Source organism: Manis javanica, chromosome 3 (assembly GCF_040802235.1).
Source record: "Manis javanica isolate MJ-LG chromosome 3, MJ_LKY, whole genome shotgun sequence".
Lineage (NCBI taxonomy): Eukaryota > Metazoa > Chordata > Mammalia > Pholidota > Manidae > Manis > Manis javanica.
Window position 1 is genome coordinate 135,849,408 of NC_133158.1, and position 1,153,433 is coordinate 137,002,840.

At 37.2% G+C, this 1,153,433-nt stretch overlaps 3 protein-coding genes across 18 annotated transcripts in view; 2 read left to right on the forward strand and 1 right to left on the reverse strand.

The window, feature by feature from the left end:
- MECOM (MDS1 and EVI1 complex locus) overlaps nt 1–265,520 on the forward strand; it is a 537,754-nt gene extending 272,234 nt beyond the window's left edge. For 2 of the 12 annotated variants that reach the window (XM_073232116.1, XM_073232120.1), the window contains exons 3-17: nt 208,579–208,713; nt 220,632–220,734; nt 223,786–224,002; nt 229,003–229,150; nt 230,433–230,589; nt 234,976–236,332; nt 238,923–239,010; nt 243,518–243,544; nt 248,905–249,071; nt 250,138–250,215; nt 253,698–253,867; nt 255,797–255,941; nt 259,146–259,379; nt 260,185–260,365; nt 263,944–265,520. In XM_073232116.1, the coding sequence (XP_073088217.1) occupies nt 208,579–208,713; nt 220,632–220,734; nt 223,786–224,002; nt 229,003–229,150; nt 230,433–230,589; nt 234,976–236,332; nt 238,923–239,010; nt 243,518–243,544; nt 248,905–249,071; nt 250,138–250,215; nt 253,698–253,867; nt 255,797–255,941; nt 259,146–259,379; nt 260,185–260,365; nt 263,944–264,078 (3,342 nt within the window). In that variant the 3' untranslated portion in view covers nt 264,079–265,520. Of the gene's footprint in view, nt 1–173,645; nt 173,665–204,666; nt 205,693–205,750; nt 205,944–205,968; nt 207,378–208,578; nt 208,714–220,631; nt 220,735–223,785; nt 224,003–229,002; nt 229,151–230,432; nt 230,590–234,975; nt 236,333–238,922; nt 239,011–243,517; nt 243,545–248,904; nt 249,072–250,137; nt 250,216–253,697; nt 253,868–255,796; nt 255,942–259,145; nt 259,380–260,184; nt 260,366–263,943 lie in introns of those variants that run through there. The other 10 variants (XM_073232125.1, XM_073232123.1, XM_073232124.1 and 7 more) reach the window with 10 other exon arrangements.
- Nucleotides 265,521–464,395: 198,875 nt separating this feature from the next.
- On the reverse strand, nt 464,396–953,246 carry LOC108404713 (EGF-like and EMI domain-containing protein 1). The gene is given in 18 exon segments (XM_073230479.1): nt 464,396–465,979; nt 469,510–469,644; nt 473,226–473,354; nt 480,398–480,520; nt 482,868–482,990; nt 486,377–486,414; nt 486,790–486,853; nt 486,856–486,936; nt 491,039–491,161; nt 492,846–492,965; nt 542,327–542,449; nt 595,046–595,168; nt 889,046–889,109; nt 889,111–889,151; nt 890,526–890,635; nt 892,922–893,051; nt 952,822–953,107; nt 953,142–953,246. Coding segments are annotated over 18 exon segments (2,049 nt in total). The 3' UTR covers nt 464,396–465,848.
- Nucleotides 953,247–1,072,173: 118,927 nt separating this feature from the next.
- On the forward strand, nt 1,072,174–1,141,729 carry GOLIM4 (golgi integral membrane protein 4). 5 transcript variants are annotated; one of them, XM_017661041.3, is made up of 16 exons: nt 1,072,174–1,072,502; nt 1,109,248–1,109,322; nt 1,110,587–1,110,636; nt 1,112,166–1,112,219; nt 1,113,494–1,113,644; nt 1,117,317–1,117,399; nt 1,117,909–1,117,992; nt 1,121,087–1,121,245; nt 1,123,308–1,123,640; nt 1,125,122–1,125,366; nt 1,125,826–1,125,908; nt 1,127,211–1,127,320; nt 1,129,959–1,130,126; nt 1,130,449–1,130,517; nt 1,139,584–1,139,664; nt 1,139,979–1,141,729. In XM_017661041.3, exons 1-16 carry the CDS (start codon nt 1,072,316–1,072,318, stop codon nt 1,140,120–1,140,122), a joined length of 2,076 nt encoding a protein of 691 aa, XP_017516530.3. In that variant the 5' UTR covers nt 1,072,174–1,072,315; the 3' UTR covers nt 1,140,123–1,141,729. The 5 variants fall into 5 exon arrangements, with proteins under 5 accessions (XP_017516530.3, XP_017516531.3, XP_017516533.3 ...); XM_017661042.3 differs by having other exon boundaries at nt 1,125,826–1,125,905; XM_017661044.3 differs by lacking the exon at nt 1,139,584–1,139,664.
- Nucleotides 1,141,730–1,153,433: the final 11,704 nt, after the last annotated feature.

The following is a 1,153,433-nucleotide window of genomic DNA, read 5'->3' on the forward strand; positions in this document are numbered from 1 at the left end:
TCAAGTACTCAGTTGAGAGAAATTATATCAATCTGACAAATATAGCCTTCACAGGAGATAAAGTCTCTAATGACCTTAAATGCATAGATTTATCATTTAATTCAACAAGCCAATTAATTCCCTTAGGCTTTTGACCAATGCCATTTCCCCTAAAGTTTAGAAATTTTTTACTAGCCCAGAGAATAATGGCCATTTGTCAGAGGGTTCCAAAGCTAAGAGCAGTTGGAGGCAAAGAACAGGAGAGGGGAAAAAAATGGCTAATAGAGTCTTTGCACCTCAGAGATTATGAATATGAAGTTTTATTGATGCAATAGCTGTAGTATTTCATGGCTGAACAGTAGGTGGCAGACATTGTAGTGAAGAAATGGGGAAATTTTAATCCAAGCAATTTTTATCTGATTTCATTAACTTCCAAATATGTCATCAGTATGCACAACACATTAATTTGCAAAAAAATAGGAACACTAAACAGTTATGGAATGTGCTAGTTGAATGGGGGAAAACCAAAAGGGACCTACAGAACTAGAAGCAAGAGATCTAACGTTTCATCAGGTGAAGTGTGTGTGAAATAGGAAAGCCCAAAGAATAAAGGGACCCTTGTATGTGGTGGGCTTTTCCTCACTGCTATTCTAGGTCTCAGGTTGATGAAGTGTATTCGTGATCTGCACGAAGCACTGTGCCTCCTGCATCTCCTTTGTGAGGTTGTCCCTGCCTTTGTTCGTGCTGTCAGTCAGGTGTTCCTTCTGTAGGGCAGCCGCACTGGTAACCGCAGAATCTACTTGCAAATGATTTCTGTTAAACCATATTATCCTTCAGCCCTTCGCTCCTTCTGCCCTCCCCCATCCCTCAACAGTCTGGTCATTCACGGGCCAGGGCTCCCGTGCCTGCCTCTTTGTCATAGGTCTGTGGTTTGTACTGCGGGGAGGCCGAGCGAGACAGTCGAAGGAACAGCGACCAGCCTGGGTGCCAGGAACCGTGAGTTCTTGCCCCACCTCTGACGTGGACCTTGGAAAAGCTACCCGGCTATTCTTCTGAATTCCCACTAAGACCTATTGTAGCTATGTCTTTGGGTCTTTGAATTCTGTCTTGTACACCTGCTCTTTACTTCTTTTTATCCTCACAGATGTGCTCTATGTTATCATGATTTTAGAGATTTCATTTATATCTGGGGCCCCATTTGGCCTTGTACCCTGGGAAGGCCACAAACTACCTTTCAATTAAGTATGAAATAGATGCTTGTTTAACAATTTCTCTTGTATTAAACTAGTATAATTGTGTAATATCAACCTGAAATCAAAGCACCTTTGATATGTGCATCTCTTTTTGGACTTTTATATTTTAGCAGAGAAGGCAGCTTTAGACCAGTCTTGTTCTGGTAGTAGGTTGGTTAGAGAGGATTGTATTCCTAGCCATCTTTGAAAAGATTCAGGTATAAGTTACATTCTGTCCTTGGGGTAGGACTTAGTTCAGCCCCAGATGTATGCTAAGACAATGTTCGGAGATATCATTGGCCCTCCCCAGTACAACACAGGCGCCGTGGGCATATCTCTTAAAAAAAGGGGGTGGGGGCAGTATAGCCTCGGACTTGGGGCACTGGGTCTAGAGACAAAGGACCTCGGTCCAAATGCCCTTCCACTTACTAGCTTTGTGACCTTGAATAAGGATTTAACCATGTTTAGCCTCAGTTTCCTCATCTGTAAAATAGTCATAATAGGATTTGCCTTGCAGGATTTTTGTGAAGATTATATTGCAAAATACTGTAAAGGGCTTAGAGCAGGGCTTGATACACTGTAGTAAGCACTTCAGAGCAAACTGATTTTAATAATTTTTATCATCATCATCATTCCAAAGTTGGGGCTGCTCCTTGCATCCTTTTTGTGAGGGAAGGATTGGGGAGTTCCGTCTCTGGAGCTGAAATTCTTCAGGTTGGCAGACTACCACATCACAGAATTGAATACTGTCCCCTTTCTGAATATCACAAGCAAACGGTCCCTCTAGACCCAACATACTTGGTTTTTCTGGGAAGACACTGGGGATTCATAGATTAGACTCACAGAAGACTCAGTATGACTTCTCACACATAAAATTTCTCTGTTCACCATTCCTTTTGAGTATTTTGAATACAAGAAGTATCAAAAGTTGTGTTTCTTTCTCATAAAGAAACACCAAATATGTGCTATAGAAACCTGAGGTCAAGTTCTTTGACTCACAGGATATTAGAGCAGGAGATTCTGGAGTTATTTGGTTGAGGATCTATGGCTGCAAGCAACAGTAGCCTGAAGTTGAGTTTGCCTGAGTGTGGGTAGAAGGAAGGAAGGAAGACTTCCCTGGAGGATGACTTGAAGGGTGGGATCCCTGATAGGGGCCTCTGCTTCCTTGAGGACAGTTTTCTTCCCCTTTCAGTTCTTCTGACCATTTAATTTGATGTTAATGTCTTCTACCCTGAGCAGTATGGACAAAATTGTCACTGAACTGCCACATGCCAATGATTCTTTACCTACACAAACTTAGGTGTGTCCTAAGGTCTCTCTTTGTGTGTGGGCTTCTGGCTTCTGTTGAAACACTCTGGATTAGGGCTTTGTTTCATTTGGAAAAGACAGTAATCTCAAGAAGACCAGATGTGAATATGATTTTAACAAGAGAATTTTCACTTTCTTTGTACCTTCAAAAGCGTGGAAGTTCTCTTTTGAGGATGGTAATTCTATAAGGGTATTGTCAGCAGTATAAAAGTTGAGGAAGAGGTGAGTTTGTCTGTAGGTGAGCCAGGCTGAAAAATATGGAAATTGCCTGATGAAATCATGTAATCGTTCTGATTTAATTATAGCACTCCATGTGGACCCCTGAACATTGATTTGTCAGGAACATTACAAAGGGTATCATGGTGAGGAGGTATATGATGTCACATGGCGAGCTTGACTCAAAAAGTATTCATTTGAAGTTTGACTCTTTACTCAGCCACCATAACTGATTGATAAACATGGATCTCCAGCTGACTTTAGTTTCTGCTCTTTAAATCTTCCGTGAACCTCACTGAGAGTCTAATGCAGTTGTAAAGAATGGGTTTGAAAAGTTTGGGTTTCTATGTGTGGTCTAGTGAACCTCAGCTCCCTAATCCCCAGTTGCAATCATCCAAGAAGTGTTGAGAAGGGAAATGAAAAAGTCCTTTTGCCTTCAGTTTCTATGGGTAGGATGAAAGGTGCTGTAACCAGCTAAGGTAACACTTAAAATATTAAGACTTGTAAGTCAAGAAAGTCAGAATTGTGATGTGACAAGTGATGTGGACATAGATAAACAGTACCTTTCTAATCTGAATTCTGGTAGACTAGATTTACTGTGGATGGGATGGGGCTGTAGGACTAGATAATTCTACTTGAGCAAAAAAGATTAAAAAGAAGCACTGTCTTCCATAATAGGATGTTAGAATTCATTACCCAAGGTAGGAAAGGTTGAAAATATAGCATAAATCAGACAGTATTTCCATCAGCCACCCATCACTAAGACTATAACAGCTGTGAATTCATCTGTCATTATTTGACAATCACTTTTTGTTCAGCCTTGTTATACCTTTATAAGTTTAGTCTAATCTTGTGGAAAACTTTATCTATATTTACTCTCTCATTAAATAATACCTGTTCATTTTAGTCTACACCCCCAAATATTTCCTCTAAGAGACCCCTAAACTTAGGAGTTTACTGCCTTTGAACTGTCATCTTTTTGTCTACTTGTCCTAAAGCTCCGAACTCTTCCTCCATCTTGGTCTTCTATAAAAAGAAAAGGTGATTTTCTGTGGCTCTAGGCAAAACACGCACTCCATGAAGTAATAAGTGGATCTCAGTACGGTGTATAAAACAAGGCCACTCACAGGCAGATCACAAACATTTCAGAAGAAGATGACGCAGCTATGAAAACTGGTCTGTTTTAAAAAATGAGTGAACCTGTATTTTCAGGAAGAATGGAAACCTCTATTTAATATAAGTCATTTGGTCATTGAAATGTGTCAGAAACCTTGCCCTTTATGCTGAAGTGCCATTTTTTTAGCACTGAAATGTAAAAATAATAAACAGCTGACATTATAGGCACGGACTAAACATCAAGCAAATGACATTGCATCGGAGCTCTTGAGGGAGTTACAAAAGGACCATGGGCCAAAGGAAGAACACTGAGATGTGGTGGCGGAATCCTCTATTTGCAGTGGAGAGACTGTCAGTGTAAAGTGCCGTTGACCCAATTCTCACTTAGGGAGTTTTACTTGGATGGAAAATTGTTTTTCAGTTTGAATTTATATACAGCACTGAGAAGGATAGAAACTAACACGTGGTTCCACAATTCATTCTTATTTTTGCTCATTACTACTTAATCGCCATTTTATCTCCACAAGTACATAATGCATGTGCACCTTGTGTCCCCATGACACGCAGCAGTGTAATGCAGCAATGACTACGCCAGCTTCCTTTTCCTCCTCACTTCCCTGCCCTTTCCTTTCTTCCTCCTTCCATTCTTATTCTCTCTTGTTTTCTTTTTCTTTTATATTTTCTTACTCTCAGCCAAATGCCAATCCAACTCTCTTTACCTAATAAATTAATTGGGCATCCATCTAATAGATGTCACCTTCCTTTAGAACAAATATTCACAGCATTTCACCATCTGGGGGACAGTTAGTCATTTTGAGGATGCAGGTGGAAAACGCACCTGTACTTAGTCACTTACAGAGGCATTTGCTACACTGAAATTATTTGCAGGTGTTAAGCATGTGCTTATGAAAAGGGAAATAGGTATTTGGGATCCAGAGAAAGTTTACCTCTTAATTTAATATTATTTTCTCTCATCTCTATCTCTTGGTTATTTGGAGAACAAATGCACATAGTTTTAACTTGATGTCCTGAGTGACTGCAAAGAGGAGATAGAAATGCAGCTTCAGCTGTTTCATGTGGATCATGAAAGTATTCTTTCTGGCTCCAAGGGCCCATTGCTATCTAGGCTTTACAGAAACAATGCTGTAAAGTTTTCTAGTTTTGAGGACCAAATTGCTCATTCAAATCTGTGATACACAGCATTTTAATGAATTCAGCCCCATTTCTAAAGGCAGCTTTTATGTAACTGTTAGCTTTCCCAGGGATCCTAATAACGAACAAAATTATCTGAACTATTTGGTAATTACCACTGAGTACTGGTTAAGTTTTTACAAACTTTCATAAAGGTATATTAGCCGTATGTCATGAGCCATGGCATAAAAAATAGAAACTGTGAGGAATTCAGCGACCAGGATCCCCATGCTCTGTTGACATCAAATTGGGCAGAATTTGAAAATTCTGTGATCATTTTTCTCCTCTTGTGACACTGCTCTTGTTCATTCTTCAGAAACATTTGCCTTCGCATGGGGACTTATAGATAATTTGATGCAACAGGTTTAAGTTACCATTTTCATAGTGAAAAGAATAGCTTAGCATGATCCCAATTTTCCTTGGTTTCCTCCCATTCTCAAAAGAAGCAGAGGTATTCACATTTCTTTGTCTAACAGTTTTATAATGTCTTAAGAGATTAACAGTGAGCATGAATGAGGGCCTACGGATTAGACAACAAAAAGCCTGGGACGTCCACTACCTTACTTGCAAATTTTACATTTTCCAGCATTGCTGAGGCGAGTATAGAAACTAAGAAAAGATAATAAGTACCAGAGTCTCCAAAGTGTTTAGTGATTCAAAAAATTCAGATGACATGTCAGAACTGACAGACGGATGGAACCGTCTGTGGCAGGGCCCACTTTTTTGTCTTCAGTTAAGCCCTCGGACTGAGTGAACGCAGATGTTATCACGGGACCCCAGACAGACAGTCAGTGAAATGTGACAAGCTGTCAGCAAAGTTACACTACGTTGATTTTGTTAAAATATCCACAAGCTTTATAGTTTCTCTTTATATGAAAACCTCTCAGCTCATTTAGTCAAGAGCCTGGGAGCTAGTGGGGAGATCACTTGTGTTTCCATCATCCCTAGAATACTGTGGCTTTTTTTCTCTGGGGGAATTTCACTTAGCAAATTAAGTAGTAATACTCCCTTCAATACTGAATCCCAAAGTAAGTTTTTCTGATCTCAGAGTAAGTTTTTCCCTTTTGACCCGTTCTATCATTTTTTTTTTTTTTTGCTCAGTTTGTGTTGCACCGCCACACTTTGGCAAAGGATGTTTCAAGATCAGAAAGTGAATTTTTTCATTTAAATTAGGAGCCAAGACGAGAGGTTAAAAGTCTGAAGAGCTACTTTACACAAAAAACCTTTCTTAAAAGAAGTGTAGGCAGGGAAAATGAAAACGTGAGCTTAATCAAAAACTAAGATCTTTGATCCCACTCTTTTTATACATACTTAAAACACTGGAAATTAACACTGGCAAGAGAAAAAAGTCTCCATTGAAAACAAACATTCGAGCAGTTCATGAAAATCAATTGTTTGCCATGTAGGGTTTATGCATTTAGTTTTTTTCTCATCAATTGGGAAAATTTAAAAAAACAGGAATTCTAGACTCTTCAGTGCTATAACCTACCTATATCTAAAGATAAGCCTTGCTTATCAAGTGAGTTTTTTGACATCAATTTCAAATTCAATATAACTCAGGAATTTTGAAGTCAGAACAAGCAATCAATAGATAATTAGCAAAATTAAATAAAGACGATGCGTTTGGAAACTGCAGCCTTAACTATATTGCTTTTAATGATATCAATGTTATCTTTTAAACCAAAGAAGACATCAGTTTTGGCATTTGAGTTGAACATTAGCAGAGTTTATTTGTAGCCTCTGGCTGCATTAATTGGTTGCTTTTTACTCCATGTTGCAGGGCTCCAGTTGCATATAATTTATTTAGCTTCAAATTGCAAATTGTTTGGTAGAAGATTACTTTGCAATCCTAGTTTCCACACATTAACCTCTGTTTATACATGCACTTTTGGAAACTAAAGGTGAAAGGAAAACATGAGCCACACTTGTTTTGTTCAATTTAAGTTGTCACGGAGTATATTAACATACAATAAGAAAGTGTTCTGTGATACTGAGAAATGAAAAAGTCAAGGCATTTTGAAGATAGCATCTAGCCCAATGTTTTTGTAAAACACAGAACTAAATAATCAAACGAAATTATGCATATGGAGGAAATGATTTAGAATATGTTTCGCTGCTAATCGCACTTATGCTGAAGTTTTAAATTTCATCTGTCTGCTCAGATCTATTGTGAGCCATTAAGTGGCTTCCTTTTTTCCCGACAAATTGAATGCTGCAACTGCAAGGAGCTCTTTTGTTCTTTTAATTCAGTCAGCATGGAAATGATTTTCTCATTTCAGGCCCTTTTCTGTCCTCTCTTCATTGTGTCAATAAAATAGAGTTGTGCAGAGCTGCTCTAATCAGCTTAGAGTGCTAATTCATTGCTCCGGGATGCTATCTGTGTTTGGCTACAGGTGGGCACTCTAAGGGGTCAGTCTCCAGGGGAGTGTAATTGTGTGTCTCCTGGGGCTTGTTTGCAGAATGACCTAAAGCTGAAGCCCCAGCTCAGGAAGGGGGAGAAAAACTGAACAAACATATGTCCAGGCAAACGTATACAGCTGTATTTTCATGGCGACCGTTCACTTGGTCTGACATTCTGAGATTCTAGCAACATTCCTTGCATTCTACCTATTCTCAGTCTTCTGTGATTTAGCCATAAAGCATGAATTCTTTTTCATTTTGTGCATAGATCCTAAGGGCACAAGCTATATAATATTTCCCAGATACAAGTTAAAGGCTAGGCTAGGATTTAACATAGGGATAGTACGACCAAACTAAACTAAGAAAGAGAAAGAGAAACCACCAGTTTTAGAAAATATATTCTTTTGTGTCCTGTGAAAGTAGCTTAATTCATAAATAAGGGAATATTATGAACTAGTAAATTAAGCTTTATGGGCAGTGAGGAATTTCTGCCAACTTTGGAGGAGAAATAATGATCAGTTGTTTGGAATAAGGGAAAAATTGCTAGGCATGAGGTTTTTGAGAATTAACATGTCCTTGGGCAGTCTGGGGTGACAGCAAATCTCTGGAATGATTATCATTGTGAGTATCAAAAGCATATTATGAATATGATATTATTTACTGGGTTTGACATTTCTGATGTTGGGATTAAAAATGCCGTGACATCTTCTTTTTATTTTTTCCTAACATTTTTACTTTTTTTTTAAAACTCTCAGTACATTGGAATTAATTCCACTCTCAATGGAAAATCTGCAGGACTTCATTACTCAGGTTATTATATAATAACTCTAAGTAGGTTTACAAAGAAGAAAGGAGAGAAGCGATAAAAGGTTTCAGCTCTGTGAATCTCTCAGCTATAGAAGGATCGAGCAAATATTCATCATTCACTACAGAAACTTAACATTCCGTCTAGTATATTAGAAAAAAAAAGTATCCTGCTTAGAACAGAAGAATTAGGGAGAAATTCTATCTCCTGAATAATTTGAGAAGAAATTTTGTAGTCTTTTGTAGTAAATTCTAACTAGTCTTAACAATGTGTCAGTTTACAGAATTTCTATTGTTACATACTAATTTGCAGTGGAACAATTATTGGTTTGTAGACATACAAATTCTTAAAATATACGCAAAAAGGAAATAGCTTATCTTCCACAAGTTTAAAAGATATCGTTGGTTTTAAATCATTTTCTTTCTTTCTCCAACTAATGTTTCAGCTACATAACATAGCTGGTTTGGTTGATCTTATAACAACATTCCTGCTTCCTGGAAAAGGTTCTGCATTTCACTTTGCTATTTACATTCATTTATTTAGGATTAATTTGGAGTAGCATCAGGAGAGGGAGAGAAAGTATGGCAACTCATAAAACTTATCTCTTCCTCCATTTTTCTTTTCCATTTGGAAATGATCTTATGTAGAGCTCCAAATATTCAGAATTCAAATTCCTTAATCTTAGCTAGAGTGAATTCTCTGTTTTAATGATTATAACTATAAATGATTTTTCTGATTTAAGCAATTATATTTTCAGGCCAAAATAGTTTCAATATTTTTTTCTGAAAGTGATGAGATAGTTTATTTACTTAATTGTTGTGTTTTAAAAGTGCTTTCGTTTTTATTTCCTATTTCATTTTCCTAGAAATGTTCTTTTTTTCCCTGATACCTGAATTTGAGGTCATTTTAGCATTAGCCATCTCTTATAGATAGCCAAATCCTTTGGACATGCTATAAGCTTATGTGGTATGAATCCTTCAATGAGGAGGAAAAAAGCAATGTTTCAACAACTTATTTTGGTAATTTTTATCTTGATAAGAATAAATTCTGACTTCTTGAAATAAATTAAAATCAACACTATAACTTCCCTTTTGTGGGGTGAATCTAAATCATGTTAGCATAGTTTTGGTCCAGACAGCAAAGCTCTAAGCCTCAGTCAGTTCAAAAGGCCCACCAGAGAAAGCAGAGAGCAATGAGACTATATACTTGAAAGGAACTCTACTTTTTTAGAGAAATTACTTTCTCTCCTCAAGTCATCTATTTCACTAATTCTTGTCTGCACTGAGTAGATTTGTCATAAGATAAATGTTGGTGAAATGGTTTGTCCCCATGCCCTCTGATAGGACATAATGGGTTTGGGCTCAAATAAATGCCTGTTGGAAAAAATGAAGTTGGCTTGTCTTTGCTATTTATTTTGATCATCAGTTCCAAGATTTATAATGATGTTGATGATCTTTTCATTTCTTATTTGAATAGGAATTGAAGTTAGACAGTAAAAGTTTGATCTGAGAAGTGGAATAAAAGTGTTGGATTAGTTTTTCTTCTATTGCCAAATTTCAAGGCCATAGAATGCTTTGGGGGGGGGGAAATGCAATGAATATTTTCATGTGTATGTGTTGAGATTAAGTACAGTTAAATGTTCACCATTAGAGTCAAGGAGATAATTTCATAGTTGAGTTAGCTAATTACCCAGATAGTTACTTTAATATGTGACTCCCACTTGGTTGTAGATATCTAGCACATGGAGTATAATAATTCTTTGTATAATTTTGTTAAAAATAACCAGCTTCACAAAATTATTAACCTGAGATATATCTCTTCAATCCATCCTGGTAATCTTCTAGCAGAACTCAATTATTTGCCACCGTATAGGAAAATCTTCTTGTTTTAAATATAAGTAACTATGACTATGTAAAATAAAATACAGAATAAATGTAAAATTTACCAGTTTCAAATGATTCTCCTCTTCCTATTTTAGTTAAAAATGAACAAAAACAACACTTACTTTTGCATAGTTTTGTGGTTGAAAAAAATACACTTTTTGGAAAAAGCTGTCTTCCACAAAGCAGATTTTAGAATAAATGCTTAGCATTTCTAAATAAGGGTCATCAGTGCAATTTTCTGTGATTCAGAGATGAATGGGATCCATCCATTATCAATTCCTCAATCAGGAAAAAAAGGAAATTAAGTTCCTAATTAGGTGAATTTGGACTAAAGAGGTGGGGCATTGAAGGGATGAGGAAAATTGAGAGGTAGTTGATGCCATTTCAGACTAATGATAGGAGAGGAAATGAAGAAAGGGGTGGGCCGGAGTTGAGCCTGAAAGGTCAGTGACCTTATTAGGACAAGAGTAGCAGTAGATCTTCAAAAGCTTTACCTGCCATAGGTTGACAAGGTGTCAGGTTCTGGTGGTGGCCAAACATGCAAATACTTGAGAAAAAGGAAGGTAAAACTAAATTGCATATTTCTATAAGGAAAACATTTGAATCTTGGAGAGAGAATGACATTTATCAGCATTGTAACTATTTTTCTATATGCTGTAAAATTTTCCTTTCAGATAATAGCTAGATTTTAGTGCAGCATAGACACTACTTCTTTTAAGGGTTAGACTTCACTGTTAATATAATGACATTTATCCTTTGTCTATACCTACTAGAAAGATACATAACTTTATAAATGCACTATGGCCTAGATTTATCCTTTAAAACATAAAATGATAGTTATTTACTGAAATATCGGCCATAAAGATGCACATACATTTTTATGTAGAAGAAACTTTGGTTTTTCTATAATAATTTAAATTATTTAGGTATTACCATTGACAAAAAAAATGGTAAAAATTTGATCTTTGGCCAGAGTGCTTCAGAAGTTCTCAAGTAAAGGGATTCTCAAAATAAAGAGGATACATGTATCCAGAGAAACAAAAGATAATTTATAATCAGTTAGTTATAGTCTTTTCACCAATGTTTTTATAATTTTTTATTAATCTTGTAAAGGAAAAATGAACAATAATTCAGATGTTGGGAATGTAAATCAGAGTAGTTAGATGAGAAAATTGTTATGAGTTTGGGGCAATTTTGGCTATTTAGGGTGTATGTCGATTACTGGCACGGAAATCCTCTGAAGCCTAGCTTTTAACATTCAGTGCTCTTTACTAACATGGGTGCTTTAAGTATGGCTTTGACCTGTACATTTGTATCCAGAACACAAGTGATTGTTCCTTCATTATTACAAACACTCAATAAATTAAATATTTCAGATTCTTTTCACTTCAATCCTATCTCGGCGGTAAACACCCATAGATCTCTTATTATGTTATTGTCCAATGGAGCTACAAGAGGAACCTTATATGTAATTAAAAAATTTCTAGTAGTTGCATTTATAGAAAGTACAAATGAAACAGCTGTAATGAATTTTAATAATACAGATTATTTAGCCAAGATATCCAAAATATTATCATTTCAAAATGTAAAAAATTATTAGTGAAGTATTTTACTTTTTTGACACTAAAGTGTTTGAAATCTGTGTGTATACTTACAACAAACACATCTCAATTTGGACTAGCCACATTTCAAGTGCTTAGTAGTCACATGTGGCTAGCAGCTCCTATAATCAACATAGAGAGACGAGCTTGAGGACTCAGACTTTCACAGTGAGATTCAGGTCGGTGTTATCACAAGGCGCTAGCACTGAGAGCCACCGTGAAGGCCATCTGGCCCAGACCACTCGTCTTACAAATGAGGAGACCCGAGGGTCAGGGAGGGTCAGCAACTTGGCCAAGACCATCTAAGCACTTTGTGGAAGAGAGCTTAGACCAGATTCTGAGTCTCCTCCTGAATCTTAGTTTCTTCTGGACTCTCTGAAAATATGTGGCTTTTGCTGTTGATGCAAAGATGCCAAAATATAGTGAAGTGCAAGGGAACAATTAAGCAAAACTAGCCAGCCAGCCAAAACTGGCAGTTGTTAAGAAGGGAGTTTTGAAACTTTGATCTTTGAAGGACTACTTCTTGGGTAAAGGATTATTTGTTGAGATTTCTTGCATTAACTACATGTTACTTAATTAGTTACCCGTCATATTTTTATAAGTAAACATTTATACTATAAGTAAATGCTTTAATTTTTAGCCATTATGGACCATTTATTTTGATATTTCAGTCCTAAAGAGCAAATAAAGGAAGATCTTTCATTTTACACTGAGTTACTACGTTTTTTGCGTTGTTGTGATTAAGGCCATGATGGGAAAATGACTGAGTCCCGACATCATATTCATCAGCCCACAGGCACAAAAAAGAGAACTTGATTCTTCAGATTTCTGTGCTTTTCTTTTCTTAGACAATATCGGAAATTAAGCTCCACCTGACAGGGTCAATAAAATACTACTGATTACAATTTATCTGGAAAGCCTAAACGGGAAAGATACAGGTCTTCTTTTACAGAATTGGCAGCTGATGCTTATTGAACCTGAGCTAACATTCCCGAATGAAATGAAGTGGGGCAGCGTGAGTCATATCGTAACAATGTTGTCATCCTGGGGAACAGTCTCGGTATGAATCTGCGCAGTGCGTAAGTCAAACACCAGAGCACAGAGCGGATGTCAGGGAACCTCCCTCAGTTACAGGCGCGCATACCTGTATCCATAGGGGGGCTCCCCACTAAAGCCGAAGTGGCCAGTAGTTCCCACAGAAAGAGGAGGGTTGCAGTCACTGACTAGATGGAGTTTGTAATAGTATCGTCCTGTTTTCACTCTCCGCAGTAGAAGAAAATTTCTACTAGGCTAACAAGCAGAGGGTAATGAGAAACATGCCAAGTTTAAAAAAAAAAGAGCAAGAGTGAGGAGTCTAACCTAAGAACAGGAAACAAATGTGATCAATTACTCCAAGTGTGGAGCTCACAGATACCTTATCTTAGGGCTCCTTAAAATAAAAGCCTGATTGTTACCAAATGCGTCTAAGAAGTGAGGGAGAAAAACACATTCATGGGGGAGAGCAAGGAGGGGGCTGAGAGGCAGGGCTGGGGGTGGGGGGAACATGACTTTAAATTGAGCTAAAAAACATGCCATTTCTACTGTTTCTCAAGTCTCCTAAAGTATTTGGAGACATGTTTAACAACCAATCACAGCTTTAACCAAGCAGGCAGTAAAACAGTTCAAAGTTTGAAAAGTAAAAATACTCTGAATATGACATGAACCTAAATAGTAAATGTGAGACCTAATAGTACACCTAAATAAGTAGTAGCATATAGTGCTGCTAATGGCTCAGTCAGTTTGAAAAGTTTATTCTGTTCTACATAATTATTTGACTAAGATATTTTAAAGAAGAGATGTTAATTTTGAAATGATCACAAAGAAAAGATCTTAGCTGTAAATATACAGAAAGTATTAATCTTTGATTCAGAATTGAAATATTCACTTTTTCAGTCCAATGTCTGCAAGGGAGTCTACATCTAAAATGTTTCCTCATACGAAATACATAATCATAGCCATTGCAGTGTTAATTACTTTCATCTTCAAAGGACTGATTTGTTCTATTAGTCCTCAGTGGAGAGCAAGGCAGAATCTAATGAAAACGTGTGAATATATTCTACTCATCCTCAAATAAGGAAGGAAATATCAAAGTTAAGGAGTCTATGAGAGAGAACCTGAGGGGTGGATCTTGGCTACGTATTCCCCAAATTTCCCATAAGTGCAATAGAATTAACACTATCCCTTTCTTGGAGATCTTGGGTCAGTAGGTGTTACAGGATTATGTTATGAGGTGTGACTATAAAGTAGTGACTGTTTTTCACACTCCACACCCAGAAACTGCCTCTTTTTACTTCAGTGAATAAAACATCATGATTTTTCTAAAAGCAAACCATTTAAGCACCTCATCTGGTCGCTATGCACATGTTGTGCACAAAGACAGAATCTGCAATATTCCCATCTATCTTCACTTTCACATAAACTCTCACTGCTTTCTCAGAGAACTGTGGTAAAGCATATGGATTTCTGTTTAGTAGAAATGATTTTTTTAAGCTCAAGGTTTTGTGGCGAAGATGCCCCCGTAGATAAGCAGAGAAAAATAATCACCCATTTTTAGAGGGCTTTGTTAGAATGGTCTCACCATCCTGTCCTTCCCATATTTTTCTAATTAAGTTCTAGCCTGTTGGAATCAAATGTCTTCATGGGATGCCAGACTGCTCAAGTAGGCTATTTTGCACATATTCTGTAGCTTGCTCAGCAATTGGGCCTGTCAGTCAGTCAACACGTATTTATTGGGCGTTTATGTGGCGAACCAGACAAATCCATTCCCTGAGCTTTTGCTCTTATGTTTTCAGGGGCCTGTCATCTACACAGAATTTCTAATTGAAACTTTTTTTTTCAGAGCAGAATTACAAGAAGGAAGATGGCACTGCAGGAGTGATAGAATCCATTGATTATGGGCCACTTCAATCCGTTTAAGGCTAGAAAACTTGTGGATGTCTTTCAGTTAATTCTACCCCTTTCCTATTTTTGTCTTTTTTGTATGGTTAACATAGTAAATTCAAGCAGTGCAAAAGTACATCTCCTTTCTCCTGGTAGATACTCTATCTTTTATTAGTTTCAACAATTTCATGCACATCATTCTGAAAATTTACATGAAAATGTATGTGTACATGCACACACACAAAATACACAGTATGTATGTAGACAGAAATCTTTTTTGTGCAAAGTGTACCTACATATTCACTTATTTGCTCTTATTTTTGTAGTAATGTGTTGGAGAACTTTCTATATATATCTGTATTTATATAACCACTTAGATCTCTAAGAGTATTTATCTAATTAACTAAGCACACCTCTCTCCTATCACCTCACCTTGCTCCTAGAGACTAACCAATTTTTGTCTGTATCTTTATAGATGTATAATATGCATGTAAAAGCAAATGCATTTATTTTTGTTTTTCTCTTTCATATACGTGTTATGCACTAGACACACAGTTCTGCAGTTTGCTTGTCTCTCATTCAACTATTTGTCTTGCAGATCACACTGTATAAATATACAAAGAAACTCCACATTCTTTTTTATTTGTTGTAAAGTATTCCACCGAATGTGTGGGCCATAATTTATTATTATTATTGTTTTCTATTTCAATCAATGACAAATGAATGATTTTGTATGTGGAGTATTTTGGAGCTATGTGAGAATATCTGGAGGATAAATTCCTTGAATTGAGCTGATGGCTCAAAGAGTATGTGAATTTATAATTATTTCAGATTTCACCAATTTTCCATAGCTGTACTAACCAAACTCCCCAACAGCAGCATATGAAAGTTCCTATTTGCCCACTCTTATGCACCAACAGGATGTACTATAACTAAATTATGTGACTTTTGCAAGGCATAGGTAAAAAGTGATATTTCAGTATATTTTTAATTTACATTTCTTTTATTCTGAGAACTACACTTTTTTTCATGTAGTTAAGAGTCATTTGTATTTGTTTTGTTCCTTGAACTGTCATTTAAGTGAATTTTCTTTTTTCTGAGCTTGTTGAGATAAAATGTCTTATCAATGGTCACATATCTAGTTAGTGACGGAGAGTTCAGATCCTTTGGTTGAGGTAAAATTTAGTAATTTAATTAATCTAATATCTATCCTGCTATAGTACACAGGATAATATTTCTTATCACCTCAATCCTACCAAACTCGAGTTATTGTGAGGATCATATGGAATAAGTTAGAATGTGAAAGCATTTTCAAAACAAAAGAGAGGTCTCCAAAATGCAAGATAATGGTTCATTTAATTTTACAAAGGCATCACAATGTCTATCACTTCTGAAAATATGCAGTTCCTAATAAACACAGAAGAGGAGTCGTTTGACCCAGCAGCAGTCTGAAAGTGGTAAGGCGATTAGGTTGTTATGAGACCTTCTGGACAAGCAGAGTCCTGATTTTACTAGCTTTGCGCTGACATGTATGCCTGCTTTTTTAGCCCCTCCCCTAAAGAATGGAAAACACTGTACCTTCACAGAGTGATGGCAGTCTTGCTTCGCATAAAACTTCGTCACCCTCCACATGAGCAATGCTCTTTGCGTTTTAGAATGGGGGGTGGAGGCAGATGATATTTGAAATTTCTTAGCTATTTAGGTTGACTACCATTTTTTCATCTATGTGTTATGGTTTATTGGAGAAACATTCAGAACTTTGGGTAATTGGTTTTCATTGTTTTTACCCAAGTTGGCTGCAGATAGCATAGGGTAACACATGTGTGCATATGTTTCCTTAGGCACTGTATTGTTCAATGTCATCGTGTAAAATCCCTTCAGAACATTTACTTTTATTTATATTTCATATTGGCTGGGCACACTGTTTATTAATTTTGCATGTGTGTAGCTTAAAGACATTAGCCAGTACACAGTAAAGGCTGGCCTGACATCCATGTGCAAAAGTGGAATTCAGGAGATTAACTTGAGTTTGACCTACTTCAGCTCTCCTGGTAATGAGGGGTGCAGGGGCACAGAATTAATCTCTCTCAATTTGTGACTCTCAGGGGTGCTGCTAAGTTTAGAGTGCTTGAATTTTAAGTCTCCTGTTGTACTGAGGAGTTTTTGTTACCCAGTAGAACTCTGTTCACTGTTGCATTGGAAGTGCTGGCTTTATCTATTGTAGCATTTGTGACAAATATTATGAAAATATGGAAAGTGAATTAATTGCATGGTTTGGCTCAAGAAGTAAAATGGGGAAAACTTGAGTCAAACCTATTGAGCCATGATGCTTTCTTTTCTCCTATCCCTTAAACTCCTAGTTTAGCCAAAAATGCAGAAAGCTTTCAAACTACTTTACAAATACATCAGACCCTGTCTTTTATCGTCTATTTGTTACTCCATACTGAAGTGCCGTTGCTGGGAAGGTATAAGTCAAGTTGATATAATTTGGATTGATTTGCTTTTAAAAGCTTTGAAATGACAGTGCAATTATTGCTATGATGCAGGTGACTTACAACTAGACTAAAGCATTTAATGAACAATTTGACCACATAATTTATTTCTGTGGAGTTAACATTAACTGTTAAGTGCATTTATTCCCTAACAGCCATATTAATACTGTGGTAATGTGCAGCAGAGGTAAACTGCAGAGGAACCTCTCTCAAATTCAAATTCTCACTTCAGTCCCACAAAGTTTTACATGGAGCAGATTAGCAACATGGTCTGTGATGTGAGATTTAGCTCCCTTGCTTTTCTATCCATCCCTTAACACAGATGAAGGGGCTGGAAGTTGGTGGAAAGAATGTCAAATAGAAATCGAAGAATCGAGTGCCCTCAAATCTGCATAATTGCTCCTCAAATTTCAGACAGTGGCTTTGGCCGTTCACATATGCAATGGTTTTTGTTTTTGAAACCTCATTCTGCCTAAATTCGTTGATTATGCTGAGTGGAACAGACCCCGAGTTAATAGTTTCAAATGATAATGATCATAATGGTCGTATAACTTTAGGTCTCTTGAAATGGTCCTTTGAGAGACCATCCTGATTAACCCTTCATTTTACTGATGAGGAAAGTGGGGCCCATAGAGGCTCAAGGTCATTTGCTAATTGATGGCAAAACAAAATCTAGGATCCAGGCTAATTCACTCTCAGGGCTTTCCCTGGAACTCCTGGCTGCAGAACACTGAAGATTGCCCCGTGGACACCTCCCATTTTTGTCTCACTTGAGCACTTCATACTCTTTTGTCAGAATGTGAGAAACCCTCAGTGGTTAGTGTAGCTTTCTTCAAAATATAGAGAAGGTTTACATTTAGCTCTATCTGGGAAACATTCTGAAAAATTAAATGCCTGGAAATATTCCTTGCTGTATTACAACTTTCAGGACAGTAAGTCTAAAGTGATACTTTTCTACAAAAAACACATACATGTCATTAACATGCGATAGACACACACACAGTATATCTTAAATTATGCACCTTTAAGAATAAATAGTTGCAAGTTTACTAAAACTCAAAATTCTGCTTTTTTGCCATAGAAAGATCTGTGCTTTCATTTCTCTTTTTCTTGCCAAGGGAGGAATATGAATATTTATAACATTTACTGAGGTGTAATGAGACTTTATATTAGTTTTAAAGTTCCCACTTTAAATCACCAATTTGGTGTTTTCAAGTTAGAAGAATTAGGTTATTTTAAACTAGAAAAGCAACTTCGAGGCTTTCGTTTGGTAAGTTTTAAGCCAACGTTTCAGGCAGTAAATCTGGACATTAATAATATTTAATAATTTCCAGGATGGTACTGCAAAGGGCTTGACTAATTAAAGTATGTTCAGACCAAGAGCTCTATCTCTTTCACATACGTCAAGTTTGTCCCTTAAAAAGATTTATTGAACTTAATATGTTCTATGGAGTTGAATGCCAAGCAGCATATATTTTTACATATAGAAAAGTAAACCTGAAATTTTGCAGTACATAAAAGAGTTTGAAAATGGTTAGGGAGATTTATTTAGACACTGATTTAAATTAAAATTAATGGCAATACTAAGATTTAATTTTCTATTTGTTCAGCTATTACAGAAGTGATTTTAACAAAATGTTTTGTGGAATCCAACTATTGGACCTTTTTCTTTTTTAAATACAACATTCCCTTTTACCTCTGGTGAGTCAGGAGGAGCTCCCAGTGCTGAGGCCCCAGCCCAAGCACAGCGTCAATGTGCAGCGGCCCTCCTCCCTGGACCCAAGATGCTGGGGCTGCTCGCTGCCCTTTTCAAGCAGCTGCCAGCATTGTCGGCACTGATCTGTCAGGAAGGATTTCTCCTGGCAAAACTCTGAAGCTACTTTCTGACATCTTCAACAAACTAATTGTTGTCTCCTGCCTCTGCGAGCCCTCTGAAGTCCCAACGAGTTAGTGTCTTCTCAAGAGATGGGAAAAAGGACTCACAAAATCAATTTATCAGGCTATTACGCATTGTCATCAGCCAAAACAAAAACCTGCTAAAGACAGGAGAAAAAGTATAAGAAATGGGTCTCTGAGAAAAGGTTACAGAACATCCATCTTCTCTCCTCTTCTGATTGTTTCCTTTCTTTGCCCATTTTCATACCCGTTTCCCTCCACTAAAAGACACTTTATGACAAGCATTGTAATCTCCTTAGAACGGAGGGGAACCTCTTCTTTAGGACACAATCTTTGCAAGTTGTGAGTGACAGTGGGAAAGGGTCCAATTGCCACTGAGGACACCAGGCAATAAATCATCCTCCCCTGGCATCAGCTGGCTGGACGAACCCCCACTTCCTGAGCAAGTACCAGGGCCTAAATGTGACAAAACAGCTATTGTCAGCTCCTAGTGGCCACAGTCCCGCTTTCTCTCTCCTGAGATTTTCAGTTTACTTGAGACTTTCAGCAGTGCAAAGCATATTGGGAAGAAATACTTAAATATCATTAGAAAGGGAAACATCCTAGCGTTAAATACTTAGCACAATATTCGTATATGGCAATAGATATTGGGGGCAACCCTGTGTTTTCATTTCATATACCAAGAAGTTGCTTTATCTCCATGAAAAATGCATGTCTTTCCATTTTTTAAATGTTTCAATATGTAGAGTAGTCCTCAAAATGACTTTTTAAGAGCGATGTACTCTTATGGTCAGGTGAAATAATATGGAAAGACAGATTGCTACAGTAATAATTTCATAATTTGGTAGAGTAAGGGCATTTTCATATAGGTGGTTACTTTTCTTGCAATGATTAAGCTCAGATATACTCTTGCTATCACTATGTAAAATGTTGTGACTGATTTCTAGTTGTTTTTCATAGATTAGAACCATTCAAAATGTCAAATACAGCACTTATTTTATGTATAATTAAAAATCATACAAAATAACCCTCAAATTGGTAGGAAGGAACATTTTACCCTAACAGATGTTTAAATGTTATACATATTTCATTAGAAGCTTGGTTAACGGATGAATTATAAGACATGACAGGATAAATATTGAAATCTGAGATTTTTAAAATTGTCTCATAATGATTGGATTTATTTTTTAAATTATTTTTAAAAAACATAAAGAATTTAGGTATAGAAAATTAAATTAACCACATACTATTTTGCTTGGTGAAAACTTTTCCTCTTGTTTTTTGAGAACTTATATTTTTAGCCCAATTTTCTCAATGAGGCAGAATGACTTAGAGAAAATTTGAACAATGAATTGTCAGATCCTAATATAAGTGGGACTTTAGAAGAAATCTCCTTTATTTACATAGTGAAAAAAATGAAATGTGAACAATGTAATCTATCACCCTGATTTAGTTCATAAACATTTTTGATAACTTAGTATGTCTATCTGATGCTCAAAATGATTCAAGTGTTATTAGATTGACACAATATCTGGATAATTGGCAGGGTATTTTTGTTTCACCTGTTTCATGTAGACACAGCTCATATAAATTTCTCTCTGCAAAAACGTATTCCTACTCAGGTTACCTGTCAGTTTCTTTTATGATTATGAAGAATACCTTGGCCAAGAAGTGATGGATTTCCTTTTACCTCCTAAATCATCCCTAGCTGTCACACTCAAGTTGAAAGACTTTCATTATCATAAAACACACACAATGCAGATGATGGGCCTCTTCACAATTTAGTAACAAACGGCGAAGTGTATTTTTAAAACATTTTAATTGTGTAGAAAACTGCATCCAGTGCATTTTTTTTCACATTGTAACAACCAGTAATTAACTGCTATCTTTTAATGTTTTTTGGTTGACAATGATAATACTGGAAGCATTCCGGCACTGTGAATTCAGAGTCAAATGGTGACACTAACCAGACGAGAGGATGGTGTTCTTGCTCAGTGACAGTTCTATCTCATTTCATCATCTTAACTAAAAAATAATCCTATCTAACATGAAATCCACAGCAGCTATAAGTAGAAAATAAATCCAGCCCAGAGCTCAGACTTGTAACCTAACAGCTATCATAAATAATCAGAACCTATTTGAAGGTGGAAGATGGGACATTAGAAGCTATTTACACTACGAGAGTGATGCCATCGATCAGTAGCGGCAACCCGCAGATAAAGCTCCTATGATGTCATGGTTATTTATGATGGGCATTGACAGGAAAGCTACTACAGAATTTTCTCCTCAGACAGCTTCATTCATTTTTGTTTGTGATGCATTTTGTTGTTAAAGAAGCAATCAATAGCAAAATCGTGGTGATAAAAGTATTACTTGTTAAATATGTGAAAAATGTGCATGTATGTAGGAATGGGGACAAAAGATGAAGAATTTAAAAATTCACTTGCAGTGTTTACGTGTTCCAGCTACAAATACACAGTAGATTCATATTACTTGACTTGGGCTTTAAAACATGGCCCACTTCTCACGGTCATCATACTCCCTTGTTGGAAAGCACAGTTAAAATGCGGTGCAGTCCCCCCACTCCCACGCCAAATACCTACTATGCTGTGTGATGTAAAATTTTAATTAGAGAAATTGCATGGGATGAAACAAACACTCATTACTTTCTATACAACCCCTTCATCTGAGAGGTTGGAGATTTTAGTTTAATTTTTTTAAATATGATTTTTACTTGTTTTGTTCTTTTTTCTCCTATAGCTCATCATCTACTACTCAAAATACTCACTAGACCAACACTTGTCATACTTTAATGTGCATATGACTCACCTGGAGATCCTGTTAAAATGCAGATTCTGATTTAGAAGGGGCCTGAAAGCCAGCATTTCTAATAAAGTCCCAGGGGATGTGATGATGTTGGTCCAGGGATCACAAGAAATTGGGTCAAGTGGTTATTTTTAGACCTTTCAGGCTTGCCCCCAGATTATTTGCCTCTGTTTTAAATGGGTGTTTCTCCATTAGTATAGTGCAGAGGTTCTCAAACATAAGCCAAGTAAGAGTCTCAGTGAGAACCTGTTTAAACACAGATGTTGTGCCTCACCTTGCAAGTTTCTGACTCAATAGGTCTGGGTGGGCCCAAGAATTTGCATTATTGAAAAGTTCCCAGGTGACCACATTTTGAAAACTCTTGGTGTGGCACCCTAATTTGGTACTGAATTCACTTGACACTTGGAGCCCCTGTGTAATTCTGCCAAGGTGGCTGACTCTAAGACAAGTAATGAAATTGGGGAGGGGAGTGAACATTTGTGGAGGGCCTGCTATGCTTTGGGTGTTCTATGCAGTTCATGACCTACATTATCTCATTTCTCTCACCTAATTACCCTAATTTACCCAATATTTATCATGGAGCTACTCTATTTATACAATATTTTTTGGAAATCATGTTAAACAAATGGCCTAGATTACTGTGACTGTCATAAAAGCAGAGCTCTCCTCCAGATTTCTTCCTATGTGATTCTAAATGTCTAATCTGAGAATGTGATGTACAGCTCTTCTTCCCTCAGCCCTGTTTCCTATTGTGTCTACCCTGACTTGATACACCACTATGGACAATGGTCGAAGAAAAGCATAATTCCTGCCTTCTAAGTTTTTACAATCTAGTGAGGGAGAGGAAGGGACTTTATAAAGGGAGTTGATGTTGTAACCACAGAATGAAATGCTGGGGGAGGGAACTCAGCCCTGGGAAGGGGACTGAGATCCATTTTCTACTCACTCTCCCTTTTCTTTCCTTTCCCTGTAGTTTCCATGCTTCCCAGCACACACAGAGACACACACACACATATGCACACAAAACCCTGAACACAGATACACTTCTCATATAGCCATAATGATTCAGAAAAAAGTGTTATCTCTAAAGGTGTTTTTTGGGGCAGAAGTTACTTTGCCTGTCTCATGGCCCAATTTACATTTCAATTCAGTACTTTTCTATGAGGTGTCTACCTTCCCAGACACTTAGGCACAGTGGGGATCAAGCCATAGCCCATCGCTCCGTAGTTGACAGTCTAGGGCGAGGAGACCTACAAGCAAACAGGCAGTTATGATACAGGGTGATAGTCACTACTGTGCAAGGAGAAGAGGCCTTGCTTTGTTTATTAGGACTCTAGGGAAACTTCCTGGAGGAAATGACATCTCAGCTGGTGCCTGAAGCATGAGTAGAAGTTGAAAGGAGGGATGTAGGAAGTGGGAAGAGCCAGCTTCCCGGCAGTTGGGACAGCTTGTTTAAGAGCCTGGGATCCTGAGAGAAAATGTCAGGCACATTGAAAATGTTCAGGTTGTTCAGTGTGGCTGACTACAAACACCCTCTGATAACATCCCTACTAAACAAGTGCTATGTTTTTAAACCATGCATTTTGTGAAGATGCAGCATCTGTGAATTCTGTTGCATTCTTAACAAGGAGAATGGGTTCCCGAAGACCTGTTTTCCTTCAGTAAACAGTATTGAAAACAGTCACAAAGGACAGATAGGCTGTCATGCAGGGTTGCTTGCCGATAGCATCTTTACTTTCCTGTAATGGCTGAGTATAGGTTATATTAAGCATTAGTCACCATGTGAAAAATACACTTGGACACGCAGCTACACCTTTTCACATCTATTGTGTAGAAAGCTGGAGGTCAAGCAAGGGGTACTGTCCTGTTTTAACAATGCTCTTTTATAAGGATTCCATTCCAGGAGCACATCTGAGGTAACTTCTGAGTACATAGTGTTTGACTAGAGCTCCAGAGTGTGACAGGGACTTTGTCCACAGTGAGTGTGCACTCCTAGTTCTGAGGCAAGGCTTTTATACATAGAACAACAGGAAATCATTCCAGGCAACAATGACCCCCAGGGGGAAGGGGAGTTGTGTCAGAGTCATCTTTTCTTCTTATGATAGTGACATTTTTTTTAAATTATTTTTTATTGAAGGGTAGTTGACACACAGTATTACATTAGTTTCATGTGTACAACACAGTGATTCAACATTTATATACATGATAATTCTAGCTACCAGCTATTACCATACAAAGTTGTTACAATATTTTGACTATATTCCTTATGCTATACATTACATCCCGGTTACTTATTTATTTTACAATTGGAAGTGTGTACTTTTTTTTTTTTTTTTGTGAGGGCATCTCTCATATTTATTGATCAAATGGTTGTTAACCACAATAAAATTCTGTATAGGGGGGTCAATGCTCAGTGCACAATCATAAATCCACCCCAAGCCTAATTTTCGTCAGTCTCCAATCTTCTAAAGCATAGCGAACAAGTTCTTACATGGAGAACAAATTCTTACATAGTGAATAAGCTACATGGTGAACAGTACAAGGGCACATCACAGAAACTTTCGGTTTTGATCACGCATTATGAACTATAAACAATCAGGTCAAATATGAATATTGGCTTGATTTTTATACTTGATTTATATGTTGATCCCACATTTCTCCCTTTATTATCATTATTATTTTTATTTTTAATAAAATGCTGAAGTGGTAGGTAGATGCAAGATAAAGGTAGAAAACATAGTTTAGTGCTGTAAGAGGGCAAATGTAGATGATCAGATGTGTGCCTATGGACTAAGTATTAATCCAGGCTAGACAAGGGCAGCAAAACATCCACGGATGCAGATTTCTCTCAAAGCAGGGGGGGTGAGGTTCTGAGCCTCACCTCTGTTGATCCCCAATTTCTCACCTGATGGCCCCCCTGCGACTGTGCCTGTCTTAGGTTGTTCCTCCCTTGAGGAATCTTACCCGTCTCTGGCTAACCAGTCATCTTCCAGGGCCATACAGGGAAATGTAAAGTTGGTAAGTGAGAGAGAAGCAATATTGTTTGAAAAGGTTAGCTTTTTACTTCTTTGCAGATTTATGCCCTCTGACTTCTATGCCCAGCACTTGTCTTGAGGTATCTTTACCACCTGGAGGAATTATGATACTCGGTAAATTCGATATGAGGCACGAATTCTATTTAAGGGTTGTAATTAGGAAGGAAGAAGAAAAGCTATAGAGGTAGCATATGGAAGAAAACATGGGAGGATTGATTATTTCTTTGACATATCTTCTTGTAGAGTACCTTAAGTATGTATAGGTTTTAAACTACTAACTAATTTGCACACACATATTAACATAATAGGAATACGGTGACATAAACAAAGCAAATCTATAATTACCATCCATCTCCAGTGAAGCCAAGAAAACCATTTAGGCACCCTAGGCATTTGTGAAAATTTGTCTATGATATGATGGATATTGTCCAACTGTACTTGAACAGTCTGAGAGAAATCAGACAAATTAAAGCAGCCCATTTCTGGGATCTGTTCACATCCCATATGTTCTTTTAACCGTAGATAGTCTATAGTCATAAGATTTTGGAGTGCTACACCTTGCACCCCTCCCAACTCCTGGTTGAGTTCCAACAGTACAGATCTGGTCAAATTCGTTGTCTCACTGTATGCACATGCCAGCCTAGACATCTCCCTCCTCATTCCTATGGCAAGTCCAGGAAATGGTGGGGTGGATGCAGCCACAACCGCAGCATCGCCCAGATCCCTGTGGAGGCTTTTTGATGATCATCCCCCGGCACAAGTCCTCCAGAGAGTGCTGATGCCGGAAGCTCCTCCTCATATCATATCTTAGTTCATTTTCTGGGTATCCAAGCTAGGCCTTGATCTTCTGCATAGAAACAAACAGACCCTTTGCCCACACTTTGACATGCCCTCTATACCACTGTGCAGAACTCATTGGAGGTCAGCACACAGGGACTGCTTTTTTTTTTTTTTTTTTTTTATTAAGAGAAAGGAATATCAGAAAAGAGTACCTCCATAACTGATCATCTGACACCCTTTAAGTGATCAACATTAAGGATATTTAAAGCATGCGTTGATCTTTGATTTACCAATAGTTTTATCCTATCAAGGAGTAATCCCCCTTTTCTTTCTTTCTTTTTTTTTTTAATCTTTAATCTACACTTACATGAAGAATACTATGTTTACTATGCTCTCCCCTATAACAGGTCCCCCCTAACAACCACATTACGGTTACTGTCCATCAGCTTAGCAAAATGTTGTAGAATCACTACTTGTCCTGTGTTGTGCAGCCCACCCTTCCCTTTCTCCCTCCCCCCCCATGCATGCTAATCTTAGTACCCCCCTTCTTCTTCCCCCCCTTATCCCTCCCTGCCCACCCATCCTCCCCAGTTCCTTTCCCTTTGGTACCTGTTAGTCCATTTTTGGGTTCTGTAATTCCACTGCTGTTTTGTTCCTTCAGTTTTTCCTTTGTTCTTATACTCCTCAGATGAGTGAAATCATTTGGTATTTCTCTTTCTCCACTTGGCTTATTTCACTGAGCATAATACTCTCCAGCTCCATCCATGTTGCTGCAAATGGTTGGATTTTTCTACTTCTTATGGCTGAGTAGTATTCCATTGTGTATATGTACCACATCTTCTTTATCCATTCATCTACTGATAGACATTTAGGTTGCTTCCAATTCTTGGCGATTGTAAATAGTGCTGCGATAAACATAGGGGTGCATCTGTCTTTCTCAAACTTGATTGCTACGTTCTTAGGGTAAATTCCTAGGAGTGGAATTCCTGGGTCAAATGGTAGGTCTGTTTTGAGCATTTTGATGAACCTCCATACTGCTTTCCACAATGGTTGAACTAATTTACATTCCCACCAGCAGTGTAGGAGGGTTCCCCTTTCTCCACAGCCTCGCCAACATTTCTTGTTGTTTGTCTTTTGGATGGCAGCTATCCTTACTGGTGTGAGGTGATACCTCATTGTAGTTTTAATTTGCATTTCTCTGATAATTAGCGATGTGGAGCATCTTTTCATGTGTCTCTTGGCCATCTGTATTTCTTTTTTAGAGAGCTGTCTGTTCAGTTCCTCTGCCCATTTTTTAATTGGGTTGTTTGTTTTTTGTTTGTTGAGGCGTGTGAGCTCTTTATATATTCTGGACGTCAAGCCTTTATCGGATCTGTCATTTTCAAATATATTCTCCCATACTGTAGGGTTCCTTTTTGTTCTATTGATGGTGTCTTTCACTGTACAGAAGCTTTTCAGCTTAATGTAGTCCCACTTGCTCATTTTTGCTGTTGTTTTCCTTGCCCGGGGAGATATGTTCAAGAAGAGGTCACTCATGTTTATGTCTAAGAGGTTTTTGCCTATGTTTTTTTCCAAGAGTTTAATGGTTTCATGACTTATATTGAGGTCTTTGATCCATTTTGAGTTTACCTTTGTATATGGGGTTAGACAATGGTCCAGTTTCATTCTCCTACATGTAGCTGTCCAGTTTTGCCAGTACCATCTGGTGAAGAGACTGTCATTTTGCCATTGTATGTCCATGGCTCCTTTATCAAATATTAATTGACCATATATGTTTGGGTTAATTTCTGGAGTCTCTGATCTCTTCCACTGGTCTGTGGCTCTGTTCTTGTGCCAGTACCAAATTGTCTTGATTACTATGGCTTTGTAGTAGAGCTTGAAGTTGGGGAGTGAGATCCCCCCTACTTTATTCTTCTTTTTCAGGATTGCTTTGGCTATTCGGGGTCTTTGGTGTTTCCATATGAATTTTTGAATTATTTGTTCCAATTCATTGAAGAATGTTGCTGGTAATTTGATAGGGATTGCATCAAATCTGTATATTGCTTTGGGCAGGATGGCCATTTTGACAATACTAATTCTTCCTAGCCATGAGCATGGGATGAGTTTCCATTTATTAGTGCCCCCTTTAATTTCTCTTAAGAGTAACTTGTAGTTTTCAGAGTATAAGTCTTTCACTTCTTTGGTTAGGTTTATTCCTAGGTATTTTATTCTTTTTGATGCAATGGTGAATGGAATTGTTTTCCTGATTTCTCTTTCTATTGATTCATTGTTAGTGTATAGGAAAGCTACAGATTTCTGTGTGCTAATTTTGTATCCTGCAACTTTGCTGTATTCCGATATCAGTTCTAGTAGTTTTGGAGTGGAGTCTTTAGTGTTTTTTATGTACAGTATCATATCATCTGCAAATAGTGACAGTTTAACTTCTTCTTTACCAATCTGGATTCCTTGTATTTCTTTGTTTTGTCTGATTGCCGTGGCTAGGACCTCCAGTACTATGTTAAATGACAGTGGGGAGAGTGGGCATCCCTGTCTGGTTCCCGATCTCAGAGGAAATGCTTTCAGCTTCTCGCTGTTCAGTATAATGCTGGCTGTGGGTTATCATATATGGCCTTTATTATGTTGAGGTACTTGCCCTCTATTCCCATTTTGCTGAGAGTTTTTATCATGAATGGATGTTGAATTTTGTCAAATGCTTTTTCAGCATCTATGGAGATGATCATGTGGTTTTTGTCTTTCTTTTTGTTGATGTGGTGGATGATGTTGATGGATTTTCGAATGTTGTACCATCCTTGCACCCCTGGGGTGAATCCCACTTGGTAATGGTGTATGATCCTTTTGATATACTGTTGAATTCTGTTTGCTAATATTTTATTGAGTATTTTTGCATCTACATTCATCAGGAATATTTGTCTGTAATTTTCTTTTTTGGTGGGGTCTTTGCCTGGTTTTGGTATTAGGGTGATGTTGGCTTCATAGAATGAGTTTGGGAGTATTCCCTCTTCTTCTATTTTTTGGAACACTTTAAGGAGAATGGGTATTATGTCTTCTCTGTGTGTCTGATAAAATTCCGAGGTAAATCCGTCTGGCCCCGGGGTTTTGTTCTTGGGTAGTTTTTTGATTACCGTTTCAATTTCTTTGCTCATAATTGGTTTGTTTAACTTTTGTGTTTCTTCCTTGGTCAGTCTTGGGAGGTTGTATTTTTCTAGGAAGTTGTCCATTTCTTCTAGGTTTTCCAGCTTGTTGGCATATAGGTTTTCATAGTAGTCTTTAATAATTCTTTGTATTTCTGTGGAGTCTGTCATGATTTTTCCATTCTCATTTCTGATTATGTTGATTTGTGTTGATTCTCTTTTTCTCTTAATAAGTTTGGCTAGTGGCTTATCTATTTTGTTTATTTTCTCAAAGAACCAGCTCTTGGTTTCATTGATTTTTGCTACTGTTTTATTCTTCTCAATTTTGTTCATTTCTTCTCTGATCTATATTATGTACCTCCTTCTGCTGACTTTAGGCCTCATTTGTTCTTCTTTTTCCAGTTTCGATAATTGTGATGTTAGACTATTCATTTGGGATTGTTCTTCCTTCTTCAAGTGTGCCTGGATCACTATATACTTTCCTCTTAAGACTGCTTTCGCTGCATCCCACAGAAGTTGGGGTTTATTGTTGTTGTTGTCATTTGTTTCTATATATTCCTTGATCTCTATTTTGATTTGTTCATTGATCCATTGATTATTTAGTAGCATGTTGTTAAGCCTCCATGTGTTAGTTAGCCTTTTTTTTTCTTTGTAGAATTTATTTCTACTTTTATACCTTTGTGGTCTGAAAAATTGGTTGGTAGAATTTCAATATTTTGGAATTTACTGAGGCTCTTTTTGTGAGCTAGTATGTGGTCTATTCTGGAGAATGTTCCATGTGCACTTGAGAAGAATGTATATCCTGTTGCTTTTGGATGTAGAGTTCTATGGATGTCTATTAGGTCCATCTGTTCTAGTGTGTTGTTCAGTGCCTGTGTGTCCTTACTTATTTTCTGCCCGGTGGATCTATCCTTTGCGGTGAGTGGTGTGTTGAAGTCTCCTAAAATGAATGCATTGCAGTCTATTTCCCTCTTTAGTTCTGTTAGTATTTGCTTCACATATGCTGGTGCTCCTGTATTGGGTGCATATATATTTAGAATGGTTATATCCTCTTGTTGGACTGAGCCCTTTATCATTATGTAGTATCCTTCTTTATCTCTTGCTACTTTCTTTGTTTTGAAGTCTATTTTGTCTGATATTAGTACTGCAACTCCTGCTTTCTTCTCACTGTTGTTTGCCTGAAATATGTTTTTCCATCCCTTGACTTTTAGTCTATGCTTGTCTTTGGGTTTAAGGTGAGTTTCTTGTAAGCAGCATATAGATGGGTCTTGCTTTTTTATCCATTCTATTACTCTGTGTCTTTTGATTGGTGCATTAAGTCCATTTACATTTAGGGTGACTATTGAGAGATATGTACTTATTGCCATTGCAGGCTTTAGATTCGTGGTTACCAAAGGTTCAAGGTTAGCTTCTTTAGTATCTTACTACCTAACTTAGCTCGCTTATTGAGCTGTTATATACACTGTCTGGAGATTCTTTTCTTCTCTCCCTTCTTATTCCTCCTCCTCCATTCTTCATATGTTGTGTGTTTTGTTCTGTGCTCTTTTTAGGAGTGCTCCCATCTAGAGCAGTCCCTGTAGGATGCCCTGTAGAGGTGGTTTGTGGGAAGCAAATTCCCTCAGCTTTTGCTTGTCTGGGAATTGTTTAATCCCACCATCATATTTAAATGATAGTCGTGCTGGATACAGTATCCTTGGTTCAAGGCCCTTCTGTTTCATTGCATTAAGTATATCATGCCATTCTCTTCTGGCCTGTAGGGTTTCTGTCGAGAAGTCTGATGTTAGCCTGATGGGTTTTCCTTTATAGGTGACCTTTTTCTCTCTATCTGCCTTTAAAACTCTTTCCTTGTCCTTGATCCTTGCCATTTTAATTACTATGTGTCTTGGTGTTGTCCTCCTTGGATCCTTTCTGTTGGGGGTTCTGTGTAATTCCATGATCTGTTCGATTATTTCCTCCCCCAGTTTGGGGATGTTTTCAGCAATTATTTCTTCAAAGAGACTTTCTATCCCTTTTCCTCTTTCTTCTTCTTCTGGTACCCCTATAATACGAATATTATTCTTTGTGGATTGGTCACATAGTTCTCTTAGTGTTGTTTCATTCCTGGAGATCCTTTTATCTCTCTCTATGTCAGCTTCTATACGTTCCTGTTCTCTGGCTTCTATTCCTTCAATGGCTTCTTGCATCTTATCCATTCTGCTTATAAATCCTTCCAGGGATTGTTTCACTTCTGTGATCTCTTTCGTGACATCTGTGATCTCCCTCCGGACTTCATCCCACTGCTCTTGCATTTTTCTCTGCATCTCTGTCAGCATGTTCATGATTTTTATTTTGAATTCTTTTTCAGGAGGACTGGTTAGGTCTGTCTCCTTCTCAGGTGTTGTCTCTGTGATCTTTGCCTGTAGTTTTGCCTTTTCATGGTGATAGAGATAGTTTGCAGAGCTGGTACGAGTGACTGCTGGAAGAGCTTCCCTTCTTGTTGGTTTGTGGCCTTCCTCTCCTGGGAGAATAGCGACCTCTAGTGGCTTATGCTTGTCAGCTGTGTGCAGACAGGGCTTCTGCTACCTGCCCATTTGCTATGGAGTTTATCTCCGCTGTTGCTGTGGGCGTGGCCTGGCTGGGGCTGCTCCTCCAAAGTGGTGGAGCCCTGTTGGAGGGGGAGAGGCCAGGAGGCTATTTATCTCTGTAAGGGGCCTCTGTGCTCCCTGTTGCCCAGGGGGTTAGAGTGCCCAGAGATCCCCAGATTCCCTGCCTCTGGTCTAAATGTCCTGTCCTGCCCCTTTAAGACTTCCAAAAAGCACTCTCCAAACCAAAACAACAACAGCAACAATGAGAGAGGGAACAGAAAAAAAAAAAGGAAAAAACGCGATTTTTTTTTTGTCCTCAGGCGCTGGTCCTAGGCACCTGCTCACTGGTCCTGCTGCCCTGCCTCCCTAGCACCGGGGGCCCTGTCCCTTCAAGGCTTCCAAAAAGCACCCACCCACCGGTCCCGCCGGGAAAATCGCGCAATATTCTTTGTCCTCAGGCGCCGTCCCAGGCACCCGCTCACCGGTCCTGCTGCTCTGCCTCCCTAGCACCGGGGTCCCTGTACCTTTAAGGCTTCCAAAAAGCACTCGCCAAAAAGAGGGAAAAAAAAGGGAAAAACGTGCGATTTCCTCCGTCCTCAGGCGCCGGTCTCAGGCACCCGCCCACCAGTCCTGTAGGGAAAATGCGCGATATTCTTTCTCCTCAGGCGCCAGTCCCAGGCATCCGCTCACCGGTCCCGCCGCCCAGCCTCCCTAGCAACGGGGTCCGTGTCACTTTAAGGCTTCCAAAAAGCACTCGCCAAAAAAAAAAAAAAAAACTGATCCGGTTTCTTTCCACCTGCCAGGAGCTGGGGGGAGGGGCGCTCTGGTCCCGCCGGGCCAGGGCTTGTATCTTACCCCCTTTGCAAGGCCCTGGGTTCTTGCAGGTGTGGATGTGGTCTGGATGTTGTCCTGTGTCCTCTGGTCTCTATTTTAGGAAGAGTTTTCTTTGTTATATTTTCGTAGCTCTATGTGTTTTTGGGAGGAGATTTCTACTGCTCTACTCACGCCGTCATCCTGGCTCCACCCCGATAGTGACATTTTGAGCTAAAACAAGATGGAGGTTAATCTCGGCAAATATGTTCTTGAGACTAGCCAAGGGATGTGCGTGTGGAATTGATAAATTGAAATCCCCTACAAGCTTATGCTTTAGGACCGTAGGTCTGAGAAGTCTCATTCTAGTGTGAATCACAGAGTCATTGCAGGCACCAGTGAAGAAATGTCCTTCATTAGCAAGGGAATGAAAGTTATTTTCCTTACTGAATTTTCTTCTTGTCTAAAAACAATTATATATATATATACACACACACACAAAGATTGAACATTAATAGTGGTGGTGTTTTGTTTCCCAGTCTTACCCTTATGCATGTAACTTAATTTATAGACTGACAAAAATAATTACTAAATTAAACAATGTCTATATACAGGTAGTTTTTTCCCCCTTTGATAATAAATCTTGTCCATGGAAGCAATCTTATGTGAAGACAGAATCACTTCCTACTTCACTACAATTTACACAGACTCAACTACTTTGTTCTCTTCAGGTTAATCATTCTAGTCATTTTGAGAGTATCTTGCATTGAATGTCTCTAGGGAAAATTACCTAAAGTTACTGAGATCTTCTCTTTAAATCAAATTTTACTCTGGTGTGCTGTACACTGAACCTTTTATGGGTTCCTGATTTCAAAATAATGGTGATACCTCTTAACTAGAATGTTGTGCTGCTTTTTAGTCCTTTTTGTTAAATTTGTTTATCCTAGAGGTCGTGCTTAATCATTTTCAAGAGCATTGTCAAGCTTGTAACAATAAATATTGGAGTTAATTTAAATGAGTCAAAGTTCATTCTCATTTAGCAGCCATCTATTTAAGTAAATCACCTGCCCAGACGTTCTCTTCTGTGTGGAAATAAATGAAAATGGCTAGAAACCTATCACAAAACTTGTGAGGAAGAAATACAGTACTTTAATGGATACTCTTTTTTAAAGCATAAGATAAGTGGTCAGCAACTAATGCATATTAAACATGTATTTTATTTTAAACACTGATAAGTGAGTTTCTCCAGACCTAACCTTACTCTCAGTATAAAAATAGTGTAATTTTATGGTTTCAGTGAATAGCTTTAAAATATTAAGAATTTTCTCTCTAGATTGTGAGGTAGTCCTTTGTGGTGAACTTTTACTTGATGAGAGAGAAACATTGTATTTATTAATATTTCTCACTTTTTATGGACAGCTATACTTCTATGACTTCATACAGTCCCCCTGAAAGCTCCCTAGATTGTACTCAGGAAATGTTATTACACGACTTTCTGTCATATTTTTTGAAAAAATGGCTTCCTGTGACTTATATAGAGCAGTATGTGATTTCACTGGAATTTTAACATCTTTGTGAAAAGGGTAAAGAGGTCAGGTGGGTTACAATTACTATTTTATATAAAATGACCATTAGAAACAGTAACGACCAAGCCATCTTGGGCTCAGAAAACCATTTGGGAACACCAAATAAGCATTACTTCAGTAAAGCCATTTTGAAATCTAACAAAACCAAATGCTAAAAAGTAGTAAATTCCCTAAAACTTGTGTTGCATAAATTCTGCTAGTGCCTTATTTCTCTAAAAATTATTAAGTAATAAATAATATATAAGAACACCAAAATTCAATTTTTTTTCTGGTTATAAATGGATTGAAGTCATGTGAAATCATAGTTTAATAAAAATGGATTTATTTTGTAAAATAAATCCATTATATGAACATATATAATATACAATATTATAGTAATGGATCCAATGCCAGCATGAACTATCAATAAAACTGACTATTAAATGCCTCTTCTTCAAATAATTTCACATGATTTTGGATTAAAACAAATACAAGAAACATAAATAATGAAAACATATCCTAATACATCATAACAAAAATGAAAGTACTTCAAAAATTCCCAGTTATGTTAGCTGGGGGTTTCCAAATTGATCTTCTTGTAAGGCATGAATCCCAATTTTGCATTCAAGTACTTATATCAAAGGTTGTACTTACAGAATATTCAAATGTCTCCTTTACTTTTGCTGGAACAAATTCTTTCCACTTTATGAACTTTCCTGCCTGCGCTCCAAGCCCATGCTGTGCTCACCTCAGTTGTTAGCATGCTGAGGGGGCAGTGGGGGCTGACAAGCGGCGACCGAGTTATAGTTGTTTCAGAAAAAGGGCTGGGGAATATCATCACGAGAAAAAGTAGCCCAGGGAATACAGAGAGTGTCATCTTCCCCAGTTCAAAGTGAAGTTCGTCTACCTCATTCGCAATGTGGAGCTCTCAGCAGACTGCGCTGAACCTCTGACTAGCACACTTTTTCTGGGGCCTGTTTTCCCTTTTTTTCCCCATGTAGATTGTCTGATGGGTATGGTAGTTGTATCTCGTGCCTTATTTCGGCCTTGTTGTTCAGTCGAGCAGTGGGCAGAATTCAATGTTTATAGTAAAGAACAGAATGATCACCATCTCAGTATAGGGACACCGGAAATTTTGGCATGACCCTGAAAAAATGACTGTGTTGTATAAAACTGTGGAGCCCGTTCCTTTCTTATTTGCCACAGGTCGGCATAACTGGAGCCCTCCTAGAATTGAAATACTATTTTCCTTTTTAAACTTTCTGTTACCTCTCTTAATGGAGTATAGATTGAGAAGGTAAGTCTTAGTTTAAAATTTGGTTAGTTATGTAATTAAACTCCAAAGATAGATCCTGATCATGGCTTTATCTGCCTTAGCTGGAAAGCTGCATGTGATTTGTTAGATGGCTCATTTTGTCCTGAGACTCCACCTTCAGAGGGTCATTGGCTCCAAGGAGATTCTTAACCATTATTTATTTTCCTGCCATTTCTTTCCATTTCCCCATCTGCCTGATTAAGTTAGCAAACCAGTTTTGAAAATCACAGGTGAGTTGGAATGTTTAAATGTCTTCCCAGGCAGGGTACTTGTACAGGATCAGCATCTTTCCTGGGCTCAACCCTTTCTTTCTTGTCTTGAATGGCTTCCTCCCTCTCATCAACCAGTCTTCACTATCTGTGATTCTTGGCTGTACATTAGAATAACCTGGGGGATTTAAAGAACTTCTGATTCCCAAGGCCCACCCTGATCAATCAAATCAGAATTTTGGCAGGGTAGGGTCCAGGTAGCAGTACTTTTTAAAGGTTCCCAGATGATTTCAAATTTGAGAACTACTTTTATAGATGAAATGACCTCATAGCATCAGTTGTCTTACTTTATTTTGCATGTCTGTTTTAACCCATTTGTTCATCAACAAAGGTGGAATTCTTAATGGTATTGTCGCATTTTGTATAATTTCCCTTTGAGCAGAAGAATGGAGTCCAGAGCAATGATATTGGAGGAAAATATAAAGTAACTAAATATGAGTAACTAAGAATAATTAAGCCTATTGATTAGATAAATTAGGATTAAATAAAACCAATAGGCTAGTTCTTTATAGATTTAATCCTATAAAAAGGCAGGAAAGAGCCAGTAAAAATCTGCACATTCCTTTCAAGAAATTTTTTTTTAACATGTCGGATAAAAAAAAGAAAATACTCAGGAGTGAAGTCCAGAGAGACGCCTCAAAGAAAATGAGATGCAACTGACTGAGTTTGCTCTTAGGTTTTAAAAACAAAACAGAAAGCAAGGAGAGAAGGAAGGAGGGAAGGAGGGAAGAGAAAAGACAAGGAAAGTAGTGAAAAGAAAAGCAGTGGAAAACCACGATCATTGTGTAGAACTTTCCTGATCAGCACAAGCAAAAACGGTTTGTGTGCTTGTTTGTTTTACTTTGACTTTGGTTTTACTTTACCTGCAACAGTTATGTCTAAAATTTTATATTATCATAATATGAAACAAGATAAAAAAAATGAAAATTTTCTATCTGTAGAAAAGAAAAATAGCATTCCTGAAACTTTCATTTATTCAGCAAATTGTTTTCACTGCTTGGGGTAATGGGAGTGGTGCTAGATCTATTTATTTTGGGGATCTAGACTTTAAATTAACAAGAGAACAAATTAGGGGAGGGTTTCAGCCAAGCAACTGATCAAATGAAAATTCTCCTTTCTCCCTAATGTCTATTGTGGGTAATTACTATGTCACCATCCTGTTATTTATCCTATACTTTATTAAACTCCTAAAATATCAGGGCTGCTTTTCTCGTTGGCTTGGCATATCCCAGCTGTTTGCAGCTTTGACACGGTGCAGTTGATGGAGTTGATGGATTACCTCTTTGTGTCTCTTGTCCCTCCTTCCCCTCCCCATTTTACCTAACTTTCTCTAAGCTTTCTTTTTTTCTGCATCAACTGAGCTTGATGAACAGCTGACATTAGATTTGTGCTTCATAAACATGTATAATTTGTGAACAAGCCCTTATGTTCTTCTGAATATTTTCAATGGTCAGGCATAAAGAAAGAGAATGTTGATTTAAATTTCATAAATTAGAATGCTATGCATTTGTTAGAACATTATATTTTTCCAGAATACTTTTTCTTTTGTTAAAAAAGTTTTCTTTTCCAAATGATGCCAAACTTTTTTTCCTTCCCTAGTTGTTTGAATTTTAATGGCATATCTTACTAAATTTGTCCTCTGGGATTGCATGCATGGGTTACCATAGATTTGGTTAACTGGCTTTGCCAGTGAAATTAACTCACCACTAGGTACTGAATCTGAATTACTTAAAACAAGATTAAGTAATAAAATGAAGGAAATCAATTAATATGGTAATTAATAAGCAGGGTTTATTGTTTGTGTCATTTTACAAATATATGGGTGTTTATTCAAAAATTTTTTTAGCAGTTTTTCACTTGAAATGACAAATGTGGATGAAAATTTATATGAAATGTGCCATATGGTACAGATAGTCTATAGGAAATGTGTATCTGTGTATATATGAGAATGTAGTAAAGTTGATCATGTTTTGTCCTGATATTGTGTAAGCCGTGTACATACCAAGACAACCTTATACTTGTTATATCCCTTTCTCTTACGTGTCCATTAATCACTGAGCACTAATAACACATTTTTTGTCATGGTACAACAAAAATTCTGGCTCTGACTCTTGTTCTGGCTCATTTACATTGGCCTGCCTGTCAGTTCAAAGCTTCAGGGAATTAATATTTTGAGATTAAGAAGTGAAGTCCCTCTGACATACCATCTTATAAACTTTTGTTTAGTTTTTTCAGGGAGAACAAAAATTAAGCCTTTTAAGGGCAAGGGGCATAAAAGTTTCCTAAGATTTTCTTTTCCCTTCTTCCCTCCCTTTTCCTGAATAATAGATGCCCCAAACTTTCCACCACAATGTCGTAGGTCCTAGTAAAAAGTACTTTCTACAGAGTTGCTCTGTGGGATGAGGCAAGCTGTGATGAGCTCTCTGACTTTTTGGGTGCCATTTCCCTTTAGTTCACCTTTGATTTGCACTTTTTATCCATTTGAGGATGAGAGTCCTTCAGAACACCTCAATAATCCTTTTTTTGTGTGTGTGAAAAGGAAACATTTTCGCAACCATCTGGTTTCTATGTAAATGTCCGCAGTGACTCTGGAGCCATCCAAATCCCAGTACGCATCACACTTCCTCACTGACTCTGGTGAATCAGAAGAAGAATCAAAAGCCTCTTTGAGGATTACAGAAAAGGAATTCCACATGTGTTAGCGTGTGCATGTATAGGCAATTTATTTTAAAGAAAAGCTTCACTAAAATCAAATGAATATAAGCTAAACATGCTTTTAAAAGATTAAAATGAAAAAAGATGAATCTGGCAAGCCCTTTGAATTTTTATAGTAGGGTCAATTTATGTGGTCCATCCTATGTAATTTCAGGTCAATCTTAAGTAGAACTTAATGTAAATGATGGTTTTCTCTATCCTCTTCCAGTATGTTGCAACACTCGTAAAACTATAAGAAACACCTACAGTGAATGCTTCTGCCTCTATTATCATTTATATACATTATTTTTCTAGCTGTATTCTGTCTTCAAGTTGTGATTACATAAATCCTTTTATCACCTTTCCAAGGGGATGATAATTAATACTTTCATAGATGTGTATATTTTATAAGTATTTTTATATACAATATTAGATTCCATATTCAAAGTCACTGTCATAGGTAGGTAGGATGTCTATTCCCAGTTTTTTGATGAGGAAACCAAAGTTCAGAGAGGTCCAAATGCATGCACTCAGTGAGTGATTGCAAGTATATTTAAATGGGCTTCCCTCTTTATTAGCTGTGTGGCCAATGACAATCTGCTTATCCTTTGTAAGCCTCATTTATCTTATTTGCAAAATGGGATTAATATCTTTATCTTGGTGGTAGTGGTATAAGGATTACATGTAATATATATGTAAGCTATTTGTATAATGCCTGGAACATAGCACACATGAAAAGTGTAAGTAGGGTAGCTGTTATTTTCATTAATAGTACCCTTAGTGGTAGAAGTCGCAATATTTGTGATGCCAATATAATCAACATCATGATTTAAAATGTATTGATACTTTTTCTCACAGCCAATTAGGTGCTTGCCATACTCTCCACATGGTTTTGAAGGTAGATATATACCAGGTAGATAATTCACATCATTATCTCAAATGTATAGGTAATTGAGCACCACGATTGCCATCTATGGCTCTATTACTTATATATTTAGACATAAGCATATGTGTTAATATAAATTTAGGGTCTGTGTGTATAAGTAAAATTATGAAATGAAGAGTGTTATTATCCATGCTTAGTAAAACATTATTTACAATGGAAGGTATTACATAAATGAAAATGTCACTTATTTTGGTAATATGAGATTTCTTTTTCATGGATTATATTTATTATTTTGAAAAAATAAAAATCAAGCATAAATATATTTTTGGAAACTTTATAGAGATCAGAGAGAAAATTAATTTTACTCTACCATTGTAGATGTCAATGCGTATTTTCACAAATCAGTCATAGATATCAATTACCGTGTTTTTAAGATCGCTGTTTACTCTTGTCTAGTCTTTTAGATACATAATTATGAAAATACTTAAAAATGTATTTTTTCTAGGAGTTCTTCTGTGGAATTGCTCACCTTTTTTTTCTTTCACTTCATCACAGACTTTAGTAGGTGCCATTATGCTGCTTTCAAATAATAGTAAGTGACCTCCAAGCCAATTCCTCTTTCAGTGCCTTTCACCCTTTCTTCAGCTGATTTCTAATCACCTTTAAAATTTTCACCTACCTCCATCCCCTTTTTAAGAATTCTTGACTTCTGAAACAGATTTAGATATTCCTTTTGCTGATGCACATAAAGCTTTGTCAATATTTTCTAATCCTGGCATTTATGCTGTGTGGTAATTTTTGCTTCCTTGTCTACCTGTCTGATTCTTGTGAGTAGACACACTCTCTTACTCAGCTTTAAATCCTCATTGTCTGACATACAGAAGATAGAAAAAATGCTTATGGAATATGTGAGTAGTAGCGCTCACAGTTTCTCCTGCATCCAGAATATTACACAATTTTCACTTAAAATTTCCAATTCAATTTTCTCTTTAAAATATTGCAACAGAACTCTTCTTAGTCATCCATTTATTTATATAAGAATATTGGGGCAGGGTAAGCTACAAAATCCACCTTCACTCTGGACAAGAACTGGCTTGTGAGACCAAATATAACTGGAGAAAGAGAAGTTAGATGGCTTAACTCCATGGAATTCCAGGAGCTCTCCAGAATTTAAGTATCTTCTTAGTGGCCTGGAAAAGGTTGCATAAGTGATTCATGCCTGTCCATAGCCAAATAGGTGCTTTCTCATACACTCCACGTAGTTTTGAGGGAAAAAATATTCCAGATATTTTTAAATATCACCATGGGTTAATCAACATAGTATAAGTTTAGAATTGCATTTGGAACACTTTCGGAGGTTTTTTTCCCCACATACATAATGTGAAGTCTACAGGGTGGGTAGAAAGTAAGTACTGTCATATTTACATATTGAACTCACGAATACACCTTCTAGAACATCTCAAAGGAGCAGATTTTTTGTTTTGTTTCATTTTATTTAGTAAAACTGCAGGTGGAATTTACCTAAGACAAACCTCCACAGATGCATGTGCAAAATTGATGGATGTGCTATGTTGAAACCTCATTCACTGCAAATTTATACAGTGCATTGATCTATGCATTGCTAATTGAAATATCATAATGAAATAGAGCGTATCATGTATCAGAACATTTATAATCCACTCTCTAGTCATATTTGCCTGTTTCACAGTCTTTTTGGCAACCTTATGGAAGTAGGTGGTCCTTGGCTGGTGCAGTGATCCCATGAAGCCATCAATGACTCAAGCTCTTTCAATCTTTCTGCCTCATCATCCTTAATTGGTGGCTTTCATCACAAAGTTTTCTTGGAGTCACAAAATGACCACTAGAGCGCCAGCTACCACATCTAGATTACAGATAGAAAAAGAAGTAGGAAAGGGCAAAAGGGTCACACAACCTTTTTTAGAAGTTCCACACAGCCATTTCTGCTTATGTTTCATTAGCCAGACTTTAATTTCACATGGCCATCATAGTCTCAGAAACATTATTTTTTAGTTGGGTACATTGATGCTTTCCTTAAGACAAGAGGTGAAGGAAAGGATTAGTTAGGAAACTAGCAGTCTATATGATAAGACTTTGAGGAAGATTAAAATGAGTTCACTGATATCCTGTTTTCTCATATCATGTTAAGTTCAAATCTCTACCAGAACTCTAACTAAGAGGATGAATACAGGCAAGTGACAATTTTTTCTATCTCTCTGGTTATGAAAGTATAATGAATATATAGTATAGGTAGGCATGGAGGAAAGTAAGAAAAGGAGGATTTCCTTTGTATCCTGGAGTTCTGAAGACAAGAAATCACTACTAAATGCTTGAATTATAAGCAAGTTCATCCATTTGACTATAAATTGCATGAAGATCAGCTCTGAGTCTTTCTTCCTTATTACTCTGTCTTCAGTTTCCATCAAAGAACATGGCACTAGGCATACTGTTGGTGCTAGTTGATATTTTGTGTTGAGGGCAAAGATGGAAATCTTGGTCTAAGGTGCTTCTGAATTTAGCAGCTTAAGCAATTCTTTTTTTCTATAGGTAGTTCCTTCTCATGGTTATTTTCTGAAGGGCAGCATTCATCATTTATAACCAGGTCGTACCTGAAGTCCATATAATGCCCCACTGAAACATCTATCAAAGAAGCCATAGAAATGTTTGTTTTGTATCAATAGCACTGAATTCATGGACAGCATTGAGTAACTGGGACATCTCACGTAAGAAATCTGGATGGTGGCTGGCCTTGAAGCATTCAAAGATGCTGGCCACATTGGGCACACATTGTGGCCATGCAAGAATCAGGGCCTCGCATTTTATCACAGTCCCCACAAAGCCAGAGTCCATCATCTCCCTAACCTGCCTGGACCCTCAGGACATCTGTTTTTTGGCCCCTACTCTAGATCCCAGATACTACCCATTTGTGGAGCAGATGTTCTGTTCACTAGTTAGGGTTTAACTTGTATGCCTAGTATTTATTCCATATGATTCTCCTTTTTATCAGGCCTGGACCTGTTAGCTTCATGTAACAGACCAAAACAACTTACAAAAGAGAAGTATCATAGACAAATTATAATCCCATTCTAACTCAGCAACTGAATGTAACATATGGCATCATTTCTGGACTGGATGATTGACTTAAAGTACTTTTGAAATCATTAGAAGGTAATGTCTTTTTTCACAAAATTACTCCTAAGAAGGGACTCTCCAATTTAAAAAAAAGTTTAGGTTTCTCAAACCTAAAATACATTTCTGTGTGTTTTTAAAAAGAGAAAATCATGTATATATTCATCAAAATGTTTCCATACTGATTTCAAATAACTTTTTCCCACCTGGGAATGGGTAGAGTCACCAAAAGGGGATTCTGTGTATAAACCTTGGGATGTTAGTTGAGGAATTAACCATGTCCAAAGTAGCTTTAGTTCAGTGTTTTAAACGGTAAGGGGCCTTGTTCTAAAGTCAGACACTTAGATATAAATGACCTTAAGTCCAGTATTTTATATTATCAGGGTTAAACAAAGTGTCCCATGAAGTATTTTAAAGATACAGATGATCCTGACTTCAGACATGAGGTGTGACAGTCGTCTATCCTATGGGCCTAGAACAGGAAATTGACCCTGTTTTCTACAACATTGAATTTGGGAACTGGGCCTCTCAGCCCTAGATTTTCATTTAGCAAGTGGATACCTCCTTACAGCTGCCACATCTACTTTCTCTACCATATTGAATTCATGTTGCATTTGGCGTTCTAATAATTTTCATTCCAACACACTGTTTTCATAGACATTGGTTAAATGCCTATCAAATTTAAGTATATTTTAACAAATTAATAACTTCCTTTTCTATAATAGAATGTTTTAAAACACTTATATGGTGCTGAATAATTTAGTTCAGTTATATGATGACAAGACTAAACAAACTTTCTCTAGAGTTCTGGGTTTTTCATTTTGTTACTTTGCTCTAAGCAAGCAAATAGAGATGAACTATGAAATTTGAGGACTTTGACTTGAAACATGATCTAGTTGACTTATAAAATTTGAGATGTTGACAAAGTGTGCAGTCAATAATCAAATAAATGCAGTTACTTCATTTAATGTCAACAGAGAAGGTGAAAAGTGCAACTTAACTGGCTTGGTAAGACTGGAAGGAGGGGCTGGGAACATACAAGAGACAACAAAGAGATAGTTGGTAAGATTTAGTGGCTTGCTTCAGCAGGGGTGGCGAGAAGGCAGTGTGACAAAGTTTAGTCGGGTCAGACAAAGTGCAGAAACTTCCTCACAGATACCCAAAGGAGGGTTGTAGCATGGACATAAAATGTTCCAATGTTGTAATTCAGAGACAGCTCATATGATAGTTGATGTGCTGTTTCTGTCTAATCCTGCTGTTCCTTTTGATCCAGGAAGCAGAGAAATCACCTTATCTCTCATGTACCAGGATGATATAATTAAAATAGGACATGTTTTTGAAGTGTGGTACTTAAGGGCTTCAAAGAAGGTGTAGAGTGTTACAGAATCAGCACATGTCTACTTCTCAAAAGTAGTTATGAGGACACATTTGTTTAGCAAAGACATCCTTTTGAAAGAAGAACTGTCTCAATAATGATAAAGTGTATATGTAATGTCTATTGGACTATATATATTACCTAAGATATATGCAGTTTACTTGCTTACCTAGATCTTGGCAAAAATATGGGTCAATCTTTTTACTCTATTTTTTTTTTTACTTCTATGAGAAGATAATCGTTCAGTTGGCAAAACAATTTTCATGATGTCTCCAAATCAAGCTATACCAGCACATTGTCACAAACACCTAAATGATTTTTCTTTGCAAAAAGGTAGGGCATTTGTTTCAGACGAGCCTCTGCCTATGATTTTGCATATGTGGCTCCTTGGCACCCCTTTTGTTTCTGACCCTATAGTTGACCTTGGAAGTGGCTTGCTTTAACCATGATGGATGTACCGAAAGATTTATTTTTGTCATCTAAGAGTTGAGTCTTGGGCTATTGGAAGCATAAAAACTGCTTATTGAGAGTAAGCTTGGCAAATCTTGGCTTTCAAATACTCCTCCAGAAGCTCATCTAATTTGCTAATTAGCAGGAGATAAAATATACCCACATTGTCCTTTACAATGACTTGAACCTTCTGCCCTTCCTTGATGATAATAGTATTAAATACATGTGTACTTATTGCATTGAATATTAATTAGCATGAACTGAAAAGAAAGGATTTTGTTACACACCAATGACACTTGCATGAAATTAATGTTTCATTTCACATAAGGACTTTAATACCCCTTCTGAACTGGCAGAAATAACCAAGGTAACATGATTTTAATTTGCTGATCTACAAAAAAAAGTGTTTAAATAAACTCTGATTATTAAAGCCTGATTTTAATAAATAATTCAAGAACGAAAGAGCAGTCATTTGAGTGGGAAACAAAGGGAGACCGTTCAACTAGTAGTGACCTTGTCACTGAAAATTAAGCTCTCTCACTGAATCTAAAAATCAAAGCTTAAAAGGCCACTCTCTCCATAATATTTCATTAACTTTTGAAATGAAATACCTATTGATTAGATTTTCTTTCAGATAATAAATTCTACATGTCTACTCTGTCACTTCAATTACAGTATTTACTTGTACACAAGGAAAATGTTTTTACATCTGAAATGGATATACTTTTTCAAAACAGTTGATGTAAAGATTCAGGTGGTATATAGATTTTTTTCTTTCTCTGAATAGAATATTGCCCCATATGCTTGAGACATCTGTTCTTTCTTTTCTAATGTTTTGCCTGTTCCGTTTTCTTCCTTGAGTGCCCTTTCTCTCCTCCCTCTGTATATCCTCAACAAAGTCTTATTTATCCTTCAAAGCCTAGTTCAAGTGTGACCTCACTGTGAGCCTCGTCAAGTTCTTTCATCCAAAGAGAAATAATCCTTCCTCTTCCTCTGGGATCCTGTCACTGTAGGCACATATTATTGGTATGGTCCTTATTGTGCCAGGTTGCGTCTGCCATTTGCTGGCTTCTCGGCCCTTTATGACTCACCTTCTTCATATTTTTAGCTCTTATGTCTAGTCCGGTGGCAGACACATAGGGTTGTTGAACTGAATTTAGCGTCACACGTTTTGGAAGCGACAGTGTTGGTTTTGACCCTTTGGTTTCCATTTCTGCTTTGTAGAAATCATTGCAACTATGGGGATCTTTATCTTTTCCTAGCTTACATGAAGTATCTCACATCTGGCAACTATCACCCCCAGGCCCAGTCAAAAATAACATTCAAAGTAGCTGTTTTACTTCCTTTACTAAGGGGAAGCTAAAAGGGCCAGCAGACTTTGTCCCCCAACTTCTAGAAAGAAAATACAGACTACCCAGTGTCAGAAAATCGTATATGTTAGTTGATACAGTGTGTTCAGTGTTCTTGAAGGATCAAAAACCAAGTCAGTTTTGAACTGGGTTTTCCGTCTTCTTCTCCAGCAGTTCATATTGGAAATTTGTTGGTGTTAGTGTGCTACAAAGTAGAACATCTTGGGACTTTACATGCCCACCTGATACATTTATCCAAAATAATCCAATGGTGCTAAATTTACCATTTTAAAGGGATAAACTGAATTATCAAATGCACCTTGAATAGAGGTGGTGAAGGGTAGATTTTATTTTTCAGTCATTACATAGTCCTTATTCAGTATTTGTAAATTCTTTTGTGGACAACTCAGTTTGTAAACATTCACTTGGGATTTGGCTAGCAAAACAATAACCTGCTGGTTTAAAGACCATCCTGCCAGATTCTAGTGGCCATTGGAAAGCCAGTGTAAGACTGACTTCTCCATGTGAAACAGGACCCTATGTCATGGTCCTGCTGTGTGAATGGCCGGCTGCCAGACTGTCACCTTGGGTGCCTCTGTTCACCCCAGAAGCTCAGTGAAGACTTTGATTCAAACAGGAGTTCTCACAGCTATGCTGGATTAGACTCTATGCTATGGTATCAGTCATTCAGGACTGAGTGCTCTGCTGCCTGGCAAGTACAAGCTGTGTGTCGTGTGAAGTGCTTTTACTGGGGCGGCCACAGTCTGCAAGGTCCTATCGATGTGGACCAAGTGTGGCTTGATTTTACTGGGATGAGGGAGTTGGCAAAGAGAGAAGAGTGACAGAGGAGGGGCTATGGAAATACCCTCAAGAAAAAGTCCCCACACTTGAATCTTCCAGTTGTCCAACAAGTTCTTGCTGGCAGACTGCAGGAATGGAGCAAGCCCCAGCCCATTGTCATGACCCCCTTCCTGCACCAGGAGCAGGAAAGGTTTTTTTTTCTATGATGCTCAATAATAAGAGAATCAGAGTGAAGTGGAAGACTTTGCACCAGGGAATCAGAAGATCTGTGTTGAGTCCCTTTTCTTCTACTCAGTAGCTGTGACTTTGGCACTTTGCCTAAACTCTCAGGTCAGTTTTCTCATTTGTCAAATAATAATTAGTCTACCTCCTACTGAGAGGGTTTCTTAAATGAAGGTTTGAGAGATGTTGTCTATAAGAATACTTCAGAAACTATAAAATATTTTTTTGACAAAACAAATATTAAATGTATATAGCACAGCATGTGCTTGAAATTCTCTAGCCACAGAAATGATTTTCTTAAGAAATGTGTATTCGCTCTTTCTCATACTTTGACTATCCCTATGCTTCTAATAACCTCTGGGGAAGATTGCTTTGTTACCACTCCTAAGTGTGTATGGCTTCCTTGTCTTTAAGTTGGGAAAAATAATACCAGCCTCGCAGGGTCATAGTGAGGAGGAAACGAAACAATTTGGTAAGCACGGAACACCAAGGGAGCTCACTGAACACAAGTTTCCACACCCCTTCCCTCTCCACCTCCAGGTCACTACTCGAGTGAAATAAAATCCTCCTTGTATAACTCAGGAAGTCCCAGGAACACATTCCTGCAAGCCATAGAAGAAATACTTCCCTGTGTCTTTCGTAGAGAGGAGAGCTTCAGTTGGACTGATGTCATAGTTGTTCTCCTGGCTGCCTTTTGGTCCAAAGAAATTATAGTGTTCTGAAAATTAGCCAAGGCAGCCTTTTTCCTATGCATGGGAAAGAAGACTTTTTTTTGTCCATCCTCCAAGTCCTCTGTACAGATTACTGTCAAAACCAAGCACTTGTTTATGAAAATGCCAACATACTCTTATTATCTGGCGAATAACCATGCTGCTGTCAGTGGAGAAACAGCACATAGGATATAAAAACAATCTCCATTTTTATCATGCCTGTCACAGCTGGGAGGCCAGGGAACAAGGATGCATTGTTTGAAGAAAGGGCTGCAGAGGCAACATGTCTTTCAGTGGCCTCCTGGGCGGAGGGAGTATGGTCATATTGGGTAAATAGTTACATGTTGTTTTGCTAACAGACACAGGTCTCATCATAAATTAGTTTCTGAGATTCAGCATTGAGATCTTGACATACCATTGCTTTTAGGCAAGCATCCCTTGGTCTGTCTGTCTCTCCTCTCATTCTTAGGCCCTCCGAATGTCTGTGTGCCTCCATCACACAGACAGACAGACAGAGCCCATGGCTGTGTGACAGAAGGCAGTTCAACGTTCACTGGTGAATTTTTAATGATGTCATATGTTGCTACCAAATGGAACTCTGAGATAAAGTCTCTGCAAGGGAAATAATACTACGGGAAGAAGGGAGAGAGAGGTGATGACCCTTTACTGAACATGGGTTTCTGAACTCCTCGAGTCAGTTATTTCTGAGGGCAGGATGGGTGCTAGGACAGTACTCTTCCTGTCTTGGCTGTGAACGCCAAACAATGAATGCATTTGATGACTCTGCATCCTGGGCTTGATGGGTTGGGCCCAGAATATTATATTTTCCCTGGGGAACCTTTTTTTTTTGCCCTATGTCTTGTGATAACAAAGCAAAAACAAAAACTAAAGAAAACCATTTCCTTCAGTGTTCAAAATCTCAACACTGTTTCATTCAAAATCTCAACGCTCTATCATTGTATGATTTTCTGGATGAATGAATCCAGTATCATCTACCTTTAGGAGCCATTCATCGGCATTTGCTATTTTTAAGAATTTTTTTTTCTGGGATGGTGAAATACTCTACTAGAGAGAATTAGCTGTATGGTATTTCACTTGTCAGAGAGGGAACTTTTACTAAGTTGTTCAGTTGATTTTACTCTGATCAGCTGTTGTCAGGCTTGGGAGAAAGAGATTTCAAGTGTTTTTTAATGAAGAGGCTTCTTGTCTGAAAGTCTTGTTGAGAGATGGTGCTGTGAGCTTCCAGGGAACACATAGATGTGGGAAATAAAGCAACATGCAAAAGACAAAGCCCTAGGGCCTCCTTGTGAATATAAGGTAAGATGGGGTGTTAACCTTTGCATCTAATCTCTGTCCTGTCAGATAGGTGCTATCTTTATACCTCTATTGGCAAGTTTCATCACTTCTCAGTAGAGAGCAGAGAAGGAAAATATCTGGGTCCAGATAACATAGTAGGATTAGAAATACTCTCAGCACCACCTAAGAGGAAGCACACAATCGACCCAGCTAATCCTCTTGCAAAATCAAAGCATCATATCACATTGCCAGAAAGTCAAGTGTCTTCTTATAGCTCGGAAATAAATGACCATGCCAACAGAGGGTGCCGTATGTGGGGAGATCAGTATTATTTTGTAAGATTATGTAAACAAAGTTGAAGTTATTTGGAGAAACTGTCTGGCCCTCAACAATCCCAGTTCTGAAAAGACAGTCTTGAAAGTTGGAAATAATCTTTAGTGACTCCTTAGTTTTTCTGGGAAAAAAAAAAAGAGCCACTTCACTAGTTTGGTATTGAATTATGATAGCAACGGTTAAGAGTGTATTCCCTCTTTCCTAACAAATATGTCTATTCTGTGACTCCTCCTTTACCCCCACACTGCATGGTCTAATAGCTCTCAAATTCTCATAGTACCTTGACTAAAGGGTTCCCCAGGCCATCCCTTGACCATTCCCCAAACTTCCCTCCACCAAACATATATGGACTCATTTCATATCTCCCTGAGGAATCCTTGCCCCATTCTGAGATTTGCTTAGCTGCATTCTTTTCTTGTGACAGATTTTCTGATCAGATTGAGCCAGTTAAACCAGATTTAAACTCTTCTTTTGTATTCTAACAGTACTCTCTCTACCACATTTAGCATTTCATGATTTAATTTCACAGTTGATGATTTTTTTTTTTACTTCTTTAAGCTTTACTTCTTAAATGTAGAACCCACATATCCCCCCAAGGGATGAGCAGTCATCCCTGCTCAGCAAATGTTTATAAATGACAGCAGTGTCTGCAGATTTCTTATCAAATTACTTGCCAAGTTGTTCATAAAATTAGTAAAAATATTTAAATATATGTTTGTATTCTACATTCTTGGTCTATAAATTTACATATGAGATTATAACCTATAGGTTATATATATGCTATGTACAGATTACACATGTACAGTTTCTGATTTCATATTATCAAATTATTTGTCAGGTTTTTAATAAAATTCATAAAACTAAAATTTGTAAAATTATAAAGTTCATAAAGATATTTAAGTATATATACTTACATGTAGTATACATAAAGAGAAATATATATATGCATGTGTGAGAGAGAAATATGTGGCTTAAAGGGGCCAAATAACTTACCAGAAAAGGATCCCTGTTTGCAAGTGTCATTGTGTGTATCAAAGCTGGTAGGCTTCCTATTATAGCCAGTGCGGCCATGAAAAGGTAGGAAGACAGTCTCTCTAAACTTGCTGAGTCCCTTTGTATCTGAGCCATGATGGGGGTGTGCAATCCAAAGGTTCTATTCAATATATATAGACATAAAATCTAGCACAGAATCTGGAAAGTAATACATGCTCACTAAAGGGTAGCTATTTCTCTGTATGCAGTCAGAATTTCTGAACCATTTTTACCCTATGTCTTGTGATAACAAAGCAAAAACAAAAACGAAAGAAAACCATTTCCTTCAGTGTTCAAAATCTCAAAATAAATACATGGTGAATAAAAAAAAGAAAGAAAATACACTGACTTATTATACTGACTTTACTTTTTTGTCAATTATAATATTGACAAAAAGCTTCCCCCTCCTAGAGAAGCTCTAGGACACTTTATTAAGAGCAAACATCACAGGTTCTCCTAGTGGGCAATGCATTTCCTTCCCCCCCCTCCTCACACACCATGAATATCAGTGTGCTGAGCTGTAAGCTCTCCAACCAGAGAGGTGCAGCTGGCTTTTGATCTGCCTCTGCCTCATGGTGAAGGGCCAACCTTTGCATTGCGTTTACCTCCAACTATGTCTCTACTCACATATCCCCCTCTCTCCTCCCTCATCAGGGAATTTGATCCATCAGTTTCTTTCCCTCTGTGTATCTTCAGCATCTCTCTTTATTTTTAGGGTCACCAGACTCTGGTTGGCCTGGGACAGTTCCAGTTTACTTCTATTGTCTAAGCATAATTATTAATAGTATCCACTTTCACTCTCAAAAATGTCTGGGTTCAGTGATAAATTATATGGTCCTCCTATTTATATCTGACCTTGACTTTCAGCCATGCAAATGCTCAAACTTTCCCATCCTGAAGATACACAACAGGCACATTCCAAAACCCACTCCCCTATTTCTTTGTCCTTCCATTCATGGCCACACTTCTTGAAAGTACTGTCCAGATCCGTTTTTGCAGTTTCCTTCCCTGCCACTGTTCCTTTAGACAATCATCATCTCTACCACTCTTCTGAGACTGCTCTGGCAAAGTGACCTCTGACTTGCTAAACCCTTTGGGCATGTGAAGCATTCTGCAAAGGTGACTTATGAGCTCCTTCTCCTGTCCTAATACAGTTATGTTATGCTTTTGAACTATTTCCTGACTCTCATCTTGTTAACCACACCAGTTAATGTGTTGAGGTTTATCATCAATGTGCCACAGTCATGTTATACTGTTAAATGTTACCTTTTTCAATCCACACAACAGCCCTGTGAGGTAGGGATCATTTCCCTACTCTACACACAGGGCAGGAGGAGAGATTGAATAACTTTCCTATTTTTGCACAGCTAGTGAACGGTGGAACTGAGATTCTTATTTCCAATATGGATCCTGTTATTTTTCCACTACACTATTTTATCTCCCTTCTTCCTGACCAAATGTTGATATCTGTCTCCACATCACCAATTCATTGTAAGTACTAAAGAGTGGTGAACTGATACTTAAAAAAATATGCTGGTTCTGAAAATCAGACCCACTAAGGGTTAGCTTTGTCTGTGGAATATACTTAGGAATGGTGACAGTTCTGATATTTAAACCAGGGATAGGGGAAGTGGCTATTGCTACATAAGCGGTGAGTTTCTGGATCTCAGTAAAATAAACCAGGATTTTGTTTCTTGAAGTAATTATACTCTGGAGAGAGGAAAGAAAGATGGAGACAATTATGAATGACCTTGCATCTCTGAGCTGTTGAGAACTTCTGGATCAGTGGCTGCTGTTTTCGTAGCCTTTCCAAGTGAAACCTTTCAGTGAAGTCTCGGGCTACAGACCACCAGTTGACAAAGGTATTCTTTTTCCAGGACATTAACCTTAATTTGAGTGTCATATAATGATTGTGATATTAACAAGGGAAAAACCATCTCCAACTACATTTTTCTGATGCTGTTCAACCTTTCTGAAAACTTTGCTCTGAAATTTTTTGGTACCATCCAGTTTTTTTAGGTACTACCTTTTGAGTGTTATCATTCCAGTGACTTGTTTAACTTTCATGCAAGAATTGGCAGGGAGTTTGCATAAAGCAAATAAGACTTCTCTAACAACTCAAGTCAGTAATATTGTTGATCTCATTGAAACCCTCACCTTTGGGCCTTGTTGCTCTGAGGGCCATAGAAACGAAGAGAACTGTTTAATAAACCCTGTGTAAGGTCCTACCACCAGGAAAAAGTTGAGTCCATTTCTGTATCTCTAGGATCATGCTCTTTGGGATCTAACTTATTAAATATTGTAACTGCCAATGTCATGAGAGTTCTAACGTAAATGTAAGTGAGAAAGAAGGGGCATGCTTTTTTTTTGACTACTGAAGCATAAAGTAATGAAGGCTTGATTTAAATTATATTTCTTCTAAGTGGAAAATGTTCAGTATATGTGAGTGCACCTGAAACCTCCTGCCTGTGTGACATTTGTGCCCCAGGCCTCATTTTCCAGAGCCATAAGCATAAAAGAAAATCATCAAACTTTGTTCATGTGGTGTGTCAGCAACAAATCCATTTCCCTCTCAGAATCAAAAGATCTTTAGTTCATTGAGGCATCCTTAGAAACTTATTTTTGTTATTATTTATAATGAGACTGTTAAGTATCTGTGTGTTTTTGGCAGGCAGTTTGTACATATTGTCTTCCCATGTAGGGCTGTTACCTTTTTGCAAGATGTGAGGGTGGTTCAGCTATTCTCAGTTGTTGTTGTTTTTTTCTTTATTAAAAGTATATTTTTAGTAAAGCCAATAGTTATTTTACTTATAGGAGCTTTAAAAGATACAAAATGTAGAGTTCCAGTTTGGAAGCATTGTAACTATTCACACAATTCTCAGTTGTTTTTGAGCTGTAAATTCACTTAGCAAATTTATTCCCTGAGTAGTTGTTGAAAGAACAGAAGTTTGTAAATTATACAACACTGAACAGTGGATGCCATCCGTGGCTTTTTGCCCAGACCCTGTCAAATAATTTTCTGTTTCCTGGTCAGGCCTTAAATATAATTGTGAATTACAGAAGCATTAACATTTCTCAGTTTAAATGTATTATTTCTTAATTAGTTCCTGAAACTCTATATTTGAAAGCAAATGCTCTTGCTTAGAATGCTGGGAAGATAATTACTGACCAAAGAACAAAGGACTTTAGTCTTAAAACATTTGGGTTCCTGTGTGGCCTCACCTGTGTTCAGCAATTTATGATGTTCTAGGGCTACGTCTGGTGATGATATATATCTGTGCCAGGAGTTACAAACTGATTTCAGTCCTGGGGTTGTTATCCTCTATTGTTAATGGCTGCATGGAGCACTGTGATGTGAAGGATTTTGAGACTCTGTTCTGGCTCAGTGAGAGTGTGTAGAGATCAGGTAATCACAATGCTATTGATGCTGGAGTGACATGTGGTAGAATATGGTACTTGAAAGTACACACCCAGAAAATCCTGTCCAAAGATTTAATATGCAAAGACACACAAGGCTCTTAGCTTTTTGATAACTTTTCTTCCAGCCATCAGGAAGACGACTGAATACTTCTCTTTCCCATCCTCTCTCCGAAGGAGGTAGAGCATCTCTAGAAAGGGTTTCTGTCTCTGTACTTTGTAAGCACAGCTTTATTTTAAAAGAATAAACAAATATATCCAAATGAAGTGTCAAAGAGGCAGAGCAGGACAGTGTGAGTCTTGGATGAGTGTTTGGGTCCCATCTGCTTCACATTCAGGTCCTTGGGGTCAGGGAGCACAGGGCAGATTCTGGCGGCTCCTCAGGCCTCTCTGCTCAGCTTTCCTCTGGACTTGGCCTGGGAAGAGTGGGAGATGTGAGAAGGCCTTGTCAGATGCCTCAGAATCCACCCTGGGCTGCATATCCTGACTGCAGAGACAGCATGAGCAAAGAGGAGAGGAGCCATCATGGGTAAGAGCATGTGGGGCCTGAACTGAGTCTCAGCAATCTCACTCATTGGCTTTTGGGAAGTTACTCAGTGCCTCAGTGTCCCCTTTTGTACAACAAGGATAATAGTAGTGAAGAATTGTAGGCATGACAAGTGTAGAGGGCTCTGCACAGTGTTGTCCACAGAGCAAGTGCTCAGTAAATATGGTCTGCTATCACTATTGATAAAGATTAATCAATGTTTGGAGGAATAAAAGATTACTCCAGCTTCTTCCTAGAATTTCAGAACTCGCCTAAGTGTTTTGTTGGATTTCTTTGATAACACCGTCCTCATGATTTTCTCTTTGCCTTGTTCTCTCTATCTCCCTCTGTTTTTACCATTAATACTTTTCTCCCCCCACCCCCATTTCCTCTTCCCTATTCACCTTTTTTCTCCATTTCCTTTCTCTTTCCTATTCTTCTCTCCTCCCCTGTTTTCTTCTTGGATATCTTTTACTGTTCTCTCTCCATTCTCTTCTCATTTCTTCTTCTTGTACTTTCCTTTCAAAACATAGTTACAAGACTTAAGAGACTGACAAAGGAATGTAAAAAGAAATTGGAAAGCACCAAATTTAACTTATTAAACAGTATTTTTAATTAACGGATTATATTGATAGTGTCATATTAGTGTAGAGCAGGGATGGAGGCATAACCTATGAGCTATGCCTGTTATATGAATTTCCTTTTCTCTAACACAGTCCACCTCTGGAGATAAATGATTATGGATGAACTCGTGGGAGAGTTCATTCATTCTCTCATCTACAAACAAGTGCCAAGTATGTGCCAATCACTATGCAGATGTTTGTAGGGGAAATATTTACTGTGCAATGTGGTCAGTTTACACTTGGCCCTCTTTAGGAGATGATCAATAAAATAATTGTGAAATGAATGGTGAAAGAAGAGAAGACCCAGTGGGACTGACTTGGTGAGGAGGACAAGAAGGAGGAAACTCTGGATCTTCTAAGAAACTATAGCTAACAGTGTATAGAAGATCACAAGGAATAAAGAGTTAGAAATATGATAGGACTGGGCTGTAAAGAACCTTATATTCTGAACTAGTTAGGTTAGGTTAGGATGTAGTGGCCGACAGACACCAAAAGTCTGTGGCTTAATAAAACAAAAGCTTATGTTTTGACCAGTGACTGTGCTGGCTGATGGTTCTGGCTCAGTAGTCCTCACTGGTTTGGCTCTGCATTTATGAACACTCTCTTGCATACACCCTCAACTCCCCTACTGCTCAACAGGCCAGTCCAAAACCATAGTCAACTCCAATTCTCTACCTACTCTGCCTCTATACTCTTCATAGAGGACTGCAGTAGAGTCCACTCAGGGAGCTGTTAACAAAATAGCATAAGTGGCTTAAAAATAAGAGATTTTTTTTTTCACAGTTCTGGAGGCTTGTAAGTCAAAGATCATGGCCCTGGAAGACTTGATGTCTGGCAAAGTTCTGCTTCCTGGCTCATAGATGCCACCTTTTCCTTGTGTTCTTACATAGAGGAAGGGTAGAAGAAGATCTTGGGGCCTCGTTCATAAGAGCATTAAATCCATTCATGAGAACTCTGTCCTCATTACCTAATCAGCCCCAAAGGCCCACCTCCAAATACCATCACATTAGGATTATGTTTCAATATATGAATTCAGTCAGGGGGACACAACTGTTTTATGCCTTCTGTTCCCGTTAACACCCACACCTTTCTTTTTCACATCAACCAATAACCATACTTGTTGTTTCACTGAGAGATTAGGCTACAGCAAGAATGTCGCACACTACATCAGCACATCGAGGCAGCCTCCTGTGTCTGTCCCCTCTCATCTACCTTCTTTCCTGTCACCCTGCTCTTAATGTCCTTGCTCCAATCACAGGTGCACTCCTTCCCTTGTACACTGGATCCACCCGCTCTCACCTGCCTCCTGACACACTCCAGCAGGTCTCCAGCCTTTCTGCCTCATCACGAAATTCTCTCTCCAGCTTGGTCATTTCCATCAATGTATAAATACAGTGTAGACCTTCTATCTTTAAAAACAAACTTTCCTTGGCCCCACTCACTACTCCAGCTATTGCATTATTTATCTGCTGTTCCTTACGGCAAAGCACTGTAATTCATAGTTTCTCTTTCTCTCTCATTCTTGTCTTGTCACCAAAGAGATTCTCTATCAGCGAGCTCCATGTTGTCAAATCCAGTGGTTAATCCTGAAGCCTCATTTTACTCAATTTACTTTTAGAATTTAACGCTGTTAATCATTTCCTCCTTTTTGAAAAACTCTAGTCACTTGCATTCCTGCAAACCGTTCAATCCTGCTTCTCTTCTTACTTCACTGGTTGATCCTAAATCTCTTTTGCTGTTTCCTTGTCCTCTTTTTACCCTGTAAGTGTTGGAACACCCAGAGGCTGAGTATTCAGATCTGTTCTCATTTCTGTCCATACTTCTCTCAGACATGATCTTTTCCATTTTCACAGCTTCAAATACCAGCTCAACACCAACAACTCCTGAATTTTTACCTCCATCCTAGACCTCTTTCTTTAACACCAGCTTTGGAGATACAACTTCCAAATGACATTTCCATATGGATGTCTAATCGGCATCTGACTATTAACATGTCAAAAACTGAATTATTATTTCTTCCCTCCCCAGATCTGCTTCTTCTACATCCTTTCCCCTTCTATCAGGTGCTCAGGTAAAATGCAGAGTACCTCCCACACGCGCAAGTTCTAGCAGGGCCCACGTGGTGTGGCCCAGCTCCCCTCTGAGCTCACCCTTCCCACCTCCTCTTCCTAACCAGCCGCAGTGGACCCCTTGGTTTTTAACACTCTAAGGACTTCCTACCTCTTGGCCTTTGAGTTTACTTACTTTTTAAGTGAAAATCTAATTTTCAACCTGTTTTCCTAAATCACAGGATAGTTTTTCTTTTTTCTTTTTTCTTTTTGGCCACCTGTAGAACTCATGAAAAAGGTCACAAGTTTGTCTTTTAGTAAAGCATTTCTTAGAGGACATTGCTCTCCATATCTGTCCAGTTCCCATGTTCAATTTAGGGAAATGTAATTTGTGAAAAACAAAAGTACAAAAAAAGTAGTAAAAGAAATGCTTTTTCCTTTAAGGCTTTTGACTTGATCAAAAAGACCAGGAACCAGATGAAGCCATTTCCTGTATTATGTAAACTGTGTTTCAAGAAGAAATATGTTTGCACTGTACAGGAAAGCATGGCATTGTGTCTAGTGCCATTCAACATTTCTTACACTATGAAGCAATTGATATGTGCACTACATGCTAATCATTTGGGGAAGTGTTTTTGATTTTGCTTAGATAGGTATAGTACTCAAATTTTAAGACAGTTATTCAAAATTGGGATGTTTTCAACTATGTGTTTATTTTGAGAGAAAGCTCCATTTAAAGAAAGTCTTACTGTGGTTGGATATTTTGAACTGTCCATGTTCTTTGCATAAACTTACCAACTTTTCCCTTATTGTATCCTAATGCAAACCTTATTATTCACTTTCCTGACAAATATTTTTCTTTCCTAAGGCAAAGCTGAAAATTTCCTTGTATTAACTGACACCACTAGAAGTACACAAAGCTCTTTTACCACAATGTGCAGGGCATACCTCCTATACTGTGATGCTGTGAGTTCTCTTTCTCAGAGTCATTGGAACAAGAAAAATTTTAGAACATGGTATGACTACCACTGCTACAGCATGTGACAGGCACTGGGGGGCATGGTTGGCAAGAAATATAATGTGTTTCCCCGTGGCTTTCATGTTTGGATATTACTATACTTTTCAATCAGGTGTCTTCCTTTATAATTTATCATTCAGTTGGTAATTTTGTTGTGCCTACTGAATGTAGGACCTGGGACACAGGCTGTGGGTCATATAAAAAAGGGAAGCTCCAATCCTACTCTCGGGGAGTATAAAATCCTTTTAAGGAAATAAGCATGTAGTTTTGTTTGTTAGAAGAAAATGAAGAGTACTTTAAAATTAGGTAAGGGAACAAGACATCTTGTGTGTGTGTGTGTGTGTGTGTGTGTGCATGTGCTCACATGTGCATCATGAGTAGCTAATGCCAAGGAGGTTGTAGACCTATCTAATTAACTGGTTATGGAAAAGGCATTGAAACAAATGCTCAAGAACTGAATAATTATTAATGCATGTTTCTAAACAACAATGACAACAACAGACTCATGCCCTAAAAAAAAAATAAACAACAAAAATTCCTATTTAGAAATTCTCTAGGAGATCACTAAATGACTGCATAATACTTTCTAGAATTAATGGGACTTTCCAAAATGTGAATGATAATTTTAAGGATTAATCTGTTTGATGACACAATATGCTATAAAACTGTTAGGCTCAAATACACAAAATGGCAATTTTGTGGGTTATAAAGGGTTGAGTACCAACACTTTCATATGATCAGCCTAATATAAGTTACTTGAGGATAGGAACTGGGTGTTTTTATTTTGTATACATAGTGCCTAGCACATGTCTCCACACACGGTGGGTGCTCGGCCAGTGTTTACAGAATGAATGTTGAATGCATGTTAATATATGATGTGCAAAAAATTATGGACATTTTCCTAATAGGGACAAAAATGTCTCTCTTTAATCTCAGAAAGATTTGATGTTATTGAGAAATTAAGTTGTAAAATCGCCCAAGTGAACCTTATGAGTGTTTGATTATTTTTAGTAGCTACAGAAAGTTACAGAGTACTAGAGGTATTATTAATTTTTCAACCTATGTAAAAAAGGAAAAAGGTCGCTACCGGCTGCCCCTTGTTGTGTGAGTGGCCTCTTCTCCTGACACTGATATGTAGTGTCCTGGGCTGGATGACTTTGCCTTCTGTTGATAGTAATGGCTGCTTCTAGGGCTTTTCATAGCATCACGAAACATGAGGGGGATGCACACATCATCAAGCTCACATCCACACCTTGCAGGGCAGGAAGTTGAGGCCCAAGGTGGCTCACTGTGTGGGCCTTACTGCAAGTCATGTGCTGACACAGTGGGAAGCAGGACTCAAGCTCTGCACTCAGGTCGGGCGCCTTATCCTTTACATTATGATGCTCTGACACAAACTCAAGGCGGCTACCCCAGGTTATGGTATTCATGGTTACTTATGTCTAGGACAAGATTTTAGGCAGATATCAAAACAAGATCAATCCTAGTATTTGTGATAAAAAGCTCTAAGAATGCTAATAATAAAGATATATTTCTTAGTCTATATCCTACAGCTTTCTGTTCCCCTATATGTACTTGCCATTGATTTCCAGATGAAGTTAATTCTTGGAAAATGGAGTTAGAAAAGAAAGGAGAGTATGATGCTGTCAATTGTTCATGCCTCATTGTTAATATTATTGAATATATTTTGAATGTTTTATCAAACTCTCTGTTATTTTTGAGATGGTTAAAATACATATGCATACATATTTTATATTGATTTTAAGATTGCTTTAAGATGTTTGCGATTGTAACTTGCATATGTCATCCAAGCCATTTCATGTTTCATCAACAGAGTTGTGCCGCTGTCTTGTTAAAGATACTGTTAGGCAGAATTCCTTCTGTATTATTACTGTTTTTTTAGGCCTTGCATTTCTGTGGAGAAATTTCAGGGGAATTCCTCTGGTAGTCTTCATGGAGCGTCAGCAAAAAATATTTTTCTTGGCTTCTGTCCTGATTAACCCAGACGTTTTAATGTGTGTTATGATGGCTTGTTTGATGGATAGTCACCTGTACCCTATGATCAACTAAAACTTGGCCACTTGAGTTAAACCTTAGTGGCTGAATGTCATGATTTCCCATCTTTTGTTTGATTAATACTTCCTTTTGAAATCTGAAAGGGAAATGTCTGGAGTGTCCTTCGATGTACAGCCACACTCAGGATGAGAAGAAAGACGTGTCTTTTATGGGGAGAGAATTCACAAAGTTGATCATAACAAGCTCATTCAGGACAAAGCATTAGACACCTCCCTTTTTAAAAAGGAAAGAAGAAATAAACACTTCACTTATGCTTAAACGTGTTTTTTCCTAAAATTTTATTGACTCAACGTCTTTATTTAGATTAAAGAAGTAATAGCATGTATAAGAGTAGAAGAGAAAATTCTTAAGCAACAAATGACCAAGGACTTCAGTTACAGTACATGAGGTTATATGCAATTGCTTTAAATTTATAAATATACTTTAGATGTCATGTGAGAATGTGTAATTCCTATTTTCCCTTTATTTTTGAAGAGTTGATAGAATATTTCTTGTGCCTACAGCAGCCTTTGTGTAAAAAACCATGATATTTTTTAACAGAAATTTTTTTTTAAGAACACTTCTGCCTCACTTTTTTGGAGGGGCAAAGTGTTCCTTTTATATCTCTGTTAGTATAATGTGTCTCACTGCATCTGTAAAGATAAGTATTCTGGAAATAGCTAATTAAAGTTTCAATGTTTACACAGATAGAGAATATTAGGTAATTCGTTTTACTTAATATTCATTGCACCTCTAGGACTGAGCCCTCTTCTAAGTGACTTGGATCTGCTGCAGAAGGGGAAAATAAATAGACTCAGTGCTTGCTCTGCTGGAGTTTATCATCTAGTGAAAAAGAGAGTCAGGAATGAGTAAATAAATTGACATGTAATTACAACTTGTGATCAGTTTGCTGAATGTGCAGCAGAGCAGAATCTACCTAGCTAGGTGATGACATTTAAGGAGAGACCAGGAGAATACAGAAGAGAAGGGAGGAGTGGTCTAGCTAAGGTGAGTAGTGTGTGTAAATACCCAAGAATGGAAACACTCTGATAAACTCATGAAACCAAGGAAGGTCAGGAGGAAGAGAGTAGTAAGGGAGGAGGAGCTTGGCGAGAGATGCGAGTGGAGAAATAACAGGTCTGCTCCAGCTGGGCTCGGTAGTTGGGGCAAGATGTTGGCATCGTTTTTGAAGCTGCAGTGGGGCATGAGAACCTAGGATCAGTGGTTATCTATTGGAGGGGATGGCATGGGAAAGAAGGCTATTTGAGTTTTTATACTGTTTATCTTTCCATACTCAAAACATTTGAGATGTTCTAATGGGAAGACTTTGATGGTTTTAAGTAAGGATATATCAACATAATTCTGCTTTTAAAAGACTAGCATCTCTGTGTAGAATAGATTGGATGGGACAAGATGAGGAGTGAAATACTGTGGCATATTCTAGAGAAGCTCTGATGAGGCTGGAACTAGAGCAAAGACAGTGAGTGGAGAGGGGAAGTGGGATTTAGGGTTTATTTATGAGGGACAAAGTAAAACTAAGAATTATGGATAAGATGTTAAAGGCAGAGGAGGCAGGAAAACTTAAGTTATTGCTTGACAGATGAAGCCAGGTCCCATGATAGAAAAACCAGTTTGGAGAGTATAAGTCAGTCATTTCATTTTAAAGTTGGTAAGCTGGGTATGCACCTAAAGAGGTGCAATCAAGCAGACAGTTGGATAAATGAGTCTGTACCTAAGGAAGAGGTCTGGGTTGTAGACATGAGTTTGGGAGTCATCAATTTATATATGACATTTAAAGCTTCCAAAGTATCTGGGACCTGAGGAGGAGAAGATGGCAAAGGACTGAGTCCTAGATCTTGCCAACTTAAAAAAGAAGGAGGGATCCTTAAGGAAGACCTTCCTTGGTTTCACGAGGTTAGCCAGAGCAGCAGGGGAAAAACCAGGATGCTGAGGTGTCCCAGGAGCTGAGAGTGTTTCAAGAAGGGCAAGAATCCAGAAGACTCTAGTTCTAGTCTGGGTTCTGCCACAGCTTATTTCTATTTTGGATAAATCATCTATTCTCTTGGAATTTTAATTTTTATCTGTGAAATATTTCTTATCTGTCCCATTACACTTGAGATTGTCACTTTTGAGAAGATCAGTTGAATTAATATGTCTTATACATTAATCTATATATCTGGTCCATAATAACCTATAAAAAATCTGTTCTAGTTATCGCATAGTATTTTACTGTAAGTATATGAAGGCAGATGATAGCATGAATCTCTTAATAACCTGATAATCCTTCACTTAATATACCTGAGCACTTGTACCATAAAATAAATATAAATGAGAATTAACTTACCAAGGAATACTGAATTAATATATGTACTTGAAAGGAATAATGGAGAACTACAATTTAACTAACTATATTTGTAAAGGAAAAATCTTTGACCAAGCTAGAGCACATGGCTTGAAATCAAAATATATTTTTCTATACTATCTTTGTTAACAACCACTTTGTGTTTAGGCAGAGACACATCCCCAGTGACTGTGGTTGTTACAGAGTTAAAATGCTGGGTTAAAGTAAGTCACTGGGAAGAAAAAAAGAAAAAAAAAACCAAACAACCTTGACACACTTTGTTAAAACAAGAACAAAGAGCCCATGGAAAGCACCAGGTGTGACATGGAAAAGATAAGGAACAAACTCCTCTGTGTACATATCACCCTAAGATTATTTAATGACTCAGAAGATGACCTCCACTGAAAGGTGTGGTAATGAAAGTGAACATGAAACAGAACACTAATCATATATTTCAGCAACTCTGATTTCCAGGGGGCTGGGCCTTGGCGCTGACAGTCAACCTGTCCATTGTGAGACAGCTTTGTTTCTTGCAAAAGTTTACCCTTCTTTTGGAAGCCCTGGTTACTGGCAAGCCACCTTCTGCCGGCTGCCTTCCATGATTTTTCTTTCCTGCTCCTCTTGGCCTCCACTCCACTGTGGAACTCAGATATCTGGTCTCAAACTTCTGAAGTGCTTTGGGTTTTCTTGTCCTGTGAGCTCTTTCCAGCCCCTACAATCAGGTAATCATTTATTAGTCCTTGCCTTGTAATGGAGATGCAAGTTGTAATTCCCCTTGGCTTTCGACACCACTTGTTGCACCTACTTTTCCACCTCCTTATATCATGAGATTAAAGCATTAAGGGAGCTCAAGTAATGTAATAAAATCTGGAATTAATTAGCTGTACTGAAGATGATTATATTATGGATTAAGTAGTTCCCTCCTGGAACCCACTCTAACTACCACAATAAATAAACGTATAAAAATGCAGTTTTCAGGGGGCTTAATTTTCAAAATAGCCTTCACTAATTCTATTAATATTTATTGAGTCCTAAAGGTACCTATTATATCTAACCTCATTCATTCTGATTAGAAATGTCTTTCCTTTCACAGTAAAGTAAATTTACTGGTAACAGAATAAAGAAATCTTAAGGCTCCTGGCCATAGGATCACATAATAAATGCTTATTGAGTATCAGCTATGTACCATGAACCCTAGCATAATGCCTGGCACATAGGAGAACTTGGTATAAGCTTCAGGAGAGAATTTGGCTGGGAAGAAAGATAACTATTTATAAAAATCAACTCTAAGATAGCATTTTAAGAGCCAAAGTAGAGGACAGTACAAAGAGATATAAAAGCAGGAAAAAATGGACACCAAAGTTAAGCTTGTAATTAGCCAGATAAATAAGGACTTTCTTAATTATTTTGTACTTTACATCATGGTAATACATGTTTTCAGGGTTACCTGAGGTTTTAGGGGACTGAGCGGGCTGATGAGAAGTATTCTATGCAATGGCTGCTTCAAGCATGCTGCCACTTCATCCTCAGTGTGGCTCGGTGATACTTATGTTTAGAAGGTAAGGAACAGTATTTGACTTCTGAGTAGCTCAGCAGCTTTCATCACCATTAATTCACATTAGATCATTTATATTCAATTTTCATTTTCATACTTTAACTACTTATCAGTTGGCTCCATCCAGAAGCGTAAGATTGGAAGAACAGGGGCTGAGGATACTTATTTTCTTTTAAATGTGTTTGAGTGGCAGTCTTAGGGCAAACTAAATCAATGCACAAATTAATTTTTTTGTATTAAGATCCCAATTGAACAGGTGATGTGTAGAGAATTATGGAGATCACTTAACATAGAAACTTATTTTAAAACATCAATGCTGTCACTAAATGCACAACTGGATTGACCATTGCAAATATTTGCTGAGCCAAATATTACACTGATGATTTGATTCAATTGATTCATTGCAGTGAGAGGACTGGGAAATTCCTCCAAAACTTATCTCTTGTGCATGGAGAGTGATGAAATTGCTTCCATTGAGCAAACATGAAAGTAATTTCATTGCTTTGTAGTCCTTTAGGCTTAACATTCATATTTTTTGAGAGCAGCTACATTTCTTGTACCCTCTCTAGACAGTCAGCCGCATCTGATCTCATTGTTTAGAAGTCATCCTTTTCTTCCAGAGAAACGGTTGTTCATTTGGCATCCAGTTGGTGTAGGCAAGAGGAGAGAGAACAGCCCAAACCCAGACCTAACCAATAACTGAATCATGGTAAACAGGGGACAGTGAAGTACAATCGTGACGAGAGAGGAACATAAAGCTTCCAAATCGCTGGGTTTAGGATATTGGAAATAGGATATGACTCTGGTTATTTGAAAAAAATAAAGGGTTAGACAAAATCAAGATTGCAGACCCTTAGCCGGTGGGCTGCTTCTGGCAGGTACAGTGTTCAGAAGAGAAAAAAAGAAATTGTGAATATCTGAAGAGGGCCATGTGTTTTTATACAGACCTCATCACATCCCTGTTATTTCACATCTGACTCTTCACATTTTTATCCTACCTGCCCTGCCACTCGGGTCCCAGAGATGGCAATACCTGGTGTGAATGACCTCTAATGGGTCTTCCACCTTGCGTGTTTTATGACTCTCTAACCCAGAAACAGAGTTAGTGTGTCACAAACATATATTGAACAAAAGAGTGAATAGTAGTGGGAGAAAGAAATATACATATCTGTTTTAAGTTGGTTTAGCTACATAGTGTATGAGTGCAGTTTTCTGAAAATGCTGTCAGTGTGTGTCATTGTGTGAAGAGGAAGGAGTGGCCAAGAAATTTTTTGTCCTGTGGGAAAGTAGGGGTGGGGAGTAATTAGACTTTTGATGACACTGCAGCTTATCGGCTTGGAATTTGTTGAGTGTCTGGAAAAAAAGTTTGTTGTTATTTTCCCTATTTTTTTGACTGAAAATCCAAAGACTTGTCTTACCAATACTTGTAAGTATCTTTTTAGGCTTGTGTTCAATTCAATGTTCTATTCCACCTTCTCTACCCCATCACCCTCATCCCCATCAGAATAAGTTGTTTATCAGGCTGATGGGTGACATGAGAACAATGTTGTTTTTCATGTGACTTTTTTAGGTGATCATTGTTTAGGAAAGAATAAGGTATATAATATTTGAGTTGGTGCCACTTGTCCTCAAATAAGTAGTATTCAAAATGTGAAAATAATTGGAAAGAGGCTTCCCTTCCCCTCAAATTGTGTTCAGGCTTTCATTCGGCTTAAAAAGCAAAATTTTAAAAAGGGCTTTTAGTAGAATCTTGTTTGATTCTAAAATAGGACATTTAAAATTTTTGTTCCTTCACAGCTTTCTATTTGCTCAAAAATACTTGTTTATTCATTTTTCAATAAATATTTAGCAAGTATCCATAATATGCTAATGACATGAATTCAACAGTTTTCTTTTTCCTCCCTTTTAACAACATGATGATAGAAAACCTCCCTCCAAATAGGTTAGTGTGCATGAAAAAACTCCACAATTTTCACAGCAGTAGGTAGAGCCACCAGGGCATTTCTGGTTCCTATGCTTTGCCTTGAGCATGACCTTGGAATACTGATTCTCTTCGATTCCCTAACCAATGCTACATTCCAAACAAGGCTCAGGGGCTTGGGTGTTTTTCTTCTTTTTCTCTTGCCTATCTTGATGTCACATATAGATATTCTACATGTTCAAGTTTAGCAAGTTTTACTGGGGTGCCTAGTACCTGCCCAGCCCTAATCATGTTTAAAAAGGCAAAGTAGTGTAACTCCCTCCATATTTCACATCCTAGGGAGATCATTTTATAGCCTTCCCTGACTGTTAGACAGGCATGTATGCACTGAAAAACCCTTGTCTAACACAGAATGACCACATTCTTCTAAACACCATCGGGGTATTTAAACAAGCTGCACTGATGTCTCTCCTTTGTGTTGTTCCCATCATATGATTTATTGTTGAAGGAAAACAGCACAGAAGGATTCTGTGTTTGGGGTTTATAAATTTCACAGATTAGTTTGGCTATAAATGAAGGATTAGTTCATAAGTTTCACCTTGGCATTATTATTCTTAATGATATAGATCTTGTATACAGACTCTATTTGATTAACATGAATGAAAACTGTCATCAAAATTAGCGTATCTTTTAAATATCAGAAGCATCTTACCTCTTGCTGATTATGGTATAGTGATTTTCCTAGTGTAATGGGGAAGACTTTAATTTTGTTTAAAATATGAATAATGTTCACACCTGCAAGCCATTATTCTGCCTCCTTAAATTTCAGGGTCGCATTCACATCATCGTACATTTCATTGCTTTGTTTGGAGATGGTGCTGAAAAAGTAAAACCATAGGACGTGCCACTATTGTTGATTCTAAGTGAAAAGCCATAGGCTATCAACACTGCTAGTGCTTATTTTCCATATTATGATAGAAAAAATAAAAGACACATTTTCTCCCAACTTTCCCCAGGGTGGATTGGGTGGCAACTTGCTTCACGTAACCTGGATCATACATTTTCCTTCTATTCAGGCCTCTGTATTCCTGAATCACTTTGTCAACTTTAAAAGGGAGAGGAAAGTGTTTTGCATGGGGGAAAAACATTCTGTTTGGGGCGGATACAATCTAGTCACTCACTTGCTTTGGGCAGCTGGGTCAGTTTCTGAGAATAATTGCAGAAGGATGATGAGATGCATTATTATCTGATGGAATCACACTGATGTTTAATTAATCCCATATTAACAACATGACAGCATGCAACACAACAAGAGCTATGGTTAAGGGTTTGAGCCCAAAGAGCAGCTCAAGAAATTGAGTTTAGAAAGATTGCTTCAGGTTAATTCATTAACTTGTGACAGCACAAGAAGCCCAAGTAAAAGTTCATCTATTCATTTAGGCCACTTATTGAACGAGGCCTTGTCAAATCATAATAGAATCCAACAAGGTGTTGGAGTGGCTATAAAAGCTAATAGAACCCCAGGCTCCAGTATAGAACTACAGTGACCTGATTTAATGGGGGTAACGGTGAGCTCTGATATACTCTCCTTTGGTTACAGCCTGTTTGGATTATTGTCCTCATTTTTGGGTACTGTGATTTAAGAGAGATATTCATGGAATGGAGAGCTTCCAAAGAAAGGGCATAAAGATAGCAAGAGGTGAGGTCATATCAATGCACTGAAGGACATAGGGATATTTTGAAAGAGAAGGCTTAGAAAGAACACGAGCACTAGCTTTAAATATTTAAAGGACTGTCATGTAGTAGCATGGTTTGATTTAGTCATTACTGTACAAGTGGGTATAAGATAAACGAAAACTGTGAATCCAAAATTTTAAGGAGGCACAGAACATTTTAACAGCTAGAGCTATTTTAACTGAACTGGGCTAACTTAAAAAGTTGTAAGATAGTATAATCATAGATACTGTTTTTTTAAGGCAGATGGTATGAGACCATTTGTTTTACAAATAATTTTTCTATTGAATGATTAACAAGAGAGGATATCATCCAAGAGCTGCTCATCCTGAAACTCTAAGGATTCCTCTAACTTACCTTGTAAATTTTGAATATTTGATATAAATTATAGTCCATTTTCTTACTGAGAGCAGAAACTCTGCATTTAGTGGTCATAACCTTTATTAACAGAGTCAAATCTATAATTACAACAGGGGACTGGACTCCTTTTGAACTAAGGTTATGATTTCATTCCACTAGACCAAAGGCCAAGAGATAATGGTCTTATGGAGACATAAATGTGAACCACTTCATGAAAATGTTGAAAAATACTGTCAGAGTGTATTCAGTTGGGGTTCCCTTCTTAAGCAGAGCACAAACAATGGGTCCCTTAATCTTTGCAAGGCTTCTGAAATGAGGGACTCACAGCTCTGTTGCACATGTGGGGACATGGAATGGAAAGGAAGGTGACATGACGTAGAAGAAATCAAGAATCAATAGGTTTGTGACATTTGAAATACATATCCATATCCACATTGAAAACTTTTTCTAGCCCATGTTTTAAGAAAAAATTATGGGATTTATTTTTACATATGATTCTCTGGGGAGTAAGGAGTGGGAAACCAAATATATCTGTGTCAGGACTCAAGGTACAGAAAATATATATAGCTATACTAATGAATATGCAAGTTGAACGAAAATACGGGTGTTAAAGTCCACATAGTAGCTAAGGAGTATGCTGGTGTATTTGGAATGGGGGTGCTGATTCAGCAAGTCATGCAGAGGAAAGCCTCTGTGAATCAGAGTCCTGTCTCCTGAGGACTTTGAGATGAGCTCTGGTCTGACCTGGTTGAACTTTACTTTGAAAGAACTTAATTGATTTGCCCAAGGTCATGCTGCTAGTAAATAGCACAGTGGTCATTTAAACTCAAATGAGATCTCATCTCATATTCCATGCCTACATCTTCACTTAACTTTATCTCAAGAGCATTTCGGTGGAATCAGATGAGGAAGGGAAAGCAACCACAGCCTGGGTGGGGAGAGAAATTATGAGAAGCCCCAAGGTGGGTGTGTGCTGGGTGGGGAGCAGTGGCCCCACCTCTCTGCCTCAGTCTGATGCAGGTTTATAGTCTCTCTTCATACTGGGAGAGCTGTTTTTGAACCATTACCCATCTGTCTGCAATAAACAGGCCTCCCAAGTGTGGTGTCTTGAGTCCTAATCTTTGAATAATGATTATAGGTGGAAAGTGTCTCTGAGTTCATTCCTACTGAGAACTAGGAGTCCTACAAAGGATCTACTTACTAAAAATCAGCCAACAGCCATTTTCCCTTCACCCGTCTTCTTTGAGGCTTTGCTTCTTAAATATTCATGAAACCTGCAGTAATTTCAGATTAAAGATCTCACAAGATGAGTAGTTCCCTGAATCGCACATCTATGGTGGTATTTGGGTTCATTTCTAAATTTCTCTTGTAATAGTGTAAAATCCCTATGCAAAGCTTATATTGCTTTCACTAACTGAAAACAAACAATGCTGAGGCAGGGCCCAAAGGACATTGAGACCCCATTATAGTTCACTTCCTGAAACCATGGATTTGGTTATCCTACAGGTAAAATCACTTCCCTGTGTGTACAGGGAAGTGTAGAGTTTCCTTCTCAGCACAGCTGCAGTGTCTCTAACATAGTGTCTTTACTGTTTGTTGAATGAATGAATAAATTTAAAAAATGCCATGACCCCAGTCTTCTTGCTTTGGTTGAGTTTGGCTCTTAGAAGAGAGACAGAATCTATGTGAAATATTCTGTACTAGGTATCTTTAAATCATTACAGTACCTTAAGGCCAAATTCAATTTTTGATTTTAAATACTAGCATAATTAAATACTAAAATGTTAAAAGACGTAAGGAGAGAAATATTTTATATTGGTTTTTATATTGATAACATTTAAAAAGATGTATGTTCATAAAGTATTTTGGTATTGGTTTCCATACCAGTGTACCCTTTGTTCAATGATGGTGCATAAATACAGATACAATGAAGTTAATCCACTCCTTAAATAAAAGACGTTTTTATAACACAGATTTCTCCAACAAGGAAACTGGTTCTCCCCCACCCTCTAAATTGCTCTTTATTAAAAAAGGAAAGTGTTTGTTCAGTTTTATTTCTTCAAATGCTGCATGATAATATGACTGTGGATGATGTATAATCAGTTTTTATGGGTGATGTTCCCACCAAAGGAGTGGTTTAGAAGTGAATGAGTTACCCTGTGATACTCAAAGTTCTCTCTTGGTCATAGACACTCTGTTTCTGTTTGTGGTTTCAAATTATAAGGAACTTAGGTAAAATTTGTTGCAAGCATCTGAGATGATAATAAGCCTTTCAAAGTTTTAGCTGAAATTCTTCTGAGGGTTTGTGCATTTGCCATGAGGAAGAATTCCTAAGACCACACAGCAGCCTGTAGCTATCTGACTTTGTTTTTCTAAGGTACTCCTTCCTCTTCAGCTAGTCAGTCAAGCTTGCCACGAAGCTTAGCATTGACATGTCAAAAGCTGATTTTAAAAAAAAGGGGTCAGGAGCAACAGCAATTGAGTCACACAAGAGACACCTCAGGTAAGTTTCCAACCCATCTTAGTGCTGTTGCTTCTGTTAACAAAATCAGTTGTGACAAACCAAGGCCAAAACAACTGTAGATAGTCAATAGGGCTTTTAATTGCAAAGATTTCCTCTGACGTGTTAGTGAATGTCAAAGCAGTAACAAAGAAGACATTACTAGGTTAATGATTGATAGAATAAGAAAAACACAAGATCTTTTGTCAGATTAGTGACTACTGTTTGGTGTTCCTTTACCTTAGGAGTATCAAAAGTGATCTCAAGATAGGCAACAATGGCCCGGCAGCTGATATCAGAGTGTATTCATTTGCTCACTTTCTCGCTTGGCAAGTTTGACATTACTTCGGCATTTTTGAATCGTTTGGATTCTTTGTTGAAACTTTCTGTTTCTAAAGACTTTAAATAAATATATAAAATTTCATGCAACTGGTTCTGTACATCTGTAGGGTGAGAATACAACTAAAGACAATTTAAATCTTGCTCCAGATTGTTAGAAGAGCATAGCTGACACTGTGTGGTATAACACAGATCTGAAAGATGACATGACACTAGTAACACCCAGCAACTACAAAGTAATGGTCATCGATGAGTTTGGTTTTCAGCAGTGGTTTAGACCCTTGGGGTGAATGCTGTTAGCATGCTGAAAGAATTAGCGGTGACACATATCTAAATGATTAAAATCAATTTTGCTCCATGTGTTGTATGAGAAGCACTTAGGTCAGCTCTCATGTTCATGTCAGGAAAAACACCCTTAAGTTTCAAAAGCACTAAATTGATTCTTGCTATTTCCTTTTCTTCACTCTTTTATTACTCTCATTTCATTTCTTGTGTGTGAATCAGGTCATTTTTACTCCTTGTAATTGACTCTGGGAAAACCTGGTAAACAATGCTAGAATGAGTTTTAGGAGGAGTAGGCATGGATTTCAATTGCAAATTGCCAATTTGGCTAATTGCTCAGAATGTCATGTGCCCACTGATAGTCTACAAAGAATTTGTATAATGCAATCTTGCTGACAAATTCATGTGTGATACAAGTAACCCTGTCTTCTTAAAGAGCAAGTTTATGGCAGCTGTTGAAGGACCATAAACCTTCCTTCTGTGTCCTCCAGCCTGTTGCCGAAAATATTTCTTTGGCATTCTCACTCCCAATCCTGCTCACTCTGTTCTCCACAGATCTGGGAGTGTTGCAGGACACACTGCTTGTCTGTCCTGTTGATTCTCTTATGTCCTGCTGCCAACCTAACCTACGAGCATTGCTATGAGCAAGTGGAGGATGTCTGAGTCACACAGCCAGGGGACAGGGAAGGGGCACGGCTGCTGCTGAGGAAGGGTCAGTGTGGGACTGGACAGAGGAGCGACCGCAGGCTCAGGTTTCACTTCCTCCTTCACTCTCCAGGACCTTAACTCCCTGGGACCCATCTCTGAATGCTAAGCGTATTTCAACCGAGAGTACTGTGAGACCATGTGAGAGGAAGCTTGGTGTGGTTGGGGTGGACAAAACCAATATAATGTATTACTGTTATGTGAGAGTTGAAAGGTCTGAACAGGACAAACCCTACTTTCTTCCTCCACTCTTCCATGGAGGCCCTTGAGGTTGGGGTAGTACTTGCTTCCTGTTCCCTTTGCACAGTCACTTACTGAACGTGTGTGGCATGGTGTTTGTGCTTTCTTGCTCTGCTTTGCTTTGGTGGAGGTAGGGACTAGTACAGGGAATGTCCCAGGCAGAATGTATCCAGGAACCAGGCATTTGTATTGACTCGAAGAAGAAATGAAACTTTTCTCCAGGTATTTGAAGATAAGTAACACTGATGTTCAAACATTAAAACAGAGAATCCTGCTAGCTTATTCTTCCTGACTGCAATGTTGGTTTTAAGGCATAATGAAAATATTTTCTGTAAGCAATATGAGATCCAGACAACATGGCAATTCTTTTATGGACTCTTAACTTTCAAATACTATCCCATTGCATTTTGAAAGTGATAGTGTGCTTCCTAATGTGTTATTTTTGTAATTACACTTAATCCTCTGAGACATTTCTGATACCCCCTTGTAACTTTAGGATAGCAGATTCAACATAATCCCTCTGCTAATAATTTAAGTGGGTTGAAATTTGGGTATGCTGCCACCAGGTGGTGGTAAATCCTTTGTGTCACGTGTTATTGTAATTTAAAAGCTTTTTAAAAACTCTTTTAAATAAAAGCTGTAATAATCTTTCTTTATACAATATCTTACTTAGAAGCCCATCATATAAAATAGATAAGTCTAGCTAAATTACTATGGTGAAAATGGGGTAGGAGTTTCAAAACCCAATGTTTGTGCCCATCTCTTTTCTCTGATGCTCTCTGAGGAATCACAGGAACCAGTTTGAAAATTACCAGTCTGAATTATAACGTGCACATTTTATCTGGCATTGAGATATGAAAAAAATTTTAAGTAAAAAAACTAAAGTTATTGAAATGATAATCTTCTAGATCAGTAAGGAGAGACTGGGAAAGCATATTTCAGAGCCAGGTGGAGAGGAAAAGTATATTTGTGGATCAGGATCCAATATATCAGACATAGACAAGAATGTGAACAGAAGCCCAGACGGCTGCGAACCCGGTCTGAACACCAGGCTCTATTTGGGAAGAGTCAGGACACACAGGAGATCCTGAAAGAGGGAGTGAGGAGAGAGAGAGGGTGTGATTCTTCTGAGAGTTAGTTATTGACTGAAAGTCTTCAGATTCTTAGATTCCTTATTGTCCAGTTAATTCCCCAGAATAGGAAATAGGTTCCAGAGTGAGAGATCACCATCTTCCAAGCCTGGGTGGTCTTTTTGCTGTTCTTCTAGTGCCTTCTGTCCCAGGTGGCTGGAGAAGACAGCCCCAGAACAAACTGCCTTCCTGCCTGCTTATTCACTGCACAAGATGGGTCCCCCAGGCCACTGCTGCTGCTACTCTCGGGCCATATCTTGACTAACATTTTTTCTTTGCCAAAGACTTTACACCACCTCCCTCGCAAATAATCAATACATTAGTTAAAAGCCATGTTTTTTTCTGTCTTTTTCTATCTTTGCCCAGGAAACATCTGCCTGTAGAAACTACAAACTTGCCCCAAAATAGAAACTCTTTTCCTAAAAGCATTCTTTTCTCTTAAAATATCTTTAAATATAGCACCAAATATAACCTTTGAACAGAGAAGTAGATGAAGTAAGTATAGTAATGTAACTACTCTATAGTACAGGGAACCAAGATTACGGAGGGTTAAATGGGAGAAAAACTTCAAGAAATAGTTAACGACAAAGCAATAAAACAACTAGGGTATCATAAATAAGTAATGGCTCTAAATATATATATATATAATATACACACACATATAATCTCTGTAGATTATATGTGTGTGTATATATAAATTTATGTATAATAATAATATGAAGTCAATATAAACATTTGATAAGGAGAACTGCTATAAAGAGAAGTGAAGATGGCTAAGGAGACAGAGGAAAGGGGGAAGGGTTGAGTGCAGGAGGATGATACTCAAGAGAGGGGGCAGGTTTTGCTCCTCTGAGAGGCGACAGTTGAACAGACACCCCTACGCTGGGCCGGAGTGAGCCACCAGTAGCTGTCAGAAAAATCTTCCAGGCTAAGGGAAGAGCAACACGGCCAGTGTAGGAACAGCTTGTTGGTTAAAGACCCAGTGACCAGGAGCTCTGGCTGGGTCAGTAAATGAAGGGAAAGCCATGGGGTGGGAGAGGTAGGGCCTAGAAGGCCATGGTGCAGGGTTCAGGTTAAGTGCATGTGAGACCAGGCGAGGACCCTGCCTGCTGTGTGGAGAAAAGACTGCGGAGTAAGCGTGGAGCCTAAGAACCTGTCAGGAGCCTACTCCGGAGTCCCAGGGGTGTGTTGGTGGCGTCTTGGACTGCTCGTGCCTGGCAGCTCTTCCTTCTGAATCTTTGTACACTCCGTTGGTTCATTCCATCTAACTTCTCCTGGGATAGGTGTTTGATCATTAGTCACCTGTTCAGTAGTCATAGAGGTACCTACTGTTGGTTGTCAGGTAGCCTCGTGCTGAGGTCTTACCCAAGTCGTTTCACCTTCTGGGATAGGTGGCCTATGGAGGGTTTTTCTCAAGTCTGACAGTCCTCTGAATCTTAATTTTTGTGATTGAACCATAATGAGCTCTACCACCCAAGATGACCACAGGGGTAATGGAAATCATTAGAATGTCCCCACTGCCTCTGAATTGAATATAATTTGATCCAGATCTTTTTTCCTCACTCCCTCAGAGCCTGGAAACATTCTGCAATCTTTAGTCTCCTATCAGACTGATTTGGGCAACACTGGTGACAAGAATGGTCACTGGGCAAAGGACGCCCCACCAGAAACCTCCACCTGTCCTAAACTACTCTCACATAGCCTGTGACTCTTATGAGCTTCTTTAGGGCCTTCCTTAATGTTCACTGGTGCCTGACAGATACAGTGGGACTTGTCTACATCTCTGCCTGGACAGAGTTCACAGAGTAGGATTTGGTATCTTTTTTTAGAAAACAAAAAATAAGGGGATATCAACAAACTCTAATCCTGAGTTTCAGGAAGGGAGACTGAAGCAGCATCTCATCTTACCAGAATAAATAGATGCTACTGCTCTATCAGTCCAATCTCTTTAAAGTGCAAAACACCAGGTCAGTTGTCTAAGCATTTGTGATCTAGTATAAAGGACATGTTTCATGCCTCATTCACAAAAATTAGGCATAAATACAAAAACATGAAATAAATATGAGCTCTTGAGTTTTTGCCTGATGTATGTGGCTTCCTTTGGCATTGGTCACATGATCAAAATCTGCATATTTGGATATCTGGTCTTCAAGGTGACACTGATTTGGACACAGGATCTAATGCCTGATGTAAAACATGCACAATAACCATCTTCTCCCAAAACAAAGCAAAGCAAACTTTTATTAGGTCAGCGTGTACACATTGCTTGAAAAAGTATTTCAGAAAGTTTTCTACATTTGAGGTTTGAAATAGAACCCACTTTCAATAATGGATGCCTTGATGATGACTATATCAAATAGGTTAATTGCCTTTTAGTTTCAGAAATCTTGGCTTAGGTTACGAGAGAACAGATTTCTCTGGTTTTAATGTGTTCCATACCAGACATTTGCCCACTTCTCCTAAATATAAACTGATCTCCCTGTCACTGATGCACAGGGCTGAGCATTTCTGAAGCAGGCTGAGGTATTTCAGGAGAAATATGAGAATTTCCTGAGGAACTTTGAGGAAAGCATAAGCCAAGTTTTATGGCAATTGTATTTACTATTTAAAATTAATAATCCTTATAGTTTTGTGTAATATGTAATATTATAATTAGAATTAGGCATAATATATGACTAATCCTCCCCAAACTCAGTTATGCCCTGATAGTAAGTTGGATTTTGAGAATTATGGAGAAACCCTGGGGAGCTGGGCTTATCCAAGTAGGTGAAAGGAGGGATAAAGAATGATTTATTAACTATTTTTGAATAATGGATATTTTTTCTGATAAAGAGGATGATGTTGGACTACTGTTCACAGAAATTTGAATAATATGAAATGAGCTTCAACTGAAGGAGGCAGGATTTCGGTAAAGTATACAGAAGGATTTCCTTTGAATAAGTGGAATTCAGCAAAGGTGGATTCTTAGACCCCATACGGAGGTGGGAGTGCTAGTGGGAAGATGGCTGGTAACTGTTGAAAATGGGAGAAAAACACCAAAGGTAAATGAAAGTATGGACTGTAAGTCATGATTTTGCTTGTTCTGATACATTCTACAAATTGAACATTTTTCATAAGGATGGAACATGAAAACCACCATCATGTCCGAGTATAGTCCATTCCCCAGTGAAGGGGATTCCAAATGTAGAGTGATAACCGATGTGTCCCAACTCGAAACTCAGAAAATGATTTTTGACCATTATCAAGGGATATTTATAGTATTTATGAATCTAAAAAATATTGCTTTATTCCATGTTCATGGCATAATTCTACTAAAAAATAAAGTCTCCAGTGTTAGCATTGCTGAACTTTGTTGAGTAACCCTACAGTTTTCAAGAGCATCTTTCCTCATTTGCATTCACAGTATCTGAGACACATCACTTTTTAAATTCGTATGTATGGCTGTTACTAGGCTGTTCATCTTGGGTGCCAGGACCCAATCATGTAAAGTCCAGAGCTATTGTTTGTGTGTGTGTGTGTGTCTGTAGGTACTTTTCCCTACATGATTTTAAAGGTTATTTTTAAGTGCAATCCATCAAACATTTGCAATTTTGAGAGCCTATCCAAAGGGATGGCTAATAATTCTGGGTTAAATTTTGTTAACTCTTCTTACAAATGATTCTCCTATGTGATATCTCTATAAATATCCAAATAAACTTTTGATTTCACTGGTTTTTTTCCCACTAATACGCTTTCCAAAAGTACCTTAGGTTGTTCCCTGTAATATAAAGGGATTTTCTTAATATCTGAATATAGCATGCTTTCTACTTTCTAAGAGAATGTTTCTGTGAGAAGTCTTGTTTTTTACTAGGCCATATGAAGTCATTTGTGCTATCCTCAATACTGTTTTCTAGGGTGGTATCAGAGTTATATACTTAAGGTTAGTGATGTTGGCTTCTCAAGATGTGGTCTAAGCACAGAACCTTTTATTAAAGGCAAGGCTACAGAAATCTGAAATAGTTAACAGAGCTCTGGGAGTCCTCACTGGAGGGGAATTGCATCCCAGAGGCTGGCTCATGAAGTTACTTTTAAACTGTATTTCCATCTGATGATGCCAACAGATTTTAACCTCACTTAGTGGCAGGGTTTATTTTTGGGTTTCCATATATAAGACATGAAGAAATAACTAGCTATACAAAAGTTGCCTCCCAACCTTGGATGAATAATTAGCATTCCTGCTTCCATTTCCTAAGCTAGGTCTTCCCTGGCCCCTATCCTAGCACTACAAAACTCACTGGGAATTTTTTTCTTCTTCCATGTGATGATCATGTGATTTTAGTCAAACTTTCAACTAGCAGTATAAACGCCCAGAGAGAGAGGAGGGTTGCACAGCCTGTCAGGAGTAGCTCAAAGAGTTGTTTGTTCAAAGTACTTGCTGAAGCAGAAACAACCCTTTTTGTTTTGAAAGCCTGTTAATGTGATAATGAAATGCACAAAGCAGAGAGGTTCATCCATATAAATGGGTCATTTAAATAATGAGCAAGGAGGAAGGATGTGGTTTGGTGTCAGTACTGATTAATTAGGACATAAAAATAAATAACCATCCCAACATTGGCTGCCTCCCTTGAAACTTACTCTATTAGTGGGCAATGAAGTTAATGCAATTGACAATATAATTACAGGTTAGTTAACAGAACAATCCATGAAGAGGCTCTTGCTTCTTTTACAGCTTTAATTAGCTAGATAGAGTCTCTGTTAGTTTTCTCATCTGTCTTGCTTATCTTATGGTCCTTATGGAGAAATCCAGTTTGCAACTAATCTCTTAGATTGTATTGATACTAGATATAGATTATCCTACGTATTCAATTTAAACATTTATTAAATGTTACCAGGTGACATTCACTGTGCACAAACGTGTTAATGAGTATATAGATCTGCACTTCCAGAAAAATGCAGCAGTGTTTCCCAGTGACTTTCTTCTACTAGAACGTTTTTCTCTGGAATCATTGTACCATTCATGGGCAAAGCTCACATTTTCTAAGGTTTGATATTAATGGATTGTATTAAAGTTGATGGCATATTATCAGATTTATCCCCTCACTGAAGAAGTAAACCTTGAAGCAACTTTATTCAGTCCATATTTTTGTTGGGTTGTCAAATAATCCTTTGTTGAAAAATGCTCCTTTGTAGTACTTAACTAGCAGCACATTTCACTGCACCACTGGTTGATACAATGCCATGAAGATGATGGCCATCAACACTGCAGCGCAGAGACCGGGCAGTCCCCAGGATCTCTTCCATGGTTCCAGAGAGTTCTCTAGCTAAAGACAGCTGCTGCTTCTGTGGGACAGTGTTTACAATCTCATCAAAAGTGGTATTTCCACTGTCCTTAATATTTTTTGGCTACTTTCTGTGTCTCAGTGGTTCCTTGAGGGCTCTGATGGTCAGGCAGAGGCAGAAGGCACCACCGTGGTGTGGGCCTGTCTGCTGCGAACGGTCGCCTCCACTGTGATCCTCAGACCTCCCAACCACTGCTTGCCTTGGAGATGTCATCACCAACCTTTTTAGGAGTCAGCTCCAGGGGGGCTGATCATGGGGTCTTCTCAGAGGTGCACCTCTGAGAAGTTGGTGCATGGCTGCCCTGGCCCCGTGATCACACTGGGGGCGAACTTAGGCAGCATGGGAGAGGTGGCTGGCGTCTGTCTGTTAGGCCTGGATTTGGGATGACAGAAGAAAGTTGCACCTTGGCCTCCTCTGAGCCAAATGCTAAACACCAGTCTATTTTACACAATCATGATTGGGGATAATGTAAGGTAGTTGAAGGTTAATAATAAGCTCAGCTTCAGACACTCAAGAAACACATGACTTGAGCTCTATTAGCATCACTAGAGGTCACTGAGATCACTAGAAGGGCACTTGGAAAACATACCCACACTCACACCAGATTATGCAAAACAATAACCAAAACCCCCACAAAACTACTTCAGATACCTCCTCCCCGCCATGGTGCACCAGTAAGTGTGAATGTGATTTGGTTCATATTTTCTTGTAAGGGTTAAATGGTGAATCTGAGGCTGGTTTTGACTTAGGACAAGTCAGCTATAAGTTGGTGGGGGTTTTCTGAGAACTGATTTCATTCTGATAGAAGCTTTTCGATTTTATTTTCAAAAGTCTATTTTACCTTTCCAGTGTAGACATAACTTTCTTAATATTGTGAAATGAAAGAAGAAATCAAATCGAATTGTGTTTTGGAGAATAAACAAGAAAAATGCTCTTCGTGTTGCAGCAGTGATTGATGTCTTCAGATCCCTTCTCTAAGATTTGTGTTTTATGTATGTATGTATGTGTTTATTTTTCCTATGTGTTCCCCAGGTTTTCAGTTCAAAGTAAATTACCACGGTTTTTTGTTGTTGTTTTTTTTTTTACCAAAACTGGCCCCTTTCCTCTTTTTCTCTCCTTCCCTCTCTTTCTTACTCTCTCCGTCTTTCAGTGTAAAACATGGAGAAAGCCGGACTTTCTTTTTTCACAATGGTTCATTTGTATTCTCTGAACCCAAAATGAAGGCAAGTTCTAACGTCTTACTGTTTTATGTCACCACTGAGGTAGCAGTGACATGCTGGCTGCTGATGAATAAATATATTTATCTGGCTTCTAAACCTGCATACACTGTTGAATAATGAGCAGATGTTAACAATTACTCTAAATGTCCTGGATATTTTGTAAAACTTTTATCAAACTTAGGGTGGTTTATTGATTTAGTCAGAATCATGCCTTAGGCACAAAACATACTGTCATTTGGGACTCAACATGGGAAAAATGCATGTCCATTAACATTTTAAACTCAGGCATGAGGGCCTTGCTTCTGGAACCTTCTGAACAATATGTCTCTTTAATATGTCCTTACTCTTCCTGTATAAAACAAAGCATATCCATTGCAAATTTTTCATAGCCTCATCTTTTAGGATATGGTACCAAAAAATTTACGATTCGGAAATAATGAATATGAAATTTGAATACCAGCTCTGTGCATTTCAAGTAAACATTGCCACTGAGCACAGTGAAAACTACCCGTTTGGTTTTAAAATAAATGAACAAAAATCTGTATTATCATTTCTCTGGAGTTATGTTCTGTTTTTGTTTTTTTTTTGTAACATCAAGCCATGGTAGTTGAATGATACAGAAAGTCACTTTGAATTCAAATATAGAGTAAGGCCATCCATCATGTTAACAATTTAATTACCTGAGTATATATTTTGCCAGCAAAAAAACCCATTATTTGTTGTGTATCTTATTACTGAGCCATTGCCTCGGGACAACTTGTCTGTCATGGAGCAGGCCTTGTGGTAAGAATGGCGAGATAGGGAGCAGATAAACTGTGTGGTCCTCTGCCTGCTCTCCAGGCCGGCTCCATTCCTGTGTTTGCCTGAGGCCTCACCTGTTGGAGTCCCTGTAAGCTTTGTTGCAACAGTGAAATGGTGACTTGTAAAGGCAGCGAAGCATGACAGAGAGAGTGAAAGGGTCGAATGAAATAGAAATGTGATATTTTCTATCTTCCGAGGGCCCAGGAAATAGGACTCCTGCTGCTGAACTAGGGTTTGGCAATCACTATCACACTGCGTACAAGAAAAGTTGTGAGATTTATTGTGTAGGACTCACGCAAGAAACAAAGTAAACAATGCCCTAGGTTTCTTAGTTGTGTAAGCATCTGCCTTCCAAGTGACTGTGGATTAAGGAATAATTTCATCATTGAGGAAATGAGATTAGAAAAAGGGAGGCACAGAGAAAAAGAGCAGCTTTCGGGCCTTCTCAGGTCACTGGGATTTCAGGAACCCCACCCTCACCCCGAGGTAGACAAATGTCTGTGATATCAGCCTGTTGTTGTTTGCTTGCTTGCTTTTGAATTGTATGACCTACTAAAAGTATCTGTAATAACATAAGCTAATAAATTGAAGTGTAGCCATCATCCTATCTGCTTTGGTGGGTTTGGTGGACATAAAGTGGCAAGGAAATTTTTCCTGCTTTTATGGTTTTCCATGACATGGTGGTTGGCAGTTCTATTTTGGCTTGCATCTACCAGCAAGCATTGTCTACTGAGGAAGACAGAACACAAAGACCAGACTTCAACCAGCCATGTGAGCATGCTGCCTGTTTCCTGGCTGGATAATGTTACAAGAAAGGAAGGTGTTTTATGCTTATTAAGACTCTGAATGGAGGATAATTCTTGTATTTCAGAGCAGAGGCCTGATAAATGATAGTGACCACAGGGTTGGTCAACAACTTTGGGTCTGCATCTCCCAAGTGGCAGGGGCAAGATGCTTCTAGAAAACCTCTGCTTCTGAGCCTTGTCCAGGTGGCCCTCCCATTTCTTTCTCTCTCTCTCCTTTTTTTAACTTCAGGACACATAATTCAAGAAATGTGTTCATTCTGGTTTTTGCCTGAAAAATTGCTGCTGATCATTTTATGGTTAAACAAATGCATGGAAGTTTCTTCAAAGCCGATTTTATTGGAGATAATTCAGCAGTTGCTGACGATGACAAGGAGAGGGTCATTTTTATTCCGAGTTCCTTGATAACTTTACAAATGCATTTGATTTTCACAGTGAATGCATGTTTTCATAAATGGAAACAAATAAAACAGTAGGCAAGGGCTTTCTCAAAAGGCTTGCCAAGTACATTAAACACACAAAAGTACATTCACAGTGAAAGTTGGTTGGGAACAGCTGTTTTAAAGGATTTTTGGTGAATGCAGTTAACAGCATCATCATTATAAGGCCTGAAGCAAACGTGTTACTGATTACACCCCATTAAGAAATTGGAATGCATTCCCCCAAGGAAACACTACAGCATACGCTATTTGAAAATAACAACCAACTCCAAAACCTTCAGCTCAGAGTTTCTGATAGATCATGCAGCTTATCTATAAAGATTAAACTCTCGGGAAAATGAGAGTTTACCTTACCTTAACTAACCAGATTATTTGTAACCGTATTGTTTGAGTGGAGGTCTCCAGTCTCCATAATGTCTTTCACCCTTTACCAGACCCGCTCTGTAGGCTCCAGTCATATGCTATGCTGAAGATGTCCGAGACATCAGATATGAAGGAAGTTGGGAGCTCTGATTTGTTACAGCATTCAAGTCCAACTGTCCTGTTTGCTTGAATGTAAAACACTATGCCGTTTGAGGTCAGCTCCTTACAGAATGTGTTTGCCCTGGGAGCAGAGAATGCTCGTCAAGGTGGGATGGGAGGCTATGGTGGAGTTTGTGGGATACAGAAAATGTAATAAGGACCATGGGATTACTGCTCCGAGAAATAATGTTCATGTGTTGAAAAGGCACTGTCAGAATGCCACGGAAGCAGGGCCTGCTGCATGTCTGCACCTTGGCTGTTATTGTTCGACTGTGTCTGCATGGCCTGTCTGCTGTGGCACTGAAGGGGCTCAACAAACACTTTTCATAATGGCCCAGAAGCCTCCCAAGGGCCCTTGGGGGTTAGTTGGGAAGGAATTTAAGTCCCATACTTGGTAAGAAAAAAAAGGCTTTTTCACCTTTTCTACACATCTGAAAGAAGGGTCAGGTTTCTCCTTGTGATGAAAGAGTCACCGCTGGGGACTAACCTCCTCTCACATGGTAGGGGCCACACTGTGGGTCATGTTGGGAAGGGCAGCCTCTCCTCTCTGACTTCCTGAAAGGGAGAGTCACTGCCTGTGATGGTGGGAAGTGCCTCGGCATCCATGGAAGTAGGGGTGTCATGTATACACATGAAACTCAGCAATAATTATAGCAATGTTAATATAAAAATATGATTACATAATAGGAATTTTGTTATTATTTCACTTGTGTGGGGCACAGTGAGACTTTTGATATGCTCTATAAGCTCTGTGAGCCCATGTCCTTACTTTTTAAAAGAAAATAATAAGACCTACCATAATTAATTTTGGTGAGCAGTACATGCTAGATATACAAAGAGAGATAGATCTGGATATATGCATATGTGTATATATTTGCATGCATGTGTATATATGTATATACATATGCTTATAAATGTGTGTGTTTTATGTGCATATGTACTTTATAGAAATGGATGCCAGCATTTTTGCTGCAAGGGTCCCTTAGGGATTTAGGGACCATTTGAGATTTCAGACCATTTGAGAGAAGCCTAGTTGTTCGGGGAGAATGGCTCCTGGGAAAATCCTTCACCCTTTCAGAAATTTGGAGACCCTTAGGGTTAAGCTTAGGCAAAAATTGACTTTTTAGGCTGCAGCACATCCCTGCCCAGAGTTAGCAGTGATCCTAATCTAAATACTCAGGATTCCCAAGCCTTTAGAGGAGGCTGCTAGAATATGACTTCGGGATTCTTGAAAGCCTGCTGCATACCAGATTGCAATGTCTGTGAGCACTAGGGTATCTTAATGCAGTGCCTTCCCTGGTAACCTAGAATTCATCTTCCTTTATTGCCTAGTTTTCTGAGTGTGGAAGGCTTGATAGGAGAGTCTGAACTCAGCAGAGAAATCTGGTTGCAGAACCTGGCACTGGTCTATGCACCTGAAGGAACTGCTTGTAATGGGGACACACTTCACAAAGCACCTTTTGTCCAAGCCAACAGTGAGTGTGGGGGAAACTAGTGGAAATGATGATAAGTTTATTACACCAAAACTTTGATGTAACAGATAAATATATTATTGATAACACTACAACCCTGACTCCTAGGAAATGTTTTTGATAACGTGACACAAATATTAGCATTACCAATTATCAGTAGAAGTCATTTGACATAAAGAAAATACAGTTGATTCTGAACAAAGGAAATGGTTATAGGTGACAGCTATGAGGCCATGTAACTATGCAACTATGTCTATCACCATTTCCTTTTTCAATGCATTATGGACAAAATAAATAGTTTTAAGGAACCTACATGTAAATGCATTTCAAACATTATTTGATTATTTATAGCAGAATTAATTTGTTGTGTATTAATAAAGAGGATAAACCAGTAAAATTGTACCCAGAAATTCTAGAGATGAGACCTCTGGCTAGATATTTTAACCTGCCAAATGGGAGTGAGCTGGAGATAGATTCTTTCACATATGACTTATATTCTGTTTTATTATTATTACTATAATTATTATTTTAGTAATCACAATAACTCATTATTTTTTCCTAGCAAGCAGTCTACTTTTCTTTTACTGTACACAGAATTCCTTTTTATAATACACATTCTCTCTCCTTGTCCCTCATTCTTCCTTTTGCCTCTCAATTCTATAATCACTAACTAAACAACTGCTATGTTCTAGGTGAAATTAAAATTATTACAGATACAAAAAAGAGAGTAGATTGAGTCTCTGGTTTTGAGCAACTCATATAATTTCTGTTGTTCAAATTCTGGTAGTGATTAAAGTAATCATATACTCCGGATAACATTGTCCCCATGGAAAAAATTCTCTTATAGTCATTTCTCTGTAAGACAGATCTCCCACGTGGGGGGCCACATTCCAGAGACTATGGAAGATGATCGATTGGGGTATAAACATATTAAAACTTGTTTCTATTATTTTACTATCTTATTTATATTTGGATTTTTAAATGTACATATAAACATTATCATGTCATGTTATATACATACATATATATGTTAGTACCATAGCAGAGTGAATAATTTATAAATAAATGTATACATATATTGGAGATGCATGTTCAATAAGTATTTTTGACAGGATATGTGATGATGAATACTTGAGGACTGCTGCTCTAGATTACATTCTCCATGAAGGCAGAGGGCCTGTCCTTGTTTCTGGCCCTTTACTGTGAGGAACAGTGTCTTTCCCATTTGGGCACTTTGTCAATGAATGTTCAGCAGCAGAATGAATAAATGAGTAAACTAACAAAAGGTTTCTGCCCCTTTCCTTCAGAGCTGCTAAATAAAAACCACCTACTCCAGCGAGCTCATTGACATGTATGATATGCTAGACAGCATTTATTTTTTCAGGATTCTTATATGGAAATACTATTTTTTCCCTAGATTTGAATCTAACTGTGGGTCAGTGCAGCACTATACTTAAGGGGAGCTTCCTCTGGAGGGAATAGATACTGTGACCCCCTCAAATTATACCTTATGGGCTACTGTGCATGCTGGTTGGTCTTGACATAGCATATCATGGAGCCAGTGCTTGAAGAAATCCAGTGATGGCTGTCAGGTCAATCATCACTTCTTTTCCACCATGAAATGGATGGAGATGTTTGTCCTTTACATTGAATGATCATCATATTCTACCCAGCCTTCCCCAGGAACCTATTTAAGTGCTAGAATTTGGGTGTACTTTTATGGATAATGGTTATTTGACCAGGAAAAAATATGGTAAGGATAAGCTTATTAGTTTTGTTGAATGAGCAGGGCCGAACAGTCATTCTTTCTCTGCTTTTTGTTTCAGTAGAGAGGATATATGTTTTATGAATTAATGGAGCTCTTGGAAGTATAGCAATATAGTCCAAAGGAAACAAGATGCAAGAAAAACCACACCAAAAACCAAACAACTCTGGTGACTAAAATTCTGATGTTTTCTCTGCAAATTTGTTCCCTTTCATCATCTACATGTAGGGCTCAAAGAAGTTTTTTCACAAACAAAACATATGATTTTGTTATGACATAAGATGATCATAATGATGAAATGACCTTGCATCTATTGGGTCTTGTGTTTCAGAGTTGATGAAGTATTTTTACTCTGGTTATCCCATGTAACTCTTACAGCCAGTTGGTACGTTTCCTAACTTTATGGAGAAAACAAGGGAAATTCCAAGAAGTAAGTGACAAAACCAGGGTTCTGCTCTTTCTAAACCCAGAAGTACTTCCTTGCCATCAGTACTTCCCTGACAGCAATGCGAATGTGATTTCCCTGGGGACCTTGTTGCAGTTAGACACTGTGTCAGCAGTTCTGGAGTAGGGACTGAGATTCTGCATTTCTAATAGGTTCCCGGTTGATACTGATGCTTTTATCCATAGACCATACTTTGCAAGCAAGATTCTACATCATAACCTGTTCCTTTGTGGTGTGATTAAAGGCAGGCTTGCTGAGTAGCTTCGAGTAGTATGTCTCCGATATTCAGATTTTGAAAATGGTTATCACTGCTTTTTAGCTGGGCCATTGCAACAACTCTAGAGTTTGGTTGGTATCTCTTCCCTGCCCTCAGCCTCCTGCACTGCCGTCAGTTCTTTTTGTTTAGAACACAATCTCATCATGCCATTCCCAGCTTAAGTGCACAGTGGGGTCCATTTTCAATACAATGAACTGAAACTTCTGAACACAGCATATTAAGGGCTTCACTCTGCCCTTCATCCTCTCCCTCAGCTCCTGCTAAAGCCTGCACTGTGGTCACACCCCTCCCCATCCCCATTTGCTATACCCTATCTACCCCAAATATCTCACACTTTCCAAACATAGCATGCTTGCTCTTTCACTTCCAGGGAATTTCATTTCTAAATCTGTTCCAGTTTCTCATACAATTATTTGTTTATGAACTTCTATCATTAGGTTGACAAAGATTATTGTTTACAAACCCCCTCTTACAAGGGAGTGGTGGGGTCTTAAAGTGTGTGTGTGTGTGTGTGTGTAGGTGTGTGATACCTGGCACTTTTCCTCACGTGATAACACACCATAAATACTTGTTGGATGGATACATTAGAAGCCTCATACAACCACAATCATGTTGGATTTGTAGGTGAGATTGGTAGACAGTTATGAAACGTGGAAGAAAGAAAGTTAATTAAGCTCAGATATTTGCCTGGATTCACAACAAATTGTGCAAGGTAATCATTTTATGGTAAAAGAAATGCATGAAAATTGCACACATTACAAGCAGTCTATTTGGCTGGTCTTGACCAATGACTGGCATCTTTGGAGTAGTTGAGAAAGATGGCTGTAGAGCTAGATTGAGCCTCACCCTGGGGCGTGTTCCAGAGATTCTGTTTTTGCTCCTTCCTTCCAACTTTATTTCATCCAGAAGAGTTGTAGTTTGGGTGAATTGGGTAACATATGGCCAATAATAATAGCTGGACTATTTGTCTCTCTCCCCTCTGCCTCTGTTCTATAATTTCTATCTGTGGGACTTAACTGTTCATTTCGTTGACATATCTGTGGAAGAACTTGAAAGGGTGGTGCTTTTAAAAATCTTGACCCTTTTATAACAACAATGAAATACTAGAATTTGGTTTTGCAAGCAAACTAGCAAAGCTTTTGCCCTTTGGGAAACAACAGTGTTGACCAAGGAGTAAGCTTGTTCTGTTAGAACTTCAGTTTTGGATTTTAGGTAAGAAGTGAAACAAAACAGTAAGTCACCAGGCAACCTTATTGCTAATTAAAATGTATATTGAATATTGAGTAGGATGTATAAGATGTACTTGAATAAGTAGATATTAACTGGCATTATCTCTGATTATGTTATCATGAAACAAAACTGTATGTGTGTACAAGTATATATTCACACCCACAAACACATATCCATGTACAGACACAAATATTTAAATATGTTTAATTTCACAGAATGGAATTCTCTAGCCTTTCTATTACTGGAAATATGGAAGGCTCCCCTTCTCTTTTTTATCTCTCATTTCTGGTCCCCAAATTTCCCTTTTTGTGCTTTTTCCTCTACCACCCACTTACCCACTTCCTCTCCCCTCCTTGTCTCATCATTTGTACCACATATTTCCCACTCACAGCTGTTTCACAGGTAACTTTCCCCATACTTCTTCTATGCAAAAGAGGAGGGAGAGAAAAGTGGTAATGAAGAAATTTACCCAGCAAATTCCAGTGTTCCAGCCGGGGAACTAGCCCTTGATTGTAAATACAAGGCAAAGATGTGACTCAAGTAAGAAGATGGGTTTGTGGCAGAGCCTGAGCCCAGCTCTAGGTTGCTGAGGTCCTGGTTACTGTGGTTGTTGGGGAGGTCTTGGAAGCAGAGCTCCCGACCAATTTGGAGGAAATGCTTAGAAATTCAAAGTAGAGCTCAAGCTGGAAACACACTTAGGTGAACTAAGCCAACCCTGAACTGATCACCTGATTTAATTTAATTTAAAGTTCTATCAAATAGTGGGAGGTGAAGACTCTTTTTCTGCCTTTCCTTTCAGAGCAAACTCAGGTAAATACACCTGAGCCTGCCCAGGGCTGGGCATCGGTGGCCCTCCACTGAGAGGAGTTGGGAGTGGCCAGCAGTGGAACAAAATTCATGGCTGGAATGTCTGTGTTTTCAAAGTACTGAAGGTTTTTTAAGTGTCTTAACACCTCTGGAAAGAATCAGACATTAGTAATATTTGACTTGTCTTTCAAGGTCAAATACACACTGAAGCAGTGGCTAAGGAAAGGGGATGGCCAGGAGAGCTGGCTGGTCACGTGTCCAGAGCCCTCAGTGCGCCCTCCACACGGTGCTGGCCGGGCTGCTCTAAAGCTGCTCCATTTGACCACTCAGCTTTGCCTCTTTCTTATTTTGTTGCCTGTCATTCTAATATATTGGTTATCAAATACAGTATTAGAGAATTAGCATGAATAATTTTATAGTTGTATGGATGAACCTAATAAAATTTGCTATCCAACATTTGGAAACAACCCTTAGAGAGTACTGTTTCTTAGATAATACAGAAAATTTTGTATATGTTAATTTTTTTATGTTAACAATTTTCAAAATAAATTTGGAAGTCAAGCACTCTGATGGAGATGTACAATGAGATTTATGTTGTTTTCATGCCTATTAACACAATATCCATTCTGCAGCTCCTGGATCAAGGAGTCATTTCAAGTCTTATTATTGAAAAATGCGTTTTAAAAGGCTATAGCCATAGATAATGATTCCTCTGATGGATCTGGTCAAAGTAAACTGAAAAACCTTCTGGAAAGGATTCACCATTCTAGATGCCATTAAGAATATTTGTGATCCATGGGAGGAAATCAAAATATCAACACTAATAGGGTTTTGGAAAAAGTTGATTCCAACCCTCATGGGTGACTTTGAGGGGTTCCAGATTTCAAAGGAGGAAGTAACTCCTTTGATGTGGTGGAAACAGCAAGAGAACTGGAATTAGAAGTGGGGTCTGATGGTGTAACTCAACGGCTGCATTTCATGACAAAACTTTAACAGATGATGATTCACTTCTTAATGGATGAGCAAAGAAAGTGGTTTGTTGAGATGGAATCTTCCCTTGATAAAGATTCTGGGAAGATTGTTGAAATGACAGCAAAGGATTTAGAATATTCCATAAACTTAGTTGATAAAGCAGCAACAGGGTTTGAGAGGATTGACTCCAATTTTTGAAGTTCTACTGTGAGTAAAATGCTATGAAAGAATACTTCATGCTATAGAGAAATCATTTGTGAAAGGGAAAGTCAGTCAATGCGACAAACTTCACTGTTGTTTCATTTTAAGAAATGGCCGCAGTCACCCCAACCTTCAACAACCACTACTCTGATTAGTCAGCAGCCATAGACATCGAGGCAAGAGCCCCCACCAGCAAAAAGATTGTGACTTACTGAAAGCTGAGGTGCTAGTCAGCATTTTTTTTAGCAATAAAGTGTTTTTAAATTAAGGGCGTACATTGTTTTTTAGACAGTGCTATCACACATTCAATATACTACAGTGTGGTGTAATCATAACTTTTATATGCATTGGGAAACCAAAAAATTCATATGACTCTTTATTGTGATACTTGCTTTATTGTGGTGGTCTCAAATGAACCCACAATATCTCCGAGGTATGCCTGTACATTACATTTCTAAAAGGTGTGCATCATTCATTCAACAGATGTATTTTGAGAGTTTACGTTTTGTAAACTCTCAGAGTTTACCAGGAAATGTGGCGGGGCTGTGTTTGTAAGTAAAACATCTGTGGTGCTTCCCCACTAAAAGAAACTTGAGTTGGCCCACTAAGAAACATTTCGAACCAGGAGGACTGTTAAGATTTCTTCAGGGTTAGGAAAGGAAACTCTGAGACTGACAAGATTAATGGAATGGATTTGAGTTTTGTGGGAGTAGACGGGACAGGGGCATCTCTTTGGGAGAAACACTGGTTCGAAGTCAAGAAGAATGTTTTGCGGTGTGAATTCCCTTGCTACAGTCTTATTTAGTAGCCGGAGCAGAGTTCACGTCTGGGATTCCTCTGAGAATTAGCCATTGTGGAAGAGAGTGAACCAAGAGGAAACAGAAGTAATATATATTGAAAGGCTTAATCTGATCTCTTGCCTGTCTTCAAAGGAAGTTTCATTTGTATAGGACATGCATGATTGTGGAGAAAGGCCCCTGATTAGGCAGTGCAGAAATAACAAGACTCTGCATCCAAAGTCACTGGGGCAGGGAGGTTAAGGGGCTTGCTCGGCGCCCACTGGGAGGCTCTGATGGAGTGGGGCTGAAATCCATCTCTTGGACCCTCAGCTCAGCAGTGCTCAGTTCCTCTCTTTTGCTATTTATTAAGATTCATCTGACAAGCAGCTTCCACGAGGAAACAGAAGTGTTAGAACCTGGCAAAACAGGTTTCATACTCCTTCAGTATTGTTGGCTTCTTCTCTTTTATCCACTTCTTTGTTTTGGCACAGGGGTTATGTTTGACTTCTCCATGTACTTATAGTCAAGGACAAAATTAACTAACCCAAGAGCTAAGGGTGAGAAACCCCACTGAAGAAGATAAAAAACACGTATCTGTTTCCTCTCTTACATTACAGTGTTTGAAAAGTATCCTCCTGACCTAAAAGAGGGAAGGAAACCTCATAGATTGGAGGGAATCCTGGAACTCCTAGAAAATACGTGGTATCAGCATGTGTGCATGCACATATGTGTGTGTGTGTTTGACAAATATTGGCTCATAGTGTATGTATCTTTATTCAGTTGTGTCTTTCACTCAGTATATTGATCATATATATTGGTAATACCAAATTCTTTATATGGAGTGCTCACTCTGTGTCATATACCTTCAAAGCACTTTAGATACTACAAATGATTTAATATAGACTTACCACATTATTTTAAATCGCAGTTGTTTATTTTGGTTATTCCCTAATTGTTGGGTATTTAGGGTGCCTCAAATTTTTTTTGGTTTTGTTGGTATGAACAATGTTGCACCAAATCTCCTTATGCATGTCTTCTTGGATATGTGTGTGGTGGCAAATGAATAAAAAACATCTAGTACACATCAACTGAAAAGAGTGGTTGCTCTGATAAGGGGAAAAGGATATGAATTGAGTTATGGTAAGAGGGCTTGAGCTTTATATATAATGCTATATAAGATTTTCCAAGAAAAGTGAATTTAGGTATTACTAATGTAATTAGAATTAATTTTTAATGAATACTGGGCTACCAGTCCTTGGACACCTAATCTAACCAATTTGATTTTTTTCCTTGCACTTTTAAAATACCACCTGCCATAAAATCTTGGATGTATGGCAATGCAGACAAATGCAATGTTAAATGTTACAGTGCTTTGTAAAATGCTACATTAAGTGATGGTTATTCTAATATACCTGGATTTCAGTTATTAGCAAAAGTACCAGAAAGTCCACAAGAAGTAAATATACCAATGAGTGTTCCCTAGCTTTGACAAAAATGTTACTACATTGGAAAAGAAAAAAGGATTCAAGTTGCATTAGTAAAATATCAGTTCAATATGATAATTAACATATAGTTAATTTTTTAATCATAAGTGTATAAGTGTAAATACCAGCTCTCTTGTGTTCTCACAACTGTACTAATTAGAATTAAGTATACTTTTAAATATTTGTGTTGTGCCCAGCATGGCAAATCAGTTTAATCTGTAACTCACACTGAATGTATAGTTCTGTACAGCTGTTATGACCATGTGACCACCCTGCTTATATGAGCATGTGGACACACACGTCACCAAATGGGAGTAGTAAAAAAAGAAAAAAGAGGAAGAGGATGCAATCAAATAGTGTATTTTAAATTGGTATTTGTGTATCATTGGAAAACTAAGATATCAATGTTCCAGCCTTGAGAATGACCTTGGGACCTTGCTCACAAGATACAGCAGACTTTAAATACTCTAGGCAGGAAACCTTCCAACCACAGACCCAGTGCCACCTGGGTAACCATTTCAATCCTGAGAAAATTTCAGTGATAAAAATTTCTTTGAACATCTAACCCTGTGAAGACAGAAAATGTCTAGTTGCTCTTGTTTGAATGACCCCTCCTACAGCAGTCTGTTTTAAGTCAGATCAAATGGTGTCAGTTAGTTTTGATTTCCTGCTTTGTCAAGTCCTTACCTTAACATCCACACCATTTTGGTAGGGCGTAGGATGAACATTTCTCTGTATATGATCATGCTTTGAATACCCCAGAGGGAGTATTTGTGCACACACAAACACATATACACATACATAACACTTATTATTGTGCCTTTCCACATGGAAGGAAGGACTTCAGTGTGAACTCTCCCTGAAAGTCAGCTACTTAGCCTCAGTTTTGCCCTACCTGTCTTCTGAAAGTATTTTTCCCCCTAAATAAAGATTGAGCCAAAGCAAGAAAAAAGTTTCTTTTTTTAATGTTTTGAATATGCCACTCCCAATCGTGCATTTTTTTGGAGCCATGGCCTTTTATTTTAGTTGCTATAGTATATCTATATACTATAACTCACTTTGAAGTCCATTATGAACTTGGGAATCTGAGTTGCCCAAAGAACTTTATAATCCAATGTGGTAGTCACTAAGTCCTATGTGGCTATTGAGCACTTGAATGTGACTAGTGCAAATGAGGAATTGAATTTTTAATTGCATTTGTTGGAATAATTTTTAATTTAAATAGTCATATGTGTCTAGTGGGTACTGCATCTGACTGTGCAGACAGATCATTTTATCACATTTACACAGATCTAAGGAAAGTTCAACATTTATATGGTAACCTTTTCATGTGAAAAACTACTCCTTTGGCTCTGTTGAGTATTATTTAATTTGTCTCTTGAATTTGAATTCTAATCCAGGGTTTATTTGGCCTCCAGGATTTATTTTGCCCCAACCTTGATTTTTCCTGTTCAGCCAATCCTTATGTTACCTTCAGCTAGCAGGTATTCTTGAAAACTAACATTTGGAAAATGATGTAATGCTGTGAAATAAGAAAATATGCTTAGTTCATGAAACATACTATGAAAGTTTACAGAATGGTTTCCTAGATTTCTAGTTCTCAGGATCAAATTTATGTTTATCAAATATATATCTCTCCATTCTTGAAAATCAGATTTCCAAATTAGCACTAATCTTCACTCATCTTTAAGGAACTTTGGGGAGGTCTGACACATTCCTTCCTGCTGTGACTTGGATATGGGCTGGCTCAGTGGCCTCTGCACAGCCATGGTTTAGCACGACTTGACAAAGCCTGTCTTCCTCCTAGGGATTCCAAGAATAAGCTGCCTGTAAGTAGAAACTTCCTGCTGCCCTTGTAGGGCTTTTGAATGTGATTAGGATGAGCAATGATTCTCCAGAAGTGGGTAGAATGTTGAGGCAGTAAACATGCAAATTGCAGGCTGTATCACCCTGTTCTTCACATGCACCGCCTGAGATAATAGTTGTATAGAGAAACCGCAGCATTCCCAGGCCCTGCTCACAGGCTCCTTCTCTTTACTTAGAGGCCAACCAGGATGCACAGAAAACATAACTGATACCGCCTAGATAATTATTGACTAGTTTTTGTATTAATGGTGGGATTGTTTTCATTTTCTCTTCCTGGATATGTTTCACTGATGTAGTTTGCTAATTTCTATGTAGAAGCCTGATGATTTTCACTCTGTGATCAGAACTTCAGCGACGGTGACAAAGGTAATTTGGTTGAGCACCCCTACAACATATATGATTTTAATAGTGTGAAATATTTCCTTATAAATTTATCTTTGTGATTTTGAATGTGCCAGTGAGGCAGATGTACAAAATTGTATAGTATATTTTGTGTGCATTTCCTTTTCGATGGATTTTCTGAATTGTAAAGATGCTTTATTTGTGGCAAATGGATGCTGTGGAAGATGTGTTCTTATAAATATATAAATGTTCACGTAAAACTGCATGTGGGCAGCTGAAACACAACTAATTCAACCTTTTTCTTTGGAGCGATTTTCTCTTCTGTAGCTGACCTCTCTTTTTCATATGCCTGTGTCTCCGGAAAGTAGATGTTTCAACTGGAAGTTCACAGGGTAAGATGTCTGTCTTTACCCAGCTTGCTTTCCTCTGTCACTGGCTCATGTTCGTCCCCTGTCCTCCCCACCTGCCCACCTTCCTGCCCCCACCAGGTGTTAGGAAGGTCAAGTTGACCTCCTGCCCCAGGTGCCCACCCTCTGACCCTTTTCTCCCTATTGAAAAAGTGTGAGGGATGGAGTGTGGGAATTACATTGTCAGACAAAAGCTGTTCAAAAGTATATGTTGAAGTTAATGTGCAGCCACTGACTCTCAAAGGTCCTGGGGCGCCGGCCAGGTGTGTGAATGGATGGCTTTCACACCCTTCCTGTGAAGAGGCTGTCTGCCTCAGGCTTCTGAGATGGTCTCCTCAGTACTGAAAAATTATACCAGGGCCTTATCAGAATATGTTTTAGGGATATTGTGATACCTAACATTTTGTCCTCATTTACTGTTGATTCCTTATTAACATACAATGATATTTTCTTTCTCTATAGCCAAGTTCCTTCTGCTCCCACTTCTCTTTCACCTTGAAATACCCTGAGACAGTGGGGAAAAAAGCTAAATTGAGTTCCTGTCGCTAACTAGTTGTGTGGTGCATTGAAAAGGCTCTGCTAGGTAATCACCAGGGTTTTCTTTAGCTCCGGGAGCCTGTGATTCTGTCCATTCCAGAGCCTGTGTCCTGCCCCTGGTTAGTACCTCGGCCTCTTCTCCTTGCCTCTCATGAATCATGCCAAACTCCCAGCTGTCTCTGGGTCCTACTTTGTGAACTGATGTACTTTCACAAGCCTCCAGAGAGCCTCCCTTTGTGTTTAGCCATGTGAATTCCTACTGCCAAAGGGTTAATCTTCCAAGACTAAGTGCAGATTGTGTAAAATAAGAGAAGATCAATGGTTGTACCTTGCCATGAGTGGGGTGTTCAATCATGCAGGTTTCCAGCCAGATTTTTAGAAATCTGCATCCCAGAAGTCACCTGGGCGTCACACCCCGAGGACCTCTGGGTTAATGTGTGGTGAACAGAAATATCAAGTTTATGCCTATAGGGGAGTTTTCATTGGCATGAGCTCCAGCACAGAAGAAATGGCCTTGGTAGTGTCAATTTTTTTATGGGCAGTTGCCCGATAGCTGGTCTTGGAATGTTAGCAGCACTGTAGCAGAACTAAAAATGTTACCCTGAGACATTTTAAAAGAGCAATAAATATCTGGTTTTAAAACACAGACATTAAAAAATTAAGAACTTGGAAAGTCTTTTGGTTGTTGTTTTAACTTGGGAGTGTTAAGGCTGCCTTTTCCTTCCCTGAATTGTTTAATAAGCGATTGTTTGTTTTGCTATATTGGTGATTATTTCATTATTTTGACATTGGCATGTTTATGCTTTAACAAAAAGATGCCTGGTGATGAGATGATGTCCTCTTATCAGGAAAATTCGGCTTCACAGAGTGAAGATGTGGCTGTCTGCAGGGCTGGGGTTGCCCCCCCCTCTGTGTGCTGGCCAGGACAGGCTCTTCCCGTGTGGGGCGCGGCTCTCAAGGAGAGCGGGAGTCATTTCCAGACTTGTATTGTGTGAGTTGGATGTGTGCTCAGGAAGCCACCTGCTACCCAAGGCACTTGGGGATAGCTGTCCTGTAGGAATGACCCCCTGTTGGATGGACAAGACTGGTTCCAACTGCTGCCTAGATGGAGGGGGTGCTTAGGCCAGGGAGAGTCGTACCTCATACTTAAATGTGGCCAAGAAGGACTCAGCTTTCTGTCATCACTTTCTAAGCTTAAAAACAGTATTATAAAAATTGAAGAGGTTGAAAACAATTTCATTCTCTTAAGTTTTGCTTGGCTCTGCCTAATTAACTTTCTTATAGTTTCAACTTTCTCTCGATTGTATTTTACCATAAACATGGGCCTATGTTTTTGCATTTACTTCATGATTACTATTATAATTATTAATATTACATGTAATATTCATGTACAAAAATTTACTTTTCCCTCTATTATTATTTATGCTGTGAAGTGTAATTCCACAATCAATAAACTAACAAATATAACCTTTACCTATTGTTGATATGTCTGTAAGGAAAATTTCCAGCAATAGAGGTATGAAGACAAAGAGTACAAACACCTTAATATTTCTGCACATACTAGAAAATTTCTTTTCTTGCTTTCTAAAAGGTTCTAATAATTTTCAAATCCCCTAGAATATAAGTTTACTTACTTTCACTGTTTAATATTTAAAAATATATTTTATATATAAGTTGGAAAAGTATAATTAGTTATACAAATCATATAAATTGTATATATAACATGGAAACTTGACTTTTTTTGTGATGAACTTCAATTGTCTGTGAAGGTGAGTAGTTTGTTCACATACTTAGGATTGGTTTGTCCCTTATTTGAATTCCTATTCCTATCCTCTCTCTCTGGTAGTTTTTATAAATTTGACATAGCAAGTTAGCTAGATGTCAACCCTTTGGTTTGGCCCATCTTTTAAAACTTTATCATTAATTACCCAGATTCTGATATCAGACACTAGGCTAGAACATTGTTCCTTTCTGATTGGAAGTCAGTGAGTTTGTAACTACTTACTGTCCATTTTTATCCGGTGTGCTTGAATGTGCACAGTGAAATCATTCCTTTCCTTTTCAAATGACTGTTAGGAAAATGTACACAACACCTATACTTTGGGCCAAGTGAGTATGAATTTAAAGAAAATATATAATGAATCATATGAGATACACACACACACATAATGAAGGTAAGATGTAGACTGAAGTATTTCTAAATCCACCTAGTAGCATACTGTGCCCTAAAGAAAACCTATTCTCTTTTTGAAGTTCAGCTAAAGTTGAAGAAACCAAAGGTTTCACAGAACTGAAAAGAGCACCAAAGAATTAGAATAATTAGCTTTAGGTGTATGAGTAATCTTAATCAATTTGAGAATCTACTAAGATATACTTGGATACCGGGGGCAAAGGGTACCTTCATTTTCCTGGCATTAGTGAGGTTAGATTACGAATTCTGTTACAGGGATCATGACTAGGATTTTTATTGAGCAGGATGCCAAAAAATAAGGAAATATTCTAATTTGGCAAGAAATTAACTGGAATCCAGTTGTGTTTTCTGCTGTCACAGCAAACCTGTGAAAAAACGTGGTGATGGTTTTTATTTTCCAGCCGCATTGAGTGTGTTTTGAATTCATTGTAACTAAGTTCAGTGCATTCTAAATAGAGCATTTTGTCTACATAGTATTCAGAATTTCTTAGGAAGGAGATTTTTTAACAGGTGGCTTCAATCACAATGAATTAATTGGCTGATATTTTTCTTTGTAAAGCTGGATACGAAGATACAGGTTAGAGAAATGAGCAGTCTTTTTCAAAAAGTTAGAAACTTGGCCCGGTGATTTCAGCCCTCATTTAATCATTAACTTCACATGCTACCTTGGGCAGATAGAGCATTCAACAAACTCTCCATGCCTGAGTGTATTAATCTAGAAAAGGATGGCAGCAGGATAATGGCAGCTTGACCACCAAGGAATAGCATTAGAACACGAAAGTAAACACAGGAAAAACAGGCTCTGTGGGCACTGAGAGTAACTCCACTCACAGATGCAAGGTATTAATTCAAAAACTGGATATGATAAGATACTAATTCCCTTTATTCCTTAAATAACTCTTTGACAGTTCAGCTCCTTGGTCTAATTATTCCAGACCTGACTTGCTGCTGTTCCCTAATTAAATCCACTTAGTAATTAGAAAGAGCTTGCGGGTCTCCCTCCACCCCTACCCTCGTCCTCCTCCTTGCCTGTAATTCTTAGCAAGCACTGGGTGTGTGGTAAATGGTGCGTTTTAATAAATGTTTTGTAAAGGTCAATTATTCAGTCAATATTGAATCGTGTGCTAGAAAATACGGCTGCTTAGCTACAGGGAAGATGTCTACATACTATTGGCTTCTGTTCGGTAGGTAATGTTCTTAAACGGCCTGGCCTCCCTCCAAACTTTGATTATTCATAAATCTGTTGAGTGTGGTAAGTTGCACTATTAGCGTTTAATCTTTTATTGAAGCAAACTCAGGAGACTGAAACCTATTTGCTTTAGCAAGCTTGTTCACTGATAAATGCATGATTTAAAATTTTCCTTTTGTGAATTCCTCAATGCAAGAAAAACACAGCTGGGCATAGCACGGATCATATTTATCTTTTCATTAACTAAAGCACAAGAAGATAGTATCATTGGAGGCTTATAAGGAAAGATTGCTAAAGAACAGTCCTCCTCTTGTTTGCACAGCCACTTGAGAAAAGCTTTCCAAACAAGTATTTGAGATACTTGTGAGAAAAGCTAGTTGGATCGTCAAAAGAAGACCAAGTGAATGTATTATGAAGTGGTTGGATTTCAGATAACATTTCCCCCCTGAATGTTCAGATTGGTTAAATATTAGAGAAAGGGAGATAATGACAATGTTTGTTGCCATAAACTTAGACATACATTTTTTTTCACAAGACTGGTATGAAAGGCATATCGAAGGTTTTCCTTTCCAGATAATATAATTGCAACATGGTGAAGGGCATTATAAGTAAAGAAAGAGTATGTAAAGTGGATGTAAACTGCCAGACAGGAAAATTGGAAACTTTGCATAGACTTTATAACAGATATAAATTTTTGTGTGTTTCTGGTGAATAACATAGTAAATTAATTAATTGGCTATAATTGTGGGATTTTAATACATATAGTAAGTTTTTCTGCATTATTCTCTCTGCTAGAGGGCAGATGACAGATTCTGTGAGATTTGGTGGATACTTATTTGCAATGTGCTTTAAACCAGGCCATTAGGGGAAATCTTCCAAAATGAAGTAAGTGGCTTCTGGCTTCTATGTGTTAATAATACATTGTTTAGTTGGGAGTGTAAGAAGAAATTGTAGGAATCTTTTCCCTGTTTCCCTTGGTCACGAGGATTGAGATCGTTCATGTTTCTATAGTTTCTCCAACCCCCAGCAAAATAGCAGGTACACAGTAGTTGACTAATAACTACAGATTGATTTGTGGACCCCTGCAGAGCACTTGGGTTCTGCAGAATAGACACTTTGCTGTTGATACATCCTTCTGTTACATTTTCTGCTACACCCGGGAAGTACTTAAGAAGGCATGGGGGCTAGAGAAAAGGGGCTCCTTTCCAGCCAAGTACAGCAGAGCTCCAGCGGGGTCTCAACTCTGACCCAGGGCTGCCCCAAATAGGTTAATGTTCCTTCATGTGAGAGAAAGACACAGCCTGGGCTGGGGCATCTCTTCCCTACTGTGCACCCTCCAAGCCCCTAGGTCCCTTTTTTCAGTGGAGCTAAAGGAGGGCAAGAGCACAGCTTTCCTGCCTTGATTTTCCTGGCCTCGTCAAGCTCTCTGAGAATTAGGCAGAAGCATTTTCTGATAATGGTGGCATTTATTAAAATATTTGTTTACTTTAAAACTGGTTTAAACTGTCATCTGCTGTTTTGTGAATTCTAGGTTTGGAACTACTTGTCATTATTCATAGTCTCCTTTTATCTTAAAATTCACCAACCCAATATCAAGTCTTTTCTTTTTCACCTGAGCATTTAAGAATGATTTTGGAAAAGTAGAGAGGGGCAGTTATAAATCACAACTAGTAAGATGAAAGATGGCTCCTTAAGATCATCCAGCCCAAGTCAGCTTATAGAGAGGAGAATTGAGTTCATGAGCTGTAAAGAGAGCTTTTCAAAGACTCTTCCATATAGTTCTAGTCCATGGAAGAGCAAGGACTAGAAACCAGGCCTTATACCAATACTTTTTCAACTTACCTCTTTTATCTTTGTGAGTAACAGAGACCCCCAAAACAGTGGCTTAAAGTGTAAAAGTGTGAAGGCAAACAACCAACCACTGGTATGTCAGCTCTATGATGTCATCAGGAACCCTGGATCCTTCCGGCTTCCTGCTATACTGTCATCAGATGCAACCTCTATGCTCATGTTTTCATGATGGCTGCAAAGTGCCAGCCATCCTGTGCATGTTGTAAAAGGAGAAAGGTCAAGAACAGCAAGAATGAATGGCACATGCCAGGGAGGTGCTTACCTCCTTTTGAAGGACTTTTCTGGAAGCTCTCTTCCTCTACCCTGCAACAACTGCTTATATCTAATTGATCAGAACCAACCAAGCTTCAAGGCAAGCTGGGAAATGTAGCCCTGCTTTCTGTCTATCTCTTCCTCTGTCTCTTTCTCTCTCTCCTCCTCTCTGTTTCCCTTCCTTCCTGTGCTCTTATTCTCCCTATCACCTGAATAATTTTGGATCTATTATCTGTAAGATCAAAATAAAGAATCAGTATTTAGAAGCATGACTAAGAATGACAAAATCTCCCAGGTCCTCCTGACGGGAGCAAAGCATACCACACATATCCTTACTAGCTCTGTGGGCAATGAGGAGGATTTATTTGCCAATATCTCATTGGTCATGAGATTTATGGTGCTGTCTGGTGATGAATTTTTCTCTAAGACTTGGTTTCCTTTGTTGAGTTATTTCTTTTTATTTATGTTGACTTAAATGTAAAACAATTATTTAGAGTAAGAAAGTACCAAGGTGAAAAGCCCCTCCCAAATGTCAGACTGGCAGCCCTGTTACTTCATTAAGTAACACACTCTATACGTAGTGTTTGATCTTGGCAGGATATGGATTAGAGACCTCTGAAGATGTGGAGATTTCAAGAAACAGTAATGCTGGGAGACTCCCACATTTGAAAATCCATTAATATCACTGTGTCCCCTAAGTGAAGAATGGCTTTACAGCCCAGTGCTACTGATTCCTTGGCCACTGATGACCACACCACCATAGGTCTTAGTGAGGAAAAGAATTGTGGAGAATTAGGATCTGATATGTCACCTAATAGTCATGGAAAATGTAGTCAATAATAGGGGTGGAGCTCATCTTCTCTCATTAAACCTTTCCTAAAGTATTTGACTTGCTATGCATTAACTTAACAATTTTATTCTCCTACTTGTGTTGCACCGCACTTAGGGCTGGCCAAGGGCCTGGGGTTCCCAGCTCTCTGATCACACACCCTTCCCTCCAACTCTCTAATGTGGGAAGAACCTAAAGACAAAGCTTGTTGACTGAATCTTACAATGATTACAGCTGCCTCAAATTCCAAACTCTCTCTCACCATTGGCTCTTCAGAGCTACAAGTTAGAGCCATTAATATTAGAACCTATAAGATAATTAGAGCTTCTTAAATGTACTTTACTAGATAATTGTTGCACATTCTTGCTGATAAGCTTAAAGTGTAAAGCAAGAATTCTGTGAATATATTGATCTTTGAATAACAGAGTTTCTGTGGAGGCCTTCTCTGCACACACTACGTGCATGGATGTCTGCCTGGATTCCACCAGGCCTGCCTGCTACGTCTTATCAGAGCAAAGCCCTATAAAGAGGATCCTATATATTAGCCATGACATGACCTTTGTGGCCAGGCTCAGCCCCAGCAATTATCCCACTGGTGGTGCAGTGATTTAGAATGACCAGCCAAAGGTACCATTACTTACCATGTATCATAGCCCAGGATAGGGTTAACAAAATCTGTCCCCGAACAGTGGTTGATTGTTTATCAAGAATATTGGCAACTGAACTTTCTCTAATTTCTTTCTGTTTTATTGCTGCTTAAGCAGATTTGAGTTGGTAGAGATGGTGACAGGGCTACATCCTGACTAAAGTCACTACTCAAAGCAACAATTAGCCCTATGCACAGTCCCCAGCCAGGCTTGCAGCAGGAGCCCATGGGGGTAATCTCCTTGCCTTGGCAGCCACTTGGGCAAGCAGTCTGTGGGAAGGGCTTCTGGAGGTTGGTGGGATGCGAGTGAGTCTGTTGAACATTAAGCTTACAAACTCATTCTTTATGTAGAAGGCTTCAAAACTTATGTAAAATAAGCAAATTAAGCCAACATAGTATGTGGTGATTTGGATATCTTATTTGAAGCAGAGATACATCGCATAGTGAAAAAGAATGAGAGGATATAGGAGAAATGGCCCCTAATTATCTGTGTATCTTAGTTAAGTTACTTGACTTCTGTGGGACTGCTTCCTTATCTACTTAACAAGGGTTTTCTATTAGATGGCTTCTAAGACCCTCCCCTTCTAACATTCAATGGTTCTTTATGAACTAGTCTCAGAAATATGATCATATTTGTGTCTGATACTATTTTTCAATTATTGGTTTTTTTACTTACAGCACTCTTTCCACAAAGCACTTGAATGAGGTAACTTGAAACAAAAATACAGATACATACACACAAAAAAAAGCCAAAGGCAATTAGAATAAGATAAATATTGAGAAGTAACAAACAAGGGAGAAAGCAGTATATTTAATAACCGATTCTGAAAAGAGCTATAAAAGAAAGTGCAGACTCAGTCTCTGAGCTTCCCAGCAGCTAGGGCAAAAAAGCAATATTACCAATTTATGGCAGAGAAAATGGCGTGTAGTGTTTATTTTCCCATGTTACATGTTAGATTGAAAATTTTCCCAGGGATTTGTAAGTATATCATATCATAACATTTGGCATAGTCTACTTTGATTTCAGATTTTAATTCCAAGGCTGTGAATCCTGGACCAAGAATACCTAACATCTGAGTGAGCCTCGTGCGGAAGTGGATTGATATTCCTATCAATCTGTTAGTTGACACCACAGTTTATTTTCCTATTTTTATATTTATTTTAACTATTGTCCTGGGACATGTTTTTTTCCTACATGGAATAAAAAATTATTTTCATTTGTTACCTTCCACCAACATACTGTGAAATACGACATATTAAAAAGAAGCAAAAATAATTTTACTTAATAACAAAGCTTACATTGAAAGTGAAGGATTTGTATTCATATTCTCCCATTTCCCCAATTCCTCATACGAAACCAGGGGAAAGACATTGTGTATTATGCGGGCAAATGGGTCCTTGTTTTAGCTACTATAAACAATCTTTTTTAACCTTTGATGGTATAACTTCTATTTACTTTGACATAAACATCTTCTATATTAAGGGAAAGGTAACAAATAGCTAATGTAAATCCAGCTCATTGTTTAAGGGCCACTTATGAATTTTCTTATTTTGGATCAGGAGAAAGTACTAGGGAAAGATAGAGCTGAGCTGTAAAGGCGCAATTGTCCCCAGTTCTGCTGCCAGCCCTTGCAGATGCGGTAGCAGCCTGATGCATCTGAAGTGTCACTCCTTGTCTCCTATATAAAAGACGTGCCTCTTTGGCACAAAAACAAAACATTCATTTTATCTGTCACTATGTTAGTCACAATAATTAACATCAATAGTCTCCACAGACAAATCCCCAGATCTCATAGCTTAACACAACAATAGTATATGTCTTGCTCAATCCATGTTCAGTGCTGATTTGTGGGGGGTTTCTCCAGAAGTGGGCTTGAGGACCCCAGTTTCCTTGTGATGCTACCATTGCAACACAAAGCTTCTAAATTCACCTGGGAGAGAAGGAGAATGATAGAGAAGAATCTCGGACTCTAAAGTTCCTCTATTGAAGTGACCTTACCTCAGTTCACATCATTGGTCAAACTCAGTCACATGGCTTAGCACACTTGGAAAATGAGAGGATTAAGTACAGGAATTGATATGGTATAGGAAAATTAGAGACATTGTTTTCCTTGAGAGCTGGAAAACATCTTACATACCATAACATTTTTTTCATGGTAAATCAGAGAGGGCTTCCTGGAGGAAACATTTGAGCTGAACTAACTTTTCCATTTGAGTAGGAATTTGGTCAAGAAGGGCACTTTAGGCACAAAGGACTGTTCTCGGGTTTTGAGAACCAAATACCAAAACATGTGCCAGTGTGCTATGACATAAAGACCCATTGTCAGTGGGCCTTTGGCCAGAAGTGGCAAAGGCTTATGCTTTTTAAAATTTAGGATGTTGCCATTAGAAGTTAGAATGGAAGCTCCTAGCGAGCAGCATGAGTTTCCTTTGATCTGTCCACCAACCTATCCCAAGCCTCTAGATCAGGGCCTGGCATTCCATTAATATTTGATGAGCAAGTAACAGAAATTGCAAAGGACTCTGCTTAGTATGTCTGTTTCCTTTTTCCTGCAAAAACCAGAGGTAATCAATTCTATTAATTGTGTCTCTTCATGGATAAACAGGGAGTGTTGAGCTAGTATTTTGAAAATAAATGTGTCTTTCTGTACTGCTTTTGTGTATGTGTGTGTGTGTGTGTGTGTGTGAGTAAAATGAGGAATGTGGGCATTGCCCAGCAAGTGGTTAGAATTACAGAAATTGCATCCTCCTTTTAAAATGTCTTAATCTATAACATGCATTTAGGAGAAAGTTGACTGTGACTGATCTACACACAACTGTGAATATTTTGTATCAACAATTTGACCCAGTGCACAGTCAATAAAAATGGTGCTCCATGCATATAAAATCTATTACTGAATAAGAGCCAAATAATTTAGATTACATGTCTCCTGGAATATCTCTTTGTTTTTTACAATAATGTAAAATTATATTTATTTAACTTTTATTTAGCATCTAATTCAGACAAAGGCTATTTGTGTTTATACTATTGTAATGAAACTACTTGAGTGGAAAATTTATTATATAAAATAAAATGTATTATTATTTATTATGCAACTAGGATCCCAAAGGGAATGAACAAACTACTTAGGGAAGAAGCAGTCTATGATTATGGAATGTTTTTCATTGTTCCTTTCTCATATCTTTGGAATTATTAGAACTAATCTCTAATCTATACATTGAATTCTTACACACAATAAGTGCCATCTTTCCATTAATGATTTGTTGAATATCTGTTCTAAGTATGACTAAGTAGTATAAAATACTCAGTAACAATATTCATTAACAAGTGGCAACTGAACTTGTTTCTCCTTCCTGCAAGGACATCTAAGAATAAATGTTTATCCTACCTTATTTCTCTCAGAAGCCCTTGTATTGACCAAAAAGTAGAAAAAGAAATCTAGATTTTGTTTCAACATATATTATTGTTCTTGACAAGTGCAGGAACTGAAGAGGGGAGAAAACAAAGCTCAGTGTACAGCTATTTTAGCAAACTTTGATCATGTTGGAATATGGGCAGTGAAGAGAGACTGATAAACTCACAGAGTTCTTTGCCATGAAGGCTACTTTAGCGTGAAGCCAAAAAATGAGAGGGGTAGGTTTACTTTTCGCAGATTTAACCAAGAACAATGACACCATTTGGTCACAGTGCAGAGCCAAAAAAAATCATTGCCAGCATGCCAGTGTACACTCCCTAGAGAATAACTGGGAAATGGGAAACGCCTGTCAGAGATTAAGCTCTATTTCTAATGGAAGTACAGAGCAGACTGATGTCTTTTTAATGAAAATGAACATATCACAACAGATGAGTTTTATTTGTTGGTTTCTTTAGAACTCTGCTCACTAGGTATACTCTTTTTTAAAAGGCAAATTTCAGAATGTGGTAAGAAAAATTTAACCAGTTTTGGAACCAATAGAAACGAAACAGTCAGTGGGCTTAATGGTCAGGGAATTCAAAATTATCTAAAGAGAAAGGAACACAAATCTATTAAGGCCAACTAATAAAAATGTAAAATTAGGGATTAATGAACAATTTCCTCATTTCATACCTGCTTTCAGTTGTAATAGGTAACATTTAAATAGTTAGCTTATGTCAGTCATTATTCTAAGCACTTTATATCATTAACTTATTAAATATTCATAAGAACCCATTTTATAGGAGAAGACATTGAGGCACAAAGACTAAATAACTTGGCCACATCACACAACTAGTGATGTGTGCAGCTGAGCCAGTCAGGCTCCAGAGGCTGTGCACTTACCCAACACATTATTCTGCTTTTTGTGAACATATTCTTCACTGAATGCTTTTTTAGTCAAGTTGGTCCCTCATTGAAAAGTAGGAGGTAGTTTGAGAGGAAAAAAAGCATAAACACAATAGAACAAAAAAAACCTAACACAGTATTAAACAGCCCTCTCAGAATTGATCTTTAAGGTGGTCCTATTGGGTAAAATCAAATTGGAGTCACTACCTTAAAACAAGTGGGAAAAAGTGATTAAACATAGAGAGTTGAAAAGTGGTAGCTATTAGAACTGGCCAAATTGCTTCTCCATGAGAAAGTAGCCAGCAGTTAAGAAAACAAAACAGAAAGTGTGGGACACTTTTCCCCCATCTTGGCTTCTGCTTGGCTCCCTCAGCCACACAGAGTGATGCTTTTGAATATGACACAACTCGTTGGGCAGACCTTGATAGAGGATCCTGTCGGCCACAGCAGCGCAGTATTTCGACTTAGAGAGCTTTGTATTCCCATGGTAGAGTAGAGAGACCCTGAAATTTGGGATCCCAAACCTTAGACACCACACTGTCGATGTTCATTCCTATCTGTAAAAAAGGAATGCTAAACCAGCCATTTGATTGGTGTTATTTGAAGTGCTAGATGAGATCAGACATGTGAATACAGTACAAAGCACTTTTAACTGAATATAGATAATACTTGATATAATTAACCTTAAAATCCCTCCAGTGACTTGATAGGTTTTAGAATTGTTTAGAGCAGTGGAAGTGCTTAAATTCTTTGTGACAGAATTTCAATTTAGTAGCTTTGAAAGACATAAGCACATGATCACACCCCAGTCATAGAAAATTGGTATTGGTGTACTCAGAGTTGTTAGACATAGTCCCTGAGGTAAGTATCATCCAACAGGTGAGCTAGGACAAACAAACAAAAACAAAAACACATAAACAATCCAAAGCAATTCCCAACAACAGCCTTTGAAGCACAAAGGTCAGAGAAGGGAGCCAAGAAGGATTTGGTGAAGGGTTTGGCATAGGAGAGATTATCCATGGTTCAATATGACAATTCAGCTGAATTTAGAAAGAGAACAGCAGTGGAGACACCGGCAGATTTACCTGTGTTAATGAGCAATGGGAAATTACCTGTGACTTAGGCAAATTTCTTCACTTCTGTGGACTTCAACTTCAAAACTGTGAGAAAGGAGGATTATAGGTAAATAAAGTCCCTTCTAGCTCCACACTCTGGTTTTTAAGATCTTTCTATGATTCTAATCCAATGTATTTGTCATGAGTTTTCTGAAATATGTTCTTTCTTTTAATACATTACCTCTGTTTGCACATGATAGTTGCCTTGCTGTGAAATAAGATATCAAGATAGGTGTGTGTCAAAATACTATATATATATATATATATATATATATATATATATATATATATATGGCACATTGCTAAAGAAAGTAGAAGTGATTGGGAAAAGGCCAAAATATTGTGTGATGAAATTAAAAAGGAAAGAGAGAAGGGCATAAACTTAATTATCTGTGGTCTTTCTCTGGGGAAGTAATCATTTTCACTATCCTTGGCTGAGTTGCCATGTCCCCCAAATCAGAAGAATTAGAACCTAAAAATTGCACACAAATTGCTCTATACAAAGTTCAGGGATTTTCTTCAATAAGTCCTTGAATAAAAACCTGAGGATTAAATAGCTGACTAGCTCCAGTCTAATTCTGCATAGAATAAACTATTACACCAACATAAATATAGAGTGGTAACAGGAGATTGATCAACTTTGGTAGAGGATTTCAGCTTGGATGCCAGAAATTTGAAATTATCCTGGCAAAGGAGAAGGATACACTTAATGTTTTCTGGAAGAAACATGCAAATTACCTCATTCTTAAACATTCCCAAGAGGCCATTATTATTTTTTTTATCCCATTCCCAAGTATTACTCACGAAGTGGAAGGGGATGACCAATTTCTTAAAATGCTCTTGACACTCTTTGGTGTTTATAATGTATATTGTAGCCTTAACTGAAGGCCAGGTACATTTTACACCAGGCTATTTATATTTCACTGGCTTTGCTTGCTTTCTTTTTTTTTCTTTCTTTTCTTTTCTTTTCTTTTCTTTTCTTTTTTCTTGTCTTGTCTTGTCTTTTCTTTTCTTTCCTTCCCTTTCCTTTCTCTTTCATCCTTTCTTCTTTTTCTTTCATCATGGATGTTGCTTTAATTCAATTTTTTTAACCAACTTAAAGATTCTTAAAAAGCAAGTGAATTCTCATTTTTAGAGCACTTATCAGTCATTCTTCATTGTCACTGTGCTGGTTGTCTCCCTGGAAGCCTGTCATGAAGCTTTCTCTGCTCAACTCCAGCCCTTTCTGCCTTAGGACGTTTCAGGAGAATCAGCATCTTAGCATGTTGGAAGTTAGGAAGATGGCTCTACGCCTGCTGTGTGAGGACTGGGACCTTGGGAAATCACAGCTCTTGGCCTTAGTTTCCACATCCATAAAATCATGGAAGTGAGTGTATGAGAAGGTAAGAGTGGGGAGGGGGTGGGGGTGGTTAGATGCTTTTGTTCCATCTTCCTTATCCTCTAGTTTACAGCTTTCCTTTCTGAAACTCCTTTAGCTGATGACTGAGCTTATCTGCTGTATCCAGCTTAAGCAATTCGATATCAACATCCCACATCTCCCTGAGTGAAAACGTGTCATCACTTAGGCTTGCCCCATCTTCTGCCAACTTGAAATCTGTACTATTGAATATGTTTATTTTTTCCTTAATGGCCTTCATAACACTTAATTCCTTGAAATGACTGTTAAACATAATTGATCAAAGAGTAAAATCATATCTTGGTGCTGGAATGTGTATGCCACAGAATTATTTTTATTTCAGGATAACACACATAACCTTGAATTTTAAGTTCAATAGAACAGGAGATGTATTTGTTTTGAGGGCAGGGCCATTAAAGTCAACTATTTTTTTTCTTGTTTGAATTGGATAAAATTGTAATATATCCTTTACGTCACAGTAGCACCCTGGTGGTTATCATATTGCATTAGTTACATGAGTTTTCAGGGAACATTATACAGTATATACTGCCTCCAGTAAATACACCAGTCATGCATATGGTTACATAGTCAGCGCCAGGAAATTTAGGATGACATTCCCTGCAGGTTAGTAATTCTACCCATTATTTATATTGGTTTGATTTGAAACTAGATGAGGCTAAGTATTTTTGAAGTTTTCTGATGGAATTCTAGAAAAACTAGAGAATGAATATTTAAAATGGATTAAATATCTCTAGGTCTTTTTTTTTCTTAGGTCACCTAAATTTTGTCATAAAGTCGTATCACTGAGAAAGTCAGGAGAGGGCTTATTCTGAAAGTATGGTGTAAACATGTCTCATCTGTAAATTGAAAGAACTCATACATAAAATCTATCTTGGGTATACAATTATGGCTTGCTACAGGAAAACAGAATTACAGCATTTTTTAAAAAGTGGAGAAAAAATTAGTAATGAGGCTGTGACCGTGTTACTGAAGTAGATGTGGAAATTGTGGAACATCATCTTGGCACTTGAAGTAGCCTCACCAGCTGGATATCTTCTGAAAGTGGGAACACATCATGTTTAAGCTACAATACAGAAGTCAGTAATTAAAAATGGTTGTCATAACAGTGTAATATTTTGATGCAAATACTGGATGACTGAAATGAAGTAGACCAGTGAAATCTGTGCTGCTGTAATGGATTAAGGTCATATTACTTTGAGCTTCTAAAATAGAAGCTTACTTCCAAGGAGATCAAAGCATTGTATGTCTTCTAGCTTATTTGCCTCAGGAGGAAACAGAAAAATTTAGAGGCTGATCATTGAGACATCCCCTGAGCAACACTATTTTGTTTTGTTCAGTAATCTACTTTTATCTGTGTCCCCCACCATGAGAGGGTCCCTGTACCCAGTGTCCAGGAAAGGCAGTACAGCACAGAGAAAAACCAAAGCACACATTTGTTTATTTGTTTTCACCAGTTTAGGCATGGTACCTGACCAGGAAAAATTGTACAGACTTCTAATTTATAGAAGGGATACTATTCAGTTCACAAGATTGGTGGGTTAGATAAGTGAGATATTATATTGGTTTCATGTTCTGGGCACTTGGTAGGTATCAGCTTTCCTTACTCTTCCTGCTCAAGCTGTTTGCTTCTCTGTCGATTATGAAAACCATTGCAAGCAATGTGAAGAGAGAGTAGCTGTATAACTGTGGGCAAGTTGTCTAAACCTGGAGGAGCTCAATTATCAGGGAAGTCAAACAGACTTCAACTCTCATGCATCCTCTCCTTTGGTAGGTCTCTGATTCTTTGGAATATTTCGGAAGATGTGGTCTGCCTCCAAAGTCTATTAGCATCAATGCCAGCCAGTGCAATGTGAGGAGAGAAAGACACTCATGGATCCTGTTTGTTCCATTGGTGGACAAGATTACCTCCAAGGCCACATCTAGATCTATCATTCTTCCCTCCTATTTGCACCATTGATCAGTTCTTCTCTGTCCACTTCCAGTTTTTTTCATTACCCTAAAACATCAGAAGTCTTCTGGAATGCTTTCCAAAAAAACGTTTCTTTCATTTTCCTTTGATACCCAATAGATATCTCTTCTCTTTTTCACATTTTATGTGAGGCATTATATGAAAGCAATATCATGTTTGTCAAGAACAGAATTTTTGAAAACAATGTCAGTTATTGAACATAAAAGCTCAGGGAAGTATCATTCAATATACTTTTCTAACATTAAAAAATTGCACACAAAATATTTTGTTCCTGAGAGAATGGGCTGTTAAAAGCTGATGAGATCAAAAGAATGTAAACTTCAAAGAGGGCAAGAGCTTTTGTCATGAGGAGTCCATGGAACAAAGCAGGAGCTCACTAACAATTGTTGAGTAAATGAATTCGGGTCTGCTGGATTAAGTGGGAGAGATTCTTGGAACATCTCTTGAGAATCTTAGATAATGCAGCTAGAGCAAAAGCTAAAAGTCAGTTCCTAGGTTTAGAGACCCAGTTCATTGATGATGCGTTTGTGGGATTGCTTTCCTGGAAAGGTTTTTTGGGATATGCCACTTGACTCTGTATACCCTAGATCTCGGCTTCTGTGTTCTTTCCCAGTGATATCTATGGTTGATTACAGATGTTTATTCCAAGATTTTTCACCTCCCTCTCCCCAACACAAATAGTTTAGTGCTATAACAGAGTTGTACTTTAATGGACGTGGCAACTCAGAAGAGAGAATTTCAGTTGACAAAAAAATGGCATCACATTATAGTTATAACTTATATGAATGGTTTTGACAAGAGATTATTAAAGGTCCTGTAGGAATTGCAGTGTCATTATTCTTTGGATCATCACAATATGACTCATCACTTATACCATTGGATTCAATTAAACTTAATCCAATTAGAATATCATGAGCACCTAATGGGAGCCTAGCTGAATTTAATATGGTTGGGGTACAAAAAAGTATAAAATGTGATTAGGGTGGATTTGTTTACTCCTTTGTTATGGGTCCTTTTTAAAAACGTATTTGTGTTCACTTTGCATGTTGACATTAAGTCCTGTTAAGTCATTATAAGAATTATCACTGCTTTTCTTCTTTTTCTGGGGAAAAAATGCTCTGTAAATACATAAATTAAGAAAATAATATTAAGTATATATTGATATATTCAGTGAGTGAGAATTAAGTTTTATGAATAAATATCTAATATATAAATAAATGTCTTCCTAGCATGAAAATATGTAAATTCAAAGTCCTGATAATTGACATATTTTCTATCGGTGTGTGTTCCAAACAATTCTTGGAAAATGAAATATGATAGCTTAAAAAAAAAGAAAGAGCTGTTGCTTAATTAATAAATGAACTGCTGAGAACTTTTGTGACATGCTGAAGAGATGTTTCTTGCCACTCATTGACCAGCTTTAGTAAGTTTATTATTTTAAATTTAAATTATGTCAGTCACTGTCTAAGTGCAACCAGATTTACAGGCACATTTTTTTTTTCACTGTGGATACTTTCGAGAAGTTGCAGTTTCCAACCAAATTCAAACTTTTGGCATTGGATTAGCATACTGTGTTCATGTTCACATGAACTTGAACTTCCTGTTTTGAGGGGGGAAAATGCTTAAAAAGGTAAAACTTCTGGTTTTAAACAAGACTCACAGAGCTTTTGACTGTCAAATGGCTCTTACAAAAAATATTTGATGAGTTAAGTGTAAAAAAATAAACATATGGATTACATTTCACTGAAAATGCACATGGGGAGAAAATTTAAGGGAGAAAGTACTTGGCAGAATATGGTTTTGGTTTTGCCAAATCCAAAGTTTGAGAATAGATTAAGACATAGAACAAACCAAAACCATACCTGACTTTAGCCATCTGCCAGCCTGCTGTCTCCGAAAGCCTTGTACGAGGCCTGGCCTTCCTAAAACTATGAACGACACCTGATTTTGCCATGTGCTGTCTTCTGGTGCTTCTGTAGGCCAGCTACCTAGACTGCAAAGTTAACAGTCCCAGACTTGGTTAACAAAGTTATTCTCATGATACTTCTAAGTGTAGACTTTAAATAAGGAAGGAATTAGTCTGAGACATGACTGTATTATTAATTTCAATGGATGTTTTATTTAAATATATGAAATAAGTGTTTATGAAACTATATATTATAATTGTAAATGTCATTCTTGTTTTACATACAATTTAAATATTCGAATATATTTAAACTCACCTTAAACTAAAATTTCATTTTGTATTCTTCTGTGTCAAAGTTACCTAGGCTATTATATCTAAATAAATAAATTTAGATGAAATTTGTTGCTTATTTCGATAAATATTTTATGAAATATTTTAATAGATAAACTTTTAAAATAAACTATCATACTATCTTGTCCAAAGCCAACTCTTCTATATTTCCTATAACTTTAAAAATAGGATAAATTTATATTTGATTAAAACTTTCCTATACCTACTTCTCATCAAGAACAGGTTTACATAAATTTCCAACATCAATAAAACAAATGTGCAACAAAGACTATACCACAGGTTTACAATAAGCGATATGCACAGTTTTGGTGATGGTACAGCATGGAAAGTATAGTCGGTGATTCTGTGAGATCTTTCTGTGTTGATAGATGGTGTCTGTGCTGGGGGCTGAGAATTTGATGGTGTGGCTGGCTGGTGGGCCACTGTGTTATACATCTGAAACCAGCGTAAGGTTGTATAGCAACGATACTTCAATTAAAAAAAAGCCAAAAAGTAAAGTGATATACAGTTTGGATTGTCTTTTCCCCATTTCTTCAAAGACAATGCAGCAGTAAGTTAATATTTTGAGTAATTAGAACTCCCCTGAAACACATGCTTTCACCATCAACAAGATTTTTAGTAAATGAGCACCACTTCACTTTGCAAGCAGTAGTGTGATGTGCCTACATTTTAATTATACACATATTCAAAAGTTCCAAGTCTCTCTGTAGTGCTGTCCACATTTCATGCTGGAGACACTTGGCCAAGACTCGATTCATATGTCCTCCAGGGTTACATATGATGTGGCTCCTCTCCCACTGGGTTACACAGGATATGAGCTGGATCCTGGCGGCTTCTGAACAAGAATTAGAGAAGCTCTTGTGGAGTGAATTTAAGGAGAGAGAAAAAACTCTCTAACATTGAAGTTATTGGAAGTTTGGCATGTCTAACAGGGAGTAGACATTGGCTCACAGAACTGAGAGATAGCTAAACAAAGATTTGTTCAATTTGATAAACTCCCTGGCTAAGACCTCCTTGCCAACTTTCTTTCTAAAGCAGCTTTTCACAGCTGAATTATAAAACCTTGAAAATCAAGGGTTTGTAATAGAAATGCTGACAGATGCAACTAACATGAAGTTGTACCAGTCAGGCATTGCTATCATATTTTATAACTGTCTGAGAGGCTTAGAGAAAGGAATGGTACATTTACTTCATGGAATCCATTTCCTTTGCTAAAAACTACCTATTGCCCTCATGGTAGACTCCACACTTAGAACTGTCTTGATATATTTTTTTCTTTTTTGAAGAGAAATATTGAAACTACCAACTTCCTGTGAGGCTTGAAAGCAACTATAGCCTCATCCTATGTTCTAGTTTCAGATTTGATAAAGAAAACCCAGATCCAGCCACTGGTGCCTCAGTATTAATTACTTATTTATTCTTGGAGAACTCTTATACTGTTTTATCAATCATATGGAAAAAGATATTTATAGAGGTGAAATTTCTTTGCAACTTTTCAGCAAGCAGAAAAATTTTCTCTAATATCAAACTGTCCATTGTGGACCTGTAAGTGAGAGAAAATTTCAACACAAAGTGTTACTGTGAACTTAAAGGTGTTATAATCTTCATATAGATAGATAAGTACTAAGTATTATTTATATATCTTTTGAATTCTTATTGCTTTTTATTTAGTTGACTGTATTTCATGCATACTCATATTAGATTTCATAAAAAGTATTGGCTAAAGACCAATAATTGCTTACAGAAATAATACACTGCAATGTTATTTCTCTCTCTACAATAGTTGAGAGTCGACACTTGGATTTCTGAGAAAATCAACAAGGTTTAAACATTGTTCAAATTCTAGAAAAATCCAATGGCTGTAATTTACTCTATTATTCATGATTGAGAAATGATTGCTCTGGAGGCAAAAGAAGGGCTGGATGGTCAACCATTTGTCTTTTGTTCTTTCATTTTGCATGAAGGCCTTCACTTGGCTTGTGGGTTCTTTCGTAGAAAGGAGAAGTTACAGTTAACAAATTAAAGAAAACCAAGTGATGCCTTTGAAGAATTCTTAAGTGAACCTTAACCAATGCCTTGGGCTACATGTTCAATGTGAACAAAAAAATTAAGGTGAACTGGCCACTGCTACTAAGAGTCAATTGACAGAATGCATGGGTCATTAATTTTGTGTCCTTTGTTTTGTCAGTGTGTTTTCGTGAGGCTGGTAAAGAAAGTAAAACCAGTGAAGCTGAAAATTGTCTGCTCTGTAGCTCATTTCCCCTCCCAGCATGCACTGACCCAAGGGAGTGGGCTTCAGGTCACCCACCCCCATTTCCCTTCGAAACACTCCTGGCTCCTGCAAGTTTGATGACAGATCCATTGGGTTGGTGGAATGGTTAATTCTTTGCAAGTTTGTGCTTAATCATATACAGAACATAAGCACCAATAAAAATAAGATGTCTGCTCACACCGTTTTATTGTATTTTAAATATAAATTCTGCAACAGGATCTGTAACCTTAGTTCCATTCCATTATAGAAAGGAAGAGAGTGGAACTTAAATTGGTTGGTGCACTTTAATTGCCTGTTGTTTCATTACCAATGATCCCTGAGGGCCACCTTCTGGCTTTTTGTGCCATGAGTGTGTGATATAAGATGCCAGTGATCCTGGGGTGGCATCTGAGGACTGTTTGGCTTTGAGCTATATTTGAAGTCACTGTGTCCAGAATGTTATTCTTACCAACAATTCCATAATTCTTAATCAATGCAACCCAGACTCTCACATTTTATTACCACATAACTTTATTTGAAAACAGATTTTTAAGGATCAAAGATTTAAAAAGCTGGTTGCCATATCAGGCCAAATTCTGAAATCTCAGCAACACTTTTACAGTCCTTTTAAGTAGAAAGGTTATAGATCGGCCTGAGTAGAGTTATCCTACCTCTACCTTGGGCAGGGAGCCAGGGACGATTTGCAAATCTTAAGCAAGGAATTGATGGGTTTTGTCTATTGAATTGTTCGTGGTAGTGTAGAGATAATGGAATTGTGCATGGTTCTGTTCCTTTCTTTGGATATTTATGTCTGTGTTCTTCTCTCATCAGTAGTATTAGTTGGTGGCACTACCTGCCAGGGTCAGGGATGAATTTGATGTAGTCAGAAATGCTTCCATTACGGTAGTTTCTCTTCCACTTTTTATAAGGACCTGTTATTCATTCATTTGATTGAGTAGCCATTTAGGTGTTCATTCATTCATTCACTCACTCACTCACTTCTTCACTCTGCAGTTACACCAGGTACATGGTAGGTGTTAAATAGACAAGGGTAAATTAGATAGTAGCCTAAGAAATCTCATTTGTCGGCCTTTAGACATGTAAGTAAATATGATGCACTGTAGAATATGTTGGGAAGTAGGGCACTTGGAGAGAGGGGAAGTCTGGACCTCACCTATGGATGGCTCAGGGAGATGAATGTATGTGTATTAGTTTGCTAGGGTTACCATCACAACATTCTACAGACTGGGTGGCTTCAACAGAAATTTATTTTCTCATAGTCTGAAGGCTCCAAATCTAATATCAAGGCATTGGCAGGTTTGGTTCTGCTGAGACCTCTCTCCTTGGCTTGTTGACGGCCACCTTCCCTTGTGTTTCCGTGGTCTTTTCTCTGTGCACGTGTGCCCTTGCTTTCTCTCTGGGTCAAATGATCTCTTCTTCTGAGGACATCAGTCAGATTTGATTAGGGCCCATCCCTAATGACCTCTTTTTAGCTTAATCACTTTTAAAGGCCTTATCTCCAAATACAGTCACATTTTGAGGTACTGGGGGTTAGAGCTTCAACATATGACTTTTGAGAGGATGCAATTCAGCCCATAACAGTGCTAAAAAAAGATGAATGGAGAGATGTTAACTAGATATGAGACAAAAGGGTATTTCCAGGACAATGCCTAGCAATGCGCCCTTGAAAGTGTTCTACAATATGTAGAAACTTAACAGGATTTGTACAGTGCAAGCCGAGAGGTAGATGAGAAATTTTCTATTTTATTTGATAACTGCACATCTACTATCTGCAAATTGTTGACTTGTTGACGGCCACCTTCCCTTGTGTTTCCGTGGTCTTTTCTCTGTGCACGTGTGCCCTTGCTTTCTCTCTGGGTCAAATGATCTCTTCTTCTGAGGACATCAGTCAGATTTGATTAGGGCCCATCCCTAATGACCTCTTTTTAGCTTAATCACTTTTAAAGGCCTTATCTCCAAATACAGTCACATTTTGAGGTACTGGGGGTTAGAGCTTCAACATATGACTTTTGAGAGGATGCAATTCAGCCCATAACAGTGCTAAAAAAAGATGAATGGAGAGATGTTAACTAGATATGAGACAAAAGGGTATTTCCAGGACAATGCCTAGCAATGCGCCCTTGAAAGTGTTCTACAATATGTAGAAACTTAACAGGATTTGTACAGTGCAAGCCGAGAGGTAGATGAGAAATTTTCTATTTTATTTGATAACTGCACATCTACTATCTGCAAATTGTTGAGCTAAGCATTGTTGCAGAAGGACACAGTGAAAGAGCCAAAACAAATCTCTTAGGGGCCACCAGTTTGCTGAATTACCACATCTGCCTTAAAGTTCTCAATTCTGTTGTACATTGTTAATTATCCTGTAGATTCACATGAAGAGATTTGGGGTAACTTTCACAGATAGTTTTAATTTGATTCCAATGATATTATATATTTTAAAACTTGTTTAAAATTCTGAATGCATACAAGATAACAATATTAATTAGTTAATATATTATGTTATGCCAGGTACTATCCTAAACTCTAATATGTATTATTTAATCTTCACAATGATTTTATGATATAGATTCATGATAATAATTCTCATTTTAGAGAAGGGGAAATTGAGCAGCTAGGCAAAGCAACTGGCAAAAGGCACTAGCTGGTATCATATTGACCTATGTTCTAGTTTAATTGAATTCTACCACATTTTAAACAAAATAATTTATTGGAGAAAAGTACATTTTGTATAGTCATAGTCTGAATGTCCAAAGATGTAGTTTAAATATGTGTCAGTTAGGTTTTATTTTATTATTTTTTAATTTTTTTAATGTCAAAAACTATAGACTATCCACCAAATTCTAGTCCACATTTTGGGGGTTGTGGATTAAGCACACAACAGGTGTTTAATGAATGTTTATTATCTAGATTGCTATGATTTTTATAAATTGTTTTAAGAATAAATTTTAAAATGTTACATCATTACATTAAAGTACCTTGTTCATCCCTGAATACAGGAATTAGGTAGATAGATTTTTCCCATAGAAGGAATTTTTTTAAGTAGTAGGCTTTTGCCAGAGAAATGGGTGTGTGTTTCCTCATATTATTCATTAAAGCCTAGAGCTAGCTCCCTAATACAAATCTCGGCCCTGTGTCTTTCATAGAATGAAATAGCTTAATACAGAGAACAACAGAAACAACACATTGGAGAGAGATAAACATATGAAAAGCATATATTGCTGTTTCAGTTAATAGATGGGATTATCTACTTAACTTTGATAGGGATATGATAGCATTTAAGGTATTTCAAAGAGTGATGGGCTTGTGTGCTGCATTTTAGCAAAGAAATCCTGTAACAGCCATGGTTTAGGGATATACCTGTGGATCAAGGCTCTGCCCTTCCACATCAGGCATCATCTGCCTGATAAAGGGCTTGGGAAGGAAATGCAGACATAGTCTTCCTGCCTGAGCCTGCCAGCCTCTTTATTGCCCAATTTTGTATTTATATAGCTTACAATGTGTTTTTCTAGAGTTGAAATAACTTGGTCAGTTACCTTCCTGAGTTATCAAAGCAAAAATTGTTGTGTTTATCCAATAATGATTTTAGATAAATGGTACTTCTAATTTTTTTGTTGTTGTTATTGGTCTCAAAACCTTCCCCTTGTGATATGGATTGCTTTTGGAAAACATCGTATTTAATTGTATGGTTGCTTATTATCTATAAATCAGGCTCAGGGTCGTTGTCTAAAGATGTCCCATTAACTCCAAAGAGAAATGTTCACTTCTATTTGGGGAAAAAATAGTCTAGGCAGACAACAGGGAACTACCAGATGGAGAAGGCTGTGCCACATGGGTTATAAGCTTTCCGCTCTCTTCTTATTGATGTCTTAAGTTGAACATGTTCCATCTGTCCACTCCCAATAATGAATAGTGACTTTTTTATTGTAAAGGTAACAAATTCCATATAGGATAAATTAATTCAAGCATATAATGAAATGTGCAAGACTCAATGCTTTGTACTGTGTAGATTTTGAGGATTATGTGGGGAAGTGTGGAAATCCAATACAATTTCTAGAGCAAAGCATATTTCTACTTGAAGAAGGCATTTAAAAAAAATTCCCTTCCAGAACCTCAATTTTTTTCTCTCCTGGGGATTAAGAATCTGAGTGATGGGTTGTAGGGATTGTTTGAATCTGATTTATCTTTTAAAATATTAGTTCTGTGAAAATGATTATTTAAAATTAATGAATTTCGTATCACCCATGGTAAGGTATTTTTTTATACTAGTAAATAATTGAAAAGCACTGCATCACCTTTCTTACACGTTGACTACTGTCTAAATACAGCCTGTCCAATGTAATATGTAGATAATGTTTTAAAATTTCTTTATCTGTAGTTTTGGTCTTTTTGAGGCTCACTCCTCTGGTTGAAGTTTTACTTTTGTTTGCCACAAGGATGGTGATTTTTCTACTTTCAGACTCTAGTATGGCTGTTCTGTTGCTTTTTACATATTTCATTATTGATGCCCTAACTATTAATAATACCTACACCTTAGAATAATGACAAAAGATATTATTTAAGTTAAATTTTGCATATTTTAAATTATTTCCACAGGACTAAATCTTTATTCTGTCTCCTGTTCAGTGGGTGCCCCAAACACTTCCAATGGAAAACCAATAAAGGAGTTGTATGATTTTTTTTTATTGTTTAAGCAGGATTAAAATTTATGCAGCTGTGTGGCCTGGTTACTATATATATTTTTTAAGCCTTTTTTTTTGGAGGGGGAGGGTGTTGTATATATCAATTATTTGTGACAATATGCTTTGAAATGCTAACTTCTTAAATAGTTCAAGACCCTTGGCTTTCATTGTTGATGTGATAATCTTTTCTTTCTGTGAATTTTTTCTTTGGGGTGGCAGGGGGGGGTCTCTCTTAAATTTGGAATTGGAAGTTACTCTTTTCTGTTCACATATAATTGAAACCGACCAAACCTGTTAGAGTCCAAACCAACAACTCCAGGCTTTTGTACACACTCCTGCGTTTGGTCACAGACCCCAGCAGATCCTGTAAATGGCACAGTTTATGCAGTGGCATGTCAGAAACTTAATGCTGTGATTTTTCCTCTTCCTAATGGAGAATTAAGAATCTAAAGGACCTGAGCCTTCACATGGACTGAATACCCCTGGCTTGGGTGCAGAGGTCTTGCAAAAATTTAGTAAGTGAGAAAGAGAACAAAGATTCTTAGTTGGAGGGGAAAAAAATTGGATCGCCTGTGGCTGAGAAGCTGAGGGGGACAGGTAGGCACAGTGGGGTGCAGCATAATGAGGCACATGGCAAATGTGATGCACAGATGTGAAGCCAACTGTAGCTTCGGCTCCCAAAGTTGTGCATGCCACAGCACCATGCCTTGGGGCTATGTCTACACCAGAACATTTGGAGCAGTAAACGATGGCAACATTAGGTTCAAATTAATCTATTACTCCAGAGCTGTGAAATGTTGGTTGCTTGTTTCAGAATTACATTGCCTGTGGGTGAAATGTTTTAGGTAGATTTTAATGCAAGCTCATGGCTTGCTGAGGAGATTAAGAGGAGAAAGGGAAATTAGAACAGTTAGGAGAGTTGTGGAGGGCACATTTCTGGTTAAAGTATATGAAAAAGTATTACATATTTCACGGGCAGGTCTGGTCTCCTGTTGGCCACCTGCTGGGACTGAAATATCCCACATCATAATGAAGGCAGGTTTGCAGAAGCCTTGTAAATACTTGAGCCCTGCAATTGAAGAAGGCAGACAAAGGCGGCTTTGGGGTCTCCTGGAGACTCCGGAGGGTTAGACCTGTCAGGGGGGTGCTCCAAATGAATTTGGTAATTTATTCCGCCTTGTGAGGGGCAACATGCAAAATTTTGCATTTCAGTTTTTACCCTTATGAGTGTAAGTAAACTCCCCAGTAACAGGTAGCCTTGTGGCTTCTCAGAGTCTGTTACAAAGTAATCTTGTCCCTTTCCCTCTGCCCTTCCTCCTTCACTGATATTGGCAGGTCAGTGTTTTAAACCTGTGTGGGACTCAGATCCTCTATTTTTCCAAAGTGGAAAAACTAAACCTTGAATTAACCTGGATATTTTTTTTTGTCAATTAAATAGAGTTTATTCAATCAGAGTGGGGAAGCTGTTTGGAAGTATCTATAAAGAATTTTTTTTTACAGTATTGTAGTTTTTCTTATAAAAACACTTAATTGAAATGCCTAAGAGCTGCCCAGCACAAAAGTCAATAAAAATCCTAGAATAGAGTTTATAGGGTTGTCTATGTACATAATTAAATCCTTCAGGCACTTTAAAACTCTGCAAAATAAATGGTTATGCAAGAATAGCCTGCTGAGAGAAGAAATGCTTGTATCAGCTTTAACCAGCTGCCCTGTGTTCTATGTTTCTGGGTTGGAATGAGAAAGCTATTAGAACACTGGAAGACTGCAAGCCACATACAAATCATCTTTGTTACTGACACTTGGGGGAGTACTTTATAGAGGCTGTCAAGACCAATACAAAACACGGTTTGTGCCTGAAAAAGTCAAGTGCCATTATTTAAGAAGAAGATGTTAGTGATCCAAGTAAATGAACAACATCCAGGATCTTCATTGAGTTTAGCTGCTATAGAAGCAGATTTATTATTAGGTCTGACTTAAGTAAATTACCATGTAGGTTTGCATTCTACATTTGATGGAATAACAGAGGTTAATTCCTTGCAATGATCTGTGCTGGAATAGGAGTAAAGGGGGAGAACTGTATTTAGATGTAATTTCACCGTTCTTTAGGGAATACTGTTGAGGGGATGGGATTATGGTGGGGGGCAAAAAAGGAGTGCTAAAAAAAAAAAAAAGAAAACAGTTTAATGAATGCAACCAATAGAAAAATTGTAGGTTTGTTTCTCTCCCTGGCCCTCAAAGTTATGATAAATGATAGCACAAGGGAAAGATAACCTACCATGAGAGTAGGATCACCAAGGCCAAATACTGAAACTCCCAGCTGACCGGCCCATACACTGCAGCCTCTGTTCGTGTTTATTTTTTCTGCTCACTCTTGGTTTCGTCAATCAGTATGATAGACGATAAGTCCTGACTAGAGCAGCCCGCGTCCTGCTCTCTCACGGTGGGTAGCATGTTGTGGTTGGCGCCGAGCAGTCGGAGGATCGCCCGCATCAGGAGCACCGAGGGGATGAGGTTCCGAGCCGTCTTCCAGCAGCCGGCTCCTTGGAGAATAGCAGGCAGCAGTGTTATCAGCCGAGAGAGGGGTTGCCAAGAAGCTGACCGCACATTAGTAGCTTTGTTTGGGTAGAGTCTAAGGGGGCTGTAGCTCACCGACTTGAGACACTTTCTGTTAAATCATCCCTGGCTTTAAGTGTTAAAAGAAAGCTTGTTCAAAAAGAAACCACTGCTGATTGCCGCAGGCAGTGCTGTGACAAGGATCCTGAGTTAGGGAGTTGTAGTTACTGCACGGCGCTACAAATGGACATCATTCAAAACGGAGGGAAAAAAAGGAAGAAGACTCCTTTCTTGGGTCTGCCATTTACTTCTAAATAAACTATCTCCTAAAATGTACAAAATGATATTTAAAATGCCTTTAGAAGAACTCTGTATACACAATGGGGAGCTTTAGTCAGTTGGTGACACATGAAACACACTGCTCAGTTAGCCAGCAGCTCATCAGATAAATGGAATTTCCTGAATGCTATTCACAGATCACTGATGTTGTTTATCTACTCTCTCAGCACTAATACTTTTTTACATTTCATTCTAGAAGAAGATGTTGACGTTATTTCACTCACTGGAAACTTTTAGAAAGATTTTAGTGTCACTAACTTTTAAAAGACTCATTTTGTAGAAGCTCAGAGACTTTAAAACATCAAGAATGCCCTGACTTGATTCACTGAAGTAGCCAGAGTGAAATTCTTTTGATATCTTGAGATGCAACATTGGTCAAACATTTCCTGTTCAACTTTTTTTTCCTAGGTATTTGTGGTTCTTTTCCCAAGAACAAATGCCTCAGAAATCTGGGGCTCTCTATTTGTGTAAGAAATCTCAAATTCGTGATCAGGACACCTTCCCCCAAAGTAACGCTTCTTGATAGAAAGAGTAGTAAATTTGACAGTTCTCTTTGTGTGAATAACTATTTTCCATTTTAGAAATTACACTAATGTGCCAAGGAATGTTTCCTCTCACCTAAAAGTACATCCCATAAACAAAAGGAATATTTTCTGATTATAAGTCTTTATACCTGGTGTTATTGCTTATAACTGCTGATGTATGTTAAGGTGAAACTTAACACTGAAATATTAGTTTTATTTCAGTTAATTATGTTACTAAGAGCTCATGAACCCAAAGATTTAGGGTTGGTCTGTTTCTAGTTATCCTGCCAAGTTTTCTACTTGATGGAGGGGGTCTGTTTCATTCTACTTGGCCTCTCCACCTTTGTAACCCCTGGCTTCCTCTTTTCCTGAATCACAAGTTTACGTTCTCCCCTTCTGTGAGAAGATTGAACACTTATTCAACTCCAAAATGACTATGGTCACAAAATATCAACAGTGATTTTTAATAGATCTTTGCCTATCAAAATATTGTTGCTGAATAATAGGGTAAAGGCAGTTGTGGCTGCTGATAGGAAGGAATCTGACTATTAATAAAAAGCAGACAAGGGTCTTGAAACAGTACTTCCACTGTTACAATTTAGACACTTTATATTACTTTATTTAGTGCAACACCTGCAGCTACTCACATTGCTGGTGGCTGAAATAATCCAGGTCCACACTGAGAGAGTATTACAATTTCATTGTGCTATTTGTGCTTACTGTTTAAGCCTTTCTCACAGGAGAAAGCATTAGCTAAGTGTACAGTAGATAATAAAAAGGGGGATTTGAGCTCATCTGTTCCCCTTAAATCTGTCTAATAAAATCTCCCTTTGTAATTAGTATTTAACTCCTTTTCTACCACTGGCTGGCACCTGGAGGTGGGTAGTGGCACGAACTAGCATTTATTTAAGTTTTTCCATATGTCTTCATGTTTCTTGGTTTTCTGGATTATGCCCTATTCTGAGCCTTGGAAAACTGTACTCTTCCTAAGATCCACTTCTGCAGATGCTATTAATAGATTTTGGATGTAAGATGTCTGAGATCTCAACAGGAGAAAGAGGGTGCCTCGTGTTAAGGCAATAATAACAAAGATGAAGAAAGCCATTCTTTGTCTTTAATTGAATTTAAATTTCAGATGGGTCCCTTTTAGTGATAACACTAGTTTAATTTTGACCAAAAATCCTGATAATCATGAATCCAAAGGCATAGTCTATACAGAGTTCAAGTTAAACAAAGTTCTGCTTTAGGCATAAAGATGTGGGGTGAAGGGGGGGAGCTGTAGGCTGAAACCAAGCCAGAAGTCACTTCTTCCTCATCTTTGTCAGAACAGCTCGAGTTCAGGGGGATTCATACCCTTTTGCCTTTAATTGCTCTGGGCCCACTGAGGCAAAGCTATGGTGCTATTTGTTTGGGGGTCAAAGAGGCAATCACAAAGGCCTTCAGAATATTTTCAAACATTTGGGGGAGATAAACAGTTTTCAGATATTTTATGATCATAAAACTAGTTTCTAGATAGTTGTCTGATTTCCTAAACCATGCTTGCTCAAGTTTATTTGGTTATTGAAACATTAAGCTTAACCAGTCATGTTCTTTCTACTTTATGAAAATGTAGACAGGAAATTATCAGCAAATTGCTCGTTTAGAATTAAAGACAGGAAATGAACTTCAGCAGTTGAATTCTTGTAGTAAAAAGCTTCTACCTAAAGCGTAAGTTAAGCCAGCAAACCTTGCTTTTATTTTTAAGTCTGGGCTTTGTTATATCAACACAATAGATTTAGATACTCTGTCTTTTTTCTCCTCAGTATTTCCATATTGCTTTTTACAACATCCACAACTGTTTCTGTTACTAATTTCCTTGTAATTTTTAAATTGTAACTGGTGTTTCTATTCTTTACATATTTGGAAAAATACCATTTCTTGGATTACATTAATAGATTAATGTAGGACATGACTCAGAAATAGTAACTTTGCTAATTTATTAGGGCATCAAAAAATTTAAACATCTTCTTAAGTTCTTATATTAGTTTTTATCTGAAATTCCAGAACTTCTTATCAAAATCTTGATTATAATATCTATTCCTAAATAGTTAATAGTTTTCCTTTAAGGTGAACTTTTGAAGCTATTCCTCTTGATAGTTATTACTTAGATTTTATTCTCTCTATATTATATTGTTAGTATGACCAATAATATATCAGTGTTATCTACAAAGTAATTCTTGTACTTAATTTTCTTTTATATTTTTGTTTTGCCATTTTTATTTCTCTATATATTTCAAATACTCTAATATTTTTTAAAGTTCCCCTTATTGGTATTACATTATTTAAATAAACCACAGACATAATTCTCCTCCAATAAAATGATTTGTACCACGTCTGACTATTTTGATTACCTTTAAGGGAAAACGAACTGCTGTGCATTAAACAAGAAGGGACCTCAAACTTTAGCCAAACTTTGAACCATTTACTCAACTTAATTTGAGGAAGTTAGAAAATTCTGGTTTTGCGATTAGTCTAAATTTTACTTTTACAGCAATTCACATTTCTTAACACTTCTTTTAGTATTTTGGAACCCACAAAAGGCAGGAGTTACTCTTTGTTCCAAAAAATATATTATTTGTCTATTATTATAGATTCTTATTACATATATGTTATTATGAACATGTAATATATTCAAATAAGATTTAAATAAGTGTGAGACATTCCTAGTATTTATTTGGTGTTAAAATTTTATAGGTTCAATCATATTAAGTTGTAGCATACATCAGCTTATAATGTTTTGTTAAATGATTAGATAATGGTTGTAAATATTCATAGATGTTCTGCCATCATTTTGAAAGTAAAAATGTACTTTTCCTTTCTTAATATTCAAACTGAAATTTCCTTAAAAGGATTCTATAGAATATTTAAGAGAAAGTTGACTTTCCAATTGGATTTGTTATTTGGGGTGGCTTTATGTCTTAAGCAAATTTTTATAACAAAATCCATGGGATATTCCAGATAAGCCTATGAATGAAATTGCCTCCAAATTTTCTTAGTAACTCATTTTCCAGTGGTACATTTGTGGGTTTTCTGTTTGTTTGTTAGTTTGTGGTTTTTGTTTACATTTTCTCTATGGTCATCTCAAGTACATCCTACGTTTTATCTTGACTATACTTAAGTATAAAAATTTTTGTGGTCATTTCAGTTAGCAAAACATTAAAATTGATGTTCTCCAAAGTTTCATAACTTTTTTCGTATTACTGTGAATCTAGTTTCTTGATGTGTGGATCCAGACATCCAATGAAAGAAAGATGACTATATTCTAATTAGCAAGAGGTTTGATTTATTGTACTAGAGACATCATATTTCTGGATAATTATCAACATTCATTCATTTGAGAGATTTCTGAGAAGGTATTTATTTTTGTAGGAGAAAAATATCTTAATGTTAAAGAGTAATAAAAATGAAATTGGATGCCAGTATTTGAAAACCCCAGCATAAATTTCACAGAGTATTTGACTTAAAAAAAAATGGGTGAACTGTAATGTTAAAATTTTATTAGTAAAGCTAGTAAGACATTAGATTTTTGTTCTGGCGTGAAATTATGCGATTTTTGGAGAGGACACTTGCACTTACGGTAGACATACTTTTGTTTATTCAACAAATATTCATTCAACAAATAGAAAGTACCAAGTGCTTTTTTTTTGGTGATGGGAACTCAACAGTTACCAAGGCAGACACCTTTCTTGCCCTCATGAAGCTTAAATTGTAGTGGGAGAAACAGATAGTATATCAATAAGGATTATTACAGAAGGTGATAAATGCTATGAAGATAATAAAACAATGTTATGAACAATGAGGGAATAAGGTAGCACTTAAAATATATCCTTTTTTGTATTGAATACTGTAGTGAGTCATACAATCTTGATCTGGATAAAATCTTTGGGTGCCTACTGAAGCAGTAGCTCTGACTCCCATGGTTGAGTAATAAGATGATAAAATTCAATATTACTTACATTAAAAATGTTTCATTTATAACTTGAATGATTTAGTTTTTTTCTTTTTTAATGTGATTAGATCAGTTTCTCATAGAAGCTGAGTCTTTCCCTTGTAGTTTAACAGTTATGAACTATGTTATGATAATTTAACATATCATAGTCATTTCTAAAAAAGTTATTTTCTCCTATTCACATGTCATCCTAATGGATATTACATTACATACTTAAATCTTGAAGTGTTTGATTCTGTCTTCCATCCACTCAGACTTACTTCAGGAGGAGCTTCACCCAGATGTTTTGTTTATTTGTTCCCCAATTACATGTATGAGATTTCAGAATTTATGAGATCACAGTTCAATTGAAAGGTCACAGTTGAGAGGTCAAGTGAGAAGCTAAAATTTGCAAAACCAAAGAAATGACAGGATAGTGCCAAATGAAAGGTCAAAAGTCAAGTGACAGACTCAGTGTAGATGAAAGCAAATGGTGTTTGTTGAACATCTGAGCACACTGAACTGTCTCGGCATTCATATGAACAAAATCTAAGGTTCATAACCTTTAAATTCACAATTAATAATCATGTGCCACTTGTTATTATAGAAGTATATCTATTCACAGAGAAAAGCACCATTACATAAAGTAAAAAAAAAATTCATTCATTGATTATTATCAGTCAGGGATACCCTTCACCTACTCCAGCTCCTTGAAGTATGTATAGGGTTGCCCAGTTTGAAAATTCTAAATAGAATTTTTCCTTTTTGTCAGATGTAGGAAATATACACATGGCTGATCATGTGAGATGTGAAAGAGCTTACTTAAAATCCATCTGGGAATGGATTTCTTCTTTTCTAGATTTCAGATTGATACTGTCATGTGGTTTTATTTCTCCACTTATATTTTCATTTCTCCATTCACTGATTTGTTTAACAAATGTTAATTGAAAGCCAAGTCATCTTTGGTTACTTCTATTGTAACACTCCGAGAGAAAATTTACTTATGAGAAAAGTTTCTGCTTGAAATAGCATGGCTGGGGCAGCATTTTCAAGGCTTATGTACCCAAAGTTTCCGGATGGTACTTATTTTTTTAATCAGAGTGATTTGATACTAAGACTATGAATGAGAAGTCATAATTTTTTGTAATTTGGGAAAACTAAGAATGAAGATATATGAAGATGTAAATAATTTGTTTTACATGACTATGCCATATTATTACTATGTTAATTCATGTGTTTTTTCTATAAATAAAATTTTCTTTTGCTCTAATAACAGAAACATTGCAGTTTGTAGTTCTAATTTATATATGTTGTAATTTATCCATAGCACCTATCCCTTTATTTTTGAGGAATGGTAAACATTACTAATATACTTAGGAATTGAATGTGTGTGTGTGTGTGTGTGTGTGTATGTGTGTGTATGTATGTATGTATGTGTATTTGTCATTAGCAATAAATGGTTCTTTGAGGTTTAGGGGCATTTTGTCGGTGACTTGTTTTATGGGTCATACAAAGTGACCATTCTTCAAAAGCTAAGTATTTAAAGGAAGTCTCTTTCCATATTCTAGAAATCAACAGCAACGTTTTATGACAAACTCAAAAAGTAAATTAGTATGTTGGGGATTTCTAGCTCTAAAAGAAAAATTCACCAAAAGAGAGGTTGCTATGCTTTCTGCTGATAAAGTGCATTAGACTGCTTATTTACAGGTAAAATCTCATTGATGATAGCAGAAGTTAGTAGAAAGTGAATAAGAGTTTAGTTTCTACCATACTATAAAATTACACTTTAAATCATAGAATGAGTACTATCATTGTCCAAAAGAAGTGTTTATTTCTCCTAAGTTTTGCCTTTCATATCACTCTCATAAATTTTTTTTAATATATACTTTGAAAAGTTAAGGGCAAGCCCTGAAGGGTGAAATATTGCAAACCAATTAAAAACAACTGAAGTGAGATTCTAAAATATAGGAGTTTTCCAACTCATGAACAATATTTAGAGAGCTGGTTAATTTTAATTCCTCTGGGAACCATAAGTCTGGGCATTAATAGGTTTAGAGTGATAAAAACAGCCATATACTATGCACATATAGATGGTATTGTCAAAAAAGAAGCAATTAGTGGCAAAGAAAGCCCAAGTATGTACACATATGGTGAGCAGGTTGAAATGTGAAATACAGCCAGGAATAAGAGCCAATGACAAAAAAGGAGTGGAAGCTGGGCTACTGTTTTAACTTACACAATGGCAAATAAATGATTTGCACACAAACACATCAACTTAGTGACTGCAAATAATGAAAGGATTTTTAATAGGCTTCTTAAATTTTTTGACCAACCAAGAATCTATAGTGCATGGCTTTCCTTCATTGGCTTCTCTTCTCTTTCCTTTCCTTTTCTTTTCTTTTTTTTTTTTTAGCCCTTCTTTCTTTCTTTTCCCTTTTCTTCTTTTTTTCCCCTAATTTGCTTTTATATCCCTTATCTCCAGTCTTCCTTCTTTTGCTTCCTGTCATTTCCTCAGTGACATAATTGACTAAATTGATAGTTTAATTCAATTTGCTTAATTTGAAAGTATTGAAGAAACTTGATGGAATCTAAAACACCAATTTTCCCAACCAAAAGAAGGCAACCTAGGAAGGGGCCAAAGGACTCTTGGCCAAATGACTATCTTTCTCAATGGTTATTTTCTGGTGGAATAGAGGACCTCTTTGGGGAATGATAAATGTATACCTTCACAGGCCCCTATTGTTAGGGCCTGTGTGTCCACCCCAAAAATCAGTCTCATCTTTGAAGGAAATGACACCAGAGACAGGTTTCTATAGGAAGTTGACTTTGGAGGACACATTTACATTTCAGTTTTTAAAAGTTATACAGCTGTCATTATAAAATACCTTATCTACTGTGTTACGGATTTTGTGTCACTTTTGAGAGAACTAAGTAGATGTGAAAGGGAAATACATTTTAAAATCTGATAACCAGGAACACATATTTTACTCCTCCAAAGTCAGGAAATTGGGGAACATGCACAGGTTAATTTCCAGCATGAAAATCATATTACTGTGACTAATTTAGGTGCAGAACACACTTTACAATGGAAGGCACTGTAGTATGGAATAAATATGAATAATTTTTAGTATTATTCTCCATCTTAACCCTGTTTATTTTGGCTAAGAGTTTTTCTTGGGATGTCATGTCATCTTTTCCCAAACCCAATTGCTAAAAGCTGGTTTCACTGGCAGAGAAATAAAAAAGACAGTCGAATGAGATTTAGAGAGAGCACTGCAATTAGTACTGTGTGTACGGAACTGCTTATCTGCCCACAACTGGGTCTGAGGAAACTCTGTTTAGTATTTATTAGGAGTTAAATGTATATGAGAAAAAAACAGATGCTCAATTTTGCTGCCTTTCCTTTTAAAGTTTAATGTGCTGTAAAATACCAGGATCTGTACAATTAAGAAGAAGGTGCTTTCCCATTTAACATGTGCCAAATGCTCCCCTCTCCTCCCTTTTTTGCACATGCCCTCCTGTTTCTACAAAGCCCCCATTAATAAGTCCATCCCCAGTTGAGATTCCTGCTTCTGTTGACCCACATTGCCATAATTTAGGTGAAGTGACCTGAGGAGTTATCAGATGTGATAGCTGGAATCATTTTCTGTATTCCCTGGTGTTGGTCCAGGACTGACCACTGTGTTGAGGATCCAGGTAGTATAAAGAGAATCCTTCTTCAAAGGCAGCTCCAGGGTGCCCCACAATAATTGAAAAGTAGGGAAACCAGTATCAGACGTCAGTATCTTTCATTTGGATTTGAAAACAGGAAATGACTTGGCATTTCTAATCTTGACTGGGAGACAGGCCCTGACTCCACAATTACAGAGCGTAATTACTCCAAGCTCAGTCTACGAAGAACCCCCAACTGCTTGCTGAGGACCTGCCAGGAAACTGACCTGGGTGAATGGTCTGGAAGAGAACATGAGGTGACAAGAGGCTGAGATGCCATTTTCTAGTAAATCTACATGAAAGGGCTGCTTAGAAAGGTAGAGGTTGTTAAAATCAGCTTGGCACAAGGACACGCCAGAGTTTAAGCTGAGAAAAACTGGCAACATGCAGTGTTCAGGGTCTGAAACAAATATTCATTGAAGCTTTGAATTGTGTGGTTAAAAAAAAAACAAATCTTTTCAGGAATTTTGTTTGAAAAATTCTCATTTCCAAACCTACCACAAACAAAGCTGAGAACAAGGTATATACATATATGTTTTTCAAAAGTGTTACTGGAATTCCATGTAAAGTGGGGCCAGGGTCCCTTATACTCCCTCTGCGACTCAATTCCTCCTGTAAACATATTGCTCTGTATTGATGTGTCTGATGTTACTTTCTCCAAATTCACAGCTCACCGTGATGCTTATGCCAGTTGCAGTACATGAGTTCTTTGAAGCTTCCCTCCCTCTTTTAAAAAGATCAACCTTTTCAGCTATTAACTTGGCTCCTAACAAAAGCTTTTGTTGTGGTTTACTTATATCATGCTTGGAAGGACAGCAAATAATAGGTTACAGTAGTGGAGCTGGAAAATTTCAAAAGACATGATTCTTGTGTCCAACTCGTTTTTCACTTTTGTTGTAGAAATGGCCTTAGAATAGCAATTTTGGTATGGTCTTTTAGAAAGCCCACCAGAGTTTGGAAACTCAAAAAGGTGAATTCAAGAGAAAAAGGAGAAATTCTCAGGACCCTGGAACTGAATACCTTCTCACATAACCAGAGAAGAGGAAAAGCTCTGAAGTCTTAAATGGGCACTAGCTACAGGGGCCAGTCATTGTGACCCATATGCATTGAGTTGGGGGCAATGCCATCTACATCCTAAAGGGTATCATGCATGGTAGGGCTTGGGCCACTCAGAACTTGTGCAAGAATGGTTTTAAAGTGACATCAGCCTGTGTCAAATATTGAATGCTGAAAAGACATGGGACTAACAGCTTAGAAGGGAAAAGACTGCTATAGCTGAACTTTGGAACACTGTCCAAACTGGACCAAGTATACAGGACAAATACACACATTTGTGTATCATGTCATTAAGTAACCAATACAAAATATTGGTAACTTGTTCTAAGGAATAATATCCAAATTCCCTCCCCAATCATGGAGCTGTGCATAATTTGTCTTTTACCTGTTGATCTCCCCTTCACTCACTTTATGTACCTCAGGCACACTGGCTTCCTTCTGCTCCTCAAAGATTTTTCTTCCTGGGGTGCTTCTGGCTTTTTGTGTGAAGGCTCATTCTCATTCTTCAGGTTTTGGCTCAAATATCACTTTCTCAGTAGAGACTACTCTGACCACAGCTGTCTAAAATTTCCTACTTCTGTTTCTCTTAATCTCATCATCCTGTTTGTTTTATTCCCTTCATGACACTCACCATGGGCCATAGTATCCTGTTAGTTTATTTACGTATTTCCTTGTTATGGTGTACTCCTCCCCTCCTGCCTGGCAAGAATGTAAGCTCCTGAAAGGCAAGAATTTGAGTGTCTTGTTTGCTTCCTGATCCCCAGTACTTAGCCTGGTGTCTGGTGCAAGTAGGTGCTCAAGAAATGTTTTATGAGTGAATGAATGAATGAAAAAGTGAATAAACTACAGGATGAACGCCACACATACATTACTGAATATATTATTTTTCTTTTGATAAGATTTCAATCTGATTCAGCAGATGCAACAAAATGAAAAAATGGAAGAATACAGTTGTCAGAAATTTGAGAGATCAAGACTACAGAAGCAATAACATCTGGGATTATAGCAGATATCATTTTAGCCTAGAAAATTTTGGGAATCGTGGTAGAGGAAATATTTCTTATGATAGAATGAAAGATAAGGGATGAAAACATATTTAAAAAATATCTATGAATGGTGAGTGAGTAAAGGTGAAAGGTACAAAGTCAAGTTAAAATAAGTCATTTATGTCATTATTTGAATACTGAGAACAAATTCATGCTTGTGTTGTGAGAAGTCACTGAAGATCCTATGGTGAAACAATTCTGGATGTGGCAGCCCCTGTCCTTGTTCATTGTGAAAGTGAGCCAATGGTTGGCTATCACAAAGACCAAGTAAGAAATAAAATCAAACTGTCCTAGGGTAAAAGTTAGACAATGGACTCTCAAAGGTATAAGCCCTATTTTCTCTTTTCTGCAAAAACCTTTAGGCCAAACCTTATTGCTGTGGGTTCTTTGAAAGCAGGATCCAACCATTCTAGAAAAGAGCTAAATGTGTAGTTAGGGTCTGAAGTGAAACCTTGATTTAGAGCCTGTTACTTAATAGATGTTCATTAAACAACTTTTAAATGATTTGATAAAAAAATGAGAAATTAAGTAGTAATGAATTGGTATCATGAAAATACATACAAATTTTCTTTAGGAAGACTGGTCTATTTATAACATCCCCCATGAAAACCACCTTTGACCTGGTTTCTCAAAGGAAAGCTAATGGTCTTCTGTGCAAAGTGCGATCGCTGCATCATCATGTTATCAAGGAGACAAAATGCTTCCTATCTTATGTGTGTTAAGAAAGGAAAAACTGGCATATTTGATAAAGGGAGCCTGCAGGATGGAATTATTTTTCCTTTTGGCACTGAAAGAGAGCATTCAGAGAAAGGCCAAGATGGCAAATTTAAGTCACAAAGGTATTGTGGCCTAGAGGGCAGTGAGGTGAGGATATGAGTGAGTTAGTGGCTTCTGAGAAGAGGTAAGCTGCCTGAAGACACCAGAGAAATTTCCGTAAAATGAGAGGTAAATTCAAAGAGAACGTTTGTATAACCTATAAAGAACTCCCTGAAGTCATTCTTCCTTGACAGAAAATGCTTTGGATTGGGGAAGACAACTCAAAAATGTAATTAAGTTGAGCTCTTTGGCAGTTTTTAATCTTATTTTATTTGGACTTTGTTTAGTTTTATTGTATTTAATCAACTCCATGTTTCACAAATATTTTTGACTTGCATTTGATTGTGACATAAAAAGCATTTGTAGCTGAAGGAATTGAGAATACATATGGTAGATTAGAAAATAGTCCCATATTAATATGATGTAAAGGACAACAGTACCTAGTTGTACAGGCTTTTGAGGAACAGAGAATGTCATACTTATGTTGCTGTTTCCTGGGCATAATTAAAATAGCTGCCTTAGCCAAGCCACTGAGAGATCCAGCTTTTACTAATGGCCTGCAGAAGGGGCCAGAAGCTATGGAGAGTCAGAAATAGTACCATATCCAGAGCCCAGACCTTGGTCAGCTCAGTGGACCGCATTCACCTCTAAGGACCCTTGTGTAACTCCTATTTGGTGACCACCGCTGGCCTGGGCTAGTATCTTCAGTTTCTCTGTGGATCCAGGATTAAGCCTCTCCAGTCACTGGGAAACTGATCAGAAGGCCAAGCAAGAGGTACGATGGCCAATCAGAGAACATAGCTTCTAGGCCATAGGTTGCAGGTTTCTGTTAGGATACTATTGAGGCTTCTTCAGTGTCTGCTGACTGCCTCTCCACTTGCTTTTTTGGGGGCCACTAACCATTTCACAGAAGTGGATGGCACTTTCTAGCTAAACTTGTCATAATCCTAAGTGGCCTAAGGAAGCTCTTTAGTTCCAGTATAAAGGATTGGTAAGGTTGGCCGTTTCTTTTACAAGCAGAGCAGATTTTTACAGAACCCCTCCAGAAGATTTTATTATACGTAAACGGATCATTGACCAGAAAGCCAGAACCAGTGTTTCCAAGCCAGTGCAGTTAACACTCACATATATGTGAGTATGAAAAGCTTAGACCATATAATCAGCATGTACTTTTTCGAGTGACTTTGAGTTTTATTTAAAAAATACTGAATAGTATCTTCACTGTGTCCAATGTGATCACACCCAGTAAGCCAAAATATTAGTGCATAGTGTGAGCTCCAGGAGTGGCCTAGTTTGGGCTTTAAAAGGTGTGTTTGAGTCAAGAACATAAAAAAATCTAAAAGTTTTAAAACTGCAGACTATTGTATCCTTCTAACTCCAGAACAGCTCTGTCTAATGCTGTCCAACTTGGCAATAAAAACAAAAAAAAGAAAGCTGAAACACTTAGGCTCACACCAAGTATGCAGTATTTCAGTCTGACAGGATTATTCCTTGGCTGGAGTGACTTACGTTGGAAAGGGAAGTTTGCATGGAAATGCCTTTGAGGTTAATTGTACTGTCATTAGTGTGATGCTATAATCACATCTCTGAATTTCCTTCATAAATTTCTTTTCTATTTTTATCCTGCTTTTATTTTTAATATATTACTTTCTTGAAAAAGTCTACTGTAATTTTTGAAAATACACCCCTCTTTTTTTTGTAAGCCTCTTGAGAAACTGGTCTCTGTATATAGTTTATAAAAGCATGATAATCTGTCCTCTCCTACTTTTCAGGTCCTTTTTATTACTGGATCATAACATCCCCCTACACAGTGAGTGACTTTAATGATCAAGTGGCAGCAGGTATTGCACTGAAGTTAGGAAATGCAGGTCATGTGCTATTTCCATAATGATTTCCCCACTCTAGTATCACCCAAAATATGGCTAAACCACCATAGATAATTCTTTTGAAGAAAGTCATCTACTTAGCCAAATCTGTGGTAGATTTGCGGCATTGACTACAGCAGAGGAGGAACTCAGTTGAAACCACAGAAATTGCTCAGGAAAGCTGTGAGATGGTTCTGATCAGATTGCCTCAGACCGCTTCGCTGTTGTCAGTTCTCTCCTTGGTGACGGAAGCACAGGGCTCACCGCTGGTTCTCTGGTGTTCCCAGCATTGTCTGTTTCCGTGACCTTTGAGTGCATTGTCTCAATTGTTCTTGAGCTCTGGGAGAAAGAATCTCAAATGAGAAAACAATTGTTCCCATTGGGGACACTGCTCCAAGCCTACCCTTTGTTTGGGGATCACTTTCACAGCAACAAAAAGCCAAAGTTGGCAGCCCTCCTGCCTTCTGCATGCTGATTCCCTCCTCTGGAAACATATCTTGTATGGGCCTCATCATGAAATATTGTCATGTTTCTAATCTTGTTTTCTATTCAAAACAAGCTGTTTTAGTCCAGGACTTGCACAGTTCTGCATCTGTATCAATAACTCTTTTCAAAGATATCCCCCCTCCCCACACACTTCCTAGGCAAAAAGCTACTTTCAGCCTGCTAGTCAGGAATGGAAAAATTTTAGCTCAGGTTGTTAAGAGAGTGGATCTTAAAACTTCTCATCTGTCAAGTGGGCTGCTTAACCCTCCCGGTTGGAGTCAGAACCTGTTCATGGCACCCATGTCCCCATGGCCAAAAGCCAATCACACTGATATGTATCAGCTCTGACAGTCTGATACAGGGAAATGAAAACCTGTACAGAATTTCTCAGTTAGAAACATTTACCCAATAAGGTATTTGGCAAATACATTCCTGGTAGAGGAAAAATAAGATATTGTATCAAAATCACAAACAGATACAGGACAGAATTTTAAAAAATAAGAATTATGAGGTTCAGGTTTCATTTATATGTGTTCTCTCTCCCTTTCTCTCGGTGTATATCTTATAATCAAAACATTACAAAGAGAATCTTTATTTTGCTTTTTTCAGGTCATAAGCATTTTTTTAAAATTGTGTTGTTCAGGAAAAATGTTCTTGTCCTTTTTCCCATTAGTGAGCTATTGCTAAGATTAAGTACCAAGAGCAGGCTTAACCTACTGCTTCCTTCCCCCAGCGGTCCATCTCCGTGGGCTCTTTTATAAGATAAAATAGTGAGTTTGATTAAGTGGTTCAAATATTCTTTTCCAAGGAAGGAATGTACAGTGTCCAGGCAGTGACTTGCCTTCACACAGTGAAGAGTCTAGACTGATGCAGTTAGACCCTCTTACACGGAAGGCAAGGATTCTCTTTCATAGTCTACGGACATCTTCTCTCAATTCAAATGACTTCAAAGACTCTCCTGCTCAGTGCCATGTACACAGCAAAGCAAAATTTTCTTCAGTTAAATGGGGGAAATAGAACTGCTTTTAGTGCAGTTCTTAGTTTTAGCATAGGTGAGTTCAATTCCTTGCAACCAATAAGAACTTTATGTAGGAGCTCTGTTTGTGAACCTGGGAGAACTATCCTGATTCCTCTTTCCATTTCTGATCTTTGTGTAATCTCTTGAATAAAAAGAACATATCCACATTGTATGTAGATGTCTGAAGAGGAAAAAGCATAGTTTCAATCCTATGTTACAGTGTTAGTTTTATGACCTTGGGCAAGTTATTTAAATTCTCTATTACTTGATTTCCTCATGTAAAGCAGGGAGAATAACTGTGTTTCCTTGGCCCATAGTAGATGTTTGATAAATATTAGCTCCAGGAAGAGAACCAGTATGGGGAAAGTACAGAAAGGTTTAAGAAATACAGTCTGTAACTCATGAAGTTTAAATAGATAAAACACTTAATGTGTACCTCTCACAAATTGCTGTATTGATCTTTATAATAGATCTACAAAAAGAACTACTCTGAGGGAGTATAGGCCCTGTGGAAAATCACACTATACTTGTCTCCTATTCTTTTTTATTCAGGTGGAATTAGGATAATGATTCCCTTAATGGGTTCATGATTACCAGTAACGTTCATTTCACCCTCCTCACACTTGGGTTAGAAAAGAAGTGTGGAACAAGGGCCGGGCGAACATCCTTGAAGAAAACAAGGAGATAATTGGCCATATAGGGGTGGTTCATGGTGGAATATGTGCTCAAAAATTATTTGTTAACTTTATGAATGGATGGAAAGAGGCACTGGAAACTTACAGGCTGAAATCAGGAATCCTTTGCCAATTTCCCTACTTCTATCTCACAGATAGTTTTTGGAACCATTCCCATTGAATGCTGCTTATTTCCCTTACCCATACCTTCAGGCAAGGGTCTCAGGATAAGCTACCTAATATTTCATATCCATCTGCAAGGCAAGACTGTGAGTGGAATAGAGTATGCTTGGGCATTGGGTCTTTCTGTGAGTTTTGTATTGCACATCTGGGAGAAGATAAAGCTAAGATCACTAGCCCTGGATAAGGCAGAACTTTTTCTATCCTACGTGCTTCAAAAACACAAGCAACCCTCCTTATTTTTGCTGACATACTGACTTTAAATTCAATTTAGTTAATCCACGTTAGTTTGGAGATGGTGAAGTCCAGAAATGTGCTTCTAAGCAGCTGGGGCAGCAGAATCCTTACTTGACTAACATTAGTTCTTAACATACAGATTATGGGATGTTGAAAGTAAAATCCAGGTATTTTTAGGATACGTTTTGAAATTTTCCCACAGTTTATATATTCTTAATATTATATAGTTGTGTGGATTTCATGCTAAAATTCCCATTTTGGTACTGAATGATGGCATTTCTCTATAAAACTCATTTTAGAGCCCTCCAAATCAATAAATTCTTTAGGATTGTCAATATGATCTCTATCTTAATTTACCTGTATACTGTGTTCATTTAAGTTAAGCAAATATTTAAGCATGAGAAAATCTGACCAATGTATTTCAGAGGCTATGTGAACATTTTTTTTGATAAAACTTGGTTTTGGAAAATGCACACATACATGTTGCCAAGAACTTGCCCCTTAATGTTTAATCTTGTGGCTTTCCCGGGAAATCTAATTTGTATCCTTCGTTTATGCTCAACTCAACAGATGGTTGCACTGTTAGCCAAGTGCTGGATGACCTTAAGGCCTGGATGATGGCGCTTTTCAGGTCTCTCGATTCTCTGTGGGCCCCAGTGCCTTGCTTCTCAGTCCCTGGTGGATCACAAATACCTTACATTTTAAACTCAGTCCAGCTATTTTAAAATTAAGTCACTCTGTAAACAATGGACAAGCTCACTATTTGCAAGGGTTGGGGCATTATTTCTCTCCCTTCTTATCACCAGTGGCTCTGGGAGGTTTGTTTGGGTAGATCTGAGTATGATGACGGAGGCATAGGGCTTTCCCCTGCAGTGACAGACTCAGGAGAGACTGTGCTTTTTTGTCCGTGGGTAACAGCGTCCCATTGGATGTGCTGGGGTGGGGTTTTCAGAGCGCTACAGCTCCACGGCTTCTCCCTCAAGCCATTCAAATACTACAGCAACTCACTTGGGTTTACATTGTTGGAAGACCACTGAAGCCCCACCTGATTTCTCGCTATTGCTTTGAATGTCCATGCACTTACCTCTTATCCACATGCTCCCTCACTGCTGTGCCTTTGTTTTCCACGGACTCTCCTTCGCCTGTCTAGAACATAAGTTTAGGGGGCAGTGTTGTTGGTGATGAGGGGCAGAGGGGAACGGAGACCTGCAATGAGCCTGCAGGCACTGACGTTCTCCACCTCCTATTAGGTTATCCTCCCCCTTAACCTCTAGGCTGCTTTCCCTCGCACTCTTAGTGCAGCTAACCCACCACATCTTACATGAAAGGCCCAGAGTCTGTTTGTGTAGTGTTGGTTTTTTCTCTCAAATATAGCCTTTCTATGACTTGGGCCTAGACTAGGTATTCCTGGCCCCTAAGTGGCCTTTGTCTTTTTCTACAAGATATATATGTGTAGAAAAAAAGAATTACTGGGAAGATCTCTATGACGTAGGAATCAAATAGAGCATTCCAGGGTCACAGAAGGGAATTCTAGAGTCAGTGTCTTCCCTGCCTTTGAGTAGAGCTTCTGGGTTTCATCCTTGGTAGGGAGTTCCAGGTCTCCCTCAGTGTTTGTCTCCTATACTCAGACCCTCCCTTACCTCCCCCACCCCACACATCCCATTTCGTCTGCTGTGCTTTTCGTGGCTGGGTCTCTACCCTGCTGGAGGTGCTCCTGACGTGCTAGGAGTCACTACAAGGGTTTTGCACCTTATCTGAGGGAAGACAGAGGGACTGCAGAGTCTTAAACACAGGGATGCAGTTTCTGACACCTAGAGTAAAGCATGAATATTTTTTCCTATGTACGTATTGTTGAATTGGATACTATGATATTGTTTCTATCAGTAATGGAGTACTTGTTCTATTGCCGGACTACCGTATTTCATTGTAACATCAAATACAACCGTGAGGTACTGTGTGTCACATTATTTCTAAGGGAAAATGAGTTCTGAGTTCCAAGTGATAAATAGACAGTTGAATTTATACAACCTACCACATGTTTTAATTGGGAGATAATTTATCTCTAAATGTCGTATCAGAAATACAGGGCTTTGGACTTGAAATGTGCCAGTATAGAATCACACACAATCAGTGATTCCCACATCCAGTTCCACCATTTTATAGATGGAGAAATTGAGTCCCCGAATGGTGAAGTCATGTATTCTCGGATTCCTTAGTATTCTTTGCATTTTCTTTACAAAAAATGTAAAAAAAAAAAAAAAGAATCTAATTGTTCCGTGGAAGAAGGCACCATTCATTCTTAATGGAATTTCTTTTTATTCAATTTTGCGGTCTCCACGATGAGATTATAAAAACAATAATTTGATTTAGAAATCTCTCCAGCTTCAGCAAGGTTACTTTGTGGAGTTGTAGATAAATGACCAGAAGAAAACTTCACAAAATTAGCGTTTACACTTAATCTGGCAATGAGCTATAATTTGATTGGTAAAAAATTCATTTGGTGTACCTCTGGCCCTTTGCTGCTGGATAATGAAAATTTATATCTGCGTTTCAGACATCTGGGGAGGACCTGACAGCTTTGGGGCCGAATGAAAGATGATGTCACACTGACCCCTGTCAGCATTTCCTCACAGACTGGTTACCCAAAACCCAACAGCAGTCACACTTTTTTTTTTCCCCCTGCCAGAGCAGACTCTCATTTTATTTTGGAAGGTTAATGACACTGTAAATCTAATAGGCCATTTTAGTGCCATCATGTGGATATTAAAAAATCATGTGACCAGTCAGGGCACCATATGTGGGGTTTGCTGTTGTCTAATGGCAGGAATAAGAGGCTGTAACAAGGCAGTGAGGGCAGCCCATGTTTGGAACTGATTTCGAAACCATAGGTACCTTTAATCTAATTTGGAATCTCTGCTAAAGATTATTGCTTGCCATTTCAATTAAGTTTGCTTTAATAAGATAGCTAATATTGGGTAATGGTGGACCCCAGAATATTCTGCGTGACTTATAAGTTGATCATTAACTCGTATTCTATGAAGCAGCACTGGCCAATAGAACTTTCTGAGATGATGGAAATAATCTCTATCTGTGCTGTTCATTACAGTGGTCTCTAGGCACATGTGGCTATTGAGCACTTGAAATAGAGTTAGTGGTCTGAGGAGATGAATTTTTAAATTAAATTGATGTAAATTTAAATAGCATCATGTGACTAGAGCATACCATCTTGGATAGCACATCTATAAAGCAACTGTGAAATAAGACTAGGATTATCAGAAAACAGCAACAATGAAAAAAGCATTTCATTCAGGCCTCTAGTCTGCCTCTCACTGGTGTCAAGCTACTTGGTGACAGATAAAGTCTGATTTATCCTTATATACCCCATAATGCCTTTGTACATGTAGTTTAGGGTCAGGTGAGTATACTGACCATAGGAATGTCCATTTTCCCCACCTTGGCTTTAACCCTTACCAGCTCATATTCTTTTAGGCTGTATAATTCAAAATAGACTGTTGCAAAAGGATTCTTTTGGCAATGTATTTGGTGTCAAAATATGCAGAATAAAGCAATGGATAAATGAATGAATGAATGCGGTGAACACATGGATAATGAATAAATGAAAGCAGTACATTTAAGTGGTTATTCTTATTTTGCCGTTTCTTACCTTTTTCTGAAGGACAAGTTGGCAAAAAATCATAAAATTTGGAAGTCAGATGAAACCCTTAATGATAGCTTAGCCCAACCCATTGAAAACCAGAGGAAGAGACTTACAGGAGCTGCCTACTGACCCTCCTTGAAACATTTCTTTCTGTTCCAGAAAAGCCTCTGGGCCCAGGTTGCTCAAAGGCAATGAATGGACAGTTTCTAGGCACATCATTCAGATCCTTGCACAGAAAAAAGGTGGGGAGGGAAGAAGCAATTCTCTTTGGCTAGTAGGATCATCAATTATGTAGCCAGACAGAAGTATTCAAAGAGAAATGGAAATAATTTGTGAATTTACTCCAAAATGCCATTTATTGAAGTATTTAAAAATAACCATTCATGACTGTTATCTAATGCTAAGCTCACAAAATTGTGATAAGTGTGTGGCTGTGGTGATGATGATGATAACATTTTAACATTTTATTTATTACATATTTTTCAGAAGTGGTAATGCAAGGATTATTTTATTTATTCCTCACTTACTAATGAGAAAAAGGAAATGGTGTAAATAGCTTGTTCAAGTTGATGCAATCAATAAAAGGATGAAGTGGATTTTGAATCCAAACAACCTAAAACTAGAATCTATGCCATTAAGCACCATTCTATACTGTCTTTCCTTAATCTCCCAGTTTGGCTCCTTTGATTCAGCAATGAATCATTCACTGGGCAAATATTTTTTGAGCCCCAACTATAGACCAGGCATTAATGTAGTCTTAGGAAACATACTAGCCAACAAAACCGACAAATATTCCTGCCCTCTTGGACTTTCCCTTCTGCTAGGAAGGACAGACAATAAACAAGTAAAAACATATGTAGCTTAGTATATAGAAATAAATGCTAATAAGAAAAAATAAAATCAAGAAGAGGAATATAAAGTGTTAGCAGTTGTGGGGCAGGTAGAAACTCCAGGTGGGTCTTACCGAAAAGATGATGTTTGAGGAAAGAAGCAAGTGAGTTTTATTTCCTAATTATACATTAAGCCTCCTAATTTTTGGCTTCAAGTTAGCTGTAAGTTCACCTTGAAGCCTTGGAATCATTTTAAGATTTTTTTAAAAGACCTTATATAGGGTGATACTCAGGTGGAGACAGAGCAATAGAAAACTCAGTACGTCTGCCCATAAAATTATTTTCAAGCGACTCCTTTGATTCTGTGACAATTCAGTGTTTGCTTTTATAGCAAGTGAGGATAATGGGCTGAATTTTATAGTGACTACAGAAAAGGCCACAGCAGACACTGGGAGGTACAGTGTGCTGCAGACCTGACAGGTACAGCACACACATGAGCCTGACATAGTTCAGGATACTGGAGAAAAGTGCACACACATGCGGCGACTTGCGTGGGGCTGGGTGGTGTGGAAGGAGTAAGGAGAGAGTGTTCACTGCTTATTTGCATGTCCATCCCAATCCATTGTAATAAATTTAGTACAGTGTGACATTCTCTATCAAAATAAAGTGTAAAAATAATTAGAGAGAAAATTTAAATTCCCAGAATGAATTTGGGAACAAGCAGCAGACTTTTTACATACCTGTTACAGAGTGATTAAGAAATAAAAGTTAACAGTGATACAGACTTCACTCTGTGTATTTGAACACAAAACAGGACCTTTTCTTAATCTGACGTGGTATTCTATAGGTTTTGAAATCCGTGTCTGAGACGACAGGTTTTATCTGAGAGACACTCTGCCTCCCCCTGCCTTGCCCTGCGTGCATAGCACCCCTTGGGCCATGAAAATACTCATTCCAATCAGACGGGAAGTGTCCTTTTGTGATTCCTGGCATCACTTCCTGTTTTTCCTTATAAACTTCCCACCCAAGTTGTGGCATTCTTGGGATCATTGTCTAAAGTAAGTCTCCATTACGCTGGCAAGTCACTTAGGCTTTTAGTGTGTGCATACCCCTGAGTTTGCTGTCCTCCATTAAGATTTAAAAGATTCCCTGCACAGGAAATAGCAGCCTGCTCTTACCATCTCTCTGTTGAAAGTTTAATCGCCTTATATTAAAATATTTTTTCAGAATGTCACAAACTGCCACATAGCTTTAATTAAATAGATCATTTTCCTATAGCTTTTCTAAATTTATAGATTTTTTAAAAACTTTAAAGGCACACAGACTCTTTTCTTCAACATGAAAATGTAATTTCTCTTCTAGATACTCAACTTGCAAACTACATCATGAAAGTTTTAGTCTGATATGATTTATAGTAGTCAACTTATTGCTATCATAAACATTAACTTCACTATACATAGTTAATAAAAGGAAAAATATTTATTCAGAAACCCTGAGAATTTGGAATGTATAATGCAATTGTTATTAGTGTCTGGTCTGGGCTGTAAATACCTATTATATTTGTAGGTGAGTGAGATAAAACTACCCTGTGTTGGTATTTTTATAACTTTTACATTGTGAACACTGTATTTATTTTAACTATTTCATGTACATAGTGGTGAGTTTACCTTAATGGTGGACTATTTACAAAAATGATGAAGATTTTGCTACTTTTTTAAAAGTACAATGTTCTAACTTATTACAAATCCAGAATGTAATTCTTTATCTGAGTCTTTCCCCTTTTTGTTTAATACTTTCTTGCATCCACAAATGTTTTATCAAAAAGTGAAGGAAGACCCTAAGAAAATAAATCCAAATGTAGCTATGTTTCACTAGTGATGCAGGAGGTGAGAGATCTGATCTCTGGAGGTCAGTGGGAGTACAGAGCTTTGTGGTCAGTCTTCCTCTGGCACCTTATTCCGTACTGTTTTGTCACAATTTCATCCTCTATGTCTGCAGTGCCCACTATCCACATTTTGGATATCCACCCTTCTGTTTTCTAGCTCTGCAAGGAAGGCAAGGTCACATAGGGTTGTGATGTTCTCTTTATTGTTCTATATGGTGCCATTCCTGTTTATTTGTGTGGCTATTAGTCACTAAATTAAGCTACGGTGGGTTTTTAGGACTTTTAAGTTATGGGACAATATACTTAATCTGTTCTAAGTTGTCCATGTAAATAGTGAATATGGAGATGACTCAGTGTGCCCTTTTTTTTTTTTTTAAGACAGAAGGTTTTCTTATATAAATAGTGTGTTTATTTCCCTCCCATTTATTACAAAAAAAAGAAATGAATGCAGGAAGCTTGGGGAAAACCACACCACCTCATGACCTGGTGTCCAGTGATCAGATATCGTTTCAGAGATTGGGGGACGTTTCAACTATTGCTTTAAAGTTATACCTCTACCTAAGCACTGCTAAAAACAATATAACACATTTCTATTTAGGTTTGGTAGGATACCAAGAGATGGTTTTTACTTTCCAAAGAAACCAATTTAACTAAGTTTTCCATAGCCATACACTCTGATTAAATCAAAGAGGATTGCTCTGAATTTGGTTAAAATAGTAAATTCTTTGGGGAAAAGAGTTTCAGTGGTGGTCATTTTGACATCAAACAATGGCAACCAAATGTTATTTTTGTCTTCCTACCATTGGAAAGGAAAGATTTGGAGTTTAGAAATCAATGATAGTAACCAGCAAACTTTTTTATTGTGCAACAAACAAGAGGTGGAAACACTGCTGAGTTGACTCCACTCAGAGGTCCAGAAAAATTAAGGTTGACACTAAAATAACTTTGGCTTACATACCACTCACAGCAAATGCAAATAATGAAAAAATATGTCTTTTGGGTCTAAAATTTTCTGGGTTGTGAGAAAATACGGAGCATAAATCATATCAAACTATTCCTGGCACTCAGCCTTCAGGATGCATTTGTTGGAAATCAAGGGCCAAATTGCCTGGAAGAGCAAAAACTGCTAGATGCCAGCGGAGGCAGAATGCCAGCCTTGGAACTGACACATCATTTCTGGAGAGATCCATATGCACGACCCTAGTTTGCCTTCAAAGTGGTTCCCTTGAATTGATTTTGTAAATTAACAATATTTGGCCTTCTGTAGGATACAAAGTGCATTAGTCACACTGCTCTTACTTTACCCAGCAAGGAAATCTATTGTTCTTTTGTAATAAAGTGGTCCTGGGGAGGCGCAAGGGTGAATTTTGCCTCATCAGGTAAAAGGAATCACATTCAGTTTTCAGACAGTTTTAATGAGGAATTTTAATAATGAGAGTAAAAATCAATGAGCATAAGTTCACTAAACAGCTCTTAAGAGAAAACTGACCTGGCTCCTGTTTTTACAAGTATATGTGTCCATTGTTGAATAGGTGCCAAGCATCAATTGTTCTGAATGAGTAAAGACATAGGATATAGCAAAAACTCACAGCAATTTATTACCAGAATGTTTTAAAAGAAATGGAGAATTTCAGAAAAGGAGAATTTCCATGGATTCGTGTCTAAATTCACCATAAGTGATTAATCTTTGTGTTCCATTTTTTGTCCAAGGTCAGTTTTACACACCATGTAAAATTACTTCTTTTAGAAGAAAGTCTGCTTTTTTCAAAAAAGAAAAGGGGTGGGGGAGGCAATGGGTCTCCCAGAAAATACTTCATAAGGCTTTTTTGACATTAGTTTTGTTTCTTTATTTATGGAAGTGTTTAATCCAAAAAAATATTGTGTAAGGAATTATTAAATGGCATGGGGTATAATATGAACTTAACCAAACATGACTATGTTCAGTAAATGATATTGGCTTTCTAAAAAATGCCCTTCTGATTTCAAGTTTCTGTAAGAGAAGCCTGGGTATTTGGTTTGCTGAATCTTCACATGCTCTGGTTTTGGCAGAGGCAATTCCACCTTGATTTTAAAAATATATAACATGTATTTTACATGTTAGAGAATATTTTTCCCTTATAAACTTCCAGGCTTGTTTATTTTAATGTAGAATATATAAAATAACAGTTATTATTTTGGCACCTCTAACTATGAAAATATATTTATCATTAAGTCCAGGTAGAGATGAGTATTTTCAGGATCATCCATTACATTTCTTAAATTTCATTTTGAATCACCTACCTCGTAACATTTATTAGTATCAGTGACTTAAAGGCTAAAGAGAGAGCTAAAAGAAAAACAAAAAACCTCTCCCCTCTTTGAAATGTAACCAAGAGCTTCTGAAACCTCTATCTGAGAAAAGATTTGAGTTTGTTTTTAATCAAACGGAGCTTCCTAACAGTAGTTTTTTTATGTAAATTTTTAATTTAAGAATAAATGTGCTCCTGGGCTCCACTCTTCCTGTTGAAAACATCAGTGTGTCCCTTCAAATATGTCTTTTTCATTATTTAATAGTGAAGACCTGATTATATAATTAAATTAAATTCAACAAGTATATATGGGGCGTCCCTCATGCGTAAGTTTAGTTTCTCGCCTGCTAGAACTGCAAGCTGAGGGAGGCCTGCTTAATCCCACTAACACCCATTCGTGTTACTTTTTTTTTTAAATGTTGGCTTTTACAAAGCCACAAAGGGGAACAAATATAGCTGTATTGCCTGCCTTCAACCAAAATGCTTTAGCAATTGAAAGATGGGGGCAGTGTAGACACTCAAAAATGCTTTGAGATCTTTAGATGAATGGTATATACAGATGTGTATTATTGCTAATTCTTTTTTCTCAATCACTTGTTTTCAAGGACACTAAAATCCATGTAGCCCCTAAAAAAGATAAATAAGGGCAAGTCACTTTTCTTCCTCCAGTCACAGACCAAAGAAATTATTTCAGATAATATATAGCCCTTCAGCCATGAGAGCAGGAAGTGTTTACTGCTGAAGTCGGGGTCCCAGTAGGTAAAATAAACGGAAACTTCTGGTTCAGTTTTAGGACCCTCTTTCAAATAAAAACTTCATTTTCTCCAGGCGGATAAATTGATTTAATCTTGCATTATTGGCAAAAATATTCATTAAGTTGGGACAGTCTTTAAAGAGTACAAAAACACAACTATGCCTGTTTTTTTTTTTTGCTGTACCAGCAAGTTTTATTTAAAAAGAACCTAAAACTACAAAAAAAAAGCCTATAGCATTTTTTTCTCTGATTATCTTTAAAAGGCTCATCAATTTGGAGTTATTCAGGTGTGTCCCTATTTGAAAATGGACCCATGTCACTCTCTCAATGGGGTGAAGGTTGAGAATGTAGAGTCGAAATGGATCAAAAAGATGATTATTTCATGTGAGACAAATATTTTTTTTAAAGTGAAAGTAAAGGAATCTTTTGAAAAGCCAAAACATGGTAACATTAACTAAACTCTCATATATATATATATATATATATATATTATATATATATATATATATTTTGCTTCCTTTTTGTTCTTTGATCTTTTAAAATACTTGAGTTTGAAACTAAATCTAACTCTGCTTTCCACAGGTATATTTCTCACTTTTTCATTACCATAAAGACCCATTAGGTCAACAGATTTATATTGCGATTTACTGCATGCCTAAAGGCTATAGGTCTAGTAAGGCAGACAAACCTACTGTCAATACTCTTTGCCCTCATAAAGCTTCCATTTCTGTGGTGAAAACTGATATTCTGTCAGTACACTAAATAAGCAAACTCTGAATAGTAAAATATACAAAGAAAGAGACAAAGTAAGATGGAGTGACAGTGCGTGGGGGTAAACACTGTGATAAGCAGGCTACTTTAAAGGAGGAGGTGGGGGAAGGTTCCCTGATAATGGGTTATTCCAGTGAGGTCCAAAATAGAGAAGTTGCTGGTGATATGAAAACTAGGTAGAAGAATGTTCCACGAGAGGCAGCAGCAGCAAGTGCAAAGGCCCTACGGCTGGAAGGAGCTTGCTGTATTTGGGTAACATCAGAAAGGCCAGGAGCATAGTAAGCAGGGGAGGAGCAGGACAATTGAGGTCAATGGGCTAAGTGGGGGCTAGAACTGGTAGTGTAGGGGTCGGGTCACAGGGTGGAGGCAGCTGATGTACTTGATTGCCTGAGTTGTTAGGTCTTCAGATTTAGTGGTCACTTGTTAAATCTGGTTCCCTTCTGTAACTCCAGGGGGAAAATCCTAGGGCAAAATACCTCTAAAACCGAAATCAGTCAAAGGGAGAAATAAAATCAAGAAACCTTTTGTTTCTTACAAGCAGTGGACCCCTCTCTCTCTTGACCAGGCTGCAGCAGAAGAGACTTCCACTCAACCTCTCTAGTCCAGATAAACCCTCACCCACCCTTGTGATCACCTGTTGATATGTAGAGGGACTAATTCTCTCCACCCCTTGGAAACACCTATTGAAATGCAGAGGCACTAAATAAAGCCAGGTGAGAGATTTTGGAAATATTGCAATTTTAACCACACCTTCCAAGCAGCTAAAAACATGTTTTTTTACCCTATCCCTTTTATTCATTGACATAACCTCTGTCCTCTAGGCATGGGAATATAGCAGGGCTGTATAGGTCATGATATAGTGAGTCTGGATTTTATTTTAAATGCTACAGGAAGCCATCAGAGCATTTGAAAGTGGCATGATATTATTTATGTTGCCTAAAGATCACTCTGGTTGCTGTGAGCACCAGTTGTAGGGGATGTTAGTGGAAGTTTACTGTATTAAACGGTGGTAGCTTTGAGGGGCATGGTAGAAGTATAGAGAGAGAATTGTAGAGAGTTTCTAAATATCGTTTAACGAAAGAAGTTCCCAAAAGCTTTTCTGATGGATTGGATATAGACAGAAAAAAGAAGTTAGGTATCACTCTGATGTGTTTGGCTTGAGAAAATGGATGACAGGTGGGGCCATTCTGGGGACAGGGATGGCTGAGAGAGAGGAGTGGGTGGGGAGGGAGGCACTTCAAGAGCTCCACATTGGAGGAAACTAAATTTGAGATACCTATTAAACATCCAGATGGAGATGTCAGGGAGGCAACCAGATACAAAGGTAAGAAACTCAAAAGTGAGATCAAGATGGAAGGTATACATTTGGAAATTATGAACATTGATGGTCTTTAAAGTCCTGGAACTAGATGAAATATCTTAGGAAGAGAGTACAGAGAAGGGAAGAAGAAAGAGGGCTCAAATCTGAACTCCCAGATACTGCAATGCATCCTGAATTGTATGTATTGGAAGGAATCATTAAAGGAGATGGAAATCCAAGGAAGGAATCATTAAAGGAGACAGAGTAGAAGCTCTCTGTGAAATAGGAGAAAAATCTGTGAAAAATAGGATATACTTCTTATCCATTGAATGGCATATATGGGTAGCTCATTCCTATATTGCTGAGTAGTATTCCACTGTAGAAAACACAAAGTTTGTCATGGACTTGCATGACACAACACTCCTGATTATTCAATTATTAATGGATATTTGGGTAGTTTCCAGTTTCTTGATGTTACGAGTAACTGTACAGTGAATATGTGTGAGCATGTCTTTGTGTGGACCCTATGTTTTCATTTTTCCTGGGTAAGTACCTTAGAGTGGAATGCTGCATTATACAGGAAGAAATTTCAAAACCATTTCTCAAAGTGGGAGAACAATTTTATACTCCTACCAGGATTGTATAAGATCTCTCTTTTGAGATGTATTTGTCTACTTTCATGGGCCTAAATATTGCCCCTCTGGGCTTGGGACATGAGCTCAGTGGTTACACAGATAAGCAAAAAAAAAAGACAAGAAATAAACAAATATTGACCCAAAACACCCTGTTACATATCAACTATTCCAGTTATTTGAGTAGTGTATCTGCATGTTTTCTACTTGTATCTGCTTGCCTCTGCCTGACAGGGCAAGTAAGGGTCTCCTCCATGCCTCCATGTCCTTACCAAATTAACCAATCAGTGGTTACTTCTCTGACTCCATCTCCCTCAGCAACACCACTGGCCTCTATTTCTTCCTTAAAATATGTTCTTCCATGGACTTGCATGACACAACACTCCTGATTTTTCTCCTATTTCACAGAGAGCTTCTACTCTGCCTCCTTTAATGATTCCTACCTTAGATGTAGTATCTGGGAATTTAGATTTAAGCCCTCTTTCTTCTTCCCTTCTCTGTACTCTCTTCCTAAGATATTCTGTCTAGTTCTAGGACTTTAAAGACCATCTATGTTCATGATTCCCAAATGTATACCTTCAACCTTGACCTCACTTTTTAGTTTCTTACCTTTATATCTAGTTGCCTACCTGACATCGCCATCTGGATGTTTAACAGGTATCTTAAATTTAGTTTCCTCCAGGTGGAACTCTTGAAGTTTCTCCCTCCCCACCCACCCCTCATTAACAGTTTATTTTCTTCGTCATCCTTGTCCCTAAAATGGCCCCACCTGTCATCCATTTTCTCAAGCCAAATACATAGGAGTTATATTCAATTTCTCTTTTTCTCTCTATCTCTATGGACTTTGTGCTGAGTGAAGGAACTGGATACTAAAGAGTACATGTTGCCTAATTATATTTATATGAAATTCTAGAACAAGAAAACTATACTGATTAATATAGAAAAAAATAATCTACACTGATCAATGATTGCCTGGGGTGGGTTGTAGAGTAGGGGAAATTGATTGAAAAGAGACATGAAGGAGCTCTCTCGGGAGGTGAAACTGCACTGTCTTGATTGGGGTGCTGGTTACATGGCTATATACACTTGTCAAGAGTTACTGACAATACTCACTTAAAATGAATGAATTATATCACAATAAAATTGATTGATTGAGAGACAGAGCATCTGAGATTACTGTTTCTACTGATTAGTTTTCCCTAAGTCATTTTCCTATCACATTTTTAAGATATTCTCTTTCTGAATTACTTTGAGAACTCTTTTTTCTTTTTAGTGTCTGTCAATATGTCACTCAATTACTGAGGAGTGTTGTATATTGTGTGGATTCCTTCCCCATAGACTCCTTAACAGTAATGCTTCTATGCCTTTAGAAATAAATATGCTTCTTCACCTTTACATGGCTGTTTTGGTCTTTACTTTAACATAGAAAGTAATTTAAATAAAATATACCTAAATATGTTCTAAATGCTGACATCATTCTTTAGAATATCTATAGCAATGCTACTGACTTGATATCTTTTATGATGCAAATGCCACTCTAACTTTCCTTTTCTAACAACCAACTTCTTGAATTGAAAATAGAGGCTATTATGAACCTTTGTTTTATAGATAGATAACTGGAAGGAGGGCTCTTTAGACAAGCTGTATCACACATTTCAACAAATGTACCCTTCTTTTGCTTAAAATATTTATACATATATATATTCATACACATATATATTTAGAAGAGTATATTATAACAGAAAGATCAAGGGTTTTGGAGTAGAATTGGACTTGAATCTCAGAATTGCAATCAGTCATATGATTTTGGGAAAATTTCTTCTCACTGAATTTTAATTTCCTTGTCTATAAAGAGGTAAAGTAAAATTACCTTTCTATCTTGTTATAAGGTTTATAGATAGCATATGTAAACATTCTAGCACAGTGTCTGGATTGTTAGAGGGGCTCAAATATGAGATTTGAATTCTTCAGGTTGCTACTTCTGTTATCATGTACAGTGTCAGCATGGTAGTAGATGGTAGGGGAACAAGGAAGAGCTGTTTCTCCATTTCTAAAGGACTGCAGATATTGGTTAAAGTACCTCTGCATTCTAAATTATAACCTTTTAATGACAAAGCAATATTTGATGGATTGTAACAAAGGCATAAGCAATTAGGCATTACCTAAATCTTTTGTGAAGTTCATGATTTTTGAGCTTTTGAAATAGAATATCAGGAAAAATCATCAATATCATCTACACATAGTAGCATTTTCTCATTTAGAAACTGACATAGATCTTCACCTACATATATAATATACAAACATAAACCTGCCCCCACAGGGACACACACTTAAGTAGATATGTAAGGTTTTTTGTTTTTGTTTTATTTTGCTTAAGAAAATTAGATCTTTAGATCTTGTACAACCAGAATTCTGAAAGCTAATAAAAGGCCCTGTTACCCTGTATAGGGTATAGCTTTTGTGTAGTCTTTCTTTTTACATTTTTTATATATTTATAAAATTTTAAAAAGTTTCATAAATTGCTGTTCTTCTGATTTACCAGCTATTAATTATAGTTCATTTTCTGCTTAAGCTCAACTCATACTGTAAATGTGACTTCCGGCCTCTGTGTATCCAGATGGGACATTCTGAGATAGTTGTGTCTTCCTCAGGATGTGGGATGCCTTTCCAGGAAACACTGAGAACTATTCTTAACCTGGAGCGCCTATACATCTGTGTCATCCTTCAGAGACGCTGCACCTTTCCCTGCTGCCTTATGGGTCATTTATAGGCTCACTGTTTATTTCCCAGCTATTTTAGGAAACCCTTCTTCCTCTATGAGGAAAGCACATCACCACGAAGTGAGTAGCTGTGGATAATCTTATAACTCCTTGTTTGTTTAGGAAAGAGGTCACTATGTTTCTTAATCTTGTTGCTCTTTACCTTCTGTCGTCATCATATTGTTTACCTAGAAAGAGTGTCAAACTGTTATCACATCATTTTCACATTCAAAATATGTTTAATATATCCATTAGAATATAATAAAAATGATCAATTACCTCCTGGACCAGTATTTGTGAGCCTTGCCATTCATTCGCTAGAATCATCTACCGAATTGTTTTTCAAGTATTAGACCTGGGTCTCACAGTTAGAAATACTGATTTAATCAATTTGCTGTGAGTCTTAACAATTTGAAGCACTCTACAGGTGATTCTGAAGTGAAGTCAAAGTTTGAGAACCAGTGTTCTAGATGCAGAAAGTTTTAAGTGCAAACTTAAAATATCACACCCTTTGGAATAGTAGAAGTTTTACCTGTGGAGAGTCACTGAAATCTAGAACTAATAAGCACTAAGTCAGATAACAAGGAGGTAAATACAACTACAGTTGCTGATGACCCTGATTTTTAAAGTTTTCTATTTATTTTTCACTGGGGTCATTTTTCTCTCCACAGGGAATTAACTAAGGGAGGCAAGTATGTCAGAGGATAATGTGCTGATAATGCAGAGTGGGAAATGCATAAGATTTGACCCTGCTTTCCTACCCTCCTTACCACAACCAAGCTTAGGTTCTTGAGCAAGATCATTTCCTGACAGGACTCGCAAACATAAATGCATCAGGGGCCAGGAAGGTAACATAAATATGTGAAACAGGAAGAGGGGACACTGGCATAGAAAAAGGACTCACTCCCATTCTAAGGGGGACTGCCAATACTCAGCTCCCACCAATTGTTTCTATGGGAGAATGCAAGTTAAATGTTGCCAAATCTTTCCATTTTTAAAGAGAAGTAGAAATTTTCCTCTTGGGGTGAAATTTTCTAATACTTATTATTAGCATTATTAGATTCCAACATTTTTTTGTATGTGTCGTAGGTTGTAGGGCTTAATTTGGCCCTCAAGCTACCAGTTTGCAATATCCAGGTTAGGTGATTTTTAAAATTCTTTCAATTCTAACATTCTGAGATTCTATGAGAATTTAATTTGGACAAAACCTGAAAATATGTAAGATAGGAAGCTCCTATTGGAGTATGTGCTTATATTAATTTTCCTCTTCCTGATCCTTACTCCACTGGTCCTGGCAGCTTACCCTTCCTATTCCAACCTACCTTAGAGCTGACATTTTAAAAATTTACACAACTATTGCTAATATTCTGTATTTACAATATATAGAGGATCCTGGTGTTATATCAGAGGAAAACCTTGTCTTAACTTTTCAGAAGGGAATGGAATGTACAGTACAGTGTGGCCTATAAATCATTTTCAAATTAGTATTCTGTACATTTGGAGAAGAGTACATTTCTACTCATGCATAAATTGCCTATGAACACATTTCAAAAACCTACGCTTAATCTTAGCAATGAACATTTCAAAAAGTAAATTAATATCTTCAAGGGGAAGAAATACAGTATATTAAACAGGAACCCACTAGAAACTCGATAGTTAAGAGTCTGTCAGCATTTCCATTATAAACCCTGTTTTTGAGGGGTTTATAACTCACTTATAAAAATTCATCATAGGCTGGGACATGGCGTGTAAGGTCTCAGCCCGGCAGCTTGACGTGATATTAGGTCTGAAGGACCTCAGATTCTTGTCAACGGGATACTATTTTAAGGCTCCAAGATGAGGTCTAAATAAAGAGAGAGAGTGATTTAAACCAACAGAATCCAGGAACTGCAGAGTAAAACTAAAATAACCACTCAAGATCAGCAGGTTGTGGCTTGATTTTGCAAAGTCCCACACCACTGTCCACTCTAAACCATACATCTTACACTGTGTGGGGTGGAGTGAGCTTCATTTTCTTGTCTGCATCACTCTCAATGTAACTTTAATTCACCTCTTAATAGCTTAATATATTGTCTGCTGAGGTTACAGGTTTAGATGAAAGTTTATAAATGAAGCTAATTAACATTGAACTTGTAACTCTTTTTTTCATTCCATTTGAAAAAGGTATTCTTAGGAAGTAGGGAGAGAATATAAAAATATCTTAGGCCATTGTAAATTTCTTGTGTAGATAGCTCTGTGACATGTTGCATGTTTAAATTAGCACAATGTGCATTCATTTTAAATATTGATCTTTAGGAAGCAATGTAATAAATCTGAATACTTTTGTATTACTGTTTACATTAGGTCTACTATAGATTAAGAGAGACAGTTGCCTTGTAAATTTGCTTGCAGAGTAAGCAGAGACATGTAAATAATTCTGTTTCCAATTACACAAAACAATGATGATAAACTATTAGGAGTGGGGACGACTGTGCTGAGCTTGGCTGAGTAACAGACTCAGACCAGGCCTGTGAGAAACCGATGTGCAGCTGGCCACTGGGGCCATTGTTCAGATCAGGAAATGAATGAAAAAGTGGCACAGAACAAAATTCTATAAATGTAGCTTCATCAAGCTGTAGTTCCTTCCCAGCTGTAAAGTTTCTAAAGAGTAACCAAAACTATTTAAAAACATAAAAACACAATTGTTTGGCTTGGTAACGGGAGCAATTTGTCTGTAACAATGCTGAGTATGTTGTGGTGACCTTCATGGGGGAAAGCCCTATGGATGGACTTGGCTGTGGTCTGGGATTTCCACCTTCTCTCAGTAGTGGTTCCTGGGCTGTGGCACGAGCTGGCCTTTGAACAACTTGATAGTTCAACCAAATTTCAGCTAGGAATGTTAAAAAATAATGGCTGAAGATTAAGAATAAATTTACACCTAGGCCATATAATTCCAAGGCCAAGATCAACCCATTCTCCTTAACATTCCCATCATCTAGTCAGGAGTGCAAATATTCACATGGAAGTGAGGTTGGTTGAAATGTTTAGCTTATATTGGAAAACATATCTGCTAAGCAGCTGAGAAATGTATTCATTTCAGGCTTTTCCATTTGACAAGACTCATTCTCCCAAGTAAAATACTAAGAATGCAATGACAGCAACTGAAGCCATTCCATTTCCTTTCCTGACTTTAATCTGTTCCTAGGAAAAATATTTCTTGAAATGCTGCAATGTGTGTGTACTGACACTCTTACTTAGATTTTTAAATAGGCTTGACCTTCTATTTATTCTCTATGTCCGGAAATGTTCTTTTAATGGTTATTTAAAAGGGTGTTTATTATTTTCATGATTAATAGTGATTATTATAATCACGCTGTGCTTCTCAGTTTATAAATTGTGTTCATGTGTATTATTATATCATTATATCATAACCATCATTATAAGAACTTCAAGAAATGAGTTGGATCAATATTTTTTCCTATCTCAATTTTTTAAATGATGAAAAGAAGTTCAGTGAGGTTAAGTGCTTTCTCCATGTTTATACAGCTAGTAAGTGTCAAACTTACACTCCAGTCCAGCTATTTGAACTCTAAATGGTATGTTCTTTCCACTGTGGTTTTAAAATGACCTGTTTTTTAAAAGGGCTGCATTTAACATGGGAAGCCCCATGGAAGACATGTGTAGAGCTTTTGGCATAATGCACGTAAAGGGTTCTTGCTATTCATCTCTGAGCTGCTTTCTGTCCAGGTAAAGTGGGTAGTGTAAACCATAGACAGTTCTGAAACTTGGTTTTGATCAATGGCTCTAATAAAGTTCATGGGTCACCTATGCAGCTCTTCAATACAACATGAAAATGCCTAGCAAGATAGTCAAAAGTTGGGAAACAAGGAAATTGCTGAAAAATGGCAGAATGACCACTGTGTTTATTGTGGGCATTTTTGGTTTGTTATTCTAGAATTTTATTTGATCTTTGCAATCCCTTATGTGTTACATTTAAAGAATATATGCCTAATATATCCACCTGCTTGTCTGGCAGAACTAATTTTGATTCTTAGATGAACCTAATTGTTAACTCTAAATTTTTACTAGTGGCAAGATATCTCACCAAATGCTCTTGGTGCTGAGTGAGCTTTGGGGAGCAAGGATTAAGGGGGATTTCTTGAGATGTGTGGAAACAGAAGCAGTCCATTGTATACTATCACCCAGAACATTAATACATTACTACCCATGCCTGGTTAGGGAAAACTGTACCAGAGAAATGATAATCCTATATATTAAAAGTGTAAAGGCTTCTCTATTCATATCTCAGGGAATCCAGGGTATTAAGTAATTGCATTGGACTAAAACTTTGATTTGTGGAATCAATAAAAAAAGCTTCAAACTTTAATAAATAATATGAAATATAGTCTATTTTGTTTTAAGCCTTTGGTTTAGTAAAATTTTTCTGGCCAATTCTAGGAAGGAAAACATTCTATAGTAAAATAAAATACAATGACTCAAGAATACTATGTGACACCTAATTTGATGATTACCACCCAAAATTATTTTCACCAGTTATAAATGAATTACAAGGCATAGTTATAATTACATTAATAACAGTGGTTTGCTTTTTCAAATCCAGATATTATATGATGAGGAAATGTTCTGACTCTAAATAGTTTTAATTAAAAACTCAACCTCTTAAGGTGGTAAGGAAGTATATTTTTTTGTCTATACTTTTTGTTTTTGGTGCACATGGTTTCAAAGAAAAAGGAAACTAATGATTATAGTAAATTACAGTAGTCAGGCAGTGGGGGTAATTAACAGGTAATTATCAATAAACAATTTAACCACAAAAGCTTGGATCCCACCTACCACTTGTCAACAATAAAGGCTTAGTAGCTCCACATGCCATTGGAAACAGAGCCTACAGGGAGTCCCAGAAAAGACTGCTAATATAAATAAATAATTCTTTCTTGGGAGAATACACAAAGGCCAGGCTGTGAGTGACCACATAGAAGAAGGAAAGAAAAATCTAGTAGACAGGAAAAATATTAGGAAACCAAACATTTGGTTTCAGATTTAGGAGAAAAAATATAAATGTGCTTGGTACTGAAGCCAGAAAAATTATCTATGAATGTCTTTCTCATCCCATACATAAATTTTGTGTTTCTTTAAGCTTGGTTAGAAATGTAAGATTATTTAGCCAAGCTGGCATTTTGACACAAGAAAAAAGTGGACCTTATCCAGTTTTAAATATAGTCAGCATGTTTTATATATTGAATGACTGGTGAATAATCTACCATAAAATATATTATGGAAATCTACAACCAGGTTTTGAAAGCACCTCTCAGCTTTATACAAACCTTGATTTGAAAACTCTTCCTTTTTAAAATGGTCCAGGTCTCTATTACTATAGCATAAGGGGTGAAGAGTTTCTAATTAGTTAGTGAAAAAGGAACCATTTAATTCAGACAAAAAAAGACCTGACCCTGCAGAAAATGAATAATAGAATCCCCTATTTCTATTCAACTTTGGCTCTGTTAGGGTGGTATTGGGACACACTTTGAAAATAGCTAAAGCAGGGATTGAATTGCATTCTAGAAGAGATTCTGTCTTTCTGAATTTTATTTTGTCTACACACACACACACACAAGTCCTGTGTATCTAAAATGACAGTTGAATATGTCATAATCAAATGAACTTATTGAATATTATCAACACCTGCTGACATGCTAGGCATAATGCAAAGTACATTAATTCTGTCATCTAAGGTGTGAGAGATAAAACTGTTAGAACACTTTTGAAAGATATACATGCAACTGAATAAACATTGAGCAGATGTACATATTCAATAAAGATTTCATTATCTACAGGCCAAAGGGTAAATGTACATTGTGGAGTGATGAGAGTAAAACAGCCTGTGGGACTTGCAAGGTTAGATAAGGGAGTCTTGAGGAGAAATCACCATCTGACTGTTGATTAGTCAGTAAAATCTGGGGAAGAAGGAAGATTCCAGGTACCATTTGCATGATGATCTGCAAAAATGTCTGGTGCACCAAAGGTAAGGAGACCACTTCTGGAGAGAGGGCAAAGCTAGGATGAAACGATGGTCTCAGCCAGAGGCACAGGCCTGGGCACATGGTGCTAAACGATTTGGGGAAGATCTTACTCTGAAGCAATTATTTCAATTTTTAGTGTGCTATTTTAAGTCCTTCAAGACCTAATTGCCAAAATTCTGACTGCACTGTGCTCTAAATTTGCCTGAACTTCACCTAAGATAGTTTTCATTTTCTCTCTTGCTTGGCATTATGTCTACCTAAATTTTTTCCTTCAGATTGCCCACATCCAATTGCATTCATTAGAACTTCACTAAATGTCAAGTTTCCCATGGTTTTCTTAATTCCCTTTTGAATTATTTTTTAGACAAACCTAGATCTTGTTAAAAAACCCTCCCACTGTGTCTTCTGTTACTAAAAAGTAATTAAATAAAAAGTGAGGTTTATATACATCTATCATTTAATTTGAAATTACATATGAATATAGAGAGGAAAAGTGACTTTGAAAGATCAATTCTCAAATTTTGATATAGGAACTGTGTTATTAGCTGAAATAATATGAACTGAAGTCCACTCTTTTGACCTTTGCAGAGTTTAACCCAGTCAATTATTGCAGCAGAGCAGGGAACCAAAGAATGGCTTTGAATCAGTCAGACCCGAACTAATTTAAGTTTGCATGTGGTTAAATAGACATTAGTTAAAAATAATTAATGCTGTCTTTAGCCTTTGAAATGAGGAAGGACATGCATAGTCCTCCCCCTGACTCCAACTCCATACAAGTGAATCTACCTAAGTCATTTCATTACTTAAAATAGAGAACATTTTTGTATGCTTTAACATTAAATATCTAGAATAACAAGCAAAGTTGTATTCTCCCTAAATGGATGCTGTCAACAACTTTCCCTGGGATATTTGGAGCATACATTTTTTACAGTTCACCAGCCAACTTTTGAAAACATGTACATCTAAAGATGTTTTATGAAATAACCACCAATCAAATCCTTTTGGCATGGTTGGGCAAGATCCCCTTGGGATTGTTATGAGAAGACCATTCATCTTCCAAGTTTTAGTAAGACCCAGATATGAATGCAAGTTATGTCGTGTTGTATGTTAGATAGTATTTTAGAGCAGAATTTATAAATTGCATTACAATGCATTGCTACCAGAAAGAATGAAGTGTCCTCTCTTCCTTTTTCCTTTCATCATTTTTCCTTCTCCCCCAATTACCACAGCAATGTGAGAGAGGAAGACCCCCATTCACCAGGAATCCACTGGGCTATTGCTTGGGTGGAAACAGAAGGGGAAGAGTAGAATGATTACTAAAGCAGTCACTAAATAAACAGTAACTTATAATGTAGTCTTCATTTTGTTCTTCATAGTTTCCAAAATAACTTCTAGTTCAGGGATATTTTGGGGGATTTAAAAAGTATGCCCCACTGTAGCTCCGGGCTGAAGGGGGTTTCAACTCAGGGCAAAATCACTCCAGATTCTGTGAGACCTAAAAACGACAGCAGAACACTGGGGGTAGAAAGGGTCTTATGCCAAGCTTTATTATCATGGCAGTAGGTTGAGCGCACTAGAATCCAGTTCATCTCTGTCTTTGCCTCTGGCTCAGTTCTACCCCAGGCTCTGTCTGCTCCAGGTTCTGCCCTTGCCTCCAGCCGCTGCTATCCTCTGCCCTTAGCACCAGGGTGAAGCTTTTTTATAGCAACACAGGCAATAATGGCTTATCACCAAGGGGTATGCAAGTATGTGCCTGCACAGTAAGCTAAGTGTTACATTATTGCACTGTGAAGTGGGCGAGTAGATTAGGATCAGGTGAGGATCCTGGCCATGGAACTTCCTCATACCCATGTTTTCCCAAATAACACAGTTTAAAATCAACAAGTGGAAGACCACTACAGGTGACATAGGAGACACATAGGAGACAATCCATTAATATTTAGTGAACGAATGAAAAAATGAACTCCAGCTAGGTTCATATCACCCCTCAGTCCCTCTTCTTTGTCTAGAAAACTCTAAATTGTCCATTGGGTTCCTATTTAATTGTTACTCACAATTGACTTTCCTGACTGCTCTTTGTAGACTAAATTATGTTCCAATTATTTGTTACCAAAACATGCTAAATTTCTATCATATCTTTTATCACATTTTATTAAGATTCAGTGTTCAATGAAGGCCTATCTTCTCCACATCCCAGGCCTGTTATGTGTGGTGTTCTGTTCCCACTGCCCATATGATAATTTGCAAATGGAAACTAAAATCTGAAAAATTCTGAAGGAAGAGTGGTAAGAAGTAGATTTCAACTAGAAAGAGCAAAAAAGAAATGAACCGTGAGTAAAGTCTGAAAAGGAAAGGAGTCCATGGCAAGGGTCAAAATTAGATAAAGGAAGAGATGCTTTTGATGAAATGAGGGGAAATCAAGACTTTGCAACCATACTTTTGTGTCTAAGCTATGAAGGAAGCTATGGCACACATAAAATGAGCATGCACACCCTCATCACTCTCCAAGTCCATTTCCCTTTCTGTAGATAATTCTCAGAAGCCTCTAAAAGGTGAGAGAATTTTATAATGTAAATTTCAGTTTCTTGTGACTCTAATATGGTTCAGCTTACATTATTGTTGAAATAGCCTTTTATTCAAATAAATGTGTTAAGATCTGAAGCTGCAAACCTGCAAAGCTGTTTGGAAACCTATGAAACCTATTGGAGGAGCAGATACCACCTGAACTAAACTGGGACATACTGACATTGCACTCTATTTTTACTTGAAGTGTGAATGGTTCACATTTTTGTTTTGGCCCCTTGTTACTACTGATTTATGGTCCTACCATAACTTCTCAATAAGTAGTTCCAAAATTTAAAAAATAAGGTTAGTACTTGTACTAAGCAAAGACCAAAAAAGACCATGTCTTATATTAAAGCTTTATGAAATTGTGAGGCATTCTAATTTGTGTGTGTGTGTGTGTGTGTGTGTGTGTGTGGAGGTTGTGTTTATATATTTATCACAACCCATTTTGCAACTCTACCAACTATATTTTTCAAAGGCTTTATTATTGTTGTTGTTTTTAAATTTTTCTTTCCTCTTACTTGGAAAATGGTATCTCAGGATGTATGATACCTGAGAATTGGGAAGGAAACATTTGACCTTATGAGCATCAAGTGAGATACAGATATAAAATGCCATCTCATGCAGGTCAGTCATATTTCAAATTATGTTTCCTTTAGCAAAGAATGTACCCACCGATAAGCTATCTCATATAATCAATGGGTGTGACTTCCTGCAAACTCTACTCCTGCTGAATCCCTGTAGTTAGTTAGCAGCAATAGGAGAGAAGGAACTTGAAATACTTTTCTACTATTTGTGAACTATAGAATCCTGGCTAAGTAGGAGGTTTAGCCAGACAGCATATTGGTTTCAGCAGACTATGGTAAAGTTAATTAAGGATGATTAATGGAGCATTTTCCCTCCAATGATATCTGTGACAGAACAAAGCTGTCTGAGGCTTGTCAAGCAGAATTTGAGTTGAATGAGTATTTATGTGATCAAATCTGAAGGCTGCCTCTTGACAGAGCGAGGATTCATCAATCAATTGCTCTGGCTCGCAGTGGTGGGAAATTGGTCTATCCGAGTAGGTTCTGCTCCCATCCCCCCTTTTTTTTCATTCAATCATCCCTCAGGCTACAATGCATCTTTAGCTTTTACCTCTGACCACCTTAAGGGCTATCAGAGAAAAGTAAAGGCAAGAGCAAAAACATCTATTATGATGGTTATTTCTCAGCTGAACTCAAACAATTGATTTCTTTAAAGCAGAGGGTTATAAAGTGACACAGGCCTGTGCAAGGAATTAATTGGCATTAATAAAAGTTATTTTACAGCCTGATGAGAACTGATTGTGGGTTTAGTCAAAAACTATCTATCACATAGCTGTACCCTTTTTGTGCTTGTACCTTTTTTCCTTGTAAGACTGTAAGCCATTTCTTCAGCTCCTGTAAAGTCAGTTAATTGTAAGAATAAAGAAGAACAAACACAACTTTTGCTTTCAGCTATATTTTACAATCTGCAGTGGTCAGATTTGGATTCTACATGCAATGGTCATTGGCCCTTCAAGGAAAGGCACTGCTGGCCAGATCGCCTGGGACGGCAAGTTAATTTTCACTCAGGATTTGCAGTCTTGTTTAATTGCCACGGAACAGTGTCACTGCAGAGGTACGATCAGGAATTAGCTAAAATAGCGATATTCATTTATTCTCATGCATTACCTGATTTGATACTCACAAAAGCTTCATGCAAACAGGGGAGCTGTAAGGATTCCTATTTAAATAGCTGTGGAAATTGAGGTTGAATGAGGTTTCATAACTCCCTAGAATGATATGACTGTACTTGGCTGAGATGGGTTATGGGTCTAATTCCAGGCACTCCTACTACACCCTTCCACCTCTTTTTGGACTGCAGTCTTTCTGGGTTATGGCTAACTATTTATTTGCTCTTTCAAATGAAGGAACAATATTTGCACCCAGAATTTAAGTGTAATCATGTGAGGTTTTAATGGTCAGTGCCACTTGAGCAAGTTCAGTCTGATAGTACATTGGCTGATGCCATATTTGATTCTGAGGTTGAATAAGTGCAACTGGGAGTGGAGTATTTCTGGCACAGGTAGGCACTAGGCCTCTTCATGATTTCAGAAGTAGCACTCAGCTGCACAGTCTCTTCAGAGTGTTAGCATGAGAAATACCCAGACAAATGCAGCTTCCCAGAAGAATAGCCCCAATGATTCCTGGGACATGTTGTTCAGAAGAAAAGAATACATGCATACACTCACATATTATTATTGTTGTTATTTATTACGATGTTCATACAGAAGCATTTTTGAAGATTTGTTTTTTTATAGCACAGAAGAATACCTTTTTGATTAATTATCAGAAAATTTCACTGTTTCCTAAGTCATGTTTACTCACCTTGAAACGTTTGGTAATGGTTTTATAATCTACATTCATATCATCTTTAGGAAGCATTTATGAATAATTATACACTAAAATACACAGTGTTATGTAAAAGTGTTGTAATCACTTGCCAACACAGTAGTAGTATTTTGGGGGGAAAGTTTTATTTCCTTTGTTATGTGTTTTCAGAGTGCAAAGTGAGATACATAAAGGAAAATGATATAATAAAAGGATTGCCAATAGATTAGATCAGTTTCAGCTAATACTGATTTCTCTTTATACAAAAACAAATTCTAATTAGTTTTTTGTGTCTCAACTATCACAGTGAGTTTAGATTTCTAAAATCTTTTTGAAATTGGTGATTAACATTCCAAAATTTCCAGATAAGCCTTAGGTTTTCTGCCCCTTTATACTTGAAACTTAGATTAAATATTTTATGATTCCCTTTTTCTTTCTTCAGATGTTTTTCTGTGAAAATATTGAAGGGCCTCATTTGTATTTTTCATATATTAATAATATTGAAGACCTCTTCTATTTTTAAACATTTGTACACTAATAATTCTTTATTCTGTAAAATGTTTTAGGATACAAAAATTTATTAGTTTGGCTTTAGAGGAAAATTGCAAAGAGCAGAAAGGGATGATCCGAAGACGGCAACACAAAGAACTGAACTCTTCAGTCTGTAGTTAATCTACTCTGCCCACTCGCCCGTGTCGTCAGTGCCAGAGATGTCCAGCAAACACTGAGTAGAGAACTATTTTCTTCCTTGTTATACACACTAAATTTCTAAGAATACTCCTGGACTGCTGTACCTATAGGCAGTGCTATCACAGGATGAGCTTTAGCGCTTGCAGTTCACCAAAATCCCTATGTCTGTGTCATTTGAACTATTACTAAGTCAGGTGTTTCTCTATGCAATATTTAGGCGGATAATTTCTTAGACATAGGTACAGGATATGCATGTCTAGTAGATTGAAAAAATTAATTTAGATATACAGCTTTGACCAGGAAGATAATCTAATACCTAGGTTCTGTTGTTTGATGGTCTTTTTACTTTTATTCCAGGCCTACTTTCTTCCTCAGGCTATGTCACTGATAATCACCCCTCTCCCATTTACCCAAATAACTGATAAAATGTCTGAATGGAGTAAGGCGATATCTAGGTTGCTGTTGGACTCTTGAGGGTCCCGGTTTGCTCATCATTGAGCTCAAATATCCAACAGACTCCACTGATTAAAATGAATAGCAAGGTATCACTTACCTATATTAGGTGAATACAGGAGGTCATCTCACAAATTAGACTTAACAGTGTAGTTAGTGGTAACTCAGGGTGGATTTTTTAGTCAGGTTTGGTAAATTGCACTGTAATTGCAAAATTGATATTCATATTATCTGTGAAAATATGAGAACACTCCCAGGTGGAGTACACAGTTTGGTCAGCCAGTGGACATTATTCATTTTGGTGAGCTGGACTAGTTTAACCAAATTCTTTTTATTAATCCTACATGATCCAAAGTGAACATGGCAAGATACTGTTTTGGCAGTTGGCAATTTAAAAATGAAAAGGAATATCCATACATATTTTTTACATATTCTTTTATAACAATGTACACCTTCTTTTATAATGTTTTCAACTGGGTTAATTACAAGGTAATCAAACAGATCATATTTTATTCACATGGAAGGGCGTAGGAGTAGAGGTAAAAAATGATTAAAATTTATCTGAGGTTTTGTAAAATGCTAAGAAAATTTCCTCAGCTAGTAGAAGATATATAAAATTTTAACATTATTAACTCTATCAAAATATTAGTAGCTCTATCTGGATGGTGTTATGTCTGATCTTTTCTGCATCACTGCCTTGAATTATTATGCAATTTTTATAAGATTATAACTAAAAGGTCTGGGTTTTGTTGTTCCAACTTAATATTTCAAGAAAAACTTTCAACCAGAAATATATAAACAAAAAACACTTGAATATGGATTCTCAGTGAAAAAATTTGGATTTCATTCCAGCGCTACAGCGAACCTTTGGCTACAATCTCAAAATTACGCCCAGAGTTTTTAGGTTCCTGAACAATTCAGTAAGTAAAATGCTTATTCTAAGGCCAGACAAAATCATGAGAGGTTAAATGATTTGATGCCATTGAAATGGCACTTACAGAGTATTCTGTCCACCCTAGTCTTTAATCCCAGCACACGTGAAGTTTTTTCTAATTGTTCTGAGGAATTGTTTGCAGTGTACAAACTCCCATCAAACCAGATTTTGATGCTTTTACTAATGTCTCTCCTTTGCTCACAGATCAACAAGGAATTTTCTCTCTTTTCTCTCCATCTCTCTCTCTCTTCTCCCAGTCATTCTCTCCTTATACCTCTCCTCATCCCACCAAAAAAAGCCAAACCAAAACAAAACTACCCCAACATATTATTCTCCATCTCACCTCCAGTCTTTAACACAGGGCACTGTCCTCTATTTTATCTGATTGATTCCTTCTTCCCTTTAGATTCCAGCTTAGATCTGCCTTCATTTGGAAAGTCTTACATATGCCCTCCCAGCCCTTTGCCTTCATCCCCAGCCCTGGTTCAGGGAGGTGCTCTCATGTCCTCCCATTGCCCTGACAGTGCTCGCTCATATATCTGTGTTCACCAGCAGACTGTAAATTGAAGTCTAGGCATATGGCTGCCTACTTATGGTCACATAGCCTGCACATAGTAGGAGCTCAATAAATAATAAATAATGAAAGAAAGCACTGAATGAGAAAAAGGCCCGGATGGACAATGCCATTTTGTAGAAAAGAATTTTAAGAACTTTCTCAAGTGCATCTTCAGATGGAGCATGGCTGTGTACCATAAATCTGCAGTAGAGAAGGGAACAGGCACTACTATTAGTGGGTGAAATAGTGTACCTAATCACAGCCTTCTTATTTATAAGACCAGCCACTTCCATACCTACTTAAGTTTCAGAGTAGATGTGGACCCTAGTAAGAAAATTTGTATTGATATACAGCATCATTGGCTCCAGGACCCCCTTCCCAACTACCAGGCTGAGCCTTTGTACTGGTTTTGACTTATCACTGGCCATCTTCAAACTCTGTGCTGAGGACCTAACCTATTATATGCACCATAAAAGTCTACTCCAAATTTCCCTGAGTTAAAATCTTTACCTTCTTTATAAACTGTGTCAGGTACCATGATTAAGAGAATTGGCACCTGTTTGCAAGCCAAAAAGTCTGTTCAAATCTTGGTTCTAACACACGTAAACCTCAGACAAGGTTGTGATGTGACCTTGGACAAGTCACTTTTCTGAACTTTACTTTCCTCTTCTGTATCCTCATACTTATCCTCCTCAAGTCAGGATACTCACTGGTCCATGTATAAGTTTTTGAGATGATCAAACTCATATTGCAAACTCTAAGTACTATGAGGTTACAAATTGACACAAATTGACAACACAGTCTTGGATATGGAGCTGTCCATCAAAAGTGATGTTAGTTTCCTTTATCATGGAAAGAGATCGTAATACAGGAGCTTTATTTAATTCTGGAATTATGAAATGGGATTCAGAAAGGTGGGGGGTGTCTCTAAATGGAGATATTCCTAAGTGCCCTCTTTTGTTTTGAGTACCTCTGGAAAAGGCTTCAGACTTTATTGTTTGCTACTAAAAATTTAGCCAGATTTTTAAAATACCTTGAGTTCTGAATGTTTAGATTTAGATTATATTTACATTATGGTTGAGTACCGTTCTTTCCTTGCATAGATATGTGAATACTATTTTTGTGTGCAAGTAAGCTTAAAAATTGACTGTCTAAATATTTAACTAGAGTTATTTTAAAAGAATTTCATTATTTATCTTCTTTATGATTTATATTATCACATTCTGTGTCTGTAGTTATGGTTTATCATAAGCAGCCCATCTGCTACAACAGCCAAATTGGAACATTCATATAAGATGAGTTCAGATATCATAAACATGACAAGAGATGGATTACATTTAGTCTTTCTCCATGTTTAACCAGTTTAATTTGTTTCCTATGCAGAAGAGGCTCTAAATTTACTTAATATATGTTAGCACTTAGAAACATAGTTAGAAACAAGGCTAAGGTCTTAACCTATTCATAAATAAATGAGAAGATTCCTGTCGGAGTGAAAGAGAGAGAGAGAATTTATGTCAAACAATCAGGAATTTAATACATAGTGGTCTTTTAGGATGTCCAGTTTGTATACATACTCTTAAGTCATGATTACGAATAACTTCACATCCTATAAACAATGTGACTGGAGAAATTACTCACAGATACAACAAAAAGGGGAAGAAAGGTAAGACGTTTTAACTAAAGCCAATAAGTGAATTACTTTCCCTGAAAAGGTTAAAAATGGCAGATTTATTTTTCGTTGCCATAATATTTGTCTTCGTTGGCCAGCTATTTGAGGTGTTCTCCAGATGATGCAGGGCTCACTGAGACGTCACCACATGACCCCAGGTTCAAAGTTATAGCGGAGTCCCACAGGAGTTTTCCCCTCTGTAGTTTGGGGACTCAAGGAGCCTTAACTGGAGGCTAAGTCTGCTGACTGAATGGAAGTATTGATACCTCTGGGAGGAAAGCTTTCGGTGATTACACTTGATTTCCCTCTGCCCCTGGTAAAGGTCAAGTAGAGGACTTTTTAGTGCAAGCAAAAGAGTCATTCACTTTTCATTCTTTAAGTAAAGGACTTATGTCATATTATTAGTGAAAATGTGATTAACTGTTAAAGCAACATAGGTCTTAATGATCTATAAAGCCATTTCTCTCGAAGTTATGGATTCATTGCTCTGCAGTACTGAATATATGTTGTTCTAGGATCATGTAAGTCATGAATACTAAAAATAAAAATAAATATATTTCTTTGATGATGATTTACTGCCAAACAATTTGGAACTAATATATTCACATTATAGGATGCAAATACAAATGTGACATAACAGAGTGAGTCTTTAAGATGAAGTGTCATTACTTTTGGAAATATGGGCAGTGCCTCAACTTCATCACAGCCGTTGCAACATAATGTTTTGAGAGCCTGTGACTGATGTTTCAACTTGCAGCAGTTTGGTTCTTAAATTCCACACTTAGCAAGAGAATGGTTTCATTCAGCCTCACTGATGACCTAAAAACCTATACGTGGGGATATTTTATGCCATTGTGAATTAGTATGTGAAGTCAGGAAAATGAGATTGGGTGCCTCCTTTCCAGTAGGACACTGAGTTCACAATGAGCACAAAGGCAGAGCCATGGCAGTGGCAGACCCAGCAAAAAAAATGGTCCCACAAGCCTAAGGCCCTAAGGGTATGCACCCACGGCTCCTTGATGGGCTCTGCAGACATCCTCGGCAGTACATCTTGGCTGTATATCAGGGTCGTTTTTCTGTATCAGGACAAAGCCCTCTAGTTACCCAAAACTACTCAGCAAACTAAAAAGCTATACTGAAGCTGAGTGTGTATATGCAAAGTTGACCTTGTTTTCTTCTTCAAGTCTCCGCCTCTTCTCTTTCAATTTTTAAGTTATCTCTTCATTTCTCTAATTCTTTCTTATATTTCATTTCTCTACTCCCCTTCTTTTCCTTTCTATTATTTTTCTTTCCCCTCTCCTTTTCCCTTCTCATCCTGTTTCTTGCTTTCTGAATCAGGATGGAAGATAAGCTTACATTAAGTATGTGAATAGTTCTGATCCTGGCACTGCAAGAACTTACTTATAGGAAAAAGGGTTTTTGGTATCAAGAGAGAACTACATCCTTGTAACAATTATTATGTGATTCTCTTACTATTCTTATATTGGTATTACTAATTTTATTACTGGAATCTAAGTAGATCCATTATTTTCTCAGCAATTTTTTCTATCGGCACAATATGAATAATAAGACAGTTAAGTAGGTTTTTGTGAAAGGCCTTTCAAAAAGAACTTAACAACTAGGAAGGAGGACAAAAGGAAGCAAATAATGGAGCAAAGCACACATTATCTGAGCACTGCAGGCTACTCTACAAGTGAGACTGCCTCAGCATGCATCTAATTTATGTAGCTGATAACCCAAGTTAACAGAGACCCTGGCACTATTATGGAGGTAATATTTTCTCAAGGATGTACAGTCTTAAACAACTTCTTCCTGTATTAGATTCATACATGCTTTTCTTTAACATAAAGCAGGTATGTCTGTTCTCTTGTTCCATTTCATTTTCTTGGAAAAAAGTAGATTTATTACAGGCCAGCTGAATGGAAATTCTGCTTACTGTTTATGACTGGAGTTGCTCTCCCCCTCTCCTGTATTACCTAGGGAATTAGTTCAATATAGAGTCTTATTCCACATCCATTTCTTTATTTTTCCCCACTCCATCCTTCTTTTCAGGATTCTGTTTCAAAACCTGCATTGCCACAGAGCAGCTGGTAGCATTTAGCTACCACCTGCACCAGTAGTTCTGTTTCCAATGGGAGAAAATTTAGCTTACATAAGGCAAAAAGCTGTAAGGTGTTGGCTTTTCCATTTGTATTTGTATTTGTGTACATTTTCTTACTCATTGATGAATGTTCTGCTAAGTGAAACTTAACTCCTTGGTAAAGAATGAGAAACAGTATGGTGTAGCAGTCATTTGTTTCAGTAAGGTTTGGTTACATTGAAACTCTGTCAGCAAGGCGAGAGAGAGGTTGATCATAGCCAGGAAGAGACTCTTAAAAATCTGTAACTTCTTTGAAGGGTGAGAAGGCACCCTCTCCCATGATTTTCCAGGTAACAGTCCATGTTGAAGATTATGACAAGCATCACAATGTGTTCTGGGCTCCCATGAAAGGCACTGTATAGTCATAATTTTAATACCTAACAGTAAATGAATCACCTTCCTATTGCTTGGGAATAAGTTTAAATATCTAAGTTTTTATTAAATAAATTGTTCACAGAACTATACACTGAATATTGACTGTAACTGCACTAGAATTGACTAATGTGTAGTGACTCAAGTCAATGTAGCTTTTCAGTAAATGAAACTGGCTTAAAAGCTGGTCATTTACAAATAATATCTGATGACTAACTGAATGTAAAGTAAACTGAATGTCCTAAGTCATTCTTTCTTACCTCTCTCATTTAATCCTCAATTGCTTTTTTTTTTTTTGTAGGTAGAGGAACTGAATCAGAGGAAGGCTATGTGACTTGGTCAAAGTATTTATTTAGTAGGTGTGAACTCATCCAGATGCCTGGCATAGTCATTTTTAAGGAGAAAAGTTCAGCATTTAGTATTCTTTTACTTAGGCTTAAAAGTTATTAAGAGTCACAGAATATGGTTATACAGTTATTCTATCCAGGAATCTGAACCATGTAAACAAGTGATAGTTTCCTTTTTGAATCCCATAGTAAGATGGAAAGGATCTTAGGAGAAATTTAGCATGATATCATGGCTTTATAGATTAACAAACCAAAATGTACAGCCAAGGTCACCCACTGTTTAATGGCAATGCTAAGACTAGGACCAAATTGAATCCCTCCCTTTCCTCCCTCTTTGCCTTCCTTCCTTCCTTCCTCTCTTCCTATTCCTTTATTCGTTCCTCTTTCTTTTCTTTTCCCCCTTCTTTCTCAAATACTTGAGCCTGTACTTTAAGCCAGTTATCACGCATCTAAGCTAGTTCCTGGAGCTAAGCCATGACTCAGACTCCCTCCCTGCCCTCAGGCGGTCTGAGGGATATGTAAGGGACTGTTGCAGTGCTGTCAGGACAGAGGTGTGGGAGCTCAGGTACTGTGGCGGTTGGGAGGATGCACAACCAGGTCTGGAGGGAGTCAGAGAAAGTTTCCTTGAAGGAATACATCTAAGCTAACACCTAAAGGATGAAGGGGGAGCTACACAGGACCAGAAAAGAATGTTCAGGTTATCAGCCCCGCAGCAAGAGAAGGCACCATGGAGTCTATGAACTGACTTGAGTTCTGTGTGAGTTCGGGAGGACAGGGAGAGTGCTGAGAAGAGACTGAGGTGAATTCCCCCGAAAGATAAATTGATTCAACAGGCATTAACTGCTTGTAAGGAACCATTAGGAACCATGGAGATGACAAGATAATACTTTTTAATTGTAATAGAATAAGCTAGGGTAGTGAATGATAGAAGGATAAATCCCCAAACAAAGGGTACAGATTGTGAGCTTCTCTTGGAGTTCAGAGGAGAAAGAGGTCACTGTGGACTGTAGTAAGCAAAGAATATTTCAAGGATGATTTTGAAAGATGGGCAGCATATCTACAGACCACCATCTTCTTGCATTCCTTTCCTCTATTAGCCAATAGTCTACCATCTGTCTCTATCTTAATGTCCATTCAGTCTTCATCTTACTGCACCCTTCATTTTGTCCACAATGCTTGAAGAGGTCAGTAATGATCTCCAACTGTCAAATCCAGTGTGTTTTTCAGATCTTGATCTGCTATAATGTTCTGAAGACTATTTTCTCCTTATTATACCCTATTCCTCCTCTAGCTTCTGGACCATCATTCACTTCCGCATCCCCCACTAATTCTGTCCCTTTTTCTGTGTTCTCCTCAGTTTCCCCTTCACAGACCTTGAATATTGGTGTTTCCAAGGGTCCAGACCCTAGCCCCTTCCTCCTGGTAACCCTTTGATTTCCCTGTGTGATAATCCATTTGAAGAGACCATCTATTTATCCATTAAGGATTCTCAAATCATTAGTCTCCATGTATACAATTCCACCCTCATGCTGAACAACTATACCTGAGTATCTTACCCACTTTGAATGATGTGAAATCCATCTTCTCCCCTTAGTCCCATTGCAATTAAGCTTTCATCATCTACTTTGTTTCTCAAGCTAGAACTTGAAGGTCTACCTTGACTTCTTGCATTCCTTTTCTTTTCACCCATGTCCATTGATTTGACAAATTTAACATTCTGCACCACCGAGATATTTCTTGATTCTGTCTGATGCCCTCAAATCACACTGCTTTTCCCTTAATTCAGAGCCTCACTACTTACTGCCAAGACTGCATATATGATGCTCTAAATGGTCTCGCTTCTACTCAGGCCCATCCTTTCTAAACGTCAGACATCAAATCTGAGATGATCTTCTGTTTGCATAAGACACTGCTCTGGCTCCCTAGTTTCCACAGCAGTAGTTTTTAACTGTGTTCTGTTGAGTCCCAGGCCCCTTAAAAATGCCTTAAGGGTAGCACTGAGGAAGGGGAAGCCAAGGGGTCTGTCTCCTATCTCCCCCACCCCCTCGTCCTCAAGCAGTGCAGCACTACTTTTTACCTGGGTGATATTTGCATTTGTGCCTAAGATTTTGCTTGGAAAAAAAAAGTGCTCTGCTGGTAAAATATTCTGAAAATTAGAAAGCAAACTCTGTAGCGTGCTATGCATGGGCCTTGATGATTTAGCTCCAAACCCTCTCTTAGCTTCATCCCTTCCCTCTGTCGGGCCCTCACTCTATCACCGGTCACTCGGGGACCTCCTGGATGTGCTGTGCCCTGTCCCTGCTTATGCTGGTTTTCCCACTCGGAAGTCCCCCATGTTTGCTCTCCATCTTCTCCACCCCCTCTCTCTGGCAAATTCCTGATGATGCAACTCAAATCTTGCCCTCACGGCTGTCCCTGAGACAGGAGCCTGCAGAAAGACATTCTTCACGAATCTCATCTGCAGTCCTTCGCACATCAGTCGCCTGCACCTCCAGATTGCTGTCTCCATGGCCTCCCTGATGGCAGGGAGTAAGTCTTACTTTTATCTGTTTGCCAGCTGGTGGGCCAGCATCGCCGATGCAGGAAGGGCTGCTCAGTCCATGTGAGCTGTGCCTGCTCCCCCTCCTGCTGCTGCTACATTGGCAAAGCCAGTGGCCATTTTTGAGTAAAAGAGCAAAATATCAAGAATGGTATTTTAGGTATTTAAGGTGGTTGATCTTAAAGTCAAGTGCAGAATGGATAGAAATGGAGTGAGGGACATAGGGGTCTCATGGAAATGCTCAGAATAGTAAGGTATGAGATTAAAATCTACTACAGGGTCATTGATAAACTGATAGGATAAAAGGATAGATCTTAGAGAAAGAAGGAAGACAAAAGTATGTTCATTTTCTTCAGAAATCCTAACTATGGCAATGAGGGCTTTCGTCATTCCCTTGCTTTGTGTATTTAGTCCATGGAGAACAGATAAGCTGTTTGGTTCTATCAGTCCAGGCCACACCCACCACATAGCCGGAGTGGCAGGAGCCGCAGGAGTAACACGTGCCAAACACTGTGCTATACACCCTGCTCGACTTGCTTTGTGAGAGACAGTGAAGTAAGTACTATTATTTACCTTACAGATGAGGATAGTGAGGCTCAGAGAGGCTAATTAACTTCCACACAGCCTCATGGCTGCGAAGTTGTGACCCAAGGTAGGAACTCAAATCTGTCTGACCTCAGAACTTGACCTCTGTTCCTTATTGCTCAGTTTCAGCAAGCTCTGTTTAGCCAACTATCTCTTGGTCTAATATCTGAATACTCACCTGTGTTTCAGTAATACCTCCTTTGTTAATGAAAATCAGGAAAGTCAGAGCTCCAGAAAGCAAATTCCCTAGATATCTAAAACTCACCTCTTTGAGATTTGTGGCTTGATAATGTTTAAAGGGATGAAAACTTTTCTAAAATCATTAGTCCAGGAAACCAGAAAGCCAGTATTATTGTATTCTTGTCCTAAATCAAGGTAAATTGGCACTGAATAACTCTTGTTTAGGAAAAGTGTATAAGATTTGGCACATTGGCGTAACCTTTGTGCCATTCAAATTGAGGGCAATTTACCTAGACTTGTGAGTTCTCCACCAGGGGTCATGTAACTGAAGTTGTTAGTTAGCTTCCTTGCATTTTGTGCACTTTCAACTTGTTTCACAGTGCAGACTTTACACTTTAAACAAGTTGGATTTCTAATATATGTTAAGTGTGGTAGACTACATGCATCAAAAATTGAGATACTGTTTTAAAATGCAGATTTCTGGACAACCTCAGATCTCTCTCTTTAGTACATTGGGGATGAGGTCTGAGAGCCTTCTTATTTTTATGAAACAGAGCGGAGAGGAGTATAGTGATTGTCCTTTGAGTGAAGTGGAATGAAAAGTGCTAAGTATGGTCGTTAAAGTCTGCAAACATTTAGTAATAGCTGTGAGCCTTGGCAGCTTTATTTTATAGGGTGCTCTCCCAAAAACCTTTCAGCTAGTGACCTTCTGTGGTAATGGATCTCAAGCACACCAGCTCTGTAAATGTTTAGACTCAGTTTTCAAGCAGCTCTGGCACCTGCACTAGTGATCCCTCTCCCTGTCCTTCTTCATTTTGTTGTCTAGTTTGATTTGCATTTCACAATTCCACATATATATAAGTAGTTTTCTAAGGGCCTCCTCTGAGCAGGAGCTCTATATGTGTCTCATTCAATTCTCATAAGACTGCAAAGGAGACATTTTAGTCCCATTGCATAGATGAGAAAGCTGAGACTTCAATAGTCAATTAATGTGTCCAGGGCTGCAGAAATAGGGAGTAGGAACTGAAGTTTGAAGCCAGGTCACATAACTCTATAATCCTGCCTTTTCCTAATAAGCCAGGTTGCTTCATTGCCATGGGCTTCTTTCCTGATAGGTACGGCTACAACGACAGTTAAAGGATGCTATGCAAAGCCTCTGAGCAATGTCACCAAAGCCATTTCTGTGACATGCATGTCCATGGTACATTTTGAGTACTCACCTTACAAAGTTACAACCTAGGGAAGAACAAACAGGTAAATGGCGTCACTTAAGCTTTGAGGCATAATTGAAATCTGGAATTATTTTTAGTGGAAGTTTTGTTGTTTTTACCATTCTCACTAACCTAATTATGAGTCAGTGTTTGGAGTCAAGGGATGACCTTTACTCCAGGCACCACTGCTGATTTTTTAATTAGCAATGATCAGGAGGCCTCTCTGCAGCGAGACATGTTCAGAATCTGCACCATTCTGTACAGTTGGCACTGGCCACCTGTGGTTGTAGAACGAGACAGCTAGCATGACCAGGGGACTGAATTTGCCATTTGAATTAATGTATGTTTAAACTGAAACAGGCACCTGTGGCAAGTGGTCACTGGGTTGAGCGGCACAGGCCTAGGGAAGTATGTCCACAGGAAGACAGTGAAATCCAGTGGGGAAGAGCAATGTGGAGCCAAAGTGACTGGCTCATCAGCCTGTGGGGCTTTATGTAAGTTACTTGACATCTCGGTTTTTCATTATTTTTATATTAAATGGCAATAATAGTGGTATGTACCTCACATGTCAGTTGTGAGGGCTACATGAACAGGTTTAGGTAAAGATTCTCAGAACAATGACTAGTACACAGTATATCCATGTTAGCTGCTGTTATTTTAACTATTATTAGCTCAACTTGCTTGTCTTTTTGGTAAGTTGAAGCACCAATAATAACATGCTAGCTGCTTGGTAAGCATGTATTGAATTACATTTTTGAAATCTCTCATATTTAAGCCTTTTGATACACAGCCTGACGTGTATACGTACAGAGGATTCCTGGAGAGAGTCTCAGAAAACGCCTTTCCTTTCTCAGATATGCAATAAGAAAATTCAAGTCTGTTGGTTAAAATGAATGAGAAGGAAAGGAAGTGAAAAGGCTCAAATACTTACAAAGAAAAATATAAAATCCTTTTATTTCTTGTCCCAGGTCACTCAAATACCCATTATTTTAAGACACCCATTTCAAGTTTAAAATGTATGAGGATGTGATCAAGTGAAGCGGCATTTTAATAGGACACATGATAAGTAGTAGGAAATTGCTCTCGTCAGGCATATCATAAATCGATCTTGGTGATTTTTATTAGCCAGTCAATATATAAGAACCTTGTACCTTGAAATAACCACACACACCTAAAGACATTTGCAAATCACATATGGTGTATGGGTATGTCTGTGTGTGTGTGTGTGTGTGTGTGTGTGTGTGTGTGTGTACCTATATTAACATTGACATAAAAATTAGGAAAACCTTTTCATTTAGTGCCAACTAAGTCTAGCCACAATAGATTGAAAATTTGAACTACCTTGGCATGCCATAGCTTCATAAAGCCTTGCAAATGGCTACATAAATATTTTTCTAAGTGGAAATCATATTAGACCTGAGGCTTAAAGGGCTGTAGATAGGAAAGAGAGGTAAATAATTTCCTTTTCACTTTCTGATGGTATTATAAATGCCAGACAATGGAAAAAACTAGCAAAATTAAAAAGGAATTCCTAAAGTAAAATACCATAGTGGATCACAAATTGTCTTTATTCTTCATCCGCATTGCAGATTTCTGTTGACTACACTACCAACAGCAGAGTTTATTAGAGAATGACTCATGCTTAGTTTAGGCTGGGCTGCAAGTCTAGACCAGAGATGGTGTCAGGGGTGGGACTCAAGCGACGCCATGCTATCAGTGATTGCTTATGGCTGCTTGGTTGACAGTTCAGCTCAACTGAAAGAAATCTAATTTGTCCTTTTACTGAGTTGTAATTTGAAGTTTTTGAGGAAAAGGAAACTGAGGTCCTTCTGAAGAGCTTTGTTGATCACAGTTGCCAGACTACACCTTGATTAGTTGGTAAAAGGTGCCAAATATATATATTTGTCAGTTTACTATGAAGTAATTCTCTCCTTTTAAAACCTTTCAGTGGCATGCTACTGAGATGGCTCTATTGTTACAGCCTTGTTTAATTGTTGACTTTGTGTTGATTTTATTATTCAGTGGGCCCCACCTATTGTTTCAGAGGTCAACAAGCTTTTTCATTGCATATCATCTGAACTGTAGCCCTGGTCAGCCACGCTCTTTATTCTTAGGCAAACATTCTGCAGCAGCTGGGTTGGAAACCATCATTCCACACATCACAGCAAATCTCAGACAACTTGAGTTTAATTATTCCCTGTTGACTAGCTTTGCCATTACTAAAATCTCTTTTAACACACTGACATCGAGAGTGGAAGTGTAGGGTTTCTGAGCTCTCAGCACAATAGCTTTTGCATTAATACCTCACCGTTTATTTCATAGAGTAAAAGCCTGCTTGTGGTATCTTAAATTTATTTAAACATAAATTGCAAAGAAAGACATGGGTGACAAAATATAGCTATATATAGTGGAAAGAAAGTCTGTGAATAGGCTTAGATATTTTTTCTAAAGTGCCTTCCTCTTATAATTTTTTTTGCCTTTCAAGTACCTGTCAAAATGATTTTAATCACCCTTTTGTTTTTGTTAATTTTTAGAACACATTTATGTTTTATTACTCAGCTAAATAAATAAAGTGGGTATAGTATCCCAAACGGAACTTTTCATGATGTTTAACAAACTGTAATTTCATGATTAATAGTGCCTAATCTGAATGTCCCATGAAACTGTGCAGTGAGAGGTGTCCAGTGTTACTAAGGTTAGCACCCTCACAAAAGGGACAGTTAGTGATTGTTTCCAAGGAGCTTTATGGTCTGACAAGTTATGAGAAAAACAATAAAACTTTGGCATTTGAATCCAGCATAACATACCCTAGGATTTATCACTACCTAGAAGTTAAGTAATGCCAAGGGAAAGAACTGAGCAATTTGTTTAAAATTTTTTAAGATCTCAAACATAGAAGAACCTAGCATGTGGTCACTATTGCTTTAAAGTTACATGTGTTTAGCAAGCTATCTTAGCTGGCAAACACACTTTGATTCCAGCAAATACACTACCAGAAACTTCTGCTTCTTTGCTGGCAATACACTGTTTTCCCCATCCAAGCTCCAAGCTTCCAGATTATGCCTGTAGAACCTACTGAAAGAGGTGGGATTAATTCTGAGGGGCCAATGTCCTCCATGATGGTGATATCTTGACTCTGTTCTACTTGAGGATTGAAGCACATCCCTCATTTTACAAGTAATATTTTAAAATCCCAAATCTGATTATGTCTCTCCTGTGTCAAAATTCCCCCAATAGTTCCCCATTGCATTCAAGATACAGTATAGAATTCATAGCATTACTGTGCAGCCCTCCATCCATCATCTGGCTCCTGCAAACTGCTCAACCAATTCCTTTTTTCCATTCTTCAGTCAGACAGGTCCATTCTCAGTTCCTAAGCTTGCCTACAGGCTTTCATACACTTAATTAATTAATTCATTCATTCATTCATTCATTCATTCATTCTTCCATTCAATGTTCATTGAACACTAACTGTGCCAGGCACCATGTTGGTTGCTGAGGGCTCAGAGGTAAAAAAGATGTGGTCTGCATCCTCCTGAAGTTTATAAACTCATCGGCAAGCCAGAAAGGGAACAAATAACAACAAAAGCTCTTCTCTTAAGACTGTTTCTCTTACACATGGCTATCTAATTCTTTATTTCATGTCTCATATTAACCATCCTTTGATGAGGGACACTTTTCTGATCCTTGCTCTAGGTTAGAGCATCTTGATACACAGTAAAGAAATAAAATAGAACTAAATTAATAGAAATTATACTCAAGGACTTTATAAAAGCCCAACTTGACTCTGTGGCTTCTGGATTTTTATTGAGTTTTCACTGGTGATCTTTACTCACTTGGTGATGTTTTAGTCCCTGTGGTTTAAGGTCATGACTTGTTTGGGCAAGGGGCTGGCATACAAGATAAAGAAGATCTCTGAAAGAGTTAGAGGGAATCATTTGTTGAGTATCTATCCATAAATATTTTATTACTATTAAAGTGTTTTATCTTTATACAAACATTGTGAAATGAGTATAGAGACATAGAAGAACGTATAACTACAGCCCAGAACTCTAGGGACAGACCATTCAGATCTGCCAGAGTCCTCCCTGTTTCCTCAACTGTCAACTGGAAATAATAATATCTCTTTCTTAGGATCATTGAGCGAATTAATGAGATAATATACACAAAGCCATCAGAACATGCCTAGCATATTGTAAGTGCTGGCTCTTACTGTTTCTCCCATGTTTTAGAAGAGGAAAAGAGTTTGGAAGGGTTAGGGACCATTTGAATATCATAAAGCTAGAAATAGAAAACAGCAGAACCAGGACTGAGATATAAATCGGCCTGATTCCAGACTCTAGCATCTATTCTCTATTCCAAAGCAAGTAAATATCCACTCCTTGAATAAAGGTGACAAAAAAGGCAATTAATGGTTAGCAGAAAAGAAAGAGTCTGCTTTTTAAAGCCTGAATTTTAAGACATTGTCTTCATGCCTGGTTTCTGTGACTTAAGTTGTGCTTGATTTCTTACATAATGGGCAGCAGTGGTCATCTGAGTAATATGCCAGATGGCTGCATAAATCCCTGGGAAGTAGCATATTCTTCTGTTTAATTTTAAAATACTATGTGTCAGGGTTGGGGAAGGAAGATAAGAGAGGAATGACCTTGTCTTGTGCTGATAAATTGCTTTCTCTAAATATACCTTCAGTTGAACACCATTCTACACAGTCTCAGATCTGGTGCCTTTCCTTAGAGGGTACAAGGAAAGCCGTGGTTTAGGAACAAAATACCTGTATTAACCTGATAATGGATGAAATATCTCTTAAAAATTTTAAATAATTGAAGTATTGTTGATGTGGCTGATAATTTAGGTGTGAAATTATTGAGTCTAGACTTTTCCTTACATAAAGATGTTTCCACTCAAGCTTTTTTTCTTGCATTTTGTCCTTTACAATTATTACTTTGTCTACCTGTGTTTTGAAGAAGTCCAGATTATTAAACAGGAAACCTCTTTAATTTGATGTCATGCATGCATTCCTGACACTAGTAATATATGGCACTAGTAATATATAACAGTACTAGAAGGAAATGTTTACTGGTATGACTGTTACCAGTTTGTTCAAAAAATTTAGTTCCACCTTAATTGAACATCTAATATGAACCAGGGAAAAAGATATATAAGATTGTTTTCTAGTGTTAGAAATCTTAGAATTTACTGGTAGATATATATAAAGAAATATTTTTAAGGAAATGGACATAGATTTATGTCTGTGGTATTGTAGAAGCACAGCAAATTGCCTAACATTGCAGGTTTGGGAATTTGCTACACATTTCTAGAGATGAAGTCTTTAAAATGATGTGTATGAGTCAACCTAGTAAAATTAAGGGTAGAAAGTGTGAACTGAGGAAGAGGGGCCTTCCAAAGCAAAGACTCAGAAACTGAACCACAAGGATGACTGTGAAGACTTGCAATCTGGTCTGTACTTACAGACTGCAAAGTATGAAATACGCAGTAAGAGGAAACAAGTCTGACAAAGCTGGTGGAGGCCACAGGTAGTGTTCTGTGTGTCATGTTCCTTGGCCTTCAGGCTGTCAGTAATGGACAGTTACTGAAGGACTTTAAGTGGAAAATTAACATGGTTTGATTTGTATGCAAGTTAAGTCACTGGTTGCATTTGGTAGAATGGGTCTGATGTCGAAATTCAGGATGCAAGGGGTTAAGCATGATAAGTAAAGGAGAAGGCAAGCAATAGTGAGAAGCAACTGATAGAAATATTTAGGAAATACAATTATAGAGTTTCTGGATTGGATTTGGAACATGAAAGAGGCAGAGAGTTTAAGATAGTGCAAGTAAGAGAAAGTGAATGAACATAAAATATTTTCAGAGTTGGCCACACTGAATTTAAGATGCCCCCAACTGGCTATACCAGTCTGGAGTTCAGAGGGGAGCTTGTGGTTAGAAATATTGTCAGAGAGTTAACAGCACAGGGAGGGAGAAAAGACTCAAGTTTTGAGAATGGTTGGAAGAGACCTTCCTTAGCAGACATGTTAAAGGGAAAATGGTCTAAAGACAAAACCCTGGGAGAAACCCAGCATTTACTCATCAAGGGGAGGAAATAATCCCAGTGGAAGATCCTGAGAAAGAATCCACAGGAGTAGAAGGCAAACCAGGAGAGGAGTCATGAATACCAAAGAAGTAGACCATTTCAAGGAGGAAGTGGTTATTTATTAGCGTCAAATGTAATTTTCACCTACATTTTATGGTGTTGCTATGCTTACTTTTTATTGCATTTGTTAATGATGGAAATAAGTATGTAAAAACAGGGACAAAATGAAAAGGTGTGTCCCCTCCTTAGGGTAAATTATGGAAAGAACATTTTCATGTTAATACAATAATTATTGCATCTTTTAACTGATAATTTTAATTATATAGTACTTAGAGTTTATACAGTGGCCTGGTAGCCAGTATCACTTTATTTTTGCAGGGATCCAGTAAGACAAGTATTAAGACCTTAGATTTACGTCCTTTTTCCAATCGTAGAAAATGATGCACACTGCGGCTAAGTGACTTGCTGAGGCTAGCTGCTGGTAGGCTGTAGTGCTTAGACAATACAGTGTTATGCCCTTAGCTTCCTGACCCATTGGGCCTTCATGATACTATGTTAGAATCCAAACGTGATGAAGAATAGTGTGTATTCCTGTAAATGATGGACACAAAATCTTCATATCCATTCTTCAGGTTTATAACTTTCCTTCTAGTTGTTAGCATTCTAAATCTTCAATATCATAATATTTCAGTCATTAAGATGTCAATTGCCCTTTTTATATAATCTCATTTCTGTTCCACTTTCCATACTCATAGAAAGGAATTTGCAGTAACAGTTTGTTTCTTCTGACATTGTTTATTTGGGTGATAATTTCTAGATACTTAGGCCTTTAATTACGTCTACAAGGATATCTGCAGAAGCAAATAAAGTGAAAACCTATATACAATGGAAAGGAAGAAAAGAAATGTACATTTGTTGGGATTTTATAGGATACTGGGAAACATCTTCAAAAAATAAATAACAATCTGTTCAAGACAACTCAAAAAATTAAATCCTTATCTTTGGAGGGGACATGATTATATTACTTGATACAAGGTATCTGCCATCCCAGTTCTTGAACAGAAATAGCATTTTTGTGTTGGGTCAAACCCTGAGCAGACTTTACAAAAATTTTGCATATATTTTTCTTAGTGAAAATTTATAGCTCCCTGCTATTCTACATTTCCATCATTTCCTTCCTCTGCTTCAAAGTAACATACATGCAAAGTTAGTACCAAATTATTTATTCCAGTAATTATTTGTTTCATTTACAATTATTTACATTTTTGAGGGGATCAATTTCTAAATACATTTTTAACATCATTTTTATTCTTCTCTGTTTAAAGGATTACAATGGCCATGATATAAAATGTCAAAGAGCTTAATAACTGTTATAAAACAGAATTTCAAATTTGTAGTTCATCAAACATGTATTGGTACTTACTATGTATAAACCACTGGGCTAGGCATTAAAAGAGATATACAAATGACAAGGGCCCTGTGTCCAAGAAGAATCAAGTCTAGTAGAGAATTCAGGATGAAGGAAAATCAAACAATCTACCTTTTATTAGTATTGGTTAACAGTAGATTTCTTCATGAGAACCAAAGCAATTTAATTCGTTCTTATAATCTCAGCAAACATTTCTAACCAGTAGAAAAATACAATAGCATTTTACTTCCAACCTCTGCTTCCTCCAAATCTTCACTATTGCTTCTTCTTTGCTTAAATAGCAAAAAGAAAAGGTGTTTTCTGGTAGACAATTTACGTTTAAAGTTAAATTATGCATGTATATACTTAGAGAAGAGAAATATTCTTAATGCAAGGAATTTATAAGCATATAGTGATATAAAAACAAAAACAAATCACAGGACAACATTAGACTATCTATTTTGGGGTTTTATCATATGCATATGGAAGAATGTTCTATAATTTGCAAATGAAACAATGCCCATTGGTTTAGAACTTGTAGTCTTAGAATGGAGAATCAAAAAGTCTATAGTGTTGGGCATGCCCTGGTGGAGAAGAATCTCAAAAGCATAAGTAAGTTTATTAAAAATGGGTTAATATTGTTAGTTCCATTTTCTTATTCAGCTGCTGAGTTCAACATTGAGCGCTTTTCAATAATATGAAAGAGAAAAGATCCCCAGCTGCTACTTTTATTTGAAGGGACACTGAGTTCTCCTGATCCTAGGTAAATTACTGGGTGAGTCCCTGTGAAGCTTTGTGGAATGTTTCCAGAATTAAAGAAGTTGGCTCATAATGCAGAGCAGAGAAACCACCATAGCTTTAGACACTTTGTGCTGAAAAGAAAAAAAAAATTGGCCAAGTTCACATTTTTGGCACCCACAGATGTGTGTATACCTTTGAATTATGCTTTCATCTTACTTGGTGTAATTAAGTACCGTAGGAGACAATATAATTTGAGGGTTACCTCTGAGAGAACAGAGAGGCTTGGTGTTGACTTTTAAGGCCTGAATTGAAACAATTTTAATGATTAAAATAGATATCTAAATCAAGAAAAGTATAAATGGAATAAATGGAATGATTGGATCAGAAGAGGGTTTGCAGCATTAGGCATGCATATGAAATAGCTATAGCTTTTGTGATAGTCTGGGGATTTCATTTCCAGGATGAACTACATAAATGGCTAAATATAATTTTCCTAAAATATTACTTCATTGGGCCAGTAGTAAGATATCATCTTGGCCTTTGTATTTGGCTGCTGACATTTTCTTCTTTCCCATGAAAAAAGTGTAGAACTGCCCTCATATAGAATTGAGCAGGACAGAGTATCATGCTGCCCCTCTCTGTTTATTAAGATAAACTTCTGATAAGATGGTTAAGCAGGAAGTTGGGATAGTTCAGGGAAACTTAAGGCTACTTCTTGCTCTCACTGTCTGGGACATATTATTTTACATTTGCGACATCTATTTTGAAGGTTTCTTTTTGTAAAGTACAAGATGTCCTGAGTTTTGAAGATACTTTAGTTTTTCTTTTTGAAGTGGGTATTGTATAATTAAAGTATTTCATTATTTTCATTTGTATTAACACTGAGATCAGGACAAACATTTAGTAATATGAGAAAAAGTATGCCACTTAGCTTCTGGAATGTTTGCAAAGAACATAGCAGAACACACTTGGAAGTATAATTGACATCAATTCTATTTATAAATAATTTTTAAGGCATATTAATTTTTCAGTCCAAATTAAATTGAGATTAATTTAGCCTCTTTTGGTAATTCCAGACATTGATTTTCTTAAGATAGTTCAAGTTTTTCTTCTACTTAAGATGTCTGAATCAGGGAAAGATTTCGCTGTGACCTAGGATAAGATACTAAGTATTGTATTTCTGCTAAAGATTGTGTGTGACTTTTTCCTACATGAACTAATACAGCAGAAAACAAATCCTTGATGGCTATTTTTCTCAGCTAAAGCACACTGTTACATTAATTTATTCTATGCTTATAGAGTGAACTTGTGCTAGATGAGGGAGAAATATTGCCTATAACTTTTTAAAGTGTAGAAAACAAAGTCTGAGCAAATATAATTTGTTTATTCTTACCCACATTGTACCTTTTCTATTAATAATGTGTCTAAATTTAATGTTGATGAATTTTATCTATAATCTATTCTAATTATAATTAGAATTATAAAAAAAGTATAAATATTTTTACTGTATACTTTGAATTTTTATGTATGTGAAGGAAATTACCTCTGCATGGAAATTTAATTTTTTTCCTAGTATTCCAACTTTTCTGTGTGGCTTTCCAGTTGTCAGGTCTCAGTCAGAAGAACTCCCTCATTGAAAACCAGTGTAGTATTTGGTTATCTACAGTCTAGACTGGCTGTCAGTTTTAAGCACCAAGAATCTAACAAAATGAACTAATGAGGTCTCCAAGACAGTTTTGATGTGGGAAAAAAAGATTGTACAGTCAGCATAGAACCTTTAAGTCGATAGAGTAAATGAGTTTAGAACCTTTTTGGTTTGCCCATAACCAATTATAATGCAATTGATGTTAACCTATCTGACCTTAGCAGGATCTTAATCTAGAAAGTGGTGACATTTACCAATTTCACAGTTCTAATTCTTTAACTTAATATCTCTCCACCAAAGCGAAATAAAACAATACTGTAATTTAATAAAGAATGAAATAGATTAAAGCAGCATAAAAAAACAGATAATACTGTAAGGTAGAAAATTATCAGTAGTAGCTGTGGAATTTAAGGCATTTCCAACAAGAACTCAATACAAAATGTTTAAAACTGGTTTAAAAATTTCTCCTAAAAGTCATCAAATTATTGAACAGTAGAACTGAAATTTTTACCCCCTCCTTATGTTATCACATGACAGGCTGCTATTCTCTTTTATTTCTCAGATATTTTCTTTTTGTTTATTTTACTTATTTTATTTCATGAAGAATATTTTAAATATATATTCTTAGACTATCAATGTCAGTAGCTGGATGGATAATAACACTGTTAATGGAAGCATGGAAATGGAAAGACAAGTACTTAAGAGCCATTTAAACATTCTGGTGTTTTGATTTTATTAACAATTTGAAGCCATGCGTGTGTGTGTGTGTGTGTGTGTGTGTGTGTGTGTGTGTGTGTGTGTGATATGCACAGAGTCGATTTTCCTTTTTTAGGGTTGCTTATCTATTCATAGAAGTATAGCTCATATATGTATAAAGTAAAATTTCAATTTTCCAAGAACAATATAACTTTTTCTTCTTGGAGGAAGAGTTGGAAGGTAGAAATTAACCATGGTGAAAAGCAATCATAGTGGATTTGTGAAAACAGTTTAAATTTCTGTTAATCATCTGAATCATCTACATATGAGGAATTGTTTATAATTTAGAGCTGCATAGTAGATAGATAATAAATACCACAGCATTTCCTTTACCGTAGATGACCTTGAGTTCCCTGGCCAATCAGATGTGTTATATGTGGAGAAATTCCCTCTGCCTCTGCTCTCTGCCCACCTTAGCACTTAGGAATGGCTGGCCCATAGAAAAGCCTAGAAGGCTCCAAGGCTTGCAGGAAAACTTCAACATAGATGAAGAGGGAAAAGCCCAGGAAGTGAATATGCAGCTGGGGATACATTTCCACCCAATTCATCCCCTAGATTAGAGGCAAATAGATGAAGAAAAGAGTAACTCTTACTAGGAAACAGTAAATAAGATTTTATAAAAATAGACAATGACATTTTGGCTATTTCTTGCCAAGCAGTTTAAATAATTTATGTACATTTATAAACATAGTTTATTTATGCATATTTAGTGAATGCAAACTTTTGAGCTCTTGTTTTTACTCTTTTGGATTTAAAACACTAAACCTATAGTTAAATGTTAAATGCACTTTAACTCAGTCATTTGTATTCAACAAATGTGCCATCCACACCTCTTCACTACCTTACTTAGTATAGTCACATACATAAGTACTGATGTATAGATACACTTACATACAACTCCACTCCTGGAAAGGGGCTTGAAAATAATTATGAAATATTGAGTTGTTCTGCAAAAACTCCTTTTTAATTTATGTTTGGAGTGACGTTGAAAGAGTATAAAAATTTAGATAATTCAGATAACGTGTATTGGAATGTTCTGTAGCACCTTTGAGGCAGCTACGAAAGGTCCTAAAAATAAGAATGCAATCTCCTGTTCTTTCTCAAACTATTACTATTGTTATTATTCCAGTGTACATTAACCTGTTGTTTTCTACAACCCATATAATAAATAGGAACCATTAGCATCTTTTAAGAAAAATTTTGCCTTGTTCAAGGATAAGTTGTTTCGGTAACCACTGCTGTAATTACCTATGAGAAAGCTGTGACCATAATAGAAAGCTATTGAGATGAACAAGCAGCAAGAGCAGGAAGAAAAAAAGGGGGTCTCCGGGCGGTGAAGGAGACGGGACCCTTCAATGGGAGTGGAATTCATGATACACAGAGTATGGCCCAGCTGTTTTGGAACATTAAAAATCCCTTCACTTAAGTTGTTGAAAGCTACAAAAAAAGACCAAATGTTTTCCATCTCAAAACACATTTTACTTAGCTGTGTTTTGAAAGCTGTTATCTAAACATTAAAAAAAAAAACCCAGCATATTTTAACATGATTTCTTCCTTGGGTGCAAATCAGCAGTTATAATTTAATTTAGGACAGAGAGTGAAAAAGGTAGAAGGAAAAAGCACTTTTTACTCTCCTACCTACTTGTTTATCTTTCCTTAAAGTACTTGAAGGACATAAAACAGGGAAATAAAAAAGTCACCAGCATACAGTTTTGTTAACTTATCTTGTGAACATTAAACATTATGCCTCAAATTTCGTATGGTACATAAAGTGTTTCGCCTTGCAAGATCATGTGTACAGCACTTCAAAAAAGGCAGTAGGACAGCTCACTAAATGTAATGGATGTGTAACAGCAGATCTTTAGATCTCTTGTATTTAGCATGACAACTTTGGGTTCTTTAGGTGCTTTAAACATGATATCTAAAACCACATATTTTTTTCCCTAGTGATGAAAAACATAGACTGATTACAAACTTCTCTTCTGCTGTGGATGACTTGACCATCAGATTCAGTTGCACCATTTTGATTATACTCTATCTCCTTTTGTTACTGAAATTAATCAGTTTTACAACTCTACTTTCTTAGTATATTTTCATGTTTTTCCTCACGCAAATGAATTCTTACTGAGCATAAACACAGTTTGGAAATGTGTTGTATAAGGATGCAATAAACAAATTTTATTTCTATTACCTAATGGTTTTAAGGGGTGAAATCTTAGATGTTTTTTCATTACATGCATCCATATGTGTCTTCACCAAAATCTCCAAGAGTTCTTATTAAGCTGTGTCAAAAGATACCTTGAAACTGAGGAACTGACTCCCACTTTAAGACTTATAAACCAATTTATTTCCAGTCTAAACTTATGTTGATCATTATGTAGACTAAACTTTTTCTCAGGAAACTACTAGGAACATGGCTTACACAAAGAGAAGGCATGGGATCAGTACCTTGCACCCGGGATGCAGACCACAAGGGGTTTTTGAAGATAAAAGCATAAGGAAGTTTCAAACAGTGTAAATAGTCAGATAAGGAAGCAGATAGCAAGGGCAGACATGCTAGATTTAGGAGGAAACCACCACTAATAACCCCAAATGACTTTCCTTGGGCTGTGAGACATAATTATGGTTTAATGACATAATGGTAAAAATAAAATTTCATTTTTGTATACACATCCCTATTATGACATTCATAATTATGGACAGAAAAGTAACAAATTGTATTATCTTCTCATATTTGTATCTTCTTATTTTTACACAAATCTAAGTGAAGAATACAAGATGAAGACAGGTGATGTATTTTCTAGGGTCACTTTTGAGAACCTTAGTAGATTAGAATTTTACCTCTAAGATTTGCCTCCTCTCAGTCTGGAATACTGAATTTCCTTTTCATGTGCTGTTTCCTAACAGACTGCAATTAAAATACATTAATTAATAAGAGTAATTGAAAATGGTATAATGCCACAGACCAAGATTTGGTACAAATTTGTTCTCACTCTGATTATGACTGAGCCTTGGGGAAAATCATGTTTTCACATTTGCAAAATGACTGTATTAATAACTAACCTGCAGTATAGATTTCAGGATGGCTCAGGAATCTATATTGGTCTTGAAAATACTCCTATGGGGGCTTCTTCCTTTATTTATCTAGTATTTATATTAAATTAAGGTTAGCATTTCTTGTGTTCCCTGTCAATCAGTAGTTGGCCCAAAGTGACCTGAATGCCAACTCCCAAAATCAGACAGATGACATTTTGGCGAATTCAGAGATCAGTCTTTGAGGTCTTTATGTCTGAGGTAGTATAGCATTGGGAGAAGATTATGGCAATATATACAGTCAGATTGATCAAGGTTTGACTCTCATATGATTCTAGACAACTTATTTACTTAGTCTTATTGAGTTCAGTTTTGTCATCTATAAACAAGGATAATAATCACTTATAGCCTGTTATAATTATTAAATGAAATGATGCCTAAGAAGCACTTGACACAAAGTAGGCACTTAATAAATGATGGTATTATGATCATTATATTTTATCATCTTGCCACCATCTCTTGCTTCTATTACTTTAATGGCTTTCTAATTGGTCATACAGTGTCCACTTGCTCAATCCTAGTACATATGTCACTTTAGGGTTTTTGAAGATGAGAATTTGGCAAGAACCATGCCTGATTTCTTCTCAGAATGAATTAATAAATGAGTGAAGTTAACAAGACTAATGTTAGAAATAAAATATTTAAATACACTTGCTTTTTTAAAAAAAGGTAATGGATATCTTTTGCCTACATTTCCAATCAAAACCAAATAATTTGCAAAAAAGTTAAATCCATGGGTTGACATTAAGTGACTACAATACAGAAAACAGCAATGGGGCACATGTATTTAGGCATTTTGCTTGTGATTTAAAATTATTTTGCGATTTTTGTTATTATTACTACTATTGCAAATGAGCTGCCCAAAACATAAACTATGTTTTTCTTTGTTTTACAAAATAGAAAGATCCATTATCAGAAAAAAAATGTTTTTAGTTTACCTGCAAAGCATTATGCCTAGATATGTACCTTCACTTATTATCAGTTATTCTTAAAATATAACTTCTTAAAAAATAATTACTCCAGAAATTTTATGAGGTTACTTACTGCTTTTAGATTTTACCAGGATAATTATTTTTCAGTGTTCCTTTACTGTATGCTGACAGATTTGCTCAGCATAGAGTATAAACCCATCTGGCATATTAGAATCCATCAGGAAAATTAATCTCTTTGTTTAGAACACACATGAACATACACATATCTAAGCCACTACAATCTACATTTTTAAAACATATGGGCATGATTTTATACACCTAAGAAATAAAAGGATGCTGGGTTTTATCAAAACAAACAAACATTGAAAATACATTTAACCTAAGTCCTGCAAAAGTTAAGCTAGGAATGTTCTTTTCCACTTTTGCCTAGCCCTTGATTGAGTGCAAGTGTCACCTCTTCCATAAAGCTTCTCCTACATGCCAGCTTTTACATGTCTCCCTCCTGTCTGAATCTCTGAAGCACTTATCATTTGAGCCACATAATTTAGTACTTAATGACTTACAGTCTTACACTATTTGCTGTTCTTTCAAGTAGCTTAGTCTTGTCTTTCTAAATAGATTGCATGGGCCTTAACAGCAGGGACAATAGTTTACATTGATGTTTTATTCCCTCTGGCTTCTAAACCTTATCCTATAGCATATTTAGTCTGATCATTTTCAACCTCTGAATCAAGAGCCAAGAACTTGGAAAGAGTGGTGTGGAGTTGGGGAGATACCCCAGAGTTATTCCAAAACCAAGGAGTCCATGTGAAATTGTGTACTTACATGTGCATGTGCATGTGGGTATATGTAGGCATGAAGACATCTGAAGAACTTCAGATTAGATACAGACTTGCTAACTTCCAGCATGTCTGTGATATATGGCCACATTCGCAAAAAGGATGTAGAATAATATATATCATATAATTCTATTTTGGTAAAAACAAAACATATATATATATATATTTTTTTTTCTCATTTTTGGTGAGGAAAGAATTCTCTAAGAAAAAAACACACAGGACTCAATATCAATGACCTCAGAATGGTGAAACACCTTTGTGTTCTGTTAATTGTTGAAATAAGCATGTGTTGCTTTTGTAATTTGAAAGATTTGAAAGAAAATGTTTAAAAATGAAAACTGCAAAGGAGATATCAAAGCGAAGTGGAGCAATAAATAATATAACTAGGTTCTTTAAAAGGAAAATAATTAAATTCAAATCCAACCTCTTTGCATAGATTGGTGGAGAACCACTGGGGATGTGGAAAAAGCATTAGCTAAGAATAAAAAATTCTGTTTTCCAGCTGCAGGTTCACCACTTACTAGCACTGGGACCTTGGGTGAGTTCTCCAATGTCTGCATTTCTCTTCCATTTTTTTATTGTGGTGATAATTTGGCTTGTCATACCCTCTCATGGTTTTGCATCATTAGTGACTTAATTAACTAATTTAAGTGAAAGCCCCTTGAAAAGGATGTTACCCCTACGATTCTCTCTGTCACATCTGTTATGGTTTGGTCTGTACTTACGCAAACCTGGCAGTCTCTCTGGGGGCCCAGGGATATGGTTGCCAACAGCCACTTTATCAGAAGGGGCTGCAGCCCCCAGAAGAGGTCCTGCAGGCAGGGGCGAGGTCCTGGCCCATGGCAGATTTGAGAGGGGAGAGAAAAAGACTGCTAATACTATTTTCAATTGATGCATCTGGCACTGATATGGCTGTACTGCCTTTCTTCTAGATGTGGGGTGAAGTTGGGGGCATTCCTGGTAAATAGTTGAGCAGGGTACTTCTATGTTCAATGATCAACATCTTAGCCATTTTATAAACAATAACAAAAAAAACCAGTCTGAATTTGCAAAAGAACTTAACCATAATTTGGTATATGTCCCCAAACCAACTGAGATTCATGATCTACTATATGAGGGTTCTTAGAAATAGGAAACAAAGTTTTCGGAAATCTTGTCATAATGTCGCCACTCGGAAACTTCTAATCACTGCCTTTCTGTTTTCAGTCCAACATAGCCTAACTTCCAACAGGCTTTGGGAAACTCTTCATAATTTGGCCTTATCATGTTGTATTCACTAATGCCTCTCAACTTCATGGCCCGTGGGGTGTCCGTATGCTGAGCAACAGTTCAAGCAACTATTTGTTAGATGAGAGTGAAACTGCCCCTTTTGAGTTACAGCAGGGAAAGGGCAGGTGGAGGCTAAACTTAGGAAAGGGGGCTGCCCCCTCATGGGCCTGAATCCCCTGATAATCAGAGGAGTCCAAATGACTGAATCCTCCATGTCCACCAAAGAGCTTTGGCTGCAGTATTTGGTATCTATTGCTGTATAACAAATTACCCCAAGCCTTAGTGGCTGATAACAGCCATAACATTTAATGTCCTCAGTCTTTATGGTTTAGGAATTCAGAAACCGCTTGGCTAGTGGGGTGGCTCTGGCCCAGGGTCTCACCGGGTTGCAGTTAAGATGGGGACTGTACTCATCTAAAGATTTAACTGGCACTGGCAGGTCTACTTCCAGTGGCCACCCACCCACATTTCTGGCCCCAACCAACAGAACAGATTACATACCCAAAGTGAGCTACCTCTGTTGTGACCTGTGTTCATACCAACTTCTTACTCTGTGTCCTCTTGCCTTTTCCTTGAATTTTTCATCTCCCATTTTCCCTCCACATTCTAAAAAATTGTGTCTTTCAATAGCTTGCTTCAAATATTGACTAAAGTGTACTTCAAACTTAATTTTTGTTCAAGGTTTATTCTAAAAACATGTATCACTTCCAGTAGCATTATGAAGATTCCTATTTCTCTTCATGAGTTTCCTTTTACCTATCTTCAAAAAGTTTCTTTCTTAGGAAATATTTCTTCCCACTAGGATTGGAATTCCTAGCTTAGTTGTTAGATGAATTTTCATGTATTATGGAATCTAATAATATTCCTATTATAACCTATTTCAGTTATTCTCTGGCTCTCTATTTCTATTTCTGTTTCTCAGAAACAGCTGCTGCCTGAGTTAAATAAATTAGGTGAAAAAAAAAATGTTTCTCTTCTGATATAAGGATGTCTATGAAGAAACAAACCAAAGCTGGCATTTCTATAGAAGGTAACAACTATTCTATAGTTAGCACTCCATTAATAATAGTTAATGTTTATTAGGTGCTTATGTGCCAGGCACTGAGCTAAATGCTATGCATGGATTATCTCATTTAATCCTCTCACTAGCCCTATGAGATAGTATCATTATCCTCATTTGAAATGAGGAAGCCAAGGTGATAAGTAACTTAGCACATGACACTTGCCTAGCACATAGCAAAGTTGAGATTGAAATACAGTCTGTCCTACTCTAGAGTCTCTGCTTCTAGTAATATTATTTTCCACCTTATGAGACTCTACTATGTACCACCATTGTACAGAGTGGTTTATGCACATTATCTCTGTTGTTTATCCTAATAATGTCCTATAATATATGTGTCATTACCACTATTTTAAAGATATTGAAAGAGAGGTTCAAGTAGTTTAAGGAAGTCACTCAGTATCACACAACTAGCGGCAAACTCCATAGAGGGCTCCAACATTGGAGGATAGTGACTTAGCAGGAAACTGGGATGGACTGATGGCTCATGAGCGCAAGTGATTTCATATTTGCAGAGTGGAAGCCTGTGGTCTGCTGAGCCCTGGGAAGATCTTACTTCATTATGACAGCTTACCACATTCAGTCCATCACCCTCCCTGCTGAAGGCCAGGAAAGGTAGATCACTTGTGAAAGCAGACTACTGCCACCACATCCTAGGTGTGAGTGATTTGACAGTAGGGTCATGTAAGTCATCAGCCACTGGGATTATCTAGCCCACATTAAACAAAATTATTGGGGACAGGAATGAATTAGAAAATAAATGTTGGTTTGCCCTCCAGAAATACTGTAGGTACAGGATACATTAATTTATTTGTCTTAATTATTTATCTTGTCAGTACTATGGAATTGTTTTTTGAAACCTAAACTGAATTCAGTGATTTTAAATTTTACTAAGGGCTTAGATTCTGCAGTGAGGCAAATAACTGAAAATTAAGTGAGTCAAAATTTTCCTTGCTCAGCTTTAAACTATCCAGTGTTGTTATGGATCACCTTGGCTTTGGAAGTGGTGTATTTGCACTCAGGTGCTGCATGGTGTGAAAAATACATATTTCTAAACCTTACAGTCACACTCAATGCAAATGCAAAATGCAAATGCAGAAAAAAGGAAAAGGTACTCATAATACAAAAGGCATTTGAACACTGATTCCTACAGAGGGAAGATGACTCATGTCACCATCTCATGCTCTTTTCTGGGTCAAGGATCATTCTCTCTCTTTCTCTCTGTCACACCCACTCCTTCTGCTCCTGTCTTTCTCTTCCTCTCCCTCTACTTCTTTCTTTCTGTTCACAGTAGTTAAACATTGGTAACTTAAATGTGTATCTGTTACAACACCTCTGTGTTTTCTAAAATAAAAATTTAGCAAAATACATTTTATAAAGACTTTTAATGACTTTCTTGAAGTACTCCAGCATTGTTTACCATGGAGATACGTATAGAAAACAATAAACATTCATTATGATAATTTCTGCAGAGACAACAAAAAACACAAAATTAATAGAAACACATTACATAGCTAAATTGCTTAGTGAATCATATAAATTTGATTTGTCCAGCCATTTTTATTTTGAGGACTTACGAACTTTGCTAGCTCTTGTTAGAGTGGAAGTGGGGCAGAAGAATATAAAACTGTGTAAGATACAATGTAATATTATGAAAAAGCATGATTTGAAAGTTTAAAATATGTAGTCATTTCAATCTTACCTTCCTAGGCTTGTAATTTCTATTTTCTCCATCTCATGACTGGATTGTGTGGTTTATTGTGAATTGATAATCCAGATCATATGGGGAGAGAAATTATATGTGAATCAGGGTGAGTATTTTTTTTTTCCCTCTTAAGTATTTCCATTCATGTCCCTTATGGCATTCTCCATTTTAGTTGTAGGGCACTGCATTAGTAAGCCTGGATTTGTTTTCCAGCCAAGAACTACATACCAAAACACAAATACCATTGAGAATCTGCATCTTGGAAATTGACCAGTACTTAATTCTAAAGTTTATAGACAGGCTTTCTTAGGATTTTATTTGAAGTTGAAGAATTGACTCAACAAAATTTTCAGAAAGATATTTTTAAAGCCACAGGTGAAATCAATGTCCATATTTTCACAATGATTCTGAGATTTTAACTACGATTGCACTATTTTGACATTTTACCAGTTGATATGAATCAAAAGATGTGACACCCATTAAGAGGATTATAAACCTACATACTTTTCTGGCTCTCTAGGGTTTTTATTTTTTATTTGTAAAGAGTCTGGCTATGGTCATTGACATAATAAAATGGAATTTTAGAATTTCCAACACAGCAAAAAGATAAACATTTCACAAAATCATTGATAAGAGCTTAATATATTGATGGTTTCTTAATAATTCTGTAACAGAGAACATCATAACTGCACCCGTGTCAGAGCTTTGGAGTGGAGCAATAATTCTGCATCCGTAACTGCCTCCCCATTCCTTCCCCTTTGTTTAGTGCATGCCTGTTTAGTTAGAAGTAAGCCCTTTCAATAGATCACAAATTAATCACAGCCATTAGTGCTTTTTACAGAGAAGATCATGTGGTTGCTCCTGTGAAATGTTCTGTTCCTCAGGGTGATGAGTTAATTCATCTGGAACAATGTTAGTTCCTCAAGGTCTGTGGTTTATCTGAAGATCAAATTCCTGTAATTTTGTATGCCATCTGATTTAATGTCCACTTAGCTTGGCAGTTAGGCAGACGTGGGCAGGCACAATTTGATATGAATCCAATATCAAAAACTGGAGAACCGGCAAATTCCTAGTTTGATTCAGGCCTCCTTAGCCTGAGATAGACTTGTTGCTTTTCTTTCCCCTGCGGAAATACATATCCAGATAATGCCAAATCTATTAAGAAAAGCTTAGATGGTATAAAATATTTTGTGTAAATATGCCTCTGGTAAATCTATGCTTTAAGAGGGCTTGTAGGGGAGAGGATAGGAAGTAGGAGTTGATTTTGAAATGAGGTTTTACACATTCTTTTGGAAGGTTCTCATCCAGTATTACTCAAGTACAATCACAACAGTTCACAGAGAAGGGATCCATTCGCTAGAATTTACAGACAACCTATTTTCCTTCTGAGTTTGATAGGCCTTCCAAATGCTTTCAAGTTGAATGAAAAGTTGAGGATTGATTTTGCCTCTATTTATGACTATTTTGTAGTAACATTTTTGACCAAGAGATGAAAACAGTTCAGTTAACTGATAGAAAACTCTTTAGGGGAATATTTATATGCTCTGTTGAAAGAGATGCAAAAGTAGTATAAAGCTTTATTCCAGAACTGTTTGCTTTAGGTGTTTTAGTGGAAGGGGAAAGGGGCTTGCATACATGTTTTAATATTTTTGTTGATGCCCCATTAAACAAGCCAAATAGGTTTCTTTACTGAGGACTTTCAGAGTTGGAGCATTTACCATGTTGATATTCTCTGTGAAGTTCCAAAAGGGAGCTATCTTTATCTCACTGGCTCACAGAACACATTTTCAGAGAATACCAGTTAACAAGTCACTGATAGAAAATGCTGGTGTGAAGGATGTTTCTTGCCATCAAACAGTTGATAGGTAGATTGATAGGTAGATCGACAAATAACAGAAATATTCCAAATGACCCTAAATATGATTCCTGACTAGTGAGTGATTTTAACAATGGGGACTGTAAGGAAGGGAAGGGAGACTGGAGGCCTATATATGAGCTTGATGAATAGAAATATCATTTTACTTCCTTGATCTATTATTTCATCTCCTTAACACTGTGAATATCAAAGATAAAACAAAAAAGTGAAGGGCCTCTATGACACAGCTGAAGAGCCAAGAGCTTCCACTCATATCCCTAGTTGTACACTAGAGCTAAAAATTTGTGTAGGGAGAAGATTCAGGAAATGGAAAGATATATTTGACATCAGATTATAGAGGAGATTGTATTTTGGATTAGGGAATTTATTTTCTAGCATATTAGGATCCATTGGGTTTTTATCAATGTGGCTTTTCTTTGTTTTTTTTTTAATCTTTTGCTTTTAGGTAAAGCAAAACATTGTTATAACCTTGGTATTCCAGGAAGACTAGTTCCAAGGGTAAAGATGCCACAAAATTCAGGCGCAAAATGACAAGGGCCTCCTGTTAAGCCAGTGCCAAAGAAAGTGAAAGCCCTTAGAAACAGTGAACAGATTGACCAAACCAATGGTTGTTCACTGGGGGCAATGGAAAGGGAGGAGTCCAGGATGATGTCACGGACAGCATCCAGGCAAAGGGCAGATAGTTGGTACAGAAACAGAAATATAGTGGTGGGGGGAGCAATAAAGTGCTATTCTTGAGAAGCAGCAGTAACATGAGTTAATCTCTCCAACTCCTAAAAAAAGTGCCTCAGTTGATTCCTAAGGGAAACAGTGTTAAATAGTCCAGTTGACTTAGATCCTAAATGTACCAATCCCTTACACATTTAACCATAGTCAGTTCACTCCTGTAAGAGAAGTTGGAAAGCACTTTAGCCTGTTATGAAGAGATGCTACTGAAGATGTCATTCTGAATAAAATTTGATTCTATCCTTGAGAATTTTCCAGGGACCCTTAAAGAGGACCATTGATGATCTTAATAATGAGTACTGAAGAGCATGTCAGATGCAACTGTAAGGTATGACAGAACTGGCTATAAACCAGGAGAGAAGACAGATGATTTTGGGTAAGGGAAGAAAAATTCAAAATCTGGTTGGAAAGAATCAGTAGGCATAAAAACGAGGACAACTTTGAAGGGTAGATAAGATTTCATCCAAGATAAGCAAGGCAAAATGATTTACAGGCTGAGTAACAATAATGATTATAATTACAGTTGTTTTAGTAATACCAATAGTAATAATAGCTGTTTTTTTATTGACTACATGCTGTTTACCATGCCTGATTCTGAGTGATTTACATGCATTGTCTCATTTAATTTTTGAAAATAGGATGAGTTTATACTAGATTGTTATGCAACTGGAACCCACTAAAGTATTTTGAGCAGGGGCATGATTAACAGCTGATGCTTGGGAAGATTAACAGTGTTGAGCATAAACAGGTGGGAGTAGGAATGGTTGTCAGAAGATCTGTTAGGAGGTCATTGCAATAATTCAGACTAGAGGTAATAAGCATCAAGTGAGGCATCCAAACTAGGTGGGGATGAAAATCAAGTAAGTGCCTGATACTTTTTTTTTCAAGAGACATCTGCTGAATACCTAGTATATGCCTGGTGTTACATTTGGCTCTGGGCAATATGGGCAAATAAGATAGACCCAGTTCTGCCACTGTGGCACTTAAAATCCACCAGAAGACATTGCAGAGAATAGATTTCCCAGCCTTGGTGATAAATATAGACTTAAAAAACTAATCTGGATATGTACATGTATATGCGTGTGTGGCCTGTTGTTTATGGCTCTTGGATCTCAATGGTATTTTACCTCTGTCTCAGAACTCTCCCTCTTACTGACTGGCAGGGAACACAGTGGGTGGAATAGAACAAACTCAACTGCAAGCCAGACAGAAGAGGACATCTTCAGGGGAGGCACAGCTTGAGAGAAAAAAAAACATTTTTCTTAAAATTCTTCTCTTCCATAGGTCAGGGTAAGGATTAGGGCAGCTGACATTGGGATGGAAGAAAGAGAATAGAAAAATGCTTATACTTCGCTTTCCCTGGAGTATAAACCAGCCTCTCTTCCTCACTGGGTGTGTATCTAAGTCTATAAGAACCCATTACACAAACACAGATACCGTGAAAATTATAGTATTTTTGACCTGTTCCCATGAACTCAGAGCAGTTCACACTCATATTACCCAATTTATTTTCCTGACATTCTTATGAGGCTGATAGTCTGAAAACGAATTACAAGGTTAAGTGACTTACCCAAAGGCACACAGGTAAAAGTGGAATCAGGAATGGAAAAAGGTCTTCCAACTCACTTTCGCCACAAGATTTTGAATCTAAAAGCATTCTGAAATGTTTCCTTCTCAAAACTTCATGGAAGGAGCTGACCCTGGAGTTATATGCTGTCTTGAATGATCAAATTAACTATAATTAATAAAAATGAAACCTTAATTCCTGGTAGAGTTGAGATTAAATCCAAAAGCATTTAGTTCTTAATTATTTTATCTAAAGTTAGGAAGAATGAAGGATTTGGCTTTTTGAGACTACTTATAATCAGGATCCAAGTTATCTGATATAAAATAAAAAGATAAAGTAATTTTTGTTCAGTAATCTAAAAATGCCTATTGTCTGAACAAATTGATGCTTACGTGGGTTTTTTTGGTAAAAATTGTATCTTAGCTTTTGTGAATACTTATATGCTCGTTTTTTTGTTGACATCTTTTAATGTAAATACATCAAAGGATTAAACATCTCTAAGGAGATAAAGAAGAGAAAAATAATGGTATTTTTGTTTCCATTTCTCGACCATAATTTCACTGCATTTTATTTTTTATTTTATCACAGTATTTTAATTTAAACTTGGTATAAATTTTTTGTTGTGCTTTAGCCACAAAATAACCACTCAGTGTAATAGCTTAGGACTGAAATACATCAAAATAGCCCAACAAAAAGTATTTTAAATATGGCAGCCTTAATTGGAGTTTAGGAAATAAATCTCTAAGTATAATAATTTATTCACTAGAGCTGTTGTCTCAGCAAAGTATTTCATCTTAGTTTCCAAAGAGCTGCTAGTCATTACTAAATATACTTAAGTAGAAGCAAAAAAACCACTTTCATTCTGGCCCAATATACTATAAAATACACTACTGTTAAGAAAGTGGTCTGCATATTTTTAAAAAAGATCAGATAGGTGATTACGCTTGTGCAGTTAATTAATAAAAAGGGAAGTAGGTAATGATTCACTGGGGAAACTTTTATATCATACTATCTGTTAAGAGGGATACTATGCTGTAGGGACAATAACGGGGTGCTCATTCTGAACGCACACAGTGCTGTCCTACAAAGACATCAAGATTTGTAGGAAATCAACCCTCCAGCAGTCCTGGCAAGCCAGACTGACCCCAGCAAATGAAAATAATCAAAAGTAATTAGAAGCGTGCTGGACTACTCCTCGGAGAGCCGAGCGGGAGAGTAAACATGCCTGAATCCTCGAGCCACTGCAAAGGCCCATGTCTGAGCTGTTAGGTGCCCTGACCTTGTCCACATAAAGATGTGATTTATGAAGTGCAGGGCACAGCAGCAGGGCTTCTGTCTTCTCCTGGAGAACCAAATTACTGAGGTGGAGATTAACATGCTTTCAGTCGGGCCTGTTTCCAGACCAAGGGAAATTTTTTATTTACATTTTTTTTTTACCTTTAATTTCCTCTTTTTTTTAAACAGCTTCCCCCCATCCCCCACCCAGTAGATTAAAAAAAAAGAAAAAGAAAAAGTCCACCAGGAAAGACCAGAAATACCTCGCCTGAGCAGTGATGATGTGTGTTGGGGAGCCCTTTCTGTTCATCCCTTTCTGTTCATAGACTCTTATCGTGCTGGACCGTTATGTGGGTCTACCTACGCAGAACCACAGATTTCACCTTCGAGTTTAGGGAGTCAAACTTGTGAAATACTCTCCTGATTAAAACATTTAAATTCAAATTAAGCAAAATATTACTTTTGATTCCACTTCTTTCTGATGTAGTTTCTCTTGCCTAAATGTTATGCTTCATTACAAGGCTTACACTTACGTAAAAAGATTTGTGTGAAGAAAATGTAGGTGGCCAAGAATTTGAAGGGAAGAAAGAAAAGAGCCAACCTAGAGTTTCAGCTCTGGGAGAAATACTTATCTGGGAAACAGGGAAGTCTCTTGAGTCCCAAAGACATATATTTTTCTTATCTTTGTCTCAGGTTAGGTAAGATCTTACAAAACCCTATTCTGACATGGAAAAGGAAGCATTGATTTTCTTTTTAAACACACATCAATATCTATACATGAAGCTAATTTAATTAGCAAGCAGTTATTGTTCAGCCAAATGTCAATTTCTCAGATTATTTCATGCTTCCTGACATGAACTCTATGAAACAGGATTTAACAGGATCTCCATGAATGAAACTGCATTTCTGCACTTAAGAAATGTAAAAATGCACTTGTATGTTCTTGAAAAGCTACAACAGAAAAAAGCGTTAAAACAAAAATTCAGGCTGGGAGTTCAGTGTATATTTAGCCACCTCAAGAAAGCCAAAGCTGCAGAATTAAGGGAACTCTACTTAGGCTGAGGTTATAAAGTGCCTTCCTCTATAAACTAAAAACATAATGTCAGGGTGAATGGGAACATACTTTATTAACTTTATGGTATTGAAAACTGCCAGCAAGTTGTCTTGTTTTTAAATATTGTCCTCTGCAGAGTGTTACAGGGCTGTTTGTCCACAGGAAGCCTATTAAAAGTGGACAGTGCAGTCATTTCATCTGGCTTTGGCTGGACTGCTTTTCTTTCCTTTAATGATGTGCTGGAATGTACCATGCCCATAGGGTCTCCATTAGCAGAACTTTTACTTCTGGGACAACCATGAAGTTTAAGGCTTAAAAGAGGCATCAGCTTACAGTCTTGTGGGAATCACTTGAATACTGGGGCACTAACTTCTTACTGCTTTAACTAATATATTGACTTATTTTAAATAAACAGTTACACAATGAAGGCAGAGCCAGTGGCCTTATTGGAAATCTTTGAGTCTTTTAAAGATTCTGCAATCCACGCAGATGGGGGAGGAAGGAAGGGGCCTGAAGAGGGTTTATGCCCTTTTCAAACTAGGAAGAAAACACATTAACCTCTCCCACCCCAGCCCTGCCATCAACCAAAGGGGGATCTTTACAGCAACCAGAAAATCTATCAACTCACACTCAAACCTCATATTTTTCAATGCCTTCTTCCTAGTAAACAACAATTAACAGAAAGGGACAGAAAAAAACCCAGTAATTCCATCTGGAAAAATGTTTTAAAAATATGATTCTCTTTTTAAACATTGCTGATAAATCACTCTATTTTCTGCTTTCTCCAAAGCTACACATTTGTTGTAGTATGTTCTCCCACTCCATCCCCTTAAATATTTAGATTATCTGTCATGATACATGTTTGCAAATTAAAGCTGGTTTGAGATTATAGTAAAACCATTATTTTTAATAGCCCATTTCAAGGGCAGCGCTAAACACTGCAGAACACGCATGTTACTGATTACTGCTGAGCAGACAGTGGCTTTTGCAGATTAATTTGTAACTGGGAACTACTGTAAACAGATTTCACCAGAAATCCCAAGGAATAAAGGGAATTGGTGGTGGTATTTGGCTCCTTGTATTTATTTATTGTTTTAGAAATCTCCTGATGGAGAAAGCAAGTTAACCAGGGAGAAAAACAAGCTCCCTGCAAAAACGTTTTCCTCCAGCCCAGTCTCCCCTTATGTTTCACTTCTGATGGGAGGAGGTGGGTTAGGATCTTTTCCCAAAGTGTTATTATCTAAATAGCGAGTCTCCTTTCATGAGAAACATCTAGCTACTCCGGGTTTTCTGGTTTCTGTTGTTAAATTTCAAGTTGTGTTGTCAAGAGAAAGTGGGGTGACTCTGTCTTTACATGAAGTTACATAATCAAAGGAGAGAGGGGGTGAAGTTGGTGAGAACAAGAGAGATTGATACTTTTGTAGTGTTTGCCCGGGTCCTTTCGGGTGATTTCCTTTAATATTTCTCCCAGTTTATTCAGTGAAGAACAAGACTGATGGTGGTATTAGTAAAATAATAATGATAAGGCTAAATAATCTCCCATCTCTCTAGATAAAAATCTTCCAAGGTTTCAGAGATAAAGTGTTCATTCTTTTTGGCTTTATTTGGGGAAGAGAATTTCATGTGTAGAAATTGCCGAAGCTCAGACCTGTGTCTGCGGACCTGAACTGCAAGTTGCCCACGTTCCCGGGCAGAAGCTCGGAAAGGCGCGGGACGGCTCGTAACGCTGAGGGCGAAGCCCGGCCGCTGGCGTCCAGGGCCGGCGGCAGAGGGTTCACCTGGGTGGCTGGGGCCGCCGGCGCCGCGCCTTAATTCGGGGCGCAACGCCATCTACCGGCCTCCTGCCGCACCTGCAAGTACCCAGATCTTGAAAGTCGCCCCGCCTCCCGCACCCGAACCCAATATAAGGGAAAAAACTCTGAGGCCCTTTTCACGAAATCCTAATTTAGCCAGGACTTACCACTGATTCCACACGACCTTTTTGTTTATCCACCAACATTTCCTCCTTTTCAGAGCCGTTTTGTAAAGGGCAAGGAGGTGGGGGCCGCGGGGCTGGGGAGACGGATTGGGGCGCTGAGCTCTCAGACCCGCCGCTCAGGCCGCACTGTCTGAAGCAATCGGTTCCCCAGATTACTTGTATTTAATACACAATGCATCATAAAACAAATCCCTCATCCTGACAGGAAGAAAATAGAACAGCTCATAGCTCGAGCCGGTCCAATTTATGGCTAAATTAAAAAAAAAAAAAAAAGAGCTCCGACAATGGGCAAGTTGAGGAAGGGCAGGAAATCAATGGCAGCAAACCGGGGGCTCTTAAAGGTTCTCAAGCGCCGAACTCTATGGGAATATCTGACTGGGTTTTAGGTTATTTACAAAGGATTTTTCCTGTCCTACCTACCACTGCTGTGCGATTTTCCTTCAAACAATGGCCATTATCTGAAATAACAGTTCAATGTCACAGATAACAGGCCACCAAAACGAATTAGTCACCATCTCTTGTCATTCTCTCTCCCCCACATCCCTCCCTTTCGTTACTATTTTTGTTTTTAATTCAGCATTTTGGGGAAATATAGATCTGCTAGATTTACACGTCTATCTGCACTTGGAGGAAACAAAAAGGGGACTTGTGCTGTCCCCGCTTACAGTTCAACTGAAGCGCCCTTCCCATCGCGTCTCCCTCCCCTCCCCCCTGCCGGGGTCCTTTGACTGGCTCACTTTGCTTAACTTTTCATTGTTGAGTTGAGAAGTTGGATTTGTCCGTTTGTTTTTATGAATGGAGTTTTGTGATAAAAAGCATTTATTTCCATTTAACCGGTGGGTTTTACTAAATTTTCCAAGGTTGGCTATAAGCAAATCCGTAGCCCCTTTATTTTGGCCACATTCTTTCTTCCAATGTTGTTCATGAAATGTTTTAATAAAAATTGACCATATATATTAGAAAGTTACTAATTAAGGTACAGTATTGACCCCAAAGCAGCATTTATGTTAAAAGTTCAAAAATAATCCAGTTGTCAAATAGCTTAATTCCACTTTTGTGAGTCCATGGCGTTTTAATTAATGTATCAAAGTGTAAGGCAAAAACTCAGAAGACAATCCTCAATCTCTTTAAGGCCATAATACCCTATTTGGGCAGGTTATATGCAAATAGTGCTTCAGATTTTTAAATTCCTTCAAAAACATATAATTTGAAAAAGTGGCATGCTTTTCTGCTGATCCAACTGGAATAATGGAGAGATTAAGTTAGAATACGAATTTCAATAGTAGTAGTAGTAGTAATAATAATAATAATGATAATAATAATAATAATATAATAAACAATACTTGGCAGAAAAGTGGACCACTTTTCACTCTTAGGCTGCTGTTTTGTGAGAATTCTGAACTAATTATGTTTAGCATGAGCCAGCGAAACCCTAAACCTCATTCTCGCTCCCCTCCAGCGCCCCACCCCCAGTCTCGATGTACACACCCTCACACCCCCGAAAGCACTTCTCCACCCCATCACTCCCATCCTCCACCCCAACACACACACACACACACACACACACACACACGCACGCACATACACACACACTTACACTTGTGCTTTCAGGACAACGAAACAGAGGATATTTCCCTGGGGAAAGAAATCTTGCCCGGCGAGATCTCCCCATTGGTTGTTTACCCGGAGAAATCTACATGTTTAAGGGGGATGGTGCATCCATAATCAGTCTGTCCCTATAGGATTTGGGTCTTGGCGACCTTTTTGTGACCTCTCCCGCCAGAGGAGGCTGCTGTCACTTTAAAAATTTACTGAAAGAGGAGCCGTCTGGCTTCCGATCACTCTAGGCGGCGGGAGATAGCTCCCTTTCTCCCTCGCCCCGGGTTCTTTCTGGATGGCCGAGCAGATCCTCTTTAAAGAGACAGTTCATGAAATAGAAACCCGGCGGCTGAGCCTGGAGTTGCGAAAGGGGACGATCCCGTGAGGTCTAAGAACCGGGAAGGCGCGGCGGAGGATCTGAAAGGGGGCTAGAGCTCCCCTTGCCTCCCCGGGCCCCCCACCTTTTCAAACTCTCCTCCTCCTGCCTGTCCCCCCCAACCCCCGCCCTTGGAACTGGGAGAGAGAAGTAGAAGAAGTTTTAGTGGGTTTCAGATAACTTTCATTACACATCGGTCTGATAAGAGCAAGAGAAAGTGAGAAAAGAGGGAGGTGATGTGAACCAGAAGGAATAGCTCGGAGCTCATTTAGGAAGGGGGAAAAAAGCCAAAATACACCAAACCCGGGTCACCCAGACGAAAGGAGACTTCATTTCTGTTCTTAAAAATACACTGTTGGCGGACAATAAATCTGAAACGCGTGGTCCTGGCGAGCCGATCCCAGAGACGGACAAAGTTACCAGAGACCCATTCGGAAATCGAGACGCGAGGTGTTTTTTTTGTTTTTGTTTTTGTTTTTTAATACATCTCCAAATGTGGCTCAGGACCGTTTGAAAGGATTGTTCGTGCAGGAAAGCTGGGGGCTGCTGATCATTTTATTTTGTTTTAATTCTTCTGTGATTGCCTTTAATCGCTGAGTTGAGGCCATAGAAATCTTAAGGTAAGAGAACTCACTTTCAAAAAAAAAAAAGTCTAGGCGATGTGCACAGTGTGTAATGTGTAACTTGGGACGGTTTCCTGCCCGGGCGTCCCTTCTCCGGCGCCCCCCGCCCCCAGCCGGCCTCCCCAACCTGCCCGCGGTCCCGTGGAGCCGGGCTGCTTATCTACGTCGCCGGGACTGCCGATTTCCTTGTTCCTCCTGCGGAACGGTGCGGTCCGGACGCGGCTCCGGGGTGGGTCGTCCGGCCTTCGGTGGGTCTCGCTGCGGGCTGTCGGCCGCTGTTCCTCGAGCTCTTCTCCTACTTCCCCTCCCTCCGTGTGTCTGTCCGTCGGTATCAGGGACGCAGACGGTGGGGTTGCCAAAATCTGAATTCCTGGCACCGGCCACGCGTTTTTGGAGCGGCTTTCGGCCGAGTTCCACCTTGCCAAGTAACAGCTTTGCTGTCCAACATCGTGTGCTGCTTTGCGAGAAAGTCACATTCGGACCCTTTGGCTAGGCTGTGGGGATTTTTTTTTTTCCTTTTGCTATTGGGATTTTGAAAAGGCTTTTCTCTAAAGTCCACCTAAAGGGAAATCTTTTTTTTTTTTTTCTTAAGCTATCTTTGGAACTTGACAGCTTCTAAAAACACAGGAGTGTGTTGGATGAAATGATGGGATATGTGTTACTTTATTTTATTCGAGATTTCCTAGACGATTAAGACATTTGGGAGACAAATGCAGTTCTGGTAGCGAATCAAAAGTGAATAATTCACCCAGGGGGGAAATGTTTCTGCAGAGAGTTAAGCTTTTGTCTTGGAACAAGAATATTGAGAGTAAGAAAGTTAATATGTTGGTGAAATATTTGAATGATCATGTAACATATATGTGAAAAGACTTCTTTGGAAATGAACCTGTTTTTAAATTAATTTCACTGTTGACAGTGGCAGTGGCAATAATGTTAACAGGGAATAAAATTACGCCTAGAATTTTTATGTGCAGTATATGCAATACTTAACTCCTTGCCCCCGCAAAAGGGAATGCTCACAAGCTGAGGGGATAGATGATTCCTGACTTTAAAATTAGCAAGTTTTCCACGTTTTCTTGCAAATATGAAATGGAACTGGTGTTGTATTTCACTGACTTCACCCTATTTCCTTCATTAAATATTTCTCTAGTGTGTCAGTAGAACTGCCTTTTTTTTTTCCTGGTCATGAAAACAAACAACAAAAGATCAACCAGAAACCAACAAAACAAACCAAATAAAACAAAACAAGACAAAAAATTCCAACTTTTTACTTTTTTCAAGGGTGTATTGCTATTGTTATTTATGCTTCTTCTAGACATCTAAGGAGGGGGGAAATCTCAAGTTGCCATTTGAGTTACTCAGCATTGAGGGTTGAAGAAAACAACTTAAAGTTTATAATTTAATAAATAAGAAACTGTTCAAGTCTGTCCTTGCTAGAGAGGATATTTAATGTAGATTCTTTGTTGCTGTTAGTGTGAAGAGGTGTCCTTGAAAAAGACTTGATTTGTGTGTGTGTGTGTGTGTGTGTGTGCAGTAATTATTGTCCCTATCTTCTGTTTCGATTTTTCTTTTTTAAATTGTGGGTCTACTTATTGCCCTTTAATTGCCTCATGGCCAAAGGCTTATTCATTATGCTCTTGACTAGAGCCCCAGAGCACTGGGCTTCTGACTTGAAGTTTGTGGTGAGTTAATGACTTGAATCTGCATCTGGGTGATTACCTGAATTCTATGCTAAATTGCTTTTGGTATACATACCCAAGAGTTTAGTTTTGAATTTTATGTAGGTATAGATACAGTAGAGTTCTGTGGGGGTTATTTAATTCATTAATATTTGTTCTAGACTATATTGTTTAGTCTTTGATGGGAAACTTTCTCGAGTCTGCATTAAGTGATTGCCATTAACATTACCAGCCTCTCTAGTTATTCACCATCAAGCCAGCAACTTTGTAGCTTTTAATACTGACGTTTAAAATGTTGCTGCTAATGAATCAGATGCTTCATAAGTACGCAAAACCTTAAAAATGGATGGTTCCCATTTCAATTCTTGTTTAATAGGTGTCCTAAGTAATGGTTAATATTTAGCATAGGCCAAATGTAAAATCTCATGAAAAATACCAATATGCCACCATCTATAATAATGGCAATTTATTAAAATACTCATATATTTTTGACTTACTAACAAACCAGTTTTGGTATTCTGCTTACTAATTGTACAACTGAGACATGCTCTGGCATGTGCGAAATAAAATGTCAGGTTGCCATATTTGCATGAGGGTTTACCAATCGTTTATTTTCACTTGTTTCTCTTTAGTTTGGTCTGAAGCATCTATTAAACCAATCTTATTATCTTCTTCAGTTAGGTGTGTGATTTAATTGTCTAAAGGTAGTGAAATGCAAACTGAAAAGGAATTTCATAATATTTAGCTTGAAGTTTTTTAACTGAGTTAATTTAAAATGCAAAAATGTGAAAGTATGCACTTACATGGGAAGACTATCTGAACCTGAAATGTTGGCTATTTAGTTTATAAGTATTATGTTAATATATGCTGTTCAGTATTATTTTTCATTAAAAAGACACTGCATAAAATTAAGTCAGTAACATTCATTTATACGCAACAAGGACGCAAGCATCTTTTGAAACCAATCAGTGAGTTTTTGTAAAAATTTACAGTTGCTCCTTTAAAAATGGAGAATATTGCCCCACTTCTAAGATAGCTTACTATTATTGCTCCTTTATTAATATGCCTGCTTTCTGACTTGTTTTCTTTTAAGGATTCCTTTTTTGTATAAAAGGAATATACATTTGAAAAAAACGTTTTCAAGCAATTAACCATTGTCATGAATTAACTGATATGGAAATTGTTCTCATCTTCTTCTTTCTAGATCTTAGATGAGTTTTGCAATGTGAAGTTCTGCATAGATGCTAGTCAACCAGATGTAGGAAGCTGGCTCAAGTACATCAGATTCGCTGGCTGTTATGATCAGCACAACCTCGTTGCATGCCAGATAAATGATCAGGTATGTTGTTAAAATTTTCTTGTCTTTCTTTGAGAGCACTAAAGTATCAGTGAAGCCTGAAGAATAAAAATAACAGTGAGCTGCAGGAGACCCTAGTGGCCTGTTTGTTGATATGGTGAAGGGTAATGCACATATAAGTAAGATGCAGAATAAAGTCATTTTCAGTACTACTTTCTTTCAGTACTACTTTTTTGGGTAGTATACTCACTTTGTACTAGTAAACTTCATAAATACTCTAGTTTTCTGAGTGTGATCGAGTGGTTTAAAAACTGAGTGCTATTTTTTGCTGGCTGCTCTTTACCTTTTTTTCTTTACCATCATAATAGGGAGACATACAAAGTATTGAGCTAATAAAGAACACTGAATTTATGCAGAAATTAGAAGTGATACACTTGAAATATTACATAGATTTTATTTGAAATAGTAAGTTGATATATGTGTATGACCTATGTGTGGGCTTACCTGATTATGCATTTTATATTGACTTGCCTAATTGTAAATGAGAAACACTTTTAGATTAATCAAAGTATTTTCTTTTTTTTGTATATGTGAATTTAAAAAATATCACTGCTGGAAGTTGCTTTATAGAAGCCTATGTAGTGAGTTTAACTTTAATAACTAGGAAATAAGATCATGAAAATATCATGAAACATATTTTGCACTCGATAAAGTTAGGCTATGAATCTAGTAACTTAGTATGACAATACCTAAAACAATAAGAAGTTCAGCCAGTTCATTTTTGTTTTATAAACATCATTGTGTTAGAATTTAATTATGTTATCATCATTTATTTCTTTTAACCCAATAGTTACCTAAATCAAATATGTTTCAAAGACCATATTAAAATGGTTGCTTGACAAATCTACTATGAAAATCATCACCAAGAAAAAGAAAAGTTTAAATTAGATGTTTCCAATTGGAAACTATTAAGTAATGCTAGCGTCATATGGTCTAAGACTCTATTTCAATCATTGTTATGAGATAATTCCTTGGCATTTTACCAGCTACCAGATAATTTTTACTGACTAAACTGTATGAGAAGTAGTAAATTGTTCAATTAAGCTTAAATAAGAATCATTTAAAAACCTTCAGCATATATCAAAAACAACAAACCAATCATTGTTTTTTCCTTCTGCTGTAAGAAAACAAGAGACATTATTGACAAAGGAAAACATTATTAAATTAGCTATTGATTGTGAGCAGAAAATATCCTAACTCCGTCATGTGTGTTCTTGTCACATCAACAGCGAACAGTTTTTGAATACCTATTATTTGTAGATGTGGGATATACATAGGTGTTATAAATGAGTTCATGTTATATTATCTAAGAAAGGAACTAGAGGACCTCAAAAGGCAGCTATGAGATGAAATGATACAATTATATTGTAATAATTATTTGTTGTCCATATTTACTGAAATAGGAGCTATTTCCTTAGATTAAACTGTTGTAGAATTAGTGATAAGATGGTCTAAGAATGGGACTTTTGGCTAATACATTTTTTCCTTTAATATTTATGTTTCTAATATTTTATAATAAATATATTCTTGTCATTGGGAATCTTGATTGCATTAAAAAAAGGGAACTGTTTTGCTGTCCCTAACTATGAATTTGATTGCTAGGCACTTTATGATTTTAACATAGAAACTTCTGTGGCACACATTGTAAAATGCATTGCTTTCAAAAGAAAATACGCTTGTGTCATGCCATAATGAATAACATGTTTACTTCTTCTAACTGAAGAACCAGGAAAAATAGTTAATCAGGAAAAACATAAAAGGCCAATATTAGATACACACCTAGTAAGTACTTGTTTTAAACTTATGTATTATGTTGGCAGAAATCTAAGATGGTAACAGAGCACATATCAAATAACACAATTGTGAAATTGACATTACATGGTCAAGTAAGTTCACCCATAAACAACGAGAGAGGAAAGTCAGAGGTAAAAGTCAGATTTGTGTGATAGGCATATATACATACAGTCTCACTTAGCCCAGTTGACAAGACAAAAGAGACCAGACACCCAAATAGTGTATGCATATATTATAAACATACTAGTCTATAAGCTTGTATGCATATTTCTAAAAGCCAATTAAGACTAGCAATTCCAGACAGCTTTGAGATGTGAATGTTGGACTAGGTACAATAATAAAAAAGCTGACTAAAGAGATTCACTCTCTAGCTCTATTTTTTAGCTCTTTTTTTGCATGAGGAATAGGAGCTGCCAAATGGTGAATAAGCACAACTCATCACATAATGAACATTCTTATTGTGTGAAATATTTTTTAATGTACAGACTAAAAGGGAGACCTGGATCAGGAGTAATTATTAAACATTAACATCAACTTGCCTGCACAACACAAAAGCCAATGAAGCACTCTCAAGAAACTGTAAAAAGTGTTTCTCTTTGCTCTGATTCTCAGAGCTCAAGCTTATCAAAATGAAATTGAATAGCAAGACAGGTATACATCCTGGACTATAAAAAGGAATAATTTCAAATGAATCTCTCAACTGTGAACTAGTCATTGTAGCAGTTATAGCATCTATAAAAGAAAGGAAAAGATGACACAGAACAAAAGAGTGTGTAAATTACAGTTTACTTTTGTTGAGGTAGATACTTGAAAAAAATTCTAATGTAAAGATTAAGCTTAATCAATTTGGAGCAGTTTTACCAAGAGGTGAAGGAGTTCTGTAAAAGAGAATAAATGTACTCGATAACATGATAAAACAGGTTGATAATGGTGGGACAGTCAAAACATGTATACTGGGTAAAACCCCTATTTGATTTGTTTGGGGGAAAAGAGCACTTAGAATGGATTTTGGTTTTCAAGTGAAGTTGGTAAAAGATGTTACCTGTTTTGTATCATAAAAACAAAGGCCATTCAATTTCCCTAATACCTCTGTACAAGTATTGTATTTGAGTGGATTTTCCTGAATTTAAATTTTCCAAAACTTTGTTATTTTATTTCATTTTTTCTTTCAGGCCAGAATGAGCTTTATGGCAAGCTTGCTTTCTTGACAGTGCTGCTTAGAAAGCTCAGGTTTATTGTTTTTAGATATCTTTTTCATTTCATGTATTTGAAATTATTGCATTGTTGTTTTTGGAGATAGAAATTCTGAGAACACTGGCATAACTGCTAAACCATAATTTCTAAGTAGGTGCTACTTCTGACTGATATCCGTATTCCCCCCAAAAATATTGTATTAACTATAGTAATTTATCTTTGTAAAAGAAGGCCACACCAAAGACACGAGTAAGTTGAGACTACAATCATACTGAAATCATAAAATAGTAGATCCATTAAAAATACCCAAGGTTCTTGATCCTTGAAATGCTCATTATTTTTTCCCATATTCTTATAGTTTCTATACAGTGGTACATAGCTATACCTCTGTGGCACAGCGTTTCATTGGAAATCTTTACTGAAACAACAGTGCTCCAATGTTTTTACATTTTAATGATCTGAAATTGTCCTGGGTTGCTTTCAGGAGTAAGAACTGGCAGCAAGAGGTAGAGCAGGGCAAGAGCAGAAGCACATTCAGATGACGAGAGCTCTTTCCAGAACAGGTCCTCAAGAGGAGCGAATATGCAGAGCAAGCATGAGAATGGTTCAGTCATTCAAGATTTCTTATTCCTACTCATGTATCTGGAATCACCCATGGGTTTAATGTCAAGTAGCCTAAACATCTAGATGATTTGTTGAATTTCTTTTTTATTCTTCATATTTTGATGTCCTAGTCTTTGACATCTTGTAGATGTCTTATTTTTACAAACGATTTCGCTCGGTGGATGGAGCATGTTGCTTTAGATTGGTCTCACCCTGCTCCTTTTCCTCCATCCTTGGAAAGTTTCCTCCTGCCTCCGCATTTCTGCACCCTTCACCTATACTGACGGCAAGACAACCCAGAGGCTCCTGTCCATCTCCCATAATGCTAGCTCTCATCTATGATATGTTCACAAACTTTGCATACTTATGGAACAGCTCTCTGGACCAAAGTTTTCTTCCAACATTTCTTCATGGTGCAATCATATGGGTTGTAATCAGACAGGTCACTAAGGCACATTTCATGTAAGTTGACTTTTTAGATTTAAATAAGACCCTCCTTTCCACTCACTACCTGGGTGTGTGCTTTGGGGTAACATTTTATAAATATGTATGTATTCTGCCTCATAGGAAGGAGCACAATTTCATTCAACCTCCTGGCCTATCCTAACATGGTCTGCAAGTAGAATAAAGTTCTCAGAAACAAGACATTATTAATCTTGTCATTTACACAAGGTGATAAGTCCTTTCACTTTTAAACAGGCCCTTGACAACTGGTATTTAGTAAGTAGAATAAGAGAAGTCTGCTGTTCATTCTGAATAAAAAGAAATGTGTCGATAAGAGATTATCTAATGCCTGATGTACATTTTGAAGAAATAAGATATAGAAGAACTAGGGCCCCTCAGAGAATACAAGGTCAGAATTCACTTAGGGGATTCTGCCAGCTCTCTTGTGGTTAATGAACAGCAGCAAGATTCTACAGCATTTTCGGTTGGAACAGGCATTGTTCTCGTTTGTGCTTTACCTTATAAAGTTTTAACTGCTTCCAGGACAATCATGGCTGAATTGGCACACCCTCTTTCCCTCTCCCTAGGTCCACGTCAGTGGTTCTGTTGGACTGCTGTGTCACTAGAACAGTATTATTATTGCAAGCTTATTATGGGCTCAATTATTAAGTTATTTTCTTTGGCTTTTTACTTAAGAAAAAAACTGTGTTTTTCCTGTATCATTCAATTAATGCAGTTGGTGCAAAAAGCAGGGAAGATCAGCTCTGTAAAAAGCAAACTGTAATTTGTTAGCCTCTTTCCACTTTTTAAAAATGTTTGCGTCGACTGTCAGGTAATTTGTTAATTTGCTCTTCCTTTACAAGGATTTCTGTCCACATTTCCTATGACCTCTTTTGATGTTAAAATTATTATTGGCTTTGGGCATTTTCTTTGCTTTGCTTTTAAGTCAAGTTCCACTTTTATACCAAAGTTATGTTCTGCTGTTTTAAGATGAATGCCAGCTGGCAAAACCCAGAGACTGGCTTTGCGAACAGTGCCTAAGCTGATTTTGGGGGGATGTTGCCTGGCTCATAAGCTACTTCCTTCACCCAAAGATGAAACTGTGTCAGACATAGTTTGCCATTTGATATTTACATGATAAAACAAACGGCATCTCGCTGCCCTACCCCACCACCCCAAAAAAGTTTTGTCTCAAAGCAATGCCCAGGACATAATGCAACCATAACAGTACACAGACTAGAAATTTTATTAAGATTCATAGACTACAGAAATTAAAAAAGAAGGTGACCTGAAGTATAATGTGCACATTTTAAGTAAGTAATGTTTCCATGTATACACCTTTCATTCAGAAAGATCTCAAAGTCTCACACCCCATACTAGACTCAGATATTTCTGGAATGGTGCCACAAAGTAGTTGTCAGAACACATTATAAACCATCAAGGAGAAAAAAATGGGTTGGTCAAGAAAAGCCTTAAGCCTAGTAAAAAACCCAAAGGTGATCTTTAGCCTCCTCATCATGTAATGATGGAACTCTTCCCAAACATTCTGAGACCCTTCAGAATGATCAGTTTTCACAGAATCAGATGAAATGGCCACATCAAAGACAGGTGGCTAATGGATATTTCTTGTGGGGTGTGTAGAGATTACCTTAGAGGTTATTTAAAAGGACAACTTGAGAGATTTCCAGGCTCAGTATACTGTAGGCTCCAGGTATAAATGAATCTTTATCACTTACCCTATTTATGCAAACTAGAACCAACAGTCAATTCTCTTTTGTTTCATCCAGTAAATTATACTTGGCTTTCTCTTCATGTTATTAACAAAATTTGTTATTATAAAACCAATATAAAAATGTGGGGGAAAACTTACCTTCCAGTAATATTTTTGTCCTGGAAATGGATATATGTTTTCATTTTGGAAGTGGATATAGCAAGAACAGTACCTGATATTTCTCAATTAATATTTTCTAGTTTTCAGGTTGTCACCCTGAAGACAAATTCAGGATACCATCTTTTTGGAGAATCTAAGGATGGTTTGCTCTGGCAAAGCTTGGCCGTGATAAAGCTTCCATTCTGTTGGATGAATATCTTTACATTCTGTCATCAATCCTTCTGTCCACTGAGGGCACTTCTTGTTATCTCTTACTAATTATGCTCAGAATGTATAATAGGGTTTTTCTTCTAGAGGCTAAAGCTTCACATCACTCCTGCTCTACTGAATTGGGGTTTTCCACATTGCTATAGTTAGGTCAGGGGTCCAGACCATGTTTCCTAAAGCCCGCACAAATGCACACATTGTCTTTGTGGACTTGATGTTACCTTCTACAGCACCAAGACTGACAGATGTGTTCATATCTAATGTTGACTTTGTTTAGTTATGCAAACTGTCACCTACCTGCCCTCCCATTCACCATCAAAACATTAAATTTCCATTCAGCTTTTCCTAGTCTCCTGACTGGTAAGTTGAATGCAGCTATAGAAAATAAAGCATTCAGAATGAATTTTGGGACCTGGAAGAGAAAGAAATCAAGTGTCAGCTTCAAAGTGGAAAAATAGCAATGGTCTGAAAAAGTCTCTTAGTACATATTTTGCAGGGGGTATATTTCTCTATTATTTCAATTATTACAACTTCTGGAATAGGTTGAAGGTCATTCATAATTCACACTTCTGTCGTTTTTAGACATGCCAAATGCAGTCTGTTAAGCATAAATAAAACTTCAGAGCTTGACCAGAAAAAATAAATGGGGATTCATAACAGTGAGGACTTCATCTTTTTTAGAGTAAATGATGTGTTTTCTTCTTGTTTTTCCCCTTATGCACTGAATTTTTCTTCTGTCTCAATAGTACAAACATAATACTTGAAATTGATTCAAACATAGCAAACTAGTCAGCAAAGCTGGTCTGACAGATTCTAGATTTTTTTTATTTTATAAGATAATAAACAAGAACCCACGTTACTACCATTTATAGATACAAATGGTAGCATCATTGGTTCGATGGAGGATTAGATTGAACACAGGCCTGGACAGTATAAAACAGCATTAGTTTGAAAGTCTTTTATAGCCAATTAACTTTCCTACCAGAATGCTTATAAGAGTTACTCTTTAGTGGCTCTTTAGTGGCTGATATCTTGGACTTATCTCACAGAAGACAATGAATTCTTAGTAAAATGTGATTAATTCTAATTACAACTACATGTAACATATATTACATGCAATATTATGATATATATAATAATTACATATAACAGATGGTATATAATTAGAATTAATCATAAGTCATTAAACATTCATTTCTATTAATATATAAAATAAGTGATTGCTAATATTTTATGCAAGTTTCAAAACTTCCCCAAAATGTATGGTGTGCCACATTTATATGTCACATAAAAAATATAGAACATATCCAAGCACATACACTTATGCATAACATTGTGTGAAAATATACCTTTTGGAAGTCTAAAATTTGCTGCATTAAATACATGTTCTTACTGCATTTTATTCCGAGTTTAGCCTTGTGAATATTAACTGAATGGCTGTTCTTTTGGCATTTGGAAATGGTTTCAAGATTTGATTAAAATAAATTAAGTATACTAATTATGTTTAGAGTAATTGCTATGTACATTTTTACAATATTATATTTATGCCTTAAGATGTGAATTTCACCAGTAGTAATAATAAATAATTTGGAGAATTTCTAGTTTTATTTTCAAAGATGTGGATGATTTAGAATTAAAAAAAAATATTCAGAGGTTTTACCAGTGTGCTATTTTAGCAAATTTTAAAAAATAAAATTATACAAAAAGAGCTATTAAAACATTTGCTATAAATATTTATTCTTATAAATTGAAGAATCCAGAGATTCAGTTATAATATCCATACTTGCAAAGGTAGAAATGCTGCCTTTTGGAAAAATAAAGAGTCCAACAAGATTTTGGGAAAATTATTTTTTCTAAATGATAAAATGAAAAGATCACTTCAACTTTCAAAAGTTTCAAATATATGGAGAGTTAGGCCATGTTTATAGCATGTTGTGTTTCTGGAATTTTGTATTCGCTACCAAATAGAAAACTCTAGGGGAGTTAACATAATTTTAAAATATTTATCGTGGCTTTTTAAAAAATGGAGTTCCCATATCATCCTATTTCCTTATATTATAGGGCCCTTTTCCTCTTTTCTTTCACCTATATTGGGGTGAATTGTGCTTTTTCCTTTGAATATAGCATTCGGAGAGATACAGAAGAAGTAAATACATCAACATCCCTTTTGTATTAACTCAAACTTTTTCTAAGTGTTTGAAACTGTTGAGCCCCTCTTTATATAGTTTGTCACAGAATCCCATTGTTATTTTGGATCCAGATAACTTTTTCCATAAAACCTTCTGATAAGAGAGGAGACCTTTTCTAGTATGGAATTTAATAGAGTAATTGATTCCTTCTATTTTTCTCCAACACAAAAACTAGGGAAGATATATAGTAGTGTCTCTGCTTCTGTTACATAACTCAGATGACATATATGTCACAGGACTACAATATAGCTGCTGTTCTCAGAATACACTGATTTTCAAAACATTACAAATATTTTTTTACAAGCATGGTCAAGCACACATATACAAACCCACAGGCAAAGCTTCATAAGTCACTTGTTATTTATTACATTTTTATTTGCTAAAAGTCCTGTTTTATAACATAAAGGCATAGATGTGATATCCTATTTTCTGAAAGGTTTGATACGCCCAAGATTTCATTCCATCCTTTCCCCACGTAATTGTTTTGGGCAACAAATTGTCATGACGCTTTCATTTAAACTATTCCTCTCACTTCTCAAATGCCTGTTGGTATATTTTATAAACTAGTTTTGTAGATACATCTCGGAATTCACATATTCAAATTATACTTTGGGGCCATTCTAATTATAGGAAGAAAACGTAACGTTGCCTAAGTCTCTCTAAGATTCTAAGAGATGAGATAGAATGAAAATTCCAAGTGGTGCACCTTAAAAAAATACCAGCTCCGTAAGGGTGTGGTAGATGGGACTTTGAGGCACATTCTTACTGCTATATGAGGAAGCATGCCCAGAATTTGCCCTTATTATGTCTGGGGCCCGCCAGTTCTTTTCAAATCTCAGTTTCATGAGCGCTATAAAAATTCACTTAAAATCGAAAAGAACACCCTGAAGTTAAAACCCACTCTGCTTTGCCTTGCCTTTCATGGCCTGGAATGTCACCTTTTACCTCCAGTATATAAAGCCAACATCAACACTCTTCCGTGTCTTTTATTTTTTATGCCCTCAATATTCTTCCATGACAAGCTGGACACTTAAAGGGAAATTACAGTAGTGATCTGTGTTCCGGCAAAAAGAATTGTCTTCATAATATACAGTTACGATGTATCCATCATTTTCTTTTGTTTCTTGGACGGTTCACATTGGATTGGATTGAGTAAATCTAAAATGGAATTAAAAGAGACATGATTAATAGAGAACTACAAAGAAATAATGATATCATAATACTTTCTTAAAATGATCTGGCATGTGTGTCTAAGCAGCATTCCCCAACAGAGACAATCGCACCGTTTTACAGTCTTGCAGGGTATTGTCTCTTTAACCTCACTGTTTCCGAGAAGCCACCGAAAAGTTCTAATATGTCACAATTCAAATGTCAACATGTTGTTGGAAAGGAAACTAATAAGTCAAACCTTTGAGAGTTGCCAAAAAAAGAGGTGATTCAAACTGTTGAGAGAAGTCCATTGTTTTCTAAGGGGAAATAGAACTCCAGAATGAAACAAGGTACTTATAATCATTTAACTGGAAGGTTTAGGGAAAAAAGCAAATAATGCACACTATTTAAAAAAAAATCTGTTAACTTTTTGAGCATATCTGTTCCTCTCAGCATACTTCCAAAGAAGGGAAAATGTGAAGGTTTGGGTTAATAAGATACAAACTGCAAATTCAACTGGTCTTTGTAGAAACAGCACATAACAAGGAGTTAATTTTCCTTAAATAGTATGAATTTTATCTTTGAATTGATATAAAGACTCAGGTTATATTATAACATACAGTAACAGTTTATTATTAGCATTATTGTCTATAAACCAGCTTCCCATAGTTAGATGACTATTGCATGAAGAAAAGATTTTATTTTGATAAGAAAGATACTCAGAAGAAAATTCTCCCTATTGAGTTATTTTTTGATTTTTAGCACAATTTTGTGCTCTGGTGTGTTTAATAGAAAAATAAACAACTGGACTTCAGAGCCACCTACTGGAATAAAGAGGCACATACTTAAGTTTAATGTTCTCTGCTTTTCAAAAAATAAACAGATAAATACAATAAAAACTATGTACCTTTCTGTTGAGCTTATAAGACGTAAATTTGCTCTGCTTTCCTCAGTTTAAAATATCAAAAGGTCCTGGAAGAAACAATAGTTACAGCACTGTCTTCTAAAAATATATTCCTCCCATTTCTTAGTAGGGTCCACTAATTTTAATTTGTTTTATGTAAATTTTCCTCCCATTGGCTTGAGACTGAGCCAAAATGAATCCCTAGTCTTGTTGTCTTTGTTTGTTTTTGTGGTATTGCTGTGTGTGTGTGTGTATGTTTGTGTGTGTGCTTATGAATATAATCAGTCTCATTTTCACCAGTTAATTGTATAACTTTGTTCTTTCTTCCATAACCTCTATCTAGTTATGGAATTGTTGTTTAATAATAAATAATCTTAGAATAGAATTAAAAACTGATAATTTTTTGGTAAAATGAATAAGCACCTTAAGTATTTTCATGATAAAATGCTTCCTTTCTTTGGATTTAATTGACATATGTTAGTTTCAGGTACACAGCATAATGATTCTACATATATATATATATATATATATACATGTGTATATGTGTGTGTGTGTGTATATATATATATATACACACACACATATGCATAGTGAATTAAATGCTTTCATAAATGAAAAAAATCCTCAAGTCTGGAGAAAGGAAACTGGACAACGACTTACCTGAGGTCACAGAGCTGGTTGGGGAAACGTAGGCAGGTCTTGGAAATTATAGGTCAGGGTCCTTTCCACACTTGCTCCACTGCTTTTTATTCAGTCATTAACAGATTTATTAAATCCTTCCTCTTAGCATTTTGTGAGAAAGCAAGAGGAATAAGCACCACTCCTACCACTGAGGTAAATGAATCAGTTAAAGGTGTTCAACTTGCTTCCAAAGAGAGGGTGTCAAGAGCTGGACCCTGAGGGCAGGTTCTAGATCTGGGAGAACCACTTGTGATTGGTAAGCGAGGGACTAAGATTTTAAAAAACAAAATACTCTCCTTTGACTATAGTCTCTACAGATCATGCTGTCATGATTCTTAGGTCAAGTGCTTCCAACCGATTACCTTAGAAACACCTCGTTGAGAAGGTGCTATTACTGAGAACATGCTCAAGGTGAGGGTAACTGTGCCTCTGCCACCGTTAGACTAACACTGGATAACGCAAGACACATTCACTCTGTGAGTATGTGCAGGCTTCACTAGAGTGCTGAATTCAGAGAAAGGAAAGTTCTTCGTTAAACATTACATAGGGTGTATGTGACACAGCAAAGCCTTGCACAAGGAAAATTTGGTTTGTAAAGTAGAATTTGGAAAAGATTTGTGGAGTGTCATGAGAGTCACAGGTTTCCATTTGTCATCAGAAGGCTAATTTTCAGTATATAAAACAGGAAGTCACACTTCTTTGGATAAAAATGAAAAGGAATATTTTTGTTAAGATCTGAGAAAATAAGCAGATACTTAGTATCTCCCTTAATATATATCTCTTAGTATCTTTCTTATTATTTATTTTCTCTCTTCCCACCCCACCCTTTTCTTGTTTTTTGAAGATATTTTATAGAGTAGTTGCAGACATTGCACCAGGAGAGGAGCTCCTGCTGTTCATGAAGAGTGAAGACTATCCCCATGACACTATGGCGCCGGATATCCATGGTTAGTAGCCCTACACCATTGCCCTCCTCACCCTCATTTGGAAACTGTGAGGAAGCATCTGAAAGGGTCCATCACACTTGGTGGTTGTTAATTTTCTTGGTTAGTCAATGTCAGTTCTAACAAATTCCTTCTCTTGGAGTGGTTGTTTTCTTGGTTTGACATCTGGCTAATACTACTTTGAAGCTAAAGTAAGCAGAGGTCAAAGACATTTTGAGTATTTGGATTGAGATGTTGCATAGTTAAACCTTTGGTCAATTTCTTAGACTATGGTGAGAATCCTTTCACTGTACAAAAGCCATTCCAGGGGACTCAGTTTGGGGCTTTCATAAATCAGGTGGATGTTTCTTCCCGTCTGATGTTCTACTACTGGGAAAAGTGTTTCTCCTTGAACAAAATCCCAACTGGCATGACCATATGGGAGGGAGGTTGTTGGGATGGGAATCTGGAAGAATGTACAGAGGAGGAAACTTTAGAGCTGGAAGAAATCTTATTTGCTGGAGACCTATTCTAAATCAGAGGAAGGGGAAATCAAAAGGAATTATGATGGCTAGCTCAGGAAAGAATAAGAGAAAATTCTGCTTTTCCTGAGTTGTGTGATTTGGATGAGAATTGAATACTTTCTTTTTTTTCTTTCCTATGTCTATCTTCTAATATAATATGATTTGGTTCAACATAAGCTAGTGGTATCTTGAGAGCGTTTTGAAGCTGGAAGGACACTGGGAAGGGTCACACAACCCAAGGTAGCTGAGAGGTGGGCATTTCATCCCCTGCCGTTGCTCTGGCATTCAGAATGGCAGAAGCTTAGCCACTTCTCTCACTCCTGTCAAGGAAGCTACCACTCTTGGCTGGCTCTTTACTTGAATATTTTCCTTTGGCTGAGCTGTATTCTGCCTCTTTATGGGTTATACCAGCTGTAATTTGGGGAGCCTTTGGGAAATTGTTTCCTCTTAGAAACCCTGACAAGCAAATGCCTTTAGAAACCAAGGGGTCACAGCTAGCCTGTTAGAATTTGAACTGGATTGGGACATCTGACCCCATGGGAAAGGGCTCTGTGATTGCTGTGAGTGCTTAGATGAGAAAAACGGTGATCTGGGCTTTCTCTGGGGCAAGGCATCTTTCATTAGTGTTAGATCCAAAGTGGTGCTCAATTATTTTTGGAAATAGAAATGATTTGTTTATTATTCTAAAACGTCTAAGTAGAAATGACTATTCTTTTAGGGCTACCATTCATAAATTACTTGTCTTTATAACACTCTTGAGCTCATCAGCTGCATTTGGTTTTCATGTAATATGTGGCCTGGAGGTTCTGTTTGTGTTCAGGCTGGTGGCTGGGATCCTAAACGTAGACCTTAAATATGTGAATAGTGTTAACAAACAGTAAGAAACATTTCCATACCTAGTGAATACCAGTAAGAAACTGATCTGTAGAGCCAGGGGATTTATTTTAGAATACCTCCCTCTTCCCTAAGCCTCTATATCCGAAGTTAACAGAGCCTTCTGAATCTACATACTAATTTCTTTACCTTTCTGGCCCTCCATTATTGATTTAGTTTAAACGAGCCCAGTATCGTTGTGTGGATTACAGATGACATCCCACCTGACCTCTCCGGTGGCTTCCCGTGCTACAGTAGGGCTTTCCAGCTTAGTGGGCCCTCAGTTCCCTCCTCAGCATGGATCTAAAAAGCCTCCAGAGACCTGCTACCCTCTCTAACTTCATTTCCTGGTCCTCTCCTCCATGTACCCTATAAAGCTGTCATACTTTACTATGACTTTGCCTTTCATGAGCCTGCTCTGCTCTTTCTTGCCTTCATCGTGTGTCCATTCTATTCCTGCTGCCAGAACTGTCCTCCTCATTCCACCTTACCTGGCTGATTCTTACTCATTTCAAAGCCTTTTCTGAACCTCTTCGCATGAGATAAGATGGTTTAGGCATGTTTCTCTGGACTCCTTTAGGCCCTATGCATGCATCTTCATAAAATATGTCACACTCTGTCCACACATGTATCCCCTTTAGTGTTTTATATATTTGTTTCCTAGCAAAATGTCTAGCAATGGGCAGGTGACTAAAGTATTCACTCATTCAACAACTGGCTACCAGTCCTGGTAGGTTTATAAAACAGGAATTATGTATCATATTGCCCTGGGTGTTTTTCAAGATTGGTAGCTGTTTTCAAGCCTTCTATGATTATGTCTTTGTTGATCTGGGCATAGTATGACCTCACAAGTGGGATAGAAGCTATTCAGATGAGAAGAATAGAAACAATATCATCACTGCCTGACACTTTATGATCTTGTTATCTCTAGTCCTCACTATTATCATTTATTTATCTTACTGATTTAAAGTACATTCATGATATGTTTGCCATTTAACATGGCAATGCCAATTAGTACTGACCCCAGGGTAGCATAAATTAGCCTCGAAGGATACTAAAAACATCCTGTGTCCCAGTATCAGTAAGGGTGAATATAATGAAGCATCTAAGTTTACTGATATTAACCAGCCTTAAGCATAGCTCAGATAAGGACTCTTTGTCCTATGAATCCTTCAGATTACATGGCACAATGAGAAAGCATATGAGACAGAGATGGATTCAAACCCTGGCATAACCACTTAACTCTATAATCCCCGACTGGTTACTGAACTCTGAACTTCAGTATCCTCATCTGGGATAAAAATCTGACATACAACTTTCCATAATCAGGTTAAGGAATATCAATAATCCATGTACAGAGTTGAGGAAATAGATGATGCGAAGTAAGTGGTCATTAGTACTTTCAATATCCTGTGAATATTAAACCCTGGAAGGGTTTAGTCATAAAGTTTTATCTGATAAGAAGGTTATACTGTAGCCACAGTAATCACTTACGTTACCGTGTGAGGCTCCGTCCTGGCTTCTCTACGTGCATTATTTCTAATCTGTATTAAAATTGAAGTGGTGGAAATGGCAACCCCATGATTTCTAATGTCTTCCGTAATTCATTAAGCCTTGCTGGTCTGCGGAGGCACTTCCTGATCGCCCAGTCCCAGTAACATCTGCACTGTTTTCATAGAAGAACGGCAGTATCGCTGTGAAGACTGTGACCAGCTCTTTGAGTCCAAGGCAGAACTAGCAGATCACCAAAAGTTCCCGTGCAGTACCCCTCACTCAGCATTCTCAATGGTGGAAGAGGACTTTCAACAAAAACTTGAAAGTGAAAATGATCTCCGAGAGATACATGCAATCCAGGAGTGCAAGGAATGTGACCAAGTTTTTCCTGACTTGCAAAGGTTAGAAATGACATGTTGCACTACAAAATGTGTTTATTTGCTCTGAAATAAAATGTTATGCTGAATTATCAGAATTTATGCAGATGGAAAATTTGGAATGGAAATGAGTCTGAGAAGTGTGTTAGTGACATGTTCAGAAATTATTTTTCCCTGGAAATTCTCATCTGTAAAATATTTACAATGAAGTTAGAATTAGTTATTTTGATGCCAGATAGAAAATAATATGTTTAGTTTTATTTAAGTAGGGTTATCAGCAACTGAAAGCTTAATATCACAGTAAAATATGACTTAGAGGAAAAACAACAGTTCTGAAGCAATAGTGATGCTAATTAATCACAGGCCGAACAGTCAAACTTCCTCTAGAAACATTCAGATGATTAAAAAACCCCAATTGGTTGTGGTGCTTGTTTAATGAAAGGTAGATACTTTTTGATAGATCAGTGTAACAGATACATTTAATTTCAACTATTTATCTAAACTGCACATATGTAAAAGAAAAAAAAATTATGTTCAGTGAAGAAAACATTACATTTCCCAAAAGGGAAAAAATATACATGATCTAAATGAAATAATTCTTTAGTGCTTATTTTAACAAAATGAAAATCATATTTCAGCACTATATTTTTTATAGCCATTTGAATTTAATTCAAGAACTTTTTTTTTATTTCTATTTAAGAAAACAGCAAGCCTGATTATGCTACAAATGGTCTTTCAAATCAGAGACATATATAACCAGCTAATAGTTTTTCTGTTTGTTTCTACCAAATGGTTTTTGCCTTGGTCCACAAATGATCTCAATAATTGCATTCATTCCTTTGCTTTTAAATTTGGAAATGTTCCTTGGAACCTGTAAGCAAAAGAGTGGGAATAAGTAAGAGTTTGTCTTGGACACGCCACCTATTTCAGTTTACCAATTTTTGTTCCTTTCTTTCCATAGTGCCTCCCCTACTTCTTCCCCTTCTCACCTTTATTGATTGTCCTGAATCTGCTTCTCTGGTTAGCCTCTTTTTGGAAGAATCTCTTTTGGTAGACATTCATTTTAATGCATAAGTGACTAAGGTATCAAATATAACCCATTCCTTGAAGAGAACTGAGTCAAAACAATGAATCTCTAGGCTTGAAAATTCAGACCTAACTCAGCTATTAAAAAAACATTTTGAAGAATAAGAAGGCTTTTTCAGCACCCTTTAAACTCATCTTAACTACTTAATGTGAGTTCACATATAGAATAAAGGTTATATGTGTTTAGCAAAATATGGATTTGTAATAAAAAGCACATCTCCTAAATATAATTGTTTCCAAATGAAGAAACAAAATGAAATTAATAAATACAAATAAAAGTATTTATACAGTAAAGCAGTATCTCTGATGCCAGAGTTTAAGTCAATTTCATTCAATTTTTGTTATTGAAAATAATGGACATTGGCATTATAAAACAAAACTTGACAGACTAAACACGAAAATGTAATTCATTCTTCCTACTAGAGGTATACAGCAACATTTCTTAGGGAGATAAAACTTCTTACATGAAGATTAATCCTGAGTCAACTCTACTGAATGCCAAAACTAACTCTCAGTTTTAGTTCCTTTGGTCAAACATTCAGTGGAAAACAATAAGGAAACCTAATTATCTGACATTGGATGAAGCTTCAAAACTCAGTGTTTGGTAGCTCAGCCAGATGGGTACAGCATGTGACCACGCTACCTGACATCAATCATCCAAGTGATATTTTTGATTATATAATTTAGCCTCATGTAGAAGCTACATTCTCTGAATATTTTTACTTTATTGAATACTATATTGTTGCTTTATACTTTAACCAAATGAAAAATCCTTTCTTGCATGACCTATTATTCTGTTCTGCAATTTTTATGTAAAATGTTGGGCAGAGAATACCCTATCCCCCCAAAGAAGGACAGGGAACAAAGGCTGAAATGCAAAAGATCAAAAGAACCCAGCAGCCTAAGCAAGGCTCTAGAAATTGGGATAAAATTCTATGAAAAGTGGAGAAGTGTCACTAATGACTGACTGGGTTGCTTCTGTGTTCATGAGAGGAATGCACACTTGTTTTTGTGAGAACCACTTGCCTTTTTATTCTTTCTACAACTGATTAGTTAATAGCTGGTAAATCCATGGAACAACATGGATTTTATGCTAGATTAGAAGAGGCAAAAATAGGAAAATTCCTCTTGCTTTGCCTTTTCCCCCACTACAGGCCATGTACTATACTCTTAAAACTGTGTCATACCCTTGGAGTTAGGGTACAGGAATGACTCAATGCACGGGCCAATCCTTACCACTAGATTTCAGAGTTTATGGTTTGACATGCATAATAGAATGTATGTCTTAAAACGGCATGCCTTTATGGGTTGTGAAGGTCATGAAGGCTGTGAGAATAGCAATCTGTACAGTGATTTTGGAAGATGTCCCTGACTCAGTTCAATGTTAACTGAAGTTGTTGATCTCTCTCTCTTAACTATCTCAGTAACATTTCAACTTGTGTAGCAAATAGAGGGTTGCATACTGTAGATAAAGATAGGGCTGTTCTTGTGACTCCACACACCTGTACTCTCCTGGTACCTTTTGTTCACAGAGATATCACCATTTGTACTCAAACAGAGTAGCATTACCAACTCACTGACTCATAAGACAGGAAAAATAAGTTTATGTGCCAATATGAATAGACTTGCAGGGAGGAAGCCAAGGAAGAGAAAAAATATGGGAAAGGTACTTCTAATTTATAAAGACATGAGAAAGGCACTTCGTTTATTCACATACACTGCCACATGCACAGTCTATACCATTACCAGAAAGTATGTTGTAGGTGCACAGAGGTCTTAGTTGATACCCAAATTTAGACTGTTCATCTCACAGAAAAATAAAATACGGGAAAGAAAGAGTGCTTGCATGTGTGGTAGTTTTTTAAAATACGTTTTTATTATAGAAAGTATTAAATATACACAAAACTAGATAGGATGGTGTAATAAATCCCCATATACTCAACTTGAATAATTTTCACACAGGGCCAATCTTGTCTCAGTTTTACTCTTTTTGGATAATTTGAAAGAAATCCTGAATATTCTTTCATTTTATTCATAAATAGTTCGTTCTGTATCTGTAGAGAGTAGGGACTCTTTTAAACATAGTTCAACACCACCCTTCAAAAATAAAGATTCCTTGGTATTACCAAATATTCCATCAGTATTAAAATTCCCTCTTACCTAATTATTTTAGAGTTTTTTCTTTGAATTAAGATCAAAATAAGGTCCAGCATTGCAATTGGATGACATACCTCTTATATTGCCTTTAATTTATAGGTTCCCCCAGTTAGTAAGTCTCTCTTTCTCCCTCCCCCTCTTCTTCTTCCTCCTTCTCTTTCTCTCATATTACATTTATTTATAGAAGAAACTTAGTAGCTTTTCCTGTAGCATTTCCTCCAGTGTGGATTCTACTGATTGTATCCCCTTGGTATTGTTTAACATCTTTCTGCATCCTCTTACCTCCTGTAAACTCAGTTACATCCCAAGCCTTGATCAGATTTAGGTTCAATGTTTTAGGAAGAATATCTCACTGATGGTAATATTTACCTCCATCAGGAGGCACATGATGGATTGGCTAGATTCATTAATTTTTTATGGGATGTAAAATTCTACTTCTACCATTTTTTCACTATTTATTTTCCGGATTATTTCTGTGCAGAGAAACTCCCCTTCACTGTTTATTTGCTTACCCTAAAGTACAGTTCATATACGAAAGGCAGAACACGTGGGTGAGAGTTTTCCTTTACTAGTTTCCATAGTAATGATTTGGCTTCCCAGTATCTCCCAAGGATGACCAGTGAGGTTCTGTTTGTGTGTTTTTGAATATTATTATTGTTGAAAGATGAGATTGTTGTTTGTTTTGAAGCTAACATTTCCCCATCTTTGGTCAGTAGGCGTCTTTTCAGACTGGTACCCCAATTCTTTCCACATCACCTATAACTTTCTTGCTTTTGCCATAATGTCTTGTGTGTTCCTGCTTCGCATTTGAAACAGGCTATTTTCCAAGGAATTCTGGTTGCTTTGTTTGTGGAAAGAATCCCAGTGTGTGATGTGTGTTTAGTATATATTTAATTAGCAAAAATGTTGCAAACATCTGAACATCACTGTAATCCATTATCTACAATATTTGCTTTTCATTATATTCATTCGGATTTCATATACACATTTTTGAAAAGAGAGGACAACATTTGAGAAAGAAAAATATTCTAAGCTTTAGAACAGAGAAACTATGCTCATAGGAGACTTCCCACTGTATTTTTTGAGGGGCTTTATTGGTACATCCACTTATAATATTATACACTTTTCTCCCTAATTCATAGGATATATGAATTACATATTTCTATATAATATTTCTGTCTATATCTGTATCTACTTCCATATCTGTATACACACATATCCATTCATTGGTACATCCACCTACCATACATTCATCCATCCCAGGATTATATTGGGAAGCTGCTTGTTAAATTGTTAGCTAACAGCTCACTTTCCCATGGGGTGATGTGGATAGAAACAAAAATACTTCTTTAAATCTAAGAGGTTATATGCATTAGATAGAATACTGCCTGCATGTTCTTAAACATTTTCTTAACATTTTCTGTTTTGAGTGTTTGCACTTGAATTAAGTGGGTATTAGAATTATGAGTTGTTAGAATTGTAGAGTGAATCCAGAACTGTACAAATAGCTAGTTGTTTATCACACCCTATATTGGCAACTAATCCTTGATAGCTATCAGATTCATTTTCTAACAACAGGGGTACTTATCTGTACTAGTGAGACACAGTCTAGGCCACACAAAATGTACCAAACAAGCCTGTTTCTTCTCTTTCCTCCTTCTCACCTCAACTTTTCCTTCTTAGTTCTTTAATTGCCAGTTGGATTAGTAATAAGATGACATTCTATTTATGAATGTGTTCTTTGTCACCATTTCTTATTGAATCAATTATTCTCTTAACAGCCTGGAGAAACATATGTTGTCACACACTGAAGAGAGGGAATACAAGTGTGACCAGTGTCCCAAGGCATTTAACTGGAAGTCCAATTTAATTCGCCACCAGATGTCACATGACAGTGGAAAGCACTATGAATGTGAAAACTGTGCCAAGGTACAGTGAATTTGTAGGCTATTTGGCCTCTCTCTGCTATCCTCTGTCTCTTAATCCATCACTTGCTATGAAATATAAAAACAAGCCTTGAGAGGGGAAACTATAAATATCTTGAGAAAAGTAGACTGAGTGTTATATGCTAAAAGGCATTACTACAGTGTATAAAAAGTTAGTAGGTATCCTTTTATTTTTGTAAGGGAGGAAGTGAGGCTTAATGGTGAGTTCCAGCACTAGGTGTCAGACATCCTTGGTAAATTCCAGGGTCTGCTACTGGCTTGCTAGTGTAGGGTTGTTTTACAGCCTTATGGAGAATGAAAATTTTATCCAATGCACAGTACTGATTTCTTTTAATAGCAATTTGTGAGGAAGTCACATAAAGTTTCTGAATGCTTATTCAGAAAGAATGGAAGACTACTACATTTGCAGATTTTTCCCCCCACATCTCCACCATAAATCATGACTTGGTTCTAAATTAAAGGTGTAGCACCTTAGTGGCTAGTGCTGACCAGGATATGGGTAAAATGTAAACTCTGCACCTTGAACATTACTCTGAGCTATGGAATAGTGGTTCACATCATTTAATTTTCATGTTTCTCAATTAACTAAAAAATATTCTAGTGTTATGAATGTTGACTTCTATTTCTAAAAACTTATTGGCACTTGAATATCTTTCCTCATGCCAATGGAAACTGTGACATTTGAAATAATCTTCAGAGATATTTTGTTCCCAGATATGTAGGTGCTTTTTTCATTTCTTTTTTTAGTATAGTGTCCAAAGGAATGATTTTAACTGAATGGTAACTGACTGAAACACAGTGTTAGCATTAACTAACACTAGGGGAGATCCTTGAATAGATTTGAGATATGTTAGTCAAAATGCCCCCTATTTTGTACATAGTGTGTCTTTGTTTAAAGCATGGAAATAGCACACCAGTTTTAATTATGTCACAGCTGGTATTTTATTATTCAATACTAAATATTCTAAATGAAATAAAAAAAGCTTTGAATATGGTCCAGTAATGCCATTAATTATTTTGTTCAACTTATTCCAATGGACACTATGAGCTAAGGATATAGAGCTGAGTAACTTATAGTCCCTACCTAGTGGAGCTCATGCATTGGAAATATGACAAATATCAAATAAAACAAAACCAATAAAAACCAATAAACATAAACAAAAACTCAAATAAACAATAAACAGAATTCCTTCTTGAGTCATTCCTGGTCTTCTTTATTGTGTCCTTGACTTAAGTTTCTTGATTAATCAGTACTCATTTCCTAGCAGGTTTTCACGGACCCTAGCAACCTTCAGCGGCACATTCGCTCTCAGCACGTTGGTGCCCGGGCTCATGCTTGCCCGGAGTGTGGCAAGACGTTTGCCACTTCGTCGGGCCTCAAACAACACAAGCACATCCACAGCAGTGTGAAGCCCTTTATCTGTAAGTTTTTACCACTCAGCCCTCCTTCCTGCATCTGTCTCTTGTCCAAAAGGCACTATGATCAGGAGAGTGGCCACATGTGGCCATTAGAGGGGTCTCTGCATTACCTATTTATGGTCTTATCCAGTAGGGCTATTTTCTATTACAAGAAAATAGTTTATAACCAGATCCATGGTATTTTGTCTATGATCCCTGGGGTGTTTTCTTTTAGATGAAATCAATAACAGGCAGAGAAAAGAGTAGTCGTTAAAAAATGAAAGGGAAGCCTCCCCAAGATGTAGGATTTAATAGAGACAACCAGATTTGTCTTAAAACTGAAAATGTTCAAGGCTTTGTAAAACAGCAAATAACAGATACCACTAAACAAGATGAAGTGATAAAAGCCTGTTCTGGATCAGAAAGAGCTGGAAGAATCCCACCTGGCAAGTAGGCTCATGACTCTGCATGTATGTGTGTGAGTGTGTGAGTGGGGAGAGGGAAAGAGGAATAAAATGTCCTTTGATCTACCGGTTGTTGCCAATCACAGGCTGCAGATCAGTAGTTCTCAGTTGCTTAGAAAGCAGAACATTTTCACTTTGATTCCGGACATGTTCCTTCTATAACCTACCGCACTAAAGCACATTTACAGGCCGTGTGTTTTTAGGGGACATCCAATCTGACCACCTATATAGAACGTTCCTGTACAGAGCACTTCAGTCACAGTTCAAGTAAAGCAAAACTGAGCCCTCGTTTGCTTCTTGTGTCCACCCACTCCTGTTCTCTGTTTTGTGCTAAAATATTTCACAAGGAAAATCAGTTGTTCTCAGTTCATCTGGGCAGTGACTCTGGACTGCTTTTGATCCATTCTCGGCTGGGCGTATAAACACAGTGACTCACTGAGTTGTGTTACAAATCTCAAGGCTGATTTTGGATCCAGATAGGCAGAGAACTGGTTGAAACATACTCAGTAGTTGGCAAGATCTCTGACTTGGGAACCCTTGCATAAGAGTTCTTGGACAAATACTTAATGGTTTGTAGTAGGCATATGAGACACTACTACAGGACCTGATGGGAAAAAAAACGATTTTCAGGGCCAACATGGAGATGCCAGAGACTAACCCTTCTCCTTTTTGCCTTGACACAGCCCTCTTTTGTGCTTCCAAGCATCAAGAGAGTCTCTTTTCTCTTTCCAGATTACGTTAGAGTCCTATTTTGCTCCCAGGTCCCTGGGTGGAATGAAGAGGAGTAGCAGATAAACAAAAGGGTGCTCTATTCTAGTCTCCCTTGGCAAAGCTCTGTTGAAAGTCATGGGAAATAAATTATACAGTAGAAATTTTAGACTTCTTGTGTCAAAAAGGCATTCCTGACTCTAGGTCATAATGCCCTAAAAATGTACTTGCAGGTGTTTACAGGCATAAAAAAACTCATTCATTTCTAATTTTTCAGAAATAAAATTTGATTAATTTATTATGTTTTGGTGAGGAAAAATAAAGCAGAACAGGTCACAACAAGTTATGATCGCCCACTTAATGTTTTCTCTGTTATTTAAAATGAAAATCAGAAAATTTAGATTCCTATTTAAGATTCTGCGATCTGGAATTTTAATTGAGCCAAAGTCAAGTGTTTCACTTTAAAGCTCTATAGGGTGTCCCTTTCCAATCAGATGGCACAAACTGTTTCCCATGAATGTATTTTCCGTAGTTATTGGTAAATTTAAATAGCAGATGGCATTCTTCAAATATAAAATCTGACAGAGAACCATGAGGGTAATTATGAATAATAGCTGTGTAATTTCAGAACAAAAGAGGAGTTGGTGTGGAGACTCTGGGGTGGAGGAGGTTCACCTAGAGTTGATATCTGTTTCTCACCAGAGGGCCACACACCATGATTTACCCCCACTGGTGTGTTTATGGCAACTGTCTCTTATTACAGTGTACCGCCAAGCTAGGGCCCACAGTCACCAGTGCTAAGGTAATTACTCACTGCCTTTACAGAAACCTCCAGCCTTCCCAAATAGAAACCACATGCTCTAATAGGCTGAACATATTCAAAATACCTCTTAATTTGTTTAATAAGTAGAAAAATGCAATGTTAACTGCTGGCTAATTCCTTATTACTGAGAAAATTACAGCAGAGTATAGACTTGAACATCAATTGAACCATTTACCTGGAGGCCTGATGGTTTGCGGTGGGCCAAGCCAGGCCTTCAAGTGAGAAAAACAAAGCCTCTGCCTAAGGAAACATTCCAGAGTCTATATTCTTGAGACCCAACGTGGACACTGCTCATCTGTGTAACACTGGATACAACCAGGAAAGTCAAATACACCTTCTGTTACTCCAATATAGAGAAGCTCTTGATTTTCTTAAATCCATGCAGCTATAAGAAAGAAGTGTAGAGAGCAACATTTCTTTGCCAAAAAATTGCAAACCTTTCAAAAACTTACACTGTGGTTGAATACCCATCAAGACATTTTCTCAGTGCCTTTTAATGCCCAGAGGAGAGGTGTTGCTTTCTTAATGAGTGGACTTTTATAATTTCAAAGTCATTCGATTTACTATTTCTCATTATTACTCATAGCTGAAGTAGTATAACTAGGGAAAGTCTCATGTTTCTACCCTTTATATATATGTTTTCATTAGCATATCAAAGAATTTAAATAGTATATGTATTTGTTATATATATAGTTAACTAGTATGTACTTTTAAAACAGACTCTGATCAATATATTCCAGTAGAATAATTTGAATTATAGAAGAAATCACTCACAATTTTTTTCTTTGCATTAAAACTCACGTTACAGCTTACAGATTCATGTTATGAATCACCCCACAGTTGAAAGTCGTTTCACTATTACTAAGCACACTGATATATGTACTAATGCGTTTTAATCATTAGTAGTAAAAGAAATAGATATGGAATCACTTGGTACTTCCTGGTTAGTGGTATGTAGGGTAATCTAAGCTCTGGGTGAGTTTTGCATGACTAAAGATCTTTAAAATCTCCTTGAATGATATTTTTCTTTAAATCATCATTGTTTTGACTTAGGGGCTCTTTCTTATTCTGCTTAAAGCAGTCATCACATGAAAGCAATAAATGTTGTACTTCATCTTCAGTTTCATTTCTTATATAAATTTTTTCAACAATTACCAACAAGGCCTATCATGTTTCTGCATGTATTAAGAGTACAACAGAAGCATTAAAGTAAGCTCACACATAAAGTCGACTCAGCTCTACTAAAGTAAAATAAAAAGCATGATGCTTAGGGAGCAGATAGTATAATCTTGCTGGACTGTGAAAGTGGGCGGGACTGTTCCCTGGCAAAGGGGTTCTTAAGGGTTATGGAGTTGGGTCTGAAAATACACTCAGATCTGTTTACGTGTATGTGTGGAGGAAGATGTTCTACTTTTCTGGCAAGTTCACGGTGAAGAGGGTTCTTTCCCAGCTGCACCCACTGCTGCGCTCTTTCTGGAACAGAGCCCTCCAAGCACTCTTCCCTGCCGACTGTGGTTGGCTGAGCCACCTAGAAGTCAAGCCTCAAGATAGCCGGCCAAGATATGACAACAAGTGGACATATTTCCCAAGGACGGGAGTTTCATAAATGCAGGAAGGTTAGCACAACCACTGGTGTGAGGGGAAGTTAGAGGACGTGCTCATAGTTCATGGGAACCAGCAATGCAGGATGGGCCACATTCAATTTAGTTTCCTTTGCAGGCTTAAAATAGAGCCATTGTAAATTATGTCAGTCTTTCTCAAATCATGAAAATGATTGTTAAAAATGTCTCAGAATACACAATGTGCATTGTTGTGTGGCTTTGATGTGTGAATGATGAGAGTGTATGATATAATGCAAATTAAATAATGGTAGAGCAGTCACAGGCTTTTTCCCCCAGGGGAGAGGGAATAAAGGAGAAGTTTCTGGTCGAGGGAAAGGCTGCTTAATTTTATTTTGGTGCCCACGATATGGAATTTTTTAAATGGTATAAAATTTTAAAGGGGTTCCTATTAAGGTTTCATACTTAGTACATCTAAAGACTTTAATTTTCAAGATTCTGTTAGTGTAATAATGGAGTGGGAAATCAATGCATGCTGGACTTGGACTTTTCTATATTAAATATTTAAATACACAGCTATGCAAAATATTATGCAATGGGGATGACAAGATATTATATATATATATATATTTAAATATGAAATATTTGTGCTGCCTCAAGACATTTGTCAGGTTGGATGCCTTGCTTTGGAATCTAGTGAAATGGGGTTTTCTGTGTTTGGTGCACCCCGACTGGTGCCTCCAACAACTTTTCCTGGCTTCCTAATTGAAATTTTGGGTGAACCAGTTGTGATACTTGCTAAATTCAGAAGCAATTGCCATAAAGCCTGAGATTGTTTTTTGTTGTTTGCACACAGGTGAGGTCTGCCATAAATCCTATACTCAGTTTTCAAACCTTTGTCGTCATAAGCGCATGCATGCTGATTGCAGAACCCAAATCAAGTGCAAAGACTGTGGACAAATGTTCAGCACTACGTCTTCCTTAAATAAACACAGGAGGTTTTGTGAGGGCAAGAACCATTTTGCGGCAGGTGGATTTTTTGGCCAAGGCATTTCACTTCCTGGAACCCCAGCTATGGATAAAACGTCCATGGTTAATATGAGTCATGCCAACCCGGGCCTTGCTGACTATTTTGGCGCCAATAGGCATCCTGCTGGTCTTACCTTTCCAACAGCTCCTGGATTTTCTTTTAGCTTCCCCGGTCTGTTTCCTTCCGGCTTGTACCACAGGCCTCCTTTGATACCTGCTAGTTCTCCTGTTAAAGGACTATCAAGTACTGAACAGACAAACAAAAGTCAAAGTCCCCTCATGACACATCCTCAGATACTGCCAGCCACACAGGATATTTTGAAGGCACTATCTAAACACCCACCTGTAGGGGACAATAAGCCAGTGGAGCTCCAGCCCGAGAGGTCCTCTGAAGAGAGGCCCCTTGAGAAAATCAGTGACCAGTCAGAGAGTAGTGACCTTGATGATGTCAGTACTCCAAGTGGCAGTGACCTGGAAACAACCTCGGGCTCTGATCTGGAAAGTGACATTGAAAGTGATAAAGAGAAATTTAAAGAAAATGGTAAAATGTTCAAAGACAAAGTAAGCCCTCTTCAGAATCTGGCTTCAATACATAATAAGAAAGAATACAGCAATCATTCCATTTTCTCACCATCTTTAGAGGAGCAAACTGCCGTGTCAGGAGCTGTGAATGATTCTATAAAGGCTATTGCTTCTATTGCTGAAAAATACTTTGGTTCAACAGGACTGGTGGGGCTGCAAGACAAAAAAGTTGGAGCTTTACCTTACCCTTCCATGTTTCCCCTCCCATTTTTTCCAGCATTCTCTCAGTCAATGTACCCATTTCCTGATAGAGACTTGAGATCGTTACCTTTGAAAATGGAACCCCAATCACCAAGTGAAGTAAAGAAACTGCCGAAGGGAAGCTCTGAGTCTCCCTTTGATCTCACCACTAAGCGAAAGGACGAGAAGCCCTTGACTCCTGTACCCTCCAAACCTCCAGCAACATCTGCCACAAGCCAGGACCAGCCCCTGGATCTAAGTATGGGCAGTAGGAGTAGAGCCAGTGGGACAAAGCTGACGGAGCCTCGGAAAAACCACGTGTTTGGGGAAAAGAAAGGAAGCAGTGTTGAAACCAGACCGTCCTCAGATGGTTCCTTGCAACACGCGAGACCCACTCCTTTCTTTATGGACCCTATTTACAGGTAAGGGAGGATGGGAGATGGTTCAGTGTGGACATATATGCGAAAGGTCATGTTTATGCTGTGGACTTAGAAATCTTAACAAACCATTTTTATTATGATTCTTTCAAAGCAGAAAGTAAAGTTGTTTTATCTAGTGAATTCATTTTTTTATTCAGAAAGTCGACTCATTAGTCTTGGACTTATTTTTGGATGTCTCTGAATTTGGGGTTTTGGAATAGGCCCACAGAGTTCTTTCCCTTGATAATAAATTTATTTTTAAACACAATTTTTTTTAACGTGGAAAATATGGGAAAGCCATATTTAAAGCAAGTTGTCAAGTGGCAGAAGAATGAGGCTCCTGAAGGATTAATGCAAATATGTGTGGGTACTTAAATAGGTCAGGTTATTTGGAATGAGATGGGACATAGAACAGCAAGAGCTTACTCTCTGTTAACCTACCAACACATCCTTAATAAGCACTGGTCATACGCTATCCCTAAATAAATTGCCTGAGAGCCCCAGTAAATGAAACAAAAGTGTTTAGTATGTAATGTGAGTGATCAGCTTAAAAACATGTTTTTAATGCCTCTCTGTTTAATGCCTTCATTGTCCAGTTTTCTTTGATGCATCCAAAAATCCCTGGGGGGCAACATATATGCTTAACAAAAAGCCTCTTAGGCAGTATTCTGTCACACTCATCTGTCCATTCAGAGTGATTTAGTTTTTAACTATTAGCTTTCTTTAAAAAGTATGAATAACAATAATTATGCTTGTTATGTATTTTAAATGTTTCCAAGCATTTTCACATTTACTTTCCCACTCAAATCTTGAACATCATCAAGAGTCATTGGAAGCTGTGGATAATTTTTTATTGGACTTATTTAAGATGGGAGTACTTGCATATTTTTGCCTGATTCAATTATATGAAGAGACAATTTTGTGCTATTCTTTTATTCAACAATATTTACTTAGCTCCTATTACTTAATAGGTACTAAGGTTGCAAGCTCTTTTCACTTAAAACTCTTTTTTCTGTTCACCATGTAAAAACTTGTTCGTTATGCTTCAGAAGATTGGAGACTGTTGAGAATTAGGCTTGGGGTTGATTAATGATTGTGCATTGAGTCCCCTATGCAGAATTTTACTGTTGTTAACAACCATATGATCAATAAATATGAGAGATGCCCTTTCAAAAAAAAACAAAAACAAAACAAAACTCTTTTTCTACCTAAACTATCAGTGATACATTAACCAAGAATACTGCCAGTGCATTAAGGGCTACTACTACTTGAGCATGGAAAGGGGAATAAGACAGGACAATACAAAAATATCTCAGAGCCATGAGTACCATGCTTGGGCACTTCAAAAAAAATTTTTATCTTAATTGCTGTGGCAGTCCTATTAGTAGAGAAAGAAAAAGAAAGGAAAACAGGTTTTTCATTTTTTTATGTGTATCTTGCATGTTAGACATTGCCAGTAAGGTGGTATTTCCAACTCAGTGACATATCTTAGTCCTTTGTGAAGATAATTTCTCAGACTGCCTTTCTTAGACCCTCCCAAGGGGCTTCCAGTTCTTCAACACACCCATTATACTCTTCTCCCTCACCTCCTAACCTTACTGTTGCTTAATCTAATTTAAATCTTCTCAGGTATTTCAGTCACAGTTAAGGCTCAAGGTCTGTCATTTTACCAAACTAATGGGAGACTTAAACCCCAGTTTTAGTACAAAACATGGGTTGAAATCTCAGATTCCCTTATCTTAAACTTTGTTTTCATTCATAAAGTGGGTATAAGAATACCCATTTCAATGAGTGAAATAGTGTATGCAAAACATAGCATATATAAAATTTCAAGAAATAATAGCTGTTTTATTCATTTTGATTCTATCTTAAGTGAACTTATTCAACATCATTTAAAAGAAAGTTACCAACAGTTGGTGAAAGAAATTCATTCAATCCATGATGTCATTTCCTATATGCTTAATAGAAAAGAGAATGACAAACACTTCTAAAAAAAAAGAAGAGATGTACAGATAAGTTTATATGTCTCTCCTATTCTTCAAAAAGTTCCTTTTTCTCTTCCCACACCATCGACTTTACCTGCCTATTTATCAGAGGTGGCACCTAGAACATGCCTATCACTTAAAGGGTGTCTAGCAGGGTGTAAAGTATGCTTAGAAATTCTCCTGCTGTCATTGGCAAATATGGAAGAAATATAATGACTATTTGGGATGTTAGAAAATGACTTTAATTTTCAAAATGAACCCTCTCCTTATGATTTCAAAATCACCAAGCATCTTACCTACATTTGAAATGGGAAGGTACAAATTTGTGACCAATGCCTCTGAGCTGGTGACTCCTTTTTTTACATTTTCTTGTTTTATTATTACTAGTCATTCAGTAGGATTTTCCCATTAAAAATAGGACCCTGTTTCTCTGATTGCCCAGAAGTGCCAAGAGTGTTCTTCAAGAACTGAAAGACTTAATGTTTTTATTGCTGTGCTTCCCAGAAACCTACCATTTGCTTTATTGTCAGCTGCTTTAAATGTCAGTGATTATTTGTGATGGATATATGAGACTGATTCATCTCCAAAACCTGATTTTAACCTTTCAGAGTAGAGAAAAGAAAACTAACTGACCCTCTTGAGGCTTTAAAAGAGAAATACTTGAGACCTTCTCCAGGATTCTTATTTCACCCACAAGTAAGTATTTTGAATTTGAGACTTCAAGCTTGTAAACTAACTTGTTGATCCTGAAAAGCAGGTGCAATGAAATGAAAGAAATCTTGAGAACATTAGGATTTCCTATGACGCTGGTGTGGAAGAACACAGGAAATTCTAGCAGAATGAAAAACCAAACTCTTTAAGGAAAAAGTAATTAATATATGCATCAAAATAACATAGTTTTGGTATTAACTTATTGTCTACTATTAACTACTTACTGAGCCAGAGTGTGTTTTGAAGTATTTTCAGTGAAGAAAATAGATACTGAAGTTGTCTTTTGGGTTTAAAAATTACAGATACTTAGAAAAGGATCATAGTGTGACTTGTCCCAAACCCATGAAGGTTATTCACGTTCTTCTGGTGCTTAGATAAAAACAGGAAATGAGTCTACCTGACAAGTTATTACCATAGAGGGTGAAGGAATTTATCTAGAGATTGCTGGGCATTCCAGCAAAGTTCTGTAATTGTACAAGAATTCACCACAGTACACAGAGCTATTTGCTGAATGGAGTTGTGTCCACTTATCAAAATATGTACAGTTTCTCATTGCAAAGAGAATGCGAAGCAGAATTATCTAATTGTTTCACCCTTATGTCCTATATATGTGGTTGTTCTAAAATACTGGCTTACATGTCAGTCAGAATTGGGTTGAAAGCAGAAATGTCTTATAGAAAGTTATGAGGTAATTAGATTAAATAATCTTGGGATATGACTCCCCCTGCCCCCATTCTCACTTCTTTACCTTTTCTAGTACCTTTCCACAGTCGTGAACAACAGTGTATGAGAGCTGAAATACCATCTTCTGGGGATAGCTGGAGAAATCTATCATTGTTCAAAAATCCTATTTCAACTGAAAGAATATATGATTTAGTATTAAAAGGTGTACAAATATTCTAGTTGATATTCATTTTATATAAGAAGGCTAAGGAATGGTATCATTTCCATAATTACCTTAAACAAGTTCTAAAGTAGTTAAGTGTTTATCAGGTACTTATATTTTACATTTAGGCTGATCTAAATTGCACTTGTAGGCCTCATTGGCTAATAAACCTGAATATAATATGCATTTTGTGTCACTTATTGCACAAAAAGTATATCTTGATAACTTCCTTCTAAGTTACAGTTGGTGTTATAGTTATATACATTTAATTACAATAATCATATTGTTTTCATATTCTAATAATCTTTAGAATCTAGTAATTAATCCCTTCAAAATTTAGTGCTATGGGTACATGCTATAATGGAGAAAAAAAGACTGGGGATCATGGTCTTTGAGCAACTAGGTCGATCTGGCTCTCAGTTTCCATATCTGTAAGAGAAGGGAGTTGGGTGTAAGGTCTCTATTTCTGAAATTCGAATTTTAGCTAGCCAAGGTAAATTTACTGGTTCATGAGATGGGCAGTTTTTTTGGCCCGCCAATAATTCCACATGTGTATGCAGCTGTTATAAACATAGTATGTGCATATTTTTAATCTAATTATATCAGAAAATCTGCCTTATTTTAATATTCTCACAGTTAAGGAGGGATCACAAAAGATGAGGCACATGTACAGTGCTTGGAGAAGAGCTATCATTCCCCCCAGTCTCCCTCCCCCCACCTTTGTGAGCATGTCTGTGGAAGCACAGAGGCAGAGGATTTCCTTGCCGCATGCCAGGTGTTGGTGTAAGGGACTGCCTATTCCTGCATGTTACTATTTGAAAGGAACCCCAGAGTGATAATCAAAATATTTAACACCTTGTAGATCATGCATACTGACCAATCAGAATAGACCCTGTCATTCTGGAGCAGGGTCCTGAAAGCCTTTGCTGCACCAACTGTTAATGCTTTAGCTGTGGGCTGGCAGGGTGCTCAAAGGGTCTTTCAGGAGGAGTCCAGGGCAGCAGGGGAACCATTGGGTGCTTGGGAAAGAAGCTGTATACAGAACCAACTACTACAGAAATATTTCATTCTTTTTCTAGCCATCATGGCTGTTTTCATGTGTACTGGCTATACATATCACTAGTGGCATAAAGACTGTCACCTGGGAGAAGCTTGGCTCACCCCATTTTCACCAAGCCCCCACACTGGTCCTTCTGTTTTCAGAAAATCTGCCTCACATGTTCTGAAGTTTCAGCAGAATTTTTTTGTTCATTCTAGCATACTCTATCAATTCCAACCTTGCCTCTAAGATCCACTTTCCCACAAACAAAAACAAATGCACAAAAAAAGACTGCCCGGGATTTGGGGCCTGAAATAACTGCTTTACAACTGGGTTTACTATGTATTACCAAAAATGCTTAGATTTTGGGCAGTGAAGCACCTCTCTGAGCCCTCTGTCAGTGTAATGGGATACCCCCTCCAGCCTTACCAGGGCAGCTGCAGGGGTCAGCCTAACGTTTGGCATAGTGCTTGGTATGTAGAAGAGCCTAAAGGAGGAAAAGCTCTTAGTGTTAATGGATGCAGAAGTCTTTTCTCTTGAATACACAGGAATGTCAGTAAAATCCCCTCCTGCCATCTCCCCGAGACTAATTTCTTGGTGAGGCTGTAGTCTGTACCCAGAAGTACTTGGAAAGATGCTCACTGTGTTCTTGGCGCTGCATCTTATTTGACAGCAGTAAGAGTGACACAGAGCAAGAAGCTAAAATGAAAGGGCTTGCCTTTACTCCCAGGACTTGCCATGATATTATAAGTTAAACAAATGGGTAAACAGAACCATTCACCACTTCATTTCCCATTTGAGTATTTGAGCAGAGCACACAGTCCCTCTGGGGCTTCTGGATTTTTGTCTTCAGAATGGGAGTGATACCTGCCCTGTCTATTTCTCAGGGCTATCTTAATATCAAAGAGGAGATCATATATTCTCAGTGCTTTTGGGGAAACAAATAGATATGTAAATCCTATAAATAGATATATAAAGTGATATTCTCCGGGCAAGCCTGATTTTACAATTTTTGCATGTCTTCCCATTCTACCCGGCATGTCCCTCCCCAGGGCATAATTCCTAATCAATGAAAGGTGAACACTGCAATAGGTACTTATTGAATTTTATTAAAAATTATTAGGCCATCTTATTGCCTTTTGGAATAGTAATAATATATATTTAAAAAATCATTGTCAAAAATAGTTTGAAGATATAGAAACACATACATCAAAATTAAAAGATATATATATATATTTTAATCATTCTCCTGGTCTAAATTCCTCTCTTAGTTCAATTCTTAAAGAAGTATGTTTGCTCTGTCAGGTCACTAGAGTACTATTTAACCTTCTGTTTTTCTCTTGTAAACAAGTTAGTTCAATATAACTCATAAGGGGAAATAAGCTCTGTAGAGGTTCTCCCTGGATACAAGGTTGAAATTGTTTGTGGATTCTTAGTTTAGATTATAATTTTGAAAAGGAGATGTCAGCCACCAGTAGGTGAGCTGGAGAGAGTGGTATCACATGTTCTTTTCATTGGGTCGTTTGCATTTGGGGAACTTTGAATTCACATCAATAGCTCCTTTGAACTGCCATAGGAATCATTTGGTAATTGCACTGTTGTAAGATTGGCACTTATTCTTTGATTTGCTTTTCTTATACTTAAAATTTAACTTTTGGTTATTTATGCATTTAATTTTATAGATGTTTGGCTTTGTGTCCATATACAACAAAGACTCATTTTTACTTCCATTTCTGTCCTGTATGCATTCATTTTTATTTTCTTCCTTTTAAAGTGTCTAACCATCCTGTTACAGCATCCCAGGAAACTGGGAAATTTTTCATTCCCCAAGTTTTGATTTATATATTGATGTGAAAAAACTCTTCACTCTTTTGCCCTTCCTCTTCTGGTTTACTTTCAACAAGTGTTTGTACTGTTAGATTTTTCTGCACTATAACTTCTATCCTTAAAAACTATGTATCTTTACTATTTAAAGATGCCATAACTTACAAAAGCAATTACTGAAGCTTTTCCCAGTTATTTTTTCATAAATAACTAGACATTTGTAGTTCTTTTCATTAGTATCCTAGGTGTTCTGATGACTGATGGTCTGACATGCTAATCAAAGTGAAGCAGTGCCTTATAATACTTTAACCTTTTGTTACTCATTGATTCTCATTTGAGTATCTTATTTTCTTTTTTGTTAACATTTTGAAAATGCAAGGGATTAGATTTTTTTGCCAGAAATTGCTTCATTTTTTACTTATTAAAGTATAGGACTCTTGTGAATGAAAAGGAAGTCTTTGCCTTGCTATATTTAAGATTTGGTAGTAGGTAGCCTGTAGCTTCCTTGAAAAAAAGCACATTCTGACTTATAACCTTGATTCTAAAATTTAATTTAGGTAAATAGAGGAAACTCAGCATTGTTATGAAAATAGTTAATTTTCACTTCCAGAGCTTTTACTTGAGGTACAGTTACATGATAAGCAAAAATTACTTAGTAAAAATGTTAATTTTTCAAAGGATACATTGTAATAAAGATACTGATCCAGAAGTAATTTTTGTTTTTGTTTCAATTTTGCTCCCAGTTCCAACTGCCTGATCAGAGAACTTGGGTAAGTTTCCTACTTATATTTTTGAGTAAAATAATGTAGCATTAAAAGCAAAACAACTTAAATTATAAATTACTGTACAGACATAGGGAATTCTGAGCTCCTTTCCATTATATGATAGGCTTCAGCAGTTCATTTCTCAGCTTGGTCAAGATGCAAAAAACATATATATACACACACACACACTTAAACACTTTCAATTATACTTGGGCATTTAGTGAGCTATACTTGGTTTATGGAAGGGAGTTTATTCTATAAATCTGACTCATTCCATGTGACTATACCTTGATGTAGAACTCTTCCTGGGCGCTTGGGGGCATGTTGCTAAAAGAGGCTTCAAGATGGGTCATTAAGTGGAAATAACCATTATTTGGGGGAGCCTGTGTCAGCATATTAAAGATTTTTTTTGATAAAACCTTCAGAAGGATAATGCCCGATCTGACATGGGAATTACACTTCCATATATCCCAGAGCAGAACTTGGTTCTGGATATTTGGAGTAATAAGACTGAATACGTGTTTATCAGTCTCTGTCTAACTAGTGAATGGATCTTTTAGCACTGGAGCTCACTTCCCCAACCTTCAGTTACCATTTCCAGATACAGTCAGTTTTCTGGTAATGATACTATCAGACAGCTTTATTTTTTATTCAAGATACAAAGAATACCGCTTACTTAGTTTTCACTCCCAAGTAGAGCTTGGGTCAATGGAAACATGTAAATGCATATACTACAAAATTTCCCCCAAGTATATGTGCTTTTGTTTCTACCTTCTCTTCCTCACTCAAAATTATATGGTTCTGAGCTTTGGGTAAAATTTGGAATATAGTTCAATTTTCCTTTCATCACCATATAATTATACATAAACTATTTTAGCATTTACCATTTCTTCTATCTGGTATTAGTTTTCCTTTACCAGAAATTCCTCCTATTTTATTTCTTCTGTGGGATATGTGATGAACTGTAATTGTTCTCATCCTGATAGACTTTTAAGGGTTAAGTTCATTTATTTCAAAAGCATAAGAGGAGAGAGAGAAAGAGAGAGACTTCCTTAGGCCAAGTTGTGCAGCAGCTGGGGTTGTTCATTGGTTATCTAGGCCTGTATTTCCAGTGTCCTTGCCTGCTTTTCCTGGCAGAGGTCTTCCCTGTATCCCTCCTCATGGTCCTCATCTATCTAAGGTAGAGAGCTACTTGGCAGTAGCTATGTTGTTAGCTGCTTCAAGCGTAACTTTCTGTCCTCTACATGAGTGGCCAGTGGTTCTACCAATTTACAAAGCTAGTGCAGATTTGAAGTTAGACCTTGTTTCCTGATAATGCCACATCAGTGCTTTTGAAACATTCCCATTCTTTGAATGATAGGTTTCAAAGAGTTAGGACTTATACTTGTATTATAAAACATACTAGAGGGAAATATTAAAATATTAAGGTTTATAATACTGAGTGGTAAAAAACTCTAAGTGATTTCATAATCATGACTGCTAAATGTGTATATGGAATGAGATAACCATAAAATATGAATATTTACTTCTTTCTTAAATGGCCATGATTTTGAGATTTCTCAAGATTATCAAGAAAATAAACATAGAAAACTATCAAACCTACAAACTTTCCCAGCATAAGTTATTTATGAAAAGCCAGTTATTTTATGATAAAGGCATGTGTAATCTAATTTGTGAAACATTAGGTCACATAATTCATGGTGCCATTGGACATATCATTGTGTATAATCAGGTTGTCACTTTAATAGTTTTAATGAGAAACTTCTTTATGTCATCAATTATTGGCTGCCAGATAATAAATGTTAAGTTAAGTGCTTAGGACCCAGTTGATGATATCTTGCCTGCTGAAATGTTTTTAAAAATACTAGCTTTATTTGACTGGAGAGATAGCTACATTTTTTGGTAGGAGCTAGGGAATTGTGTCTACACATTAGTTTGCGTCAGTACGAAGTTAATAGCCTCTTGGGGACTGGAAGGGGGTGAAATGACTTCCTTTTCCAGACATCTGGCTGCAGATACCATCAACAACTATTATATATGTAAATAAAACTTACTGTTCCACAGGAAAAAAAGACTGTCATTTACTGATCAGAGATTAGCCTAGGACATTAATAGGACACAGGGCAATACATTCTAAAGTATATGATCTAACTTTTCCTCTTTATTTGCCCTATCCTCAGCAAATTTCTCATTCATAGTAGTGCACATTGCCATTCTCATTGGAGTTTTTCATAACAAAAAAGATGTATAGCTAGATTCTGTTCCATTTGTCCTAATTCATTTTGATTTTTAATGTACAAAGTGAGACTTTAAAATGAATGTCAAAACTTCCTTCTCCTGTAAAATGCATGTTATCTCCTGAGTCAGCACAGAGAGCGAGATAAAGTTGGGGTTCTGACCCATATACTAGATAAAGCTCTTCTTAATCTAATGCCTAAACCCAAGGTGCAGACTGGGGCTGATGCTGGTCACAGAAATCGCTAAACTACCCAACTGGAAGATGTCTAACTCACTTCCATCTCTCCTAGTAGGGAAACTTACTCTTTTCAGTTGAGGTCAAGTGCTTTGAGAGCAAATCTTAGGAAGATGAAAGGAAGGATTCAGTGATGGCTTTCATGTTGCTTCAGTGATTGCCTGCTCGACAGAAAGTTGTGTGTGTGTGTGTGTGTTTGGTGTTTATAACCACCCTCAGCTCATTTCCTACCTTCCTTCTCTCCTCTCCACCTCTTTTCATTTGACACCAGAAACCAAAGGTGGGAGTGTCTTATAAGAGAGGCGTTTGGGTAACCCCCATTCTATTTCCTATTATCTTGAAGAATGTCTCATCAAACCCGTAATATATTTTCTTGTGTCTTGATGATTTTCCCAAATCGAAACAGTTTGAGGTAAGGTAATCACAGTGATCTTTCTTCAAAAGGAGCTATTAGCAGCTACCAAAGCTCAACAGCCAATAGCTCTTAAGTAACTTGAAGGGCTTGTAGTTTATGTGTGCTAGAGATGAAAGTGGAGGATAATAATAGTTATGAGTAAGCTATTTTCTGTAAAAAAGGAAAAGTGTTTTCTATAAGATGTATTGCTGCAGGAATCTAAGTGTGTCAGCAGGGTGGGCACTCAAATGATTTAAAACCACTGGATAATGAAACTTTACTCAAATATTAAATGTACATAAATAAAACATTTATAATCATCACCCAAGCACTTAACTGTTATTCTTCCCAATAAATATATACGATCATGACCCTTACCCTTGCTTGTTACTGCTTATCAGCTTGAAGGCCAGAGGTCATTTTTCACTCAAGCAATCTATTCTGCAGAGGGTGGAATATCAAAATGATTTTCTGCAAGGAACAATTAGAAGGAATAAATGCAAATAAAATAGTATCATAAAATATTTCTGGATTGATTTTTAATAAATTAAATCCAAAGTAGAATGAAAATGCTAATGCTCTGGCGAGAAGGGGATAATGGCCATATTCTGCGGGGACAGAGCTTCTGTCAACCACTCCAAACAGCAGCATCTTTCCATATCTCTGCCCTGTGATCAGTATGTGTCAAAATCCTTCATAGTGACAAATGTGCTGTCCACTTGCATCTGTGGAGAATGTTTTAGCAGCTGAGCGATTATGAATCAAACCCCTGAGCTTCTAGCCCCTACTGCTTCCCAAGGCATTCACATTTGTCGTCTGACAAGTAAATGTATCTTGACTTTCCTCTGAGAATTTTTTTGCACCGTGTTTGATGAAAGACATTTGGCAAATTGGCAGTGGTACCCTGTACGTTGCAATTTGTAGCCAGCATTAGGAGTCTGGGCATGAGATGAGAGAGCAGGCTCCAGGATAAAGGGAAAAGAAAGAGAGCTAACTACAACATAAAGAGTCATTTGAAGAATCAAGCATACAATATTCCCTTTGTAAGAGGAGGACCATGTTCAGGCCATATTGTTAAGATTTTGCTCTAGTTTAAGAAGTCAGCAGTATTCTGTCCAGCTGTGTGTCCACGGAATATTGTATTTTGTTCATTTTCCTTTTGAGTAGTAGAAAGTGTTGCCTTTTACTCTTAGCCTGAGTTCATAAATTAGGCCTACGACTCTATCCTGCCATCTCATCATCAAAAGAATCATCCTCTTGGGTTGAATAGTTGCTTGAATGTACAATTGTTGCCATTTTTAATCCTTGCGTGGAGACTTCTGGTCTACCACCCTGCTCTTTGGGAAACACACAGAGTGCATAAAGAGTGCAGACACCTTTTAAACAGCTTTCTGAGCTCTCCAGTGGCATACTGCCCTGAGACCCAAATAAATAATGAGTAAGTTGATTTAACAAGATGGCCTGAGAGTTTGCTTTTCTACTTAAAAATCCAGCAGTAAGCAGCTTCCAAATAAAATAAGCACACTGTGGAAACAACATTTTGGGAGGGCTGAAGTAAGGTGGAGAATCCCTCTAACTGTGGATAGTAAGGATCAACTGCTTTTAAAAGTAAATGTCACCCTCTGATTGTGACTGTGAAATACAAATGCAGGTGGACAAAACTTGAAGATTATAATTAGGTAAATTATAAAAACTTGAAGATTATAATTGAAGCAAAATAAATTAGGTTATTTGAGAGAAAGAATTAGGCAGCACAGTTTTTCTTCAAGAATATTTCTCTAATAGTGAGTTATACTACAGCTCCCTAAGTTCTATGAAATTATGATAATGTATCATGAACTGTCATTGCAACTTAGTCTTTATTGGAAAAAATTAATATTTCCTCAAAATTCTTTGTACATGATCCCACTTAAAAATCTAGTATACACACAAATATTAATTTAGCATAGCTTAGGCAAACCACCTCTTACACATTTAATTTTTTTCCTTCTGCATTATACACATTTGGCTGAAGCAGTAATTTTGGAACACGATGTTTTTCATGCTGTGCATTCTTTTCATCAAATTCCATGATTCCTGTGGTTTTTATTACCTAAGTAAGGCATGCAAAACCTTTCCCTATATTTTCCAGGTTACTGTTGATGTCCATAACATAATGCTAATGCTACCTCTTAATTTAATAAAAGCCTAATTTAACTTTATTATTGCTCATGTATTTCATTGCTCAATTGTATATCAAATAATTATAAAACAGTCTAACCAAGGTCTTAAGAAAAAATTCACCTAGCATTTTATAAACCTGGTTCCACCTCTGTTATTCCCAAAATCAAACAGTTTTGTTTATTTAATATTGGGACCCTACAACCTCTTTCTACAGCCCATTACATGAAGCAGATTTAATGCTTCCCTTTTATTCATGATTTCTTCATTTGCTAGAGATTATTATAGAAGAAAATATGGCAGACTGGTCCTTCATGTTCTTGTGCTTTTGCCTTTCAGATGTCAGCTATTGAAAACATGGCAGAGAAGCTAGAGAGCTTCAGTGCCCTGAAACCAGAGGCCAGTGAACTTCTGCAGTCAGTGCCCTCCATGTTTAACTTCAGAGCGCCTCCCAACGCCCTGCCAGAGAACCTCCTTCGGAAAGGGAAAGAGCGTTATACTTGCAGGTAACTGCAAAGCTAATTACCACCCGCTTCCCAAAAGTCTCCCTTCTGATTTCAAAGGCCCTACTGTTTGTTTTGGAAATTATTCCTGATTGGATGATTAATAGCACCCATGATAGATATCAAGCACTTCAAAGTACTCTTTATTTAGTGAGATATAAAAATAGTGGTTTTAAAAAATTATTATTAAATGAGAATTTTAACACAGGCCATTTGGTTGTGATAAATGAGGTTGGAAACAGTCCAGATACTATCTACTTGTTTCACTTTGATATTTATGAATTTTCTTTCACAGTTAATTATTTTCATCCAAAGGTATAATGCTACTGTCCTCAAGCACTATATTAATTGTCATGGCATTGAAGCATAAGGTCATTAATGAAGGACAAATAAGGTTGATAAATGAAGAAAGCTAGTTAATAAGTTTCTTGTTACTCATCAGTAGTACAGTAAAGCTTTTTTTTTTCTGTCTTCTTTTTTTAGTAAATCATGCTTGTAATTTCTAAATTGTCTTCAGAAATGTTTGGCATCTCAGGCATATCAGTTTATCTGCTCTTTGGAAAATGTGTCACTTCCTTTCCAGAACAGCTTTTATAGGAACATATCTTGATGGATGAGGTCTTAGAATCTTGTCTGATCTGATACCACTCAATGTAGAGAGTTGTCATCATGGCTGACATGTAAAATGAGTTGAAACATTTGAAATCTGTTTACATCAACCCAGAATCACAGACTCTTGTCATTTTTTTATCCCCTTGTCTGGTTCAAATTTGTGAATATAAAAATACATAGTTAATAAAGGAGGTGTATGGGGGTCATCAAAACTAAAGTCTATTTTCATAAACGTCTTGTTTATGCATGAACAAATTCAACCGGATCTGAACACAGCTTTTATTTGTAGAGTTATTTAGATCTGTAGAATGGCTGTGTTGTGAACTTTAAATACCTAAGACATGTGAGTTCCATATAAGATTAATTAAATCAGGAATAAGCATCTGGCTTCTATGTGGCTTGAGTGAAATAAAGTCAATTGTACTGGCTTCCTCTTATAAACATCTTTTCTTAACAGATACTGTGGCAAGATTTTTCCCAGGTCTGCAAACCTGACACGGCACTTGAGAACCCACACAGGGGAGCAGCCTTACAGGTTTGACAATGATTTTTACTGAATATCTTGATAAATATTATAATAACTAAAGTGGACTCATTGCCACAATTTTAAAGGAGGCTATTTTTCTACATGTTTGAATTGTATGTCTTTTCAATTTTGAGTCAAAGAAGAATTAACTAACGGTTAGGATAAAAAATTAGAAGAGTTCTAATTTCATTAATGAAGGCCTCTTGTATCTTGGTTTAAAAGGCCTAGCAGTGTCTAGTATGGAATAAGCGTTAAAGAAATGTTAGCCATTTAAAAATTCTTTAAAAAATTATTTGAGTACTTTCTTGTCTCAATAATTAGTGCCATTTTGGTGGACAATAATAACATTGCAGACTTCTTTTTTCCAAGCTGTAAGTCTCCAAGCTGTAAGCTTTTTTCCAAGCTGTTAGGTGTTAACAATCACATGTAACTTTGTTTTCCCAGTACAGCTAAGTTAGTGTCCACAGGTCCTAAAAGGAAGTTTAAGGAATAAACCTTAAACTTAAAAAGGAGGAAGAAAATGTGGAACTAGGGGTAGAACAGGTAAAGTAGAATATATTATAAGAGGGACACTTCCACCAACAATTTCTAAATAGCTTATTCTGTTCAAAGTCACAGTCAGCCATATGATACATGAGGCACGTGTCTGATTTTAATATTATTATTTACTAAAGAGTGAAGATAATTAACATTCTGCCTTCCAGTTTTAAAATGTAACGCACCATTTAATGTGTGATGCACTGCACACAGTATTAGGTGCTCATAAATATTTCTTCAAAGAATGGATGTTATTTATGTTAATATCATAATTTCATGCTGCTTTGAAATTCTTATGCATTGCATATGTGTAAAATTATTTTTCTCTGAATGTTCACTTCTTCCATTAAAATAAATTATTTATCAGGTTTCAGAGATTTTTTTGCATACAAGAATAAGACAATTCTCATTTGAAGATAATTGAAATTTTAGGAAAAAACTAGAGAGACTTAAACTCAGAAAATAATAATCGAGTATTTTCTTAGATTTGTTTTTTTTGCTTTCCTAAATGTTTTATAAATCACTAGTCATATTTCTACTTTATGTGATAAAATGCACTTGATATGCTAGGTTTTGGAGAGTTATAAAAATGGGAAGTGTTAGGTGATTTCCCCTTTCAAGAAAATTTCAGATTCCAGGAAATCTGGATAAGTGGATTACATTTTGTTTTAGCCAAGGGTCTGGTATGCAGCTATGATATGCTTATTTTGCTCTTTTTTGTATCTGAATTCTGTGATTTTGTTCTACCCCATAAGTGGTGCTGTTTTTGTACAAGTATTTCTCAAAACACAAACCAGAATTTGCCATGGCTGGAGACCTTAAGCAATTATTTGTCCAGTTCCTCTGTTATACAAGTGAAAAAAAGCTCAGATCCACAGATGCTAATTGCCTTCTGTAAGGCCTGGTACTAATAGATCCTGGATTAAAGCCCAGCCCTAGGGTTCTCATGTCACGGTTTTAATCTCACACCGTGATCTCAGATCTCTAAGACTCTTATAACCCCTGTGTTTACATTCAAATTCTTAATAGTATATGTTTTTATATGATATTCATGATTTTGCTATGTGTTTATTTAAAGTATTTCTTAATCTTAGGCTTTTAACCACCTTAGGCTTTCAGTGTATTAGAGTAGAATGAAATGCTTTATTACCTAGGAACACTCAACCTTTTCACCAAGGCATTAGCAGAGGAAGGATACAAAGTAACAGACAATTATTCTTTAGAATGTCCTTATTGGCCAATTTTATTCATATTAGAATGGATGATGCTTATTAGATTTGGGAAAGCTCCTTTGCATATAAGCACTAAGTTGGAAGCATGTTGGAGACAAAATCTCTCTTCTCTGTGATTTGTGTAGAAAATATTTTCAGTGAAAATTTTTCTTAAGTGTTTGAATGGGAGTTTAAGTTTTCTCTATCAGTTTCCTAGGTTGCTCTGCTTAGTACAACACTACTGTGCTAATTGTACAATTTTTCTAAATGTAGTGGGCCTTGGAAGTCAATGAAGTTACTGTAGAGTAGGCCATGACTCATATATATATATAAATATATACATTTTTTCAAAAGTAGAGACTAAGATATTATAACTACTGTCAATGTGGGGTTTTACACATTTTTAAATTAATATAAGAAGAAAGTTGAGGATGATACCAGAACAGATTTTTAAGGAGGAAAAATTAAATGAATCCTTGAGTTGGTTTATTGATACAATGACAAAATAAGTAGTTTAACAGATTTATTTTTCCCACTGAACTAACCAGACTTTTGACATCATGTAGAGACAGCGGTAAAGCCCAAACACTTGGAGTGGAATGCGGTTATTTCTGATGTAGAGCCCTTGAACCACTGAGGCTGCCTTCAGAAGTGGGAGAAGGGCCCTTCACACATGGAAGAATGAGTTAAGGATTTTCTGGCTGCTAAGTTAGAATTTCCACTTAAAAGTCATCTGGAGAAAGTTAACTTTTCTTTTAAGCAACACATATACAAAAAAAAATCACATAAACAAATAAAGCAATCCTTAATACTCCAGAGGAGAATACTCTGTAAATTATCACGTTTCTTCCTCACTGATAAGAGCTGGGGTCAGAGGGGGATTACATTTTAATCTTATGACTAAAGGAGAAGTTGAAAGTAATTTATGATTTTTTTATCACACGGAAGGCAGAAACAATTAGCCACCCAACAAGAAATGCTTTCCTGAAAAACTGACCTGGTTCAGAACTGCCACAATCTCTTTAAGAAAATAGAAAAGGAGAGTTGGGGACACTTGGGAGAAGGGGAGTTAATAAAGACCTTTGTTTTTATTCCAAAAGGAGAATTCAGTGACATGCTTACCTTCTTCTATAGCAGTTTAAACCTTAATAGAGGAAAGACTTGGGGGCTACTAATTACTACAGATGATGAAATAATTGGTATCAGAAGAAACTCTTCACATTGCCTCAGTGTTAAAAATTTGGAATGTTTCATGCTGTTTTGGTGAAGATAACAGAATTTCCTTTAGGTGTCGCATTGAGAAAATGAATTTACAAAGAAATTAATCAGACGTTGCCGTTTTGAATTAAAAAATGATCTTTTTTACTTTATTTGAAGAATACATAAATTTGTTCCATGTTTTGTTTACAAAGAATTTAAGCAGAAGATAGAACAGTACTACTACTTCTTAATGTCCTTAATTTTGTGAAGTTTATTTAAAATATTGGAACCAATTACCCTAATACATTTGAGACCAGTGAAATTACCAATATTTCATTATGGTTTTTCGTAAAGTCATGAAAATCTTTAAAGCAATCCCAGTCCATTGGGATTGAAATCCTGACTATATGAATAAGACTCTTGCCTCTGCGTTTTCTCTAATATGTTGTTTTATGGATAGTAATTTTGGATATCAGGTTTACTAGCTTCGAGAAGTATCTTTTGATTTTGCTTGGAAATATTTTTTCTGTTTTTATTTTTCAGATGCAAATACTGTGACAGATCATTCAGCATATCTTCTAACTTACAGCGGCATGTTCGCAACATCCACAATAAGGAGAAACCCTTTAAGTGTCACTTATGCGATAGGTGTTTCGGTCAACAAACCAATTTAGACAGACACCTAAAGAAACATGAGAATGGGAACATGTCTGGTAGGTGACCCATTGTATTGTGAGATAATGGTATCTTTTTCTTATTTTAAAAGATAATCGTGATCTTTCTTCTCTCTTTCCACTTTGACACCAGAATCAGATCCTAAAAATTGCAGCACATGGCCCTTGAGATTTTAGAATGATGTGAATAGTGTAATTTTTTAATAATATACAATTTAGGACCTTAACTGGAGTGTTTTTTAATTCTCTGGGATTCTTCTCAATGGGTAATCTCAAAGAAAGAGAACCATGGCGCAAACTCATGGGACGCTTGTGAATCAAGGTTTCCTGAATTGCAGGGAACAATGTTTCTACCTGTTGGTACAGAATGTGGCCTCAAGGCATGCAGGATTTCCAGACTGGCAGCCCCAAAACACCACGCTCTGAATGATAAACCTGGAAACTGTGGCTGCTTTGCAGAGGGCCTGGGGTTCAGAGAACATCTCTAGGGTAACTTTTTAGAGATCAACAACAGAAGATTGTCAAAATGACCAAGCTAACCCATAGGGGGTATGGTTTGGGCCACAAATCCTGGGGTAGAATTAAGTTGAAAGTGGCAAACAAACCCAAACAACAACTAGCGTTCCCTGAATTCTGACCTGCCAGCATACAATTAGCAGAAGAGATGGTGGGTTCTCTTGTGTTGTCTCCTAATAAGCTGTTAGCTAACATCTGCCAGCGGGGCTACGTGTGCAGAGCTATTCTGTGCAGCCACAATTTATTTCTAGAGAATAAAGGAAATAATGGGGCCAAGGGAAGAGGCTGAGCACATAGTCCAGAAAAAGAGATTTTTAAGAACAGAGAAAAGTTGAATTTATAAAAAGTGATATTTTCTTAAGGGAATTATTTATTATTAATCCATCTTCCACTGTACAAACATATTGCTGTGATCCTGGGTGGTTATAACTTAGAACTTATATACTGTTTACTTCCCTCTAAGCCAAAAGTCAAATGGTCATAGTTTAAAAATACCAGATTGTAGAGAAGCCTAATCCGGTACACAAAAGTGGTCACACTTTTGGTGTGTATCCTTACAGCATGCTACTATAATTTTTCTAGTCAAAATTATTTCAGAAAATAATTGAATAAATTAAAACCCTGACACATCCACATTCAGTACATATTTGTTGAGCCAGATTATATTTCATTAAGCTGAGGAATGCTCTAAACTCTTATTTTTGTCATCTATTGTGATAAATTTATTAAATTATAGATATTTTGTGGTCAAGATAAACAGCACAAAGCAAATGTTGGTATAAAGTTAAACCACATGTAAAGTTTATAGTTGTGTAAGTTTATAGACACCTTACAAAATTTCATGATAAGGTATTATGATTCTAATTTTATAGGTAAGGAAGCTGAAGATCATCTAGTAATCAGCAGATCCAGTATTGTCTTCTTAATGCCATAGTGTACCACCCTCTGGGCTGGTGTGTTGAGTCTACCCAAGGCTTAGCCTACCATTATCAGAACGCAGAATGTTCAGTATGTATTCAGTCTTTATTTGGAAGTGCAGTTCAGCACAGGAGCAATAAATTGCCATTGCCTGCAACCAGGATTGAGCACACAGCTTCTTCCGGCACAATCTCTTTAGAGATTTATAATTTGCCTCACCTTATCACCTCATTATTTGAGTAAAAATGTTCCCAGGTCTCAGTGGGAATAGGAGGAGGCTAGTGGGAAAAATACCATCTTTGGGAGATTGTACCTCATGATTTCAGTGGTTTGAAATATTCTCCAAGAGATTTTCATGGGCATGTGTACTGTGGTAAATTGGGAGATTTTGACCTCCTAAAAAAATTCCATTATTAATATTCAAAAGAGCCTGTTTTAGAAAACAAGCCTGATCAAGTGAGAAAGAAATAAGGTTCAAAACCAAGTGACCAGTAAGTAATAGCCTGTTTCACAAAAGGCTTTCTCTCCCCGCAGGTACGGCAACATCGTCGCCTCATTCTGAACTAGAAAACACTGGTGCTATTCTTGATGACAAAGAAGATGCTTACTTCACAGAAATTCGAAACTTCATTGGGAATAGCAATCACAGCAGCCAGTCTCCCAGAAACACGGAGGAGAGGTAAGACTGGTGTTCTCCTTTTTAAACTGATTTCTGAAATGAATATGTTTTCAAATACATTTGCTATTCCCACTTTTGTGATGCTAACACCTACCACCAATGGCTGGTATTTATTTAATGCAGATTAAACACCAAATGCTCATCTAAGCCCTTTACATGCATTAATTAAATTGAGTATCCTAATGACCTTATGAGATAGTGACTGTTATTATGTAATTTTTTCAGTGAAGGAATGGAGCTACAAAAGATTAAATAATTTGCCAGAGGTCATATAAGTAATTAATAAACAGGATTCAACCTAGGCTGTTGGATTCTAGAGCCCACGCTTTTATCATCATTCTGTTCTTTCTCTCTTCATAGCTAATTAGAATATTTTATCAAAACTTTCCAAGTAGAGGACAAAGCCAACACAAAGGTTCAGTTGATTCAATAGTGGCTACTATTAGATGTCATATTTTGTGACTATATGGCTATAATGTATATGTGTGTTTGTATATGTATATGTATATGTATATGTATGTGTATATATATATATATATGTACATATTTATATAAATATCTTTCTATAAAAACCATCTGAGACTTTGTAATAAGATTCCATCACTACTTTATATGCTCTCAGATGGCTGCTCCTTTATGTTTGGCCTGTTTGTTTCAGTGGGTGTGGCCATCCTTGTTTGCAGCCAGGGATGCCCTGGCTCCCTCTGTCATCATCATTAAGCCCACATGGCTTTATTCATAAAGCAAAACTTTTAATGCTGCTGCTAATAATAATTAACAGTTATCTAGTATTTTACATTTTATGTGATGTTAATGAAACATTATTTTACCAAAACCAATGGATTTAATTTTTCTTATCTACCAGTTATAATTAGATATCTGATACTGAGAAGTAGATTTTTTTTCTGAACATAACTATCCAATTGCCTATTAAATTAGGATGCTGCATTGTAAATTTGAATGACAGTTCCATTCCTTTTCATCCTACAAGTGTTATTGTTAGTGTCCTCTATTTTTGATGCTATTAAAAGTCAAAATTAATAATTTTAGGTAGTTTTTCCCTTAAGGCAAGCTTCATATAAATATTATTTCCCAAAATAACAAAAATGTATGGCCACTTCTGTTTTTCAACTTGTATAGAAGTCCGATAAGAGCCACAACTCTGTGTAGTTGGGCGTGTCTTTCCTTTTGCTTACCCACACGTGTGTGTGTGTGTGTGTGTGTGTGTGAGAGAAAGAGAGAAGAGGAGACAGAGAGAGATAGAAAGGAGATGAGGCAGATGGTCCAAAGTACAACATAGTAAGAACAAGTAAGAAAGTCACAGTCTTAAATTTTGATAATGATATTTACATGATACAAGTAAGAAATATTGAAAAAACCGCATCAATTTGGACTCTGAGATTCTATCAGTTTCTCTAGCCCTTAATTGGAGATCTCTGAGCCGGCATATAGCTGCAACATCTGGTATCAACATGTCTAAACAGCACAGAAGTAGAAGACTGAGTCAGCTAATTTTTCCCCCCTCAACTCCTATCAGGGCTACTTTCGATGAATAATTTGTGCCCCATAAACTGCCGTGTTTGAAAGTATAATTAGCAAATAGGTTTTCTTCATCTTGTTGGCTTTGTTACTTTTGGTTTTCATCCATGCACTCTTTTGTTCTTTTACTTTTTCTTTCTCTTTTTTTTTTTAAATAACAATTTCAATCCATTCAAGCTAGCAAGTTGGCAGTGTATCTGGAAACTAATAACTTATGCCTGTGCAAAACATGTTTTCATCATTCTTCGATAAAAGAGGTTAAGAGATCGGCTGTATGAAAAGCTTAGTAATTGTGATATTACTTTTTCTAGGATTTTTACTTTGTGCATCTGGCACACCCAAGATTGTTTTATTTATTTTTACCTTGGGAAATCAGAATATTACTTTATACTCATTTTTTTTTACATGGGAAAGTGATGCAGTGAATTGCTGATACCTGATCTTCCATAATCTGTGAAATAGTTACATTAAATGTGAAAATCATACATGTATGTAACAATAACTTAACAATTTTGACAAATTTCCTGACTTAGTAAAGAGGTAAAGGATCGAGATAAAAATGGAAAGGTTATGACTGGCTCAGGAATCAGGACAACTGGATGCCTGTGATGGTTCCATTCCAACAAGCTTTCTGAACTTGGAGAAGTGAACTAACTTCCCTGGTCATGTATCTTTAAAAAGCTGGAGGTTCAGAGGAGATATTCTCTAGTTCAAAACTTTTATAATCATTGTGTAACTTAATTTCAACTTTTAAGTCTTACAATGAAACTTAAATTCAATTTATATACATACTTTAATGTTTATGTTAAAGCATAAAATGTGTATCATAGTTTCATAAATGCTGTCAAATGTATTAAATTGGTCTTTGATGTAATGAAACTCTTTTTTAGCATTAAACTTTTGAATCTTGTAGTAAAATCCTTGCAGCTACATATTAAGTATTACATTACAAACTAAAATATTACAAATGACTTTGAAAGTACTATATTCTTGTTTTGTATCATATTAGACATGCTTGACTACTGTTTTGAAAGATAGTTACATTTTTAGATCATTTCCCACCTCAGTGTTCTGGGAAACAAAGAACTGTTTTACATCAGGACAATCAAGAATAGAAAATAGTACAAACAAGTGAGGTTTCAATAACTTCCAAGTTTGAGTAGAGTGTCTAAGTAGCATAACCACAAATGTCACCTGGTCCTTGGCAGCTACCTTAATGTTTTCTTTGAACTTTTAGATTCACTTTAGGCATGTGTGTTATGTTGCTCAGGGATATGAATTTTCTAGAAACCTATTATTTTAAATGGTGGGTAGTCATATGGTAATTAGTTAACATGTAGAGAAAAACATTTGTGTGCTTCTTATATTATATATAATGATATCATTTATCAGGCAAAGGTCTGATAAGGAGAAGACTGAGATTGTTTTTCCACTTCTGCCAGAAGCTCCATTTATTATCTGAATAATCACCCAATTATTATTTTTGCTTCATTTTCTCATATGTGAGGTTCCATTATTTTCCCATGGCTGCCATAATGCATGAACAATAAAAATTTACTATAGAAGTGTTGAAAGTCTAAACTATTGTTAGGAAGACATGATAATAAAGCTAACTGCTCGTTTAAAATGAAACCAATAGCTGGGTCTTTTTCTTTCCAATGAAAGAATGAATGGCAGTCATTTTAAGGATGAAAAAGCTTTGGTGACTAGTCAAAATTCAGATTTACTGGATGATGAAGAAGTAGAAGATGAGGTGTTGTTAGATGAGGAGGATGAAGACAACGATATTACTGGAAAAACAGGAAAAGAACCAGTGACCAGTAATATACATGAAGGAAACCCTGAGGAGGACTATGAAGATAGCGCCCTGGAGATGAGTTGCAAGACGTCCCCAGTGAGGTGAGTGCTGCAGGTGACATTAGTGAATAAGCCATTGTAAATACACATGCAGTTGCAATTCCTTCTGCTCTGTTTTTCCACTAGAGCAATATTTCAGGTGGCAAGCAATTTATGAGTAATAAATCGTAAAAAGTAAATTTAAATGAGCAACACATACTCAGTGGATTAATTTTAAACAGATGAAAACAAGGTGGCCTTTGCATAATTTGTAAGAACATAAGTACATACATGAAAGTTATATAAGTGCACAATCATTTATTTTGACTCTACCTATAAAATGCAAAGAAAAAGAGAGATTTCAACATTATCTAATTCATTAAAAATTTTGGTATATACTAAGTCAAGTAGTATTGAGATAAATTTCACTTAATTTGAAATATATGTAACCTATATAAATAGATTTTTCTAATGGAAAAACTTTAACCAAAAAATTAAATTTATGGCAATAGTGTATTTTCCTGTGAATAGTGGCTCCTGACTAAATATTATCATAGCTGGCTTTTCCCTCCATAATTTTAAATGGAAATTAAAAGTGTATGAATTCTGACATGCTGATGTCACATGTCAATGACTTTAACTTTTTATCTCAAATATACTCTTGCTTTAGTTATGAAAAATCTTAAAAGAAATATACTTTACAGAGATAGTATTTGTAACAATTTTAAAGAACCTAATAATTGATGCATGCTACTTTATACTGCAAATATAAAGTTTGAAAGCTGTATAGATTCAAATGAAAAGTGATTTGGTTAGATAACAAACTGAAAAAGAAAACCCTCTGTGCTTTCCCATTGGTTCATTTTAGGTATAAAGAGGAAGAATATAAAACTGGACTTTCTGCTCTAGATCACATAAGGCACTTCACAGATAGCCTCAAAATGAGGAAAATGGAAGATAATCAATATCCTGAAGCTGAGCTGTCTTTTAGTACTTCCCATGTGCCGGAGGAACTTAAACAGCCGTTACACAGAAAGTCCAAATCACAGGTACATATTTTCCTGCAGTAGAGTATCATGGTGACATTGTACCTTTGATGCCTAAAGGCAGATATTCTATATTTACAGTATTCTAGAATCTGAACGTGTACACTTTATGCAAAACATTCATATCTTTACTGTCTGTGACTAAATCCCAAATAGTTAATCAATACAGCAATTAATATGGCTGCATTCTACACATAAACTTCTGTGACAAACTCTATCCTACAATAATCTTTCCTTTACTTTGCAGTTCTTGTACTTCTGCATAGAGAGCCCATGTTTGCTTGCACCTATTTATATATTACTTCAGAATTATTTTCCAATTGCTTTGCATCTATGATTTTTGTCAACCTAATTATATTTTAAGATTTTTGGAAAGTAAATTCTGCACTATATTTTTTGTCCTTTATCATGTATAGTTAGTTAGCATTAGCAAATTACAGAATTTAGGAGTAAATTGAGGATCGGGGATGAAATGATTTGGCAAGAGTCAGCAGCAACTTAATGGAAGATCTAGAAATAAAACCTATCAATTTTTATTGAATGAATAAACGAATGGTACCTAAGTTCATTGGGCTTTACAGCATTCTTTCAGCACCACTAGGATAAATAAAATAAATCCATTTAAAGATCCATAAATACCAATTAAAAACTGTAGTTCTTCTATCACAAAAATAAAGGAAGTCATTATTCTGCTTGACATCTACATCAACCATATTATTCATCTTATTCAGGTCAATTAAATAAGGTCAATAACTTCCTCTTATTATCATATTATTGGTCACTTTGGTCTCAATGTTTGATCCATGTGTCTATTTTGGGGTGGCCTAACATATGAAACCATGTGACCGTATTGGCTTGTACATTTGGAAATGATTACCTTTTTTGGCTGAGGTGTTTTGGGCTGGTCATAACCACAAATGTGGTCAAATCTCAACTAAAATGGAAACAATGTATGCCAATGGGATAATACACAATTTTAAATATCAGTCAATTCAGTAAAGAGTCAAAGATATCATGAGTGGTAACAGGAAAAATAAATGTTCTTTCTGAATTGAAATAAAAGCAGCCAGCATAAATATTCCATTGCCTAGCTCCATGAACTTAACAACATGACATCATGACTATGAGCATCATTTCCTCATTGTAAAGTAGGGGAGAGGGTGAAGAGATCTAGTATCTTTTCCTGCTGCATGAGTCAGTGGGGATAAAAATGAAATTTTCCATTTCTAGCATTAAAAGTAAACTAGCCAGAGTAAACATCTCCTTTTTCCCTAGAGGCAATCATAAGAGGTAGCTAGTATTTCTTAAAACCCTTTATATCTCATCTTCTTCCCTAGGTGATCAGAGATACTGGAGATCCATGCTTTCTTTCTTTCTTTTCTAAAATTCATTTTAATTGTTCCACCAAAAATAATTTTCGTTATGAGACACAAAACCTAAAAATTCCTGAAACTGACAGAAGTGACAGAAAGCAGAAGGGCCTGAGTACCTAGAGAGAGTGGATATGATATATTTCAGTATCAGCATTTTGACATAAAGTCCCTGCCCAACTGGGTTAACAAGAAATACTAGCATTTTGCAATCCTAGCTCATATTTTTCTTGTTACTTGATCATGTCATATGTTTGAAAATGGTCAGGCCTTTTTGCAAACTGGGTTTATTTAATTTTATGAGATTCTTTATTCATTCAGTCAGTCGTTAATAATTGTTGGTTATGTGCTAGGCACTGGTCCTTGTGCATGAAAGTGTTCATATCCTTTGATTACCAAAAGGCAGACATTCTGTGTTTGCCATTTTCTATAGTTTGGATAGAGTCGGTTGATTTACTCAAAACACTCATGTATTTGCTCTGTGATTATTTAGTGATTGAATCCAAGATAGTTGATCAATACAACAGTGGTTACATTCCTCATGGACTGTTCTCCCAAAAAACCCTCTCCTACAAAATTAACTTCATGGTAATAGGTGTAATTTATGTCAGGTACACTGAGCTAAACACTCTGTTAGTTACTGCTTGTGATTCCTCCACAACCCTTGGAAACAAGTGTTGTTATCATCTCCATTTTCTGTGAGGAACATGACCTTGAAAGGTTAGGCAACTTGTCCAAGGTCACACAGCTAGTTTAGTAGAGGCAGGTTAGATGCCAGGATTAAAACTCAGGATTCCAATATCTTCTCGATACTCCCAAACATTGTCTTTCCAAATATTGAAATAGGTTTTGTTAAGACCATTTTATAATGTTCTTTATCTTAATCCTAAAAGTGGGTACATAATTAGACGGTTTAAGTTTAATGCTCACTTCTTCCATACTTTAAACTCTACAAAGAACAAGGACTCTATTATTTTTCCTTTCTTCCCTAGGATCTAGCACAGTGCCTGGCATAGAGTACATGCTTAAGAAATATTTTTTATATGTCTACTGAGATTTTGTAGAGGTCCAGAAGGCAAATTGCATATATAAAAGTCACATGTGTACATTTAGTGCAATGACCCAGCAAATCAGAATCAGCCTACAAGGGCAGATTTGCTAACTGCCATGATTATGGAAGAAACCGCAGAATGGCCACATGTCTCAGCATGACTCCCAGGATGAAATTCTGCTTAACAACAGAGGCATTTTGTCTTTGTTTACAGACAGTGGAATGTCGTTGGCAGGACTTTAATGATTCCACTTCAGCAGCATTCTGACAAGCAAGTTTAGCAATGGATGAGACCAATAATAGCAAATCAACAGTGAAAAGTTCACTCACAAGTCAAGACCAAACATTTCATTTGAATATTTTACTTGGCAGCAAATGGGGGATTCTCTGAACAGTTATGTAGAATTTGACATGATAATAGGGAAAAAAGAGCACTTCCTCACAGTACCTCTGTGTACCTTCTGCGCAACAGAAACTGGCACTCAAGTTGGCTAGAACGTTGGGTCTTGTGTTTTATTGGTTTTTGATAGAACTCACTTGATCTACCTCAACTTTTGAGGTCTTTCGATGTCAGCATTGATTATTTCAAGGGCAGTGGGGAACTGGAGAAAGGACACTGGACTAAAAGTGGGGCAAAAACAAGTTTTGCTTGTGTCTCTCTACTATCTAGTTGATAGGCTTGGGCCATGTTCCTTCACCTTTAGGCTCTGCATTGTGGAGTGCGGTGGGAGGTAGGGCTGCTCCTTTCCTAGACCACAGTGCTGTCAAGGCAGTTCTATGTTCTAGTTGTTTGCAGTTTCAGTCATAAGCACACAGTAATACTTCTGGTGAGTTGAACATGTGCATGAACAGTGGATGAGTGATTCTATCTATGGCTAGCAGGGGGATGATGTGATTTTTGGTGGAGGCACTATTGGTATTGTAGGTAGGATAAGTAATTTGTTGTTCTGTAGAATGTGTCACTTTGTTGGGCCTTCGGCCCTGAAGGCCAGCAGTAACCCCACATTATTTAAGAACAACAAAAAGTGCCCCATGCTTTTCCAAACCCACCATGAGGGCTGTTGTTACTCAGCACCGCTAACATTCACCAACAGTATGCTTCAGACTGAGAGTGAAGTTTTTCAAACGCCGTTTACCGAGTCTCTTCTTTTTTACCCCAGGCATATGCTATGATGCTGTCATTGTCTGACAAGGAGTCCCTCCATTCTACATCCCACAGTTCTTCTAATGTGTGGCACAGTATGGCAAGGGCTGCGGCGGAATCCAGCGCCATCCAGTCCATAAGCCATGTATGACATTACCAAGGTGGACCACGTGGGACCAAGTCCAACAGTAGCATGGCTCTTTCATATAGGACTGTTTAAAAGACTGCTGAGCAGAATGCCTTAGAAACATGAAGGGTCACTCGTGTAAAGTCTGGTGACCTTAAACTGAATGATTAAAAAAAGAAAGAAAAAAAGAAAGAAAGAAAGAAAGAAAGAAAGAAAAAAGGAACTATTTATTCTCGATATTTTGTTTTGCACAGCAATGGCAGCTGCTGACTTCTGGAGGATCAATGCGACTTAAAGTGATTCAGTGAAAGCGACAGACTTGCTGGGCGGAAGGCGTCTCCCAGGTCACCCTGCTCGAGGGTGTGGGTGGGTGAGAGGGGCTGTGGGGGCGGCACTGACATGGACCAACACTCCATAGAAACGGAATTCTTTTTTGTACAAGATCACCTAACACATGATTGGGAACAGTTGCTTTTAATTACAGATTTAATTTTTTTCTTCGTTAAAGTTTTATGTAATTTAACCCTTTGAAGACGGGAAGTAGTTGGATGAAATGCACACTTGATTATTAGAGAAACTGATAACAGGGCGTACTTGTTCCCCATTAACTTTTGCCTTCTGAAGTACATTGTTTAAAACTAGGGAAGAAGGGTATGTGTATATTGTAAACTATGGATGTTCAATGCTCAAGAGAGGTTAAGTCAGTGGAGTGACCTGTTTATCACCAGTACCGCTGGACCACTATACTAATAAAATGTTTGCCAAATCCTTGTAATAACATCTTAATTTTAGACAATCATGTCACTGTTTTTTAATGTTTAATTTTTTGTGTGTGTTGCGTGTATCATGTATTTATTTGTTGGCAAACCATTGTTTGTTGATTAAAATAGCACTGTTCCGGTCAGCCACTACTCTCTGACGTCTGAGGCACACCCCTTTCTGAATTGCAAGGACCAAGGTGACTCGACCTGTGTGTGGGAGTGCCAGATGTGTTTGGCTTTTCTTAACATTCCTTTTTTTGTTGGTGTTGTTTTGTTTTCCTTCTTAATGAGCTAAATACGAATAGATGCGACTTAGTTTTTGTAATACTGAAATCGATTCAATTGTATAAACGATTATAATTTCTTTCACGAAAGCATGATTCTTCTGATTAAAGACTGTACCCCATATTTTATGCTGGTCGTCTGCAAGCTTGTGCGATGTTATGTTCATGTTAATCCTATTTGTAAAATGAAGTGTTCCAGACCTTATGTTAAAAGAGAGAAGTAAATAACAGACTGTATTCAGTTATTTTGCCCTTTCTTGAAGAACCAGATTTGTTTTCTTTTTGTTTGTAATCTCCTTTTGAAATAATCGGCAAGTTGAGGTACTTTCTTCAAATGCTTTGTACAATATAAACTGTTACGCCTTTCAGTGCATTACTATGGGAGGAGCAACTAAAAAATAAAGACTTACAAAAATGGTTATTTTTTTCCCTGTGTCGTATTTTTCCCTTCTCATGCAAATTTTAGTTTCCCTTCGGGATCCAATGATGTAAAGATATGATGTCTGGGGTCTTGATGCCATAACAGAGACATGCAACACTGAACATATTTGTGTTGTTTTGAGATGACATAGGGATAGCCCTTGGCCGATAGGGAGTTGGGGTATGTCTCGCTCACTGTTCTGAACTTTCTCTGTGTGGTGTAAAGTCAGAGTTCATGTGCAACCCTACACAGTCCTGCTATCACTCCATGTCTCATTTTAGTTAGGACAGAGAGCAACCTACAGATTTTCTATTCAGTTTTTCATAGCACATGCCAAAATATGTTCTGTTTTTAATGTTTGTTTTTAATTACATAAGTACTGTTAACTGACTTACAGGAGGGAAAAAACAAACCTTTAACTTTTCTGTGTTCCTTTGGTCTTTGTCCACGTGCAAAATATCATTTTTTTAATAGTTATAACTAGAATATAGACATGATTTGGGGCTTGCTTTACTTGTGGCAAATAAATAAATAAAAGTAGATGTATATTGCTATAAATTCTTCCAAAGAATCATTTAATGGTGTCCCATATTTCATCAGGTTTGATCTACTATAATTTCAGTTATTTATTTTGTTAAAATTTTAAGTTTTCTGCTCTTCACTAGTGTAAGTGATGGTATTTTAATTTTCATATGTGTGATTGTTTCTGTGTGTCCATTTATGTACATACAGGATTGGCCTGTGAGGAGTGGTATTTCCATATGATCAATTCTTTGGTGGGGGAGCAATTATGAATATTTGCTCCTTAAATATAATGCCAGTTGTTTTAAATATACGGCCATTCCAATTTTGGCTGACTCTAGAGGTTTTAACAAGGTTTGAAAAATAGATATGATACATGGAAATAGATCCAGACTAATTTCTTCATTAATTCATTCATTCTTAGCTACAATGCTGGCTATACAGAGAGTCTCCTCACATCCTTTCTGAATGCCAGTATTATAGGAATTAAATATACAGAGTATAAATATTGATTTTCTATAGTAGAAAGTGTGCATAAGAAGTATTCAGGAAATATACTGAAGCTATAAATCTGGCTTATAAAGAAGAAGAAATATCTAGTTTTTGGAATATAAGAACACATTTGAGAACTTGAAATCTAGAATGTGCTGTGTATTTTTCTTTGTTTTAAGAATATACCTATATATTCTGTAGTAATGAAAATCTTCCCAACATTACTGAATTCTTGTTAGACTCTGAGCATGATATTTCATATGTTTGCTAACACTTGGTCTCTCCAATTTAAAAAAAGGCTTTCAAGCCTTACATTTCTGATTTTTTTTTTCCATTCGTATCACCAGCAATCCTACACCACACAGCCCTGTGGGGAGGGGAGGGACAGGAGAGACAATATTGTCTTTGGAAATGAAGGCCTGAGTTTGAGCTCTGGCTCTCCTGCTCTATGGCTTTGAGGTCACGGGCAAGCCACATACCTTTCAAAATCTCATCTGTGAAACCAGGGTAATCATATTTGATTTCGCTGTTACTGCGTTGTGTTTCTGTGAATATTGAAAAACAAAATATGTTTCTGGATATTTGGTAAAATGTCTGTACATTTTATAATGTTCATCATAAAAATTAAGGAAATACAAATGTATATACACGTACACATATATTCACAAACACTATGCTAAGAAGAAGATTTTTAGAGTATAGTAGAAATCTATTCTAGACTACAAAAGTGGATATGGACATTTTCTGGAAAAAATCTTAAGGATGTTTCTTGAACAAATATGTAGCTTTGAGAAATAAAGCTCAGTCCTTTGAAAATATGAGACACCCAGTATAACTGTTGAGAGCTCTCAAAAAATTCAGGGACAGTTAAGAAAACACATTCAAAGAGTAGGAACATTCATAACTTTTATTTTCAGATATTGGCTCTCAACCAATCTTATTTCTGTACAGAATAAATAAAATGAGCTGTCCATTTTTAAACTTCTGTTATATCAGTGTCATGCTGGGAATGTGTACAGCCTTTACCTCAGTTAGTTCATCACAATAGGCCTGCAAGCAGCATTATTCTTGTTTCACAGGTGAGGAAACTGGAGCTCAGAGAGCTTAAGAACCTGCCTCACAGTTAACCAGAGAGGAGCTGCTTAACTGAGAATCCAAGGGAGTCTGGTCCTTGGCCCACACTTAGCCAAGAGTTTCAGACCTCCTGATTCAAGCACAGTTAATGAAAGTCCAAAAAGGAATGTTCCAAACCAAGGAAATGTGCCCACTGAGAGTAAGGCTGTCAGAGATGCAAATGTGCCCAGGAGACATTTAGGCATCTGAGTCTTGGCTATGAAGAGTTTGAAAGCTCAAGTCAGAACTAGCAACACTAATACATTTGACAAATCCACTTCCTTAAGAAGAGATGAGCCTTACTCGTGTTTGCAAATTCCTAGCAGGTGGCCTGAGTTTCCTCCTTACCCATTTTGAGAGAAATGGTTTACTCCAAACCTACATTTTGAAATTATTAACATGGCATGAGTTAAGCCTTTTCTAAAATATGGTTAGCAGACTCAGAGAAAGCAAACGTGAAGTCAAGTTAGGAAATGTACTTACTTCATTCTCTTCAGGTTTAAAGAGTTGTTAATGGAAGGAACATGGGGAGAAGTGGGAAGAGCAGAAGGAAAAATCAAACGCATTGGGTCTAGGAGCCCTGAAGAGAATTTAGAGACCCAGCCAGCAGCCAAAAGACAGAGGTTGCTATTTAATTGCTAATTACATTCTGCACAACCTGTTTCAGAATACAAGAGACTGTCCTTGCTGCAAAATACATTGAGGAAAAGGATACAGAATGGCTACTATCAAGAAAGAAAGAAATCCAGAAAACAACAAATACTGGTTGATAGTATGAAGACACTGGAACCCTTGTGCTCTGTTTGTAGGAATGTACAATGGTGCAGCCACTGTGGAAAACAGTATAGCAATTCCTCAAAAAATTAAAAATAGCATTACCATATGATCCAGGAATTCCACTTCTGCGCATACACCCAGAGGAATTAAAGCACGGGTGCAAAGAGATATTTGTACTCTTACGTTGATGGCAGCATTATTCATGACAGCCAAAAAGTGAAAGCAGCCCAAATGTCCATCAGTGAGTGAAATGTAAACAAAATGTGGTACATACATACAATGGACTATTATTCAGTCTTAAAAAGGAAGGAAATTCTGATACATCCTATGACATGGATAAACCTTAAGGACAGTATCCTAAGTGAAATAAGCTAGTTAAAAAAAGACAAATACTACATAATTCCACTCATGTGAGGCACCTAGTCACATTCATAGAGATATAAAGTAGAATGGTGGCTGCCAGAGGCTAGGGGCAAGGAGGAACGGGGACTGTTTAATGGGTATAGAGTTTCAGTTTTGCAAGATGAAAAGAGTGCTAGAGATTGGTTGCACAACAGTGTGGATGTTTAAGATAATGAATTTTATGTTTTATATTTTAACACAATTACAAGAAAAGAAAAACAATACAATCCCTCTATCTACATGGTTCTTTAAGCTGAAGAATCTAATTCTAAACAGGGCAGCAAATTGCCAGGTGGATATGGGAGGGCTCCGAAGAACTGAAGGGAAAGCTGGGGAGCCAGGCCAAGAAGACCCAGAACTAGTGGGTAGACAATAGAAAAAACCAATGGGCAGCTTAGGTTGTTATCATCAAGACAAATCATTTACCATTATGTTCAGTCCTTCTTGTCACTCTGGATCTATAAAATTTTAGGGATAGTGCATGAAACTGGTTCTGCTTGAAACCATATCTGATCAAAAGCACCATTAAACTTTCCTAAAGGATGGGGCAGGAAAGGCTATTTCCCATATGGCCAAATTGAGAAGCTCCTCCCAAATAACTGGGAATAAATTATGGATACCAAAAACAACACACCACTTGTATGATAGGAAAATTAAGATATATAAGGGATAATATTTACAGGGCAGGACACAGGATTTGGTAATGTCAAGGGTCATCAGAGGGGCAACATGATAGCACACCCAAAATTAGAACTGTTCCAAAAAACAAAAGACCTACAATCCTCACAGGAATAATTGTTCCAGAGAATTCTTGAAGTAAGGATTTTTTTTAATGCTTCAGTCATGACTCCTACTGACAACTCTACCAAGATCGGCAATCAAATTGTAGCCAAGTTGCCATTTGTTACCCCAAATTAAAGCAGATTTATTCATAAAAGGATTTGCAGACTTCTTTGGGCTGCAAGTAATAATCATGGTCAGAAACTCAAGTGTTTGTCTGAATTGAAAGCACTCAGTCATCCAGTGTCTAGAAAGGAAACCAGAAACCACTCTAAATATTTTAAACAGAGAGGGATTTAATGCAGATAGTTGCATGTAAAAGCATTGGGGATGCTGGAAGAGCAAAAGAAAGAAAAGGATATAAAATAGAGGCTAGCAGTAGCTTGCCATTCACCTTGGAGTCATGGGAGCATGGCTGCTGCTGCTGGGGCGGCTCACAAGTTGCCATTATGGATGTTGCTGGAGCCCTTGGTTGTCCAGCTCACCTGTTAACACTACAGAGGGAGTCACTCTTCCTACTGTCTTCTCATCTCCCACCACTGCCTTCCATTGCACCTCACTGGCAACCAACTGGGAAAAGAGATTTTCCAGCAACTAGGCTCCTGTAATACAGAGGAACGGTGGAAATGGTGCTGGATACTAACAGCCCCTCTCTGGCATAGAATCAACTAAACTGGAAGACATATTCAACTAATGGGGAAATCCTCCAACAGTTTCCCATTATTTTTAGAATGGATATCAACACATCACTGTGGCCTCCAGGGTCCTGCATGACCTGGTTTTCGCCTACCACTCTAGCCTGTCTGGATGTGCCTATTGGTCTCAGATGTGCTGGATTACTTTCAGCCACCGAGTTCAGCTCTGCTTTCAAGGACTTTGTGTGCTGCACTCTGTGAACTTGGAACATTCCCTCTTACCTCCCTCTCAGTCCAGAACCACCCACCACGTTCTCAGTTGGCTGATTTAACTTACTCTTCAGGTTTTAACTTGCCTGTTTCTTCTTCAGAGAGAATTTCCTGATACCTTCTCACTCTCCTCCACCTATCAATGTAAAGTAAGTGGTCTTGTGTAGTCTGTCATCCAACCATTCATTGTATATTCAGTGCACCTATTAAAATCTGTAATTGTACCTATAGTCATGGATAATTTAAGCCCTCTGTTCCTAAAATCTTAAGCTCCATAAATGCACTATGTCTATTTTCATCAATATCACATCCCCAGTGATTTAAACAGAGGATGGTGTACTCTGACTAATCTATAAATTTAAGTCAATGAGTAAATAAGTGAATTTCTTGAAAGGATGTACATCAAATTAATTTCAGTGGTTACCTCTAGGACTGGAGTGGAGAAAATAACTTTTTATAATATGTACTTTCAATGCTTTCAAAAAAAAAGAATTACTCCTGTGATTTAAAAACACATATTTCTTTTTATGAGCATACCTTATCATCAAGAAACTCTTAATTCTGAGAATTCATCCTAAGAAACTAGTTAGATTACACATTAATATTTGCATACATGGGTGTTCATTAAGACAATAATAACAAAAAATTATTATCGACATGAAAGTCAAAAGGGTATTGGTGAAGTAAACTGTGCTATGTCTGCATGTCCATGGGGAGGTACATGGATAGATAATTTCAACATATTATTAACTGAACAATCAGGTTGCAAATGGCTGGAAGCTATATACTGTAATATTTTAGTGGTTAACAGGATTATGGGTGAATTTCATTTGCTTTCTTCTTGCTTAGCTCCATTTTTATATTATCTAAAAATTGAAGGTGTTACTTTTGAAATAAGAAAAAACATTATTATTAAAACCAAAAAAGTTTCTTCCAAATTAGATAGTACAAAAAGAACAAGAAAGAGGTCTTGTCTTAGAAAGTGACATAGGTGCTTCTAAGTCATCAACTTTGAGAGTTGGTGGAGGCTAACCTGCTCACGATACAAGTGACAACAGTGAGATCTAGAAAGGGTAATGCTGGGTTTGTCCTTGGGTCAAGGTCACACACTGATTTGAAGTCCAAACCCTGAATTTCTGCTTTCTGGGAAACTACACCATGAACCATTTTCACGGTAAGGAGTAGGGTACGACAGAGTGAGGTGAATTTCTGGCGTGCAATAAGGGAGCTAGGGTCAGGTGTTTTTATAACGAGTTTAGGGGTTAAATATTCTTAAAATGTGCCCAAATCATCACCATCCCACTGGTGCTGGACCCTATTTGAACTTACTTTTATATGTTAACAAAAAGAAAACATGTATTTGATGCAACAAACTTACTCTCCATCTTAAAACACAGAGTCACAGTACCTATTCTCCACATGTTGATTCATGTTGATTTCATTTCAGTTGAGTTTCTACCTACTCATCTGAAATGGGGCTCCTTTAACTAACTGATTGCTATTGAGCTCATGTAGGCAAGAAAAGAAGTGGTCAAAAGCATCTTGTATAAAAATCCTGCCCCAATTTTACACTGCAGAAGGCAAAGCAAACTTTTTACATTTTTTTGATCTTATTATCCAGTAGGCAAAAATTTTGGCTTCTTCCAATCATCTCTGAAAGGCGGCAGCATCTCTAAGAATAAATAAATTGGGGAGAACCAAGAATCAGAGATAGCCCAAGGGAGCAAAGTTAACAAGGCTAGCAGGAAGCCAGCTAGTGTTGTGACATTGCCAAAAAATACCTCCTCACCACCACCACTCAAGTCATCTCCACTGCCAGCAGTCACATTCTCTTCACTTAAAATAATGAATTATTCCAGCAGGGGTGACAGAGTAATAATTGATTTCAGTCAACGGTATTGTGAATCAGTGAATCTGAGCCTTTCCTCTGTGGTTGTGAGGGGAGGGAATATTTTTTGACGGAATGTAAAGGGAGAGATTTGAGGCACTCTCTGAATGGGCGAGACTGGGACAGATGAAGTAGGAAATGGTGGCGCCATCTGGGTGTTCTGTTTACCTTGGACGGGAGAAGGTGCTGTAAGGGGAAGAGAAGAGGCCAGATTTTTTTGTTTTGTTTTGTTTTGCTTTGTTTTTGTCAAGGACCAAGGCTTTCCTCAAAATTCACATGCTAAAAGACAAAAGCAAGGACTAAGATCTTCAATTTGACAGATTAAAAAGAAAATAATGGAAGAATAAATTGGAAATCTCAATAAAGAATTTCTGAAAAGCACATCTTAAGACAGTGGAAATAGGAGGATTCATTTAGCTCTGTGACTTTGTGAACCTCTTTTTGAACAAAAAATACTGACTAAAAGATAAATATTTGAATTGTTTAGCTGTGAATTTCTTCAACATGATCTTTACAGAAAAGCATACCCTGTTATTAATACTTAGTGTCCACTATTATTTAAACAGGCAAATGGTGGCATTTTCTGTACTGTCTCTTATGTACTCAAAATCAATACTTGCCTCTCTAAATTCTTCCAATAAGTCCAATCAATTTTGTAGACTTAACTAAAAGTAATTGCCAGCTTATTTGCTAGGTCATTTAATTTTTTTTCCTAAAATGCCATCCAAAGACATAAAAAATTAAAGAATAACAAGAGAAAGTGGGGTTTTTCTCTTTAATAGTTTCATTCAGAAGAAATTTAAGATTACTATATAGGCTTGATTGGCTACCATAGTTCTTGAAAAGGCAAGAGCAATATGCAGAGGTCACAGAGGCCAAGTCATAGAGACCTAGAATCTTATCATTTTTGCCACACGCTACCTTGTGATCTTATGTAAGAATGACTCACAAATGTGAACAATTTATATATCACCACAATTTTTGCTGTATTTGTGCACCATGTATATGTTGCTATTGTTTACTTAACATGCCTTCATCTTGATTCCTTTTTATTCTTTGATAATTTTAAAAGAACATATAAATAAAAAGCCACCTTCCATAAATATCACTTAGTTATAAAAACCACAGTGAAAAACTACAGTATTGATAGACTGTAGCAAGATAACTTGTGGCTGATATCACTACTCTTGGGCCTATGGAAAGGGCACACTCCTGTTTGAGTTATCCATATGACCGGTTATGTCTACTGGACTATGAAAGGAGGTGACACATAGCACTTCCGGTCCAAATAATATAATTGACAGTGCACAGTTCTCTCTACTTTCTCCCCCTGATGTGGCAATGAAGAAAACTTCAATTCTACATGATGCAGCATTAAGATGGAAAGGCCTCAGCCTTGGTCCCTGGGTGATGGTGGCATAGACCTGCTTCCATTCTGAACACCAACTCATTAGGATATGTACTTTGAGTAAGAAATATACTTTTGTGTTTAGTTTAGACACTGAGACATTGAGTGTGTTTTTATCTATAACAAATTCTAAACTATTCTGATGAATGAATTAATGCGGTATTGTTTAGGTATGAAATTCTTCAACTGTGACCTTTGTCTACTTGCTCTTTATTGAAAAAAAGAGACATTAGAAGTGTTAGAGAGATGTTAAAAGAATATTAGCTCTAGTGTGAGACCTTCTTCTTGAGTATGATGAAAAATTTAAGGATAATTAAAATGAGAACAATTTTCTTTCATGTACTTCAAAGGTATCCCCATGACTTGAAATACACTGGGAAAAATATGTAAACTCTTTGATCCTTAGCTTCCTTATCAAGAAAGTGATAGAAAATAATTGACTCTATTATTAAGAGAGAAAAATGTGAAGATGGCAGTTAGCACACAATAAAAAAATTCGATGGGTTTTAGTTTAAAGTTACATAACAGTGCATTGGTGTTCTAGGTATTGTACATGATATTCTGGGCTCTGGGGAATATACAAAACAAAACAAAACATTTTGGTTGGGGCAAGCCTCTCTGAGCTGGGGACATTCGTGCTGAGACCTGAATGTTGGAAAGACGTCCTCCATGAATGCACTGGGTGAATCATGCAGCTGTTAGAAAGAGCAGTGTGTTAAAACTCCACAGATATCCTGATATGTGTGGTGAAAAAATGGAAGTGGGGAGACCAGGTAAACCAGGAACAAGCTGCAGAAGAGACAGAGGACTGTCTCATCTGGATTGTATTTTAAAGGCAGAACCAATGACTCTTACTGATGATTTGGCCTGTAGGATGTTCAAATAGTACCTAAAAAATGATTATCATTTATTGAATTCTTCATAGTATCAAGCACTGAGGAAAATGCTTTTTATTTCTTTTAACTGTCACAATCCTGCCCAAGAGATAGACAGTATTATGATGCCCACTTTATCATCTGGGAATCTGAAGCTAAAGAGGTTAAGAAACATACTCAGATTTACACAGCAAGTTAATAAAAGAGCTGGGAAACCCCCCAGGTGTGTCTGACTCCAAAGGCTATCATGACTCTTCCATTGTGGTGACAGGAGATGTTTTACTTTTCCACTGATTAACCAGTGATTACATGTTTCTGTATCATCTGTATCCTGCTCCTTGTGTTTTCAATATTTGGAATTTAATCATGAAGACAGCCTAAGATACGTCCATGTGCTTAGCATTTTGCCTGTATAAACAGAACACTTTGTAGAGGAATGCAAGGGTTGAGGAGTGCATGAACAGTCCAGCTATGCAGAGTAAGATGGATGCCACTTAACTTTGACCAATTGCTCACATATGTCTTGAGCATGAAAACTATTTGTTGGTTTCCTACAATTATTCATGGAACAGTGCAAGGTTCCGGGTCACTTCATGGTAGGTGGTTGCTTTCCAAACAAAGTTATTTTTGTATGTACATGGGTTTGTGTGAGTATGAAGGATGGAGAGTAGATGCAGAGGGGTAAGTGGATAAAGAGATGGATTAGAAGTTGGCTAGTGGCATGTGGTATCATCAAAGTTGACTTTAAAGATAATTTCAGTAAGTGTTGTTGTGGCAAGAGGAAGTGCAATGCAAAATGTGCGGTCTGAGTTAGGCATACCCGGATAAGGAGTACAGCTCTGTTACTAACTAAGCATGACCATGGGAGATAGTAAGAGCTACCACATAGTAGGGGAGAAGACTGCAAACATTTGATGCATATGATTTTAATTTTATTGCTATTTCATTAATCATTTTGCACAGGTAATATCTGTTCATGATAAAAATTATAAAAAGGAGCAGAGCAAAGATACATTTTATTTCTTCCTTTATATTTCAGTAACTTAGTTCCCCTTCACAAACAAATCCTGTTATAAGACTCTTGGCTATCTCTAGAAGACATGCGTATTAGTACTTTTATTTCTCCCACAAATGATAGCATAGTATATATACTCCTAATTTTTAAAATTTAATTTATCTTGGAGACACTGCTATAAGTTCAAATGAAGTTCTCTTATTCTTATTTTTCTCCTTCTTTCTTTCCCTCTTCTCCTCTTCTCCTTTTTCAGGTACAGAGTACTCCATTGTAACATTACTTCTTTGACCAGTCCCCAACTCATGGACATTTAGGGGTGTTTCCAATATTTTTCTGTTGGGAACAATATTTCAATGGATATCCTGGTAAAGAGTCACAAAATTGCAAGGTCAAAAAATACGGATATTTAATTCATCTCTAAAGAGTTGTCATCAAGTTATATTCTCATTCTTATTGTATGAGAGTGTTTTTTCCCCAGGTAACCCAATATTTTGATCTTCGTCAATCTATGATGATAAAACAGTGCATTTCTTTTCTTATGAGTGAGGTCATGTGAATCTTTTTGTATGTTTAAAGACCATTAGTTTTTCTTTTTGTGTAAAGTATCTGTTTAGTACCTGTTCTATTCTTGCTTGCATTTCTATTGAGTTATTGCTTTGTTTTCCAAAGAGCTATTAATCAACAGCCTTTTATTTGTGATATTAATAATAACTTTTAACTTATCTTGTACAATTTTTCTGTTTTACCTTACAGAGATAGTTTTTGGAGTGGAAGTCATTAATCTTTTCTTTTTTTGTTTTACTTATATACAGACAGAAGTTTCATGTTTTAATTATTTTAAAACTTCATTTTGTTTATTTATAAAAATGAACTTTTATTTTTAAAAGTGGGTTTTGTTGTAAGATATACCACAGGGGTTCTATTTACTTTTCCCAATATCATTTCATAATAATTGATTTTTGCAACTGATTTAAAATGACACCTTTTCATATGCTAGGTTCTGTATGAATTTTGAGTTATGTGGGGGTGGTTTTCACTGTTCTAATTAATCAGCCTACCTATTGAAAAGCCAATTACATGCTATTTTAATTGATGCAGCTTTTTAGTAGGTTTTATGGAGGGTCAAAGCTATGCTGTACAATCTGCACAAAGCTGTTCTGTATGATAGGTCAAACGTAATAGCTCATTTTCAGGACCATTTTTTACATAAACTATAGGGTTAATGATGCTCCCTTCCCACACACCGCCAGGAATTGTTTAGTGTACACCCCACGCAACGAATCAGCCAATCCCATGCAATTGTTTAATGTTTTCAGAATTTCCTGGCCATTACTGATTGTTTGTTTTTTTAAAGGAATCTTACAATCAGCTGAAATGGTTTTGAAAGGTCGTACTGACTTGCTTTTTTCAACTGGAATTTATTCAATTCACTAATTCAGGGAACAATGACACTGGCCTCATACCACAATAAAAAATAAAATAAATTTCAGGTGAATTGTGTATCTAAAATTGAAATATGAACAACAAAAATTTGACACAAATATGGTTTAGGTATCTTCATGACTTTAATATAAAGAAATTTTCTTAAATGAATTGCAGAAGTTCTAACCAAAAGGATAATTGGTTAGAACATTTTGCATTCAGAATACATAATGAATTCCTGCTAATCAATATATAGTGATTCACTAATCAATGAGGTAGATAATCTCAATAAAAAATATGACATTTAAATAGACACTTCACAAAAGATGATATCTGAATATCCAACTTCATCAAAAATCAAGGAATGCCAACTGAAGCCTTAAGGAGAGCCCCCTTCACACATTAAACTTCATGCAGACTTACTAAAATTAAAAAGACTAACAACACCAAGTATTGATAGGATGTGGAGGAATGCAAGTCTCAAACATTGCTGATGGGAGCATAAATTGATACAATCATTTTGGAAAATTTTTTACACATTATCTGTGAAAATTGAATCCCACTTTTCAAAAGTTCTTTGCATTATACCACTCTGCTTTTATGAAAGATGTACATTAGTACCTGCTTTAATTAACCAAAAGGAACCCAAAGAGGATTTTTGCTGTCACAAGAGAAGGCAAGAAGTCACACTGGCATTCCATGTTGGTGTGGCAGTGAGGCTGTAGAGTCGGGGCACACCCAAGCAGTGGCTCCTTCCCCCGGAACACACTCACCCTCTCTGAATCAAGCTGCCATAGCTTTCTTTGAACTGTGTCTGTGAGCATCTGCACTTTATCTCAAGTTATTTTATGCATCTGTTAACAAGCTGTGTCCTAGGGTATCAGAAAAGCCTAAGAGAGGTTATTTTTCAGGTCTGGGTATGCTCAAAACTTTTTCCATTTAAATTAATAGTAATTACCTCTTCACTTTATGCCATTTCTGCTTATGAAAGTTTTCCTAAGAACACTACTTTCATACAGTGGGGGAAACCTGTATGCTATGCCTTATGATCTAGTTACTCAACAGAAATATATACATATATGCACCATAATTTATGTACATAGGTGTTCACAGCAGCATTATTCATAGTAGCCCTGAACTATAAAAGATCCAATTACCCTTCAGCTGTAGAATTAATATGCTAATGATTGTGGTATTCGTATACAAGATAATACTATATGGTCTCAAAAATGAATGGCTGCAGCAACATGAAAATCCATGGATGAATTTCACAAAACACAATTTAAAAAAAGTAGAAGAAGCAAGATGCAAAAAACACATACCATGTTATTTAATTTATATAAACTTAAAAAAACAGACAGTGCTACAATAATAGGAGATAGGATAGTGGTCACTTTTATATGGGAGGGAAAGGTTAATGATGTGGAGAATATTAAAAGGACCTTCTGGGTACTGATAGGTTCTATTTCTTAACCTGGGTGATGGTTACAAGGAGGTGTTCCCCTTACAATAATTCTTTGAGGTGGTATGTATGATTTGTGCCCTTTTCTAATCATGTGTTAAAAAATATATATATGAATATATATATATATATTTATATACACACATGTGGATATAAGCCTTTACCTTAAACTGCTTATTATTTGTTATCAAGTTTTAAAAGTCAAATTATTTTACATATCTTATAATAAATATTTTAAAAAATCCAATGGCCTCCTGTCTGACTCCCTTTTCCTGCTTCACATGCACATAATTTCAAACATTTTAGGTGTTTAAATGTGCATTTTAAAATAATATTCTTATATTGCTATTTATTAATTGGTTTCAGTTTTAGCTACTATCCTCAGATTCCTGCTATGGAAAATAAGAATTTAGCTGTCCTATATAATCTCTATACTCCTTCCTCCTATCTTTCCAACTCTGGTATTCCAACACAATTACTATATAGCTCAAAATTAGGTGTTCAAAATTATAATAATGTATATACTTTATATATGATTATATAAATTTTATTCATAGCTGACCCTTGAATTATATTTTATTATTTATTAATTCTTATTTTCTGGTAGGTAATACTTGACCTAATATCTCTCAATTATATCTACTCCTTTAAAATGTCCTGACAGTTCTTACCACTGAAATTTCTTCTAATTTAATATGTACATTTTATACATTTCTTCTAACTCGTTTTTCATATTTATCAAACTGAATCATTTAACTACTGTCTGTATGTTGAAGATTCCCCAAATGCTTATATTGCATGCAAACTCAACTTATTATTTCCCATAAAATTTCCCCCATGATACTGCCTGTGTATTTTGATTCACCAACATCCTCCAATAAAGACTCTGCCTCCACCCGATCGGCCCCATGAGATCTTTTACCAAAGCCTGTCACTTCCTCCTCACCAACTTCCCTCCTATATCTGTACCACTGCCTTCATACTCTTTTTTGCCTCACTGGCTCCACATTATTCTAGTCCTCTTCATCTCTTGTTTCATGCCTGGCTAATCAAGTAGACTTTGGTCTGATTTCCCTGGTTCCAGACCATACACACAGCCCTTCATACCACCAGCATATTTATTTTTCAAATTACATATCTGATCATTTATTTTTTAATGCTATGAGAAGACAACAATGAAATCAATGGAAAAAATCCTTATAATACTGTTATGATACTATATCTTGTTTTGCTAAAAACAGAATCGTATATAAGTTATAATTAAAATTTTGTAAGAATTAGCATATTCATGGGAAGGAAATACATCGAAGTGTAAATTGTGTATTATTTGTGTATGGGGGTTGCATGGAGGGTTTTATGGGTCCCCTGCCCTGCACTGAGGAAAAAGTGTGGAGCTTTGCTGACTATTATGAAACTGTCCAAGGTTATCCATACACAGTTGTACCTAAGGAGGTCTCAGGATGCCTCATGTGTACCGATAACATGAAACCTACATGGTGTGTAGTAAAAATGAGAAAGGAGAAGGTAGAATGAAGGGAAGTAAGACCAAGGACAGAACTCTGGGAAATACTACCATTTAGACTAGGTATGCATGAAAGACAAATAAGAAAGAGCTGAGAGGAAGGAAGAAAGAGGGAAGCTGAATGAGAGTCTGGAGGAGGGATTGGAATAAAGACCAATGGGAAGAAGTGGAAAAGGGATACTGATGGCTTTAACAGTAAGTGTTGCAAAAGAATGATAAATATATGAAGCCAGCTGATGGTCACCTGAGGGGGGCCACCCTTAATAGTAGCAGGACCTGGGCAAGAATATCAGTGGTGGCAAACATACCGAATGTCTAAAATATAAAATCTGTGAATCAACAGAACAAACAGTTAAATATGTCCTAACCTTCTAACTTGATAAACACACCTATATAACCATAGGGAAGGCTAGGCTTAACTCTTGGACTCCTCAGCGTCTTAGAATGTGGTAGCTTGGAGACGTCAGCCCTGGCCACCTACAACCTACAGGAATCCCCCCTCTTTTCCTTCTTCCCTGTAACGTCCATCCTGTGAGGATCCCTCCATATGTGTGGCCACCCAGCTTGTAGGTCCAAATTCTATCAATACGTCTTTTCCTGCCCATATCCACCCTGTGATCATCCCTTGGCCCTAGGGGTGTGCCCACCCGTGTTGTGGTCTGGCCTCTAGAGGGCTGAGAGGAGAAGCATCCTCCCAAAACGTGGGTGAGCAAAGGCATATTTATGTGCTTGGGGGAGGAAACTAACCTTGGTGAGAATAGTTGAGAACTTGAAAAGTATGTGAGTGAAGGGATCATAAAGTCTCTGTAGGAGGTAATAGGGGTCCTCACTCAGCACACAGCAGGGACAGGAAGAGGGCCTGGGCCTCCACAGGAAAGAGGGAAATGATGGATACAGATTAATTTGCGAGTGGAGGGGGAGTTTGGTAGTACTCATACTTCATGCTTTCATTTTCTCTGTGAACTAGGAAACAATCTCTGTTGTGAGAAAGTGGTTGGGGTGGAGGGGTGATGAGGAGAGAAACCCCCACGAATTCATTGCAGTGGCAGGGAGTGGTGCTCAGAGCTGAGTGAAAGACCACCCTGTGGCCACCAGGACCAAGCTGAGTTTGGGGAAAAAAAAAAATTCCGAGTTGCTATAAACTGCATGACTGTGGGATTTTTCTTGGCTGTGAAAGAACAGGAGATATATGTTCACTGAGAGGTAAATGCAGGATCTAGCTCAAACGCGGTTTGGTGAACATTTAATAATGGATAATTACATGATTGTTTTTTAGATTTTTCCTTAACATCAGTTCACAAGAAAATGGAAACAGAAAAGATCTCCTTCCTCTCTCCCAAGCAAAACGGCTTGTTATAAGGGGCTCAAGAATGCATGCCTCATTTCCAAAGTGCAGGGTAAGGAAGAGATCGCCACTTCCCTTAGTAATTATTTCATAGCCTAACAGTTATTGTAGCCAGGAAGCTTATTTTTTTCTGTTCCTGATATTTAGTCCAAATTATATTCTTCTTGATTTCAACCTATTATTGTTAGTCATTTCCTCATGGTTAACTTAGGAATCTCTATCCTTTCCTGGTATTTGCACCTTCCAAATACTATGTCAACTTATCACCTGACCTGGTGATAACTGTTTAAAAATACACTTTTTGGTTGATATATAGGAGGATGGTTTTACATCCTATAAACACACTATACATGGATGTCTGGGGACTTGAGAAAATACCCTTTTGTGTGAGTGAAAATATGTAGGCCATATATACCTGATACATGTAATCACGGTCTTCATAATCATTCATTTTAGATGTGCCAACTTGCACATGTGGAAATGTTCAATTTGTAATGTGATTATAACACAATAACAAAGCATGTTTGATACCTGTGGCTTGGTCGTTTCATGGTAAGTGCAGAAAATTTGAAAAACCATGTTACATTTCATATTCTGGGCCAATTCAAACTCTGAAAGTAGCTCTATAATTCTTGGGGAATCTCTTTAAGCAGACTTGTGTCAAGGCCAGTTAGAATCCAAACAGCCTTTTTCTAATTGGAGTGAGGTATGCAGCTGAATAATTCTGTCATTAAGCAAACCCCTTATAAAGGTTACAGCTCCAAGGCAAACCTCAGCCCCAGGGCTGAATAAACACAGAAGGGTAAGCGTGCAGCATTTCAGGACTGGCACCTTCCCTCCGTAAGCGTTGAAGAGCGGGTTTTGGATTTCTTTCTATGCTATTGCCATACATTTCTACCTCCACCACTACCTTTTCTCATACCTGGCAAAGGTACAGCAGAGTTAAGGGGGCAAATACAAATCTTCCATTAGTTTTCACCTGGTCAAAAAGCCATATTGGTTTTTTTGCCCTTTTGAGATAGGAGCATTTTGAGGATTCTACAAAACTGGCTTGGTTTTTGGGTAAATCCATGTCCACAGTGGCATTCTTGGCTTATCCCAATTTGAACTCTTTTTTTTCTTATCTCTCCCAACCTTTCCTCATGTACCCTGCCCTGGCTCTACTACAATTTACTACTACATTTCATTAAATATTCTGTGCAAGTCATCTATCTTTCATTTATTATCATCTATCTAGTCTTTATTGCCTCTAACAGCAATATTCAGTCATTCACAGAACTTTGCACAGGTTTACGAAGTGCTGACCTGGTTCAAATCCTGACTACACCAGTTATAGGCCGTGTCATATTGGGTAAGGTTTTTAGCTTATCTGAGACTCACTTTCCTCAACTGTAATGGGTTTACATTAATATTAACCTTACAAGTTCTTTTGTGAGGGTAGGGGGTAAAATTAAATTAATATACACTAAATGCTTAATAATAATAATAATAATAATAATACCTACTTCTGTGGTATAGGTTGGGATCTCTGAGAAATAGACTTTGAAATGGAAATTTGTATGCAGAAGTTTATTGAGGAGTGTTCTTGGAATCAACACCTTTGGGAGTGAAAGAGGTAGGACTGGGTAGAGAGAAAAGTTGAATTATGATGCAGTTGTTAACAGAGATCTCAGCCCATTTTGCGGAGAACTTTGGAGTTGAGATGGTCTTTATTGTTTTCCTACATTGTGACAAAGGGGCTAGTCCTTTATATCCAGCATCAAAGGCTGATCCTGGGAAGGGAGCATAGTCTTGGGTAAGGTGTCTCCTTTCATCTGAAGGCAATTTCAAGTAGTGGAGGGACTAAGTGAGAAGTACTGAAGTGGGGAAATATGCATAGCATGTCACAGCATCCACAGAAACCACCCTTGGCTTTGCTCAGATCTGCTTTTGGAAGTAGCTACTTCATGATTTTGATGGACATATTTTCCTGGAGAAACCTAAAAGAAGAATGTTAGCAAGATAATTTACAGCTGCTACTGCTGAAGCTGGTATGAAGACTACCACTGATATTCATCTCCGCCCATCTTTATCACTATTTTATATTCCCTTAGCTAGAACACATTGCTGGCCTAGGTGACTTGCCTTGTGACTTGCCTAGACTCTCATCTCTTAAGAAGTGTGATTTCATAGTCTCCTGTCTCTCTCAGTCTGTGCTACTTCACCTATTTACCACTGCAATTGGCGAGAAAGATTCAAAAGACACCCAGGTGGGTCACATGAGTCCCAGACATATCCCTAACCACCCCCCACCTTTGCCTGTTATCTTTGTGTGATATCAACTCCCTCTCCTACTGATGATCAGGGGTAATTTCCCCTGCTGGCATATTCATCTCTCTCCTTGCTTCAGGTCTCCTGGCATGACAAGCCCAAAGCAACTAGGCAGCAGCTATAGTTTAAAGTGTAATATAATGTTTCTGTTGAAATCACTTTCCTCTGGAAGTCAGGGCCTCTAAATCCGCAGGTATGGAAAGCACAAATTCCCCAAGTCAGTGGGATTCTTAATAGTGAGATCACTCTTATTTCTATTTCCTAAATCTTGAACTCAAGCATCCTGTGTAATGAAGACAGAATACCATATAGTAATTATTGATTTAGGTTATATTGCATCATGGCAGATGGTGCCCCATCTCATAGTGTATCATCTCCTAACTGGCCCCTTAACTACACTTGTCCATCATTCTATCAGCCCAGCTAGGTGATGCAATATGTGATATGACCGATGGATTTCTTGATTATGTGCCCAGTGCCGTACTTCCTTTCCCGTAGAGTGTCCTTTAGTCCAATGTAATGTTGTACAGAATTTTGTATTGGTGATGAGACTGTAAATCCTCAGCTAAAAAGGCAAATCCATACTTAGAATATATAGTGATTCTGCTCAAGATGAATTGCTGCCCCATTCAAGGTTGAAGAGGTCTGATGTTATCAATTTTCCACCAAAAATTGTACTCTTTGAAATATGGTACCATACAGAAGATTCAACATTGGCCTCCCCTGATGGCAGCTGGGACGTTTGCCAGTGGTAGTAGCCAGATAGCTTAGGGAGGGAGAGCTTCTGCTTTTGGTCCCATGCAGAATCTTCATTCCTTCCATCAGCCTGTTCCATTCATGCATCTATTGTGTAAGAACTGGGCTGTCAATGACAGGAAGGGTGATAGCAACTGACTAAGTCATTCTTTCTCTTTCAATGTTTAGGACCTCTTCTCTGTCAGTTATTGTATTGTGAGTGACATTATGTGATACAAAGATCTTTGTACTTTATGGCCACCCACATTAATCTACCCATATGCCGTTTTCCTAAAACTCCCTGTCCCCAACTTGCCAATCTTTTTCCATCAGGTTCCAGAATAACCAATCAAATCAGATACAAGGTGGCATACCTTCTGACCTGGACTGGACTACTTATACTTTCATGCAAAGTGGGTGACCCGTGACCAGGATGACCAGGTTCACTGCCCAATGCTCTACTTGTTAGGAGGGTTTCCTATCACCCCTCTTCTTCAGTACTGTATAAAAGTGAGGCAGTAGTACAGCTACAATTCATTTTTGGCCTGCTCAGTTTGAGCCAATATATCCATGAACCTACCTTGGTGTTTACCCTCCTCCTTCTTTGGGTCATAAGGGACCACCCTCCTTTCACCCTTAACCAGAGGTGTGAGCTGAGGAACAGGTGCTTGTAGAGCAGTGATGGATGCCATGGGGGGTGGGGGAGGGTCTGAGCCACCTGCTTATGTATTTTTCTTGTTCTCTCCGGCTCTGTCATTACAATCCTGCAGGTTTGATTTCCAGCTTATAATGGGTTTGCTGCTGGACCCAACCAAACTTATGACTTGTTAAGTTTAGAAAAGTCTAGTTTGTAATGGGCAGTTCTAGATACATGTTTGCTTAATATGCCATGACCAGTTACCCATTATGGCCTAGTAGCAAGTTAGGAATCTGGCATCCAAGAAGTATGTAATTCTAATTTGCAAATGGCCTGGCTTTGGTTCAGACTCAAAGGATCAATGCTGTGATATTCTCAACGGTGCTGGTCATAAAGTTCATAGGGCATCTCTGTCCTCCACAGGTATACCTCTCATACATATACTGACATGTTGTCAAAAGAGCAGGGCCACTTACATCATAACTTGTACTTTCCATGCAACCATTTGCTGCTCCAGATATACTCAAAGCTGTCAAACTTTTTGTGTATCCTGGTATTTGAATTAGAGCAGTATTCACAAATGTAGAATATGCTACTTCCATAACCCAAAGAGGCCTACTACGTATTTTGCTTCCTTTTCAGTGGTGAGAGGTATGAGATGTGATAATTTGTCCTTTACATTGGATGGGAAGTTCTGATATGTCCCAGATTACTGCATCTCAAAGATCTTCACTGATATGGCAGACCTCTGAATCTTCATTGGGTTTATCTCCAACCTGGAATGCATGATTTTACCAAGATCTCCAAGACACCTGTTACTTCTTGATCATTCTATCTAACTACCATGGTATCATCAATATAATGGACTAATGTGATTTCCCACAGAATATCTATATGGTCCAGGTCCTTCGGTTGATCCTCTGATAGGTAGAGGGAGGTAACATGGCCCCGAAAACAAGAATGTACATATGTACTGTTATCTGTCTCAAGCGAATGTGAACTGTTTCTGGTCTTCCTTTCTAATAAGATTAGAAAAGAATACATTTACCAGGTCAATAGCCATATTCAGTGTACCTGAGGCTTTATAATCTGTTCTAGCAAAGATGCTACATCTGTCGTAGAAGCTACTACTTGGGGCTGTTTCTTGGTTGAGTTTTTAAAAGTCCATTGTCATCCTCCAGGATCCATGCTTTGCACAATTTCCAGAACTGAACCCATATCATTCACTTGGAAAAGGTAAAAAATAAACATTTCAGTAACTATTAGATGCTTCATCAACCTTGGTTCATTGTAATGATTGTTCCCACCTTGCTTCTGTTATGATTTTGGCTCCTCCCATCCCTGTTGTTCTCAGGGAGCACAGCCCTACTGACGTAGCTCCTGTCATCGCATGACCTTCTAGAGGACAGCCACTACGGAGTTTCTCAGCAATGCTGATTCCCCTCTGACCTGGGCATTCCTTATCATCTTGGGAAACAGTGTCCTCTGGCCTTGCCACAGAATAGCTCTCTGGTGGGCTTTCTAGCTCTATGAACTGTATGCACTGTAACATGCCCATTTCTCTTAACCTTTTTTATTCTTTCTTCCTTATCTGCCATAATAGCCTCACTTATCATGGGCCATCACTTAACAACAAACTTCCAATAGCCAACTTAGCAGCATATTAGTTTCATTTCCCACAGTCTTTTGCTAGGGAGTTAAATCCTGTGTAATGGCAGAGTGTTCCCATAATAATAAACTCTGCCTTACCCCACTTTGTATTTCACCCTCCTTAATCCAGCATCCTTAGGAGCTAGTCTTATACTTATTCTCCTTCTACCTAAAAATAGGTCCTGCCATGCCTTAGAAATACAGACACTTGTCTCCCATAGCTGACTCCAGCCCTTGCGTGTTTGAAGTATGTTGAGGCCCAACTCCAGTTGTTGGCTTAGAAGACAAAATGGGAGGGAGATCCTAAGGGGGATGGGATGTACTAAAAGGAAGAAAACTTCACATCATTTTTAGACCAGGGAGAAGTATTAGCCTTGAACAGGGAGGGCAGGGGTTCAGGAGAATGGGGATGCCAGAGGTTTTAATGCATCAAGGACCCTGACCTTGGCACTGCAAACTTGCCATGTTTGGACACTGAATCTCTTTTGGAGCTCTGTTACTCTTATAATTAAGTTCTAGTCCTCATCCTCACCTTTTCTGCCTTCTGGCCGCAGGAACTGAGACTCTCTTTATATGTTGCCAAGGAGACCTATTGATTTCCACACTTAGTCTTTAAATGGTGAATCATCCTGCAAACCTTTTATTTATTTTCTCCAATGCATCTACTGCCCATATCAATTGCCATATAATTTGATAGTTCTTATAATTACTATTTTCTCAGTACTTCTCTAGTATCTAATATATTGCACCTTTTAATATATGATCTTCCACCAGTATATGTATTAGATATCTACTACTGCATAACAAAGTACTCCACACATTTAGTGGCTTAAAACAGCAATAAACTCTTATTATCTCCCACAATTTCTTTGGATCTCAAATTTGGGAATGGCTTGGCTGGGTCCTGTCTGGCTCATGGCTTGTCACTGAGTTCAGTCACATGTCAGCAGTCAGCTAGGTTTGCACTCATGTAAAGATTGGACTAGAACTGCAATATTCACTTCATGGCTGGCAAATTATTGCTAACCTTTGATGTTAGGGTGCAGGTCCTCTCTAAAGAACTACTTGAGAATCGTCATGACATGACAGCTGGCTTTCCCCAGAGAGAGTGACCTGAGATACCAAGTGAAAGCTTCCATGCATTAATAACCTAGCCTCAGAGGTCAGACACTATCACATTAGCAGTGTTCTATTAAGCACATGGATCACCCTGATTTGAAGTGAGAGGGAATTGCAGAAAGGCATTAATGTCAGGAGCTGGGCTTCACATCTTAGAGGCTGCCTACCATAGTACCCCACCCAAGTTCCCTACCAGTGAACATTTCAACAATTGTACCACTAGAGTAAGTCGTGGATTATAGAGGCTTTCCTTAACATCTTTGATGGAGTTTTCAATGCTAATTAGTCAGCAGTGATCTAATACCAAAATTCTATTTTTGAGCCTGATGGACAGATAAATGGAAAAAAATAGATGTATAGATAGATATAGGTAATGTCTGTCTATTATCTCTTTGTCTCTCTCCAGAATTCAACTACTTCCACCACCTCTTTTACTCTTGTCCAAGCTACCACAATCCCCTGTCATGGTGCTGAGTGCCCCAGTGATCTGAATCCCCGCTGCTTTTCCACACTCCTCTCTGACCATGCTTCTTTCTTCTGGCTCACTCCTCTCTAGCACAAATGTCACCTTAACAAACAAGCCATATACCTATATATGTTGAAGAACAGGTATATGTAACCTCTTTATATATCATATACCTGTCCATCTTAACCTCCTAGTCTTTCCTTACTTTAAAAGGAAATATATTTTCTCTGTGTTTTCTTTCATAGCGTGCATCCTCAACTGACACTGTAGTAGACATATATGTATTCATTTGCTGTATGTTTATTTTCTACACTAGATAGTCTGTGTAAGGTCAGGGTTTGTTTTATTCCATTTTTTATGCTCAGTGCCTAAAACTGTGCATGGTATACAGTGGGCACCCAATACATATTTTCAAGAAAATGAATGAATGAATTGTTGACAACTTCTCAGTGTGGATCAGATATTACATCAATGACCTTTGTTAGACATTTGTGGGACTGGATTGAACCAATGTAAGAAGCCACAGCATTCTATTATGTGCAGAATTGTCTTCTCTGAGTTAAATTTGGCTTAAATTTTTAGATAAAAGGCAACAGTCTGTGTTCTAAGTGGCCCGATTTCCTTTTGCATTAACGTCCATTTTGGAGCACCCATTGTGCTGTGAACTTTGCTCTTACAGAGCCTATTGTTTGGCACCAACATAGAATCCCTTGGAATTAAAACAAAAGAGATTAAAAGAATATCATATCACCCCATTTTCCAATGTTTCTTTTCAAGTCTTGGCATGTAGAATCTCACGTACTCCAGTGGCCATCTGACCTGGGGACTGTCTGGCACCTTGCTCTCTCTCTGAGCTCTCTGCCTCCCCAGCTTTGCCATTGTCTCTTCGTTTAAACCCTGGTTGTTGGAGGAAATGAAGAGAGGCAAGGTCACTAAAATTAACTTATTCCTTATAAACCTCTTTGGTAGAATTTCTTAGTGTGTGATACTTGAGAATCTTAGCCTTTCTGTTGTTTTGAAATGTTTAAATTATCTAAGTGCAAATGATATTTGCCTAATTTGGACATAAATCTCTGTAATGGCAAATAAACAAAGAGGTTACATCTACCTCTTTCTTCAGTGTTTACACAAAGCCTTATCCTTGTGTCTTATTCAATGTCTAGGAGATTCTTTGGAGGTTAATGGATAAGACAGAAAACACTCCTATTTTATAGGTCTTCAGAAATATTTAGGTTTTACAAAATTTAGCTAAGTCTAGGTGAATGCTTTAGTGCTTCATTTTGTGTTCTATTCTCGTGTATTTATTAAACATGCTATATTATTAGAATATAAACTCCATGAGGGTAAGGATTGTTTTCTATTTTTTCAGCCTATATCTAAAACAACTAGTGTATTTCCTAGCACAGATTATGTACTTGATTTGTGAATTTCTTGAAAGAAATATATATTTTTATGCTTGCATGAGATGTCTTTATACTAATGTTAAGTTTACCAAACATAACCCACATAAAATTTTTATTGCTTTTCTTTTCAGTGGATAAATAATCTAACACTTCAAAAAATATGCTCTTGATTTTAGAAGTTTTCACAAAGTGTCTTGCTTTCCCTAATCATGTTTATAGGTTTTAAGAAGTGTGAAGTTTTCATCATCTCTGAAAGTGTAAGAAAATTAAAATTTCACATCTGCAGAATGTCTAGTATTAGATCTAAGCTTACCATTAATTCATTCTCTCCACAAATATTTACTGAGTTATATTTTATGTCAAGCCTGGTCTTTGCCTTGAAGGTATTAGCAGGTGTCCTCATTGATCTTATACTTCGCTGGGGAAGACAGACATTGAGCTACTAAATGCAACTGAGTTGAATGTCGCAAAAGAGCAATAACAGTGTGCCATGAGAGCAAAAATCCAACAGGAGTGACTTCCCTCAGGATATACCATTTCATTTGAAATGTGAAAACTGAATTTGAACTTTCCCAGCCTCAGGGTGGTAGGACAAAGTGCTCCTTGAACAAGGAATAGTCTTGAGGGGACAGAAAACTTGGTAAATATTCATTTTTGAAAGTAAACTGTGTGGCTGGAACTCTGAAAACAAGGAGCAAAGTGGTCTGTGATGAGACCAACAGAGGGGCAAGACCCAGGCTGTGTGCATTCTTCAAAGGTGTTTTGATTTTGAATGTAGAGCATAATCAGTCTTGTTTTAAACCAGAGAAAACATAATTAGAATTGTTTAGAAAAGTCTCTCTAGCTGCAGTACGGAGTTAAAATGACCTTAGGATACATTTGAAATATCTCAGACAAGAGAAAATGGTGACTTGAACTAGAGTTGCATTAGTAGCCTAATGGAAAAGTCTATGGAACAATGGGTTATTTAGGAGATAGAGTTACCAGGATCTGTTGGTTGTATGGATTTGGGATGAAAGAAAGAGAGGCATTAAGAATGACTGAATGGCTAAATGATGAGCACATATACTAAGATGGGACACACCAGGCTGGATAAATGGTAGTGTGGTCAATCACCTGGGGTGTGATCTGAGAACTTGCCCAAACTCCCCTCCCCACAAATCTGCTTCTTATGTAGAAGTTTACAAGATCAAAATCTAACAGTAGGAGGAATTATAGATAATCTCCCTAATGTACATATTCTTATAAAAATGCCGTGGATGATTTTACTGTCTTTCCTCCACTCTTAGCAGGAAGGAGCTCAGTATCATGCTCTGGTTATACAAGTGAATGTCTCCTTTATACTCCCTCTGAAAGAATCCACTCCCTACCCGAGCACTTGGCCAAAGGCCTTGACTATATTGGTAACTCATGGAACCAACTCACTCATCACAACAAATTGGGTCAGTATGGCAAATTGGATTTAAGAGGAACCAACAAAATCCTTTTGGAAGAATTTGAACTGTAAGACTCAGAAATGGCAGAGAGATCTTGTTGGGTCATAGAATGCTAAGGGAATATAAAGATGTTAATAGAGTTGTTGCTATGGAAAGTCAAAGCTACATGCAAGTTGAAATCATGGAGACACAGAAACCAGAAAGTCCCCAAGGGCAACCCATTCTGCAGAGAGAAGAATGCAGCAGACTTAAAGAAAGAAAAAGAGAGAGAAGAGGTTATGTGGTTCCGGAAAGAAAGAAGCAGGAAGAGGAAATACCTGACACTCTTTCAGTTTCCAGGAAGTCTGACTGCATTGCTTGTAGTTGAGTTCTGTGTTTCTTATTCTTTTTTTTCAATTATCTACTTTTTAAAATTTTGTTATCATTAATCTACAATTACATGAAGAACATTATGTGAAATTATCTACTTTTTAACAAATATGCTATGGTGAGGTTTTATTCATTGCAACCATTTGATACCTATCTCAGATACTCTTATGAAAAAGAAGATTCTCACTTTTAACACATCTGTAGATACATTTTTCTTCCACACATTGAGATACATCTTTCTTCCTGTACCTTATGTGGTCCTTGGAAACCAGGTTGAACAAGTGTAATTCCTTTACCATAATCACTGTCCACTGAGGATCATGTGGGTGTCCCCTCTCCAAGTTTTCTCTTCTCCACACAAACATCCATGTTTTGTGGATGTTTCTAATTGTTCTTAACATGATTTGTTTTTCAGACCTCCCCCCTTTTCTGTCATACTATCTGAATACCTTATGATTTGCCTGTCCTTTAGGAAAAAGGAACCCAGAACTGAAGGAATCACTTCACATAAGGTTTGTCAAGCTCAGGGTAGTAGAAGGCCATCCCTATCCATTGTGATTTTGCAGGTAAACAAATCTTGTTTCAGAAAATTTCTGGACTTGAGCTCTTCTTTCCTTCTTTTTTTAGCATAAACAAGTTTGTAGAAAATAATTCTTTTGGATGAAGACAGTCATTTGGTAAAATGAAAGTACCCTTGTATGGTAGGTAATAATATTAAATTGCTACCAGCTATTCAAATCTTAGCTTAAAATCTCTACAGTGGGTAAGCAGATATCTCCTTATCAAAACAACATGTGAAACATTCATTTTGTGAGAAGAAAGAGGATTCCTGAGCTAGAGCCCACGCACTAACTCAGGAAAGCTAGGTGGGGATGAAGCTTCTAAATCAATGCAAACATTGTGTGGGGTTGGAAGAGGGACCAATGTAAGTAAGGACAGCAAATGAGAGGTGGAAAGATACAGAAAAGGACTCAGTTACAGGTAGCAGTCCAGTGCTGACAAGGCACTCTCCAGGGCTCATTTGAGATAACTACCTTCTCAAGACTAGTCCAGGGAGTAGAAAGTAGAGGGCATGTAATTTCTGTACTTCTGGTCATGGGTGGGTATCCGAGACCAGTGAGGATAACAAAAATGGGGAAGAAATCTTCAAAATGCCAGTGATTGGATGTAGATCTATTGTTCTATTAATCTCCTGTTGTAACCAGGCCTCACGAATTGCTATATCACCTTCAATATTTCAGATTAGGTGGTAACTTTAATATCTGATCCCTACAGCTCTTTATAAAGGAGAATCAATGATTGATTGTTAAATTTCATTTTCATTTTGTGTGTGTGGGAAACTGAGAAGCAAAGGTGAGAAGGTTTTTTCCACAGTTACAGACAACGCCAGAGTCAGAGCCAGAAACAGACACCCTTTTTCACTCATAGTTCCATTTCCAGCCATGCTGAGCCTTGCCAATTGCAAACTGATCCAGTTGTGTGCCGGCAATCTGGCTGTACGCAGTACACCACACTTTCTGCAGAGAGGCCTTAACATCAGCATCTGGCAAAGGCTGATTTTGCCCAGAGACTGGCTGCCCGACAGTGATGGAAGCTAAAGGAGAGACAGGTCTTTCTCTGTCTTTCTGGGTCAGATTTGCGCAGGGGGACTTTGTCAACATAAGATATGAAAATAAGCCTTCTTATACCTCCTCAGGTCTGTCTGGGAAGCACCCTGCAGCTGCAGGTTTCATTTAGCTTTCATATGGTTACAATGCTTAATCTCAGTAGGGTTATCAGTTCTGTCGTGTATTATAAACCCTCCAATCAAGGCAGTGGGAAACAGTGTTTCTATTTAATACCCGGAGAAATGGTGGAAGTCAGCGATTGATACCAACACAATGATGGGAAAAAGTGTCCAGAGGTGCTACTCACATAATCTCATTTTACAACATCTTAAAAATTCAATAGAAAGGACTCCACTAACAATACCATTATACACTACTGATTATTGTTCTCAAATGTTCCTAAAGCTCTAAAAGCATAACTTAACAATAAAAATGCTCTATAAATACATCCCAACAATGTACGCAACTGTATTTTTTTCCTTTAAAAACAAAAGCACACAGTGTTAGTCATAAGTCATTTAATTTACTTAAGTCATTTCTTGGCTAAAAGTGCATTATCATTTTTTAAAACATTATATGCATATAAGTAAATGAACTATTCCTTGACATTGGAAAGTGCTTCTGAATCATTTAGAAAAGGTGGAGAATATTGCACCTTGGGTTAACTGCCTATTTAACATGTGATCTTTATTGGGAGATATGTTTTAGTATGAGCTCTATGTTATTTACAAAGGCATTTGGAGAAGTAAAGCAAAAACTCTTGCAAAAAGCATTCATGGTTTTCAAATTTCCTGATATGAATGAGTTGATGATTTTTGGTTTTATCTTTTGTCATTAAGACTTTAGGAATAACTGTATTTTATAAATAAGTTAAAATTGTAGGAAGTTACTACTATATCCTGTCCAAAAAACAAACAAATAAATAGCTGAGAGCCATACATACCAAGTATGTTCCAGCTCTTGAAAAAAGGTTTCAAAGTAGTTTAGAAAAATATATTTTGTGCTTCCTGTTTGTGCTCACACCATGGAAGAGGGGGCGAGTACAGACTGATCTATGTTAATGAGAAAAACCACAAAGGTTATTTCTCAAACGATATTATATTATTTTATTCTGTAATGGAAAGAACTGACAAGTATATATTGTTTTTTACAAATAAATAATTTTTTTACTTAACACTAAAATATCTGACAGTTTAATTTTTTACTTTAAAAAGTGTCAATTGAAATTATTTTAATACTATTGACAACACCAAATATAGTCAAGAATGCAATTAAAACAATTTTTAAAACCATTTGGGAAGTCAGCATCCTTTTAAAAAATTCATATTTATATTAAAACTTATTTTCAAAGTGTCATATGGAATTCCTTAAATTTTGTTAACTTGAAATTGTGATTCACATTAAAATTTAATGTATTTAAGGTCAGTTTTAAAATAAAAGGTACATTTTATTTTCAATAATGTTCTAAAATAGTTTTTATTATTATATGTTATTAATTTCTGTCTTTGAAGAACTTGTGCTATTTAAATGTATCTAGAATACCTTTTTTATAGCTGGACTGTGAGGACAAATTTCCAAAACCTGTTTTCTACTAAGAATCTGTAATACTACTGTCTTGCATCTTATTTATATGCTTTTGAAAATGATTATTTTAACTTATATTCTTAGACAGTAATTTTATGTGTTTAGTCAGATTTGTTGATACTTTTTCTAAACAACATTTATTAGAGAATGCAAGAAGCACCAGAAAAGAAAGTTTTAACTCCCTCAACACAGTAAAATGATCAAATGTTTGGAACAGAAGCAAATTGTAAAAATGTGTCCTGAGATGCTTTGCCCTAAGAAACTGAACTTTGTGTTTGATGATTGTTCCATAAACCTGAGTTCATTTTTAAAAATTGATCCTTTTAATGTAAGAAAGTTGATGGAGAATCCCACTTACTAGTTTTTCACCTGACACTATAAAACTGCATCAGAGTACCATGCATTTTTAGTATCTGCTGTGAAGCCCACAGTTGAACGTTGCCAGATCTTATTTTGAAAAACAGGGTTGTGTCTATGGGATGCAAATCATCTGGATGAAGATTCAAGTCAAATAGAAAGCCTACTTGGTCCTAGAAGCTCCATTTCAGTTGAGCAGCTAGATGGTCAAAACTTCAGTGGGACATAAAACAATTTACAGGAATAAACAGGCAAGAACAGAGAGGGTAAAGGGAAAAAGATTCCACTCCATGCTTCTTAGTGCTGTTCCATCCCAATGGTGTTGCCTTTTCCCCCAAAACAGTGATAGCTGTTCTGTAATGGAGATTCTCTGTGATTACCCATGGTAGAGATACTTGGCAGTTGAGTTTTACACTTTCCTTTGGATAGCTAGTGATGTTTTAGTGCCATTTTCTTTGCTGAATAAATTGAGACTTCCCCATATAACAAAGAATATTTTTCTAAAGTAGGTGTTTGGATACATAAAAAAGATACTAGAATAAAACTTTAATTCACTTGAAAAATTTGGGTGGGGAACTTTTTAGAGAACTGGCTCATTCTTGAGACTGTTAATTAGATAAGACCTGGAAACTTTTCTTTTTCCAGATACAATTCTTACAATGCAAAATTATTCTTTACTGTTTTCCATTATATTTAAAGCTTTCCTACCTATGTAAACTCTCATTTTTACCCTGGCTTATATTAAAACTCTTATGAACTATGTACTCAATTTACTGAACAACTAAGTTGATCTGGAAAGTAAAAGCATTTATGGAGAACTCGTATTTACATAAATAGGGGGTTTTGTGGAATTCTGTCCTGTGTGTGCTTAATGTTTCTAAGGACAATGGTTCAAAACCGGTGTTACAATCAGCAGGAGAAGAAGAGAGTAACAAACTAAGGAATTCTAAATAATTAATGGATATGCATGGAAATAATGTTTCAAAACTAGAGTCAGAAGCAGCTACTGGGGGAAAGATTAAAAAAAAGAATTACAGTCAACAACAGTCATGTCATATTATTTCAGGTTAGCTCACACCATTGTGTACATTTACAATGCAACATTTGTATGCTTCCATTGGTTTGGGAAGCAAAATTTAGAAGACTTAAAACACACAAACAGCAAATATAAAGAATCCTTTCTCGTTCTTGCAGACAGCATAATTCAGGAGTGAGAAACACCGTTCTGCTCACAGAATCTACTCTAAAACATGATTCTGTATTTAAAAAAGTAAATCCAAACCTTGAGTCTTAGGCCAGAATGTTTCCCATCCAAAATATCAGTACAAAAATAAGATAAGTTATTGCTTCCTGTTTTTTTCTCTTTATTTATTTCACAAATTCCCTGTATTCTGACACAGTTTTAGGATAAGGGTCATTAGAAGTGCCAAATAATAAATGAAAACCACATATTATCTCGATAGGTCATTCATAATTCTAAAACTGAACAATGATGTAGAAGCAAATTATTAATTTTTCATAATCTCTAAGGTAGGAGTGTGAATGTAGTAATGGAAAAAGGAAAGTAAGCAAAACTGTTTGAGGATAAATACTTAGGTAAAACAGGATACTCATCAAGATCTCATTTGGAAGATGAACAACTGATAATTATGTAAGTGAAACTATTCATCTTCAATTTACTTAAATTAGTTTTACTCCAACCCCCTTTTTATGGCAGGAACTATTGTTTCGACTTCCTGGAGTAACATAAAGATAATGGTTATAAATACACTTACTAGCTCTGGGTACTAGATGAATCTAAGTTACCCTAACATCTTAAATAAAATAGTGAATCATAGTGAGCTTGACACTTTATGGAAAAACTCAGTAATATCATAGATTAAACAATAATTCTTTAAAATAAAATATTTAATACTTAATATTTTAAGGTTATTAATACTAAATATTTTCCTTGAGTGGTGGTGATGTTGACCCTGTAATTTATCTGGAAAAAAATACATTGTTCATCCTTAGCATTCAGGAAAGAGCTAGCTTCTTATCTCATATAACTTAGTGAAAATTTCCAAACTTGCAAGTCAATTTTTCTTCTACCAAAGTATATGTTTGACCCTATTTAAGCCATGAGGCTATTAACAGTACATTTTGAGGTTTTTTAAAAAAAGATATCAAACAGACTAGAATAATTTATATGGTTAAAAATCTAAAACAAACTGTGGAATTTTAAGTAGTAATTATTTCTAATCAAGGTTTAGATAGACTTCTTAACCCTCTTTGGCTGGTAATGCTCGAATACTGGCCTTGGCTTATCCTGGATTTATTTTCACTCAGTATTTGAGTTCTTTTTTTCTAAATACTCTTTAAATGCACACATGAAATTGCAATAGTATTATTATTATTACTACTACTAATAATATTATCTTCTTTCTTTTCCTTTTTTCCCCTTTTAACTATCAAAGGTATTGTTTCCAGCTTTTACTTGTTAGTAGTTCTGATACCCAAAAAGAATTTTTGTGCAGTTTATTCAAAGTAAAACCAAATATGTCATCCAGTCTTCAACTTCCACTGATCAGCTCTCCCATAAAATAGCAATTTAAACCAATACCAGCCCCCTGTAAATTGTAGTTCAGACAAAAACTATACTATACCATGTGACTTGACAGTAGAAAAAAGTGAACTGGGGGATGTGGACTTGATCCTGACTGTACTGAGCACTTCACATCTCCAGTTTGACCACTTGTTACTGACATACCCTGCATTGATTATCCAATTTAGATAATATATGCATGATGCAAATGAGCCACCTTTATTTCTCTTTTCTTCTTGTTACAATGACAAGGTTCTCTGACCTTCCTTCCATATTTTTTCAGTCCTGAAAGTTTTTCTCTGCCCTCTCTTTGGCAGTGTATTGAGAGTGTGACATGAGTGAGGTCCAGAGAAGCTGGTCTGTCCATTTAGTGTCACATAAAAGACTTGCTCTCATTTGCACATAAGTCAGGAGGAGAAAGGAGGCTTCATCTCCTTAACTAGCTTTCATTTTTCTTTAGCAGCTGCCTGGTGAACTCTGGTTAGGTCTCCCACAGGTTCCATGAGAAAGCATACTCTGATCAAACTGGAGATATCGACTCTTGGACACAAAAGTAAAAGATGTCAGTCCAGGTGCAAAGATCAGCCAATGACCAGCTGCTATACTTTGCCAAAGAGCAGAAAATGATGGCGAGTTATTTATTTGCTAATTTTAACTTATTTCTATCTTAATCTGAGAAAAATAAACATATCGATTATACATAAAAATATATAATAAAAAAAACAAATGTTGATTTTTCTATTAGCAATTTAAAAAAAATTGGCTGACAGTGGTGGTAACTTTAGGCTGGACTCACCTATCGGCAGGGAGCAGTGCCCTGAGGTTACAGGTTTCTATATATGGAAACATAGGGCATACTGAAAAATGGGTACTCAAACATTTGGCTTCAGAAAGACCTATTTATTGGTCTAAAATGTTAAAGCATTTCAAAGAAACATCTACAATCTGAAAACTAGTTATGCTTGAGCACTTTATTCAACGAGATTGAAAACTTTTACAATTTTAATTTTCTTTCTGGTGAGGGTTCCAGTGGGAAGAACTACAGTCATCTTAGACTCTGAAGGAGACTTTCCTACTTTTTTCCCTAAGGTAAGACCCAAGAAATCATTCAAATATTCTGATTACATTTAATGGTTCGAAAGATTTTCCACTCTGGGTTTGATTGGTCTTAAACTGTCATATTTCTTTTTACTTGGAGGCATAACTAATGAATAGTCATTATAGCTATTTTTTTTAAGTTTCTGTTTTCTAATTGTGTTCCTGAAGCAGAGAAGAGAAAGGTACCCTTTTTTTCCCAACAAAGAAGACTAAAGTTTTGAAGTAGGCTTTTTCTAAATTCCCTCATATGTATGCAGTCACTATTCCTCATCAATAGCATATGTACAGATACAACAGCTCACAAATGTGTCTGATTATTGGGCCATCAATGTCACTCTTAGCAAATAAAGTCGTTTGACTTTATTATTTACATGATTCTTAAAATATGCAGGCCACTGACCACACAAATAAACATGTGCTTTTGGATCAGTAGAAAGCCTGGTGTTTATGAACAGGCTTCTTTGTATTTTTAACAATATCTGGCACATTTAAGCAAAACTCTCTACTGAAACATGGAACCTGGATAATTGTGTACTTCATGATCTGTGCCCGGCAGGGGGCCCAACCTCTGCTCTTTAGGCAGACTGGAGTATGAAAATCTGTTATTGCAGTTTGACATTTTCTTTGCGTGATTAGGTCAGTTGGTAAATCTCCATTTTGCAGTTCTTAGAAGCCCAGATTTCCTGTTACAAAGCAATGTGGTTCTGATTACAGCCTTACTGAAGTCCAGACATAGTACCGGTGCTCTGCGAGCAGTTCTCCCTCTCATTTTCCATGTGAACATGAGCAGCTTATTGACCCTACCTTCTCCTTCTTTGCCTGCAGTGCTTGGGGAGGTGGAGAATCCAAGGGGTTGTAGTGAGAGGAGAGAAGGCCGAGTAAGTATTATCCATATTCTAAGTTCTGGTACAATGCTCTTAAGCTAGAGAAGAGAATCATATTGAATTGAATTAAAAATGAACGTTTCTCCTAGTGCAGATCCGGGCTTGTCTGTTTTGTGCTTTACTTCTGACTGTCACCACCAAGTTCAGTTGCCGAGACACTACGATCTTCCTTCAAAGGAACACCGCCCCAGCCTGCTAAGTGTAAGAAGCCCCAGTCCTCCTCAACCTCCCTTGATGAATCTGATCCATGGCACTATCTTTGCTCACCTGACTGACACAACTTTTACATAGACTGAAAGAAGCTTCTTACCTAAGTTTATGCAGGCTGAGAAGCTGACCTTTAACAACTTCTGAACACATCTCCAGTCTTACATTCTTGTTCCCCTCCAATTCTTTCCTTACAAAATAGCCTGAATCTTCTTTTATAAAAGAATGTAAATGAGATTATTTCTCTTTCCCATTAGATTCCTCCAGTGATTTCTCACTGCACTTTGATCAACATCCAAACTTTTTTCTCTGTCGTCAAAAGCCTGACATTCCACAAAGGGAACCATAAAGTACAACAGGTGGATTCTACTGTTTCCCTGACCTCAGTTCCTTCCACTCTCCTCTTTGAGTGCTGCAGTCCTCCAGCAATGAATGGCTTTCCTCCTGGTTCTGCCTAGAAGCCTTTGTATTGGCTCCTCCCCCCTCTTGGAAGACCGCCCCCCTGACTCTTCACATCACTGCCTTCTCATTTATCTTTTGGGTCTCCGCAGACCCATCATCTCCCCACCTCAGACAACTCTTCCCAGGCCACCTGCTCTAAAGAGCCCTCTGGGGGACTGTCCTTCAGCTACCTTATTTTATTTTATTCACAATAGTCACTTCTCTCTAATATTGTCTAGCTGCTTCATGGCCTTGTGTATTCTGTGCTTTCCTATATGGGAATGTGTGCTCCCTGAGTAAAGGGACTTGACCTTATTCTCAGAGGGCCATTGTCTGGCCTGGCATCACCTCTAAATACATGTTTAGTTGGCTGGATTGATGAAAGACCAAATCATTGAGTTTATCAGCACCCATCAGCCAGAAAAAGCTCAGGACTGGCCTGAGGGTCTTAATCCACTACCACTAACTCAGGGCTCATTAATTTTCATTCCCTTGCTTCCACAGCCATCTTAATTCTTGCCAGAGCCCTACGTTTATTTAGTTTCTATTGGTGCCTAGAGAAAGAACCCAACACATGGTAGACACCTCACGAACGTTAGAAGAATTGGAATCTGACATTTTGTTCAAGTTGAGCAACTTCATACTTGCCATAAAACTTTTATCACTACTTAAAAAAGCCAAGTTTATAAACATAAAAAAATCAGTGATAACAATGCCCCATTTTAATGTCAGTGAGGTATATCTCCAAGATTTATGAAAGTAAGGCTAAGCAACCTGAGAGATAAACATGATACTTGGAGTTTTTATAGAAACATCTTTCAAAGAGGTATCTGATCCCATAGAATTTCTTTATGGAATTGTTCTTACATTCCCTTTTACAAATGGGATTGATGTTAGTTGACTCACCCAGAGCTCCAGGGAGCTGGTGGTAAAAGAAGTACCTGTGTTTCTAATCTCCAGCCCCTCTTCCTTGTCTCCTACATTGCTACCTTCCTGCCCATTTTCTGTGTGACTGTCTTTGCTCTGTTTAGTTCCCTTTAAATTTTTTTAAAGTTCAAACTTATTTTCTTGTTTTCAACATATTGTTTTTAAAGCACACGCACACAGAATACCAGTGAACAGAAAGAGAGAGCAGTGTTCAGGGAATAGGAAAGACAGTGGATGGGGACAGACTGTGGTAAGAATCAGGAGACCTCAGAGGTTCGAGAAACCTGTTTACCGAAGAGGGCAAAGGCCCAGGCACGGTGAAGTAATTCCTTTTCAAAGCAGCCTGAAGGGAGGCTGGAAATGACTAGTGCATTTCCTCATAGGTACAGCAATGCTCTCTCTATTGTGCAACCAGAACTGCCAAAGTCCTGCTTCTACGCCATCCCATGAGCCACACCTTTGAGAATATTTAAAAGCTCTGTCTATCAAACATGATTTGATTGACTACTAAACACTTATTTTCAGATGCGGTGGATAAAACAGAGGTATTTACTTCCTTTTCCGCTTTCTTATCTCCATGACACATTTTTTTATTTTTCTAGGAAGGATAAAACACATTTTTAAGCTGGTAGAGTTTTAAGTGACCAACGACGGTGGCAATGCCACCTGTTCCCATTTCACAAAGGGAACCATAAAGTACAACAGGTGGGCAGTTACCTCAGAGTGACGTGGGCCACTGGCGGTAAGCAGGTGAGAGGGCTCTGAACAGGCCCATGGGGCACTTAGCCCCGCACTCAGCACCAAAGCCAATTCACCTCTCCCACAAGTATAGGCGGGGAGAAAATGATAAATACTGAATATTGCTCTTCAAAGGCATCGTGGAGATTTTCTTTTGAATCTGTAACAGTTCAGTGATAGAAAGAAAATGGGCCTCAAATGGCTGAAAAAATGCTATGAAGAAAAAAGGAGTAATTGGGGAAAAGGGCCTCTTCCATGTCAAGAAAATAAAAAAATGATGGATGGCTATGCAGCCTACAGAGTTCAGGAGATTCCCTCCTAGTTAGTTCCACGACGCCATTCTCGGACAATGCACTGAGCCTCTCTGAGACTGTTTGCCATCTGAAATTGAGGCTAATATTTATCTTGTAGTTTATTTTGAGGTCTACTACGAGGTTCACAGGAGATATTCAGTAGTAGATAATCTTAGAAGTCATGGAGGCAGTTTGAACAGGGTCAAAAATAAAGAACTGCACACACAGTATTCCTTTCCAGTTCTGCAGTAATTAGAAAGTTATTAGATAGAAGATCTTCAGTCACACAGAACCCACATTCAGTACAAACCTTTTCTAAAGATTTTCATTATTAATTGCAGGTCAAATAGGGCCTGAAACTCAACAAGAATATGATCACTTAGAACATCTAGAAACAAATGAAACGGGTTAGGTGTCAGGTCACTGGATTGTTCATGGGTAAAAGGGATGAGGAGGGCTTTGTTTTTTTTGCTCCTAAAAAGCAAAGCTACTCAGGCTATGAAGTAAATCCACCATTTGAATATTTTTTCTTTTAATTTTCACCTATAATAGCAGCACACAGACAGAACCTGCATATATCCCAGTAGCTTGTAGTTATATATTTTTCTTTCATATTATTAAAAAAATGTAAACAACCATAGATCATATTTTATTAACCCACGTTTTCATTGCAACTTGCTATATGGAGATTAAACTGCAATTTTCTTACAAATTCACCAGACCAACTTTTAAAGTTTTCTAATAAACCTTTTCCAAAATAGAAGTAGCTTTTTGTGTTTTTACTGATTTTGTAAGTAATATGTGCTAATTGATTAAAAACAAACCAACACAAATGCAGACTCTACAGGAAGTTTTGTAGAAGAAAGAAAAAGTCATCTGTGAGAGAAAATTGTTATTCGGAGTATATCACCCAGACGTTTCTCTGTAGTCGTTTGCAATTTCTTCCTAAGTGAAATGATACTATAATGTTTTAAATCTTATTTTAACTTAAAATAGTCTATGGGCTTTCTATTTATGCCAATAAATATGTATGTGTAATAATACTTTTAATGAATTACATAGTGGTCCCTTCATATGGTTCTATCCTACTTCATTTAAACAATTCCCCTTTTTAGAAATTTTTTTTCCCAATTGTTTTTTACTATTACAATCTATACTTGTGTTTGTCCGATTGTTTTCATAGGATTAATTCCTAGTAGTGAAATTGCTGGGTCAAAGGAAATTTACATTTTGAAAGTTTTTGATATATATTTCGAAACTGCCCTCATGAAACATGTTGCAACATATGCCCTTATGTTTGAGTGGCTTTTCTCTCTTGTTGACCCTGGACATTACAATTCTTTTTAATTTGTCCTTATCTCAGAATATAAATATACACCATTTTAATTTGTATTTCTTTGTTTACTTTTAACTGAACAATTTTTTCATATGTTTATTGACTAAGATTCTAATTTTATAACTTGCCTATACATGTCCTTTGTCTATTTTTCTACTGATTGTAAATTTTTTTTCAGAATGATTCTTTATTGTCTTGTACATTGGGGATATTGCTGGGCATTTTGCATATTCATGATTTTTAAATTTTTAAAGAATTTATGGCATCCAGAATTCCAAATAAAAAGTGGTATGGAAAAGAAGGGCAGGGACACATCAAATATAGGATGAACCTTAGGGAAGGATCCTGGGTGTCCCTAGATATTATTAAAATAATAGCTAAATTACAACAGGAGAGACTAGGGTTACACATAAAAATATATTTCCTAACAATTTTCAAGTGTTGGCCATGTTCTAGAACAGGATGCCAGGATCTCCTGAGGGATTTTGTAAATGGATTATGTACCTTTCTGTCTGGCTGGCACAATGAGAGGGAGCAGGCCAGATGACTGCTCGACATGTCCCTTAGCCCAGAGTCATTATTTTCTTGTTTTCACACATGAACTTGAACTTTGAAAAAGCTCTAATTCAAGGTTCTTTTCAGTTGAAGAAATTCTAAACTACATTTCTAAGCTTAAAAGCAAATAGAGAGAGGAAAAAAAAACAAAAAAAAGGAAATAGAGGTAGGTCTGTCTTTCAATTCTTTCTAATAGCAAAAGACGCAGCATGTGTTGAGTGTGCCTGAGTCATCTTCCTAAGCTTTAATTTCTTACTGCTCTCTTGTGGCCATTCAAATGAACTGTCAAGATGCCCCCCCCCCCCACTTTTTTTTTTTTAACAGATCCTGTAATATGAATAAGAACAAATGTTTTAAAGAGAATCATCAAATTCTGTTTGTATAGCAAATTTAGAATCCCTGACATTTAGACATGGCACAAAATAATTATTATTAAGTACTTCCTGGGATGGAGTTGCAGAATAGGAAAGGTCTGTAAGTTTCTTCTTGTATTTTTAGTAAAACCAACCACATTATTATTCATCTATGAAGTCATCAAAAGGCTGAAGCTTGAAATAGTTTGGGCTATTATGAAGATAAATCATGCAATTCCCAGTTTGTTCCCTTAGTCTGGTTTTGGGAATATCAGTAGGATCTGTTTAGTCCTTATAATATCAAACAATCTCTTTTTAGGGAAAATGTAATTCAGAGGCTGACTATACGTTAGAGCCCGAATAAGCTATCGCTAAGAAATAAAATTATTCTATTACACTTTGGCCATACTGTACTGCTCATGAGTAGCAGGACCCAGGAATTACAGTCTCAGCAATCTTAAGAAGGCAGGATGAGTTGAAATGCCTTATTCTTTCAGGCTTGAGTGTCAGTCTTGCAAATTTGGATGTTGTTTAACAAGCCTCTAATTCAGTTGACTTCAATTCCTATGACCGCATCTGTTCAAACATGGCAGGTTTTAAGCACAATTAGTAGCTACTCTGCTGTAATTAGCATGTATATTCATGTGGCTCATTCTTCTATTAAACAAGGCCCAGGCTTTTCTAGGCATGCTATAGAAAAAGAGCTGAACTTGGAGTGTTCAGGGTTAAGTTACTTCACCCAATAGATATCGGAGCAGCATCTCTGTACCAGGTCCTGGAAACAGAGCAGTAACTAACTTCCTCCAAAGACAGAGCTTCATGGAGTTTACGGTCTATTGTATGAGACATCAATAATCCACAAAGGAATGTAAAACTACATTCATGATAAATGCTATGAAGCGAAGAAGTATGAAGGGCTCATTAGGTCAGGAAGGTTAGATGAACCTTTCTGAGGATGTGATGATACCAACATGTCAGGATGAATAAGAACCCAGGAGACAACAAGGAGAGAAACGCAGAAGGACCAGTTTGTGCAAAGGCCCTGCATCAAGGGGGAGCAAGGAACTTCTAATGAAATGAAACAATGGCCAATGTCTCGGTAGTAAGAAAGCAGGAGGAAGTGTGAGATGATTTAAAGCTGTTGAGATAGAGTTTTGTGGGCTCAGTCAAGGAGTTAGTCTCTTTTATAAAAGTATGAGAAGACACAAAGATGCTCTAAACAGATAATAATAGGATCTCCTTGTATTTGAAAAAATCATTCTGCTTCACATGTGGAAAATGGAGAGCCAGGGGCCAGAGAGAATAAAGAGCTCTTTAAAAGGTAGTGCAATAGTCAAGGTGAAAGATTGTAGCATTGATGGGCTATGAGGAATATCTGAATGAGAGGATACGGGACATACAATCTTCAGCATGTAGTGATGGATTGGATATTAGAAGTGAGGGTGTCAGAAGTGTTCTTGAGGAGTCCATGGTTTCTAGCTTTAATAACATATTACCTGCTGGTTATATTTATTAAGAAGGAATACCAGAAGGTGACCAATTTGGGGGAAACAATTGAGTTCAAGTTGTATGTGACATATACAAATAGAGATGCCAAGAAGATTCAGGGGAGGAGTCTGTCATGAACATACATATTTGAGAGAACTTGGTATTCTAATGTGTGCATTTTGATAAGACTGTCAAGGGATAGAAAACTGATAAAAAGAATGGCCATTGTAAGTAGAACTAGAAGAACTTAAACATTTATTTGTCAAGGAAAAAAAAGAGAGAGTCTGCAAAGGAGAATGAGAAAAATTATGGGACAGGATAAAGTAAAATCTTGAAAACATGGTGCCACAGAGATGAATGGAAGATAAGGATTAAAGAAGAAAGAAAATGGTTAACATGTCAAGCAGTTAGGCAATAGTAACTAATACTCACTAACACCTGCAGCATTTAATATGTGTCAAATGTTTTCTCAGGGTTTTGCATATATTAACTCCTAGAATCCTTCCACCTGTACTATGACACAGATACTCTTACCATCCCATTTATGGATGAAGAAGGTGGAGCACAGAGAGGTTTAGTACCTTGCTTGAGATCACACAGATAGTAAATACGGAAGTTAGGATTCACACCATGGCAGCCTGATGTCAGGTTTCCATGCTTTGTCCTTATGCTGTTCTGCCTCTTGATAAGTCAAAGATAGAGAAAAATTGTCTTTGACTTGAGCAACACAAAGGTCAGTCATGCCCTTACCACAGACTGTTTGAGGGGAATAATAGAGCCAGGCCAACAGCCACACTGAAGCAAACTGTAGAGTTGGTAGGTGGTTATATTTATTAAGAAATTGTCACTATATTCAGACACAGCTAGAGAAGCAGTTGTCCAGACACACAGTTCTGAGAAATGTAGTTTGAGCCAGTCCCAAGATAGAATCACACAAGCAGGACTCTTTGTGAGGCCAGAAACTATGGAAGACTTCAAAGATTAGTGTCATCTCTGGTTGGGTATGAGGAAGGAGTTCTGAAATGCATCAGGCCCTGTGTTCTAAGAATAAGACAAAAATCACTGTGTTACTTGTGGTACTAAGTTTCTTAGGAGGTTAAAAATGATTGCATCAACCTTAATATCACTTCTATTTTCATACTGAAGCACTTACCAAAGTACTGTATATGTAACAGAGAGAAATGGGGTTCTAGGGAAAGTCGCCTTGAGTTGGAGGACTTGAGTGCTTACCATTCTCTCTACTGGTTGTGACTTTAGACAAATCCGAATCTTATGGTTCTTCAGCCATAAAAGAGAAAAATACAGCCTCCTCTAAGTATTGTTGGCAAGGTTAACTACACAGTTCTACACAAATGTTAGTGCCAATATAATAAATTGTTTTTGAAAGAGGGAAGGATAGAGAGAAGGAAGGAGTAACCCTGGTTTGAGAGTTTCATCAGACTAGAAGAAATATAATCCTACTAAAAATGTGGACACACAATAGATGATCAACAACCATTTGTTGGTGAATGAATTGATTTTTCTATTTGGGAAGGGCTAGAACCAAGAGCATGCAAGCACTGGAGTCAGACAACCATCACCCGGACCTCAGCCTGAACACCATTCACACGACACATTGGCCAACAGAGGGGGAGTTTCATGCAAGCTGTATTGATAGAACAGGCATTTAACATAAATATTTGCTGATTGATTGATTGAACTGGGCACATCATCAACACTGTAGTACAAAGTGTTTCAACAAGTGACTTTGTGAGATTTTAGAGAAAAAGTATGCCAGCCTTACAGCAGGCAGACATTTCCTGAATAGTCACGCTGCAGTACCCCTGATGAATTGCCCACCAGTGCCAATTAACTGTAGTTGTAGTTAAACCTTCAGGGTGGTAGAAAATGATTTTAGGACAGCTTGGGATCCACTGGGGAGTAGCCAGTTCTACAATGTTGTAGTTTCACACATAATTTGAGCAAGAGGTGCAGGAAGATGAAAGACAGCTGATCGAAGTCTGCCTGGACTGGAAATTCTTCATTCAGAGCAAGCCTGAGAATGTTTAAATTTTTAGAAACAATGAGACTCATGGCTCTTTTAGACATTATAGTGTCCACTGATATTTTGCTTTGATTGTATATAACTTGTTTACATAGTTTTTTAAATACTGAATTTTCAAATGAACAAAACAAACAAGAGCAACAAGAACAATAACAAACAGAGCAAATGAACCAAAGGGAAGAATAATGTAACTGAAAAAAGAGTTTGTGTATTTATGTTTGGTTCTGCAAGACATGACTGTGTTAATGCATAACTATTGAGAATTTTCTCCATCAGATCTGTAAAGGAGCCATCAATCCACACACTCTTGCACACTAGGACATAACCGGATTTCCATGACTGTGTTCCAGATGTGCAAAACCACAGGGATGCCTGGTAGGACCAGGCACTAGAATAGGTCAAGGTAGAACATGAGGCTCCTCTGCAGTTGCTGATAGAGGTAGCCTAAAGGAGGGCTGTCTCTCTTTTTCTTTTTCTCTTAGATACACATATGCTGTGTTGGCAGGGGTTGCTTTTTGGAGCTTAGTTTCTCACTTGATGCAAATTCCACTTTGCAAAGAGGCTTTCTCTTTTTGGATATAAATTGTCCACAAAATTAATTTGAGACTGGAGTCCGGAAGTTAAAAGCTGGATGCTGTGACATGGCACCAGTTGAATGGAGGACTAAATGTTATGTTCAAAATATGACAGTTTGATTATTTTTAGCACTAAAAATTGAACAGACTAGTATGGTACTGATGTGTGAGAAGTTAAACTCTTAAAGACTCTTGTGAGGAAGCCTGTGACTACACCCAGTTAGTCCTGTGAAGCTTCCATATTCCTCCTGGTGGGTTACAGACACTTACCTGGGACTGATATCTGCTGGAGCCCACAGGTGGATTTGCTGACTTCTCCCTACCTGGGGGGGTTAAATACAGCTCCTTGGGACCCATAGGCTTTCAGAAGGACAACTCCATCCTTCTCTTCTAGCAACCACCCTGCTTTGCTCAGTCCTGAGACTTTCTCTTAGGCTACAGTCTCCCTTTTGCCCCACCTGGCTTGGCCATGTGAAATGTAGCTTGCTCTTGTTTAACTCATACCTGATGACTCTGTATTCTCTGTATGAATGTATGCCTATTTATAGGAAAGAGAAAAACCGCACTTCATTTTTAAACCAGAGTGCCCAAGAGAAGTCTGACTCAGAATGAAGAGTCAGACCGGCTGAGGGTTTAATGTCTCCAATCTCACCACATCTTCATAACTCTCATCTTGGAAGCCTCCAGGAACCAGACTGCAAGGCTAACACATGAGACTGTACGAGAAGACTCCGGCATGGGAGGGAGACCCGAAGTCAGACAGACTGACATTTCCATGTCCCTCCTGACATTATTCACTTTAGCTCATTCCTCTCAAATTGTTATGGGGCTATTTTTGTAAATAAAAATATCTCTAGTAAATAACGGTAATCTATTCATCCTAATTGTAATTGTGTCAAGAACTCTTAATTACCTCTAAATACTTTTAGTCTCATTCTACACTATTCATATATTTAAATATTAAGTGAATATTTAATAAACATTTATTGAGCAATCACTACATTCTAAACTATACCCACATTCTACAGATGCAACAATGACTAGAATAGTCTCTGTCATCACAGAGCTTACATTCTTAATGAGGAAACATAATAAAAAGCAACTTCATAAGTTTAACAGAGGGTAAATACCAGGTGCTAAAGGAGCAAGTAGTAAAAGATACCTAATCCCATCTGCAGGTGAGGGTCCCATGACTACCTGGAAGACATGATAACTGAGTGGCCATTGAGGGATGACTAGGAATGAATCGGGTAAAGGGTCAGAGGTTAAGGAAGGGCATTTAAGTCAATTGGAATGCCATGTACAAAAGTCTCAAGATAAGAGAAAGATGATGCATGCAAAGAACCCGAGATGATGATCTATGTCTGGAGTCAAAAGTTGGGTGTTGAGAAGGGGCAAGATTAAGTAGAAATCAGAGAATATTAGCCTTTTAAGCCATGCTGAGAATGTGGACTTTATTCTACATGCAATGAGAAACAATTGAAAAATCTGATAAGCTTGATAACTAAAATATGGTAAGATCAGATTTGTATTTCAGAAAGATGGCTTGGACCTCCCCGTGGAGACTCCAGGAATCTCTCACTATCTACATTATCATTATAGTGCATCTCATTGTGCCTCAACCTAGGAGACAGGAGACTAATACATCCCCACTCCAAACTTTTGCTAGTCACTATACCAAATAGATTTAGATAAATTAATGCCCTTTGCTATATGAACTCTTGCTGTCCAAACTGAGAAATCAAATATATTCAGAAAAGAAAGAATATTTGTAAATTTAAGTGGGGTAACAATGGAAGCTGGAGATATAATCAAGATAGTAAAATGGCAGTGACCTGAAGATTTGAGACATGTTTAGAGCATCAATAGGTCATTATGTTAGATTTAATATGGGGGGAAGTCAAGAGTAATAGGGGCAGAAGAGACAAAGATGATGAATAATGACCATTTTGGGGGGAAATCCGTGGTATTTCTACAGTTGTGATGTAAAACAAGGGAAGAGAAGTGGTTTTTGGTAAAATGGGGATCACAGAATGTAAAAAATTATAAATTCTATTTGGAACATACTGAATTTAAGGTGCAAAAGGGAGATTAAGTTGGAATGGTCCAGTGAACAGATGTTTGAGTCTGAAGCTGAGGAAAGGCATCTGAAGTGATGACACAGAATTTCTAGCTAATGGCTTATAGATGGTGTGGCAGGGACTGCTAGCTATTCACTAAAATCCATCTTCCTCTTTCCTCTAAGGATATGGCAAACTCTCTGTGGAGCCATGTGGTCACTGACCACACTCTCACCAGTGGATCAGAAGTAGATGTGATTGTATGCAACTGCCATGCTATCTGTTTAAAGAGTAGACCCTGCCCTACCTCCGAAATACCTCATTGACTTTTCCCTTTCTCAGGATCCTGAACTTAACAGAAACCCCGCTTCAAACCTCAGACAATAATGGTGCAGATGGTCCAGAGATGCAGAGCAGCAGGGTGTAAGGCTCTGGGTGTCTGTGTGGTTTTGCTGCCATCCTGGACCGTGTGTGCCTTGACTTTTAGATCAGAGAGAGGCAAACCTCGTTCTTTAGGCCCCTCCTTTTCTTACAGCAGCCTAACTGTCATTCTAAGAAGTAGAGACAGCAATCCAGTGGAACTATATTAGATACACCAGGGAAAAGTATGAAGAGTGAAAAAAAGAAAGACCCTATGAAGAAACTTACAGGTATTACCAAATACCAACATTGAAAGAGTGGGAAGACAGGAATCCTGATAAAGGGGGTAAAAAAGTATAATCTGAAATATATGAGGAAATCAAGGGGTGTGTCTCTCCACAGATGCTTGGGAAAGAGTGTTTCAGGAAGAAGAGAGAGGTCACTAGTGTCAAGTGAAAACAAGTAAGAACCAGAGGGAAAGTCAAGGGAATTTAGTGCCCAGGAGGCCACTGTTGGCCTCAGTGAGTACAAGTTCAGAGGAATGGGGGTGTGAGGAGATGGCAGAGAGCTGAGGAAATGGAGGTTACAGACACTGGCAGCATTTTAAAGCAATTTGGTGTGGCAGGAAGGAGAGAGATGGAGTCAGAATAATGGATGGAAATGGAATCAGCGACTAATAGCTAACATTTTCTGAGTGCTTATGAAGGGCCAAGTAATGTTCTAATCACTTTGCACATATTTTCCCATTCAATCCTCATAATAACCCTATTAAGTTGGTTCTACTACATATCTTTTACAGAAAAGCAAGGCACAAAGATGTTAAATAATTGCCCAAGGTCCCACTAAGGTTTGGAGCGCCCTCAATCACCTTGTGCTACAGCTGCTGGCCAGGTAGCCCAGGAAGGTTATATTTGTTTGCTCTTTCTAACTATTGCAGAATATAAGCTGAGTTTTAAAGTTGGCAACAGACTATTTAACTCCAAGTCAAAACGAATCTGTTGCTCTACCTCAACCAAGGTACAGAAGCTTTTCTTTCTGCCTGAGTCTCTGAGCCTCATTAGTTAAAGAAGGATGCTTCCAGATGTTCTGCATTCACAACAGTCACTATCATCTGTTAGCCACACATGAACTATAGAGTTGATGTGTGGGTCCATTGGGATCTGCTTGCCCTAGATACCAATAATATTAAGTTTGCTTGTTTGCTTGAAATAAGTACCAAGGGATGTAGAAAAAGAGCTAGGAAAACATAGAAAGAAGGATTTCTGGAAAGCAGTGAGGATCCTGTTGCTGTTGTGTAACTGTTATCTGCATGTGATTTCCTCCAAATTATATTCAGCCATTGAAATGAACATGCTGAGAATGGGAGGTGATGGAGTCCTCTAGGCTGGACTTCTGCCAGTAGATGATGGAAGAATAATGAACAAAGAAGTTAGGATTTTAAGAACAGAATGGTTGAGATAATGGATCATGGGATGCAAGCTGTGGAGGAAAGGAAAATACGGGAGAGTTGATACAGAGAGTGAGGCAGGGTCAAGGGTTTTGAATGTAACTCCACGAGAGTAGGCATCTTTGGCTTCCTGCTTTACACCAGGAATTTCAGAGTCTAGGACAATATAAGGTACCCAGAGGACTCTCAATACCATTTGTTAAGCGGTTAAATAATGAGACCAACAACTAAAGTATTGAAAATAATTGAGCAAAAGTCAGAAAATAAGAGTTATGGGTCAACTAATTACAGAGTCAGAACCCACGATTTAAGAGAGAGGGCAGTTTCACATAAAGATTAAGGTCCCAGATTTACAACTTGGTGGTGGATTCCTGGGGACAGTGCACAGGAAAGGGAAAGTCACTGGAGATGAGGCCAACATGCTGAGAGCTAAGGGGTTGTTTGGGTTCAATACTCATCTTTCCAGGCACTCAGAATTTGAGGGCCTGTGGAAAAGAGGAGAATGTAAGCCCAGGTGCAGAGGCAATCAGTCAGTGAGAGAGAATGGTTAGGTCTGAAGACAGCACACTGTGAAGGATAGAGGATGGTATACAAGTCAGAGATAAAAATCCAGCTAGCTTCATTCAATAATGATTATGGTTAATGTGTTCCATTCATCTGGCTAAAGTGGCTAACAATGGATATTTGATAGACGGATTTACCTGTTTTTATGGTCTAAACTGAAATATTGATTGCCAGTCTAGAATATTATTTCATTCTGTGCCATATGACATGAATCTTGCTTCTTTTCTTCTTTAATGCCCAAACTGGATGAATCTGTAAAGGCAAATTTATTTGACAGTACTGACCAATCAATTAAAAAAATCAAGCCAGTTTATGAAAATGGACTTTGTCTAGGTGTTGTGTTTTTGATGTTTGTCTAACAATATGTCCAAAAATTCTTATTCACTGTGCTTTCTAGATAAGAAATTTCTATTTATTCTTTATTTTCTTTTCAATGGATGCATGATTTTGAGCTGTATATGTCAAATGTATTTAGTTAGCCAAGGTCTTTTATTTTTACTGTTGTATATTGCTATTTATTGATGTAGTCTGAAATTAAATTCAAATTTGACAATACATGTTTTTCTTAAGTGATCAGTTCTTATTTTGATATTATATAAAATGCTAAATATTCTGTTGCTTGTCTTGCAACTATAATTTATCTCAGTGTTTTTATAATGCTTAAAAACTTATAAAGGTCATAGGTTTCTTTGCATATCTGGAAGAGAAAATGGAAAATGGAGGCAATCACACTGATTGTTTAAGTATATAAATGATATAGCTACTTCATTCAAAAGTGTATCTTCATTTGAGTTACCTGTATATTTGTTTAACTGTCCCTACCACTCTGTTTCCATATAGAGACTATTTCTGATAGAAACTAAAGAAAGTTTTAATGTTTGGTTAAAGAATGGGTAGAAATGTTTAATGTTTGTGCTGTGAATGTATAGAATTCCTCATTGCCAAAAAATATTAACAAAGAATCCTTCATCTTGATTCTCATTAGTAAAATTTAGAAACAGAATCCAAGTGAGTAGACCATTTCGGAGAGTGTGTTCATGCTGAACTCTTGATTCCCACCCTTGTCTTTGTAAAACTGAAAGTCACCAGGCACTGTTTGATAGTTCCTTCCACTGTTCTCTGGTATTCCTTTCTTTTCACTATTTCAACTGTACTAGGCAAATGAGGTTCCATGGCCCTGTCCTCAAAAGTTGTGCAGGGCATGATGGCTTGTTTTGCTTGGCAGAATTCTCTAGAACGTGATTCATTGTCGGCAGGTGATTCATGGTTAGGAAATTAATTCTGAACTCTGCCAGTGATTGTGGTTGATTAAAGTCTAGAAGCCCCTGCCATTTATTCACTAGCACTCTTTGTCAACTGGAATATTTCTAATATAAAAAGAGCCAAAAGTAGATGTGCTTGATGCATGGAATTTACATGTGCGTTTGCATCTTTTGAAAGAGCTACTCAAGCCTACACATTTTAGCACTTGGCATGAAAACCATTCTAAAAGTATCTGACTGAATGAATCACATTTTGCAAATAAATATCTGTCAAATGGTGCAATTACTTCAGATCCAGTCATTAAGCAATAAAATAAAGCAGTAAATAGGATACATCTGCTGCAAAGTGCTATAGAAATGCGAGTTTCCTTCTCAAGTTACTTGTCTTTTAATATTTTAGCCTAATTGGTGGAATGATTCACTAGAAACATCAACCATTCAGTCTAATCATGGCATCAAAATAGGAGGGGAGAAAGGTTTCTTAAACCAATCAATAGGACAAGGAGAAAAACACCCACTTACATGAGAAAAGAAAGCAAAAAATGGGGATGGGGCATAAAGCTTTTCTTTTATGGCCACTATAAGGAATGCTGGGGAATGAAGGACCACAACCTCTGAAAAGCAGTAATAGCCTCTCAAGGTGTTACCTAGTTTCCTTCCATATTGAAACACCTAATTTTGTACATGCAAACAGAAGTACACTTGAGATTGTTATCTTTGTAAACAAACTGAAATTCTTTAAATTTGATATTTCTTAAATGAAGAAAGTAAATAAATAAGCAGGGAAGATATTAGCTCCATAATTGTTTACCACCTTAAGTTTATCAGTGGTACAGAGTTTATATTCAAAGGGAGACCAAGCAGTACCTTAGGTGAGTATGATCTGTTGACATATGGAGAGAGATCATATTAGGTCTCCTTTCTCCAGTTGATCTCCCTTCTATATGCATAATTGTTAAAAAGGACATAAGAAATAGGCAGCCTGTGAAAGTTCAGTTTGGTGAAATATTTAAAATAGTTTCTGTTGGGATTTGTTTATAAAAAGTACATTTTGTTGCTGACACTAACAGAAAAAAATTAAACATCACACATAATGTTATCATTAAGATAACTTATGTTGGTACTTCAGCATCTCATGGTTTTCCTGGTTTTCACTATATATTCTTGAGCCTGGACCTAAAGTGATTCCTTTATGTCTGTTCTCTCCCTTATTCCTCTATTACCAGCATAAAAAGAACATGCTCAGGCTAGCCTACTGTTCTAAGGAGGATGAGAAACATGTGGAGCAGGGCTGTTCCAGTCAATCCACATACCTGCTGCACAAATGCGTGCATGATAATAAATGGTTGTTGTTTTGGGTGATTTTTTTCATGAAGCAATAGGTAACAGGTGTAATGTACATACATGTAATATGTGTGTAACAGAGTATTCATATATACATATATAAGTGTGTGTATATGCACATACATATTTAACAAACTCAAAAGCATAATGTCCTTTAACTTGTTTTTTCAGCTAATACATGACTACTTTATCTCAGGTGTAAATAGATTACTATTTCCATTTTTGTCTTACTGTTAGAAGGTGAGATTCATGAAAGGAGATACCACTGCATGGCAGTGACTAGCCAGGGTCCAGCTCACAGTAGGAAGTGAAAAGTATGTAGAGACTAAATTAAAATGTTGAATAACACCATTTTAATGGTTGCATTTTATTCCATTGTATATATGCATATATTATGACATTTTTAACTAGTTCCTATTTTTATTTCTGTTGAAATTCTTCTGCACTTAGAGTTAAGTCTCTGAGTACATGTATGATTATTTTCTTAGGGAAAATTCTTAGAAGAAAAATTTGGGGCCAAAGTATATAGAAAGGGAAGCTATTTAAATATTTATTTAAAAACACTGTTTTGTTTTAAATCAGCATTTAGCAATCATAATTTGGCAAAAGTTTTTTACTTATTTGATTCACACTGTGGCCTTTCTAGATTAAGGTGAGGAAAAAATGTGGTCTCTGACTGTGCTTAATTCAAGGGCAGTTTAAAAGTGGGGCATCTTTCCCCCTTAAAAAAAAAAAGGTATAATCATCTCCTATTCTATCATTTCTCTTTGCTGCTTGTTAGGCTTCCTTTCCCGTCCAGGCAATAAAGGTGTATTGAGGTGCTACTCTGTGTGGGTGCTTCTCCCATCAATCTCTTCTTTAAAGGCTGTGCCCCTCCCCTGGCATTTCACATGCATGCAGATACACGGAGTAGCAGGATTTCAAAAAAGGATTTATCAAAGTCAGGAGAGCCAGTCTTACCTGCTTTTGAACTCACTCCTGTTATCTAGCTAGAGGGACTTTCAATGACTTTTAATGACAGGTTTTAGAGCAAAGAGCAGCAAGTTGACTAGAAGGGCAGAGAACTTAACTAGACAACCGTAAGAGAGGGTGGTCACGCTACTGCAGAGAAACTTACACCCACACTATTATAGTGAGCATAGCTTTTCAAACAGGGCCTAATTGCGTCTGAACTTCTTCCTTCCTCATCTCTAGTGATCATTCTACATTGCAGGCTTCACAGTGAACAAAGACACTTGCTTCCCCACTTTCTATGTCGTACCTCTTCAAAGTATAATAGGCTTGTCAATCTATAGTAATGTTATTCCCACATTCTGCTAAGCACTCTATTTATTATAAAACATAAATGATGGTAGGCTGACAGATTTTCTTAGTACAGACACTAGATTTTAACTATGCCCAATCTATTTTAATTGTTGTGTATTTCTATAGTTAAAAAATCTTTTGTTGGTTGTTTTCTAAAAGTGACTAATTTCTACTTTAGTGCTGATATTATGTTCAGTTCAGGGGTGTAGCTAAGGAAATACAACCAGAAGAATTTAGTTCTACCTTGAAATAGATACACAGTTTGTAAAGACCAGCATAAAGAAGAGGGTGTGGGTTTCTTTCAGTTTCATATTACTATAATTTTGGCCCACTTCTTATCTCAGAACTGTCTTGGACTAATTTGAATACAACCTCTTTGAACAGGGTTGAAACATTTTCTCCAAGATTTAATTCTGTACTTAACAGCTGAAAGGATTTCCTCCTATGCTCCACATGCAACACACACCCAGAAAGGAGGCCATAGCTTCTTACTCTGGTATGAAGTTGTGCTTGTAAGCAGCCTAATTCAAACCAAAATTGCACTTGGAAGTACCATATTTCAGTAAAGATTTTCCTATTTGTCCACAAACTTCAATTTAATAATAATAAAAAAAAAACCCAATGCATTTTGAAACAAATTAGAAGGGAAAAATGAAAAATAATACTCTATTGATGTTGGAAAGATTGGAGACATGATTCAGAGCTCACCCTCACACCCTCCCCCACGAAAAAGACTAGATTTATACATATATTCAAAACGATATGAATAATTGGACAATTATTCAGATATTTGGCCTGAAATATTCAGACATACTACATAAAAGTGTTTTGGTACTTTTGGATTTGAATTATTGAGGTAATTGGACCAATTCACTATTTCACTTTGCCTCTGTAAGTATAGCAGCACCTTAATTACCGTCTAATTTACAGGGTTTCTTTTCCACCCCAGACACTTTAAGAATACTGTATTTCAAATCAGGAGACCTGAGTTTGATTTTCTTTCACCCTTATTAGCCATGTGACCTTGGAAAAGCCACTTACCTTTACTGAGCTTTTTTCTTGATCTAGAACAAGCCTATAATGTGCACCTTATACATTTCGTGAAGTTGAGAAAAGGTGCAATAGCGTAACAGGAAGAACTATCAGTTTGCTCATAAACAATTTCATTTAATTTTCACATTGATCATAATTGTGTAGAAGAATTGATGTTTTCAGAAATTAAGAATATCATCAAAGTCACACAGCTGACTCAAACCCCAGACCTGGATTCTAGTGGACATGTTATATGTTCTCTTAAATGAAATAAACTCCACATACATAAAGGATTATTCTTCATATGATTCCAGTAAGTTCAGTGAACCAGACAAACTACAATGAGTTGAGCAAACTTCCATACTGGTTGGTATTTAAAATTTATGGATTTTTCACCTTTTTTTCAGCAATGATTCTAAGGACACTTGAGGAAATGGCTCTCAACAGTGTCACTGCTGGGGCTGTAGCCATATGCTCATGAAGGACATGTGAAACCTGTTAGCTTTGGCACCATCATCAATAATAACTGCCATTTTCCTCAGCTTGGGAATCAATCCCTGGGGTTGGGTTTGCTAACACCAGCATGAGGTCCCTTATCTAATCAGAGCTAGACCTAGCCATATTTCAGTACATTTGACAAGGAATGATGTAATGGTCTTAGTTGAAAATGAGATATTCATTTGACATTTGAATGTCACACAGTAATATGATTGTCAACTGAATTGCCAATGATAGGTTTAATAGAAGCATAGTTTAAAATTGGGTAATGGCTTTATTTGAGAGCTTTTTCCCCTGATCATCATGATACTTACCCATGCACACGTATGTATGTGTTGACACACTTATATATTCACTTATCTGTAAAATAATAATGATATGCTTGTGAAAACAACCAGGTTGTGTCTGCTTTAAATATGGAGAAGTCACTATTTTTCCACACTCAAGATTTTCCCACATACTGATGAAAAAAAAAAAAGAAATCTTCCTGTTTGGATTTCAGCAGTGAGAAATTCCCCATATGTTCAACATCTCTTTACCCTTTAGATATTTTGAAGGTAACAAAATAGTACATTCCATTCTCTGTAAATTTCCACCAAACTTATCAGAGATATGGATTTTAGGTTAATTAACCAGAATCCTACACAAAATGTATGCGGAAGAGGCTAACTACCATTTGCATAGCTTAAAAAGAAGAAATATTTGCAATGAATAAAGGGGATATTTGACCTTTCTAGAAATAACAGATAAGGTATAATACATAGCACAGCTCCATGAAATATAGAAATGCTACATATAGGTTAATTTTACATTAAACTATTGCTAGAACTGCAAAGGGAGGTCAAACTTTGGCAGATCTAAAAATACAACCATGTGGATCAGATTTTCCAGTCACAGCTTCATCTCTGTAGATTTTCTTTCATTTGTAAAAATCTTGCTGTTTCTGCAGAGGACCTGATTAGACTGTCCACTTTAGTGCTGAGCAATGTATTTCTGAAAATGAGCTTCAGCCTACAGCAATGTAGTGCATTTTCTGTGTATTTTTTAATCTGTCCAAGACCAGCTTTTAGGTCTTACATTTCAGATTTGACAATTTGCCTCTGGCATAAACTGCAGTGGCAGCTCCTTGAATTTTCACATAAACAGTATTCCAGTTGAGAACTGTCTCTGTAGAGCCCTGTCATTGGCACATACATTTTAAAGCATCTTTAATGATTAACAAACATTTCCATTTATTGCTCTCACAAAGTTTGTGGCTTCTGCCTCTAAAAGAGAAAATATCTCCCACTTTCACCTTAACACATAAACTAATGTTTTAGAACAATTGAGCCAGGAGATAAAACAGTTCTTGGAATATTTTACAAACTATTTTAGAAAACTGGTTTTATCGAAGACTGGGATTTTCCCTGGACCTTAATCACACATGAAAAGAGCTTTGTTGTACTGAACTTGGCTACTTCATCACTTTAAGGCTCTAGTAATGCTAAGACACTTATTGGAAAAAGGCTTTGAGTAAAATAAATGTTTTGTCTCATATCATAATAAACAATTCAAATGTCCCAAACAAGTACATTTTGTGTATAACTGAAGTTTATTCCATTAAATGCCAAACTTTCTATTTTTAAAATGTATTCATATTTTGGTAGGATTTTTCTGAAAACTTCCTAACTCAACTGGAGAGGAAATATAATAGACGTTAATTGTCCTGTTTCTCTGGCCTATAATTTTCTTGCTGGGATTCTATGTGAACTCTTTCTCATGGACACAACTGATTGGCTCACTGTTTAACCTGACTAAGTAATAGGAGTCCTCAGCCATGATTTTCAAATGTGACTAAAACCAGGTGTAGTCCCTGGAATTTAGAGTAATGGGAGCTAGAGGAAATAATGCTAAGGTACTGACAGCCATCCTGTCTGCAGTGTAGAGGAAGTCCGTCTACAGTTGAAGAAGACACTGAGAAAGGCCAAAGTGAACAGAAAAAAGATGGAAAGAGGGGCTCCTAGGAAAGACCAATTGCTTTATGCATTTATCTGTGAGGCTTAGTTCTACCTCGGATTTTCCTGAGGTTAGAAAACTAGCCTTCTGCTAAGTTTTCTTTATTGTCTAAGTTGGTTCCACTTGAATTTCTGTCACTTGAAACAAATGGTCCTGATAACATTGTCACATATGTATATAGTCTACAGCTGATTAGGGCAAACTTCTGAACTCCATCACAGAACAGATTGGAGGATTTTTATGTGAGCCTCAGTCAATGTAATTTTCTGAAGCAATGGAACAGTTTACAGGAAACTTTTCCTTAAAAATAGCAATGACGTTGATCTTTTTAGAAGCAGCATACTGAACACAACCTCGTATTTTCTTGATGATACGGAATTTGTATACTTAAATGAATTTTGATTATTGCACTCTATAATTCAGTGACTATTTAAGAGCTTTTTGAAATGGGAGAGGCTGTACCCACACTAAATGGCCCTAGACAGCTGAGCTTTGTAAGATATTGGATCTGATTCATAGGACATCTCTGCTCTTTTTTATTGGCCTACAATTGGCTCTCATCTCCTGCTGCTTGAAAGAAATGGCTTGAGAATCAAAAGGCCATTAGAAGTAGTGAGATGTGGCTTGGTCAGAATGTGTGCTCCTGCTTACTAGCTTTTTGAGATTGGGTTATGTCTGTTTTACAAAACTGGTTTAATAGTAAACTTTTCCTAAAGAATAAATTAGGTTTACATATATATATATATATATATGTAACATGAACATGGTTCAGTGTTATATATATATCCATGGTTTACATATATGTATATATATTACATATTAGGGATTCTATAAATTTTAAGTCATTTCTGGCAACCACTTCCCCCTATTTCTAATTTACTGCTCCTAAATTATCCTGGGCTAAGAAAACAAACCTGAAACATGAAATATGAAGGTATGATGGTGATTAAAGGTGGCTTGATTTTTCAAAAAATCACTTTAAAGATTACTTAAAGTTTATTTAACTTATAATCACTGAACCATGTTCATGTATAAGACACTATCATATACTTAGACAAATGTATCCCTACCCCAAAGGATGCTTACTGCTTCACTCTACCCTTGGGCAGCTATGATTATTAGAAAGTTCTACTTATACTCAGCTCATTGCACAGTGGAATTGGCTACCTTATCATTGTCATATAGTATAGGTATGTGTGTGTTTCTATTTAATGATTAGTTAAATATTTGAAGGATACTGTCTTCCCCTAAACCTTCTTTCCTCTAGGTTAAACATATCTACTCATTTTACTTTATCATCTTTAATTACCTTCTCAATATTATCCAACTTATCATATTTAACATGTAAAGGTGTTATTTGAGTCATTTGGAATAGAATCAGATTTCTCTCAGAGCAGCCCCAGATTTTATTTATGATAACTAAGCAGATAGCTCTCAAACAGAGAGATGTTTGCTTTCCGAATGCAATTATCATTAGTGATAATAAACCTAAGCTACAGCCTAATGTCCCTCCCATGAATCAGTTAGGAAATTTTCTCCACTATCAATTGAAGATAAATCTAGTCTCTTTTGATTTGTCCATAAATATATATCTATGCACCAATTATACAATCCTTCATCTTACCCATTTTTCAAAATAGGTATTTGCATTTTTCTGTGACTTTCCAAGATTACCACATGGTTCTGTTATCTCAGTTAAAAGTGCTTTCAGTACATTGAGCAGGACTTATTTAGAACATGTACGATACTAGGTGTTCTTATAATCATTTTGATCTCACTCTAATCAGTTCAATTCTTGTTCTGTATATTATAATCTGGAAACATTTCCACTTTCAGAGAATTGCTTTATGTCATTTACAAAAATTGCTCCAAGTAGAGATCCCATATTTTCTTGATTGCTTTTTTTTTCAATATCACTGAAAACTAAAATCTCTACTCATTATCTTTTCAGTGTGTGTAGTGTGTGCGTGTGTGTGTGTGGGGGGTGTGTGTGTGTGTGTGTGTGTATTAAGGATCAGGCCATTTAGGAATTTAACCCAAATGGTCATATTAAGAGTTTAAGCCAACTTCCAAAAGTTTAAAGGAAATGGTCCCCACAAGAGAAAACCCTCAAATTTGATAATTTGGCAGAAGGATCTCTGAACTCACTAAAACTGATTATACTCATGGTTATGGTTTATTATGGGGGAAGAGATAGAGATTTAAAGTCAACCAAGGGAAGAAAGATATAGGGAAATGTGCTTGGTCCAGGAAAAATACCAAACCTAGAACTTCCCTTGTCTTCTTCCTGTGGAGTCACATATGTATTACTTTCCTGGCCTTGCATTTGACAATACACATGACTTGATAATATGTGGAGTATTGGCAGCCAGGGAAACTCACTAAGCACTAGAGCCACTTATACCTTAATCTTGGACTTTCCAGACTCTAAAACTGTGAGAAATAAATGCTTATTGTTTGAGACACCCAGTCAATGGCATTCTGTTATAACAGCCCAAGCTGACTAATACATTTCTCATTTTGCCCCATATAATATGATACATAATAGGTACTCAATATTCTAACTAAATTAATAGATGCACAAAACTTTCTGTTTTTACTAGGCTCTTACTACTTTCTTGCATTTAATTTTCCTTATGTGCCCTTACCATTTTTAGTGTGTCCTTGGAAACTCTGAGCTCATTTTACATGAAACCAGATTTCTATCTTCTCTTGTGAATCAGAAACTCAGGCAGAGTTCTAGATGGCAACAATTATTGGAGCTGGTGAGTGGCCTTCCCCTTCAGACTGGACAACATCCCCCACTTCATCCCATTGTCCTTTCCGCAGCCCTTCATGCTGTTCTGGTCGTCTCTTCCCAACCAGAATGGGTTATGACCTCTTGTGTGACAAGAGATTCTGACCTTGTTGAGTTTTCAGACAGCTTCAATGGGGCAATAGCCAATAATATTCCATTTAGAATAATAAAATGGGAAAAGAAAGTACATTTTTTAAAAAACATAAAATTGTAAGAATAAACTCAATGATATAGTGAGAGGATCTGCATGAATTTAATGTTTTATTGAGAAATAGGAAGCTATGTTTAATTATGTATTGATATATGTCATGTTCCTGGATGTGAATTTTATACAGGTCAGTCTCCTCAAATAAATATAAACATTTAAAGCAATTCCAATAAAGTAGATTCTAAAGCTTCTATGGAAGAATAAATAAGTGAAAATGAGTTAAAAAAAGAGTTATGAAAGAATAAATAATGAAGGAAGGAAGCTTTCAATATTAGTTGTCCTATTATTAAAGTTATAAAAATGATCCTGGTATGGTACTAGCATAAGGACAGATGAATTAATGGAAGGGAATAGAAAACTGAGAAAGTGACCCAAGACACTTACATCACTGAGCTCAACTCAACTGTTTCTAGTCAGAGAGTAACATATCATGCAAACGGGAAATTCATTCCATATTTCAATGAACACAAATGTATTGCTTTGCATATACAAGTCAAGAAAAAGGGGTGAATAAGTAGTCTAGGATGACCAGAGAGTACATGTATTTAGTGATATGATAAAGAACCCATTTTAGTTAGTGGGAAGAAAGGTCCAATCAGTGGGAAGAGGGATGCCGTAATTGGTTAATTAACTGGAAAATATGAAGCTTTATGCCTATCTCTCCATATTTATTTCAAAATTGAAGACAGATTAAATTATTAAAAGGGACATAATATTAAAGTCATAAAGTAAGAAAGTATGGTGGGAAACATATCTGATTTTTTAGTAGAAACAAAGTAAACAATCAAAAATAGAAATGTTAGAAAATTCAAATACATAAAAATGAAAAACTATTTTCACAAAATAGCATAATAAAATAACAATGATAAACTAGTAAAACTAATTGAAAAATAAAATTAAAAAAGCAACTAAGATACCAATAAATGGAAACACATCCTGTGCTCATGGTTAGGCAGAATTAATATATTCAAAATGGCCACCCTACCTAAAGCAATCCACAGACTCAATGCGATCGTTATCAAAATACCAACAGCATTCTTCAACAAACTAGAGAAAATCATTCTAAAATTCATATGGAACCCCAAAAGACCCTGAGTAGCCAAAGCAATCCTGAGAAGGAAGAATAAAGTGGAGGGGATTATAATCCCCACTTCAAGCTCTACTACAAAGCCACAGTAATCAAGACAATTTAGTACTGGCATAAGAACAGACCCATAGACCAATGGAACAGACTAGAGAGCCCAGATATAAACCCAAGCATATATGGTCAATTAATATACGATAAAGGAGCCATGGATATACAATGGGGAAATGACAGCCTCTTCAAAACTGGTGTTGGCAAAACTGGACAGCTACATGCAAGAGAATGAAACCGGATTATTGTCTAACCCCATATAAAAAAGTAAACTCAAAATGGATCAAAGACCTGAACATAAGTTATAAAACCATAATACTCTTAGAAGAAAACATAGGCAAAAATCTCTTGAATATAAACATAATCAGCTTTTCCTGAACGCATCTCCTTAGGCAAGGGAAACAAAATAAAAAATGAACAAATGGGACTACATCATGCTAAAAACCTTCTGTACAGCAAAGGACACCATCAGCAGAACAAGAAGGCATCCTACAGTATAGGAGAATATATTTGTAAATGACATATCTGACAAGGGGTTAACATACAAAATATATAAAGAACTCACATGCCTCAACACCCAAAAAGCAAATAACCCAATTAACAAATGGGCAGAGGATATGAACAGACACTTCTCCAAAGCAGAAATACAGATGGCCAACAGGCACATGAAAAGATGCTCCACATTGCTAATAATCAGGGAAATGCAAATTAACACCACAATGAGCTATCACCTCACACCAGTTAGGATAGCCAACATCGAAAAGACTAGGAACAACAAATGCTGGTGAGGATGTGGAGAAACGGGAACCCTCCTACATTGCTGGTGGGAATGTAAACTCATTCAACCATTGTGGAAAGCAGTATGGAGTTTCCTCAAAAACTAAAAATAGGAATACCATTTGACCCAGCAATTCCAGTTATTGGAATTTGCCCTAAGAATGTAGGATCCCAGTTTCAAAAAGACATATGCACCCCTGTTTATCGCAGCAGTATTTACAATAGCCAAGAAATGGAAGCAACCTAAGTGTCCATCAGAGGATGAAGGGATAAAGAAGATGTGGTACATATACACAATGGAATATTATCCAGCTGTAAGAAAACAAATCCTACTATTTGCAACAACATGAATGGAGCTAGAGGGTATTATGCTCAGTGAAATAAGCCAGGCAGAGAAAGACAAGTACCCAATGATTTCACTCATCTGTGGAGCATAAGAACAAAGCAAAAACTGAAGGAACAGAACAGTAGCAGACTCACAGAACCCAAGAATGAACTAACAGTTAACAAAGGGAAAGTGACTGGGGAGGGTGGGTAGGAAGGGAAGGAGCAGGGGAATAAGGGGCATTACGATTAGCACACATAACATGAGAGCGGGCCCGGGAAAGGCAGTATAGCACAGAGAAGACAAGTACTGACTCTATAGCATCTTATTACACTGATGGACAGTGAATATAATGGGGTATGTGGTGGGGACTTGATAATGGGGGAATCTAGTAACCACAGTGTTGCTCATGTGATTTTATATTAATGATACCAAATTAAAAAAGAAAGAAAGAAATAAAGGAATAAAAAAATAAAAGAGTAACTGTTCTTATTTATGAAAGGTTTTATAAATTAATAAGACTCATTAATAAGAGGAAAATTGATAAAAGAAATTAACAGGCAATTCACTGTACAAGTTATGAATAATATAAGAAAATATCTACATCACAACGAATCAAAGAAATGCATATTAAAATATTAATACAGATGATTTTTCATATGAAACATTGGCAAAGATAAAAAATGGTAATATTCAGTATTGGCAAGGGTGGTGGGAAATGAGGACAGTCATAAATTGTTTAGATATGTAAGATAACACAGCTTTTTAGAAGGCAATATGGATATGATGTAACAAAACCCTTAAAAATATTCTCACATTTGAGCCAGCAAGTTCACTTGTAGGAATGTACTCTAAAAAACAATTTGAGATATTGAAAAAGATTTATGCTCATTTTTGCTCTTTGTAACATTGTTTATGCTGTCATAAAAATATGCAGCAATAGATATACAGTTAAATAAATTATGGTCAGTGAATGAATTCACTATAAGCATGAGAGAATGAGTTAAACAAGTAGAGTATAACTAAAGTTTTATAAGTATATATATATGTGTATATATATATATATATGTTTGTATAGATAATTACACACTTACAAAAATAAAAAAGTTACTGGAAGGAAATACATAGCATAGTAATATATAGAATTAATTTTTTCTACCTTACCATAGCTTTCATATTTTTTAATTTCCTTATTTTTTAATTATAACAAATGATACACAGGTAAATGCATTCTTATGCAAAAAATGAAACAATGAGGTGAAATTACCTTACAGCTTCACTTAATCCCATTCATTTCTTCAGAAGTGACTATGTAATGGTGTATGTATCTCTATAGACTTTTTAATATTAAATAGGTATATTATTGCAGTCAGAGATAAAAGCTATTTTAATGAGTATTCATACAGAAGAGAGTAATTTTTTCCCCACATTCATAGATCTAAATATTATAGACAGTAACTACAACAAAACATACAATGGTATAGGAAAATCAGAGCTATAAAGATAATTTGCATTATACTAAGGTAAATCACTAACCTTGACTATCCCCATCTTACCACTCCTTAAAATAGACCTTCTTAGTTATGACTAAACATTCCCAGAATTCAATAAAATGTTCTACCAGAAGTAGAAAGTACATAACATTTCCAAAAATGATCATACACTTATCAGGGAGAAGGCATATTCTCAAACTTTGGGGTTTTGCCTTGAACACAATAAACTTCTTACATAAATTACTATTCATTTTTAATCAGAAGAAACATACTGCATATAAACTGAGACCTCACTCTTACCTTGTAAGGAGGAACAAGCAAATGGCCAGAGAGTGGTACAAATAAATGAAGGATTATTCTGAGTTTGTCAGATGAAACTGGTACAGGTACTTATTAACACCACATGTCCAAAAGTTCTTTGCAAGTTATAGAATGAAAGAGAAATGGGGAGAAATGGGGGAATTACTCTAATGAAAGGATAACCAATGATTTGTTTAAACTGGCCCTTAAAAAATGACTGACCTGCCACAAGGAGTATTTGAACCATGTGCTCAAAAGCTAAGCATGTGGTTCAGCATTTAATTTTAAGAATTAATATGATTAACCTGACTGCTTTTGATAGGGGAGAGTAGAATCATGCACCTGTTTAACCCTTATTGAATGTTTTCTATGTAAAATGCATTGTGTTAAGTTCTGGAGGTTTGGGAGGAAGATGGAAAGGTTTTGTCCTCGTGGAGTTTGTGGTCTAGAGGGGAACATAGATTTCAAGATTTCCCAAAATTTCACTGTGGTAAATGCTATGACATGGGTTCTGGGTGCCATGGACATGCAAGTACAGTCAATGGTGCCCAGAAGAAGTGACGTCTAAGGTAACCACTGTAGGATAGGTAAGAAAAAGGTGAATTAGTAAAGTTAGGAGAGAGTTACACCTCCCGACCCATAGCCCCTGACTACTATTGATCTGCTTTGTGTCAATATATTTTTTACCTTTTATAGAATTTTATATAAAGCATACCATATATATGTATTAGGCTTATTGCAATTCGCTTTTTGAGATTTTCCAAATTGTTATGTGCATCACAAGTTTATTCCTTTTCATTCCAGTGTAGTATTTCATTATTTGGCTATACCACAATTTGTTTACCCATTCACCAGGTCATGAATATTTGGATAGTTTCCAGCTTTTTACTATTGTGCATCAGGTCACTAATAATTTTAGAGAACAAGCTTTTATGTGAGTTTATATTTTCATTTCTTTTGGGTAAATATGTAGGAATAGGATTATTGGGTTTTTTGGTAAATGTACGAGTGGTAAGAAAATGCCAAACTGTTTTCCATTGTGAATGTGTATTTTGCATTCTTACCAGCAATATATGAATGTTTGGTGTTCTACATCCTTCTGGATACATGCCTTTAAATTTTAGCCATTTTAGTGTGTGATATTTCACTGCCATTTTGATTTGCAATTTCCTAATGACTAGTAATTCTAAGCAACTTTTTGTATGCCTTTTTGCCATTTTTTAGATCTTTTTTGATAAAGTTGCTATTCAAACATTTTACTCATCTTTTTTTGTCCTATTGTTGAGTTGTAAGAATCCTTTATACATTTTGAATCTAGAACCTTTTTAAGAAAAATTCTGCAAATTTTTTCTCCCAATCTGTGGCATGACTTTTTATTTTCTTAAGTGTCTTCTAAAGCACATTTTTTATTTTGATCAAATCAATTTATTATTTTTTAAATTGTTCACTCATGCTTGTGTTCCATCTAAGAAATATTTGCCTGACTCAGTGTCACAGATGTTTTTCTCTCTTGCTTTTTTGTTAATTTTTATAGCTTAATCTCTTAACGTCTAAGTATATTATCCATTTCAAGCAAATTTTTCTGCATAGTGTGAAGGTCTAAGTTTACTTTTTCCCCATGTACAGATCCAATTTTTATAGCACAATTTGTTTAAAATACTATTATTTCCCAGTTGAGTTCCCTTAGTATCTTTGTGAAAAATCATTTGGCCACATATACATGCATCCATTTCTGGACTCCATGTGTCTGTCCTTGCGCCAATACCTGATTAATATAGCTTCTTACTAAACTCCAATATCAGATAATGTAAGTCCTCAGACTTCACAATTGTTTTGGTTGGTCTACATCCTTATATTTTCCATACATACTTTAAAATCAGCTTACAAATTTCTAGCAAAAAAAGTGCTGTTGGAAACAATTGGGATTCTATTGTATCTGTGATTTAATTTGGTGATAATTGATATCTTAAAAATGTTCAGTTTTCTGATCCACAAGCATGGTACATATCTCCTTTTCTTTAGCTCTTCCTTAATATCTCTCAGGAATGTTTTGTAGATTTCAATGTTCAGATTTGCACTATTTTGATCAATTTATCCCTCAATTTTCATATTATTTGATTTTATAAATGGCATTTTTAACTTAATTTCTAAGTGTTCATTAATAGTATATAAAAATGTAATGTGTTTTGTATATTGGCCTTCATTCCTGCAAACTTGCTAAACTTGCCTAGTAGTTTTCATGGTATTTTTGTATGTATGTATATGTCCTATTTCTTCTGTTTCTCAGGTGAATCCTGATTAATACAATATTTAAAGTGAGTTTCTTTCAGACAACATACAATTAGGTTGTACTTTTAAATTCAGTTTGAACTTCACAGTCTTTATTTTTGACAATGAATTTTTTGTTTTATTGTTTGAAAAAAATGTTTTAACTACTAAAAAGTTGACAGTTTCCTTCCTTCCTTCTTTCCTGACTTTAAAGATCTTACTTTGTCTTCTGGGTTGCATAGTTTCTGGAAAAAAGTTGCTGAAATTCTACATTTGCTCCTTAATCTGTAATGTGTCTTTTCTAGCCACTTTTAAGACTTTATAACTGTTTTTCAGAAATTTGATTCGATGTGATTTGGCATGCTCTTAGTCAAGTTTATTTTGCTTGGTATTTCTTATGCTTCTTGGATTGGTGGGGAAACTATTTGGATCAAATTTCAAAAAATATAATTTTTTCTTCAATTATTTTTTATTCCTCTATCTCACTTCCCTTGGAACTCAGTTGCACATATATTAGACTGCTTGATGTTGTCTCATAAGTCTCTGATGCATTGTTCATATTTTTCAGTCCTTTTTTCTGTGTTCCATTTTGCATAGTTTAATTGATATGTCTTAATAGTTTCTACTACTTCAGTAGCTTTTAAATAGTCTACTGCTACATTTATTTCTGCAGCAATTAATATGCTGCCAATTTTATCCAAATTGTTTTTCATTTGCTCATTATTCCTCTTTAGAAGTGCTCTTTTTTACATATTTAATTTTTCTTTTCACCATGCTCAGGTTTTTGTCTATCTCCATGAACATATGGAGCATACTTATAATAATTTCAATATGCTTTCCTGGTAATTTCCTTATCTCTGTCATCTCTAAGACTTTCTATTGATTGATTCTCTCCTGGTTAGAAGTGGTATCTTCCTCCTTATTTGCATGTCTGGTGATTTTTTAATGGATGCTAGATATTGTGAATTTTCACTTGTTGGTAGCTGGATCATACTGTACTCCTTAAAAATAGTGCTGGATTTTCTTTTGATGTACATTTATGTTACTTGGATTCAATTATATTATTTTGAGACTTGTTTTAGGCTTTCTTAGAATGGAAGCAAAGGAGCCTTCGGTCTGGGTTAATTCAGTCCCACCACCAATGCACGACCCTTCTGAGGATTCTGTCCTATCACCGTAATATAATGTCTTCTGCTCTGGCTGGTGGGAACACAAACTACTCTCAGGTTGGTGTGAGCATCAAGAGTTGTTCTGCCTTCTCCTTTCTAGTGGCCTTTTCTCTGAACTCGGCTCATTTTTTCCTAGCCTTCACTGATTGGTACTCAGCCAAAAACAGGTTTCCACTACAAATCTTTGGAGTGCTCCCTCTGTGCAGATCCCTCAAGCTTCCTCTTTCCTGGTGCTCTAACCTTAAATCCCAGTTGCCTGGGCTCCCAGACTGCTCTCTCTGTTTCTCTAGCTCAGAGAGACTATATGACACTCTTGGACTTGTCCTTTCTGATCTGCAGCCTGGAAACTGCCTCTAGGCCTGAGACTGGTATGACCATATGGTTTACCTGTTTGTTTCCCTTTTCTCAGAGGCTGCAGTCCTGTCTTTGTGCTGCCAGTTTTTAAATGTCTTATAATCGTTGATCATATATAATATATATTATCCCCCCAGCCAGTTTTCTAGATGTTTAGGATGGGACAGTAAATCCGAATCTCTTGCTTAGTTACAGGTATAAGTCAATATACATTTATTTTTGTGATGAAAAATAAAGTTTTTGAAAAACAGATAGTCATCTATGAAATGAACTAACCAAGAGCTATTTAAATGATTGAAGTCTTAATTTCCTTGTACATATACTATTAATAATAATGCTTCCTCCTTGACTATTGGATTATAGTTAGCACCCAATATGACAGAGGAAGATCTTTGTAAATCATGAAGCTCAATGCAATGACAATGTGTAGGGCTGTGGAAGGGACGGGGTGAGGAAAATGTTGACGATTGTTTCACCTTCATAACTATTCAAACACTAAAACTGTTTTAGAAAGATTTACTTACAAAAAAATCCCATGAGTAATACTAATAACCCATACTCTGGATCTAACATGTGAGCAAACAGTATGCTATGCAACTGGTTTTCAGCAAAGAGAGAATGCATTGGCTCATTGACTGGGAAGACCAGGTGGTGGACCGAGCCCAGCTAACTCCAGCACTCCAGTGTTCCTTTCCTCACTTGATGTCTCTAGTTCTCTCATCTCTGCTCTGCTTTCTTCTCAGACTTTCTCCAGCTGGCAGCAAGAGGCTTGTTGGCAACTCCACCTCATATTCCAACAGCTTGGCAAATGAGTATACAGAATGAGTCTTTCCACAATTGTTCTGGCAGAAATTTTCTGAGACTTGTTTGGGTGATTTTCCCTTTTCTGGACCAATCACTGTGACCAGGAGAAAGGGACAGCCAACTGGCCAGGTCTCTGGAATCAGGGACCTTCTGTTAGGTACTAGGGTTTCAGAGCTCAATAGGATATGATCTTTGATCCTTCAGAGTTAGTGAAGTATTTATAAAGTATACATAGAGTCACAAAGAAAGGTATGGTCAATTGTACTCAGTGATCAGGGAGAAGGCCACAATGTATTTTCTGTGTTTCAGTACTTTAGCATCCTTGCTCGCTACTATAATACACTGTTCTACATTGTTATGTGCATTAATAGGAAAGCAGGCAAGCAAGCAAGAACCTGTGACAGAAGAATCTTCATAGCAACAGAAAAATACACTGAATCACTACACTACATAAATTACATGAATATAAGGAAAAAGCATTATCAGCATCGGTCCACCTCTGTTCCCTCCTCAGCTACTTAAGTGATGTTTTTGAAACCTGACATTGTTCTTTTAGCTTGTGCCTATCTCATTAGAGAGTTAACTACTTGAAGGCAGAAAAGGACTGTGCCTTTTTATCTTTGTGTTCTCCTAAGTCTCAGGATAGTACCCTACCCATATTAGGATCTCAATGAATTATTTGTTGAATGAATGAATGAGTGAATAGCTAATTTATGGTGTGTGAAGTATCTTTCTAAGTGCTTTACATACATTTACTCATGGTGTCCTCCCAGCAATCGTATGAGGCACATTTTACTTATTCTTCATTTTCCACATGAGGAAATTAATGCATAGAGAGATTGTTATTCACCCAAGAACTTGTAACTAAAAACTAGGTTTTAAACGCAGGCAACCTGGTTCCAGACTGCTCTAGTTGCTGTCTTTCTTTTTTTTAAAACAAATTATTGGAACACTTTATTAAATAGTAAACAAAAAAAGGAAAATGAATGCTATATACTTTAACAGTCAACAGCAATTGTCCATCTATTAAGGAAACAACAAAATTATATTTAGTTTAGAAATTCGCAAAGTACAAGGGTGTTACCCATTAACTGGATTAGTCAAATGATGATACAATGAAAATTTTCAATGGCAAGCTAGGGCAATCACCAGACTAGCTTTTAGTATTGTATGAGCGCTGAGAAATGATTCTCTCTTTGTTCTCAGGTAGCCATGTAGAAATAAACAAAACTAAGTGACAGGCTGCTTCAATTCTTGGTGATGCAAAGAAACTACATTTTGGGTTCATTAGACAGCAGATTATTTGACTAACACAATAAAGCTTAACAAACCTCAGCTATTGTAGAGGAAACTCAAGGCTTAAACAATACAACAGCAGCAAGAGCAGCCATAGCAGGTAAGCAGGGCCACCAACAGAGCAAACTAGGACTCTGGCTTGCAGCTGCATTTGGAGTTATTTTTATTGTCTTTTTGATCTGTGATTATTGCTTGTATTTTAACTCCTATGTTTGAGTAACTTGGTTCAAATACAGTCAATAATCATGAGTGACTCCAAGAAAATTGTAATTTGAGTCGTTTCTGTGTGTTATTTCTTTAATCTTTGAGTATTGTCTTAGAATACTCTTGTATCTAAGTAACTAAAACCCAAAATTAAACTAGCTTAAACAATAGCAAAACTATTTTACTCATGCTAGAGGAAGTTTAGGGTTAGGATAGTCTTCGGACTTGCCAATTAGCTCACAATGTTATCACATGTTATTGCTCTGATAGCCACAGTGTTAGTTAGCTTCTTAGGTTGATTCTCCTCTTGGTCATAGAAGAGCTGCCAGTAGCAACTGCCATTTTCATTCATGCAGAATGGGTATAAGATTGGATACCTATGACAACATCTTGAGAAACAGAAAGAACATATTATGTGGAAATAAATTACCACAGATGACAAAGTCCTTGATTCAATAATGAATACAATTAGTTAAATTCATGAGCCAGAAATTGCAAAGCTACCTAATTAAAATTTTTTTTTGTGAAGAAGCTGTTGTCCTTTGATTTTAAAAAATACAAAACATTGGATTAGGCACTAGTCATTCCTAGAGAGGGAATGTTAGGAAGAATGGTTATACCTATAGTTAATCTGTTTATAGTCATCATAAGAGAGTTTGTTAATTTTGAGTGAAAAAGCAGAGTTTTCCTGGGACATTCAAATTTCATTTCAATGGTTATCTTCCAACTAGTTACTTGAATTATTGAGACATTAGTTAAAATGTGGTTTAGTTTGTTGTAGAGAATTGTGTTTGTTCCTTCAGTATTGTTATTTGTGGTTAATTTTACTCACCAACCTTGTGGCACATAGATGATGACCAAATTGTCCTTAATGACACATCCATAGATAAGAGTTGAATGTTGTCTTACTGAGTCAGGAATATATTTTGAAAGTATTTCTCTTCATATAATGGAAAGCACATTAACAATTAAAATAAGTGACTCTAACGGATTCATTTAAAAACACTGCAAAATCTTATTTTTCTGTACCTAGAAGACTTCACCATGTCTCTTCTCATGTATCATCAGTTATACACAGAGATGCACACACACCACACATAATTTTACCAATCTGCTATATTCTCTAGTTTATGAAATCTTGGACTAAATGAGATTGGTCTCACCTCTCAGAGTTGTGTTAAATGTTATTGATTATATAACATGCTTTGGTTGCTACATTCAGAGAACTTACCATCTATTTCAAAAAACAATATCCATCCATGAGCAACAGATAAAAATACAAAATTATGAATAGTCAAACCCAAATTCTGTGCTGGAGATTTCAAGTGCTTCAAGCATTCCAACAAGTCAGTAATGGTCAATGCAATTTTGTGTATCATTGTCTCAGAAACACGTTCCAGTCCAGGAGTTCCAATAAAGGCCCTAAATGGAAATAACTAATCCTGTGTATTTGGTGTTAATACTTAGATTCAGAAATAAACAAAGGGACTTTTAAAATTGTATGTTTAACCAGAGTTAATGTAAAACAGCAGTGATTAGATTGAAATCTAAAAGTGGGGGGAAAGATTTTTATCAACTCATTCTAAAGACACTCATTGTGCAATAGTGAGTATTGTGAATCTTATAAAATAAATATTATGAAATACATAAACTCTAAATATAAAATAAATAAAAATATTTGACGCTCCAGATTCTTTATAATTTTGATTCTATATAAGCTTAAGTCTGTAATGTTATTTTGTTTTTAAGGAAAAAAAGGAGAAGTTCATACTTACAGGAGGATAAAATTCTTTAGCTAGGAGAGTAAAATTCTTCAGATGGTCAATCAAAGGTTTTAACAGCTATGGATGATCCAAAGAAATAGAACACACAGTCCTTGCTCTCAAAAGTTTATAATCCAATGAAGGAGAACATAATGAGGTATTTGAACTCACAGAAAAGCAATAAAAAGGTAAATCATGTCTTTTTGTAAAGATGTTTACCAATTGCAACATAATGTTTTAAAATCTAAAGTAGCTCTGCCATGATTTGCTTTACTTGCCTAACTATAGAAATGGGGCTACACTGGAACATCCTTGAGGCTGTGGAGTATTTGATTTAATAATTACTTTCTAATATTTATTTCCTTCCTTGAATCTAAGAATTAATCCCACACTTAAGAGTTAAAGCAAACATACAAGGCTTTTTCTATTGAGACTTCAGAGGAAATTCTCGAGAATATTTTATACACACTTGGCTCTGCAGATCCTCTTCACTTAACTCTTGCTTCTATTCTGAGCAAAGATTAAGTGTAACTATTTTGAACTTTTCATTGGGTTTTGTCTTGTTCTTGGCATTTTCTTTTACATGTTGCAGTGAAGTGGTCTTACAAGATGCAAAGAAGTATCCATCTTACACTCTGCCACAGTTCCCCCAAAAGGTTGAGTTGGCTTATAAATCAAAGGAAGGGAGAGAAGGGGGCGGGAGGAAGAGAAGTAAGCAAGTGTGAATAGGGTAAGTGGTTTGAAAAGGGTGAAAGATTCCATGTTTTTATCTTTGTTTTGTTTTGTTTTTCAGATGAGGGGATGAGGAAAGCCATTTGCTCCTCTGCTTGGATCGCACTGAGTCAGGAGCCTCGGGTGGTCGTGGAAACAAAGCTCTCCTCGTTCTGCCTCTGGGCTCTCACCGCCTCGCGGCATTTCCTGCTGGGTTTTCAGAAGTACATTTAATCAATCCTAAACTTGTCTGATATATAAAACGAACTTAATAAATTTCAGAGCCAAATGAAAATAAAATATGATTTATCAGTCAAAGAATTTCCTGACCAAGGATGCACCGCATTACCTTCAGAACATACCCCAAACCGCATCACTTCTCTAATGCTGCCTTTAAAAATTCCTGACCTCCCACCACTTCTGCTCACACAGATTTTTCTTGTTTTAGCAGTACTCTCTTATCCCATCAAGCAGCTTTCAGTGGCATAATTTATTTGGATAAAAATAACAGGAGTGGAGAGATGAGGGATTCATTAATTTCAACTTAGGAAAATGACTGAAATTATCTGGTTCTGGAGTTACTTTCTTTTTCACTTCATAAAACATCCCAAACATTCATCACACATCAACTTTCTGATTGCATTTCAACGTGACCACTGTGTGTGACAGTTCAAATAAGTTTCACGGCCCGTCTGTTTGCTTGAAGCTGCTGGTGGTTCCGTGGGATTGCCCCTTGGTTTTCTAGCATTAGCATGAGAAGCAGGGCTTCACCACATGCTTCCAGCCCTCTGTCTCTGGCTGCCATTTCCAGGTTCTGAGTCAGAGCCCTGGGAGAAGGATCGCTCTGAAGACGGGGCCATCTTTATGGTAGGGAGATAGGGCAGGGATATGGGACAAGCATTAATTATTAATCTTTCCTGCCTATGATGAAAAATGCCAAGATACAAATAGTATAGTAAGAACAGGAGGGGCTTCATCTTAAGGCTAAGATTCCATTTTATAAACCAGGGAGTTAGGAGGTAAGAGATTCCTAACATATTTTATGGTAATCAGCCAATAACCTATCCTATCTTAAGGCAGAGCCAGTAGTTCTAAATGATATGTTCCAAGTGCTTGAGGGCAACCACTGTCTTGAGAAGAAAGGATCAAGAAATTCCTTGTGTTTTGTTTATCTTCCAGAACATCCAGAGGACTGGCTGTGGATGGTGACATATGTCTCTCACCAGGGAGAGACATCATGAGACCACAGGTCAAGCCTATGTGCCTGTCTGGCCCTTTGCCCTATTCCTGAAAGACAGAATCCTAAGCCTTTAAGCCCGCCTCCTTTCTGAGGTTGCCCACACTCCCCTTTCTTCAAGTGTATACTTTGCCTTAAATAAATCTTTTCACTGCTCCACTTATTTTGTCCAAGAATGTGTTTCGTCTCTGCATTCTTCCAGTGGTGCCTTTGTTACTTCACTATTTCATTCAATTTCTAAGATTTAAGCACATGTCTTCTCTCTGTTTTACTTCAGACAAGTAGGAAGGACTCCTGAGGTCTCTGATTTGAGCTTGCAAGTTCTCGTTGCCAGGGTGACCTAGATAGTACTACAGCTGTATGATCTTGCTCTTTAGTAGCTTGCCTGCAAATTTCCTTTCTTTGCTTTGGGAAGTTGTCAGAACATGATCTCATTCCATACAGTGGTCTTCAGTTCCCCCAAATCCTGGGGTGGTAAGGGGCTTAGTTCCCACACCATGCAGATTCAAGCACACACTGGACCCCAAATGACTCTGGCTTCAGGAGCTGGCAAGGGATCTGCTATGCTGAGCAGGAGTTCAATGAACTTTCCTTTCCTCCCTCTGCTCTTCCTTGCTCTTTACTGCCTGCACTTCATTGCCATTCACTGCTGCTCTCACTTAAATGAATTCCTTCCTTACCTTCATTCATTTGAACCGTTTGAGAATAATTTCTCAAGCAGAGTCAAGAACCCTCCCCTGCCAGGGTTGAGGTTTCACCTAGTGCACAGGGAGAGACCTCCCTAGATGCAACTGCCTGACAACAGTAGGTTTGGGGCAAGCTGGAAATGTACTTCCAGACTGTCCTGAGCACCTTATGTGGAGAATCTGAACTAGACAACTGGACACAGTGGAACAAGCAGTGGTCTGAAAGTGACCTCAGTGATCCAAGCAACTACTTAGCATCTCTGACTCTCAACCCTCTTCCCTTCTTAAAAATAACATCACCACCCTATTTACCTCACTGATACATTATGATGATCAAATTTCATCATGGATACCAAAATCTTTTAAAACTCTTAAATACTTCATAAATGATCAGCTTTCACTAATTAACATAGATCCCCTGAACACTGAAGTAGTTTGCCCAAGGACTGTGGCTGTGGAGTTAGCTTCTGAGTCCCATGGTCCACTCCCTCCCTGCTACCAAACTACATCAACTACCTGCAAAGGTGGCACATGAAACATGAATAACTATGATAAGAAAGAACTGCTCCACACCATAGTTCCTAATTAAAACAAAAACACAGTTATTAACATTTCCCTCTTCATTCTATAAACTGTGGAGGCTTTTGTGATAGTTTGGATTATGGTGGTGTAAAAAGTCATCCCAAGGTGTTTCCCTTGCAGAAAAAAAATCAAGACATCTGTGGATGACGCACTAAGGTAGTCACTGGCAACTTCTCTTCCATTTCCGGGTTGGCTCATTGTTTACCTAATTGCCAGTAATAATATTTCATTGTGTGAAGAATGTTGGCACCAAGGGCTCGGGTTCCAGTTTATTGATGGCTCAGAGCTTATGAATTGATGCCCTCAGCAGGTTCCTGCTCTGATGAATGGCAATTACTGTGGCTCCCACAGAGGCAATTGTAGCCAGAGCATTTACTCCTTTCAAATAATTGCCCCTGAGAAGCTGAACAGGTAATTGTAACATCTGAAAACCATGCTTTTGGCTCAGAATCAAAGAGTATTAATCTCCATAACAGAGGTGTTTTGGAATGACCCAGAGGAGTTGTTAAAGAGTGGTCTCTAGAGTGTTTAATTTAAGATGAAGTGGAAAAACCTTAGCAAGACCCCCTCCCTAATGAAAATTAAAATGTTGTAAAGACACCCAAGTAACAGGGGTTCCCATCTTTTTGAAGTTGTAATACCTTATGGTGACTGCTTGATTTTAGACTTTATACTTACCATTACTCCTCCTTAAAATGCATAAAGCACCCTGCTCCAGGCAGGCTAATCTGCCTGTTAACTCCTGAAATATTGTCTCCATTTTGCCCTAGGATATTTGTTCATACCATTGTTTAATGCCACTCAATAAATGTATTCAATGAAAAAAATGACAAAAAGAGTAAAATTATTTGAAATACAATTTAACTTTGCACTATGATTTAGGTGAATTTATTTAATTAGTAAAGGCCCTTCAATACAGATAGTGGTAAAATCTTGGAGCTATGCATGCATCTTCTACAGAATCAAAAGATTACCAAAGTTGGACCTCCTACTATATCAATTTGGTGCCATGGGAGAAACGGGAAATAGCTACATAGTATAGCTTCTTTGCTTAAACTTTAACTTTGAGGAAAATACTGCACAAAATGGGAAAGTAACATAAAGAAACTAAGCCATGAAGGTTTTTGGAAAGGGAAGAGTACCAAAAAAGAATGAAAGAGTGGAATCACACTTACACCTTCGAGGTCTTTCGTGTTGACTCATGGTCAGAAATCTTTGAGGGATGACATTAGAGGAAAGGAAGAGAATTTTAAAAAAGAAAAAACTTTCAAAATATATAAGGATGTAGAAAGATCATAATCTAGTTTTAAATACTAGAGTAACTTGATGTTTAAATATTTATTCTTCTCAAATTGTTAGAAATAAATCCAGTGTGCTGCAAAGAGAACTTCCAGGTATGCTCTCCTTAGAGGCAGCTGAGCATCATTGCTCAGAGTGCTTTAAAGTGTTTGAGCGTCACTGTAGTTCAGACTGACTGGTAACGCTAAGATGAATGATGAGAAGACTTCAGACTGAACGGTGAGTCAGTTCAGAAACACTCAAAGATTAGAACAAAAACTATAAAAAAGTGATTATGAAAGTAAATATGGGATAAAATGGTGAACATGGGCAAAATTAAGCATGAAGTGGTTCTATAAACACACGCACACATTCATGCCCAGGTAGAAGGATCTAAAGGATACCAAGATACAATTATCCATGCAACCATAGACATAAATTACCTTAATTTTGATTTACCTTAGGCCTCAATACTCAAGAGTCTCCATTTTACATAATTATGATCTTGTTCAGCTAATTAGATTATTGGAAGTGAGAGTTTTAGAGGCTTGTAGATCTTGAGGTGAATGTTACTGAACATGTGTTCCAGATGCCTGCCTGAAGGGAGATAACTATCTGAACTGAGGATGACAAATAAGTTTTAACTTAGAGGCTAATTTCAATCCATTTGTAGTTGACTGGGGAGAGCAATGAGGTGGATTCTGAGGCTGAGTCCAGGTGCGATAGGAAGGAGTACTGAGTCTGACTGGTAATATAACGTCTGAATTGCTCAGCCCAGGAAGAAGAGCCCAGACTCACAGCGATGTGAAAGCTGGCTTGAATGCGATGCATTTTTTCTCAGTTTCAACTATTTGGGTACAAGGAGGGTAGCACATAGTACCATTACGCAATCAATAGGTATTCTGGGGCATAATTACACACTACAAATATATATAACTTGTGATTTCTTTTTACCAAAATTTTATTTGACTTATTAGTGGGATTTTTAAAATTAGCTTTTATATTCTGAGGAAATCTAAAATATTTCATCACATAAGCTCCTTGCCCTTTATTTCTTTAGGTTTGGGAGTTCTAAAAAATGGGGGTGGGGTGAAGCAAGCAAGAGATACGTTCTTTAAGTGAATGGTGTGTCATGCAATGGCTACTCTTTGCCCATGCTCTTGGCATTCAGGTGGCTATAACAGCCTAAGGTCTCTATCTGGTTCATCATTTTTTCCATAGCTAACTCTCCATAATGCTTGGTTAAGCCATGTAACTATATACGGTAATGGCAGCCATTTATCTTAACTGCATATTATTTATACCTAATGATCACACAGTATAATAAGAATTGTTCATATTAAAGATTTGGCCAATTCACTTTGCAGTGTGCTGTATAGAATCACAGTGAACTCTGTCGGTTCCATCTTCTTTTTGAGGTTCACCTCTTCGGTTTGGTCTTCTGCCACAATTTAAAGCAATCAATCAGAGGACTTTGAAATTCTCCATTGAGTCCCTGATCCTGAACCCTTCTCACTCTCTTCCACTGGTTCACTCCTTCTCTGTGTCTATTTGTGGCTCTTTTTTCCTGCTCTCACCCTACCACCCTAATGTATTCATTTGTTCATAAATTCATAAAACATTCAGTGATATTTACTTGTAACCCATTGACTATATGCGTCAGACATGGCAGTTGGTACTTTTTTATACTTTCTCCTGTTCCTCCACAGCAGTCAAAAGAGCTCAACATTGCTATCCACATTTATGGTTGAAGAAATTTAAGGATCGGAGATGTCAACTTGTTGTATGTCACACAACTGGGGAATACCCAGGTTGAGTTTGGAGTTTAGCATCCTCTGTCCAATGATCCTCTTTCACTTCCAAATCATTGCTTAATATTGTGGCACCTACATGACACATAAGACATTATTTAAACTTCTATGGAATTTGAAAATTAGAAACATCCCTAATTCATTATCTACTTATTTCATGTCCTATATCTGCCCAGTTATATGGTTCCATCCTGTCCCCCATCACCTCTGCCAGTAACCTGGTCTGGTCCTCATCACCTCATCGTTGGGACTGAAAGCTTCTTCACTAATATGCTAGACTGTATATATCCTTTCTTATAGATAATCTGCATGCAGAATTTTTTGCTGCTTAGAGACCTGGCATACTACTTCAAGTGGTTGGTTGGGAATCATTTAAGTGTGTGTAAAGGCAAATGTGTAATTTACAGTTTATTCCACATATCACTGATTGGTTTATATCATATTTGTTCATTCAATAAGTAATCCTTGAGTGTGCAGCCTTTATTAGGCTTTATCAAAGACGTAAGGAAAAATCACTTTTGGTCAAGATCATTTTGGAGAAGAGTGAGACCCTAAGGCCTGGACACTAAGCACTATGCTGCAAAGTACAATAAAGTCCTGCAATAAGAAAGGCACAGAATACGAGTTCATGAAAGAAAACAGCTGAATCAATCAGGAGTCATGAAGAAACAGGCAGCATCTGAGGTAGACTTCGATGGGCTATGTTTCAGCCTTGTGGAAATGAGAGAAGAGGCCAAGAACACATTGTGAAGGCATGGCCAGTGATGCTTGGTCCTGTGTCGGGGAACACCATGCAGGCCAGCATGCCCTGAGCTGCTCTGGTATCTGTGTGCCTTTGCTCTGAGACACGCTGGGTGGAAGCCAGTACTGCGCTTCGGCTGTGTAACACTCTTCACCTACTTGCTCAGTCTGCCGTTGCCTCAAAGTAAAATTTCTCTCTCATTTTTTTACCACACCTTTTCCATACTCTGAAAAGTTTGATTCTATTTGGTCTAGTCAATGTTGCTATCATGTCCTTGTGCTGATTGTCTTCTCAGTTGGGTCATAGTCCCCTCAAGGCCAAGGGTGCATTCTTTCTAATCTCCCATAAAACACAGCAGGCTTTCAATAATCACTAGGTAATTTATTGGGTCTTTCGTTATGAATAAAGGAAACTGTCCACAGAAAGTGGGGTCGAAAAATGGTAAATGGATATTTCAGATTTATCCCAAATCATTAGCTATGGAAAAAATCTAAACATCACTCTAAGAAAGGACAAAACCAAAAAATTTTTGATATACCCTATTTTTGCTAAAGATATTTCTCCAATCAAAAACACTCATGTTGGATGAGTATTGTGGTTTGTATCTAGCTTTGAAGATCTATTCTAGGAAAACAAGGGAAAAAAAGAATGCCAGTTATTTCAGTTTTAAAGCAACATTCTTAAGCTTAATGTTGAAATGATTCATACCTCATTACCTACTTAGACTGGGTCATATGCTTTTGACCAGAATTATTTTCACAAGTATAAAGAAGTTTATTTCATTTTTCCCCACTGAAATTCAACTTCACTTATTAATGCAGAATTACCACCAGACTAAGATTCAGAATCTAAAACTGCTGGGTAATTTATACAAATTCTGTTATTGAAATCTGTTGATGGGGTTACCTTGGCAGAATTAAACTTAACTTATGTTAGAACTATCAGAAAAGATAAGAACTCAGATTATGTACATGCAGCGTGAACATACAGTGTCTGAGATGACATGGCAACTGGTAAGTGCTATCATCTAAGAAAGTTAAACAAAGAACACTTCATTCCTTCTCTGACTTATACTTGGTCCAATATTGATTGTTGCTGCCTCCTGACCAAGAATGTGTAACTCCCCCAGAAAATGATTACCTCTTGCTTCTCATCTGCAAATCTTTCCTCATGTGAAAGTTTTAAAACAATTGTTTCATTATCAGTTTTTCCTATCATTACTTACAGTTTTATGCAAACTTTCTGTTTTCCCAATTCAGCTGCGACTTCTCTTATGGCAAAAGCTGGCATTTCTCTTTTCATTTTCCTCTGTCAAAGTGTTTTGAACAAGATTTATTAGTTTTTGAAGAAAACAGTGGATGATGAGGTACAGCAATTGAACCCATCTTTTAAGATGTATTTCTGATGGAAGTGACAATTGCTGTTTTATTTTGTTCTGTTTTTAACTAGCAATAATCAAATATCTCAAACCATGTCTATGTAGAAATGTGGCCCAGGACAAGATTAAACTATAGTGTAATGGCACAAATTTTAGATCATACTAGGGGTGCCTGTTATAGAAAATACACTGTTTGGTTGCTGAAAATATACATCCAACTGTAGGATGTGTGCCTGGATCAACAATGCTCAGTAAGCCAGGATTTTGTTGCTGAAGAATATGGCCTTTAGTTGAGTAAGTCGGGTTTCATCTCCTGAAAACTCAACTACATGCTCTACATTTTTGGTAGAGAGCTGTTCCCGTGGAGTAACTATGTGGATCAAATTTGAGTCTGGTGTCCACTCAGGGTGTACCTTAAAGCACAGTTACGGTGAGCCAGCGCAGTCCTGCTGAACCATTGAGGCTCCTGGCACCATTGTTCTGTTACACCTTCCCTTTGACTTTGTTATTTTGTGGCAACTGCCTTTGCCCTCAAACCCTTTATTATAGAAGACACAGATTAGTAGGAATGTATTTTTTTCTCATACAATCTGGTTGCCATACTCGGTCAAAATTAGTTAAATATGTGAAAATTGCAGGGAGTCAAAAGTACATTAAAATATGCTTCAAGATGATACTAAATATATGCACATGCAATTCACCTTTCACATCACAAACTTAATGCCAAATAAATCACGTCTTTGTGAGAAATACTTTTTAGACATTCTAGTAAAAGAGTATATTTTACACAGATTTATGAATTTGGTGGCAGGGTTTACTAAGGAAATGACACGAGCTGAATATTAAAGAATAGGCAGGATTTTTTTCCAGGGAAGAGGAGAGATTTAAGTACAGGGATGTGAGCAGAATGAGCAAAAGTTCAGAGTGGAAGTTCAAAGTCAAAAAGATTCCATTAATTACATTATTTAAACTATGGACTAGGAGTTCAGGGAAAACGGTGAAAAAGGAGTCCCTGCCATTATAGTCTAGTAGAAAAAGCAGTTTAAATACTCATAAAAAATAATATAAATAGAATGAGTGAGCAGGACATTTCTGGGAGACAAAAGAATGAGGGAGTTAAAGCACCCAGAGAAATGTTCAGGGGCTGGTCAGATGCCCTTAAAACAGGAAAGAGGGCTCTTTGGTTGCAAGGTGGAGAAGGAGGCAGTAATGACAGGGCAGGCAGGAATGGGAGCTTGGAGTTGAATGGAGAATTATTTGAATGCTGAATCAAGAAACTTTGACATGTGGGATAAGAAAAGTATCATGATTTGATCTGTGTCTTGAATCAGTAGAGAAGCCAGGCTTAGAGAGATTTTAGGGTGTTGTCCATAAAGAACAGTTAACTGTCGACCTTGGCAGGACACAGCAAAATGACTGTGTTTAATGTGACGTTGAGTGGCTGAAGACAGAGCTTGGGAACATCTTTCATACAAAGAGAGCGAAGAAGTGGGGAAATCAGAGAAGATTAAGAAAGGGAGATGGGGAGAAATATCTGTGCACAAAGTGTTCCCTCCTTTCTTCGAAAACATCCTTCGACACATCTCCAGGGAATTTGTACCACCTTGGCCTGTTGACTGCAGGAAAACCAGGCATATCTGCTAAGGAACTCTGTGGTGTATTGGGATGATGTAGAACCCTCAGCACCCATCTTTTTTATTTTCTCTCTCACCATGTCATCCAACCCAAAGTTCATTTATTCTATGAATCTGCATTGTCACCCTCTAAAACCTAAAACCATAATGGATCATTCTGCACTACATCTGTTAAAGAAGTTCCCAGTAGCCTGTACTTGTCAATAGGAAGGTCAGGAAACGACTGGAATGGTATTCTGAGGAGTCCAAAAAGAGATTTTTTAAAAAAACACACAAAGTATTGACCTAAAATCTACTCTTTAGGGTACTTTAATATCAAGCTAGTAGTTTAGAACACTATTATGTGAAGTCTTTTCTAGACATTTGCCCATTTATTAGCATAAAATATTCTTTTATTTTTCTTATTAGTAATTAAGATTTACCATTTTCACTCCTGGTATCAATAATTAATACCTTCTGTCTGTTTCTCTCTCTCTCGTTGATCAGTGTTGCTTTATCTTATTAATTCTATTAGTATTTTTTAAAATAATTTTTATTTTGTTGGATATTTCTTTACCTTTGTTTTCTATTTTATTAATTCTTGCTATCATATTATTTCTTCTACTTTCTTGAGTTTCATCTCTTGCTTTTTCAAAAAATATTTTTGAGATGATATTTAGGCAGTTAATTTTTCAACCTTTTTTCTTCCTAATATATGCATTTGGAGATATATATGGCCCTCTAAGCATAGCTTTAGTAAGTTTTCATAGTTATAGTTTTATTACCATTCAGATAAGTTTTTTAAATATCCATTGTGATTTCTTTGACCAACAGGTTTTGTAGAAACGTATCACTAATTTTCAAACATTTGGGGGCTTAAACATATTTTTTATTACTGGTTTGTAGCTGTATGCCACTATGGTTAGATAACACTTTTTAATGGTTTCAATCTTTCATATCCGTTAAAATTTGCTTTGTGAATCAGCATAAGCTCAATTTTGATCAATATTTCAAGGACACTTACAAAGAATATATATTCAGCAGGTGTTGTGTTATTTTATGGATGTCACTTAATTCAAATTTATTAATTGTGTCAATTCTACGTGCTCTTTGATTTTTGTCTGTTTGCTTTTATCAGTTTCTGAGTGAAGTATATTAAAATAATTGTAGATTTTTTATATTTCCTTCTAGTCCTATCAATTCTTCTTTTATTAAGGAGAAAAAACTTTAGAATATGAACATTAATAAATTGTTAATTTTAGATCTGGTAGTGATTCCGTCATTAAAATCTAATTGGTCTGATATTAGTATAGTGATACCAGATTTCTTTAGTTCATGGTTTGCCAGATATAACTTTTCCATCCTCTAACTTTAAACATTTTATATTTAGAATGTGCCTCTTATAAACGGCATGTAATTTTTTTGTCACTTTTCTTAAGAATACAGTTCAATAATATTTGTATTTTATTGTAGCATTAACTCAACTTTAATATTATTTCTTACATGTCTGGTTTTAAATCTAGTATCTAACTATTATTTTTTATTTGTTCCAACATTTTTTAATTCCTCCTCACTTTTTATATTGCCTTGATTTATCCTTTATTAGCTTATTAACTAAGCACTTTTATTGGTTACCCTAGATATTTTTAAAAATTCATTCCTGCTTTTTTAGTCTACTGCCAATTAGTATTTTTTTCCCCACATTTCTCACATTTCTCAAACAGTGCAAGTACATTAGAACACTTTAACTCTATCACTCTCATGCCTTTTATTTGGTTATTGTTGCAATATATTTTAATTCTACATGTTTTAAATTTAAAAGACATTATCTTTATTGTCTTAATCCATCGCCATTTCTTTGGATTTATTCTCCTATTTGCCCTTTCCACGGCTTGGTATTCCTTCCCACATTTCCATGCTCTCCTCTGGGATCATTTTCCCTCTGCCCGAGGAACCCTCTCTAGCATTTCCATTACTAGCAATTTCCATTTTTATCATCTGTAGAAGACACATTATTTCAGGTTTTGCTTGTCATAAAATGCCATTATTTTGCACTTTTTAAATAACATTTTTATAAGATACAAAATTATTTGTTGGCAGTTATTTTCTTTCAGCACCTTGAAAATGTCATTCCTTTGGCTTCTGGCCTTCATCATTGGCTATCAGTGTTATTGCCATTAAATTCTAGGGAATATGTATATTTTCTTTGGATTATTTTAAGAGTTTCTAGTTCTAGTTTGGCATTTCAATGTGATGGGCCTAAGTATTGCTTTCTCTATATTCATTCTATTTGAAGTCTGCAGTACTTATGACTCTGCTTAATGATATATTTCATTAGGATTTAGAAAATTCTCTTTCTTTCTAGGACTCCAATTACAGCCATGATAATTTTGCTGCCCTTTTACCCCATACCTTAAATGTCTTTTATGTTATTTTCTGGTTTTGTTTTTGTTAATTATTGTTGCTGCTGTTGATTTTAAATACTTTTCTCTCTCCACGCTCCAGTCTGGTTATAATTTTCTTTCTCTGATCCATCTTCCAGTTCAATAATCTCCTCCTCAGCTGTGTCTAAGTTGACAGTAACCTCATCTACTGTATTTCTAATTTCAATTGTTACACTTTTCATTTCTAGAATTTATTATTTATTGACTTTCAATTCTATGCTGAAATCCTCTTATTGGTTAATTTCTTGAGTATTTGATAACTACTGTATCCAGGATTTTTTTTTTTGAAGTTTGCTCCTCTTATCTGCTTCCACTCCCCTGCTCCCCAGTTCCCTGCTTGGCTTTGGGCCCTATAATCCTGCAGGCAGTTAAAGGAGGGACAGTCACTTTCAATACAATCAAATGAGATTTAGTCACGTTGAAGCCAATCTAATTCCAATTTACCCTTACACTTAAAGTATGGCCATTTGGGGTATCCCAATTGCCAGCCTTGGATCTTTCTATGACTCCTTGTTGATAAGCCCTAAACTTCCATTTTGCTACCTAGTCTGTTTAGCAGATCTATTCTCTTTCTTACCTCTTAGCTTTTGCTTGTGAAAAAATACATGGGGAAAGAAAGTGGCCTAAGACACTGGGCTCACATTTTTATATCTTTGTACTTCTTCTTTCTTGGAAATTTTTACTTTTATTATCCTCACTACCTGAAAAGCTCCCCAATTAGAAAGCACAAAAGTTATTTATCTCTCTATCTACCTATCTAAATAGAGAGGGAAAGAGAGATAGGAACATATACATATATATATATGTCCGTGTAGTGTCCAGTTTTTCTTACTGTGCTGGGAGGATTCATCCACAAAAAGCTAGTTCACCATTACCAGAAGATGAAAAGCACCTGATATAAACTCTAAACATTCACTGTTGGTCTAATTTTAAAAATTGTCTAAAAATAGTTTGCAAGAGATCTTGACATGCAACCCTAAATGTGAAATTGTGTCACAGAATTGGTTTCTAAAAACAAAAATCATGAAAGAAAGTGATGAAGAAAGAAGGCAGAGAGTTCTGCCAAAGGAACTGGAGACAAAGAAAAAGGAAGAAAAAGGGGAGATACCAAGTCAGAGTTGAGACAACAGATATTATAGACCGTTTCTGTTTTTCTCATTTTTTAGATTATGTATCTTTCTTGTGTCTGTCATTTCCCATCACTTAAATTAACCCATCTGGTAAGTTCATGGCCAATTCTGTCACTGGATGCAACCCTCTGTCCTTCATTTAGACTCTGTTGGACTGCAGATCTGAGGCATAGACTGCCGACATTTCTTGTATGCACTCCAGCTGGGGATGGGAATGAACTCTCTCCATTTCGCCTCCTCCACCTCTGACCCCCTTCCAGGCCTTTCTCGTGTTCCTGGCCATCAGCCTGACATCCAGAGTTGCCTGCATTCTGACAAGACAGAGTGGCTCACCTAGCTTCAGCACAACATTAGAGGTGCCAACATAAAGTAGACCAGATGCACCACCCAAAATACCCCTCGGAGCTTATTCCAAACCCAGGCTGAGCCAGGAGTTGTTCCAAAAATACATCACTATGTTTTGGCCTGAGTGGCACTTTCCTACTTGGCAAGCGAGGGCTAGGGAAATTGGAACAGAGATTTCCTTTCAGCCTGTCTTATATTCTTTCCCTTCAGATATATATCTTTTACTTGTCCCATCTCTACTAGGACAAAGTTGCCCCAGTTTTTACAGTGATTTATAGCATATCAGAAAGGAATGAAAGCTCTATATTTGTCTGCTACCCTCTCCAAAAGAATTTTAGCCAAACTTTTCTATTCATATTAAACAAATGTTTTTTGAGTGAATAAATGATCAAGTGAGGGAATATTAGTTGTATATTTGTACTGTTAAAATGTGGTTCACAGAACTCCTTAACTATAGACATTTTCTCTTTTTCTTGGCCTGGTACAATTGTACCTGTCCTTTGGGGCCTTCTCAAATCATCAAGCCTCTGCTCACTGTCTCAGTCTACTTGATATTTTTTGAAAATTAACTATTAAAATACTTTTTAACTGCTCATTTGTGATTAAACAAAAGCTTCCTTTAATTAATGCCCAAACTGTCTTACATAAAGTTGTCTTGCCTCCAGAAATGGCTTGGAAGCTCCTTTGGAGCAGGAAAAAGCCCTCTCTTCATATTACGTATGTTGGCCTTGTGTTTATAGTCCACAAAGGATAACAACTATTTAATTTTTGTCTACCTTAATCTTCAAAGACCAGAGTAGGGCAGGCTAGTGGCCTTATTTAATTTTCAATATGATGAAACTGACATACAGGGAGAATAAGTGATTTTTATCAAGGTCATATCCTTGGTAAGTGAGAAAGCCAGGATTGCAACGAACCTTCTCACTCCAGAGTCTGTGACCCTCCTACTGTAGCATATACTCTTGTCCACTTTTCACAGCCCCCTGCAGCTTCGAACAAGGCTTTTATGAGCATAAGGGTTCAACAAAGAATGAATGGATAACAAATAGATGTGTGCTGTTTTCAACTCACCATATATCTATTTGGAAATATATTTAGTGTATTTGCTTTAGAGTAAAAGAAGAATCCCTCTGAGAGAGTAGAATGTATGCAATATCAATATGTAAGCATTAACTGATATAGGAAATGACCAGCAACAACTAAAAGTCTCAGCGCAAAAAGATGGAGTTTATGGTGTTATGGCAGTGTTTCTAAATTTTGAATTAAGCTGTTCTGGGACTTGGGTAAATGGGCTCATTAACAGACCACCTTCTGAATTTGGGCCTTAACTTACTCCTATCTTCTTTAGCTACATAAATAGACCCTGCCTTGTGCTTGGGGATACTTCTAGACATCCAGAAGTTAGATGGATAGCATGATCATCTTCCTTGGTCCAACTCTTTCGGAGATGTTATGAGGCATTTTGAGTAAGTTCCATTGAAGGGAGAAAAAAAGTTGTTTTTGCAGGCTGACACCAGATCTTCCAGGAACTGGAGAAGCCAGTTCCTGGAAAGTTTTGAAAATGTTAAACTCTCTGTATATTGCCTTTCTGTATATTGTCAGTAGAGATTGAAAAGTATTATCACTGCCACTAATTTACTTTTCTAACCAAGAAAACATGTATTTAAAAAAAAATGAGAAAAGAGAGAGAAATCTTAAATGATAGGTTCTTGAACGTTATCAACTTTACTATAAATTAGCCTTTGTGCTCAAGCTGCCTGTTTGGTGCCAGGAACAATTCAAAAGCTTTGCAACACAAAACGGTGAGGTTTTTAACACAATGTAGTCTAGACAGAAATTATGTGACAATGTAGTCAAATCATTATTGTAGAGTTAAAAAACAAAACAAAGTAAAGGATGCAAAATTACTTCTAATTACCAGAATTGGTGCCAGATCCTGCCTCCCCTAAACTAAGCTATTTTTTCCTATTACTTCTGTCCCAGAGTATTTCAAGTGACTGCTCTGGTCACAGGCAGTGATTTACAACACTAGGATTATGGCTGCAGCTTTATGTGCCCCAATTCAGACTGGCCACCCATTCTTCAGCTCAGCTCTGCCATGGCCAGCTCTTCAATATACCTGTGTTGGGGAATTTAGGCTTACAACCCTGACAAGACCAGGGCCAATTGTTTCCTAAGTTGGCAGGCCGGAGAGCAGCTGCCAGGCAGGACAGTGTCCTAGCAACCAAGTGACTCACCTCCTAAATTATCCTATTATTCTCTTACCCTAAATTGGGAGAAAGCTCATAATTTCCTTCCAATATGTTTTTCTGCCACAATTCAGTTTCTCTTTTAATCATATGCAGAAAAAGAGTTTTTCATTGCGGTTGTGCCTTTCTTTTCCTTACCATTGAGAGTCTTCTAAATGAGACTACATTTCTCATGAATATAGATACATGTACATACACACATACACATATAAATTAAAACGTCATCTGTTGCTTCCTTTAATCTCTCTATTTTAAAAATATAGGTTATTTTTTTTCTGTTAGTTTAGGACTAGTTCCAACTTCCAATCCCCAATTTAGATTACATGCTCTGAAACTAACTCCAAACATTTACTGAGTTTGAAGGTCACTGTGCTATTGATTGATTTCTAGTTATAATGTATGTTATCCTAACATGAGCTGTGCTTTTTTCTATAACTTTGGGCTGAGTCCAAAAATGCAAAGGATCAAAGCATCTGGGCTTGTCGCTTTCATGTTTGGCATATAAAGGGGCTGGCAGTCACCAATGTGGTCTTGGCTGGTTCCTACTTGTTTTCATTCTCTGATGTGAAACAGTTGGGAATCACAGACCCTCCAACAGCTAGAGTGGACTCAATAAAAATTGGCTTAATAATCCGCCAAGCATTTGGAAGTGCCAGTCTGCACAGATTTTCAGCAGTTATTGGCCATGACATTTTTCTTTCTTTTTTTAAGGAAAGAATTTGCTGTGAAATTAGTTTTGAGATCAGCATTTGAAATAGGTGAACTATTCCCCACCGTAAACTGACATTATCATCTTTGATCTTATTTAATTCATTATTTTACATTTCATTTTTCTTATGTGATGGCTTCTTTTATCCAGTTTGTCTGTTTCTCATGACAATTAAACATGAAATATAACAAATATTGGAGAAGGCTTAAACATTTGAGAATTCTATCTAAAGTTCACGAATTTAAAAAACATTATCTAGTTATCTTAAAGTTTCCAGTTATTTAGATGCAAAGTATTAAATAGTTGAAATACGATTCCAGTAAAAAAAAAATAAACATAGTTACAAAGCATTGTCATATACATGAACATCTATTTTGATTGGGGTGAGGAATTTTCCAATTATTTTTACACTAAATTCCAGGGACATGTTATTCCTTACATTGAATTTTATTGCCATGAACACTATTTAAAAAAGGAGGAATTGCTAGCTAAGGCTTGTAAATATTTCCATTATTTAGGCATTTCATTGGCTTTCAGTGTAGTTTTAAAATTTATCACCATTTTTACTTTTCTCTACTACCTTGTTTTCCATCAAAAAAAATAGTTGGCATACATTTTCTATGGATTGTTAAGATCTTCGAAGAGAAGGCTGTACCAGGTAAATATAATGGTACTGGGGATGGGGGTAGGGAGTAACGTTGGGAGAGCCTATTAATATTTTGGCAATTAAACTAGAGCCCTAATTTGAATTTGAACTTCTGCTATAGCCATTGCAATTGGAAAAAAGGAAACAAAAATAAGCTTAAAAATTGAAAAAAGAAAATTATCATTTAATTTTAAAGGTATGATTATTTTTCTAGGAAATTCAAAAATGAATAAAAAACTTCACAAGCAATAGATGCATTTGATAAGTTTGTTGGGGAAATGCTATCATTCTGAAATTATGTATAAAAACAGTGGCATGTTAATAGATAAAATGAACACCCCTTTTACAATAACAATAATGACAGCATCCAAAAGTGAACAGTAGTGAATACAGAAGAGTAAATTAATAGGAAATGCATATGATCATGAGAAGAAAATCATAAGTACTACTGAAGAAATAAAATAAGATTTAAATCAATGAAAGTATGTATAATGTTCTTGAATAGGAAATAAGCCACATCTTAATTTTCCCTTCATCTACATATTTAATGTTAAAATTAAAAAGATATTTTGGAGAAGCAGAAATGTTGCTAACGTTTATGTGGAAAAACAAATGTGCAAGAAGAGTAGCAACAATTCTGAAAAATGAATATAATGAAGGACCAAGCCCAATGTTAAATCACATTGTGATGCCACAATAATTAAAACAAAGTGATGCTGGCTCATGACTAGACAGATAGATTAATGGAATAGAACGAAAAGGCCATAAAGAGACTCAGGGTAGGCATTTTGTATATGATAAAGGTGGCCCTACAAATAATTAGGGAAAAGGCTTATTCAATAACCATTTGGAAACAACTGAGTAAACATCTGGAAGAAAATCAAGTTGAATCACTACCTCATATACTACACCAAAATGAATTCCATAATAGATCAAACATTTAAATCCACAGGAGAATGTTTTTATTATAATCTGAGTGGAGAAGGCCTTTTCAAGTCAGATGTGAATCTAGGAGATATAAAAAGAAACAAATAAATTCAATTGAATAAATGTAAAATAATTCTGCATGAATTAAAAAAACATTAAAAAAGTAAAATAAAAATTAAAAGCTAGGAATCTATAAATTGTATAAAAATTAAGGAATCATGTTCCAAATATTTGAATATTTCCTTTGAATAATTAGGTAAAATTGAATGCAGTGAAATTTGGGCAAAAAATATTAGAAATTGCAGAAAAGGGAACATAAATGGTTGTGTAACAAAAAGATTTTCAACCATATTTGTCCAGAAATTTAAATTAAAATTCATAGGGCTATATCTTTTGCTTTTCAGTTTGGAAAATAAAATATGAGAGTTTGATTTATTACATTAATAAGAATGTAGAGAAACCTGCTTTTTCACCAATAAACTGGAACCATCTCTATGACAAATAATTTGGCACCACTTAAGCTTTTAAAATGTGTGCACCTTTTAACCAAGCAGTTCTGCTTGTAGGAATTTTTGCACAGATATGTATGCTCATGCACAGAAGGGCATGTACCTAGATATTTACTGCAGAATTGTCTTTAATGGGAGCAATAAACAGCCTAGTGGGACTTTGATAGGAGGCAAGAAATAAATCATACTACAACTACAAAGTAGAATATTATGCTGCTGTTAAAAGTATGAAGCATAAATTAGGAACTTTATTTTTCTAACATAAAAGCAATCTGTTGCTACCAGAGTGACTCCATTTTATACCAGCAAAGATTCAGGTTTCTTCTTTCTTTCTTGCATTAATTCTCCCCATGTGGCTTACCACTTGCTTATTGCAAGATGGTTCTATCTCCAACATCTCACTGCCATTTTAGGTAGAGAAAAGTGGAACTATACATTCTGCACTCTTTCAAAGAACATCCTCAGAAGACCCAACTATCAATTTCTGCTTCCATATCATTGGTCAGACTATATTAAATAGCCACCCAAATGGCAAGGTACTTTGGCAAGGTACTTTGGAAATTTTGTATTTTATCTGGGCACATTTTTACTTAGAATAGAATGGGCTTCTATTATAAGGACGAGGAGATTGTTGAGGACTGGGTAAGAAAGAGTATATGTGTGTGGGGGGGACGTGCGCGCCTGCGCGCACATGCACCTGCACACTTACGTACATGGTGGATATCTATGAGGAGAAAAAAGAAACAAGCAGTTTTAGTTTCCTCTTAGGAGGAAAACCAAGAACTATAGGTGAAAGTAAAGATGTTCTTTTTACTGTGTAATCTTTTCTCACTTTTGAATTTTATACCTTTTGCATATATTATTTAATGCAAAAGTATTTTTTAATTAAAAACATGGTAAGTTCTTTAAAAATGCTTTTCAATGAAATTCTTCCAAATTTCTAATTCAGAAAATATCCTTAATCAAATGCTGTAATATAAGGGTAATTCCTACCATACAATTTGTACTATTAGAAAAATCTATTAACTCTTTTATGAGCAGAAGGTTTTGGGCTGACACTTCAGTTTTGTCACTTATGGATAGTAAAACTTAGATCAAATTACTTGTAATTTCCCTAAGCTTCCATTTTCTCATGTATGATATGGATACAAGGTTATTGTTGGAACATTAAACTAGATAATGTATGTAATGCATTTAACATGGTACCAAAGGCACAGAGTAGATGGTTCGTAAATGGTACCTACTATTTCTATTACTATCATAATAATTACTATTCCTGAGAACATTCATATGAGGCTGGGTATTTTCTCTCTAAATAGCATGAAAAGAAATAAAAATAATATAAAGATTGGCTAGATTAGATAAAGTACAGTACAGGAGATCAGTATTAAGAAACAATAGTCTATTATCATATTTTAACCACAGTCTGAGAACATCATAGTTTCTATAAGCTTTGTATCATGTGACATGAGGAGTTAAATCACTAGGCTTCTGTAGAATGGCTATATCCTCTAGACTGAATGCTATTAATGTTGGTTCTGGACACTACAAGTGAATAATCAGTCTTGAACACATTTGCTGCCAGATTAAAAGGAAACTGAAATTACTAGCTCAACTATAAATTTGTAACACCCTAGCTTTCATTGGCAGTTTGTTGCAAAACTATCTTTCCAAAATGTCAAAAACAGTCAAAATATAGAAAGGTTAACATAACTTGGTAGGCCCAAATTCTAAATAGCACTATTGGTATATGTCCCATAATTCAAATGCAATATATAACTGAAGAAAACCCTACATATCTCCTTCAGATTGTTAATGATTTTATAAATAAAAGATGAAGGCAATTTGCTAAGGAGTTGGTTTTTTTCCACAAAGAAAAGATTTTCTATAAGACATTTTTGCCTATGAAGGTGAGAGAAGAAAATCAGATGGATAAGTAGGTACTGGATGATCAGTGAAACACAAATGCTTTTCACTGTATCAGCTGCACAGTACACCCTTAGATTTGTTCCTTAGGAAAACAAAAGACAAAACATTCTATGTCCTGGTTCTTAAAGGACACCTACAAATAGTGGAAAACTTTTAAGTTACATCTTTGAAAGCCAGAGGACTGATGTACTGTTAGCACATGCCTAGGATCAACACTTAACCCAGTTCACTATTTCAAGGTGTTATTGTTTTTCTTTTTAATTAAATATATATTAAGGTTCAAGGGTGTCTAATATTGATTTAACACTGCATGGACATGAAGTTTCAAAAGTCTTTGTAAATCAACAATTTATCCAAAATTCCCACTTTCTTTGGAAATTGGATCTAACATTTCCAACATCCAGGTAAGACAACTGAAAGAAAGGCATCTGATTTTTATCCCAAGGCTCTTGAAATGCTAGAGTAAAAAACAACCAAGTTTTAGTCAGTTGTTCAGAAAGGTTGTCTTTAACTCTTGGCCAAAATATGCAAGTCTTGCCGTTTTCCGAGCCATTAACTCTATCGGTAACACAGATACCCAGGGTGGAATGTTGAAGCCAAAAGGAGCTGAATATGTTTCTTTGTGCTCCTTTTTCCTGTGTCCTTCTCCAGGCTGTGTCTTATACATGTCAGACTTTCAGATGTTCACTTGGCTCACTCCCCCATTCCCTCACTGCAAAGCTGCTGAGGAAGGTTCTGAAGAGGCAGGGCACTGAGGCAGTGTCCGGCGTGGCACCAGACCGTTGGAAGGAAGCAGCTAAGTAATGATCATTGCAAGCCTCAGATATGTGTATACTCATACTGCTGCTTCTATAGGAAATACTTTGGTATTCATTTCAGATTCCTTTATTAGGTACAAATTTTAGGGTTGGAAGCATTTCTTTCATCATTTCTTCAAAGCACCAGCAAACTCTCAGTATTTCACAATTTGCACATACAATCTTTAAAACGAAAAGAGGTACCTCTATAAGGGAGCATATGTGAGAAATACGAAGGGGGCAGGGGAGAGAGAAGGAAAGAAAACAATGTTAGGTTATTCAACTCTTGCATCCTTAAAGACAGCTTGGAGACATGGAAACCATATGTGAACTTTTAGCTAATAAAATAAAATGCCAAAATATGGTGACTAAAACTATTGCACCCAAAGTGTAATTGGACATATGCTCATTTACTTGCTTGTAATCAAAACATTTAAAAAAATTGTTTTGAACTCAGGGTAGGTGTAAGTCTTGGGCTAACTTAATTTTGTAATTATCTCACATGGAAAGAATGCATTTGTGCCATGGTGTTTTTATTACATTAAGAAAAGTAAACAATGTATAAGCTGAAATAGATAATACTTAAGCAAAACCAAAAAGTGCCTATGGTTCATGTTGAAAAGAGGAAAAAAAATTATTAATTTCACACTGAAGCTATTTTCCAATGAACATGCTATTTGGCTAGAGTGCTTGCTATAGATTTATCATGTTCACGCAAATGAATGTCAGTCTATTTAGGTGTTCAATGCAAGTTTCATTTCTTCAGTCAAAAATAACATCTTTTACAAGTCTGGTGAAATTGCCAGAATGTCAGGCTTTGGTTGCTAAACTCAGTTTACGTACTGCATGGATCTAGATTTCTGATGTGAATTCATTCAAGAATATCAAAGTACAATTGGGCTTCCCCTATGCACAGGCCCTTGTTAGTTGGTCAATTTGTTTATCTTTACTTCTTTGTGTCTTGGTCAGTTACCTGGTTGGTTGGTTTATTAAACACTTAGAAAAAAGCACAGTTAAGAAAAAATAAGATCCTGAAATAGGTCATATTCACAGGCATTGAGGATTAAATTTGGAAGAAAAAGAAAAAGCAAACATTTTTTTAAATTTAAGCAGTTATGAGGGATGATAAGAAATTTGACTTAATTAGGAATAAAGAACTATTGACATGTTTTCATTAACTCAGAAAATATTTAAATAGGAACTTTAAAGGAGACTAGATGACAGAATTAAGTGGAAAAATGAAAATCTAATTTCCTTCCTTCCTTAAAACAAGGTAGCATCAGAAACTAAACACACATGAAATGTGTAGAAACATTTGTGAAGCAACTTTTTAACCCATGTAAGAACATCATCCAAACTCAGTAACTGTGGTAAGCCTTGACTAACACACTAGTATTAGTGCATTAGTGTGCTCACACACTTCTCTACTTCACATCATATGTATCTAATACATGCTTAGCAAAGACTTCACAAACCATCTACCTGTATACAATCAATACCTTATTGAAACGTATTCTATGCTTAGGATACAAAGACTTAACGGAGGGTGAACTTTGTCAGCAAAAATATTTTTGGACAAGTTAAATATGAAGATAGAGTGGATGAGAGACTAACAGGTCCAGGATGTATGGCTGTAGAAGTGGAGTCACAAAGCCTGGGGAAAACAAGGTCAGACTGGAAATAGGGACATTGATGGGGCTAGAGAAGATGTTCATGTTAGGAGATAATACGGAAAACTGAGAAACATTCGAAGGTGCTCAAAATAAAGAAAACTTAAATTGACTTGAAGTCTGAAAACAAGGTTGGTTGATTTGGTACTTTAAATTTTGTGCTGAAACTTTGAAGTTAAATTGTTCCATGTTTTGGGGGTGGGGGATAAGGACTAAGCATGGGGCTTATAGAAGACATGTAGAAGGCCTTGTGGTTAATTCTGTAGTTTTACATGCAAGATAGAGTAGAGCAGGGACTTTCCATGAAACTGCGAAGGTATGGTACTGGTTTGTGTCGACACTAACAAAAGAAAGAAGGGATTCTGCCACCTAGTGTATAGCCATTGTTAGCATTGTGCCCTTAAGGTGTCTAAAACACTGCTAAAATATGAAACAATGGATTGATTGAAAAAATATGAATCCAAAAAACATTATAGAAAAAGAATCACAGGATTATATCAACTTACAGCAAAGCTAAACATGAAAAATAGCTTCATTTGATTTTCCATTTCTAAGAAAGAAAACCATGTCCTTAGGAACAGATGGGAAAAGATCCCTACCCACTGTCGAGACCAACTCTAGAGCACTTCTGTCACCTCTGGGTTTATATGCAGTGTTGAAAGAGATCTTCCTAAATCACCGACTGGTATAGCTGCCAACTCTAAAGCTCTAACAGCAAAATCTCAGTTTATTTAATTTTTTAAGCAAAGTTTACTGATTCTTGCTCAAAATTCCCAAAATGAACCCTGACTATACATGACATACATTGAAATAAGTAAATAATATATAAGTGTACACTGAATTCTTCCATTTATTAAATGCTAATTATATGCCAGGCAATATGAATTATGCCATATTTGTTAAAAATACGGGCTTTGGGGTCAAACTGCCCAGTTAAAATTTAAACTAACCTTGTTGCTTTCAGCCAGGTGTCCTTTCTCTTTGCTTCCTCAACTTTTCAATCCAAGTAATAGTACTTCCTTCATGCCTTATAGGGTTGTTGTGAAAATTAAACAGAATATTACAAACTAAGTGCTTAGAATAGTGGCCAGAGTATAATAAGCACTCAATATATGTTAATCCTCATGATGTCTCAAGGACATGAAAATTGAAGCTCATAGACTTTAAGAATTTTGTCCAGGTTCATCCATCTAGTTAGTCGTTGCATATCTGGCTCGTCTGTCTTCACAGTGCTTCATGACTTACTGCTTACAACTTGGACCTCTGCCTTACCCTTCGATTGGCCTACTAGGTGTTAGGACACAGCAATGGGTCAGCCTCTCTGAGCTCCATTTCCCTCCTGCACTAAGACTGTCAAACATTCCTAACTCTGCCCTGACCTCTGCAGAAATTCAGTGAACCTTATCTCCAAATCCAAAATCTTAACTCATTAAGAAAGGAAAAAAATTCAGATTTCTTCAGAAAAACCAGAATGGCACTTCAGTTTGTTTGTTTGCTTAGGATCGTGTAACCTTCCAAGAAAAACATTCGAGATTTTGGAGAGGAGTTGATTTTCAGTGTTGAAAAAAATGACATGATAACTGGACAGAGTTGGCTCCAGAGGGGGCAACAGCATATAAAATCATGAGACACTTCAACCACCCTGTTAAAGTTAGAAAAATCCATTACCGAGTTGTAGAAGGAAAACAACTTGCGGAAATATCATCGAGGGCCGACCGTTTCCAATCACTGGTACTCCATTCATTATATGCTTGAGTGGTTCCAGGAACAACAGAAGACCGTGCACTGTTACAATGCCAAGGACAAGAAAGGCAGGTCAGCCTGTCGGGCTGACTTCCCCTCACAGCGATCCGAACATTTCAGGCTTCGCTTCCCTTGCCCAGATGACTCAGTCACTGGGGAAGGGGAGCTGTGTCCAAGGACTCCTTTCTCAGAGAAGCCTCACGGCTCTCTTGTGGACCACTGATTGCTTCCACGGTCTTCAGACGTAGCACACACAAACTCTATTTGGAAGGAGCAAGAATGGCATGTCGATTCACCTTCATTCCACCTTTCTTTAGTCTCCTCTTTTAAGCTCTTCCATCATTTGAACACTGTCTTTGCAGTGTCTCTGATTCTGAACCCTTGCAAAACGGCTTCATTGTGGAGGTGAGGAAACAGACTTAGGATATTAAGTTTAAAAAAGCTCAGACTAGCAAGTGATAGGAGTGGGGCTTGTACCCAGGTCTGCTGAGCTCCCAAACCCATGACTTTTCCTATGGCAGAGCTTAGGGTGATTTGGAAGGATGAAAAATGCACTCCATACTGCAGTGTAGGGAAATAGACACAAGTTTTGTTTAAGCAAATACAAAAAAACCCTGATAAAATGGATATGAAAGAAATGGACAGTTTTGTGGAGGAGAGTATCTGGTTAAGACAGAAAAAATAAGTTTGTCTAGTAAATATTTTTTCATGAAAATAGATGGGGCAAGAGAAGACAGAATTTTAGCTTATCTGAAAGTCCCACATACTAGCTTTAAGTCACATATTGTCAGTGGCCAAAATGAATGAAATTATGCAGCCATACTGAAGTGTTATTTTTAAATTCCTATTTAATATGCATATCATTTGTATTTTACTTAAACTTTTATACAGAAATAGTTACATTCTTGCTGACTTAAGCACACACATCCCAAACATGCTTTGTAAATATAGTTAACAATATGTTTGAGTTAAATCTTTCTTCCTAAAAGAACTTAAACTTGGTGGAGGATGTGTACTATTGAGTCTGGATATTGTTTTGATGTGAAGAGCCTGATATTAAGACCATATTAAATCTAGATATTAAAGCCACACTTACCCAAAAATAAGAGAGCTAAGTTACTTCATCTTGAGATGATGTTATTTGATTCACATACCTTGTAATGATTGCATAATTACGTTGGACACCCTTGTGAGAAGAACTAGCAACTGGAGTTTATCACACAGAGATACCTTGAAAGGTTTCCCAGTACAGTATAGGCCAGAGCTTTTCTTCCTGGATACCTATGATATGATGCCTATCGTAAGAATCACTGGTTCTGGATTGAACTGTGGTTAATTTGTCCCTTAACCTTTCTATTCTCAAAAAAGTGGTAACTTGGACTAACAAAATTGGCTTCATCAATTCACTTTCTGTTTTCTACTCTCTTTAGAGTTTTGTCCTAATACCTTTAGCTCAAGGGAGAATAAATTTATGTAGGGCTTGAGTTAGGGAACAGCTGGTATTGAAAACGTTTCTCTTCTTTAAGCCCTCTCTCTCCCTTCCTTATCCAAACAGAGAAAAGACAGATCTGTTTTTTCCTACTCAAAAGGAGTGGAGTGAAATCCAAGTCCTCTAAAAAAGAAACGGAATGCTGTTCTACCTCACTATTCACTCCTACTTCAAACTTTAACTTTTGGACTCACATAATTTTTAGACTGTGGAACCATTTTTCAAAGACATTAGTCTCCCAAGAGATAGGTGAGGACTCATTCCAGTTTAAGCATCATTTAAACGCACAAATTATTAAAAACAAAGCAAAGCAAACAAGCTGGACACCTTTTACCCCTTCCTTTTTAGACAATGTAGTTACCACATTGACAACAGCGCAGAGTGTTTGCTGCATCTCAGACTGCATCCCCTTGACCCTCCAACCCTTCAAAAAGAAGTTTGGGAAGATAGGAGCTGTTGAGACGTTGCCAGTTAAGAAGTCAGTTTGGAAGCCACTTTAAAACAAAGTTGTGTAATCAGAACTGCTGGGCTTAAGTATGTGTTTGAGTATTGTATTAAATGGCATTAACATGGACAGTAAAACTCTTGCATTATTTTCTACCCTGGGGGCATATAATACAAAACGTCACTGACTGGAGCCAGTTTGGTAAATGGGGCAGAAAATGCCTGTAGAACTGATGTAATGTTATGAAGAAAGCGGAGCAAAAGATGGCCTATAAACTCTTAATGGTATTGTTTCCTAGATTCTCCCTGGGCAGCAAAGTAGGTTTTGTTGCTGCATGTAGGGCAACAGCTCCAATACAATTAAAGCACCAGCAGGTACTTTTCCTGGCGCACATATGACTGTGGGGCAAAGATTAGAATTCATTTCATCAAGCTTTAATTTCATGTTCAGCCCCTTAAAAGTTCCATATCTCTTAAATATGCTGCCAGCAACCTGTTATCTGGTATAATGAAAAGCTGTGTAACCACTCACCAAATAAAAGCCCATATAAAACCTAAACCTCAGTTTCACTTTTCAGGAGCTGGTTTCATTGCTTCTTCCACCCACCCTTCTCCCTGCCAGAGCCCCTAATGAGCAGCAACTGAGGCCAAACCCTGCCAAGTGTGAGCAGGTGGGTTTGATGGGATGTGAAATGCAGCTTGCCTATAACCAGACTACCATTCTCTGGCAAGACCACATGGATATTAAGAGAGAGCAAGAAAAATCTAAGCAGGATGTTTACAAATGAGAATGAAAAGAAATCATACTGTTTAATAATACTATATTATTCATCTGAATAATACTCTTTATGTGGCACACTACATTTAAAGATTTCCTTTGTACTTTGTTCAGTGTAAAATAAGGGAGTTTCTAGAGTGAGGATTGCATTTCTTTTTTCTTCACAAAGCCCAGAAGCACAAACGCTGTTTTGGATGATGTAACCATTCATTTTTTCATTCATTCATTTGCTTTAAGAAAAAAAGAGAAATTCTAAGATAATTATTTTCACTTATTTCTTAGACAAATCAATGAGTAATAACTGTGGTTGTTATGAGACAAAAATGAGGTTTTTAAAATTGTTACTTTGATTTGATTATTTAGCAAAACATTTTAACAGAAACGTTTTTTATTATCACAGCTAATACTTTGTTTGGTTTAAGTTATGCTCTATATATGTTATGAGAAGGAAGAAATATGCTAAAGAAACTCAAGGGCGAATGTGAGAATCAAAACAGATGACGTGATACGGAAAGCATTTTGAAAGTGGCGAAACATTTTACCAGACTCACAAGCTTATTATCTGTAGAGGTATACGGTGCAGGGGAGAGAGTAGACAAAGAATATTTTTTTAAATCCTGCATGAAACTCTGTTAGAATTTTAATAGCATTACACTAAAGCTATAGATAAGTTTGGGGACATTTGCTATTTTTATAAAGTTGACTATATCTGCATAGAAAATATCTCTCCACTAATTTAGGTCTTGTTTAAATTATTTGGATAAAGTTTTAAAATATGTTAAGTTAGGTCTTGCACATATTTTGCCTGATTTCCCCTTAATAGATTATAGTTTTTACTGTTATTACAAGTGACATTAAAAAATATATTTTCTGATCTTTGTTGCTTCTTTATAAAGATATAACTCATTGTTGAATATTAATTTACTGTTGTGTTAACTTGCTTTATATATTCATATTACACTCACCAACTCTCTTGTTTTCTTCTTTTTAATGTCTTTAATTTCTTTTTATTTTCTTAGAATACCAGCTATGATGGTGAAGGCTTGCCTTATAGCCTAATAAAAATGTAATCAATTCTTGTAAATATTATAAATGTGCTTGAGAAGAATGTATATGCTATCATTTAGAGGGCAGTATATTATTTAGTTCTAGTGCAGCAAGTTTATTAAAACTTTTCCTTAGCTGTGCTAATTTTTTTGTCTGTTGGACCTATCAGGAATTAAAAATATGTTCAGCAAATTCCTTAAAACACATTTTATATATATAATGTATATATACACGTACATACACACACATCCTGTTGGTTCTATTTCTCTGAGGAATGCTGACTAATCCAGAGATTAATAACTATTGAATGCTTTTTAAGAAGTCTTTATGTTGTCTTGGTATCCAGCTGTACTTAAAAATATACCAGTTAGCTACAATATAGCTACAATTTTCATAAATTTATTGATGCTAATTGTTCTCTGTCTACAATGTAATTTGTAATTAAATTAGAAATAACAAACAGAAAAATATATGGACAAACTCCAAATGTCTGTAAAGTAAATCATCACTTCAACATATCCTGTGAGTCAAAAAAAAGCCATAATAGAAATTAGAAAATGTGTTGACCTAAATGAAAGTGAAAAAAAAGTATCAAAATTTGTGACATGCAGGTAATGTTACTATTAGAGGAAAAACTATAGTTTCAAAAGCTCCTATCAAGATAAATAATACCCAAAACAATTATCAGAGCATTGACTTTGAAAATATAAATCAAAGATCAAATTAAATTTAAGATCAGCAGGAGAAAGGAAATAATACAGATAAGAACAGAAATCAATGAAATAGAAAACAAACAATATATGATAGCAATTAGACCAAAAGCTAGATTTTTTAAATCTTGATAAATATTTTTAAAATTGATAAATCTTTAGCTAGAATGATCAAAGATAAGAGAATATTCAAATTATTAAGAGGACAACAAGTAATATCATTACATAAAAAGATAATAAGGAAGTATTATGAATAACTTTGTGGCAATAAGTTTGACAACTTTAATGAGATGGACAAATCCTTTTAAGACACCAATTATCAAACTGACTCAAAAAGAAATAGAAAATCTGAATAGTTCTATATCTATTAAAGAAATGGAATTTGTAATTAAAGTTTTAAAATATGTTAAGGTGTAAAAGTAAACTACAGACTCAAATGGCCTCACTAGTAAATTTATGCCCCAAATGAAACTTCTTAAGAAAAAATACTGCAGGTCAACAATCCTCATAAACATCAACATATAAATTTTTAACAAAATTTTAGCAAATTATTTAAAATTAAGTTTAAAATAATTTTAAAATGTCTAATTTATCATGTTAGTGTTTATCCCAGTAATGCAAATTTGGTTTACCATTTGAATAGCAATCAGTGTAATTCACTATACTAACAAAATAAAAGTGAAAAACCAAATGATGATCAAAAATAGATGCAGAAAAAGGATTTGAAAAAATTCCACAGCCATTCATGATTAAAAACACTAAAATTAGGGTAGGAATTTCTCATCCAGATAAAAACTATATAAGAAAAGCCTATACCTATTATTTAACTTCTTGATGAAAGATTGAAATCTTTCCACTGAATATTGAACTGTTCAACATTATAGTATTCAGCATTGTGCTAAAATTTCCAGTCAATTAAGTGAGGCTAATACACACACACACACACACACACACACACACTGGAAAGAAAAGACATAAAAAAAATTTTTGGCATATTCATAAACCTAGAAATTTATAAGGAACCCACAAATTTGCTAGTATAGCTATTAAGAGAGATTAGCAAAGCTAAAGGTATGATGCTAATAAACAAAAAAATTATTATATTTCTATATACATGCAAAAAAATAGAAATTGAAATTACATAGTGTTTACAATATCATAAAAATATAAAGCACTTAGGGATAAATTTAATAAAATATGTGTAAAGTACTCATACTCTGTACTCTAAAAAACATGAAATATTTTTGAAAGAAAATAAAGACTTAAATAAATGGAGCATTTACACCATGTTCATAGAAGACTCAATATTGTTCAAACTGACTCATAGATTCAACACAGTTTAAATCAGAATCCTAGTGTGTTTTAAAAAAAGAAACTGACAAACTAGTTTTATATTTCACATGGAAAGTTAGAGAAGCTAGCATTGCCAAAAGAAAGTTGTAAAAGAAGAGCAATGTAGAGAACTTATATTATCTGACCTCAAGGTTTATTTATTTTAAAGCTATAGTAACCAAGGCAGTTAAATTGGTGTAAAAATAGCAAGCTCAATGGAACAAAATAGAGATTCTAGAAATAGACCCATGCATATGTAGTCAACTGATTTTGAACAAAGGTGCCAACATAATTCAATAAAGAAAGGCTAGTCATTTTAGCATACAATGTCAGAAAACTGGATATCCATATGGAAAAAAATTAATGTCACCCTTTACTAGACCTCATGAAAAAACTATCTCAAAATGGACAATAGGTTTAAATACAAAGGCTAATATTATGAAAATTTCTAGAAGAAAGCATAGAAGAAAATCTTTGTGACCTTGGGGAGAGCAATGATTTTTGTAAGTAGGACACAGAAAGTATAAATAGAAAGTTGTTAAATTTGACATCATCAAAATTAAAAATTGCTGCTCTTTGAAAGTCACCAATAGGAAAATGAATAGGTAAGCCATGGGTTGACAGAAAATCTTCACCATAAATGTATCTGAGAAGGACTTATATTTTGCAATGCAGTAATAAGAAAATAAAATCAATTAGAATAGGTAGAAGACTTGAACAGACATTTTATCAAAGATATATAAGTGGTAATAAACTCATGAAAAGTGCTCTAGCTCATTAGTTCTTACAGAAATACAAATTTCCTCCACAATGACATACATCATATACCCATTCAAACAGCTAAAATGAAGGCAGTGCCAAATATTGGTGAGGATAAGGACATGGAGAATCTGGAACCTCATATGTTGCTGATGGGAATGTAAGATTGTACAACCCCATGGAAAAAATTTGTATAGTTTCTTATAAAGTTAAATATAACTTACCAAATGACTCAGCAAATCAATAATCTATTACTTTCCCTAAGGGAAACAAAAATAATTGTCTACACAAATACTTCCCGTAACAACTTTATTCTATAAGTGGAAACAAAGTGTTCAGCAGGTGATTGTAGTACATCATACAAATGAATACTATGCAGCAATGAGGAATTCATTCCTGGTATGTGCGATGATATGGCTAACTCTGAAAAACATTATGCTGACAAATGATAACAGAAACTGAGTTTATATTGTATGATTCATTTTGTATGAAACTAATTTGTAGTGATAGAAATTGAGTTAGTTGTTGCCTAGGTCTGGGAGCAGTGTCAGGACTGACTGGGAAGTGAGGAGACATTTCGAGGTAACAGAAATGTTCTAGATCTTCAGTATAGAAGTGTTTATATTTTCAGGGATAGTTATATGGGTGTATATCTTTAAATGAGTGCATTTATTATAAATTGTATTTCAATAGAGTTGATTTTAAAAAACAACTCAGTTTAATAAGAAAGATATATCCATATATACTACACTAAATGTTAATGTATTATAACATGCTTCTAAAATCATGAGAGTTACTTGTTATAAATTTCAGCAGCTATGACATTTGATTCTTTAGATTTAAAATTATTCTTTTCAAAATTCTTTCTAATATTTTGACTTTAAAAAGGACTAGACCCACAGACTCAGGCTCCAGGCTCATCCTTTCTCCAGAATGGTCTCTGTTGATACATGCTCCAGGCCTATATCCATGGCCCAGGCACCAGACCTGCCTCAGTGGGCTGTGATGACAGGATAGCTTGTGTGGACCCAGGCACCACGCTTGGTTGCCCACAGACATAAGTAACAGGATTGCTTGTCTATGGGCTCTGGTAGCAAGTCTGCTGCTGGCCTGCCCAGAATCTCTGGCTGGGCTGACTGGTGAAGAGCATTCATTGCTAAATCCAGACTGTAACAATTTGAAAAGGTGACTACTTCGAATACACAAACATCAATGCAAGCTAACAAGAATCACAAAGAATCAAATAGACATGGCATCACTAAAGGGACCAAATAATAACTGATCCTAAAGAAAAGGACATCTACAAACTGCCTGACAAAGATTCAGTATAATTGTCTTAAGGAACTCAGAGAGCTACAAGAGAACACACATGACAACTAAATGAAATCAGGAAACAATACATGAACAAAATGAAAAGTTCAACAAAGACACAGAAACCATAAAAAATAATGAAACAAATTCTGAAGCTGAAGAACCCAATCATTGAGATGAAAAATTTAATAGAGAATTTTAATAGCAGACTCAAGCAGAAGAAAGTTTAAGTAAGTTCAAAACAAATCATTTATAATTACCAAATTGATAAGATAAGCAAATTACCAAGCTTTTAGCTACCAAAATAAAAAAGAAATATACAAATAAAATTATTAATGAAAGAGATAATTATCAATTTACCAATCAATAAGGTATTTTAACTGATACCACAGAAAGGGTCATAAGAGAATACTATGTACAGTTTTGTGTCAACAAATTAGATAACAGAAGAAATAGATAAATTCTTAGAATTATATAATCTGCTAAGACTTATTCATGAGGAAAAAGGGAATCAGAGCAGAATAATAACAAGTAAGGAGACTGAATCAATAATCAGAAACTCCCCAACAAAAAAAAGTCCAGGACTTAAAGGCTTCAGTGATAAAGTCTACCATACATTTAAAGAATTAATGGTAGTCCTTTTGAAACTCTTCAAAAAAATTGAAGAGGAGAGAACACTTCCAAAGTCATTTTATGATGCCAGCATTACTCTGATACCAAAGCCAGACAAAGGCACTACAAGAAAAGAAAACTGCAGTTCAATATCCCTGATGAACATAGAAGCAAAAATCCTCAATAAAATGCTAGCAAACCAAATTCAACAGCACATTAAAAATATAATACACCATAAACAAGTTGTATTCTTGGGATGCAAGGATGGCTCAACATTTGCAAATCAATCAACATAGTACACCACACATTAACAGAATGAAAGATAAAAATTATATAACTTCAATAAATGCAGAAAAATCATTTGACAAAATTCAACAAACTTTCATTGTAAAAACTTAACAAACTAGATATGCAAGGAATTTAACTCAATATAACAAAGGTCATGTATGCCAACCACATAGCTAACATTACTGTCAATGGTGAAAAGCTAAAATGTTCTCTTTTAAGATCAGGAACAAGACAACAGTGTTTATTCTTCTCAATATAATACTGGAAGTCCTAGCCTGAAAAATTAAGTAAGAAAAATAAATAAAAGGCACCCAAATCAGAAAGGAAGAAGTAAAATTATGTTTGCAGATGTCAGTATGTTATATATAGAAAACCCTTAAGGCTCCACCAAAATCTGTTATAACTAATAAATAAATTCAGCAAAGTTTCAGGATAAAAACTTAGCATTCAAAAATCAGTTATGTTGCTATACACTAATAAAATATCTAAAAAAAAATGAAGACAACAATCCCATTTACAAAAGCATCAAAAAGAGTCACATACTTATAAATAAATTTAACCAAGGAAGTGAAAGTTCTATAAAATAAAAACTATAAGCCATAAAAGAAATAAATTGGAGAAGAGACAAATAAACAGAAAGATATCTTGTGCTCATTAATTGAATGAATTTGTATTGTTAAAATGTCCATACTACCCAAAGTCACCTATAAATGTAACATAACTCCTATCAAAATTTCAATGTCATTTACATATAAATAGAAAAAGCTATTCTAAAATTTGTATGGGATGACACACAGACCCTGAGTAGCCAAAGAAATTTTGGGCAAAAAGAAAAAAGCTAGAGGCATCACATTTCCTGATTTCAAATTATATTGCAATGTATATTAATAAAAACAATATGGTACTAGCATAAAAACAGACACATAGACCAATGGAACACATAAGAGAGCCCCGTAATAATCCCATGTATACACATCAATCAATCTTCACCAAGGGCACCAAGGATACAAAATGGGGAAAAGATAGTTTCTTCAATAAATGGTATTGATAAAACTCAATAGCCACATGCAAAAGAATGAAAGTAGATCCATGTCAAACACCATACATAAAATTGAACTCAAAATGGATTAATGATTTACACTTAAGAACTGATACCATAAACAGGGAAAAAACTCTTTGACATGACTCTTGGCAATCACTTAAGATCCAGCAATCCCACCTCTAGGTATTTACCAAACGAACTGAAATCATTATCTTAAAGAGATACCTGTACTTCCATTGTTCACTGCTGCATTATTCACAATAGCCAAGCCAAGATATGCAAACAGACTAAATGTCTATTAATGGGTGAATGGATAAAGAAAATGTGGTATATACATATTGAATAGAATAGTATTTAGCCTTTAAAAAAGAGGGAAACAACATGGAGGAACCTGGAGGACATTATGTTAAGTGAAATAAGCCATTCACAGAAAGGCAAATACTGCATCTTCTCTTTATATGTAGAATGTAAAATAGTCAATAGTCTCCTGTGGGGAGGAGGATTTGAGGACAGGATGATAAAAGGACACAAAGTTTCAGTTCTACAAAATAAAGAAAATATGAAGATTTTACTATACAGCATTGTGTCTGTAGCAACTGTGTTGTAACCTTAGTCTGCTTGGGCTACTACAACAAATACCCCAGACTAACTTATAAACAACAGAAATTTCTTTCTTTGGTTTTGGAGTCTGGGAAGTTCAAGATCAAGCTGCCAACATGGTTGCACTTGGGTGAGAGCAGTTCTCCTGGTTCACAGTCAGCACCTTCTTTCTGTGTCATCAGTGGTGGAAGGGGCCAGAAGCAACGTGGGATTTCTTTTATAAGAGCATTAATCCCATTCATGAGGGCTCCCACTAATGACCTAATCACCTCCCCAAATCCCCACCTCCTAATACTGTCATATCAGGTATTAGAATTTCAACACATGAATTTGAGGGTCACAAATATTCAGATCATAGCAATACTTAAGCCTTTCTAAGAAGATAAATCTTATGCTAAGTGTTCTTACCATACCACACAAAATAATAATAATAATAAAAAAATAATAAAATATTATTATCATTATTACTATTATTATTATTATTATTATACAGGGGCTGGGAGGAACTTTGGGAGTAAAGGATATGTCTGCCCTTGATGCTGATGATGACTTATACTTATTCCTAAACTCATTGAGTTGTATACATTAAATATGTTCCATGTTTTACACTTCAATTATATGACAATAAAGTGGTTTAAAGAAAAACACCAGAGTTTTGTTACCACTTTTTCAGACCTGTCATCCCGGTATTGATAATGTTCTTTTGTCCTTTTTACTTGCTCAAGGTGTATTAGCTTCTGACCTAAGGGTTCACATCTGAATTAATCAAATTTTTTAAGTTACTGTATATTAAAGCAAAGTAATGAAGTGGATGGCAAAAGCACTTTATGGAGGACATCTAACCTTTGAAGCTGTGCTTTTTGTGTCGATTCTGAGGAATGAGATAATGTTTTACTTTCACCAGAATAGAGGAAGAGGTATGTTTGTGAAGCAAACCTTTAAACAATTGATCTGGAATCAAATTTGGAAAGGAAAAATGACCCATTTGAATGGATTAAATTAGAACAAAACAGGTTTGTGTAAATTCATGATGATGAGACAGTTGTTTTGACAAGATTCATAGTGACAGAAGGAACTAGTCTTCACCCAGCTTGGGATCTGTCTTCCCTTTCACATAAGTCTTTTGACATTTGAAAGGGTGATGGCAGAAAATATCAACATGAGAAGTGACATTTAAAACATATTAGACAGTCATCAATCTATTCTTACATTGTGATAATATATACTTGCACAGAATTCTTTCAGTGGGGAACAGAATACAGAATAAAAATCTCCACTTACCAGGAATCATATGCCAATTGATCTCATTCTCCAAACTGGTTCTTTTGGCCTTGTTTTACACCTCTCAATAAGTAGGTCGCATTGCCAGACCCTTTTCTTGGTTAGCAATACACACTATCAGGTCTTAGTTTTCTCCATTAGTCATATTTATAAGAATCCAGGGAAATGCAGAATACATTTCATTAAAAGAAAGTCAGCAATGTTTCTTCTGATGACCAGTACATCCATGCATTGGCCTGCAGTCAGGACACACAGGGGGACTCAAAAGTGCAGTGACCATGCCAGCAGTCTGTAATTAGGCAGACTTAGGTTTGTGCCCCAACTTTCCTGCTTACTAGCTTTGTGATCTTTTGAAGCCTGCTCTCTCATCTTTCAAATGAGAGTTCTAACATCTACCTTGTAGTATTTTGTGAGGCTTCAAAGAAATATAGAATATAAAGCATTGACTGCAGTTCCTGGTACACTGTTCAACATACGTGGTTCTGATGATCATTACGGGCTTCTTAGAAATAAGGATTCCTGACCTCTAATGCCCACGAACAGCTATAGTAATAGACAATCTTAACCTCCAGGCCTATGTTTTCTCCTTTCTAAATTGGGAAATAATACCTTTCTTACCTATCTGATGGGATCATTAAAAGGATCAAATGTAAAGGAACTCTGACAATTGCATTGGCCTGATCCATAAGTGTGCCCAGTAACTTTGTATTTGTGGTAAGAGAAATAATAGGAGTCAGGGCAAGTGAAATTTGAAGGAGAATAATATTGGACTCTAGGAAATTACAGCTTAAGACTGCTAGGAAGTGAAGCGAAGCTTGGTCTTTTTTTGGCTACTTGAACACACACACACACACACACACACACACACACACACACACACACACACTCAGTTTCATGTGATTAAGCAGCTATGTTCCTGTCATTTTCAGCATGCCGCTGCTGCTTCCTACAGCTTGAGGAGGCTTTGTGGGATCTGGGCCCCTGGTTTTCAAGTGTTCCTTCTTGCATAACTCTGGTTTCTGAAGAGGTGCACCAGAGGTGAAGTGCACTGTGTCATTTCCAGGATTTATAGGGAACCAAAAGCTTGGGTCAGAGTTGCCAAGTACACATTTCATTTTGACTTAAAAGACAGTTAATGTCTGAAATTGGAAAGAACACAAGTGATTATTAATAAAAAAGTTAACAGGAACTAACAACTGAGAAGGAGATCTCTGACACGCTGCAGAGAAGGCTGATTTACAATTAGATAGCGAAAGCAGGCTCCTAAGAAAAATGGGAATCGGTTTTCTGAATGGCGGTATTCTGTGACTGAGCGGTGGATCTTCGGTGATGATGAAGAGGCAAATGAGGCATTTTGATATGTGGCTGGAAAGATCATTTTCTCTGGCTGTACCATAAAGTTCTGTTCGTACCCCTGACTTCAATGCCACAATAACTCGGCAAGAAGCTACAATGGCTCACAAATAAATGCTTACAGAGGCATTTAAATTGTCCAGGCTTAGCTGCAGCTTGTAGAAAATGAAGGAGCACCCGTGGAGCGTTCCATTGAGTGGTGGTGTGATATATAAGACTGATGACTAATAAACATACCCTACATGGGAAACATTTGAGTGATGACATCTTTTTTTCTTTTGCCCTCTTAACTAGCCACAATGGCTGGGATTTTATTTAAGGAATATATGGGAAACAGACTGAGCCCCAAGGCAGATCACCCTGGCAACTGTAGAAAGAGAGAGCTATACTTTCCCATGTATGTTATCTACATTTTTCTATCGTTTTAACATCTGCCAGGGAGGTCAGCTTGGTCCCTTGCATGCTGTACATTGAACGCCCAAGTCTGTTGGACAACTGGTGCTTATTGCCTTCAGAGAAAAAAGAGACAGACTATCAGGCTGTGACTTTGAGGCCCCTGCTGCCGGCTTTACCCCTGCTGTTTGGGCTTGTGGACACGTGCACACACAGAGGTTCTGTGTAATCTTGGGCACAATTAATTGTAAAGCCACCTTTTTCCCTGCTTGCATTTCCTTGATCCTCATAGGAGAGTCATGATGATTAAATGACTAAATGATTGTAATTTTGCAAAACGTAAAGCAAAGCAAAATGTAAAGAAGATCATATTATTGGCTAATGCCACTTTGAAGCAAAGTAAGAAGTTTTTTATACCCCTCCATGTGGTTTCTTATGTCCAGTTATATAACCTTTGCCTGCAGATATACATGTCTGAGTACAGAACCAGCCAGGTTTGCCAGACTCTATCATGTCAGCGAGCATGATCCTACCCATTTGTTTAGTCTGTTTTGGTCCTATGTTGCTGAGATTTCCCCAATATTTTCTACATTAGTACACATAAACCTGCCTCATTATTTTTTTCTGAATGATATATAATTGATATATAACATGGTATTAGTTTTAGGTATACAACATAATGATCTGATATATGTATATATTGCAAAATGATTATTAAAATAAGTCTAGTGAATATCTATCACAGCACATATTTATAACTTTTTTTCTTGTATGATGATGAGAAACTTTAATATCTATTCTTAGCAACTTTCAAATAGACAGTGCAGTACTGTTAACTGTAGTTACCTTACTGTATATTACATTTCCAGGATTTATTAATCTATGGCTGGAAGTTTGTACTATTAGACCACCTTCACCCATTTTCCCCACCCTGTATCCCCTGTATCTTGCAACTACCAATCTTTTGTGTCTATGCATTCAGCTTTTTAAAGATTACACATGTAAGTGAGATCACACAGTATTTGTCTTTCTTTACCTACTGTATTTCACTTAGCCTAATGTCTTCAGAGTCTACCCATGTTGTCAAAAATGACAGGATTTTCTTTTTTTTATGACTGAATATTCCATCACATATACATATATCACATTTTGTTATCCATTCATCCATCAATGGACTCTTAGGCTATTTCCATGTCTTGGGTATTGTAAATAATGCTGCAGTCAACATGAAGATACAGATATTCTTTGAGATAGTGATTTTGCTTTCTTCAGATGTATATCTAGAAGTGGGATTCCTGAATCATATGGTACTGTTATTTTTAATTATTGAGGAACTCTATACTGTTTTCTACTGTGTCTGCATCAATTTACATTCCTGCCAACAGTAACTAGGGTTCTCCTGTTCTCCACAGCCTTGCAGATAAGTGCTATCTCTTATCTTTTTGATGACAGGCATTCTAACAGAGGTAAGGTGATACTCAATACTGCTAATCAATCACTGATGATTAGCAGTATTGTGCACATTTTCATATACCTGTTGTCCATCTGTGTGTCTTCTTTGGAAAATGTCTCTTCAGGTCCTCTGCCCATTTCTTAATCGTTTGTTTTCTTGGTGTTGAGTTGTCTGGATTCTTTATAGATTTTTTATATTAGTCCCTTATCAGAGATACCATTTGCAAATATATTCTCCCATTCTGTAGGTTTCCTTTTCATTTTATTAATGGTTTCCTTTGCTTTGAAGAAGATTTTTAACTTGATGTAGTTCCATTTATTTACTTTTGTTGCCTTTGCTTTTGGTGTCAAATCCAAAATATCACTGTCAAAACCTATGTCAAGGAGCTTCGCCTCAGGCTTACTTTTAGGAATGCTATGGTTTCAGGTCTTATGTTCAAGTCTTTAATCCCTTTTGAGTTGATTTTTGTCCATGGGGTAAGAAAGGGGCCCAGTTTCATTATTTTGCATGTGGCTGTCCAGTTTCCCCAACATCATTTACTGGAGAGACTGTCCTTTCCCTATTGTATATTCTGTCATAAGTTAATTGAACAAATATATTCAGGCTTGTTTCTGGGTTCTCTATTCTGTTCCATTGATCTGTGTGTCTGTTTTCATGTAAATACCATACTGTTTTGATACCATAGCTCTGTAATATATCTGAAGTGTGGTGCCTCTAGCTTTGTTCTCCTTTTTCAGGATTGCTTTGGCCATTCAAGGCCTTTTGTGGTTCCATGCAAATTTTGGGATTTTTTTTCTATTTCTGTGAAAAATTGCCTTTGGAGTTTTGACAGAGATCACATTGAATCTGTAGATTGCTTTGGGTAATATAAACATTTTATCAATATTAATTCTTTCAATCCATGAACATGGAATATCTTTCCATTTATTGTGTCTTGTTCAGTGTACTTCATCAATGTTTTATAGTTTCAGTAATCAATTTTTTTTACCTCAGTGAAATTTATTCCTACATATTTTATTGTGTTGGATGTAATTGTAAATGCATTGTTATTTTAAATTTCTATTTCTGATAGTTCATGGTTAACATACAGAATCACAACTGATTTTTGTATATTAATTTATATTTTATTAACTTTATGAATCTGTTAATTATTTCTAACATTGTTTTGGTAGAGGACATTTTTCTATAAAAAATTAAGTAACTTGCTCCATCTTATTTTTCCAGTCATGAGTACAAGTTACATGAATATAAGCACACAGGCAAATTACTCCAGTTTTCTGAATTCTTTCTGCATATTGAATTTCTGCTACTAGAATCAATCTGCTTATAATGAATATGATCATATATCTGCCTGCATAAGGATCTATTCATTCTAGAAAAGGGAAGGGGACACCTTTTTGCTAAGATAGACAGTCCTTTTATATCAACATGAATATAAAATACGCCAAGATGTCTAGAGTATATCAAACACTATGCACCTTCTTTTTTACCTTCATTATATCACTCAAAGCCGCTCAGAGGGTCCAGCCTCACGAGGATTGAATGGAAGAAGATGTTGACTTCAGGTCAGCATGACCTAACATGACTAGCAGGCCAGTGTGACCATTTTCAGGACTAGGTGCTGATCTGTGGTCAACTCAAAGAGTAATGCATCCTCTCAGTCTCTTTTTAGCACATTTGTTGCTAAATCAAATAGATACTTAGAATCAAGTTTGCAGGCCTAAAAGAAATTATTAAGTTAAAAGCTCTTGCTTCCTATTCTCCATTCCAGACCCCCATCCTGCCAACTACATAAACATTAAGATACTATCTAGACATACCTCATCATGACCCTTGGGAAGATATATTTCTATCGACAATCAGGCACCTAAACATCACTGCACACTGACTATGAAATAATCAGCATTTAGGAAACACAAAGGTATGATTTGTTCTAGATGATTTATTCTTCTGTAGTTTCTTCCAAAATTCCTCTCTCCCCAACACACACACACACACACACACACACACACACACACACACACACACACACACACACTCCTTTTTCCTTTAAATAAATAATAAGATTTGGAAGTCCTTTAATTTTTTTTCTTACAGACATCATTCTAAAGGAAAATAGAGATCTGAGTATTCAGGAAGTTTATGTAAGTTCCAAAAAAGGAGTCACTAATGCAGTTTCAACCTTCACTACAGCAGTTTCTTTATGGTGCCTATGACAAAGGGCAGGCTGTGCTGCAAAAACACCAGCCATCTCTGTGTTCGAAAACCTTCTATCACTCTTCTTGATTTGACATGAAATATTAAACACCAGTTACCAGGAAAAGTTATTGAACACAGATGTCCACTATCACTTTCAAATTGCTAAAATCAATTTAGGTTTATATATTTTCTTTCCTTAAGCATTCACATGCAACACAAATGTTCTGTGACAGTAATGATTTCACAATACACCCTTTCAATTAGGAAAGCACATCACATATGCGTTTTCATTTTAAAACATCTATTTTTTCATTCAAAAGCTCTGGGTCCCTCACTAAAAATGGGACCTTGGGATGTAAAATAAACAAAAAGAAAGGGCTCCACCTACTGATTCATTTTAAAAACTTTTTTGAATCGAAAATGCTCTCTGGTACAACAGAGATCTTGTGAGCATGTAGCTCAAACTCTTTGGTTTAAAGAAAAAACAAGGTATAGGAGTTGCCCCTATGGAAAGGACTAGATGAGAAAGGAGCTCTGTCTGTTACTAAAGTCACCCCACCCCCTACCTCTTCTGTGCCCTTCAGAAACCCTAATTAATAAGTCTGCTTCAGGTTTAGTGCTCCCCAGAGTTTTGGGTTAACTGTGGTATTCCCTTTACTGGATTTCACAGAACCCCAGTGGGCCACACGTCTTGCTCCCTTACAATAATCATATTCATGTCACTGGTTGCCCCTTCCTTCTGAAGGACTTGGTGGGCGCTCTCTGAAAGGATTTACAGAGCCTTTTCTTCCAGCCAGTGAAACTAGAATTGCTCAGGACCTACCATACCACACCCTGCCCACACCACTGCCAAGACTCAGGTGATTTCAAAGGGGAAGAGAAGAAGAACATCCACTGGGAACCTGGGGGTAATTTAAAGAGGCCAAGAGAAATTACTTGAGGAGGAACTGCTGTGCCAGCCTCCTGGGGCATGAGGACTGGGAGTTGCAGCTGGAACGGTGGCTCTCTGTGATGTTGCCAGGTCCCACCCTGCTGCCTCTGTTGTTGAGCAGCTTCCAGAGCCATTTTTGAATCCCTGCTTGGAGCTCCTTTGCAGAGGAGAGTGCTCCCATGAGTCTCCCACTGTGCGCCAAGCCAGGCAACTTCACTGGGATATGGCAGATGTGACTTATGGGCGGGAATGTCCTGACTACTTTGAAGGGTCACAGTGTTCTGGATGTTAGGTACTCACTGCTTCCTGTATTACAGAATTTCCCTTAAGATGAACAAACACCACACTGTATTCATCTCACGCATCTGAGCAGCAGCTATAGAAAATATTACCAATGGGCAAAAAGATGATATCTGGAAACACACAATGGAGTAATTTAGATTAAAGTCTCCTACCTTTGAATCTGTCTGCTCAGTCATGCATTCCTATAGACATGATTAACTAACCATAAGACCCAGGAATTTAAAGCCTGAATAGAAAATGTCTCTTTTACCCCCAAATGAATCACACATCACCTATCACTGCAGAGATGCCAAATTCTATGGTTTTCTTGTCAAACATAAATTCAATAGCTGACCACAGGCAGGGACAGAAATTTCTTATAAATCAAATACCTACATACATTAGAGGGAGATGCAGAGGACCCCTGCCTGCCACATTTCAGTCAATCAAAAATATATGTAATGAGCCTCTACTGTGTTTAAGGTGCTGTGCTTGGTGCTGTGGGGGTGTTTAATGACACTGACCTATCCCTAGCCCTCAAGCAAAGAAACACCTACTTCACATTGTTACTATGAGGATTCTATGAAATTACCTAGCACAGTGCCTGGCACATAGTCAGTGTTAGGGAATAGCCACTATGAGCACTACTAGTAATACAATGTAATAGTTAGGTAATATTTAAGACATAAGTGGAAGAGATATCACATGTTGGGTGGGTTACCAAATGGAGGTCAGAAGAAAGGGGGAATTCCTGGAGTGTGAAGTGAGTCTTTCATGGAGATGAATTCAGTCCTAATTAAAATTTACCATTTTTGGAGGCTCATGAATGTCCAGACATCAGGCTCAGCAAGTGACGTATTTCATCTCTTTTTAACTTTCACAATCAAATGATGTAAATATGGTCATCCCCATTTTACAGATGAGGAAATGAAGCTCAGAGAGGCTAAGTAGCATAATCTATGCCCAAAAGGCCTGACATTAATGCTTAAGGTTTTACCACCTAATCCATCACAGAATTACAGACTATTAGAGCTGGCAAGAAGGGCAGAGAACATGTCATCCTAACTGCTCACTTGACAGGCGAAGAAGCAGAGGTCCAGGGAAGAAAATTAATCTGCACAAGTTCACACACTGAACCAGTGACACAATTGAAATTAGAAACAACTCTGGTTCCAAGTTGGTGCCATTTCCAATATTTTTTCCAAATGTTTTCCAATATTTATCCTAAGTCAATAGCATTTTTTAAATACAAATGTAAGAAAAATATGCTAAGAGAAATCTATGCTCCAAGTCGAATTTGCATCACCTCTCTTCTCTGCTGAGAGGTACTTAATCATTTCCTGTTACTGAAAATCATTCTCTACCTCACATTCCATCCCACCCCATTCCCTTCTCACACACATACACACACACACACACACACACACTACACTCAAAATACACATGCCCTGATTTTATTCAGAAGGTAAAATGCAGGTTAAGTTTATGTCACCACATTTGGGGCTTCTGTTTAAGCCCAGGCTTAACTGAACCATTCCCTTCTCAAAATCGTCTTTCAGCAGGAGTAGGAGATAATTCATTTGCTGGGAATTGTATAGTTAGGACAAATATGGCAAATATCTGCTTAAAGTAGATGATACGATCTGAATGTTTGTATCCTCTCAAAATTCATATGCTAAATCCTAATATTCCATGATGGTGTTAAGAAGTAGGAGGTAACTAGGAAGGTAAAAAGGTAACTAATTACCTTTTGGAGTTAATAGGGCGTGAGGGTGGTACCCTCATAAATGAGATTAGTGTCTTATAAAAGAAACCCCAGATTTCTCCCAGCCCCTTCCAATATGTGAGGACACAGGGAGAAGGCACTGGCTATGAACGAGGAAGGGGGCCTCACCAGAAGGTGACCATGTTATAGCTTTGATCTTGAACTTCCTAGGTTTCAGGACTGTGCAAAATAGATTTCTGTTGTTAAAAGCTACCATCAGTGGTATATTGTTATAGCAACCTGGATGGACTAAGACAGTAGGTATTTATAACTGATCCAGAATACTGTCTTCTTTCACTTATGAGTAGTTCCAAGATCAGTCAGAGGACCAATCAATCAGATTGTTAAATGAGATGAAAACTTTTGCATTCCCTGATCACATGCTCTTCTTTTGGTTGGAAATGGTTCTGCTGCCCTGTGTCCCTCTTGTTTTCTGTTATAGTGCTCTAACAACTTCTAGAGTTGACTCAAGCATAAAATCAAAAGAAACATACAATATGGCACTACAGTAGGTAGGCTGTCTTAACAAAGAAACTATAACAAAACCAATAGTTCATCTTCCAGTTCGCTAATCCAACCACTTTATTTTCTTTTTTGAGAGTGCAATTATTTATCACAAAGCAAAGACCTATACAACTATCAGCACAATCATGAAATAAAACACTGTCTGTCTAGAAGGCACCTTTGTGTCCTCAATCACTTCCTCCCCTCAAAACAATACTTTGAGTATTAGGACAATAATTTCCTTGCTTTTGTTGATACCATCAAAGTCTGCATTGTTAAGCACTTCAGGTTTTCTTGCTTTAAAATATTATTTAAATTGAGTCATACAGTGTGTGTGTGTGTGTACGTATATTTTATCCCTGGCCTCTTCCACTCAACATTACATCCATCCATTCATGGACAAGCCACAAGTTACTTAGCCACACATATGATGATGAGCTTTAGTGGGAAAAATCAGAGAAGTAAGGCATCATTTTCATCATATCATATCAAGGGTACGTACTATCACCATGACTTAGCACTGCTGATATTAACTTTCATCAACACTTTGAGGTAGTGTTCATAAGATTTCTCTACTGTAAGCTACTTCCTGCTTGGCCCATACTTCAGTAATGGGGAATCATGCTCTTTCCTCTTTGGAATGGAGTATCTAACACAAATTGTTTGCAATTATTCTGCCCAGGAGAATTGTCCCTTCTCCCCCATCTTGATTGTAATTCTGGAATAACTGTTTTAATACCCTGAAAATAGGGGGATTCTACAAATAAATTTGTAAATTTAAAAATTTTACTATATAGTTTTTCTTTAAAACAAAACAAAACAAAAAACAGTATTAATATTTTATCTATGACAAAATGAATATCCTGGACCCGATAAATAGAAATAATAATATATACTTTTTAAAGGCTCCCTTTGATGAGACAGTCTTAATCTCTTTACCAAGAGTGGGAAAATTGGTTCCTAATTACAAAGAACATAAGACGTTTTAACCTTTTCTGTTGTTCCATGGGGAGTTTCATATCCTTTTCATGTCTCGATACTGCCCTTTCTTCAAGTTTATGCTTTCCTGAGGCAGAACAGAGGACGGAGTGACAGGAAGAAAGCCGAGCCATGGTAGACTATGTCACTAATTGTGGGCATTTCTCAATTCAGATGTTGAACAGTTCGCCTTCTAAAGTATGGAGTTGCATTCTTCAACTCCTTTGTCAGAAAAAACTAGCAAAGTGCTATTTTGGAAAACATAATGCTTCAAGGACCCTACTAAAATATACTTAATGCATTGATTTTATTCACTCAGCAAACATGTATGGAAGGCCAGCCATGTACAAAACACTGTCTGGTTCTAGAGGGGACAGCACTGCAAAAGCATAGATGAGGTCTCTACTTGGACAGAATTTTAAACCGGGTGGAGAAGCCTGGCACTGATTCAGAAAAGTATGTTCGTTCATATGAAGATATTTAGGGTGCTAAGAGAGTGTAAAATGTCACCAGAGAATGGAATGGTGAGCTGGTTAATTTAGTGAAGAGCAGCAAATGCTTCTTGAGAAAATTATGTTTAAGCCAAATTCTGAAGGATGCACAGAAGTCAGGTAAGCACAGGAGTGAAATTGGGGATGATTGCCATATTAAATGCTAATAGTCCTGCTTTGAGGGAGGGTTAAGTTCTCCTTGCTTACAAGGCAGAAAGAAACTTTAGAAATGATTTCAAATACGCTAACATTACTGTTCAGAATATTTTTGGAAAACCAGTTGAAAACTCCTTCCCCTGGAAATTTACTATAAATAGCTAGGAACAATTTATACCAGTATCCTCATTTCAAAAACACCCCATGGTGATAGCAAATATACAATATTTCTATAACAGATAAACTGATTTATAGTCACCTCTCATGCAAATGATAAAAATGTATGATTGTTGGGATGTTTGCTACAAACACAAAAAAATAACTGAGACAGCAATTCCCCCAAATGTGGTGTAGGCTGTAGTGATAGGCTCATCATAAAAGAACATTCTTCCACTTCATTGTTATGAATATATGAATCATTTCAGTGGTTTACTGTGAATATTTTTTACCATTTACAAGAACACATCTGTTCCAACCAGATGAATGATTAGCTGCAAAACATATAGCAATTTTGTTTTTAAGGATTGTTTTCCAAAATACCCCCACTTTACCTTTTGTTTCATTCAGGTGCATGCATATTAACATAGGAGGTCATTTCCAGAATTTTCTGGCTCAGTTGAAGTAAATTCTTGAGGAGGCTCGTAAGATAAAGTTCTTGCTTCTCTCAGGATTTCAGCATTTCTTTAAAATTACTCCATCCCCTTTTCAAAGAGTTCTATCCCCCTTTCCTGGCCACCTCCCAGGGTATGTCTTCAAGGTTAATGTTTAAGTGTTAATTAAGCCTAGCCATCTCTTAAGAGATAAGTAAGTAAACAGGCTAGCCATGATAACAAGGTTTCTAAGACTGGACATAAAGGAATGTTAATGCATCCTTCATAATGGAAACAATACATTTATAATCTAGACTTAGAAGTAGCTATGGTTACAAAGCCTTGTGCTGCTTCACCTTCACTTGATTCCTTTCACTGGGGATCCACCTCTGTCATCAGGAGAGTCTCCTTGTCTAATGGCACTCAGTGTGTCATCATGAGACTACAAAGACTAAATACCTTATGAATAGAGAGTGTACATTTCTTTATCTGCTTCAGAAGTGTCTTTTCAAGACGGAAAACTTGGTTAACAAAGAAGAGAGAAGTGTTCTCAGTTTAAACCAATGTCTAAATAAAAAACACTGTCTTTCTATTGTACCTGAAGTGTTTTGTTAGTGATTACCTGGAAAGTGCTTTAAGTCTTAATAGCCATAGCCCTAATGTTAACTAAGCACTTCAAAAAGAATTTCTGCAGATACTTAGGGTTAAAGGGTCAAGAAGAAGATATTGTCAGGACAGAATTTCAAATACACGATTGAGGATCAGTTGCTGCAGATATCTTCTCAAAGAGCACTAAGGAGATAGGAAATTGTTCAAGCCATAACATTACAAAGGAGGACTCAAAATTTATAATACATTTTACAAAAAAATGACATAAAATAAATATAGAAGAAAGTATGCACATGAAAATGTAAACAGTGGTGTATGGGATTATGGGTGATTTGCCACAATAAACATATCACTTAAATAAGCAGGGAAAAAACAGTTTTTATGTAATAATCTACTTTAAACAATTGCTACAGCTTGGCAATTAAGAAAAAGACTCACTGTCAATCTGGGATGCTTGCAGAGGAGGTTGGCAAATGATATCAGGAGCCGTTGAAGCACTGATGATTTTTTACCTGGAAAAAAAGAGTAATGAAACATGAAATCTGGCTTCAATCATTTGAAGGACTGTCAAGTAGAGGTGTACCAAGACTTATTTTCCAAAAACTAGAAGTTCTATGGAGTCAGCACTTGTCTTAATTAAAGAAAGGCATTAGTAACAGGGGAAACAGATTGATCTTCAAGAATTACTGAAGGCACTCAAGAAGAGGTTGGATGGATATCACACATACGGCTCTAAAATAATTGCTTCACTGAGTGAGAACTAAGTCTATGGAGTTTTTAAAGATCCTTTCAAATCTTGGATTCTATTATTTTAAACATTGTTAGCATGTTTGCCCAACACTCTAGAGGTCAGAAGTCTCCGTTTTCCTTTTCCTCTCCCTTCTTCCCCTCCAGCGCCCAGTTCCACTTCCCTTCAATATTGAGAGAAAATGCTGACTTGTGCAAGGAGTCACTGGGGCAAATTGCCCTTGAGAACAATGCTGAAATAGTAGTAAATTCCTCCAGAGCAAACCTCTGATTTAAGTAGAATAAAAGTAGCAGAAATAGTGCGTTGTTTCATTTAACACAATATATTAATTATGCACCAAAAATAGTAGGGCTGGGTTCTCTTGGCTTGGGGTTTGCCGGGGCTTAAGACAAATCACAAAGAACAAGATAGGCTTAGATTTCTACAATTTATCTGATCACACATTTAGACATGACCCGTGCTATTCATCCTTCTCTCTATTCCACCAATTTCCATACTACGTTACTCAAAAATAGTCAAAGACATTTTCTGTTCAATCTTCCCAGAAATCCTAGCCCCTTAGTTCAGGATGACCCTTGTGTGATCCCTGATGACTGACATCCTCACCTCTCATTGGCCCCATGTAGGAAGTAAATAGACTTGTAAGACCATTCTTTCAGGAACCAGCCAAATAGTATTAGAAACTTTTTCAAATACCAGTAACCATCTTTCTACCAGTAAAAATAACAGGTTATAGATATTTAGAATTTTGGGCAATTTCGATATTTAGAAAACTTACTCTACTCAAAGACAAACATACCAGAGGGATGATTCAGCCTTTTGGATATGTTTCTTTGATAAATATAAAAAAATGTGTATTTTATTTACCTTGTTTATGGAATATAAGGACATGTCACAAAAGAGAGAATCATAAACTTTTCCAAATTTTTTAAAAGGGCCTCTAATTTCAATTATATCATGTTAAACTCTCCATTGTCACTTTTTATTTCTAATATTTGATTTGAAAAGTACTATACTGCATAAGACAGTGTTTATAAGAGATTTCAGGTTGCTCTAAATAAATAAATGAGTATAACAAAAATAACTACCTCAAAGGCTACTACAGGAGTTATAGAACCAATACACATACAGTGCTTAAACCGCTTTCTGCACTCTGCAGGTGCAGTATCTGTGTGCTGTTATTATTATTGTCTATGGCATTACTATTAATAGATGAAATTTATATTACATAGTTCAGATTCCACTTACATTTATGAAGTAAATGTTCCAGGCACGGTGCTCTCTGTTTTCATTTAAACTTCTCAGTAACTTTGAGTGGAGAACTTTGTCTCTTTCTGTTCGGATGAATAAAATGAAGTTTAAAACATAAAGTATTTTGCTCAGAAAACTGTGATCAAAGACAGATATGTTAAGCTACAATCTAAGAAACTCACTTGGTACAGGACAAATGTGGGATTCAAAGTCATGTTTCTGCAGCCTTCCTTTCCTTCCTGCTGTGAAGGAGGATGCTGTGAAGTAGAAAACACTACATCTCAAAGTGACAAAACCCAAATGCCTCTGATCATTTGCAACATCTTGGCCTTTACATGATACACATTGTAATTAATTATTATCAATATAGAGGATCTTTCTTTGCTAATCATTAAAATCCTATGAATTAGTTATATTTCAAGTGATCTTATTAGTAGATAAAGAAAAAAAATATTCATCAAAATGGAAGTCTAAAAATGAATACAGAAAATGTTGGCCAAGAAAGAAGAGTGAGCAGGTGTTTGCTCTTATCCCACACCCCATCAGACTGGAATATGGAAGAGCAACATTCTTGTTTTGTGGATGTGTGCTAAAGAAAACAGAAAGATCCAGCCAAGTTGTGCTGTGAGTCTCATGAATATATGGAGAGCTGTTTACTTGTCTTGAATTGAGAATGGAATTCTAGTCCCTTCAGACTGTGAGGCAGGTTTTAGAAGGTCAGCATAAGCCCACTTGTATTGTCTAATCATTCTCTCTTTTGGGAACATTCTAATTTAGCTAAAACTAGGATTTGGATTTGGCCTAGCTATAAATTAAAAGGATACTACATGACTATGCAGCTCTGCTCAAGAGTTTATTTGTTTTTACATTAAAAAATAACTCAAGGCACTCTCAATGGATTCATTAAAAACCTGATTTCTTCACTTTATAGCTATTTTGCCTGGCAGATGGGATCTGGTTTTTTCCTTATGCTGCATTTTTCAAACTAAGTATATATGGTGGGATAGCAGTATACTCTCCAGCCAAGAAAAAAGCCACATTCATATTTCAATAAAATCACATTATTTGGCATCTACTGTCCACATATGTTCATTTGGCTATTGCTAGTCCAAGCCAATTATAGCCACAAGGGGAATGAGTGTTTGAAATTTAAACAAGGAGATCTAAATTTTTTAAGAGAGAAGGGACCTCCTGACAGGTACATCAGTCTCTAATTCATTTTTAATGCAGTTGACAATTCCATAAATCACTGTTTCCTTCCCATTATGTGCCAGCTTCTGTGCTGTAGAAGCCCAAAAAGAAAACTTCTTTATACTTTGGGGTGGGAGATTTAGGGTGAGGTCAGACTCTTTGAATGAGCTTTCAAGGATGATAACTCTGCCAGGCAGAGAATAAAGAGTACTTCAAGCAGAGAGAATGACACGGAGGTGTGGTGAGTTCAGGGACAGAGCAACTTCTCTGATGTAGCTGGAGAGCACATGGTGGAATGGATGTAGAAACACGAGTTGGAAGGGGATGGTAGAGATGATCGGTTTTTTGATGTAGTTGAAGAGGTATCACCAAAGTATTTAAATCAGGAATGTAAGCTATATTCCTGTGAATCGTGAGAGATGAAGTATCCCAGTCCCACAAAAGTGAAAAGAAAAACGGATACTCTCTTCCCATGAAAATACATCAGTTACATGGGTCTGAAGTTAAGTGGATAAGTAGAAGCAAGTAACCTGGAAATATTGCTGTAAGCAAAGAATCAAAGATTACCGTATCTTAGTTAGACTACCCAAGCATTTAATTATTTTTCATTCTGTTTTTAAGAATTTGGTTGGGAATTGGGGGAGAACACATACAAATGGCATTAGTGTAGATGCTTTTTGTCTAAAGTTAAAGTCACCCAGAGATGACATTTGCTTAATCATTGCATATACACGTGTCAAAAAAAAAAGGACAGGCACACATTTTTTAATGTGCCAAAAATAATGGTGGTTGAAAATGGGATTAAATCTATGTGTCTGGATCAGCATCTGGAGTCTCAACACACTCCCATTTGGAATTGCCAAAATTCTATTACTTTCCTAAATTTTAAGGTATAGATTTTCATCATATATGGTTGTGTACTTAGAATTGCCTGCACAGTATAGTCAAGAGCTTGGCCCCAAGAATCAGGCAGACCTGAGCTCTATCCCACTTAGGAGTCATGTAACCTCAGCAAGTTATTAGATTCCTTTAAGTCTCAACCTTCTCAACTGTTAAAAAGAAAAATCACATTTGGACTCATATCTACCAAAAAATTATTGTGAAGTTTAAGTAACATGTTTGAAAAATGCTTATTATGGTGTCTGCTGTATATTAAGAACTTGATAAATGCCATTAGCCAGTTATATAATTATTACCATCATCCAAAGATAAACATACATAATCAGTTGGAGAAAAAACATCTGTAAAAACTACTTTATCTATACACTGAGCCAGTTGATTCACTGCATTTTCCTTGATTAAATAATGATGAAAAGGGCAATAATAACATACATATAATACTTTAGGGTTTAAGAATTATTCCCTCATGGACAAATAATTTGGAACCAACCCTATGAGTTAGAAAAGATAAAATATTCTTATTGTTTACTGAGAAGAAAAAAAATACCTCTAAGTGCCAGAATAGCCCAAGAAGATGAAGAGGAAGGAAAACCTCTCAAAAAGATTAACTTGTTACAACAAATGCTTTCAAATAATCAGAGTGGGGAAAAAACATCATACCCGCCAGTGAATTGGCATTGTCAAATCGAACGATAGAGATCTAACAAATATCAGACATACCTAATCTTTTCTTTAGAGCTAGCTGTTGGTTTCTCAAGTTTAAACAGTTTATTCCAAAAGTAATATTTCAGTTATGCACCTTACTCTTACCACATACATTATCACAAAGAAAATTTATCATTAAAAACATCTGTTTAAAACAAGTACCATTCTTATAATACACAAGTCTGTAGAAAAAATACTGTATTGATTAAAGTTCTAGGTTCTTTATTTTTAAAAAGTATACATTTATTGATTGAAATACATTTGCCATATTTTCCTATTATTTAAATTTTTGAGCAAAAACCATAGTAGGTACTTTGAAGCAACAGTTCTCAAACAATACAATGGTGTGATGAAAACTTGGAAAAGCATTCCATGGCCAATTAATTATTCTCTTAAGTTCACATTTGATACGTTTTTCTTTAACATTTTGACCAATGAAAATGTTTCTTTAAAAAACCTGACGCCTGCTAATTGTTGTGTCTGACAAAGTGACTGTCTTCTACCATAAAACACATATTGATGGAATTTCTCAGGAAGGTGATTGTGCCTAATGAATGGTTAATACATTTTTGTATAAATTTGCATTTAAGATTTTTGTATTATATTTCTATAATAAAGTTTCTCTATGTAGTACTGATTCCACCTCATAAAATATGATTAAATACTACAATAATTTCATATTCTACCTTGAGCACCATGCTTTCTATCCTTTGATAACCATTGCTGTAGAAGTATACATATATTCAGACCACTAATTTTTATTTAATTATTCTAAAGCTCCTTGAATATGTGTTTGTTGAGAAAGTAAAATATAAGGAGTACATTTGGTTAAATGTATATGGAGTAGATTAATTGATATCTCTGGGGTTTCCATACCAAGTGCTCCCACACTAATGGAAAAGAAAAGTTAACACAACTTTTCCTTTATGGTTCTGAGCTGGGGTATTGATCAATAATGCTCCTCTGAGGTTTCTTTGGCACTTACATAATAAACTTAAATGAAGAATTCATGTGTGTGTGACTTAAATCAAGGAATTGTGCTGAACGTTCATTACAGAAAGTAATAGCTGTGGCAAATTAACATACTGTTAAAATATGTAGGTGAAACAGTCTTTTAAAATACAAAGTTTGATAATGTATGCCAAAGAAGGTATTAAAATGTTTAAAATTCAGATTATTTTTCTTGGAAGGTGGTGAAATCATTACAGGACCATGAACCTCTCTTTGGCTTTAATTTCTTATATCTGTGTTTAACTACTGGTGCCAGATACAGTGTGGATATCTAATAAATGGTGACACTTTAAGTTTGGAAGCTCTGTGATACTAAAGGTAGAATTCAAAGGGGTTTCTGCAAAGCAAAGTTTACTAGCCCTCTAGCCAAAAGAATTTCTCATGTGTCTCAGAAAAGGCAGTAAGCAAAAGGCAAAAAGTGAAAGACATAAGGGACAGAAAGTTTTAGTTTTGTGATTTATTCACTTTGGGATCTAATTTTCTGAGCTTCAGTTTCCTTCTCTATAAAACAGAAAGGCTAGTGGAGCTTTAAAGTCTTTTCCAATTAATTTAATTTTTAAACTTAAATATATATATATATATATAAAAGTCATGTGGAACTGGAGGTGTTTGCTAGTGAGAAAGATGAATTTTCTGAATATATTTCAGTGTGTACATTTATTTGTAATTATTTAGAATTTTTAATGGTGTTTTAACAGAAAATGTCTTAAATATATACTCCAAAAGGAAATTCTCCATAATATTTCACCACCAACAACATAAATGTCTATGTATGTGTGTGTGTGTATGTACAATTGAGGATAATTTATATTAAATATTTAATAGATGATATGAAAATCATTAGGAATAATACATAATAACTAGTTATTATTAGAATCAACACATTTCAATATGACAATTTATGTAACCATTTAGTGTTTCTCAAAAAGGAATCATATTCTTTTTGGTGTACTGTTGAACATTCTTTCTTTGGGATTTTTAATGCATTTAAATAATCCCCATGGGTTATTCAAAATACGGGAGATAAAACTGCTTCAAATGCCCAAATGTTAGCCAAACTTTGGTCTTTTATTTTCTAATACACATTCCTATTTACTTTTCATAATATTTCACTTAAAAAGTATTGTCCTTAATGTTTAAAAAATATTTACTCAATTTCTCATGTTAATCCCATAAGCAAGAAAGCCAGATCTCTTTAAAGACCTTCATCAACATTTTACCTTGATTTTCCAAAGCTCCATTTTGAGAAATACTTACTGGCTCATAGCAAATTCATGGGATATGATAAAGTAACACAGGCCTAGCTTAGAATTCTCTCAGGCAAGTACTAGAAACACCATGAAAATGTGTGATCAGGGTATCCAGACCAAGGATGTTTCTGAGGCATCACTCAGCTATACATTTATTCTCATTTTTCATAAAAGGTATTCCATGGGACACCACTTTTTCAAAATGCTCTTCAAGAAAGGAACCTCTAGTTACATAGTTTGGAATTCTTTGCGTACTGTGTCTTCCTAACAGAAATTCACAAGTCACAATAGCACATCAGGGCTCCTAACGAGTTGCAGTACAGTATACTAGTTATCTCCGTCTAGCCCAGTTTCCTAATTGCTGGTGGGGGTATTGATAAGACCCAAGAAATTCTCCTCCCTTCCTTTTCCCTCCTTTAGTAAATTACAACTGTAATTCCTTGGACAGCTCACTGGGAAACACTGCTTGAGGCCTCACAACTTTGGGAGCCTCTATCTTAGCATTCGTTCTGTGATGGCCTCAAGCCTGGAGTGGAGTCCAGGGAACAGATACTTACAAAAAGCATGCAAAATCTGTGAAATCCATGAGGGTTGTTCAAAACAGAATTATAAGTTCAATTAATATTTCCTAGAGCATGAGTTTGCCGATTGCTGTTTTTTCAGCATGTTTAGAAATATGAGCACAGGGTATGAGCTACGACTGCGAGAGCCTTAGGGAGAAGTGACAGCTCTTCTAGTCGCTGGATACCCAGGAAAAAGTGTTAACGGTTTACACATGAAAAACTTTGTTTCAGAAATGTTTCAGCGAATAGGAAGAAACTTACAGAAAGTATATTTTCCAATAATTGATGTATTCACAGAATATGAAAAATTTTGCAAGTGCAGACAGCACATAAATTACTCTATCAGACCAACAAGTTGTACTGAGGACTCTACCAGTCACTCAGTTAACATCAACTTCTTCCTGTATTAAAAGAAATAATCCTTAGTGATTGTAACACAAAACTAGGAATACTTAAGGCCACTGAACTGTACACTTACAATGGTTAAGATGGTAAAATTTATGTTATGCGTATTTTACCACAGTTAAAAAAAAGAAATAATCTAATCTTGTTTTGAGACTTAACTAAAATAGCAAGATTTTTTTTTTATTGTTAGAGAATTACTTGCACTGTAATAAAATAAGATTCTTAAAAAATGTCTAGAACCGTTCTCTATCACTTGGAAGCGCTTATCTTGACCAAAAGAGAAGGCAGGAGTAGATGCTGGAAAGAAAGTGACAGTTGTCAAAATAAGAGAAATACTCATTTTTGTTTCCTCTACTTCTTTTACCTATATCCCCATGCCATTAAGACTACAGTAACAGATTTGAAAATGGACTTCAATTTTACATTGCAAAAATTAATATACTTTTCTATAAATGTAAAATGGTATTTCATGAGTTTTTAAAAAAATCTTTCATTTCCTATAATGGCAGTAAGAGTAAAACCTATGTGAATTTTTTTAGGGTCGGATAGAAAATACTTAATTTATCAATGTATGTACTAATATAGGAGAATTAACAAATTTGTGAGAAATAGACTTAGGAAAGGATTAATAAGCTATAAGAGGATTGATGAAAACTATAAACCTCAAAAGTTAAGAATGTTTAAAGACATTACTCTTATTTGCAAATATCAATCTACCAGACTGTAAGGTTATGAGTTGGGGGGAACATGTCCATCTTGTTACCATTATTGTTTTCATGCCTCCAACAGTATCTCATGTTATAGACACTTAAACATGCTTTTTGAGTGAATTAGTAAATTCAGGACAAATATAAAATACAGAAAATTGTTTTTTAGGCAATGGTTAAAAAATGATACTAATGAAGATATTTTTCAGTCAATAAATGATTCAAAATATTACCAATTGATCATATAGATATCTAATCAGTTACAAATTTCATTATTTATTAAATATATGTTAGACACTTACTACCAAATTCATCCAAATATTATATTTAGAATTTTATTCACAAACTAATATTCTACATTTCAAGAGACCAACATTGTCAACACTTAAGCACTTAATATCAATTCTTCACATGTATCTTCTTGTCTGATGGACTATCATTGAACTTTTCTCACAAAGTCTAAATAATAAAATTGTATGTCATAGATATTCTTATATTCTTTTTCAGTGGAGACATTATTATGAAATTTTCTATATATTCTTAAGATATCCAGTGAAAAAATATTAATAGAAATGTTAATATTAGTTATTTGAATTAATGAAAATGAATATTCTTCAGAAGTTGAACTACTTGCACACAACATTAAAATGATGAATGATTAAATGGCATTTCATGTAATCCTGATAAAAGATTTAGAAATGAGAGTATGTCACTATTTGGAAGGATATAAAAAAGAAGTATTTACTGCTTTTAAAAATATTTTCTAGACTTTCACTGTTGGATTTTGTGTTTTTTTATTTAGAAAACTAAAATATAGCAGGAAAATAGAACATAGTTTCCACATGATCAGCTAAAAGGGTCAAACCTTTGGAGTCACTTTGAAATCTATTTGAAAAGCTCAGCTAGTTTGATTTTTTTTTCTATTATAGAACCATGAAAAGTTATTTCAGCTGAATTGCATACATAACTCCTAGAGTGTAGACAGTTGCTATTATTTGTTCACTTCATCAAAATGCTTTTTTAAATTCTTGCTACATCTGTATTACCAGGTCTTGGAGAAGCCAGGGTGAAAGAGGCCCAGGAGAAGCCAAACCCTCTTTGCTGTTTCTAACAAAGGAAATACCATTCTTGCCACTAAGTCTTGGAATAATTTCCAAGTTCTCTAAAAATAATTTAACCTGTGTCAAAGCTGTCTCATCTGGAAAACTCAATAAATGGGTGTAGAAGTTAGAAAGAGTCAGGGGAAAGTTAGGTGTTAAACTAAAATGGTATATCCCAGGCATGTTAGATTGAAATTCTAAATTAGCCAGCACATTTCCATGCATCTGCTCCCTTTTCTTTAAACTTGAGCTGTATTATTGCAGAAAAACACAGTAATGCCCACTCTGATCTTGAATTTCAAGTGAAAGAGCCTGAAACCTCACAGCATAGGCACCTTTGCAAAGAGGTATTTCCGGTACATGAATTTCTTTTGAGGTCAGCATTTCTACATTCAAAGGGGAGATTACACAGGAAGAAAAACAGAAGTAATATAAATTGTTTCTATATAAGAACAATGATTCCAATCTGACATTGGACTTTTAAAGAGGACATGCCTATTAAATGATGCTTTAAACAATAGTTGAATTCTCTAAACTTTTGTGCAAATTATGTCTTGGCAGCCAAGTCACACTTTACTGTACCTGAAAAGTTACTGATATGTAGAAAGCTCAGGCAAATGCTTATTGAAGCAAAATATATGCTTTATTTATTTTTTTCAGAAATATTGGTCATTATGTATTCTTAATCTGGAGGATATTTTACATGGCCATTATTAAAAATGAAGTTTTTAGCTCTGTTATATGATTTTGCAAGGAAATTCTATTTTATTTTTTTCTGGCTGTTAAAATATTTAAGACTAACATTTATTATATGCTAGTCCATGAGTGAAATGCCACTGTCTAATATTATTTTTAGACATCTGCTATTGTCCTTCTTAACTAGAACTGGAATATTTTTATGAGGGCTGACTTACCATAAGACTATTAACTTTTGCAATATGGCACCTAAGTCAAGATTTTCAAGGCAACCAAAAGTGAACAGAAACATCCTGGATTTTAAACATTTTTCTATTTTCTTTTTTGATATGAAAGAAAACCTAGAAAAAATTTTGTAAAGAAAAGGGGCTAAACTTGGATTAGTTCCTGATGACTGGCATAAGGATGACACTAGAACTCAATTAATCTAGCTATCATGTGATCATGTAAATACCGATTCACACTACGGCTTTGCTTCCCCACTCTCATAATTTGTTTTAGAGCCTGGGGAGGAAAAGAGAATGAAAGGGGATAATATATGGAGCATCTGTCATTTGTGCTTAACATTTTACATATAGCAATAGCTAAGAAAAAATTTATCCCAAAGAAATTGCTTACTCTTTTTTTCCTCTGACAAATCTTGAGTTTCTCATCTGTCTTAGGAGATAACATTTCTAGCAAGGAAGAGAAACCTGGTTTCTTGCTTTTTTCCCTCTGTTTGCAGTCCTTGTTTTTTTTTTAAGTCTTGAAATGAAGAGAATCCAGCAATGGATGGCAGCCCAAGAGAGAATGCTGCTTTATAGATCTTATCATCGTTGTGGGTCACATGGAGAGTGCTGAGAGAAGCTTGAAAAACAAAAGGTAAGGAAAATGAGCAAATGTTCAGAATAAAGTGTAGTTTTCAACTGATTTGATAAAAATAGTTAAAATGAACTTAAACATAAAACTTTAATTCCAACTATTGTATTTAGAGGAAAAAAAAGAATAAGTTGATGATGGCTCTGTTAATACTAAACCAAATTTATAAGAAAACTTAGAAAATTATCTAATCAAGTCCTTTATCATTTAATGACATCAAATTTGGCATGCTTGCCTATTACATGTAAGCTGTATCTCTGCTAAGTATGTTTAAATGTATAGGAAGATCAATATTAAATAAAGATCAGAAACTAAAATGAATTGGTAACTCCAAGGATTTTTCATAAATCCTTTAGTCAATTCTATTCTCAATCAGTTTTGATTTAAAAGCTACTGCAGACATTATGCATAATCAAACATCTAGCCATATAATTTCAATATTCTCTACTTTTATCCCAATAAAGTGTGGGTAACATGAACAATGATATTCCCAATTAAGAAAATTATTGTTTTCTAATGTGAATTAACCAATAGTATGAAATGTTAAAAGCTTATAAACTACTTAAGGACAAAAATAATACCATATATACTTCTGAGTTCTTCTTGGGCTTTTCATAGGACTCATGCTTACAAATGACTATAGAGTTGACCTAAATGATGAGCAATTTGGGTCAAGATTAAAAGCCTGATTCCAGTCAGTCCCTGCTCTGGGAAATTTGTGTCCCCACAGCACTTGGCTTGATCACTTCTACTCACATTTTCCTGTCTGCTGATCAATGATGGGGAGAACACCACTAAACATTTTGATGATTCATTATAAGTATGCACGTCACACTTTTACCCTGACCCTTACGTGGCTAAAGTCTTAATAGTCTCCCACACCAAAAGTCATGTTTGAAATACAACACACTAACAATCTGAAGCAGACTTCGCTATGAAGCAGGATACCAAGAATAAACAGATGAAATTCTAGACATTTCTAAAGAGGATCCAGCTACTTAATGGTCACTGAGGTCTTCAGTGAATAGGTGTGAATATTTCAGTGCAGTCCAACCTGAACTGAAAAGCAGCTCTTACTTCCAAATTTAAATACCGCCTGTGCATATAAAAGAAGAATTTCATTTATAAGCCCAAAATGTTACTATGACTGGGATCTTGGAAAAACATTCTCTTTTTCTTGTGCATGTTCTTCAGCAAAAGGAAGTTGGGAAGAGTAGGCTATGGAAAAGAGCTTATGCTTGGAGGCCATGAAGTTGAGATGTCCTGTTTTTCATCTCACAACAGGAGGGCTGGGCTGAAGATAGTTGAATAAGTGCATTTCTCTGCCAGAGTAAAGATGATGAACGATGGGTGAACCTCAGCAAAATTCTACTCACCCACTGAAAAGCTGTTAGCATTTGGTTTTTAAGGATCGTCCAAACTGTTTTCCTGGCAGGTTGGACCCATTCTCTTGGACAGGCTAGTGCAGTTCCCACTGAGAGGGCGACAGTGAGCTCTGTGGATGCACTGGCCCTTCAGCGAACAGTTAGATCCATATTGGCCTGACCTGCATTCTGTGAGGGGCAAAAATACAAATAAAAGCAATTCAAATATGCTTTTCTATCACACTGTCTTTTTACTACTGTTTCTTAGAATTCAGTAAGATAATGATAGCCTTGTAAAGCATTCTGGTTAACCATGTGGTATCTGTTTCCCAAGAAAGAATGCTATTTAATAAAAGTAAGGACTTTAATGGAAGAAAGGAGGAAATCAGGAGTGTCAAGGAACTTAGAGGCACAATGGAAAAGAGAAGGCAGGGCAACAACTTGTATTTTTAAAGTGCCTTCCTAGAATTAGATTATTCAATAGAGCTTATAGCAGTGATACTGTGAAGCTCACAGGGAAAATGGATTAGTTGTTCTGAGGTCCAAAAAAGGAAACATTCACCCAGAATACACAATATATGAAATTTGTCTTTAGGTTGAAACCATAATTACTTGTGTTTATGTTGTTGAAAATGAAATGGTTCTGAATTTAACTCTTCATCTCTAAAAATATGTCAAAAGAGTCATAGATCCCCTGTGTGTCTACCTCCGTAGAGTTCTGTTCTATGTACTAGAGGGATATAACTATCTTTAAATTGAATTGCATTGTGATTGCAGCCAGTAGAGAAGAGAAGTGAGAGGATAAAGTATTAGGTTTATCAAAACAACTGTGGATTAGGAAGGGCCTCCTAAACTTCACATCCCATCCTGAGCATTTGGTCTTAGTCTGATACCCAGCAGAGAATTAGCAGAGATTTAACAGGCTCTGTTTGTAAAGGATTCTGAGGTTAGGGAGAAAGCCAAGCCTACCCACGGAAACAGAAAATGCGTTCATATTTCCTAGCCAGTCAGGCAAGACAGGGAAGTAACTGAACTTACCAATGTTTAAGGACCAGAGAATTTTTTCTTTGCAATAACAATATTCACCTAGCTCAATGCACTTCACAAAGTGGGTTCCTGACAACACTATCTTAGTTGGTTCTAACACACACCTGAAAGGTAGGCAAAGCAGTGAGGTAAGTTGTCTTGTTATAGAGATGAAGCAAGGTTTGGTATGGCTTAAGGGACCTTCTCAAATGGTAAATGGCAGAGCTGGGTTTATAAATTCTCAACTAGTGCTAGTTTTTCATGCAGCACTATGTTGTGGAAAGACACAAGATATCAAGCACATGCAGAAGAAAGCCCAAATAAGGAGTACAAAGATGGAAAATGGAAAACTTAGAAACATCAATATAAATATTAATATGCAGGTAACTGGAGCAAATTCTGAGTCTGTTGGCATAATTTTGTTAAACATTTCTTTACTGCTTAAAAATTTTCTTTGCTGGGTTGGACATTCAGTCTAAGTATTCCACAAGCAGGTGAACATTTACTTTATTTACTTATTTATTTATATTTATTTATTCATTTTATCTTGGATAATGTAGGTTAAGATGTGGCCTAACTCTCTTGCCTTAACTAGTTAGATTTTAAATACATCGTAAATGGAATCTTATAAATCCATTTCACAATGAATTCTTTCTACAGAGGTTCAACAACAGCAAAAAGTAATTCAATCCCTTCCTAAAGGAAGGAAAAACAGGGAGGTAAAAGGAGCTTTGGAGGTAGTGCAAATGTTGTTCTGAAATGATTCTTTTCTTTAAACAATCAAATGTTATGAAAATTACAAAAAAGTTCTATGTAATTTCAAATTTAACCTAACACACTTATCTCTACCTAGTGTGTGGAGGATTACTAAATTTAGTGGTAAGACCAAGTTTTCTTGTTTGAAAAGAGTTATGAGTCAGGATCTCTCCTGAACAGTTCAGAACCTGAATTTAATTTATAAAAATACCACATTTCCATGTTAATAACGATGTGTATTTAAGACATCTGTTTGAATGTCTGCAAATGTTAATTTACCAAGGGGGTGGGGAAATAATCCAATAAAAAGCTGCTACATTCTTTTATGAATTAACATTATGGCTGTTTAATAGGTCCTTTACCAGAGTTCAAATTAAAATGAGGTCTTTTATCTTTATAGTGCCTGCATAGACACAGCTGCTCACAGTTAATATCACAGATGAACTGTGCCTAATTGAAAATAAAAATGCAAATAAAAGACTCTGCAGTACATTTGTGTAGGGTGTGAGTGCCCCAAAGAGCTCATGACAAGGGGGTCTTTAGGTACTTACCAAGAACGGATGCTTTAACACATGATCCACTGTCACATGGCAATTCACTTGCGGATGAAGGAGACTAGGTGATATGGTAATTTAGTCCATAGAAAGTCCATAGAGTGATGCTTTAATTTCAGCCTGTTCATAAACTCTTTTGGTTCAGTGGCTAGTTTTAAGATACTGTTGTCCAACAGAACTTTCTGCAATGACAACAATGTTCTATACTATTCAGTACTATAGCCACTAGCTGTGTGTGGCCACTGAACACTTGCTATGTCATGTGTGAACAAGGAAGTGGATTTTAAATTAAATCAAATTTAAATTAAACAACAACCTGTGGTTAATGGACAATGCATATTGGATGATGCAGACAGACACCCAACACCAAGTCCTATTCCCTCTTTCCCTTGAGAGGCAGTATAGTGGAGATATTACGAGTTGGGCTCTGGATCCAGATTGCTTGTTTCAAATCCCCAGTCTGTCACTTACGAGCTGTGTAAACTTGGAAAAGCTTTTGTGCTTCGGTTCCTTCATCTATGAAATGGAAATGGCAATGATAGTAGATGCACATAATATGCAATCAATAAACATTAGTGATTTTCTTTAGTATTTAGGTGAAACCACACATGCTGTAAACATTCTGCCTTCAGTGAGTATTTCACTGGTAATCTGTCCTATGGCTCCACCGAGATGTCATGTGATGTTTATTCTGACAGATTTAGCTTAACTATGCAAGGTTCAGGTTCTTCTATCCACCATGACACCATGGGGAATGCTGAGAAAGGGAGCAAGAATTCCTTCAATAAAAATTTTCTGAGGACTGTCTTATGCTAGACCTTGTTCTAAGATTGTTGATAAAAGATAAATATGGATTCAACTCTCAAGAAACTTGTAGTGTAGTGAATCACATGGGTTAGAGATTTAAATGAAGAGCTTTGCTAAAAGAAATGTCAGCATCAGTAAGCTCCTGAGCTGGAAGATCCCCAAGAGCTCCAAGTCAATATTCATAACCCATTGACCTTAATTTACAAGTCCATAAAAGAGAAGAATAAGGTACAGGAAAGAAAATAACACTTTTGATGAGCCATTGAAGGTTCCTTACTTTGGACTATAAATATACAGATAGTGACACATAGAGTATTGTGCACTACTAACGTCACCCAAGGTCTGAAACCAGACTGTCTGGGTCCAAATGTTGGTTTTGGCACCTAGTACTTTTGTGTGTCTCAGCTTTCTCATCTGTCAAATAGGAATAAGAATAGTAACAATGTCCAGGGTTGTGTTAAAAGATTTAATACAAGCAAAGGGTTTAGGATGGTGCTTGGCATTCAAAGGAAGCAACTCTTATTGATATTTCTCAGAAGCAAGGTGGTGTGGGGGAGATGGTGCTGGGGGAGTAGCCTGAAAGGTTACTGTGGCTTTCTCAGCATTACTGAAATTGCAGGTTACTGAATCATACATTAGTGCTAGAAATGATCTTAGAAGTACATAGCCTCAACCCCTTCATTTTGGCAGATGAAGAAAGTAAATGTTGAGATTAAATGTTCTACTTTAGTTCATAATCTGTGTCAGGGTCAGTCCTGCAGTGCTCTTGTGAATTATATCAAGCCTTTTCATTTAGTAAGCATTCATTAAGTGTAAGGGCAAATGATGAGTCAATGATTCATTCTACCTACTTTTTCCTCTTCTTAAGACAGTCCTTGAAGATTTAGAACTTTGCACTCTGGCTCATTCTTCCTGTAAAGGGAAATGAATATAAAATAGAAATCTCAGTTCACAAAGAATAGCTCGGAACTTGGTTCTTAAGAATACGAGCTGGACAGTATCATAATTGCCTTGATTTTAGTGCTTTCTCTGAATCACTTTAGTGATTGGTGTATTTAACTGCATCACTTTGAAGTACTTACGAGGTGTCCTCTGTCAGTTTTGGTGTTGGTTTTGGGTACCTGTGATGTAACAGCTGCATACCCTGGTTAATCATACTAGAGTGAGGGACAAGCACTGGTGGGGCACTGTTCTTTAATGGAGTAACATACTTAGTATGAAAATGCCTACATGTTTCTGTACAATCCCTAAGTCAGAGGGATGTCATGAGATGCTTTGGTTCATACCAGCTTCAGATCTGGCTCTAGTTCTCCCAGGTGGGCAGAGGCATTTCCCAGTTACCAGGTGGCATGAGCTTCTTCTTTCACAGTCATGGAGCTGATGGCAATTGTCTCCAGACTTTTCAGGTAAACACTCTACCAGGGAAAGAAATACTGAAAAATTAACCCCTTAAACTTTTACAGATGCACAAAATTGAGATTAAAGATACAATTTCTCAAAATTGATCCCCTAGTAGCAAAGCGGCATGACACAATTCTATTTATTGGTCAGACGAGGAAGGAATGTTTTAGGAATTCTGAGAGAGAGGCTTCATTTTATACATGATTTCACACTTAGGTCTTAAAATTGACTCACTTGGACACAGGGAATTGTACCTGTTAGAACATATGTAAGCTTTTGGAAATAGGAATTTGAAGGAGATAGGTCTACTAGCAAACTGCACTACTTTCAATATTTTTCCTTAAAAATGTTATTTATTGCATATCTCCCCAAAAGACTGAAAACTCCATGTTTTCCACTATATTCCCAGAATTTAACACAGAAGCTAGTACATAATGTGTGTACATTATATTGAATCACTAAATAATAAATGAATAAGTGAATAAAAGATGGACAAGATATATTATATATAAAGCTCTCCTGACATATGAGGATATGATATGGGGCTAATATAGAGATCCTTTTTAAAGGCAAAACTTTGACACACATAAAGTCAAATTACCCTTATCATTGTATTATCATTATTCCTATCATTATCAAGGCTCTTGTAACAATATATACAAGAGTGTAAAATAATATAGCTGAAATGGAACTTTGAGTTGTTTACTAAGAACCATTGAATCTGGGATTGTTTTGAATAGGCTTTATAATATTTTATTTCAAACTGAGTAGTCTGAATTCTTACCTCTGGATCTTCATCCACATTCTTGACTGCTGTTACATTCTAGTGATAAATGCCTAAGTCACATCTTTAAATATTTTTAATTAAGTCCTTGTATCTATTTCAATACCATGAAACCCAATAGATGTCATTCTTTTAAAAGCATTTAATAAAATATTTCTCATAAGAGGTTGAATTTTTGTCCATTGAAAAATAACAGTTTCAGTAATATTTTGAGATATTAAGCAGTTTCATTTAGGGGAAGATAAAATTTTTTTATCAATCTTCAACAAAATCATTAAGGCCCTTTGTACTAGCTGTAGAGGGAATTCCTGTAACTTCAATGTACAAGTCAGAAGCTTAGGTGATATTTCATGTTTTCAGTTTGGGTTTATATGTTTGCCCTCAGATAGAAAGATCTCATAGCCACACAGAATTCCCACATTCACCTGCTTAAAAACAGTCTAGCTATACCTTTCTCACACTGGCTGCCATGGAAACCTGCTGGGCAAATGCACTGGCCACTCACTGCATCACAACTGGCTCCATTTTCACAGTCACAGATATGAGCACAATTCAAACCATAAAATCCAGAAGGGCACACTAGAAAATGGAAATGTCAAAATGTTATTTTTGCTTTAAGAATAAATAAACAGGAAAATTAAAGGATATGTTCTAGGTAATTTTTTGCCAGGAGGTGAGAGAAGGAGATGAGAGAAGAAAATTAGAAAGCAAGAAAAAATGATGTGGAGATACACTGATACTAATTTAGTCATACAGGTAAGTGAATATACTAAATGCCATTCTGTACAAGTAACCTAGAAAAATCCTTAAGAAAATGTGTATCTTCAAGTAGATAAAATTTTTTTGCTATGATGTTCTACAGTCTGACAAAGACTTCATCAAAATGTTCTAATTCCCTAAACATCTAAAATTAGGTTACATTTTATCAAGGCTAAATTTAGTGTGAATGGCTTTTGAATTGAATTATTCAAACAAACAAAAGTATATCTGTGGAAGATAATTCATATAGTTCTTGATATTTGAAGTCCTGGGAATGGATGACAGAATTGGTTATGAGGGAAGGCGGGGGGAACAGAAGAAGAAGAAAGAGGTTAAAGACAGAGAATATGATGTATACACAGTAAGTTAACATATCATGAGGAAGTTAGGTTTTAAAGTCATTGAAATTTAATCTTCAAAACATTTCCTTAGATGGTCCATAAAGTACAATATAGAATGTCCTTTAGGAAGCCCAGTATAACCTGTTTTTCTTCAGTGGTTGGATATCAATATTTTTGTGACTGAACATAAGAAGTAATTGGCTTATATTTAAAGATCACATAATCTAGCAAATGCATTTCTCCAAATATTAAAATTGTCATCTGCCTAGGAGAGGGCTGTGAGAGAGCTAAGCCTAACTACAGATGAAAGATTGCTATTTCCTATCATGAATTTCCTTTAAGGCTATGCTCACCACTAACCAGCGTGGGTATGATTGGGAGGGGTATGGAATTTCCTACTCTTCAACCATCAGTTCCTGCTCTCTTGTTCTGGCTTTTGCTCTCACTCTCGCTCTCCCTGTGTCTCCCCTGGCTCCCTTCCTAGAGTTGGATCTGTCTAGGCATCATATGTATGGCACTTCTCCAGTGTGCATGGAGTTACTCAAGACAGATTCAACACATTAGGAAAAATTTGTATTCAAGAAGCAGAAAAAGAAACCAAATGAGTAAGGAATTAATTATTTTATATACTACATACTCTTCCATTTTCTCATCTCATTATAACTTTAAAAGAAATGAATAACAAAGGAAAATCTAGTATAGGGTTTCTTCTGTTTGCTCTTGTATAATTGTTACGGAGAATACATAGAAAAAGCAAATGTACTTTATCTCCCTTATTTTAACGATATGTAGAACTGAGCTCATAAAGGCTGCCTTAGTTGACTTCTCCATTTCTCTCAATAATACTATCATTCTTTCAGGTAACCTGGTTTGGAACTTCACAGCCATTTTGGATTCCTTCATTTCTTCATCTTCATGTCCACATCAGTCACCAAGTACAGTCAATTGTTCTAAAAGAATCTTCTGCTCATTCTTTACCGTTTTTATCGCAGTCCAAATTTTTAAAAACCTAGACCATCACTATAGCTTCCCACCTGGACACTACTGTTGACTCCTTTTCCTAATAATCAATAATGTATCCACTGTATTGGTGCATTTTATTTCACCAAAGTTATGTCTCTTATCGGCTCAAAATCTTCCTTGATACCTCCCTGCATGTAAAATGAAATCTGTGGGTCTTGAATAGATATTTTTTTCATCTCTTGTATCTCATCATTCCAGTTTTGAAAACAAAATGAACAAATAAAAAAAGCTACGACATGTTTATTGCCACACTCCCTGACCCACAAAACCTCAGGATTGTTGGCAAAAGTTTTAAACATTAAAAGGCTTAGTAAGATTTGTTCTGTGAAATACATTTGCCAGAGCCTAAAACCAAGATGAGAGAAGTGGGGAACATTTTAAATCATTTCATTTCTAAATAATTAATATTTGTCAAGATTTTGCTACATGATTCTGAGAACCTGCCCACTAAATGCTTACAAGGATTTTTTTTTTAATCTTCATGATAACCTTTTCAGGTAGGTGTTATTATCTGCATTTTACACATAATGAAATGGGAACTTGCTCCAGTTCATGGCTTATCCATCTGTGTGGCAGAGCTGGGTCACATGTAACCAACTCTAGAGCCTGAGCTTCCACTTTGTAACTTTTTAACTGTGTTGTCTTCAGGGGTCCCTGATGTCTAAGGCAAATTGTTATATAATTTTCTCTTTTCCTGATTTTAGATGAAAATATAGAGTCCAAATAATGAAATTACATAAATAAATACATTTAAAGGAAACTTAAAAGCCTACCATTCAGACTGAAGCCTAGACCAACATGAAACAAGCAGTTTCCTTATCTGTAGTTTGCCTAAAGGCAGCCAGAGGATGGAAAATGCTTTTGTTCAAAAAGACCAGAAGCTGACTCTTCTGGGTGTTTCTACTATGTCTACTCTAGATGATCATAGACCATAGAATTATTTTTTGGACAGCAGTTCCAAAAAAGAATAAGCAAGTCCAATTATTTCATCATGGCAGTTGTCAATATCTAGAAATTAAATTAGGGCTATGAAATGCATTGCAAGACTATACGTTAAAATGTTAAGTTTATCTAATTTAATATAATGTGAATGTATTAATTTTTTATTTAAAAAAGTTAAAACTTAAAACATCACAACATAATATTCCCACTTATTTTCTGCTTACCACATTCACAGTCTCTTCCATAGTAACCATGGAGGCTCTCACAGCTTCCAGAAAACCTGTTGCAAACTCCATTGTGGTGACATGTACAATTAAAATGGCAGCCTGGGCTGTAATAACCAGAACATTCTGAAAAAGAGACCATCTAAGTAATAGTTCTAGTTAAGGTTACTGAATTTGTAATGTGTTCAAACAGAGAAAAACAAACAGTAGAATCAATGAAAATATAAAAGTAAACAAATCACTAGCTAACCTCATCAAGACAAATGAGAGAAAGCACAAATACACATTTTTTTTAAAAAATGAGGAATGACCATCAAAAGGAATGAATTTAAATAGAACAAATAGATATAAAAACCTAAATGAAATGGAAAAGTTATAGAAGACAACTTACCAAAATTGTTCTAGTTTGAGGCCAAAAACAAGCTAATTATAATATATTTATAATATATGATATATTATATTATAATATAATTATAATAGAAAACAATAAAGAAAATAGTAAAATAGCTCCAGAATTAAAAACAACAAAACAAAACAAAAACCTACCAGTCCTAGATTTCACAGGGAAATTCTACAAATCTTTACAGAGCAAACCATTACCTTACTACCCAGTGCTGAAAAGCAAGGGAACTTTCAAATACATTTTATTGAGTATAACATCAATTCCAAAGACTGATGAAGATGCATAAAATAGTACAGCTCAATTTCACTCATAAACATTGATGCCAAATTCATAAATTGTAAGTATATAGAAACCAACAGCATATTATAAAGTCATATGTAATGACCAAATAGCATTTATTCCAACAATGTAATAGCATTTAAAATTAGAAAATCCATTAACAAATCCATCATATTTATCTAAGAACACTAAGGGGATAAATCATATTATTAATCCCATGATGCAGAAAAGACATTTAAAAAAATAAAATCACTACAAATCCAGTGAAAACATTGACTAAATTAGAAAATTAATAGCTATATCTTAATATGAATACTAAAATCCTGCATTTTACTTAATGAGAAACAAAAGGCTTGAACAAATGGAAAGTAGACCATGATTGTTTTTGGATAGGATGGATTAATATCATAAATATGTTAATTCTCTTTAAGAGAGCAAAAACAGAAGACAACAAAATAGTAAAAAATACGTTTTTTTTTTGCATCCAGATAATTTGATTATAAAGTTCATTTGTAAGGACAAACAAATAAGAACAGTGCCAGGAAATCCCTGAAAAAGAGGAGCAACAAAAGGTGGCTAGTCCTGTTAATATTAAATAAATATGATAAAGTTCTATAATAAAATAGTATTGCATTTGCACATAAATGTCACAATTGAACAGAGCATCCAGAACCGTACCTACTTGCATATAAGTACTGCCTCTGAAATCAGTGAGGAAGACAGGCTGGTAAAATCTGATTATGATTATGGCTGAAATTCTTATGTCTGAAAAGCCATGTAAGAGGAAAATGGATCTATCCCTCACACCATACACCAGGAAAAATATTTAAAATTGATCAGAGAATTAAACGTCAAAAATGACATCATGCAAGTATTAAAAGAAAACATGAATCAATTCCTCTAAAACCTGAGACAGGGGAATATATTCTTAATTATGACTCATAATCAAAAGAGGAATAAAAAGAAAGATTTAATACAAAAAAAATGGTTGACTTGGCAGAATCAATAATCCAAAGACATTCCTAATGAAGTACATCCCTGGGATTCATAACCTTGTGTGATCCCCTCCCATGTGGAATTTGGCTGATTCCATGACTTGCTTTATGCCATAGAATGTGGTGGAAGTGATGGTATATATTATATAAATCTCAGGACGACCTGACAACTTTTGCTTTGGGAAGTCAGCTGTCATATAAGAAACCCAATTATCCTGTTGGAGAAAAGGGCCACATAGGGTGGTCTTAGATGCCACAAGGAGTGTTATGGACTGCATGTTTGCCCCTCCCCCCATATTCATATGAGGAATTCTTATCCCCAATGTGATATTATTTGCAGATGGGACCTTTGGGAGGGCATGAGGGTGGAAGCATGTTGGGACCAGATTGCTTTAGTGTGGATAAAATGAGAAGGCCATCTGCAAACCAGAAAGGAGGGTTCTCATCAGGAACCAAAGAGACTGTCACTTTAATCTTAGATTTCCTAGACTCCAGAACTATGAAAATAAATTTTTGTTGTTAAGTTGCCTAGTTTGTGATATTTTGTTACAGCAACTTGAGCTGACTAAGACACAGAGAAATAAGATTGGGGAGGAATGGCAGATGTATAAATGAAGAGGTTATCTTGCATATTTTAGCCCAGTTGAGTCTCCAGAGAACTCCAGTCCCAGTGGCCATCTGAGAGAAGAATCACTCAGCTGAACCCAGTTAACTTTCAAAGTCATAAAAGATAATAAATTCTTTTGTCTCTAAGTTTTGGGGTGGTTTGTTATATATACATGAATAGATGATCGATCAGATGGTGAACAAATGATAGGCAAAGTAAAAAGACAAAAGACAAACTTTCTGAAGTAAAGGTGAATAATTCACAACAAAGTTAATATCTCTAAAATATATGGAGCTATTCTAATTTTAGAGAAGAAAAAATTCAACAACTTTTTAGAAAACCGAGCTGGGGTTATGAACAATTTATTGAAAAGTAATGCAAAGATCCTTAACAATTAGAGAAAATGCTAAACATTATTCTTAATAATAAAAACAAAAATTAAAACTCCACTGATAAAATATTTCTCACCAAAATTTTGATAATATTCTCTTTTGATAAAACTGTGAGGTTACAGGCATTATTTATACTGTTTATGAGGAGGCAAAATGATATAACCCCACATGGAGAGAATTTGTCAGTATATTGCAAAATTACATTTGTATTTATCCAATGACTCAGCAACTCATATATGTTTGAAAACTAGGTAGATAGAAGTTGAAACCATGTAGATAAAAGTTCACTGTGGATTTTTTTAAACTCAAGGTGCCCCAAATTGAGGCCCCAGCACAGTGTTCCCACCCACAACTCCCATCTTATTCTATGCTGCCAAAACACAACATCAGCTCCTCAATAGTGCACTCTAAATAGGCAGCATGCTATTTAGTGTTGCACAAAATCCTGTGGTTGGAAAAGAAACCATTAGAACAACCATCAATATTTATTTTTATATATCCTTTATCAATTTAGACCTTTACATACATTTGATAATATACACAATAGAGTAGTTAAGAAGCACATGAATGTCATTTATAAATAAAAATACACTTACAGTGGAACATGATTAAATTTTTCCTGGTAAAGTTTGGACACCTCTGTTCCCATAGTCCCTCTCTTTGCACCTGGAGGCTGAGTCTGTTCTTAATGTGAACTGGCTCTGCCCAGAGCCCCACACCCCCACCCTGCCTGCCTCAAGAGTTCAGTGATGATTGAGGCCCTTCAGCATCATGCAGAGAAACTCAAGGTTCAACAGACTGCTATCCATAGTTCCTTCAGGCTAAAACACCGGTTGGAGAGGGGGTGGAATTTAGGTCTCAGGGGAATTCTTTCACATTAATACTATGTCAATTCCTCAATGGTTTTAACATTTTTCAGGTGGTATTCCAGCAACAAGGTAACAAATTCAATTAGTATTAACATAACACAATAGCTGTACAATAAAGTTATATATTAAGTTATTGTTGTACAATTAATGGCTGAATCATCATCATGTGTAACAGACCACCTTAAATTGTCAATTATTCTTTCTTAGTATTGCCTTGAAGGAAAATTAAGCATAATCAATGACACCAAGTGCTATCAAAATACACTTTCATCTGTTTCCCTTCCATTTTTATCAAACAACCTCATCAGCCAGGACACCTGTTCATCTTCCAGCCTGAACATGGAAATTCAAAGATGAAAGTGGTCTATCTGTGAAGGTACAGGACTCCAAGACCAGAACCAGTAAAGAAAACATCATTGGAAAATCAAGGAGGACTTAGAAAGTTTCTTTCCACAGGACTAAGTCTGAACAATACACACACAGAACTGTGTGATTACATTTATTGCTTTTTAAAGTGAATGTAACTACACAATAAATATTCCAAATAGCATGTAAAGGCATATTTTTCAGAAAAAAGTATTCCATCCCTGTGATCTAGTCTTCCAGGTTCTCTTCTCAAAAACATTGTTACCAGCCTTTCCTGTATCACATGCACCATTTCTTTCAGAGACTTACTCTGATCACTGGATCTAAAATTCCAACCCACCTACCTTTCTCAGTCTCCATATCATGCATGCTCTATTTTTTCTCTTACCATAGATTTTGCTCCCTTTTAACATGCATATAATTCAGTTTTCAATTATGTTTATTGTTTACTGTCTCTTTTCTCTAACAGAAAGCAAGTTGATGAAGGGCTGAGACATTGTATATTTCATCCATATACTCCATATGCTTAAAATGGGCATTGGCATTCAATAAGTATTTGTTGAATTGGGTGGATAAGTGACTGAATACATAGAGAAATAGTCCTTGCTTAATAAAGATTATGTACATGTATCTTTTTTACCCTTTAACACATTTTTTTTGCCCAAAAGGTTAACAAAGATACATAATATTAATTTTGCTTTCTTTTATAAATAGTATTTCTTAAGATTTTAAAAATTAGTACATATAATAGACCTGCCTCATTCTTTTTCAACAGCTGCACAGGATATAATGCATCAAATAAAATTTCTTTTACCACTCCACTGTTGAGGGACAAGTAAGCTGTTTAAAATATTTTTCTACTATAAACAATGTCCTAATGAATAAATACCCTTATGGAAGTCTCCTTACCCTCTAATGGGGGTGGAAATTCAAGCTCTCTATGTGGTTTCCCTGACACTGCCAGGATGGCAGGTATATTCCTATTTGGCAGGGATGAAGCCCCAGAGCCATCAGGCATTCTCTTACACCATGCTGATGGTGAGGGTGAGGAACACCTCATTTATCCCTGAGGAGTTTGAAGGGTAGACTCCTTATTTGGCCTTTGCTGATGGGGTTGGGATTGAAGGTGCAGTTTTATTCAATTTTTATTCAGTGTTTTACTGGAGTAGACAGCTTATTGTGTGTTTTCTGTTTTGGTTGGCTGTTCTTTTTCTGGACTGGAGAAACAGACTTATCCTGGACCTTTTTGTCTTCACCCATTGGCCTCTCCAGCACCCAGACCATGATATATGAGATAAAAAAAGCCTAAGGAACTCACCAATGTGTTGTCCCTAGGTTCCCACCAACCCTAGTAAGTCACCTTTTATATGCATTTCATAGATTTGTGTATTTGTTTTCTATATAGTGTCTAAATTTTCACTGGGTTTAGAGGTGCTTGTACTATACCTTTCTCTAAGTTAATGTCTTATAAATATAATTTTAGATAATCTAGGGAAATCTTGCTTAGAAAGTAGATATAATATTCTATAATATAATGAATTTCTGTATTTAGTACACATTTACTCATCATACGAGTGGTGCTGAGATTAATATGATTCTGCTTTTCTATCATTTTGTTCATTCCTTTCCTCTACCTGATTTTAGTTGACTTTATTTTTATTCTTAAATTCTCAATTACAGCATTCTAAATTCCAGCATTTTCTTTTATACACTTAAATATACTTGTTGAGTTGTCATATTTAAACAGTATGTTTTGATATAGTTCTTTCCATGCCATCCCATAACCATAAATAAAGAAATAAGATCAGCATACTCATTCTTTTCCACCTTCTCTTCCCTTCCAGCTTGTGCTTGTCATGTTAAAATCTCAATGTTCTTATAATATAAAATATTTGTATAGTCTTCTTTTATCATGTAACCATATATCCCACATTTATTTTAAACTTAACTCTAATTAAAATACACTTATGCTAATAGTCATTTTACCATAGATTTTCCATTTATTAGTTGGTTGCTCAAACTTATCTTCTAATGGTTTCTTCAAAACATTTTATGACTACTATATTCCTAGCAACTTTTTATGATTTAAAAAATTATTTTCCATTACACTATACTTGAATAACACTGTAACTGTGTCTAAAAGTCTTGAGCCATATTTTTTTCCAAGAATTTTGTAGGCATTGATTAGCCATAAGCTAACAATGAATATCTCTGTGAGGTATGATCCCAGACTAACCTCTTTCTCCCCAATAAAAGATCTCATATTTTTTCTTATATGCTTATTGGGGTTTCCCCTTGCTTATGATCAATCCAAACTAGTATTTCCAGGGATAGAATCTTTTCATTCAATCTGTTGCATCAGATCTTTCATTTCAGAGAAGAAATCTTGAATGTTATATGGGAATGTCTTTGTTTTCCATTTATATATTTGTCTATTTTTTCCATTTGATTGTTTTCACTCTCTCAAGTTATGCTCCATGTTCCGGCTGTTGCATCTACAGATTCCATACTATTACCTGCATTTGATTTGTTCTTCTTTGGTATGATAGGAGGTTTAATTTTCATTTCCACTTCTTTCTGAGCTCTGTCAGCTTACTTTTTATCTCTCTTTGTTGTCTTTTCATTTTTTTCTCATGAACCTTTGTATTTCTGCATTTCACTCACAATTCATAGAGAACACTTTTTCATTATGTCATTCGAATACTTGGAAGACATTATGGTTAATATTTTCATGTGCTCCATGACAAACTTTTCTGCTCTATGCTCACCTGCCTTCGTCTTTCTGTTCTTGTTCTCCTTTACCCTTCTTACAGAATTTGTACTACAAATGTAATCAAAGCTTTGAATGGTTTCATATTTTGTTTCTAAAATGAGGGGAGGTTTTTTATGCATCAGGTCCTTTGTTTGCTTCTCTGGTATCAGAGGAGATTTTTGTGCACCAGCTATTTTTTGGAGGGGGTATGGATTCAGGGGGTTAGAAAAAATGATTTCAGTTGGAAGCCTCCTTGGCCCAGAGAAAAAGTCCCTCTGACACAAAGTCATAGGATATGTGTATGTGTGTGTGTAGAGGTAGCTGCCTTTAGCTGCAAGACTGCTTACTGCCCAGATTTCCCTCTGTCCTCATGCAGAGTTGAGAAGATGATATGTCTCTGCACTTCTTGGTTTTACCCCATTTTTTTCTGCCATTCTATGATATCCAGTGGAGTTCAAGGAAGCTCCTGCTGCCTGCCTTTGCACCCAACCTTTGTTTTCCCACAAATGGTCATTAGTTTTGCCCCTCTATGTGTGTCATGAAGAAGTAGCTGTACTCTGTGACCCCAATCAAGAGCTGTAGGGCTCCAGCATCCTCTCTGCATGTCCTTTCACTGAACTTGACAGTTCTTCTGTTATTATTATGGTTACTATGATGATAATAATAATATAGTTTAAGACAATAAAGTTCTGCAGTTTTAAACAAAGATCATGTGTTTCTTTCTGCTTCTCATTTTTCTTACATCTTTCAATGGGCTTCTGAAAGTTGAAGAGGATATAAAATTCATCAGTTCTTATAGTAAGACATATACAACATAATTTTAGGCAGTTTTACAAAAGTTAGTCAAAGTTATTTTAAAGTTTTCTCCTAGTCTTGAGTATGCATAATTTTTTTTTTTCAGTTTTTGTTTACCCTCCAGTAAGCTATTCCCTCTCTAACTCTACAGGAATGAGTTCTTTCCTGTTTTTAAGGCCACATTTAAGGAGAAAGTGTTGTAAACAATGCCATTTAATTATATTCCCTGGCACCAAATCTGCTTTCACAGTTGAGTTTAGTTAGTGCCTGGATGGACAAGGTGGCCCCACAGTCATGTTACCTTGCTGGCACCTGGCTCCCATTTGTCCAGGTGGACACTGGCACCCTCCAGTCACTGGGTCACACTGTCCTGAGCCACAGGAACACTGTAGGATGCAGTCCTGCCCCTAGTGATCTTCAGGACAAGCTTCAGGAAGGAGCAAAACAAAACCAGATTTTTCATAGCACAACAGTTTGCCCGTCTAGATTTTTAAAAACTTGTAAATACATGACCCTTTCTTTTAATCAAATAGGTTTCCCTAACTTGACTTTAGTTTGTTTTTCAATTTAAAAAATTACTTTAAAAAACAAAACAAAAAAGGAACTCTTCAAATTATTGCTTACTTAGTGCAATGGCAGTTGACATCAGGAATTTCAACCAAATATCTAGTGTCAAACAGTTACATATATGATGTAAATGACTCTTATAAACTCAGTCTTGCATGACTCTCACAAATTCATCTTGCTTTACCACATGGCTGTTTTAGCATGTGTTTGTGTGTGTGTGTGTGTGTGTGTGTGTGTTTCCTTCTTAAGTCCACTCTAGAATATTAGCTTACACTTTATACATTAATACAGGACCCAATTTTCTTGCAACTACAAATATTCATTTATGTATTTGTAAATTTTTTATTTATTTAAAATAAAAAAATTGTTAAATTACATTTAGTACATTATGCTTAAGTGAATTATATTAATATAAACCAAACTTAATTGATTAATAAAATAACACATTCATTAACTTGTTTTGTTATAACCTCATTCCACAAATTCATTGAGATACATACTAAAATACAGATAACGCAAAGATAAACTAAATACTGTGAGAATCAAGTGAAGGGAAAATATAGTAACAATATACATACAAATGAATATCAGAATACTTTATAGTTGAAAGAGGTGGATTGAAAATTTGGCTCTGACCTACCTACCTAGTTGTCAAAGCAAAGAAGGAGATGTGCCAGTACAAGATCACAACTTCTGAACACAAAAATACTCCCAATATTCAGGGAAACCATAACTTTTGATGACACTTTGATCTGAGGAAATTTCTCCCAACCATCATCTTTGAAGAACAAAGGAACTGGTTAGAACCTTCCTTAGGATATGTGTATCAGCCAGATTTACCTCAAAGGTAACTTGGCCACTGAGACCTCAGAGAAAGTATCCACTGAGTTTCAATGTCCCACTATTCGGAGGCAGCATGTTGTCTTATCCATCTTTTATCTTTAGAACAGCATGGTACTGAGGCAGGGTAATTAAGATTGCTCTCATACAACGAAGGCAGAGCAACTACATGCCTGGGTGAAATGAGCATTTCTTTAAGCACATAACCACTTAGTACCCTGCCTGATGACAAAGTGATTATTCCTCCAAATAAAGGAATCTAAGTTCACAATTAGTTCTCTATCTTTAAGGTATACTGATGACTCTTTTACTGTTTTAATTGTGAAGTATAAGATACAGAAGAGTGCACGAAAACATAAATGTGCACCTGAATGAAGGTTCACAAAGTAAACATCCTCACCAACAGCCCTTGGGTCAAAGAAGACCGTGTTGCAAGGAATACCTCCCCAGTGTGCCCTGGCCTACTCATTGCCTTCCCTGTCCTCCCTAAAGATCCTCGTATTCTTGGGAACTGTCCAAATAGTTAGAAAATGGCAGATTGGATACAAGCAAACTGTATTTGCTGAGGATACCCCTGTAATGTCTAAGCCAGTGCATTTTTAAGGGTTCCTTTAATTTCACATCTGGTCCTTCAACTTCCTATCAATAGTTGTTTTTGTGATAGCTAAGGTCTTTGGATTTTAGGGAATGGGTTACTTTTTGCCAAGTATGGGAACTGTTTAATTTCAAGCTGGAAAATTGCTGAGGAGAAATAAAATCGTAGAACTTTAGACAGTGCGTTGGACATTGTGTGCACAGCAATCCCCAGTCTGTTCTGATGTAGCCCAACAGATTTTCTAATCCTGACCGGAGTCCAGTTTTGCTGGGGCAAGAAAGGATATGACTAGATGGCTTGGTTTGACTGCCCTGCCTGACTTCAGCTCTCACTCAGACTCCTCATGTGAGGACCCATCAACCTAGAATGCAGGTCACTTGGTGTTTGTGTTACTGCAGTAAATTAAGTAAAATCATTGCAACAGTATTTGTGCTGTAAGTACAGTTCTTGTAAACTTGACTTGAGCATATCCACTTCATAATCAGTAGAGTGACTCACATTGACTGCAGTCAGCCCCAATGAAGCCAGGAGGGCAGTCACAGGTGCTGTTCGTGGTGTCACAGTGGCTGCCATTCATGCACCGACACGCCCTTTGGCAATATGGACCATAAGTGCCTCTGGGGCATCCTGTGGAAGGAGAAGAAAACCATATGTGGTACTGTAACTTGAAGGAGTCAGTGTTTAAATTCATGCCTATAGGCATGTGATTAACTCAGCATTTCAGTGACTGTTCTTTTTGGTATTTTCAATCACCTTTAAGCTATCAATGTAGGGCATGTACTGTCTGAAGATATGAGATGATATAGATGGATGCTTTAGAAATACAGATGGGGACATAAAGTTCCTGATGCTGTTCATTAATACAGTATAAGAAACTTAACTTTGAGCTTCCTTGGAAATCTGCCAACTTCTAAAAAATGCTCAAAACAGGACACAATTCACCAAACTAGGCTATTTCAATCCAGCATAGATAAATTCATTATTTTGATGAATGCTTAAGTGATATAGTTTGCCTTGGCTAGAATGATCTGGGTTTAATACAAGTAATAATTCACAATGGCACTAGACAGAGAGGAGGCATCACCATTTTCTATTAAGTGTCTCACTTTACCTTCATATCCATGAGTGTGTGGCCTTTCATGATGATACCTGTGTAAGAAAGACAAATGGCCAGACTGAAAAATAAAGGGAGTCTGAACAGAAGAAAGAGTGAGCATAAGTCCACATTATGTGGGCAATTATTGAAAGATTAGAGATGCTTAGCCAGGAGAAAATGGAGCTAAGTAGACAAAACTGTCTTCAAAAATCAAAGAGCAGTCTTGTGGAAAAGAAGGCAGGCAGATTTTATCCTAATAAGGAAATACTTTCTGAAAGAAGCTGTCCCAGATTGGAATAAGCCGTTTCCAGGGAGGTGATGAATTTCTTATCTCTGTAGGAGCTCAAGCAGGGATAGGGTAAGTACATAGCAGAGAAGACATCGAGGGGATTCAAGCTCTTGGTTAACCTTGAAGCACTTCCATCTGTGGCATCCTCCTGCTCAACAACATGACTGGTACTTAACAGTCTGAAAGCCACGTACGTTTGAGTTCCAGAGAATGCAGGTCCGTCTGGTTCAACTCTTACTTGAAGATGAAGAGGCTGAGGCCTGCAGAGTGAAGTGACTTGGGATATTTATTGCACAGGATTCTGTCACCTGTTTAAGATAACCATCTTAATTCATCATATATTTAAAATATGGTGCTGTAAGACCTTTTGAATGCACTGTGGTTTGGGCCCTGTGTCTCCCACTTACTTGGGGTGTGGCCTTCAGTAAGGCCTTTCTTTGAGCTTCTGGCTCTTCTTTCCCGACAGGGGTAATGACACAGCCAGAGGGCTACTGTGGGAACGAGAGCGAACGAGTGGGGAATCTAGCGCATTGTTAGACTCATATTCCCAAGTCAATGGTCACCATTATTTTCATTAATGGTGGCAGGATCATTGGCAGGCACATAGCAAGATCCTTTCCCTACCTGCTTGACATGGTATTCGCCTTAGGTTCTCCTTGGGAAATCTTTCCACTAGAAAGCAAACTCTAAAAGTGACTAAACTCAACCAGATGGTACTTGCTTCCTTCCCTTTTATCCTGTATTCTTATGTAAAAATCAGATGGTAAAGAACATTTTTAAGGATTTCACATATAGTGGATTTTAAAGGTAGAAGCCAAATGATGTTTTTTACTGCGATCCTGATCGTTTATAATTCCCATATGTATCCTGGCCTAAAACCCACAGCACTCACCTAGAGCCTCAGACTCAAAGGGTGGCTGCTTCTTTACCCCCCCTTTTCTTCCAGTTTTAAAATAAATTCTCTGTGATGGAGATGGAAAGCAAAACACTACAGCTATTCATGACCAAAGTTGTTTCTCTATTGTAGCCATTGTATTTCTTTATTCCTCCCTATGAAAAATGATCGATTCACTTCATGTTCCCCCATTTCAAGGGAAGTCGGTTCTTTGGTATATAACATTCTTCAGTTCTTCTAGGAAGTAAAAGTGTAGATTTTTATAGTTGTTATCAATAATAAAAAATTGCTCTATATTAGAGAAAATATACATAAAATGAGTTGAAAGTATGGGGTTTGAAACTGTACTGCTGGTATGTAGCTTCTAGAAAGGAGGTTAAATTAATGAGTTGATTGATACAGAAAACTCTGTAGTCACATTACTGTGAAATGAAAGGTGGCATGGGTTTCCATGCAAATAATGAAAAGAGAAAGACCTGATAAAATGAAACTCATGTACTTATTAATGTGGAAAATGTTAAACTATGGGTATAATCATGGGCATAAAAGAATGAGCATCTCAGTTGAAAAGAAAAAAAGGCTAATCCATACTTATTTGATAAATACATAAAAGCCTGTATTTTGAGAACACTTTCATGTGAGTTGAAGCTACTTGGAAAACATTATTTCCTTCTGACATGTACTCATTTTGCAAAGTATCTTAACGTGGCTGTGCATTTGCTAGAATCATCTTCACTGTTCCTTCTTTGTATATAGAAAAAAAATCCCCTTATTTTTAGCCTTCAGCTTAATATCCTTTAGAAACTGGAACACTGAATTTGATGAAGTTAACCTACTAATGAGTGTACATCTGTTGAAAGTCAGTATACATGCTGACTTCTTAGCCCTGCAACTTATTAAATGTTTATCAAGAGTATGGTATGTATTTACAAAAGTGCCCAGAACTTTTAATTTTCCCAAGAATAAGTTATTTACTGATAATTCCACTTTCACATAATTCTGTAGCTCTGTGAAAGTTTGACTTCTGGAATCATGCACACATCCTTGCACAAATGTTCACTAAATTTAACAAGGAAACACATGCCCAGGGTATATTTATTTCATTTAGCTTGTTTGAGTGGAATTTGGTCTCCCTACCCACATTTCCTAAAGTTCCGTTTTGATCATTACTTGACCTTTGCTCTATCCTTTACAATTATTTCTCCCAGGGAATTCTGTTTCTCTGGCAAGGGATATAGAAGATGACTATTTTCTTTTTCCCTATCCCTACACTGTCCTCCCTCCTTGAAGAAGATTGACTAGGAGGAAGGTTGGATGTGAATTCACAGTTCTGATTTGTTTAAATATTAAAGGCTTCTTATACTATGATGATGTGAAGGACAGCTGGTGGTTTCCTTAGTAACTCAGAACAAGCAAGGCTGTGACTCTATCCTGAGGCTCTTAGCTCCAAAGCAAATGAAAAGCCTGAATCTGTTTTTCACAGGATCTATTTTCCTAGTATCTGACCAGGTTCCTCACACATACACTAGCTGTTGTTAAACACTTTTATTTTATTCTTAAAAAGGTATACTAAGATTTGTTCTTCCTGGATTTTTGTTGCTAAAGCAAGAGGATGAAAGCCAAGCTTCTATTAATGTCTTGATATCTTCCCCCCTGGCATGGGGGAGCTATTCCATGACCCATGTTTCTCAAAGCACTCTATATTATATGTGGGTGTATTCTTAACAATACTGCCAAAAGAATTGCTCTTGTTTTTAAAGGATTCTAATGTCTTAAAATCTCTCAAAGAGAGTTTTCATAAATAGTGGATATTGTAAGTTGGAGCAATAAAAGATGTCCAGGGTCTGTAATCACTTTACAATATCTCATTGGTTATAAAAGACGTTATGAGTTTACATCTACTGGGGAGTTTGTTTTTTCCCACATGCTCCCCACGTTGAGACTGACTTGCCCATTATAAATCATGGACAGGTGCTGAGAGATTCCTACGGCAAGTTTGTCTGTTTCCTCTGACCTCTGCCCAGAGAAAAGTTTGGTTCTCCACTCTAAACGTGAGAATAGGAAAGCCCAGTTGTTTTTGGCTGCTGGAAGTTTTGCTCTTGAGCCAGCTACACCTTTTATGAATATTTTCTTGAACCTTTTTTCATAGTTTAAATTACAGTGGATGTTGCCAAGGAGCCTTTTGCTGCAACTTCCAACCACGTGTTGCCTGAAACTAAGCCAAGCTGACTAGTCAGGCGCAGCTCCCCAGCTCAGCCTCACCTTAAAGTTGGAGCCATCCTCCTCCAACCCCAGGTAGCCTGCCTTCTGAAATGAAAGCACTACCAGCTCTCTGTAACTGGATTTTATTTTATTCTAAGAAAACAGCTTTCACATCAAGAAGAAATTCTTCCTGAGAAATGTGACAGAATCAAATGTGAGGAGATAACTGTCTCCCAGGACAAGGGTGTTTGAAATTCACCATAAACCCAAAATAAGAAATTGAAATTTTACTAAGTCTGAATAACTGCAATGGCTATGGGTTCCAAACAAAATCCTAATTGAAATGATTTTCATACCTACTTCATTGTGTATTTAGCTGGTAATATTTGAAATTAGGACAAATGTGAGAAGTGATATTCAAAATATATATTGTGTGGCTTGTAGAAAATTAAAATCAATAGCTTGACCAGGAGTCTATGTTTTATAAGTGGCATTTGGGGGAAAAAGCTGAAAATCATCCACATACTTGTAGAATCAGGAAAGGAAAGTGGAATTGATGTGCTACAGGAGTGACTAGGAGGAAAGGCAGCAGGTCAAGCTGGGGGGAAAATAAAACTCAGGCCAAATCATTTTATTCTTAAACCTATGACAAGTACATTATAAATAATTACAAGCTTAAAAATTAAGTAGCTGACTGAACATTTTAACATGTTCCTTGGGACATTTTATCATATGTTCTCCTGTGACCATTTTCAATGTTAAAATGTCCTAACAAATCAATATAAGATGCCTGGTCTAAGGACTACTCCTTGTTACTACCCAACAGTGAGCCCGCTGGCATTCTGTCCTTTAAGCCACTCACTGTTTTCATTCCAGAATAACAATTTGTTTAATTTGTTCCTAAGCACATACTGGAACTAACTTACTTTATGAGTCAGCTTAAATATGCTGCCATTTGCTGTATATTAATTTATAATAATCAGTTCATATTCTCCTCTTTATGTCTTTTTCTTTCTTGCCTTTTTGGAGGGGATTTTTTGAATATAAAGGCAAATTAGGAGAATGAGTTATGTAAGTATGTTTTCAACCATTCAATTAAAAATTCTCCCAGGGTTTGCTATGAATTAGAGGCCCAAATCAACATTTTCCTTTCAGCATTTTGAGTGATGGCCCACACTATCAGTGTCTCCTCAATAAATCACAACTAAAGTAGAGCACACACTTATGGAGATGACATTGGTTTCCATGGCAGCCAGGCGGACAGGTGCATCTCCCTGAGACTGGGTGACACTCCTCATTCTCAGCCGAACACTGACACACCTGCTTACAGTCCTTCCCATATGTGCCTGCTGGACAAACCAAGGGAAAGAGGAAATGTAAACCCAATGAATTAAATTTGTCTGTGTAAATATAGCTCTAAAAGTGAAAGTGGGGAAGAATTTATTAAATAAGACCATTGCCTACAGAAGTGTGCTGCCCTTTGGGATTTAGGTTTCATTAAATTTACTTGGGGATTACTTCACTGTTTGATTTTGTTTTGTTCAGTCAATTTGTGACCAACTGTCAAGGGCTGGCTGCAATTTTCTTGTCACTGAAGAAAATCATAGGGTGATGTCAGGTAAAATCAACTAAAATAATAGTATAATTCATGAGGGACCACATATCTGGATACAGATATTTTTTTCTAGTGCAGCTGGTTTAAATTCTCAAGGTTGTTTCTCTCTGCACATTAGCATGTACTGTATTTGTGCCGCTTGTCAGCTACTCTGCTGGGTGTGCTATTTTCTTTTTCAGGCTGAGCATTAAAAGCTTTCCCTCCAACTTCTAAATAATATCATGCCATTTTTAAGAAAATAAAAAGGCTTTCTGGGTATTCTTCAGCTTACAAAACCGAGTCAAGTACACATTTTAAGTTTCATGGTTGTGTCTAACGGCAATTGAAACAAATTCAGGAAAATTAAAAAATCAGACAATTTTGTAATTATATCCTGCAGGTCTAAAATTGAATAATAATTTCTGGATCAATTTCCTTTTTTATTACCTAGGGGGGTTGGCATCATGAAAGAATGAACCTGTTGTAAAAGACCTCACATTGTAGAAGTTACTGGCTTGACCTCTGTGTGCCTGCTGTTGGTGGCAGTCCCTGTGTGCCTAGGCGTCACTTGTTGTCTCAGCATCTACTCTCCTTAAGAATATTTCATCTTCCAGTTTCCTTAAGTAAAAATGACAGCTATCATATAAATTATACCATGGATGTTTGCTTAGAATTAAAAACAAAGATTAATGAAGCACAGAGCAATTAATCAAAAAGGTTTTTTTTTTCCCCCTCTTTCTTGACTGGGATATGTACAAACAACAGAGAATCAGGTAGAATCTGACTCAGTATCTGAACAGCTATTTATGTAGTCTGTTGCTGGTCTTGACATTATTTTATCTAAGAATCACTGATTGTTCAAACATATCATCAATAAAGCATTTATCCCGAACCTGCCAGGTATGACAAAAAGCACACCTGGCTTTACGCCTGAAAAGCTTATTAACTTTGTTTGTTAATAAGTGGCTAAGTGACAAGTACTCATGATGGCATTTCTGAGGTGACTAAGAGTGGACATTTGTGACATTCTTACTTCCTTCACCTGGTTGTTAGTAAAAACATGAGGGCATCACTATGTTCCACTATGATGTGACAAAAAGGTCTCCCTAGTGGGAAGTTTCTAACAGGAAAGGCTGACAATCAGACAAATCAAAATATGTTTCATTAGAGGCTTCTGATAACCTTAGCAAACAAAGGCTGCAATTATTACAAATTCTTCCCATCACTGGGAAGACCTGTTTCTGTCATGGGGTTACCTTGGTCTTCCCATAGCAAATATGGCCACAAAACCCTGTGCTCTGTGGAGATTAACAACGTTGCCAAGTCAAAGTGGTTGTGCTGAGCACAACAAGACTTATGTACTAAGCTCCATTCAGTATCCCAACCTATTTAACCACTTCTCAGCTGGAAATATAGGGCCAGCTGACATAGGCCTTTGAGGGAGTGACATTTGGCTGGTCTGCTTTGAGAGAGAACCATCATGAATATCATGGCGAGCTGCAAGCCTCCACTGAAGGTTGTATGGTCTAGAGGAAATGGCATGAATTTTGGTCAGGTAGGTCCAGCACTGCCATTCACCTTATCTTTGGCTTTAAACTAGTTATTTAAGCTCTAAGACCCTTAAATTCCTCTTCTGAACAATGGGACTAATAAAATCTATCTCACAGGTTGTAACAAATGGGAATATCATAGTATCTCAATAAAATTTGTTTCTTTTCCATTGCAAACCTTATATTTAAAATCAGAATAAACTGTTTCATAAAGGTGCTGTATTTGGGCAAACACTCTATAGTGTTTGTATCTATATATATTCAGAATCATTTTAGGAAAAATTATCTAATATTTAAAGATCATCGTTATATGAATCTGCTATCAGGAAAAATTATTTCTAAAAAAGACATTGCAATCACATGACAAAGTTTCTGAAACACATATTAATAAACTGTATCTATATTCTCATTAACTGTTCAGTGTTTTGTAGCTTTGAAAATATTAATCACTTCTCCATCCCAAGAACTCAGGCACATCCTTAGCTTTGATTCTTGAACTCCAGAGGAATCAAAATTTCAAAAGATATAAATCATCTACCCATGAAAAATTGACTTCTTTATGTTCTTAAAATCAGTTCTTAAATGGATATTTAAATGTCATTGAAGAAATTTACAACTTATGTGGCAAAGCAATAAAATGAAAATGGAAATAAAAGCAAGAAAAAAGCATTCTGAATGTTATCCAAATTTTTTGTAGAAATATAGGTTACATATGCATCATGAAAAACATCCATCAATTGTCACTTGGGCAAATAATGATGACTTTGACTAAAACTTCAGAGGTAATCAATGTTAATGCAAAGCCTACCTCATGTCCTCTGAAAGAGGAGGTGGTATATTCATTTACTGCCTCATGATACCATGTGTACTGCATTATGGGGCATGCTTTCAACCTATCTTACAAGACACGCAGAATTCTGGAATGTTCTTTTTCAGCCCAGAAAGATTTTATGGATACCTACAATGTGCCAGATCCACAACTGTGAGAAAAAAAAACATGATTCTTGCATCCATTAAACTTGCAATAGTGAAGAGATAAACACAACAAAATAGGCATTAAAATAAAGATCTAATTTAAAGCGTCATAGGAGTACAGGATTCTGTGAGAGAGAATAACATCAGGGATCCCACATTAGGCTGGTAGACATGGGATGGGGGCTGTTTAGTTTCACATAATTTCTTTGAGGAGATCACCAACTGAGGTCTGAAGCATTCAAGAGAGTATGTGGAGTAGAAAGGGTAAAGTGAGGGAAAAGAGAGTATGGGGAAGGAAAAACTTGCAGAAGGAAATACCAGATACATAGGTTACTGATATGATTCCCAGATAGTATGTTGGCAATGGTATGTATATATATTAGACAGTAGTCAGGCTTACCTTATTGTAAACATTTCTGCATTAGTTTCCTATGACTGCTGTAAAAATTATCACAAAGCAATACAAATTTGTTATCTCATACCTATGGAGGTCGGAAGACTGAAATCAAGGTGTTGGCAGAGCTCTGTTCCTTCTGGACACTTGAAGGGATGGTCTACTTTCTTAACTTGTCCATCCTCTGGAAGCCATCTGCATTCCTTGGCTATGGACCCTTCCTCCATCTTCTAAGCCAGCAGTTTAGCTTCTTCTTCTTTCTCTGATTGTGTACCCCTCTTATAAGAACATTTGTGACTACATTAGGCCCACCCAGGTAATCCATAAAAATCTCCCTATCTCAAAATCCTTAACTTAGCCACTTCTGCAAAGTCCCTTTTGCCATGTGAGATAACATATTCATGGAATCCAGGAATTAGGATGTGGACATCTTTGCAGGTTCATTATTTAGCCTACCACAATCTCTGTATTCCCATATGTTTTAAGCACTTTATTTTTATTTTTATTCTTTATTTTTTTTATTTTGGTACCATTAATCTACAACTACATGAAGAACATTATGTTTACCAGGTTCCCCCCTTCACCAAGTCCCCCCCACATAGTCACTGTCCCCCCCTTCACAGTCACTGTCCAGCAGCGTAGTAAGATGTTGTAAAATCACTACTTGTCTTCTCTGTGCACTTTCTTATTTATCCCTTAAAGACCATGTTATCATATTGGGTCACGTTGCCAATGATAGCCTGACACACAACTCTTCATAGAAATCAATACAGTTACCAAATCGTAAAAGCTGTATGATACAAAAGATTATACAGAAAAACTATCACCTAATTGTGCCTCTTCCTAGTTGAAATAATTCTAGGCAACTAAATGCCCCAAGGCCTTTGTGGTGGCCTCTGTGTATATTTAAGCTGTTTCTCAATGTTGAACTTACATGTTACTCTTTGAATTCACCAGTGAATATACTAAATATCAGGAATGAATTGACAGTGACTTGTTTTTTCTTTAGGTAGAATTTATATTTGACCATGAAGATATTACCTGTATATGGATAAATACTCAAATGATTTTTAGAAGGGGAAACATTGCATTTTTTTACTTGTTGGCTTCAGGCATATGATTAATATTTATTAAAAATTGAGGAGTCAGCTTTGCTAAGGTTCAAACTCAGACATAGTCAGTTAGAGAAGTTGGTTAACCTGGATAACTTCATTTAATTCCCCCTCACCTAGTTTTACAATAGGTCAAATTTTCTAATAGTTTTTTTGCTTCTAAGATATCTTCTTCAATGTGATTTCTGAAAGGTAATTCATCTTTACTTTATTCACTAAAATTTAAAGATAAATGAGATATCAACTAGAGAATTTAATGAGTCTGTCTTTATTTAATTGTCTTATCTACTGCTTTATATAATTATTTTCAGTGAGCAACATATCAGGCCGCAAAGGATTTTATGAGATGGCATATAGAATTTAAACCATATGTATAAGAAAACTCAATGAATTGACTTTTTTGTTTTGAAATCTACAACTGTCTTTGCATTTAACACAGCACAAGTAACTTCTTATAGTAAGGCCCTGTCTAGCCTGGTAAGAAGATTCACACTGTGTAGCCCCAAGATCACAGTCTCTTCACTGTGACAGTTACAAACTCCAAGACCATATACAACAGCACAGTGTCACTGACAAGCTAAATAAGCATAAGCAGAAAAGAAACATTTAGATTGTCAAAACATATACTCATCGTCCCACCAGTTGAAAAAAAAAAAGCTGATGGCTTTCATAATGTGTAGAGAGGTACATTCAAATTTCATCTAATACTTTGTTTCTCACAAATTGGGATTGACCTTTGGTGGCTTATGACAGCATATTTTGCTCAGGTCTTTATCAAAGGCCTGGTGATAGATCAACTGTCATCTACCCGTTCCTCAGAATGTCTTTGTATTAAACTAATGGTCCAGCAGAGCAACCAGCCTGACAGGCAGGTTATTTATTTGCAATCTGGTAAAAGAACTGGCAACTTCATTGTTTTAATTGTTCATTTTTCATGGCTTGATGCATTAGCTCACCCAGATCTTTGTGCTGCAGTCAGAGAATAAATATAAGAGAGTCAGCTCATCAGAATGACTGGGTCCATCTTCAAGTTCAAGAGGCTGAGCACAGCCTTGGGGAAAGGGCTGTGATCACCAGCGCCCCATAGCATTTGGAGATTTTTTTGGTCTTATCTCTGTTCTGCATCTCTTTCCTCTCTTTCAGGAAGACCTATGATGTCAGCTACTGACCTGATTGTTTCTTGAAACAATATTCCTGGTTCTCACAGCCCTATTAAAAGAGAAGCCCTGGAGTGGGCCTAGAGACTCCATGTCTCAGTCAGGGTGGGGCCTGCCAGAAAGAGGCCCAGAAACCTCAGAGATCAAGATACCATCAAGGACAGATTTAGCTCAGGTCAGAACCTCTCAGAATCACCAGCAAGTTTTTTGCTAAGTATATATGGCCTGGCTCCATTCTGGGAGATGTGGTTCTAATTTAGTGAATCTTTGGTGAGGACTAAATATATATATTAGGCAATAGCACTGCAGGAGCTACAGAATGTGGGTACTTTAGGGGCTCAAGACTGGAAAGCAACATGAACAGATAGATCAGAGAAAATAGATGATCCTAAGACAGTGAGGCTGGGCTGGGTCCTGAAAGCAAGGTCCACCTGGTTCATCTCTTTTAGTCTGGACTCCTGAAGTACTCCTCATATGAAGTACAATCCCTGAGGAAGTGTTTGGAGTGTCTTAGTGTAAGTCGAAGTGATAATGTCCCTTTTTGCGGTGGATGCCTTATGCCCCAGTCACCCTGGCACACCACTAGGGCCTTGGTGACGGCTGCTGCCCCTTCTATGGACCTTAATAAAGGCTGTCCTCCAGATGTGTAGATAGTACAAATGAACATCTAGCAACAACATTTCCCCTTCATCAGTGCTCCAGATAAAAGCCAAACAATTAGTCAAAATTCTAGAACTTAAACATTTCCATTATATTAATACCCACAGAATAAATGTCCTTATTCTGGAAAACAAAGATTAATTTATTCCTACCTGTTTTTCAATCTTCTCTTGTGTTTTATTTAGCTACTAGAAGGTGAAAATAAGAAGCATGATTAAAATTGTGGTGTGGAGACTTTAACTTCCAGCAGATGTTCCAAATGCAGGAACTGGGTGGAGTGAGTAAAAGAAGGAGAGAAGAACAGGTAAGAGTAAACAGATAGCAGGCAGGAGAGGAAATGGCTTGGGGCCCTGAGGAAAGGATCATGGTTAGAAGAGCTGACATGTTCTGAGTGCCCACCAATGCCAGACCTATTCTAAGCTCGCTACCCATACTATCTTCTTTGACAACCAAAACAACCCTGTGAGGGAAATAGCTATTATTTTTTCATTTTATAGAGGAAACTAATGTGAAGTGATTTTCCTGAAGCTTGCACAGCTACTCTAGAGTCATCATCGATGACTCACTATCATTTTCTTAAAAATGACATTATACTTTTCCCCAGGAGTTACTACACGAACAGGGCAGATACACATACCCCATTGGTTTATGGGTGTTTACAGAAGGACCTATGATCCATATCCTTACCTTATTTCACAGAATCAGGATAGCACAGTGAGAAAATAACTGGACTGAATATTGGATGCTACTGAATCTTACCCAAGTTATTCTGGGAAAGTGACCTCCTCTCTGAGAGCCATACTGGATTTTGTCATTTCTGTAGATTAATTTAGTTTTAAACTTCAGATAATTTTTATTATGAAAATGATCAGCAAAACATCTCCAATGTTGGAAATCTGGTACATTCTAAAGTATATGAGTATGATTAATCTAAGGGTATCATAAGTTGATTATACTATATTCAAAACCATAGTAACTGATTGTGGATAAAATGAGAGTTCCTGTGGCCAGGATTCTCACCTGGCCTTGGTTGACTAGCTCACTGCACACCTGTGGGCAATATACGGCTGTTGAGTCTATATAAAGAGCTCTGCCCAGTGCTCTGGGTGTGGCACAGTGGCAGGGCTACAAGGCTGTAGGAGAGCAGAGCAGAGGCTGGAGTGGTGGCAGCGCCGAGGACAGAGGCCCAGAGGACAGCTCTGTGAGATGGCTGTACAGGCAGAGAGGCCCAGAGGACGGCTGTGCAGACAGATGGGCCCAGAGGCAGAGACCGGCTTGCTGCATGCAGACTCTCTCTGAGTGAATGGGATTTTAGTGACTGACCTACCACCTGGAAATAAAGTTGGGTATAACCCATTTAACCCAAGAACGTTTTGCTGTCAATTTCTCTGGTCACATTGAATCCATAGCAAACTTGCCCAGGGCTGAAACCCATTGGCAAGACACTGATAAATAAGATTAGAGCTTATATGTTTCTGTTCCTCTATGAAACAATTATATCTGAACTCTGAGATGCTATGTCACCAATCACTGCTCTCTTCAAGATCCACAGACTTTAAAGGGTAAGAATGGTATACAGAAAGGTCATCCTTGTCCAGTCTGCTGAATTAGTAGCTCACACCAATTATACCTGTTGCAGGAATTCTCACTGGGAATGGTAATAAAATCTCTCAGTATTGTCCTCTTAGAACTCAGAGATTGGATGGTGAGCAACACGGTGATTTGACAAAGAGGATAGGACCAGGTAGAGGGGTGTTTACACAGTAGGCAAGAAACCTTGGAATCCAAAATACCTGAGTATTTATGCTTCTGCTCTTTTGTGTTAATACTACTTTAAATACATATATAAGGTAAAGTTTATAGAATTTAGAAGTAGCATAATTACTAGTAATTATTACCTTTTTTTTCAGATTTCCTACAAGACGAGAGGAATTGCATTTTGACTATTATACTAGAGTGCTAATTTTGGTTATCCATACAAAATGAATCTATAATGAAAATTTTCTTCATATTAACATTAAGGTTCATGAAAGTCAAATATATTCAAATACACTAATGAAACTTCTGCATCAGTGGTCAACTCAAACCTCACCTGACAAAAACAGTTGCCTAATTTGGCCATCCTGAATATTATTTCTTTATAATTACAGAAAAATTAAACATCAAAAATATAAACACAAGGAGGTATTTAATATGACTTTGGACGATGCATTAAAATCAAATAACTGTGGTGGAGAAACTATATTCTTGTCAGTTCAAATCATAGATCATGGCCTTTAGGTCATGGCCTGTGAAAACAAGTGCCTTTTCTTAATGCAAATATTTTGAAGACAGATGTAAATTTTCACTCAAACATCCACTGAGGCTTCGTTCACTTGATCTGCAAATATTAACTCAATGCTTACTATAAGGCAGGCACTGATTTTATTTAGGAAAAACTCAAAGTTGACAATATCTCAGCGTTTTCTTTATTTCCAAGTCACCACTTTGTCTGAATTCTTTTGAGAACAAGATGCTTGAAGGAAACTGGCCCCTAACTTTTCTGAATTGTTCATCTTGACTTCACCTACATTAACTGCCAACTCTCCAAAACAAACTCCAATTCAGTGAGTAATAAAATATTGCAACTCTCCTTGAAGCTTTCTCTTCCTAATGGTAGCTGAGTTGGTCCAAAGTAAGGGACTGAAACGAACTACTTCACTTTATCACTCTCTCCTTACATATTGTCCTAAATAAGTCACATTCTTTTTTAATAATTTGAAAGCATTTTTATTTGTGCCCTGGGAATGACTAGAAGAGCTTTTAATATTATTAAGTCTAGATCAAATCAATCCAGTCTAAACAGGGCATGGGACTAACACTTCTTTGACCATTCCTCCTTCTTACCAATTATTCACGACTATATTGGTAGCCTTGTTAGAAAATCCTTGACATCTAAGATCAGAAGGTCCAGACGAAAGCCACTTTCATACATTTTGCTGACAACCTTTGAACCTAGCTGCCAAGTCAAAGCTTACCATTGCCTTAAAATCCAAATGGTGATTCATTGTTTGCAAACAGAGAGACAGATTACCATTGTTAACTTGACTTTAGCCTCTAACATCAAGTCAAAACTGCTCGAAGACATGGGCATCTTAACTAGAGTAAGACATAAATCAAATTACATTCAACACCACAAATAAATGAATGGTTGGCATCTTGTGAACTGTAAAGTGCAGTGGGTTTCCCTTGGAAGATGAAGTTGAGGCTGATGACAAAAGACCCCATTACTTAATTGAGTTGAATAAAATATGGAGGAACAAACTTTGTCATGGCTTCCAATAGTTTGCTGAATAAACAGGGTCATTCTGAGAGCCTGCTAACTGCACAGTTCTTGGGAATAAAGTTTTTCTAAGATTGTAAGTGAGACAACAAAAGAGGAACTACCCAGGAACAGGGATAATGCCATCTTCCTTTCCTTGCTGCAGCCAAATCAAATCAGCAGATTCAGATTCTACTGTTTTGATCCTAGGTGGAGGATTTAGAGCAAGATAAGAGTAGAGGGAGAGAGTAAGAAGGCTGCTACAGAGAGATGAGAGGGAAGAACTTTTTCCAGAAAAGACGAACAATTTTAGTAAATAAAGGAGGTGTAGTGAGGTTAGGCCAGAGCTAAGGCCAGGCCAAACATGACCATCAAGTAAGAATTTAACGAGCGTGTTAAATCTCATCATGTCATGAGCTCAACTGCAATTTTATTAAATGTTGGTTCAACTATATTGAGGCACTGTAGATCCACAATTGAGGAAAAGAAAGACTTGGAAATTTAAATACTAACAGATCATTATTTTTTTTAGTATATGACACTAGCCCCACTTTTTCCAGTGAGTTTTAACTACAAACTAGCGGTAATTTTTTTTTAAAAAAGCTTATAAAAAAAAATCCAGGTTATAAAGCCAAAGTAAATTAAAGTTAAATGTTGAAAAATGTCCAATATTGATGAGATAATACGAATCCTAATATTTTAGAAGATTGTATTTATTTTTTCTGCTTCAGATCTGGGAGGGAAGACAACTTTCTGTACCAGGCCAGAAATGTGTGACAATTCAATATTATTGCTCTTGAGATCCCTGTACAAGTACTGATTTTGCAAAACAAAACCTTTTTGGAAATTGTTCTAGAGAAAAAAAAATACGCTTTTCTACACAAACAGCAAATAAGCTCTTCACAGGATTTTTCCCAGAATGCTCTGTAATTCAGTTTTCCAACAAAAGATGATACATCCCAGAAACACTAGAGACATTTCTCCTTTCAATAGTTTGCCAAAGTATAAGCTCTTGTGAAATCTGAAGGTTTTCAACATTGGCAAAAGCTAGTTATTTAGAAACATATAAGCATTTCTTTGGGTCTTGGGAGAGTGCAACTTAATAGAAAGTGGCACACACATGTACCTGAGGATGCCAACAGTATGTGCATGCATCTAAGGACACAGGCAGGACATGCACACCCTTCTAAGGACACCAGTGCAGTCAGGTACCACTTACTGTGACGTTATCAGCCTACTGTCAAAAGTGTTAGCTGAAATATGAAAAATTCAATTACTCTTCTGGTTATTGTGCCTCTACTAGCTGTCTGACTATTTGCCTTTTTGAATTAATTGAGCTGATCAGCGGTGCTTCTCTTTTGGAATTCAGCTTTTATCATCTTTAAGGACTGGAAGAATATAGCTTCTTTCCCAAAATAACAATTTAAAGATAATGTTTTTAAAGTAGATATTTTTGCAAGTCAGCAGAGACAACGAGACCCAAGGGATAATGTCGAGCTTTGACTATACAAGGTTTGAAATAAAATTCACTTATAATTCAGAGAAAAATAATTCAATGCCTTTAAATTTAAGTCAACACACCCACGTATAAGGCATGGGGCAGAATAGTTCTCTGCACCCCCACCGTGGACAGTCAGTGAGGCATCAGGATGTCTGTCCCTCAGACGGACTGAGAGTGTAATATACTTGGTGACAATTCAACCTCTGAAAGTCCATCTGCACAAGCTGAAAATGGAAAATAACAATTCAATTTTCATTTCTCCCTCCTTCCCTTTCCTTCTGTCTTTCTGATGTAGCTCCTGTTTCTATGTACTGCTCCAGAACCTGGTAAACGAACCAATTCTCCTTCTCAGCTTCTGGATATAAACTTTCCAACCACTGGAAAACTTTTTCATTTTTTAAAAGTAGTTTCTCCAATTACACTGAAAAGCATTTGACCCTCTGTCAAATTATTCATTACCTCTCTAAGATAGAACATGGAGAAGTTCGTGCATAATATCTGTTATGGAGAATCTGTAACAATTTCAAAGTATTCAGTCCAACAGTTATTTTACACGACTGATAAGAAATTACTACACAGCTGGAATTTCATGATCCAAAATCACACTTTTAACACAGAAAGTTACAGCACAAAGCAGAATAAATTCAAGTCTGTTTACATAAATATCTTTCCTTTCTGGTTTGTATAAATGTATTTTTATTAAATTATTATTTTTTACAATAACATCACACTCAGGAAATCATCCTATATCCATAACTTATTTCTCACAAACAAAAACCATATTCATGTACATAACTAACTCATTTTTTTCTGATTCACATATATTTTCTTCTTTGAGCAATGCCATATTTTTCAAGTTCATAAAAACTAGCAGTTAATAATAACAATTCTGCCTCATTTTACCTACTTTACCTCAAATATATTAGTCAACACCTAAAAGCAGAACTTACATAAGAGAACCTAAAAATTTAAAGACCTAAAAAATACAGAAATTAGTGAGATGCTTCAGTGAGGCTGGTTCTTATTAGTTGGAGTAGGGACAGGCAGGAGGGGGCTGTCTGTTTCTTCAGTGAGCACCAGACAGCGTCCAGCAAAATCCCAGGCCCAGGAAGGCTGGAATATGGGCTTAAACACATTCTATTCTAAAGCTTGAAGTATGGGTGACCAAAACCAAATCACACACACACACACAGAAAAACAGAGCAGACCACTAAATTGAAAGAAGTAGTGAAATTGCATTCTGTACATCTGATGGCCCCCTACTGCTCCATTTTCCACAGAGGAATTTTGCATTCACACAGAACCGGAGACACTTCATGTAAGTAGGCATAGAAGCCACCTATGAAATACTGTGTTTAAAAATATATCTCCTGTGCACTGTTCCCTAAATTATCCCCCTGAGAGAGGCTCCCCTTCGGATCTCTGAATAATCTCTATTTATATGCACTTTCCACACCCTGGAAGACAGAATCAACTAACACTGAAGTTCAGAGTATCTCCCTTCCTGTGCTGATTAGCGACAAAGCACAACACAGCCAGGTGGAGGGTGGATGGAGGAAAGAGGGACTCAGATGGGGGCAATATGGCCGGGGAGGAGCAGGGAGTTGAGGGGGTCAGCTAGGGAAGCAGTCAAGCCCTGCCTGCTTTGCCGTCCTCCAGGGTGGGCTTGTCCCTTGATGGGATGTTTTTTGGGTCATGTAGGATATATAAGGTTATCACCAGAAGAACCAGTTTTCTGTCAGTGGAAAATAAACAAAACTGGTACAACAAACTAGCCAACTTTTGTTGTAATAATTTTCAGTCTGCCACTTGGGTGTATATTTAACCTAACAATAAAAATATTTTGGTTGGGAAAAAGTACTTGACACTTCAATTCTGGGCATTTTTTTCTTTGCTAAAAACCAAGAGGAAAGGAAGGATGTTATAATTTAGGGTGGAGAGAAAAGAATGGGCAAATTGTGATAGATGGTCTCTAAGGAGAAAAGGAGAAACAGGCTCAGTAGGTGAAGAAAAATTCCGGTAAGAAACTTCAAGATTTCTTTCTGAAATTATTTAAACTGATGATCCTATTAGTGATAAAGTACAAGAACACTGTTCAAAGATTCATTCTTATCTTGATGGTAGAAATAACAATGTCCGCCCACCTTATTTCACAGAATCTTATAATAAAAATTTTCAAATGATCTGAAAGTATTGTTGAAAATACTATTCCTTTAGATACAGCACTAGTTTTATTGTCACTAGTTTATGGAAACAGCAGGTCAGTTTGCCCAGTGACGTTTGTTTCTGGAACGATTAGCAACTGCTCATCCTGCTTCCATCTTCTGATATAATCTGTAAAACACTGTACACAACTTTTTCTTTTTCAATTTTACACTGAATTCATTAGTTAAAGTAATTTGTCATAGACCTAGAAAAATTTTAAATTGCTGTCAAGATATTATTTTTCCTTTAACAAATTGGCAAAGATTACAAGATCTGACAGAGCCAGGGTTTGCTGGTGTCAGGGCAAAGAGGCACTTTCACACATGGTGTGACTGTAAATCAAAGCAAGTTTCTGTCTTTTTTTTTCAGACAGACACAATTTACAACAACTTAAAGTTTTAAATGAACACACTCTGCAATTATGCAGCTAGGGAACTTAACATACAGAGAAATTCTCATGTCTGTACAAAAAATAAATGCAAGAATATTCATGACAGCACTTATTTAGCAAATACTGAAAACATTCTGAATGCCCATTTTTAGGGGATTTATTAGGCCAGTCATTTTAGGGGTTTACAATAGAATATTCTGAAACCACATGGAAGTGAAGGTGGATTGATAGGAAAAAATGTCTACAGTACATAGTTTAGTAAATAAACAAGACATAAAGGGAGTGTTTGGTGCAATCACATTTGTGTAAAAAAGGAACAAAACTGAGGTAGGGGCATACTAGGGCGAAACTGGCAGGGAAGCTTTCCACTCTATACCCTTTCGTACCAACATTTTAAAAAAGTATTTTTACTTACAATATGTTTATGAGATGTATGAGATATACAATACAATAAATTTCAGGGGAAATCATCTACCCTTCTCCCCCTCCAAGCCTGGCCTAGGTGCATAAGGAAGGCGGCCGTGGCCCTCTAGTGGAGAACTTTAGCGATGTACTCCTCTTAACACTACTGAATGCCACATTCTAAAGAAATTCCAACATCTACATTTACTTATGGGTAGAATCAATTAGAATTTTATATCAGGTTACATCACAAAAATATAGACATCAATGCCCTCACATGACTTCCATTGGCTGTGATTATGAAACTGTGATTATACTTCCCTTTTTAGTCCTTACCTGTTAGACATACATGTGTATTTACTGTTGAAATGATATGACATCCTTGATTTGCTTTAAAATATCCAGGGGGGTAAAAAGCAGTGATTCTCTTGAGTGTTACTCATGTCACATGTTGGATAGAATTTGGCAGAAGGGATTCTCCAGAGACAAGGAGGCACAAGGGATAATGTTGGGCTTTAACTACACGAAGGTTTGTAATAAAATTCACTTACAATTCAGAGAAAAGTACTTCAATGCCTTTAAATGTAATTCTTACTTTAAAAATTTTGGAAACATCCTGATAAAATTTCAATTTTTGTGTATTTTCTGTGTGCAACGTGACAGTACCCACCAACTCACTGTATTTCATGGGAAAAGTTTGAGCATGTCTGTTTGCTTTATAAGTATATTTGCTAGCATAGACATTTCAATTACTCTGACTTCTAATAATTGCAAAAGCTTGTTGCTAATTAAAAACTAGTGGTTGCTTACGTCAGTCTCTAAACTAGGATCTATGTAGGCAGCTGTCACCTTAAAACTGAATCATTGTATGTGAATAAAAAGGTGCTTATTTTCATGGGCTAATCTAAAACATTTCTAACTAGAGAAACTATTTCAAAACTATATATGGCTATGTCAACCGCCAAATTCCCTTGGTCCAGCTGAAGGCGTGCAGAGTTTCCTGTCAACTTGTGCTCTGAAGCAGAACAGTCTCCAACCCGACCACTGGGCTTGCTCCATATTAAGTATTGGCTACCCTGGAAATGTACCGTCTCTCAGTGTAAAACTCCCCAAAGGGCAATTCAAATCACATTTAGAATTTCCTATTTACATTGCAATAGCCATGGCAGAAGTTTGAACGTTACAGTCCAAATCTGGCACCAAATGCTGAGTGTGTTCAATGGATTCAGTTTCAGAATTCACTTCACATGAGCATATTTTCATCAAGGGAAAGGGGGAGGGAGTGTCATGGGATAAGTTCATGTTATGAACTCTGATCTTAACTCTTTATCATTTCAAACAAGTAAACTAGTGTTTTGCCCTTGCAAGAAAAAGAAAAACTTACCAGAACACTTCATACAGTAACCTTGCTTTTAAAATGCATGTGCAGGAATGCAATCAAGCAAGAACAGGCCACTAATATTTCCAGCTAAACCTTCTGTGTGAGAAAGTGAAATTCAGTTACAACAGGCTAGCAAATAGAGGTCATTTTCCTTAAGAGGCAATTAATTTTTTTCTAGACAAGTAAGGAAGGTGGCTAATTGTTTTTCTTTCTCAAACTGTGTCCATCCTCAGGAGAAATTTGGGGACATCATTTTTATCTTCTCATTTCTTTTTTAAAACACATAATTTATAGGGAGAATTTCAAAGGATATATATTCTTTATAATTATAGATACATAGATATAATTTTAAGCAACCTTTGTTTTATGTGCCTTTTGTTTGGTTTTGCCATTTTTTGGTGTGTGCTATAAAAAATGATCTACAAGCAGAAAATGTTATTGTAACTGGACACAGTCACACACATGCATACCATCTTAATCTTCCAGATTCCAAGTCCACCCAACTGAGGTGAACTTGAAAGAGCTCCTCCAGACAAAGTTGAAAGGTAAACCCGGCGTGAGTGGCGCTGTTTCATGTCGTTATTTAATGACTGGGTAGTTGAGCTCACACCCACAAAAGGTTCCCTATTTCAGACATGAACATTTATTTGCAGTAATGATGACATGTGTAGCTATTTTTACAATTAACCACTGAAATAATTTATTTTGACCTACTGTAAAGGTGCTTAATGGCAATGTGTATTACCATAGACTTTTAGGCTCAGAAAAAAAAAATACTCCTATTATCTGACCTTTACATAGTTTAGAAAAAATAAACATCCCTTGACTAAGACTGCCTTTGAACAATATTGAATTGGAGATATAAGCCTTAATTTACAAAATAATAGAACCCATTTGGGGCTGGGATTATATGTGTTACTATCACATGAAGCACAAGAATTCATAAATATATTTGAAGAGAATAGACCTATCACCCTATGGAGTGTTCTTGGGTAGAAGAAAATACATTATTTGTTATGCACAATCCACTGGGTTAGTCATTATTTTTCTTTCAGAATAGCAGAACTGATAAAGTTCCTTAACTTTCTCACCTTGACCCAAATCCTGCCTTTTCTAGGAGGGCTACCTGGACCTCTCTTTACAACTATAAACTGTTGTACCTACCTTGTACTTCTGATCAAAAATTTAAATCCATGAGAATGCTTTGAACCAGTCACTTACACTGGGTTTTGATTATACATTAACATTATCAGGTTAACATATTAGATTGAAATTTATACTTTCCTAAATAACTGGGATAAATCTTCTTAAAGACTCAAAATTCACTTCATAAATTTTGTTCCATTTCAAGAGAGAAGCAGCTCCTGTTATATAACAGCTTCAGAGAATGTAGAAGCTGAATACTTCAGAAAATATGTAAATTAAAATAGTTAGGATTTCTTTTAAAAATCTTAATGTGGCTTTTTCTATTATACAATGCCATCTTGTTTTAGCTCCTACTGCCATCTAGTTAAGAAAAATTCTATGACCTCCCTACCCCACACAGTGGCCGCCATGGCGTTATCAAACAATAAGGAACTTGGCATTGGACAGATGTACCTTCTATCTGGCTCTCCAAAATGAAGATGACAATATTTGCCGCATATTATGCTGCCAGGTATTAGAGATAGTGTTTAAACAACAGCTGGCCCAGGGCCTGGTGTAGAGTTGGCCACAACAGCAGTGAGTAGCTTTACTCCTGAGTGACATATGGCTAAGCTAAGGGACAGAGGTCAAAGGCAGCAGCCCAGAGCTGCCAGAAGGAGAAGTGAAAAAGTCACAGTTAGAACTCACCCTGCTTTTCCAAGTCCTAAACCTTAGTTGTTCATTCAAGCACAAGGATTAATCCATCTCAAGACTTCCCAGTTTTAGTTGAGGTATAGATTATTCCCATAGGAAGGAAAGGTTTAGCCAAGTTGCTCATTATGCAGAAACTACAGTATGTAAACATTTGAGAATTTACGTGAAAAGTGCTTTTTAACAAGACAGAGCATGGCCCCTTCTCTGTGCAAAGCCCTTCAGTGGGGCCCCATTTCATGTAGCGAAAATCCAAAGTCTTACAATGGGCCACAAGGTCCTGTACAGCAACCCCTCCTCCCTACTTTTCTCATTTCATCTCTATGGCTATTCCTTTCTGTAAACATACTCCTGGCCTTTTACTGTTCCTTAACTCTCTCACCTTGATGCAAATCCTGTCTTCTCCAGGAGGCCTATCTTGATTATTCTTTACTATAAAAATTGTTTTGCCTACCCTGCACTCATGATCCCATTTACTTTACCTGCTCTACCTTGTCTTTTTCTAATAGCGTATATCACCTTCTCTCATGCTACCAAATACACTTTTTCATGTTTATCATCTGTTTTCTCCTGCTAGAATGTAAGCTCCAGGAGGGCACTGCTCTTTGTTTTGTTCTTGGGTCATCCCAGGGGCCTAGATTAGCACTGGCCTGAAAACACATGGGCCTAGGACATTAATCAACAGTTCATGGAAGAGTACACTGGAAATGACAGCGTATGTAAAGATGCAAAACCTCACCAGTAATCACAGAAATGCAAATATAAAATAATATTTCCTGTAAAAGTCTGACACAACTTAATGCAATAAAGTAATGCAACTGAAACTCACCTCACTGGCGGGCCTGGTTCGGAGAGCAATTTGGCATTATTAAACAAAACTGAAGATGCAGTACCTGATGACCCAGCAAATCCACCCCTGCCACATGTGCATGAGGAGACAGGCACTGAGATATTTGTTGAAACGCTGTTGGTAATGCTAAACAATGCATCGGAACAGCATTGGGGAATGGAGAACAAAGTTGGAGCCCATTTATTCAAAAGCAGGCTTTTAAGCACTTAAGAGAAATGGATCCAGTCAACATATATCAATACAAGACTAACTTACAAAATAATGCTGAGTGACAAGACAAGTTTCAGGTTGAGGAGCACAATACGAAGTTATTTGTGAATGAAAAATTAAAAAGTAATGCTATGCAATTTCAGATTAATATATAATCATACAATAATCACAAAATAGCACTGTGTGTTGTTACTGAATACTTTACTTAGTCTTTAACTCTGTAGAGTGCTCTGTGCTTTTATAAGGCACTTCCACACATTCTACCACACCTTCTACCTCAGTGTCCAACGTGTTCTCTCACCAGGTTTCTGACTTCACTCCAAGTTTGGATGAAGTTCAGTAATCCTGCCCCAGGTACAAAGAATAGCAGGTGGTGCCTCTGAACTGTTTCCACGTTGGTTTCACATAAACGAGCCCACTTTAGCTGACCATAGAGGCTGCCCTAAATCTCCGAAGTTGCACACAATGTTTGCATTAAATAATCTAGGTCATTAGAGTTCAGCCATGACTTTTCTAAAGGGCTGTTTTCATAGACTTTATCTTGTTCTGTGTGACATATCTTCAGCAATAGACCATTTTAGTTGTTATTTGTAGATACTGCTCTCAGTTTTGCAGGAAATAGAGCCATACTTTGGTTTAAATGCTAGATTATCAGAGAGAGACCAAGATTTTTTTGATATGATCTAAATATGTGAAGCTTTAAGTATATAAACAGTTAACTCATACACTTTCTAGAATGCCAGCAACTTCATTTGTTATTTGAAAAAAGGGCAAAAAAACATATCAGTTTCTAAATGCTCATTAAATGCATTTTTTTTTCATTCTGAAACTATCCAATTTTTCATCAAATGCTTTACCTAGGGTGGAAATGACCAAGAAGCTCTCTGGCTCCCAGCACAAATTCTTCACTTTCTAAATGTGAACATGTCTAGAGTAAACATTGATAGAATGAGATTAGGTTGGCCCTAGACAAAACTGTTAAAAATACACAGTTGGTCTATGTTCTTCAAATTCACCTAAAACTTTTCTCACTGTAACTCTGAGGAACAATAATTCTCATCTGACTTTCTGTAACTTAGTTGTTAGCTAACTTGGTGTTTATTAATTTTATTAATTTGAGTCCATGAGTTAATCTGGGGAGTCATGATCTCTCTGGAATTATTAGTAAAAACGAATGTGCATATATATTCTCTAGGGAGAATTTCAATAGCTTCTGACAGTTCCTCTAAGATACTGCACACTCATAAAAGTTAAAAAGTAATGTTTTAAGAACTGGGCATCACTTCTTTCCCAGCAGTGGTTTTCACAGAGAGCAAAAGATTCTGATTCCTTGGCTCAGTCTCTGAGAGATTATGATTCAGTTGATCTGTGGTAAGATTCAAGAATCTGCATTTTATTAAACACCAAAACACTGCATTTTATTGCACCACTTGATGCAAGTGGAACCTGATGCAAAAGATGACACTAATCTACAAAATAAAATTAATATTTTTTTTAGTGTTGCTTTCATGGTCTGTGTCTCTAACCAATCTTTTTAGTCACCCTGTTTCATACCTTAGTTATACTGTCAGGCATTATTTGTTTGGTTCCTGGTTTCTGTATTTCTCCTGCTCAAGAACCATGTAGAAATCTCTAACATATATGTCTGTTTTCCTCCAGTTCCAAGCCAAATTCCCAGTATTTGCTGTGTGCATAAAGAGGACATCATGTTTTTATCCCTACCAGGAATATATGCATTTTAGTGAGGTACTCTCAAGACCCAAAAACCCATGAAGAGAAAAAGTAAAGGATTCCTACCGTCAAAACCCGAAGCACAAGGTAGGCTACGGGACAGCACACTTTGGCTAGGGCATCTTCATTAAATCTGGAAACACATCTGAAGATATACCTCCTCAAGAGAGCCTGCTATTGTACAAGAGGGTAGGACTCTTTGTAGGCACTGGTACCTGCGACTAGAATTGCCTTCAGCTCAGAGTGAACACTGGCACCTCCCCAAGAACTAGGTCTCCAAATAGACAACCTTAAAGATACCATTACCACAGGGCACACTGGCATTTTACTGGATTTGGAAAGAAACCACAGAGGAAAACTAAGAATCTATCTACACTTGGATTTGTCCTTAAAGTCTTTCAGAAACTCTACAAGTTCCAATGAAAGAAAGCAGCGTTTTCTGAATTTTGGATGCCGTGATGCCAATGATGTCAAGCTGGAAGGAGCGTGCCCAGCACAGAAAATTCACTTGGTAACTCCTGAGCCAATACTTACTCTTCTATTAATTTATTAAACACTCCTTTTAGAGCCATGGATTAAACAATATAATTATATCATGATTTTTGCCCCAAATTAGTGCCTAAATTTATTTATAAGCTTGATGTTTTTGAGTATTTTTTATGCTTCTAAGAAAAAGCCACAGGACAAGTAATTTGTATAGCCTCAGGACTTTTATTCCATGTATGCTGTGAAATTTGTAAGATTTTAAAATGTTGTGAAAGCATATTTCACTGAGAAGAAATACCATGTATTTTCTTTTTAAAGCATGCATGGCAACTCAGGGATGCACTTTTTAAATTTGGGAACCTTTCAGATTCTTGACCTTTCTTCAGCTTGAAGCTACTTCACTGCTGAATAGAGTATTTCCCTCATGTGTTGAGACACTAGATATCCATGCTTTGTACACATGTACTTATACATATAGTGATGAAAACACATGGACACAAATCAATGTAAGTACAAGACATGCACATGGCCATAAACGTATGTTGAGATTGGCATCACAAGTTTTCCTAAGTGTCCACAATCCATCCCAGAGATCACAATCTGGAGGTCAGCAGACTGAGTCAAAAGGGTAGATACATTTTCATTTTTCAATTTAAGCATGCACTTAAAATGGAATCTACACTTAAAAATTGGAATATTTCACTAAAATTCTGATTTCTGGCTCTTCCTGAAAATCACAAGTCCTGCAGCCCAGGGCCAACCATCTTGCATGGCCACATAGCCAATGGAGTTGGGGAGGGGCTGAGTGACAAGGCAGGAATCTTCATGCCATTCCAATATTCCTTAACATTTCTTAAAGCTTTGAAAGGAGGGCTTTCACATTTTTTGTTTCCCTTCATAAAACTGCATTTTTAATGTCTGAAAAAGTGATCTTATATACAATATTTACTATATTAGACTGCTGCTCCAGTATGCTCCTATAATTCCCAAAGACTGAAATATTTATTGCCAATGGATGATAGCATCTCCTGCAGGTGCAGTTAAAGAGAAAAGAAAGAATAGGCACAGCAGCTGACGGAACAGGAGAGCTCTCGGATACTGCGCGTCCACCTTCCCAGAGGGAGCTTGGGACCCTTCCCTTCCATCTTCCTTTGGAATTGTTTTCTGGGGTCAGGAGCAGATTTGCTAAATTAGCTCTATCTTGGGAAACATGTGTTAATCTACCCCAGGATAGATATTATCATCGATAGCAGTGGTTGCAAACCTTAGCAAACATCAGAATCACCTGGAGTGCTTGCTTAAAGCACAGATTTCTGGGCTCCCCCTCCAGAGTTTCTGATTCAGCTTATGGGATGAAGCCAAAGTTGAATTTGAATTTCTAACAAGTTCCCACCGATGCTGAGTTGCTGGTCCTAGGACTTCAGTTTGAGATCTACTTGCCCATACACACCTATAGAGAAATTTTCAGATTCCCCTGGACACTTGTAAGTGCCAGATTTTCAGAAAAGGTCAATGAAGGTAGCATCTCCTAACAAATGTCCTGATGGCATTCACCAGGCAGAAGCTGAATTCTGACTAATTATGCAGAATTATTAGAATTGTACCTGAACTGCCACTTCTACATTGCCACCCCGTCTTACCACCTGCAATAATCCATGGACTCTCGGTGGTATAACAGAGGACAAACGAACCAGAAAAACACAAACAATACGTGGATTATTACCATTTTATTTTTCATAAGTAAAGACCATTTCTTTTGCTGTATATTTTTAAAACTAGAAAGGGATCTTTACAACCACACGGTGGCGGTGTAATCACGTGAGTGACAACCTCACGGCTCCCGAGTTAGGTTCGTGAACCCATTCTACATAAAGAAAGAATTCCAAAAACTAAGCATCTGCAATTTGGGCCTAACAATTATTGGCCCGTAAAGTGTAAATGACAAGTTGTAGTCACACACCTCTACAAAAAGCCTCAGTCAGAGCTCTCAATATTTTTACAATGCCTCAGACAGAATACATTTTTCCCCTCTGCCGTTGCATAGTGTGAAAACAACTTCACAAGAACAAGCAACAGATCATTTCATGCATGAGCTATGTAACAAATTCAATCCAAAATAACTCCTGCTTCAGTTTAGCAAATTACTGTGTGATAGCAAATTCACTTCCAGACTTTAATCATTTTAAAAAGTGATTTTTTTTTCTCTACCACTGCTTTATTTTAGGTATTTGCATGTCCACGTTTCTCGCAACCAAGTAAAACTGACCTTTTCTAGATTTGTTTACCAAGGTATCTGCTCAGAATTTTTCTTTTTATAGTGAGATTTTAAGATGGTATTATGTCTTTGGTGTATTTTAATTTGGCCGGTAAACTATTAACCACTATTTTATAATCTATATATTCCCAATATTTTATAAGGTGTATAGGATTCTTAGGAGAACAGGGTCCTAAGGTGAAGGATAGTCCACTATTTTATTGCCTGTCCTATACCAAAATATTCTGTACTATCCACAGAAATGGAAGCTTCCTTAGGGAGCAGTGAAGGAAGGGATGGCTTAGTATTAAACACTCCCTTATTTGTACCTTGATGTGATGCTTCTGGTCACTTGAGCAATGGACACAGTCAAGTAAGACCATTGCAAATGCCAGCAAATATGGGTGTCAACAGAAGGGAACAAAGAACCTAGAAACTTCCACATGCAACATGGGGTTCAGTTCAGTTTGTGAACAAAATCTGCCTTTGCCAAAGATGATGGACCTAAACACATCAACAACCAAATTAGAGTGAGAAAGAGAGAAACACCACTTTTCCCACAAACTGTCCCTCTCTGTCCTCCTGAACATCTGCAGAATCCTCCTACCACACAGACATCCCCACCGTGGTTTTGGCTGCTGACCTTACATTTAGGATCAAAGGCTCCCTCTAGGCATTCTGAACCAGACAAAATACTCTCTGGGGAAGTTCCTTGTGACAGAGATGTCCCCAAATGCAGGATCTGAGGAGGAAGGTGTATTAACCAAGAAAAAGACAAGATTCAAGATTTAAAATGATCTCCCCAAATGCAGACTAGAGAAGTTATTAAGACACTAGGTGGAGGAAGTAGCTCCTGTTCTGCTGTGCGTTAACCTGCACTGCCCTTTAGCGCCAGATATGTTGGGTGGAACAGCAGCTCCGAAGCCCACCAGCCCTGCAGTGCTTCACAGTACAGCAACAGCGGCTACAGGTGCGGCAGTTACAACTCCCCAGGTCCTCATTGCGTTCGATGGGCTGCACACAGCATTCAGTTTCTTCTTTGGCCCATATCATCTGGGTTTTTAACGTGCTCTCCTGTTGAGCTCTTCCACATTCAGCCAGCGTGTTTCATATAGGTGTCCTACCAGTTTTATTTTCTTCCAGAATCTCAAGATCAAGGTTTAAAAGGATTGATAAGGTTTAGAAAAATGACGCTGTGCAGAAAAATTAGCCTCATGCATATATTCAGTCATGTATGGGGCCAAGCCTGTATGAGGTAGGTGTTCTTATCTTCACTTTGGATATAAAGAAGTTGAGGCTTAAGAAAGGTCAGGGAACCTGCCCGTGGATTAACACATCACTAAGGGGCAGTGCTAGGATACCTATGCAGGACGGTCTGGTAACTCTCCAGCCTGTACTGTTAAGTATTAACAGGGTTAGAAAGACTTGTCAGTCATTCCACTTTCTACCTTCAAAACAGTTATTCCTTCTCTCTTGCGTTCTCTTCCCATATGAGGACTAAACAACAGATGATCCATTTTTTTTGTCAGAGCATATATTACAGGCAGTTTATAAAAAGTAGATTCTTTCTCCATGTAAATGCTACTTATTTTTAATACTGACACATATGTTAACATTTAAAAAATATCCCATGTGATATTTATATGTGTAATATATACTAATGATATGATGTTGGATGGTTATAATTTTATCAATGTGCAATTACGAGGATTGCTATATGAGCTATAATTCTTTTTGGCAATTCAATCAGGCTTCAAAATTTCAGGAGTTTAACTCTCCTCATTGATTGATTTATTCATTATTTATACCCCATCTATTTCCAAAAAAGAATTTAAAATAACTTACACAAAAAGGAGAAACCCATAAAATAGAATCATTAAAGCAAGGATGAAAGAACAAAAACCATGCAATAAAGAGACAAAAGAATTGTGCCGAAAAGCTTAGATTAAAAAAGAATTAATGTAATCACACATTCTTTGTGAGTTTCCAGAAAGCTAAAGCAAAAACAAACTAGTAATAGCACCATTTTCTGATAAAAAATACTAATTTTTTATAAAATCTACATATTTTTGTACTGTTAAAATTACAATGTTGACTTGTATATGTGGTGTGAGGTAGGAATTAAGTTTTTTTTTGTTTTCTATGCAACTATGCAAGGGACCCAGTGCCATTTATTAAAAAGACTATTATATGTTCAGCCTTGTTCTCATAAACTGAGTCTGTACGTGGGGGTCATTTTTCTGAACTTTTTATTTTCCATTGGTCTCTTCACCTATATCTGAACTAATACTACATTATCTTATAATAAAAGTTCTCCAGCTCCGTTCTTATTCTTCAAGATTGTTTGGTTCTTCTTAGATCTTAGATCTTTGGTTTTTCAAATACATTTTAGAGTCAGCTTGCCAATCCCAGAAAAACTGTAGGGATTTTGATTCTGATTGAGTTAAAACTATAAATCATTTTGGGTTGAATCTTCCAATCCATAGCCATGGTATTTGCCTCCATTATTTATTTATTTATTTATTATGGAAGTATCATTGATATACAAGCTTATGAAGGTTTCATATGAACATTGTGGTTTCAACATTCACCCGTATTATCAAGTCATTACCCCCCCCCCCATTGTAGTCACTGTCCATCAGAGTAGTAAGATGCTAGAGTCATTATTTGTCTTCTCTGTGCTGTACTGCCTTCCCCATGACCTCCCTATATTGTGATTGCTAATTATGGTGCCCTTCAGTCCCCTTCTCCTTCCCTCCCTAACCACCCTTTCCAAGCCTTTCCCTTTGGTAACCGCTAGTCCCTTCTTGGAGTCTTCGAATCTGCTGTTGTTTTGTTCCTCAGTTTTGCTTTGTGTTATACCCCACACATGAGTGAAATCATTTGGTATTTGTCTTTCTCTGCCTGTATGCCCTTTATTATTTCATTCTTTTTAAATTTCCATAAATAATATTTTGTAATTTTAAGTCAGAGGTATTATGCATATTGAGTCTAATTTCTTTTTTGATATTTGATATATTCTAATACAATTATAAGTGGTATCTTTTAAAAAATTTATTTTCTATTTGTTTCTGCTATGTAGAAATAGTTAGTCTGTTCATTGATATAGTATCCAGTTATCTTGTTAAAGTTATCTATTCTATTAGTATGTACTTTCTTTTATGTTTCTTAGCTACATAAGCATGTCACTAGGAATAATGGCAGTTTTATGACTTTATTTTCAGGAAATCTTTTTCTTAACTAATTATGCAGGATGGGACCTCAAGTGCAATACGGTAAAGAAATGATGATAGTAGTATCTTTGTTTTATTTTCCTAATTTGAAGGAGACAGTTTCAGTATTTACCACAACGTATGATATTTGCTGCATTCATTTTTATAGATTTTTTTAAATATCAGATTTAGAAAGTTCTTTTCCTTACTTGCTAAGAGAATAATATGCATATGTATGTGTGTTTTATTATAATGAGCATTGAACCTAATCACTTTTCTGCATCTATTAACATGATCATATAATTTTGTTCTATTTTTTTCCTTAATACTGTGGTGCACTACACTGATTTTTCAATTGCAAAACCACCTTTGGATTTCTGTTACAAAACCCCCTTGGGCAGGTGTATTGTCCTTTTTATATATTGCTAGATGGATTGTAGATTTACATGTGAAAGATGGGACAATAAAGATTTTAGGAAAAAATATAAGCTAATACTTACAAGAGCACGAGGGAGCAAACTGGCTTAGTCAAATCTTCAGGGATTGAGCCTGCCTGTAAATTCAAACATAACCTCATGAGAGACTGAGCTAGAATCCCCCAGTGAAGTTGCTTCCAGGTTCCAGACCCTTAGAAACTGTGTGCGCTAATGTTTGTTCTTTTAAGGTGCAAATTTGTTGCAAATTTGGAGTAAACTGTTATGTAGCAATAGATAACTAATACATCCAACAATAACATAATGTAAATTATGGAATAATCATAAAATGAAATAATAAACAGCAATGTGTATGAGCAAACTGCAACTATATGCAACATGATAAACGAATCTCAGAAACAAATTTAGTGAAAGAAACCAGATACCGACGAGTACATACATTATGATTCATTGGAATAAGGATCAAAAGCTGGCAAAACACATCTATAGTGTTAAAAGTCAGGATAGTAGTTACTCTTCCATGAGGCACAGGGGGGTTTCTAGGAATATCAACAATGTTCTAGTCCTTGATCCGAGTGTTGTTGATATGGCTGTGCTCATTTTGAAAAATTTATTGTCTCCAACACTTATAATTCATTCACTATCTGTAGGTATGTTACAATGAAATAGTTAAGTTAGGTTAAAAGGTAATGTCTCATGTGAATTTCTGTATATGAGTCTCTGAACAACATAATGAACTATGGTTTGGTGATAGTTTCTTCAAAGTGCAGAATCACTTTACATGTTGTCATTTCTTATACTGATGCTTGATAAAAATCAAGCACAAAACAGTGAATCATTGTATCATGAAGATGATTCTCCAGGGAGTTAAATAAATGAGGTCCCAGTATATAGTTTTCTAATAACCAAATTTAATTCTGAGATATGCTTAGCAGTGCTTCTCAAACTTTAATATGCATAGGAAATACGAAGGGGATTGATTTCAAATGGAGATGCCCTGCCTCTGTGCCTCCAGAGGCTGATTCAGCAGGACTGACAAAGGGCCATGGATGTGTTTTTAACAGATATTCCAGTGAAACATTTTATAAAATACTGAAATAGAATTGTACTTGTGTTTTTTGAAAACCCTTGGTACATACTTGAGTTTGTGAGTTCCAAATAGAAACGTTAGTTTAACTGCGCATAAACGTGGTGTTTGATATTTTTAAAAAATTCTTTCAAAATGGAGGTAGATCAAATAAATAAAGTCTGGATATAGAAGCTCATACTTTCAGTGTCTTTGGAGAATAAAAATGATATGAACTAAAAAGAATCACATATACTTTACTGATTCTAATGTACAGCGTCACTTCTGTTGCATGTAGAGGGATGCTAACTACTGAAGATATGCACCTGCTGTACAATTAAATGTCAAGCTAACATGAACATCTCCCTCCCACAACACACACTGAAACGACCATCTGAATAGCCAATTCTGAATCCTCGGTTAATAAGACACAAGTTCAGAAAGCTCACACATCTCAGCAAGATCACAGTGGTTTCTTAGGAAAGATAAACAGTGGTGTGTCTGTTCCTATGTGTGTCCCTCACTACAGTTCACAAATCTTTTCTTGTCAGTGGAAAAGACTGTAGCAGGGGAAGCATGTGATTCTGACTCAGAGGGAGGAAAAAGCAGTAGCTCTCAAAGGACAAATATCCAAATAACCTGTTTTCATGCAAATATACTCAGAACAAACAAAGCAAAGCAAAAGGAATCCTGAAGACATAAGCTATGTAGGCAGAATTATTTATAAACTGTATTATTCTGAAACTGCCCAAGAGGCATCAGCAAGTCTTTAAAGGTCCCTTATGATCACTGTTGTAAGTACTGCTGGAAATAACATACAGCAGCAATAAACCATGGGTAGCTACAGAAGCAGGCATACCATTTACTTTACCAAATGGGGTTTATTTGTCCTCTGTAGTCTCCTCTTAATAATATGAGCCCCAAAGTGAGGTCTGTGCCCAGATTTATGAAGTAAGTGAAAATGGAGAGGTCCCAGGTCCTCATGCACACCAGCAACTCTGTAACTGTGCAACAGCTTGCTGGGCAGGGGACGTGGCTACCTCTGTGTTCTGTGCAATAGCTAGACCTGTTGGTGCTCATTAAATTTTTAATGGAGATGGCAACACTACAACCAATAGAAGATTATTAATGCAGCTACCCCGGGTGCAAAATTATGGGCCAGATTTTGAACACCCTCTTGCTGAGCCCATGGATTTCTGTATTAGAACTATCACATGAAGGGATGTGTAAATACGCTTATTAACATTCTCGCCCTCTATACAGTAACTACTTGGGCCCTGTGAGCCAAGTACCATCTCCCCCTCCACTGGAAGTGACCTTTAAAATAATCAGTAATCAAGAAGGTGCTTCAGAATGTCAAATAGCAAGCTGGCAAACTGACAGAAGAGGAGTAGGAAATGCATATATCCATACAAATGCACACACATGCACACATATATATCCGTCTGTATATATGTGAAAGAAAAAAAGAAGAAACACTTTCAGAACAGGCTACTTTAAAAATCAAGACCATTTAGTAGAGAAATAACATCTGCTTTAACCTGAGCAAGATAACAATATGGAGCAATCTAGCTATTTTCCTCAAATGCTAACATCACCAAAGGTAGAGATAATTCAAAACCTCATATCTCACTTTCGACCTGTGGAGCTTACACACAGTGAGTAAAAGAATTGGTGTGATCCAGTGTATGAGGGGCTATTAATATTGTCCCTCATAATCTGAGAAAGCAATTGTGGCCCATTCATGGTAACAATGTCCCCAGTTCTCCCAGCCCTGTATCCCTGTCCTTTGCAGTGGGACTTTCAGCTCCTCCCTTCAGGTGGCGGAGTTGATTTCTCCACCCCTGGAATCTTGGCTCGCCTTGTGACTTGCTCCAGCCAGTAGACTGCAGAAGAAGTGATGGTGGCCCATTCTGAGGTGAGTCCTAAGAAGCCATCTAGGGTCAGCCAGCCTTAGCTGACCTGCCAGCTGACTATAGACACATGAGAGAGTCCAGATGAGTCTGGCTAGACCAGCGCTACTGCCCAGTCCATCCTTGTGAAATAATACTCTTTGTGTCGTTACGTTTTAAGGTAATGTGGCACATGGCAGTAGCTATGCAATCTTGCCCAATGTTATGGTGAATACATTACTTCTCTAAATATAGGATAATTTTTACATTCGTGTCTTGGTCCTAGATTGTAGGCATTATTATCATTTCTGTTAGCTCACGTGAGATAGAGTTCTCGGTATGTTGTACAATTACTACAACTAATTGCTTTAAAAATCCAGACTTCTGGTAGAGTGTTTTAGCTAAATGAGAGATCTGGTTCTAACCACAGAGACACTAGATTCTTGTCATTGACCATCTGCATCAGAAAAGGTAGTTCAAAGGAGCAACACCTTTGTAGGAAAGCAGTGAAAGATTAAAAGTGATCCAGACATTGAAAAGTGAGTTGCATCCTGAATAGGCAAACTCTCCACTAACCTTTCTATCCTCAGCTCGGACTTCGAATTGAAATCAACCTCAAAAGTCCAAGATGAAATGCATTCAGGAAAATGACTAGTTATCTTTAAATCCTTGTGTACAGGCACCAAATGGGACACTGGTCCCAGCATGCTCCTATATTAGTGAGCAAAAACAAACAACTTAATATTCTTTCTTCCTAAAAACCAAACTCTAATTGCTGAGCAGACTTCCCAGGCAAAGTTCTCTGAAAAATAACCTGGTACCAATCTAGTCCATATTTGAATTCAAATGCTAAAAGAAACCATACAATCTTACACATGGGCTCTCCAAAAACACTGGTGATCACAACATACTGGGAAATCTACAGCTTGAAAGAGACTGTAAAGTATCATCAAGACAAAAAAATTAATCAAGATTTCTATTCCCTTGACCCCTGCAGATTTACTTCTTTGGCCCAGAGGTAGCTTCTAAATGAGACCCTATTCATGAAGACAGAGGTGGGAAGAGAGGGCACTGTTATTGCTACTTTTAACTACATGTGCTTTCATGGCCTCCTCCACAAATACCAGTATCACTGGTGGCAAAGAAGTACAAAATGTAAATGAGAGTGAATTTCACACTTGAGGCAACAGGCAGCTTTACATTTGGATGTGACATTCAGAGCTATGAAAAAATACTACTTTGCATACAGATTATTGAACGCTTTGTCTTGGAAGCCAATTCATGTTCTATATGCCAGGACCAAGGGAAAACTGGCTACGCTGACTGGCAGAGGCTTTCATTTAAGTAACAGAAATCCAAGAAGGAATATCATTTCCCCCAAGGCATTTTTAGGAAGAAGGGAAACTGGTAAACCTTTGGGGATGAATTCATAAGGACCTATAATGAGAGAAATAAACCCTTGGAGAAACAGAGAAACTATAACTTCTCCCAAATTTGTAATGAAAATGACCACAGAAATTTCACAATCATGATGAATAACAAAGCACAGCACCAGATTACTTTTTTTTTCAAACTTGGAGTTTTGGGAAAGTGATGTCTGGATACTTTAGAAATTAACTGTCACAATAAAGAGTTCCTAATTATTGTGGATCTACCTTGTGAAAACTTTTGTAGATGTTTTCATATAGTAACCCTGGTCCTCATAGTAATTCATCAACATAAGTATTATTTTATCCAGTCTGAAAGATGAGGAAAATGATGCATTCTTCACCAATGGTCACGTTAGAAACATATCAGTGATTGAAATGGTTTCAATTTAAAGAATTTTAAGGCTGTATTTTTGCTTTCTTCCACATGTATCATTATTCATTTTTTGCTGACTCTGTGAACACATAAAAGTGAGAATTATTTAAGAACCCAAACAGACTCCTCTAAACTTTTCTTTTATTCCCTAACTCTCCTTTCCCATTACCTCATAATTCTTTTTTTCCATGTAGATATCCATGTCTTATTTAATCTTCTTATTTCCAAGCCTTTGCTGAACTAAATTTCATGGTTATACTCCATGAACACAACACACAGATTTTAGCGGTGACTTAATCACAACCAACGTACCTCTGAGTGGTCTTGCAGTTAGCAAATGAGGCTACACAAGGTTCAGGAGGTGACCCGTCTTCCCTCGAGCACATCCCTCTGTACCAACTTTCTCTACCAGCATGCATACTGCCATCATCTTCTCGTTCAAATGGTGTTAGAGACACTTGAGTTGATGTTTGTGTGTATGTGTTTTAATACATAAGAACTTAAGGTTAGTGAAGAGGGCAGAAAGTCTTGTACTATGTGTTCTTTTCAGAGCAGAGGCATTTTAAGTCAGATAACTAAAAACCACTCCAACTCTTTGACCTCAAAGGTGACATGTAATTAATCTTTAATGAGTTATTAATATTCTTTGCAAAGTTTTAAAAGGCCTTGCTAGGGACTAATAAAATTATTAAAATTGAAAAATTAGCCCTGAACAGATGAGTGGGATATTTTACTATCTTGTCAGGTGGATAATGTACTTGAATACTAATTATGTGGAAGGTGCCACTTGCAGCAGGGTGCTTTTGCAAACCTTTGCATGGCACTCTTAAAATTACTCACTGTCCAATGCATAGTCTTTTCAAAATTTTAATTTCTAAGATTTAAAATAGAAGAGAAAAAGGATATGAAATCTGAGATAGTGCAATATTAAGACTGCATATTCAATACCATGAAAAACACACAATTTAAGACTGATGGCAATAATAACTTAAGAGACTAAATATAACTGGAATCAGCTTCCTTACCATTTCAATAGTACTGTGATATTGAAGTGGACATTATTGTTTCCGCTTAGGTAATTTATCAAGTTTGAATAAGATAATGGATAGGAAAAATGCTTTGTAAAGAATAAAACATTAAACAATTTTTATCGTGATATGATTATTAGAGATATAAATCAGACTGCTTGATTACAGTTACAGACATTCCCCATAGAAATGCAAACACGTGTAACTATACTATATACAGGCACGTTAGTGCTCTCATTTTGCATTCCCTTAAATTTAAATTAAAATTTGACAACATACAGTGAAATATACAATGGAGATATTTTCAGATTCTATATTTTAATGAAATGTAATTCCCTAGTAATAGCTAACATACATTATCCTTGTGGGAATGCATAAGCAATTTCAATGATATTACAGAATTTCTTCCTCAAGATGTGAAGTTTCAGACTGAGCTTCCAAAACACATTAATTATGTGGAGACTCTCACAAAGGGAGACATCCAGGATGTCTGTGCTCTTTGCTGCTGAGCTGAAGTGAGGCACATTAAGTGGTCTGCAGGCTTCCTTCCCTATATTCAGACAAGTGATTAAAGATGGCACAAGAACACAGTAAGATCGACAGTATCTTAACATAGTAGAAAGATTTTTTTTTCCAATTTCTTGGGCCTGTCATTTTTATTATAGAAAAAAGCAAATACAGATCTCTCAGAAACTGAGCATCACTATTGTCTCAGAAGCCAACAGGCAGTTATTTACTCCAGGTTGGAAATAACTATTATGATCAATCAGGCATTTAAAATTGAGCAACTTCAAACTGTTTGAAAATTGATTAATACACATATTTCATCTGATTTTACCCTTCATATTATATCTCCTTTTGGGCTTAGGAGATAGAAATTATTTGTATTATAGTCATAGGCACTTTCTTCCAAAGTGTTCTGAGAAAGTAGATAATGTGTGAAAGTTTACAGATACAGTTATGTATTGTGCTATCAGTTGTAAGACACTGCCTGATTTTAGAGATGTTACAATATAATAATATTTGTGGCTTAGGTAACCCTCATGCACAAAACATAAATAAAATCATAAAAAGAACACACAAAACATAAACAGATTCATAAACACGGAGAACAAAGTGGTGGTTGCCATTGGGGAAGGAGATGGGGGAATGGGCAAATGAGTGACAAAATAGAATGCATAATCTAATATGGTATTTGTGTGCATATGTGCAGGTATGAGAGAGGGAGGAAGAGGAGGAAAAATAAATTAAAACTTGACAATAGAAAAAAATCGGTGAGTTAAAAAGTTATTTCCCTGATCAGCTATGGAAGTACATTTTTCTGATAATATTCCTTTCTCTTAAAAAAAAAAAAAGCAGTTCCTGTGTGGTGATCTCCAGTAAGTTCTTCACAATGGCATAAAGGGCATATCAAAGTGTGGGCAAAGGGTTTGTTTGTGTTTACACAGAGGATCAAAGCCTAATTTGGCTACCCAGAAAATGAATTAAGATATGATATGAAGAAGAACTTCCAACATCAACATTCTCTGGAAGAGTCAATCCAGAAGATGATCATCAAAAAACTTCAACAAAGATCCTGGCGCTGTTGCAGTTGTAGCTGCATTCATCCCACCAGTTCCTGGACTTGCCATTGGAATGAAGAAGGAGATATCTAAGCTGGCCTGTGCACACACTAAAACAACAAATTTGACTGGATCTATACTGTCGGAACTCAACCAAGAATTAGGAGAAGTGCAAGTTGCAGCGCTCCAAAATCTTGTGACTATAGACTATCTACTGTTAAAAGAACATATGAGATATGAACAGTTCCCAGGAATGTGTTGTTTTAATTTGTCTGATTTTTCTCAAAATATTCAAATTCAGTTAGACAATATCCATCATATCATTGATAAGTTTTCACAAATGCCTAGGGTGCTTAACTGGTTTTCTTGGTTTCACTGGATATGGCTGGTAATTGTAGGTCTGCTTTGGTTATATAGCTGTATTCCTATTATGTTAATGTGTGCATGCAATTTAATTAGTAGTTTAAAACCTATACATGCTTATGTTACTCTACAAGAAGATATGTCAAAGAAATAATCAATCTTCCCATGTTTTCTTCCATCTGCTACTTCTATAGCTTTTCTTCTTCCTTCCTAATTACAACCCTTAAGTAGAATTCATGCTTCATATTGACATTACCGAGTATCATAATTCTTCCAAGTGGTAAAGATACCTCAAGACAAATGCTGGGCATAGAAGCCACAGGGCATAAATATGAAAAGAAGTAAAAAGCTAACCTTTTCAAAGAATATTGCTTCTCTCTCACTTACCAACTTCACATTTCCCTGTATGGCCCCGGAAGATGACTGGTTAGCCAGAGACGGGTAAGATTCCTCAAGGGAGGAACAACCTAAGACAGGCACAGTCGCAGGGGGGCCATCAGGTGAGAAATTGGGGGTCAACAGAGGTGAAGCTTAGAACCTCACCCCCACTGTTTTGAGAGAAATCTTCTGCATCTGTGGATGTTTTGTTGCCCTTTTCTAGCTTGGATTAATACTTAGTCTATAGGCACACACCTGATCATCTACATTTGCCCTCTTACAGCACTAAACTATGTTTTCTACCTTTATCTTGCATCTACCTACCACTTCAGCATTTTATTAAAAAAAATAATAATAATAAGGGAGAAATATGGGATTAACATATAAATCAAGTATAAAAATCAAACGAATAATCATATTTGACCTGATTGTTTATAGTTCATGATGCGTGATCAAAAACGAAAGTTTCTGTGATGACTGCCCTTGCACTGTTCACCATGTAAGAACTTGTTTGTTATGCTTCAGAAGATTGGAGACTGTTGAGAATTAGGCTTGGGGTTGATTAATGATTGTGCATTGAGTCCCCTATACAGAATTTTATTGTTGTTAACAACCATTTGATCAATAAATATGAGAGATGCCCTCTCAAAAAAAAAAGTTATTTCCCTAAGTATCTATCAGCATAATTAATTAAAGATAATCTTTGCAAATTTTATGGGAAAGCAAATTTCCAGGTATTTGATTTCATTTCAACATTAATTACTCATAGATTCTGAGTCCTTTCTATCATGATTACATTGGGTCTGACCTTCTTAAGTGAGAAAGATTGAGAATGAATAAGATTCATCAAAATGCAAATGATGTAAATTGATGGCCAAGAGGGATACTGCATCTTGAGGTGGCAAAGTATATTTTAAGCATTCTATTAATAGAAAACAAAACAAAACAAAACAGAACAAATGGGGTAATCATTTTGTTTCCTTTATTGTAAAGCTTTCTGAAAGGGTAGTCTGTGGTGCTATTTTTTTATTTCCTCACTTCCATTTATTCTTTAATGCCATTCTGTATGGCATCCCCTTTTATGAATGTGTCTTTTTTTAATTACTAAGTCTTAAGTCACAAATCCTTTGCTTTTCAAACAGAAGGAACAAACGAGCAGTAGACACACAGACACAGAGAAGGGACTAGCGGTTACCAAAGGGGAGGAGTGGGGGAGGGAAAAGGGGATTAAGGAGCACTATAATTAGTAATCACAATATAGGTAGGTCAGGGTGAAGGCAGTACAGCATGAAGACAATTAAAGACTCTATAACATCTTACTATGCTGATAGACAGTGACTGCAGTGGGAGGGGTGAGGACTTGATACTATGGGTGAATGCTGAAACCACTGCGTTGTGTATGAGAAACCATCATAAGACTGCACATCAATGATACTTTAATAAAAAAATGAAAATACAAATCCTTTGCTTTTCTACCACCTTTTCTTTTCCTTTTTTTTTTAGCAGCATACAAGACATGGATTATCTTTTTCTTCTTGAATATAGCATTTTTGATTCTACATTTGAAAAATTGTAAAAGGAAAGAGGATAACTCAAAGATATAATGCCAGAAAAAGGATGATGTCCCCAAGGGCCAGGCAGATGACACACAGGAGTAACAGGTAGTCTCAGGAAGTGAACCCCAGGGAGCAGTAGGGACCACAGCCCACTGGGGGGCGTCTGCCCCACCAAGAGCGGTAGGAGCCAATTTAATGTAGTCATTTGTTTCTATGCAGAATGTGGGCCCATTGTTCCTACATCTTCTCATTTTGTAAAATATTGAATCACATATTTTAAAAGGAGTTTATCTGTCATTCAAAACACATCTGCAAGTCAAATTTAGCTCTCCGGCTGCCAGTTTGTAACATCTGTTCTAAGTAAATCTTGATCTCATTGACTGTTTTCTCTTCCTCTCTTTCCCCTTAAATGTAGGGAATTTATTGAGTTTCTGCTCATAGTTTTCATGGCTTTTCCCTTCAGTGTCTTCTCCTTGGTGCTCTCATCCAGTCCATCTCTATGTTGATGGTTCTCACATCTACACTCCTCCTTCGATCTGTCCTTTGAGTTAAGATCCCGTTTTCCAACATATTATTGTTCATGCATGTCTTGCTCAACATGTCTCAAACTATATATACCAAATCATTGTCAAACTTAATCATCTTTCATATCTCACATCTATTCACTAAAACTATGGTGTGTGTGTGTGTATACATATATATATATATATTTGAGAGCTAGCACTGCGGAGTGATTGAATCAGTCACTGAAATCAAATTTAGGTCCTAATCCTAATTCTTCACTAACCATGTGACCTTGGAAGATTACTTTACCTCTCTGTGACTCACTTTTCCCACCTGAAAATGGGGATAATAACAGGACCAACCCCACAAGGTTATAATAAGGATTAAAAATATATTGACTAGAGAGCAGGATACAAAATGGAATTTTTTTTGGTCACAGATTTGCAGAAGAGACCTCAAATTAATGTGTGCCTACACAGTTTCTTCAAGTTTTGCTAAGGGAGTGTTATTCTAGTTCTGTGGTACTTAGCTTTTCAGTTACTTGAAGGTATATAACAAGTGCTACAGATTAATTTTTAAAGATTAGTAGAGATTTTCTTTAAGGAGAGAGGTTTTCAGCCTATAATTCACTGAGTATAACTACATGCTAAATGCCTACCAAAAGTATAATACATATTAGACTATTAAGCTTTCATAAGAATCTGATGAGATCAATCTTTTACTAGTCCCATTCTATGGGGGAGGAAACTAAGGCTAACTAAGTTCTTATGTAATGTAATGGAGAGCCCAAATGGAGAAGGACAGGAGGCCGCAGGCTCACCCCAGATAGCAGGAATTCATTCCTGCACTGGACAGCATCTTTGGACATGTCAAAGGACTGTACCTTCCTTCTCCCCTCTCCATGGAATGCTTTCCCTGCACCTTAAGTCAAGTGTAGAGGGCCTTCAGAGAGCTACTCTGAGAGCTTGATATGTGCCTTCTGGGAGATTTATATACCAGTATCAGACCCATATTTAAAGATGAGAGACTAAAATAATAAAGAGGGTATCTTCCACAAAGTCAAAGTACAAGACTGCTTTCCCACAGGCCAGGTGCCAGCCCCACAGAGGTCACTGTGGAAAGGGATCCACCAAGCAGCGGGTGGAACACAAGAGCAGGGTGACAACAGAGAGAAGATCCACACCATTTCTCTCTTCCCTGCTTCTGAGCTTGAGTCATGCCTAGGCCAGGCAAAGGAACAAGTTTAAAATTAGACTAGAAATTGAAGTTTTGATAAGACAGAACTAGGCCTTTTGATTGAATTATGCAATAATCACGAGTGTCTAAAAAAGCCTTGGGATCTTTCTGGGACCTCATCAGGAAGCAGGGTAAAATGTGTCAACAGGCTGAGCAGAGCAGAGATGTTCTGCTGAGATCACATTCATTTACTCCTCAAAACTTGTAGACACTCCTTGTTGCTTCCAAAGAAAGGGTTAAATTCTCTAATTTTACCAGAGGATTTTCACTGTCTATCTCTTTTACCTGTATGTTCCACCACAACCAAACCTAAATCTAATCATACTCCAATGATATGCATGAAATGTATGTATATAGTTTCACACCATTAAGCCATTGCTCATGCTAGCTATCCTGCCTGGTATGAACTACACACCAGCCCCCACTTCAAATCCATACTCATTTTTTAAGGCTCATCTAATACCTCACCTCTTCAATGAAGACTTCAGGGATTCCCTCCAGTGGGATTAATCAAAACTTTCTCTCACACATCTGCTCACATGCCCTCTTTCAAAATATAACCAAAATCAGTGGTTTCTACACCTTTTTAAATCTAATCAATGGTGAATGAATTCCTTGACGGAAGGAAAACACCTTTTTTTAGTACCCTTAGCACTTAGAAATGACCTGTACTCAGAAGGCACAATAAGCAATCACAAAATTAAAACATAATGAATATTATGAGCTGAAACCTTTCTCACTTTCAGAACATGTGCAAATTTCTCAGGACAATTTATGTCATATGGTTCCTTGTCAGATCTTTGCTTATTAATGAAATTATGATATCTGGACACAGTAGTATAGTAGTATCAAAAAACACATGAGAAAAGACATTGTTCTACATATCACACTGTCCTTATATTTAAATATTAAGCAATTACAGTGCTGGAATGAATACATGTCAAACAAGTAGAAATAAATATTCAGTCATAAGTGTATAAAAAATCCAGAATATAGTGGGCCATGAGCCCAACTAATAACACATAAAGGGTCTGTGCATGTGTGTGTATGTATAATATACACATGTCTATATGAAAGCCATATGTGTGTATCAGAAGGCAGAACTTCAGGATAACTCACTTTGTAGAAATTATAATTTATTTTGTGCCAGGTATTCAATTCAGGGCTCTGGAAGCAAGCAGCAAGAGTAATCATGGATTACTAGCCAGCTATATTTACCAACACATAAAGAGAATTTTAAACAGTTCAGATTGGACAGCTCTATAAAAACCAAAAGGACTAAGACTACTCAGCATCTGCAGAATGTGAAAAAAAATTCCTCGAGTCATTAATGTTAGGTGATGAACAGGACTCATAGTCAGCTTCTGACTTACAGCATCTGTCTTCAGGCTTATACACTGGCTAGTAGGGAGGCCCCACTGAGGACTCTCATTACTGACGTGACACAGCAGGCAGCTTAGAATGTGGAAATCGGCCAGACAAGCTGCATACAGAAAACAAGCATGCTCCCTCCATCATTATACAGAGCGTAGGCTGGGAGGGCACTTGACATTTCAACAATGCTCTTGGTTATGTCAGCCACTCTTTTTGCAACCTGCAAATGTGGAACCAAAAAGAAAAAAACCCTAAACCAACTTCTTGACTACTTAGGTTTTTCTATGGAGCCTTAATTTTCTTTAAATTTTATAAGCAAGGAGCTATAATATTTAATATCAATAACTACTGTCTCATTTTACAGATATGTGTATTGGTATGTACATTACTGATAATCTAGTTCTCAACTACTGATTGCTTGACCTAAGACAAGTTACTTAATTCTTACTAGATTCAGCTCCCTCATTCACGAAAAGCAGAGTAGTAGTACTAAACCCGATTGTTGTTCTGAAGATTGAATGAATTGATGAAAAACACATAACACTGCAAACAGAGTAGGCACTTGATTAACATTAGCTTTGAGTAACATATTTTCACTACACAACATATGCCTGTATTTACCATACAGGCTTATTGTTTACTATCCACTGAATTCACTGAATTGTATATTATATTATTACTATATAACTATTAAATATATAAATATGTGTGTGTGTGTGTGTGTGTGTGTGTGTGTGTGTGTGTGTGTGTATAGTACTGTCTAGTGGAACCCCTTCCTTTTATATATGGAAACTAAGAGCCAAAGGCAGTTACTTTTCTAAGATGGTTCTGTTATATTTAAAAGAAAAGATTGCATACATTTGAGGTGAGTACAGAAAGAAAGAACTCTAGAATCTTGAGAGGAAGTTAAGAATCATAAAAACATCATTGTCTGAGGTTGTTAGTTTCTAATCCTTTGAAAACTTCTGAAAAGTGCTTTCAGAAATGGAATAGAGCCCAGTGAGAGTGGCACTGGGCAGAGAGCTACAGCTCCCCTTCTCTCCTTCAACACTGATTCCACCTTCAAGCGCCTAACAAGCCAATCTAGTTTAGTGTAGGCTACTGATTATTTTTCAGTACTGTAAAATCTGTATTTCTCATGTCTTTTTTTACTTGGTGGATTATTTCTATGAAATCTTAATCCCAAACTTCTTTACCACATTGTCAAGAATATTCTTTACTTGAATCTAGCAAGTCTTTAATGAGTAGCCCTTGTATATTGAGAGCTAGGGAATACAAAAATGAATGATAGTTTTAATCAGGTACCAACAGGCAATTGTAATACAGTATGATGACTAAAGCTGTGGAATGAAGAGAGTTAGTATTTTTTTTTTGCTTGTTTAGATAGTCTGGACTTTAAACAGGCAATAAAAATGGAGGGAGAAAAAAATTGTTAGTGGGAAGAGCAATGAAGAATGGCACCACATAAACGTGCGTGATGCTTGGGGCATGACTGAAGAATGGGGGAGGTGAGAGTGGTCAAAATGATGCTAGGGACAGGTCAGTGATGGCCTTCAGTGCCCGAAGCTGGGTTTTTTACTTCATCTCAGTAGGTCACTGAGGGTTCTAAAGTAATAACAGGATTAACTGTATTTTTAAAGACCTGAGACATTACAGCATGTGCTAATAAGCATAGGGGAAGTAGTGGCTCTTGGGCCCCATGCAGTGGGTATGTGATGAAATGTGAGAGCTAACATGAATATTAACTTCTGAAACTACAGGGGAACAAGCCCCCTAAAGACCAGATCCACCCCTCAACATAATGCCATTATATCACTGCAACCGGCCCCCTTGCACTCCCGCAGATGATGAGGAGATGAACACACTGGTAATGACACACCCATCAGTCCTCAACCACATCCCTTCCTTAGAACTGAATTTGCACAATAGCTTTTTGAAAGGCCTGTCACTCCTTCAGTGTTGCCTCTCTGTTGCACTTCTCCGTGAGAGCTGACATTTTGCTGATTCCTCATCAGGCTGCACCTCCTGCTGAGAAACAGATTGGTGAGGGATATACATCTCTCTGCTGGAAAGGATGGGAAATGTATTATTTAAATACAATTTACTTTGCCACAACTTTAAAATCAGATTTAGCATTGCTTCAGAGAGGTTAGAAGCAAATTATTACATCTCACCTCTCTGTCTTTGGGGATGCTTAAGGACTTTTGTTTTTCTAATAGTTTTTTGGTCTGTTAGTTTTGTTTTATTTTGTTTTATGGATACTTTTTCCTGCCTTAGATCACTGTCTTCTTTTCTACAATGGTGTGTCATAAAGGAAATACCAGCCCTGGTTTATGGTAGACGTGTTGCAGGAAGTTGGAAAATAGCTTAGGAGTTGTTTTAGGAACAAATGGTTCCTCTAGATCTGAGTCAATACTCCTAGAAATGAATTTTAGAGTAAAAGAGTGAGGAAGCTGTGTCACAACCCAACCTTTTTGTTTTGTTTTGTTTTGTTTTTAAAATCTTGAATCAGTTGAGACCAACAACTGATTTCTATTTTAAAAATAAAACAGACTAGATAAATAGTACATTTTTTGTTAGTTGGAACTATCTGTTGGTTAATTTAATTCAACCAAAAAGGTCTAGTTTAGAAACAGCAAAGCAAAACCAACATCTGAAAAGTAATCATTGCTTAACATCAAAAGAGAAAAGTTTAAGAAATCATTCGGTATGTTCAGAATATAATTATTTGATGTCCAATGGTATGTTGGAGCTGTTACTACCAGCTCAGAAAAGCCACCTGTTAAATGTTCAGGAATTCTGCAAACCCGCAGATGTCACACTGGTTACTTGAAATTGCCGTAGTGGGAGTATTACACTGTGGAAATCAGCAAACGCTACAAACCAGGGTTTCTGCATTTCAGAGAACCAGTTGTTGAACATTTACCAGTGTAACTCTAGAGGAGGTTCACACTGGTATCCAATATGATTTTTGCAACACTTAGTGCTGTTTGATCAATATTATTTCATGATGTTTGATCATATGCTGTTTAAAGCATAAGTTGTATTTGGAATTAGTATCTTCTTTCTATTGTCTTCTCCCCATTCTCTCTAATTTTCTCTCCTTCAGTAGGGAAGAGGCATACTGGTATATGCTCATGAAAAACATGGCAGAATTAAGAGAATCAATAGTAAAATGACTGAGGAATAGAAAAATGGGATTTCTGAAGAGAGGGAAATGAAGTGCACAGGATACGTCACTAGGTGATTTTCTTTAATGTTTTTTAGAGTTTTAATGGGGCTACCAAGCTATGCTCAATATTCACATCACGTGAAACAGGAGGAAAGAGTCTTAAATTGAAAGAGCAAAAAGTTCAGTTAGACTGAAGGAAAAACATCTTCAGTATTTTGGGAACAGTCAAGGCCCTCAGATAATGCTTTAAAAACAGGCGATTATCTTACTTAGATATCTAGACAATGAGTGATCTGAAGATGATGTATTTCTCCCCTTGACTGTTAAGGGGGAAAATGGTAAAGTAGTAAATATGGAAAAGACAGAAATGTATGAAGGAGAAAAATATCCACCCATAGTCCCACCATCTAGAGATGGCCACTGGTAACAACTGCTGTCCTTGCTACTGCAACTATTCATAGTATATATGGATACATGTTCTCACAGATTTGGATCATTCTCTATACGCATCATTTAACATTAATTTAATGTCAATTCTCCTGATGTTATACATTCTTCTAAGACATAAACTTAGTGGTCTCAAAATAGTCCACTGATGTGTTATATAATTTGTTTACTCATTCTCCTTCTGGTGGTTTTTAGGTTGTTTCTCTTTGGCATAAAGAAAAAAATAATGGTGGCATAAAGAAAAAAAAACCTGGGACCACTTTTCAGATTATTTGGGTAAAAGCCCTGACATGTAAAACTGAACAGAGATGGTACATTCTTATCATAGGTGTGAGAATGCCTAGGAAGCCACAGCTGCCCCCTACCAACTCCACGTTGTTTGGGAAGTGGGGAATGGGATGGGATAACATCCATAAACATCCATAAAACAACCTACCATAATCCAGATAGTTTCCAGCACAATGAAGTAAAACCTGTTTTTTCAAGGGATTTTTTCCCCCCAAGTACTTGTATTTATAACTTCCCCAAACTGGAATTTATATAAAGCCAATATCTTTAGAAATAGCTTTTGGGTCTCTCTTGCCTTTAAAACATTACCTTGTATAGCCTATAAGTATTTTTACAATTCATTATGCAAAGTAAGTGGGTTTTTTAAATTCTGTAAGCACCATAACAAGATATTTAGAGAAATGCTGCATGTTTTTCTCTTTTTTTTTTTTCAAATGCAAGCCCCTTTTAAAATGCCACACACATTCTTTGTGGAGTATGCATGAAGCATTTTTAATGAGTCCTATCCTTTGGTTCCACACATTTTCCTAAATATCTTATTATGATGATTATGTAATTTGTGTTTGTGTCTATGTATGTAAGATCAAATAATAGCATGTAACACTAAAATTGAACTGGACTGCCTATCAGGGAATATTGTTGCTTATTCAACTGAACATACTATTTCATTTACCAAATTGCCAATAAAATTCTAATACTATTACTCATCATTGAAAAATCTCACAGGACTATCAGGGCATATGCTCCTGGGGTGTGAAATCCTAGAATGGAAGACTTGTAACATAACTATTAACATTAATATTTTAAAGAATGAGCAGTTTGTCTTTTTCTTCATTTGTTTTTAAATATTCTATATCACCTGAGAGTTGAAATAGTGTAAATTTTAACACTACCTGCTTAATAACTATTCCATTAAAATTGAATTAGACAAGAGAAAATGTCACTTCACTGTGGAAATAGCAGTAACCACCTTTTGAATATGTAAATTTGTATCTTTAAGCTTTTTTTTAAAAGCAAACAGCAGGTTCAGGCAAACTTTTATACCATTTGAAATGCTTGTCAACAGTGCCAGAATGACAGTCCTAAAGTTAAAAGTACCTAGTTAGATACAGGGAAACTGTCAGGCAGAGACCCTAACCTATTACTCTTGCTGGAGGGTTACCCTTAGGGTCAGTAATGCATTTCCTCTGAAGATCACATGATCAGCTAAGTGCCAACTACTATCCTAGTGTTACATTTCATATTTACATTTAAACAAATACATTTATTTGCTGGTTAGTTTACGGAAAGCTCGAAGCACTGACAACTAATTTAGATCACTCCTCACACTTCAAAAAATCAGAGACAATCACCAACAACAGGCTTTTGCTAATGGTAATCTTCAAAATATCATCATTACCATCTAGCCCACAGCTTCCCTCCAGTTCTAAAGTTACTCTGTTCCACTAAAGATGAAGCAGAGATGGTAATAAAGGCAGGGTTAACAGAGATTATGTAAGAATCACAAGCCCAAAAGGAGATAGCAGGTAGTAGTTCTACTGGCTCTGTGAAGTGGGTTCTGTTTAACTCATCACTTTTTATAAGTCTATAATTTGTTCCCACTCTGACAAGAATGATAAATATAATCTAGCGGATTCCTAAAGTGCCTTTCTGTGTAACTTTAAAGAGTATACTGTGGTAAATGGGTTCCGAAGATGACTGTAACCATCTGTCCCAGCTTGCAGGTTGTCTGCAATGAGATGTCGCTGCTCCTCTCATCAGACGTAGAGTCACTCTCCTCCCCTTGTATCTGGCTGGCCTGTGGCTTGTTTTCATTGAAGAATGTGGCAGAAATGATGACGTGTGGCTTCTGAAGTTAGGCTTTTTGACAAGTTATAGCTTCTGCTTTCACACTTTTGGGATGCTCCTTCCTGGATTGTTGTCTTCAGACTGCCATGCGACGAAGAGGACCCAGCTGAACGTGTGGAAATGCTATGCATGGGAAAGGCCAAGTTCCCTAGTTGAGAAGCTCTGTCAGGCCCAGTTCCCAGCTGATCTGCTGCTTAGCAGCAGCCACGAATGACTCCAGGTGAGACCACAAGGAGAACCATGTTATCAACCCACAGTATCAAAATAAATAATAAATCATTTTTAAAACTACAAACTATTGGGATGGTTTGGTGGACCACAATAGATAATTGAAACATATACATGACATAATGTCTCATAGAGCAGTTCGAAATTGTAAAAAATATTTATAAACCTAACACCTTTATTGACTTTGCTGGTTATCCTGTCTAGGTTAATGACTTACTTACGTTACATACAGGCTTTTCCTGTGTGACCAGGTGGACAGTCACAGTTTCCAGTTTTTTTGTTGCACTGACCTCCATTCTCATAGGGTCCACAGGAGAAGTGGCACTCTGGGTCCCAGAGGCCATCAGGGAAGGCTTGTAAAATAAAAAGAGAGAAAAAGAAAGGAGTCAAAATTCTCAAGATGCCCCCCAGATTTCTGCTATTGCCTAAGTGAGGTGGAAAAGTGTGCCTGTGTGTGTGAGTCTATGTATGAATGACTGAGCTGCAAAGGAAGAAATCTTTCTATAGCCTCTAAGGATTTATAACACTTCCAAAAATATTCGCTGAAGAAATCAGCATGACGCTCTATCTTGTCACTCTGGAAATACAAATACAGGGGTTAGCTTTTTGCTGAAAATGTGGTTTTCCAGACAGCAACAATGGAAGCAATTTTGATATATATCTTTGGAGGCAATTGCACAGAACAAAACCTGAAAATGAGATGTAATTTGTAGAGGAAGCTTAGAGGTGCCTTGTTTGGGAAGTTGTCCCCAAATGGTTGCATGTTCTCCAATCTTTGCTTTTTTTTGTCAAACAGAATAATCACCCCAGGGGTTGTAATTTGTGTATTTTCTGGAAGTATACAATACGTAAGGTGGGGAGAGGGGAGAGCACGCTCTGTTGAATGCCCTTTCTTTGACCTGGAGAAGGGCCCCTAAGGGCTCAGCAGGAGGTGTCACTGCAGGTCCTATCCCGGAATCCACGGGACTGGAAACCTGGTAGAGTGTTCTCTGAACACAGGCCAAACGGTGAGACTTTCCTAAACATATGACAGCTGTAAAAAGTTACATCAAATCAAGCTGGGGTGTAAAGCATTTTATTGTCCTGAGCAGAGGCTTTAAATAACAGAATTATTTTATTTTCTGGGATGTGCATACTGTTCCTAGCTATTAACTGTTGACCATTAGTCTCTGCCAAGAATTTTATATAAATTAGCTCACACTTCCATAAATATTGCCATATGACATGAGCAACTTTGTTTTTACATGAGAAACTGACACTCTCAGAGGTAAACTGATTTACTTTGGGTCATACACCTAATAGCAAAGTCAGGATTTCAACCCAGATCTTCTGGCCTCTGAAACTGGTGATTTCAGCTATTACCCTTAACTCATGCTATAATACTAGGCTCCTAGCATCTCTCAAGCCAATTAATCTGCTCTTAGAGACCCACCAGCATTCTAAATTTGAAGTTCATTGGATATGGAACTACTGCAATACAAGTGTGTCCTTAATATGACACAAGGGTTGAAGAGGCCTCCTTAGATGGATTCAAAGGTCTCAGTGAGCCAGAGTTCTCCACATTCAGCAGTCTGCTTACAGCTGGGGTCCAAAATACCCCAGGCTACAAACTAATCAAAACAAAGCAAAGACTAGTTATTTTTATTTTTTTGCTATTTCACAAATTAGTGTAGAAACCAGCTCTTCTACTCTTAGAACTCATTGCTCATGGGCTAAATAAGACCTGGTGCTGATTGTGGAGAGCACTATTCATTAGTGCCATTGAAACAATTTGCAGTCTTTAATTAACTATTCATCTGCAATCTAGACACAGGTCTGGAGTTAAGATTTTTTAAAGATATGTCTGGCTCTAGGAGCACTTGGGCTACTTCACTCTTTAAAAAAAGAGAAAGCAAAACAACAGGCCTGATTTTCATCATGACACAACTTAGAGAGCTCTTTTTCCTGTGATTTCAGTTGTCAATCATAGCAATCTTATTCACCTGCTCCAGTCTGGGTCCTAATTTCATTTTGTGGTTAGACAAAAATATCAGAATTGGACAAAGTTATCTGATTGAAAAATTGCATGTTTTCCAGAGATTATGGTGACCTCTCTGTTTTGCTGATTTACAAATACTTTCAACTCATTTTCCTTCACAGTGGGAATCTCAGAGGCACTTCCAACATAGTCGATTCAGCAGCTACTTTAAGAAAATGGTATCAGAATAAATTAAATGTACCCAGGTGTATGTATACAGTGTTGTCTTCTCCTGAGTTGACTTTCAGGGCATGACTTCTCTAGGTAGGGGAAATGGGTAAGGGACCACCTCTAGGCTTAAAAAACTGTTGAACCTGTAGGAGGTTTAGAGATTTGCATGGGACCCACTCTCATACCATATCAAACACATTCATGTGATGTCAGGATTCTGTTTCTCCAAGTTCTTTACTCCTTTGCCTTGAAAGTCATAATCTAGCAACCTAATAGCCCTCTCACCACGAAGTCTAGGTGGACATACTCCAGGTCCATAGCCACAGGACAACGTGGAAGAGTCTTACTCTCCTCAGTCAGCTCCAGAAAAGTCCTGCAGACCATGCGGAGAGACAGTGCAAGGAGCGATACGAGTACATGAGGGTCAAAGACGGCCTCCACTCCCAGTGCCTGACTGTGTAGCCGAACCCGGCAGTATCATGGTTTGCCTTCACACCTATTCACTCTCTTGGTTTTAAATAAGATGGCTCTTTAGATCACTTAGAAGGCAAAAATTTCACTTGCCATTAGTTTTGATGACTTTATCTGTTATACATTTGGTCTTGCTATGTATTAAAGAGAAAAAATGCTGTGATTTCTCTTGAATAAAATACTAACAGGTGCTTAAGTCATAATACATAGTAACATGAGAAAAATGTATAAAGAATAAAAACTGACCAATGGATATTTGCATATTCATCTAAGAAAACACTTATTGAGCAACTCCTACATGTCAGGATTGTTCTAAGGAGGTTTGGGATACTTCAGTGACAAAATGGACAATATCCTCTGCTGTGTGGCTTAGCTTGCAGCAGGAAAAACAGGCAATGAATATTAGACATAATAACATTGGAATATGTTATTATAATAATAATAGCATGTCAGAAGATGATACACACTTTGGAAAAGTTTAAAAAGCTCAAGGAATCTTGCAACTTGCAATTTTAAAGTGGGGTGGTACTGACAAGATGCAGTGAAAAGGTGACATGAGCTTTTTGGAAAAGTGAAAGAGCTGTGTAGATACTTGGGGAGAAGCATTCCATGAGTCCACAAACCAGAGGCAGCCATTGCTAACACCTTGGGATACCTTTTTCCAAATCTTATATGTACACACACATGCATATATCCCTATATGTTACCTATAGTTGGAATTATTCCATGAACTTCTGTATTTATCAATTAAAAAACTTATAAATACTTAGAAATTTGAGAAAGAACCACACAGATAGCTATATTTAAATTCCCAAAAATATTTCTGTGGTTAAAGTCTTTGAATTGTATCTGTTTGAGTGACCTATCTTTAGATACAAAGAAAATGCTTCTTCAACTCTGGAAGCCAGCAGGGCCTTTGGTTGATTAGTCCAGCTCAAAGAAGTGACTATCCAGCTTTAATCTTGGGATAAGGCTCGCTGCAATGTGATCTTGCTCCCCTTGCTCAAGTTTGCAAGGGGACAGCTAATAGCAAAGGCTGAGAAGACAAGGTTAAATAAATTTATTGCCCTGTCTCTCAGTTTCCTCACCTGCAAATAGGGGATTAATAAAGCTTACCCATCTCCTGAGGATACTGGTAGATTAACTAATGAATGATCATATGGTGCTGAACAAAGGCTGTGCACTGCTATTAGAGAAGAAAGAAAATTCATCATCAGATTGTACCTTTCTGGCATCTGTTGCCTTGGTAACCAGATTTGCAGGTGCAACTGCCATTTTTGGTGCTGCATTCCAGGGTGTTCTCCTCCACACACTGACATTCTGAAGAGCAGCCAGCAACCTAGGGCCCCTTGGGACATTCTTCAAGCAGATTGAGGCAAACCAGTCACCTGAAAACCACGCTTCGTGTCTTTTACATTGTTAGCACACAGGCATGTAGTTCTGTGGACCCTGATTATGGGGAAACAAGAAGATCGTACTGACTGCCAAAAAAAATAGGGAAACAAATGTCTTTCAAATCAGGCAATTCATTTGCTTTTTGGCAACTGGATGTGAACAGTGAAGCCTGAACTACTTAAAAGGCTTTGGTGCTTCTGGGAGAGAAATTGCTTCTCAATGTGCTCCATTGGTGCCTATAGTTAATATTCTCTGAAGACTGCTAAGGCCTGCCAGGCCCCATATCCATCCTGTCACAGCATGGAGATGACGGACAAGCATTGATGTGAAAGCTTGCCATTGTTTCCAGCCCCTTTCTTATATGGCAATTGGAAATAATTTTACATCATGTGGATGACACAGAACTTTTGTTGTGATAGCAGCATTATCTTGGCCACATCTTTGGCAAATGGTGCTCGCCTTTCCTTCATTATGTTCCCTGTGCTATTGAGTTTTAGAATTGGTAGTCAGCACAGGAATTCTAATTTGAAAAGTCCCACCTTTGCATTCAGGACAACATAGTCTCAGTTTTCTCTTTAAGAAGTTATTTATAGTAATTTGATTCCCTTTCCAAAATATACCTCTGGCAAATTTTTTCTCCCCCATTTAAAAAACAGATGTCCAATTATATATAAGATGATTTATCAAATAAAAGATCCTTCAAGTGCCCTCCAGGTCCAAGGTAATTGTATTGTATGCCTATATATGCTTTGCCATCAAAAGCTACCCGGAAAGAACAAAATAAAGCCACTTAACTTTCTGGTGGATAGAAATTCTTAACATCTGTTAATATCCACTATTATTAGCAGAGACAATTTAAAGTAGTGGTTACAAAGGCACCATGTAGGGTGGTCCTTGTTCCAGCTGCCACGGACAGACAGAGTTATCCTGAAAGCAGAACAGAATTATTAACAGGTCCCCTTCTCACTATAAATAATATCCCATTTGGATGACAAACTATGCAATCCCTCTCTTATCCTTCCTATGCCTTCCGTATTTTGAGCCTTTCTGAGATCCACCAAGCCCCGGGGTCTCCCAGAGCTGTTGTCTCCCTGAGGGGGGCCCCTTCCTACTCACTTCCCTGGATCGACTTCTATGCACTACTCTTTCAGGTTCAGCATGTAGAACGGTGGGTCAAGGGACAAACTCAGGCACAATGGAATGACAAGTGTGACAACTCAGTGTATTAAGAACATGTAACTATGTAAATAGGCTTAGAAAAAAAGGAAAAGTAGATGAAGCAGTCACTTTTGGCAATCCAGTGTCTTTTCAGGGTTTGTTGTGTATTGAAATGTGTGCTCTTAAATTTCCTATGTAGAAGTCCTTACCCCCATTACTTCAGAATGTGACCTTGTTTGGAAATTGTGTCATTGCCCATATAGTTAAGATGAAGTCATACTGGAGAAGAATGGGCCTCTAATCCGAGATGACTGGTGTCCTTATAAATAGGCAAAATTTAGACAAAGACACTCACATAGGGAGAACCAAGTGAAAAACCTGGGTCACGCCGTCAAGGAACTATGAGGGGCTAGGGGAGAAGCCGGGAACAGATCCTCCCCTGGTGCTTCCCAAGGCGGCCTGCCAACACCTTCATCCCGGCTTTCAGCCTCCAAGACTATGAGACAATACATGTCTGTGGTTTAAGGTACTGAATTTGTGGCACTTTATTATGAAAGCTCTAGAACATTAATATAAGGTTGCAAGCTCCTTAGTGCCAGACAATGGCATTAACAAATGAAGCCTCAAGTCTAAGCAATAAGTGGACTACAGAACAGGAATACGTATTTTTTTGTAAAGATGATCATATTCAAAATCTTAATCATCATCACTACCGCATCTGCTCTTCAAATTTTAGAACAGATGAATTATGATCCCATTGTTTTTTGTCAAAATATCTAATATTACCTTATAAAATATTTAAAAGTTATTACTAAAAAATGGAGTGTGTCTTGTTACCCTAGAGGGACAATAATAGAAATGGTGTTATCTTTGTTTCTTAGTGAGCTTTCTTCTTGGTGCGTCTTGGAAGTTGGTGATATTCTGAAACACACTATCGGCACCTGCACTGTTCACATTTACATGTGCCTTCTTCCCTTTTTATTTTGCTCATTAAGCCTAACCTTTCCTCATGACCCAGGTTTAGTTTTCTATGATACCTTCACTGGCTTTCTTATTGGAGCATTCACAATTTACTCTCTGTTTTCAAGGGGCATGCCCTTTATAAAATAGGTAACATCCATGCACATTCAACTAAAAATGCAATATAAGATTCTAAAAGATCTCTGTTATTAAGAAATGGGTCATGGAATTGTTAGAGTAGGTACATAGCCAGACATGAGCAGAGAAAGGAGAGGAGGGCATTCAGCTAGATGCTTGCTTATATTCCACAAATTCTGTGCAAGCTGTTTCTGTGAGATGTGGAATGAGAATACAAAACTGGCTGGTTCCAACATGGAGTAGAAATTGACCCTGACTTCAACTCCACATACACTATACACTCACTAACATAGTGAAAAATCACACTTCACCTTGCAATAAAGTTCCAATGGGGACCAAATATAGTCAAAAACCTTCCCTGTCCCATGTGAGGGTAGAGCAAGCCTGAACTCCAGCAAGACTCCATTTGTTCCCTGTGAAACTTAACCCTGCTTAATGAATATTCATTTCCCTTCATATTAAAAAGGCTCCTATTGTTCCCTTGGCAGTACCCCTCTGGGTCTGCCCAGGCCCCAACTCTCAAGTATGTACTCTTTCCTTGTTCTAAACTAAATCTCCAAATAACTCTTAATGCTCAGTGCCTTTTCTGTATCTGTTCTTAAATTGATTTTGCAGAGAGACCAAGGACCCACCGCTGGTAACAGTGTACTGGGGTCCACTCCAGAAGGATTTTCAGAGGGGGGCATAAGGAATAGGTGAGGAGCACCATGGAGATTGTTTCAGGCTTATAGGTATTTGCCCACAGCTTCCGGATGGGATGGTCAGACCCAGAGCTGCCTCACTGGGAGAAATCCTAAAAGTTACTGATAGGCTGAAGTCCTTATTGATAATTGTGTTTTCTTACAACTTTTGCAAAATGAGATTGATGGTCAAATACAAAATGAATGCCTGTATCAGGATTTTTAGGGAATGATACTGCTTTTCACTAGAACCAAAAAATAAAAGAGACTTGTTCCGGGTCATTGATACTGAATTCCCATAAAGTATCAAATGTCCTTTTAAATGAACTATTAACAATTCTCGTTCAATAATTATGGTAAACACTAACTTGAAAAACAATGTAAAGAATTCATAAATATTTTTCTTTCATCAAAATCTAGATTCTATAATGTAAGGAGGCTAAATAAAGACTGGAACATAAATTGTCATATTATATATATTATATATATATGTGGTATGACGATAAAATACAGAATGTTTTTTATTCTATTCCTTTGTCTAACATATTTTGGGTACTTTCTGAGCCTCCTTGTTTCACACAGGGAGCAGATTTAGTGCCTGCGACTCACTCAGATGACAAAACCTCCCACAGCGCCCTGGTGCACACAGACAGGCACTGCACACCCCGTGGCCATGGCCACTGTTGGCGCAGTTACGTTTCCTTTTGCAGTTCTTCCCGAAGAATCCTTTTGGGCATCCTGGAGGGCAGAAGGACAAACAAAGCAAATATTAACCCACATGTAAAAACTTGCTAGAGCTGTTGCTACATGAAATAAAGGGTTGACAAAAGGTAAGTTGTTTCCAGTCTGATGGGGCTGAGTCTAGAGAGCTCTTTCAAAAAGCACAAATGTGATTTTATGTCTTCTCCCTAAAATTCTACAATGACTTATCATTGTTGCCAGGTTAAAATCTCCAGACTTAACAAGAGCTACATGTCCCTGCACTGGCTGACCTCATGATGCCGTAATAGCTCCCCGACTGACCTTTGTTCCACCAGCTGATGTTCTTCAGCTTCCTCGAGGGCACCTCACTTTTTCCCACTTCAGAGCCAGGCAACATGTGGTCCCCTCAGTCTCACGTGTCTCCTTTTTCGGCAGGCTTCTCTGCTCAAGTGTTAAGTGATACGTCTTTAGAAGTTGCCCCCTGGCTTACACAGTCTACAGTGTGCTCATGGTCTGGCCTCAAAGCATACATTAATACTTAATTTGTAACACCTAACAACATTTGTAACCTAAGTCTGTTTTGAACAAGACAGTAAGTTCCACATGGAAGGAGATCATAGTCTTATTTATTTAATAAATATTTTTTGTTACCATGTAAAGCCTTCCAAACACTTTACATATATTAACACACACAAACACTTATGTGCCTGTGAATATATATATAACATGTATATAAACATACATACATATGTATATGTATATAGTGCATATACACATATAAATTCATTAAACGAATAAACATTGTTCAAGGGGATGAATGACTGGGATGCCAGCATGAGCCTTCCTGCACCTCTCAGAGAGTACAGTAAACTTGGTTTCTATATCTCTTATTCTGTGATCTCTGAGAATCTAATAAACTCCCATGATTTCTGGCAATCCCTGAAAACCTCTATCTCCACTGACTCTGTCTTCTGTTTTTGTGCCTATATAAGCAGTTTCTTTTTTGTGCTTTTTCAACTCATGTAGAAAATGTGGCCCTTCCCTGGTTTCCCTGAAAAATCTACACACACTCAATGGTATTCTGTCAGTTTTTTATACACCATTCCTCCTCTCTTTTCCTTTTTCTCTGCTCTCCATTTCTTCACTAATTTTCATCTCTTTTCCTCCCAGGTTTGCCCAGGAGATCTTTTTTTCTTCCTTTTGTTATGCAGAAAAAATAAATTCTCCTAAGCTCCTATATATCTAAACCTGCACACACAAAATCAAGTTTTTGCTCAGTGGAAGAAAAAGATTTTCTCTGTATAAGGATTCATCCTGTTTAGAGCATAGTTGGAGATTTAAGTATCACTTCTTTTGTTCTATTACACATGTCATCAGTCAAAGCAGTTGTACTCTTGTCTACATACTCAGTTTTTTACTCCTTCAGAAAAAGCCACCTTGAAAAATACAGATGCAACTTCTGTTTACTTCATTTCCCATCAGAAACCTGAAGAACTTAAAAAATTACCTCATATGACGAGCCCAGACCTTCCTACTGCCTGAACAGGCTTCCCAGTGAACCCCCCGGGCAGAGGGGCACTGGCACCTCCCCATCAGAGGGTCCCAGGTGCCTCCATTCTGACAATCACAGGCATTGCCACAGTCTCTCCACCTGGTCTCCCGAAACCAGGCAGTGAAGAACACAGACAAGGTAAACAAGCAGTGCAATATACTCGTTTGAGATACAAAAGGAGAAAATGAAAGCTGTCTTTCTGTTAGACTGAGTAATTAAAATCTCTGCAGCTTGCAGATCCAGAAAGTCTCTGGCTTGCTCCTGGTTTGGATGGCAGAACCACACCTGCAGGGTTGTTGACACAACTAGTTAAATGACAGTGACCGAAGAACTGCTATCCAGGGTCACTTGCACACTTTACCTCCTTCCTGAAACTCCAACCCTCACATTTTTAAAGCTTCCTAGATATCTTGCCTGTATAACTGTCACCAATCTTAATGAGAAGTAAACTGCACCTTCTATTTTGAAAAATGCGAAGAAAATGTTGCAAAGCAATGTCATGTTATTTTTAACCAGGAATGAATGTGACTGAGACTGTCTTGAGAGGCCCAAGGTGATTTGCATGGTCAAGCACTGATGAAGTCAAGCTAACCACTGTTTGGCTTTTTGGGAAATGTTTAGTATTCCAGTAAAAAAAAATTGAGAGAAATATCTGTAATTTCAAGTTTAACTTGAGGAAATTCCAAGTGTTGAGATAATTTCAGTAGCCATCTTAATGGACATTTTATCAAAATGGTTGAATATTATAAAACTACATTTATATCATTTCCTCTACCTGCCCACCCATCCCATTCCAGATGCTAATATGGAAACTTGGCTTCTTAGTTACTTTTTTCTTTGTTTTCAAGGAGGAGGATACTATGAAAAGCAAAGGAAAGGAAGTAAGGGAAAGAAACTGGTAGCAAACATGGATTGAGGCCTATGGTGTTAGGTATTAATTTACATATAATGAGCCTTTGTATTCTTAGAGCAACCATAGAGGGGGATAATTTTTAAAAATATACCTTGAAAATGAAGCAAAAGAAGTTAAGTAGCTTGCAGAGTGTCTGGATTATAGCAAGTCACCAACATTGGCAAACCAACACTACATCCCTACAAAGTAGAATATGAGATAATAATAGCACAAGAATTTCCTAAATATCTCACCAGCATCAAACAGAGCAATTATCCTGGAGAAGAAAATTTTAAAATAAGCATGTCCCACACCACAGCTGGATGACTTGGAAGAGGTCAGTTTTGTATGGCTGAGTTTGTCGAGTTGCAGGTCAACATAGGTGGGCATCTCAATACCAAGTTCTACTCATTTGTTCATTCACCCAATGGGAGGCACTTGAATAGGACCTGGCCAATGAGCTTTCAGTCTAGTAAGGGAGACAGAACAGAAGCATAGCTAACTCTAACCCAATGTAGAGAGAGAGGGAGGGGCAGAGACAGAAAGCCTGACTTGCAACCCACTAAAAATAGAAACAGTTGTGGTTAGACTGGGGCCATCAAATGAAGCTTCATACAATAAGCGGCAGTAGACAAAGATGGCAGTTGAACAAAAGGCACAAAGCTGAACAGTGCAAAGCATTAAGCAGTGAGTGGTTTAGTTTGCTGGAAATAATAAGCTTTGTAAAGAGCTGTAATTAGTATAGAAAGAGAAAAGGACTTATGAGGTCCTGTGTGTGGATTGTTACAGTGACTAGATTAGAAGTGTATACTTTATGTAGCAGGAAATGGGACACTCAATGTTTTTTGAGCAGCAGCAAAACATGAGCAGAGGGAGGCTTGAGGAAGATCTTCAACACCCTAAGTAGTAATTTTGGAATAACCACTTCACTTGTTAAGACTCATGTTTTGCATCTATCTCATAAAAGAAACAATATCTGTGCTCCTTCTTCCCATACACAGGAGGTTTGAAAGAAGACCTGCTCATATCACCTTCCAAGCCAATCACAAAGACTAAAACATTTGATTAAAACATTTCTAAGGTAAATTTGAAAAGAGAAAGAGGAAACAAAGATGGCCAATACATTTTGTTTTTATTGGCAGTTTAGTATCTGCAGTATACCTTCATTTAAAATATAAAGGGAAAGATTTATTAGAAGTATCAATTTTCAAATCTGTGATATTTTCTCACCAAAGACTCATATAAAAAACCTAAAAGTATCATTGGCTGCACTAACCTATTTTTAAAAGAAAAAAAAAGATAAACTACTCAAAAAGAAGCAGCAGTCAAGCAGTGCTATTAATTGCACTTTATAACACAAACCTTTTCTTCTTTTCCTTCATTGGGAATAGCTTGCCAGGGCATAATGATTTATTTAAATGGAGGGATTTTTATAGGCCTAGAATATTAGGATCCTTTATTAACTCTCATGTTTTGTGGATAAATGAGAGACAGCACCAGGTTCCCAGGGAACACAAAATCTCCCTTTTAATCACATGTTCAGTTTAAAACCTCAGTGCTTCACAGGCGTTCTTTATGCACAGCAAATAAATTGTGGTTTCTCACTCTTATCGATTGCTTACCTTGTTAAGGCATTTTACAGAGAACACATGTAAAGGAGAGCTCATCACCCTCTTACCTGTTCCTCCAACTATTACTTGCTATCATTACAAAGAATGCCTCCCCAGCCAGCTGGGCACCTGCCTCAGTTCATGTAGTCCCCACAGCTCAGACTGCGATCATGTCTGAAAGTGTGATCTAAACAGACTGGAAGTGAAACAATCTTGGTTTGTCCAAACTGCCTACCTCACTGAAAATGGAAATAAAACTGTGCATTTCTCAAAAAGTGTCCTCCAGTTTGAAAACAGAGAAAAAGTGACTAAGAAGCCAAATTTCTGTATTAGCATCTGGAATGGGGTGGTGGGTAGGTAGAGGAAGTGATATAAATGTAGTTTCACAATATTCAACCATTATGATGAAATGTCCATTAAGATGGCTACTGAAATTATCTCAACACTTGGAATTTCCTCAAGTTAAACTTGAAATTACAGATATTTCTCTCAATTTTTTTTTACTGGAATACTAAACATTTCCCAAAAAGCCAAACAGTGGTTAGCTTGACTTCATCAGTGTTTGACCATGCAAATCACCTTGGGCCTCTCAAGACAGTCTCAGTCACATTCATTCCTGGTTAAAAATAACATGACATTGCTTTGCAACATTTTCTTCCCATTTTTCAAAATAGAAGGTGCAATTTGCTTCTCATTAAGATTGGTGACAGTTATACAGGCAAGATGTCTAGGAAGCTTTAAAAATGTGAGGGTTGGAGTTTCAGGAAGGAGGTAAAGTGTGCAAGTGACCCTGGATAGCAGTTCTTCGGTCACTGTCATTTAATTAGCTGTGTCAGCAACCCTGCAGGTGTGGTTCTGCCATCCAAACCAGGAGCGAGCCACAGACTTTCTAGATCTGCAAGCTGCAGAGATTTTAATTACTCAGTCTAATAGAAAGACAGCTTTCATTTTCTCCTTTGGTATCTCAACGAGTATATTGTACTGCTTGTTTACCTTGTCTGTGTTCTTCACTGCCTGGTTTTGGGAGACCAGGTGGAGAGACTGTGCCAACACCTGTGATTGTCAGAATGGAGGCACCTGGGACCCTCTGATGGGGATGTGTTAGTAGCTGTCCTGGGGGACTCATGGGAAAACCTGTCTGGGCAGTAGGAAGGTTGGGTGCTCAATAAGAAAAAAAGCGTCATCCTTGAGCATATTTCCTAATACCAGAAAAAAAGACAATAGCAAAGAGACATCTTTTTAAATATAGCTTCAGATACAGTCCCTAAACAATACTTGGAATATTTAAGAAACTACAAAAATGAAAAATTACCATTGATTCCTGAACATAAAAATAGTCAATGTTTCTGGCACTTTGATGTTTTTCCTTCTGGGCTTTTTATGTAAAGTTTTGTTTTCCAAGTAACCCTTTTTATTGAGTTTTAATATACATGCAGAGCAGTGCCACAAACTTGTATACATTTTATGCTTTTTTCACACAATGTAAACAACCCCACATAAATGCCACCAGATCAAGACAGAGATTGTTACCAATTCAAAAACTCAAAGGTAACTCGATTCTTAATCATTAGCCTCACAAATAAAACACTCCCCTGGTTGCTATCACCATAGATCATTTTTCCTTATTTTTGGATTTTATATAAATGTAATCATAAAGTATGTACTCTGTTTCAATATGATATTTATGAGACTCACCCATATTCTGTGCATACTAGTTTATTTTTAATGGCTGTGTAGTATTCTATTGCATAAATGTACTGCAATGTGATTTCCATTCTATTCTTGAGAGAGATTACCTTCATCTGAATAAAGATGTAGAAACTTGATTTCAGTTTTAATGTTCAATTTTTGCCCCTATTTTTTTGTTGGGGTCTTTCAGATGTTCTGATCAAAAGTTTGTCATGTTTAGCAAGATCTCTCTCTTTTGGCAGGTTCTGACCTCCCCATCACTACAATACTGTTGATAACTGCATGCAGATCCTCACCCGCATAGCAGCTATCTGTATACTTTCTGGATTCTCTGCCTGCAGAGCCCATACACTAGCAAATGGCTCAGACATCTCACTTGTCTGAGCTTCTCTTCTTTCCTGATCTTGGCCACTCCAATTTTGAATACTTTGGCAGCCCTAAACTATTTCTATTCTGACTTTGTGTAGCCAAAGTATCAGAAGCTTAATTTAAAAACTTGAAAGCATCTCTATTTTTATATAGATGTCTTTATTGGTATTACAATTGACCACAGCATAAAAACACTTTGGCCATTTTACCCAATGCTTTCTTTCTGAAGCAATCATCAAACTTTGATATTGTTAAAATACAACAAATAGAGGGAGAACAAAAAGAGCAGCTCTGTTTTACAAAGAGAAAAAGGAAAAGCAGCACCAGACTGGCTGCAAACTGTTACTTTTAAAAGAGGTTATGCTAATTTATTTTGATCAGAAGTGATTTGATGGTTGAATTCTGTTGCATGGATATGTAAAAAAAACTGCTCACATTTCTAAAGATATTTTTCTTTGTCCACTTGAGCATATTGAACAATTGGTTTCTGGCATTTTAAAATCTAGAAAGGATCTAAATTTTAAGGTTAATTAAGGTAAATTTCAACTATACAATAGTGACTTCTAGTGGAGTTTTAATAGAATTAAGAGGTCCCATTATGCTAAGATGTTTTTCACCTCTGTTTCATTCTTTCATTGTATTGCACTTCAACAGCCCCCCACCACTGTGAACCCCCATTTCTACACTTACCTACATAACTCTATACCATTCAAAAGAAAGAGGGAAGAAAGACAAATGATGATGAATTTGATAAGAAGCTTCTGAGAAGTAATTTTGTCCCTGCTAACATCATCTGAAAACGTTGGATGGCATTAAATATTGATAATGAAATTGTCCATAAGACAATTTATGTGAATTATGTAAAAATAAAAAAAAAGGTGAGCATAATGAGATAAATTCTTTTGACTCACCCACTCTGTGCAGTCAGTTCTCCTCTAACATTATGTCCTCTTTCCCCTGTTCTCACGTTCATAGGTGGGAGGCAGAGAGGTAGCAACATAATGAAGCAGTAGAGGGAGGCCCCTGAACAGGAGGCCTGGAAACCTCACAACTTCTAATTCTTCTTCCTCTAACTCATCATCATCTAAAGCTAAGACCACACAGCCAAATGCCTGGCTTCAGCATGTGGGTAAAAGAAAGTAAAACTGAGCAAGGGTTCATGAGAGAAATGACAGAGTTTGAACTAGACAGCCAAGCAGGGGGCAACTGAGAGGTACAAGCCTTTGAGAAGGCCGTTTCAAAAGGCCTATTGTAAATGTGGGTGAGGAGCAGCATGCACAAAGTTGAAATTGCAGTAGGGAGAACAAAAGAAAAAGAAAGACCTCAGTCTGTGGAGAGAGAAAGGCGAGGACAGGTAGAGTGAAGAAATACGTGGTCTCTCTTGCTCCTGAAGAACAAAATGAAAGTCAAAGTAGTTTGAAGAGAGAAAATAAAATTCTTCACAGTGACTTACAGATGCAAGTTTTCCCACCACTTCCAATTCTGTAGCCTTCCTCACAAGGGCAGTCGTATGTTCCCACAGAGTTAATACGGAGCTGGTCACAGGCTGTAGTGACATCCAGACACTCATTCACATCTAGGAAAATTTAAACAATGTCTGCTTTTAGGTGTTGAAAGATAAAATAGACATTTGAACCCATGGGCTTATTTGTGTTCCTTTTGTCACCTTTATTGACCGGTAACTGTTTTGCCATAAAGGAGAGCTCCCAAATTCTTCCTGAACTATTTTTCCTTCACTCACTTTTAAGTTCACTGTAGTTCACATAGACAGTGGCTTTCTGAGACCTTGTTCATGAGATTTTGATGAAGAATTTAAAGAATTTAAAACGAATTCAGTGGTCTCAGGCTGTGTGCCATTTTACAGAATGTTCACTCACTCTTGAATTATTCAATATCTATAATAAAGCCTTTATTCCATGCATAATTCTGTACAAGGTTTGTGGAGAGTTTTAGCTGGAAGGATCCTGAGCTTTGATCTAGTGTGCCTTACTGATATGTCTGAGCCCAGACTTTGGGCAATGTGTTTATGATACTACAAGTTAATTTATGAAGTTGAGTTTCTAAGCACTGCATCAAATTGTGGACACCTTTTCCATTTGGATGTGTGTATCTAAGTATGTATATTCATGCATACAATCATCTCTTGGCTCACTCTGTTTAAGAGCAGATGGTACATGAAATTCAATTTTTTTTGGCCCTGTTAATTGGATGGAATTTAATAAATGGTAATGTACTCTGCTGTGTTTAAAATATATAGACATCATCGTTGTGTATTCTCTGCTATTATCCACACTGCAAAGCTGGGGGCTTTTGGCTATCTACATAAAGAAACCATTATCGTCAACAAAATTCAGAAATTTAAAGAAACACGATTTCCTCTGAAGTATTAAATTTTTGTATGTACATTTGACTATTATTGCAATAAATATCAGTCTTCTAACCTTTGCTGTAATTTCAAGAAAAATGTGGTTCAAAATAATAGTAATAATGATCAAAAATAAGAATTTAAAGATGGCATATTTAAGGTAAACTTTTAAAATAAATTATAGCAATGACTTACATAAACTGTTCTTAATGGTATAAAAAGTGATATAAAATGGTATAAAAATATAAAAATCTCCATTCACTAAATTGAAACTCTCCTGCAATATATATGTGTGTATATATATTTTTACATATGTATGTGTATATTAATACATGTATGTGTATATATCAATATACACATATATGTATATATGCTAATACAAATATGTATGTGCATATATTAACTTAATGCATATACATATGTATGCATAAATGCAAAAGTTAAGAAACATCTGAAAGGTAAGTGAACCAATTTTAACAAATAAACTAGGAAATTGCAGAATGACTCATTTTAAAGCTTGCATTAGCTAGATTAATATCACATACATAGAGGATTCTGATATGGATTTAGACTGTGGCTCATGAACTGGCAATTCTTTTGCTTTGACTAATTAAAATGACTTTCAGTAACCAACTTTTTAATTCCAGTCAAGCTTGCCACGGGTGATTCCTATGGCAATGTGCTATGGCCTGCCTGAATTTCGCATATGCCTACATATATTAAATTAGATAAAAGAGATTATGGGCCAACGGATATTATAATAATAATAGTTGCTTTTAGTTGAGTGATTTTTTTTATGCCAATCACTATACAGGCAATTTACATTTATTAGTTTCCTAATCTACCTAGTAATTCTATTATTGTCTTCACTTTACTGATAAGGATCTGAGGCTCAGAGCAATCAGAGTCACCCGGGTTCATACAATAGTAAATGGTAGAACCACATAGAAATCCAAATCTCTCTAGTGTCAAAGCCTCTCCTTCTCCACCCTAACCCTCTGCCCTCACACGTCCCTCCCTCATTGATCGCCACACCAGATCAGTGATTTCATGTTGGATCTCAGAAATTTACCATCACATCCACAACCATCAGAACTGATCTGAAAGCCTTCCTGACAACTGCATTCATAGCTGCCTAAAGAGCTGATGCGGAGCTGGGCACAGCAGGCATCTCCACTCTCACATTCATCAATGTCTGTGGGGAAAGGATATTTCTGTTATTTAAGAGACAGGAATTTAACCAATCTATAGAAGTGCTGATAAGCCTCCCTTCTAAATTAAAACTGTTTTACTTATCATTTTCTATTTCTCAGGCTCCATAATACAGATACCGTATTACAGAAGAAACTGTAACACAAAAAGAATAAGGACCACATTTCGGTTTATGTTTCCAGCATGCTTCTCCAATGCCTGTTATTTATTTTCGAAGTATATCAAAAAATCTCCAAATGCATTTATAAGCACAGGAAAAGAGATCCTTGCTAGTTTTCCAGTTTAAATGGCAATCTGACTGAATAAACAGAGACCTTGAAGAACAACAATAAAAAACAGCTTCAGAAAAAGAGCCAAGGAATTCTCTTAATGAGCATTAGAGAGCTGCAAAGAGGAGGCAATGTTAGACTCCATACTATGTTTGTCCTTCTAGAACTTTGGATGAGCATTCCCAGGTAGAAGGAACTTACAACTGAGAAGAGAAGTGGTAACTGCAATTTGAGTGAGGGCAGAAAATCATTTTAGATACTATGTTTTAGATGACAGAATATTTTAGAGTATTTGCTTCAACTTTTCAATGATGTTTTGACTGAGATGAGTGAGGTCTGGGGTTTTTTATTACACTTGGTGACACCCTGGCATGTCCTATCAGATACACAGCTTTCTAAATTATCTTTAAGTCTCTGTAAACACTATTATTCTAGAATTCTGTAGTCCTGAATGTTTCTTTCTAAGACATACTTGCCTCAGGGAAAATAAAAATGCACCAGAAGATGTCAAATTGAAACCCTTCAGTCAAAGAATAATCCATTTGAGTTTTGAGGTGGTCACTTCTAACATAATTGGCTGAGGAGAGCAATAGACTCTTCACCCACTATTTCCTTAGGCTAGACACTGAAGTTGTGCTCAGTGGTTCTAGCAATAGGACTATGGTTCAATTCAACTCCCTCTGTTTGTTGAGCTGTTAAGTTGGGTGGCCTGTCAGCACTGAGCTTTCAAAATTCCATTGCTCCACAACTACATGAACAGCCACAGATAGAAAAGGTCAGCATCTCAATTAACCTTGGAAAGGGTACCAATGTAAGGAAATGCAGATAAGAGAAGGGAATGAAAGAAAATGCCATCAATCAACCAGTGTGAGGGGTCACCATAAAATATCTAAGTGAGGGTCATTTGGATACCAAACACTTTTTCTCTTGAAAAATGTCACAAGCTCTGCTACTCACAAAATTCTCAATGACATTTTTTCCTTTATTAAACCTGCCTCTGCCCACTGAATTACCTAGAATAAATATAGGAGACAAAGAAACTTTCAAATAAGTTTGATTTCATCTAACACATTATTCTTTGTACTTTTGGGGGTTAAATTTGTTTTCTTCTTAATTTCAAGATTTTTAAAGTGTTCTCGGATACCATCAGACCTTCCCAAAACAAAGGTCTCAGGATTCCCTGTTCTCAATTAGCAAGGAACACATATGCATCACACAACTGGAAAATTAGTTCCTTAGTCTATTATTTATGACCCATTTTGGATTCTTCTATTGTCATCTCTCTGGGTCTATTTTGAGCTTGTCCCATGTATACCATCCTCAGCCTGGAACTCATCTGAAACACCACCCTTGCTCTCTCACAGGCCTTTCTAAAATGGCCTGTCCCTTCAACTCTTATAACATCTGTTTTCTAAGAGTTTTTTAAAATTCATTTTCAGATCTTATTTGATGTGATCTTTGCTTTTTTATTTTCCCTTTGAATGTGCTTCCTCTCTGAGAATCATATTTTCCTATATAGGCCAATAATTTTAACATTGTGGAGAAATTCACCTGTACATAAAAATTTAGCCCTAGTAAAAAATAGAATATCATAGTCAGGCAAAACAAAAATTTCAGCTCTGACTTCAGAAAAGCATGAAAGTAAACTTTGAAAAAACATAATCTTCTCTGTTTTCCATACATAGTCTCTGAATAAAGCTCCAAAGGTTAGAAATTAGAAAAATTATTTTCTAATAACTGTCAATTGTTAAATTTAGTAAACTTAATTGCTGGACAGACTCTTACATTTTGGAAAGCTGTCTTTCAAATGTTAATGTATCTCAAGGTTTTAGCCCTAATAAAATTTCGTATTTGGGCAAGACTGATTGACCGTTTGCAGACTGGATGACTCATTTTCACATTCATTTATACATTCTCATAAAAAAAAAAGTTAATCCTAAATAAGCTAAAAAGAAATTTCTTTAATTTCCTTCATGTGTGAATGTTTCTATAAAGCATTTAAAGCCTTAATCTGTTCTCAGGCAAATAAGCAAAGTATCTATATGTATACTCGAAACAAATCATTGCTTTTACTCTAGTGAATATGTGGTCTTTAGGAATGAGTGTTATTTATTGTTGGAGAAAGAAATAAACTTGAGCCATAAACAATATAATGTTGTCATGTTGACTTGCTGAAATCTCATAAATATGCAATTTTCTACATTTTGACCCTGGCAGATGCTATTTTTTCTAGCTATAAATAAGAAGTTTACTGAATTGTACTTTTCAAAGAAAAAGGAAAGATACCAAATTGCAGCAGTTGCCAACATAAGGTTTAGAAAAATTCTAGTGTCCCTTATCCAACAGTTAAAAAAGGAAGATAGGAAGGAAGGAAGGGAAGGAAGGCCTTTATTTTTTCCTGAGATATAAATGTTAGCAAGGTAGACAAATATAACCATAATTTTCATTATATAAAAAAGAGGCAAAGGAAGCAATCATTTTTGTTAAGTTAATCGCTCTAGACTCTCAGAAAAATGCAGAGGGCAGTATTGGATCAAGGAATACAAGTAATGACATAGTTTTGGTTAAATAATTTATGAAACCAGAACACTCAAAATCCCTTGAAGTTCACTCTGTCATGTCATAGTGTCAAAATAAAAATCCCAAATACTTAGACCTTTGGAATTCACCTCTTCTTTAATTTATACTCCAATTTGTCTCTAATTATATTGAGTAGCATGAAATGGTCAAAGACTTTTTTTAGTAATTATATCATAATTTTTAGGAAAGGTGATAAAAAGTGTCACAAAAAAAGAGCAAATCTGGTATCTTAATTTCTGAATGATGGCAAATTTCTTTAAGGGCTTGTTGGTGCCTCAGAACCAGAGCCCAGAGTAATACCACTGCATGCTCACTATCCCTACTTTGAGTAGATACTTTTCTCACAGGATCTAAATTCAACATGTCTTATGAAGCAAGGCTGGGTGGAATTTATTTTTCTCATTGTCCCAAACGATATAACATCTAATAATATGTTGGAAAATTCATCCATTAAAAATGGGCATGAGCTGGGATTTCCAAAGAACGATATCTTCTGAAGTTTCGTTTGGAATGCAGTTACCTGCCAGACCAAAGCTGGCCACCACCAAAATCACCAAGCTAAAAAGCAACACATATGATTTAGTTTTCTCTTGAGGTAGAGAGAAGTAGGGTACTTGGCAGCATTTGTTGTGTAGATTACAAATTACATTGAAAGATTAGCAAGACCTTGGACTATTTCCCTGAAATAAAACTATTAAACCCATATATTTTGTTAAAGTGTTTAAGAACTCCTTTTACTTCAAGTAAATATCTAAACATAATGGTGTCTTCTGCCAAGTAATTTTTCTTTTACACTTTTCCAGTAACCAGAAGCATGGTTTAATTCATTTTTCCTTGTAGTTTGAGAGATGTGGCTCACATTACAGTAATAACTATTGGAGACAAAAGGACTAAATGAATCCAGGGCAACTTCTGAAGGAAGACAGCATTTACCACACATTCCCTATGCACGTTTTCTCATCTAAGTCAAGCTAGTGTCCATGGTTACAGGAGCAACAGGGCCAGCCAAGGGATGTTCGCAGTTACAGGAACAACCACCATTGTTATTTTCACAGCTATTGACAATTTCCAATTCAACCCCTTTCTAAAACAAGCAAAAAAGGGTTATTAGCACGGCAACAGAAAAGACTGAATGTTCGTCAACAATGGATTAGCTCTCTTGTGAGGATGACAAACTTTATTGGAAATTTATCAACTCCTTACACATGTAAAAGTAAAAGTCTGGGGGTTATTAAGCATTGTAAATATCTATGCCATATCAAAATCCTAATAAACCTATAAATAATGTTAAACTGACTAAGTGATACAGAAAGGTAATAAGTCCACCAGTGGTTATTTAACACTTAAAAAACACCTCTGAGAATTCCCAGTATTTTCAGGATATAAAATATATGTGCATTGAATCAATGATCAGAAAGCAAGTAGATGGTTTGCCAGTTGACATATCTGTTCTCAAGCTAGTGGTATGCTATCTGTCAGTTTTAGAGGCTATGTTGGATACTATTCAAAGTAAAACAGAAGTATGAACACAAAACCACTGAATTATCTGATTCTCTGTAACTAGTATCATGTTGGTATGCTAATCAGCTTTGATTTATATGAAAATCACTTATATAAATACTATTACTTTGAAAATCAATTTGCTGATCATGGCACTTGCTACCATGTTGGGGCATTTTGGGAGACATCAGTCTCAGTATATGGAGCACACAGTCATTAGATTGGTCATTTTCTACCTGAGGAAATGAGAAATAAAAGAATGCTTTGAATCAGTGCTAAAAAGATGGAATTTAGGTACTCTGCTATTTTCACTACTGGCCTCTGTTGTTTTTCATTTGTGTTGCTGGTCACGCTTCTTAAGGAGTGTATCTACCCTGGCTCATTTCTTTTTGTTCTTAACTCCTGAATCCTTTGGAAGTAGAAAGATGAGAAAGAGCAGGACAAGGGTACTTAGGATTGTGCCAGTCCTTGAAAGCCTATATCTGCATTCAAACTGCTGAGGCGTCTGCTATAGATACTGTCCAGTCACAGTGCAGACCTCGTCCTCTGTGACGCCCAGCCTCCTGTCTCCAGCAGGCAGCAGCCCGAAGTGTTCCCAGAGCTCTCAGTGCACATCCCGTCATTGTGCTTATCCCTCTGGGCCTTCACTGCCCTGCATTACCCAGATCGTAACAGATGTTCAGAGACAGGTCGTGAATGGTTAAATAAACAAAAGAAGGATTATGCTAATCAAATTATTATTGAAAATAAGAACCCTTTTGGGCTTAGAAACAGCTAATTTAGGACTAAGCAAAATTAGAAAGCTAAAGGAAAGATTAAAATAATGAAGGCACCTGATATTTTTCATATGCTAACATGCACTCTTTAGGGAGACATTTCAAATTTTGGTTCCTATTATTATTTTCGTGCGATAAGTGCAGCTGTAAGACTGCTAGTGGTAACTTAATTTAAAAGCAAATGATGATTATTGCAACCTAGTTAAAAAATGTGTGGGACTAAAACAAGTGCATACTCAGATCTAAGCCCACTAGAAGTTGCAGTTTTGTATCCTTGATACAGGTGTTAAATAATGCTTAACCATCTGACTTAAGAAAATATTATACTTTAAAAAGACTTTTAAAAATGATTCTTACAGTTTCTCATAGCTAGCAAATAATCATATTTACTCAATACATTAAATATGTATGAAACTTGAGTTCACCTATTTATTGCTTGGTAATTTGGGAGAAGCCTTATTTAAACATGCAGAATCTGAAGTTTTCCAATTTCTAACCACAAGATAGTGGTAATTCATTCACAGCACACTGTGAAGATTTGATGTTCATGCTATACACTGTTTTGAGAGTCTCTGAGATGAAACTACATAAATTCAAAATATTGTTTTCCTATGAAAAAGTTAAAGCAATATCTTCCTAAAATACTGTTGTGATGTGAAGGACATAATTCACTGTTAAACATTACCATGTTCTGAAAACATTTACTCCACCTGCAGGTTTTGAAACAACTCAAAATACCAGTTTTCACCAAGAAAGTTTTATGCGTTGGTTAGTAAATATTGAGATCTGGTGAGAGCTTCACAAAGAACTTAGCCAAATAGTCACATAAGGGAAATAAATGGAAAAACACACTGCTACCAAATGTATTCAACTCTAGGGCAAAGTGCTTTCTCAAGAAAATTCTACAAAAAGCTTGTACCTCATAACTCATTAGCAATAATGGAATAATGGCCTCCTCTTTCATGATAACTGAGAATACACGAGTGGACTGCAAGAGATTTTATTTCAGACATTCGTAAAATGTACTCATCTCCTAAACCACTGGCCACATTAAAAAAACAAATTATTATTAAGAAAGAAAAACCCATTCTTTGTTCTCTTTGCCTAAAAGGACTCCTCAGGGCATTGAGAGAAAGGCTCTCTTCAGAAGAAGTTGTACCCTAATTAGTAGTTAATTCTCCTCCCCCATCTTACTTAGTTTATTCTTTAAGAGACAAATATCACTTGGCAAAGCTGTACTGTCTTTAAGCAGTAGAAATTTATCAAGAGATCTGAGGGCTACACTGGAAATCTAGGTATTAAAGAAACAGAATTTTATGTAGTGGAGGAAAATTAATAACTTACTGACCCTCAGAATGTCTCTTCATGTGAGAGCTTAGGTAAGAATAAAAAATTATTTATTCTATTTATCACTATCTTTATTATTTTTCCTTGATTAAAACTGATAGACATATAATGTGTATAAGATGATGAAGATGAAAGGATAGTGTATTTGGGGCCCAATGACCCTAATTTAGTTCCCAGTTCTGTCACTTACTAATTTTGTATCATTGTATTTTTGGCTTCAACACTCAATGGATGAGGATCTTTGGAACTGAGATTATAAATCAACTATTTTAGTTTGCCAAATTTTGTAATGGGCCCGTCTATTTTGTAATACCCATCAATCAAGCAAGTGGAGATGTTGAGTACATAGTTTGATACATTCACATGGAGTTAGAGGAAGAAATGAAAATACAAATTTGACATTGAGAGAGGGACCACAGACAGAGAAAAACCAGGAAAGTACAAAAATATGGAAGAGAAGATAACATTTCAAGAAGAATGGGGGCTAGTCAACTGTGTTGAAAGCTGCTGCGAGTTCAATTATAATAAAACTAGAGAAGTTAGCATGCATTCTAGCAACATGGAGGTCAAGGGTTACCATGGAGAGATGGAAATCTGATTAGTCTGGAAAGAATTCAAGATGAGGAGTAGATACGGACTAAGTTACAAACACTTTGCTGTCAAGGGGATCAGATTGAAACTCAAGTGGGTTATGGTTTATGGGAGGGTACTTTCAAGATAAGAGATACTGGACCATGTTGATATGTTGATGAGAATGATCCATTAGATAAATGCAATAGCAAAGATCTTGAGAGAATGGAATCCAAAGTATGATGGAGAACTTAGTCTTTGATAGTAATATAATCATTTTTTCCATATTAATAGTAATAAGGGTGAAGATTTTTCCATGAGATTCTGTGAGTTATTTTGGATCAATTAACAGATGATGGTAGTTTGCACCTATTTTACTGAAAATGTAAGAGACAAGAAAAGGATAAGGGAGAGAGGGGGTCTGATTTAAAAATGGGAGAGAAAGAGAAGGTGTTAAACATTCATTTTGATGAGGATGAAAGTAGACATAGTCTGATAGAGTAAATTTGTCTAGCCATGATGTTTAATCACTTGAGATTTATGGTCCTGAGTTTAAAGAAAACAGTTAACATAGTTGAGCTTTGAACACAGCAAAATTCATCTGCCGAGGTATAGATATGAAATACAGAAGTCACTGAGAGAAAGGCAGGGTATGAGATCAGAAGAAATATGAACTCTTGATGTACCATGATCACGTAAGATGCAGAGGCAGAGAAATAAGCCAAAGAAATAAGGAATAAAATTATTCTGTCTTTTGAAAACAAAGGGAAGAAGCAGAGGATGAGTGAGAATGGGAAATACTGAGGTAGAGAACATGGAATCTGAGGGAATTTGTATGATAGTTTTAAGCTTATCCCCCACCCCAAAGGAAAACATTCTCAGAAACTTCTGCTTTGGCAAGATACTCAGTGTCATTCTTTTGTTGGTGACTCTTGTGTAATACCTGTCAAACGCCACACATTTCCAGAGCTCTGATGGTTGCCACCTGCTGTAACACTGTTTCCCATCAGCCCCCAGCTCCAAGCCAGGGCAGCAGGCACGAGTGAGAGATCCCACCGTGTTCACACAGCGACGGCCATGGCGAGAGAACCCTTCGGCACACTCGTTAACATTTGTGGAGAGAGAGGTACAGCAGTTCCATCTCAGGTGCTTGAATTAAGATTTACCTGTAAACTATAAAAATGAACTACAATAGCCCCTTCCCTGACCCTAGGACATCAAGTAACAGCAAAACATAGGCACCATTGGCAAATAAACCAGCCACAAATGACATTAACTCTAGTATTGGTCTAATGCTCTCAAGCACTTCTATTTATTCGAAGTTACTAGTATCTAGTAATTGGGAGAAATAGAAAAACAAACAAAAAATAGATCTTCTCTGCCTCCTGATAATGCAGGTAGAAGTCAATGTAATTTGTCTTTAGGAATATATGTGACATTCTCAACCAAAACTGGTAACTCCCTAATTTAAGGCAGACAGTGTGTAGGGCCAGAGACAAGGCAGATTTGGGGACTTCACATGCAGTAATCCAAAGTGTATGCTGTACATATAGTTGTCACAAGGCAGTGCCACTTAAATTGGTGTCCTCACTCTCTCTCCTGACACTGTTGACCAAGTCTATTCAGTGTAACTTCATTTTGTCGGCCCAAGTAGTCCCTGCTCCTTCCCTTTCAATGAATAGATCTCACCATTTTCCTGACTAGTACTTTCTCCTTGTACTGTCCTGCCTGTCATCTCAACCAGGGCACTTAAGAGAAATATTCATTCTTCCAAGGGGTTTGTAAAACTCTGCATAAGTGGTAATTTTGGACATAGACTTTCTAAGAATAATGCATGAGCTTTAAAATAAATGTTGGAAAGAAACTGGATATAGATATAGATATACAGACATATCTATATATGTATATATTTGCCAATTTTTCCCAAATATTTAATAAGTTGTTATTCTGTGCCAGGTGCTGAGTTAGGCAGGTACTGTGTATGCAGAGGACCAAAGCAGAAATTTTCTCTGTCAACAAAGTATATTAACATACTCCATAGAAAATCATATCTTAGTTTTGGCTTTAAGAGAAAAATAACCCCACTAATTTTTATGCTAACTCTTTTTGAAATTCTCAAAGTGTTTATAAGTCCTACATATCAGGAAACATTTTGGTATTTTTATAATTAATCCAAATAAACCATTTCTCATTTCACGAGAATGTCATGATAAAAATGAAGGATTCTGTGATTTCTCAGAAGTTATTAAAACAGAGACTGTCCCACAGGAATGACTGCATTTATCAGATTTGGTCGTAGAGTAATTTATCACTTTCATCTTTGGATTGAAGTATATTTGTTTTGCAATTTCTAGGAAACAGAAATATGTAACCTTGTATTTATAGAGTTTCTTTCTTTTTGGTTTTAATTACTCCCAACTTCTGAGAACACTCATTTGCACATACTTGCTTTTCAAAGGTTATCCCCACCTTCTGTAGCCTATAATAAAAAACTCCCTGTGTGGTTATGGAAGGTTTTGAAATATTAATTCTGGAATTCACTTCAAAATGAGAAACAGAAAACAAAAAGCATTAATTCTGAAACTATCCCAGGACTTGTTTTTGTAACTAAAAATTTCACTGAGTTTCTATACTATCATAAAAAATACCCTTCAGAATGATCAAACGAGAATATAAATGTTCCTTTTTAAGCATAAATGAAAACACCTTTCTGCTAGCTGTTCTTATTATTCAAAACCGAATTACCACAAAATTTCAAACAATTACACAATTAAGCCATCAGCTTCAACTTCCTACCTCCACAGGTTTTTTTGTCTTCAGACAGCTGGTACCCTGGGTGACAGGCATACCTGGCCACACCATTTTCACTCTGACAGATGTGGGCACATCCATTTCCACCTGTGCAGGGGTCCATCTCTGAAAGCAATTAAGCAGGGATAGTTTTCAATGCATTAATTTCAGAAAGAGGTACAGAGTGCAAGGACGGAAAAAGGTTCAGGGGGAGCTGGCGCCATTGGGTTTCTCACATAAGGACCGTAAGGCCTCAGGAAAGCCCTTCTCCACTTTCACATCTATGTCTAATCCAAAAAAATGTTTCCCCTTTTGTGATCTGAACAAATCTGAACGTGGATCAGGGCCAAAGAAGAAGTAGCTTAATTTCACTCTCCTCAAAAGTGTATCTGCTGCCCTCTGGTATATCTGCAGTTAAATGGAGTCGGGAGGAACTCTTCTATACATCTGTATTTTTCAGCTCTCCATACCTTCTCTACTCCTTTGAGCAGCAGAATCATCCTTAGATAAACCTTTTACCTCCTCTAGGCCTCCCGTGCCTTTGGATAAGCAACCACAGTGTGAGAAGAAGGCTGACTGGAATGACATGGGGAAGTCTTGGGTACAGCTGCTGTGGAGATGGATCCCACCGGAATTAAGTCAGCTGGCCTCCTTCTCCCCATCGCTTGCTCCTGTCCTAATCCATTTTAGTCATATTCTCTGGAGATCCAAAGGAATGTGAAGTTACTCATCCTATAGGGAGTATCCCCAGACAGAAATCATACGTTGCACTTATGACCTAACTGATTCTCACTTGACTCTGTGAATCCAGCCATGTCTACATTATAGGCTTCTGGGTAGGACTGCAGAATTTTTACTCCTGTTCCTGTCCAGACTTTTTTTTTCTATAATGTATAGAATATAAAAACCAAAATAATATATAAATCTACTCTGTCCCCATGTTTACCCAGTTCCAACCCAACCACTACTATACATAACTGCTTTCCTGCATTTCTTATGAGTCCTTTCTTTATGAAAATAAGATTTACACACACACACACACACACACACTTTCCACAGATACAATATATACTGTTCTGCTCCTTGCTTTTATGGTAGGGTGAGATTGAGTTGAATCTGTAGGTTAGTGTTGGGGAGTACTGCCAATATTAAGTCATCTGATCCATGAGCATGAGATGCTTTTCTATTTATTTTAGGTCTCATTTATTTCAACAGTGTTTTATAATTTTCAGTATATAATTTTTGTACTTCACTTATTCTTATATATCTTAACAAATTTATTATAAGATACTAATTTATTTAAATTATAAGATACTAAATTTATTCTTATATATCTTTTCCTTTCTGATGCTATTGTAAATAGAATTGTTTTCATTTTTACGTCCATATTTTTCATTACTAGTGTATAAAAACCAATGGATGTTTATGCATTGGGTTTATATTCTATAACTTTGTTGAACATTTTTATTAGTTCTAATAACTTTTAAGTGAATTCCTTAGGATTTTCTATATACAAGTCATGTCACCTGCAAATAGAGATATTTTACTTCTTCCTTTCCAATATTGATGCTTTTTATTTCATTTTCTTACCTTATTGTTCTGGCTAAAACCTCCAGTACAATGCTGAATAGAAGTGACATGAACAGACATCTTATTTCTTGTTCCTAATCTTAAAGGGAAAGTTTTCATATTTTACAATTAAGTATGATGTTAGCTGTGGGTTTTTCATTTTCATAGGTTCCCTTTGTCAGGTTGAGAAAGTTCTATTTCTAGTCTGTTGAGTTCTTTTATTATGAAAGGGTGTTGGATTTTGTCAGGTGTTTTTTTCTGTATCTATTGAGATGATCATATAGCTTTTGTCCTTTATTCCATTGACATGGTATATCAAGTTTATTGATTTTCAGATGTCAAACCAACCTTGTTTTCCTGAGATAAATCCCACTTGATCATAGTGTATAATCTCTTTTATATGTTGTTGGAAGTGGTTTCTTGTTATTCTTTTGTGGATTTTTATATCTATATTCATAAGAGATGTTGGTCTATAATTTTCCTTCTTGTGATATCCTTGTCTGGTTTTGGTACCAGTGTAATACTGTGAAATGAGTCGGGCAGTGTTTCTCTCCTCTTCTGTATTTGTCAAGAATTTGTATTAATCTTTAAATGTTTTATATAATTCACCATTGAAATCATCTGGGCCTGAACTTTACTTTATGGGAAGTTTTAAAATTATTAATTCTACTCTTTGCCTATTATATGTCTAACCAGATTTTCTATTTCTTCAGAAATCAGTTTCAGTAGTTCTGGTCATTCTAGGAATTTGTTTATTTCATTTAAGCTAACTAATCTGTTATGATCCTGTTATTCCTAGTACTGCCTTCTTCTCTTTCATTTCCTTAGGGTCAGTAGTGATGACCCTTCTTTCATTCCTGATTTCAGTAATTTGAGTCATCTATTTTTCCATTGTCAGTCTAGCCAAAGATTTGTCAATTTTATTGATGTTTTTAAATAACCAACTTTTGTTTTTATTAATTTTCTCTCATTTTCCTATTCTCTATCTTACTAATTTCTATGCTAACCATTATCATTTCCTTCCTTTTTTTCTACCTCTCCCTGTCCCTTTTCTCCTTGTGCTACTTCTACCCAGTATGAGCTTTCTAAGAAATTCTTACATTCAGATATGCAGATGCAATCTGACCTCCAATTTCACACACACAAAAAATTTGCTGGACTCTTGGTTTTGTTTGTTTTCTCTGTTGTATCTGCATGCTTTGTCACAAGTTAAGGTAAAGATGTTGACCTTCACAGCCATGTTTACACCAGAAACGTATCTTTTTTTAAAAATCTATATCTCCTACCACCAGCTCTCAAGACAGTGGGATAGGTAACCTCTATGAACTCTGAAAAGTGAAGGGTCAATTCCACTAGATGCAAGATTATAAAATAAGTTATAATTACCAATGATATGCTCTTCTCATGACTATTACCTATGGGAACCTTCTTTTTAAACTTTAATTTCTTCTGGTCCTTCTGTTTTTGATGCCCAAGTTCTCCAAATATGAATGGTTACCGTGCCAGAAAAGGCTAGATATAATCTCCCTATGGAAGCCCTCTTACTGTCAAAGACTCTTTTGTTTGTGAGACTGATTGTAACTGTGAACTTAACCCATATGAATTAGGCATGAAAGAACTATAAAATAGAAGTGTAATATAGTACCTGGTTAAACTTAAAACTTTTATTCTCAGGTATGGGAAGACAAAGTAGCATGTGTTCACAAGTAATATTTCACTCAAGATTCTAAAGCTTCCTTTGTATAGATTTAAAGGGCAGTACCCTATATATACTGACACTTAAATGGGACCTGTGCAAATTTCTCTCATGACCCTGAAAGAGTAGCCAGGATTGGGCTTACCTCTTAGCATAAACAACTAGATAATTATATTAAAATTCATGAAACAACTGTTTGTTAGATAAGGGAAATCAGGAAGCATAGGAGTGGAAATTCCAAGTGAAAAGACACAAAGTAAGCTAAATTACTGTACTGGATTTTGCTGGAGATAATTTCTGGACTACAGTAAAAGAAGAAAAAAATCAAAAGAGAGTTCAATGATCTTACTAAGCTGAAAATAAATCTGTTTAGAATTATCAAGACATCTAGAATTTGTGGAGTCCTAGAAGGGGGATCAGACAGAGGAAAGTGTCACCCAGAGAAAAAGTCTCCAGAAATTTGTGCAATGATCCTTCTGAGTCTTTGACTAAATTTTATTTCATATATATTTATTAAATCTTCATGAATCCAGTCAAAAAAAATAATACACTGAAAAGAAGAATTAGGGAATCTACAAGCCCTTCCCTTTGCAAGACAAAAATAGAAATTACCCAACAGAAGAATGGAAATAAAATAGACAGGAAAAAACTAGAAAAGAATGGGGCCTCAGAGACCTATGGCACTATAACAAATACATAATATTGTGTCAGTGACGTTTTGGAAGATAGAAAAAGGAGGGTGGGGATGAAAATGTGTTTAAAGAAATAAAGCTAAAAATTTCCTAAATTTGGCAAAATACATAAACCTATACATTCAAGAAGCTGAGTAAACCTCAAGCAAATTAAACCCAAAGAAATCCACACCAAGATACATAATTGTCAAACTTCTGAAAATTAAAGATGAAGGAAAAATCCTCAATATGATGAGAGAGAAATGACACTTTATCTGTATGGGAAAATGTAAAATAACGGATTTCTTATCAGAGATTATGGAGACCAAGAGGAAATGACATTTTTCAGCTGAAGAAATAATACAACCTAGAATTTTATATTCAGCAAAATTGTCCTGTAGAATTCAAGGAGAAACCAAGACATTTCCAAATAAAGGAAAACTAAGAGAATTTCTCTCTAGCAAACTATCCTAAGGTAATGTCTAAAGGCAGTTCTCTAAACAGGAAGGAAACAATTTTTTTAAACAAAGGATTTGTGAAACATCAAGAAGAAAGAACGAGAACATCATGAAGAAAGAGAGCAAGAATAAGAAAAATATATATAAATCAAATAAACTTTCCTTCCCTTTCTTAGGCTCCTAAGTAGTACTTAATGGCTGAAGCAAAAAACTGTAACATGTCTGATGTGGTTCTGAATGTACCTAGAGGAAATATTTGAAGAATTATATATAAATGCATAAGAGTAAAGGGAGAAGTTGAGTTCTACATTTCGTTTAACTGATAAAATGATGCCACCAGTGGATACATTAATTATATACAATGTAATACCTGGAGCAACCAATAAAAAGCTATGTAAAAAACTATGTAAACTCAGAACTGTTATGAATAAAACAAAATGGAATTCTAAAAAATGCTAAAGTAACCACAGGAAGACAAGTAAAAGAATCAGAAAAATGAAAAACAGAAAGAACAAACAGAAAAAAAGAAACTAAACCCACATATCCAAGATTCTTAATGAACCCGAGCAACATAAACATAAAGCAAACTGAACCATAACACATTATGACCAAATAGATGAAAACCAATGATAAAATCTTAACAGAACCCAAAGGACAAAGAAAGGCACATTATAAATAGAAGAAAAAATAAAAATGACTGCATATATGTTGTCAGAAACCATGCAAACATCTTTAAAATGTTGGGGGAAAATAAAAACAAACCTAAAAAATACAAGTACATACCCAAACTGGATATGACAAAAATAAAGAAGACATAGAGACATTTTGAGAAAAAAATAGTAAGCTGATAGTATTTATCACCACAGATCTAGACTACAAGAAATGTTGAAGGGAGTCATTTAGTTAGAAGGAAATGACAGCAGATGAAAATCTGAATCTATACAGTGGAATAAAGAGAGCAAGGAATTGCGCATTATGTGGATGAAAATAGAAGATAGTTTTTGTCATTTAAAAAAATATATATTTAATATGTATCTGTGTGGGTTAAAGCAAACATAGTAATAATGTATTATGGTATTTATAAAGCATTGGAACATAAAGACATGGAAGTATATTGTTGTAAGGTTCTAACATTATACATAAAGCAGTAATATAAGTTTGAAGGCAGATTCTGATAAATTAATGATGCAACTTGTAAATCCCAGAGTAACAACTAGTTTTAAGGAGGTTTACTTAGAAATATCAGAGATAAAATGAGCTATAAAAATCCTTAATTAACTAAAGAGAAGTCAGGAAAGAGGAAAAATGAATAAAGATCAAATAAGTCAAAAAGAAAGTAAGTACTATTCTCATAGATTTAAACCCATATAGAAAAATGCATTAAATGTAAATTATGTAAATATTCACATTACAAGGTAGGGATTTTCAGACTTGAAATATTTCAGACTTGAAATATATGCTATCTCCAATCAACTCACATAACCTACAAATAATAAAATATATATATTGTATAAAGGATGGAAAGGCTATACTATGATAGCACTAACCAAAAAAACCTCAGAGCTATGTCGATTTCACACAAAGTAGATTTCAGACAAAGTAGATTAGTATAACATGGAGTATTTCATCCTTTTTAAAGGGTCAACTTTTCAAGAAAATACAAAACCACTCTAAATGTGTATGCACCTAAAAACAGAGCTTCAAAATATATGAAGCATAAATTGACATAAATGAAAGGAGTAGACAAACCTATATATATAGTTGGAGATATCAATATCCCTCAAGCAATAATTGATAAGACAGGCAACAGAATAGTAAAAGGCATATAGACATGACTTAAACAACTATCAAATGCCTTAAATTAATTGACATTTGTACCTTCAGTCAATAATTGCAAAATATACTTTTTCAAGTGCACAAGAACATTTAACAAGATAGGCCATATTCTGAGCCAGAAGCCAAGCCTTGATAAATGTAAATTGATTACAGATATACAGAATATATTTTCTGATCAAATAGAATTAACTTAAAATACAAAATGGCATCTGGACTTATTCAAATATCTAGAAATTTACCAATATAATTCTGTTGTCTATGAGTCAAAGAATCAATCCCAAAGGAATTAGAAAATATTTTTAACTGAATGAAAACATTACCAATGTGTATAGGAGAAAACTAAAGCTGTGCTTAAAGAATGTATAGCTTGAGGTGCTTATAGCAGAAAAGAAAGTCTAAAGTTAAGAAACTGGAAAAAGAAGAGTAAGTAATCCAAAATAAATAGAGGGAAAAATAATAAAGATAAGAGTGAAACCAGTGAAATAAAAGAAAAAAGATTAGAGACAATAAAAATGAAAAACTGGTTTGTAAAAGGTCAATGAAACTGACAAACCTCTAGCTAAACTGAGCAAGAATAAAGATAGGACACAAATTAATAAGATGATATTATGAATAATATTTGAAAAATATTTGATAGTTTAAGTAAAATAGGCAAACATATTGATAGGCACAATATACCACATTATATCAAGACAGACAAACTCAAGAAGTAATGGGAAGTTTAAATGGCCTTATCTCAATTTTTTAAATTAAATTAATAAAACTTATCCCTCAAAGAAAATTTGAGGCCAAGATTTCTTCTCTGGTAAATTGTCTTAAACATTTAGATAAGAAATTATACCATTTCTACACAAACTTTTGAAGAATGTAGATGGGAGGGATACTTTTCAACTCACTTTATTAAGCCAGCATTACTCTGTACTCAAACGAGACAAACATTACAAACATTACAAACACTATAGAATAATAATCCTAAGTAAGGTAATTGCAGAAATTCCATATAACCTCTTGACTGAAAATTCCAAGTTTTGACAAGAGGGTAGAGCAACTAGACCCCTCATATACCGGGTGAAAATATTAAGTTGTGCAACTCTGGAAGACAATTTGGCAGTATTATATTAGATTAAATATGCACTTACCATATGGCTCAACAATTCTACTCTTGAGTGTTTATTTCTTAATAAATCACATTCAGTAATAAAAAAGCATGTGCTAAAATGTGCAAAAACACAGAGGAATTTCAAAACATTATGCTGAGTGGAAGAATACAGACATAACCAATAATTGAATTATTCTATTTACATGGCACTCTAGAAAACACAAATCGATACTGACAGAAAGCATATCATTGGTTGCTAGGATTGGGTGTAGAGTGATCATCTCAGAAAAGGCATAAGGGAAGCTTTTGGGGTGATTGATATTATTTGGGGTGATAGAAAATTATTAATTTGTAGTGGCAACAGTATACAATATATACATTTAAGCATATCATATTAAAATTGCTGCATGTTTTTGAGTGCAGACTACATTTTTAAAAAGGTTGAGCTTAAAAATGGCAAACAAAAACAAAATTAGAACTACTGTGGTTTATACTGAAGACAAAGGAATTGCTGTAAGTACTCCATTCTTTATGTCTCAGTAGATTTTTTTTTCAGTTTTTTTTGTTATCATTAATCTACACTTACATGAAGAACATTACGTTTACTAGGCTCTCCCCTACCCCAAGTCCCCCCCACAAACCCCATTACAGTCACATCCATCAGCATAGTAAGATGTAGAATCACTACGTGTCTTCTCTGTGTTGCACAGCCCTTCACTTTCCCCCATCCCCAACATTATACAAGCTAATCATAATACCCCCTTTCTTCTTCCCCACCCTTATCCCTCCCTATCCACCCATCCTCCCCAGTCCCTTTCCCTTTGGTAACTGTTAGTCCATTCTTGGGTTCTGTGAGTCTGCTGCTGTTTGGTTCCTTCAGTTTTTCTTTTGTTCTTATACTCCACATATGAGTGAAATCATTTGGTATTTGTCTTTCTCCGCTTGGCTTATTTCACTGAGCATAGTACCCTCTAGCTCCATCCATGTTGTTGCAAATGGTAGGATTTATTTTCTTCTTATGGCTGAATAATATTCCATTGTGTATATGTACCACATCATCTTTATCCATTCATCTGCTGATGGACACTAAGGTTGCTTCCATTTCTTGGCTATTGTAAATAGTGCTGCGATAAACATAGGGGTGCATCTGTCTTTTGCAAACTGGAGTGCTGCATCCTTAGGGTAAATTCCTAGAAGTGGAATTCCTGGGTCAAATGGTAAGTCTATTTTCAGCATTTTGAGGAACCTCCATATTGCTTTCCACAATGGTTGAACTAATTTACATTCCCACCAGCAGTGTAGGAGGGTTCCCCTTTCTCCACAACCTCACCAACATTTGTTGTTGTTTGTCTTTTGGATGGTGGCCATCCTTACTGGTGTGAGGTGATATCTCATTGTGGTTTTAATTTGCATTTCTCTGATAACTAGCGATGTGGAGCATCTTTTCATGTGCCTGTTGGCCATCTGAATTTCTTCTTTGGAGAACTGTCTGTTCAGCTCCTCTGCCCATTTTTTAATTGGATTATTTGCTTTTTGTTTGTTGAGGTGCATGAGCTCTTTATATATTTTGGATGTCAAGCCTTTATCGGATCTGTCATTTATGAATATATTCTCCCATACTGTAGGGTACCTTTTTGTTCTATTGATGGTGTCCTTTGCTGTACAGAAGCATTTCAGGTTGATATAGTCCCACTTGCTCATTTTTGCTTTTGTTTTCCTTGCCCGGGGAGATATATTCATGAAAAAGTCACTCATGTTTATGTCCAAGAGATTTGTGCCTATATTTTTTTCTAAGAGTTTTATGGTTTCATGACTTACATTCAGGTCTTTGATCCATTTGAATTTACTTTTGTGTATGGGGTTAGACAGTGATCCAGTTTCATTCTCTTACATGTAGCTGTCCAGTTTTGCCAGCACCATCTGTTGAAGAGACTGTCATTTGCCCATTGTATGTCCATGGCTCCTTTATCGAATATTAATTGACCATATATGTTTGGGTTAATGTCTGGAGTCCCTAATCTGTTCCACTGGTCTGTGGCTCTGTTCTTGTGCCAGTACCAAATTGTCTTGATTACTATGGCTTTGTAGCAGAGCATAAAGTTGGGGAGTGAGATCTCCACTTTATTCTTCTTTCTCAGAATTGCTTTGGCTATTCGGGGTCTTTGGTGTTTCCATATGAATTTTTGAACTATTTGTTCCAGTTCGTTGAAGAATGTTGTTGATAATTTGATAGGGATTGCATCAAATCTGTATATTGCCTTGGGCAGGATGGCCATTTTGACAATATTAATTCTTCCTAGCCATGAGCATGGGATGAGTTTCCATTTGTTAGTGTCCTCTTTAATTTCTCTTAAGAGTGTCTTATAGTTTTTCAGGGTATAGGTCTTTCACTTCCTTGGTTAGGTTTATTCCTAGGTATTTTATTCTTTTTAATGCAATTGTGAATGGAATTGTTTTCCTGATTTCTCTTTCTATTAGCTCATTGTTAGTGTATAGGAAAGCCACAGATTTCTGTGTGTTAATTTTGTATCCTGCAACTTTACTGTATTCTGATATCAGTTCTAGTAGTTTTGGAGTGGAATCTTTAGGTGTTTTTATGTACAATATCATGTCATCTGCAAATAGTGAAAGTTTAACTTCTTCTTTACCAATCTGGATTCCTTGTATTTCTTTGTTTTGTCTAATTGCCGTGGCTACGACCTCCAGTACTATGTTAAATAACAGTGGGGAGAGTGGGCATCCCTGTCTTGTTCCTGATCTCAGAGGAAAAGCTTTCAGCTTCTCGCTGTTCAGTATGATGTTGGCTGTAGGTTTATCGTATATGCCCTTTATTATGTTGAGGTACTTGCCCTCTATACCCATTTTGCTGAGTTTTTATCATGAATGGATGTTGAATTTTGTCAAATGCTTTTTCAGCATCTATGGAGATGATCATGTGGTTTTTGTCTTTCTTTTTGTTGATGTGGTGGATGATGTTGATGGATTTTTGAATGTTGTACCATCCTTGCATCCCTGGGATGAATCCTACTTGGTCGTGGTGTATGATCCTTTTGATATATTTTTGAATTCGGTTTGCTAATATTTTATTGAGTATTTTTGCATTTACATTCATCAGGGATATTGGTCTGTAATTTTCTTTTTTGGTGGGGTCTTTGCCTGGTTTTGGTATTAGAGTGATGTTGGCTTCATAGAATGAGTTTGGGAGTATTCCCTCCTCTTCTATTTTTTGGAAAACATTAAGGAGAATGGGTATTATATCTTCTCTGTATGTCTGATAAAATTCCAAGGTAAATCCATCTGGCCTGGGTGTTTTTTTCTTGGGTAGTTTTTTGATTACCATTTCAATTTCTTTGCTGGTAATTGGTTTATTTAGATTTTTTGTTTCTTCCTTGGTCGGTTTTGGAAGGTTGTATTTTTCTATGAAGTTGTCCATTTCTTCTTGGTTTTACAGCTTCTTAGCATATAGGTTTTCATAGTAGTCTCTAATAATTCTTTGTATTTCTGTGGAGTCTGTTGTGATTTTTTCTTTCTCATTTCTGATTCTGTTGATGTGTGTTGATTCTCTTTTTCTCTTAATAAGTCTGGCTAGAGGCTTATCTATTTTGTTTATTTTCTCAAAGAACCAGGTCTTGGTTTAATTGATTTTTTCCTATTGTTTTATTCTTCTCAATTTTGTTTATTTCTTCTCTGAACTTTATGATGTCCCTCCTTTTGCTGACTTTAGGCCTCATTTGTTCTTCTTTTTCCAATTTTGATAATTGTGACATTAGACTATTCATTTGGGTTTTTTCTTCCTTCTTTAAATATGCCTGGATCGCTATATACTTTCCTCTTAAGACTACTTTCGCTGCATCCCACAGAAGTTGGGGCTTTGTGTTGTTGTTGTCATTTATTTCCATATATTGCTGGATCTCCATTTTAATTTGGTTGTTGATCCATTGACTATTTAGAAGCGTGTTGTTAAGCCTCCATGTGTTTGTGAGCCTTTTTCTTTCTTGGTACAATTTATTTCTTGTTTTATACCTTTGTTGTCTGAAAAGTTGGTTGGTAGAATTTCAATCTTTTTGAATTTATTGGTGGTCTATTCTGGAGAATGTTTCATGTGCACTTGAGAAGAATGTGTATCCTGTTGCTTTTGGGTGTAGAGTTCTATAGATGTCTATTAGGTCCATCTGTTCTAGTGTGTTGTTCATTGCCTATGTGTCCTTACTTATTTTCTGTCTGGTGGATCTGTCCTTTGGAGTGAATGGTGTGTTGAAGTCTCCTAAAATGAATGCATTGCATTCTATTTCCTCCTTTAGTTCTGTTAGTATTTGTTTCACATATGCTGGTGCTCCTGTGTTGGGTGCATATATATTTAGAATGGTTATATCCTCTTGTTGGACTGAGCCCTTTATCATTATGTAATGTCCTTCTTTATCTATTGTTACTTTCTTTGTTTTGAAGTCTATTTTGTCTGATACTAGTACTGCAACACTTGCTTTTTTTTCCTATTGTTTGCATGAAATATCTTTTTCCATCCTTGACTTTTAGTCTGTGTATGTCTTTGGGTTTGAAGTGAGTCTCTTGTAAGCAGCATATAGATGGGTCTTGTTTTTTTATTCATTCAGTGACTCTATGTCTTTTGATTGGTGCATTCAGTGCATTTACATTTAGGGTGATTATCAATAGGTTTGTACTCATTGCCATTTCAGGCTTCAGATTCTTGGTTACCAAAGGTTCCAGATTACTTTCCTTACTATCTAAGAGTCTAACTTAACTCACTTAGTATGCTGTTACAAATACAACCTAAAGGTTCTTTTCTATTTCACCTCCTTCTCCTTCCTCCTTCATTCTTTATATATTAGGTATCAAATTCTGTACTTTTTGTCTATCCCTTGATTGACTTTGGGGATAGTCAATTTAATTTTGCATTTGCCTTGCAATCAACTGCTTCACCCTCCCTACCATGATTTTACTACCTCTGGTGACAGCTATCCAACCTTAGGAACACTTCCATCTAGAGCAGTCCCTCCAAAATAGACTGCAGAGATGGTTTGTGGGAGGTAAACTCTCTCAGCTTTTGCTTCTCTGGAAATTGTTTAATCCCTCCTTCAAATTTAAATGATAATCTTGCCAGATAAAGTAATCTTGGTTCCAGGCCCTTCTGCTTCATGGCATTAAGTACATCATGCCACTCCCTTCTGGCCTGTAAGGTTTCTGCTGAGAAGTCTGTTGTTAGTCTGACGGGCTTTCCTTTGTATGTGATCTTATTTCTGCCTCTGGCTGCTTTTAACAGTCTGTCCTTATCCTTGATCTTTCCCATTTTAATTACTATGTGTCTTGCTGTTGTCTTCCTTGGTTCCCTTGTGTTGGGGCATCTGTGGATCTCCATGGCCTGACATACTATGTCCTTCCCCAGATGGGGAAGTTTTCAGCAACTACCTCCTCAAAGACACTTTCTATCCCTTTCTCTCTCTCTCTCTTCTTCTTCGGGTATCCCTATAATGTGAATATTGTTCCGCTTGGATTGGTCACACTCTCAATATTCTTTCATTAGAGATCCTTTTTTCTCTCTGTGCCTCAGATTCTTTGTATTTCTCTTCTCTAGTTTCTATTTCATTTATTGTCTCCTCCACCATATCCAGCCTGCTTTTAATACCCTCCATCGTATTCTTTAATGATTGGATCTCTGACCTGAATTCATTCCTGAGTTCTTGGATGTCTTTCTGTACCTCCATTAGGATGTTGATGATTTTTATTTTGAACTCCCTTTCAGGAAGTGTCATGAGGTCCATATCATTTAAATCTTTCTTGGGAGTTGTATTAACAATTTTACTCTGGATAAGGTTCCTTTGGCATTTCATGTTTGTATATGGCACCCTCTAGTGCCCAGAAGCTCTTTTCTGGAGCTGCTGTGCCCCTGAAGCAATGTTGGGGGTCGCAGGGGAGCGGTACTGTTGCCTGGGGGGAGGAAAGAGCTGTTCCACACCTCCTGGTTGCTGTGCCTGTCTCCACTGCCTGAGCCAGTGGGCTGGTCATACAGGTATAAGTTTTTGTCCAAGAGCAGCCAGATATGGATCCCTGCTTTCCACAAGCAGCCGGAATCCTAGTCTCCCCAGGAACTCTGCCTGTATTAACTTTCCAACCCAGTAGTCATGTGAGTCTCATGAAAGCACCACGAAATGTAGGTCTGTGCTCCCAGCACAGATCTCCGGAGCTAGGTATTCAGCATTCCCAGGCCTTCCACTCCCTCCCTGCTTCGTTTCTCTTCCTTCCACCGGTGAGCTGGGGTGGGGGAGGGGCTTGGGTCCTGCGGAGCCACAGCTCTGGTACGTTACCCGGTTCGCTGAGGTCTGCTCTTTTCTCCAGGTGTGTGCAGTCTGGTGCCATCCTCTTTCCTGTTCCTCTCTCAGGATTAGTTGCGCCAATTAAATTTTATAATTGTATCCAGTTTTCGGAGGAAGCCTCTGTCTCTCCTCTCATGCCACCATCTTTAATCCCATCCCCAGTAGATTTTTGAGGCCCTTTCAGAGCAAGTATCTATCTTATTTATTCTTCTAGTCTTAGCCATTCAAATAGTAAATGACTGTTACTATTTTAAAGATAACTGAATAACTGAGACTTCTCATTTTCTTTTATATAAAAGCTGTAGTTACACCCTTATGTATTTCCTGCTCTCTTTGCCCACATACTCAGTGTTCTGACTACAAGGCAGGACAAAGATTGACTAATACCTTTACTTTTTCAAAGACTTGAGCCTAGATACTACCTCTTCCATAAAATCTTTCTCAGTGATCTCAGTGACAGCTTTCATTATTGAAAGTAGCCAGCTTACAATAGTAGGTCCCTTACACTAGTAGGTTTGGGAGATGTTAGTAGATGCTTTGTAATAAAAGTTCTAATATCAAATTAGCTTATGAATGAGGCAAAGCTGTATTCTATTGAATTTTCAGAGCCTTGAATATGCTATAATGCATTATGCTCACCCAACATATGATAGAGTATTTAAGCTTGCCATGCTTATTTGAGCAGGATAATCTTTTTATTATAAACCAATTCAATAAGTTAATGTATCACAGAACAAATATGGGAAATGATGCCATACATTTAGTTTTCATAATATGCTACCTTAAACTTAAAGAGATCAGTAAACAGGACACATTCTGTATCTTTGAACAGATTACAATTCCCTGAAGGTAGAGCCCTCACTCATATACCTCAATATCCTCATCTGTCTAGAAACTATATAAAGGGTGCTTCATTAACTGTGGTTTGATGGAAAGAGGAAGTAACTATTGGAATTGGTTGGAAATTTGGTTTCAGATAGGAGCCTACTAGAAAATCAAGTGTTACCTTGAATGATACTCAAGAGATACAAAATGACAGACTGTACATGCATAGCTACATGTGAAAGGGCCATGCTCCTGCCCATGGGACATTCATTCTGGTGGGTGACATAGACAGAATATGAGTGAACCAGTAAGAAAAACTATCACAGGTTACTGTGAGGGCTGTGAAGGGAAAGCAGTATGATGTGAGACACAGTATTGGAGAAGGAGAGCCTGATGGAAAAGAGAATATGAGACAGAGGTCTTGAGACAATGAGGAAGAAATGGCGTAGCATATTCAAATAGGAAATCCTCTTTGGCTGCACAGGTATGACATTGTGGTCCATGGTAAAGATTTGGAAATTTATTTTAACTTTAATACTAAGCCATCGAAGATTTTCAGTGGAGAAACAGTAGCATCAAAAGAAAGATTCCCAGGCCTCCTGATTCTTGACACAATAATCCTTTTCTCTTTATTAAAAATTATTGAAATATGTATTTTATTAAGAAAATGCTTCATTTTGAAAATGGTATCCCTAAAGCCACTGACTGCAATCTTAAATCCCTCAGCATTTTGCATGCTTACACACAGTTAAGGCATTTAAAATTCAAAAGAAATTGCTGTTTCTTTTTTCCTCTTATGTATCTTGAAGAACATAAGTAAGAAGATAATTTGGATGGATGAGTTGGCATGGATTTCATTAAATATGTTAGTTTAACAGTGATTTAAAATAATACATTGCAATTTATCTTGAACAACTCAAACTCTGGCTGGATATCATTTTAAGGGCTTGATATATTAGTCACAATTTTGGAAGATGCTTACATAAAAAAAAACTTGTATTTTATGTATCCCCAATACAACTTAAAACCTTCTTTAGGTTTTTGTTTTTTACAAATATCAGATAAAAATATAACTTAAAAATTCATAACTTGGCTATGATTTTCATACTTATTCCAAATAAGTTTTGTCATTTACTTCTACTTTCCAAAGGATGTATTGGATAAATAGCCAGAGAGATATTCTTGACTTATTTGTAAACCAGGTACCTATTTTTACAAACAACATGAGCCAATTTTCACTTCTGTATTTTTAAGAAAATACCTTTTAGAATCTGTACAAATAATACCCAGGCAGGTGTTATTTTATTATAATCAGTGGCACAAATTTCAAGCATAAGCCCAGAATTTTTTCTCCCTTAAAGATGCTCTATTATTCTTCCTTCGGTTTTACAGGGACTAGTCTTTTGACATTTAAAGAAAGAAGGATTAAAGATGCCATGGAAAGAATCTAGCTACTTCTGTTCTTAGCATGACTACCTCCCAACAAAATCATGTTATACTTTCTCAACATCACTTTCATAAAAACATGTTGGTAACCTCCATGTTCACCCCCACAGGCACCAGAGCATTTGCAAAAGATATTCACTAACCAGGGTCTCTTAATTTTACCTTTCTCTAGATTCTCACTTTTTAACTTTCAAAGATGTTTGAATGCCAGTGATTGTACTCATGAGGCTGAGATATCTATGTTTAACAAGGCACCCGTGTGTAAACAATGTACCTCTTCATATATGAGGGTTTAGTGGTATTTTACCAGGGAAGATGCTCTAGCCAAAGAAATTTGTTCCTAATACAAAATTACTTGGATATATGGCAATAAAGATACCCACTCCAACAACCCGGTAGCTTCCGTAATTGATGTTCGAAACATAAAGGCTTCCCTATTAGTGTAGTCATCCCACAGCGCAAAGGATGTCTGAGACCTTGGCACTTCTCTTCTCTGGACCGCTTCCCACTTTTCTTTCAAAAATTAACTTCAGTGTTGTTTCCTCATAAAAGCTTTCTCTGAACCCCTTTAAGCTGGTGTAGGTGCGATTCACTGGGCTCCTGCAATGTACTATGCACATCTTAATCACTGTGCTGTTACACTATTTATACTTTTGTGTCCCCCACTAGATCATGAGCTTCTTGAGGGCAGAGACCTTTGATTTTTTTGTATCAAAGAATCCTTCATTTCAACTCCAGTGCCTGGGCATATAACAAAAACTTGAAAATGTCCCTTGCATGAAGACAATGGATCACAAAGCAACATGTGGGAGGATGGTAAGGAAGATAAGCAGATTTTCTATCTGGTGAAATACCAAACGGCTATTCTGAATCTGAAAGAAATAAATCTTCAAAGCAAAAATGAGATGAAACAACCATTTGGTACATGCTCTTTAAAAAGAAACAGAAAACCCCCCAAACTTTAAGGTTTTCTTTTCAAGTTTTGCTCATTACTAATATGCATTTCATACACTCACTGTATCTTTTCAAGTCCCTCAGTGAGTCAAGACTTATTTCTAGCACAGCATTATGGATCCCTTTCATCTAGTCCTAGATAAAATGCAAGAAATCTATTTAGTTCATGGAGAGAAGTACGGCTGCTGTTGGAGCTTCCACATGCTTAATGAACTGCATGCTCACTTGAAAGGCTAATCCAAGCCAACCAGAGTTAGGACCATTATGAAGCTTACAAGGGCACTCAGACATGAAATGCTTGCTAAGACTCTAACTGAGACTCGTAACTGACAGCATCTCGGTTTATGCAACAGTAAGATTGTATTCATCAAAGTGCAACGTAAGACTTTGTATTGACTGAATGGAGAAACTAGCCATATCTTCCTACGCTGCCACAGTTTAGTCTAGCTGTCAATTTGGCAGTTCCTGGGTTGCAAATTGTGGACACTATTGCTTAACATTCATGTCTGGTTCACATCCCAGCAGTGGCAGTTCACCATCGACAATCATGTTTCCCTTCTGCAGTCCAGCCCAGCTGGAGAGCCAATTTCCAACACAATTGCAGGCAGCTCTGACAAGAGGTCTGGTAGTCAAATGCCATATTCTCCTGGGGTGCTTAAGGACTTTATGCTTTGTGAAGCATTAACAGAAGCAATGAGAAAACCAAGGGACAGGAACATAACATTTTTTTTTAAGTTGAACATATTATTAAAAAATATATATTCCTCAGAATTTCTATGATAATTATTGTCTAGAATATTCATGTTGACATTCAATATGTTAAACTTTCAAAATGGCATAGAGAAAAGATCAGAGAGATATGCATTTGTAGTTGGACTCTGTCATGACCACTAGATCTGTGACTTGGAGCAATCACTTGACTTCTAGGAGCCTCAAGCCTGGTATCTGTAAGACAGCATAATATTTCTATCACAACTATTTATGGGTTCTTGTGAATCTTAAGTGAAATAGTGTATGTAAAGCAACTAATACTGTATCTAAACTATTGTAGGCACTTAATAAATTTTAGGCAGTATTAGTGCAAATATAAAGAGAGAAACTGAAATGGGCAAAAGAATAGTAAGATAGGATCAGAAAGAGTTTAGAATTTAGGATATTTGAAGTAAAGCAACATGAGTGGTGTGAAAATCCAGAGTGTATTCAGGTTTATGTGTAGCTAAACCTAACTGCACTTCAGGAAATCAAAAGTCCTATGTAGGGAGTTAAAAGAATCAAGACAAATACTAAAGTCAGCAAAGACTGACTGAATTCCTGCTCTGTGTAAGAGAGAGAGAAAGGTAAATAAGGTATTCCCATTGCCCTGGAGGTGCTTACACTATTTGGGGAGATGAATAAGTATGTGCATATAGGGAAAAAAATGAAGAAAAGGAGGATCAAGTATTAGGAAAAGAACCAGAACCAGAAAAACTTAGGACTTCAAAATACAAAGAGACTTTCAAGAAGAAAGTCAAGGACACACTGTGTCAATTACTGAAGTGTTGAGAGTCAACAGAAAGGGCTAGTTTTTTATGAGGGCTTCCCTTGTGCTAAGCATGGCTTTGGCCACTTCTCACTTAAATGAAGTATCTCAATACTTCATTTAAGTAAGAAGGAAAAGTACTTGTTGGATGGTACCAGGGAATAAGGAGATTAATTCAAAAGAGATAATAACTCTGAACTATATTTGGAAACCTTGAACAACCTATAATTATTATAATTAAGGGTAAATAATTATTAAAATTATTGATAACATTTATATAGCACTTAATACATTCCAGGCACTGCTGTAATTGATTTACATGCGTTCATTCATTTGATCTTCACAACAACTCAATGAGGTAACTACAATTTAAATATCTATTTTACAGATACTTAGGCAGAAGCATACTATACTAAGTACTCGTATAAAGACACTGAGATAAAAAATGCATTCAAGTTTCCAAAGCAAAAAAATCACAAAAGTGTAATTAGTATAAAAAGGGCGTTTTGAACTCAGGAGGCTGGACTCAGACCTGTTTCTTAACTCCTACACTATATTGGAGGAGGAAAGGTCTGGGCTCTCTCTTGATAGCTTTAGAGATGAGATGCTTACAAAGATGGGTTATAAAGAGTGGTGCGCACAGATGAGAAGGACTTCAGAAGATAGGTGATAAAGAGACAATTAAAATCAGACAACAATGATGAATGAAGAGGACAAGAAAGTTAAAGGGGAAATGCAGCTTTTGTTCCTGGAAGGTGGGAGAAATGACACTGAAGAAAAATTTGAGGGTGTACAGGAACTGATTCCTAAAACTCAGGAAACAGGCATTGAGAGGCAGCAAAGTGAGACTCCAGGAAAGTTGCATTAGCTGGAGCAGATGTGGTTTGTGCATAGGATCTGGTGTCACGGATAACTCTGAATTCCAGCTCTGATCCTGTCAAGAAATAGCTTTGTAACCCTGAAGCTGAAAATGTACTCCTTTCTGCTTTAGGGTGCTAGCAACTCTTTTGTGAGTCAAGCAACTTACAAAGCTCTTTACATGTATTACTTATTTAATCTTCCTTCACAACCTTATGACATATATACAATCATTATGCAAATCACAGATGAGGAAACACTGTGAGTTTAAATGGTCATCATCACAGTGAATGGGGAGGCTGGGCCTCCACTCCAGATCTATCTGATCCTACAGTCCTTTATGCCAGTGGGTCACACTGCTTCTTTAACAACCCAGTATGACCAATGAAACAAAATAGATTTTATAATTTTTAACCCAATCCATAATTATGGTACAAAAATACAGGAAGGCATGAGGATGACAAAAATGGCTGCGGTGGCAATCAGGGATGAGTACTCTGACACTGACTATGTGTGCCACCAACCCAAGGACCCAGCTGGGGTGCTGGCTAGGGCAAACTGATACCCAGTGTGGTGAGCAATTTTTTTTTTTTTAATGGGGGCACTTTGTTGGGTAGGTGGTTGAGGTTAGGGATATGTAGAATTAATCTGGAGAAAATTCAATAACAATGGATCAATAACTAATCTTCATTGTTTAGCACTTCTTAAATGTGGAAATTATTTCACAGCAGTTTTCTTTTTAATGGTGCAGTACTGCAGAATGTAGGAGTACTGGTTTACAACTTGGGACACTATATTTTTCAAATAAAGTAAAATTTTCAGGTATATATACAGATGCCAGAGTTTTTATTTTGATTTTGGGTTCGGAAAATGTTAAAATACAAAGAACTCAAATCTTTGCCAAAGTCCTACAGTAGCTTAATATCTGCCATCATAATTTCCATGTAAAAAGGTATTTCCAGAATACCAATATTGAAAACAGGCACACTTGGAAATTCTATTAAGGCAATGGTAGATACAATTCTTCGATATATTTGCAAAAGGCACAATAGGTCATGGAAGACCGTTTGACCTTAATCCTCCAATAGGTCATTTATTCGGCTTGTGAATGATTTCTTTAATTATCAAAGGTTTCAGGCGAACACTTCCTTAAATCAAATATCACAAAAATAGGAAACATAGGACACGTTCTACATCTGGACTGATCAGTCACCAAGCCCTGAGAGCCCATTACATATGCAAGGCATCTGCATCTGAAAGATTTTGTCAAATTTGAATCCATATGAATCATCTTTTAAATTCCAAAATATTCTATAACTCTAAAGACAAAACAGGATTATTAGGCTTGTTTCTCACAGATACACAATGGTGATGTGATTTACTAGAGATCAAAAAAGGAATTGAATTTAATGTTCTATTACTTTCAGTTTTCCTCTGTCTGTTGGGCTGGGCTGCCTTAAGATTGAAGTTTGCATAAAAATTGGATGCCATAAATTGTGCAAAATAACCCTTGGGCCCTAACAATTTTAGTCACTGAAATTTATCTTAAGGAAATTATCATGTATGGGAGCCAAGATTTTTTTGTAAGAATACTTACTATAATTGTCTTTAAAATAATGCAAAAGTGAAAATCTAAATATCTATTATCAGGAAATTGGAATAGTGAATTATAAAAACAGTAGTATGTTCTGCATTATACAGTCAGTTTGAAAACCTTGGCTTCCAGAGTTCCAGTCCCTGGATCCAAATCCTGGTTCTGCCACCTCTGTGCTATGAAATCTTAGGCCAGTTACCCAACCTCTACTGCGCTCCATTTCCTCTTCTGTAAAATAGGGGTGTTAACAGCACTTGCTTTATATGATTTCTGTAAATTTAAATGAGACAGTACATATTTTCAGTGATGACTGACTAAATAAAATCCTAAATAAATTCTAAATAAAAATGAAAAATAAAAAATAAGCGATCATTACAAATCGTAATAAAAAATTAAATTATGACATTTAGTAATGCTTTAAATATTTCAATAAAGCAAATCATATAAAAGTATATTTTATAGCATAATCTTATTTCATAAAGGTGTGTTTTACTTATGTGAATTAAATATTTGAAAAGGTATACACCAATAGGTTAAAAATTGTTACTTCTGTAGAGTGGCATGGGTGGTTTCTATTATTTTTCTTTTGTGTTACTTTATTATCCACTTTGTTCCAAATTTCCTTCAACAAACATGTATTGCTTTTATAATAGAAAGTGTAAGGACATAAAAATAAAATAAATTGCATGGCATATATTGATCCATGACAAAGTTAAAAGGACCTCAGTAGAAGCTGCTGCTACCAGTGTGTCAATAGTTCCTGAGGCAAGAGATGCTAATGACACCAGAAAGACCACAGGGAAAGAAGAGGTGTGGAGGGGGACTCAGTGTATTCAATATAAAGTAATAGAATTTGAGGTTGATGACAGTAAGACCAGAAAGTCAATTTCTGCTGAAAACACAAAAGGCACAATTTCAACATTTAAATCACTACCACTGAAGTAGGAAATAACTGTTTCTAATGATCTAGAAATCGAGTGAACTTTGCCTTGCATTAAATATGCAAGGACCTGATTAATTTCATTAACCGCTTTATGCTTTCTTTGGGGTTACTCCTATTTTCCATTCAGTTACAGATTCATGTCAAAGTCTGGGCAGGTCCACTCCCATGCCAAAAGATAGTGGGACACAATGCTGTCTAAGTCAGAACACCACCAAGCCAGGACCTGTCCCTTTGTAAGGCATCTCATCTGGCATTTTTTTACACCCTTTTACCAGCTGGTTATGATCAAAGTCTGCCTCTCCCATGGCTTTTCAGTCTTATTTGCTGCTGTTCTTCCAGCGCCTGTTGCATCTTTGGCCTAAGGCAGGTGCTCACTAAATATTCATTGAATAAATGGATGAATGGATGAGTTTAAACCACTTATTTAGTCTGAGACTCAATTTTCCTGCTTGTAAATTTAGGTTTACGGCATTTCAAATCTTTTAAGGCCACCAGAACTCTTTTCAGATGGAATTGTACATAAAAGCCTAATATACTAAGTGGTTAAAAGTAGAGTCTCTCTGATTACAGAGAAGATCTTAGAACAGCTCCACACTCATATCCTCTTCTTCCCACACATGCCACATGCATGTGCATACACACACACACACACACACACACACACTCTTCCTTGAGTTACCTTCTTCGAATTATTCACCCTCTTCAATTCATGCAAGTTCCTGGGAGTATTTGATTTGAAAACTACTGAACTAGACAATCTCTAAGATTCTTTCTATTATCCCAGGTTTCTCAGCAAAGGCTGTTCAGCCAATTGTTTTTTTACTTTTCAGTCTCTCCACCAGCTAGCACAAACTTACATTCTAACTTTTGAAAAATTCAGCCATTAGCCCACTTCTCTTACACCTGGTTTGTACTGCCCGAAGGGCAAGCATGGTATATTTTGATGATCTCTCAGGCACACCATGAAGATATTTCTGTGCTTTCTCTTCTGCCTTGCCTGCTCTTCTCTATTTAACTTGTGATGGGGCCTCCACATGGACAGTCCTTTCACCTCCCTCACCCCCCATCATCTTAAACTCAGCAGCCCAATGACTTTATCAGCTTTCCTGTCATCATCGTGGTGTTACTGTCATTCTCGACTCCCAAGCAGGAGACCCTGCAATGATCTCTTTATGTTTAAACTTTCATCACATCCTCTAGTTTGTTCTTCACCACAGTGATAACTTTTGTTATGTTTTTGCTGAAACTTACTTAATAATACCTGAATCATTACAACAGATTTTTTAATCATCAGTGATTTTCCTAAAATACCAAGTCATTTCCAAGCTGACAGAAGTTATAGACTGCCTTATTTTTTTCATCTACATCAATTCTAAACTCAACCTGACTTCCAAGACTTCCTAAAATATGGTTCCTCCACTCCTTATAAAACCTTTACATTCACAAATTACAATTCGATAAAGTTGTTTTTGTCTATACACATGCAAGAAAAACAAGTCTGACAATACTATGTTGGTAGGTATGAAAGAACTAGCCCTTTTACACACTGATGGAGATATAAACTACTTCTCTTTTTTTTGAAGACAGATTAGAAAATTGTATCAAAAGCTTAAAAAGTTGTATGTGTTTTATTCTCAGTTGTCCCACATTTAGAAATCTATCCTAAGGGAATAATATGACAAATTATGCACCAAGCCATTAATTAAAGTTTCCATTTATCAGAGACTGGTCAAATAAACCATGGCAATTGTGATTTTGTGATATAACAAGAAATACATATTTGGTCTTTATCCTCTAGCTCCTGGCACAAGAACTTTTAAAATCCTTGGAATTTCCTGAATGATAGATAGGGGAGAAACATCTTTTGTTCTTCATAATAAGCATCTTTCAATCAGACCTGAGTATATGCTGATGAGGTGAGTTGGTGTGTCCCTACGTAGCTGTAGGACGGGGGCTGGTTGCCAGAAAAAGCAACCATATGATCAGAGGATTTGAACTTCCAGGTGCCCCTCATCACCCCAATTTTGGCGATCCAGGGATGCGGAGGAGGGAAGAAAGGCTGGGGATTGAGTTAATCACCAATGGCCAATGATTTAATGAGTCATTCCTACACTGTAGAACCTCCATAAAAACTCATAAATGATGGAGTTTGGAGAGATTTGTTGTTGAAAGCACTGAAGTGCTGGAAAGGTGATTCACCCAAAAAGGGTACAGGAACTCTGCAGCCCCTCATCCCCAGCACCTTGCTCTATACATCTTCCACTTGGCTGTTCCTGAGTTGTATTCCTAATAATAAACAGGCAATGGTAAGTAAAGTGCCTTTCTCAGTTCTGTGAGCCATTCTTGCAAATTATTGAACCTGAGGAAGGGATCACAGGAATCCCCAATTAATTACCAGTTGGTCAGAAGTATAGGAAGCCTGAGACCTGTGACTGGCCTCTGAAGGGAGGGTGATCTTGTGGGACTGAGTCATTAAATCTGTGAGGTCTGTGCCAACTTTAGGCAGTTAATGTCAGAATAGCATTGGTTTGCAGACATTCTGCTGCTGTCTGCAGAGAATTGGAGAATTGCTTGGTGCAGAAAACACACATCTGTAGTCAGTGTTCTGAGGAAGATCAGTTCAGGCAATCATGTATATATATATATATATACACACATACACACACACATACATATAGTGGTACACTATACATACACAAAATATTAAGAGAAAATTATACTTTTATCTTCCAATAATAAAAGTTTCACATATTCAAAATTTATGATTAAGCCTTTCCACATTCTAAAATTCATGTTTTGGTGAATAAGAAATATTTCAGAGCAGAAATTCTATTTGGATGAAAAACAAAAAGGAAAATACATTGCACACACAAAAAAATAGTTCAAAATGGCAAGAATTTTCCATAACTATGCAAAAAGTCATATAATAAAACACTGGAATTTAAAGGTTTTAAGGTGTTCATTAATACCTGTAATATATAATAAGTTCCTATTAATCAACAATAAGGTATATGCCCACAGAAAAATGGCAAAATGGCATAAAGAGGCAATATAATATAAAACATACTCAAATAGCCTAGAAATACATAAACAAATTTCAACCTCATGTATTAAAAAAATGGGTAAACAAAAACAATAATCAGATACCTCTTAAACTAGGGAGGCTAAGAATAAATGGTACTCTGACAGTCCTATTAGAATGAAACATGGCTTCATAATAGTAGTTTGGCTATACATCAAAGTTTTATGGTTGACCCCATAATGACATTTTCAGGAATTAAGCATAAGAAAATAATTGAAGATATTTGTAAAAATAGAATAGTGTTCACTGCAGAATTGCTTTAAAAAAATCAAAGAGTAAAAATCCTTGTTTGATAATGGGAAAATGATTAAGGACACTTTGCTATATTCACTCTGGAATATTATGCAACTATAGGAAATTCTGTGGTAGAATTATCTTAACTGATACAGAAGTATGTTCATAAGTTATTAAGTAAGAAACAAACAAGTTAAGTTACAAAACCATACAATCAACATGATCCCAAAATTGATAAAATCAAAACAAAATGAAGAAAGTACATGTATTTTCTGGAAGAACCCATACTATGATCAAAGTGAAACCAACAGCCACTGATGTTGAGGTTGTGGGTTTAAGATAAAGTCTGTGTTTTTCTTTTTTACACATTGGTATTTTATAGTTCATCTTCAACAAATTTTTATCATTTGCTTAATAAAGAAAAAGGAAAAGGCAAAGCTATGGCAGAAAAATGAGAAGGAGTCAGAAATATTTATTCTAAATAATAGTTGAATGAACGAATGCAAGTGTGGAAGTTATTTGCTCCTAGGGAGATTTGTGTATTTGCATGTTTGTGTCTGTGGGTAAGAGGGAGGTGGTCCCCAAGGGTCACCTGGGTACACTGGTGATCACTATCCTTGCTCCCATGTCCCAGTGGCCATGTGTAAGCCCTGGGGAAATGTAAGCCAATCACCACAACCCTGCTCCCTTTCATTCTTCTGACCCTACCTACTATCTCTTCTTGCTCATCTTCCTTTCTGCTTGAAGATTTCTGCAGTTTCTAGTTTTCAGTTAATGGAGAAAATTTTAGGACAATTGATAATGAGAAACTGAATCACAACGAAGCGTTAAATCAGTAGATAATACAGAAAACATTTGGGAGCTAGAGAAAAGGGAAGCCTCTTTCTACTTTCCTTTCCTTGCTTTATCTTAAACCTTCAGTAATGAACAGATTTAACGCCCAATTCATAAAGAACTGGAACTAGTTCACTAGGAAAGCAGTCAAACCTTACACTCATCCCTGTCAAGGCAGTGTTTTGTTTATGGGTGGGAGGCCAGTTGGTGGGGCTTTTACTCTTAAGTCTTTAATTCTGTACCAAATAGTGGCTTGACAGCTTTAGAGCTGGTTTCTCTTACATAACTTCAACCTTGATTTTTTTTTCTGCACCCCTTTTATGATGCCAAATTGTTTGGTAAAAATTACTGCTGGCCTTTTATTTCTTTAAATCACATCCTTGTTGCTTTCTCTCTACTGCCTTGGACAGTGACACACTGTCTGCAAAATCAGAGCCCTGTATCTGTGAGCCTTGAAAATGTCTTTCCAACTGACGCATGATTTCTTGTGGGTGACTCTAGATAACTATCTAGGTGAATCATGAATCATCCCATAGGGCTTAACTTTTTCTAAAAAGTCAATTCTCTTGGCATAATTGCATGATTTCAGACTTCTATAAAAAATAGGACTAATCAATGTGATTAAATCAATGAAATCTCAGCCATCTGACTCCATAACTGGAATCAGTTTGAATACAATCTAAGTAATCCCAATACCTTTTGATAAAAAAATGTGCATAACAGGAAAGTTCCAAACATTAACTTGGAAGTGATTAAACCATGTTGAGATAGTGTAAGTCAGATCTTGGAAAATGGCCCCAGTTCCCTGTCCTGAAGTGGGTAGATTCATGATCTTCCTCTAGGAAAAAAGGTACTGCCGATCAAACTTCAGTTTGCAACTGAAGTAGCCTTTCAACTACACTTCTAATGAATAACTTCCTAGGGGCAGAAAAATCACTCTTAGGCACACTGACGCATAGATATGTGTTAAACAAATGAAGAAAAGTCTTCCCATATTTTGTTGGATTAGGATTAGGTGACTGTGCACAGATAATCTGCTTATGTCAACACAGAACTTAATTAAGCAGAGTAATTTCTAGTGTCAATAGTTGCTGGAAGGCAGCTTTTCCTTGGGACTACGTATTGGAATTTCCTACTATCCCAGATATCAGAAGAAAATGACTCTGTATCTCTGATTTCATTCCAAGTGTGGCAATACCACAGTCTTAGAAAGTTTGTCTGTACTACACAATACATCAACTTAGTTCACCCACACAATTCTGAAAGCAAGAAAACCTAATATGTTAATAATTTTCTTTCTCCCACGTTTTTATAAAATTGCCAGTTGTTATTTATTCAACTGGCAAACTGTGGACTTTCTAGGTGATGGACATTAGCCATCACAAGATCATGAACTTACACTTGTAAATTCATGCCCACCTCTGTTGATGCTCAGCATAATGGCCTCTGCTTACATTGAAAGACTGCAGCAGAATAATCCACAACTCCAAACATGCACAATTGCCCATATAAAACATGCATAATTCAGTTGCAAAGGACACTGCTATTAAATACTAAAAAAAAAAAAAAGAAAAATTTCTTTCAGTATATAACAAAGGTCTGTGCCTTGCCCCACAGCCTTGCAGTGTTAAACTTAATCCAATTGCCCTCTAGTCTTTTGCTCAGGAAAGGAAATTCTAGGGTGCATGAAAAGCTGTCATTCTTTTGCATATCTTCAAGTGGCCTAAGAAGGATCCCTAAGCAAGGAACCCCTAAAATATGCAGACTGAAGGGAACTCACATCTTCGATAGTTAGAAGGTTTGGGGATGGAGGAATTTTTTGTATTAATTCTTCCCACTCCTGAGTCCTAAGACCTTGAGAGAGGTTAGTAAAGACACCAGTTTTGTTGTCAGGTGGAAAAATGTTATCTAGGAGACTAGAAGGAGAAAAATCATGGGGGAGTTAGAAAAATAAAATACCAAAAGAATTCATTTGGGGGAAAATGGTATAACCACCTAGGGCATGAGCAGTGGCGGTCCCAGAGTTTCTATACAGAAGTATCTTAGGAAAAAAAACACTGTGTGGAGGAGAATGCTGTCTTGAAGAGAACCGCATAGAAGCGAGCACACTGCCTAGACCTAGATAGTATGCTAGAGATTCATAAGAATACCACAATTTTAAGGGATGGTTTTATTTACATTCCACTCAGAACTAAGAAGAATGTATTGCCCATATTAAAGGAGATACTTATCATTTAGGGAGTATTATTGGGGAACAGATGGAAATTAGAGGACGGATACAGCCTCCCCTTGACATCCGTACTGAGTGAGCTGAGGTGAGCATGCCAAGTCTTCTCAGAGAATTTTCATTAATTAAATAAAAATAAATGAGAGAAAACCTGCTTTTTATTAAAAACACCACTATGAATATGTAAAGAGCTTTCTGTTGAGTCTGAAGACCATTTCTTCTCCATGTACTGTTACAAAATACACAGTGGAGACTAAAAGCCATCATCCTGGTTGGTTTGTGCATTCAAGCATTTTCAGAGATCTTTGTTCAGGATTTCTTATAAACTCGATAGGATATTCAACATCACTTTAAATTCTTGAATTCTGTCACAGCTCATCACCATAAATCATGTTGCTATAGCTGATTGCCCTCCTTTAAAAGCAAGTGAATATGAACCTAGAGCCACAAATAGTTTCTAAGACACAAAAGGCAACAGCTGTTTATGGAAAGCAACATGTGAAGTCGATTGTAGGGGGAAAAATGATTGTTTCAAACAATCTCACAAAGTGGTGCATAGTGCTGGAAAAATTCTATTGCCCTCAACATGTTGTTCCTTTGCAGCAGGTAAGACGTGTTCACTGTGACTCCCTCTCAGCGTTTTCTGTCTCATTTCAGCTGGTGGTGTGGAAGGCACCAAAGTCAGCAGTGCTCATCAGTGATCTGAATACATCACGGCTCCTAGCCCCTACTGCTAACAGAGCAAGAGCTGACAGCTTGGGAGCTAGAAGAAGCAAGAAACAAAATGAAACAGATGTCGAAATTCCTCTGCTTGTTTGGGCATAACTAGCAAGTTGAGGAATCAATTGCTAAAGGAAATCTACTTCTATCTATTTCCTACCTACTCCACAGGGTCTTTGTTTGATATGTTTTGATATTATTCCTCTTCTAAGAGAGAAACATTGCATATATATTAGTCCCCAAACTCCAGACAAACCATACAATCACTGCCCACAACACTCTCATTCTAGCAGGACACATTCCTTCCTCAGTGACAGTGCTGAGGACAATATCCTTTCAGGGAGTCAGAGTAATGAGAAGAAAATTTCCAGCTGCTGCTGCAATTCATAGCACATATGTGCCCACTATAGACATTAAAATACCCTCTACAAAGGGCCTTTCTGCTGCTTTATTGGGAATGATTTTTAGAGGATAAAAATAAGTCACTGATTTTATTTTATCTTCACCTAGCTCATAGTAGACTGTCCTGCACACAGTGGTCATGTAAGAAGTTCTGCTAAATGATTATCCAAGGACATGGCAGTTGAGAAAGTAGGCTGGGGAAAGGGGCTAAGGTAAAGTAGTCAAATTTCCAACACCAATTCTGAATTAGAGAAGATAATAGAACTATTTGAGGAAATAAATTGGCACTTTTGTGCTTTCATCTACAATGAATCTGTGAGTTCCACAAGGGCAGTAACCAAGGTAGTCATGTTTCCCACTTCTAACACCACCACCTGCCACATTGCATGGGTTGTGTTCAGTCAATGGCCAGTTCTGTGGACAGTAAGCCTACATAGGTGCAAAAGGGCCCCACACCCCACACTTGGTTGAATGCTCTGCTATCACCACCTTGAAATTCTTACTACTTTTTTGAGTAACAGACCCTACCTTTTAATTTTTGTACTTGTTCCTGCAAATTATGTAGCCAGTCCTTCACTCAGTACATGTGTGGAAAGAATTTTTAAAAAAATGAACAAAAGCAATGACTATCTAGCTTTTTCATTCTGTGTTTAGAGGTCTTCAAATTTATAACCTCCTTATAACTTTTTTGAAAGTAAATCCAGCCTAAGTAGTCATTCATGACATGTCTTCAGCAATAAAAAGGAAAGAGAAGTATATGTCTATATGTTTTTTGGGTGCACTTTACTTTTTTCCCTATTTTCCTACCACATTGTGGGGGTACCTAGATATGATTTGTAATGCAGAGAAATCAAGAGCCAAGTAGTTGACACAGAAAGAAACAATGATCTCATTTGTTCAACACCTGATAAATATTTATTTATGTTGTATCATGTGCTCAATCCTAAAAAAAGAAAATATGGGATTTAAGAAGAAACATGTAGCTCAATGACTGTTTTCAAAAATTGACTGTAGGAGAACAGAAAACAAAAAGAGTGTAGCACTTTTAAATTGCATTTAAACATTTGCAAAATGGCAAAATGCATGGACCAATGGTCTTAAATGATGAAGTACAGATGTGTCCATATAAACAAAAAAGGTAAAAAATATTAGGTATCTAAGACAATCATAATTATCTATCTCTGTGTCAACAGCCTGTTCACTCTGGTGGGTGAGCTCAAATGAGCAGTGAGCTATTGCATAAAACTATAATAATTCAGGCAGTGCTTTTAGACATAAATGTAAGCAGATTGACTGATGAAAAGAATATTGTATAAACAAACCCTGGTACATGAAAGAACTTAATATACTTAACATATTGCATAGCAATCTTAAAATCATGGAACATGAAAAGGATCACTCAAAAACGGTGCTGGAATAATTGTCAAACTATCTGAAAAACACACACATACCTGTGCAGTTTAAGTCCTTGACTCATACCATACACCAAAATGAATTCCAAATAACAAAATAAAACTATGAAACTGCTAGATCAAATTTCCTGTATTTGGATAAAAGACTCTCAAAACTCAAATGGAGGAAAGACATGCAAAAGACAAAGATAAATAAAATATTTGAAAAGTAGATAAGTTGTGCTATATAATCTTTAAACATGGATATATTAAAAAATGAAAATTGAAAAACAAAATATTTACAACATATGTGACAAGAAAAAACAAACTGATGAACTATTATCTACATAGAAAAATGGAAGAAAGAAATATGCAGGTAATTCAAAAAGAAGGAATGCATATGCTACACTGATAAAAATAATATAAATTACCATATAATGAGATGACATTTAAAGTGAAGTAATGGATAGCATACTGTATTGCCCAGATCCCATTTGGGGACTGAAATTCTCATTCCTTTAGCTGCTGGGGTGTTAGCAACTGCCTGATTTCAGCTGTGTCTCTCTCTAGAAGTATCTTTAAATGAAAAGAGCCATTTTCCCTAACGTCAAGTCTCCTATTCCAGAGTAGCCTGCATGTATTGACTGGTCCAGTGCAAGACCTGTGCAAAGAATGGAGCCAATGTGAAAAGTCATTATAGTTCTGAAGTTCCCACAGAATTGGCAGAGGCCAGTTGCAGCTGCATCTAAATCATGCATCTGCCCAATTCTGCTTCTCACACCTCTCACCTGTCTTGTTCCCAAAAGCACTCTTTCATAAAAGTCCTGTGTGCACATTCCTTCTGTTTCCCAGAGAGCCCCCCATATGACAGTTGGCAATGGAAATAGGGGGAGAGAAATCTAGACCTATACAGAGAAGAAAGATGTTGACTGCCAGTTTCAGCTTCAAGCCCAGCTGCAGTGGCAGGGACTCATTTCCTTAACTTCATTCTTGCAAATTTTCTGGAAAAGAAAGCAAGTAGAATCCGGGAGGAGCTGTTTCCACTACTTACTACAAAGCAACTAGATCTGAGTAGTCCAAGGCATGGTCTGCTGTAGCAGCTCTGGAAACACCACCCAACTTTCCCATTCGGAGCCACACTCTCTTCTCAACTGCTGGCCAAGTTGGCAGCACACGACCCACGGCCAGCCCTTCTCTGGCACAGCTGCCCTCCACTGAAGAGAACCTCCTCATACAAGAGCATGCCCCTTCCAGGGCAGCTGGTAGGTTGTTACAAGGAGTCCTTTGCCTCAAGAATGGACAGTTTTGAAGTAACATCCAGGCTTTTAAGTTCTCTGTAAGCATCAGTAGAACACTTGTTGAAACTGAATTGCAGTTTAATTTCTCTCTCTGCTTTAACCTCCTTCCCTAACCTCTTATTTGCATTGTTCCCAGAAAACCTCTTGCACAAAAAATCTTAAGGCCTGTTTTATGAGAACCTATGACACCTATTATATTGGGGAAAATGATAAAATAAAAGTTAATGTACAGGTTTGGTTGGGACATAATGAAAAAGGGCAGGATTTTCTAAAATATTCTCAATATAAATTTAAGTTGATACTTTCCAGAGGATAAGTTGACAATAAACATCATTTTTAATGATGTAGTAGTCACTCTGTGAATGTTGATTTATTCTAAGGAAATATATTCCAATATTTGGCTATAAATGTGCTCATCAGTAACCATGCTTATTATAGCAAAAGACAGAGAAATCACAAAAAAGCTTCAAAACAGGTAAACCATTAAAGAAATTATTTATCATGAAATTGAGTATCAGTTGTTATAAATGATTTTGTCATATATATATATAAAGGGGTGAAAAAGTATATATATCAAAATTTCAAAATAATTTCTAAAAATTATGTAAAGTATGATTTCATTTCTATTAGGAAAGAAAGTGTATGATAACTCATACCCAAGACTTCAACTTTGTCATTTTCCCTCTTTGTGGGAGAAAAAATGGGATTGGCACACTGAGGACATTGTTTCCTCAAGGCTTTTGTGCCTCTCTTAAGAAACTGTTTTCTTATCCACCATAAAAAGGGAATTCTGCATCCTCTTAGTGGTGCTTTTTGAAAGCTGATCATCATGACTGTCTAATTGTTCTCTTCCAAATTCTTCTTTAAAATCAATGCATTTAGCCTTTTTTAAAAAGGTATACTTTTTCTACATGATATCATGGAAGTAAGTATCTACTAATTTTAAACCCATAAAGTTTAAAAGTATATTCAATCAATGTCACCATAGATCCTTAATTTCTTGTACTGAATACAACCATATCAAAGATATTTTTTCTCATTTGAATGGTTGCTTGGATATCACTGCTAGAAAAAGGACGGTTGACAGGACAGTCCCTCTGCAATGAATTTCCTCTGCATGAGCTCTGGGGCCCTCAGAAGAACCCCACTGCCAGGGACCAGCTATGTCAGCACCAGGAAACAAGGCCATTGCTAGAATTAGGGAATACAGAGTGCAGGAACCCTCTGAGGAGTCTCTGCCTTGGAGTCCCCGACTTTCCATTTCATTTAATATAAAGAATTTAGGTACAATCACAACTTCATGTGGAGAAAGGAGGGCAGGAAGGTGTAGTTCAAAAGTTCTTCAAACCGTATAGTTCAGTGATTAATAATGGACAGATAGACAGAAAACAAAAGTGCTGGAACTATATAGGCTGACTGTTAGATCTAGTTCTTGTTCTGGCCCAGGGATCTTTTTAGGCCTCAGTATCCCAATTCCTGCCCAGTTCTATAAAAATATTAACATTGGTTAACTCTGCGTAGTAATGTTGATGTTTTTTACTTTTTCCCCATTATTTTTAATATATGGTGTGAACCTCTAAATTGTGACACAATTTGCTTTTATGCTCAGAAAAAATGATGGCAATGTATTTGTAATAATGATGATAAATGATTATTATGCTTGCTTTATAAAGCAATATGTATATTTTTAAAATATGAAATTCAGACACAAAAAATTAGGCAGAGCTCCTTAGCAGCAAATGCATAAAAAGAAATACAAATGACACACATATTTTTAGAATGTGAACTTAATGAAAGAAGTAAAATGATGTACATGGCTTTACTTACAAAATTAATGAACACTGAAAGGGATAATAAAATTTGATACCAATAAGGATAAGGCAGGAACTGTTACACTGTGGTAATGGATCAACAAACTGAATTAAAATTTGGAAAACATTTTGACAATAGGCATCAATAATTTTTAAAAATATATTTTCTTTTAACTTTTACTTTAATCTACCTGCTTGAAATCGTGCCTAGAAAACAATAAGCAATCTAGACAATTATGCAAATACATATTAATTCAGCATTATTTGGAAGAGAAACAGATCCCATTATATATATGTTTATGTAAATAGACATAGTAAAAGGTATTTGCCACAATTAAAGTGAGTTTTGCAAATAGTTTTAGCATAAGATACATTTAAATGCGAGAGTATATGTGTGACATGTGTGCTGTTATAAGAATACATCACAAAAAGTAACATCCTCTCAAATATGAATGGAAACAACAGGTAAACAAAAGGCTGGGATTAAAGACACCCAAGAGGCAACAGAGGTTTGCTTCTCAGTGGCAGGCTTGTTGTCGCTTTATTATCTCCTTATTTGTACTTTCAAAATCTTTTTTTCCCATAGAGGATATAATTTTTCCCCTAAGGATGTAATTGGTAGAAAATCAGAAAAGAACAAAATAAAGAACAAATAAGTTTTAAGAAATCAGAGATTTCCACAGACCTCTCATTGTGCATTATTAAACTAAGGAAGGTATTATATGGTAATTAGCTCAACAGAATATTATTCAAAATATCTGGATTTTAATCCTTGCTCTGACAGTTTCTAGCAGCATAACTTTAGTCTCACCTATTTATTGATTGTTTGATAATAGATTTATTTAAGTCCTCTGAGTTTCAGTTTTCACATGTCTAGAAAGATTATAATGAGTATTTTGCAGGATTGTTGGAGGACTTAAATAACTTTAAAAGGACAAGCACCAAACAACCGACCTGACACCCTCTAGGTGGTCCGACAATGTTTGTGGAAGGTGAAACAGCTGGGTGGTTCCGTCACTGGAAATCACATTTTTCAAATGTGTAGAAACAGCCTTACTTCACAGTTTTGGGTCACAATATCCTGCCCAGACAAAAGAATATCCTAAAAATACCAGAGCCTCTGGAAATTAAGCATTGAACAGAGTGGTGGTGGTGGGAATATTAGTCCTGATTTCAAATTCATTTTCTCCTTTTTGTTTCTCTTATTCTTTATTTTCCTTGAACTTTTTTGCTATTTGCTTGCTTGTTAAGGGGAATGAGTCAGCCTGAACTTTCTCCTCAGGTTTGTCCTTTTTTTATGTATTAATTAATAGTGAGCTTTCATCCATTCTACATTTGAAGGGATTATCATTCTATGCATTAAATTCATATAAGAAATTTTTCTTCAAAAGGAGGCACGAGGAAATAAAAAAGAAGGGACATCTATATTCATTTCTGGATATTTCAGACGCGGTAGTTCCAAAGGACTGCGAAACAGAAATTAACTCCACTGCCTGTGGAGTTCTGAGGATGAGCAGGGCAGCAGATCTCATTTAGAATCCTCCTTTGCCATCTATTAAGAAGTGAGCATGGCAGAGCTGGCCATGGGGGAGGCTTTTTGATTCTCAATTCCTCTGAACATTGTCAGCGTTTAATCAATAGCTAGTCTGGACATCATTAAACATGTGCTCTCAATTCAAGGTCCTCTGATCAGGATGGTTGAGGGAATTGCTCAGTTTTTCCGTCAAGGATAAAAAGGGTGCCTACATTCAGGTTAGCCTACTTAAAAGTGATACAATTTTAAAACATATTGCATTAAGTGAGACCTGTTTTAATGGGTCACATGGAATATCAATTATTCCTGACCTCATAATTTTTGCTTCCAATGCAGGATATATCCTACTGAATTGGAGATTCAGCACTTATTAATTTATGCTTTCTACAAGGAGAAGCATTAGCAAATATGTCAGCCACTGGAATGAAGGAAGCCTATTCTTCCATATCTTAAATTCTGTAGTTCAATGATGCCATACAAGTTTAAATTCCTTGCATTCATGGGCTTAATCAACTGTGTAACAAAGCAGGACAGTCTGTTTCACATTCAAAGTGAGGCTACAGAGGCTTAATACACAATTTTTTGTTTCTAGCTTCGATCCATCTATTTGATATGTATGTGACATGGCACTTGATGAAAGCATCCCTAGTTTCGTGGAAATAGTATAATTGTGATGCATAGTAGAGATGAAATAGTATCTCTCTTACCCCACAGGTTATAATGAGAAATAAGGAAAATTATTTAATTATTTTCTTTTGGCCATAAGACCAGGTTGAAATTAGGCTGTTTTCAAACTTAAAGAATTTTAAAAATGTGTGTTTAAGAATCAGTTTGTTGTCCCCAGACAAAAGAAGACTAATTAATCGGCTTAGTATAAAAATGAATTCGCATTTCTTCCCCTGAATCCAAGAGAAATGTTGAAATCTGGAACAGTTTTCCAACATACAATATAGAAAATGTTGGAGGCAGAAAACTGATCAAACCATTCCACTGCAATTATTAAAAGTTGAAGTCATATACTCTCTTTACGTGTAAAATAAATTAACGTGGGCACTGAGGTTATGGCAAAGCAGCACAGGCAAAGGCACTCTTCTTGCTATCAGTTTATAACCTACGAGTCTCCTTGGTAGGGGGCTCTTCTTGCTGTTGGCTTATAATCACCTATGAGTCTCCTTCGGTAGGGACCAACATGATGGAGGCTTCTAGTAAATAGGAAACCATGTAGTATAAAATCTTCAAACCAAATCTGAAACAATGTCAAGCAAGAATAAATCTTGGGCTCCTTTCTTTTTACTTTATCACAAGTCATCATTATTACATAACATGGCAAAATTTTAGAATCTGATGCAAATCTTCATGTACCTAGAATGCACGTTCAAACGATGGACTTTGATAAAACCAATTTTAAAACTGAAAAATCAAACTACAATATTTTATATGACCTATATGATACAGTTTTTTGTTGTTGTTGTAAAATAACATTAATATGCCTGAGTATACAAAGGAAAAAAGACTGCAGTCGTGGCATTAAGTCTCTTGACTGTTATCATACTCCTGAGTGCCAGGTTCTCTTACTGGTCCAGCCTTGCCATGATCTTTTGACCAGTCTCTTGTTTCTACATAAGCCTAACCATTTCCATACAACACTGTGATGTGAGCTCTTTAAATTTTATTGATTTGATTTCCTTCCTTAAGAAGCTCTAACAGTAAAATTCAAATATCTTACTTTTGAATAGGCATGTTTGTTTTAACACAGCTGGACTGATAAGCCTAGAAGGCATATCCCAGATCTACCACGTAACAACACAAATAACCTTCCTCAAGTTGCTTAAACTTTCTAAATCTCATTTTTTCACATTACTAAAATAGTGATAACAATAGCACCCATCACAGAATTTTACCAGGTTTAAATGAAACAGTGAATATAAAAGTACTTACCACTGTTCCCTGACACATAACAAACACTCCATAAATATTAGCCACTGTTATCATTTAGCAACAAGCCCACATTCATGTAGCTAGCAGGCGCAAAGTTGGGATTCTTACTTAGAACTTTTTGGTGCCAATACTTGTGATCTTTCTACTATACACTCTGCGTATCAGATGTCTTAAGGGAGATTTGGATGAATGCTGGCTCCCATTCAGTTCACAGTCAAATCCTCTAACACAGGCCTGTCGGGCAGAATTTCTATATTGTCGATTGAAGGGAGAGTCATAAAATTTAGACACCAGACACTGGGGAGGCAAGGTTGACATGCTGCTTCTAAAGCTTAAGAATCTTACTTGTATTCCTGCCCAGACAGAAGATCAGCCCACTACAGGCCAGAACAACCAGGGCGAATGTCTACAGAATGAGCCAACTGTTTTATTTTCCAACAGGGAACACAGAGAATCTTCTTAGGTTCCCAAACTTGGGATGAAATACAACTCTAAATTACTATACCATACAACTGGGGAGAGAGAAGTTAAGCAAAGATTACATGGAAGATGTATTCTACTGTCTACCCATCTTGTTCTTCCCCTTCAGAAAGTATAAAGCACACTTTCATATAATTCCCCACAGTGCTTATTGATTTCAGAGCAATCATCTATAGGGTTGCAAACCCAGGTGCTTCCAAAGCTGTATGTAATATTAGCCTCTGGGAACCTTAGTTTCAGTATCTTTAAAATGAGGATGTTAATATCTCTTCCTCTTATGGTTCTATTAGAGATAATTTTTAAAGATCATAGTAATTATTATTATTAATGGGCAGAGTCAAAATTATTTCCACATTGCAATTATCTAGATTCTGGAGTGTGAATCTCTAGATTAATTAATGTGTCTAAAGACAGAATATGTGGACTATGCTGTTCAACCTCTTGAAACATGTCAAACTAGAAGACACAGCCTTCAGGGAACCTGACTTTCCCTGGGAATGCCTCACACCCAGGCAGCCTTAATCCACCTGACCAGCAAGCATGCAGAGGCAGGGGACATACAGTCCTGATTGTTACGTCAATGGCTATATTCTTGTTTTATGACAACTGAGGAGATGTTTCCAGAAACGCTTTCAATGTCAGAGTTCAAACTTCTTTACTGCCTGTCTCCTTATCTGTAGTTCAAACTTGAACCATAACTTGGACTTATGCTTGTGGATACCACTTCCACTTTACCTTCACATCTTTAATTCTCAGAATTTGCATGAATCTACCTATGATTTGGCATTCAGCCTGAGCTTCTGAAGAGTGACCCCAGCTCTTTCACTCAGGTTTTGGGTCTTACTCCTTGCCCTTATTCTCCAGTTGGAAATGACATACTGGATCCTCACCAGTTGGCCCTTGGATCCCTATTAATGACTATGTAGATATCCTATCTTCATGAAGAGGCTAGTCAGCATCAGGCTCTAGGCTCTGAGAAACTCTAGAGTCTTCCCACTCTTGTGGTGTGGAGGGCAGTCTTTGTCCTCCTGACCTGCTCTGTCTCCCTCATGCTTGACACTAACAGTGAGACCCGGGATTTCAGAGAACCAATATGTAAACCATCCAGATGAATGGCAGGTTCACATCTTTGCTACATCTGGGGCTTAATATTGTCCATGATGTTTTTGCAAGGACACAAGCAATAAATACAGGCTTAAATTTAGTTTTATTACATTTATATTCCATATACTTCCAAAGATAATACACAATCTAAAACACATCTATAATAGAAGCACTAAAGCTAAGGATTAAAAGAAGGGGAAAAAGTACAAAAATAACCATGGCAGCAAAACAAGAACCATGTTATGAAGTGGCATAGAGATAGCTAAATTAAGAATATAGGTTAAAAGAAGTCCTTGCAATTAAGCCTTCAATTTAGTGATGGGTTTCCTAGGAGCCAAAGCCATGCATTATATAATTCATCTTATCTAATAAAGAGAAGCCAAGATCATAAGAGAGACAAAATATTCCTACTTCTAAACAAAGCATAATTTATTGCAAGGATCACTCTATTTTAAACACTGAGTGAATGCAGAGTTATTTAATAAAATTAAATACTCTTTTCAGTCACACACTAGGTACTGAGTAATTAAAAAGAAATTAGAGTCTACTTTAAACTCCTGTCTACTGAGGTAGCCAAGAAGAGAAGCGTTCACAATCCACTGGGAGAGGTGTGTGTTAGAGACACACCCTTGGTTCTAGGTGATAGTGTAATACAGTATTTCACACGTGCTATCTTGACCCAGTTTTGAAGTCATGGCTCACAACTCTCAGTTTCCCTTCAGTCTGCTAAGTCCCCACCCCCAACTACTTCGCTTATTAGCTTCTAAAATTCCAGAGTTACAAAACTGTCATGCCCAACTGTCAGAAGTTCCCAGATATAACACCCAAGGATGGCCCCTTCCTTCTTGAACTTGTGAAACTATTCAAAATCCCCAGTCTCCAGGAAGATGGTGACTGTAGCCTAGCTTGACCTGACTTGCCATATAAAAGCTGCTTCTTATATAGGCCCAGCTTGCTGCTCCCTGTCTTGGGTGTAACCCAGTGTGTAGCCCTGAGTGGCCCCCCTTCTTTCATCTGGACCTGTAAGTAACAAAAACCTCTTTCATCTATCAGTGTCCCACCACTGAAAGAATCTCTAAGTCTTATAGGTGTCAAATTTGGGTTATAAGTGTGGGCATAGAACTGGAAAGTCTTCTCAGAAGGGGTGATTGAAAACTTTTTCTTGAGCCAAGTATGGGTTAGGTGAAGAGAGGTGGGAAGAAGAGAATATGAGGTGAGAAGGGAAAGAGTTGACTTGCATTTAAACCAGGGACAAGCATGTGCAGAAGCAGGCAGTGTTTGACAGGTGGAGCACTAAGAGGAAGGGGCAGGGATGTTGTAACTTCTGGCATACTTAAGGGACTGTGAATGTTGAGTGTGTATGAACTTGGAGTATAAAGTACAGAACAGAAGCATGTTGGGTGAGAGAGAAGTAACCACGAGTCAGAGCCTGAGGCATCTTGTAAGACATAATAAGAATTTGGGGTTAATTCTGAAAGTTAGACAGAGACAATAAAGGTTTTAAGGATGGTAAAATAATTTTTTGAAATTACATTTTGAAGAGATATCTCTGGTGGTAATTTAGATAATGGTTTGAAGGGGGCAAGTATGTGGGATGATAGCACTTAAGAGGCGATAAGAATAAACTCTTCTGTAAGGGAATAAGGGGGTCTGAATGAAAGCAGTCATAGTGGAGAGAGCTACTACAATCAGCCAGAAGTGAACGAGGTCCAAATCAGTATTACTAAATCAGATCACTCTCGTTGTTCACTTGACTCATACATCTAGCTACTGCTTGAGGCCCTTATTGAGGATGCAATGAAAACTTAGTGGATCTAAAACTAAACATATCTTCCTTCCTGCCCCCTGCCCCATTTTTCTCTTCTCTTGTAATCCCCCCTCTGAGTGAGTGGCGACAGCTTAGATGACCCAGTCTGCAGGCCAGTCTGGTACAGCTGGACTCATCCTCAGCTCATCCCCTTTCTAATTCCACATATCTATTTCTCCAGTAAGACCAGTGAGCAATTCCTCCATAGTATCTCCCCAAGAGTGTTCAAAGTGGAAAAGAACATACAGGAGGGAGTAGAGTAAGAGCCAGTCAGAACCCTGAAGACCATAAAGACAGGAGGGCAGAGGGAAAGGACTATGAGAGAAATTAAGGAATCATCACAGAGACGGAAGAGACCCAGGAGAAAGTTGTGTCCTACACATGGAAGAGGAGAGAACACCAGGAAGGGAGGAGAGGCCATGACTTTCAAGATGCTCAGCAAAGTGACTGAAGAGTGCTCCTTGAAGCTAATATTGGAAAATGCATGGATAAACTGGGCCAAACTAGCTTTATGGAGGAGTTTTGTTTTAAGATAGAGAGAAAGAGATGACAATAGAGGAGAAAGGGAAATATAACACTAGGAGAAAACTTCTATGGGGAGAGCAAGACGGGATTAGCTTAAAATAACAGCAGAGCACTTTTTCTGAGTGAAGAGCCAAGTAGAGCTGAGAGTTAATAGCATAGTTTCTAGATTAGAAAGTTGGGAGGCCTCTTAACTGAGGATTTCTATTTTTTCTGAAAAATAATGGACATGCATTCTGCAATAGATTTTGAATTCATTGCATTAAAAAAAAGTCTACATGATTGTTGTTAGAAAATGCAAACTTTGCAACCATGTGGCTTTTTTCTTGTCAGCAGCTAGAAAACTTTACTGGAATACTAGATTTGGATTTAAGTTTTATGCTCATATCTGGTATTTGCAAGCACTTAATCCCTCTGCTTCAGTTAGATGTAGGTAGTACTATTTTATGTTTAATGTCTTTTTGCACTTCTACCTTGTGAAAATTCATAAGCTTCCTGAAGCTTGCTGCCTCCACTGCTTTAGGAAATAGGGAGATAAAAATCTTCAACCTAGTGATAAATTAAAGTGGGAATATTTTACCTTACAGTGAAAATATAGTTGTGAATATTGCTCTAAAATTCCAAAAGCATTAAAAATGCAAAAAAAAAATGAAATAGGGAGCTGTTTAAAAGAATCAATGGATGTATGTTTTGCTAAAAACCTAGCAACAAAGGTGTCCACTGGAAGCTGGCTGATCACCAAAGCAAGCTTATAACTACAGTGTTCAATGACTACCCTCCATGATTTTATTTAGTCCTATGACTACAACCAACAGCAAGTATGAAGCTGATGTTAATAATACAAGCACTGCACTAAGGCCTTCACCTGTGCTCTAACTTTTCTTCATTCTCCCCTGCATGTGGAGAAACTGAGTTACTGAATAGCTCAGGGACTACCTCAATGTCACACACTTTGTATGTGGCATAACCACACATGAAGTTAACAATGCTACTTTGAAAAGGGTGTGCATTTTTCCCAAGATTTCCTGTTTTCAAATTAACATTATTTTCCTCATAATCCTAAATTTCATGTTATATTTTCATAAATGAATAGTTTAAAGGTAAACTTTTGTACTTCTAGTTGCACACAATTTAAAATCTTCAATTCTCCATATCTCTGTGCATTGAACAGGTACTATGATTGTGGGAAAATGACACGAAGAAAGATACAAAATAACTATAAATTACTGATTCAAGCCATGATTTATTGAGCATCTACTTTGTGCCAGGTGCTGTCACTGGGAAAGGCCTACAGGCTATTCTAAAGACATGTGAAGATACCATCCACACAGTGGGAAGGAAGAAAAGAATAGGCAACTGGCAAGTACAGAGTTTTAACCTTGGACACAGAAGGTAGAGGTCATCATACTTTTCAGTTCAAAGAACATTCTTACCACTTCCTAGTCCTTGGAAGGACTTCCCTTGTTTTATTTGTTCACTTTTAGCCCCAGAGCCCACTCTCAGTTTCCCGCATTGCCCATGGGCCACCATTCTAGTGCGTTACATACATCCCTCTTTGTAAGGCATGTGTTCTTGTACAATGTATATTTATTTTTGTGAGTTATTAACCTGGTTGTTTTAGGTATAGATACAGATAGAGAGACATAAATAGAGATAGAGATGTTATCAGAGATCAGAGAGACTGAGAAACTGGGCCAAGTTCACACAACTCTTCTATGATGCAGAATTCAGACCTCAGTCTGTCTCTATCTAAAATTGTGGGTCTTGCTTTCCTAAGTGGCAAACTGTAAGAAAGCTGTAGAAAAAAGAAATACTTCTAAATGCATTCCTAAAATCCAGGTAGTTAGAAAAAGTTTTTGAATTGGGTTAACAATCAACAATATGGATGAAAACTTGGGAAGTTTATGACTTTTTGCAAGAACACACAGGTTGGGGATGACGAGGACAGAGGGAAAGTGTTCCTTAAATTCAACTTTTGGGAATTAAATTTATCACCTGCCACACAAAAGTGATTAGTGTTGCGAGGGCGATGACTTTAAAAATGACTGAGAGATGCCATCAATCTGACAAACTAAACAATTTTTTTAACCTGACATATCCCTATTCAAGACATCAGCTGTCATCTGAAATGAAATCTGTTTCTAATTTGTCTTCATAAATAATGCAACTAATTGAAAGGCAGTTACAATGAAAGTCTTTAACCTCCTTCATCTCCAATTTTAGGGCAATCTCTTTGCATTCCCTGGAAAGAATCTTCCACTCCTTTTATCAAATAAAACTTAGACATCACTGATCAGAACACTGAGATCAAAAACAAAAGGATCCATTGTATGAAGACCATCACATCTATCTAATAGTTTTCTCAATCTTTTTCTTCTTCTAAGTTTAACATTGTCTTAAAATGTGAGACTCATAAAAATCTGATGTAAGAAAATGTATTCAAGTTCAAATTTTACTAAGACTATCTTTGTTTAGTCAAGCTTCTAGGTTATATATCTAACCTTTTTTTGCCACCTAACTTCTGCTTATTTGGAATTAAAATACAACCTCTGCATCTATTATGCTGGACCTTTAATCACACAGGAAAATCTGGTTTCCAGCTTCCAGGTACCTTTTCTTCTCCCTTTGCCCCCTGCTCATTTAGTGAGAATAAAAAGGGTTCATTGAACAAAAGCAGATCCTGGCCATTCCCAACAAGTGGAAATGAAGACTTCTTGCATTAAACACTAAAATAATTAAAATGTTTACCTGCAGTTTCTCTCTGCAGTTGTGACTCCATTTGTTTATTTGTGAGTACGGGTTACAGGTGTTAATACAGCTATGTACTGAAGACACTAAATAGAGTCAGAGAATTGTGCAGGCATTAAAACTTTAGTCACTTACTATTTCACCCCCTTCAGGAAGGCCAATTTCAATAAATACATTAGGGGAAGGACATGATTATGAATGGAGATTTGAGCTGGGTGTGTTTTACAAGGTTGTTATTAAAAATGGGAATTCAAGGAAGATTTTGGAGGTATAGCAAATTATAGAGCTCAACACAGAAAATTTGAGTAATATCTTTTGGTATTAGCTGCTGGGTATTAAAAGCTGGCATTAGAAGTTTAGTCTACATTATCATTACTTACATTTAGTAATAAGGTACTAAAGTGCCTCTCAACAATGAGAATCACTAATGAAAAATCATCATGGGTTAATGTATTTTGTAGTGGCAAAGTTTTAAGAGCTAGGAATACTGTAACAAGTTTGAATTTTTTCCCCAGCAAATCCATTTGAGCAAAATCTTTATATCTTTATACTCTGTTATAGTAATAGCTAATATTTAATTAATAGTTGCATGACAGCCTATATGTATTGACTTTGGTCTAAAAGTAGGAAAGTAAAATCGAGATGAAGGGGTGGATAAGAAGAGTAGGTGAGTCATCAGTCTGCTCAGGCTGACAGGACAAAGCACCATAGGCCGATGGCATAATCAACAGAAATTAATTCTCTCACAGTTCTGGAGTATGGGAAGTCCAAGATTGGGTTTCTGACAGGGTTTGGTTTCAGGTGAGAGCTCTGTTTGGCTTCAGACGTCCACCTCCTGGCTTCATCCTTACACGGAGGAGAGAGAGAGAAAGCTCTCCCAGGTCTCTTCTTACACAGGCACTAATCCTATCAGGAGGGTATCCCCCTCAGGAGGTCATCTCAACCTATTTATATCTCCAAGGTCTCATCTCTAAATACCATCAGCTTGGGACTTAGTGCTTCAACATGTGAATTTGGGAGGATACAATTCAGTCCAGAGCAGGGAGAGAACAAGATGATCAAAGGTCAGAAAGCTGGTCACCAGAAGGTAAGTAGAGAGAGGCAGAAGTTAACATGGAAATTGTACTGTCCGGAAGTCAAGAGGAAAATTTAGAAAAATAAGTCACTAATAGTGTCAGAGGTCATGAAGAAAGGCATGGAAAAGATTCTACTTGAAGCTGATAATTAGGAGGTCATCAGTGTCTTTCATTTGGTCTGAAGCCCAATTGCATGCATATAAAAGTATATGCTATAATGTGTCATTAAGGCAACACAAAATGATGCGGTATTACAAGAAAAAGAGAGAATGCATTTAGCTGAGGTAACTAGGCAAGGCTTAACAGGCCAATAAAAATGTAGGAATTTCATTTTGCAGTATCTTTATGATTTTTCTTAGTCTATTTTTTAATATTATTTATCAGAAATTATTTTAAAGCATTGTATCAGGAGTGAAATTAGCTAGGTGTTCCTGAAAACTGCTTTTCTCTTTTTTCTGAGTAGTAGTTACTTGATCTGTTTGGCTCTTAGACTTCTTATCTCTAAGGGGATTGGGCCAGATTATTCTTCAGGTTCCCCCCCAATATGAGTTGATAATATAAAAAACAGTATTTTTACAAAAGCACCAAGGTAAAAAAATTTTTCAAAAAAAACATTTAAGTTACATAGCTATTTTTATTAACCAGAATATAAAATTCTCACACTTCTTATGCTTGGATTTTCTAAAGTCTAAGTTCCTCAAACACTTTTCAAATAAAATTAGAGCTCGATTTAATAATTAGTATATGTAATTCAATGGAGATTTAAAAATATGATTAGCAGATGATTTGTAATGAATTAGCTCTTTTGGAAACTCCATAAAATTATAACACTTTAGAGATACAGTAACTTCAAGGTCACTGGGTCCAATTCCTGCATTTTACACATGAGGAAAATGGGGTACAAAAATATTAAATGATTCACTGAAGGTCACATGCCAACTTGGATTGCACTATGCGACTATACCTAGTCCCCAGATGAGATTTAATGGTTAGACTAATTAAGAACATAAACATCTCTGTCTTTCTGATGATTGCTAAAGTCTAGGTTTTTAAGCTGTTGGTTTTCAGCTAAACGGCAGTTTAAAGTATATGAATTGCTTGGTAATATCTGCGTTAATGACCTCCAATAGCCAGGCCGACCTGGCAAAATTCCATTTTTGTCTGCTTTCCCCTGCTGTGCCTGGGTCCTTTCCACTAACCAGGTGTAGCTGGTCTCACTTGCCGTGTCCTCCTCATATGGTGGACATCTCAGACGCTGTTCTGATGAGGCCACAGTGGGCCAGGAGCTGTGCTGCTTAAGGACAGGCACCCAGGCCCTGGCCTGGGCTCTATCCTAAGGAGGCTATAGAGAAGCAGTCACTGACCAGCTTTGCCTGAAACCGATGACAGATTAATGAGACAGTATTATGAGATCCTCCCGCAGATGCACCTTTTTACAGGATGCCATCATAAGGACAAAAAGATGTATGCAATAATTTAAGGGGTCATAGACACCCTTATGAACCTGATGAAAATAATAGGCCTTTGCTCCAGAAAATGACACACATTGCAAAAATTTACAGAGAAATTCAGGGGCTTAAACTCAAGGCCACTGAAGCCAAGACTCCCAGTTTTATTGGGATCACACTGTATCAGCAGTCCAAGCAATCCCTTATGGGAAACCAAGTGGCTCCTAAGTTCATACTCACTGCCACCATAGTCAGATACTCAGATATTATAGGCCCCTTCTCTTACACCACTTCATGCAATTCTACCATTCTGGCAGAGGCTGACTTGTAACTGTTGGCCATAAATCACCAAAGTGCACAGCCCTTAGACAATGGACACTTTTTTGAAATGAAGTCATCTGAAACTTTGTAAGTTTCAGGTACAGGAAACTTTGTAAGTTTGTGGGTACAGGGAGTTTACTTTACTGTAGCTGTGATTAAGAGAAAGTGCAAAAATCACCAGAGACTCTAATTCAAAAAGTCACACTAGCCTAGGCCCATGAGTGATGGCAAAGTGTAGCAAAGGAAGGAAAAGAAGGGAGGGATGAAGGAAGAAATGGAAGCAATTAATTTCAAGTACATCAAAGTATCACAAAATCCTAGCTTCTCTTCTCTGAGTCTCCCAGGGGTCACGAAGAATTTCTTCTACAATTTCTCTCTAACCATCAACCACCATTTTCAGTCTCTTGCCAGGTAAAAAATTCCAAAGGGAAAGTGAGCTAATTTTATCTTCCTGTTTCTAAAAATATCTGATGCTTCTTAAAATATAAGTCAAAATATAAACAACATGAAGCTCAGTTCTCCACAGTAATCCCTCTCTTTCAAAACAAATAGCCAAACAAATAATTCTTGTCTTCAAATTCCCATTATTAGTCTTTTAAACAGAAAGTGCTCATTTTAACAAGATTGCTATAATTGCATCAACTGAGATTCTTAAGATTATTCTTTGAAACCAAAACTTCAGTGTATGCATGTGAGAGAGGAGTCAAAATTTCCACAAATGTAAAATGCTGGGCACTCACGCTAGTATCTCCTATAGCATTATATCCAAGAGGTTAACACTTTAAAATGATTGTAGCCATGAAATCCATGTTTTCCTTAGCTTAATTTGCTCCATATATATATATATATATATGTAATTATATATATAAACTTTGTATACTATTGAAATTCTGCATGGAGAGAAAGTCATCAGATGCAGCTGTACATAAGCTATTACCATAGTATCCATATATCTGTACAATGGGAATTGGCTTTTACAACTACTTAGAAATAGAGAAGATAAATTAGAATATCCTTATCCAACTCCACTTTGACCTGATATTAAAACAAAAATTAGAAAATTCAAAGGCAGTGCCGGTGTGAGGAATAAGGAAAGAATTTAATGATTTTACTTAGAAATAGCTAACAACTGCCAGTGTTTAGAAAATTAATTATACCTGGAAATATGACTTACTTGGTTATTAGTGTGTTTATTTTACCTTATCATAACTGGATATCATAGATTTATATAAATCACTACTTGGCAAAATATTTTTATACCAGACATAAAAATTCACCAGCTCAACCTTTACTGATAAATGTCTCATTTGCATATATCAATAATCCTACTGCTTCTAAATTTTGCATTTGAGAGAAGTTATAGGAGCTGTTTGAGGTTGTGAGCTGCTGAAGATCTTACAGGTTGGTATAGGGAGAGGACAATAATCCTTGTTGCAATGACCAGTAATTGTGCAGAAAGAAGGGGTTCTTTGACCACATAAATAGGCATGTGCTCCTGCCCCACTGCTTGAGCTTGCTCTACAGGTGGTCACTAGGACATTGAGTTCCCTCCATGCTAGGCTATGACTTCTCTGTGTATCTTCACTTAACTTTGGAAAAAGTCCTTTTTTTGCTCCTAGAGTCTCCATTTTCTCACATCAAAATCAGACCTATGACCAACACCTGTTTACCTGTTCCCCTCTGCCTTCCCCCATTTCCTATCAGATATGGTCAGAAAAAGAAAGAGGGAGTATATGTGATGACACTAGGTAAAATTGGCTCATTTCTACTCCAAGTTTCAAAATTATAGAATAATTATAAAATACTAATAATTTTGAGTGGATGGACTAGTTAACAAGCTTTGTACAAATTAAACCAGCAATTAAATTGTGCTGTCCAAGGTGCTAACTCTTTTAATATGGTAAATATTTTTAAAAGGGACCTGGAGATGAAATCAGAATCTGCTTGATGCTATCTGGGGATCATCATTCAATGAAAAAACATTTTTATGTAAATTACTTCAGTTAAAACAAAAAAAATGAGCATTTGTAAGTCATACAGGGAGCACAGAATTTTAAAAGTTTTTCTATTTTTTATGTGCATATTCATTTTAATAAATTTATAAAATTCAAAAAGACTTAAAGAAGATTTAAAATATTAAACTTTTCACCCAAAACTGTTATCTAAGAACATTTTGATGTGCAATAAATATATGGTGACCTCAGATTTAATGTGTGTTGTTTTAACTGTTCTTGAGCAACCTTAAACTGCTTAGTATCTAATATGGTATAATTTTTACAGCTATAATCATTAAGTCCAATTCTGTTTATGGTCTGAAGTGAGGGAATACCATAGCTAGTGATTTTAACAGCCCAGCGTCCTCTCTTTATTGTAGCTTTGTGCTGTAATATTGCATAAAGTAACTAACAAATTTATACTGTACTGCATCTGGCAGAAATTATATGTTGTGGAAATATTCGTGCATTTGTTTTCATGCATTGGATTTCGAGTTCTACTTGTGAATGTTAATGTCTATATTTTCTTCCCCATCTTTTTTGTCTTTTTGTCTTTTAATAACAAAACATATTTTTTATTCTAAAAGAGAGAATTATACTTGAAAACTGTCAGCTTCTTTAGATATTTTTACAATAGAAAAGCCTTTCCTTCCTGCCGCTACATGTGCAGGTCGATTTTCATTGAAAACGACTTCAAGCTGGTTCTAATATTTACTCACTTATGCAGGTGCGTTCATCAGCATGGAGTCTGGATCCCGTATCACATTCACAGTGGAAGGTGCCCAGAGTGTTAATACCGCGCTGCTGGCAGCCTCCATTCACCACTGAACATTCATCGACATCTAGAGGAGAAAGACAGATGGTCAGGATTACAATGTCATTCCAATGTCAGCTTTGGAGAAGTGGCACAATTTTTCTTTGATACACAGTGTGTGTTATATTGTACAAAGGCACATCTCTGTTGCCACAAATCTTTGCTTGTTTGATCCATTTTGCTCCACAGTGTAAACAAGAAAATGTAGATAGAAAGTTTATTGAGCTTTTTAAAGCCCAGCAACTATGGGCATAGGGATTGTCTCACAATTTTCTATTCTTCACATACTGGTTAATTAGACAGATCTGAGATATAGATATTTCCTTGGGGAAGGAGAACTGGAGGAGAGAATTACAATGAGCTACTCTATCAGGAGCAGCACACACTGCTAGATAAACACCTATTATTGGTCTGAAGCTGCTGAATAAAACCAGTAATAGAGTTAAGACATTGAATCTCCTACTCATGTCCTAAGGTGAACATTGAGGCAGATAAATTCAAATAAAACTATGATTTGGGGTTCTTAAAAATACACCAATGCATTTGCTCCATTGACTCAGCTTCTTCCTTTTCACTCAGGGTTCCATTTGCTGACATACTTAACATGTGTATGGGAGAGGTTAATTTTAGAATAAATGAAAAGTAACAAATGAAAATTACTCAAGACTCATGATCATTTATGTCTTATGATCAACCAAGGTCATAATAAATTAATATAATCACTTTCCCTTAGGAAAGGAAAACTAATTCATCTCTCAGAACCAATATTGCCTTTTACCCCATGTACTTCTGAATCTAAAATCATGAAAAAGAAGCTATTATAAACATAGGTATCAGTAGAGGAAGGGCTTTGAAATTTTCTTGTTTAGGAAATTTTTTTACTCAGTCTGCATCTTTTGGCAGGTGTTGAAGTAAAAACCAGCCTGGGTTGAGATTCATCATGGGAAATCATGTCTCATGCAGAGAATGCCCCTGACTTCCCATGCCCCAAATCCCAAATACTCTATTAAAGAATGGAGGGTAGGAATATTCCTCACTAAAACATAAGTTATTATAATAATCAATTAGCTTTACATCTAGTGAGAACAACTCCACAGGGCAAGTTCCTGACTGGAGGAGGCATCTTTACAGAAAAGAAATACCGCTGCAACGCCGCATCAGAGGGCCTTTTCATGGATCCGAAAATCATCAGATCTGTAATGGATGTTTTGTACCGTAGTAAATACTAGAGGATTTGACCACAGAGAAGCAAGAGAGTTTTCTTTTACCTGGCATTACTTTTTTTGTGAAAAAGAAAAACAAATATGAAGAATATATTCGGTCACAAAAATACCACATTTTAAAATTACTTGTTCACTTTATTACACACATTTAGACAATCTAGTGCTATCTTTCTAAAATTGATATTCTGGACTAATTTATGATTTTTTTAAGGGAATTTTACTTTAGAAATGAGAAATACTGACTTTTCTAAATATTAGAATGTTTATTAAACTTTGAGTCTGTGATAAACCTCTAGGTCTTTTTCATGTAAAATAATGTCAAATCAGAATTTTCATTTGTTACTAGCACTTTATGCAGGGCTTTAATATTTATGCTAGGTAAATTTTTCTCTTTCTAGGTTTGGGATATTATACCACAGGTTTGAGATAAAATTTTGGATCTTAATTCTCTCATTTTAGATATCCTTCCCAGGTCTTCTACTTTAGACAAACAAATAAAACTCTTAATTCCCAAGAGTCATATGTTTTCGATGATAAAGCCAAAATTGCTCTTATAAAATGTATTATAATATAATACATACATATATGTAAATATAGTAAAAAATATCCTAAAGAGGGTGAACAGATAAAAATGATAACTTTTGAGGAGTCAAGAAAGGTACTTTGATTAAGTGGAGTGCAAGGTGTGTTGGGGTGTTAGAGATTTTATCCTTATCTCTAATGTTCTAGTTTTTTACATGAAAAGGTTATGCAGGATATTTGTGTAATAAAAAAATAATTTTAAAGAAATAAGTATAATATGACCACCTCCCCTTGCCCCTAATGATCAAGCTTTGATAATTGTCTGACAAAAGAAACCGAATTAGTGTGAAAAAGAAATAAAGTGGATAAAAAGTGCAAATTTCAAATTAAACATAAATTAGTCACAGGAATGGAAGTACAGCATAGAGAACATAACTAGTAATATTGTAATATCTTGGAGTAACAAGGAGGGTAACTACACTTGCCATGTGAGCATTAGTAGTGTATATAATTATTGAGTCACTATGTTGTATGTCTGAAAACAATATATTGCATATCAACTATGTTTCAATAAAAAAATGAAAGTAAACATTAAAAAATAATCATTGATAAAAGTGGACATCAATTTTGAGAATGAGTCTTTTATCAGTGTGTTTTAGTGTGTTCATATTCTTACTCTGCCCCAAAACTATAATTAAAGTACTATAAGTTATTAGAAACATGCACACATACAAACAATCAAAAGCAAACCAAACTTCCTCTGTACTTTGAGTTAGATGGTCTTGGGAAGAACATGCTCAGTATTGAAACTTAATAGCTTGTCACCTTGCCTGATACTCATATCTTCATCTATAAAATAGGATAATAATGACTGCCATGAGTACTATGCCGTGACTTCTTTATTCCTTCCTTATTCTTGCATAAGCTTTTAAAATAGATTGCTAATGCTTGAGATTATATGTAGAATTAAACAACAGGTAATTTTATTTCATCAAATAATGGTGATCATAAAATGAGAATGCATAATAAAAGCAGTAGACAGCATGGGAATTCAGAAGGGGAGGGGAATCCAGTTGGCCTAGAGTGACAGGGAATGTTTGAGATAAAAACTGAGCATTGAGTGCATGGAGAAGAAGATGAGAAATCCAAAGGTGGAGTGGTTTGAATGTGGACAGTGCCTGATCTTCAGTATGTAGATCTGTCAGACTAGAGAATAAGAAGGTTGGAAAACAAACCTAAACTCTCCTTTTAATTATTTTGCATAGTAAAGTGTTCACCTTCTTGATTTACAAAGGAATACACTTCTGGGAAGGCTGAGACATAATAGGCAGTGTTCACACAGTAGTTAAGCAAACTTATTAACAGTTAAAAAAATCAATCATTTATAGAGTGGTACCAAATACAAAGTAATTGGTTTGACTTCCTTTTTCTTTTATGCCCTTTCAGCATATACTAGATTTAGAGACTGTTTGGGAATTGTGTAACTGATGGTTCTCATATCTGGTAGTACATTAGTATCACTTAATGAGGATTTCAAAACACCCATGCTTTGGTCCTGACCTTAAAGGACTGATTTAATTGGTCTAGAGTAAGGCCTGGGAACCAAACATTATAAAAGCACCTTAAGTGATTCTACTGTGTAGCCAAAGCTGACATCCTCTGAGGTAGTTAATGCTCTAATCATCTAGGGATCTTGTTAAAATGCAAATGCTGATTCAGAAGATCTAGAGCTGGGGTGCAGAGATTCTGTGTTTCTAACGAAACCCAAGGCAGTTCTGATACTGATGGTCCGGGAACTATACTCTGAATAGCAAGATGTAGATAGTTCACTGTTCAACTATAAATGTCACATGGATCACAAATGTCATCATTTGGTTCAACTTCTCAGTTGTTTGACCAAAGCAGACCAACTCAGTCCAAATAGATTAAATTAATCGTCTGAAGACATATATAATATATTGTGTAATTATGTTATATTTTAATTTTTACTGAAACCTCTGAAAATAAACCACCAATATTTCCTATAATATTCACTCCATGTAGTTAAATATTTTAAGACAATTTTAGTATTACCTGTTATGAGAAATTGCTCATTTCTGTAAAACATGAAGGACACCTTAGTTGCTTTTGGATGGAATACATCTGATATAGGATAAAACTGGGTTAAATTGCCATATCAGACACTCATGCTGAAGCTGTCACAAGTGATTTTTTTTTCCATCAAGATTCTGCCCAACAGAGTTAAAAACCAGAAATGTCAATATTACATTAAAATGTTATTATCAAGTATACTTCATGTGAAGAAACTATTTCTTCAAAAATTCTGACTTACATCTTCATGTTAGATGCTTACAGAAAGCTCTGCCCTTAGAATTGGAGCTCAAGATCACTGCTGGGAATAATGATAAAGTGATTAAGGTTATTCAGTATTATCACTGTGCTATGCACCGAAGATTTCATGATTTTTCTACTATAAAGGAATGTCACAAAGAATCACTATGTTGCCTTTTTCCTTTGTAATGTCCTTTCTCTAAATATTTCTGTTGTGTTTATCCCTAAAACTAGTTCCCCAGATGGTCACAGAAGAGCTTAAAAGAATTCACATTATTATCAAATGTATTTTGCACATACAATCTCCCTAAGATGACAAAACAAAGACATAAAGAGCATCCAAATTGATAAGGAAGAAGTTAAACTGTCACTATTTGCAGATGACATGATATATTATACATATAAAACCCTTAAAGACTCCACCAAAAACTATCAGAACTAATACTGAATACAAAAGTTGCAGGATACAAAATTAATACACAGAAATCTGTTGCATTCCTAAATACTAACAAACTAGAAGAAAGAAAAGTCAGGAAAACAAGTCTATTTACAATGGATACAAAAGAATAAAGTACTTAGGAATAAAGCTAACCAAGGAGGTGAAAGACCTATACTCCTAAAACTACAAGACACTCATAAGATAAATTAAAGAAGATACCAATAAATGGAAATCTATCCTGTGCTCATGGATAGAAAGAATTAATATTGTCAAAATGGCCATCCTGCTTAAAGCAGTTTACAGATTCAATGCAATCCCTGCCAAAATACCAACAGCATTGTTCAACGAACTGGAACAAATAGTTCTAAAATTCCCATAGAACCACAAAAGACCCTGAGTAGGCATAGAAATCCTAAGAGAGAAGAACAAAGTTGGGGGGATTACACTCTCTGGCTTCAAGTTCTACTACAAATATACAGTAATCAAAACAGTTTGGTACTGGCACAAGAATAGACCCATAGATCAATGGAACGGAATAGAGAACCCAGATATTACCCCACACATATATGGTAAATTAATATATGATAAAGGACCCATGAATATACAATGTGGAAAAGATAGCCTCTTCAACAACTGTTGTTAGGAAAACTGGACAGCTGCATGCAAGAGAATGAAACTGGATTATTGTCTAACTACATACTGAAAAGTAAACTCCAAATGGATCAAAGACCTGAATGTACGTCATGAAACTATAAAACTCTTACAAGAAAACATAGGCTAAATTCTCTTGAACAATTTTTTCCTGGGCACTTCTCCTGAGACAAGAACAACAAAATAAAAAATGAACAAGTGGGACTGCATCAAACTAAAAAGCTTCTATATAGCAAAGGGCACCATCAGCAAAACAAAAAGGCATCCTACTATATGGGAAAATATATTCAGGACTGTCTTATCTGATAAGGAGTTAATATTCAAACTATATAAAGAACTCAAACACCTCAACACTCAAAACACAAATAACTCAATTAAAAAATGGGTGGAGTTGAACAGACATTTCTCCAAAGAAGAAATACAAATGACCAACAGGCACATACATGAAAAGATGGTCCACATTGTTAATCATCAGGGAAATGCAAATCAAAACCACAATGAGATATCACCTCACACCAGTTAAAATGGCCACCATCTAAAAGACAAGAAATAACAAATGTTGGTGAGAATAAGGAGAAATTGGAACCTTCTTACACTATTAGTGGGAATGCCAATTGGTGCAACCACTCTGAAAGCAGTATAGAGATTCTCCAAAAAACTAAAAATAGAAATACCATTCAATCCAGTAATTCCACTTCTATGAATTTACCTGAAGAAAATTAAATTCCTGTTTTGAAAAGATATATGCATTGCTATGTTTATTGCTGCACTATTTGAAATTGCCAAGATATGGAAGCAACCTAAGTGTCCATCAATAGATGAATGGATAAAGATGTAGTACATATACACGATGGAATATTATTCAGCCATAAAAAGAAAGAAAAGAAATCCTGTCATTTGCAACAACATGGATGAATCTAGAGGATATTATTCTCAGTGAAATAAGCCAGGCAGACAAAGACAAATACCACATGATTTCATTAATTTGAGGAATATAAAAACAAAGCAAAACAGAAGGCACAAAACATTAGTAGACTCATAGACACTGAGAACTGACTAGTGGTTACCAAGGGGGAGGGATTGGGGCAGGCAGTGGGGAGGGAGGGGATTAAAGGGGCATAATAATTTGCAATCACAATATGAGTTGATCACAGGGAAGGTAGTATAGCATGAAGAATATAGTCAATGATTTTGTAATATCTTTCTACATTGATAGATATTAACAGCACTAGAGGATGTGAGGATTTAATGGTATGGGTAACTGTTCAACCACTGTATTGTACATTTGAAAACAAAATAAGATTATATATCAATGATACTTCAATTAAAAAAAACACTCCCTGAGACAATAACCCACTTTTGTCCCAAACAACCAAATTGTTTCATATTATTTTTCTTAGAGTGTACAACTAAAATAAATATTTTTTCCCATTTGCCTCTAATATACAATTCTCAGATACCTGTTGATCGGAAATAAATGTTCCTGGTTGCTTTATGTTGGAGATTAGATTGCCAAAGTATTAGGTTTGGAGGAAATATTGAAGGGTGTATTAAGGATTCCACCAGATTTTCTATGTGGCTTTATTTGAACACTGTTCTACTATACCACATTCACTCTGACACACTATCGTATTTGAACACTTCTGATTTTTCATTTGTAATTCTGTAGTGCCTGATTCAATAAAGTTCTTAAGGTGAAAGATTCTGTTGTATTAAGTATTATCTGGCATATATCAATATTCTATAAATGTTCTTTCTATGAATGAATGAATGTATGGTTTGAGAGTCATCCACAGTATTCAGTCTTCTTATCTACCCATATTCATCAATGGGATTTCTTAGAATTGAGCTCTGACCACACTTATCTCTCTTTACCTTGCAAAGATTCTTAAAATTTGTTTTTGACCATTTATAAATAGCTTTAAAAATCTTGGGCACAGAATAATTTCCAAGTGTGAAAATAAATCTGAATTTTGTCTGCAGTAAATATTCAGTGGTTACCTGTTTGGGATCTCATTCATTTTTCTTCTTTACTCATAAAAAATAACTCCCAGGTTTTCCTTTAAGGGATTTTATCTCTTTCATCTTAGAGAATCCATGCATTTTATATGGGATTGATAAACACCACTTCTCTCAAATCCAAGGTAGACTCCATTTGCCATATCTCACCTTCATTTGCCATATGGTTAGACCAGGTAATCTCTTCACTTGTATATGGCTTTCTCAGAAATGAATGAGTTCAGATGTGATACATTCAGCATGAAGTTCAACATATAGGTCAAGCATCCTGGGACAAAGATACTTTCTTGCTCTGGAACTCTTAAAGTGTGGGTGTGAGCCATTTTGCAGTAGATATTTTGCTCCCATAAATGAAGTCACACTAAAGATAAAACCAATGTACAGGACAGAACTGAAGGACTTGCAGGAAACAGGAGTTGGAGCCATGATCAAACTGTGCCTGAAGTCCTCCCTGCCTCTGGACTTTTCAGTTATGTGATCCAATAATCTCATTTTATTGTTTAAGCATTTTGAGTTGCACAATTCTATTGCTTATAAATGAAATCACCCTGACACGCACATACTTTAAAACTGGTATGCAGGAGGAAGTCACCAAGTGCAGCTCAAACTCAGCATATACTCTTCAAAAAGATCTATTGTCCTCTAAATGATAAAATGTTTTAATCTATATTTCATCAAGGGTCAGGAAAATTCATGTAGTTCTTATAACATTTATTGAATTGGAGCAATTATAGTCTATCAAGATTCTAATGAATTTAGGGATTTGTCATACTTTTAGTTTATTTTTATTGCAAATATTAAAGGTTTATCAAACTGCCTGTGCAGTCATGATACATCTGACAGTGCTAGAGAGGTTGAAGATGATGCCTTCTTGAATGGTTTCCTCAAAATCCCCTATTGGTCACCCTTCCCTAACTTTTTACCCAATCCCTGGCCTCTGCTTTTTCAGTCTGTCCTTTTCTTGGTATATAGCACCTCTGGTAGCTTGCTGCCCAGTTAGTAGGAAATGAGTGCATGCTGTTAACTTGCAGATACTATTGTTTCCTACCTTCTGCCCTGATTGTAAAAAAAAACTTACCAGTGCTCCATCCCAGACATTCACCCAGTAATAGAGGTAGCCTTTCTCAGCAAAAACCACCTACTTCACAAAAAGACAAACAGGATGGTGATGTGTATTTTCAAAATAATGACAGTACTTGCAAAGAACAAAGCTCAAAAGACTTCTTATATTGTTCTGAGGAGAGGATAATATAGGCTTTTGTAGAAAAAGAAATTCATTGGTCTGTGTAAAATAAGGATCAAAGTGAAAAAAGATGATTCTAGAGATGTGGCTGGGGCCTGATCATGGAGGGTCTTTCCAACCATGCTAAGGAATCTTGTCCTTACAGACAATGCTCATGAACAGGGTGAGGAATGGATTAGAAGGTGAGATACTGAAGGAAGAGAAGCCCAGTAATAAAAATTCAGAGGAAGGATGATGATGAGGAGGACTTCACCTAAGCTGATAGCAGTAGAAGGAGAGAGATGTGGGCAGATATAAAAGATGTTAAGGAAAGAAAAATCAATATGACTTGGGAGAATAAAAAGTCAAGGTCAACTCCCTGGAACAATTGAATGAATGGTGTGGCATTCACTGAAATAGCACAGGAGGAAGAAAATTTGATACTAGAAGAATAGTTTGGTTTTAGACATAAATTATTTGATGGGCAAGTGAGATGGGAAGTTTGGGATATCTAGTAGGAAACTGAGTATGCAGACTAAATTCAGGAGAAAAAAATAGGCTGATTTTTCAGCTACCATCTGTCTACCTGCACAGCCCTAAAAATTAGAGGAGTCATCCTTGACACTTTCCTCTCCTTCAGGCATAGCTAATCTAATAATGAAATTGTACTGTACCAAACTAAAATCCCTCAGATTTGTCCACTTCTCCTCTCCACAGACAGCATTCTAACCTAAACTGCATGGATGATTGAAATAGCCTAGTAAAGCTCCCTTCACATCCACTGTGTGCATATTTGTTTGATATGTATGTTCCTTGTTAATTATTAAGTCCCATGAGAATTTTTTGCTCACAGTAGTAATTTCAGTGTTTGGCACATAGAAGATGCTCTATGAATATTTGTTAGATAGAAAAATGACAGAGGCATGGAGTATTGGGTATCTCCATATAGATAGTAATTCAAGCCACAACAGTAGATGATATCATTAGGCAAAAAAATGAAAAAAATATATAGATAAAGAAGAGAAAGTTGCCTAATAAAAACCTGAGGAAAATCACCATTTAAGGCAGGCTGATAGGACACACAAATCTGACTAAGAAGGCCATATGGAGAAGTAGGAGGAAAACCAAGAGAGTCTAACATTATGGAAGCCTAGTGAGGGGGAGTTTCAAGAAGGAAAAAATGGTCAACACAGGGATGTCAAGCAGGAACTGGAAAGTGCTCATTGCACTTAGCAATAAAGATTTCACTGATGTCATTGCTGAGGAGGTGGATGTTAATGATAACAATTCACCTAACAACAATTGAACACTTACTACGTGCCATGCACTACTCTAAATTGTTTACATATATTACCACATGTAATATTTGAAATAGCCCACAAAGTAGATTCTGTTACTACCCCTACCTACAGAGGAGGAAGCTGAGACATAGAAACTGTTTCAGTGGAGGAGCTGAGACTGATCCCGGATTGGGCAGGTTGGGTTGAAGAAAAAGTGGGAGAGAAAGGGAAACAGAGAGTTGAAACACATACTGCAATAAGTTTGACTGTTAAGGAGTGGAGGTTGTGGTTGTGGAAAGGAGAGTGTGGTTGAGGCAGGGGATTTTAAGGTAGATGAGACTTGTGGCAGTTTAAATACTCATGGGAAGGGGCCAATAGAGAGGGGTGATTTAAAAATGTAAGAGAGAGAAGATATTCTCAAATTACTAAGAATCCCAAATCACTTTAGTGCATTCCAAGACAAGTTATATGGTGAGAGAGACAATCCACAATAGGCTCTGAGCATCCCTATACTTTTGATGTCTGATAAATCTTTACTCAAGCCAGGTTTCAGGGCTGTGTTTGTATGGAGGGATGAGCTAACATCTCCCCTGAGAAAATGAGCAAGCTTGTTTCCAGTAACTATAAAGGCGGTGGATTCCCCAAGCTCAGTGTTTCTCTTGTATAATACAACCAGTTGCATGTGCAGGCATCAGTAATAAGCCTTTGTGTCACAGCTGTGGGATTTGGGGGGACATGAATTGACACAAACAAATAAAGTTTGTGCTTTTTGTGCCAGGAGTAATAAAGTCCTTTGTTTCTGACCCAGGTGTCTCATGTCTTCTGTCAGCAACCATAAACCTGTAACAGGCTAACTTGTTAACATAAAAACAGGGTAAATTCCAGAGCCTGCACAGTTATTGAGAGTAGAAAGAATAGAGTAGAAAGTAGAGTAGAGTAGAAAGAATAGAGTAGAGAGTAGAAACCACACACATAATCATCTGTTAGCCTGGGTTAGAGAGAGCATGCTCATTGCAGGGTGGAAAGGGACCTTAGGAGCCACAGAGGATGTTCCCATCTTCTCCCTGTTCCACTTACATGTGCCAACTGCTTGTAGCCTTGGCATTATTAGTAAAGCATAATATTGGATAGATCTCTTACTTGCCCAAGCCTGCTTTGACAGTCTTTTCCTTTGTATTGGCTCAGAAGGTAGAAAGGAAAATATGTCATGCTAGTGAGCCATCATGTGATTCTAAAGAACAGTGAGGAAACAAATATCCAACCCCTGGAACCAACTATTTTACTATCTTGTTAGCTCCTTGAGGACAGAGATAGTGTGTATTTCCTTATCACTCTGTTTTCAGTACCTAAGTCAGTGCCTGGCCCATAGCATATTCACAATAAATATTTGTTGAAAAATTGAAAAAAAAAGTGAATAAATGAGTAATGGATAGCTGAATTTGTAGAGGAAGAGGGCTCAGCAAAAAACTGAGAAAAAAAAGAGTAAGAGAAGGTAGAAAGGAGCAGGACAGTGCAGAACCCTGGTACCTAAGAAGAAGAGCTTTTTAAAGGGGTGAGAACAGAAGTATCAATGCTGCTGAAAATAAAATAAAATGGGGGCTGAACATAATCTGGCAGATATGGAAATTTTAAGGCCTTTCTGTTAAGAGTACAGAATGTGGATAGCAAGTTAACTCTTTAGGGATGTGTACTTTTTAAAAATATTTTTACAAGCCCAGAATAACCTATTCTTTCTTTGGTATGGAAAACAGAGTTGCCAAGGTCATGCTTTCATGGATCTGTTCCATGGTTGCCTCAATAACATGACCCAATATCACCCCCCGAGGACCACAGGGCGACAAGACTCTGGTACACTGTGCTACAGTACTTCCTGGCAGTCCCTCAGTGTGAGGGAGCACAAACAAAGAAAATAAAGCAGGTACAAAGAACTGGCTACAAACATCAATTTGACCTATACTTAATTATACACAGAATTATTTTTGTACTTCATAGGATTAGACACCAATGGCAAAGGCAAGTCAGTAAAATTGAGCTGGAGTAAAAACTCAACTCATACAGTTGATTTTGCTTAGCTCACTTTCTCTACATTCAGGTCAGCTTCATAGTTCAAGCACGTTGATTCTCTTCAAATTTTTAAGGAAGAGTCAAATCTTCTGTGGGCTGAGAGCTAAGGATATTATTACCAGGGATGGAAAAGGCATTCACCTTGGGCATTGGGTTAGAGAAACAGAACCCTTAAGCCAAATTCATTCACTGCCCAGGAAAATGAATGGTATGGTCCTTTGAGAGATTTTAATCTTGTGCATAGTGACTAAGTGGTGAATGGAGACGTAACTACCAGAGGGGCCATAGGAGATGGAGGACCAACATATGCCCTGGCAAAAAAAGGCAGGTAATGAATAATGGTTGGCAGGGCTGGACTGAGGTAAGTGGGCTGATCTAGAAATTATTCAATTTCTAGATCTGGAATTTGGGTATTTTAGAGGTTACTGCTTGAAAGGTGCATCTTTTCCTGGGTGTTATCATACAGGTCAGAATTTACACTGGAGTTTCTTTATAGATAGATAGATGACAGACAGATGAGATGATAGAGATGATTGATGATAGATTACATAGATGAGAGATAGATGATAGATGAGAGAGATGATAGATAGATGATAGATAGATGATAGATAGATAGATAGATAGATAGATAGATAGATAGATAGATAGATAGATAGATAGATAGATAGAGATAGATAGATGATAGGTAGGTGATAGATAGATAGAGGGCTTTTAGGCTCTTTCCCACTGACTATATAAGTTAATAGGAAAATTCTTCACATATCAGATTCAAGGAAAGAGTAAGATCTCCTATGGATGTGAGAGAGGGAGAGACTGACAACTGGGAGCAGTTGACAGAGAAACTAAGTGTGGCTGATATGGGCCCTCAGACAGTTCTAGGTCACTGGGAAGCTGGCAGAACAGAATGAGGATCCAGAAGCTAGAAATTAAGTCTCAGAAAAGGAGCTCAGAAACTAACCTCTCTCCTTTCCATTACCTCTGATTAACCCTACCTCTTTGCAATTAACTTCCTCTCCACCTCTCAACCTAAGTGGTCAAATGAGCTAAAAGGGGCTGGCTGTTCTGTAATGTCCAGAAACATTACAAGTTATACCATGCATGGGAGTTTGATGGAAACTGTAATAGTGATGAACTGACATTATGACTTTGGAGGGCTCTAGCAATGATTTCTTCTGCACAAAACTTTTCTCCTCCTCTCTGTTTCCTAATTACAGAGCTCCTCTCTTGTGGGCTGGGATGGAATTAGGACTGCTGCCACCCCTCTGTCCCATGATCACCCCCAATCTATAGGGTGGGCACAGGACCCTGGCTAAGACGTCCTGAGAACCACAGCGATTAAATCAAGGAAGGGCATGTGACCCAAGCCAGATGAGCAGAATCGTACCAAAGACTTTTGCTCAGTCTGCTAGGAAAGAAGCACCACTTCTGTACAATGCTTCAAGTTGTTCTTTATTGATGTATTGCAAGGATTGAGTTTGCCTTATATTTTGTAATTTTAGTTGAGTTGTGTGTCACTTGTAATGTCACCTCTATTTCTTTTCTAGTAAAAATTTTTATCAAAATTCTAAGAAAAACTGATTTATCCAGTTGTGGAATTTTAAAAGACCTTCAAAGATAAAATAAACTGCTACATACTGAAGGAGTCCCTTCCTCAACATTTTTAACAAATGGCCATTCAGACTCTGATCAAACAAACACTTCCAGCTGCAGAGCGCTCACTGTTTTGTCTTTTTCATGTCTTTCTTCTGCTCCTTCTTCTCCATTCCCTTATCTTTTTGTACTTAGGTAACAATCATATTAAAAAACATTTGGAAGGGAAAAGTCAATAGTTATATATTTTTTTCCATCAGAGAAAGTATTTAAAACATTAAAAATATTATAAACAAAATAGTACAAATAAAACAACCTAACTTCTTGTTAATTTATTTATTTAGTAAAATCGATACCTTTCTTCAATTCACACTTTTTTATTTTCAAGAGTAAACATTTACATTTGTTTATAATTTATACTTCTTTTCTTGGTAAAACATTTATTTAATTTTTGCCTATTATGAAATTGCATTCCCCTGTTCTTTCTCCTCACTTTTCCTTGTCTAATGTTTACCAAAACAGGCACTATTTGTCATAAAGTATCACACTAAAAACAAAATCTTTTCCTTTTATAATTTTTTCTCTTTGCCAAAAGCTTTCAAACCAATTTCTAAGAAAGATCGATTTACAATGTACCTTTAGACTATCCAAGATTGAAGCATTTAATTATAAATCCATTAAAATAATTGTATTCCCTTTTAATGTAGTCACTTAACCTGTAGTTAAATGTGACTTCTATTACTATAAAAGAGCTCACATATAATCTGATGTGATATCGCTTAAGATTGTCTCAGAAACATTAGAAACTTGTAAATTAAGTATAAATGTGCTGAATTCAAACCCTGAAGTTACTATTCACAGAAATTGGTGCACTGATTATATTTGAAAGCCCTGACTAGAACAAAACACTATTCCCCTTTCACATTTCTTGTGTTAATCATAGCCAAATAAACTGAAACTGGGAGAATATAATCTAGGGACCATTCCTTCTTAAGATTAAGGATCATCTAAAACATTTTATCCTCCAGAAAGTATTTCCTAGAAAATTACCTGTTGATGACTTAATATACTGTATATACAGCAAAGCAAATGAGCAATGTTAAACCTGAAAATAAAAGCTTTGTGGCCCATGACTAGCTTTTATCTCTAGACCAAAACATTGAAACTTCTTGTTTTTTAAACGTCTCAATACCATAAGACCTAGGCTATTTTTCAATCTGATTTCAAACTTCCATTGGTTTATTTTCTCATTCCTCTTGAATACCTCCTTCTCCTTTTACTACGGCTCGAGACCCTCATTTGATAATGCCTCATTTCCTAGAGAGTTCCCATACCTCTCCCCTCCCAGCCAGGGTGTCATGCTGTCCCCAGTGGCTCTCCAGGGTCCTTTCCCTCAGTCCCCTTCCACATCAGCTATGCCAATTCTGAATGACACCCAGCATCCACCAGGGCCAACTTATCCATTAGGCACAGTGTCCAGAACCCATGATACTTTCAGAAGCCCACATAAATGTTTTAGTATCTTAGCTGTTTAGGTTGAAGAAAATATTTTAATATACATAATATATTCACTTTTATTTCATTACAATCATAAAATACACATTTTAATTTTTTTAAAGGATGAAAGGGCCCATTAAGGCAAAAATGCCAAGGGTTCACAAAAAATCATAATGTGCACCTTAGTCTGCTTTACCTCCAAAGATGCCGACAAGAATGACATTACTGAAGAACCCTCACAACCCAGTCAGCTCATGTTCATTCCCTGCTAAATTCTACAATGACAGTCTAAGCTTTTTATATCACACACATACACACACACACACACAATCAAAGACAACTTCACGGGCATGTAACTAGCACAGTGGTACAGGGCCCTGGGCTCAGAAGGGTCCCATGCTTAGGGTTTAGTGCTTTATGTTCACCATCTTAAAATGTGTAATAAATTTTTTCTTGGCATTTATGTTTTGCAAGTGAAATCAGGTGGGACAATGCAGCATGAATCAGGGACCTGAAGCCTCAGCTCACACACATCTTTCCACCTCCCTTCCTCTCTTTTCAGCTGCCTAGCATCACCCGTCCCTGCCTGTACCCAGTAACCACTGCAGTTCTCTGCTGCCCTTATCCCTCTGTGGAAGCCTGAGAACAGACTGAGAGAGTCAGGTTTTGGTGATCAGCTCCCATAGTATCTTAGCAGGTAATAGCCACAGCCGGCCCCATGCAGGCTGGCAGAGACAGTGCATTTAGAGGGTGACTCTGCAGGGGTGAGCCTCCCACCCAACTCTGATCTAATACTGAGTCTGGGCACAGAGCATCCTTGGATTCATTTGTCCATCGTGGGTAGGTGTGTGAGCTGATAGGAAGGAGAGACTGATTTCTCTGCTCCAGCCAGGGCACTGTGTCGCTGCTCAGGCAAGCCCTGCTGAGCTGCCAAGTGGGAGTTCCAGACCCAGTGAGTATCTGTCCTTCCCCAAGTATCCCCAAGCCCAAGGAACACAACAGCAATAAAAAAAAAAATTTAAAAAAAGACCACAGCAGGATGAGAGAGAAACCATTAAAGGATGTTTTAGTATCTATAACAACACTTTTTTCCTGCTTTTGGAACAAAGGCCACACATTTTCATTTTTGCACTGGGCCATGGGGATCATGTAGGTTGCCATGCACTTCTCAGGTTCCAAGAGCTGCACCCCTTTCTTATTTCAGACCTTGAGCTGGTTGATGAGAACTACTTTGAGTTCCCCCTTTCTATTACAAACTATCCTTATTTTCACTCTTCTTCCTCTTATGTTCATGGGTTCTAAAGTCAATTTCTCTACATGATGTCCTCAATCTGATTTCATTTCCATCCTTGGAGTTTCATAACACTGTTATTCCCTTCGGTGTAACTCTTCTCTCCCTTGTGATTGGTTATTTTTCCCTGTATCTTCCACATTCCATCCCCTCTCCCCACCATCCTGCTACTCCTCCAAATCCAAAAGCCAGTGGTCCAGCAATTACTGTCTCTGCTTCAGTGCCATCCTCTCCTCTGGCCGTTTAGCCATTTCATTCATCATGCTGATAAAACTGCCTCATCAAAGGTTATCTGAGATTGCCTAATAGCAAAAGAAAAGAGCATGTCATGGCCTAATACTTTGGACCTTTTTGTAGATGTCAATAGTATCGACAAATCCCTCTCAGTTCTATCTCCTACTTTGGATTCACTGTCTTGGCACTTTAATGATTTTCTCTCACTTCTTGAAGGCTTCTTCCAAGTCCTGGGTATTTTCCACTCTCTATCCTATCACTTAACAAATGGAAGTTAAACAGAATGCCCAGCAGAGATCTTAACATATCTGAAGCTGGAAGACTGTTTTCTGGACCCACAAGTAGTGCATACTTATGCAGGAGGAGACTGGAATTCTCTATTGAGATTCATGTTGCGTTTTTCCTAAGAGATTTCTTTGGTGTACTCTTTTATTTAAGGAGAAGTCCTTCTGGAATATCAAAATTAGTGAAGTAACTTAAATACAGATATTTAAGACTAAAGAGTGAGATGTTCAATCTAGCCATATAAATTAGATGTATTGACAGAACTATACTTCTGCTATTCCATCAAAAAAATTATTCCCTGTGTAGGAGAATTTTATGACCTGATGTCTGAAAGTTATTGGTTGTTTCCTGAAAGTTATCAGTATATTGGAAATTTCCAAAATTTTCAGTGTCTTTCTAAATGCCTACAAGATGGAGTGCCGACTCCTGACCTATGGCTCCAGGTCAGCTCTTCTCTGCCTGGACCCTCCTTTCTAGACTTACATTTCATTAGTTTGCTTAATGTACCAAGGCCCTAATCAAACTGTGTCAATCAGTAGCACAGAGGCTTTTTGCTAACTCCATGTACTGGTTCATTCCAGTCCCTGTATCCGTTTTCTGCAAGCTGAAATGTTACCACCCTTCAGGTCCCACATGCAATTACTCATCTTCTGTAAAGATTTCCTTGGTTCTTCCAACTGGAAATGATTTAGCTCTCAGGAAAACTGGTGCAACATTTTCTTCTTTCCTTCTCTCTTACAAACATTCTACCTTGCCTTATAGTTCTATAAATACATTTGTGTTTTCCATTCAAATATAAAGTCATTAAGGGTAGGAAACATGATTTTTTAAAAATAATTATCATTTGCATTAATGACTTATAAAGCAATTTGGCATTTGTGTAATTCCTGTGAAGTGAATGAAAAATTTATCATCAGCCTCATTTGAGACATATATGGAAATTGAAGCTGAAATAGGTTAAGTAATTTGACCAAGGTCTGACAAAAACTAAATGGCAAAGCCAGGATTCAAACACATAGTTTTTGTTGTTAACTCTAGTGCTCTTTCTCCTTCATGCTCTACTGCCTACAATCATGTTAATGTGGTCTAAAGGAGTATGACCCCTGGCACTTAGCATAGTATCTTGGGCATAGTAAATGCCAAAAAAAATTTATTAATTAAATTAATGAATGACAACATACACAAATATAAGCAAAAATACATAGAAACAAGATAACTTGCTTAACAGAGATGTAAAACAACAATTCACCTATCAAGAGATAAATCTTCAGGCCAAAAGTCATTGATTCCAAGAATATAGTTGACCAATGTTAGAAACATTCTAAATGTCATGGAATGGACTTAGATTTGAGACATTCATTTTAGAGAATGGATCTGACTCAAAAACAAACTCCATTAGCACCTGATATGACAGTACAGGGAAAATATATTTCCAGGTTTATCATTTAAGAGTTTTTGACTGCAGGCAAATAAGACATAGATGAGATTCTCAGTGAGAATTGAACAAGCAGGAGAAATCTGTAGGGGCTGGAGCACTTTAGTAAAGAAAACATGCATTCTGGCCCTTATGCTCTTTCTTCCACTAGTGTTCTGAACGTGATTCTGTGGATTCACAAAGGCAGCACAAATGAAAGAGATGGAAAAGTACAGGCTAGTAACATTCAAAGGGGAGCAAACGCTGTCTGGATTCAGGCTGATAACGCTGAATTTGTCTTGGGACAGATTCTCTTGCAATTTGCACTTGATGCTCAAGAGGCTGTACCAAGAATTATCAGCTATAAGAAGGCGCTCTAATTTAGCTTATGAAGCAGTTATTGCTCTGGTTGAATGGACATTGATTGGAAATTGGAAGAATGTGCTGTAGTTGGACAGGTTTTTATAATGCATGTCTCAAAAATGGAAAGTTCAACTCAAAATACAAACTTTATTTAGAAGTAGACAATTTATAGGAGTGCACCTATTTATGAAGAACTTGGCATTTACTATTGCAAATTACATAATGTTGTGGAGGAAATTACATTCTCAGGAAAGATAAAAACACAGAAGAAACTGCTTGACAGAAAAGGAATATATGGAAGAGAAGGATTTAGAAGTATTTAAAAAATAGAAGATTTATTTTATAGTTTATATCCTAGTCTTTAGAAATATCTAAATAAGCATAAAATATTTAAAGTTTTGAAACATTTAGTCAGCAAAAAATGGAGGAAAAAGATATCACTTTTATCTTAGAAGAAAATAAAATAATACAAAATTATCTATTTAATAAATGCACTCTAATAAATTAAATAAAAACATGTTCAAAGAACACTTATTTACATGCTTTAAATTGGTTAAGCCGAATTGGCAAATCAATCCTATATAATTCTATAAAGCAGGTTTAAAAAAATAAGTTTCATTTAAATATGCTGGCATGAAAATATGTCTATGTCATAATGCTAAGTGATAGAGAACGGAAGTTCCTGAACAATTTACATGGTATGATAGGGATGTATACATCTATGTACATGCACACTTGTGTGAAAGTTTGAAATCTATGAATACATATACAGATATATTTATGCAGATGCATATATATATATGTGTGTACATATTTACATACATGTAGATATATATATTTATATATTAAGTATTCATATAAAACTGACCAGTAGTCAAGTCTAGGTAAAGAAAAGGGTAAGCACAAAGGGTTGAAAGGGTTACTAAAGAAAGAATTCAACTTTATTATTTATACATATTAAAATGAGAATGAATTATTTCTATATTTTTTAAATCACATGCATTATGTCTCCAAAACTAGTAACTGAAATCATCAATGGCACCTCATTACTAATCTGTATCAGAGAGTGAATGTGTTACATATTCTATATGTAATATACTAGCTACACTATGGTTTTTCTGGAGTTTCCTTTTACTTTCTCAGTAACTTAAGACCACGAGTAAGACCTTTGCCTGTATTTCAAAATTGGAAGGAACTATGGAAAGAAGACCAATATTTACCACATGCATAAGATTTTTCAAAAGTTTGATGTCATTAGAGAACAAATACTCTTTTTTTAAGGCTTAATGTATTCTCAAGTAACTACTACCAACACATGATAGAGTACTTTTATATCTGATCACTATAAAACATATAGGCTTATTTTTTTGGTGGGGGTGACTCTTTACTACTTTTTCAGGCTTTATGCACATATTCTGTAGAAAATAAAAAGGCCAGAAAAGAATCATTACATATAATTCAAAAACAATTACTGTTTCTTCAGTTTGTCTTTTATACCTGAATCACATTTGATTGCTGGCTGGTTGAACATGCTTTTAGCTATTCCACAGACAATAATAATCCTTCTTTCTATCATAAATCTTTTCTGAAAACCATATGGCACATTTAGAAATTCTGCAGGCTCTAATTAAAAGTGTCCATTCAAATTAAATAAGGTCAAGAGAGAAACTATATTAAGATCTACCCAATATTTTTAGGGACACTACACATACAGAGCAATGTAACAGATGCATTGTCAGTTAAATCTATCTGCAATCTTCTTGTTGATTTTTAAAACACAAAAGCTCAGGCAAAAAAGCGTATCACTGATTGGCCTTCTAAATGCAGAGAAAACTAAAATGTCAGGAAAGAAAGAGGTAGGTGAAGAAGGCAGCATCTGCTCAATGCTTCCGTTCGCCAGGGCTGTGAAGGAGCCTCAGCTCAAAACAGCTTGCTGTAGATTCAGTGAATATGCTCGCGCTGCTCGTGATAAGACAGGAGGTGGGCACTATGACATACCACCCTGATCCCCCTTTGGGAATGAAGGACTATACCCCAGGTGCCAGCAGTACTGCCAGTATACAGAATTCTGCTGTCACTCCTCTTTGGGAACTGCCTCTGCTAAAGATAGTCTCTTTATTCAAGCATTTGTTCCATTTTGGGGGCAGCTCAAATCCAATGACTGGTGCATTCAAAGTATAATGGTCCAGCCCCTGGTCCCAAGTTAGCTCAATTCTGAAGGGCCCTCTCAGCTTCAGAACTTCCTCTAAGATCTACTGAAGTTTCTGTGTGACTGCATCACACTCCATTTCCTTCTTCTCCCCATTTGTGTTTCTCTGTCTTCTTTTCTCTGTTGTTGATCCTAAGGGTACCCTAACAAAATTCATACACATTAATCTCCTTCTCAGTGTCTACTGCCTGAGAACCTGTCTTGTGATAGTCTATTTCAAAATCAGGCTTTCTGTGAACATTCAACATATTTCTGAACATGTAACATATTTCTGTGAGATATTTTATTATTGATATTTTAATTAACAAATTAATAAAAATCATTTTTATTAATTTTTTTCAAGAAAGAATCAGTGGAAGAAATTATTGGGTTTCTTCTGTAGGGAAGGCTCTCATGAGGCAAAATATGTTTATAATAAAGGGAGATAAAAATGTGTCAAGGGCTAGATGTTTATTAAATGCAAGTAAAATTACCTACATTTGAAAATAAATGCTAAGGTCATTAAGGTTGAAGGCCTGCAGTCAAGAGCCTGGATAAAGCTTCATAGGCATTGGAACTGAAGGAGGCAAGACACAGCAAAGAGTGACAAATTCTTAATGAAGAGATTCATTAAAAACATCTGGAAAAGATGATTTTTAATAGATGTAGTTAAGACACACCCCAAACTATAGATTATTTTGATATGTTTTTAGAAATACTAATGATAGATAAATTTCTAGCTCACTGAATCAGTAACTGTGTGGAAGACATAAACCATTACTACTTAGTCCCCACCATCAAGAAACTTGAAGAGTAGTTTATCAAAACTTCCCCAAGAAAAGCCTCTCTTGAAGAGGAAATCCAAAACAATTATGAACTGTGAAAACACTTTTAACTCATGATGTGATTTTTTTAACTGAATGGAATGTCTTATAAGGAAAATGTATTTTTTCTCAGTTTCATCCAGTTTTTAATTTACGTTACAAAGAGAAAAGAACTCTATTCTTTTCCTTTTTGAGGACACCATTATTTTGGCTTACTATGTAAATGCCTAATAATTGTTTCATGTAAAGCAGCAATTACAAAAGTTTAACTACAATCATAATCAACTCTGAGCAAATACATTAAAGATTCTCTCAAAAAATTATTGAAATAAGAATCGTTTTTGTTATAAGTACAAAAATTATAGAATAAGAGTTTTAAAGATATTTGTTTTTAAAATATATTATTTGAAGATAAATTTTAGTACTTCATGCCATTTTCTTTCCTTTTTGAAAAATCTTAAAAGGCTTGACAAATTTAATTGTTTGGAAACACATTTTGAGCCCAGAAAAATAGATTACTTTAAAATATTTTTATATTAAAATGTATGTCTAATATTCTTATGAATAGTTTCATGGAAATTTAATGCACACTTTTCCAACTTAAATCACAATGTTATCAAAATGTCATCTCAAAAGTAACATGCTGAATCTTTCTACTGTCAATTTTTGAAAACTTTTGATTGGGAGCAACTTGAGTTACAAAGCTAATGTTTATTTCTTCATAGCGAACTCAAAATGTTCAATACTTTAAAAATTTTTTTTTCAGTTAGAATGGGGAGAAAAGGAGTAATGTAGCAACTAGTCTTAAAACATTTCTAAACATAAAAAGGGAAACATAAATTAGTTTTGATACAGTGAATACAGTTTGATATGCTCATTATCGTCTTATCCAAACCTCTCAGAATACTTCATTAAAAACCCTGACACACCCAAAAGGAATGGAGACAATGAGTTTTTTTTTATACACTAATTTCCTGAAATGTTAGGGACAGAAGAAAGAGTTAATTCACTTTCCTCCACCCGCCCACCCCCAAAAATGAAAGACAAAGAAAATGCCTGCAGACAATTCTTGGGTGGTTTCTAGCTCACTGAGATTCTCTTTCTGATGGTGTTGGAAATACTCATCCTAAAATTTACTTTTTCTTTTAAAATGTATTAGTCAGTGCACTCAATGAGAGAACAGAGAAGTGAAGAAGACCAGTATTGCAGGCTGGAATCCAGGGTGAGACCTAAGGAATTATGAGAAATTATTGTCCAGAGGTTATATATTTTCTTGTATCCTTTAGCAGCTTCTATAAACATATACATTTTTTTATAATAAAAGGAGATTTAAATAACCTAGTGTAGCCAATAAGCGAAAAGCTAAAAATTCATTTAATGCAAAAGCCATTGTGTATTAGCCAGCACTCAGATTTCCATTGAAGATGATGTAGTAGAATCTTCTCTCCCAAAGTAAAAGTAGAAATCAGAATTTTAAAACCTACAGTTTCTGCAATCTTCTTAATTTAAGGAAATAGGGCCTTACTCTGTCCTTATGCAAGCTTATCTTATGCATAAACATTTAAAAATATTTTTATCATGATAAAAGAAACACATTACCATTGTTGACAAAGTGGATATTGCAGAAAAATTTTTTAAAGGCATTCAATATCCCATAAATCCACTATTGGGAAAGAGTGGTGTATTCTCTCGATTAACATTCTCGGTGTATTTCTTCTAGTCTCACATATTGGATCTGTATCTGTATTTTTAAATGAATTTCTCTCTAAGCCTCCATACCTTCATCTATATCCATGGCTGCTTCAATTTCTGCTTTATTTATTTTTCAGTCTCTCTGGACACACATCTATCAAGTAGTCTGTGAACCCCAAGTCATCCTCCCATTTTCTTGCATCTTCCTTAAGGGCATCCTTGCAGGAAATTTTTTCCTTCATTTTCCTTTTTCTCAAGGACAATTTCTTCTTGAAAAAACATTATGGAGGTTAATTGGCATTATTTCTTTTTTTTCTCCTTCACTTCCTTTTTTTCAAGGAAAAAACCAAGTTCTCCATTTCACGCCAATCATCTTTACCTCATCCTGGCACAGCCCCATAACTAGCTAATAAGAGTTTAAGTTCATTTCAATCCTGTTTGTGGTTCCAGTGATATCTTCCACATTTCCTTTTTAATACAGAGTCATAATCATGCTGTATATATCTGTATTCTGCTTTTATTCCCACTGAATAGTGTATCATAAATATATTCCCATGTTATAAATGTATTTTCAAAATTGCTGCTTAATATTCCAATGTGCTATCTGTATTTCTAATAAACTTTATGTCTAAAAGTAAGTTCAGCACTGATAAGAGAAATAGGTCAGAAGCTAGGGAAACAGTAAAAGTGAAGAAGAGGTGGAATAACTATTTAAAAAGAAGCAGAATGTCCTGTTATGTTGTTTGGTAAAAGTAAATACATGCACATATATGTAACATTCATGGATAGGTGAAGTTAAATCAATCCATACATTGCTTTAAGAAGCCAAGAAGGGGTGTTTTTCATTTGTTAGATATTTCTTCTATTTCACACCACAAGAGATAATACATGTCACTTTTTAGTTTGTCTGCTAAACCAAATACAATCTGTGCTGATCCATGAGACAAGAAATTCTTTCTCTGCCCTTTGGTTGAGGAAAGAGGCTCCCCTTCCTCAGGGCAGCCCAAGTCCCGGGAGAGACCGTGCAAGTTGGGCCACACAATCGCTCCCATGCAGGATCCCCCAAGGCTCTCTTGCAGGCAGTGTCTCTACCACCCCTTGCCGACCTTGGGACCGGACAGGCCCTTTGGCCAGACTGGGAACCTTCACATCCAGAGGCTACTTTCCTGTGCCCCTGATAGTCCTGGGCATTCTGTGGCCATGGGGCATGATGCTGTTCTCAAGAGCAACATTGATGTGCCCAGCTACTCCCCAAGTGCCGAGTGATTTCTCCTCACTTCTTCCTCAGGCTGCTTCCGCTTCATCTCCCCTTTTAATACTGTCCTGAATTCTCACACTTGAGAGTCCAGTAAAATCCTCTTCAGATGTGTAGGCTTCATAACCAGCAGCATGGCAACCGCTTTATGTGGTAAGTGGGCCCAAATTCCAGGGAGGAGGTGCCCACCAGTAGGTAGGGGAGAGCAGATGAGATGAAGGCAAGGGGGAGAAGCCCTTTCTTCCTTTCTTGATTTTTGAGTCCATGGCCACAAGAAATTTATTACTGTCCTTACTGTTGGAATATAATTTTTATTTCCTATAATGTTAATTTAGACAAGTTTCCATCAATTTAAGAAGATTTTGTACATAACCATAAAAAAGCTCTACAAGGCTTAGCTATTCTAAATGACTAATTCCTTGAGATGCTGAGATTATCTTGGTATTGCTGCAGAATTTTTATAAACTGAGGTATATTAACTGATTGCTCTATCAAACATACATTCCAATCATTCAGAATAGAATTCAAAGACCACAAGTAATTCATTTGGCTAATATTTCTTAAGGCACTCAGCAGGCTACCATTTGCACATTGTCAAAGATTAAATGAAAAATTCATAGAAGACTTGATTACACTGGCAATTTTGCTTACATTGGGCCTTTCTGTACTAACCCACACAAAATAATATTAATAAAACTAGCCTACCTTTGTACCATGCTTTTCAAAATACAGCCTAGTTTGTTACAAGTGTTCCTGGAATGAGAATTAGCTGATAAGATACTGGCAAACAGGGGAATTAGGTCAATGTAGTGCATTGGTTAAGATTTGAATTTTTTCCAGCATATTAGTGATTTGTCCCCACCATGTACCAGCAGCTTCTTGCACATTACACAACTGAAGTACAGAAAGTGTTGCAGTCTGTGGAACTCTATGCAATGTCCACTTATTCCATATTCCCCCTCTGAATTTGGGTTGGCCACATGCTTGTTCTTGGAGGCATATACCCAGGCACTTAGTGTATCCTGACCTGTCCTCATAATTCAAAAGCTTCAATGCTTCCTTCTTTACTACCCTCCTAGCAATCTTCTCTCTCTCTCTTAAAGTTCTATATTTACTTCAGAATTTCTTTTTTATGAATTTACCTTGCCTTTCGAACTATAGTAGTATTTTTATTAGTATAGTTGTTTGAGATAGAGCTCTGGTTATAAATTTGCATTTCTTTTTAGTGGTGTCTTCTTATTTTTAAAGTTGTGTATATTTATGGTTGTGATATTTTTTAGGAATGCATATTACACTAGAAAGACCCATACCTTATGATTTTTGATTCTCTTAAGCAACTTATGTCAGTAGGCTTTTTACAGATGAAGAACCAGAGGCTTATATGATTCATTTGCTAGCATGTGGCAAGTAAATGGCAGACAGAGATAAGGCTGGAACCCTGGTCTGCTGATTGCTATTCTAGTGCTCTGGACACACTGCCAGACTCAACATCTCTAATCACCATTGGTATCAATTGTTAATTATGACCTGCTTTATGATGTGGCTTCTCTTGATGCTTTACTCTAGTATTTCAGGCTTTGATGCTTATTTATTGTATGTGTTCACAACTTACCTGTTTGGGCACTTTTATTTGTGGCTCTGAATACCCACAATGTACTAGAAGCTCTCTCCTCTTCACTTCCTACCCCAACCTTGTCAAACTACAAACAGAATGCATCAGCCACACTGCTCACATATTGAAATCTTAAGAAGAATGCTTCAGTTCACAGTTGAAAACCCCATCACTGTACACTGGTCCTGGTGTCTCGGTAGACTGATGTTTGATGGAAAGGAATTACAGATCTTCCTACCCAAAAGGAAAGGAAACACACCCAGTTAAAGTGGGCTTGTGAATTACTGGATCATCTCTTCACCTTCAATAGAGCTACATAGGATGAATCACTCTAGATTTACCCAGAACTAGGCAGTACGCATTTACTGAGCACCTTTCAGGAATCAGGCATGTTTTTAGGCACCAGAACACAGAAACAAACATGGCACAGCCTCCTGGTCACTGGCACAAGGCAAAAAGGACCCTGTGGAAAGTTCCATAGGAAAGACACAAGGCAGGAGTCCTCAAACTTTACAGCATCCAATTTACCTAGAGGATTTGTTCAAAAAGTTGCTGGGCTACTTTTTTTTAGAGTTTCTGGTTCTTTAGGTCTATGGGGTGGCCTGAGGATTTGCATGTCTAACAACCTCCCAGATGATGCTGAAGCTGCTGGTTACTTAAGCTCACAAAGCTTTTCTTATCTGCAGTAATGGAGTTTTGTAATAGTCCCTAACCCATGAGGTTGTCTTGAGGATTAAAGTAGTCAATAGAATAGAGCCTGGTGCATAGTGAGAAGTCAATAAATGGTAACTTCTATTATTATTTTTACTATTTTCATTATTATTAAGGGGTTTCAGGAGGATTCTTCCAGATTCTTTTCCTACTTCAGAATGTCTGAAATCCCTTTAACCAAAGGCAAACTGGTGAAAATTAAAGTTCTCTGGGAGAGTTTACTTCTTATAATATGAGGAATTAAATCAGCAATATCATATCCTTCCCTTGTTCTGCTTTTGATAAGATGGAGACCACTGGGGCTTTAAAAGGTGTTGATAAAGTGAAAGTATCATCCCGAGGAGAACACGAAGCAACAGGAAAAAAGCTTAAAGTGACAAAGAAAACTAGAGATTCTCCTGAGGTCGGCCCTCTCCCACTAAACACAGGGAATTCCCACCAGCAAATCAAGTTCCATCTACATTTTGTCTCTGTAAAACCCACTATTATTATAATAGCAAAACCATTAAAGAAGAAAACACTGGACTCCTTTTTTCAGTTGAAAATCTGCTGCCTCAAAACTCAAGCTGTGCCCAGTTCTGCTGTATGGCAGACGTACCCTCAGCAGGGCGCGGCGCATGCTGAAAAAAAGGTTACTCAGTAAGAAATACAGAAAATAAAGATGGATCTTCCATTGCAAACAGCTGCTTCTTGTTAGCAGCTAAACAAGTGCCTTCTTTCTGTGGTTTGCAAGTGTGTTAATATTGTATGGAAGTGGAAAAATGCCAATGAGGGCACACAGTCGGAAAGTAATACAGAAAATACCTTTTATTAAGATAATTTCTTTAAATGTGAAGTATATGAAAATCTCTAAATAACAGTTAATACCCAAAAAGGGCACTTACCCCCCAAAGTAAATGAAAAAATGAGATGGCTCTTCACTACACATAAGAAAAGGTAGGAGGAAATCTAAATCCAAAATTATTTAAGCATTAATACAAGCAAACTAACCCTGTGTTCCTGTGGTTAGCTATTCCTTCTTTTGGTTACTTGGGAAGGATGTGATGACCTATTCAAGTATATGAAGAATATAGTTTCTTTGGATTTTAATTGCTAGGTGAGATTTAATCATTGTCCCAAGGGGAAATGCAGGGTTAGCTTTCTGAGATCCTCTGGTCACAGTATTTTCACTAACCAATCAATACATAATTTTTGTGTGTGTGTTTCTGTTTAAAGACACACTATTTATTATATATTTGGGGACTTTTAAAAAGCAAAGTCACAAGCAAAAAGCACAAATATATGAAAAATATAGCATTAAATAGACTGAGAAAAGAACACTTGTTTACAGTGTAAGAGCTAAAACAAGAAGGCAGAGGGTTGCCTTGTTTGACCCCAGTGGGAATGTGTGCAGGGGGTGACTCAAATTGTTAGCAGCTCGGCACGTCTGCAAATGGGAAAGCAGTCTATTGATCTGTGGGTTACAAATGAATTTTAGTGAGGAGGCAAATAGTGAAGACCCACTGTTTATTCTTCATCATTTGGGACACCTTATTCCATTTTTTTATCTAGTCTCTAGTATGACAAATCCTCTGTCATTTTAGACACTCTGTCTTTTCTATCTGTTGCTTTAAGAATTTCTCTTTATTCTTGGTATTCTGGAGTTTCACTTTAATGTAGAAAAGGAAGGAACTTAATTTTAGTTCTCTCTATGACAGTGTTTAATTTCTACCTGAAAATATGCATCTTTCTCTAATTCTGGAGAAATATTTTTCAGTCATAATCTCTTCAAATACTACTTTTCTGCCATTTCTCTCCTATTTTGGGGATTCCACATAGATATAAATGTCTCAGTGTAACACCTCTTATCTTAGCTCTTCTTTCATATTGTCATCTCTTCAATAATCATGTTATGTGCTAAATGAAATCTTCAGCATTATTCCAAATCTTAGGCTACATCTACAATTTCTGTGAGTTGTATTTTATGACTCCATTTTGGATTCATATCACCAGTGTCTGTTCCACTATTTTCTTTTTCTCTTTTAGTATTTTCAGCTTTTCCTCTTGGGGGATTGTGAACACACTTATTTAAAAGCCATTTGTGACTGGTTCATTATTTGTTGTATGTTGATAGAAAATTCATCTTCCAACTGTTGAGTATTTTAGCTCTTTTCCTTAACATTGACTATTTTACTATGAGCTTTAGAATTTCAGTTGGAAAACGTCAATTTGCGTGAAAACATCCTATTTTTTTGCTGTCTTTCTGAGTTCATTCCTCCCCATCTATTAGCTTTGTAGTCACCTGTGTCTGGACGCTCCAGAACATGTACTTATTAGGATCATGCATGCCTGGAACGGAGACATCATAGACGTAGTTTCTGAACAAGCAGGTGCCCTGGCCTGGTTTTTGCTCTTTCTCACCACCTGAGATGTGCAAATTCAAGTAAGCAGCTGAGTCAGCTTCCTTTCAACAGTGAAGAAATTCATTCTTGGCCCTTAGTTTCCTGCCATAAGTCTGGTCTGGATACCCTCCTGTTATGGGCTGAATTGTGCTCTCCCCAAATTTATATGCTGAAATCCTAACCCCCAGTATCTCAGAATGTGGTCGTATTTGGAAACAGGGTCAATGCAGATGTAATCAGTTAAGATGAGGTCATACTGGAGGGCTCTATTTCAATATGACTGGTATCTTTAAAGAAAGAATACCACATGAAGACAAAGACTCAGACAGGGAGTACACCATGTGATGACAAAGGCAGAGGTTGGCATGATGCTTCCACTAGTGATGAACACAGCGCATTGCCAGGAAGTATGAAGGCACAGGACAGTGGGCTGAAACAGACCCTTCCCTAGCACCCTTAGAAGGAGCACGGCCCAGCCGGCACTTTCATCACAGACTGCTAGCCATCAGAACTGGGACACAATACATTTCTGTTTAAATCACCCAGTGGGTGCTACTGTGTTATGACAGTCCTAGCAAACTAACAAACTCACCATTGGGCTATTTCAGTCTCCAAGTCCAATTACTGGTGTTTCCAGACTTGGAGCCTAATAGGTCTGACATGAGGCAACCCCATCAATATCTACTTACAACTCAGTGATTCTGTTTCTTTTTTGTTATATAGAAAAGTTTATCTTTTATATATATATTTAGTTTGGTTATTCTTACGTAATTTTGAAAATATATTTTATTTACCACTATTAGATCTATGGAGAGGATGAAGATGTTTAATATGGGAAACCATCATACAATCTTTTCTGAAAATATCTGTTTTCTAAGTAATCTATCATAAACATATATTATTTTTATAATAGGAAAGGATATTGAGAAAAAAAAGAGATACTACAAGTATATTCTGACCCATAGTTTAAAGGATATTTTACAAAGGAAAAGAAAAATTAGGCAGGAAAGAGAGAAAGCAAGGAGAGGAAGCCAAAGAAAGGAAGCACTCTTCCTCCCCAGAGCATAAGTTAAGATTCTTCTGTACACAGATTCAAGGGAGCTGCTAAGATGGAAAAAAAAATCAATTATCAAAGTCTATTGCCATTTCTATTTGCCTCTGATTAGTATAAATATTCTTCTGATCCACTGGTCTACATGCTACAGTTCCCTTAATTCCTCCATTTGCCAGCTTTCACACATGTTTGTTTGGAGAAACATATATACCACTTTAAATCAGGTCCCCTAAGTAAAGGGTGTGGGTAGTGCCAAACTTCCCAGATCTTCTGGGAAGCTGGACATGATGATATACTTTGGTACACAGACACTAATATCCATATGCATTTGTACTATTTTCTCTGATGAAAAGCTTGAGATTCATTAATAAAACCTTTCAATGATTCCAGATTCAGAGTCTCTGCAAACATCAGCCATGACCCAGAAACAAATCAAAACAGCCTAGAAAATTTTAAATAGACTTGAACTTAGTTTGGAACATGCATTAAAAAGTGTCAAATAAACCTGGGATCTAGGTCATACTCATAAAGAAAAAAACAACAATAATTATATAAAGCAATGGAATGACCCCTCATTTAATCCTTATCAAATTTTTATTGTAGTTATTAAAGGAAGCATTTCCGGGATATTAGCTAACATATTTTCAACTTAAATTCTTCAGTAGCGGGATTATAAATATTTTTGCATGATATGTATATGGAGGCAGGTGGTATTGTGGAAAGAGCTTTAGATTTGAAGAAAAAAAAGAAAAAAAAGCTGGTTCCACCCTTTACTTATCTTAAGAAAATCTTTTCATCTTTCTAAGCTCCATTTTCCTCACAACTGGAAATAGGAATAATAATATCTTCTACATACATAGTAGCTTATGTGAACTACAAAGTGTTAACACTAAATGTTTATCTACATTGCTACAAAAATTTAGTGGGAGAAACAATGGAAAGACTGGAAACAAAAACAAAATTCATCATAGACTAATGATCTTAAAAAGTAAAGACACATTGTGGCATTGTTATTTCAACTTGAGAAGAGGTATAAATGTGTATGTATAGTTAGAATGTCTAGGAGACTCAGGTAAGTAGATTGGGCTCAGAAAGGCTGGCCTTAGCAGGTATTATGCTAAGTGAAATAGGCCAGGAGGAGACAGACAAATACTATATGATTTCACATAGCTGTGGAATCTAAAAACAAAACAAAACAAAATGCACAAAATGCCAGTAGACTCATAAACACTGTGAAGTGACTGGTGATTACCATGGGGGAGCAGGGGGATGCGGGAGGCAGATAAATGAGCACAAAAATTCTCATTCATAATATTAATTGGTCATGGGGTTGGAAGGACAGCATGGAGAATATCCAGTGATTCTGTAACACTGTCCTATGTTGACAGATAGTAATTGCACTAGTCGTGGTGAAGATTTGAAAATATGGGTAACTGTTGAAACACTATGTTGTATACTTGAAACCAATATATGATTGTATATAAACTATACTTCAGTGAAAAGAAATAAAAAGAAAAGAAAGGCTGGTCTGATCTCCTGCTTCATGTTCTGACTCTCAGCATGGCAGATTAGGATGAATGTATTGGTTCCCACAGAGGGCTTGGGAGGCCACAGGCATATAGGTTCAAATGAATTCCTGTTTATGGATATATTAGTAGTAGCTGTAAAACCAGGACTGTTCTTCTTCACAACAAATTGTGTGCCTGGGGAGTAGATCTACTCAGGAAACCAGATTATAGATGAGAAGCTGGTTTTTGTCAATCTGAACAAAGAAAGTCACAGGCCTTTAACATATTGTGCCCTCATGCTCCACAAACCCGGTGAATTACTATCTTTTACTGCACATTACTTCTCATTTTTTAAGCAGAATGGGCAGAAAAGCAGTCTCGTCCTTAGGCAGAAATATTCAATTAGCCAACATTTATTTATGATCCAACAATGTACTCGGCCTGGGTAGATATAAAGATGTTGAAAAGGGAGCTGTACCCAAGGAGCTTTGAGTCTAATAAGACAACCATGAGAACCACTGTCATAAAGCTAAGGTAAAGGTGTCTTGTGTGCATTTTGTGTGAGTGGTGAAAACAGAAGAGAAGCTAACATTTTCTTGGGACTTAGATTGGGAAGATAGTAGGCATATCCCATAATATCCCATTCAGTGTAACCCTCCCCAGGATTTCATGAGACAGAGATGGAACCCACACATCAGCTTTGGGCATCTTGTTCTTTAAAGTTCTAGAGAAGATTAGCTCCAATATCCTTCTGCTGTAGCAGGCCTTCAATTGACATGGTCAGTGGATAACCTGAGAAATTATAGGCTCACTCATGGGAGGCTGAAAAGTGCTGTCATAGGGCTTAGAGAAAGTGCTAAGAATATTCTTGCTTCCCATGTTTTCATTGATTACATGTTATGAATCACACATATTTAGTTTACATATATAATGCTTTTATGTTTTAATACTTATAACTATATAATTTGAATTATTTAAGTACCCCACCACCTTTTATTCTCCAAAGTGTCCTAGTTTGGGCAATAAATGCAGGGATTATTTTACTATAACCCCAGTACTCACCTGGCCCAGTGTTCCTGGGCAGGCAACTACAGGAACACTCCTAGAATCACTGCAACTATCCTTGAAGTCCCACCCAACCATGGGGCCCAGAATTTTCTCTGCTCATATTTAAGTCTAGTACACAATTGCCAATGAGCTAACCAAACCTTACCCAGGACCAGAACATACTTCAGTCCTCAGCCAAGCCAGGAAACTCCCAGTGGCTACCTGAGAAGGCTTAACCCATCATTTCATCAACCTCACTGTAAAAAGTTAGAGTTTAATGCCACTAAACCTCCAAAATTATATTATCATGATCATATTTCATATTGCTTACTTTCCAAGAACAAGAAAGTTATGTATTATATTTCATGAACCAAATTTCAGTACACATGAATAAAATGTTTTATGCTCAGATTTTTTATATAATAAATGTTTAATATATATATATATTCACATATACACATATATATATTTAGTAACTCTTAACAAATTGTCTTCATTAAAAAGAATAAGCTCATTAAATCAGGACATTTTTAGAAAATTTGGATAATGTCTTCAATTTCTGTAAAAAAAAAAAATGCCTGAAGTAAGTGGTTCCAAATTATAAATCATTTGATGGATCCTTCTAAATGATCCTGAATTATTCTTCTCTAGCTTCAGAAAAAGAATAACAGCCTAGATATGAAAATAAATTCCAAAATTATCCTGAAAGAGTGTCACTAACCTGAAAAAGAGTGTTTCTGGCTCCCTTAATATTGAAAATAGCAAACTAAAATTAGCATTAATTGAACAGCAAAATTTTAAAAAAAGACACTGTAGATTCGGTCATAGAGAATCCCATGAACATAAGCAGGTGAGAATGAGTCATAAAGAAAGCATAATTTGAAAAGCCTAGGTGCTGCTTGGTATAGAGAGGTGTCATATAAGGTAGTGTTTGAAACATAACAGTTACAATAATAACGCAGGAGCAATATCCAAAAAAGAAAACAGATATTTTAAAGCATAAAGCAGGTCTTGTAGTTATTACCTTTTGTAGTGAGGCAGGGGAGCACACCGCTTTCTATAAGTAAAATAAGTAATTCTTCCAAGGAAACTATATTGTCTCTGCAGGGCAGAGAACACTGTCATTTACTGGATTGTACCCAGGAGCCCAGGATGTTAATTTATCACATTTTTGTCCTCCTTGTGTCATGCAGGATTAGGTAATCACCAGGGATGAAACAATGAGGACAGCCAATGAAAGCCAGAGGAGAAATGATTTCAGATAGAAGATGTCTGCAACTTTGCCCTACATCTAGCCTAAGAGTCTTGGGGAATTGAAAGTAATTTTGGATAAGTGATCAGAACTCTAAATAGATTTGAGATTTAGACATATGTGACTTAGAAACTAACAAAAATGAACACAAATGCATTAATTTTCATTCTAATTCCGTAATTACAAATTTTAATACCTGATCCAGAATGGCATTAGTGGCTCAACTATTATACTAAGAACTGAGTATGTTGCCAAATTTAATGCCAAGAGTATACAGAAATGGTGTCTGATGTCTAAGTCATACAATAAAGAATGAATATCAGCTAACATTCCACTAATATGTGTGGTGGAGAAGGATGACTAGTAGCAAGTGTATGGAATTCCTTTCTGCTTTTGTTCTCATAAAATCCACTATGAGTGCCAGTAGCCTAATTAACCATGGCTTTGATTTCATTTTGTTGTAGTTAATAATAAACATGTGCTTGTATGTTTTCAATTTAATAAGTTTATATTTTATCAAATTTTGTGGTTTGAATATTTTCACTGGATATATACAGTAGTTTTTTTAAGGAACCTGAATAGTGCCATTTGGAATATGTTTTGTTTTCATTACAAGATATTACACACTCAAGGTAAAAAAAAAAAAGTAAACGGAATAGAGGAGAAACAATTGAAAAAGTCTTTTTGCCTTTTTGACTGCTTTCTTCTATCTTTCCAGACTCTGAAACCATACACTTAATAATTGCTCTAAATTCATCCAGATATTTTCAATACCAGTTCTAGCACACACATTTGCATATATACACACAAGGAGTAATACAGGGCAGACAACTTTCATTGCAACAAAACTGTCTCTTTCTTTTTGATGATTACCTCATGGTTTAATTTGCTAATATCTTTTATTAAGGCAGAAAATCTAGATTAGCAAATACTTTTGTAAACAGGTTTGAAGCCCAAAGGATATTCTACCAGATAGAGGAGTCAATAAAAAGGACAATTACATGTAAAAGACAATTACATATAATGAATTTTCTCATTGTCCCTTCTGTGAACATTAGGCATGGCAGGGACTCTGGCTTTTTTGTTTTATAGTCAGTTGAGCAAATGCTGTGTGACCGTGGTGTCGTTTGTGTTTTAACAAACTGAGGGGTGTTTTTATTTTAATCAACTATCTCTTCTCATGCAGAATCACTTAGAAATGTTGGTATTTTCAAAGAACTACATATTTGAGGAAATGAATGTAAGTCTGTACTTTGAAAATAAGAACAAATTGCAATTTTGTTTGTTAAGTTACTCTAAATAGCAATCTAACTGGAATTTTGAATAATTGAGCTTCCTGTCCCTTCAGCTAGTCTTTAATATTAAACAACCCACTAACATTTTGAGATAATCATGCCTAAAGTAGTGCTTCAAATTGGACTGTTAATGAGAGTACTGGCAGATCTGAGCCTCTTGTGAAATCTATTATGGATTGTTTTAAAACTTTATTAAGGGTATATCAGATGGGTCCATAAAATAGAGAGATGTTTCAATACAGAATATGACTTTTATTAGCCCTCTCATGAAAAATCAGTTGGATCCCAGATAGCAGTAAAAAAATATATAGCCTGTTCTAGGGAACTCTATTTCCCCAATCTTAAGATTTTTGATTAGTAGGCAAAGAATTTATATCACACAGCAGGCAAGGTAATGGACAAAGTAAGATTTACCTTACCAAACATTTCCATTGAAACTCAGATCTCTACAGGGTGGCAGATATGGTATTTCTCCTAATATATCTTGTAAGCATATTTAAGGATTATATACACTCTTCTGTCATGCTAAGATTAAGAATGAGATGACCCATTTACAGATAGTTAATACTTACACTTGCTCAAAAATACCAGAAAATGTTTGAGAGTTCCACACCATCTTTAAGACATCTGAAAAAAAATGAAAGTTAGTGCAGTATTATAATTTAGAATGTGTTAAATCCAAATAATTGCAAAACTTTCTTCTTTTAAAAAATAATTACAATATCCTATATATTCTGACAAAGATTCTTAAGCTTTTAGGTTTATATACTGAACACACCCCTCTAACTTTTATCACACCTCCTCTTCTATCCTACTCCAGCCTAAAAGTACATGCCTTTTTCAAGAAAATTATTGGTATCTTTTGAAGCAGGATATCAGTTGTTTAAAGTCTCATTTTAAGAATTACATACATAAACAAAGATACTCAGACATAGAAATTAATCATGTTTTCTAGGAGCCTGTGAAAAAAAAATCTGCAATTTTATGGACTAATTTTCTATTAAATTTTAATATAAAATGTGTATTGTTCTGTTTTGAAAATACTTCCTTAATACTTAAGAGGTGTGATGTTTCATCAAAACCTTACTAAATTTAATCTCTTCCTATTACTTTAGTCTGATCTATTTCCTACCTATATTCATCCCTTTACCTAACATTCATTGACTATCTGCTAAATTCTAGACCTTATGTAAGGTATTGGTTCAGGGCTACTAGAGAACTATGACAGGATTTTACTTTCAAGGCATTTATGGTCTGATAGGAGAGATAGACAATTTAACAAATAAATACAATATGCCATGTGATGTTCTAAAAGAAGGTTTGCCCAAAGAGCTGGGAATCATGGAGAAACAAAGAGACTACATGTTCATTAGATTCTTGGAAAATGGATACCAGGGAAGTTCAGAGAGAAGATGACCAAAGGCTGAATGTATTCCCTCCATCCCTACCCCACACCTCTAGTCTGCCATTAAGCCTCTTTCCCATCATCCTATCTCTTCCCATTTTAGTGATAATACTATATAATTACTAGGGAGCTTATTAGCAGTGAAGTTCTGTATTGCTTGACCAAATTTTTTTTTAATTGGACTTTGGGGAATATGATACTTCCTGAGAGCTAAAGTTATAATTAGGTTATTAATGACTTCAGAGGGAGAAATTACATTTCTATCTACCCTTACCTTTAAGGCCTATCTTAATACCTTCTGTTTCTTTCTATAGTCAGATATATTTTGAAGACTACTCTTCTGATTTAGTCTTATCCCCTTTTCTAGGATCTAGGTCCATTGGGATTTAAGAAGATACCAACATATCATCTATTGTTTCATAACATCAAAATGTTTCACATATGCAAATACCTTTACTATTTACACATCCTTTTCACTGACACATTTTCATTTGACTCTTAAAAATAACTCCTCATGAGTTTGGGAGGGCGGATATTACTTTCCTCACCTTAGAGAAAACTGAAACTCTGCAACTACAGCAGCAGAGATTGGACTAGGATCCTTTCTTCTACCTCCTCATTATACATTTCATTCACTTGCCCAAAATTAAGTTAGTTCCAGGACTAATCATTATTATAGAAACAGGGTCTGAAAACCCTAGCTGTTATTTTTTTGCTATCCATAGGAATTAATATTCCTTGTACTCAAAGAAAAGTATTAGAACTATTTAATTTTTTCTTAGTTACTCATATATTTTATATACTTACTAGTATTTGGCCCATGCTTTTAAATATTCAATGACAAAATCCTAGCATGTTCATTCCTATTTCTTATTTTAATTTAAACATTCATTGAGTAACAGCACAATTTTCCAACTGAATGAAACCTGATAAATCTAGATTCAGATGGCAGCAAGTATGTGTGCATGTGTGTGTGTGTGTGTGTGTGTACGTCAGGGCAGGGAGTGCTTTGAGGTTACCATAATGATAATAACAATGTGCAAAAGAGCTGAGCTACAGTTATAATGGCTAGTAATACAGTTAGTTAGAAAATGATTTTCTCCTAATAGATCAATGAGAAAAGGGAGTCTAAGTAAGTATGCAGTTGGCAGAGTATGCTGACAACTGAAGAAGAATTTATAACACTGTCTAACAAAAAAAATTTCCTCTCCAGAAAGTTATGTAGAATACACAACACAGAAGTCTAGTTTATAACAGCAAGTTTTCCAAAGATAAACCACAACAGGATTCCAACTTATTTGGAGAGATTTGATTAAGATTTGGTAAAACGACGTAAACAATAATCTTGACAGTTTATTATCCAAACTGGCAAAGGGAGAAGAGGGCTAGCATTTTAGAGGGGTCCTTGCATTAAAGAAACAGTTGACTACAACTTTGCCATCTCTATCCTTCCCCCGACCAGGGAGTTATACCCAAGCAAGGCTGAGAGGTCACTGGGGGAAGTAACAGAGAGCTGCTGCTTGAGACTTTCCTCAGGTTGACACTGCTAAGATTCATTTCCCTTAATCCAAGGACAGGCTTTGTCTTTCCATCCTAGCTTCATAGAGCAGACAGTAAAACCAGAAAGTAACATAATAGTTTATGCTACAGTTCATGCAGCATGATCATTATAAGCCAAATCAAAATCAGACTTATTTTTCAAGCATGGACACTGCATCAGTCGGCTTTTGTTGTAATTAAAAAGAAAAAAAAACCCAGGAGTGTATAAGTATCAATACGTTTCCTTTCTGAAGCAGTTACAGGTTGGCTGTGTCTCCACTCAGCTCTGTACCTCATTCTGGGACCCAGATGAAGGAGAAGCCCCACTCGGGGACTTGCTTTATTAATGACAGAGGGCAGAAATGCAAGAGGTCATGTCACACTAAAACTTCCACCTGAACAGGTGCTCTATCACATCCTCAAACACTACTGGCCTAAGCAAGTCACATGGCCAAGTCGGCAGTGGCTGGGGAAAATAACTTTGCCTTTAGGGGAGTATTTGAGTCTATGTGACAAAGTACATGTATTTATAATCCTCTTATGGGGTGGGGTAAGCATACTTGAGAATGACGATTGTTGATTTATTACTTCCCAGTTCTAAATTCACTTTTTACTCATTCTGTGAAACAGAGTCTGGGCCATTTGAATAGTTTTGCTCTCTCAGCAGAGAGGCTGTTATGCCTTGGCAGGAAAGGGCACTGAAGAGACATTGTAGAGTAAGGGGTTTTCCTTCCTGGCTCCATCATGCTCTGTAGGCAGGCTCCTGATACAGCTTCTCCAGTGCCTGGCTCCCTGAGCATAGAACTCTTTGCCAGCATCTGGCTCTTGCTGCTCACAGGCTCTCCCGGCCTTTGTAACGCAGGCAGTTTGCCCAGCATCACCTGCAGCAGCACGGGAGGCGCTCTCGAAGGCCGGGGCCTCTCCGTACAGCTCCTCCAGTGCTGGCAGCTTCCTCAGTTCCTGGCACCTGCGATGACAGATGGTCAGCAGCTTCCCCCGGCACACCTTTTGGGCAATGCTGCACTGAAAAGATACCTCTTCATTAAGTTTTCTCCAGCACCCTACAGAGCAGATTTCTGGCAAGTTTCTGAGGTCGTATTTTCAGCAAGTGCTGCTGGAGTGGCAGCACAATGGCCTCTCTGCCATCCAGTGAGCTGTGATCACACCCTCTACAACAGTGTCAGAAGCTCAGTCCTGGGGAAACCCCCCTTGGGTTCTCCAGCTCAGCCTTGGTATGTTAGCTGTAATTCTGTATACTCTAGAATTCTCTGTATTTCTCACAGGTCAATTACTCTTTATTCCAACCTCCCCTTGTAGTTTACAACTCTTTGTATTAAACTTCCTGTGTTCAAATTACTGTGTGGTTTCTCTCTTTGTAATTGGGCCCAGGCTGATACAGAAACCATATTATAATATAACAGAGGTCTAGCAAATGGAATTTGTTAGCTGAAACTTATTGTTCAATGGGGTAAACTGACTCCAGACATTGGCACATAGGGCTGGGATTCTCAAAGTTTGCTAGTTGAAAGGCTCTATTTCTCTTGGACATGCTTACATAGGCTCTCCTTTTTCTGCATCTTAGTGTCTAACCACCTTCGGTCGGCAAACTCTTTTTCAAGCTCTGAGAGTAGCTTAAGATTGTAGTTGGCTCTCCCAGTTTCTCTGAGAACAGAGTTATGTCTGCTTATTTTTACTCTAATTGATTTTATGTTGGCCTTCAAAAGACATCTAATTTTTTTTTTCTCTCCAAATTCTTGAGCATGGCCTCACTGAAACCCTCACTTATGCCAATATCACATGCACATTAGAAATGACCCATGAAATACAACTTTTTAAAAGGTACCATCTCCTTAAATCTATAATTGCTACCTTTTATTTCTGATACATTTATTAACCTATGATAGCAATTAACTGAATCATGTGAATGTGCATAAAATATATCTAGAAAACCAAGGGTAAAAATTTTTTATTAATACGTGTGTTAAATAAGAATCATATATCCCTTTAAAATTTAAATTTTCTTTCCTAAGAATAAGCACAGAAAGTGTAAACCATTTTATTAGGCAAAAGGACCTTAATTTATTATATATATGTACACACACACACACACACACACACATATATAAATTTTATGGAAGTGTTTATTGAGACTGCAGCAATTCCTCTCAATATAAAAGTGAGCGATTCAAAGAATCTGAGGAAATACAGTGTTTTACTTTCCTGTCTAAAATCTCCTCTAGACTGACTACTAATGTGAATAATCAGTAACAATAAGTTCAAATGAAGATACTGGATATAAGGTAGGCATCTATTACTGTGCTGAAGCTGTGGGAATCCAAGAAAAAAAATTTTTAATGACACAGAAACAAGACCTATATATATGGAAAGCAAGGTTATCTTAAAGTTATGTCTAAAAGGCAGGTGGAATCAATGGTTTCTATCATGTCTGACAAAGTCTAATTGCTCTTGTTTGCAGTGTTCCATACCCTAACCTGCTATGATCTAATGTATCTTACTAAACTCTTAGGTTCCTGTGTAGCCCCAAGGACGAATGAAGCACAGTTGTGGGGATCCGAGCAAGTCTTCATGCTGCCATTAACCTCTAGAAGTCTCTGCCTGGCCTCAGAGAACTCTAGGTTTGGGATTATATATACAGTTGTAGGCTTATGCTCTGTGAATCATGGAATTTACAACCTGGAAGAAACTTTGATTCCCAATTTTGAAAGTCTCATTTTACAGATGAAAAAACTGAGGCCAATAGAAGGGAAGAGATAAATTCTGAGTTTTCAGTGAATGGATTTGAAGGGATCACTCATTCAAGTGGTCTCCTGATGTCCACATTACTGTTCATACTTTTGGAGCTCATGTGGCCAGGAAGAGTGAAGTATTACTGATATCAGAAGGCATCACTTGTTAAAATAAGTGGAGACTTAAACAGATGTAGTTTAAGAGATAATTCTGGCCAGAGGGCTGCCTCCACGTTGTTTGTGTTACTCTGACAACATATGGCTCCTAGAGATCCATACTTCTATGTAATTTAAAAACTATTACCCATATTTGTCATATTCTTCCTGATATAAACAAAACTATATGATTAACACACTGAGATTCTGAGCATGTCTTTGTGTTTTAAGCAAAAGTTTTTCTTCTTTTTTTAAGTAAACATTCTTTCCTGTTTGCTAGCTTATTTGTATGTAGAGTCCTAAAAAAACTGTCATTGCTCACTTCTCTTTGCAAACCATCTGGCAATTCCATTTTCCAGTGACATCTCCAACAAAAGGAAAACAGTAAATATAAAGTACAGTAGCAGGAACAAAAGTAAACACAGGTCATCCCATCAATGACAGGACTTACTTATAACCACATTGGAGCAGTGCTATATATTTTGCTCCAAGAACATAATTAATAATAACATTCAGGGAAAATTTTCATCTTTAATCTTACTTCTCATTAATTTAAGTTTAAAATGATGTCCAGAATTTGAAGTGATTTGAAATCACTTAACTTGAAATTTAATGGAGAAAAGTAGGAATCAGCATACAAAGAGCCTAGGTCCATAGTGAAGATAATAAACAGGCTCTTCCAGATGTTAACATCAAAGCTATGGCAGGGTCACACACGGAAATCAAGCAGGGATTCCCAAATGAGAAATGATAAAGAAATGGGCTAAGATTTTCTTGTAATGGTAGAAAATTTTATATAGATTTTTTAATAAATTTGGTTGGAATGCGTTATCTGTTTAGTAGTTTATCATACGGCACTTAGAATTTCTGCTATCAATAATTAATTAAATATTATTTATCATTTCATTTACAAAGTTCCCTTGGATCCAATACGTCATCATAACTTACTGGTTCTTGTCTCCTTATACTTCTTATGGATAGAAATAGCTGGACAATTGCAAAGGTCCCTCTGTCATTTCCGTATCTTCTTGTCTCACATATCATCCTTCACATCATGGCCAGTACAACTTTCAGAAAGCACACTTCCATACTATCATTGCTCTAATCAAATATCTCCTATTGAAAATATACCCCTGCTCATGTACCCACAGAATTTAGCTTTTAGTAGAAGCCACCCTCTGTCTAACTGATTAAAATCATTCATGAGTTCCCTGAAATTCTCTCTGCCTCATCCAATAGTCTCCTACCTTTAGAACATGCAATTAAACCATTTCTCAAAATGCATATTTCTCTACAACATCCTCAATCTTTGAGTTGTAAATATTCCACTTTCTAAGATTTCCACACATGTTTTCCCAACATGCTTGGGAAATCTGGGTTAAACAAAGTTAAGTGGTTCCTCTTTTGCCTTGTTTTCCTTAAGTGAGTTTTGGTTTGCAGTGTTCCTCAAAATTATTTGAACACGGAACACCCTTTTCATGAATCCAACTGCTTAATGTATGTCCATCCACATGCATACCCACATAAATATCTATATTTCTAAACCTTATTCATTTATTTAAACTGAAAGCTCTAGAAAAACTAAGCATAATGGTGTTATATAATACAACAGTTCCATTTCAAGAGAAATGAAAATACATATACACAAAAACTTGCACATGAATATTTATAGCAGCATTATTTGTAATTTCCCCAAAGCAGAGACAAACTAATGTCCAACAACTGACAAAGGGGGAAACAACATGTACTACAGTCATAAAATTTAATATTTTTAGCCCTAAAAATTGAGGTAATTTTGACACATGGTATATATGGATGAAACTTGAAAGTATTATGTTACATGAAAGAAGTCATAGTCTATATATTGTAGGATTCCATTCATATTAAAGTCCAGAATAGAGGTATTTATAAAGACAAAGAGCAGATACAGGGTTGCTTTTGATCTGGAGCAGAAGGGGGAGGGATAGGGAGGTAATACTAAAGGGTATAGGTTTTCTTTTGGAGGTAATAAAAATGTTCTAAAGTAAACTGTGGTAATGAATACATATATTTGTGAATGTATTAAAAACCATTGACTTGTACATTTTAAAAGGATGAATCATATGGTATGTGAGTTGTATCTCATAAAAATTTTTTTTAAGTTTAAAATGATGTCCAGAATAGAAGATCATATTAAATAATTCTGCAGTGATTCACTATGGCTATATTTAATTAGCAAGGGCTTAATAATTATCTGACAAATGAAATGAAAAACAGGTTACAAAACCCCTTCTACTCAGTGTGGCTTATGGACAACAGCATCAGGGCATCCCCCATGAGTCTGCTGGAAATGCAGATTCTCAGGAGGATCTCACACCCACTGAAAAAGAATCCATATTTTAACAAGATAGAAGGTGATTTCATATGCACATTAAAGTTTGAGACAAACTGAAATGTAGCATCTTCTAATTGTTGAGAACACTAAGCTTTACAGAGCTATTTTGCTTTCTCATGCCTTAGGGTTTTTAATATGTTTTAAATCAATTCACTTTTAATAAGGACAGCATCTAATGAATTACAATTAACCTAATTTCTTCAGCTCCAGTATTCATGTTTCCCAGAGCTCAGTCAAGCTTCCAAAATGTGATGATTACTTAAAATATAAGAACTTATATAACAATAAGTAAATAGCTGCTCAGGTCTTTTAGTCCTTTGAATTTGACAGACACATCATTTTGTATAATCATTGATTTAAATGCAAAAGCTTAGAGTTAACATGTTCAAAGATACGTAACAAATTATTTTAATAATGTAATTATTTTTCTCATCAATGAAAAGCAATTTATAACCACCTTTTTTATTACTATTGTCAACATTAGTGATGAATTAGCAGGGATCACTTCAGTCATCCTCAAAAATATTAAATTTATATGAAGGGAAGACTTTTTTTTTGTTTGCAGAACTCCACTGGATGTCTTATGCTGTTGCTAGGAATGCTGTAAGATTTGAAGCACCACACTTCTATGAGCTAATCAAAACTAGAGAATTTTATACCTGAGAAACTTGTACTTAATGACAGTATAGAATATGCATATAAAATGCATTCAAGGATTATTCTGGTTTCTCCCCCCTTCCACCCCTGGCCTCTCATGCCCACACAGACAGGGAGACCTGGGTTGTGCTCTTGTCCATCCTAACCCTGAAATGGGGATTACTAGGACCCAGTGACAAACAGCCCAAGCACGGCAGACTCCTTTCCCCACCATCAGAGTGCTCTGGGGAAATGAAGATGAGCACAGCCACTTAGCATTGCCAGGTGGTCTATTCCTGGAGTGTCTCAAAGGGTTTTCAAAAAGCCAACTGCTTTTTCTCAATCTGCAAGACAGACTGTACATAACAATTAATTTGTGATCAATTACCCTAATGTTTGGATAAACAGTCACAGAAGCCTATGCTTTTATACAATGCCAGAGGCCCACTGTCCCCCTTGTTAAAAAGAGAACATCATTTAACAAAATTCTCCAGATATGATTCGTTAAATGTATTTTCACTACTTATGGGGAATGATGAACTATATGAACATTTATGTTAGTAAGAGCATAAAACATTCTATATATTGACAGTATTTACTCTTCTCAGGAAAGTGCTATTACCTGTGAGACATTTACATAGAAGATACAAATAAACATGCACATGCTCATAGGCTTGGTTTTACTGACCATACATGTAATATGTCCATCAAATGTATCCACCCTAAATAAAATGAGTGCTACCCTTTTATGTTAATATTAATTGTATTAGAAAAAGTGCAGGCTGGTTAAGAAATTAAGAACTAGAATGAATAATGAAAATTGAAACTTATCTTGAACTAGTGAACTATAGTTTTTGTTTGTTCATTTTTTTCAGAAATGAGTAGCTTTAATTCTTCCCATGAGATCCTATACTGAGAAGGTCTGGTCTTCAGAAGGTTATGAAAAATACAGACACATGAAAGCTATAGGACAATAACAGTCAATTTTAACTGGCTTACTTCCTGATTAGAAATTACACCTATATATTCAAAGTTCCCCTTAATGAGCCCTTATTGAAAGGAAAAATGTCTCCATCAGGTTTTGGGAAGACTGTCCCTGGCTGTCCACCATTTTCAAGCACTTCCCACAAAGCTGTTTGCCTTGATTGGCTGCTTCTGTATGACTGTTTCTGCAAGTGGCAGGGGCTGCTGAGGCAGTAGGTTTGCCTGTGGTTGATTTTCATCCTGGCGTATTACCAACGAGAGAGGCCCCTGGAGAGATGTCTTGTTTGTCAGCTTTCTGGGGCCTCTTAGTTCTGGTTTCCCCCTTTTGGCACCCCCTATAGAAGTTGTAGCTGCCATCACTCTGCATGTCCTTATGGAAATTGGGAAAGTGAGCCGGCTCATCTTGGAGGATCTGCGTCAGTCATGGTCTCATCCAGCGTGCCTCACTTCCAAATACACTTGACTATAATTAAACTGTTAGCTGAAAGCCGAGGTGTTGAAGTGATTGCTTTGGATTATTAAGGGAGAAATGGTGGGCTTATTTAAAAGATGAACTTAAAGAGAGATAAAGTGGATTTCCGCTTTCATAGCAGAGTGTCAAGATTTGAATTGAATGGGTTTTCTCTCTATCCTAATAGGCACACCTACTTAAGAATACCCTCAGAGTTGCTACAAAGAATGATTGTGGGCAGAGCAGGGGCAGTTTTGCTGTGAAAATCGCAGATGCCTTCCAGGGTCAAAAAAGAAAAGAGTGACAGGAAGACAAGTAGTATGAAGCATTACTCTAACGGGATTTTTTGAGGAAATGAAGGGAATAGAAGGAGGGTTGGTCAGTCCTAGAACTGAATGATTTTTGTCTGTCCCTGTTACTTGCAGCCCATTTTGATTCAACAGTGGCTTCTCTCTTTCTCTGATAAATTCCCATAGCTCTCTGCTGAGCCTGCCTTGTATTTACTCCTACTATCTTACTCTATAGATATGTGCGTATCCATCTGGTCTCCATTATTGAACTGGAAGCTACTTGGAGAGAGAAAGATAACCTTACACCTATTTTTGTCTTCAACAACATATAGCATAGGAGATTTTTAACAAGGAGGAAAGAAGGAAAAGTTCTTGAGCATGTATTATGCATTAGGCAAATGAAAGGTGTTAGTATATGAAGATATTACAGTAACAAATTTGTGTTCCCTGCCTGACTTTTGAGTTAACTGAAATCTAGTCCAGAAGAGGCAGATATAGACAAAATATCAGCTTTATTTTTGTTAAAGTTGAAACTGGAGAAAAGGATTTAAGGGTATAACAACAACTGACTCCTCAAAATGTATGCATGATTAGGGAAACACCCCCACCGGGTCACAGGTATTGCTGGAAAATGATTCTTCCTGATGTGGGGTCCTTGGTTAAACATCACAACAGAGCAGACCAGAGCTAGCACTTTTTGCAGGCATTTATAGATCCTAAAGAGGAGCAAGGAAGATGGGCTGAACTCTACAATTTATTTCTCCAAACACACAATTTCTTTCCCCATAACTCGCCAGAGAGGTAATTTGCTCCTCCTCCTCTGGGAAGAGGGGGATGAGTGAGGGGCTAGAGACACATCAGGATTATTACACTAATGACCATCCCTCTTCATGTGATCAGGAGGTGGGGGAAGGAGGTTTTGCTGCCACCAAGGTATTTTCATATATCTCATTTAATCTCTCAATCTATATCAGGTTAGGTATTATTAGTCTGGTTTTACACATGAAGAAGGGAAAGCCCATAGATACTAAGTAACTTGCCAAGCCTACAGTTAGTAAATGTCAGAGTCAATATTTAAATGCAAAATGTGTGCACATTGTTCAACAGGGTCCACAATGGATGCATCGCACCCATATTTGGTAAATGAATGGATGGATGGGTAGATGAAAAGAAAAGAAAGAAAATTTTGCATACATTTATGTGACAAATTTATGTGATAAATCCCAATAATTTTAAGCAGTTCAAGCTTTTTAAACATAATAAATTCCATATTGTAAATGTATCTTGATAAATGTAAACAGTATAACTTTTTCTTTAGTATAGGAGGATAGGCTGTAGGGGAATTTTCTTAAATTGTTCTCCATTTGTGTATCACCCCAATAGACTATCAGCTCCTGGAGGCTGGGGAACTACCACCTTCACATGCTTCCTAAAACCAGCAGAAGTTCAGGAGGCCTTTTATTAATGACTGTTGAAAGAGGCAATGCTCAGAAGTAGATAATCCTTAATAATGATTTCTTAAAGTGGATTTTATGAACTGAAAACCTAATATGTGTATTTATATATGTAGATGAATGGATAGAGGTACAGATGGATGGACAGATAGGCAGATAAAAGGGGATTATATATAGAGACAGATGGATAATATTTTTCCCGCAAGTGCAACAGCCTCCAGGATTTGGCACAATGTTGTTACTTAGTTGGGGGTGGGGCACAGCAGTGTGCTTTAAGTGTGGAAAGCATTACTATAAAGGAAGATTCTGATTAGCTAAGTCTCTCTGAACTAAGAAGAAGAGAAAAAAGGTTAAAACTTCAGAAGGAGCAATATCAATAACACATAAGGAAGGCTTTCCTGGTAGCGAGGGCTACTGAAGAGACTGGGGAAAGAAGCTGCAGAACAACCAGCTGGCTTAGATACAGTGTTGGCTGGAGGCAAGGAGCTGGCCGGGTTGAACCCTCAAAGCATATAACTACTTGTACTTGAAAATATTACCCAAAAATTTTGTACCTAGGATGCTTGGTGACACTGAAGGCCTGCGATGGAAGAAACCATACTTTGTACTATTACAGTATTCCAAATTCCCTAACACAATGCTGAGCACACAGTAGTTACACAGTAAAATAAATGTTTACTGACCAGACTGATCAGTCAGCTGGGAAGAACAGCAACTGGGAAAAGGAGAACTTGATTCCAGTCTTAGTTCTATGAATAAATTATCTGGGACTTGTAGGAAAGTTGTCAATTTCTCTCGGTCTTGATTTCCCTCTTTTGCAGGTCCCACCGCTTTGAGTTGAGGGTCCCGAGCCCCGGGAACAATGTGACACCAGCATTCTGATTTACCTGTTCTGTGTTCAGTTCATGCTGCTTATCAATGTCATTGAGGAGAAATATGAAAGCTTCACTTTTAGTGTCACTTCATCCACCCATCAGCATTTTGAGCTTGTTCAAATCATTAAATTTCCCCGGGATTCCATCTATAGAAGCCTTTTTTTAGTCAAAAATTCTATAATTTCACAACAAAGGCACATTGAGGTACATTCTCTGTTTATTCACATTATCATTTCTTACATGTTTCAGGAAAAAAATTGGCTCAAAATATAAAAATTACTTTAAAATACTGTAACAGTTAATTCATTAACACTATACTTTCATGTTCATTTATTTCTCCAAGATGGCAAACTTTATCTCAAACTTCCAATCAGTGATTATTATCTTTGTCTGTTCAACTATTAAAAATACAGTAATATTAGTTCCTATTTCATTTAGAAAAATTCTTTGATTCCATGGGGCTCCCATGTTCTGTCACACTAGTTACACTTGTACACCAATAATTTAGACAAGTCACATGTAGAAACTTCAGGAAGTTCAAACTAAGCTAAAAGACTTTCATTTGTCCTCTAAAAGTAAAATCGTGATTTGCCTTTTCAAATCAAAGAGACGTGTTATCAGCAAATATTTACACAAAGACCTACTGATAACTGAATGGTTTAACTAATACAGCTTGCAACTACAAAACCAGCATGATTAGAATCTGTAGATAAAGACATTAATAAAAGGTGTACTGACTGTATGCTTGCATACATTTATACTTGACTGGATGGATATTCATTTATACATTCATTCATTCAATAAGCATTATGGAATTCTGCTTGGTACTAGACATTGTGAGCTAGGGATGAAAAAGTGATAAGACACGGCCCTTTCCTAGGAGGTATTTCCAAACTAACAGATATTACAAATACGTAAATAAGTGCTCACTGAGAAGTTCTATACTAGAGGTATCTATAACAAGAAAGGAAAGGGGGGTGGAACTAATGGCCTGGATGTAAGAAGTAATAGATTTAGATTCCTCCACAAGGACCAGAATCAAAGAATATAGAATAGCTAGTGTGAAATAGTAAAAGAAAAGGATATAATTATAAAAACAAACATAGAGCAGAAGGAAACCTACAGATTTGAGAAAAATGAGACTTCTAAATATGTAGTTAAGTTTTGATATCTGAAACTCAACTGACTGGTTGAGTATATACAGTAAAGGGAGAAAAGAAAATAGAATATATGGAAGCAGCATGTTTAATACAATGAGAAAGTCTAATATCTATAATTAGAGTAACAGAAGAAGAAATATTCTGGCCTCTACTCACTAGATGCCAATGGCACCCCTTTCTATCAGCTATGAAAATCAGCATCTTCAGACATTGCCAAATGTCTCTGAGGGACAAAATCACCCCAGTTGAGAACCACTGCCACAAAAAAACAGGAAATACAAATTACTGACCTATTTCACTCATGGTTATGCAGGCAAAAATTCTAAATAATGGCAAATTAAATGATGGAATCCAGTTGGGAATTTTTCCTGAAATACAAACATGCTTGCATATTTGGAAAGCTATGAATATTATAACCCACATTGACAAATTAAAGAAGAAAAACTTCATGTCCTTTCAGTATGTATATGTGTATATATACACATACCTACATATACTGGACCCACAGTGTCCAGTAGTAGGCAGTTAATTTTTCCCTGGGCTCTACACCTTATAATGATCCATCTGCAGTGTGAATTAGAAACCATGCTTTACATTCATTGCCTAATATAAGAAGGTACACATGTAACTCAGAAGCCTTCTACACAAGATTATCACTCTTTAGAGAAAAGGTTAAAGAATAAGACTAGCTAACAAAGCCACTTACAAATGTTTCAATTCCAGTGAAGGGTAAACTCTATATTTATTATAAGGATAAACTCTATATTTATTACAATGATACAACAAATGTCTACTAAAATGTTGATCTATATTTTAAAAGGCAATTCAAATAAATTAAATTCAATTTCAAACGACTGTTTAATTCTGTAGCATTCAGTACAATAGTCTTGGAAACCAACTGACCTTTACTGTTAGAATCTGGTAAATAAATACGAATGACTCATTAGTGCACTCACAAGAACTGAAATGCTCCTTTGCAGTGACTGTAGAATGTATTCAATTTAAAATGACCTCTATTACTTCTTATTTAATTGCACATATAAACAAATCTGAGATTTGTTCATATATTCAATGTTCAACAACTGAACAAGCTGAATTTCTAGCATCACCATGTCTACCAAATAGTCACTTAAGGAAATAAAAAGGGAAAGATGGTAAGAAGTATGAGGCTGAAAGAGGAGGTTCTTTATTCATGAGTTGGTCCATGCCATACCACCTTCCCCAGGCCTGCATCTCAGTTAGTAGGTAGTCAATGCTAATTCAGTATCAAATTCTTGATTCTCATAAATACTGACCTTAATCTTACTCAGTTTGTACAAAGGAACATCAGTTGAAGGAAGCTATGAAAATCATTTCCCTCAATATTTTGACATTCACATGAAGAGTAACAGCCTTCAATTAAGATATGAGATAGCTGTACTTAAGTAAATTAGTGGGTGTGAAGTTTGCCATGCCTTATCAGTCTAATAGATATTATAAAAATAATAGTAACAGTTGTCATACCTACCAATGGTTAACTGCTGTGCTGGGCACTTCAAACATACCTAAAAAGATGATAATCATACTCAGCCCAAAAGAAATGAAGAGATCACTGCCTGTCAGGGAAGGGAGGACTCATGACAAGCAATATTCTCATCATGTGGACCGTTCCGTCTTCATAGGCCACTATCCTACCTTTTATTTGCAACCACAGGTCCTTGACTACTTCCATTCTCTAATACTGAATCAATACTGGGAACACCATTGCCAAACAATCTCATCAGAAATATGGATTGTCTCACTTCTATAAAAAGGAGCCTGGGCATATTTAGAGCTTATCTTTATTAATCTATACCTTTGCTGGTGGAAGACCTTGCTTGGGGTGAAGTCTGTTTCAAACGGCCCAGATGTTGCCCTTGAACATCTGGCTGCCTACCTGGAACCCTTCCTGTTGCTGCCAGCTGGCGCATTGCTGGCAGGGACGGAAACACGCAGCTCCCTGATCAATTCTTCAGCATACTTGTATCTACAACTTGTCTTCTCTCGGCAGTCCCAATCAAACCCACAACCCCAGTCCCAGTCCCCTTCAGGCAGATGTCTTTTGTTTGTTTTGTTTTCTGCTACCAGCTTATTCACATATGCCTCATCAGGAACAGTTGTCAGGGGGAAAATATGAGTGTGATTTTGTAGGGTCAATGGGAAAACGTAACACATTTTTAAGTGATCTAAAAAAAAATGCTCGAGCATTTTAGTAGTATGAATAGATAAGAAAAAAGTCTGAAAGGACAGTTCTAATACATGGTTCAAAAGATCCTTTTAGTTAGATTTTTCCTCTTTTAGAAAAGAGAAGACAATAGTCTCTGGCCCCCATTACATTTCCAGTATAGGCAACAGCTGAGTTCATAAATGAGAGTAAAATCATAGTTCTCATTCTCATTTGAACCCCTAGCTGGCACCACTATGTTAAGTGTCTTAGATGCATCATCTTATTTAATTCCCTCAGCAACTTCTGTGATTTTAGGAATTGTCATTATCCTAATTTTTTTTTTTTTTTGCAGGTGGAGAAAGAGTCTTAGCAACACTAAATAACATGTCCAAGATTATACAAATTTTAAGTAGCAGAGCTGAGACTCAAACCCAGGCATCTTTGAACTCAATGCATTTACTCCATGCTCTAAAGCCCCAAAACACCTTTCTGTACGGTTTTGGCTTACGTTTCAGTCTTTGCCTCCAATCAGTGAAAAACTCAAGGGCAGAATTTATTTCTCATTCATTTTTATATCTCCAGAGTATGGAATAATGCCTGATACAGAGCAGCAACTCGATGACAGTCAAATGAAAAAAATGATAATTAATAAAGGAAGGAAGGAAGGAATTTTAAAAAGGGACATAAAAACAGAATTTCGTGTGGAAAAAGAAAGCTAATTCTGCACCAAGAATACTACCCCTGTGATTAGTTTTATGCCTCTCATTTCTATTGTAACAACATATAAGCATTTTGTGATAAGCATCATTTTTACTTTAGAATTAAATGGGACACTTTCAAAAATGGGTACTTTAGCCAGGAATGTAAATGAATGATTGAAATTCCATAATCAGAACATGACACAAACAACCAGCATATAATCATATGTTTCCTGTAATAAGCTACTTGAAGTGTTTGTTCTTAGGGTTACAATTTTGTAATCTAGACATGAGAGGAAGATCTATGCTCTTGACAACATTCAACACAGGCACTTCAACTGGCTCTGGATAAAAGACAAACCTTGCCTTTCCATCACATAGATGTTCTCTGTTCCTTATCAGTAAACAGACAGTCCTAACTGTTACCTTCACATCCTCTGCCATCCTCCTCCAGCTTCTGGCCAGCTTGACACTTGCAGTAATAACTGCCAATTGTATTACAGCACTGGTCCTGACAGCCACCATTGTCAATGGTACATTCGTTTACATCTGCAATTGAATATTTAAATAGAATTAGCCTCCCATAACTAGACACACAGGAAGACTTCTGTGGCTCACCTAAAAATGAACCATCACAGAGTGATATCATGCTTTGACTTCAAATTAAACAAGATGAAACTATAATATCTTAAATAGAGCAAATGCACTCTAATTTTGACAAAGAGGGATGAGTCATAATCTTTGGTATTTGAAGTGTTTTTGAACAGCATACTAAGGAGTTGCCTTGTCTTAGGGAATTTGGATACTTATTGTACAGATCTAGAAATTTCATATCCAAGTCATCATTTGAGAGTCAGGTTGAAAACAGAGTGAGAAACTAGTAATTCAGGACACTAGGTCAGCTGTTTGTCCATTAAATATGTTGTTAATAGCTTTCAAATAACTAATTATTGAGCACCCACCACCCATATATCTGGCATTGTGGGAGACAGTATGGGGAAGGTAAAAGGGTTTCCAATGGTTCAAACCCAGCTGGGGCTGAGGACTAAACAGAAGTGTGATTTGTGTCCATGTACTAGATGTGCACACAGCCCATTTCTAAACCTATGGCCAGAAACCATCTTTACAGTTATGGCTCAATTTCATGTATTCCCTCATCCAGTTTATAGCTGTTTAGTATTGCATTCCGTCTCTAGGTTTGATAAGTGGGCCTGTTCTGCTCAAAAGTGGCAACTCTACCACATGTTGACTAGCTGACTTCATAAAGTTTGGCCTCCTGAGAGATGTGTGGCTGAAAGAGAGGATGATGAGGGCAGGGAGGAAGTGGAGAGGGGCAGGTAAGCATGGGAGACAGAAGAGATGGACAGAGAGGAGAAGGTGAATGGATTAGTCGGAAACAGCAGAAGAAGCAGATGCAGAGAAGCTGAGTCACCCTAACTGTGGAACCATGAAAGCAGAGAACTGAAGGATAATGAGCTAACAGGCAGAGTGAACTGCAGTGTGTCTTGATTGGATATAACTGATATTGTCTGAGACATGGCTGTGCAGCTGTTGAAACTGCTCTAGGTTTTAGTTAAATTTTAAGTGTGTCATTAACACAGGTAAGTATACAAATCTTAAGTAAACATTTTGATGAGATTTCAAATACAGACTATACCAATTCAACCATACTAAAGAGAACATTTACTGGCCCCCAAGGAGCACCCTGTCTGGCTGCACTTTAATCACTATAGGTTAATTTTGTCTTTTTGAAGTATATAAGTAGAATAATAGTGTGTGGATTTTTGTGTGTCTGGCTTCTTTTATTCAGCATTCTGCTTATAACAACATCTATGCTGTTGCATATACTTGTAGTCTGTTTATTCTTACTCCTGCGTATTATTCAGTTCTATGAAAATGCCATGATTTTTATCCATTTCACAGCTGATGGGAATTTGTAAACTTTCTTAATTTTGGTTATTATAAAGAGTGCTGCTATGAACATCTTTGTACATGTCTTCAATAAATATACATATACATTTCTGTTGTATAATATATCTAGGACTGGAGCTGCTGGTTAAAGGTCTGTTACACTTTAGTAGTTATAACCAAATAGTCTTCCAAAGAGCTTATTCAATTTACACTCCCTCCAGTGATGTATATTAGACACCCGGTGCTACTCATCCTTGCCAATGTTTGGGGTATTCTGTTTTGCTTTATTTCATTTTTACTCTTCTGGGGAGTGTATAATACTATCACATTGCAATTTTAATTTGCATTTTCCTGATGATTAATTATGTGAGGCACATTTTCATGTTATTAGCCATTTGGATAACATGTTTTTATTTTGAATTGAAATATAACTGACATGATAATATAATAGTGGCAGGTGTACAACATAGTGATTCAACATTTATATACATTACAAAATGCTCACCACAATAATTGTAGTTACCTTCTTGAAGTACTTGTTCAAATATTTTGCCCATTTGTCCAATTCTTAAAATATTGATCCTTTTACTAGTAGGTGAACGCTGAACAGAAGTGGTGACAATAGTCATCCTTATTTCTAACCTCAGAAGGATAGTTTTTAATATTTCACTGAGTATGATGAGTAACATAGGTTTTTTTGATATAGGTTAGTTTTATCAGATTGTTTCATAAAATAGGTGTAAGTTTTATTTACTTATTTTTTGATTTTATAAAGATAATTATGTTTAATCTCATTAATTCTATTAAATGTGATGATTTTGGCATTCCTGAAATAATGCTGGTCATGATACACTACCATTTATATGTATTCCTCAACTTAGGTAATACCTTGTTTGGGATTTTTGTGGCTATATTTATGAGAGAGATTTGCTTGAACTGTATCTTTCTTTAATATTCTTGTTAAGTTTTGGCATCCAGGTCATCCTGGATGCACAAAACAAGTGGGGAAATTTTTCTTATTTTTCTATTCTCTGAAAGAATCTGTGAGACATTGGTGTCATTTAATACTTAAATGTTTGAAAGAGTTCATTTATGATGCCATCTAGGCCTTGAATTTGTGTGTGTTAAGGCTATTAATTACAGATTCAACTAGATATATTCATTAGATATTTAGTAGATATAAGAATATTCACATTTTCATTTAAATATGTGAATAAATTGTGTTTCAAGGAATTTGTCCATTTCATATAAATGTTTAAATAAATTATTGTTAGTTTTTTCTAATGTCTGTCCAATTTGTAGCAAGGTCCTCTTTTCTATTCCTGATATAAATAATGTGTGCTTTCTCTTTTTTTCTTAATCAGCTTTCATTATCTATCATCCATCTATCTATCTATCTACCTATTTATCTATCTATCTATCTATCTATCTATCTATCTATCTATCTATCTATCTATCTAATCTTCTTATTTTTCCAGAACAAACTTTTGGATCTGTTGATTTTTCAATATTCCACATTTTCCATTGAATTAATTGAGTGCTGTAATCTTTATCATTGCCTTCCTTCTCCTTTTTTGGAATTTCTAAAAGAAAATTCTGAAAGAAAGAAGCTCTTGTAAATTCTTGAGGTGGAAATTTAGATAATTGATTTTTAGCCATTTTTCTTTTGAAATATTTGTGGTAATCTACAAATGTACAACAAACCACTCCCCAAACTAAGTGGATTAAAAAGGCAATTTATTATTACCTTTTACATTTGTGGAGATTGAAGGGCACAGCTGGGTGGTCCTCATTTAGCATTCCATGTATGGTAGCAGTCAGGTGGTTGGTAGGGTTAGACTTCTATGTAGGCTTTTTCACTCATAAGTTAGGATTTGGGCTAAGATGGGTGGAACATCGGGGGGTGCTGGTCAGGCATCTTTCTCTCCACATGCCTGACTTTCTCACCACTTGATGGTCTCAGGGTACAGATAGTTGATGTGGTGGTTACCATACCACAGAGAGACCATTCTGAGATCCAAACAGAAGCTGCAAGGCTTCTTATGATCTAACCTTGGAAGCCACATAATATCACCTCTTAGTTGTCTATAGGTTAAAGCAGTCACAGGCCACTTAAGATCCTAAGATATAGAGAAATCCCTTACCTCAATGTGGGAACTGCAGTGTCCAGGGAAGAGAGAAATTGATGACAGCTTTCTTGGAGAGAGACTATCACATTAATATGTCACTTAAAGCTATATATTTTCCTGAAAATAAAATATTGGCTGCATCCCACAGGTTTTCATGAATTGTAATTTATCATTCAATTCACAATATTTCTTAATCTACATTAACATTTCTTGTTGGGGTTATTTAAGGTATATTTTGGGGGTTTTCTAAATATTTGAGGAGTTTCTAATCAATCATCTTATTATGAAATGCTAGATTAATTCCACTGTGGACAGAGAATATACTCTGCATGACTTCAGTTCTTCAAAATTTGTTAAGGCTTGCTTTACATTCCAGTACATGGTCAGTTTTGGTTAAAAAAAAAAAGTCTGTTTACTGGAAAATAAAGTGTATTCTGAAACTGTCAGGTGCTATGTTTTCTCTGTGTATAAATACATATAGATGTAAAATGTGTACATACATGTTTTACATGCACATATTTCAGGTATGTACAAACGTGTATTAGATTGTTTGTTATGAATTTTTTTCATATCTTTATATCCTTGAGGGTTTTTTAACATGCTTTTTTATCAGTTAGTGAAACATAACAGAATCTATTTTTTAATCTGATTTTATATTTTCCCTTTTATGACTGCAATTTTTGTTTTATTTCCTTTGAAGCTGTATTGTAAGTGACATACAAATTCAGAATTGCCACATATTCCTAGCAGATTAACCCTTCATCACTTTAAAGTGTTCCTTTTTAGATCTACCTATACATCTATTGTTAAAGTTGAGATTTTATGATATTAGTATAGCTGCATCAGTTTTATTTAGGTTTGTGTTTGCACGACATTTTGTCCTCCAAATGTTAACCTTTTTTATATTCATATATTTGAGAAACTATGTCTATATATCTATACCCACTTATTTGTGTTATTTGAAATATTCTAACATCTTTAACTTATGGCTTATATCATTAGCTTTTCATGTAATTTTTGATATATTCACATTTGGATGAAATTTATCATTTTACTGTTTTTCTAAATTTCCATATATTTTGTTATTTTTACTCTGCACTCGTGTATTCTTTTAAAGTACTTTTTTAGAGTTCTACTTGGAGTCCTTATTATATTGTCAGTTCTTTTATTATTCTTTTAGTGGTTACTCGATATTACAACATCTATTATTAAAGTCTAATATAAATTAATACTTCCCCAACAATGTTAGAAACTTATTCTTTAACTCCCTTTATGCTTTTCCAGCATTTTATATTATTGTTATCATGTATTTTAATTTCAGATATATAGACCCCATAAGACTTCATTGTTATTATTTTATATAGTCAATGGTAACTTAGGTTTACCCATATATTTACCTTTTCTGATAGTCATTACTGTTTCTTGCATTTCTGTGCTTCATTCTGAAACAATGTTCCTCTGCCTGAAAACTGCTTTAGTATTTCTTTTCCTATGGATCTGCTGGCAACATTTTTTTATTTTAAGATTTTGCCAGGAAATGACATTCTTTCACCTTAATTTTTAAATAAACTGAAACGTTTTAGAAGAGTTTCAGATTTACAGAAAAATAGCAAAGATAGTACAGAGTTCCCACAGAGCCTAAATATTCCATATTCTGCTATTACAAATATCTTACATGAGCATGGCACATTTGTTATGATTAATGGGCCAATATTGATACACTAAGTACATACTTTACTCAGACTTCCTTAATTTTTACCTAATGTCCTTTCCCTTCTCCGGGATCCTGCCCACAGTACTGGAGTCACCAGGTCTCCATAGGCTCTACTTGGTGATGACAGCTTCTTAGACTCTCCTTGCATTTGGTAACCTTGACTGTTTTGATAAGTACAGGTCAGGCTGTTTATAGAATACCTCTTCAATTTGGATTTTTATGACATTTTTATTATTATCCTGGGATTATGTGTGTTGAGGAGGAAGACCACAGGTGTAAAATTCCATTTCATGACATCGTATTAAAGTACATCCTATCAACATGAAGCAGCACTGTTGATGTCAACCTTGATCCCCATGCTGAAGGAGCAGTTTGTCAGGTCTCTCTGCTGTAAGCTCCTAGTTCTTCTCTCTTTCCATATGGTATTCTTTGAAATGAAGTCCTATTTACTGCCCACACTTAAGGAGTGGCAAGTCATGCTCCACCCTGTTTTTGAGGGTGGGGTAGCTACATAAATTATTTGGAACTCTTCTGTACGGATTTGCCTATTCTCCTGCATTTATTATATCTTCATTTTTTGAAGAATATTTCCCACAGAGTAGAATTCTAGGTTGGCATTTGTTAAAGCATTTCAAAAGTGACAGTCCATTGTTTAAATTTCCTTTTGAATATAATGTGACATTTCTCTTTGTCTGCTTTTAAGATTTTCTCTTTGTCCTTGTTCCTCATGTTTTATATGTTAAGTTTTGGTGCTTGCTTGTAGTTTTCTTCTTTGGAGTCTATAGTACATCTCAATTCTGTGGTCTGATGTCTTTCTTTCAGTTTTAGAGAAATAGTTTCCATTATTATCTGTTCACATATTGCTTTGGCCCCATTTTCTTGTTCCTTTCTTTCTAGTACTCTGTAATGCACATTTGTGAGAACTTTTATCCATACACATCATGTGTCATGCTTTTTTCTGTTTATTATCTCTTTCCTTTCTTTGCTTTGGTCTAGGTATATTCTACGGAGCTGCTTCCAGGTTGTCAATTATACAAACAGCTGTTTATAATATATCATTACTCCATCTCATCAGTCCCAATTAAAGTTAGTGTCTTTTTCATTTCTACTATTTACAGTTGCTTCTCTTCATAAATTGTATTTCTGAGGTGAATTTTCCATCTTGTCATCAGTTTTCTCATTTTTATAAATCCACTTGTCTTAGACTTGCTTTCTGATATTGAAACTGGACCATGTGAACATTTCTTCTGTGCCAGATGGTGCAGTGTTGAACCTTCTAAGTGGAGGACACAGGAGCAGCGCTGCAAGAAGGGACTTAATGTTTCAATACCAGTGCTTTCTGTTTTACAGGCAGGTAGAGAGTGGCTGCCAGCAGGCTGCTTCCTTGTCAGCAGAAAGCTTCTTCTCCAGCAAGAACCTACCCTGCCGGTGGTGTATAGGACCCTAGTGGTGCCTACCTTTCAGACAGTCTCACCAGCACCCCACAGGCAGCTTCTCAGTGAACCTCACTGCCACTCCAGCGGACAGATTCCTGCCCACCATCCCTGGCCAGCAACACACCTCAGTGAACTTTTATGCCACCCAGTGTGCCACAGCCACATGCTCTCCTACGAGATCTGAATTTCTAGCTTGGGCAGTTGGCATTTGGGAGAACCTTCCAAGTTTGTTCCTTTCTTGGGTATTCTCCTTTAGTCCTACATATGGTGGCTGCTTCTTACATCTGTCATTCCTGTATTCATTAGCATTCTCTCTACTCCTCTTTGTACTTACTTTATCTCCAGTTTCTGATTAATAAATCAAATCCTTGATTCAGATATACCTTTTCTCCAGTCTCCTGATCCCACAAATTTTGGCTTCCACAATAGCTCTGAATTCCAATTTGTATCTCTCCAGCTCTGTTTAATTTTTTCCCTATTAGCAGCTACTTCTTCTCACCCTTTTAACCTGTTCTTTTATGCTACTTTTGAATCAATCCCTTGAGGGGAAAACTCACCTCATTGATTTTCCTGGCTGCCATGGTATTTTTGATGTCTTCAGATGAGTGATTTTTGTATTACATGAAACTTTTCCGGTTGTTCTCAGCAAGAGAATTGGTCTGCTAGACCACCGGAACCAGTAAAAGAGTGCCTACTTCACTTTCATGAATACAAAATATTCTTGCTGGAGAAGAATAATATGCCTATGCATATATAAACATTTATAACAACTTCAGTGTTCAACCACAAGGGAAAACTAAGTAAACACATCACTTCAATGCAGTCATTCTAAGTTGTGATTATGATGGCTATAAAACAACATGGAAATGGTCATGTTGAAATAGATTACAAACTGTTTCTGTGTTTTAGTTTTAACTATAAAAGCCCATCTGTTGTTGTGGAAAAACAGTGGACAAATTGAAAAAATTTTTTTAATTAAACAATTTTACATGTAATGGTGGTGGAGTTGTGTCTTTTAAAGTTTTAACTTTAATTGTAATATTGCTTGTACCATAATTATATTTTAAAAAAGCAGGACTGAGATTTCTGACAGGTAATGAAAAAGGATAATAAAACAATGGCTTATGTAATTTTCAGTGACTGTTCCAAGGGAAACATTTGTTTTTCAGGAGGGACACATTTTTGCTGGCATTCAATTCTTACAGAAATTAGTTACATGAGTTTTGAATAATCAGGGTCATTGGATAAAACAATGACAAGGTTTTCAATAGAGGTTTTCAAAAATTGCCAAAATAACCTTCATTAATTTTTGACTAATATTGACTTGCACTAAAAGTTAAGACCTTGTGTAACAACATATTACAGAAAAGTTACATCAGTGGAAAGCCAGATTCATATGACTTAGTCAAATTGCCTCTGCCTGGTTTTACCTGAAATACAGATTTTTTTTGAAGGAAAGTAATGTTTGGTTTGCATAGTCCTGAAGAGAGCTTTGAGAAAAAATTTATGCTCTTTGAAGCAAACTCTTACTTTCTTCACCTTTTCCAGCTCACTACAGTCTTTGCAACCTATTCCTTCTCACTGCACAGCCTCACTCGTTCATTGTATTTGACTGGCTCTGGAGGCATCTCACAGTACTCTCCCTGGTCTGACAGACTTGCCTTCAAATTCTTAAGGATTCATGGAAGGCCTGGGTTGGGATGGAGAGGAGGATGGGGAGGACACCTCTAACTTAGTAAGTGAAAAATTGCTTTTAAATACTGGCAGTTTTCAACTTAAAATGTATTTGAATAAAGTCATTATTTTGCTACTAGAAATACTCAAAATTCCCTTCCTTAGACTGCTACATCCTTATGGGGGAGATACAGGCAAGGCCTTACTCCTACAGACTGTAAATGAGTATATCCATATGAAATAATATGAGAGAAAGCTGTCAGTAAAGATACCCAGTTTTGATTCTGAAATATTAAAATAGTGAATATCATATGTAAGGATCCCTTTTCACACACATATTTATTTACCTTAAATACCAAGGTTATATGTATTATTAACAAATGTCAAACCAAAGTTGGCTCTTCAGAAATTTCATAGACAAACTGATAAGATGGGACTTACACACTGGTAGAAGTGAAGAAATAAAAAACAATTTGATATTTTGTTGGTCAAAATGAATAGGGTATAAAAATGACAAAAAAGGATTTAAAATCTCTTCTGCTCAGGATGAATTTTACTAGCACACAAAAGAGTGAAAGATATTTTATAAGTATGTTTTATATGTTTGAAACTAAAATAACACTAGAAGTAGAAAGCATAAATGAAAAGGCTGACAGATTTTCCCATGTAAACTCTAAAATCTCCTATTCAGAAAAACCAAAGTAAAAGGCAAATAAGAAATGAACAAAACAACATTGACACATATAAGGCAAAGGATAGAAACATTTAATGTATGAAATATAGTTAACATAAATCAAAAGGAAAAAAACTCTCACAAACAGAAATTTGGTCTAATGAAATGAAATTTATAGAAAAAAATTCAGAAATACAAATATCCACTAAAGATCAAATGTAGTTAGACCTAACTGGTGATTAAGAAATTAAAACTAAAATAAAATGAATGCTATTCTTTCTCTATCAGATTCACACAAAGATTAAAATCAATGCTAATGTGTGCAGGGGTTGTAAGGGGGTGACAAAAGGAGCATATCACATACTGGTAGGAAGAGTACAATGGGAAAACACTTTCTGAGGTGCAAATGGACACAAAAATCAGAACACATATATACTTTTCTACACAGCAATTCTACTTTCAAGAATATACCCTAATGAGATAATCACAAGCGTCCATGATGATATATGTATTGTTTAATACCAGAGAAGGAAGATGGGGACTAAAGATCAAATAGTAGAATTTTAAGTAAAATATAATACATCCAAACAAAGGACCACTATATAATAATTAATATCACATTCCAGAAGAATAATTATTCACCTTTGCAAATGTCATCACATTTTAGGGGTGTGTATACTTAGATGCACATTTACAACAGTAACTCCATACATATCTACTTATCTATCAATATATCTTAGAAAAAAATGTAAGGACATACTGAAATAGGCTAACAGGACCTAAGTTTGGACACAGTGATTATGGATAATTTTTGTTTTGCTGGTCTCACTTGCTTCTCACCTTCTTTGCAATGAGAAACTTTGAGAAAAACAGTACAATACATTTTTTTTAAAAATTAAAAATTAAGGCTAAAAGGTTCCTACCAACTCCTTTTCCTTTTTATATACTCTCTGCTGTGGTATACAATTATATCACTTTTAGTGTATTCACTTGAATTTTAGAATACTTAAGGTGCTTTTTTAAAATGAATATTCTTACTATGTTGCTTCATAAAGAGCTTAAAGCCACTCAATGATACAGAATGTCTGCATTCTATCCAGTCCATTTCCCATGGACAGCTGCATCATCCCATTAGTTGGATGCTCCATATTTGAGAAAGCAACAATGTATGTGAAAGTTTCTGACCTCTAGAGAAAACTTCACAGTCAAACGATAAGGAAAGCCATCTACAATACCCTCAATAGAAGTCATGTAAGAGACCAAGTAGTCTCGTGAAAATTGGATCCATGCTTACGTACTGAAGATTCAGTGAAAGGAGGGGCTGTCACACTGTACATACAGCAAAAGCCTCCTGCCACATCTAGTGCAGAAACTGTTTAGAGACAACTGAATGTAATAGGCAGGCAACTTCCCTAGGTAGGAAACAACTCCAAAGGGAATGGCTTTTATCTGGCTTAAATGTTGATGTGTCAGGGCACAGATGAAAAGAGCTCTCCTTTATGAAATACTTTTACTAACTTCACAGTTCCTAATGTTGTCATCTATACAGTAAAGAAAAAGAAAGTAATTACTTTATAAGGCTTTTGTGAGAATGAATCAAATTATGTAATACATTAAAAATTCTTAGCCAGTTTCTAGCATAAAGCTCTATAAATAGTTATTATTATTATTATTATTAAATTATTTAAACATTAGCTTTATTTTCACATTTGAGAAATCAAACCTGGTTCATAGAAAGCATTCTCAACTACTTTCTTGTTTAATTCATATTGAACATGAATTCAGTTTCAATATAGATGGAATTATAAATTTATAGTAGAATATGCCACATTTCTAGTTCTCCAATGCAGAAAGCTCAAAAACAATTTTGCTTTTCCTCTAATAACACTATTTTCAAGCAACCTGGGTGCACTATGAACAATTTGAGATATTTTAAAAGTTGGCTGAATAATCTAACCAAATAATAAACCTTATTACTAGCAATTGTTCACCAGTCAGTTACATATTGACATTAATAAATTAAAATTTAAAACATGCATTTCCACTATTGTTGTTTTCTGCTTTTCTTTTAAAAGTAAGAAAAAGCAGGCCACATTTGTGGCCTCAGATATCAGAAAAAAGTAAGTACATAAATATAAAGTTATTATTATAAACTTAAAATCAGTGTTCATCAGTAAAAAATTTGAAAGGCATTGGTTTTGAAGATGGTTCTGAAAACCAAGTCAGTATTTGGGATTTTAAATTGCAGTTTTATAAGATACTCACTGCATGATAGATTTCAGGCTGTTTCATGTGTCCAATGTCATTCAAGGTTGCAAATAAATTTGGCCTTTCAAAAGCAAGATGAATGACAAAAATTCTCTGACATACAGCCAGTCTTCCAGGTTAGGCATGACCAAAGTTCAATGATATCATCAAGGCTATCAATCCATCTGTAATGACATACTGCAGTCTCTTCAAGAATTAAATATGATGTTTGCAGGAGCAGTGTTGCATTTCTGGTTGTAGGACAAATACAACGGCCTGCAAACACATAAAAGGACTGTTCAATTAGCTATAAAAATAAGATACTAATTTCTACTTTTAAACAAAATTTGTGAATTTGGGATCCTTATATTTGATAATTTTCAGAAAATATTTTTCTATTCTAAAATTGTGTGATCCATTTAGTCTGTATTTGTATAGTTTTAATAATAGCTTTTACTGCTTTCAGGAACAGAGAAATACTGAACAGCATGGTCATAGTGCAGTGTAAAGAGGCAAAATTAGAAGTATTTTAATTTTACTCACATCTTTTGCTAAACTAAATGCAATTGACCCAATTTAGCATGTGTATTTTTGTTTTTAAATGATTTTGTGTTTGCGTTGTGGAAATTACCCAAAAAATGTACATACATCTTATGTATCATAGTCATTTTCAAATCAGTAGGTTTCATTAAGTGATAACCTAAACATCTTACTACAATTAGCTTTTACAGCAAATCAGTTCATTTCTCTTTAGATCCCAGACTTAATATAATTCTCTATAGGGTAAGGTAAGATAGGGCACTAATCAACATCTCTGGAAAATTCATACATGCCCAAACTGTAATTAGAGAATGCATTTAAACAATATGCTGGGTCTTTATGACCTCATTTTGAGATTATAGAATTATACCTGATGTATACTAACAATATTTCTATTATGAAGAACTTAAGATAATTTCAATAGAATAACTTCTATACATGGTTTTAATTCTAGGATTTCCTTAAAATTGTGTAAATATGGTTTCATTTCAAGACTTGAGCAAGTTTTTATATTCCTTGTCATGAGGGAACAAACAAAGAACCTCAAAACAAACATCTTGAGCTTCATGAGTCTTCTGAGGCCTCACCAAATTCCTTCTTGTCCTCATTACTTGGTGGTGGAGAGGAGAAAGGGGGACTGTGGAAAGGTGTTAGACTCCTTGAGGAAGTATCAAAGGAGATCATTCCTTACGAGCCAATCACTTCATTCCTTAAATGGTCACTGAACAAGGAGAGAGAACCAATCACAACTCCATGGCAATGGAATACTGAACTTCAGGCTTAGAGGATCTAGGTTTGAATCCTAGTTCCACCATCATGTGAGATGCTGTGTGATGTACTGCACATCTGTGAATCTTGTCTTACTCATTTGAAAAAGAATATGATGATACTTCATGGAAACACTGTAAGTAATTCCCATGAAAATGCCTTGTAAATTTTGAGGCCCAACATAAATGTCCTCTCATTCACTAAATATAAATGTACTTTTTCTTTCCTATTTCTACTAAGTGATATTTTAAAAAGATTCAGCAGAAATTCATCTAACAAAAAGGATTGTGGAAAAAACAAGTTCCATTTTGATAGGAAAAAATTTGCATTAAGAAATGGCTACTTCAAATAAGAAAAACCAGAGGCACAGAAAAAAGAGTCACTATAATAGAGTGCATTCATTTAATACAGCCAGCATTTCTTGGGTTATGTTTACTTTTACATAATTTTTCAAAAGGTGAAAAAATACTAAAACTAAAGTTATACTGACTTAGAGTATATGTCATAGCTCACTATATTTGTAATAAATCAGTCATTAAATAACTCTAAAATTATCACCTTCCTACTATATATAGGCCTTATATATTAATAATTAGAATTTGTTTGAAATATTTAGTATTTGTAAAGCTATTTTTAACTGATGTCTTCAATTGAAACTAATAATCACATACTAACTATATCGACATGGTCAAGATTATTGTTGGTATTTGGACTGAATCTAACATCGGATCATTTGCTTACTTGGGTAATTCATTTATCCTCTCTACTCTTTGGTTTTCTCATCTGTAAAAAGAGGGAATTAGTATTAGCCCCACAGGTGTATTATAAGATTAAATGAATTGTTACATGTACAATGAATGGAACCATTAGTCACATCTTAAGAATGGCCTATTATTAACATTTTTATTATTATTTCCCAAATGTTAGTTACAAATAACATTTGCTCTCTTTCTCTTCTCTTTTTTTTTTTGTCCTGTTCATAGCAAGGTAACCTTCCAAGCATAAGTGCTTTGAAATCAAATTCTTAATGCAATTTACATTTTATTCTTACCAAAGAGTTGCAAAAAAATAGCTCCACTGTGTGACACTGTGGAAAGTTGCAGGTTTGTTGAATACACAGTCTTACTGAATTATCAGTTCTTGTCCATGAAGGCAAAAAGTCACAGACAAGTCCACAACACAATAAATAAGAACTGATCTGCTCTTTTGGGCTATATTTCTCTTATCAACAACACAAGTTAGAAATGATTAATAATTATGATTAATAATTATGTATTCTTTCAAATAATTAATATTTGAATATTTGTATTATACTTTCACAATCAGAGAGTTACATCTGTACTTCAAAAATCAAGGGAGTACAGCATAACTGATTACTAATAAAGTAGAATTTAACTTTTTGAATTGAGGTAGCCATGGTTGAGAAACTTGTATTCCAGAGGAGTATTAAGAAATCACCCGAGCCTCTGTAGCCTGAAGTATCTTTTAGCTGGAAATTCAAACCATTGTATCATATAAGGGACAATGGTAGGAACAGATGTCACACTGAAGCTAGTAATGTTTGCTTTACTCATAACATTTGATCTATCTTCCATGATGTCAAGAGGGTAAATTTTAAGGCAGTTGTTCATTTACTTATGAAGTGCAAGCCCCACCATGACCTAGAAATCTTCCCAGTCCGAGGTATGACAAGTCCTGCTAATTTCTCGACTGCAAACTCAACTATTGACTTACATTTCAAAAATGAGGAGACTGAGGTTCTGAGAGATTATAGTAATTCCTTTTTAAACAACTTTATTGAGATATCTTTGGCATATAAAAATTGTATATACTTAAGGTATTAAGTATGTTTAGATATATGTATACAGATCTCTAATGTTTATATTGATGTTTAGACATATGTACACATTGTGCAAAGATCACCAAAATCAAGATAAGTTATTCATAGCCTCTATATAGTTATCAGTGTGTGTGAATGTAGGTGTGTGTGTTAAGAAGATTTAATATATAAGGAACTCATACAACTCAACAGCAAAAAAACAAAAATTAAAAATGGTCAAAGGCACCACAGAAATATAAAGAATTATTAGAGAATAGGATGAAAAATTACATGCTAATAAATTGAATAATATAGAAGAAACAGACAACTTTCTAGGAAAATACAACCTTTCAAGACTGACCCAGGAAGAAACAGAAAATCTGAACAGACCAATTACCAGCAATGAAACTGAATTGGTAATCAAAAAACTACTCAAGAACAAAACTCCAGGACTAAATGGCTTCACTGCTGAATTTTATCAGACATTTAGAGAAGACCTAATACCCATCTTCCTTAAAGTTTTCCAAAAAGTAGAAGAGGAGGCATTTGTGGAGTATAACAATGAAGCAAAACTGATGAAACAAAATAGCAGCAGACTCAGAGATTCCTAGAAGGGACTAATGGTTGCCAAAGGGGAAGGGTGTGGGAAGGTGGGTGGGGAGGGAAGGAGAAGGGGATTGAGGGGTATTATGTTTAGTACACGTGGTGAGGGGGGATCACGAGGAGAACAGTGTAGCACAGAGAAGGCACATAGTGGACCTGTGGCATCTTGCTGCACTGATGGACAGTGACTGCAGTGGGGTATGGGTGGGGACTGGATAACATGGGTAAATGTAGTAACCACATTGTTTTTTCATGTGAAACCTTCATAAGAGTGTATATCAATCATACCTTAATTAAATTTAACAAAAGAAAAAAAAGTAGAAGAGGAGGGAATACTTCCAAACTCATTCCATGAAGCCAGCATCACCCTAATACAAAAACCAGGCAAAGATACCACAAAAAAAGAAAATTACAGATCAATATTCCTGATAAACATAGATGCAAAAACACTCAACAAAATATTAGCAAACCGAATTCAAAAATACATCAAAAAGATCATCCATCATGATCAAGTAGGATTTATTCCAGGGATACAAGGGTGGTACAATATTAGAAAATCCATCAAAATCATCCACCACATCAACAAAAAGGACAAAATTCACATGATCATCTACACAGATGTTGAAAAAACATTTGACAAAATTCAACATCCATTAATAATAAAAACTCTCAACAAAATTAGTATAGAGGGCAAATACCTCAACATAATAAAGGACAAATACAACAAACCCACAGCCAACATCATACTTAACAGTGAAACTGAAAGCCTTTCCTTTATGATCAGGAACAAGACAAGGATGACCACTTTCCCCGCTTTTATTCAACATAGTACTGGAGGTCCTAGCCATGGCAGTCAGACAACACAAAGAAATAAAAGGCATCCAGATCAACAAGGAACAAGTTAAACTGTCACTGTTTGCAGATGACATCATATTATACACAAAATACCCTAAAGAATCCACCCCAAAACTACTAGAACTAATAACTGAATTCAGCAAAGTTGAAGGATACATTAATACACAGAAATCTATATACTATATACTAATTCCTATATACTATATTCCTATAATATTCCTATATACTAATGATCAACTAGCAGAACGAGAAATCAGGAAAACAATTCCATTCACAATTGCATCAAAAAGAATAAAATACCTAGGAATAAACCTAACCAAGGAAGTGAAAGACCTATATCCTGAAAACTACAAGACACTCTTGAGAGAAATCAAAACAGACTTCAATAAAATAAAATACATCCCATGCTCATGGGTAGTAAGAATTAATATTGTCAAAATGGCCAGCTTGCTTAAAGTAATCTACAGATTCAATGCAATCCCTCTCAAAATACCAACAGCATTCTTTGATGAACTAGAACAAATAGTTCTAAAATTCATATGGAACCCCAAACAGCCAAAACAATCCTGAGAAGAATAATGTGGGGGGGATTACACTCCCCAATTTTAAGCTCTACTACAAAGCCACAGTAATCAAGACAATTTGGTACTGGCACAAGAACCGGCCTATAGATCAGTGAAATAGAACTGAGAGTTCAGTTATAAACCTAGACATATATGGCCAATTAATATATGACAAAGGAGCCATGGACATACAATGGAGAAAGGACAGCCTCTTCAACAACTGATGTTGGCAAAACTGGACAGCTACATGCAAGAGAATGAAACTGGATTACTGTCTAACTCCATACACAAAAGTAAACTCAAAATGGATGAAAGACCTGAATGTAAGTCATGAAACCATAAAACTCTTAGAAGAAAACACAGGCAAAAATCTCTTGAATATAAATATGAGCAACTTTTTCATGAAAATATCTCCTCGGGCAAGGGAAACAAAAGCAAAATGAACAAGTGGGACTACATAAAAGTAAAAAGCTTCTGTACGGCAAAGGACATTATCAGTAGAACAAAAAGGCATCCTACAGTACGGGAGAATATACTTGTAAATGACATATCCGATAAGGCACTGACATCCAACCTATATAGAGCTCCCATGCTTCAACACGCAAAAAGCAAATGACCCAATTAAAAAATGTGCAGAGGATCTGAACAGACACTTCTCCAAAGAAGAAATTCAGATGGCCAATAGGCACATGAAAAGATGCCCCACATCACTAATCATCAGAGAAATGCAAATTAAAACCACAATGAGATATCACCTCACACCAGTTAGGGTGGCCAACATCCAAAAGACAGGCAACAACAAATGCTGGCAAGGGATGTGGAGAAAGTGGAACCCTCCTACACTGCTGGTGGGAATGTAAATCATTTCAACCATTGTGGAAAGCAATATGGAGGATCCTCAAAAAACTCAAAATAGAAATACCATTTGGCCCAGGATATTCCACTCTTAGGAATTTACCCAAAGAAAATAAGATCACAGATTCAAAAAGACATATGCACCCTTATGTTTATAACAGCACTATATACAGTAGCCAAGAAATGGAAGCAACCTAAGTGTCCATCAGTAGATGAATGGATAAAGATGTGGTACATATACACAATGGAATACTATTCAGACATAAGAAGAAAACAAATTCTACCATTTGCAACAACATGGATGGAGCTAGAGGGTATTATGCTCAGTGAAAAAAACCAGGTGGAGAAAGATAAGTATCAAATGGTTTCCCTCATTTGTGGAGTATAACAACGAAGCAAAAACTGAAGGAACAAAAACAGCAGCAGACTCACAGACTCCAAGAAGGGACTAGTGGTTACCAAAGGAAAAGGAACTGGGGATGGTGGGTGGGGAGGGAGAGAGAAGAGGATTAAGGGGTATTATGATGAGCACACATAATATCGGGGGGGACACGGGGAATGCAGTATAGCACAGAGAAATAGTGACTCTATAGCATCTTACTGTGCTGATGGACAGTGACTGTTATGGGGCATGTGGTGGGGACTTGATAATAGGGGGGAATGTAGTAACCACAATGTTGCTCATGTGAAACCTGAGCATAAGATTGTATATCAGTGATACCATAACAAAAAAAAATGGTCAAGGGATCTAAATGACATTTCTCAAAAGAAAACATACAAATGATCAACAGGTACATAAAAAGATGTTCAATATCACTAATCATCAGGGAAATACAAATCAAAACTATAATGAAATATCACCTCACCCCTGTTGGAATGGCTACTATCAAAAAAATAATAGCAAGTGTTGGTGATGATGTGGAGAAAAGGGAACCCTTGTACATTGTTAGGGAAATATAAATTGGTATAGCTGTTGTGGAGAACAGTATGGAGGGTCCTCAAAAAATAAAATATACACTGCAATATGATCCAGTAATACCACTTCTGGGTATATATCAAAGGAAATCAACATGGATCTCAAAGAGATATCTGCACTCTTATGTTCACTGCAACATTGTTTACAATAGTCATGACATGGACAACCTAAATGTTTATCAACACAGAGATGGATAAAAACAGATAAAGAAAATGTGTGTGTGTGTGTATTATTAATTCTTAAAAAATAAGAAATCCTGCCATTTGCAACAATATGGATGAAATTGGAGGATATTATGCCGGGTGAAATGAGTGAGACACAGAAAGACAAATACTGCAAGATCTCACTTTTATGTGGAATCTTAAATAATCGAATTCATAGAGAGAGTAGAATGGTAGTTGGTTGCCAAAGGTAGAGGGGAGTGGGAAATGAGGAGATGTTGGTCAAAGAGCATAAAGTTTCGGTTATGTAAGATGAATGGTTTCTGGAGATCTAATGCACAGCGTGATGGAGACAATTAACAACACTGTATTGTTTAGTCATTCTTTCACTTAGTGAATATTAATGGAATGTCTTCTTTATGCTGGGCCCAGAGGATCCAACAATAAAATCCATTGTTGTTTTTAAAGAAAGGCCTCACTCCCATGCTTAGTAAGCTTACTGACTAGTGCAGGAAATGCAATTCAATTAGTTGCTGTAAATTAACTAAAGGCAAGATTGAAACTCAAGCTCACTGAAATCCCAAGTTTCTGGCTCCAGAGAAGTTTGAGTCTTCTCTAATGCAAGCCACCTATTCAGAAATTTCCCCATTAAATTAACTCTGTTCCTCCCCTAACCCCCATCTAAACTGCCATATCATTTTAATATGGTTGGAAGTCCTTGCTCATGGAAGTCATTGCTCATGGAAGTCATTGCTCATGGCATCAGATGATGCAACATATATCTACCTAATCATTGGACAGTCAGCTATTACAATTATGACAGCTGATATATTTATGATCCTATTAAACATTGTGTTCTTCCTCCTTCATTTAATTTTCAACCATAAAAGAGAAAGCTCTCTATGTAAAAACATTTCTTGCCCCTCAGAATACTGATTTGAAGGAGAGGTTTTTGCAACACTTTCATGAATCATGGAGGTTTTGCTTAAACCTGAAGGAATGCCCATAAATCTTTTCAGGTTTTATTTTCTGGCATAAGAGCAAAAGTGGCTCTAGAGTCAGGGTGGGTTAAACTTCTGGCTCTACTAATTATTAGCTGTATCACTGTTCCCAATAGTGTTGCTGTGTAACAAATCACTCACAAATTAGTAGTTTAAAAACAATTATTTTGTTGTTTCACAGTTTCAGTGGGTCAGGAAGTTGGCACAGGCCTGGCTAGGCAGCACTGGCTCCAGGTCTCTCATGCAGCTGCACTCAGACAGTGCAACTGGAACTAGATGGGAAGAGGGGGACTAGAGCTGCTAGGGGCAGGCCAGGCAGCATTCTCTTGCTCTCTCTCTCATTCTCTCCTTATAATCTCAAGCTTCCCCAGGTGGCCTCTCTTTTGGGCTACTTCTCCTTACTCAAAGCATGATGGCCTTCAGGGCTGTTGGACTGACCACATGGCAGCTCAGAGCTCCAGCACAGGTGTTCCAGTGATCAAGGCATATCTTGTATCTTCCCTCCTAGCCTAGCCTTGGAAGTCACTCAGCATCACATCTGCCACATTCTATTGGTTTCATGTAAGTTCCAAACCCATCCAGATTCAAGCAGAGGAATTAGATTTCCCTTCCTAATGTGGAAATGGCAAGGTTTGAGAAGAACACATGGAAAGGAAGATATTACTATGGCCATCTTTGGAAAATACAATCTGCCACTGTGTCCTTGGACAAGCCAGCTAACTTTTCTGTCCCTCAGTTTCCTTACCTATAAAGTATGAATAACATGTGACACTTCATAGAAGTCTTGAGGTTTAAAGGCGTTAATTTAGTTTAAGCCATTAGAACAGTGCATAGCACACAGAAAGTCATTCCATAATTCTATTCTTTAAACTGAATTTATATTTCACTACTATCTTCATATCTCAGCACAGCTATCACCTCTTCTGTGGAGCTGTCCCTATTATTCTCATGAAATGAAAAAGAGAAATTTTTCATTCCCTCTTCAAGCTTACCATGGCTATGGCTCTGCAGTTAACTCTTTCCTGAGACACCTTTTCAGACTGTTTTGCAATAACAAGGGCCTACCTCCTCCACATACCAAGAACTTCAGGAGCAGGAAACAAAACGGTTGCTCAGCAACCAAGGATTGTTTATTAAGGGATGGCTCAGGCCGCAGTACAGACACAAACAGCAGCCATGAAAATGGTGAAAGATTAAGGAAGATGGTAAAAACAAGTTAGGATAATAAAAAATACAGAAGGTAGGATATACATGGATAATGAATATATGACTTCCACTTAGGTTTACTCTTCTCTTGAAACTTAAAGGTTACAACTGGCTTAATAAGGGGCTGTAGAAGATGAGACTTTCAGATAAGAAAACAGAGCAGTGAGGGAATATTGGCCTCAAGTTAACATCTAGAAAGTATATTAAATTTGTTTTAATAGACTAGCTAAAATTTAACGAGCTCTCCTATCACTGTGATTTAGCTTTTAAAGTGTCCAGAATTAAAAACATTCACAGAGAGGAAACTAAATTTGAGAATAAACATAAGCTTTGAACCTGTAAATGATGTAACTCTGCGGCATTCTATTCCTTCTAGAAATCAATATAAATGCCAATCCAATACAACACACATATCTGTCCTCAAGTATCATATAGAAATCTACAAGATCTTTCATAACAAGAAAGATTGCCAATTCCTTTTACCAACAAGAAAGCACCTGTTAATCATAGGACAGCTCTGTAAAAACATAAGTAGGAAGTTGTCTCCTGCAGCAAGAGTAATCATTTAAATTCAATAAAAAAGAAAATCATGGAACATTAAAATTTCAAGTCACTTGTGAATAATATAGCCCTAGAATTTTCTTCTTTTCTCCAGAACCTAGAGATGTTTAAAAATGAATTTTGCCATTGAACTCTGGGAATGTCAGATCTCAGAAACACCAGATGAAGAAACTCTAATTAGCTATTATGAATGTTGATTATAGAGCATGGATATAACAATGATTACAAAAGAAAAAAGAGGTGATACATCAGTCCCACATATTGAGTGTGGTTGTGTAATTAGAAAAATTTAATCACAGCAGGCAAATGTGATATATTTGTATTTGTATCGTTTTGTGAATTCACAGGCAGAACTGTCCTCAGAAAATACAAAAAGGAATAAAAACATTCCTATTTTATATGCTTTATCCCTAAACCATTTAATTCACACAGGACTCTTTTTCTTGGTCTTTTTCCTCCTCCTCACACCCCACAGAAAACCCACTTGTTTTTCAGCAAAATACTCGATGCTGTTACCTCTTTAGGGTGTTCTTTTCAGAATGTCCATAGCTCACTAGGATTAATAGAAGATACATGTATGTTCATAGGGAAAAATAGGCCCTGTTTTATATGAAATAGTTGATTTTAAAGTTATGGTCCCTCATTTGAGTTTCTAAAGGGAACCAAATAAAACAGCTGTGCCTAAAGATGCAGCCACGAGCAGAACCAACCTTCTCAGGTTGTCATCAGCCTGAGCTCTGCTGGTTCATGAATAAATCTCCAACTATATAAGAAGTCACTCGGCCTGCTAACTCCCCAGAAGATTCAGTAACCTGTTAGGAGGTCACGGACTTTATCTCAAACAAGAGTCTGTCTTGCAGCTGCTGTCTTTTGATTTCCTGATTAAGTGATGGATGAGAAGAAGAGGTCACTCAGGCAGTACAGAACCAAAAAAAAAGAACCTTACAGAAACAGAAACCTTGGCTGGCACACAATTTCCAGCAAGAAATTTCTGCTTTGCACTGATTACTCAGAAAGCCTCTTCCCCAAGCAAATCTTTTCCAGTTTTTTTTTCTTTTTTTGGATAATGTTCTATAATTAGGTGTTTCTGCTGGAATTATGAACAAACATTAAAAAGCTGTTCTTGTAATACATTTTCAAAGGTATCTGAGTTATCACTGGTGATGTTAGAATAAGACATGATTTATCATTATGACAATATACCTGTTTGTCTTGGAAACTCCACCTAAGTACAGTAGTCCACCCTTATGCCCAGAAGATATGTTCCCAGACCCTCAGCAGATGTCTGAAACTATGTATAGTACCAAACCCTATGTATGCTATCCGTTTTCCTATACATGCAAACCTATGATCAAGTTTAATCTATAAACGATGTACAGTAAGGGATTAACAATAACTGCTGATAAAATGGAACAATTAAAACAACACACTGTAATAACAGTTATGTGAACGTGGACCCTCTCTTTTTTAAAATATCTTATTGTCTTGTACTCACTCTTCTTGTGATGATGTGAAATCATGAAAGGCCTGTGTGATCAGAAGAGAAGTGACAACACAGGTATTGTCATCAGCTTCAGCTACCATTGTCCTTCTGCCCATAGGTCAACCAGAAGATCGGCTGCTTGCCAAAGCATGGCTGACTGCAGGTAACTGAACTGAAACTGCAGAAAGCAACACTGTGGATAAGAAGGGACTACTTTATAATAAAATAGAGAGACAGCATGACTCATTGGAAAGTTAACATACATGCATACATCTTATATATTAATACTTTGTATAGTATCATTAACATCCTCATATAATCATTTTTCCAGACTCAACTGAATACAATGCAGTATATTCACTCACGTGATAATCTTGCTTCAGATAGTCAGGAGTCCATCACCTCTCAACTTAAATGGAAGAAAAGTTTCTCTTTAATGGAAAATGAATTTTAATATAAACATATTGTGAAAATGGAGAGAAAACATACTCTACTTTCACCAACATCCGTTAAAGATCTATCACAACAGATTTCCCAATGCCTTTTTGTGAAATATTAATGAAATAAACTAGATGTCATCCCTTGTCTCCCAACACACACATAAAGCACACCTATTTGATTAAACTTCTGTAGCTAACCTGGGGGTTCAAATGCCTGCTGGGACAAGGTAATTACCCCAGTACATGATTGAAAAAGGCACTGGATGCAAATGACCTGTTTACTTGGTGTTTATGTGGTATGCATGGAAGGCAAAGGCAAATAAATTTGTTGATGAGAAGGAAGCAGACCTAAGAGTGTCAGGTCTTGCACTATGTTAAGGGAAGTTGGATGTTTTTATATGAAATTTATCAATATTCAACACTGGCACAATTAATATGGACCATATAAAGCATTCTTGGGCTGATACGTCCCAAGAGCAGCCAGTTTGTAAATTCTTCTGTACAATGGCTGCTGAAAGGATTAACAAGTGGAGGGGGAACCTCCATGACAGGCTGTGGCCAGAGGATGATGGAGCTAAACATGGCAGATTAGAGCCCTACTCACAACGGCCTCGTGGGAAGACCTATCTGGAACGTGGCATACTTCAGAGTAAATTAATCCAGATCAATAACTTGGAGACCACTGGATCGGCAAAAGCAGAGAGCGACTGAGGGGAGAGGAGAGTTACTGAGACGGAAGTGCCAAGGAAAGCTGGTGGCTACAGAAGGTGGCTGTGGTGGACTGGGGCAACCCAAAGAAAACTGGCTCACCAAAGACAACCAGATATCAAGCATTCTTCACAGAGAGAGGGACAATAAAGTTTCAGGAATAGCATTAAGAATGAATGAATTCTGGCAACTCTTAATGCCAAAGTGAAAATCTTCAAGCCACCTGTTTGACTTCTTAAAAATGTAACTACCAGGATGGGTCACAGAAAAAGGGCCTAATGAAACATAAGCCTCTGTGAAGAATTTAACTGTCACAGCAGATGCATATTTTGATAGCTTATAAACTAACACAGGGACTAAACAAGGTTTATAATTTTAGAGTTAACATAACTTACTATGCAGCAACATGGCAACTGAATGTGTAAGAGTCTTCTCTAAAGATCTGCAATTACCTGCTTTCCTGGTATCCACCTGCATATTTGAATATGAGGATGAAAATTTAAATTCTCATTTTTATCTTAATGTCTTTCAGCATTCTCAACTTTAGCTGCAGGAAAAGAGCTGCACACATAAAAGAGAAATGGTGCAAAACCCATGCCACCTTTATAACTAAACCATTATATGTGTAGAATAGCCTTTCAGTAACTTAAGCTCATTGCTTGAACCAGAACATCATTGCGTTGACAGTCTGATAGGGCTGAAGAGAACAGCTTGATGAGGGGAGAAGGCTCAAAGGCAGGTTAGCAGGAGGTAACCAGTAGGGTGGATTGGGCAGAGTTACTGTATTTGACTTAGAAGACATGCAAGGGCAAAAATTACACCATAGCCAACTCCAAGGTAAGAGAAAATGAGACTCTATTTTCTGAAAGAATTCACTATTTAGAGAGTGAAGGAGAAGTGAGTTCTTGAATTAGGAAGCAAGGTCAAGCTTATAAAAGCAGTAAGTAGAAATTGTCACTCTATCTAAAAAATAGCATCTAGATTTCAAACCAAATTAAGGGTAAATGCTAGTGCTCCCTTGCAAAGCCTGAAGTATAAAGGAAGGAAGAAAACAACCAGATTCCCCACGGCCCTTCCCTAGCTAGCTTTAGTTCTCTTCCACAGCTACAGCATAATACAGATTTAGGAATAAATGGTATTCAAAGCACTGTTTGCATAAAGATTCATGCTTTCTTTACTTGAGTCCTGGCAGGCAGCTATGATCTAGATACTTCAAAAGGGAAAATGAAGCTCAGTAAAATTCTGTGCCTGTGGCAGCCTAACTGGTAAGCAAAAAAGTCAGATTAAAGTCCATTAGGGCTTCAGACACTTAACATAATGACAATCTGAATTCACTCAGATTTTTGGGCTCTCTATGTACATAACCTCTCGATGTTAGCCCCAGTGTTTATGTTTTTTAATCTTGATCAGCATCTTTCTCATGTCCCGCCACCCTTGGATAACTGTCCCCCACTCAGTCAAATCTACATTCACTGACCCTGTTAACACAAGGCAGGGTGACCATGAACTCCTAAGAGATTTGCTGGCTTGTTTGCTCAAAATGACAGGGCAGAGGCAAAGATGATATGAAACAACAATGAAAACAAATTCTCAAAATGAGAAAAAGAAAATGCTATACTTTAACAACAGTAGGACTGGAGAAAAGTCAGCGGGTGGGGGTGGGACAGCGGGTAGATAAGAGCTTGTAGCCTAGTGCTAAAGCGTAGCAATGATGACCAGAAAAAAAAATAAAAGCTTGAATGTCCAAATTGGAAAGAAACAGTGAATTTCAGAGAAAGGGAGAAAAGCATGCATATGATAACAATTAATTTCCATTTACTACACTCATATGCTCCTAAAGGAGCACCAGGGAGAAGCAGCAATTTGGCAAATATATCTTCTGTGTTTAAACATCAATTTTTATTTGTGATAGATACTTGTCTTTCAAACACTGTATTTTCCATAACCAGAAAAGATCAGGAAAAGAAACTTTCTAAGCTGTGTATGAGTTAAATTCTATTTTGACTTTTAAAATAGAGAAGAATTTCAATAAGATAGAGATCTGTGATAAAAGGAAAAAAATAGACACTGTACTTGGTTCATTTTCTTTAAGGATGAGCATGTCTCAAATATGTAACTCGAATTTGGGATATCATAGATACAATTCAGATGATCTTTAATAACAAACAACACATTACCTATAGAATAAATAACCCCCAACACACACACACACACACACACACACACACACACACACACACACACACACAAACACACTGTAGCAGGCTAAAGACTGGAGAATAGACTTGCTTTTCCAGCGCTTGGGAAGTGAGAAGTGCCTCCCACCTTTTCACCCGCAGCCTCATCTCCCGAATGACAGAGCTGCTATTGATCATGACCCATGGTCTGGTGCCCGAAAGCTAAAATCCAAATAATTACTGCTGGTGGTTGAAGAGTTCTGTTTGGATGAAGGGAGGGAGTTAGATTGAGATCATTATCCAACAAGTTACAATTCTTTAAACTGCTGGTCAACCTGTATGTCTTTCAAACTAAGCACCTAAAAGATTTTAATTGCAGAGAAACTCCTGATATAAAAGTCAGCTACTGATATGTAGGCAAATTAGTTCACTTGGGCATACACACGGGAAGTCTCCTTCCCTTCCGTCTCCTCCTTCCTCCCCTTGCCCTGATTCCCAATGGCCATTGGTACCATGAACTCCCTTCCCAAGTGAGATAGCTATGGCCACAAAGCTTGACTCATGACAATACTAATGAACTTTCTATTCTCCCCTCATGCTTTTCTTACAGTGTCTTTATGTAACAAAGAATTGGCTCCCTCCTGCCTTTAGAAAGGGAATCAAAGGAGCTTCCAGTTCCTTATGAAACATCTGTGACTTCGGAGAGTAGACTCATTCACAAATTTATTATCAAATAATCAAAATATTGGATGAATCACAAAACAGAAGGTATGCCTACACACTAAATAGTGAACTTTCCAGGGTTTGGGTTGAGGAATCTACTTTTTATAATCTTTACACTCAACAATTTGAATTTCTCCCAAAGTTACTCATGGATTAAAAAGTAGAAATAATATTACTTCTTCCTCTAGCTACTTTTTCACTTTCTCTGTGTTTTGCCTCAGCCTGTTCCCCTATACCTGTTACACCTCTTTACTTCTCCAGAAACTTCCTCTTCAAATTGTCTTTGAGCAGATAGCTGTTTCCATAATTTTCTGAAAAAGAGCCTCCTTATGTGTGTGAGCCCAGTGGCCTTTTCTCCACTGTAATTCACCTTAAGCCATACCAGGTAAAAAAGGAAGCTTCTGAGTTGATGCCAAGTTCTCCATGTGATACAAACACTGTCTCTTTGTCTTCATCTTTTCAATCTGTCATGCCCATTTTATTCTTGGTTTGCAGACTAATTGTCCTTAAAAGGCATTTGCAAATTACTGTTCTCCTGCTCTGATACTGTCAACAGCTCCGACTCCATTACTGCATCATACCTAAAGGCCATTGCTTTTCTCACATGGTCCTCCATCAGCTTGTGTGCAGAAGTTATTTGTTGAGGGCCACATTTAAGCAAGACTAACCTGGCATATTGTATGTTGCAGCCACTCCCCATGAAGAATAAGAATATATAGGATATAAGAAGGGAAATAATATTCCTTATTTGATTTCAGTTATATTCATATTTAATCTCCAATTTCAGGTTAGAACACATTAAATTTTTAGTCCTTATAAAAGATAATAAATTGTTTGAAGGCAAAAATAAGGTTTGTGATAGCTAAAGCATTCATTGTCTCACTCTGAGAAAAATATTTATTACAGCTTTCCCAAATGGCCTTATTATTAGGAATGCATTGATGGCTATGACTGATCAGATACAGAGCTCCAAACTACTCACACATAAGTCTACACTTATCACATATAACATAGGGAAATGATTACTGTTATGAACTCAATTTATTTGTTAATACTTCATTAGTTTCATGTTAATATTTCTTTCTTGTAGCCTACACACAGGGAATTTCATTACCACTACCATTCAGGTGTCAAATCTCTTTCTAAAACAAAACAAAGGAAAATCCTTGATAAAAGTGGATCTTTAGTGTTGCAGACAAAAGAAATTGTGAAATAGAAGATCAAATCTTCATCAGTTTAGCTCACAAAACAAATGCATAGGGAATAGCATTATTCACTATTTAAACTGCCTAATTAGTTTTGGGAGTTTTTTTAGCCTGTCCAAGGTAAAGGAATTCTACACCCAGTTATAGTAATGCTAAATTCCTAAATAGTAGATTTAAGCAAATCCTCCTTTGAAAGAAACAAATCACTTCTACACTGAGGAAACTCTATTAAGATACCATCTGAAAGATCTATGAAGCCCTGAAGTAAAATCATACATTTTTAAAAAGATAAACTTATAGGGGAAAATGTCTGTCATGCTTTACAGTGAATATATCCACCCAAATGTTCAAGAGCTCCCTGATTTATTCCAAAGTAACAACCCTGACTCTTTAAACATTGTTTATGATGGTCAAATGAGAACATACACAGCTTCACTGCAAGCTATCTGCTGGTAGACTTCCTTTAGAGATTAAAACATTCTTAAAGCATCATTTACTTTCACAAACAGCATATGCTCACCATGTGGTGCCATTCTTGTTAACACCAAAGTAGCAATTTGAGCTTAACAGTTTATAATAATAATAGTATGTGATGTCAAGTCCTCAGAGTTTCAGATGTCAAAGGGATCATGAACATAAATGCAAATTCCCAAAATCTGCTCTGCTGGGAAAATGAGTCTTGCCAAGGCCAAAGAATCCAATACAAACATAAATGCTTAGTCTCCAGCTTCTAATAAGCCCAAGAATTGTCTTTCCAGTTTCACTGCGTCACCTTCATCTGGTTCTAATGCATACACATATTTAGTGAATTATTTCCCCCGGGGGAAAATTTTGTTGTCTCAAGAGCTTGAGATTTTTAATGAAGTGCCAGTGATCTGATACAAATTGTTGAAAGTTTTATATTACAATTGTTCTCTTCCTTTTATATGATTCGACTGTTTACTTTTTGAGCACCTTCAAACTTTCTAGCATGTCAGAAAAATGTTTAAAACATGGCATTATTAAGAAACTTTAAAATTACAGCTGTGAAAACAGACCTATGTCATTATAATCAGTGAGAAAGTTCCTTAGCTGGGATTTCAGAATATAAAAGGAGCCCTTACAGAGAATTGGCAGGGTAAGAACCAAAGAGAAAAGGAGGGAGTTTTGGGGGAGTAAAACCCATCAAGCAAAGAGAGGGGATTGTTTCCATTCTTGACAGCCCATTTGAAAAAATAAAAATAATTCACTATTCAAGTAGAAGACTTTTTTCATGCGGGAGGGAGGTACAGTTACTTACTTCATTGGCCTGCATAATCATTTTATATATTGCATCTATTAAAGCACTTATTCTTTTCTAGTTTAGATGGTCATTTACCTATTTTTCCTACAGACTGTGAGCACTTCAAGCTGTATGTATCCTACCAACCAGGACCTAGCACATTGCAGATGCTCAATATATTTTTGTGGTTAGAGGTCAGCTAATGAACGATAGGTTGTCAATAACAAATGAATGATAGAGACAAAAAATTGCATAGAAAATGCGTTTTTGGTCAGACTAAGATACAAAGGTTAGAAAATACTTGAGGAAGGAAAAGCTATTCCATGTTAGCATTGTCTTAATGGAAAGAAATATTCAATATCCATTAACCTGCCATGGCAAAATGAGCACAGAGAATAAGCAAATGATATCACACTCATTTAGAGAGTCCTCATCCTTCACGACAGGCTGTGGTCCAACAGTGTGTATGTTTCCTTTGGGCACTGAACTCTCTAGGTTGAGGAAGCAGAGAAGGCAGAAGGTAGTATATTATTTATGTGAATTTTGAAGAATGGTGTCCTGGTAAGTGAGGATGAGACCTCAGAGGTCCTCCTGAAAGAGAAGTTCAGATAAATCCAAACTGGGAAAGAGGGAACAGGTTCCAAAAATAGGCTCTGGTGGGCTGATGGATTGAGGAAAGTGGTGTCCTATTTCAGCTGGGCCTCAGGTACTGCCTTTCAAGTCCTTATCCCTGTCTTGTCAGACTGCGCAGTCCTCTCAGTGTCTATGAGGAATCTTCATCTCTCTCTCTCCAAGGTTTATGAACAATGTCTGTAACTCTTACCTTATTCTATCACTTCCATCTTAAAAAACATGCCCTCGCTGTAGACTGTTCCCACTAAAACACTGTCATTTCCTTTCCTTTCCTTTTAATACAAATTTCTTTATCTCCACCTCCACACCAACTTCCCAGTTCTCTACCCACTGGACACTAGCTTTGAGCTCCATCACTCTGCAGATACTGCCCTCACCAAGATTGCCAATGGCCTTCTAACTGTGAAATCTATGGACATTTTTAGTCCTCATTGTACCAAATGCTTCTGTTGCATTTGATATTGTTGATCCTTCAATTATGGTTGAATAGCTGGCAATCATAAGCCAGTTATGAGGATTAATATAGGCAAAGTGCTCAGCATAGCTTTTTGCACAGAGTATGGGCTCTAAATAACGTTTGCTGTTATTTTCAGTTGCCCTAGTGATTCCTCTTCCTATGTGTCCTTTTAAACACAGATGGCCTTCACCCAGTACCTGGATTATCCATATACTCTTGCTGGGTAACTTTATGAGTCTTCTGATTTCAACAATTACTGCGCTACGATTCACATATCTGTATCTTCAGCCCAGTGCTCTCCTAAATCTTTATGCATGTATCTAGCTTCCTGATGGAGATCCCTCTCTCAATTGGCAATGAATCCTGGAGGAGTAAACTTACCCTCAGTTCAAAACCAGTGGTTAATGTATATGTGGTTATTTGTATCTTTCCTCAGGTGACTTTAAATTTCCTGAGAGCCAGCACAGTATCTTATTCATCCCTATGTCCCTCAAACTTAACACAGAGCCTGACACATACTAAGTTACAACTCCAGCTCTATAATTTTCAATTACAAGATCTTAGTTTGATAAGGGATCATATTTAGACCCCTTCTCTGTAACAGTCCCTGTAAAGAATGTTACCTTAGTCATGATTTTTCAAAGAAAGCATCTGGAATATTTCAATAATGAGAAAAATATATGTTAAGTGGATGGTGACTAGAATTTTGAGATAAGAGCATATTGTTATGTTTAGAAATCAGATGAAACTTTTCTTCAGATATGGTTTGAATAATAATAATACACTCTATTAAGAGAATGATTGGCTGGTTACTTTAAAAATAACCCAAGGAAACAGGAATTTCTAAAAATTTCACAGCAGCTTAAGTCTAAGGCTTGAAAAAAATAAAGGATTGGGGCTGCTATGTCTGAAGCCATCACATCTATGGCTCCATGTCAATTTATAATGGTAAATGTGCCACAGAAACAAATTTGTCATGAGAATTTTCACAGCAATAAATATCACAGTCTGGTGGCAGTAGATGGAGTTACGGATCACACCATCACAAGACTTAGGCCCAGTTTGGGGAATGCGACTCAGATAGTACACATTAGCTGAAATCTTCCAATCATTTCATGCTTCACAAACCAGACCAGACTGGCTGAATTGCAGAATATTTTTGCTGTAACACAATAAACTGTCCCCCTAAGCCACACCCCAGCTGATGGTGGAAGACAAATTAGCTGCAATAAGGTCTTTAAACAAATGTAATACATTGGGAATGACGATCAATCTTAAAATCATTTTGATCTGTGAATCTTCATTGCTCAAAGGTATGAAACTACTTAAACAGCATGATTTACTAAGAATATCATTAATTGAAAGTTAAGGTATTAGAACCTGTAAGTTCCAAAAGTGGTATACTATTGGTATAGCTCTGGGAGTTAAAGGGATTCCCCTCCTGGGACAAGTTCCCTATGAATCCAGGGAAACCAAAGGAGGACAAGGGGAAGGACAGGTTGGGAGAAAGTTTGTATTGCTCACAATGTGCTTGAGTTCACTAGCCAGCCCCAGCTCCGTCCACCCCTATGGCTGTGGTCATGCCCTGCTCCCCTGCCCACCCCTTCCTGTGGGAACTCCATGGGCAGGTCCTTGGTGACTGGTGAGCGCTTGACCAATTAGGTACCAGAATGAAGGGTGGGAGAGAATGGCCATTTTATCTCCACCCCTTGACCAGAGGCTCTACTGTAGTAAACATCCATTGGTATGTAAATAGACCAGGGCCAGGTGGGAAATTGTGAGAACTCTGGGTGAAACTTGGATTTGCCCCCCAGTTGGCCTCTAACTTAAAGGCTCTGTAACAGTGGCTCTTATCTGATATCCCTCCTGTGCTTCCATCTCTTGAGACACCTTTCCTCGAGTCCCACCCTCACCTCTGAAACACTCAGTCACTTTGCCTTCTTCCTTTTACAGACTTCCTTCTTCCTTTGAACTTTTAATTTAACAAATATCTATATTCTAGACACCAAGCCATATACCTCAGAAGAGTCCTGAAAGATTCAATAATAAACTTAGATAAAAGGAATTAATAATCTATTACTGAAAAACTATAAATTATCATAAAATCAGGTAGATGTGAAGGTACAATAAAAGATGAAAACTAAGAGCCATGGAAGTTTCTGAGTGAAGAGCTATCACTCTGGCAGGAGGAGAGCAGGAATCTTAAAGAGGGAGATACCTTAAATGAAGTGATATGCTGCAAGTAGAAATTGGGTTGGGATATGTTCAGGAAAACACCCAGTCAACCATTCTTTAACTTACCTGAAAGCAAAAAACACAGTGCTTGACATATAGTAGGCATTCAACAAACATTCATTTTCTTCCTCATGTAGGGGTGTTATGGGCTGAATTGTGTTCCCCATAAATTCATATGTTGAAGTTTTAACCTCCAATACCTCACCATATGACTGTATTTGGAGTTAGGGCCTTTAGAAAAGTAATTTAGGTAAGATGAGGTCAGATGGGTGAGTTCTACTCCAATATGACTGGTGTGATGATAAGAAGAGATTCGGACACACACACACAAAGGGAAGAGCATGTGAGAGGACACATGGATAAGACGGCTGTCTGCCAGGCAAGGAGAGAGGCTCAGGGGACACCAGCCCTGCTGACAGTTTGTCTCGGACTTCTGGTCTCCAGAACTTAGAGGGATTAAATTTCTGTTGTTTAAGCTACCCAGGTTTTACTTTCTTATGGCAACTCAAGCAAACTAATATAAGGGGTCAGTGAATATGGGGCCAAGAAGATACCTCAGATCTCTTTAGTTAAGGGGTTGAGTTTGGGGACTCAATTGGTTTGTCAATGAAAAGACAAATGAGGTTTTTGAGCTGAGAATGTACTGAATAACTAAGTTTAGATGTAAAGATTTGGCTTTTAGATTGTGAGGGTAGAGGAGACAAATTTATAAGACTGATTTGGAGAGTATTGGGTCATTGGATTGGCCCCTGTACAAAACCATTGGGATTTGAATTGGCTCATCGATAGTGGGAATGGGAATTGAAGTAATGTGTATTTAACTCAGCAACTGATTATATAATAGAGAGCCAGGGAATAAAAAAGCTCAATAATACCAAGTTTTTAACATGGTAGAGACATTAATAATAAAGATTCTAGTATAATGTTTTAAAAGGTAAAAACATGACTCTCTTGGAAATATAGAATAAGTATGCTAAAGATTTATTAAACTTATTAATGAAAAAAACAGTAATACACACATATAAAAAACATGGGCAATCAGGAATGCTGAGATTAATTTGCCAATAAATGCTGAACTGGTGAATTTTATAAAGGACAATAAAATTATTTGGGTCATCTTTCCCACAGTGTAGTAATCAAATATGTGTCTATGGGACAAAATAACTTTGTACTACTGTGGAGAAGAATTATTTGCATGACTATCAGTTTTCTACAATTTAACTTCTATGCCTTCAGAGTTGTAAAATAACTTGGTCAATAAAAAGATAATCAAGGTAGACTCAGATAATCTTCATGTTTCCTAGACAATGCCCAGCACTCCACTGAGTGGACAAATCTTGTTATCTTTTTTGCTCATTTCCAAGTCTTGCAATTTTTTTTCTGACAATAAATACAGGAAAAGCTCCTTTTAAAATTTTAGATATGTTAAATACACAGGCCAAAAACACTTCAGGGGAGAAAGTTCATCATACAATCAGAAGCATGAAGCTGCATATCAGTAGAGAAGTGGGTTTTAATAAACTTGCCAACTCTGCTTGATTTTCCACATACCTTATCAATGAGCACATTAAATTGAGACACAATCATAGGCTGAAATTGGAGGCAACTGCTCAAGACTATGTCCTTCCCCTCCTCCTTGCTTATTAATAATCTACTTTATTTTAACTCTGTGTCTAATAGTCTTAAAAATCTTGGTTCTGTGTTCTTGACCCAGCTTCCCTTTTTTGGCCCAATGATCCCTGGTGTTTATGTTTCCTTTTTGGTATCTGGACTTTAGCTTTTCTCTTGTGCTAGGCTGACTCCTTGGACCCAGATTTCAAATGGTATTTCTTAGGGAATACTTGCTCCCATCTCGGAAAAATCCAGTTCTCATTTTAACCATTTGGCTGGTGCTCGGGTAAAGAGAAGCCAGAGAAGTAGATTTGAGTCACCTACACAGAGATGAAAATTTCCATATAAATGTCAAGATTTCCGATTGTCTTTCTAGCCTTTAACTTCTGTGGCTCATTGACAGTCTCCTTTCCTTTACTGTCCATGGCTGGTTATTTGCCATGTGATTTGTATGTAGTTCTGGTAACCTCTAAGTAATACACAGTGCTCATTCATTAATTCATCCATGCTTTAATGCATTCATGAATTTGTCAAAAATTAACTAAATGCCTTATATTTTCTAAGTACTGTACTAAATGCCAGAAGATAAATAAATAACATATATCCTTGCCCTCCAGATACATAACCACTGAGAGATATAAAGCAATAGATTTTTGACCTGGTCAAGTACAGTTGACCCTTAAATAGCACAGGGGTTAGAGGTACTGACCCCAGTGTAGTTAAAAATCCGAGTATAACTTTTCAAAATTTTAATTATAAATTATCTCCAAGAATAGAGTTGCAAAAAAGTTATTCCATACTTTAGCATGCACAGAAAACCAGTAGGTAGGTTTGAAAAATGTATATGCATATAATAGGGGGTTGCATTTTCAAAATTTACCTAGGTCATTAATGCTCCATATATAAATGGCCTCCCATTTATCAAATGCCCTGGGGAAATCAGAAGATAATTGAAATGATATATGAAGAGATGAAATTCTAGGCTAATGGACTGTATATCAATGAATCAATGTCACATTTATAAAGGGTTTTGGAAAATGATTCCCATTCTTTGCTTATTTCTAAAGTTTTAAACCTCAAGAAGGTGACCTGTCAGAAAACTAAAAACTGAATTAAAAAGAGACCCCATTGATCTATTAGAAACATTTTTGCTATGATTTTTCTCATGATATTTTGCATTTTCCTACACTAATTTTGGCAGAATTATCATTTTCTTCACTTTTGCATTTCTATTGCCTCTCTTTTTCTTTTGTGAAATCATTAGTTCATAAATTATATCACCTAGAAATCAATTCTCCTACTTTGTCCCTGACAAATATAGGGACTTTATGTATGAAAATAAAAAAATATACATAGAGAGATAAACATGCTGAAAAAAAGATTTAAAAACAGAAAATTCTTTCAATTTGGTTAAAATAAAGAGTATTTTATTGACAAAAAAAACTCATTAAAATGAATTCAGGGGACTTAAACTTCCCAAAGAGAAAACTTATTTTCTAGAGCAAGTTATTAAAGGCTAAATCAGACATAGGTCTGTGGAAAACAAATGGTACTCAAAAGCAAATTTTCTCTGCTCCTAAAAGTGATAAGAATTTGAAATGGCAATCCAAATACTATACCAGGAGAGACATGTTAAAATAACAATGTAAAGCTGAGCCATTAACGAGTTTAAGGACTGACAAAAGTGTCTTCCCAAGACACTTTTCTGTCTTGGCTTTTCTGTCTTTTGAATAAATATGTATTTTGAGACCTTTAACTGACAATTTAGAAAAGTACCTGTGATGAGTCATTTTTCTTCCAAGTCAAATCCAGATGTTGGGGCTCAATGTGACCATCAGAACTGCTCAGTGAGTTTAAGAGAAGCACTGATAGGTGGCTGTGGGTGCAGGTGGTCAGCCTCAGGGAGGGGCCGGGGGAGGAGATCTCCTCCAGTTCTCTGACAGGGTCAGTCCCTCGACAACTGTTTCCATCAGAAACCACACAGGAAATGATCCTGCTGACTTTTCCACCAGGCCTGCGGTAATTGCCTCTTAGATCTTGACGTGGGAAGCATAGCCACCCAAGTTCAGCCAGAAGGACAGGACCCTGGGACTCAAAAAGTAGGGATGGCAGGAAACACCTGGAAGAAATCTCTTAGAACTGAAATGTTTGAATTCTAAGCTATGAGTAATACTTCAGAGTATGAAATTCTGAATCCAATTCCCCAAATAAATGCCATAAAAGAACTATAGCTGCTGATATGCACAGTGGTTGTTAAAATGTTGATGTATTTCCATGCTGGCTGGAAGCAGTCTCTGCCAGGGATCTCTGGATGCCCCCATCCATTGGCCTGTTCCTTCCTCCCCTCCCGAGCCCCTGCAGTCTTCTCCTGGTCCAGATTATACATCATTAAAGCCTGGTAGCAGGGAACCTGGGGGGCCATGGCAGCTCTGGCATCTGCTCTAAATTTGTGAATACCCTGTACCACACAGGTTACTAAATAACTTTTTCATATACTAAATAACTTTTGCATAAATCCAACACTTAAAATGAACTGCTACGAATTTTATTGGTTTTCTCCTTTCATCCTCACCACAGCCACCCTTCCTTTCATACCAGTCTTCACAAAAATGGAAGCTTTCCCTCCACCATCACCTGTATCTATAATGCTAACAGAAAGGAATATTAATATCACATTTTGGTGCTGAATTTAAAGCTTCAATTATTGTTTCTGATTCCAAGGGCCCTTTCTGAGATAGGCACAGCATGAAATAAAGGAAATACAATATGTGACTATGAAGTGATGGAACTGATTTTCCCTTGTGGTTTGTGGGATTTCCCTGATTACTTTTCAGTCATGCCTTATATTAGCTGGTAGATAAAACTAGCCTTCTAAGGAGGAAGATTTCTTACATGGCCCAAATAAAGACAAATTCTCTTCCTCACATTCATACAGCTCCTTTATATAGGAACATTTAGTGCTTATAGATAACTTCAGAGCCTAATTAGTCTTTTTTGCCCTGCTAATTTGCTTTTACAATATTTTGCTCTAAGAGCAGGACACAAAATGTTATCTGGCGTAACAGAATACTATCAATGTTCCTAATGGTCAGCAAACCAATAAATGACCAAAACAGCAAAACCATAGTTAGTAGACAGCTTTAATGAGGATAGAATTGCAAAAGGAGGCCAAACAGGTTATAGTGATTGGTCTTGTCACCACCAGTCACTCTCACATTACTCCTCAGACCGTGGCCAAGAGGTGGGTAAGAAGAAGGCAATAGTGTCACCAAAAGAATTGTCATGGATATTTCAAGACAGCCATTTACCCAGAGGTTTTATTTATTGGGCTAAATCTTTTTTTTTAATTCCAGTTTAGAAATTAATAGTATGATGTTTTGGGGTGTGTTTGAGAGGCTGCTGAGTGTTTCTGGAAACTTCATCACTGAACTTTGTTAATGGCACAGCCAAAGAAAGAGGCAACTGTAGCATTGGTGACAGTTTCATTTTCCTTTCTGAATAAAAATCTAGTATTCTAACAAAGTGAAATCTGCTGGTTTTATGCTGTTGAGCCATCTTCCTCAAAATAATTCACCTAATACAATTGTCCATTTGTGGTAAAAAATCAGAGAAAATCAAGGAAAGAACCAGTGCAGATAGCTGCTTAATCCTAGTATGTTCTTGTAGATGTGCACTATATCCACATGGAGATAATCAGGTACTCTCCATTAATGTCATGCTGGGCATTTCAAGTACATTTCCCTCTGCTTTACAAAGAAAACCATACATGAGTACATAATACCGTACCTATGTTGTTTTATCAAGATGAGATCACAGTGCACATTCTCTTTTATGAACCATGTAATTTTAACAACTTGGTAGCCCATGAATATTTTCCAGGTTATAACCATTCGGTAATGTTTTAAGAATTGTAAAGAAGTTTCATGATTTGTATAAAGAGCTTCCTATTAATGGAGTTTAGCTTACTTCTACTTTTTTTCACTATTATCAATTATAATCCTAACATCCTTCTAACTAAATATTTGTGCATATGCGTGCTTATGATATGACTCTGTACTGTTGCTGAAAAAAGACACAAATGAAGTTGACCTGTTATGTGTATGTCCATCTAAAAGTTCTGTTTACAAAGGAAATATTGAAAGCATATTCTGCACTTGATACTATAACAATGATATCAGTTTTCTCTCCTCAGGGAGTTATTTCAAACTGCTTGCTGTGTGTACCCTGCATTAGAAATGAGTATCACAATATTTTGCATTTTCAAAGAAGTGTTTTGATTTTTAAAATTTAAACTTAAAATAATTCTTTAGACCAGAAATAGTTTTATTCTCTGGAAAATCTGAATAATTGATAGAGCATCACAAATCACAAGGACATGATAAATTATTCAATAATTTGTGTTTGAATAAATGATAAGCAATCTCAGGGAAAATTCATTTAGAGTCTCACCTCACACCATTTACCAAAACAGACTTAGGTGGATTACAGTTGAGTATTTTTTAAAACAATCTTGAAAAACTGCAATTGGATATTCATCCAATCTCTGAGGAAGGGAAGAGTTTTTACAATCAGAGGTTAGAAAAATCACAATGAAAATAATCAATGCATTGGTGCTCACAAAATTGTTTTTTAAACTTTTACCTGTTATAGAAACATAGATCAAATTAAAGAATGAACTGTAATGTTTGAAAATACATAAAAATAATAGATCACCACCCTCACTAATGAGAACTCACTTATCAATAAGAAAATCACTAAATAAATTCTATAGGAGCAATTCACAAAAGTTGGTAAATTCCAACTTCAACAAACATTTTAAAATTACATTCTCACTAGAAACCAACAAAGCAAGTGAATACAATAATAATAGAACATATTTTAACCAATAAACTATGATAATTTAAAATATAAGATAAGGTACAGTGAAGGTATGTTTGCTTTTTCAGATATTGCTAGTATAAGTACATATGGTTATCAAAACTTTTAGAGAGAAATATGTCAACAAGAAATAAATGCTACAAAAAATATATATGCCTTCATTACTGAAAAACTAATAATGACATTATAGCTAATAATATTGTATAAATGTGAGTGCATTCATGTTTAATTAGGTTTCAAAAACTATGAAGCCACATATATATAAGTTTATAAATATAAAATCACTTTCAGTGAAAACAAATATCTATTCCTCATACTTGGCTAGCAAAGTATACCTTGCATGTAGATTCATACAATAAATATTTGTTGAATGAGTGAAATAAAAATTTATTTTAGAAATGCATAGGACTTAAAAAAATCTACAACTAAATGCCCCCAAATTCCTAAGCGTTTTATGTTAGTATGGGTAGGATTATGGATGATTACTTTTCATATCTTGAATGTGCTTATATTACTTTTTATTTTTTTTAGTTGATTTTTTAAAGCAAAATTATAACTCAATAAACACATATTTTGGTCTCTATCTTATCACAGTTTAACATGTCCAAGCTGTTCTATTTAACACTGGTTCATTTTAATCTTGAAAATCTTCCTTATAGAAACATAGGACAGTTGCTTTACAACATTTCTTCTACTTCTCCAGTAAGTGAGTCCCATACCTGATTTGGGACATAGGAGAAAACAAGAAAGGATTTCTGGAAAGAAGCCTTGGAAGAGGTACTGTTTGAGAGATGGCTAGCATTTCCAAATTTCCATAATATTCTTGTATTAGTTTAATTTACATACAATTACCTGGAATACTCAATCATGTATACTTAAGAACAGCCTTATCAAAGTCCAGAAATGCAAACAGATCAATGTGATGGAATCAGTGACAGATTTGCAAGAGTTTATAGTTTGTGCAGGGCATTTGGTAATAATCCAGACAGAATCTGGCAAGCACATGAGAAGCCATTGGGGGGGTTAGACTAGGGGAACTGTCTGAGCTCGAACTGCTGGTTCTGACAGGGCCTCGCCTCCTCCCTGAGACTGCTCCCTGGAAATCTCTCTTCCATTCCCAGCCCTTTCCTCCCATTACCTTTAAAACATAATTGGTATCTGTTTTAATTCCCTTGGTACTCTTCTCTCCTCCATGTAACAATGTAACAGCTGGGTAATCTGAACTGATATGTCAGTAAATCTCTGTTTTTACATAGCAAGCACATTTTAACAAAGGTCTGAGGATAACACCCAACTAAGAAGGGCAAAGGGATTTTTATTTATCAGTCCTCATGGATTTACTATAGCTTCCTAAGTATTGTGGTGAGACAGGATCTGATACGATTTCTGGTCTTATAAGTAAAAATTACCATGAATTTTGCCATTGATGTAAGGTAGAGGTTCGCTATTGATGTAAGATGGGGTCAGTGATGATACGTGTAGTATTTACCATTCTGGCCTTATCCCAAAACACAGACAGTTATTTTAGACAATCAAAGAGAAATAATTTGCCACAAAACTCACACATGCATGTCACAGACAGTAGGCTGGTCACATACAACAGCCACCAAACAAATGTGAATTGTATATATGCCTGTAAGAGATGAAAAAAAAAAAAAGCAAATCCCAGATATTCAAAACCTTCCACAATGGCTCAGGAGCTACTCAACATCTATCCTTGGGCTGGTGCCTATCCTATAACCAAGTTTTGTGCTCAGTTGCACCATGATGGAAAAAAAAAAAGAGGAAAAGTATGGATTTTTACATAAAGTTTAACTCTTCCTCAATTTAAATACTTTTTAACTGTAAGTTTGTGTCATTCCTTTTTTAGGTACAAAAATGATTTTCTTATCAAATAATAGCAATCATAGGCAGATTTGTTTCCCCTAATGCCCTCACTATGTTAATTTCTCATTAAAAATAAAAAGTAAAGACAAAACTGAAATCTTGGAAACTTTTCTAGTTAATAAAGTATTTTAGATAGCCTATCAGAGTTTGCTGCTTTATATAATACTACATTTTTTACTATGGAGACATAGAAGATAAATCTTTCTGCCACCTCTTCCTTTACAAAAATAAATATTCAATATTATTTCCCTTTTCTTTAGAACTTCGAGGCCATCATTACACTCATTTATTGTACTCTATGTAACAATAAATGAACCCAGATTACCCCTTGACTTGAATACCTCTATGGGATTTTCTCCAAAATTTCTTTATCCTATGGTTTTGGGTTACCATCTATGCCCCCTGCTGGAGTTCACAGCAGTTCATTTGTTCTGCCTGAAAACAAGATGATGCACTCATCATAAGCAGTTGTTTAATAATACACACAAACCCACTCAAAACCTGAATCTATTTTAGAAAGTTCTTGCTGTAAATGATGGCGGGACTGGCGTGAGGTAGCTTTCCAAATGCCTAGACATTAGCAGATCTGGTTAGCCCAAACCTAGTCTGTCTGACCCCAAGATTTCAGGTTACCCCAGGAATATGGAGGGTGCGAAAAACAGAAGTTGTCTCTAGTTAGTTGAGTACATAGTCACAAAAATATTTTTTCCCTCTTCCTTTTCCTTCTTGTTTTTCAAGCCACTCCTGAATTGTCTGATTCTTCTTTTGCAATGAAGCTGCTGCTGCGTCACAAATAAGAACATTAAGATAGGAAAAAAGAGAGGCCCGAAAGTAACAGTGACTTTGATAGAAAATTCCAGATGAGCCACTTGACGCATTGTGGGATCACAGTGAACGGTACCACTTGTCATTAATAGTATCTTCACAAGTTCCAAGTTAATAAAAGGATTATACAATTTCCCTAAAAAGATACACAGGTGGTTTCTTTGAACTTTATTTCCATTTGATATTGCTCCATGAGCAACAGAGAAGTACCATTTTCAGGTAGTATTTTTAAATTACTTGTTAACATTAACTGACACAAAAAGTTGATAAAAGTTTGGCAAATGAATGGTAACAAAGATAAACAGATCAAGTCTTAGGCCATTAAGAGCAGAAAGTAGAAATGTCCATAGGAACTGAACTGAAACAACAAAAATGAGAAATAACAGAAGAGTAAAACAGAATGCAAACTAAATAAATTAAACAAATAAAATCATCCATGAAGTTGATAATTTGTTCTATGTGAGAACCTGAATCTTTGATATGTGAAATAGCATTCAAATCTAAAATGAACATTTAATGGACTATCAGACACAGTTAAAAAATATTATTTTGCAATGTAGATTTGAAAACCTGTCATGAAAATTTTCGACCTCATCATGTCCCTCTCTAATAAATAATCTAATTGCTAAAGGAACAAGGAACACAGTCCCAATGATTTTAATAACAGTATTAGTAGTCTGTTTGAAAATGTGGACTCTGAAGACAAAAAAGGCTGGATTCATATCACTTATAAATGTTCAGGCTTTGAAAAAGATGCTTATTATTTCTAGCATTCAGTATCTTTTTTTAATTTTTTATTAAGGTATGATTGGTATACACTCTTATGAATGTTTCACATGAAAAAACAATGTGGTTACCACATATCCCCATATTATCAAGTCCCCACCCATACCCCAATGCAGTCACTGTCCATCAGTGCAGCAGGATGCCAGAGATCCACTATGTGCCTGCTCTGTGCTACACTGTTCTCCCCGTGATCCCCCACACCATGTGTACTAAACATAATACCCCTCAATCCCCTTCTCCCTCCCTCTCCACCCACCCTCCCACACCCCTCCCCTTTGGTAACCACTAGTCCCTTCTTGGAGTCTCTGAGTCTGCTGCTATTTTGTTCCTTTAGTTTTGCTTCATTGTTGTCGTCCACAAATGAGGGAAATCATTTGGCATTTGCCTTTCTCCGCCTGGCTTATTTCACTGAGCATAATGTCCTCCAGCTCCACCCATGTTGTTGCAAATGGTAGGATTTGTTTCTTTCTTATGGACGAATAGCATTCCATTGTGTATATGTACCACATCTTCTTTAGCCATTCATCTACTGATGGACACTTAGGTTGCTTCCATATCTTGGCTATTGTAAAAAGTGCTGCAATAAACATAGGGGGGCATATGTCTTTTTGAATCTGAGAAGTTGTATTCTTCGGGTAAATTCCAAAGAGTGAGATTCCAAGTCAAATGGTATTTCTATTTTTAGTTTTTGAGGCACCTCCATATTGCTTTCCACAATGGTTGGACTAGCTTACATTTCCACCAGCACTGTAGGAGGGTTCCTCTTTCTCTGCATCCTTGCCAGCATTTGTTGTTCTTAGTCTTTTCGATGCTGGCCATCCTTACTGGTGTGAGGTGATATCTCATTGTGGTTTTCATTTGCATTTCCCTGATGATTAGTGATGTGGAGCATCTTTTCATGTGTCTGTTGACCATCTGAATTTATTCTTTGGCGAACTGTCTCTTCATATCCTCTGCCCATTTGTTAATTGGGTTATTTGCTTTTTGGATGTTGAGGCATGTAAGTTCTTTATATATTTTGGATGTTAACCTTTGTCAGATATGTCATGTACAAATATATTCTCCCATACTGTAGGATGCCTTTTGAATGGTACAACATTTGAAAATCCATCAACATCATCCACCACATCAACAAATTGAAGGACAATTTGCACCATCTGTTGATGGTGACCTTTGCCATACAGAAACTTTTTAGTTTGATGTAGTCTCATGAGTCAATTTTTGCATTTGTTTCCCTTCCACGAGGAGATGCGTTCTGGAAGAAGTTGCTCATGCTTATATTCAGGAGATGTTTGCCTATGCTGTCTGCTAAGAGTTTTATGGTTTCATGACTTACATTCAAGTCTTTGATCCATTTTGAGCTTACTTTTGTGTATGGGGTTAAACAATAATCCAGTTTCATTCTCTTGCATGTAGCTGTCCAGTTTTTCCAACACCAGCTGTTGAAGAGGCTATCATTTCCCCATTGTATGTCCATGGCTCCTTTATCATATATTAATTGACCATATATGGTTTGGTTTATATCAGGGCTCTCTAGTCTGTTCCATTGGTCTATGGGTCTGTTCTTGTGCCACTACCAAATTTCCTTGATTACTGTGGCTTTGTAGTAGAGTTTGAAGGTGGGGAGGATAATGCCCCCAGCTTTACTCTTCCTTCTCAGGATTGCTTTGGCTATTCGAGGTCTTTTGTGGTTCCATATGAAGTTTAGAACGATTTTCTCTAGTTCATTGAAGAACGCTACTGGTATTTTGATAGGAACTGCATTGAATCTATAGATTGCTTTAGGCAGGATGGCCATTTTGACAATATTAATCCTTCCTATCCATGAGCATGAGATGTGTTTCCATTCATTGGTATCTTCTTTAATTTCTCTTAAGAGTGTCTTGTAGTTTTCAGGGTATAGGCCTTTCACTTCCTTGGTCAGGTTTATTCCTAGGTATTTCATTCTTTTTGATGCAATTGTGAATGGAATTGTTCTCCTGATTTCTCTCTCTGCTAGTTCATCATTAGTGTATAGGAGTGCCACCGATTTCTGTGTATTAACTTTGTATCCTGCAACTTTGCTGAATTGAGACATTAGATCTAGTAGTTTTGGGGTGGATTCTATAGGGTTTTTATGTGCAATATCATGTCATCTGCAAACAGGGATAGTTTAACTTCTTCCTTGCCAATCTGGATGCCTTTTATTTCTTTGTGTTGTCTGGTTGCTATGGCTAGGACCTCCAGTATGATGTTGAATAGAAGTGGAGAAAGTGGGCATCCTTGTCTTGTTCCTGATCTTAAAGGAAAAGCTTTCAGCTTCTCGCTGTTAAGTATGATGTTGGCTGTGGGTTTGTCATATAAGGCCTTTATTATGTTGAGGTACTTGCCCTCTATGCCCATTTTGTTGAGAGTTTTTATCATGAATGGATGTTAAATTTTGTCAAATGCTTTTTCAGCATCTGTGGAGATGATCATGTGATTTTTGTCCTTATTGTTGATGTGGTGGATGACATTGATGGATTTTCTCAGATTGTACCATGCTTGCATCACTGGAATAAATCCTACTTGATCATGATAGATGATCTTTTTAATGTATTTTTGAATTTGTTTGATAATATCTTGTTGAGTATTTTTGCACCTATGTTCATCATGGATATTGGTCGGTAATTCTCTTTTTTGTGGTGTCTTTGCCTGGTTTTGGTATTAGAGTGATGCTGGCCTCATAGAATGAGTTCAGAAGTATTCCCTCTTCTACTCTTTGGAAAACTTTAAGGAGGATGAGTATTAGATGTTCACTAAATGTTTGATAAAATTCAGCAGTGAAGCCATCTCTTCCAGGGGTTTTGTTCTTAGGTAGTTTTTTTATTACCAGTTCAATTTTATTGCTGGTAATTGGTCTGTTCAGATTTTCTGTTTCTTCCTGGGTCAGCCTTGGAAGGTTGTATTTTTCTATAAAGTTTTCCATTTCTTCTAGGTTATCCAGTTTGTTAGCATACAATTTTTCATAGTATTCTCTAATAATTCTTTGTATTTCTGAAGTGTCTATAGTGATTTTTCCTTTCTCATTTCTGATTCTGTTTATGTGTGCAGACTCTCTTTTTTTCTTAATAAGTCTGGCTAGGGGATTATCTATTTTGTTTATTTTCTCAGAGAACCAGCTCTTGCTTGCATTGATTCTTTCACTGTTTTATTCTTCTCAATTTTATTTATTTCTGCTCTAATCTTTATTATGTCCCTGCTTCTACTGACTTTGGGCCTCATTTGTTCTTTTTTTTCTAGTATCATTAATTGTGAGTTTAGACAGCTTATATGGGATTTCTCTTCTTTCCTGAGGTAGGCCTGTATTGCAATATATTTTCCTCTTAGCACGGCCTTGGTTGCATCCCACAGGTTTTGCGGTGTTGAATTATTGTTGTCATTTGTCTCCATATATTGCTTGATCTCTGTTTTTATTTAGTCATTGATCCATTGGTTGTTCAGGAGCATGTTGTGAAGCCTCCATGTATTTTTGGGATTTTTCATTTTCTTTGCATAATTTATTTCTAGTTTTATACCTTTATTGTCTGAGAAACTGGTTGGTACAATTTCAATCTTTTTGAATTTACTGAGGCTCTTTTTGTGGTCTAGTATATTATCTATTCCTGAAAATGCTCCATGTGCACTTGAGAAGAATATGTATTCTGCTACTTTTGGGTGTAGAGTTCTGTAGATGTCTATTAGGCCATCTGTTCTAATGTGTTGTTCAATGTCTCTGTCTCCTTACCTACTTTCTCTCTGGTTGATCTGTGCTTCAGAGTGAGTGGAGTGGTGAAGTCTCCTAGAATGAATGCATTGCATTCCATTTCCCCTTTAATTCAGTTAGTATTTGTTTCACATATTAGGTGCTCCTGTGTTGGGAGTGTATATATTTATAATGGTTATATCTTCTTGTTGGATTGACCCCTTTATCATTATGTAATGTCCTTCTTTGTCTCTTGTGACTTTCTTTGTTTTGAAGTCTATTTTGTTTGATACAAGTACTACAACTCCTGCTTTTTTCTCCCTATTAGTTGCATGAAATATCTTTTCCCATCCCTTCACTTTTACTCTGTGTATTATATCTTTGAGTTTAAAGTGAATCTCTTGTAGGCAGCATATGGATGGGTCTTATTTTTTTATCCATTCAGTGACTCTATGTCTTTTGATTGGTGCATTCGCTCCATTTACATTTAGTGTGACTATCGATAGGTATGTACTTATTGCCATTGCAGACTTTAGATTCATGGTTACCAAACGTTCAAGGTTAACATCCTTACTATCTAAGAGTCTAACTTAACTCACTTAATATGCTATTACAAGCACAATCTAAGGGTTCTTTTCTTTTTCTCCTCCTTTTTCTTCCTCCTCCATTCTTTATGGATTAGGTATCATATTCTGTACTCTTTATCTATCCCTTGATTGACTTTGGGGATAGTTAATTTAATGTTGCATTTGCTTAGTAATTAGCTGTTCTACTTTCTTTACTGTGGTTTTATTACCTCTGGTGACAGCTATTAAACCTTAGGAACACTTCCATCTATAGCAGTCCCTCCAAAATAGACTGTAGAGATGGTTTGTGGGAGGTAAATTCTCTCAGCTTTTGCTTCTCTGGAAATTGTTTAATCCCTCCTTCAAATTTAGATGAAAATCTTGCCAGATGAAGTAATCTTGATTCTAGGCCCTTCTGCTTCTTTGCATTAAATACATCATGCCACTCCTTTCTGGCCTGTAAGGTTTCTGCTGAGAAGTCTTATGTTAGCCTGATGGGCTTTCCTTTGTATGTGATCTTATTTCTGTCTCTGGCTGCTTTTAAGAGTCTGTCCTTATCCTTGATCTTTGCCATTTTAATTACTATATGTCTTGGTGTTTCTTCCTTGGGTCCCTTGTGTTGGGAGATCTGTAGGCTTCCATGGCCTGAGAGACTATCTCCTTCCCCAGATTGGGGAATTTTCCAGCAATTACCTCCTCAAAGACACTTTCTATCCCTTTCTCTCTCTCCTTCTTCTTCTGGTATCCCTATAATGTGAATATTTTTCCATTTGGATTGGTCACAGAGTTCTCTCAATATTCTTTCATTCTTAGAGATCCTTTTTTCTCTCTGTGCCTCAGCTTCTTTGTATTCCTCTTCTCTAGTTTCCACTTCATTTATCATTTTCTCCACCATATTCAATATGCTTTTAATACCCTCCATTGTGCTCTTCAGTGACTGGATCTCCAATTGGAATTCATTTCTGAGTTCTTGAATATCGTTCTGTAACTCCATTAGCATGTTAATGGTTTTTATTTTGAACTCCCTTTCAGGAAGAGTCATGAGGTTCATGTTATCTTTCTCACGGGTTATATTAATTTTACTGTGTACCAGGTTCCTTTGGTGTTTCATATTTGTGTATGGCGCCCTCTAGTGTTCAGAAGCTCTACTCTTTGGAGCTGCACAGCCCTGAAGCAATGTCGGGGGTTGCAGGGGAGTGGTACTGGTGCCTGGGGGGAGGAACGAGCTATTTCCTGCTTCCTGCCTACCATGCCTGTCTCCACTGCCTGAACCAGTGGGCCAATCACACAGATATAAACTTTTGTCCCAGAGCAGCCAGATATGGATCACTGCTTTCCACAAGCAGCTGGAATCTCAGTCTCTCCAGGAATTCTGCCTGTCTTAGCTTTCCAACCCCGTAATCATGAGAGTATCATGAAAGCACCATGAAATGTAGGTTTGTGCTCCCAGAGCAGATCTCCAGAGTTAGGTATTCAGCAGTCCCAGGCCTCCATTTCCTACCCACTCCATTTCTCATCCTCCTGCTGGTGAGCTGGGGTGGGGGAATGGCTTGGGTCCCACTGGGCCACAGCCTTGGTACAGTACCCTATTCTGTGAGGTCTGCTCTTTTCTCCAGGTGTATGCAGTCTGGCGCATTCCTCTTTCCTTTTGCTCTCTCAGGATTAGTTGTATTAATTATATTTTTGTATTATATGCGGTTTTAGGAGGAAGTCTCTGTCTCACCCCTCATGCTGCCATCTTTAATCCTCCAAATTCAATTTTTTTAATTATAAAATATCACTTCCCTCAAAGCTTTTTGAGGATTAAGTAGTACATATGAAACACTAACACAATGCATTGTACATGGTAAATACGTAATAGAGATTAACTATTACTAAAACATCATAAATTTTATTTGGGAACACAAACAAAAAAAAACACAGGACTAACTTTGGCTTGAGACTAAAGTCATTGTTATGGAAAAAAGTTACTGAATTTCATTTGGGGTTGAGGCCCAGCAAGACTGAGTGGCTTTCTGAACTGCTAAAAACCAAGAATTTTAATTTCTAATCTGTAGTTTCTTGGCGTGAGTCAGGACTCCTATGCCTCTGGGAATTGCAACTGCATCAGACCTGACTTCTAATGATAGGATTAATTTCATCAATGGTATCTCTGAGCCATACTTAAGATGGCATGGCTATATCACCAATACACAGTAAGATCTTTAATGAAACCCACTGTCCAGGATTAAAGTGTTGTTTTGCAATTTTCTCACACCAGAGTTAAATTGAGAAGGCACTGTAACACGATATCAGAGGAAGAGTTGGTAGAATGAGTTAATAGGGGAAGTACCTGGAGAAAGGGCAGCATCTTGTTGAAAAGACTTCTTAAAGTTTTCCTTTTTATGAGCGAAACTTGGCTGTTAGAATATGAAAGCTAAAGCCAATTTCAGTCTATATTAGGTATTTTTCCTCATAAACATTTCCCCCCTTGCTTAAAAAAATAAAAGAAGGAAGAAACCAAGGCCATATGTTTAAAATTCTGAATCATTAAACATAAACTTACAAATAAATTACAGTATCAGATGTTCTTTCTTCCACCTGAATCTTGGGATAAAGAGCATAAACTATGGATTCAACAACCTATTCCAGGGTAACAGTTCTGGATGGGGGACCAGAGAAAAGCTAGCTCTACTCAGAACCAACAAAGTTCTGGGATTATCCTTACAAAAAGTCTGTGTCCTGTTTCTTGAGATGCTGCAGCTGATATTATAGTTCTGCCATTAATAAGATGACCAGGGGCCCCAACCTACTGTGTGTTTGCTGCAAAAGAAAAAGGACAAAAGAACCAGCAGTGATGCAGGGGATACATCTGCATGATAACCAACCACATTCATCCACAGTACTCAGGTGTGAGAAGAGATCTGGGACTAGAAACACAGGACTAGAGAGCCACTGACTGGAACCTTCTCCATCTTATTCTTGTTGCCCATAAATCCAATAAATAAGTATCTTTAAAAAAAAAAAAAACCTTGTATTCAAGCATACTTAATGGAGTTAAGCCATATGTGCGGGCTGGAAAAACTAAAATAAACTATAATCTTTGAAATTACACACAGAAGTCATTCTGCACCACTTGTTCTTAATGGGAATTCCCAAGACGTCATTGACAATGAATTTCACATGTGACTCAAAGGTGAAGAGTGATAAATCAGACGTGCACCTAAACAAGGAATGTTCTACAGAGCCACAGCAGAGGGAACTAGAATCCTGAGAGAATCTCTAAAGTTAAAAGACTAAAAATCAGTAGCCTTGACCTCAAATTAAAGGATCTGTGTATCATGACAAGTTAATAGGGTACTTTTCCTGTTGCCCTGGACTTGTTAACTAGCCCCTAAACTAAGACCAAAGAGATATTGAGGATCCTGTTTTCTTAAAATGACTTCAAACAATTAGGGCTTCTTAAGGTGTTCCATTAGCTCTGCTACCCAGAGGCCCCCCCAGTCCTTACAAGCGGGTGGCTGGGTGGGTGGAGCAACCTGCTTTCCCACCCCTTTGCACAGCAGTGATGTGATTGCTGACAGACCTCCAGGGAACTAGCATCCTAGCTGTCTCCTCAGCACCTTCTGAAGACTGGCCTGCTTGCTGAGGAGGCCCCAGCTATATGGTTCATTAGCTAACAGGAACTAGGGGAAGTGTGAAAGAGAGTTAAAGGTGCCAAACAGGAACCAGAATCCACATAAAGGAATTATGATTTGGGGAATTCCCACATAACCTCCCCCAAGAACACCTACATTCGTTCCACGAGGAAGCCAGGTGAGGGGCTCCTGCCATACTGTTCCTGCTTTTTCTACTACTATCCATGATATCAGTCCCTTCTGAGTGGCGGGAGTCCCATAGAGTCTGGCTTTCTCACAGGAATTCTTGCTTTCTCCCCCAAAACCCAAAAGGTTAGCTCTGTAATCAGAAGACTTAGAGCCTAAAAGAAGACTGAAAGAGGTCCTGCCTTCTTCGTTAAAGCAGTTCCCTGAAACTAGGGTCAAACCTAAACAGGAAAGAGGAGGAAAGATTCGAATTTTTTGAAATATTGGGTTGAGTTTTCATTAACTGAACACGTCAGGAAAATATGGAATTTTGGAATTCCAGTAATTCCTCACAGGAATCCTTTCAAGTACTATCATCACTCCCATTTTATAGCTATGAAAACTAGTGCATTAAAAGTTAAGTAACTTTCCTGAATTCACACAGCTAGCATATGTGGAAACCAGCTAACTCAGGTCCTTACTATTAATCACGGTAGTCTTCTACCTCCTCTAAGAGGCTCTAAAGGGAGACACAGAAGTGTGCTTAAAGGAGAGGACTGGGAAAACAAAGCCATTTCATATTATTTTTCTATTGAGTTTGGCTGCTCAATAATATCCATTACAGATTCATATGAGACCCTTAATAAATATTTGATAAAATTCGTTAATTCTGAAGGGACTAGGAACCATTTATCCATCATACCATTTTCAGATATTCTTGTATTTCTAGATTCAAAATGTATCATTTGCCTTATCCTTTGTAGTATTAATTTAGAATAATATGAAGGAAAGCTCAACACAAATACATTTCCTATTTAGTAGCTTAAAGTTCAGTAATTTTCTAGAAGGGGATTTAGTTAGTTCATTCAATTTTCTAATGAAAAGCCTATGTTTATTGCTAATTAAGACATGTATGCCTGACTTGGGAAGAAATGGCCCAGTTCCTTTCTAAGAATGGAAAGAAATTTGGTTGAATGGAACATCTTCTACATTTAAAATAAGCTACAATGATTCCATCTCAAGCTAAATAGTGGGTGAATTGTCCCAAAAGGTCTCTCAAGACTAATTTGTGGAATTTTGTCCAAGCCCCACTGACTCAGTAAAAAATCATTTTTTAGAAAAAACATTCTCATCCATCTCACTATTACAGATAATCTACTGCATTTCCCTAAAATGAGTAAATATCTAATTGCTTGATGTTTCCTTTAATGACTATCTCTATAAGTCTGTGCTCATGGGTTATATTCAGTCTCTTATTGTACAGGCATTTTTCTTGTTCATAATCTAAAAATAAATAGATATAAAATCTAAGACTTCTCTGTGTCATGTTTTCTCCCTCCACCCCCCTTATTAACTGCAGAACCTGTATTTCCTTTCGCCTTGCTCTTATTTCAAATGTGTCATGAAAGGCTTTTTCCTTCTCCTTGGTGACCTGCTCTAATTGGAACTCGTTTTGTGTCCTGGCCTCTGTGACCGCCCTGCAGGCTTCTGCTGTTCCCTTTCTCTCCTCCTTGCTGATCTGCCCTTGTTCTATTCAGCAGATAATTGCTTTTTGCATTTCAGACCTTAAAAACAGACTATGCTTTACAGATGGCAGCCTCCTATGGTTTTGTTATCTTTCTTTTCATCAGCATGGTTATCTCTATGCTTTGCCTTTAATGCTGCCACATCTTTTACTTATAAAGAAATGCCCAGAACTCTTCAGTACCACTTTTCTCTGAGTCAGTGTCAACAGGATAGTCCCCTCAAATAAGCTAAGTTCAATCATGCATCTGTTTTATCCCTCTCTGAATTCTGTTCCTTCATTTCTTCCCCTTACTTAGTGTTCTGCATTCCCCACCACAAGTGACTGAAAAGGTAACTTAGAACTATAATTACTCTACTTGTCATGTATTGAATTACTGGTGTGCTTACAGCTTCTTTCATTGAAAACCTCTGCTATGACTTCAAATTTATTCCCATTGTATGAGTGTAAGAAAATAAAACTAAGGCTATATAATACAGAACATTCTTTCTCAGAGGCTGCATTTACCAGAATCTGGTTATTTTCTCTCTGAAGTTCCTTTATTAGAGTCTCTTTTCTTTAATCCAGCTCCGCTAATCATTTTATTTTTATTTACATATTTATAATGAGCTTTGGCACACATAGAATTTCCCAAGCAGTAAAGAGGACCAAAATCAAAACATGGTCTTTGCTCTAAGCGCTTTTTCATAGCCCAAGTCTATTTTCACATTTCCAGTATTTTCCTGAACTGTTCTAAATTAGTCTTTTAGAGGAAAGCTTGAATATACAATAGTAATTGCAGTATCTACAGAACCCAGACAGGTCAGAAGTAAATTTTATTCCAGACACAGCTATCAGGTTTGTGAATATGTGAATAGTTCTGGCCTTTCACACCAGAATGAATGGATTATATCCTGCAGAAACCTGCTTGGTTTGAGAAATTTAATTAAGACAGAAATGCAAGAGTTTTGGGGGGGATAAACAGGATTATAGCATTTCATAGCTAATAGGAACAATTTATGAACATGTCACAGTCACCAAACTTAACAGTATAGTTGGTTGGATTTTCTTGCTGTACTTCTGGGTAACTTTTGAATACATCATTGAGCAAAAATCGTGATAGTGATGAAATTCTTTGGCAAAGGGGAATGATATTGTACAAACCAGGGATATGGTGTCTTGGAACAAACAAGCAATGGGAACCTAGGATTATATACCTGATGTTTTTTTTTTTTTTAACCAGAAAGGTCACTGAAGTCACTCAGAGCTAAAAATATCTTCAAAGATGATTGCTTATAAACATGTGCATTAAAACTAAGAGAAATAAGAATTGTAAGCTCCTTGAGGACAGGGAACATTTCCTATTTCAGTGTGGACTGCATTTGGTCAGTGTTTGGCACCTCATTCTCTCGCCTTCCATGATGTTTTCTCATCATCGGCGACTTAACAGCCTGCAGCACTCGCCAGCCCTATGTGCTTCCACAGCATAAAACTCGTGCTGCTCTTGAGTACTGCTATTCCATCTCTGTCTTTACCACAGCACTACGAATTCTTTAATGGTGTCTTTGGTCCCTGCATCCCCAGGGCTTTGTGCAGAGTATGACACAAAATAGGTTTTTCAATAAATGCTCGTTGATTGAATAAATGAATTAAGGGATGGATAGATGAAATTAATTGAACTGAACTAATCATAAATGGTAATTTTATGTTCTAAGCTTAATCACTGTTCACTCTAACTCTCTCAGGAAATCTATTCATGTTCCTCATTTCTTTTCTCCCTAAATACACAGGCATCAGATGAATGATTTTAAAGGGTGCTGGGCTGATTAGAAATCTTACTTTTGCTCCCAAAATAGGAATTTCAAAAGTCCTTCTGTGGCTGTATCACCAAATATTTTATTGCATGGAGTGAGCCACTCTCATGTCACTCAAGATTAAAAATACATAAATGGGCAGTTTTGCTATTTGGTTCTATAGTAATTATCCAGATAGACTGAATGTCTTTTTTATATATATGAAAATTTCTTCTATCAAAAGAGAATCATCTTTTGAAACACTCTGGAATAACTTATAGTACTATAGAGATTAAAAGAAGAATCCTTTCATTCCATTTTGCATTTAGAGAACATTTTTTTCTGTGTATTAATAGTAAGTTTATTAATAGTATTTTCCTAGGCCTACATGCCAGGTATTGTGCCAGATGCATGAGATATAAGAAAACAAAGTTAGTCTCTAACCTCATGGATCTCACAAATACCATGATCCTGGATGGTAAATGACCTTCTTCAAATTTCCCAAGAAGGGACACAAATATCCATTCCTTTCTCTTTTGTGCCCTCTTGCTCACTGGTGTCTGATGTACCATTTCATCAGCCCTATACTGTCTGTGTAAGCCACCGTCTCCAATCTACAGCCTTCTGCCACACACCAAGTATTACACAAAAGGGAAAATTAAGCTCTCATTCAACAAATAATTATTGAGGAACTATTATGGTAACATGCAGAGTGCTTGAGACATAATACAATTTTTCATCAGTCTTAATATCTTCCTGTCAAGCTACAGGATGGGAAAACTGGGAGGTGGAATCAGGAAATAGGGCTTGTCAAGAAGAATACAATTGAAATCAGAAACCAGAATCAACTATTAAAAACAATTAAATTAGAATTTTTTATGTTACAAGGAGAACCATTCATGCTTTGCTTTCCCTTAAATGAATAATCACAATGAAAACATAAATATGTGGTAAGACAGAGATAGATATGAAAGACAAGCTCCCCATTTTTCTCCCTTGAGGCATACATATCAATTTAATTGTACAAAGTCAATGATGTCGAGAAAGTAGCAAGTGAGTTTTGTTTGAAAATTCCCTGTTTGCAAATGTAATCAATTACAGTAACACAAAGATATTTATTGGCTAATCTAGACAACTGAGTCTTGCTAAGTTTTAACAACATATCCATTTTTTCACCAAGCATAAAACTCTCTTCTCTAAGTATAGGGTACACTGTCCTTTTGGTAATTAAAGAAGTAAAATGTACAGAGGTGCTCTTGGTGTTTTGCGAAAGGCAATTCATAAAAGTCTTGAAAAAATAAAACAGTGACCTATAGTAAAGTGTCATATTTTAACACAAGAATCAGTTGCCATAATGAGGAAATTTATTTTGCTTTAAATCATAAATCGTCATAGATTCATTTTCATCAAGTGACATGAAGTGTGATCCACAACTCTCCTTCACCCTCCTATGGGAAATTCATCTGAAATGAAATCAGTCACTGACTTCTTTTTATTCAATTTCTAAAACTTCAAGAAAGGTCAGATTTGCGGGGGAGTCTGATTTAACTTTAAACACAATGTATGTAAAGTGTGAAAAAAAGATCTTTTTTTGAAGCTTTCAAACTGGAAGATGAGGGGATTCACAAATTTGGTGATGGTATAGCAGGTTTTACTGTGAAATATCTGATTTGAATTCTATCTCAATCAGCAGTTATCAGATTGCTACCAAGTAGTGAACCCATGAAGACATTTAAGGAAAATAATCATCTCTCACATGGCTAAATCAGTGGCTCAACAGACAACCTAAGTGGAGGAAAGAGTTCAACATGGGCCCAAAGAATGAATTAATCTTCAGAAAATTTTTCATTCTATAACATTTAGGTATGGTAGAATATTAATGATATGATATTGCCCATTCATATGATTAGTTAAATCTAATATTTCTATTTCTAGACCTGAGTTCAACCACTTAAGTACAATCATTTATCTTATTCTCATATTATAAACATTATTTCCAGGTATAAGTGAAGTATACTTCCAGCTGTGGTACTCAAATCCAGTAAAGAAATTAAATCTGGGTTGGGAGTTCAAAGACTTAGAGAACTGCACTATTTGTGGATGGAGGGAATGAAGGATAAAGAGGGTGTTACAGGTAAGGTTATTACCTGGCTTCTATGTGTTTACGGGGCCAGACAAAAATGATTTGTGTTTAAATGTCTTCAGATTCCTACCACTTCACTGTCTTTATCCCTCTTCAGCTTCTTCCCCGTACCCCCATCTTTTAAGTAGGATTGCCCAACTGAAGCCTATTAAGTTAACTTAATAGGAAGAAAACTGGAGAGAAGTAGGAAAATGCAGAATGAAATCCAAGAACACTAGGAGTAGAGAAGCTCTTTCCTTAGAGGCCATGAGAAGAGAGCAGAGCCCTGTGACAGTGGTGGGTAAGAGGCATTCATTCTCACAAAATCACACGAGGTGCTACTCTTTTTTACAGAGTAATACTGAGGCTCTAAGAAATGAGTAACCTTGTTAAGACTGAACAGAATCAGAATATACTGTACTAAAACACATCACTTTGGCAGAAGGATTATTTTGAGCCGAAGGCAACTGAGAAATAGCAGATTCAAAAAAAACTCTCTGCTTCCTTCTCCCCCCGTTGTTTATATCAGAGACCTAGACTATTATCAGCCCAGATATGGCACGAAGGGAGCCCAAATATCTGCACAACAAACCTTACTAGACAACACTATCTTCAATTAGTTTCCTCATATATTTACCTTCTCACAGTTTGCCACTCCTAGAAGTCTAACACTATCTACCTTTTTCTTGTCATTTTTCTGTAAATTCATTATTCTTTGTAAAAATGGTATATAAGCCCCAGGTTCTAGCCACTTCTTTGGTTGTTTGCTATTTTTATATGAAGACCCCCATATGCCCACATAATAAACCATTTTTCCTCTTAATCTGTCTTTTGCCAGTTTAGTTTGCAGTGCTCAGGTACAAAACATATAAGAGAATAGAAGATAAAACACTTTTTCCCTCCCCTAAAGGTCATGCAGCTAGTAAGCATCAGGATGCAAGCACTGGTTAAACTGATTCCAAACCCATAATCTTCTCTACACCAAATGTTTTCTATTTGCATGGGCAGGTAAGTATGTGGTGTTTGCTGTGGCTGGAACATGGGGTAAAAGGAGAGCAGGAATATGACTAAGAAGGTTTCAATAGCACAGGTTCAGAATATCTTCCTAGGAATAACAGAAGAATGTGTTGCCAGGTAAAAATGAAGCAACTAATCTTTTCCCTGCATCCTTATAACAGAAAAGAGTTAGGTCACCAAAACTTAGCCAAAGGAAATGGTTCAAAATAGTGATTCAAGTTGTATCATGAAGAAACTGAAGGTAGATTCCTGGGAATATATGGCATATAAGCCTTTTGGATTCAAAAGCCGTAAATACCGTTTCGTATGCCTTCCTCAGCTCCACTGTTGTGGGTTCTCGGATGCAGACCTCCACGTGCTCTGGTGCCACTCTGCTGTCTGCAGAGGCCCCAAGATAATAGATCTGGGGCCTACTTTTCCAGTTATAAAACAGGAGACTAGCACCTGCCCAATATTGAAGCAGTAAATGAAATAGACACATTAGCGTCTAGCTGAAGCATTTTTGTTTCCCTAATGTAATCAGAAGAATCAGGAAAGGAGGTGGAGGTGAAGGAAAGCACTGAAAGTGAGGAAACTCAAGGGACCCATTACTGGAACTGTCTGAAGCACTTTGTAAAATGCATAAGTATGCCTAGAATATTTTTTCTAATATTTATAGGAAATGTTAAAACTATCTCTTAGGAATCAGGAGAGTAACCCGTGCAGTAAAATTGCCTCATTTCCATCTTAACAATTATTGTTCCCTAAGAATGAGAAGGAGAGAAGAAAACACTTGGGCATGTTTTGATTGTTTATTTCTTCTGTCTTTACCTGTCATCTTCAGGCTCATTCCCTTGCGATTTAATGACTTAACTTTGCTTATGGCAAAGGCTCAATGTACCTTTTTTTTAAGCTGAGAATTTGGTTTTTAAAGAGAGATCTAAGCAAAACATTTTACAGACTATTCCTGAGAGAGCTCGGAATTAAATTGTTATATGTTCTACTATAATGAAATTTTGTATAATCAACAGGGAAGTAGCTGTTGGCCATTTATCAGTTTTTTTAGTTGCATTTTTTTTAATGCATGGAAGGCATAATTAGAAGCTCCACAGGTAGAAAGTCTTATATAATAATATTACATGTTATCAGAATGGTGCTCTTCACTTGCAAATTTTAGAATATTTTACAGCAATGATCTATTAGCAATAATAACTATGACATCTTTAATTATTTTAATACAGAACTGTATGTAGAAGAGAGAAAACACAAAATTCACTAAACTTAGATAGGGAATGTTATACCCATGACCTCAATTACTTCTATACATGTGCAAATAGGTCAACATCTAGATCTCACATGTTAGAAGGACTGAAAAATGTACACTGGATAAAGTGACTGGAATAAGTAAAGATACTTTACATTTTGAAAGTGATTTTTAGTTTTACAAAGACATTTACATATATCCTTTAACCCTCATTATATTTCTCTCTGTATTTTAGAGATGCAGAAACTCAGACTAGTGCTTGAGGTCCTTCATCTGGTAGCTGCTACTCACAATGAGGCTCACAACATTATAAAACCAGAGACTATTTAGTTCATGCCATGGCTACGCAGTGGTTCTAGATAATAATTCATCTTCTCCCATAGCTCTAAAAGTGCTACAAAGTTGTCTAAGTTCTACTCTAATCAGGAAGAAAAAAGCCTTAATTGCAACTTAAGCAAAATCTGTGCTTTGTGAAAGAAAAGAAGTACGACTTTTATAAAGTCTTAACCACTTTATAGAATATTGAGGTCCCTGAAGACAGACTGCTGAGACTTGTTAAATAAATTAAATAAGGAGGCCATTAGACTGAGGTGGCTCTACTTCCATAGTTGCCTATGTGAACAAACCTAAATCTAAGCCTGTAAATGCCTCAAGATTGTGAAATCAAAACATAAATGCCTCAAGATTAGGAAATCAAAACACTAAGGGCAACCAATCACAAACAGCCACCTAGGCTCTCAGGTATAGCCAATCAAATAATTTTTTTTGTTTTTTTTGCTTAGACACTGTATATGTCTTTCCCTGGACTCTTCTAGCTGAGGGCTCCTAACTACTTCCAGTTTGACACTGCTCTGCTGGGATTCATATTTGCTTGAATAAAGTTTTAAAATTTTTAATATGCCTGTTTATCTTTGAACAGGCTCTTCCTTCCCCCCTTACTCCTCCTTGTCCCCTCCCACCTCCTCCTTTTCCTTGTTGACTTTTTTATTCATAAAACAGAGGAAGAAACTTGCCTGTCTGTCAATGTTTTAGGGCATCCTTAGTACTTAGAGTATATTTAAACTAATGGTGTATGAAAATAATTTAGTGAGCAATATCAACATTTAAAAACTAAAATAGAATACAGTAGAAAATATCAGAGTGCAGTCTATTATGAAAAATTGACTAAATTTAGAAGAAATGAGCAATAACTTTGGGTACTGTCTTTTAAAATCACATGAGGGCATTATTAAATATGTCCAACCTAGAATTATTTAGGAGGATAAATTTTGTTTGATTCTACTATTAATAATGGGTCCCAAATTTAGTGAAAGTACATGTAAATTTGTAGACCTTTATATAGCAGATTTGCAAATAATTCTGTCCAGTAGAAAATATAACTATAAAAGATTACAATTGTCTTGTAGCATATGAACCAGTTTCATATCTCAACTACCAATCTTAATGCTTCTTTATTAAATTGCCTATAAATACCCAGATTCTCAAATGCTCTTTCAACTAATCTTAACATCTTAATGGTTCCCTCATTAATAAATTTAATAAAATCTTTGACATGTTTTCATTTTACTTTTGTATGAAAATCATGTTTTTGACTTAAAAAATATATTTTGACAATCCCATGTAGTAAGAATAAGCATTGTTTATAAAACTTTGGTTCCAACTAAAGTACATTGATAAGTAACATTGTAAATTGTATTTCTTATTGTAGATCTTATTATAGATCTCAAAAAAGTCTGAATCCCTCTGAATTAGAAAATTTATGCCATGACTTCTTGATATCCCATACATTTCTCCAATTCAAATGATCCGACTTTATTTCTTCTCTTTATTTTTAAGCTTAAGCTTTAAATAATCAGTATTTTTTCATGTTTCTCTAAAAATTACCTTCAAGGAGTCTACATCCTAGGAGTAATTTTTAAGGTTACCAAAGTGTCAGAAGACTGATAGCAAATCTCTTCCTGGGGTGGACAATCCCCTCCGGTGTGAGCTGGTGGTGAGGCCTGAAGCAGTAGACTGTCGTTGCTGAAAGGAAGCTCTGCTTCATGGCCAGCTGATTTGCAGGGAGAGATTTGGAAAATGTTAGAAAAAGGGTAGAAGCACAGAGATTTCAAACCCAAAGTAAATACAGTTGTGGCATGAGGCATTTATTGACTTAGCACAAAATATCATGTGGCATTTTACAATAACAACAAGATAACTACATGGGAATTCAATTCATAAATAACTGGAATCCCAGTAATAAAGACAGCAAAATCAGGATGCAACTGGGCTATATTAAAGCAACAGCATGAGGCCTGGCTCAGAATTTTATCATCAGACTTGGGTTCCATCTGCCTGTTGGCATCATTTTAATTTTGGCTTCAACATAAAGCCTTCATTCGGGCTTCTCCACTGGGAGCACAGTTTCTCGTCTTTGATTCTCAACCAAAACAAGGGTGATACAAAAGGTTGGTGAAATTTTGATTGGAAACTGTGTGGCTTTTCCACTATAATTTAATTTGAGAATCTGTACTGATAGAAATTACATTATTATCCTGAGGGGAAGGGCGGGGGCAGGGACAATGTAGTGAATGGCAACTGGTAATATGGTGGATGCTTTTAGAATTTGCTCTGGTCTGATTCATAAAATAGCCTTGTTTTTATATGCAGTAATATAACACATCCACTGAAATTTGTTTTTCCTATTGTTTAAGAGGAAGTCTTCATTCACGTTTTTTAATGCAGTAGACAGAATGCTTATATGTGCAACAGGGCAGATTCCAAAGCTGAAAACTTGGCAGTGGGTAAATTGGACAGATATTTGCAAAATTCTGCAGTGACATGATTCATTCATGTTATCAGAAAGTAGTAAAATAGCCACAACTGTTCAGAAAGAAAGCCTGATCTATTACATTAAATATTACTCTGACAATAGTAACTATGTATTAATTTCAGTGTATTACAGTAGAGATGATATTAAACTACATCTGTTCTCTAGCCTTTGTTTTGCCACCAACTAGCCAGATGATCTTTCGTTAGTCAAGTTAACCCTCTCACTTCAATCTTACCAATTTACAAATGAGACATATAGTAAAAATTCCATAACGAGACAAACAATAATGAAAAATAAGTGAAATTATATAACTGTATGTTTTACAGATTATATTATACTGGAAAATATTTAACATTTCAACACAACGTATCTTAAAAAATTTTATGTGCATATTCAATGTGTTTGAATTAATTTATAATTTATGATAATATTAAACTTGAAGATTATAAAGGATGTCAAAAAGTTATTAGCATAACAATATAAAATTTAAGAAAAATTTCTGATGCCTCAGAGTTTATTAAAAGTTGGACTGCTATTTAGGAGTTAAAAGTCTCAAGGACAGATTTATTAAAGTGTGTCTCTAATCAGGTAAAAAAAAACCCTATATATGATTCCCCAAAGTTGAACATTCATAAGAAGAGAAGGCTGATAAACTTAGTGGCAAAATGGAGTTTCTCCTAAAGCCTGGGAATTTTTATAGGTCAGAAAACATGAGATTATAAAATAGTTGAAGAACATTTGAGTGTATGGAATCTAACATAACATCTTTCATTATATATTTTTTAAAAACCCTGAGCAATTACACATTATATCCAATTTATTACCTAATGGTTTGGAGAAGAGACATGGGCAGTTACTGCTCTGACAAGCCACTCCTTAACTGTGGAAACAACCAATATAATAGGATTAATACCCTCAGGTGGCTAGCAATGACTTGGAAATTTATAACCTACTGAAACAATTATTTTCTACTCCTCTGTAGACAGAGCTTCCATTAGGTCAACAAAGCATGACTTCTACAGATGTCCACAACCACACTCTGATCAGATGGCATCTGCCACTTACTAATTTATGTATAGCAGAATGCTTTAATATAGAACAGGGATATTAGAGAGTGCCTAGAAAATACAGAATTTGGCAGAGTAGCTCAGTTCCTGCTCCTCAGGGTTGCCATAGATTTATCATAGTTTCTAGAATAGTGAATATCCTCACTATTTAAAAAGAGCTACACTAAGCTGTGATTACATTTTAAAAGCCAAGAAAACATATACATCAATATCTCTGTGCATGATTGTTTGATCTAAACTGTGTTGAAAAAAGAAGAAAAAGGATTTGAAACAAAATCCTTAAAAATTAACATTGTAAATATTCCTTTGGGCATGTTTGTAATGTTTAAAAGAACAATTTGACCTCTTCCGATGTGGCCCTTTGAAAAAAAGCAGGTTCTGTTTCTTAAAGCAAAACAGACCCTCCCTCAGGGCAAAAAAGAAAAACCTTTTTCTTTATTACTCTTAGTACAGTTAAGTGCCAAAAACCACATTTCTTTAAAGTTATATTAATTTATAATATGTACATGATTGCAGATAAGCCTCACAACAACTCTATGAAGTGAGCTCTATAGCCGTATCTACTTTATATACGTTGTAAGTAAACATTCCAAAAGGTAGGACAGGCTTCCTTATGATCACATAGCTTATAAACACTGGAAACAGCATTCCAGTTCAAATTTCACTCAAAAGCAAATGAGCTTTCATTTAGAAAAGATTTTGTATGTATTAATCTGAATTACTGAAGACATACTATATTTAACTGGGATGATATTTCAGGGTTACATTGTTGAGTTTGAAATATTTTTTATCCTGACTCAAAGGCAGAGCATGCATGTTTTCCTGGCAGAAATTTTGAACCCAGCACACCAAGCCTGAATTTTAACACCAGCAAGGCAAAGGGTTCCTACAGTTATACAAGAATGTGTCAGTGGCTAGATGTGCCCAAAAGAAAAACTTTAACTTAATGACAATCGGTTTCTTCTGGCTTCTTCATCTCTGAAGGCATGAGAAAGGTCTTTCTTGTTTCATTGTTTCCCTTCTACAATAACCAGAAAGGGTATCAATTATTTTTACTGGACAGGCTGTCACTGCCCCTGGTAAGTAAATACGTTTTTAGAGGGTTTCATCTGAAAGGAAGTAAAATATATGTCACTTTCCTAATCAGCTGTCAGGCATCTTTTATTCTAACATGTTTTCAGAGAGGAAGATAGAATTGCCATTTCAGAAAAGTGATGGAAACTTTGGGTGTTGTCTGAGAAAATTATTCAAGAAAGATGGTCTTCAAACATGTGGCAACTGGGACGAAGTATTTTTCCCTTCACAAAGTAGAAATGAAAAGATTTAATGGGAGTGTCTAATTTTACTCCAAAGTGTGATAAAAATGGTAAGTGATAGATCATTAAGCATCTGTAATTTGGTGAATAAATAAGAGAGGACCAAGAGGTCTTAATATAGGCTTTCAAATAATTAACAACTACAAGGGTGCTTATAAATTTATAGGTCTGGATCTGAGTAAGTTTCCCTCAGAAAAGGCAGGCTTGAGCCTGCTTGTGAGGGTCTTTTTTGCCCTGCTGACTTGAACAACAGACAGATAAAAGCAAATAGTCTATCTCATGTTTCTTGACCAGCCCCTGAATTTTGTTCTATATTTACATATTTAAGAATGAAATCTGAATGTGTTCCTAAAAGAATACAGATACCCAGAGACCACCCAAGGAAACAGAATAAACTCAGAAATGCAATGGATTGTTGCTTTTGATCAGCCTCATTAACAGAATGTAAAAGGAGAGCTGACAGGGAAAATATTAACAAATAGCATTTCATGTTCCTACTACACTTGGCACTTCATCATATATTGAACAGTAAACCCCAGGATTTTTGGCGCTTCTGGTCAATTTAACACACAAAACAGAAAGCAAACACAAAGACAAGAAGGAAAACTGCAAGTACATAATTATATAAACAGAACTCAAAGCCTTATTATGATCCTTGTTTCTTTCCACTCTTGATGGAGCTTAAACTATTTTAATAGGAGAGTGAATTTTTATATGGATCAATGACATGATTATGCTTCTGACACTGCAGAATGTATGTTCCCTCTCTAAGCTGGATCCCTTCAGGGCATTACAGTGGCTTACAGCCTCTCAGGAAAGTGGGCTAAGGACAAATACAATTATTTTGGTTTGACATATTTATTTCTAAAACCAGAAATATAACTTTTTTCTTTGCTATGTCAGTTTGGTTTTCCTAGATTTGCCCAGTTTAATCATTGATTCTGTTCTGTTCACGACAGTCACAGCTGTCAAAGATACTATTAAAATTGTCCATCTTTGGTTAAAATGAAAATCTCAAGATTAGGGAGAAAAGCTAAACTATATTTTTAAGTGGAAGGAGGAAATCATGAATATTCTGGAGTCATGTTGGCAATAGAGTTAAAGGACATTATGCTTAGTGGAATCCAACAAAAAGAGGACAATGCCAAGATACCTAACAACTAGGCTGGAAACTTAAGGAAAACCAACCCTTTCCTTGTTCCACAGAGCTAATACCAAACATATACACTCACACACACAAAATTCCCTAATGTGTTAACTTCGTAACAGAGATTAAAAGGAAAATTAGGATAAAACATTTGGATGAATAAAATGTATAGTAATATTAATGAGAATTCTTTAAAAAATACAGACTGTCTTTCTTGATATTTTACCAAGTTTGGCTTCCTAACTAGCTGTAGAAACCAAATAAGAATGAAAGGAAAAGGTATTGACAATCCTATTGCAGATTTAAAATGTTATATTGTTATTTTCTGGGAGCCAGTGATAATAGTTAATTGTCCAATAGCTTAGCATATTGGTCCGTGGTGTAGCTCACTAGTGGGACATACATAATCAGTGGTTTATAATTTCATGTTTCCAATTATATTAGGATACTGAGATTTCTGGAGCCTTCCAATGGTATCGTTCTTCTGCAAAGACAACAATAAGTCCACCAACTGAACACAAAACATAGTAAGCAAGTAACACCAAAATCGATTCTGCCACTAACCTTGCATGTTCAAAAGAACAAATACATTTCTATTTTGATCAGCATGTTTGGTGAAAAAGCTAGTTTTGAGCTGCATTTGTGTTTTTGAAGCTTACCCCAAGTAGCACTAATGGCAAATTGATGATTCTGTGTAATGGAAACTGCCTAGAATTATTTTTTAATCAGTAAATAACATTTAACAGCATTTTCTACCCTGAAAAAAGATTTTTCAGTTGGGTGAGGAAGTCTTCACAGACAAGCTCACTGAAAGAGAGCACTTAGCAACAGCAAATCAAATGCAGCCTTTCAATGAAGTTGTTAGACACACAACACCAGCGACTGATGCCATACCAAGGGCTTGTTAAAAATCGATTCATTCTAGTGATCAAAGCTGAAAAATCGTTCCGCAGCCTGCTTCATATCAATAGACAATTTGTGCAGTACATCACACACACAAAAATAAGGTCTAGTAGCAGTGGAGAACATCACAGATCTGGCTTCCAAACAATATTTTAAATGGATTTCTGTCAGATCATAAAGGATGAGCTTAAGTAGAACACAGTGTCAAATAGAAAGGTTCAGGTTTTTAACAAAATAAAAACAATCAATGAAGTTTCTTTTCTAGTTTCAATATGCAAAAAATGGGGTGGGGTCTGATATTTCAGAATCAGGATTTGACACACACCTTTAAAAAAATTCTTATCAAGGAATACTTTGCTTTCCAATCTCTGTGTATTATTATAAATGTGACTGTGTGTGGATATGTACACACATACACACATATAATGTCAATAAATGAAGTACTGACAATAAGAAACACACAAGTGTCATTCTTGATTTTTTTAGTGAAACAAACTTCAATTTGTTGGAACTGCCTATACAGAGTCACAAAATAAACACACAAATTATTTTCCACAGTGCAGTAAGGAGAAATACATCAGGTATCTAAGTCTGTTATCTTAACTGTACAAGGTAAAAATAGGTGTCTTATACATTTATATGGAAAAAATTCCCAGGTCATTACTGTAAAAAACCTCAACTAAAATTAAATCACACCATACCTATTCCAATTAGAATTGAGCAATCAGTCATAATTACAGCCAAAATAAATGAATTGGAAAATAGCTGATTTAAAGAGGTCATACATAGTCTGAGTTTTAATTTGAAATTAGTAACAGCATGACTTGTGCCTGGTAACAATTCCTTATTAAAAATGAATAAATGTAATGTCTGGAAGTAAATATTTCCTATTTCATGGTTTTATTCTCCTGATCATTAGCAGAGGCCTGAAGAGGATGGGAAACATGGTTATGGTCCACTGTTGCCCCTCTCCTGTTACAGAATAAGAGAAATCATGTGAGTAGGTAATAGAAAGGAGAGAGGTAGAGAAATCTCAAGGCTAGTAACGCTGGTATCCTTTGTTTAGCTATCTCTTCCTCCCAGGAGAGCCTGTCTACAGATCGGCACATTCTACAGTCCCCATTATTTCAAAGCCTGGATCTAAGTAGCTATGATCTTTGGGAAAACCAGTAGAATCTACCCTTGAGAGAACTCATGTTTTCCTCCAAAACAAGGGACACCAGAACCCCCACCCCTGCAAGAGATTTTCTTTGCCTTACTGTGTGTCTTTTCACAGAGCACTGTCTATGCCTTGAGCTGTTATAGTTGGTGTTTAAGGATCCCTCATTTCCTTTTGTTTATTGTATTTTCCAAAGTGTGACTGAATTTCAACCATAACAGACTCTCTCTTCTAAAGCTCTATGTCTCATATACCTTATGATTAGATCTCAAAACATGATTTTTAGAATTATGTACCAATACAAACTTTAGATTGGATGTATCATAGAAACCACTCTGTAATAAATAATTTTCAAACACCTGATTAATTTGTACAGGTATCACAGAAACCACTCTTTGATGAACATTTTTCAAACTCCCGATTAATTTAAAAATAATTACCATCTACTCCATAAAACATTAATCAGAATATGTGTTAGAGGATTTTCCCTTTCAGTTTGGGCAATTAGTTACTTCTAAATTATGATGCCTTCTCTTTAATGCCTAGTGTTTGTAGGGTAAATGACAAAATTTCCAGAATCTCCCACCTAGCCTAGTTCATTTACATATCAGTAGGTGTTTATCACTGCAGAGCCTCCTGACAATCTGGGGTAAGGGGTGGTGAGAAAATAACCATTCTCTCCTCCCCTACTTTCCTAATATGTAATTGGTCTGGTGTCAGCCACTCACCAGGAACCCACCAACGGGGTTCCTCCCAATAGGGGTGGGCAAGGAGTAGGGAGCATCCTGTGGCTGGAGAGCGTAAGGCACGGCTGGAGGAGATGGACAGTGTCTGAGCATGGTCAGTGAATTTCAGCACGCTGTAAGCAATAAAAACAGTTTCTCCCAACCTACCCTTTCCCCTTGACTTATTTCAGTTTCATCATTTCATTTCATTGAGGTCTTCACCCCGGGCACGGACACCCTATATGGACACCTAACACGGACACATATTACTATTTCACTCAGCTATTCACAGTGCTAAATAAAAAAACAAATAAATAGTTTCTACTTCTCTTGTGGTTCATCTTAACTCCCCCTTCTCTTCTTGATGTTTTTCTAGCCATCTGTGGGTCCCTCCTGAGGTACATTTCCTTCGGAACATTCCAGGGACATGCTTTGCCTTTCACTCCAATATACTGATAGTCTCCACTCTGCACTTACTTCCCTAAGGCTACAACATAGTGTACCCCATATGTATTTATCTCCTTTCTGTCCAGAAATGATACTGAAATTTATAGAAAGATAATATGAAAATAAAACCTACCATAAAAAAAAGAGAAAGAGAATGAGCCTTTTCTGAATGAGAGCTCTCATTACCATTCTGGAAATTCTTTTGAGCAGATGGAAAAAACATACAAGAGAAGTGGAAATAAAAATTTAGAGTGGTCACAGAAGGAGGGAAAACCACAAAAGATCCAGTTGCTGGACAAAAACCAAAAGAGATTTGGTCCTTATAGAATCAGAGAAAAGTGGATGATCAAGGTTAGATCTAAGGTTAATAAACAGAGGATTAATTGAAAACTTGCCAACAAAACTATAGACCCCTATGCCCACTACACACAGAACAGTAAGGAGAGAGAAAAAAATAAAAGTGTAGTATCTTGGAGATAATCTGGTACATCTCCTTCATTTTCACCATCTAGAGCAGTCCCTCTAAGATGCCCTGTAGAGGTGGTTTGTGGGAGGCAAATTTCCTCAACTTTTGCTTGTCTGGGAATTGTTTAATCTCTCCTTCATATTTAAATGGTAATTGTGCTGGATACAGCATTCTTGGTTCAAGGCCCTTCTGTTTCATTGCATTAAATATATCATGCCATTCTCTTCTGGCCTGTAGGGTTTCTGTTGAGAAGTCTGATGATAGCCTCATGGGTTTTCCTTTGTAGGTGACCTTTTTTTCTCTCTGGCTGCCTTTAAGACTCTGTCCTTGTCTTTGATCTTTGCCATTTTAATTATTATGTGTCTTGGTGTTACCCTCCTTGGGTCCCTTGTCATGGGAGTTCTGTGTGCCTCTGTGGTCTGAGAGGCCATTTCCTCCCCTATTTGGGGAAGTTTTCAGCAATTATTTCTTCAAAGACAATTTCTATCCCTTTTTCTCTCTCTTCTTCTTCTGGTACTCCTATGATGTGAATATTGTTCTGTTTCGACTGGTTACACAGTTCTCTTAATATTCTTTCATTCTTGGAGATCCTTTTATCTCTCTCTGCATCAGCTTCTCTGAGTTCCTGTTCTCTGATTTCTAGTCCATTAATGGTCTCTTGCATCTCGTCCATTCTGCTTTGAAGTCCTTTCAGAGCTTGTTTTATTTCTGTATTCTCCCTCCTTAGTTCTTGCATATTTCTCTGCAAGTCCATCAGCATGGTTATGACTTTTGTTTTGAATTCTTGTTCAGGAAGATTGGTTAAATCTATCTCCCCAGATTCTTCCTCAGGGGAAGATGTAGAAAATGTCTGGGTTAGTCTTGTCTGGATCAAATTTTTTTGCCTTTTCATGTCGATAGGTGCAGTGGAGTGCTATTGACTGTCTGTCAGCTGGGAGTCAAGACTCTTTCCACTTGCTCCTGGCCTTTTTTTACTGGGACAATGGCGACCCCTAGTGGCTTGTGTTGGGCAATTGCATGTAGACTGGGCCTCTGTATCTTGCCCCGCTGGTATGGAGGAAGCTCCCTTGCTGTGGACGTGGCCAGCCTCAGGCTGCTGCTCTGCTATGGTGGGGCCCTGGAGGGGTAATGGACACGGGGCTGTTTGGCTGTTTACCGCTGTGAAGGATCTCAGAGCTGCTGAACAGGGGGTTAGTGCACCCGGAGTTCCCTGGAATTTCCAGCAACTGGACTGTGACCCGGGATGCTTCCATCCAGCTGTGGGGTCCCTGTCCCTTTAAGACTTTCAAAAAGCACTTGCTTTTCTTTGTCACAGGGGCACTGGCTGTGGGACCCGCTCACAGGTCTTACTGTCCTGTTTCCCTAGTTTCCAGCACCCCACACAAGTACTGTGTCTGCACTCTGGTCCGGATGGCTGGGGCTGGGTGTTTAGCAGTCCTGGGCTCCCTCTCCCTCCCCACTCCAACTCCTCTCCTCCCGCCCGGAGCTGGGATGAGGGGCCTCGGGTCCCTCCGGGCCGGGGCTTGTATCTTACCCGCTTCGCTAGGCGCTGGGTTCTCACAGGTGTGGATATAGTCTGGCTATTGCCCTGTGTCTTCTGGTCTTTTAGGGATAGTTGTATTTGTTGTATTTTCAAAAATATATATGTTTTTGGGAGGAGATTCCCACTGTCCTACTCACACCACCATCTTGGCTCCGCCCTCCCTCATTTTCATAGACAGCCTTGAAATTAGCAAACTGACACACCAAGTTAGCAGAATGGAGAATACCATCCTTAACTCTAGAATGCTTCTCACAGCATCACCGGGCTCCCATTTCAAGGAGCTACCCAGTCCACAAGCCCAGACATTTTTCTGAAGAATGATTAGAATGATTTTGAAAGTGTCCTTGCTACTGGAATAACTCGGTGAGATAAGAAAGAAGTCATTTCCTACTTCCTTGAAGACCTTTTTAAATAGTAGGAGTTCACAAAACCATTTTCAGAAGGTCTGTTTAGAACTTTAAAGAAATAAGGAAAAATACTGCTACTTACAGATTTAAGTTATGTTTTTTAAATGAATGCATCAGATTTCTAGACATTGGCATGAGATATCACAAAGTATACTATATGAGCTGACTGGGACAATGTGGTATCTTCCCTGAGTTGCAATTTCCTCAAATAAACTGAGAAGCATGCCACTCTACCTGACAGCATAATTGAAGAGTAACAGTGAAAGACCACATAAAATATTTAAAGTTGTCCTTAATACAAAATGTGCTCTTAAGATATTAGGTTCTGTTTCGAAATGAATATGTATTATTTTATAGTACTCTGGAGCTTCTTATAAAGTGAATTTATTTGATAGATTAAGATTCACTTTATTATGTTTTTCTTTAAAAGACCATAGATCTTTATTTCAATTTTGTTATTGTGAGTTATTGGATAGGAGCAACAAATGTTAAATCTTAAAGAAACATCTTACATTATCTTGTGCAACTCTTCCCCCTAAATATACAGAAAATTTCCCCAAGAAGTAAAGGGACTTAAATGTTATACAGTCAATAAGGTGAAGAGATAGGGCTTGAAGATAATCTTTTAAGTTCAAATACATAGCCCAACTTTGTCTCAGCTTAATTAACTGGTCTCAGTTTCTTTAACATTCAGAAAGAAAAAAAAAAAAAGGAATATGTCTATGCTCAAGGTTCCTTCCAGTATAAAAATTCTAGGATTTGGACCAAAGAGAAGGAACAAACATTTTCTGAGTAGCAGCACCGTGCTAGATGACCTGTAGAATAATTGTACTCCCGTATATGAATGGTAATCCCATTGCTAAGATATATATATAGATATGTAACCATAAATTATACCATATTTTCCATGGGAAGTTCTAGCTCTTTTTAAACCCACCATTAATATGATCATCAGGAAGACAATATGGCAATGCTGATGGTGTAATACTAAGTGGAAAACTCGTCTATAAAATTATGTATTTTCTGTAATTACAACTTTAGGTTCTAGTCTAAGATTTCTTTCTTGCAGAAGTAAGTTGTCATTCTCATCTCTATGTGCCTGTGTCTGGTCCAGGAAGCCTATTTTAAATTAAATCACATTAAGTTAAAAAGAAAAAAAACAACCACCATGAGGCTGTACCTAGTAAAACCATGAACAGAAAGTAGACAGAAAGAATGAATGCTGCTGGGTTATCCTAGTAGATTATGAATGAATTTACCTTCTGTTCTTAGCTTTTTGCTGAATTAGAGGTCTGAGAAAAGATTGCCCTAGATAGTGTGGAGACACTCTGCTTCACTACTGTGCTTTGCTTTCCTATCCTGTATTGTGCATCAGCCTCGATTTTTTTTTTTTAAGAAACATAAACATCAATCAGGAAAAGATACAGTCAGCTGAGAAAAGTGCTATCCTATAGAAAATGGAATGAACCATTCATTAAAAATGGTCAAAGTGACAGATTACGCATGTTTTAACATTTCTTCACCATTTATTTTTGATTGTTTTAAAATTTCAAATGTAAGAAAGCAACCACAGAGAGGGACAAGAAATGTGAAAACAAAGGAGAGCTGTAGCCTAGCTGTGATGCCTACCTCCTCCATGTGTGTTCAGACAATATAAATCAAGTTTCTCTTTTAAAAAGTTGTATTACATGGAAAGTCTCTTTGCATTGTTGAGAAAAATTATCTAAAACTTGCAAATAAGGCAAAAGGATGACTATGGGCCCTTTCAGTGTCATACTGCAGCACTAACAGGCCTACACAAAGGTTATTTAATTTTCTAGAGTAGAATTTCTCAGTCAGAACATGACTGAGATTTTGGACTGGATGACACTCTCCCCGGGGTGTGCAAGGAGGCAGAGAAGGCTGTCCTGCATATTACAGGGTATTTAATGTCATCCCTGGACTCACCCACTCGGTTCCAGGAGCACCCTCCAGGCTGCCAAGGCCAACAATGTCTCCAGACTTTGTTAAATATCCCCCACAGATGGGGAAGGGGGCAAAATCACCTGGATTCTCAAGAAGTACTGCTCTTGGGAAATGTATCATTATTTGATTTACTGTTCACTGGTAATTGGTAAATGCCCAGCATTGGTCAAATTACTTTTAACTTGTAGTTTTATGTCTGGTAGAGATAAGATGATTTCTCTCTGATATATCTGAGGAAAGATAAGATCAAAGGTTATGATTTGACTGCCCTATTGGACATTAATCAGTATTTTCTCAAAGTTAATAAAGGTATTCCATTGGCCCTTTCTCAAGTAACTCCATTAATTCTTTTCCTCCAAGGCTCTTTAAACCAGCACTGCCATCCTGAGGGTCCTCTCATTAACTAGTTAAATGAACTATGATATATCCTTACTTAATATTTGTATGAGAGTCATGTTTTTAAGATTTATTAAATTATATGTTAATAGCCCTTCCAACCTTGAAAAGAAACATGCACGACATCCTTTCCTTTTCTAACCATTTCCATTAGCCACAGAATTACTTATGGGCTCCTGGCTGCTGCACCATCAACCACAAACGTTTTTTCATTTAATAAGTGATAATAATGGTATGTTTGTAGATAGACAGATTATCTATTTAAATTCCATTTAATTAACATTTAAAAACTCAGATTATTTAATTATACACTTACTTTCCCTATAAAAATAATGACAACAAAGACAACCACTGGTAGCTTGAACAAGCTTTGTTTCAGTCAGGAGAACAAGTCAGAAAATTTCCACAAATATTACCCAGTTTGAAAAAGGCACTACACCTGTGCTTGGATGGATAAGCAAACTCATGTAGACACGCATATGCGCTGACCCAGAGCTAAGGGTTCTTGGTGAATCCCTTGCTAAGGCAATCATAAAACAGCCATTCTGGCAGGGGAGACACTGAGGATTCCACACCGGGACCTCGTATATCCCACAGTTTTGGATGTGAAGGAGAGGATCGCTCTTTGTACTGATGTGGGACTACTGTATCCAACACTTCTCAAACGCTCACTTATCTCCTTTATAAGAAAGAGAGCAGGCCCTGTTTAGGCAAGGTGTCTGCCTGGCAAGTTATAGCATAAGCTTTTATTTTTCAGGCATTTATTTCCCAGTTACCCTTTATTTATGCTAAATGATATTGTTCACCATTTCCTTTGCAATAAAGTTAAGTTTAAAATAAAGGAAAGATTGAGAGATAATAGTACAGGTGGTAGAAGGATACTGCAAAACTTATGAATGTGTTAAGTGAACAACTGAAGTTTGAGGAACACTCTGCTAGAAGAAACCGATATTTGAAATACAACTTGCTTTGTAATTATTTGATCTCAAGCTTTCTTTTTAATGGATTGTAAAGACAATCTCCTATAAGAGACAGTTGTAAAGACAGACTAGTGAGGAAAGAACAATAGATGGAGGGTCAGGAGAACCTTAATTCACATCCTGGATGTGTCATTAGTGAACGGTGAAATCTTGAATGGGTGAGCCCACTACACTGCAATTTTTCATGCCTAAAATTCAGAATAAATGAATTCTAGGGATCCTTTAGACTTTAAAGTGCAGAGATTGGCTACTGTGGGTATACTGATCTTACCCTCATGCACACTCCTATTTTGTACAATGGCATTTAGCACTGATTGATTTTTAATTATTTCATGCTTTCTAGTTTTGTCTTTCCAGCAATACTGTAATATTGTTACAGTATTGAGAAGAGCAATTGCATCAAATCCCTTTTTTAGAATTTAAGGAGTAGTTTATGCAATACTGATCAAAGAGTATAGCTCAATTACTGTGCAGTCATTGCTCAGTAATTGGCCAGCTTTTAGCTTTCAGCAGAAATCTGATGAACATTTTTATTAAAAATAAAGTGGCATTCACAGAAGTAGTTTAAAACCTGGAATATTGTTTTAGTTCAATCAATTGCAGATAGCTTATTGTGTAATGACATGGTGATGAATTAAAACTGTTCTAAAATACATAAGCTTAAGTTACTAATCAAAAGCTACCAAATTCATAAGAGTACTGAAAAAGGTGAATTTTTAACCTAGAAGAAACTGGTTAAATGACTAAAGTACTTTAGGACTGTGTGGTCCAGTACAGTATCCACTAACTAAATGTAGCTATATAAATTTAAAATTTAGTTCCTCAACTGCACTAGCCATTTTCAAGTGTCCTGTGGCTGTTGGCTACCATATTAGACTATAAGATGTTATTTTGTAGTTAACTTCCATCACTGCAGAAAGCCATCTATTAGGCAGCACTTTTCTAGGCCATCAAGAAAAGTTCTTTAATTGAGATAACAGTTCAAAGGAAACCAAGTTTTTCCAACTCATGTATCAACAAAGGAAAAGTGTGGGCAAAGAATTTGCTTTAAGTACAGACAAACAAAATGGGATACATCCTTTATTAATTCCACATGTGTATACATTGAACTATCCAAAGTGGAACAAAGGAATACCATTTACAAATAGAAAATATATTACAAATATGGAAGTCAATTAAGGAAATACAGAATAAGTCTTCATGGGAAACAACATTCATCTTTCTCTAAGTAAGCTTACCAAAATCCATGGCCAGGAGGTATCTAATATATACTCAGCAGAACTTGACTTTCTAGCTTAAATTTTTATGCCAAGAATCCAGGTCTTCAGAATTCTCATTAGGAAAATAAAAAACAATTTTGAAATGGTTACTCTGGCTTAAGAGATGACAATGTGTATTGATACCACCATTCCCTCTTCATCCTCCCAGCAAAATGAAACTAAAAAGTGTAAGACAAACAAAGGCTAATATATACCAGCTCAACAAATACAGTCTACAAATGAATTATCAGCAAAGATACAATGCATGCAGCCAAGCATTTAACAATATATATTTTATTTACCTCAGCTTCTTTACTTCTTATCCTACCAAATGGGTTATTTGAAATAACTCCAATCTCCTACACAGAAAAGTGGAATTCGGGCAGATCACTAAGTAAAGATTTTTGGCACTTTGGGCAAGCAGCTGGGAGTGGCTGGGTGTGTAAAAAAGATGTGCTCAGAAAAAGGGTGGGTAGATGCCAAAGTGTGAGTGAGGGCCCAATGAATTCCGTACTCCTGTCCTTATGTCCCTCCACCTCTGTTAGCCCCCAGGGAGCTAGCTCAGGATCGTGGGCAAACTGCCTACCGCAGCTGGAGAGCTGGACAGACAGGAGATACATCCGTAAGGAAGAAGCAGCTTCATATCTGCATAATGTTTTAAAAATTATTAACAGAGGCATTGAATCATTGTCTGTCAACCTGGTTCCTGTCATTTAAGAGTTTGTGGACCAGAAATGTAAAATGATGATGAACATTTTAGCTCTGTTTCGTATTTGTTTCTTTCTGTAATAAAACAAGGTACCCTGAATTTTTTGTTCTCTGAAAGGCATATACAGACACAAATGGCATTCTCTCAAAACCGTAGGTATTCTCACAGCCTCTGAAACCAAGTATGGGTCGCCTTCCTGTTCTGCACCAGGTCTCACCCACACTTGATTTCATGGGCCATGAGAGCACATCTGGCAGATCTTACAGAGGCCTGAAGTCAGGAGAGAAGAAAGGAAAAGAATAAAGCAAGAGAAGACACAGTAAAATCATTGGATAAATAACATTTTATGAAAGAGTGGGTAAAAATGGCTCAGAGGAAGACATTTCTGGTACAATTTTCCATTTAGATGCTCTGTACTGTCTCCAAGATAATTTGTAGTGACAGGTTAACATCCAACAAATTCTTGAATTTTATTTCACATATATTTCTTTACTGCCTAGTTTCTATTACCTGGGAAATACAACTACAGAGTCTCATACAAGGGGTTTTACACTAATCATTCTAGACTTAAATGTCTAACATTCTCCATCATTAAATTGTGATTACAAAGCATGCCTTTCCATGTAGGCCACCTCATGCCAGCACACATTAGTATGAACTACCAGAACAAAAAGATGTAAAAACACAATCTGCTGTATATTACCACATAAATACACTGAATTTCTTCATAATATCTAAAGCTTCATCCTTTAAATTTGATTTTAGAAAATATAGAGCTTTCAAAAAAAGCATACTACATAATTTCAAACAATTCTAACAATGAGTAACTTCTGTTAATTTAGGATGTTACAAGTGTGTTTCACAACGTTTCAATATTAAAAGAAAAATGGAAACTAACACAGAAAAACCATGCTGACATGATACTTGTAAATTAGCAAAATGCAATTATTGTCCACACAAGATAATTAAATAAAAATAAAACCACAGATTTACAGCAGTGTAGAGCTGAAAGATACTATAGAAATAAGCTCCTACTCCCATTGAAATCCCAGTCCTTTGGAGATGGCAAAGCTGGAGTTATGGGCCTTCATTTTAATAAAAATTTGAAAATGGGGCAGTAGAGGCTGCTGAAATTGGTGGCATGGGTGAGGCCAGCGTGCCCAAGCCCCCTGCTTTCATGTAGCCTCCAAAAAAATGACAAGCTAAGAACATTTCATGCCTGACTCTGAATGTGGTCCAGAAATCTCTTTGCTCTAGTCAGTACCTGCTCCTATTCAGTACCATGTCTAGCAGATCTCTACTGCTCAGCTTTATCTCATTGTTATCAAACCTCATACCAACATTTAAATTTAGCATTTGCATTTTCTATCTTAGTTTTGATCTTCAAGGCTCTCTAAAGACTTGGTCTTACACTAGCCTCTTTGGCTTTTACTTTTCTGGCATCCTGAGACAGAAAGGCCCATATCGTCTGGGTCTCCCCACTTCACTTTAACCACTATGACCAGCAGCCCTCAAACCCACACACACATGAGCTCAGACTCTGGTATAGATACTATGCCTTGCAAGTATGCCAGCCTTGAGAGCAAGCACATTGTTAACAGTTTACAGTTTGTTACTAGGTTATTGGACTTCTTAAAGCACTATGTTTGAATTCCCAACTAGCATTTTACCAACATTAACTTCTTTGTAGAAAGTTTCATGTCAAGGTAGCATCTGTTCAAAGGGCACACACCTTGTTATAGGGATATCCCATGGGACCAATACTAGTGCCTGATGTTGGACATGGAGTGGTAGAGCAGAATTAATGACACAAAACATGAAAAGAGACTTCCCAGGTGGATAATTAAAATATGCAGGGCCATCCAAGAAGAGAGAGAAGGGTGTGTAAAGGCAAGAGATGTGGAAGATTCAGGAGTTCTAGAAGTTCATTTAGCACCAGAGAAGTCAAGGGAGGGCTTGGGGAGAGAGGCAAAACACGGGTGAAGGATCAGGTGTGCAAGGGCCACATTGTAAAAGGCCATGAATACAATGCCAAAGAAGCTGGATGGTTTACCAGTAAGTGGTGAGAAGTGAGAGACTAGTTAGAAAGTTGTTGCACTTTTCAAATGAAAAAATGAGGAAGGTCTAAATTTAGACTTGTGGCAGTGAAGGTAAAAAGACCATTGAACATGAGTGGAGCTGAAAGACTAGACGTTAGGTCAGAAGGAGAAGGCATGATGACGCTTGGGAAAAGGGGGTTGTGATGCCATTTATGGAGAGCAAAACAAGAAAACATAAAGAAGTTCAAAGAAGGTAGATAATGAACTTGATTTAAAATATGATACCTTTGAAAAAACAGATTTGAGAATCCTAGCTTGTAAAAGCAAAAGAATAGTCAAAACAGGACGGCACCCTTGAACAACACAGGTTTGAGCTGTAATGGTCCACTTTTATGCACCATTTTTCAATAAATACTATACAATAAAAAAAAAAAGGACGGCATGTAGAGACAGACTCATGACTGGAGGACAGAACAGGTACCCCAAATTTAAGGAGAAAAGGAAAAAATCAAAAGAAAAAACATGCCAACTTTTGCATAGATCATAGGAAATCATATTATTTTAATATACATAGTTTTTATAGTTTTACCAAATCTAAGTTTTTAATGGTATTTGATATACACATAGGAGACATTGACCTTTTTACTATTTTGAAAGCAAACTTCAGCTTAGTATAAAGACTACAATAATTTCTAACCATATGCATACAGATTCATAACTAAATAAAAACTATAGTAGAGTTTTATATTGATTTCCATGTAGTATAATTATTTTGAGGACCTCTGATAATCATTTACTTTACACTAAGGCTTGGTGTAAAAATTGCTTTTCCCATATTTGCTTGATAAGATTCCTCCATGAAATCAATTAGAGAAATAAAATAAATTTGTAAAGCTCATTTACACATACATGTCACAGAAAAGACAGTTCTTCTTTGCTCTTGTTTACTCATCTTTACTTCAGGATATCACATTTTGTCCATAATCAAACTGGGTTTCAGTAGAATTCTTGATAAATACAACTAAGCATATATCTTACCTTGCCTGGGGCTCCATCCTCCCCACTTCATTGCTATTCACTGTACTGTACAGTTTACATGCAGATCAATCTCATCAGTTTCTGCATTATGCTTTGGACCCCTAAAATCATTTAAGAAAGTTTGATCCAACCTTTTTTAAGACCAGGAGGCCACTACACAGAAAAACAGAGCTTTAGTATACACACAGAAAAGACACCACAGGAGCTGTCAGTATGCAAAAAGTAATCAGTCACATAGTGTCTATTAAACATGGCACACACCTGACCTCAAAGGACTGGGAATCCTCAAACAAAAAAGGCCTTTTGTTGCAGATTACTTTAGATTTAGCTTCAGGATCAAAGGGATAATTCTATTTTCTTTTTAATCCTCAGTCTTAAGATAGAGTTTTTTCCTTAGATGGAATTTTTCATCTCAATGTTGCTTTTTCTATCCTAGAGACTTGGGTTGAAGCAAAGAGTATCAACATACAGAGATGGCTTCACTGAACTATTTTTCTGGATCCTCTGGAATAAATAAACTTTATAACTGTAACTCCAAAGGTTTCATGGCATCTTAAATCTTTGAATGCCTGAGTGTATTCTTTATTCCACCAATAATTACTTTTTAGGGAAAAAAAGAAAGAACTATTACCTTCTTGATGGTTTCACCCAGTCTGAGACATTAATCTTTCACTTCAGGTACTCTATTAGATTACTCTCCCTACTCACAATCAAACCTTGATTTGGGACAACACTGTGGAGCCATCAAGACACTGTTTTTAATCAGCCCTTTTGAAGGTCAACAAATGAAGAGTCCAATTATTTCGGTCCTTTGTGAGTAGCTCGAATACAAACACCTATTCTGTTTGCTATGGAAAATATTAGTGAGAAAGGAGCTTTGCTAGCAACAAGCAAAACTGCAGGGGCAATACTATATAAGCTACCTTTCTATCCACCCCAGATTACTCTAGGGCCTTGTAAATTCCCCAACTCCAGTGGCTAATAGTTCTCTCCTATATAAAACAGTGCAATGGGACAAATGGCTTGCTTCCTATTTGCAGATATGTTTTTCCATTTCCCGTGAGTAGTATATTTAATAATTTTTAAAAGAAGGTAACATAGTCCCTTGCTCCTTGAAAAGCCTCAATGACTTTTAAACAATATACTTTAAACTCTAGCTGTAAGTGAGCAAAAAATAATCCCACTGGGTAAGAGAGTACAAATTATAAATCTTATTCTGAATTTTGTTCTTTCAAATGGAGAACAGAAAAATACACTTGGTATATGAAAATCCTTTTATCATTATTTTTTCTCTAGCCTTTCCATTAGTAGGGTTTCAGTTACTTACATTAGCTCAAATAATGTACAATCACTGATGCTATTTTGTCCTCTATAAATATATTTAAAAATTAGGAACCCTATCAGAAAAGTAGGACATTTTCTCTCCTATCCAATCAAACAGAAAGGTCAATCATTTTTCCACCTTGAGGCACAGCCAATTTATCACCTCTGGCTGGAGGGCCCTGTCCAAACCCAACCTTCCTATTTAGTTCAAATCATTTCCCCAAATCTCCAACACTTAAAAAAGCAAATGGTCCTAAATCCTGGCTGCACATTAGACTCTCCTGAGAAGATTTACCAAATATGGGTACCTAGAATTTCTGACGTAACTGTGCTTGAGCATCAACATTTGTTACATATACTCTCAAATATTCAAGTAATTTGCTTTTCCCAACCAAATTTCCAGTCCTCCTTCCAATGTCTACAGTTTCCCACCATCATTCATCATTGATTACAAGAACACAGAAAGACCCACCTTGCCTGGGTAAAGATAAAAAGTAGAGACTGTGTACTTTCGAATTGTGTGGTAGATGATTACACTAGTGTCCCCTAATGAACTGTACTACCCTATATACACATCCTTTGCAAAGTGACTTTACATTATGCCCATTGAGAAGTAGACTGTATTTCTCTACCTCTTAAAAATGGGCTAGCCTTGTGATTTGCTTTTACCAAGAGAATATGATGGAAACACCATTGTATAACTTCTCAGGCTAAGCCTTAAGAGAGTTGAGGCTTCTATTCTTGCTCTCTTGAATGTTTCCTCTATCATTTGAAGAAACCCAGTCTAGCCTATTAGAAAATAAGAGACAGTATAGAGAAGAACCAGTGAGCCACAGCCAAGAAAGAGCCAGTATTAACTGCCAGGCATATGAATGAGATTCTTTTGGATCACTCAGCCTCAGCTGAGCCCAGGCAGGACCACCAGCAGGACTGTCAAAAGAACCTGCCAGTTGAGCTAAACCCAAATTGCAGAATTATGAAAAAATAAGTGGTTGCAGTTTTAAGATAGTAAATTTTGGGATGGTTTGTTATGTACAAAGAGATAACTGATACAGAAGTTTATACAAAATAGTATTCGAAAGAGCTGGTGATTATTGTTCTTGCTTATATATATATATATATATGTGTGTGTGTGTGTGTGTGTGTGTGTGTGTGTGTGTGTGTGTGTGTATAGTATGTGATTTATAAGTAATTAATTTTTGAAGTCACATCTTCACAAAGTGTTTTGTAGTTAAATTTCATAAAACCATGCATTTACTTTTCATTTTCTTCCATGATTACTTGTAGAAAAAAATAATAATAATAACTGCCATAGCCATCTTTAAAATGTCAGTAAACAAATTAGCTTAATGTTCCTCTAAAATTACAAATTATATAATTCACTCATTTCCCCCTAGAGAAGAAGGCATAAAAAGGAAAATTCCAGAAGGGACTAAAACAAAATTGTCCTATTGCTAAACTAAGGATATTTACAAGCTTGGCCACCTCTAATAACTTTTACAAACCATTTCACTAAATATTCCACTTATTGGAAAACCCTCCCAGAAGCCTATCTACAAAAACAGTGGCAGTGGAACATTTTGCAAATATTGCACTAGAATCTTCCTTCAGCATGGATCTAGGTTATGACTGAAAAGAAATGTAACTTTTTGGCTTTATCTATTTTTGGTTTTGTATTGTTTTGTAGAGATTGGCAGGGGAGTGGGGCTGATAACTAGATGTTGTTAGTTTCCTATTGCTGCTATAACAATTTACGCTTAAATAATACAAATTTATTCTCTTACAGTTGTAAAGGCCAGAAGTTTGAAATCAATTTCACTGACTATGTTAAGGTGTTGGAAGGTCTACACTCCCTCTGGGACTCTATAGGAGGATCCCTTTTCTCCCTCTTTTCCATCTTCTAGAGCTGCACTCCACACACCTTCATCTCTCTCCGCTGTTTCACAGGCCTCTCACTTTCTCTTCTTCTGTAGTCTCACTGCCTCCATTTCTCTCTTGTAAGGACACTTGTGATTACATCATCAGCCTCATCTGGATAACCCAGGATAGTCTTCACATCTTTAATCTTTAATAAATTACCTCTGCAAAGTCCCTGTTGCCATGTGAGGTAACCTACACCCAGGGTGAGGGGATTAGGATGTAGATTGAGGGGGGCGTTATTTAGCCAATCACACCACCTTTGGTTCTGTAATGCTTGGTACTGAAGTCATGATTCTTCAAATAACTTCTTAGTTGAATAGCTCAATTGAGGAAAAGTAATGAAAATCAGTTTACTCTTCCTACACAGTACACACTAAACTTTCCACTTAAACCAAGCACAATTAAATCCTCAATTAAACTTAGCTAAAGCCCAAATCTGACTGGTTACAAAGAATAGTAAGACTGGTCTTGAGGTGGAGCTCTTCATTTTTCCCAGCAGTTTATTCTACTTAAGAATATGATTGTCAGCATTTGTTTGCCAAGTTCCATAAAAACTTCATCTGGAATGGTTGCTTCAGGAAATACTGGGTAAATATTGCTTTTATTTCAATTTGAACACAAACACAATTCAGTAGCTTCCTATTTAACTGTAACTATCAGTTTTAATATGTTCTTACGTAACAGAGTTTCATTTTATTAGCAGTATAAAAACAAATTTGCACCATAATTTTTCCACTGACACTGTTGCCTACTTGAAGACATCATAAACTTATAAGCACGGATTTATAACTCATACACTATTTAATAAGAAAAGACCCTTAACATATTTTATCTGCAAAAGAAAGTAATATATTTCAATTGGAAATTATGTTAGAAGAGAGAATGATTCAAGTATGTGTGCAGAAGTATTCTAACCATATAAACTATATTATAATATTTACCTATATGAAATCTTATTGACTCAGAAAATAAGTAAACTACTTCTAATCTCTTCTAAAGAATACATTTCATAAGGTGAATCAGATAAAGAAAACAAAGTATTAAATGCAAATACTTGTGAGAATGGCAATCAGATGAACATTAAGACATAAAATAGAGAAGATAAACTTAAGAACATAATCTAAAGTAAAACATTCAAAAGCAACAGTGTACAAATTAACAATTTCCATTTTATTGTAGCTCTTAGACTGCTTTTTTTCAGGTTATACAAATAAATGATAAATGATTCTAGTGATTTTAACTTCAGAAATGTTAATATCCAAAGTCAAAATACTATTAACCAAAAGTCAGAAGTAATAAATAGATTAATAGAAGTTACTATACATTTTGCATTTATAAGGCAAATATTGGGGCGGTTTCCTCTTACTAGTGAAGAAACCCATAATCTTTATCTCATTGCTTCCCCAAATCTCACTAAAATACAAATTTTTAAATCAAGTATAAACACAGACATACAGAGAAAATGGGAGATGGAACTTCAGCAATCAAGAGATAGTAGCCAGTTTTGGAAGAAGGAAAGTGGTGAAAGTGGGGTAACTGAATTATCCAGAGAAACTTTACTGCCTGGGGAGGGGAAGTGGATTTACCAGTAGGATGGAAACCAAGTCCAGATCCCTTCCGGATTTAAATTGCCCACAGTGCAAGGTGGGACTAAAAACAGAATTGTTTTTAAGTCTATATAAGGAAATTCAGACTCCCAGATTCCCTTATCCACTCAGACAGCAAATTAATTGCTCTTTCCCCACCTTCATAAAAGACAAGAACTTTACTTCCTGAAAAGATTCAGAGACACCAGCTGGGGGTGAGGTCCACATGCCGCACTTATCTATATATTTGCCCATACTAAATAGAGGAAAGGATTCTTTTTTGGGGCAACTAAGTGGCCCAAGAAAAAAAGACTTACAGATTCTGGCTAACATTCGGATACCCTCCAAAACAAGCAAAATAACCTTGGAGGAAAGAAAAAATGCAAGGAGACTCTAAGTATGTACATATGTGTATATAAATAAAAGAAAAAGGTAGTACGGATAGTGTTACTATGTAATTTGATCAAGAAACTATAAACAAAAACATTTAGAAAACAGGAGAAAAAACTCTTAGAAATTCTAATGATTGTCAAAAAAATCCAATATAATCCTACAGAGAATATAAAAGTAAAACAAATGGATGGAGAACAGGAGCCTAAAAACTTACATATAGTAAGTAGAGAATCAATCCAGGAGATAAACATCTGACTAATGTGGGTTCCAGAGAGAGTGAAGAGAAAACAGAGGGTCAGAAACAATGTAAGAAAATAGAGTACAATTTTCCAGAACTAAAGGCATGCAGTGCTGGATAAAGAGAGTCATCCAAATGCAGAGCACAAATGAATGAATAAAGGCTCATACCAAGATGTAATATTATGAAATTTCAGAACATCAGGTATAAAGAAAACTTAGAAAAACTTTAAAAATAACCAGTCAGATACAAATAAAGGCTATCAAATTTCTCAAACCAGAGGCAGACAAGGATAAAATGGGTAATTCCCTTTAAAATTCTGAGGTGCAATTTTTTCCAACCTAGAATTCTATAACCAGACATCTGATCAACCACATGAGGGGGGATAAGGAAGATCTTTTGAAACAGTAAAGATTTCAAGGAATTTACTCTTCAGTCAGTCTTTTCCAGAAGCTACTGAAAAGTGTTATAAAGAGAAGTCCCAAGCAACAACCTGGTACAAACATTAGGCAGCCAACCCCCACTGAAGCAGTGGCTGGAGGGGCCTAGGAGAGCTGTTTCTAGAGAAGATAGTACAATCAGATTCCTTTCTGGGTTTGGCCTTAGTGAAGTGAGTCTGTAAGTTTTCTAGAGAGTTTGCCTTCAATTAGTGTTAGTTACAGAAGAGAATTAAACAGATGAGAAAAATGAAGCAATCACTGGCTCCACAAAAAAAAAGTCAGAAAAGATTTAAAAAAAAGGTAATCCTAGTATACTAAATAACTTATCTACAATCCATATTTGTATAGTTATATAAATAATGAATATTGATTTAATAAAAACACATGACATAAGTTTTAGAAGGATGGGAGAGAAAATGCATATGACAAAGGGGTGAAGATAGATATGAAGTGAGAGAGCTCAGTCCTCATTTTCTGTAGTAGAAAGGCACACCATAACCAGAACAGAAATATCAGAAAACAAATACAATCATATTACTTAGAAATATAGAAATACATATGAAAAGAAACAGCCATGAAAGAGTTGAAATTAGGTCTGGTCAAAAGAATGAGAGTCGTGGGTGAATAAATAGCTTTTTAAAAAAATAATTATAGTCCTTATATCACTCTTTGATTTTTAAAACTATGACCATGTACAACTTTCATAAAATACATATACATGTTTATAAAAAGCTAGCATCTAGTAAAAATCCTATAATCCAACAGTGGCAAGCTCTTAATGTTTGTGTTCAAAGGAGTAATCCAAACATGTTTTGACATTGCATACCAAATGTCACTCGATGCATTTGATTTCTAGCATTTCCATGACTGCAATTTTAATTTGCAGTAGCTTCAAGATGGCTCTAAGATAATTCCAAAGCTTTCAGCATAAATTGGCACTCTTAAACACTATGCATAAATTTTCTCAGGCTCAAGCTGACCAAATGGTAATCAAAATGAAACACAAACAAAATGTTAACATTGCTTTACTGCTCAGTGAGCATGGGAGAAAATAAAGCAAAATATAAGCACCACTAATCATTGCCTTAGAGGGAACAGTTTCCCATTGGGATGATTATTTATTGTCAAAATGTATTAATTCAAGTGAAGAAGCAAATACATATGTCTATTTTGTGCCAGGCAGTGTACTAGTAAACAGGACATAAACAGATGTTTAAGATGCAGTCACTTCACTGAAGGAGTTTATAATCAAGGAAATTAAAACACTAGAATTTCTCTTAACTGACCTCCCTTTATATGACTTGCCAGACTAGCCCTCACTAGCCATTTACTCCTTTGAATGCAATGACTGTTATCTGTTGCATTCTGAACACTCAAACTAGTGACTAATCTTTCACCCTTAGCTTCTTCACCCACCAGCTGAGTTGAATGCCTATGTGAGAGGGGAAGTAACTCCCCCTTACTCTCTTAGGCTCAATAGCTGGGCCTGCAAAATAAACTGACAAATACAGATTAACAAGAAAAAACAAACAGAATTTATTAATTGTACATCAAGCATACTTACAGGAGAACTCAGTGATGAGTAACTCAAAGAAGTGGTTAGAACTTGGGCTTAAATAGGATTTTAAAAAAGAACATTAATTTTATAGAGAAGTAACAAGACAAAGAAAAGAGGTTTAGCCTTTAAGGGTAGCCAGTTGTAAGAAGGTAAATAAATGGGGATACTAATGGTAGGTAAGGGCTAGTTAGTAAGATTTGTTTGTATAGACTCTCAGTGTCTTCTTGTCTCCTGTTATCCCCTTGTTTGGTATGGGAAATGGGGAAGGGGGACATTTCACAAGGATATTTTATGCTCTTATAGAACATATTTGTAATTATATAAGTTTGATTAAATATTGCAAAAAATCAATGGAATCTGAGTATTAACTTTAAAGGAACTATTTGAAAATTTGGGAAGAGTTGTTAAAGGTTAGGAGTTGAAAGAATGCTACTGAATTAGGTATGGAAAAAGATCACAAAAACCTAGGAGTTTTCACAGCTTTGCAAACAACTTTACATTCTCACTTGTTTTACAAAAAATGAAACTGAGTATGGAGAGGATATGAAATGGATGTAGCTTATACTAAAAGTACAATATAAAACATCCAAGAGAGGGCCCACATTCAAATAAAAAGTCTTATTTCTATATCAAAAAATGAATCACTAGAGATATATTGTATGCCCTAAGTTAAAAATCAGTGCTCAAGGTTGTATGTACTAGTGACTTTGGGTTCCATACTTTAACCAATGTGTCCATTAACCAGCCAACTATTGGTTCTGATTATTGAATAAGAGAGCTTCCTCTGTTTGCAGAAGTGATCTGGGCCCCCAGGGGATGTTTATAATAGATACCCTTATATGGAGTGGTGATGGAAATGCTGTTTTAGTCACATCCTTTCACCTTATGTCACCACAGCTGTGTTCAGCAAAATTAATTAATAATGTGCATTTCTAAGGTAGCTGACTCAATTTTAGGGGTTTCACATAAGATCTCATTCTTTTGATGACTATTTTCTAAACCACTGAGTTAATTATTAACATAGATAAAAGTAAATTCTATTAAAGAAAAAATAAGGGTGCAGATCCTCAAGAAAAGGAACATAAAATAGCATAGAATATTAGAATATCAGATTAGAAAGGGCTTTAAATGTCATATGAACTATCCATTCATTAAGAACAGAGATATATTGGAAGCTTAAGAGGAAAGGAGGGACACTGTTCTAAGCACTCATGGCAGTAGTAATTATTTTCTGATGGCAGTAAAAAATATGCCATCTCAAAACCTTTGCTATTAGGCCAAAGGCTTTGATTTCAGTCATCATGAGAAGAGGTTTTCAAGCTACAGTATATTCCTCATGACAAGTTGATTTTCTTGAAATGATTCAAAAGTGAAAATGAGAAGATATACTATGACAGCTTATATTTTACTTTCTTTGAGTCTCATTTAAAATTAAATATGGTGTTTCAGATAACTCTGATTAACCGTTTAAAGATTGTCACAATCCAGTCTGCAACATAATACAAAGATCCTTCGATTTTATATATCTCAGCAAACTTGTTTATAATTCTCATTTTCTGTTATGAAATCAAAGGCATTCTCCCATGTGGTTAAATACATAATTGATTGGCTTAAAAGCTGGATAAATTATGAGTGGAACCTGAAATGTTATGACAATTGTCATATAAGAATATGTTTGGCCTCATGAGAACTGGAACATTGGCCTAACAGTTTACTCTCACTTTCTGCCTATGAGTTTAACTAGCATCTGAAAATTCATCTTCCTCATCAGTCATTCTGCTGGAAGGTTCAGTCCCCTCCCCACACTACTCTATGATTCCAGATTTCACTCTCTACTTTTGTCCTCCAGAAAGCGGACTGACAGAGCTAACCTGCAGTATCAGAATTCCCCAGTGTGGGGGTCACATGATACAGTACTCTTTAAAAATTCTTACACTTTAGATGATGTTATATAAAATATGGGCTTTAACTCTATAAATATAAAATTTTGTGTACTATATTAGAATACAGGAGATATAACTGTACTCTTTTCAAAAGAGAGAAATTTATATTTATGTCCTTTAACCTAGGGACAATGACCTAGGTTAACTGTTCTGGTGTTTTATAAAATTACACCTTTGTAAAAAACATTAAAAAATATATAGAACAGTTATTAGGTTAGGGGCAATGACCTATGTTAACTGTTCTGGTGTTTTATAAATTTACACCCTTGTAAAAAAAACTTTTTTAAAATATAGAACTAACAAAATCATAAAATCTCAAATTATAAGGACATTTAAAAATCATCTAGTTCTACCACGTATGCTGGTACCCTCTTTACAGTGTTTTCACCAGTAAGTTATTCATTGGTGTCAAAATTCACCAGAAATAAGGAATTCCACCTTTTGACATAGCCCCATTCCATTTTTAGAAAAACTGTTACAGATTAGAAATATGTCTCCCCATTCTTTTATTCCCTATCTGGAGACCACATATATCTTAAGTCAAGGCTCAAAAATTTAAAGCCAACCATTTGTTTTCCAACCCTTCCTTTATCTTCCATTGTCCCAGCCATTTATTGTGAAAGCATGAGTTCTTAAGCCATGCCCCCAAAATCTTCAGTTTTCTGTCTACATCTTTAGAAACAGTGAAAATGTTTTTTTAGTATTTTTATGTTAAGTGCTATTAACCCACTACCTAAATATGCATTTCAGCAAATTCTACCTCATAATGTTCCTATTTTCTTTTGCATATAATTATCACAAGCCAGTTTTGTTCTATGTACAGTTGCATCTATGTCTGTCACTCAAAAGAGAATCTTCCATTACAACAACCTGTTACCATTTTGAGAAGAAAGAAGATGTCACAAGGACAAGTTTTTGAGTTCTGGAGCACGCCACTAATAATTTAGTAGTTGGTTTTTCACGAAGAGATACAAGTGGAAAGCAAATAAGTACATCTAATGTTCTTTACCATGCAATCAATACAGATGTTTACCAGGGTAAGTGATTACTAATAAACAGAAAACATTCTAACAAACTGAAATGGAGAGTAACAAAAGGTAGGACCTAGTTCATTTTTAATAGAATTCTCTTCTTCATCAACATAACAGTTTTGCATCGAAACTTGTCAAAGTGTCAAAAATTAAATCCTAAGTATTATGATCTTACCAAACATTAGCATTTCATTTTAGTGGAATCCTATTTATTTAAATAAGGGGCAACAAAGTCGTTTTTTAAGAAGGGAAATGTCTGTTACATTTCTCATCTTAAAATAATAATGTTTTAGTAAATGTTCTCTTTAGACTATAAAACACTTAAGAAAGTATTCAACTATTACTATTATGTTCTCTCAAAATCAACCTGTTTGAAAGACTTTGTTTCACATCTAGTATCAATTGGTATTTATGTTGTCCATCCTAGTGAAAAACAAAATTAATTTGTTTATTGAAGGTTCAAGGTACAGCAACTTGTTCTCCAGATTTTATATAGATTTTGTCATGACTAATTTTCCCCTGGCTTTTTGTTTTGCTGATTTGGCTTCATTTTCTTATCCCTACCCCTACAGACCACACTCTATTCTGTCCTTTGTGGATCGATCTACAGAAATGTGCTACCTAGCAACTGCTTGAGTTTTCTACCTGCTGTTGCATGAGTTTTTGAAGCAAAACATGTATAGGTTAGAAATTTGATGGAAAGAAATAATCTTATATTTTTCCTTCTCTCATCCATAAAATAAGAGAAGCAGTATTCAACCAGAAGTACACCAAAGTAAAAATATCAAGTAGAGGCACATGCACACACAATGCCCCCCTACAAGGAAAGTGGGCAGACGTGTCAGTGGCACAGACAGCAAGAAGCAGAGTGCACAACTGTGGTCAGGAGGAACGCCTGAACTGTGTCCAAAGACACATAAACTCAAGCCGATTGATCAGTACAGTGTTTGCTTATCCCTCCGCTTTCTACTCTTCTATCTGAGATCTTCATTCAGTGACGTAAAACATTAAACCAGGATGACATTTCCCCACCACACTTGAGCATAAAAGCCAAGCATCATAAGAAATTTCACATTTTATAGAGTTACAGAAAGTGGCTACCACCTAAAAATATTTCCATCTCTTTGAATTATTTATGAAAATTATTTCCTTACCTGAGTGGATATGACATTTTCAGCTTAGCATTAAGAGTACAATTCAACAACTCCTTTAATGAGGCTTTAAGAAAAATGATTATGCAGACATGGTTCTGCTTCCACATAAGATGAAGGGAGAAGAATCTACTTCAAATTATCTGGATCATATGCTTACTCTGGGTAGCATATAGAGGGAAAAATGATGCTTTATTCTATTAACATATGGACCAAGCTACTAGAACTAAGTGGCGAAATTCGTATGACACAAGCAGACAGCATGCATTAGTGTCCAAAGAAGGAATTTGCATTCATTTCAACCTGAATGAGAATTATATTTCTGCTTCACACTAGCCTGGTAAATTTAGACACATCACCCAACCCCTGTAAGACTTAGTTTTTCCATTGTGAACTTGGGATAACAATGTATACATCATCAGATTATTATGAAGATTAAATCATGTCACTTTTTTCAGTCAATTTTCATTCAATATGTGTTAGGACATATGTCAGGCAGTATTCTAGGCACTAAGGGTATGCAATGAATAAAAGACAACCTCAGAGGAGATGACATTTGTACTGAGACAATGAAGGATAAATAAGAATAATCCAAGCAAAGAACTTTCCAGCAGGAGAGACCACAAATGCAAAAGCTCTGTCTCAGAGGAGTTTGATAAGATGGAATAATGGGAAGGAGGCCAATGTGGCTGGCAGATCATAGGGAGTGAAGAAGTTATGACAAGTTTGGGGAGACAGGCAGGGTGAATCCTGTAGGAACAATCCTGTAGGAACTTGTTGCTCACTTGGGTCAGTTTACTAGGGCCTATAAGCTTACTGGCACACAATACATTTAATACCTGTCAAGTATGATAATTAATATAATTTTTAAAATCAGACCATCTATTTTATTCAGCTCACTTTTCTCTCTCCAGAGCATCTTTTCTCTCTCCATGCTACTTGATCCCTAGCATCAGTTCTACCTCAATAACTAAGATCAAGCTTGAAATCAAACAAGAAGTGTAAAAAGTCTACAGAACACAGAACATCAACATGAGTGATAATTTGCTGGGCTGTAGATTCCAATTGTGGGTGCCAGCATTCCACTCAAATGTCCAGATGGGTCGAGTCACATCTCACAGGTGCTAGTCCCATGAGTAGATCAGACCATCCACACTACTGCTAGATAAGATATACACCTGCCACAAGAAACAAAGCCACACATGCCCAACTGGAGAGGAGCAGGATTGGCGTAGGGAGTAACTAAAAGACTGAATATTTTCCTAAAATGTACTGAGTTATACAAAAGAGATTATTAAAAGTCAAAGCATCAATGATGCTCTGTTTACAAATTTAAAGTTTGTTTCCTAGTCACTAAGTGGTTTAAAGTATATCACCCCAAAATATACTATGCTGGCATAAGGATTATTTTTAACTAAAGGTAGAAAAAGCAGACACAGGTAAGTTCTCTGCCTGTCTGAACCCATCTGCCTGAAAGCAGAATATAAATACATAAATTCCCCTTGTGAAGGTGCCCCTTCACCACTTTCTCTACCAAGAAGGGGATAACAACCTTATTACTAGAGATAAGAGGGCACCAAGAGACTACATAAACAAACCTTGTTGCCTGGTCCTTATCTACAGTTAGTTTCCTCATACATTTACTTTCCCACAATTATCCACCCCTAAAAACTCAAAGACCTTTCCTTTGTCATGTCACTTCTCTACAAACTTACTGTTCTTTTATGAAGATGCTATATAACCCAAGTCCTAACAACCCTTCTGAGTTAGTCATCACTGAGTTCACAAAATGCACACATTAATAAATGTGTTTCTTTTGTTAATTTGTCTTGCTGTCAGGGTCCCAGCAAATGAATCTAAGATGGAAAAAAGGTCCAGTTTTTCCTTCCCTAACCCATCTACCTTATGTTTGGCAGGTTGAGAGCTCATTAGTTCTTGAAAATAAAATCAGAAATGGAATTCTAAGTCTGCTAATAATTTCTTTCTAATGCATAAGTAAAACTTCAAGTCATTTCAATCTGTGTGTACTTTATAATAAAATGAAAATATCAATATGTGTTTAAGAAGAATTCTGTGTCAAGAATTCAAAAACAAATAAGGCAGAACATATTAACAATGTACAGCAAGCAGATGATTTGTATTAAAATTTTCGATCAAATTTTAATTTCAGCTAATTAAAAAAAAACTGACTAAAAATCACTTAGATTTAAAAACAATAGAAAGAACATTTCAGATGATATCTCTAGCCAATCCAATTCATCCTTTCCTTCCTCATCATTAATGTTGATAATATAATTGTTTCAGTTATTATTTTTCATTTTCTTAGCTTCTTTTCTCTGAAGTAATCCTTTTCTGGGAGAGGAAAGATAATCTAATAGATATTTCTATTTTTAATTTCAGGCGTTCTGTGAATTTTTAATGCTAATGCTTTAAAAATTTCCTCTTATTTAAAAAAGATATTTTATAAAAAGTATTCCAGATAATCTTCCCATGAAATCTTTAACAGCAAAGCTTTAAAAAAAAAAGTTATTACCATATGTTCTTTAATGCCTAAAGCAAAGATCTAGTATGGAATTGAGAATCGTAATGAGGTCAATCTCAATTCCATCAATGTTATGTTCTATTACAATCAAATCTAATCACATTCCTCACTTCAACCCAGCATGGCCTGGCTTTGAGGTATATTCAAGAAACGCACTTAAATTAGAAGAGAAACATTAACATTTTATCATATGAATACCACTAATGGCTGAGAAGATTAGTAATAACACATTCTGGAGACTTCCTCTACTGAAAATGTACTCGTAATAATATTAACACATACCTAACTGCAACTGAGGGAGGTGTGGTTTCAACTAATGATGTTCAGGAGCCCTTGACTAAAAGGAAGAAAGAAAGAAAAAATAACTAGCAATGAAAGCACCTTAACCAAAAACCTAGTTCTTTTTGCCATTTCACCAGGAAATGATTCCTCAGTTACATCATTCCCAAGTAAGTGAAATAAAGTGGTAGAATCCTCAGGTGAGTTATGGATCATTTTGGGTAGATTATCTGAGTTATAACTAAGTTTGTTATTTTTCAGAAGGGTTTTTGGCAGTTGAGAGGAGGGGCTTAGATTTCTTTTGCTGTCAAGTAGGCAATGTACTAATTTATTAGGATTCCACTACTCTTCCCTATACTTTATCTGTACAGACATTTGGCCCCCAGGCTCAAAACATCCAGGTATGTGGTCTGTCAATTTGAAGTCTGAAGAAGGCTTGTCTTATCATAAACAGTTTCACAGTTAACCCTATTCCATATGCCAACATACACCCCTGAAAATAAAGAAATATGATAGTCTTTAATGTACAGCAGGAATGTAGTCCTTAATATTTTATTTCCTTTGAATGAATTCAATTTCTTGAGTGCCTAAATTATAACCAACACTGTTCTAGGTATGTCAGATACAGAAGCTATGGCCTCATGGAGATAGTATTAAATACCTAAATATCAGAAATGCATGGAATTAAAGATCTTTAAAACTATAAATTCTCTCAGAGGTCATGGAAGAGTCATTTTACATTTATAGACACTAAAATCCAAAAAGTGCCTTTGCACAAACCACAAAACTAATTAATATTCTCCTGGGATTAGAATCCAGAAGGCTGAATCTCAGCTGTTGCTCATCCTGAATATGAACAAAGAGAAAAGCTGCAGGGAGTGGATGTTACGATACAAAGTATGCAGACATCAATGCTATGAAAACTCAAAGTGTGGAAAAGACTCAGGGAAGGGCCACCTTTTCTCTCTGAATTCAATTACTGCTGAAATCACCTGTTCCTAGAGTCTTAATCCCTAACAAAAGACAGAGCAGATGTCCAATATTCCAAAAGATGTTAAAATAGGAGTTCTCCTCATGCACATGAAGGAAAATGAAATATGCCTCTCTGACATAAAAATTATTTTGAGCTGAATTATTTATTATTAAGAGGCAGCAAAAACAGGGTATGCTCTCTCTACCCTCCCCCTGTTCTGCCTAAAGGCAGGATATAAATTTTCCTTTTACTGGAGACAGACTCTTATCAGCCCAGAGAAGGCACCAGAGGAATCTGTAAACAAACCAGACTCCATTAGTTCTCTTCCATATATTTACCTTCCAACAGTTCGCTGCTTGGGGGAGCCTAAAAGTGCTTTCCTTTGTCCTGTCATTTCTCCACAAATTTACTGTTGTTTGTTGAAGATGATATATAAACCAGAGTTTTCAGTCATTATTTTGATTTACTCTTCATAAAGGTTTCTCCTGCATGATGTGTGCTGCATGCGTTTAAAAAAACTGTTTTTCCTTCGTTAATCTTCCTTGTTCAAGGGTCCCAGCTAAAAACTTAAGATGGGTAAGGTTTTAACTCCCCTACACACATACATTTCACAAGCTTGAAAAGGTCCTCACCATTCTTAAGCTCTGTAGACCTGTAACCTAAAAGGCGAAGCACTAAACGGAACAATCCTGGAACACATCAGACACCATTTCAGTTGAAGCTAAGGACTCTCTGTGAATTGATTCTGAGACCGTTTTTAGGATTGTCTTCTCAGAGGAGTCATAGCTTCTGGTGGCCACACATTGGCCATGAAGCTCCAACCTGCTTTGTGCACTGAAACAAGTGTAAGTATGGAAAGAGAAGGCAATAGGAAGAGGGGAAACAAGAAAGTCAGAATTAGGGAACTCCAAAGATGGAAACAATTCCAGGTGTGGACTCCTAAATTTTGACATGAGCAACAAAATTTTAAACATTTCTTTTTAAACCATTGGTTCCTTGCTAGGTTGTTCTTCTGTGTTTAAAAATGTGTAACATGTTGTTCCTGCACAATTAGAAATTTTTCTAAAACTATCATTTTTAAGAGCTCTAGAGAATAAGGTTTGCTTATTTGTATTAGTATACAAGTGCTATGCTATATCTTTTGCCTACCAGTTCTTTATTCTAAATTCAAGTATTGTATATGTGAATTTATTCTTAAATATTTGGTCTGTAACTATGAAAAATAGTTCAAATATGCTCAGATGACCAGACTTTACAATTGGAGATAATTAGAATGAGAGCTCTGGGCCCTCATTTTAAAAAACTGACAAAAGGCAGAATAAAAGGCTTTCTTCCCTGACTACCCCCACCCCTATGAAGTCTTGGGAAATGTATATATTTCCCAGAGAGACAGAGATAGAGAGTAAGAGAGAAAGAGAAGAGAAGAAGAGGAGACAGACCAAGAGGGCCTGGAACAAAGGGTTGGTGACTGCATGATTCAATCATAACTCATTAAATGTTAGGACAGTGGTTGGAAGACCCATAACCACATAATAAAACAAAGCACGGCACATTTTAAAGTATTTTCTTAAGACAATGGATGAATATGTGAAAATATTTACTATGGAAAAGGGGTTAGTAGATGGAAATTCTTAAATATAGTAAAAACTTTCACTCATTTTAAGGCCTACAAATTACATTAACATGATGCATTTATTTAGTGTGCTGCCTTAATTACTATATTTTAATGATCATAAAATATTTATATAAGAACATTCATGGAATTACTCCTTACCTCTGTCCTACAATCCTATTTTTCATTTTTTTCTCATTAGATCTAAAATAATCCACTCTAAATTGTCTACTTTAGAGTTTTTCAGGAACCTAAGCATTATGACAAATACATCTCATATATTTTCTGCTTTGTAATTTATCATTGTTGCCTTTGTTAAATTGTTCTGAAATCCAACTGTTCTATTAAATTTTCCATGATATATTAATAAATTTTTCTCACACCAATTATGAAATTTGTATGATTCACCTTTTACTTGCCACTATCTGAGAGACACTCATTTATTTTAGTCTTACCAAACAGACCTTTTATAACTTGTATTAATATTTCTACAATTTCATATACAGCCTGTACATATTTTTGAAATGCCACTATTTGTTATTGTTGTTTTATTCAGGATAGCCCTTGCTAACCTAATCATATTAACAATGTCCTAATTAATATCACAAAGCTTATGGTACCTAATAGGAGACTCTAATGCCAATTAGTAGTTTTCTATCCATTAATATGACAAGGCAACAATGCTCTATATTATTTCCTTCCTATTCTGCTTATAGTTCAGTATTATCCACTGTAATGGCACCTTACAGACTCTTGTAAGACCAAAAGTGAAATCACTTAAGGCCCTCATGTGTTTGTTTCAATGCTTCCAAAGGCTTATGCCTTGCTATTACCCATAATCCTCTATCTAGACTTTCATAACCTAAAAAAAAGTGTTTATAGGGCAAGATAAAAGAAACAGATAACCTTTCATGATAAATTATTAACAAATCATACCTAAGTTGGATCCTGTAACATTAATTTATAGATATATATGTTCAATTGCCAAAGGATAAAGATTTATTCAAGGACATGGAAGCAACTAATAGAAATTAGAATACAAATGAAAGCAAAAGGGAAAACAACAACCACCACATTTGCTAAATCTCTAAATGCATGTTCCACACAAAAACATGTCAGAAACACACATGTATACACTTTATACACTTCTCTATCCCTTCATATTAATTAGATGCCCCTTAAATTAGTGTTGTATAAGAGTATGTGTGAGATAGAAGATGGAATGGGATCTTTCAATGTAGTAAGCCACTCTTTGATGGCATTTTAATACCACCTAAGTCTTCAGAGAGCCACAGAACTTTGCAAATTTCATTGATTTCTTTGATTGATGTAAATTGCAAGTGACTGTATTGTCAGGCCACTCAAATGGTTCCAGCTGACTCTGCAATGAGCCTTTACATGGTCCAGAGCACTATAAGGAACATAGCACATCTTTAACCTCAAGCAATTGAGCTCAATCTGTCATGTTTAAATTAAGCACCCCCTAAGTAATTGTGTTCAAGATTTGAAAAGTTTTTGGTTCCTTAAACAGCAAGAGCATGAACTAATAGCATTGCCTTTTCATAATTTTGAGAATAAAAACCATTTGGGGGACCTGAGAAGAAAGGTAGTCTTCAAGGTGTAGGCCTCAAAGCAAGAAATGAAAACATAAAAGCTGTGATGATCTGTTTTAGACATCTTAGAATAGAGAATAATGGTCTCAACTCCTGTCCTCATTCCCCCTGTGATCAGAGCCCCATTTGCACTTAATGGCAACTCCTTCTATAGGAGGCCTTTTAGAGGACATGTAGATTTTGAACAAAATCACAGAACTGAAAAGCACCACTGAATGTACCTCTGGGCTGCACACCACTTGCAGGTTCATAGACAAAGGAGAAAAGAGAAGCGATACAATCAGCAGGTATTCCAAGCAGCAAGTGACCTGAGATGGTATCCAAGTGGCACAAGGCAACACACACACATACAATCCTCATGCCAAGAGGTTCAAATCCAGGATAACTTGCTTACTAACTTCTGGAACTTGAGAAAAGTTCTTAGTCTCTCAGAACCTGATTTTTTTCACCAGAAAATGTGTGATAACAATTCTTGTATTGCATGGTTATTGTGATCATTATGTGAGATAAAGTATTTAAGACAACTGGACAGTGCCAGGCATCTAGAGGAAGTGCTCTGATAAATGCTAACTATAAGACAACAATGGTAGTGATGATGATGAATAAGAGGCTGACCTGTGATGGCCTCAGACTATTATTCAGACTATTCATAGTCCACTGTGTCATGGTGTTTCTTGCCCTGGAGCTCTTATACACCCTCTTCACTCCCTTCTAGCTGCTTCACCAAAGTAACACTGGATCATTCTGAAAAATGAGGCAAAGCACCAATGCCTTCAGAGAGACCCCTGAACCCACCTGATGTGGATGCTCCTCTTCTACTCTTCACATCAACCAGAGCAAAGTATAGACAGCTCAGTTAAAGCCACTTGGAGAAGATGAGTCCTGAAATGGGATTTAAAGGTGCTTGGTTTTCTACATATTCCAGACACTGTGCTAAGGAATGAGGATAGAAGAATAAATTAGATATGGTAATAGACCATAGAGATGCTCCCAGTCCAGACTTAGAGCTACACCAAAATTGTGGCAAGAGCTGTAACAGAAGTATGTATAAAATTCTGTGAGAACACACGAGTAAAAATATTAATTAAATCATGGGGGAAGTTTCATGGAACAGTTCAGTTATAAAATAACATCTGAGAAAAAATATGGTGGTGTGAGAGGTGAGACAAAGGCTTCCTCTCAAAACTGCATATAAAATGAAAATATAATTAATACAACTAACCCTGAGAGAGCAATTGGAAAGAGGACAGCACCAGACTGCATATACCTGGAGAAAAGAGCAGAACTCACAGAACAGGGTAATGTACCAAAGCTGTGACCTGGTGGGACCCAAGTCCTTCTCCAACCCCAGCTCACAGGCGGGAGGAAGAGAAACTGAGCAGGGAGGGAGTGGAAGCCTGGGGCTGCTGAATAGCTAGCTCCAGAGATCTGCGCTGGGAGCACAAACCTATATTTCATGGTGCTTTCATCATACTGTCGTGATTACGGGGTTGGAAAGCTGGGACAGGCGGAGTTCCTGTGGAGACTGGGATTCCTGCCACTTGTGGAAAGCAGGGATACATATCCGGGTAGTCTGGAACAAAAGCTTTACCTCTGTGCACTACCCACTGGTTCAGGCAGTGGAGACAGGCATAGCAGCCAGGAAGCAGGAAACAGCTTTTCCTGCCCCCAGGCACAAACACCACTCCCCTATAGCCCCTGACATTGCTTCAGGGTCTGAGCAGCTCCAAAGAGTAGAGCTTCTGGACACTAGAGGGTGCCACATACAAATATGAAACACCAAAGGAACCTGGTACAGAGTAAAATTATTAATACAACTCCCAAGAAAGATTTAAATGACATGGACATTGTGACTCTTCCTGAAAGGGAGTTCAAAATAAAAATCATCAACATGCTAATGGAGGTACGGAAAGATATTCAAAACTCAGGAATGAATTTCGGTCGGAGATCCAATCGTTGAAGAGCACAATGGAGGATATTAAAAGCAGATTGGATACAGTGGAGGATATGATAAATGAAATAGACACCAGAGAAGAGGAATACAAAGAAGCTGAGGCACAGAGAGAAAAAAGGATCTCTAAGAATGAAAGAATATTGAGATAAATGTATGACAAATCCAAACGGAACAACATTCGCATTATAGGAGTACCAGAAGAAGCAGAGAGAGAGAAAGGGATTGAAAGTGTCTTTGAGGAGGTAATTGCTGAAAATTTCCCCAATCTGGAGAAGGAGATAGTCTCTCAGACCATAGAGCTCCACAGATCTCCCAACACAAGGGACCCAAGGAGGACAACAACAGACATATAGGTATTAAAATGGCAAAGATCAAGGATAAGGACAGACTATTAAAAACATCCAGAGAGAGAAATAAGATCACATACAAAGGAAAGCCCATCAGGCTAACATCAAACTTCTCAGCAGAAACCTTACAGGCCAGAAGGGAGTGGCGTGACATGTTTAATGCAATGAAGCAGAAGGGCCTCAAACCAAGAATACTCTATCTGGAAAGATTATCATTTAAATTGGAAGGAGGGATTAAACAATTTCCAGACAAGTAAAAGCTGAGAGAATTTGCCTCCCACAAACCATCTCTACAGTCTATTTTGGAGGGACTGCTATAGATGGAAGTGTTCCTAAGGTTTACTAGCTGTCAACAGAGGTAATAAAACCACAATAAAGAAAGTAGAACAGCTAATTACTAAGCAAATGCAAAATTAAATTAACTATCCCTAAAGCCTATCAAGGGATAGAAAAAGAGTACAGAATATAATACCTAATATATAAAGAATGGAGGAGGAAGGGAAAGGAGGAGAAAAAGAAAAGAAACCTTAGATTGTGTTTGTAATAGCATATTAAGTGAGTTAAGTTAGACTCTTAGATAGTAAGGAAGTTAACCTTGAACCTTTGGTAACCACGAATCTAAAGTCTGCAATGGCAATAAGTACATACACATAGATAATCACCCTAAATGTAAATGAACTGAATGCACCAATCAAAAGACATAGAGTCACTGAATGGATAAAAAAACAGGACCCATTCATATGCTGCCTACAAGAGACTCACTTTAAACCCAAAGATATTTCATGCATCTAATAGGGAAAAAAAAAGCAGGAGTTGCAGTACTTGTATCAGACAAAATAGACTTTAAAACAAAAAAAGCTACAAGAGACAAAGAAAGACATTACATAATGATAAAGGTGTCAATCCAACAAGACGAGGTATAACCATTATAAATCTCTATGCACCCACCACAGGAGCACCTACATATGTGAAACAAATACTAACTGAATTAAAAGGGGAAATAGAATGCAATGCATTCATTCTAGGAGACTTCAACACTCCACTCACTCTGAAGCAGATCAACCAGACAGAAAATAAGTAAGGACACAGAGGCACTGAACAACACAATAGAACAGATGGACCTAACAGACATCTACAGAACTCTGCACCCAAATGCAGCAGAATACACATTCTTCTCAAGTGCACATGGAACATTTTCAAGAATAGATCATATACTAGGCCACATAAAGAGCCTCAGTAAATTCAAAAAGATTGAAATTGTACCAAACAGTTTCTCAGACCACAAAGGTATGAAACTAGAAATAAATTATGCAAAGAAAATGAAAAATTCCACAAACACATAGAGGCTTAACAACATGCTCCTAAATAACCAATGGATCAATGACCAAATAAAAATAGAGATCAAGCAATATATGGAGACAAATGACAACAATAACTCAATGTCACAAAAATCCGTGGGATGCAGCCAATACAGTGCTAAGAGGAAAGTATATCGAAATACAGGCCTACCTCAGGAAAGAAGAGCAATCCCATATAAGCGGTCTAAATTCACAATTAATGAAATTGTAAAAATAAGAACAAATGAGACCCAAAGTCAGTAGAAGGAGGGACATAATAAAGATTAGAGCAGAAATAAATAAAATTGAGAAGAATGAAACAATAGAAAGAATCAATGAAAGCAAGAGCTGGTTCTTTGAGAAGATAAACAAAATAGATAAACCAGTAGCCAGACTTATCAAGATAAAAAGAGAGTCTGCACACATAAACAGAATCAGAAATGAGAAAGGAAAAATCACTACAGACACCACAGAAATACAAAGAATTATTAGAGAATACTATGAAAAATTATATGCTAACAAACTGGATAACCTAGAAGAAATGGACAACTTTCTAGAAAAATACAACCTTCCAAGGATGACCCAAGAAGAAACAGAAAATCTGAACAGACCAATTACCAGCAACAAAATTGAAATGGTAATCAAAAACCTACCTAAGAACAAAACTCCTGGACCAGATGGCTTCACCACTGAATTTTATCAAAATTTAGTGAAGACCTACTATCCATTCTCCTTAAAGTTTTCCAAAGAGTAGAAGAAGAGGGAATATTTCCAAACTCATTCTATGAGGCCAGCATCACTCTAAAACCAAAACCAGGCTAACACACCACAAAAAAAAGAAAATTACAGACCAATATCCCTGTTGAAAATAGATGCAAAAAATACTCAATAAAATATTAGCAAACCATATTAAAAAAAACATAAAAACGATCATCCATCATGACCAAGTGGGATTCATCCCAGGGATGCAAGAATGGTGCAACATTTGAAAATACATCAACATTATTCACCACATCAACAAAAACAAGGAAAAAAACTACATGATCATCTCCATAGATGCTGAAAAAGCATTTGACGAAATTCAACATCGATTCATGATAAAAACTCTCAACAAAATGGGTATAGAGGGCAAGTACCTCAACATAATAAAGGCCATATATGACAAACCCACAGCCAATATCATACTTAACAGCGAGAAGCTGAAAGCTTTTCCATTAAGATCAGGAACAAGACAAGGATGCCCACTTTCCCCACCTCTATTCAACATCGTACTGGAGATCCTAACCACAGCAATCAGACAACACAAAGAAATAAAAGGCATTCAGATTGGCAAGGAAGAAGTTAAACTGTCCCTGTTAGCAGATGACATGATACTGCACATAAAAAACCCCAAACAATCCACTCCAAAACTACTAGATCTAATATCTGAATTCAGCAAAGTTGCAGGATACAAAATTAATACACAGAAATCTGTGGCAATCCTATACACTAACAATGAACTAGTGGAGAGAGAAATCAGGAGAACAATTCCATTCACAATTGCATCAAAAAGAATGAAATACCTAGGAATAAACCTGACCAAGGAAGTGAAAGGCCTATACCCTGAAAACTACAAGACACTCTTAAGAGAAATTAAAGAAGATACCAATGAATGGAAACACATCCCGTGCTCATGGATAGGAAGGATTAATATTGTCAAAATGGCCATCCTGCCTAAAGCAATCTATAGATTCAATGCAGTTTCTATCAAAATACCAACAGCGTTCTTCAACGAACTAGAGAAAATCGTTCTAAACTTCATATGGAACCACAAAAGACCTTGAATAGCCAAAGCAATCCTGAGAAGGAAGAGTAAAGTTGGGGGCATTACCCTCCCCACCTTCAAGCTCTACTACAAAGCCACAGTAATCAAGAAAATTTGGTACTGGCACAAGAACAGACCCATAGACCAATGGAACAGACTAGAGAGCCCTGATATAAACCCAACCATATATGGTCAATTATTATATGATAAAGGAGCCATGGACATACAAAATGGGGAAATGATAGCTTCTTCAACAGCTGGTGTTGACAAAACTGGACAGCTACATGCAAGAGAATGAAACTGGATTATTGTTTAACCCCATAATCTCCTCAAGAAAGGGAAATAAAAGCAAAAATGAACTCATAGGACTATAGCAAACTAAAAAGTTTCTGTACAGCAAACAACACCATCAACAGAACAAAAAGGCATCCTACAGTATGGGAGAATATATTGGCAAATGATATATCCAACAAGGGGTTAACATCCAAAATATATAAAGAATTTACATGCCTCAACACCCAAAAAGCAAATAACCTGATTAACAAATGGGCAGAGGATATGAAGAGACAGTTCTCCAAAGTAGAAATTCAGATGGCCAACAGACAAATGGAAAGATGCTCCTCATCACTAATCATCAGGGAAATGCAAATGAAAACCACAATGAGATATCACCTCACTCCAGTAAGGATGGCCAGCATCGAAAAGACTAAGAATAGCAAATGCTGGCAAGGATGTGGAGAAAGGGGAACCCTCCTACAGTGCTGGTGGAAATGTAAGCTAGTCCAACCATTGTGGAAAGCAATATGGAGGTTCCTCAAAAAACTAAAAATAGAAATACCATTTGACCCGGGAATCCCACTCCTTGGAATTTACCCAGAGAATACAAATTCTCAGATTCAAAAAGACATATGAACCCCTATGTTTATTGCAGTACTTTTTACAATACCCAAGATATGGAAGCAACCTAAGTGCCTGTCAGTAAATGAATGGATAAAGAAGATGTGGTACATATACACAATGGAATACTATTCGGCCATAAGAAAGAAACAAATTCTACCACTTGCAACAACATGGATGCAGCTGGAGGACTTTACGCTCAGTAAAATAAGCCAGGAAGGGAAAGACAAATGCCAAATGATTTCCCCTCATTTGTGGAGTATAACAATGAAGCAAAACTGAAGGAACTAAATAGCAGCAGACTCAAGAGACTCCAAGAAGGGGCTAGTGGTTACCAAAGGGGAGGGGTGTGGGAGGGTGGGAGGGGAGATAGGGAAAAGGGGATTGGGGGATAGTATGTTTAGTACACATGGTGTGGGGGATCATGGGGAGAACAGTGTTGCATAGAGAAGGCACATAGTGGATCGGTGGCATCTTGCTGCACAGATGGACAGTGACTGCACTGGGGTATGAGTGGGGACTTGATATTATGGGTAAATGTAACCACATCATTTTTTCATGTGAAACCTTTATAAGAGTATATATCAACCATACCTTAATAAATAAATAATAACATATGAGTTGGACCTCAAAGGGTGAGTACACAAAGTTCCCTAAAAGGATCTAACCACCACTACTTGTCTTCATAGTTGTACAGACAAACCATTTCTAAGGAGTATGGGGGATGCAGACAGCTCTTACTGAAATGGCAATAGATTATTCCACTGTATGAGCAAATAAAGTACAAAGAAGTAGAGGAGAATAGCTTATATTTAGCCCTTCATTTGTTCCAAGGGTGATTTTTAATCAAAGCAAGGCTCAATGATGTGAGCACAGAGGCAATTTGGGGCACTAATACCAACCAGCTCAGGTGGCAATCAGGATACATATGCTTCTCAGTGCTGGGGTTGCTAGGTGGTTAAATGAATTGATGATTACAAATTGCTTTGAAAATACACAATACTGAATAAATGTCACAATTACTGTTGTTCAATATACTCGGGAGACAAACTGGTCTCTAAACAGAAGGTCTCCAAAAGATGGACTATGTTTAAAGACACTTAGGAGTTTTCTTCTCACAAAAAGATGAAATTTTTTGCTAGATTTATTCTAAAGCCATCATAATGCCTAAGGATAATCTTTTTAAAATGCCATTATAATAGAATAAATCTGAAATTGCTCATAAATGCTATTTACAGGGAAATTGAAGAAAAAAATGCATTTAACTAAAACAGTTTTGCCATCTCACTTAAAAATAAATTATAAGACAAAGAAAGCCTCCCATGGGAATGGTAGCTGTGATAGCTGAGAGCAAATAGAAAGAAACAAATTAGAGCTATCTAACCCTTATAAACATAAAGAGACAGTGCTTTTAAAAAGATGATGGAAGAAACTGCTAGAAGAAATAATCACTCAAATTTAATTCAAATAATCAGTCCTTACTTCAAATGTTTTTCAGCAATGTTTGTCTCCACCAACTCTATTCAACATTTACAAAAGATTAAATGGAAGTAAGGTTAATCATATGATAATGGTAGTAATATTGATAATTCCCTATATTGCTATTATACTTTCTAGTTTAGATGGTATAAAATTTAATTATCTAACTTAGTACTCAAAACACTATGAATTAGATAGGACAGATGTACCTTTTTTTTCTTAAAGAAGCAATTGAGGCAATGACAGGTTACATGACTAAAGTTGAAACCACAGTGCTAGTAGGTGTCAGAATCTAGGCTATTTAAGTTCTAATTTCTGGATTAATGACCTTGGAACTTTATTTTCCAAACACCAAAAAGATCTATATCCAAAATCTTTATCCAAATAGCAAAGCTTGTGACAAGCGTTAAAATAAACTAACAAAACAGATCTCTTTTGACATTACAGAATTCATATTTATAGTACTTAAGAAAAAAATGTATTTACAATAAAATGGAAAGGTAACAATGAATTAAAGAGCCTTCCCTAAACTATGTTTCTTGGACTACTCATTTAATAAAATTCCAGGAAATTATCTGTGTGAAAAGGACCTTGCAGTAAAAAAGAGTTGGAAAATGTTGCTTAGTAGGTTTCTTCTTTTTTACTCTCAATCTATGTTAATACACAAAAAAGCTCCAAGATCTGCAGCCCAAAACCTGTGTGTCTAACTCTGTGGTCTCCAAAATTCACATATTCTGTGAATGCACTTATCTCTTTGCTTCTTAAACTGGGATATGCATTTACATGAGTCAAGAACAGATTACCATGTGACAGAAATACCCCAAATCACAAAATAAGTATATGGTACTTACCTCTTGAAACAACAATTTTAATTATTTTTTTTACTAATGAATAAAAGATGTAAAACATTATTTTAAATTAAAACAAATAATGGCTATTCCACCAATGCACTTTTGCTTATGGAAGTCTTCTCTACCCCACACCCAGACACCCAGGAGGGAGTATGAGTCCATCTCCCTCTTCCATAAAGATAACTTCAGTAGAAATTTTGAAGGAATGGGATCTGAAACCTAGAGAGAACTGGAATGTCCAATATTCAAAACAAGTTAGTCCCTTCCTTAGGTTCAGATTTATCAGTTAAAAATTTTTAAAAACGGAAATGAGAAAAACAAGCCTGAACTGATATATTATGTTAAAGAAAGCCTGTTTTCCCACTGTATCTTCTGCAGAAACCACATATTTTGCTGTCATTGTGAATGCAAATTATAGTTCTAGTTACCCAGATTTAAATGAGTTCAGGTATGAACCTCTTCCGCCTGTTTTAGGGAAAGCATTCATTCTGTTAACTAGTGACTTGCTTAGAGCAGTTGCAGATGAATTACCAAAAACATTCAAAGGTTTTTATAATTCCTAAGTAAGCTGTTCAATAATCTAAATATTTAGACTGATGGATCCCTTTGTTTCTTGAATACATAACTTTGTATATAAATTACAGGGTAGTTGTAATTTGTATGATGTCCTGTATGTCTGTAGTGTGGAAGTTTGAGTCTGGGATTATTCTGAGCTAATAATGTATGGAAAGAAAAGGAAATGCAATTATAATGCAGTAAATTGAAGTCCAGAGACCTGTGCCCTGACCTCTGCTGTGTCTTAAACTAGCTGTTAATTAAATGACAGATAGTTTAAGGCAATCTTGTTTAGTTTCTCTAGTTGAAACACAACAATATTTACTGTGATAATCATACAATTCATTTTGAAGGCTGGCAATACACACAACACACACGCATACACACACAAATCTAACATTAGGATGCAAAGCATAATAAAGAGGTTCATTGGGTAAGACTTGTATTTTTCTAAAATATAATGCTCAACATATTAAGTGGTGTCTCACACATAGTAGGCACTCTATGACTAGGCACTCAATCAGTAGTTGACCTGATATGGGAAGGGAGAGACACATATTTTTAAGAGAAACACCAATACAAAAAGGCTAAAGAAATGGTAGCTAGAAGGCATGAAAATGGATAATAAAAAGGCAATACAAAGAGATTAGAAACAAAATGAAGTGGGGCCTGCTAGTTACTGATAAGGAAACAAAGAACACACAGAATTGTGAATATGTGGCTTGAAATTTCACACACAAACGGTAAAACCTTGAGCACCTCAATCAATCTAAAAGGGATCCTTTAATATTAATACATAAATGTAAAAACTAACAAGGCAGGGAAAGCAATTCTTGTTATAAGAAACTCAAAAGATGCCATCATAGGAGAAAGCAAGATATTTCCTTTCCCACAGATTGAATTTTTCATACAGTTTGAACTTTTACCATATGCAGGAATTTCATTTCCTTTCTTTTCCTTCCATTTCTTTCTCTGTACTGATTTAAAAAACAAATAAAGAAAAAGATTTATAAATAAACAATAAATAAAGGTGTTATAGTACCAATGACTCATTTCTTTAAATAAATGCATTTATCTTAATAAACTTGGAAAATAATTAATTTGGGGGTGAAATCTGGGATAAATATACCAAGACTGAATTGATGATTAGTTCCTTTTACATAATAATTTACATGATAGGATAGGAAAATTAATAACTTCAGGATATGAATATTATATTGATTCAAAATCCAATGGATCAGTACCATATCGTGAGAGTATCGGCCAATTCTTGGAACTTCAGGCAACTGCAAAGTTCTCGGGCAGAGTTCCCAGACTGCCCTCACTTCTGATATTAATTTAAAGCTTGGCATACCGCAAAACCACCTTCAGGCTTCATAGTTGTCTGGAAGGACTCACAGAACTCACTGAAAGCAGTATATTCATGGTTACAGTTTTTTACAAGGTAAGGATACAGATGAAAATCACCCAGGGGATGACACACATAGGGTAGAGTCCAGGGAGGTAACAAAGGCAGAGTTTCTATCACCCTCTCCCGGTGGAGTCAGGGTGTGCCATTCTCGTCACTGTGGGACAATACACACAGAGGACTACTGAAAAGGGAGGCTCACCTGGGCCTCGGTGCTCAGAGTCTTTACTGGGGCTCTGAGGTAGTAGGATTGATTACCTGCCTACATGGCTGATGTTCATCACCAGGTTGACTGGTACTGTAAGACTCACAGCCCCCACCCTAAATCATCTGTCACTCTAATAACAGAGGTACAACCAAAAATTAAGTAGTAGATATGAATTTATGTCAAAATGTTATAATTGCACCACAAAGAAGGCTCAGTACTAGCTTTTTTCCTGTAGGCATTCTATAAAAAATCAGGTAAGTCCTATAGCAATAAAATAAAAAACAAAGTCGTCATGCTGTAACACAATTTAATCATTCTTTAAAATGCAAAAATTATTTGAAAGGGATTATTTGTGGTAAATTGGGAGTTTTACAACAAATTATAATATTAATTAAATTCATCACAATCTGACATAAATTAATAAAAGCTATTTTTATATCTTGCACAATATCTTGAAGGTCCAAAGGAAAAGCAACAATGCTACTATATAGGAAATGAATTCAGAATCTATCAGACTTTCTCTTTAATGTTCACCAGGAAGTTACCTTTGACTATATATACTCTTATGTTCATACTCTGTGGAAATTTTTAGGAATGAGGAGGCTGATCTTACTTGAGAAGAAATGATTTAGAAAACACAGGAAAAATTTCTTCCTTTTGTTTTTACCACTTTCATCCACTTTGAGAAAGTTTAAAAATTTACCTGGGAAGAATAAATGGATGGCACATTACTTTGAAACATGACTAAAGAGGATATAAAAATGTTACAACTTCAAGGTTTCAAGTCACACATAAAAGTCTTTTTCCCCTGGTAATAGCATTCTATTAGATCTAGCAACACTGTCATTCACTCCTTTATGCTGCTTAGAAACCTATTAGATGCCATAGGGATATAAAAGTTTATAACAAAATTTCTAAAGATAGAAAAGCCATAGCATGATCTATAAGTGTATAGTGGCATAGTATAGAGGAAATGCATACTTGTCCACGTAAGAAATGTAAAAAAAACAATAACAGTAGGATAGAATAAAGGATATGCAGTGGGCTGGTGCTGTGATCATTGTACCTTTAGATATGTGGAGCCTGTGGCAGCACACAGGAAGAGGAGGGGTTCAGAGGTAGAGTCTTTTTGAAGTCTTTACCCACTCATTGCTCCCATACATGAAGGTAACACCAATCCAGAAAGCTCACCTTTCTGTGTTCAAAAAATGAGCAGAAAACCTGAGCTCTGTTCTAGCATTTGAATCTTCAGCTGAACAACACAAAGACTAAAGAATTTATCCATTAGTAACAGTTACATGGAACCCCAGGGTGGCCCTGGGTTCTGCTGTTCTGAAACTATGTTTTTTATTGTTCCTTTAATTTTCTGGGCAACCTCCATAACCTTTCAACAAGTGCCAGCAACATTCTCTCTTTCACTTAAGTTAAAAGTGGTTTCTGATATCTTCAATCAAAAAGCCCTAAAATAGGCCCTGTATCTGACAACGGTAAACAGCCATGGTGCTGACATCTTTGCTTGAGAACCTGTCAAGCTGACCCATGCAATTTTTTTATGCACTTGATAAGGAGCTCATTTCTGTAAGAGATCCAGAAAGTATATGAAGTCATGGTTTCTATCTCCCTAATAACCTTTAAATATAACCAGGGAGACAGAAATCACACATGGGAAATGATTACATAACTGTGAATAACTAAGTTACTAAAAAAAAAAAAAAAACACCAAAATCCAATTTTCTGTGCAATAGCTGTTCTGGAAGGGGAGAGAATAAAATAGAACTACATTCTGAAAACTTTCTGGAAGAAAATAAAGATTGAGTACAAACTGGAATGTAAGTGACCCTAGCTTGTTATTTAGGAGTGTCAGTAAATGAATTTCTGTGAAGAGAAATACCTTGTGCAACACAAAAATAAGGTTAACAATATCCCTCAACAAATGGCTTTGGAGGAATATGCTGAAGTGGAAAGACTCAGTTAAGTAACTGGTGTAACATTAGTAATGCATTTGGTAGAGTTCAGCATCGCTAAAAAAGTACACACCACATAAACAATCCTACCTCTGCTCATCACCAGGTGCACTTTATCCAATGGGCTCTGCTCAGCCTTCAGAAAACGGATGAGCTGGAGGATAGCATGGAAAGGCAACAGGACAGATCCATAGGGATGAGAAGGTGGGAAAGAGAACCTGCAAGAGAAGAGTCAAATGAATGGGCCTGCTACATAAGAAAAGAGTGACAGAAGATAATACAACAGCACAGAAAGGTGGTATTTCAAAGATTTCAGAAGACAGACTGGCCGTCTGGGCAAAATACAAAGTAAGAAATAATGACAAATAAAAACAGTTAATGTTGACATACACCATTAAATCTTAGATTTGAAAGTAACTAAAGCCTTTTCACTTACCAAGAGGCTTTTTTTTAAATTTTCACTTTACCAAGAGGTAGTTTGCTTTAAGGGTCCCATAGGACATAAATTTCTATGACTTGGGGATTTTGTGCATGGCTTGACTGAGGGAAGGGCCATTCCCTGAGGGTATCTATTCTACAAAGGTTAAGAACATGACAGGATATCTGGGGAGGCTGAGAAAACTCTACTTATCAGATTTCATACTATATATGGGTCAGAAGACATGCACTGATAAGTAGGGTTAACTATATAACTTATCATCCAATCTGGAACTATTTGAGAGTTGTAGGAGGGTTATTAATAATTGTGTTAGAACAAGGCAGAGATGACAGAGCTATCCAGCCACTTACTGAAAGCCTCTCAGGGAGGGAGTGGGAATAAGCCTCCGCAAAACCATTTCCCCTAAGAGTACTGGTGGTTTGGACAGGTATTTGCTTTGCTGAGTATCATGCCGGTCTTGGGCCAGAGTGTTGCTTAGGACAGCTGCCAGAGAGGAAAGGCCCTTCCTCCTGTATCCCTGCCCCCAGCCTGCCCTGTCAAAATATGTTGAACATATATTCCAAGATTATTGATTTGAAAGGGCACTAAAAATCATTACTCTGAATTCATATCAAAAATATGTATTAAATAATAAGAGATTCTAGAAAGGCCAGATACTGTTTTTATTCTAAACCATCTATCGGCATAACTAAGTTGTCCTTCTCACAAATATTTCTCCTTGAAACGCTTCCCCAACTTTGTCCTCATAGTGATTTTGTTCAGACTTGTCTCACCCTCATTTCATTAGAGCTCCTAAATCCTCAAAACACTAAAAAAAGCCTCTTACAGATTCACAGCTACATCAAGTAAAGCAGAGCCTCCTGGAGCTTATATTACATCAGCCAAAGAAAACATGGGAGCCATCAGTGGCTCGGACAGTCAGTGAGCTGGAGTAGATGTGGGAGCTTGGGGCCGAATCATCTGGGTGATTACAGTTAGCTGCCGCTACCAGGTCATTTCCAAACCACGACTGGAGTTTTCTTTCTATATTTAGCCAGAGACAAAGAGATTGTGTGGGGAGACACGTAATTTGCCCCATAGACAGAGCTCAAAAGTCAATGTAATAGCAAAAGAAATCTCTGAGGAGAAGGTTTAAAACTCTCCTTAGCTCTAAAGCAAGGAAGTGATCATCTTGCAGTAAGAGATCAGTATGTGACGAGATTGACTTCTCTCATCTGTCCCCTGTGAAGAGGGAAGCAAATGAGTGACAGTGGGAGGATGCCTAGACGCGGCTGTGATCACCTGAGCAGTAAGCAAACCGACGTGTTGCAGAGCCTGAAGACAGTTCCTGGTAAGGAAACCTCACATACTGGGAGCCTTTAGTTTCACTAATAGTTTTGTAGAAAATCCAAGTCAAGAATGGCAGAGCTTGGGGTGCTGGCTTGTGCCTCCCCGGATGACAACTCCAGGCAATTTTACCATCCAGCTGTTCTGTTTTTCAAAACTAAAGTAATTGGAATTGAACTACAGAGCTTTGCTAAAACCATTGCAATTAACAGTGTGATTTCCCAAATTACACTATAATGGAAAAGTGTCCATCAATCAACCCAGTGAAATAACACATTTTCTCACCAGATATGAGATTTAATATCTTCATAACTCTCTGGATTTACCACTTATGAATTGTCAGCCTTACGTCGAGCTCTGAGAATTAATGGACTATATCCTTGCTATGCAAGGATGGTTCCCAGATATAAAATATCCCTACTCTCATTTTAGATATATTTACTAAAATGTTCTTCTTTAAGATGTAATCAGAAAACATGCTAGATGGGAAAATTTTCATTTCTATTTGCTATGTTATATATTATCATTGTCTAGATAAATACAGTGCCCAGAGTTTCAGCATGGCACACTCTTGTAACAATAACCAGTTCATCACTGGCAGTGAACAATAAATTACAGTGCAAAGATGCAATGGCTTTCAGTTTTACACTTTAGGATATCCTTTATGGTGTTCTGGGAACAGACCAAAAAATATTCTAAATTTCTAATTCTGTATGTATGTACAGTTCCTGCTGCTCATCCTGGACTACGAAGAGAATTCAAAGAATTCACTTATGTTCATCTTGTCACCATAGTTCTCAGGTACTGTACTTATTATTTTAGCTTTCGCTCTGATCTCAGACGACTGAGCCATGGCCAGGATGAAGCTGCCTCTTGACAGCAGCCCACGCACATTCCTGTGATGCCAGAACCTCAAACTTACTCTTGCTTCCACACCACACATGGCAATACTGTAACAGTGAAGGCCACCCCACAGGCTGGATTCATTTAACAAACTAGTCTTCTCTTCCTGTCTTGTTCAGGGCTGGTACAATGATATGTGCAGAGTGCCAAGCAGACAAAGAGAAGGAGCCAGGAGAGGCTGTAGGAGATTTGGGCATGGGCACTGTGGTGGCACTTAGGGAAGGTTCCCCAGGTGAGACCATGTCTGAGCTTGTCTTCACATCCCAAAGAAAATACATTGTCAGACACTGGGGTCATCCACATGATTATAGTTATTTCAGCAAAAAAGTCACAGAATATCAGCATTTTGAAAAAACTCAGAGACCATCTATTTTAGTTCCTAACTTCATAGATTCATGAATTGATTCTATGAAAACTGTCAATCACACCACTGCATCAGATGATACAATTCACTTGGCAACACATGTCATCCTAAATAATCTGTCATTCATTCCCAACCAATAACATTTAATTATCTGTGACTACATTAGGTGCCTTGAGAAGCCAATCCTTTTTTATTTTGGCAAAAGGAAACATTAGAGGACATGAAGGGATCACTTTACCTAAATAACAAATTTGATATCTCTGTGTGATGTCTTTGATCAGAGATTAAAATCACAGAGTAATAATTATATATTAAGAAATAATTCAAAACTCATAAAAAAGATGATATACTATTATTAGTAAAAGCAATTCAGATGATAAGACTCCCTAACAATACATAAATTACTATTTAATAGATAGTATTCAACCAATGTAATATCAGTATCGGAAAAAATACCTTAGACCACACTGTATTAATTCCAGATGAGTCAGTTAGACATTTTATTGAAAACTAGAGGAAAAAGGACAGATCTTCTCCAGCTGTGGAGAAGAGACAAATTCCTGATACTGATGAAATGGAGTATATCAGGATTTCATTGAGGCAAATTGGGTGAGCACAGCTATGTAAAACTAAAGTATCTGAACTATAACATGTAAAGAAAAAAGCAGTATAATGAGACCATATGGTAAATATTTCTAATTAAAAATACTATATATTTGTGTATATAACTACACACTTGCATACACACACACACACACACACACACACATTTGTGACTGTATAAAGAATCGATGTGCCATATACATCAGTGTCCAGACTTCCCCAACAAAGGAGATAAACAAAATTTCACATGAATAAAGAGAGAAAATTATAAGGGGGAGAAGCAGTTTAATAAATAACTAAAAATGATAACTAAAAATAACAGTAAGGTACAAGTGCATACCTATTGACACCATCAATAAAATTAAAAATGATAAAGCTCAATATGGGACTTAGGGGAAATAGAATATGTACCTCAGAAGTTAGGAACTGGGGGCGTGTCCAGTGGATAGATCAAGCCAGCAGAATTTTTCTCCCCACACAGTATTCAAAAACACTTTGAAGGTCTTGCCAATGCTTAAAAGTTGTGAAATTTCTTATGAAACCTGGACTTCTAAAGTCCATAGAGATTGGAAGTTCTATATCAACACTGGGAACTGTGTTCTCACAAAGCAGGTCTCCTCACAAGGATGTTTGCAGGCAGAGCTGAGTGGAGACTGCTGCCCCCCAACCCCCTGCTGCCCCAATGGTGCCGGTGTCCCCCAGACTGTCACTGTCCTCCCTACCCTCTGTTATCAAACACCCGGACAGCTGTACTCACTTATTTTACTAGTTTGAAAAACTAGGAAAAGCTCACTTATTGAGAATTTGAGTTTGGGATTTATGTTTATACATTGCTGAAGTCATTAAAAAGTTGTTCTTTGTAAAAAGCGCTCTGGAAACATTTAATAAGTTTAAAATCTATTAATATCCCTTTATATAATAATATAAAGTTATTATATAACTTTATTTCAAAGAAATCAACATGTATCTCTCAACTTCCCCATATCCCCAGCCCTGCCTCCCTTCAAAAGAAACAGCAAATGCTCAAAGTAGCAAAAAGCAGAGGAAAATCTAAATATCCAACAGTATATGAATAGCTGCATGAACTAAGGTACAGCAACAGAAGAAACTTCCTTAGAGCTATTACAAATGAAAGCAGACAATGTGCCTGGCTTGATGAGAATGTGAAAAGTGACTAATGAGAGAAATGATCATATCAAGTAATACCAGTTACTTAATGGTCTAGGGCATGATGCTGACAGAGATGAAAAGTTCACGTGTAATGATGCTGAGTTCAATACGTATGAGTTATCTTTCACATCAAGGTGTTGATAATCATAATAAAAGTGTCTGAAAGGAGATACCTATGCAGTTCCTTATGTTCTTTAGAGGACTGACCCATACAACTAGGAAAGGTGGTTGTGATCTTTGTGAGCTCCTTGAAGACCTCTAATTCAGTCCACAGAGCCCTTTCACTGTTTCCACACCTTGAGATTAACATCTTCCATGCATCAAATTGAAATCTCTTGAGTTCACTGAAAATGATTTTTCTCTTTGACCTGAAAATTTGAAAAGATGGAACAACTGTCCTACACTCATATAAATGTATTATGCACATTTGAGGCCAGTAGTTAAATTCTAATATTCTGCAAGTCAGTGAGGCAGGGATATGTAATGGTCAAAGTCATAGGCTTTGAAACAAGGTACAATGGGGTTTAAATCCTATCACCAAATTCAAGCCATTTAATGTTTCTCCTTCTCAGCCATCCTGTTAACAAGGGGGATATGATTTTGGTCTCATTAGGAACACTGAGGGTGTAAATAAGCTAATAAAGGTGAAGTACTTAGTTTAGTGACCAGCACATAACACCTTATTATAGCAGTTAATATTTTTATTAAAATAATGCAAGCTTTAGCTTTGTTTTCCTATGAGCATTGTAATATAAGTCTTAGTTTTCTCTCTGTAATAGTATTTTTATCTTCCTATAACACTCTCTGGGTTTTCCTGCCTCCTTCTTTCAAAATGTGATTTTTGCTAGGGGGGTGGCAAGAATTTGCAACATTAGCTTCCAACACAGTGTTGGTATTCTAAACTGTGAGGTAAAGACTCCATAATCATAGCTGTTATGATAGACACATGAAAGACTTTATGCTAACCTTCAGCAATCTGTCTTATAGAAACCATAAAGTACTGAAGTCTACCAAAAGAAAATCTAGAAACTAGAAATTATGTCAAAAACAGAGTTTCTCAGTAAGGGATTATCATCGCCACATTAATAAATGAAGTAAGCTACAATTTTGCCCACATATACTCCATACTCTTTCTAAATCTTTTGAAGGAAAGGCGGTCACTAGGAAATAAAATCTGATACAAATGTTCAGAATAAAACTGAGATATTAACATACATTTACTGTTTTAATAAGGTACATATATTTATTTGCCTCTGATCTAAAAAAATCATTTGATGAATCAGCTTTTTGTGCTTGTGTCAAATTATTTCACAGACTCCGAATGAAGTTTCCTTAAGGTGACAAGAATATAGTTGTGACATTTCATATCACTAAAGCATAGGAGATAATGTCCAGATGGAAGTATGAGAGATATTCTTTCAAATGGAAAGGTACATCCACTTAAAATTTCAAATGGTAATAATAAAATCAAAGGGGTGGGTGGCATTCTGGTTATTTTTGTAGTCTTCACTTGTGATTTTAGTAGTTTAGACTTGATAGAGATTTTAGAATTTTTTTTAGGTTAATATGAGTTTCAGTACATTTGGCAACGGGAGTCAGGGTAAGTATGTCCTCCTAAGACTTAATAGTGTATTCATATCCAAACAGAACCTTAGAAGTAAAATTATACTCATTACTAGTAAGAATAAGAAACATGATTGGATGTTATGAAAATACTTGAAACCAGCCAAATTTGACCCATAAACCAACAATATATTTGTTGTATGGCTGTGTAAAAAAAGTGACAATTATTGTCAAGTGGGGAGAGAAAAAAAGGAGGGAGAATGAGTGCCATCTGGTGGACAGACCTACCACATCCAAGCTGTCTGTGCCCTAAGGTTTTCTTTGTTTTTTCCATACAAAACCTATGAAAGACTTCCTTTAGCCTTCATCCACTTTGCTCTTTTCTTAGTGTAAAGGCAGTACTTTATTTTTTCAGTGGAGAGGATACTGTGGGTTGGAATATACCTGAGAAATCAATACCACAGTCTAGAAAATATTAAGAAAGTAATCTTGGCCAGAATGTTAGAACATTCTGAGGGATGTACAGACATTTTACAACCTTGTATACAATTACCAAAGGAGCACTATTCATTTGAGAAAGGGCAGGTCCTAACGGTAACAAAATAACTTATGTGTATGACAATTTGGGACCCTTTAGAATCTCATCTTTTCTGTCACATTAGAGAAGTTGAGGCAGTTTACTAGATTCAGCATTTCCAAATTTCATATCATGGTCCATCATAGCAATGCATTCAAAACCCCATTTGTTTATGTTATATTAGATATATTTTACCTGACACCTTCTTAGAAAGGAGTTTATTTTCAGTATATTTTTAAAGGATCACCTGCTAGATAACATAGGAATGATAATGATCACTAGGTGAATTATACTGGTAATAATATTAGTGATAATAATAGAAACTATGATTTACTGAATATAGCATGTTAGGTACTTTAGATATTATATAGAACTTTCCTAACAAACTTGCAAGGTAAATATCACATTATTTTTTTAGTTAAGAAAGGCAAGTGTCAGAGAAGTTAAGCAAGTTGTTGAAGGTCACAGAGCCAGTAGCAGCAGAGTTGGGATTTGAATCAAAGCTCACAACTATCCTCAACACTAAATTTACTCTCAGGTCTAAAATTTTTGAGACTTCAGAAGTAACTGCAGTCACAAACCTAACCATCTTGAAAAATAAAAGCTTTTCAAAATATGGCCTTAAATCCCATTTATATTATTCTGGCTGTGCACCATTTTCCCAACTTCCCAACCAGGACTAGAATTATGAAAATCACTGTATACTCCACTGAAAAAGTTTAATTAGTATAGAATGCAATGTAGCTGTTCTTTGGTGGGGGACAAAAATTACCCTCAATTGTCAAAACTTGTTAATTAGAGATCATTTTTCAGTTGACTATCTCTATTCAATATTAGATAAATGCTAATTAGCTATAAACAATCAAATAATTCTATATGAATCTCTACCCCAAAACAGAATTTTCCAAGTTTCAAATTCTGTATCTGATCACGAAACTTTTTTTTTTTGGATGGAAAAATTTCCTTTTTAATAATAAAAGATTTTAAACTAAAATTTCAGTAACATTAAATTGAAAGCATACTCTATAATTCTAACTCCATTTTTCCTGGAAGTGTATGTGAAAACTTGTTTTTGTTACCATTGTGTCTTTAAAAAATTTTTTGGTTTTAATTATCTACCTTAGAAATTTTTAACAATAGATCATATATTTAGGTAATCAGCATTGGAAATTATTGAAGTTACAAATCTTACTCACAGCATCAGCATATTTTTGGATGTTTCTTTATATCAAAGGAAGATGGATCTTATGTGGAAAAGAAATCTACAAATACCAGGAAAATGTTCATCTAAATGCAAATGTATACATTTCTACCCATTTAGGCTCTCTTCATTTATATCAAGGTATAGATACCAATAAAGGCAAATCATATAATATTTTTCTTTATTTGCACTCTTTTTATTTTTATTGCTTAGTTTCTGACCATTTAAATGATTGATTCAGGGGTTACTTTGGACTTCATTTTCTTCATTTGATTAGAACAGTGATTTTTAAAATTTTAGAGCAATCGTTTTCAACTTGTGAGTTACACACCACTATACATAAGTGGAATGATTTCAAAGAGTCTGAGAATTCTTATGTGTAAATATTTTTTTGTAGATTGGATACACAATAGGTCCTACATTCTTATAAATATACACAAATAAGTATACTGTTCATCAAATGTATGTTGTTGCTTTTGATTAATATAATGGTAATTTATCTGATAGTTCATTGGCCTCATCATTGTATGGTAGGTATTCTTAGATATTCTGTATAGTCTTAATTAGCCAAGACTAAACACAAAATAAATGCAGTCAGATTGGAAAACATTGTCCAGAGGTGACAGAGTCTCTTTGTCACTCAGAACAAAGAGATAGATGGAGCTTAATAAAGAAGAGAGAGAATGAAAAGGAATGTTATGTATTAACAAGTAGCAGTGGCTTTGCCTGGGTTGATACTTTTTCCAATTCTTCTTTAAAGGTGACCCGAAGATCTATTCAGATCAAATATCACACTTCCAGCTAATTAAATGTAGTAGTTATCAGGATGAAAATGCCAAGTACTGAGTAGCTCAATATTTTTTTTCTGTTGCTTTCATACAATGATCCAAACTAACCTTTGGAAATTTTCCTAAGGAAGAAAAGAAAAACTTCTCTACTACCCTCAGCCTCCTTTCTTCACCCTTTTTTGGAAATCATGGGCTTTTGGTTTTTTGCCCATTATTTAGGAAATGATCAGTGAGAAAGTACAGGCAGGACCAGAGTAGCCACAGCACTTTGGTTTGGCTCAAGAAGGCAGAGCCATGAAGCCTGGCATCCCAGCGACGAGATGCAGAGACCACTGTGCCTCCCTGCTCCCGTGTGCAAGTTCAAAAAGAATAATTTCAAGGTAAAAGTTCAGTTGGTTGCTCTGTAGTGAAATAAATTATTTCAGCTGCTACATTTTTTAAGTTACTCTATCAGAATTTTAAATCCTTTTCCATACATCCCCTAAGGGCATGTGAGCTGAACCAAGCCTCCTTTCTGTTTTATGATTTCTAGTCTGACGGGAGTTCACAGCAAAAATAACTTCCTAACATCAATCAAGCTCTGCCCGTCTGCTCTTTTATTTGACACGCTTCCCTTTCATTGTGATATTATACTCTTCTTTACATTTAAAACATGACATTCAACACAAATCACTTGTTAAGAACTGCATATGAAATGCAAACCTTATCAAATATAGAAAAATTAATAAAACCATGAAGGAAAAATGAAAGAGTATAATATAGATTCAGTGGAATTATCTTTCATTGTACTTAAAAGGAATACAATTCCATGATGCATTTGAGTGCATTTGTACTATTTTAAACAAAAGTATGTAGACAGTGCCTTTAACCAATGTGAAAGGAGGAAGGGCATATTACCAAAGAGAGTAACCTGGTGTGAAAACAGTAAAAATGTTAATAAATCATCTTAATATTTGTCTAGGGGTCACAAATAATTCCTTGGTCTGTTTCTGGAAGGCAGTCAAAAGTGAAGTGTTGACTTTCTGAAACAAAGTATGTATCAAACTGCAGGTTGCAGCATTTTAGTGGGTTGTGAAGCCAATTTAGTAGCATTGGTTAATGAAGTAGAATAGAAAATACAAGAGAGCATTGCACAAAGCAAATGCAGAGCTTTTATTTTTTTGTTATAAATGTGTATGTGCCAGCTAGCAGTATAAAATGCATTGCTTACCATGTACCAGATCAAAACGTTTGAACAATTGCACTAGCATATGTTATATCACCTTAGCACACAGCAAGTCAGGTTCTGGTGACAAAACATTATCTACAATTTCTCTGTCTGTGCTTAGAGGGTCATGGTTTGCAAGGTGTTTTGAAATTCTTCTATATAAGTACAAATATAAGTAAAAATCCTATATAGTATATATTACTTAATCCAAGGAAAATGTGCAAAACCCAGCAGGCTATTTTGGGAAACAGATTAGTCAAGAACTATAACTCTTTACTTTGTTTCTAGCTAATATTATCTCTGGTTATTAAAAATATAAATCAGGGTTGCCAAAAGATTTAATTAACATCATGATTGATATGAAAAGGACAGCACAGTATCTTTTGAAAGCCACAAGCACACTTCAAATCTGTACATTCTGAATACTAGTTGGAGGTTTCCATTATATCCAAGGGTCTTAAACTAAATGCAGACAGAGCCAGTTAACAATCAATGGAACACCCAATATTTCTCTTCATGTATGGATTTTTAAGCACTCTAATTTTTGGTTTAATAACAATGATGATAAAATAGTAAAACACTATATGCAACACATTGATGGATGCATTTGTTCGGCAACCCACCAGATGTCTCAACATTTAAATATATCTCATTTAATTTTCATAATCTATGAGGAAGATTTTTTGGCTTCCATTTTATGAGCAAAAGAAAGTTAGAAAGATTTAATAATGAGTGGAGTATCTCAGGATTGAGACTCGAAAGCCAAAGTTCACATTGTCTCTCAGGATAATGAGAGATAATACAGAAGCTTTTCCTTTCCTCTATATTAATATTCCAGATTTCTTAGTGCTTTATGGGGAAAGGACGAAAGGAAGGGAGGGAGGGAGAGAGGGAAGGAAAGGAAAGGAAGGAAGGAGGGAGAAGGGAGGAGGGAATGGGGAAGGAGGAGAAGAGAGAGGGGGAAAAGAAGGAGGAAGGAAGGCAAGAAAAAAAGAACTTAATTTTACAAAACTCAGGTGAAGTGTCAGAACCTAAGGGTATATACTTTTTATAGTAACTCATGAAAACAATGGTCTTGTTATCTTTAATTGCTATAGCTCCATTTGAAGATGTGAATATTGGTAAATGGGATGCACAAGATATTAAAATATTCATTCTTCGTTATCTCCATAAGAGAAAGCAGGAGAAAGAAAATGAGAAGGGAGAGAATGGTTAAGTAGGAAAGGAAGAGTCTGGTCAAACAGTCATTTCAACAGTGTTGAGGGCTCCACCTACTAGGGCTTAGCCTGGCCTCTAGCACATATAGCCTGAACTATCACTAGTAGAGTTATTCCTCTCAATTACAGCTTAAACTCCCATAAACTAAGAATGAAAGGAAACCTAGTATAGAAAAGACTGCATGGGCCAAGAGGTGAGAGGCCGGGATCACAGTCTGACTCTGCTCTTTCCTGGCCCTGTGACTTCAGAAGAGTTAATTAAGAATTAAAAACAATTTATGTGGAAGTATCTAGATCATTGCTTGGCACAGAATGAGTGCTCACAAACTTACGGCTTTTACTAATTTAAAAGACTTGCTACCTTATTCCTCTCCACAAATGTATTAACTTTTATTATCTAATCTAAAGATTGATCAATTGCAACCTACCAAACAGTGTTTTCCATATTTATTTATTCCTACCCCACTGTCACTATTTTGCACAACTGAAGTATCTCCCGTATTATAATTTTCTTAATATTTTTCTTTAAATCAACATTTTTTTTACTGAATAATTACACTTTAACCAGAGATGGGAAATCAGGCACAAAAATATGGAAGGCATTTTATAAAATACATATCATTAAAATAAAAACTAATTGTTCACCCATATTACTGCATTAACTCATGAAGGGCCACACTTGACTAAATTCTATTTTAGCAGATTTAGAGAGAAAAGCCTCAAAGGCATTTAGAAAGAGTTTGGTTCAACAAATAGTGGTGAAACAACTATATATGTCCATGCAAAAGAATGAATTTGGACCCATACCCCATGCCATATGCAAAAACTAACTCAAAATGGATTAAATACCTAAATGTAAGAGCTAAACATAAGTTATTAAACACTTAGAGGGAAATATATGTGTAAATCTTCACGACTTCGGATTAAACAATGGTTCTTTAGACCGGACACCAATAGCACAACAACCAAAGGAAAAAAACAAATAAATTGGGCTTCACCACAAGTGAAAACCTTTGTGTATCAAATGACACTATAAAGAAAGTGAAAAGACAACCCACAGAACTGGATAAAATATTTGTCAATCTGATAAGGGTCTAGCATCCAGAGTAGCTAAAGAATACTTATAATTAAACAACAAAAAAGATTTAAAACATCAATTAAAAAATAGACAAAGAATTTCAACAAACATTACTCCAAGTAAGATATATAACTGGCTAGTAGCACATGAAAAGATGTTTAATGTCATTAGCCAATAAGAAAATCAAAATCAAATTTACAGTGTAGTATTACCTCATACTCACTGTGATAGCTATACATTTTTTAAAAAGTGGGAAAAAAGTTTTGATGAGAATGTAAAGGTTTGGGCCTTTATACATTGCTGGTGGTAAGGTAAAAGTCACCATATAACAAGAGTTATCATATGACTCAGCAATTTAGAACTAGGTACCTTCCCCAAGAGAAATAAAAACATATGTTCTCAAAAAATAGTGTACACAAATTTTCATAGCAGCATTGATAATAGCCCCAAAGTGGAAACAACCCAAAAGACCATAAACTGATAAATAGATAGTTTCCATTAACTAATGAATGGATACACAGGTGGTACACTTACACAATGGAATACTATTCAGCCATGAAAAGGAATGAAGTCCTGATACAAGCTAAAATTTGGAAAGACCTTGATAATGTTATGCTAAGTGAAAGAAAACAAAGAAAAATGGCCTACATATTGTAGGATTCCATTCACATAAAATGTACAGAATAAGCAAATCTATGGAGACAAAAAGTAAATTAATGGTTGCCTAGAGCTGGAGGGATGGAAAAATGGGGAGTGACTGTGAATGGGTATGGGGTTCTTTTTTGAGGGGAATAAAAATATTCTGGAATTAGATGGTGGTGATGGTTGCATGATTCTTGGAATATATTTAAAATTGCTGAATTGTATACCTTAAAATGGTGACTTTTATAGTATATAAATTATATATCAGTTTTAAAAAGAGGAAAGAAAGAAAGCATGGTTTTGGTGGGTGGGGTGAAACAGGAAGAGAATCTTGGAAAAGAAAATAGTTTGAACATGAAGGTTTGAACATGAATAATTCATTAAGTTATCAACAAATATGTACTCAGCACCTGTTATGTGCCAGACATTTTGGTAAGGAGGGAAGCTAAGGAGACAATTATCATGGAACTTTAGTGTTTTTTTACAGATTCTGAAATTTAGAAAAATTAATGTTGACTAGATAACAAAGATAATGAATATGATATTCAAGATTCCAGAGGTAAAGAGTATCTCCATACTATATTTGTTTGGGGCTAGCAGTAGATAAAAGTCATGTAAAAAAGTATTACTATGGTAGGATTATGTTTAAAATTCTTCTTTTTAAAAATTCATTATCATATCTTCTGTCCTTTGTTTTTTTTTTAATTGAAAAATCTTATATAATGTTCCTTCTTGAAGCAGTCCTCCCATGCATTCACCTCACTGTAACTTGACTTTTCCTTCCTTCATACTGAATATCAATACTCAGAGAGGGATGGAATGAAGTCTGAAGGTCCTTGATCTTTCTGCTCCATTCCATACATTTTTTGGAATGGCTACTGGCTCATAGGACACTAAAACAGTAACCTGAATAAAGCCAGGGTGGAAAAATATGTGTGCAAATTCTAATAATTAAGTCCTTTCTCTCAATTGTCAATTATAAATATTTGCTTCTGGCTTCTTCAAACTGACATTTTTCCTCTCCTTCTTAAAGGATGTTTCTAAAGAGTGAAGATATGGACCATTTTATTTACTGTTACATAATTTCAAGAACACTATATTATGCAATCAGAATTTAATTATGCATAATCAATACAAGAGAATCTGTCTAGCTACTCAGCTATTGCTCCTGATGGTAGCTGAAGTCACTACTGTCCTACAGATAAAAGTGTGTCTCCCCTCAATCTACAAATCCTCTGCCAAAATGCATCTATGAAATAGCTCATAAAAGTGTTATTAGGCAAAATAAAAATAATTTGATATAAAGGATTTTTTAAAAGAAGGTTCTTGTTCCCAAAGCCATGTCCAAAGATACTCTACCATCACCATCATCTCTTGAAGGATAGTCTGTAGATACTTAATGTTAATCACAATGGAGAGCACTGAAGCTACACACGAGAAAAGCCAAATGGTCACACTATGCTAGTACTAAAACTAACAAGAGCAGAAAAATAAAAACCTAGATTGAAACCTAGCTTAAACTCCCACTGTGATTAACACAACATTTTTTGTGGCCTCTAGACAAGTAAAAAGCAAGAACAAAAAAAAATCTGTATCAGATATGTTACTGTCACACATATAAGACTGCTTTATTTACACAACTAATTTGGTTTTTATTTCCCTTCTAAAATGCTTAGATCTTATATCTATCAGTCAGGATGGATATAATTGCATTTTTTTATGCATGCAATGTGGAAAACCAAGAAGAAAATAGATTTCTATCATTCTTTCTTTCTAGGAATGGCACATAGTGTTACATCATAAGGAGAAGAAAGAATATTAAAACAAGGGGTGTAGAAGGAGCAGAAAAAATCTAACTCCATGGTCCTCCAACACCACTTTATTAGAGAACATAGATTGCCACTAAGCTGGCTTTTTCTCATACTCTGAATGGACAAAGTACAACAATGATCTCACAAATTTACTAGGAATATTTAATTAGACAAATTACACAGTAAGCACATTATAAAGCAAATTAACAAATACATGGTAACTGGTCATAATAAGTATGAAATATAAATAAGGGAAAACTCAGTCTTCATGTTTTGTCCTTTTAATTGTTTGTGGAATTTATGATGGGTGAGGGCAGGGATTTCTCTGGTTTGTTCATTGTCTAGCACCTGGAATAGCTCCTGTTACAGAGAAGGGACTCAATAAATTTACTGATCTAATGAATGAATGAATATGCAATATGTGTTTTATTTTCCCTTTTGTCTTTTTCTAAAATACACATAAGCTTGGATGGAATCATTAATGTTATTGGCAAGTGGGAACCCTGAATGTTTTTGGACTGTTACCCAGATAGATGGGAGAAATATGGTGCATAAACTTGTTCTAGGGACCCTGATTGGTGGTCAGTAGCTGCAGGTAATTTTAAGCTCAATATGGTAGGATGCTTCTCAAATTGCCCTTGGTCTGGTAGGGTCTCTTCTAGTTCCTAGGATATGGAACTTCCCATTTATCAGGGTAAAGGAGTTATTAAAAGATAAGCAACTATTTTAAAATTAAGTGCTGCAAGAAATCAAGAGCAACTATATAGACCCTCATTTTAGTAGCTGTAAAATAGAGCTCAAGACTTTAAGCCAGGAATTGAGAAAAAAGTTGGGCATGTATCCATATAGACACAAGGTATATACAAACACAGCACATTAACCTACAGTTGATGCAGAGACAGAAGAGGATGAGGCATGGAAAGCATTAATGCAGGAAATAAAAAAGGAATCTATGGACAGGAGCAGTGATATCTACCCAGAGGGGAAGAAACCTTCTGTGAGCAACTAAAGGGACTCAGTGAATGAGGAGCAAAGGTGTGAGGAAGGCTGACTGTGCTGCTTGCTGTTCCTGATTATGGATTTAATCCTCAGGGGCAGTGTTAAGGGTGGGGGTTAAGATGAAAGAAATATACAAACAAACAAAAAATGGATAACTTCAGCCTCTAAAAGAACTCTTTCAAGACAGAAATAAATAAATAATAATAGTCACCTCTGCTCCATGGGCATGTGTGGACATCCCTGGACTTTCAAGAACTTATTTGGCAGGCAGTCCTTACAACTCCCCTAGTCAGTTAGCAACTATGCTCATTCTATGAAGTTCTAAGCTTTCTCTGGCCCCTCAAAGATGCTATCATCTAAGGAGGTTGAAATATGTGGTAATAAAAGGAGCCAGGAAACTCACCTGGCTAGAGTTTAGATGCTGGCTCCTGCTTTTAGATCCTACTTTTGCTCTGTGATCTCAGGCACTTCCTTGAGACTCAGGATTTGAACATAATGATGACACATGCCTCTCTGGGGATTGTGAACACTAAGACCTTAATGGCTGTCAAGTGGTTGATAAAGTATCTTCTTGCGCGAAGTCGATGTTCCATACGTAGTAGCAACAACATTATCTTTACCATCATTAGCATTATCTACCAGTAGCTTTTGACCTTGGCTATATTTCAGAACTACATGGACGAGAGAGGGGCTACATAATACCAATGACCTGGCACCTCCCAGACTCTGGGTGAAAATCTGTAGACACAGAACCCAGGCATGTTTGATTTTAAAGACTCCCAGGCGACTCTAAAATTCAGTCTGGGTTGAAAGTTACAGTTTCATCTTGAATCAACTCCTTCCCTTGTTCTATAGCAGCTCTTACTCCCCCTGGAATGGCATGCCTTTAAAACTGGCAGGGGCACAACTCTGTACTCAAAAGTGGATTTAACATGAAGTTTCTGAAACTTCAGCTTCTGGCCTCCTGATTTCCACAAGCCCCTTCCAAGGCCCTGGGGCTAATTCTGTATTCATCATTTTGTATTATTTTTACTACATAGGTTTCCTGCCTTGGATTAGTGCCAATCTCCATGACACCCAAGTCCCTAAACCTTTGTTAACTTCCCTTGAAGTAAACAGCCAGCAGAGAACCCTAAGTGATCAGCCTGGACCTGGACTGACTCTGCTGTTCAACTCCGGCACTGACTGCATTATTTATTGGCCCTCCCTGAATATTTGAAGAGTTGATGTTACCTTGGATTACTATTAACTCTCACTGAGTCTTTGTCTTAAAATTCCCTCTTCTGATCCTTTTTTTTTTTTAATTTTTAGCTTGCCAAACAGCTGGCCCAGCTGGAAAAGTATGTCAACCACCAGCTGAAAGCTAACCTGGATACCCCATATTTGCACATTATACACCCAACAGTAGCCTGGGAAAACTGGGAGGAGGGCATTGGTAGCAAACTAACTACAACTTCCTGTCTTTTATCCAGGAATCAGAGCAAAAATTAACATTTCCTAAAAGCAATGTTACTCAAGACCTCAATATCGTATTTTTTTATCTCCCTAAAAAAAAATAATAACCATAATTCTTTATTTTATAAGTAATTTTCTTTAGTTATCTACCCAAATCAGAAATAGTCCTATTTCTCTCAATCTTCTGCTCCCCAGAAAGCTTAATTATCCTGTTGTACATTAACATTTCCAAAAGACATTTTGACCTCAAATTTATTACATGAACTATCCACTTTATTCATGAATGCTATTTTGAAAAAGGTACTGTTCTTCTATTCTTTTAGAATTTGGAGCTTATCTCTATATGAAATAGTTTATTTTTCAGTATGACCCTCCTAGAAGGAAAAAAAAAAACCTCATCACCTAAATTATTCTGTTATTTCAAAGGCTGACAGTTCAATTCTCTGTAGAGAGATGTAGGGTCAAGCTGCACAAGCAAAAGTAGCAGATTTCAAACTGGCATAATTTGGTGAAGACAGAGGGGGAAGGAGCAGCAAATCATCCCACCAGCTTTCATAGGGATAAACATGGCTGCTGATGCTTTGAGCTGGCTTTTCTTCAGTAAAACAAATATGCATTGGATGAGGGTATCATTTTACATTAGAAGCAACAATTAATAAGCAAAATATAGGGTATCTAGGGAAGGGGACCCTAAGTCAGAAAGACTGAATAGTGACAGAAAATTTAGGAAAGGTATGGAAACAGGCCTTAGGTAGCCTGCTAAAGACAGTTCTGCTAAAGAAAGCAAGGGAACAGATCACATTAGATGGTAGTTTGGCACAGTGTGACTGTAAATATTTTCATACTTTTTCCTCTTTGGAACAGAAACACTCTTGGAGGAGCTGTTAAGAAACAGGCAGTAATTTCAAAAGTACAAAGCTTTAAAAATAGATTATTTTAGGTAATTCCCACAATGTCACTTTAAGCAGATGTCTGGTTTTTCACTAAGTCATCATCCCAGGTTTAACCTATTGACATCATAGTAATCCAAACAGTAAATATTCCTGTTATTTCACTAAGAAGTTTTATAATTTAGCAGCAGGGATATCAGAGCTAAACCTTAAAATTATACAATGAAAAGATTCAGCAATTCAAATTAAATTATCATCTCTCCCACCATTTTTTCCAATTATATCTTTTTGAAGCATTATTTATTTCATGTTCTTAATATTTTTTGTTTCGCTTGCTATCTTCTTTGACCTTCCCTGAGTTAAGAGTGTTGCTCTTTCTTTGACTTAAAAGGTTTTCAATATCTGGGGAGCCACAAAATGTCAGAGACAGTATCTGATCATGCCTAACAAGAATGTGGCTGCATCTTTAGGAAATGGCATTGAGTTTTGCTGAGTCTTGCTGAAATTTGCTGAGTTACTTAATTTGCAAACAAATGTTTTCATCTACTTTGAAAGGCCTAATTGACAGAGTAGCAGCATTGGCTCAGTGGCAATAGGACTATTTTTCCAAAATTTCCTTTTGTAGCTCTTTGCTCTATATCACCAGGTGACAAAATTATGCACTTACATGGGGAAGTAGTTTAAATACAGTACCAGCTGTGGCATATGACTGCCTTGGGCGGTTAGAAATGTTTCCACTGACACCTCTGAGAAAGAAAATCATCACTCAATCTAAACATAAAAGCTACATAGAGACAAAAATCAATCATTCTAAAAGAGCAAAGAAAAATACCATGTATCATAAATATACACTATACGGTAGCTATACATTAATAATTGGTACATATTTATTTCTTAGACTTAAAAATTATGTCTCCAAGAGCATGCATATGTGTACATATAATGAGTATAAGCAATAACCAATAACAAACATCCTAATACCCAGGCATAAAATAACTATTAAATTTAAAAAATAGAATTTCACATTTTAAACCTTTTTGCAGATGAGAATAACAAACTCGGAGACATAAATTTTGGTGCTTAAATGCACATGATTACAGCACACTGTGTGTGAGTCTACATTTTAATAAGATCATTGAAGACTCAGAAATGTTTTACAAGTTGGCTCCAGTCCACAAATCTTTAAAACTGATGGTCATATTCACTTTACTCTATGTTCTTAGGTACCATTTCAACTTTTTAGGTGTTTGCCTCTGTTTTTCTCCAGAGGATACAGATTTCTACAAAGTTACACTGGCTTAGAGCTAAATTGCCATTAATATCACCTTGGAAATCAGAACAGCCCTCAAAAACCATTTCAAAACTTAGATAAAAAGTACTAAGTCGTTCTAAATCTGTACTTCCTCAGTATTCAATATCAACGACACCACAACCACCATTTTCATTTTTTGCAGTGGATAAAGTGATCTTTTAAATCCTTAAGTTATTTTCTGTAATTTCAGAGTGTAAAAATGCAAATAATCAGTTACCACTAACTGCTCATCATCTTGAGAAAAGCCATCACACTGCTTAGTAAAAGTCATCCTTAGAAGACCGGCAACAAAGGGGGAGGGAAACACATGTCTGCATACATACACACATATTTGTGTGTGATGGAAATTTTTGGCAAGTAACATTTTCTCTCTATCACAAAAGCCAAGTTTGGTTTTCTGCCTTTCGGTTATTAAATAAACAGGCAATAGCAATAAAAACAGAACAGATTATTATTTTTAGCCAGAGTTTACCTTCCTCCCGACTTCTTAGCGTTACCAGAGATATGACACCCTTGCCTGAGAAACCGTTTACTCCAAAAGAATCTATTCTCATGATGGTGACAATGTTTGAGAACAGGAATTTTGGCAAGCATGGTAAAATCTGCTCTCAAAAGCACTTCTATGGGCAGGTTGGGTGCCCCTTGAGAAAGAGGAAAAATGGATTGAGGATGCAGAGGTATAAGAACATTCTATGTGAGTCTTATTGCCCTAACAATAGATACTTTATAAGCCACCTTACATGGGCTCTGAAAGGGGTGTTCATTCCTTATTTATGGAGAGGAAAAAGACAAATTGAAAACCCTCTTCCCTAAAGAAGAAATATTTTCTTGGTTTCAATAAGGTCACAATAACACTAATAGTGAAAATATTTTCACTAAATTTAGAAACTTCTCTTAAAAGAAAGTCCTACTAAACATAAGTGGACATGTCACAATTTTCAAATTAGGAATAGTCACTTCTATTTTCAACATAATTTTTAAAAATCAATTAGAAATTTTCAAAATTTTCAACAATTTAGAAATACTTCTGTTGAGGGGCGATGGAAATGCATCAGTCATTCTGGAGGGAACTACACCACCGTGGTTAGCACTGCTTACTTTTTATCATCAGCATAAGGCACTCTTGCAAGTTGCTGTAATTCTGTATTTCCTTATCTGTTAGATTTGGTTAATTGGTGGTAACCTGAGAATGTTTCCCTTCAACCTCCTTCCAGAAGATATGCAAGATACATAGTTTTGGTAGTCCTCTGATCTACATTGCCAACACAGCCACCCCTTCCATCACCCCCACCACTCTCAGTGTCTCAGAGTTCACGGGGATAAAACAGTAGCAACAGAGCAGAAACATTTCACCTCCTCATCCCTAAACTTGGTAGTCTCTCTACATCTGCACCCACATTCTTTGTGTTCTTTCTGTGGAAGACACATTTTGCCCCCACCCAGATAGAAAGTTGTGCCCTTTACTTGAGCCCCAACTCTCCCCCCAACTCACTTATTGGGGACACTCCAGCAAATACCCCTCTCCACCTGACAGCAACAGTTTTTCTCTTTCAGCTGGAGTATTTCCAATAGCATCCACACTCTCTAAAGTTTCTTCTTTAGCAAATCTATTTCTAGTCTTATCCTTCCTTATTGACCACTGCCCTTGGGGGCTCCACTTTCTCAGTAAAACTTATCAGAGGAGCGATCTACTGGCATTTGCATTCCATTGTCTCCAGTTCATTCTTCTACAGTCAGGTATCAGTTCCCTCCCCTCCAACTGAACCTGCTTTACCAAGCCGACCAAACACTTTCATATCACCAGCCCTCACCCTTCAGCAGGAGCAAGTACCTTTGATGGTCTTCATTTTATTGAAACTTTTTTTCCTGTTGGCTCTGTGACACTGCTGTCTTTCAGTTTCCTCCTAGCTCACTGCCTAATGAAAAGTCATCCTTAGACGTAACTACACCAAGCGGGGGAGAAAGCACATGTGGTCTGCTGAATTCTCTTCTGGCTGACCTCTAGATCCCAGGCTGCCCCCTGGGCTTCGTCCTGGGCCCTGTTTTTTTATTCTTTTATTTTATTTATTGTGATGCCATCCCATCGTCTTAATTAATATCTACCAACTGGAGACTCCTATATTTATAATTTCAACTCAAACTTCTTTCTCTAGACAAGATGCAATAGCATTCTTGATATCTCCATAAGAGAAGATTTGATTTATTTTTGCAAAAGGGTTCTTTCCACATTTCTATTTCTTATTGTATTTTACCAGCTTCACCCCTGCTGCTCAAGTTAAAAATAAAGCAGTGACCTTTTCCCTCACCAACAGATCCACAATTTCTTGGATTTACCTCCAAAATGTATTTCGCATCGTTCCTCTCTCCATCTCTACTACTATCACCCTAAGTCTTAAGTTACAACCATGTTGTGTCTGCCAACTGCCAGATCCTCCTAAGTAGCTACCTCCTGCTTTACCCATTTCTGAAAGGGGTGTTTATTCCTTATTTATGGAGAGGAGAAAGACAGTAACAGTTTTACTTCCTGCTTACGAATCAGGATGCACTTTATTTTTCGTGTTGCTGATGCCACGGCTAGGACCTCCAGTACTATGTTGAGTAAGAGTGGTAAGAGTGGGCATCCTGGTCTTATTCTCGAACTTAGGGGAAAAGCTCTCAGATTCTCACTGTTATGTATGATGTTGGCTGTGGTTTGTCATATATGGCCTTTATTGTACTGAGGTACGTATCCTATATACCAATTTTGTGGAGAATTTTTATCACGTATGGATGCTGAATTTTGCCTGCTTTACCCATTTCCCCTTTAAAATCCATTCTCCACACCAGCAAGAACGATCTTTTGAAAACAGAAATTAGGTCACTCAGCTCCTGACGTTTCTCAGTGGCTTTCCAGTGTTCTTTGAGTAACACAGTTTCTTCCATGACTTCCAAGACCCTTGCAGACTACTCGTTCAGCTGCATCCTCGTGGGTCTGCCCTGCCGCCCACTGTGCTTCAGCATACGCAGGTCTTCTTCCTGCTTCTTGGATATTCTGCCAAGCTTGTTCCTACACTGGGTAGTTGGATTTTCTCTTTCCTTTTCCCTGAAAGATCTTCTCTGTATCTCATCTAATGGCTCCTTCCTACTGCTCGGTCCTCCCCTAGCCTGTTACCTCCTCAGAGAGCCCTCTGTGTCTGCCTCAATCAATGTTGCATTCTCTGTGCACTTTGCTCTCACCACTACATCGCCTTTCTATTTTTATATATTAATCACACAATCTAAAATGATCCTATTTAGCTACTGAGAAGTTTATTGTCTTTTTCCTTTGACAAAACTAGAAGCTTCAACAGAAGCTCAGGGACCTTCTATGATGCTCAGAACCATGTCCTCCAGCACTTTAGGGCAGTCTCTGACACACTGTCTATATAATTTTTAAAAACTTTATTAAGTGGTTGAATGAATAGGGAGGTTTTTCACGATGGATGTCCAAAGTGATATGCTCTGTGCCAAGACATCCATACAGAGTATCTGGAACCACCTGGAATTTTGTTGTTGTTCTTACCTTACACAGATGCTGTGGAATAAAATGAAACCTCAGAGGATAAACCTTTCTGAACTGATACAAAATCTACATTGTCATGTTGTTTTTCTTGTAGTTCCCAATAATGACATTGCTATTTTTTAAAAAAATATTTTAATAATAGGAAGGGAGCCATTAGAGCTGTAAAATGTTCCAATGTAAGTGTGGTTTTGAATGTTTTGATTTATAGTAACTCAATGAAAACACATTTTTACAATAGGTTTAGGAAACCTGTCCCCTCCCCAGCATTTCCCATTTTAGTAAATTGCACTACCATTCCCTTAGCTGCTCAAACCAGAAATGTGGAAAATATTTTTGTGCCCTCCTTCTCACTCACTCCACTGCCACTCAATCCATCATCAAATTCAGGTCTATTGATTCTACATTCAAATATACTTTGGAAATTCATAATTTTCTTCATATTTATTGTTACCATAATATTTAAGCCACAATTTCACTTTCCTTGAACACTGCAATGTTCTGACCCTTATTCATATTCCTACCAATCCCATTCTTTATAGGTAATAACAGTAATCCCACTGACACTCAGTTACTTCAATAATTCAAGCTTTTTGCCAATTCAGAGCCTTCCTTATGAAGCTTTATCTGCCTGGAAAGCCTTCCCCTCAATTTTCATTTGGCTGTGGCTTTCTCATTCTTTAGGTATTATAGTTATAGAAGATGTTCTTGTGTGCTGCCTAGATTCCTCTTTAGAACTGAGGTGCTTGTCCTCATGCTGCTGGGAATGTCAGTGGTAGAGGGCTTTTAGCTGAGCTCCTAACCAGGCAACTGCGTGTGGGTTGGGGAAGGATGTACAAAGGCCAAACCAGGCCCTCTTGTGTCAAGACACAGACAACTCTGAAGGACCCTCTCAGCTACAGAGTGTTCCACAGGATTAGCTAAGCCTATGTTGCAACTGCACTAGACTTAAACTTCTGTCAAATTCTGCTTCTCTCATCCCATATCATCATCCTCAAAAGTACATCCCAATCAAGCCCTCAATCTCAAATCCCAGTTTGTTCCCTGGTAACCCAATGTATGACAAAACCTATTCAAAAAGTTCTTCCCTAACACCTCTAGCCAAAGTAAAATACCCCTCACCCCATCTATATCAACACACACCATTATTTCTCTCACAGTATTCTGTTATTTTCCTTCAAAAACCCTAATCCCAATTTTCAATCCTACAGAACTGGAAGTCCCCAAAAACATCAAAACTGAAGGGGCAAGAAACATCTCTACTTCAGCACTTGGTATATGCGGTTATTGAGTTTAAAATAACACCCTTTTGTCATGGTAGATATCAAACATTAAAAAATACCCTGTGTTGAACTGGTCTCAGATTTCTAGGTTTGTCAAAGATACCAAGGGATCATTAGTACTATTCAGCAGAGGATCATAATAGCTGTAACAATTTGAACCCAAATAGAACATTTACCAAGTCCAGCTTCACTGTTGCAAAATAATCAAGTTAATAAAGATATTTCCTATTTTCATAAATTGAGCCAATATTTAAGATAATTAAAAACTTAAAGGTATGTATGAAAGTATCTCTTAATGAAAGAACATACATAATTTTTTTTAATCCATTATTTTAAAGCTCAAGGTATCAAAACACTAGTGAATTTTGCCTCTAACACTTCAGAATATAGACCATACAGTCCTAGGAAGAGGGTAAAATAGATCCATTTCTGGTTCTTAAAGTTAGAAAGAAATAAAAATGAAAAGAACCTCCTACTCCTGAGAGAAGTCAAGTAAAAACTCTTAGTAAATATCCTTTCAGATTTCAGACACTCAGGTAATATTCTTGCTGAGCAAAGTGGTTTTATTCCTGACCTTGATCCAAGCCTTAAATCTAGCCCAAAAAGCTACTGTTGAATCACATTTCAAAAGTTTTCCAAGGTAATTATTATGAAAAATTCATTTTGGAGTCATCTTCAAGAATAATATCATACTAGGATAATAACTTGATTTTCCTCTTCTTTAGAGAATTTCACAGAATAAAGGTCATTTGTTCCAGTTTTTATAATTATATAATCACTGGAACTATGAATAGCATCCTCTATTAAAGTGTCTCAAATGCCTTATTCTCAGTAAGTTTAATCAATCAAACTTTTAGGCCTTGACCCTGAACTTAAAATATGCTTCCAGTATTTGTAAGTGAATGTGTGTGTGTGTGTGTGTGTGTGTGTGTGTGAGCATGTGTGTGTAAGTGGCCTTAGTTGATTTTCTCTAAGTCACATATATCCTGGAAAAGAAAATGGAGATCAGAGATTTTCACCTGTGGTAACTTCTAAATAATGATTTAAGCCCCAAGAATATAAACTCTTAAAAAAATTAGAAAACACCAGTTCTTGAATAGATATTCTCAAATTTAAAAAGAGTAAAATTCAAAATATGAGAATGAAAAAGGACTAACATTATTTCTTGCTTAAGAATGCAACCATTGGTTTCCATTTTTTTCTTTAGAAACAATATAGTTCAAAGAATCCTAGAAAAATTAATGCTCTCAATTTGGCCAATATGCCCAGTTGGCCATAAAGACAACTATTTAACAATCAGTTTTCACAAAATACTGCTAATCATTTGCTCACAAAAAAAGAATATTAAATGTATTCATGATATTCCAGATAAAGTTAAATGAAACTCTAGAGTAATGATTTCATTTAACATTATATCAATTTCTAATATTTTAGTGCTGAAAAGTATATTAGTATTTATAATGCTTATATACATATAAGCATTATAACACAATACAAAAACACAAAAAGTAAAAAGTATGCCCCTTATCCTCAAGAAGTATGGCCAGCGAATCACTGCATGAAAAACGCTTCATGGTTGTAGGCTAGAAATACACTGATTCACTCCAGTGCATTTTAGATCTAGTGGTTCATACTTTTTATGGATAACATAAGTATTGTAGTATCTACAAAGAAATAGATCTGGAAGAAGATACTACAATGTTTATAGTGATTATTACCACAGACTTGAACTTCCTACTCTATCTCCAAAGAATTTATATATTTTTTGCAATAAGCACTACTTTGGCAAGAAAAAAAATTATGAAAAGGATAGTCAAAACTGTTCAGATGATCTCTGGGTAAGTAATCTGGAGGACATTTGTTTATATTCAGTGTAAAGTAAAAATCACTCTTCAGATTTTTTTTCTTTTCCTTTCATAAATAGAGTATATGTGTTATTTCCCAGTGTCTGAGTTAAGGTTTTATTAAGATTTTATTTTCAACAAGGATACATTCATCTGAAGGAGAAGTACCGACTAAAAGGAAAATCTTTAAATCACAAGATAACATTGCCAAAGTCAAAGAGCATATGTGATGGATGGACTCCTTTATAGCCAAGCCGATACTGATCCAAACTGGTTTTGGTCATAGCCATATCACAGCCAAAAAATTTGAGATGTAAAGATGTTCTCTAGTTTTTTGTTTCTGAGATAAAACTAGAAGTGGCCAGCCAACCTTGTCGCATAGACAAGACATAGCAATAAATCCAGTTACTAAATTGGTGTGACTATTAACAATTTTGATATGACTTCAGGAGTGACTTATTAGGACCTGAAGAACAGTCAGTGCTTTGTAAAGAGAATATACTATTGAGTTCAAATCTCAGAAAGATAAGCATTCCCTTAAAGGCATAATTTGTTTGACTAAGACCATAATTAGTCACAACTTCTTAGGGACATACATTTTGCATGATGCAAAGTATATTTATATATTGTTTTATATTAAAAATTGGAATCTATATTTCTATTCTGTTTTCCTTTGATATTAGCTATTATAAAGGAAATCACAATAAAAGCCTCCATCACTAGCAGTGGTTTTTTCATGTTGAAGACAGAAAACACATGAAATTTTCATTCATTTATTCACTGACTCATTTAACAAATATTAATTGAACACACTATATATTCTAGGTATTACAATGAATAGTAGGCAGATAAAAACTGCAGGATCTCATATGTACAGATGTAAATCAAACTTTGTAGAAGGGCTGTCGTCAAGAATGAATGACAATTCAGCAAGTCAGAAAAGGGGTCATTGCGATGGAAGTTCATCACTACCAAAGGCAAGGAGTCATGAAACGGTTGTTGACAGAAACTGCAATTTTATAGCTCAAAAATGGTAGAATATCTGCAATTTTAAATGACTCATCTCCCTAGCTGAGAATGACTCAAGTGGAGTGTGCACACAATAGGAAAGGGCAGAAGAAGGAGCTGGAGACACAGGTAGTAATTGCTACATTGAGCTATATTTGGCCTGTTTAGGAAGTTGAATTTAACCCTCTCTGTCAGTGCTTGTCCGACTTTGAGTGCACAATTACTGGACGATGTTGCTAAAATGCAGATTCTGATCAGTAGGTGTGTGGTGCCACCTGAGAGTCTGCATTCCTAACAAGCTCCCCAGGGATGCCCATGCTGTGGATCCTGGACTCCAAGTGGCAAGTCTCTAGGCCATAGGCCTCAAAATTTCTTGTGTATAAGAATCACCTGGGAAACCTGTTGAAATGCAAATTTGTAAGCATTTCACTGATCCCATAGTTCAAGAACTACATCATTTTGGCGAGTACTTGCTTGGAGTGGTATCGAAGGAGGCGATCTTTCATTTAGGGACACACCAAAAAGTGGAGAAGAGGAGGGTAATCATTCTTACATTGTGAAAAGCCAAAGGGATGTCAAGATGAAAGAAGGGTGAGGAGTACTGTTTGTTTATTTAAAAAGAAAAAGACCACATGAACTCTACAGGGGGATCTTCAATTAGAAAAATTATGTTCAAAATGATAATAAGAGACCAACATTTCTGAACTGTATCAGGGAATTCTGACAGCTTTTAGTGCAGATAATTTCATGATGCCCTCCTATGGCTGAATTTTTGCCCATGAAGAGAATGTACCAAATTATACTTCAAGACTGGACTAGTAATCTATTCCAGGGACTCTGCTATTAATTATAGCTCATCATTCTTGTAAAGAAAATATGACATAACTGTAAATTTACCTAGGATAAAATGAGTATGTAAATATGTCTGTAGTCTGCATTTAGTGCTATTGAGTGTGCTCTCACCAAAGATGAATGTTCCTTAGAGTCACATAAAATATCTCTACAGTATGTGTACTGTACACTCAGTTTAGATTGCATAAATAGGTTTAGGTTGCTTAATGGGTATTATAAATGTGCTGAATGAGAAAACTTTATGTTATGTTTTCTAACTTTGGTTGAACAGTCATAACATGAAAATAATACCATTGTGCTGCTACAGACTGAACCCAAATGTCTTCCCTTGCAAAGTTCCAGAATATTACCATACCCAGGAAAGACCTGAAGCCAGACAGGTATGGATGAACACCTTTTACCTGGCTGGGTTGAATCAAGTTGGACAAAGAATTGATGAGGTCTCTTTATTGTGGTGGTAGATACCAAGAAGTAGTGCCAGGTAAGCTTGATAAACTTTAGTCTTTACAGTGTCCTGATTTTTTTAAAATAATATGGATATAAAATTAGAAAGTTGGATTGATCATCTTTCCAAATCCTAGATTTTATTCAATGCCCTTATTGATTTGGGGCTCAGAAGGAAATTTAGTGGCATAAGGGAATTTTGCCATTTATTATTTTTAAATAATTTATCAGCAAGGTACTTTTATCACCACAAACATTTTTAAAAAATGAATACAAGTTTTATAATCAGGGTTAAGAATCACAGGCTGGCAATGGGAACAAACCACACTACCCTTTCCTTAATTTTTCAGGATATTGCAGTTCTGCCTAAACTGAATGTAAAGAGTCTATAACCTGTACAGCAGACTATTCCCAAAGACAGCTGCAACAATATTTTACAGCACACATGATTCTCTCAAACATGATCTTGACACTCCAACAAGAAAGGAAGTCTAATTCCTATCCTTTTGGATCTGGGTTGGCCTTAGAGATTCACAAGAAAAATAAAATGTGGCAAAAGCAGTGCTCTGAGATTTCTGAGGCCAGTCATGGGCGGCCTTGTTGCTTCTACCCGGGCTCCCTAACATTCATGCTTCCTCCCTCTGCCCAGCTGCAAGGTGCTGAGAAGGCCAAGCCCTGTGGAGAGACTTGTAGGGGGGGCTCTGGTTGACAGCCCCTCTCCACATTCCCCCTCAACACTCTGAGCTTCTGAAAAGCCATAAAGATCAGGTTCTCACCTCCAAGTCAATAAAATCAGATTCTCTCAGTGAAGGGCCCAACCATCAATGTTTATGAAATGATTTCCAGGGGATTGCAATCTGCAATCAGGGTTGAAAACCACTGATTTACAGCATGGTGCAACTCTTAAATTAAAAAAACGAACTAACCTGTGCTTCACAGATAGCGCACTTTTTCATAAATCAGTTTGTGGCGACCCTGCATGGAGCAAGTCTATCAGTGCCATTTTTCCAACAGCATTTGCTCACTTCATGTCTCTGTGTCCACATTTTGGTAACTCTCAAATTGTTATATTTGTTATGTTGATCTGTGATTACAAGTCACTGAAAGCTCAGATGATGGTTAGCATTTTTTAGCAATATAGTATTTCAATTAAATTTGCATATTTTTTAGACATAATGCTATTGCACACTTAATAGACTCCAGTGCAGTGTAAACACAGCTTTTACATGCCTTTGGAAACCAAAAAATTCATTTGGCTTGCTTTACTGCAATATTTGCTTTACTGCAGTGGTCTGGCACCAAACCCTCAATATCTCCAAGGTATGCCTGTATGCATAAGTGCCCACTTCTGAATCAAATAAAGTAGAAGATAGAGCTTAAGTAATATTCCTTCAGTAATGCATTTTTGTTTGTTTTGCTTTTCTAGTTAATAAACCTATTATGTGTGGTATAGTAGTTATAAACACAACACTAGGAATTTCAAGACAGACACTTCTTCCACCAGACTGCTCATTGTGCATGATCTAGTGGGGACAAATATTTGTAAATAAATGTTTGACACATTAAGTAAAAATACAGTAATTAAAGTAAGTAGTTCACAACAGGTATGGTCATCTTTCAAGGGCATGCATCCAAGTGCAATTGCAAATGGCTTTCATTCTCTGTGGTCACCATCTCAAAATTCTTAATCATCACTGAGTTTGCATCTTTTGACTGAAATCCAATGGGACATCGGAATATGCACCCAAAACTTCAAAAACCAACTCACACATATTCTCCACCCACTGGACAGGTGTTCGTGTTCCTCCTGGGCCAGTGCTTATACCCCATTATGGACTGCTGCTGCTCTGAGCTGGGACCAGAGGGGGCAGCTGGGTTAGTCCCTGGTAGAGAGCCTGGGCATGACCACAGAAAGGCAGGTGAGGTGTGTGCCCACATTCAAGGCAGGCTGTTAGCGCCACAGTATGCTCAGAGGTCTACCTGCAGGAACCTGCTGCCTACCCCCGCTCTACTCTTGTCCTCTCCCAATCCAGAAATGTGGTACCAGAGGACACTGCCCCATGGGAGTCACCTGTCCACCCAACTAAGGGAAAGAAAATGTACTTCCTCACCAGGTAAGGCCTTGCCCCCCCCCTTTTTTTTTTTTGCCCTCCTTAGTTCCACAGATGACATAGCTCGCCCTAGTTATCTTTGTTTCTGATGAAGTGACACATCAACTCTTGGTGAGAAACTCTGAAGCACAAACTCAGGCAAGTCTATCTGCAGCATTTTGTTTCAGTGATGTATGTGTGATGTGTTGGAAAACAGCATAAAATTGGACTAATCACTCCATCACATTTCTCAACAGAGGTGCCAAAACAAAACGGATGTGCATTAACTGGATGTCAGGCAAGCGATAAAAAAGTACAAGTCACACTGGAGGAAGATGAATCAAGGAATATCTTCTCCTGTTTGGATAATCCCCAACTTTTTTCAAGTGGAAATTTGACCTTTATCTTTTTAGAGGGCAAATAAAAAGAAATAATTCCCAGTCAAAGAATAGGTGGAAAGGCTGGGGTAATGGTCCTAAAAGGTCTAGAATAACCCACAAGTCATGAAAAAAAAAGATTCTTGTGATTCAAAAGCTGTTATTAGAGTATTGGAATTTTGACATTTAACTTCTGGTTTAAGAATATCCATTTTGAGACAAATGATCCAGGTACATCAAGAGTGTTCCCAAGATAACTTTTACCTTTATCAAAAGTGAATAAGAAATTTGATGTAACAACTAAAATGAGATTGCTCTTGGATAAGAGAGAGTGTTAACTATTTGGAATTCTTTGTTTGATTTACCCCAAGATGAAATGGTATTATAGAACTCCAATTATCCCTGGAAACATTTCAAGAGTTTTTGTGACTTGAAAATACTCATTACATGACAGTTTCACTTACCAGGCCAGTGTTAAATTGAGGTTTCAGCACACCAAAATATTTCATTAACATCATATCGCAGAAGTCACAATTGGATGCTTTTTTTCCAGTTCTCTCAACAAGTTCCCACTTCTAAATGGTTGCCATTTGTGGTATTAATTTGGAAAGGAAAATAGAGCAGAAATAAAAGTTAAGAAACATAAGTTGCATGTTTCTCAGTATCACAGCCAATAAACTGTCTCTAAAACAGACTGGCAGACATTCTGAAGTGCTACTAAAACAGGAGGCAGGGGAACATGAGAAGCCATGCAAAGAATGCTGAAACACTTAGAAGAGAAGAAACCATTTATTGCCTTTCTCACTCTTTCACTCTTCAATGTGAACAGCAAGTAAAGAAAGACAAATGCCTTCTGAGACACATTTCCTAATGTGTAATGGAAAACTATCAGTCCCTGAGCAAAGAGATAGGTGCCCTTGTCTTTGATTAATTAGGTTATGAGTCCTGGGAGGATAACCTGTGTGTTCAAGGACTGATCAGGACCGAAGAAGACTGCTAGAAAAAGTTCAGAGAATGTAAGATTCTAAAAACAAAGAGATTCAAAGGTCCTCTCCTTTCCTCCTATCAAATATCAGAGTCAGAAAAACAGAGAACTGGAAGAGCTTCTGAGGTTATCCTCTTCATCCAGGGCTACTGAGGAAGCTTCCTTGAACCTGCATAATTGCTCCCCCTAAAACCTGGGGCTGGAATTATAAAGGTCTTTACAAATCCTTTATCAGTGTCAACTCTTGCCATGAAGAGAATGTTACAACGTGAAAAGGAGCAGACTATTTCTAATCAGCTAGAGCACTTCCACCTCGTTCCCATTTGAAAACACAGAATGGGATCTCCAGTCTGCTACGCCACATATAACTGGATGGCTTTGGACAAGGTGCTGTGTTTTCTGCAACTGAAACCACCAATGAATATGATACTTTATGTGCCTCTCATAAAAAAACAACTTATTGGGGTGACGATTTAATAATACATGCAACTGTTGGATCACTATGTGTATACTTGAAGCCAATATAATATTGTATATCAACTATACTTTAATAAAAAATCTAAATAAATAAAACAAAACTGCCAGTTACCTTCATAAAATACATCGATAGTAAGATACAGCCCAGTTTCAGAGGTGCTAAAATGTAGTGTGGCTATGGTCTGAATGTGTTGCCCCCAAATCCTTATGTTGAAAACCTACTGCCCAATGGGATAATAGTAGGGGGGAGCTTTGGGCGGTGATGAGGTCATGAGGCCAAGCCCTCATGAATGGGATTCATACCCTCAAACAAGAGGGCCCAGAAAGATCCATAGCCCCTTCCACTAAGTGAGGACACAATGAGAAGTCAGGAGTCTGCACATTGGAAGAGGACCTTCACCAGAACCTAACCACCAGCACTCTGATCTTGGACTTCCAGCCTCTAGAGCTGTGAGAAGTAAATGTCTGCTGTTTGTAAGCCACCTTGTCTGTGGTATTGTAGCACAGTAGCCTGAATGGACTAAAACAACAAGCACCTCAAACCCGATGAATTATAATGCTCAATGCTTCTAAGCAACAGCTTCCTTACTTGTAGTATATGCTGAGAAGCTAATTTATGTTACTGAGAATTAATGAGATGATAGGCTGCACAGCAGCTGGTATTTCATAACATTTCCATGAGATTGAATACAAATAATAGCAATAATAATGGTTAAATCTACTTGGACCAAATGTCTTCAAAAACATATATAATAGCTGAGGTGGGATCAATCCACACTGACCACACAGACTAATAATTCTGTGAAAATTTCTCTTTTAAACCCAGTGAGCATGGCAGCACTCCAGAACTGCCAGAACGCAGTGCCACAAAGAGAATCACCAGAAGTGCCTCTGACCACCATTTGGCTCTACCACAGGACCCCTCTCAGGGAGGAGACCCAAGATGATCATAGCCAGAGGTAGTATGACTGCAGGGGATGATTAACATTGATCCTCTCTTTTTTGTCAGATAGAATTGTTCTCCGTGTCATTACAAGAGACTCTTCTTTTTGCTTGTATAGAGTGAAAAGGGAACATGGGGAAGGGTAGAAAACGCATGTACTTTTATAAAAATTCTTAAAATTTCTGACTAGCAGTGAAATTAAATCAGCTAAGTGAATCTAAGCTCCAGGTACAAAGGATTCAGTGTTACTTTCCTGTGAGTGAAACACCAGAGGCTCAATGCCTTTGAAATGCACTTATAAGAAATGTGATTGGCATCAGCTATGAGGACAAAGTGACCACGTAGAAATACCGAAGAGGGAAGGCCTGAAGGCAGAGACACCAAGAAGAGCAGTATGAGTACATGCATGACAGTATGTTCAGGAGATGATGGAATGGGTTTCAATAAGGGAAAAAACCTGATTCAGATAGCTCACAAGTGGGCAGGAAGGCCAAGAAGGATGAACAATCTGACACCTGATGTACTGACATGCATGATATGGTGGGAGAAGAGAGCAGAGCCTCCCCCTTATGTGTTGGCAGCTTTTCAGTACCAGGTAAATCAGGGTGTGGTTTGAATAAATAAATGGTTCTTTTTAGAACCAAAAACATTGCATCTTCAAAATTATTTTCAAACTTATGAGTCGATTCTGCTAAAATCTGTTCTAATGAGATGGCAAATCTGTCTAAGGCCTATAGCATGAGTCTACAGTTATGAATTCTTGGAAATAATGGTTAAGTTTATCATCTCTTACAAATCCAAAAATAATCTGTGTTAGGTCTGAACTCTGTCCATCATTGTAGTAACAGTTTCTTCTTACTATTGAAAGTCTCTGGCCTTTTTGTGAAGAAGAGCTACGTGTTGATTTCTTTAATCTGAGATCATCGGAAGGATAAGCATCACTTGTTGCAGAAATCAGCTTGAAGACCTGCTTGGAAAGGTTTCTTGATCTGAAGCTAGAAAGAGCTAGAAACTACTAGAGCAGACTACTCAAGTGCCCAATTCATTTTATGGAATGGCTGTATTTCCTCCCTTGAATGTATTATCATATTTCCTCTAACTGCTTTTAACATACCTTTAAAAAACGTCTGCTTAAACACATTGCAAATCATCAGGAATTCCCTTTTCCCTTTCCTTCTATATTTTTATTTAAAGGTAGACCCTTTAAATTATCAAATAACATTTTGAGACTGCTTTTGAAAGTAATTATTATTAATAGTTAAATAAATCAACTTTCCAAGGTAAATCTCTAAGTTATTTTAAAGACTTCATAATTATAATAACAAATTAAACAACATTGTTTACAATCTTTAGGCATTTTCCCATGATGTTGCATGGATCAATTCTAACTTTCTACTTTAAAGATTTCAGGGAAGAACTTTTTCAGTTACATGAGCCTTTGTTTTCAATTCAAAAAGATGTTTCAATTGTATAAGTCCACTCTTCAAAGTAGACAAGTATTGGTCTCACTGGGAAAGTATGAACTGTTCTTTCAACAAATATACATGGTCCCTGACTCCACAGAGCTTAAAGTCTACGTACAGTCTGTTAAAGATAAGAACACTCACAACTTAAATACAACATCATAAATGCTGTGATAGGGGACATTCTTATAGAAGGGAACATACTGAAGTGGCCCTTCATCTAGAGTAGTGATCTAAAGAAAGCTTCTCAGAAGTACGCTTAAACTGGGGCTTGAAATAATCACTGGGTGAAGACTATGAGGCTTCCAAAGTACCTCCTTGGTTTTCTGGCTTTCTAGATCAATCAGTGTATTAAGCCTCTCCATTTCCCTATTACCTGAAGAAGAGATGTCCTCAAAATGTCAGCCAGTGTTCTAGATTTAACTTCCTAGTGTCTTACTCATGGGTCTTTTGGCTAAAAGTAACAGAATCACTTCAAACTAGTTTAAGCAAAGGAGGTAATGTCTGGGAAAGATATGGGATACTTACAGAAATCTAAGTGAAGAGTGACAACTTTAGGAGGAGCTCAATGCAGAACAGGAAAGCACAGACGATGGTCAGTATCTGCCTCTCTGCCTCTCCCTGCCTCACTTGCTTTCTCTCTCCATACTCCCCCATTTCTTGACCGATTCTCACTGCTGTGATGTATATGAACACAGTTAAATAACACATTCGGAACCTGAGTTGATAATGTTCTTATTTCATGTCACCCACAGAAATAAATGACACATTTCTCAGGCCCAGTGACACTTTCTAGAAGGAACTGATTGACCTAGCTTGAGCCTCTCTCTGAAAATCTGCTGAGATCATAGAGTAGGAAAGGGTTTCCTGGGCGCACCCTGAGGGTAGGACCTCTCCTAGAAGAAGCACCTCTCCTAGAAGCACCTCTCCTAGAAGAAGCTGATCTGACAGACACTTCAATGGTCTATCACACCCACCTCCTCAGGAACATTACTCCCCACTCTTCTACTGGCTTTCTTCTATGTTCTAACCACCTCAAAACAAAGAAACCTGGGAATTCATCTACTCACCTGTCTCACCAATGGGTTTCAGCCCTGCACAAGTTCACTCTTGATTCAGTTAAGACTGAAAATTGACAATAGAATGTTCTTGGGGTGAAAGTGTTTATACCCAGCTTTATTCTCATGGTGGCAGGTCAAGGCTAGAATTCCATCTACCTCAGGGCAAGTCTGCATGCATCAAGCAGGTCTCTGCCTCTGGGCCTCTCTGCCCCCGTAGCCATCTCAGTCTCTGCCCTGGGCACTGCCACCACTACAGCCTTGCTCGCCTGCAGCCCAGAGCACTGGGCGGAGCTCTTTATATAGAGTCAATAACAACGTATTGCCTACACGTGTGCAGTGGGCAAGCCAACTAGGGTCAGGTGAGAATACCGGCCATAGAAACTTTCATTTTCTCTACATCATCCTTAATAAGCATTCCATTTCTGCCTCAATTTCCATTGAAAACTCCTTTAACAAGTTGTCTTTATCTCAGTTTCTCAACTCCTTTTGGTCAAACAATTCTCATACTGCCAAAAAATATTTGTTATCCTTGGATCCTTTCTTTTCCTATCCTAAAACTCCATTCTCACTTGGGATGGTTCTTCCTTTCCTTCTCCTACTCTTTCAGATTTTCACTCTTTCCCCTTGGGAAAAAAATGCATCTAATTCAATGGTCTTAATTGCCCAGATCTATATGCCTTAGCCAATGATTCCATTGTCCTCTGAGACCCCATGCTCGAAATCTTCTCATTATCTTTATCACATTTGCTGCTCATGGCCAGTCATTCCCCAAGTCCTGCTGATGCTTTCTTTGCAATGTCTTTAGATATTTTTTGAGCAACCTAGTATAGATTTCCCACTTTAGCACACCTGGATAACCAGAGTAGTCATCTTTCTGGTCTTCATATTTTCACTTCTGTTATAACTCTCTAAAAAACTTCCTTGGCCAACATTATATCCACCTGTCTCTGTAGCCCAACAAACTAAAACAACAATTTACTGTACCTCAAAATAAAGCCAAACTCTAAAGAAGGCTTTGAAAGCTGCATCAATCCAGTCTGTCCAACTCCAACAAGACTAGCTTCTTGGTGAGTCAATACACACTCTATTTCTTCCTATCCATGCCACTGATTGTCTTGTTTTATCTATTTATATCTTTTAAATTCCCCTTTGCCAGTCTAACTCCAATATATTTTTTAAAGATTTATCTTGCTTCACCCTATAATGATCATTTCCTAAGCACTTACATTGTGTTCCTTGTCCTGTGTTGTTCAGATATTGATTTACAGACATTCTTAGATGTTTACTTCCTCAATTAGCTTAAAACATGAGTAAAAGAGACCTAATGCTTTGCATAAAGTCAGGCATGGAATAGACAAGTGGTTGTAAATAGGCAGCCTGTAGGCCAAAATGGACTAGAGATGCCATGTATTTCATAGAGTTAAAAAAAAAAGTTATAGTTTTAAGCATGTCAACATCCACGTTGTTTCACCTAAAACATGGTTTCCAGCTTCTTTTAAAAATGGAAACTCATTCTGTAATAGTCAGAATGATTGTATCCCCTCACCAAAATATCCATGCCCTAATCCACGGAACCTGTGAATATGTTATAGTGCATGGCAAGCAGCAATTAAGGCTGCAGATGGAAATAAGGCTGCTAATAAACTGATGTTAAAACAGTTTATACTGTACTATCCATGAGGGTCCAATATAACACAAGGGTCCTTTAAACAGGGACAAGGGAAGTAAAAGAATCAGTGTCAGTGCAATGCAGAATGAGAAAGACCTAATCGGCCATGGCTAACTTGAAGGTGGAAGAGGGTCAGGAGCCCCGGCATGCAGGCAGCCTCTAGAAGATGGAAGGGGCAAAGAAACTGATTTGCCCTCAGCACCGCCAGGAGGAGTACAGCCCTGCTGACATCTAGATTTTAGCCCAGTGAGACTTCTCTGTCAGACTTCTCATTTCTAGAACTGAAAGATAATATATTTGTGTTGTTTTGAGTCATTAAGTTTGCATAATTTGTTACAGCAGCAATAGGAAACTAATTCACATACATACATTGGGCCCCTGTTGCTACACTGAAGCGTGCCCAGGTGCAGAGCAGTAACCGTACCTTGTAGAGCCCACACTTTTCCAGTTCACAAAGTTGTCACGTCTTCCTACTATTAGCATCACAAGAATTTGACTGGATGACACCAAAAACAGCCATTTATTGATTAAATGAGCAAAAGAGATATTAACATTATTAGGTCTAATATTAAGAGCTACATATTATTGTAAGGTTGGGTTTTTTAAATAAAAGATAATGGGAAAAATGAATTGAGTAAGAATGGAAGAATATTATGACATGAAAATATAGCCCATAAAATTGTAGTTTAAGGTATGGCTGTAGCTTTATGTGATAATTTTATTGCTGAGTAGAAATACTTTGATAGACTACAGCTGGATTTCAGTAGACCTGGATAATTTTATTAAAGCACAATGGGCAAGCATTATATACTATAGCAAATTTCAGAGAGAATTTCCAAGGCACTATGAACTTGAATCTGAAAGAAAAGTTGAGCATCACCGCAGTTATCCACAGACAATTGAGCTAATGAAGCATGTGTTCCTGATCCTGTTATTTAAGAACATCTGATAGCAAGTGTTCTGCAAAATGAAAAACTCCATATGTCCAAAACTATCCATTTCTATGTGCTTCACAAGTCTGAAAAGATATTACACAGCACGCTTTTCCCTGACCAAATTCAGATGTTTAAAGCGTTTTATGTCCGTAGGATTTCTTGGCTTTATTGAGTAGCTGGAAAGCCTGAGAGAACACTTTTGTTTTGGTCAGTAAAATGATTATTTCAGAATTATTGTGACTTGAAAACAGGTAAAAGAAAATCTAGGTTGCAGTGATTTTATAACAAAATGGACTCAAAGAAGTAAGTTTGAAAGCCAATACGATTTTACTTTTATAAGCTAAATTAAACCTTTGGATCACTGTGACCCAGAAGAATCCTCAGCTCTGTCTTACTTGAGTAGACGGATCACTAGAGACATTGCTAAATCCAGAAGCTTCCCTATCACTGAACTTTTCGGATAGACTCAGGTAACAGTTACCATTCAAACACTTCCGAATTGTCTAAAGGCAAATTACATAGCAAAGAGAACAATTTTACACACACTTGAGAGAATGTAATTTCATAAGCTGTTGGAGCACTTCATTTCCCCTACAAAAATTATTTTTTTTAAAAGAGAGCCATGATTTTTTGCCTGAGGTAAAGATTATGGAAATTAATAGATGTCATGATGACGAAATTCCAACCTTATTTCCTTATTCAGTAGTTCAGTCTCTAATTGCCACAGACTTGCTATTCTACTTCCGAATCTCTCCCCTGCACTGGCTGCCAATCAAGTTAACCTACTGAATAAGAAGTTTCTAGGATGAAACCCAACTTGTTCTCTCACTAAAAGAATCTGTACACTTATGAACTTATCAAAGGCAAATGTGAACCCAAACAAATGATAGAAATTTGAAAATTCACTATTCCACAGCTATTTGGTACTAAATTGAATAAATTAGCCCAAGACCTGTTCATGGAGTTCTGTGAAAGACTGCTTGAGTTTTACAACCCACTGTGAATTCACTCTCTAAAATGGCTACTTTCAGAGCCATTAGCCTTTTCAATAATTAAATTTGAATCACCAAGGGAGAATCCAAATTCAAGTACAGAGCTAATATTCACTGAATCACTGCTATTTGGCAAGCACTTTCCAAGCCACTTTAAATACGCTTTTAATTTAACAACTTTAATAGGCATTTATTATTATTTTATCCAATTTTCAGATTAGAAAACCAAGGTCTAAAGAGGTCACGCAGCCCAGTGAGGTGAACAGAAAGCCATTGTGTCTTCCTGTCCTTTCCATTACCACAGCCCAACGCCGCCAGATGATCCACTTTCATACAGATCACCGTGAAGAACCTCAGGCAGTTCCCACCACAAGCCAAAGATATCTCTGCACAATTTTCTGTCAGTTCATGAACTATTTTATATTATAAATATTTTGTATTACAAATATTTTAAAACATAGTTTTACACACAATAATAAACTCTCATTCATTACCTCTAAATAATTACCATCTGATTTAATTTTCAGACTAAGAATCCTTTGTGGATTCAATTATGTTTTAACCCTTTACACATTGGTAAGATATCTACATTTTTTTCATAACTACATGTTCTTGGTCATTATATGTTCCTTCTATAATATGGTTTTATATGGTTTTATTTGCACAGAGGCTTCTGAAAAGCTTGATTCTTAGGACAATGTAATGTAGTTGAGTAATTAATTTAAAATGTACTGGATAAGCCTTTCCCACTTTTTTTTTTTTTTTTTTTTGCTCACAAGCATGATTGCTTTGGCATGCATACACTTTCTTAAAGTTATTTATGATTTTCCTGTAACTTTATAATTTCTTATAATTCATACTTATTAAGTGTGATGAGAACAAATAAAATTTTAAATTCCATCATGTAAAGTTTACTGCTAATAGTATATACATATTCTAGCAGCCTATTTTCTTTCACAGAGAAATACTTTTCCTAAAACCAAAAAATTTAATATGGTCTTTTCATCTCCTTTGTCACTTAATTTATTAGGGATGATTTTCCATGTAATTATTTTAGATCATCATTTTAATGCCTATTTAGTATTCCATTGTTTGAATAGAGCATAATTCAATTAACCTGCTACTGCTGGAGATAAAGATGACTACCAACTTTTGCCATTATAAAATAGAACCGCTGGGTAAAAATGTAATGCTTCCTGTAAAGGACTCACCACCAGCAGCACTCATGAAAATGATATCCCACACTGGAACAAAAATGGGCACTGTATTTATTTAAAATATTTATCAATGCGATCATCTAAACAGTAGTTTATTTTTTACTTCGCTCGTTCTACATATTCTCCTCTGCCTGACCTATACTGCCATCTTGGACGTACACCTCTGTGCCACAAAAGTGATTTGCAACGAATCACTACCAAAATACATTTTATCAGCCCTTCCCTGTCTTCAAAGTGGAGTGATAATGGGCCTAGCAGGACTGCTGACTGAATGAGGTAGATGGATTAAAAGAGAAAAAGCACTCAGAAAAACAGATACTTTCAGGGAAAAGGACACAAATATGGCTAAGTGCACACCATGCAGCAGCTCACTCTCCTTTCTTTTACTGAATGGTGCTTTTACTGAATGGACAAAGAGGGCACAGGGTTCATAAATAGACTCTCTAGCAGCACTTTCCAAGCACTTCACTTCAATTATCATGAATTAACTTTAAAAACAGCATTAACTTTTCAGCATATACAATGTGCCCAAGAAAAACAACCTACTTAGAAGTCTGTTCTCTGTTATTACATTTTTTCCTCCTTTTGCTTGAAGCTAGTAAGTGGCCTTTAAGAAAGGGTTTCTAGTTCCACTGATGGGATGTTACTTATTTTAAAGCTGGGCATAAGGCCATCTCTGGTTTGAGAAGCCTGGTTGTTTGGACAGCATGGACTTTTGCAGGAAAAAATGTACAGTCCATTTTTAAACAGAAATGCAGATAAATGTGTGAAAGAAAACTCAATTCCCTGGCCACTCAACTTGGATGTTCTAGGTCCTCAGGTCTATAGGTTTGAATCTTAATAGCCCATCTGATGATGATCAGTGATTGATTTATGATCCACAATTACAATGTTACAATCATACTTTATATATTTCCAGAGCCAGAAAAATTATGCATTTCATTCACAGGTCTTCCTCTTGTCATCAATGTACTTCAGACAAAAAAAAAGTTATTATATTATGCCTATTTTCTAATTAGAATCATACCAGAATCTATTGAGAGGCTTTTTCCCAATAATATGTCTCTATGGCTTTCACTATTTCACTTAAACATCCTAGTACCATCCAGGAACTGCCAGCACATGCCTGTTACTGATATGACATAAAGCAGCACCCCTCTGCTGTGGTGAGGCAGAGAAGGATAGTTAGTTACCACAATGTCATAGCAAAGCAACTGAATTGTAGGAAAGGAAATGAAACAGATTATTCCAACCAGATTCTCTAAAAAAAGTAATGCTAGTAAATATTCACTGAACACCTAATAGGTACCAGGCATTAGGACAGGTAATTTTTTAAATTTATGCAAAATCCTGTGGTGATATCATTAAACTCACTTCTAAAATGAGGAAAGAGGAGAGAGTTGAACAGTATTTCTAAGGATAGATGTTCAACAAGTGGCAAGATGGCACCCAACACATGCCTTCTGGATCTAAAAACAAATATCAAATCAGTTTTATACTACAGAGTACACTTTTCTATTTGGTAAACACATATCCACTAGAGAAGGTTGTCTCCTTAACTTGAAAGTAATTAAGTTCTTCACAATTATTCAGTTTTCTATATCCTTTACTACCAGCCAACCAGAACATTTATTATAACTTAACCTCAAGATGGAAGAAGAATCTTATAATGGTGATACTTTAGATAATTTCTGGATGATACCATGTAGGAAAAATGGAAGTTCCATGGCCAAGATACTCACCTGATCTTAATATCTACCCATTGTATACATGCAATGAGATAATACTTAGTGAACTGCACAGGCTCATGCTTGTATACAATTGGCAATAAACCATTACTGCTGGTATTGCTAAAAAGAGAGTTCCTCTGGTGCTAAGAGTGGATTCTAGAGAAGTGAATAAGAGAGAGAAGAGCAGGAGAGCCGATGCTGGGAGTGGAGACAGAGCCTGGAGAGAGGCAGCCACTAGGTGGAAGCTGAGCCGGGGGAGAGACTGAGGTGGGCTTGGTGCATGCAAAGGCAGATGTGATTCTAGAACTTGACCTGCCACCATGAGAATAAAGTTTGGTACAAACCCCTTTTTTCTCACAACATTCTGTTGTTGTTATTTGGTCTCACTGAATCCAAAGTGAACTTGCCTGGGACTGAAACCCTCAGGCAAGACATACCATAATCTTCTTCCTGAGATTTAGAAGATATCTGAGTTATTCTCTAAGTCTTCTCCCTTTTAGGTGGCAATCCATTTGCAGATGCAAATCTCATACATTTTGAATTGATTCTTATTGATGTTATTTTTATCAGGTCACAATTTATAACTGAATCTATAAATTCTATGACCGCATCTACAGTGCTCAAATACACCAAATTTTTAAAGAAAGCTTTGATTGTAAAACTTCTCCTCTTTAATCTTACATCCTACTCTTTAATATTTCTATATTGGAGAATACAGTGTTTTCTTTAAAAAAATAATAAATTTATCTAAGACTAGACTCCTTTTCAATGAAGAGGAAAGTTAGAAAAGGTAGGAAATGACAGTGGGAAATAAAAATCCAATCTCTACACTAGACCAAAATGTCTCCACCACACTCAGCCAATAACTGATGGGCTACAACTGCAGAATTTTATAAATAGCAGAAGTATAAATTAATCACTATATACAATTTTGAATTTAGGACACTTGGCAGTCCTAGAATTTTTTGATTCTGGTGAGTAGGACATGCTAGAAGCTCTTTATCTTTTAAAATGAAAGACTTTCCCTCAGAAGCATATCTTCACAAGCAGATTTATTTTTTATTATAATTACTATTACTAAGAACATCTCTCAATAGTCCTTGGGAAACATCTGCCCCTACTGAAGAGCAGGGCAGTACTCATCTATTATATCTGTTACCATGTGAGTCCCTGAGCTCAGTAAAATGAATACAGAAAACTTTAAACCTTGTTTTAAAAAAAAAAAGGTCAAGGGTAAAGTTTGCTGTAATAAATTTTGATATTAATGTGAAAGGTTAAAAAGTCTGTAAAGCAAGAAAATATGCATATATCCTACTGAACTCAATGACTACATAGATTAAGTAATTCTTGAATTTTGCTAAAATCTTTCAGGATGCACTCAAAAGTTTCCTCTTTCGTTGAGTAGAAACATAGCACAGCATATGGTTTTTCATTTCAAAGAATCTGTTCTTGCACATTCATCATGTTTACTGGCAGCCCCATCAACTGTTTTTTGGATATGCCCACACTGTCTGACCCCAGGTTTGGGCACAGCATTCTTCAAACTGGGCTTTCCATCTTCCACTGTGACTTTAAAATTTTTTTTTTGATTCATGTTTTTTTCCACATCTTCAGAGCATGTTTTAGATTTAGAAATTCTCCATTTAGGGTCTGTAACTCTGGGGGTGGAAAATAGGTTCCCAGACCAGGGCAAATAAACCTTTGAAGCTGAAATTAGTAAAGGGAAAATTAAAGTGGGAGAAACCTGTTTATTGCTTACAAGCAGTTGTCTACTCTAGCTCACCTATATCTCTCGAGTCCAGCTGCAAAAAAGACCCCACCAAACCTCTCTCGTCAAGGAGCTCACTCCCCACCCACCTAGTAATCACCTATTGATATGGAGATGGACTACTTCTCTCCACCCCTTGGAAACACCTACTGACATGGAGATGGACTAGGGCCAGGTGAGAGATTCTGGAAGTACTGAAATACTGCAATTTCACCCACAGGGTCCTTCAAATTCTGTGTTAAAAGTTCATGTATATGGTTGAGGCACAGCACAACACAACGCAGCTTCCCTTCACGAAGAGGAGAGTACATCCTCAGATGCAAAAGTTAGACCTGAAGAAAATCAGATAAGGATATAAGAAAAGATCTCCCTTCATGTGCAGTTGAGTCAAATGTTTAATATCAAGTGTAACCTTACTTGTACAGTCATTTCAGTTTTCCTTATTGCTCACATATATATGTCTTTGAATTCTCCTTTGAAGTAGTTGTAATAGTTTGCTGGTTTTCTCATTAATTAATGAGTCAGAATTTCTCACAGGTGTTCATTTTATATTTGTATAAAAGCCATGATTATTTTAAAATTCTTTTATCAACACACTTCTAATTTTTTTCTAGACAGATCATTGAAGCCAAGTCTTTCCATAAATATCTTAGAGACTTTATTCACTTTTTCAGGGAACAGTGAATGTATTTTCTGACCTGAAACTCTTAACTGGTACCAGAATAAAATAATCTAATATACACTAAAAAAAACCCCACACTTTTAAAACAACAGAATAAAATATCATTTAAGCTAGAAATGAGAGCCTAGGTATTGGTGTTTTAAAAATGATAATCACAAATAAAAAAAATTCTATGCCTATGCATGCTTGCTGGAAGGACATTTTACAAATCTATCTCTCTTAATTTATCTAAACACTAAACAGACCTGTACGTTGTCTTCTTATTTTTCTTTTCTAAATTAAGAAATAGATGATAAAATTTTGCTTTAGAAATTGATCTTACTAAGTGAGGAAAACCAGAATTTTTCAGTGTCTAGCACCAATGGCCGAGCTGTGAAAATTTGTATATTGAGGAGGAATCTGCATGATAAGGAATGAACATTTTTTAGGGGTCTTCTTCTATGTGACAACATGTTAATCATCAGACTCATGAACTGTTCCCCATATAATTATGTTGACCATGATATTCTGGCAAATTTCCAAAAGAGAAAATTAATCCTCTATTCATTGTTGTTTGAAGGATACTCTCCTTGGAGCAGTTAACATGGTCTATCAGAAGTGGTATAGCTGCTGTGCATGTGCAAGAAACTCATGTACTTCTCCCTCAGGTCCAGTTTTGCCACTCTGGAAATAAACACATCGTTGGGGACTGCTAAAATTGGAACTTACTTTGCAATTTTATAAAGCACCCAGAGCACAGAAAAGGTGCTGCACAAAACTTTTTCCAACTTGCTTCATCAAGCCAATAAACCCTAATGGTCCTTCAGGAGATATCAAACTTTATTGGACATAGCCAACGAGACTGAAGACAAGAGGAGTTTGTAAGTGTGCCTAAAGTACTGGCATATTTTCACCCTGAAAAAAACCTATAAGAAGTTTTCAAATTTATCTAAAGATTCTAGCACAGATACATAAATACTGAAGTGCAGAACTGGCCATTTCTACATTTTATTACTTATTTCATGAAAAGAATTTTTTGCAAGTCTCTTTATCTAGACCTTCTATCTAGACAATCAAATTACCACAATTAATCTTTATACTAACAAATGCGTATTTGTTAGTGGCCTAGGGAACCATAATTAAAAAATTAATTTGATGAATGATTATACTTTTCAGAAGCCAGTCATTAAAGCCAAATGGTAGTGTTACCTGCTTCGTTGTTTAACAAGATATATTAGATTTAAAACATGAAAACCAGTAACCATGAAGGAAAAATAGTTAGTAATAAACTATTAGATGTATAATTTCACTTCCACGTAACATTTCTAAGCATAAAAAGAGAATGTTCCCTTTCACTATGAGGTGGGAAAGGAGTCTCATTACCTCATGCTATCTGTTTTATATGGATAGTCTCTCTGAACAGCTAAGGGTCATGAAAGAAGCAGATGGCCTCATTATCCAAAACTTAGACGATGCAATGATGATTCAAGAGATGAATGTAGTGGGCTTCATTTTCTGGGATTACCAACTTTAATTAACAGAAACTATCCAGCAGAATGGACAGCTACCTCATGCATAAGAATGTACTTAGAAAAAAAAAATCCAAGACAGCAAATCCAATCTACTCCTTTTGCTAAGTATCTGTACATAGATAATTGTAAAATAAAGACAGGGATTATAGTTTTGGGCCTAATATATTTATGCTGTAAGAAATGGGTTTGTCTTCAGCTAAATAATTGAGGCAAATTCAATATTGTATTATGAAAATCATTTGAATTTTAATGGAAACAATTTCAATTTGACCCTGTTTGCTATTTGTTTGATAGAAAAAATAAACTTGTAGTTAACTTGTTCAAGAATAATTAAAGGAAAATTCTATTCTTATTTTAAAGTTCAGAAGCTGTGCTTGCTGTCCTGTACCCCTAGTTGGAATAGGCTGTCTTTTCAGGTCGATAAAGAGTGACATCAAAGAGCATAGCAGATTCAGAGAAGGAAGACATAAAATTAACTATTCCTTCTTTGATCTTGTAGTTTCCTGATAATTATCAAGTAAGAGGGCACTGTTCCTTTGTTCTTATTACAAAGAGAACCATTTAGAAAGGTCACTCAAGCGATGGGTAAGTTCCATACTGAAAAAGAAAGTGAGAAAATGAAATTAAGAAATAATTTAAAAGTTGACATTTTAACTGATGGAAAGATGTAAGAGTCCAAGAACAATAATGCCTATGAGAGTTGTTTTAAAACACCTCAAAGGAATGGAAGTTCACACTGTTTCAAGCGTGATTCTAACCATTGTGTTTAGGGCGTTTATGAAAAAGTTGCTTCATTGTAGATAGAGAAGCACATTTGAATGAATCTCAGTATCCAAACTGCATGGTTTCTATATATTTCCCAACATAACTCAAAGAAACATTGCATTAATAAAAATAAAGTGTTCTCAAAGAGTTTTATTTTGGTTAAGAAAAGGGATGGTAAAAGCTTCCCCACAACATCTGTATTAAAAAAAATGGTGCTCTTAAAAATGTATAGTGGTTTTTGTAAAATCTAATGAGATTATCTACTCCAGACTAATTTAAAAGAAAGACAATTAAATCAACAATCTTTTTGGTCCTATGAAGTGAATATTTATCACAGTATTTGGAGATATATATTTAATTCGCAGAAATCCCATAAAACTACTTAATTGACCTCCTGGTATTTCCAATCAGAAGATTCCATTCGTAAATTCAATTCATTTAATTATTTTGCAGTTATAATTAAAGTTTCTTGCCTAACTTTCTTGAGTTTCTTGAAACTAACTCAACTTGAATTCTATGGCATATATAATTAATTGGTTCAAAAATGAGAGCTGAAATGATTACTAAAACTCAAGATATGAAATGTTAACACAAATAATAACATAATGATATAATAATCTCATGAATACTGAAAATTTTCGATCACTTCAGAGCCCATGCCACGGAATTATCCACAGGATAATTTTTTGTACTTCAAAAACAGTTCATTTGGTCATTCAGTTACCCCATTCGGATAGAGCAAACCCCCACCACCAAAACAGAAACTCACACACACACACACAAGTGAACAATGACAGTTAACGATGTTCTGATTTAACTGCAGGGAAATGAGATTTTTATCATTACTTTTTAGGAGTTTTGATAGCTTTTCTTAAGTGTTCTAAATTTTCATTGAAATTCTTCTACATAATCGTCACTCTACTAATAGAAGCATCTGGTTTTCTTCAGAATGAGAAATTTTCATTTAAATTGAAACTCTATCAAGCCAGTGGTGTTCAAGCCATTAATAAGCTAGATAGGCAAACAACTACTACAGTAACTGAAAGTAAACTCTAAAACAGCCTTCTTAAAATTCTTTGATAAATAATACATTTTCAGTATAGGAACTCTGGAAAGTTACAGAAAATTGTTAAGAAGTATAACCTCATTTAGGAGATTGTAAACAGTTTCTGAATTCTCGGGCAGAAAAGTGAATTATCTTTTAAGGGAATTTTCTTTCTGCAAGAGGCCACTTTTACAAGCCTTTTATAATGAGGCATTTTGTGGGTACCTTTACATTATTTAGGAAACTTACTTCAGATTGAGGAACTAAGGGTTCTTTGCAGTGTTACAAATTGGTTCTTTTGACAGGATTATACCTTTTCAGAGTTAGAAAAATAGTTTGTCCCCTAAATCCACATTTGGATTACTCCATGTAAAATTTATATTTAGTGTATGGTTGTGCTCTCTTACAACCATTTAGTCACAAGGAAATTGGGAGATTCAATTATGCCAGTAGGGATATGTCTTCCTGATCAACCTGTCACTTCATACTCTAAGGGTTTATAACCTCAATGGGGCTGTGGTCCCATGGATGCTATTTAAGACTGAATGATCTAGAGTTTGGGAAATATACTGTAGATACTGTGATAATCATAAAGGTCATGGGGATCCATACAACCTCCTTATGGGAAAAATTTTCTCTGCAGAAAATGAATGATTCCATTATCAACCATTCCAGGATCAGGACATTCAAGGAACATTGAATTTGAGGCAGAAAAGTCTTCCTCCTCTCAATGATTGTAGTGCATTAGGACCCACTCTCTAGATTTGGATCTATCTGGAAATTACTCACTCTTTCTGGAAATTGAGCTAGTACATGGAGACCCCTGAGAAGGCTAGTAAAAGAGGTTATAGTTAGGTTACAAGTTCTATTAGCCACCACTGACAGGTGTAAATCTGTGTTCTATTTCTGTTACTCCCATGCCTTTATAAAGTCCGCAGTGATTGTGCTCTGGGGTATTAGGGAAAGAAGGGCCCCCACTTCAAGACTGAAACAGTAATGTTAGCCACAAGAATCATTAGATGGCAGCCCACATTGTTCTGCAATATCCATCAGAAGCAAGGTAAAGACATGAAGGCCAGAACAAAGGCAGGAGAAAGACATGTTATAAAGCATAGACAGAATGGGAAACTCTCAGAGATAAAACAGGGACCCTTAAGGGCCCCACTTTTTGGCAGGTTGGAGTAAAAGTAACATATAACATAAACATCACAGTTTAGATTCCCAAGCTGGTGAGGTTGGTGGCATATAGCAATGAATATGTAAATACATCATCATATCTACTTACAGTTTTGTACGCTGCTTTTCATTTTAACAACATTACAACATGAGCATCTGTATATGTAACTGAATTGTCATTGAATATATAATTTTGATGGTTGCATAATATTCCTCTGTTGAATGTAATCAATTTAATCATTTCCTTTTATTGAGGATTTAAGGGTTTTTTTTCCTGTTCAATAATTGGCTATGCATATTTTTGTACACAGATGATTTTCTACATCTGTGGTAATTCTCTTACCCTGAATCAGAAATTCTGGTTCTTTCTAAAGGGAGTATTTCAAATCTAAATCTAAGATAGGAAATATTGATATCCAAGAGAGGAAACAAAATTTTAGCTGTCCATAAAGAGTCTGAGGGGAAACTGAGGCATTGAGGCAACTTCTTATTTTCTCATAGCATGCCATGAGATGTTCTGCTGGAGATATTCAGAATCGGGTCTCTCTCAGTTGTATGGAATCTCAACCACTCCAACTGACATATGATATTCCTGGATGAATTTTAATATCAGACAAATAAAGCCCTTTCCTTACCTCTTCTTGGGTAAAATTTAGCAATATTAGTTCTCCTTTAAAACATAATTAATCTGTTTTAGATATGACATATAAGCAAAACATCTAGATAGTGTATTAATTTCTAGTTCCAGTTCTTGTCCCAGGATGAAGCCAGGTACCACTCGTGCCTCAGCATCTACTGACTTGATGGTGTAAGTGTACCAGCACGAGCAGTGAAAACTGCCAAGGTATGAAAACATTAGCTCCAATTGCTCCAGGACTGGCAGAAGGGTCAGCTAACAATATGATAACAGTAATGACAGAAGTGGGGCGGGGTGGGGGACATGTTCCCTATAGCTGGGCATAGGAAAAAAGAACAATAGGTTTGGAGTTGCAGAACTAGGCTGGAATTGGGACAGACAAATAGAAGGATTGGAACCTGAACCAGAGGACTCAGGAGGAACAGATCTAGATTGGAGACACATAATTTTCAACCACAGGAAAGAAAAGGCTGAGGATATAAACATTATTAAGAAATATCATTCTTGATAGGTTTTATACAATTTCATAATCAGAGGCACATTCAACAGATTTTGCCTTTATAAATATTAAGATTATTAAATACTAAAATTTAATCACTATTAATAAGAGTCCTATTCTGGACTTCTAAAATTAGGATGACTTGACTAATGCAAAACAGCCTAGATTATAATTATTGTGTCCTTTGATGTTACATTCATAGATTAGTTCTATGAGGCTGTTCATCTGATTCTTGGGCTTAAATGACAACAGAAAGAATTTAGGCTAATGATGAAAAAATCTTTTTTGACAGTTCAAGTTATTAAACACTAAAGTAAGTTATAAGAGAGATTATTGAATCATTTTCTTTCAAAACCTAAAAGAAAGCATAGATTCCCATCTCATTGGGATAACTTAATAACAGCAGCTTTTCTTGGAGGCAGATGGAGGACTGAATAACTGCCAAATTTCTTCAAACTTGATGATTCAAAGCCTATATAATTTTAAAAAGACTTTGAATTGTGTGACAAAATTCTTCATAGGCACCAGCAATCTATGTCTGAAAGTTACCCTAGAGTACTGATGCTCATCACTTCTGCATTTTTGCTTCTAACTCAGAACTTTATTTGTGGTGGGAAGAAATAAGGAAGCAAGCAAGAACAAAGGAAGAAGAAATAAAAGAATATTTACTACATTTTCTGTGCAGTAAATAGAATCAAAAGCAGTATTTCATGAGTACACATTACAAATACCATATACAGGTTTTTATAATTCTGCCTGTGGCACAGGCTACCATTCACTGTATTTTCTGTATCAGGCTCTATCATCATGGCACAATTTTACTTAAACTTAAATAACAAGCAATACCATTGTCATTTGGGAAGAAAGAGGAGGAACTCTCTAAGTAAATGACAATGAATTAAAATATCTCAATCTGACATTACAACATGGATACTTAATGTCTTTAAGTTCAATGCTTGGGAACTGCTTGAGTAAAATCATGTAAAGTGAGTCAAAAAATTTTTTTAAGTATTTTAATAAGGGTTGTTATAAATTTTTACTTAAACTTTATAAGAATCCCATATGTTCTTTTAAAATGGGAATTGAGAGAGTTTTATGATTTTTCTGGAGAATATTGGAGTCTTCGAGCAACACTTTTTTTTCTCTAAGACCTGGATTCTTTGTTTGTATACACTAAATACTTAGAATGTTTAGTCTTAAAGAAATCTCACATCTATAACTGAGCTTTTGATTTCATCAATTTAGTGATTGGATAGTGGAAGATAAAATCTAAGTTTGATAAACAAATGAAAAGAATGCTTGAAAAGTGTGAATTGTTCACTATTTAAATATTAAGTTGGGCCACAGAGACAATATAAATGCAAAGGAAAAAATTGGAAGAAAAAGCATTTCTAAGAAAAATGATTTCAGGTTCTCAGTGAAATTACCCAATGAATTACAAAAGATATATTGTTTTCTGGAAAAAAAATTAAACAATCAAGGAATGAAGGAAAGAAAGGAGGGGGGATAAAAGGAAGATGTTGATGCCTCCTAAAACGCTAAAGTTTCAGGCACAAAAAAAAATGTAATTTGTTTAGCTATTTCAATATACAGTGTCAGTACAGATGACTTCTTGGAAGCAAACAAATGACTTCTAAGTCTTAAATACACCAAGCTGCCTGTGAACACGCAATTTTAGAGACAGTACATAAAGTACCACAGAGTAAATGGTGCGTCACTGATTCAGTTCTGCTGTCATTTTCACGAAGATGCATACACACCAAAGGCAATGTATGAGTGATTCTGGAAGGATAGCGAAGAGACGCTAAGCAAACATATGCAGCCATATAAATCATCTCTCCTCTCTAGGTAATTTAGAGGCAGAAATAAACCATGTTATTATATACAATGTAGCTACTCTTAGTACTATAAAGATAATAAACATCAAAAAGACATTTTGAATGGCTCTATGAAGTCATAATGGAAATGACTTTCATATAGAAAATGCTCAAGCACTGTTTTCAAAGATTAATTCACTTGAAATTGATTTGTTTAAAGCCATTTCCAGCTCCTGCATTCTGACAGGCTTGGTTCTTGGTCGTTAAGCATTGAACCCTTTTGATGTTAAACCACATAATCACATTAGTAAAACTGAAATGTAGAGCAAAGAATTTTATTTAAAAAAGTATAACTGCCAAAAGAAGATAGAAATTAAAAGCATTTCTACCCAATTACTGAAAATTGTATTCTCAGTAATTTCCTGGGTTAAAGTGCCAGCAACTACAGTATGTCTGTTCCAGTATTTAAAATAAAGCAAACAGCATTCTATTACCACTAGCTGTTAATATGCACCAAAGTTTATTGTTAAGTAAGGGAAATCAGTTACTATAAATAAAGTTGATTCCGTTCTCTGGAATTATTATCTTGAAATTGTAACCATGGTCAAGAGCAGGACTCCAGGTCAGGCCAGTGTAGCTACCTTTGTTTTTGCTACTTCTTCATTGAGCGACTCTTGGAAAACTATATAAAGTCCTCAGTTTTTCATCATAAACATGGGAGACAAAATATGTTGCTTAAGGGTACACACTTGTATGTAGTAGATAAATAAGTCCTGGAGATCTAATGCACAGCTTAAAGTATTATTGTAATTGGCAACACTCCTGTATTATGAACTTCAGAGCTGGTAAGAGACAAAAGGGTAATCATGTAGATTACCCTTTTGGTAAGGAACCAAATGATTCCTTACAAATGATGATTATGTAACATAACAGAGGTGTTAGTTGATGCTATGGTGGTAAGTACACAGCAATATATAAACACATCAAATCAACATAGACACCTTAAATTTACACAGTGTTATATGTCAATTATATCTCAATAACAATAAAGTAAAAGGAAAAAACTGGGAGGTAATTTTATACTTGTAAGTTTATGTTATTTTCTTTCAGAAAACCCCCCTCAATATTCTATTAGATCCTATAAAACTTAAAAATCTTCCCTTTCTTTCTGCCTATCCAGCTACAGATTCCTAGGTCCCATGCAGAGATATATTCACTTCAAGTATCTGGAGGTAAAGTCTAAAATATCTTCATTTTTAATAGGAGCCTACAGTGATTTTATATGAACATTATGAGATCAATGTCCTGAAAACATAATACAGGTTACATAATACTAAACATTATGTTTATTTGTTGCAATGCCAACTCTGTTATTCATATTAGAGCAAAGTAAATAAACTCTCAGAGCTACTCTCATTTACATACCATTATCTATGTTGGTACTTATATTTGTACATGAAATTTGTCTGTTGCAGGATTTTAATTGCCCACCATCCCCACCCTGCCCCACAAAGACATTTCTACCCAGAAACTGTAACTATGACCTTGCTTGGAAAAAGGATCTTTGAGGTGTAATTAAGTTAAGGATCTCATGTTGAGATCATCCTAGAATACCAAGGTGGGCCCTGAATCCAATGACAAACATCCTTATAACTCACAGAAGAGAAGACACAGACAGAGGACAGGGAATCCCATGTGATGACGACACAGGCGGGACCTGGAGAGAAACAGCAGCAGACTATTGAGAGCCAGCAGAGAAAGCCGGAAGAGGTGAGGAAAGATTCTCCCAGACCCTCAAGAGGGAATGTGGCCCTACTAGCACCTTGATGTGGGGCTTCAGACCCCCAGAACTGTGAGAGGATATATTTCTCCCATTTTAGGCCACCAAGTTTATGTTAACTTTTTAGGACAGGATCAGGAATTAATATGTCTGTGCAGTTCAATATTTTATATAACATAGAGTTATATTATAAAAACTTTGACCTTTCCCCTTGAATTATTAGTTGGGTTGACTCTTGTCTTTTCCCTGTAATGATGTCTGCCTCCTGCAGACAGTTCTTCCCCACTAGCAAAGCAGGCTGGACACAGTCTGCTGTTTGATGTGCCTCTAGAAGGAATGTATTTCAATAAAGGGAAAATGTATCCAATAAAGAAAAATGGGAAAGGTAAGAAAATATGGTAAGCTAAGAATCACAAACTTGATCATTAATTCTTAAGATGGCAATGAAACTTTTGGTAACTTTAATGTTATACAAGAAAGTGGAGATATAATGTTAAAGAATTACTAATTTCTTGGTGAAATCATAGATGATTATAGTAAAACATAGAATGTACATGTAATAAATATTTATTAACATTAGAAACCAAACAAAAAAAATGTTCATACAAATGGGATGAGTAAAATCTGAATCAAAGAAGAAAATATTAAACAAAGAAAACTTAATTGAAAAAAAGAAAGAATAGAGAAATAAAGCAGGAATAATAAAAATATCAACTAGAGAACATAAAATAATAGGATACCATAAATAAAAGGAAATAAATTAATACATATAGATAGGTACTAATTATAGAAGATATAGCCAAATAAAATGGCATAGAAAGATAGAAATAAAGGTAAATCAGACATGTGTGGAAAGTAGGGCTGTTTACTCATAAGAAACAAATAAGAATAAATTATAAACTGTTTTAAAAGGGAGTGAGAGCATTATGGGATATAGCCAAAAATTATATTCACAGGAAAATGTATAAACTTATGTGCATTTTTTGGGGAAAATAAAGATTCATAGGATATCTTGTGTAAATTGAGACCTGGCTTCAAAATATATTGAGTGAATATGTGAATGAATGGATAAATAACTAAATATTAAATAAATGTCCTAATCAAACCTCCCTCATAAAGTCATGGATAAAGAACACTGCTGGGAGTCTAAAAGCCTTGATTCTAGGCCTGCCTCTTAGAAATAACTTACATTATATAACCTTGAATGTGTTACCTTTGATATATTTCAAGTTCCACATCTATAAAATGGAGATGTTGAAATAAATGATCTTTATGGTCCTTTACTACATATACTCTATAACACCTTTCTCATTACCACTGTCAACACATTATTAAAATATGTCTATTGCCTGGGCTGACATTGATGTCACATAACGTAAAAAGAAACAGCTTGTGTTTATGGGTAAGTGTATGTATGCGTGTGTAAATACATTTATTTCTAACAATGGCCAGTGAAGATTTAAGGCTTCATTTGTCAAAAAGCTAATCCCAGGTTAAACTCACTAAAAAATGAAAGAAATGTCATTTTAAATTTCTACAACTCAAAATATCACTGTGATCTGAGGATAATCTAGACCTCAAGAATGAGAAACACTCCTTCAGGACTTGTTTTGATAATCTGAAGCTACCTAAACATGTTTGTTGTCAATATGACAAACTGGTTGAATGCACTTCTGATGCTATCCATACCACTTTTCTTACTTGTTATTTGATTTACCAAAGAGTGGTATCTCTCGAATATTGAATCTCAGTCGGCATTACCTCAACACATTTTTCTTCAGTGTACCTTTACCATGGGACAAAGGAGTATTTTCCCCTCAATATGGAGTAAATGCCTCCCAGTGATTATTAGCCCCTCTAGCTGTTTCCAGTGCAAAATAGCTCTGGCCAACAAACACATCTTGCCTCATGGCCACAATTAGCTTCCTCCTTCCTTGTGATGACCATGCATCACCTTTATCCAGATTTCCATGTATTCTCAACTTCCACCTCAAATCCCCACCAGCATCACCACCACTTTCTGTCTTTCTTTCTCAGGAAGAGGGGAAGACGGGACCTGAAGAGAATCAATACACTTTCTTAGAAATCACTGTGGTGGATCTCACAGTCACAAATACCAAAATCACCTTTGTATTATAATATGGAACTCCTTTTGATCCACAATATTTGCATTATTACCATTTAAATTTTACATTAAACTAAACAAAATAGACAAAATAAACTTAACATTTTACCTCATTATGGCCACTCCTAATTCTGTAAGACCAAATGACTTTTTTGCATTAGATATGTATGTCAATCAAGTCTAATTACATTCTTTTAAAGAGTCATCAAGTACAAATAAAAATTTAACACTGTCTAAATCAAATATTACCAGATATCTTGAAGATGTAGAACATTTTATTAAGATGTGGAGAATGTTGAATCATCATCATCTTTTAACTTGCCAGTAATAATTATCTTATAGTGTATAATTCAATTAGTGCCTACTATTTCCATATCCAGCCCTGGTATTCAGTGACTACTTAATAATATCAAGAAAACAATAAAAATAGAAAGTCATTAGGCTGTATCAGAAAAATATTTTAAAATATATATATATATTTTTTAAGTCAAATCTAAATTCATTTTACAAGGAAGCACAAATACAAGTCAATGCTGCTGGAGGCATTTTGTTATAGACAGGATATTCATGAAAATGTCAGCTCTATGTTATTATTGCCGTTAAACATAGTATTTGTGGCAATTTCATTCTACCTCATTCATCCAGCAAACATTTACTGAATGACTTACTGTGTTAGGAATCACACTAGGCCAGTAGATTTCAAAGCCTTTTAACAGTAAAGGTTACTACAGATAAATATATAATACAAGTAAAATTGGAGCTAACCAATGAACTAGGTATATAAAGACAACAAAGATGCGATCTTTGCCTTTCAGTAAACATCTAATAAAGATTAATAATAATATTAATATAATCCACTACTTTACTCATCTATTCATTCAATAAATGCATTGAAGTAACTACTAAAGGACAAACATTATTCTAGATCTGAGGATATAGCAGTAAACAAAACAAAGTCATGACATTTACTTTGCAGTGAATAAGAGAGGACAAAACAAGCAAAAAATAGTATGTCAAACAGTGATAAGCGTGAAGAAAATTAAAGAGGTCAAAGGGAAATAAACTGATGGGGTTTCTTTTCTACTTTACATAAATTACTTAAGTGACCTTTGAGCAACAGTCTGTGTGGAACCATTTGGACATTGGTGGGAAGAACAATTCAGGCAGAGGAAACAGCAAGGGCAAAGGCACTGAGGAAGGAGTTCAGATACCAAAGTCAAGGAAAAGTAAGGTTGCCATGAGTGTAGAGTGACAGAGTGTGAAGGGGGAATGGTAGGAAGTCAGGGCAGAAAGAGAGCTGAAGGCTGGATCATGAAGAACTGTAAAGACAACAGTTTAAGTAGAGGTAATCCCTCACTTTCCAAAACTCTCTCTGAAATTCGGACTGAATATTTTGAGATAGCAAAAGATAGCAGCTTACATTTTATGCTAAGTATCATGGGAACCCATTAGAACGTTGAGAATAGGAAAGTCACCCAATTTGGTATGCCAAACACTTGGTGATAATCTCAGTTAATGCTGCAAACAATCCTAAGTGGCCCTTTAAGATCTCCATTCTTTAGATGTAAGTAAGAGAGAGAGTAATTTGCCAAGAAACACAAAGCTAGTAAGAGTTAGACTCAGGGTTCAAACTCAGAGTCTAAACTCCAAACTCCTCTGTAACCCAATTCAGGGTAACTAACTGTTAAAAACACTATACTATATGTAAATGCACAGTTCATTGGGAGGAAATAGTGTTCAGTTGTCCTTGAGATTTCAGATAGAAATGCTTTCTAAAGTAATTGACATTATATGTCAACCATAGCAGATGAGTGGGAGCTCTTAAGGAAGACCATGAAGAAAAGGGCATTTTGTTTAGAGGAAGCAGTGTGAATAAGGTCACGAATGTGCAACAACATGATGCATTTAAGCATCACCTGATGATTCTGTGTGCATGAAACATGAGCTTTAAAGAAGGAGCATGGAGAGAGATGAAGCAAGAACAGACTAGCTCAGGGGGTCTCATCATGATATGACATGGTGTTTGGATTAAACTACAAGAAATGGAAGCCACTGAGGAGTTTTAAGAAAGGCAGTGTCATGAACAGGTAAATATTTCTGAAAAGATCACGGTCTTGCCAATGGGTTTCAACCCTGGACAAGTTCGCTATGGATTCAATATGACCAAAGAAATTGACAGCAAAACATTCTTTGGGGTGAAAAGGTTTATTACCCGGTTTGTTCTCCCAGCGGTAGGTTGAGCATTAGCATCCCTGCCTCTGTGCTAGCTCTTTAAATAGTGCAATAATAGCTTATTGCCTAAAGGTGTGGAAGTGGTAGCCTAGCAACAGGCCGGTTACATCATCAAGTGGTTTAAGTTCAGTGAGGATCCTGGCCATAGGAACCCCAACTTCCCCACACTCCACCCCTGTAGGATTCTCGCCTTACAATACACATGCTTTCAACCTTCTGCAATGGTCCTGTGCAAGAAAGTTGGAGCACTGTAAACAGATTCCACAACAGCAACAGAGGATAACAACAACTTAGAGATAATAACAAAAATTAAGATACAACAAGATTATGATATAGGTAACAAAAATTACAATAATCCTCAAGGCAGAGGAGTTTCCTAATAACAAAAATTATAATAATCCTCAAGCCAAAGGAAGTTCCCAATCCACAAAGACCTTAGGAGCAACAAGACACATGTTTTAACAATACCAACATATGCAAATCTTGTCCATCAGATAGGATGCATGCAAGAGAGTGGTCCTGTGATAGGACTGTAGCAGCAAGGGGTCCCTTCAAGGTCTAGTATATCATACTTTTACTCTTTTCCCTGTAGGGGTTACTGAAGGGTCTATATATAGTGCTACTGGAGGTGCATGCACTGGTCGTAATGATAAAACAAAACTCCCCAGTAAGATGCTCCTACCTTCTAACTGTTTAGTATATACTACTGTGACTTTTGGGGGCCACTCTGCTGTTATTCCAGGAACACACAGGCCAGCTTCCAGGCCTCGTCTCCAAGGTGCCAGGAGAGCCAGGCATCATTGGTCCATGTGTTAAAAGGTCCAAGGCCACACCACTCAATGGAGTCTCCAGAGTTCAGTGCAATTGGTGCTGGCAGCCAGATATTATTATGGTGGCTGAAACTCGGGTTCAGTGATTCTTTCTTGGTTTGTACTTGCAATTGTATAGGGGAGGCAGTGATATGTGTTAACATGGTTACAGGGCTCAGGGCTCCCTTTCGGGGTCTCTCATTCAAACACCATAGCACAGTCCATAAGCAGATTGACCATCCCAGCAGACTATTGGTATATGACATTAGTCCAGATTTTAACAAGCCATTGTGCCTCTCTAACATTCCTGCTGTGGTAGGATTGTATGGCACATGAAACTTCCATTTGATTCCTAGCTGACGCACACATTCTTGCAGTGTATGTCCAATAAAATGGGTGCCCTGATCACTCTGTTACCTGTGGTTGGCCATAGGCAGCAAAGAGATGCTGCAGGCCTCTTTTGGTCATCTGCTGGTCTGCACAACGGGTAGGAAACTCAGCCAGAAGTCCAGTAGCTGTGTCCACACAAGTAATTGCATACCGATATCCTTCTGACACAGGTAGAGGTCCAATATAGTCTATCTGCCACCTGACAAGGGGTATAAGCTCCTTAGCTATTGTCCCACGTTGCTGTGGAACTTGGTGTAAGTCCCTTCTGGAGCACACGACACACTCTGCCGGGCTCTACTAACTTCTTCAAAGGTCAAGGTAAGCCCCACTGATGGGCTACAGCCCACATTGTCTTTTGCCCTGCATGCAACAAACACTGATGTAATCATTGAGCTACATCATAGGCAAGCTTTCCTTCTAACCAACGTATCGGGGCCAATTTATCTGCTTCATCATTTCCTGGGGATGCCAGTGGCAAATGACCTGTCACATGGTATACTGTAATTATTTTAGTCTGACCACAGGCCTATAAGTCTTGCCACAATTCTTGTCCCCAAAGGGGTTGGTGACCAACCAGGCAGTTGGCATGATTTCAGGTTGGTAGCCATAAGGTCAAGCCCCGATAGACAGCCCAGCTGTCAGTGCAGACAACCATAGGGAAGGGCTCCAGGCCCATCACAAGCCACACAGCCTGCAACTCTGCCCATTGGCTCCTCTTCCCCTCACTTATCTTCCATCCACATTGTCTCAGTCTTAGGATGGAAAGCTATGGCCCTCCATTTTCGGGGCTGCCTACAGCTTGAGCCATCTGCGTATCATGCGTCTTTGGGTATAGGGGCTCTTTCCTCCCGATAGGGACTCTCTGCTACTAATGGTTCAAAAGCAAGTTCTTCCTGCTTTTCACTAGTATATGTCACTGGCCACAATAAGCATTGGAGTTCTTCACTCAAGGGGCCACTAGAGAGGGCACTACACTGTTGTATGTAAGCACCCCACTTGGCCAGTGTGGGCAATTGTGTCCCAACACTCCTTGGCTTTTGAGTCCAGTCTCATACCCAATCCAAGATGGAATAGATGGTTATTACCTTTATTGGGGCCATTCCAGTATATGGTTTCTGTAGCCAGCAAGGTGTGATACACAGCAGCCAGTTGTTTTTCTATAAAACTGCATCATACTTCTGCCCCTTTCCAGAGTTGTGACCAGAATCCAATAGGATGGGGAGTTCATTCAAGCCGCTGCCAGAGACCCCAGCCATAACCATCTTCAGTCACATGAACATCCAGCTCACAGGGTCTTGATGGGTCTATCACACTCAGGCCTGCATGGCCTTGACTGCCCGTTTTGCTGAGGTAAAGGCAGATGCACATGTCTCATCCCAGTTCCACCTGATGCCCTTTCATACCAAATGGTATAAGGGCTTCAGAATTTATGCCAAGTGCAGGATAAACACTCTCTAGTAGCCTAGAATACACAAAAACTCCTGTAGCAATGCTACAGTTACAGGGGTAGGAAAGGCCTAAACTTTATCTATAACTGCTTCTGGCATCACTTTGGTCTTATTCAACCAGATGACCCCCAAGAATTTGACAGACCAACCAGGTCCCTGAACCTTTGTACTGTTCACAGCCCATCCTTTCTCCTGTAAGTGTTGCAGCAGTCTAGATACTGCACATTCTAGATCTAAAAGAGAATCGGACATGAACATGATGCCATCAATATAATGGTACAGCTGCACCATTGGTGGTTTCTCCCATGTAGCCAAGTCCTGGGCTATAAGTCCATGACAGATGGTGGGGCTGTGGAGGAATTCCTGTGGAAGGATGGTGAAAGTCCATTGTTATTCTTCCCACATGAAGGCAAACTGTTCCTGACTTTCCTGCTCAATGTCAATGGAAAAGAAGGCATTAGCAAGATCTACCACATAATGGTATGTTCCTAGTTCATGGCTGAGGGTATCCATCAGGCCTGCAATAGAGGGGACAGAAGCATGCATAGGGGGTATGACTTTACTCAGTACTCTGTAATCCACAGTCATACACCAGGACTGCAACTCTGCCCATTGGATCTATGGCTCAAAGGACTATGGATGGGCTTTATAATACCCACCTTTTCCAGCTCCTGGAGGGTTTCTCCAATTTCTTTATGCCCTACAGGCAGTTGGTATTGTTTGGTATTAGTCACCCACCCACTGAGGCACAGGTGAAGCTATGGGTGGGTGCCTAGCATGTCCCCTCAGAACTGCCTTCACCACACGTACTCTGAGTCTGAACTCACCTGCAGTGGTCTGCAGCCATAGACCCTGCAGGACATCAATTGCCAAAATATACTCAGGGACAGGAGATACAAACACAGTATACTCTTTTAGGGGTAGACGCCCTATTCCCAAAGGGATTTAGGCTTGTTTCACTCTGATTGCCTTACCCCTATATCCGTGTATGATAGTGGGGGTCCGGGGGAACCCCTCAGAGTTACCATGAATCTGTGAACATTCAGCCCTTGTGTCCACCAGAGCCAGGACATACTGTATGTTCACTGGGGACCAATGGATAGCTATTTCAACATGTGGCCTCTGGTCCCCCACTGTTCCCTCAGGGCAGATACCTTGACCTTTCCCTCAGTCAAACTGTGTTCCTCAATCACCTTCCTGTGTGGGCTCAAGTGAGGTTGGCTCACTCTCTAGCAGGAAGTCTTGCAAACACACAGGCCGGACTTGTGACTCTGTCTCTGACCTCTGCCTCTTTAGTCTTAATGGCTGGAACTGCTGCTCTGGTTTCAGTTGTTGCCACAGCTCTAATAAAATCGTATTTGAGTTTCCATCTACTTTCCTTCCATCTGCTCTTGCCCATATTAAATCAACCCACATGTGGGTCCTCGTACCTTCATGGGGCCCTTTAAATTCTTCTTGTGAGTAGCAGACCTTATTTCTTTCTGGGTTCTCATTGCTTCAGCCTCTCCTAAGTCTGCTACTGTATGTGTCACCTTGCTTATGGGCTGCCCTGAGTGACGGGAAAGAATGGCCACTACAGACCCAAAGAGGGATGTGGGAGCCATTTGAAGCACAATATTTCTCATCCCAGTAGTGAAAATCTCTTCATCTGGGCCATAATTCTCTGGACTGTAAATTGCATTTCTTATGCCTAGCTCTTGTAACACCGGTTGGTGCTCAGCATACATCTGCCATCTAACAGAAGAGGATGGTGGATCACCCTGATTGGGTCACACAGCACAAAGTGCAGCCATAAGTCAATTGAGGAGGGAGTGACTCCCTGGGGTCTGATATGCATTTTGTAATCCCTGCCTCAAGGCTGGCTGCACTATCAGGGAAGACAGCTTTCCCATGTCTTATCCCGACACAACAATTCCATCCACCCCTAATTTCCACAGATAGAGGAGCCAAGCTGATATTGACTCCAAGGGCTTCTGCCTAAACTGGAAGCCCAAATCCACCAGCTCAGCCTGTGTATAGGAGTGGAGCATAGAGTGCTCCACGACCTGGGGAGGGGGCTGCTCTTCTCCTTGGGGAACTTTCAGCTGCTGGGCTTTTATTTTCTTTACAACCACTGGGCATGCTTTCAATACAGGAGGTGCCAGTGCCTCCAGCACCACCCTTCATCCTTCTCCAGCTCCTCCATTTCTGGGGCTGATGGCACCTTTCTCTCCCCTCCCCCGAGCACCTCTTCTGCTACAACCTTTACCTTTTCTACCGTGCCTCGCAGCAATGCCACCTCAGTCTTCAAAAGCTCTCTTACCTTCACCTCAATGCTTTGGAGTTGATGCCACCTCCGCCTGTGCTTCCCTCAGGAGTTCGTCTTTTTCCTTGATGGCCTTTTCCTCCTTCAGAGCACCTGGCAGCACTGCCATCTCATTCTGTAGGGAATCTTCTACCTCTTCAATGGCACCTTGCTGCCGGCATTATTGTACTGCCTCCTCTCACATCAATGCCATTTCCTTCTTCAGGGAATCCACAGAAGTTTGTAGCTCACATTCTCGTGCCACCGTTTCTTGGGTCTTTTTCAGGAGCATGTCCTTCTCTTCTGTAGACTTTTTAATACTGTGAGAAGCAGCCAACCCACAGTCCCTGCTGCCTCACGGGCACTCTGTCTCTCGAAAGACCTACTTACTATACTAAGCGTCACCCCTACTGCCTCAGGTATCACCTCCACTTGCCTCCAGTCCTGGGGTGGGGCCCAGCCCTCTGGGAGGCAAGCCACCTTAGACCATATACCCATTGGGGTACAATCCACTGTCTCCCCATTCACAGGGGCAGCCTGCAGAAGTACACCTCCCATAAGGGCAGCCTGTCTTTTTCCTTGGTCAACAATGAACCCTGATGACTTCACCAATTATCTTGCCAATGGGTTTCAGCCCTGGGCAAGTTCACTATGCATTCAACATGACCAAAGAAACTGACCTTAAAACGTTCTTTGGGTGAAAGGGTTTATTACCCAGCTTGTTCTCCCAGCAGTAGGTTGAGCATTAGCATCTCTGCTTTTGTGCAGATTTCTGGGCCTAGCTCTATATAGTGCAGTAATAGCTTATTGCCTAAAGGTGTGGAAGTGGTAGCCTAGCAACAGGCCAGTTACATCATCAGGTGGTTTAAGTTCAGTGAGGATCCTGGCCATAGGAACCCCAACTTCTCCACAATCACTCTGACTTGATCATAGTACAAATGGATTGATGGCAGTGGAGTTATTACCACAGGAAGAGATAGCCTTCGGGGGTTATTACCAGAGGTCACGTGAGAAATAAGGAGACCATGAACCTAGGCAGTAGGAGAAGAACTGCTGAAGATTGAAAAAGGCTTGGTTACTAAGTGACTGTTGTTAGAGAAATGAAGAAAGCAAGAATTACCCTGAACAGACTACTGAATCACTTAGTGCCTTAATTTCTCCTCTGTAAAGTGTTAATAATAATAATAATAGTTCTCTCATGGAATTTTATGAGGATTTAACTTAAAATAACTTTTTTTTATTGAGTGGCCACCATGTGTTAGACTAAAACTGGTATACATATTATCTTGTAGTTATCAATACCCAAAATAAGAACTACCAGAGGGGAAGTAAATTTGCAGGAGAGGTAAGAAGATAACTCTACTTTTAAACAAGATGACTTTGGGGAGCCTGAGGACCCCATGGAGATATTCTGTAGGTGGTAGAATATAATACATGGATCAGAAGCTCAAGAGTGATATAGATCTGTGAGTTCAAAACCCTGTGGATATTCTATTACTTTGGTGTGAGCATAAGCTGCTGACAAGGAATGGTTAGAAAAGTAGAGGAGGAATACCAGGAAAGAAGCATGTCCCAGAAACTAAGAGAGTGTGTCACAGTATACATTCCAGAGTCAGGTCAAATCCAGTGCATGTGGTAAGTAGAGTGGAAGCATAATTTGGAGATGTTGAAGAGCAAATAGTAACTGAAGAAGTGAAGGCAGACATTGAAATGAGTCTTCTAAAGAGAATGTCTGGTAAGGGAAAAACTTGCATAAGAGGGTATGTAAGGTAAGCCACAGGGTTGAAGAAGGGTTCTGTAAGATTCAAAAGACTTGAGCTTGTTACAGGCAATAGGGAATGAGTTAGCACAGTTATGGAGTGAAAAGCGCAGGCAAGGAGAAAGAGACATCAGCACATATTCTAGGAGCCAGAGGAGAAGAATCAAGAGGAGAGATGGGACTGAGCCTTAAAGAGATGTTTCCAGAGGTTGGGTGTAACTAAAAAAAGCCACAGGCATTCACCGTTATGTTTACTTCCTCAGAGAAAATCCCTAAATGTGTGCTTGTTTTATTTCTTGCGACACTGAGATAACACCTGTTTGTTATAAAGTGAGCTAATGAAAGAAGAAAAGAGGTTTTGAAGTCAGATGCAAAATCATTTGTGGTCTTTTCCACTTGTTTGTTTTGAATCCTTAAATAGGTTACATGAACCTCAGTTTTGTCATTTATAGAGTGGGGATAATATTTATCTTACAGGGTCATCATGACAGCAACTGCCAATATAAGGAGGGTGTCTAGACTAGCCCATGGTGGGAACTCAATAAATAAAACAGAGCTTAATATTACTTTAACCATTATGGCAGCCCTGTGAGCTAAGCACACTTGGGGAACTGAAGTTACAAAGAGCTGAACTGATTAGCCTGAAGTCATTTTGTCATTCCATCGAGCAGTGTTTCTTAACCCTTTTATTTTCTTTTCATTATGACTTATTAAGGAGCCTATTTGGACATGTTTTCCCTTATAGGCTGCCCCCATCCTGTGAAATTTTAACATCACCAATATACTATATATCTCATATTGAGTAGAATCAACCTTTGGAAGGCCACAATATATAGTAATCTCTAAGACTTTCTTTGCCTATGAAGAACCAATTTTTGCCCCCTTGAAAATCCATTAAGAAAGCATGGTTTAGAGGCACAGATTTTGAACACTGTTCCATTTATTTTAATCAATCTATGGATTAGAGTTTCTCAACTTCAGCACTACTGACCTTTTGGGTTCAGTAATTATTTACTGTGTAGCACTGGTCCTGGGTGAGGCAGACTGTTGAATATTATCACAGGCCTCTGCCAATTAGAGGCCAGTAGCACCCCCACTCCAATCATGGCAACCAGAAATATCTGTAGACATTACTATATATCCCCTCTGGAGGTGAGGGGGGCAAATGTCTCCCTGGTTGAGAATTCCTGGGTTTAGGAAAAAAAAACTATATAGCTTATAGCAAATGTTACAGAGAAATGATTTATCTTAGCAAATTATCATTTTCTAAAAAGCTAATAATCTTCAATTTTATAATCCAGGGTAAATTAATCACCTTGTCTCCCTCATAAATTGTATTCTAAATACCTGACCTGGCTTTTATTAAAAAGATTCTATAATAATATATAATTCTGAATGTTTTTACCATAATCCTCCATCTATATTTATGTCTGTAAAGTCATCTACGAAAAACTTCCAGGATTTAAATAGACCAAATATGTTAAAATTACATATTTGTCTCAAAGAAAATATGTGAAAACAATGAGAACTTACAGTAACTATAATATGTAAGAAAAATTTAGGAGGAAAAGTAAATGACTATCTTTGTTATGAATTATGTTGTAGATATTTTTATCATGTTTTCTAACTATACAGTTCTACAGGTAACTATTATTATGTCTGTGAAACAGTATAATAATATAATATTAATATATTATAGTTCCTATATATATATATATATATTATAGTTCCTATATAATTCCTATTATATAATATAATAGGAAAATCAGTTCAGAAATACTAAAATAAGTTGCTTAGGTCCTGTTACATAGCAAATGGCAGGATCTTGATTAAACTCACCCTTATCCAGCTCCAAAATTTCTGCTTAGTCCATACCAGGTTTTTGGATTCAGTTTTCCTCTTAAATAAAAATATTTTGCTTTTTTTTCTTCAGTCTAATAAATTCCACAGATGATTTTCTCTTACTTTAAATGGATGTTTTGAAAAATTGAGCTTTCCTTTCAACATGAGAGATGCCACTTTATTGATACTTTAGATAGACCAGTTAAAACTGCTAAAGCAGACGAAACGCAAAAACTCACCCTATATCTAGCAACAACAAATGCAGGACAGTTTTGTTTGTTTGTTTTGATGATAAAACTTCTGATGTTTTAATACTTAAGCAAAACAGGGACTGTATCTTCCAAATAAAATCTACAAATCCAAAAGCCCTTTAGAATGAGCACTATGATGCCAACTTTATGTAAGCAATGAGCAAATGGCCATTATATGGTCACCATGTGCCCAGGCTTGAGACCAGTTTAAGCCCATTCCTGGCTCTTCAGTAGTTAGCAGTATGAAACTGACCAATAGCCTTCTCTTCCTGAATGCCAGATGAAGGAAATAAATTTTAGCAGACTGCCAAACTCAAAGACCTAGAGATGACAAATCAAAAACTCTAGCAACAGAGAGAGCTCTGAAATAGAAGGGTTTCTCAAGCCCTTGTAGATGCTAGCCAGAAAAATGACTGGTCTTGGGACAGGAAGTTGCTGCTTCAATAGTAGCAAGGCCAGTTAACAGAAACAGCTTGTCCACCAACTCAAGAAATAGAGAATACTTATTAAAAAGTGACACAGGAAATAAAGTTCTTTGGATTCACCTTGGCTACAGATAAGGAAGGCAGGTTAATGCAAAGTGGGCAAAGTCCAGGAATAGGTGTAGTCCCAAGGGAAGGCTTATGGCTTGAGTGATGACGGTCAAACACTGATTACACACAAAGGAGATGCAGTGGTTCTGGGGACCTTCTAGATGATTGTTGAAATGACTTCATCCAGAAACTTGGGGTAAGGTTAGCTCTGTCCCACGACTATTGACTAATTACCTTCCCTGTCTCTTACCCTTATTCTCTGGCTTTTGTGTCACTTAATTTAGGACATTTCAGAATGTGTCCTTTTCAGAGGCTGGGTGGAGCCTGAGGAAAACTGGAAAGTCAGATATTTCAAGATATTGAAATGTAATGTTTCCTTTAAACAGAATGAGGTAGAGCTGAGGATTTGGGTCCTTGAGTTGAGCTTGGGCAAAGATTTCTGGTAGTTATCTAGAATCTCTTCCAGGTTTGGTATCTATGATTTGAGATGGTTGCCCTTAAGAAGCTTATGTTTTAACCATATAGGTAAGATTTTCAATATGTATTAGAATGAAAGTAGTATACACTTATAAATCTGAATTGTGTGATATTAACTATATAATCTAAAGTCTTATGTCTCACCTGAGGCTTTCAGCCCTGGGCAAGTATACTATGGATTCAGTGAGACCAAAAAATGACAATGGGATACTTTCAGGGAAAACAGTTTATACTTAGCTTATTCTCATGATGGCAGGTCAAGAGCAAGAATCCCATCTGCCTCAGGGCACATGGGAACGTGCACACAAGCCAGTTTCTGCCTCACGGCCTCTCCAGCACCTCACAGCCCAGATCACTGGGCAGAGCTCTTTATATAGAGCCAATAATACCTCATACCCAGACACGTGCAACCCTGTGCCTATGAGCACTGCACATACACAGTGAGCAAGCAGGCCAGGGTCAGGTGAGAATCCTGGCTGTGGAACTTCTATTTTTCTTACACTTACTACTCAGAATATTGTGGCCACTGGGACAAAAAGGTTTGTTAGAAATATCCCACTCCAGAACTGCTCGACCAGACTCTGCAGTGTAACAAGATCCCCAGGTGATTCAACTACACATTAAAGCTTGAGAAGTAAGGTCAAAGAATTGTGTTTCTCCAAAGTTGGGTCACCTACAACACAATGACCCTAGTGGGACACTTCACAGTGATGCAAATACCTGGGCCTACTTTAGGCTCACCAACTGAGACTTTCTGAATATGGAGCCAGCAATCATTATTAATCAGCAGCTCAGGTGATGTTCATGCACAATAAAATGTGAGAACCACCATCCAACATAATTCAGAGATCTAAGAGTTAGATCTTGGTGAGCTAAATGGAGCAAAAGAGATAGAAAATGCTATGAGTTTTAAAACAGAATATTGAATATTGGAATATTGCTTTCAAAGTTCAAGAGAGCTATGGTAAATTAGAGCTAATTATCAACAAGCAATTAAGCAGAGGTTAGCTGCAGGGGAAGATGGTTGGCTGGACCACTTGGATGCAGTTTTTCCAAAAAGTTAACAAAAAGGACTCCCAGGGGAGCTATAAAAGGCAGTTTTTCAACACAAGACCTGGGAGATAGGGCCACTGAAGAAAACCTTCCAGTGACCAGAGTTATATTTATCTTCCTGCCTAAGGCACTCAACCAATTATGTGCACTATAAATGCAAGTTGGTTTCCCTGCTAGAAAAAGAAGAATGAAGGGTCAGGAAATGCCTCTCTATGTCCTGGTTTATTAGAAAGGAACAAGTTCTTAGAAAAACTTGGGAGCAACACCCCAAACAAGTTGGAAAGAAAAAGATTCTAAGAAAGTGGTATAGAATTAAAACTGGCATCAAGGTCCTGGAGAGTGGGAAAATAAAATGAAGAGGGAACAATAAGAAAAAAATTATTTGTGCTTATTACTCACAGTGTGGCCCATGTACCAGCAGCATCAGCCTCTTCGGGGAACTTGTTAGGAATGCAGACTCTCAGGATCCCATTTAAAGACCGCCTGAGAAGGAATCTGCATATTTCCCATGATCCCCAGATGATTTATATTTATGATTGAGAAGCACCAGCCACGTTAGTAGTTCTCAAAATTGGCTGCACGCTAAAATCGCCTGAGAAGCTTTTAAAACTTTGGATGCCCCAAATTCTGTACTCCACAATTTTCAGGAATGCATCCCAGACATGAGCATTTTTTTAAAGCTCTCTATGTGTGGCCAAGGTTGGAGACTCCTGCATTATATTCTTAGAGTTCTAAAGTTACATTACAGGTATAAGATGCTGGCCTTTTTCAAAGAATGACCACTGACCCTTTGATTAAGCTATAACATTCTATATGCCACAGAATTTTAAAATGCTAGCAGATAAACAGAATTCTGAATGATTTCATGAACTGCTGCTAACTACAGAGAAGGCACCATATATTCATACATATTTGACAGGTAATAGAGAAGTTTGCTTTCTTCCTGCAGATGCATGAAACCCAACAGGTGCTCATCAATTCAGATAATCCTCTGGGAATAAGTGAAAAATCCTAAAGAAATAAAAAATGCTCCCTTAATGGCTTAAGTATTTGTGAGAACAAGTGGTATTTGCATCTCTTCTTCCAGATAAAGGTCATGACATTATAAGAAAACTGAGGATTTGAGATGTGAGTACAATTTAATAGTCACATAATCTGTCTCTAAGGTGAAAGGTCTTTGCCCAAACAACAACAAACATGTCTTAACTACTTGTGCAATGAACATATATTGACACTTTTATGTGCTGGAAGCATCCTTTAAGTATGTGAATTCCTATGGTAATTCTAGTGTCTTCTTATAGTGAAAACAATTAAAAATTCAAAGACATGAGATCATAGAATAGACATTCAGTAGGATTTTCTAAATTAAAATGTAGAAGAGTGATAAAATACTCAAATAAACCTCTACAATTAGATGGTAGTGTACACTTATAAATCTACCACACACGCAGTCTAAAAATGACAACTTGAAGGAGGAATTCATCCATTCTCAATGCCTAGTAACTTGAAAGGTGGTTAGATATAATCCTTAAAACTAAAACCAGGAGAATGAAAATTTACAGAAAATGAATAATCAATAAAATTACACTGAATGCATAGCATGTTAGTAAATTGTCTTTGTTTTTCTAACACGCTGGATAGGACTCATGACCCAATACAGCAATAAGAAAGAGAGCACCATGTACAAAACACTGTGTGGCATGGAGAAGATAGGCACTGAATTCTGCAACCTGAGAGCTGAGCACAGTGGCAGGGCATGGGGAAGTGTCTTGCTGTCTTGCCAATGGGTTTCAACCCCAGGAAAGTTCACTATGGATTCAATGTGACCAAAGAAATTGACAGCAAAACATTCTTTGGGGTAAAAGGGTTTATTACCCAGCTTGTTCTCCCGTCGGTAGGTTGAGCACTAGCATCTCTGCCTCCACCCAGAGCACTGGGCCGAGCTCTCTATATAGCGCAATAATAGCTCATTGCCTAAAGGTGTGGAAGTGGTAGCCTAGCAACAGGCCAGTTACAGCATCATGTGGTTTAAGTTCCATGAGGGTCCTGGCCATAGGAACCCCAACTTCCCCACACTTGCCAATGGGTTTCAGCCCCAGGCAAGTTTGCTATGGATTCAGTGTGACCAAAGAAATGACAGTAGAACATTCTTGGGGTGAAAGGGTTATACCCAACTTTATTTCCATGGCGGGTCAGTCAGTAAAATCCTGTTCACTCAGAGAGAGTCTGCATGCAGCAAGCCAGTCTCTGCCTCTGGGCCCTCTGTCCGCACAGCCGTCCTCTGGGCCTTTCTGCCTGCACAGTCATCCTCTGGACTTCTCTGCCTGCACAGCTTTCCCACACACCCTGTCCTCTGGGTCTCTGTCCTCAGCACTGCCACCGCTCCAGCCTCTGCTTTGCCCTCCTGCAGCCTTGCAGCCATGCCACCACGTTGCCCAGAGCACTGGGCAGAGCTCTTTATATACACCCAGTAGCAACATATTGTCCACACGTGTGTAGTGAGCTAGCCAACCAGGGCCAGGTGAGAATCCTGGCCACAGGAACTTTCATTTTATCCACAGGAAGGATAAGGAGAGAAAACAGTACACAGAAGACTGAGCTAGAATCAATTACTTATTACATTATTCAACAAAAATTATCAAACTGTTTATCAGACACTGCATTATGCAATGAGACTACTGCTGAAGGATGAATGTGGGGAAAACTGAAGTGCCTATGGCCAGGATCCTCACCTGATCCTAAACTACTTGATGATGTAACTGGCCTGCTGCTAGGCTACTGCTTCCACACCTGCAGGCAATGAGCTATTACTGACTGAGTCACTATATAAAGAGCTCTGCCCAGTGCTCTGGGTGGAGGTACAGATGGATGTAGAAAATGGACCTGCAGACTGCTGGATGCAGACATGATTCTAGTGCTCAACCTATCACCAGGAGAACAAACCAGCTAATAAGCCCTTTTACCCCAGGAATGTTCCATCGCCATTCCTTGGTCTCACTGAATCTATAGTGAACTTGCCCAGGCTGAAACCCATTGGCAAGACAATGAATGACCAGGATTTTGTCACTGGGGCTTTTCTAACAGTGAAGAGAGAATGAACTCAGATGTGATGTCAGAACATAGACAAGCCTTCAGCTGGACATTCATCCAAAGAGCAGAGGATCTGTTGAATGCTTTACTTGGCTAGCTGATGTTTTACCTCTCAGGAAGCTGAAAAGCAAGAATTAACTCTCTAAACATCTTTCTGACTCAATGGTTGATTAAGTAAATAATTAATACGTTGGAAGAAAATGGTAACATCGTAATTGTGTATAACACCTATGATACTCTTAAGTCCTAAATCCAGTAATGTAAAGTTTAAGGATCTGAGAGGAAAAGTAAGGGAAAAAAAACTGTAAAGGAACATTCAGGATTTATCAGACCATGTCTTAGGTACTATAGTAATGGTTGCATTCCCATCAAGAGATTACATATTCTTCACAAAAGTAGTAAGAACGTATGTGACAAGAAATTCAACAAACAGATCAGAATGCTGAATTTAGAAAACTAAAATTTAATGAAGTAAAGGACGAGAGTGTAGAAAAAATAGCACATAAGATAGTATGGATGATAATAAATATGTGGGAAAAACAATAGGATACAAATAGCTGATTAGGAAATTTTTTTAATATTGTTGATCACACTATTTTTAATATAAAAAGATTGTAGGTAACTGTTACATCATGAATTAATAAAAAGCATATATGTGGTATTTTCTGCAGTTCCTGGCATTAGAGGTCCTAAATCCCTTGTAATTGCCTGAATAATAGGGGTGAGAGGAGGGTTTTTGTTATTCACAACAAGCCCCTTTGCACAACCCAACTTTATGCTAATGTGTTGACTCCTGAAGGATGATGGCTGGTTGCCAGAGGAGCTAACCTCGTGATTAGAGGGGTGGAACTTTCAGTCCTCACCCCAACCCCTCCTCCAGAGTAAAAGGAGGGAAGTGTTGCTGGAGATTGAGTTCTATCATCAAGGGTCAATGATTTAATCAATCATTCCATAATGGAACCCCATTAAAAAAATATCCCAAATAAAGGGGTTCAGAGAGCTTCCAAGCTGATAAGTACATGGAGGTGCCAGGAGGGTGGGATGTCCCCAGGAGCATGGATACCCCCTCCCCATCCTATATAACTTCCCCTATGCACCTCTTCCATTTGACTGGCCCTGAGTTGTATCTTATATAATACATTGGCAATACTAAGTAAAGCACTTTCCTGAGTTCTGTGAGCTGTTCTAATAAAGTATCAAATCCAAGAATGGGGTCATGGGAATCCTTAACTTACAGCCAGTTAGTTAGAAGTACAAGTGATAACCTGGGAGTAAGGGGCCAGCCTTGCAAGATTAAACCATAACCTTGGGAGCCTGCACTAACTCCAGATACTGTCAGAATTGAATTATAGAACACCTGGCTGATTAGTAAATTGTTTTGTGTGGGGAAAACCCCACACATTTGGTATAAAAAATGTTGTGAGTTCAGCAAATGAATTTTTCTTTTTAGTAATCTGCATAATGAAAATTCTGGAAGGGCTCACCATCCCCAAACTCCTTCTCCTTCAGACAGTATAGATGCTTATATTTCCTTGAATATGCTGTGATTTCAACTCTATTCTCTTAGCAAAAGAGAAATTAGAGCCTACAACACTTCACTGTGAGAGATAGCTTCATCCAAAATGTTAACAACCTTGTTTTAAGATGAATCACCTTAACTATCAATACTTTGATTAGCCTGTATACAAGAGCCAATCTACCATAAGTAATTTTTTTCTTTCCCTCAATAGGCTTTTAGATGTGCTTTAGAAAATATTTTGGGAAATGGTTAGAGTTGAGAGTTACCATAAGAGATGGATGAAACCTGGCATTTTAAATTCAGGGACAATTGAAAATGAAAACAGATTGAACTTATATTAACTTCTAAAAGTAGACTAGGCAGAGTGAGTTTTTATAGCTTTCATATAAAGGGAATAACACATTGAGTTGTCATTCCTCAGACTTATTCACTCAGCTGTCCATGGCCCATTCATATGATTTGGCAATACATATTGAGCCATCTAAATTTTAATATACTTTAAAGTGTGACACTTAATATTTAGAGTAAAATAGCATATTTCATCCCACTTTAATAGTAAAAGGTTAAAACAAATATTTATCTTTTGCAATATGTAAAGGCCTTTACACAGTAGTGGTAATCGAAATACCAATATTTAGGCTCTTGGAACCAGTTCCTAAAAGATGGATCATTTAGAATAATCACCCTCTGATAGGAAACGGTAAACATATTTTGTTATGGTTTGACTTCAATAGTGTCCAGCACCATTTAGAAAAATCTCTTAATCTTACTTTCAGCCATGCATTAAAATATCCACAAAATGATTAAACTAAACTTCACAAATATTAGGTTAGCCAATTTTTAAACATTCACAAGTCTATTTACATTAATGATTGTTTTACCTAGCAAACAAATATCACCTAACTTTTCCTATCACTATCAGGGTAAAAATGTATATGACTGTTAAGAATTTTCCTAGAGAATTTTTTGTAGAAAATAAAATGCTCAAAAACATTTTACATAGCAAGAGAAAAAGCATAATATCATACACATAGTTTATTAGTGATTCCATGTGGGCTATTGTTCTTTTCAAATCTGAACTACTGAAACCTCATGTTTGCAATAGATCATGTATATTGAATAATAGTTTAAGCCCAAGCCCCAAGTGAAACTTTAAAAGACGACTTAAGAAAAAAAATTATTAATCCATATCCCCCCACCTTTAGATTTAGTTAGACTGATGGTAAATAATTCAAATGTCCTCAAGGGAGAAACCAAACAAATTTTTACAGAGACTTTTATTTTCAAGTTAAATAATACTAAGCCAGAAACATTTTTTTAGATTCCTCAAAACAAAACAACAAAACAAGACAAGAAACTGTTCCATTCTTCTTGAAGCCTGGGATCTTTTTTTTCCCTTAATTTTATTTTTCCACTTTTGATAGATGTAGTGACAAACATTTCCCTCCTAAATTCTCTAAAAGAAAATCAGCAGTACAAGAACAATGAATATGGTTATGGCACCTAATCAGGGAGATTAGGAGGAGTTGGTAAACGGGAGCCTTGTTACATAACTTATATAAAGGGGACACCTCTGATTTAAAAAAAATCCCAGTCTCTGAATTTTAAATGTTTGCAACTGTAGGACTCTCAGGGCTCTCTGCCTCCTGGACTCACCATAGAACTGTGCTCCCAAGCCCCAAGTGAAACTTTACCGCAAGCCCTGTAGGCTGGATGGGGCCAATGTGACTAGTTCTGCTCACTGACTGGTACAACAGATTTTAATTGTGGATATATGACTGGCTTTCCAAGACTTTTCTTTTTCTTTTCTCTCTGTGTAGCAACTGATAATATTTCCAGATAGTGGCTGCTTTATCAAAGCAGGTCCAGAGTATAGATAATTCAATTCAATTGTCTTCCCATGATATGTGTGCTACATGAATAAAAGATAAAATAGTGTTAAATTAAGCTGCTGAGGGGTGTGTGTGTTTGCTGTAAAAAATGTTATCCTAGCTGATAAGCCACTAAGTCACAAATACAAGACTATGTAGACCAACACAGACCTACACACCAATGTGGGCTAAAATTTACCCACGGACCATCAGCTTGCAGTTTAAATCATACTGAGTATGCTTAACAGGAGAGTGCACATGCTTTAGGTGCAATAAACAAAAACATCTTAGACTGCTACAGAGAGTATATGCTACTGGCATTAATGTGTGAAGAAGGAGGGCAAGGGATAAGAAGAAGAAGGTGAGGAAGGAGAGAAGCCAGGGGAGGAGGGAGAAGAAAAGAACAAGAAAAGCAGAATGAAATGAAGTGGACATAATAAAAAATTTATTAGGGTGGCCAGACCTGGTTAGTCTCCTAAAGCAGTCGAGTCTGTTCAGAAGCCCATATGAGCTATCTTACTTTCACAATGCCCTTTCTCAAATATCCCTAAAGCCTTTGTGAAGCCTTCTCTGTCCACTCATAGCCTGGGTGTCAAACCTTCCCGCCCTCCCTTCCTCCACTAATAAATGAATGGGTCTCAGTTCCCCTCTAGGAAAACCAGCCAGCTCTTTATAAGACCTTTGCATTGTTTAAAGTTATGTATTTATGGCTACAAATATAGTATCCCTCTTTAATATTTTCATCTTTAAAACAGTCTGTATGACTTTGTATGGTGATAGCTGGTAGCTAGAATTATCATGTATATAAATGTTAAATCACTGTGTTGTACACCTGAAACTAATGTAATACTGTGTGTCAACTACCCTTCAATAAAAAAAAAAAACAGTCTGTATGCATAAATTCTTAACTTGGAGAAATAGAAGTAAAAGGCTTAGTAGCTGACAGTACGGATTCTGGAATCAGACTAGCTGAACTCAGATGCTTACAGTGTACAGCCTGGGGAACATAATGATTCACTTACTTGCCTCCACTTTCTCATCTGCAAATTAAGGGTAATAACAGTGTCTACTCACTGGGTTCTCTTAAGTACTTAGAATAGTGCCTGACATATGGTAAGTGCTATATACATGTTTGTTAAATAAACAAGCAAATAAGTAAATATATATATGCTGAAATAATGGCTAGGAGTGGCTAGGCAAGAGGGTAGTGCAGTAACTTTCAACATCCTTCAAGTCCCAGGGCATACTACTAACCTGGCTGATATTTTGTGTATTCATTATTTTCAATAATAAGAGTCAGAGTTGTTGTTTCATCTAAGTAAATATTCTTATGTCAAACTTACACTATCGGTGGTAAGAACTGAATCACTGACAGTCATTTCCATTTTAGTACAACAGATAGGAAATAGTATTTAACAATAATACATAAAAAGAGAGAAAACTTTCTCAGAATATTAACAAAAACATCTCTTGCTACTGTCCGTACACTTGAAAAGCTTTAACCCAATCCTGTGAAAGCCGTGCCTCATTGCTTCAACTCCAGTGCAAAGGAAAAATGTGTCATTTCAATGAGTTTTGGCTCTTAACTTAGAAAATGACTTGGTCTTTTCAGTTTATCTCTTTTCATACAGTCAAGCATAAAATTTAAGAGATGCCTTTCATCAAAAGGCTGCTTCTCAAAGAATATCTTTCCTAGTGTGTTCTGTATTCACATGTTATGCCATAAAAGTCAAGTATGTGTTGACTCTTCTATACCATGAGTTCTATTTAAGACTTCCATTTGACAATCATCGACAAAAGAAATAGAAGCAGCTGCTTCATTGTCCTTCCCCCTTCCACAGCCCCCTTGGCGTTTTTTGTGGGCTTGTTTTTGTACTGTGACAACGGAATAATGGGTGGTTCACAAGTGTGTGTAATAAATCTTGTGTCTTTGAATCCTACCTTTGAGTTATCTCTTTTTCTGGCAGAGGATGAAGAGGTATATAAACAGAACTTAAAGGAATGTTTGATTTTTTCCAAAAGATGTAGAAAACAGAATCTGTTTGATTTTTCTAAGTTTAAGACTATCTGGGAGTTAATCTCCAGACACACTTTTACAAGTAATGAAGGAAACAATTCTGAGACAACCTGTGGAAACTGGGAATTACTCTCAAACCTTTAAAAAGGAAACCTCTGAAGCAACTTTGTCATTCAGCATATTACACTTAATGCCGATGTCTTCTGTATCCAACTGTGAATCTCACTGATCTCCTGGAATAAACAGTCTCATTATGAAAGTTGCTAATTTATATGTTTTGCTTTCATTTCCTCCAGACTTGATGTTACTGGCAAAGTCTAAGAGAATTGGTAGGCTTGAACTCCTATTTACCTTTCTTCAAAATACTGTATTTAAAACTGAAAAAAATCTTGTGGGATAACTAATTTTAATTCTATAGCACTACAATTATCTCTCTTTATGAAATAGATTTCCATTTGTTATCTGAAACCTTTACAAATGTCTTTAAACCATAAACTTCCCAGAGATAAAAAAAAATATGGTAAATAAATAAAACTATAAATACTTTATGGTGATAAACACTAAACTACTCAATACTAATATAATTGCTTATTTTGTATATTAGGAACACTGTATGAAACATAAAAAGCTAGAAGATTTTAAGTTTTTTTCCCTATACTTCTTCATTCTAATCTATATCAGACTACAAGGATCTTTAACACTACCAATAAAAACTCAAATGACAAACAAATTGAAATATTGTGTTACATTATTAAAGACTAATAACACGTTTGGAACTAGATGTTAGCTATATTTTTATATAATATTTCACATTTTATGTGTATACAAGCAAGAGCCTCTTCTACCTTAAATGCATTCACTCTTCCATCCAACATTTGACAGGGCATACCTGTTAATTCTTCCACCAAACTGTGAATGCATTCTTTTTAATGAGAGGAAAAGGAAGTCCCATGGGAGATACTGAAATATAAGCTATTTTACTTACAACAAAAGATGTTTAAAAAAGTGATTCCAGAACTATGTGTGGGAAAAGTTATGCAGGGGTTGAATTCCTATACCATTCCATTCCCCTTCCTTTTTAAAAGTCTAACTAGAAAAGTCAGGAGGAGGAGTACATTATAAGGTAGGAGAATAAAAGGTAGACTTAAACTTACAGGAAGCTTATAAAGCTATATGGACTTTCCTTTAGCTGCTTAAGCAATAGCCATTTACAGAGGTAAATGTTTCATTCTCCATTATATAAATTTGCAAAGAGAATCACCTACAGGGCTGCACAGAACACTAAAGCCGCAGTGTGAAGACCAGGCACACAGAGCCCTCCCAAGCCACAGAGTGAGTTCAAGTCTCACAGCCTTCGGAGATCAGCTTAAGTGGCTGTCTTTGCCAAGTCTGAGGCAAACAGCAAGAATAAGCATGAAAACCAGAAAGAACAAGCTAGCAGCTGGCATCTTAGCAGGTGTAAGAAAAGGCCATCAGAATAAGAGGAGGAGCACCAATATTGCATATCAAGTATGTAATAGTGTCTCTAGCTCTAAGCACGAAAGCAGTTGGGTCAGGTGAAACAGAGGCAGGGAATCTGAAACACATAAGATCTGAGGGTTCTTGGAATATTTGTAGTATACAGAATTCATGCATTCATTCAACATATTACTCAGTACCTACTATCATACAGTGTTCTGAGATGACAAAGATAAAACAGTTCTTTACCTCAAAGAGCTAACAATGAATTGAGCAAGTTAGGGTAGTAAAAAGGGACACTTGATATAGCCCAATAAAATCTATGATAAAAGAAAGTACAAGATGTTTTAGGAACCAAACCAATTCAAACTGAGATTACAGAAAATTCTTCCCAAAGGCTTGTCTTGAAACACATATTTTTTATATGTTTAATATAATACATGTTTATTTGTGTCCCTCACAAAGAACCATAGAATTTAGACCACAAAAGGGCCTAGAGACATGATAGTTTAGGTAGAGGAAATCGATGTGAAGACATGGAGCTAAGAATACCCACAGCTCATCTGGGGACCCATCTGAGGACCCATCTGGTGTGTCTGGACACAGAATGGAAAAAATCAAAAAAGCCTGAGAGATTGTTAGGGTCAAGTTATGAAAGGTTTGGTGCACTGAGCCCAGTACTTTGCATTCTATCTGCAGACTATGGAGGAAAATTTGAGAGATTTAGGCAGTGGAGTGGTGTGATTAGATTTGTGTTTTAGAACAACTGTTCTGGCAGCCTTGGGAAGAACATATAGAGGAGGAGGTGATGATCTACAGATTGGTAAGTTAAGAGGCTACTGCATGGAGAAGACCTGAGGCTTAATCAAAGCAGTGACTGTGAAAGTAGGAGAAGGGGATAGGTTCATGGGGTTTAGAAGACTGAATCAATAGGATTTGGTGATAGGCTGCATAAGGGAACGAATGAAGCTAGTATGGCTACTGGTTTTCTTATTGTGATGTGTCATGCACCCATTTAGAATATGTAGGAGGAGGAGTACATTATAAGGTAGGAGAATAAAAGGTTGACTTAAAGCTCCTTGTAGGGTATTCAAAAGGATCTGCTATTGAGCATTTGGATAGAGAGATATTGAATCCAGAGAAAAAGTACAAATTAGAGATATGCATTTGGGTGGTACTATAAGCATTGGATTTGAATGAAGACATGAAGGAGAATATGAATACAAGAACAGCAGAGGGTCTAAGATGGATCCAAGGAGAACAAGAGCATTTGAGCAGAGATGACTCTGTCTGGTGTGCCCAGATACAGATATATCACAAAGCCAGATCCAGGCTCAAAAGGGTATGAATGGGTTAAACATACAGTTCCCATATGACCCAGCAATTCCACTACTAGATATACTCAAAAGAAATGAAAACATATGCTCAGGTAAAAAATGCACATGAATGTTCATAGAGGCATTATTCAGAATAGACAGAAAATTAGAAAACCCAAATCTCTAAGAACTGATGAAAGGTTAACTAAAATGTGGTGTTTCCATACAAAGAAATATTGAGGAAATGATGTGCTATACATGCTACAATGTGGATGAACTTAAAAACATTATGCTAAGTGAAAGAAGCCAGCTACTTACTTTTGTATGATACCGTTTATGTGAAATGTCCAGAATAGGGAAATCTATAGAGATAGGAACTAGTTTCCTGGTTACCTAGGACTGGGGGGATGAAGCGCATGGGGGATGATGGCTGAAAGGTACAGGGTTTCTTTCCAGGGTAATGAAAGTGTTCTAGGATCGATTGTCATAATGGTTGCACAATTCTATGATTATACTAAAAGCCATTGACTCATACACTTTAATACACTTTAACTGAGTGAATTGGATGGCATGTGAATTATATCTCAATAAAGCTGTTTAAAAGATGGTTTGAAAGGGCACTTGAAAGCTAAGATAAATCCAAGTATAAAGGCTTAGAAGTCATTGAAGTCTTTCTGAAAGTCTATCTAAACAGTAATTTTCCATCTATTGCAACAGACAGTAGAAGACATCATGATAAGTAAATATTGGGGTAGAAGAACAAAGGAGTCTAATCAGCCTAATAAAGATCCCCCACCTGTTTGGTGAAAGCAAAGATTAAAGAGCAGGCAGGGAGAAAACATGGAGATGCATATAGGTAGTCAAGTAACATTTTCAATGTTCCTTGCAACAATTACATGTAGCAGTTCCATGTAACAATGGAATGTTCACATGACAATTCCACATGTAAAAATAAAATATTTGAAAGACAACCTTTGCATTTTTGTATATGTTAATTTATATGGAGAAAATCCACACTAGGAGACTACTGTTTAGGCTCCGCATTTCCTTCACTGCTGTAAGAGTTGCTGTAAGGAATGGAGAAATTGGGCATCTATTTACAAATAGGCCTACTTCACAAATTTCTCAAAATTTCTGAAAGAAAACTATAAAGCACCTAACAGACTAACACTCAAAAACAGTTTTCTCTCCTTTCTTTATTCCAGCAGAGCAGTTTCCTGTGCTCTTTCTGGTTGCTTCTCCTAAAAGGGCTTTGCTCTTTGTATCACTTAAAGGTGGAATCTCACAATTTAGTGTTCTGTAACTTATATGTGTGTTTTTATCTTCATAGCCAGGACCTAAGTGGCTTAACAGGACAAGATGCTTCTGTATGTTCCCTATGATGTCTAACATGTTTTGAGCAAGTAACAGAATTTTATTAAATACTTAATCATGGAACAAAACAAAATAATTTTTAAGGAATTACTAATGTCCCCAACTTATTTACTATGTATGATAAAAATAATTTACAAGTGCATTAAAATGCATTCTTGCTCTGCTCTTAACAAAAATTTGCTGAACACTTGCAGTGTGCAGAGATTCAGCTAAATTCCATAATACATTACCTAACTTTAGTCTCTTAAAGGTCCTAGAAGGTGCTTACTCTTACTATATTCATACTACAGATTAAAAAGAATAGAGGTTTTGTGTCTTTATGCGATTTTCTAATTTCACACGGATTTTCCCATGTTAAATGCAATAAATTTGTTAGGACACTTGTTCTAAAACAATTCTTTAAGGCACATCTCTGTGGTACTGCATTGTTATATAAGAAATACCCTTCAAAATCTAAATTCTACACTTGTTTATTTCCCTGTGAGAAAAATCACATGAACTGATCCACCAATAATATATAAAGTATGAATAATGATTATCTTTCCAGAATATAATCAGGTTGTAGAACAGAGGCAGTGAAATGCAAGTCTACTCTCCTCATTGAATTGGGCAAGGTGCTGTGGCTGTAATTCCAGTATCTCCTAGAAAGGACTTCTAAATTGCATCATGGTTTATAGAGGGGAACTTCCTGTACACATGCTTGCCTTTTTTTCTTAAGGCCAGGCTAATCCTGCTGATAGATTACAGAACATTATTGACTTTTGTTTTTACCGTGGACTTGACTAATATTTATTGAATGACTACTATATGACTGTATTAGGCAGGATTCTCCAGAGAAACAGAACCAATAGGAGATATGAATAGAAAGAGGTTTATTGTGCATAAATGACTCACAAAATCATGGAGGATGCAAAGTCCCACGATCTGCCATCTGCAAGCTGGAGACCCAGGAGAGCTGGTAGTGTGACTCTAGCCCGAGCCTGAAGGCATGAGAACCAGGGGAGCTGATGGTGTGAATCCCAGCTCAAAGATAGGAGAAGATCAATGTCCCAGCCCAGTAGGCAGGCAGGAAACTAAAAAGGGCTGAATCCCTCCTTCTTCTGCCCTTTTGTTCTATTCAGGCCCTGAATGGATTAGATGATGCTGATAAGGAAAAATTCTGAAATGTTCTAAATTAAGTGATAAAAGGGCTGGAGAATGAGGGAGAAAGACAAGGGAAGATAATCAGTCAATAGCCTTGGGACAGAGCTAACCAGAAACTCTGTGTTCCTGGATAAAGTCATTTCAGTAATCATCTAAGAAGGTCCCCAGAACTGGTGCATGCCGCTTGCGTGTAACCGGTGTCTGATGATCATCAGCCAGTCCATGAGCCTTCTCTATGGACCAACTACCTATTCCCAGACTTTCCTACCCTGCCTTCCTTACATGCAGCCAAGGTGAATTTAAAGCACTTTCTTTCCTTGAGATACTTCAGGATGTGCCTTGTTCCTTGAGTTTAGAAGGTAAGTTGTTTCTGTTAACTGGCCTTCCTGTCCCAGGACTCACTCATTTTTTTAGCTAGCATCCATAAAGCCTCAATAAACACTTTTATTTCAGAGATTTCTTTATCTCTAGAGTTTTTGATTTGTCAATGTCCACACACACTGGGGAGAGCAATTTACTTTGAGTCCACAGATTCAAATGCTAATCTCATCCAGAAATATCCTCACAGACACATCTAGAAATAATGTTTAATCTTGGCAGAGTTGACACATAAAATTAACCTCACAATGATAGTACCTTGGAGATACATCAGTACACAAGAAAATTAGTTTTCCTCCTAATGCTTATAATATAGCTTAAAAAAGATAATAGATGACCATTTAAGTTGTCACCTAAAATAGGACACTTTTGAGAATGAAAAAAGATTCTATTAATAATTAAGCTGATACAAAACACTCTGGGGGAAACTAGAATATGCATCATATATTTTATCTTTTACATAAGGAAACAGGTATAATAATTGTATTTAAAAGATAACAAGAGGAGAGAGCAATCCAAAAAAAACAGTATTTTTGTGTGTGGATCTTTTAAAACTTTGCCTCCCCACCACAGTTAAGCAGTTTTGGTAGGTCCCATAATCTCTCCTATCTTCTTTAATTCCCAGAGTAGTTCATTTCAGTAATTTGAATATCCTGTCCAATGTAGTAATCAAAACTTGATTTCCCTTAACAGTGGTTCTCAGCTGGGGGAGTGATGTGAAAGGGGAGGGTTTTTCTGCCCTCAGGGAATATTTGGCAATGTCTAGAGATGATTTTAGCTGTCACAATCATGGAGAGGGAATGCTACTGGCATCTGGCAAAGAGATGCCAGGGCTGAGGCTAAGCATTCTACAGGGCACAGGATTGCCCCCTCAACAGAGAACTATGTTTCCTAAAATTTCAAAAGTTCTGAGGTCAAGAAACCCTGCCTTCTGTAACTGCTCTTTCCTAGTTGGAGCTTACTTTAGACCTGGAAATCTGCAGACAACAGAGGAATGCTGATTCTTCCTCCTTCCTTAGCTTCATACCCCCAGCACTCACACCAATACGTTCTGATCCTCAGATTTCGGTGCAAGGAAAGAGGAATTAGCAATCAAAGGCTGTTAGAGTAACAATGTGAAATTTTCTCCTTTGGGTGTGGTGGACACACAGACACTGCAGGTGTTCATGTGGGTGTGATTTATTATAGACAACATGAGAACAGTTTTGCTTACATTTAGTAGCAACAAAGTCCTTGCTGGCCTTAGTGAGCTACATAAAGGGTTACTTGTAAGCAGAAGCCAGATTAAAGAATGAATAGGGGATAAAGCATAGAGACAGTAATTCTATAGATGCATTTTTCTAGATACTTAGCTCAAGACTGCAGAGGAGCAAGAAAGAGTGGCAGGAGGGGTGTTAAGAGGGGAGAGATTTAAGCAAGTGTAAATGGAAATGGGCAGAGAAACAGGGGTTAAGGAGACAGAGAGAGAATGGGAATTTTAATGAAGCCTGATCTTTGAACCAATAGGAACAAGAAGGGATGGTATTCAGACCCACGGATGTGTTGAGCTAGGGATTGTAGGTCTCCTTCATCACTTTTATATGACCTTGACCTGAACTGGTTTTGTTCTGTTGTATTTATACCTTCGAGTTAGGTATTTCCTGGACTTCAGTCAATGAGACAACTGCCTACATGATAACCTCAGAGGGAAGCAGCCTGAAATTTTTGTCAATAGAATAACTCCTTAGTGTTTTGAGGCTTTGCTTCCTGAAGGCTCCCTATTAAAATGTAAATAAGTTACCTGAAAAGTCATCATCTGCAAAGCCATTAGCATATTTGCAAGGATTAGTTTATGCCCTGGCCAGAACAAAATCATTGTAAGGGCATTGACTGTGTGTGCACACAGCTGCATGGTCCAGTTTTGTGGCAGAGGGTGATGTTAGAGAGTGAAAAAGGAAACAAGTTCTGGCGTAAGAAAAACTGTCAGAGAAGACTGTGTTGGAACAGTACAACGACAGTGAGATCTGGGGAAAGGGGACAGAAAAGCACCTCAGAGGCAACTGCCATACCAAACCCAATCTCCGAGCCCTTACCATTTTGCCCCAGATGGCTCTCACGTCATCTACAACCCTGCACAGGAGAAGGAAAAGCAAGTCCTGACACCCATTAGATTCTGTGACCGCACATCATATTCCCTGGCAGGCAATACTGGCTCAGGGTGTGACTGGTTCTTCCAGAAGCCATCAAGATTTTCCATTTACCATCAGTGTTTGATTGGCCGTCTCAGCAGAGACCATAATCTATCACCAAGACCCCAGCCCTGCTTGGGACCTTTGTTACTCAGACATTTAAACCTTGAGACCAAAATATTTCCACCATATTTCATACCCCAACCCCTGCCATCAGGCTTCTGTATCAAAACCTCTCCTCTCTATTTCTTACTGTGCATTAGCTGCCTGCAATTGTCCAGATATGGACTTCTTTATAATACAGATTTCTAAACCAATTCATTTCTCGTATTTTGGATCCAATAAAATGTATGGCACCAAGTGTCTTAACTCAGACAGCTGTATCAAAATACCATAGACTTAAATGTTTAAACAACAGAAATTTATTTTCTTACAGTTCTGGAGGCTGGGAAGTCCAGTCAAGGTGCCAACTAATTTGGTTTCTGGTGATAGCTCTCTTTCTGACTTCCAGAACAGCCCTTCCTCCCTGTGTCCTCACATGGACTGTTTTCAGGACATGTGGAAAGAGAAATCTCTCTCTCTTCCTGCATATAAGGCCACCAATCTTGTCAGATTAGGGCCCCACCTTATGACCTCACTTAACATTAATTACCTCCTAAAATACAATCACATGGAGGGTTAGGGCTTCAACATATGAAAATGGGGCATGTTTCCCCACACGATTTAGTCCACAGCACCAGGCAAGTCTGCATTTTCAGCCAGCATCCTAAGTGAGTCCAAGGCAGTTAATCCAAGAATGTGGCTTTGAGAGGCCTTGCTTTACAACATTCCTATGTATCCTTCCTAAAAAGTAATGCAAACTAAATGGCAACTGATTTCAATTCTAAAATATAAAATACACTACCAAATACACAACTGCAATTGCATGTTAGTGATGCTGAGAATATCACACATCACCTAAGTACAAGTCCTCAGATAGATGAGGAAACTGAAGCTTATGACACTAAGTAACAGAAAAAACAAGTTTTCCTCCAGTAGGATATTTAGATAACCTTTGAGGAGCACTGATATGTGGAAACATCTTTAAAAAGATATTAAATAAGACAAACATACTTCCAAACATTTACTTAAAAGAAACATTACAGTAACAGAAACCCTTGCTAATTAAATGCAAATAGTTGGTTAACGTGTAGTGCAATTATCTGTTACTCAAAGAATTACATATGGAATACTGTATGCATCATTTGCTTGTTGAGGGAAAACAAATTCTCTTAAATCCACAGTCAAATTATCCAACACAAATGCTCCAAATCTTTTGCCAATAGGCCACATGACAGCTGATGTACTTCTGTGCACACCACACAACCATCCACTTAGTTACTCTGCACCATGTGCTTGAGCATTATCAGAAGTGTTCGTGTCATCCAATTACCAATGTCATCATCTGTTTTCTTCCTCTCTCAGAATGTATTACCAATCAAATAATTTAACACATGAATGGATCATATGTTAATTTTTCAGAAAAGACTGAATGGTATCTTGGTAGCCTTCAAAACTGAGGAGCAAATTGCAGGTTGGAGTGCTGCTTGCAACTGAGTAAGTCAGCAGTGACCGGATCAAGCGAGTAATAAAAGTATTTCTAGGCACTTAGCTAGCCTCCGTAATGTGAAATCTCAAAGCTTCTAGGAAGAAGTATATTTCTATGCAAAGAAAATGTGTGTTGACAAATTTTTTTGAAATGCCCATTAGTTTAAACTGGGCCAGAGATAATATTCTTGATCTGCCCCATAGGGGAAAAAAACTCTTTATGATTTTGAGGATTCTTGGAGTAAAAAGGAAACTTAGCTGAAGAGTGCCAAGAATGGAGAGAAGACCATCTAAATAAAACAATGTATAATTAGCCATGAGAGCATGTTTCTTAAAATGTAACACCTGAACCATCTTTATTAGAAATAACTGGGGATGTCTTTCAAAAATACAGATTCTAGACCCAAATGCTTTTACTGAACTCCAAAGTCTCTGGGTTCAGGACCTGGACTGAGCATTTTCTAACGAGCCCTCCAACTGATTCTTGTATACACAAGAGCTTTACTGAATTGAGAAGGGAAATGAAAGCAATATATGTTATCCTTTTTCTCCATCATGTCCTCCATAATTCTGCAGCCCAAGAACACCTGAGACAAGTCAATGAAGTGCATAAATTTCAAATTTTTTTTAACTTAGATCGTTTGCCTTGCACACCACTCAGATCCTACGTCTCTTTTCTCACGAGCCCCAGATGGCTCTTAGACACCATGGGGATCTTTTAAACCATCAAATGATTCTCAAAGTCAGATCCTTGACCATTATCAGGCCCTCCAAATGGGTTGAAAATCGACACAGGGAGCTTGTCCTCAAAGGAGAAGACAGTCTGTCTGTTTCTCTGGTCTCCTTCTCTCCCCTCTCTCATTTCACCAAGTTTCACTTGTCTGTGTGGCTTAGTTGCCTTTCAACATTCAGTACCTGGTGACATTAGGAAGCTTCTACATATTTCTCTGCACACACATATCTAACTTTCTCAAAATGCCCATTTTTTCACATTTTATGGCTCTGAGATGAGGGTGCATCTTACAAATATTTGGCCTTTTCAAACAACAGTGAATTGCTCTATCACTACTTCCCTAATCCTTCCCCCTGTGAGACTAGAACTAGTTATTTTTCCCCTCCTTCCCTTTCCAAACCACTTTTGAGAGCCCGAAACCGTAAACTTGAGAGTTTTATGACACATAAACACACTGTGGCACCAGCAGACCTCTTTGCACCGTTGCTTGGTTCTTGTACCTGTCAGCTGAGGTAGTGTAACTATTACAGACTGTTTTAAGTTGGGGAACACAGAGTCAAGAAGCTCACCTGGCTCCCAGAAGCCCTTTAAAGCACCCTGTCAATACATATAAAATAAGATGATAACAAAGCTTTAGTTTACTTGGTATATTTTTCTTTCTCAGTGATACCTAAAATAAGGCATGTTCTATACTTACTATCAAGTTAGTTCTGATAAAATACAGGGGACAGCAGCAAACTTTATAAATGAAAGTTGAATCAGTGGGTTAGGAGAAGCAAGGAATCTTTTGGCCCCTTTATATGGGTTTTGGCACACACAAAAAAGTTTAGGATTGATTGTTAAATTACAATTTTTCCTTTTCTCTGTTCTGTATGGTATAAAGGCTCCCACAGAAGCTGTTGCCACTTCTCGCCTAGAGCCGGGTCTTGATCTCACTTCCAGGGTATTGTCTCCACATTTGTTCATCAAGTCATTCACTTCTGTGTCTGTCAATGCAGCCCTCCCCAAACAGGAAAGGGAATCTCCTGTTTGCACCAATTCCACTATTTCTCCAAAGCCTGATGTTCTTGATGTTGCCTTTTCTCAGTTATCTCTCTTGATAAACTGGACAGCTCTCTTCAGAGTTACACTGGAGGATGTTTTGAGGGGTACCATCTAGTCACACCAAAATAACTGTCAACTCTGAAAACTGATATGCTTTTCAAGATAAAGGTCAGGCATCTATTTTAGCCCAGGATGAACTCTTTGCCTATTTGAAAATTGCCATCCTGAGTGCTTTTTATTTGTCCTCTTAGAAGATCCCTGATGTCCACAGGCCGATACTTCCTTAAACAAGTATCCCAGAGCTAGACAAGAAGATGGGTGTTACTCACTGTTTGCCATATTGTTCAAAGTTAGTTATTTACCTCTCTCTTGTCTCCTCTAGGCTATAAGCTCCTGAAGAAATAGTTGTTGTCACTCATTCATAACTTTTTAATTGTTATGAGTAGATGTAAAGCCTTAGTGCCAGGTAACTCTGAATTTTGTCTAGAACATATTATGAATGGTTATAATTAAGGATCACTAAAGCCAAAAATATTAGAGACAGAAGTGATATTAAAGATTGTTTAGCCCATAATCTTATACAGATTGGGGGAGTACATTCCAGAAGTTAAGACAACCTTCTCATGATCACACAGCTAATAAGTAACAGAACCATGAAGACTCAGACTGGGTCTACTGATGAGAGCATGCAGATATTTTCACTACAAAACACTATGATCTGCGACATGATCATTCCTAGTTTTAATACGATTCATCTATAAATGAGGGTATTGAATCAATACTTGCGTCAACTCCCTCATCCTGCTGTAATAATGGACCAAGAGCAGAAAGAGCCAAAATATTTTCACTCAAACCATCAGAAGCAAATAATGAGAATAACTCTTTACAGACCTTGTATTTTTACATCATTGCTATAACAAAGCAAATACATGATTATTTTAAAAGTATGTTTCGGTCCAAGCAGGAAACAGAGAGGACACACAAAACTAGAGTGAGACTTAACCTCATTGGCCCCATGTCTCTTAAGTCAAGGGCTATAGTTACTAACTCCAGCATTTCCAAGCAGACGGAAACTGCCAAGGAATGAGACGTTTATACCCAGGTAGCATACATTTTTACAGATCGTTGTCAGTTTTTCAATAGGACATGGAGGCAGTAATTCTGGAATGCTGACACTAAACACTAGCTTTTGCAATAAATGTTTACAGATCCCAATATCCACTTCTAAATATTGCCATCATTTTATTACAATTGCAAATAGTAAAACTACAAGTAGTTGTGACCACCATTTTCAATCATTGAACAATTTAGGAAAAAAAAAACTCTACTGTATATAAAAAACTTTCTTCCTGAGGTTTCATATAGCAAAGAATTAAAATAAAAAGTGCTGATGTTACCTATTCTGTAACTGCCTGTTATTCATATAGTAGAAAACCTTCAAAATGTACCTCTGCTGTCTCTGCCCCATATTCACCTGCTTCCTCTTCAAAGAACCAGTCGAATTTATCTGACAGTAAGCCTTGATTTGGGGAGGTGAAGGTCAGAAGACAGAACATTACGGGGTTAGTACTAAGTCCCAGACACTGATTTCTTTGCAAAATAAAATGTGCAAAGGGATATCAGGATCATTCATTTCAGCTTCATTACTGGTAATTGATCCCACTGCCCAGAGGAAACCAGTCTATTTGTTTTTCATGAGCTAGACTAGACAGAGGTCACTATTCACAACTCTTCTCTATAATGAAGTAATTATCAAAAGAATAGGCACTTAATGAAAAGCATGGTCAAGGAAACATGCTTGTCCTCACTCTTTTGAACTTTCAAACTGTTCAGAGATATGGGACTCAGATAATTTTCTCTGCTAATACTTGTTAAACAAAACTTGGTTTTTACCTCCACCATAAATTTTGCTCCAAAAATTGACCATAAAATTGTTGATCTCCCTCTTCCCAATACAACAGATGCCCACACAAAACATTAAAAGAAGTGTCCACCCCCTCAAAAATGTTCTAAGAAAGCCTCATCCTAATTGGTTTGCCTGCCTTGCAAAGAAAATGCCAGCACACATATAAACAGACTGACAGGTTGTCTGATTCCGCTGTGACTCTTACAAGTCCCTGTGTTCCCTAAGCTTCCAGAACGTCCTCGGGCAATGCTCATTAGCAAAACACAGCTGATACCTCTCCAAAGGTAATTGGGGGGGTGGGTGTCGGGTGAGAAGATGAGTGAATCTCCTTTCTCTCCCTGGAAACAAGTCCAAAGACTATCAAATCTTGTATATATACTTCAACTCTAAAATTTCCAGAATCACTAAAAAAAACAAAAACAAAAACAATTTTTTTCCACTGAAAACAGGTTGGTAACCTGGTTCCATACCCCTTCAGCTGAAGTTTCAGCTCTCATTTCCTGCTTTGAGCCACATGAAAGATAAGCACCAACAGATACTGGCACTATCCAGGCACTGACTAGATATTAACCACAGTCAGGGATGACCTTTCTGACAGATTTTAATATACTGACTTCTTACAGACTTTACACAGTCTTAATATACTATCTATTACCCTATCCCCAAAAGGTGGTGATTCATTTAGTTACAACCACTTTAAAATGAATCCAGTATATATTGCAATATGTTCAGAAGTGGCTTATGGCACCAGGGAGTATATAATTATTCCCTCCCAGCTATTCAGTTTTGCTGACAGCAGATAATAATTGTGTAGACTTACACCCTACATAACCCTAGGGGGCCTTCAAAGCAACAAATTTTGAAAAAAAATTTTTAATGAAAAATTTTCTGAAAATGGCAGCAGCCATATCCCAGAGTGTAACACTTAAAATACAAGTTAGTTTTGTCAGAAGAGATGTGGAATTGGGGAAGAGAAAAAGAAAAATGTACATATTCTCATTCACACACACACACACACACACACACACACACATATATGTATATACATATATAAATCTGAGAGTAAAAGGATAATTTTACATATGGCGATTCTCTGAATTTTATGTTAATTTCTGAAAATGTTATTCTTTTTGTAGGAATACACTAAAGATCATAAAATTTCAACTAGGAGGGAGATGGTATGTACTAGATTGTTATTTACTTAGTTCACCTCTTCCCCCTCCTCCCTCCCACACTGTGACTTCCAGGGGTACACACAAGTCCACAGAAATGTCAAGAAGCAGGCTAGAATCCTGTGCCACACATCCCCAGAGATGAGCAGCAGCTTCATCACTCATGACTGTGACTCCTCACTCTGGCTCTCCCTGCTGGAAAGCTTTGATAGCCCTTAACTCTTATATGCCCTAGTTTCACATTTTGGGAAGAAGTTTCCCCATTTCAGTTGACCAAAAATAATAGGAAGTAATGACCTAAACATGACATAAAGATCACTGGGACAAGTCATCTGCAAGCATTGGCCTAAGAGACTGCTCCTGGCCCCTGAAGATGTTGCTGTAGAGGAAAAGAGGAGTAGGTTTCTTCTGTACTTGAAAAACAATCATAACAAACCAATAAAGATGAATAAAATGTGGCATGGAAAAGAGGGATTCAGTCTATAAGCTCCCTGTTCAGTAAGACAATTAGTGCTGACAAGGTTCAAACTCTCCTCTATTTATCATCAGTCGTATGCATCTTTATACACATTGGTGCCACTACAACCGCCACTAGGTCTGTGCCTTGGAAAGTACTGGTTAATAGCAGTTTCTACCTTCTGTGGCACTACCTCTGATAACCAAGTAGGATGTCCCAGAACAGAAAGACCTCAAGGCACAGCCACCATCTGGGTCCACTTCTCAGCAGCCCAGGTAAGAACACTGTAATGCCACTGAGGGAGAAGTAAAGTTGGTGGAAATACTTCATGTATTAGAGAAATGACTTAGAGCTATGCTGACTATCACTGGCCCAGATATAATTAGCTTATTTTATTATTTGTAAGTTCCTTTATTTTCTCTGGATCTGCAGGGTCTCAATAACTACTTCCTCTTTTTATTTCATGGCTCTTGTTATCATTATTTTGATATTTCTGTGCTTAGGTGTCTTTTAGAAGGAGGTCAGGCATATCATAAAGCAACTTAAGTCATCAGCCAGAGTTAAAGAATCTCAGAAACATAAAATAAATAGGTGAAATCAAATAAACCTACTCCACATGTACTTAGAGGAAAATAAGTACAACGTATAGCTTTATGCCACCTAGTGAACAAACAAAACATGAAATATGACATCTAGTCAGTATTCATTATATAATAATCCAGGAGTACTACTGCATCAATACTATTACTCAGCATACTTTAAGATAAATTCATCATGTATATTTTTATATAAAGATGACCAAAAATGAAGAATGGGAGAGGTATTTTTCAAGCCTACTAATAAAGCTGTAGAAACCTTCTTCATATGAACATATCTTAATCTCTCAGTAAAGTCAAAAACACAATGTCAAGGCATATAATAAAACCTTACCCATGAGGTCCTAATATATGGTTGCCTGGGGGTCTGACTGTACCCAGGCTTGAGAATCCAGAAGAATGGATATTTGGCACCTCTGCATTCACAATCAGGAATAACCCGGATGTGGTACATTCTGCCTACAGGGAAGTGTCTTTAAAGGAAAGCTACCAGGCCTCCTAAAGTGAGGACAAGCTTGCTAGCAAGATCTCTCCATGGATATTTGCCAGGTGGAGAAATCCAAGATCAGGAGGCCAGAAGGACAGGAAGGACTGTCAAGGTCAAGAAATAACCAACTGGAAAGGGTTCAGACAAGCAAGGGTTGATACTAAGAAGCAAGCAAATGCATCAGAGTAAAAATAGAAGAAGGAGACAGATTCCAGAGAGAGGACACAAATGATAATCAGTCCCTAAGAACATTATTTTATTTTGGCTCCACAGAACCTCTCTGGACCGGCAATTAAACATAGCAAAATGACATCTAGATTTTTTCAGTAAAAATCTGAAGAGCAGACAATTTGAGACTAAAGTCACAGGCAGTGAAACACACACGTATTCTGTATTCAAACAACACTCTTTTTTCAATAGAAACCAGATATACAAGGGACAAAGATGATATTTTCTTTTGAAAATTAGAGTATGGTTTGCATTCTTAGTCAGAAAATAGGAGACTACCCAGAAGGCATTTGGACAGTTGTCATGGTGTTCAAAATCAGTGTCACAGAACTCCTGCAGCAGTTTCCTAACCTGACTTCTCAGAGGTTGTTCAGAGTCATGAAGGAGAGTGGTCTCCGTGAGACTGGCAGAGAGGATGAGTGGAACCCCATGTGCCCTGAGGAAGCAGCACCTTCTTCTAATTATTACAAATGCTTTACAAGGCCTGGCAGAGCTCTGGGAGCCATAGCCCAGGCAAAGACCGGGGTTTGGCAGGAAGAGAGCAATTGATCCAACAGGAATAGATAAGCTGCAGGAGATAAGTTTCCTGAAGAGCCAGCAGTAGCTGCAGAGCTGCATAATCCATGATGTGGGAAAAAAGCCAAATTAGTGGGTATCATGATTTGGTGTGTTCTCATATGAAAACAGAAACTATAAGCAAGGGGGAACTATTATAAGCCACTGGAGATTGAGCTGTCACAATGAGTGCTGTACAGGAATATGAAAATTTCAGCACTGATTATTCATATTACATGAGATATATTATACTCATGATTAGTAGCAAATTACAGTCGCCACTTAACAATACCTGTTTTACTTGTAACCTACAATAGCAACTCTTAACAGCAATTGTGATAATATGCTCATAACAATTCAGAACATTCAAATCTGGAGGAGATAAAGAAATGAAAAATATAGTTTATAGAGTGTCTGAATAGGCACAGGTGTGATAACTGAAAGTGAACTCTATCTGGAAAAAGAATAGTTGATAACCACTGGGGATGTCCAGGATAGTTCAGAAATGTGTAACAGATTCCTCAAAAGCTCCACTCATTAATAAATATACCACATCATTGCTCAGAACCTGCGGGATGCCATTGATGAAACTGATAATTAAATTAAAATATTTAGGATATTGACAAAGATAAGAAGCCCATTCGTTTTCAAAGATTAAGCAGAGAAACATTTAGGAAAAAGGACTTAGAAGCAATCAGATCTTAGTTAAAATCCCACCTCTGCCTTTTAGCATGTTGCTTTGGATAAGTCACTGAACCTTTTACTATATTAAGTTAAAAAGAAACTAACTGTGGAAATATTGAATGCTCCTTTACATTTTTTAAGATTATTGAGAAGTCCAAAGAGTTTCTATGTGGTTATATCTATCAGTATTCACCATATTAGAAATTTAAACTGAGAATTAAAAAATACATTTAGTCATTAATTTAAATATAAAATAGTAAACTCATCACATGTAACATATTTTAATGAATAATAACTATATTGCCCCCCAAATAATAAGAATATCATGTTTTATATTTTTGTAAATATCTTTAATGTTTTGACTTAATTAAAATTAGTTGGATTCATACATCTGATTCTGTGTTCAATCTATCACAACAGGTTGTTTTGGTTGAAGTATATAACGAAAATCTTGCTACCCATAGATATGTTGTTGATATGTTTCAAAAAACTTTTAAGATAATTATGGATATTCTTCTCTACATCAAAGTTGTATGGATTCAGCTACATCAAAAATTGACAAGTGGTGATTTCTTTAAGCTTAGTTGAAATGTGCTCTCTGAAACCATATTAATTAGTTTTGTATAGTTTCTACGTTGCCGCCCATTGGTCTACCTTGCATTTGCAATAGATCCTTTACCAACATGGCAGAAGTGCTTTTTGCAAACATCCCATTTTATCACATAAAATATTTTTAAAAATCATGATTTAATCCAATCACTGATTTTTACAGTTTCATCAGAGACACACTTACGTGAAATTGGCAACCTTTTTTAACAGTGGATGTGTAATGTCAATAAAGAATACAATGATTATGAGTATAGTTCAGTTCCACAGTCATATTTGTGCTTTGGGGCATTTTACCCATCATTGCTTTGTACAATCAGTGAAACTGTACCACAGTGAAAATAGCCAATATTAAGACTTTACCTTTAGTATTCTTATGAAAATAATTTGACTTCACAGAATGCCAGAAAATGTCTTAGGGACACCCAGGGTCCACTGACCACCTTAAAGAACTGCCACTTGTTACTTCAGAAAAACCAAAGTATGGAACAGATATGGGGAGAAAAAGTCTGGGCACCTATTCTATGCTACATATTATATACTTTCTTTAAAAAGGAATGTTATTACTCCTACCTTCAAAGAACTTAGAGTCAAGATGTGCTGAAGAAACAGAGATAATTTCAAAATGATGATGGTTGCACACCACATTCAGATAAGTATTGACAGAGATAAGGGGTTCGCCTCTCAAGGGCCAAACACATAAAAATGGAGTTTACCTTTAAAATATTTTAAGTAATTTATCAATATAAATAACACATGTTTTTTATATAAACTAAAAAATACTTTTTAAAACCACAAAGTAAACATAATCAGCAAAACCCCACTCAGATTTAACTACAGCTAGTTAGATAGTAGGTTGACATATTTTATTTTTGTCCCTTTCTATAAATATACATAATTCTTTATTTATAAATTTGTGATTATCTTATATTTATATGCAGCTTTATATCGTTTTTAGCTTAATGTTGCATTTTAAAGATTTTCCACACAACTTTAACAGACTCACGACTTCTACTGATATCATGGCATGCTATCAGATGGATAAATCATAATTCACGTAAATTATCTTCTATACTGGGTTTTTTACATTATTCGGTGTTCTTATAATTCAATATAAACACAGATCTGTTCTTCTATGTCAGCTTATGTCCCTCAGGATTGTTTCCTGAAGTGAAATCACTGGGTAGAGGGTAAGATGAGTTTCTAGGTTCTTACCACATAGAGCCAAATTTATTTCAAGGAGCATTATGCTGGTCCAATTTAAGACACGGATCAAATACATGGCTCCCTTCCCTCCCTCACAGTTTCTATGGAAAAGACAGACACGATATTTTTGAAATAAGCCATAATATTTTTAAAAATGGAAGATAGGTTATCAATATACTCCATATTTGAAGAATTCCCAAAACATAAAAATCAGATGTAATCTAATTACAGAATAATACAGACCAGAGAAGACCACAGCGTGAGACACCAGTGCTTAGCAAGATCCTCCCCAAGGGAGCTCTGTAGAAGATCAAGTTCAAAGTCAGTGCACACAATGACAGAAAGGGAGCCAGGGTACATCATGTGAACAGATTAATTAAAGCACTGTACTTAGAATGGCTGGACCAGATCACCATTCTTTTGCAGATAGAGGCTAGTAAATAACTTTTTCCCTCAAGATTAAGCCCAGAGAACTCTTCTTCTAATAAAATGGGTAATCTTGAGCAGAGGGTTCCACATATGGGTTTGAAGCCTGAGAGAAAGAACAGGATTGAAGGTAATGTCAAGCCTCTATAATACATGACAAGAAAGAATACACTGTTTGACTCAGAAATAAAATTCATTAAAATTCTCCACTCCCAAAGTCAAGTCCTTACTTGCCAGTGAAGAGTATTATGGGACAGTATACTCTCTACAAAACCACACCACTGTGCAGTCCCTCCTTCAAAATACATGCACTCTTGAGTTTGAAATTAGATCTCACATTCAAGGGATGTTGAGAATACAGACCTACAAAATTACATGATAATCCAAAGTAAGGCAGCTCTACATATGAAACTAGTCCTTTATTCATAAATCTACAGCCAAATAAGAATCACTAGGCATCAAATAGGTATTAAAAGCATTAAAATAAGGAATAAAAATAAAATACATTAACAAACCTGGGAGAAAACAGAAATAAATAAGGGGAAAAAGTAGTCCTTCAAAAATATTTATCTTAGTATCTTTTTATTTATCTTTTGTCCTCAGAGAGAGCAAAGAGGATATTATATACAGATATCAAGTATATATCTTGATATAACTTGTATATACAGATATCAAGTATATATCTTGATAATTTCTATCACTTGGGAGCAATTCAAGGACAAAAAAGGGAAGACTTGGAAATTCTTTAACAAAGCTAATTAATTATGGGCTAAATCAGTGGCTTTTAAGCTTTCTAGATCAATAAATACATTCAAAGTTATGTATTTTTGTGTATGTTTATTATATGTATAAAGGTCACTAAGTAACTCCCCATACAGATACTATGATAATTCTATTGATTTTTTTAAAGGACTTATGACCCATTGATATGTTGGGACCCAGAGTTTGAAAACAGCTGGCTTAATGGCAGAATAAAGCAACTGAAAGTCAACAGGATGGTCTATAGGATAGAAGTAAGTCTCACAGAATGAAAGTGAAACAACAAAGAAAAGGATAAAAAGAAGAAAAAGTCACAGATGACAAATCCAAGAGGTGCAACATCCATGTCAGAAAGAAATTCTCAGGGAAGAAGTGAAAGGAATAAAGGAAACAATAGAAGAAAATAGAATGAAAAGATGTGTTTTAACAGGGAATGGCTCAAGTAGAGCTGAGCAAGATTAATAAAATTTTTTAAATACCTTCAGACTTTTTGGTGATTTCAGGATTCCAAGGATAAAGAAAGGTCTCCAAAAGCTTCCAGACAGAATAAACCAATTACAAACAAAGCAATAAGACCAATATGCATGCCTGATATCACATCCCTCATTACCATGTTTCTCTTCAGCAATTCTGAATGCAAGAACACAAAAAAGCAAGATATTTCAAATCTTTAAGGAAAATAGCATTAAATTCAAAACTTCATACCCTGCCAAACTAGAGGAAGGGGAAAATGAAAATCATCTTTACAAATGCAAGTAAAGTTTTTCACTCAAAACAGTATTATGAAAAAAATACTGGGCCAGATTGTCCATCAAAACAAAAAGAACTCCAAGAATAGTGATGACAAGGGGAACAAGAAACAGGCAGCTAAAGGAAAAAAGAAAAAAACACTAAAAGGTAAAATGTGAAATAACTGAAAAAGAATCAATGACAACTTGATGCCTGAAAGAGTATCCTTTGAGCAACAAAGTTTTGGAGACAAAGAATGTAACTTCTTTTCCTATGGAGACAATTACACTTAAGATTTTATGATGACATTGTACACATAAAAGAAAATGAGAATATTAATATATATAAATATGAGAATATTAACATATATACACATATGCAGAATGTATGCAGAATCATAACATTTTTCAGTGTTTGCTGGTTTTTAATTTTTAGAAAAAACCCACAGGCAAAGCACAAAATATATATATTTATAGAATATAACTTAAATATTATAAAACTTGACAATATAATAAAAAAACAGTAAATTTTACAAAATGGAGGATGAGAGATGGAAGATAATGAACACTACTAACTCATTTTCTTCAGATTGTGAAAAATAAGTTTTATATACATATGACATACATCAAGAAACCTAGAAGAACTAAAAATTTTAAGAACTTACAAGGACTGGTAGCAACGTTAGGAATTTAAAAGTCCTCATTTTTCATAAGGGAAGTTGACAAATACTATCTAAAGTTGATAAGCAATGATATGAAGGTTTTAAGATTCTAAAAGTTACCACCAAAAAAGCTAAATATAAAAATATTGATAACAGTGATTATCTCTAGTGAGTAGAATTGAAGAATTTTATCTTTCATCTTTTCCCTTCTGTATTGTTTGGATTTCTCTTACCATATGTAAGCCTGTTTGTGTATATACACACAAATATGCATTTTTTTAAAAAAGTAAAGTTCTTACCATTTTACCCTATCCTTCTTGGAAACTGTTAATAAATATTTTTTCTCAATTGACATGAAAAATATAATATTTTCATTTAAATAGTTTTAAAGATCTGTAATTGCCTTTTGAATTTCATTTGTGTCTGTTTATGCCAAAAATCCTAAAAGCCCTCTAGATGTCTCTGATCCAAGAGGAGCAGTGAGTGCAATAACCACAGCCATCTTATTTTTACTGATTTATAAGAATTCTTATATAATAAGACAAACTTCTGCATATTTGTTACAGAACAAATTCCTTGATTCTTTGTTTTAATGTTATTTCTAGGGTACTTTTTGACATTAAAAAAGATTTTCTTTTTATGTATATTTGGCTTTTTGTTTTATGTGTAAATTTTCACATGCCCTGAACTGTCACACATTAGATATTGATAGCCTTAAAATACCCTTATGCATGAGCCTGCATTTTATATGTTGTGATGAAGGGTGATTCTGAACCATTTCATAGATCTGGGATAAAACTTCAGGCACCTGAAAAGGCACCTAGAGGGCAACAGCAGGACAGGGTGACATTACAGGTGGACATAATTTCATCTGTACAACCCCTTTATCTCAGACAAACTTAACGTAAGGGGAGTGGTATAGTCTCCCACAGAGCCTCTGGCATCTGGGGTCTTCCAGTTGGCTTCCTCAAGCATGACCACTGACTACATCCAGGCGGCTCACCTTCCATATACCTCTCCTCATGTCCTTTTTCCCTTCATTTTGGCTAGGGCACCATGAGGTGCGATGCAATGATGACCAGAAAGGACGCAACAGGACAAGAGCCCTCGACTACGGGGTATGGAAAATGCTGGAAGAAGAAGGGGTTAAGGAGCTCACAAACCACCCCAGTGCCTCAGCCTAATATGTAGAAAGCCAACTTTCCCTCTCAATCTGCTGCAGGCACCTAGCAGATCCTGTAGAGAGATGAGAGGTCAATGATGGACAGGAAGAGATTTTTTCTGACTTGCTCAATCCTAGAGGAAAATGAGAATGACTAGGGGACATAAAGGCAGCTGCCAAATCCAAGACTTGGAAAAAATCCTAAAAGCCCTCTAGACGTCTCTGATCCAAGAGGAGCAGTGAGTGCTATAACCATATTAGGAGTTTTATTATTTTTAAAAACTTTTTAAAAGTACACACACCTCTCAAAATAAGTGAGCCAGCAGGTCTACTTTGAGGCATTTAAATTTCAAGTTTATTTTTGATGAGTATAATCTACTAACCCAGGGAAGATCTTAGCACATCTCATAGAATTTCCTAAACCTGGAATATAAGTTAAATATTCACATACATGTTCTTCCTAGATTTATTTAAAGTCTTTAATTTATTTATCTATTTCTTTTAAATTTTTCTATTTAATCCAGGTGGAATCAATTTTTCTATACTTTATGTGAATGTTATCAATTAACTTTTCTTCATATAGATAATATTTGCAATGCACCATTTGTTGAAAAATGTGTATCCTTCCTGTTCTATTGTGGTTAACCAGAGTTCCAATTTTTGGGTGTATTTATGGGAATAACCCTTTATTAGTAATGTAAGTGCTTAAAGGCTCTATTAATAGGACACATACACACACACCTTCCTAGGATCAAGGTATCTGAGAAGCCAAATAATATACAGAATTTTGTTGGGTAGAGATGGAATCAGAATGAAAGATGATAAATATTTGAGGCTACTTTATCTAAGTCTTGGTGAAAGATGATAAAATAACCTTATATCACAACAGACCTTCATAGTAAGTGGAACGATTTTATCTCAGAGCCAATGTCTGTGTCCCTTGGATAGAATTGGATGCCCATTACAGTTTTTGTGTCTTGATAAATTTCCTTAATTTGAGATGTCAACACTATTATCACCATATTCTATGAGAACTTTGTATACTCTGTTAATTTCATAGATCTGATAATATCTACTTAGGATCACTTTAATGAGCATTCTGATCAATTCAATGTATTTTCTTTGGATTTATAGGCATTCGTTATACTATTTTCAAATAACAGTATTAATTTCCTTTTCAAAATTAATAATTTTATTTTTATTTCAAAATGCACATATTTCCTTGACTAGAACTTCCAAAACAGTACTTAAATTAATAATGAACACTTTCAATTTGCCTCAACTATACATCATTATGTCACCAACTATATGTCAAAAGTCATTAGAATTTAGTTTTTAAAAGTTAATACATTTATTCTAATTTACTTACATTTTAAAAAATTAGTATTGGGTCTTAACTCTTGTAGCATCATCAGACTTAGTGGTGTGCTGTTACCTTAACAGAGTACCTAATGTTAGACCATCTTTGCTTCTTAGAATAACTTTTTAGTTTGGGATAATTTTATTATAATTTTGATGAACAATTCTTTGTATGAGTTCCTGATTTCTTTTCATTTGCCAGCATTTTACTTTGGATTTTTGTCTTTGTATCAGATGACTGCTTCTACACATTAAAACAAAAACAAAATACTTGTAATTGTGCAGTGATATGTAGTGTGTGTGTGTGTGTGTTTTTCATTTCAGTTAAAAGGAAAATAAGAGGTGATTTCAGGATTGGGTTATCAGTTTAATCAAGTCATCAGTGACCTAAGCTTTTTTATCCTTCTGTCCTCCACCATCTTTAACAGTCAAAAGCTTATGTCTTTCACACTGACCCCTCATGTTTGCAAAATAGTTGCTACCACTCCAAATAAGCCTTCCTCCTCTATCTGAAACTTTCATTAGGACATTAATTCAGCTTTTCCCAGATGGTTTCCAGCAGAGTTCCCCATAAGTTACATCAGAACTGAGTCAATCAGCGATACCCATGCTATAAAGAGGGCTGAGAAAGTGAACTACTGGCAAAGAGAAACATAATTGTCATTAGTTTAGAGATAGTCAATCATGATTAATCACCTTAAGCTAAGAAGCTTATATTATTTTATAGGATAAAATTAATAATATGTCTGCCACCATATCTATTCTACTTTTATGTGTGACTCAGATGCATAGTCTTTTTGTACTAAATTTGCATATTCAGTAATCAAAGTTAAGGCTGTTTTTAGAAAACAGGATGTTCAGTATATTGTTTTCCATGCTCTGCACTGGTATGTACAAGTATGTTTTCAGAAGTGAGATAAAATCATCTGATTTTGGAAACTTTTATGGAGGGAATAAACTAACTTGGATTTTGCACTATTTTGTTAGGCTTATTGATCTATGCAACCTTTGATCTCTGTTAGAGTAAATTTTGACGACTGGTCTATTTTCAGAAATATTTCATTATGTTTTCAAATATAATAGCACGGAGTTTAATGTAATATTCCTGGAAAAAAACTGACCTCATTTATAGTATCTGTATCCTCTAATTTCAACATTGGTTTTGCTTCTTTCATTCTTATTGATTGTATTTTTAAAAGAATAAGTTCTTGAATATATTATTAATTTTCAAAGAATGTTTTTAAATGTATTGTTTTTCTTTTTAATAATTCCTGCCTTCATTTATGTAATATTTATTACTTTCTTAGTGCTTGTATTGTTTTACTTTTTCTAAATTTGTGATTTAAAACCTTAATTAATTCACATTATTAATTCCTATATAATAATGAAGGACTTAAAGCTAAGTTTTCTTTTACATTCTGTTTTAGCTGCACTGCTCAAGTTAAAATACTTCTGGCTCCCATTTCTTTGCTTAGGGTATAATTTTTTAGTATTAGAGGACTTTTTTCTCTTTCAAACGTCTAATTTCTAGTCTATTTTTCATCCTTAACATTCATTCAATAAGTATTTATGCTATCAAAGAATGTACCTAATACATCTCAATTTTGAGAAATTTATAGAATTGGTATTTCTTAGTTTTTGTAAAGAGGGTACATTCTTTGAAAGATGCGAAGTTCAATTTTCTGTATATTATTTTAACCTGGTTAATTTATCCTAATTGTGCTTACTTTGTTTAAATTTTCATTGGCTGCACAGAATATCAAATTCATCTAAAATGTGTCAGTTTTGCTTGTATATCTAACAGTGATTACTTCATTTATTTGTTTGTTATAGGTTTACTGAGATTGTAATTATTCTTTAAATAAAAAATAAATGTTTCTTGTAAATAAATTTGTGTGAAATTAATTTATCCATCTCTGCTCTGTTTGTATTTGTATGGATATTATTACACTAAACACGGATTCTTTTTAAAATTCTCTGTCCTTTGACAAGTAGGAAACAATCACACTATAGTTTTTAACCAAATGTGAAAGTCTTATATATGTTAACTGAGGGATTTAACTTACTCATTTTTATTGCCAGACGATTATACCTGGTCTTCCATTTTACAGTATTACACTATTTTAAAATGCTTATTTTGATTTACAGCTTTTAATATTTTTATATTCTCCAGTAATTTGAAAGGTGTATAGAATATTTTAACTACACTAGTGGTTATCCTTAAATATTTAAACTATAGACCCCAAATTAGCAATAACCAAAAGACGTTTCATAGCCTTTAATTCCCTACCAGCGAGATAAGGAATTATGCACATTTTAAACCTCTTTTTATCTTCTACTGCATACTTTCAGATCTTAGCTAATATAATCATGGGTTTAATCTGTTTTCAATTAAATAATATTTACATTGTCCATTGTACTTGAAGAAGGTTTTAACTTTTCCACTGAATTTTATTACCAAGTTTTATCATTACTTAGTTTAAGTCTTTGTTTAACTAAACTTTAACTCAAATTTATCACATTTTTTAACATACTTTTCTCATTTTTAGTATCTCAATTTTAGGTCATTTCAATCAGCAAAGTACTCCCTAAGGTGATTAAATTTTTCAAAACAGTTATTTTTATTTATCTTTTCAATTCAAAATTTTTACTAGTAGTTACACATTATCTTGTCAACAATTTTGTGAATTGCAATGAGCTCTATAAAAGTTAATGTTTACTTTTTTATTTCACTAATTATTACAAATTGCCCCCATATCCTGGCAATAGATTGATTATAAATCTTGGCTTTCAATGTTATGAGTTGGCTTTTTTCCTCTGTGTCCTAATGGGAATTTTAATGGGAACTTAAGGACTGCTCACAAGATTTCATTTTACCTCAAAACTTGAATATTTGCTTCTTAATTGACAATTTATCCTGTTGCTGAACATTACTTTTCCTTGTGAAAATAAGGCTCAGAAAAAAAGAAGTAATATAGAAGGCAAATAAGAAATATCAAGCAAAGGAAATCAAAACTTAGACTCTGAAAGGCAGTTTCAACTATTTAAAAATAAGCACATGAGTTGAGAGCACGAATGTGGTAAACATGGGTGGGAAGGACACTGGTAAAATGACCAGTTTGTTGGCCTGGAAAATGTTTAATTTGCACTAGAACAAGTTAATGTTTCTAAACAAAAGAGCCCACTTCCAAATCTCATCCATTCAGTTCAAATTCCAACCCCCTTTCCTTCAAAGTTCTGTTGAATGAGTGGAATCATAAAAACAAGTTCAACTTCTTCTAACCTCATTTCAAAAGTTTACTCAAACTCACTCGGTCACAAGTAGACACTCAGTGTCCTTCTGTTGTGGTCTGATAGAGCCTAAGCTTGCTGGTTGCCAGTCTATTTAATACATTTTCCTAAGCAGTGTGGATAATGAGATAAGATATTCAGGGAAATTAAAATGTTAATTATGTGTACAGCTTGGTAAATATGCTCAGTGATTTGAACTGATTCATTATATGAGCTTAAATTATTATTGCAATAGTGAATGTCAACTATTCATGATACACACCTTCTTCACAAAATGGTGACAACCAAATTCAATCATGTACTTCCCCAAAATTATAGCTACTATAAAATTATCCTCAATTTTATCTTAAATAATTCCAGAAGAGTTCTTCCAACCCTGTAAGCATTCTCTAAAATACCTGTGCCCCACTTCTCTTCTATCTAAAGAACTGAAGAGAAACTTCAAATAATATAACATTTGAGCTGAGTGACTTTAAGTATTTGCCCAAGATAATATAGCTAATAACTAACAAAGATGAAACTTTCAAATGATGTAGATGATGCCCAAACCTATTTGCTTTGTTATGATTTTGACTACCTCATATAAATAGCAACAGCTACCAAGTATTGAGCATTCATTATAATCATATTTACTTTTCACAACCCCATCTAGATAGATTTATCTTTCCCATTTTGCAGAGAAGAAATTGAGGCTCAGAAAATTTGAAAAATATTAACTACTCATGGGAGAATAAAAAAATGTGTATCATTTCAAATCACTATACCTGTGGCTTGCCAAAAGAGTAAGCAGGAAATCGGTGTTCATATATCTGTGAAGAACTTATGCTTTTGTTTGGAGATATGGGATATGAAAAATCAAGTCAGAATTCTTATTTCAGAAGGCAAAAAAAGCAAAGAATGCTCTCCTGGTCACCGGGACCAAGCCAGGATGGGCACAAGATGCTTATGTGGTTTACTCTGTGTGGCTCTCATTTGACAGTCAGGGTAGGACCTAGCACATCAGCACTTCCCACTTATGAATACTGTAAATCTCTCTCCTCTGTATGGCTATCTTTTCAGCTGCCCTCAGCATTTTGGAAAGTGGAAGGTCCCAATGAGACAGTTACCATTTTGCTCAGGCTAAGTGTATACTCTTTACAGTCCTATCTGCTTGTCTGTTGCCTGTGATATGTGCCAACTTTGTACATGAGAAACACAAATAACTCCCATGATTCAATTAAAGAGCAGCCCCTAAAATAGAAGATGGGATTAAATCTATACCGTTATAGGGAAATGGTGCAATGAGAAACTGCTATACCTTTTACTGTGTATTAGGGAATATGACAATGGTAACCTAACTAAAGAATAGAATATGTTTAGTTTTTCTCATAAGATAGTTTATGTGAAGTGCACATGCAAAATAACAATTGTTCAATTTGTACACATATTAATTGCTGAGTCATATATTTTCTGTTTCTGGTTAATCATATGTGAGGTCAGCCTTGCCCACACATCTGTTCCTTTCTTAATCACCAAATCTGATTTCAGCTAAGCCTTCACATTTTCACTGGTTGCACAGGGATGTCATCATTCTGTCAAACATTCTATTCTATACATTCATTAATTTTATGTTATATTCAGTCCCATCCCTCAATAGGTCACAATCTCCACCAACACTGAAATATCATCTAAACAACACCACCTAATCCATGAATTAGCATCACCTCTGTGCAGAGGCAGCCACCATAAAGCTGTTGTATGTATTTTAAGGTCACCACCTCTGCTTTAAACCCTTTTAATGATGAGGGCACTTTAAGAGAACAGGCAATTAATGAAATATTAAACATCTGGGTCTACCAACTGGCACCTGATTTTGTGGCATTGGGTCAGTAATTTGACCTGTTATTTACTTGATAGCAATGGAAAAAACTGTTAGCTAGTCCTCGCCTACCCCACAGAGTTATTGTGGAGATCAGAAGAGACCATGTGACACATACCTAAAGATGTGAGCAGAACGTTATTTAAATGTGCTTAAAAATCAAAACCAACCTAAATATTCAACAAAAGGTAAATAGTTTTCTAAATGTTAACATGTTCATATGATGGATTGTGTTTGTTAAGAGACTTTAAGATGAATAAATGTTATGCAATATTCTTAAAGGATACCATATTATCTAATTAAGTAAAAATATATATTTAAAATCCTGAAAATACACCTAATAGTTATCAGTGGATAGTAAAATAACAGTTGAGTTGAAAAACAACAATTTTATGAATAAAGTTGTAAAAATAAAGTCACATGCAAGAGAAAAAGTTTCCTTTATTTTACTTTTCTAAAATAAATACATTTCATACTTGTAAAAGCATTTGAAATATGTGCAAAATATTTTGTACACCATGTGTTACCAAAAGTAGTTAATATAATTACTTGAATAAAGGCAAAGGTAAAAAAAATCTATTTTCTGCAGTTTTTTTCATTTCTAAATATGAATTGAAGTTTTGTTATAATCTAGGATTAATTAAAGAATCAAACTGTTCTTCCAATAGTGCAGTTTGAGATATCAAAGTATTAACGATATATCAAGCATTAGTATAATATGGATCTAGCTCATTCAATAAACTGAGATGTTAGCATACAATTCTGCTGATAAAGTCAGACTTCTAAATAAAAATTACATAAACATGAACCTGTATCTATAAGTGTGTGGTCAAGCTTACTTAGTAAACACTACAGCTGACGGTTGAACAACACAGGCTTGAACTTCGTGGGTCCATTCACACCCAGATTTTTTTAAACAAATATATTGGAAAATTCTTTGGAGATTTGCAACAATTTGAAAATATATTTCTCTAGTATTGTAAGAATACAGTATATAACATATAATATACAAAATATGTGTTGATTCAATTGTGTTGTCAGTAAGGCTTCAGGTCAACAGTAGACTATTATTAGTTAAGTTTTGGGAGAGTCAAAAATTGTAAGTAGATTTTTGACTGCATTTGTCAGTGCCCCAACCCCCATGTTATTCAAAGATCAACTATATTTGTTAGTGATAGACTCCAGGAGGACAGCCTTTTTGAATAAACCCATCTGCTATCTCAGAGACCTAGGTTTCATCTTACTTAGGATACAAGCATTCTCCAAAGGAAACGTCAGCAAATCACAAGCCCACCTTTCTCCTCACCTGTCCCCTCGAAAAGCCTGCCAAAAACCAGGCCATAAAAAGCCTCTTGGCCTGTTAGAGACCCCTTTTTCCTTTGTTCTGCTGGCCAGAACAGAGGGGTCCCTCTCAGGTTTAACAATAAACCTGCTTGGACTGTTTGGGTTTGCATCGTTTTTTCCTGTCAGTTAGAGTTTTAGTTTCTTAGAGAAAACATTACACACTCCAAGTTAATCTTCATTAGCTAATAATTAGTATTAAATTTTTAAAAACAAGACTCAAACTCACTCAAAAATTAGTAAGAAATCAGGATCATGTAATTATTCCAAATACTTTAAAATACTGAGTTACAAAATAATATTTCTGCAGATGTATATCAAATAATTTGGTTCAAAGGATGAATAATTTAAAAGCTATTTAAAATTAAGAAAATGCTTAAACTTAACTTATATCCAATATTTATTTGTGAACCCTTGCAATGGGAGTCAAAGAGACAAAATTGTGAGAGGTTATTCTTGACCTCATTTAAAATTTGACCATAGTATTCATATAATCATAGTCTAATTTTTCTATAATAAATATTTAAAATGTCATAGTTACATTCTGAGACTATTAATTATATTCTATTAAGGCACTAAAAATTATTTTTTATATCTCTGTGCACATTTTATTTTTTTATTATAAATAAAATGGAACAAGTTTCCAAGTGCCCTCTTTCATTAGTCAAGTTAAGAAAGCAATTTGAACCACCCTGAGATATATTTTTGATTCTTCTTCACCATTAAAGAATGTGAGCCTTGTCCAAAGTCTTTCCCAGTAAATGTCTTGTCTGTCTGCAGTCAAAGCCAACTCACTTTCTACTATACCACACAGCTGTTGAAATTATGCATAAAATATGAAGTTATCACCCTCAGGATATTTCCCCAAGAGAAAATTCCCTATGGGAAAATAAAGGAATAAACTAAAAATGGAAAACTACCACATCAACAATACTAAGATAATAGTTTCTTCACATTTCAAAACATCTCTGAAGTTGAGATACATCTTAAAATTGATGAAGCATTTAACAATCAAGAACATTTTACAACATTACTTCTTAAACTATCCATGGTAAAGGGCTAATATTTGTTTGTTTGTTTGTTTACCCCGATTCTTTATAGCTCTACCCTGGTCAATGAGAGCCCACCAATCATGTATGTGGATGTCCGAAAAAGGCAAATTTATATAAAACTTCTAAATGCTGCTCTCAAATTCTTTTAATGCATGTTGTAACTGTTTGTCAACCACATTTCCAGTAGCACTGTGTTAGAGTCAATAAAATATTGTAATAACCACATTTAATTGCATATAATTTTGAATCCCTTTTAATCAAGATTTTATTACATATAATGTTGAGTAACAGTTAATATATTTTCTTAAATTGGGACACGTAGTAAAATTGACTGTTTCACTTTCTTTGCCAGAAATAAATTAAATGGATGAGGGCATGGATCAAGAAGGAGAAAGAATATTGGGTTATCTGCTGACTTGAAACATGGTTCATGAATAACCAAGAATTAGATGTGTCAGTCAAATTAAATATTTCTTGCTTTCAAGTACAGTCATTTAGTATCTTCTGCTATTCTGGATTACTTTGATCCTTGAGTTATTTTTCCATTGGTGGAACACTTGCTTTTCTTCTGTAGTAAAATTTGTGTGTGAAAAATGATTCAGTCACTCATTAAAAACAAATTATAATTGATGTTTACTTCCTAATGGTGAAGCTGAATAACCTATGACATGAAAAACAAAATATGTTCTATCTTACTCTCTGCTAAATAGTTTTACAAAAAAATTAAAGATCCTGCAAATAAAAAGTAAAATATGGTAAATCAGTAAGGAAATATATTTAAGAAATAAAGGGGAAAGTGGGTTAATCCATAAACATAGGTAAAAACTAACCCTGGCTTATTCATTATAAGATCTTTCACTTAAATTATCATTTCTTTATCATGCATTTTTACTATGACAGCTCCTTAAAAGGTACATTTTTAAAATTCTTTTGCATGAGAAGAATCTCAAAATATTGTACAGGTTATCTCTATTGAAATAGTTCAGGATTCAGAAACTAGTGTAAATGGATATTTAACTGCTTTCTCAAAGGAACAGTTTTGAGAACTATTCCTATGTCCCTCAGGTACTCTGTAGATAATCAATCCATATTTTGTTGACTTCTGAATGAATGACAAAGAGAGTTCCTTTCAAAAGAGTTATACACTATACCCTGATGGCTCCACATCTATGCAAGTGTGGCTTGCACCAAACACAAGGAAAGAAAAGAATTCACTATTTCTAATCCAGGTGGGTTCAACAGGAAAGAGCAAATGAAAGTCCAATTCTGGCAACCCAGCCAAAACAAAGGTGGGTTTCTCTCTAAGGTATCTCTCACTACATCAGGCACGAAAGCTGAATAATAATCTTCTACCTGCTAGAAGAGACATACATTGATTGGCCTGACTGAGTAGTAGAAATTCCAGCTATATCTACAACATAGTATAACTCACAGCTAGGAATGTGCTCTGGAGGCTCATTATTTAATTAAGAGTAGGAATTACAAGAGCACTAAATGCAGTGAAGCAGCACAATTTGCAAGGGCTCCGAATTTATGGTTTTCATTAATTAACATAAAGTAGAGTAGGCAAGAGAAATCAAGTGATCTGCTCAGCTATTAGAATTTTGAGAGTTAATTAATATAACAGCACAGATCATCGAGCTTAGAAATTATGAGTAACATATAGAATTTTAAAGAGTGTCATGATGTTTTATAATTACAAGATACTCCTCTGCTCCTTCAAATTGTATTCTTTTGAAGCTTGGTTTCTTAACTTGTTTCCATATCAGATATGGCTAAATCCATAGGAAGAGAAAACAATTAAAAAATTTGTAAATTTAATTCCACAAACTCTTCTAATAAATGACTTGCTTATTTACCTAATCAGCTGTTATGATTACAGGCCATTCGTGGCTATTAATAAAATTTTTTCCATTTCACAAATGTATTTGAATTTGAGACATCTTAAATTTCTCACTAAAGAAAGAAAAAAAAAAAACACTGTTCCTATGACCACAGTTTAAAATGCAGAGAAGCAAATTCTCATTTTCTCCCTTGACTTGAAATAAACATGAGAAGAATTGGAGGCTGTGCAAATTGCCACCACTGCCATTCTATACATTCTGCATGCCCTGTGCTCCATGCTGGGCTTCTGAATTTAAGAGCTCTAGAGCGCTGAGAACTGTTGTTCCTCTTCATCTGAGTGAAGAGCTGTGTAAATAAAAGTCAAGGCTTGCCATTTCCATGGAAGGTAACTTGTTTAAAATAGACATGCATTGTAACCTGAATTGCATTTTCTATGATGTCTTTATAGATCCTTATTACATCTTAGTACATTTTAAATTACTAGGTATACCTAAAATACCTAGGAAAAAATCCTGTACTTCCAAGTCAGGATATCAATGGTCTAAAAAATGTTTTATCTATATAAGCGCAGATTTATGTATTTATTTCATAGTTACAATAATTATCATCTACCAAATACCTAAAATGTGCCAGTTGCTTTATTACTGCTTTAAATAGATTATCTCATCATTGCTGAAAAGAATCTTGAAAAGTAGGTTCTCATTTCATAAAAAAGGAAACTGTTATGGACTGAATTGTGTCCCACCCCTAATTCACACATTAAAATCCTAACCCACGATACCTTAGAATGTGACTGTATTTGGAGCCAGGACATTTAAAGGGGTAATTAAGATAAAATGAGGCTATATAGCTGGGCCCTAATTTAATTATGACCAGATCCTTACAGGAAGAGGCAATTTAGACACAGGTAACACACAGACCAAGGGGCATCTGTGTGAGGACCCAGTGAGGGAGCAGCCCCCTGCAAGCCAAGGAGAGAAGGCTCCGAGAAACCAAACCAATTAACACCTTGATATTGGACTTCTGGCCCTCCAGAGCTATGAGACAATAATTTTCTGCTGTATAAGCCACCCAGTCTGTGGTGTTTTGTTACAGCAGCCCTAGCAAACTGATACAAAAACAATGATCTTGATACAGTAACTCTCAATTCTGGTAGCTGAGTATTTCACTTTACCTGGCTTATGTTACTAATGCCTAAAATACCTAGGAAATAAGTGAGAAAGATGTAAACCCATGAAAGAACAAGCTCTTTCTACTACTTCCATGACTTAAATAGGAAAAAAAATATAGTTGCAAGAGAAATATTCCACAAAGACAGGATATTAAGACAGATAAAAGTAATTCTATTTTGAATAAGGAATGAGTGAAGGTGGAGGATCCCACCTGCTGAGCCATTCCCTTGACACCCCCACACTGACCCTCTCTCCTGGGTGGCAGGTGAAGAGGGGTCCAGTTGGGAAATCACTGTAGGACACAGTGCTGCCACCCTTCTGGATGCTTACCTTGTTTCTACATTTGGGCTTTCAAATATTAAAGATTTTCTGCAAGTTTGTGTTTTCTTCCCAACCAATATCAGTTTTAAAGAAACTTATCAATATACCTAAGAACTTTCTAAGAGTGAGAACTGTCCAAAGTTATAATACATTACCGTTAAGTGGTGGGCTTCATGTTTAAGCAGACCCAGGATGATAAAGCAAGGCTGTTGAGAGTGGTAAGGTCACATCTATGCCAAGTTTAAAAACCAATTTGCACAATTTTTCAGTGTTACAGAGCCACTTCCAAAGATGAAGAAGGATTCAACAGAAAGTACGGTTGCTTGATACTAACCAATATAGATTCCACATCTTTATGCATTTTACTGGCAGCTAAAATTGTTTAGGAAGATATTCCCAAAAAGCTGACAAATGGTAGCAGAAAGCCCTCACAATTAGAATTTTTAACAGTATTTCTGAAGTATAATTGATATGCAATAGAATCACACTTATTTAAAGTATGCAATTTAAGTTTTAACATATGTATTTGCTCAAGAAACCATCATCAAAATCAACATGAAGAAAATTCTTTACCCCGAAAAGCTTCCTAGTGTCCCTATGTAATGTCCCCCTCCAGGCCTGCTCCCCATTACCACCACCCAACAGCCCCAGCAGGCAGAAACTACTCCACTTTCTGTGACTAAACATCAATTTGCATTTTCTATAATTTTTTATAATAAAATCATGTAGATTGTTGTCTTCTTTGTCTGGATTTTATCATTCAGTATAATTATTTTGAGATCCATCTATACATATCAGTAGTTCCTTCCCTCATCTTGGGGAACAGCAGTGCATTGCATGAATATATTGCAGTTTGTTTATCAACTCATATGTTGAGGATTTTTTCCAATTAGGGCTATTATAAACAAAGCTGCTGTGAGCATTAATGCACAAATTTTTGTACAAACATTTGCTTTCCTTTATCCAGAATGGCTGGGTGACAGGATAGGTGTGTTAAATTTTTAAGAAATTGTCATACTGTTTACAAAGTGGTTTATGATTTTACATTTCCATCAATAGTATATAAAAGTTCCAGTTCCTCTACATTATTGCCAACATTGTCAGTCTTAGTAATCATAGACATTCCAGGAGGTACATAGCAGTATTTCCCTGTAATTTTAATTTGCATTTCTTGAATGACTTTTAATGTTGAACATCTTTTCATATGCTTATTTGCCATCTGTATGTCTTCTTTTGTGAAGTGTCTGTTTAAACCTTTTGTCAGTTTTAAAAATTGGGTTATTTTCTTATTGATTCTTGAGAGCTCTTTATGTATTCATAATACATATCCTTCATCAGATGCAGGCTTTGTATAAATAGGCTCCCATTCTGTGACTTATATGTTCACTCCCTTAACAATAAGGTCTTTCTGATAGCAGAAGTTTTTAATTTTGGTGAAATCTAATTTGTCAATTTGTTTTTAAGGATTGTGCTTTTGTGCCACATCTAAAAAATCTTTGCCCAACCCAAGATCACAAAGATTTTCTCTTATGCTTCTGGCAAGAAGATTTTTTATAGTTTTTGTTTTATATGTAGGTCTATAATCCATTCTGATTTTTTTCCTTTTCTGTTCTTTTTTGTTGCACATGGATATCCAATAGTTCCAGCATAAGTCATTGTGGATTTAAAATAAAATAAATCAAGAAACAAGAAACTATCCTATATCACTAAATAGGTTTTATGAAAAATCAGCTTTGTGGAGGCCTACTTGTGAGCTCTCTCTTCTGTTCCATTGATATATTACCAATATCAATATACCAAGTCAATATCATATTGTCTTGATTATCATAGATTTATAATGTCTTGATATAAGGTAATGTTAGTTCAAGTTTCTTCCAAAGCAAAGCTGTTATAGCTTTTCTAAGTCCTTTACAATTCCGTGTGACTTCAGAATAAGTTACCTAAAAAAAAAAAAAATTTCTGCTGAGATTTTGTTTGGGATTGCACTGAATATATAAATCAATTTGAGGAGAACTGATTTAACAGTACCACATCTTCTAACCCATGAATATGACATATCTCCCCCATTTGTTTAGGTCTTATATTTCTGTCAGCAGAGTCTTGCAATTTTCAGTGTATAGTTCCGTCACATCTTTTGTCAGATTAACATCAAACTATTTCTCATCTTTTTCATCCTATTGAAAATGGTTTTGCTTTCTTGGTTTGTGTATCATATAATTTATTGCTAGCATACCAAAATGTATTTAATTTTTTAATAGCTTTACCTGCAACCTTGATAAACTCATTTTTTTAGTTTCAGCATCTTTTTCATAGATTTTATTCAATTTTCTACCTAGATAATAAGGCCATGTGCAAATAAAGACAGTTTCACTTCTTTTCCAATTGAAACACCTTTTATTTCTTTTTCTTGCTGGGTTTTACTGGCTAAAACCTCTAAACAATGTTGAACAGAATGGTGAGAGTGAACATTCTTTCCTTGTCCATAATCTTTCCAGGAAAACATTCTGATTTTTTCCCCATATATTCTGATTTTAGCTGTAGGTTTTCTGTAGATGCCATTTATCAGGGTGAGAAGGTTCTCTTCTATTTCTACTTGGTTCAGTTTTGTTGAAAGGAATATTGGATTTATCAAATGCTTTTTTCTATCTATTGAAATGGTCATATGCTTTCTTTCTTAGTTTGTCAATATGATGAAGTATATTACAATCCTAGGATAAACCCCACTTGGTCATTATGTATTACCTTTTTTATATATTGTTGGATTAAGTTTTTTAATACTTTTATTTCAAATGTTTACATCAGTGTTCATGAAGGATATTATTCCTTCATGTTTGTTTTTTCTTGCAATGACTTTGCCTAGTTTTGGTATCATGCATAAAATGTCCTTACTGTCTTTTTGATGAGTACAGAATCTGCAGATATATTACCTGTCTCATTTCCGATATTGGTAATTATATCTTCATTCTTTTTCCTTATCAGTTTGGCTAGGAGGTTATCAATTATATTGATTTCCTCAAAGAACCAGTGTTCAGTTTCATTGATTTTCTCTATTATTTTTCTGTCTTCTATTTCATTGATTTTTCTCTCTGATCTTTAGTATTTTACTAGTTTTTCCTGATTACTTTGGGTTTAATTTGTACTTATTTTTTAATTTCTTAAACTGAAAGTTAACATTGATTGGAGGCCTTTCTACATTTCTAATATAGGTATTTAGGGCTAAAGCTTTCTCCCTAAAAACTGCTTTAGCAACATCCTATAATTTCTGATTATGTTATACATTCACTTGCATTCAATTCAAACTACTTTTTATTTCCCTTTTTGACCTTTAGATTATTTAGAAGGGTGTTACAATTGGTTTTCACAAATTTGGGGATTTCCCAAATATCTTTCTGTTACTTATTATTTTACATTAAATTTCCTTGTATATTTGTATTATTTGAATCCTCTTAAATTTTTAATTTGTTTTATGGCCAAAATATGGTCTATTTTGGTCACAGTTATGAGCCACTTGAAAAGGTATTTGGTGACAGTTTGATCTGTCCAGTCTTGCTTTGATGAACTATTGGATAGGTTCAGAGCACTGCTTAGTCTGGGGTTAATTATTCCCCCACTACTGAGCATTTTATCCATGATTGGCTCATTATGACTTTCTCAGTCTGGCTTTTAGAACAGACATTTTATTCTGTGAGCATCAGACACTCTTCCCTTCAATCCTTGATATGACTCTTTTCCCCAGTACCTTGGTGGTCAGCGCTCTGCTTGAGCAGGGCAGGGGTGGACTCTGATGGTCCCTGGCAATGTCTCGCTGTGTGGTTGTCTCTCCTTTCAGGCACTCTCTCCTGGGAACTCTGGACTGCTGAGTCTCTCAACTCTCGACTAGGTCTTCTCCACCTAAGCAGTCTTGTTAAGTGCTCTGTTGGGTTCTTCCTCCCTGGGAACTCCCTCCAGGCTTAAACAGGAACAACCACAGGCAACACCTCATTTGTGTTGTGTCTCTGGGATTACTGATTCTCATTGCCTGATATCCTGTGTCTTGAAAAACCACGGTTTCATATATTTTATCTATCTTGGGGGTACTGTTTCAGGCAGGACCCTAAATCCAGTTTCTGCTACTCCATCTTGACCCAAAGTGGAAGTCTCCTCCATTAAATTTTTACCCTTTGACAGAGTTATTTATGACATAGTGTTACTGTTGGACAGCTATGATGGGTTTTTAATTTGGAATAGAGAAAATCAAGTAAGAAGGTGTGATTTTTGAGCTTGAGGCACTGCAGTGTTAGACTGAAAGCACTACACTGAGATAGAATCAGTATTAGGTTTTGCTACTGAAATGAACACCTTAAGCAATTAACAACTTAAAATCATGCCTGTCAACTGAAAACAAAATAACAAGGTTAAAGGTGATCTTTAATCTGTCTCCTATTAAATTAAAAAACTTTATACTTTTGGAAAGGTTGGGAATGGGTGAAAGGGCTAGAAAATGTTGGACATGGAACAAAGGAAGAGATGTGGGTATCTGGAAGAAGGAAAGAAGAGGTGAGAAGTGGGAAACGTGTCTAGAAAGTAGCACGGCCCCTCAGGATGCACAATTATACGTACTGCCTCTGTGCATTATTAAAGATCATATCCATGTTGCTTTTGCCATAGTCACAGGTTGTCAAACCAATGTTAGGACATCAGTTATGGTTGGAAGTTTGCAAATATCACCTTCCAGGGCTGTTTAAACTCTCTGACATGTTCAATCCATACCTCATTACTAAATCCCTTCCTCTTCAGTGCAATGTCTCTCATCCGTTTGATCGCAGAGCGAAAGGATTTAAAAAAAGAAAAAGAAGGCTATAATCCTACAACTTTGTATAAAGAGAAAAGAGGACTTAACAGATGGATCGTTTAACTTTCCATACATTTATTTTAGCCTTCTTTGTTACTCTTTATAAGGATGTGTAACATTTATGGAAATCCTCAAAAAAATAAGCCTTGTATCTTTTTTCTGGCATGATTCTGGATTACCAAGAGTTGATATATTTTTTAAAAGGCAACAAACTGTACATTTACTGAAAAATCATTGTTTAGGACATCATTCGTTGTATTTTTCAAAATCTCTCCCATCTAGAAAAACTAAATCGTGTTAGAATTTAGAACCAAGGAGAACTTGGTCTTTCTTATAAATGTATTTCTTTTTCATTAGATAATGCACATAACACACCGTGTTGAATGCTTTCCCTTTGTTGCTGAGAGCTCAGAACCAGTATAATAGTTAATGGAGGAAAATACATGGCATGCATGCCACCCCACTTGATCCTCTTCTAGACATCATTAATCAAGCATGACAGGCTATCCCAGCTGAGCCCAGCTGGACTCAAAATCTTTCTCTATATTATATTCTAGGCAGCTATACACAATTGATCAGAGTTTACACAAGATATGAAATGGCTTCAACCAGCCTAAGTGATAACTGTATTTGCTACCCCTCTTTTAAATGATTTATTTTTCCTATGTCTATTGATAGATTTATTGACATATGTCTTTTATTCTAAGTATAATCAAATTACTTTTGGAAATTAATGGATCCCATAGCTCTCATGCTGGCCAAAGGTTTTTGAGGACACGTGAATGCACATGAAGGGGTCCCTGAGGTGTAGTACTTAAAACTGGGAGCAAATTCAAATAAAATGAGGTTCAAAAACTTTATACTTCTTTACACTAAAATTATGAAAATAAGCTTACATTTTAAAATATATATATAGTTGTAATTGCAACTGTGCACTAGTTCTTGTAGCAAACATGACTAGATAAGTGTGTCAGGAGTGAAAGAGTTCTGTTGTATTTCCCAGTAAAACTGAATGTAAGATTCTATAATCTAAGTCAGAGCTACACAAATTGTGATCTGAGGCCTGGTGCTAGTTAGGAATGAACCAATTATAGACTATTTTCCCAAGTCTATAACAAGATATGTATAAGAATTGAAAGTATGTGTTTGGAAATATGACAGTAGTTGCCATATTTTTACCATATTTTAACAAAAGTATCAGTTTATACTGCTTGAGAAAAAAGAAAAAAATCTTGGTCCTTCACCATGAGATTCCTTTTGATGATCACAGCAAGATCAAGACAAGATCATATTTGCAAAAATACTTAAGGAATTTCCCAACTTTGAGAAAACAATCAAATCTGCCCTTTCCTAAAATGTCTCATCTATAATTCAGTAAGTTAAAAAACAGATACCTCACAGGATTATGTAGAGATGAAATAAAATAATCTCAAAGGGCAGAGCCTGCCAGTGGTCACCTGAACACAGCAAAAATAAACACTGTGCTTCATTGCCATCCTTGCAGCCAGATGTGGCCCAGGGACTATGTACTTAATAATGGCACATAAGCAGAGATGGTATATGTAACTTTCAGCTTGGATCCTTAAAGGAAAAAAAAAAACTGTGATTAGGAGAAATGCACCCAAAGAGAGATTTCTTGAACTGTGTCGGTGAGGCAAGATTCTAGGGAAACAGCAACAGCATGGAAGGAGCTGGGCCTCAAGAATCTGATGAGCAGCACCATTGTACCAGTTCAGGCTTTTACCATAAAGAAAAATGAACTGCTAGCTTATCTACACTTCTCTGTGACCCTTTGCCACATGTAAGTAAATGAATAGCCCAACTGAGACTATATGTAAGTGCTTGGAATAGTACTTGGCATAAGGTATATATTAATAATTGATACGTATGTTATTATAAATCTTTGACATTTCCAAGTTTTCACTTCAGAAGCACTATCTATAATCATTTATGATGATTTTTTCTCTTCTTCAAATGATAAGTGATAAACTCTCTGCCAGAACCTTGTTTTTTTGATAATTTTGACAGTGGCTCAAACAGTTTGTCAGCACTGTTTCTGGGAACATCACAAAATCCCATATATTTTGAACAATTACTTTTTTCATTTAGAAATGACTTGCCTTTTACTGCTTAATATAACCACATATAAAAATGCTGATATATTGATATACACTGATCAAAAAAGATGTTGACTGGATGGGATGGAATTAGAACAGACATCTTCAAAAAGGGATGTTGGAGAGAAGACACATTTCATAAGGAGTTCGGTTATTAATGGACAGTTTATAGCATGACTCCTGTTCTTTATTAACTGATATTAATAAAGTCATCAACTATTTGGGTATCCTGAGGTATAGTCTGTTAAGAAAAACAGGACAAATTCTTGATTCTGTTTTTTTACCCAGAAGTTTAAAAAATTTCATTTAACAATGGCATATTTGAATTGAAAGTAGAGGATCTTGTATCATAGAATCCCCATAACATAGAACTTCTTCTCATGATAACTTTTTTTTATTTTGTTGGCAGTTAAAAACAAGAGCATAAATTATACATCCAAAGCTGATAGTGACACATACCAACTTAAGCAGGTTCTTCTTGACAGAGAGCTAGAGAAAAATATGATAGGCTCTCAGCTCCTATTTTCTAAAAACATTTTCCCTCCATAGTGACTCCTTTGTTTACCTTAGGTCATTTTTCTCTAAAGAGAAAATGAAAGTTTAATTTACCTTATAATCCCTATGATATCTGCCTCAACAGTAGGAGATCCCAGCCATGGCACCTAAGTCTATCCCAAAATACCTTTATAAGGGTTGATATATGAGGCTGGATGGCAACAGCCCAACAGTCATCATGTTCCTTTAAAATGTAAGCTAGATCATGCCAGTTCTCTGCTCACATCTGTCAGTGACTTTCCACCCTACTCAGTAGAAGCTGCATTCATTATAATGACCTTACAGGCATCCCTATCCAGGCCACCACCATCTCACAGATCTTATAACCTTTTATTCTTGCTTGTTCCTCTGTGCTATACATACAAGCCTGCGCTTTGCTGACAGCGGACACACCCCTGTCTTTGGGCCTTGCACTGGTTGTTTCTGCTCCCTAGAATTCTCTCCCACCACATAGCTACATCACTTGCTCCCTTACCTTCTTAGGGTGTTCTTATCAAATTCCATCTTCCACCTTTTCTGACCACCATCATCCAAACTTTCACCTACTCTCTTCCTATTCCTGTTTCCTTGGCATATTTTATTCTCCACTCTAACACTTATTACCAACTAACATATTATACATCTTCCCAATTTAGTGTTTATTATTGGTCTCTCCATACTATGACATGAGCTCGGCAGGATCCTGTATCACCAGCACCTAGAATAGCACCTGGCACATCAAAGATACTTCATCACACTGATTGACTGAATCATAAATAAACTGTTTTAACACCTCATAAGACTGGCAACAACACTCCTTCACCAACGCTGTTCAGTTTCTGAATTAAAATAATTAGATATAAAACATGATGCCACATAACTAAGCCTTGACAGTAATTTAAAAGTAGCCTCAAATGCAAGGCAACATGGGAGATGTGAGGGACTAAATATACAGAGAGGAAAATAACTAGTCCAACTGTAATGTTTGTTTCTCTGTCTTCCATTTCAATTTTATACAGCATTTTCCAAATAGAGATTTATTTAATCTCTCAGCACCTGTATTATGACAGGAAAATAAATGCAAAGACCCAGACAAATAACAAGCAAAACTCTATTTAAATAAAGGGTACTTTAAGAAGATTAAGTCTTGTTAAGAACAAATTAGAACAACTCTTCATATCTCTGACACTTCCTGTCAGGAACCTTAAATATTCAAAACAAAGTCACAGAACTGAAGGCCTACAATGTACTCTCCTCAGCTCTGAGCTTATAGAAAACTTCTTAGTAAGGAACAGATTTTTTTTTCTTTAGGACAGTGTTCTTCAAAGTGAGTTCTATACCATCTTGAGATATTAACAGATGATACCAAAGAAAGTGCTCTCGAGTCCAGTGCTAGTTCAAACAAGATTCTTTTTGCTTTGAAATTCTTGGAGTCTTTAATATATGGTAAGAAAGCATGGACTTGCCAAAGGAGATAGTATACAGTAGGCATCACTTCCCAACCCCTTTGACCATGAACATCACAACCACCACTCCATCATCACCTACCAATTTTTTCCAGAATGTCTAAGGCCACAGACACTTCAGGAATTCAAGGACTCTTTGACCTTATCCCACAGACCTAGGATCATGTATAAAAGTCAAAAACTGACTTAACAAAATGAGGCTTGTTTGTTTGTTTGTCCTGGAAACATTCAGTCTTTCTTAGACTATGACATCTGTTTAGATACAGAGAAGAAGAAAATAAAAGATATAGAGAATATAGAGAGAGACAAATAAAATAGCCAATGACCACAAGACAGAATGGCCAGCAAGAACATCAAAGTTGCCTCACTCTCTTTGAGGGGCAAGGTAAATCTAAGACATGTCAGTGGCTTCTTGGAACATCATGACATTAAAACAAAGCTCAAATTATTTATACCACAGTAAAGGTTGCATTATGTTCAGAATATGCTATATAAAAAGATGGCTTAACTTCCCAGAGTTTCTATGAGAAAAGTGCCACAAACTGAGTAGCTCAAAACAACAGAAATTTATTCTTCTACAGTTCTGGAGACTAGAAGCCCAAAATCAAGCTGTCAGTAGGGTTGGTTCCTTTTGAAGCCTCTGAGGGAGAATCTACTCCATACCTTTTAGTTTCTGGTGACTTCTGGCAATTTCTAGCATTCCTTGGCTTGTAAATCCATCACTCCAATCTCTGTCCTGTCTTCATAACATTCTCCTATCTGTGTGTCTATATTCAAATTCCCCTCTCCTTATAAAGACTCAGCATTGGCCCACTAGAGGTCCATCATAATCCAGTGCAACCTCATCTTCACTTATTACATCTGCAAAAATCCTATTTCCAAATAAAGTCACATTCATAGGCTCCAGGTGGACATGAATTTTGGAAAAACCCAGTGTAGAAGGTTAACACATATATCATGCTTTTAAGAACTATTTCCGCTAAAATAATTATCTTTTGTAAAGTAAATTTTTTTTTTGGTTAAAGAAGGAATGATTTCAAAGGCCTTAGAGAAGATTATTTTTAAGTATAATAAATGAAATCCTTCTATAACAATGTAGAAAATTGCCCCTGAAATTGTTCTTAGTGTTTTGATTCCCTGTAGGAACATTCTCAAAGGAGACAAATGAGTGATAGCAAACAAGTAGTAACAGAAGAAAGAGAGGAAAATATTGAAAGCAAAATATTGTTCCATCTCAACGGATGCTCCTCTGTAAAACATTGCATTTAATATTTATTCAGTCTCTGAGATCTGGCACCTAAAGGCTCATCAACACAAAATGAAAATCTGATTTTCATCTCACAAAGAGTCAAACAGAAAATGACTGTAGTGTAACCTCTTCACTTAGCTGCCACCAACATTTTATTAGGTGATTTTACTCTGGATGTTCACATGTCTCTTGATTTGTTTTTTTCTTTAAGTTATTATTAATTATACTACCGAATTTAAGGTTAAAAGAAAAATATGGGAAGACTGAGAAGCTTAGTTAACCCACATTCATCTGCTTTAACAAGGGTAATAGTTGAGTGTAGTTTCATTTCATGATTCTGATTAGGCTGCTCTGATGACCTTCTGATTTCAATAAATTGCCCCCACACACACACCAAGAAAGGTCTTATTTCTTAGAAAAATCTTTTTTAAAAATAAAATGAAAACCATTGGGAGAGAACTAAAGCAAAATGAAATATCTGTAATTTGTAATAAGAGAAGGATCACCTTCGGATGAGTCAGAGGTTTAATCGCATTTAAATTAAAGACTGACTTCTTATTAAGACAGAATTGGGAATTCAGGTATAATTACTCACACCCTCTGCTTCAAACCTACAGTAATAAAAGAAGCACACACATACATATACTTATACTTTCATGTTATATAATATATATAATATTTAAAAAGGTAAAACTAAGCTTAAGAACAAGATAAACATCTTGGAACAGAAACAAATAGTAACAGTAACTTACTAGGTTCCTGGATAGAAAGAAAAATTTCAAAGTGAGGATGGGGAATAACAGAAGCCCAAAATGCTTCACTTGTGTCAGGAAGCTGGGACCAAACTTAGGTTATGAAACCAGAAATTGGGTCTAGTGTTTCTAAATTGTGAAAGTAATCTCAACAAAATGGTGACCACTGCACAGGGCTCAGACTCTATCAAGCTTCAGTCAGGTCAGGGAGTGTAAGTCCAGACTCCTCACACTTACACTGACTGCACTCATTCTCTGACTCAGAAACACACCAAAACCTCTGCAGGACTGGAGACCCAACATGCCAGTACGTGACTTAGTCTGAACTAACTCAAGTACAAGAAATCATAAAGACTCATTATCAACCAAGAACAGATAGCTACAATGAAAAAGTTATAAAAGCTACAAAGAAAACTACAGCAACCACAATAAAAACTAAGAAGATACTAATCCTGATCTGAATATAGTTAAAGAAAAAATTTTTCAACTGAAAGATTGTATTAGAGAAATAAATAAATAAAAATTATTAAAGATAATTTTATGAGATATGCAGAATAGATTGAGATGTTCCCTATTTTATTGATAGGATAGGTTACAGTAACAAACATCCCCCAAATCTCAGTGGCTTAATAAAAGTATATTTATCATTTATTCAGGGCCTTCTTCCATAATTGCTGAATCAAAAGAAAAGAGACAGAATAGTTTGACAGGGGCTTTTCCCTACCCCAGCTTGGAAATAACACACATCACTTCTACTTATATTTTATTGGCCATAATTAGTTATGTAGTTCTGCTTAACTGCAAGGAGTATAAAAGTATAGTCACCATATTCCCTTGAAGAAATAAATATTCAGATATTTGTGAGCACTAGTAATCACACTCTGCCCCTGTATATTGCTAATAGGAGTACCAGAAGTAGCAAGTTGAGAGAATAATGAATAAGCAATATTTAAAAGAAAATAATCACAATGATGCCTGAGAATTTTCAAGAATTGAAGACAAAAGGATTATCAGAAAGTGAAAACTCAGAGAAAAGATAAATTAAAAATAAATTCTAATTTAAATCCATCATAAAACTTGAACAAAGATAAAAAGAAAATTTTAAAAGACTACTAAGACAGAGGAAAAATTATCTTCAGATAAATGACAATTACACTGCCAACATATATCTCAACAACTACCACAGCAGCTAGAATATTTCAAAATAGTGAGTAACTATAGAGCTAAGGTTATATACCCAGCTAAACTAACCATTAACAATAATAGTAAAATGAAGACTTTCAAACATGTAAAGACCAGAAGAGTTTACCATCAGTGGGTTGTCCCCTGTGAGAATTACTAAAGGACAGACTTCAGGAAGAAGAAAGGCATAGAAAGGAGGAATAGAATGTATAAAACAGTAACAAACATAATAAGATATATTGATAGTTTTAAATAAACACTGAGTGTGAAAAATTATTTGGAGGGGTTTAAAAATATGAATGGAACCAAAATTCAGACATTAGACAGATAGTAGGAATAGGATAATGGAGCTACACAAGAGAGTAGTTCCTTGTTTGTTCTGGATGAAGACAAAAATAGTAAATAAATATAAACTGTGGTAGAAAAAATATAAATTTAAACATATATATTGAAGTAAAGTCTTTTATATATTAATATTCCCCCAAATCACATTTTTTAGTGTCTGTAACAACAACAAAACAAAACATAGTCACAGTAATAGTTTCCTTTGTGTTTAATTAACACAATGTTTCTAAGGACTGGTTTGACTAAATGAAAAAGGTGTGTAATGTTCAGTTCTAAAAAATGAAAATTGAAGACTTTACTCTCAATGACACAAAGTTAAGACATGGTCCTTAGAGTGATGATAATAGTACACTGTGAATTCAAAGGCAGGAAACATAGTAGTCATGGGAATCAAGTAATGTAGGTGATGTCTGATTGAGACTGGAAGGGCAATGAAGGTATATGGAAGGAGGTAGGGTGAGGGGAAAAGGAGTCATTTCAGAGGGAGGAAAGGTACCAGTCAAGGCATTGATACAAGGGTTAGGCAGAGTAAGCAGTCCACCCTGGGCACACACATTAAGGGGGTACATTGCCTGTGACTACTACAAAAACATTAATTAATAAGGTCAGGTTTTTACTACCACCATTGTCTTGCCAATGGGTTTCAGTCCTGTTCAAGTTCACTATGGATTCAGTGACACTGTAAAAGAAATGACAGCGGAATGTTCTTAGGGTAAAAGGGTTTATACCTAACTTTATTCCACAGTGGCAGGTCAATCACTACAAATCCTTCCAGTGAAAGCAAGTCTGCATGCAGCAAGCTGGTCTCTGCCTCTGAGCCTCTCCGCCCCTGCAGCTGTCTCAGTTTCTGTCTTGGGTGCTGCCACCACTGGAACCTCTGCCCTCCTGTAGCCATGCAGCAGCTCAGAGCACCAAGCAGAGTCTTCAGATAGATTAACAACAATGTATTGCCCACACATGTGTAGTGAGCAAGCCACCCAAGGCCTTCACTTTCTTTACAACCACATATATTGGAGACATGGATTGTACCTGAAGACATCTCAAATGATTGAAAATTATTACAAAATTATACATGAATGTGTGTAGTTAAGTCTTCGCTATGGATTAGTTGTGTACATGGAATTTAGTTGTCAATGATATCAAAAAGATTTATGGCCAGGATTCTCACCTGACCCTGGTCTGCTTGCTCACTACACATGTGGGCAATATGTTGTTAATGACTCTATATAAAGAGCCCTACCCAGTGCTCTGGGCAGCTGCACAGCTGCAGGAGAGCAGAGGCTGGAGTGGTGGCAGCACCCAGGACAGAGACTGAGATGGCTCTGGGGACAGAGAGGCCCAGACGCAGAGACCAGCTTGCTGCATGCAGACTTGCTCTCAGTGGATGGGATTCTAGTGATTGACCTGCCACCCTGAGAATAAAGTTGGGTATAAACACTTTCATCCCACGAACTTTCTACTGTCATTTTTTCAGTCTCACTGAATTCATAGTGAACTTGTCTGGGGCTGAAACCCATTGGCAAGACAGTGTTATTATGTTTCTGCATTTAATCAGTAGATTTAAAATAAGCAATGGTAGCACAGTCTTTGTAAAGCAGAAACAGGATTTGAATTACTTTAATTCTGTCATTCTATGTAACTATGTGGAATTTGTGTTTAAAATCTAAAGCAGTGAAACACTATAAACAAAAAGGTTTAATAATTTCATTCATTAACTGCAAATTTTATTTTCTTTGTGAACTATCTTGTATTAAAATATAAAGTTAAAATGAATTCTAATAACTGTTTTAAAACTAAAAAAAAGATCAAAATTATTTTATTACTGATAAGCTCATTATTATTCTTGAAAATAACTTTTTATATAGAAGAGAGGGTGTTAAAAAGTATCAATCTGCATGGATATAAAACATGTTTTACAAGCAATGAAGGCAGGAAATCTCAGTGCTGTACAATGCAGCAAATTATATTTACGTCAAGTAGTTCTTACAGCCAGCTTTGTAATTCAAAACTCTATTTCAAAATTTCTCTATGGAAAACAAAACAAAATAATCCAAGTAAATGAAAAATGCCACATTTTGTGTAACCTTAATAAATTTATAAAGAATCATCATTTCTCAAAACAGTGAGTAAACTGAGTTACAATGAGAATACTTTAATGAGATCCCTCAGGATTCCTCTGTAATGGTAATCAAATAAGAAGTTATGTAAAGTCAGGAGCACCTGGGCCTCACTGGGAAATAGTCACAGTTGGAATCCTTTCCAATTTCCCCCTTTTCTAATTTTACTACCTCATTCCAGTTCAAGCCCACGTTGCACTATTGGAATAACTACCTACCTGGCCTGTCTTCTTCCATCTCTTCATTTCCCCTACTCATCCACAACATCAGGAAAATCTCCTTCCTACAGCCTACAGAACCATGACCTCATGATGAGATCACAAAAGAATTTTATGAGCACTGTGGGGAAGTTGGGGTTCCTATAGCCAGGATCCTCACTGAATTTAAACCACCTGACGATGTAACTAGTCTGTTGCTAGGCTACCTCTTCCACACCTTTATGCAATAAGCTATTATTGCATTATATAGAGAGCTTGGCCCAGGGCTCTGGATGGAAGCAGAGACGCTACTGCTTGACCTATCACCAGGAGAACAAGCCGGGTAATGAACCCTTTCACCCAAAGAACGTTTTGCTGTCAATTTCTTTGGTCACATTGAATCCATAGCAAACTTGTCCAGGGCTGAAACCCATTGACAAGACAAATGGTGTAGTCGGCAGGATTCATTGTTGACCAAGGAAAAAAACAGGCTACCCTTATGGAAGGGGTGCTTCAGTGAGCTTCCCCTGTGAATGGGAAGACAGTGGATTGTCCCCCAATAGGTATGTGGTCTGAGGTGGCTTGCCTCCTAAAGAACTGGGACCCACCCAGGACTGGAGGCAAGTGGAGGTGGTACCTGAGGCAGTAGGGGTGGCCCTTGGTATAGTAGGTAGGTCTTCTGAGAGTATGTGTGGTGAAGGCAGTTCTGAAGGGACATGCTAGGCAACCGCCCATAGCTTTGCCTGTGCCTTGGAGGGTGATGAATACCAAACAGTATAAACTGCCTGTAGGGCATAAAGAGATTGGAGAAACTCTCCAGGAACTGGAAAAGGTGGGTATTATAAAGCCCACCCATAGTCCTTTCTATTCCCCAGTGTGGCCAGTCAAAAAGCCAGATGGCTCCTGGCATATGACTGGATTACAGAGAACTGAATAAAGTCATACCCCATATGCATGCTGCTGTCCCCTCTATAGCAGGCTTGATGGATACCCTCAGCCATGAACTAGGAACATACCATTACATAGTAGATCTTGCTAATGCCTTCTTTTCCATTGACATTGAGCAGAAAAGTCAGGAACAGTTTGCCTTCACATGGAAAGGATGGTAGTGGTCTTTCACCATCCTTCCACAGGGATACCTCCACAGCCCCACCATCTGTCATGGACTTGTAGCCCAGGACTTGGCTACATGGGAGAAACTGCCAATGGTGCGGCTGTACCATTATATTGATGATGTCATGCTCATGTCCGATTCTCTTTCAGATCTAGAAGGTGCAGTTCATAGACTGCTGCAATATTTACAAGAGAAAGGATGGGCTGTGAACAGTACCAAGGTTCAAGGACCTGGTTTGTCTGTCAAATTCTTGGGGATCGTCTGGTCAGGTAAGACCAAAGTTATACCAGAAAAAGTTACAGATAAAGTCCAGGCCTTTCCAGCCAGGCAGAAAAAAACAAGTATTAAATAATTTCACTTATCTGTGAAGTATAAGAACAAAGAAAAAACTGAAGGAACAAAATAGCAGCACACTCACAGAACCCAAGAATAGACTAACACTTACCAAGGGGAAAGGGACTAGGGAGGGTAAGTGGGAAGGGAGGGATAAGGGGGAAAATGGGGCATTATGATTAGTACACATAATGTGGTGGCGGGGGGGGACACGGGAAAGGCAGTATATACAGAGAAGACAGGTAATGATTCTATAGCATCTTACTATGCTGATGGACAATGACTGTAAATGGGGTAAGTGGGGAGGGACTTGATAATGGGGGGAGTCTAGTAACAATAATGTTCAACAAATTGTACATTAATGATATCAAAATTAAAAAATTAAAAAAAAAAGCCCAGGCCTTCCCTACCCCTATAAGTGTAGCATTGCTACAGGAGTTTCTGGGTCTTCTACACTACTGGAGAGTGTTTATCCCACACATGGCATAAATTCTGAATCCCTTATATGAGTTGGTACAAAAGGGCATCAGGTGGGACTGGGATGAGACATGTGCATCTGCTTTTACATCAGCAAAATGGGCAGTTAATGCCATGCAGGCCTTGAGGGTGATAGACCCATTAAGCCCTGTGAACTGGATGTTCATATGACTGAAGACAGTTATGGCTGGGGTCTCTGGCAGCAGCTTGAACAACCTCGCCAACCTATTGGATTCTGGTCACAGCTCTGGAAAGGGGCAGAGGTACAATACACTTTAACAGAAAAACAACTGGCTGCTGTGTATCATGCCTTGCTGGCTACAGAACCCATCACTGGAATGGCCCTGATAAAGGCAATAACCACCTATCCCATCTTGCAGTGAGTACAAGACTGGACCCAAAAGCCAAGGAGTGGTGTGGCACAAACACGCACACTAGCCAAGTGGGGTGCTTATATACAGCAGTATAGTGTCCTCTCTAGTAGACCCTTGAGTGAAGAACTCCAGTGCTTATTGGGGCCAGTGACACATACTAGTGAAAAGCAGGAAGAACTTGCTTTTGAACCATTAGTAGCAGAGAGTTCCTATTGGGAGGGAAGAGACCCTATATCCGAGATGCATGGTACACAGACAGCCCCAGCTGTGAGTAGCCCCCAAAATGGAGGGCCATAGCTTTCCATCCTAAGACTGAGACAATATGGATGGAAAATGGTGAGGGGAAGAGCAGCCAATGGGCAGAGTTGCAGGCTGAGTGGCCTGTGATCAGCCAGGAGCCCTCTCCTATAGCTGTCTGCACTGACAGCTGGACTGTCTATCGGGGCTTGACCCTGTGGCTACTAACCTGGCACCATGCCAACCAGCTGATTGGTCACCAACCCCATTGGGGGCAAGAATTATGGCAAGACTTATGGGCCTGTGGTCAGACTAAATAATTACAGTATATCATGTGACAGGTCATTTGCCACTGGCATCCCCAGGAAGTGATGAAGCAGATAAATTGGCCCAGATACGTTGGTTAGAAGGAAAGCCTACCTCTGATGTAGCCCAATGGTTACATCAGCATTTGTTGCATGTGGGACAAAAGACAATGTGGGCTGTAGCCCGTCAGTGGGGCTTGCGTTCAACCTTTGAAGAAGTTAGTAGAACCCGGCAGGAGTGTGTCATGTGCTCCAAAAGGGACTTATAACGAGTTCCACAGCAACATGGGACAATAGCTAAAGGGCCTATACCCTTGTCCAGTGGCAAATAGACTATATTGGGCCTCTATCTGTGTGAGAAGGGCATCGGTATGCTATGACTTATGTGGACACAGCTGCTGGACTTCTGGTTGCTTTTCCGACCCATTGTGCAGACCAGCTGATGACCAAAAGAGGCCTGGAGCGTCTCTTTGCTGCCTATGGCCAGCCACAGGTAATTGAGAATGATCAGGGCACCCATTTAACTGGACATACACTGCAAGAATGGGTGCAACAGTTGAGAATCAAATGGAAGTTTCATGTGCCATACAATCCTACTGCAGCAGGCATGATAGAGAGGCACAATGGCTTGTTAAAATCTGGACTAAAGTCAGATACCAATAGTCTGTGGGGATGGTCAGTCCACTTATGGACCATGCTACGGTGTTTGAATGAGAGTCCCTGAAAGGGAACCCTGAGCCCTGTAAACATTTTAACACGTATTGCTGCCTCCCCAATACAACTGCAAGTACAAACCAAGGAAGAATCACTGAAGCCGAGGTTTGACCACCAGAATAAAATCTTGCTGCCAGCACCAACTGCACTGAACCCTGGAGACTCCATTGAGTGGACATGTCCTTGAACCTTTCAACACATGGACCAATGATGCATGGCTCTTCTGGCACCTTGGGGACAAGGCTTGGAAGCTGGCCTGCTGTGTATTCCTGGAGAAACCACAGAGTGGCTGCCAAAGGTCATAGTAGTAAATTCTAAATGGCCAGAGGTAGGAGTATCTTATCGGGGAGTTTTGTTTTATCATTTTGGTCAGTGCATGCACCTCCAGTAGCACTATATATAGACCTGCCAGTAACCCCCAAGGGGAAAGGAGTGTAAGTATGGTATACTGGACCTGGAAGGGACTCCCTTCCTGCTACAGTCCAATCACAGGACCACTCTCTTGCATGCATCTTACCTGATGGACAAGATTTGCCTAAGTTGGTGTCATTAAAACATGTGTCTTATCACCCCTAAAGTCTTTGTGGATTGGGAACTTCCTCTGGCTTGAGGATTATTATAATTTTTGTTATTAGGAACCTCCTCTGGCTTGAGGATTATTATAATTTTTATTACCTGTTTCAAAATTTGTCGTATCTTAATTTTTGTTATTATCTCTAAGTTGTTGTTATTTTCTGTTGCTATTGTGGAATCTAGTTACAGTGCTCCAGCTTTCTTGCACAGGGACCATTGCGGAAGACTGAAAGCGTGTAGATTGAAGGCGAGAACCCTGGAGGGGTGGAGTATGGGGAAGTTGGGGCTCCTATGGCCAGGAACCTCACTGAACTTAAACCACCTGATGATGTAACTGGCCTGCTGCTAGGCTACCGCTTCCACACCTTTAGACAATAAGCTATTATTGCACTATACAGAGAGCTTGGCCCAGTGCTCTGGGCGGAGGCAGAGATGCTAGTGATTGATGTACTGCCGTGAAAACAAGCTGGGTAATAAACCCTTTCACCCCAAAAAATGTTTTGCTGTCAATTTCTTTGGTCACATTGAATCCATAGCAAACTTGCCTGGGGCTGAAACCCATTGGCTAGACAGCAGCCACACCACACTGGCCCTGGGACCCATTCCCCATACTCAGTGGATAGCTAGCCACAGACCAAAGGGGCCATACTTTCCCCTGCATTTGAGCTTCTGTCTCCTATAGTTCACCCAACAAACAGTGACCCTTCCTCTTATATTCTTCTGGTTAAATCTTACTTGCTCCTCAAGACCCAATTCATACATTTCCTTCACAAAGCTTTCTCAATTTATTTAATCATGATTAACTCATCTTCCCCCTTCATTTTCAGTCTGTTGCTTACTAGCTAGATGTGTTTGTGTTAGTAAGACTCTTTGAGTCTCAGATTTGTAATCTATAAAATTGACATAATAATGATATAAATCTCACAGAATTATGAGGGAAAAATGAGATATGACAGTACTTTTAGCACTACACAAACTAATATGCCACTTTTTCTATCTCTTTGCAAGCACCTTGATCTTATAGACTTCCCAGCCTCTAGAACTGTGGGAAATAAATTTTTTTGTTTAAGTCAACCAATGATATTTTTCTTATAGCAACCCAAAAGAACTAATGCATTCTCTTAATTCCTACTTACAAGAAAGTTAATGGCATCTCCCCCAAGCAAAGGCCTCCCTCCCTTTTACCCCTTCTCCTAGCCCTTTCCCCTATACCAGTACTATGTGTGGCACAGGGGAGGAAATCAACTTTCTAATGAGAAATAAAATGTAATTCCACAGATACCAGGTTTTCAAAATCTAATTACCCAATATTGCCCAAATAAATTAAAAACAACTATTTTTAAATTCAAAGCTTTTTAGCTTAACATCTTTCACTTTTTCTCTCTCTCAACTATATGCTTCAGAAACAAAGAGACCAGAAATAGGAAGCAGCTTCCTAAAATGATAAAAAATAAACACGAAGCTGTCAATCAAAATATTACCAAATTTACCTGTTTAATTTGTCTGTGAAATACCATTAACTCTAGCTTTTCTGAACTTAACAGTTAAACCAATACTTCTACTTCATATTTGATTCTGTCTGTGTTCTATAAGTTGTCAGCACAGATTGAGAGCAAAATATGTTAGCAATAACAACCATTCATTATCATGGTAACAGAAAGTTAAAAAAAAATATTCAGATAAACTGTCTGTCCCCAAAATGAAAATTAAGTACCAAGTTTGAGATTAGCAACTTGTCTCAAGAGGTAACTGGGATGGAAAGTGGAAGCATGTGGCATAGTGCAAGAGCTCCTCCTCCTTGGAAGTTAGACAAGTATTCAAATTCACAAATGACCACCAACTTGCTTTGTGACCTTTGTGACCTTAAGTAAGCTGATTAATTTCTCCAAGTCCCAATTTCTCCTTAGCAAACCAAAAAATTGGGATAATAACTTCCTCAAAAACTGATGTACTCATTAAATGAGTAATGTAATTTAGACATGTAGAATTATGTCTTAACACAGGAGACAAGCTTGATAAATGGTTATCATTATCACTGATCATAATACTGAGAGAGGTTGAAAAATAATGCTCTTGCTTTATGGTTTTGTGAATTCTTAAAAAAATAACTTATTTTACATTATAATGTAATACTTTTTTTACTTTTTCAATTGAAGAATGATATTCAAACAGAAAAATGCACAAAATAATATCAACATACAGCTTAATAAATTTTAACACATCAATTAACCATTTCCTAGATTAAGAAAAGAGACGATTACCAGCATCCTATAAGCCCCCACCATGGCCCACTTTGAGGTACTACCCCAAGGGTAACCACTAACCTAATTTCTTAGACCATGCAATAGTTTGCCTGTATTTGAACTTATGTAAATGGAAACATACTGTACCTATTTTCTTGTATATTTCTCTTTTATTCAACATTGTTTCTGAGCTTCATCTCATCATATTGTATGTAAATGGATAAGCTTTAATTTGACATTTTCAATGACATACTCATAAAACTTAAATGCTTCAAACCATAGTTATCTGGAAATATAAAGCTCTGTGTTACTTACCCTTACCTACTTTGTTACGAATCTAATATAGTCCTCAAATTTTGGGTATATATTAGCATTTTTCAGTTTTCACATTAAGTACTATTTTAAAAATAGTCTGTGGTACCACCCCTTGCTGATTCTAATATTCACTACCATGTACACTGGGACCCATCTAAGGGAGGACAAAAGCTCACAAAACATGAGAACACCACAAGGAAATCCATATGAATGATAATTACTGTTCACATACACCTGAGCTCTGATGAACAATAAGACCTTTGGGTTTTGTTCTGCCAAGCATGACAAGTACTTTCAAGGTCACCGGTTCCAAATCTGACTCTGACGTGGGGCAAAGGAAACTGGTGACAGATGGGCAAGTTTTAGCATGCAGGTTGGACAGTCTTTGAGATGGAAGTCTTGTTATCTCTAACTTGCTGCCAAGTCCTTAATGTTGCTTTCTAACAGACACCACTGGGGAACTGTAGCCTCAGCCAAAAATACAGACTTGAAAGAACCAGATTTCCTCACTGCTAGTATTTGTAACATCTAACCCACACCAGGCTCCACTGCAATAATGAAATAGTCACCAGTATGAATCTGAACGTGAAAAAGTATTTTGACACACCAGACTAAATTTAAGACTTCTGAGAGAGGCTTATTACATATGGAATTTTCCATTCCTAAACCTATTCTGCAATAGCCTAGTGAGATTTATCAAATTTAATAGTCTTTGTGCCAAGTCTTGTTCCAAATATCTTATTAGAATCAGCTTTAATGAAAGGCACTGACATTTAAATTTCAATATCAAAAATACGCTATTTTTTATTTGTGTATAAATGTACTATTCATTATGAAAGCCATACCCACCTTGTCTTTGCCCCTTGAGGGCTGCCACTTGGCCCTTGTCCCCATGGGATCCAGTTACAACCACTGTGTTTAGGTTTTCCAGTTGGGTGCCTGTGGTTCCCACTATAAGGTCTGGCCTACAGAGAAGAGGGACCACAGAGCTCTTTAAGGATGCTGTGGCTCCCCTCACAAATTAATTCTCATGGTGGTATAAGTGTTATGTATTCTGGATCCTTCTGGTGTGGGTGAGTGTGTCCTAAATGACAAGTCGACTCTCATATCAATCTTTCTAAAGCTCCGAATCCTCTCCGCTACCATAAACCAAGGCTGGGTGTTTCCAGTTTGCTCACAGTGGGCCATCCTTTGGTCCAACCAAACTATCACAGACTCTTCTAAATCACCAAGCTGCAACATTAAATGCAGAGTCTCTCCTTAGTGAGCCCATATCAATAAATCTGCCCTGATCCAACTTTATGCTTCTTCTACCATTATCCCACACCCTTAGTATCCATTCCCACTTGTTTCCAAGAGTTCTGCAGGTATACATCAGAAAACTCAAGTAGTTCTTGCGGAGTATAGCGTACCTCCTCATACATCACACTCTCTATCTCATTTTTAGGGGCCTCATTTTTAGGAGAGGTAGGGGTGGGCCATTACAGCTTCCTTGGACAAGACAGAAAAATCTCCACCTCTGGGAGTGGGGAAGCAAACACCACTGGGGGTTAGGAAGCTATTTCCACTGGCAAAGGAGATTCATCGGAATTTAGGACTCAATGGCCGTAGCTTAATAAGGGTCTTCCCATATATCTTCATCCAAACTTACGAGATCATGTCCTTTACAGTAAATTCACTCATTTTAAGAGTAGACACCCCATGAGGATGAGAGCTCAACTTGTGCTATAATTTAGCAAACCATAGGATGAAGGTCTGGGTTTGATCTTCAGCAATTTCAGCCCTGCAGCAACAGGACATAAGGTTCTCTTTCAAGGCATACACTGAAGCTCTTGGGTCATTTATGCAGCCAGTGCCTGAGCTGGGAATTTGAATCTCTAAGCTTATCCTTTTCTTCTACACCTTTGTCCAGAGACACTAAGAGCAACCATCTAATGTCATATTCCTTGGCTTTCCAAAAATGTTCAGAAGTATTATATACAAAATCATTTGATTCCTTGCTTCTTTTTTTTTATTAAGGTATCATTGATATACAATCTTATGAAGGTTTCACATGAGCAACATTATGGTTACTACATTACCCCCTATTATCAAGTCCCCCCCACATACCCCATTACAGTCACTATCTATCAGCATAGTAAGGTGCTATAGAGTCACTACTTGTCTTCTCCGTGTTATAGTGCCTTCCCTGTGACCCCCCATATTATGTGTGCTAATCATAATACCCCTTTATCCCCTTCTTCCTCCCTTCCCACCCACCCTCCCCAACTCCTTTCCCTTTGGAAACCAGAAGTCCATTCTTGGGTTCTGTGATTCTGCTGCTGTTTTGTCCCTTCCATTTTTGCTTCGTTGTTATACTCCACAAATGAGTGAAATTATTTGGTACTTGTCTTTCTTTGCCTGGCTTATTTCACTAACCATAATAGCCTCTACCTCCATCCATATTGTTGCAAATGGTAGGATTTGTTTTCTTCATATGCAGAATAATATTACATTGAATATATGTACTACCTCTTCTTTATCCATTCATCTACTGATGAACACTTAGGTTCCTTCCATGTCTTGGCTATTGTAAATAGTGCTGTGGTAAACATAGGGGTGTATATGTCTTTTAAATCTAGGATCCTGTTTTCTTTGTGTAAATTCCTAGGAGTGGAATTCCTTGGTCAAATGGTATATCTATTTTTAGTTTTTTGAGGAAGCTCCATATTGCTTTCCACAATGGTTGAACTAATTTACATTCTGACCAGCAGTGTAGGAGGGCACCCCTATTTCTGTATCCTCACCAGCATTTGTTATTCCTTGACTTTTGGGTGTTGGCCATCCTAACTTGTGTGAGATGATATCTCATTGTGGTTTTAATTTGCATTTCCCTGGTAATTAGTGATGTGGAGCATCTTTTCATGAGTGTATTGGCCATCTGAATTTCTTTGGAGAAGTGTATGTTCAGATATTTACCCATTTTTTAATCAGATTATTTACTTTTTGGGTGTTGAGGTGAGTTCTTTATATATTTTGGATGTCAACACCTTATAGGAAATATCATTTACAAATATATTCTCCCATACTTTAGGATGCCTTTTTTTTCTACTGATGGTGTCCTTTGCTGAACAGAAGCTTTTTAGTTTGCTGTAGTTCCCTTTCTTCATTTTTGCTTGTTTCCTTTGCCTGAGGAGATGGTTCAGGAAAAAGTTGCTCATGTTTATATTCAAGAGAGTTTTGCCTATGTTTTCTTCTAGTTTTATGGTTTCACGACTTACATTCAGGTCTTTGATCCATTTTGAGTTTAGTTTTGTATATGGAGTTAGACAGTAATCCAGTTTCATTCTCTTACATATAGCTGTCCAGGTTTGCCAACGCCACTTGTTGAAGGGGCTGTCATTTCTCCATTGTATATCCATGGTTCCTTTATCATTGGCCATATATGTGTGGGTTTATATCTGGACTCTCTATTCTATTCCATTGATCTATGGGTCTGTTCTTGTGCCAGTACCAAATTGTCTTGATTACTGTGGCTTTGTAGTAGAGCTTGAAGTTGGGGAGCATAATCCCTCCTGCTTTATTCTTCTTTCTATGCATTGTTTGGCTATTCAGGGTCTTTTGTGGTTCCATAGGAATTTTACAACTATTTGCTCTAGTTCATTGAAGAATGCTGTCAGTATTTTATAGGGATTGCATTGAATCTGAAGATTACTTTAGGCAAGATGGCCATTTTGACAATATTAATTCTTCCTGCCCATGAGCATGGGATGTGAATCCATTTATTGGTGTCTTCCTTGATTTCTTTCAGGAGTATCTTGTAGTTTTCAGGGTATAGGTCTTTCACTTCCTTCATTAGATTTATTCACAGGTATTTTATTCTTTTTGATGCAATTGTGAATGGAATTGTTTTTCTGATTTCTCTTTCTGCTGATTTATGGTTAGTATATAGGAATGCAACAGATTTCTGTGTATTAATTTTGAATCCTGCAACTTTGCTGAATTCAGCTATTAGTTCTAGGAGTTTTGAGGTGGATTCTTTAGGATATTTTATGTAAAATGTCATATAATCTGCAAACAGTGGCAGTTTAACTTCCTCCTTGCTGATCTAGATGCCTTTTATTTCTTTATGTTCTCTGATTGCCGTGGCTAGGACCTCCAGTACTATGTTGAATAAAAGCAGGGAGAGTGGGTGTCCTTGTCTTGTTCCCGATCTTAGAAGAAAAGCTTTCAGCTTTTCACTGTTAAGTATGATGTTGGCTGTGGGTTTGTCACATATGGCCTTTATTATGTTGATGTACTTGCCCTCTATACCCATTTTGTTGAGGATTTTCGTCATGAATGGATGTTGAATCTTATTGAATGATTTTTCAGCATCTATTGAGGTGATCATGTGATTTTTGTCCTTCTTTTTGTTCAAGTAGTGGATGATGATGATGAATTTTCAAATATTGTACCATCCTTGCATTCCTGGAATAAATCCCACTTGATCATGATGTATGATCTTTTTGATGTTTTTTTTTATTTGGTTTGCTGGTATTTTGTTGAGTATTTTTGCATCTATGTTCATCAGGGATATTGGTCTGTAATTTTCTTTTCTTGTTATGTCTTTGCTTGATTTTGGTATTATAGTGATGCTGGCCTCATAGAATGAGTTTGGAAGTATTCCCTTCTCTTCTACTTTTTGGGAAACTTTAAGGAGGATGGATGTTAGGTTTTCTCTAAATGTTTGATAACATTCAGCAGTGAAGCAATCTGGTATGGGAGTTTTTTTCTTGGGTAGTTTTTTGATTACTGATTCAATTTCATTGCTGGTAATTGGTATGGTCAGAGTTTCTGTTTCTTCCTGGGTCAGTCTTGGAAGGTTGTATTTTTCTAGAAAGATGTCCATTTCTTCTAGATTATACAATTTGTTAGCATATAATTGCTCATCCTATTCTCTAATTATTCTTTGTATTTCAGTGGTGTCTGCAGTGATTTTTTCTTTCTCATTTCTAATTGTGTTTATGTGTGTAGACTCTCTTTTCTTCTTGAGAAGTCCAGCAAGGAGTTTGTATGTTTTGTTCATTTTCTCAAAGAACCAGCTCTTGTTTTCATTAATTATTTCTATAGTTTCAGTCTTCTCAATTGTCTTTATTTCTTCTCTGATTTTTATTATGTCCATCCTTCTACTGACTTTGGGCCTCACTTGTTCTTTTTTTTCCAGTTTCATTAATTGTGAATTTAGACTATTCATTTGAGATTTTTCTTTTTTTGAGATAGGCCTGAAATGCTATATACTTTCCTCTTAGAGTTGCTTTCACTGAGTCCCACAGAAGTTGTGGCATTGAGCTGTTGTTTTCCAATATTTGTCTCCATATATTGCTTGATTTCTGTTTCAATTTGGTCATTGATTCATTGATTATTTAGGAGCAAGTTGTTAAGCCTCCATGTGTTTGTGGATCTTTTTGCTTTCTTTACATAATTTATTTCTAGTTTCATTTTTTGTGATTTGAGATGTTGGCTGGTACAATTTCAGTGGAGTGTTCTGTGCATGTCTATTAGGTCCATCTTTTTTAGTGTGTTCTTCAGTGCCTCTGTCTCCTTACTTATTTTCTGTCTGGTTTATCTGTCCTTTTGAATGGGTGGTGTGTTGAAGTTTCCTAAAATGAAAGCACTGCATTCTATTTCCCCCTTTAATTCTGTTAGCATTTGTTGCACATATTTGGGTGCTCCCATGTTGGGTACATAGATATTTATAATGGTTACATCCTCTTGTTGGACTGATCCCTTTATCATTATGTAATGTCCTTCTTTGTCTCTCATTACTTTCATTGTTTTGAAGTCTATTTTGTCTGATACAAGTACTGCAACTCCTGCTTTTTTCTCCCTACTGTTTGCATGAAATATCTTTTTCCATCCCCTCACTTTTAGTCTGTGTATGTCTTTGTGTTTCAAGTGAATCTCTTAAAGCAGCATATATATGGGTCTTTCTTTTTTATCCATTCTGTAACTCTATGTCTTTTGGCTGGTGCATTCAGTCCATTTACATTTAGGGTGATTATTGAAAAATATGTATGTATTGCCATTGCAGGCTTTGGATTCGTGGTTATCAAAGGTTCAAGGGCTGCTTACTATCTAACAGTCTAACTTAACTCACTTATTATGCTATTATAAACACAATCTAAATATTCTTTCTTTTCTCCCTTCTTTTTTCCCTCTCCAGTCTTTGTATGTTAGGTGTCCTGTTCTGTAACCTTTGTTTATCCCTTGACTGACTTTGTGGGTAGCTGATTTAATTTTGCATTTGGTTAGTAATTAATTGTTCTGCTTCCTTTACTGTAGTTTTATTTTCTATGGTGACAGCTATTTAACCTTTGGAGTACTTCCACATAGAACAGTTCCTTTTCAATACACTGTAGAGTTGGTTTGTGGGAGGTAAATTCCCTCAACTTTTGTTTATCTGGAAATTGTTTAATCCCTCCTTCAAATTTAGATGATAATCATGCTGAGTATTCTTCTTCAAGGCCCTCCTGTTTCACTGCATTGAATGTATCATGCCACTCCCTTCTGGCCTGTAAGATTTCTAGTCTCAAGTCTGATGATTGCCTGATATGTTTTCCTTTGTAGGTGATCTTTTTTCTCTCTCTGGCTGCTTTTAATACTCTGGCCTTGTCCTTGATCTTTGCCAATTTAATTATTATATGTCTTGAAGTTATCTTCCTTGGGTCCCTTGGTTGGGAGATCTGTGCACTTCCACAGCCTGAGAGACTATTTCCTTCCCCAGACTTGGGAAATTTTCAGCAATTATTTCTTCAAAGACACTTTCTTTCCCTTTTTCTCTCTCTTCTTCTGGTACCCCTATAATGCAAATATTTTTCTATTTGTATTGGTCACACAGTTCTCTTAATAGTCTTCCATTACTAGAGATCCTTTTTTCCCTCTGTGCTTCAGCTTCTTTGTATTCCTGTTCTCTATTTCTATTCCATTTACTGTCTCCTCTACCTCATCTAATCTGCTTTTAAATCCCTTCATTGTATGTTTCATTTCATCTACCATATTTTACAATGTGTCTATCTCCCTTTTGAATTCATCCCTTAGCTCTTGAATATTTTTCTGTAGTTTCATTAGCATGCTTATGATTATTATTTAGAATTCTTTTGCAGGAAGAATGGTGATTTCATTTTCACTGAGCTCTCTTTCTGGTGTTTGAGGGATTTTGTAAAGAACAAGGTTCTTCTGCGTTTTCATAATCCTATTGGATAATGAGAAATATTAAGTTTGTGTAGGTGGTGCCCTCTTCTTCCCAGAAGCTCTGCTCTTTGGAGCTGCCCAGCACCTGGAGCAATGGCAGTGGTCACAGGCAAGTGGTGCTGGTGCCTACTCTATGCAGAGAGCTCTGTCCTGCTTCCCAGCCACAGTGTCTGCCTCCGCTGTCAGGGCCAGTGAGCTGCACACAGGGAGCAGCCTCTGTATTAATCCCCTAAGCTGCTGCAGGTAGACTAAGCTCCTGCTGGCCTTCAACAATGGCAGGGGTTGCAGGCGAGCCACACCAGTGTTTGTCAGGAGGACAGAGCTCTTTCCTGCTTCCTGACTTCAGTTGCTTGCCTCTGCTGTCAGGGTCAGTTAGCCAGGCTCACAGCGATCAGCCTCTGGGTTAAGTCCCTAAGATGCTGTGGGCAGGGCTGCCCTCAAGCTGGCCTGGAGCAATGGCAGGGGTGGCAGGTTTGCACACAGGTGCCAGAAAGGAGGAAGGAGCAGCAGCCTGCTTATTGCAGTAGGGGGCCTAGGGACTGTGTTGCCAGCCACGGGGATGGGGAACTTGCTGCTCCTGGAAGTTCCCAACCTGCTAGGCTGAGTGTGCCAGGATGATTTTGTCAACCTGTTCCTTTTCCTGAGCAGCAAGCTCTGTGTAATCTTCACCCCTTTAGCAGCCCCCTCACTGTTGGGAATTCTTTCAAAGTGCCCACCTTTCCTTTGTACCAGAGCAGTCAGTTGTGGGAACATATTCTCCACAAGCAGCTGGAATCTCAAGTCTCTCTCTGTCTTCCATCTGACTTTGCTTTCCAACCCCTATAATCTCCAGAGAACCATGCAATGTGGATTTGTTCTCCCAGAGTAGATCTCCAGGGCTGGGTATTTAGCAGTCCTGGGCTTCTACTCCCTGCTCTGTTTTTCTTCCTCCTGCCGCTGAGTTGGGGTGGGGGAAGGGCTCAGGTCCTGCTGGGTCACAGCTTTGTTACTTTACCCTTTTCCGTGAGATGTTCTCTTTACCCAGATGAAGGCTGGCTGGTGCAATCTTATTTCTGGTCACTCTTAGGAGAGTTGTATTTGCTGTATTTTTGTATTACATGTGGTTTGGGGAGGATATTTCTGCCTTACTTCTCACAACGGCATCTTTTTTCTCCTGCCGACTTCTTGCTTCTTGTAAGTGGTTGACTGATTTAATATATATATTAAAATATGTATATTTTATGTATTTGCATAAACAGTTCATACCATGAACTATCTATGCTCTCTTTACTGCTGGTATAGAGATGTTAGCATCGTTAAGTTAGTCAGATTGAAGAGCCAATTCCAAAAACACAGGACCAACTCATTAAACTCAGCCTTAAAATACTGTCCTCTAGAACCAATCTTGGTACTTGAATTTGTATTATGGTTTTCCAGAGAAAAAGAACCAATAGAAGATGATAGGTAGATAGATAGATAGATGATAGATAGATAGATAGATAGATAGATAGATAGATAGATAGATGATTGATTGATAGATAGATAGATAGATAGATAGATAGATAGATAGACAGATAGACGATAGACTAACTTAGATATTTACATAGACTGAAGAATAAATTAATTATAGGAACTGGCTTATGTGATGATGAAGGCCCAGAAGTCCCACTATCTGCCATCTGCAAGCTGGTGGTACAATTCAGTTCGAGGCTCAAGAACCAAAGACGCTAAGGGTGTAAGTCCCAATACAAGTCCAAAGGCCCCAAAATGAGGAAGGGGTTGGCAAAGATGTGAATCCTAGTGTGAGTTTGAAGGCCCAAGAATGAGGAGCCAATGTCCTACAAGGGCAGGAGAAGGTAGATGTCCCAGCTCAAGTCAAAAGCAAATGCACCCTCTCTCATCTCCTTTTCCATTCAGGCACTCAATGTATTACATGATGCCCACCTGCACAGGTGCAGAAGATCTTCATTCAGTTTACCAATTCTAAAGCTAATCTCTTCCAAAAGCATTCTCAAAGACACACATCGTAGTAAAGTTTTACTAACTATCTGGGCCTCCATTAGCCCAAATTGACACATAAAATTAACCATCACACAGTATTAACCATGTTTCAACATCAATAGTTCATGTATATTTCACTATATGCCAGCTGGGTGTTTTATGAATATTTTTATGAATAATACAATACTAGTATCATATGAATAGCTCACTAGCTATCATACCAGTATTTTATAGATAGATCACATTTCAGAGGACCCTAGAATAACCTCCACCATCCCAGATTCTCCCTGAATCCCTGGGGCCAACTCAGAGAATGATTCTTTAAAATGTCCCTTGAGCCTGCTGCAATTCTATTCCACACTGTGAAGGCAGTTCAAAAGGTCCCTAAAGTTAACTCCGAGTTCAGTGGCACCAGCCAGTAAAAGAGGCCGCATGATGCTGGTAGCTCCCAGTTTCTCTGGAGATGACTGGATTGACATGAATCCACTACCTGCTAGAATAATCTAATTATGCCTAAAGGTTTCCACTGAAAAAGCTCTACACCAGGTCCCTGTCACTTTCCCTGTGGGTGAAGTCAACTATCCAGTGACTTTCAAACACTCTGTGCAGGTGGCTTTGTAACACATGAAGAAGTTCCTGAAATGTCAGTCCTAAGGGATAAGCGTTCATGTCACTGAGGCAATACATTATAACCTCTGTACTTCCTGATTCTTTCAGACATAAGCCAAAATCTAAGAATGCCACAATGAAATTATTCTTTCTACCCAAGAGTTGATATTTCCAAAGAGAAAAATATGTATGTTAAGAGAGTTATGGGGATGAATTTGCACTATTGTAGCTCCTGCAAAGCCTTTATATGGGTAAAAATCCTTAGATTTCTAAAGTCTGGAAATCTGGTAACACAGAGCATATGGATAGTCATTTAAATAGGGGGAAAAAAGTTAAAGTGTGATATTTCTTTTAACCCACAATTTTACAGCTGGAAGAAATCTTTTCTACTCTTACATGGCATAATGTGACAATCCAAGCAACCAATCTTAAGGTCTGTAAATTTACCACTTTTCTTCTACTACCAAATTCCAAGATTTATTAAACATCTCCTCTCATACTACTCTGGGCTTTATGCGCAAACCAGATTTGACCTTTAAAATGGTAGAAGCATCTGGATTATTTCAACTGATTTTCCTACTGGCAGTTTCTTTAGTTCTTTATTATATTTTTACTTTCTATATAAACTCCACATGCAAAATATGAGCAGGAAATGTCTGAAGGATTCTTGCATTACTAATTTTTAATACTTTAAGAAATATTTAATTTAAAACACCTGGCCCATAAGAACTGATGAATTGCTATACTAGATTTCAAGACACTTCTTTACACTCAACTGCTAAATTGACTTCACTAGTCCTGATTTCAATTCATATTCCTCAGTTTCTATCCCTCTCAAAAATGCTCTTTCATACCTCAGCAGCTGTTCTAAGAGCATAACTCCATTTTGGTCTCATCTCAGATCATTAAGATCAAAGATATATAAAAGGAAGCATGACTCTGGCCCAATATTATAACTCTTAATGATAGACATTCAGGGTCTTTTATCTCAAGATCTCAAAGCGAACCTTCTTAATATGGTTCCATAATTATAACAGGCCCAATGGAATACAAAAGGGCTGCAGGGCACTATTGAAAGGTCCATCTCAGAGTTATAAGCTCATCATTGACTATGGATAAATGGGATCACACTGTAACTTTGGAGGAGAAGCACCCCCTCTAAACAGAGTTACACTTACTGGATACAAAAAACTGGTCTGTAATCCCAGGTCATTTATTTTCACCTTGTCTTCCATTTTTCTAAAAAAAAAAAGGAAAACTAATGCTCTCTGCTCCACTTAGTACTTGGGATTCTTAATAAGGATAAATAAAAAACATGATTGTATAATGTTCTGTGAAGTCATAATGTGCATCATAATGCAACATGTCCATGAATTTTTGTCATTGTAAGTAACAGAAGATTATAGAATTATACAAAAATACCAACAAGTAGGCAAATCTAGATTCTGGTCCCTTATTCAAACATTTATTAATGTTGCCTCAAGTAAGATTTCTTTCCCTAGTGTATAAAGGACAGATAATCTTGAGGAGTCTTTTCATTCATTCATCATCAATCAGTTGTTCATCCATTCAGCAAACATGTGGTAAAGCTATTGTGTTCAGTGTCATGCTGAGCAATGAAGATGCTAGATAAAAGCTGGTTCCACTGTACCATATTCCTCTGCCACCAGAGAATCTCAAAGTGCTACTCTCGACAAGAGGACGCCTAGAATAGACAGAAAATACATGTATTTTGTTATCATCACCAAGTTCATTAACTTCTCTTACAAAATGAGGACAAATACAGTTTATCTAACTTGGGAATATTTATGAATACTTTTCCAGATAAGTAAATTTACTGTTATAAGGCCTAAATAATACTGACTAATTCTTGTTTTGATTTTATTATATTCTGAACATATCTGTTTAAGCACTTTACATGCATTCCTCATTTAATCTTCATAACACTTTTTATAAAGTATGTAGTATTTTTACCTCCATTTTATGGATTAGTCCACAAAGATAAATTCAAGGAAAAATGATAGCTCACCCAAGTGATAAGGATTTGTACCTAGAACTGTTTGACTCTGAAGCCTAGTTTAATTTACATATAAAATAATTTCGAACTGCCTCCATTTCTCAGCAAAGCTTGCTTTGATATTTGCACATAACCATATATTCAAAAGCATAGATTTAGAAGCCTAGAACTTCAGAAACAGAAGAGATTTTAGGAATCATCTGGTCTGACCTATTCATTAGAGTTAAAATGTAGGTCTTGAAATTAAAGGAAAAATACATATTGAATGACAAGCTGAAAGGAAAAAAGCTGAGTAGGAAAAAGGAAGAGAAGAATCTTGAATTACCCATCTTTGTATTCCTAGTACTTAAGTTAGCCCTTGACAACTAGGGAAAACTCAATATGTTTGGTAAATTGGACTACATTATGTTACAGATTTTTTTCAACTAGAGTTTCTCAAAGGCCAAGAGAGAAGGTTGGGATGCTTTTATTTGTTTAAGTTTTACAATATACTAAAAGTGAAAAATGACAAAACTATGATATATTTTAAATGCTCAATCCTGTTGGCTGATCTTTGTAATTATTCTTATAACTTAATTTGGATATAAGGCCTAAAGTATGGGGTCTAGACACTGTGTGACAATGAAATATTATGATATATCTCATGTAAGCCTTACAATAGTCCTATTGTCTTGATAATCCATTAATCCTAATGATAGAGCAACAAAGAATTTAGGCAACTCCTATCATACTGACACATTTAACAGTGATTTTAACACTTAGTAGTCTATCCCCATTGAGTTTTAAAAGTCCAAAAGAGTGTTTATGTAAGATTTTTTAATTAGCAAACACCAAAACATACTAATTTCAGAGACATTAAATCATTAAATTGCCATTATATAGTAAACCAATAAAAGTTAAAGTTAAAACCAAAATTTTCTCCCCTGGAGAATTCTGAATTCACTGATTCAAAACACATTTAGAGACATTGTAAGGAACTTATTTTTAAGATACACTTAATACAAAAAGTACCAAACTATGTGGATGCTTAGATATTCCTCATATATTAATTACCCAGATGCATATTAGATTTTGCAGGAATGAGATTTGATGTTATCTCCTTATTATGCAAAACCATGGAAAACACTTAATTAAAACTTAATTAAACTCTCCATGATGCTTCAACCCTATGGAGTCCATTTCTCAACAGCAAGGAACAAAGAAAGCCTTTAGGAAAAACTGTTTTTGAAAAATGGCATATAGGAAGTCACTTTTTCAGCACCTACACCTTTGTAACAGATCTTGCTCTTTGCAATTTTTTCTTTTGCATCAGCCTTCAGAGTGACAGATCTATACTAAAACTGGAGATCAGTTATAAATAAATACATAGGTTTATATCAGTTACCAATACTTCATTTTTTCTAGTGTTTTTACATGTGATTTTAAAATATTAGAAATTCAAATAGTAGTATGTCTGCCATATAGTCGGTTCCTAATAGATATTTACTTAATGAACTTAGTCAATATTAGATATGTATCCATTAAAAAGTCTAATACAATTTTTTCTTAAAATACTTGTGGACAAATATGTAAATTATTAGTTGCCACTGTGAGTGAATAATTTGGGTTATATAGAAATACTTTTTATAATGGGATATTATGAACTGTATGGAGGAAATACTGAAATGCGGTCTTATTCTCGAACTCCAAAGAAGACAGTCCATTCTTCCCACATAGTTTTAAGTTACATCATAAAACGAGAGATCATAGCAAATGATCTCATTCAATAATGAAAAGAATGAACTGACAATAGATGCGGAATCATGGATGAACCACAGCAAACATCATGCTGAGGGAAAGAAGCCAGGCACAATAAAGGACATACGTAATGATGCCATTTATATGATGGTCCGGAACAGGTGTGACCAAGCTATAGCGGAAGATACCACAACAGTGGTTACCTCAGTTGTGATGGTATCTCAATTCACGGAATGAGGGAAGGGAGCAGGAAAAACCCTGAGGTGCTGAGACTGGTCTCTATTTTGATAAGAGTGAGTTACCCAGGTGTGTGCAATATTTAACCATACACTTGTGATCTGTCCATCTTACTGGGTGGAAATTATATTACAAGTTTCAAAAAGCAAATAAGTATATGTACCAGATATGATTCATCTTAAGGAGATTAGTCATCCAACTTTGATGTTGCTATAGTTCAGAGATGTTGGTACTCCTGTTCTGGAACTGCATTCAGAGGCTACAACACATTTCTTTGATATCAATGGCAGCAAATCTCCTAAGGATGAAATTAACTTCTGAAATATTCAGCATCATTCAGGGTCAAGTCTGTTCATTACAAGTGATTAAGCTGGAAAAGAACATTTTGCTTGTATGTTGGAGTAGTGACTAATTTAATGAACCTGATTTTTTTTCACAAACATAAACATATATGGCTACTCACAACAAACTGGTATGACAAATCAGTTTAAGCATTCCACATGCTTTTGGGTTAAATGTGCAACAATAAGTGTCTAGGCCTCCTTAATTCACTACTTTAAAGGAAGCAATTTTAATCACATGTGGAAGGATGATGGAGTATATATTCTGATATGTTAATCATACTGTTTTGTAATACACTATACTAGAAAAGAAATCTTTCATATTTTTCCTTCATTTTATAGTGTCTGAAAGACACACATATTCTTAGATGAAATTTAACTTGCAACTGTGCTCAATTTAATCCCTACTGACCAAGGAGAGATATTTTATCTTTAATGAATCCTATTTACCTTGTAATATGTGTAACACAGTGATCACACTTGCCCTCCTATTACTCCTCCCCAATAAGACTGTAACAGATAGCATGAATCCCTTTTATAGAGGACAGCAGTTTCTACTACCATGTCTTATTTTATTCCATTGTGGGGTGGATACCATAGATTCTCATAGTAGGTAACTCATGTTAAGAAATTAAAGAAGCAACTGCCAAAATGACCATAGCACAACCCTAAAAAAGAATTGGGTCTTTAAACTTAAACAGGTTATACATGGTGGTAAATTCTTTACCTCAGTAGATCTATGAAACTTAAATGTAAGGTCTTATGATCAACTATTTTTTTGGCCAAAGAAAGCATCCCTAAATGGAAAAGTTAGCTTTATGGAATAAGCAACATAGTTAAGTCCTAGTTCTCTATCAGGTGCAGTGACACCCAAGACAGGATTCTAATTTCTCTATCTTAAAATTGAAAGGTTTGAACTAGACATCCTTCAAAGTCCCAAATGGTGTCATAATATTTTTCTATGACTCTATTTGATCTAAGTGAGATAGTAACCTAAAACTAGTTGTAGTTGCTGCAATTACTGTCTTAAGTTAGAGACAAAATGTGACCAAGTAAGTGAAATGCAAATACATAATCTGAATCTTCCCCTTCACAACATCAGTTTTCTTCACAGATAAGACAATGGGTAAATATATCCTGGATATTTCAAAAGAACTTAAGGATAATTTTGTTAAGTGAGGTACTATATCATAGTCACTTAAAATGTATGTTGCACTTCACAATCATTAAATACACTACTAATCGTTTTACTAGATCTTAATCAACTATGTTCCCTGGGACACAGGGCATTACAGAGATTAGTAAAATGGTTTTTAAAACATCCTTGCCTAAGAATACAAAAGCACTGAGTACTGATGTAAAGAGTAGAATTCTGAATTGTTCGTCTGCTTCTTTCCAGTCCTGTTTTGATTTTATTTTCTAGGATAGTTCTATATCCCAAGTTGTTCATCTCCCAGGGCCTACAGATAATTCTGTTCATATTTCTACAGAAAGTCATCTCAGAAAGATGAAAATTTATACTATTTTTAAAACCTTTCAGGGAGAGTTCACAAACTGCCTTAATAATTCATTCTAAAATGTAACCACTCTCATTGTCAGGAAATTATCTTTTATGTCAAACATAAATTATGTCACCCAACAGCCTCCTCTTGGTGGAGTTAAACAATTCCAGACCACTTTTCCTCTGGGTCTTTTTCTAATATCTCCTATAATAGCATCTTATTTTAACCTTTGTGATTACTCTTGAAAAATTTTTAAGCCCCTCTTAAGATCAGACTCCATATACTACTGAGTACCTAGCCCAGGGGTTGACAAACTACAGCCAACAGGCCAAATCTGCCTGTTTTTGTAAATAAGGTTTTACTGGAACATAGCCATGATCATTCATTTATGTGTTTATATATTATCTGAAGTGGCTTATGAGCTAACCACAGAGACTGTATGGCCTATAAAGACAACAATTTTTACTTTCTGGCCCTTTACAGAAAAACTTGTGGATCCCTGACCCAATCGATGAAATTATTTAAAAACCACAGTTATTTCAGGTTTCACCTTAACTGTGAACAAACAGGGCCTGAGCAGTTTTATGCCCTTTCCAACTTTTTCAGACCCTCTCTCTCTACTCTAGGATCTATTAAGCCTGCTGCAACATTAGGGGACGGCAAATGGTTAAGTGTGTCATCCAAGATGTGCAATACAAGTTGGTGATTAGCTTTCAGCATCCACTCCAAGTACTGGAAACCCTTTTGAATAAAAATGTTCAGTCTTTCTTCATAATCAGGGAATACACAGGAACACAGAGAGCTTCAGAATTCTCTTAGTAAAGGCACACTGAGGAATCCCTTTCTGACATTGTGACACCTCCCTATAATCTTTTCTCCTTCTCCAGCTGAAAAATACATTGTATATACCTGAGGACACCATATAAAATGTTTCTGGGGGCAGGAAAACCACAGGGATGCGTGGAGCAGTCTGGTCTGACACTCTAGAGCATGGTGAGACTGTGGCGAACCTGAGTTCACACATCTGTCCAAGCGTGTTAGCACTGGTCTGCTCCAAGTGGCTGCTGGCCAGTAATGTGGGCCCAGAGTAGATAGTCTTCTACTGAAGGGAAACTGAAATTCAAGATTCAAATTTCTTAATACACTGTAAGAACCAACCTGTGATGGTAAAAAAACCTCACCTGTGTCCAACTGTATCAAAAAAATCTTTAAGATATACATGTTGATTGAGATAACATCTATTGAGGAGACTTTTAAAACTCTGATTTTAGAAAAGAAGAAATTGAAGCCTAGAAAGATTAAATTATTGTTCTAAGATCACATTGACTATAGATAGTCTAAGGCTATAACTCTAGCTTAGTGCTACCTTCAACGTATCACTCCACAAATGCTTCTTAATTTAGAGGGATTCAAGGGACTCACTGAGAATCTGATAAAAGCTATGGACCTATGAGAGAAAAATACACATAGATGTAAACTTACAAAAAAAAATGGTTTATAACTTAAATGATTTCATATGCTCATGAAGCTTGTCTTGCATATCCTTAGGGAGACATGGCTACCAGGCTTAGTATTTTTCAAGTCTTCAATATGAAGAGTTCATAATCTTCCAATTACATCATATAAGAAATAATCAAAAGCCTTAAATATTCTAAATAAGTTTCATTTACTGCTTCCATCCATTTATGTGACCGCAATGTCACTTCATTAAACAATAAATTTTTCAGCTGGAACAAGTTCAAAAACTCCTAACAGTGGTTATATAACATTTTTGTTTAAAATGATCAGAACTTTTATTCATATGAATTAAAATCTCTTTGAGAATAAATCATGTGACTTCAACAAGTCTAAAAGATATGGAGGAAAATCTCTCTCTCTTGGAATAATGATTTGCACTTGTTTTCAAAAGTGTCTTGCTGACCAGGTCCCTCTGGGCAAGTGAGCACCTCTGTCTTGCTCTCAGATCACCCTGGATACTGACTTTACTGCCTTGTTCTGGGATATTTTGCTTCTGTATCTCTAACTATATTGTGAGCCTTTTGAAAATGGACAGTAATTTATTAAGCTCTGGCACAATGTCTGCCACATAAGAAGCACTCTGTTAATGTTGGGTGAGTTGACACTGCCCTCCCAAGAGATGTTACCAGGTCTGGCTTAAGTCTAGGGCTCCCTGAAAATATTACATTAAGATATAATCAAGGTAAGAGTAGTCTTTTGGTATTTGGTATTTGCCTCCGTCATGATTTTTTTTTCTTTCTTATACAGGAAATAAGAGGTGAAGGATGATTAATTTTGAAAACATTTCTCTATGGCAGGAGTGTAGGGAATTAGCACAGAAAGAAGATTATAAACCACTTCCAAAGGGGTACCTGGCAGAACAGATGTTAATCATGGAAGAAAATATCTACTGTCATTCATCTAGGCCAGTTTCCCTACTTCCACAAGGATGGCAAGTGGACAGGTAATGTGTAAACCACTTAGACTGTTATTTCAGACAAGGACCCACCCACTTGTGCCCTCACTCCAAGTTTTGTGAATTATCTTAGATTATATAACATAAGTAAAATATATATATATATATATATAGCATTTATATATGCAATTATCAAAATGTAATTATTAATAAAGGAGAAAATCAAATAAAATACAGATACAATTAGAAGAATACACATAGTACCCTTGGTGTGAGAATAATAAAATAGGTTTTATATTTTCCTGAATCAGCTTCTTAGAAAAGTTTGTTTTAAAGGGCAATTTTACAAAAGGTTAAGGTTGAGAATTTTAGAGGAACTAATTCATGAATCCTTGGCAAACTCACCATAGCTATTATTAAGCATCTACATTATACAAGGCATTATGTCATGGGGAGTACAAACATGGGTCTTCCTACCTAAGGAGGCAGAGAAGTATGGAAACCCACCAGAGCCACCTTAAATGGTTAACATTGGGCAAATCTGGAATAATGTGAGCATCAAAATAAGTAGTGAGAGTAAAGGATTATAACACACTGAATAAGCACCCATTAGTCCACCTTGATACAAAAAAGCCAACAAATTAATAAATAAGGAAATTTCTTCCCTCCAGTAGAAATCCAACTAATAAATGTAAAAGGAATAATTAAATTAGAAAAATCCATACTTGGCAAGATTTATCAGTAGACACTAAAATGAATAGGTCAAAGCTTGAGAAGCAAGAAACTATTTCTATTGCCTCAAAATATTTCCAAACCAAATACTTGCTAATTACAGAAGAAAAACCAGTAATTTTAGAGTGGTGAAACTTGACAGACATCACCATAAGCAAGTGGTCAAAGTTAGCATTACCAGGAACAGGAATTGACCTCAAGTGCCTCCTGAGATGATACACTGAAAATGCATCATTTTTGTTATTCTCTTCTCAAAAGCACATAACCAAAATCTCTTCATAAGGAATTCTATCAGCCAAACTCAAAATGAGAGACATTCCACACAATAATCTCCTGTATTATTTAAATATATCAATATCTTGAAATACAAAAAAAACACATTTTCTTTGCAGATTAATGAGGGAGTTTTCCATAATACAAAGACCAAAGAGATATGACAACAGACGATAACACGGAATCTAGGTGTCCTTTTGCTGTAAAGGAACTTGACTAACTGGCGAAATCTGAACAAGGTCTATAGAACTTCCTGATTTTGATAATTATCCTATGGTTATATAAAAGAATATTTGTACTTAATAAATACCCAGTAAAGCATTTACGGACATCAGGACTGTAACTAACTACATAGTTAAGAATACTAAACAAAATATATAAAGATATACACATGTATCTGCACATATCTGCCATAGTTTTAATCAATGGCTCCATTTGATCTTAACCTAATTTGAAGAAAAAACATACAAAGACTTTTTTGTTCCCCCTGCCTCCTTATTGTTCGTAATTTAGGATCAGTGGGCAAGGAAAACTTAGAGCAGTTCAAGTATAATTCAAAATAACAATTCTTGTTCTATAGCACTACAGATAGTCATGCATTGCTAAGACAGTAAATTTGATTTGTATCAAACCTTCTTCATTTTCCATTCTAACCCGTAACTCCTTTCCACACACACACAAAAAAGTATCACCTATATGGACAGATACAGATAGATAGATATTTTTAAACAATTTATGAAGTGAAGAACACTTACTTACCCCTCATAATACCAATTACTTGAAAAAAAGTAAAGCAACATAGTATAAAACAACAAAATTCCATGTATTGGTCATTTTGATAGCATCCAACCTACTCCCCATTCCCCACTCCCTGTGAAAACCTTAATTTCTCTTTGGAGGAAATTGTCCATTTGGCAGCCTTGGCATAGGACTTACTTGCACTGTGGCCTCCCGTTAAGGAGCAGAAGAGAACAGAGTTTTCTATTACGACTCCCTAGCAGCTATCAGGCAATTGCTTCTGGGAGCTTGAATCATGGAAAAGAACTTCTGGAGGCCAGATTCCTTGCAGCAGAGATGGACATGCACAGACCAGACTTCTGCTCTTGACTGTAGTTCCTGCTTCCCCCAAAGCTCCCTGGTTTCTATAAATTTTCCCTCCCAGACTCCCCACCTTCCCATCAACTTTTGTGCCTCCCTCCTCCCCCACTAGCCCTCCAACAAAGTCCTTTTGGGCTTAAAATAACCAGCCAGTTTCTGTTGCTTGGAACCAATAATCCTAACTGATAAAAAGTTATTAGAATTTCCAGAATCTCAACTTGAAGTAAGTTACTGTTATTTCTACTAATAGGAACCCAGTAAGGGTCTGTTTACATGTGAGTAAATCTCTTTGGGGCACTTGCAAATGTGGAGAGAAGATTGGCTTCACATTTGGGCATGGCCTCTCTGGCTATTTAGAGATAGGCTTCCATACAGATTAATTCCTATAAAAGGCAATTAAACCTAAATTCTTTTGATGTGCTGTAAATTGAGATAAAGATGAAAAACTACCTAACTCTCACTAAATTTGCTACAACATTTTAATTGAACATGTGGCTGTTTCCAGAGACTGTCCATCTGGTAAAGGCTCTCTTTACCTGGAAAGTGCAATCACTGTTGGCAACCCACATACTATCTCTAAAATACCATGCTCCCTTCAAAAATAAAATTTCTTCCTCTAGGGGCTGTTTTTCTGCCACTAGGAAAAATCTTTGCTATCACAAAGTAAGAGGATTTCATCCTTAGAACTTTTTCTTTAATAAAGGAAACGAAAAAGTAATTGAAAATGCTGCTAATTAAAAGGAAAGCTTATCATTTGCCCTTTAGCTACAATAATATCAAAGCACATTCAACGATAACAAGTGCAGTAATAACTAGTCTGTTGTGATGGTAAAATAGGAATATCACATCAGCCATACGAATTTTCTAAAACGTGATAGGGCCCAATATTTTACATAGGTCACCCCAGCCCTTGTTCATGTTCAGATGTGCAAATGTAGCTGTATCTGCAACTTTGATCCAAATTTGTTTTAGTTGTAAATCTTTCCAGGGTTCTCTTCCATGATAATTATGTTGTGAGAAAAATTGCTCTCCATCCTCATCTATACATTTGAAGAGTCCACAATTTTTCAAAAGCATTTACACTGCAGGGACTTTCCTTTCCACAATGCTAATCCAAGCAAGTCAAGCCCCATGTAATCTTTTAATGATTCACCACTGCCCACAAGATAATTTCAGGCACCTTGACATGATATGCAAATTCCCCTGATAATCTGTTCTCTGTTAACCATCCAGTGTTCTCCTACAATTCCCTTTCCTACATTCTTGCAGCCCTTCTCCTCTAAATCTTCACACACTGCTCTCCCACTTCTCGGTGACTTTGCAAACTCTTCCTGCTCTCTGAATGCCTCTTGCTTCCTCTCTATCTGTTCAAAGTATGCTCATGAGCCAAGACCTAATTCTCATGTCAAATGGTCCCAGGAGCAGAGAAGAGAATCCAATTAAACGATGGAAGTGAAAATGTATCTATAGTAAGCAGTAAATAAATAAAAGAGTGCTTATTATTTCACATATGCTATGTGCCAAGCACTGTTCCAGGCTGAAAATATAACATTGAACAAAACCATCCTTGCCTTTGTAAAGCTGGCATTCCAGTAAACGATGACAAGAAATACAAAATATGTAACTGTATGATCTGCAGCACTTAGTCAAAGGAGTAGCATGCTCTGGCTCTGCTTCTACCAAGGTCACTCTGGCTGCACTGAAGGAAGAGGAAGGAGAGCAAAGGTGGGAGCAAGGAACCAGTTTGGAGGCCACCACGATGATCAAAGCAAAAGATGATGATGGTTTGGGTGAGGGTAGTAGCAGTGGAGGGAATCAAAAGTGATATGTTCTGGATATAATTTAAAGAAAATTGGAAGGTTTTTTTTTTGAAAGATCAGGTGGGGGATGTAAAAAAGGAGAGAAATCAAGGATGACATCCTGATGTTTTGCCTGAACAACTGAAAAGTCATTACCATCAAGGAGAAGGGGTATCAGAGGAAGATGAGGAGCTTGGCTTGGATGTGTCCAGTCCTCTTTAAAAAAATGGGGATGGGGGAATGGTCATTGAAGGCGATTTCAGTTTCAAAACATCCAAGCCTCGGATAAAGCTAACTCCCATGCACTCCTAATCATCAAAGAACTTCTCACATGTGTACCATCATCCCCACACTGTTAAGAGAAAGCAAACTTTATACAATCGGAAATGATTCAAGAATAAGATTAAGAGCTAGTTACTGCTGGATAAGCACGATGTTGTATATGAAAGCATATGAGCCAAACAAGTTTTAGGATGTCTGGGAACTGAAGATACAACTACAGACCTTTTAGTTAGCTCCTCCACTGATAAACTTGAAAAGCAGAATTTTTGATTTTAGAAAATCTTTAAGAGTCCAATAGAAAACATGATTCAAATCTGCTCACAAAAAGCTTTCTGGATAATTCTAATAATAGTGTCTAGTAATGAGATGCCAATATGGCAAAGAAGGGAGCCCAGAGACCCTTTTCTAGAATACACTGTAGCTTAGGTGAGGGATAAATATTAGAAGTCAGATATAAATGCCTGTACCACACATTTTCTAGCTGTTTTCTGCTCCACCAGCTGATTTAAACCTGGATTCAAGACGGACTCCTTGGACAACCTTGGTCTTCTTGTCTGACATCAACAAAGCTGTCCTCACCTGAGAGCCAGGCCTTACAATACTTATTTGAAAAGCCTCTGCCATTTCTCAAAATGGCAAGCTACTATAAATATGTTTTCTGCTTTTTTCAGACCTTTAAGTTTTTAGATTTTTTTTCAAGCCCCTAAGTATATTTTGTTCCTAGACTTTAAAATTAAAAAAATAGTTAGACATAAGTACTTTGGGGAGTATAAATTAAAACTGCCTGTCAATTCATGCAACGTGCCTTACCCTTCAAATGCTGTCAGTTCAGGCAATCATTAAAGGGTGGAAACTGACTATATCAGTAATCATCATTTTTTATTATAGTTTGACCTTTTAAATAAGCTTTGAATTTCAATGAATCTTACCTTTATTATTTTCATTTTTGTAACCTATTTTACCATCAAATTTCAGAGGCTGTGGCTTATTTGGAGGAAAAATTAGCCAAGTGCACAAAAATATTCTGACTTCAATCCACACTAAATATGGTCACAAATGTGCTGTTTCGATTGAAATCAACTGTTGCCACTTCCTCCTCTTATCAACCAGCGTGCACACACACAAGCATATACACCTCTCTGCCGGTTGAATAGATCAAGAAGTACACAGGCAAGGCTACTTATGAAACTGCTGAGACATTACCACAACCAATAAAAAATTAAAAGAATGCGTCTCCCAGGACTGAAAGCAGAATTAAGGCTGGAAAACATCATTGTTAATGCAAGGGGTAAAGCACAAAGCCAGGTATGAGGTGGGTTTTTTTAATTATAAAATGTCATTTCCTAAAACCTCTGGACCATGAATCTACATGTCTGATATAGATAATTTCTTCAGAAATTGAGAACCACCAATTTGTGTGGGATAGGAGTAAATTGGGGTTGAAAATGAGGTTCCTATTTGTTTCTGAACCAGTTCTGCAATGTTACAATTATATTTTCATACATTGGCCCATAATTGGGTATTAATATGGTTTTTTGACAATTATGTGTAAAGGATGCAAAAGCAGCACCCATAGTCTGACTGATGAATACTGTCTTTTCAAACTCTGCAAGCTTCCCTCAGCTTAGAAACAGCACAAGATTACTGTGAAGGAAAACAGATTCAGGTCAGCAACCCTGAATATAAGAGCTCCACTTGCAATATATTCGAAATAGTGAGAAAAGCAATTGCCCATGAATTCTCAGTGAACTAAAAGCAATTAGATTTACAAAAAAAGGAAACTGTTAGAAATAAGTTTTCCATAAAAAAATAAAGCACAGACACTATTCCCATTATTGAAGTACATCAGAACTGATAGTGTTTGTATCAGAATATTCTAAACTTGTTAAAAATAATCGGCATCATTTTTATTCAAGGTGACTAAGCTTAAAGTTGGTATTTTCAACTTTGTTGATACTGTGGCTGGGGCCTGTAGGAATGCATTTAAGAGGTGAAATCAAAGTCTGTCAGACAAGGTAGGGTTTAAATCTCTCAACAAAATGAAATCTAATACTGTTCCTTTAATGCAAGCTGGGAAACAGAGTGTGAGTAACAGTTTAATCAACCCCCAACAGCTAAATGGATAGATGAGAGTAGACAGGAGAAGCAGAGCTGCCAGGCACAGAGAAGAGCAGGAAGAAAAAAACTTGAGTAATATCTTGTTTTAGAGGGTGCTTTTCTTCCAAGCTTGCAAAACACTTCAAATCCCTTCTCTAATTAAGTCCTGCCACATTATATGTAGGGTTGGCTGGGGCAAGAGGGGTCATCTCCTATTATATATATAAGAAAACAGGAAGAGTAAATCTCAGTGTTTATGGTCATGCAGGTGAGAAAGCCAGAAACAGAAACCAGATTTCTGGATTCTACCTTCTGTACTCAAATGTCAGCAGATCTATGAGCTCCTACCTTCTCCTTTAGGTAGCTTTTGAGATAATCAGGGATTAAAAATATATATCCAAAACAAAAATCATCCACATGGGGCTTAAGAAGTCTTTTTCTTTTGAATCATACTTTAAAAAACAGGCAAATCTTTTTAATTACTCTTTTGATTTATTAGTCAATAAATGTAGAACAAATTCCCTCAACATTTGTGAATCTCAGTCTGGTAACTCTAAGCTACGTGCAAAGGGTGATGTGACTCAGTTAGCTAATGTTATCACACTCTTAAAAAATGTATTTATTGAATCACACAAAGAAATTAAGAAAATGATTACCAATTATCTTGGCAAGGATTCCTTAATTAATTGCCAGCACTAATACCATGTTATCTTCTCCATTATTAAAACAATGCAACTTCTATTAAAAACTATCATTAAAGATTCATTCATTCCTTATTGTATCCCGCTGTTTCATATCTTATGTAGCTAAAGGGCTGCTTCCTAGGGTAAGAGGTACTGCTGTGCAGAAGCAAAACCAACTATAGAATTTGTGTTGAGACACTGTGCTTCTGAATGCTCCATCTGGAGTATCATAAGGACATTACTAAGCAAAGCAAAAGCAAACAGAGCCAATGTATATAGTTCAGTGTGTATATGCATGTGTCTGTCTGTTGGTGTCAGTGTTAAGCACTTAAACTCTGAGGTGTTCGATTTTTTAAATTTTCAAAAATTTAAAAATCTAAGATGTTAACATTTCCTGCAAATATTCCATTCGCTTGGGAATACTGAGCTCAAGACCTGCCCTTCCTGCAGAAGAGTAACCTGACAACACAAAGGGCTTGTTATAATGAGACACTTGTTATACCTTCCAAAAGTAACTTGCCTATATTCCTCTCCTAGAATTACAGCAGTGATTCTCAAAGAGGGGCAGTTGTGCTCCTCAGGATGCCAAGTATTTTGGCAATATTTAGAGATCTTTTTGGTCTTCACAACTGAGGGAGGGGATTACTGGCCTTTAGGGCATAGAAGTGAAGAACACTGCTCACCATCATATACCGAACAACAGAGCCACCCACAACCAAGCATTATCTGCCCTCAAAATGTCAAGAGTACCACTTGTGAGAAGCCCTGAAATAAAGGGAGAATACTGGATCTCTGCTACCAGTAGCCACTGTTGCTCTTAGCCAGCTCCGTCACAGCTGTGACAGAACTTCAGTTGGTATTTAGGTAATACTACTCAGATAATTAGAACCTACGGATTCCTTTCTACATTTCTCCCCATTAATGAGCCAAGAATGAATGGAGTAATTAGCTAACTAAGGATTTCTATAACCGCCATTTAATGCTCCGCCCTTAACCTCTCCCTCCCACATCCCTAATGCTAAGAATGGCTAACATTTTATTACATTCAAAAGAAGGAGATGCTAGATCTCTGATATATTTGAATCAAAGCCAAAGAGACAAAACCAAACCTCAGTCTGCAACCTCCCTTGGGAAATCTCTGTTCATTTAAATAGTTGTTCAGTCAGCTGTCTGCCTGAATGACAAGGTTTTTATCTCTAATATGAGTGGCTTTGAAGGCTACTTGCATTATCCATTCCTCACAATTGCTGCTGAAACCACAACATTGCAGGCTGATAATTAAATCCAGCTGCCTCTACTATAAATTCAATCATATCAACATTAGCAGCGATCTTAGTGGCTGTTGGTGGCTTTCTTTTTCCATTTCTAGACAACATAATTAACTTCACTAGCCTTCTTATATTACACAAGACTCAGAGCTAAAGAATCCTATGAATTAAACTACTATAAACATTATCTGTGCAAAGGAATGCATTTGATCATTAGGATACTAAATCAGTGCCAATACATTGCTTATCGGTGACCTAATACACATTAATGTTATGTTCAGCCTATAGATATAGTTTCAGATATCACTTGCAAAATCTCATGTTAACCAACAATTTACTACTCATGAAAAATTAACTCCAGGTCTTATAAACAAGACATAGTTCATAATGCAAAAGAGTCAAGCTGTCAAACATTGAAATATACCTGCTAAAACAGTATCAAAGTGCTTTCATATTATTTGAACTAACAATGCAAAAGTAATATGTTCTAATTGAGTTTAATCTCTCACAGTTCAAATATTTCAAAACCATCAGATTTTAAATTATGATGGCACCTTACAAGTACTTAGCCTCAAATGCACTTTAATATACACCATTTAATTAGGTTTTGACATTACTAGCAAGGAGGAAAAATTTTTTGTACTAGCATGTTTACTTGTACAAGTGCAACAGTTGCTTTATTTTTACAGACCAAAATGTTTTTAAATAAACAATTACTGTAATCTTGTTAAAAGTATGTTTTATTCAATTATCATTGACTGCATTACTTTGTTATTGCTGCTGTAAAAAGTTACCACAAGCTTAGTGGTTTAAAATACATACAGATATATTACCTTATAGTTCTATAGGTCAGAAATCCTCCATGGGTCTCACTGGGCTAAAATCAAGTTGTTGGAAGGACAGGGTTCCTTTTGGAGATTCTTAAAGAGAATTTGTTCCTTTGCTTTTTCAAACTTTTACAGGCCAGCTGCATTCCTTGGTTAGGGGCGCTCTTCCCCCATCTTCAAAGATAGCAGCATAGCATCCTTGTATCGTTCTCTTAGAACACAACTGGGAAAAGTCCTCCACTTTTAAAGATTCATGTGGTTAGGTAACACCACCTAGATCATCCAGGATGATCGCCCCATCTCAAAGCCCTTGACTTTTATCACAGCTGCAGAATCCCTATGCCATGGAAGGTTCTGTTGTTTAGGATACAGACATCTTTGAGAAGCCATATTCTATCTACCACAGTGACCGTTTACTGAATTTTTACATCAAACGAATTATCAAAATCAAAGGTACATGCTCCTGGATATAAGAATACTTATCTTTAAGAACTCAATATCCTTTCTTGTTTTAATTATGTATTAGGAAAGAAAAAAAAGTATCTTTCCTAGGAAACACTGGCAATGACATTTAAAGTACTAACAGCATAATTGAAAATAACTTAATGTCATAGAAGAAAGTGACAGAGAGAAACTGTAATGGACATCAGTTTGATCTGGAATCCTACAGGACTGTGTCTGCTTCACATTCCTCTGCCTTCATAAATACTTGGAGTCTTAAGGATTTAGTGGGATTGACAGAATGTTGCAAATTTCAGAATGCCTGATAATAAACTTTACATCCAATAATCATTCTCTTACTTATTTGAAGGTATCCTATGACTCTATAAGATCATTTTCATGCTTCCTTATCCCATGAAACAATATGGTTTGTTAGTATGTATACATCATCAATGTAGGCTGGAATGATACTTTCTTTAGGTGCCATTTGGTGGAAGGGGCCTGTTTCTGGTCTGTCTACTCTGGACACAGGACTCTTAAGAGTGAGTGTCAGCTTTTGATCCACACGTTAAGATATATTTCTCCTTAGCAATTCCCAAACCAGCTCTATAAAGTCAAGAACAGACTGAATGAAAAATGACAAAAATCAGCAGGAGGCAATGTACTATCACCAGTCTACTCTAATGGAATATCCACCCACAATAATTAAGAAGTAAGCAAATATAAACCACACAGGGCTCATTAATTCAACAAGTATTCACTGAGTGCTTCCTATGTATGTGGTACTGTTCTAGGCATTGGGATATAAGCAGTGAACAAAACAGACAAAAATTCTATACTGAAAGAAGTTTCCACTCTGGTAAGGTAAAAAACAGCCAATAAACAAGATATACGCATATTAGACAATGTTAGGTGATAAGAAGAAAACTAAAGTTGAGCAGGGGAAAGAAGTGTGAGCAGCAGCAAGGAAGAGAGATGGGAGGTTTAGACAGGAAGACCAGGGCAAGCCTCAGAGGAAGCAACTGTGTTCAGGGTGGACTGACAACCCACATCATTAAGCAGGACTAGCTCAGGGAAACATTTCTACCCAGGATCTGTCTGATCCTATTCTTCTGTTGACATTTTGGTCAGATGTCAACCTTCTGGTAATCTTCTGAATCCCATATTGGAACAAGTCCCCTATTCATTGTGGCTTGTTCATGTCAGGATGATGTGTATCACCAATTACTGAGACTGTTTCCTCCACACTAATAGTTTTTCAAAACTTAAATTTTAAAGCCCATTCTGTCTCAATAACTTTGGCTATTTCTATATCTATCAAAAGTTGGCTGTATACAAGAGTAGACATTTTAAGGAGGCATAACTCTCCTTCACTGTAATGCACTTCAAAACACCGAGAGTCTTTTAAATTTCCATTCTTGGCAATGGGGAAGTTATGCTTTAATGACATTGTACATGGCACAGTCACTCTAAATCATAAGAGCCACCATTTCTGAGTGGTAGCTCATGGTGCATAGTTGGCCTTCTGCAAATACTGGTTGAATATGTGACCTCTCATATATCAGGTATCTTGCATACAGCATAATAATCATTATTTTAACCTTACAAGGTGGGACTTACGGTCCCCATTTTATGTATGCTAAAACAGGTTGAGAAAAGTTAAATCATCTTCCTAAAGTTACACAGATGATAACATAAAGGCAGAAGCTCTGCCAAACTTCAAATCCCTCTTCCCAGGAGGGTACATCCGGGGCTGGTGGCTTTATCCATCCCCCATTCCTGTTCTCCCCACCCCCATCAGAGGATTATCACAGTACTCCAACTCGCAGGGTAGCTGTGGGATAAATAATGTCCTCCTGCCTTCCTGGGTATTTTGTGTGTGTGTGAGTGATCTGTTAATCTACACTACATTTGGATGTTAAAATGGTCTACATTAAGATAAAGAGTAAAGTAAATATTATATGAAATTCTTTGAGAATGAACCATTCTAAGTAAATTTTTTAAAAGATTTCTAAACAGTTAAGCTCTAAATTTGTACACCCCGAATAGTTTTTTAATAGAAATGCTTCTAAAATATACCATGAATCTTGTCTATTATATAGAAGCCACTGATTGATCAGTAGGTAATATTATCTTCACTAATTAGTGAATAATTAATGACCCAGTGATGATCCTATGTTCAGATGTACTTGTAGATACACACATAGTTTGTCCTATGAAGATAATCAAGCCTAGAAAAAGTCCAGTCAATCAGGTGACTTGTCCCTTTACAGAAAAGCAAATGAAGAATGTACCTGGCTGTCAGACACTAGCACAGCAACCTTTCTGACAGCAGTGATGATGGTGAAGATGATAATGAAAGTGAAGGTAATGGTAGCATTTAGGGGGTGCTTACGACATGCCAGGAACAGTATCAAGAAATTTATATAGACTTTCTAATTTAATCATTCAATAATCCTATCAGGATTAAGATAAGTAAGAACTGTTTCCCTTTTTTCCATTTTAAAGATGAAGAAACTAAGATACAGAAAGAAGAAATAAGCAGGGCTTTAAACAGTGCCTGGCAAATATTAAGAGCTGAATAAGTGAGTTATTAGCATCACATCTGCACTAATGAAGAGGAAAACACTATCATTTAAAAAATTTATGCAATAATATTGTGGGGATAGTTTTCCCCACCACATTCAACAACTGGGAAATTTCAGCAGAACAGAACAAAATCAGAGCAAATCTTTACTGGGATGCCAGGAAGCTTTGAGTTAGAGTCAAGAAGCCTGAGATCAAGTCTCAGCTCTGTCACTAACTGGAATCATAGTAGGTAGGCATTCAGATGTACCAGAAGGTGCTGAGATTTTCCATGGGTTTGCCCTAGTGTCTTGGGGCACATATGCCTATCTGGATACTAGTAAACGACTTACAAGATTAAATAAATCAGCATGTGTCTCTGTTGATTAGTCTGTTCACAGCTTTTTGTAATACCATGCCTGTTGTTCAGAACAGTTAATGAAGTACATAGTCTATTTAGATCATTTCATTTTGGTGCTAAAACTTTTACTCAACTATTTATAAAAACTTTTGGTTACATAATTTTCCAAGTTATTATACAGAGTGCAAAGAAGACAAGGTCACAAGAAACCATGAACTTTTTTGTGTCAAGTGCATACTGTGCAGAAAGCAAAGACATGTAAGACTTGATCTCAGTCTTAAAGAGTTCATATCTAGTTGGAAGGACAAGATCCAGACCTCAAATATACTAATGACCACAGAAGGAAGAAGTGCCAAATAGGTGACAAACATGAAAATGCTATAGGATTTGAGAGGACAGAAAAATAATAGTGACTTATTGACATCAGAGTGGATTTCAAAGAAAAATTAAGATTAAGTATGGAAAGCTCACAAGTTGTAAACTTGAACTCTTCTCTAATCCCAAAAGGCAATTTCCTTTCAATGTGGTGACTCCTGTTAATAGTGACTTTGTAGAATTCTGTATTCACAAAGATTCAGCCAAATGTGGACTCAATGGGAAAGAATTCTGTAACTGGTATTTACAGCTACTACAGAGAAAGAATGCAGGAATGGAATCCAGCTCTACCCTTTTTGACCAACTCTGCTTCCTCCCCACACTTCTGCTCCCTATTCCTATTAATCTTTAGGAGCCACTATCTACCGACCTATTTCTTCTCTCTCTTCTTCCTCTTTTCTCACTTCTCTCATTCTCAGTTCTTCCAGCAAATCAACAAAGCTATCTTTCTTTTTTTTTTTTTGATTAGTGAACCAAATGAACACTGTTCCATTTGATCCTGGAGCTTTAGATGTTCTCAGCTGTCTTTAACAACCCCAGTTTCTGACTTCTGGTTTTGCAGTTTGAGAACCCAAGTGTTTATCATTGTGATCACTAGCACATTAACTACTTAGGTTTATTTAGGACACATCCCCAAAAAGATGAGAGGAGCATGAACTTTGCTGGTTCAGACACAGCAAACTGCCCACACTAATGCCTGCCTCTCTTAGATCCATAGAATCCATAGACTGTGAGAGCAGGAAGAGACCTTAGAAATCAAGTTTAATTTCTCCCTGGTATAAAGGAGGATGATAATGCCTAGAAAATGAAGTCATTATCCCAAGGAAAACACAAATATTTTTATAACAGAAACAAGGATAGAGGTTAGAACTTCTAAACCCATGCCCTTTAGAATTCATTGTTCTAGTTGCCTGCCCCTCTCCCAAACAAAGCAAGATAAAACAAAACATTGTCTACAAGAACATAGGTCACCATGCTGGTCTTCCAGTCCGCATTTCTTTTGCTCTTTCACTCACTCTGCCCAACAGCATCTAGTAGTCTCTTAAAACGCATTTATATGTTTATTAGAGTTCACCTTTGAATGCTTCCTAAATCCCTAACACATTTTCATCCCAGCATTGCATGTTAAACGTTGCTTACACCTTGGCTTTTCAATACCTGATATGAATCACATTATACTAATGGTCAAAGAATATTCACTAAAGCCTATACTGTCTGTCGCAATGCAGTAGAGAATGCCAAATTTCTGAGGTTCATAAAACTGAGGCATTAATGTTTCATACATAAATGATGGCTAGTGCTTTCATTAATTCATATTAATGCTTCAAAGCAGTATTTGTTCCATCTAGTTAATGATATTTTTGGAAATTCCCAAAAAAAATACTAATAGGCACCATTTGCTGGTTATTTACTATCTGTCAGGCACTAAAGTGAGTGTTACTCATTCATTTTCTTATTTAACCCTCTCAATAAACCTGAGCCTCAGCATATTGCCTCCATTCTACAGACAGGAACAACATAAAAGCAATTCAAAAAGTGTGCAAGACCTTGGAGTGATTTTGTGAGTGAAGTCAGAGATTTTCTAAACTGATCAAATGAAATTATATTATAAAATTGTCCTGTATTCTTTATTCCATGAATATTCTACCATGTTCTGATTCTCAGGTTAAAAAACAGCAACTCTCTCCTTCCAAAATGAATATTTTATTCAGTTCTACCTGTTGAGATACAAAGGGTACAACTTCCAGGGTAGACTTCCTGGAAAAGAGGCTTGATTTATATGTCCTCAATCCTCTCATAACCAAAGTCTGAAAGATCACAGGGCAGCCTCAGAGATGCTTCCTGGGCCATGTGAAAGGCTTCTCTTTGGCTGAAATGCACCGGCCCAAACCACAGTTGAACCTTTGACCCATTGTTTCATCAGTTCTGACTTTTAACTGCTGTAACTGTCCCAGACAAATTTACATAATAGCATGGCTACAGATATACACTTGAAAAGCCTTCAAAGAAAATAGTTTACTCTCTGTAAACATCAGTTTTCACACCTCAAAACCATTTCCTAGACCCTTTATTCCTAATAAAAATTGCTTTAAAAATGTATATAGGACATCATGTTGGGGCATGCAATGGGATATTCATGCCAATTTATAAACTGCCAACAGAAATCTTGGTGCCACTATGGTAACTCACTCACTGTGTCTCTTCCATTTTGATTAGCAGAAAAATGCAAACCACTTTCTTCTCTGCTCCACTCTTACAAGGTTAGCTAGCACTTCAAGCCAGTAGCAATTGAAAGCTAGTACCGAGAAAGTAATTCACTTCTTTGAGTCTTACTCTTCAGAGCCAGTACAATCTGAGCACATTTTTGCATCAAAGACATTAAAGGAGAATTCCTTTTCAAGTGGTTATTCTTGAATTCATTTACTTTTGACACACACAATGAAATCCCAATTCTCCTGCAGGCTGCAGTGCCTTTATTTGCTATTTTGTGCACTATCTCCTGGCATCTTTGAATGAACAGCTGTAGAAGTTTCAGAAACTTGTGAGTACTTCCTCAAGATGGACTATTCACCAGAACTTAGCTGGCTGATGATTTTTTCAATCACCATGTTGCTGTTTCCTTTTTAGAAAGAATGAAAAGTGACAAAAGAGCCTCACTTTTAAGTAGGTTCCATATAGCCTTTGAATCTGTGGCAAGTGCACTTACAAGTAATAAAACTATTCCTGATGAATAGCACTAACTATGATTTATAAGGCAATTTAAGAAAAAAAACATGAAACACCTCTTCAACTCCACAGAAGATATTCCTATTGGCTAGGAATTATTTTAAAAGCTGGAGGCAAGAGAAAAGGTGAATTTGCATTACCTAGCTAAACTATGGGATCCCTAACAAGGTGGATGACAACAGTGTTGTGGGATGAGAAACCATGGTGTCAACCGCAAACACAAACTCACAGAAGTATCATGTCTAAGAAGCCCGGTAACAGTAAGATTGTGGGCTCTCTATTTGAGTCCCATCACCCACATGTACGTTGATCTTGAGCAATTCATTTAACTGTTCCTTGCTTCTAGCTTCTCACCTCTGAAACAGGGATAATAATGAAATGCTTCTTTCATGGAGCTGCTATGGGGAGTAAACACACTAAATATCACCTAGTCGCTTCCATTTTGACTAGGAGAAAAATGCAAACTGTTCTCTTCTAAAGTACTTATACTATTATACTATACATAGTAAAGGCCAAATATATTCTAACTTCTTTATATGAAGCTGGAGGTCACCAAGAAGCTTAAATTAAAATGAACTGTTGCAGTGGATTGGCTATATGGGTCCATTTTTGTGCTTATGCCTAGTACCCATCCATCTCAATACCAAAAATATAAAACAACTCAGCATGAATAATCAATCCTCCTACAACTGCAATGAGCCTAAAGAAATACCTCTAAAGAACAACAAACAAGAATAACATATTTTTTTCCTCCTCATCTTTGACTTTTTCAAATAAATTTCTCTCAGTTTATACTTTTCATTTCTAATGTTTTACCTTCAAAATATGTCTATTTCCTTCTTGTTCTCAAATGCAAAATATGTTCACAGCACTGAAGAAATGATGTTTTATGATAAAGCATGTAACAGAACTAGAATGTTTCTGATACTCAAACTGGTATCTTAGTACTTCAGAAAATACAAGTTAATTACAATCTCAGTCTTCAGCATTCATATTTTAACCTGAAAAATGTCAGCAAATAGAACAATAATGTCATTATGTCATAAGAATTGGATACTTTACAGAAATTTGGCATAAATTTAAATTGCTGACAGTAACTCGCAAGTGTTTTGACTTATGCCTCTTGGAAGAAAAGACTCCTACAGGGGCAGAACTGAAGATAAAGAATGCCACTAGGGTGGCCTGGGCAGAGATGCTTTCCAAGGGTTTGTGCCTTAGGATACGATACACACATGCACATTCAATACATGCAGACATTTGTGAGCGACTATCAAGCAGGGGCATCTGGTAGACCAATCCCTCCCCTTATCCCTAGTCAAGCCAGCACAGGAAATGAAAATGTCTCCCCAAATACCAGTGTGCCAGAAGACATAATGAGAAAGAGGCACATCTAGACTATGAAACCATGACATTAAAGGCAAATTTATACTAAGAAGATTAGATAGGCAGATTTGCATTCAACTAGTTTCAGTCTAAAATAAGCCAATGTGGAAAAAGATTTCATTTTCAAATGTCCATTACAATTTCATCTAAGTACCAAGATCACCTCTAGAGAAATACAAAAGAAGCATAAGCCATAAATGCGTATTCTTCTTCTTTCAACCCAACAGTTTCACTCTAAAATCAGTAAAGAGAAATAAGACAAGCATCTGAGATTCCCACTCTTTTATTTGATAATAAAATCTGAGTTCCTACAGTGGGAAAGGAGCCACTAAGAATTACTGTTTAGGAATCCACTAGCACCACATTTTAATGCATAGTTTTATTCTGCTTAAGTGTTTATAGGCAAAAGGGTGATCAGATTTGTTTATTAAAAAGGTTCTTGCTCAAATCAGTAGATTACAAATGCTCTAGACCTGCAAGAGTTATTAAAATGGAATCTTAATTCAATGCACAATAACTTCACAGCTGCTGGCTATAGGGGTTAGAAATTAGGCAAGAGAAACAGGTCAAGTGGAGTGAGAATGCTAACACAGGGGAATCATACTAGAGACAGCCATATGAATGCTTCTGTAATCCTCCTCTGAGTAACTGGAGCCAAGCACATGGTATCAAAAAAGACTGTTTCTCCTTGTGAGAAAAAAAAGTTGCAGAGTAGACAAAGAAACAAGAGAATGAAATTGGAAGTCTTCCTATGGCAAATTATTAATACCTTCTCTTTGAGAAATTGCAAGTAGGCAGAAAAAGGTCTAACCTGAAGAGAAGGATCAAAGACTGAAATAAAAGCTTTGATGCCCAAGTCGCTCTGTAGCCCCAAAGCACTGTGGAGCCATGTATGCAGCTGGGAAGATTGTTAACTCCAGAAAAATTGTGGAATGAATTGGTTACTTAATCCCTGGGAGCATACAGGAGTGGGAATAGGTAGTGATTTAGTCACTTCTGAAATTTAGTGATGGCATTTAATTTGAAGCTAGATGTTTATATTCCTTTAGATTTTTCCCCAGAGCTTTTACATCTTTAAAAACATAGGACAATGTTTGTGATTGGCTGAAATGAATGTTTTATTTGAATAAAGGTTCATTTCTCAAAAGATAACATTGACTGAGTCATGTAAAGTGAGACTAAGCTATGTATCTTGGGAAAAGCCTGGCTGGACTGATCAGACAGCCACAGTTTGGCTGTGCTATTCATCCTGAGATGATGCTATAATGACTCAAAGGAAAAGAAACTGCCTTTTAAACTTAACTTTGCAGACTCAAACTTAAAGCTACCCAGCCAGGTAAAAAAAAATTCTGATTAATCCATTAATTTACTCATTTCATATGAACAGTTAAAGCACAATTTGTTTCAAGCTTCTTGCTGGGAGCCAGATACAAAGATGCTAAGGTTTCAGTCCAGGCCTCAAATTCACCATCTAGAGATCATAGAACCTTAGACTTTTGAAGTTGTATTAAAGGTCGTTTCTCCATACCATTCAGTATAATTTTGCAATTTTCTTTATGCCAATCCTACCACATGGTCATTCGTAATCTAGTTGTACACTTCAATGAGAGGAACCTTACCACTCCCCTTGGAAGAAAGTTCTCCCTTTTTGTTAAAAGTGTTTAAAAAAGATAAAGCAGGACTCAATATTATGCCCCCAAATTAATAAATATACTGAAGAAGTAGCTATTTTAATAAAGCCTCTGAAACTGGATTTCATGCATTTTCTTTTCACTTAACAAAAATGTTTAACTCGATAGATGGCACACACACATTCTCTTTGTTAATGATCAGATTATCAAAAGACTGTCCTTTATGCAAACAAGTCGGTTTAAAATCACAATATTGAGACTCACCTACTGATCTTCAGCTGCTTCCCCCAGACATTCTATAACAGAGGCAAGCTGAAGCCAGGAGGACCACGATGTAGTTTAAAGCCATAGAGAAATGTCCTGAAAGTCTGTTTCCAGTCTGACCTGACTACTTGTTTCAGAACTCAACAGGGCCAGGGCAGGATATACTATATTTCTACACAATAGGGCAGGGAAGTGTGACAATCATTTTTTTTCATTTTTTTAAACAGAGGGAGAAATTTTTGAGTATAGTGACAGTGGACCCTCAGATATGACCAGGACAGTGGACCTTCGGGTGTGACCAGGACAACTTTGCTGATTTTCGAAAGGTTGTTTGGTGGTTGCTGTAGTCATTATTTTTCTTGAACTAGATCTTCACTATTTTATTATAGTAAAATACAACTGATACAGAATGGGTGAAGCTTGTTATTATTCTCCGAACAATATGATTTTCTTAAGGTCACATATGCTTTAGAAGGATTTCAAAATATTTAAAAGGGAAATGAAACATTTATTACTAGCTATGACAAACAAAACATTGCTTAAAGCTTCAGAAGGCACCTACCCATTTCTCTCAACCACCAAGAAAATTTCTTAACCATTAAAAGCATTTTACCTTTGTGGTCAAAAGATCTAAAGTGTCTGGCACAATGATTTGTTGAATTAATGAATAAATGAATGCATGCATAAATGAATGAATATGTAACATCTCCAACAGAGAAGCAGGGCTAGCTTTTAAGCATCATCATTTCAGTGACTTCATTAAACTTCATTTTTTTTCAGTACATAAATGACTTTGAATCATGCAAAACATCATCATTTCCTATTTATTAACCTATTAGATTTTTCTCAGCTTTAATTTCCTTATTACCCAACTTTTGTAAGTGTTAATTGGTATGAAAAAGCCTTCTCCACCCTAAAGTACAGTACTTGCCCTAGTGCATTTACTAAATTTTAATCACTACCTGTCATGAAAATTTTTTTGAGTGACTCTCACAAAAACACATTTTTCCTTCTTTAATTGTGCTGTATCTAAAAGTATGCCATATCTCTTCAAGACTATCTAAGAGAAAAAATACTGAAAAAGAAAAAGGCTGTGAATCACATTTTCAAGACATACCCAGTATATTAACTTTTATATTTCTTACAATAACACATTAATCTTAATTTCCATTTCTTCCAGTGTAAATCTTCCATTTCATTTGCCTCCTTTCGATCTTAACTTCCATTGTGCTAACTCCTTTTCTTTTATCCATTTGCAACATGCTTCCTGTACAGGTGCCATCAGCATTTATCCACAGTTCTCTTAAGTTAGCAATGAAATTACCATTGATGTTACCTGATATTCAGACCTTCTCTAACCCACTGCAAATTATACATCTATACAGTCAATCTATTCAAGTTATCATTGTGTGTTCTTGTTTCTAAGTGAGTAGAGAGTATCATAACTGATGCCTTATCTCAATATTTCCTCCTTTGCATATGTGAGTTACCTCAGGAAAGCAACCACATGCCTTCTCTGTTCTGTCAGGGATGCTCTGTCCACAGTGAACACATACTCATGTTAGGAAGAAAAACACAATTCCTCTACTAAACTCCAAGTAGATGGGAAAGAAGCTACATCAACTTGATAGTCTGTAGGGGAAAAACAGTTGTAGTTTTCTCTTCAGGTATTCCCGACATGCTCTTCAGCCAGCTATAATATATTCTTGCTTAATTCACAGGTGTATTTTGACCCTTCCCCAGGGTTATATGTAATATAAGTATCTCAACATCACTGCAATTGCAGTATCCTGGAGAAGATTTTTCGTGATAAATGAAAGCCAAACAGGGGTCACTAGAACCAACAGAAAAAAACATATCATCTCTTCTGTCAAAATGGAAGAAATAGCCTTCATTTAGTTATACAACTAAATCGCCATTTGTTAAATATTCCTTAGCATACAGTCTTTAAAACAATTTTTAAATCATTACAATAACTTGAACAAATGCTTATTCAAAATGCAGGCACGCTCTTAAAACTTCAGGTCTCATGTCCTTTATTCTCCTGCTCCCCCACATCCTCCAGTCTCCAGTGTTGTTCAGAACTAACAGATTTAAAAAATGTATTTCTTGCACTTGCCTTCTGTGGTTTGCCATCTGACTCAATAAATGGGTGGGTTAAGTCATTACTCTCAAACCCACTTAGGCAGTCCAGACACTATTGTTCTTTACCAATGATGAGGAAAACCCTCATCCAGTAGCATCCTGCACAGCTGAGCAGCCACAGGCTGTTACTTAATTTTCCATGGTCCCCACACTCACTAGGAAGCAGAACGAAGACCCAGAGCACATTTTATTCTTAAAGGAGAAGAAAAGGGAGAAGAGTCTTCCCCTCTGAGAGCATATAGGCCAACTGAGAAGTTAGAGGGAACAGTCCCCACAGGAGACCACCTCACTTCTGACACCAACTGCAAGTTCAGGGGGTTGCCCAAACCAACCCTATGTCCAGTAATTTGTAAGAAGGACTCAGAAATCACAAAAAGATGTTGTATTAAAATTGGCCACACAAAGAAGTACACAGAGGGGGGATGTACCAAATGTGGAATTTCCCTTGTCCCCTCCTTTTGGAATCAGAATACTTTATTTTCTAGACATCAGTGCATGACAATATGCATGGTCTGCTGCCAATCAGGGAAGCTCAGCTGAGTCCCACATTCAGAGGTTTGAGACTTCATTACTTATACATGAATGATTTACCTATTGATTGCTGATTTGGTAGATTTCAGGCTCCAGTCTCCAGCCCTCTGGGAGTGACCCAAAACCTCTATCCTAAATCACGTCGGTTTTTCTGGTGTGACAAGACGACCACTTAAGACTATCCAGGTATGTCCAACCCCATCCTTAGTAATATTGTTAGACTATCCAGCGACCCAAAGATCTCAGGCAAATAAAGATGCTCCTACGAGATGTGACATTCCAAGGACTGAGAGATTACCTCCCAGAAGCGGAGGTCAAAAGTCATAACTCATTCTCCATAAGGTTAAATTCTTTATGACACATCTTCATTTTCTCATAAGCCTTTGATCTGAGGCACTTATCTCCTCGGTAAACATACTCATTATGGTTGTAACTGTGCCCTTAGGCATTTTGAAGGTCAGGGGAGATTTATTTAATAAAACAGATTAAGAAAGCTATTTTCTAGTAGAATATGTGTGAAGGCAAGAGAAGGGAGGGTGGTAGATGTAAAACGCAGTATGATGCCTGGTCAGAAACCAGCCCTTGGCATCATGGCTTGACATTTACAGCAGGAGATCTTTGACTCACTCGCAATAATGAAGGAGTGAACTGCCACCAGCATCTAGTACTTGCCTGAAAGAGGGCAGATACAGCTAGTTCCGCACCTCTGGAAGGAAAGAGCACAAAGAGTAGCCTGCACAATATATTTAGAGGGATGACTCAGAGCTCCCCCTACCCAAAAAGATCACCCTATAGACTGACTGCCAGGACTCTGGCACCACTTAGGTTAATCTTTGTTTTTTCACTGTTAAAATACAAATACCAGTAGTCAAACCAATAGTATCCATGAATACTTTAGTTAGAGGTTGTTTATTGGGAGAAGCAATGCAACTAAATCCTGATGGATGAATGGGAGGAAAGAGAAAAATATGTATTATGAAAACTGTATGTGTGTCTGAAAGGAAAAATATGAGAAAGAATTCCCCAGCCTCACTCTACCTCCTTCATTTCTTAGCCCAGCATAGTGCAAAGTGCAGCCAAAAAAAAAGTGCTCAGAACTCATGCAAAGTCCTGCTTTTTCCCAGGTACCTGTGAGACAATACACAGAACATTAGATTAAAGTTATGGTTGAAGTCTTGACTCAGCTACTAACAATCTGTGAGTTGGGCACATCAATTAAGCTTTCTGAGTCTCTGCCACCTCAATTCTAATTTGGGAATAATGTGAACGCCCTCACAGAGTGGGTGTGAGGCTTAAATGAGAAAGCATATGGGAAAGCACCTTATTAAATGTGTTTTTTTAACTACTATGTAAATATGTTCTTATTAGTTGAGCATATTGGAGAAAGCTTTAGCTTTTTTATTTCTAATTTTGAATATAAAATATATTCCAGAGCAATTGGGTTCTATAAAATGCTTCAAGAATATTATTTTAAAAAATCATACTTTTTGGCTTTTTTATCAAACAAGATACCCTTATAAAAAGGGCTGTATATAGTCACATGAGTTTGGAATACATGAGAATCTAGATACACTTCTGAGGGACTCACAGTCCACATTAGCACACTGAAGGCTCTGGAAGGTCCTACAAGAATGAACAAAACATAAACCTACTAGACACAAAATTTCATAAACTGTTATGAAAACAGAAACCTCGTTTCTTATAACAATTCTTAAAATCCAATGGAAATAGTGATCCAGAGAATAAACTTTGAGAAATATAGTAGAGCAGATTATTATGTTTAAAAACATAATAATAAGGCATCATGTCCTGCATATCCTCCTTTTTGCTATGCTTGGCCAGTAAGGAAGAGGGTGCCCTGCACAGATACTACTGTTGAGAACTAGGTCCTAATCTGTGCATCTAAATTTGTACCTTAATTATCATCTAGTCTCTAAATTCTCTACCACCACTACTCTCCTCCCTTCATCTTGCCTAGAATTTGACTTGGGAGTTTGTCTTTTCCAGTCTTCCATTTGCCTCTTTCAGGAAATGCACCTTTATATCACCTCCAAAAAAGTCCATGACCAGGTTAACTGAGACCCTCGGACTGTCTGGTCTGGAAAACACCCCTAAGATAGCAGGCCCCCTAGAAGCCTCCTCCTGTCTCTTACTCCCACTCACTGAACACAGACTCCCTGGCCTGCCCTGAGGGCAGAGCATCTTGGAGAGAAGTTTGATTTTGCTTTGCCAAACATAAAGCACCCTAATCATATATGGGGATTTTAATGACTGATTATCATACCGGTACTTTCTAACACTGACCACCCAGAACTCTAGTAGAGAAGAGTGGAAAGCTCCATTCCATCTACAGCCATTACTAGTAGACTTTTAGGGGTGATTAAGGAACTTACGAAGTCAAAAATAACTAAGATATGAAGTTGCACTACCCAAAGTGATATATTCCAGTTGCCTTTGTCGATGGTGATGTAAGTGCATTTCTAGTTCACTACACGCAGAAATAAACAAGTTTAAGTAAAATCTTAAATGCACTCCACCACACACAGACCATATATTTCAAATTGAAATGGCAAGCAAAAATTCAGTTACACTAGTTCAAAAAATAATGGTTATGGAAAACATGCTAACTTTTTTTCATCCAGGATTTCTTCTTTCAAGCCATGTTCATCAAGTTCCTTAAGAGGAAATGGCACTTAAACTTGCAGCCAAAAAAAACATGACATTTTTAAGTTTTACCTTGTGCCTGACAGAAGAGAAATCTGGTATTAAATAAAAGACAAAAAACAAACTTTTGGCAGCAAGCAATGAAGAAAAGAACAGACATGCAAGATAAGGTCATTTCAATGATAAAACTAACAATTTCGTTTCCTTTGGGTTTCCAGCCTCTTTCCATTGTATTGTAGCTGTATCTTCAAAACCCACTTTTACACATAAAATGGCCATCTTAAAATCTTCAGTGGCATTACATGTTGGAGGAGTTGTGATCCAAACTATTCAGCTTGACAAAAATGAGTGTCATGACATTAACATACAGTCCTATTTGCCACAACTCCCAAAGTCCAACTCCCTAACATGACCTGGTTCCTCTACCCTTGTTCATGTACTTCTGAGAGTACCATTCATCACATTATAATGACTTGTCCTGTCTCCATAACCAGAATATAGGCTTTTCAATGGCAGAGCTATGTATTTCTTACACAGGTCCTGACCACTCGCTCAATACCAGTACAAATAATGAGCGAAATTTTAAATGAAGAGAATCATTAAGCTCATGCTTTTTGTAGGAAGAGTGTTTTCTCAGCATACTGATCAGGTTTAAACACTAAAAAGTAAGTACAAGGCCCTCATGTCCCTTTCAGGGAAATGATATCAACTATATTTTTCATAAATAGGAAAGTTTTTCCATTTCAAAGAAGCATCACATAGCGGTTAAAAGGGGGAACTTGGAAGCCAGACTGCCTGAGGCCACACCCTGGTTCCATCATTTACTATATATATAATCTCAGTTAAATTACTTAACTTCTCCTTACGTCAAGTGTGCCACCTGTACAAGGGCACTGTCAAGGGCATGCACCTTACAGGACTGCTGTGAGTAAATGAACCAACATGCATAAGGCCCTTAGGACAGCCATTAGCAAGCACAAAGCATGACTTATGAGTCAGCTGTTATTGCCCTTATTATCTACCTTCAACATTTCCTAGTTCATCACTAATTATATTCCGTAGAACCAAATAACTCTGCATAAAGCTAGGTCAGTCTCCTCTAAGGCAGTCATATTTGCAATATCAGGCAATTCTCATGCAGTCTTTTTAACATTGCATTTTATGACTGCTAACACTGGCCTGGAAGAATATGTAAGTAAAAGCTCTTCCAAAGCTTCCATTTTCAAATCAATGTCAAGGTAGTAAATTTTCTGCATGGATTCCAATAGCAGGATGCTCCTTTACTGGGCTCACAGGAAATGTCAGACAGTTATTACTTTACTTTCCTCATAAATGGTCTACCTGTCCCTCCACTGTACTTGTCCCGATTCCTGTCAGTACGGCCATATTCTTCTCACAAGCTCTGTGAGGCAGAATGCAGTCACCTTAATATGGACTGGATAGAACCCTGTCAAGGCTCTAATGTGCTATTATCTTTAGGTGGCAAACAAAATAACACTGAATTTTACATCTCAGCTCATGTTAAGAATGCATATCAATTTATCTCCATAATACAACCTGCATTCCATTTCATTGTATTGCTTAATAATACTCATTTAGGATTGCAGATTAATAAGTGTGTTCATTAATGATTTTGCATTTTTTCCAAATTAAATCTCCTTCTCACAGTTTTATAATTCAATTAAAATAAGCCATCAAGTTTTCTTAGCATGATTTGTTCTTTATAAACCCCCTGCCACTTTTCCCCCATTTTCATTGTTTCAGTAGGCCTACTGCTAAAATGAAGCTGCAGATGAAGAGAAAATTTGTTTTCTAAACTTCCTGTAGTACTTTGCCAGGACTTCTATAACACGTACCACAAACTGAGTGGCTTAAACAGAGCAGTTCTGGAAGCTAGTAGAAGTCTGAGATCAAGCCAATGCTTCCTTTGAGGGCCTTGCAGAAAAAATCTTTTCCATGCCCCTCTTCTAGCTTCTGGTAGTTTGCCAGCCTTCCTTGGCTTGTAGAAGCATCACCCTGACCTGAAGGCAAACCTTCACCTTCCCACAGAATTCTCTTGTGTGCATGACTCTGTGTCCAAATTTACCCTTTTTAGAAGAATATGAGTCATAGAGGATTAGGGGCCGACTCTACTTCAGTGCTATTGCACCTTAACTAGTTATGTCTGCAACAACCATATTTCCAAATAAGGTCACATTCTGACTTACTGGAGGCTAGGTTTCAACAGATGAATTTGAGGGGGTGACATAATTCAACCTATACCACTTCCCAAATTCAAAATGCTCTTGGGGCTCTACCATTTTAAGAAAACCCTTTGGTCTAAACTCCTATCCACATATAAGTGGTATGTCGTGCAGAGAGTTCACTGGACACCTTGATTGGAGCTAATGTTTGGCTCAAAACCATACCTGTGACCTAATACCCAAAGGTTGTTTAGATTTCCCACATGGTGGGAAGCAAAGCAACAGGAACCTTTCCCTCTTCGTTTTGTGTACTACACCCAAAGAGTCTCAGAGAATTTGCCTTTAAGGAAATGAAGTAATGCTTGAATAATACTTTCCAACAAAAAGATCATATGCATGATTTTATACAACTCACAAATAACAACCTAGCAGACAGGTAATTATGTCAAGTAGTTTTTATAAAGGGACCATGATTTGAAGGTTAAGCTTGTAGGCTATGGAGCCAGAACATGTGGATATGGTTCCCATATCTCCTGCTGCCTAGTTGTTTGACCTTGGACAACTTTTTATGCCCCAGTCAGGTTCAAAACTGGGGCAAATAAGAGTATGGATAATATAGTCAATGATTCTGTAACATCTTTCTATGTTAACAGATACTAACTGCACTAGAGGGGTGAGGATTTAATAATATGGGTAACTGCTGAACCACTGTGTTGTATACTTGAAACCAATATAAGATTGTATATCGATACTTCAACAACAAAAAAGAGTATTCACCTCAAAGACTTTTTGTAGGATTAATAATTTAATCCATATAAATTGTTCAGAATAATGCCTGGTGCATGGACAGTTAGAGGTATTATTACTTTACAAATGATGATATTAAGGCTTGAGGATATAAAATGACTTCAAGCAAATGCAAGTAGCCAGTGATGAGATTTCCGACCCCAGAACCTCTGAGTGTTTTCCACATCACCAGACAGCATTCCAGCAATGCTCCATTTATAAAGTGCATGAACATCACACTTGGAAGTAATGGCTATATTTGGGGACTCTTGCATAGGACTAGAGTACTGTCTTATATTTAAGAAATCTCAAATGATGAACTGCCTGGTCAGAGAACTGAACTTGGGGAAGGCAACATTTTGGCAGACTCCATCAGTTAGCCACTTCTGCACAAGGTTCAAGAACAGCTGGCTTGGCTAGACCAAGTATAGCTAAGGAGCTGTTGCTATGGACTTAAACAAAGCCATATTTTTTGCCATATCCCAGTGCATCTCTGATAGCAGCCAAGAAAACTACTTGTTCTCTTATTATTTATTACTATTATTCCTTGAGCTTTTGATTTTCATGTCTCTGGGAAATATTCTATTCCTTGTGCTCAATTTCATATTATTCTTCTGTTTATCTTTAAAAATAAGTTGTATTTTATATTTTAAACTCTTCTGAGAAATCTTCCCTCATCTGCTGGCATGACCTTATTCTAATTTCTTTTAAGACAGAATCATTCTTCATCACAGCACTTGTGAGCTACCTTATAATCACTAGTTTCCCAGTCTCTATTCCCCACCACACAAAAGATGTACTTGTTTTAGTATCCATAGTACCTAACATACAGCCTGATATATAAATATTCACTGACTAGAAGACTGACTATGAGAATGAATGAATGAATGAATGAATGAATGAATTAAAGAGATAAGAAAACCTCAGAGACTTAGCATCCAATCAAAGCACATTATAATTTAACTTGACTTATAACCTGAGAAGGGAAGATGGAATAAGTGATGAGGGGAAAAGGTGTGACTTTGTGATGTTAATCAGTTAATGAAGCTCCAAGTTGTTTTGCCTGGATGTATAGGATAAAAAAGAAAATTTCACCACCAGCTATCTAGCCTGATTTGCATGTGTTCAAATCTTCAAAATATTCCCTCTGATTCCTTTAATCAATAGCTATTTTAGAAAACTCTTCATTACTTCCTAATTGTCCAAATTCATTTTCTTCATTTTTCCTTATTAGAGGCAAATTTTTCAAATGAGTTAAGTAGATCAGCAATTTTAGAATCATTATTAACTTCAAGCATTTTTCTCAGTTATTAGCATGTCCCTTCTCTCTCTAGGCCTACACTATTTTCTCCATTTGTAATAGGCAATCTGGTTCATTTTCTAGACTTCTTTTTTCCATTGTGTCTCAAAGTCAATTTCACCCTATACTATGAGCAATCCGTGTTTACCATAACCCTGATCCTCAATACTTAAACTGAACACATCTCTAGTTTGGGATGAAGATGCAAGTGTTCCCTGTTTTATTAACATGTCAAAAATTGAGTAAACAGTGTTCATGTAGATTTTACACTGCCCCAACCAAATAAACTGGTAAAGCCATTACCATTTCCTTGAAAAGATTTTACAAATAATTTAAATGAATATTTGATACTTAAGTGTATTAAAATTCATTGATCCCCAATAATTTCAATTCTGGGAATCTGTATCACAGAAACAAAAGCACTATTATTGTGCCAAAGAACTGGAAACAAATGAATGTTCATGAAAAATTGGGTGGTTAAAAATGTATGGTACATCTATACCATGGAATATTACAGAGTGAATATTACAGAGTTGTTTGTATATGACTCCATGAGAATGGAAAAACATACAGAAGAATATTCAGCAGGGTGTTCCTGAGGAGGGAGAAGTTGGAGGGAAAGAGAAGAGAAGAAAGCGTAATGTAAGAAAGAAAAAGAGTAGCATTCAAGACAAAACAGTATATAGGATATGATCTAATTTATGTAAAATTACAAACTGCATATGTGTGCATGAATATGAATGCATATACACGAAGAGACAACCACATGGTTACCTGATGGCAATATACTATATTTTTCCTTTCTTACATATATATACTGTTAATATTTTATAATCTGACATTTCTTTAAAATTTGAATGAATTTATCATTTGAATTATTGTTTACATAATTTGACAAACAAATTGAAGGTATTTTCATTGGGATATATATACTATAGATAGAGAAAAAGAGTAGTGTCAGTTAGACCAAGGATTATATACTCCCAGCAGATTCAAATCCAGCCACCAGGTAAGAGGGTATCGACAATACCACCAGACTTTAATCAACCTGCCCAATAAAGTGTTATGTCTTATCAATTATGCTCTTTTTAAAAACAATCTTTGCTGGTTTTCATTGTTAATCCACTTTCAAGTCTCAGGTAATGTCATTCTTTCTTAATTAGGTTCTTCATTTGTTTCCCCAAATACTTGATTTCCTAGGAAGTCTTCAAAATTCCTCCATAAAACAATCTTAAATTTACATACTCTGTGATGCTACATTTCCCTGGAAAATTGTGATAAGTTGTACTTGAGGTTGTATATTCCTCGGGGTTCATCAGTTTTTCCTTTTAAATTCAGTAGGAGTTTGACAGTGAGAGAAGAAACGTCAAAATCTAAAGATAAACACATTTGGGCTACAATGCCGAAAACTCCTGGAAGGCATTTCATATGGTTGATCTTCTCTCATGATTTGTGGGATATTTTGGTGTACAAACTTGTGGAAAAGATACATCAAATCTGCCTATGTTTAAGGTAATCCAATATTTTCACTAACCTAAAATTGAAAAATAAGAAATCTAAGTACTTGAATTTCAGAAAGCATTTTAATTACTTTGGTACATGAAAGTTGTTAAGAAATTGGAGTAATCAAACTATTCAAGTGCTGATGTAGAAAATATAGAATAAATTAATCAAGGTGCAATTTCTAGGCTATTACCGTGACCATATGTCTCTTTAATTACCTTCCCCCTCAGGGACTTAATGTTTTACAAGATTTGCTCTACCAAAACAAATGAATTAATAAAGTAATAATTAATTATTTTTGAAGTTCTTAATGAATCAATGACATGTGTAATTGCCCATCACACCTATTGATCAAGATGAGGAAACCAGAGTTACACATGTAGTTGAAACAATTTATTTACAGGCAAAAAATTTGTTACCGTGGATCAGCATTTCTGTTAGCTTCTTAAAAAGGATGAAAACAGTTGAAGAAACACTGTAAACCTCAAAGTGTACACTGACCTCTGCTTCAGAATCAGTGTTCCATAGTCACAGAATAAATTGGGTTTGAAAAAGCAGCCTTATGTTAATTCAAAAATTTGTTTTGTAAAAAAGCAAACAACCCAGAAAAGAATATCAGGATAATTTGCAAGAATGGCTTTGAAGTGACCCATGAAAACACGAGCCTTAACCTTAAGTTAAGGGCAAAGGAGATGAATGCGTGATGAGCTCTCAGCAACCTTGCAATTCCACTTACAAAGATTCAAGTAATGGAGAAGAGAAGGCAAACGTATCAACAGAAGATAATGTCCACAGTATTTTCGTTAGCTTTTTATACCTATCTCTTTAACTTCTGTAAGATAGTTTTTCTTTTGTTTTTCCTGCCCTGAAAAGATAAATGCAGATGCATTCACATTCTCTGGAGACTAGAATCAGATGCTCAAGTCAAAACAAAGCCTTTTGAAAGCACCCAATCTTACGGCAGAGGCAGTAAAGGATAATAAATCATGCGCTGTTTTGAAAATGTCCTGCACGAGAAATATCTTAAATGTACATGCCCAGAAATGACCTTGAAAACTAGGTTACCAAGTCTTGAAACTTTGAGAATCATTCAAGTGTTAGGTTTTTGTTTTGTTTGTTTCTAATAAAGGGCACAAAAATAGTAAACATCACATCACACTGAATTTGCGTTAATCACCTTTTTGTTCATTCACAAACCAGATAGCCTAGAAAAAATGCTCTACCAGCACTTCCAAACTGTGGCTCCGTTAAAGATTTAACATCTGAGGTCAGAATGAGGTTTTCTTATTAAGCTGCCGTTTCCTTTACAAAATAGACTATTCTGTACTTAACTGCTACCCTTTGAACTCTTATAGTGAATAATTAAAACTAAACTGCAAAGCATACTTTGTGATGTTGAGTATGCTATGGGTTGCAGGTTTTTGCTTACTGGCTCATTTTAGAATGCTCACCAGTCCCCGGAGGGAAAACCTTGCCATTAGTCTGAATCGACAAAATTGGCTGGACCCTAAAAGCAAAGAAGACAGCTCCAAATCATAATAAAACAGTCTTGTTAGGACTCACCATATTGACAGTGGGGTCCATGAAAACCTTCTGAACACTGGCACCTCTGGGCTTCACCATCTGAGGGACCTCCTTCCATTAAAACAAGTCCCCACTGCAGAGACAGCTAAAAAGAGGGTAGGTAAAAAGGGTATCAGAACAGAGTTGGAGGGAAGAAAGAAAACCTTCAATGTGAATACATTTCTAATATAAATACAATCTAGAAATTTCCATCAGCCCCTCCATGGCAAGGTTAAGCAGTGTTTTCATTTCAACTTAAGCCTTACTGTTTAAAGCCTTGTAGAACTGAATGTGGTACCATCTCCATCACCTCAAAGCTTAGAGAAATGCTGAATCTCAGGACCTATCCTAGACCTACTGAATCAGAATCCACATTTAAGATAGTAGGTAATTTATATTCATTTTAGAGTTCAAGTAACACTAGTCTAAAGAAACTCCATGAATAAGATGATCCAGTGGCCAAAGCAAACTAAAAATCAAGGAAGAAATATTAATGCTTAACTGAGGCAAAGGGCTGTGATGGGTGTCATGCAATATTATAAAGCAGTTATCTCACAGGCTTCAATTCCAGAAGTTTATAACATAGCTGAGATGGCATCTTGGGCAGATGTTTTCATGGAGCTTAAACCAGCCAGCTGCAGTAGCCTAGCACTGCATGCACATACATGTGACCCTTGGGGTACCACTCAACACTATACCTGTTTAATATGGGAAGCCTGAAGCAACTTCATTAAGACATTTCAAGAGCAGAAAGCGCAGTGGAAGGGAAGCAGAATGCTGACAAAATCCCTACGGTACAGATAGCAGGAAAGATGAATTGTTGTGCTATGGTGCTAGATCGATTGTAACACACTGAAGCATTTTAAGTGATTTGCAATAACCACTGACACACAGGTAACAAGTCACTAAATGGAGCCATTTCTCCAGGAATGAATGACTATATAATGCTACTGGTTCTATTACTTGAGGGGCATCAGACATATTCTAAAGGTTCTGGAATACCCTCACCAGAGTTTCATAAAAGGACTGCAGACCTCATCTTACAAAGTAGACTGCCTCCAGAGTTCTGCAATTAATCACAGCAAGTTGAGAAATGCCCTTTAGATTTAGTATGCTGATTTCCCTCCAGACTTGAATCAACTGCAGATTACACATTTGATGATATGGGAAAGGGGCAAACAACTAGAAGTCAAGGTGTAACTTGTCTAGCTTTAAATAATCTGTCTTTTAAATAAAAAGATAGACTACAAAGAAGCAGCTCTATGGGTCCTGAGTTCTGACCTATCACTAGAAACACTTAAGAAAAAGGGTTTCGTGCATTTTTGCACATCATGTGAATTTTCAGTCCAAAGACATACCCTGAATCTGTGGTGATTCCAAAGATGCCTAAAACCTGACAGGAATGATATGACTGGAGCCTAAAACAGCAAAACCATTCCTTATAGTGACAGACGGTTAGGCAGGAAGAACTATGACTTACAGTGAAGGCAGCCAGGTTCACTGTCCAGCCAGCACCAGCCAGGGAAGCACCTGTGGACCATCTGCTGCTCCATGCTTTACACCTGTCTGTAGATGGTATAGTACTGGGTCCTGAGAAACACAGGAATCTGGATCAGGAATGCTTCCTCAAGACAAAGCTGTTATCTTTTAAATGCACTAAAGTACTTCTCCAACCCAAATCTTGCCATTTATACACACACAAAACTATTTTATTTGTACATATTATATACACATACACACACACACACACACACACACACACCTCACTACATAAGCAACCAAGATCCAGAGGTATAGGCTAATGAAAATTAAAAAGATCCCCATGTCCTATGGTATAAATTATCCCCAAAGTCACTCAAGCTGTCAAGAATGAAGCCCAAAAGTATGAAAAGAATAATGAAATCTCAAAGGATAATCAAGTACATGCTTTTCTACCTGACACTGAAGGCCCTCATATATTGGCACCACTGCAGCATGCTTCCTCAGTAACGGTGACACCACCCACAGAGCATTGACAACTGGCTCTTGGGTGATGGGGGTGAAACTATTCTTAGCTAATACAATGATTTGAGGTCCCACAAGGAGCACAGTAGACAGACAGATATAAAGTACATCTGTAGTATTAAAAACTCAAAGGGGAAGGGGATATTTACTAAAAAAAGTTTTTACAAAGGCTCCATTGTGTATACAATAATGAACAAAAGGATGAAAACAACTAAACTATACCTATTCATACTAACCTCTCAATAGACTATACTACCAAACATCTCTAAACCGGCTGATTTCCTTTCCATCAAATCCATAGCATATTTATTATTTATCACAACAGTATTAACATAGTCTCTCCCCATTGGGTATGTCTTCTTATATACCAGTCCCAAATCCCTTCATTATTCAAAGCTACTTTCAAGTTCACTTCCTCCAACTTTTCTTGGTATAATGTATACTACCACCCCAATGTATACTGCTCTTTCTCTTCTCTCAAAAATAGAACTTATTGGCCATGCCATTTTTCATGAAAATTATTCACCATCTTGAAATATAACCTAATACTTTGTCTGTGTATCTCTGCAGTTGGGATATAAGTATAGGTTTGCATGCTCATATGCAAACAAAAGGAAATTTAGTTTGGCAAAGATGTGTATAAAACTATTAAGCTCTTGAGAATAAAAATATAAGACATGTTTTACTTATTCATGATTGTTTTCTCAAGTCTGAATGTCTAAAAGGTAGTAGACTTTCAACATAAATGAAAAGCCATTTTCAAAAACAAGTACTCTAATGAACAAACATACTGAAAACCTACTGTATTCCAAGCATTTTACCACATGAATTAAATACGGCTTCAGTTAATCCTCATAATTTCCATGCATGGTATTTTTTTCTAACTTTACAAGACAAGGCAGAGAGAAATACAGGAATTTTGCCTGAGGCCACAACAGCTATTAAAAGCCAGGGGCAGTTTTCTGATTTAAACTTAAAGGTCCTGAGAGGAGACCAAAACCAGACTATCCAACTAAAGGTTAAATATACAAACACACACAAACACACACACATGCACACACTAATACACACAGTGTTTATATAAATATTCACGATTATAAATTATTTATATTTCATTTAGTTCTATATTATAAGTGTTCTGCTATTTCTATACAGGGACAAACCCAGTTATTTTTACATGTCTCCAGCTTTCCTTGACAATAGTAGCAGCAGCAATAATAATAATAATAATAAATACACTAACCTAAACTCATACTTTTCTTAAGTACCCTGAATTCCAACACAGTTGACTCATTTATATAAAACTTAACCCATTAGCAACTATTTGTATTAAGAGGTATTAGACATCTATAAAACTATTTTAAAACTGAAAAAAAAATTTCCTATGAATCCCTGACTCATAGAAAGCACATACTTGTTTTTCTTTCCTCTTCCAGCCTGCTGAGTTAAAGGACATGATAAAATAAAGAAGCTCTAGGTTTCCAAGTGGTACAAGAGCACCCAAGGCAAGCCATGGTTCACAGCCGGGGATGCCCCCGATCCAAGTAATGCTAAATTTAGTCAAATCAACACAATATTCCTTGTTTCTCAGTCTTCTGATTGTCAGCTTTTAATATTTTATCATGACACAAGGTAAAATTAGTGGCATCTAACCCAAAATACCTCACAGAGAAATGAGGCCCAAAGTAACAATATTTCTTATCTCCGAAGAAAAATATGTAACTCTGAAAGTTCCTGGTGAGCATATCTTATACTCATTTACTTACTCAAATAATTACGTTCTAAAATTTATAAGATGTAATATTTAGATGCAGCTGAGGTTTTTAGCTTTGATTTTTAGTAATAAAAAGGAAATCACAGAAGCAGCTTTACCTTCTTTCATAACCCACACACCATCTTGGGCCAGCACAGCCCTGCCTACAGAGCTTGATGGTGCATGTGAATGCCTGGGCCCACGGGGGTGGAAGGGCCACCACATTCAGTTGCTGCTCTTCACAAACATAGCCTTGAAAATAAAAAGGGAAAGAGAGAGAGAATATAAATTGTTTATGCTCCATACATGAATCATTCATTTCTCCATATTCCACAAAAACTTGTGGTGACTTACATAAACACGTAAGAGAGAAAAATAGTCAATGTGGAAAAAAAAATTCAGGCCCAGGAACAAGAAAAATCAGAATAGATTTTAAAAGCAAGGAGAAATTTAGAGATGACTATAAAAGTCATAAGTTCCTTAGAAAAACTGAGCTGCAAATTATGTTCTGAGCTCTTTAGTAGCCAAAATGTAAAAAGAAACACAACTATATGATACTCAACATCCATGAGTAAAAGCAGGCCATTTCATCAAAAGAAGTTAAATTTTTCATGGAGATGATTTCTGAACAGTATTTTCCAAGAGCATATTTAGCTCAGGTTCACACAAAATGCTTGTTTAAGCACAAATATTTTTCAATAGTCATCATTATATTAATATTTTCTCATATAGGATTTTAGACACAGTATCTCTAGTTTTTAAATGTGTGGGGCTAGATAACAGTAATAGCCTGTCTGCATTTGAAAACAATACTAATTATAAAAGCAGCCACGTTAGTCCAACCACTAATACTTTTCATGAATTCAAAGTTACCTGCCTGCTATGCCCTGACCTCACTTGGGTGCTGACGCTCTTGCCTCTAGGAAACTCAGTCTCATTTAGTCTCTAGGCTCATAAACTGCTCTAAATAGAAATGATTTCTGAATAAGGATTCTAGCTGACCCTTAAATAATGCTTTGAACTTCTTCAACACAATAATAATACTGATTAGAAACATCTCCAGTGCTTCCCGTATTAAAATCAGCTATATCACCCACTGTGGCTGTAGCCCCTTTTGTGACATTTCTTCTGTGGCTCTAAGTCTCACCATCAGATTTCATATATAGCCCAACACTCATTTCCAGATGTGTTTCTGAAAGGTGATTATTTGGACCTCTAACTTCATCTAAATTGAATAAAATAAAATAAAATGAAATAAAAATTGAGCTTTATGAATTTTCATGGCACATTCTAATGTTTTAGGTAAATTCCATAATAAATGGAAAAGCTGCACATAAGTCAAGCATCCATAAAATAATCAAGAAGCAGACAATGAATGGTCCTAAAGAAAACCTTAGCTTTAAAAATTCCATATCAGATTCTCTGTAAACTGCCTATACCTATGCCTTTATCTGGGCTTACATGCTCCTTGTGAACCAACTAGAATTAGAATGCACTCACTATACCTGGTTTTTCTTTCTATAGTTTAAAACTTTATGCATCATCCAGCCATGAACTCCATTTTGTAATCTTATCTCCATCTATGATTCTGCTCACCCACCTACCTACCCATCCACCCATTCAACAGATACCGTAGCTTACATATGACAGAAGCATTCCACCACAGAAGGATTTGAATATGAGTAGTTTATTTTGGGAGATGCAGGCAACACTGGTAAGGAAGTGGTGAAATGAGACAGAGAAAGACATTAGCTAATAAAACGATGCATTACTAAGGGGAACAAAAGCAAAAATGAACAAATGGGACTACATCAAACTAAAAAGCTTCTGTACAGCAAAGGACACCATCAGTAGAACAGAAAGGCACCTTACAGTATAAAAGAATATATTCATAAACAACTTATCCAATAAGGGGTTAACATCCAAAATACATAAAGAGCTCACATACCTCAAGACCCAAAAAAAACAAATAACCCAATTGAAAAATGGGCAAAGGATCTTTACAAACACTTCTCCAAAGAAGAAATTCAGATGGCCAACAGGCACATGAAAAGATGCTCCACATTGCTAATTATCAGGGAAATGCAAATTAAAACCACAATAAGATATCACCTCACACCAGTAAGGATGGCCAACATCCAAAAGACAAGAAACAAGAAATTATGGTGAGGATGTGGAGAAAGGGGAACCCTCCTACACTGCTGGTGAGAATGTAAGCTAGTTCAACCATTGTGGCAACCAATATGGAGGTTCTTCAAAAAACTAAAATAGAAATACTATTTGACCCAGGAATTCCACTCCTAGGAATTTACCCAAACAAAACAAGATTATTGATTCAGAAGGACATATGCACACAACATGTTTATTACAGCACTATTTATAATAGCCAAGATGTAGAAGTGATTTAAGTGGCCATCAGTAGATGAATGGATAAAGAAGATGTGGTACATATACACAATGGAATATTATTGAGTAATAAGAAGAAAACAAGTCCCACCATTTGCAAGAACATGGATAGAGCTAGAGGGTATTATGCTCAGTGAAATAAGCCAGGTGGAGAAAAACAAGTATCAAATGATTTCACTCATTTGTGGAGTACAACAATGAAGCAAAACTGAAGGAACGAAACAGCGGCAGACTCACAGACTCCAAGAAGGGACTAGCGGTCACCAAAGGGAGGGGGTGGGGAGAGTGGGTGGGGAGGGAGGGAAAAGGGGATTGAAGGGCATTATAATTAGCACTCACAATATAGGTAGATCACAGGGAAGGCAGTACAGAACCGAGAAGACAAGTAATGACTCCATAGCATCTTACTACGCTAATAGACAGTGATTGCAGTGGGATTGGGGTGGGGGTGACTTGATAATATGGGTGAATGTTGAAACCACAATGCTGCTTGTGTAAAACCTTCATAAGATTGTATACCATAATACCTTAATTTTTTAAAAATGCATTATTAAACCAAAGAACACTTTAAAGGACAAACCCCCCAAAAGGTGAGGGAGCTTGGGCATTTGTATACTAATTCCTATCAGTGACTGATTGACAGCTATTCCCTCTTTCACATTTCAAGCACGAATAGGCAAAGTCAGCTGCCAGAAGCCAGAAGTCTTTAAGCAAAGAAATGCAAATGCTGCAGTTGGAAGCCTGGAAGGTGTGCACACATGAAGGACAGGGGACAAGGTCTGATAGTGCCAGTTGCAGGTGGTACACAAAAGAGAAGGTCCATATTTATTGTACCTTGACAATCTATTTAGAAGAAAGGGTAAGTAGAAGCACCTAAATAAATACAAAATATGAAGTGCTAAAATAGAAGCAATCAGGAGGCTGAAATAGAGATAGAGGAAGAGAAGATTCATTAATTAGGAAAGGCCTCGTTGAAGACGTGACACTGTGAACTAACAGAGTGAAGAGAAACCAGCCACAGAAGAGCCAGGGAATGCCATTCAGGCAGAAGAAATAGAATAAGCAGAGGCTCCGAAAGGGCAAAATGCTTGGCTTCCAGAGGATCTGAAAGAAGGCCAAATTGGCTCAAATGAATGAGATGCTTGGTAAGGCAGACAGGGCTTTTCAGGCAGACGAGTTTTTATTTTATTCTCAGAGCACTGGAAGCCACAGAGGGTTTACAGAATTCTGATTTCTGGCCTCATTTCCCACAACCAGGATCTGGAGAGGGGCATGTGATACTCTCTTTCTGATATCAACTAGATCTACCCTGTGACAATGACTTTGGTTACATCTGCACCTGGGCACTAAAAGTAACAGCCCCAGCCCAATTCAACCTGCCCTCCAAGTCCCAGGGATCCCCCACTTGCTCATTGGAGTTTTCTTGGTTTCTGCAAAGGAAAGAAGTCCTGGCGGGAATTTCTGTATTTTCACAGAGACCCAAAGCTAGCAGCACCAGTGAACACGGAAAGATACAACACAAATTTTATGCATCACAAGGAAACTGTCTTAAAGTTCCTAGAAAACCATTTGCAATCCAGATTGTCACCAAGTAATTTCTCTCATAACATAAGAAATGTTAATGTGACTTCAGAATTTCACATATTCTATTGCCGAACTGTATTAATAAGCAACATAGTTTTGAGATGAGTTTTCATTTTAAGTTAACTCATGCTAGGGAGTGGTCTGGTAAAACATTATCATTTTTGACTTCCAAATGCATGTGGCTAAGTAAAGTCAGTGACTAGGTTATCTTGCAGGTGTCTTGAGTAGATTTCAATTTTTTTTAATTTAGTCTTCTTTCGTAACTAGGAAAACTATAAATGCTGGTAGTGAAAAAAAAAACACCTGAATGATGGATAAATATAGAAAATCAAGGTTGTCCTCAATATGCTCCTAGATGTAACCACTGCTAATAATCTCATGTATTCATATCTAATTCTTTTGGGGGCACACATATTTTTGCATAAATGGGATCACACTCTACTTATATACTTGTTTAAATTATGTAAAAAGTATTGTCTTATAATTTAACAAACAACATGGTATGAATAAATTTCCATTTTGAAATATATAGAATTACTTTAACCCTTGTGTTTCTTTCTAGAGTGTGGATATATCAGGATAAAATAGAATTGGTGTAGCCAATATCCTACTGATAGACATTAGTTGTCTCTAATTGTTTGTGACTTTAAATAACTCAGTGTCAGCCCCCTTACATAAACAACTGCATTACTGATTAAGTTTTTTCTTCTTAGATTTTCTTAGGAAATATTTGTTTCCTCTGAGTCCTGTTAGCTCAGGTTTTCTTTTTTTAGCCTCTCTCTTCTATATTTTAGTCTTTCTCAAGTATCAGCTTATCATTGCCTGCCTAAATTCAAGTATGAGACACTAGAAGCTGACTGGAGCTATGGATGATAGAAAGAGCTTGTAATTGGTGGGCTCACTGTCAGGGATCTAGGGGTGAACATGTTTTTGAGAAGCTCCTGGATGTCAGTGTATGGAAATCTGAATTCTAGGGCGATTTAGTTTTTCTAGAAAAGAATCCAGACTCTTTTTCCTAAGAAAGCTGACACCTTGTGGTTAGTGCTTGGGGACCAAACATGGGCAGGGGGCCCTGTTATTTTTAGCCCATACCCACCCCTAGGCAGTGCCAGTCTGCAGCCCATCTGAAGCTTCTGTGGCTCTTGTTCTCCAGAGGAAACAATCAATGCAATCTCTCTCTCCTCTTCTGCTCTTTCCTCTTTTCTCTCTCTCTCTCTCCTGAATGGGAGTGGGGCAGGTCTATCTGTCCAGCTCTACAGTTTGGAGGAAGGGACTTAGAGATTCTGACAACTTTACATATGTTTTTCAAACAACTCTCTGCCTCCAGTCCCACACATCTAAGAGTGCATCTGTGCACTCTTTGCCTCCACCTAAATGTTAAATATTCAACCTCACAAGGTTTCCATGTGAAGAACTAGCAATTAACTAAAATGGCATAAAGATTATATCAAAATGAAAACATCTTATCGGCAGATGCAGGCAGAAATCTTCTCTGAACTTGTCCTATCTGACGAAAGCACAGATTTAATTGTCATTGGCTATAACTGCCTCCTCCCACCATCCATCAGCCACCCTCCGGGGAAGGCTCCAGTTAGGGGGACAACTGCTCTTGGACACCACATCATTTCAAAGCAGATGTGTATAAAGAAGCCTCATTAGAAGCCCTGAAAACCCCCTATTTGGCTGGGTATAAACCATTATATGTAGCTGCATGGCAAACTATTCCCTTTAGCTGCATGCATGAATATAAACTCTTCTGTTAATATTTCTGTTGTCAACTACTTTGCAGGCCTCCAAACAGTCATAAGTTAGTAGAGGAAAGTGCTTTCATCCCAACAATTTTGGCAGCAAGGATGGGAAGGTCAGAGACCCTTGTCACTCTGGAGACTGCAGCTGATCTCTCCAGATCTCTGCCCAAGTTGGCAAAAGTATATTTTCTTACCAGTCAGACTCCCAGATCTCTGCTTGGGGTCTGGCTAAGCCAAGGTGTTGAGAGCCTCTCAGCTTTTCAAAAAGGAATTTTCTAAAATTTAGACTTACACAGGAAAATGTCTTGGTTAGACCTAGTCTAGTTCTTGGGTGTTGTGAGTGTTGGTTTGCCTCCTCCAGCAATAGCCACTGTGTTCTGTTTGTCACTGTCCTTTGGGCTACTGTTCCGTGTTGTGCTGTCTAAAGTGTTGCTTACCATAAAAAAGAGAACCCTAGGATAGAGGACAGTCATAGGCCCCACAAGCCTGTTGTTTGAGCCGGCCTCCACCTTGCAGAAATATGCTGTGGGCCACCCATAAAACCAGATTTTCTCCTTCTGTCTCAATTTTGTGTCCTGACAGTTTGACTTGGGACAAGTGCTCTCTCTGGTTTTCTGCCTGTTAGAGGGCACAGAATGTTAGGTTTGTGCTCACAGGGGGCCAATCATCAGGTTGGGGGCTGAGACATGAGGCACACAAGCAAAACTTCCTGCCAACCTTGCCAACTCTCAGAGAGGCTGCCTAGCATAAATCTTAGGAAGTTTCATCCCAGAAAGGTCCTTGCCATCTCTCTTCCCGGTGCCTTTACAATGCTGGGATGTCCCATCTTAGTGTTGTCCACCTGGTATCATAAATCAGAGGTCTTTGATGAGAGGAGGCTCACTTTTCTTGGACAACTAGAACTAAGCATTCTTACTGCCTATGACAATGTAGTTTCCATCTTTACAGCTACAGCTGAGAGTGATTTTATATTGTGGGGATTTAATCTTTTGTGCCTATTATGTTCATGCCTAAGTCATAAAACATCATAAAATCCATAAGTTATTGGTTTGAGTCATATTCAAATGGGTATACCTAAACAAATCCTAATCAATGGCCAATGATAGGTTATTTGATTTAGAAAAACTTCTGTATTTAAGGGATTTTTATAGAGCTTTCATACTAAGCAAATGCTTTATTGTACCTATAGAAGGATCAAATTGAAAAGAACATAAAAACTATCACATCTAGCCTAAAATACTCCCTTAAAAGAACAGAAGTCACTCAAATTTTAGGCCCTTTGCTCCACATCAGGGACTTTCAAGGGACTCAGGGACCCCCAAAAGCAATCATCTGTAGCTGAAAAGGGAGAAAATGGGGTTAACTGAAAACAGTCTGGATATTTTATCTACTCAGATGAATTTGGAGACACCCAGATAGCTACTGATGATGTTTCTTCAGTCTCTCACTCAAATTTTAGCCTACAACTTCCATAAGATTATATATGAAAGCAAAAGAAAATCTTAAAAATCTTCTGTGTAAATATTGGTAGAAAGCTTTTGTTGTCATTATTGAACAGATGACTTTTTCCATCTTCCAGAAACACAATTAGATAAAAATATAAAGTGGGCAAAGATAAGAACCAAATCTTATATAAACTGCTGAAGTTTGTGTTATTTGTGTTACTGTGTTATACCTGATGCATGGCTAAATTTTAGGACAGAGGTTGTAAGATCTCTATTTACATCCATCTGTGTGCTTATGTCTGTTGTATGTTATGTATATGTGATGTTCTGCTACGTCTGAATGGTGTTACCAATTTATAAAATTCCTTAAAAGAGCTCTGTTCTAATTGGCTTAGAGATAAATAAGCTATTATATAAATTAAATGTCCTATACTACATATAGGAACTAACCCAAATGTTTTTTAGACTCATCTTGACTTAAATAAATCTTTGGCAAATATGACTGGTGTAATATTATTATTGGTTTAATAAAAATGAGTATGCCTTCTCAGTTATCAACATTCAGCATAATAAAGCATATATTTCATTTTACCTGGGTTTACTAGTCAAGTAAATTAATATTATATCAACTAGATATTTAAAGTAATAAAAATAATAAATTTGCTTTTAATCAGATTGAGTCATTACTTTGAAAACCTTATTTCAGTAATGTGTTTTATAATGTATCTTCCTAAAATCAGTTTCTAAAATTTTTTGGTAACTTGTATCCTTAAAGTGATGCTAAATAATAGATATTCATTAAATAGCTAAATCACTTCTAAATAAAATTAAATGTTGACACATTCATTATGAAGCAAAGTTAAAGTATATGTACTTTTGGTTTCTTATTTTTATATGGTACAGAGAGGCTAAAATATGACCTCTTTGCTACATTGAAAATACTATAAAGAAGTACCTATTTTTAAAACTGTGAGATGTTCATAAATCTGCTAATCTGCTACAAAATGCTGGTATATGACAGACAATACACAATTGTCTACTTAATTTTCTGTTAAAAAAAAGTCTCCTGTATTAGTCATCTCAGGTTGTCATAACAAGATACCACAGACTGGGTGGCTTAAATATCAGACATTTATTTCTCACAGTTGTGGAGGCTAGAAGTCTGAGATCAGGGTGCCAACAAGGTGAGTTCCTGGTGAGAACTCCCTTCCTGGCTTACAGACAATTGTCTTCTCACCATGTCTTCACATAGCCTTCCCTTTGTTGGCACACATAAAGAGTAAGTCTCTGGTATCTCTTCCTCTTCTTAGAAAAAATACTAGTTCTATCATACTATGGCCTCACCTTTATAACCTCATTTAATCTTAATAACTCCCATAAAGACATTATCTACAAATGCACTCACATTGGGAAGTATGACTTCAACACATGAATTTGTGGAGGGAGGTACATTAGTTACTAATGATAAAAATAGAATATAATTTTTAAAAATGAGAATGAAATACTAGAAATAGTAAGGGTGAAACAACTTTGTATAACAAATATATAAGAAATGTACATTGTGTTACTATTAAAAGAAAAAAGAGAGTATTTTTGTCCTAAGGTAAAATGGCTGGTTGCTCCACAATGAGAAAGAAAAGAATAAGACAAAACCTGAATGGATAGAGAAAGTTGTAGAAGATTTGCAGAAAAGGAATTTTATGTTACATAGTCAAAGCTAGCCAAGATGGGATGGGCTTATTGATAAGGGTTTATTTTTACTGAGTGTTATTAATAATACATGAATGTAAAACCAGAGTTGGTTTTCTTTTTCTTTTAAAATCACAGTTTTCTTGGGCTATTGGTCTGTTCTTAACAAGGGATTGGTAAAGGGTTTTTTTGTTTTTGTTTTTTAAACTTTTAAGTAATCTGCCTAGAATACATATAATTTCCTGTGTTGTCTTCATCATGTCTTCTTGACTACGTAAGAGAACCAAGTCTTCTCACTATAGAAAGAACTAAGTTTTTTTGTAATCATGTCAGTTCTCATAATTACTTTTCAATCATTCATTGTCACTTTGTTGAATAGAAAACTAAGAAATGTTTCATAGTGACCTGTGATCCTATTTAATCGAGTTCAAATCTTCTGACATTTTGACAATTTTGATATTTTGCTTTCTCAAAATCAAATCCTAAATAAAGTCTTGATTAAACTGACTTTGAAATTCTCCAGAGGCCCCCTGGAAAATCTCAAAGGATTTGTTATCCCACCTAGTAAAATAAAAGATGTTAAAAATTAATTAGTTATATTGAATTGCATGAAAAGCATTGTCAAACAAGAAGAAATGCTTAACCTTCCCTAGGTTTGTATGGATAAACACTATTAATATAAGAATTCAGAAATTGTATGAAGTTTCTAGAGATTGGGCAATGCACTCACGGCCCATGAATGTTCTGGTACTATTTTGCTTGATATTAGAAAACAACAGTAAATGTTATCAGTTATGTCTCCATTTTTTATTTCAAAATATTGTATATCATAAAAACAACCAAATTTATTTGTCAGTTGCATTACTTTTATAATGAATTCTCATCAGCTCTTTAGTTACAGCTATTATAAGTCTTTTGTCAGCCACAGATAATTATTACTTTACTCTGATACTTTCCTGAAAGCTCTTGAAATCAGCTATAGGTCAGAGTGATTTACTTCAACAAAAAGGAAGTTTCTTGAAGACCCAATAAAAGGACTATGCCATGAACACTAGGATATAAGTAGCAATAGTATTGCTTAAATAACTTTGAGATCATACCACCTAACTAGGTCAGGATTTCATGAATTCTAGTGGAGAAGCTGATAGGTTCATAAAACAACTAATCGAAGATCAAGCAGAATAAGAATTAATTACATGCTACTAAATGAACTGATAAAGGATGATTATAGCTTTTGTTTGAAATACTGTCACTGGCTTTAAAGAACCCCTTCCCTTTTCCCTTTAGCTATCTATAACTTACAACAATTTTGTAAATTATTCTTTTGTAAACATAAATTAAACACTTAAACATCTATCTTTTTCTCCTTACCTGATTCCCTCCAGGATTTGGAAAGTCTTGTTAAGTATTCTTATTTTCATGGCAATATGGTTATTTGCATAAATCAGTAAGAATCTCCCCTCTTTGTAACAGGACATAATTGGAAACATTGATTATATAACCAGGCTTTGACTAGAATGTCATATTTTAAAATGATACATATAATTACATATGATGAGCTGATTTAAAGGAACTAGAGTTGACTTCACGGAGGCAATGCTTACAAAGCTCTCTTGGGAAATATACCCTGGTACTTGGTTTATAGGGTTCCCAGCCTTACAGGTGAAAAAGGAAGGTCACTTCTTGGCGGGCCCAGGAATCAAGGTACCTTTAAGGACCTTGAGATCAGAGGAATTCACTCAAATTTTTACTGCAGATGAAGTCTAGTGACAAGTTTTTGACTTAGCTTCCTGGCCTTGAGAGGCTTTTAAAGCAATCTGAGATTCTTTATAAAGTTCCAGCACAGTAAATTTAAAAAGGCCTGTGCGGCCAATTGCCATTCTTGCAGCATTTATGCAAATAATTAAGAAAATATAATGATACTAGGCTTACTTTGTAAACATGACTAATCTTATTTTGATTATTTTTTTTAATGGAAATGAGTATTGAGAAAATTTTTATGTTTCAGTGAAAAACCGTAACGCACCCCTGTGGGTTATCAAATTCTAGTCCTATTTATTGTCTTTGAGGGTTTACCATCTATCTGTAAATTGGACTGGATCCTGCTATCTTACACATTTAGTTAGTCGTGACTAAATTCTCAGTTTTTCTAGCAAGAAGTCAGCTTCTCTCTTCCCTCCCCAGCCCAGGAGAAGCTAGGGCTGTTGAAGGAGATGGAAAGATGCCTCAGAGCACAGCCAGCCCTTATCCTTGCTGCTGCCTTGAAGCTCTCAGGATAGAGTTCTAGCTTGTGATGGCAAAAAGGAAGAGCAAGAGTTTGAAGATTTAAGTTTTAAGTTGATGTAAAATAAGTTAACAAATGAAAGTGACTAGGAAACTTTGGAATCAGCTTGTGGCTTCTAAGGATGGGAAAAAGGTAAACAACCGAACATAATTAAAAGCAATGATTAGAAAAAAATAAAAATAACAACAGTCCTATGCTATCCAAATATCCCAGCACACTTATACCTCTTTGAAATCTGTAGTACTGGTTGATCTGTAGTTCCTTCCACCTGTCCTCCTGGGCACTCAATCCAGTACCAGGTGTCTTGTTAGCTCAGACTTACTGCCTTATGATATGGTTAGGCGTTCTATAGACCCATGAACCAGGGCAGCAGATGGCTTGGCTCAGGGCCTGGTCATGGGGCTGATTCTGTCCTCCCAGCACTAAATACTCAGCTTCCTGGAAATCAGTGTCCCAGACATCCTGGAGAGGTGAGGGGGCTTGAGGTACCACTGAGAAGTGACAGTTTCTAATTTCATGTTGTGAGTCTGGCTTTGGGGGCACTATTATTCTCCCCTAGCCTCTTAAGCCCCTAAACTACCTCTGACTGCTTCCAGACACAGACCCTAGCAAGCTAACACTGTACCTCAGCTCACCACTGTTTGGCATTTCTGTATCATCTCTGATCCACCTACAGATCTAATTTAAAATTTTCACATAATACTGTTCATTATTATTATTATTATTATTATTATTATGCTTTCAAATTATTTTATCTATCTTTGATAGATACTTTGAGCAGACAGGTCTCAAATATGAATTTATAATACCATATTGTCCAGAAGTCAGACATTTTTTATAAACTCTTAAATACTATATTTTCCCTCCATTTTCCTCTAAAACATTAGTGCTTCCAACCTAATTCAATAGCTGGCACAGAGACGGTGTTCAGTGTATGAGTGAATGCATGACTTTTCCTAAAAAGGGCTTCCACATGTGAGTTAATACATGTAAAGCATTTAGAATAGTGTCTGAAATGTGGTAAATGCTTTGGAAATATTAGCTGCGTATTTTTTAGGCTCGTAAGTCTGAGACAAGATATCCCAAAGGAAAATTATTTATAGAATTTAACATCACTGCCAATTTTTACTGCAGTGAAAAAAAAGTAGATAATGTGTCATTTTTAAAAAAATCAGAATCTAATATGGCACTTTCTAATGAAAACACTAATTAAAAATAATAAAAAGGCACCACACTGCCAGTGCTGCCATCTGACCCTCAACTCCCTAGATATATGGGTAAGATTGTGCTCTCCCATAGTATAACATAATTTGAGAACAGGTACCAACTTTCTTGTCCCTTAAGCTATTAATATAATGTCCCATAGTTAACAAAGTGCAGTCACCTGAAAGGTACTGTAAGTTATTGAGAAGTTAGAGAGAAATCAAAATGAGGGGTTAAAAATGAATCCACCCGTATGTTGCAAAAGTTTCCTATCTGCCACTTCCCTCTTAGTTTTAATGTGCTAGATCCCACCACAGCTGCAAATTAATTTTCTCTGCTCCCTAAATGAATTACACGTAACTGTTTCTAAAAATGACTACAGACATGAAAGTCATTTTCACTTAATAACTAACTATTAATCTCATATTTCTTGGTGTCACTTTAGTATGAAATGCAAACAAAAATTATGCTAAACATTGCAAATTTATGGCAAATACCAGCCCTTGATTTATATTATTATAGATGGTTTATCACCAGAAGCAATCTAAACAAAACTCCATCAGATAGATGTTACAATTTGTATTTATTTCTCCCAGCACTAAGTGGTTCTTCAATTTCAGAACTATCATTAATTTCTTATAAATGCAAATCTTTATTTCTTATTTTAATCTAAAATGATTTTTCTAAGTCTTCAGAAGATTAGCTTTTACATAAAATATTCAAATAGCAATTATAAATGATACTTTGTTTTCCCTGGGCAATGTATTAGCTATTATGCATAAACTATTTAAAAGGATTGGGTGGTCTATATTGATCAGGAATATAATGGACTAATAATGTGGTCCTCCCTCTTTTTAAATGATCCCCTCACAGCTCCAAATCAAATCATTATGAAAAACCTTTTCAATGTTTATGACATTGAAAATATCTTTAAATTGTTTTGCTTGCCCCTTTAATTCTCTACTTTTATTTTATTTTCTTTAAGAATATCTGGAAAAATCTAAGCCAACACATTGACCTTAATTAAGAGAAAACTGCAACTATGTATTCCTCACTTATTTCACTGGCCTTTCAGAGCAGAAACACTGGTGAGTCTTCACCTGACCACACGTACTGGAAAGCAAAGGAGAAACAGCTCTGATCACTCTGCTCTCCAGACTCAGCACGTGTTTTTTGCACTGGTCCATTCTCACCCGGGTGGGAGGGCTGGTATCCCACACCCACTATTCTGAACCAAAGCTCCACTAAAATCGTCCTCTTTAAGGACTTCACTAGTGTAAATGAACCACCATTCAAAACCTCCCAGCCCTGTCTCCTCTAAAAATCATAATATAGAACAATGAAATCTTCAGAAGTCTGACCTAATAATCAGCCTTGTGTACTATTTGTCACATCTACCCAGCTGACATCTTCTTGGCCTAAGCCATTCATCTCCATTTTGTCTTCACTGTTCATTTCCTTAGCTTATGAGGAGAGACCCCTTATGCATATGTTATTGATTCTACATTAAAAGGAAAAACACCATTGATTTAGATCCTGTGTTTATCCAAAAAAAAAATCTTAATGTTAATGTATGTTCAACATCAAGTAATAGATAGTGACATCAATAGTTCAAAAATAACAGATATCACCCTACTTTGAAGATAAGTGTGAAGAATTCATGAATGCACTCCACAAAATTTCCTTGAGCAAATATAATGCATCAGCAGTTGTGTCAGGGACCTAGAACAGAGTCAGAGCGGGTTGTCCTTGACGCTAACAAAATGTAACCATCAGGGCCCCTCACTAGCATGGGCTGCTTTTTGTCGTGGAAGAAGTTAAATAATCTTGTCACATTAGCATACGTTGTTATAAAATTTACAAAAACAAAATATATTTGTTCTCTTTAAGAGAGCCCCCCAGATTTTATCAATCTAAGGCTACATAAAAACTGGGATTTACACCCAATGTCCAAGGAAAAGTTGCACAACTATTCCATAGGCTAGGTGTTACAGGGGCATAAATTTACTAACTCGAAGACACAAATGACACCCAAGTGTATCAAAATAAATCTCTGATCAGAAGCTTTACTCGAAAGAGGCATGCTTCTTTGAGGTCACTTCTACCTGTCATGTCTCGGTCAGATTAACTTCCTTCCAGGAACTTAGATGTCTCCCTGTCAAATCTTTCTTGTACAGGCTAAAAAACTTCAGCCTTCTCTCATCAAAGATAATTGGACTTACTATTCAACATCCTTTCACCTATCAAAATTAAATTAAGGTCAGTATCAGGGTACTAAAGCACTATATTACTTAGACCGGGAATACAGGGTGGGAGTAAATAGAGAAGACTGATAATGGTCTTCAGTTACATATAATGCCACCTTTCCACAGCCAAAAAGTCTAAGACAAATATGAAGTAAGTTTCAGGTAAAGGCTTTATTTATAATAAATGAATTTTTCCACTGAAAAACTATTTAAGTAGGTGATAAGGAAAGCTACTGTCTCCTTCCTTGAAAACACTTAAACACAGCAGATTTCTTAATCTTCCAAAGAATCATGATTTTTCCAAAAGAGAATACATCTTCCTATGGACATTTTTTTTTCAAATGTACATCTTTAAGGATCAGTAATTGTTTCATCCAGTAAGGGAATCTCTTAGGTCTGTTCTCATAGTGTGATCTCAGGACCAGCTGTAACAACTACTCCTGGCTTGCTTGAAATGCAAATTTGTAGGTCCCACCTAGATATAATAAATCAGAAACTCTGGAAGTAGAACCCTGTAATCTGTTTTAACCAGCCCTCCAAGTGATTTTTATGCATGCTGCAGTTTGAGAACTACAAACCTGGTGATCTACTGGAGATCAACCCAGTCAGTAGCACACACATCTTTTCCTTTGCTCATAAAAGAACTAGCTAATGTCTACAAATTTAGATTTTGTATTTTTACTCTAAAAAGGTCAAAAACCAGATCCAATTTTATCTATAGTAGCAGACTCACAATGTTTTGCAATTTGCAATAACAAAATATACATTTTATTGACACATGTCTAGAAACAATCTGCATTCATACCTCAAAGTCCCCAGGGATTCTCCATCTGTGACAAGGATCTGCTCATCTCCAGAACGAGACAGGTGTCAAAGGTGAGAACTACTGCTCAATGAGTCTATCCCATCTCAGAGTCTCAGGAACTGCTGCTACAATCCTGAACCCTGCCTATAAAGATCATTAGAATAATAAAACTGGCAACTTCTCACATCAAGTTCCTGGTTTATTGGATTATAAATTAGATAAAATGTTGAATTAAGGAGAAAGCAGTATATCAAAAGGACTATTCCAAAGAAGGCATATTATACAAAGAGCAGGGAAAAATTTGACAGTCATGCATTTGCTTAGGTTTCAAAACATGAGGACTAGTATGAGAGGCTCTGCATTACAGAGGTTATTTGCAAAATTCAACAATCATTCATTAGTACCCACTCCCTATTCAACTCCCATGACTGGACAAACAGCATGACCCCACCACTAACTCCAAGACTTAATCTATACAAATGTACTTCTTGGTATATTGTTTCCTGAAAATAAAGATCATTTTGATTAGTCTTTAAATTCACATTATTCTGCACATATCTGGCACATACCAGCCAGGTGCCATGATGCATTTCCAGACTGAGCAACTGCTCCCACATTCTGCCCCGCCCAGGCACAGAGCAGAAGCTCCTCCGGGGCCATGCTCTGGCCTTCTACGCTCTGGAGGATGTCAAGAGAGGACAGGGAAGCTGTGGCACTCCACAAAATTTCCTTGAGCAAATATAATGCATCAGCAGTTGTGTCAGGGACCTAGAACAGAGTCTAGAACAGAGTCTAGAGTCAAAGACAAACCACTTCTCTGTGGCCACCTCAGGACTATCGTTTAAGAGAGTAATGATGATAAACTGTGTCACACTAAAATACTACACAATCAAATCCAAAAATTATGATCCCAAACAAATATATGCAGTACCTATATTACAGAAAAGCATAAGAAGACTAGAAAAACTCAGAACCAAATACTAACAATTATTTTATCTGGATGATAGAATTACTTCCTTTTGTTTGGTTTTTATACTTCCTTTATTTATTTTATGGGTTTTCTATGGTGAGAGTGGATACTTACATAATTTAAAAATTATCATTTAAAAAAAAACATGCATGGAAGGGCTGAGTCTTGAGTTCAGTCTTTAATTAAGTATGTCAGAGTCAGACTGGCTATGGAAGGTTTTTATCTGTTTCAAAATTATTAAAAACAAAAAAAGAGAAAAAATTTGACATGATAGAGACATCTTTTCTAAAAATAACCATCCCAGTTACTTAACAACATATGTGGTTTTCTCTAGATGCGTATGTATTTTTTAATATGCTTGCACTGTTATCTTCCCTCTAAGAAGTTCAGAGTTGCTCAATAATAATTGACCCAGTCACTATACTATGAAGACATTGCCAAGCAATGACTCCTGGAAATCAAACTTCTTCCAAATATGCAACTCTCAGTATCAGATTATTTCTTATAGTCCCTCCCACATGGATTTTTCCCTCTTCTTCCTGGAATGGATCACTAAACGTTTGTGGGGAAAGAGGGTGGAGAAGAGAACCAATACTTACTAAGAATCTAGTATGTTCTATCTCTGTTCTAGTACTTTGTATATATGACCACAGTACTACTGGAAGGATTCAGAACACAGGTGTAATGTCTTCTACAGGGAACTCCCTAAACAGCCAGCTCTACAGTTCTATTCCCCTGTTCATTAGAGCAGAATTTTTTTTAACCAAGTATGCCTGATTCTATGCCTAATGTCTTAGAAATACCAGCAGAAAAAAAGAAGGAAGGGAGGAAGGTGGGGCAGATAGGAAGATCAAAAAAGCAAAAGAAAAAGGTAGGAGAGACAGACATGTGTGATGCCTGATTATGTGTGTGTGTGTGTGTGTGTGTGTGTGTATATAATTACTTAAATGTCTCAGCTGTAAATGGATTTAATTGTTATTCGGTTCTTTTTTTTTTAACAAGGGTCAGAGGATGAAGGGACTCCATTCTGTTCTGAAGGGTCTCCTTCATTCTGAAGGGTCAGAGAATAAAGGCCAATTTCAAAATGCAAACTAGGATTCCTGGCCACCATTCTTGATAGAGTAACTGCCAAGCAGAAAAAACACTGATAGTGTAATGTATATCTTGACGAAACCTTCCACAATTCTTATCTGCAGTGATCACTTCCTTTTCTGAATTCCTATTTTACCTAAGACCTAACTTATATTACTTAGTCATCAATTACATACTATTCCTAGCTTTCTTGTTCTTTATTATTTTCTCATGTTTTAATGTTCCCTTTCCTACAACAATACAGAGCCTTTGAGGACAGGGGCCACATCTTAGTATGTTTCATCATACCCAGCTCCTAGGCATCAACCGAGGTACCCAATAAATTATTATGTGAGCCCTGGCCTTATAACTGTCCCTTCCTGAATGCCCCATGGGCACTGTTTCTCCCACTGCCACATGTGTAACACTTCCTCTGTCAGCTGTTTGGCATTAGTCTGTCTGTTCTTGTTGCTGTAAACACCTGAAGGGCAGAGCCAGTGTCGTGTTTGTCTCTGCAACCTCCTCTGGGCTTCATAGTGCAACTGGTACATCATAAGTATTCAATATATATTGATTGGATTAAACAGATTAAGGATGGAATTCTGATGTACCCCCAAGTCAGCTATGTACAGGCAAGTTTTTGTAAGGACTAAGGGGAGGTCAGGAAATTCCCACCCCCTGTCATGGGGTTTTTAAAACACTAATCACATATTTTAAAAGGTCACATAGTTGAGTAAAGTACAAATGTTGGAGTCAGACAGCCCTAGCTGAAATCAGAGCTGCCACCATTTTTAATGTTTTCATTTTCTAATGTTCCCTTTAGCACCAAAAGTCCTTTGTTTATCCTTAAAGTTGTAATTACCCAAACAATGCATGAATTGAAGGTTTAAACAACATAAGGAATTACTGAAAAAATTATGAAAATATCATCCTACTTTTCCTTTCCCCTGCCCAGCCACCTCAAATAACCTCTGTCAGCCATCTAGTCTGCTCAACTCTGGTTCCCTTCAACTGCACTTATGTACAAATGTCTGTGTGGGCATACATGTGAATGTGTACATATATACAGTATATATATAAATATATATATCCACTTATTTTTTATTATATGTATTTCCATATTATATTCATATTGTTTTGTTATATTTTCACTTAATTTTTTTCTCATTTGATATTCACCATCACATTATATGGTTTATCTCATGTTTTAGTAGCACTAGCACTTTGTAGTTATGTAACTTTGAGAAGGACATAATGCTCCGGTCCTCAGTTTCCTCATCAGTAAATTGGAAATAGTATCTGCTTCAGATTTAGGGTAAAATAGGCATGGGAATAACCTAACTGATTGGTGCTGAATAAAATTGTTATTGTTATTACTTTTGAACCATAGAAGTTAGATTGTGAAATTTCTTGCTTCCTCTCAGGGCTGACCCTTAATGAAATCGTAGAGAATCAACAGTGGAACAAGAACACTGAAAATACCCTCAGTGTCGTAATTCACTGATTGCAGGGGAATGCCATTCCCTCACTGATGAAGCACAAGAAGTCACTGGAACTCAGATTTGCTTACAGTGCCTCTGTCCCTGTAGGTTACAGAAGTGTAAGGGTGAAGAGAAATATCTCCTTCTTAATTGCCTTCTGGAATCAGCAGTGTGACTTCACCTTTTCATTAACCAGAGCCAGGTTTACAAAGACCTGCCCACTGCAGCAGCGATCGACATGAAATTGTGACAAAAACAATAGCCACTGGTGAGTCCAGTCTTAGCTGTTCTCCTTGCATATTTGCCTTCTTGCTACCAGAAGCTTTGTGCTGTGTGTGTCTATCAGCTCTGTATTTAAGAGAGCATCTCGAAACACACATTTTAAATCAGACCTGAATTGCTGATCAGAACTGTTTGAAGTTTTCCAGATGCAAGTACATTCATCTTCAGCACTTCTAAAAATAAGGGGGAGAAAAGCCCAAAGCCTGTCAGACTTAATTAGATTCATACAAAAAGCTTAGCAGTCCTATGCAATGTTTTTACTCTATTACATAGAAATGTACAATAATTCTGTGAACACTGGGTCTAATTGCTCATAATATTTTAATTAAGGCTATGCTTTGTATAAATATCAACTCATCATCTACTGTGACTACAGTCCTATTTAAATGATGAAGTCAATTTGACAGTACATTCATCAAAGAGAGAGCCTTTTAAGAGTTTTGCTCTTATGTGGTCTAGAATACTAATTGACATTAATTGTCAAAACAAGCCTAGTACAGACTTCAGAATTATCTTCACATTTTAGTGATAGAACGATGTAACCACATTTTTATGTGACCTGCTGACCTAATACCATTAATAACATAATGGCCATTATACATCTCCATGTCTGCTTCTTGAATATCAGAGAGATCCTTTTTAGTATTTACATTTTGTGGCTGCCCTTTAAACAGACACCCTTTAACTACTGTATTTGTGATTCAGATGATCAGATAATTAGATGTAAGGTGAGATGCGCCAGAAGAGACGGTTGCCTCAATCAATCTTACAGTCTGTGCCTCTGCAAACCACTACTTGGTAACAGAAAATACCAAATTAAGTTTCTAGAGGCAGGGAAATTTCAAGTCTGTAGTCATTTCAATACCATCTGAGGCAAGGATATAATTTATTACTGTATTCAGAACTCAAGTTCTCTTTTTCCAAAACACCAATTTTAATTAGAGAACAGAGACCCAAAAGAGTAGAAATAGGGGGTAAAAAATGCCTTCAAGTGAGCCACAAGGATCGCTATCTACTCCTACATAGACGATACCTGTTCTGAAGTCTGTGGCTGTGCTGAGTCAGTATTAAAAGATATGATAAAGTGGGTAATTTCCTATCAAGTGGCCCTGGTCACCTTCAAAGGAGCAATGAGGCATCTACCATCCAGAGGATGCTGTCTTCCCTTGGCTACTGGTTTTCATTTTCAAATTTCACAAATCATCATGTCTTCCAAAAGGATCTAGTAGTTTGTCTCATCGAATACAAGATGCAAAAATATCTCAGACTGCCAACTATATGTACTTTTTTATAAATAGAATTTTCAACAGAATAGAAACAGGACATAAAAATAGACCTAGAAACTAAATAACAGATGGCAACAAAAGATACCAGTATTTATCCATGGGCGCTATTAAAAGGGAAGAGCAAAATAACCAGCCCATTTTGGATTCTGTTAAGAGTTTTGAATAAAGTGAATTCTTATCATCTCTAATGAAGTCACAGGGCCTTTAAAGATGGAGGTGAGGTGGGAGTGTAAGTATTCTAGCTCACAGCTCCCAGATGTGAAATCCAAAGCTTAAATCCTATGCTAAAACTTTATTAGAACAAATCCAACCCTAAAATCACTTGAAGGCTTCACTTCATCTAGGAATGCTGTATTTGAAAATTGGGATTAAGTTAATTTAAGAAGTCACTCCATTCATTCAACATAATTCAAAATATTTATGAAATGTAGTAATGCTTTCAAAAAGAAGCATCTGCAAAGCAATTCCTAGGGGAAAAAATATCCATAAATAACAAGAGGGTAGGAATAATTTGTCATGAATTTATTTAATATTCCTCTGATCTCTGAATATGAGGGTAACAACACATGGAGACATGATAACATCTTCAAGAATATGAGAAACAGAAATCTGATAATAGTAAACTGGAACCAGACCAGTGAGCTTGACCTCATTTATTACTCAATGCATAACAAAATTAGATTACACTTTGCAGATCTGCTTCTACATTTAGCTTCTGCAGGACAGAGGTTCTCAACCCATCATTTTCTTTTTTGCATTCACACAGCAGTTACATTATCTTTAACTGTGTGCTAATTATTTCATAAGCATTGATAGATCCTATTCCCCTAACTACATGGTGAGCATTTCAAGGGCAAGGATGTCCTTTCCAAGATTTTTTTTCCCTGCATTACTGTCTAACTAGTCTGTTTGTCTCATGTTTTCCCCCAAGGTCATCTCCTAAAGCTCAAATGGTGCTCTTTCAACCTCAAAAGGCTTTGCTGGCTTTCAGAAAGCACCACACATTACACATACAACTTCTGTGTGCTACCAACCAGTTCTCTGGGCCTAGGATGCCCACCTCCCTCTGCTTACACATCTCTATCACTCAAAAATTCCATCTCCCCTTCAAGGCCAAGCCCATATGTCATCCCTCCAGGGAAGTCTTGCATGTTCTCCTGTAGCCCAGCCTTGTTCCTGGCAGCTCTCTGCTCTTATAGAAATGCCTCGCGTCTCTCAGAAAACCGTTATGGTATCCGTTACAGTCAAACCTCCCTTGGGATACTGCAAGTTCCTTTTAAAAAATGCATCACATCTTGTTAAATTTTCTAACCCTCACTACCTTATCCTACTATAGTTGCTTAGTAAACATTTGTTTAATGATACCATATGCACTCTGAACCTCATAACACACACTCAGCACCAGCAATTTCAACAATGATCAGGAAATTATAATTTAAGAATTGATTTGGGAAGAGCACTGATTTGATCCTTCAAACTAAAGACACATAAATATCTCAGTCAATTAAGAGTCTGTCACCATTTAATACTCTTCTAAGATAGTAATTCAAAATGTTTTAAATCAAGAGATTTACTTTTTATACATATTTTCCAGCCACCAACCAAAACATTTCTACAAACACACAACTCTTTCCTATGAACATAGCAATCTCCCATTTTCTCTTTTTCTTTATTCTTTTTTCAGTGTGTTTTGCTTTTCTAGATCCTTCTGTGCCTCTTTTCTATTTTGATATGTATTAGCACTTCCACTCTGCCATTGTCTCTGGGATGATATTTTGGAACTTTTTTAGCCTAGGAGCAGTTCTTGCTGTTCTTACTTCTCACAAGTCCCACAGATTCTTTATAGCCATGGCTTATCTACTTGCTTCACATAACCTTTGCTGACAACTCTCTAAAGACTTACTGCAGTGCATTCAGAGGCCAGGTGTGCCTGCCACTCCCCCACCCCACTTTGAGGCCTGCATTGTCTCTCATGTAACCCTTTCCAACGTTTAACAATCCTATCAGAATATTGTGCCTTATATTGAAGTTAAATTTCTCATAATGCAGTTTAAGGACATTTCCCCCTCCTTTCCTAACCTTGGTGGATATGGAACACAGTAATTTTCTTCTGTATAATTAGAGTGAAAAAAACCTCAAGGTATATCCCAAGAAACTCTTGCTATTATTTTTTGCTCTTGGCTGATCCTGCCTTTTATATTATTTATTCACTAGAAAGAAAGTATGTCAAATTTTGTATCTGCCAGTGACATCCTATTTCCTTTATCCTGCTGCACAGTTATCTTGTCTGACCTGATGGATCCTGTTTTAAAAGTCTATGAAGGATTGAAAATTTCAGCATTAAGCTTGGTGAATAGTGGTTGCCAATTCAACCACCACACATCATGACAGTGTGGCCAACTTCTCTTAAGATATGCATGTTCTTAATGGAGAAATCCAAAAGAGCTTATTAGCTTAGAGGATTTATATGTATTAGCAGCACACTTGAAGTGTCCAATTAATATTGTGTCCTCATATTATATACCAACCAAGCCTTAATAAAGAGTTCACTCAACTGAGTCCAGCAGGTCTGCCACAGACAATCATGGACACTATTTGGGCCTCATGAAATATACACATAAGATGGAGAGGTTAGAGTGTGCATTCAGAGAAGTCTCTGTAAAGCACTATGGAAGATCTACATAACCAAGTCTGGAAGCTGTCTTGCCTTACGTGCCTAGAACATAATGTGGCTACGCAAGGATCCTTTTAGAAGAATGGACTATTAAACTGTCTCTCCTCAATTTGAGGAACAAGGAAAAGTTAGCTAGGGATGGAATTTTTCTCAAAGGTTATTTAGAATACAGTCAGAAGAAATTTCACTGATGACACCCATAAATTTAAAAGGCAAACAAACAAATAGCAGTACTTCCTGGGTAGTCAAAGATCTGCTTATAGCTCCTAAGATCCATTAGAATGGAGTACATGTTTTATTCACTTGCTGTGTCTTGATCAAAGTAGCCCTCTGAGAATGAGCCCCTGCAACTGTCTATCCATCTTCTCAAAAAGAACATTGCCAGTCTGGTAGACAAGCTCCTGAAAAATAACCTGATTCATCTTCTGCAACTAAGCAAAGAGATCACTCCCCAGATCAATGTCCCTTTGACACATCAAACTGCCTACTCACCCCATTCGGAGTGTCCATTTAGGTTAGCCCTAATATTCATACCACCACTTTACATACTCCACTTGACTGGCACTTAAATCTAAAGTACCAACTCAACACTTACTTAGAAGTTTAACTCCCCTTCATTTTACAACCCACTCAGACATAAGAAACCTCTGTACATTTTTGTATTTTCACAACTAATCCCAGACATAATTTTTTAAAAATACTGAGACATAAAGGTACAAGATTTCAAGATTTCTCCAGTTCATAAAGCAAAAGGTATCTCAGTGAAGTAATTAAAGTTGGTGTCCTTTTGTAGAACAATTTAAATATATATATTTAAATTATATACACACACACCAATGTATATATATACATATATACAAACATATACTAAAATATTGAGTACAATGATATTCATATTTTATAATAAAAAAATTAGAAATAAATTCAAAATACCAATGATAGGGTAACATTAATAACTACAAGTACAAGATAAAATACTTTGCAGCCCTAAAAGAGCATATTTTTAAATATTTGACATGGGAAAATGCTTATGATTAAAGTTAGGTAAAAGCAACAGATACAAAGCAGTGGTTAAATAGGATCCTGATTTAAAGAAAAGAAACAAAGAAGATGCATATTCTTTACTATGCATAAAGATTCTAGGTAGAAAGTCACCCAAGTATTAACAAATGTAATCTCTAAGAAGTAGGTTTACAGGAGGTTTATATTTTCTTATTTATATTTTTTACATATGCCATTGGTCAACAGTAAATATGCTTTATTTTATTAATTTTAACCAATGTCCATCTCTGTAACACTGTACACATGAGACTTCCTGTACCTGTTTATAACCAGACTTTGGAAGACTATACATGAAATCTTCCCAGGAGAGTCCCTTCTATTTTCACTTACTCTTCTTTCATTAACCACTTCCATGCTCAAAAGTGTCCTGGTTTACATGTAAATTAATAGTGACCTTACCCTAACTGAATTTGTAGGATTGGGATATAAAAGTTCAAAGAAAATAAAGAATTCTAATATATGACCAGTCTTCCATTTAAAGGCATGGTAAAGCTCTATTCCAAGTGCAGAGGGTATATTGAAAGGCCTCACCTCTATTTATCTAAATTTTGCCAATTCAGAACAGATTAAAGGTAGCCTTTTATCTACCTTGAATTGTCTTGAACTACAAGGACAGGAACCAGGTGCACCCTAAGCTTCATGCTGTCAATATAAACACCCAATCATTGATACTTATCCAAAACCTGCATTTTTATAACATTGGGAGAATGAGGGTTAGCAAAGCTGAACAAGTCATATTTGGTGTATAGAGCCTGGCTGTGTTTTAGTGTCTTATGCATATTATAATTAATGGGATGAATTAGATATATTCTCCATTTCCACAGAAATTAGAAAAATAATTATTTTCCTGTGTGTAGTATATGGGTTAATTTTCATTATCCTAGGTTGCTCCAGGAACCCTAGAATACTAGATTGGTCTAGGAATATATAATTGTTCTGTCTTCTAACCAAAGTCAAAAATGATAGTTTATGGATTAGTATTAATTACTCTACAACTCAGATTAGTATTTCTGGAAATTTTTCTTAGAAAGGCAATTGGAATGTATGTGTTTGTTTGTTTGCCTATTTCCAAACCCAGCGGCCACACTACACAACTAATTCCTTTGGCTAGATCTTCAGAAAAGGTTCTTGTTAAAATAAACCAACCCATGAGAGTTTATTGTGGATGTTTTTATTGCCATAATGAGTAATTAGATCAAAATCACTTTGGCTTTGCAATATGATAATAGTTTTCCAAATTTTTATGCGGAATAATTTATTTTACTGTTTATCACATAGTCTTTTGCAGAACCGCAATGTATAAAACTAAGTAAAGTTGAACTGCTTAATCTTACCCCTCAAGTATTTCTCTTCCCTTCTCTTCTCTTTCAAGTGCCCTAAGTCACCACTAATGAACTCAAAGTTTCAAGACTTGGTGTAGGAACATATTATTATTTTCCTCAAAGAAGAAAGACTTTACTAGCTTGCTGGCTGATTTCCACAGCCCAGTTGTCCCTAAAAATTCCCAGCCTAAAATATTCCTCCTCCTGTCCCTTTTTGATCTAGAAACTGTTTTCCAGCTCCTCTCAAAATCTGGTTGAGAAAAGTAACCTTAAAGACAAGTATTAAAGGATATAGAGTCAATCTCTAAACTATATTTTGGATCAAGTCAGACCATATGAAGTTCATATACACAGACCAAACTAGCTTAGCCTTTCATAACAGTGCCTTTACTGAACTGACACTTAATAATAACCTTTAGACTTCCTTACTAAGGTTGCTTTAAAAAAAAGGGAATTTGCTTCAAAAAATATTGTTGAAAGAGTTGCCTATTAAATCAGTGCTCATTATTTATGGCCTGTGGGTAAAACTACATTATTTCTAGAATCCCTTACCTGGCTTTAATTCATCTGCGTATCAACAGGTGTTTCCAAGGGGTAGAGAGAAGTAGTCCATCTCAGTTATCATTAGGTATTTCAAGGGATGGAGAGAAGTGGAAAATTTGACCCAGAAGATAGGAAAGTCTTCCCATCTCCATCTCGGCACTGGTACCAACTCCCAGCCAATCGTGGAGGCTTCTTCCTCCAAAAAGTTACAATCCAATCCAGCCATTCAAAAGTACACTTAGGTAGACAGACCTCAGGCCTGACTGATTATGCCCTATGCAAATGAAGCATTATACTTTCAGCCAATCAGGACTGAGTTGTGATGTCATTAGTTCAGTTGCCTATTAGGTCCACAGGGCATGGACTTCCTCCTTCCTAGAAGTTTATGAACTCGTAGACCCAGCCAGGCAGCATCCTCTCTTGAAGCCCTACTGGCTAGCTGGAATTATTTCCTTTTCATTCCTCATTAAAAGCCTTGCTGGTTGCTCTGTACTCTTGTCTGCTAGCTTCCTTCTTCATGGCCTCCAAGACATGACCCTGGGAAGTGCATCTCAGCTGGTAACACTATCATAATACATACACATTATCTCAGTAATCTGGAATGTAATTAGTTTAAAATTGAAAGTGTCAAATTGGGGCTTTCTTGATATCTCTTTAGATCTTAAGATTCAGTTCCTTCTCAACTATTGTTCTACCTTACCAGTCTGAAGACTAAAGATCATTCCCCTCTTTTAATGGTAAGTCTAATCTAATAAGAAAAATGTAGTATTTACTATGTATCAGGCCCCATTCTAAATATCTTATATGTAATACCTCACTAAATTCTCATAACTATTATTGTCCAATTTCAGAGATAACTATAGCCAAATGGAGTTGACTATCTTATCCAGGGTCACACAGTTGTAACATAACCACAATTTGTATCCAGATAGTTTCACTCCAGACTTCATGCTCTTACCCACCATTTTATATTATACTGATTCTCTTAAAGGATATAAAATAACAAGCTTGAATTCTGTAAAAGATTAAGTAAAATATTAATAAGAAAGTTCCAATGGCATGACTTATATTTTTGAAGGATGATACCAAGAAAAGTTTTGGAAACAATTTTAATGGCTTCCAAACCAGGCAGCATTTCATTTTCTTGAGCCATCTTAAGTGTCAGGCTGCCTAAAGATAAGAATGGGAAAGACATTCTAAAGGTTCCTTCTTGCTCAGTCACCCTAATTTTTACACTTTTGGATGAAAAGAGTTTATGAAAATATAATTCCCTAGTTTCTGTTTCTTCAACTCTAGCCCTGTGTAATTTTTTAAAATATTTAAGTATGGCTATTATTGCAGACTATGAAATATTATACTATTCAGATATCACTTTTGTGCAAGGATGGGATGGCAATAAAAGGCAGTCAAATGGAGAAGGGACATTCTCAAGAGATAAAATTCTTCTTAACTTATTTTCTGCAACCAGGGAAAATACACCAGCACCCAAAGGAATATGGGAAACACACTACATTTCAGCACAAGCACATCTTCTACTTCTTAATTTAAAAAAGAAAAGGACAGCATTAAAATGCACATACAAATAAACAGGCCATTTATTTACTTCTACAAATTAACATCTCTTGAGATCTCCAGGGTCTCTTAACAACTCTAAGTCCTCTCTCAAAGGACGTTCTCATAGCAGGAGAACCAGTGATTCAAAAACTTGCTGAGTCCAAAGAGAGAAAAGTCAGAGAAGAAAAGACACCCTAAAAACAAACATGTTAATTAAAAACATGAGATAAACACCAACATCTTCCACCTCCATTCACTACCTCTGGGAGGCCAGGAAAAAGTCACCATGCTTAGAACTTATAAAAGGCCAAATTAGTATGAATTCTCCAGAAAGAGTTAACATTTGTTCCACAAAGTCATTTCCTCCAAGAAAGGCAACTTATAAAATGATTATAGCTAAAGAACAGGAGTAGAAATTTCCAACTGCTAAGATTTAAAATATGTGAGAATAAATGACAGTCATCCCCAAAGAGGGTCTGGAAATCCCCATGGCTATTTACAGTAGTGTGAAAAGGAATAAACTAAGACAGGCTGGAGGGATGTACGAGGGAATGCTAAGGTTGGGAGGAGACCAGTCAGGAAAGGAGGGTAGACTGGGTTCGCCAGTAATTTAATTATGTAGCAAAACACAGTCTTAGGTAGAAATATGATTCTTGCTGCTTAAAAGCTGAAAGCAATGGGATTCAGGGCATATTACCCCCAAATATGGTACATTGACATACTGAATATTATTTAAGCTGAAGGAGTCTGAGAAAACAGCAGAAGCAAGGTGATCTCTCTGACATTACCCCACATCTTCCCTTCTCCCCTGAAGCAGGTCATAAGATCCTCATGTGAGACATGCCCTCCCTGAACCCAGAGGAAAGGAGCATCATTATTTCCTAGATGAGGGACACCAAGGAGAAACCGACAGCACAGGACTTAATAAGTTTCTCCCAATTTACATTTAACTCATACTCTTTGTCCTATCATATATTTCCATAACTGTCCATGCCATCAAATCTAGCATAAAAATTCAGGTTTACCATTTCCTTGGGTCTTCACTTCCTTACGAAGGCCCCTTTGTCCATGTAAAACTGATATTGAATAAATGTATATGCTTTTCTTCTTTTATCTTAGTCTAATTTTCAGACCCAGCTAAATACCCTAAGAGTGACAAATAAAACATTTTCCTCCCTTACAAAAATATAGGGAAGGAGAAAAGACTAGAAATGGACTGGAAGGGGAAATTAACTAATAAATCCCCTAATATTTATTACTTAATTTCCCCTTCCTGTCTTTTTCTAGGAAATTAACTCAAAGATAAACATGTTTGTGGTACCATTCAAGATTTCTGCTTAATTTTACACATATATATATAGTTAATTATTTTTTTTAATGTAAAAGCTCTATTACAAGTGTATCATAATGTTAAAGGGATAGTTTTAGAGGCAGACAACCCTAAGATTAGGTTCATCCTCTTAATAGCTATGTGAACTTGAAAAGTTCCTTAACTGCACTGAACCATGGTTTTCTCATCTGTAGCATGTTTACAACTGAAAAGTGCTCCAAAACAAGTCTCCCCAAAATGTGCATTTTGGCATATGCACTATTTTGAGCTGATAGCATTCAGGAGACAGCCAACTCAAGAAAAATGTCTACTTCTCCTTTAAACTACCTAAAAGGAATTATATAGGGGGCCTGGCCCAATAAGAGAGCTATTACCAAGAGATCACTTTTTTATCTGAATGGCCAATCTGTGTGACAGGACAAACATCTAATTACTGAACATCTGCTCTTCTTATCATCTCATGAATCACCCTCCTCCACTTGGAATCCCTAGGCCCTTATCTCATTTCTTAACTCAAGAAGGCAGATAAGCCTTAACTGCCTAGGGTTCTGGGATCTCATATTCTTATGCCCCACTCACATACATAATTAAATTTGGTTTTCTCCTATTAATCTGTTTTCTATTAATTTGATTATTAGACCAGGCAAAGAACCTAAAAGGGTATAAGGAAAAATTTTTCCTCCCCAACATTACTATTTTTCCATAAATCTACTTTCAATACATATATATATAATAAAAATACAATTGTAAGTGGTCTACAATTTTATTTGCATAAAATAATTCTTCACCTAGCATCATATCAAAGCAGTTTCTGTGCTGCTAAGACTTCATAAGCGTAAGTTTCAATGCCTACAAAAATTCTGCCAAGTGGATACAGCACATCCTAAAAGGCTGCTTTCAGTTTCTTCTTGTTATAAATAAGCCAACCATGGACATCTTCATGCTATTTTCTCCCTATTTTAGATGATTCCTTTAGAGAGAAGAGCTTCCCTATAGAGGAGTGCGACTCAACAAACTCAACAAAGGACATGAACATTGCTTGTCACTTTTAACAACAAGTAGAAATCTAGTTCTGCCCTTACTAATTGAAAGTGACTAATTATGCCTATATTAATAACTACCATGATCTGTAACCAGTATTTCAGTTTACATCATTTTGTTGTCTTTAAAGAGACTCATATGCTCCTCAAAAATTACTTTAAGAGAATTTCAGATTCCAGATCAACATTTAATTCATGAACTCTCCCAGTACTCTCACCCCTACTTCACAGATATACTTGCACATACACAATATGGATAGAGTTTCTCCAGAGAGCTGTTTGCAGCCCCTATCTGCAATCACCAGGCTACCAATCAGTATGAGGTGAAAAATTGCAACCCAGTGGATTCAGCCAAAATTCAACTATGAGATATTTGTCAATGGCAACTTGTATATTATTTAACCGAGACCTATGACAGCTTTTTCCATTGTGGTTTGTGATAAATGCAATCAATCAGCAAATATACACAGATGGATCATCCACTCTGAATTGTCTGGAAACTTGATTGAAGTACAAAGAAAAATAAGAGCTATAATCAATGTAATTCATAATGATGGAGGGAAATCAGACTTGGATGTTTTAAGTATGCAGGAATAAGACATAGCTTCCTATCTATTTTTTACTCCCTGCAGGCCTGCTATATTAACTTTAAGTCAAAAATTCACATGGTATTTTATAAAGAACCTGTCACTTTTCATATCAATATCTGCTACTTTATATTACTAGTATTTATCTGCAGACTTTACATCTCTCTCCTGTCATATATGAATCTCATACAGACAGCTTCCTTAATAAATAACATTGAGAGTGTGTTACTCTGGGTTTAACCACAAACCTTTCAAAAGGTCATGATACACAAGAAAGATCTAAAAAAAAGGATATAAAAACATTTTCTAAATTTATAAAGTAGTTTTGCCCATCTGGGTTTTGCATGAGATTATTTATTATAAAGTACTTCAAATTACTAAGAGACAGAGTGGTATAATACCATTTTAAAGTTTAAAGAACAATAAAATACAGAGTGTGGTTTATCATGCATTAATTTAGAGTTTTATTAAATCATACACCAGAGGATTAAATATGATGGCATGAGAGGTGAGACAGAGACCTCCTTCTAAAACCACATATAATATGAAAATATAATTGATACAACTAATCCTGAAAGAGCAAAAGGAAAGAAGGCTGTGTCAGACTGCATATACCTAGAGAAAAGAACAGACCTCACAGAACAGAGTAATGTACCAAAGCTGTGACACTGCGGGACCCAAGCCCTTCCCCCAACCCAGCTCACTAGCGGGAGGAAGACAAACAGAGCAAGAAGGGAGTGGAAGCCTGGGTCTGCCAAACACCTAGCCCTGGAGATCTGCTCTGGGAGCAAAACCCATATTGCATGTTGCTCTGGTGGTTAGGGGGGTTGGAAAGATAAGACAGCCAGAATACCAGGAGAGATGGAGACTCCAGCTGCTTGTGAAAAACAGGGATCTATATCCAGCTGATCTGGGACAAAAGAAAGGTGGGCAGTCTGAGAGACTTCCTAAAAGCAAGAGGGCTGCTAAAGGGACAAGAACTGCACAGAGCTTACTGCTCAGGAGAAAGGACAGGTAGACAAAATTGTCCAGGTGCACTCTACCCAGCAGGTTGGGAACTTTCACGATCTTCAGGTGATCCCATCCCCCTGCCTGGCTACGCAGCTCCAAGGATCCCCGCCATGATAGGTAGCCTGCTGCACCTTCCTCCCAGCTAGCCCGCACCAGCAAACCATGCCCTGGCATCAGGCCAGCCAGAGGGAAGCCCCACCTTCAGCAGCTACAAACACAAAGCATAGAGGCTTACACCTGTGTGTTCCGCCCACTGGTTCTGGCAGTGGAGACAAGCATAACAGCCAAGAAGCAGGAAACAGCTCTTTCATCCCCCCAGGCTCCAGCACCACTCGCCTGTGACCCCCAATATAGCTCCAGGGACTGAGCAGCTACAGAGAGTAGAGCTTCTGGGCACTAGAGGGTATCACATACAACTATGAAACATCAAAGAAACCTGGTTCAAAGCAAAATCTCAACAACACCAGAAAAAGGGTCGAGTGAGATTGAAATATCTTCCTGAAAGAGAATTCAAAATAAAAATTATAAACATGCTTATGGAAGTAGAGAACAACATTCAAGAACACAGGAACAAAATTAGGACAGAGATGCAATCATTGAGGAACACAATGGAGGGTACTAAAAGCAGATTAGATATGGAGGAGAAGGCAATAAATGAAACAGAAATTAGAGAAGAGAAATACAAAGAAGCTGAGGCACAGAGAGAAAAAAGGATCTCAAGGAATGAAAGAATATTGAGAGAATTGGGTGACCAATCCAAATGAACCAATATTCTTATTACATAGAGTATCAGAATAAGATGAGAAAAAGGGATAGAAAGTGTCTTTGAGTAAGTAATTGCTGAAGACTTCACCAATCTAGGGAAGGACATAGTCTCTCAGGCCATGGAGGTATACAGATCTCCAAACACAAGGGACCCAAGGAAGATAACACCAAGACATATAATAATTAAAATAGCAAAGATCAAGGATAAGGACAGACTATTAAAAGTAGCCAGACAGAGAAAAAAAGATCACATACAAAAGAAAACCCATCAGGCTATCATCAGACTTCTTAGCAGAAACCTTACAGGCTAGAAGGGAGTGGCATGATATGTTTAATGCAATGAAGCAGAAGGGCCTCAAACCAAGAATACTCTATCTGGAAAGATTATCATTTAAATTGGAAGGAGGGATTAAACAATTTCCAGACAAGCAAAAGCTGAGACAATTTGCCTCACATAAACCATCTCTACAGTGTATTTTGGAGGGACTGATATAGATGGAAGTGTTCCTAAGGTTAAATAGCTGTCAACAGAGGTAATAAAAAGGGATAGACAAAAAGTACAGAATATCATACCTGATATATAAAGAATGGAGGAAGAAGAAAAGGAGGGGGAAAAAAACCTTTAGATTGTGTTTGTAATAGCATACTAAGTGATTTAAGTTAGACTATTAGATATTAAGGCAGTAACCCTTGAACCTTTGGTAACCATGAATCTAAAACCTGCAATGGCAAAAAGTACATGATCTGAATGCAACAATCAAAAGACATAAAGTCACTGAATGGATAAAAAAACAAGACCCATCTATATGCTCCCTACAAGAGACTCACTTCAAACCCAAAGACATAGACAGACTAAAAGTGAAGGGATGGAAAAAGATATTACACGCAACTAATAGGCAGAAAAAAGCAGGTGTTGCAGTACTTGTATCAGACAAAATAGACTTTAAAACAAAGAAAGTCACAAGAGACAAAGAAGGACATTACATAATGAGTAAGGGGTCAATCCCACAAAAGGATATAACCATTATAAATAATCTATGCACCTAACACAGAAGCACCTATTTGTGAAACAAGTACTAACAGAATTAAAAGGGGAAATAGAATTCATTCTAGGAGACTTCAGCACTGCACTCACTCCAAAGCACAGATTAACCAAACAGAAAATAAGAAAGAAGACAGAGGCATTGAACAACACATTAGAACTGATGGACCAAAAAGATATCTACAGAACTCTACACCCAAAAGCATCAAGATACACATTCATCTCAAGTGAAAATGGAATATTTTCAAGAATAGACCACATTCTTGGCCAGAAAAAGAGCCCCAGTAAATTCCAAAAGAATGAAATTGTACCAACCACCTTCTCAGACCGCAAAGATAAGAAACTAGAAATAAATTACGCAAAAATAAGGAAAAAGCCCACAAACACTTGGAGGCTTACCAACATGCTCCTAAATAACCAATGGATCAATGACCAAATAAAAAGAGAGATTAAGCAATATATGGAGACAAATGACAATAATAATTCAACACTGCAAAATCTGTGGGATGCAGCAAAGGCCATACTAAGAGGGAAGTATACTGCAATACAGGCCTACCTCAGGAAAGAACATCAATCCCATATGAACAGTCTAAACACACAATTGACAAAACTAGAAAAAGAAGAACAAAGGAGGTCCAAAGTCAGTAGAAGGACAGACATAATAAAGATTAGAGCAGAAAAATATAAAATCAAGAAGAATAAAACAATAGAAAAAATCAATGAAAGCAGGAGCCAGTTCTTCGAGAAAATAAACAAAATAGATAAACCCCTAGCCAGACTTATCAAGAAAAAAAGAGAATCTATACACATAAACAGAATCAGAAATGAGAAAGGAAAAATCACTATGGACAACCACAGAAATATAGAGAATTATTAGAGAATACTATAAAAAATTATATGCTAACAAACTGGATAATCTAGAATAAATAGACAACTTTCTAGAAAAATACAACTTTTCCAGGCTGGCCCAGGAAGAAAAAGAAAATCTGAATAGACCAATTACCAGCAATGAAATTGAATTGGTAATCAAAAAACTACCTAAGAACAAAACCCCTGAACCAGATGGCTTCATCACTGAATTTTATCAAACATTTAGTGAACACCTAGTACCCATCCCCTTAAAGTTTTCCAAAAGTAGAAGAGGAGGGAATACTCCCAAACTCATTCTGCAAGGCCAGCATCACTCTAACACCAAAACCAGGCTAAGACACCACAAAAAAAGAAAATTACAGGCCAATATCCCTGATGAACATAGATGCAAAAATATTCAACAAAATATTAGCAAACCAAATTCAAAAATACATCAAAAAGATCATCCATTACGATCAAGTGGGATTTATTCCAGGGATGCAAGGATGGTACATTCGAAAATCCATCAACATCATCCACAATATCAACAAAAAGAAGGACTAGACTATAGTCCTATAGATGCTGAAAAAGCATTTGACAAAATTCAACATCCATTCATGATAAAAACTCTCAACAAAATAGGTAGAGGGGGCAAGTACTCAACATAACAAAGGCCATATATGATAAACCCACAGCCAGCATCATACTCAACAGCGAGAAGATGAAAGGCTTTCCTTTAAGATTGGGAACAAGACAAGGATGCCCATTCTCTCCATTTTTATTCAACATAGTTCTGGAGGTCCTCACCGTGGCAATCAGAGAACACAAAGAAATAAAACATATCTGGATTGGTAAAGAAGAATTTAAACTGTCACTGTTTGCAGATGAAATGATATTGTACATATAAAACCCTAAAGAATCCACTACAAAACTACTAGATCTAATATCTGAAATCAGCAAAGTTGCAGGAGACAAAATTAATACACAGAAATCTGTGGCATTCCTATATGCTAATGATGAACTAGCAGAAAGAGAAATCAAGAAAACAATTCCATTCACAATTGCATCAAAAAGAATAAAATACCTAGGAATAAACCTAACCAAGGAAGTGAAAGACCTATACTCTGAAAACTACAAGACACTCATGAGAGAAATTAAAGAAGATACCAATAAATGGAAATACATCCCATGCTCATGGATAGGAAGAATTAATATTGTCAAAAAGGCCATTCTGCCTAAAGCAATCTATAGATTCAATGTAATTACTATAAAAATACCAACAGCATTTTTCAATGAACTAGAGCAAATCATTCTAAAATTCATATGGAACCACAAAAGACCCCAAATAGCCAAAACAATCCTGAGAAGGAAGAATAAAGCTGGGGCATTATCCTCCCCAACTTCAAACTCTACTACAAAGCCACAGCAATCAAGACAATTTGGTACTGGCACAAGAACAGAACAAATAGAACAATGGAACAAATTAGAGAACCCTGATATAAACCCAAGCATATATGGTCAACTAATATACAGTAAAGGAGCCATGGATGTACAATGGGAAAATGACAGCCTCTTCAACAACTGGTGTTGGCAAAACTGGACAGCTACATGCAAGAGAATGAAACTGGATTATAGTCTAATCCCATACAAAAAGTGAACTCAAAATGGAACCAATACCTGAATGTAAGTCATGAAACCTTAAAACTCTTAGAAGATAACATAGGCAACAATCTCCTGAATATAAGCATGAGCAACATCTTCCTGAAGAAACAACAGGGAAGAACTCCTTGAGCAAGGGAAACAAAAGCAAAAATGAACACATGGACTACATCAAACTAAAGAGCTCTGTATGGCAAAGGACACCATCAACAGAACAAAAAGGCATCCTACAGTATGGGAGAATATATTCATAAATGACAGATCCAGCAAGGGGTTTACATCCAAAATATATAAAGAACTCACATGCCTCAACACCCAAAAAGCAAATAACCCAATTAAAAAATGGGCAGAGGATATGAACAGACAATTCTCCAAAGAGGAAATTCAGATGGCCAACAGACACATGAAAAGATGTTCCACTTCACTAATCATCAGGGAAATGCAAATAAAAACCACAATGAGATATCACCTCATACCAGTTAGGATGGCCAGTATCGAAAAGACTAAGAACAACAAATGCTGGTGAGGATGTGGAGAAAGGGGAACCCTCCTGCACTGCTGGTGGGAATGTAAGCTAGTTCAACCACTGTGGAAAGCAAATGGAGGTTTCTCAAAAAGCTAAAAATAGAAATACGATTCGACCCAGGAATTCCACTCCTAGGAATTTATCCAAAGAATATAATTCCTCAGATTCAAAAAGACATATGTACCCCTATGTTTATTGCAGCACTATTTACAGTAGCTAAGATATGGAAGCAACATAAGTGTCCATCAGTAGATGAATGGATAAAGAAAAGTGGTACATATACACAATGGAATACTATTCAGCCATAAGAAAGAAACAAATCCTACCATTTGCAACAACATGGATGGAGCTGGAGGATATTATACTCAGTGAAATAATCCAGGCAGGGAAAGACAAGTACCAAATGACTTCTGTCGTTTGTGGAGTATAACAACAAAGCAAAACTGAAGGAACAGAACAACAACAGACTCACAGACTCCAAGAAGGGACTAGTGGTTACCAAAGGGCAGGGCTGTGGGAGGGCTGGTGTGGAGGTAGGGAAAAGGGGATTGAGGGGTATTATGATTGGCACACATAGTGTGTGGGGGGTCACAGGGAAGACACTGTAGCACAGAGAATGCAAATAATGACTGTGTGGCATCTTACCTTACTGATGGACAGTGACTGTAATGGGTATGGGGAGGATACAACAATATGGGTGAATGTAGTAACCACATTGATTTTTCGTGTGAAAAAAAACTTGTATTTTTCCTATTCCAGAAGTCAGAGTTCTGCATAGTCCAGTATTGTGGAAAGAACTTTGTACAGAGGACAATGTCCAGGATTTAGAATCAGAATATCTTAGGTTTGTGCGTGGACTCCATAATTTAACTGCATGACTTGGTAAAGTTCACAGCTGTCCTAAATAAACTCTCTGAAAATTCCTCATTTATGAAAACAGGATTACAACTCTACCTCATTGAGTTTTGTGATAACTAACGTTTGTGAAGGCACTTGGTCAATGATAAAGTAATCTATGGATTCTAATGTGAATCATGTTTCTTTGACTTTCTCCAACTGTCATTAGGATTTCCACGTTAGAAATCAATTTTTCCTATAACTTGTCCAGTGTTGCACTGATGGTTAATGAGTAACATATAATTTTCCTTTGTCCCCAACCCCTGTGATATGAGCTGAAGATTAAGAGGGACCAATTTCATTCATGCAGTGGTTGCTTCTATGGATTTATAGGTTGAGTTGGGTATTCTTTCAATGGATTTGTTTCCTCAAACATTTTCAGAGGCACTGAGCACACAGAGACAATGAAGACAAAACCCAAGGATTTAAACTTTGCCTAGAGGTCTCAGAGACTTCACAAAGAAAAAAAGAGTGAACAATGTCTTTAATGCCCCCATTCATGATGGCTTTGTCACACTATTTAACATGTTACAATTATAACTATGTGATTTTACACAATTTCTTTCATCTTTAAGGTTAACGGCCTTTGAGCTTATGTTTCCTAAAACTACATACTGTCACCTGCATCTGGGACTTCCAAGAAAGACACAAACATATTTGTACAGAGTTAACCATACCTCCCCAGAAGGAGGCATATTAGCATCTTTTTACAGCTTGGGCTTTAGGACCAGACAGAGCCAGTCTTAATATTCTAGCCTGTAGGTTGTATGACCTTGGGACATTTATGTTACCTCATTGAAGCTGAGTTTCCTCATCAGAAAAACAGGAAAGTAATGGTGAGGGACCAGACACGTGCCTGGCATATCACAGATTCTGGCTAAATATGTGTACCTTTCCCCCAAAGCCACCTGAGCTCACCCCTACCATTGCACTCACTGCCACATACTACAACCACCTGACTCCTTCCTTCACTGCAAGCTCCCTGGGGACAGGGCCTGCTTCTATTCATCTGTGTGCTCTAGTGCCTGGTGTCATGCATGATGCCCCAAAATGCACTGTTTGGAGATTAATACCTCATCAATACTTGAATAGGAACAGACTAGCTATTTCCAAAAGAATATGACACTATTGTGGAGAATAGGCAAAGCAACAAAGCAATATAATTAATGTTAATATAGCAATATTAAATTGACTTATTTATTCAACAAATATTTATTAATAACTACAGCATGCTAGGTACTTTTCCAAGAGCTGAGGACACAGCAGTAAACAAAATGGACAAAAGGCCCTGCCCTCATGAAGCACACATCCTAATGCAGAAATGGACAATAAATAAATAAGATAAGCAAATATATAGTATATGAAATATATCATGATAAGTTCCATGGGAAACATGGGATAAGGAAGAGGGAGGGGGAAGGTCAAGATCTTAGAGAGTTTGAAGCTTTACTGAGAAAGTTACATAGGAACAAAGAGCAGAAGAGGGAGTAAGTAGTGTGTATGTCTATGGGAAAAGCATTCTAGGTGGAAAGAACAAGTTCCAAAGCCCTGAAACAGAATCCCTGGCATAGTCCAGTATGCCTAGAATAGGGTGCACATGAAAGGGATAAATTTAGAAAGACGGGCTGCAGGAAGCAGCGGAGTGCTTGATTACATAAGGCCTTGTGGGCCACAGTTAAGACACTGGCTTTTATTCTCAGTGAGGTGGAAGCCAGTGGAGGCTTCTGAGTAGAAAACTGACATGATCTGACTTCTATTTTAACAGAATTACTCCAAAGACAGTGGGAGGAAAAAAATCAGGGCATAAGCAGGGAGGCCAGTTGGGAAGCTATGTTAGTAACCCAGCGAGGGTCTGATGATGGCTTGCACCAGGGAGACTACAGTGTAGGTGACAAGTAGTGGTCAAAGTCTGGATACACTTTGAAGGTAGAGCTCATAGGTTTGGATATGGGGTGCAAATGACAAGGGAGTTTGCCTGTCTGATGGCAAGGACTGACACCTAACCATTTTGAAAGACAAAGAACTAATTCTATGAAACATGAGTTATTCCAGGTTCTAAAAATTAAAATGCAGGTGTAACTTCTGAAAAATAAATGATAACTACTGATTAGGATCTAAATGGACAAAACAGCAATTAGTATGGAGAAATTTGGCCACAGCCTAAAAGCATAAAAGGGATAAAATGGAGGATATAGTCAGTAGAGTTTGGTGCCCTCACCTCCCTGAGAGAGAGTGTAAGTACTCATGCTCAGATGAAGAACAGCGTCAGGGTACTGGGAGGGGCAATACCTAGGAGCCAGAGTGTGAAGAGGACAACTGGGATGGAGGAATACTCCCAATCAGTCAAAGAAGTGGAAGCCCAGAGTTCCCTATGGTTGCTGGACACAATGTCCTTTGACAGTAAATTGTCCTCATCCTTGGAAAAGTGACCAATGACTCTGGACTTTGGAAGCACTAGGGTTCCAAAAGGTTACATTGTTTTTAGGAGAATCTCAGGGAAGCTTGAATCTCTATACTTACAACCCCCTGACCTCCAAACCCCAGCATACAGTATTCAACTGGAGGGAGTAAAACTGTGTATAATCAAACCATCAAAATTCCCCCCAGAAAGTGATAAAAAGCAAGAGTGAGAGAGACAGAACCTACTTACCCTGTGACCACAGGAAAAGTTAATTTTTCAGAGTAGAAGAAGGAAACTTTGAAAAGATCTGTAATAACATCAAAGTAACCTCCCACTTCCTCAGCGTTTTAGTTACTTTGTGCCTATGGGAATGAGATAGTGGAGATACACAATAAATGTGACTGAGTAAGTGAATGAAATGTTACAACACATGCTCCACAATTCAACTAGTAAAGAAGTATGTTTCACTTAATTTTGTAGTATTAGATGAAAAGCATTCTATTCATTCCCTGAGATGAAGAAACACACACACACACACACACACACACACACACACACACACACAGAGTGTTGTAGTCTCCAGGGACCTAAAATATACTAATTTTCAAGATTTGATAATCCAGTTCCCATAGCAACCCTAAATCAGTCTCTTGAAGGACACATAGGAAGGATATTCTGGCTGGAAACATTCTTTGACCACTGAGAAAAATGAAAACAAAACCAAATCATAGCAACCATGATGACATCGTTGTAAAGGTCCCAAGTTTCCTCTCTTTGACAGTACGAATGCTTAAGTAGGCGCGGCGTCCGCATGCGGAGGAAATGTTGAATTGCGCGGAGCGTACGGGGCGCGCAGGGGCGCCGCCTGGCCGGCAGCCGGGAGCCTCCCCGCGGCGCGCGTGATTGCCTATCGATCTGAGCGCGCAGGGCGGGCCTCCGGTCCATACCTGCAGGTCAGCCGTGAATCTGCACCAGGCTTTGGCTATGCTCTTTCGGGCAATCCTATTTCCTAACGCAGCGCGGTGCATTTTCACAGCATCCTTCATCTCTTTCAAGATACCGACGCGCATCAACAGAGCTAAATTTCCCCATACTCCATTTCAAATGATTGCTGGAAAACCTTCACGGAAGATTCCAGTCTTCCTGATTTGCTCGAGAACAACTCTGAGGAATGTGAATCCCTCCTTCTGTGATACCCCAAACAGAATACTGGAAACTTCAAACGCGTATTAGTAGTATAAACTGGCAATGAAAATGAAATAGACTAAATCAGTTCTAAGGCTGCTAGAAGACCGGCAACTAAGACTTACCAGGTATACTTCAGCCATCCACAAACAACACTTTGGAGCTCAGTGTTAAGCATAAAATGTACCCAATTAACTGGATTGAAAAGAGCATTTATCAAAGGAAAGTTAGAATTCAATCTAGTTGCTTAAACACTCCGTTCTAACATTACTTGACACAAATGTGTTGAGTTCTTTCTCTGGTGCTGTACCTTTTGTGTCTCTCCATTGGCTTTCCAGCCCCTGTCCCCTGCTCTGTCTGCTAACATTTCTCCCTTTGAAAATTCAGTTCATTTTCACCATTTCACGGTGATTCTTCTCAAATGAGCACCTTTCCAATAATTTCCAAGGAACTGTTCTGCCCACTATCTCCTGTGCTTTATTTAGCCCACTCCTTTCTCCATTCATGTTACCAGCAGAGTGGACTCATCAACAGGTAACTTCCCAACACCACCCTGATTCCAGTTTCTTCCTTGTCCTCCCTGCACCTTAACCCGCCCTATTTATAGGTCTAAGTCATTTCCCTCACATCCTGTTTTCATCTCTGCCTTCTGAGAACAGCAGCTGAGAGGGGCATCCTTCTCCCTGCTTCTGACCTTGAGGAGGAGATGGAAGATCAGAGTCACTGACATCCAGAATTACTGAGCTAGTCAGAGGAACAGGACTCTTCAGCATCCAGTCACCTAACCCAGAGATAATAATGTCATTTTCCCCCACCCACTCCTTTGCCTCCCACATTCAACAATCAGTAACTTCATTAATTCAACTATTTCCTCTCCAACACCTTAGTTCAGACCCTGATCATTTCTTACCACAAATGTTTTCGGTCCTAGGAACCCCAGACTCTCATAACTCCACAGCCTCCATACATGCTTTTTCTCCTCCCAAACTACCCTCCAGCTCAGCCTGCCATCACTTCCCCCAGGAAGATGCCCCACCTCTCTGCAGAGTTGTGGACCTTTGTTCTCCCTATGGGAGAATGGTTGCTTGTTTAAGTGCTGGTCTCCCTCACTGCAAAGCAAATTCTTTTTGTCAGGTACCCTACCTCTCCTGAATCCATTGTAATTCCAGCCCATAGCATACTGTCTGGCATACAGTATGTGCTCAAGTAACATTTTTCAATGAATAGAATGAATGAAACAAGTTTTTTGTTCTCTAGTTTAATGTTCTTTCCAAAATACTATGTTATATTTCAAAGAGAAAGTATTCAAATGAAAGGTGTCATCAATGGTCACATAAGTGCACAGCTTGGTCAGCATGACTGCAGAGTAGCCAAGCTTGTAGGGAGTTTCCCTCACTCAGGAGGCTCCCTGACTGTGTCTGACCACAGAAACTACTGAGGTGAACTCATATACATCAGGTCAACACCATTTCTTGCCGCTCATCCAGGGGTCTTAACACCCCTAACCCAGGACAGTACTCTCGGGAGAGTCTCAGTCATGAGGAGGCAGGGTCCCTCCTAAAGCCTTACTTCACATTCAGCCAGAACACAAGCATGGAAGAGTTATGGCCATCTCCCTTCATGCACAGACTCCAGCCCTATTTCCTTGAAAGTTTACTCAGCCCATGACCCAGTGCCAGAAATAGGATAAACTGAAGGAAATCTGATGAAAGAGGGGCTCTTTTAATTCAGTGCTTGGTTCTCTACTCTGTGCTGATGCTTTCCTCACTAATATAATATGTTTCAGATCCAACCATCCTTTACAACAACCACAAACGCTCACTCAACCTATGTCTTCTCTGACTACAGTCTTTGACTTCAATCAAGCCTCTTGAAAAAGTACCCTTCTAGTTCATTCCACTCACCCTGCTTTTCATTCCTCAGAGCACTGCATCAGGATCTGGGGCCCATCCCTCCAAAGTCACCAGCAAGCTCCTGTAAAAAAAAAAAAAAAGGACACTTTCTAGCTCTTACTTGACTTGTCCTTCCTGTTAATCTACCACAACCCACCTACCTTCTGGCCTGATTTAATTTTTGACACCCCTCATAAATGTTCTCCTCTACCCTTTTGACAATACTTATTCTGAATTCTTCACTGGCTCCTTTTTTTTTTGCCAAATTCCCCTTAGTCATTATAATATTAAAGCTAAATCTATTGAACTTTTATAATAAGCTAGTCCTATTATACATGCCTTATTATATTAACTCATTTTATGGTTCACAACTACCCTATGACTGAAATACATGTCATCTCCATGTCAGGGATAAGGAAATTGAAGGACAGAGAGAATAGGTAATTTGCCCTTGTAACTAGTGAACTAGAGTTTGAACCCAGACATCAGAGCACACCGTTAAGTACTATTCTCATCCTTTAAATGATGGTGGTCTTCAAGGATCTCTCTGAATCCACACATTTTACCTGAGTGATCTTACCCCCTTCTCTGGTTTCACAGTTGTATTCCCAGACAACACCATATCTATTGTTCTAGTCCACTGCTTTCTCTCCGAACAAGGTCTACATATCCAACCACCTGCTGAACATGTCCAAAGCAAAGTCATTGTCTTTGACCTGCCCTCTCAATCTGCTTTATTTCGAGCATTCTTCACTTGCAGAAGATACCACCATGCATCCAGTCACCTAACTCAGAGATAATAATGTAATTTTCCCCCACCCACTCCTTTGCCTCCCACATTCAACAATCAGTAACTTCATCAGGTCAACTATTTCCTCTCCAGCACCTTAGTTCAGACCCTGATCATTTCTTACCACAATTTAGAACCTCTTCACACAGCTGCCTGTCATTTCTCAAAACCACAGCTGCTTCCCTCATGGCTCCACTGACATTAGTTCCAATGACTGACTCCTTGTTCCTTAGAGATAAAATTCTAACTCCTCAGCATGGCACATGGGCTTCCTTGATAGGCCACAGCAACTCCTCAAGCCTTGTTCCACCTTATAACGTAATCTCCAGGACCCTAACACAGCATCTCATGCTCAGGTCCCTAAAGCCTTTAGATATGCAAGCCCTCTTCTTGAAATACACTCCACCACCCTTCTTCCCTTGGCCACTCACCTAGCATCTTTGGCTCACTCTCAATCTGCTTATCCACTCAGGCATCCAAAAGACCAAAGAGCCCTTCCAGCCTCCCATGTGCTCCCATAGCCTCCTAAATTCACTTCTTTTCCTCTGACCACCACACTGAATTGTAATTACTTTTTAAATTATTTTTGTTTTTTATCATTAGACTAGACCTCTCTGAGTATACAGGGCACAGCCTGAACCTCTTTGTATTAAATAAGCATCTAACACAGGACCCACACAAAGTACGTACTCAATAAATCTTTGTCAAATGAAATAGCAAATGGAAACACAGCACTTGGAGGCTGATCCTGACCTTCCCCCTGAATTAAGTAGGCTGATGGATACAAAGTTAACTGCATTTCAAGTAAAAGAAGTACATTGCTTTAAATCACATTAGCTCCAGCCAGAAAATATATCCTCTTTTCCTTTCAAAACATCCTTAAATTATCACTCTCATTGTTGATCCTTTCTTCTTAAAAAAAAAAGTTACTTTAAAATGTTTGGTCTAACGAAAGGAGAAAAATGAGAGATCTAAGGCATGAAGATAATTAACCACAGTAGAGCTTCATTGATATAGCATCATTAATAAATGGACTAATTCACATAATGTTGTGGGTTCATATGCATTTTTTCCTTAAAGCATCAATATTTTAAATTCTTTCTTATCTACTTTTGTAATCAAAGAATATTTTAAAATATGCTCAATAGCATAGTAAGTGAACATGATTTTAAAAAGTAAACTATGGCCCCATTTTGTAAAAACATGAACATACATATTTACACTTGCATTTATATTGTATAGCTCTTCCAAAATGTCAACAATGGCTATCTCTGGTTGTATAATTATGAGAGTGTTTTATTTTGCTATCTCATCTGTATATTATAATCTTTGCACAATATAATGTATAAATTACATAAAAAGAATATAAATTTATTTTAAAAAATTAGTGCTACATTGAATTTAACATTTTATTGACAAGATAAATCTACTATGGTCAAGTTCCGTGTTTACTCATTGATACACCTTAGAAGCTAATAAAGTGAACTAGATGCCTTTACCTAGTCAGTCCAGAATATAATGCTTTTAGTATTCTTGGGAATATATTTTAGATTTTTCAGCTCCTCTCACTAACAGTCTAGAGCCACATCTTCTTTTTGTTATCAATTTCTGCTTCTGTAAGTCCCCTTTACCTCTTTTCAGATGTGTTATTTGTAAATTTGCTAGTCATCTGAAAAATAGAGCAATCCTTTCTTGGACCTTGAAGTGTAAAGTCTAGCATTTTTGAACACAGACTTTGTGACATGTTTGCACTTTTTACTTAAAACAATTAAGAGTATGCTTGGGGTTTGGAATGTAGTTCATCTTCCAGCTTTACAGCAACTAGCTATGACCTTGAACAAACTATTCAGTTCTTCTGATCCTCAGTTTTCTCATCTGTAGGTAGGAACAGCAGTAACAATTGCATATGTTTGTTATGAAAACTAAAGGAGAAATGAGGTAAAGTACTCCACTGTGAGTTTAAAACAACAGCAAGTACTCAATAAATTAGCTATTGTTACTTATGTTTTCTAGTATTGTTTACTTACTTATTCTCAATTATTTTCCAGGTACATAATCTGCCAGATAATTGAGTTCTGGGTAAGCAAAATATTTCTATATGTAAGCAACTGGATTCAGAAGTCACCTAAAAAGCCAAATCATGTTAATTTCACTCTTACATGTAGAAAAAAGGTGATAAACTTATTAAAGTATTTAGCAATTTTCAGCATATCTAACATCCAGTAAATTAAACTCAAGACAGTGACTCTGAATCACCAACTATAGGTCTGAAAAAGCCATGTCTACTGCCTACTTCTTCCTGAATATGCTTTGTCATTTTACTTGGAGGGAGGGTACAAGATTAGAGCTCAAGTGGTAAAAGACCAGCTAGTGCCCCTTGCTCTGAGATGCTTCAAGAGCTTTTAAGCAGAGGAAATTGCCTTTATCTTTTTTTTTTATAACCATCACTGGAATCAGTAATAGCAACCCAAATAGTGAGTAGACATTGACACATTTTTACTGAAATACAAATGAACCATGGGTTCTTATCAGAAATAAAGTTGGGTGGCACCAGTGGCCTCAACAGGGTCTTACAAAGTTGTCTTCAAGTAGCTCTAGTCAGTAATACATTACAGGTCAGAAAACTATTTCAGAAGGAAATAGAATTTTTTTAAGTATTTTTTAAGAAAAAGCATTGGATGTTCATTATAGAGAAGCTGGCAAAAACTGAGAACTGTAGATGAGTGAATAAAAATTATCCATAATTCACCACCAGGAGATAAACACTCTTAAAACATTTTGATGTAATTCCATCCTTTTATGCTTATTATCTTTATATTTATATATTTATATATAAAACCATGCTGCTATAGGTATTTGTATCCTGCTTCTTTTTTTGACTTATTATAATACAAGCATTTTATAGAGCACTAAAATTCTTTGTAAACATCATTTTTAAATAGGTGCATAAATGTTCCACTGTAAGGATATACCACAATTTACCTGTTTCCTCATTAAATAAGGAAATATAGGCTGTTTACAATTTTGTTGCTAACACAATAAAATATTAAATATGGTTTCAAAAGAAAACAAGTTTTATTTCATAAGCAAATGAAGTATACAATGAAACAGTGATATGTTAGCATAATAGATTCACTGCTAGCCTCAAGTTCAATCAGAATAGGCATTTATCTTTCCTTCAAGCAATTATTCATTTTAATTCAGATTCTCCATTCTTAGCTGCCTCCTCACGAATGTGTTTTCCAATCTCACACAATTGGAAAGACACAGCCTCATAAAGCTCACTTTTTGACAGATGGCATTTAATTTGTCTCTGGGTCAAAAGCCCTACTATTTCTTGTTGCCACACTTAACAGAGAAGGAAGCCTGACTTACAGTCCTGCTCAAGTATAACTCTCCTCCTTCGTGAAAATATTTATCTCTTCTTCAAGTTCAGTTCTTGGCCAGTCTATCGATGCAAAAGTGCCTTCCTTAGGCTTCTGAGGTGCTTTAGAATTAACTTTTCTCCCCAGGCCTTTAGGCTGTCTTGAAGTGCCTCTCTCCGTGGGGACCAGAATTCCCTATCAAGGGACTCTACCCACCTTAAGAGGATCCCTATTTCCTTAAGAACAGGTCTCTTTTCTGCTATGGTAGATAGTTATGCCAGAAACACCTATGCCACCAAATGAAGACCTTACAGTTTGAGATAATTAAAGTAGTCACAGCAAGAATCAAAGCATTGGAAAGGCCATTAATAATGCAACATGCGGTTATGAAGATTTCACATACAAAAGAGAATATTATAAACATAATTACTATGAACTGCAAGGACCACAGCAAACTGAGTTAGGCATTTCAGTTGACTCTACTTGGAAATTAATTCCTTAGCAGAGTCTAAACAGCTATAGACTTATCAAAATGCAATCTAAAAAAATGTAACAGCTTGTTGTGGTCAAAATAGGAGCTTCACAAACAAAATAAAATTTATGAAAAAGATGAAATAATAAAATTTTTGAAGAGAAAAATACTTCAAAGTCCATTTCTATTAATATTGAATCTGTACTAGGGGTTCAGCAGATTGCTCCTAACCAGACCACCTTACCCTTTGAAAGACTGGAATTATACACAATAACAAGGAGCCAAAGGGAGGACCAAAGAAGCTTTACCTTCACCACACAAAAATGAAATGAGAATGAATAAAATATAAAAATTGTAGAGAATCAGGTTTTTTCCCCTTTTATTGCTATCCCTAAGTAAGGATTTTTCAACATTGGAAGCATCGTACAATTGCAGTGTTTGTTGTTCAGATTAAATAAAATGAAATAATATAAAAAGCCCTTGCCATGTTGCCTTGCATGGAGTTCCTGTTCAACAGATGTCAAATTGATTTTTTTTCTATACAGAAGCAATGGGCTTAACAGAATGACAACAGAACTTGTTTCTATGCATTACCCTTAATGGATAATCTCATCTTCATGTTCTGCTCATTAAGATGGGACATATTTAAATGATAAAATCTTATAACTTTTCTTTTTTTTACTTTTGGCAAGGTATGTTTATAAAATGTTGGGATTTGGGTTTTCAAAAATCCATTAGTATTCTGATAAGGATTTTTTTTTTTTTTTGAGAACACAAAATGCTGAATCTTCCTCCTTTTACACTAACCAACACCCAGAATTTAAACAAAAACAGGTGGGTATTTCTTTGCTTAAGAGCAATATCTGATTTTATAAAATCATTCCATTCAAATAAGCAAACTTTTACTTTTAGAAATTTAGATTACCCTTTGAAAATGAGTATGTTCTTTAATAGTACATTTACAAATACACATTAGAAGTATCTGAATGTCTTGGGTCCAAACTGTTTTGGACTTCAGAATTCTTCAGATTTTAGAAAAGCAATTAAGGTGCATTGGTGCCCAAAAGCATCTAGAGAATCACATCCTAATCAAACACATTTATGTTTCTTCAGGAAAACTTAATGATTTTCAGATTGAATAAAATAAATAAATCCTATAAATAGACATTGATTCTGTGAAGGTTTTGCCACCAGATTTCTTTGTGACAAATAACAGCAACAAAAATAAACCTGCCTGTGTTTAGAGCTTTTCAAATTTCAGAATTATGGGTAAGGAATTATGAGACTATTTTTTATTTGAACACATACTTTCAGGTAAACTAGTTTATCATGTAAATTTAAGAAGGGTAAATAACAATAAGGGGCAGCTTATATGCTGAAATGTAGATAAAACACTAATGGAAATGAAATAACTTTTATGGAAATTAAAAGGCAAAAAAAGAGCTGGTGAAACTGAAATATGTATCCCTGAAAAGGATTTCAAGAGCCTCTAGTGCACATCTGACCTATAAATGCACCATCTTGGAGTAATATACCTTAAAATCTGCTCTGATCATTATTTACTACCACTAACCAAAATCTTCTGGCTATGAGTCCAAAGCCACACTTTTTGAAGTCAAAATAGAGTACTTGGAAATTGAATACACAGTGTGGGCAAAACCCATCAGAGGCACTTCCAGAAACTGACAACCATACAAACATACTTCATCTCACTTTCATATTTATAAACTCACAGAAATCACGTGGTTAAAAGGATAAGTGAACACATGCCTCCAGTTACTACTACGTTTGTATGATCTGCATCTTATTATCACTGCCAAGTCCCAAGGTTAAGAGTAGATCCTTAGCACCCAAATAACGATTTATAGTAACATGGTCTTGGGTCTTCCTGGCTTTTAATGCACTTGGATGGTATAAGGTTTCTGGACCATTTTTATGATAGTCTTTACCTTTCTCCACCTCAGTTTTTCCATAGAAAACCAAGTATTTTCTCTCTATAAATGAATGAGAGGGTTTCATTATTACCAATCAGATATGTTCTTTAGAGAAAAAAGATCCTTTAACAGCACCGTATCAGGGAGGGTTTAACATAGACTGGAGCCAAACAGAAAAACTGTTGTCTTAGACAGACATTTCCCTACATTTACCTGCTCACTGTTAAGTAATTGTATATAACAAGTCACATCAGGGATATATTTTAAAGCTGGTCAATCCTTGAAGCACAAGTATCTCCTGGAACATATGCCAAAGTTTTAACAGACAAGTGCGAACTACTACAATCTCCCCAGCTAATCTATAGGACAGCCAGAACAAGAACTCCCAATGTTTTTGAATAATTTAAGTTCAAGTTATAATTTTTATTGGAGGAGACAATATAGGAGGCAAGAAACATAGGTTAAAGTTAATTATCAATGATTAGTTTGAATCCAACAATTACTGGGCTCATACTTTGACTTTAGTGAAAGTAGAGTTTAGCTGTAGTGTTAACATGGGCAACTAAATAAAAGTTGGCAGGAAAATGTTTAACAGGACTTTGGGAGACCCTAGGATTCAGGTGAGGGAGAAGAGGGGGAGAGTTCTCTGGTGAGACTGAAATGGAGCGACCCAACAATTTACCTGGGAACATGCTCAGTCACTACAAAGAATCCCTCAGTTGTTCAGTGAGCCAAAAATGTATTTAGAACCTTTGCAACATCACTAGGTCACTAGAGTAGACTATGAACAACCTGGCCCTTAAATTTTAATGAACCTGAGCCCTTTGAAGGTGGCGCTGAGAGCAACTATAGCTGTGAAACAATTAAAATGTTAAATGGTGTTTCTACTGTAAATGGATTTATGAAAAGAGAACGCTGACTGAGTTGTTTCCTAACAGACTTGTTACTGTCAGTCAAATTCAAGGAAGATGTGCTCTATGAGAGATGTAAGGCATACCTTTTACTGGCTACTGCCTATTGCATTTCCTATTTCAAAATTCACTCTGTATTGTACATAACATGCCTAAAAGTCCAATATAAATACTACTGTTACCACGTAATTGGCCAGTGTGGATGGCTGTGTCTCGATCTTCTACTGATTTTATTTTACATGTGGTATTCCAGTACACTGAAAGGAAACCCGTGTTCATTTTTGCTCATCCTGATCCAGAGAGTTCAAAAGTTCAAAAGATAAGAAGTGTTTCTCAGCATGAGTAAACCATGAAATGCACTGGAAAATAAATTTTTGATGTCAAGTTACATTCTCAGTGTATTCATGCTGAGAACAGTTTTTTTTTTATCTTTCAGTTTTTAAATTGGGATAGTCAAAATTTGTTTAAACTCCAAAATAAGGAAGCAATATAACTTGACTTTTATCACCATATAATTTTTGTCTATAAACCAAAACCTTCACTGTATAACAAAAATCTGGAAGTACTGCAAACAAATTTTAGTACTCTGAGTTCCAGAAAGGACAACTATTCAAAATTAGGTGCCCTTTTCCTGGTTGGAATCTGTTACACTAAACCAAGGATATGGCTTTCTTAATTCAGAGAAAGCAAACCTCAAGTCTCCTGGGATTACCTCTTCCCTCAAAATGAAAAGCCACTAAAGTTCAGAATTACTGTCAGTTCTTAATTAATCCTATCTGTGAGGAGGAACACTAAACACCACTGAAAACTGCCCACTGAAGACTAACAGAAAACATTTCCCAGATATTAGTTGACAAGCCACTTAATTTATATACAAGGAGCTGATTTACAGTCAGCCAGAAATGCCCTTACAAATTCTAATCATGTCCCCATCATTATCATGTAGCTATCAAATAGATTTCTTTAAAGAAACTAGAGATCTCCAGACACCTAAGTCAAATAAAAATGTCAGTCAAGATTGCTGAGGCAGACAGACATGCAATTTATCCTATCTGAGGGACCTGGAATTATTTGTGAAATAGATGAGTTTTGTGCTGGGTCTTAAGAGATTGGCCTGGAAGAGATGGAAGAGCAGGAAGTTCATTGAGAGCAAAAGCCCTACTGCAGGTAAGTGTGGAGTATACTGGGGGACCCTGGGATATCCTAGTGAGGGTAGGGCTGCAGCAAGTGCATAGAGACAATAATGGCAATGCCAGCTAACCACAGTGTATGTCACCCCCAGAAGGTAATCTGCTCTTCCAACAGCCTCCAAGATCTTGCCGTACTCTTCACTCTTCCTTTAATTAATACTCTTCTGCTCCTAATCCTACCTCACCTTCAAATAGCACCACTTCCATGAAGCTTTCCATGACTTCTCATGAATTTGGTTTCTCATTCCTTTTTCCTTACACTAATACTTTGGTCTAAGTGGGACTTAATTATCCTGTAGCAAGGAATACAATACTTGATTGATTATAAGCTCCCTGGAGGTGAGACTTTATCTCACCAATCTTTACTCTCTCTGCAGAACCTAGGAAAATGCCTTGATGATGAGTTGATCTTAAACTGTGCTCCATTTGTAATTAATTTTGCTGGAGTAGTATAGCAGGAAGTTCTTCCTCCTCTCATTTCTGACAATGGGAATAATGAAGCTGAGAATGTTAACAGATACGTAATAAATATTTAGTCACACAAAAATGCAGACTGCCGACACAGGCAGCCACTCCATAGGAATTCCCACTTCTTGTCATCATGACCGAAAGTGAGGGCTGCTAGAGTTAAGTTCTCAACTAAAACAAGGTTCTTTGGGATGTTTTTAGGTTAACTCTAAGTCGATTATATTTTCAATACTGGCACTGTCCACTTTCCAAATTCCTAATTTATTTAGCTTTCCTGAGGCTTTCCATAGCATTTACTTCTCCCTCTTTCCTTAATCTCCTCCTTGGTACTTTTCATCCTCCTCCTCTCATATATTAAGATTTCCCAGATTTCCTTTTTAATAATCTTTTCTCCCCCGTTTTCATGTAAACTTGTCTCCTGCCACTTCAACATCCAAACGTAGCTCTAGCCCAGACCACTCTCCCAGTCTCAGACCTGTAGGTGGAGCTTCTGAGGACTGTCTCCACCTGAGCTGCAGAGACACATGTGCCCACGTGGTCGCTGCTGAACTCACCCTCTTCTTCCCTAAAGCTCCCCCTTTTCCTGTCTTTCGATTTTCTCCATTACCCAGAGATTATCACTGCTTTCTTACGCCTTCACTTTTGCTCATCTATCAACTCCTCTTGCTATTAACCTTTTGAATCTGCTCTTTTCCTTTCTTTGCCACCACTCTTCCCTTATTAGACTCACACCATGTCTCTCTCTGCTACTGAAAGAACCTCTAACTGGGCTCCCTGCCTCTGGCTTCTTCCTTCTCCAGCCCATTCTTCATTCAAAAACACAAATCGGATTAGCTGGCTGCCCTGCTTTCAGTCAGCCCTTCCCGGCTCCTTACTGGTCGGTGCAAAGTCCAGTGTTCTCAGCTCGGTCTCCCAGACCCTTTCTGAGCCATCCTCTCTCTGCTGCCCTCAGTGCTTCATCTCCTCTGGCTCCTGTCATATTCTTCCCTCCAGACATGCCCTTAAGAAAAGAATGCACCATGTTTCCTAAAGGGGAGATCTTGCCCCTTTCTTCTCACACATGTTCTTCTCACACATGTTCTTCTCACCAACTGAAACCCATCACAACCACCAACACTTTTACCACCCACCAAACCTCTACTCAAAGACGAGGCTTCAGAAAATAAACTCTGAAAAGCCTCCACTGAGGCCTTGGATTCTCTCTTCCCTTCAGTGAGATGACTTGTTCATCTTCCCAACTCCCTTTTGGTAGGTTCTGCTGTGTTCCACCCAGGTCTATGCATCGGCTCAAGGGCAGCCGACCATCTTATCCTCTGTGCACTCCCAAAGCCTAGCATACTACTTGACAGTGAATAAATATCTGTTGAGTGGAACTAACAAAAAAAGGAATCAGCCACATACTAAGCAACTGAATTAGTGATTTCATTTCAGCTTCAATGGAGAAAAGACAGATATTTGGGATTTGAACACAACCCCTTGGGTCAGCTCACTAAACCCCTTTGTTCATCCAGTTCTAGAGTCTTCCCTCCTATTGAAAAAGAGTGGGAAAATCAACTGCTGGTTTCAATGAAAGAGCACAAAACTATGCCGACACTGCTGAAATCAGAAAGGACGATGTTAGGGGTGTTCGGAGACAATTCTTCAGGGTGTCTCTCATTTCTGCATGTATTTTGAAGAAGCTCTGATGACCTTCGTCCTGGAAAGATGTTTGCCTAACAAAGAGCACTGGAAGATCTAGAGAGCGTCTCCTACCCGGGCTAAGGGCAGACTGTTGCCTGAACAGGATAATAACAATGACGTTTCCCTCTAAGGGCTAAAGTCGAGCAGGTTTGCTAGCAGCCCCCTTACAATATTGGGGATATTTTAAGGCCTGAGCTCCTCAACAGTAACATAAATCCACGGTGTGCACAGTATCCATTTGGGTCACTGCTCATTGCCCCCATGGATCTTAGTGGACAGAGGCAAGGCAAAGCAGCATGAAGCTCATGCTGGCACTATGGTGTGACTAACAAAGCCCTTTGTCTTCCATCCGGCAGTTGCATATCTTCTGTCAGCAGCACTGAGCTATGTGGCAGGCTAACGTTTTTCCCTTGCTCATAGAGTAAAATCTTAGATACTTCATAGTTCTTTACCAGAAGAGAACTAAAGACAATTTTTTAAGAAGCACTCAATAAATGTTGATACAATTGAATAATGCCAAAAAGATGAGATTTTGAATTATACCATAGTAGATAAGATCACAGATTCTACAGCCAAACAGCCTAAGTTCATGTCCTAGCTTTACAATTACAGTTACTAACCGCATAAACTCTCCTGAGCTTCACACTCTTCTATGCAATGTTTCCAGAAAAATTTAACTTTCTAGATCTCAATTTCCTTATCATGAAATATGAATATTACCTTCTGATAGGGTTGTTATGAGGATTAAATGAGTTAAAATATGTAAAGTACTTAAATTGTTCCTGGCATACAATTAGTACTATTTAATAATAATATTCTGATGCTTAAATTTTATTCCATGGCTAATCAAACTAAAGAAAGAAAATGATGTTAGCAGGTCTTTGTTATAGAAACCAACTTTGATGAAATCATATGGTTTATAATAAAAATAAAGAGGATTAAGAGACTATGAAGAAGATCCAACCAAGAAACAATTTTAACAGCCCAGGAGTTAGAACAGCATGGCTGGGCTTGAGTGTTGGCAACAGGAAAGAGAACTAATTCAAGAGATACCTCATGGCTGGTGTTTATAGGATTTGGCAACTGATAGGAATATAAATATTAACTTATAATTATCTAAATCATCACATACAAAGACCTTTTCACAATCATTTCACCTAAAGCTCATAATCTAATACAAGATAAACTGGGAGAAAAGTGACAATAAACAATTTTAGAAATGAAAGAAGAGGGAGATGAGCGAAGTGCCTAAGAAGAAAATGTAGGAGACAATGATGATGAGAGAGAATTTATGGACATTTTGAGTCTGAAACTCATGGAGATGATAAATTTAGTTGAAAATGCAAGGGTGTAGTTCTGAAGAGCTTGGGGCTAGATATATAGAGCTGGGGGTCATGGAAATAGAGGACCTGATGGAAGCCAGTGGAAAGAAAGCAAGCAAGGAGATAAAAGTGTAAAGAATGAAAAGAGAATGAAGATAGGTGGGAGAATGCAGGGGTTAGTGAAGGAGCAAAGCTACACGTGATACTAAGTGGACAAATGAAAAGCACAGGTGAAAAGGTGGAGAAGTAGGAAATAGGAATAGCCTGTCATATCACATGCTCCAGAAAAATGAGTATAGTGAGTTCTGAAAAGAAGACCACCTCTGAGAAGATATTTTAGCAGAGGCCAAACTGCAATGGCTAAATGACCAATGATAAGAAAGAAAGCAGCATCAAAGAGCTGTCCTTGAGAAACTGACCATGAAAAAGAAGTGTAAGGTCATATATAGAAGTAGACATACCATAAATGTGGAATAGACAAACGCAGAAAGGCGAACTTGGATACACTAAAGAGAAGGGGAAAAAAAGAATAGGAAGGAAAGACTTGACAATAAAAGAAAGAAAAGAGATGATAGAGAAAATGTTTTAAAGAGGGGATTTGGGACATACAGGAAAGGGATTACCTTGAAAAAAGAGTGAGAATTATTCCCATGAGACAGAGAAGGAAGAAAAGAAATAAAGATATAGAAAAAAATATTGAAGACAAGGACAGGGAGCCTGACAAAGTTCATACAATGTGAATTTTATCAAAAAAAGTATGGATTGAAGTTGACTGCTGAAAGTACATGGCAAAGGTGAGGTACAGGTCTACTTGGGGCAATGGGGGAAACATATTCAACAGTTGAATATATGTAAACAGACCCAGACTACTAGAAAGAACAGGGAGGTTGGTAATTTGAGACCCTGGGAAGGAGAGATCAAAGGCAGAGGGATCCCCACAGAGAATAGTGATAGGAACAAGGCTCTGGAGTTAGAATCTGAGTCCAACACCCATTCCACCATTCTTAGCTATGAAACTTCAGGCAAGTTAATTAACCTCACTCTGTCTCAACATCCTCATCTGAAAACTATAAATGATAATGTTATATACCTCATATAATTATTGTAAGGATTAAATATATTAGTAAATACAAACTGCTGGAAATAATGCCTTGCCCATAGCACACAAGCCTTCTCTAGTTCACTTTCTGCTCATTTGGTGTGGCTGATCTCAAAACATTTTGGACTAATTTACACCAATGAGTAAATGACAGACACCAGGCCTTGCTTAAATTATTTGTACATTTAAAAGTAGACTATTATTAGCCCCAGACATCTGTAATTGGCTCAGTTTCAGGCTTTACCATACGAAAAGTGGAAAAACAAGACCAAACCAAAATAAAACAAATTCTAACATGGTGTGTGGTACAAGGAACAACTTTCTCAATTCCCCCTCACAATTCTGGATTATTATAGCTTCTTGACTGTCTCTACTTTTAAATTCAGCAATGCTTAAAAAAAATCTAAATCTCTCAGAGGTGAAACAGTTCTTTATACTAAATGTTGGGGGTAGGGGTAGGGTAGATAAACAGTATCATATTAGGCATACTTTGAATTTGTATGTTAAACTGCCTGAATCAGATGCCTGCATTAGGAATAGACAATTTAGAAGACTGCTGAGTCACAAAGTGCCCTTTTAAAAAATCCCCCCAGGTATCATAGAAATTCAAATATCTCAAATCCCAGGACCTTAAGCTACTAGATCCACCTTTATGCACTTCTGCCTGCAAAATATCTGCAGCACTTCCATGTTCACTATTTTCAACATGTTGTACACAATAATTATGCAAGTGTTCACAAGAAAGCATTGCAAAGGATAAATTTTGATAGAACATGTTGGAGCCATTTTCCTTTGATGGGTCAAAGATCTGGAGTAGAGTTTATTTCTTTCTATTTAATCCTTTAGAAAACATTTGCAGAGTACCATTAACATAAGTAAACTCTTCAATATCCCTTTATCAAAATGCCATCACCAGTTACAACTCTCCAATTCATAATACACTTGCCAAGGAGAGCTTTCCCATTCCACAACTCCCAGTTTAAACCTATCATTTTAGTGCTTAAACCCCTACAACCATGTGAGAACAGGAGAATTTCTTATAGAGTCTATAAGGAGGAGAGAAATCAGATCTTCCTTGTGAGGAGCTGACTCACTGGAGGACAGTTAACATCCCAGATCCACTTCATACCCAGCCCAAATGCCAACAGAACTCTGCAGCTTTTACAGCAATCAAAAAAGTCCCCACAGATTTCTCAATACACACTAGGTAGAAGGTACCAGCTGCACTCCCACTGAGAACCTTTAACAGTGATGAAAAAGAACTTAAAAGCAGAGATTGGGTCTGGGCATTCTGAAATGGACCATATTTGTTAAGAATTCCAGTGTTAGAATTCATACTACATGGATCGAAATCTTGTGAATTCTTGGAGTATGAACTTCACCTTATTGTGTCTCTTTATTCATCATAAAATGGAAATAAGATTGCTTGCCTTGTAGAGCTATTTCCAGGATTTAAATGAAATAATACACGTAAAGGAGCCAGAAATACCCCTGGGATTTAAGTAAGAATTCAAACAATTATAACCTGTGATTTACAGTGTCTACTTAGATAGTAAGTACTTAGGCACTCTTTGTAGAACACTGACTTTATGAATTTGCCTTAGTTATCAGCCAAGATTTCCTAAATGTGATAAGACAAGGTAAGACAGATTAATTATCATTAGAGTTAGATAATTATATTTACAATTATCATTTTTTTCTTCATTAATAAAATTTCCTTTAAAAATGAGCTTACCTGTGGGGGAATGTACAATAAATACAATGCATTAAATTTAGGCTGACCATTATTTAACTGCACAATCATTTCCTCTTTTCATTTGTCACTCCAGCTCCAAAATCTGCTCAAGTGCAAGATCAGCTACATAAAACTGTTTCCTTTGTTAACGACCTATAAGGGCTAGCCGGTAAGATGACCCATTCTCATTAATGGTCCTCTCCTCATTAGAAGCCTGATCTCACTGCTAATGGACCCAGAGGTCAATAAAAATCTCAGAAAGAATTCTCTTTAATAAATGGACAAGTGTGTGTAAGCAAAGTGCTATATACATGATGGCATCCCACATGCCTACAATTGCAAAGACATCTGCAGAAACCTACCACTAAATCCCAACATGGTTCCTGCTGAAGAAACCATAGCTCAAATACCAGGGAGGACTAAATACAAATTGGATTGGATTTTTTTTCCCCATCCAGATTTCAGAAAGTAGTTAAGAGTCATCAGAGTGGCCTGAATAACTCTCCAGAAAGAGCATCTCTATTAAACACTCAAGAATTTATATTGGCTTTAATATGGGATGCCATCTCACCTGATAAATAAATGAGCTCCAATAGCAGTGTCCTTTAAAAGCAAAATGCAATGTCATTCTTCCAGCCTTTTCAACAAAAGTGTCAATATTGAAACATAAGGTAAAACAGTTAAGCCATGTGGTATTTCTATTATTTCTCAGTGCTCCCCAAAGGAATTATTCAGTCTTGTTTTGCATGGGTGGCTATGTAGCTACCTAATAAGCTAACCCAGGAGCCACTTACTAATGGCACTTTCAAAGGTAAGAGTGTGGCTAGCTAGCAAGTTTGCTAAATAAAAAGCAGTTTCTAGTGAGGGCTTATGCATGCACAAGCTATCCAAAGTAAGATGTGTTTTCTGAGATAAACTGGAGAGGAAAAGTCTAAATCAACCTCTTTGAAATAATCAAGATACATCTTATCAACACAAGAGAAATCACCTAACCAGAAACTCCTGGCATTTCCGCCAAATAGGTATTTACAAACTATGTAGGCAAGAAGTTATTCTCTGATGCCACCCACACCTGGGCCATGTCTCAAGATTTATAGTTAGTGAGACATTTGCAGTAAGCAAGTAGCGAATGGAATCTCACAAGAGAAGGATGAAATATGGAATTGTAAAGTGAACCCCAACACAGTATTTTTCTTACAGAAAAAAAGTAAAGCCTCGAAAAGATATAGATGGCTTTGTGTACTTATCGAAACCATTTTTCTATTATAAAATATTCACATTTCAGAAAAGCAGAGACGAAGCAAAGTAGCGATGTTTAGATGTTGGAAATACTCTGGTGTTTATTCATAACCGCTCAAGAGCAGAAAGGAAAAGCAGAATTAGATCTGCTCCCCTCTCAGGCTGCTCCATGATGACCTTCCTGATGCTACAGAATTCAGAGAAAACTTCTCCAGCCAGTGAGGGGCGACTAGGCAATTTGTAAAGCCTTCCCCTGAGCTTCTTGCTATGCTTGACACAATAACCAAAATTAATATCTCCCAGCCTTCATCACTTCTAACCTAGAAATGAAACCACGCCCCGTCCTCCGACGATGCGTTTCAGGCACCTTCCTACTCTTCAGTTCTCTCCGAAGGAGACTATGGTCTAGGTGGCCGCGCATTCAGCCCTGACATACTCGTCTCCCCAGCTCCTCACTCCGGCAGACGAGCGGCGTTCGCCTTTCATCAAACCTGTGGAATGACCCACTGTTTTGGACTCGGAGATACTTCTCCGCACCCCCCCCTCCAAAAAAATACACCTTACAATAATAACGCATTGGTCTCTATTAAGAACATGTTAAGAAACTCCCTGCCCGACACGATTTCATTCAAAACCCTCCCAGAAAGTGGAACCTGTCATTAACTAGTTACTCTTCCAAAAATTAACTGAAACACACTCACACTCACCACGCACACACCCAAATCTGGGGGCCATTCTGTCGGGCTCTGAGAAACTATCAGTCGGGTGGAAAGCACAGAGCCCCTGGTCCCAGTTTCTGGTGACAGCGTTCCCGCCGCGCTCCGCTTGGGACAACTCACAAGATCCCGGCCGGCAGCTCGCGCTCCCCGCCCCTTCGCGGAGGGAAAGGCTCCGGCTGCGCCGAGCCCCCGGTCTGCGCGGGGGGGAGGCGCACAGGGCCCGCTCTCCCCAGAGTCCCGGAGCGCGCGGGCGACACTTCCATGCCCGGCCGGAGCGGCAGGGCGCTGCCTGGCGGCCAGCCGGCGACCACCCAGGCGCCGAGGCACCAGAGCCACAGGCGCGAGGTCCTCTCCGCGGGGCGGAGCGGCTTCGGCCGCCACCCGGACTGCGCGCCGTGCGCTGCCCCGGCTCCGCAGGTCCGAGGCCCGCGCACAAGTTGGGCTCGCCGGGCAGAAGTTGGTGTGCGGAGCTCGCGGGGCCGGCGAGGTGCGTCTCCCTGAGGAGGGTGCGGCAGCAGCTCGGTGGCACCAGGCAGCACAGGCTACGGGGAGCGAGGGAGGAGCGGCTGGGCGAGCCCCCGAGGCGCAGCGGCCGCCGAGCTGCGCGCCCCTGCTCCGTCGGGAGCTACTGGAACCTGAGCGCGCACCGCGGCCCCGCGGCCCCCGCAGCCCCGGTGCCATGGAAACGCGCTCGCCGCCCTCCCGCCTCGGCCCCTCCGGAGCGCTTAAAGAGACAGCCGCGCCGCCACCGCGAGCTCCACGAACCTCCGAGCGTCCCCACCCCTCGCACTCCCCTCACCCCTCCTCTCCGCCGGGTGCCGCAAGGAGGAGGCGCGCGGAGGACCAGATACTGGGGGCTGGACGGGCAGCAGAGACGCAAAATACGGGGTTTCGCTCAATACTCCCGCTTAACTCTGCTCCCCACCTTTTCCTTCCCACCCACCAGTCGCACACACCCAAACCCCGCCGCAGAGGTGAAGTGGCTCCGTCTTTCCTCCTCGTACACCAACCTGCTCAGACCCCAACCAGCTGTGCATCGGCCACAAGCAGAGACCAGATGAAGGCTGACTTTTGATTCTCTCCCCTCCGTTCGATCCCACTTCGAGCCTCTGGAGTTAGTCAGAACATAGGCTAGGGGAAGGTGTGTTTGAGGTGGGAACCAAATGGCAGCTGATTGAGTCAATCAAGTCTGCCAAATCGGTAGGCTCATCCAAAAATCCTCGTTACTCAAAATGAGAAAATCTCCCTTCATTTTATTTGGCCACCATCTCACCCCTCTCAGGCACCAGTTAGGAGGAGGAGCCAACCCTTCTACAAACCCACTCCCTCCTTTCCTTCAAATCAGCTCCTCTTCCCCCACAATTTACGGAAGAGCAGCCAGTTGCGGCCCCCCGCGGCCCTTCCAGAGGAGCGTCTGCTCTGAAAGGGAAGTTCTGGCCGCGGTGCTGGCCAGGCTGCCTGGGACGCACAGCCAAGCGCGGCGCGGTCGCCAGCAGGTCCGACCCGAGGCTGCGCCTCTGCCCGGCGCCAGCTGCCGTCTGGAAGGCCACAAACCTCTGGAGTCTGTTCCGTGAAAATAAAAACCGATGGTGCATCATGCCCTCCAACAAGGGCAGCCCAGGCTCCGAAGCCATAATCTGCAGAAAATGGATCATTCTGTAGTGGCACAACTTTTTTCTCTGATTCCTAAACTTACCAAAAGTGGCTCTCCATTGACTCATTCACAGTCAGATACTTAAAGTGGTACCACCTGATTTCCTCAGTCCTAAGAGCCCTACAATGATCTTCCCCACATGATGTTGGGGCTCCCTTTTGCCCTTCATAGTTAAATTAACCATCTGGCTTTTAGTTTCAGTCTTCGGAGCCTTAGTTCTCCTTTCTTTTCTTTCTGCTTTTCCTGCAACTAAAGAAGCAATTGTACATTTAAAGGAGGCACTGAAGAGCAAACTTTTGGGGTTTCTCTGAAAAGAGAGAAAAAAGATGAGGGTGAGATAGAACCATACTTGAATTCAGCAGCTTTCTATGACTTTGTCCTCCTGGATTGGTGGAGTTGGAATTCACACCACCCTGCAATGTATTGAAGTTTAACTTTAAGTGAAAAATCGTAAATATAAAAGTACATATCTCTATCTGCTGACAAATATCTTTAACAAAGAAAATTTTAGAGTCATTTGCAAAATAGAAATCACTATTTGAATACCCTTATTTCACAAATGAGGGATTCATTCTTTCTTCTTTTTCTAAACACCATTTACACCTGAACCAGGCCTTCTCCAATCCCAGAGAGTGGACTTGGGGACAGTGCTGATATCTGTCATAGAAATGCATTATCACGTGGCTAACTCTTAATTACTTGTGATAATGGCAGTCGCTATAACATATTGATAATTTTTAAATCTATTTTGACTTCTAAACCTCTTACCACCTTTGCTAACAAGTGACCAAGTTGATTACTTCATTTCACCTCTTCTTTTTCCTCTCCCTCTTCAGGTGAGGTGCTAATGAACAGTGGAATGACCAAAGGCAGGCAGGGCACTGCGGAGGAGGAAAGGAATAAAAGGAACCTGGGAAACTCACAGTAGTGGTGATCCTGACCTGAATCTACTGACTGCCTAAGGTGGGGCTGTTTCTCCTTCTAGGTGTAAATTTAGGAGAAAAGATGACTCCTCCCACGGATCTTCAATTTCTAGTTTGTCTTTTGGATGAAAGCTAAAAACTCCAAGTTATTTCAATACAGTTTAATCTTAATTACTGCCATGAAAATTTATAGCATACCTAAAGAGGACAGTATAGATTAACTGTGCCCTGAAATTTCCTGTGACTCGGTAAGCCTTTCTTTGCTTCTGGACTAGTTTTTACTCTGCAAGGCTCTATCTTAAACTAATCTCATTCCCTCCTGGAGTGTGGAAAGTTCCTAATCATTTTCTTACTTTATAATACAGAAAGCCTTTCATAAATAATAGACCTCCATTATTACAAGGCTAAATTTTATATCAGCCACAGCTGAAACTCAGAACTAAAATTTTAAGAGCTAAAGAATAATGGGAAAATCCTAAAATATATGTAAATTATCCAATTGCATGGTTAATTAGTAAAAGACAGCTTAGGTACACAGGAAATGAATCAGTAAATTGAAAATCACAAATCAGAAAATTTTCCTTTTATGTACATTATTTTAAAAGCTTGTTACCGTAGATAAACATTTAAATCACTTTTGATGTGGCAAGCTAAATGTGATTACTGTGTATTTCATAAAATGGGGTTGATTTCAAGTTATTCTAGCATGGGTAATAATATGAAAGCAATGCCACATAAGCATTATCATTAAAACATACTCTTCCAGCGTAAGGATCTAAAATGTTGCTGTCGACTGGGCAACCCTATTTTGAATGCAGCTCTCCTTTAAATCTATTCTTACAATTTAAACATAATTGAAATTGGTTTGATTGGTTGGTTATGCCATCTCTCTAAAACAGGGAAGCATTAGGAAACCTGTTGGTTACTGTCTTACATATTAAAAGGGCAATACAGTTTGGTGGTTTGGGGATGCTATGAACACACAAAATGAAGCCAGATACAGACTGAACAATTCATTCAGCATTTATTGCCTAAAGTGAAACAAATTTTAAAGTTAACAAAGGAAGAGAATGAGCCAGAAACACAAAGAAACAATTTTTTTAATTCAGAGAGAGACAAGTTTTGTGTTGATGGCCTCTTTTCCTCAGACATAAATTTCTTGGGGGAGAAAAACAGAAACATCATGAATTGGGCTTTATTTTTGTGATTGGTCTTTCACACTCCAACTCAGACAGGCTCTTAAAATGGATTTGGTATAGCAGACAAATGTCCTCTGTGAGAGGAGTCCAAAGGATTTGGGGGGACCTCCAGTGGGAATGCCAATGCCACCTCCCTCTCTCCAGACCCTCATCAAAGGAGTAATAATTCTAACCAGCTTTTCCCTTTTCAGTACAAGGCAGGGTAAGCCAATTTCATGCTTTATGTATGCTCATTGTAAAAAAGGAATGCTTACCTAAAAAGAAATAGATTCCGACCAGATGTTCTCAAAATCTTCCTCAGCTGCTGCTTGAAGCTTTACAGTCACTGAATACTTTATCTTCTCGTCTATCTTCTTCTAATTGAGAAACTGTTGATCCATGCAGTTCGACAGACAGGCTGCTGCATAAACCTTCCTGCCAATGCTTTTCAGCCCTGCTCTCCTTCTGCACACAAAAACTTCTCTGTCTGTATGGGGCTAGGAAAAGAGAGCAGGCCACTTCATTCGGCAGGTGTTGTGGTTTGAAAGAGGAGGAGGTCAGAAAGCAATTTTTCAAAGGACAGTCCCTGTCACCTGAAAGTGTAATAAATTGCCATTATAAAAATGCCTGCAAGTACTAATGAGCCATGTACATTGAAATTTTGATGTCAGTAAAAAGAGAATGAAATTCACCCAGGAACCAACTGGGATTGCCAAATCAAGATGTGTGTAATCATTCTCACTTTGGTTTCATACGGCACAAAAATTTTTGTCCCTGCAAATCAATAGCTCTCTTTCTTTTTAAGGAAAATGATAAATTCAGCATAAAACTCCTAAGATACTTGTCTAGTGATTTATACATGATTTTTCGGTACTGCACATGCATTGGCCATAAAGATTTGGCCAATCAGATGTGAGTTAAAACCAAAATACCAACTCCAGAATTATATATGTTTATTAGAACATAATTAGAAGATTAGTCCAGATACACATAGACTTGTACATTTTTGGAAAGTGTACCTTGCAAAGCTAATTCTTGTGTGTGTGTGTGTGTGTGTGTGTGTGTGTGTTTAAAAAAACATGTAGCATTAAGTTTAGTATCATAACCATTTTTAAGTGTACAATTCAGAAATGTTAGGTATATTCATTATTGTGCAATAGATCTCTAGAACTTTTTCAACTTGCAGCACTGAAACTCTAGTCTTATTAAACACTAATTCCTCCTCCCTCTCTCTGCCCAGCCCCTGGCAAAACACCTTTCTACTTTCTGTTTCTATGATTTTGACTAGTTTAGATACTCATGAGAAGAATCATACAGTATTTGTTCTTTTATAACTGGTTTCTTTAGCTTAGCACATCCACAGGGTTCATCCATGTTGTAGCATGTGAGGGGATGTCCTTTTTAAGGCTGCATAATATTCCACTGTGTGTGTACCCACATTTTGCTTATCTATTTATCTGTCGATGGATATTTGGGTTGTTTCCACCTGTTGGCGTTGCAAATAACGTTGCAATGAACATGGGTATGCAAATATCTCTTCCATATCCTGCTTTGAATTCTTTTGGATACATAAGCAGGATTGCTGGATCATATGGAAATTCTATATTTTATACTGGGGGAATACTGTTTTCCATAATGAGTGCCCCATTTTATATTCCCACCAACAGTGCACAAAGATCGCAATATCCTTATATTTTGCCAACACTTGTCATTTTCTGTTCTTTTTGTATTGGTTATGTTAATGGGTATGAGATGATATCTCATGGTGCTTTCTCTTATGATTAGTGATGTTAAGTATCTTTTCATATATTTGTTGGCATTTGCATATCTTCTTTACAGAATTGTGTATTAAATAATTTTCCCATTGTTTGAGCTGTTTTTGTTGTTACAGAAGTTCCTTCTAATTCTAGATATAAACCCATTATAAGATATATGATTCATAAATATTTTCTCCCACTCCATAGGTACTGTTTCATTCTGTTGATACTTCCCTTTAATACACAGAAGCTCTTAAGTTTGGTGTACACCATTTGTCCATTTTTATTTTGTTGCCTTTGCTTTTGGTGTCATTTCCAAGAAATCATTACCAAATCCAATGTCCTGAAGATTGTCCCCTTTGTTTTCTTCTAAGAGTTTTATAGTTTTAGGTCTTTAATCCATTTTGAGTTAAGTTTGGTATATGGTGTAAGGTAAGGGTCTAACTTCAGTCTTTTTCATGTAGATACCCACCCAATTTTCTCGCTACCATTTATTGAAGAGACTATCCTTTCCCGATTGTTTAGTCATGGCACCCCTGTCAAAATTGTTCAGCCATATATGCAAGGTTTATTTCTGGGTTTTCTGTTCAGTTTTATTGGTGTGCCAGCACCAAACCATTTTGATTATATTGCTTTATAGTATGTATTGAAATCAATAACTGTGATGCCTCAAACTTTGTTTTTCAAGATTGTTGTGGCTACTTGGAACCCCTTAAAACCAATTCTTATGTGCAGAGAAGATCCTCACTATTATTTGAGTAAGACCTGCTTTTTCTGATAGTCTTTTCTGTCAAAGAGGAAAAATTGAACATCAAAATCCAATAGAAATAGGCTTCTCAAAATAAACACCAAGTGATATAGAATAGGGGAGCAATAACCTCAAAGTTTTGTGGGAAAATAGTTTCAAGCTAGAATACCATACTCAGTTGAACTATCAATCAAGTATGAGAGAAAGGTCCTTTAATATGTTTAAGAGCTATAAAATTTATTTCTAGGCATTAGAATATTTGGGGAGAAAAATAACTACTAATAAATGATACACACAAAATAATTATCAACTTTAGAAAAAAATGAAATTCATATAAGAAACATCCAAAGATATTATTTGGTTTAGCTGTAAACAATAGGCCAGATATAAAAAACAATTAATTTTCATGCAGGTTTGTAGTATAACTACTGAGAACCTAAAGGAAAGGAAGGTTTGGGAAGTTGGGAGTGATTGGAGGGGGGCGCAAATGGCTCCAAAACAGAAAGGAAGCCAATAAATACAGCCTAATGGAATAAATTAAGAAATAACAGAATGGGCTATTCTGTCAGATAGTGGTTCATACATGGAAAAATAAATCAACGTGAAAGGACAGAAAGAGAAAAGCAAGACACACTGTTTTGAATATCTGAAGAATCCAATCATGCCAAATCTGGGGGACCAATAGTCCAGGCAAGCATACTAGCAAGTGTTAAGATTTTGAAGAAGAATGAACTTAGTGTGTGATAAAAGCAAGACCAGTAACCACTGAACAAAGTCAGCAACATGGGGAGCAGTACAAGAGACATACCTAAATGGGAGGAAAAGTCCTGGAGCTTCAAGACTGTGCTACATCTAAGAAGATTCCATGAGTCAAAGAAAAACAGAGTAATACCACATCTGTTTATTTCATGGATTTCCCCTGGCCTGCATTATTCTATCCTACCTTCCTCACCATTTTAGTACCATAACCATTAACACCACAGGGCCCTGTATTGAAGTAAACAGAGAAAAGTTCTTTTGGCTAATATATCTGAATATTTTGTATGGCTGGGAGTTAGTCTATTACCCCATAAATCACGCCCACTCCTTTTCTATCTACTCTGCTCCATTTTGCATTTCTCAATGTAATCTTCATCCCAGTTTCCTATTCACATTTTAAATAGTAGTGACCTAACAAGATTTTACATTTTCAGAAAAATACAAGACCCTCATGTAGAAATTATAATTAGGCTGGCTGGGCAATGTTCTATTATTAGGAAGAATTGTGATTTTTAGAGTTGTGGGTTAATTGCTAATAAACGTATGCAGTGTTTTCCCTCAAGATGTTTTCTATTACAGTAATTAACTGAGCAGCTGGGAGAGCAGACATTAACCATTTGTCTTCACAGTAGCCCTCACAGGGGACTCTCCCTAAACCTTTGCACATGGCTTTATTTGCCATTTGATGGGTAGTGTAAGAGGGAAGCATAAAAGATAGAGGATGTGGATACCCAATTTGAAATGATTCATTTCTTGTTGCAAGGATTCTTTCTTACTCATGTGCTAAATAGATTATGAGAAACATAGAACATCTTTTAGAAATATGGACTTACTTGACTAGTTTTTATGTGCATATTTCTCTTTGTATCCTCACATAACGGAATTTTGTCACAGTAATTGTGTCAGAAGCCTGAGCTACCCTGAAGATACCACTGGTTTATCTGTTTACAAATTAGGTTGGACTGACTGAAAAAAATCTGCTCAGTAAAACTTTAGGCATCGTCTCACCTGATAGCCCTATTCTTTTTCATGATACCTGAATTCCCATTTGAATATTAACTCAGGTCTTACCCTTGGTCTTAGCGCTCCCTTGTGTGAATTCTTTACTGTCAGATATGGCCCCACACTGGGACTCTATGCAAAACCTAATATTTGATCCCAGGTTCTCTTCACCAACTCTGCTGTTGCCTGGACTCCACCTCTGTCAGGTTCTTTCCTACAGTATGTCTTTTATTAGGGCAAAGGCATTCTTTTTTTTTTAAAGAAAGAACATTTTATTAGACATACTCTTTAATGAAATGTTCTGAAACACAAGTATAAACTAAATGCAAAATTCAATAATAATAAAGCTAAGCTTTTAGGAAATTGTTAGGTATATGAAACTTCTTTATTTGTCCTCTTGTTAAACAAAATAATAAATTTACTAATGCTCAGATCCTGTTGCTTTACCTTGTTTTGCCAGAGGTGAGAACTTTATTTCCTTAGTTATCCCTTTTCTTTAAACCCAGAAAAACTCTGGGTTTGTTGAGTATTTGTCTGTAAGAGCCTCAATAGAAAGAATGCTATCTGATTTACACTGATTCCATAGAAACCACACAAACAAGAGCATGCCAGGCCCATTAGTGAATGGGGCAAGCCACAGCTTTTCTTCCCCCTCTGAAAAGATACAGGACTCCGATTCACTATGCTGGGGTTGGTAGTGGCTCAGCATGGCTCCTTAGAGCCACCTGCTCAATGTCAGTGCTTAAAAGGGAAAGTCTTATACCCACTAGAGACCACGCTCCTGTGTCTAAACTTTGCAAGTCTCAAAGGCCCACCTTACTTTGAAGCTTGTCATATAACAAAGGGTATGAAACCAAATGAAGCAGTAGTATAATTAGTGTGAGGGAAACTCTTCATACAGAAATTTCCATCCTCGAAATGTTACCAAGAGCCTGGGCCACTAGCTGGAACAACCCTGAAAACAGGTTGACAAGACAGAGTCAGGTAGAACCTAGAGTCCAATGTAGATGTAGTCAAGAGGGCAAGTTTCAACACAGTTTAAGCTAAGATGTCAGGCAGAAATGTGTGAAGACTGTGGTCATCAAATCAGTGAGAGCATCAAACAAAGGTAGAGCAATAACCTTTGACCATGTGGGAGAAAAGCTGCTTCGATCACTTGGTTGGAGGTGAAGGGGCTCTGAGTCAGTCACCCTGCCTCTTGCTCTAGCCACCTTAACTCGATGGGCTCACTCCTTGTACAACATTCAGACCTAAATGATGCTATCTGCTTAATTTTTCATAAACAGTGTCTTGCAAGGAAATGCTTTAATCAATCCCTTTTGATTTACTTATTGGTTGAAGGTTGAACCAATTTTGGAAAGCCCTGCAAAGCATGAATTAAAATACAAATTGAATTTAGAAAATATCAGCTTGTTTCCAAAGGAAGATAAACTCTTCTTAACTCCCATCACAAATTTTCCTCATGGCAAACACCTTTCCAATATACCCCTAAGAATAACTAATACTGAAAGGCCAAACAAACAAAAATCCACATTTTCTGTCTAGTTAAAATGAATTTCATATGATAAAATCTAAGTTGATTGTTTCAAATTAATATCCAAATGTTTTAATTTTCCTGTCTACTTTCTCCATTTATTTAGATTTATTTCAAGTTCCTTAACATAGGACATATGTTTTATACATATTTATATCACTCCAAGGACCAGAGTGTTTTGGGTGAGGTTACGTTGAATGATTGAAGTGTTTTAACCAAAGTTCAAGTTTTCTTAAGACCAGCCTAGACAACTGTTTAACAAAGGAGCTGACACATACTATCATTATTACCTTTGTTAGCAGGAAAAAAGGAAACATAGATAATATAAATGCATCTTTTGGCTAAAAATACAAACACCATCCAACTTCAGAAATGAGAAGCAAGGACAAAAGTCTTGACATTTGGTGAGTCCCTCATAAGCAAAGAAGCACACAGGGGTTTGCTCTAATTCAAAAACCATTCTTGTCAGTGCTTTAAAGATGGCAGAAATTAAGCTATAATAAAGCTTGTCTCGGCCCAATTATAGAATGAAAGTGAGGCATGTATGGAATGGTTCCAGGATAGGTTTCAAATCAGTTTGAATCCAGCTATTTGGTCCTTATTAAGACTTCAGGGGACAGCCAAGAATTACATTTAATTCATTATCTTGTTCTGAAAGCGCTACAGTGGCTGCTACACAATTGAAAGCAGCATTTACACAAGCTAATACCTATGGTATCTTTCCAATTTATCTTTTGGGCATTATCACCTCCCAGTGTACCTCCTTGAAAGTTCGACATGTGGCCTGAATTCTCATTTTGTAGGATGATAGCTATTCATCCCGAAGAGAACACTGAAGAAAATGGTCCACATTAAAGTGCTAGGAATGCTACCTGAAGTACATTTTTAAAAACTTGAAAATAGCTACAGCCTTGTGGTAGAAATTGTATTATATATAAACTTGCCTTCTAGGCAGTCCATTCTTTCTGGATTGAAGCTGCAGTATTACTGACTTCATTCATTGCTGTTTGACTCACTCCCAGAAATCTGGTGTATTCACAATAGAATTATTGTCCCCCTTTGTGAAACATTCAAGACCCCTGATTTTTATTTTCCATTGTTCTTATAAAGTGAGAAAATTTTAACAATATGTTTATTTTTGTAATGTAAAAGTAAATCCACCTGTTGAAATTTGAGATAGAAAAATGTTCCCTTAGGAAACCAGGAGGATGATACAGGAAGAAATGTTGCCCACATACAGAGTGATTTCTAATACTTCACTGATCTTCCTGTTTAGTGTCCCCTTTTAGAATGTGCATTAACAAAAACCCTGCATGGATATTAAATTGACAGTATAATCCTAGAGTGTTTTATGTAACTAGACACTAGCAGGAGCGAATAATGTATTGACTCCTAGATTTCAGGCAATGTCACTCCAAGAGACTGGTATTAATGCTTTGTATTGATATAAAACCTTTCTTCCAAAAAGCACAAAGCACTTCCTTAAAATTGCCTTATTGGGCTTTGCAACAAGTCAGCAATGCACAGTCTCTGAGACCACAGTGTGTTGAGCTGAGATAATACCTTAAGTTTCCTGATTTCTAATCTAGCATTTCAAACATTTAACCATTAGAGTTGTCCTTTCAGTTTCCAAAAATGCCAAAAATTACCCATTTTTATATAAGACTTCAGAAAGGTTATATTTCAGGGAAGATTCTTTTAGAGTCCACAAACCGTTAAGTAAAACTTTCAAAATCAATTGTGTAAGAATTCAAGTGATGTTTTTCCAGCTAAATCTTTTTAAGTCTATTATTCTATACCAAAGAAGAATTGCATAAATGTTAAGAAAAGAGCAACAAAATAGATATTTTGTGATGACACAAAATATTCCAAAAGTTAAACACAGTCTTTACTGGTTCAAAATGTTTGGCTGATCTGTTAACTACCGAAAATTTTCACCAGATTTTAAAAAAAACTAAGGATTAGGCATATTTGAAAATATTTAGTATCATTTTGATACAGATATCAAAAGAAAGGGTAGTTTTTCTTTTGGACAGTAATTTCATCTCACTCTTTTATAATATTATTTCTAGTCTCTGACTGAACAACATGCAGTGCCTAAATAACAAAATCTGCCACTAGATAAAATGAATGCATCTAGAAACAAATGTTAACAGATAAAACTCTATACAGGTGCAGGGTAAAGGGAGTCTTGTGGTCCAAAAGCAAGGCATACAAGTCAAGGCCTCAACCATTAAGTTGCTTTCCTATTTTTGAATTTAATACTGTGAGCTGAAGCTTAACCCAAGGTATTGTCCTGTTTTTAAAACACATCTTCCCTTCTTTATTAATCAGTTGGTCTTTTGAAGATATTTATAGCAGTGGGAGGGAAAAACCCTTACCTAAAGCCAGCAGTTGACAGTTAGCATCTCATTGAAGTTTCACAAGGGGGAAGCATGTTCTTTTCCCTTCAGTTTTGATAAGACACATGATAGCTTTACTAACTTCTGCCATTACAATTTTTTTTGCCCTTTGCATTAAAACACAACCAAGAAGAAAAATGTGTACATTTCACTTAGACCTCACACTAGCAAAATCATGCGCCATCTTTGCTTTTTCTAGATTCCTTGTCCTTTCTCTTTCATTTGGAGCAACAGTGTGTTTGGTTAATAACCTCACTGTTTTCTGCTGTTAAGGGAACTCAAGTGCCATTAACACATATTAAAGTGCCATTGATTCCATTAGTGCCAACAAGCACTAAATCCCAACGTCTTTTTAAATTAGCATTAAAACAAATGCAGATGTCCTTTATTAACAAGTAACATGCTGAGCAACATTTATTGCAATAGTTTAATATATAGAGATGTCTTAAAGACCAAGTTAGAAGCTTAAGGAGCTGAAATGCTGAAACTTGGGTACAGTGAAGGCACACATAAATTTTCTAAATTTTCCTATCCAAAGTACCATTTTTTATCTCTCAGATTAGAATCATAATCACTTTTCACCTTTACATGTGAATATATGTATGTATGACTCTGCATTCATATATTATACACATATAACACCAGAGTAATGAAGAGACACATACTGTAGAATTATAATAAATCAGTTTATTAATAAGGAACCTGAACCAAGGAAATGAACATGGCTTCGATGGGCTCTTTGTGGCTTCTTGATGTGCTCCCCGTGATTAGATAAGAATAGAAAAGCACTTTCATTCATGGAACAGTCTCACAGAGAAGATAATTATGCACCAGGGCATTGGGCCTATTTAAAATATGTGACCATTCTAGGGACCTTTTTCATACCAGAAGAATGATTTCAGCATAAACCTTACAGCCAAATTTAAGCACGAACAAATGCATTTCATCTTTTTGTGTTAGTCTTATCCATAAGCACTGTTTTATTTCTTCACTCTGTTCTTTTTTTTTTAGTCTCTTGTTTATCTGTTTCTTGTACAAATTATAATAGTTGTATGTATTCCTTGAAATCTGTTTTTAATAGATGAAGATAGACAAAAGTGAGAGATATTAGCTTGTTTTGTTTGCTACCTCATTTACAGAACCTGGAATAGTGCCTAATGCATAGGAGGCACTCAACAGAATAAATGAAAAAATGGTAGATGATAGATAAGTAAATAGAGGTTGATAGGTCATAGGTAGATAGATAGCAATACCAGTAGGAAGCTGGGAAGGGAGGAAAGAAATGCCTGTCTCTTAAGGCAAATGTCCAGGCTTACACCTGTGGGGATTTTACTCTCCTTAAATAAGTTTGACAGGGTGGAGGAGGGGTAGAAGCAGTAGAACACTGACTGAAATAACCATTAAGCTAGTAAGTAGCTTTCTAGAGTTAACGTGAATGCAAACAAAGGACAAAGAGCCTTTGTCAGAGACAAAAAACCATTAACTCACAGCAAAAGTATCAGCTTATTTTTGTTGGTTCCATAAGCTCCAAGTTCCACAAGGCTATACAGAGAGCCAGACAGAACCTGAACATAGAGTGGAGCGTGCCCCAGAAGCACAAGCTTAGGGAATCTGCCACTTCTGTAATGAGCACTTTTACATGGTCTGGAAGGAGAAATGTGCTGTAGGACCTGTGAATCATTACTTTGCTTTCCAGGATAGCCACCTTTAGGATTCCCAATCCAGGAAGACTAGTAAAAAAGGCAAAGACAGAATAAAGAATACATCTACTATAGCACGTAGCTTCAGAGATAAAACTGTGTTGAGCTACAGTATCTGATGAAGAGATGAAGCTGTGATCGTGTGGGCCATAGGAGTTCGTAAGCACACCAAGAGTTGGCTGGCCAAGTGGAAGCACAAAAGGAGAAAGTCACCCGCACTCTCATCACACAGGATAGCCTTACACAACACGAAGTGCCCAGTGATGTCCCCACCCTTATATGCATCAAGCATGGAAGCCATTGGAGTGTTATACAAAGTGTGACCAGAGGTATTGGCCTTGAGTTACTGGTGGGGTGGGAAGTTTCTGGGAGTATGACGGATAAGCTACTTCTTTGAAAAACACTGGAGCTGAAGCTGAGTTGATTTTCTGGTTGTCCAAAGGAATGGTTGAAAAAGGATGGGGGAGCAGAGGTAAAGGCTTGGATCTACATGCACTATGCAATGTTCCCTGACCAAACCTCTCGGGTGGCTTGTGCGTGCATCTGCAGGAGGGTCTCTGCTAAACCCGCCCTGGCCACTCACTGCAAGACATCAATGTTGTCACATTCTTCCTCCCTTCTTACAGAGCCTTACAGAAAACATTTTGAGTATATTCTCTTTAGGGGAAAAAATGTGGCTCATTGTGATTAGATTTTACATGTAGCTACCTTCTGAAAGATTTTGTTGTTGGACAGCAGGGAGGTTGGAAACCGAGAGCCACTAATAACATATAAATAGAACATCTTATTACCTTAGGGTTTTAGCAATGTTGGTTACTTGTTTATCTCCTGAAATTCTAACTTCTTTTTGATGTAGAAATCTTAATTTCAATTCATTGCAATATCAAAAGCAAAATAGAGACCATGCTCTTTCAGATGAGCGATATGCACCTGGCTATGTGGACTCCTCTGCATGCTTCCTGGAAGCTTAGTGGTCTGTAGTTAATAATTTGTCATTCATTTTGCTAAAAAAAAAAACTCAAAAAACTATAGCTTCACACAGAAATTCAGGTGGACTAACCGAAGAAACATGCTATAAACCTCCTAGGTTTACTTCCCAGCTGAGGTATTTCCAGGTCTAGGACATTTCTGTCAGTGCATGTTTTTACTTCCATAGAGCTGTAAGCATCATTCCCATCACTCTGTAGGTTCAGGAGGACATCCTCAATGAGTGTGAAGGGCCTCTTCTGACTGTGCCTTCTACTTACTGCTGCCAGCAGCATATTAGGATTGTACGAACTGAGCAGTTGGTTTGGTTAGCATTTTAGGATAAAATTACTACAAATTTCCAAGACATTCCACAGATACAGTTTGATAAAGATGTCCATATTTGTTTACATATGTTAGACAACTTTTTTCATTTACTGTAAATAAATTAATCTAATAGAGAAATTCCAAAAAGAAGCAAACAGGAACATAAGTATCAGGAGCATGAAATAAACCTCCTTATTTCACTCAGATGTTTGCTTTTCTCTTGGATTGAACTCAAATTATCCTTGAATGTCTAAACATTGCTGCAGTCTCAGTGATAATTCTATTTGGCATTGCTTTGCTACTTAGCCAAAAGTCACAAGGTCTTGAATTACCTTAACTTGTTTAAGTTTCAGAGCATCTTCTTTAAGTTGTCCTTCAACTGGGACACCATGGAGTAGAATGTCTTATATGAGCAGGGCAAACACTTTCAAACAATGAAAAACATAAGAAAGGAGTGAACATTGCAAATATGTTCCATTTATACTTTTTTTGTATTATTGTTAAATAACAAGTTCAGAGAATAACTATAATAAATCATGTGAAAGTTTGCTCCACACTTAAGGACAAAAAATTCTATAAGAAGGAAACAACAAAAAAAAGAAAACACATCCAGTTCTCTCCACACTGGTCAGAGGCCAGAGTGACAAAAATTAATGTGAAAAAAAAAATCTTTCATTTCCTTGCATAGGACAAACAAGTTTACCTAGGTATGAGCTAAAGAAGTTGATCTCTAGTGACCTTGAAGGGCCATTTGACCATGGCAGATTAAAGAGATAATGCACATGTATTAGAGAAGATAGTTGTGATGGTATTTGTTCCTTAATTTTGTATGTTTGAGGAGCTTGTTTGATATTTATGATCAAGTTTTACCCACCAGTATTTATTATCACCTTTGTCCACAGGAAGTATATTTGTAATCACAGTGACATCTTATGGCATGCCTGGGGTAACAGTTTACTCCCCTAGTTGAAAATAATGTCAAGTCTTTCAAATTGTCAATATTATTCAGAGGGATCCAGGGTTTTGATGAGAGTGAATTTTGGAAAGAGGAGAGGTCCTTACTTTGGCCACAGAACACTAGGCTTAAAATATTTCATCCAATAGGTATGAATATTGCAGTCAGCACATCTGAGTCTCTACGGGACATCTCATATTCACCTGATGGAATCAAATTGTTAAGTTGTGCTACAATAAATTAGAAACAGGTCTTTCTTATTCTCAAAAGTTCACCTGACTTCAGGTAGAATTGAAAGAAGTTTCAGCTTTAAAGGAGAGCCCTGCCAGTGCAGGTGACATCGGCTCCTGGCACACAAGAGGCAAAGAAAGGAGACCAGAGGGTGAAAGAAATGAAAGGTAACCAATCGTAAAATTAGTCTTCTCTTTACAATTTTTCCAAGGGTGGAGTCGGCTTCTATTCCTCATTAATTTTACCTGGAGACTCAGCACTATATATATGAGACTAGATTGGGAATGTTTTCTCCCTGGGAGATGAACCAAAGATGGCTATTCAGCTTTAACTGTAAACGATTTTAAAGGAAGCTAATATTAGTCTTAGTACTTTATAGTGACCAAGACAAATAAAATCATCCTAAGGACAAAAAGAAATATTGCTCTTGCTCCACAAAGTGGGCAGTGTGTCTATGTGGACTGACTGCTATAATTAGTTTACAAAGGCATGCATACTAACTGATTAGCCATATAAGACCCAAATTTAGTGGCATGCATGTCTGTATGCTAATTGAGCTGCCTAATATATGTCCCATGCATTTATCATCATGAAGAGAAATACTGCCAAATGTACAAGGGTGAGGAAACCCGGCCATTGTAAACTCCGAGAGCAAGTTGGAAAGGCACTGAGATCTGGCCTACTGCTGGCTTCCTAACAAGTCCTTTGCCACATTTTTTTACTGCTCTGTCTACTGACCCCTACCCCAATTGTCCAGGGGGAAGTAAAAAATTGGTAAAGGGCTTGTTATGAAGCTCATATGTTTGTCCCCCCAGGGGCAAAATCCCATCCCATTGCCCACTCCCATCATTGAGAACAACTGACAGCTACCCTTTCCAGAGTTTGCAGTTCCCTCACTTTGCTCCTCCAGCCTGAGAGTTGTACCACACCCTCCACAGCTAACACTGCAGTGCATCTCTATTCCTTTGCTTCTGTGAACAGCTTCTTTACTAAAATTTGCCTCAGTTGTCTCAGTTGATGTGTTATATGTATGCTATTGGGACATTAACAAATATACTCTCCATCCTCCCCCAAACCCACTAACCTGTTTACTATTCACCATTTAAAACATGTCCCTTTCTTTTAGTCCTTACACAAGTCCTGCTTATAAGAGAAATGGAGGCAGTGTTATTTGAGAGCCCACCGTGTGTTACATATGGCGCTGGTGCTTACATGTTGTGGTAAAAATGCTGATCAGAAGCACAGATGCTTGAGACAGAAATAGTCCTCCTGTCTTCCTGGCTCCCAGGCCCAGGAGAGAAATGGGGTTGTTTCACCACCACCCATTTTCTCTTTTCAAAAATACCCTAACTGGGTTCAAGTATCCACGTCTCCCACCCATAACCCAGATGCTGCAGGCAGAGCGCTGACCCATTGCTGGCTTCAGAGGCTGACTATCCTAAGGATAATCCTCTCATCCTTGCAAGTGTTGAGTACAGAAACCCAGGCTGGAGCCATTCAGTGAAAAGAAGTAATTACAACTTTGGCTCACAAATGAGCACGTGTTAACAGTTTGGTCAAATGAGACATGAAGAGAAGGTTGGTGGGAAAGTTTTAGGAAAGACATTTCCTACAAAGAGAGGGTTACTAAACTGACTTCTTTGTCTATGAACTGTATTTTTGAATTACAAGGTCTAGGGCTCCTGAAGCCATCTTAGTGCTGGTATGAGGAAAAGTCAACACAGATAGGAAGGCAGTTAGATAATCACAAAGAAGAGGCCATCAATCCAACCACTCCTGATCATTGCCAACCTTTGCAACTTCCTTAATTTTGTATCACCTAATATACTTCTTCCTTTGGAAGAGAGTTTGAATTGGGATTTATGCCACTTGTAGCTATAAGCTTCCTAGCTGAGCCTTTATTCCATTCATTCCACAATTGCTTATTTCGTGCTTACTATAAACAAGGTTCTTTTTTAGGCACTGGAGCTCCTGCAATGGCCCAAAGAGACCAACACTGATGAGCAGAATTATGTGATTAATTTTCACATCATTCTAAGATGTAAGCGTCTGATGCTAAGAGAAGAATTTTCAGCTGAAAAACGTTAAGTGACTTATTTAAAACCAAACTAGGAAAGGTTAGAACTGGACTAGATCTGTCTGCCCACCCTCCTCAATGAGAATCAGCAGTATTGAATCATGCAGCCACTGACTTAAGCTAGCCTAGTGTGCACACGAAGAGACATAGTTAGGTAAGTCTTGCCAAGAAGGAAGCATCAGGAGAGCCCAGGAGTCCGCAGTTGCTGCCATGAGTTTCAGGGGTAACTAAAATGGACATGGTGTTGCTAGCCTCTGGTGACTTGGCCCAACCTTGGCTCCTGCTGACTGTGCAGAGCCTCCTGAGTGGTCTGCCTTCTTCATCTCACAGCCTCAGGACAGGCCAGGGACCCTCAACCCTGTGCCTCCCTGTGGGGACCAAGAGAACATCAGCATCTTTCCATGTCACATGGAACTTTTGCACAACTATGTCCCATTTCTTCTTTTATGCTATCCCTGCATTTCTGTGGGAAGCTAGTGCATAGCTCTGCTTTTAGATTTCTTCTCAGAATAACTACCACTCTCCCAGACACCCTTCTGCATTTCCAATTCAGAGCAAGGAAGGCATGTAACCATGTCTGACCAGTTGCCTCCCTTCATTTTTTAGCCTTTCCTCCTTCCCACTCCAACACAGGATGGAAGCAGCAGTCTTCACACTTCTACGGGTTTGTCAAGAGTTTACCCTATAGGGTGGATTGGGTGTGCAGAGAAAGGCTACTTTTTTGATAATGTTCCTCCTGAAGCATCCCAGAAATATTTCCCTCATCTCATTACAAATGCCAGCCCACTGACCACATGGAACTTCTTGGAGAATAAAATGAGATTGTATAAAAGTTGTTGAGAAAATGTCACAAAAATGTAAGATATCATAGGCTTATTAAGTCATAACGGAAACAATCCATTTAGCCCTATATTCCAATTGCAAAATACTTCCCCACTGGAAACAAATTATGGAATTAAAAGATGCCAACTGTATACTGTTATAATATAGAGAAAGAAACCACTCAATAGATGCTATCAGTAAATCGTTAATAAATCTTTGACTAATCAAATAACATTTTAGAAGAGATGGTCTTACAGATTCTTAATCAGTGGCTCTCAGCCTGACTGTACAATAGATTCACCTGGGAAGAATTAAAATAATACAGGTAAGCCCAGGCCCTACCTTCAAACCAACTAAATTAGAATTACAGGCTACTTCTTGAGAAGAATAACACTGTATGAAAGAAATAAAAGAAGCTAAGAGTTATTTTAATTTTTAAAGTTAGAGCTCCTGTGGAAAAATCAAACCTCCACATAGATGAATAAACTAAAGTAAAGCCCTGAGATCACTCAGTCAGGCTATAATCTTGCTTTCAGGACTGGAAAAATAAGAAGTGATTCTATCTAGGCATATTTCATTTTCGGAGAGGGTAGCATAAAGACATTGCCAATTTGTCCAAAGGTTTCCTCCATAGCCCACATTCTAAGACCCCTAAATTCCACTAGGCCTCTCAGAGATGGTGAGGGTGCTCTGCCGCACCCCCCAGACCCCTGCCCTCTGATGCCAGCGTTTCGGCATCCACACATACTTCTCTGCCACTCGGCCAAATTAAAGCATGACTTCGGAGAAATGTGAAGTAGTTCCAGTTCCTCCTCACATTTAGATCGGCCTGAAACACCAGCTGATCAGAAGCACAGATGCTTGAGATAGAAATAGTCCTGTCTTCCTGGCTCCCAGGCCCAGGAGAGAAATGGGGTGGAGGCCAAAGCAGCGAAGGAGGTGCGGGTGCCGCCAGCATTCCTGCAGCCGAGTGAGTCATCACTGCCACCCAAAGTGTGGCCGAGAGAAACCAGAACTTAGGGGGAGAGGAAGTGGGGTTTCTATCCTGTGACTCTGTCGAGATGGTGGTGACAACAGCTGTGCTTCCTCTGTTAGAAAGTCATCTCGTAGTTAGATTCCCCTAAGGAGGAAGCAGATGGAGGGAGGGAAGCTTGACTTGCACATATGTGGCTGCTGCTGGCTTTCTTCCTACTGCTATTGACCCTGGATCAAACAGCGAAATAGGGCTTTGGAGGAGGAAGCAGATAGTTATTCCCACGACTCTTTTCAGACCTGCTGACCTAAAGCCCCAAGGGCACATTAATATTAAGGGTTAACTGTGTCCTTTGAAATTCTTCCAAAGTTGGTGGCAATAGGCTATCATTCTGTGTAAAGTAATTATGCTTCCTAGTTCCCTAGTAAACATGACACGTATGAAGGTGTAACAGGCAAGAGAGCTGGAGGCTGAGCAGCATAGAGTCCCTGGCCGCAGGGTGGTTATCGTCAAGTATCCAAGCAGCACGATGAATTGAATCATAGCCTATGTTTTGGCATAATAACCAACATGTTTTCTTTCTGCAGACAGAGTACTTCTTACCCTTCCACCACCCTGCAGTAAACTCCCAGTCTGTGCAGGGCATGATACCCAGGGGAAAGATATAATTGGTGAAAAAGCAAAGAAGGGGGGAAAAAGCCTTGTTTTTCCCAACTTTGCATCCAAAGATTTAAGCCTTGAGGACATAGTGAATTCCTATAATGGATAAAACATTTACTTGAAAGATAAAGATTCTCCTTTTCTGAAGCAGGGAGGAGAGATGAAAGGGGAGAGGATGAGGCAGAGAGTTCAATGAGACCGGCAACAGGGGGCCCAACTCATGACAGCCCTGTAAACTGAAAAATACTTTGAGCAAAGGGAACCATGACATTGCTCAGGCATCCAGGGGGTGAATGGGAGCTGAACTGTCATCTCCAGACTGCAGGCCTGCAGGACACTACATGCTCCCAAGATAACGCCAGCAGTTCCTGCTGCAGGCCACTGCATCCACGGAGGGTTTCCCTTCACCAGCAGCCAGCACTGTGTCAAGTGGATGCTGCAGCCGACGTGTGTCCCAAATCGGAGACTGTTTTCGCTCTTCTTGTGCATCTCACGTAGACATGCCTTTGCTGCATCCCAGGGAATGAGGGTGGGCACTGTACCTCGCAGGGAGGTAACAGATCACAGGAAGTCTTCAGACCTACTGTTTAACAGTACTTAGTTGAACAAAACAAAACCTGGTCAAAATTCTCCCTGGGCAAGAACTAGCAAGTATATCCCATTACAGGTGTTACGGAGGGAATGATATCATCATAAGCAGAATAGAATGAGAAATGAAAAGAAAGGGTTGTGCATGTTTCTGAGACCAGAAAATGAACTGTTTCCTTGAGGCAGCAACACTGGACCACAGTCTAGAAAGATAAGTGCTTTGGTAGAGGCCTTCCAGGTAGAGGGTGCTGGAGGAGCAGAGCATTCAGGGAAGTAGAAGAACCAGAAAGTAGGCGATATAGAACTCAAAGAAGAGGGAAAGAGCAGCAGCGGTCAACCACATCACACGTATCAGAAACTTCCAAAGAATCTAATGGACATGAAAAGAGGCGTCCTTTAGCTTTAGCCAGTGGCTTTGGCCATAGGAGAGCACTGTGACTCCGATCAGAGCAGCGTCGGTGGACGGCAGGGGTGGAAGACAGACTGTGCTGTACTGAACAGTGAACTAGAGGAGAGAAAACAGCGCACCTAGAGCCATGGTTCTCCAAATATCCCCAGCAGCCCCAGTGCCACCTGGGAACCTGTTAGAAATGCACATCCTCCCACATACACACATGGGTCATACAGCGAAATAGGGCTTTGGAGGAGGAAGCAGGACTAGAAAACACCCTAAACCATCAGTCCACGTCTTCACAAGTCCCCCAGATGACTCTGACATTGGCTAGAGTTTGAGAACCACTGATTCTTGTGATGAACTTGAGGTATTTATTTAATGATGATGAAGAGGAATTTATACTAAGTCTTTCCATTGAATGGGGAGGGAACATTTCGAACATCTTGGTAACTTGTAAAATATTTCTTAATGATTTTTGGTAATCGTTAAGGAAGCTCACACACTAAATGAGATCCATAATAGGTATATCAACCAGGAAAATTCCTAAGAACAGGTGACTTGAGTCTAGAGACCCACCCTAAATCCAGACAAGGTGTCTATGGGGAATTTCAAAATTGCCAACTTAAAATTTGCTTGATTAAATGTGATCAATCGTTGTCTTTACTGGAAACAAGAATTTGACTCTGTATATAAAGCCTAGGCAGAGTGGAAGGGCAGGGAGAGTAAGGGGGAGAGGGAATTACTGGTAAGGAGGTGGAGGGGAGGCAGCAGTCAAGAATGGTGGGAGTGGGATGGTGAAGGGAAATTAAATGGTGATGAAGCCAAAAGAACAAAGAGCAAAGACAGAGCAGCGGAAGCCTTAATCAGTGTCAGGAGGGGTCACACACTGGGGTCTGAGTCAAGGTCACAAGCCTAAAGCACCAAAGCCAATGGATATCCACTCTGGGCAGACCAGCTGGCTCCAACACCATGTTCTGGGTGCACAGAATGCTGGATCCCCAGGCTTCCTGCCCAAATGGCTCCCAGTTTGCCCACCAAGCCTATGCTGGCTGTTCCCTAGGTTTCACCTTCCAAAGGCAGGCAGAGGAGTGGCCCCTGGGGGGCTGTTTGCTGGTGGTATGGATTGAATTTGTGCTGTGCAGACTGAGGTGTTCACAGCATGGATGTGAGACCCTTGGCAGAGCAGGGAAAGAGCCAAGGATGAGAGAGAGGGGGCAGAGGCTGGAAAGCACAGACACGGAGGCCAGGAGCCATGCATCTGGCGGCTCCCCACAAGGGAGGTGGAGAACTCTAATCCAAATCTAGCCTTCAAGATTATAATGAAGGGGTATTTGCAACGTAGGAAGACAGAACATATTTTAATCAATAAAATATTAATGATTACTTATAAACATTTAGATGGTATGTGGTCCTTAATTGGTACTCTTGCCCGAGGCCCCACACAAGTTAGGCCAATCATAAATACTCTGGTCATGAAAAAAAGTATTTTCTATTGTAAGTTAGTATATTGGCCTTCTTATTTATAAATAAGTCTCTTGTGGGTTTTCTGACTACAAACCACTTCCTCAACATCCAATCAATTGTGTTCCCTGGTGCTGTGTCCTTGAGAACTAGAGTCAAACCATACTGACCATCTGAAGCCAATGGCATCTGCATGCTCGGCCTATGTGCTGGCAGGCATCTTGGATGACAGTGATTTGTCTATAAGAAGGGTAAGAAGGAAGAGCAGAAAAGAGGGTTAAACTAAAGGAGAGCTGAAGGCAGATATAAAGAACTCTTCTTTCTAATACATAATGAAGAAAAATGCCAGCTATTACTTAGCTTCATTTTAAAGATTTAGAATTAATGGCAAAAAAGCAAAAGTTCTCATGCATCAATTTGGAAAAAGCTGTTATCAAGTACTAAGTGTCCCTTAAGTAAAATTATGGAAAATTGGAGTAGAAACTCAATATATTGTACAAATAGCAAAGTATGTAGAAGGCATAAAAGGAACGTGTTAGAATCGACCTAAGCTCTAAAAATTAGGAATACCCTACTGAAACCATTTCTTTACTATTTACCAGAGACCACTTAAAGTGACTAAACCCGGAACTGTGGAGCCTTTCAGGCCATCTGCATACAGAATGGCCCCAGAGCCTGAGGGAGGTGATGATGGAGATCAATGACACCGCCCACCCTCCAAGGCAGATAATCTGTACTGTTCTCTGCAGACACTATGAACTGAGGTTGTGCTTAATGAGAATTGTTTGTTGTAAAGGTAGACAATTTTAATACTTTTCAAAACCAAAAGAAAGCAATTAAAAGACCTTGTAACATGTCCAAGTAGCATGCTTGTCTCTGGCATATACAGCTTGAAAACACAATTTTTCCATTTGAGCTAAAAATCACAAGGAATAGTTTAGACTATGGCTCCGTTTCTTGCAGATAAATATTTGAGCATTGTGGCTACAGACCGAAGGAATAGCACCCATACTTGTCAACTCTAATTTTTAGAAAGATCCCAAATTTCATCTAAGGGACCAAGCAGAGTAGGAAAGAAAAAAATAAGAAATAAAAAAGGGGAGGAAAAGTACAGACAGTGTGGTAACACTGGTAATATCTCATACATGGTATAACACTTTCCTATTTAAGGTATTTTTACATAATTCTGTTATTTGCTTGTTAAAACCAGCATAAAAGATTGGTATTACTACATTCATTTTACTGAAAAAAAATTTGAGCCCAGGGTTAAATGACTTGTCCAAGATCACAAAGAACTGCTGTGTGAAGACTGGGCCAGAATCAATGAAATAACTACCAGTCCTGCAATCATAAGGTTAATAATGACATTTAACATATTTTGATGGATTGTTGTGTTTTGGGCATTAGAACAGTTTTGGGATAGGAATTGTTGTCTCAATTTCATGGATGTGGGGATAGATGCTATGTATCTTGGCTGAGTCACCCAGGTAGCAAAGCGTGAAGAAGCTAGAGCTGGCTGGTTCTACCTATCTTTGCTCTTCATCATAACGGCTCCATATGCAGTATTCAGGTACAATTCACCTGCCCTTATTTGGTTTTCAAAAATTATGAAGAAATAAGTCCTGGGTATCTTTCTATTCCTTCACTTTAGTACTTTCCTGCTCTTCTTCTGATAGTCCACACAAGTCAACCTCAAACAGTTTTAAAATAAATAATAGCTTTCTTGTGAACTTGGGCCTAATCAACCTCTCCACATCCCCAAGTAGAATTTTTGACCATCCCTCCATTGGTCTGCATTTCTCTCCAATATATTTTCTTTATACACTAAACAATTAGTTAGTTACTAGATATTTTTGTAAATGCATTTCCCTATTCCACTGGACATACAGTCTGTGAGATGTCTGTGGGATCAAGTCTGCCAGTTACTAACCAGTATCTAGTCTCTCCTTCTTTCATACAAAGAGAACATTGGTTTTGTGACCTGCTAAAAGTTCTATTTCCTTATATTCTCAAGGTAGGGTGGTCATCAGGCACAGTTTTGGCTAACACCATGTAAGCATTAGCATGACTGGAGATATCTGGGAGTTTTGCTTTCCTGATAAGGACACCACCATTTCTCCCCATGGCTTTCTTCTTTTTCCACCTGTAGTGTTCAGGGAAGGATAGAGATTAAACATCTGGGATTCATGAAGTGGTCATTTGAATGAAAGTCATATGCCAAAAATGGAGGAGCAGAAAGAGAGAAAGCAGTCAGTTTCTGAGGTCACCAAGAGCTACTGTAACTGTCCTAGATGGCTGATCCCAGGTCTATTTTCTATGAGAGAAAAATAAACCCTTATTTGGATAATTGACTATGATCTGTTTTATGCAACTGGAACACTCTTATTTGACACAGTGTCTTAAAGCTGAGATAATAGTATAACCACACTGGTACAACAAGAAGAAGAACAAATGTAATAGCAACAAAATCAACAGCAATTATATCCAAAGAGAACATGCTGTGGTTTCAGGGGTATGAGTTTATGCTCCAAAAATGAGAAATCAAAGAGACATTTACTGACAAGAGATAGAATCAATAGAGAAAACAAAATGATATTAAATGAAAACACAAGTGTAAAAGATGATGCAAAAAACACATTTATTTTACTCATATGTAATTATCTATGCATGCTTAACTCCATATAAGCTAAATTTTCTGGGCTGAACTCTACTTAATAGCAAAATTATGAATTTTAGAAATGCTTTCACTGGTGCTCCTATGTTTTTGCTCCTTCCTTTCTGATTTCCAGTATTAGCAGCCAACTCCAAAACCTCATGACTTCTGCTGTAGTGCTTTATATACATGTCCTCTGGCTCAGCCAAGGTCAACACTCAAAAGTCATTTACCCTGTTTTCCAAATCTTCAGGCCCCTGCACTTGGCAAGGAAGGACATGGATATGCTAAAGCACGCCCATATGTTACTTAGAAAATATCCCCACACTGATTATATAAAATATCCACATATGTTCCTAGTAGGCTTTTAAGATTATGACTAATCAAAGAATTTCAGGCACCATGATACCCCAATGAGTCTTCCAGCTCCCTTTAAGTGACCCTCTATAGGGAGCTGCCTATTCCTCTTTGCAGAGCCAGCCCTGCTGCCAGGAGGAGAAGCTACCACACAGCAGGTGGTTTGACAGAACAGTTATCACTGACCCCTTTCCTATAGACAAACTCCTTCAGGATATCCCAAGGGTGCTCTTGCCTGCACATTTCCTACTGAGCTCTTTATGGTTCTCTGGTGGGCACTCTGTAACTTCAAAACTATCTTAGATTTTATAGCATCTGATCACAAGCTTAGAAACCCAGCAGTTTCTATAATTTAATACACCATTTTCCTTCACTAACTTTTGCACACTGTTGAATCCCTTAGGATATATGGATTAAAATGGCTATTAGAGGAACTTTCATTTCTATTTAATTGAAAGTTACTGGTCAGACAAGTATTCTATATAATTGTCCACATGGGATGGTAAAAAAAAAATCTATACCGTATTTTCCCAGACCTCAGCAGATCTGTATGATTTTCTTTACCTTTGATATGTACTTCTTTTCCAAACAAACCCTGAACTGAATGACCTCACCAGTCTAGTTAGAGTTCTAACTGGGAAAAGAGTTTGTGCTCTTGAGATTCTTTTGTGACTCCAGCTTTTATTTTTTCAATTGATTAGTGGATGAGAAATTTGAACGTTCATTTAAAGTCTCTATGATGGGTGATTTTTAAAAATCAAATAATTCTAATTCTGTATGGTTCTTCTTAACGACTTTTTATAACTGCAGCTATTTTATCCATTGTTCCCACTTGTTCCTCTCTTCAGAGGATGAAATTCAGCATTTACTAAAATGAAATACCCAGTGAACAATTACACTTAATGCGTATTTTCTCTTTTTCTGTCTCATAGTGTTTTGAAGTTATGGATTCAGACAGAATCTCTTTGCAAATGTGGACAGCAGACCGCACTCTGTCTTTCCATGCTGTCATATTCCTTTGTTGATATCTCTGTTTTAAGATGAGTTTGCCCCATGCATCAGCAATTGTCTTTTGTTTTCACGCTGCAGGGAAGACTGGGCTAATCCATATGTCACTATAAAACTTCAGGCCTCTCTGTTTGACAGGTAGCAAGCCTGACAGCAATCTATTGAAAATGCATTTTAGACAGAAATCTATTGAAAATGCATTTTATACTATCATTTTTCCAGTCTAATTTACTCTTAATAAAATGATGTGGAAGACAAGGGGTCCATTCTGTGTTGGTTTGCTTCTTTCAGATAATTGCATTTTGAGAAAGACACATTGACAGTTTTCACAAATACAAAAATGATGAAATTCTCTTGGGAATAAAGTAAGATAGCTTCACAATAAATAGCATCTTTTAGCCTAAGTGATCCCAAAGTACTTTGGGAACTGTGTGTGGACATTCAGATGACTCCCCAGGGTAGGGAAGCAGCCAGACATTCATCCAAGCTCTAAAGCAAGATTCATTTTATTTTGTGCAGTGGAAAAACATGGCACCTACCCTCCATGCACACAGCTGTGCAAAACAAGGAATATTTATGTTCTCTAGGTATATGTATATGCATGGTACAATTGCTAGCAAACTTTTACAAAAGTATACCTATAAAATATTATAAAAGTATATGCACAAAACTAACAGTATCAAATTATTTGTTAATAGGACTTCATTTTTAAATTCATGCCATGCATTTACTCATAGACCATTTCTTCCCAATCCAAAGGAGAATAAAAATAATCAAAGTTCATATCTACCATACCTTTACCCATTTCCTGTCACCCCGGCAAAGTCATTACTCACTTAGGGCTAAGATCTCCAAATTTGAAAGAACAATCCCTTATAGATTTTCCTCACATGTCATTTTGAGTAAATGTTGCCAAATGGACACTTGATCACCCAGTTAAAAGTGTTAATTTATAAGGTGTGTGGTATTTTTTAAGCCCTTGAAATATTGCTAAAAAAATATGTTTCTTAAACTGTATCATCAACAACATAATTGTTAGAAAAAAAACTACATAGTATGGTTAGAACACAATACCAATAATATATATCTTAGTTAATTTTATAAACTGTTTTAATACTTTAAATCCAAACTATTTTTCTTGCATCAATGATAATTTTGAAATTGAAGAAAAATAATTACAGTTTAAAATTGGAGAAAATGGTTCATTTTACTCTTCGATCTAGCTAGGATGTTGGATGCATAGATTTGTTTTCATTTATCTTTACTACTATTTTGATAAGAGGGAGCTATTCATTGTATTTCTATTCTCAAAGACACGTGGTTCTAACAAGGACAGCTTTAGCCCTGAGAAAAGGACAGTGAAGCAAACACTGAGTGAAAACGACAGGGTCCCTGAGGACATTCATGTTCCTCATTGAGCAGCCTCCATCATAGCCTTTTGGCCAGAATCTGAAGAGGAAGAAGTGAAAAATAAAGATCTTTTTCTGAAAAAGGCTCTCTCTCTCTCTCTTTCTCTCTCTCTCTCTCTCTCTCTCTCTCTCTCAAGATAAAATCCAACACCAAATATCCTGGTAAATTGAAATGGGCATTTTAATTTCTTTTGGGTTTCTACCTGGGGCTTGGAAAGTCTGGGTTCTTCTCCCTAAAGACGTGGAGGGCTTAATACTTGGAATATAATGTTTTGGTGCCATCTGGTGGGTGATTTTCACATTAGCAGCTTTTCTTAACTAAGAATATGTTGCTGAGGGATGGAAGGAAGGGCCAGAGAGAGGAAGAAAAGTTATTAATCTTCCCAAGTCATAAATAGTGTAGATCCCGCCATAAGACGTGGTGGGAATTACTGGTAAGGAGGTGGTGGGGGAGGCAACAGTTGAGATGGAGGCAGTGCTGGGGTGGTGACGCCCCAGGGGTGATGAAGCTGAACTAGCAAAAGCTGAAGCAAGAACAGAACAGCTGGAGTTCTCATCAGTCCACTCCAGACAGCTGGGCTGGTTCTGGGATCTGCAGGAGAGGCCAAATCCGAGAGGCTGAAGGGCATGTCCAGTGTGCGGCCCTGGTGCCAGCAGGTGATAGTCAGTCTGTGAAGACCAACTTTTACTATAGGACGAGGACTGTGCCAGGAATGGGGGAATTAGAGGTGGGATGTTGCAGGAACTGAATTGAAAAGTCAAAGCTAAAACTACATTACCAAAAATCTTTAAGATACCAGAAGAGTCTTAATTCAAAATTCATTGTCCTCTCTACCACTGTCAACCCAGTCCTTAAGGAAAACACATCATTCCAAGCTCTCCTTTTTCCGTGATGGCAGATCATCCAGTTTCCTGGGCAGAATCATAGAATCTGCTTGATGCCACCCCTACTTCTCCCCTGTCCCACACACAGTCAGTCCCAAAGTCCTGTTGATTTCACTAAGTATTCTGGAATGTGCTCATCTCTCTCTGTCCCTGCCACCACCTGGTTCAGGCAACTGTCTCACCTGGCTGGCCAGTTAACCTCTTAACCCTTCCATGTCCCTCCACTCCTCTCGTTTCCAGTCTGCTCTCCACAGTGCACTTAGGGCTGTACTTTCAAAATGTAAACTGACTATGAAGCCACTCCCACTTAAAATACTTCTGCCAGAACCCCTTGCCTTTAGTAAGAAGATGAAACTTTTAACATATACTGCAAGACTCTTGAGTGGCCAGGGCCTTTCCCTTCCAGTCTTAACTCTGAATCCTGCACTGCTCTGGTGTGCTCAGCATTAACATTAAGCTCTTCAGCTTTCTTTACAGCCCATTCTTCTTACCACAGGACCTTTGCATATACTGTTCTTGCTGCCTGGGCACCCTTCTGTTCTTGCTTCATCCAGTTCATTCTTATTCATTTTTCAGACCCAGTTCTAGTTCACTTATTCTACTCTGGCCTTTTAAATCAAAGCCCCTCATCTTGAGCTCCTAACAGATCTAAATTCCTCTTATTTGGGTAAAAATCACTCGGAGTTTTACTCTTAGAATTTGAATATCTATCTCCCCTACTAGAATATAAGTCTTCCATGAAGGCAGAGACTGCATTTTTTTGGTTTGCCAGTGTATATCCTAGAACTATACCACAGTCCCTGGATTAGTACAGGACAGAAGAAGAAAGAAGAGAGGAAGGAAGAAATGGCAGGAAAGTAGTATAAAAATGGTTACTGTAGTAAAAACTAGAAGTTTTACTAAGATTTAAGTATATAATTAAAATTTGACTTAACCAGATCCTCCTTAACCTCCTTCATGATCCCCTGTATTTTGTGGATGCCCTCCTAGGATCCCTAACAACTAAGGGCCCTGTGTAATGTACTAGTCAGGCCTCATGCACTCGGGTCAGACAACAGGAGGCCCCACCCCTGCTCCTGTGCACACCAGCTGGGAGATCTCAGGCAGCTACTTTCACTTCCAGAAGGCTCGATTTCTTTCAACTTAAGAAGAGAAGAGAACCCTCCACACAGAGCTGAGAAGAATAAATCAGGTAGTTCACATGAATCACTCAGCAAATCTTCAATCAATACTAGCTTTTATCATCACTCATGACTGAACTCAGCTGTGACACACTGTCACCCGTGGGTGGAAGCTCCAGACACACATATTTCCTTTGCTTCTACTTGATGGCTTCTTCCCCATCCCTGCCGCCTGGGCCTGTCCTGGCAAGACCATCCTCACTTTCAAAGGCCTAATTCAAATGCTGCCTGCTTTGAAGTCTATGCTTCTTTCATAAAAATCCACACATATCTAAAGTACCTGTGTTGGTACATTCACACTTTGTAAACTTACAACAGGTACATGGGAAAAGCACCAGATTGTCAAATTTTATTTTGAAAAAAAAAAAACCACTTAAAATATATCTATCATACAAGGTGCCTTATTTGGAACTAAATAAATATGTCTTCTTGTGCAATCTCCTCTCAACCCTGTTATTTCAAACTATAGTAATGAAAGCAATAGAGGGTTCCAGAGGTCACCAGAAATGAAAAGAGAACAGGGACAGAGGGAGGAAGTGGTGGCTGGAGGACAATGCACTGCTTGCATCATGCAAGATTCTCAGTGGGGCCCCTGAAAGGTATAGAGGAATGGCCAAGGAATAGTCCATGCCAAAGCACTTGCCAGGCCCAGCGACACAATGCCCTCTCACAGCAGCAGCAAACAAGTAAGAACTTTCCACCCCTGCCTTCCCATCTTGCAGATGAGAGAGAAAAGATTTAACTTTAAATCCAATCTGGTGTTTTTACTGTCCTATGGGATCAGACCATTTTCAGAATTGAGGTAGTGTTTACAATCTCGAGTATCTGAAATACTTCTTAGTATCTAGAGTGAAGCAGAAAATTCATTGATCAGCCTGTGTTTTCAACTAGCAGCAGAGGAAGGACTTTCCTGCTTATTCAACATATCCTAGCTCTTATTCAACAAGAGAAAGAAAATTTGTTGCTGTCTGAAATGGCGTCACTATGAAGGGCTGTGGAAATAGTAAAAGGTGTTGTAGTACCTGAGAGAAAGCAGCACGAGAAGGAGCAGCAGCCAGAGAAGGAGCGGCATGAGAAGCAGCCGCACCAGAGCGCAGGCTGCCAGGTGCCGTGGGGCAGGGGAAGGATGTAGTGGAGCCATCAGCCCCAGAAAGGGAGAAGAGATTTGATAAACAGGTGGGGGCGGAGGCCCTGCTGGTGCAAGAGGCATTAGCCTCAATTCCGTTGAAACCCCACCTGGTTGAAAGCGGGTAGAGAGCCCGAAGGACTCAGCAACCATGGTTTTGTCCAGGAGAGGGGCAGCCCCCTCCTCAGGTTGTGACGCACTCCATGCTCTGCTTCGGTACTCAAGCCCAAGTACAAGAAGAAATACGATCTGCTTCTCGAAGGAAGAATTTAAAGGTCCCCCCCCAGAAGGTCACAAGGACCCAGATGTGGGTTGGTTTGAAAAGGCAGGAGCAGTCAGAAAGAAATTGGATGACTGGAGCTGTGGCAACAACTGAGACCGGAGCAACAGTTCTGGGCACTGAGGACAAAGCAGAAGGCAGAGATGAAGCCACAAGATCAGCCTGTGTCTGTAAGACTTTCTGCTGGAGAGGCTGGAGAAGGTGGATATTGTAAAGCCCATGCATGGTTCTTTTACAAAGTTTCAGCTTCCTTACACAGGGACCATTGCAGAGGATTGAGGGCACATAGACTGAGAGGCAAGAATTCTGGAGGGGTGGGGTGGGGATAAAGTGAGGGTTCCTATGGCCAGGATTCTCACCTGGCCCTGGTTGGCTAGCTCACTACACATGTGTGGGCAATATGTTGTTACTGAGTCTATATAAAGAGCTCTGCCCAGTGCTCTGGGCAACACAGTGGCATGGCTGCAGAGCTTCAGGAGAGCAGAGACAAGACTGGAGTGGTGGCAGCGCCGAGGACAGAGACTGAGATAAGATGGCTGCAGGAGCAGAGAAGCCCAGAGGCTGAGTCCACTTGCTGCACGCAGACTCTCTCTGAGTGAACAGGATTCTAGTGACTGACCTGCCACCATGGAAATAAAGTTGGGTATAACGCTTTCACCCCAAGAATGTTCTACTGTCATTTCATTGGTTACATTGAATCCATAGAGAACTTGATCGGAGTTGAAATCCATTGGCAAGACAGTAGGTAAAGAAGGAATTTATTAAAGGGAGAGCAGCAGGAAATGACAAATGCCTTGCAGCCCACTGAGAACAGAAAAGTGCAGATGGAAAGAAAGTTTGCTAAACATTTTCTTGGCATAGGGCAGACTCCCTTTCTATCTCTTAAAGCCAGGGTCACTTGGTGTCCCATGTCCTCTTGGATCTGCCCTGTGTGGGAACCAGCCTCTACCACCCCAGGATTTAGGGGAGCTGTGGAGCACAGGATGGAGTGAGACTATATTCTGAAAACTTCCCAAAGAGAGGAGATTCTCTGGCAGGCTCCTGCAGCTGCAGGTCCCCGGGGCACCCAGGCGACAGGAATTCGCAGGCTCAAATCAGAGCTCTCAGCATCCCCTCCCCACTTACCAGGAGTAAAGTGGAGCCTAAGTGAAGACTTGGAAATAAAATGAAATAACAAAGAAACAAAGACACAAAGCGCACAGAGACAAACTCAGTAAGAAAGCTTTGTTTAAAGATACACATTTGAAGTGAGAAAAAGTGGGGGCATCCTCAGAGAGGAAGCACATTAGAAGGTTGGGGGTTCCCTCTTTTAAGGATTTTTCAAAGGGCCAGTGGGTTATAAACTTGTAAAGTGTTCTGAAAATGTTTATCTCCGGGAAGACATTGAGTCTCCAGGTAATTTTGCAAAATTAACTTAAGAAATTTACTGATCCCATTCCTCCCCAGCATAGCAGCTTCTCTCTGGGAACATATCAATCAAGACCACCTGCCCTACCCTCAAGGTGGGCTGAGTTATTGTCTGTTTGCTAAAGAATATGTTAGGAATCTTACTTCCTAACTTCCTGGTTTTTAAAATGGAATCTTAACTTTAAGATAGAACCTTTCTTGTTCTTACTAAACTGTTTATATCTCAGCTTTTTTCATCATAGGCAGGAAAATTAACCATGATGCTTGTCCCAGGTCCCTGCCCTATATCACAACGACTTGCATTTTATAAAGATGGGATCAAAGCTCAAAAAGGTGAAGGGAATGTTTGTTCCAAGTTCACAGTCATTGATTTATGAGTTAAAAGGATTCCATCTGCCTTTGGCCCAATTCACAATGTACCCCTAAACCCAAGGCCTTGCTGTGCCTTAAAACACACTAGGGAAGCCCAGAGATGGCCTTAAGGGGTAGGATGATGTGCTCTTGTATTCGTTTGAGGGAAGAAATGCAAAAAAATCTGAAATGCAAGATCCTGAGGATCCCTCACAAAATAAGCACTTGGAGTGAGAGGCAACCCTATCATCCCCCCAAGTTAGCCTGTTAGCCTCAAGCCACACCCTTGGCTGTGGCTGACTGTGCACACAGGTGTTTTCATTTAATCATTTAAAATAATTAGCATATCCTAAAAATACTTAATCTCCTAATGATTAATGATTTCATTTAATCATTTAAAATACTTAAGTAGCATCCCCTACACAGCAACCCTCTGAGGTAGATTTCATTATTAGCCCCATTTTACTGATAAGAAGGAAGGAAATAGAGAAGTTAATAACTGTACATGATCACACAGCCCAAGGAATTGTACAGCCTGGACTCAAATCCAGTTCTGATTTTAGCCTAAAGATAAACTTCCTCCTAAAAATAACTTCTTCCTCTTCTATATTTCATTTCTCACTCTGAGCCATACATCATTGCTGAAATTCCACCAATTCTTCCAGGGAGAGAAGGCTTGCTAATAAAACATCAGAATTCTCCCTTTACATTAAAACACTGCAGGGGTTGCCACCTGTCAGTCCTTACTTTACTGTCTCACCTGAGGGGGATTTCAGCTCCAGAGAAGTTCACTCTGGATTCAGTGGGACCAAATAACCACAGTGGAACTTTGGGGGTAAAAGGGTTTATACCAAGCTTTATTCTCATGATGGCAGGTCGAGTACTAGAATCACGTCTGCCTCTGGTAAGTTCGCAAAACACCTCTGTCTCTGCGTCCAGATCTCTCTGTTTCCATGCAACCCCCTGGGGAGAGCACTGGGTGGAAGTCCATATATAGTAATACAGACAACTATGGCTCACCATCAACAGTTGTGCAAGGATGCACCTGTGAGAATTGTCCATGTGCAACGGGCAACGGGGATGCCAACATTGAACGGCCTGTCACATGATATACTGTAACTGTTATAGTCTGACCAGATGCCCATAAGTCTTGCCACAATTCTTGCCCCCAAAGGGGTTGGTGACCAACCAGCCAGTTGGCATGGTACCATGTTGATGGCCACAGAGTCAAGCCCTGATAGATGGCCCAGCTGTCAGTGCAGACAACTAGTGGGGAGGGCTTCTGGGCAATCACAAGCCACACTGCCTAAAACTCTGCCCATTGATTGCTCTTCTCCTCACCATCTTCCATCCATGTTCTCTCAATCTCAGAATAGAAAGCTATGGCCCCCCATTTCAGGGGCTGTCCATGGCTGGAGACATCTGTATACCATTCATCTTTAGGTATAGGGGCTCTTCCATCCCAATAAGAGCTCTCTGCTACTGATGACTCTATAAAGTAAATTCTTTCTGATTTTCACTAGTATATATCATTGGCCCAAGTAAGCACTGGAATTCTCCACTCAAGGGGTTAATAGAGAGAGTGCTACACTGCTGGGCTTAGTAGAAAGAGTGCTACACTGCTGAAGGTATGTGCCCCATTTAGCCAGTAGGTTTCTGTGCCATGCCACTTTGTGGCTTTTGGATCTAGTCTTGTACCACCCAACAATGGGATAAGTGGTTTTTACCTTTATTGGGGCCTTTCCAGTGATGCGCTCCATAGCCAGCAAGGCATGATGCACGGCAGCCAATTGTTTCTCTATTAAGGTGTACCACACCTCTGCTCCTTTCCAGAGTTGTGAACAGAGTCTAATAGGTTGGCAGTTCTTTCAAACTGCTGCCAGAGACCCCAGCCATAACTGTCTTCAGTCACATAAACATCTAGCTCACAGAGCCTTGATGGGTCTATCACACTCAGGGCCTGCATGGCTTTGACTGCCTGCTTTGCTGGGGCAAAGGTAAATGCACATGTTTCATCCTTGTCCCAAACAGTATAAGAGCTTCATACCAAACAGTATAAGGGCTTCAGAATTTGTGCCAAGTGTGGAAAAAACACATTCCAGTAGCCTAAAAAAAACCAAAACTCTTGCAATAGTGTGATGGTCATGAGGACAGGAAAAGCTTGAACTTTATCTGTGACTGCTTCTGGTATAACTCAAGTCTTACCTGACCAGACAACCCTCAAGAACTGATGGATAAACCAGGTCCCTGAACCTTGATGCTGTTCACTGCCCATCGTTTCTCCTGTAGATGTTGCAGGAGTCTAGGTGCTACACCTTCTAAATCTGAAAGAGAATCAGATGTTGAGCATGATATCATTAATTTAATGGTACAGCCACACCATTGGCATTTTCCCCCATGCTGCCAAATCCTGGGCTACAAATCTGTAACAGATGGTGGGCCTGTGGAGGTACCCCTATTGAAGGAGAGTGAAAGTCATTGCCATCCTTCCCATGTGAAGGCAAACTGTTCCTGACTTTCAATAGAAAAGAAGGCATTAGCAAGGTCCACAACATAATGATATGTCTCTAGCTCATGTTTAAAGATATCCATGAGGACTGCAATAGAGGGGAAAACAGCATGCAGAGGCGTTGTGACTTTATTTGGTTTTCTGTAATCCACAGTCATACACCAGGAGCTGTAAAGCATTTTTAGTGGCCTCACTGGGGAATTAAAAGGACTATGGGTGGGCTTTATAATACCCACCCACCCCTCTCCAGTTCCTGGAGGGTTTCTCCAATTTCTTTATGCCCTCCAGGCATTGATATTGCTTGGTATTAGTCACCTACCAAGGCACAGGCAAACTCATAGATGGGTACTCAGCATGTCCCCTCAGAACTACCTTCACACCGTATCCTCTGTCTGAACTCACCTGCAGTGGTCTGAAACCACAGGCACTGCAGGATATCTATCCCCCAAATATATTCAGGGATGGGAGGGATATATACAGTATACTCCTTTGTGGGTAGATGCTCTATTCCTAGTGGGATTCTATCTTGTTTCACTCTGATAGCCTTTCTCCTGTATCCATCTATAACAGTGGGTGTTCCAGGAAACTGCTTAGGGTTGCCATAAATCAGTGAACATTCAGCTCCTGTGTCTATCAGAGGCAGAGCACATTGTACATTCACTGTGGACCAATAAACTGATAATTTAATACGTGGCCCTTGTTCCCCGCTGATCCCCCACAACGTGGGTACCTGACCCTCCCCTCAGTCAAACCGTATCACCCAGTCTTCTTCCTGTGAGGGCCTGGGTGAGGTCGGCTCACTCTCTAGCAGGAAGTCCTGCAAGCATACAATCCAGGCTTGTGGCTTTGTCTCTGGCTTCTGTTTCTTGGTCCTCAATGGCTGAAACCATTGCTCTGGCTTCATTTGTTGCCACAGTTCCTAAAATTCTATCTGACTTCCCATGAAATTTCTCTTTGTCTACTCTTGCCTTTATCAGATCAACCCACATCTGGGTCCTCATGGCCTTCATGGGGCCCTTTGAGCCCTTTTTCTGAGTGGTGATCTATACTCCATTCTGTGCCCACATCACTCAACCTCTCCTAAATCTGCCACAGTATAAGTAAACCCATTTAGGGAATGCCCTAAATAAGGGGCAAGAATGGCCACTAATGGCCCAAAGAGTAACAGGGGGAGCCATTTGACATACCATATCCCTCATCTCTGCCATAAATAACTCCTTGTCCAGGCCATAATTTACAGGGTTATAATTGGCACTTTTCATGCCTGACTCCCTTAACACCTGGTGGAGCTTGCCATCTGTCTGCCACTAGGCAGAGGAAAATGGCAAGCCACCCTGCTTGGGCCATCCATTGTGAACCAGCACAAATTATCCACTAGAAAAGTGAGTGATTCTCTGGAGTCTGGTGCGAATTCTACAGTTGCGCATGCAAGGCAAGATGAGTTGTTGGGGAAGCCAGCTTTCCCACCTCTGATCCAGACAGAAATGATACCATCCACCACTACATCCCAAAGGTGCAAAAGCCAGGCTGACCTGAATTTCAGGGGTTTCCACTGAAACCAGGAGCCCACATCCACCAGCTCTGCCTGGGTATAAGGGCAGAACATGGTATGCTCCATAACCTGGGGAGGGGGGTTGTACCTCTCCCCAAGGAACCCACCATTGCTGCATCTTTATTTTGTTGATTACAATCAGCTGGACTTTCAATAGAAGAGGGGACGGTGCCTCCAGCACAACCCCACAGCCGTGTACCTTCTCTGCTGTATCCTTTATGACTGCCAGAGCTGACAGCAGTCTCATCACCACTTGCCTGAGCACCTCCTTTACCTTTTCCTCAGTGCTTTGCTATGACTCCTTCTCATTCTCCAACAAATCTTTTTCCTCCTCCACAGCACCTCGCAGTTTGCATTCTCATGCTGCCTCTTCTCATGCTTCTTGAAGTTCTGCATTTCCCTTTATGGCTTTTCTTAACATTGTAAAAAACCAACCCAAGGTTTGCACCACCTTACAGGCACTCTGTTTCTCTAAGGATCTCCCAATTTTGTGGAGGTCCCATATCATTCCTTCAGGTGTCACTGCTACCTCCCACCAGTTGTGGGGAGAGGCCCACTCTTTCAGGAAGAAAGCCACCTCAGTCCACATGCCAACTGGGGGACTCCTAAATTCCTCCTCATTCATAAGGGGTTCCTGCAGTATTTCCCCAGACATAAAGGCAGCCCACTGAAGCACCCCTCCCATGAGGGCAGCTTGTCCTGTTTTTCAGTCTGCAGCAAATCCTTCCAACTACTCCAAATGTCTTGCCTGAGGGACATTTCAGCTCTGGCAAATTCACTCTGGATTTGATGAGACTGAATAACAATGTTGGAATGTTGGGGGTAAAAAGGTTTATACCAAGTTTTATTCTTGTAACTGCAGGTCGAGTGCTAGAATCATGTTTGCCTCTGGCAAATTCATAATTCATCTCCAGCTCTGCCTCCAGACCTCTCTGCCTCCTCATAACCCCCTAAGGAGAGCACTGGGCAGAGCTCCTTACATAACAACACAGACAACTATAGTTCACTGCCAACAGGTGTGCAAGCATGCACATGTACATGCATGAGTAGATTAGGATCAGGTGAGGATTAGGGTCAGGTGAGGACCCTGACTATGGTAACTTCCATTTTCTCTACATGTGCCCAAGGATCATCACTGGGTTCTGCACCACTTGCAGAGCTAGATGAAAGGAAAGTGCCTTGACAGGGCAGAGGATGGAGGTGTGGGTGAGGAGCATTGACCTCAAACTGGTGAGACTGGGTGGACTGGCAAAGTAATGCTTTCATACTCCCAAGTAAAATTTGCAGGTCCTGAGTTCTTGGGATATAGGGAAGTGGGGCTACTCAGAGATGAGAATGTTAATCTGTAAATATGCCCATTGTGATTTACCCAGAGTTGGTCCCAGTTGTATCTGTGTTTTACTTCTAAACATATGTTTAAAGAACTTGCGCTTAAGGCCTAGTTCTTCATATTCTAGGTGGGTAAAGTTGGCCAAATCTGTCCCTATTGTTGGAACTCTCTATGGGAAGTCATGCTTTTTAAGGTCTCTGGCTGTTATCAACAGCATTAGGAAAGCACATGGCCCTATAATATATGAGACCACAAGAGGAAGTAGGCTGGCCCTATCTTAAGTCTGACTCATAAAAAGAAACTTTCACTAAGATTTTATTGATGGAAACCTATCTGGTCTTTCAATATTATCTTGTATAGCCTAATTTTACCTGTCCTGTGTCCCTGCCATATCCTACTCCCAAAAATGAACACCAGTAAGTAGAAACTTCAGGTATTTTTCTTACAATAGCCTCATCTTCCTAACCTCCAAAGTGTATAACGTTACCAAAAACAAACAAAATGGAAAATTCAAATAGCCTACAGTCAATCTCATTTTTTTCAAATTATGTAGTTTTTATATAAAATACAGGAAACTTGGTTCTCCATAAGGGCCATAAAACAATAAGCTCAGAAAAATACAGAATGTAGTACTATTATTCTAAATAATTAGTGAAGAACGTAGAGAACTGAACCCTGCTTAGCTATTTATTAGATGTATGATTTGGGTAAATTAACATCTCAAAGCCTCAGTTTCCCCATCTGAGTTAAATGCCCACCACTTAGAATATTGTGATGATTAAATATGCTAACATGCATTAAAACATGCTTTTTATAAAGCCTACCATATGGCAAAAACTCAATAGATGGTGGCTAATACTATTAAGAAAAATAAGTCAAAGGGCAAACACTGATAATTCTTTCTTTTATCCCTCCCAGTGTTAATTATCTTTACACACTTACTAGGAAGAATTATAGAGTAGTCTAATAGTCTCATTTCTCTACGATGTCTTCTTATGAGACCTTGGGTAATAAAATGATTCATTTCAAATAAATGAGAGAATAGGAAGAAAATTATCCTAGCCAGCTCACCTAATCTTTCTTAGGTTCCTTCTCCATAAAAAAGAGCAAGAACATCTATCAGTGTTGTGTGGAAAAACTTAGTTCATATACATAGAAATAGTTCATAAGTTACATGATGCAGTCTAAGTTCAAGATTTTTTTACTTGTTTGGGATAGAAGTCATTGAAGATATAGGAAGTATTTTTAAATACAAGAAAAAAGAATACTGAATAAATGCCTCATGAAAGAGCAACATTTTCTGCTAATTTTGTCCTTATTACTCAAGGTTAACCCATATCACATTTTTTTAACATCAATGGCAATGATAAATTATGAGATTAAAAAGATATTAACTACAGGGAAAGAAGAAGCCATTATCTTCACAGGGCCTCATTTCTTCATATTATAGATTCCTAAGTATGTTTAATGAAGAGAAAAACGCCTTAAAATGCCCAGGGGGCTTCCCTGCCAGCCCCTAGAGTTAACATTCTCCAATGGATCTCTGACTCACATCCTTCCTCCAAAAGAAACAATGGTGCCTACTGTGTATTCTACAATGAGTATTCTAAAATAACTTGGGCTTTTGTTTAGCTTTTTATCTTGGATGGAAACAGTTCTGTCTAAGAGGTATTTCACTACCATCAACTTGAAATTTTTTTATTTAAATATGTTTCACATATATAGTGAAACCTGGCAGAGTGAACATTTCTATCCCAGGTGGTTTCCCTGAGTAGGTCTCATGTAGGACTCACACTGGCAGGCTGATGAGACCATTATAGCCTGTACTTAAGACCTGAATGTTCATGAATCACAGTTTAGTTCTTGAAGTGATAAAAGATTTTTAAACTCTCACTCTCTCTTTATGGTGGGGGGGGGGACAATTTCCATTGGAGAGAAAGAATATTATTAGTATGAAAATTAAAATGTGTGATGACTTAAAAACAACACAGTGTAAAAAGAGCAAGTTCTAGAGTTTTACTGCCTGGGTCTGAATCAGGCTCTGCATGTAGTAGCTGTGTGACTTTAGGCAAGTTTCTTAACTACTCTGTGCCTCCACTTTCTCATCTTTAAACTCTCATTGCACATACACACAAAACCTTGTAGCATGTGGCAGATTTAAGCATTAAACTGAATGATAAAAGATAAAGAACACCAAGGGCAATAATGAGATCCAGTAGAAGAATTCAGGTTTGTGCATGAATTCCTTGTGCAACCAATTCCACATTGTATTTTTCCTTTCTAGCAATAAGGCAATAGCTTAATTAACTTTGCTTAATGTAGACATTTCAATTAGTGTCTAATTTTAGTCTAGAATAATTTATTTTACAAGTGAAGCTAAAGTTATTAACTTGTAGCAGCATGTTTTAGTGTACCTGTGTAAACATTTATATATGTTGTTTAAAAAAAGAAACAACAAGACCACATGGAGTTATTTGCTCCAGAATTTAGACTTAATTACAGTTTCAACATATTCTGGGAATGTGACCCTTTAACAGTTAATCAGGAATTTTCTGGTCAGCGCCACAGAGGTAATCAGTCACATGGGTCCTAAACAGGGGGAGGGGGGAGTAATCTGCATGAGGTCCCCTGCTTCCTGCTGTGGGAGGGTGACCTTGCCTAAAGCAATCTTTCTTTTCTTTTGCTAGTAACTTCTTGCCCTACACTTCTTTCTATAATTATAAACCTTCTATTTTGTACAATTCCTCGGAGCATTTCCCTGCTTGCTAGATGGGATGCTGCCTGATCGATGAATCGTTTAATAAAGCCAATTTGATCTTCAAATTTACACAGTTGTTTATATATAAACTGGGCAAGGGAACTCGTGACTTTCATTTCAGAAAGAGTTCTAAGGTAGCAGAAAGGAGAATAAGTTTATATAGTAAAAAGAGGAAACTGTTTTTTAACAGCATAGTTAACTTGACAAATTCTTATCTTCCTGTTGATTTCAAGAACATCCATACTCAGTGAAATATGAGCATTTATATATTGTTTTCTGTGTGTCCTGAACTACCTGGGAATTATGTTTCCCATTTTGCAGGTAATCTTTCCTTCAAGGTAATAACAGTCTAGTCCAGAGGCAGGGTCAAATCAAGCTCACTGCCTGTTTTCATGTAGCAATGAGTTAAAAATGGTTTTGATTAAATAGGTAGAAAAAAAATCTAGGGAGGAATAATATTTCATAATACATGAAAATTATATGAAATTAAAATTTCACTACCCATAAAAAAGTGGTATGGGAACACAGCCATACTCATTCTTTTACATATTGTCTATTGTCGTGGCTGCTTTTGTGCCACACCAGCAGAGTTGAGTAGTTAGGACACGAGTCATATGGCCCACAATGCCTAAAATATTTAGTATCTGGTCCTTTAAGAAAATATTGCTGACTCCCTGTCTAGACTAAGCCTATTCCAGAAAGAAATGAAGATTCTCACTCTAACAAGATCATAGCCAAGGTTCCACTAGGCAGAGGATAAATTGGTATTTATCTGATGGCTATAGAATAATCTTCTACTTCAAGATGAGAGACAAGAAAAAGAAAACCAAACCAGTTATAAGTAAGAAAATCACCTTAAAGCTGTCTTATCAGAATTTTCCCAAACTGTCTTAGAATGGTTATTTGATCCTAATTATACTAAGTGGGGACATTTTTTGGTTGTTCCATTATAATAGTAAACACAGACAGTGAGTCAGAAATTCACCAAGTTGAGACCAAACCTAAGCCCATCCCATACCCTAGGCAGTTGATAACATGTTAAATGTCTTTCAGGATCACACCTCTTCTAGGAAAGTGGTGTAGAGAATTCTCCCCTAGGAGGGACTGCCATATTGGGTACCATTTAACATTCAGAAACTCACCTCCTACTCTGTTCCAGTCATTGCTGTCAGTTCCAAGGATACAGGGATGATCAGGATAGCAATGTTCCTACACTCACAGAATTTAAAATGCAATGGAGGCATATAAACAAACAATAAACACATAAATAAATAAGGAATGCTGAAAAATGCTATTAAAATACATGGTAAAAAACTATGTATTCCACTTCTATTAGGTAGTCAAATTCAGAGAGAAAAGGAGTTAGTGATTGGCAGGGATTGGGGGAAGGTGGGAATGGGAATTATTATTTAGCAGATATAGTTTCAATTTTTCAAAATGAAAAAAGTTCTGGAGGGATGGTGGTGATGGTTGCACAGTATGAATGCCTTAATACCAATGAACTATACACTCAGAAGTGATAAAGATAGTAAATTTCATGCTATTTGTATTTTACCACAATTTTAAAATTGGGGGAAAAAACACTTCAGATTCAGAGATAGTCCTAAACCTTCATAAAGGGGAGGGGGCGGGGAAACAGGTTGCCTATGGAACAGAAAAAAAAAAACAAAAGAGAATTCAATTTCTCATCAGGAACACCATGTAGTAGAAAACAATGAACAAACATGTATTCAAAATTCTGTGCTGAAATCATATTCCACTTAGATTTCTATATATAACACATTATTAATTAACAATGAAGGTAGAAAAAGTCATTTTCAGATAAACATATACATACACTTGAGGTATAATATTGGTGGCTGGCTAAGTGGCTGCTGTTTATGTTAAAGTAGTTTCTATTTTTAAAAATAGTTTGAATAGATAATTCATTCACATAATTAAAAATCAGAATATATAACAAGACATACAGTGAATCTCCCCATCCAGTGCTCACCTCCATTTTCTTAGATTGTTCTCTCTGCTCCTTCCTAGAAGTAAACACTCTGGTTGGACTCTTACGTATTTTCAAGAGTATCGTTATGTATACATAAGCATATCTGAGTGTAGAGTCTTCTTCCCTTTCTTTAAATGGTCGGTTTAAATGGGGTAGTTAGTAAGGACTGAGTAGCAAGAAGATTGAGTCACTTGAAGATCTTGGAAGAGAACATTTCAGGGACAGGAAAAGAGACTGGGGACACCAGGGCAGGAACTGGAGTCATGTTTAAGGATCACAGGGAAGGTCAATGTGTGAATGTAGAGTGAATGGAGGTGGTTGTGGCAGGAGAAAAGGCAGAAATGGAGGAAGACTCCACCCGAAAAAAATAGCTGATAGTGACCCTGTCCTCAGTGAGAAACTGCCTACCTTGGTAGCTATCCCTGCCAATTCCCAAAAAGGCCTGTTATTATGGTGTGACTTCAGAGAAAGGATCCCAAGGACACCCCCACTCCTTCTAAGAAATGATCAGCTACAGAACATCCTCCCCTAACACTCAACATTTCCTCCTTTGAAATGTCTTCGAGGCTCATTTGCCTCTCTGAAGTCAACCAAGAAATGTGTGTGCTAAGTGTGCCTGGAGTCCAAATAGAAAGTCTCCCCCACTTCTCAAAAATTCTCTTCTTAATAAAATCCTTGCCAGAGACTGTCTCCTCTTTCTACTATACAAACGAATTCTCCTTTCTGTCACCTTAGATCTCTTTCTGAAATGAAAGTAATGAGTTCCCTTGACCAGTTTGTACATAAACAGCCTTTACTCATTTTGCCTGTGACACAGTTTTGTCTTTGACATCATAAAATCGTTACATCTTTGGCCTAAAAGTACAGGCCCTACCTTATTCCAGCTTTTAAGATGGAGAGGGAAGAGGGGAGGGAGAAATGAGAAGATGCTTATTTTATTTCATTTTAGTATTCTTGATGCTTCTTAAACTCTACTATCTTCCAATACTGTTTCCAAATACTTATTTTATTTTAGCCCCAATTTTGGCATTTAGAGTAGTTTGGTTTATTTCAGACTGAAGACCTTTATTTTGTCCAATTTATGCACAGACATAAACTCATGAAACTTTCCAAGATTTATTTAAATAGTTCTCTGATGTGGTTTCCATAAAGCAATATTATGACTCAGCATGCATACTTAGGGAAATTATGTTGATTTCTTTTAAAATTCTAATTATAGCTTAAATGACTTAATTGCTATTCAAAATCAGGAGCATTATACACTCAATTCAATATACTTCTTTAAAATATTGCTAAGGATTAAAATAAATTATAATGTATAGTGCATAATTTCACCTTAATTATGTATTTCTGTGATTGGTTTCCATATTCACTATTTCTGTTATCTTTGCAAACTGTCTTTCTTCTCCACAGTATTTCTTGTTTGATAAAGGGGTAATGCCAAAAAGATGAGACTCTTAAAATTTTTTAATGTTTTTATTATTAAAGTAATGTATGCTTACAAAGATTTAAAACAGTATGGAAGTGCATAAATTAGGAGGTAAAATTTTGTTCCCATTCCCCAGAAATCTACTCCCATGAAGTAATCAAGATGATGATGTGTGTGTGTGCGTGCGTGTGTGTGTGTGTGTGTGTATAAAAAAGTTAAGAGTGGGACTTTGTGAAGAGTTTAGCCAAATGCAAAATTAGAGGGCACACAGTCCACATAAGACTGCCCTCACTTCTGACACCAACTGCAAGTATGTGGGGATCCCAAAACCACCTTCAGGTTTGAAAATGTTCTAGAAGAAATCACTGAAAGCTTTATACTCACAGTTACAGTTTATTACAGGGAAAGGGTACAGATGAAAATCAACCATCAGAAGTACACAGGGTGAAGTCCAGGGAAGTGACAAATATGAAAGTGCCAAAATGGAGCTCCCGTTGTCCTCTCCCATGGAGTCAGGACACATTACTTTCTTGGCATCACTGTGTGATAATACATATGGAGTACTGACAAAGAGGGAAATTCACCCAAGCCTCAAGGTTCAGTTTTTACTGGGACTCCTTTATATAGGCATGATTGACAGGTTCATTGCCCACATGGTCGACCTCAGTCAGCAGGTTGTCTGACACAGCATGACTGTAAACAACATTGCTAGGTTTTCTGATGTGGGCGGCCCCACCTAAGATCATCCAGCATACCCATCCTCCATCATGGATTATATTGTCAGACTACCTGTTGGACCAAGGCCCAGGAAAACAAAGACACTCTTCCCAGGCCTGTTGTCCCAAGGGCTTAGCAAGTACCTCCCAGAAGCCAATGTCAAAGGCCAGAACTCTTTCTGGGCTAGGTTAAACTCTTTACTATGCAAGCTTACAAAGGAAGAAACCGTTAGAGGAGTGAAAGCATCCAAACTGATTGTTTTCAATTGACGTCAGACATTATTCCATGATTTCCCTCAGAGGAGGGAAATAGTGTGTGATAAATAGTAATTACTCTCTTGCCACTCTACAGATTATTAGGGATAGAGGGACAATGGATACTATTTATTTTACTGTTTTTTGGTTTGTCACTGTAGGTTTCTATTTTCATTGGATTCCCTTTCTGTCCTGCTCTTCCTCCTCCAATCCACTGCAGTTAGTTTAAATTATTAAAATCTCATTCTGAGTTAGAGAACACCTATACAATGGCCCATAGAGGTGGGTAAAAGAGTGAAGTTTCTGTAAGATAAATTCTAGCCAAAATAAGCAGGCAAAGAGAGGCAACAAAGGGCCAGGTAGTTTATTTGAGTGCAACTCCCAGGTGATGTTCCGTGGTCTGGATATTACAGGCCAGGGAAGTCACACCCGGTCAGGGAGGTGGGGGCTTATAAGGGGTTAGGAGGGGGAGGAGTGGGAAGTTATCCTAGGGGGCATGGAGAGGTATGATTGGCTAAAGGTGACATAATAGACAACTAGAAACTTTTTTTCCTTCCAAGAGGGAGGAGGCTGACATCCGGGTCTTAGTTGTTACATCAGAAGGATGGAATTCAGGAAGAGCTGTCCCCTTTCCATATAAGGCACGGACCTTGGGGTCTGGTCTGTTCTCCCCTATGGCATCTCTCCGTTCTGTTTACATGTCCTTGTTTTTCCTTCCTCCATCCTAACAGTTTCCATGTGAGTTTCCTTCAACATTGATAACTTTTTTGCAGAGTAAACATAAAAGACTATCATTCTTCATTCCTTCCCAGAAAGGAAATCCATTTCCTGTACTTCTCCACTGACCACCTTTTTTTCTTGAAAGGTGTAGATCTCTGAGCAAATCTTTTCTTTTCCTGCTTTTGATGGAATGTACAGAAAAATAGCTTTCTGCTATAGTAAAGGTAACAGCTAGGGCATATGAAATTCATAGCATAAAATTAACCATTTTAAAATGAACAATTAACTGGCATTTAGTACATTCACAATGTTGTACAACCACCACCTCTATCTAGTTCCAAAACATTCCATCACTCTAAAATAAAACCATCAATTTGCATTATATTTCTCTGGATTTATCTATTCTGAATATTTTATATAAATGGAGTTGTACAATATATGATCTTTTGTGTCTGGCTTCCAAAACCACTCTTTTTAAAATGTTGTCATGATGCTATAAAACAATGCACAACAACACAGGGTTACATAATCAAACATGAGTTAGTTATGGTAATCTTGCTGCTAGTTAACAGCCTATGCCATGATGCAAAGAGTAATAGGGAGGTCATAGCTACAAGTTTGATTAAGAGCAAGTTTCCTGGCAAAAATATTCTCTAGACCCAGTAATTGAGCTAGGTTGCCACTGCCTTACAAATCCAGTCAAATACACAGAATCCCATAGAGAGAGCTTGTTAGAATCATGGTTTCGATAGGTGAGCAAGTTCAGTGTTCTAGAAAGTCTGAGAAAGTAGAAAATAGAGAAAAGTACCCCAAAGTTGGCAGTAAGGAAGACTCCACACTTAAAAAGAACAGAGGATAAAAAAAGAAGGTTAAGGTTATGGGGTAGAACAGAAAGGCTAGGGATGATGCCAGTTAGAACTCAACTTGAAGTACAGGTTTGCCTTCATACTTAACTTTTTAGTCCCAATTTTTACATCAGAAAAGTGAATATAATTACTAATTGTTCTGGATTGTTAGAATTAAATATACTCTTTATAAAATAGCCAGCACAAAATAAAAATTGTTAAGTATATTTTATTATAATAATGAGATTGGTATCAGCAAACATAGTTTAAACCACTAATCTTTGGGTAGACAATTGCTCTCTGGACTGGCTTTCTTTTTCCTGCTAGGTTCAGGGGGAACACCATATACACGTAAGGCAGATCCTCAAACCGTTTAGGAGATGCTATTGTGAGAACAGAGATGTGTCTTACAAAAATACAAGAAGCAGCATTACCACTAGTTAAGGGGAATGCCTACAGCCTTTTAAATTAAATCTAGAATAGTTTTACTCACTGGAAAGGATGACAGATGGACAGTGTGACCCTTCCTGTAATCCTTTTTAGTTGTGGAAATCATATTTAGTGAAGGGCTTAAGATTGCCAATGTCACACTGCCAACTGGACAGATCTCAAATTTAGGAAAAGTTCTGTGTCAGAGTATGTAGGTCAAATTTTTGTGCCTTTTCCACCAAGTCCTCTCTGCCAAGCAGAGGGTAAAGATTCAGGGACACTTGTTGGTTTGACTAAACTGAGATTTAACTTTTTCAAATTTTTTAGTAATTATCTCAACTTTGAAGAGTAATAGAAAATTAAGTAAACAGCACAACACAACATTTTGGTCTGCTTAAAACCGGTTTTGCATCATAAATGAAGTGATTTAAAGACATGACAACAAGTCTTAATGATTACATAATCTTAAATTATGCCCATATTTTTGAAACACGATGTGCTCTGTATAATGTAAAAATGAGGGGTACGGCCATTCTGTGGTCTGAGAAACTGGATGGTACAATTTCAATCTTTTTTAATTTACTGAGGCTCTTTTTGTGGCCTAGTATATGATCTATTCTTGAAAATGTTCTAGGTGCACTTGAGAAGAATGTGTATCCTGCTGCTTTTGGTTGTAGAGTTCTGTAGATGTCTGTTAGGTCCATCTGTTTTAATGTGTTGTTCAGTGCCTCTGTCTCCTTACTTATTTTCTGTCTGGTTGATCTGTCCTTCAGAGTGAGTGGAGTGTTAAAGTCTCCTAGAATGAATGCATTGCATTCTATTTCGCCTTTTAATTCTGTTAGTATTTGTTTCACATATGTAGGTGCTCCTGTGTTGGGTGCATAGATATTTATAATGGTTATATCTCTTCTTGTTGGATTTACTCCTTTATAATTATGTAATGTCCTTCTTTGGGTCTTGTGACTTTCTTTGTTTTAAAGTCTATTTTGTGTGATACAATTACTGCACCTCCTTCTTTTTTCTCCCTATTAGTTGCATGAAATATCTTTTTCCATCCCTTCACTTTAAGTCTGTGTATGTCTTTGGGTTTAAAGTGAGTCTCTTGTAGGCAGTATATGAATGGGTCTTGTTTTTTTATCCATTCAGTGACTCTGTGTCTTTTGATTGGTGTATTCAGTCCATTTACATTTAGGGTAGTTATCGATAGGTATGTACTTAGTCCTATCGCAGGCTTTAGATTCATGGTTACCAAAGGTTCAAGGGTAATTTCCTTACTATCTAAGAGTCTACCTTAACTCACTTAGTATGCTATTACAAACACAATCTAAAGGTTATTTTTTTCTCCTCCTTTTTTTTCTTCCTCCATTCTTTATATATGAGGTCTCATATTCTGTACTATTTATCTATCCCTTGACTGCCTTTGGGGGTAGTTGATTTAATATTGCATTTACTTAGTAATTAATTGTTCTACTTTATTCCCTGTGGTTTTATTACCTCTGGTGACAGCTATTAAACCTTAGGAACACTTCCATCTATAACAGTCCCTCCAAAATACACTGTCGAGATGGTTTGTGGGAGGTAAATTTTCTCAGCTTTTCCTTATCTATAAATTGTTTAATCCTACCTTCAAATTTAAATGATAATCTTGCTGGATAAAGTATTCTTTGTCCAAGGCCCTTCTGCCTCATTGCATTAAATATATCATGCCATACTCCCTTCTGGCCTGTAAGGTTTCTGCTAAGAAGTCTGATGATAGCCTGATGGGTTTTCCTTTGTATGTGATCTTATTTCTCTCTTTGGCTGCTTTTAATAGTCTATCCTTAGCCTTGATCTTTGCCATTTTAATTATTGTATGTCTTGGTGTTGTCTTCCTTGGGTCCCTTATGTTGGGAGATCTGTGTACCTCCATGGTCTGAGAGATTATCTCCTTCCCCAAATTGGGGAGGTTTTCAGCAATTACCTCTTCAAAGACACTACCTATCCCTTTTTCTCTCTCTTCTTCTTCTGGTATCCCTATAATATGAGTATTGTTCCATTTGGATTGGTCACACAATTCTCTCAATATTCTTTCATTCTTAGAGATCCTTTTTTCTCTCTGTGCCTTTGCTTCTTTGTATTCCTCTTCTCTAATTTCTGTTTCATTTATCGATGCCTCCACTGTATCTAATCTGTTTTTAAAACCTTTCATTGTATGTTTCATTTCTGTGTTCCATAATGATTGGATCTCTGACTGGAATTCATTCCTGAGTTCTTGAATATTTTTCTATACCTCCATGAGCACATTTATGATTTTTATTTTGAAATCACTTTCAGGAAGATTCATGAGATCAGTTTCATTTGACTCTTTCTCTGGGTATGTATGATTTTACTCTGAACCAGGTTCCTTTGACATTTCATATTTGTATATGGCACCCTGCAGTGCCAAGAAGCTCTACTCTCTGGAGCTGCTCAGCCCCTGGAGCAATGTTGGGGGTCACAGGGGAGTGGTGTTGGTGCCTGGGGTGAAGAAAGAGCTGTTTCCTGCTTCCAGGCTGTTGTGCCTGTCTCCACTGCCAGAACCAGTGGGCCAAGCACAGAGGTATAAGCCTCTATGCTTTGCATTTGTAGCTCCTGTAGGCAGGGCTTCCCTCTGGCTATCCTGAAGACAGAGCAGGGTTTGCCAGTTTTCAAGCCAGGTGCGGGCTGGCTGGGAGGAATGCTCAGCAGGCTACATATCACAGTAGGGAGCCTTGAAGCTGTGTATACCCCCCAGGGAATGGAGTATCTGAAGATTGTGAAAGTTCCCAACCCTGTTCCATGAGGTCTATTCTTTTTCCCTGTGTATGCAGTCTGGTTCAGCCCTGTTTCCTTTTGCTCTTTCAGGATTAGTTGTATTAATAATATTTTCATATTATATGCAGCTTTAGGAGAAGGCTTCTGTCTCACCTCTCACACCGCCATCTTTAATTTCCTGGGTCAACAGAGAGTTATTCTTCACTGCAATTTCTGCCACAACCAAATCACACACCCAGACTTACAAGCAAACTTTCCTGTTTTCTCATATATGCTATACTATCTGGTTGTGAGTGTTCAAGACAGAATAGCCCTGTGATGGCTTCTTGTCAATGTCAAAAGGCATAAGAATAGATGAGTGTTTTTAAGCTGTCTGTGCCATCCTGAATTCAAAGGCATGAAGAAGAATCACTGCCATGAGGAAATCTGGTTTGTTCTTCCGGGGATAGGTCAATCACTAGAATTACATCTGCATCCAACAGTCTGTAGGTCTGTAATCCTCCTTTGTCTCTGCCTCCACACCTAGAAAACCTTTTTAAGGCTGTTACCTTTATTTTAAATCAGCATCCATGGGTGCATTAAATCCTATTTATTGAACTACTATCTGCTCTGCATTTCTCAAATGTTTCCTTAAGGATGAAATAAGTCTTTTCAAATCCTTGTTTACATATAGTTACATTGTGCCTACAATTTTCCATGATGGAGTAGTCAAATAAGTCTGCAAAAAAGAATTTGCATAGCCGTTCTGGAAAATAATTCAGAAGTACCTACCATGGCTCACAAAAATGCTCTTACATAACCATCTTACAAAATCTCCTTCAGGAACACAGGCCAAGAAAATAATTCAACTTCATATATATAAATATACATAATATATATGGTTATGCACATAATATAAGGTTATATATATAAATATACCTAATATATATAAGGTTATATATATATAAAAATATACATATATATAAAATATATATGTGTGCATATATATATATATATATATGTATATACACACACACACACATACATCTTTTTCTGGATTTCAATTCTTTTATACTTTTTTATTTGTGTTCTGTATCATTTAGAAAGTAAAAAGCATATAGTAAAATAGAATTACAAATTATGTTACAGCATATAATGAATTACTATACAGACTTTTAAATAATGATTTTAAAAAACATTGATATGGGCAACATGCTCATGATAATACAAGTGGAAAATAAAGATGCATGTGTATGCAGTATGATCTAATTTTTAAATTATATTTAACATGTATAAATAATGTGTATTATATACATGTATAATAAATAAGTAGACTTTCATATGCTACACTAGTGTATAGGTCTATTCAATATATATATATTTATTTAATAAATTTAATCAAGTGATTTAATTAAAGGAGTCTGAGTTGGCAGATAGTTTCTATATAAGAATTATGATATAAACTTCCAGAAAGTTTTCAGGTCTTAAATATTTTTCATTGTGTCTAGTTTCACCTATAAACAAATGATTGTGCTTTATTTTGATTCATGTCTGTCACTGGCTTTGGTCCCATGGTTTTCAGCTCTATTTTGAGTTGTTCAGGTATTTAGAAATATGAAGTGTAAGAGAAAAAAGAGGCGATAGTGAAAAAGTACATAAGGAAGCCAGTCTCAAGGTAAATGTGGAGAAACAAGGCCTCTGTGATTCAAAGGAATTTTTTTAAGCACATCCATATCCAAGATGATGAAATCTGAAACAGTCTATATTCCAATCTTTACTTAAAATGAAAAGGGTAGAAAAAGCAAAATGGTCAAAGAGAAAGTTGCAAGGGGTTAACAGAAAAAGAAGAGGGAGAAGAAAAGGGACAGCATTCAACTGACCAAAAAATTAAATTAATTTTCCAAATAGATGAGCCTCATGAGCTGTCACTGTGCTGCTGCAATAAAGAACTCCAGCTGTCCACTGGGCAAAATGAAAAGTGATAAAACCTAGTTAGATACACTGTCATGGGGAGAAAAGTCAACTGTCAAGGGGAACTTCTTGATCATAGTGGTTTCTCAGCCATAGAAACTGGACTCATTTAAAGACAAAATTGAGTGTGGTAGTACTGTGAAAACAATGTCAGACACTACAAAGAAAAACAAGAGTTGACCAAAGTGAATTGTATAAAATTGCAAATATGATCCTGCCATAAGGATCTCAGCCTGCAAGAAGTTAAAGGGCCTTTTAACATCAACAGTTGCTACAGAATATGTGATAGGAAATATTAAGGTAACAATTACAAAAATTCTGCCCTGAAACAGAGAAAGGCAAATGCCATATGATTTCATTTATGTGTGGAATCCAAAAAAATAAAACAAGGAAACAAACAAACAATGCAATAAGGAAGGGAAAAGAACTAAATGGCCTATAAATTGGAAAGGACAAACTAAAACTGTCATTATTCACAGGGACTATGTCCAGAAAACCTTAAGCCATCCACAAAAAAGATTCAAAAAGTAATAAATTAAACTGGCAAGATTCTAGGACACAGGTCAATAAAGAAATCAATTATAGTCTATATACTCACAAAGAACAATTAGAAATTGAAATAAGAAGAATCATATGCAATAGCAACAAAAATCATGAAGTACTTAAGGGTAAATTTAACAATAATATACAAGTCATGTACACTGAAATAACAAAACATTGGTAATAGACTGAAAGAATCAATTCCTAAGTAAATGGGCACACATATCATATTCAAAGATCAGAAAGTTCAATTTTGTATTAACTTGCCCTAAACTGATCTGTACATTTAATACAATCTCACAGTCATGGTAGGCTTTTTTTGTTGAAATTGACAAGCTGATATTATAATTAATAGGAAAATATAATGAAGAACATGGTTGGAGGACTTTCACTGGTGTAAAGATAGAAACATAGATTACTGGAACAGAAAGAGTCCAAAAATTGACTCCTCTCTCTTTCTCTGTCTCTTCCTCTCTCCCTGTCTCTGTCTCTCTCTCTCTCTCAGTACATATATATGCAATTAGTTAATTTTTGGCAAATATTTGAAAGCAACTCAATAGATAAAGGATAAAATTTTCAACAAATGGTGCTGGGATAACTAAATAGCCATATGCAAAAATTGAACCTTGATTGTCATTTCTCAGCGTACACAAAAATTATTGTGAAATATATCATGAACCTAAACATAGCAGCTAAACATCAAAATTCTAAAAAAAAAAAAACAAGAGAAAATCTTTGTGGTATTGGTTTAGGCAAAGATTTATTACATAAGACTCAAAAAGCATAAACCATAAAAGACCCTCCCCCAAATCAATAATAAGAATTTTATCAAATCTTTTAAAACTTTTGCCTTTTAAAAGATGCTGGTAAGCTTCCTGTCCAGACAAGATAGTGTAAACTCATTTCTCTCTGCTAAATATAACTATAAATACTGATATAACACAGTGGCAACCAGAGGAAAAATCGGGAAAGTGGTAAGAAGAACTAGTTTAGGATCTCAGGACTGGAGGAACAACACAGGGGAAGGGACAGCTCACCTCTCTCCCTACCTGACAGAAGAAAGGCACCCCAGATATGGTGCTTCCCAACCTCCAAACTAGTAACAGAAGGTAGTTCAGATAGGCCCATTCCATCCCTAGCTTGAAAAGGAGTCTAGCTGAGCCTAACATCAGCAGTGAAGAGGATGCATCTGTTCACAATAATTGTCCAAGGAAGCATTCTCCTTCCTCTCCAGACGTGAGACTTCTATCTCACAACTAGATGGGCCAGCGTAGCAGGAAGGAGCAGCAAGAAGGACCCTGCCACAAGCTGTCCAGCCCAGGAAGCCTCTTTGTTCTGCAGGACTGACGTGCTCCTTCCCCACCAGGAGACACCAGGCTTTCCAGCCTGAGGAAAACCTTTCACTCTCTCAGCAGCCTTAAAGACTACCTGGGAGCCCTGGATAAACCAGGAAGAACAAAATAACACCGTACAGTCCCTGAAAATTGAACTGTCACTGGAACCATAGCCCATAGAAGTACTCCAGGACCTGCATGCTAAGCCTAATCACAGTGACTGCCTGTTGAAATGAAAATCTCAAAGGAGATTTAAAAAATATAGAAAACTGAAGGAAAACACAACATACCAAAATATGTCAAATGCAGCTAAAGCAGTGCTGAGAGGAAAATGTATTCCTTTAAATATTTATATTAGAAATAGGGAAGGGTCTCAAATAAATCATCTAAATTCCTACCTAAAGAAACTAGAAAAATGAGAGCAAAATAAACCCAAAGAAAAAGGCAGGGGACTATACTAAAGGTATGGGGAGAAATCAATGCAATTGGTTATAGGACACAGAGAGAAACCAATAAAGCAAATACTGGTTCTCTAACAAAATTCAATGACTAAACCTCTATCAAGACTGATTATAATAACATGAGAAAACAAATCACCAGTCTCATGAATAGAGCAAGGGATATCATGACAGTCCCTGAAGTTTTTGAAAAGCAGAATAAGGGGGAACTACAAGCAACTTTATACTCATATACTCAAAAACTTAGAAGGGATGGATCAATTCCTCAAAAATCATAAACTACCAAAGCTCAACCAAGATGAAATTGCCCTTTAATCATTAAATTAGTTTAAGTTGCCCTTTAATCATTAAATTAATTTAGCTAGTAAGTAAAAGACTCCCAAGAAATTTACAGATACAGATGGTTTCACTGGAGAAGTCTACCAAACATTTAAAGAATTAACACCAATTTTACACAATTTCTTCCAAAGAGAAGAGGGGATACTTTGTAGTTTATTTTATGGGGCCAATATTACCCTGTTACCAAAACCAGACAAAGACAGCAAAAAAACTATAGCAATAAAAACTATTATGATCTTAGATGAAAAAAATTCCTCACCAAAATATTAGCAAATCAAATACAACAGTGTATAAAAAGAATTATACACCATGGCCAAATGAAATTTATTTCAGGTATTCAAGTCTGGTTCAATATTCAAAAATCAATCAGCATAATTCATCACATCAACAGTAAAAAGAAAAACATCATATCATCACACTAATAGATTCACAGAAAGCATTTGATAAAATCCAACATAAGATTATAAAACTCATGTTTCTCATGTGAAACCTTCATAAGAGTGTATATTAGTGACACCTTAATAAAAAATATATATAATGTCACAATAAAAAAGAAATAAAATGATAAAAACTCTCATCAAAATAAGGATAAAAGAGAATTGCTTCAACTTGATCAAGAGCATTTATAAAAAATCTATAGCTAACAGCTTAATGATAAAACACTGAATTCTGGCAGACATAGCTAGGATATCTACCTTTTCCACTCTTATTCAACATATTACAGGAAATTCAAATCACTGAAAGAAGAAGACATAAAAGAAAAATATATTGGAAGGGAAGAAATTAAACTATCTCTGTTTGCATATAACATGATTGTCTAGAACTAATATGTGAATTTAGCAAGCTCACAGGATACAAAAAAAACACTCAAAATCAATCTAATGATGAGCATGCAAAAACCAGAAGTAAAAACACAATACCATTTATAATTGCTTCAAAGAAAATGAAATACTTAGATATATACTTAAATAGAAACAGAATCTGTATACTAAAAATTATAAAATGCTGATGAAAGAAATCAAAGACCTAAATAAATGACATACTGTGTTCATGAATTGGAAGTTTCAATATAGTATAGATGTCAATTCTCCTTAAATTAATCTTTAGATTTGATACAATTCCCCTTAAGATCCTAGCACATTTTTCTGTAGACATGACAAATTTATTGTGAAATTTATATTGGAAGGCACAGACCCTAGAATTGTCAGGGCAATCCTGACAAAGAATAAAGAGAAAGGAATCACTCTATTCAATATTAAGGTATGCCATATAGCTACAGTAATAAAGACAATGTGGTATGGGTGGAGGAATAGGCATATAGATCAATGGGACACAATAAAGAACCCAGAAACAGACCCATACAAATCTGCTTTACTGATTTTTGACAAAGGTATAAAAGGAAAATAGAAGAAGCATAACCTTTTCAACAACTGGGCATCCATAGTGAACTAAGCCACACAGCTTATATAAAAACAAACCCAAACTGTATCATTGACTTAAGTATGAAACATAAAACTATAAAATTTTTAGGAAATAAGTAGAAAACCTAGAGATACAGGATGAATCAAAGAGTCCTCAGACTTGACACTAAAAGCACAATCCATAAAAGGAAAAATCCATAAGTTAGACCCTAACAAAATGAATAACTTTTGCTTTGAGAAAGACTATGTGAACAGGGTGAAAAGACAGAGGGTAGAATGGGAAATAATATTTGCCAAGCACATATTCAACAAAGAACTAGTATCTAGAATATATTAAAAACTATAAAACTCATCAGAAAAACAATGATCCAATTAGAAAGTGAGCAAATGAGGTGAACATAAATATTACTGAAGAGAATATAGAAAATATTAACACACTGAAAGATATTCAACATCATTAGCTCTCAGGGAAATGCAAATTAAAACTACAAGGAGATATCATTACACACCTATCAGATTTAGCTAAAATAAAAAATAGCGACAACAGCAAATACTAGTGAGGCTGTAGAGAAACTAGATCACTCATGCATTGCTGGCATGAATGTAAAATGCTACAACCATCCTGAAAAGTAGTTGGCAGTTTCTTCTAAGTCAAAACTTAAAATTACTCTATGACCCAGCAATTTCACTCTTGGCATTTATCCTAGAGAAATGAAACTTATGTTTCTATAAAACTGTACATGAATGTTCATATCAGCTTTATTACTAATAACCAAAAACTGAAACAACTCAGGTGTCCTTCAATGGGTGAATAGCTAAACAAACTGAGATATACCCATACCGTGGAATACTACTCAGCATTTAAAAAGAACAAACTATTGATACATAACTATCTTTAGAGCATTATGCTGAGTGAAAAAAGAGTCAATCTCAAAAGGTGGTGTGTTGTATGATTTCATTTATATTATATTTTGAAATGACAATATTTTAGGGGCTGTCAGGAGTGGGGTGGATGAGGGCACAGAGGTTCAAGTGGATGTAGCTATTAGAGAGCAACACTAGGAGCCTTGCGGGGACAGAGTGCTTGATCTTGACTGTGGTGGTGGATGAACCTAGGCAAGTTTAGAACTAAACATAGAACTAAACCACATGCACACACATACATACAAATATGTATAATAAAAAAAGGAAAGGAGAAAGAAGGCAAAAACCAATTTCAACTTGTAGTTTGGAAGTAAAAAAAAGATAATTTTGAAAAATGGAAAAGCAAGTCACATAGACTGAGAAAATATTTGCAAAACACATGTATGATAAGGGACTTGCATATGAAATAAATAAATCTTATTATTGTTTAATAATAGAAGACAGCCAACTCCATTTAAAAGTAGACAGATTATGAACAGAAAATAACACATTGTCAATAAACACATTAAGCAATGTTCAACATCATTATTCAACATGGATATGCAAAATAAAACCACAATGAGGAACCATTACATATTACTTTGTTTTGCATACAGTTGATACTCATTTGGTATTTGGGGAATTAAACTAAAGTGATCCAAGTCCCACTCTTCAAATCCAGTTGAATTCCCTTTTACCTGAAAGTCTGCTGATTTCTTCCTCTACCACTAACCAATCCTCCTTTCCACCAAAGGTATTTCTTACTCCTCTACATTCCAAGATTTTTAACTGTGCTTCACTCATCTGTAATTTAATATATACTACTTATTTGTGATCTATTCACCTATACATATATGGCACATCTCCCCAACTGGATTATACATCCAATATATTCTATGATGCCTTAAAGAGTGAATTCATCTGTTTAATGCTCAAAGTGCAATCTGATTACTCTAAACCAAGGAAACATTTTTTCCATATTTATTCATATTCCATTTACTTCTTTTTTAAAGATGGATTTTATTTTTTAGACATTTGAAGTTTATAGAAAAATTGAGAAGAGTACATGTAGTTTCAGTATACCCTCTCCCATTTCCCGTTATTAACATTGTACATTAGTATGGTATGTTGCTTAGAATTAATCAACCAGTATTGATACATGATTGTAAACTAAAGGCCATAGTTTGTCCAGATTTATTTAATTTTCATTTACTGTCTTTTCAATGTTCAAGGACCTCATCCAAGATACCATATTACATTTATTATGTCTCCTTAGGCTTTTCTCTGCTGTGACAGTTTTTCAGACTTTCTCAAGGAAACATTTTTAGAAATTTTGATCACGCAATAAATTTTCTTTCTTGAGAATCACCCAGAACACAAAGTTTCCTTTTAAGGCTTTTTATGTTTGTTGACTGTATCAAAAGTCTAGTAGAGTAGAAACAGGTAAGAAACTCACAAGGCACATCAGACAGCAGCTTTTCACCCTACAGTCATTCCCTGAACTACTTAAGGGCAAGGAGCCAGTGAATAGAGGCTTATTTCCAGACACGTCCTTTCAGGTCCCTGGCTTAGTCATTCCTCCCACTCTCCACTTCCACACTCGGCACCACATCTGGTGGGACAAGACTCATCACTGCACAAAGGCACCCAGCTAAGGGGTGGGGTGAAATCTGGTCCACACTCTGTTCCCTAAGCTAGGTACCCATGGATTGCCTCTTCCCACATAAACTTCTTTTGTATAATTTGCACAATGGTGCTGTTTGGGTGAGGAGAGGTTGAGGTTGGTTTCCAAGTACAGTTAGTTCTTCCAACCACTTCTTAAACTTGCCAATTCTTCTCCAATGCCCAAGTTAGTATCATTTCACCCCTTACCCCAGACACTGAAATAGCCTTCTAAGTGCCATGCATTCATACAAAATTCTGTAGTATAATATGCATAATCTTTTGCTATCTGGCCTTGGTTTACCCTATTGGCCACATCCCCCTTTGCAGTCCAACATGCAGACAGTGACCTAGCCACATAGGGATATTTGAACAAAACAAGCTCTTCATTGCCTTGAAAATGTGGCAGAAGAAGCTCAAGGGAGATTTGGAGAGGGTGTCAAAGAGACCTATAACCCAGTTCCTAGATAAGACCAAAGAAGCATCAAAACACCAGCATAAAATTGGATGTTGAGGGTGAATAAGCAGATAGGCCAGGAGACAGCTTTACAGGAACAGCAGAAAGTCTGCGAGGTAATGGACATAGGCGAGAGGAAGGCAGGTTGGAAGAAACCCTGTGCTGAGAAACAATAACAGACTCAGCAGTGACCTGTGAAGGCCAGTGCCCACAGAGCACGCAGAAACAAAACCTTCTCAGAACACCGTGTACGGCAGCAGCTTGGGGCACTAGATGCGGACCTCGCCGCGGCTAACCCCAGGGCTCAGATCTAACCAGACCTACGTGGGGGATAGGGACACTAAAGTGGCTGGAATTTAGTTTTCATCAAATGAAATGGAGGTTTGATATCCACATTAATTATGTCATAGAAAAAGTAAAGTTAGAATTTGTGGATGTCTTGGTTTGAAAACTTAACTACTAATCACTACTAAATAATGTCTAGAACTTATTAATGTTCCTGGTATGTAGCAGGTCCGTAATGAATGTTCATTGAAAGAGTGAATTAACTCATATTCATTATTTTAATCCATCTCCAAGTTCTGAAATACTGTTGTCATCCATTTTGTCCAAAACCTTACAGTTACCCACTAGGTGGCATCCTCCATCGGGCATTCTTTGCTTCCTGAGTTGATGCAGGATTTTTCTTTCAAGCGACCCATGGTTTCTTGTTTGCAGCTGGCAGAGGTATTTTCGACTTGTTTCACTGGACTCATTCTTTTTCTTCTTATTGCAAAACTACTAGGGTTTTTCCCCTCTAATATTTGCCAGGCTGCTGAGGAAAAAGACTCTAAAGAAGCCAGCTTGACCAGAGCAGCTACAGTAAACATGTCCATTTCACTTCCTTGAAAACATTCTCCAGGCATAGATTTTGCAGTATTTTTCTCCTTTATGCATATGTTTCTCAGACATGTCTCATTGTTATACTTCCCATTCCCACTTCTCCATCAGAATACTTTATTTTAATGTAAATATATTTTTTGTTTTTTTATTAAGAATTGCCTGAATTTTGAAGAACATTAAAAAAAAGAGCTATGAGAAATTCCATAGCAACCAGAAAAACCTACTTAGATAGACAAGCTTCTTGAAATGTAATTTTTAAAATGTGAATATTATCATCTTTTTACTCTCTGAAAAACAAAACAAAGAAAAATCTCAGTTACTCGAAGGTGCATATGTGAGGTACTACAAAGATTAATGAAAAATCCTCTCAAGAGGAGAGAGAAATAAAAATTTAAATATGCTTAATATCAGGCTTGGATCCTGAGAGAACACACAGATGATGTCACTTAGTCGACGAAGAGCTTTGCAGAGCCTGGTAGTTTCTAGGAATTCTCATTCGCGTCTCCACACTCTGCCGAGGCAGCACCCCAGGCAATTTTGTTCCCCACAGATTCCAGAACCTACAGGCTGTTCCTGGCAGACTCACCAGCCCAGACTTGCTCCCCATATAGAGACACCCTACTGTGCATTTGCACCTGGAGGCTTCCTGAGGGACTAAATTTCAATAGATCCAAAGCTTGACTCTACCACCACCATTGTCCCCTGTAGCTGGACAATGACATCACCATCCACCCAAAACAGAAGACTGAATTTCCCCTCAAATTTTCCATCTCCCTCACCTCCCACCTAATCAAAATCACCCAGTCCTGTAATTTGTTATCTACTACACATCTCCTGTTTCTACCCTGTTCACTCTATTCCTAATATCCTTTCCTTGGTTTAAGCCCTCATCAATCCTCACTAGGACTAAAGCTACAAGCTCTTAAAATATTTCCCTGTCTTTCCACCATCCCACTCTTCATCCCCTGTCCTCAGGATGGTCTTCCCAAAACACAAGTGTGATCATGCAACCAACTCCTCAATTTAAAACTCTGTTCTATCTCTAAAATAAAAGTCCACACCCCGTTATAAGGCCCTAAGTCGGCCCTTAGCTCCTATAATGTCATTTACCACTCCTCCCGACTGAAACCCCACATTCCAGCCTTCCAGATGACTTACATTCACAAAGGGGTCCTTCTTATTCATGTCCCATGCTTTTATTAATGTTAATGTTACATCCTTTCTCTGAAAAGCCTTCTCCCTCTGTCTTCTCCCATGTTCATCTAGAAAACCCCTGACCATTCTTTAAGATCCACATCATCCCCTAAATTGATCACTCCTTCCTCTGTCCTGTCCTGGCATCTTGTATAAAAATCTACTGGAGTATCATCATATTAATACTAAGACTGTGAGTTCCCTGATACAGGGACTGCTCCTTAGTTTTATGTTCTTTAGTGACAAGTACTGTTCCTGAATATACCAAACAATGAATGAAGAAGAGGCAGGATATTAATGATAAAAATGTCCTGACTGCTTAATGAGACAAGTACTGTGCTAAAACTTTATATACAGTATCCCATTTAATTCAGCAGCCCAGTGAGGTAGTTTTGTTGAGCACTCTATTTGCAGATGATAAGTTTCAGGATGTTAAGGAATATATGCAAAATCAATATAGCAAATGAAGGGCTTGGATCTTTGCTTATTTTGCCGGGCCAGAGGCCAATCTCTTAACCTCAAATGTATGTTACTTTCCCAAAGACTGAATATAAGGAAATACTATTTTGAGTTGGAAAAAAATTTTTTTCAAAGGATCATAGATTCTTGATCTCCCCTTCTGGAAGACAGGATTACTGGATGGGAAACCAGGGCACTATAATAGGTGTGTGTGTGCTGTGGGGAGGGATGGGGGGGCTGACCCCCAACATATCCCCCAGCCCTGCCCCATTGTGTGGCAGTCGTGCTATGTTGGGTGCTGACTCCAGCTTTAGGGCTGAGTGCTTTTTGGTCTAAACCAGCTTTTCTCCAAGCACTGGTGTGTGGGACTGCCATCTACAGTGCTTGATAAAAATTAATTTCCCCTTTCCCTGCCCAGAGATTCTGAACAGTCAGTCTAGGTGCTAGGACTCTGCCCCTAGGGAATCTGATACAGGTAGGCCAGAGCTGCAATTCAGAAATACATGTCCACACTAATCCTGAGTTCTCATCCCTTTGCCAGGAGCCTTAAACCAGAAAGGATCAAGCTTATGCTGTTAGCAGTGACTGGTTTAGGGTGTTAGGGTGACCAGCCATTCCTGTTTGCCCAGGACTTTCCTCGCTTTGGCACTGAAAACCCCATGTCCCAAAACATCCCTCACTCCCAAACAAATCAGGATTGTTAGGCACTCTAAAGGTACTCTAGGAGGTTGTCCTGGTTAACCTGAAAGAATAGTCTTCTGTTCACCCTTTCTGCCCTTGTCACCCTCCCTCTGGATACAAATGAAGCATGTTAACCCGCTGCCGATGGCAGCCACCTTACAACCACAAAGGAAGCTGCCCGAGGACAACACAGGTCAGCGGAGAGCAAACTATAGACGGCAGGACAGCATCCCAGCCCTGCTAATAGCGAGCCTGGAGCCCTCCCTACCTCTGTGCACTAATAAATGTCCTTCTTGTTTATTCCAGGTTGATTTAGAGTTCCACCCTTACACGTAAAAACATCCTAACCAATGCAGTTTGGCAAATTAGTATGTTAGGAAGAAATATGACAGTCTTTTTCTGACAAAATGAAGATGTGGAGACTGAGAAACAGGACAGTAGGGTAAATTTGTTACTTTTGAATGTGCATAAGAAATTCCTCTGGGTTCTGTCTTTTAGAAAGTTATGAGAAAAGGTGTGTGAAAACCTGAATCAATACATAAAATATTCTCCGAAAGCTGGCACGATGGCCTAAATCTAACAAGATGAAATTTAATAGTAATAAATGTAAAGCCCTATTTTGAAGCCCAAAAAAGTAATTAATTTCCCAAGTACAAGATGGCAGAAAAATCCCTTAAAAGCAGAACGTGTGAAAGACTGAGGGACTTGGGTTGACTAAGCTCGAAATAAGCCAAGGGGTGTAATGTGCTTGCCAAAAATGCTAATGCGATTGTAGGCTGTCCAGCTAGAAGTGTAACAAAGATTTCCCTCAGGACGCCAGCCCAAACCTTTTACAAAACAGCATTTCTACTTCTACATCCACCTGTTTTCCTGTCCAGCCCACGGGAATTCTGGACACCCTACTTCCACCACCAACTCGTCCTGGGGATCCTTGGACTCTGACTGCGAGCCTGTCCCTCTACTTTCTTCTTTGGAAATGATCTCAGCTGCGGATCAAGCTAGCTATCTGCTTTTTAAATTCTCATTCAAGCTACTGAGCACTGACAAAATCAGAGAAACGATAGCACTACACACCATCACTGTGCCCCAGCTAGATGCTCGCGCGGACCCGCAATCTTGCATTATCCCAGGACGGAGCTCTGTGCTCTTGCTGCCGACTTCCTCCTCCCGCCTAGATGCCAGTTTCCCTCTGTGGACAGCGGCCCGCACTCTGCCTTCGTGGCCTGTGACCTGTGTGGCACAGCCCTTGCCTTCTTCACCCGTTCCCTCCGGTCCTCAGCCCCACGATTTTCTGCACATCTTCACGGAGTACACGCTGCAAACTGGGATAGTCCTGTGGAGGCCAATGAACATTCCCAGCTGGCCATCCTCCGGAGACTTTCATGTTTTTCATGGACCCCTTTAGTTTCAAGGTGCCTGTCACTGCAGCACAAGGAGCCAAAGCCCATTAAGGGTCCTCTGGGTGCCAGCCAGCCGGGGCTGTGTTCCAGCTCACGCTGTTACCTGGTGCCAGGTGGGGCCTCCATCTCTCAAGAAAAACAGAGGGGCTGGAAGGGTTGCCTCTTCTCTTCTCTATCATCCACCTTCACTTCTCTCACCCCACACCCATCCTGGGCAGTCAACACCTTCTTGCTCTGCATCATTTCACCAAATGATAACTGGAAACTGACTCATATAACTGATCCGCTTGACGTGATCTGTTTCTCTAATTTACCCATCATGCCAACTCATGCCTCAGCTTGGCGAGGAACACAACCCAGGAGCCCACCTGGAAAACTGGAGGCCAATGGACAGGAAGTCAAATACCTGACATAGCATGTCGAGCCCTGCCTCCTTGCTCTCCCGAGTCCTCAGAAGGGCTCTCTCCCCAGTCTGCACCCCAGCTGGGTGTCTGCCACCTCTCACCTCTTCAGAGCTCATTTCACTTCAGAATCCTCATCCTCTCTCTTTTTAGGCTTTTTCTTTTTTCACATATATACATATTCTAGCCTTGCCAGCCCCTCTAAGAAATAACAGAACAAGAAATTTTTAAAAAATCTTTTGACTCAGTGGTATAAGCTAATAAAAATGTGTCTGGGAGTAGAATCCAATGTGAATCTGCCTCCATAAATGGGCTTATATCTTTCTCTCTTTTGAGTATTTTAAGTCAAATCAGCTAAGCAACGACAATCATTTATTCATTTATATTTTTGGAGAGGTATGATGTGAGTTGTGCAGTGAAGTGAACAGACATAGGGGCGTGGGCATGTTTCCCCTCTTCTCCCCCACCTTCTACAGTATTGGGGTTGAATTACAAAAGAAGAGAAGGTAGGGTCAGTGTCCTGAGCCCCGTTGCTCTGGGACGGCTGCACGGATGGGCTTAAAGCCACCGGTGGCCGGCCCGCGCCCTCTGTCAGCCCCTGTGGTGGCTCAGTGCCCACACATCTTGGCCCTCCTCAGTTCCAGGCTCGTGGGCTGCCACAGAAGAGAGACCTTCCTCTTCAGCAAGTCCCTGAACCACAGCCTCGCTGCCATCAGCTTAGTTTTGCTGGTGTTGCCACTTGGTAGACCTCACTAGCTTTGGCCATTTCCCAGTGCCCCACCTCTTCTCTCCTCAGCCCACTTCATGTTCCACCTACCTCCCTGGTCTATGGGATCCTCTGTCACTGATGTCCACGTTGACCCTTGTTGACAAAGTCAATTAACATCCTCCAGGCCCTTTATTACTTGAATTCTCTATAATACTTTTTGCTGGCTTTAGTCCTTTTTTCTTGAGAGTTTTCTTCTTTGGTTGCCATAAAATCAATTGCTTTAGTCCCTCTTTTTTACCTCCCAGGCCAGTTAATCTCTGTGCCCTTCGTTGCCATCTCTCATTTCCTTAAGTGTCAGTGTCTCACAAGATCCTGGTCTTTTCCCTCTACTCTTCTCTCTTCGCCCCATCCACATTCCCCTGGTCTCAACCATCACCTAAAGACTGCCAACTTCCAAAACTACATCTTTAATATCAGTCTCTCCTCTGAGTTCTTAACCTGTTTACCTCCCTAGACATATGTTCAATATCCAGTAACAGACTTCAAATTCAACATGTTCAAAATTGAACCCCAAATCATGCTCCCTCCACCCCAGCCTTAGGTCTGTGCCTCCTCCTGTGATCTGTGCCTCTGTTAAAGATACTATGTTCACACACATGGGGGCCATTGGAATTTCTACCTTTCTGCCTTTACCCACAGCTCTTCAGTAGGTTGTGTCTTCTCTAGCGTACTGATTTATTTCAGGCCCTTTTCATCATCTGGATGCTGGCAACTGCCCCCTAAAAGTGTCCTTGCCTCTGATGCCCCACTCTCCCCCATACCTGCCCATTATCCTCCCTGTTACCAAATAACATGCTTTTTCTAGCGATATGATCATCCCAATCCCTTGCTTATCATCCTTTAGTAATTAATGGCTTCTCAGAGACTTCAAGACAAATGCAAATCCCTTATTATGAGTTTTAAGGCATTGTTATCTGCACTTGCTTCCCTTCCTAGCCTCTTTATGCAGACTCTCCAACTCAGTCCTCCTGCTATAGCTACAGGGAGTTACATTTCTCAGCACCATGAGAATATTCTAGTACCATGAAAGAATAAATAAAAATAAAGACCTATACCCTGAAAACTATAAGATACTCATAAGAGAAATTAAAGAGGACACTAGAAATGGAAACCCATTCCATGCTCTTGGCTAGAAAGAATTAATATTGTCAAAATGGCCATCCTGCCTAAAGCAATCTACAGATTCAATGCAATGGCTATCAAAATACCAACAACATTCTTCAACAAACTGGAACAAATAGTTTTAAAATTTATATGAAACCACAAAAGACCCCAAATAGCCAAAGCAATCCTGAGAAGGAAGAATAAAGCAGGGGGCATCTTGCTTCCCAACTTCAAGCTCTACTACAAAGCCACAGTCATCAAGATAATTTGGTACTGGCACAAGAACAGAGCTACAGACCAGTGGAACAGAATATAGAGTCCAGATATTAACCCAAACATATATGGTCAATTAACATATGATAAAGGAGCCATGGACATACAGTGGGAAATGACAGCCTCTTCAACATCTGGTGTTGGCAAAACTGGACAGCTACATGTAAAAGAATGAAACTGGATAATCATCTAACCCCATACACAAAAATATATTTGAAATGGATCAAAGACCTGAATGAAAGTCATGAAACCTTAAAACTCCTAGAAAAAAACATAGTCAAATCTCTTGGACATAAACATGACTGACTTCTTCATGAACATATCTCCCTGGGCAAGGGAAACAAAAGCAAAAGTGAACAAGTGGCACTATATCAAGCTGAAAAGATTTTGTACAGCAAAGGACACCACCAGTAGAACAAAAAGGCATCCTACAGTATGGGAGAATATATTCATAAATGACAGATCCGATAAAGGGTTGACATCCAAAATATATAAAGAGCTCACATACCTCAACAAACAAAAAGCAAATAATCCAATTAAAAAGTGGGCAGAGGAGCTGAACAGACAGTTCTCCAAAGAAGAAATTCAGATGGCTAACAAACACATGAAAAGATGCTCCCCATTGCTAGTCATTAGAGAAATGCAAATTAAAACCACAATGAGATTCAGTACTTCACACCAGTAAAGATTGCCACCATCCACAAGACAAACAACAACAAATGTTGGTGAGGTTGTGGAGAAAGGGGAACCCTCCTACACTGCTGGTGGGATTGTAAACTAGTTCAACCATTGTGGAAAGCAGTATGGAGGTTCCTTAAAAAGCTCAAAATAGAAATACTATTTGACCCAGGAATTCCACTTTCAGGAATTTACCCTAAGAATGCAGCAGCCCAGTTTGAAAAAAACAGATGCACCCCTATGCTTATCACAGCACTATTTACAATAGCCAAGAAATGGAAGCAACCTAAGTGTCCATCAGTAGATGAATGGATAAAGAAGATGTGGTACATATACACAATGGAATATTATTCAGCCATTAGAAGAAAACAACTCCTACCATTTGCAACAACATGGATGGAGCTAGAAGGTATTATGCTCAGTGAAATAAGCCAGGCAGAGAAAGACAAGTACCAAATGATTTCACTCATATGTGGAGTATAAGAACAAAGAAAAAACTGAAGGAACAAAACAGCAGCAGAATCACAGAACCCAAGAATGGACTAACAATTACCAAAGGGAAAGGGACTCGGGAGTATGGGTGGGAAGGGAGGGATAAAGTGGGGGAAAAAAAGAATAGGGCCATTAATATTAGCATGTATAATGTGGGGGGAGGCACAGAGAGGGCTGTGCAACACAAAGAAGGCAAGTAGTGATTCTACAGCATCTTATTACACTGATGGACAGTGACAATAATGGGGTTTGTGGGGGGAACTTGGTGATGGGGGGAGTCTAGTAAACATAATGTTTCTCGAATAATTGTAGATTAATGGTGCCAAACACACACACACACACTCACGTGTATATATATATGAATAATAAATAGGAGACAAAAGAAGCCTTCCTTCCCTTAAATACATCAGTGTGACCCCAAAGATCATTGTTATTTGGATACTTGTATGTTTCTCCCAGTACCAGATTGTGGGTTCCCAAAACACAGTAGCATATTCTTTTTTCATATTTTTATCTCTAATGCTTAGCAAAGTTCCTGGTCTATTACATTGTTCAATAAATGGATTGAAGGAAAAAAAGGTTGGAGGGAAGAAATGAGAGAAAAAAAAAGGAAAATATGCAAGAGAAAGAAAGAGAAGAGAAAAAGGAGAGGGGAAAAAGAAGGAAAAGGGAGAGGCAGGTAGGTGGGAAGGAAGGAAGGAAGGGAGGGAGGGAGGGAGGGGGGAGAGAGGAAGGGAGGGAGGGAGGGAGGGCAGAGCTGTCCTTAATGGCACCATTTTTCCATCACTTTTAAACCATAAACTTGTCTCCTTCTGTCTTACAAACACATGCAGCCCCTAAAGTTTACCATATAAGTTTTTTTAGCTAAGCAAACTAATAAAACAATTTTTATCTGAGAGACAGAGGGAATTTTTGCTCTAAAGCATCTAAGAATAATGTTGGGGAGCAAGCATCTAAGCATCAGCAGACAGCTGGAGATTTTTTAAAGAACAAGAGAAATGTTAGGAATTGAAAATAATTATTAACTTTGTGTCTCATTAATATTTAACTCTAGGTATATCTTTAGCAAACAGGAGAGAGGCTATTAAAGTCCCCTGTTTTCTAACTGAGTATTCTAAGTGTCCTAGACTTGCAATTTAAACAAAACCAGGAGCCTGGAGTGGTAACTGCTGCAAGATCAAACAGTGTTGGGTTCCTTTCTTGCTGTTTCCTTATGTGATTGCCCTTTCCCTTTGTCTCAGGTGTTTCACCTTTTCCCCAGATTATATGTGGGACCCAGGTATCCTGGCTAATGCCCCCATGAGATCAGGCTGCACATGGGGAATGGATTTCAGTGCAAAGGTGTCCAGGAAAAGCCTCCATAACATGCCACCAGCTCACAGAAAGATCAGAGGGCTTCTCAGGACGTATTCCATGGGCTAAAGTGAAAAGCTTTAGGATCAAGATAATGTGTATTCTGTCTCCCAATAGCAGTCATATGATTTGGGAGCTTATGAGCTGATGTCAGGAGAAAAAATATTTCATTTCTCACCTTTCACAGCCTTGGTCAGAAATGTAAACTTTCAAGAGATTTTATTAGTCACATTGCCTATTTCTGGTCTTATGAGGAAGAAATAGATGAAGTTCATGGATGACTCACTGAACTGCAATCAACGTGTTGGGACGTTGCAAACTGTCCCGCACAATGCATGTTTTGGTGGGTTGTGTTTTGCTGTAATGGCTGCAAAGTGCATGCTAAGAGAGTGAGTGACTGAACTTAAAAAGGAGAAAGGTTGGCAGAAGCCCTGGTGTCTTCGCTGGGTTGGAGAGGATTTTGGACTTGTCTCTGTAGACAATGAGAAACCATTTGTTGAAAGGTTTTAAGCTTACAAGTGAAACAGACCTGGTTTTAGGAAAGGGATTCCAACAGCAGGTACAGGAGAGAGAATGGAGACCAGGAGATCAATTAAGAAATTTGGGTAATAATCCAACGTAGAGTCCAAATTTCGGCAGCAGAAATGAAGAGTAATGGTGAAAAGAACACTGAGAGAAAGGAAAAAAACTAGGTGAGAGAAAGGCGAATGGTAGTGGGAGACCTATTCCCCTAACTCACCTGACTCCAAACAAGTTGTGTGATTTGAATAGCTTCTCCCTAACCTGATGAGCACACGGGGTGGGACATCTTTTATGCTCTTTACAAATCTGAGCATTTAAAGCAGAACCTCTCAGGAGTGTATCCCATTAGCAGCACTTAGGGAGCCTTTTAACATTAATGATTCCTGGGCACTATGCCACACTCTCTCCTTGTTCCCAGTTCCATGGGGTACACTTTCTTGGTCAACAAAATCATTGCTTTAAAATGAAATAACATCAATAAATACACAATCCAGACATTAAAATGATGAGCATTCCTTAACTCTTCAGAGGCCTTACTATACCACACATTTTTAAATTGTCCCAAACAGAAATAAGCAATATGTTTTTTGCCTGTTCAAATATTTGAAATATACTTCTTGTTTTATGATTATTTATAGTGGTCCATTGACTGCTTATCACACATTTTCTTTTGGATATAATTGAAAAAAAGAGTCAGTGAAGAATAATTAAAAACATATACTTGCCAGATTAATAAATGATATAAGATAAAATAACATACTTGTCCAGTTATTCTCCCACCTGATGTTCATGAGAATTATGTCTGGTGAGTGCTTAACATTCACCTTCTGACATCTGTCTTTAGAAATTCATATTCAATAGGAATATAGAAGCCAGAAACTGAATTGTGTTCAGCGGAATTGTATTTCCCAGGTAATTCTGATATGGGTGGCCCATGGGCCATGCTTTAGGAAACATGCCATCTCTCTTTTGCACTTGGCTCAGAGTGTAAAATGTGTCTGACTTTTGCCTCATCTACAAAGACTTTTTTATTCCTCCTTCACTGAATTCAGGTGTCATCACTAGTTTCATCATGGAAATAAGGCACATCAAAGCTATAAGGGAAAATCTTTTGACGTTTTATACTGTGGGTAGAGCTGCAGACCAGGGAGGACTCAGGAGGGCCTGCTTTCAGAATGTTCTAATGCTAGCTTCCCTGACTGTGGGCTGCCTCTGGCCCCAGGAGGTGGGTATTTGCAGGAAGTGTACTTCACGCTCATAGGGGTTACAAGACTATGGCATTTACTGTCAGACTCAGTCCAAGATCCAAGAGGGTAATAAGTTGTGATTCATGACAAGAGTAGCTCCAAAGTCTGGGGCAGAAAGTTGAGTCAGGATCCTGGTGAAATGGTCAGGAGGAACACTTAAGAGGCAAACCAGTCCCAAGACTGCTCAGACAGCCTGGAGTGGACACGAGGAGGGCCTGCAGTTTGCAAACAAAATAAATACTAATGTTCAGGTCTCCTCCCAGATGAACTAAAGCAGTAGCTCTAGAGGAAGATCCAAGAATAGGTATCCTGAAAGTCCTCCAGGTGAGTTATGTGAAGCCAAGGTCTCCTCCTCTAAATACCTCCTTTCTCTAATAGTTGCCCTGACTGATGTTCATTGGCGCCGTCGCAGTACCTTTGTTAAATACCTACTGATCTTTCAAGACTTAGCTCAGACTCTGTAATGATGTCTCTGTTTATCCCTATCTTAACATCTTTCTTCCTGTGTGCTTTATTACACACACACACACACACACACACACACACACACACACACACACAGAGTTTTATCACAGAACTTGTAAATTTCATACATTTATTTATCTCCTCCATTTGGCTCCTGCAGGGCATGACTTATATGTCTTCATATCCCCATCCCCCACTTGGCACATAGTCTGGCAGATGACACATTAATAAATGCTTACTGAATTCTTCAGAATTCAATAAATATTTATTTAATACATATTCAACCACTATGTAACTCATTTTCAACTCTGCAAAAGGAAAAGACTGAACTATTTTGTCTCTAACTCTTAATCCCTTTGAGTTCTAAAATTCTGTAATTTTTTTTCTCGCTGTATCACACACAAAATATGTGTATGATCCCAGAAGTAAGGCTTGAGGCCTACGCTTCCCAAACTTTAATATGCATGCTACTTGCCTGGGGATCTTGTTATAACACAAATTATAATTTGGTAGATCTGGGATGAGACCTGAGATTCTATATTTTTAGTAAGCTCTCTGATCATGTTGGTGCATCTGGTCAAGGATGACACTTACAGTAGCACAATTTTAGGAGATAGAGACTGATTCCAGTCATCACTGCATTCACCTCATACAGTACAAGGCAGATGAGGCACTTCTAGCACCAGACAGCCTGGTTTCAGGTCCTGGCCCGGACACTCCTGGTAGACAAGGAGTCATCATAACTTATTTGTGCCTCTACATCCCTCATCTGTAGCAGAGGAAATAACGCAGGGTTTCTGTGATATTAATGACTTAATTGACATGCAATCCTTATAGTAATACTTCACACGGCAGGTACAGGACACATAACTACAGTTTCCCTCTTTTTCAGTCTGCTTTTCAGTGGTGATCAGTTCTATATCTTCAGGAACCTTGATTTTTTTTTAATCCTGAAAACAGGAGAAAGAAGGTATTTTTCCTTCCCCAAATTCAGGAAGCAAATAATGGATCCATAGACGAAGAAAGGATTAGAAGAGAGAAAGAAACTCAACTTCATCCACCAGTAACATCATTCGCTGCCATTTCATCCCACCACTGCCCCACTGCAACATTGAAAAGATGTAATACTGCTATTTTAGAAAAAGTAAAACACAGGGATAAAATCCATAATAAAAAGAAACTCTGGCCAGATTATACAAATTGACATTTAGTACAGCATAAATATCAGCATAAAAAACCACTTTTCTTTTAATAACAAGATGCAAAGCTCATTTCCTGACACAAAGGTATCAGTACTTCAGTAGGCCCATTGTTTTTTAATAAGAGGCATCAAACTCTTCGGGAATTGTCTGAATGCCAGAAGGTTCACCTCAACCTAAAATAATTTAATGGCAACCATCAGGCTGCTTCAAAGGACAGAAAGAAAGATCAGGAAGCGAAAACAACAAAAACAAACAGAAACAATCTGACATTATTAGGTATCTTGTGTTACCTCAAGGAGAAAGAGAAAAAGGAACAAAGTTCCAGAACAATCATTATAGAGTCTTTTTATGTGTCAAGTGCTTTATACATCTGAGTTTTAAGCATCCAATAACACTGTCTGTGGAAGGGATCCTGAACCTCATTTTACACAGTAGGAACCTGAGAGTAAAAGAGGGTATACTTGCCAGACCTAGATTTGGCCGAGTGGGACTTGAATCTCCCACTAGTGAACCCTCCATGGTACCGGCTAGCCCCATCTCCTGAAACAAACTTGAGAGAACCTCCAGATCTGAGCCTTCTCAAGTTTAAATCCCAGTTAGGGTCATATAATAAATAACAAGCCAGGACAAAAATCAAGTAGAAATGGATTCCTTAATACAGCTGAAATTGTGCCAAAGACAAATTCCACCTTTTCACAGTTTTCACTGAAAGAGTAAATCCTAGGACCAGAGCAAGTTAGTCAGGCTTGTTTTCCATCCTGTTGGTTTGGTTTACATTTCCCCTGGATTCCAGCCAGGTGCTATGTGGTATGTGCCATCCCTGCTTTTGCTTTAAGGTACATTTAGTGAAGAATGTCTGCCTTGCTGGGTGGTGCAAAGTGCACAACTCACCAGTAGCTTGAGTTCTGCCCCTGGCTGCTGCTTGCGTTATAACAGACAGTGCTTCAGTTGCCAGTTGCTTTGATTACTATCCATTCTATCGGGCCTCTGAGCCCTTGTTAAGTGAAGAAGGTTAACCCAGTGGGGAACAAATGCAGGGCTTTGAAAGACGGTTGGGTTAACACTCAGAGTTTAGTTGACCGACAGTTCCAGCTGTTACTTACTCATTTCTAAGCAAAACAGAATAGAACACTTGAGCTATTTGTTTAATCTTTATCTCATTACGGCACAAGGTCCTTTTAATACTCCAGTTTATATACATTCAGAGATTACATTACTTACTTTTAACACTGAACCTAACATGTTCCTCTTGGTTTGGCCACAGTGAGGAAAACCTTACTCCGAGTTAAAATTTTCAGAGTCTGTATTTCACACTTAGTGAAGTCCAGTGATTTCTTCTTCAGTTATAAGCTCCTGTGTTAGAAAAAAGAAAATCACTAATAATGATGCTTTAAGAGGATCAACTTGACAATGTTTCATCATTTTGGCTTTTCCTAAATGAAACTATCCAAATATTTGTATTGTAACTTTGTTTTTCATAGAATACATGTATCGAGGGAGAATAAAAGTCATATTTTATAATAATTAGCATGTCAATAATTTTCAAAATGCTGTAAAGAAGTACTAGAAATGGGAAGTCACCACAAATTACAGCTTTATTTCTAAAACAAAACCTAGGGATAAGGTATTCTAATAAATAAAGTATTACTATCTATATTGGATATAAATTAAATATTTTCAAAGAATTAGAATTTTCTAAACAGTGAAGTGACTTGAAAAACATATTTTAATCTTTCTATAACAAATCAGAAGATATTTAATACTCTGACACATTTTCAGGATCATCATAATAAACACTCCTTAACATAATTTAACTTGGTACTGCCAACACACAGATGTCATTTTAAGAGAAATACCATGTTAATAGAGTGGCCAGTAAACCATATTTCACTGCACACATAATATATTGCAAGATATGTCTTTGTGTTTTCATTTGAAATGTGTTATTGAGAAATAACTATTTTAGTGCTATGGTTAATAAAAATGCAGAAGTATATGATTTCATGCTGTCATTTCAAAAGTGGGATTTGTCATGAAAAGAATATTCCTTACTGAAATCCTATGTGACAATAAGAGCCAAACAAGAGCCACAGCTGACATATATGAAAGCAAATCTAAGAGGTTTAATGTTTTCTTATAAACTGATTCTCAGTCTAAGTAAACTTCCCATTCAACTTAAAATTTGTAAGGAATTAACCAATTTTTCTATATAAATTGGTAACAAAAAAACAGATATGCTTATAAAACTATGTGAAGTTATTATGAGTCTTGAGAGAAATGTGTGTTTGCAATTTTACAAAATAATCTCTTTGGGAGGATTTATCTGGTAACGAATATTGATAGATTGATACAAGTGCAGCTATTTTTTAAATGACTGCATGAAGGCAATCAATTGCATTTACTGAATGCATTAAACTTCCACCAAACTTTAAAACAGAAATATTGACTGGAACATGTACATCCATTATTTCATAATAAAAGCAGACATATTCTTAACATTTCAGTCATACAGAGATTTGTAAAATGTTAAATTCCTTTATAATAAAAAGATAATTGCTGGGAAGCTGACTCAAGGGTGGAGAATAAGGCCATTCTTCTCATCAAATGGCTCAAAAGGAAAAACTCTTGAAAAAACACAGCTTCCAATTAAGAACCATCGAACAATGAGGACAAAAATCAGACTTGCCCCATAATCATGGAAGAACTTCATGAAGCCAGTTTATCTGGGAAGTAGTTCTATAACTTTGTTCTCAGCAAGGTCTTTATAATTTGTATTTATAGAGAACTAGTTACGATTCTATAATCCCAATTGTCATATTAGCTACATATTTCAATCCTGCTTTCCTGAACTCCACCTTCAAAACATATTTTTATTAAAATGGGTTTATAATTTCAAAACTCATCTTCTAATAGTGTACTAATGATTATGTAATCAACTTGAAGAGATATATATAGTTAATCAAAAGTTAAAAATAAAACATGTTGAGGGCAGGTCAAGATGGCAGTGTGAGTAGAGCAGCAGAAATCTCCTCCCAAAACCACATTTATCTATGAAAATACAACAAAGAAAACTCTTCCTAAAATAGAGACCAGAGGACACAGGACAACATCCAGACCACATCCACACCTGCGAGAACCCAGCACCTCCAGAAGGGGGTAAGATACAAGCTCCAGCCCGGTGAGACCTGAGCACCCCTCCCCCCAGCTCCTGGCGGGTGGAGAGGAGTCAGCACGGAGGGAGAGGGAGCCCAGGACTGCTGAACACCCAGCCCCAGCCATCCAGACCAGAGTGCAGACTCAGTGCATGTGTGGGGTCCTGGATACTAGGGAAACAGGGCGGCAGGACCGGTGAGCGGATGCCTGAGGCTGACACTTTTTTTTTTTTTTTTTTTTTGCGAGTGCTTTTTGGGAGCCTTAAAGGGACAGGGACCCTAATACTAGGGAAACAGGGAAGCAAGATCGGTGAGCGGGTGCCTGAGACCGGCACCTGAAGATAAAGAAAATCGTGAGTTTTTCTTTTTCTTTTTTTTAATTACTTATTTAATTTTTCTTTTCTTTTGTTGTTGCTGTTGTTGTTTTGGTTTGGAGAGTGCTTTTTGGAAGTCTTAAAGGGGCAGGGCAGGACACTTAGTCCAGAGGCAGGGAATCTGGGGATCTCTGGGCACTCTAACACCCTGGGCAGCAGGGAGCACGGAGGCCCCTTATGGAGATAAATAGCCTCCTGGCCGCTCCCCCTCCAAAGGGGCTCCACCATTTTGGAGCAGCAGCCCAAACCAGGCCATGCCCACAGCAACAGCGGAGATAAACTCCAAACCAACCGGGCAGGTAGCTGAAGCCCTGTCTGTGCACAGCTGCCAAGCATAAGCCACTAGAGGTTGCTATTCTCCCAGGAGAGGAAGGCCACAAACCAACAAGAATGAAAGCTTTTCCAGCTGTCACTCGTACCAGCTCTGCAAACTATCTCTATCACCATGAAAAGGCAAAACTAAAGGCAGACAAAGATCACAGAGACAACACCTGAGAAGGAGACAGACCTAACCAGTCTTCCTGAAAAAGAATTCAAAATAAAAATCATTAACATGCTGACGGAGATGCAGAGAAAAATGCAAGAGCAATGGGATGAAGTCCGGAGGGAGATCACAGATGTCAGGAAGGAGATCACAGAAGTGAAAAAACCCTGGAAGGATTTATAAGTAGAATGGATAAGATGCAAGAGGTCATTGAAGGAATAGAATCCAGAGAACAGGAACGTATAGAAGCTGACATAGAGAGAGATAAAAGGATCTCCAGGAACGAAACAATACTAAGAGAACTATGTGACCAATCCAAAAGGAACAATATCCATATTATAGGGATACCAGAAGAAGAAGAGAGAGGAAAAGGGATAGAAAGTCTCTGAAGAAATAATTGCTGAAAACTTCCCCAAACTGGGGGAGGAAATAACTGAACAGACCACGGAAATACACAGAACCCCCAACAGAAAGGATCTAAGGAGGACAACACCAAGACACATAATAATTAAAATGACAAGGATCAAGGACAAGGAAAGAGTTTTAAAGGCAGCTAGAAAGAAAAAGGTCACCTATAAAGGAAAACCCATCAGGCTAACATTAGAATTCTCGACAGAAACCATACAGGCCAGAAGAGAATGCCATGATATATTTAATGCAATGAAACAGAAGGGCCTTGAACCAAGGATACTGTGTCCAGCACGACTATCATTTAAATATGATGGCGGGATTAAACAATTCCTAGACAAGCAAAAGCTGAGGGAATTTGCTTCCCACAAACCACCTCTACAGGGCATCTTACAGGGACTGCTCTATATGGGAACACTCCTAAAAAGAGCACAGAACAAAACACTCAACATATGAAGAATGGAGGAGGAGGAATAAGAAGGGAGAGAAGAAAAGAATCTCCAGACAGTGTATATAACAGCTCAATAAGCAAGCTAAGTTAGGCAGTAAGATACTAAAGAGGCTAACTAACCTTGAACCTTTGGTAACCACGAATATAAAGCCTGCAATTGCAATAAGTACATATCTCTCAATAGTCACCCTAAATGTAAATGGACTTAATGCACCAATCAAAAGACACAGAGTAATAGAATGGATAAAAAAGCAAGACCCATCTATAGGCTGCATACAAGAAACTCACCTCAAACCCAAAGACATGCACAGACTAAAAGTCAAGGAATGGAAAAACATATTTCAGGCAAACAACAGTGAGAAGAAAGCAGGGGTTGCAGCACTAATATCAGACAAAATAGACTTCGAAACAAAGAAAGTAACAAGAGCTAAAGAAGGACACTACATAATGATAAAGGGCCTCAGTCCAACAAGAGGATATAACCATTCTAAATATATATGCACCCAACACAGGAGCACCAGCATATGTGAAACAAATACTAACAGAACTAAATAGGGAAATAGACTGCAATGCATTCATTTTAGGAGACTTCAACATACCACTCACCCCAAAGGATAGATCCACCGGGCAGAAAATAAGTAAGGACACACAGGCACTGAACAACACACTAGAACAGATGGACCTAATAGACATCTATAGAACTCTACATCCAAAAGCAACAGGATATATATTCTTCTCAAGTGCACATGGAACATTCTCCAGAATAGACCACATACTAGCTCACAAAAAGAGCTTCAGTAAATTCCAAAATATTGAAATTCTACCAACCAATTTTTCAGACCACAAAGGTATAAAACTAGAAATAAATTCTACAAAGAAAACAAAAAGGCTCACAAACACATGGAGGCTTAACAACATGCTTCTACATAATCAATGGATCAATAAACAAATCAAAATAGAGATCAAGGAACATACAAAAACAAATGACAACAACAACACAAAGCCCCAACTTCTGTGGGATGCAGCGAAAGCAGTCTTAAGAGGAAAGTATATAGCGATCCAGGCACACTTGAAGAAGGAAGAACAATCCCAAATGAATAGTCTAACATCACAATTATTGAGACTGGAAAAAGGAGAACAAATGAGGCCTAAAGTCAGCAGAAGGAGGGACATAATAAAGATTAGAGAAGAAATAAACAAAATTGAGAAGAATAAAACAATAGCAAAAATCAATGAAACCAAGAGCTTGTTCTTTGAGAAAATAAACAAAATAGATAAGCCTCTAGCCAAACTTATTAAGAGAAAAAGAGAATCAACACAAATCAACAGAATCAGAAATGAGAATGGAAAAATCATGACAGACTCCACAGAAATACAAAGAATTATTAAAGACTACTATGAAAACATATATGCCAACAAGCTGGAAAACCTAGAAGAAATGGATAACTTCCTAGAAAAATAGAACCTCCCAAGACTGACCAAGGAAGAAACACAAAAGTTAAACAAACCAATTATGAGCAAAGAAATTGAAACGGTAATCAAAAAACTACCCAAGATCAAAACCCCGGGACTGGATGGATTTACCTCGGAATTTTATCAGACACACAGAGAAGACATAATACCCATTCTCCTTAAAGTGTTCCAAAAAATAGAAGAAGAGGGAATACTCCCAAACTCATTCTATGAAGCCAACATCACCCTAATAGCAAAACCAGGCAAAGACACCACCAAAAAAGAAAATTACAGACCAATATCCCTGATGAATGTAGATGCAAAAATACTCAATAAAATATTAGCAAACAGAATTCAACAGTATATCAAAAGGATCATACACCATGACCAAGTAGGATTCATCCCAGGGATGCAAGGATGGTACAATATTTGAAAATCCATCAACATCATCCACCACATTAACAAAAAGAAAGACAAAAACCACATGATCATCTCCATATATGCTGAAAAAGCATTTGACGAAATTCAACATCCATTCATGATAAAAACTCTCAGCAAAATGGAAATAGAGGACAAGTACCTCAACATAATAAAGGCCATATATGATAAACCCACAGCCAACATTATACTGAACAGTGAGAAGCTGAAAGCATTTCTTCTGAGATCAGGAACCAGACAGGGATGCCCACTCTCCAACTGTTATTTAACATAGTACTAGAGGTCCTAGCCATGGCAATCAGACAAAACAAAGAAATACAAGGAATCCATACTGGTAAAGAAGAAGTTAAACTGTCACTATTTGCAGATGATATGATATTGTACATAAAAAACCCTAAAGACTCCAGTCCAAAACTACTATAACTGATATCAGAATACAGCAAAGTTGCAGGATACAAAATTAACACACAGAAATCTGTAGCTTTCCTATATAGTAACAATGAACCTATAGAAAGAGAAATCAGGAAAACAATTCCATTCACAATTGCATCAAAAAGAATAAAATACCTAGGAATAAACCTAACCAAAGAAGTGAAAGACCTATACCCTGAAAACTACAAGTCACTCTTAAGAGAAATCAAAGGGGATACTAACAAATGGAAACTCATCCCATGCTCATGGCTAGGAAGAATCAATATCGTCAAAATGGCCATCCTGCCCAAAGCAATATACAGATTTGATGCAATCCCTCTCAAATTACCAGCAACATTCTTCAATGAACTGGAGCAAATAATTCAATAATTCATATGGAAACACCAAAGACCCCAAATAGCCACAGCAATCCTGAAAAAGAAGGATAAAGTAGGGGTATCTTACTCCACAACTTCAAGCTCTACTACAAAGCCATAGTAATCAAGACAATTTGGTACTGGCACAAGAACAGAGCCACAGACCAGTGGAACAGATTAGAGACTCCAGAAATTAACCCAAACATATATGGTCAATTAAAATTTGATAAAGGAGCCATGGACATGCAATGGCAAAATGAAGGTCTCTTCAACAGATGGTGCTGGCAAAACTGAACAGCTACATGTAAGAGAATGAAACTGGACCATTGTCTAACCCCATACACAAAAGTAAATTCAAAATGGATCAGAGACCTGAATCTAAGTCATGAAACCATTAAACTCGTGGAAAAAAACACACAAAAATCTCATGGACATAAACATGAGTGACCTCTTCTTGAACATATCTCCCTGGGCAAGGAAAACAACAGCAAAAATGAACAAGTGGGACTATTTTAACCTGAAAAGCTTCTGTACAGAAAAAGAAACCATCAATAGAACAAAAAGGAACCCTACCGTATGGGAAAATATATTTGTAAATAACAGATCCGATAAAGGCTTGACGTCCAAAATATATAAAGAGCTCACACACCTCAACAAACAAAAAACAAATAACCCAATTAAAAAATGGGCAGAGGAACTGAACAGACAGTTCTCCAAAAAAGAAATACAGATGGCCAACAGACACATGAAAAGATGCTCCACATCACTAATTATCAGAAAACTGCAAATTAAAACTACAATGAGATATCACCTCACACCACTAAGGATGGCTGCCATCCAAAAGACAAACAACAACAAATGTTGGCGAGGCTGTGGAGAAAGGGGAATCCTCCTACACTGCTGGTGGGAATGTAAATTAGTTCAACCATTGTGGAAAGCAGTATGGAGGTTCATCAAAATGCTCAAACAGACCTACCATTTGTCCCAGGAATTCCACTCCTAGGAATTTACCCTAAGAACACAGCAATCAAGTTTGAGAAAGACAGATGCACCCCTATGTTTATTGCAGCACTATTTATAATAGCCAAGTATTGGAAGCAACCCAAATGTCCATCAGTAGATGAATGGATAAAGAAGATGTGGTACATATACACAATGGAATACTACTCAGCCATAATAAGAGGAAAAATCCTACCATTTGCAGCAACATGGATGGAGCTGGAGGGTATTACGCTCAGTGAAATAAGCCAAGCGGAGAAAGAGAAATACCAAATGATTTCACTCATCTGTGGAGTATAAGAACAAAGGAAAAACTGAAGGAACAAAACAGCAGCGGAATTACAGAACCCAAAAATGGACTAACGGGTACCAAAGGGAAAGGGACTGGGGAGGATGAGTGGGTAGGGAGGGATAAGGGGGGGGGGAAGAAGAAAGGGGGTATTATGATTAGCATGCATTGGGGGGGTAGTGAGAAAGGGGAGGGCTGTACAACACAGAGAAGACAAGCAGTGATTCTACAACATTTTGCTATGCTGATGGACAGTGACTGTAAAGTGGTTTATGGGGGGGACCTGGTATAGGGGATAGCCTAGTAAACTTAATATTCTTCATGTAAGTGTAGATTAAAGATTAACAAAAAAAAAGAAAGAAAGAAAGAAAAGGGGGATTACTCCTTGATAGGATAAAACTAATGGTAAATCAACGATTAATGCATGCTTTAAATATCCTTAATGTTGATCACTTAAAGGGTGTCAGATGATCGGCTATGGAGATACACTTTTTTGTTAATATTCCTTTCTCTTAAAAAAAAAAAAAAAGCAGTTCCTGTGTGGTGACCTCCAATGAGTTCTACACAATGGCATAAAGGGCATATCAAAGTGTGGGCAAAGGGTCTGTTTGTGTTTATACAGAAGATCAAAGCCTAATTTGGCTACCCAGAAAATGAACTAAGATATGATATGAAGAAGAACTTCCAACATCAGCAGTCTCTGGAAGACTCATACCAGAAGATGATCATCAAAAAACCTCCACAAAGATCCAAGCGATGCTGCAGTTGTAGCTGCATCCATCCCACCGTTTCCTGGACTTGCCATTGAAATGAAGAAGGAGATATCTAAGCTGGCCTGTGCATACAGGAAAACAACAAATTTGACTAGATCTATGCTGTTGGAACTCAACCAAGAATTAGGAGAAGTGCAAGTTGTAGTACTCCAAAATCTTATGACTACAGACTATCTACGGTTAAAAGAACATATGGGATGTGAACAGTTCCCAGGAATGGGTTGTTTTAATTTCTCTGATTTCTCTCAGACTGTTCAAGTACAGTTGGAGAATATCCATCATATCATAGACAAATTTTCACAAATGCCTAGGGCGCCTAACTGGTTTTCTTGGCTTCACTGGAGATGGCTGGTAATTATAGATCTGCTTTGGTTATATAACTGTATTCCTATTACGTTAATGTGTGTGTGCAATTTAGTTAGTAGTTTAAAACCTATACATGCTTAAGTTACTCTACAAGAAGATATGTCAAAGAAATAATCAATCCTCCCATGTTTTCCTCCATCTGCTACCTCTATAGCTTTTCGTCTTCCTTCCTAATTACAACCCTTAAATAGAATTCGTGCCTCATATCGAATTTACTGGGTATCATAATTCCTCCAAGTGGTAAAGATACCTCAAGACAAATGCTGGACATAGAAGCTACAGGGTATAAATCTGCAAAGAAGTAAAAAGCTAACCTTTTCAAACAATATGGCTTCTCTCTCACTTACTGACTTTACATCTCCCTGTATGTCCCGGAAGATGACTGGTTAGCCAGAGACGGGTAAGATTCCTCAAGGGAGGAACAACCTAAGACAGGCACAGTTGCAGGGGGGCCATCAGGTGAGAAATTGGGGATCAACAGTGGTGAAGCTTAGAACCTCACCCCCCCTGTTTTGAGAGAAATCTTCTGCATCCATGGATGTTTTAATGCCCTTGTCTAGCTCGGATTAACACATAGCCTACAGGCACACACCTGATCATCTACAATTGCTCTCTTACAACACTAAACTATGTTTTCGACCTTTATCTTGCGTCTACCTACCACTTCAGCATTTTATTAAAAATAAAAATAATAATAATAATAAAGGGAGAAATGTGGGATCCACATATAAATCAAGTATAAAAATCAAACAAATATTCATATTTGACCTGATTGTTTATAGTTCATAATGCCTGATCAAAACCGAAAGTTTCTGTGATGACTGCCCTTGTACTGTTCACCATCTAAGAACTTATTCACTATGTAAGAATTTGTTCACCATGTAAGAACTTGTTCATTATGCTTCAGAAGATTGGAGACTGATGAGAATTAGGCTTGAGATGGATTAATGATTGTGCATTGAGCGTTGACTCCCCTCTACAGAATTTTATTGTTGTTAACAACCATTTGATCAATAAATGAGAGATGCCCTCTCAAAAAAAAAAAAAAAGTAAGTTCCTTAACATACTCTTTAACAAACAGACAATAATTCAGTCTACTTTGGAAGCAAAACAGGCAGTCTTGAGTGAAATGCTCCCAGACTAGGAAGCTGCTATCCTGGGAGGAAATCAGAGCAGTAAATATCTTGTAAATAACCAGGAAGATTAATAAGAAACTTAATGTCTCTTCAAAGATAAACATTTTGGGACCACTTAGTAGGTGTACATCCCTAGCCCTTTGTTTCTCAAATGCCTATAAAACCGCTAGACAAGCACCACACCAGGACTCTCTTGTCCCTTCCTGGCACGAGCCAGGAGCTCTGTCCTTTCTCTTTATCTCTAAATAAAAGCTTCTCACTTGCTCTCCTAAAAAAAATAATAATAATAATAAAAAAATAAAACATGTTAACGTTATCATTTTTCTTTTTCTCCTTTTAGTTTTATGTTTGAATAGGTAATTCATTCACACAGTATGAAATTCAGAAGCTAATAATATTTTACAAACTTCCTTAAATTGAGAGACATGACTATGCCTCAAGCAAGCCCTAAAAATAGTAAACATCCATTAATATCATGTCTTGCTCCTCCTCCACATCCTGTTATAATATTTCAGCCCTCTAGTTTTAACTCTGTGTATGTATCTTCAATATTGTGATGCATTGCTTTAACCAGTATGCAGAATTTCATTATGACATGTTTCAAAAACTATGTAGCATTTAAATTTATATTTATGGACTTATACCATCTCTTTATTCTAATGTGTTACCTTTTCTAGATACCAAAATGACTATTGAAATAAGGTGTTTCTCCATCTCATTTGGAGAATATGGATAAGGAATGTAATCTAAAGAGGTAGGTTGCAGTTTATTGAGAAGTTGTGCTAATAGTGAGAAACATACCCGGTTTTTAAATTCTTATAACAAAAAATGCTTGACTATAAAATTTTACAACGGAAAACCATACCATGAAAAAACAAACCACCACAAATTTAGAAAGCACTAAATCTAGTATACAGTCCAAACCTACTCTGTTGTAGATGAGGAGAGTTAGGCCCAGAGAAATTAAGCAGCTTGCTCAAGATCACAAAGCCAATTAATAACAGATCTGGGGCTAAAACCTCGTCTTGGACTCCCAACCCTGATCTCATGTGGCTCTCAAAATTATTTCCTTTAGTGCACAATGCCTTTAAATGTCCTGCAAAGAGGATATATATTCAAATGATTTCTTCCTCAAATCTTTGCCAGAAGAAATAAATAGGTTTAAGAGAGAATTAGATAAATTTATGGATGATAGATTTACAATAATTTAAGAAAGAAAATTAGAGATGTTTGCAGGCTATCATTGAAATTTTCCCTCGGTTATGCCCTTTCCATTGAAACAGAGCTCTCTAGATTGTTGGCCACACTTTAGTGTCTCCTCAGGGTTGACGGTCCTTCAAGGCTGACTAGCTCCACCTCTTGCCCTCTGTGGCACTGCCTTGTCTAGGCCATCATTTTTATTTCCTTCTTGGCCTCATTCTCTCTCTGCTTCCATAATTACAGCCATTTCTTAAGTCCCTCTGCTACTCACTTGCACTTTTCTTGCATTGTGATCCATCCGTATATACTGTATTTTTCTCCATAGATGCTTCCCAAATTTTCATCTCCAGCTCTTTCCTTGACCTTCACCCTAGGTTATATTTGCAGCTGCCCACAGGGAATTTCCATTTGAATATCCAGCAAGTACCTCAAATTCAATTTGTTTAATAATGATTTTTTTCCCCTTAAAAATGATCTGACCTCCATGTATCTGTTATCCTTCCAATAAATCAGGTTCAAAATCCTAGTCTTCTTTGATTCGTTATCTCTGTGTCCAACACATATCCCATCCCTAAACTTTGTAAACCTTTTCTGTAATTTATCTCGAGTCCTTAACCCTGTTGCCTCTATATCATCTATATTGCCTGATGCTTTGACTATCACATAAAACCTGGGAGTCTTTGTTTTGTCTTCTATCCTCCCCCTTCTCCCCTCAGCCTTGGTTAATAGACCCATTCACATTACCTCCAGATGAATCTTGGTAAAGGGCCCTTTACACTGCTTAACATTCTCATACACAAACCCTTCGAATTCCCTCATTCCATAGCCAAGGTATTTAGTCCAGGATTAAAGGCTATACACAGCCTACAAGTGTCTCATCTTCCATGCACACTTTGAGCTTTAAGGCCTGCTTCTATTACATACTTACTACCAAACAGAAGTGAACCTATAAGACATTTAGTCTTGACCCACTTTCTCTGACCCATCTCAGTTGGTGCACTCTGGCCTGTCTGTGGTTCTTCCAGCATTTTCTCTTGAAAGTAAAAGTCCCTAAACCTGACACCCTTTGCCATTCCTCTGTCTTTCAACTCTTCTACCACTTCTCCTTCTCTTCAAGCCTCCCATCTTGACTGTTGCCTTAAGCTACAGAGATAAACATTATTCTTTATTCTGGAACATTAAGCTTTGCCAAGGCATTTTAACATTCTCTCCCACCTGCTCTAGGGATTGCTTTGTCTACTCAAACACTTTACAGACAACTGCATCTGGCCATGACCTCTCACTCCTGGACATGCAGACAACGTAATATCCCCTATGTAGGCTCAAACATCTCTATCTCTGGTTAACACAGGCCTGAATGTCTTCCCCAACTCTCTTCATTGGTTGCATTTTACCTCACATCAGTGCCCATTAAAATTACCTGAGCATTATCCAGAAAGAGCACTCCCTCTGAAATTCTACAGCAATTGTCAGACAGAAATAGAATGTGTGCCACAAATATAAGCTACATATCTAACATAAAACTTTGAGTAGTCATATTATAAAAGTAAAAAAATAGAGGAAATTAATTCTATATTTTACTTTAGCCAACATATCCAAAATATCACCATTTAAATATGAAATTGATATTAAAATTATTAAATTTTTTTACAATTCCTTTTTTTAAATTCTAAGTCCTTAAAATCTAGTGTTTTATAATTTTATAGTTATAGAACATCTCAATTCAGACTGGCCACATTTCAAATGCTCAAAAGCAACATATGGCTAGAGGCCACCATAATGGACAGTACAGGTGTATGAACTTTGTTGATTTGTTTGGCATTAGACATATGCTGGTTTGAAAAATTAATTGCTTTTCATGAATAGATGACTAGACCCTGGATTGTCAGCTCCTAGATATGGGAATAGGCCATGCCAAAAGGTCTTGAATAGGAGAATAATACTCAGTTGCTGAGGCACAAATAATCTCTTATAAAACAAATATCATACCCACCAATGTTAACTGAGAATTTATTGTCTTTGCAATGGCATTTAGATATCACATGAACCTTTAGAGCAGTACAATTATCATCTCCTTTATGTGGATGAAGAAATTAGGCTGAGAGAGGCAAGCAATTTGCCTTAAGTTATACAGCTATGAAATGGTAGGGACTTGATTTGAACTTCAAGTTTGTCTGCCACCACAACCCATAAACATGTATAACACTGCCTCCTGAATATTGACAGCCAAGGGATCATAGAATATCAGAATAAGAGGAAGCCAGAATTCTATTTTAAAGAAGACATGGACAGAGTCATGGGCCTGACTAATTGTATCAAGGAAGACAGAAACTGATTAAAGATCATTGGTTTGGTGATTAGAAAGTCATACATTCACGGAGAAGACAAGTAATGACTCTATAGCATCTTCTACACTGACGGACAGTGACTGCAGTGGGTTGGTGGGGGGACTTAATAACATGGGTGAATATTGAAACCACAAAGTTGCTCATGTGAAACCTTCATAAGACTGTTTATCAATGATACCTTAATTAAAACATATATATACTATTACACATTTTTTAAAGTAATGCAAAAAAAAACAAACATCATATACAGAGGTTACTACAATACATCATTATATGGGTTAAAATAGAAATGGAAGCACAATGCAGGGTGGCCCCATTATATAATTCTCTATGCCTCTCTTATATCTCTCAGACCTATTCCCTGTAAAGTTGCATCCAAGGAAGAAAGTAAGGTACCAGCTACATTACGTAAAAATTATTCGTGATTATAAATCTGATAAGTACAGGAGAAAGGCATTAGGAGGCTCATAACAGAAAACTTCATTGAGTATGCAGGTGAAATTTAAAGCAATACCTGAAGGGGAAGGTAGGTCAAAAGGAAAGGGGAGAGAAGAGTGTTCTACGCAAATAAGAACACCTGTGCAAAGGCCCTCAGACCGGAAGAATCAAGACAGGCCCACTCCTAAGATCCTAAGACCTGAGCCTGTCTCCAGCACCCCACACCGAGCTTCACTCAGAACCTGAAGGAAGACAAAAGCAGTGTCTTAGTGACGTTACTTTGTATCAGAGAATCCCTGAGAAAGGCCCAAAGCTAGGAGCTGAGGTTTGACAAACCATCTGGGTCTTTCTTAACGAATTTTCTGGAGGTTTTATATAATTTTCTGTCTCATAACCTTTGGGAGATGCAACATAGCTAAAAGCTGCATTCTCTCTCTAAAAATAGGGTTTTATGAGCGGACTTCTGAGGGAGAGTGAGGGCAGCCCCACAGGATTCATGTTTGAGAAATCAGAGGTATCATAGCATCATGTTTAATCATGAGCAATTCCTCGACTGTCTTTATTTTTAGATTACAAAAAGAAAACTGAAGGGGGGCTAGTCCTGTGTCTCAGAAACCCAACCACTAAATATGAACAGGAAACCTAAAAATAGAATGAAAGACAAATAAAGCAGTTCTATCCAAGTCCTAAGTTTCCCAAACTACCAATAATTATATGTGACTAAAAAAGTCAAGGCAATGCTGTACACTTATTTTTCATTTGTGTCTCCTGTACTCCCCAAGCCAATGGAAAAATCTCCAGCTGCTGCACTGGTATGATCACAGCAAAAAGCAGTTTCTATTTTTGAGTTCCTGCTTCCTATTATTCAGACACACTTTGGAATTTTTTTCTCCCCTATTTAAATTCTGGTTGCTGCCCTGTTACTTAGCCAACATCACATCACCTTAATTGAGTGTGGTTGCATCTAAGGGAAAGAGTATCAACTTTGTAAAGCAAACATCCTACCAGCATGGCTCAAGGTTTGCTAGTTGTTCTGCTGGCTGAGGTAAGAGTTTTACAGATGCTGGAGACTGAATCATTTTGGAATCAAAGTCCCCATGAAAATGCTCTATGCATCCTACTGAATCAGTAGGATATAATAGGTGAATACTGATTTTCCAGTGCAATGGGTCGATGGGATATTTTGAAGTTATATATTCAATTCCTCATTCAGTTGTATTGTGAGTTTATCCAATGATTACATAATCCTTCAATTAGCCTACTCTCCTGGGTCCAGAACTCCGGGGACATTCTCCAACACATTTTTCTCTCACCTTCAATATAGTTTACTACTAACAGGTTATATAACATAACAGCTTAAGTGATTATTGAAGCAAATTTCTTTTCCATGGAATTTAATATCTAGCGATACTTACACTTAAGAAAATAACTTTTTTTTTCTATAAAGACTATGGGTTAGCACCAAGCGCAACTCTGGGGGTTAACAGTAATGACTATGACAAATAAATGCATATTGCACATGATTCAAGACCCTGTACTCAAAGCTTTCCTTTCATTCTTCTTTGCCAGTAACGTCCCAACTTTTTTTTTTTGGCTTGACAATGAGCCTAAAAGTATGTACCTTGTTAGAGTCCCTTGTATGTTGGGGAGATTGTGTGACCCAGTTCTAGATAATAAAATATTGGCTGAAATACTTGGTTGATTTCTAGAAAAGCTATCGTTTTCCTGAATGTTAAAAAAAAAAACAACAAATGAATAAATGAAAGGAAGAAAGGAAGGAGAGAAGGAAGGAAAAAAGGAAAGACTTTCCCTCCCTTCCTGGAGTACAGGAGCGGTGGATGGCTGTGAGGCATCCATTCTGCAATGTTGGGGCGAAAACCTCCTCTTACAGAAGATGGAGCAGGAACCTAGATGATGTGTGTCCTTGATGATCCCTTTCAAGCAGCTGTGCATCAGTTCCGGACTGCCTTCTCCCAGGTTTCTTGTTATCTGAGAAACAGAATTCCTGTAGTCAGGATTTGTGAGGTGTGGCTGAAAGAGACCCGGACTGATAAAATACTAGTGTATGTGCCCAGTGCAACTGTGTTGCACAAGTCCATTTACTTGTATCCTGTGCACCTACATGGGCTTGTAACTGCCAGAGGCTAAATGTGTTCTAGGGATTCAAAAATTAGTGAAATAATGATTCTGCCTTTCAGGAGCTTCCAAACCTTGAAACAGATTTGTAAGCAGATAGGTATAATATAATATTCTCTGCACAGAGTTTCATAAAAGGTGCTCCCTGGACTAGCCCTCAGGTTAAAAAATGGTCTGCCATTTTATAAACTCTGGAAACATACTATATCTTCACAGTGCACTCTGACATGTTAAAGGCATTGAAGAGTCTTATAACAAGAAACCTACTCTACTGCTTTTGACCTATTACTTTTTAAAAAAACAAATGGTTGAATAAATTCTTACATGGTATTTAGTATAGGGGGGTCAATGCTCAATGTACAATCATTAATCCATCTCAAGCCTAATTCTCGTCAGTCTCCAATCTTCTGAAGCATAACGAACAAGTTCTTACATGGTGAACGAATTCTTACAGAGTGAATAAATTCTTACATGGTGAACAGTACAAGGGCATTCATCACAGAAACTTTCGGTTTTGATCATGCAATATGACCTATAAACCATCATTGACCTATTACTTTTTAAAAAAACTATTTAGTAATAAAACCCTTTCCCCCCAGGCCATACCTCTTAATATCCTTCAGACTAATGTTCTAAAAGCACATTTGAGGAAATGTGAGGAATTTTTCAGGATTTATAAAAGATATAACCTTAATGTTCTGGCAAGTGTTACCTGTGGCAATAATTTAGCCATACTTAAATTATTCACATATTTGTTTTGTTTTGTTTTTTAACCTATCTGTTGGTTGAACTGTGTCCTCCCCAAAAAAGGATATGTTGATGTGTTGACCCTTGGTACCTGTGTATATGACCTCATTTGGAAATAGTCTTTGCAGATACAATTAAGATGTAAATTAAGATGAGGTCATACTGGATTAGGGTGGGCTCTAAATCCAGTCACTAGTGTCCTTCTAAGAACAAAGAGTACATAGACACACAGAGCAGAAGGCCACATAAAAACAGAAATAGAGCGTAGAGGGATACAGCTGCAAGCTGAGGGGTGCCAAGGATTGCTGGCAGCCACCAGAAGCTAGGAAAAAGCCATGAAATGGAGTCTCTGCTTTGAGTGCCTAAGAATGAATCAACCCTTTGGACACCTTGATTTTGGACTTACGGCTTCCAGAACAATGAGAGAACAAATTTCTGTTGTTTTAAACCACCTAGTTTGTGGTACTTTGTTACCTCAACCCTGGGAAACTAATATTTACTTCTTATTTGGCTTCTATCAATTTTGTTTGTTCTTGAAATTTTTCTTGGTACGTTCCCTCCAGTCTAGCAGCTGTGGGATGGGAAAGGGTGAACTTGAACTCCAGTAGAGTTTGAGCCCTGCCTCAGCCTATTTTTATCTCTTTGAATTTAAGCAAGTTACTTAGATGCTCTGAGTCCAAATTTTCTCAACTCTAAAATAAGGGGAGAAACTCTCATTTATTCATCAATTCATCCATTCCTTTGACAAGTATTAATTGAACAGTAACTATGAGCCAAGCACTGTGCAAGGTACACAGATATTAAGTAGGTAGTTAGCCAAAGCACACCCATCATGTAGTGAAATTAAGTGAGATGTTTGGTAATTGTTCCTTTTTGTCTCACCAAAGAAGATAAAATGTATGCTAGTGTTGACTCATGAAGTGGTAGTACATATAGAAAATAATATCAGTATATCAATAACCAGAAAGCAAAGTGCTATTGGTGTTACACTGGTAGAATGTGCAATAGAACACAAGAGAACAAATTGTCTTATCTCAAATATCTCTGAAGTCATGCAGCTAAATATTTTACATACAGCTCACTAGTACCAGCATGATAAAGGTGCAAAAGATGCATCACAGCAAACCTGCCAGAGGTCATCATCTGATTTCTCTTGGAAGCACCCAGCCAGTCGAGAAACCCCTTCCTTGGCTTTCAGATGACTTGACTTATCCACTCTTGCTAAGTAAGCAGTCAGTGGTTTTCCATCCAGGACAAGTACTGTCCTGTTAAAACTTTATGAAGTGCCATAAAGCCTTCTTCTTTCAGAAACCAGTTGTACAGTTATTCTATATTGAAATTCCCAATGTAAAGGTTCATCCTCCAAATAATGACTTTGTTAGGCTGCAGAAGAAATCAGAGCAACGGAGCTCTCAATTCATGCACTGAGCAGCTTGATCTACTGGCCTAACTCTTGGACTTCCTAGTTTCATGGGTCAATGACTTACCCCATCACTTTTTCTTCCCAAAATTAAAAAAAAAAATGACACAAGACAAATACTGAAATAAGGATACTGTGTCTTTGTGTAAATATATACACAAAAGTACATACTCTGCATATTTCAAAAAAGGCTTTGGAGCTGCTTTTAAAATATATTGTTTATAATAAAAGACAGATATTCCACTATTACAGGACTTAAATTAAGTCCTGTAATATATTCAGGATTTATTAAATATATTAAGTTTTAATACCACACATTAAGGTTTTAGTATCACAACTAACATTTTTCATGGTACAAATTTAATTTTTAAAAAAGCCTAAAATTGGATTTTTTTCATTCATTCAAGATTCAGAGTAATCATAGCTCCAAACATTGCCAGAAGTAATTCAAAATAAACTACCTAATCAGCAAGTGGAGATTTGTTTCATGGACTCTGAGGGAATTCTGGCAACCAAGGCTCATATATTTAAGGAGCATCAAAAAATTGTGAGAATAAATAGTATTTCAATAATTATATCTACCATGAGCCACCTACATTTTTTCATTAACTGTCCTAAAATCATCCATACTTATGAAGCTTTTTTGCTATCATATCTTGATCCCTAAATCCTTTAACACCCCCATGGCAGTTCTCATAGGCTGGAGTGGTCCAGCTGAATGGGAAGTGGGTTAATGAGGTTTGAATATGGGAAAGATATGATTGAACAGTAAAAGACATTTTGAAGTTCAGAGGTAGCAAATGTATGTAAGAGAACATGAACATTGAGAGAAATCGCCGGGAATCACAATAGAGTCCAGAAGGATCTAGAAACACGTGTACATACATACATACACATATATATAGTCAGCTGAGAAGAGGTATAAATATGATATCCAACTATTTGTTTCAAACCTCTAACTTCAATTATGTAGTGCTAGTGTGGAAGAAGGCATAAAAGTCTACGTAATTTTTCTCATTTTACAGTTATCTTGGTCATTTCAAGCTGCTATAACAAACTATGATAAACTGCTTGGCTTAAACAACAAATATTTCTCGTAGTCCTGGAAACTGAGAGGTCTAAGATCAGGGTGCTAGAAGATTCATTTCTGTTAAGAGCTCACATCTGGTTGCAGGCAGCCACCTTCTCTTCTGTCCTCAACAAAGCAGAGAAAGTCCTCGTGTCTCTTCCTCTCCTTATAGGGATCCCAGAGCTATCAGATTAGGGCCCCCAACCTTATGACCTCATTTAACCTCCACACAGGCCCTCTCTCCAAATATAGTCAAATGGGGGGTGAGGGCTTCAACACATGAAATTTGGGGGACACAGACATCCAGTCCATAACAACATGTATGCAACCAAGGAGAAGAGAGGAGAAATTGCTCACCCCAGGTCGCAGAGTGTGCAGTCGGCTGGAGATGGGCAAGCCAAAACTGGAAGAGTCTATGGTGAGTACAGGAGCCCAGAAGTGAGGGACACTGGAGAAGAGGAGCCTGACTGGGAAGATTCTACTCCGGGAAAAAGCCCTCCCTCTGCCTTCCCTTCTCTTCATGGTCCAGAGGCTCATCGCCCTATACATCACCAGCCACTTGGTTTCACTCCACAGTGCTGTTACTGACAGTCCTAGGGCTCATGTGTGCTTTTTTACTGAAAACCAGCACATTAAATAACAGCAAATCCAGCAATTCTATACTCATCTGTGTATATCTAACAATTATGAAGACATGCCCATTTTATTTATTTGATTTGCATGATGAGAATCCAGAGTTTTTTCATCCACTATTATTTATTTTCCTCCTGTGTATTAAAGCTCCTCTGTCTTCAAGGGGAAACAGAATTGCAAATGGATATGAACAGACTAAAGTTTTTATTTAAATGTCACCCTTAAGGTTTTTTTCTATCCACTATCCACAGTTTTTATGTGTTTTTTTTTTAAGTAAGTAATTTTTGAATGGAGTATCATCAATATAACAAAACAAAAGTACAGGGCTGGTGTGTTTTGTGGCCCCCTGGCCTGGGAAGTGTCTGCTCTTCTCATTTTTTCTCCTGAGGCTCAGACTTTGAAGACAACAAAGGAGTTCTGGAGATTCTCTTCCTTCCCCAGAGTCTTTATTATAGGAAGAGCAAAGAAAATAAAGCAGAATGTTGCTTCACCACAGCACTTCTCAATCTTTCATGCCTGTTTCATCTTGTGGTCACGTGGCATCATTCCAGGCTATGGGGAAAATGGGCTCTTATACGGAATGCTTAAGCAAACAGTAGTTTATTAATACTAAGGCAGGTGAGTCCATAGGAACTAAAAGAAATAAACAAAGGAAGAAGCCCTTTAGGCGGGCTTCCATCCATAAAGGCACCATTCTCTTAAAGGCCACCCAGAGAAACAGCACTTCCTCTCAGGCCCCCATCTCTAAAATACCACACCTTCAACTACTTTTTCTCGTGGCACCAGTTTATTCCTAGATGAACTAGCCTGTCTCTGGTCAGTCACAATAAGAGATTAGAATCAGAATCATGTATGTTATTTACTGAATTCATATCAGATATAACTGCTCCCTGAAGATGATCAAATTTGAAACTGGCTTAGCTTTTCAGCTTGCAATACAAATTCAATATAGAAATACCTGGCTGGTGATGTGTAGCTGGTCAGTTACCAAGGAAAGAAAACTAGCTGAACCTTTTTTATTTTTCTCAGATATCAATTATACTTTCCAAATTCTTCCCCCAATTTTTTCTTTTAACACTTTTTAAATGGAAATCTTTCCAAAATGCATGTCAAGTTTTTCTGACTCTAACAATTTGGTAAACAAAACATAATTAATTCATTACTGACCTCAGTTCAGGATTATCAAAGTGGGTCTGGTTTTCCAGATTAAGGCATTTCTTTGTCAAAGAGTGACATGGCCTCCCCTAATTGAATTGCTGCAAGCCAGGCAGCTTCTAGGTAGAAAATACCCTTCTGAGTCTGGCCGATGGTCATCAGATCCTTGGCATCAGGACCTGACATAATATTCTCAGAAGTTCTGGGAAAGAGTCTTATTATCATCTCCAGAGCAAAGACTTGGCAAGTAACCACAGTTACACCCAGAATTACAGATGGGGCTGTCTCGTGATTCCGTGGGAAGTTTGCTTCTTTACTTGGCTTATGCTACACAGCATGTCATTTTCTGCCCACAGCTTGGTGAAAGAGCACCTCTTTGAGCTCCTCTCTAAGCATGTGCATGCAATGCAAGAGCAAGACTTCTGAATGCCATGTGTAACTTGATAAAAGACAAAGGAATAAGATTCTCTGTTCTCTGAAGGTACCTTGAATAATACAACCCAAAGAATTCATTTTACCTTCAAGCCAGCAGCTATTTCAAATAAATGTTACCATCACTACCTTTGAATTAAATGGATAATTAAAGGTTATAAGCATGTTTTAAAATACTAAAAAATAACTCAGTCATAGTAATGACCGCTTTATGATTTGGACAAAGGGTTAATCTTTTTAGAATACAGATACTATAAATAATTAAAATATCTATAAGAGAAAGACTAATTAAAATCCCTTCATATGCTTAGATATAGTTTGCTAGTCATATGTTTTTGTTGACACTGGCAATGATATTTGAGAAAACATAAACAGAGGCTTGAGAAGTTTGTAATTCATAACATCAAATTTACTTTCCTAAGTTCCTCATTATAAACTATCTTCTTTATTCTTTTTTTAATACTAGGTATATTTTACAATACTTCGATCCTCTTCAAAATCCTGTAATGGCTCCCTTTTATGTATTGAAGCCCACATATGTTATTTTACTATTTTCATCCACTTTTTGGCCCCAAATTCTCTTTCCAATTTAGTTTCTATCCTTGCTATACAAAACCCATACTCCCATATTATTAGGCATTCTTTCAGAAAGCCTTGCACTGTCCTTTGACCATTTCTAATGTCACTTTCCCCATGAAGACTCTGTGATTCCTCCAAACAGAAGAGATTGATCCTTTTTCTGAACTTTTGTAGTCATTTGTATTCCCATGTGGCATCCATCATGTATTGTGTTGCATGATTATCTGTATACATCTTTTTTCTGTTACTAGATTGTACAGTAACTGGAGTGCAGAATATGAGTTATTTGCCCATATGGGTATCACCCACATATCTAACACAGTGCCTTGCATATAGAAAACTGAAGGTAATGAAATCTTACATACGTCTAAGCCAAGTCTCTTTCAGACTTATTATCTTATTATCAATTGGTTAATAAGAATCCAACTCAAACTGGCTTACTTTCTAAAGGAAATTGATTGACTTGTAAATGGCCAATCTAGGGATGCAGCTGACCTCAAGTATAACAGGATTGAGTGGCTAAAAGAATGTCACTGTTCTCTCTCTCCATCACTCTGCTCTTTTCATGCTTCTTTGTCTTCATTTTTCCAGCAGAAATTTTCCTCATGGTGGTCAAGAAAGGCACCAGTGGCCTCAGGTCATACACTCCAGGGAAGACAACCATTGGCTCTGCTTGGGTTCCATAAATTCACTTCAAATACAGAAATGAAACCCTAGCTTCCTAATGGAACTCAAAGGCAGAGATAAGAAAGCATGCTGGACAGTAAGAAATTACAAAATTTCAAGACAAATTACAAATTAACTTTTTCAGAATCTTACAGACTAACACAGGGTTAGCTTATCATTTCTAAATTTTAGTGAAAATATCAACTCAATAAGCATATGTTATATGACAATGTGTTATGCTCAAGGGATACAAATGATTTAAAAGCTAAGATTTCAACTATTGAGGAATCACAGTCTAGCTGGTGGCTGACAAAATTGTGAGCATGACAAATGAATGAATATAAGACATTGTATTAAAGTATTAAGTATTGCAGCACAGACCATAACCTTAATAACTCAGGAAATAAAGCATGCTTGTGGAGTAGAATAATCATTGAAGGTTTGGGGGAGGTGGTGAACACTATTTCGTTTAATGGAAGATGTATTATTTTTGAATGGTGGAAGAGGGTAGGAAGGACTGAGTGTGGAAGGAAAGAGAATAAAATGGCCTTGAGCTGGACATGCAGACCACAGCTCACTTATAACGGAGAATTCATGTTGAGAATAAAGTGAGATGGTTACAGTGAAGTTAACTTAAAAGAGATTTTGAATACTAGGTTTATGAGTTTGAATTTGACTTGGGAGCAAGGGTTAATATGGTGGGAAAGGCCACATGGAAGCTACTAGAACTGCTGTCACCTAGGAAAATAGTAAACCAAAAGCAGTATCATTTTTCTGGAGGGACTGCAGAGATTATTGCAACTATCAAGGACTAAGATGCAGGGATGTAGATTTCCATGACATCCCCATTCAACTTGCCTATTTGGTCTGTGTCGGAGACAGATGGATCTTGGAGAATGACAGTGGATTTTGTAAACTTAATCAGATGGTTACTCTAATTGCAGCTGCTGTACCAGTTGCTGGTTATGGTTTCAATCTTTGAGCAAATTAACACATCCCCTGGAATCTGATATGTGGATCAATCTGGCACTTGCTTTTCCTTGATACCTGTTGGTAAAGACCACTAGAAGCTTTCAGTGGTCAGTTTGCTTTCAGCTGGCAAGGCCACCAATATACCTTCACTGTCCTATCTCAGGGATATATCGACTCTCCAGCCCTATGTCAATTTAGTTCATAGGGACCTTGACCACCTTCCCCTTCCACAATTTATCACACTAGTTCATTACATTATGACAGTATGCCAATTGGACATAGTGAACAAAAAGTAGCAGGTACTCTAGACTTACTGGTGAGCCATTTGTATGTCTTAGTATGGGAAACCAATCCCACAAAAATTCAGGAGCTTTTTATCTCAGTGAAATTTAATACACCACACCATCCAGTGGTGTGGTGTATGAAAAAGTAACCTTTCTAAGGTGAAGGGAACCTTTTTGTATTGGCAATCATACAAGAAGCTCTATGTTTAGTGGGTGTCTGGATTTTGGAGGCAACATACTCCTCATTTGGGTGTGTTACTCTGGCCCATTTACTGAGTGATGCAAAAAGCTGCTGGTTTTGAGCAGGGCCCTGAACAAGACAAGGCTTGCAACAGGTCCAGACTGCTGTGTCAGCAAATCTGTCATTTGGGCCACTTGGCCCAGCAGACCCAGGAATGCTTTAAGTGCGAATGGCAGATAGGGATACTCTCTGAGGCATTTGGTGGGCCCCCATAGATGAATCACAGCCCTAGCCCTTAGGATTTTGGAGTAAAGCTGTGCCATGTTCTGCAGATAACTATTCTTGAGAAACACCTCTTGCCCTTAATAGAAGCTGAATGCTTAACCATGGACCATCCCATTACCATGCAGCTTAAGCTGCCCGGTGCAAACTGAGCATTATCTGACTCACCAGGTCATACAATGAGCCTGCATAGTAGCACTCCATCACCAAATGGAAGTGGTATGCATGTGGTATGTCTTAAATGTATTGAGACTCATTTATACCTTAGAATATGGTCTATCTTGGCAAATGGTCCATGTGCCCTTAGAAATAATGTGACTCTGTTGTTGCTGGATGGAATGTTCTATAAATGTCAATTAGGTCAAGTCGGTTCATGCTGTTATTCAAACCTTTATATATTTACAGATTTTCTGGCTACTTGTTTTATCAAGTACTGAGAAAAGACCGTTCAAGGCTCCAACTGTAATCGCAGTTTTGTTTATTTCTCCTTGTTCTATAGTTTTTGCTTCATGTATTTAGAAGCCCTGCTATTAGTTGAAAAAACATTTAGGATTATGTCCTGTTGGGAAACTGACCCCTTTATCATTATGAAATGACCCCCTCATTCATGATAATATTCTTTTCTCTAAAATTGACTTTTTTTGATATTAATATAGCCATTTCACCTTTCTTTTGATTAGTGTTCTCCTGCTAGTTTTTTTTTATTTTTAAAACACTTTTATTTTGAAGTAATTTTAGACTTACAGTAAAGTGCAAAAACAGTTTTGAACACCCTTCACCCAGCTTCCCCTCACGCACACGGTCTCACCGCTCTCCCCGTTTTGCCTTCCGTGTAGGAGAGACGGCCGCGCTCCACCCGGCTCCCGCCTTCCCTGTGCACCAGCCTTCTTCCGGGTGCACATTAGATTTGCCTCCTTTGTTTCCTTTCTCCCTAGGGTCACTTCTGCCTGATGTCTTATTTCTGAACCATTGTTTCATATATTTTGTATAGGTTTTTAGTTATTTCAGGCTACAGGGCAAATATGGTTTGCTTATACAGTATTTGAACCTTGTTTCTGTTTTTCTCTTTCTCACTTAGCATTCATCATATCACAGAGAGTTCTTTTAAAATATCAGGTTAGCAAACATGTCAGTGCTGTATTCATATTTGCTCGGCTGCCTTTTTCATTTTCCCACACACAGGCTGCCAGAGCGCTTTCACTCCCACAGAAGTACCTGTGACTTGGGCTGCTGAGGCCACTTTGCTGTTGGCACATAAAGGACAGGGAAATTCCTGGGAATTTACTCCCCTCATCCTACTCCTTAATTAGTGACTCTCTGGAGCAGGAATATAAATATGTCAGCTCCCTTGCTCCTGATGGGAATCACTCTGGGGTATGATGTACACTTTTTCCAAAGCTCTTCTGAGAGATTTGGAAAGGGCTCAAATCCTGCTTTCACACAAATCCTTTTTCAGGGTCCCTTTCTGAGGATCCCAAGCTAAAACAACCATTTTTAGTGGCTGGTTAATGTTCTGCTCTTTAGGTACCATCCATACCATGATTTATTGAACTATTTCCCAATAGTTTAGCATTTAAATTGGCTCTGTTTTTAGTAACTAGCTTTGTGATGATTATCCTTGCCTGCAAAAAAGTTTTCTTGGGTTCTAGATTACTTTCTATGGATAGATTCCTAGAACAGAAATTACTAAATCAAAAGGCATGAATATTTTATGCTATTTGATTTGTATTGCCAATTTGCTTTCTAAAAATGTGTATCAACTCATAGTTCCCTTTGAAGGATACCTTTAAAAAAATTTTTTTTACCACATTAAGCCAATCTTAATGTAAACTTTAAAAAATATTGGTAATTTTTGTTAGTTATGAGAGTATTAGTATAATTTTCATTTCTCTGACTAGTGGAATATTTCTCACATAGTTCCTAGTTGTTTATCTTCTGTAAATTACCTGTTTATGAACTTAGCAATTTCTGTTAATTATCTTAGTGTTTCCTGACAATATACATACAATGATATAAAGTTGTTAAATCTATGTAATTTATGCAATCTATTTAATCTATACAAATATGCTATGTATATGTTTGCTTTTAAATGTCTTAGTATTATTTGAAATGCAACAATTTTGATTTTCAAGTAATTCAATTATTTGATTTCCTTTGTAATTTCTTCTAATGCTTCCATACTTCCTTAGAAAATGGTAAACATTTTAAATGAAATATATTTTATCTTACATGTTGCTCTACACTTTTTCCTCTTTTCATATCACTCTTTAACATTCATTTTGTGAATTCCTGTTATTTATTTTGACATATGGCAGAGATTGAAAATAGGTTCCATATGTATGCCACATTTATTCACTCACTCAATAAAAATTTATTCAGTGTTTATTGTGTCCCAGGTACAGTGCTAGATACGACTGGTAGAGGCAAATGTGTGGGTGCTGAAGTTCACATCTGAAGTCACTCAAAGGGAGAGTATCCTAAATTGATGGCTGGTGGTAGGGGCTTGGGGAAGGGGGAAGTGTGTGGAATGGCAGCCCCCTGCTGGGGATTTTAGCCTCCTTTTTCATGGTGTGATATCAACTCACTTTTTTACAGAAAAACAGATCTTATGATGAGGGATATGTTCATCAGTGTTAAGCACTGCAAATGAGTAGAAAGTATCATTACCGTTAAGAGAATAAATAAATTTTCATGAATTACTGAAAATATCCATTTTTTTTTCTTCATCTAATTACTTAAAAGTAGTAAGATATAACAAATTGCTTTTTCTATAAGTATTTTAACATGGTTGCAATCATATTATTTATACTATTTTACATTCTACTTTTTCCATTTAATGATATAAAACATTTGCACATGTTGTAAACTACTTAGTAAGCATCATGTCTAATAGTTACACATAAAAGGTTTTAAATGGGCCAATTACTCTTTTCAAAGCAAAGTTAAGCTCTCTTCTTAAATAAATGGATGTTGGTATGGGGAAAATGTAGTTCCTATAGTGAGGATCCTCGCCTAACCCTAAACTACTTTATAATGTAACTGGCCTACTGCTAGTCTAATGCTTCCACACTGTAGGCAATGAGCTATTATTGACTGAGTCACTGTATAAAGAGCTTCGCCCAGTGCTGTGCAGAGGAGAGAAGGAAGATTACAGATTTGTAGACTGCTGGATGCAGACATGATTCTATTGCGAAAAAAGCCAGGAATAAACCCTTTTATCCCAAGAACATTCTGTTGTTATTTCCCGGTCTCACTGAGTCCATAGAAAACTTGCCTGGGGCTCAAATCCTCAGGCAAGACAATCGGTTTACAGATGTTCTGTTTGGGACATTATCATATGATTATGTCCATTTTCTTGGGTGTATACATTTCATCAAAGTGAATCAATACAAGCACACACCACCTTAAGCCTTCCAATAAATTTCTTTTTCAATTAGACAGGCAATCTTTTCAAGTTTGTTCTTTTTAGTAACTGTTAAGACCATTTATTCCATAACTTATCTGACCCTCTAAAATGGGAAATGAACTATAACGGAATTGCCTTAAGAAATAATGCCCCATACATTCTAATGTACTTAATCTAACACTTTACATCTTTAACCTATCCCTCTCTACTAGCCTTTTCCCCAAAATTCTGAAGTGTATGCTAATCCAAACAAAAACAAAAAACCCCAAACCAAACTCAACCTAGTTTGTTCCTCAAGCTCCACTCAACCTGTCTTTCTTTTCACCCAAAATCACTAAAAGCAAAATCCACCTTTACCATCCTCTTCCCTTATTTACCTGCTATCCATTTATTCCCCATTCTATAGCAGTCTTCCACCCTGTCCCCAACCAGTTCACTCTGCGGTCTTGTTGCAGGCTCTCTCTTAACTCACCCTCTCCACAGTTCTATCACTAACACTTGCCTCTTTCCTAAAAAGCTCTCTTTCCAATATCTTTGGTTTTCACATTACTTCTCTCACATACTTTTTCTTGATCACTAATTCCTTATTCCTCCTTTAACCTCTGTAGTCATTTGAGCGAATAGCAGAAGCCCTTGACTCCGCTTAATCAGCTCACTGAATCAGGGAAGGATCTTTCCTCTCTGTAAATCAGCCCCTCCGGTGCCGCACGTTAGACCTGAAGATTTCTGGCACATAAACTAATCCCTTATTGGCCTGTGCATGCCTACTGAGCTGTATGCATAGTAGTGTGTTTCAAAAACTGTTTATGCAATTGTGCTTGCTATTTAATTAAATACTATGTAAACTAATGAAATATGAGAGTGAAAAAAATAGTTGTTTCTATCAAAATTAAGATGAATGCTTTGGAAAAGCTCCATAATGGCTGGTAGCCTGAAGAAAATTGTAGTCAAAGTAGATGAAAAACAAGGACAAGAAAAAAAAAACCCTTCAAATGTAGATGTATTTACAAGGAGTTACTTTATCATGCAAATGTCTTTAAGTTCTTATATGTGGAGAGAGTGAAGGTTCCTATGACCAGGATTCTCACCTGACCCTGGCTGGCTTACTCACTAGGCACATGTGGGCAATATGTTACTGACTCTATATTGAGAGCTCCACTCACTGCTCTGGGCTGCACAGCTGCAGGAGAGCAGAGGCTGGAGTGGCAGCAGTTACAAAGCAACAAGACCAGCCTGTGTGTCAGAGTCCAGCTTGTCTTGTGTTGACCCGCGACTGTAGCAAATTTTTTCAGTATCATTGAAGCCATAGAGAACTTGTTTAGGGCTGATGTCGGCAGGATTCATTGTAGACTGAAGAATGAAACAGGCTGCCCTCATGGGAGGAGTGTTTCAGCAGGCTGCCCCTATGGGGAGGGAGACCCTTGAGGTCTCCCAGTGGACGTGTGGTCCGAGGTGTCTTGTCTCCTACAGGACTGGGCTCCACCCCAAGACTGGGAAGGGGTAGAGGCAACACCTGAGGCAGTAAAGTTGGCCCTCAGCAAATGCGGAATTCCTTAAAGAAACAGAGTGCCCATGAGTCTGTGGGAATTGTGGGATGTTTTTTTCTCACAATATCGAGAAAGGATATAAGGGAGAAAGGTGCCCTGCTGCAGGAAGCATGAGAAGAGGCAGCATGAGAATGAGAGCTGTGAGGGGCCGTAAAGGAGGTAAAAAATTTGCTGGTGGCTGAAATGGCATCATTACGAGGTGCTGAGGAAATGGTAAAGGATGTAATGGTAGCACAAGAAGATGCAGCATGAGAATGCAGGCTGCCAGGGGCTGTGGGGCAGGGGAAGGATGCAGTGGTGTCATCAGCCCCAGAAATGGAGGAGTGGAGGTTTGATGAACAGGTGGGGGTGGAGGCCCTGCCGGTGCCCGCGGCATCAGACCTTATACTGTGTGACTTAAATGGGATCATCAACCCCACCTGGCTGAAAGCTGGTGGAAAGCCCAAAAGAAAATAAAGACTCAGCAACCGTGGGTTCGTCCAGGAAAGGTGCAGCCCCCTCCCCAGGTCATGGAGCACTCTGTGCTCCGCTGCTATCCTCAGGATCAAGCAATGAAAGCACAGGAGGAAATATGGTCCGCTACTCAAAGGAAGAATTTAAACGGCCCCATGAAGGTCATGAGGACCCAGATGTGGGTTGATTTGATAAAGGCAAGAGCAGACAGAAAGAAATTGTATGGAAAGTCAAACAGACTCTTACCTGTGGCAACAATTGAAACGTGAGCAGTGGTTCCAGCTGCTGAGGAAAAGGAAGCAGAAGCCAGAGACAAAGCAGCAAGATCAGCCTGTGTGTCTGCAAGACTTTCTGCTGGAGAGGCTGGAGAAGGTGAGTATTATAAGGTCCACCCATGGTCCTTTTGGTTAACTCATCAGAATAGAACTGGTTTGAATGCAGCTGGGATGATCACTTGGTAGCATTGTATATTGTTGTACCTTCTGTTGTTATTGTGTAATTTGATTACAATGTTCCAGCTTTCTTACACAGGGACATTTGTAGAAGATTGAGGGCACATAGATTGAGAGGCGAGAATACTGGAGGGGTGGAGTGTGGATAAAGTGAAGGTTTCTATGGCCAGGATTCTCACCTGGTCCTGGTCAGCTTGCTCTCTACACATGTTGGCAGTAGGTTATTACTGACTCCGTATAAAGATCTCTGCCAGTGCTCTGGGATGCATGGCTGCAGAAGAGTAGACTGGAGAGGTGGCAGCACCGAGGACAGAGACTGAGATGGCTGTGGGGGCAGAGAGGCCCAGAGGCAGAGTTGGGTTTGCTGCATGCAGACTTGCTCTGAGTGGATGGGATTCTAGTGCTTGACTTGCCATCGTGGGAATAAAGTTGGGTATAAACCCTTTCACCCCAAGAACGTTCCACTGTCATTTTTTTTTCAGTCTCATTGAATCCATAGTGAACTTGTCTGGGGCTGAAACCCACCGGCAAGACACAGTATCACTCAAGAAGCTAAAAAATACTCTATGGCTTAAGAGAGAAAGCAGAGCTCCAACCAACAACACATCCACACAGGAAGTGAAGGCCTTGACCCCACATCAAAAGAGAATTAAAGAAAAGTATGTTTATATGTTTTAAGGTGTCTGTGCATCACTTTTATCTTCCCCCACTTTATTGACTCTACTGATTAACCTGTCCCAATTGCCTAAGAGGCTTCCTTCTCTAGTTTGCATCATGAGGCCCCCTTCTTTCTTTTCTCTGCTCTCTCCTTGCAAAACTTAATTTCCTAATTTCTGATCAGAGCTTTAATTTCACCTTTAAACAAGTAAGTACAAAATCTGCAAGGTGCATGAAGAGAAAGTTGGTGGTTCATTCATACCCCACCTTCCACTTCCCCCACTGCATTGTGCCTTGCACAAATGAACTACTTTTAAAAACTGTTGAGATTTGAAGTATAATGAAAACATTCATCCATAAATTATAACCCAAGAGTTAGAAATCTGGCTTAAAAAGTATATTGTAAGAAAATGCCTTTGTTTTCAAGACATAACATATCCTTTTCAATAATTGAAGGAAAGATGCTCAATTAAATAATTACAATTGGAAATTTATCATTTTAAATTGGGTAGCTGAAGTTATTTTTTTTAACCAATTGTAGTTTTCCAGAAATGTACAAATTAAGGTGGACAATGACAACAAATACTACTACAGCATTTAGTTTTATATAAACGAAGTCTGAAGTTTAGTTTGAATTTTGTGGGTTTGCTCTCTCAGAAGCAATTTTCTCTGAGCTAGGCAGGACAGAAATGATTGTCCCTTCCCTTTCATACATGACTGAATTAAGGCCCTAACAGTTACTTACTCTTGACCTTATAGAGTGTGATTTAAATGGGATTTGTACCCTGTATAAGGCATCTTGAGTCACCTTGTTAAGATTCCTAAGCCCCTTTACAATTGGGCAGGAAAAATCAGGAACCATATAGTGAAAAGTTAAGCCCCAATTATCCTTCATCTAACCAGGCTGTCTAGGATTATGTCATTAGAGTTCAGTCCTTTGGTTTAACACATTTTCCCACAAAATTCTTGAGAGGAATAAAAAGTTAATAACTCATTCTTTAATACTTCCTATTAGCAATATATCCAGTTTGCTTTCCTTTGATTAAGTGGTTAACTGAAGAAAAGAAAAGGACAGTAATGGGCATTTTGGGGAAGGATTGTTTTAGGTTAGCGTACTTTGTCTTCAAGAAAGGTACAATGTATATGTGTGTGGGTGGGTGGTGGGGAGTAAAGGGTGTAGTTGTAGTCAGACAAAGAATCTGGGCAATGAGAGGGGGTTACTAGAATGTTGGATGCCAGGATTCAAAGAGTTGAACTAGAGAATAAAATGAGGAGCGAGTAACTCAAGACAAATGTTTCTATTTCACAATTTTAATTTGAGCTGAACTTAATGCTAAGGTAATCTGATTCTTATTTTTTATTTGAAAGTTTGCTCTACTTTATTTCTAGGTGAAAACATTGATAGTCCCGTTGTTTTGACTCAAAATGTGCCTGGAAACATAAAGAATGTTTATGAAGCAGATTATGATTTCCCTTAGGAACAGTTCTGAAATTGAATGTTGGTTCTGACCCAAGACTTCCAAGACTTAGCACTGGATATATCATACATATGACTAGCCATGTCTCATGACAATTAAGAAATTACTATAAATACCTATCATATAACAGTAAAATTATAATACTGAATCTATAAAATGGTCATGGATAAACCAAGCATGTCTTTTATACATAGGAATCCAATAAATTATACATTTCTGGGGAAACATTAAAAATGTCATGTTACATTGGCCACTGATCTTTTCCATGGTTTTTCTGCTCTGGAATCTCAACTTACTGAAGGCAGTGAACTCATAAAAAGCTGCCTGAACAGGCCAATGGAAAATCTGGGAAGTTTGCTTTACTTCTGAGTCTCACATATGGTCTCTTCCCATTCATTCTAATATTCTATGAATTGAACTATTTTTTAAATTAAATTGCTAACTATAATAAACATTAAGCAACAATTTCAAAATGATTTTTTGTGTTACCTTAGAATTTGGAGGACTTCAGGTTTTGCTAGATGGTCCTGTTTTAGAAGGTTGTTAAAGTTTGAAATGATAGTTCCTTTTTTCTTAGTCTAGCTATCCATCATTCCCTCCATTAAAAATAAAGTTTCTGTTATCAAAATGTTGGCAGCCGTGCTCAGAAAATAGCGCCCCATGCAGGGCAGCCGGAAGGCCCCGAACTTCCTAATGACAAATCATCCCACACCACTAAACTACATGCTAATTGCGCCTTGGCATAAGGACCAATGAGACCCACCAAATGGTTATGCTAATAAGGCATATGGAGCCGCACCAACCAGGTCAGAGCATGAGAACTATATAAGCAAGCCTCTCCTTCCCCTCTGGGTCCTGCCCAACTCATTTGTTTCACAAAGAGCTGAAGAATAAAGCTTTCTGCAGAAGAATCCTGCTGTTGTTGCATGCTGTTCTTGCCGGCGAGGACAGGGCACGCGACAAGTGGTGCCGAATCCCGGGAACCAGAACATCACCGGCACAGGGAGGACCCTTCAGACATCTGGAGAGGATTCAGAACTGCAGGTCAGAAGAAAGCCCGGAGGGGTAAGTTCCGAGAGGCCCCTGCTTTTTAGGATAATGGTTGATGGTTCTCTGTAAATAAGGAGGCACCATGGGGAATGCACCGTCATTAGTCACGGCGCTGCAGACAGCTCTCAAAGAGCGAAACTTGAAGGTCTCCAGCAAAGTCTTAGGATCTTTTGTGAAGGAGATAGACCGTGTGGCCCCCTGGTTCATTTGTTCAGGGTCCCTCTCAATCCCGAGCTGGGACAAACTGGGGAAAGATCTTGATAGAGAGGAGGAGGAGGGTAGCCTGAGGGGAGGCACCAGGCCCCTCTGGAAACTGATTAGAGCTTGTCTGCAAGATGAGAGATGTGAAAAGGTAATAAAAGAAGGTCAGAGAGCATTGACAGATATCCAAGAGAGCATGTCAGAAACGGAACGGGAAACAGAGAGCGCGCGCGGCCGAAAAAAGGCCACAAAAACGAAGGTAAAGAAACCTCAGAGTGAGGGAGAAAGCCCGCCTAGGGCAAAAGCGAAAGAGCCCCGAGAAGCGAGTGACAATCGCCTCGGAGAAAATAGTAAATACCCCTGGAAAGAGTTGAGGGACCTCCAACTCTCCAATAGGGAATCTGAGGAGGAATTAACGTCCACAGAGGAAGGGGAAGAAAATAAAACCGCAGAGTGTAGAAGTAAGGGAACCAGCAAAGTTGAAAAGCGGACCAAGGAAAAAATGAAAGCAGGGTGTCCCCCGACGCCCGTTGCCCCGCCACCTTACGTGAGTGGCGCACTCTCCTTTTGCCACCCAGATACTCTTCAGGCAATTAGACAAATGTTTCCTGTATTTGAGGATAACGGTGTACGCTCTCACCAGCCCCTGAGCCATAAACAAGTTAAGGAGTTAGCAGAATCCGTTCGGGCTTATGGAGTCAGTGCTAACTATACCATAGCACAAGTTGAGAGATTAACAGAGACAGCCATGACACCCGCAGACTGGCAATATGTAACTAAGGCATGCCTTTCTAGTATGGGGCAATACATAGAATGGAAGGCATTGTGGCATGATATCAGCATGACCCAGGCACGCGCAAACGCGGCCGAAGGACAGCCTGCATGGTCATATGATATGCTGACGGGCCAAGGACAGTGGGTAGCCAACCAGACCACCTTCCCCTTACAGGTATACGCACAAATAAACACGTGCGCTGCCAAGGCATGGAAAGCCCTCACCAACAAAGGAGAAGTATCAGGCAATTTGACAAAAATTATTCAGGGGCTGAGCGAGCCATTTTCTGACTTTGTCGCTCGTATGATGGAGGCCGCAGGCAGAATATTTGGAGATCAGGAACAAGCGATGCCCCTGGTAGAGCAATTAGTATTTGAACAATGTACCAAGGAATGCAGACAGGCGATAACACCCTGGAAACAGAAAGGGATACACGCTTGGTTGAAAGCCTGTAGAGAAATAGGAGGGCCACTCACCAACGCGGGCCTAGCCGCAGCCATATTACAGAGCCACAAACAAGCCAGGATCACTAACAGAAGTATCAAATGCTTTCAATGCGGGAAATTAGGACATATAAAGAGAGAGTGTAGGAGCCCAGCTTCAGAACAAACAACCCAAAAGACCCCTGAGTTGTGCCCTAAGTGTAAGAAAGGCAGGCATTGGGCTAATGAGTGCCGGTCTATTAAAGATATAGAAGGGAAACCCTTAGAGTTGCCAAAAAACGCCCAGAGGGGCCCCCGTCACCAGGGCCCGCAAATATATGGGGCAACCAGCACGCAAGTGTCATTCGGGAACAACCAGGCCCCCCAAGGAGAGCCACTTCAGGTTCCGCGGGATTGGACATCCGTGCCACCACCAGAATAGTGTTGACTCCACAGATGGGAGTTCAGCCTATCCCTTCAGACTTTAAAGGCCCCCTACCACCAAATACCATTGGGTTACTCCTAGGGCGCTCTTCTGCTGCATTGAAAGGCCTGGTAGTTCATCCCGGAGTCATAGATCAAGATTATGAAGGACAGGTAAAAATCATGTGTTCGGCTCCCAGAGGAATCTATCCTATATCCCCGGGAGACCGCATAGCCCAGCTCTTAGTTTTACCTAGTCTCCACGCCAATTATCCTGCTACCAACACGGAGAGGGGAGAAAGGGGCTTCGGCTCCTCTGACTGGGATTCAGCCTTCATAGTATTAGATTTAGCAGACAGACCAAAATTAACTCTTCAAATAGAGGGAAAGAGCTTTGAGGGAATCCTAGACACTGGAGCAGATAAAAGTATTATCTCTGCAACCTGGTGGCCCTCCAAGTGGCCTGTGACCCAATCCTCACATTCATTACAAGGTTTAGGATATGAGTCAAGCCCTTCAATTAGTGCCAAACCATTGAAATGGCGAGCCCCTGAAGGACAAGAGGGTACAGTCACCCCTTATGTACTCCCTCTACCGGTCAATTTATGGGGGAGGGATGTCATGAGAGACTTAGGCCTCAAACTCATTAATGAATACTCCACTCCCGCCCAAGGCATGATGATGGACATGGGATACATCCCTGGCAAGGGGCTGGGGAAACACCAACAGGGACACATAGAGCCCATCCTGCCCAAAGTAAAGAATGACCGTCACGGCCTGGGTTTTTCATAGGGGCCATTGAAGATGCCATGCCCATACCTTGGCTCACAGAGGAGGCCGTATGGGTTCCTCAGTGGCCCCTATCCTCTGAAAAATTAGAAGCAGCTCATTGCTTAGTGCAAGAGCAGCTCCAAGTGGGACACCTAGAACCCTCTGTGTCCCCATGGAACACACCCATATTTGTAATCAGGAAAAAGTCAGGATCATGGAGGTTGCTTCATGATCTGAGAGCAGTAAATGCTCAAATGAGAATGCTTGGACCCGTACAACGGGGACTGCCACTCCTCTCTGCCTTACCCAAAGAATGGAAAGTGCTCATAATAGATATTAAAGATTGTTTCTTTTCTATACCTCTAAGCTCCAAGGACAGGGAAAGATTTGCTTTTACTTTGCCAGCTATTAACCATGAACAACCCGATGCCAGATTTCAGTGGAAGGTCCTCCCTCAAGGAATGGCAAATAGCCCCACCATATGTCAACTGTACGTTCAGCGAGCGCTAGACCCAATTCGTAAGACCTATCCCACGCTAAAGATCATCCATTACATGGATGACATCCTTCTTTGCTCCCCACAACCAGCGGAAATAGAAGAAGCATATATAGATCTCACTAGATCCCTAGAAAATTGGAGACTGAATATAGCAAGCGAGAAGGTCCAAAAATCTAGTGTTAGCAAATTCCTAGGAGCAACCATTTACACAGATGTAATTTGCCCCCAAAAGCTTGAGATAAGACATAATCAATTGCGAAATTTGAATGACTTCCAAAAACTCCTAGGGGATATTAATTGGTTGCGCCCATACTTAAAGATACCCACCACTGAATTGACTCCACTATTTAAAACCCTAGAAGGAGACCCACAACTAACGTCACCGCGCTCCCTCACACCTGAGGCATTACAAGCCATTCGCAAAGTAGAACAGGCTTTGATGACAGCACAATTAAATAGAGTGCAATCGAATGAACCCTTTGAGTTGTGTGTCCTTCCCACCCCAGAGCTGCCAACAGCAGTCTTATGGCAGCACGGCCCACTGATCTGGATTCATCCCCAAGCCTCTCAGGCTAGGACAATAGAGTACTATCCAGCAGCCGTGGCCAAACTTGCTTTGAGAGGAGTAAAAACCTCCATGACACATTTCGGAGAGGCTCCAGCTAAAATTATAACCCCTTACAGCGTAGAACAGATACAAGTATTATGTGCTATGAACGATGATTGGGCCATACTTGCTTACAGTTTCTCAGGAACCTTTGATAATCATTTCCCTAAACATCCCCTCATCAACTTCGCCAAAAATCATCTCCTAGTATTTCCTCGGGTCACTAGCCTAACCCCGCTGCCTCATGGAAAAACAGTTTACACGGACGGGTCTAAGACAGGCACAGGTGCCTATGTCCATGATGGCAAAGTTGTGACAAAAGGCTACACGCCTGACACTCCACAAATAGTGGAATGTCGCATAGTCTTAGAGGTCCTACAAATCTTTCCTGAACCTTTAAATATTGTGTCTGACTCCTGTTATGTAGTTAATGCAGTCAAATCTCTAGAAGTGGCCGGGCTAATCAAAGCGTCCAGCCCAGTAGCCACTTTGTTCAAACAGATACAATCAGCACTACTTCATAGGCAATCTCCTTTGTATATAACTCATATCAGAGCACATTCAGGCCTTCCCGGGCCTATGACCCAAGGCAACCACCTGGCAGACCTCGCAACCAGAAATATAGCTTTTCCCCTGCTAGACCCTATCACCACAGCTTCAAAATTCCATACACAATTTCATGTCACTGCCGAAACACTGCGCAAGCGGTTTAGCATAACCAGGGCCGAAGCTAGGAACATTGTCCTTAGCTGCCAACATTGCTGCAGCTTCCTTCCCACACCTCATGTTGGGATCAACCCCAGAGGTATTAGGCCTTTACAAGTTTGGCAAATGGATGTGACGCATATTTCGTCTTTTGGGAAACTGAAATATGTACATGTATCCGTGGATACTTGTTCAGGAGTCATCTTTGCCTCCCCATTGTCAGGAGAGAAAGCTTCCCATGTCATCCAGCACTGCCTTGAAGCTTGGAGCGCATGGGGGTTACCACAGATTCTGAAAACAGACAATGGCCCAGCCTATACCTCTACAAAATTTGCTCAATTTTGTCATCACATGGGGATAAAACATATCACTGGCCTTCCCTACAACCCACAGGGTCAAGGGATTGTGGAACGCGCGAACCGCACGCTCAAATCCTATTTACTTAAACAAAAAGGGGGAATTGAAGATATACCCCCCACACCAAAAACTGCCATAGCCCTAGCACTTTTCACTATAAATTTTTTGAATCTGGATGCTCAAAGCCATACAGCAGCGGATCGCCATAATCAGTGGCCAAAAGACCCACAAGAACTAGTAAAATGGAAGGACGTGTTATCTAACCAATGGAAGGGCCCGGATCCAATCATAATCAGATCCAGGGGAGCTGTGTGTGTTTTCCCCCAGGGTGAAGAAAATCCCTTCTGGATCCCGGAGCACCTAACGAGGAAAGTCCTAAACAAAGGAGATGACTTCGCTGTACCTCCTGACCCTGCTCCTGACACTGGAGACCCCGACTCAGGGAGTATTGAGATGGGGAATCCTGTCTGCCTTTCCTAAGCCTATGCCTGTCCGTTTCAATGCAGCCGTTTTTCCGCGCTTTTTCACTACCAATACTAGTATGAACTTGCCTTACTTAGTTAAAGACACCCTAGTAGCTCCCCTGGGAGAAAACCGATCCTTCGTAACTAATGGGTCATTATGCTTCACCACTCAGAATCTAGCTGGCTGTATCTCCCTGAAACGGAGGAAATACGGATGGTTCAGTGACATAATTCTAGAGGCCAGTAGCCTCCCCGTTATGTCAGCTAAATTTGAAGGGCCTAATAAGGAAGGGAGCCCATCCTATAAGAACATGACTATCCACCAGATGGTTCTCTGGATCAATGGCACATTTGTACACTCTCCCAGGAACAATTCCACCGACAGGCCTCGTCAACCCAAATATGCCTCCCATTGTGTGGGCGACTATGAGGGAGAGCTGTGGCCCTGGACTGACTGTCAGTCAACTGTAGTAACGTGGGCAACTGAGAGGCAGGAGTTTACCATCTCCCCAGATATGGAGGGACGGCCAGCCAATGAGGCTTGGTGGCCAGTAAAGGTGCTCGAAGGCGAGTTTCGTCAGCAGCTGAGCATGAACCCCTTCCATAAATGGATGCTGTGTGGAGTCAATGGCTCGTGTACCGACCTCTCCCCCTTTTCCGCCCTCCAGGGTGGGGGAATCGGTGTAAAAAATATCACCTTTTGGTGCGAGAATAACCACATGCGCGCACACTGGAACATGATCATGACCCATAACAACGAGAACTACACGTGTTCAGCAAAATCAGGTCCAGAGTCACCTAATTCCCTTTTTCCACCTTCTCCAGTATGCGTATACCCCCCATTTCTGTTTATCTTATCCAATAGTAGCTTTGACTCCTGCTCCAATGAAACCTGCTTTCTGTCTCAGTGTTGGGATGCGCGTAACTTTACCAATGCTTTGGTAGTCCGCATCCCCCGTTGGGTCCCTGTTCCCGTAGACGCCCCTAACACCATGACTCTGTTTCGAGAAAGGCGCGATTTCGGTGTTACAGCCGCCATAGTGCTCCTGATCTCCGCGACCGCGGTCGCAGCCACCGCCGCTGGTATAGCTTTAGACACCTCCATCAAATCGGCTACAGAGCTCAATAACCTTGCAGCCTCAGTAGCTTCTGCCCTGGACCAACAGTCCACACTTGATGGCAAACTGAAAGGAGGAATAATGATCCTCAATCAACGCATAGATCTCGTGGAGGAACAAATGGAGGTGCTCTGGCAAATGGCCCAATTGGGATGTGAGCGGAAATATCGTGCCCTCTGCATCACTAGCATTCAATATAAAAATTTTACACGGGCAGCTAATCTGTCACGAGACCTGTCCCAGTATCTTTCAGGAAACTGGTCCCAAGACTTCGATGGGACACTAGAAGAGCTGCGGCGAGAAATTATCCACATCAACTCCACCCGTCTAGATATCTCCGTAGCGGAAGGACTCTCTTCCTGGTTCCTCAGAGCTCTCTCCCACGTCAAGGAGTGGGCGGGCATGGCTGGGATGGGCGTGTTCCTGCTTGGAGGTCTCATGCTCTTACTCTGGTTGTTATGCAGACTCCGCAACCAACATAAGCAGGACAAGGTGATCCTTGCTCAAGCCCTAATGGCGATAGACGTTGGCGCCTCTCCCCAAGTGTGGCTCAACATGCTTAAGAAGGAAGCTCGGCTTTAGCTTGAGGTAGCTTTTGCACCCTGAGCCCATGTGGCACTGCACCAGGCCCGAGTACCTCAATGCTTAATCACAGCTTTCTTTAAGAAGCTCATGGTGCAAGAGGGTTGAGAAAAAGGGTCCAAACCCTTTGTACCAAGCGGTCCCAACGCCAGCCAGAGGATGCGAGGCAAAGCACTGCAAGAGGTCTTGGACCCCTCTGAGAGGCATGCCTGACTGCATAGGGGTAGATGCCCAGAACCCCTCTCCAAAAAGGGGGCATCAGGAAGTATGATGGAGGTCAGGCCTCTGTCTCCGCCTCTGCTGGCAAGTTCCGCCTTGAGCTTCTGTTAGACAAAAAAGGGGGAGATGTTGGCAGCCGTGCTCAGAAAATAGCGCCCCATGCAGGGCAGCCGGAAGGCCCCGAACTTCCTAATGACAAATCATCCCACACCACTAAACTACATGCTAATTGCGCCTTGGCATAAGGACCAATGAGACCCACCAAATGGTTATGCTAATAAGGCATATGGAGCCGCACCAACCAGGTCAGAGCATGAGAACTATATAAGCAAGCCTCTCCTTCCCCTCTGGGTCCTGCCCAACTCATTTGTTTCACAAAGAGCTGAAGAATAAAGCTTTCTGCAGAAGAATCCTGCTGTTGTTGCATGCTGTTCTTGCCGGCGAGGACAGGGCACGCGACATCAAAAAGCATTTTACAAATAAGGGCTATTATTCATCTACTTTCTCCTTTACTCCAACTCCTTAAATAGTCAAATTTACCAAGTTGGCAGTTTACAGATAGACCGAAGCAAGGCCCCAAGACATACTGAGTGAAGTTCAGTTGCTATTCTGTGTTTAGTTCCAGCCCTACCTCTTACTTTGTGAATGTGCTAACAATTACCACCAGGTCATTAGTAAAATCTCCTGAAAAAGGAGTTTTAAAACATCTGTCACAGAGTCCTGTGCAAAACAGAATACCTTGAATGTAGCTTTCTTTACTTCTCAAAATAGGCCAGGTATAGGTGGCAAACAGCAAAGCCTGTGTGTTACTAGGTGACAGCAAATGGATGAAGTGGCAAAAAGACAGGTATAACGAGTGGAGTTTTCTGCAAAGGGAAAAGGATAGTTATTTCAGCAATTTTCATATGTAAAGGTTAAAACTATGGTTTATTAATGCTAAAACACCATTTAAAATTGTATTTATTTCTTTACTGAGCTATAACTGACATACAATACTATATTTTCATGTATGCATGATTCAATATACGTATTTATTGAGAAATGATGACCACAGCTAAGTCTAGTTAACATTCATCACCTCACAGTTACATGCTTTTTAAAAAATTTATTTAACATTCATCACCTTTTGTAGGTGTTGATTTCTCTTCTAATTTAAAAAATATTGAATTCTATTTGTAATAAATAGCTTTAAATGAAAAATTTCACAGAGAATGGAAATTATTTTCTCTAATATCTTAAGCATTATTAATTAAAATAATCTATTTTTACAAATTAGACACTGGTTTTATCCCTTGACTACATTTTTCTTGCCTTCTCCTGTTTTGAAAATGAACACATTTTATTAAAATGACAAATTGACTAAAACTGGACAGAAAGCTAAGACTCCCAAATGTTACCTTAGCCCTTCTCAAATGTTAAGATCTTGAATCTCTATAAGTTAATTTCTTCCTGCCCTAGAAATGAAATATTAAACTGGTGAAATTCTTCAGGATTTACAATTTTAAAAATTATACACTGTAAATACATAGAATATGGAAGAAATTATGTACTATTTTTAAATGATAAACAAAAATATAATAGAACTAACAACAAACCTAGCAAGACCAGTATAAATAGTTCATCTATTACAAGCTCTACCCAGAGGCAAGTTATGTAAATTCAATTTATAGGCTCTGGATAGCTTCCCCAAAGTTGGCCTTTCCATAGCCCTATATTGATATTTTCAAGAAACTATCAGCATACTTCACCTTGGAAAAGTAATATCATAAAGATACTGCCATTAGTGATTTTATATACTTTTACACACCCTTCTTGAATTTGAAATAATGGGTAAGTTCAGGTAATAATTTTTGTTCTCTTTCAAACTTTATGACTAAAATATTGAGTTGTGTTTTATGGCCTACAGTTATTACAGAATGTAGCCAGCTAGCAGCTTTAGGCAAAGAACACCTTTGGAGTCTGGAATCAGATACAAAAAATCAGAGACTTAAAATGAGTAATCCATTCTGGAATACAATGTATTCCAGAAGCATAAGAATTTTCCAAAGATTCTGAAATACAGTTAAATACTGTGTAATATATAAAGCAACAATTTTCTAACCCTCTGTACAATTTCTTTTTCTTTTGCAGCTAGAATAATTTTCCATTCAAGTATGCGCCAAGATTGTTGCTATAAAACTTCATATCCTCCAGAGCAGTTTTGGTAGGTTTTATGGAGGAAGACCTTGTTTAGCAAAGTGTACACTGACAGTGTAAAATAATTTTTAGTTATGAGGAATTCTAATAAGGTTATAAGAATTATCCAGTCTCAATTTCTAGGTCAAAATGAAAGAGGGAAATTTAGTTAGTGGTAAATTCAATATGAAGCAGGGATATATAATATTTACACAACAGAACAAAACTCTACAACTTCTTCAGATCTTTTCTTCTTAAATTAGGTTCTCATTTTAATAGACCAGATACAATTTAATATAACTTGCTTAAATATAATGAGAAACTGGCTTCTACAAGAGAAAGGGATGGAAAGAGCAGAGTTCTGACCTACACGTAATCCTGCTGAGCTCCTATCTGCGTGACCTAGAAGGTCCTCGAGCTAACAGTCACTTTGACAGGTTTTGGTTTCTTTATGTAAACCTGATACTTAATCTGGCTATGGTAAGTGAAATGGAGTCATTGAAAATGAAAGCATTTTGAAAGCTATATTAAATTATTATTTATTAGGGAAAACACATGCTGGGGCACATAGTTTTAATGGTGGTATAGATATATCATAGGTTGATAAATTACAGCTTTTAGCAGCCTCTAACTTTGGAGTCCACCTAAAAAAATTCTGTACCAGGGATATTCTGCCTTTATGTTGTACTTGGCTAAATGGATCTACCCTCATTTTGAGTATTCACTGGCCATTATTGATAGTGATGATTAAGATCTGGTTAGAATATTAGAAAAATTATGCAGTATGTAATAAATTCCACAATGTTATTGAGGCATTTGAGAAATAATTTACTTTCTTATTTAGAATTCAGGTCAAAGGCAGAAACAAAATTATCATTTATGCATAACCCAAATTTTTGCCCCAAGTTGTACTTGTACAACTCAAGTACACTGAAAGAACAAATGCACTATGTATTTTCTTTTAAGAGCTTTGTGGTTATTACCTTCGTTTTACTCGTTTTTTACACAGGTAACATTTGTTGGCCTTTACAATGTAATTTAGCTACGTAACTGATGTATTTTGCCATCAATAAAACAACTACATATAACAAAATGAAGGCATACTCATCTCAGTCTGTAGAACTTGTTTTTAAATTATTCTATTTGGAGCCAAGGGGGGAAAACATGAGATCATTCTTTCCCCTCTGCCAAAGGCAATCTGCTTTCCCCAATCCACGAGGACAGCTGAGCAGTTAAGTCTAGCGTGGTAGCGTGCTTGAGTCTCCCGACTCCTGTCCTGCCATGTGTGGGCGCACACGCATCCACGTTCGTACACTGGATGGGACAAGACTCAGTTGGCAAGGCATCTCCTGCTGACTACGCACATTGTGCTGACGAAGTAGCTGTTCAGTGGGTCGGCCTCATCGGCCTACTGAATAGGGTAAGAAAGAACCGGTACGAGGAAGGGTGTATGCAGTTCTCGGATCCACTCTCTCCCAGTTGTCTCACTGTACTCTTCTCTCCACGTGCGTTCCGAGCGGTGGATCACACGCTCAGACTCACACACACGTGCGGCGCACCGTTACCTCGCCCAGTCGCAGGCCAGGACCTCAACCTCCCCGCCCCTCGCTCTGCCCCTCTTTCCAGCCACCCTCACTCCACGTGGGCGCACCCGGGCACAACCGAGCAGCTCACGGGCCCCACCGGTGGGAGGGAAGGCGCGGTCCTGGGGTCGGACGGACAAAGCGGGTGTCCAATCGAGTCCGGCACTGCCTCCCCGAAGGGAGGGAGGGGCGGCTCGGACGGGCCCAATGAGCAGGGAGCCCGAGTGGGACTTCCTCCCGGAATCCCGTTGGCCAGAATAGTGGGGCTGTGGGTGACACGTAAGTTGGGTGGGAGGTGGCGGCGGCGGCCGGGGCTCGGCGGCCGCGTCAGTGACACCGGCCCGTCGTCCCGCAAACGCAGCCAGGGCAGCCGGCACCCAGCCATCCACCCGCGCCGGCGGCCTCGCGCGGAGGCGCGAGCTGGAGCCCGGGTCCCTTTGTTGGGCACGCAACCCCTCCTTTTGGTGGCCACAGAGTCGCGCGGTGGGAGCCGCTGCGAGAGGCGGGGAGTGGCCGGGGCGGGACTCCGAGCTCCGCCGGGGGCAGCCGAGCCAAAAAGTGGGGAGGAGGAAAAAAGGCAGGCGGCGTCTGGGGACGGCACGAGGACCGCCCGCTCGGAAGTATGCGGAGGGCCCCCTCCCGGGCCCGGGCACTCGCGGAGAGTCAGCCTTGCAAAAGTTTGGCGGAGGCTGCCCAGGCGGCGTCGATGGCTGCGAGCCCCGCGGCGCGCGGGGGCTGAGCGGGCGCCACTTCCCCTCCAGCCCGGCTTTTGTGTCTCGCGTCTCCTCTTCATGCGGCGTCCGGCCACCTCCCGCGGCGGCCCTTGCTGAGGCGCTCGCTCGGGCAGAGGGGAGGACGGGGGGCGACCGCGGCGCGGGGTCCCGGCGGGACTATGGGAAACGGGATGTGCTCCCGAAAGCAGAAGCGGATCTTCCAGACGCTGCTGCTGCTGACCGTGGTGTTCGGCTTTCTCTACGGCGCGATGCTCTACTACGAGCTGCAGACCCAGCTGCGGAAAGCCGAGGCGGTGGCGCTCAAGTACCAGCAGCACCAGGAGTCCCTTTCCGCCCAGTTACAAGGTAGGGTTAACCAGGCGCGCGCGGCTGGTGGCCAACTTTGCGCCGCGCCTCCCATCCCGGCTGGAAAAGTGTTTTTGGTGAGCATTTGACACTAAGGGTGCCACTTCTGACCTTCAGGAACACAGGAGGCGAGCTCTGTGGGGCTGCCGGGCCCTCGGACTGTCAGGGAAGATGACATCCCCATCTTCCTGCTTCCTCTGGCGGTTACGTTTAAAATTGGAAGCGCCAGCCTGTGGTCGCACCGGGCGTTGGATGGGTGGGTGCACACTGAGTCCTTTACCCCAGCGCTTGTCAAAGGCCCAGCTGCCATCCTGGCTGGCAAACCAGTAGCCCTTTCATCGCTTCTGCCAGCCCGTCTCTGAGGGACATGGTTTCCTGGTTTCTGGGTATTTGCTTTCCATTTGACTTTGTCAGTAGCCTAAGAAATGGGGAGTTTGGCAGAGATTTCTCAAACTGCGCTGTTTTTTAAAGGAAATTAAGTCATGACCCAGCAGCCCAAATTAATGGCCCAATCGAATGGGAAACTTGGTAGTTTCTGTTAATAGGGGGACTTTTGAGATGTTGCATTTATTGGAAAAGTCCATGCTACACCTGTTCACCATTCTGCAGGTATGTTTTTTTGGGGGGAAAGAAAGGGTCTGTTTTACTGAGTAACTTTTAGTTTATCACAGAGGTAGGGCTGTGCATGTGTCTATTTTGCAATTAGCCTTGAGAAGTCCAAGAGGAGAAACAGTTTTTCACTTTGCCAGACAACAGCACACACAACTTGAGCAAGACCTGCAGAAAAACTTGAAGCTCCTCCTCTTCTATTTTAGGATCTCATCTAATGTAAATTTCGGAAACATAAATGATTTGTGGCTGCAAAGTAAGCATCATGTGGTCCCGTTAAGAGCATAGTCATTGTATACATATTTTTTGAAAGCTTGTACTTGTGGTTAGTTTTCAACACTTATGTGGGTCTCTTCCCAACCAAAACAATAATAAAAAGGTGTGAATAGTGAAATATTGACAGTTTGGTGATAATGCAAATATAGATTGTTTTATGTTACGAGGAAGATCCAATTGGAGAGAAGTTTCTGTCAGTGTATGCATAGACAAATATAAAACAGATGCCTTTTCCATGCTTTAGCTATTTTGAGTGTTTTCTAGTAAAAAAAATTAAGATGAGAGAAAATGATACACAGTTGATTGCTTAGTCTTATTTGCTCTTCCGAACTTAAAAGAAAGGAAAATATTTTTAGCTTACTGAAGCTACATAGCCATGGGCAGTGAAAATATGTGAGTTGGGCTTGGTTCAAAAGGAAAACCTGTTTTGATACAGTCTTAGGTTGAAAAGTTTCTTTAGACTTGTTGAAGTTTATCCATGAATTATTGTTGCTATGTGAAATATTGATACTTATTTACTTATTTCCTTAGAAGATAACAGTGGCTTTCCTGTGAAGTTCAATGCAGTTAGACCAAGGGAAAAATCTGCTATTTTATAGTATAGTCACAGAACTGGATTTTCACCCATGTGTCTGGAAGGAATATGTGTGGTGGATTACGAGAGGTTGAAGCCTTGGTCTCTTAGTTGAGGAGGCTCATGAAAGTAGGCGCTGTCATGTTTATCAGTACATCCGCAGCACTGCACAGTGCCTGACTTTCATGAAAGATCAATACATATTTATTCAAATCAACAAACAAAATTATCCTCAACTGTGGCAAGAAAATTGATTCCATGCACTGTGTCTGCTTTCTCAGGCTTCACTTCCTTGCCTCTGCATTTTGGGGAAAAACAAAACAAAACAAAAGTGAGAAAAAAACCAAAGTAACAACAACAAAATGTTTTGCCCAAGTAATGCGTTTGCCTCAACTGCCAATGCTGAAGTTCCTTGATGAAGGCCCAAATTTCTGAGTCATGGCCTTTATTTGCAGTGTTCCATTTTGAAAATCAGTCTTGGTTTCTTTTCTCCTTTTGTTTCCCTTCTTTTGGTGGTGATAGTGGGGCAGAGTGGTGGTAAGTGGTAATATAAGACACTTAAAATACACAACATTTGATTTTTAGCAGGAGATGAAAAAATGTAGCTAGCAGCTAGTCTGAATGAGTGGTCTTAAAGTCCATTTCTTAATTTACTCTGTTGCCATTTCCTCTTGAATTGTGGTGCTTACAACAGTTATGATTATGCATGAAGAATTATTTCCCAAGCAGGCTACAGTTTCTTCTTTATTTAATGATCTACACTTGACTTCTGTAGCATTTATTTTGGATTTCACATCTACAGGCCATTTAATGAAGATTTTCTGAATAGTAGGGAGCTTTTGCTCCCCTTTTCCAATGACAAATAACATTTTACTCAGTGATATGTACCACCTGTATAGATTTATATTTAGGGCATTAGGCTCTCCATTCTGAAGGCTCATTTTAGTTATGTGAGAACTCTTGACCTGGCATGGATTAAGATCAAAGTTAATTATCAGTGGCCTTCTTTAAGAAATACGACTCTTGAAATGTTTAAGTAGTTGGGCCCTATAATCTGAAGGTGTACATTTGTTACGTGAGCATATTTAGGTCTTCTTCAGTTTAAGAATGGTTCTACTCCAGAGATTATTTTGGAAATAGGTTATGTCTAACTGCAAGTGCGTTTTTTTTATAGTACAACAGTTCCATAAATAGGAAATGTTGATGGGGAGGTGCAGGGGAGTGGTGACATGGGAAACATTCAAGATTAGGCAGTGCCCCATCCACTGAAAACAAGTCTGTGTCTGCCAGCCTATCTATCCATTTAGTTGTTTATGTCCCACCCATACTTAATTATACTGAGGAGTTGGGGTAGAGGTTATATATTGGTGGCAGAGGCAGTAATAATGACCTTTGACCAGCACAGTGTTTACTTAACCTTTGCAATTTTTGTAAACTGCTTTCAAGTGGGCTGTCCACCCTTCTTTGTGTCTATATACAGTGGTTCTCAGCTTTGACTGCCCATTAAAATCACCTGGGCAGCTCCCAGGCCAATTAAATCACATTCTTTGGAGGGGGTGGAACTGCACAGGTGATTACAATGAGTCCTCAATGTTGAGAACCACAGCTTTATCATCTTAAAACTGAGCCCTCATACATTTACTTTGCTTGCTTGGCTGTAAAGACACGTGAGGTTTTCTTTTTTTTAAGCTGAGCATGTGATTCAACTTTTTGTGTAATCTTGGGCCTTGTTTTTCTTACTTAGTTAATGGAGATCAGAATGACCTATTTCATTAGTGGCATTGTGACAGTAAAGTAATTAATACGTATTAGGCTCCTAGCTCATTTTCGTCACATAGTAGGTACTGCTCATTAAAGATAACTGTTATGACACTCTGTTTGAGGTGTCCATGAACATCAAAAAACAAACGAACAGGTAAACTGGCATAATCCGAGCATTTTACTCTGGAGAAGGGACCTTCCCTGACAATTTAAACTTAGAGTATAGCTACTGATTAACTCTCTTCTGTATCACATCAGATTAGGAGAGAGTGAAACTGCTAGAGGAAGGCAATGACCTTGTGCAATAAGATCTGAAAGGAAGATAAACTGTTTAATTTTTTTAAAAAGTAGAGACAAATAACCCCTCATTCCTAAAAACACTAGACTGCATTATTGCAGCACTCATTGTTGTCCCAGTTACCTTAAACCACGAAGAAGTGGTTTTTATGTTTTCTATGTTCCTACTCCAGATTAGTGCATTACAACTACTTAAAATTTAAAAAGTTTTGTGCTTCAAAGGGTTATATTGTCATCTAAGGTAGTTGTCCTTAGAATTGTGTTCCCCTAACAGGCAGGGGCCTGGCAGCCTGAACATAATAAGCTCATCATACTGGAACTGGTTACTTCTTTCTTTTCAACCCACCCTGAATCTACTAAAAACAAACAAACAAACAAAAAACCATCTCCTTCAGCTCAGAGCCAGATTTCTTTCTTTTTTTTTTTTTTTTTTACTTCTTTCAGTTCCAGTGCTTGGTGCCTGCTATATAGTACATAATGAAGAAACAGTAGTCTATACCTACATGGTATTTTCTCTCTGCCTGTGAACATGCTTATATATGGTGAGCAGTGACGTGTATTGAATACAAGCTGAAGAGTTAGTGCTTGGATTTGATTTCTTGCTCTCTTTTCTTACCAGCTGTGTCATATTGTGCAAGTTACTTCTCTGTGACTTATTTTCATCATATATAATAATCAGGATAATAAGGTTTATAATAAATTGTCATAAGGATCAGTAGTGTTAGCTGGTGTGCAATGCTTAGAAGGTGTAGCTTGCACTTTGAACTATGGGGAACCTCATGCACAACAGAGTGGCTCACAGACCTCAGTAATCTAGACCCATGAATGTGGGCCATATGTAGTACATATACTCATTTTCAAGTGCAAAGTTAGGACTTACAAACATCAATTAGATATTGTTTATTAAATGGACATTTTCACTGAAGTTCATCTTGCAGTTGAGATATTTATCAAGCAGTTTTAATTCTCTTCATGTAAAAAATGGAACAGAAATACTCTTATTAAATTCAGTAGTGTTCCTTTGTATGTAAAACATTGCCTTAAAATTCATTCCCTGAATAAAAGATAAAAGCTTTTAGATATTTTTTGAAAATCAGACTCATGTAAGTATTCTGCTAAATATATATGAATCACATAAATACGTATGATTCCACCTATTGTGTCTGCCTTGGTTGACCACATGAGAGAATTGCTCATTATCCTGTGAGCCTTAAAGTTAAGTCCCAAGTGGATTAGAAGCTTTACCTTGGCTTTTTAAATTCTCTCTTACCTTACCAAGGAGTTTTTCTTATAATGCTGTGGCACAAGACCAGGTTTCAGAGACTTAGGGAAAGAGCAACTCGGAGCTGGGGAAATGAACACTGAAGCTGGTGGGGACCGAAATGCAAAGCACTTGAGAGAAACCGGAAGGGAGAGAGAGAAAAGGGGGCTAATGCCACTTTATGACTTTTCAAAGCATTGAGGAAGATTCTCGCTCACATCTTTATGTCCTAAAAGAAAGGAATAAGGATGGAAGGGTGGGTTTGACATCAGGAATGGTTTGAATGCCAGCCTGGTGTTTCCCAGTGGAGTGACCTTGACCAGGCAGGTAACCTCTCCAGTTTCTTCTTTAATTGGGGATAACAATGTCTACTTGGCACATTTGTATGGATTAGGAATAATACATCTGAAGTGGCTAGCATGGATCGTGGAGCACATCACTGCTATCTTAAGTGACCATGACAACTTTTGCTGGTAAGTATTGGGCTTTTCATTTTGTCCACAATGAAACTGCATCTGGTAGGTAATAGTGTTACTAGTTGTGGCCTAAATGTGGCTCTTTTCAGAGCTATGTGCCCAACTTGACTGAAACTTTTATTTGATATAAAACACTCTCACCCTGTCTTTTCTACTGTATTGGTAAGAAAAGACCTGAAAACACTTTACTATCAACTAAGAGTTACTGTTTTTCATTTTGACAACTAACTGTTCTTATTTTATCACCAAGGACAAAATGTTTTTGCTGGTTTTGCCAGTCAGTGGTTTGTGGGTTTTGTAGCTTTGGAAGTGAAAGTTATATGTAATACAACCTTTTTTTTGTGAAAGAAAAATGCCCAACTATTTTACCTTACAAGTCACTGTTATTTGAAATGAATATTTTTGGATAGATTTTGGAAATTTATTTGGAGGAGTTAAATTATTTTAAGTACATAATATTTAGAGGGTGTTTAACACATTCAGGTACCATACAAAGCACATTACATGCATTTTCTATTTAACAGTAACGAAGGCACTTTAATGTGAATGAGCTATCTGAGGCTCAGAGGGGTTAATTAACTCACCAGTGTCAAGGTCAAATCTAATGAAACTGAGTTTAGAACCCTACTCTGTCTTCCTAGCCCCTGTTCTTACCAGAGTCCTCCATTACCTTCACAATTATCTTAGTGTCTCTCATGACAATATTAAGGTTTTGAAAAAGTAGGTTAGATGGGTTATTTGAGTGCTCAAGATAAAATTTAGAATCAGAATTAACAGATGTGATTATTTGCAGCATTTCTAGACTGAAGGACATTTGTGGCTGTTAGGTGATTTGGGTTGATACGGGAATAGATTGTAGGTGGTATGTGGATGCTGCATAAAATAAGATTGAATCACGTAATAAGAAAGTATGCTCTTTTGAATTCCCTTTCAGTGTTTTCATGACAAGTCAAGGAGAGACTGCCTCAGTTTGATGTTGGAATCTCTGCCCTAGATATTATATATTTGCTCACTTGCTTTTTTATTTTCAAAGAGAGTAGACTTCAGGCAGCCAACAGCCTGATAGCTGGAATTTAATTGTTTTGTTGTTTTATTGTGCTTAAAATTTACAGTTACCATCCATGAATGCTATGTAAGTCGGATATTTTATTTACACGGTAATAGTGTAAAGTTTTCTTTTTAGAGGTTTATTTTAGAAGAAAAAGATGAGTATTTGACAGCCCATATTACCTGTGTAAAGAACTCATGTTTGGAGTACCTGCATGTCTGAAGTTTAGGAACACATTAACTGATCAAATCTAATACAAATACTGAAATTTGCAATTAAGAAAACAGTTGTGGAGCACATGAATCACCATGTGTCTCAAGCTAAGCACAGAGCCCACATATGCTGGCTTCCTATACAATGTAGCATTCCTCCACTGGGCTGTGCTGTCTCTGGAAACCAGAAGCACCCTCTTCTCAGTTCAAGCAGAAATGGGCGTTGCTGTTTTTAAACAATGCTATGTGTTTCTGAATGGCATGTTTGTGTTCTTTGTTTTTATTGGCCCAGGAGTGTTTATCCAGAGGACATGCCAGTCATTGCCTTTCACTAATAAGCCTCACTAAATAGGCTTATAGCCTGGAGGGGCATGAACTTGAAACAAATTGCTGTTTATAACAGTGTGACATTTAAAAAATACAGCTTTAACTACTTTTCTTATATAAAATGTCACAGTGTAATAGATAATGAATAGAAAAGTAAAGATGTGCTATCATTCTGGAGGATAAGGCACTATAGAACATTTGAATGACACCATTTCCTTTCTTTTAAGAGTGAGTTTAAGAAAATATATAATCATTTCAGGAGAGTCAAACATTCTATCTCCTGTTTCATTTAAACCCATCTTTAAGTGGAATTCTTGTTATTAACAACAAAAAAATCTGTAACTCAAGATAGTTAAGAGAGCTTTTGACATTGCTTGTGTGCTTCCAACAATAGCTAAGATGCTATAAAGTAAATATTATGAACAAAGATTAAAATTGGGCAGCTGATAATTACTTGATTAGTTTGGTTAATGCAGAACAGTTTATTAAGTTGTACATTAGTGAGATTTAATATTATAAATCTGTAATTTCTGTTGCACCAATCTCTTAACCTATTAGCAAACAGTGATTTTTAAAAGGACATATCCTTTTCAAGGTTTGCTTTATAGCAACATGTTAAATCATACTGATATCAAACATCATTTTTATCAGCAGATGAAAAATAAATTCTCTTTACAGTATAAGCAAGCATCAGACCAAAATCCAGAAGGCATCTATGTTAGAAATGGGTGTGGATGAGGTTCCTTGGGTGTTGTTCCTCAAATACAGCTTCTCAAGTACAGTTCCTCTTCATCTGTAGATCTGTGAAACTAGAGTGTCAACATATCTGACCTCAACACAACCAGCATACAACAGGGGCAGGCATAAGATACTTACATATTGTTGTTCTAAAATGCAGTAAATACAAGGTTTGTAGGAGTCACTTGTCTGTAGCAGTTCTGAAATCTGGCTAGACATGTGTTTCTTGATGTGTTTCCAGGTCTGGGAATAATTCTCCATGGCTCTTAATGCTACTCTTTGGGCTTTTGGTTCCACTCACTGAGTCATCCTTCCTTCCTCATGAAAGGTAGCATGTGCTTGTAGCTGAACTTTCTCATCCTGCTTCCTGCCAGTAGAATTTTTGAGATGTTTCACCATTTTTTAATTTAGTACCATCTCTCTTCCCTTTCAGTCAGTCCAAACTGGCAGTGATAAATTCCTGCTCATAAAATCCTTTCAAAACTTTTGTCAGTCTCTTGGGAAACTTGGTGAGTTTACTATATTAGATAAAATCCACACCCACGTATTTTTCGGAGTAAATCCTTCTCTACCTTGGGCTTCTGCTGAAGCAAGGGAGACAATGCCCTTTAACTTCCTGAAGGGAAACCAAGAGGATCTGTGAGTTTCACACCCCAAACTTTTAGGAGACCTGTGGTCTGACCGAATAGCACTCTTGAGATGCTACATTTCCAGCGTCTTCACCAGAATTGCAGAAGCCATGCCCTTGGTCTCATCTTTAGGTCACCTTTTTTTGTGACAATTCTCTGGAATTGATCTTCAGTCGGAAGCTGTTTCTTAATTTAGCATTGTTTGCTGTCTGGAGAGGCTGAAAAATTTCAAAACCATCAAGTCTTGCCTCATTTTGTTTAGTAGTCCTTCCCTCAATTTATCTTCTCACAGTTTATATAAACAGCAAGAAGAAACCAGGCAGCATCTTAACACTTTGCTGGAAAATCTCCTTAACCAAATTACCCAGTTCATTTAGCACATTTTTTATTACTCATACAACTGCAAGTGATGTAAGCCTGGTAACTATACATAAATGTGAGTACTGTTAAGCCCTCTGCTACTGCATCATTTCATTTCCAATAAAATTTCCCTCATTTTCACGTATGCTACTTACTAACAATCTTTTCAGTATCCAAAGCTTGTTTAAAAATGTGTTCAAGGCACTTTGCGCTTTCACTTGCACTCTTAAGGCCCAGTACATGGCTCAAAATCTGTGTTTGTTATCCTGTTGCATAGCAAATTATCCCCAAACTGAACTGGCTTGGAACAACCAATATCTCATAGTTTTTGTAGGGAAAGAATCTGGGCTTAGCCAGATGATTCTCTCAGTATCCCTCATGGTATTACAATCAAGCTGCTGACCAATGTGTTGATCATCTCCCAATTCAGCTGACTAAAGGATCAGCTTCAGAATTCACTAATGTGGCTGTTGGAAGGTCTCAGAAGACCCACTTCAGTCTCTCTCCTCTGGGCTTTTCTGTAGGACTTACCACGGTTCCAACATGTAATTTACAACATGATAGGGCTTCCCTCAGGGCAAGAGATCAAAGAGAGAGCTAGCAAGAGAGTGTGCAAGACCCCAGGATAAAAGTGTAAGTATTTTAATAACCTAATCTTGAAAGTGATAACTCATCACTTCTGCCCTATCCCACTCATTAGAATTGAATCACTGTGTTTAGTCCATGCCCAAGGGATGGGATTTGTGAAGACACAAACAACGGAAGGTGGGGCTTCTTGGAAACCATCTGAGGAACTGCCTACCACAGATGAGAATGTCATTGTGGATGCTGTTGGCAATATCATTAACAAAGTCACCATAAGCTAACATTCGCTGAGCACTTGCTAGGTACCAGGCACTGTTCTGAATTGTTTTCTTGGATTTTCCAGTACACTGCTTTTGTAAAAACATATTACATAGTAAAATGTAATTTACTATTTAATTTGAAGAAGTAGCAAGAAGTAGCATTTAAAATCATGACACTTCAGAGGGAAATTATTGGTGGTTAAACCATGTAACCTGGAAGAATTAAAAGAGAATTCCAGGTAACTCTCTGAAGTATAACCACATACCTGGCTGTCCAGGGAAGTCCCAGAGTGGAAGGCATCATGTCCCTGGGGAGTTTCAAAGTCCGTTTTCGATACATGGAACTTCCTCGCTCCTACAAGTGACTGTATGTCTTTGGCAAGTACCTATGAATGCAGGACTGGATTTGTCATCTGTTGTTTTCACTTGTTCTGTATGTTCCTTCAGATTTGGAAGACTGCAGTCCTTGGTGAAGTCCTTGTTATTTGATAGTCAAAAGATAATTCTTTAAATAAAGTTTGACTGGTCTTAGAAAGAGAAATATATTTGATTTAAAGAAAGAGCATTAATTGCATGACTGGTAATTTGAACTTGTTCATTTCTTCTTTGAAAGTCAAGTTTAAAATACTGTGTTCTTTTGTGATAGTAATAAAATAGAAAAGAACACAAAAGCATATTATGAAAAAGTCATTAAATCGTTTCTAAACAGTTGCAATTCCAAATTCATCTATGGCCTCACTCTTTTAAACATATTTTAGTAATTAGAAATACAAGAGATAAATGTTTCTATTCCATTTGACTTCCATTATAACTTCATAAACATTTTTAAAGAGATTAAATTAGGAAGTGGATAAAGAATATATTGTCAATATTGAGGCCATATTCCATTCAAGAATCAGGGAGAATTCTGTTCTTGTCAGTGAGAAGTTGCTGTTGAGTTTCTATAGAACCAGTGAATCTCTTCCTGCCACACTGCTATTTATGTGCTGGTTGCTGCCATGATATTCACTGTTCTATAAGTTGCTGTGGACTTATCTGTGATTCACACTGATGCCACAGGTTCCTGGTGACACCTTTTCTTTTTGTCCCAAAAGACCAAAATGTGAAAAATTCCCTATGTGGTCTACAATGTAATGATAAATTGTGCAGTGCAGTTCTTAGGGATGTTTACAGCTTGCACATTGGTGTTTTTCTCAAACACCTTTTGCTCACTGGGTTGGTATAGGATCCATATGGATTAAGCTAGAGGATGCGCTCTTCTGTTGAAACTGCAGGGAAGCAGTAACTGTTAACCCAATTAGCTAGAACAATGGTATTTGTGGGTGAATGTGAGACCCCTTATTTAGGCCTGAAGAAGTCTTCATTTGAGGGTTCCATGGTAGCAATAGTTTGAGTAGAGGTTGAGCCTTTACAGAAAGACTGCTTTGTTTTTATTGTAGTCCTCCAGCAGTTCTCAAAACCTCCTACCTAGCAACAACTCATCCCTAAGGCTATATTGTATGTCTTGGCTGTGACCCTCTGCTCTTAAAGAGTGACATTTTCTATTTGAAATCCATGGGGGTCCATGGACTTCCCTAAAATATATGTCAGTTTTGTATATCTGCCTTTTCCCTAGACAGAAGCCATATCTTTTATCAGATCTGCAAAGCATTGATAACCTGAGAAAGGTTAAGAACCACTGCTTTAGGGCAAATTCCTCCTTCTGAGGTCCTTTCAGGTTCATCTTGGTATTTGCCGTCCCTGGTGCTACCCCATGAACCCCCTAGGAAGTAGCTAAGTTTATAAGGGCGCAGTCACTGTTCACTGCTGTTCCCCTGAAAGTCCTAACCCATTCCACCCACCTCAAATTTAAGAAGAATCCTGATTAGGGTCTTAAATGGCATTCAGCAAATTGCATTGCTAAAGTCCACTAGTAATTGCTTAGTAAATAATAAAAAATACTTTGCAGTTACATGAGAAATTTGTACTTTTCAAATTGCTTTATGTTCATGATATCATCTGGACCTGGACACAACTCTCTGATATAGAGAAAAGCAATGTGCTTTGTTATTAACCATTTTAAATATGGGAAAACAAAAGTAACACGGCCAAACAGTGACACACTTGGAATTTGTGCACTGAGTGCTTATATTCTAATTCAAGGCTCTCACTAATCCTGTTTCCAAGGCTCCCATGCCCTTGACCTAAAGTGAGGTTTTAGTAGTACCTATTCCCAGTTTCTGACTTTGCCTCCTTTTCAGATTCTGTCAAACAGTTAAGAATATTCCCAGATAATGACTCACCTGGACTTGAGAACTGTCCTCCGCGGAGTCTACCTGCCACCCCTTACCTCTTCCCGTCTCTGTGTCCAGGGAAGCTGCTGAAACTGCTCAAGCTACTGCTTCCTGCTTCAGCTCTGCAACTTGCCACTGTCATTGGCATATTTGCCTCATTTCTTTTTGGATCTTATGTGCCCTGGCGGGTCCAGGAAGTCTCCCCAGGACCTGGGTCCCAGGGCAGTAAGAGTGGTGATCACTGTGGTGAGCCTGGCTTCACTGCCCTTTCACCCATCTCTGACACATTCTCCCGATCCATATTTGGGGCTCAGGCTGTCCCTTACCGTAGGATGATTCATTTTCAGACTCCTCTGCATCCTGGGGTGTAGACAGAGCTTCAGCTCACACTGGTATCCTGCTAAGTTTCACCACAGGCTGTCGCCTCCTGATAGCATCTGTACTTTCACCTTGACTTTACGGGGGCTTTGAAGCTCACCACTCAACTAAATTCTCCAGCTGTGTTTTTTAGCTTCCAGATGTTAAAGTCAGATTACTCTTAAATAAATCATAGTTTGGTAGAGCAAGAAAGAATATTTGTAGAACCCAGGATGTAAAGAGCAGCATATGAATATGTTTTGATTTGGACCACACAGCGCTCTGAAAAATTTTACAGCAGTTGTCTACATGGAAAAAGAAAGATATTTTATATAAACACCAATATTTCCAACTTTGTCTGGAATTTGTAAGATCCCTGGACACTGGGCTGTATTCCTACTTGATGAAAGGCTCAAGTTTTGAATGGGGCATGCTGGCCTCAATTGGCCAAAATACCCACTAAGAATTGTTGATGTCAGATAACTTCTGTAGTTTATCAGTGAAGAAAGTGAGCCTGAGGGAGATCGAATGACTTGGCAACTGTGCTGGCCAATATGGTAGCCAGAGGTCATGTGTGGGGAAAGCATTCCAAATGCCGCTGGTGTGAATGAGGAACTGCATTTCCAATTTTAAGAAGGTTAAATTTAAAAGTTACAAGTAAAACATTGTGAAATATTTTTCACTTAAGCACAACTTTATTGTGTTGGCGACACATTCTTTTAACTGTTTTGTCACATTAGATGTTGACGTATTACAGTACACGTATACATTCTACTTTTTTTGATGTGGCTACTAGAAATTCATAAGTTACATATGTCACCATGTGTTTCTGTTGGACAGCACTGACTTGGCCGAGCTCGCACAGCTTTTGGTGGCAGGTCTGGAACTGGCCAGCAGGTATCCGCAGTTCTAACCATATTTTTTTTTCAGTGAAGAACCATATTTTTTTTCCATTACTTACGTGTTACCTAACTAGTAATTCTCACAACCTTTTCATTCTAACGTATAATCTCACAAACTCCTGTAGGAATTTGTTTCTCCTCATTTGTACATGGTATGTGACCCAGAAGTAATTTTATGTAAAAGAAAACTTAGCCATGTGTATTGTCAACAATTATACAATAAAGACAATTTTAAAGATAATAAAATTAATATTCAAGATATGTAAAGACCAGTTTAATTTGATATTTAATTTTTAGTAACACTGATCGTTTAATTTTCTCTTAATTATTTGTATAAGAAAACAACTTTTAACACATTCAAAAAACATTGTGTTTGCTTTTGGCACAGATCTATATTAAAATGCAGTCTAAAATTGTTACTTATTGCATAGCTAAAATTAGACAAATTACTTTTAGACCTAATGTGTTGAATTCTTATATTTTGCAGGATATGAAAGAATCAGTTTGCACATAAAATATTGGGCATGTGAATAGTCCAGTCAAATCTAACATTTGCTTTTTTTTAAATACTTTAGTTATTTAACTATGAATTGTAACATACATACATTAACATCCACAAATTGTATGCATCAGCTGTATGAGCCTTCACATTCTTGTTCACTTAACCAGCAACCAGACTTAATAAAGATAACAGTCCCAGCACCTCAGCAGTTTCCTTTCAGTCCCTAGCTGTCCCGTCCCCCCTAAAGATAATCACCATGGATTAATTTTGAGTGTTCTTGTACTTTACATAAATGAAATTAAAAGCCCTTGTACCTGGCTTCTTTTTCTTAACATTATGAGATTCATCCGAGCTGTTACCTGTAGTTAAAGATTGTCATTTCCATTTGTGTGCTATTGTATAAGTCTGTCATAATTTATCCATCTTACTAGTGATGGACATTTGGGTAATATCAGTTCCTGTTACTATGAATGTTCTAGTTCTTTTGACTTTGTTTTTTAAAGGACCAGCAGCTTCTTAATATGCTTGATGGTTATTTTGAGTAAGACAATGTAACAAGGACTATTTTGAGTACATTTGCAAAATTATTATCTTCTTATTGCCTCTCTTACTAATGCAAATTTAATATTGCTATGCATCCTGTCTCCAAGCACTGATCTGTTATCAGTACAAATTTTAAAATATGACCAAAAGTAACAACTAAAACTTATGTCCAAAGCAGAAACATTGGTATCATTATTCAGTCAAGGGTAAAATGCCCAAGAGATTGCCTGGATATGAGGTGGCTCATCTGTTCTCTATTAACTATCACTCATGCTCATTTGGTACATGCTGTCTCTATTTGTATTGTGTAAATTACCATTTAAAAGTAATTCACTAATTTATAACATGTGCTGAAAGGATTGCATCTGCTGGGGTGCTCCTCTCAAGGTGGGTCACAGGAACATAAGACTGCACTGATGTCTCTTAAAACACATGATGCCTCTTAAAACCTGAACTTGGAACTGGCACACCATCATTTTTGTCCATGTTCCTTGACCAAGCAAGTCACATGGTCAGTCCCACATTATGGATTGGGGTGCAGAGAATAATACTCTGCCCTGAGCAGTAAGCATTTCCAGGGTGCTACTTCAGCAATAAGCATGGCAGGGTGTGGATGTATAATTACAGCAGTGAGGGATGAAGAATTTGGAATGATGCCATCTCCCAATTTTAAAATTGATGCAGTGTGAGATAAAGAGATAAAAAAGTTTATTTTTTTATTTGAAGAATAATTTTACTGTGATTTGAACTAGCCTTTTTAAAAAGGTTAACATTTAGTGACCTAATGTTAGTCAGACTTCTATATTTCTTGGCAAAGTGTGTAAGTTTATAATGCACAAGCATTTAACATAAGTTCTGAGCAAAATACAATAAGCAAATATGTTCTTTAATTCAACAGACTTTTCCTAAAGCACGCTTTCTCTGGGCATGTAAATTTGATTATACAGGTGCTGCCATCAAGAGATAGAATGTAAATGAAGTATCCATTAAAGTTAGAAGTGTTTCTATTGGATTTTTATGACTGCTCTTTCAGTGACATAGAATAAGTAGAACTTCTCTACCTAAGTATTTTCACATTTAATATGCCAATTTTAGCAGCAAAAGCAGATATGATCAAACATAGAATTTATTTTTATATGCTAATTTATATGGGGGAAAAAAACGAACAATTTAGAACATGGACACATAGAATTAGATGTTTAAAAACTTTTGTAGAATTCTTGTGAATATATATAGTGCATCTATTTTTTTTAAAAAGGTGTTGCATATTCACAGATATTTTTGTAAAATAATTAAATTAAAAAATCATGCCATTAATATTTATCTGAAGGTTGTAGTACCTGCTATGGCAACTATATATGTTTATGCCCAAGGCCTTGGGGAAAAAATTATGGAGAAATCATAGAAGCAGATACTCTTTTTTCAGTCTCTGTGTCTTCTGTTTTTTAAAGAACACATCTGATTTTAAGCAATTCTTTAAGAAAGTTGCGCATTTAAAAATACCATTTCATGTGAGATATTGTGTATGTATGATTGTGCATATATGTGTATATGACTAGTAATTATTATATAGCCTTCTTTGATAAGATAACCTTGGTGGCAATTTGTTTATATTTTTCCTTTTTGAAACTTGATTCTTCATGTCTTAGTTTAATTAGGGGTATTAGAATTCTCTGCTAGAAAAGGGAAGTTGAAGGCTGGTCCCTAGGTACACAAATATGGCCTTGATTTGGTGGATATGTCCCAACATGCCTTTTGTGCTTATAATAGAAGAACAGTAAGAAGAGGCAGGGTTTTTTGTTTTTTTTTTCCTGACAAGTTCATTTATGTACTTTTTGTGAACAATGCCTGCTTAGAAGTTTCAGAGCAGGAACGGGTAGATTCTTGTTAAGCTTTAATAAGTGAAACTCTAAAGTTCCATGAAACCAGCAAATAGCTTGCCTGTTACCAGTGTAAGTATTTGTTCTCTAACTTAAAGACATACTTCTTGCCATTAACCTTTGTTCCTTTGGAAATATGTTGATGTGGAAGGAAAAATCTGTCTTTATTTTTTATACCTTTTCATCTCTGTTTTTCTGTACTATTATTTTGTTATGTTATTTTGTTCTTACTATTTTTTTGTAAACTTCACTAGTTGATTTCTTAAACACCTTTTTCTTTCCTATTAAACATCTGGTTGGTACCAATCAGAACAGACACCACAACAGGACATTTCTATTGACTACTTAATTCTTTTTTATAAAGGGAAAAGTCTGTCTTTCCATGTACCACAACATTTTAAGAACAGTGGTTACAATTTTTAACTACCACATCTAAAATTATATCTTGTATTTTGAGTTACGTCTCAGTAGATCATATATAATCTGTTCTCTTTCTAGGTCTATTCTGGTGTTACCAGATCCCTCAAAATCTAAAACCTGTTAGCATGGTGTCGGTTACCTGAAAAAGTTTTTCATAGAGTTGTATCAGCTCTAATTTCAAAATATGTATCTTGAACTTTACCAGTGTATAATATCATCCTAGTCTGACCATCCTCTAGTGACTGGACTAATCGCAATAGGCTTCCACCTGGTTTTCTTGCTTCCATCTTTATATCCTCCATAGTAGCTCAGTAATTTACAAAGATTATTCTTTGTAAAATATAAATTAGGTAATGTTATTTCCCATCTCTCATTGGAGGAAAATTTGACTCTTACTACTTCATTGTCCTTCACTAGCCATGTGAGCCACATAAGCCTGTTAGCTGTTTCCATTACACACCAAGCTCACATCCTTCTCAGTCTTTATACCTGCTGTCTGTCTGTCAGGAATGTTCTACCCTGAGATCTGTTCATCACTAGGCCTTCTTTACTCAGACCTCAGCTCATATTTCAGCTACTGGAAAAGCCACTGAGTTAGTTATGCATTGCTGTGTAACAAATTTACCCCTACTAAACACCTTCAAGCAACAAACATATAAACATTAACTATTTCACACGGTTTTCTGAGGGTCGTGAATCTGGGAGAGCTTAGCCAGATGGTTGTGGCTCACAGCCTCTCATAGGCAATCACCAAGCTGTTGGCTGGGCTGTCGTGATCTAGTGGTTGTTTGAGGGAGGAACCACTTCCAGGCTGACTGGTGTGGTCTTTGGCAGGCTCCAGTCCCTCCCTGTGGGATACCCCTCATAGATGGCCAGTGTGTGCCTAGAACATGGTCGCTGGTTTCCCACAGAGTGAGAGAGATAAGGGAGGAGGCCACAGTCTTTTATAACCCAGTCTTAGAATGAGATAGTATCACTTGTGCTGGATACTATTAGTCACACAGACCAGCCCTGGTACCATGTAGGAGGGGAGTGCACGAGGCTATGAGATTCAGGAGGCAGGATCATGGGGAACAGCCGAAAGGCTGACTACTACTGCAGCCCTGCCAGCACTAGGGATTTCACTGTTACTTTTGAGAAGCCTGCACCCTTCATGTTTTTTTCTCTCAACAACCTATGAAAGTCATAACCACATCTCTTCCTTCATATAATACCCTATATAAGCAGAGTTTACATAATAGTTCTTGCACCCAAGTACTGTCTATCCCATTATTTTACATTGTTTTCTTATTTGTACTGATGACTATCTGAAATCTCATGTCGTATCTCCTTGTTTTATCATCCTTCTTGTCTGCTATGAGATTGTAAAACTCTGAATTCAGAAAACTGGTATTTTCTGTCCATTATTTTAATCCTTGAGCTTAGAACAGTGCCTGAAATATAGTAGATAGTTATTTGATAAATGAATAAATAAGTTTACCTTTTCAAGCCCTAGAAGTTTTAGTTTAACCATTTTATAAGGAACTGTTTCTACATGCACCCCTGGATTCTAACACTGAATACAGTGAACATAAATGTTATTAGTTTAATATGTTTTGAGTTTACCTTATACAGCAGGTTCTGTGCTAGATACTCTGAAGTTACAAACATGAATAAGACATGGTTCCCAAAGAGTCCTTTTGGGAAGGAAGAGCAGACTATGGCATGGGCCATGTGGGAATAAGTAAAATAAAGAAGGAAAACTGGCAGGGCTAGGGAAGCGTTAGATGGAGGAGGCTCCACTGTAGAGTGCCCTCGTGATGCCTCAGGGTCAGGGCGTTCTGTGCTGTAACACTGTGTTCCTTTCAATGTGCACCGAATATAAGAAGGAAAGAAACCAAATGTTTTGAGCATCAACCAAAAATTCAAGAAACCTGGTAAACATAAGTAGAAATGGGAAATTATTTAATTACGTATTTTTAAAAATCATCTTGCTGAAATGACTAAAACTATATGAAATTGCGTTTCATTATATGGGAGTATCTGTAGAGCAGTTTGCCCAAACATTAAGTCACTCTACATAAGTGGAACTAATTCTTCGATTATTGTCTGTAGTATTCTTTGCTGTTCTTTGCTGCTTACTGTAGTCATTCTATCTCTCTCTCCTTAAACTTGCTTCATCTAATTTTGCTGTGGACATGGAAGTACAGTAACCAAACTTGATAGAATTATGTGTAATGTAAAAAAGTTTTGTTTTCAAGTAATTACTTTTAAGAGAGGTTTTATTTTTAATTTAGCCATTTGTGATCCATTTTTCTGATATTCATCTATGTTAGTACAACTTCTCTTAAAAGATGGCATGCTATTTTACTTAGGTTTTCTATTGAACTTTTTGTCTCATTCAGTGTATCATAATTGATTTTGAAGTCAGACTGACTCAAAGGTCTGCCAATTTTTTGTTTTATATCATTAAACAAGTTACATGTTTTGGAGTCCCGTGAAAATGAAAGTCATATCTTCCTTACAGTGTTGTTATAAAAAGTAAATGAATATACTAAGGACCTAGAATGTTACCTGGATGTCTCATTCCTTCCCTGCTTTCCTCCTTTCTCAGTCCTTACCAGGTTGAATGGGCTTCACACTCTGTCACTCAGGGCCTAGTGACAAATGCCTTGCTAAGCAGCATTCGTAATGTAATGCGTGTCACTTTGATGAGTATGTCCTGGCTTATCTCCGTTGGGTGTAGGGCTGGACCAGGAAGACCAGGCCAGCACACACTTTCTTTCCTAAAATCATGAGCACAACTTGGACAGCAATCCAAGGTTGAGTTTCACTGTAGAGTTGTACAAGTAACACGGCCCTATGGAAAATTCAGAATCCAAGGCTGGCCATAAAAGTTCACTTGCTCTCTAGGTGTCCTTCAGAGATTTGATACTCAACAAGCAGTTTTTACTGCTATGTGGTAATTTATTCCCTGCCTAGGTTTTACAACAATGCAACTCCAAGGGCTCATAGCCTTTGAGAAAAATAAGGCTGTAGGGGGTTCATTGGGGTGGGTGCAGAGTGTGGCCATCACTGTAGATAAAGTTAACAAAACAGAGCAAGGAATTTTTAAATTAAAGTTAACTTCTACAACATCCATGTAATTGCTTACATTTTTCTACTCCCTCACATATTTTCTTAGCTTACCCATGCTTGTGATTCATTCAGTAACAAAATCAGTGAAGTCAGCATTCTCTTCTAGTCATCAAGCAAAAATGGGTCATCTCCCTGGCCTGCTGGATTGTCTGTTGTGCCCCAGACAATCTCATTTCAGTTCGGGTCTCTCCCTGCTGCCATGTTTCCTTGTTTACTCCTGGCTGGCTCCATCGACCACCAGGAACTTCTCATTGAGGCCAGCCCCTTTACCCCAGGTCTGTCTCTCCTGAATGTTGCATATCTTGTATTCATTCATCATCCATGCCTTGAGAACACTGCTAGCATTCAGCCTTTTTATTGTTTTAAATTCATTGAAATTCATCGAATACCTGTTCGATGCCATACACTGAATTAGGCTCTGATATTTAACATTATGGATTAGAAGAATGACGTTTAGAAAGGTTGTGTGTCCAGAATGGAGAGGTAATAAATGATAGAAGAAATTTGAATGCATATCTGCTGACTCTAAATTCAGTTTTATTTCTTTTTAGCACAGCTCCCCTTCCCTCCAGGCATGCCAAGATGTTGAGAAACACTGATAATGTGAGTTGCAAGGCTTCTTTAGGTCATGCTTGGGTCTGTGCCACTGGCCCTCACCCCTCCTCCCACTCAGGTGACTGCTGGGAGCAGTGTGGGGCAGATGTGCCCCAGGTACCATTCTCCCAGTCCAGTTAGACTCTGTAAAGCTAATCCCTGGCCTGTAGGATGAAGGGAAAGATGTTATCTTCACTATTGATTTAAGAAAATTAAAAAAAAAGATTGGTCTTAAAACTAGAATTAACAATGTAAGATAGAATCCACTCACTAAGATGAGTGAACTTATTAAATGTAAAGAAGTTGGGAGAACTCCCTGACTTCAACTTTCCCTTTCAAGTTTTCAAGCCATATGCCTCTGTCTAGCCAGGTCACAGATGGTGATTTTCTATTTCTTTCTTTTTTTTTTTTTTTGTAATTTCTTTAATAGCCTTAATGAAAATGAAGGTGGTTTCCATGAATTGAAAACAGCAATTATTGATTGATTATTTTATTTTAAGAGAAAATGAAAAAATAATTCATTTTGGGTTTCACATGTTTTTAAAGTTTACCTTTGAACCTGTATTGGAAGAGGCAGAAGGTTTGGGGACTTTATTGAGATCACTGTGTGAATAAACACCAAACTCAGGAAAATGAGGAAATTATGCACTTTCCCAAAATTTGAAATGAGTGTAGGTGCAAATTTGGTCTCCATAACTAAGTATTTAGGTGACTTTTAGTAAATCATCTAGCCAGTTGGCCTGATTTCACTGCCTGTTCAAGTAAGCTTTATGCTTGTTCTGTGGAGTTATGAGTCTCACCCCTACTGTTCCTACTAGTACATGGCAGATGGTTTGAAAAAGTCAACCCCACCCACCATTTTAATTAGTTAAGAAATTACAGCTTATAGGAAAATAAAGTATTTACCTTACTAATGGTTAGTAACTTCACCTTTCTATAAAAGGCTTCATACTTGAAAACTTGCTATGTTCTATCAAAGGTTTTATGTAACACTAACTTAGAAAGTAGAAATAGAGATGACATAAAGCTCTAATGATACCCTTTTAAGATTTCCATTAAGGAAAGTAAGTTTAACATTATAAAGCATGATGTTTTCAACAAGCATTTTTATTTCTCTCATGAAGTATATTTTGGAATGGTTTTGGGAAGACTTCTATTTCAATCGTTAATTCATTTTGCTCAGAGACTATGAACATCAAAGCAGCAAAACTCAATTATGTGAAACAATCAGGAAATGGAATATTCTGGTGAATTTAGTTGTTAGTGTTAAACAGAAATTGTATTAACTTCCCTACCCATGTGGTTTCTGGTCTCTATTTAAATCATTCCATTGAATTTGAGTTTGTATTGAAAGCTCTGTGCCAAGTAAGTTTTTTTTTTCTAGGAAAAGGGAGGGAAATTAATTAAAATCCTTTTCGTTTTAAGTTACATTACCAAAAGGCATTCCAAACTGTATTGAATGCTTGATTTACTTAATTGGTAAGAATGGTCACCATTGGAAACATCAGTTTTCTTTCAATACTGGAAATATGGATCAGATATGAAATTCAATTAAATGTATCCTGCCCTTTGACATAGCAATGAATTGGCTTTATGTCTTGTCAATGGGTTTCAGCCCCAGGCAAGTTCACTATGGATTCAATGAAACTGAAAAATGACAGTGGAATGTTTTGGGGATGAAAGAGTTTTTACCCAACTTTATTCCTACAGTGGCAGGTCAAACACTAGAATCCTGTCCACTCAGAGCGAGTCTGTGTGCAACATGCTGGTCTCTGCCTCTGGGCCTCTCTATCTGCCCAGCCATTTCAGTCTCTGTCCTTAGCGCTGCCACTACTGCTGTCTCTGCCCTCCTGCAGCCCTGTAGCTGTATCGCCCAGAGCAATGGGTGGAGCTCTCTATATAGAGTCAATAGCAACGTATTGCCAACATGTGTGTAATGAGACAGCCCACCAGGGCTAGGTGAGAATCCTGGCCATTTTATCCACACCTTATCAATGGATTTTGGTATTTCCCTTTCTTCCAGAATTTGGGGGGGGAAAAAAAATCTACTTAGTTAAGTGGAATTAGCCTTGGAAGAAAAGCTAATAGTTATTTCGTTTTGTTTGTTTCCCTATATATACTGCTAAGTTTTATTTAGGTAACTGCTTAATATGTATTCCTAGGTTTATTGCTTTGGATCAAGGACTGGAATTGCTAACTCATACATCTGTGTTGTTGAAAGGATAAACTTCTTTTGAATACTGTAGTTTTTATTCTTTCATTGAGTAAGTGATAAATTAGCCACAAAATTATCTTCATTAAAAGTAGCATTCAAGAGTGAGTTCTTTAAAATGTTAAAACTGTTTACCTAGTATGTTCTCAAGATTCCAAAGTAAAGATAAAAGAATCAAACATGAATATTAACTAAAAATCTTCCTAACCTTCCTGTGGTAAGTCATATTAGCGTTCTCCTATGATAATTTATATTTGGCAGTAATTATAAAAAAACTTTCTTTTACTGTATACTTATATTCATACAGCTTTATGGGTTAGGAGCTATCTTGTATAAATAATTTTAAGGTAAATTTAAAGGTAATAGTCTCCTTTCTCACATTCTCTTGAATGACATAAAATTGTCATAGTAAGTGGATTGCTTTTCTTATGAAGTAACTTTCAGAAATCTAGAATAATGGGCAAGACTATGCTAAATTACCTAAAAGCTTAATGTTTCTTAAGTAAATGGATTTTTAAATACTGTACATGTAAGATGAGCTAATGGTTGAAGAAAGGTCACTAGAACTTCTAATGAATAAATGGGAGTAATTTTTAATTAGCACCATGTTCACCTACAAATTACATGAGAATTGGATGTAAAAGCTCTTTGTACGTAAACTATAAAGGACTATAAAAGCATAGCTTATGCTTTGCTACCGAAGTCAGTTTTAAAGAACACGTTTCCTCTTCAATGCATGTGAGGATTGCACTCACCTGCAAATATATTTAACCTCTTAGTGACAAGTTTATTTACAAGGTGAGAAATAGTAGAACCGAGATATTTAGTGAAGTAACTGTTTGTTCTTCGTGAGAAATTCTGATTTACACTTTGTCAGTAGGAAAAAACAAAATCACAGGTGAAATATCTAGTATGCTAATGAATCTTTTTTTTTTAAGGACTATGGCTATAATTAATTTTATTCTCTATTGCTTGAAGATCAATATATAGTATAATAATGAATGTCCATTATTCACAGCCAACTTACAATAAATATTGAATTGGCTGAATCTGAAACTGGTGAGGTTATTCTGTGCCTGAACTTCCTGTTTTCACCTACCTCCCAATTACTTGCAGGTGTCAAAATAATTTTAATCATTTTCAGATACTTTGCAGACAGTAAGGGCCTCAAGCCCTTCCCTGGAAAGAGATGCTGCTGCTCCTCCTATTTTCCTTTGTGGCCCTGCTGGGTCGTCTATTCTGGTCAGGCCAGAGTTCTTTCTGAACATCACTGTTATGCTCTTAGATCTTAAAAATCTATCTAGGTCATTCCCCAATTCTGATTCTGTGTCCTTGCCTGCCAAACGACATCAGAGAATCAAGGGAGTTTGGAGCTGGAAGAGGCCTTAGAAATCAGTTGGTAAGCCCTTTCATTTTACCAATGAGGAAACATGACGTTAAATAAATACTTTTCAGATTAAAAATTAAACCTAAATCTCTGAACTTCTAGCCTTTAACCCATTCCACCGTGACATGTTGCCTGCAAATATATGCAAGTAAACATGCAGAACTCTGTTTGATCTGAAAGTGTCCCCTGCATCTGCGGGAGGCTGTCCACCAAAAATGCTCAGTTATCTCCGAGTGTGTAGAAGAATTATTATAGGGAGAACAGATTGAAACCTGTTAGGAAAGGGGTAAAAAAGCGAGCAAGTACACTCCTTAGACCCGTTTGGGAATAGAGAAGCAGTTTTATCTGTATGCACTTCTTTTATTATTCATTCAGTATCAGATAAGGATAATATGTCTGTATTTTCACAGTCATACCTATAGAAAAGGAGAGTCCCACTACAGGACATCTTAAGTGTGACTTGGAGTCTTAGTTTAAATAAAAGCTACATAAGCTCTAATAATATTTTATGTATATATAATATATAGCAAAAATGTAAGTTTTCAACTTTTTGAGCACATGTGACAGAGAAGTCTGAAATAGTATTTTATTTTCAAAAAACATTTTCTAAAAAAATTAGAGCCTTTCCCAGCATTCTGCTAAGCTCTTTTCTCTTAATTCAAATTTAAGGCATTGTGAATATTCAATCTGAAGTGATTTATGTAGGGCCAGTCACTCTTCTTCTCCTTAATGTAAATATACATGGTTAGAATTTTAGCACTGGTAGGGCCTTGGCACTCAGCTATCCTGCTACGTCATTTTATTGCTAAGAAAACAGGTTTAGAAAGGTTAAATTTCTTAATTATGAGCACAGAACTGCTTAGTGTCAAGCAGCATGGAGCACAGGAATCTTGGCTCAGGCCAGTATTATTTTCCCTAAATTACTTGAGAAATCCTCATTAAGTTATCTCTTGGCCCCATCTGTTTCTATTTCTCTGTCAGTGTGTCTCTTTATTCTTTTTTTTCCTCCCAGGCTAATCCATCTCAGTCCTATTCAAGTTATTTTCAATGGATTTTATCTGAATTCTAACTGGAATGAGGTTGAAAGGAAAAATCTGAAGTCGAACTCTAATGAGAATGCTGTGGTATCAGAAGTTTTTCTTCTTTCGACATCCAGTCATGCACCTTTCTACAGATCTGGAATGTTTTTTGATTTTTCTGTGCTTTCAAAAATCCCCACATACTTTATTAATTTAAACAGTATAGATATATTGTCTCTTTTATAGAAAAACTTTAAAATCCATGCCACTGAAATACTGGTGTAAATTAGCTGTATCAAATTTGAAGTTTCTTTAAATTGGATGCTTGGAAATCTATCTTGATATGTAACCATTAAAACTTCTCATATGTAACTTTTATGAAATAATTGATATGAAAGTACGTTGTTAACACCTTAAGCTGCCTTGGGTTCAGGCATTCATTTGTTTGTATTGGTTCAGTCACTTAATAAATATGCAGCAGGTACCCACTTTGTACCAGACCAAGGTTAGTGCACAGATTATAAAGGGACCAACTCTTCAGAAATCCATGATGCAGTAGGGGCGCCATACCTGTACATAAACTATTGTAATAAGATTGTAGATAGAGATTTGCCTAGGCCCTTTCTTAAATGATGGAGAAAGGATAGCTCCTTTATTTGACCTTTGAGGGTCTCACCCAGTGATCTTAGCTTTTTCTTTTAAGGACTTTTACATAGTGTGCAGTGAATAGTGGTTAAAATGTAACCCTACCCCAAATCAGGCTGCACCCAGTGTCTCAGTGCGGAAGATGTTCCTCTTTAGAGCCACATGTGTTCTTTGTAACAACCCATCAGGAAAATATTCATTTTCTGTAGCAAATCTGAGGAAAGAAACAAATTGTACTTAATTATACTCATCCCAAAGGATACGAATGAATGTCCATAATTTAATGTAGGATATCACTGAAACTTCCAATCAAACTGGTGCTGCAGCTTTCAGAGATCCAGTGTTGCTTTGTTCCTAATCTCTTATCTATTCACATTCCCCCTGTGATAACTACAAGTCTTTCAACAGTTCAGTTGTGGTGGGACAAAGAAATGTCAGGAAGAGTGGTGGCTGTGGAGGGTAGTCTGGGATTTACCTCTGAGGGCTCTCTGTGTTGGGTCTTAGACCTGTAAGTGTGGTGAAACAGACCTTCCCAACAGGTACCTTCTAGCTGTCTGAACGTGAGTGTTGCTAGATTAGTCTTTATACTTCTCTGCGCTATCTTGACATCCCTATTAAACATTAAACTTGTCTGACATGGGGTGCATGATTTGCCTCTTCCCCAACCCTGCCCCAATCCTCCTTGAGAGGATTGTGACTCCACCGTTCACATAGTAGCCAAAATCAGAAATATTTGCATCATCTGTTCAAAGTGCACTTTGAATAAGTCACTCAGGCATTTTGATTTTATTTCATTAGATATATTTTGCTTCTGTGTATTCCTTTCCCTCTGTTAATGATTATTGCATATGCTTAAATATTATAAGGCAAGGTTCCCTTCATCCTGCACAATTACCACTCAGGAAAGAGGGGACCTTGATGTCTTGGAGCCAGTACTAAGCCTCTGCTATTAATGGGTGCTTTCCCAACTGCTTTATTTTAAACAGCAGAGCACTGTGAGAGGAAGACACATTAGCCTAAAATGACCCCATTTAATGTGGTTAGATATTTATGGAGGGCACCTGACAAAAAACATTTTTTTTTGAAGGATGAAGTAGCATTTAAAATAGTGTCAGTATTTATTTTCAGGAACATGTCCTCAACCAAAAATCCAAAATGATTTTAAAAACAAGCTTTTTCACAACTACCCCCAAAACACCCCATACATTCAGGAGTTAGGGATCTAGGAAGCATGAATATACATCTATAAGACAAATGAAAATATCAGCTATCCTATTTTTTACCAAATATCTGCGGCTGAGGACATTTACAGTGATGAACCCGAGAGAGAAATTCCACAAATGTCTTGTCTCCATGTGAAGATGGTCACTCTTTAGGAAACTCTCAGGGGACTAAAACACTCACCTGAGGTAAGGCAGACACAGATGTCAGCCAAGCATGTGAAGAGTTTGAATCAAATTGGGGAGATGTGGGTGGAGAAAAAGTGACATATCTGAATGTGTTTTCTATTTCATTAAAGTAACTGAAAATAGCATGTACTATGGCTTAGACAAATAATTATACATTCAGAAAAGCATATAAATCATCAGTCTTTAGCTCAGTGAATTTTCACAAAGCAGACGGTGTGGTGAGCACTCAGACCAAGAATCAGAGCATCACTGGCTCACACACATGCTCCCCTTGCTCTCTCTCCGTCACTGCCTGCCCACCTCCCACTGCCATATGCATGGTGAGAACAGTATCCTGTCTTCTGTCATCATGAATGAGTTTTGCTCATTTTTGAACTTCTTTATAAGTAGAATCATTCAGTAAGTGCCACTTTGCTGTCTGGCTTCTTTATTCAACATTATGCTTGTGAAATTCATCTGTGTTCTTATGTTTAGTTTGTTCACATTGCTGAGCGATATTTCATTTTCTAAGCAACTGCAGCTTACCCATTCTACTAGGGCAGATGTTTGTATTGTTCCAACTTGCAACTATTATGATACTGCTGCCCTTAAGATTCTCCTGTGTGACTTCTGGAAACTAAATGTCAAGCATTTGGTTGGATACTTGCCTCAGAGTGTAATTTATTGACCACAAAGTATGTCTTCAGCTTTGGCAATACTGCCAGTTTTCTAAAATGGTTGTACCAATTTATACATCCATCAGCAAAGTAGAGAGTTCCTTCCTCCACATTCTTGTCAACTTTTGGTATTTTCTGTCTTTTAAAATTTTAGCCATTTTGATGAGAGAATAATGGTTTTGCATTATGGTTTTAATTTGATTTCCTTCATGACTAATTTAATTGACTACTTTTTCATATATTCAGTCACTATTAAACTATCATTAAGTTCATATTCTTCTTCCCTTCCCACTCTTTTCACTAACCTAAAATTTCATATATTCCAGTTGGAAAAAAAATCAACTTACTTTAATTGGATTGTCTTATTGGCAGAAGTAGAGATCTTTTTATGTTCAGGCAATATGGAAATTTAACCTTTGTGTTACTTTAACTTTTTGCAGTAACTGCCTAACTAATCTATCAACTTCTACACTCTTGGATTTTCTATCTTCTACACTATCCTTGAAGTTATTTTTCTTAAATCATAGAGATCTGTTCATGTTAATTATAGCCCCATGTCATTCATTTTCTCCCCACCCTGATTACCCACCTTCCTATCAACCTGATGCTAAACAGTGTTTCCAGAACTCCTCTATAAAAGTAATGGAGGAGCAGTTGGAGCACACTTGCTATATATGCAAATTATCAGAATATATTGAATATATTCAAATTAACATCTTCCCTGGAAATTCTAATTTAGTAGATTCAGATAAGGCTGCAGGAATCTGTGCTATTAACAAGCACTCCAGGCTATTGTTATCATCAGGGAAGTTTGAAGAATACTACAAACAGGTTGTTTTGTTTTTGCCTCAGTGCTGTTGCACTGGATTTTTCTGTCCTTCCTCTTTTGTCATCTTTTAACATCCATACAAATGTTACCTCCTGGAGGCTGCCTTGACTCCTGTAGACGAGTGAGTCACTCTGCAATCACTAAATGTTTATTCCTGATCTTCCTCACAAACCTATTCCACCAAAGGCCTTCCCCATCTCAGCTGATTAACATGTGCTGGTTTATCTTTGGTATAAATGCAGAGCCTGTCACAGCTTGCATACTGGTCCTATTCTACCATTACCTCATGCCTGGATTATTGCAGAAGCCTGCTAATAACTAGTTTCCCTGCTTATATTTGCACCCATGTGGTCACAGCGACTGTTATTTTAAAATCTAAGTCATCACCACATGTTCCTGCTCGGAACCCTTCAAAGGCTCCCCATGCCTCCTCAGAGTAAAAAGCAGTGTCTTCCCTGAGGTCCATGCCAATCTCCTCCTTCCCCACCTTCACCCTTTGACCTTCTATGCTCACTTCACCTCAGCTACACTGGCCTTCCAGGTTTTCTTAGAATATCCCAGGTATACTTGGACTGTAGGGCTTTTGCAGTGCTCGTCCCTCCTCTCTGGAACATTCCCCCTGCTGTCTGTAGTACTCTTTCACTTTTCTCAAGTCTTCGCTCAAATGTCTTCTCAGTGAGTCCTGCCTTGACTGTCAGATTTAAGAAAGAAACCCAACCTGTCCTTCCTACACCTCTGATCTCTTTTACCCTGTTCTTTTTTCCCCACCATGGCACTCACTTCTAATGTAATATTAATTACATTTACTATCATTTATATCTCTCTGCAAGAATATGAGCTCCCCAAAGGCAAGTATGTTTTAGTGTTGTGTTCATGATGTATTCCCAAATACCAGAACAATGCCTGGCACATGATCAGTGCTCTATGCGTATTTGATCTGTTGAATGAAATATCCAGGATGCAAGAGATAAGAGACCTTGAACGGTATCTCTTTATAAGCAAGAATCTTATGAACTCTCTTGTGAGATTCATTGCGTATTTTCACATCGTGAAGTGCAAACCTGACATTGGGAGTTTAGATGAAGATGGGGTTTTTTGTGTATTGCTGTGTTGATTTGAAGAAGCCAGTATACCTCAGCTCATCCTGCCCTAATTGTAGACATTCTCTGGGACATAGGTTTATACTAAGTAAAATCCTCCTAGGCACTGATATTTGAATACTGAATTTCAGGTTGTTTCCTCTTTGCTGCTGTTTACAGAGGCAGGTTCCTGTGAAGAAATCAGATAGCTCATGAAAATTAAATGTCTTTATGTTTGGTTCAAGCACATCAGTTTTGAAAAGTATATGCATAAATTCATAGTCTCATTATAAAACCAATGTACTTTTGCATATTTTAACGCATCTGAAGGGCATTCTTAGACATCCTTGCATCAATTTTGGGTGACCAGAAACCTAGCTCTCTTTCTCTTTCACACATTATTTGCTGAAATACTATAATGCTGCCCTGCTCCAGTATGACTGCTGGATAAGAAGGATATTACTGTATGGGGTCTATTTATATAATTTTAGAATAACTTTTGTTTCTATTACTATGTCTTTAAGCTTCTAATATATATGCATATACAGTACATGTAATTTTTGCTTTGCAGAGCACAGCATTTTCATGAGATGGGAGGATATTTTTTCTTTCAGCTTACAAAGAGATTCTGTTTAAAAATCTGCTGGTTCAGCAGGCCATTATGTCAGCCTAGCTCACGTAACCTTTGGTGATCTGTCATTATCTTCTTACTGTTTTACCTGTCTTTGTCTCTTCTCACAACCCAAGTTTATTGATTATTAGCTTTTTATAAGAGTCAGTCCTACACTTTATTGTCTCCCAAGGTGTCTGGGACACTGTTGGGCTGTAATGTAATAGCTTTGAGCAGCTAAGAGAAGAATCCTTTCATGAGGAGTGAATCATAAGAATGATTATTAGTAGCTCACCATTTGAAAGAATGCCAAAAAGAAGACTTGAATGAAGAAATATATTGTAAGTCAGCTAATATCATACTTGTTTGAAAAAGCCAAATCTCAATTAGATAGTGTCATTTATCCAGGGGAAAGCCTCAGTATAGTTTTATTCAAAGTGGAAAAGGCAGTTAAGCACCAATTCAAATCATGGTTAAAATTTCCATTTAAATGACTTAATAAACTGTATGCATTAGCAAACTTAAAAATAGACACTTGTGTGAGCTATTATAGGAACTTTATTGTGTGATAAGAAAATACTTCAGTTGCCATGCAGAGAAAAATACCTAATCAGACTGTCCTTTTTTCTTGTAGCATTCTGAAAGCTGCTATATTTCAGGGCTATGATTTAATGCTAGTCTTTTGAGTCTCTACATCAAGATATACATTTAAATTTAATTTGTGTTATTCATCTCTTCTCTGGGATATGCAAGTACTAATAAGCCAACAAATGTGGATATTCTGTTTAAAAATGCTGGGACATAGAGGATGGCTGGCAAATGAGGAAAAGAACGAAGTATCTTCTAAATACATTTATTCATTTAACAAGTATTAAGTACAGCTAGATATAAGGAACTGGGGGATAGCTAGGGTTTGGGATATAGAAGAGAAGGAATAAGGAGACAGCCAATCCCAGCCTTCAAAGCACATAAGGTTCATTCATTCATTATCTATTGAATGCCTATAATTCAGTGTACCAGGGATACAATAATGAAATAAAGCAAACCAGAACATTTTACCCTAGCTGAGCTTATACTCTAGTGGGATAGAAAGACAATAAATAAGACAAATAAGTAAAACAGTGTTGTGGAGTAAGTGCTAAGGAGACAAAGTAGCAAATGAGACTGTAAGTGTTGCTGGTGGGGAGCAGGTGGCAGTTTTAGATAGGCTGTCCAGGAAAGGACTGGTGAGAGGTGTATTTTTAGGAACAGTCTGAAAAAAGTGAGGGAGCTAGTCACACAGTATCCGGAGGAGGGGCAGTGGAGGAGCCAGGGAAGGGCAGTAGGAGGTGCTGAGGTGAAATGTGCTTAGCATGTCAGGGCATAATGGGGAGGCTGCCGTGTGGCGGGAGCAGGATGAACAATGGAGTGAAGCCTTGAAAGAGCTTTGGGTTTGACTCGGAGTGATGAAAAGTCATTGAAAGTTTTTGCCCTCAGGCTGGAACATAAATATGTAAGTTAGTAAAAGGAGCTAACCATACGACAAGGATCATGAATACTTAAATTCAGCAAAAAGTTGTCAAGCAGACTGGAAAGCTTGAATTGTACTCATAGATGTGGAACTGGGGTTGAATGAGAAGTGCAAACTGGACTTAATGGTGTAGGAGGTATTGTTGAGCAGTCATTGGTTTTAAGAAGACGGATACAGAACTGGAGGAGACTGTTGAAAGAGTTAGGCAGAGACCGCAGAGACAGGGCTTTAGGGGTGCCCTTGGCTACGTATGGGGGCTGGCTGGGGGTTCCAGGGGGAGCCTCAAAATGGTACGAGTTATCCCCCTTCATTTTTTCTTTACTACTTGTTTTATGTGGGTTGTTTTCTAAGGAGATCTCCTGTATTCTTTCTCAGACTTCTGAGGTAAAATTACGACAAAAGGAAGGAGAGATAATTGGCAAACGGTACACATGATGTTTTCTTCCTGTTAATTACCAACTCACTGTTCTGCAGAGGAGGGAGATGGATTGGTGGCTGGCCTCCACCCAACTTCTGGCAAGTTAGAACCACAACCGAAAACTATTCTACAGGACTGTAATACATATCTATGGTTTTAGGCCTAAAAGAACAAAAACAAAACCTCAAAAGTGTTATAGTTTTGGAACTGTAGTGATTTCAGTTTATTTTCCTTTCTTGTCATCTCTCTCGCCATCCTACTTAAAACTCTTCAACCGTGATTTCAGAAACATGAATTTGTTCATTTTAAATGCTTTTTATCATCTGTAAAATGATAAAGGTACTTAACAATCCTTAATGTTTTCATAAGTTGAATTGTGTGACTTTCATATCAAGCCTCAGTTATTGTTTTTTTTTTAATAAAGATAAAACACTACATTATTGTCAGGACTGAAAGCAAAATTTTATGGGTTGTTACTTCTGCCAAAGAATTATTGCCCCTCTTGGCTTAAAGTGTTAAAACACTTAGCAGCATATTCTGTTTAACTTTAGAGTATTGCTTTCTAATTCTGAATGGGAGCAGTTTGCCCTGAAATGTCATAGATACGTATTTTGCCCATACATGGATGTATACAACTAATTTCTCTGTGACTTTCAAATGGAAGTCAGAGTTAAAAGTGGAAAATTGCTATAGGAAGTCAGTATGATTTTAAACTCTTGAGTGCTTCAAGGGGGAGTAAAACCTCTTTCCATTCTGGACGGCATGGAAAATATTAAAGTCCTTTTTGGTAAGCAGGCAAGACAATGAGTATTATGCATTTTCATCTTTTTCTCTTGAGTTCTTGTGATTCAGATCCTGTCCCTGTCACAGTGTTATTCTGCATTAAAGATCCTGAAGGCCAAGATTAAACCATTTGTTTTATACTTATTTTTCCTTAAACTTCTTTGGTGCTTTGAGAATGGACATTATGTGCCTTTTTTCTTGCAAATGTCTTAGCAGTATTAGTTCATCTTGACTGATGCCCTTGATGCGAGAATATAAATAGAAAAATAGAGCTAGGTGACAAGGATTGATTAGCAATCCTCCTTCTAAGGAAAACAGTAAACCTATCTAGATAAATTGTTAGCTCAAAAGCCTGGGGTTGAAAGAATAAAGGGTCATGTGTGTGTGTGTGTGTTTAATTGATGGAGAAATTTTCTGGAAGAGTTACAAGGATACAAAGATTCTATCTGGTCTGTTTTACTGTCTTTTTAAAAAAACAACTTACGGTTTTACTAAGCTATTGGAATGATCATTTGCTTTTTCCTTTTTTTTAAGGGAAGTGTTTTTTTAGTTAAAAGAAAACTGAGAAAAGTATTTTATTGCCTTTCCAGTCTGTCTCTGTCCATATGTAGTATTTCATTCATTCATTCATGTGTATGATTACTTTGTTATTATTAGACTTTAATTGTAGGATATAAAGGGCTCAGGGAATCACCAGCTTCCTTCTCTGGCACTTAGAAGCCAACACAGATAGGTGAAAAATATTTTAGAATTTTCTAGCATTTACTCTGTGCCGGGCAGTATTCTAAGCATTTGACATATGTTAACTCATTTAGCCCTGACATCCACCTAAAGGGACAGGTCCTATTATTCCCATATACCACATAAGGAAACTGAAGTACAGAAAAGTTCAGCAATTTGTCCCATAAGGAATGGATGTGGGATTTAAACCCAGACACCAGAATCTGCACTCTCAACTGAAATATCACTGCCTGCCTGTTTTCTTCTCCCCTTCTTTCCAGAATTTCCAGTTCCAATGGTTAATTTTCACTCTCACTCTCCTTTATTTAATGTGGTTTCCTCAGCTTAGATTTTAGGGCTCCTTTTCAGTTTGTTTTCCTTTTTCTGAGCTTGATAATGAGCAGGGCGTCTCCAGCTTCCCTCAGGAACTGCCGCTCCATTCTCTCACCTTCCTCCTTGGTGGAATCCCCAGCCCCCAAACTATTTCTGCATTAAGTTGTATTGCACTGGGACCAGAGTCTGGTGCTATAATAATGGCTTGACCAGTTCTGAGTAAGATAATATTAATAGTACAGTTATCTCCTGCTTTGTACATATATCCTCTATTCCTGTTTACCACATGTTTTTTTCCTACTGCATCTGCAAAACCACATTCTTCTTGCCTTAGGTCTTGCTATTAGTGATGCTTTTATGTATTCATGAATGTCTCAGATTTTCCAAGACCTTTCAATTTTGACTGTTATCTACAACCATACTTACCTCTTTTTGGACACTGGTAAAGCAGATATTCAGATTATTTATGGAAGTTTGTAACTGTGTGTCCTAGGATCTTCACATGATATTCTCCCTGTGTGCATGCCTGTGTCCAAAATACCCTTTTGATAAAGACACCAATCATATTGGATTAGGGGCCTGCTGTACCCCAGTATGACCTCTCTTGGCTCTGGGATACACTGTTACTAATATGTTGGATGTATAAATTTCCATTGAGCAGAAAGCAGTCAGAGACAGTTGTGTGAATCAATAAACTACATGGGTATTTGGGGCCAGCTTTTGATACACTATCTTCCTGACTGCAGAGCAGGGAAGAGACTTAAGAATGGAGCATCATCTCCCACCCTCCCATGTGCAACGCTCCTCTCCCTCCCCTACACTTGCTCTCTACTTGGTATAATCTAGTGGTCCCTCTACTCTTACTGAAGATAATGTTTCAAAACACATGCTTTCTCAACAAATGGGCTTGTAACCTAGCTTTCTGGAGTACAACTACCTTTAGCCCAATTTCATACCTTTGTGCCTTTGTCCCTGTTATGTCTCCTAGGAGTGCCTTTCTCTTATGCCCCATCTGCCAAATTGCTGTCACTCCCAAAGCCAAGATATCACCACCTCTGAGAAGTCTTCCCTCAGCCTTTCCCATCCAGAGCTCATCCTTGGGTTTCTTTGGGCTTAAATATGCTTTTTTTAAAATGCAAAATGTATTTAGCTCTCATTATTTACAAATTACCCCTCTCCTATATTAGGCTTGAGCTTTTTTGTAGCCAAAGCCCATGTCTATTCATTTGTCATTTCTACTCATAAGGTGGTGCCAGGTATAGAGTAGGGGCTCAGTAAATGCAGAGATGAATTGCATTCCTTTAATCATGGCACAGGGATAAAATGGTCATCTGATGAATAGAGTAGGGACCTGCTGGACAAAGGGATGGGAGCAGGGATTATTGTGATGACTAGTGGGAGGCTGAGAATGAGGGGGAAGAGGAGAGAGGTGTGGGCATGCCTCTCAGGGATGACACCATACCAGTGTGGGTGGTGGCAGGCATTCTAGAAGCTGTGAACAGAGATGCAAGGACAGGTAGGGACTGTGGGAGCTGTAGAGGGAGCCCTGGGAATGGAAGGCTCATAGGAGATGACAAGGTGAGAGTTACAGTTTGGGGAAAAGGTGGGGGACCCAGGAGATGACGGCCATGTTGGAAGGAGGGCAGCAGTAGCTGGCAACTGGCATCTGTGACCATGAGGCAAAGGCAGGAAGTGGGAGCGGGCACCCCTTCAAGCAGCAAGGGTTGTAGCAGGGAGAGGGGTGTTGCTGTGACTGTAGCACCTTTGGACCGCCAGTAGTGTGGGCAATTGTACATACTGTACGTGGTGAGACAGTGATTGACAATTGATTTGTGTCTTAGGTAGCCATGGGGAGCCGGGGCCTGGTAAAAGAATCAAACGACTGGTTTGGCGTAGCTTGCCAGGGAATGACTCATATGTGACCACAGTGCTGAGCAAACTGGGCTCACAGGGTGCATCAGAGAGTGACTGGGCTCTCCTCTCCTTTCCCGTCATTGCTTGTCCAGACCACTTTGTGGGGCTGGATTTTCTGTCCCTGGATGAAATCTCAGACAGATTTGGCTGCCTCTTGGCTTCTCTCAGATTGAAAAAAAAGTTTCAGTAATTTTAATGGTAAACATAGTCTTGGTTTAGTAAGTATCACGTCTGGTCCAGTACTAATGAACTCGATACATATTTTGTACTAGTACGTATCCAGCATACGAATGCATATTTTATGCATCCCTGGGTATAGCTTCTCCCTCACTCCCAGCCCATTTGCTGTAGGGGGGAAGCCTTCAGTAGGGGAGAGAGTTCTGAGGGGCTGCTTTTCCCTATTTGCTCCCTGCCACACATACTCTTCCTCCCCACTCACCAGGCAACTCTGGCTTCTTCAGAATAGACTGGGTAGGTAGGGATGATAAACTGCAGGAGGGTCTAAACAGCAATGACACCAGTTTGCTATTGGTTTCTTGCCATGGCAGTTGTAAACCTGATTGGTTCTTTCATGGGCGCATTTATAGGTGCTTTGGGGAGCCCCTCCTGCCTTCATCTCTGTGGCTCTGTCACCTGCGTTTCCCTTGACACTGGGGAATACACTCTCTCCTCTTTACTCCCAGTGGTATGCTGCTGGGGCTTCCTCGCTGGTCTGAGAAACCTTGATTCAGATTCAGATAATGTTGACTTGGCAGTACTTTCGGGATATCTAGGAAGAAAAACCCTATCGGCTTTAGAAATACTATTCTAGTACTAAAGAGAGATGGGAGCTGGAGATACAGACATGGGGGTAAATGCTGTGTGGACGGATGGTGGTTGAAGTTGTCCAAGTGGACACGTTTGCCTGAGACGAGACATGGAACCTCATAGAAACATTTGCATTTCAGAGGCAAGAGAAGGAAAAGGAGCTGGCAAAGCAGGTGGAAACCTCTACCAGCATATTGGTTCTATAAAGGGCTTCCTGTAGAGGAGTCAGCCCACAATTAGGTCTATTCTTGTGTCTGTTTTTCACTCAGAATGTGGAACTTCTAAATACATCCATTTTAATTTTAATTGTGAGAAGACCCTAAACTGTTTTCCTCCTGTTTTGAAAACTGAAGTTAATTTTACTTTAGAATTTCTAATAATTTGGAGACAAATTTTAACTTTTTATTTTCCAGTTGTGTATGAACACAGATCAAGATTAGAGAAATCCTTGCAAAAGGAAAGACTTGAGCATAAGAAAGCAAAGGAAGGTAAATATATAATATTATTTGTGTCTTGTATTTTTATCATACTCTTCTTTGAAGCATAATATACTTGCTTTAGTGTTTTTTTTGCTAAGAAATTTCTCAGCTTCTCCCCAAGCCAGTTTTATAAGTGGACAGAAAAAGTCAAGCAGTATATTATGCATTGTACAATAAAATAATTCCTTCCCAAGATTTAGAGTCTTTCATTCAGCTTGTGCCACCTTGAGGTAGTTCGTAGATTGGTCATACAAAATATTTCAGAAATAACAAACAGCTTTTCATCTGAATATTACAGACTGACATTACTCATACCTGCAACTTCTGTCCACAGATATCCACAGGAAATAAGTGTGTGATACCCAGAATATAACAAATTTTGTATATACACATGCACTTATATGTATGTATATATATATATACACACTTATAACATAATTGATCACATTGTATGGTGTCTTTTAGGTTATGCGGTTGTTTTTATCTTGTAAAGGCTTTTACTGGCACAGCCTATTGGTTCAGTTTAAAAAATTAACACTTAGCATTAGGCAATGCAATTGATTTTTGCCAGAATTTTTCTGTAAAGCATAGATTTGTAATTTGAAATGATCTGCAGTTTCACTTTTATTTATTTATTCATGTTTTGTGATAAATCTTGAGATTTAAGGTAGGTCACCTTGGTGTGGTGTGGAAGGGGGGAGAACAGAGGCAGTGTGTGTTAGGATGCTTACTGACCCTTGGAGTAAGCCTGTGTGAAGAAGAGCAGCTGAACATCATTAAAGTGTTTTGTTAGCATTTGAATTTTTCTTGTCTTCAAATGCAGAATGATTTTATAGAGCCATCTGGTGGATAATAAAACTTCCATAGCATTCATGATGGCTTCCACGGCTTGATTTCTCTTTTCACGTCCTGATGATTTTAGTGCGCCATCTAGTGGACTGTAATCATCTCTTGTCTTTCGATGTGTTTTGTTTTTTTCCTCCTTAATTTTGAGAATTAACCACAGAGTGCACGTTCTAAATTCACTTAATCGGTTATAATATGGATTTTTTGTTGATGCAGAATTTATAGCTTTAAGGTAAAAAGAAAAATTTTATAGTCTTTTCAACCCTTTCTAAAGTGTTGAGGCAAAATAAAATATATAAATTACCAAGATTCCTTTACACCTAAAATATTTTGCAAGTCTGAGCAGTTTCCTTTGTTCCTTTAGATGATTAAAAATTTCAGAGTGAGTTAACTTATACTCTATTTTTTTCTATTTTGCATTTCCTAGATTTTCTTGTTTATAAGTTAGAAGCACAAGAAACACTAAATAAAGGAAGGGTAAGTTTTTTTTTTTACCTTACTTTTTTTTATTTCATGAAACTTGAAGAAGAGGGAAATGTATTTGTAAAATATTTTACTCTGTTGATCATTAGGATTGTAGGGCCAAAACTCTACCTCTCTCTCTGTTTCTACAAAATTCCAGGAGAAAGACCTTAAAAATTGTTCTGTTAAAACCTGCCTTTATTTATCACATTTTTAATAGTAGTGATAAATATTGGGAATAGCCTAATGTTCAGAAACAAAGAGAAGATTATTTTTATTTATTTGTTCCTTTGTATTCTCCCTTTTCTAGAGAATGTGATGTGTATCTGGTTTGCCCTTGCATAACATTACTGTTATTCGCACAGACACTACCCTGTACGACAGTACCTGACCTAGAGTCAGCATTCAAAAACATTTGTGAAATGAATGAATGAAAGAATGAATGATACTGGCATTTACAAAATTTTTTAAGTCCAAATTAACTGGAGAAAAATGAGCTTTTACTCTAAGAAAAATATGCAAGCATTAGTTGGATAAAACATTGGCATTTGGGAATATTAAAATGAGAAGAGTCCATTCCTTGGATAGCGAGGAGGCTGTCAGCTTTTACCTTTTACCTGCTTTTAAAAGGCCTAACCAAAACTGCATGCGTTTTGTTGTGTGTTTTACAATCTAATTTTCTTATACTAAAATACAGTAGTACAGCAGTGAAATAAAGTAATAAGGCAAAAATCCAGTTCATTTTAGAAGTTGTAAAAATATGGAAAAAGTGATTTTACTTGTGCTGGCGTTGGGGTAAAAGCAAGGAATGTGGTGCATAATACAGAACAACACACTGTGGGGAGAGAAAACTGTCAGGTGTCTGGTACACTGACCACTTATGGCTGCCCAGGACTGTGGACTTTGTGAGGTCCAGCAGTCAGTGCTCCAACTGCTCACCAAGACACCTTACTGGACCAGGAGTGCAGCCGCTGCCTCAGGCTCAAGTGTCAGTCTGGCTCTGTTACTAAAGGAAATGCTTGCCCTTGGCCTGTCCTTACCCCTTCTCTGTTTCTCACTCTTCGAAATAGAGTCTCACTGGGGCAAAGTAATATATGTAGAATTTCTTACCCACAGAAGCTAAGGGAAATAAAGCACCTTTCTCTCCCCTCCCTTAAGCCATGCTAAGCTGGCAAGGCCTTGTCCTAGCTCTTCACCTCTCCTCCCCTCTTCCCCTTGGAGCACCTGGCACAATGTATTAACCACAAGCTGTGACTGTGTCTCAAGACCAGTTCCCCCATATGTCTGGCCCTCAGTTCTTCTCAGTATGAGAGTGGAAGTAAATTGTCTCCGAGAACCCTGTCAGCTACTGTTTTATGATTTCATGTCTTGCTTTGTCATTATGAAAATCTAGCCAATGTATAGGAATGGTTCAACCTTGGGATTCATTTTAGCTGACATGCAAGTAAATAAATGCAATTGTTCCATTAAGAGCTTTAAGTTGTGTTTGACAAGAGAGCCAGATTTGTTATCTTTGTGTTAACTATTTTCTTTTCAATTTACAGCAAGATTCCAATAGTAGATATAGTGCGTTAAATGTGCAACATCAGATGTTAAAAGTGAGTAATTTAAAGTTCTTCTTCATGAATGAATGAAAAAATTAAGTAATTTAAGCAATTAAGGAAATTTTACAGAAAGTTAATTTGTATTGTAATATGGTATATTATAGTGATATTTGACTTAAAAAATACAGAATTGTAATGCCCCATCATATTTATTATCCAATTAACAAAGCATATTACACATTTTCTTACTAGTCAGGCTCTCTGGTTATCTAATTTTTTAATTTCATTTTTCTCTTTATCATTTAAGGCTTTTTGATTGTTTTCTTTATTGTTTAATTTCTTACAGTCTTTTTTCTTAGATTCCTTCTTTTATCTTAGACACACTGGAGAAAGTAGAATTATTTAAGTGCTTTCTGTTATTGATAGTTCATGTGTTCTTTTACCTACTAGAGGAACACAATTTATATTTAAAGATTCCCCTTCCTTGGTTCTTGTGTAGAACTCATTACTGTGTGTCAGATAGACTTTTTAAAAGGAGAGAGATTTCTTACTTCTGTCAAGCTAGAAGAGATGAGTAGCATGCCATTATGCATCTGCCCAACAGGAAAACCATGCCGTGATCTCCACCCTGCCAGCCCCCAGCTTTTTGTTTGATGCTGGCTTTCCTCCTTTATCAGAGGGGCAAGTGCATTTTATAGAAACCAGAACCTTTCCTGTTGCCAAGAAATTGAAGCAGACCATTCATTCACATAAAGTATTTGGAGACTTGAATGTATCTAGATAGTGGTTACAGCAGAGTATTATAAGCAGGAGTAAGTTATTTAAGAATCATTCTATAAAAAATTGTTACTTTCCAAAAAGGGAAAAGAGTATTTCTTTTTCTTCTTCTTTAATTGGGTCACCAGGATTTTGCTGAAAATCAAAAAAGAGAAATCAGAAAAGTTGCTGGGAAAACATTAGATTGTATGTGGAAGTCCAGGATATCTGTGGAGGAATCATTGTTTCCTTAGCATTACCTTGTTTCCATAGTAATTTCAGTCCCTGGGAATGTCCCCAGATCCCTTCCTTTTCCATCTCTCATGCTAACTTTTAACTTCTTATTGTTCCCATTGGTGTTAAAATTAAGGAGAAAACTATTTTTGGCCACAATCCCAAATATTTAAAAGGTAAAGGGAAGTGAAGGCATCTGTCCAAATTAAAAGCAACTGAGGAAAGCCTGCTTCTTCATTTGGCCTTCTTGTGACAGAAAGGCAAGACTCTCAAGAGGTAACTTAGACTCTGGTACAATTTCGAGAATGGGCACCTCTGCTCAATGTTCATCTTTGCAGAGTCAACACGAGGAGCTAAAGAAACAGCACAGCGATTTGGAAGAGGAACATCGCAAACAAGGAGAAGACTTCAGTAGGACATTTAACGACCACAAACAGAAATACCTGCAGCTGCAGCAAGAGAAAGAACAAGAACTTTCTAAGCTAAAAGGTATTTAGAAATCTAATTAGCTTGTGTATATGGAAATAAGTACTCATATTAATGTTTCAATAGAACAATAGACTTTCGTTTTGTTTTTTTTTGTGTGGTGATTGATTTACATTTATCATGTGGTCCTTTACCAGCCACTTATTTCTTCATAGCAATTTCATATTTATCCTTATCTGTTTGGTTTGGTTTAGGGAAGCAGAATAGAATACATAGTGTTTCTCTACAAATCACTTTGGCCAAGTTGGGCAAGACAGTTCTAGTTCTCTATTTTATGTGCATTGTGAAACCTTTAGTATCTCTGACCCCTGCCCACAAAATGCCATCAATGCTCCCCAGTCGTTGTAATGATCAAAGATTGCCTCATGCATTCCCATGTCTCCAAGGTGCCACAAAGACACTCTGTTGATTATTAATAGTAGCTTCGAAAAGCTCAGGCTCTAGACTGCCCTGGTCAACTTGTCCTCTTCGAGTTCTCCTTATATGACCACAGGCGAGTTGTGTAATCACCGCAGGCTTCAAATGTCTACATCTGTAAAATTGGGATACGTATAAAAAGTATCAACCTCTTTTAGGGTTCGTGTGAGAATTAAATAATTCATGTAGAACACCTAAAATGGTTACTGGTACATGTAAACCTTCTTATGTAGTAACTGCCATCAATATGAGAATCAAGTACTTTGATAGTAATGTGGAACAAAATGTATCATTTCTCTTAGCGCATGTGAGTTTTGGAAAAGGAAAATAGTGTATTCTACAGTCCCCTATTCAGGTGTTAAAAGTTTAAAGTGTGAGAATTGGTTTAAAAAGTACATGGTGCTTGCAAAAGCAGTGGTGAAATCCAAGTAAGGTCTGTATTCAAGTTAACTGTACTGTTCCAAACAATTTCCTGATTATGTATAAGATGGTATCATAGAGGGAAGGAAGCTCATTGATGGGTACTTTGGACTTCTCCATAATTTTTTTGCAATGTTTTGTTTATAATTACTTCAAAATAATAAGTTACAACAACAAGGCACATAGGAGTTAAATAGCTATTGAGGCAGTTTACAAAGGATTAAGGTGGTCTTGATAGAGTTGGCTGGGTGTCAGCAGATGATACCCAAGAGATGTAGACTGTAGGCGCTGTGGCTTGTTGGTTATATGGCAGGTGGTGAGGGGTTGTTAAGATAACAAATCAGAGAAAGGTATCCTATCCTTACAAAGGTAGGGTAAAGCATGTTTTCTTATGCTTACTCTATATTTACTCCTTTCTTTGAAACAAAGTCCATTTATTATAAAATTTTAACAAATTATATATGGAAGTAAGACATTAGGACAATGGAAAATAGGAGGACTTATGCCATGTGAGTTCAGATACTAAGATAATTCAAGCCTTGTAACCTGGTCTGAACTTCTTGGTTCCCAGAACAAAAGAGGTAAGTTATCATCTGAAAAAGAGAATATACCTATGTCTTGGGGGCGCATGTGAGGGAGCGACAGAGACAGAAACAGAGGCAGAGGCAGAGAGAGAGTCAGAGAGTAGTAGAGAAAGGGTGAGAGAGAGGACAGTTTTTCTGGTACCAATTATTTTTTTGGAGAAATTTCTCAGATCTTAACAGAGTGTGACAATGCCTTGATGATACTTTTATAAGCAATTTTCACATCAGCACTTTTGTTTGATTATGGTCCTTGAGAAAAGCTTAGGGGAGTAAATAACTTAAAGCATACTGCAATAGATGCAGGTCAGTAGGGGCAAACTGAGGTGTGTAGTCTGAGTAGTCATAGGTATTCAGTGTGGTACGAGAGAGAATAATTGAGGATTCCTAGGGAGAGGAGCTGAGAGCATGTAAGCTTAGATAATTATTTTCATTATTGTTATAATAGCTGACATTAATAAATGTTTACTATATGCCAGTACCTGGAGAAACTCTTAAGTTATTTAATTCTCATAACAACCTGTAAGGTAGGCATTGCGTTTAGCCTAATCTAACAAATGAAGAAATGAGGTCTACTAAAGGTAAATAACTTAAGAGTAATAGGGCAAAGGCATGGGAGCCACCGCCATCTAGCATCTAGTTCATTCTTTTAAAAACTAATGAAGTTTGGGTATTTCAAGTGTGTGTGTGTGTGTGTGTGTGTGTGTGTGTGTGTACACGCGCTGAAGCCATCTAGTTCATTCTTTTAAAAACTAGTGAAGTTTGGGTGTTTCAAGTGTGTGTGTGTGTGTGTGTGTGTGTGTGTGTGTACACGCGCTGAAGCCCCAATTCCCTTACATTCCCTTAAGTGTGTGTGTGTGTGTGTGTGTGTGTGTACACGCGCTGAAGCCCCAATTCCCTTACATTCCCTTAGATGCCCAGTGGCATCCTGTGTTGACCTTTGAGAAAATCCATTATTTCCTGTAGGTGAACACCCCAGTCACATTTCCCATTTTGTTTGGATCTCTTCCCTAACCCAGTCACGAATCTAATGCCCAGGGATCAGGCGTGGACTGAAAAGGAGTGCAGTGAACAGAAAATAGGATGAGCATTTCGCTTCTGTGCTGAGTACCACAGTAGAGAATTAGAGATTTGCCTGTAGCAGGTGACTACCACTCAGGGACAGTTTGCCTGGCACCATCTAGGTTTATACCTGCTGTCTCAGCATAATTATTAACAGTATCCCCTTTCACTTGCAAAAGTTTCTCCCACTGAAAAACATATTGTCACCCTGCCACCTTTCAGCTTCTGCTGAGTGTTGTCACATGAGAATTGGCTGTTTTGCCAATTTTATCAAACCCAGATTCTTGATTTAGAAACGGTGACAGCTATTCAAATGTAGAGAAGATACTGTATAGACCAACACTGCAGGGGCAAAAAAAAAAAGTTTGTGATTTGGGTTCATCTCAGGAGCTGTCATAAAACATCTAATGTCCAGATACAGGGATATGAGAAAAAAACAAGAGGGTAAGTGAGGTGGGTCTGGAATCTTTAAAGGCACAGCAGTTGTTCTGTGAACAATAGAGTTTGAGATGAGGGAGGTTTTAGGACTTCACTCTTCTAGCTGTAGTCTCACATTGTAGCCCTGGAAAGAGCTGTTCTGTAGCTATTAGAATGAGGATTTAGGTCAGTCAAGAACGTAGTGATAGGAGAAGGAAAATAAATTTGGAATTTTTCAGCAGGTAAATGGGTTTCTCTCTCTCTCCCTCTCCCCCCCCCCCCCCCGCTCTCCCCCCTACTCCCCTTCTCCCTCCTTCCTTCCCTTTATTTCTTGAGTTGCTTTGTAATTGAAATACCTTTTGGAGTCTGTGGAAATTATTCATGCTGTGAGAAATAGGATCTGTACCTTTTGATAACTTTGTTTTTAATTTGCGAAGAGACTACAATCTTAGACTACCCCAGCCCATTACATCTTACTCCTAAGGGCTTGCTTATTAACAGAAATATTTCATTGTTACTCCTGCTTAATTCATAATCCTTAATTTCTATACTTCTATATTGTGTAGCTTGCTTTAAAGTAAACAACTAAATCAGATTGTATTGGGATATCCAGCTGAATCGATACCACATCCCCAAGTTACGAATCCTTGTCAGTTCGGCACATTATACTGTCAAAGTGCAAAACAAATCCTAAAACAAGCTTTAGATATGAAGAGAATAGAATTGGAAGCTTAAAAATCTCAAGACTTTATGGGTGATTTTTCTTTTTTAAAAATAGAAACTGTGTACAATTTGAGAGAAGAGAATAGACAACTAAGGAAAGCGCACCAGGACATACATACACAGCTTCAAGACGTCAAGGTAAAGTGCCACCAAGCGTTTGACTGTGCGGCGTTTGCCTGCTTTACTTTGCAGAATGACTTTAAAGGTCATTCCTTAATTCTGTGCTTTACAAATCTACATTGTTATTTTGGGCTTTGCATAACCTGGAGTGTGCCCAATACTTCTACCACTTTTTCATTGTAAGCTGAAGGTGGTCTGAAAATCCAAACGTTTCCATTGGTACCTAAATGATTCTTAAGATACACGGTTACATTTTCATAAGCCTTTTATTTGCCAAGGTTTATTAATAATGAAAGATTAGCTTCTTTGATTTGATTTCGTTGTCGCGATTGTGGTATTTGGGCGGCCCCGTTTAGGTTCTGGAATAGCACATGAATCGCAGTATCTCTGTGGTAGGTTTTAACTTAACAAATGCTGCCACAACAAGAAGCAAGCGCACTACATCTGGGTGGTCACCCCACTGTCGGCCGAAGAAGAATTTATCTTAGAACGTTAAATCTCAACACGTCAAATCCTTTTTTATGTAGCAACAGCACAAGAATTTACTCTCCGAGCATGAACGACTTGCAGTGACTCTGGAGGACCACAAGAGTGCGCTGGCTGCCGCGCAGGTTAGAAGGGTGGCAGCCTCTCTCTTTCAAGTCTGCTTAACCGCTCTGAATGCCTTTGTGCATGCAGTCTCTGACAGGCCCATCTGCGGTGAATTCCCTAGGACGGACCTATCCTGATCCTGACGATCATGCATGCTTTAAAAATTCAATCAAGAGAATATTAAATAAATCTTTGATTATGTTTTGCATCGGGGTGCATAGGACTGTTTCTACCCTTTACCAGCCCTCCATGTAGTCTAAATCACAAAAGTCACCCCATACATACGATCTTTGGCCCCTCTCTGACCTGTGGTGATACTTCGTATAGGATCTATAGGATTTTATGATGCTGGCTACCTAAATAAATTAGTCAGACCTTTGCTTGCCTCCCTCCCTCCTGTGCCCCCCGCATTTCAGCCTACACACACACCTTTTGGGACTAGGCTTATTACGTGTTTTGGTCAGGTCACAGGAAATAAGACACCTCATGGGAATACAGACAGAAAAACAAGAGTTGTAAATTCCACTTGTTCAAAGCCTGGAAAAATTCAGTCCCTGGCACAAGGCAGGCCCACAGAAGATATTTGCTGAATGAATAAATGAACAAATGCAAATGCTGGAGAACTTTCTAAATAAAGCAATACCATACTGAGTGTTGACAGCTTTCAGGCAGAAGCAAAGGAATAGGAACAGCTAGCTTGGCCAGTAGGACTTCCTTTTCTTCTGAAAGAATTAAGAGAAAGGGGAAAAGGAAAAGCAACTACCTGTCCTCATCGGGAGACCCTGGATTACTTTTTGTCTTTATAAAATTAATAAAAGTGTGAAATGCTGGGCCCTGACCCACCTCAGAGGCTACAGCAGCTGTGTTTGTGGGCTCTCTCTTCAAGCCTGTCCGTGATTGGCCAGCTCCCTCCGACACTAGCTGTGTGCTCCTGTTTTATTTGTGTACAAATTAAATTGATTTTAGAGGAGATGATTTCATTCAAAAACCACCTTTATAAAGTTTTTCCAAGTACTGTTATTTACACTTTTTCACACTGAAAAATGTGACAACCAATATGAATATTCTCTGTGCTCTCATGGCCATAAATTTTAGAATAAGCAACAGTTTGAAAATCCAGAGGAATGTAAGTAAAATAATTGATGGACTGACCAAAGCCAAATTCTATAGTAAGCACACTGAGTACTGCTGACAAGGTTTGTAATAGAAAAATTTTTATTTAACTAACATAGAGTTTTGTGTTTCTTTAAATATCTTTTTTGCTCTTTTGAGAAAGTTGAAGTTGTCCTTTTTTTTAATAGTTATGCCAGAACTAGGTGCAGTACTTCATCAGAGTCCCACCTCTAATCCCAATAGTACAACTTTTCCTGGATCTCCTTAGAAAACAAATGCTGTTTCAGGCATCTCTATAGCTTGTGTAAATCACATTACGAGATTCTGTCTTGACAGCTTGATTTTTAAATGTATTTGAGGGAGGAGAGAGCAAGAACAGAATAAAATTTGAGAGTTTCCAATTGGTCAGGAATTACAAGAACTTTATATACAGAATTTTATTCAATATTCACAACCTACTGAGTTATACAATATTAGGATCTTTTTATAACTAAATAAATTGAGGTCAAAGGGAAATAAAACAGCCCAAGATTATCAAAATAATGCTTAACTCTTAAGCTGGTGTTTTTGGAAAGTTCCCTGCCTGTTATCTGGGCCTTGCCCCAGGCCTACTGAGTTTTTAGTTTCTAGGGTTGGGGCCCAAAAGACAGCATTTTTAAAATCCCTTCATGATTCTTAATGCTTGTTAATATTAGAGAACCACACATTACTGCCTTCAAAGATTATGTATTTAGCAGGAAGAGAGAGAAGAAAAGCTAGAATTAAGGTTTGCTTATTCTTCATATTAATTTTATTAAAAGTATCATTATGTGGATGTCTTTTGTTTTTTTTGACCTCCAGAGTTGCTTTGTAAATGTCTTGAGAGATTTCTGGGATAAGGCCCACTGCTCACCGTATGGCACACCTTTGTACAAATTATATAAAGAAGCACTCCCCTTGAGTCATATTTAGTAAACAGACTTCTTCACCTTTGTGGGAATTAGAAAAAGACAAAGCCCCCCTTCCTTGGGGTGGAAGAGTACTGTTCCCGGGTGCACGGCTGTGGCAGTGGGATCTAGTCACCTGCTCTGCTGTACATGTGGAGGGGCGCAGCCCCATCAGGGAAGCTGGTTCAGAAGAGGTTTCTGTGTTCTCTGTGTGTATTTACACACACAGTATTTCTGTTTTAGGATAACATTGTTGGTGCATATGATGATCTAAGTAGAAATAGTGTCTATTATTTTCTTAGTTGAGGTATTTGATTTTTTTTCTGCCTTTCTAGCCCTTTATATTAAAGATATTACACACATATACACATACGCACAGAAGCACCTGGATGAATATATTACAGTCTTATACCTACATTACTGCCTTTATCGCTTTGGAAGGAAAGGACATTCAGAGTTGTGGAGTACAAATCCAGCCTCATTGCATGCCTATGCCATGGCTTTCAAAAAACCACAGAGCACAATGCCTGAAGCTTTTTGGAGAGTAAAGGACCCTACTAGACACAAGTTGACTGGAGAAAAGGGTTGTCTGAGTGATTTTGTGTGTGTATATATATTCAGTTATTTATTTTAAACTTATTTATTTCCACTGAAAAATGTTACTCAGACCATATTGATATAAGATATCTGGACCTGTATAATTATGTCAATTTTTAATTGTTTTTAATGCTATAAAACTGATTGCATAGCTGCCTTTTAATAACATTTATACTAGAAAGTTGTTTATAAAAATTCTGACTTTGTTTAATGCAGCATGGGAAACTAACATCTGCCTTAGACATTTTTTTCTCTGTCCCTTTAATTCTAATTCTAATCTGCATGTGCTTAAAAATTTAAGCATGTCCAAGTAAGAATAACTAGTGCATGCAAAAAATTTGTATATTTTTCCTACTTTTTATGTAAGTATAGTATTTTTGTCTAGTTCTCCATTGACCTGTAGTGCCCATCCATGAGTGATAATCTCTTTCCCTCTCAAATTGTACAATTTGCATCTAATTGTGCAATTTATACGCAGACTCAAGTTGCAGAATATAAACAACTGAAAGATACTCTGAATAGGATTCCAAGCTTTCGAAAACCAGAGCAAGTGGAGCAGCAGAATGTTACCCAGGTGGCACATTCTCCACCAGGTGACAGCACAGCAAGGGAGAGGCCAGCAGGCGAGCCAGGGGAGGTAAGAGGCGTGAACTGGTAATCTGAGGTCACATCACTGTCCCCGTCAAGCTGTCATCAGGTGAACTGCTCTAAATATTGCCAACTCTTTCTGCAGAAGAGTGGTTCTCAAACTTTAGAGTTGTTTGGTTCTCAAACATCAGAGTCCTTAGCAGGGCTGTTAAAACACAGATAGCTGGGCTCCAGCCCAGAGCTTCCAGTTCAGTTATTGGGGGTCAGGCCTGAGGATCTGCATTTCTAACTGATGCAGCTGGCCAGGGGAGCACATTTTGAGAATGACTGCTCTAGTATTTTCTGGGAAAGACTTTACTGGCTTTGTCTATTCATGTGAGTTTATTTTTTTAAAGAAGCTGTTGTGTCTGAGCTCTTAACTTTTTTTGTTTATTTGGGTAGAGTGAGAAAGTTAAGTGAGCATGAAGGTATTACGTGACCACCAGTCCACTCCCCTGTTACAGTTGATGATATAGTTGAACTTGTCACAGTGCTAGGTCATCACAGAACATACCAACACTGGAATTAGTAAGCCCTTCTAAAAGTACCGAGGGTATGAAGACTAGTCTCTTAAATCCAGTTTTGTATTCCTGTTCTTTATGAAAATTAAGTCTTGCTTAAGAATATCTCTTAAGTGGAACATCAAAAGTAATGTCATTCCTTATCATTAATTCCTACAAAACTGTCTTTGTAATTACAAATATAATAAAAATGGCAAGTGTGGTTACCTTTCTCCCTGACAAAATTATGTTCAACAATGAATGTTTGAGAAGACGTCCCCTAAGCTGCCATCTCAGGGGAGTAATGCAGTTTATATGAGTGGACTTCATGTGAATCTTCGTCTGTGCAGAGCTTTCCTTCACAGACAGGTTCTGTGTCTCTCCTAGTTTGACTGTGAGTTTACTGGACTCATCCCTTAATGGCTCAGACCTTTAGTTTTCCCACCTGTGAGGTAGAGATAGTAGTTATCTGCTCTAACCTTTCTAATAGGGATGGTGTTGAGATGAATGACAGGTGTTTGAAAGCACTTGGGGCTCTTCAGAAAAATATTTCATATAAAGCCAGGGCAGTGTGATGTCAAACTTGCCAGGTACCTGAGGATGTTAGTATAATAGACATCTCTGAAAGTTGTCCTCAGATATCTGACAAATGACTTTTTTCCTTGGTTTATTTATTTGTACAATTTATTACACAATCTCAGTTATATTTCTGCCAATTTAAGCAGAGGGTGTCATACTGATCTCAATTACAGGAGAGCAGTCTGACCAAGGAAGTTATTTTTCTGATAAAGAAGGTTCGGGTGGGGCAAGAGTTACCGATGTTCTTATTGATATCATATAGTCTCTGTTCTAATTAATAAGGACCACATAGAAATCTCTGCAACTTGCAGGGAAAACTGATTGCATCAACCCATTTTAGAAGATGAGTTCTCTGCAAAAAGACATCTTTTCTCTATCAAGAGTTTTCTGTATTAACAATACAAAATATTTACAAAAGACTTCTGATTTATGAAGAAATACTACTTTAATACACTAAAAGTATTGTATTGTCTGGTTCATTGGGCTCTACTTTTAGCTAACATGGATACCCATTAATAAAGGCATTCTTTTTGGGGGCCTAATAAAAAATAAACCTAGCTCATCCTCAATTTGCTTTTATTCTCTTTTCAAATCACTGTTGAAAACAAAACTTGAAGAAAATGATGTAAGCATTTCATTATTTGAAGTGTGAGGTTTTTTTCTTCCTTTTTATTCTAAGGAAAAACAGAACAGAAATTAGAGTGCTTTTGAGAGAAGGGTCTACTGAGATGTGATTGCTTAGAGGCCTTACTATTAGGTTATATACTGTATTCCTTCGAGATGAGATTTTGTGTATGTTACCTCTATTTTATAGGTGAGATTACACAGTGAGGAGAGTTAAATGACTCCACTGCAGCCATACTTTTCAGTCAGGACTCCATATTCTAGACTCCAAGATTTTGCTTATGTTGTAACCCCATAGACATGGTAAATAAATTATGTCACTACTTTTGAAGTAGAAGAGTGTCATTTCCAGTGATGTGCTTGGCCTAGGTGTCTCGACATAGTGACGTGTGGCAAAAGCATGCGGCAGTTCCTGGAAGAACAGAAGAAATGAAACATTATTCTCCCACCCAGAAGGAGGCAGAATTTCAGGCTCCAGCAGAGCTGAACCAGCAAGGAGTGGAACCCAGAGAGCCCGAGGAGCATCAGGTGGAAGAGGAGCACAGAAAGGCCCTGGAAGAGGAGGCGATGGAGCAGGTGGGGCAGGCCGAACATCTCGTGGAGGAACATGATCCATCACCCGAGGAGCAGGAGCGAGAGTGGAAGGAACAGCGCGAACAAAAAGAGACTGCCAGCCTTCCGGGAGGGCACGCTCATGCTCAGGTGCGAGGCCATCCACTTCAGGTCTACTGAGATTGTATTTTGCTGGCTGGGATAGTGAGCATGGCTTTTTGTTTTTAAAAATTAAAAGAAAAAACCTCTCAATGGATGACAGTCTCTAAAATAATATTTGAGTGATTTCACTAAATGTTACATGCACATACTAAAGTTTTCTGTTGTAGTATTGTAATATTAATAGCATAGCTACTTACACACCTAGAGAGATCATTAGGGAAAAGCAAAAGCATTGTATTTTTTATCAGTCCTGTGTAGTGAGGGACACGCAGGCTCTCATCCCTTCATCAGCAGGAGAAGCGATAAGCACCAGCTTGGGCAGCGTCCTGCAGCTTGTCAGGTCCTGTGGGCATCCTGAGGCCAAGAAAGGTCTCATTTTCTATGATCAGAAGTCCCCTCCTCCCTGTTCACTTACCGTCCGACGATATGTTGGCTTTTGCACATTCGTCTTCAAGGCAGTTATTACTCGGCGAGCATGTTTGGCCAGGTTCTGCTCAGCTCCTCCTACTGAGCACACCCCTTTCACGTAGTTGAGGCTCTTCCCTTTCTTAGAGCACCCGTCATTATTATAAATGATAGATAACTGAAGAAGAAACTGAAGCAGCACTGAGAGCAGCTGGGTACCTTTCTTCTACCCCCCAACAGGAGGCTGCCAGGGCTCCACATGGCAGCTGACCGCCCTTCGCTCACGACTCTGAAGGCTGGTTTGGCCTCAGGCTCCCAGAGACCTCCAGGTGCTCAGGGCTCCGTGGTCACAGTCAATGTTGCTTCAAAGCTAACATCCGGAAACCTCTTCCGGTCTTGCGTCCTTTTTAGATTTTACCAGAATTGACTCCCACCGGGTTTAATCCCCCCCAGCCGGGCCCCCTCTTTCCTTCGGTTAGCTGGGAGCTGGAGGAGAGAGTGGTGGGGAACGCCCAGGGACGCGGAGTTTCAGAATTCCTGGGTCAGCTTTCCCTTTTAGCAGAAGCTGCTTGTTCTTGGAAGAAATTGGTTTTCTGCTTTTATGGCCTAATTTGACGGTGGTTCGCCTGAGATTAGTATATACATTGACGGAGTTAATTCGCATCCCGAGGTCGCAAACTCCGTGGAAAATCCTCAGCTACAGCTTCAGCTCACCAACTGCCCCAATTAGTATGAGGTTACCAAATGCCCACTTAGAGCAGAGCCTTTTGAACATAAATTTAATTACGGTTCAAAGTGATTTCCTCTGTTGTGCCCCCTTCCGTGCAAGAGAAAACACACTGAAAATCTGCCTAAATGCCAACAAAAGTAGGATGCCCGTTTTTCAGAGAGTTGGGTCACACGAGTGCCCAGGCTGGCAGCCTCAGACCCGAGGCACAGTCACAGTTCACCCGACGGGCAGGTATTAGTGAAGCAGCCTGCCTCCTGAGTTGGTCACGGCAGACAAGTGGGGGCTCAGCCAGGGCGCCGGCCTGCCCTCGCTCAGCCCCGGCCCTCTTCCCCAGGTGCATCCTTCCGCCAGGCCGGTCACCAGGTTCCGGCCGCCCTACGAGGAGCAGCTGGAGCAGCAGCGACTGGCCGCGAGGCGGGCGGAGGAGGCCCAGCAGCTGCGAGCGCGCCAGGAGGCTCTGCACCAGCACAGGCTGCAGGGCCACTTGCTGCGACAGCGGCAGGAGCATCTTGCCAAAGCGATGGCGGCGCAGAGGCAGGCGGCGCGCGACGAGGGCCGGCTGCGGCCGGAGCAGCCACGGTAGCCTTCCCCTGACGCGGGACGCCCCTCTGCTCGCGTTCACGAGCCGCCAGTGCAGCTCCCTGTGTTCGTCGGCCGTGAACTTGAGGGGCCGGTGTTGCTCACGGTGCTGAGGCAGAACGGCACTCCTGGATAATTTAATTCCAAATATTTAATTTTTAAAGTTAATAAACTTTTTTTTTTCTGCTTAAAAATGTTCGGTATTCAAGCTTAGTTTAGTTCTCAAAATAAACTGGCAGGTTTTGTGCTAACTTTATCACTGAAAAGATACTTTTTCAAATATACGTTTTGAAAGTACATTGGGAATCTTTATTTAAACCAAATAGAATCAGTTTTTTTTAAACAGTGGATCATTAAAAAATCTTGAAAATTTTGTTTATTACTGTCTTTGAAGATTAATGACATGTCAAACTGTACCACTTAATTTGTCACTGGATTGATAATGTTTGTCTCGTGCAGGCAGCAAGCTCATTATGATGCTATGGATAATGATATTGTTCAGGGAGCGGAGGACCAGGGCATCCAGGAAGAGGAAGGAGGTGGTGAGACTTCTTAGATGATGAATATTTCACTAAAATTACTTGGTAATATGTAATACCAACTCAGAGTTGTATGCGTAACAGTACATAAACAGGAGCTTTGTATACTGTGTCCTTTGTTGTTGTTTACTATGTTTTTCTTAATCCTGCTAAGCAGTGCACATTGGTGGCCAAAATTGTCCAAGATAATCTTCTCTTAGCATTTTTTCCATCGTTTAAGCTTTTTGCATACTGCATTATTATTTCTGACACATTATCATAAGACTATTATTATGCTTTGGGAAACATCTACATTTTCTCCTTACCTCAGAAGCCTTTGTATCATGGCCTTAAAAGTTTTTCAAATCAAGTCAATAGTAGTTTTCATTTATGCTGAGTATTTGGTATGTAACATCAGATATTGCTTACTGTGATAATAGAACTAGAAAGTAGCCATCTCTGGCAACTCTGACACTTAGATATGTATCTTTTTTTTTAAAGCATTTACAGGAAGGTGATTACCCAAATTCTTTCCATAGCCTGTTTTGATATTTTATAGCTCTTACAGTGAGGAAATTGTTTTCCTTATGTCCCCTCTGTGCAGCACTTTTAGCTCTTTTGTTCCATTATCTGTAAGACTAGAAAACAGTTTGTTTTCCTCTTTATTTAATGAATCCCTTGGAGCATTTGAAACATGATAGTAAGTTACCCTGCATTCTTATTTTCTATAAGCTAAATACTCCATATACCTAAACTTTCCTGTTATACCTTAAAAAGTTACTTGTTCTTCTTTTTGTATGTTCTTTCCTAAATTCTTTTTATCGAAATATATTTTTCAAAAAGCAGCAAGTAAATGTCTGTGTGAGTGTAAATGAGCTTTTTAAGCTCCTTAAGTGGAGTGGTTTTTCTTTCATCTCCTGAAACATTGTCAATTTCTCCTTTTGGTACCTTGCTGTTTCCTCTGCTATTACCAAAAGTCAGTTGATAATCTTACCAATATCCAGTTGACTGGGCTTCCTTTGATTGAGAACATTTTTATTTATTTATTTTTTTGCGTAATGGGAAAATTGCAGCTTCGTTATAAACATTTGTTTCAGAGGGTTAGAATGGTATTGCTCACCCCACTCTTCAGACACACAATCGAGGAAAAGGACATAACTTTATTCAGAAAAGCTGAGATGTACAGCTTATGTTGAGTCAACCTCCCTGGAGATGAGTTTGGGTGAAATGGTCTGTAGGGAAGCCCACTGGCAGCTTTTCTTTGAATGGAAAGGGAAGAATCCTGTCTGGTTCTTCTGGGCTGATGTTATTTCCTTTGTCTGCTAGCCTATGAGAGAGACAGCCAACACCAAAATGAGGCAGAGGAAGACCCAGAGAATGGGCATGAGCCTCAAGAACAAGGGCCCCGTGGGGCTGACCCAGAATCGGAGGCAGATGTAAGTGTCCTTTTTCTTTGTTATGACCCTTAGAAACTCACAAGGTGGGAAAGGAAACTTGAAGGTCTGCCTGGCACCTTGCCTCTGGCTCCAGATACACCTGTTATTTCAGCAGCTCAGAAGGAAGGTGGCTTGCATAATTACATGAGCAATGCTGTTAGCAATAAACCGTGGAGTATGTGTGATGAGACTGGGTCAAAGATTGCTCCGGGAAGACACCAGAAGAGTTACCCTCTGAAGACTATTAGATAATAAAATTAAAACTGAGAAAAGAAAAATTAAAAGGCATTGAAATATATAGTAATTCTGAAAAATGAAGAAAAAGCAAGTGTGGGAGTTGGAAAGAGAACCAGAGAAAGGAAATGAACTGCTATTAAGCATGTTGAACAGTCTGCTAGGGCGTTACATATGTCATGTGAGTGACTGTCCCAACAGTCAGAGACTGTTTTAATAAATACGTGGATAAGGATGTGTGTAGTTTGAAAAATGAAAAAAATTGCTCAGGTACCATGATGCTATAGACAAATTAGAATATAAATGGTGGAGACCTAATAACCAGGAACAGTCTTGTGTTTATCAAAAAAAAAGGACGAAAACTCCCAGGTCAGCTGGGTGGTCTGGGAGTGGTGGGGCCTGGTCCTTGCCTGTAAGTGAGGCAAGCACGTGTTGAGTGTGTTCTTATGCTTATGTGTAAAATATTTTACAACTTGATTTTGCTCCCCTGTCATCTCTTGTTAGTAAACCAGCCATCATGTTTATAAAGTTAAGTCTGTGCTATCACATGGGTGCTGTTTATACTGATCCAGTGGGCTGGAAGAAGGGTCCATGTCCTTCCTTGGTAATCACGGAGGAAGTCTTTCCATAGCTAACTAGCCACGTGCATGGAAAGGGCTTTTCCACTTGACTTTCCACCTAAAGGTGTGGCACAATACAGTTGCCTGTCGGCCTGGGAATCAGCATTTCTGAATACTGTTTGCACCCAGAATTTCTAGCCCTGTAATGTTTTTTGAGAAGAACAGAGCTATAGAGAGAAGGAAAAGAGCCCAAGAATGTAAAAGGGAAGAGAATGTCCATGGGAGAGCAAGAAAATAAGTGTACAGAAGTGTACTGAATTGCCTCAAGGAGCCTGGAAGGCATGGCAGGAGGTGTAGGACCTGCTGTGGGCTTTGACTACTGACCATCTAATCCTTTACTCTCCTGTCATCCACTTCCTTGTTTAGAGAGCACACTGGTGGCCTTACTACCATGCCTACTTTTCATTGAAATTGTTGGCGTGCCTGTCCCTTGTCTCACTTATTTTATTTATTTTTTTAATTAAAAAAATTTTTGTCCATCTTAATGGATCATCTATTTTATTTTAATGTAACAACCGTACCTATTAAACCTTACTTATTACTTGGTTAGAGTTGGAGCTAGCGTGTACATTTTTATGAACTGCCACAAAAGCTTTTGGATCCTTTTCTGAAGAGAATGTGTTACATTTTTCCTGTATTGCCACACAAATTGTTGATAATGCACACAAAAAAATCTGCATGACAAGAGATTGTGGAGTAATGGATATTTAGTGTGCTGGTGATGATTGGCACTCTGTTCCCACTGAAATTGTCATTTGCACTTGAATGAAGTACACAGCCAGTTACAAACAGACAATAGAACAGCTGAGAGTGTGGTGAGCTCCAGCATGTGCAAGACTGAAGTGAAGTAGAATCTTGTCCAGAGAACACCTGTAGAGACTAAATTTTACTCTGAGGCTTCACCATCTCTTGGAAGCATTTGCTGCTTCACTTAGGTGTCCTGCTGGTGACCTTGAAGTGATGGGGAAGCTCAGGCACACATCACGGTTTCTGCCCAGCTTAGGCTTCAAAATCTCAATCTTTATGAGGACATGGATTATTTTGAAAGGTGCTTTGGGAGCTTAAGTGGAAAATTGAGCTAGTTCTAAAGATAATAGGAAGGGCATTTGTTGAACCCAATAACAGAACTGCTAGAGAGGCTGGCTGGGTTGGGGAAAAGAATTTTCAAAAATATATTGGCAGAGACTGGGTTGGCCTTTCTCCCATCCCTAGCCAGTGCACATCTCTTAGGCTCATGGCAGTGTTAAAGACTGGATCCCTTCTCAAAATTGGTCATTTACTTTTACTTGTTATCTCTTCTGCAGCCTCTCTTTCTTCAACTGCTTTTCACCCACTTACATATAAAAAATTGCTTGCACAGGGAAGCTTGACTGTATAAAAATCAACATGCCAGTGAAGGAAGTTACTATTTGCCTATCTAAATCTCCCATTTTTATAATTTCTCTTCCTCAGTCTTTGGCCTTTATTAAGTGTTTTTTTGTTGTTTTTGTTGTCAGTTTAGCTATGCCCACATTAGTTATGATAGTGGAGTTTTAAGGACTATTTCAGAATTGCTTGCAAAAAAGTGCTGTTTGCACTTCATCCCAATTCCTCAGCCTTTAACAAATAAAGCCAGAGTTTCATCTTTTGACGGTACGATGTGTACTTGTGGGTCTTGGCAAGAACATATCTGAACAATCTGGTGCAGGACAATTTCATTTTCTGCCAGTGTGTGGCCTTTCAAATGAAATTAAATTTGATCCTGGTTTCTGAAGTGATGGTTGCTTTTCATTAAAATTTTACAGAGGGCAGCTGCAGAGGATATAAACCCAGCAGATGACCCTAATAATCAAGGTGAAGATGAATTTGAGGAAGCTGAGCAAGTGAGAGAAGAAAATTTGCCAGATGAAAATGAAGAGCAAAAACAAAATGATCAAAGGCAAAAGAATGCAGAAATGGAGGAGCATTTGGTGGTAAGCAGATGCCACTGTGGAGGGTGGTTTGAACTGAGGTATTTTAATAAATACCTGGTTTATGCAAAAGGTCAACCATAACCTATTTACAGAAGGTTAGCTTTTCGCTTAGTTTTTAGGCTATTAAATGAAATGATATGCCCACACTCAGAGAAAAAAACAGACATCTGGGCTTTGTGTTGGGAATGATAATTCATCATTTCCTGGCCACTGATGTACTGAAAGTTCACTTCTTATGGCGACATGCTTGTTGTATGTCTCAGGATATTGTAAAATGTATCTCCAGTGTTCAGTGACCTGGGCCTCCCCTTTGTTTCAACAGATGGCAGGAAATCCAGACCAGCAGGAGGATAATGTTGATGAGCAGTACCAGGAAGAGGGAGAAGAGGAGGTAGGAAGGTGGCACGTGGAGGCCTAGCAAACCTGCATCATACTAACCGCAAACAGCAGCAGCATCTTTGACGTGGCTGCTATAAAAATTCAGGCAGGTTTAGCATAAGAAAGGGTGATTTCAAGAGGCAATGGATCATGGCAGTAGAGACATTTGGTTAGAATATAATAAAAATAGGGTGGGGGTGGTTAATAGAATCCTTTTCTCTGGTTCTCATTACAAATTTTGAATTAAGACTTTTGGCCTTCCTGGAATGGTGGATGTAGGTTTATAAAATCTTTGTAAGAATATTTTGTCCTGTCTTTTCCCCTTATACAAAGAGAAGAACAAAGCTCTGTACATCATGTAAGGGTCTGGGTTAACCACTGTTGCTTTCTCTGTAGACATTGCCACAGTGCCTGCCTCCTGGGGCACCCCAAACTCCACATGTCTGCCAGGATACACTTAATACTCTCCAGAGAGTTAAAAAATTTGACTGTCTCTACTTTTAACCTCTTCCCTCCTAAGAATTTAGTATCTTAATTAAATTTAACAATAAAGAGAAGGAAAAATATGAAGGGTGCTCAGTTGAATAAGATGCATTTGGGTGGAATTCCTTAACTTATATTTTAGTTTGCTTTTTTGTTGTATTGTTTACAGAGCATCTGTCATGGTGCACATTTGTGTGACTGATGGAGGCTATTGGTTGTAGCTGGTTTGTCACAGCACCCTCCTGTGTGGATCACTAAAGCTCAGGCCTTGGGTGTGTGATAGAGACCAGTAAATTAAAGCCTGGGCTCAGAGGTGCTCCTCAGCCAGGCATCTTGCAAATGTGTGGCGTTGGCCTCAAGGGGAACCACATGAGAGGTGGACAAATGACAGCCTGAACAACCACGCCCCCTCCCCACCCCACTGGAGCACCTGCTCAGAATACACAAGCTGTTGCACTCACCTACACAGTTCCCTTGATTAGTAGGCTTGCTTTTTCATTTTTGCTGCATTTGTCAGCTTTCCAGAGCTAACGCTAAAATTTGTGCTTATACCAGGAAAACATGTTGCTCTTTACAAACACTGGCAACATATATTTCTTCTTATGTGCTCTAACTGGCTTCATCCTTTTTCTCTCTCTTTTTTCATCCTGTTCTTCACCCTTATCAAGACTCTGGGCTATCTTACCAGAAGAAAGCATAAGAGAAACTAGCAAACTTCAATATTAAGACATTTAGCAAGAAAAAGATATTCATCTGGAGTTCTCTTGTAATAGAATGTCTAGACTAATATACTTTGTTTCATTATGTGGGATGCCAGGAATCTCTGAGGGATTAAAGAAAATAGGTTCACCTTGACTTTCTTTTAAGAATTCAGAAGGATAAACATAAAATTTTAATCAGTATTTACTGATTGTTGTTTTACTTTCATATCACATAGGTTAAGATAGAGAGAGAAATTCTGTGATCCAAGAGACATCTGAGACAGAGAGACAGAGAGAGAGAAAGAGAGACGCAAGAGGGAAGGAGCATGGGTCCCAGACAGAGGTGACAGGCCAACCCTTGGCAGCTTCTCCTTCAGGCCGGTGCTCCTCCCTCAGGCAGGCTGAACTCACCAGAGCCCTTTTCCTCTCTTACATCCAGCTCAGGTCCTGATTCTTTTCTCCTAGTTCCCTGCCCAGAGTTCTTACCTCCGGAATCTCTAAACCTCTCTTGCATAGGCTACGGGTTGCCACACCCTCTAACTCTGGACCGGAGTGTGTGAGCTCCCAGGGGAAGCCTAGCATGCCTTTCTCCTCCCTGTGTACCTTCTCCTCTGCCTCCTGAGCCTCCCTTGTTCAGGCTGTGTTATAATTTTCTGGTGGTTCCTGAGATGGTTAGTTATTAGTCTTCCTACCTCTTTCCATCATTCCCAGTCCTTCCCTTGAGGAAGGAGAACATTGGTTCTCAAATGACATTCAAGACCTAGTAACAGAAATTAAATTCTCAGCAGACTGCTTCAAAATGAGAAAAATAAAGAGGAATGCAGTATGTGAGAACACATAGTGTGTTAAGGGAGGTGTGTGTGTGATGTATTTGTGGGGGTGCTCTGAAAACCATAAAATGCTACGTAATGTGCATTGTTCTTATCTCCATTAAGCCTCAGAGCCCCCCAGCTGCCCTTGTGACCTCTGGGATGGAAGGCCAATTGCTGCCACTGGTTCCCCTCCTCCAGCCCATAGTCACTGACTAATGTCAGCATTTGCTTCTGGGAAGGAACTGCATCTTGCCAGGACTGCCCCTGTTCAGGGAGAGGCATGGTCCATAGACTTGGGACTTGAACTCTGAGAGGACCCCAAACAAGTGTGACTTCAGGGAATTTGCACTCTCTCTGCTTTCTTTTATCTTAGTGCCAGCGGCATTTCCCATCTAAAACATGAAAGTGGTGATTATGAACAAGTGTTCACTGTGTATTGTTTGGGATTGTTAGAATGAAAGGCATCCATATGGTGATCCCATCTTCATGTTGCTTATTTTTCAGATTTTTAATCTTATGAGCAAACATTATAAATAATGGCATTGTCAGAAAGTGCTATGTGTGCTTTCAAATTATTTAAATGTTTAAAAAAATATAGAGATAGCACTTGAAAATTCTGAGTGCATTTTCCCCAGTGTAACTAAAACAGGTTGGCTTGAACACTTACGGGAGAGCTAGCACAAGGTTATGTGGCTCCCCTTACTGGGATTGTTGGCTTGTGAATCACCATATCTAGAAACTGTGCAGTTGGCAAAAACTCTCCTATTAAACTTACCAAGTAGTTACTTAGCATGTAGTGGCATCACCCTCATGGCTGACGTTGCCGAAGGCCTTCTCTGTGTCCCATTCCATCCATCGCTTTGGATCCCAGCATTCTGCCTACTTAAGGTTCAGCCTTCTGGTTTCTGACTTGTCCCACAACATCTTTGATGTGTAACAAGTAGGCATCAGCACACACAGGGATGGGGTGACTTGCCGAAGCCAGTTTCAGACTCAGTAGATATTTTGTTTTGTTTTGGCCTTTTGTCAAATTTTGCCATATCACATAGAGACCATTTCTAAAATGCCTAATACAGTAGATTTCAGGGAATAAAAATGAATAATGAGGAGCAGTGTTGTGAAATCTTTGACAGAATGTTTGCTACTGCTTTAGCAGGATACTGAACAAGGGTAAGTGTGGAAGACATAGTCGGCATGTCTATATTATAAAAGAGTAACTAACTTTTGGCTTCTGATTCTTAAGTCTATGCATATTTTAAAATTAGAAACTCTGTATCATTTTGTTCCTTTTCAGTAATGCCTTTAAGATTAGTTTGAATTACTTTTGGCCCAAACATGAAGAATATATAACTAGAATAATATGGTGTATATATAAATCTGAAATACTATAAATTTCCATTCATGAGTTCCCTAAATCAAAGAGTAATTTAAATCAGGTTATACTGAAAATTGACTAGCAACCTAACTTCTCTACAACAGATCCCAAGAGAATGAAGAGGTCATAAAAGGGTGTTTGTCTTTTCCTCCAGAGACATTCTGAACCTGGCACCCACTGTCAGTCAGGCGAATGGCTCCACTCTTTGCTCTGGCTAAGAATCACCTTAGAGAGTGTTTGAAAAGTAAAAATTCTTGAATCACACCTTACCGATGGAGATTTTTATTTTCTCTTTTGGGGGCCCTTGGAGTCAGAGGTCCTCAAGGCCCCCGGCTGTGCTGATGCCTCAGGAGTACAGTGTTTGGAAAAGCAGTCCTAGGAAAGGTGGTGGTAGGTGGACCTGGAAGTCTGAACCTCTTTCAACTTCTGTGCAAAATGTGTGTCTATACCCATTTAATAAAGACTTTCTTACCCAAGTCTTAACAGGGACCATCACTCCCTCTACTACATATCCACACACACATAGAAAATTAAAAATCATTGATTCTTATCTAGCTGTTTTATTTTACAGATAAGAAATTTGAGCTTCAGTGAGGTTAACTAAATTTTCCTAATTCACAGAGTTTCTAATTGTTAGAACTGTGACTAAAGCCCACCTAGGTATGATTAATATGGTATACCATAATTAAGTATACCAAGCAGAGTGACAAAAGAGTTGATATGGGCAAGTTTTTCTTTATAGAAGTTAGTGAATGCAGAAGAAATGATGGAATTAGAAAGTGACCATTTTTGTAACTTTATTTAGCTATTTCAAACACAGTTTAAAGGTTCTTTTTTTTTCCTCCATTCTTTTTCTTCCGCCTCCATTCTTTATCAATTAGGTGTCATATTCTATACTCTTTGTTTATCCCTTGACTTACTTTTGGGGTAGTTGATATAATTTTGCATTTGTTTAATAGTTAATTGGTCTACTTCTTTTACTGTGTTTTTTTTCCCCTGGTGACAGCTGTTAAGCCTTAGGAACACTTCCATCTATAGAAGTCCCTCTAAAATACACTGTAGAGATGGTTTGTGGGACATAAATTCCCTCAACTTTTGCTTATCTGGAAATTGTTTAATCCCTCCTTCATATTTAAATGATAATTGTGCTGGATACAGTATCCTTGGTTCAAGGCCCTTCTGTTTCATTGCATTAAATATATCATGCCATTCTCTTCTGGCCTGTAAGGTTTCTGTTGAGAAGTCTGATGATAGCCTGATGGGTTTTCCTTTGTAAGTGACCTTTTTCCTCTCTCTGACTGCCTTTAATACTCTGTCCTTATCCTTGATCTTTGCCATTTTAATTATTATATGTCTTGGAGTTGTCCTCCTTGGGTCCCTTGTGTTGGGAGATTTGTGCACCTCCGTGGCCTGAGAGACTATCTCCTTTCCCAGATTGGGGAAGTTTTCAGCAATTTCCTCCTCAAAGGCACTTTCTATCCCTTTTTCTCTCTTCTTCTGCTGGCACACCTACAATAAAAATTGTTCTATTTGGATTGGTCACACAGTTCTCTTAACATTTTCCATTCCCAAAGATCCCTTTTTCTCTCTGTGCCTCAGCTTTTTTGTATTCCTGTTTTCTAATTTCTATTTCATTTACTGTCTCCTCCACTTCTTCTTATCTGCTTTTAAATCCCTCCATTGTATGTTTCATTTTGGCTACTTTATTTTTCAAACTTTCTATCTCTTTCTTGAATTCCTCCTGGAGGTCTTGAATATTTTTCTGTAGCTCCGTGAGCATGTTTATGATTTTTATTTTGAAATCTTTGTCAGGAAGATTGGTGAGTTTAGTTTCACTTGGCCCTCTTTCTGGTGTTTGTGGGATTTTGGTTTGTACCAGGTTCTTTTGACGTTTCATATTTGTAGTAATCACTTGGTGAAGATGGCGCCCTCTAGTGCCCATAAGCTCTACTCTCTGAAGCTGCTTAGCCCCTGAAGCAATGACGGGGTCACAGGCAAGCGGGTGCTGGTGCCTGCCAGGAGGAAAGAGCTCTTTCCTGCTTCCTGGCTACAGTGCCTGCCTCCACTGTCAGGGCCAGTGAGCTGAGTGCACAGGGAGAAGCCTTTATGCTATGCCCTCATAGCTGCCAGAGGCAGGGCCACCCTCCAGCTGGCCTGGAGTGATGATGAGGGTTGCAGGCAAGCTGCATCGGTGCCTGCCGGGAGGAAAGAGCTCTTTCCTGCTTCCCAGCTGCAGTGCCTGCCTCCACTGTCAGGCCCAGTGAGCCAAGAGCCCAGGGAGGAGCCTTTGTGCTACACCCTTGTAGCTGCCATAGGCAGGGCTGCCCTCTGGCTGGCCTGGCATAATGGCAGGGGTCTTAGATTTATGAGCCAGTGCCGGCCAGGAGGAAAGAGTGGCAGTCTGGGTATCATGGTGGGGGCCTCAGAGCTGCATTGCCAGCCAGGAGGATGGAGCACCTGAAGCTCTTGAAAGTTCCCAACCTGTTGGGCTGAATTCACTGGGACAATTTTGTCCACCTCTCCTTTCTCCTGAACAGCAAGTTCTGTGCACTCCTTGCCCCTTTAGCAGCCCTCTCACTGTTGGGAAGTCTCTCAGAGTGCCCACCTTTCTTTTGTTTCAGAAGGGCCACTTTGTGGGTACCTGTTCTTCACAAGCAGCTGGAATCTCAGTGTCTCTGAGTATTCCACCTGTCTTAGCTTTCCAACCCCACTAATCTCCAGAGTAAAAGTATAGCTTTCCAACCCCACCATATAATGTAGGTTCGTGCTCCCAAAGCAGATCTCCATGTCTGGGTGTTCAGCAGTCCTAGGTCTCTACCCACTCCCTGCTCCATTTCTCTTCCTCCTGCCAGTGAACTGGGGTGGGGGAAGGGCTTTGGTACTTTACCCTTTTCTGTGAGGCCTGCTCTTTTCCCAGGTAGGCTGTCTGTTGCAGCCTTCTTTCCTGTTGATCTTTCAGGTTTAGTTATATTTACTATATTTTCATATTGCATGTGGTTTTGGGTGGAGATTTCTGTCTCACCTCTCACGCCTCCACCTTTAAGCCCTTTTCCTGTTTTTGTGACTTTATTTAGAACAGGTGATTGAAAAGCATTCATCAATGAATGATATCACTAGATGAATGGAGGTCAGGATCCCATGGAGGTATCAGACTGTCATCATCTGAACTCACTAACCAACTTAGCCTCACAAAAAGTAGGGGAAACAAGCCTTATATGCCTCCTGATATAATGAAAATGTTAAATATACAGCATCACCTCTGAAAACCCTTGCTTTGCAAACTGAATGTGAATTCATTCAGGCCTCTCAGCTAGTTTCCATTTATGAGAATTTTTAGAGCTAAAGGAGCTAAGTGATACCTTAATGAAGCAAATGGATCCAAGATATCATTCTACAGGAAAACAAAACAAGAGCATTTTGGAAAAAAGAGGGGAGCAGAAATGATATGAGGTCAGAGTATTTGGGTGATGATTAGAACAAATCAAGTGTAAATACACATTTTTAAGACAATCAAGAAAGTGTTAAGCATGGACTAGGTATTAGTTGATACCATGGAATTATTTATCAGGTATGATAATGGCGTTCTGATTATATAGGAAAAATCCATTGTCTTTAGAGATGTATACTGAAATGGGAAAAGGTGAAATTACATGATGTCTAGAGTTTTTAAGAATAATTCATCAAAACAAGTAGTAGTGATGCAAGTATGGAATATTGAGATGATTGGTGAATCTTGGTGGTGGCTACAAGGCATTCATTGAACTATTTTTATGTTTGTGTGCTTGAAAATTTTCATGATAAAAACAAATGACCTTATTGTTTATATAGCCAGGAGGGTTGTGGAGCCAAGGTTTTAATCTATGTCTGTCTGATTCCATAGCCTGTGTTAGGGGTTGGCAAACTCGAGGCACAGCTGTTTTCATAAGTAAAGTCTTATTGGGACACAGCCATGCCTTTTGTTACATATCTTCTCTACAACAGTAGAGTCAGGCATTTGCTACAGAGACCTCATGGACGAGAAAGCCAGAATATTTATTCTTTGGCCCATTACTCAGAAAAAGTTTACAGACCCTGACTTATATATTCTTTCTACCACACTGAGGTTTTAAGGCAATTTTTCTCCCAACCCCACCTAAACCATGTTTAGTGTTCACTAGTACATTTTCATTATTAAGGCTATGGAAGGCATATCTTTGTTCACTGAAATCCACTGTCTGGGACACTTTAGCAATTTAATGATGTTTCAGTTAGTGAGATCTTAACATGCAGTCTGAAATAAGTACTTCATTGTTATTCCAATGTCTTGGGGAATGTTATGAGATTCTGTGACTCAGGTCAGAAGAGCTGTTGTGGGCCACTAATGGAACCTGCAGGTGAGACAAGGGTGTCTTTTCTTTAGCTTGGCGCAACTGGACATGTGAATACAAAAGATGCTCTGTGCCTCAGGCCCCAGAATGTATTTATTTGGTGCCAGTGTACTTTAAGAGCTTTGAGTCCAGCTGATATTGGGTGGGTTAGAGGGGCTTCTGAAAGTTGGGCTCTGTCTAAGGCATCTTTGAAGGGTCATCTTTGTGGGCTCCTCACCAGCCAGGTTCTTTCCAAAGCTTGTGTGGTAGATTGAAGTTCATTCCTGTTGCACCTGGACTGGACACCTTGTGGCAGCCTTTCATTTGTTGCTCCTTAGTTATACCTGCATACTTTCTTTGCCCATTTCTGAGATTTTTATCCATACCCCTCCCCCCCAAATCAGGTAATTTTATGTGTAATTCAAGAAGGCTTACGCTTATAGCACTGTCCTAGGAGAGATCGTGTTTTCTTTTGGTACCAGGATACCACATTATGCTTAAATGATGATCAGCAACTTTTTCAATGTATTCAAATGACTTAAGTCTTTTGACATAGATATGGTTTTCAAAATAGTTAAATTAGAAAATATTTTACCCTATATATTTGTGAAATATCATTAAATAGAGATTATTTAGCAAAAATATTTGGATGCTTTCTCTGATTTACATTTTGGAAAAAAAAAAGTGGGATCGATGACACAATAGTAACAGCATACATAAAAGAAAACCATTTAAAATTGAATGTGTTAGACCACTAAAGAGACATAGGGATTTGAGGCAGTTTAATAACTACTTCATGAAGAAATTAAAATACCTGTGTTATATGTTTTAGATATTTTAGCCAGAGAACTTTATTCTTCATTATAAAGACATATATACACTTATTTTTTCAATTTGCTACTATATTATAAATAGTGGTGTCTGTTTTCTGTGCCTTTACAGAGTATATTTGTTTTTGCATAGATTCATTTATTTGTTCATTGACCCATTCATTCAACAATATTTACTACACAATGGCAGTATTTCACATATGCATCTAGGTATTGAAGAGTTAATTGAATAAGGCAGATGGTTCATCAAAGCCTTCAGATTCATGCAGCTCTCCCATTTGGACAGGGGGATTTTTAATTTCATAAGCTGCATTTCTTCCAGTGTTATACTTGAAGTGCTGATCCTTACAACAGAAATTCAAACATGAAAGTCTTAAATTCTGAATCAAATCTTTGACTTTTATCTTTCTTCAAATTTGTTTTTTTGTTTGATTTTGTTTCTGCTACTTTGAATGAGCTTTTTGGAAATCAAAATCTATTGTTGCAAGTGTGTAAATGATAAAAGTGTCACCAGTATCTCTGGTTTATTTAGGTTCAAGAAGATTTGACCGAAGCGAAAAAAAGGGAATTAGAGCATAATGCTGAAGACACCTATGGTGAAAATGATGAAAATGTATGTGTAGGATATTTATTATTACTGTGCATGTGTGCGCATGTATAGGAGATATGTATGTACAGTTGGATAGCTCTGTGAGAACCTCTAAGGTTCCAGAGAGTTTAACAGACCAACCTAGAATTAGAAAAATGTGTGACAATATGAAGATTAGGAAAGACTCTATCACTATTACCTTCTGGAACAATTTTCTTTACTTGTTTCCTTTCTCTAAAAATGAAGAACTTCACACCCTTTTTAAAAGAGGGCATTATTTATATCATTAACTCTATGCCCTATCTCTTGGTTTTTCTTTTATCTTTTAAAACTTTTAGGCTGATGAGAAAAACAATGATGGAGACGAACAAGAAGTTCGAGATGACAATCGCCTCAGAGGTGGCGAGGAGCACTATGAAGAGGAGGAGGAGGAGGAAGAAGGGGCTGTTGCTGAGAAATCACAGAGAAGAGCTGAAATGTAGCTGTACCCCCGGACCCCATTTTATGGACAATGCTCAGCCAATGGATTCTTTTCAAGCTGCTCATAAATAAACCTGCCTACTGAACTCTAGGATATTTAATTACAAAAATTAAGAATTTAAACTTTTTAAAAACTTTTGTATTAGAAATGCTCATACATTTATATGAATATATTTTGATAACCTAGGTTATAGAGCTTCTTTTATATTCAAGCTAAACATGAACAAGAAGAAAACAATAAAGTAAACCTTAGACTCTGAATCTTATTTTTCATAGATTACATAATGATGTTGGAAAGGACATCGATTTTGTATATGTTTTGATTTGTTACTTTTGTATCTTCTAGCTTCCATGTGTTCTATTGTTTGCCTTTAATGAAATACAGGATTTCAAAATAAGGAATAGTGCAGAATGCTGTGCAAACTTTGAGAATGGCCAGTTTACTAACTGCTGCCTTTCTGAGGTTCTTGTGTATCATTCTGATAGAATTTTCTTCAGTCTGTGTATCACTGGAGTAAGATCCATGTACAGAGTGACAAACAATTGGAAAGCATTTTTTCTTATAAAGATGTTGTTTTTCAGACTTCAGATCAGTTAAAATGTTTGGCTTTACTTAAAAATCACAGCTGTTTTTGACAGGACTTAAAGATGAGATAGTACTAAAACTCAAGTGACAGTATTCCAGGCTTAGATATTTTGTTATTCAAGCAAGGTATGACACATCAGTGTATTAACCTTTTTGAAAGACTGACGACTTGTTTAATCACTAATCAAGTATGTAAGGGTGTGTTTTCTTCATAAGCACCCATTGTATTTTTTGTTTGAAGTCACCCTCTTGATATCCTTGCTGCAGTATCTAGTTTTCTACAATAATAAATATTTCCCCTGTAAGCTCTGTGCCTCAATATGTAGTCACTTTGATGACAAGTACGAATATGAAGATGTACCAAATTATACAATTGAATCAGATTATTTTTGGAAAAAAAATATGGTGATATACATGGTGATATGATAGATGCTCATGACTTTTCTATTAGCTGTATTATTTCTAATTTCTGGTTATTTTCTGATAGCTGGTTATGAGTCTGTATTATGTCCATGTATGGGCATTTTAATGATTATGAATTATAAAAATCCCTTAAAATAAAAAATTTCCCTTGGGATAGAGACATTTCAGTCACAAAGATTTTTAAATATTTAGAATTAGGTTTTATATAGTTCATGTGTGTGGTTTTGTAGTAATTCTTTCTAATAAAAACAAATTCTAATTTCCATCATTATTGTATGAATGTAATTTTATTTTTTTAATAACCACAGTCTTGTATGGTTTTGATTATCCTGTTTGAGTGATTGTGTGTATGCATCAGAATGTTTTGTTCAAACATTTTGGATTTTCAATAATCATAAATCAATCTTACGTTCATGTATAAAAACCCTTTATGTAATGTAAAATGTATAATATTGTACATAGTATTCAGAATACAATTATTTTGGCAAATTAGTTTGTATTTTTAATGTTCCAATTGCAGTATTTAATTATTTGAGCCATATTGAAGCTTGGTAATAGTTAATAAAGCTATAAAAAGCAAGTGGTAAATCTTTTAAAGTATTTGGATTCTTACTAGTTTCTGATCTTAACAGCATTCGTCCATTCGTTTTCATAAAAGGAAAAATCTAAGAGGTACTTAAATAATAAATTATGAAATGCCTTTCCCAACCTGTTCCTATTCTCCTTATCTTTTTCTCTCTTACTTGGATTGGTATGTGATTTTTTTCCCTTTCCTAATGAAATTGCTAAGAACTTTTATTTCATTTGAAGTAATTCAAGGATAAGAAAGAAGAAATAGGTGCAGAAATTATGAAAAAGTCATGTGACACAGAATTAACAACAACAAAAATATTAAATGCCCCCTGGAAAGCAACATCACAAACCGTTCTACTTTATGTATGCCACTACGCAGTAGGGCCATTTTAACTGATGTTTGGAGGAGAACTTCTCATTCAGAGCTGACCTACATTAGTAAGAGGGCAGAAATAAAATGTCACTGGTATTTATCTTGCCAATTAGTCTATGACTTTTGGTGCATAAGTCAATGGATTTGGTACCAGTAACATAATCAGAAGGAAAAAAATGGCACATTTATTAGGACAAGAACAGTGGAGCAAAAAAAAAGCTACATTAGTACAAATGCAATGCCTGGGTATTTTAAGAATGATTGAAAAAAATCTGGGAGTAAGAGTGTAATCTGAAACACGTGTTAAGTCACAGTGGCTCACAAAGGAAAATTATTGACTTTATTGGATGCTTTCATAGTACAAGGAGTTTGTGAATGGGACCCATTTTATCCCCACAGTGTCCCTTAAAGTTTGATGAAATCTCAAAACTGAAGAATTTTGTCTTCCTGGAGCTTGATATTGTTTGGCTGCTTTAAATTCTTTGTTTTGTTTTTAGTTCTCTTAATATATTTATTGTATCCATACTATGACACATTGCACAGCAATTTAAAAAATGAGGTCATTTCTATTCTTGAATCATCTTCTTTTGGCTTCCATTCTACTATCTGTTTCTAGTTTCCTTCTTACCATCCTGGCTACTCTTTCTCAGTCTTTATTTGCAGGTTTCTCTTCAGCCTATTCCTAAAATACCAGTGTTCTTCAGCTGTCATCCTGGAGGATGAAATACCTACAGGAGGACAAAATTCTTCAGTTTTGAGAAGATTTCATTAAAATCAAAGAGACACGGGATAAAGAGGGTCCCATTCACAAACTCCTTGTATTATGAAAGCACCCAATAAAGTCAATAATTTTCCTTTATAAAAGTGAGCCACTGTGCCTTACATGTGTCTCAGATTATACTCTTACTTTTTTCTCTGGTTAGCTCTCTTGCAACCCATGTCTTCAGACACATGTCTCCTAACCCATCTCCTCTGCCTAGATTTCTATAACCCTTCCTACCTCCAATTCATAATTTTCAAAGCTATTTTGCCTTCTTTCCCACCTAATGCCTTTCTAGGTTATGTATCTCAATTCAGTAAGTTTGCCAAAAGGGAAACGCAGTTTGTCCTTGATTCTGTGTTCTTTCCCTATAAATGGTACCAAAATAACTTAAATTTGCCCATTTCTCTCCATCTCTACCATCTTGGTTTAGACATCTGTAATCTTTCACTTGTACTGTTATAACAATCTTATCACTTGTCTCCTCATTCACTTTCTCCTACCTATCCCTAAAATCTGTGCCAGTGTGATCTTTCTAAAGATAACATTAACACTATACCGTGATGAAATTATTTAGCTATTTACATATAAGAAAAATTCCAGACTCCTTAATATTACCTACATAATTCTTCATGATCTGGCCTCATCTTACCTCTTCAGCCTTATAATCTACACACCCATATTTAATCATAATAAATGGGACTCATTTTTGTCAAGGACATTCCTTTTCTGATGTCTGAGTAAGAGTAACCAACCTTGCTCCTTGTCCTTGGGTGGGAGGTTGGCCTGAACAGAGACAAGAACACTGACATTGCTTGAACAGAGTACTTGGTCCAAGATGGGCACATGGCCCAAGACACACCAATTTGATTCTTACCCTGGGATTTTTTGTTGGAGGGCAATTCTCCATGGTGTTTATATGCATCTCATGACAGCCTTTATCTTGAGCTATCTTGTCAGGGATATTAACATAGCAAATAGCTAAAAGCTAGAGATAGTGTCTCAGTCAGGGTCAGAGAGCATGACTAGGATGTAAAGATAATCTTTCCCCATGGGGTGACATTTGGAAAGGTTTGTTAGCAGTCCCTTTATAAGACAATTTACTAAGATTAGGGATCTTTAGCTATGACACAAGCCCAATGTATGTATGTGTAACATCCAACTAGGATGTTCCACAGTGTCCCCATGACACGTGGGAACCAAGGGGAAACTGATGTGTACATGAAGCTCATGTTACCTACTGAGCCATGAGAAATACCTGTCTCTGAGACAGCAACCTGGAGTCTTCTACTGGCACCCATAAAACTGTGGCAAGCTAACTTGTTTGTTGGAAGGTAGGTAAAATCTCAGACCTTGCACAGTTACATTTTTGCAGGTTAGAGCAAATGGAAATTAGCACCCCCTTCTCCAATGACAAAGCTACTGTGTTGTAAATCCAGGACAGCTAGTGTTTATTTTCTTGGTTGTATGGAGAAAATAATCTATAGAAGTAGAGGATAAACCTAACCCATAAAGACAAGCAAAAGGCAGAGGCAAAGATCAAGAGAGTTGTGCATTTTTTCTGTCTCTACATCTTGCCATCCCTGATGCCAGCCAAGTCCACCCAGAGGTTGATTAATGAGCCAAGAAATTGTGCTTTTTCATTTGAGCTAGTGGAAATGGATTTCTTTGACTTGCCATCTGAAGATCTTTGACTAATACAGTTCCTTAAATCATCATGCTCTCTCATACCTGGTAAACCGGCTGCCTACTCTCCCCAGAAACACTGTTCAACCTGTTGGCTCTCCTTTCCTTGGCTCATTGTATTAGGTCTCACCTTAGACACCAATTTCTATGGCAAGAGTCTACTTTTCACTAACCTGCTGCTCCCAGTTTAGGTTGCATTCCTCTTCAGTGGTCCCCTATGATATCTTTTATTTTGTATCACAGTACTTATCACAGTGTATGGAAATAGCCTATAAACTTGTCTCTACTCTTTCTGACATACATGTTCTGTGAGGGTTGAGACCTTATTTCTCTTGTCATTGCATCTCAAGCACTGGTACATTCAACAAATGTTTACTAAATGAGTATCTTACAGTACTCACCTATAAAGTGAGGATGCTATTTCAAGATCATAAAGTAAGTGACAGAGCTAGGATTTTTTTCCCAGGTTCTGATATTAATTCCAAATATATCCAGGGTTATATGGATCATTATCCAGTGTCACATTCTGAGTTTTATATGTTAAGAAGGTGTCCTTTAAATGTTGCCAAAACAAATCTAGTGGGATTCAAAAAAAAAAAGTTAAGTCTCAGCCATAGGGTCTTGAGGAGGAAACAAGAAATTGGAATTATTTGACCTGAGAAAGATACAGTCAAAGAACACATAATATGTAAGTCTGTCATCTTTGTAGCAGCAATTATAGCATGAAGAATATCTATTGAGAAACAGGTGAGCAGAGCTATGAAATCTAGAGAGATTTCAAGTAAGGATATGTTACATAATGATCAGTTATGATTTAGAAGAGCCTTTCCTAAACTGAGAAATAGATGCAATATCCTCTTAGGACTTCCCGGGGTCTTGTGACTGACTGTTGTGGGAGAGCCAGCTGGCATGGTGGAGTAGGCCATGTATTCATCCAGTGTTTATCTGCACACCATTTCCTCTACATTTGTAGAAAGGCCTGACCCTATTAATGACCACAGAGTGGACCCCAAGCCAATTTATGACAGTCTTAAATAAAGAGAATGATAGTCAAATTTCCACATTGTGACTTCCTTTGATTTTATTTGCCAGTAACACTCCATCCCTTGTTTTTTGTTGATTAAGTTTGAGGCTCTCTTCCATCACTTACAATCTAAAGAACACTGACTTACTTCAGCATTGTATTTTCCCTTATGGGGCAGAGCATTATGATCAGAGGAAACACTTTTCATTAACTTTGAGTCATATTGCCCTAAAGGCAGCAAGTTTTAATAATAATAATGACACGCTTTTTGTCAATCTCTTCATTGTCATATTTTCTCTTGGATCTGTCTTTAAGGCCCAGAGAATCTGTGATTAAAACTTCAGGGATTATTGTAATGAAATTAAGAATACTCTTATATCTCCATTCTTAGTCTACACCACAGATCAACAAGTTTTTTCTGTAAAGGACCAGGTAGTAAATCTTTTAGTACTTGTGGGCCTTAGGACCTTTTTGAAACTACTCACCTAGGCCATAGCACAGTGAATGTAGACAGAGATATTACACAAAGGAATGAGCACAGCTGTGTTCCAATAAAACTTTATTTACATAAAAAGAGCACACCAAATATGGCCTGCTGACTGTAGACACCTGTTCTATATGAACCAGATGCTTACTGTAAAAGCAATCATGTTAATGGGAAAATGGAGCATTTTGAGATCTTCAGGTATTAAGGCTTTCTATTCTTCTCTCTAATCTGTTTTAAGTTGGCAAGCACTCAACATTATCTTAGCTGCTGCATTTGTACACTATTTTAAGTAATTGAAAATGAAATACTTTTGTCCTTTACCATCATGGCTGACCTTGTTCTCACAATTCCCTGTATGTTATTAATGAAGCTTGAAATTAAATGTCATTTCTGTTTATCTGTTAACACATACACAACATTCCCCATAAAGTAAATTCCCCTTTTAGAGAACTAATTCATTGGAAAACATGGGTTTGAGCAAGATGAGATGACTTCTTTTGGTCTTGAATGTTCTTTCTCCTCTTAAGACTTAAGGTATGGGAACCAAATACCATGGCTGACCATTAATACGTTAATTATAATCAAATTTTTTCTCTCACCTCTGAGTTTTTTGGGTTCTGTAGGTGACCAATACCTACTAAGTTTATGCATCCTAGTGGAATTAGGCTTTTTTTAAAAAATAAGGCAACTCAAGCATGTTTTATATTCTCTTAACCCTGGCCTATTATCTGGTTTTAAGATTTGTGATGGTAGTTTTAAGATTTGTCCACAAAATGTTTGATAGTCTTCCCTTCAAGATGGGAATCTAGTTGCCTTCCCTTGAGCATGGGCTAGATGTAATTACCAGTTTCTAACAAATAAAATATAAGGGAAGTGATGGTGTGTGACTCAGAGATTAGGTTGTAAAAGACAATGTAGCTTTCCCCATACTGTCTCTTAGGAGCCAGCTTCCATGTCATGAGGATATTTAAACACCTTACATTGAGACCTAAGTCCATGTGACAATAAATGAGGCCTCTGGCTAACTACAGCCAGTGAGGATCTGAGGCCTCCTACCAATAGCCATGTGTGAATTTAGAGCAGTCTCCAGCCCCAGCCATCCCTTGGGACTAAAACTTGATTGTAACATCATTAGAAACTCTGAGACAGAACAACCCAGATAAGTCATCTCCTGATTTCTGACCCACACAAACTTGAGATAATAAATGTTTATTCTTTTAGGTTTTGGAGTAATGGGTTACACAGCAGGAGATACCCAATGCATCTTCTAGGAGTGTTAAGGACTCAGAATGGAGAGGCCAGTGATGAGGATGACATGCAGCTGCATTGTGTGACTGGGCATCTAACCAGTTGCTATGCTGGAAGCCAGGCCTAAATGTGTTGGTGAGGGAAGATGGATTTCAACTTAATGAGCTGAATAAATTTAATCCAATTTATTTGTTCAAAATTATTAGATTTTTGGCAGATATTAGTAGCCTCTATCTAATACAGTGGTTCTCAACCTTGGCTACTTACCTAAGGAATTTCTTAACTAGTGATACCTGGTCCCACGCCCAGAGACTGAGTTAATTGCACTGGGTTGTAGTCTGGGCATCAAGATCTAAAAATTTTCCCAGGTGCTTCTAATGTTAAGCTAAACTTGAGAACTGTTGCTTTACAAGTTATAAATTGGAAAGAGTAATGTTCCCTCCCCTACACCTCTCTACCAGATGGTAAATTACAATGAAAGCCATCTCAGACCATATTTGCAAAGCAAATATTTACAGGCAAGCAGAAACATTGAACTTTTGTGAAGTTGCAATGATGTCTCAGATCCCTATCCTTTTAGGTATTCCAGACAGGCACAAGGCATGAAGGAGTTGCTCAGGACAGATCCTGTAATATTCTAGTAACAGAATTCAGCTAAACTGGTCATATCCTGTGCTTTAAAGTCTCTCTTAAAACACCCAAGTTCCCTGCCTTCGGTGCTGGGCTTACCAGGTGCTCAGACTACTTCGTAGGATCAGGGAGAATCCTGTGTAAGACTTCCCCTAGGTCTCCCACATATTTTGAACACCATTCATTTCTAGAATGAAAAAAGTCTTTAACAGTCATGGTGCTAACAAAATACTCTGTACTTAAATTTGAGTTGAAGTGATTAGAAAATCTTGTGATAGCATCCTCTGGAGTATGGGCCCCAATGAGATCATCAGTTTTTTAGCTCTAGATACATATCAGAGCCACTGAAGAAGTTTTTAAGAAAGACCCCAGCCCCAATCATAGCCCAATTAAATTGGAAACTCTTGAGGGCAGAGCCTGGGCACACATTACTATTTTTTAAAAGCCTCTTAACAAATCATGATTGCTAAGGGTTAGGGTGGTTGGTGGTGAGGTCTGACTCTTAAAGGGTAGTACACACAAGAAAGTTTTTGGGTGGTAAAACTCTTTTGGGTTCAGACTGTGAGAGTGTTATCTAGGTCTATACATGTATTAATACTCACAGAACTATACAAAAAAGGAAAGGTATCTTATTCATGATAATTTTAAAAATAAAACATCCTATTAAATTCTTTTTTTAAAAGCCTCAGATGATTCTAATATACAGGTAATTTTAGGAGTCACTGGATTCTTCCAACAGCTGATCCACCATCTCTGGGATGTGCATTCGTAGGACATCACTATGCCCTAGGAAGTTAATAAACGTCCCCTAACCACACATCCACACACATCCACACACATCCACATATACAAGCACACCACATTGTCTATGCTGAAGTGTTTTAAAATAAATCATAAATACTATAATGCGAGATATAGCTGTCCTTCGCAGATTCACACTGGGGAATTTCAGAATATTGCAGTGAGGAATCAAATGAATCAGTAGTACTATTAATCTCTGCTCCTGGAGAAAAAACTCAAAATGCAATTGCTTTGCCTCAAAACAATGTTTCTCAAACCTATAAACTGAATTTTATAGAATAACAAAGAGTCCCAAAAGGAGAGTAGTTGGCAGTTTAATTAGTTTCATTTCTGAGGATGGCAGGAAGAAACAAATACATTTTATATCACAGAACAGTGTGCATGAACATGTGTGTTTATATTATATAAACGAAAGAAAAATTTCACAAACAACTCCTGCCTTTCTGATTTTATTCTGTTTCATGTCAGTGTTGGTCATGACTCCTTACTTAATATTGCAGTGCACCAAAGGTAAGAAAATCACAATTAAAGTACTCTGGGAGACTCCAACCAGGTGTCTGTGCTTCTTCCTGCCATGTGGCAAGGAGGCAGGTGGGAAACTGACCCCTGGATGCACCATTCTCCAGCTTTCTGAAGCACACAATTTTCTTGATCTTTGTGTGCCTGCATTTACTCACTTGTGAAATTGTGGGTGGGATTGCTGAATCATCTTCTGATACACACAACTCCTAAGTTTCTACTGCCTTTCTCTACATTTAAGACTCACTGAGAAAGAGACTGGACGTGGAAACCCTGAACTATTTTTTAGCTTGGAAATCAGAAAACTAAACCTGACTTTATAGTCTTTTTCCTTTGAATGATGTTATATGGGAGCTAGGTGTTATTAGAATTTTCAAAGACCTTAAAAACAGTACAAATTCTTTAATCTCCAGGGATTTGGGACACTCTGACTGGAGGCAGAAGAATAAAGAAAGCAGTTCTTCAGGCCAAAGAGGATTGATTAGTAGTACTCATCTGCCACATCTTTGTTTTAAAATAGCCAGGCAAATTTCACATTTGTGGATCTGCCTCATGGAAAACCAGTAGTCTATGAGAGAAAAATGAGATGGTTATTCTAGATAAGGAAAATTTGGTAAACAGTCTCAATGGAGAGGCATAGCCACACTAACAGCCCTAGTTGAATTCCTCACAATTAACTGACCTCCCAAGCATCCTCTGAGGATCTAGCGAACTAAGCAGAGTTTATTCAGATTTTCTCTAGGGCACTTCCTAAAACTTTAGAGACATGGGGAAAATATGCTATGTGTGCTGAAGTATAAATTGTGCAAAATGCAAGTGAATACCAAGAGGTACATCACCAGGCAAAGAGCTACTTTGTTCAGCCTCTCCTCTCTGTGATTTTGGGTGGGAAGGGTGTTAACTCACGGCAGCCAGTTCCATCCTTTATTCACAACATGCACGGCAGGTCTGTCATGAACATGTGCTGTTTAGTCCGTCTATTCCAGCCAAGACCAAAAAAATTTTCAAGACATGGAAGAAAACACAGTGACGCTGATGCAAAGTTTGTGGTTAAGTTAGGATAGCTCAGTAGATTTACATCTCCAAGCTGATTTAGATTGCAAAAACTATTGAAAAAACTCATAATCCTGTGTCTTGCCAATGGGTTTCAGCCCCTGGCAAGTTCGCTATGGATTGAGTGTGACCAAAAAAATGACAGTAGAACGTTCTTGACGTGAAAGGGTTTATTACCCGGCTGGTTCTCCCGGCGGTAGACCGCTCCTGATTGGTAGACGGCAGTTACGTAAGCAAAGGATACGTGGCTTGTCTGGGCAGTTTCAAGAGGAGTAGATCTCCACACCCACCTGCCAAATCCTAGAAGTTTATCTAGGGACCTTAACGGGGCTCAGCGATGAATACCAGATGTCCTTAACAGGGTGCTCTCTCAAGCCTGTGTCCTTAAAAATGGCTCCGGCTGTGGGAACATGGGCGGAACGCACATTCCAAGCATATGGGAGGAGCTTAGGAGCCTCTATCGTAGGGGACCAGGGCGAGGAACAACCACGGTGACCTCCTCTCCACGACATCCTCCAACCGCAGGAGAAATATGCTATTTGAAGTGTGACAAAATTACTGAGGTAGTTAAAGAGCACAATACATGTTTAATAAGGATGAAACTGGACTGGGAGAAAAAGCAGCCGTAACATGCCTTTAGAAAGAGAACCGCCAGTGTTGAACCTGTAAACAGCAGGGTTCATCTGCCTGGGGCCATGTAGGAAGGGACTGCGAAGTGAAACCTTGGCTTCGCACACTGAAAAAGCATTTGAGTGTCACGTGGGCACACAGATGAAAGTTGTGACTTTTGCATACTACCAGCTGGCTACACCACGGGTCTGTCTGCATCATCTATGTCTGAATGCCCTGTCTCTGGGCCTTAGGAGTGTGGCATTTCACAGGGCTGTGGTTGCTGCAGTGAACCAGAACAAGTGCTCCCCAGTTGCTCTTTTTCGTTCTTGTGTGTGCTTCTTTTTTTGATAACTAGTTTACTAATATTTAAAATGTCCTTAATTAAACCCTGGGACTGGAAGACTTGAAGCCCTCAATCAGAAATGAACATTTTGGAATGGGGTTCTGTCCGGATCAAGTATGTTATTCACCTCCACAGAATCTCAGGTAACTAAAATGGGCCTGGTGATGTGGGGTTGGGGTGCTGCTGGGTAAAAAGCCAGAGAATGCTGGCTGCCTCCAGACTGGGGAATAAGAAAGGAGGGCTGCAGATGGATTTGCCTGGAGCCTGCCCTACTTCTTTACCTTAAGCTGTGAGTGAAGTTATAACAGTGTTTTGCATTACAGTTCAAAGATGATGACCCTGTGAAAACTCTTGAATAATTATTTTCATCTCAATAGATTGCTGGCCCTGATTTCTTAAATGGTTTAGTACTTCTGTTCTGTACCTGTGCTTTGGAATGAGTTTTAACAGCCCTTGGGAGCCTCTTCTGTTCTCCCACTTCATAGTATCTTGGCTGTAGGAAGGCACAGTCAACACAGCTAATGGAATGGAGACCATGGTATCAATTCCTTTCCTCTGTTTTTCCCTCCTTCATCTCCACATCTACAAATAATACTGGTTTTTGAGGACTGACAGCTGAATTAATAAATACTGTGTCTATGCACATGCAGAAGAGGGGCATAGTGAGCTTTAATCCATTTGGCATTCCCCCCGTGGTCTGTTCTCAGGACACAATTCTGTTTACAAGTAAACTTGGGAGTGGCCCCCATCCTCTCCACCCTACCATCCATTCTTCAGTAGCAGCCTGGTAAAGTCTAGATTCTATGAGTCAAGATTACTGTGAGGAACCAGCTGGCCACTGGCCAACATCTCATGGTTTCCTGACCTATTTTATTTTAAATTCGATATGATAAGAGTAACAAGACAATGTTTACATTAAGCCAGGAGCTAGTTTTTGAAAGGAATCTCAATGATACACTTTTTTTCTTTTTAGGTAGCTTAGAGAAGCAAACATTCTATGGCTAGGATATCAGTACTAGTCTTTATATAACATCTATGTTCTAAGAGAGTTTCCTCATTTAATAGAGTACTCTCAATAGCCATTTAAGATAGCCATAGACATTAATAAAAATATTCCATGAAAACTCCATAATATAGCATTAATTTTATGTGTATCTGAGAGCTTGTTGTAAGCATATGATCGGTTTTAATGAAGAGGTAACTCAGCAGCCTCATCCATATGCAGAACTGATGAAAAAGGGGATATAGCATTACCTGTATACATTCCCCTGCCCATAATTTGAGGGGAAATGATTCACTTATCAAACTGCCTCTTCAATTCTTTCTTTTTACTTAGAAATGATAATCATGATTTTACCTTAATATGGAAAATGAATGATCCGTTACTTATATTTTGATGGCTAGAATGAAGAGCTAGTCAGCATCATCATCTCACACTTTTCTCCTCATAGCTTTTGGTTATTTCCCTGGGGATATAGTTCCAGTAGGTCTTTCAATCTGTAGGTGATATTAACAGCAAGTAAGCCTTTCTAGTGATTTACATTTAAGTCCCAAGTGTAAAATTTGAAAAAAATTCCAACAGTAAATATTACTTTTATGCCAGTTGAAAATCATATATTTCTCCTTGTTGCTTGAAAATGCATTTCGCCTTTTAAGTGGTATTTCTTAGAAAGCCAAGATTGTTAGAATAAGAAAAAATTTAATGATTATGGGTTCCAATTAATGTTGTCATTATTTTAAAGTATATTTGAGTTGTATTTTCAGAATTTAATGCATCTGTCAGGTAGTATCAGAGGCAAAGTTTAATACAAATAATTTTTCTTCATCCTTCTTATTTCAAACTGGCAATGTTTCTGAGGTAAAAAAGGAGAGATCTGTGTGAGCAAATGAGACAAACGGTTCAAGTGTTTTTGTATAATTACAAATGGCTTCATTTGGTTAGAATTGACTTTAGCAATTCTTTTCTCTTCTCAACTTTGTAAAATAATTGCCACATTCATTATTCAATAATTTAACATGTAATTAATGAATGAATTAAATGTAACATTTGAAATTATTTCTAAAGTTATTGTATTATCTTTATGAACCAAGAAGGAAATGTCATCTTTTTGAAAAGATACTTGGAGTAGATTTGACTTGCCTTTTGCTAAAGGTTCTATCAGATTAATTATACAATATGAGAGGTCTAAAGCATT

Bases quoted from the DNA above. Each gene is read 5' to 3' on its own strand.
- GOLIM4 (XM_017661041.3), top strand. From the start codon at position 1,072,316: ATGGGAAACGGGATGTGCTCCCGAAAGCAGAAGCGGATCTTCCAGACG. The intron at 1,109,323-1,110,586 runs GTAAATATATAA...TGCATTTCCTAG, and splicing joins GCATAAGAAAGCAAAGGAAG to ATTTTCTTGTTTATAAGTTA. The intron at 1,112,220-1,113,493 runs GTGAGTAATTTA...TCATCTTTGCAG, and splicing joins TGCAACATCAGATGTTAAAA to AGTCAACACGAGGAGCTAAA.